Raw genomic sequence first — 1,153,433 nt, 5'->3', positions numbered from 1 at the left:
AGTGAAATAGTTCTACTTTGATTACCAGAATATTGTGCTTGATTGAATTGTTCAATGTGCGGCAGAATGTCGATACCTTTTAACCTTATGAAGAGCACAACAATTTTTAAATGCATTGAATTAGCCAAGGTGATCCATACACAATGGTAAATTCACTTTCTTAGTGGCATTATTTCATTCTTTAGGGGTTCAAAGTTTCAGATGAAAAAAAGTTTAAATGTCAAGAGTATCATGTGTAAAATGGATGGCTAGTTTATTTACAGGAAATACTCTAACCGATAAGCAGAGGCATATTTTATGAAAAGAAATCAATACACACACAGTAAATGAAGGACCTAAATGGAACGAGCAGTGTAGGAGGTAAAAGGCATTACGCTTGACGGATCCGCCACCCATCAAATGGGCGCCCCAGTGAGAAAGAAGATACCATCCAAAAAAGCCAAGGATTGGCCTAAATGCAAAGGCACCTGAGGGTGAGAAGGAATGGCCCTAACAGACCAAGGCTCCAGTGAGAATCATAAATGGATTACACCTGTAAAGATTTTACATTTATATGCCTTATTGTTGGTGTGGTTTCTCTGCATAATTACAGTGCTAACTCATGAGGACAAATTACTGCTCAACAAAACACAACCAAATAATCCTTGTTTAAAGCATTGTACCATTAAATGAAGACATTTCCTGGATGTGTGTGAGCAGGCAGGAATAAATGTACTTGGAAGCCATGTTAAGAAGTAGAAAGGAAATGGCAAGTAGAAGAGAAGTAATAATAACATCTTTTAAATACACAAACATAAATACTTAATGAGTGTATACATTTGACAGTGTCCATTGCCCTCAGTCTTTGTGGACAAAACAATCTGACATAAAACTGATCGCTGTTTCCGACCCTCATATGATTTGAGCTTCAATGTGGAGGACTTCATGTTTTGCGAATCCTCTTTGTGTAATTCCCTGACTTGATGCTATACCAAAAAAGGAGACTTTAGTGACATAGAATGTTAAGTTATGGCAGCCAGCATGGTGCCAGGTCAATGGAGGCACTTCCTTAGGTCCACTAGCAAATGACCACCTACCAGATTTAGAGATCCCCGCCTGCCTGATAGGGATCTCTGTGCCTTCAGTGCATCCACCAGTTCAGCAGATTCAATGAAGGTGCAGGTGAGTGCTCTGCGGGGTGTTTGTTGGTCCAAACTCTGCATTGATGTTTTATCATTCTTTTGAAACACACTCATAATATGAGAGGTTGTTTAAGAAAAAAACAAGGACCATGGCATACAGGGAATTTTCTCCCTATGTGTCAGTGCAGTGGCAGCCAGCACAGATCAGGGCTGGCGGGGTGGGAAGGCGGAAGTGGTGGGGAAAAGGAGGTAAATAAACAAGCATTGGCATAGCCAATAGGTCTCGCCTTTGGGACCTTATAAGTGTTTAGCCATGCAACAGTTGCATAACTAAATACTTATAAGGTCCCAAAAGCGACATTATTGGCTATGCAAAGCGGCCGTGCGGCCGCGAAAGGGAAAGTGATCCTGATTAAACATCAAAGCGAAAGTGAAAGTAATCGAGGTAAAGCGCGCCGCGCGCGCCCGCGCACATGCACTGTAGCGCTAGGCTGGCCTGGTAGCACTTTTTGGAGCCCTCTCAATAAGTCTCGCCAGACCAGCGCATGCGCTGGTCAGGCGAGACCTAAAAATGAAATTAAACTCACCTCCTGTCCCCGTCGCCGCTTCCTCCTTGTCGCGTCTCTCCACTCCTTCCTCCGGCCGGAACAAGAAGCAGCCAGGAAGCACCCAGGCTCCCCTGAGCCAATCACAACACTACAATGCAGCGTTGTGATTGGTCTGAGCACCGTGGTTTGGCATTCAGATGGGGACTACAGAATCCTCCTGAGGCGGAAGCCGGGAGAAGTTGATAGCGTTTTTAAAACTAATGACAAAATCTTGTGATATTGATTTTTAAATTACCTGTTCTTGGGCACATAGCACAGCTAGTCGAGCACCTTGCACAGCCAAACCATCGCTCTTGCGGTGTGAGGGTCTGTTGTGTATCTTTGCCGCCATTCCCCGACCCAGCTGACACGCCCACTCGCGCTGGCCACGCCCCCCCCCGCGCTGGGCTATTTAAACTTGCTCTGGCTTCGAGCGCGACTACTACAGAATCCTCCTGAGGCGGAAGCTGGGAGAAGTTGATAGCGTTTTTAAAACTAATGACAAAATCTTGTGATATTGATTTTTAAATTACCTGTTCTTGGGCACATAGCACAGCTAGTCGAGCACCTTGCACAGCCAAACCATCGCTCTTGCGGTGTGAGGGTCTGTTGTGTATCTTTGCCGCCATTCCCCGACCCAGCTGACACGCCCACTCGCGTTGGCCACACCCCCCCTCAACACCCTTCCACTTCCATAAAGGATGTGCATCTATCGGAAGCGCAGCGGACGAGCGCAGCGGACGCGACGATAGCGCGCCGAAGGCGCGCTTAAGGCAAGCTCCTCTGTGCTCGTCCGTGCCGAGTTCGGGCCAGGGGCCACCCCCCCTGGCTCCGCTGAACCATCCATCGCTCAAACTCCTACAGTACGGAAATACACTTCCGACCAGCTTCGAAATCTCAGGTCTTCGGCAACCTGGCCACATCTTACACCTTGTCTACAGTATAGAAATCCTATGATAGGTCCTCACAAGTGCCCAAATTGCACTATTTCTACCCCCCGAGCTAACCCCCCCATCGAAGTCTCAGCGGCACTTATTAAGGCACGTTCTGTGCCGAAACACAAAATGGAAATCGCAGATTTTATTGAGTCACACAACTTAGACCTCCTGTTCATCACCGAGACTTGGGGCGATGACTCTTCAGGCCCAGATTTCAGAACTGCCACCCCTGATAATTATTGTGTTTATAGATTAGATAGAATGAGAAAAAAGGGGGGAGGGCTAGCTGTTATATACCGGGATCATTTCAAAGCTAAATTTATTGATCTCAAACAAAATGACTGTGAGGCTGTGTTATTTTCCATCTGTCTCTCTGACAACCAATCATTTGTAGGCATTTTACTTTATCGCCCGCCGGGGGTCAGAGCCAATTTCCTCAACAATCTTAACAACCTAATCGAGGCCACAGCTGGAGCTCCTCACTTTACCATACTGGGAGATTTCAACTTCCATCTTGAGTCCTGCTCTGACCATGATACTTCGATGCTAATCAATGATCTAGCAGCAACCGACTTCCAGCAAATTGTCAACCAGGCTACCCATAAAGCTGGACATACCTTGGATGGTATATTCACCACCAACCCACTTATTAGGGCTGCAGACGTGATCCCCCTTATCTGGACAGACCATTCAGCAGTCTGCTTTTCCATCAAACTTAAATCCACTTCTCATTTGACCGGTTCACCTTCTCTCATTACCTTCAGAGACTGGAAAAATATCAACACATCTCACCTTACTTCCATGCTGAATGACAGCCTCAGCATTACTGAACAGGATCCACTTTTAGCCTCCACTAACTATCTAAACAGTTTAAACGCGGCATGCCAAGCGTTAGCACCAGTAAAAACCTCCCATCGTAGCAGACAGCTCCCATCAGCTCCTTGGTTCACAGAACCCCTTCGCCTTCACAGACAATATTGCAGAAATTTGGAAAGACTTTGGCGCCGTCACTATAATCTTACGGACAAAGTCCTTTATAAAAACGCCCTTCTCAAGTACAAGCATTCCATTGTCTCTGCAAAGAGCGACTACTATACTTCCCAAATCAATCAGGCAAAAAACTCTGCTAAACAACTGTTTCAGGTAGTCACTCAACTGTCTAATCCCCCCACTCCGCGCCCTGTTGTTTCTCAAACCCTCTGTAACTCTGTTGCAGAGTTTTTTGAAGACAAGGTTATTTCTATTTTTTCAGCATTTACCCACTCGGCTTCCAGTACTACCACGAATCAACGTCACCCTATTAATACTCCTATTTTTTCTAATTTTGAAGCAACGACTGAGGAACAAATTAGACGCCTAATCTTCAGCACAAAATCAGGTTCACCCCTAGACCCGTGCCCCCCGGCCACTCTTAATCTCATCCCAGATGCCATCTCCCCTGCACTGACCAACATCTGCAATGCCATGTTTAGCACGGGTACCTACCCCTCAGTATGGAAGGAGGCTATTATTAAGTCTCTACTAAAAAAAAACACGCTTGATCCCCTCCTCCCAGCCAGCTATCGGCCCATAGCATGTCTCCCTTTCCCTGCAAAGATATTTGAGAAAACCATGAACATTCAACTCTCTAAATTTATAGAAAACAACAACCTACTGGATGAAACCCAATTTGGGTTTAGACAGGGGCATGGAACCGAAACTGCCTTACTAAAAGCGGCAGACAAAATAAGGAGGACATTAGATAGGGGTGGAGCGGCAGTACTAATACTGCTGGATCTCTCCGCAGCCTTTGACACGGTCGATCATGTCACCTTGATCGACCGTGTCTCAGCTTTGGGTATTCACGATAAGGCTAGAGAGCTTCTTGCCTCCTTCTTAACTGACCGCCCACAGACAGTAAGAATGGGCCAATTTTCCTCCCTTACCTTTACCCTTCCTTGCGGAGTACCGCAGGGATCCTCGCTAAGTCCGACACTGTTTAACATTTATGTGGCGGACTTGGCGAGGGTGATAAAAACCTATGGCATTGCCCTTACGACCTATGCCGACGACACTCAACTGGTGTTATCTGTCCACAACGATGGGGCAGCAGTAGCTGCCAACTTTCAAGAAGGAATGCTGGCAATAAGTTCCTGGATGTCATCAAACTGTCTCAAACTTAACTCTGACAAAACAGAGGTGATGACATTCGGGAAACTGGAACCTAATTGGTCCCCTATATGGTGGCCAACGAAAATGGGAGCTCCACCAGTACCTGTCACCAAGGTCCGCAATCTTGGAGTCACGTTTGATAACAAAATGACCTTCCAGCATCATGTTAATTCTGTGGTCTCCACATCATTTTTCATCTTGAAAAGGATCAAAAAGCTACTACCCTACCTTCCCACCTCAGCTGGTAAAACCTTAATTAGCATGTTGGTCTTCTCAAAAACAGACTACTGCAATGCCCTGTTTTTGAACGCCCAGGAAAAAGTCCTCAACAGGCTGCAGTTAGTCCAGAACGCATCAGCCAGAATTTTACTGGGCATCCCTAAATTATCTTCAGTCTCTTATTACATTCAACAACTGCATTGGATCCCTGTTAAGAGCCGCACAAAGTTTAAGGCACTGTGCATCGCCTATAAATCTATTAATAACCTAGGCCCACAGTTCCTTAAAGACGCCCTTTGCCCACTTGATAACTCAAGAACGCTTCGTTCCTCCTCTGCCCATCTGCTCAAGGTTCCGCGAACCAGAAGAGCTAACTGGGGTGACAGATGTTTTACGATTTCCACTGCTAAACTCTGGAACACTCTCCCGCTCCACATCAAAATGGCTCCCACACTTCTTAGTTTTAGGAACAAATTAAAAACCTGGCTTTTCTCACGTTAATTCTCTGCCACAGCATTATTCTGTAGTGTGAGCGCCGAGACACCTCCGGGTATTTGCGCGCTATAAAAAACGCAAGAAACATAAACATAAACATAAACTGGGGACCTGGGGGCCTGGGCATGTTCTCCACCCAGGTTGTAATGCAGCTTGGATGGAGAACATGCTATGTGTGCATGAATGATTGGCCAGCCCGAGACGGCTGGCCAAACATTCATGAGCACATAAGGAGTGAAAACCACTCCTCCCCTCCCCTCCCCTGCTCTTTCAGCAGAGCAGCACCGCCCGCCTCGCAAAGCTGCCATGCCCGCAACAAGAAAAAATAAAATGATAATAACATTGAGTTATTATCATTTTATTTTTCCTTACACTGTACACTGCTGAAAAGTAGTAGGACAACGCTCCTCCGCCTTAGTGGAGGAGCCTCCACTGTGTCAGTGTTTGTTTTCCCTGTCTGGGAACACCATACCTCACGCTATAAGTGCATTTTGAGTTATAGCTCAGTTAATGAATGTGATAGAAACATCTGATTTGTTGTGGTGGTCTGTATTTTAACTGTATATAATTGAGGACTTCTCTGTTTGAAGTCAGGGTGGACTGATTTCCTTGTGCTTGGCTACCACTCCTAATGGCACTGAGATGTAAAAAAACAATGGGATGAAATGTAATGCAGAGTTTTCATCTGCAGTGGTTGAAAGTGCTGTGTCAAGCATTCCCAGCACCTTTAAAAGGTAATGACTGATCACTTTATGCAGGAACCTGGCTTCCGTTTACCGGTTAGAGTTATGACATATATGTCAATGCACCCTTTACAGCAGCTTGTTGTCCCTAATCTCTCCTTTGAGTAGTGAAGAGGGTAACAGGCCACCAGTAAAGACGGGATCCCTGTTGAAGTTTATAAATTACTTGCTAACCAACTGAATAAATTCTTAGTGAGATTATTCAACAGCATTATGAAGGGCGCGGTGATTCCAACCTCCTTCACTGAAGCAGTTATTGTTAGCTTCATTAGAAAGGGTCAATCGGAACAGGATGTAAATTTACATCATCCAATTAGCTTCTAAATCACGACTACAAATTATTTAGAAAGATTTTGGTAAATCGTTTAGCTTTATTCGCACCGACAATTTTCCATGGGGACCACAATGGCTTTATTTTGGACAGGCTGATGGCAGATAGCACACACTATTTAACACAGGCAATAGATTACTACTCTACTCAGAACATCGAAGCGGCAGTGACAATGCTGGACGCCGAGAAAGCATTTGACCGCGTCTGGTGGAATGTCCTGTTCAAAATTCTGGAAAGATTTGCTTTCCCAGCTGCATTTATTTCAGTTATGAAAAATCTATACGCAGGAGCAAAGGCTAGTATAATTATTAATGGTAAAACAGCAGGAAATATAATTAAAAGCTGCGCCCTTTCACCAATCCTTTTCGCACTGTTCATTGAACCACTTGCCTGTGCCATACTATATTATACAATATTAGGGCTCCTTTACTCGAGGTCTCGAAATTAAAGCTGTTTGCAGACGATATAGTGCTGTATTTAAAGGTCGACAAGGGTAATGTTTCGAATGCAATGGAAAAAATAGGAGAATTCTCTAAATTGGGAGGGTATAAGATAAACCATGCTAAATCTGAAGCTCTCCTTTTTAATTGCATGGTAGGTGTTTTACCTTTCACTATGCAATCACATTATTCTTTGGGTAAGCCTACAAGATATTTAGGGATTTATGTTACTGCCAATACAGGGGACTTGTTTGAGCTAAACTATACATCTACCCTAGACATGATCCGCAAGCTGTTGGGCAGATGGCAGAATGCTTCTATGACAATAATGGTACGAGTGGCTTTGGTTAAAATGAGTATTTTACCATTGTTATTTGTGTTTGCCAACATTCTGACCAAAGTCCCTCAGTCTTTTTTTAGGGCATCTGATATTTTATTTGGCAGGGCAAAAAACACAGATTAAAACTGGAGGCTGTTCAGATGGAATATGAGGTCGGAGGGCTGGCACTGTCTAATATAATGTGTTATTACCAGGCGGCATTTATGAATTGGTTAGTGCGGTCTACTTCCAAAGTTTCTAGTGAATCTAATTTTTATCTAAAACAAATGGTGAGATTATCAGAAATTGGTCTCCAATTTTCTACTAATGCCAAGACTTCTGAAAAAGTCAAGGTATAAGACACCACGTATCATTGCAGAGAGATTCAACAGGATATGGGAAAGCTGGGAAATACTGAGGCTTCATCCGCTGTTAACAGTAGCTGAGTGTAGGTTAACAGGATTTCAGCTATCCACTGGTACATGTAGTAAGTGGTGTAGCATGGGGTATAGGAGGATTCGAGATTTTTAATATAACAATGAGTTTATGAACTGGCAGGAGTTGTCTAATCTGAACCCTCGCTTTTTTTCAGTTTCCTTTTAATTAAAAGGTGTTGGGATGGTTCCACAGTAGAGGTGGTGGCCTCTATAGAATCCCTTAGTTCTGCCTATTTTTTGTCCAAAGTAGTGGGTATAGGAAATTGGTATAGATTGTTGCATTCTAAAGGCAAGGATACTATGGTATTAGAGATACTACAACGGATTGAGCCCTCCGCCGGGTGTAAAGTGGATATTGCACATTGGATGTTTTTTAATCGTATTAGCGTCAAGGTAGTGTGAGCCGCTAATTTAAGAAAAATTTAATTTTATAGCAAATGGCTTCTGTATCATGCTTCAGCTAAATTGCATACATTTTACCCCAGGGTTGAGCCAAAATGTTTTAGATGCAACAATGCAAATGGGGACTGGCTTCATATTATATTTACTTGCAGCTGTGTATGGGAATTTTGGCAAGATATCTTCTCAGAAATCAGTTCGAAATTTTGGGTAAATATCCGTCCAGATGCAAATGGAGCCCCGTTTGGGCTAGTAGTCCATGAAGAAGACTTATCTATTAGATAGCAATAGACACTTTTTATCTCCATGCTGGTGGCCAAATTACTAATCCTAGCCAAATGGAAATCTGATAAGGTCCCCTTCTTTTCCCAGTGGATGAATAAGATGCATCAAGTATACGCATACGAATTGCCACACGGAAAACGTACAGGTCCCAACAAAAAATAGTTAACATTTGGAAAAATTGGGAGGAGCCAATATGAATTTTGCATTGGGAAAAATTACATGGGGGCCGAGGGCAGAATGTGGGGGAAGGGGTAGATTTAAGGATTCTGGGAAGTTTTGTTTCGTATTGTAGATATATGCTATGTTTTGTTCATCTTTTAACTCTGTATGCCATTTCTGAATATTTATATATTTACTGGACCATGCTGCATAGATATAAATAAATAAAACAAAACAGGCCACCAGGAAAAACCTACAAAGTAAGGCAGCATTAAATGGCTAGGGCTCTCCTCTAGGCTTGTAGCGCATTATGTACCAGATGAGATATTCAGATGAACTCCCAAAAACTAAGGTGGTGGATGTAGTACTAAGAAATCTCTGCTTTCATTTTTGTTGATATGGCAACGTTATCTTTTGTTCAAAGATGCATTAGTCATCCGTGACCAATTGAGGAAGTCAAAGCAGCCAACTTCCAGCGATCTTTATCTAACTTCCTTAACAAGAGCATTACCCCCTAGTCTACTTTCCTTGCGACATTCCTAACATTTGAGGTGTGTCTTCACCTGGGAGACAAGTCTTTAACGTGCCCCTGTTTATAAACAGTTTTTTAAACCACGCCCTCCACTCAAAGATATAATTCACCTCGTGCATTCAATTCATTTTCCCTCTACAAACTACTACCTCCCAGTTCAGGTATTCTTTACTCACCTTGCACTCGGTCTCACTCCCTGATACTCTAAGCAATTACCTCTTGTCCCCTCTTCAAGACTGCTAGGCAGTATTTTAAAAAAATTCTACAAAAAGGACTGGGATTGGCTTAGATGCAAAGACACCAGATGATGAAATGGCCCCACAGACCAGCGACCTGATGAAAGTCATAAATGGCTTACACTTTTAAGGGGTTGAGATTTATATGGTAGATGTATGGCATAGTTTCTCTGCATAATCACTAAATAGGTAAACATTAAGTTACTCTATATATTTGCTTTTTATTTACTTCATATAGGACCATAATTCGCTGATAAGCATGTACATCTCCTACAAATGGGCCTGCTAATACGATACAAGTGCCAGGCACTTCCTTTTAAATCTGCACAATATCTATGATTGATACGGTTCTGTTTATTTCTCAATCAATCAATCAGGGGCTGATGAAGCGTGCTACTCACCCGTGAGGGTCTAAAGTCACTGGGAGGGGGGGGGCGCTCCGGTTCAGTCGAAGAGCCAGGTCTTGAGGTTCTTCCTTAAGGTGTGCAGGGTCTGGGAGCGTCTGATGTTAACTGGGAGCTCGTTCCAGGTTTTGGCTGCGAAGTAGAAGGCTCTTCCATCTGCTCTGTTTCTGCGGATGCCGGGGGTCTCTGCCAGGGCGAGGTCGGCAGAGCGGGGGTTCCTTTTGGGTACGTGGAAGGAGACTCTCTAGTTGAGGTATTTGGGTCCGATGTTTTAGAGGGATTTGTAGGCGTGGGTGAGGAGTTTGAAGGTTACTCTCCTCTCGACGGGGAGCCAGTGGAGGTCTTGTAGGTGTTTGGGTCATGTGTTCGTGCCGTGGGGTCCCGAGGACGAGTCTGGCCGTGGCGTTGTGGATGGTTTGGAGCTTGTGTAGAAGAGTTCTGTTGATTCCGGCGTAGAGCGCGTTGCCGTAGTCCAGTCTGCTGGTTATGAGTGCATGGGTGACGGTATTTCTGAATTCAGGGGTATCTATTTGAAGGTCTTTCGGAGGATGCGAAGGCAGTTGAAACTGGTGGAGGCGACGGAGTTGATCTGGCAGGTCATGGTAAGTGTAGAGTAAAGGATGATGCTGAGGTTCCGTGCGTGGTCTGTGGGGGTTGGTGGACTCCCAAGGGCAGAGGGCCACCAGGTGTTGTCCCAGGCGGAGTTGGAGGATCCTAGGATGAGGACCTCAGTCTTCTCCGAGTTGAGCTTCAGGCAGCTATCTTTCATCCAGACCGCGACATCCTTCATTCCTTCCTGGAAGCGGAGTCAGGGTCTTGGGGGTTCTTCGTGAGAGAGAGGATGAGCTGGTTGTCATCAGTGTAGGATACTATGCTGAGCCCATGCTGTCTGATGATGGCGGCCAGGGGGGCCATGTAGATGTAGAAGAGCGTGGGCTGAGCGATGATCCTTGCGGTACTCTGCAGTTGATCTCTATGGGTTTAGAGAGGAAAGGAGGGAGTCTGATCCTCTGGGTTCTGCCGGAGAGAAGGGATCGGATCCAGTTGAGGGCGGTTCCTCGTATCCCGCGTCGTGAAGTCTGGCTGCGAGCGTGCAATGTGAGATGGTGTTGAAGGCTGCAGAGAGGTCTAGTAGGATGAGGGCCGCAGTGTGTTCCTGGTTGAGTAGCATGCGGATGTCATCAGTGGCGGCGTGGAGGGCGGTCTCGGTGCTGTGGTTGCTGTGGAATCCTGAGTGGGAGGAGTCTAGGATGGAGTTCTCTTCGATAAAGGCAGTCAGCTGAGCATTTACGAGTCTCTCTGTGACTTTGACTGCGAAGGGGAGGAGATAGATGGGCCGGTAGTTTTTCAGGTCCGTCGGGTCAGCTGTGGGCTTCTTGAGGAGGGACTTGACTTCCGCCGGCTTTGAAGGAGGCGTTGATGGTCCGTCCTAGTTCAGGTGCGATGGCGGCGGTGGCCCTGTGGTAGATGTGTGGTGGGCTGAGGTCTGTGGGGGCTCCTGAGTGGCTGTTTTTCATGGTCGCAGTGATGTGTTCGACGGTGGCGGGATTCAAGGTAGTGACTATCAGCTTGTTGTCGGCAGTGGGGAGTGGGGTGGTGTCTGTCGTCTGTTTGCTGAAATTGTCGTAGAGGGCCTTGATTTCTCAGTAAAAAATAAATCTATACACACTCATTGATGATGATTCTTGACTTAAATATAGACTGTTTGGTGGCTATTCAAACTTCGGAAAATATTGGATTCATTTCATAAGAGGAAAAAATTTGAATTTGTATAGACTGAATGTATCAGAAAATCTGATGTGTGGGGTTAGATGAGAAGTAGATTGTCAGAGTACGAGAAGTCAAAGGAGGAAATGATTCTCCTAGTTCTGTAGCATTCAGGGAGATGAGACGTGATCTTATAACTGAGCCTTATACGGCACAAACAGGCAGGGGCAGGCAAGGAGTGAAAGGATCACCAAGATCAAAGAGAAATGAATGGAAAAAGGTGAAACTCAGAGCACGTAAGACCTAGTATTCTAGTATTTTTACGAATGCAAACAGCATAGGAAAACAAAATACTGATGTTGGAGTAAAGATAATGATGAGCATGGAGTATCAAAGTTTAAGAAAACATATTAAACTAATCATGCTATTAGAAAATAGAGAAAGACGAAAAGGCATATTATGAGTTAGGCAGGCATGCTACTTGTCCACTGGGTGGGGGCTCTTCTCTTCTAGCCCTGCAGTAGTCCACATACCTTATGATGAGCTCTCCACTGCTCTGAAGGGGCATATCCACTGATAGTGGTACCACTGACTTGTTGGGACTACATTTGGTAAAAATGATTTCTAGACAAGGCACCAATGCATTGCTACTCACTTGCCGGGCTTGTTCTGTTCTAATTCAGAAGCAAACTCAGTTTCACTGTGCCTGGGGGCCAGTAGTATATTTTCTTGGCCACATCAACTATGTCTTACAAAGCAGAACTGATGGGGAGAAATCTGTCAAACACAAAAAGTTATGGAAGGAATGCTCGTGATAGGTCTAACCACTGGCAATTGCTTTGATGGTATTCCAACCCATCTTTTTTTTGCCCACCATGCCACCTCAGTTTGGACCCACCCATATGCAAATCCGGCAGGAACAACTTGTGTCAGAACGCACACCGTAATGCGTCAATATCATTCTGCCTCTAGTGAATGGGCCACCGCCAAAACGTTTCTGACAGAGGAGCAACTTGGCACTCTACCTTTTGTAACCATGCAATCTTCCCACCTCTAAATGAGCTGGCTGCTTTGGATGAAGTAGTGCATCAAACAATATCCGCCAGTTGTTTCAATCAGCTATACCTTAATTGAGCTCATAAGTCTGTAATTCCCTTAAACAGAACCGAAGAAAAAGCCTACTAAGAAGATGTCAGAACTGGAAGTGGACTGTGAAATAAGTGTCAAATAATCTTGCTGGAATTACTTGTAGAACATAGATATAAATTGTAGAAGCTGTAGTCATGAGGAATACCATGTTTCAAAATCTCACCCAGGGATTTTTAAATAAGGGAGATTTGCCACATCGACCTAAAGAAACACAATGGAATTTCCAGTATATTCAGAAAAGAACACAAAATATTTTACAATAATTGAGAGAGGATGCAAATCACTAAATCAGTCAATGCTGTCAATGGAGTGTTATAATCTTATATTCTGAAATTTGGCATTGTGTGTGTGTGGTGTGTGTGTGTATGTGTATTTGTGTAACATATAATTGCATGCATTTAATTTTGGACTCATTTGATCATTTTCCTTCCTCCCCTTTCATGTGCCTCCTTTGCCTCTTTTAGTTATTTTCTATAGCAGAGAAAATATCAGACTATGAGGTTGTGGTAATAGAAACAGGGGCAATGAGAGGAAATAGCTAATGTGGAATGGGTCACATAGTTACTAGAGAATGTATCTTCAGACATATTCTGGTATTGATAGTAGTGTGATACATGGTGAGTGAGTGAGTGAGTGAGCAATAGGAATGTTTAATCATTTTAAATACGCTGAAGTAGGAGAATGACAAAATAAGATTAGATTACATGCATATTCCAAGGGAAATGTAGAACTGAAATTCAATCACTGCACGATCTTGAACCTCTGATGTGTGATGGTCATGGGTAATTCCTCGTTCTCCCCTTTGTGAGTCCACCTACCCCTCATGTAAGGTATCATAGGTAGTAAATAGTACTCAGGCTTAGGGGAAAAGGGTATTAGGAGAGAGAGGAGAGACACTCACCTGCAGACTGTATTGCACGCAGTACACGGCCTCGGATCCCAAGTATGAGGAGACCAAGACTCCATCTCCAGGTGAGATGACACATCAGTGAAGGGTTCACATCAAGAGAGAACAGATAACATGTATCCAAAGGATTTACATATGGACTTACTTGGTGTGAGCAAGAGATAAGCTGTAACTGGGGCATACGGGAGCCCAGCTCAGCGAGGAAAGATGGAACATCACTGTAGCTCCAGGAAGGAATACAACTGACCTGCAGTGGTAACAAGGCAGAAAGCAGGTAGATCACGAATCCGGAAGTCACAGGGGGACCAAGGGAAGAAAACAATAAAGGTGGGGGGGTGGTATAACTTGGTACGAACTATAGCGAGTATAGAGAGAGTCACAGCAACTGGTGTTGCCAGCCAACTTGCCCTTCTACATCTATGATCTTATAGACTTCATTTGTAGCTAACAACTTGTAAGTGTAACCAAGGGGAACCTGCCTACAGATGCTGGAGCTGCATGTGTGACTCCAGGAGCTGTAGTTCTGGTGGTGCAGTTTCAAATTCTCCATTGTCACATTTTTCATCTTCTCCGTGTACCCGTCTCCATGGTCTCTTATGCCCTGATCTATCCGGTGACAAAACAATGCATCCTTCCTCTCAAATGATCCTCCTCCCTCTGAGGTTTGACATTTACGAAGCCTCTGTTTCTATCATACATGTAAGTGAATAATCTAGATGACTTAAAAGAGTTTTTCGAGAAGGCACCTTTTAATTGCTGGAAGGTTATTTCTGGCTATACATCCCAACAGAAGGATGCCCCTTTCTCTGTCAGTCGATGAAATAGGCCGCACAATTTTAGAAAATTCTCGTACAAAATGTCTACAGAAATTTGAGAATCCCAAGAATCTCTGAATTTCTTTCATAGTTCAAGGGGAAGTTCAATCTTTGATGGCTTTCACTTTCTCTGGATCCATGTGTATGCCTTTATTAGAGATTTGAGAGCCCAAAAAGACTACTTCTGAGACTTCAAAATGGTATTTTTCTAATTTGGAGAAGAGGTAGTGATTTTGCAAACTTCTCAAGACTTGTTTACTGATGATGTTCTTCAAGGTTTTATGAAAAACACCAAAATGTCTTCAAGATAGATAAAAAGTATCCAAAGTTTCTGGTATATCTCTGAAAGTATCAATCAAGGGTGGAACGACATGACGCTCCTTTCACGGACGCACAGCTGAAATCCTTTAACAAAAGGTGACTTCACTTATCCATTTTTCTTTTATCTAATCTAAAAGTTTTTCTCCGTAATTACTTTTACGAATCTTCCCGACACATTTCCTTCGTTCGTATCTTCAATGTGTGCCCTCTCACTCTTCACATCTGAGAGAGGGCGGGGTATTGTATGTAAGAATCATGTTTATTTTCATCTACAAAAGAACGATTCAGCACAATAACATGAATTTATCAGAAAGAGTCATGTTGGGACGAGTAGTTTGACAGAAGTTGGAAGTTAGATGATTGGCGGAATAAGGGGGTGGAGAGAAGGCACACGCAGTTTGAAGAGTGAGAGGTCACACATTGTAGATAGGAAGGAAGACAATGTGGGGTGAAGATTCGTAAAAGTAAGTACGGAGAAAAACATTTGGATTGAGGGGCTACGTTGTAGTAGAGGGCGACAGGAATAATTGAGTGGTGATTTTTAGATGGATAAGTGTTCCGTGGCGGGGGGGGGAGAAGTCTGTTGAAACAGAGCTTCTGATGATTTGTGATTAGAGGGAAAACGTTAAATAGGGGCAAATGTAAACTAAGGCACTGTGAAGGAACCTGTATATTGATTTGAGGTTTTGAGTTTCATGATGTAACATTGTTTTTTTTAAATTTGCAGTGTATCCCTGATGAAGGGCGAAAAATGCCCGAAATGCATTGAGGATGTTTTAAATGTACCCTTCGTGTTGCAGGATGAAAGGCCTGTATTGGCAAACTGCAACATTCGAAATGTTGGTAATACATTTACTGTAGCACATGTGATTGTGAAAACGAACTTTAACTGTGCAAAGCAATGGATTAATTTGGCAATAAAAAGATAAAAGAAAAATGGATAAGTGAAGTCACCTTTTGTTAAAGGATTTCAGCTGTGCGTCCGTGAAAGGAGCGTCATGTCGCTCCACCCTTGATTGATACGTCATGCCAGTGGTTGAAGAGCAATAACCACTATCACTTGGGCTGCACGCAAAAGGACTGAATTAAAAAGTGACTCTACAAATCTGGATTAAATGGTGTGCATTTCGTCACTTGTGTTCGTAAATATCTCTGAAAGTGTTATTTTCAGAGTGCTGAAAGGCTGCTGGAGCATTACACAATGAATATGTCTGGTGTTGAAGGCCATCTGCAACTCGTCGTCCTTTCGCATCCGTATTAGATTATAACCCCCTATCGAACCTAGTTGGAAATAATCTTTGCTGATTTTATTTGGTCCAACGGTACAGAGTTTACTGGCAATGCATATCTATCCGTGTGATAGCATCTATGATCTATGCAAAGTTTAAACTCGCCTCCCAGTTTTGGTATGAAGAAAATTAAGATTTCTGCAGGAGAGGTGGAATGACACATAAAGCCCTTCCGTAGATCCTCTTTTAATTATTCAAGATGTACCATATCCTTTTTTACCATTAAGGGTACGGGTCTTCCATGTGGGGTCTTTACTTCCAGAAGCAAGTTGATTGGATGGTAATAGGGTGGATGAAGAGGCAGTTGATCTGCTGCTTTCTGGCTAAACATGTCTTGCAATTTGTTTTAAGCCTCCAACACAAGACTTCGGATCATAGGTGAGAGCGGACCAAGCCTCCACCTATAGAGAGAAAACACATCTGAGATGGGGTCATGCCAAGAGCAAACAGATAACATATACCTAGAGGATATACATATGGACTTACCCGGTGTGAGCAGGAGACAATCTGTAACACATCTCTGGGTGTGAAGGAGTCCCACTCGGGAACCGAACAAGAATGGAACGTCACTTCTGTATTGAGAATGAATGGGTCTGGTAGAGGGAACAGAACTGACATATGAACATTAAAAGGCAGGAAACAGCTAGGTCACAACTTAGGAAAAGACAAGGGAAATGAGGAAAGTTCATAGGGAGAAAATAATAAGGATAGGGAAACAGTATAGTCGGGTGAGTACTATAGCGATAGTCGAGAGAGTCACAGAAAACGATATTGCCACCAGCCAGCTTGCCCATGTACGTGTATAATCTTACATACTTTGTCTGCCACTAACAACTCAGAAGTGTGCCTGTGGACGACCTAGGAAGAGAAAGACAGAAAAACTGTCACAAGTAGGAACCTGCAACAATTAGATAAAGGGGCAGGGAGTGTCTGGTAGTGGATTAAAGAGCCATGAAGTGAATTTAAGACTACGAGCCTTGGCATTAGGTGAGCCAATGTTCAATTGCACCTGCCGCCGGCTTCTGATCTCAGGTTCGGGCACTGGCACTCTCTATTTCAAGTTCAATTAAAAATTGATTGTTGCCACCATTTTCTGAACGTCTCCTTATGGACAAATCACAAATCTATGTAAGTGGGTCTTTAGATCCTAACAGGTTTTGTACAATGATACTGGTAACATGTACCTTACTACATTTTGCCACATTCCCCACTAGTCATGGGGCAAACATGGGGCGGAGGTATGAATTTTATACTGCAGCAGATCTGTCCGTGAGGGTCTATGGAGGGCAAGATGTCCCAGTTATATGGGTGAGCGCAGTCGTGTAACATTGGCCCCCGCAGCTCCCATGGTGCAGGGGGGGAGTTTCCAAGCCCCAGGAGGCCCTCTCTGGCACAGTGCGCGGGCCTGAGAACGCCTGACTGGGTCCTGCGGGTCGGCTTCCATGTACTTTGCAGGGTGGGGGGCCCAACTTTTGTTACGCCACTGGGTGAGCGTACCAGACTGCCACAAAAATCTGTTGTATTTTAGCTAAAATCTGTCATTTGAAGCCCCTCCCCACGATAGGGCTGGTCGTGTTGCCTGGCTCCATTCCCTCTGTGATCCCAGGCTTGGGTGAGACTCTGCCCCTCCCTCAACCCCGCCCCTATATCAATATCAAATTCATCTTTCAACACTGCTTGGAGCAATAGTTTGAAGTAGCGTTTGTTAAACTCTCAAAATACATTTTGTCCTCCAAACTCAGTTTTTGTTCACGTCTCGTTTTGCAAAGTCGGCGCTCTTGTGTCTCGAGCACAGGGAGCCAAACTGCAATTATTGTGATTGCACAAAAGGCTTGGGAGCGAGCCTGCGAGCAGTGATTGACACGCCCTCCTTATAGACGCGGGAAATAAGCAAACAGATGCTCGCCCTCAGAGATGTGAGTAGCTGACAGCGCTGCAGCAGCTAGTGTACGCCATGATTGAGCTTTTTCTTTGGGGAGGGGGGGGGGGGGGGGGCAGAAAGATTGAGGTGGCGAGATTGTAGTCGGTAGTAAAACGTAGATTTCAAATTAGAATACATCCTATACTGCACAAGGAGAAAAATGTTTCTGCAATGCCCCGCATCTCCATTGCAAAGCTGTGCTCGCTGCAAGGTCGCGCGTTCTGGCGGATCCAGACTGTGAGTCACCGCCTCAGTTTGCCGCCTCTTGGCTTTTTTTAGTCCATCTTGAGTGGCAGCCAAGGTACCTGAGTGATATTGAAAATGCGGAGTGTTTCATCCGTCCCAGCACAGCCTCTTCACTTAAGATTGCTTTTAAGGGAACAGACACCATGGATAAAAGCAGATGTGATATCCAATAACACATGGGGCCATATTTCCAAATTCATTCATAAATCTGACCCCCGCAGTTGTAAACTTGCATGGGTTGAGATTGACACGTTTTGGGGATTCACACACGTTTCCCAGAGTATCCCTGGACACCAGAGACGGATGCAGGTTTACAGGAGTATTTCTGCAAAGGTATTGTGAATTCAGAACTACATCTATGTGGAAGAGACTCCACACGCATATTTGTACTATGTTATGTTTATAGCTTATTGGAATGTATACCTGCACAAGCAAACATGCCATATTTTCCCAGTGAAGGAACCCTTTTAGTTGCCCTGTCTTTAATTTTTGGTGTGCTCCATTCCTATCTACATCATGGACATGTTTGTGAATATACACAACTCTCAAATTTGTGGGTGTTTCCAGGGCATCCCCATCCAAGAAAGCCAAATCTCCACTCTTGGTAGGGGATTCACACAAGCGCAGAGTTTGGAAATGTTATACACAGACACATTGTTTTATGAGTGGAAATTAAACTTTTGGGAATTCCTTACACTCGTGAATTAAGAGCTTACATGCAGAAATGCTTTTCTGTATCGGGTTCATGGAATTGTAGAGTAGGGTGTTTTTCACTGTGGGGTTCCCAGTGACATCATTGACAAGAGTAATGCATAAGTTGTCTCTTATGTTACATTAAATCCTTGTTTGCTGCTGCTTATATACCTTTCTATAGGTCCCATAAGGAACACCGTTTTTTAAAGTAAATGTAAAATTGCATGGTATTGTAATTGCATTTATATAGCACTTACTACCCCTGATGAGGCGTCAAAAGACTTTTATGGCGAGTAGCACGCTACTCCAGAACGCAAAAAGGGTTAGCGGTGAAGTAGTATAATGAAATATGAAATTAATTTGAGCCGTGGACATGTTAGCCTGTTGTTTGGATTGTAAAAGGAATAGTGGTGGAATAGAAGAAGGAAGGGTCTAGAAATATATATCTATATTTTATTAGTATATAGCGGAAAGGGTGGTGTTGAGATGAGTAAAGAGGAGGTGGAGGGGGGAAAAATCAGAGGGAAGGGCTCAGAAAGGCTTGATTGGGAGATCTGAACAGTAAAAGAGGTATGAGATGATGCAAGGAGGGGTAGAAGAGAGGAGAGTCTAGAAAGGATTATTTTGGAGATCATAGTAGTGGTATGGGGTTTGGGATGAATGAGAGAGTTGAGGTAGAGGATATATTTAGAGTGGTATAGGGTTCGAACTAGAGTAGTGCATTGGAGAGAGTAGTGGAATGAGGTTTTAGTTGAGTCAGAGTGGAGGTACAGGAAGGTATATCATAATGTACATGGAAGGTATATGTGTATAAGGAAGATAATATATGTAGATTAAAGTTGCATTTAATAAAGTCAGACTTCCAAGTGTTGCTGTACTTTACAGTATTTTTTTGTAATTCAATAGTGAAGCAATTGAAGATAAATAGTTATAATAAAATGTTTACTTATTTATTCAATCACTTATACATGTAACTATAAGTAATATGTACTTTTGTTCAGCAGAACTAACGAATGTCTATATCTTTAAAAACTATAGAGCGCAGCGCACTATAGAGCGCAGGTTCCTTTGTTTAATATATTTTGTGATTTTATTCCTGATGAAGAGTGGTCCTGTTCCATGTATTGCTTTGTGGGTAATACAAAGCAGCTTGAATGTGGATCTTCTGGCTACCGGTAGCCAATGTAGGGCTCTCAAAGCAGGGGAGATGTAGGCTTGAGGTTTTATATGTCAGAGTAGTATGGCAGCCGAGTTCTGAATCTGTTGCACTCTTTTCATAGTTGTTAAAGGTGATCTGTGGTAGAGATTATTGAAGTAATCAAGTTTGGGCAGAATAAGAGAGATGATAGCTGGACCTTGTGTGGGAATCCCAGGTAGGGAAAGATGTGTTGCAGAGTTTTTAATAGTAGCAAACCTTGATCTTGCTAGTTTTTCCACTTGGGAATTCATTGATAGCTTGGAGTCCATGGTAATTCTGAGGTTTCTTACTTCCTTTGATACTTTAGGCGGTGTACCCAGATCATCAGGCCATGTGGTGAGTGGGTCATAATTTTTCCAATTACCACACATGAGTATTTCTGTTTTGGAAGCATTCGATTTGAGATGGCTCCATGTCATCCATCGATCCACGGCTCTGAGACAACTGAAAATTGTCGAGAGTCCAATGTCTTTGGGGCATTCCAGTTGAAGGAGTATTTGTGTGTCATCTGCATAGTTATAGCACGTGAGGTGAAATTGATTGCTCAGTGCCGGTAATGATTTCATATAGATGTTGAAAAGCATGGGTGAGATGAAAGAGCCTTAAGGAACCCCTGCTTTTGTGAAGTACGGTATGGATGACATTTGTTCTGCTGTGAGGGTAGGATGTGATCCAGTCGAGAGCAGACACCTCTATGCCAGCTTCGTAGAGTCTTTGTATCAGAGTGTAGTGGTCAACTGTGTCAAAGGCAGCTGAGAGGTCCAAGAGAAGTAGTGCAGAAACCCCGTTCCAGTCAAATGTTTCTTTGTTTATCAGACTAAGAGATGTAATTTTTGCCCTTTATTTAAGGTCGTATGTGGAAAAAAGTGTAATTCATTTATGACAGGCAGGTCCTTTTTGTGAAGATGTAATTTGACCTGTTGTGCTTTTTGTAAGCAGCACCTAGTTATAGGGTTTATCTTTAGGTGTATTATTGTATCACAGTAGTGAAAGTCCATTTAGGATTTCCTCTCCTATGACATCAGAGAAGTAGATAACTGGATTACGAAAAGATGATAGTAACTGTGTATGGGACACAAACACATTGTAAAGCAGATTACTTTCTAGGGCTTACTCACATCATCCTCCCATTACACAAAGTTCCTCTCTTCTGCACTTGCCAATCTATTCACTATTTGTATACATGCATTTATCGGACGCACAAGGTGTCGGAAGATCAAGAGCGCCTGAATTTTAGTGATCAGTTTCACTTTACAGATAAATGATAAAATAATTTGTCCATAAAGTGATCAGTTCCACTTTAGAGAAAAACTGGTTACACAGTTAGGAGAACATGGCACATTTATCTTATATAACCCCTCAATATTTTCCTATAAAATAAGGCAATAGGAATGGGGGACGCTGTTTCTTATATTTGCTTTGCAATTATGAGTGATATTTATACTGCAGGAGCAGGACAACATAAAAAGCCCATGAAAGGAACTACATTTCCCAGGGTTCTCCGCCTCACTGGAAACGTCATAGTACACAAACATAAGACATGTGTGCCACTTTCCAGTGAACTAAGCAGCACTTTAAAGGGTCATAAACTCGTCTCATTATTCATGTGTGCTCCATTTGCCCTCTACTCATGGATGCTCCTGGTTTCTCAAAATGAAAAAAAGGCTCAGTCATTACTAGAGGGTTGCACAAGACAGCACTCTAAAAGATCTCTACCAAAGACAGAAAGCCTCCTCTGCCTCAAGAATGCACGGTGAGAAAGCTCAGCCCTCGCAAGTAACCTGATTAATGGCTTTCGTCATCAGAGCTAAGTCTGCTACACTTAAAATTGACTCTTGAGGGTGGCCATTATATTGCATGTGTTATATTGCTTGACAGTAATATCATTTACACTGCATTGTCCTTCAAATACAACTGTAAAGTCAGTTTATAATTACTGTTACTAACCACACCTATATTTACCTCCCAAGAAAAGTTAGGTGGAGGTAAGAACAGAAAATATTTACTTAATCTACAATGTAGAAATAGGTCAATGAAGGGGATGCAACACTATTGCTTGACTATATTAACAACCTCATGAATATCCTAAATGCAGATTGAAAACCTATTCTTTGTCAAGACCAGAGGATTTAGGTTATGCAAAACTCCACTATTGACCTTGATGTCCTGGCAGGTTTGGCCCAACATACCATCTGCCTACTCAGGAATGCAAACTGTGCATTGTCATCTGAATGTCACCAACCCATTCTCCTCCATCTGGATCCTAGACTATGTAATTTCGCAATTTAATTTTGCGGGTCCATCAGCTGACGGTCTATTGTTTGGTGATTCCTTTGTAAAAGATGTAGCTCAGTTTTTTAACACTTTTACATCACTAGACAAAGTCCGATTCGGCACTAAAGAAGGTTTTCCGTCCTCACCTTTTCTCAATAGCTGGAAAATGCAGGGGCCTATTCAAAAGCCGCTTCACCTTTCAAATGCTTTTCTGGTCCAGCTGGAATGATAATCAAAGAGGATTCACCTTCTTCCTATCAAGAATAAGGGTTAAAAAGGCCATTTCTAGTTCAGTACTTTCCGCGGCTCATCCTCAAATTGTACCTTTTAGAGTGAGTTGAGCATCACCTCTGGAGAAAATGTCCCACAAGGAGGGCTTCACACCAAGAGAACACGTGGTTCTCTAATAGGGGTCAACCGGGACAATGCACAGTTTGCACTTCTGAGTAGGCAGATGGCATGTTGGACCCAACCTTCCAGGACATCAGGGCCGATAGTGTTGATTAGCATAATCTTTACCTCCCTGTCCTTAATAGAGTTGAAAATTCTTGTTTACTTATGCTATGAAACGTTCTATTCTTGCCTACCTCAAGAGAGTATGATATCAATCAATAAGTATTTGTATGAGTGCATTCATCACCCCAGAGGGTATCCGGGCGCTTCGTGGGGTAGGGTTTATTCGAACAGCCAGGTCTTGGTCATTCTATGCCTTAGTGATGAGGTGGGAGAAGGTGTGTCCACCGGTTCAGCTGCGACGGATGCATGGGACAGGGAAGAGGGCCAAGTAGGCCAAACCTAGGCATCTTGTGGGCTGATAGAAGGTCAGCAGTTGTTCATGTATTTTGGTCCCATGTTATGGAGGTCTTTGTAGGCGTGCGTGAGCAGTTTGAAGTGTCTTTTCTTCTTGATGGGGAGCCAGTGAAGGCTACGGAGGTGGGGCTGATGTGGGATCATCTGGGCATGTCCAGGATGACTCCTGCTGCTGCGTTCTGGAGGGTTTGGAGACGCTTGAGGAGGAGGGTGGTGGCTCCTGTGTAGAGGGTGTTTTCTTGTGAAGCATTCTAATGGCTTTGAAGCAGGTGGAGGCAACCAACTTGACCTGTTGTCTCATGGAGAGCTCACTGGCGAGGATGATACCGAGGTTGCGGACATGGGAGTTGGGGGGGGAGCTTGTCCAAGGGCAGGGGGCCACCAGGAGTTGTCCCATGGAGAGAACGGGGTCTTCCAAAGAGGAGAACTTTAACTTTGTTGGAGTTCAGTTTGAAGCAGTTGCCTCTAATCCAGTCAGCTACGTCAGTCATGGCGTTCTTGAAGTTCGCTCTGGTGGTGCCCACGTCTTTGGTGAGGGAGAGAATGAGCTGGGTGTTGTCTGAGTATGAGATGATGTTGAGGCCATGGCTGTGGGTTGCGAGCGATGGGTGCCAGCGGCTTCATATAGACATTGTACAGTGGAACGTCCAAATAAATACTGCACTGAACCTTGAGGTTTTCTCTGTTGGTCTGGAGGTTGTTTACAGGAGCAACTTCAGAACCATAGAAACACCTAAACACCTATTTCCTTGCAATTCAGGATTTCTCTAAATTAAGACAGTTTTGAATGGATACACAATATTGACTTTTGGGAAATGGTTGCTAACATCTAGATTCTATGGCAGGACCGGAGGCTTCAGATTAGGCTATATCTTTCCTCTATTTATTACAATACATTAGCTCCAGCAGCCTTTCTAAGAAACACAATCCACATGAAAAAACAACATTTCCCATGAACACGGGGAAAATAGAAATAAAGAAAGTCCAATGGAGATAGCCAATCCAGCACAAGGATCTGACATAACTTCCCCTGCGGACGCTCTGTCTCCCTCTTTCTTCGCTGCTCCAGCAGCATTGAGATGAGTGTCTTTCTCTTTCCTTCATGTTTGGCATTGTTTTACTGATATTTCATGTTATTATTGCTTACAGGCACAGGTTACTGTGGGGGATTGCCTCGTATTTGCATTGGTAGCGCTAACGCTGGTTTTTCCTTTTCAGATCGGCCGCGGGAGCGTAGTGCGCTCCTACGCGACCATTGCGTTCCTTTCAGGCTCTCTGCACGGTGCGGCCTCCTGCCGCTAGGGTACAGCGCGTCTGTTTATTCTGAGCGCACTGTTCGTGCGTCTACCTCCCGCAGCGGCGACTCGTCTGTTTCCGTTTGGTCAAAACTTTACGCGGTTCAGAAGGACTCACTGCGGCCACGGGGGAAGATCCCTGAGTAGCGTTTGGTCTTTACATGATTCAGAGAACCCCTGCATAGAGCCAGAACACCTGCGTTGCGGGTAAGATCAATATAGTATTAACGGGACCGGCCCAGGCAGGTGTCAGTCCCTCAGAATTGCGAGGGCGGTATATTTCTGGTCCCAGGCCTTTTCACTGGCTTTAAGAGTGCACATTTCGGTGTCATTTTTAAAGGGTAAATCCCTACCTTAATCCCCTTGTTAGTATCGGCCATTGAGTTGCCCAGTTGCCTAATGGAGTTTGAAGACTACTATGAGGAGGAGGTTATGTACTTACCAGTAGATGACCATTTTTGTAGAGTCATGGATTCCTTCATTCTTAAGGTGGTGTCCCAGGTGGTTGAGCCTTTGGAGAGGAAAATAGAAAAGTTACAGGCGCAATGCCTTTTACCCCTCGACCAGAGGGAAGATCTGTTGGGGCCCAAGACTCCCCTATCTCCCGGCCAACCATCCACTAGTGTAGCGGACCCAAAGCGCAAGCGTTCTGAGGACGCAGGAGTAGACACAGACGCTTTTGCGCGTCTTAAGAAGGCATTTATGGACACCAAGGCCTCCACCCCTCCCAGCAAGCCAGAGGAAGCCCTGGAGGGACCCTCTGGTGCTCCGGACGATGTGACTACTTTGGACCCAGATTAATCCCCCCAGGCCTCCGACGGAGATGGGGAGTCAGAGCGACCATGGTGCCCATCTAAACCTGCCCCATCAGCATCTCCGGATCCAAAAACAGACATGCTTAATCCGGATGACTTATTGCACCCGCGTTCATCGCAATGGACCCCTGCCCCCAAGGTGGCAGCCTACATGGCAGCCAGACTGCGTAAGCCCCTGGACCATGAAGTGAGGAGTTGCCTCCGAGCGGAGTGTCCACGGCCTACCCTAGAGGGTAAGGTCGCGGGGACCCCCCAAGGGGGCCCGAAGATGTCCACCTTTTTGGCAAAATTTGTGATCCCAAGAAGGGCATCGACCGCTCGCGGAGAGCATGTCAAGATAAACTCTTGGACACGGCTGGTCCCTTAGCAAAAATTCTGGATATGGCAGAGGATGCCAAGGCTTCAGGTACCCTGATTTCCCCAGATACCCTCTCCAGTTGGGCGCAGAGGGCGATCATCTTCTTGGGGAATGCCAATGTGGCGATCTCAACTGAACGGCGCAGGTCACTCCTTATAAAAATCGATCCTAAACATGGGGAGTTGGCCACCTCAGAAGCGTGTCCAGTTGCGGAGGGTAAACCATTCGGAGACCCCTTCGTAAAAGAGTTAGGTAAGTTCGTGAACACATTTAACTCTCTGGACAAGGCCCAAACGTCAATTAAGCGGATCTTCAACCACGTGTGTTTTTGGCGCAGCCGGTCGTGGCAGGGAGCGCTCGGCCGTCCGTCCTTATAACAGAGCCTCCTTCAAGCAGGGCGAGTCCCATAGAGGACAGTATCAGTTCCCAGAAAAATTCGGAAATTTCTATCTGACCAGGAACTTTCCCTGTCGCAGGGGAGACAGAGGACGTGGAGATGGTTCCCATAACAACCAACGAGGTAAGACTCCAGAGTTTGGGGGAGGTGAAGTTGGGAGGCAGACTACAGTGTTTTCTTCACAATTGGTCTTTGCTCACCTCTGACGCTTGGGTTTTGCAAACTGTCAGAGGGTTTCAAATAGAATATTCCAAAGTTCCAACCCAACCCTTTTGCCCCAGACCTCTCACGTTCACGCAGGAGAGCTTATCGACAGGGAGATTTCAGAGTTAGTACGCAAAGTGGCAGTTACACCCTCCACTCTTCACCCCCGGGGATTTCTCAGCAACATCTTCTTAGTGGAGAAACAGGACGGAGGCTACCGCCCGCAATAAATCTACGAGAGTTCATTGGGTGGCTAAGTTACCGACATTTCAAAATGGAGGGCATTCACCTCCTGTGGGATCTGTTGCAGGCTCGAGACTGGATGGTCCGTCTGGAGCTCAAGGATGCTTACCTTACGATCCCGGTTTTTCCTCCTCACAGCCGTTTTCTGCAATTTCAGTGGGGTTCTCAGATTTTCGAGTTTGCATCCCTTCCTTTCGGGCTGTCTTCCGCTCTGTGGTGTTTCACAAAGGTGATGAAACCTGTGGTGGAGCATCCCAGATCGGAGGGCGTCCGGCTGATAATTTATCCGGACGACATCCTCATTATGAGTCAATGTCCCCAACGTCTGATGGCTCAGCTGCAACATGCAGTGTCCCTCCTGGAGTCCCTGGGTTTTGTCATCAACGAGACTAAGTCGGACCTGAGCCCTTCTCAGAGGATGCAGTTTTTGGGCTTCATGATAGACTCGGTCGCGGCGACCTTGTCCCTGCCCTCTCGGAAGTTAGTCAAGATCAGGCACGAGCTGAAGCGCACATTGTCACGGCCCACGATTTCCCTACGCCACTTAGCCAGGGTGGTAGGCCTTCGATCGTCGTCGATTCAGGACATATTTCCGGGGCACCTGCATTACAGGGCCCTTCAGCATCTCAAGGCATATCATTTGCACAAAGGCCTCACCTACTCTCAGGTTGTACCCCTCACAGAGGAGGCAAAGACGGAACTGCAATGGTGGGTCGATTATATGGAGGCCTGGAACAGGCGAGCAATTTTTGGCGCACAACCAGATCTGGTGATAGAGTCGGACGCCAGTGGTTCCGGATGGGGTGCCCGTTGCGGAGAAGTATCTACCGGAGGCAGTCCCTTCACATCAATTGCCTGGAATTGATGGCGGGCTCGTTCGCGGTAAAGTGTTGGACAAAGGACAGGGTGCAAAGTTGTGTTATACTCAAAATGGACGATGTAGCAGCGGTGCGCTACATCAATCATCTCGGAGGGACACGGTCCAAAGCTTTGTCCAACCTGGCACGCGTTCTTTGGGAATATTGCCTATCCAACCATATATCCCTATCGGCAGAGCATCCAACCAAGTGGCAGATTGGTGCTCTCGCCACTGGAAGGACACCAGCTTGTGGCAACTACACCCCAGCGTGTTCAGGGAGATCCAGTCTCGATGGGGTCCCTTCTCGGTGGACCTTTTTGCCTCCCATCTGGACGCCCAGCTGAAACGGTACTACAGTTAGCACCCAGATCCGGGACATTGGCGGTGGATGCTTTCCTCCAGGATTGGAGCATGGAGCAGGGGTATGCGTTTCTCCCCTTCGCAATGATCATGAGGTTATCAACCCAGGGTAGGAGGCAACAGGCGGACCTAGTGGTGATCACTCCAGTATGGAGGTCGCAAGCCTGGTTTCTGGTTCTGATGGAACTTTCCTGGGATTTTCCCATCCCTTTACCCATCGGTCACGATCTCCTCAAGGATCCTCAGCGGAAACCCCATCATCTTCTGGTCACGAGCAGTCTGCGTTTGATGGCCTGGTGGGTTACAGGCAATGCTGAAAAGTCCCAGGCCTTTCGGAGGAGGCTGCCATTTTGCTCTCTAAGTCCTGGGCCGAGAGCACTAATAAGAGATACAGGTCCGCATGGTCAAGGTGGGGAAGTTGGTGTCTGTGACAGCAGGTGGATCCGATGGGGGCAGACATTTTCTACATCCTTAACTTCTTAGCCTCACTAGCAAAGGAGGGACTGGCCTATAGGTCAATCAACACCTTTCGTTTGGCGATTTCAGCGGGTCATGTGCCATTGGAGAATTGCCCGGTTGGCGAACATCCCTTAGTTTGAAAATTATTGAGAGGTATCCGGTTATCTGCTCCTCCGGGGCCTAGGTACTCAGTGTGAACAAAGTTCTAAACCTCTTTCGCTCCTGGCCATCTAACAAGTATTTGTCGCGTAAGCAGATGTCTGCTAAACTTGCAATGTTGCTGTGTTTGAATTCATGTCGCAGAGTGTCAGATGTGAGGGCCCTCGATCTTACGGACCGAGTTTTCACTCCAGCGGGAGTTACGTTTCATATTTCTAGATTAACTAAGTGTGACTCACTATCTGTGTCTTATCCTGCTTTCCCGGACATCCCAAAATTGTTTGTGGTTAGAGCACTAAAGGCCTATAGGTGGCAACAGTCGATATACGTCCACAGGGCGTGAAACAATTGTTTATTGCTCTTACTAAACCACACAAGCCAGTTTCATCCCCCACGAGTGCGAGATGGGTCCGCTGGGTGATGCAGGAAGCAGTTATAGATACTTCCCGCTTTAGGGCTCATTCAGTGAGGGGTGCAATGGCATCCAAAGCTTTTTCCTTGGTAGCGCGGCTAGAAGATATTTTGAATGCCGCAGACTAGTCTTCGGTTTCCACCTTCAAACGATTTTACTTTAGACCTGTGGTATCACTGGGATGTTTGGTGGTGTACAAGCTTTAAACTAGCCTAATCTGAAGCCTCCGGTCCTGCCATAGAATGCAAAATTTCCTAGCTAACGTGCAGGAAAGTTTCAATTCTATTAAGGACACGTAGGCGAGGATTAGCCCACCCGTTTTTCCTTCTGAACCCTCCCAGAACATCTGCGTACAAATGGTGAGTAACTGTTTCCGGTAATGTTTCGGGCAAAGTACTGTTGATCATGCCTTTGGTTTTGTGTTCTACTTATGTAATTTTGGACAGGATGGTGGCAAGGAGCCCTAGTCCCTTGAACTGACCTAGATTGTTTTTCTTATTTTAGGATCGGATACAGGCAAGCAAGAATAACCAAAGACTACTTTGATGGGGTCGCACGAAGAAAGAGGGAGACAGAGCGTCCACAGGGGAAGTTATGTCAGATCCTCGGGCTGGATTGGCTATTTCCATTGGACTTTCTTTATTTCTATTTTTCCCGTGTTCATGGGAAATGTTGGTTTTTCATGTGGATTGTGTTTCTTGGAAAGGCTGCTGGAGATAATGTATTGTAATAAATAGAAGAAAGATGTAGCCTAATCCTCGCCTCCGTGTCCTTAATAGAATTGAAACTTTCCTGCACGTTAGCTAGGAAATTTTGCATTAAATAGACCCCATAAACTCTCATAGTTATACTACAGGAAAACATCAATCTAGATGCTCCCCTAGGCCTGAGCTAAAGAGGTGCATGTACATGTTAGATGTCCATGTCTTTTGGTTTCTTGAAAACTCTACAATCCACATCAACAGACATTTTTCTTGACAGGATTATGAACAACAAATCATGCTACTTTGTCAAGGAGACTTTACCACTGACATGATGGGAGCACCACATGCACGTTTTGTGATCCATCACACTCTAATTCTGTGTAAAGATGCTAGTGTGAGCACTGTTGCACGGTTCCAAACAAACACAATGATGCTACTGCATGATGTAGTAGACACTATCTCCAATATAACACCTACATTATTGTCTAATGATGAATGTAATGATGTACTAATTGTGTCAAATAGTATGTGTGACTGTGTGGACTGTTTATAAACTAGGAAGGGCCTGCTTAACAACCTCTTCTTTATCTCATCATGATCTTTGTGGTTTAAAAACATTTTACCGACAGCGCGAGTGCAAATAGAGGTAGTCCCGGAAAGATGAGAATATGACACTTCTCCAGGGAGCATTGATCGCTTAGATGCAGATTATGTTGGAAGCCAAGAAGCACTTTCTGATATATAACATTACATCAGTCCTTAATCAGCTTAGGGAAATCTTCCATATTAGTCATAACTTTGCAAAACTCCCCTGATGTCCTCGCTGAAAGGTTTCAGTCCAGTCTTTAGGACAAAATGGAAGACATCAAGCAATTCATCAAGGATAGCCCAGGAACGAGCTGGAAGTAACGATTATGGAACAGATGAACATAAATCAGTCGTATTTAAACCAGTCAGAATCTGGTTAGTGTTTTGGCTGTTGGAGAATGGAGACTGCCCTTGATTTCCCTGTCTGGCTCTGGTATGTGAGGTCCTTTGATGTCTATGATCTTGCCACACATACAAATAAGGAACATAACCAGCCTGGGGGGCGCTAGAGGGCGCACAAGCAGAATGGCCGCACTGATGTGAGGCTCCTGCTGCCTGGAAGAATAATCCTTCATTTATCTTCCTAAATCCACCGATTCCCCGGCGAAAGCCGCGGCTGTCCGCTGTTGCTGCTGTGGAGGTTGCTTGGTGGAAGTTTGGAACCTGTGGGATAAGCGGTGTGGAAGTTATCGCTGTCTGAAGTTGGAGCGGGTGCAGGGCTGTGCAGCGGAGGAGCGCGGTACTGGGTGTGCAGTCCACGACAGCCCGGGGCGCACCACGAGGCTGGTAGGCCTGAACGACGGCCCGAGACCGAGTCGCCTGGTGGTTCGAGCTGCTGCTAGCGGCGGAGGATTAGGAGACAGCACGGGATCCCCCCGCCGCGCTGTTGTGACCGGATTGGCGGGAGGAGAAGACTCGAGCCTCTGGTGGCTTGCTGGCCGCGGCGGGGCTCACGAAGGCAGTTTTTTGGTGGTCGCGTTGCCCCCCCTCCCCCCCCTCCATGGTGGGGTCGAGATATGGTGCAAGGCTTCTGACGGCTGCAGACTCGGACAGATCTGCCGTGCGGCTCGATCGGCCTTGGAGGCACAAGCGATTGGCCTGCTGTGACGGCTAGCCGGGCGAGACGAGGACGGGACGCCACGGTACGCTACGAGGAGCTGAGGTGGGTCGGCACGCCGCCGCTCGTGAAGAGGTGAGGGAGCATACGAAGGTGACGCTGGGACGCATGCCATACTTGTGGGATGCCTGCGCCTTGCAACTTTAGGGAGCTGGTCCCACTGTGACGTGAGGCTATTTGGGTTGTGGGAGCCCCTGGAGACTGGACCGTTGCCCCCTCCGGGAACTACTGCACATTCATTGCCGGTCCTTCTGCCCATCGGATGGTGAGGCTTCCTGGCTGCTGAGGGGCCCACTTAACATGTGAGCGTCATTGGAGGGGCCCGCGGTGGTGGCAGTCTCCCCTCCCCCCATGCACTTTTTGACTGTGGACGCTGTGCGGGTGCTTTGCTCCGACTGGCATCCTTGACCCTGATTTGGACGGCACCGGTGGCTCGCCCCTCTGATCGCGGCCGTGGGCCCACGATATCGGCTCCTGATGGGTAAGCACGACAGCCGCCAGCCCAAGCTGTCGTTCGAGGTCCCTGCAGCGAAGAAAGATGCTCGTAATGCCCAGGATGCGGGACGATCTAGCGTCCCACCGGCCGATGGGGCAAGTGCTGACCCTCCGACAGCGGATTTGCGACAGCTGATGCAAGAAATGAGGCAGGGTTTTGCTACTGTCGTGGATAAGGTGGATCGATTGTCATCGAGAGTGGACGCATTTGCGCAGAAACTTGACTCACATGAGGAGCGTATCACTGAAGCAGAAAGGAGGATATCTGACCGCGAGGACTCCGCTGCATCCCAGGCTGCGCAGCTCACGAGAATGGATAATGTACTAAGGGTCATAGCTGCAAAGAACGAGGAGTTGGAAGCTCGTAGTCGCCGTAACAACATTCGTGTGGTTGGTGTGCCGGAGTCCACAAATACCGGACGCATGGAGGACTACGTGGAAAAGATACTCCTAGCCACTGTAGGAGGTGAGACGCTGTCGCGGCAGTTCATTGTTGAGAGGGCACATCGCTCCCTGGGACCGCGGCCTAAGCCTGGCGCCCCGCCTCGGCCCATAATTGCCCGACTATTGAATTACCGTGACCGGGATGCAGCTTTGCGGGTCGCACGCACGAACAAGACGCTTTCATGTGATGGGGTCAGCTTCACGGTATACCCGGACTTTACTCCTGTCGTGCAGGAGCAAAGGCGTAAATTTCTGGAGGTCAAAAGGAAGCTGCGAGCACAGCAAATTGATTATGCACTTTTATACCCGGCAAAATTGAGAGTCACGCACCAGGCTAAACAGCATTTCTTCACCAACCCGCAACAAGTGGACGATTTTTTGAGGACTCTTAAGAATGTGCGGAATGGGGAACCTGACCGGGATGCAGAGGACCATGTGGCTGACACCTAGTGGGTTAACCTGGCACTCGTTGTTCCTTGCCGTGCCGGCGGCTTGTGGCGGTGTTGGCGGCGCCGCGGCGCATCTGATGGAACAGTGGCACGAGCTAGTGCCTCTATACAAGGAACTGCTATGGCTGGATTTGGGATGGTGGCGGTAATGTATTCCAGGCACCTCTCCCCCCCCCCGTTTCTCTCCCCTGCTGTTGGGATGGGACGGGTTTTGGGGAGTGGCTACGGGTGCCCTCTTGCTGTACCTCATGGGGAGTACCCCGATGACTATATTGACTCTATTGCTCACGTTGAGCGGGTTGTGGGGAGTTTTGGGTGGGGGGTGGGGTTGGGATGCTGGCAAGTTGGGGACGCTTCAGTGGGTGGGGGGTGGGGGCGAGACTTTCCTGGGGTTTTATGCCCCTTGCGGGCGCCTGGGTCTCTCTGAGATAGCCTCATACTGCTTGGTGACCAGACAGTGGCATGTACCTGTGGTACGGATAGTGTCTGCTGGTGCAGCCTTGAGTTCTTCTAGGAGGGGTGTAGGTCACCATGAGATTTGGTTACTGGCAAGACCTGTATCATGTTGGGACATTGTCTTAGGACGGTTCTGCATCCCCCTTGGTACTATGCCTCATCTACGGGGGTTGTTCTCACGATCTGGTGGGTGGGGTGAGCTGCCAGTTGAGGGTTGTTCTGGGAAGGACTCGTGGGTTGGAGAATGGGGGGGGGTATAGTTTTGCAATGTTCTTGTTATGTTTAGCACCATGTATTTTACAGTCTTCTTGCACTGGGAGCGTACAGGTTTGAACACTGAGGTCATGCGAAGAGAGCTCTTCCTAGTACTTGAGATGCAGGCGCACGCCCACAGGCTACTGGGTGGCACCACCGGCAAGACCGTAGACTATGAAGCATACTGTCGCAGTGGGCGACAGGCAGGGCTGGGCTCTCGCATAAGCACGCATGCTAATGGCCTGCGGGGTGACATAATGGTGGAATGGGATTCCTTCTGATGCAAGCATGAGTAAAACGGACACTGACTTAAACGTATTAACTTGGAATGTGCGAGGTTTGGGGGACCCCAGAAAAAAGAGGCAGATATTATCCTATCTAGATCGACATAATGTCCACATAGCTTTCCTGCAAGAGACACATACGCGACCGCAAGCTAAGCACACCTTTGCTTGTCGCTGGGCGGCTTGCACTTTGTTTTCTTCCTACTCCTCCTACTCTAGGGGTACAGCAATACTGGTGAAAAGAGGGGTGCCCTGGATTATGGAGGGAACGTATAGCGATGATCATGGGAGACACTGCCTATTGTGGGGGAGACTGGGTGGGGTGGCGGTTGCCCTGATTTGCTGTTATGGTCCCAATGTAGATGATCCGCAGTACTTTGTGGACCTCAATGCGATCATTGTGGGCTTAGGCCCTAGGAGCCTTGTCTGGGGAGGGGACTGCAATATCACGCTTGATCCGCAAAAAGACAGATCGCATCCGGCCCCGCACCACTACACCAAAGCACGCACACTGTTTTCTGAAATACTAGCTGAGCATACACTGATAGACACGTGGAGACGCCTTCATCCTGATGCTCGAGAGGGCACACATTTCACGGCACAGGCCGGATCCTGGGCCCGACTGGACTATGTCTTCATCTCGCCCCCCTTCTACACAGCTCTGACTAACGCAGAGCATCTCCCTAGAACTTTGTCGGATCATTCGCCAGTCCGCGTCACACTGCGAGCGGCTGACCTGGGCCCCCCAATGACAGCTTGGCGTATGCAACCACGTATGCTGCTTGATGCGGTGTTTCAGGAAGAACTGCGGGAAGAATGTCTCGATTTTTTTAAACGTAATAAAGACTCGGTACAGGCAGTGGAAACCATATGGGATGCGTTTAAAGTGACCCTAAGGGGTATCTGCATCGCCAAAGGTTCTGGTGTACTAAAAAGCATACTATCACGCTTGAATGCGCTGGAAACGGAGCTTAAGACATTGGAAAGGTTGCTGGCTGACGTGCCTGATGACTCTACACTTGCGCTCCTACGTGAAAAACTGACAGACTACTCGAATGAGGCCACTAGGGAGCTGAAGTTTAGGGGTAAACATTGGGTTGCCAGACGTTATGGAGAGGGTGAACGGCCTGGGAAAGCTCTTGCGGCGACGATCCGATTGATGCGGCCTCCCACTACCGTTTTCAAAATTAGGGAAGCGGAGGGGAGAGTCTATAACGACACCAAAAATATCCTTAATGCGTTTGTGGAGCATTATCATCAGCTCTACAAGTCGACGCGTACGGGGGATCTGCAGATACAGGAGTACCTGGAGGATGTCTCCCTAGGGTGGCTTAGTGATGCCCAGAGGGAGTTCCTGAGCACCCCCTTTACATTGGATGAGGTGCGTGAGGCCATCATGCGCATGCGATCGGGCAAGGCGACTGGTCTAGACGGAATACCAATAGAGTTCTACAAGACTTACATAGAGTTTATGGCTCCCGTCTTGCGCGAGGTATACGAGGACGCACTGGAGACGGGCCACTTGCCCCCATCGATGCGCATGGCCCTCATTACGTCCTTACTTAAACCCGGGAAGCCCGCAAATGACTGTGACTCCTATAGACCCCTCTCATTGCTTAATTGTGATGTGAAAATACTGGCGAAATTAATCGCTACTCGTATCAATCTGCTCCTTCCTAACCTGGTTTTGCCTCAACAGGCAGGTTTCGTGCCCGGCAGGGCGACTTCCCATAACCTGCGCACCTTTTTCTCGATCCTTAACTCCGTACACGGGGACCTCCCCATGGCTGCTGTGTTTTTGGATGCCTCAAAGGCTTTTGACTCCCTGGAGTGGGATTATGTTTTTAACATACTGGAACGTATGGGGTTCCCACTCATATTCATCTCGTGGATAAGACTCTTGTATACGTCGCCCAAGGCCACGGTGTTGATCAATGGTACTCTTTCTGCGGCATTCCCCATCTCCAGGGGAACCCGTCAAGGTTGCCCCTTATCGCCCCTTCTATTCGCCATAGCTATGGAGCCGCTTGCAGCTAAACTTAGGCAACACCATAAAGACAAGGCATTAAGATGCTTTCAAAGACAGATCTTGATCTCTATGTACGCGGATGATATTACTCTGTATATACGAGACCCCAGCGCTAATCTCAATCCTATTCTGAGGGAGTTCATCCGATTTGGCAAGCTATCAGGGATTCTGATTAATTGGAACAAGTCGTGGATCTTCCCTCTTACTGCAGCTACTGAGCGTTTTGAGCTGGACTTCCCCCTCGCCTGGAGTGAGGGAGACTTTAAATACCTGGGTATTCACATTGAAAAGGGCAAAGATGAGTTAATGAGAGCCAACTATGGAACAACGATGACTCGTATCTCTGACTGCATTACTAGATGGATAACGCTCCCCCTCTCGATGGCGGGACGAGCGTCATTGATAAAAATGGTAATACTACCTCAGCTGCTTTATCTATTTTTAAATATAGCCTTTTATCCGGGCAGGTATTTTTTTCGGTGCCTTCGTACTGAGCTCCTGTGGTGATGTGTGCTTGGAATGCTACTCTGTCATGGAATCTCGTGCGACGCCGAGATTCCACGACAGGCAGTTATCTCTGGGCCCCTGTTAAGACGGACTTGTCTTGTCTCCTTTGGGTACAATAAATCCCACTTATTCACGAAAGGCCTGCCTCGACCCTTCTTCAATTTGGCGACGACCGGGATCGACACAGGAGCACACGGATCTTCCGAGGAGAAGAGCTCTTACATATCGAGGTAGACGACTGCAGAACCGTCGCTCGAACAGGGGCCGGAGAACAAGGTAATCGGAGTCGCTCCTCACACGACGAGGGCCAGAACAATATTTTTTTTTTTAAATATACGTCAAGGTGAAGCTTTACTTAGAAATACCATTAACCAGCGTTTCATTAACCAGCGTTTCAGAGCGCGAGTCGGAATCCTGCCATGCGCGTGCCTAAACAAACTCGTTTCCATGGCCACCACGCGCTGTGTGTGTGCGTACGAAGAGATTAGAAACGAGCGTTGCATCTAATCAAATAAGCTCGCACACTGAAAATAAGGATAAACACTCTTCAAAAGCTCACCTGAAAAACGAATGAAAAATAAACTCCGATACTGCAGAGACTTCCTCTTCCAAGACTACCGCACTGTATTGTGGGACCTTCAAGTCAGCAGAATAAAAATAGGACTACCGTCCAACTGCATGAAATAGAAAGAAGACTTCTCGAATGGAGACTCTAAGGTCTCCTACATTAAAAAAAAAGGGGGAAAATAAGATGAAAGCACATAATTAATATTGCAGCAATTTTAGTGGGAGTTTCACCAAATAGTTTGTTGTATTCCTTTCTCTACAACAGCGATTTGCACGCTCATTCAAGGAAATCTTCAGTGCAAGTTAAAAAAAAAATTTTTTATCTTCATTTGGCATTATGCAAAGTGTTCAAGCACCAGCACCATTCCTACAAGACCCGGGAGATCCACCCTTGGAATGGAATTTATGGCTCAGATCTTTTAAAGCATACCTAGGCGCCATCGATGCGCAAAAGTTCAGACCAGAAAGACGGAAAAACCTCATGTATTATCATCTAGGAGTGGAAGGCCAGAATGTATATGATCACCTCCCTGAACACGTCCCTAATGAAAATGAAGACTTAGATGAATTTGAGTCAGCGGTTGCTCAATTGGATAAATATTTTACAAAGACAAAAAACATGGTAGTACACAGGTACAAATTTTTTACTAGGACTCAGCAACCCAACGAAAGTATAGACACTTATGTCACTGCACTGAAAATGTTAGCTTCTAAGTGCGAATTTGATAATTTTACTGCAGAACTGATACGTGATCAGTTAGTAGCTAGATGCTACTCTAAGAATATACAACAAAGATTACTTGCTTGCAAAAATCCAACGTTGGACAAAGCTATAGACATAGCTAAAAGTATTGAAGGATCCACCATTGACGCCAAGATACTGGAGGAGTCTTTAGCCAAATCTTCCATCGCTGGTGCTGTCATCAACAAAACTAATCATACTACTAAGAACCCTTTAAGCAATTTCAAGCCTAGATCATTTAATAAGCAAAATATACCTGTTCAACAAATTCAGAAAATATTTTGTTATAGATGTGGGTCGCCTACTCATGTTTCTTCCTTTAGATTTTGTCCGGCATTAGGCCAACAATGCAAGAAATGTCGTAAAGTTGGTCACTTTCAAAATATGTGCAGAACAGGCAAACCTACTAATGTACGTTGTGTTTTAAATGATTTTGGCAACAATTTTGATGAAGAAAACCTAGAAAGTAACCAAGAATTACTCTTAGGTGTTAGATGTGTTAACTCAAATGATGAAAATTTAGTAGTTGATCCAAATCTTAATGTTTCTATTGAAGGTCATGCCATACAGCTGTTAGTTGACACAGGTGCACGTATAACCATTATCTCCAACGATATTTTTGTAAAATATTGGTTCAACAGAACCTTGCTTCCTCCAGATATCCTTACTGTAGCATTTGAAGGAAGCAAGGTAGACCTTATTGGATTTTTTTGGACTGACATTAAGATTGCAAATGATTCAATTCATAGTAAAGTATATGTTGCGAAGAAAGGGATAAATGTTTTGGGTTTAGTTCACCAAGCTGAATTTGGCATTACAATTAGACCAGGGTTAGAACAACCTATTTCCTTCGAAAAAAAGAGGCTAAGTTCAGTATGTGATCTTGACAACTTATGGGTAAAAAAATTTAGCAAAGTCTTTCAAGACAAGTTAGGCAAAATTTCAGATTTTACCTATTGCATTAAGGTTAAACAGGACGTTGTCCCCGTAAAGCATAAACTACGCAATATACCTTTCAGTGTAAGAAATGACCTTTCTACCATGCTTGATGATATGTGCTCACAAGGTATTATTGAGAAAACCGATGGAACATTGTGGTTATCTCCCATTGTTTTGGCGAAGAAAAAGAATGGGGAATTACGCATGTGTGTGGATATGAGGAGTGTGAATGAAGCTATTTGGGTAGATAATTACCCCCTTCCCAGAATTGAAGATTTAATAACTAAAATTGGTCATGCCAAGTGGTTTAGCAAATTAGACTTAAGAGCGGCTTACCACCAAGTTGAATTAGATAAAAATTCCCGCCATCTGACCGCATTTGTAACTCCTGATGGAGTCTTCCAATTCTGTCGCATGCCGTTTGGCATTGCTTCCGCAGCTGCAGTCTTCCAAAGACTCATGTCGGACATGTTCACAGGCAATGAACATGTTGCAATCTTTCAAGATGACATTTTGATTTTTGCTGTCAATGAGAAAGAACATGATTTATCTCTAAACAATGTTTTGGAGACTTTAGAGAAGAGAGGTGTCACATTACGAAAAGATAAGTGCGCCTTCAAAACAAAAGAAATTGAATACCTTGGACATGTGTTTTCGGAGCAAGGTATAAAACCTAAACCCAGTCTGGTAAGAAGCATCGTAGATGCACCCGCTCCTCAGAATAGAGAGCAGTTGCTGTCCTTTCTAGGCCTTTGCGAATTTTATGCAAAATTCATGCGAAATTTTGCTACAATCACTGAATGCTTTAAAGTTTTACTTAAAAAGGGAGAGAAGTTTGTATGGTCAGAATTGTGCCAACATACTTTCGAGAAAATTAAGACAGACATTACTTCGGCACCGGCACTTCAACCATTTGTAGAAGGCAGGAATACTTTTGTTACCGTGGATGCGTCAGAGTATGGTCTAGGGGCAGTCTTAACACAACTCAACGCTAATCATGAGACAACTGTTGGCTTTGCTTCCAGAACGTTACGTCCACCTGAACGTAAGTACTCTGTTATAGAGAAAGAACTCTTAGCATGTGTATGGAGTGTAGAGAAGTTTAGAGCATACTTGTGGGGAAGGCCTTTTACTTTACGGACTGATCATCGTCCCCTGGTAGATATATTATCAGGAAGGAAGTTAAAACACACCACTGCCCGCATAGCTAGACTTTCAACGAGGCTCTTAGAATTTTCATTTTCTGTAGAATATATTCCAGGCGGGAAAAATTCTAGAGCAGACTGTCTTTCTAGACTTCCAATCAAGGATTGTGATGAATTTGAATGGGAGTTGGAGATTGAAGAATGTTTTATCGCTTACATTGGCGATTCGAGCATTTGTAAAGATGAGCATGATTGGGTAAAAGAACTATACAATGATATCGTTTTAAAGGATGTTGTACAAATGGTCACTTCTGGTTGGCCAAAAGAAAAGAGTTTACCCGACAAACTGCAACCATTTCGGAAAGTCTCTGATGAACTATCCTTAGAATGTAACAAGTTAATGCGTGGTGATAAACTTGTTCCCCCAACTTGTTTCCATAGGCACATTATTGAACTTGCCCACTCGGGTCATTTGGGATCCACTTTCACAAAAAGAAGAGTAAGAGAAAATTTTTGGTGGCCCAGTATGGATCATGAGATAGATTTGTATGTGCGTGATTGTGCTAAGTGCAGAGTTAGTGATAAAGCTTTAAAAACTGAAGGGTCTGTTGAATTTCCAACCAATTGTCCTGAAAGAGTTTGGCAACGTATTGGGGTAGATTTTTTAGGACCCTACCATGCTTTACCTAACTACATGAGGTATTTTATTGTTTTAATTGACCATTTGTCTAGGTGGGTAGAAGTTAGAGGGGTAACAGAGCCTACTACAAGAAATGTCATCAATTTCTTCCAAGATGTATTTGCAAGAGAAGGAATTCCAGGTGAAATCTTAACTGATAATGGGGTTCAATTCGTTTCTATTGAAATGAAATCTTTTTTAGACAAATGTAATATTAAACATCTCAAAACACCTTTGTACAACCCACAAAGCAATGGTAAAGTAGAACGTTTTAATAGAATTTTAGTTGAATGTGTACAATCTACTGTAAAGTGTAACATGAACGTTGAGACTGCTTTGAAAGAGTTAATTTGGAGTTACAGAACGACACCTCACAGTGTCACGACTAAAACCCCCTTTGAACTTATGCGAGGAAGAAAAGCTGCAACTAATCTTTGCCCTTTTTGGATAACCTCGAGTACGAGGAAAAATTTAGACATCAATGATTCCTGGAGTACAGCAAAATACAATTCTGATATTTCAAGCGCAAAAAGGATTCATGACAACTCGAATTGCAGCAAACTGAAGTTAGGTGATTGGGTTCGAGTAAAGAACCCGTGTCTTGTTGCTAAAGGTTTCTCTAAATTCAAGTCACCATTGCAAATTTTAGATCTCAAGAAAAACGCAGCAAAACTTTCTGATGGAAATTGGTGGAACATCTCTCGTCTCGCTCTTGATCCCAATCTTGGTTTGACCCCCAAAGATCAGGATGTTGATCATTATCATCAAGCTACACAATCGGATAATGGTTCTGTGAGGAGAAGTGTTCGTCCTAAGTTCATCCCCAGCAAATACCAAGACTTCATTTGTGACTAGCGCTTTTATCCGCTAGAGGGGAGAAGAGTGTAGTATTGTTCTTCTGTTTTCTACAGTTTGTTATGACATACTTCATGGTATTACTTTTAGTGTATTTCATAGTTTGTTATGATATTCTTATGGTATCATTGTGGTATCATTTTTTAGGCTGATTCATTTATTTTGTGTTTCTTGTTTGGTTAGTCTTCAAGTTGCAAAAAGGGAGATGTGTGGTGATGTGTGCTTGGAATGCTACTCTTTCATGGAATCTCGTGCGACGCCGAGATTCCACGACAGGCAGTTATCTCTGGGCCCCTGTTAAGACGGACTTGTCTTGTCTCCTTTGGGTACAATAAATCCCACTTATTCACGAAAGGCCTGCCTCGACCCTTCTTCAGCTCCTCAGACTGGTTTGGGGAGGGAAGTCGCCTAGAATCAAGTGGGAGGTCCTTACTCGGCCCTATATTCAGGGTGGGTTTGGGATACCTGATTTTGAGCTCTATTTCCAAGCAGCGCAGGCCCACTACGCCTATTTCTGGATTCACCAGCCGAGATATATGCCCCAACTTGCTGCTGAGCATTGGCTTTCGCACCCGGTACCCATAGAGGGTGCACTGTATAGCCCGCTACGGGGGGAGGATGCGCTGGCTGAGACGGTGGCGAGTACTGTGATGGCCTGGAATAAAATCACTGCTAAACTAAAGGCCCCTATGTTATATGCACCGCTTCTGCCCCTTGTTTATCACCCTAGTTTGCCCCTGTTGCAGGAAGGAGGGTTCCGTAGGTGGTCTGGCTCTCTCAATGTTAGGACATGGGGAGACCTATACCATAATGGTACATTCCGCACGCTGGAGCATTTATGTGGTGACACCCAACCTTCTCCTCTAGAGGTTTTCTTATACATCAGACTTCGGCAAGGGATTAAGGCCTTGACGTCTGACTTCCCGAATGAGCCCCACGCTGTGGCTCCCCTACAGCGCATCCTTCTTGACGAGGCCCCCGCTAGGTTGGTCTCTAGGATCTATAACTCGGTACATACCCTGGTCATTGCCCCGCAGCTGGAGGTTCGGGAGAAGTGGGACCAGGAGTTGCAGGCTCCCTTAACAGACAAGCAATGGGAGTTCTGCCTGCAGCAGACAGATCGCATCTCTGCAAGCAGTCGCCTCAGAATAATTCATTATAAATATATCCACAGAGTGTACTACACCCCGGCTCGGCTTTATAGATATCGCCTTCGAGAAGATGACAGATGCGATATATGTCGCGCCCCTATGGCGGATTTTCTTCATTTGGCGTGGGAATGTCATGCAGTGAACCAATACTGGAGTGAGGTCTTTGAGGCCCTCTCCATAATGATTAATTCGGAGATTGTACCCTCGCCTGTTCTGGCGCTCCTGGGATGTGTAGAGCCGATACAAGCTGCGTACCGTAAATTCGTGGCGCTCGCCTTCCTACTTGCAAAGCGGAGAGTTGCATGTAGATGGGGCAGGGGAAGGGCCCCCAAGTTTAAGGAATGGCTGCAGGACCTCACTTACTGTCAGGAACAACTTGCCACATACTCTGAACTCCTACCACCTACATCGAGACCTGCTGATATATGGGCTCCGCTGCACTGTTACTTATTGAGGGCGGGAAGTGCTGATGTGACTGGGTCGCCTAACTAATTACCTGATGTACGGTTCATTGGTGCGGGACTCTGAGGGAGTGGGTACCCCCCCCCCCACCTCTCACGCACACTGAGACGCTCCGAATACTGCATGCCGTGGGACGGTACTGTGATTCTCCCTGCTATTACATGGGGTGGGAAGCTGTTGGAGGGTGGCGGGGAGGGGATGGCCTTGAGAATGTCGCGAGATGTCAGTGCGGAGATGCTTTAATTGATGGGGTCTGCATTATCGTTGCCTGCCTTTTATTATGTCCCAAGTACTCTGTATCGCTCTTGGTTGTGCACTGAACCCAATGTATACTATGTATGAGGTGCTGTATGTTCATGTGTTAAAAAAAAAAAAAAAATTGAAAATAAAGTTTAAAAAAAAAAAAAAAAAAAAGGAACATAACCAGCCTAGAGCATTGGTTTGCACCCACTTGATAAAACAACAGAAAGCATATCTACCTATGATTACAGCATGAGCCAGTGAAAAGGCTTCAAAACTGTAATTATATAGTTAATTCTTGGGTGTGGACCGACCTCAATTCATGTGTCTTTTCCTTAGATCTTTAGCTTACCTTCTACTGGTGATTTTAAAAATGGAAATAAATTAGAGCAAGGCAGGGTGAGAAAGTAAGGACACTGGTTTCTACTTTCTATGTCAGTGACGTGGAGAAATGAAAGAACAGAGCATGCCTGCATGTTTTGTGACTAGGGTTGCTCCAGGTGTGAGCATGTGTTCTCAGCAGAGGAGCCCTTATGTTCTACTTAAAAAAAAAAAAATAGCACGAACTTGACCCAAAGGTATCAGAGGCTTTACATGAGCACCAGTTGCGTTACAGACGGACACATCCATTTTGTTAGGCACGGGGAGATTCAGAGATTTGCACAGAATCACAGGATGTTGAGGGTCCCTGCCGAGACTCGAAAGTGGTTCCCCAGCTTCGAGGTCAACCGATCTAGCCATTTGGCCACATCCTCTCTGCTTAAACAACAGGGAAAGCAGCCTCTGGAGCAGCTGGTCACATCTGGCTGCCATTCCCACACCCCTCCTGGAATTTGCATGTTAATTCAGAACTTCACCTACCACCTCTTATTTCTGCACTTCTCTTTGGCTGGGTGTTATGATCTCACTTTTAATGGTGACAATGCTGAAAGGTCATACCTTTTATTACTTGAACAAATGAAGGTGCAGTGCGGCTACACCGGCCTGAAGGCCAGGGAAGGAAGACAGTATACCTCTGCAGTGCTCTCTCACTGGATTGGGCTGGAATTTTAGTGGTTACCATTAATGTTGCTAAACAGGGGAGGCGATGCTTTGCTCTTAACATGTTACAAGGTGAGAGCGGGGCTAGCTTTAAAACAAAAAATGTCAGGCAGTTGAGCAACACATTCCACACCACCTTCCAAATGATGCATACATTACAAAATACGTCATGGAATTACTAGCTGTATATTGATCTAAAGGTGCGGCGTGAGATTGCCATCACCCAGCCCAAAACAGCACTATTCCTATTATTAACCTATAAAGGATGAAAGGTATAGACACCCCTCCAAGGGTTCAGGTGAAACATTGATATCTGCATCCTGCAGTGACTCTCCAGAGCTATCTTACCAACAGCAGACCTACCACCTCACACAGCGTCACGGCGTGTCATGTGATTTTGGCTCACTTATGGTCTCCTGGGGAAGAGTTGCTATCACACAGTGTGAAGACAGTGAGCTGGAAACCCATACTGAGAGCGGGTTTCCATCTCATTCTGTTAAGGCTTTGGCAGCCCACACCCATCAGACATTTCACAACCTCCCCAGGACGCGAAGAGCCTTAGAAGTCTTTGTAATTCGTTTTTTTAGGAGGGGGTTGTCTCCTCAGAAAGTGCTAGGCTTTAAGCCCCGCCCCTTCTTCCTGGCCCCGTTTCCATTGTTGGCCTGTGGTAATTGGCGCAAAGCCTCTCTCCCCACACTAGACTCACCCTACCCCTTCAAGGTCCTGCCCCCTAAAAAAAGCTGTCTGCCTACACCCATGCACTTATCCAATCATGTACTCATGTATTCATTCACCCATGCACTCACACATCAATCCATGCATCCACTCACCCACTCATACATTCTTCTACCCATATACTCACACACTCCCGTTGTCTCGTCCTCACTTAAATCCACTCCTGCAAACACAAAACTGACCACTCACAAATTCAGCAATGAAGAAGCACTTATTAAATGTCTAGACCTACTGTTTTTGTCTGTGCTGCTTCTTCATTCCTGACTATCTCTGCCAGTCTAGCACTCTGAAGAGACTTCGCATGGCGTGAAGCTCTCCTCAAATCTAATAAAACATATCATTGCAAGCCCCGGGCAGTGCAGGGCTTCATTTATCATGCAGCATCTCGCAGTGCCAGGTGGAGGGGACAGAAAGAGCAGCAACGGGGAGGGAAATCACACCTGCTGTCTGCACTCCTCAAGAGAGTCTACACTGAGTACATACACCTGGACATTGTTTTCCTATTTCATTGACACGGGAAGCACGTCACTGATCATGGGATTTCAGCCATTAACGTATAGGCACTATTATTTCAGCCATTAAATAAGACTATTTAGCAAAAACTGAAAATAAATCATAGGGCCAGTAAAGAGGCCAGAGTCATTGTAAGTGGAAACAGGACCTTCAATGCCTCTGATGGCCTCTTGTCGACAGGAGTTAGTGAGAAGCGAACTTGGGCAAGATGTATTATCTAGTTTTGCAGTCGCAAACAGTATTTAGGTATAGTGGGCATCGATGTCCCAAATAGGGACTGTGCAATTGTGCGCACACTGGTTTGCGCACCTCCATTTGCAGAGGTGGAGCTGCATTTCTAGGATTTATATGTCTAATCATCACTTTGAGAGCATCCCCTCTGTGTTGCGATTGCAGTGCGAACATATCATGAATGGGTGCATACGCGCTGTCACAGCTGTGCGATTGGATTACCCCAGGACTGTGCAACCAGGCAAATGTCTGTATTATAGAAATACTGCAGAAATTGGGCATCAATGTGTATTACCTCCAGTGCATGGTTCTGGGCGAGGTAATGTTGGTCACTAGAACTTCTTATGGGACTTGCTGTGGGGAGTTAGTGCTAATGCGCACCAATTACAGACAATATGTGACTCTCAAGATTGAAACTTTCCTGAGGTCCCATTCTAATGTCAATGATCCATTTGGCAAAATACACTTGTAAATGTCCTATTCATCCCTGATTTTTGGCAAATACATTTTACCCTATGGAATATATAAAGCTACCTTCATTTGGAAAAACAAGGACCCAATGAGGGCATCTTCCTTTGGCCGCGATTAGCAATAAAAGCAAAACATCATTTTGCACCGGTGAGCCAGCGCAAAAATTGTAATAGCACTGATAATTTTGAGCAGACAGTTAAAAATTGTGATAGAATGTGCGCTGTTATGCCCTTTATATGTTGCACTCAGGGCCAGCCTCTGGCATGGGTGAGGTGGGCCCACGCCCAGGGTGCCAACCTTCATGGGGGCACAGAAGCAGCCTGCAGCAGTTTTCCTCCAACCTAGCTCTAAAGAAAAGTGTTGTGAACATTGTACCTAAGTCTGCTTTTCCTCCTTTTTCTTGTCCCCCTCACCTTTCTCCTAACCCTCCCATTTTCCCAACACGCTGACAATTAAAGATGACAAGTAGGAGGAGGCGCCAAATTGTGTTTCGCCCAGGATGCAAAGCCAGACTGTAAAGCCAAGATCTGGTTGTACTCAACCGGAATCCTACCCCGCTGAGAATGAAAATCTAAAGTAAGCCCTTCCTGTTAACTTTTTAACGCACTACTATCCATAGAACAGAAGCCATTAGCTTGCATTGTGAAACAAAGTTTTCAAATTGAAGGATCTGAGCCCTCCCAAATAAGTCCACGTAGAGTTACATTGTTTGTCACCAACATCCTTTATTCTTTTTCAAACAAAAGTATGCACTCTGCCTCGTCTGAGCAGCAAATATGCAACAGACTTCATCCTGGCCACAAATGATAACAAACACATGATTTTAACCAGTGGTTAATTTGTAAAAAAACACATAAGCGCCGGGGCTCTCGTCAGGAAGCAGCTTGCGCCAGTCCATTTCTACTGTTAACGCCGCCTAAAACAGAACCAACTACTAACCATGAAAGTGGGGAGAGGATGTGGCATAATGGCCAGAGCTGTTGACTTCGGTGCTGGGGCCTCAAGTCTCGGTGTTGGCTCATCATACTGTTATTCTGGGCAAACCACTTAATCTCATCGTAAATGAACGTGTCCGTAACTGGTGCTCATGAAAAACGCCGGTGTTCATGATTAGGTGCCGATGCTGAGTACCGGAAACCACAGGCTCAAATTAAGCACTGTTTTAAAATATAATCGCCAAGTCACAGGATCGGAGTGCTGTCACTCAGGTCGCTGAGATGCAAATCGCCACATGTGCACAAGCATTATAAGTGAGTTAACAGGAAAATAAAAGTGTGTTATGCTGTACTATACTGGCAACATCGCTCTAAGAATAGGAGGCCTTGATCAATTACGTTCTACAGCATAAAATTCGATTGCACCCAAAACGTATCAGAATTAAAGAAACAAATCGTGACACGTAAATATAAATTATTCCCCGTGATAAACTGTTTTATGTCAGGATCTCACCTAATTATGTAGTCTACTGAGAGGTATCCCCCAATCATAATCCAGTTCGAAAGACTTCAGTACCTCCCACATGATATGTAAATTATCAAGCCTACCAATTTAACAGATTGAGAGGTGACCAACAACAAGCAGCAGGTATTAACATCATCTGTTATCTCATTCTTTTGTCACACATCCTAGTAGGGAATGCTCCTGAGTGTCACGTCGCTTCTGACACTACAAAAATCATTACACAACCTAATGAGATAATACTCAAGAAACCAGCAATTAAAGTGATCAACAGCCTGTCTATATCCATGTACGTGCCACAGTGTGCACACCCTACTATATGTGTGTGTAACTGTAAAACAATACGTCCCAGGCGTGGTCACTATTAACTTTACAAGATACTCTACTTGCGCCAATGCAAGCATTACGTATATACAAAGTTTGCCATCACTCAGCCCTTCATTTATTCATGCATTTATTCTTAGGCCAAGCCCATTTTCTATAGCAATTAACTTTGTATACCCTTGTCTAACTTGTCTCCCCCTACCAAACCCTCGAGCCTCCATACACACACGCACATTTTTCAAACCCCTACAAAATTCTAAAGTATATTTTATTTCACCGCTGTGGCAGATTCAGGCAGGGATGGGAGACCGTGTGCAGCGCCCTGTTGCCCATCAAGGGCCCAATCCGTCCTTCTATAAAGCAGCAATATAAACACATGGATCCTCTGCCATTGTCCAAACAATAGAATCATTTTCAGAGTCAGATCAAACAGAATTACCTTGAAGGGGTGTCTTGCATAACAGTCCTATTGACTGAGCCATCTAAAAAGAGATGTGTCCATGGAATGAGGCCAAGCAGGCTGGGCGGCTTCCAGAACAGCAGCCAGTAGATTTGCAAAGCCACTTCCTCCTGCTTAAAAATAATTCCAGTCCAAATTCCCAGCATGTCAGAGTGACAGACACAACCGGTTCTACACCCTTTGGTACGGTCACATCGCAAGCATGAGATGGAATGCAATGTTCAAGGGCAGTTCCTGCTTTGTGGCGGGCACTAAAGCACACCTGGGGTGAAATCGGGGACTAAAGACGCTGAACTCAGAGCAGAGGAAGGAGTGCAACTATTGTTTACAGTATACAAGGGGCGGAACAAGGGACGTGGATTTAGGAGGCACTACACTCCAAGACCAAAACGAACTCCATTGACACAAAGCACCGATGGAGAACTGACCGGAGCGGGAGCTAAATGATTCAAATGGGTAGAAGGCTTTGGAGTACATGTACAAGGGGGCATATTTACAAGGGGAAATCACCAACCAGAACGTCACTTTTAGTGACGTTCTGGTGGCATCTGACAAGACAGTTTGAAGGAGAGAGTCCAAGGGAATACATTTAAAGACCGCTAAGGATTAGATCCCCAAATAACTATTAACAAACGTAGAAATCCTAGGGTCTGCACACATACCAGCAGTGCTAGTAACAAAAATTAAATACAACAAAGCAAAAGAAAACTACTTCCAAGTTGTGACCTAAACCAGTGGGGTAGTGGTCGACCTAATTGGTTAGAATTAATAATCAAGGTGTTACTAAGGGCAGATCCCTTTCAGGACGAAATCCCTCACTCACCTCAATCCCCTTCTCCTCATTTACAAGGCGGCTTTAGGAACTAGTTAACCTCGGTGACACTCAATAAGATCCATGCGTTGAGCACACTGCCTTGTCTCAGAAGCAGATATGGGATTCTATCACATGGTATGGGAACGCCCTACGATTAACAGATATGGGATTACATACTATCAACCTTTGAAGCAGAGAGAGCACAAAGAGAGAAAGGAACGAGAATCGGGACCACAACAGTAGAGGGGACACAGTCAGTACCAAGGCGAAAACCAACAAAATGGAAACAGTGGTACAGCTGTCAGCCCTGATACGAGGATCTGGGCCAGTTCTAGCCAAACATTCTTCCAGTTCAAGCCATTACATGGGCTCTTCCCCGGTGAAACCTTTGTAGGCATTATTATTATTATTATTATTATTATTAATCAATTCTTGATAAAGCGCATGGCTATCCTTGGGCATCCCAGCGCTGGTTACGGTCAGTCACATTTCCTATTTCCATTACTGCGTTTTTTGAAAGAGCCACGTCTTGAGTTGTTTCCTGAACGAGAGGTGATTGGTTGTTCATCTAAGCTGTAGGCATAACAGTCAATTTTTGACTGTTGACATTATCAGCCACAACAACAGACCCGCATACGTTTTATAGTTATACCTAAAACTATAAAGCATGAAAACATAGTAGTTAACAAGCAACAAAACCATGGGAATATTTCTTTTCTATACATTGTTAGAGATGGCATAGGCTTGCCTGGTTTTCCTCTGTCTTTTTGCCTCCGCCTCATGTATTTTTGCTGAGTGCTGGTGCTGGTTTCGTTTTTACAGGTCTAGATGCTTTGGGGACAGTGCCACTGCTGATCAGTGCCAAAGTGCTCCCTCTGTATATTGTGAATATGGATGGTGTTTCCATGATTGACTTGTTTGACTTACCTATAATTCCTTAGGACAGTCCACTGTGTGTGTCCAGGGCCTGTAAGTCAGATGCTGCTAGTGGGCCTGCAGCACTGATTGTGCCACCCACACAAGCAGCCTTTCCAAGGGGTCTCAGACCTGTCACTGCAGTGACTGCGCGCAGTCTCGGCTGCCAATTCGACCTGGCAACTTGCCAGGCCCTAACCTTCCCTTTTATAACATGTGAGTCACCCCTAAGGTAGGCCCACTGTACCCCTGTGGGCAGGGTGCAGTGTATGTGAAAGGTAGGACATGTACTGATGTGTGTGACATGTCCTGATAGTGAAATACAGTGTATTTCGTTTTTCACTTTTGGAAGGCTATCTGTTCCATGGGATAGAATGAGGAATAGTTTGTAACATCTTACAAGTAGAAATTCATGATAGAAAGATGGAGTTTAGTATGTCTGAACTCGGAATATGAAAATGCATCTTTTAGTAAAGATGATTTTTATCTTGTGTGTTTGAAAATACCACTTTTAGAAAGTGGGTATTTTCTTGCTTAGATATCATTGGTGCCTCTGCTGGTTTGTGCATTGACAGTCTGGTTTTGGAGTGACAGGGGCTGGGGATATGCAGCCTCTCAGACAGCCACTGAGGGTTGAGGTGTGTCCTGCCTTTCCTGAATGAGTAAGGGCTGTGCTGAATAGACCTGGGCTGAATTTATAGTAGTGGAAGGAGATTTCCCTGCACTTGAATAGGCTTGGTCTGCCTTGGAAAATGCTGTCTCCACCTCCTGCCAGGAAGCTGGGCCAGAAAAGATAGAACTGGTTTGGACAGAGCTAAGAGTCTCTCTGCCACAAGAGAACAAATGGAAATGTGGTATAATTACTGGGCCCTAGACCCCAGAAACTTTAGATTACTTCTGGACTCAAATGGAACCTCTGCCAAGGAAAATAGCTGGGAAAAATGAAGGAGAAGTACTGCTCCTTTGCTGTGTGTTGTGTGCAGTTGGCCTTCAGTGGCTGTTTCTGCCAAGGAGAGGACCATGACTTTGCTGTGTGCTATGTATCCTGCTTGAAGAAGATATCCAAGGGCATGGTGTAGAGCTTGCCTCCTGTTCTAAAGTCTCAGGGACACAAAGACTTCATTCCCTCTGTCCTCCTGCACCTGGACCTGCTGTTTCAGCTGCCACAGAGGGAAACAGCAACACCAACGCCAGCGAGCGATGCCGCGACCTGCAACAAAGCCATGGGCACCGCTCATGAAGTGCACGTCGCACTTCCCTGGCTTACACCGCAGCCCAACACTTTCCAACACAGCACCATACCAACTCTGATGCCGTCACCGAGGCCGCTGCCTGCACCGGAGCCTAGAGCACCGCTCGTGACACTCACGATGCACTGCCCCGACTCGCACCACAACCCCGACTTCACAGACGCTGGTGCTTCATCATCACGGAGCCAATACCTGATGAGGGTGGCCTCCCGAATTCATCTACCGCGCCTCATCATAAGGAACCGACGCCTCGACGTAACCGCGACGTCACCTTCCCGGCAACAGGAACGATGACTCACCTCCACTGCATCGCAGTAAGGAACCAACGCCTCACCTCCTCTGTGTTTGTAAGGAACCGACGCCGCCCTGTGCCAATAAAGCATCCCCATCGTTGTGCACCATTTTTGTTTTCATCATTTGCCAAGGTACTCTTCTTTGGGGTCTGTGTGACTCCGGGCCCAGCGCCGCGCACCGCGTTGTCAGTACCGTACTTTGGGATTTTCAGCTGTCCTGATGTCGTAATAGCCCCAGGTGGAGCTATTTGTTGATACAAGCTTTGTTTTTGTGAATAACCTATTTTTGGTGATATCTTGATATATGTATGGTGGGCTTTTGTCATTTCGGTCTTGATTTGTTGAGATAAAGATTTCCTATTTTTCAAAAATGGTGTGGTTTTTTCACTGTTTTACTGTAAGTGTGTACAAATGTTTTACACACTGCCAATGAGATAAGCCTGTCTGCTCGTGCCAAGCTACCAAGGGGGGGAGCAGGGGGTGCTAAGCGCATAACTACCTTACCCTGACTAGAAGGAAGGTTCCCTACTTGGACAAAGGTGCAAACCATTGCCAACCAGAGACCCCCATTTCTAACATACATTTATATTTATTTATTTCTATTCACGTGAGCTGCTTATATGTACTAAGCAGATACTATTCTCATGCTCAAATAAATAAAATGTGGAAAAAAATAAACTCTGTTCCGGAAATGTCTATATTACATGGAAGCCTGTTCTATATGTTTAAAAATCTGCAGCCATTTTTTTTTTATTAGAATCCCGTGTGACATCAATAGTCAACTGTAATAATAAAATGACTTAGCTACTCTACTGCAACAAGTCACTACAGTTGAGTTGTGACTTCACAATGTCTGCTGACAGAGCCAGCAGAAGCTCCAAAAAGCAGTTAGGGATCAGATTTACTAGCTGAATAATGTTGTGTTTATTTTCATTTTTCAAATTCAAAACAATCATTTTCACGTACAACAGCAGACACCAAAGATTTAAACTGTATGTTATTAGGGTGATAGTGTGACTATGTATTAAAAGGAATAAAGTATAATCTACTATACCATAAAAAGGGTTTACAAGTCACTCTGGTGTTCCGTGACCTTATTAAGGAAGTTACATTTCAGCCCTGCCTCGGTGGCTTGCAACATCCAATTACTCTAATCATCCCAACGCCAGTACTAAACCACAATCTACCCATTCCATACCTCCTCTTACCACACAAGAAATGACCCAAGCTAATAGCACTAATCTACTTAATGAATGGCTTCCCATGGATACTGCTTCTTTTCATAATAGCCTTAGAAGGATTAAGTCCGGTTCCCCGCAAGATCTTATCCCCACTACTGTACTCCAAAAACTAGACCCCCCCATACTTCTCCCCATCATGCAGCTTCTTAATATGTCACTCACGGAAGCTTGTGTTCCTGCAACGTGGAAGTACGCTATGGTCCTCCCTTTATTGAAAAAAGCTAACTGCGACCCTGAAATTCTCTCTAACTTCCGCCCAATCTCTCTCCTTCCCATTTTCTCCAAGATTTTGGAAAAACATGTTAGTTTTCAACTGACTCAGTTTGTGGAAACCGGTAACATCCTCCACTCCTCTCAATCTGGTTTTCGTGCTGGCTACTCAACTGAGTCGACCTTACTGGGTGTGACTGAAAATATCCGCCAACAAATTGACAAAGGAGAAACGGTAGCTCTTATCCTATTGGACTTAAGCGCAGCTTTTAATACCGTGTCTCATTCTTCTCTCCTAAAAATTCTTAACATTAAGGGCATCGGCAGCAAGGCCCTCCTGTGGCTGTCCAGCTTCTTATCAAATAGGACGTTTCAGGTCTTTTCCCCCACAGCTCTTTCCTTGACTCATGCATCCCCTTATGGAGTCCCTCAGGGCTCCATTCTCAGTCCTCTACTCTTTAATATATATATTAGTCCTTTGGCGAGTATAGCAGAACAAGCTGGTCTGACCATCTATTCCTACGCGGATGACACTCAACTTATTTTTTCACTCTCCCACAAAGAAACCTCCAACTCTCCCTCCTTGCAAACAGGATTATCTAAGATAGCCGACTGGATGCACAATAACAAACTCAAGTTAAATGGTGGCAAGACCGAACTCCTCATTTTTGGAAATAAAAAATCACTCTGGGGCCCCCAACATTGGCCCTCTGAGATGGGTGATACCCCCATCCCATCTCTTTCAGCACGGAACCTGGGCATCATTATCGATGACCAATTGACTGTTAAACAACAGGTGATCAGAGTAGCTTCTACCTGTTTTGCAATTCTGAAGTGGCTTCGAAAAATTCTCTGGATGCTTCCAGCGGCTTCCCAAAGAACTGTTGTACAGGCGCTGGTCATTTCCAGACTGGACTACGGAAACGTGCTCTATCTGGGTGCAAAATAAGAAGTGCTCCACAAACTTCAAGTAGTCCAGACTTCTGCGGCCAGGCTTCTCTGCCAACTCCCCAGAACCGCCCCGACCTCGGGTGCACTTCGTGAACTTCATTGGCTGAGAATTGAGAACCGCACCAAATTCAAAGCCCTATGCTACATGCATAGAATCAATACGGGCTCAGCTCCCAACTACCTTAGAACTTTGGTCCAACGCTATCAACCCTCATGATCACTCCGATCCTCCAATCAACAAAAATTCCAGGTGCCCAGAATCAAACGTGCCAAAATGGGGGGACGTTCTTTTGCCTTCCTGGCTCCTTCCCTCTGGAACTCTCTTCCTACTTACTTACGTCACGAAAAGGTGTTTATTAGATTTCGCAAGGAACTTAAAACATGGCTCTTTAACCAGTAATTCTTCTAGGTTGACTTCTTGATCCTGCCTCTGTCTTGCATTGTCATAGGTGCCGGGAAACCTCCGGGTAGCTGTGCGCCATATAAATTCAATAAATAAATAATAAAATAATAATAGTAGAGGCTCATCCCAGCTGTTGCAAGATGTTTAAAGATCATGAATTACATTGGGGAGCATACATTTTGAACTGTTACTCTCAATCATTAAGTAGCCAAGGTACTATATATTTTGTGAGTGTTGTTTATGTTGCAATTACTGTGCATGTCCAAAACGTTAAATGTGCTGTTATGTGTGGTTCTCATAGAAAGCCTCTATCGTATAATTTCTGAATGTCATAACTCACTGCTATGACATCACAACAGTTGATAACAAACCTGTTTATCAACTGTTGTGATGTCATAAAGGCCTTACAGGCAAGGCTGACAGGGCTCACTGAGAGCCTGTCAGAGCACCGTTGCTTGTGTACTTTGACTGAAAGCAGAAAGCACAGCTGCAGGAGGCGGAAGGAAGACACGGAATGGTGGGTTTTGGTTAAGGATAGTAAGTAAGATATTTATTTTTCACATTTGCGTCAGGGAGGGAAGGGCATGTTTTGTATAGCTCTCTCATTACCCTCAGCCCACGCAGTAGTGGAAGGCAAGGGCAGATGATTTTGGGGGCCATACATACCATAAAATTATAAATGGGTACAAAGTGAATTACGGGGATGTTTTTTACCTCTGGGTTCTGAGTGACACCATAAACTCCTCGAGCTTCACTCTCGTTGTCGATTTTTCGTCACCCAGAACCCCTTAGTGAAAAACATCCACATAATACACCGTAACCCATCTAGAATTCTATATATTAACTTTTGTGCAAATACAACTCTGCGTATAAACACAGGCATTAGTGACACACTTTTGGGTGCTGACTGTTTTTTTGCATGCTGACAATTTTATGAAACTCCGATTTGCATTTTAATATTGGCTGCCCAAAGAACAAACATGAATCATACTCTTGGATGTCATATTGGGGTCTACAGAGGTCTCAGCTGCACCCCTGGATTGCCCCTTGTAACATCTGGCACTGCATTGTGACCCCTGGCCTCAGAGGTGGTAAAATCAGTGTCAGGAACACAGGGCAGCTGGTCCTGATGGACATTGGCAGGGGCTCCTATCTTCTTGTTTTTCATCATTTCTCATTGCACTGATAGTGTAATAAAAACTGGCGTACAATTAGCTGGAAAATGACCGTCCTTGGCAGCAGGGGTAAGTAAAAAAAAATGCTTTTAATTGTATTTAGTGTGCATGCGAGAGTGTGTTTATGTGTGTGTGTGAGAGAGAGAGAGAGAGAGAGAGAGAGAGAGAGAGAGAGAGAATATAAGAGGAGTTTTCTCTTCATTATTTGATTCTTAATTAATTTGTATATTTATGTTTGATTCTACTTTATAACGCTGTGGTCATCACTTTCTGAGTGAGTGAGATCATCGCGCTCACTATGGACCAAATTGTCTCTTGGACCTGTATCCCAATGCTTGAAAGGCTTGTTGTTTTCTGATCACGAAAGCTGTTTGAGGGTTAATGCATTCTCTGCAGATTACTGCAGTGTAAAAATTCAAACCATTGTCGGGCTACTCAGTTGCTCATCTTTTTGAGTGAACACAATGTTTCAGTGAATTAACTTTAGCGTAACACACCAAATGTTAACTTGAAAAAACAAATAAAAAATGACAAGTTCAAAGTATCAAACAGACCCTATTAGTGATGGGTTCTGCAGTGGGTAAAAATTAATTCTAGATTGATGGCAGGCATTATGGAAAAGTTCAATTTTGGGAAAATACCAATCAAGGAATGGCCTGTCAGAGAACTATGTTACATGTTTGGGCAAGAATTTTTTTGTTTTCCTTCTTTCACTAGATAGTGTCTTTAAGAAAACCTCAATCAGAGATTGGCATGAGATGGCTCAGATCTGATGTAGACCAATAGTGTATAAAAGGAAAAGGATCTCAAAAGCCAAGAGGACCATTATGAAGTTTTGCTTCTCAGAGTTCCCCTTGAGGCCCAAAGAGGTATCCCCTCACCGCCATTGAATTTACTTGGTCAAATCAGAAGAGCCTTGGGGATTATCACAAGTGTTGTTCTTTACACCTTCCCTGGTAGATCCCCAGAGACACCGTCTCATCTCCATTGAGTCAACTCAGTTAAATTGGAAGAGCCAGGAGGATTATCCCCACATGAGGCTCCTCGCAGCTCCTGCAGTGATGCTCCAGTGGGGCCACCCCATGTCCAATGAGTTAACTCGGTAACCATGTACTCAAAAAGTCAAATAGCTACATTCAGTCCAACTTGGAAAAAACAAAAACCAGAATCATTGATTTTCCAGGACCTCCAGGCAGAAGTCACAATTGAAGAACTAAAAACTTGAAGGTGGTGATCATGTTAAGAGCATAACATGGCTGCCAAGTGGCCCCACCGCTTTTGTGACACTTCCATTCATTGCTGGCTTCCTAGAAAACATCACTTTCACCATGGCACTTTTAATATTTTGACTCCATTAGTAGGAGCCTACCAGCCACAGTATGCAAAATGTGATTGAGAAAAAAACACTACTGGCTAAGGCAGACATGGGCTGTTTTGCTTTCCTCTTTCCTGTTTTGCTTTCCTCTGTACATTTTTGGGTTCTCTCAGTTATGGTCCATTGTTTGATTGCTGACTGCAGATTACGAAATAACAAATTGTTCCCTCTGTTGAGATTTCTCATACTGATGAGTTGATGAAGGGAGATGCATTATGAGTTACTTTGGTTAATCTTTTTTTGTTAAGTTTCTATTAAATTGAGAAAATAATGTTCTTCGCCCAAATGGGTTGTGGTGTAAGTAGTTACACTCATGGGTATTTATAGGTCATGTAGAGTAAGTGTACTCTTTGATGTAGTCCTGGGTTCCAAAGTCTACAACATTTAACCCCTCGGGTGGCATATCTGGGTTTCCTCTTGATCTGAACAGTAAAGAAGTCATGTCTTGATCCAATTTTCAAACTCAAACACAAACTGAGCTGTACCTTGGCCATGCTCTGATGATTATTTATAATATGTACCAACTATGCACATTATTAGACCCCTCCAGAATAGCCTGGACACATGTAAGTGCATCTCACTCACTATGGGAGTCTATGAAGCAGAACCACTCAGTCATATTGGTCCTAAAGGTGCACTCACTCTCACAAAGTAATGAGCTTCCTCAGTAGATATTATTCTGTCTCACTAGTGTGGGCACACATAAACAACCCCTGTTGTTATCCTGAAAGAACGTGGCACCTGACCTGGGAGTACAGAGGCGTGGCCAAATCTGTGAGTTGGTATAATGGTCCATTGCTCCTAAACCTCTTCAGTTCCATGCCATGGGACTAGCGTACTCCAAGCTGAACGCTGAACCTCTGGTTGCGCTCAGCCCTATTCTGAGGATCTGAGTTCCTACCTAACCAATCTCAGCAGAGTGCTAACTCTAGTAGTCCTATTACACACTTACTGCCTACAACCGGTCAGGAGCCTCTGTTTCCTGAGCCTCGCATCTCATGAAACCAGGCTGAGAGCCAGGATAGCTGGAAGGACTCTGTCAGCCAATGGCTAGGCTCTCGCTTTGTGCAAACTATCCAGCACTTCAGAACTGGAGGGACCCAGCCACTCTGTACGACCAGCCCTTCCAGGATTGGGGTCTTCTTTTTAGCACCCCGTGGCATGACAGCAGGAGTAAACCCCGGCAGGGCTGATTATTCCCAGCTTACCTGGGAGCATCTCACTCTGTCAGAGAGACTGATTCATGTCGGCTACCTGGAACCTTCCGGCGCACTTAAGCACACTTAACGGCCACTCCCCAGCAAAGGCAAATCCAAACAGCTTGCTGCAAGCACATTCACTCCGGACTCGGACAAGGCATGTCAGGTTACCTCATACTTCCTTCCTCCTAAAGATTTTATTTATTGATTTATTTACTTATTTACACAGATTTATAGCACAGACCAGTCCTCAGGGGTGTCAGAGTGGTGTGCAAATGCGGGATATGTTTGTACATGGAAGAAGATACAATAATACAGAAAACTTCACTGAATAGTACAAATGGAGCTCAATGATCAGCAGACACCAGGGACCAAGAAAACATAACCAGCTGACACTCCGGTTGGAATTTAGCCAACAAAGAAATGTATCTAATTATGGTATTTCCTCATTCAGATGACTGATGAATCTAGTAATGCCTGACAAAGTGAAAGTCCTGTAGGGCATTATCATATCGAGAGTGTTTGCACTATTGTATTTACACCATAAAACGCTCTTCGTAGACAGGTGTGGATTTTATCCATAAATATGTAAATAAGTAGGATTTTCTCTCAAAGAGGTGTAAGGAGGTCCAGAGTTTCAGTAGGCCCCTGGGTTCACTAACAGTGGGTGCCCAGGGGCTTGCACAAAATCTACACTTGCTGCATGACTCTCATAAACCTGGAGGAAAACAGCCCTACAGTCACAGGGCCCACACTGGGTGGACAAACAGTAATTATCCCAGCGCATCAAGCCCCGAAGCTTCTTTGTTCCATTTTGTTTGCCTTACAGTCTTTCAATGAGGTTGGTTCCCATTGTTTCCCTGAGGGTCTTCGGGTAGGGAGTCCAAAAGACAGAGTGGCCAGGGGTGTTAGTTGCAGTATTCAAATGAAGAATGGGGCCGGAAACTGGCTGGGCCACTAACCAAAAGGCGAGACAGCTAGCTTTCTGATCCCAGAGAACTCTAGGTTTTGTGACATATGTATAAGCACAAGAGGGCAGAGACGTTTAAAGGCACGGCCAAAGTGGGATCTGGCCAAGGGCCCCTTTTAGCCCCCCCCGCTAGAGTCAGCTCTGTCCTGCAGAGAGTCTTGCCCTGATGACTTTCAATAATTCTCAAACAGATTGTTCTATATACTGTTTTCCTTTAATTTATTTTAAATGTGGGTGATGAGTCACAGCCTATTAATGACATTTCGCAGAAAAATGTTCTGTTTATGTTTCATGCAACATCCATAATAAGGTTATTTAAGATCAAAAAAGGATCTTACATATGAGAAATGGGAGGGTGTCACAGAGATTATTTGCAGTAATATTAGTGAGCAGCTGGTGCTGTGTTGCAATATTGAGAACACGCCACTGTCCCTGTATATTTGATGTAAACATAATTATGATTTGGACGAGTATGCCTGGGCACTGTTCAGGACTAGCCAAAGAGGGTCTGAAAGAGCTGAAACTGGATCATAAATTCAAAGCTGTTCCAAGCAAAGGCCCCCGAAATACGTTTGGCCCAGGGCTCCCAAAATCCTTAAGATGTCCCTGCAAGAGGGGTCCTTTGCTTAAAGTAGTTCAGGGACTTTCACAAACATTCAACAATGGCGATCTAGTGAACAGGAAGTCTGAGCCATAGTAGACTGAGAGAAATGCTTAAGCACGTCAGTCAATGTGGATGTACGCTACGGAAACTATTGCTAGAACTGAATACGCTTAAGACCAATCTGTGTCAAGACTCTGCATGAACACAATTACGAAATCTGGGTGGAAAGTGTTACTATGGCCTGAGTCCTAATTTAATCAGGACAACTTACTTTAGAACAGACTTCTACACAGTGCCTCTCTGCTACCCTCAATTCAACTGTGGGCCATCAGAGTGTTCTTACTGGTTCCTTCTCACTGGTATTTATTCAGACAATGGGGAAAAGATTTTGGGAGCTACCTACACTCTGGTCCTTGTGTGCTCTGGGTGCTTAGGCCTCTGAAGACATTTCAGGTACAGATTGTCAGAAGGTTGACCTGGCATGTGGTGATTGAGGAACAACACATGCTGTAGCCAAAGGCTTCTAGGATTCTGTGGGGTAATGTTCAACCAACGTGCTTCAAACGTCTGCTATTCTTTCAAAAGACAAAGCTTTATACTTAGTGAGATCCTTATCTCAAGCCTCGCAATACATTGGCAAAAGAGGACAATGGCTTTGTAGATGGTATTGGTGGCTTGGAGGTATGCCTCTCTATATTTGCATATTGTATTTTTACTGTATAAAGTGCTACAATTCTAGTTATAAAGATGGAGAAGCTTGAGGGTAGAGAAGGGTTCATAGTAGAGGTGGCAGACGAAAGTGGGAGTGCTCCTTGGAGGCCAGTTCTGCTCTTTGACAAGAACCGTGCACTGTAGTCTTGCAGTTCTCTAGATTGTAGCTGTTTCTAAAGGGCTATGTCAAGACACCTGGGAAGAGAGGCAAACTCTTTGGGGAATGTCACAGAGTGGGCACAATGTTTCCCTCTCAGATGCACACAATCCTATAGTTCTTTGACTCTAGCCATCCTTAATTGCCCTTTAACCCTACAATAGTTATTCACCACTACACCTATTTACCCTCTTCCCTTCTTCTTCATGTCCACTCCCTCGCTACAGACTCAGACCACTTTAGTCAGTGTCTTTCTCCTGCTTCCATGGTTTAATCCCAAGGCATTACTGGCTGGGTGAAGCAACATGCACAGGGTTTACTTCAGAACATTAATAAGGCCATTTAGCTCACAGGCCTTCTGTAGGCTGACTCCCCAAGCCACTTTCTCCTACCATCCCAGAGGTTCAGTAGACCCAGAGTCTCATCACTTTTTAAAAAAGAGCTACTATGTGTTGAAAATATGCATTATATGGAGACTCGCTGATTACTGAATATTGGAGACAAGAAACTCAAGCTATTCGGCTTTTTCTTATGATATCTTCGCAAAGACACTCAGTGTGCATGAAATTCCTAATCTTTTTGCCAGATTTCTGGACTATCAGAGTGCCCCGTGACAAATGGATGATTCAAGTAGGTAGCAGATGAGCACGGCATTGGAGTCTGTAGTTGGGGTGTCTTTTACCTGGGGCACAGCATCTAAATTCCAGGATGCCTACTGTCAGAAACTCTAATTAAACATATCCAGAATGCTAGAGTCCTCCGACCTCCATACCTTACTCCTTCACTCACTGTACCATGTGGACATGTGAGCATACATCTTTAATGCATCAAACGATGTCCATGTTGGTTCAAGAATACTATGTGATGCACCCATCTCTCATAGTTTAAAGGGAGCATCTAGAGGTGTCCTCCCATTTCATTGTAGTGCAATACAGGCGGAGTCTGAATCATTGTATCATCTGTGAGGCTGGAAGTGAGCTTCTAAAGTCAAGGACATCGTAAGTGGCATTGCAAAAGCAGTCATCTGTGTGCTGCCGACTTACATAAGTGGTGGTTCTTGGGAAACGCACTATTCATTAACTACTTAGAGTCCTGCGAGTGGGGGAGGAGTGACAGATTGCCTCCGCAAGCAGAAAATTGTGACACTTTGCCATGGTTGGGGGCAGGGGCTCAAAAGTGCCACGGTATTTAGGAATGCACAAATCCTTTTTACAGCATCCCAAGAACATGCAGTCCCATTGCCCATATAATCCAGAATAACCCTCCTTGAACCATATTATACATTGTGGCCCGGGGTCGCAAAAGGCGTGTGCACACGCGTTGGGCCCAATGGTACTACAGAAGAGGCAACAGACTCTTGTGCGTCCCCATCTGTAATACTGATTGCGCTGGCGCACATGTAGCACCAGTGCTGTGATGAGAGGGAGTTCCCTCATTTGCATGGGGGCAGGGCATTCTGCATCATACAGTGCACTTTCCCTGTTTGCTGATGTGGCACATACAGGAAAGGTGCACAGTATCTATAATACGGCCCCAGGGTGTAAAATGCCTCTCAGAGCAACAATGATTGCTCTTGGTTCCTTAACACTGATAAATAGCTTCTTCTGTTCATAAAGTCAAGGTCAGTTCACAGGAAAGACAAGAGCACCTGGCAGCCTAGAGCAACAAAATGCCCTTCCTAGAGACATAGGGCCATATGTACGTAGCCTAATACCGGTCGGTAACGGACGATTTTCGGTAATTATACCGTTACCGACCGGTATTTAGGCTTTTGATATGTAGGGGGCTCATTTCTGTATTCGGTAATTTACCGAATCGGTAATTTTACCGATTCGGTAAATACCGAATACAGAAATGAGATGTAGGGGGAGTGTGTGGTGGGTGTGGGGATTCGTTATTTACCACCAACTGAAAGTTGGTGGTAAATGACAAATGACTCAGTAAATGCATGTTTTGGCCCTTAGATGTGTGCAATGTGGCAGACACACATGCCCTCAGGGCATGTATGTGTGCCACATGTGCACACATGCAGAAATCAGGGGTGCAACAGGGTGTCAATGTGACACCCTGCCACCCTTGATTGAGCTCCCCCCATTACCGATTCGGTATTTACCGATTCGGTAATGGTAACTGGCTTCCCATTGATTCCTATGGGCCTCCTGGCCCATAGGAATCAATGAGATACAGGTTGCCATTACCGAATCGGTAAATACCGACTCTAAAATACCGACACTTACCGAATCGGTATTTTTTTACCTACATTACATTTACCGATTCATAAATACCGAATCGGTAAAATTCGGTATTTAAGAATCGGTAAATGTAATTTACCTACATAAGGCCCATAGTGCCTATTCCAGGGACAGTTGTTGCACCTCCTCAGTAGGCAGGAGAAGCAGGAGCTAAATAATGCCAGCGGCAACCACAACTGCACACTTGCCCTGCCTGAAACCACAAGCTACAAGGCAACAAAAAAGCTCAAGTGTGTGCCACAATCATCCTGAAAGTCACCTTTGTTAGGGCCAAACCTGGCACTCAGACTTTAATTGGGCCTGGTAAGAGGAGACGCTTTTAGAAATAGATACAGTGTCTTGCAGGTTTATGTTTCCAGAGGTGCATTAATCTTGCTGCAAGGCAGGCCCATTAGTGTCCCAGTTCTGTCCTATACATTGTTTCCACTGTGAGAAAATGTTAGATTCAGCGGTAACACTACTGCTGATGGATTACAGTGGCAATGTTTACAGTTCTACTACGATCCTACATCATCCTGTAGGAGGGCTGTTTATTTTGAGAAAACTTGTAGTTAATTGAAGTTACATTTTAGACAACACTGCCAAAAGAGTTGATATTTTTGCACCGGTAGGAGACATGCAGGTGAATTTCCATGTTTTTTATTTAAATGCCGAATGGCGCAATGTAAGGTAATGATATGCAAACTCTGCGTCCCTTCTACCTAGTGGCCTAATTAAACATGATGTCTTTTGCCAGCACCTGTTTGTGCAGGGATCGCTGTGATGTTTATCACTCCCGGTAATTGCTGGGTGCGAGAAAGGTCCCACCCTTTGTTAAGCCTCAGCAGGTCAAACCTGCAGGAACTTAAAGAAGGGAAAGCGCCTTGTAAATACTGCCACTTGCAGAGTTTGCTGTGCTAAACAACAAAATCTGCACGTTATGCCCCAATTTGCGGAAAAAATATATAATAGGTGATATTTAGAACACTAAATCCCAAATACATTGGTTTCAGGTTTTATCAGGTGCCATAATGTTTGCATTAAACATGGGGCCACTCATAGTGAGGACCAATGAGGAAGCATCAGGGTGTCATTAACTGCATAGACAGAATAAATAGTCAATAATACCCTAATCACTTACCAGTATACTTCATTAGACTGAGATCTGGGCCAGTATTACGAAAAGGGCTTACTGTCCCTTTTTGCACCACATTGCAGCCTTAAACAGGTGCATCGGGCACAAGCAGGGACATTTGACTCTATTACAAGTAATGCACTGCTCTCAGAGCAGCTGTGAACTTGTGCTGTGCCCAGGGCAGTGCATTGGTGCAAGGCGGGCTAGCTGTTTGAAGCAGCCAGTGTGCGTTTTCTGTGCAGACAGCACCCTGCCTGCACTTCAAACAAGGGGCAGGGATCCCCCTGCAGGCGGATGCAGTGAGTGAATGCAAGGGAGTCTCTGGGTGGTCCATGGGACTCCTTTGCTGCCCTAACGCAGTACGCAAACAATGTGCCACCTATTCGTGGCACACTCTCAGTGCACCTCTTAAGGGCCTGCTTGCCACTCCGTCCACGTCCGTAATAGGGCCCTGACACAGAGGAAAGTGATTCCCTCATTTGTGAGGGACCATGCCACTGTGCAAATGAGGGAATGCATTCTCAAGATAACACAGACGCTATATGTATGCCACCTCTATCAGTATCACAGAAGGAGCCACACAAGCTTCTGCGGCCCCATCTGTAATACCAAAGTGCCATATGGGCACACAAACTGGGCATACACACCTGTTGAGCCCCCGGGGCGCTGTATGAAATACAGCTCCTGCACTGCCTTATCACAGTTCACACTTCAGTGAGGGCTAATCTATAGTGTGAGACAGATAATAATGCATGAATAATGAATGCATTTTGAAGCTAGTTTTTGGCGAGAAATGATGCAGTATGAGCGCTTTTGGTTTGAGGGATGTATACGTATGTAGTACTTTTGACTGGATAGTCTTACTAAGGTGATATATTCTTACTTGCAGATTAAGTGATACTGCTCACGATATTGGTAAGAACGTGTGCCAGTTTGGGGTTTGCATGTAGTTTTTACTGATGTGTAGCCCTTTTTAATTAAAGACTTTTCACTTACAGATTTGATATTACCCAGCTGTATGGTGCAATTGGACTTTATTTTCCACCTAGAGGTATACACATGCTGTATTCCACTTATGTGGCATGTGGCACGATGCATGTATGTTTTGGCAATATAATAGTTGGTACATATGGCCAGCCATAGACACCGTAAGTTTGGGTTTATCATATATTTTCTATACATTTATTTGGTGTCATTTAGAGGTTCCCAAAGACGCATCATGGTGAGTGTATACAATTTTGATTAAACACTGGCATGATGAAGTTTTGGGGGCACTTTTTTCATCTTTGGAGTAAACGGTAGTGATGACATGGGGGTCACTGATGCTGGGCAAGCGATGCACATGATGCCCTTGGGCGTACTGCTTATTGTTACATATATATATATAACTATATATGTGTTTTATTAGGATGTTCAGGGGTGTGTTCCGTTTTTGGGCAATTCAATACTGTGTCCTGATGGTGGTCTCTGGGACCTGTTGGCCATAAGAGACCGAAATGTCGATGATCCTTCCTCTCTAGCACCATTTATAGTGATGTTATGCATACTAGACCTTTTGAAAATTGGAAACTGAAAGGAATAATTCCAACTGGACTCTATATCAGTGAAAATATCCAGTTAGGAAGATATATCGCTTCCTAATGGTCTTTTTGAAAACAAGTATATAAAGTGTATCAATTGATAATGTGGAGGGGTGACAATATTGTTATATTGATATGTCCTAAAGGTATGCTTTTCCTTGTACATTCTAAAAAGATTGTGTTGTAAATTAGTAAGATAGGAATATAAGAAAACTATAACAAATGTTCTTTCTAGTTCAGTACGCCTGAAGTTTTGAATTATTTTCATTGCTAGTATTGTTTGGTTGAATGCTGTAATTTGTACTTCTGATATTAATTAAAATGTTGGATATAGTGACCAACGAACTTATAAGCATTATTCAAGTAACTCCTCCAGGAATGTTGTTTTTATATGTATGACATTCATCAGAGGAGCACTTCTGCTGGGATTATCCTGGAACGTTGTGCACAGTGACAGAGATGCAGACCTGCTGACTCTAGCCTTCATCCTGCACAGGACAATAGCCTGGTCTACACCAAATCGGCTTCCTGATACATCATACACAGGTATGGGGGGTTGGGTTTTCCCAATGGATGTGACAGAGGATACTCCCATTATGCTCTTGCTAGAGTAGGTAGTATTAGATAGGAGTATAAGTACAATGCATAGCAATATTATAATGGTTGAACCGTTAATCTTTTTCACCATTGTTGTAATGCTGGTTACAACGCTTTGTTTCATCCTACTAATAATTGCAGGTCACACTTTTTATACCAGAATACTATTGTTCAATAAATGTTTAAAAAGCCAAGTTGTGTCTTCCTTGGGCCTACCTTGGGCATGCAAGTAACAACAAAAGTGTTGATCTGTTTTCCACGATTTCCTTGGGGAATTACAGTAGTCATGTTCGAGGTTGCAGATACCATCTGGTACCCTGATACGGTTAGGGGTTCAGATGGGGCACTGTGAGCTAACTATGAATTAGGCCATATTCTGATGATATGTGTGGACTCAGTCACCATATTCTGACATTTATGTTGTCCAGATACACAGTCCTGCTTAATTTGTAGGGACAGTATAACAAGGGTCACAGGTCCCTAGAAGAAAAGGACAGTGGTTAGAATAAGAAGGCAGATGTGTAAATGAGTCCCAAAGGGGTCTAAAAAAGCAGGAGCTTCTGCACACGTCAGAGGCCTCTGAGCTCATTAGATTCGCCATCGTTTAGAGGGCATTACTGGCTGCCTGCCTTAGAACAGACTAACCCTCATAGGCAAGGGAGAGAAACAAAGTGGTAATGGCGTAATGTACACTGACTGTCTCATTACCAGCACAATTGCTAGCCAATTATAAAAATAACTGGGTTATATATGTAACTTCATAGTTTAAGTTTAATAAAGCTGCAATAGCAAGTGTTTACGGATCCTGTCATGGGGTGACAGGCTGACTCAGCCGACCAATATTTAAATCCTGTGACCCTAGGGTTACAAACAGATCTTTTTTTATATGGCTTAGATGTTTGAGCCACATTAGTGGTGGTGAGAGTGCAAGGAAAGGTTATGAATAAAGATATAGACCAGTGATACTCAAAGTATGGCCAGGGGGCAGCTTGGGGCCCTACTGACCATCCATTCGGCCCCTTCTTGAACAGCAGCACTGGTCTACTGTTTACTTGACTCAGAAATAACATTCAGAAAGGAGGTACGGCATGCCCTACAGACAAATAACCCGTTGGGAGAAACGCTCCCAGAGGCATCGCCATTGGAAGATCGGCTCCTTGATGAATATATGCCCAAAAAGCAATATCACTGACATACTGTAAAATAGTTAATCATGCCCTAGATCCCCTCGCAGAACTTTGTAGAAAATGGGAAAATGATCTGACGGAATTAGAATTTTGAAGCTTACATCCTAACTCTAAACTACAATTCGTAAATTATGTGGAGTAGAAGATGTTTTCTTGTAATTGTGACTACTGTTAATTTGTTTCTTACTCAAAGAGTTACTTTTAAGTCACCTGCCTGTGGTAAGGAAATCGGCTGATTTCCCAATAGCCTGTCACGTCCTGCTCACTAATTGTTTATGTTCTAATTGTGTTTAATTAAATTCTTAAAAACGTCCATTTGGACATAAAAAGACCCAATCTTGATTATACTATTGTGGCTATTGATACTGATTCACCTTGCAAGGGACCGCTGTCTCTTAATAATCTGACGGAATTAGAGGCATTGGCTTCACCTAAGGAAGTCGCAATCTCGTGCAAACTAAAATTAGTGCAATTTAAAATTCTACACAGAATATATTTATCTGGATTGACATTGGTAGAGATGGGGTACGGGGTAGACACTCACTGTAGGAGACAATGCAGACAGGAAGGCACATTCCTACATATACTTTGGAAATGCACCCACATTAATAAGTATTGGGGAAACGTATTGCATTGTATGGAAGAAACCTTGGGACTAAGCTTGGCCCTCGAGGCCAAAAGATGTTTGTTGAATATTTGGGAGCCTTCAGACTTAAACAGCAATGAGAGAAAATGAGTAACTTTGGGACAGGTGGTTGCTAAACGAAATATAGCCAGACTTTCGGGGGCACAGGAGGTTCCAACTATAAGTGCATGGAAAAATTATATGGACTGGTGTATGTTCAGATAAAAAATGGTATTTATTTCTAGGGGATGCCCGAAAAAATGGATACAAATCTGGGAGAAATGGAACGTATACAGAGGTGATATTTGTACCCTGCTTCTTCTTCCCCCCTACCCTCCCTGGATGGACCAGACTAAATTGGAAACTGTAACTAATAACCCACTTACCATATATGTAACTAAAGTAACCATAAGCATAAATAATGTGAGCATAAATAACAATGTATTCCTGTAAATAATTTTGTCATGGGTAAAAATTGATACCTGTCATCAATTAAAAGAGTTATAAAGGAAAACATTCAGAAAGGAAGTAACTAAGGCATCCTACACCACTTAACTTTAGAAACACCTTCCTTTTTTAAAAGTCATCTTACAACAAACGTATAAAAATAACATGCAGAACCTTTTCAACTTAGTACTTCCGATGATAGTACTGCATTATTGGTTTTTTTTCTATGATAATTTCCAAACATTAATTTAGAAAAATCATGCATTCACTGGCCCTGACAACAATGCCAATAGTGAGCTAAGAGGCAACGTCATTTGTCATGTGCACCCGCTGGGTGGCCTGGGTCGCTATTATAAATGGACAACATCATAGTTTATAAAAATCAAACACAAGAGAAGGAAAAGGAGTTAAAGCGAAAAAAAAACACAAATGCATAGCATCACACAATTTGATCAAGTGGGGAAGCCGGGATTGTTCCCAGGTTTTCTGATTTTGCATTGTGCAATTCAACCACTACAAGTACATGCTTCGCATCCTCTACACTCACCATATAAACCCCATATCGCCCGTCCGCCACCCTGCTGGCATAACAGTGCGTCCCTTGGTCACACCCTAAACCATAATTTGTGGCCCCTCAGAAAATGTTTCTGAGTACCCATGATCTAGACAATGTTTGAATCCCACAATAAATATATTATGACAGTGGTTTCTGAACAAATACATTTCAATTCACCAGTGACTTCAGCTTGAATTTTATTATTTCAGAAGGTAAAAAATCTATAACTCATCTGATTACGGCTAGCTGGAGTCCTTTGTTTGGCAGATGATAGACATTAGGGCAGAGAAAATTATTCTAGATACCAGCTGGGGCAGAGCAGGTTACTATAAATTCTTGATGAAAATGGAAGGTATAACTGTGTATAATCTGCCTTATTTTCTGCGATACACTTCAAATATTTCAGTAACAGTAGCCCAATGGATTTCAGGACTTGAACAGTGTCCTTAAATATGAAACCAAAGTACGCAAAGTTTGGGCTGCCACATAAATCATATCAATAAAAGGTCTCTGTGTCAACCCATTTTTAGATGAAGAACGTTTCCAAGGTAAATGCATCAGTTTCTGTGACACTTTAACTGGCTGAACTATTGGTTTTCAGGCAAATACTCCAAGTACTGCATTAGTGAGATACCATTCACACTGAACCTAAAGCTACTTAATTGATTCGCGTTCCAGAATAAGGGGCTTAGTTACAGTTTGGAAGAGGGGTTCCTTCATCACAAACAAGGTGGAAATCCGTCCCTCCATACTGTAGATGTATTATAGCCCATGACACTAGTAATAAGGTGGGCAGGATACCCATCACATTTTGACAGAGTACCCATCTACAAAATTCTAACTAAGGCCCAAAGTGTTAATGAACAAGAATTGATAAGAAAAAAAGGAAGTGTAGACCTGAAAGAATAAATAAAAAGGAACTTCTTATATGTGTATTTTTTTCATTTGAGTTGTACAAATCAGTTTAGTCCAGTGAAGAGCATGGGCCCATTCACTGAAAGATAATGCTGAGGCACAGTCTTTACTAACTGACATGTCTTTGTTTGGATTAACCTTAATGAACACTGGTCCCACTCATCTGGCAGGACATACTTTGGACCTCATCTTTTCAAATAAACCTAACACCCTGCTATGTGCCTCTCCCACTCAGGTCAATTGGACAGATCACTTTATCCTGGAATTTTTTACCTTCCAGTCAGGTAAAATTCCCTCTCAGGCACAAGCCCTTCCTACCAGGCGTAGACCATGGCACAAGATTACTCCGGAAATATTTCAGGAGCATTTTGCCGGATTCCCCATTGGCTCTGGTGAGAATGTTGACAAGGCGTTGGACCACTATAATCGAGCGATACTTCAGGTGGTAAATAGGATTGCCCCTATGAAAACCTACAAACCTCGTTTAGCTCGTAAACAGGAGGTATGATTTACGGAGCACCTGAGATCTCTTAAACAGCAGGCGAGGAAATTAGAAAAGGTGTGGAGAGCGACCCACGATTGCATGGATAAGAATCATTTCTGGGTAGCTCTAACTAAATATCACAAAGAAATTCGTAATGCCCGGAAATCCCACATACATGCTCTTCTTTTAGCTGCAGGAAATACCCCCAGGATCTTATATCAAACCTTACAGTCATTTGTGAAACCAGCAGCTTGTGAAACTCTTGATCTAGCTTCACAACAACTTTGCAATGAAGTTGCTCAGTTTTTCACAAATAAAATAAATAAGATTCATGACGATATTGTAAAATCCAATTTACCCATCATTGGAGACAAACCACTATTTTTGGAAAAGGAAAAAGAGATAGGAATAACGCACTTACAATCCTTTTCCCCTATCTCCTTGATCGATACCGAATGTTATCTTGGTCAGATTAAAAGCGGAAGTCCCTCAGATATCATCCCAGCCAGAATTATCCCGATAGTAGGAAAAAGTCTGAGCCCACAGATTCAAAGTCTCATCAATCTTTCCCTGACTGAGGGGCAAGTCCCTGGAGAATGGAAAAAAGCGTTGGTAAGACCCATTCGAAAAAACTCTTCCATCCCCTGGACCGACTTATCCAATCTAAGGCCCATCTCGCTACTCCCTTTTTTAGGGAAGGTTATAGAGAAACATGTTAACAAGCAGGTTTCACAGTACATTGAACAGTTTGGTAAGCTGGATAGTTCCCAGTTTGGCTTCAGACCCAAACATAGTACTGAATCCGCTCTGCTATCTGTGACAGATGACCTTCACATGTATCAGGATCGAGGGTACTCGGCGATCTTGGTACTGTTGGATTTATCGGCGGCGTTCGATACGATATCTCATAAAATCTTAATCGAACGTCTGACCGCAATTGGGATTGAGAGCACAGCGTTAACCTGGCTAAAGAGTTTTCTGTCTGACCGTACCCAAACGGTTAGCATGGGCTCATTTCGGTCGACAGAAACTTATATATCCAAGGGGGTGCCACAGGGCTCTTGTCTAAGCCCTACTCTTTTCAACATCTATGTGGCACCCCTGGCCAGCATATTGAGAGACTTTGGGTTTGTCCCTGTCTCCTATGCTGATGACACGCAGCTCTTATTCCCTTTCAAACATCTTACCGACGAAGTGAGGGTGGCCTTCTCAGATGGCATGAAAGCTGTAGCGAATTGGATGAAGTCTAACTACCTCCAATGCAACGTGAACAAGACCGAAGTAATGCTCTTTGGAGAGGTTAGAAATCTGTGGACTCCAGAGTGGTGGCCATGTGAGCTTGGTCAAGTACCTGAACCTAAACTGGTCGTAAAAAACCTAGGGGTTCGTCTTGATCGGGAGCTCACCTTTAAACAACATGGCAACTGGGTGATCGGCCAATGTTTTCATGTTATTGGACTCCTATGCAAAGTGTTTCCACTATTACCTGATTCCATTAGAAAAACCTTGGTACAGGCACTAGTGTTGAGTCGCCTGGATTATTGCAATGGACTCCTGCTGTCAGCTAACCAGGAAGTCCTAGCAAAACTCCAGGTGATACAAAACACTGCGGCTAGACTTGTGCTGAATGCCCCCCCAAGAACACCTTCTAAACCACTCCTCGACAAATTACACTGGCTCCCAGTCCGTAAGAGGATTACTTTTAAGACATGCTGTCTTATTCATAGAACCATACATGGATCCGGACCCTCCCATTGGAAAGACAAATTTACCCCTTACAATCCCACTAGGCTTCTTAGGTCCAGTAGCCAACTTCGACTTAAAGTACCTACCATTAAGAGGAGCAAACAAGGTTGGAAAGCCTTGTCTGTGGTAGGCCCAACACTATGGAATAATCTCCCTCTTGAGCTCAGGCAATGCTCGGAACTCTTGGTTTTTAGGAAAAAACTCAAAACGTTTCTATCCTAGTAATTCATCAACCGTTTTCGCTTTATACGCTGTATTGTGCTGAGTTGTGCCTTTCGTCTCCTGTAGCTGCCAAATTTTCCTTCCCTCCTCCTCTTTTTCTGTGCGCAGAGATACTCTTGTTTAAAGAGTCGATTCTAGCGCGATATAAATCCATAAATAAAATAAATAAAAATAAATAAATAAATTAAATATTAAACCATACTTCTTGAAAGCTAAGGTTGAAGAATAAATTATACAAGCAATGAAAATGAACTCTGGGGTCTTTGATGGCCATTTTTAAAAATGATCCCACAAACAGGAGCCGCGCACGAAGAGTGCTTGTCAATCTTTCCATTGCCCATGGTTTCATGGGAGAACTAAGAGGAGGGGGAGACTGTTATGTGTTTGTTTAGGCCTTTTGCTTCTGCTGGTTGCTTTGTTGTTGGTTTTGTGTTTGGATTGGCTTGTTTTTGACCATGCTTCAGATTTGCTATTTTATGTTGAGAACCTAGGTACCTGAATTATTTCATAGCTACATGGTGGTCCACCCGTTGGCTATCATTTTAGATTAGTCTTTTATTTCTTAGACCCTTCTTCGAGCCCAGGTGATAAGTAGGCGCTGCTCTGGAATGTCCGACTGCATGCTAAGAAGCAGTGCATTGATGAAGATGGTCCAGTACATGTGTTCAGGATGTCCACTGTAGGGAGCCTAGTGGTGTATGATGCATGCAGAAACCCAGGGAAGGCCTTTGGTCCTTTGCACCGGGCAAACAAAGGAAATGTTTCTACGAGCAGAGTTACATCTCTGCGCTACCTCACTACAGGGCAGGGAAGTGGGGGGGGGCGGGGACGGGGACGAGGGTTAAATAAAAAATAAAATTCAACTTACCTCCTCACTGCGCCCTCCCTTGCTGTGTCCTCCTCACTGGCGTAGCTAGGGGGGGGCGGTGGGGGCGGTCCGCCCCAGGCGGCACTATTTTGGGGGCGGTGGACACATGTGCGGCGGCAGTTTCTGAGCAGCCAGTCCGTCACTGCATAATCTGCTCACAGCGATAGTATGCGTAAAAATCTATTTGTGCATCTCGACTCTAAAGAAGTGATCTTTAATTGTCAAACTCGAGCGTTCTGAACGCCCGAATTTGACAATTAAAGAGCACTTCTTTAGAGTCGAGATGCACAAATTGATTTTTACGCATACCTACGGGGAGGAGCTGCGTGTAACAACTTGGCCTTGGCGCCGGAAGGGGGGAGTGGGGACGTAAGGGCACGTCCTGCTGCCAGGGCGCAGAGAGTTACATTTTGTAGGGAAATTGGAGGTAGAGGCTGGCTGCAGGGCTCACTGGTTTGCGGGCTGCACCAGAATCATGGTGCTCGGCTGGCTGGCAACACTACTGATTGCACCGGCTGCCAGGTCGCCTGTTGCTGTGGGGCTAAATTATCTATGGCCGCCCCCTGCCAGCAAATAATTATTTCCGAGCCGGGCCGGTCGAAGGAGAGTGCTGGAGCCTGTGACGGGAGCCGGAGATACAGGCAGAGTGAGGCTGCTTCTCTTCGCAGCTGTCCAGCTCTCTGTTCGATGACAGAAAAAGGGCCCATTAGTCCTGCAGACTTGAGCCTTAAAAAAAACGGAGTAAAATCGAGACAACACCCTCAGAGAGAAGCAAAGAGCAGGACGAGCTGGGTGAGTCCGCCCCCTCCCCGTCCCACTCACAAAGCTACCGGCAGCAGGTGTGCTGACCTCATTATACCCCCTTTAGTTGGTAGATATGATTCCTTTTTATAATAAAAATGCATATTTGTTTAACAATAACCCCCTCCCATTGCAGGCTCAGGCCTCCTTCTGCATTTTCAATAACGTGTTACTGTGGAGCTTCTCCTATTAGGGGTCGGATTTAACAGTGTCTTGTGTCTTCCGCTATTAAAAAGGTCGTGCTGCTGTGGATGGGTGTTTTTGGAGGGGGCACACGTGGGCCTGCGAGTGTCACAATTTTATTACTTTATTTTTTGCAGAGTTTTATATAGCGCGAACTTGACCCGAATCCAATGAGGTATCAGAGCGCTTTACATAGCAACAGTTCCAGTTACGTTACATGAGGACATGGCTAATCAGTTGGTAGGGAATAAGAAGGATACGAGATCCAGTCGCCTTCCAATTAGTAGTTATATATCAAAAAAGAGTGGATCACTTGAACCTGTTGTCCAGGGTTTGGTGGTTATCCGGCCGTTCCTTAAAAAACCCTCATTCACGTTTTTAGGTGGATTGTCTGGCGGTATATCTTGGTTCTCCGCCTTGATAACGTGATTGCATCATCATCGGGTTTAGTGTTGTGCTACCTCCACCTGGAGGGAAACCACTGGATATTACAGTAGCGATCAGAGATCAAAAATGGACAAGGTGCTCATGTGTCGTGAAACAGTGGAAGTTAAAAAGGGATGTTTTCTCATGCTACCTGGACTTTAGTCTTTATTGTTGTCTGGTGCGTGGAAAAAGAATAAAAATAGGGGAGATTGTGCAGCACGGACAGTTAATGTGTCCGCTGTACAGTCAGTCCAATAGGTGGGTCGACATGTTTCAGCTCTTTACGTGCCCAGGAGGGTCAGGTGAGCTTTCATCAGGACCAGGGGGTGTTGTCTTAAAGAAGGATGTTGTCCACTTTAAGGGTGAGGAGTTCGGAATATTTTTCACTGATTTCCTAGTTAAAGGTTTAGTACCTTAAAAGCTCGGATTTCGGGCTTCTTAGGAAGAATGGCAGCGTAGTGAGGCGGGAGTTCCGCTCTGCACGACTTGTGCTGACGCTGTCTTCCTGCTTGCAAATCAGTGAAAAATATTCCGAACTCCTCACCCTTAAAGTGGACAACATCCTTCTTTAAGACAACACCCCCTGGTCCTGATGAAAGCTCACCTGACCCTCCTGGGCACGTAAAGAGCTGAAACATGTCGACCCACCTATTGGACTGACTGTACAGCGGACACATTAACTGTCCGTGCTGCACAATCTCCCCTATTTTTATTCTTTTTCCACGCACCAGACAACAATAAAGACTAAAGTCCAGGTAGCATGAGAAAACATCCCTTTTTAACTTCCACTGTTTCACGACACATGAGCACCTTGTCCATTTTTGATCTCTGATCGCTACTGTAATATCCAGTGGTTTCCCTCCAGGTGGAGGTAGCACAACACTAAACCCGATGATGATGCAATCACGTTATCAAGGCGGAGAACCAAGATATACCGCCAGACAATCCACCTAAAAACGTGAATGAGGGTTTTTTAAGGAACGGCCGGATAACCACCAAACCCTGGACAACAGGTTCAAGTGATCCACTCTTTTTTGATATATAGTTACATGAGGACACACATTCATTTTTTTTTTGTTGGGCACGGGGAGATTAAGTGATTTGCCCAGAATCACAGGATGTTCAGCGTCGTTACCGAGACTCGAACCCAGGTCGAGCGCCGTTAGGCCAACTCCTCTCCCCACTATCTGTCTAGGCCTGCAGAAACTGGATAATTAACACTAATTCACACTTCCCAGCGAGGAGAGATCACACTGCCAGTGATTCTCTGTCCATTTCGACCAGAGTCAGACTGGGACAGACATTAGGCACAGGCATCAAAGTAAAAGTGCTTCCAAATAGTGCCAGGTTTCACTCATATACGTCATACAAGTATTTTGCAAGGAATAGAAAACCTAATGAATTTAAACATTGCTATGTTTGTTTTAATAACAGGCAAATCAACAGTGAAAACCGGCACAGCAGACCACAAAACAGGCCACAAACAGACAAAAAAACCAGCGCACACACTGACCTGGCAGACCAGGCCTTCAGCACTGGCTAACTGCCCCGGTAGAACAGTCCGACCTTGGCTCGAAACACATCTTTCAATTCCTGCATGCTTCTGCAGCCAGTGACCCTCCTTCCCAGCCTGGCCAAAGAACACACAGCTCAAGCAAAATAAATGAGAAAGGCATTCTTTTACATTAATCTCATTAAATTTTCGATTGATTAATACAATCTCTAAATGTTGTCCTTTTGGCGCAGTGGTGGATAGTGACTTCTGTATTCTACTGCTCCAATGTCCCATCTGCGACTCCGACCACTAGAATATGCACATTGCAAGTCTGACGCAGGTAAAAATTGGAGCCTTGCAAGTTCTGAGAAAGAGGTGTGTGCATGGTTGAGAGGGGCAAGTGCCATGGCCATTTTTGCCTCTTTATTTGATTTTGCTCGCGAGAAAGTGTTACTCATAGTCGTTGAATGTCACTCATAATTACACTAAAATTAAAAAAATGCCACACATAAGCAATCTGAAATCTTGGCGGCTATGTGTCGGGGCAGAGGAGCAGCGCGTGCTGCAGGGGACCCCGTTCCCCAGACTGCACTGTCCTCTTCTGACAGACCGGGCCTCCTGAGCCCAAGGGGTCTCCAGCCTCTTGCCCCCTATCGCACCGCTTCGGGCACTCCCCTCAATGTGCCCCCGAATGCTGAGACCGTGGCCTGCCCTGCAGGAATCCGCACCATGCTGAAGCTGCCCTTCCAGGAGTCACTGAAGGGCTTGGACGCTGATTTAATTGGTGCACCCCTGGACATCGGCACCTCCAACCACCCGGGACCCAGGTATCAGCGAGCAAGGGTGCGGGGGGCTAGCTTCACTTAACACATGGGACATGTCTCAAGTATGAGATGTCATTTCACTTTATTGCACATCTAATTCTTCCACGCATGCAATTTGGCAAGCAGTGACTACGTCCCATGACAAATTCGAATTGGAAGCCAATACTTGAGGTAACATGCTAGTGAGAAACTTTATGGGTTTCCAATTCTGAAAGCAGAAAGACAGGCACCCAAAGGGATTTGTACAAAAGCGAATGAAGGGCATGACCCACCAGAGCGACATCAAAGGGCAATAAATGTGGACCTGGCTAGATGAATACTTTTGAGAATACGCCTGAGACTCCAATAAAGATTAAAGCATTTTAAAAATGAGCATTGGCAAAACCAATAGGTCCCGCCTATATGAGAGCTATTGGCTTTGGCAATGTGTTTTAGCCATGTTGTACACCAGTTTGGCTGCTGTTCAGCAAGGGGTGTAACACAGGCCCCTGCAGCCTCCACGGTGCGGGGGGCCCTCGTGCTCCAGGGGCCTCCTCCGCGGCCGTGGCACAGTCACCAACCACTTAGCACTCCACACATCTGAACCTTCTCGGATGCATTGCTGGGAGTTACGTAACTTATGTTACGCTCGCCATAGTTGCAAGCGCGGCTGCCTCATCATAAATTAATTGATGTGCGGCTTTCACCCTTAGTGTGGAGCATACTATGGTTGAGCTCAGCTGAATCGAAGTCTGGTGACGTTCTGACCCTGGCCCGTAATTGCCACTTCGCTCTCCCCGCTCTGGGCGCCCCTGGCGTACCTACGCTCCAGGAATCCCACCTCACATGTTCTCCCCAGGCTGGCCGGTCCCATTAGCATGTCATGACTGGCGCTGACCGCCAGCCCCTCACGCTCCCTCCGCTTAAAGCCTCGGTATTTGCAAACTTTGTAGCAGAAGGCGCGCAACCAGGAAGCAGCCCGCAGAAGGAATATCCCTCTTGGCGCTGCCGGAGCTGCTTTCATGGTCGGTCGTAAACTCAGAGAAAGGAGTTTGTGGAGCTCATGGGGTTGTGGCTCTCAACATCATGGGTAAGGACTGTCCATTGTCACTATTAATGGAAATATTGAACGATTATGCAGCGTATCACGCAAACCGTATCATGTTATTTCAGTATTAGGTGACATTGTTACCCATCACATCCACTTCGAAGGTTAAAGAGCCGAGTTGGTCCTGCCTGTTAAACATTACAACCCAGTGTTTGCTACAGGCGCACGCATAACCCACCAGGGCGCAGCTTCGGGTGGGGGGGTGTTACTCCCCAATAAATGTATTCTATATTAAATATTTGGGTACTGGTACTTTCAGTTGGGTATGGTGAGGTGTCTGTCGAATTTCACCTAGGATTTTTTACTATGGCACACAGACAAAAACATACACACACACTCTCTCTCTCCTCTCTGTTTTGAAGTTCTTGAAAATGTTTTTACTTTACAACATATTGTGCTTTGAGTATCCCTAACAATCTGCACTGCTCTCCTTTTCCACTGCCCCCAGGGGCGTAACAGGCCCCTGCAGCCCCCGCGCTCCAGGGGCCCACTTCACGGCTGCGGCGCAGCCAGCAACCACTTAGCACTCCACACATCCGAATCTTCTCGAATGCTGGGAGTTACATAACTTACATTATGCTCCCTGTAGTTGCAAGCGCGGCCGCCTCATCATAAATTAGGGTGGTGCATACTATGGTTGGGCTGGTCATTCTCATGTGCATGTCACTTTGCGCAATTTAGAGTGAGCGTGAGGTTAGGCGGCTGACAGGGACCGTGCGGCCCAGGACGGACAGGTGCGGCCTTAATTTAATTATTGCCAATGCTAACGTTCCCTGTCTTCTGCTGCCTGCTCGCAACTGCCACTGAAGCTGCAGGCCAGGCCTCAGGTGAATCAGTCTGTCGCCTACACATTCTCAAGTTTGAAAAGTTGATTGTCTCACACAGCATAATTTTTACCCTCCATGTCTTCAATGGAACCCATTTCCTCCACTGCCATCAGCATGGGCTGGGACACGGGACCGTCATAGCTCGACCATCCATGCAGTGTTTAACAGATGAATCTTTTCTGGAATCGATTATTACTGGCAGTTTCAAAAGTCAACCCTGGAGATTAATATTTTTATTTACAACATCCGACCTCATAACAAATCTCTACCTTATTATGAAGTTCGTACAGAAGCTAATGCTCCATCAATCGCTACACCGTCTTGAGGTCCCGTCCACCTCCCCTCCCTTAATTCCTGGATCCACCTCTAGGCATGGCACATACAGCACATGCACTGATGCACCTCTACCCAAAAGTGCAGTGGCATAGAGTAGAGTGGCGTAAAGTCAGGCCATCAGCGCAGTAGTTGTAGCTCGCAGCTGCAGCATGGTTGCACCAGTTGCCTCAAACCAGTCCTGCGGCCAGGCGGCCTGCCTCATAAATTAAATGATGCACTTCTGAGCCTCTCAGTAGTGAAGATGGGTTGGCCCTCTCTCTCCAGTTTACCAGCCCAGCATCATCGTCTTTGTTGTAGCACAATCTGATGACCAAGTTATAGATAGAGCTACACAACTATAGGGGGAGCAATTACATTTTATGGTACGTTATTTATGTTTATATAAAGCATTCTATGGAAAATATGGCCCACGGCCCAAATGCCATGTCTGTGCTTAGTTAGATGTAAGCAAAATGTTCTATTTAATGTGTTGTGTTGGAAGTTTGTGTGTGTTCCATGCTATTGAAAAGTGCTCTTCGGGGCCACATTGCAGCCAGCCGAATAGCATATCTGCGCTATGTGGGGTGTATGCAAGGTCTGGCCAGAGCGTTCTGTTCGATGCTTGCGTGTGCTTGCGTGTGTTTTAAACTACTTACAATGCTCTTGGGAGCTGTGTGCCATCCATCTATATGGTATTTCTGAGCTATGTGCTATATAAGCTCTACCCAGTGTGTGCTATTCCATGTCTGCATGTGATGTACATTATCGAAAAGTGTTGTTGGGTGCTACAGTGCACCATCAGCTGTACGCTATATCTGAGGTGCACAGTCAACATACCTTTGTGAACTGGTTACCAAGGCTAAGTTTTTTCCTGGTTCCAGTACCCCCTGGCTCCCCCACTCTGCTTATTCCTTGCATTTGAAATTTACATTTACTGCTGTAGTGTGAGAATGCATTTCATGAAAAGGAATATAGAGTAGGGTTGCCAAAAGAAAAATGCCAGCCATGTGTTTAAAGAGCCTGAAAAGACCTTGTCTTGGCACTAAATAGTGTTATAAATAAAAAAGTATGTATTCATTTGTAATGTGATTTTTCTGTCGTTGTTTCCTTTAATTATCAGTCATGGATCTCATCATTCATGCAGCCCTAGAACACAATTAAAGTGCATTCTATTTATATTTACTGCTCGAAGTATGCACTGATAAGTGCTGAAAATACGGTTTTAGGCGACTGCTTATTTTTGTCGGTGGAGCAAAGTGGTAGGTGGTGGGCTGGGCCACTGGGGGGCCCCCTCATTGTGCTTTGCAGGGGGGCCCCCTCAAGTTTCGTTACGCCACTGGCTGTAGTGCTATGAAGTGACACCACATACCATCATGACTATTAAAATTCAGTTGTGGAATGTCTTTTCCTATAGTAAAGTACAATGGGGCACGTGCATCAATGTAAGGAATTGCGATTCCTTAAAAGCTATTTTTAAGGAATCGCTTTTAAGGACTCGCAATTCCCTACGCATGTAGGAATCGCTAAATAAATTGCGATTACTACACATTCCCTATTAGCGAATCGCAAATTATGATTCGGTAATTGAGAATGTGTTCCCATTCATTCCTATGGGCCTAGAGTCCCATAGGAATGAATGGGAAACCACTTGCAATTTCCGATTACCAAAAATGTAATTGCAAATTGCGCATGCAATTTCAAGGGTGATAGGAGGTCAAAAGGCCACCCTGATTTATCCACAAAACTGGCAAAGCGCCACATGGCACTTAAAAAAATGCAATTTCTAGCATTTTTCTAAGGAATTGCAGATTACTACCAACTTGAAGTTAGTGGTTATTTGCGATTCCTTAATGCTAAGTCGCAATCTCAGATCACTTCTTGCATTGCATTTAAGGAATCGCAAATTGCGATACCCTAAATGCATTCGCAAAATAGGTAATCGCAAATATAGCAATTACCTATTTTGCGATTGGGTTTGGGCTTGATGCATCCCAAATGGCTAATTACCAGTCGCAAAGGGGCCGATTCTGCGAATCGGCCCCTTTTCTGACATTTTTCTATTCCAAAGTGCAGCGGGATGGAGAGAAATAGAAGGTTTTAAATATGAAAAATAAATACATAACTAAATAAAGCAAGACAGAGTGGTTGCAAAGTGGCCAGATTGATTTTATTCACATCCAAATACATCAGCCTCACTTTACAGAGTTTGCCAGTGAAGCGCTACTTTTGTTTTCTCGTCTTTCTTTGAACAGCATTGTTGTTCCCAGGTGGGAAAGTGTACCATTCCTGGAGGTACTGCAATACCTGGTTGATGGGTGGATTGGAAATAAAATGTGTACCATGGCTCTGTGTTTATGGATGTGGTCTTTGTAAACCATACTGCTTACGTTTTGTAAGGATATAAGCAATGGACATTGAAACGGTTACCTTCAGGGCCCCTAGTCATGTCCTTAACTTTTCAGGTAAAATCACTTGCTGATTTCTGAATAGTGAGTGAGAGATCGTTAAGGTAACCATGTTGTTTCTGCTTACATTTCACATGCCTTACTTAATCTTGCATTCCCTATGAGTGTTTGCTTTTACTTTTTCTTTTTAGGCAGCATATTACTCTTATCAAGTGCATAATTTGAATTGATCAACATCCAAGTGTTTATAGCGGGCACAATTTGGTTATAGCTGAAGGCAGTGCGAGTTTCTCTCAGTGGGCAAATATGGTGTTCAGTGGGGGAGAGGATGTGGCACTAGGGCCAGAGCTGTCGAATTTGGAACTGGGGTACTGGGTTCAGCCTTCATGACCAGTCCACCAGACCACTCTACTTAGGGAGCATATTCCCATGCTAGACATTAGAAGGCTCCACTAGACCTTAGAAGCCTTGATGTCTTAGCACAAGCAGGTGTACCCTAGTGGTGTCAATTGAGAATTAACCTTGAAGGCCTGTCCACCACAATCCATACTGAAGTTCATCACCAGTCTTGCGGGCAAGCCTACGAAGCAGCACACCCTAGAGCAACAGTGATCTAGTCACTGTGACTCTGTCACTGAGGTCGCATGAACCTTGAGCAGGTTAGGGCAGTGTGAACGGTGTGACCTCACTGGGAACCTATTTTGGGTGGGTGCGTAGTGTTTGCAAGTATATTATGGTTTAAAAAAAACTTGCTGCCTCCTTCCTGGCCTCCAGCAATTTTCAGAAACAATAAAAATGTCATGATAACTTCGGTGATTAATGTTCTTCCTAGAGAGAGATCCGAGTTTTTTCTAGTGGAAGGGTTGACTCCTGGAAAGGTAGCACAGAGGGTTAATGTGCCTGCTGCAAAGAACATGTACCATGCAGATCACAAAGTGCACTGCTTTAATGGGGGGACCATGATGAATAGTCATTTAATGTCAGCCGTAGATGATGGATCCCTGAACAGTGTCATGCATGTGCATGTTTGCATTGTGCTGAGGGGATTACCAGGTAATTGTTCACGCAGCTCTCTGATGGATGTCACATGCGGTTTTTCTGAGTCCCCAGATAGATCATGCAGTCTGTGTGTTCCTTTTTGTACTGCCAGTCACCGGTGTATTCAACTCTGTAGCCTTGGACCCTGTCATGTATTTATGTGCATGTAACTTGCATGATCGAGGTAACTATTAGCAGCGATACTACGTGTCTCTCGGTCAATCTTTCAAGTGCTTGCTCTCCTTTTTCCCCAAGAACCCCCCCCCCCCCAGGGGCGGCAATCTGAGGGATAGCCCCGGGCGCCACAAGCTCTAGCTACGCCTCTGGTCCTCCTCATCATGTCTCTCCTCTGGCCGGAACAAGGCACAGAAAACACCCAGGCTGAGACTCCCCTGAGCCAATCAGAACGCTGCATTGCAGAGTTGTGATTGGTCTGGGCGCCAAACCACGGCACCAAGACAGGGACAGGGAGTCTGGGCAGAACTAGCATTTGGCACTGTATTTTGGCATGAAATGCATCAGGAGCGAAGATTTATTTCGCACAAAAAACATCGCAAACAACAGCTGCACAGGTTCTTCCTCAGCATTCGCAAAAGATTTTCGCTGTTAATGGCACATAATTCAGCAAAGTGGAGAAATAGCCAATTTTGGGAATTTTGCTTAACAAGAGTGACGCAAAATTGCAGAAATGAAGCTAATTACGCAGGCATGACACACATTTCACTCTATTTTCGAAAAGACATATAACTGTGAAGAATGCATTGCTAAACCTTTAACACATTTCCTTACATTTTAGGGATTTTGTCAGCAGTTTCACCAAAGCCCCAAAAAAATTCAGCTACACAAAGCAACTAGGTAAAACTTCGAAAGACATGAAGAGGAAGCAAAACAACCGTCTTGTTTGATGCATGTTATTTGGGTTCGCATAGACTATGATAATTTGCATCATTTTTCATTCCAGATGCAATTCGACATGCATAAAATATACATTATCTAAATGCTGGAAAATAGAGCAGGGTGAGCTACCATGGCTAATGGGCAATTCTTATGCCGTCTTCGTGGCTCAACATACTGACATCATGTAAATACCATTTATTTGACTTATTAGCAATTTTCAAGTTCAATGTTATCCTATTCAGCGAATAACGCATTTTATATTACACAATGCAAACTCAAAAAGGGGTATTTTTTAAGTGATCTCCCTTCATAAACTATGTCCTGTGCCCAGTGAAGAGCCAACGCTGGGCTTACACCTGGAAAGCTTGTAGAAGCACTACTTCATATATAGTAAGTACAATAACAGTAAACACAACAATTACAGGAAATACCATTTGAAGAGCCTGTGTCCTGCTAAAATCCATGCAACACAGCTTGAGAGTTCAATATATATTTTTATAAACCAAATTGTATTGTTTTAGCAAACGCTGATCATTAAGGTATTGTACAATACAATACATTAAGGCAGTGGTTAATTTGTAAAAAAAAAGAAAAAGGTGCCAGGGCTCTCGTCAGGAGGCAGCTTGCCCCAGCCCATTTCTCCTATTAGTGCTGCCTAAAACAGACCCATAGTAGTGGGGAGAGGATGTGGCGCAATAGCCAGAGCTGCTGACTTCGGTCTCTGCGTCGGCTCAAAATCCTGTGATTTTGGGCAAAACACTTAATCTCCCTGTGCCTACCAAAAAATGAATGTGTCCTTTACTGGTGCTCATGAAAAGTGGTATTGATGATTATGTGCCGGTGCTGTGTACTGGAAACCCCTGGCTCAAATTAAGCACTGCATTTAGGTACACGGTGCAAGCACAGTAACAATATTGACCTGAGAAAGCGGAACTATTCGTCACATCATATTTACCTTCCATCAGATTATAATTGTCCCAGCATCTCTCCCAGATCAGGAGGTATTTCTGTGGCATTCTCTCGTCTTGTAGCAGGACTCTTCTTTTGTCGCACAAACAAGTCCATCTCTTTCTGCCATTCAGCAGTAGAGGAAGGGCTTGGATATTTCAATTGTCAGATGATGTCCCCTTTGTTAATCATTGCCCCAATACCAACCAGGACAAGTGCCGGACTGGCCGTAGCGGGCACCGGGCATTTCACTCGTGAGCTGCCAGTGTGGGGGCCGGTTTTGGGTCCCTGTGGCCGTTTTTGTTACCGAGGGTCAGCAATATCGGCCCCCTGTTACAAAATCGGGCAAAACTGGCCCTAGCAAACAGCTCGGCCGCACCCCCACCCCCACCAGGGGGAACGGCCGAGCAGTTTGCCAGGGTTCGGTTCCCAGTCCGGCCCTGACCAGGACACATTCTCCTCTACAACCGCCCCATATTTTCCAGTACACCTAGGAGGGTAATACAGGGAGAGATGTCCACAGGTCTTCCTATTATTCTAGAGAGAGTGGTAAGTATTTTGGACCAGTATTTTACCAAGGCAGCTACAAACCATATGGAAAAAATCATAATCTGCAGCATTACATGGAAGCAGGAGGAAAAGAGGGTCTTGGTAGCTCAGCATAACTTTCTGGGTGAGGTACCTTTATGAGGGGCAGACGCATGTGAATAACAAGCTTGCATGGAGACATTTGGGTGTCCCTCCAATCACTCTCGTCCATGGGGCCCACCTGGCTTTCCCATCATTCCTTAAGCACCTAAAACAGGTCAGAGGCATTTATAATTAAATAATTTTATATATGTGAGTTCAATATTTAAATGACAACCATCTGGGACTGTAAGCCATTGGTCTGCTAATTTAACAACATGCAACAAACAGTTGGGTGGATCATTTAATCATTTGCATATATAGGTAAACAGTTAAAGTTTGGTTCTAGTGCATGGAATGTAAATATCCAGCAAAATTCCTGGAATGCACCATAACTCAACCAGCCCGTTGCATTTTGCTCTTGGTAATCAGCTCTGTTTCCCAATTACCACACATCATGCACTAGACTAATGCATTTCAGTGAGGTGGCATACATCACCGCACTGAAATGCAAAGTCACTCATTTAAAAAAAAAAAAAAAAATAGCGCCTCCTCAGCTGTGAAGTGGGTGGGCTGCTATTTAATAATGTACGATACACGCTGCAGTGGCAACGCGTGGTGCACATTGTTCCTGGCAAGCTTTGGGGCTCTGGCGCAGCTGCTAGAGCTGCACAGCAGTGGTGGCTGGTGACATTTCAAAGTGGTGAGGCGTAAAAGTTGAGATTTATGTAGTGAGAAAACGAAATGAGCAATCCCAACTAACATAAGGAGGGTTCAGGGGTTTTCTCACGTTGGGGACATTTTACGTTGCATTTTAAATCAAATTTGAATGAAAAATGTCATGAAAAAGCTAGAAGGTTTATGAAGCAATATTTAAACACATGAAAAAAGATTACATAATGGGAATTATTGGGACACTATAAAAACCTCAGCCCGTTCCACATGCCTCATTAAAATTTAATTCACAGCCTCACAATTCAACATCTTTAATATTAATTATTTACAGGAAAATCAATGTTGAAACTTCCTAACACCTATAAAACTTTGGCAAAGCCACTAGTCCCGGTTGGATTTAAGTGTATGTTAGTTTCTGCGTTAAATTTCTGGATACAACAGAAAGCTCACACAGGGACCAAAACACATGTTGGGTGACAAACTATGGGAATCAGAGAAATGTAATTTATCTGTTTAAGCCATGCCCTTCATTACAGAGGCCATGCCCCTTTTAGAGATCTCCACTTCTTTCATCTTACTTAAAGTCCTGCTTCAACCCTATTTCATCCTCAGTCCTTCACTCCCTCTTCCAACCCTCTACAGTAGCTCGCCAGCTCAAACTTTGGGGGTCTATTAGGATGGAGGGTGGATATCCTCCGCTGGGCGGACCGTAGCAACCGCCGGACTGGCGGCGGACATCTGCCCACCATCAAAGCCCTGAACACCGCCGGTCCGATTAGCATTGCGGTCGTGACTGCAGCCGTGTGATTTTCCGCCCGCCACTTTTCCGCCGGTTGCAGTCCGCCCGCTTGCCTGGCGTGCAGAGCTGGACCGCTACAATTGTGGCGGATCAGGGCCAAGCACCACCGGCACGATTCTGATGCCGGCGGTAGCCAGCTTTCCGCGGCGGCGGAACCACCATGGAAAGGCATGTGGAGAATGTCTCCGGGGGTCCATTGCGGACCCCCAATGTGTTGGGGGGGTGTGTGGGTGCACTGGGGGGTAGCCATGGTACCCCCCTACATGTCCCTGTACCAGGTGGCAGGCACTGTGCAGTGCCTGCAACACATTGCAGGGACATGCAGGACATGCTTGTTTGGTCATCGCGGCGGTGCTGCTGGCAGAACCGCCCACCACAATGTTAACCGCTGCTGTCTGACTGCCGCAGACGGATTTACACTGCGAAGCATAATAATTGGACCGGCGGTTTTCCCGCGGTCCTGGCAGGCAGTGTTTGCCCGCTACCATGGCGGTCGGAGTGATTTTCCGACCACCATGCTTATAGACCCCTTTGTGTTGTGCTCCTCCTCTCTCCTGCGCTCTTGGACGCTTGTTCACAATGCTACATCTGCAACCACTTAAGACCTCCTCTCTCACCAAAAATACAACCGCCCAAATATCTGCTTGTTGCGTCTGAATATGAAAGTCTCATTACTCAGATCCTGTTCCTTTTCCAGTAATGCAAAGCTAGAGGAGAAACTGCCCCTGCTGGCCCTTCGACTCTGTCTAAGATCTCCATTTACGAGGCTTTATTCTATCAATGACTGGCACAGTCAAGCTGTGCACTGAGCACATCACGGTGTGTACTAAGCACTTTGGAAATTGCAACACATTGACAAGGAACTGACAGCCACAGGAATTCAATGGACCCAATAAAACTGCCCCCTCTGCACCCACCACCATCACTTTAAAAAGAAATAAAAACAGATCGATTGGACAGGTTAGGGGTTGAGCATACAGTATCTATCTTACTAATAAAAACACATGTGTCTGCGTACAGAACCACAACATGCACACAGAAATACAGGGACATACACAAGGGGTGCAGACTCACCAGCATACATACAGGTACCCACAGCCATTCAACATCGCATATACATAGGAACCAGGGCAAGCACATAGGTGTGTACATACAACCGCAAACATGCTTGAATGCATGCTTTCGGGTGTGCAAAGACAGGAACAGACACATGCACCCTCATGTACATAAAACACACACATACATACACCTTGACAAACACATGCACTCTCCGGACACACTATAACAGACTGCTCATGTTTCTAGACAAAACCGCAAAGGTGAGCTGCAGAATATTTAAAGCTAGGAATTAATAAGGAGAACTTTGGGACACTTGACACAGACTTCTTACACTCAATGAGCCCATCCTCAGCTTAGAGGCCTTGCTTGACCCCACTCTAAGTTATTAATCTAGGCCCACATGCATCAAAGCAAAAACCGGTCGCAAACGGGCAGATTCTCAGAATCTGCCCCTTTGCGACCGGTATTTTTGCATCTGGGATGCATCATTCCAAATGCAAAAATCGCAATTTAAGTAATCTCTAAATTGCGATTACTTAAATTGCGATTGCATTTAAGGAATCTCAAATTGAGATTCCTTAAATGCAATGCATTAAAGTAAAAATATTAGCGGTTTCGCTAATAGGGGGAGCAAATTACCATGAAGTTGAACTTCATGGTAATTTGCTAAAACTTTGAAAAATGCACTAAAGTGCATTTTTCAAAGTTCCATTTCACACACACACATGCCCTTGGGGCATGTGTGTGTGCAAGATGTACTCATATGCAGATTTCAGGGGTGCAACAGGGTGTCCTTTTGACACCCTGGCACCCTTGAAATTGCATGAGCAATTTGCGATTCTCTAATTGAGAATCGCAAATTGAGAAAGTCTTCCCATTCATTCCTATGGGCCTCTAGGCCCATAGGAATAAATGGGGAGGTATTCCTTAATTGCGACTCGCAATTTGCGAGTCGCAATTAAGGAATGTTTAGAAATCGCTATTTTGTAAGCGATTTCTACATGCATAGCCTTTTGCTATTTCTTATTAGCGAATCCTTATTTTTCGCTAATAAGGAATCGCAAATGGCATTGTTGATGCATGTGCCAGCTAGTCTCTGCAATTTAAGCCTTTTTTTACCATATCGATTGGTGACTGTATTCTGTATAATTTCTGAATCACAGTTTATTAATTGACATGCATCAGATCTGTGTATTGTTCACATGCTGAAAACAAGAGAATGGGTTCTGATAAATCTCTCTGCACCGGCCCAGTATTATCACCGTGAAAAACCACAGTAGGGGACATCACCGATCAAGAAGCTTTAAAAGCAAGACACTACATATTTTTCAACGTATTTATGTTTTTTATTATTTTGTGCCAACTACTTAAACGAGAGATGCTTTTTGGTGCTTGGAGCTTCTTAATAACGGTGAAATCATACATTAAAAAAATTAAGAATGTAACAAGTGATAAAGCAGAAATACCAGGTATACTGAGTAAAATCCTGAAACGCTTCAGGTTTTGGATAAATATACAAATGCACACGAAACCTGACGATCTCTACCATTCTCAAAATCGAATGTCCTTGTAACTTCAGCTCGTAAATCGCATTTGTTAAAAGATAAGAATTTTACGTATATTTTTCGGTACTTACCTGATTAAATGCCGCTGGTCTGGATGGATATCGATTGGCAAGAACTGGTGACGGTGTCTAAAGTGCAGCAGGCTTAGCTGTGAGAGTCCGAGTGTGTGGGCCTAAGATGTGATGAACTCTCTAATGTAGGCAGGGCAGGGCTCATGTTATTGCAGTTTAAAGGGAACATAGGTGCCATCCTGTATTCTTTTGGGCTTGTGTTGCGTCAAACAAGATGAGAGAGGTGTGTCCACAGAGAAAGGGCTCGGGCTCAGCTTCAGCTTCATAAGTAACGGTTACGGTTCCAAAAGTGAAAGCAGCACACGAGGAATGAAAAGAGAATCCAGCTGCACCCCTCCTACAGCCCGCCCCCACTCATGATGAGTTTAAATTGTTAACACCAATTACCTTGTTCTCGTTCTCTGCCTGCCCAGCCCCCTCCGAGGGCCATTGTGAAACCACCCGAAATCCAAACTTATTCAGGGCATTGAAAATCGGCACGCCCTCTGCCCTGATGTCACAGCTGTAGCTTGTGCCTGCAGGTCGAAGAATACCTCGCCCAGCAGGCACAAGCACAGCAGGAGCAGGACATCTGAAAAGTTCATCACAGCTGCCCATAAAATATAAGAAAGCAACAACTGCAAGTAGCAGTTTCTTTTCAGCTGCGTGGTGACGATTTTCTAAATTCTCTTTTTGCCTCTCCCCTCAGAGTGGTAGGGGCAGGGCGACGCCCATTTTACCCATTAACACCAGCCGCCCCTGCTGCACAGTGCTACAATGTAACATTTAAGACATGCGCGCGGCATTAGCGTTCGAAGTCAGTGCCTGCCCAATGGCTACCGAGACATTGTGTTGTTTGAGGCACATGACTTTAGCGGTAGCGGGCGGCAGTTCTAATGATAACGTTTTTATAGGCTGCACTAAGTGCTGCTGGGGCAATGGCAGCATAGCTTGCGCTAGCACTGCGTGGCAGGAATCCAGTGACTGACCCGCCCCAACCGGCAGCCCGTGTACCTGTTTGGCACACACTGTTGCTGCTGGCAATAGGGCAGAGTGCTTGCAAGCTGTACCCGGCCCCGGACCCGACCTCATCACCTGCACCTGAGACAGTGTGTGTGCTCAGTTCCCGACTGAGCCAGAACTATGCGGCGTGAGGAGTCGTTGCCACCCTCAAAAGAAGTAAGTGTGCCTGAGTCCGGTATAGAAGTGGCTAATGGCGCGAAGGCTAGGCTCCATCCAGTGGGGCATCTATAAGGTGATCTGCCCTCAGCAGCGTTACATCCACAGCTAAAGAACTGTCAGGTCTCTCCTCGAGGCTGCAGAGCAGTGAGTGCTATAGTAAGCCCCTGGCGGGTCTCTCCTCGAGGCTGCAGAGCAGTGACTGCTATAGTCAGCCCCTGGCAGGTCTCTCCTCGAGGCTGCAGAGCAATGAGTGCTATAGTAAGCCCCTGGTAGGTCCCTCCTCAAGGCTGCAGAGCAGTGAGTGCTATAGTAAGCCCCTGGCAGGTCTCTCCTCGAGGCTGCAGAGCAGTGAGGGCTATAGTAACCCCCTGGTAGGTCTCTCCTCGAGGCTGCAGAGCAGTGAGTGCTATAGTCAGCCCCTGGTAGGTCCCTCCTCGAGGTTGCAGAGCAGTGAGTGCTATAGTAAGCCCCTGGCAGGTCTCTCCTCGAGGCTGCAGAGCAGTGAGTGCTATAGTAAGCCCCTGGCAGGTCTCTCCTCGAGGCTGCAGAGCAGTGAGTGCTAAAGTAAGCCCCTGGCGGGTCACTCCTCCACGCTGCAGCGCAGTGAGTGCCATAGTAAGCCCCTGGCAGGTCTCTCCTCGAGGCTGCAGAGCAGTGAGTGCCATAGTAAACCCCTGGCAGGTCTCCCCTCGAGGCTGCAGAGCAGTGAGTGCTATAGTAAGCCCCTGGCAGGTCTCTCCTCGAGGCTGCAGAGCAGTGAGGGCTATAGTAAGCCCCTGGCGGGTCTCTCCTCGAGGCTGCAGAGCAGTGAGTGCCATAGTAAGCCCCTGGCGGGTCTCTCCTCGAGGCAGCAGAGCAGTGAGTGCTATAGTAAGCCCCTGGCGGGTCTCTCCTCGAGGCTGCAGAGCAGTGAATGCCATAGTAGGCCCCTGGTAGGTCTCTCCTCGAGGCTGCAGAGCAATGAATGCCATAGTAAGCCCCTGGTAGGTCTGTCTCTCCTCGAGGCTGCAGAGCAGTGAATGCCATAGTAGGCCCCTGGTAGGTCTCTCCTCGAGGCTGCAGAGCAGTGAATGCCATAGTAAGCCCCTGGTAGGTCTCTCCTCGAGGCTGCAGAGCAGTGAGTGCTATAGTAAGCCCCTGGAAGGTCTCTACCCGAGGCTGCAGAGCAGTGAGTGCCATAGTAAGCCCCTGGCGGGTCTGTCCTCGAGGCTGCAGAGCAGTGAATGCTATAGTAAGCCCCTGGCGGGTCTCTCCTCGAGGCTGCAGATCAGTGACTGCTATAGTCAGCCCCTGGCGGGTCTCTCCTCGAGGCTGCAGAGCAATGAGTGCTATAGTAAGCCCCTGGTAGGTCCCTCCTCGAGGCTGCAGAGCAGTGAGTGCTATAGTAAGCCCCTGGCAGGTCTCTCCTTGAGGCTGCAGAGCAGTGAGTGCTATAGTAAGCCCCTGGCGGGTCTCTCCTCGAGGCTGCAGAGCTGTGAGTGCTATAGTAAGCCCCTGGCAGGTTTCTCCTCGAGGGTGCAGAGCAGTGAGTGCTATAGTAACCCCCTGGTAGGTCTCTCCTCGAGGCTGCAGAGCAGTGAGTGCTATAGTCAGCCCCTGGCAGGTCTCTCCTCGAGGCTGCAGAGCAGTGAGTGCAATAGTAAGCCCCTGGCGGGTCTCTCCTCGAGGCTGCAGAGCAGTGAGTGCTATAGTCAGCCCCTGGCAGGTCTCTCCTCGAGGCTGCAGAGCAGTGAGTGCCATAGTAAGCCCCTGGCGGAGGTCTCTCCTCGAGGCTGCAGAGCAGTGAGTGCCATAGTAAGCCCCTGGCAGGTTTCTCCTCGAGGGTGCAGAGCAGTGAGTGCTATAGTAACCCCCTAGTAGGTCTCTCCTCGAGGCTGCAGAGCAGTGAGTGCTATAGTAAGCCCCTGGTGGGTCTCTCCTCGAGGCTGCAGAGCAGGGAGTGCTATAGTAACCCCCTAGTAGGTCTCTCCTCGAGGCTGCAGAGCAGTGAGTGCTATAGTAAGCCCCTGGTGGGTCTCTCCTCGAGGCTGCAGAGCAGTGAGTGCTATAGTAACCCCCTGGTAGGTCCCTCCTCGAGGCTGCAGAGCAGGGAGTGCTATAGTAACCCCCTAGTAGGTCTCTCCTCGAGGCTGCTGAGCAGTGAGTGCTATAGTAAGCCCCTGGCGGGTCTCTCCTCGAGGCTGCAGAGCAGTGAAGAGTGCTATAGTAACCCCCTGGTAGGTCCCTCCTCGAGGCTGCAGAGCAGTGAGTGCTATAGTCAGCCCCTGGTAGGTCTCTCCTCGAGGCTGCAGAGCAGTGAATGCCATAGTCAGCCCCTGGCAGGTCTCTCCTCGAGGCTGCAGAGCAGTGAAGAGTGCTATAGGAAGCCCCTGGCGGGTCTCTCCTCGAGGCTGCAGAGCAATGAGTGCTATAGTAAGCCCCTGGTAGGTCCCTCCTCGAGGCTGCAGAGCAGTGAGTGCTATAGTAAGCCCCTGGCAGGTCTCTCCTCGAGGCTGCAGAGCAGTGAGGGCTATAGTAACCCCCTGGTAGGTCTCTCCTCGAGGCTGCAGAGCAGTGAGTGCTATAGTCAGCCCCTGGTAGGTCCCTCCTCGAGGCTGCAGAGCAGTGAGTGCTATAGTAACCCCCTGGTAGGTCTCTCCTCGAGGCTGCAGAGCAGTGAGTGCTATAGTCAGCCCCTGGTAGGTCCCTCCTCGAGGCTGCAGAGCAGTGAGTGCTATAGTAAGCCCCTGGCGGGTCTCTCGTCGACGCTGCAGCGCAGTGAGTGCTATAGTAAGCCCCTGGCAGGTCTCTCCTCGAGGCTGCAGAGCAGTGAGGGCTAAAGTAACCCCCTGGTAGGTCTCTCCTCGAGGCTGCAGAGCAGTGAGTGCTATAGTCAGCCCCTGGTAGGTCTCTCCTCGATGCTGCAGAGCAGTGAGTACCATAGTAAGCCCCTGGCAGGTCTCTCCTCGAGGCTGCAGAGCAGTGAGTGCTATAGTCAGCCCCTGGCGGGTCTCTCGTCGACGCTGCAGCGCAGTGAGTGCTATAGTAAGCCCCTGGCGGGTCTCTCCTCGAGGCTGCAGAGCAGTGAGTGCCATAGTAAACCCCTGGCGGGCCTCTCCTCGAGGCTGCAGAGCAGTGAGTGCTATAGTAAGCCCCTGGCAGGTCTCTCCTCGAGGCTGCAGAGCAGTGAGGGCTATAGTAAGCCCCTGGCGGGTCTCTCCTCGAGGCTGCAGAGCAGTGAGGGCTATAGTAAGCCCCTGGCAGGTCTCTCCACGAGGCTGCAGAGCAGTGAGTGCCATAGTAAGCCCCTGGCAGGTCTCTCCTCGAGGCTGCAGAGCAGTGAGTGCTATAGTAAGCCCCTGGTGGGTCTCTCCTCGAGGCTGCAGAGCAGTGAGTGCTATAGTAAGCCCCTGGCGGGTCTCTCCTCGAGGCTGCAGAGCAGTGAAGAGTGCTATAGTAAGCACCTGGTAGGTCTCTCCTCGAGGCTGCAGAGCAGTGAATGCCATAGTAGGCCCCTGGTAGGTCTCTCCTCGAGGCTGCAGAGCAGTGAGTGCTATAGTAAGCCCCTGGAAGGTCTCTACCCGAGGCTGCAGGGCAGTGAGTGCCATAGTGTCTCTCCTCGAGGCTGCAGAACAGTGAATGCTATAGTAAGCCCCTGGCGGGTCTCTCCTCGAGGCTGCAGAGCAGTGAGGGCTATAGTAACCCCCTGGTAGGTCTCTCCTCGAGGCTGCAGAGCAATGAGTGCCATAGTAAGCCCCTGGCGGGTCTCTCCTCGAGGCTGCAGAGCGGTGAGTGCCATAGTAAGCCCCTGGCGGGTCTCTCCTCGAGGCTGCAGAGCAATGAGTGCTATAGTAAGCCCCTGGCAGGTCTCTCCTCGAGGCTGCAGAGCAGTGAGTGCTATAGTAAGCCCCTGGCGGGTCTCTCCTCGAGGCTGCAGATCAGTGACTGCTATAGTAAGCCCCTGTTAGGTCTCTCCTCGAGGCAGCAGAGCAGTGAAGAGTGCTATAGTAAGCCCCTGGCGGGTCACTCCTCCACGCTGCAGCGCAGTGAGTGCCATAGTAAGCCCCTGGCAGGTCTCTCCTCGAGGCTGCAGAGCAGTGAATGCTATAGTCAGCCCCTGGCAGGTCTCTCCTCGAGGCTGCAGAGCGGTGACTGCTATAGTCAGCCCCTGGCAGGTCTCTCCTCGAGGCTGCAGAGCGGTGAGTGCCATAGTAAGCCCCTGGCGGGTCTCTCCTCGAGGCTGCAGAGCAATGAGTGCTATAGTAAGCCCCTGGTGGGTCTCTCCTCGAGGCTGCAGAGCAGTGAGTGCCATAGTAAGCCCCTGGCGGAGGTCTCTCCTCGAGGCTGCAGAGCAGTGACTGCTATAGTCAGCCCCTGGCAGATCTCTCCTCGAGGCTGCAGAGCGGTGAGTGCCATAGTAAGCCCCTGGCGGGTCTCTCCTCGAGGCTGCAGAGCAATGAGTGCTATAGTAAGCCCCTGGTGGGTCTCTCCTCGAGGCTGCAGAGCAGTGAGTGCCATAGTAAGCCCCTGGCGGAGGTCTCTCCTCGAGGCTGCAGAGCAGTGAGTGACATAGTAAGCCCCTGGTGGGGCTCTCCTCGAGGCTGCAGAGCAGTGAGTGCTATGTAACCCCCTGGTAGGTCTCTCCTCGAGGCTGCAGAGCAGTGAATGCTATAAAAAACCCCTGGTAGATCTCTCCTCGAGGCTGCTGAGCAGTGAGTGCTATAGTAACCCCTGGTAGATCTCTCCTCGAGGCTGCTGAGCAGTGAGTGCTATAAAAAACCCCTGGTAGATCTCTCCTCGAGGCTGCTGAGCAGTGAGTGCTATAGTAACCCCTGGTAGGTCCCTCCTCGAGGCTGCAGAGCAGTGAATGCCATAGTAAGCCCCTGGCGGGTCTCTCCTCGAGGCTGCAGATCAGTGACTGCTATAGTAAGCCCCTGGTAGGTCTCTCCTCGAGGCTGCAGAGCAATGAGTGCTATGTAAGACCCTGGTAGGTCTCTCCTCGAGGCTGCAGAGCAGTGAGTGCTATAGTAAGCCCCTGGTAGGCCCCTGCTCAGGGATGAGCTCTGCTTGGAGTCTGCTGTCGTAGTCAACGCACTCCCTGGTCAAAGGTGCTCTGCAGAGGCTGAAACAAGCCATGGAATGATTTGCACACACTTCCAAGGAGACATTCCACTTTACATCCTGCTCAAAATGCAGGATTTTGTTAGGAGGGCAGCTTCTATATGAAAATGTTTACGCTGTAACTCGAGCCATACTTTGTACAAATCTCATTTTACACACAGTAACAAAAGCTCATGCTTGTAAGAAACGAGTAAAAAGGGGGAAAACATCCGCAAATAAAGAAATGTAAACTCATGCCTAGAAGCCCAATTCAAATACGATGACACAGATTTGTGATATCAGTAATAATATAATGTGTGTTTCCTACACTGCTCGAGGTCTCACCATCCTCGAGCTTTGCAGCACTATAAATAATAGCACGCCACCCCACACAATCAACCAGAGAAAAAAATGAAGAACCGAGACCTTATCCATGCATGGGGCCTGCAGATTTCACACCGATCACTGCAGCAGTGTCTTAAACCTACTAAACCATATAAGCCCAGTGCCAATTACATTTTGATGCCTCTTGCCCCAAGCACTGGAGGTACAGAATGCATCATATTTTTTGTAAAATTTCAATTGTTCTGAAAATCGCTTTTTTGACAAAATGATAGTTGCATGATGTACTACCGGAAAATTGTGGGGTGTTTTTTGTCCCTATTTTCCATGCCTCTGTGTGCCCCGGGGCACCCCCAAGACATCAGGCACCTTTCATAGTCCTTAGCCTTCGCTGTATAGTTTTTCCACAGTGCAGAAATCATAGTTTTCGAGATGACAAAAAAACATTTTGATCCCCTTCATCAGCCAATCACATTTCTCAGAAAGGTAAAAAGAGATTGACAGAAATCACGATTTTTGAAATTGTGCATTTTAACATCCAAATTGTATAGAAGTGTTAACAAAAACAAATTAAAAAATCAACTTACCTTTTGCTGCCAGCCGTCCGGCCGGCCGCCTCTCCCCTTCGGTCCCTTTAGCCACCTTCTCCTCTGCTTCTGTAGCAGAAGGAAGCAGGAACCACACAGGCTCCCACCTCTAAGCCAATCACAATGCTGCAATGCAGTGTTGTGATTGGTCTCAGCGCCGTGGATCGGCGCTCAGACGGGGACTGTGAGGCTTTGCATGTTCCTCATCGGGCTGTGTAAAGCAAGCCTGGTGGGGCACATGCAAAGTGCACAGGACTGTTTGGCCGGCCCAAGAGGGCCGGCCAAGCAGTCAGGCGCACTTGGAGTGGGCAAACCACTCTTCCCCTGTAACCCCAGCCCCGCCCTAACTCAGCCCTTGGTGAAAAAGAAAATTATAATAACCAGGTTATTATCCTTTTATTTTTCCGCTGCACTGCTCTTAAAGCAGTATGGCGACTCTCCGCCACCTTAGCGGAGGAGCCACCACTTAGGGGCCATTGATACTGAGATTTAACTGGTAGAGGCCAAGTTAGATGCCACCCTGTGACAGCCATCTACTCCTCCAGAAGAACAACCGGCCTCTGTTGCAGGTCACGGTATAAAACACAAGGTGCTACTACACAAAATAGGGCTCCTCTGAATTTGTTAGCAGTACCAGGTGAGGAAAACTATAAACACAAACAAATCTGCCAAATCCACATAATAACCTCAGAATGAATCTCAAAACTAAATAAAATAATATATTCTTGAGCCAAAAACATTCACAGTACACTCATTTATTCTGAACGTATTTTTGTTTCTTTGTATAACTCTCATTTTTTTGTATCTCATGCAGTAAAGATAAAGATAGTTAGTCATTTAGAAATTCAAATTGCATTCAAGTTTCTCAGAACATGATACAAAATATACAGGACAGAAGCAACATTTATCCATAGGCCACAAGACACTCCACTCATAATAAAATACTCAATTCACAGTCATTCTATAGCACTAAAACTTCAAACAATTGAAAGCAATGTGACTTGTGGAGCCAGGCCATACATACCTTAGATGCAGGAAGACGTTACTATAAATCTTTTTTCATGCACTGATATGACCTCGGTTTTCATAAGAAACAGTTCAAAATCGATTTTCCAAGTTATTTCTTAATAACAGTTCGATATTGTACTGTGTAGTTTACTTTTGATTTTCCAAGTTATTTCTTAATAACAGTTCGATATTGTACTGTGTAGTTTACTTTTGATTTTCCAAGTTATTTCTTAATAACAGTTCGATATTGTACTGTGTAGTTTACTGAACTGTTTCTTATGAAACTTGTTCCACTTTTCAGAAAGGGGAAGAGGAATCTCCCAGGCTGTTATCACCTGATCTCTCTGTTGGACAGTGCTGTCAAGGTCTTAGGCAGGGTCATAGTGCAAAGGCTCGAGACCTTCTCAGAGGAGAACAAGATTCTATCCGACGTTCAGTTTCAGTGGAACAATGCTTCAATTACATCTCATCATTGTAAAATATGTCAGGGCCAGGAGAGGGGCCGTTCATATGGCCTTTCTGGATCACTGCTATGCCTTTGACATGCTCCATTGCTCCAGATTGTGGGATGTTAGGGCGAGGTTGGGCATCGAAAGAGCTGTCAATTGCATTGCCAACATTTGTCTAGGATACACTTTGGTGTAAATTGCAAACTTTCACCTAAACTTAATTCTACTTTGTGGGTTTGCCAGGGTGGGCTCATGGCTCCAATTATATTTTTTATTTACATACATGGCTTAGCCATTTTTGGAGTACGGCAGAGAAATATATGTCTCAACTGGGCAATCGCTCAGTCCCAGTATACGTAGATGGCGCAGTTTTAATGTTGTTATGTTATGTTATAATTTGTAGCGTGCATAGCTACTCAAAAGAGTGTCCTGGCGCGAGCCAAAGAGAAACAAAGAAACAGATAGCAGAAGAAAGCCAGGACAAACTATTTAAACAGGAAAGTTTTGAGTTTTTTCCTAAACTGAGTAGGATTTTCAAGACTACGTAGATCCAGGGGAAAGGAATTCCAATATGTTGCGGCCAGATAGGCCAATGAGCTACCCCCCTTACGTTTCAGGTGAAATCTGGGGACAGTGGCCAGGAGCATATTCGAGGAACAAAGAAGCGTGCCCGGGGTGTAAAACTGAAAGCATTTCCTGGGATAGGCAGGGCCATACTCGTAAAGCGCAGCATGAGCAATGACCAAAGCGTTGAACATTATCCTAGCTTTAACTGGCAACCAGTGTAAATTACGCAGGTGTTACCTAACACTGGAGCGCTTAGGTAGGTCCAACAGCAGCCAAGCAGCAGCATTCTGGACAACGTGCAATTTGTCCAAAAGGTAGGAAGGGAGACCGACATACAACGCATTTGCATAATCAATGCGAGAGGTGACCAAAGCACGAATGACAGTTTCTTTAGCAGGAAGAGGCAGCAGCAAAAATCTACAGAGGAGTTTTAAAGTGCCGAAGCAAGTGCCAGTTAGTTTGCTGATCTGGTTACCAAAGCTAAGCTTTTCATCAAACCAGATACCAAGATTTTTTACAGGGTGGCCAGATGTAGAGGGACTAGGAGATTCATTGGGCCAAAAGTTATGCCAAAACAATGGGGGGAACTACCCAAAGAAAAGGATCTGTTTTGTCTGCTTACATTTTAACTGAGTCAACGAAAACCAGTTAAATACAGCAGACAGGCAAGCCTTGACATGCGAGGTGGCGGCCTCGTGCTTCTTCCAGGTAAACAAACGTTGAGTGTCGTCGGCGTAGGCAACCACTTTAGCACCCAGGTCCTCGGCCTGCTGAATAAGAGGGGTCATATAAAGATTGAATAACAAGGGACTCAATATAGACCCCTGAGGAACCCCTGTCAGCAGAGCTTGAGATGTTGACACAAAAGGGGGATCTAAACTTGTTGGGTTCTATCTTCCAAAAAGGATTTTAACCACTCCCAGGTGAAACCGATGATGCCCAACTTCTGCAGACGGGCAAGGAGAAGTGAATGGGGGACAGTATCAAAAGCGGCCGAGAGGTCCAGTAGGACCAAGCAGCCCTGCCCCCAGCATCCAAAGTCTCACGAATGGCCTCCGCTACTTCCACTAGGTCAGACTCAGTACTGTATGAGGCCCTAAACCCCGATTGGGCAGGATGGAGAAGGCCCTGCTGCTCAATGAAGGAGGTGAGCTGCTTGTTGACCATTTTCTCGCATATTTTGGCAATGGCCAGAAGCAGAGAGATGGGGCGATGGCTGGAAGGGAGATGGGGATCCAAAGTCGGCTTTTTAATAAGAGGGACAAGCAACGCCTGTTTTCAGTCGGTGGGAACGGAAGCAAGTGTATGCAAGGTATTAATCAGCTGATTCAGGAGTGGACTGATAACAGCATCTGCTTTAGCCATGAGTTTGGCAGGGCAAAGGTCATGAGGAGAGCCCGATTTAAGACAAGATAAAGCAGCCAGGGAGTCCAACTGAGATACAGGGTCGAATTAAGAAAGAGTAACATTGGCAGAGGGACCGAATAGGTGATCAGAGGACAAATGAGAGGGCTGGATATCAAGGTTATGAAAATGCAATTGCAACACCCTGACCTTGTTGGTAAAAAAATTGGAAAGTTCTTCACACCATGAGAGAGAAGGGACGTGGGCCAAATTCATTGCATTGGGGGACATAAAGCTTTTTACAATGTTAAACAGCTCTTTAGTGTTATTGCTCGAACAATAAATGATTTTAAAACGTTTCTAGACGACTTTGGCATGTTTTTGAACAATCTTGGGCTAAAGACCAATTTGACCAAATCCTTTATTATGACAGATGGGCCTAAAAATACGAAAACTATGAAATGTCATAGTATAGGGGTCAATGTGGCTAAAGTTCAAAACTTCACATATTTGGGTATCCCTTTCATGGAGCTTCGAATTAGAAATGTTCACTTCATTAAAGGGCTATTCAATTTCAAAGGTCAGTTGAGGCCACTTTTCACTTTGCTTCCAGACTAGGTTATAAACGAGTAAGAGAGATAGTGCAAATTTTCAGAAGCAAATGCGTTGCGATTGGGGCCTCCGGCTCTGGGGTCTTGGTGTATGCAAACACTGAATGGCTGCAGAGGGTGGAAAATAGCTTTCTATGAAGGCTGTCAGTCCCACAGTCTACTCCGACCTTTACATGTCACTCTGAGGTCGGCATTGGATGTGTGGATGGCTGCAACAAATTAAGCCCCTTGTTGCTATGGGTGAGGGTGTGGAGGAGCCCAGAAGCAGAATTTACAGGATTAATTGTTCTAGATTATTTGGCCCTGGATAATGTGTCTGCTATTCCATGGATAGCTTATATTAAACATTTACAACATTAGAGGTTCCTGAACTGTTTGCTAAGCTGGAGTGCACTCGTAGTAGCTCAAGTGATTTGGTCAAGAGCCTGTTTCTTAACTTTAATAATAAAATGTGTGTGGATGAGGCACAGAAATGTCAGACTAGAAGTCTTTGCTTGCAACTAAACCAGTCTTCTGCCCCGCCCTGTACTTGATTGTTATTATTAATATTCGGTACAGGTTCCTCCTCACCCGCTTTAGTTTAAACATCATTCATTTCCTACTGACATTCAAGTAACATGGATCCCGGTTTCCATCCCTTGCCAGGTGTCCCTGTGATAACATATCGGTGCAAAGTACCATTCATTTTGTGTTGTTTTGTTCCTTTTACCCTTCCCACCATCTCATTATTTTGAGAATTAAACATCAGACACTATAAGCAAGCCTTTGCCTATTTACAGCAGTTAGAGCGCCTTGTCACGCAATGCTCAGTTATATCAGATGCTTAATGAACACAAGAAAGAGAAATGGAGTATCTATTTTGAATTTCTCTTGATTTTGCAAGCAGAATTCTCTATTATTATTATTCAAAAATTAGATTGGTTCATATTTATTGTTTTTAACATGTGTATGAATTTTTAATTTTAATTAATCTTGCTTTTTTAAGTTTGCATTATTCATGAATTTGTATATATTGTCTTTTATGGCTAGTTTTAGCTGAATAAAGATGTTTAGACTGACATGCCAGACCTTAGTTGCATACGCTGAGCATGTGCAACATTTGGTGAGGATCTGCCCATGTGTGCTTCGTCAAAGGAGCCGTAGTTAATACCAAACTGACAATTCTCCCCAAACATTCCCCTAGCAGATCTGCGTGTAAATCAACATATCAGAAGTAAGTTAAACATGCCGAGTGTCTGCCAAATTTCATGCAGCTCTATGAAATGCACCGTAGTTATTCGCAAATCAGAAATCGTTTGATCTCCCCCTTTATCTTTGCCCCCTCAATGAATCCTGAAATGACTGCACCGTGGATATCTTGCTAACAGTCTGCAAACGTCCATGCAAAATCATTACAGAGCTTCAACGTTATCTGCAGATGTACACTCTTAGCTTCCCCTTTAACTGTGCCCCCCCCCCACAGATTTAAATGAAACTCAAAATATCAAGATAAACTATACATGCTGTTTTTCAATTGTTGTGCAGGTCTATAAAACGTTATAAGCGAATCAATTTCTTATGCTCCTATCCTTTACTTTTGCCCGATTTCCCTTTTATCCATACCTGAATTTCCTGTGCTTGGTTTAACTTTCCAACAGCCTATAATATTTCTTGTAGAGAAATTAAACAGCATCAAAGTTATTTGCAGATGAAAAAGATGTTGAACCCCACACCATCGCCTTTTTAGGTATCGCCTGACCCAGCGCATGCGCTGGTCTGGCGAGACTTATTGAGAGGGCTCCAAAAAGTGCTACCAGGCCAGCCTGGAGCTACAGTGCATGTGCGTGGGCGCGCGCGCCGCACTTTACCATGATTACTTTCACTTTAGCCCCACACGGCCGCTTTGATGTTTGATCTTGATCGCGATCACTTTTACTTTCGCGGACGCTTTGCATAGCCAATAGGTCTCGCTTTTGGGACCTTATAAGTATTTAGTTATGCAACTGTTGCATGGCTAAACACTTATAAGGTCCCAAAGGCGAGACCTATTGGCTATGCCAATGCTTGTTAACTTTGCCCTCCCATGGATCCCTATGAAACTTGCTACACCCAACCAAGACTAAACAATGGCAAATGCCTGCCACATTTCATGTGGATTCCTCAGAGTGCCACAACAATTAGCAAATCAATATTTTCCTTCACCAACCCGCTTAGAACTTTGCTCCCCAAAGGAGCAGTAGAAAGCTTTTTTTAAATACCAAAATTAACCTTAACATGCTTGTGCAAATTTGCCGGATGGCACTAAAGTTGTCTGCGAGCCAAAACCATCTCTTTAGCTGTCCATATAGCCCTATATTTTAATTCAGCAATGTCGACCTGTCCCCTTTTTCAAATAGTAATATCTCAAAACTACTAAATAGATTTTACCAAGCAAAGGCACACCTTTGTAAAGTGAATAAAGTTCGACTGGTATCATTCCACTCAGTTAAAAACTAAAAATCTCATTTTTAACACCCCTTTCAAAAATCCCAGAAGTCGTGAATGGCAGGAGAGGTTAGGATTGGTCGGGGAGAAGCCGGAGACTAAAGATTGTGCTGCCGTGCAGCAGTAGGAAGGGAACTGGGATTACTTGATAAAGGCGATTGTCAGTTTATAATTCAATTTGCCAATTTCGAAGGCATCTGAGTACACAGAGATGCACTTCTTTCTCTCACGGTCGTATTAGCACTGCTAATGAATGATCCTGTCCCTCTCATGGGCTATATGTTGGAAGTTGTGTTTTGTGGCACCAAATGTCAGCTGTAGAAAACACCTAAAGAGAAAGCTGAATAAAAACTGTGCAGAACAACACAAAATAATGTAATCCTGTTCTGTTTACTACTTTGAATTACCTATGACGCCCTGCTAAAAGAAAACAAGTCCTATTGATAAATGAGGTCGTTATCTCTCAGGTGCCTCCTCCAGTAGAAAAAGTGTTTCTGAAGCATACATCTAGAAAGCGTTTGAATTGCAAGTCCATAAACTGACTAACACCGTTGTGTGGGACGCGCGTTTATTCACATAGACTGTTGCACTTTGCTTTCCACGCCTTGACAGTGCTTGTCAGGTGGAAGCCTCTGCTGGCAGGAGCGCGAGGGGGTTGCGTCATCCCCCATTCATTCTGGCAGCGGTGTGTGTGAGAGACGCCGTGACGCAGCAGCAGCTAGAGGAGAGAGAGCGCGAGCGAAGGGAGCGTGAGCGCGAGAGGGGGGAGAAGGGAGCGTGTGCGAGAGAGAGAGAGAGAGAGAGAGGAAGGAGGTAACACGAGTATATGAGTGCCCATGTTCTGCCACCACGCCTGGAACCAGATAAAATAGAAACCTGACTGGCGTTACGTTCCCATTCCTCTTCAGAGGGAAAAAGGATGCCATGGCACTGAATGTGAGAGGGGCGGTGCCACCGCTGAGCGTCAGCGGCGCACCTGTTTAATTCAGTAGGATAAACTGAGTGATCTGTTAGGGGCTTCCAGCATCTGGCAACTCAAAATGACCACCCCACCACCTCCCCACCAACCTTGCAAAAATGTGTGAGTTGCTCCTAACGTTTTAGCCACCTGTGTCGCCATGCCACTGGAAGAATTAAGATCTACGTATCCTACCTCACTTGTGCTGCCACACAAAGTGTCAAATTTAGTGAGGGCCCCATAAAAAATTCGATTAACCGTAGTGTTCTATTGATAAACAGAAAGATTTGTGCTAGGCCGAGGAGCTTCACGGCCTATACTAGTGGCCTGCAGTTCTCTGAAATAGAAACTCTTTGGGGATCCGTCCCACATATTTGCCTGCCCCTAACTGATAGTCTTGTGTAGTATATATTTTTAGTAACATTTCATTTTTTTTGCTGCTATTTTAATAGGTACTGTCTCCCAATTTTTCATAAGGGTTCTAGAAAGACTCTAGACATTTTAAACCTTTTGTGATAGAGCCATGTTTTCCACTGGTGGAGACGATATCTTGCATGCAAAATCATAAAATAAAGAGATGAGATATGATGGCCATGTGTGGTGATCTGACTCAAATGTGCGATATACTTAAAAAAATCAAATCATAAAATCGTAAATTTGTGTATGTTATGAAAACTACGTCCCTTCACAAGAGCCTGTACATTGCCATGGACATTTCAAAGGAGAAATGTTCACTTTCTTCCTTAAGATTATCAACTGATTTTGGGCAGCCACACTGAACACCTGACAATAGTGCCTTTGTTGTTTTGAAAACCACTGATGCAATTCAGAACCCAGCTACTCCATATCTGTACATTTTCTAACATATGTCCTTCAAACAATAAAATACTTGTGTCCTCTAATACTGTTGTGAGATAACATATATTTTCAGTGGTTTTAGGTCCTTTGACTGTAATCCCAGCTTAAAAAACACATGAGTCTGACGAAATGTTTGAACCATTCTTGACAGTTTTGTAAAAAAATTTCACCAAGAACGGATTGTGCAAGGTTGACCAAACCAACCCTGTGAAAGCCTTTCTTGGCAAAACATTGTTTTCTTAAGTCAGTTTTCTTGGTCTCTTTTAAGGGGGGTTACCCTAATTAAACCTGTTCCTTTTTTCCCAAAAAACCCTATCCTTGCCCCTTGTGATACTCCCCACCTGCTTTATTCCTTTTTAACAAACGTAATTCTCCCTCTCACACGTTACCCCTTCTCCCACTCCCTCTTTACATTATTTTCTATACCCCTCACTGCCTTTTCTGCTTTGCTCCCTTTTACAAACCCCTTACCCGCTCCCACTTTACTCCCTTTTTTCAAACCCCTTAATCCCCTCCCACTTCACTCCTGTGTTTTTCTGCGACCTTTAGTCCCCTCCTACTTTACTCCCTTTTTCAAACCACATATTGCACCTCCAGCTTTACCCCATTTTTAGGTCTCGCCTGCCGAAAAGCAGCGCATGCGCTGCACTCGTCAGAGAGACCTTTCGGAATCGATTCTCCACCGTGGGCTCATACACACGCCTGCATGGACAAAGATGTCTGCTCTGGCCATCTGTCCATAGCAGACAGCATGCACGGGTCCGTGGGACAGTGGACAGTCCGCCGCCATCTTGTTCACGCAGGCTTCCTTCAACTCTGGCTCCGGCGTACTTTCACTTTAAACAGTGCATGCGTGCATGTGACGTACTCAGAGTTGAAGGAAGCCGGCGCGCAACAATTTTTTTTGTTTTGCTTTGTTGCGCTCACTTCCCCCCTCGCACGTTAATCACGCTGCCACGCTTACTCCCCCCTCCCCCACCCCTCTGTACTGCAGCAGGACGAGCGGCGCACAGTTAGCAGGCTTGTTATATGAACAATGGCATCAATTGCTTGGATACTTTTTCAGTGGATAGAAAATACATTTGGTAAACACCATTTTTAAAAGGTGTGGATCTGTTGCAGATGTGACCTAGGACCCCACGGTGGATGCACATCTGGAGTTCAGTGGCTATCTCATTCCATTTGACATGCGTTGTGTCAGTTTTGGATAGCCTCCGGTGAACTTGTTGAGGTTCTGCATCTGGCGCCGTAAATGTCTTGTGCGCATTGCATTCTTTAGCATTTCCACCTGGCATTTGCTTGTTTCATCACATGTTTCATAGTATTGTGTTGGTATCACCGACAGAGGGTTGCTCAATCTGGTTCGCATTGACGACCTCGTGATTTGGCTATTTAGCTCGTTGAGCGCTATGCTTGGTACATTTCAGGCATGGCCTACCCCCCACTATGGTCTTGCAGCTTTCCCCGTCGCAACTGCCCGAGTCCCTGCACCGTAGTCGGTTATGTTCGATCAGCCTCACTTTTGAACAATGCGGGGACTTGATGTTTCTTTCTTTTCTCATCGCTCATTTAGTAAATTGGTCACCTATCTATTGAACATCGATTTGTTTTGAGTGTTTGCACAGCAGTGTTCACATTTTCTGAACATGGCATGTCGACTTATGTTGTATTTGTTATAATATTGTGCATAACGTACTAACTCGACAGCTGGTAAATAATTCTCAACCACATGAACGTGTTTCTTGTTTTCCCTCATTGTATGTTGTCTCTGCTTGAACCTGTGATGTAACTTCTTATTATTATTAATGATTCTTTCATTTCAGTTACCCCTGATGAAGGGTGACTTAAACCCGAAATGAAGTGGATCATATTTTATAGCTATAAATATCTTCTTTTTTTGGGAAGGCTACTTTCGCGTTGTCTGCAAGTTCACATCTTTTGCAAACCATACGTCATTCCAACAAGCAACTCATTAAAACCCTTTTCCATAAAGTGGAATTACTGCATTGAGCGTTTTTTGACATTGTATGATTTAATCTTTTTTTTAATTTTAAAATGCTTTATTGAAGTTATACGGAGAAACAAATATAAAGCAAACACAATATTCAACAAGCATTAAAAATGCAATAGGTCTTGCCTTTCCTTAAGTTAAAGCCATTTGCTTTGCTATACAATACCATTAGCAAAGCAAATGGCTTTAACTTAATCAAAGGCGAGACCTATTGCATTTTCAATGCTTGTTACAAACTCCGACTCCCTCTCCCACTTTACTCCTTTTTAGAAACCCCTTACAACCCTCCAGCTTTACTCCCTTTTGACAAAAATCGTATTCTCCTTCTTTACCAGAGACCACAAATAGATTCTGGGAAATGCTGGCTCACCCTTGCCGTGCACAGACACCACCACAGAGTGTGGACAGGCTGTGGAGAAGGCAAGTACCCCATTACAATGCACAGAAATGACCCCAGCGCATGAACATCTAGTAGGTAATGCTCGTCCCTCTTTCCGGTGCACAGGCATAATTTCAGGGCACGAACAACCTGTGGGATAGGCTGACTCTCCTTTACAGTGCACGGATATCACTCCAGAACTTTGTTAAATTGTGGAATAGGCAGGTTTCACTATGGAGTGCACGGAGAACACCCCAAAAAGTTATGGCCAGGCTGTGAGGTAGGTAGACTCCCGTTTACAGTGCATGGACATCCCTGAACAAGCTTTGGGAAAAAGAGGTTTCACTTTACAGTGCACAGAATACTACTCTGCATTGTTCCAGAAAGAATGGACAACAAACTAGTAGTACCAAGTCAGGTGCCTCTCTCTCCCTAACTGTAGCTAGCACTTAGTTACTCTTTTGGGGTTTTAGCACTATGTAAATTGGAATCCAATTTAATGAACAGGCTGCGGGGAAGGCAAGCCTCTGATTAGACATCCAAACATCACTCCAGATCATAAACAAGCTGTGGGACAGGTAGGTCCCTCCTTCAAAGTGCACGGACATCAGTCCAGAACGTGAACAGGTTGTGGTGGGAAAGGAAGGTTCCTCTTCATAGTGCAAGGAAATCGTTCCAGCACGTGAACAGGCTGCAGGAAAGACAGTCAATTTTGATGCATTCTAATGCCCCTGTGCTGGAATTCCCTCTGGTGCTTTCTATCAGAAAGCACTCATCTTGTACTCTAAAATGTAAAGGGAGTAATGTGCAGGTCTGCCTCTCTCTGCATCCACCATTACCCCTATACAATAGGAATATGTAGGTCAGTAACGAAAAGGGGGTAAGAGGAATGGGACAAGAGAGAAAACATCAGGGGCAGCTCCTCCTCGAGAGCAGAGGAGCGTCACTCCGCCTGCTGCAAGTGCATCAGGCACGCACAAATAAGTAAAATGGCACGTCAATGGCATTTTACTTACAACCGCGAGTGCAAGTGCAGGGGGCGGGGCTGAATCTTGTGATTGCAGGATTACAGCTGCCCCTGCAGTGCGCATGTCGGGCTGGCCAACTGGTTTGCTATGGCCAGCCCAACATTCGCAGTGTTCAGCATGCCCCCAGCTTCAAAATGAGAGCTGGGTTAGATTGCTCCTACCAATCCTGGAACTGCTCTCATGCTGAGAGCAGCTCCAGGATTGGTTGTTGGTGTTCCCCTCAGCAGGAAGGAAATCCTTCCTTTTTCTGCTCAAGGACAACAGTATGGGGACAGAAGTGCCGCACTGGGGGAGCAGTAAATATGGTGGGTATGACGTCGTTGCGCCTCACCATTTAAAAGAAGTTGTAGCCGCCATTGGAAAACCGCCAGACTAGACATCAACCTGTGACTTGTCATTCTGCTGGGCAGTGACATCTGCAGATCAGGATGAATGTATAAAAGAAAAAGGGCATCTATCATTTTAAGCATGACATCTAACCTATTAGTTGTCAAGATATACCTTAAGACTCTCTCAGTGTAACCCACTCTCGATAATCTTATAGAGAAACTGATATTTCTGAAATTGAAGCGTAACAAGATTCAATACACTACACTGGTAAAATACCCTCCTGATCTATTGATAAGGTAACTACCTTCAGTTGTTAGAATGTGCACTCCCTGAAGGTGTTATACTTATTTTCTATTTAATTTGTTTATGCATCTTCAAGGTAATTAGCAATCATCAATATCCTGTGGATCCCAGCAACATATCTGTTCCAATTGAAAAACACATATTGTACCTTGAGCACAACCATGCATGTCATGAGTAAGCAAAGTTCTTTATGTGATAATTCTTCCTGTTCCATCATGTAGGAAACTGGGATTCTGTTGAAGAAAGCCCCACCCATTTCTGCCTGGTATTTGATGCAAGTTTAACTGACGGGCACTTGGTTCCTGCTAAAAAAAAAAAGACTACAGTGCCAGCGTTCATTCCCCAAAACATGACAACTGGTCATTTGATCCCCAAATGACCATACCTTTAACACCTCTGTATGTCCCTAGTAAGTGGTACCTCTGGTACCTAGGGCATAGGTACTAAAAACAGCCACGGCCCGTATAGGGGGTGTTACCGGGGCGGTGACGTGGGGCGGAGGAGGGGCAGGATGGGGGTTGCAAAATGCGGCATACGGCCGATTTCAGGTAAGTTACGAAAAAAAAAAAACGAATTTCGTTGCGTGTGCTGCATCGCATTTGGCCTCCAAAGAAAACTATAGGGTATCATCCGGCACCTATGAGACTGTAAAAACCAGACGAGGAACCTGTCCAAAACTTCATTGGAGGCAAATATAAGAGCTTCCATATAAATCAATAGATTTTTAAATATTGAACTATTGTCCTGAAAAACGTGACGATCCACCTTAGCACCGAAAGGCCGCGTCGACAGTTGTTCTTCATGTATTTATTGCACATATTGTTTACCTTTTATTTAAAAATATAATGAATAAATGATTTTAAATGTGTTTTTAACTTTGTCAATATCAATTGTATACAACATGATCTTTTGAATAAAATATTGATAATACATTCATTTGTATTCATACGTTTGATTAGAAATTGATTATTCTATGTATGATTTTATATATTTTTGTCTGTAAATTTAGCAACCTGGTAACATTTGTCTTATTATATCTCAGTGTATGGCCTTACTTTAACTAAGTTAACCATTCCAATTAGAGGATCGAATCCTCATGTTTTCAGAGTAGAAGGAGAAGGGAACTTTGTGTTTGTTTCAGTATCTATACCCATCCCTTTTCCAAGTACTAGGGTACCTCCCAAACCTTTTTGAGTTCGTATTGCAGATATCTAACACTCCTCTCTGATAAGCCTAAGGCTGCTTGACCACACTACCCTCTAGAAGAGCACCTTGGGATTGCCAGAGGAAGCCCCTGGCCACTTATAAGGGAATACCTGGACTCTTTGCACAGTATACATCTTTTGGTATACCATATAAAGAGACCGCTTCATAAACATCACAAGAAGGAAACCACTATTCATGTGAAACAATATCTCAAAGTCTGAGCCAAAAATGAAATGCTCATGGATGTCAATTGAGGGTCGCTAGGCAATCAGTTGCAAACCCTGACACTTTGTTTGGGACCCCTGGTCCCTGTTATAATACATGTGTGCAATTATATTGTCATACAAATTCAATTTGCATTTCCTCAAAGACTTTTAAATAAAATAAAAATCATCAGTGGCCCGGGTGCATGTTTTTGCCAATAGACTACAGATTGTCACCAGAGGTGCAATTCAGAGAAAACAAGCTAAAGTGCAGGGCGGGAGGTAGAGGAAAATAGAAAAGTGAAACTCAACTTTCCTGCCAAAATCAGTTTTATTTTTCACATGTAAATCCTCCCAAGTAAAGACGGCTTCTCTTCCTATATAGTGAGGGGGAGTGATACACCAGGCGACTCTGGAGCAATGATAGAGGCCCAGTCAAAGAGAGGCACGGTAAGGGCGAGAGGCGAAGAATTTTAATTCATAGGAGATCCGATGGAATGCTTGGAATAGAAAGTCATTGGTAATTTATTCAGTCACACAGGTACACAGGGTCAGCCTATAAAAGTAAAACCAATTACTTGGTAAGCAAACTCAGCGAGTTTGGAAGATGGATTCAGGGAGAGGAGACCATGGTAGGACATGTATTCGCCTAATTGTTGAAAAGTCATAGCTAAACAAAGCAGACTGTTCCATTTGGCGGGCAGATGAATGACAAAACCCCTCATGTACTATAGATATTCATTTAAGAGAAGATGGATTTGCTAATGTGGTTAAGCAGATGACTTAGACAAGGAGAGCTGAGTTCTAATCCTAGCTTACTTAGTTTTCCAAAGGGTGTCACCCTGGACAAGATGTGACATCTCCCTCTGCCTACGTTACCTAACCTGATGAAACTGAGAATGCACAGAATCTGTCTCACAGTGTCCGCCACTATACACAAATTGGACATTTAGATAGTGATTGCATGAATGCTTATCTTCTAGTACTTGCCCTATTTTATTTGGCCTGCATAGTGAATCAAAGCTTTAAACTATAGTCACCCAGTGTAGCTGTAGTATTTCTATTGTTATACTTTCTCCACATACAACAGCAAGGGAATTTGCTGTGCTACATCAGAAGGAGAGAGTGTAATTTCTACTAATAAGTGGTGAAGTTCTGCTCTCTCGTAGCACCGGTTTACTTTTATCTGCCTAGGACAAATGCAGTCACCTTTGCACGACAACACAAGGGTTTCTGTGTTGTGGTCAGAATAGTTTTTGCACACGAAGGTATGTTTTCCTAGGCAAAAACTTTTCTTAGTGGCCTGGTACTGTGTGCATGTGCGCTACAGCACACATGCAGAGACATAACACAGATAAATAAAGATATTTCTCCTTGCTACTCCAGCCTCTATTAGGCTCACCAGTTTGAGGCAAACCCATGTCTACTGACCTTAGTGAATAAGGATTTCAGTCAAAATACACAGACTCATGCATGGGAACGTCCATGCCCCACCCATGTAAGGCCACCTCTGATACAAGGTAACACAAGGTAGCACAATGCACTGTTTTGGATTACTTTTGGAATAAAATCCAACACAAAGCCACACAAATCATGATTTGTGTGGCTTAGTAAATCTTAACATGGATTTTGCATCAGGGCTGCACCAGAGAAGTGGTGCAACCCTGACACAAAATCTTTACAAATCTGGGCCCTAATCTTTAAATGCCCTGGGTGCTTTCTTTCAGCTCTCCAACCGACGCAGAGTCCATTCCTTATTTACCTGTATGCAGGTCTTGCTGGGCAGAAGTAAGTTTCTGTCTTCAATATAGTATTTGATCTCCAGTGTTTGTAAGTATACTTCGGTCTCTTTCTGTGTTTTCCTGTCACCTTCTACAGCACTTGGTTACTTTGACTCCTTCACTTGGTATTATGGCCGCATTCTTTCAGAGGCTATACCTGTGTGTGAGCTTGGACCCTGTGAGCAGGAATGTTTCAAAATTCATGTGCTTTCAACATTCCTGCATAGGCTTTTAGGTGCCTTCAAAGTGTAAGGAGATCCTCAAATATTGCTTGGTAGTTCTAACCAAAAGTGCCATTCAGAAGGCATGCTATTCTGCACAGTATACTGGGACAGAAAACATTTATAATATTTTATGGTTGTTAGAAAATGGTTTGTTTACTTTAACTTACTGCTTTTAAATCTAGCTTTGTGAGAGTGTTCTCTGACAGTCTCGTTGGGCCTGACACTGCGGCAGCACATGAAACCCCATGTGCCTCACATGTTTAATATGGCTTGCAATCTATACTTCTTTCAGTGCTTGTTCTCTACCTTCTAATTGCATTCTTTTTTTTTATACATGTTAGCTGGAAAGGTTAGGGAGTATGTCTACATATTTAACAATCAATCTTGAGAAGACACCCAGCTAAGCAAATGAAAGGCGGGCTGTGGAATAGCCAAGAAGTGAGAGTGAGAGGCTGAAAATGGAGGGTGAGAGGCTAGATGGCAGGGAGAAGTAAAGAGAGATATGTGACAGGTAAACAGGTAGAAAGGAAAAAAACAGCAACAATGTAGATTCAAAGGTGGAGGTTCGGAAACACTGGGGACTGGCCAAAGGGTAAGCAAGAGAGCAGTGTGGGTTAGATATGAGGAAAGAGAGTGGTAGAGAGGAAAGGAACACTAAAGTGGAGAAATTGTGGAGTTTGCAGAAGGTTGAAGGATAAAGTGGTGCAGAGGTGAGGATTGATGAAAGGTGAAATTACTGGAGGTGGGGAAGAGAGAGAGATGTGGACTGGGATAGATGTGTGCCAAGGAAAGCAATAGAGAGGGCAAGATAAAGGAATGATAGATGGAGAAAATGGGGAGTATTCAGTACATTGGGGAAGTGCAAGAGTCAACAAGGGATGAGTTCGAGAAACGGTACTAAATTAAATGGTAAGAGACGATGAAAGGATGAAGAGACACTCAGTGAAGGTTAGATGTGTGGCAAAGGGTACGAGGGGGAAGGTGAGGCTGAAAAAGTAAAGAAGAGGAAACAAGTTTGTAAATTTGAGCAACTTACAGAGGGAGAAAGTAGAGAAACGAAGTGATCGGTGATATAGGAGGTGAGAGGAAGCAATATTGAGGGTTAGGATGGTGGCTTAAAGGCTGCACAAAGGAGATAGTATAATACTGAGATGGGGGAATTATTTAAAGGTGGAGCAGGAGATAAAGGAAATGTTGAGATTCTGACAAGTGAGGAGAGACCAGTTGCCTGTGAAAGAATGAGAGAGGGTGTATTTTAAAAAAAATGTATTTATTTATTTAATGCATTTTTATAAAGCGCGGACTTTACCAGAAGGTGTCAGAGCGCTGTACAATAGAACCAGTTACGTTACATGAGAGAAATGTATGAGAGTAGAGTAAACATGGGTTAGTATAGCTAAGAATATACCACAGTGTAGAATGTGGGACAATGGAGAGCTAAATAAAAGGCAACAAAGGCAACAAAAGGGAAGAGAATGAAGAACTGAGGGGATTTATTTGATATTGGGTGATTTCAAATTGGCCTGCATATTTTCCATTATTGGGCACTATTTCAAAGTTTGTTAACTGATCACGCATCATAGAGTGGAGTAGTGTTGTAGAGTATCATAGAGTGGAGTAGAGTGTTGTATAGTGGAGAGGCATAGAATGGAGCAGAGGGTCATGGAGCAGAGTAATACATCCAGGATTTGCAAAGCACAGCAAATCACCCGTGAGGGTCTCAAGGCGCTAAATTGTAGGCCCAACTTTAATGGAGCAGAGTGTCATAGAGCGGAGTAGAGTGGACTACATTGAAGTGTCATAGAGTACAGTGGTGCACACTGGATTGGCATAGAGTGCATTGGTTTTGAGTAGAGCAGTGTAGAGTGCATTTGCATAGAGTGTGGTAACATAGCGTAGAGTGGTGTAGAGTGCAGTGGCATGGAGTGCAGTGGTGCAGAATGGATTAGAGTGGAGTGATGCAGAGTAGAGTGGCATAGAGTGTAGTGGCTTAGAGGGCAGTAGAGTGGCTTAGTTTTGAGTGGTGCAGAGTAGAGTGCAGTGGTATAGAGTTCAGTGCATAGAGAGCAGTGGCACAGAGTGCAGTGGTGCAGAGTAGCATGGCATTGAGTTCAGTGGCAGAGAGTGCAGCCATGCAGAGTAGAGTGCATCTCATAGGGTGCAGTGCTTTAAAGTGCAGTGGGATAGAGTGCATGGTCATATAGTACATTGGCTTAGCATGGTGCATCTCAAGATACTCTGTGATACTGCAACTGTATGCGGTAATATTTTCAATAGGATTTGAATAATGTGTTTGCTTATAAAAGACTTAATTTGTATCTGCTTGTGATATTTCAAAACATTTTTCGGATGTATCTAGCCAAAGGACAGATGCTTCACTACCAATGATTGCACCAGGCCAAATGTCGTATGATGTCCCTTCCTGTGATAAATTCAAAAAGCACAATTGATGGACAGAATACAGAACAATGTCATACATTCACCCCAGTACAGAGATCTGGGCCTAAATCCATCGTTGTTGTGCTCCCCATGCCATTCCAGTTTGAACCCAGCCATATGCCATTCAGTCTTGACCCTGCACCCAATGGGAACAGTCCAGCCCGAACGGCCAGGCCAGGTCCTCCCTGGACTGGAAACAAGCATCCTAGGACTGGTTTTGGGGTTTCACCCCTCATCAGCCAGGATAGCTTGACTCCAGTGTCATGGAGAGCACGGGACCCACGTCTGGGCATACCCATCCCACTCAGGGTGACAAATGCAAAAACAACAGTTGATGGATAGAATGCAGAACAATGTCATACATTCACCCCAGTACAGAGACCTGGGCCTAAATCCATCTTTTTTGGCTCCCCATGCCATTCCAGTTTGAACCCAGCCATATGCAAATCACTCTTGACCCTGCACCCAATGGGAACAGTCCAGCCCGAACTGCCAGGCCAAGTCCTCCCTGGACTGGAAACAAGCATCCTAGGACCGGTTTCGGGGTTTCACCCCTAATCAGCCAGGGTAGCTTGACTCCAGTGGCATAGAGTGCACAGGACCCACGTCTGGGCATACCCTTCCCACTCTTGTGATGTCATGGGATGGATCAACAGTCACATGATATCCCTTCCTTCGATGTCAGTAGTTCAAAGGTTTTGTTAAGTCACTTTCTGTGACATCATCTGGGAGTCAAATGGCATGTGATGTCACTTCGCTACCTCTGTCATTTCAGTGAATTGACTTCCATGGAAATGTTCGAAAAAAGTTCATAGGTGCTTTTCTCCCTGAATACTTCTCTAAAATACAAATTGTCCTCTAATAGTCGCTACTGGCAAATGTTCACCAACTGCAAGTATATAAATGCAATCTCAAGATCCTGGCTTTAGCACACTATAGAACGATTGACTAACAAGGACAAAGTGTAACACGTGGAAAGTTACACCCAATGATGCAAGATGGGAACCACCATCTCCAGGCAACATGATAGTTCAAAAGCTCCTGGGAACTGTGGTCTTGTCCGGCACTCTTGCGTAGTGTGTTCTCCTTTGGTGCAAAGTCTTTCGCCAGGCAATGCTGACACTTAACAGTCACTGCCAGGCTTTCTTGCCTCAAAATGATTGGGTTAGTGGGTCTGGCATATAACATCCCATGCCTGTAGACTTCTAACCAGGCTGTCGGTCATCCTGACATCTTATATTGGCCTCGCTGCAGCACCGACCCTGGCTAGAACATGCATGTGTATAGACTATGGAAGAGGTGGGGCTCCCCTCACCACTCCAGCATTGTTCACAGATAAATTATTACTCAATCAACAAAGCTTTATTTCGACACGTGATGTCATAAAAGCACAAAGCACATAAAAACAATTACAAATTCATTATTTTTAAAACATGTCGTAAAAAATCCAATTTGAAATATGCAATAAATATCTAAAAAATGTATTAAATTTCACAGCTTTGGGGATTAAAAACAGTATTATAAAAGATTTAATTAAAACTGCTAGATTTTTGCCTGATTAGCCATGCCCAACCTAGAAATTTGGCCACTCCACAAACTAGGGTGGTATTGGTGGTGGTTTTAAGGATTCGCATAGCGACAATGTGATCCCTTGTTCCTAAGAGTAAACAGGCGGGTCTAAGCCATTTCGTCCTAGGTAATAGATAGGCTGGGCATGCAAAGAAGAAATGGGAGACGCTTTCAGTGACACCAGGACAAAATGGACAGTCAGGGAGGGTCTTGTGGGGGGGTTTCCACTTACTAGTATGGTTGCGTAATGGGAGCGTCCCGAACCTAAACTGAATAAAAAGTGACCTGTCCCTGGGCTTAGTGATAAAGTCAAGGTATGGTTCTAAGAGGATAGTTGATTTGTGTTGATAAAAAGCCTCTGTCAGCCTTCCAATGTTGGGATCTCTTTGTTCCGAGGCATCCACCCAAGCCCAATAGGCTCGCTTAACTTCGGTCTTCGATAATGGTTCCCCCGCTGGCCAATCAGTTGTAAGGCCGGTTGCAATCAGGAGTTTTTTTGTGTTTGCGAGCCACTCAATTTTATGGGCACCTTGCAAGTTCATAACCTCCCTGAGCCCTTCAGCATAGTTAGAGAGCTCAGGGGTTCGCCACAACCGCGCCCAATATAACAGAGGGCGAAGGGTGGCTAGATCCCTAATTGAGCGCCTGCCAAAATCGCTAAAGAGTGGTTTAGTCGGGGTGCCCCTGGGGAGTGATACAAGTTCCCTAAAGAACTTGTTTTCGCTGGTCACCAGTGAGTCAACACAACTGTAGCCCCATAGTTCGGCTCCATAGAGTGCGCTACCCACAGCCTTTGCAGCATAGATGTTTAGTACTGGGGTAATAGGTTTAGAGGTGGAGGCCCGAAATTCCTTTCCCAAAGCACCAGTTACTCTTTTGAGATTAAGTGCCATTTTATCTATATGAGGCTGCCATCTGAGCCTGTCGGAGATTCTGATTCCCAGATAGTCAAACTCTCTGACACGCTCAAGTGGTTTCCCTTCTAGGGTCAGAATAGAACCAGAATATTTTGAGGGATTGAAATAGAGGAGTTTAGTCTTGGCGGTATTGATGACGAGGCCTCTTCGCTCACAGAACAGAGAGAAGCGCTGTAACAACTTCTGTAAACCCGACGGAGTTTTTGATATTAGCAAAGTGTCGTCTGCGAAAAGAAGTGCTGGAACTTTATCACCCGCCAGAGCGGGAACGTCCGCTTCGACTTCAAGCAGAAAAGAGACCACGCCATTCACGAATAGCGTAAAAAGTGTTGGCGCCATGACACACCCTTGTCGAACCCCTCTATTCACTGGAATGTTTTTTGTTTTCTGGCCCTGTGACCCCCATCTAATGCAGGCAAAGTTCTCTTCGTGCATTCGGATGAGGAGTTTCAGAATATAGGAAGGGATGCCCAACTCCTCCAAAATTGACCACAGACGGTCACGGGGGACCAGATCGAAGGCGGTTTTAAGGTCAATGAACGCAAGGTATAAAGCACCCTTGCCGATGGTAACCGTCTTCCAATAAAGAAGCATTAACCTAAATGCTTGGTCAATGGTGCTGGTGCATGCCCTAAAACCCGCCTGGAACTTGGTTAGAATCCCTTCCTCGTCCACCCAAGAATGTATCCTCTCCAGAAGTACCCTGCCGACCAACTTCTGACCTGAATCGATTAAGCTGATTGGGCGATAATTCGCCGGGTCTCCCCTTAAGCCCTTCTTAAAAATGGGGATTACTTCTGCACCCTTCCATGACTCCGGCACCGGGGATCCACTCAATAGGCTGTTGATATAAATAGTAAAAAACGCAGCCCAGCCTGTTGGATTTGCTTTGAAAAGGTCTCCCGGAATGCCGTCAGGACCTGGTGCCTTGGCAGATACAATCTTATCAATTGCAGTTTGAACCTCCTTCTCCTCAATACTTGGGAACAAGACATGGTCATGGAATTTTACTACAGACCCAGGGCTGGTGGGCTGGTCTACCACAACCTCAGGATCTGCATACAAGTTCTTGAAATGGTTGAACCATTCCCCATCCGTGATGTGGTTAGGGATTTGCACCTGGGCACAGCTGGATGATCTTCTCATGATGGACCAAAAAAGCTCGCCATTTTTTGCTTGGCTCGCTAATTTCAGTGAAACCCAGCGCTGTTCTTCCCAGACTTTTTTGGCAGATGCGAGGGCTTGCCTATAAAGCAACCTCGCTTGCCTACCCTCAGCAGGATTATTGGATTTGATTGCAGAAATTAGGCAATTTTTCTTAATTCTGCAGTCTTTATTGAACCAATCATTCTCTCTTTCAACTCTGAGGTTGGGTTTTTTCCTGCGGTCAATGAACAATGCCCCAATTGCATTCATAGAATCCACATAGACTTTAGTGTGGCTAGAATTGTCCTCAGATAATGAGGAAAGCCTGGTGGTGTAATCAGCAAGAATGTTCTCCAACGCAAAAAGTTTAGTATCGCTAAGGGCGATTTTAGACCATTTAAGGGATCTACCACAGTTAGAAGGCTCAAGCTTCTTGGTCAACAGCTGTATACCTGGTAGAGAGGAAGTAGCCTGTCTATGCCAGACTTCACGCATGGTGAGGGACAGGGGGTTATGGTCACTGGATGTTGATGGAATTACAACCATGTCAACGACAAATTTCCATCCCCTCCTGTCAATTAAGATGTAGTCTATTCTACTTTGACTGCCTACTCTGTTGAAAGTGTTAGCGCCCACTAGATCAGAAGGGGTGCGCCCATTGGCAGCTCTTAAACCGAATTCCAACGCTATGGCGTTCATTTGGATTACAGCAGGGGTCCATCTTTTAACGGGGTTCAAGGAGAGTGAAGGGATATTCCATCTAGTGTCCTCGTCATGTGCGCCCAATAAATCTTCTGCGGCAAGTGGTTCAAAAGAACAATTAAAATCACCGGCGACAAGAAGATAAGAATTCGAGGTGCATGCAGAGAGTATCTCTGAAAGAGCTGTAATGGTAAGCGACTTAGCACCCCCTTGAGTGCCACGGGAATAAACATTAAGAAGTTCCCAGGGTGGACTGTTCTGAGTATCTTTGATAGTAAGCCTCATTATATCAGGCGTGGAGCGACCGTCAATAGTGACCGTCAGGTTGAGATCCGCCTTGATCCAAACCATGAGGCCCCCAGAAGGGCGCCCACGGCCTGACGAGATGGCTGGTATAAAAAAGCAACAGAACCCCGATTTGTATATTGGATCAGCACTCCAGGTTTCCTGGAAGATACATATATCGTGTTCTTCTATGAATGCGTTCCAATCAGGGAGATCTAGCTTGTTGCGTAAACCAGCTATGTTCCAAGAGACAATCTTGAGAAGACTAGGTGTAAGTACCCCGGGAGTTGAAGCACTTGGAGGATAAATTTGAGGGGGGTCAGAACTAATGATGGACCTCGTCAGGCTCGTTGACATGATTGATAAATTCGACCCCAAATGTTCAGTCAATGAGGTGGGCTCTAGGGGACAACTTGCTGAGAAAAGCGAAGGAGAGGCTGGGGTAACTTTACTATCCTCCAGTCAATCGACAGCTTCAAGACTGCTGAAACGATTTACTGTAGGAATAAAGTCTAAGGGTGGCAGATGTATAGGCCGACTCCCCAGTGGAGGGCCTCTCCCTTTTCCATGTACAACTGTCCAAGGTTCTGTGAAATGACCAGGGGGATAAAAATAGGTTAAGGGGAGAGTTGAAATACATGAGCCTGTGGTGGTCGACCTCCAGTTGCAAATATACTCAACTGTTCTAGTGTCCTTGAAGTTAATTAGGATGCAATCCCCCTTTATGTTTTTAGCTAAGTGGCCTACCCATGGAACCCGTCGCACCATAAGAATTTTGGCGCTGATGTGCGGAGGTAATGGTCTATTTGTGTTGAGCCAATATACAACCCTATTCCTTAGGGTTGCTGGTGACTCAGGTACATTGCTCTCCAATTCGGGCACTCCTGCCAAGATTACAACATATGGAGCTGTTTCAGGAGGCAAGTTGGGAGTATTAGCCATGGTTATAGACTCTGGTGTTAAAGGCCTAGCAGCCTCTTTTAAATCTGTTTTGATGGACAAGATGGATTTCCTTGAGTTGCCTGCTCTAATGGAGATGTTTGGTGTAATTAAGGGTTGGCTTTCGGTTTGGGCTGGTGGTAAAGGTTTAGGGGCCAACGGGACTTTCTTAGCTCTAGGGTTGGCAGGTGGGTTAGGGGCCTCTGGCCTAAGAGTGGTGCTTGGTGCAATGGACAGACCCCCTAGAATGCATTCGATCCTGGCTAGATGTTCTTCGATTTTGAGTAATCTGTCCTGCACAGGACAAAGAGAGGACCTAATTAAATCCCGTATGTCATGCAAGCGCAGAGGGTCAGGGGTCCCTCCCTCAGCCGCTACGCTTTGCCCATCTCCCTCCACCTGGCTCATTATCCTTATTGATGTGAAAATAGGTTGGGGGACAGGGTCATCCAGTGGGGCCCCCTGTGAGGGTTGCTCGGTGATGTCAGGGGTTTTATTCATTTTTCCCATTTGATTTGGCACCTTATGTTTGCTTTTAGAATGTTTGCCCTTTCTGCCAGTATTGGGCGGGCGCCCTTGTTTTGTTTTGGGAATAGCCCCCAAGTTACGCTCCCGAAGCTGCCTGGTGCTACACTCCGGGGCTGTGCTAGGGGCAGACGGCAGTGGGCAAGGAGACAATAACAAAGAGTCGAGGACCAAAGACTGGTCCTCCACTAAAGTATCAGCAACCGTTCCGCTAGCTGGCAGGTCCTGGGCTGATGGATCTGTGTCAGATCTAGCTGAGCTTGTGGGAGATAAAGCTTGACGTGCTGGAGACCGAGCATTAACAAGGTATCCCAGGGAGGACCTTCTGGCGGCTGCCAGATCCTGGGAGACACGGCGCTCCAGAAGCATTATTTCTTGATCAATGACACAATTAACTTTAGTCACAAATTGGTCCATTGTCCCCGTGAAATGAGCGTTTGCCGCCCTGGCTTTGTTGTCCTTTGGTGGCATAATGGTGGCCAATAGAACAAACTGCAAGGAGGGGTGGTACAACAAGAGCAAAAGCAATAATTAATAGATGTTCAATTTCGCATAACACTGTTGAGCGCAATGCGCCTGTGGAGGAAAATGAGGCAACAGTACCTTAGATGAAGTGGAGTGCAGGAAACGTTGGAGGGGTTGCCCAGCCCAGACTGTTCCAGACAGTGACGGGCAAGGACGGGCCCGTCCTTGGCCCGGGCTTGGCCCGGGCGCTGCCCGCGCGCGTCCCGCGCTGCGAGGAGCCTGGGGGTTATTTAAACAGCCCGGGCGCTGCCTGATGACATCAGCGGCAGGCGCCCGGAGCTGAGGGTGCTGGGATTTGTGGTTTTACAGCCTCCCGTCGGCGTCCCAGTTCGAGTGAGGAATGGTCGTGTCACCCCTGGAGATGCCGTTCCCCTCACGGCGAGCCTTAGTCCAGAATCAGCAGTGGAGAATTCGAAAAGCGCGTCCCGCGCTGCGTGGAGCCTGGGGGTTATTTAAACAGCCCGGGCGCTGCCTGATGACATCAGCGGCAGGCGCCCGGAGCTGAGGGTGCTGGGATTTGTGGTTTTACAGCCTCCCGTCGGCGTCCCAGTTCGAGTGAGGAATGGTCGTGTCACCCCTGGAGATGCCGTTCCCCTCACGGCGAGCCTTAGTCCAGAATCAGCAGTGGAGAATTCGAAAAGCGCGTCCCCATAAATTATTTCAAATCAGGAACATTGTCTCTTAGGAAGGTGGATCTCTTTGGCCCCAGATTTAGGCTGCTACATCAATGACAAAAATGATAGGATACCCCATTACCACAAATTTTTGCTAATTAAGGTAAGTTTAGGTTGAACCCTTTATGCCGCAGTATTACTGTCCATCTTGGAAAATCGAATGGATTACCACCAGCAAAAGCCTGCCGCTAACTGTTGACAGGTCACAAGCAGGTACTTTTTCCTGACCATTAGATCATTGTAAATGTAGCACATCGAAAGAGTCCCTATAAAATGCTCTAAAATCCTCCTCAATGATGTTCGCGCTATTAACCAAAATAGAAATAGTTAAAATAATAACTATGACAGGTGGAAAAATATGTTGTAACATTAGAGCAATGACTTAATCAATCTAGGGGTAATACCAACAAGTAACATTATTACTACGTCTAGGTATTAGGAGTTAGAACTGAAACGTAATCGAGAGACTCCGTAATCTCTATTAGGGTTATTTATATAGTGCAGACCTGGCCAGAATGGCTACACCACGCTTTATATACAACTAGGTTATATGGGAAAGGCACAAGTGGTTGTAGAATGTGCCCAAGGACATTTACCCAAAGGTGCACATAGAAAATAGCTCCATATATTTTGAGATGGGTAATGGGGGAGCAGGGGCCAGTTAACTACGTGTTCTGCAGGGAAGGGGGGTTAGACCCAATTCAATTCAGTGCTTAATTTGTGCCAGTGGTCAACAGCAGCTCTTATTTTTTGTGACCAGGGCTTATATTTCATTAGATTTTTACCCAGAAGAAGACAAAGGCATGAAACGGGGAAAGCAGAAATGACAGAAATGTAGGAAGTGATTGAGCTAGAGAGGACTGTGGAGTGCAGAGGAAAGAGGCGATACAAAGATTGTTACTTCAGGGTCGGGAAAGGCCTCAGCAAAAAGTGGGGTTCGCATTCCCTGGACAGTGTACTCAAGGCTCGGTTAGCCCTTCCAGTACCATGAAGACATCCCTTTGGGAAACAGCGGTGCAGACTTTCTTCTCACACTCGCTTGCCCTGCCCTTGGTACTAGTGGGAGGGGTTTTAAAGTCCAAGTCAGCTTCCAACATTCCCGGCCAACTCGCCCGCGCTGGAGTGAGGGAATCCAGTCTCGGGAGTGGTGGTTGACAATCTTGTACGCGCTGCACAGAGATCACTTGGAAGGAGAGATCTGGTGAGATTGAGGAGGGAGCGCTTTTCGGATTGGTCTGTCCTCCAGAAGACGGGGTGCATTTGTAGGGGGTGTACAACCTCCGGGGTGCAGACCGTGCCTTTGTCGCGCTCAGGAGAACGGCGCGTGCATCTGTGGGAGCTGTGTCCACCGGGAGCAGCCCAGGCTGCCGTGGGGAGCTGTACACGCCGTGGAGAGGAGAGCGGAGCGTGACTCGTGGGAGCTGCACACGCCGGGAAGCAGAGGCTGCTGACAGTGGGAGGAGGCGGCCGGGGAAAGCCGTCCCTTCTCCGCGCACACCCCCGCCCATGCGAGCAGCCGGGGCTCTGGCCGGCGACCACACCGAGCCCTCTGCCCGCTCCCCTCGCACAGGCTCGGCGGTGGAGCGTCGGGCGGGCGGGATGACAAGGTCCCGGTGACGAGCAGCGCTGCGGGGGACAGCGGGTCGGAGCCCGCCGGCGGCCCTACTGACCACAGCCGGCGCGGAGGCAGCGGCACATCGAGGAAGGCAGCATGGAGGACGGATACTCGAGCTACAACAGCCTCTACGACACCACCTCCCTCCTCCAATTCTGCAACGGTAACCCGCCTGCCTGCTGCATGCGTTTCAATCTGTGCACCGTTTTTTCTGCCTAAAATAATGGTTGACATCTTCCTCCTCCGCCATGAGAAGGGAAGGTGGGAGGACCACTAGACCAGACCTTCCTTTATTTATTTATTTTTTTTTTTTAAATAAAAAAAACATGTAGTTTTATTTATTTTTTTCATAATCAATCTGAAAAATGAATCCTCTTTTTTTCTTTTTTGCATTATCGTGGATGCTTGCTATCATTTTAATATAAAATGGCCATCTTCCTGCTTCTGCAAAGTTGGTGGGGAGAGCTTCCATTTCCAAATATACTTCAGGTCTGTAGTGCCTTTTGTTGGCTAACTGCAGCCAGCCTGCAAAGATGCTACAATGCACAGGCTGCGAAAGTCCCACAGGCGACTTCTTCTGGTGGCATAAAGCGATTCTTCATGGTGGGCTGCGTTCACACAGAGTTTTCGGCTCTGGCTTAATCCCTTCCTCCCCCACTGAAGGGCCAGCTGCTAACAAGGGCGTGTTGGGGGAAACATCGGGGGTGTCCCGGCCAAGGGTCGGTGCCTGGGACCCGTGCCACCGAACACAGGCGAAAGTTCACGGGAGGGAGCGCCTGCCGAGCGAAGTCTCTGGGTAGGTCCAAGTGCGAGTTTGAGATGTCTGGGGCGCGGGACATTTTTGAGGGGTTCAAGTGTTGCACGTTAAATTCCGAGTTGGGGGGGGGGGGGGGGGGGTAGGGGTTGTTTGCAGGGAAGGACAGCTGGGGCCGGCATGCATGGGAACTCCCCCAGATTCGTAGCTGAGGTAATGAAGTGCAGTTATGCAGGAGTGGTGGAAAGCAGACACTGGCCTGTTCCACGTCTTGTGTGAAACCCCAAAACCCTGTCAATCAATTAGTTAAAGTTGTATTGAGTTTAAGTTCTTTACACAGTGTGACATCCTGATTTTATTTGGTGCACTGACTAGTAGTGTGCACCAAATAAAATCCGGATGGGCCGAGTTACTTTTCCTGACGAGCAGCCCCCTGGGGCACGAATGCTTTCTCTTCTCAGTTCAACCCACCTATATTTGGACTATTGCTTTCAGGCAGGTGCATCTTGAGAATGAAAAAGCAACATCGTATTATTGCGCACGTGCCTCTGCCTGTTTCAGTAAAATTCGAATTATTGCTAAAATTTTTATTGAGATTTGGTCATATGTCAATTTCCGGCAGAACTGCGTAGTCATTAACTTGTCGGGCACATTTGGCAGTAATTAAATGAATTAGTGACATTAAGCAGCAGCGTGAACTTGTAGAAACTGTGACTTCTTTCCAGACTCATGTCATGTTTTGCCTCTTTCAAGTGTGAGTCAAGTGGAGTGTGAGTAATTCCTCCAATCCTGTTCTTGCACTCCTGTATTTATATCATAAAACCGATATGTACCGTCATTAAAAGGTATATAAACCGGACGGCATGAACTTTTCAACCCTGAAATGGAGCCACTAGATGTCCCTGCCAACAGGGAGGGCACCAGCGGAGCAGTGGGTCGGGGGAGGGGGGGTGTCGGTGTCAGAAGTGTTGGCTTTAAGCATCGGTGTGTTGGCACCATCTTCTGAACATTTAAAGTTACAGGCACAGTGCAGCAAACTATAGTCTTGTGCTCTCGGTCACCGGCTGTTTTTGTTCCTTTGCTACATTCTTTGTCACTTTCATGAACTGTAATGCCTCAGCTGTGAGTTGTGCCCCTCCCCCTTTAGAAATGTTCTGCCCTGACGGGGGTCAAAGGGCTCTCCGGGTCTTTGTCTTGCTCGTCTGGGGTGAAATGTTGACCCGGGAGGAGTAAATGAAAGATGAGTAGTCGCTTGGCCGCGCGTGATTGCTGTTCTGGACTGTGTGATAACCTATTAGTTGATCAGGTCCAGCCCTCAATTTGAGCCGGTGGTTTCCGGTGCTCCGCACCGGCGCTTGTGACAGCCTGCCAAAAGGTAGCGCTGTCTAGCTAATTTAAAGATGACCACAACAACAGTTAATTATTAATGCTACATTCATTAAAATGACTATTACGTGTCGCCCACGCCATCCTTATCCTTTGGGGGCCTGAAATAGTCCGAATTGTCACACTTGTAGGAGTGTGATGGTTAGAAGTTGTGTTGTTACTGTTATTGGCTGCATGGCAGGGGCAATGAGTGGTGGTGGCTGCAGTGGCCTCCTGGCGAGAGTCCTGGCACTCAGGTTTTTTGCAAATTAAGCACTGGTCAGGTCTAGGATCTCACGAGTTGAATCCACAATGTGAACCTCCACACCTCCTTGCTTCTTGGCTCTGGGCATATACCAAGAGTCAGAGACCTATGTCCTGTGGTCCCCAAGGGTTGGGGTCATTGTTGGTTACACCCACTTCCTTCCCGCCTCACTCCACTCTCTAACGTGTAGCAGCTCACAGTGTCCTGGATCTTTGCATCACAGATGACGTTCCTGCAGAAACAATGACAAAAATACACGTGGGCTCGTTTCCACACCTGTGGGCTCGTTTCCACACCTGTGGGCTCGTTTCCACCCTGTTTCTTGGCAGTGGAAATGCAGCTTTTTTCCTGTAAGTATCTCCCACAGGACCACCCAGATGTAGGAGATGATGCTAACGCCGTCTAAAAATAGTTTGATGCTATGACTGCTAGTGAGTGTAATTGCAGCATCCTTTGATATTCAGGGCATTCAAAATGACGTCATGAGTGCCATTGCATGTCTCATTACAAGTCACGTTATCAGTGACATCATTGAGGCCACACGTCATTACTTGTTGCTCACCTGCTGGCTGATTTTAGAAAACAGTATTGTTTGTCTGGGCCTTATTCATAAAGCTATTTGCTCACCTAAGTGCAACTCATCCCAGAAATAGTACTATTTATGAAACCAACATCAAATTCAGAGAATCGGTAAATAAAAAATGGACTTACTGATGCTTAAATTCCATCAGTTTGGCAGGATTTCAAGTGTGAGTAAATCAGCTTATGGCAGTGGGCTTTAGAGTTTTCTGGGTGGGAGCACTTGCTAAATGGGGGTGTTCACAATGTTGTGCAGGTAGTTTCTACCTCTGTAAACAGTTAAACATTTACTCCTATAAAATTAAACCCATTTCCAGGATGGGAAAGAGGAGGAACCCCACAAAATTGGTGGAAGTGTATAGGAAGGGGTTTCACCACAGTGAAAAATATTTTCCAATTTCGAAAAAAAGTGCAAATGCAGTCATGTATTACATCTGTGCGTGAAGTACTATGAGCGTGCAACATTCCCAATGCAATAATGTTTTAACTTCTGAGCACTCCTGAAAATCTGTGATTAAATATTTTCAGGGCCACACCTGAGCATTTTGGAGAATTAAAAAAAAAAAGTGAACAAATATTGATACAAATATCGGAGTAACCTTTTCTAGCAAATTTTAGAGTCAAGTTGTAGCAGCTGATATTTTCTTTATGCACAGATGATATTACACTGCCTCTGTAGTTAAATCATTGTGTATGTTGCATAACACATTGATTTACACCATCAGTGGCCTCATGGAAGATGCAAATGAATACATGTTTTCAACATCTGTTCGCTGGAAGGGTAAATACAGATCTGTTTCTAAACCTTACACCTCAAGTCTGTAGGGGATTCAGTGTGGGACATGCTGAAGGCCAGTGCCCAGAGTCCTCTGGGTGGCATTGACACTGTTCGCAGGGAGTTGATGAAAACCACTTGTGGTGTGCATAGTTCACTATGCACAGCTGATGTCTATGGTCAGGAGGGTCTGTGGTATGGGGGAAGTGTCACGGATGTGGCCAAATACCCCAGCCAGTTCCTAGAGTCCACTGCCCTTCCTCACTCAGCAGTAACACCAGAGGGACTAGGAGCCTGACATGAATGTCCTGGTCTGTGACCAGAACCAGCTGAGCCTGACCCATCCTCTGTGGGGCAGGGGATGGACGCGGGTTATCACTGAAGGCGCAGCCTTGGACTCCGACAAGGCGCTGCCTTGTCCTATAGTCTTTGGAAAATAGGTTACAAGCAAGTTAAAAAAACATATTAAAGCACAATTACAAAACCCTTAAAATACAATGACAATGCTTGCATTTGTTCAGGGTAGTTAAGACTATCTACTAAGATCAGATATTAATCAATATAATGAAATATGAAAAGAAATCCTTCGAAAAACCTTATTTGAAGTGAATTTATGGTTTCGAGCCAAAACGTAAAAAAATGACATTTTCTACTTTTGGTGAGATCAGCAACAAAACTGCCCCTTCCCTCATTCGTTGTTCATTCTTTCACACATGTCTCCATAATATATCGCATCGGTGACCCTGCAAACCCTTGGTCTTTTCCGCATGTGTTTTTTGACCATGAAAACACCGTCTTAATACTACATATACCAATTACAAGCATGGGCCTGTGAATAAGTAGCCTTCTAAATATAAATAAATGTTACAGGAATATTTATTGGGTGCATGCATAACTGCAACAATCCTTATTATTGATGCACACAAAGATGACATAAATTACCATATCAATGACCTCACTGGTGACGTTACCTATCACAACATCTTTCACATAACTTAGGGCATCATGGAATCTGCAAAAACCTCATCTTATCACCCTCTCTTTAATGAAAGTGAAAGTATGCTTTATATACATTACAACAGGGACATCTAAGTTCCAAAACTACTGTTATGCTCAGTGAGGATATGTGAAACAAGCGAGTGGATCTGTAGCTGTCTTTATTTTCTATATGAACTGATGATGTCAGAAAATACATTGTAATGACCTCACTGTTGACACTGAATATCTTGTCACCTGTGCATCATAAATAAATCTACAAAGGCGTTCTCTTTTCCACAGCTATTTACTGATATTGAAAATACAGGCTTGGTTGTTCTACATTCTAACTTGTACTCTTTACAAGGATGTCTACTTGGCGAAATTCGTTCTCGGCCCTTACAACTACATTTTAAGTGTTGATGTCTCCAGTGATTTCAATTATTATGTAATATGTAACATTACCAGCGAAATCCTTGTTAAGTGGTCATCCGCGATGTCGCAAGCGATTGTGTGGACAATGCATTGGGATGAAGTTGCGGTTGTGTGGATCACCGTAATTGAAATAGATGTGTAATCATAATGCCCCTTCTCTGTATTCATTAATGTTCTCCGAGCATTCCAGGTCATGGGACGAGCACACGTCGAACAGCATGCATTATGTTCCCGATATGAGCTTGAGTGCCTAACGCGGAGCTCTATAAGTAACCTGTAGATCACAGGATTGACCAGAAGTCCAAACAGGCCGGCCCATTTTTTCCCATCCAAAATATATACAATGAGCACCATTGTGGTGGGTAAAGGTGACGCCTATTAATCTTCATACGGTAATTCAGTGTTTGGTTGTGGCTTTATAGAATACCATCATTATCATTACTGGATTTAATTGAGAGTATATATGGTGACTAGATTATGGTGGATCGTTCAAAAAACCAAGCCCATGTCTCAAAAAATAAAAGATGCACAGTAGACGTCTCCTGAAGGGCAGGTGAGGCGCACAACAAAGTGTTTATTTCACCCTTCCCCCCCCACAAACCAAGTTATTTGTGATTACGTTGCTGGAAGGTGGTTTAAGATGAAGAGGAATGCAACCTGTCCAATAAAAACATGATCTAATCATACTGCAGTGCAGGAACAATCACTGGGAAGAACAGCTAATTATTGCAAACATTTCCCAACAACCTCACAGGCCTGTGAGCTTTGAACCGCTGCAGATGTTATGCAATTATGAGCAGTTTGATGTTGTTTGCTGTGATGAGGAAGCTGGGCAGAGCAAGGTTTGTGTTTCTCTCTCTCCTGTGGTTGGTAGTCAGGTGGGAAGCCCGGGGAATTGCATTTCTACGGAGGCGGGGGGAGGGGTGAAAAGGTGTAATTACAGGAGACCGTCCCGCAGTATTCAGCCGTGGGTCTAGAATTTCTGTAAGACACAGAGACCTGCTCATGTATCGATTACAGGATGGATATGTGTTACCCAGATGAAGTTTAAGCCTTTATTGATGCCCTGACTTAAAATGGCTTGGAGCATTTACAGCGCTGTTTTCAAATGATGTATTATTTTCATAATTGTTTTATTTTGTAATTTGCTGTGGTCCAATGTCTTCTCTCAATTGTGTGGGAACACAGGAACAATATTTCAAGAGTAGTGAGGAGTGCCTGTGCAATCCTGTTGAGATGGAAAAGTCCCCTTCACGGTAACAGACATGTACCACTGCCCTGAGTGCCCAGCTGCATGGATGTCTAGATACCTGGTACTCATTTTTGGTAATGGGTGCACCAGGATCATGCATGTGTTGCTGTGACCCAGGCCTGTCTCATGGTAATGCAGTCTTGTTGGACTGGAAGGGGTGCACCAAGCACTACCCTAATAGTAGTAGCTACTTTATGTGTCAGGAGTTTAGTGACAAGAGCGTGGTGGTGGCAGCGTACCCATTTTGTGTTCAGTAAGAATCAGCGATATGAATAAGACATTTTTACCCGTGTTACTGGAGTGGTGCCTACCAGCCCATTCATGTCAAGTTCTGCTGTTGTGTATTTAACTCACCCTTAGCCTACATGGTGATAGTGTGTAGCACAAGGCAGCATGCAACACTTGTGTGTGAGTGCAGTGATGTATGTGTGCCTGTGCATAGTACATGACAGAGGTCTGTGGTTTCAACTTTGAAATAGCCCAGGGCCTGGAATGGCTAGTCTAGGTGAGGACTGCATCCCCCGACAGGCAGTGTGGGTTGCCGATGTTCCTGAGGGCGGGGGTGTGAACACACACTCTGGAGGAAGGGGAGCAGAACATCCTATGTGCACATGAAAGGTCTCTTTGATTCCTGGAAGAGTTACTGGTCATCTGGTTCTGAGCTTATTAAGTGAGATGGTGGTTCTGATAAAGTTGCCACTGTAGGACTATTGGATCATGATAGAGAGAAAGGTTTAGGCCTTTGAACCTCCGTTCAGTGGGGGTTGACAGCCTGGTGTGATTCTTGGTTGCTTTCTTGGGCTGTGCTGTGGTTATGTTGGAGCAGCTCCTGCTGTGGCAAACTGTCCCTTTGGCAGAGGAAAGGAGGTGCTCTTCAAAGAAGTTGACACTCGCATCAGGAATATCAAAAGGCCAAACGCTAAATCGTATCAGTGTCTGGATTTGGACTATAAAGTTGGGAACCTGAGTCCCTCAGGTTGTTCAACAGCACTGTTCAGTAGATGAGAAATCGCCAAGATTTCTAGCTGCTGGAACCAGGATTAGGGAAAAAAGTCTGCTAGTCTCCATGCTGGGTGAGGGGCATCTCCCAGGAAGTCAAGTCCATTTGCTCTTAGCCTGGTGCACCAGCCTTCTGCCTGCCTTCCAAGAATACCAGACCCTGTGAGGAGGAGGACGAGCATCTGAAGGGAGGAGGCCCAGCAGGGATCCTGTGAGTGGATCCTGGTTTTGGCTGCCTACCCATTATTGTAAAGATGGCGACCCTCTTGTACCAGGAGCGGGTGACCACAAAGGCAGTGCCGTTGCCCTGAATCGTCATACCCAGGCTGCTGTTAAGACATTTACAGATTGTCAAAGTAGCTGCGATGAGGACGTGAGGCACCGGCGTGAACCGTCTGATGACTGAAAACCTGCGGTGTCATTCGGGAAAGACCGCAAGAGTTGCACACCTGCAGAGTCGGGAGACTGGAGCCTGCAGAGATAAGTCCTAGTCCTCCCGTACTTGGTGGCTGCCTTCATTTCCAGTAACGCTGTTTGAGGCGGTCAAGCCTCTCAGGGACTCGGACAAACATAGCGCTCATCTCAGCTGAAGTTGATTCTTAAGACCAAACATAGACTTTTAGACTTTGTTGCATGGGGGCTAGCGTGGGCCACGTTTGAACATCTCCTCCATTATTAAAAGTCTCCTCTGTTATTGAATAGAGAATACCCAGCCCCACTCGAAGGGACTGAGGAACTCTGGGATTCTGCCCAGAACAATGCTAGCCTGAGTAACACCTAGACCTGTTTCAGCTGTGTCAACAGCCACTTGAGGAAATCGAGAAGGACCCTTCCCAGGCTCACCCATGGGGAGTGAAGGCATGCTGACTTGGTTCTTTTCGTTGCTTCTACTTCTCTGGTTTCCCACTGACAGTTGCTGTGAGATTTTAAATGGGCCTAGTTCGGGAAGACAGAAATTCCAATATTTCAGCATTGAGGATGCTTTTTCCTTGCACAGCAGTGGCAATTTCTAGCTTGTAGTATTCTTATGTCGGGAGTTTCAGGCAGGAAACCTTATTTTTACTCTGCCCTATGAGCAGTCCTTTGGTTGGCATGTAGGTAGGTGCCTGTGCCCTCAATGGAGTTAACAGTATTTTCGTCACCATTTATTCACTATTCTTACCAGAAGGGGGAGTTGGAGCAAAACACTGCTCTGTCATTTGTTGCATTCGGGGATCATTGCTTCACCTTGTGTTTCAAGTCATTAAGGTATCAATTCACTTTCAAGAACCCACACTGTCAGACCTGGTATCCCCGCTCTTTACTAAAGGATGCCCTCTAGCACACAGAGCCAAGGAATTGTAGCATTAAAAAGCCAGAAGATATCCAAGCATTTCTGAGTTCTGATATAGAACATGGTTAAAGTATTTGTGAAAGAGCAGGAGAGTAGGGAGTTTAAGTAGGAAAATACCTTGCATGGCTGGAATTGGAAACACAGAAATATGTGGGAATGGCGCCTAGAGAGGATTTTCAACGTGAAGACTGGAATGATGAATCTGGCGCTAGTGGTACTGGAAAGACGGCAACGGTCTTTGCAGCAGCAAAGAACCAGATGGCTCTATAGAAAAGAACTAAAGAGTTTCAATACAAATAAATGGTTCAAACTAAGTCTACATAGTAGGGAGCAGGAACTACCTTGCCAGAAAAGTCTTGACCTAAAGGAAGCAAATTGGACTGTGAAGGTTGGCTTATGTTGGTGGCACTCTTGAAATGGAATAAATATGTTTCTGTCTTAAACTGTGATTAATCAAAAAATCGAAGGAGGGAGTGAAGAGGAAAAAGGTAGAATCGTCCTCCTCTTGATACTGTTATCCAACATAGGGATTCTACCATGTATTATGTGAATATATATATATATGCACCCATGTGTGTGCTGCTATTTTTATTTTTATTTGAAGTGTTTAGTCATACGTGAAAAATGGTGCAAAAGGATCAGAGCTCCTGCTCTCAATTTGTGGGAAGGGCAATGTTTCAAAACATTGTAAAATAACCCTCACACACTGAAACCTGATTCAGTGTCATGCTTCATCATTGGGGTCTTCCCGCTCCTCGACGGGGCGTGCTACGACTTGCGTAGACGCAGGAGCACTTTATTCAGTGATTGGTGAGTATGTGTAGTGCGTGGGATCGTGAAAAGAAAATGTGAGATGGTTAAAAATTCTCTGGCTAGTGGAACGAAAATACTTTGTCTTCCCTGGCTGAGAATAGTAAAAGTGGGGAGGTGTAGATGGTGTACTATAATGAGTCACCTCCTACAAGGTCGACATGTTTCAGAAGCCATCCCCTTGGCTTTCTTCTCGGGACCAAAAAAACGATCCCTGTTACACCTCAATGGGTGATAGAATAAATGTACATATGCCTGATAGTCACAAACAATGTCCTTTGTTCCCTGTTATGGGAGTAGAAAAATATACCACTTGTATATCTTAAGAACTTTAAGAATTTAATCGTTATCGCTCCATGGCAGGTTCAGACAAGCCACGAGAAGGTACTTCCTTTAGTGATCATGCTCCTTCCAGGATTGTCTATTTGAGGGCGCCCTACACCGCTCATGTGAGCTCATGGAGCGACAACGATTTAATTCTAAAGTTCTTAAGATATACAAGTGGTATATTTTTCTACTCCCATAACAGGGAACAAAGGACATTTTTTGTGACTATCCGGCATATGTACATTTATTCTATCACCCATTGAGGTGTAACGGGGATCGTATTTTTGGTCCTGAGGAAGAAAGCCAAAGGGATGGCTTCTGAAACATGTCGACCTGGTAGGAGGTGACTCATTATAGTACACCATCTACACCTCCCCACTTTTACTATTCTCAGCCAGGGAAGACAAAGTATTTTCGTTCTACTAGCCAGAGAAATTTTAACCACCTCATATTTTCTTTTCACGATCCCACGCTCAACACATACTCACCAATCACTGAATAAAGTGCTCCTGCATCTACGGAAGTCATAGCACGGCCCATCCTGTAGAGGGGCGGGAAGACCCCAATGATGAAGCATGACACTGAATCGGGGGTATTTTACAATTTTTTTAAACATTGCCCTTCCCACAAATTGAGAGAAGGAGCTCTGATCCTTTTGCACCATTTTTCACGTATGAGTAAACACTTCAAATAAAAATAGCAGCACACACATGGGTGCCTATATATTCACATAATACATGGTAGAATCCCTATGTTGGTTAAACTATGATTAAACAGACTCCATCTTGGTTTAAACGGGAGCCTGAAGAGAGGCAGTGATTTCTGATCTCTTTCTGATATGCCTCCATCTTATCTACTGTCTAGGTGATGCTAACGGGTACCTATTCAGTGAGTAGATTCCTTAATATTCTCCAGTGAAAATGTGTTATTTTGCCCATTTTGAAGCCATACATTTTAAGGAGTTAATTTTCTTCTACACCATGTGGGTACTTATCCATAAAAAAGAGAATGGCAATATTTTACTATTGAGATCACAGTGCCAGCGAGTTTTTAGATAACTGGGGTGCAAATATCTCCATTTAGTTAGGAAGCTGTGAATCAGTGTGTATGAGACCCTACTGGCACTTTCCTGTCAGCTGTATTTTGGGCAGCAGTAAAAGAAAACTCAGTTGACCAGGTGAACAATTGACTTAATGTTCATGCATATGAACGCTAAAGCCTTGCGTGATTTCAAACCCTGTTCCAAAACAGGGGTATTCTAACTTTAGATCATTTATATCCAGGGAATGAGCTACAAGTGTGCCTCGTTGGGAGGATTGTTGTAGTTTTCTGCTGGTCGGTTCTGGTGTTGCATGCGTCTCCTACTCATTGGAGGGCCTGTTCTGGTGTGGCATGCTTCTCCTTCCTATTGGCTGGTCTGTTCTGGTGTTGCATGCTTCTCTTATCTATTGGCTGGTCTGTTCTAGTGTTGCATGCTTGTGCTACCTAGTTGGCTGGTCTGGTGTTGCATGCTTCTCTTACCTATTGGCTGATGTGTTCTGGTGTTGTATGCTTCTCTTACCTACTGGCTGGTCTGTTCTGGTGTTGCAGGTTTCTCCTATCTATTGGCTGGGCTGGTCTGGTCTGATATGCATGCTTCTCGTACCTACTGGCTGGTCTGTTCTGTTGTATGCTTCTCCTACCTATTGGCTGATCTGTTTTGGTATGCACACTTGTAGTACCTATTGGCAGGTCTGTTCTGGTGTTGCCTGCTTCTCCTGCGTATTGGCTGGTCTGTTCTGGTGTTGCATGCTTCTCTTACCTATTGGCTGGTCTGGTGTTGCATGGTTCTCCTACCTATTGGCTGGTCTGTTCTTGTGTTGCATGGTTCTCCTACCTTTTGGCTGGTCTGTTCTTGTGTTGCATGGTTCTCTTACATATTGGCTGGTCTGTTCTGGTGTTGTATGCTTCTTCTACCTGTTGGCTGGTCTGTTCTAGTGTTGCATGCTTGTCCTCCCTAGTTGGCTCGTCTGTTATGGTGTTGCATGGTTCTCTTACCTATTGGCTGGTTTGTTCTGGTGTTGCATGCTTCTTCTACCTGTTGGCTGGTCTATTCTGGTGTTGCATGCTTCTCTTACCTAGTGGCTGGTCTGTTCTGGTGTTGTATGCTTCTTATACCTATTGGCTGGTCTGTTCTAGTGTTGCATGCTTGTCCTACCTATTGGCTGGTCTGTTCTGGTGTTGCATGCTTCTCTTACCTATTGGCTGGTCTGTTCTAGTGTTGCATGCTTGTGCTACCTAGTTGGATGGTCCCGTCTGGTGTTGCATGGTTCTCTTACCTATTGGCTGATCTGGTCTGGTGTTGCATGGTTCTCTTACCTATTGGCTGGTCGGTTCTGGTGTTGCATGCTTCTCTTACCTATTGGCTGGTCTGTTCTAGTGTTGCAAGCTTGTTCTACCTAGTTGGCTGGTCTGGTCTGGTGTTGCATGCTTCTCTTACCTATTGGCTGGTCTGTTCTGGTGTTGCGTGCTTCTCTTACCTATTGGCTGGTCTGTTCTGGTGTTGCGTGCTTCTTCCACCTATTAGCTGATCTGTTCTGGTGTTGTATGCTTCTACCTATTGGCTGGTCTGTTCTAGTGTTGCAAGCTTGTGCTACCTAGTTGGCTGGTCCGGTCTGGTGTTGCATGGTTCTCTTACCTATTGACTAATCTGGTCTGGTGTTGCATGGTTCTCTTACCTATTGGCTGGTCGGTTCTGGTGTTGCATGCTTCCCCTACCTAGTGACTGGTCTGCTCTGGTGTTGCATGCTTCTCTTACCTATTGGCTGATCTGTTCTGGTGTTGTATGCTTCTCTTACCTATTGGCTGATCTGTTCTGGTGTTGCATGCTTCTTCTACCTGTTGGCTGGTCTATTCTGGTGTTGCATGCTTCTCTTACCTAGTGGCTGGTCTGTTCTGGTGTTGTATGCTTCTTATACCTATTGGCTGGTCTGTTCTAGTGTTGCATGCTTGTCCTACCTATTGGCTGGTCTGTTCTGGTGTTGCATGCTTCTCTTACCTATTGGCTGGTCTGTTCTAGTGTTGCATGCTTGTGCTACCTAGTTGGATGGTCCCGTCTGGTGTTGCATGGTTCTCTTACCTATTGGCTGATCTGGTCTGGTGTTGCATGGTTCTCTTACCTATTGGCTGGTCGGTTCTGGTGTTGCATGCTTCTCTTACCTATTGGCTGGTCTGTTCTAGTGTTGCAAGCTTGTTCTACCTAGTTGGCTGGTCTGGTCTGGTGTTGCATGCTTCTCTTACCTATTGGCTGGTCTGTTCTGGTGTTGCGTGCTTCTCTTACCTATTGGCTGGTCTGTTCTGGTGTTGCGTGCTTCTTCCACCTATTAGCTGATCTGTTCTGGTGTTGTATGCTTCTACCTATTGGCTGGTCTGTTCTAGTGTTGCAAGCTTGTGCTACCTAGTTGGCTGGTCCGGTCTGGTGTTGCATGGTTCTCTTACCTATTGACTAATCTGGTCTGGTGTTGCATGGTTCTCTTACCTATTGGCTGGTCGGTTCTGGTGTTGCATGCTTCCCCTACCTAGTGACTGGTCTGCTCTGGTGTTGCATGCTTCTCTTACCTATTGGCTGATCTGTTCTGGTGTTGTATGCTTCTCTTACCTATTGGCTGATCTGTTCTGGTGTTGCATGCTTCTCTTACCTATTGGCTGGTCTGTTCTAGTGTAGCAAGCTTGTGCTACCTAGTTGGCCGGTCTGGTGTTGCATGCTTCTCTTACCTATTGGCTGGTCTGTTCTGGTGTTGCGTGCTTCTTCTACCTATTGGCGGGTCTGCTCTGGTGTTGCATGCTTCTACCTATTGGCTGATCTGTTCTGGTGTTGTATGCTTCTACCTATTGGCTGGTCTGTTCTGGTGTTGCATGCTTCTCTTACCTTGGGCTTTCTGACCCGTTTAGTTGTCTCATGGATGAAGTATAGTCTTTTCGGAACACGCATCTATTTAATGTCTGCTTCTTTAGTCGGCAACCACTGACTCTGCATCTTTATTTTGCCACTTCATGTAGGAACTTTGAGTGTGGATCTTACTTAAGATCTCAGCTCCTAATGGAATTGCCCTTGCTGACCCTTCTTTTTTGCACTCCTTGCATAAAATCGACCTCTTTCAAAATCCTTAACTTTCTAAACTAGGCACCCAACACACAACCCGGATGTTGCTTGTGCTTCAGAAAACCTACATGCATAGATTTTCTTGACAGGGGATAGTAAGGATACTGAAATTATAAATATTTGTGCAGAACTGACCAAATCGGATATGCTTTAATGTTGTTTATCTAAACTATTGCGTGCATAGGTGTCACTGGGACAGTAAGGAACTAAATAGGAGATATGTACTGGACAGGAAGACATGGGTGGAGATAGTGGGAAAAGAAAATGCAAACATTAAAAACGAGATATAGACTAGATTTCTCGAAAGAGTACCTTGTGACCTACTGGTAGCTTTCCAGCTACCTGTGAGTAGGTCTCCTGTGTGCAGCACAGCCTACTAAATTAGAAACATTTTAGCTAAATTAGTATATGTTTACCAACATTTTAAATTGTGTATCAGATATGAAAATGTGTGTATTTTCAGAACCCAAAATTTCCAAAACGTATGTAAAGCTAATATTATTACCTTGGTATTGATACCTTGATGCAGGGGCATTGCAGCTGTGGCTGTGATGTATTACCCCTGTAGATGCATTCCAAATTCACAAAGCCTTTTTACATTACTGCTGGCAATGCTGAACTGAAGTGGTCATGGCTGGTAATCTTGCATAGGGTGGCCACTGATGCAATCTTGTCTGATGTGTTCAACACAAATAATTTAGTAGCTCGGCATGATTTTAATTGAACATAAGTAACTCGTATTAATAAAAAGGTTGGAGACCCCTGATGTAGATGCTCAGACAAGAAGACATGGTATGGACTCTGGGTTAGGGAAAAACCTGCATTGGGAGAGTGGCACTTTGTTACGGACTCTTGAAAGACCTTCATATATAGCCACTTGGCAGGAGGAGACCAAGGCAGAGGTGCTGTGCCAGGGAATCACGACCTTGGGACAAGGAATCAATGATACCCTCACTGGGATAGGGAGCCATTGACACATGCACTGGGATAGAGAGCCAATGACGTGCTTATTGGGATAGGGAGCCAATGACCCATGCACTGGAATAGGGAGCCAATGACATGCACTGGATTAGGGAGCCAAAGACACACACACTGGAACAGGGAACCAATGACACATGCATTGGGATAGGGATCCAATGACGTGCACTGGGATAGGGAGTCACTGATATGCTCACTGGGATAGGAAGTCACTGACACGCGCACTGGGACAGGAAGTCACTGACACGCGCACTGGGATAGGGAGCCACTGACACACGTACTGGGGTAGGGAGCCACTGACACATGCACTGGGATAGGGAGCCACTGACACACGCACTTGACACACGCACTGGGATAGGGAGCCACTGACACGTGCACTGGGATAGGGAGCCACTGACACGCGCATTGGGATAGGGAGCCACTGACTCGCGCACTGGGATAGGGAGCCACTGACTCGCGCACTGGGATAGGGAGCCACTGACGTGCACTGGGATAGGTAGCCACTGATACACATTGGGATAGGGAGGCACTCCCATGCAACCTGGGATAGGGAGCCAATGACACATGCATTGGGATAGGGAGCCAATGACACATGCATTGGGATAGGGAGCCAATGACACATGCACTAGAATGGGAGCCATTGACACATGCACTGGGATAGGGAGACAATGACACATGCTTTGGGATAGGGATAGGGAGCCAATGACACATGCACTAGGATAAGGAGGCGCGGACCCAATCCCTGGACAATGAGCCAGAACTATAGGCAGGAAGATAGACACTGGGACAAGGAGACACTGATATCTTAACAGGAAGACCTGACCATGCACACTGGGATGGGGCTAAGGACATGGAAACGGGGATGGGAAATCCTGAAATAAACAACGGAACATGGAGAGAGACATTGGGGCAGAGAAACATTAGCACTGGGACAGAAGGACACTGAAACATGCACTGACAAAGTGGATGTGACGGGGAGGCACTGAGGCAGACACTGTAGTGGGAGACTTAGATACTGTGCCAAAGGGAACACAGACATGGCTACTGGGTAATGGCCAGGGGTAGAATCACTGTGTCAGGGATGCCCTGACTCTGACACGAGGAAAAAGGTACGCACACTTGGATGATAGGACAGAAATCATGGACAGTGGGACCACCAGCCATTGACAAAGAGACTGAGACCCAAAGAACTGGATTTGGACAGTGAAACAGAGAGGCACAGATATTGTGACAGGGGCACAGACGCAGACAAGGGTGCATGCTAATGGGATTGACAGTCACGGACACGGGCATTAAGAAAAGTGATGCCTAGCCCTGGTTGGCCTAGTAGCGTATGAGCAACATTACACCGCCACCTAGCAGCCTGTGGTGTGGCCTTTATGTTTAAGTGAGTGCCAAGAAAGACCATCGGCAACCTGATGAGCTCTTCTCCTCAAACCCTACCATCGTTTACCTCCCTGAAGTGAGAGCATCCAGTGAAATGAACCGAGGCGTACCATCAACTTCAACTATGTCTCTTTTCAGTTTGTGGGCCCCACAGGTAATCAGTCGGGTAGAGGCAACTGTCTGTGGTCTGTCTGCTGACCATGCTAGAAGGGAGAGGAGGCTTTGCCCCTACTCCCCGGGGCTCTCCTTGGCGTTGTACTCCTTTATAGGGGGGCTTTAATTTAAATCTCTGAAAGGCCCTAATTCTGTCACTAGTCATTCTCTCTCTCTCGTTGCCACTATACTTGAGCCGAGCAGAGGACAATTGACCCCCCCCCAACCAACAGCAAACCAGAATGTCCTTCAGCCCAACGACCCAAAGACCCAAAGCACCACAAAGATCTTCTGGATCACTCACATTAGTTTACACTAACTCACACAGAGTTTAGAATCTAAATACCCGACAAATCTTTGCTTACAACACGGTCCTCGTGCCACAAAAACACCATACATTATCTAACCGTGGTTCCTCCGCCCGATTGCCGCTCCCTTCCCAGATCTGCACAACAGTGCGCCCAGATAGGGAATGCACTACAATGCCATAACAATGGTGGTTGCTACCACACAGATGCGAATAACATAACACTGTGGAGTACTATGCACAACCTGAAGGTAATGACTTAGAATCCACAGTGACACAGTCTTCTGGCTTTCTTTGTTCAAAACCCATCTTCTGTGAAATCCATGTCTTAGTGAGCACTATATTTAAAAAAAAAAAAAAAAAAAGTTATTGGAATTTCACTCATTCAGAGTTTTCTATGCACAACAATTTCAAAAATGAAAAGCATTGATGAGCTATAAATAGCGGTGGCATTTACTCTCTGATTACCAGATAAAAGGGTGACTGATTTTAGTATTTTCTTTTTCTATTTTAATTGCCAAATTCATCTGGATCAGCAGTGCAGCCCAGAGCCTCTCATGATGATACTGAACGTGGATGAGTGTGAATTGCAAACAGATGACTCTTTTAGCCAGATTATGGAAGTTACCAACAAATATTCCGCGTTCCTTTTATGTTTTTCTGAAGAGGTGACTGTGTGTGTGGCTTTGGGCACTGGCTGGTTGTCATGCACAGCTTTTGGGGCTCTGGTTATTTTTTAGGTATTACCAGATGACCGTGTAACAGCACTTGTGTATTGGCCAAATCTGTTTTTGCTTTCTCTAGGCACTAGTTTGAGTGCTTTCAACATACTAGTTCTGGTTTTTTATCCACGAAACAGACATCACAAAGGCAATAGCCCTGCAGGCTTTTCCATGAGGGATCAAGAGTCTGGCTTACCTTGACTTTGGTGCAGTCATTTGAGACTCCATGCACGTTTGCCTCTTATTGACTTTTATGATGCAGCCTCAAACACAATTGGTCACTTGTAAAAGCTACTCCATGGTGAACAAGACTGTAAATCATTGGCTTGCTTCGAATTTGCTACAAAAAATTAGAGTTAAAAAGCACTTTAAGGATTCCACGCCGAACTGTTGCACACTCGTCCATGCCCACTTTTGGTGGTGCGTCCATTGGGGGTACCAGGTTGTGTATCGCCGGTATATCTTAGTCTTTCTTCGTTTTGTTGTCTTGTTTAAGGTCCACACGGGATCTTACCTTTTAAAGACCCCGCTCCATAAGTTATGTTAAATCTTATATCTCCAAATCCTTCTGGACTCCTGTAACTTTATCCATCAAGAGCCCTAACTCTATATATGTGCTACTCTTTGGGGGAGGGGAGGAGGGCATTTTCCAGCGTAGAAAATATCCCCTCCCCCATTAGACCTAAAACATGCATGAGGTGATAGAAAACAGCTATTGTCCTGGCCTGATATTTGAGCCAGGTGCCCTGCTTTCAGGCGGTAATTGGAAGACCACCTGAAAGGATGGCTTGTTCGTGTTATGTGCGAGTTCGGAGGCCAGCCGGTGTGATGAGGCTCACGCGGTCACCCGGAAACCAGGTATGTTTGATGTACAGAGATAACGATCTGCCTTTTATATGAGGTTATGTTATAGTAAAATAATACGGGGAAAGAAGTGAAGGGGGCGTGAGCAGAAACACCTACTTACCTGGGTGTTATGGTAACTCATAAGGTTTCAGGATGAGCATTTGGAAAAACGTTAAAAAATGAAGTTCAGTGGAAAGGGATTCACTAATAAATGGACCAGGAATAGGTGTGTGTGGTAATGGCTCTATTAGGAAAGCTTTAGAATTTACCAGGAATAGAAGAAGGGGTAATGTTGGAAGCCTCGTGGTGGGTGGGTGTTGCTACAAATGTTAGAGATATCGAGAAACGGGACAGGCCTGGCATTTCTTTACTGCTGTAAGTTTCGATTTGACGTACGGTGCTTGCTCACTTGTTCTCCTAGCCACAAAGTATTCTCTTGCTCCGGGTTGCTTTTGTTTAAGGCTGCACTGTCTTCGGTCCGCTCGCATTCATTTACACGATGAAAACGGGACAATCCATGCATTTGTTTGGAGTGCAGTCCATAGTAACTGCAGGTATAGGTTGTCAGCTGCCTGCTGTTACTGAGACCAACGCAAGAGATAATGCAACTGGAGTCGTGGTTTTAAACCTTATTAACTGTGCAGCCAATCAGGTGCACCAGTTACTGGAAAGCATCAAGTTAGACTAGGTTTCATAACTAGCGTATTTGACTGATTTGTTGGTCAATGGTGCATTGGAATAATATGTGTCACATGAGCTAGCTAGCTTGCTTTGCCTCCTTCCTTCCTTCTTTCTCTTCCTTTTCCTTCTTATGTTCTTTCTTTCTTGTTTTCTCTTTCTTCGTTTCCTTTTCTTTACTTTTTCTTATTTGTCTTCTCCTTTTCTTTTCATTAATTCTTTTCTTCTCTTCCTTCCTTCGATTCCTCTCCTCCTTTTCTTCTTTCCTTTCTTCTTCATTTCGTGGCTTAATCCATCTATTTAGTTCTGATTCATGGCTTTGTATGCTAAATTAATACTAGTGTGCCAAATGGCTTTTATGAGGTAGCTCTGACTTTACAACTGAGAAGGAAATTAACCTAGGTAGTGCATGTCCCGCGTTCTTTCAAATAGCTTTGAAACTTTGTAGGCCATCCTCCCATTTACTGGCCCCGAGAACTTTTATTGTTGCACATTATTAAAACATGAAGTCACAACTAGAAAAAAATTGGCGTTGTTTGCAGACCCGGAAGTGGCTAATATTGAACGGATGAAACACTTAATGCAAACCGGGAACAATAAACAGTCTTTTTTTGCTTTCAGGCAGGCTTAATTATTTAAATGATAAAATACGCAGGGGGGGGGAATTAGTGCGGAAAGACAGAACAAATTGGTGAGATCTGTGCCGATTTAACGAGCACAATGTCTTGGCAAGTAGTACAATCCGTGTTTCATCACCAGTGCTTTATTCTTTCCAGTCAATCCCTCATTCTGTTCCTGCCTACGGATTGAAAACGGACATATAATAATATGCGTCTACCTGAGGCCCGATGCAGAAATGGCGCTGAAGTGGTGACAAAATGGCTGCTCAGTTGTTGGTATTCCTGATGAAAATGAACACGTTAATTGGACTATCTCTAGAGGGTTTGGGGGGGAAACCTGTGGGCACAATGTTTCTACGGTTGTTTACCCCAAGACTCTCTGACCACAGATCTGCCCAATACTTTGCTAGAGGTGTGTTGCAATACTGAAATATCTCTGGCTTTAGTGGTAGAGCTCCCAGAAATCACTCTAAATGTTTGTGGTGCTCAAGGGCGGAGAAGATGTCCTGTACCCCAATTACTGGAATTATCCACAACCCTCTCATTTCTGATGCAGTAATAGGAGATCTGAATGGACTCAATCTTTACTCAATGGGCCTTTTTGTGGGACTTGCAAATCCTGCAAAGGTTTTGACAAGAGTGTCCTTGCAGTCAGGCTTAGAGCCTGTAGACGGGTATCTCAACCATGGGGACTTCAAAAACTGAAAAAATGGGTGAGAAAGGCACTGCAGTTTTAAGAATTTTGAATGAGTCTTCCTCCTTTACGCTGTCATACGTGATTGGTCTATGAATGCTGTGGTTCAATATGAGTACATGCGAGTTTTCAATTTGGTTCTCAGCTAGTAGATTTGAATAACATGGTCTCGGTAGGAGCAATTATTTTTGCCACCTAACTAAAGTGACAATCTACCTCCATATCCCACTACCAAGAGGCAAACGTTTTTTGCTTTTGGGAACAAAAAAATGCTCCCTTCAGGTGGTGCCAATGCAACCACCTAGAATTGCTCTACTATAGGACTTCCCAATAAAATCCTACACTGTTGAAACTAACTACACTCATGGACAGAAAGACATATATAATCACATTATGAAATACAGGAAATTGAGAAGCCTATTTTGAACTTTGCTGGCAGCCTGCCGGGTCAGTTGATGCCCTGGCCTCTGCCCCAGCCGAGGACTGCTAAACATTTTTAGAGATGCCTGCATGCTTGGTAGGGATCTCCATGCTATTAATGGAATCACAGATGCATTGAAGTCAAGACCCAATGCTATGCATAAACCTTGGGGTTTTGGCCCTGCTCAGCAACACAAAAGGCCCTGATGTGCAAGGATTTTTCTCTCTCTACATCAGAGCCATTGTTGCTTTTCCTACAAGGTCCATCATGTGTTGCGTGGCAGGCTTCATCGCAGGAATCCGTTGATGGTCAGTCCACTTCAAGTAAGATGGGACTGCCATTACGGTGACCTGGCGACCTGTGGCAGATGGACTAACACATCAAGGGTTTCCACGTACAGGGTGTGCTGAGTCTCCATCTGCAGAAATACAGCAGTCCACCCCCACCCATGTCTAATTGGGCAGAGTAAATGCAAGGATGATGGACAGAGCATGTGACATTTCTTGGCAGAATAACTCCATAAGTATCATGTTGTTCATCTGTATACTTACCACTTCTTGCTCTGTTTTAGGTGGATTAAACATTTTGTAAAAAGAAAAATTTCCCCAGGGTTTTCCTCAGTTTGCCCATGTTTTTTTTTCTTGTGTTGCTAGCCACATCTAAAATATGGTGCAAATGTGGCATTATGAATTTCTCAACTTGCAATTCAAAATATTTTTTAACAGTTTTACTTCTGTACAGCTAGCTTCGATGGCTACTACTTTCAGTAACAAGGGCTAAAATTTAACATGTGGCAACTTTACTTTCTCTCTAGTGATCTTTATTAAGGTCCTCTTTATTCCAAATATGGTTATGGCATAGTCCCTTACAAGGACTACTAAACATCAAGTATTGTTCTGGAAACAAAATGGCGGGTAGGCCCCGTCTGTAACCTATGGCCACCCCTTTTAAAATAATTCTCCACACGTGGGATCACAAATTCCCTGATCCAATGACCTCCAGGCTGAATTTGAAGGGGTTCTCTCCTTCTGCCTAGACAAATAGAGGCAAGAGAGAGAAGATCGGTGAAATCAGAACTCCATCTTCTTTTCAATTATAGTACTTTAACCACAATTAGTTCCATCATAGACATTCTTTGCTCCTATAGATGCTAGATATATTTCTAGTGAGTTTAATAATAAGGGGACATTTTATTTGGCAAGGCCACTCAATCTCGATTACTTGTTTGTTATATTTTCGTTGCTTTTGTTCCTGTAAAGTCAACCCTCGATTTTCTGGGATGATAAAAGCACAAAAATAGGTGATTAATAAAGGAGATTCCCCTCAGCCTAAGAAAGAAGCCTATTTTTACTTGGATATCCAGTTATTCAAATCCTTCCAGGGGATTACAGCATGATATCAATGAATGGGAGACTAATTACTAGTTATTACTTTAGACTTGAGGAGGAAAGCTTCCCTCCACCCCATCCAACCATAGGCCTCTTTTCTCAGACTCTGGGCAGAAACCTTGGATCTTGTTGAACCAGGGCAGTTCTCTCATCCAGCGTCTTCATAAGAGACACTAGCCTAATGGAGTATGTTTTATTATCTTGCTTTCGAGGATGGGACAACCAATAGATTACATCTTGACACCCAGGTAAATTGGTACACAAAAAGGATGTGACTAAAGAGGAGGCACTGTAATTTCCATTGATGAATTTTATGTCCCAAATCCATTACGGGGATCTTGGGTTGGCTCTGGTATTCTGCAAGCGCCAAAAGAGGCAATATATTTCTTTTAAATGGGAAAGAAGTCTTTTGCAGCATTTTGTTGATTGAATCTAACCATTAGTGCCTACATTCTAACCCATAACTGCTTGTAATATCCAATAGTCATTTAGGAAACTGACCACAAGATAAAAGAAAGCAGGAAACTGAAGTTGTGCAAACCCGCCTCACCCGTGACAGACCCTGCAACTGGTCCTTGAGCTTCAGGATTCCTCCTCATGTTATGAAGAGCCTTGCAGGTTCGCAATTCTGAATTTGATGTTTATTGTTTAAACTGGATTCTACGCAGGAACCCCGTCTCGCTGATTGATCGCTGCTTCCAGTTGTAACCGCTTTGGCAGCTCAATCTGCTTCTCAATTTCTGTGTCCCATCCATGTAACTACTATGGGTCCATCAATTTAATAGAGGGACTTTGGAATTTTTGACAATGCGCATCCTTCTTTGTAGTCAAAACGTCTCAACAATCGCCCTGTGTAAGAGTGTAAACGTACCCTAAGCCATGCATGGTGTGGCAGACTTGTGATCTTCATAAATTGTTCGTGTTCCTCCTTGATATTAATCTCATCTGTAAAGTTTGGATCTTTTAAAAGTTTTAATTCAAAGGTCCAACTCTGTGGAGGGATGTATGCTCTTCATTGACTGAGATATTCTTGCATTATTTGAAATTTGCTGAAGGGAGATAATTGTAATTTACGTGTTGTGTTTGTTGAGACACTAGAAAGTTTTCTATAGGTGAGTAACTCTGATACTTTTTGGGCCACAAAGTGTAGACTCATGAAGTGCTAATCTGAACCGGTGCCAGTGATGGTGAGCAGCAGAAACAATACAGTCTAAAGCATGGACTTTCTTTACTGTAGCTAGCAGTGTTTTTTGCAGTAAAGTGTTGGTTGCACTTTGAGTCAGGGTGATGATGAGAGATAAATGGAATAATGTAAGTTGCAGCCTATTAGGGTATGATGGGCAGAGGCCAAACACTCCATATTGACACTGAAGAAAGCCATTAGCAACATGAATACCTGAACTCAGGCCACAAGATGTTCTAATGGCTCCCTTGCACTTCTGTCTCAGCCAGAGCCCCCCTTCAGCAAATGGTGTGCACATAAACATGCTTCTACAGATAACCGGTCCTGAGAGAGGAGCGATTCAGGCACAAGCCCCTCTAACCAAACCTCCACCTGCTGATTGGCAGAAGAGTGAGGGATGTTGGCGGAACAAGAATAAGGTATAACTGATGACCACTTCCACCAGTCCCTGCTGTTCTCTTAACCACTGAGAGTGGGGAATGCTGGTGGAGGCCCAGAGGGCTGTTGGGCCTCCTCCTGTAAGTTGAAACTTATGAGGCAAAATACCGTGTGCTTGCAGAACATTAACAAATAGTATTATATTTAATAGTGCAGTTTTCAGAAAATTAGGATTTGTGCTAACATTGTGTTGTAAAATGCACAGTTTAATCCTGTATAAGCCGTATATATTTTTTATATTTTTCTCAGTGGGAGAACCTGTCCAAGTCATTCTCAAAGAGGTAGGCCTTCTTGCTCAATCCAATTTGAGGGTGGTATTTACTTCCCCCTACCTTCAAGGTCCACCAGCAGCCACTGTAAAATTTACCCCAACTGTAGATTTAGATTATAACATTTTATAGGCCACTTAGGAGTTCCTGTCCAGATGGCAGGTGTCTTTATGAGGTCAAAGAAGCCCCAGGTGGCGGCCAATATCATTTAAAAAAAATGTAGTTGAGGTATACCTTTCAATGTAATAGGTGGGTCTTTCTGTGGCCCCCATTTTGCAATGGAGTGCACTAGTTGTCTAAGATAAAATATGTTTTTTGGTGGTACTTTCAGGTTGGACATTTTGTGACCGCAATACTGCAAGTCCCAAAATGGCAAGCACGGCAAGAACTATATCCGTATATAGGGCTAAAACCACGCTGTATTAACAATTTGAAGAATGTGTGCTGCCTGTTTTTGTCTTGTTTTGTAATGGGATTGGAGCAGGCAGTAGGTACAGGCCAACCATGGGCCTTAGAGGCAATTGCAGAATGTGTGGTCCCCGAAAACAATAGCTTGAGTATGGTCAGCACAGTGTGCAGTCTGCCAGACTGCCCGCAGTGTCTGTATGAGACGCAGAGAGCGAAGCAGCGGGTGGCTATGCCAATACAGCGTACAGCCCCTGTAGGAAGGCGCTGCCATTTGAAGAAGTAACAGGACTTCCGCCTGTGAGTGAGGTTGTGAAAAGGAGAGAAGTGCAGAAGGAACTTTGAGTGGGAATCCTTCTGACATCACTACTCACTTGTAATAAAGTAATACGAGTAGTGATATTTATTTTTATTACAGGCACCTTCGGATATCAGAATAGGCCTCTTTTAAAAAATGTGTGTGTATGTATGTGTGTCTGTATGTATATGGGTGTGTGTGTGTGTGTATGTGTGTGCGTATATGTATATGTGTATGTGTGTATATATATATATATATATATATATATATATATAGATATATATCTTTTTCCTTCTACTATTGTAAAATGATAACTAATGGTTCTGATTGGCAGATACTCGAGTATGGATTTCCCTTAAGAAGTGTTGATAGACGTGGCGCTTACAGAGCATAGTGGATATATTGGCTCTAATTTTTACCCTGAATTGTCAGCACAGCAGTTGTCTCGTGATTTCTGTGGAACGCACACGCTTACTTTCTCAGCAAGCATGGATTATAAAACAAGGCTGTCCCTTTGTGAATGCGTACAGCTTGGAAAAGCCTTGTACCGGTAATACCCAGAGGATATGTGAGGTAACTGTCTGACTGACGCCTGGGGATATTATTAATGCGATTTGTAAGTTTAGCAGTCGGTTTACTTCACAGGACGATTTAAATATTTTTGTTTTGACGCACACTTGCTACCTTGTACCTTTGTATTTATAGCTGTGTTTACTTTGTAATGGTGTGTGGAGAAAAAAACACATTCATCTGAAAAGATGACTTGTTTTCTTTTTTGTTGACAGCCATCACTGACTGATGCAAACTCCAGAACTCCTTCCCTTTCACTGCTGTTTAAAGCGACATTGTCCCTTAAGGCTATTACAGTCACAGTTTTAAGTCTTGGACGCCAGTTGGGTCCAGCGTGTAATAACCTAATGCATTCTGGGTGTTGTAGTCTTGCTTTGCTTCCATTGAACTAAATTGACTAAGAAACCTTAAATTAATGATTCCTTGACTAGTTTCTAGACGAGAAGTTAAATACTGGAGACCAGTTTCTAATAACCCAGAGTGATGTGGTAACCATATGGCTGATTAAACTGAAAGCTCAAGAGCCTTTCTCATCTCATAGAGGCCTCCTCACTTTAAAGACATGCTTCACTTTTTATTGCAAAACTGCGACTTGGATTTCAACCTTTTGCCAGAAATCCTTGACGTCTGTTTGCTTCTGTACTGAATACGTATTTTATGTGAATCTCCCATATTGCTGCATCACAACTCCCAAAACGAGAGATTCACTCACCCCCTCGTACTTAATTTAAAAGGTGATAAAATCTGCATATTTTCGTGGGAAAATGTCCAACTTTTATGTAGTGCCAGAACTAAAAGTCTTCTATTGAAGCAACATAAAGTACCATAGGTTTGAAACGATTAAAAAAAAATATATACCTCTCCTGCCTAGCCTTACCGGAAGTACACATGTTTTCTCAGACCATCCACCCTCTCTGTTGCCTAATACATCCTTAATGTTAATTTCTGAGGTTTTGGGAGACATTGTAGTTTTTAAAAAGAAAAATTAATTCATATGTATGTGGAGTAGATTTGTTTAGAGATGGAGGAAGCTATTTTCAGACGTCATGTTTAAAATCAATAGATTTGTGCTCTTATGAGTGGGATACCCTCAGAATGAGCTGCTCTTTGGACATTTCATTTTTCTATTCCCTTCTGCCTTTTCTTTTGTCAGTAGTTGCATATACCTGCATGTTAAATATAAGAAAATGATAATGATTGTAAATAATATATATGTACTCTTTACAAAATGTCTTCCGGTATACCTTGCAAATGACATCTGTGAGAAACTGGGTTATTGGTTGAAGGGGGTGAACACCCTTTTCAAGCAACTACCACAATCTCTGTCAAGGTTAACCACAAAAGTCACAAAATCGACCTGTGCTTAACCCTCTAGTAGCTTAGCAGAACAATAGTCATGCTTCACTTAGGAGAAATGTGCAAATAATTTATGTGGCACTCAAACAATAATAAAGTGAAAAAGCAACATAAGGAAGATCCCACACCAATTTAGAAAAATAAAGTAAAATGTAATAAATAAAATGAGACTAAAACTACAAAATTCCAACCAGTACAATCGGAGATATGGAATTTTAAATGTTTAAGTAAAAATAGTGGCAAGAAGCAGAAAGCACTAACAGTGGGTATTTGGTCCCGCTAGATCACGACAAAGTGACTCATTTAGGCTGACTGCAATGAAGTGTGTGCCAGATACAGGGACCAAGTTAGTTCCACTGAAAACAATAAGCTGCTCAAAGACAGAAAGGCAGAGCTCAAACCATCAGGATTTCACAGGAGCAGCCCAACAGATGCCAGTCAAGGGTCCAGGATCTGACGAATCAACCGTTGGAGATCAGGAACTCACTCCAACAGAGGCGATCAGGGCACAGGCAGGTCCAGGTGCAGTTGCGGCAGGTCAGCTGGGTAGTTGCTGGTAGGCCTGTGGAGCTTGTTGTTTCTCTGTAGCTCAGAACAGGTGGTCAGCCAACTGACCCTTGGAGTCACTCAGATTAGCCTGGGATGAAATGAAGGGAGCAGGTCCATTCTTCCTTTGCAAGCAGCAGGACAGTCCACTGAAGAACAGGGCAGTCCTTCTTCTGTAATGTCCACAGGCCCAGAAATGTACTGAAGGGTCCAATAGTTATATCTGGTGCTAGCCTTTGAAGTGGGATAGCCTTCTAGGTCTTTCTACCATCTGGTTCTTTCCCCCTTCCCCGGCTCCAAGGGGTCTGGGGCAACAAAAGCCTGTTGTCCAATTCCTTGTGAGTGTGCTGAGGCAGCTCAATTGAAATGTAAGTGGGGTGGAGAGCAGGTCCGTCCTGCTCATCCTGACCGATGACCTATCCTGCCAACACCTAGTCCCCCTTTGTCTCACTGTCTGGAAGGAATACACAAAGGTCAACTACACCCAGTCATGTGACCCAGGGCACAGGCTGCAGGCACCAACTGGTTAGGACCAAAAAAATGCCAACTTTCTAAAAGTGGCATTTTCTGAAGTGACTTAAAATCCGACTTCACTATTAAGGAGGATTTCCCACCTTAGACCTACTTCTTCATAAAAATATAGCCAGCAATGGGGTACCCGACCGGAATGTACTTTATACTATTTTTATGCCATGTCAGACCAACGGCGATAAACCCAGATAACAAATGTATGTATGTATAAAAACTTATAAAAAAGTAAATAAAATAAAAATAAAAAATTATCAGAGACCATACATTACACTTCTAACGGTTCCCAAATAAAGGTTTTCACTTATTAAATGTGATGAGGTAACCCAATGTTATCCTTTGGGAGAGGTAGGCCTTATTTATAGTAGTGAAAAAAGGAATGTAAGAGGTTTGCAGTAGCAGGACAAGTAAAACTTAAAAGTACCCGTCCAACTTTTTAAATGTACTGCACCTGCCCTAAGGGCTGTTTAGGGGCTATTTTAGGGGTGACTTAAATGTATTGAAAAGGAAGATTTAGTCTTGCGAAACAGGTTTTTTTGCTCAGGAAAATTTGTATTTTAAAACTTCCCTCAGGTAGCTATGGCAGGTCTGAGACATGTTTTGAAGGGCTTCTTAAGTGGGCGGCACAATGAGTGCTGCAGGCCCATCAGTAGCATTCAATTTACATGCCTGAGTACATGTAGTACTAATCTACTAGGGACTTGTCAGTAAATTAAATGTTCCATTTGGGTGTAAGACAATTGTACCATGTTTAGGTTAGTGAGCACAAGCACTTTAGCACTGGCTAGGAGTGGTAAAGTGGACAGAGTTCTAAGGCCAACAAAAACTAATTCCAGCAAAACAGGACGGGCGAAGGTAAAGAGGTTTGGAGAAAACCTCCATAAGGCTGTCGGTTCTAACAACAGTATTCAAATTTAAAGTAAATATCAACTTAAAACAGAACAATTATACTAGAATTTTAAAACTGTGAAAACTGAGCCATTCAAAATGCAATATTTTAGTAGTGCACTGCTGCCTGATTTACAATGCAGTGTAATAGTTTATGGCCTGCCACAAGTAAATAAGGGTACTGAGACATCGATTCAGGCTCTGTGGCTTGGAGAAGCACACCAACCATGCATTCCTTACTACATGGGATTACAGTTTATTTACTGGCGTCTAGATGCTTGGCGGTGGTGGCATCATATTGCTTTAACATCATTAGTGCATGATCAGTATTTATTTCCCACTTCTGCAAGGAAGTATCCTACAGGTCCTACTCTGTAAACTTCAGCTGAAGCACTATAACCGAGTCATTGAGCTGACGTCCTATGTGTGGTGTACAAGTGTTGAGAGTATAAGGTGATTGGTAACATGGAGCTCTATGGCACATGAGTGAATGGTGTGAGACAAGTGGGATCAATATTAGAAACACCCCAGACAAGGCATGGCACAAGCTGGAGATAGGGTCACAGCCTCAAAGAGTATTGATTGTATTCCTAAGGCTTTTGGGATGTGTTAGACATCAGGTGTGGGAGGATGGAGTCAGGGCTGCCTTTAGAAATCGACCAGTTGCTTGCCTGATTATTCCTTCCTGAGCACTCACATTATATGAAATGGAGGATGTGGAGAGGTAGAGACAGTGGTTTCCTTTGTAACACAGATCCATGTGTCGGGCCTGCCTTTTATCTCTCCCAGAGGTGCTACTCCGAAAGGAAATAGGCTTGCGGATGCAAGATCTTCAAGCCTGATTGTGCTTTTGGTTTGGGTACACCACTTGGAGACCACCCTCATCACACCCTGCTATGGAACCTTTATCTCAGAACAAAGATTGTGTCTGTTCTGGAGAGGAGAGACACCCGATCTAAGACCACTACCACAAACTGGTTGAAGAACATTGATAGTGTAATCATCAATCCCACTCTGAATATTGACTATAAGAAAGAGACTGAAACCTTCCAAAGGTGTTAGAAGTGATATTCTGCAGAGTATCTTGGAATTCTTTTGACCCCAAGCACCGTGCACAAGGATCCTGTCCCCACAAGAGAAGGTAAACTTAAAGTGATTTTGGACTAAGCTGACACAAGGGCCTAGAACAGAGACTGGGGCCTAAAGGGTAAATGCAGGAAGATCCAGTGCCTCTAGGAACTGGCCCACAGGTTAGAGGCACAGCATTTGCTTGTAGTTTCACTGCAGGCCAGCACCAGTGATTTGTGCCTTGCTTATTAAGTTTATGCCTTTTACTCGTAGAACATTGCACACCTTTTTATATCCTTTTTTGTGTAATATTGCATAGTGAATGATAAAGTACTTCTCCTTTTCATAAAGATAAGAACTGTAATGGACCAATGTATTTTGCTCTATTGGTTGATTCAGTTCCGACTCCGTTGCCTCCTCAGTACCTTCCTTAGAAGCGTTGGACCGCTTGCCTAGCCATCTTGAGAGTTAAGTGCTGATAGGGTGCCCTTTGTGCTCAGTTTTCAGTGTCCAAACAGATCTGGTTATGGGCCAGAAGTGGCAAAGAGCCCCGGCCATCTCTTGTGTGGCCAAGTAACCCTTGCTTGCCCAGGGATCTGAACCGTTTCTAACACTATAATGTAATGTTTAAGAAGGACTTGCACAACAGGCTCCCTAGTTGTATCTGCTACTTCTGTCTTTTTATTTGCACCCCACTGCAACCCATGGAGCTATTAAGATGAGGGTTTGTGCCCAGGCTGAAAGAGAGGACAGGACACCGAGTGTGAGTCTGCCCAGGCAGCCCTTAGGTAGCAGTTAGTTTCATTTTGCTAGAAAATGTAAGCTTAAAATAAATCCAGAATTATACCTATCTTCAGCATTCAATTTTACTCATTTAATGGTTTATGCACAGGCTCGGTGTGTGTTCCGTAGGGCTCCAGCTGCACCTCACTGTCGAGACCAATATTCCACAGCCAGATTGGGAATACTAGTGTGCCTGTTTGAGGGGACCTGGCCTGGCAGTTTGTGCTTAAACTGTTTCTTCTGGAGCAAAACTAAGGCTGATATGTATGGGGCTTGTTCCTGTTGGGGTGACATGGTGGGCAAAAAATAAAGGACTGGGCTGTGTGCAGGGCAGGACTGGCCGTAGCGGGCACCGGGCATTTCCCCGGTGGGCCGCCAGGGTGGGAGCCAGGTTTTGGGGCCCTGGGGGCCGTTTTTGTTACAGGGTCGTTTTTGCAGCATAGCTGCAATATCTGCCCCTGTAACAAAATTGGCCGAAACCGGCCCTGGCAAACGGCTCGGCCACAACCCCAACCCCCCGGGGCGGCCGAGCACTTTGCCAGGGTTGGTTTTGGTTCCCAGTCCGACCGTGGCTGTGTGTGCTCCAAGTAAATAGCTGCATAGATTAATTCAAGCAATCCACCCCTCACTTTTAGATTTCTTCAATGTGTGTAGGAGCCAATTGGGTCCTTACCTGCTGTGGCCTGCTAGCATGAGATTGCCATGCTCTCCTTCTCCCAGAAGTAGCAAGAAGGACTCTGATGGCAGTAATGGCATGTCTCTGAGACTGCAGTACCAGTGACGTAACATTAGCCCCCACTGTGCTGGGGTATCCCCAAGCTCCAGGAGGCCCCTACCAGCACTGTGAACTGAAAACGGGTCCCTGCCTGAGAGTTCCTGATTGGAGACGGAGTGTGGGGGCCCCCTCCATGTACTTTGCAGGTGGGCCCTGACAAGTTTTGTTACGACTCTGTGCAGTACCTGAGAGTTTGTGTTTCTCCAGTGTCTCTAAGCCCAGCACCATTGCCTCTGCAAAAGAGCAGGACGGCTGAAGCCTAGAACACACAAACTATGATGCTGCCCCACTGTGACAAAGTTGGCTGGCGCCTCGTAAGCTAGTGCAGAGAGGCACCACCATCTCTAGAGCTTTTAGATGGCTCTTACGTAGTGGTCACAGTGTAGGTTACTGCACCTAAGTTTGTTCTACAGGCTATGCAAGTGATAGTTCTTTACACCTGATGAATGTTCATCAATATGGATTCACCATCTGCTTGGGTCCATGCCAGTGGCGGCCACTAGCAGAGAAAAGTGGTGAGGCAGGGCGGGGGACAAATAAAAATAAAACGTACCTGCAGCCTGTCGCCCACTGTTGGCCGCTTTTCAGCTTCTTACAATGCCCACAGAGGCTCCCAGACTCCCGTGCACCAATCCAGACTCTGCTCTCATGCTAGTAGTACCCAGCTTGAGAGAAGCGCCGGGATTGGGCGCAGCAGACTGGTTTCACGCTCCAGCAGGGACTGGAAGCCTGTGCTTCTGAGCCCTGCTGATATCTTGAAGCAACAACCTAGAGATATCAATGTGCACATGTCTGTTTGGCCTGCCTAAGACAGCTGGCCAAACCAACATGCATACTTGCAGTGCCGTGTGCCCACCACTCCTCCTGCTGCTGTCCCTCAGAGGATGGTCCCACCCTCAAGACTCTGCTGCGGCTTCTGTGTAAGATAAAATGACAAAGCAATTTTATTAAATGCTTTATTATCATTTTACATGCGTCTGCGGGTTCCAGCAGTGGGGCAACGCTCCTTCACCATCATGGTGTAGCCGCCCCTGGTCCATGCATGATCTTTTGTCTGGAGTGCCATCATGTGCCATCTGTGTGAACCAGCCATGGAGCCTGCAATAGATTCTCTGGTACTGTGGCTGAGGTGCACTGAGGTATGCTGCTGTTTTTCCAAGTTTCAAGAAAGAAAAGTGCCCATTTAATTTGGATGATTCAAACAAAATTAATGAAATAGACAATGTGCAATGTTTTATTTGTTAGTGGCTCTGTGCCCTTTTAATGTTCATGTTCTGTGAAACACATTTAAATCGAACATGGTAATTCTCTGAATACTTCTGGCGGGTATCCACATTTTCATAGCAAATGCTCACCCATCTATGTGCACTGCTTTCTCTAGAGTTATCAGCAGATACTGCCTTGAGATTCATAGCAGCTGGCCTTCTTTAGAATAGGTTTACTCTGGAAAGGTTAGTCATTGAAGTACTTAACCTTCTGTAGCTATCATTGCTTAGGCTTCCTGAAGATTTTCAGCTTGTGAGATGGCATTAGTGATTCCTGGAAAGGGGGTGTGGTCTAGTTTAGCCGCTAATTTGCAGACTTCAAAATCAGCAGACCTGATTTTGAATCCAGCCTTTTCCTGTCAATCTTTCCAATGAAGGGGGTTGCATTATGAACAGTAGGTTACACTCCACGTGAGGCGGCATCTTCTCTGCTAAGGCGGAGGAGCATCACCCCACAAGAAAAATAAAATGATAATAACACCATGTTATTATTTTCTTTTTCAATACAGGCTCTGTTGTGTTTCTTTATTGTGTGGGCAGGGTGGGACGTGGCTGGTTTGCCCACAGGGTAGGGGGAGGAGTGGTGGGCACTTTCCAAGTGTGCATGGCGGTTTGGCCGGCCGTCTTGGGCCGGCCAAACAGAAATGCACATTTTGCATGTTCTCCACCCGGCTGTATTGCACATCCAGGTGTAGAACATGCACAGGCTCCCACTAACGGTCTTAGTGCCGAATCAGGCCGCTCAGACCAATCACGATGCTGATGACAGCAGCATCCTTTATTGGCTTTAGGGGGTCTTGGAGCCTGTGTGCTTCCTGCGTCAACCGAAAAGAGCAGAGGAGAGGCGGTGGCCAGCAGATAAATGACATTTTCTTTTTTTCTTTTTTATTTTTTAAACGTTCTCTGCCCCAGCACTACTGCCCCGTAGCAGCCACTACTGTGCATGTGAGGAGCAAACCGAAGCATATTCTCTATAACAACAATACAGTGGGCATTGGAGAACGCATTGTGGACAAGGGGCAGTTATGAACATAAAGACCACTCTTGGCATAGTACTTTGGTTGCTTACAGGTAATCTCCATTACTCCAAGTCTAGATCTTCCCCCAATACAGTCCTATATCCCTCCTGCTCCCTCCCTGGAATTGGGATTGATTATATTTAGTTTTTTCTGTTGATTGTCTTTGATTGCTTAGATACTTAACCGGATATGATGTAAAGCTTCCTCTCTTTTATAGCGATGTCTGGTAATCCACTGCCATATTGGGGGAAGTAATTTAAGTCCGCTAGGTAGAAGCTCTTCAGATTGGAGATATCGTCTCGTATTTGAGGCCTTTAGCTGGGAAGATGGACGAGGAGGCTCTGATGGCTGTTCCTGTGCATTGATGGTTGCGCACGGTTGTTGGAGGTTATTCATGGGCATTTAATGCGCCCTGGAATTATAGGCAGTGTCTTATCATTTGAGATTATGCCTGGACCCTTATGGTTGTACCTTGGCATTTGCAACACTAAATGGGTATATGACGGCTGTTTCTGGGTATATAAGCTTGTGACTCAGCATTGACGGTTTGCCGGGCTGTTAATGGTTGTCTCTGGGAAATGGTTGCACTAATAGTTGTATCGGGACACACAAGCCCATGTACAGCTGTTCTTTGGCATTTGGTGCTTCTGGGCATTTGATCTTGTACCTGGACATTTGAAACTGTCTGAAAATGTGATGCTGTGCCAAGGCATTTGAAGCAGTTCCTTTATATTTGAAACTGCGCATATGCTGGTTGTACCGATTTACGTGAGGTCTATGCCCCTGGTGTAGCATAGCATGGCTCCAGCCTTGGAAGCACCTTATTTAGATTTTGGTAGTTAAATATAATTGAACTTACATTAATAATCATTTTTATTGTTCAATTAATTTTTCACTCAAATGTTTTTAACTTACATTATTGTCATTTCCTCTGATGTCATTGGCATCAAAGGTCGTGTAACATCGCTTTTCATAATATCGGTGGCGAATGGCTCAGATCGGGGGTGAAGATTTATTTATTTTTTAAAATACACTTCCCTCTTCACGGCTGCATCTCTCCTCCCATTCTCTTCCCGACGAGTCCCGGAACGGAAACAGGAATCACACTGGCTCCCCTAAGCCAATCACATTGCTGCTGTCATGACAGCAGCGTTGTGATTCGTCTAAGCACCGTGGTTCGGCGCTCAGAAGGGAGCTATGAGCGTGTGCATGTTCTCCACCAGGCTATAATACAGCCTGGTGGAAAAAATGCAGAGTGAGCATGACTGTGTGGCGGGCCCAAGACTTCTGGCCAAACTGCCATGTGCACTTAGAAAGTGCCCCAACCACTCCTCCCCCTGCTCTGTGAGCAGCACCGCCCGCCAGCAAAACTGCCTCAGCAGGAAAAACATAAAATGATAACGTCATGTTATTATTATTTTATTTTTCCTTTTTAGCACACTAAAAAAAAGCAGAGGGGCGGCGCTCCTCCCCCCCTTAGTGGAGGAGCCCCCGCTGTTGGCTGTGTGAAAAAAGTCTTGTGGCATTACTTGTTATCATGGCAGTCAAAACGCACTTGATGTCCCCACCACTACCCCTAAGAAATTGGTGCCACTGCATCCATGACGTGTTTTTTGGCCTATGAGAGAACGAGTGAGAAAGAAAATAATCCACCCAGTTGAGTTTTTTTTTGTGGTTTTTTTCTTCAACAGAAGTGCCTTATTTTACTGATTTGGAAGTCCAACCCCTCTGTTCATCTAGTAAAACAAAGTGTGCCTTGTTACTCAAGACTGTTGAGCAGCCTTGTGCAAGAAGGAGCATTTTACAAAGCTTTAAATACAGCTCCAGAAGGTCCACGTGGCTGAAATGATCTAAACAGATTGGCATCCATGGAGGGTGAATTGTAAAAATGAAAGCCCGTTTAGTCTTTCAGAACACGTGGGAGGCATGCCTTCATGCTTAGTCAGTGATGCACTTTGTTAACATGGTGTTTTACCCGCAGAGCTCTCCCGAGCGACTTTGCTTCCCTAAAGTTGTCATATTTATCTGTTTCCATTGAAAATTATTGCAAAAGCATGAAAATGCTCCCAGATCTACGAGGATGTGATGATATACTGTTCTGACTCCAGGCAGCCCTCGAAAATTCTCTGGTTAAGAACTCTGTTCCCTAATTCATTCTTTGCTTTCACTTTTCTTTCCCTCTATTTAACTCTTTATGTTATGGTTCTAAGAAATACGTTTTTTTTTTATTTGATCCAGAGGTAAACCTGTACAACACGTTGTTATGTTGGCTTGTACTTGCTTAAGGCTGTCCCTGTTTTGAAGTCAAAGCCTGCCAGAGAGCTGTGCTGTCTGGCTGCAAAACACTTATTGAGAACATGTTGATAGCTGACCTGGCAAGCAACTCTGCCCATTGCTTTCCGTTGACTTTTTGTTTTGTTGCATTTATTTTCTTCCATTCCTTTCGATGGTTTTATTTCCCTTAGTCTTTGTCCCTCCTTTGGAGCATAGACTGTTTACCATCTCTCTGATTGCTCCTAAAACCACAGTAGAACCCTGTACGCTTTTTTATATCCTTTTTATGTAAAATTGCATAGTGAATAATAAAGTACTTCTTCTTTTCATAAAGATAAGAACTGGAGTAAACCGCCGCGGTTCCTGGAATGGACTGCCGTGGTTCCTTTTATCCTTCCACAAGAGTGTGCTTTTCAGGAACTGGTTTTCTCACTTTTCTAAAAGCACTCATGAACAAGGCTGCAGAGCCAATGTTTTCAGTCCTTTTCCAACAGTTGTTAAGTTTGGTTATGCGTACAGTGTCAATATAGTGGGGGCTTGCAGCATTTGCTGCACTCTGAAGACCCCACCACGCTTTTGTCCAAGGGATTGCTTGGGTCTATCAGGGGATGGAAATCTGGTTTGTGGAGAAAGTAACCAAAGTAGTGGGTCATTGTAAAAGATAATGGTCCTATTTTTCTACAAAAAATGTTTGCGTAAAATCCGGCCTTTCATTCCATCAGACCTTAGAAAAACGGTTGTAGTCTCTTTTATTCTCTCTCTCTCGAATTGACTATTGTAACGCACTTTATATAGGCGTTGACAAACGTCAACTGCTAAAACTGCAATTACTGCAAAATGTTGCAGCACAAATTTTACTCAATACTCCTAAATACCACCATATTTCTAGCAGCTTCAGGAAGCTCCACTGGCTTCCAGTCAGGCCGCGCATCGAGTTTAAGGTGCTATGCCTGGTACATAAAGCACTCTATGGTGGTGGGTCATTGGACCTACAAAAACTTTTTTCAGTGGTACACAGTCACCCCACCTCATTTGGGCATCTAAAGGTCCGAGGATCTCATGGAAAAAGCTATGTAGGAGACTAGATAATAGAGGACTGGCATTACCAGACATTTTTGTTTACGCTATGCTTTCCAATTCAAGAATGTGCATATGTTGGCTAACAAAGTAACCAATTCATCAATAGGCATGCTTTTTGAGGCCCTATTGACTGATGTATCAGACGGTCAAATCGGTTTTCTTTTCAAGTACGGAGACCCCCCATTTTTTTAAAAAGTGCGGCTTAAGATTTTAACCCCTTTGCCGCGGCACGAATTCCGCCGCGGCGCTGGGGGGGCTTGGGGGCACTGCGGCTCCGCCGTGCTCGTGACGGAACCACTCCATCATGAGTCACGGGCGAGCTGGGCTCATGACGGAGTGGTTCCATCACGACTCCGCCCACTGCGCTAATCGCCCGCACAGGCGGGGAATTGGCGCCGCGTGGGCGGAGCGGCCGCCAACGGCCGCAGCATGACGGAACCACTCCGTCATGAGCACACGGCGCCCGTGGCTCATGACGGAGTGGTTCCATCATGAGCACGGAACGGGTTAAAGGCTGCCCTAAAAACATGGATGTATGTCCGAAAACAATTGAGAATTCCTTATTTTTCAACCTGGGCACCAATCTGGGACTCTCCTGGGACACCTGGGTGTTTGAGGGATCAATTGAGTCAACCCCTGAAAAGATGCGATATATCTCGTTGGGCAGACCTCAAGGTTGGAAATAACTTGATGAGCTGGGATGCACTGAGGGACTGTACTAACGGCTTGCTGACCAGGTTTAAATATTGTCAACTTAGTGCCTGGTGGGCAAGGCCAGATTGGGCAGAGAGGGAAGATGACAGCTCTGATCAAGTAATGAGAATCGGACAGTGGCGTAAGGAAACTTCATTTTGGTATTGGGTTTTTGTGGAGGCAGACAGAAATATCAAAATGGAAGTTTATAAATTATGGGGCGAAGAGTTGGCCAATCAAGACCCGATACAAATTTGGGGCAATTCATAAGCTATACTGTGTAAAGTAGTAAAATCCGTACCACTAAAACGAAATCATCTGCTTAGTACTCATCGGGTATATTGGTCCCCTGAAAAACTATCGAAGGTTACTGGCAAAGTATATACATGTCCCAGATGTGCGCGGACGTAGGCAGACGACATACATGTACTTATATCATGTTAAAAAAGTGTTTCCTTTTGGAAAGCAATTAAGGCTTTCCTAGATGAAATCATCAGAATACAATTAAAAATAACAATTTCGTTTTAATTTTTTTTTAATCTAGTTTGGATCAAGAAACGCAAATTTCTGCTATAGAATCCAATTTTTTATTTTATGCGGTCCTGCTAGCAAGGCGGGAAATTTGTAAACTGTGGAAAGCTGGGAATTCTCCGACTTTTTCTGAATATTTGAGGAGTGTTGTTTATGTTAGTCAATCAGACATGGCGTGCGATCAAAAAAGTAAAGAGAGAGTGTGGGCTCCGTTGGTGAAGTGGAGAGAAAAAGAAATAGGAGTCCGATGATTATGCCATCTACTCTGTTGGCCAAATTATCTCCTCATCTTCCAGGGCTGGCATAGTGAGTTCGGAGATGGAATTGGAATCAGCAGTATACTTGTGGGTGATGGTGCAATGGTCTAGCTCTATGGTCTTCGGCCCGGTCCCCCCCTAAAGAAGACACAGACTGACGAGAGTATCAACCCATCAAGATACCCAGCAAAATGAGGACAAAACAAAAATAACAATCAATCCCCCCCGTCTGAATCTTAGATTGGCCAGTAAAGCATTGGTTCCGGTTCCTAAGATCAATAAGGCAAGATAGGGAGGTAGATACCTCGCCTATCGAGCTTTGAAGCTCTGAAATGAGCCACTGACCCATATTAGGCTTCAATCTACCAGACCCCTGTTTAGGAAAATGGTCAAAACTTGGTTATTCCCTGCTCGGGAATAATTAAGTACTTCCCGGTCTCTCTACTTGTTTCTTTGCAGACCCTAGCGCCAAGACGCCTTGGCATTCGTGCACTCTACAAGTTATTTACTTACTATACAGAGATGGAAGGATCTGCGTGTAGAGCGGTGTGTTCTGAGTTCTGTTCCGTGTCTGTGTCTTTGGTCAACTCAATTTTTTTTTATTTGTTATGCTGTGCATATAAATGAAAGTGGTCCCACATGCCTCGGTTGTTGTAGAATTCTCTCATTTCTTCACTCTGACATTTTTTGTTTTTCCTCTCAGAATATGCAAATACCTCTTGTAAAGTACCTTGTACTTTCCAGCCTTAATTACTGTAACTGTCTTCATGGGCCTAGCTGTTAATCTACTTTTCCATTTATATTCGTTCTTTTCATTGCTTTTTCATTTTTAATGCATGTGTGCCCCTCACTGGTAAGCTTTCTCTGTGAGAAGTCTAGTGCAGCCTTTTAGGGTGACGACCTGGCTCCAGGTTATTACAAACACGGTCTTCAGTCCTGAACTGATAACATATATATCATTGATTTCAGGTGTGTTAGTCTAATGAGTTCAAGGAAAGCAAAACAAGACTACAACACCTACAATGTAGTTGGCTGTCGCACAAGTCCAGAACTAGAAACCGTGCCCCTTAAGACTTGGAAGGAGGTGGGTACCCTACCGCCTTTCGATCTTCTGCTAGAAACTAAACACTTCTTGTTGGGTTTGACTTTGATATCATTTTTATCATGATTCCAGCATGAATGAAGGTGAATGATGTACATAAAGAGTCAAGGCATGTCATGGACTGTTGATTGTTTCCAAGGGAAACAATGAAGCACTGTTGCTTGGTGTTTATTTATTGTGCCTCTGCTCATTTGCTGTAGAGTTCATTAGCGCAGAGTGAGCTTTCATCTGTCGGAAGTGCTTGTCATTCTTCATGCACTGCTCCTTCTGCTGTCAGCTGAAGCATCACCACGATAAAATTATAACACCAGCTGCAGCATTACGGTACTAGTAAAACTGCAACATAAATACAATACTGTCACACTGCAATGCCTTCCCATCAGTGATACATCAGAGTTGAAGACCCTGCACTTCACTACAAGGTTCTTTCATTTCAAGCCCTACCATACCTCTTCTAAGTCTTCTAGCCCCATCAGTCAACCAGACACATTGGTTCAGTCTTCAAGGACTAACACGGCATTTCTTACAAAAAATGAAATGTCAGTTCCTTGCATGGAAACAAGGCCAGTACTCTTGAACTTATGTATCTTAAGGTGACTGAGGACTCCAGTAACTAGGTGGCACATCAACCAAACTAGGTGTCCACCCTGCAGCTCAGAGGTGGTTGGTCAGATTCCTAAGACAGGTTCTCATGGCCCAATATTCAGGTAGGACGCTAAAAGATGCTCTGACTCTCACCAGCATTGCTTTACTGTTAGTATCCAGGTGGTTTCTCAGAAGGTTCAGTAAGGACACCACTTGGGTCTACGTTTATGCATCCAACTGCCTGCCCAATTCCCTCAGGTTGTTGCCCACTTAGTTCACCTTGTAGGATGTCACCCAACTCTCAATGAAGGTCTGGAGCTTAAACACCAAACTCATGTGGACCTTCCTTTCCCACCGAAAAATGTCCCTTCACTCATCCACCTACAAATTTCTGGGGCCTCTAGCATCTGTCCAGCTATACCTAGAATTTAACAACAATGCACCCATTAGATTATACGCACAGCTATATCAATGCAACACTACAGTTACACTATTGCAACACTAATACAGCACAACAAAACTAAAATCACAATGCTACATTTAAAACACAACATTGTAAGCTCAAGAACTGCAACACTGTAACAACAACACATCAATACTGCAGCTGCAAAGGACACCTGCTACCAAACTTCAGCTACGACAGTACTGCTCGCAGCTCTAGAACAGTACAATTACAACATTACAACTACAGTGCTACAACTACAGCACTAAAACTACACTGTATTAAGCATCTGTTACAGAACTATGATAATACTACCTAGAAAAGTACAACTCCAACCAACAATCTGCAGCAACTACTTTACCACTTTTCATCTATTGTATTTAGCCACCACTCTTCGGCTACAACTGTGCTTTTCACACAACGAAGAACTCAGATGTTATTGTCATCCTAGCTGTAAATAACAGATGGAGTAGAATCTTGATGACGACCAACTGGAGGAGAGCGGAAATGGAGGTTCGGCACATTCAACCCCATATAGAAGAAAGTCGATAATGTGGAGAGGCAATGAGGACAGAACGATACACAATAGCAAAATCCAGATACATCAGAGATACGAAGACCAGGAACGCCTTGAGATGTTGAGTGTCTTGGACATCATTGGCCATGCCAAAGGCAGTTTCAGTGGAGTGATGCCCTACAATGACCAGTTCTGCAGAGGTGGAAACCAGATTGGAGGCTGATTAAGAAAAATTTGAAGCAAATTAGATGCTCAAATCTCTATGCAAAGAAAGAAGAGGGAACACATTGGTGCATACCAAGTGGACTCTCTGAGATCAAAAGTGGGGGTTTAAGGAAAGGGTATAATTGTGATTATCATTAAATAAAGTGATATAAGGAAACTGATGAATATGAGAAATGGAGTGTTGGAAGTGTAAGATGACAGAGCAATAACAGGACAAAGAAGTCTGCGCTAACAAGGAGTGTGGTTTTGGTAAAAGAGGAACGGAGATTATTGGATTCATTATGGAGATGTGAGATTTTTAGGTGTGAATGTCTAAATATATATACCAAATTTAGAAAACACATCACTAGTTGCTGTTTCACTTGACCCTTGAAAAATAGGCGTTCCTCTTACGCGATATAATGGTACTTCGAAAGAGGAAAGATGGGGATGTTGAGACCCTGATTCTAATAATTGAACTGCAGGTCATGAAGATCTCTACAGCAGGTTCTCAAAACGCAGAGCTACCTTGCTAAGTGATCGGACGAAAGCATAGAAGGTACGTATTGGCCACCTATATGTAAAGGTTCTATCACTAGAAATGTGAAGGCTAAATGCCACCAGAAAGAACACTAGGAATGGGTTATTAACCCCTTCCCCGCTCATGGCGGAACCACTCCGTCATGAGCCACGGTTGCGCTGTGCTCATGACGGAGTGGTTCCATCATGCTACGGCCGTTGGCGGCCGCTCCGCCCACGCGGCGCTAATTCCCCGCCTGTGCGGGCGATTAGCGCAGTGGGCGGAGACGTGACGGAACCACTCCGTCATGAGCACAGCTCAACCGTGGCTCGTGACGGAGTAGTTCCGTCACGAGCACAGCGCCACCGCGCTGCCCCCAAACCCCCCCCCCAGCGCCGCGGCGGAATTCCTGCCGCGGCGAAGGGGTTAAACAAAAAATCACACTGTTATTTTTTATATTTGCATGTATTTTTAAAAACTAGTAAAACCGAATACATTTGAATACTATTGGATGCTATAGTTTACAGCACTATATTCTAAGCTAGTGTTTGACATCCGTACTACAAGGGGTTGGCGTCATTACCTTGAATTATGGAGGGAAAAAACTCAGGAAGAGGTGTGGCGCCAGGGCGACTGACTCTGGAATCTGGGGATTACGGTTCGATCCCCGGCACCGGTGCAGATTAGCTCACCACCATGCGACTCTGGGCAATAGCTTGCTTAATCTTCGCGACAGCGCCTTGAGACCCGTACGGGTGATTGTTCGCGCTTTACAAATGTGTATATTATTATTGGTACGAAAGTATTGTGAAATATTAGCAGAGTGTGTGGCGTAACCGCCAGAGCTGCAGACTTTGGGGCGGAGGCTCCAGGTTCAAATCTCGGCGTCGGCTCAACTTCCTTTAATTCTGGGCAAATCACTTAATCCTAGGAACAGGCCTGGAGACTTCCCGCGAACCCGCTATTTAACGCCGAATTTTATTGTTATTAGGTTTGAAACTATTACCCTTTGTCTAACACATGCCAACTATTTAATGTAAATTGACCGGTGTGTGAAGAAGAGACCTTGATAGCGGGATCCCCTCTCTGGGTTGTTCACAGCCCTGCGCATGATCCTGTTGCTGTGACGCACGCCTAGTCCCTCCCAATGACTCCGCGGCGGGCCTTTTATTGGCACCTGCCTGCCGCTTCTTGCCACATAACCCCAGCTAGTAAAAGCGATGGCTCGGTTTATGCTCATTTACAGCTTGGCCTGCCACTGCTCGACCCGTCCCAATGGCGTCGCCTCCTGTCATTGAAACCGCATCATTTCCAAAGCACTCGTCTTAAGTTGTCCGCGGAAACAGATTTGAAAATGGGTACTTTTGAGACCGTTTTGGTTGAGGGAGGAAGTGTGGCCTTTAAATGTCAGGCCAGATGTCGGCGGCTCCTGTCCTGCGACGGGGGGTGGAGGCTGGAAGATCACAGGCGCTTGGACAATTACGCGCGCTTTTCAGAGGCCAGGACGGTTGTAAATCCTGCCGGAGCACCGTAGAGGCTCTGTAGGGTCAACTGCTGCAGTCATTCACTCTGTGAACTCTCTAACTCCGAACCTTTACTGGCGATATGCCCCCACTCTTCCCCCCCCCCCCCCCCCCCGCCCATCCCCCTCATGTTTGCAATCTTAAACCTACATCTGTCAACCGTTATCCCTTAAACGGTTATGTTGGAAATATTGCAGCCAGCGTGACTGTTCTGTCACGGCAAGTAGTGTGTGTGTGTGTGTGTGTGGGGGGGGGGGGGGGGGGGGTGAATAAAATTTACAAGGGGACTGACACTCTTTTATTATTATTTTAAGAGTCCTTTAACCCTGTGACCGCCTCTGTCCTTTCACGTTTATTTAACAGAACGAGGGGGTGAGATGGACAGAACTGATGTACACATGGTTGAAATTCGTTACACACATGCCTGCCCACTGAGTCAGCCGTAACTTCCGTCAGGGTGGGTCTACCTCTCACAAGTGACATAGATGTGGATTTATGTATGAAGCGGCACATATGATGCAGAAAGTCGTGTAAGCTTAAAATGCCGAAGAAAATGTTCCCAGAGAGGATTTCCAATTGCTTCATACTCACCAGAGCGGCAAAAGAAGCAATCGAATATGACATTTGTAAATGTACTTATTTTCTTTAAGAGGTTCTTATAGCGCTGCTGTACAAAGTAGTATTTGCGCACTTTGCATCGTTACAACAAAGTGCAGTCCTCTGAAAAAAAGCATTTGGTAATAACCGTCAGAAATAGGACTGAAGTGTGATCTGCATTTTTCAAATGATAATAGATATTTTTTTTTTATTTGGTAAATATAAGTAGAAATACATTGATGGAGCCAGCTTGTTTATATGTGGTACTTGGTACTAGTGGTCGGGAGCTGTCCAGCATGCATCCCGGTGGTGTTACTACAGGTGACCAGGGATTGGAACCATCTACCTTGAGTCCTTTGAGTGAATTTGCCTATGGATTAGGTGGAGAGGAGATTGTGTTCAGCAGTTTCCTGGTTTAGCTTTAGGAAATGATCTCACCACCGCTGTTGTAGTTTTTGACCCTTATTTCTAGCGCGGGGATGCCATGAAGCAATATTGTATGTGCATTGTGTGCATATTGGTGGGTTCTGATTCCTGTGTTTGCTACATGCGTGCTCTGCGGGGTTCTAGGTATATGTTCAAAGACGCTTGGAGGGACTGCACAAGTTACTCTCATCTGGTCCGTGGAATGGATGGCCGCTTTCACTATTTGTTACCAATGTGGCAGAAATGACGAGAACCAGTTTATGGAAATGACTGGAATTGGAAAGACAAATGTAAGACATATAGACCAGCAATTCGTTGTTTGCATTGTTTCACCTAAGTATCAGGCGGAGAGGTCACTTAATACACTGTTGGTTGAGCTTGGTTTGACAGTTGACAAAAAATGCAGCTTTCTTACCGATACCATCCTCCATTATAAGAAATATAAATGTCACTTATGCTGATCTTTGCTGAATAAGCAAATCATTGTAGGCCATGGCAAGACCCTTCAACTGAACAACAGAAATGCCTGCAAATGTTGCCTTTTCTGTTTACCCTAGACCAATTTTTTAAAACATCGTGGCTAAAATATAGAAGCTCATTTTCTCCGTAATAATTTTCTAGCATAGAATGGCAAGAAAGTGGCGAAGCATAACCATGAATCCGCTACGTACTGGCTCATTGATAGGCCATTACTTTTGATAGTCGAGCTCCCAATTGGTGTAGACGCATGCCTGTCAGTCTGATGGTTAGTCTAGGCAGACCTATTGTATAGGGGTGGGCGGTAAACTCCACTCCACCGGCAGAGTTCGTGGACTTTTGCCACTGCGCTCAGCTTTATTTATTTAAAAAGTTTTCTATAGCACTAACATGACCACCGAGGGTGTCAGAGCACTTTACAGTTTATACATCAAGAAGGAAAGAAGGATACAGGAGGTAAAAACAGAACAGCCAAACGAAAAACAAAGTTAACAGTCTTGTAGAGCTGGGCGCCCTAGGGAGCCTTGGAAGATAGGAATCGAAGGCAGAAGTTTCTTCATTCGTATCGTTTGCTTCCTTGGAAAGGCAGTGGAGGGATTCAGATTATGTAGCGAACAAGGCCATAGGCGTGTCATGGCACAGTACAGTACAACATTTGCAAACGGAAGAAGTGGAGGTCACAAAGGACCAACAGATCCACAAAACAGAGTTCACAGACTCAAACCAGCGAGGGTGTCCTCTAGCTCCTTGGAAGCTCCCTTTCTATGGCAAACATTTCTTCATCAGTAACAATTTGCCTTCCTTTTTGAAAAGGACAGTAGAGGGATTCAACCTGGCTTCAGGGGCCAAGGAGTGAGTGTGGAGTTTGGCAAAAACTCTGCAGCGCTGCGTGGTGGAGTTTCCCAGTGCTCATCCCTAGTTTGACTGGTGTGGCTAAGGATGCAGATCTTTCTATAATTACTGTACTTGCAATGCAATAGGTGCAATAAATTACTGGCTGCACAGGCGAGATACCACACTCCCCCAGACTACATTACGGCCCCTGCTGATTAAGTTCTAACAAATGAGGTGCGCAAGTTACGGGCACCGCGGTCAGCCCCAGTTCTTCAAAACTGATTCCCCTTCAGGGTGGGATATGATAAAACAGGGATACAAAACAGGTGCTGCCGCGAAATGAAATTGAAACGATACACGTACTGCACAAGATTCATAGATCCTCAGCACCGCCCTAGGGACATGATTCCACGAGTTGTTAAAAATAAGTTCTTTTTCCAGCTCAACATGCTTCCGGGCATAGAAGCGTAGATGGAAAATAGAAACCGGGCCAGAGCTCCGTGCATTATGTTTCATTAGGTGAAATTCTGAACTTGTACTCCTGAAAGAATCCCACAGTGGGGAGGATTTCCTCGTATGTAGTAATTATTTTAAGTGTAGTAAAGTCCTGCTGTCCAAATCACACGAGCCTTGGTGTGTACTACACTCCTCTCTACTTGGGACTACGGCTGGCATGAACCAACGGTCCCAAATCGGGGTACTAGTAAAAGAACTTGCAAGAAAAACTTGCATCACAAGCTTTTGTTAACGCTCAGCATGTATTAGCTTTTAACTATGGTGTACTAATAATGTATTGGCTTGCATGTGCCATTAGGGGTAGCAGGTGATACTGGCTGCAGGGCGCTCTGATGTTAGAGGTGCTCCCCCTTTTCATGGTGGATGGAGGCGGCTGCTGATGGGAAGTTTTGTTGCTGTCCGTGTTCTGTCAGAACTATCATCAGGAGGAGCCGGTGGGGGTGGTGTGGTGTGGGTGGGGGGACGATGCGGCCAGACCGAGGAAGCAGCAAAAGGAGCCGGTAGACCATTGCCTGTCCTTGATGCTACTCTCGCCCGGCCTCTCATTTGTGTACAGCATGCCAGGAGGCACCATATGAGGTCTGAAGAAGCGGAGGGCCCCGGCTACTGTTCAAGGTAGGTGTCGCTCTTTTTTGGGAGTTGAAGGGGGTCCCGTGGTATTTGGAAAGAGAGACGGCTCCAGACAAACTCCTCTGGAAACACTGAGCTAGCTTCCATACTAGTCTACTGAGGCTGCGTACGCATGTATGTATATTTAAATAATTACTTGGGGAGCCATGCACTAACCCGTTGTATACCTGAAGTACTGAATGCGCCCCTTATCTTTACCAGGTCGATCTAATGAGCACCATTTTGGTATATAAATAACACCTAAGCATCGACCTATCATTTTATGCTGAGCAGGAGAACGTAAAGTTGTTTTCTTGTGTAGTGTAGTTCCTATATCCCTGATCGGTTCTGCACATTGGAATAACATACACTATAGATTTGACATAGGACTAAGGTCAGTATGTCTCTATCGAGTATATTAAACTTAATTACTTGTGTATGACAGCTAACTCCGAGGTCACTAGAAACTTCTCAAATGAACAAGAAGGGATTGGTCTCTGACAACCACATAAAAATGACAACTTTTTTTCCCTTAGAGTCGGAACAATCTCAGAATCGTGGAAACAATAGATAACAGTTTCACTCAGTCAATCGTGCATGCTTCGTTTCTACAGAGTTGCATAGAAATAGAGAGACATGCGTTTCAATAAAAGGGTCTATTGAACAGTGTTATTTCTCATGCAAGAGATATGAACTGCTACATCCATAAGACAGACTGCGAAGTACAATACGTACAGAGTTAGCAGTAAGATAAAATAATACTGCAATTGCATGGTTTGTAGCTATGACATATATTAATTAAAATACATACATAAATAACACAAGCTAAAATGTGATACTCATCTGGTGCTTCTAAATGGTTCTACCCCAGTGTATCTAACCTAAGTGTAGTACGAGGTATGAAGTAGGTGCTGTGTTATAAAGTATAGCTAGCTGTATTTTAGTTTAGCCAAGAGTTGCCAAAAGTTTCTCTAGGTTCTAGCCTGCTCCATACCTTAGAATGAGAGAGGTTGGAATCTCTTTCCGGGACTCGATATCTAACACCCCGCAAAGGGAGTCAGAAATACTGGAGCTGGATTCTCTGCGAGGAGGATGACAGCGTCTGGTCAGTGCGTCAGGCGGGGACTTGACTTCCTTCCGAACTTGCGATGGCGAGCCGCGTCGTGCAAGTAGACAGCCGAACCGTGGTTTGCCATGGTAAGTGAAGGTATATTTATACCTTGAAGGTGTTTATTAATGCCAGTATTGACGTAAAAGTCGGGCAGAGGAACGTCATGAATGAACCCGTAAGGAATAGATGTTCATGCATAATAAATTAGTTCTTGGAGAAATCAATATCCAAACAAGGGAAATTCCTAAAGGCTTAAGAGTCTGGTTTTCCAAGAACTCGTTGTGACGTGGATGGACGGATGTAGGTGACCATGCCTGTATTTGGTTAGCATGGACTATGCCTAAATAAGGGCTGGATTTTCTATGCCTAAATAAGGGCAATATGAATTGTACCTATATAAGGGCATAAATCGTGAAACCTATATACGGAATCTAAATCGACACACAACACTTGTCTCCATTGATGTTTCTTGTATTTAAGAAGTGTAGCTGTCATTTCGAGCCAGTTAATCCCATTCATCCCCTTTTTCCCTACTTAAACGTTGCACTCGTGGAACTCCACTGAGTAAAGCAGAGTTTTTGGGTGCATTGCAACATTCCACATAGCAGAACTCGGTGAACTCCGCCCAGGCCTAATTTTGTACTGGCTGGCCCATGCTCTCTATCAAGCAGGGAAAATGCAGAAGAAAGCGAATGGAAGCCATCACGGCAGATCTTTCATGAGTGCTGATGCAAACAAGGACCCAGTGATCCTCCACTTTTAATTTCACATGGCGAGCATCTATAATGGGGTACCATGGAAAGAACTACTCTACTTCTACAACATATGTTTTGCAGCCTTTTCAGGTGCATGGCGATTTTTGGGTTCAGTAGTTTAGTACAGTTATGTTGAATAGGTAAGAGTGGCCTAGAACACCAGTTCATTTGTATGGAATAGGAACTCTGGTGTGAATTTTCATTTGCTTTGAAATTGGCCATGTTCACTGGCATATGTGACTGTTGGTTGCTTTTATTTCTAAGCCACAGTGGCGTAGAAAGGTCAGGTGGTACCCGTTGCGAAAAATTTCTTGTCACCCTCGGCTTAACGTACAAATGCCAACAAATAGCATGCATCATAACGTTTACGTTACTTACCAAACTCAATATCAAAGAGAAGAGGATGATACCAATGAACTAAAAAATGTAACAAAAATAAAGTCAACACGGCACTTATAAGCTTCAGTAATAATGCACAACTAACTCAACAGAATCACGTGGGGAGACTGACCGGCACGGCAGCGGATAGGATTGGTTGCGGGTTGAGTGATGATGAGTCCCCGGTTGCTTACGTCTCGCTTGAGTACACACTGCAGAGACAGACTTCGGCAGAAAGAAACACCCCCTCCCCTTCCTTATCCAAACGCTTTCCACTACACAGCGTTGAGATCAGCCGCATTTCTTTGCATTTGCTGACTGAACAAAAAAGTTTCAATATGTATTATGTTGACTTGTTGAGGTTAATTAATTGTCAGACGTAGTTATTAAACTCGTTTTAAATAATATCTTTTCAAAAAAGTGTTGTGAACCCCCCAATTTTTTTTTATTTTAAAACCACATTTTTGTTATTTTGTCACCCCCCTCAGTGATGACACCCAGGGCAGACCGCACCCACTGCACCCCCCTTCCTACGCCACTACTAAGCCATCTAATATAAATTTTCACTGGCAAAGTAAGACTGGTATACATATACTCTGATACAGTTTTTGTATTTTTACTTGCGCTGACATTCTAATGTAGTTATGCTGAGGTATAGTAATAATTAGGGACATAGTCGTTGTCATGTAATATTCATGTTCTGCTTGATCTAGGATTGATGTAAACTTTAGCACATTGTTTCTAAAAGCTGTAGTTTGTTAAACACTATTATAGTGGTAAGTATGATGACATCCTTTTACGGGTGGCCCAGTCGCCCGACTTGCTATGCGGATAGCTATTTCGGACAGTTTCTATATTGACTGTGTTAATTCTTATGAGTGTAGTTGTGACACAGTTTGTGATTTAGTATATGTTTTACGTTCCAAATGTACAACACTCAAGGGTAGCTGTTCCTAAATGGGATTCCGGCCAAATAGGCAACGGAAAAGCTAAAGATCGGGGAGAAAAAAAGGATTTTTTTTGTCTCCGGTTTGATCCCACTCACTGCACATATAATTTGAACCAAACTATATTTCCTCATTAGTGGAGAGCAGCAGTTTGGTTTCTGTTTTTGCTCTACCCGGTAGACCCAGGAATTAAAACTTTATTTTATTGGGCACTACCGTGGTATTTTTAACTCACTATCACGCTAGCTCCACACACCCAAACTCACCGCTACAGCGTATTTTAATAACAGATCTCCGCTAAAGAAGCCTCGCGCGAGGTCCATGAGGCATTGCAGCGCCAACCACATGAGGAGCAAAAACGCCCAATGATGAAGCATGACACCTTCATGGGAGTGTGAGGGCAACTTTTCCAAATAAGGAAATCCCCCTGACCTACACATCCATCCAGAGACAAAAAAATCATTTTTTTCTTCCCAATCTTTACCTTTTTTGCTGCCTATTCGACCAGAATCCTCTTCAGGAACAGCTATCCTTGAGTGTTGTACATATGTGTTATAGGGAGCATGGGTACTGGACCTCCTTTTTTTTATTTTTTTTATTTTTTCTCTTCCCGGCCCATACTTCTGTGGTTTGTGTTACATTCCAAATGTACACATAAACCGCTCTCACGTGCAGACGTGCCCTATCAGAGTCACTGCAAATGATATTCGATAAAGTAGTGACATAATGGGATTAAGTATTTTCCACCAAGGATTTACTAATTGTTTTAATCTCTACAAAATCTGGGGAGAAGATAATTTGCAGAGCCTTCTAGAAAATTGGTGCTGGGAAAACTAACTTTTAAAATTGTCCCTTTCCTGTTTTGTTTTTAAATATTGGTTTGAAACGCTCCAACAGTGCAGTATACTTTATTAAAATCAATTTTTGATAAAGTGTCCATAGAAAGTCTGACCTGCTCCACGAGCATTCCATCATAGGAATTTCTTGGCATGCTCACATTCCCACTCCATCAAATTATGAAAACATGTTGGCCTTTCTCATTAAATTCATTCGATGTTCTTGTTGTCATGCTGAGTTGTTGTAAAACAAAAGTATTTTTGTACGTATGCAAAGCTCGGCGGATATGTTGAGAAATTCTTTTAAAACAAATTGGAAAACAACTCCTGAAAAAAAGCATATCCTTCACTTGTGGTCGACCGATAGACTAAAATATCGCTTTCGTCAGATACTAAATGCAACATGGGCAGCATATCAAGGTTGTTACTTTTCTAAAGACCCGCTAAGATTATCTTCCGCTGAAGGCGGTGTTCAGAGTGCTGCGTCAACAGACTTTCTATTGATTCCCTTGCGTTAAGTCTGGCAAACCTTTAAAGATTTCTGAAGGCTGCAAAATGGCCAATGTAACTTGTACTTCCAATGTGCCAAGTAAAGGAAAAAAAACAAATTGGTTTATTATTTTTCTGATAGAGATCAACTGCTCTCCTCCGACTACTTTGAAACATTTGATGACTTGACTTAACTCTAGGTTTACATTTGACCTTTGTCCCTTTACCTAATGTTTTCAATTTGTAATGATCAATTTAATTTCTGGTGTATGTTTTTGGTCTGTGCTGGCTTTCTATTTTTGGCTGAAAAAACGGGCTGAGAGTTCCTGCTGGATTTGTAGCAGACTTACAGATGTGTTGACCGCGCGCCAGCAACCTACTTTCGCTTTTTTCTCCCAGCAGGCTGTATTCATCAACTTGACAATGTTGAAGTGCTGGAGTCTGTGATTCTTTTTTCATACTCTGTTTCCTCTAACCTGGTGCCTTCATTGTTCATTTGGATGGAAATCCCTGTAGAGCCTTGAACGCACCCGCCTCTTCTAATTGCAAAATGGATTGCATTCATATTTTCAACTTTGTACTATAGGTATTTTTTGTCATAAACCTGATTAATTGTAAGCTTATGGGGCTCATATTATTTCAAATGTACATTACACGGATTGATTCAATGGATTGCTGTTATTTTGACATGTTTTTCAATTAAAATCATCCCTTCAGGAGTGTCCAATCTAGCATGTTATGGATGTGAGAGTGCCAGATTTTTTTTTTTTTTTTTTTTAAATAAATTTTTGTCTTTGGAAAGAACGTTCCAGCTGGACAAGACATTGTGTAATGATCCTGTTAGGTCGTTGAGTTAATCAGATTTTATCAATTAATGTACTATTAATTGACAGTTTCTGATCAGTTGCGTTCATCACAACGCGATACATGTTACACAGCGCCTTTAGATCTTTGTCAAGAAATTTCACTTGAGAATTGAGGAACAAAGAGAAGCACTGGGCGTGCAAATTTTCACAGTAGAAATCAAGGTGCTTTGTCGTCTTCATATGGCAATGTAAATGTAAATCCGAATTTTACCGCATAAATCTTCGTTGTTGAAAGCTGAATGCTGGACATTCAAACCAGAAGCTATAGAGCCCTGGGATGAACTCCATAAAGATGATGGGCCTTCCCAGTACACCGGATCAGCCCGCAAGTGAAATCCCACAAATCCATTGTTGCTATTGAAGTTATTGGGCGCTGGAATAATGAAATGCTACCCGTGCCAAACCTAAAAACAAAGTCCATTCCAAGCTAAGAACCGTGGTACGTGGTCTTTATAAAAGAAAAAAATATGCTTACCAGTAATATATTAAAGGCAACCCCTGGCACATGTTTTGTGCTCATTCAAGCTCTGCACAGCGTGCTCATGGTTCAGGTGGAGACCATTTCTTGAAGGAATGCTAGTCAAGGAATAATGTTGAGGACAGGAGGAAAATGTGTGCTGTGTAGATGGCGTGTTATTTTCTAATAATAAGCAAAATTCAGTGGTTGATCTGTACTCACAAAACTATTACACTATCGAGGTGGCTTGGTGTTAATATTATGACACGGGCAACATGAGTTCATATGCAAAAGTAAAAAGACAACGTGTGATGAAACCTATTTGTTTTAATTCCTCTTATATGCAAGTGTGACAACAAAACTATATATGAAAAAAATAGATGTGCATCACCCATCAACAGTAAGGAACAGCTAGTCCACAACTTTACTTTCAAGATTGAGGGATTTACCATTAAATGGCTCCCAAATTGTTTGGTATCTTTTAAGGACATTAGGTCAGTAAATGTTGCTTTCCTCCTTCACCATATGATTATATCTGCAGTAGATAAAAAGTGAAGGGCCAGCCCAACCTGAACTTCATGGCCACACCCCCTCTGAATAGGAACACATGCAACCTCCTATGTTCTTGATCTTTTTGACCTTTGTGCTGCTTCGATGACATGTGGCTAGGTTTCGTAGTTCACAGTAAGGTATGGCACCCACGTATGACTAAGAAAATCAAAATGTGATGGGCGGCACCACTTGAATGACTCCAACCGCTTACTCTGGGCATATTCCATTCCGTTACATTTGTGCTCATTGTGCCACTGCAGACAGGGACAAACTGCAAATCAATCGTGCCCTTGCATATGAAGCCTTATTGCTTGTTGTCTGACATTGATCCAATGCACTCCTCACCAATAAGGCCCAACAAAATAAAAACATATTTAGGAAGGCTTGTGTTCAAGTTCACAGGTTACGTGGGCTTGCATTTTGGGGTAGACATCCCTGTTTTCAGTGGGGCCAGACTCGTTTCCATATATTTGGTCACTTTTTGCTGTGAGCACAAAAATGGAATGTGTTACAGGATCAATTCGATTTGATCAGAGGAAGTTGGAGTGGTGGGTGGCAGATTGAGCAAACTATACTAATGTCCTGCAAAGCAGACATCTGACCATCTTTTGAGATTGGAGACATAACTGGCAAAGGCTGTAGATGCCTCCCTTTGCTGCCAGAAACAAATATTCCTTGAGAGACAATATGGTGTTGAGATACGACCTATGCCAGGAAAGCAGCTTGCTAAAGGCAGTAGGTAGTCTGTATTTAGAAACCACCCATTGTTGATTTGATCACAATCGCACTTACATTAACCACCCATTGTTGATTTGATCACAATCGCACTTACATTAAAGGTCATTTAAAAAAAACATTCTTTTAAAAGTGTTACTTAATATCAGTTTCGTTTTTTTTTCTAAGCAGCTTAATGAACAGATTCTAGTGTTACTCAATTTAATAGTGCTCGATTTAACAACATTGGGATGCTTGAAGACTTATATGGCCTTGCCAATTTTGATGCAAAACGTTTTGGGCACGTTAAGTAGTCATTACTTAACGCTCCAGCTTTATTGTATAATCTAACGTGAATCTGGGTTTTCACAGTATGCATGAAGTAGCCCACCTGCAGGCTGTCCAGAATGTTTGTGAGGGGTGCATACAGGCATTGAAAAGCGTGGCAACAACACAGAGCCTTTTGAAACTCCAGTGGCGAGATTGGTGGATGTGACTATGGAGGAGTCATTTTTAGGTCTGGCTTAGCAGTGCAGCTGTCTGCAAGGATATATTGCTAACAATTTTTAGAATATGCCAAAAGTAGCCTTTCTATTTCAATGTGTGTAATTGGCTGTTTCATGTATTATTCTACCTCCTGTTGGGTGTTTACATTGCTTCTAAAATATATTCAGTCCTCACAGATTCAATTGTGTAGCTCATACATGCACCACCACCATGACTACTACTATCGCCAAATGTGGCCCCATTGCCACCATCACCAACTCTATTTCCACCACCACAGTATTTGTGCATGTCTGTATTTGCATACTTTTCAACTTGAAAGCCAGACTTAATGGCATGGAGACTTCTTGCTGTTTTGTGCAATCTGTATAACAGTTGCGTGTCAATTACACAAAATTCAAATTCGACGAAAAGGGGTTTGACAAACCCAATATGACTAACCTGTTACCTCTAATTTTTCAAAATATCACATATACCAGGTTGGTGATTTCACCCTGTTGAACAATTGAGACTTACTTAGAAAATCGTGATCTGAAATTTAGTTCCTTCCTGTATTTGCTTAAACTCGTTGGCATCTTTTTGAAATTTGTTTATGGCGGTTCCCTCTGAACTTCTCAATCAATCAAGCTCTCTTTATTTCGGTAAAAGAATCATAAAAGATACGGCCATTCAAGTCGTTTGGTACATTCTGGCTTAAAGTCGACATTCAAATACATATTAAAAGAAGATACAATTAGGAAATTGGCTGGAGTTGGCATGGTAGTGACAACATACGGAAAGGGTGTAGATTGGACAAATGTGACACAGTTCATGATTATGATGTCTCAAGCAGTTCGTAACAGAACGATTAAAACTCTTGTCTAAAATGCGAATGCATTCAAGTAATTTTGTGTGAGACAGTCCCCGAATTTACATTCCAAGCATGATGCAACAAAGTTCATAAAAACATATTAAAATCACCATCATTCATAATCAAACAGCGATGAGCAAATTAAAAGTGCATTGAATATTAGTACAAAAACAGCTATTTACAGTATAAAAAACTAGCAACATCTATGGCAATTAATCTTGTGTAAGCGGGTCGTCACATTTTTGGCTCTCGGGGACAGGCAAGGGGGTTAACAGCGCCCTCCTTCTAATCGCCCAAAAGTGGCCTAAGAATTTCGCAGTTGCGCAAGCGAATAAGGATCTAGCATCTGATTTCATTATGCGCAGGGCCACTTTGGAATTTCGAGTCCCAAGTTATCTGCACACTGGCGCTAGCCATTTGCTCCTGTGTTTTGCATACTTCTCATTTGTTTCTACCCTTTTCCTCAGTTTTGGCTCCATTCCCACTCACAGAGCAGTGTGGTGTTTTTTTCTCTTCTTTTTTTTCTTATTTTTCTGCATTTTGTTTGGCTGCAAGCAGGTCTGTAAAGTGCGAAAATGTAAACGTGATCGCTTCCCTACAGGCTAAGCACATGGTTCTAAAATTGCTTTCACTCAGTTTAAAAGTATATTCCATTGCATTTCATAAGAAAATGGAATATATGTGTATATATATATATATATATATATATATATATATATATATATTCATTTCACCAAGGTTGCCCATATGGAGTCACCACACACGAAGGGGTTACCGCTCAGGATGCCACAGGTAGCAAGGTGTCTGCATGCCCCCAGCCTTTTCAAGCAAGCCATACGCGTTTCGAGCAATGGAAATGCTCTTGTTCACTGGCATTCAAGACGAAAGAAGCAGGTGAATTTGGAACCATAATTTATTCAAATTTAAGTCCCGCCCATGTGGGCGTTGTTCAAACCGGCATTCTGGATATAGTAGTTCCGTGGTATGCCGGAAGACTTAGCAGTTCCTCAAAGCAAGTGCGCTGCTGCAATCATCCAAATTAAAATATAATCCCGATTGGGCGAAAGGTCTGTAATGGCAACGCTGACCACTTCCCAATATATGCCCGTGGCTCAGGCCCCCTCTGTTCCAACGAGTGTCCATGTTAGCGAACACTCAGGATCCGCTCGTAAAGCGGCGGGGCAACTCCGCGACCGGACTGGCCGCATTAAATTCATAGGCATATATTGGGAAGTGGTCAGCGTTGCCATTACAGAGCTTTCGCCCAATCGGGATTATATTTTAATTTGGATGATTGCAGCAGCGCACTTGCTTTGAGGAACTGCTAAGTCTTCTGGCATACCACGGAACTACTATATCCAGAATGCCGGTTTGAACAACGCCCACATGGGCGGGACTTAAATTTGAATAAATTATGGTTCCAAATTCACCTGCTTCTTTCGTCTTGAATGCCAGTGAACAAGAGCATTTCCATTGCTCGAAACGCGTATGGCTTGCTTGAAAAGGCTGGGGGCATGCAGACACCTTGCTACCTGTGGCATCCTGAGCGGTAACCCCTTCGTGTGTGGTGACTCCATATGGGCAACCTTGGTGATGAATTTAATGCGGCCAGTCCGGTCGCGGAGTTGCCCCGCCGCTTTACGAGCGGATCCTGAGTGTTCGCTAACATGGACACTCGTTGGAACAGAGGGGGCCTGAGGCACGGGCATATATTGGGAAGTGGTCAGCGTTGCCATTACAGACCTTTCGCCCAATCGGGATTATATTTTAATTTGGATGATTGCAGCAGCGCACTTGCTTTGAGGAACTGCTAAGTCTTCCGGCATACCACGGAACTACTATATCCAGAATGCCGGTTTGAACAACGCCCACATGGGCGGGACTTAAATTTGAATAAATTATGGTTCCAAATTCACCTGCTTCTTTCGTCTTGAATGCCAGTGAACAAGAGCATTTCCATTGCTCGAAACGCGTATGGCTTGCTTGAAAAGGCTGGGGGCATGCAGACACCTTGCTACCTGTGGCATCCTGAGCGGTAACCCCTTCGTGTGTGGTGACTCCATATGGGCAACCTTGGTGATGAATATGAATATATATATATATATATATATATATATATATTCTACTGGCGGTCGCCAGTAGATAGTTATAGTTAGGACCGTGTTTCCATAGGAAATCCGCAACATTCTATTTTGAATAACTTTGGCGCCGATTGACGAATCCTCGCGAAATTCTCAAAATTGGTGGGGCGCTCCGCTCCTTCCCTGAAAGTCTCGCGGGGATTCGTCAAGCGGGGGCTGAGAAAAAGGGGGGGGTCCCAAAACGCATTTTCCCCATGCATTTTTCCATAGGACATTTAGTCCGAGCTACAGCCCGAACTGCTGAACAGATTTACTTGAAATTTGGCAGAGAGGTAGCCCTCAGGTCAGGGATGTGCCTTTTGAAGGTCTCGTGTAAATCTGTTCAGTATTTCCTGAGAAAATAGCATTTAAATCAATATATATATCTATAGGCGCGCTCCGAGCGCGTACCGTAAGCTTACCATACGCGCACGCCGCCGTGCACGAGCGCGATTCTGATCGGTTGTTAGATCTTAGTAAACATTCGAATCGGTCGGAACCAGGAAGTGTCAGCCGCCATTTTGTCCCTCGCAGTCTGAGGGGTGAAAAACAAAGGTGGATAACGTGTAAAGGGGGCAGGCTGGACAGTTCCTGACTCCCTAGCCTTGGTCAGGGGGTCCCAGAAGGACCCCCAAGGGCAAAAATGTAATTTAAATTTTTTATGAAAAATCGCGTAGCGCACGCGCACGGTAGAAACGGAAAAATACCGCGAACTACGTAACGTGGGCGCACGGTGCGCGAAGCGCACCGTGCGCCCACAGCCCGCGCACGGTGCGCGAAGCGCACCGTGCGCGCACGGTGAAAAACCTTAAAAAAACTAAATAAATAAATACATAACTTAGCATTTAAAAAACCATAGGTTTCACACACGTTATAGTTAGGAATTAGCATTTAAAAAACCTTGCAAATTCACTTAAAAAACCATAGGTTTCACACATGTTATAGTTAGCTGGGCATTTCACTCGTGAAAAACCAATGAAATTCCCCCGTTATAGTTAGTGCAGGCAACTATAACTCACGCGACCGCAATCCTCTGCTGATGACGTCAGATATTACATCAATGATGACATGTGTCTTTCTGAAAAAAAAATATTTGTAATATATGTATAGCTAAAAATGAATGGAAGAAGACATGGGTAAATAAGTGTCTAAATACAGTGATGTAATATCTGACGTCATCAGCAGAGGATTGCGGTCGCGTGAGTTATAGTTGCCTGCACTAACTATAACGGGGGAATTTCATTGGTTTTTCACGAGTGAAATGCCCAGCTAACTATAACATGTGTGAAACCTATGGTTTTTTAAGTGAATATATATATATATATATATATATATATCGTATGTGAACAAGGCAGGTGCGCCGAAACGCGTCGGAGTGAAAGTTAAAATAAACCAGAAGCTGAATGGCAAAGCAACTCTTGTGTCTGTCTGATTTTGATGGTGAAGTCGGAAGTGGTTGGTATATATATATATATATATATATATATATATATGAGTTATCCATGTGGCTGGCACTCACGGGCCGATAGGATAAAGGCCCCTTGACAAGCTAGCAGTGATCAGCATAATCTCCCCCTCCTCCGTGCTGATCCGACGCGTTTTAGGAAGCAATCCCTTAATCGTCTATCCTATCTGCCGGTGAGTGCCAGCCACATGGGTAACTTTCTTTTTCGTAAATTGTGGTTCCACCCGGTCACAGCATGAATCTTTGAAGAACCGCTTCTGTTCCACTTGGCAGAATAGCAGTACGGATGGCCTGGAGGCTGCCTTGGGGGAACGGCTATCAGCGGTCTTCATCGGCTCCTTCCCCCCCCTCCTTTTTTAAGACCCATTCTTTGCGACGTTGCTGTGCGGCAGGCATCCCACTCGGCGCTCGGTTTCTTTTGAGATCCATGATTTTTCATATATATATAATAATGCCAAAGGCTTTTTAGGGAGAGGAAATGGATCTGATTTCGGTCTTCTGCAATGTAATCCCAAAGATCAAAGTATGCACCCCAAACAACCTTTAAAAATACTTTGCTCTCAACCTGAAACATCAGGTGATACACTCTAGCATGTATCACTACCAATGTGTTGATACTGAACATAGTGAATTTAACGCAGCTCCCTGTCTAACGCGTCACAGCCCAAAAATAGGACCTTGACTTTACTTTTAATAGGAGCATTTACTCTACCTTTCGTGATTAGCCCAGCTTTCTCGGCCAGCCCCTCTTTATAATTCTAAGCACACCATAGGCGCTGGAAGTAGGGATGCTGGGGGTGCTGCATCACCCCCAAAATACCCATGCTGGGGTTTAGTATGTGAATGAGCTGTAAAGCTGTTTTAATTTTGTTTTTATCCTTACATGTTTGTAGTGGTTCAAAGAGGGAGGTCAAATGTCAGGCTGTGTCTTTTGACAAGTTGCTGCTTTTCCTTTAAAATGGAGATTTATGCTTACATTTGTTTCTCTGATGGCAAAGTTAAAGCTTTTTTGTAAGGTGAACTACCTGAAAATCCTGCTGAGGTACTGAGAGTGAAAGGAAAGATCGCAGAATGTTAGTTTTTTTCCTGCACACATCATTTACATACCTGTAAATGAACTGTGCAAATATGTAACAACATGTCTGCAGTTAGAAAAACACAAATGTAATTCTGTAACTTTTGTAATTCTGTAGTGTGATGAAAGCAAAGATAGGATCAAAACAATCAAGAGATTTACCCAATTTTCACACATTTTTCTCTGTGCGCTGTAGTCAGTAAAACTGCATTTCCGTGCACATTTTGTGGCTATTTCAATGGAAAGTATGCCGTCTGTTCAGGAGATAGATTTGTGACCGTATGTTCCAAAAGGCACCACCGATGACATACACTGGCGTAACTAAAATTGGGGCCCACCTCGCTGCGGGGGCCTGTGTTACGCCCCTGATTACATACCACACCCTTACCAATCTCCTGCTCAATGGGCGTGGCTCATTTGCTATGCTTATTCTTTGTGTGACACTTTTATTTTTAATAATACTTACCACTTCAGCGAAGAAACATTGATGGCAGCGCCCCCACTCTGAAGATTCTTTCAGAACCACCGAAGCAAACGTATCCACCTTGAAAAAGACACATTGATATTTTTTATGTTGAAAACCGGTTCATCAGCTCAGAGTTGAACTGCTCTGAATGCAAAGCATTGGAAAATATTGTATGTCTACAATGACCGGCATTTAAGGAATGTGGAAAACAAATGTCCCATGCATCACTGAATTGGTAGCTGTATGGTTTTGCTCTTCTTTTAAGCATTCTTTATTGAGTGTTTACGTTTTATAGTTGCAAGAACAAAGGACATATCAACAGTAACCATGTCCCAGAGAGGGCAAGCGTATATGGCACAAGCAGATCTGTTAAATAATTAATATAATTTTATATCGCGATCAGCTACTCGGCAGAGTTCATCTGTTATGAAATAATATGTAAGACTATCTTAAAAAAAAAACTACCATTCAACTCCAGTACTCCCATCACGGCAGGGTTAATAATAATAATAATAATTCGTATTTGTAAACTGCAAACATATCACCCCGTAAGGATTTCAAGGCGCTGGGGTCAGTTGGCGAGATTAAGTGAGCTATTGCCCAGAGTCACATGATGCTGAGCTGGCGCCGGGGATCGAACGCGGCCCTCGCGCTCCAGAGTCCGCCGCTCTGGCCGCTGCTTCACCCCTCTATTTCCTGTAAGACAATCAAGTACGGATGGAGCCGAAGGAATCCTCCTCCTCGGCTGAGGTGGGTCGTCTGGAGCTCCTCCTAGACCTCGTGTCGTCTCCCATCTATTCTCATGCCTACACTGCTTCAGCTGCACCTCCTCTGCCACCACCAACTTAGAGATGGTGTTCATCCAATGCTCCATGCTGGGACTCGCCTGGTGACTGCCACGCAGCACTTAGCCAGCAGCAGCAGCAAATGTAAGAACTTAAACGCCATTTTCTGGCCTTTTTTCTAAAGGATGTCACCTAACAGGCAAACGATGGGCTCCGCAGGACAGGGAACTGGCACCACTGCTCTCACCATAGCCACCGCACTCACCCAAAATGCCTGCACAGACGGGCAGCTCCATGCCAAATAGAAAAAACAAGAAAAGACTGCAGGATACTGGCATTTGGGGCAGCTGGCTGGCCTATTCAAACCCATCTTATGCAAGAGCACAGGGGTTAGGTACATGTGGTGTAGGAATTAAAAGTGAGTGGGTTTGATTCTGGCAATACACGAACTGGAGTTCACCATTGCACACGTTCTCTCCCATTGTGTATCCTCGATATGCATCCCCAGATCACTATCCCAGGCTACGCGTGCAGGGAGGAGAGTGTGTTTGCTATCAGCTGTCATGGCTTTATAGAATAAAGAGACCAAGTGATATTCCCACCCCCCCCCCCCCACCCCCACCCCCCGTGCCAGCTCCTGCAAGCCTTGAAATGAATGCAACATGCTCAGGGCAGCAGGAAAGGCGGTCCATATTTCTAACTACAGCAGTGAGACTACCATGCTTTAGAAACTCCCCCGCTTCCAAGTTGAAACTACTGTGGGCATCTTTATATGATATAAATTCCTTGTTGGGGTAAAGTTCCCCCAGGTTTTCACAGCCACCCTCCCACCAGGCAGACACGTCGATGGAGTCCGCGAACACCCTAAAGGTTGACAAATCCCAGAAGGCAAAATCTATGGCACAAGGGGCCCCTTTTAAAACCACTTTCATGTGAGGGTCCCAGAATGAAGCAGTGTGTTTAATGAGATATGATATCCAGCCAACGTCCCTCCCCCCAGCCATCAGAATCTAAGGGGGGGTCAAGCCACTAGCCATGGCCAGCAAAAGCGTTTTCTCCCGGTTGCTACCCTCTGTGAGCCAATGTGCAGCATGTTGTATCTGGGAGGCCAGGTAATATTGTTCTAAATTTAGGACTACCAGTCCCTCCTCCTCTAGTGACCGAAATAGAAAGTCCCTCCCCACCCTGCAACCCCCCCCCGACCCAGAACAAGGAAGTAAGTAGGGAATGCAATTGCTTGAACTCTGAGGAAGGGTGTCGTATAAGTGTAGCATGGTGTTTTAGAGATGGCCACACGCCCCATGAGGGAGAGTCGGAGGGTATTCAAGAACTGAATTGAGGATCGGTGGCTTTCCGAGACCCTGCCAATATTATACTTTAGGCGTTTCTGCCTTGTGTGTGCCACCACCACACCACAGGTTGATAAAACCATCAGTATCCCATCAGAGGGGCAATTCAAGCAAAGTCTCCGGAGCTCAGGAGAGAAGCGCTTCTAAGAGAAACACCAAAGATTTCTTGTAGTTAATCCGAAGGCCAGAGAGCTCACCGATAGTATTCAGGTGCCCCAACATGAGTGGCAGGGAGCGTCTGGGTGCTGTGAGATAACAGAGGGCGTCATCAACATAGAGCGACACCACGTTGCACACCGTAATCTCCCAGTGTGCCATCTCCTGCCGAATCCAAATGCCCAGCGGCTCTAAAGCAATGGCAAAAAGGAGTGGCTATAGTGGGCAACCCTGACGCATTCCCCTGCCAACTATCACAGCATACTTTACCAACCTGCACCATAGCTGTGGGACTCCTGCAAAGGAGACTCACTTAAGCTCGAAATTGTGATCCAATCGCATCTAGAACCTGTTGGAGGTACTGCCAGTCTACCGTATTGAAGGCCATGGCAATCTCGCTGGAAACTATGACTAGTTCCCCCTCCCAACCATCCACTTCATTTAAGACATGAATTAACCTCTGAAGGCTCATAGAAGTGTTATGACCAGGGATGAACCCACATGATCCTCTTGTATTAATTGTGTAATCACTGGCCATAATCGAAGGAACAAAGCCTAATCGAGCACTTTCATGTTTGTTTTGATCATTGTGGGTGGTCTATAGGAGGACTGGTCTGAGCCATCTGAACCAGGATTCAGCATCAAAGTAATGCAACTCTACCTCATGGACTGCGGGAGTACACCAGCGTTATTGGCATTCAAAAGAACCTCCAATAGACGTTGAGTAAGCGAGGGGGAGAAAGCTTGATAAAACTCTGCAGGGTAGCCATCGCTGCCTGGCGCTTTCCCTGGGCAGTTGCCGAAGCACCGCCCGTATCTCTAATGTGAAATCTGCCTCGAAGTCTAGGACAGTGGCTTCCCCCAGCCGGAGGAGCGTTAAAGTGGTCAGAAATACAGATATGCGTTCTGGGTCAAGAGAGTGAGTGTTGCACTCAACGCGCTCCAATTTAAATTTGAAAACACCAACTATTCCACCTGCATGTATATTTTCCTGGGAGGTTTAAGATAAAGTATGAGGGAGAGTGGAGTTTCCTGATGTAGGATCTAAGGTAATAACCATCCAGAGCTGCCCCCCTCCCTTTGGAGAATTTGGCTGTAGGATTTTAAGGTGTATTTGTCCAATCTGTCTCTCACATCCGCCACCTACCCCTGGGCCACCCTAATATGTCATCCGGGGAAAGCTGTTGCAAATGAGCCAATTCCTCCTCTTTCTGAGTGAGTTCAGTCTGGCGAGTGTCTCTAACCCCACAGGAGAGACCCACACAGTTCCCCCGGATCACAACCTTCATTGCCTCCCATTCAGTAGACCCGTTGAGGACCAAGTCATAAATTCTGCCAGCACTTCTGCCAGTGTCTCCCTGCCCTCCACATCATGAAGAATCTTGGGAGGTAGGCTCCAGGTCGGGTGACCGTGACTTGCTCCCCCATCTGATTTTACAGAGGACCAGGGTGTGATCCAATAAGTATTGGGACAGATGGCCCACTGCAAGGACCTCCCTACCCCCCCCTCAACATTGCGGATTCTAAAATACGATCCAATCTACTGTATGTATTATATCTTGGTGAATAGCAAGTACATTCCTTTGAAGCGGGGTGGATATCTCTCCATATGTCACATAGCCCCATTGGGGGATGACCTCTTGTAGTGAGGAAGTGATCCTAGGCTTAGTGTTGCATGGGGGGGGGGAGTGTCCATCAACCCTTCCCATTCAAGATGCAGTTAGTCACCAGCCCAGAGAAAATGACAGTCAAGCGCTGGCGAAAGCACATCCTGCAGTTTCAGGAAAAAGTACCCATTATCAATTTTGGGACCATTGGTATTAACAACGGCTATGTATACCCCATCCAATCTGCCCTGTATCAGTAAGCAACGGCCCTCAACATCTGCCTCCATGTACGTAATGGCCAACTGAGCTCCTGGTGCTATCCAAATAAGGATACCAGTAGAAAATGTTGATTAGTTAGCATAGTAGATTCATCCCCTCCATTGTTTGGTCACATATAAGCCTCTACATCAGAGAGGTGTGTCTACAGGCGATATCAGCTGCATGTCTCTTAAAAAAGGAAAGATCCCTATAACATTTCTTGTAAGTGCTCAGGCCCCACACATTCCAGGAGATGAGCGTGCATGTTCCAGACCTGCCCATTATTGCGTATGGAGATTGAGGCCTCCCTCCCCGTGGTAAGATGGCAACAACCCATAGGTCAACATAAGAAAACTCATAAAATACACCTCCCATCTTGGACAACAATAACAGAACCACATTATCATCTGAGTCCAAAAGATTTGATGTGTTAGGACGTACACTGTTGCAACCAACCCACCCTCCCTGGACACTTATGAGTGTCAACTCCAGTTTCGAAAATCTCCCCACTGATGTAGGATGCACAAAGCTCTATGCATAGCATATTGGAAAAAAACATAAGCTCAGCACATTCACCCAGTTGCGCCACATGCCCCCTACAAGATGCCCAGCACCGTGGGAGTGAGCGGCTAAGCTGCAGTAGCTCATCATTCAGTAAAAGTAGTAATGATCATTACCTCACTATTAATCATGTTGCAACGGAAGGGGCAAACACTCCCGCTCATCTGGAACCCAAGCAGCAGTGGTAACTGATGACCAGCCCTCAATGTGTTCTCTGGCAGCTCTAAGCATCAAGTCTCTAGCCTTGTAATTCAGGATTTCGGCAGTGTGGGCCCGCAGCGCTACACCCGGCAGAGGTGCAGGGTGCCAGCGCCCTGTGCACCCTTTCAATTACAAAGAAGTTGGACAAATCTTTTCAGCACAGAGTGTGCCTCACCCAGTTTTCCAAGAACCTCTCCACGGGCTGGTCGTCTGCCTTTTCAGGAAAGCCCAGCAGGCGCACGTTATTCTGCTGTGATCGTCCCTCAGCGTCCTCCATTTGGTTTTTCAAGGTGTTGGAGACAATTGGCAGTTGGAAGGTCTGTTGTATAAGCTGACGCACCTCTGCTTGCAGTGATGTTGTATGGGTTTTCGCATTCTCCACTATATCGGTGCAGAGCAAGTTCACCTCAATGGAGACTCCTCTATTTGTCTCCCAAGTGCTGCTCTAGAGTCATGTGTCGCTTCCATAAGGGCCGCGTGGGAAGTATCCTCTTGTTGCTCCAGAGAACGCTCCAGGGTCAGCAAGTGCACCTGCTGAGGAAGTCTGATTAGGCTGATGTGGGGTAGTACTCTGCGTGATGGTATTACCCTGTTGGTGCCTCTGAGGTCTGTCTTTCCCCATGATGTGGCAGAGGAAGAGAAAGCTATACCAGGAAGCCCCCCAACATGGTCGATGGCAAATTACTGCCCAGGTAGGCCTCTAGCAGGAATGCACCGGAAAGTTGAAGCACCGGCTCTGGGCAGGCAGGGGTATGATGCAGGGTGATTGCGCCTAATGAGTCCACGTCGAGGCCAGCTGGTGCACTGGGACCAGTCGAGGGCTAAGGTGGGTGATATGACGGACACCATGGTGAACAGTAGAAGAAAAACTGGGGGAGACCCCAAGTGGTAGCAACAATCCAAGCGCCAGGCCCCAGCTGCAGCTCCAGGAAGATAACTGGCCCCTGTCACCATAGGGAAGAACCAAGTCTACAGAATAAGAGGGGGGCTAGTTCGATGCTCTGCAGCTTCCCCCACCCGGCAGATGCCGCTAGGTGTTTTTTGGCCCTCAAGGATCCACAGATAAGCAATCATCCAAGGCTCCTTCACATTCTGGGAAGAGCCAAGGCCGGGCCCAAGGCCTGAACGCCCCCAGGGTACACTCGCTGCTGTCACCATGAGGGAAGACCTACTGGGCGTGGGTGTTGGCCAATAGTTCCACTCCTCCAAAGAATGCCACCGCCTCAGTCTATGCAATCTGTCCCTGGAGATCCGACAAAAGTCTCACTGTCAAGAGAGGAGCAACATGGTGTCGATGGGGCCGACGCGCTAAGCCACAGCGGGCACCGATCTGCTCTCCCTAACACCGCCGCGGAGATCCACCAGCATGCCAAGGCAGGTCGGCAATCCGAGGACTAACCGCGTCCTCTGCTGCCCTCGCTGTAGTGTTCAGGCCTCTCCTGGGCCTCGCAGTGTCAGTGACCCCACAAGGCACCAGAAGGCCGAGCAGCAGGCTGCAAAAGGCCAGGAGCCACTCAGGTGGTCCTTAATACTGGCCCCCATCCTCCACTCCCTCCGGCCAACCCTGAATGAATGAATGAAAAGGAATTTTGCGCAAAACAGCTACTCCAGCTAGAGTGTCCTGGCGCTAAGACGGAAAAAACATGCTAGTGTGGACATAGTGGCAGGGTACAGAGCTGGGACTAATTCTTGAAAAGCCAGGTTTTTAGATGTTTTCTGAACGTTGCTAGGTCAGCTGAGGCTCTCAAAAAGGCAGGAAGGCTGTTCCATGTTTTTGCTCAGATACCCAAAGGATCTTCCCCCTTATGCATGCTAAGCGTATTTTAGGGGATGTGTGCAAGGTCAGTGGTAGAGGATCTCAAGGATCTCGTTGGAATATAACGAATAGCGTGCTTCTTTAGGTACTCAGCGCCAAGACCATGGAATGCTTTAGGAGCGCTCTAGCTCTAGAATCGCTCATGCCGCTGCGTTCTGCACCACTTGTAGACGCTGAGTGAGATAGTCCGGTAGGCCAAGGTAAAGACTATTGGTGTAGTCCAGTCTTGAAGTCACTAAAGCCTGGACCACCGTCTTCCTCGTGTCCAATGGCAACACAGGAAGACATTTTTTTAGCATGCGAAGTATGACAAAACAGGAGCCAATCAAAGTTTGGATCTGTGGGCCCATGGAAAGGGCGATGTCTATGGCAATGCCCATGTTTTTAACCCTTTGTTGGGCAAACTGGGGGGGAGCAGCCCCATTGGCCACTAGGTTCTCCAGTTACTCATTGTCGGTTGTCCAAACAAAACAAGCTCAGATTTGTCCGGATTACTTATTAACTGATTTATTTTTAGCCAGTTAAAAACCTTAGAGAGGCAGGATCTGATGCAATCTCCTACAAAATATGCACCTTTTTCACACGTGAAGATCAGTTGTATATCATCGGTGTAGGAGATGATATTAACTCCATCTTCCTCTACCAAGGGTGCTAAAGGTGAAAAATATATGTATATATATTGAAGAGGGTGGGGCTAAGAATGGACCCCTGCGGTATTCCCAAATTCGAATTTGGCATGGGAGATGAAAAAAGGGGGTGTCCAGATTTCCTGTGATCTATTTTTCAAAAAAGAAGTCAGCCAGGCCAGTCCAGACCCGCCCACTCCCAGGTTTCGCAACCTGGAGAGAAGTCTCTCATGCGGAACAGAATCAAAAGCCGCAGAGAGGTCGAGTAGCACAAGGGATGCCCTGCCACCCTGATCGAGTTTCTCCGTGATGTATTCAGTAACTTCCCCAGTTCCAGTCAGCCATGGGGAGGAGACCGTGCGGGTCAATGCAGCGCTCAAGAGAGGAGCTGCCGCTAGAAAGACCGTCCTGCCCTCTGCAAAGGCCAGCGCCCGAGCTCCAAGGCTCCCCGGGGGAAAATGTAACAACAGCCTCAACTCCGTCCTCCAGGAGCAGGGCCTGTGCTACCGGGAATACCAGCGACTGCCACAGGCGTCCTTTGACAGGCCACAGCAGAGCAGCGCACCGGAGTACCGCAAGGCCCCGAGCAGATCTGTCCGGCAGACCCACAGGCGCACCAGGTCCCCAGCATAGCAGGTGCTATCATTTAGAGGCGGAAACCCCTCCACGGCAATCCCAGCAGATGCGGGGGCAATGCTGCGACTGGATGCCACTGTCAGTGATTAGAGGCAGGATTAAGCAGCTGGGAAGACCGAGCTCCCATAGGACACGGCCCGTCAGCCATCTTTTTTGGCCATGATGGCTAGAGTTTTTGTTCTTAAATAGTACCTGTGGATTTATTTTGTTGTTTTCTTGAATCACACCAGTTATTTCTAAAAACAGCTACTTTAGATACATGCAGTAATAAACAAATTTCCCCATTAACTTGCATTTGACTGGTTTCAAGCGCGAGGAAGCTTAAAATTAAATGTTTGCTTAAAACAACAAGTTGCCCGCCCGCACGCGTTGTGCTGCCGAGAATCTGCTTGTGAATTGATTTCCTACTTGCCATCTCGACGCTTTACTTGCATTTCTAGTCACGTGACATTGTCATTGCCGCCTCGAACTTTGATCGCTGCTACACTAGGTTAAAATAGGACCAGAAATCGCTCAGCTGGCCAAACCTCTGATAATCACATTTCTAAATATAGGTTCTTGGAATATCTGCAATCATTAGTGATTGGTTGCTGGCTATGTGTTGTAGAAAATGCAGTGACTTTACACATATCGTGCTATGTAATTAAATTGCAAAAACGAGCTATTTGCAGCTGTTGACTACAACGTACATACAAAGACCGCGGCGATAAATCGAATGTTTAAGTTACAAATCCTAAAGTTTATCTTGCATTATGGAAACTTACCTCACTTTTTATTGGTGTTCACAATCGACGGAAATTGTAGGCAATTTAATAACATTAAGAACACATTTATGTCCCTATGCTCAAATGTATCACTCCTTGTAGGTTTGAATTACAGTGGGGTCAAATTATTCTAAGGAGATCGCCTAGTGCGGTCATATCAATTAATTATATGTCACACAAAAATGTTGCGGTTCCTGTGCAACATTTGTGGCGTGCACTAAAATTTCATTTGGGTTTTGTGGCTCTCAGATCTGGAAAGGTTTGGGAGAGATGTAGCTCCTTGAGGGCTGGTAGTGCCCCAAACTGCAGAGGCTGCTTTCTTCCACTGGGAACAAACTTGATGTTGACAATTAAAGGGACCCCTTACACAATGCTGTGCTTCTTGGGTTAGTTAAGTAAATGTGACATGTTTTGGAAGACCAGCATACCAGTCATTTAACTCATAAAAAATAATGGTAATCATAGGGGAAGTTATGGAGAGAAAGAGGCAAATGTACCCAGCATGTGCCCAGCTAGCTTTGACCTGTGGCCCCAAGCATGTGTAAACATCAGTAGATTCCTAATCTTAGGCCCATGTCTGAGCATGTGTGGTGGACAAACATGAGATTGAATATTCGAGGAGGGGTCAGTCTCGCTGATCTGGAGGGTCTCGGTGAATTATTGCCCAGTGGTTGTAGGATAATGCTGTTTACAGTTAAAAAGTTGTGTACGCCTTAGAGTACTATGGGTTTATTAAGTCTTATCTCTGATTTCTGCTGGATTTAGACTCCTATAACCAAGGTCTCATTCAGAAAATGGAAAGGCAAGGGACATGATTAGGACAGTTCTTCCTATAAGCGTTACGCTATACTGTGGCAAGGATTATGTGATGTCACAGCTGCCTGTGGGTGGAGTCAACTGGCTCCAGTGGTCTCGCGGAGGGGGGGTCACACCTTTGGAGACCCACGGTGTGTGTGGTAAATGTTGGCAGATGTAGTAAGGAGTGTGCTGCTTGGCTACACTACATGCTACTTGCTTGGGTGCCTCCTTCCCGTCTTTTCTGTCCATCTCAGTGTGCTGAAGGAAGTCCTCCTCTGCGAGTGCCGCATCTCGCTGCAGCATTGCTTCTGGGTGGCAGGATGGTGGTAGGGTCTCGCCCACAATGTCCTGATTTTCTCTTTATAAAAATGGTAGAAGGACTATTTATTTTCAGAAGACAGCAGACACCTTTGAAATGCAGCCCTTAAATCCAGATCCAGATTTTCATTTCCTCTCTAGCCCACTCCAAGATGGCAGTTCCCAAATTCTTCTGTGTTTTCCCAGTCTAGCTTGGAGGCATGTCGTGCAACTGTTTTCTACCTCCAGTTCCAGTGTTCCTCTATAAAAGGCTGATTTTCTCCTGTGAAGCTACATCACAATGCAGATGTAGTTTTTCGGCAGGTTCATGACCTCTTTAGCCATTGTCTTTATCACTAATATTTTCCCGTCCAGTATCGGCTCCTGCTCTCTGGTTCTTCTCAGCCCTGATACTTCAGTGCTGTTTGGTGCTGGTCCTCTGGAGTTATTTCCACCTGGATCCTGGTTCAGAAGATAAAGCCCTTACTAACTCTGGAGGTGTATTAAGCCTCTGGCTTTTGCCTCCAGAACTGTGACCCTTTAGGTAGATACCTGCTCTTAAAACGTGAAATAGTAGTGTGATAGCATAGTGGCTTCCTGGAGGCATTTTGTTTTTTTGAGTTTTATATAGCGCGATCTAGACCTTGAGACATTGGGTATCAGAGCGCTTTATATGAGCAGCAGTTTTGTTACATTCATTTTTGTTAGGCACGGGGAGATTAATGATTTACCCAGAATCACAGGATGTTGAGCGTCGTTGTTGAGACTCGAACCTGGTTCTCCCGCTTTGAGGTGGACCACTGTAGCCGCAAGGCTACATCCTCTCCCCAATTGCATCACCTCGGGCAAACAAAGAGCTGTACTGCGTCCAGCTTTGGACATTATGTGGACTACAACCGGCCTAGTCCTCCTGATTAATAGTTAAACAAAAAAAATGATTTCCAAAGCTGATTGACGCGTATGATAATTAAAAAATAAAGAGGTGTATGGTTCTTAAAATTATTTTGAACTGCAGTTAAGCTCCAGTGTTCCAAATGTCACGATTTATGAGCACCATTGAATGCTTTATTGTCAATGCAATGATAACCAGGTAAATGTCTTCTCTCAGCACGCCTCATAACATATGATTTCTGTACACCCGCGGGACAAATGACAATTGCCCAGTGGAATGAAGTTGGAGATGTTGACTGCCATGCACATAATCAGTGGTGATAAAGGGAATGCTTAAGCGACAAATCCTAATGTTTAAGTTGCTTTATGGAAATGTAGATCGCTTTTTACTGGTGTTCACAATTGGTGGAGATAACAGGCAATTTGATAATATCAAGTGGGAATTTGTGTAGGTATGCCGCAGTGTCTCAATCCATTGATTCTTAACACGGTTAGGTGGGTTAGTCTTCTCTCCAAGGATGTATATGCCAAGTAGTATTGCCATTTTTACATCAATATTTGGGCCTTACCTCATTATTCTACAGCCCTTACCAGTTTGCATGCACAACATGTGAGGTGTATTATATGTGGGCTTCTGAAAGTAGAGTGACCTTAGGTGATATGCAGTGGGTTCATGTCTCCACACCTAAAGTGGTGAAATAAGTTACCCTCCCCACTTTTCACCTCTGAATGATAGAACAGAAAGTAATATATGAACAACCCTTTATTCCTTAGAACCTGGGAACATGCATTTACTTGCATTAGCCCAGCCAATAGATCTTGCCTGTGAAATCTGTGGACTATGTCCATGCCTGTTTATTTTTACAGTACATAGTTGGCTGCCTTCCATCTTGAAGTAGTAAATTAAAAAGAACTAAGTCATAAGGTGTGCAGGCACAGCAGCCATCTTGGAATTATTATTTTTCTGTTTAAAGGCAAAAGATAGCTATTGTGTGCACACATATGTAGCAGCCATATTTGAATGGTTTTTCAATGCTTTTCGAAAAATAATTACAAGACGGCCATTGTGCGTGCACATTCAGAGCAGAGATCTTGTGATTTATTTTTTATTTACTCTTTTTTAATTTAGCCAGGATGATGGACATCCATTGTGGAACAATAAATTAAAAAATAACTAAATAAAGTATGAACAAATAGCTGCATAGAAGGTGGAAGTTTTCAGCCTAGAAGCAGAGGTCCGCTACCGGGCCCTCGCAGAAAAATAACAAAAGACAATAAAAAAGCAGGAAGTAGTTGGGGAGGGACATGGGAGATGTTGTCAGGGGGAAGAGATGGCAGGGAGACAGAAGTGACAGCATTGGGGGGCAAAATCATATGGCATTGTAGCAGAAAAATACTTAAAAACAAGAAAGCAATTACAACAAGCATTGGCATAGCCAATAGGTCTCGCCTTTGGGACCTTATAAGAGTTTAGCCATGCAACAGTTGCATAACTAAATATTTATAAGGTCCCAAAAGCAAGACCTATTGGCTATGCCAAGCGGCCGTGCGGCCGCGAAAGTGATCGCGATCAAACCTCAAAGCGAAAGTCAAAGTAATCGCGGTCAAGCGCGGCGCGCGCGCCCCGCGCACATGCTCTGTAGCTCTAGGCTGGCCTGGTATCACTTTTTGGAGCCCTCTCAATAAGTCTCGCCAGACCAGCACATGCGCTGTGTCAGGCGAGACCTGAAAAGCAAGGAGTGGGAGGCTAAGGGCGATAATGGTGCACGGAGAGCAGGAAAGCAGGAGGTCAAAAGAGAGTGGCCAGGAGCAATGTGTAGGTGCTGGCCCATTCCAAAAATAAAAGAAAGCAGGTATGGGGAAGTGAGCAAGAAAAGTGGGGCTTTCCCATTGAGTGCAGCAAGCAACGTAAAAAGTATTCCCCTCGTGTCAACTGTGGAAAATTACAAGTCAGCTGCTCAAAATGGTGGTAAAGAAGCTTTGCTCCAGGGGTGGGAAAAACATAGTAATAGAGTGGAAAGCCATGGAATAAGGAAACAAACTCTGATGTACAAGAAAGCCATCCAATCATGAAAAAGGGGTTAACCCACGCTGTGTACATTGTATTGTAGACAATTGTTTTTTACAGCAAACTAAGCTGTGTGTAGGTCAAGACGAACAAAGAGAACAGTAGTTACTACAGATTTATTTACTGATTAATTTGATTAGTAAGCAGATACCAGCACTAGCCCTTTGTTGCCTTCCTAGACTGCAAAGGGAAATATTTTATTCACTCTACTAATTAATGACATTAGCATAATATATTTAGAAGAAATCAAGGTCTTGAATGTGCCTTATAACATTAACTTATCTTCATTGAACAGCAAGAAATGTATGTGTTAAAAACAAAATCAAGGTGATTCAAACTAGGGCTGGGCGGTGAACTCCACTCCGTTCGCTGAGGTCTCGGCACTCCGCGGAGCATGTGAAATTCTTAAAAACTCAACTTTCCAAAGTATATCAGAGTTTTGGCAAGTGCGAGTGAGGAAAATCCCATGCTAGACCATCTCCCAGAGCGATTTCTCAACGCAGGCGGTCGCAGATGGTCACAACCTCTCGCGTTGAGAAACCATCCGTTCGCGTTGAGGAAGCTGCTGCTCAAGTAGAACATCTACTCGAGCGGCAGAAAGAAGCAGCGTTTTCTTGCGCTGCGCATGGTGCTGTTCGCACCGATTTTCCAGTGCTAAAAAAAATCCTCGTGAACGGAGCGAACGAACGCGCTCTGTCGAGGTTTCTTGGTCACTTCACAGAGTTCTGTGTAGCCGAACTCCACCCAGATCCAATTCAAACATGAACAAAGTGCAGTGCTCAAAGAGTGGCAAATGTGAGGGGGTAGTAAAAGAAATTATCAAATATGCTTTTTGTTTATTTATTCCACTTTTTGCACTCTAGTTTTCTTCTGGAATACCTTCTTATTCGCTTCTATGGGGCCACCTGTGTCCATTTTAATGGAACTCCTCGCAGAGGCGCAACTAGAGCCAAATTTCGGGGGGGGCTGAGCAAAAATTTCGGGGGGGGCTGAGCAAAAATTTCGGGGGGGGCTGAACTTTAAGCAATAGGCAGAGTGGAGCTGCAGGGGCTCTTAGAAGGACTGAAACAACAGCGAGGCCTCATTAACATGCAAATGGTCTTTTAAAGACCTGTGAAGTGCTCGGGTGCGGCTTCTTTTTTGTCCGGGAAGGTGTCTCATCCCGGGCTGCCACACACGACGGGGGGGGGCTGAAGCCCCGTGAGTCCAATGGGTGTTGCGCGCCTGAGTCTCCTCGTGACCGTTGACATGCTTTAACCCTGCACAGGTGCCTGAGCTCTGTTCCGCTTGGTATATGTTTTGTTTAGGGAGCCGAGACATTCACCATATCCTGCGCCCGTCACAAAATGTGGTAAGATCCTGTCTTCTTTTTATTCCTCTTTCCACCGCCTGGATTTGCAGCCTTTCATCTTGGACACCTATGTGTCAGCATCTGCCTCTCGTTTGACTCCAAGCACTGCACGTGTCAGCCTCGTTTAATGGCTTTGACTGTTTCTGCCCACGCGCAGCCTTTCAGTGACCCGTGCACGCACAGCCAGCTGGACATTAGCGCATGCGTCTCCCTGATCCAAATGAGCGCGAGACAGCCTTCTGCAGCCACAGTGTGAGAGGACGCAGGGCAGGGAGTTCAAAGAAGCCCTTTATAATATGTAATTGACAGCCCCATATACCAGCCAGCCTGCCTGATCTTTAGGTGCATGGGGATGACCTTCCAAATGCCTCGGACACTTAAAAAAAAAAAAAAAGTGGCCAATCCATTCATTGTATCCCACATTATGTTCCCAGAAATTAGCTAAAAGCCTCCGATTTACAAGTGGTTCTGAAGGCAACTGATGAAATAATACAGTGTATCAAGGTATGGCAGAGTACCGTCTGAGTATTGTTTCTCTGCATCAGGAAATCATTTACCTGCATGTAAGCAACTTGTGAGGCAATGCCCCTGGGCTACTTTTCAGGGCTGACTGGGCTGTGAATCATTAACTCCTGGAGGCTGCCCAAATCCCTTTAGCCTATTGGTTTTCCTTCATGCCAGCCCAGCCTTGTGTCTACCCAGTGGTGTAGGAAGTGTGCCATTGATTTTAGGCCAGGCAAGGAAAATAGGCCACCTGACTGCTAGGGGATGTAGTAATTTAAAGCAAAAGTCCGAGCTCAAACTTTTGGGCTCCGGTGCCACTGCACCTTCTGTGCCACTGATTGCTATGCCTCTGCCTGTAACTTCTTAATGCAGGCCTCAACGGCTCTACTGCCAAGGGAGGGTCACCCACAGCCCCTTGTGCCACTGTTGAGTGCAAACTACGATTTTGAACTTTATCTGGTTGCCTGCGAGTGGCTTAGCCAGACACTCCTGGCGCACAATTGAGTAACAATGGTGTGGCTGGCCTACTTTGGCGTGCGGCAGCAGGCTTCGGGGGATGCGCTTGGGGGGGAGAGAGGCTAAGAGACACTCAAGCTGAATATTCCTTGCAGTCAAAAATTAAATGCTGCATTTTGCCAAGCACCGTCCATATGTAAATCCTTCAAAAGCAGGATTCTCTCCATGTCGATATAGAATAAAAATAAATATTTTTAAAAAACTGTTCTGTTGCACGAGAAGATCATTATATGGTTGTATAATTGGTCATTCTGTGCCTGTATGGTTACATGCCAGCCGAAACAAGCTTTGATTGAGTGATATGGTTGAAGGTGAAATTAAAATGATCTTGTATTACCAGAAGAACGGGAGTCATTAGATGGGAACTCTGAAACCTTTTTTAAACATTTTTTTTTAGATGCAGCATTAGCCAAGACCTTTTGATTTTAATCAAATGATATGTATTACATACCCACTCTTATGGACTTTCAGGTATGTGTCTTCATTCGTTGCTCTTTTATTGTGGCATTCGCATTTTCCTTCCACCCACTGCAGCATCAGGCTGTGGGTCCGCCCACTTCTCCCATTGGCTAAGGTTAGTGTGAGTGACTGCATTCTTCCCTTTCACAAGAAGCACGTCTGCTTACTGTGTAGTTCCCTTCAGTGCCAGGGACTACTATGGCAAGGTGTGCTTTCAATAGATTCTGTGGTCCTACCATATTAGCCCAGCAAAAAAAACGTAACAAAACAAGGACTGACAAAGCCAAAAGGCTGGTGGGCAACGCTGGACCTATTATTGGCTTTACCAATGCATGTTTTAGAGGACAAGTGTGTTTGTCTGTTTCAAGGACGAAATGCCATCTTCTGCATACTGTGAGAAGGAAGACTTTGTGCTAATAAAAATTAAAGCTCTGGGGAGTTAGTAGGTCTGGTGAAAGGGAGAGAATAGACGCTATGTGTATGTAAAAACATCAAATTAGGCGGAAGTCGACTCCTGCATATCTATTCATTGAAAAACAGAATAATTAATCCTCTGTTTCCCGGTGACTGACACGGTGAATTTATGCACGTCTCCTAAAAACAACAGCACAGATTGTGACTTCTGTAATGTTGCTAGGATGGATTGATTGAATGATGCACGCCTTATATTTGGAATACGCGAGAAGACATTTTGCAGTAGAGTATTAAATGAGCAGGTTCGTTAATGATCCTTTGGAATAACAATCCCTTTCTTGCTTTGTTCACAGCGATTTACACACACCGAGTTTACGCTGGCTCGAAGTGTTCTGCCCAAGATGTGTAATGCGCATGCGCAGGACACTGAGAATGGCGCTTCTTTGTTGTACTGATGGCAGCTCGTCGTGGTTGAATTTTACAGATCTAGACACGACGATACAGTGTTTTTATTTCAACTATGTAAGCATGGAATTCGGGATTGAAGAGCACAATAACAGTGTGAGGTTTTGTGGCCTTGCATGTCGGTTAAGTTCAGACCCTCCATCCCAGGGCATCAACTGTTATGACGGCCTGTTTTAAACATTCCCATGCCTCAGATTCGTAAGCTTTTCACACCATTTTCATTGAAATTTTAAGCACGAAAGGGAGGATACTAATTACGTGGTTTAATGAGTTGTCTCTTAAATTCCATCTAATAAATTACTTTAGCTATACAGCAAGTTTGCTCAGTGAGTTAAGCGCTTGGGGCTGGCATCTTTGCATGACCTGCAGGTGTCAAGATCATTACTTTCCATGTACCATGTTTCAGTCATATTTACCTATTTGTCGGTCTATCCGCATTTGAGTTTGTGTCGCAGGCCTTCCCGCTTGCCAGTGCTGCTACAAGGTTTGTTGTTTTGGAGAAGTGGGGGATCCTATCAAATCCCTCCAGCTTTCAAGCGTTCCTGTGCCAACCATCTGGTGGCTGTTTTTCCACTTGTGGCTGTTAATTTAAGACCTTTTGGGAATTTTCCTTAAACACAACCGCCTGGATATTTTTAACAGGATTTTAAAATTGGCAATACATTATTTGTTGCAGAATGCATCTGAAGACCTAGATCATGCTTGTGCGTATGGTGGTTCTAGTGCTTATATGACCACACAGTGTGGCCAGGGCGACTGACTCCTGAATCTGGGGATCACGGTTAGATCCCCGGCGCCAGCGGCAGATTAGCCCAGCACCATGTGACTCTGGGCAATAGCTTGCTTAATCTTCCCGACGGCCCCCAGTGCCTAGAGACCCTTACGGGTGATTGTTTTCGCTTTACAAATGTGGATTATTATTATTATTATTATTATTATAGAATAGTTAATTTTGATGACTCGCATTGCATTGTGAAGCGTCGCATATGTATTATCTTAGAAATGACCTAACTTCCCCTGCATCTTTTCTAGATGATAGCGCTTCTGCCACCAGCGGCATGGAGGTTACCGACCGTATTGCGTCTTTGGAGCAGCGCGTCCAGATGCAAGAGGACGAGATCCAGCTGCTGAAGTCTGCCCTCGCGGATGTGGTTCGACGCCTGAATGTTTCGGAGGAACAGCATGCAGTACAGAACAGGAAGGGACCTACCAAAGGTAGGCTGAGTTAAAGAAGTGGAAACATCAGAGCTGAGATCTTCTAGGGTGATAGCATCAGTTGTTGTCCTCGTAACATCCTTAGGCTGGCTTTGTCCATGGTTATGGTGAATTGTGGTTGTTAGATACTGTGCAAACTATGTTCGGATGCAGGGAGTTTGGAAGGCCCCAGGAGATGATAGGAGGGAGCAGTATTAATCCCTGAAAGTTTCAAGAGTGGACAGTTGTAAGACATGGTATTTCCGCTCTTGTTCACGCTGGATGGGGGTGGTGAAATATTGGAAGGATGTTTCCTGGGCTCCAGCAGCGAGGACAATGTATGCTTTTAGAAGGTCACATGTGAGTGCATTTGTAGAGCCTGTCTGCATCTCTGCTGGGTATAATTGATCATTACAGAACATAATAGGTTAAACAATTGATTTTTTTCCAACCCCTATCATTTGTCTTCATCTAGCGGCCCAGACCGTGATTTCTATACCCCAGTCATAACGAAAGTGAACCCGTTCAAGTACGTAACGATTACATTTTCACGACAAGTCCTGAATAGACCATACAATTAATATCTGAAATCTAGAAAGGGGGCATTTCGAAGGTTGTCTGTATGAGACACTTTCAGTCTGATGGATGAAAAAAAGTGAGAACTAATGTCTTCGATAAAATAATGCATGTTCTTTACAATTGAGCTGTGATGCAAACACATTGCAGATTCACTAACAATCTTACCCTGTCCTATTATCAAAAGTCTGAATTGTCAGCAGTGAGCGACAAAGTCTAGGTTTGCCACACTCCCATACTAGAAGCGCAGGGACACTCCTGGAGTAGCTGTGTGCTACATCAAAACTTCACACTCACTCACTCATTCATTCATTCTTTCAAATGTATTTTCTAATTTGTTGGATGGAGGTGAACAGGGCAACTACACTTGCCATGGCTGAATGATTAGCAAAGAAGGGTGTCATGAGCACACTGGCTACATATTTGACAAATGTCACCTGAGATTTGGAAACCGATTCCAGCATATATTTGGAGTGTACCTGGTTGAGTGAATAATTATCTCTATTAGGACGAGTTTCAGCCAAGATTACAATCCGGCATAGCATTTAACTTTGAGAAATAAAAGACATCACCATTGACTCCCAACCTCTCACTGGACCCCCAAATAAAGGGTTTTGGGTACTTTCCATAGTCTGTTATGAGCTACTGCTTGGAGAGATGGATATCCAGTAAAATAAAAAATCTTGAAGTAAATTTGCAGTTGAAGTGGGACAGTTTGATGATGGTTCTTTCTCCAGAAAATGAAGTATTAAATGTTCGTCCTGTACTCATTCGGGGATGTTCAATATGAAGGAATAGTCCCTATCCATTGTTTAGCTATGGTGATCAAAACAAGGAATTATAGCATGTAATTTTATGTTACGATTCCTTGATAACATTTGGAGCACTGAATTGCAGGTTGCTTTCCCTTTCCTCATCCTGCCATTTCTAAATCCCCAACTGCAGATCAGGCTTTGAAATTGGGCAGTAGTGCATGCAAGACCTATACTATTAAAATAATCCATTTAAGATTGTGTTAAATCACATCTCGCCCTGAGACTATTTCACTGAGCCCAAAACTGTGCTGAGCTTCTCTTGTGGGTGGCTCTTTTACTCCTAGGCTTAAAAATGTCACAGCAGAGACTTGAATAGAGACGATGCTAACCACATCATAGGCCATTGTGCCCTCCTTGCCCATTCTGTGACCATGACTAAAGCAGGAAGTTGGATGGCCTTTGCAGCTTTAAGAGTTGCAAGAGATTGTGGCGCTACATGGCACTATCTTGAGTCAGATGTACAGAGCTCAATGCCACTCAGTCCTTCCTGCCTTGCACCATGGTCCAGCTGGTGTTGGCGAGTTGAACTCATATTATAAATGGAGTAAGCTAGCCCAAAATATTTACATTTAAGTGAAGCTTGGACCAAAGTTAAGCATGCTTGATACCAACAAGAGGCAGAAATGCTACCTTATCCAAATGCACTAAAACATTCAAATTTAATTTGGGGAATGTTGATTCAGTGGACCAAATCATCCATTACAGTTATCAATATTTGACCTCCGTGTCCAAGGTTTGTATCCCAGTAGGTCCATTCAGCCTTTCATCCTTCTGAAGTCCATTACATGAGTGCCAGTGAGATGTATAACAATCAATATCTATTACCTGTCAATAGCACCAAGACAGCCCTTGGAGTTGACATGTACTCTACAAATGCATGTTAGGTTACCTTGTTTGTTTGTTGTTACCAGACGTGTTTGCTTCTCTGGAGAACTACAGTGGAACACCCCTGATCTAAACACTATTTCATATGGCTGGGCTAATGTGTGTACATTAATGGAAAATTAAAACTGAGAAACCACATTGGAGGAAACCAAATCATGGAAAACCAGTTTTAAGGAAAGACAATTTTAAAGAAATGCAAAACAAAGTCGAAAATTAAAGGATCCAATTTAAAGGAAAGATAATTTTATGGAAAAATCCAAAATTAGATTAAATTTGGGTGGAGTTTAGGACTACTGTGGGATTTATGGATTCCGGGATGGGTTATGTTTAGGGTGATGAGGTGTATTTAGGGGTCAGGAATAATTGGAGTTCGGGCATAGAAAGGGGTTTTTAGTGTTCAGAGATGGGTGGAGTGTAGGGGTGGTGAGGGGTTTTAGGGTTCATGGATGAGTGGTGTTTATGTGTGTGATGTTTTATGTTTCAAGGATACTTGGAGTGTAAGGGTTTTAAGGGGTTTTAGCGCTCATGGATGGGTAGAGTTTAGAGCTGGTGAGGGTTTTTATGGTTCAATTATGGGTAGCAACTGGGATGATGAAGAGTTTTTAAAGGTCAAGATGTGGTGGCGTTTAGGGTGCGGAGGAGTTTAAAGGTTTCAGGGATGGGTGAAGTTTAGATGCAGAAAAGGGTTTTAGGGGTTCAGCGATAAGTAGTTTAGGGTAAAAATGAGTTTTTATAGGTCATGGATGGCTGGTGTTTAAGGGCGGTGAGGGAGTTCAGAGATGGGTGGAGTTTGGGTGTGCTGTTGTGTTTTAAGGGGTATGGGATGGGTGGGGTTTAGGCACATAAGTATTTTTATGGTTGAGAGATGGGTGGAGTTAGGGCTAGGGAGTGATTTTATGGGTCAGGGATGTGGATTTTTGGGTTTGAAAGTGCTTTTAGGCTTCAGGGATGAGTGTAGTTTTGATGTCATGAGGGGCTTTAGGGGGCAGTGATTGATGGTGTTTGGGAGTTTTGAAGGGTCAGCGATGGATGGTGTTTACGAGTGGTGATGGATCAGCAAATTGAAAAGCATCTGAAGTAGTTTGACAATGTGAAAAATATAAATATAAAATAATGTCCCCTGAAGTAATGCCATTAAATAAATATCGCAAAAAGTTCGAATGGTATCCGTTCCTAAAAGGGAAAGGAAGGAAGCGCTCAGCAGTCCAGATCGGTACTGAGAGTCAAGATAGGTGTCTCCATAGTAAGGTTTGTGTGTGCAGGGTGGGGGATTGGTACTCCTGTGTGTGTTGTTGTTGTGCCCTCACACACCCTTGCGGGTGCAAAGCATCATCATTGGGCACTGCTCCTCGTGGGGGTGGCCCTGCAGTCCCTCACGAGCCCTACTGTAGGGCACTCTGTTGGAGATCTTTTAGGAGTTGCAGCATTTGTGCATGTGGGTGTATGGGCCAAGTGAAGGTAGTGAGTGAGGATAAAATGACCCGTTGGTACCCTTGTACTTTTATTTGGGGGTCCTCTGGGTCAGGTTAAAAATAGGACGGGGATAGAAGCGCAGTTTATGCAAGAATGAGAGGGGAAAGGAATAGATGCTTTCCCGCTGCTCTCAACCCGTGTGTTGGTGTGAAATGAAGTGTTACAAGTGGGGAATGGTCGACCTGTTTCGCGCTGTCCGTAGGTCCCTAATGGATCCCTTAGCGCTTCAAGAGGACCTTGAGGTTATTAAAACACAACAGAAGGGGAAACCCGGTACCGGCGGTCCTGGTGGTCTTCTAGGTTTCCAGGACTCGTAAGAGGGGTGATAACTTCCCCTTCTCAACTGAAGGCTACTGCTTAAGCAGCACTACTCTGCGCTGGGGAGAGTGTGAAGTGACGGACACGAATAAGACGTGCCCGATAACAGTACCTGTAAACCTCACCCAACAAAAGGTCTAGTAGGAATATAGGGTACCTTTTTCCCTGATTCCCCTTCTGTTGTGTTTTATTAACCTCAAGGTCCTGATGAAGCACTAAGGGATCCATAAGGGACCCACAGACAGCGCGAAACATGTCGACCATACCCCACTTGTAACACTTCATTTCACACCAACACACGGGTTGAGAGCAGTGGGAAAGAATCTATTCCTTTCTCCTCTCATTCTTGCATAAACTGCGCTTCCATCCCATCCTATTTTAACCTGACCCAGAGGACACCCGAATAAACATACAAGGGTACCAACGGGTCATTTTATCCTCACTCACTAACTTCACTTGGCCCATACACCCACATGCACAAATGCGGCAACTCCTAAAAGATCTCCAACAGAGTGCCCTCCAGTAGGGCTCGTTAGGGACTGCAGCGCCACCCCCACGAGGAGCAGTGCCCAATGATGATGGTTTGCACCCGCAAGGGTTTGTGAGGGCACAACAACAACACGCACAGGAGTACCACTCCCCCACCCTGCACACTCAAACCTTACTATGGAGACACCTATCTCGACTCGCAGTACCGATCTGGACTGCTGAGCGCTTCCTTCCTTTCCCTTTTAGGAACTGATACCATTCGAACTGTTTGCGCATTGTCTTTAGGAGCATTGGTACAGGACCGATTTCCAATTAGCTCCTTGTCCCCAATCTTATTTTGTGGTTATAATTAAATGAATATCTCCAACAAAACTGTGTCTGAAAGTAAGACCTGTAACCATTGCATTAACACTTAAAAAAAAAAAAAAAAGCTTTCAAAAGCCAATTTCGACCAAAAAGACATTCTATAAATTGTTTTCTACGGAAAGGTAAATGCCATTCATTCTGAAAATTTCAATTAAACAGTTTAGATGAAATAGTTTCTCAGTAATGGTAGTCCATGAAATTGTTTTTCTATATAATCACATACAACCAGCTGGGCTGATGTGTGTTCAATTAATTAAGTTAAATAAATTTGTCCCGCAGTAAAAGTATGCAATGCTATCTCCACCAATAGAAGATTGGAGTCTATCTTTTATCTTTCAGCACCGGCACTAATATTGGTCCTAATGCACTACACCGTACTGATAACACAAACTAAAATTAACAAAAAAACCTTTAGCATTTACAAAACATGTTTTATTAAAATAAATTGATTACATTAAAAGTGATTCATCATTCATAGTAATTTAAAAACATTATCTTAAAAAAACTTTTACAATAACTACACCTATATTTCATAAATACAATGTATTCCAGATTCCCCATAGCATACAAGACCACAGTCACATTACAAAATTACACATAAAGAAAAAGGGGGAAAAGAGAAAAAGATTTTAGAAATGTTCAATTGAATAAGACATACATCCTCCAGTAGGCGGTTCAACCTGCGTCAAAGCAATGGTACTGCTGGAATAAATGCAATATGTGGCCTAAATTGAGTCTGAATCAGCGGATTACAACACTTTTTACTGAATTTAAGATTGAAATAAGAGATTGGTTGGTAATCTATGTGTAGGTAATTTGAATTCCATCCTAAGACTTTTTTTCACTGCCAGACCCAGGGTTTATGGAATTTTTTGCACATAGGCATGTGTCCGGTAAATGGTATTTTCTTAAATGCTGAATAGGGTGAACATGTATTTAATACTAAATTTTCAAGGGAAGATTAGAGTTATTACCTTTCACTGTACAAGCACGTTGTGTTTTGGAATAGTGCTGCACCATTTGTTTAGAAAGCACTTTTGTGATCATTTATTGAAAGTAATCAGATTTTGATGATACTTTTGTCCATAATTCAAGCTTCCAGCTGGGGTCTGATATCATTAGATTCTCCCCTTCAAGATCTTGGCTTTGGAAATGTATTTCTAGGCTTTGTCCTGTTACTTGTGCCAAATGGTAGAAGAGTAGTGCCCGTTGATTCGATTGAAGAATATGATAGCAGCGATAATCCTTTCCTGCAGCATGTCTATCATGGAGAGACTTATTAAATTACTGCAAAGAAAACTGTATGTGATGGTAACGGACTTTGGAAAACTGTATTGAATCCTTAATATCTGCATGAACTGGGGACATGTATAAACATCCCGAAATTGGCTCCTCGTTGCAAGCCTTAACGGTAAACTTTAGGACATGTCAACAGTGAGGGGGGGGGGGATGTTTATTAGTAGTACTTTTTCATTGTATTTGTCATCCTTACTGCTTTCTAGCACAATTTGTTACCCCTCCCTAGTACCCACTTGATGAATGAGATGGACGACTCACTAAATTGTTATAATGTACTTGTTCCTTCAATCACGGTCACTGCCGAAATATAATATTCATACAGATGATGTTATGTATTACCTTGCGGAGCAAATTTTATAGCTGTGTTTATTTATTTATATTTATTTATTCTGAAGTTTTATATAGCGCTGGCTAGACCCAAGGGTATCGGAGCGCTTTACAACAGTCAAACTGCAAATGATCACAAAATACAGTACTAGTATAGAACATGTACGGAGAGTTTCCGCAGGATTGTGTAGCCTAGGGGCATTGAAGACATTGGAAAGCCTTCGCCGAGTGTCATAGTCTTGGTCAGAGCTCCTCTTTCCGGGGGTTGAGTCCTCAGCATTTCTGCGGCTCCTGCCCCTTCGCTAAGGAACACATTTGTACCATGATGAATATTATGATAAAAACTAGTAAAGCATATTTTTTATAAATCCATGATATCTACTTGAGTGATAAGAAAGATGTGGACTGTAAAAGAAAAGCAAGGTGGGAAAATGTGAATGTTACTCTTAATTTTGGATTCTCTCCTTTTAACTGATTTACTGAACACTGCCTCTCTGTGGTGGGACTGCAAACTGCACCTTAAACTAAAAAAAATCCCAAAACACCATCCATGTTGCAAGGCACTTGAATATTTCTAGCAGGCAATCAGCACATCCACATGAAAACACTTAGCCCGATCTTCTCAAGTCTTGTTTGTCATCTAATGTTTCGTAGAATCAAGTTTCTGCTCTCTGGCACCAGTATTTTTTTCCACAAAATGTTTCCCAATTTTAGCCTCTCCAGATTTGAGCCCCTCCTGTTCCATGCAGTGAAATCAGCAGGAATCACATGTTTTCTTTAGTGTTCTAGCTAACTACTTTTGTCCTACTCACTATCTGTGGAAATCTGACTTCAAACTGTGCAGCTTCAGCGACAAATACTTTTCAACAAACCTACATAAAAGGCTCAAGCCAACATCCTGGTAAAGGGTCTTTTAAAGAGCTCTTTCTTGATGTACAAGGTATTCGGCTGATGCATGAACATCTAAAGTAGCCCACAGCCAGCGATCCTGAAACAGCTTAGGTCATGCAGGTGGCATTGGCAGTGAAAGAGGCACAGTGCACACTCCCTTCCTAGAATATCTACATGTTTAAATGGTATGATACCAGAATCTCTGGTTCTGAATATTATGCGACAAAAATATAGTAGCCAAAATATTGAGTACAAAAAAAACGTAAAGGTAGGATAATGTTTAGGTAAGTATGGGTTTATTTGACTTTTATCACATGTATGTACCTTGCCGACATATACACATCTTTAAGTTGTATAGATGTTGAATTAGGAGTAGTAAATCTATATTTACCTTTATATAATTTCACAACCTTTTTTTTGGAAGCTGACAATCTGTCTACGATATTTTTGTAGCACTATTTTTCCGAGTTCAGTTTTGCAGGAATGAGTTAAACTTTGGTTCTGGCGAAAGCAGCTTCTCACTTTGGTATCAGTTTGCCATACTGACGCTCCCTTTCCCTATTCAAGAGAAAGGCAGATTGTTTTTTTTATGCGTGACAACACTTGTCCCTTTTACCACCCCTAACTACTAAAATGCATTTATTTTATAAACTAACTAGCCTTTTCAGAATTGTAGAAGTCTGGGAGCAGTCTTAACGAATCATTCCTGGCTGTTAGCAGCCTTTATCAGCAGAAACAGACCAAGTACAAACGTTATGTGGGTTTTACCAACAATCCAGACAGAGTTTCACTTTAGATTTAAAAAAAAAAAAAAAAAAAAATTAAAAAATATAAATATAAGTCTTCAAAATCTTTCAATTCTAACTCGAAAACAATGATTCATGCTCTTACTCAATGGCTACAGAACTTCTACGCATGTGACATCGTTTCTTAGGTGTTTCATCCACTTAGCATCCCACTGACTGGTAAAAACTCACTTGTTACAGCCTCTTTTTCAAGGCCTTTCAGAACTTTTTGGTATAAAAGTATATCGGTTGCGGGCTAGCACAGCTCAAGGTGTGTTCCAGTGTTCTTTATGAAAACCAACCCAGGACAACCTTGTATCCCCACAGGGACGAGGGTGAATCAATATAATATAAAACCGTTGTCCCGTATGACTCATTCCAGGAATACCTATGGTCTTGGCTTCTACGTATTCTGTGGAATTGGTTGATGAATTTTCCTATGTTGATATAAAATCATGCAACATTAGTCAAGACTCAGCACGTCACTCCTTGGTAGAAATGATATTGTTCTTCATATAAGATATATACACACAAGGTGCAAACTCTTCAACCGAAAAATGCAGACGACCCAGTGCTGGTGTAGGTGACTATATACAAGTGATACAAAATATGCTGTACATATCGCTGGTAATCAACAGTTTGGAGCACAGTTCCTGTGGGAGGATTAGATTAATTCAGATATTCCCTCCATGTGATTCTGTAACGAGGAAATGAGGTGTCAACATTTTTGACCCAATCTCAATTGTAGGGTCTCATCTGGACCATGCCATCTGTCTAAAGCATCTAGGGCATTCGTAAGTCGGTGGGCCTTCCGCACATCTAGTTTGAGACTCTTCAATAACATAGTTGTCTCTTTCCCCTGAAATGAATAGCTGAGAATTAAGCAGCAGATTCCCTGTAATGTCTAAGTATTCTTAGACATGAGAATATTAAAGGTGCAGGATTATTAAACTAAGCCTTACTTTTTTTTCTCTATTATCTACTCAAATTGTGTTTTTTTGCAAGTTCACCCCAGGCCTGAAATATGCCTACAAATATCTAGCTGTTCTTCCAGAACCCCTTCTGTCCATCTTTGGAATGCAAACTTTTGACTGTGTATCTTTAAGTCAGTGATTGTTCTAGAGACCCCTCCCTGCTCCCTCTGTGCCATCCTTTGTTTCAGTGCATCCACTCTGTTGAAATGCCTACATTAATTGGTTTCCACGATCAAACTCTGCACACTGCTGACTGATCTCTGTTTGTTGTTGTTACTATCTTTCCCTCTCAACATCTGGACTAAGGTGCTAAGAAAGTTTGGATTCTCGATTCCCTTCTAGTAAGACTTTTACTTTTAACAGTCCTGTCTCTGGATTGTGTTCCATCGCATTTAACGCTTCTGATGTTATTCTCTTGTTCTTTTTTTGTTGACTGTATTTTCTATTGTAAGAAATGTAAGGTTCATCTCTTAATTAGTTAAGAGGGTTTAAGACCAGACTGCATCCATTCTTTTGAATTCATCCTGAGTTTGGTATCACCAACTCAAGAAGTCACAATTACCCTAGATCCAAACATCGCAAAAATGACCTTTTCAATACTCTGACTGAATCATCAATTTTTATGGACTCTGGCTGTAATTTATGGTTGCTTCTACCGTCTGCCTATATTCTCCTTAAAAAAGTATTGCATTAGAATATTCCTATAACGACTTCGGAAACTCCGCATTCTCCAATTGGTTTAAAGACTCTGTTTGTAGTGGTACCAGCTAAAAAGGGTGCAGCACTTAAAATGTTTCCATTAGAACAGCTGATTGTTCAGATAGCATGGTGGCATGTATTGCTTGTTTATATCTACGTAAATGTGTTTCCAGCTAGTTATGCAGTTCTGTGCTGCACTTTGAAAACTTGCACTTACAGCAGTTTCAACTTGTTCAGTCATCCTGTCGATTTCTTTCTTTTAGACATCTTGACAATTTCCACTTTTGTAACTAGCTTGTTTGTGATGTAATGCTATTTAGTATATATTTAAGATTGGTTGTGAATTTTTCAGATTTTTATTTTTGTTGCTTTAATCAATGAATCCATAGATCAGATGGAGTCTAAGCACTCAAATGCTGATAAATCTGGCAGTCCTGGTGCCACAGGTAAGCACCTGAAGCATCCAAGTGTGTAGTGGAATCTGATGTTGGCCGTTAACATCTACTGGCATCTAACAGAGTTTTGTATGTGCCTTAAATAACGTCACCTTACTAATTCCACACATCTTAGTTTCTACTACTGAGGAAAGAATTTAACATAAGTAAGAACTTTAAAGCATGATTAAGTGTATCCCGATATCATTTCCTTTCAGAACCTTACAGTATATGTGTCTATTCTCACATCATCAGCAGAGCTATGATTAGTTTTCCAATGAATAATTCTCTGTGCTATATTGGTTCCCTTTAACAAAGCATGCATGTAAATTGTTGTGAGAATGCTGTGACCTGCAGATGTAGGTGGAATTGCTTTGTAGGGTTACATGATGATTATTGTCCTTTGGACTAGTTTGTGGGATCAGGAGACCTACATTGTGTCACCCCTCTGCTTTGTTTCCATGTTACCCGTGAGAAGAAAATTTCAGGCGCTTGTGAAAGAAAACTGATTAATTTTCTTAAGAATGAAACAGCTAACATGCCCACAAGAGGGATAGATACAACCCAGGCTCTACAAAAATGAATGATGATTCTACCTCTAGCCATTGTTTGTTGCACTGAATAGTCCTCTGTCATACATTTAGCGGCTTAAACTTTTCAGGATAGTAAATGTAGTATGGAAATCTGTGCTATTTTTAGGTTTTAGTAAGTATTATTAGCATAGGGAAGGTAGCCAGTCCACTTTTGAAACAAGCTTTCTGCCCCATTTTTAAATAGAAATCTCGGGGAAAAATCCTCCTACCAAAGTCGAATACGAAAAATGCAGCATCCCTTTAACTGTTGTCCATCCATGTTCTTTCTTTAATATTCCAGAAATCCCCACCCCAGAAGTAACTGGAAAAATGCACTGGTGGTTAGGGAGCGAGAGAGGGGGTTGGGGGGACGGGGTGGAGGAATGTAGCAAGGGACCTGGGGCCAGATGTATAACCATTTGATTTTGCGCCTCGCAATTTGCGACAAAGTGCGACTCGCAAATTACGAGGCACAAAATCAAATGTACAACAGCGTGTTTAACACTGTTTGCGATTCCCAATGGGGTCGCAAATTGCGAGGCTCATTAATATTAATGAACCTTTTGCAATTTGTGAGCCCATTGGGAATGACAGGCCCTCCCAGGGATGGTGGCCTGCTGGGATCAGCAGACCACCATGTCCGGGACTGCTTTTAAATAAAGCATTTTTAAAAAAACTTTTTTAAATGCAGCCCATTTTCCTGAAAGGAAAACGGGATGCTTATAAAAAAAATTTACAAAAAGTTTTCGTTTCATGTTTTTTAAGGGCAGGCAGTGGTCCCTGGGACCACTGCTTGCCCTTAAAAAATAATTTTGCATACATTTGCAAAGGGCAAGGGGTCCCCTGGGGACCCCTTCCCATTTGCGAATGCATTACCACCTACTTGAAGTAGGTGGTAATTGTGAGTGTTTTGAGACCGCAATTGCGGTCGCAAAACATTAGTACATGGGTTTGAGACTCGCTATTTGGAAGGGATCGTCCCTTCCAAATAGCGAGTTTCTAAACGCTTTTTTGCGAGTCGCAATTCATTTGCGACTCACAAAATTGTGTTGGTATATGGCCATGACAATTTTAGCATGCGCAAATGGGTCGCTAACCCGTTTGCGCATACTAAAATTGTTCGCACATCTGGCCCCTGGTGGTCACAATATTATCTTGGGTACAACCACACTTGGTCCAGTAGCATCAACAATAATCTTAACTTAAACATCCAACATCTTGCTCAGTGGTCTCCCTTAGCACAGAAGAAACACCTAAAAACGACACAGAGCCAGTCACCAGTTGTCAAGAACTCCTTTTGTTCTAGCCTATCACGTAGGGCATTGAAGAAGGTTTCCACAACATCAGCATGAGAAAACATATATATTTTACCCTCCAAACCCCCCCTCCGTTTCACCGGGTGCCAGTACAGAGCCTCTCACTTCAAAACAAACAGGTCTTTCTTCAAATGCTGGAATTTTTGTTGTCTGATAGTGAATTGGCTGTGCTCTCTGAAAATCAAGAATCTATCATCCATCAACTGTGAGGTCCCCCTTCCGCTGGAAGGCACACGTAACAGCATTTCTCCCTAGGATTGTTCAGCTCTGCAATCACAGCATCTCACTTTTCACAATAACTGCTGACTATTTGTTGGTAGATGATATGTCCACTTCACAATTACTCCGATTTTGCCCCTTGTTGGAGAACATTTTTCCCAAACATCTCTGGGAGTTGTCCGTTGATCGCAGTACTCCCAGCAGATGATGTGTGCTTAGCACACTGATTCCTTTAAGTGTTCAACCTGGGTTTTAAAGCATATCATGGAGGTGATGGCACAGTGTTGGAGGCTTCCAGGTCAGAGATCTTTGCTGCACCTTAGCAGATGACGCACACTCAACTGAAGTGACTTTGTTATCTATGGAAGAGGAGGTGCACATGATACTGCCAATATACGTGCATCACTGTATGAGGGTCCTACCCGCATGCTCCTCGCACACTCACCTATGAATGCCACCACATCACTTGAATCATACATGCTTGGATTGAAGAATTGCTTTCCTCTCTCTTTTTTTCATCTTGGATGTCTTTACATAGCATTGTTGCATCCCAAACCATGCAGACTAGAGGCCCAGTTCCAGATCAAGTGAAGCCCTCTCCTGTTGCTCTCCAGTATCAGGTAGTCCTAGAGCGAGTCCTGTCTCCCAGTGCTATTAGTCCCGGCACTGGTTGGATCTTTCCGGCTGCCTCTGCACTATGCTCTGTGCCCCCAGTAACATTCAAGAGTTTGTAGTCCATGGTTTCGGACATTTAGGGGCCCATTCACAAAGAGCCTCCGCACTCGATGCGGAGGCTCTGCAGTCGAGGCAGGGCTGACCTGCCTCGTAGCAGAAGCTCAGCACTGCAGTTACTCAATGCAGAGGTTCCGCAGTGAGTGTAGGGCCCCCACCATGAGTGCGGGCCCTCCTGCTACAACTGTGGGGCCTCCGCCTTGAGTGCAGAGGCCCTTTGTGAATAGCCCCCTCAGTTTCCATTAAGGGGGACGTACCCATGCACCCGTGGCAGTGCGTGTCTAATCCACCAAGTCCTGGGCTTGCAACCTCAGCCACTGTTCCCATAGCTCCCTCCTCAGGGTTTCTCAGTGGCAGATGCCCTCTTTGTTCGCCAGTGAGGCAGGTGTTCTCTAGTCATTTTGATATACCTGCATTAGAAGTTTGAAGAATCTGTCTCCCCCCAACTGAAGTCCTGCTTTTTATTTTTTTCATTTTTAATGAGATATATGAGGTCTCTTAGGGGTAAGAAGTTGGTGGTGCACACTGACGTCCTGCTACCATGTTTGTCATCTGTCACTGGGACTTCATACTTCATGACTTGGCTTGGTAGAGTGATTCTCTTGAGGTCCTCTTGCCAATGTTGGTGGGATAGAGTATGTGGAATCTCCCACCTGCTCATAATTACATCAAGAAGTTCTTGTATCTGTAGACTGATGCCCATCCTGTAACCACATTCCTGTTCCAGGACTGCAAACTCTGGAACAGCAAGCACTGACAAAGGAAATAGGTACAGCTGTAATGTGCTAAGACATGCAAATACTGTTGGGCACAAAAACTGTTTATCAGATGAAAGCCAGTACCAAATAGGGTCATAAATTATTGCTTTCTATAAAGAATAAATATACACGATCAAATATTGAATGTGGCGAACTGTGATGATTTAATTTTATTTTTCCGATGTAAAATAGTCCCCCATCCACAGGTGGTGAGATACACTCCTCTGGGTGGAGACAAAGCCCATTCTATGTATGTTTTAAATAACTGGTAAGTAATAGCACAGCAGCACAGCAGCACAGCCGAACTAGGCCTCAAAAGCGCAATGAGCCTGTAGGCCTTAATAATAATTCTGCTTTCACAGTATATGAAAATATTCCGACTGATGTGTATTGGAAGATGAGGATAATTACTAAAATTAACATGTAGATCTAAGGACCACGTGATGTGTTTTTTTGTTTTTTTAACCCCTTGTGTGCTACAGACGGCCCCCGGCCATCCGACGTCACGGTGAGCGTATGCAGAGGACGGCCGGGGGCCGTCCGTACTCCGCCCACTCAATAAAACGCTCGCACAGTGTGAAAATGCTCACAGCGCGGAACGGGTTAAACCTTGCCTTTATTAGGTCGTAACATTTGTTTGGGCATGTCTTTGAGGACCAATGTCTTAATGATCTTTTCACTCCCTTCACGCACAGCTGTGCCCTAAACTTCATCGCGCAATAACCAATCCATGCAGTTAGTTAGCGTAAAAGGCCATTTATTAGGACAGGGTTGAACAACATGTAACACAACATCAATCAAATCCCCAAACAATCCCCAACGTCATGTCTCGCATCCTTCCATTCACTCCATTCACTCCCATACTCCAAATACTCACTCCCGCATCACCCAGCAACCTCCTCACTTATCCCATTCACTTCATCACTTCTCTTCCAACCTCCTCCATCATCTCCAGCCATCGCACTCCTGCATGACGCACCCCCACCTTGCACCTGTATCCCCCTCCCCGGAAGGGTGAGTATGCCCGTCATGGACTCCCTCCCCCTTCCCCCCAAAGTACCGCCACACACACACTTAACCCGTCCTAAACTGTCACGCTTTGTATCCTACACCCTTTCCTTCCACCTGCAACTGTAGGTTGGGCGGGTGGACAACGCAAAACTTCCTAACCCACCCTGGGGCACTGGGGACAGGAAGAGGAAGAACTTCCTCTCCTGCCCCCTTTATCACCTATCCTAGACCCCACCCCCCAAACTAACTCTAACAAACTGTCCTGCTCTCGCGCGAACTCCCCAGGGGAAGACTGGTCTGTCGACCTCACTTCCCCTGGGGGCCGCATCGCGCAATAACCACTCCACGCAGTTAGTTAGCGTAAAAGGCCATTTATTAGGACAGGGTTGAACAACCTATAACACAACATCAATCAAACCCCCCAACAATCCCCAACGTCATGTCTCTCATCCTTCCATTCACTCCCATACTCCAAATACTCACTCCCGCATCACCCAGCTACCTCCTCACTTATCCCATTCGCTTCATCACTTCTCTTCCAATCTCCTGCCATCGCACTCCTGCATGACGCACCCCCACCTTGCACCTGTATCCCCCTCCCCGGAAGGGTGAGTATGCCCGTCATGGACTCCTCCCCCCCCTCCTCCAAAGTACCACCAACCAGGGAACCCCCGGAGGGCAGTTACCTGCCCCACCCCAATCAAGTGCACCTTTCGTCCTCACACCCGCCGGCACCAAATGGACTAGTTCCACAATGCACTGATGACATCCCTCAACTCCATCATATAGTACGCATTGCCCATGTACGAAAGGTGCACCCCATCGTCCCTAAAGAGAAGGGGCTCCTCGAGCCGTAAACCTGTGTGAGCAATCAACTTGATCCCATTGTTTCCACAAAAAACTCGCATTGCCCTATTCAGTTTCCTCCGTGCTCTTTCGACTGCTGCGGGCTTCAATGCCCCCCGCCAGATCCGGCGCGGAACGAATTCAGTCCATACAATACAGGCACCAGCCAGATTGCGTTGCATAGCCTCCAAGTCCCTTTGCATCAGATGAAGGAGAGATACCCCGGATTGTTTCACCAAGTCATTTTCCCCCAAATTGATAACTAGCATGTCCGGGCAGCCCCTTTGAGACACCACCTTTGTCAGCCAGGGCAACAGTGCTCCCCATCGCATCCCACTCTTGCCCCACCAATGTACTTCATGGTGACTGCTCCGCAGGCCAAGGCTACGACCGTACACCTGCCTGTCCGCGTATTTGAATGCCCAATGCACAAAGGAATGTCCGACGATCCAGGTAACCGTCTTGGCTCCCGGACCCCCCCACGCAACCTACGAAGGAAAAAGAGATTAGTACAAGGCAACAGATCCCACCGCCCCAGTAGCCCTAGAGCGCACCCCAGCGCGCACGCCAGCCGTTAATTCCGCACATACCGCTCGCAACAACGAGACCTCCACCTTCCAATCCGCCTAATCTTCTCCCAAGACCACCCCAGCCGGGCTGCCGCCGTCGCCGCGCCAATACAAAACGAGTGTGTCCCATACAATGCAGGGTCCTTGCCTAGGCGCCTCAATGCCATCCGCAACACCGCCAGCAGCTAAAACGCTGTGACCCGCCTGGTAGAAGCATGACAAAAAATCTCACCCCCCAGCGTACCAGCCTGCTGGCCAAACGCACTCCACTCCCGCACCGGGCAAGCCCCTGCCCAACCAGTCTCACACAACCATACCCACTTGCCTCTCCCCACCTGATCCGTTTTAGAATGCCCCAACCAGATACCCAAACGTGCCCCATCCAGCCGCACTTCCTCGAAACGCCTGCCAGGCGCGCCCCTAGCCCCCAACAACTCAGACACCCGAAACGCCCCAAAAAATATCCAAATCATGCACAAACGAAACAACGCCAACTCGCCAGCATCATAACACTGCTGCAATTCCGCCAATATTTCAACCAACAGATCAGACGTGATCGCCTCCCGCAAGACACCTCCCCCCTCACCCTACCCCAGCCTTTTAGCATTCTGCTCAGCAATTCACTCTTCGCTGGGTCAAATCCCAAATACATCATGCCATAAAAATAAATCCCTGCTAACTTCCCTGCAATCGTAACCTGCGACAAACCACTGTCCATGCAGTCTAACACAAACTGTATCACTCCCTGCTCACAGCTGCCCCGGGACATACGCCAATTCACGCTCGTCCACCCCAAAAAGGGTCCAAATTCAGACCATGCCAAGCGATATGCGCGCCTTGTGGAGTCAGCTATAGATTTTTCCACCAGGTCCACTACTCTCACTCCCCCCAGGTCCAGATACCCTCCGGCACCTTGGTCTTGCAATCCTCTGCTCCCAGCGCCAGCCTCCTGAAGCGCTGCCACTGCGAACGTGACAATGCATCCGCAATGTCATTGCTGGCGCCCGGCACATGTTGCGTGTGAAACAGCACATTGAAGCGCAAACACAGCAGCATAAAACTTCGCAGCAAGCGCAGCACTCGCAGATCCCTCGCCTTTTGATTGTTTACCAAGTCCACCACCGTCCTGTTGTCCACATGGAACAATACCGATCTGTTCTGAAACTCCAGTCCCCACACCTGAAGCGCGACCAGCAAAGGAAAGCATTCCAAAAATGCGATGCTCCTGCCCTGCTTCAACCAATGCTCCGGCCACTGCTCCGCACACCACCTCCCGTCCCAGAAAACGCCGAACCCTTTTGCACCAGCAGCGTCTGAAAAAATCTGCACCTGCCACCCCATCTTGTCATCCACAAAATCCAAAGACACACCATTGAACTCGGTCAGGAAGCAATGCCAGATCCGCAAATCCGCCCGCACGCCCATGGATATCCTGACTCTGTGATGAGGGAGCACCGCCCCCGACATGGCCATGCCGAGACGTCTGCAAAAAGTCCTGCCAGCCCGCACCACTCGACACGCAAAGTTCAACAAACCCAAGAGCCGCTGTACCGACCTCAAATCAATCCTCTGTTCCCCCCCCACCACCTGCAGCAAAAATTCTTGCATCTCCCCCACCTTCTGCTGAGGCAACCGCGCCGACCATGCCACGGAGTCCAGCTCAATACCCAGGAATGTCAAACAAAAGCTAGGCCCAGCTGTCTTCTCCGGCGCCAAGGGAACCCCAAAATCATAGGCTAGTCGCTGAAACTGCCGTAGAGCCTCCCTACACTCCCCCGTCTGCCCTCGCCCCACAAACAAAAAATCATCAAAATAGTGGGACACCGACCGGTGCCCACTTCTGTCCGTGAAGGCCCACTGCATGAAGGAACTGAACATTTCAAACAGCGCACAAGACACAGCGCAGCCCATTGGCAAAACCTTATCCACAAAAATCGCCCCCCACCCGAACTGCATTCCCAACAACGCAAAATCCGCCGGATGAATAGGGAGGAGGCGAAACGCAGACTTGATATCACACTTTGCCAATTCCGCCCTCCGGCCACACGCCCTCACCAAACCGATCGCATCATTCACTGACGCGTACAACACCTTGGAATCCTCCACTGCAATGAAATTGTTCACCAATGCCCCCTCAGGCCAAGACAAGTGATGAATCAAACGAAACTCCCCTTGTTCCTTCTTGGGCACCACCCGCAGTGGAGAGATAATGCGCTCCGGCATCGGCCACGTGTCAAAGGGACCCGCAATTCTACCTTCCAGTACCTCCTTCCTCAACTTGGACTCCACCACCCCGGCAATTCTTTTGCGGACCGCAAGTTCTCCGCCCATCTCCGCTCCCTAGGACCCTGATAACCCACGTGAAAACCTTCTGAAAACCCCCTGTAAATCTTCAGGGTATCTAGAGAGCCATGGACCCATGGCCTCCACATCAACCGGCGTAGGAGCCCTTTGGCCCAGCCTGCCCCCTTCCTCTGGTAATCCGCCATTGTTCAGAGGGAGTGGCCAGCGTGATGCATTGTGTGACCGGGTGGCGTCCTCCGCCCTTAGAGCACTCGTGATGGCGGGTGCAGAAACCTTTATTAAAGTTCCAACATGCCCCTGTGTTGGCCCTCCCAAGCTTATTCGACTGCCCTGAGGACCCGGAGGGGTAGCCTGTCCTCCCGTGCCGACTGCACCACCCTGTTCCCCCGCCCCGAATTGGGCGGGACGCGGCTGAAAGGACCGATAAGCTACCGGAAGCCCACTGGCCGTGTGCGTAGACGCCGACGACTGCGTGGAGGACATCCACTGTACCCAGAGTTCTTGGTCCACCTCCCCCCACGGCTTATCGGGGTTAACACTGATTCTGGCCCTGAACTCCTGGTCGTAGCTGAGCCATGCAAACCCACCAAAGTGCATCTGCGCCTTGCGTATAATATCCATATACTTCAACAACGCGATGGCCCTATCTTGATGTTTCTCACAATATATGCTCGCATAGATCAAAAAAGCCGACGTCCAATTCTCCATGTTCACCGGCACCCGTGGCCGCCTCGTCAACTCCCATTCCTCCTCCTTCGAACCCTCCTTGGCCTGTATCTCCCTATGCAACAATTTGAACACATCCACATATTCGTGTTTCCAAATCCTAGCCCTTGTCTTCTCGGATAGATGCGACCCTAAGGGCATAGCCAATCCCATGTACGGCAACTTTTTCCGATGCTTCTCTCCCACCTCTTCCTTCCCCTCGGCTTGTCCGTCTGCACACCAGCCCCCACTAACTGTTTCCCCTCCCCTGTCAACTCTGCCCCTTTGACCGGTGCTCCCACCTCCCGCACAGATCCATCTCCAACACCCACCTACCTGTAGGCCTTCTTCCAGCCACTTCTGCCCCCATCATCCCACGCATCCCAACAAGAACTCTCACCTGCAAGCTTCACTGGCACCGCCCGTTCCCGTCCACTGCTCACTGGCGATTTCCTGCTCTCCGTCTGGGTCCCACTGCTGCTGGCCTGCGGCACCTGCAAAACACCAATCCGTCTTGTTGCCGCCCTCCCCTTCCCCCTGTGCACCTCACACACACTTCACCCTCCTCCAGTTCCTCGCTGTCAGAATCATAATCCAGTTCCTCCTCAAACTCATCCTCAAACTGCACCTTCCGCACCTCGCTCACCACTCTCTTCGCACCCTTCCCTTTCATACCAGGCACAAATTCACACACCGGCGCCGACGATGCCCGCTCCTGCGACGGAGGGCAGGCCACCGCAGACCCCCCTTGCTGCTTCGCCCCGGCGTTTGGAGGCCATTTTGCACCCCGCCGGCCCACCCTGGCCTCTACCAGCATCCATCACTGGCTTACACCCCCCCCGGACCGTCACAGCCCGACGGGGCCCAGCGCCACCAGGACTCTGAGACGTCAAGTCAGTCCCTACCTCATCCACCCAGACCCAATGGCCCTCTGTCACGTCCTTGCCCCGCCGCCAGCTCCGCTTGCCGTGCCGGGGGGCAAACCCCCTTTGGCGCAAACCCCTCCCCCGCCGCCTCCCTAGCTGCTCACATCTCCTGCCACCTGTGCTCCGTCTCCTCGATGACCCTGCGCTGCTCGCGAATGCGCTCCTCCAGCATCATCCCCTCCCACCTGTCCGCCCCACGGGTCCCTTCCTCCACTCTGGGATCCTGCCCTTCGCCCCTGGATGGTCCGGGGGCATCCCCACTGTGCCCCAGCGTTCCCCCCCCTGCGCCACTGCCGCCTTCAATGGTCCCTTACCCTTGGACCCCCGCCCCCCAACACCCCCTTTACCCCCTCTGGAGAGATCAATGGGCTGCTCCCCCAGGCCCCCACCCACAGAATCACTGCCTGCAAGGAGAACTCATCCCCAGCCTGGTCCTCGCTCACCCCCTCCCCCTCCCCCCCTTGGTCACTGTCCTCACTGGATGTGCCCTGGATCACCCCCTGCCCGAATGGAACCGAGCCCAACGCCTCCTGCTGCCCCTTTCTCCTGCCATCCCCCAGGCCTCCCGCACCGCCTCGCACACCAGCCAAACCCCGCCCCTGGCCCCACTGCGAGCGCTACCTCGTCTTGCTGCGTGCGCGCTGGGAGGCTCAGACGCCGTCTCCCACGCTTGTTGGCCTCCGCTTGTCGCCGGCCCCTCCCCCGCGCCATCATACCTGTCCTCGGCTGTGGTGGCTCATCCTGGCACGCCACCACCGCCGCCACCACACCCGCTGACGCCGATCTCGGCGTCCGGGTCATTCCGACCCACGCCTGTTCTAGGACGCCGGGCCGAAGGAGATCGAATCTCCCGGCCCGGCCGAGCACCTATAAAGCGGCGCGCACTGCCGCCTCATCAGGCTCCACCATGCCGCTGAGGTCCATATGCCGCGATCGCTACCTTCCAGTAATTGAAGGCGCTATATCACCGCCACGCCGGCTCCAGCTGACAGACTGGGCCGCGCTAGTCCCACACCAACTTCTTCACAACGCAAAACTTCCTAACCCACCCTGGGGTGCTGGGGACAGGAAGAGGAAGAACTTCCTCTCCTGCCCCCTTTATCACCTATCCTAGACCCCACCCCCCAAACTAACTCTACCCCCCTGTCCTGCTCTCGCGCGAACTCCGCAGGGAAAGACTGGTCTGTCGACCTCACTTCCCCTGGGGGCCGCACTGTAGACTTCATTTTCTTGGAAACAATTTTTCAAAGTCCACATTTTAATTGATGCATACATTACAGTATTAAAGTACATTAAAGTGAACTCTGTTTATGAAATGTGCCTTGTAAGAAAGAAGTCCAACCGTGCTCTTCGAAGCGTGCATCACTTTAGAGTCTGACTGATATATTTAGACAGTAAAGCATACACTGGCAGGGGTAAACATGAACTGTTCTCTATGGCTTCCCACAGGGAATGTTTTGCGATTTACCTTGTAACATTATACCAAACCGCCTTTCTCCGCATATTTTATTTGACCTCTTGCATCTTTCATTGTCTGTTTTGTCTTCGTTATTTATGCATTCTTTTATATTTTGTTGGTGCAGAATTTCAGTCCTGTTATTTCAAGTGTGCAAAGATTTGGGTTGGATGGCTGCCTACATCCACCCTGTTCCCATGGCATGTTGTTTTTGTAGATGAACACGAGGTATGGTTTCCCTTGGTTCCCGAGTTTGCCCTTCACAGTGAGAGACCATGCATAGCTCTGTTTTCAGAAAGCATATGCACCAGTGATGCAGTACCCGGGAGATCTTTTAATAGATTCAATTTCCCATCTCACAAGGTTAAAGATTGCAAAACTGAAAGTAATACTCCAGCGGTATGTGAGGATCTGCAGTTGTTTGCCATTTGCAGGGGCACATGGAATCATTTTCAAATGTGCATATCTAGATCAGTGTGCATGTTGTTTGCAGAGCAGAATGCACAGTATAAATATATCTGGCTAGTGATTAAGGCCCATTGACTTTCGTTCATTCACTGCTGGGTGTGCATCGTATGCCCAATTCTAACACCAGTGATCTTTATTAAACAATATGTCAGATGTATGAGCCCTTAGCAATTCCTTAGATAGCTGCTGACTAAATGATTCCTGGAACCATTGACCGCCACACTGCAAAAAAAAAAAAAGAAAGTTTAACGTATTGCCATGACTGCCGCAACAGCAAGTGGAATATGGTAACAACGTGTGCTACATATGATTACCTACTTGAACATGTTTCAGTTCCTTGCCTGTACCTTTTTGTTGACATTTGTTTCTACTGTGAGTTTGCTTGGAGAGCAGTGGTATTGTTCCCAGATGTGTTCTGTTTTTTTGTGATAAACTATACACCATCCTTGATGTGTTGGGCTACAATCAGATGGGATAGCCATGACACACAGAAAAAGGTAATCTACTCATTTTCTGTTTTTTGTACTATTGAAAAAATCCAGAAGAGGATTAAGAACCAGAAATGAGTAGCGGAGTGAGTATGGGCAGAAGGTTCATTCAGACTCATTTGCTGGTACACAGTTGACCTAAGCTTCAATGCACCAGGGCCTTTTTTTCAGTTGTGCAGAGATCACGCTCTAAGAAACAAGATATAACATTCTCTTCAATGGGTGCAGCAACTGAAAAGAACCTTTATTTGGAGCTGGTGCATGTGGATGCTTAGCAGTGCTGGAGGTATGAGTGTTGAAGGTCTGCAGGAAGCAGAGGAACGTTGTATTCTTAGCACGTGTTGACTGCAAATTTACCTGGCATCTAGTGTTGGGACCAGACTCTGCAATTAGTTTTTCTCAAGGAAGTCTTTTATGGTCGACGTAGTGCATCCTATCTACTCCTCCTGGATGTATTACGCAAGTTCAACGGCTCCTGTGTTTATTTTTTTCCAATATCTAGCTTGGACAACATCCAAGCAGCTACAGCAGCGACAGCGAAGACAGAGACACGGCTCCTGCGGCAGAGGGAACCATGTAGGACACACTCGGTTGCAGCCGACTTCGAATTTATTCATCCTCCACGCCCATCGAGAATGGTCGTCTCTGGGTAATGGAGGCTAAAAAGGACAGCTTATTTAGAAAGTGCCCTCGGTGTGGGGCTTAGTATGCCTACTCTGACACCCATGATGTCTGCAACCTGTTTCTGTCGCCGGAGCATAAGGAGCAAGACTGCGCCACTTGCAACTTGTTCAAAAACAAGAACACACTCAGAAGCATATGCAATCGGAGACTAGCTCACACCATGGAAATGGCAGTGGGGGTAGAGTTCTCTCAAGAAGAAGCCCATAGCAAGGTTGAATTGGATGTCAATATCACACCAGCTCGGGTATGTTATCGCCAGCCTGCACAGTGTCGCCTCCAATGAATCCAGTGGGGAAAAGAGTTGGATGTGCAGATTGAAGAAACTATGCACCAGACTCCAGTACCTGTGTTGGGACCCAGAACGAAGACGACTCCAAGGGCCTTGAGTTCAATTACCCCCCCCTACGCCTCCCCCCAGCGAGAAACATCTCACATAGCCCTCCCCCTCCACTTCACGGTGCGCCACAGCCCTCATGCTCTGGTTGGCATTGAGAGCACGACTCGCAGCCAAGACAGGACGAGAAGGTTCTCGATCCCAATTGGGTAAACAGTCTTACAGACCAGGAGGGAGCCAACACCAGGCCTACCTCGTTTCCAAAACAGCCATTGACATTGAGCCACGCATCGATGGCGACTAAACACCTGTACACGGCTTCGATGCCAGAGAAGCACTTGGATCTGAAAAAATACTCGGCGTTGAGCCATTCGGAATCCAAATAATCATTGGCTCAGATGAAACAAAAGGAACACGGTTACTCTTCGATGCCAAAGAAAACCCTGGCTCTAACCACGACAAAGACAAAAGTCCCTTTGTCTGCCACAACAGTGCCAGTGAAGCAGGCAACAGGTTCACAAACTCAATCCTTACAAGAAGGCAATGTTTTTGAATGCCTACACAAGTACATGCAGGAAAAGCACCATAAGCAATCATCCAAAAGAACGGTTCAACAATTAGATGTGCCACAGCAACTACCTAAGAGAGTGACTTCTGAACATAGGGCCACAGGCCTCATGCCTTTACATCAAACTCTATCCTCACCCACAAGATCACCCTCACCTGTCTCAGGAAGAGAAAAGACCCCAGCCCAGACCCATTACTATTATGTGGTCCTTCAGGACACCGACATAGAGCCGTCAATCCCATCAAAAACTTCACCACCTGATGACACCTCCTCATACCATAGTGTCATACAAAGGGCTGCGGAATACCATAAATTAGTAATGCAAACCGCCAAGGAGGAAACAGATTTCTTGGTTGAAACACTTTAAAAAACTGAACGTATGGTACAATATCTACCGGTGGTTGGTCCCATTTTAAATGTATCCAAGGACATGTTTAAACATCCTGTCAAATCAAGAGTGCTTACACCAAGGATAGAACGCAAGTATAAGCCTTTTCCAACAGGCCTCTTATACATCAGGGGACACAATACTGCAGACTCCCTACTTATCACTACAGTTCGTAAAAGAACTGCATCGCAAGGCACTGGAGAAGCTCCATCTCTTGACAAATAGTAAATGCATTTGACGCAGTGGGGAAATCGGGAAAAGGCATTACCAAGGTGGTTTTAAATTTAGAGGTAGAGGAATGCCAACATAGGGATCATATACCACCAAACAGTGACTCCACAACCATTCTCCTAATCACAGAAGGCTACAACACTTCCATCAGTTGTGTCCAGAAGTGACATCCGACCAATGGGTGTTAGACATCATCACTCAAGGATATTGTGTGGAGCTCAAACAACAACCTTCACATATCCCACCAATAAAAACACATCTTAAATCCACAGCACCTACACCTTCTGAAAGAAGAAGTAAAAGCATTATTATAAAAAGGGGCCATAGAACCTGTCCCATACAAACATCCAGGACAAGGAGTAAACTCCCTGATATCCAAAAAGGATGGCATGCCCTGTCCTATACTGGTCTTCGCCCACTCAATCAATACATCATATCCGAACACTCTCACAGCTCAGGGTGTGATACCACTACTAAAAGAAGGTGACTTCTTGGCTGCATTAGACCTGAAGGACGCCTCTTTCATATCCCAACCCTTCCAGCACAATGCAGATACCTCTGGTTTGTGGTAAGTGGACATCACTATCAGTTCAAGGTACTACCTTTTGGTGTAACAGCCCCACGCGTGTTCACTAAATGCTTAGCTGTAATATCTGCAAAAATAAGAAGGGAAAAATACTCGTTTTCCCTTATCTGGATGATTGGCTAATCAAGAGTTTCAGCAAACAAAAATGTCTCCAGGACACTCAAACAACTATCAACCTTTTACACAGATTGGGATTTATGATAAATGCCACCAAATCCCATCTACAACCGCTCCAAGTACAACCTTACCTTGGAGCCACACTCAATTCGATCAAAAGCTTACCCCAATCCACAGAGGGTTCTCAATATCCAGATCCAGCTAACTCTTTTTCAGCCACATCATCGCCTATCAGTCAAAATGGTGATGCACATTCTAGATATGATGTCGTCTTGCATTTTCTTCCTGAACTGCCAAGGGTCCAGTCCCAGCTGAACCGGCTGATTCCACTTCCAAGGCCCCTGTTGTTCTTTGTCTCCCTGCGAATTTCAGAATTCCAACCTCCTTGATCATTGGAAAGAACTTCCAGAGCTTTGGGTTCAAGAGATCTCTGGATCAAATCATCAGACCTTTCTCGGGCAGTCTGGGAAACAACAGTCTTCTCTTCACCAAAGTCCAGGAGTGCTCCTTCCTTTGAGGGGTGAACAGTCTCATTTAAAGCGTACCCAGCAGTAGTTAATATAAAACTCTGATCCTATCCTGGTTAAGTACCCATAAGTCTTCCTGCACTATGTAAAAAATTCCATTAAGCATTATTTCAAAGTAGTGATGGTAGTCCCGGGGTTGCTGGTTTTCTGAGGTCCATAAGCCTGCCGAAAGGGTTGTCCTGTCCACCCAGCAGCATCCTAATCTACTTCAGAGAACCCTTCCCTCAACCTCGTCCACCATCTGTTGACCACTCCTGGGGGCAGGAAGTCAGGGTGGCTGCATCAAAGGTTCTTTCCCACTAGACCAGGCTTGTCGAATCTGACAGCAGATGCCCTCTCCCCTCCTACCTAGTTTTCTTCCACCAGCATCCTTATCTTGAACGCAGAGCTATTCTTGTGGTGAGTGCTGTAGGATTCAGGAGAAGAACCGCTACAGCCACCCACGGAGAGACCAGGCTGCCTAAACTAGCCAGAAACCTCACATTTCCTAAAGCAGACATTATTAGCTTTTCTAGAACCTCCAGTTGAGACATTGGTAAGGAGGTGCTGTTTCACATGTCAAAATGGTTTTAGTCTGAAAAGCAGCTGTGCAGGGCTGTGTAGCCACTTGCGAGCCCTGCTGTGATGCTTTAAAACCCCACATTTTGACAATAATGTCACTGGTACAATTTACCTTAAATTCGAACAATCCAATTGTGGTTTGATGAATGCAGTTGCTGGCAGGTTAACAGTCTCTCACTGCTCAAAGTCAAAATAGACAATCAACTAGTTAGTAAAAAGAAAAGGAAAAAAATGGGCGATCACATGAAAAAGGTTAATTCCTACGAACAATAATTTTTGTTGCTAAACTATCCTTGCTACTGTTTGAATATTTACCTCTATTTGTTTTTTTATGGATAAAACGATGCAGACACCTGCGTTTTCACTGGATTATATCGCAGTCGGGTTTGGGAAGCTTGAAGGTGTGAGGAGTGTAAGTAAGACACTGTTAGGGGGCTGTAGGGAAGGGGGCGGGGATATGTTTTGACCAGATTAAGGACAAGAAGTTGATATGTGACTCGCGTGCCGGGGTCCACCGCTTTCTCGTGCAACTTGTGTGGTTGTCTCTGCAGCCAATGGCAATGTTCCACAGAGCTATAGTCCATTTGCCTCTCAGTGCTAGATCCTTGGAGTCACTTTGTTGTGTTTCCAAACGACCAGTCTTGTCTGGATGACTGTGACCTCACTAATGCAGAGTCAGGCGATCGAGGTGCCCATGTAGGCGAGAAGGGCTTTGTATCAAAGTTCAATGATCTGCCCCTCCACCTGAGAATGTTCTCCTTACTCAAAGCATAAATCCACTGAGAGTGGGTAAGATAAAGATGGAGTTGGTGCTGCGCCAACTTGATGCGATTCAGAACTCCTAAGTCCAGCTCAATGGATCTTGTTCACAGACTCAAATCACAATTTCAGTAACATTGCAATGACCGAGAAACATATTTTTGCCCCACAGAAGTGTGTTTGCAAACTAGAAGGGTTTAATAGCACATTAGTAAATTTACAAACTCCAACCAAATCAATGTGGCATAAATAAAAATCCACCCCGATACAGCATACATGAATATGATCCTAGTAATTACATTTAGTAAAGTCAAATATTACCTTAATAAAGGCAGCCTATGCAAAGTCAAAGCGGAGTCTAGTTTCCATAAAGGGCAGTCCGTAATGCTAATCTGAGATTGCCGGCAGGTCGGGGAATTCAGAAGCAGCCGGTGTCAGCCAATAGAGCTGTGAAAGAAGAACCAAATGAAGGTTCAGATCAAATTGAGAAGGAATGTTCTTGCTCTCAAACGTATCTCTATGAGCAGAAAAATATGGATCATTTGGTCTCAGTAGAAGGGAAAGGGCGTCCACCTGAGAAGGTGGGCATGGGAAAGTGATCTAACTGACAAGCTTCACACAGTGAAAACATAATATTTTACCCAAATGATACAATCTTCAGGATCCCACCAGGCAGGAACCAATCAGAAGATAATGTTCTCTCCTTACTCCGTATCGGCCTCCTTCTCACGCATAACACAGGGCAGCTTCCTTCCTACTGGCGAGCTTCGCAATATCTCATGAGGGAGTATTCACCTCCTCTCCTCCCAACCTGTAGGCATTGGGAATCATCGTCCAAATTAACTATCTGCTTATCCAAAGACCTTCAAAATGTAAGCTAACAAAGAATAATAATTCTAACTAGAGCATGATGCCTCTGGTGCCTGAAACAGGAAAGTGTTATGCACAACAAGCAGAAATACAAAATTTATTTGAAGATGGAGTGCGGCACATATTCCCACTCATATGAACTTTAAAAAACACATTCTAACTGCAGTAAAACAAGATCATTGAATTTTTTATTTTTTTTATTCATCATTGGGCGCCCTCCCCTCCCCCCCCCCCATGCCATTTCAGTTTGGACTAAGCCCTATGCAAATCCGTTTTGCCACTGCTCCAATGGGAGTAATCCAATCCGAACTTCCAGGTCCGAACTCAACATAACGCAAATTAGGACCGTGATAGTAGGTCTGACTTATTGTAAAAATCATATTTTTTATTTGTGTATTGATGTATTGGCATTTATATAACGCATAACTAGCTAGGAAGCAATGGAGTGCTGTACATTACATGGGGCCTGGGAGAAAATCTACAAGATCATGTACATCAAGTGGGAAATATACAGATGCTTATCACACCTCACATTTCATGCTTTTAGGCACAGAAAGAGTAAGTAATTTGCCCAGAATCACGCAATGTTGAGCAAAGCACTGAGGCCGTGATTTGGACATGAGTCCCAAGGTTCCAAATTTGGCAGCTCTAGCCACAAAGCTATACCCCTTCTCCTGTTATAGTCAATAGGGCTGTAGGGGAGGATTGTTATTACACTATATTAAAGCCTGTACAGAGCTATATTTTCATGGAATGTCAAAGTAGGCAAGTCTTTTGGTGTTGATTGCCCACTCTGACAAACCCTGGGAGTAGAAGATTTTGAGTCAGATAATCCCCGTTAGTCCCTCTTAAGAGGGTGTGTATTTTGTTATGTCAGTTGTAATTTTGTGTAGTTGTAATTTTATGTTTGTATACTTGATAGGTTCCTTGGGGGAAAGCTTATGCCCAATACAGTAGGCCTGAGTTGGTTATGTGGACATGCCAGTAATAACTGGTATTTACCTCCATTGGTTCTCTCAGAATGTCCAGTGCCTTAGGTCTATCCTGTTTATTATGAAAAGTTATGACAAAGGCAATTGGACATACTTATTCATTGTTAAAAGAATTTGTGGGGGAACCTAGGTCTTTAAGGGTGAATTGTTATTAGATTTTTAAAGGCTGTAGACCGGTAATTTGTTACCTGGAATTTCACTGATCACCTTGGCAGGCAAGTGCTTTGGAGCTGGCAGAATTCTTGTTAACCCCTCTTAGAAGGGGTTGTATTTTGTTTTGCCAGCTGAATTTTGTATATAGTTTTATTTTTACAACTTTGTGCATAGTGGTTGGCTTGTGGGAAAACGTACGCTAAATTCAGTGACAAGGCAATGATAAAGGCTGTAAGCCGAAGGGGGTTCACTGGGAAAAAGTTACGCTACTGTAAGCTCTATGGTTACCTTGTTGGAAAGGTTATGCTTAATATTGTAGGCTGGAGTTGTTAATGGTTACAAGCCAATTTTTATGAATATAGACCTGATTGGCTCAGTTGTAAAAGTTATGTCCGATGAAGTAGGTCAATCCGTTATGAAATGTTAGGACAAAAGCACTAACTTGACTTATTATGAAAATAATATGTTAAAGCCATTAGTGCTTAGGATGGATTGTTTTATAAATAATTGCATATTGTAGGAAATTGGGTTATTTGTTGTTCAGGATGTGAGCCCACCGCAAGTAATAGCTCCACAATTTCTCCTTACAATGGGGTGCTTAGTTCCTAGTAACTCTCGACTCTCATGGTAGCAAATCAGAGCAGTTCCAGGGCCCGCACAGGGGAGGTGGTGTGGGCTAGTAATCATCATTCGCTGGCATGCCATAAAAACCCTCAGTAAATAATTATCAAGTCAGTGCTTATACTTTTGAAAATGCAAAAGTACATTGATTACAGACACTACTAAATACTATGCATTAATTTACAAATATATACATAAGGCAGATAGAAATACCTTAGATCACATCATGAATTCACATTTGACCCCTAAAGGGTCATGACCCTTAAAATTACTGTACCCTCCCCCCCCCCCCACACCTATGCCAGACAACACATCACATTATGGGGGGGTATTACTTTAGATAAAACAGACCTGTTGGCTTTATCAAGCATTTACCATACTATGAGAGCAACAAACTGCATGTTAAAAACACAATCATTTTGTGCGTAAATATATGATCAACAATAACTATGGGTAAATGCAATTATTGATGTCAATTAAAGCATTCATAACCCTCCCCAATAATCACTGTCCGCATTATTATTCCAATAAAACATTTTAAAATGAACAGAACATGCGTTTGTGTGATTCTTATATACTTTCAGTCCATATAAAATGCAATCATTTAAACAGGCCCTAGCAGGCCCAACTTTCAGACCGCATAAAATACAGCCATAGATTCAGCCCCTAGGGGCTGCTGCACTCCATATATCTTCCTTAGACACTTTCAGGCCACGCCTAGCTGTAGAACAAAAGATCCAAGCTTGGGAGTGTTTCAATAAAATGTAAGAAAATCCTAGAGGGTCATGCACTTCTTGAACCCTGCAAATATAGGGTCCGTTTTACAAACATTACTTCTGGGGGGCTGCTGTAAATCCTACAGCCCCCACAGTACTTTTCAGATTTGTTGGTGATGCTCCTGCGCTCCTGGGGCCACCACATGGCAAGAAAATTATGAATATAAATCTGTTAAGCATGGAATTATGTGGCGCTCCAGCCAGGAGCGGTGAATATTATAGTAGCGTCTCTCCCGCTGTGCCGAGGAGAGCTGCACAGCTGTTCTTTTGGGTTTTGTTTGGAGGGAGGGGGGTTGGCTTTTAATCCCAGGTGTCTATGCCCACTGGACACCTGGCGTCTTCTAATGTGGGTGAAGCCCACTCCCAGCTGCCACAGCTGGCTCCCCATTCGGCAGCACTGGAACTGGCAGCTATGTTTTCCCTGCCCATTCCGTGCAGGTGAGGTGTTGCTTCCTGGTGTCCGCCTGCTCCCTCCAGACAAGGAGAGTGGTAGTGAGCCCAACATTTCTGGAGGGGGGCATAATGGTGCTCCCCTGATCTCCTTGGCTTTGTGGGTCGGGGATGGGGTCCCAGCACCCTTTACAGTGTATGTCACAGGGGAAGAGTTCACTGGGACATTAGAGAAACTGCGGAGTGGACCCCATACCTGCCCCATCCTTGGAAAAAAATAAAATATTAATCCATCTTGCACCAACCCGCAGACCCTAGCCCACCCGGGAGATCGTTTTAGAAAAACTGGCAGAGCGCCACACGCTTGGTTTCTCCAGGGAGTCAAAGGTACCAACCTTAAAAAGGTCACAACTCTGGTCCTGTTGGGTGGATTCCAATGATCCTGGGCTTGTTTTACTCCTGGTGGCAAGCTCTAGGCACCAGGAGCAGTTTGAGCAGGCCTCTGGCCTACAAAGCAGTGTACCTTGCAGGAAGCTCATTCCACTGGCTCTCTGCAACAGCTCTCCTCCTGATCTTTGTTCGTGGGTTCAGGAGTGCAGATCTTTCCCCCATCTGGTCCTCAGTGGGGTGTAAGGGGACCTTGGTGAGGCCCACTGGTCCCAGAGTCAGATAGGGGCAGAGTCCTTAGTCCTTTTTGGTATTATGGGGTTCTCCTTCCAGTTGTCCGTGGCTGACGCAATCCCAGGGTACAGCAGTAAAGAGCAAGTGTTTCTAAAGGGGGTGGAAGGTTTTAGAAGCCAGGCACCCCAGGCCAATTCTGGGGTGCTACATCTGCTCTCTACCCCTGTCCCATCCCTTCTGCACAGCATTTTGGGACAGTTCAAGGTGACGTAATCCAGGAGTCACTGGTGAGTCACATCTGCTCCTGGGGTCTCCGCTCTGCCCCTCACTGACATCACTGCCAAGACCTTTTCCACCAAGAGCTCATACAGGAGCCACCTCCTTTGTTGGCTCCAGTTGTCTGGGCTTCCTCCTTTGTTTAGTGGGCCTGGGCTGTCCCCAGTCATTGTGCAGTGATTTAGAAATTCCGATTTTTATCCCCACCCTTTCCTGCTTAGGAGCTGAGGCAAACACTGTTAATTACTCATTTTGTGTGGGGTGGCCTTTGTTCCTGCTGCTGGAGAGAAATGTAAATAACTTGGCCCAGCAGGGTGACAAAAGGCCTGGGCTCTGGTCTTGAGCTTAGGCAGAGACATATGACAATTCTGGATGACCCATAAACTGTTCAGATGCCTTTCTTAGAACTCATATTTGATTTTGGCGTGCATGGTCCACCCCATTTTGATAAGTCACTGGACCTTGTAGGCCAAAGGGAAGCGAAACTACTCTCTAAGGCAGTTTTCCCCGTTTGTGTATAGTGAAGTGTCACTGCAGACAAAACAGTAAACTCCACTGACTTACCCTATGAGTGTACACTTAACACTATGATGCCTATCCCAGGTCAATATCTAATCCTGCAGAGTTCCTTCTACTCCAGGCTACCTGTGCGCAGATACCAGGCTGCGGATTACAGTAGTCTCACACTCGCAGCTCCCACGTGTGCATTTGTGTGCACATGCGTTCAAGTGTAACCAGCCAAGTGCCCCTTACCCTTGCTGCGATGCAGTGGCCTTACCATAAAAGCCAGAGTCTGTTGCTTAACATGCGCATTCCATTTGCCATGTGATCACCATGGGGGAAACACAAGTAGTGAGACTCATCCACAGTAGAAAGTCCAAATCCAGGCAATCCAATAAGCAAAAAATCTGGGTGTACTTAATTGGTGGAACCCAATTGCAAAACATATCCATACACAGAGGGCCTCTAGAAAAGCCCTCTTCTGTTGTTAGGTCATTCTCTTTCTGGTTCCATCCATGAGAGGAAGCAGCATGGTTTAATGGGGATGTTTACTTGTACAACTGGCTTTATTTTCTTATGAGAGAAGGAATTTTGTCTGATCACATGCACCTCTGCCTGAAAACGAATGTGCTTCCATACTGCCACTGGTGGGCCACTCATTTAATTTTAGATTTCCTTTTCAAGTTACCCGTTAATTTATTTTCGTCTCCTTTTTAGGTTGAGGCTAGGCAGCGCTTGCGCTGTCTCTTCGAGACATTTTCTATGCACTTAAAGGGCTTACAGCCCGCCCGTTGCCTTTAAAAAGGCTTGCTTGCTAGTGGTTCATCTTTGTTCGTTTTCCCTCCTATTTTTTGTTTTGTTTCCTCCCGAGAAGCACCACCCAGTCCCTGGAAACTTTATACTTTGGTGCTTTTTTGTTTGTTGTTGTGCACTATTTTATTCTTTCTTTCCTGTTCGTGTTTGGGATAGCTTCCCTTTTGGTAGATTCCTCATTAGGAGGCCTCGTGTTTTCACTTGCTACAGCATTGTTGTAAACAGGGCTGTAAAGCAAGTTCTCATCTTGGCACATTTGCGAAGCATTCAAATACCGAGATCAAATGTCAGACACTGTTTTCCCAGTGTGCCTGTTCTGTGCCCCAACCCCCTCCCTCATCAAAGCTTGCCACCTCTGTTCATTGCTCACTGCAGCACTTCTGCTGAGAATGCTTGCCTTGACCACTCTGTCCCTGGTAAACTTGACTCTCCGGGGGAAGCTTTCCTGCCATGGACTATACTGATTCACAGAAGGTAAAACACCTGTCTCATGATTCTCCAGGTAATGCAAACCATTTGATCTTTGCGCCTGTGCTATGATTGGCATGATGCATCCCATATATCTATCCAGTCTACGAATCTCTCTAACCTTCTCCCCCCTGTGCATCTCCTCCTCTAAGCCCCTGTTCCCAAGGACCAGGAACTTGTCCCCACACCAGACTGGAAGCTAGGCTAGATAATATATCACTTACCCTTCAACAACTCAAGGTAGTTGTTCAAAGTCCTCTTCTCCTCCTATCAGAACTGTCCGGTATTGAGAAGTCTAGGGGGTCTTCGAAGGTTTTGCCACATAACTACACTCATCCCTCGAATTCCGGGACTAAGCTATCTGTATGTCCAATACCCGCTATGACCTCACCTCTAGGGGCTCCGACTCACCAAAGATTGAAAACATCACCCTTCCTTAATGACCCCTCTCGACCTTCCAGAGTTAGTCTCACTCCAAGACTCTGATATTAGAACCCTTCTTCGCTCCTTTGACCCATCATTTGCTGTGAACACAGATATGATGTGCCAAATTGAAACAATCCACTGTGACCCATCTAGAGAACCTACAGATAACGCTAGATCTTTAAATAAGAACAACCTCACCATAGTCCCCACCACTATTCTTTCCTCATATGATCCCAAACCACAGCTTAAATGCATGCTTCTAATCTGCAGATATGCAGTTCGACACGCTGCTGACATTTCTGCCCTCATCCTAGCACATGATCCAGACATTTTTGTACTGACAGAAACCTGGCTTAGCAAATCTTCTGCACCAAAAATCAACATTCTAATGCCCCTAACTATAACATAATCATGCTTGATAGACTGAGTGGGCTTAGGGGAGGAATAGCATATATTCATCGTACCAATCTATCAGTTAGACTACTACATACTGATTCCCTATCATCGTGCAAATATATGTGTTTTGAGGTCTCATCCAACAACAAACATGCTTGCAAATTCCACTTGTTCTATCACCCTCCAGAGACAATCCCCCTTCCATAGAACAGACCATGGAATTAATCTTGACGAATGTGGACGACCACAGCACCCAGATCTTACTGGTTGACTTTAACCTCTACTGGAATGACCAAAATGACTCGTCAGTCAAATGCCTCAAATCCTTCATATCTGACCTCAACCTCACCCAAATATGTGATAGCCCTACGCACATCAAGGGAGCTACCTTAGATCTGGTCATTAGCAAGAGAAGCTCAATTCAACTTAAATCTATTGCACCATGTGACTGGACGGACCATCATTGCATCACCTTACTCCTCTCAGAACCAGTGTGAACCATCAAATCACAAACGAAGAAACCAAGACACTGGCTAAAGAACATGAGAAACATTAACCTATATGACCTGTCCTACCACACAGACCGCATCCTGTCTCCTCCTCCGGCCATGTCTGATGTCGGTGCCCTCACAGACCACTACAATCACTCGATGTCCAATATACTACACTATACAGCGCCACAACTGAAAGAATACCTACCAAAATCTCCAAACCTTGGTATAACGGAAGCCTAAATACGGAGAGAAGAAACCTAAGACTAGCTGAACGGATCTGGAGATCCTTTCCCTCCGTGGACCATCTTACTCGGCTGAGAGTTTTGAGAAACTTGTATAACAAACGCATCAGATGCTCAAAAGCTAGCTATTTCGGGGAACAACTAGATCAAGCAAAACAACGGCCAAAGAAACAGTCTGAACCCATCAAGCTTCAATCTAACAACCAACCTATCCCCCCATCCTTAGAACCCTGTCACCGACCACACTGTGAAGAGTTTGCTTCCGAGACGAGAGCACCATTTGAAAAACTCTGGCTACACTGACACCTTCCGACCATTTTAGCGACCCCGTTGCACCGATCTTTTTCAAGGAGATAAGATCATTCATATTCCCTTTATGGACAAAGATAGTTAAAGCCTCACTGCTTCAAGGGATTGCCTAAGGTCAGAGCAGGTCACCCCCATCCTAAAAATACCAACTGCTGACCAGACTAACCGCCACAACTTTCGTTCAATCTCCACCATTTCTACGCTGGCAAAGCTCCTTGAAAAAATGCGTTCACACCCAACTATGTAGCCATATTGAATAATTCCAACTACTAGACAAATTCCAGTCCGGCTTCAGACAGGGGCATAGCATGGAATCCATTCTTACTCATATTGTAGATGATGTACTACGAATGCTGGACCAGAATGAGTCATGCCTTTTGATCCTCCTCGACCTCTCGTCCGCTTTTGATACAGTCAAACACAATACCCTCCTAGGTCTACTGGAGCACAGGAGCTATCAGGGACTGTGCTTAACTGGTTTTCCTCATTTCTACACAAAAGAAGCCAAAGGCTGAAAGTGAAACAGTCCTTGTCCAACCCCTCTCTGCTCACTCTGGGGGTTCGTCCGGGGTCCACTTTTTCTCTCACTCTTCAAATTTGTTCATGGAGCCTCTAACAGAAATCCTGAAGTTGTCCAACATCCATTATCACATGCATGCCGACAACACACAACTGTTCCTGAAAATCTCTTCCCCAGAGAACATCAGATATCTCAGTTCAGTACTTCAGGAAATGCAAAGTTGGCTGACATTCAATCATCTGAAATTGAATGCTCTCAAAACTGAATTCCTCGTCTTCGCCCCTGACAAACAGTCCCTAGTCATTGCGAAATGGGTGCAACAACTAACAGCCCTCAACTGTGCTTCAAACATCATTGATTCCACAGGCTCACTCGGAATAACACTGGACAACCCATCTGAACATGCAGAATCACATTAGTGTTCTTATCAAAGGAGCAAACATCCATCTGAGCATCTTAAGGAAAATAAAACCATTAATTCCCCACAATGACCTCAAGACTGCAGTGCAAGCATTAGGGATCTCTAAACTGGACTATGGCAGTGCAACCCTCGTGGACTGCTGAGATTGAAGATGGCTCCACTTAAGGCCTCTCTCAATGCCGCTGCACGGCTAATTACAGGCTCCAAATGCTATCATCATATCCCGCCTGAGTGAAAAGCTCCCTTATGAAGCAAGAATTCATCCAAAAATTGCTTGGATGACCCACAAAGCTCTACACTTCAATGCCCTGTTATACCTTGCACAAAATCATGAGCTCTCTGGAGGCTCCAATCCTCTAGGGGATCTAGCTCCTTACTACTTAAACCTCAGTAATTCCATAAAAAGAAGACTTGCAATTGAGCATTCTCAGGTATTGAACCCAGAATTAGGAACTCCTTAACTCCTGAAACAAGACTGAATAATTGCACAGCCTCCTTCAAAAGGAAAGTCAAACAGATTCTGATGAATAAATTTCTGGGATAGTGCCCTAGCCGACCTGATGTCTAGCTATCTCACTTGTGTCTCTAACAACTCTACTAGGATTGTTATTGTTGGTTTTTGCCAATGTACTCTTCGCTTGTGTTATGATCTTTTTGGCTTCCTTCCCAAGAAAGTCCAAGTATTTCTGCTGAAGAAACCCCAAGTTAGACCTTCAGTTTCACCCTCGGATTTGCTTTACTAATCTTGCCTTTATTGAAATGTTTGATTGTTTTAACTGATGTTGGCCTTTCCTGGGCTGTCCCTGTGCTAATGTCGTTATTTCTTGCACCATCATAACTACCCATCTGTAAAGCACTCTGATACCCCCTGTGGTTTTGTTCGTGCTATAGAAAACTCTTTAAATAAAAAAAATGATGTCAATAGAGGCACTCTGTGTAATAAGAGTGCCACCGATTGAGCATTTCCATCCAGCATTGTTGGCCGCAACTCATGCATCTCGCTTTTTATCTGCTGCATATTACACAACCAAACCAAAAAAAGTGTACGATACAGTAAATTGAATTAGCCATGGCTCCTCCAGCTTACTACGTGCAATGTGCGTGATGATGTCACTTGTGATATGTAGTCTCGGCGTTGCCGACACCACACAGGAAGAGGTTGTTTTGGATTGTCAAGCTGCTGCTTTCAAATACAACATGTCCTCCGCTCAATGATAATATTCGGAGGATGTGCTCACTTGGCAAAATATAACTTTCAGCGCTTGTGCAAAAAAGGAATGTTACAATTTATCAGGTTAACACCTTCCATTGAGTTATCTGCTTGAAAACAATCTAAATTTGTAATACCAAGAGCTTTCCAACTACATTGTTATTTTCAAACATGTCCTTTTACAACAACGCTCCTGATCTTTAACTTTTTGCCTTCACCTCTCTGTCAAGAATCCCATCTCGCTACCCCCCTTCCGAGCCAGGGTCTTGGAAAAAGCAATCAACTGCCAACTCACAGAGTACCTTGTACAGAACAACCTTCTCGACGCATCCCAATCAGGTTTCTGGGCCAACCACTGCACTCAGACTGCCCTGATCGTAGCTACGGATAACATCAGATGCCTCCCCGACCAGGGGGAAACTGCGGCCCTCATCCTCCTCGACCTCTCAGCAGCCATTTCCCATCACACCCTCATCACCAGACTCTGCCACCTAGGCATCTTGCAGCTTCTCCCTGGGCTCCGGCCTCAGCCACACCCTCTTCAACACATACATGACGCATCTTGCAGACATCGCCCGCACCCACGGACTTCACATCATCTCTTATGCTAACGACACACAGCTCATCCTCTCCCTTACAGATGCAACACCACCGGAGCAAACATCCATAACACCATGTCCATTGCCAACGGGATGAGGGTCAATTGCCTAAAGCTCAACTTGGATGAGGAGGACGTACTCCTCTTCAGAAACAACCCCTCCCCCAGAACGACTCCTGGTTGCCCACCGCTCTCGGCCCTGCACTCGCGCCCTCCAACCACACATGCAACCTTGGAATCATCCTGGATAGCCAACTAACCATGAAGAACCCAGTCAATGGTATCTCCTCCTGTTTCACCCGCTCCGCATGCTCCGCAAAATCTTCAGATGGATCCCCATCCTCACCTGGGAAACAGTGACCCAGATCCTCATCACCAGCTGCCTCGACTATGGCAGCACACTATACGCCGGTACAACCAAGCAACCACTTCCAGACAATCCAGAACACTGCAGCTAGACTCATCCTCAACCTCCCTAAAAGAACCAGCACCTCACCTCAGAACCCTTCACTGGCTCCCCGTACAGAAAAGCTGCCTCTTGAAGCTCCTCCCTCCCGCCTACACGGCCCTCCCCAACATTAGACCCACCTACATCAACCACCGCCTGAAGTTCCATCGTCCCACTGGAGAAGTTTTGCTCCTCCTCCCTCGCCCTGGCCCACACCCCCTGCATCTGCCAGAACCATTGCGAAGGACGTTCCTTCTTCTACATTGCCACCAAGTCCTGGAAGTTCCATCCACCTGCCCACTTGCCCTTTGCTTATGGAATTCAGAAAAAGGCTCAAGACATGGCTCTTCGATCAAGGACGGTAGGACCTAGTGCCTGGAGACCCCACAGGGTGAGAAACCATGCTTTACAAGAACTCTCTGAAAGATTGATTGATTGATTGTTTCAGAGCGTTGCATTTAACTATGATTTGGCCTCTATGGGTTGCCTCCTTATTATATATCATTTGGTGCCCTCTGTTATGGTAATTTCACAGTTTACTGTGCCTTTTGCACAGTCATTTACTTATAGTGAAAGTCTCAAACAAATGTAAATATTTGAAACCATCATTGATAAATTACGGCTTTAAATTTGTGAGTCCTCAGTAAATGTTTTAGAGGTTTAAAAGGGGTGGAAGCATTAGATGTGTATCGTAATGGCAAATTTCTATTAACGTTCTATTAACCTATCTAAATGTTATAAAAATGTTAGTGTTCGGTGGGCCCCATGCCCAGATAGTGGCCAAATATTTATACAAAGGCAGTGCTTGGAGGCACACACTGATGGGTCAGCATTGGAGTGCAAGTAATATTGTATTTGCATTTATACTGCACTTTTGTACCTCTTCTAAGCACTTAAGCGCTTTCAGAATCAACAAGTAAATAGTTACTCTGTCATGCATTATTTGAAGAATGTTGGGTGAGATGTGGCCACGTTTGGGAGTATGACTTTTGGATGACTTCGCTGTTAGGCTACTACAGGCATGTCGCATCGCTTTAATGCATGAGGTGAGGCTCAAAGGAGTGCGGTAGATGGGGTCGCTGCCTGTATAACCAGTCCTTTAATTATTTTCAAGTGAGGCTCATTGAATTTTTTTTTAGTTAACAACCAGATTTTTATTTTACTATTTTAATTCTTGGCGATTGCTTATTATCTATTTTTCCGTAAGTTGATCCAGAGCTTCCGATTCTGTGTAGCATCCTTGGGTGTTTAGTGTGACACACAAGACCACACAATTCCACATCATACAATTCACCGCCACACAATTCAACACCACCCAACATAATTACACTATACAAAATAGCGGTCAACGCAACATGATTTAACTTCACAGAATTACACTCTACTCAATACCAAATAAAAATACCCTTCGTAAAACCACTGTCACATAGCAACAATCCACATACGTACGCTCCATGCCACATAATTCCATACAGCATAATTTCGCTCAGTGCCACACAGTTCCATTCCACACCACATAAGTCAACTCAAAACAATTACAAAACACATCTTATACATCCAATCCACACCACAGAATTCCACAGCATACCACAAAATCCAACAGCACACCACATATTAAACTCCACTACATACCACTCCACAACACAAAATATCATTCCACATAATTACAGTCCATGACACAGTCCCGCTCACATAATTCCACTACACTCAATACCACATAATTACTATCCATTGTAATTCCACTGCACACCATGCCACATAATTCCACTCCACAAATCCACTCCACACCACACAATCCCACAACTAACCATACTAATCCAACCCACATAATTCCTCTCCACACCACATACATTCACTCGACTTGATAACACATGGGTAAAATACATTGTAATTTACAATGCCAATAGCTCTAACTTTCACAAATGAGAGACCTATTGGTTTGCCAATGCTTGTTTAGTGTTATTATTTCTTTAGCTCATATTGCAGCTCCACAGACAGAGCAACTGGGCTGGACCCCTTTCTTTAGGCTTTTGTCACCTGCAATGTGCCGCATCTAGTATGAGCACCGCTTCTAAACAGGGCTGCCATCTTAAAATGGTATCATCCATAGTGTACAAGTGTTTTATGATTCTAAGATGGTCAACATGTTGTTCTAAGCTTGGTGACTATGTTGCAACTTTGAAACAATGGCACACTGTATACAATATTATTGTAAGACAGCTACCCACTCGTATATATATATATATATGTTTTATTGCAAACATACTGTTTGAGCGATGGCATATTTTCTTATTCCTACCTTTACTCTTGTATATGCCTGTTGACCTTTATGTGTGTTTTATTATGGATGGGTAAGTAAGTGGGTGAATGCAAGAGTTAGTCAGTTCGGTTAATTACTGAATGCACGAGCGTCAGAGTGTATTTATAATGACGTGCTGATTGCCTAAACTCAGAACTGGGTGAGGAGGCTCTTCCGATTATAAGATGGATAAAATGTCATTGCTAATGCCTGTTTCACATGAGTCACTGCATCAGTTGGATTCTCTAGCATTTGTGGCATAAAAAACACAAAACCATTGAGCAGCCAAGTACTAATTAATATACATTTTCGAATAAGAAAGTTTTATAAAATAAAAATTAACAGGCTCATACTGGAGAAATTAGAAGATTCTTGTTTTTAAATTCACCAAACAGTGACAAAATTTGGAAAAAGAAATATTTTCTGCAACAGAATAATAACTTCTTTTGAACTAACTCCTTTTCTGAATTTACAATCTGACATTAAGTGAAAGGGCAGTCTGGAGCATTTAAAATGGATAGTCAGTTTGACAAGCGGCTTAAAATGATTGCCACTTCAGCGTATAGGTTTGTCCTTTTTTGGGTTTCGCCTACACAGTGTTTGCACCATGCTTGCAAAATCTCTTGTAACGACAAAAAAAAATCTTAAAAGGGCTTCGAGCCGACCCATTACTTACCATTGTTTGGATCCTACGTCACTCTTGTTTCCTTTCTTCATGTTGGTCAGCACCTCTTCCTGCTCGGCTTCATGTCTTTGTCCTTGCTGTGGAGCTTGGACCAAGTACTGCTTCCGGCGGCCAATGTCCTTCCACTGGCCGCGCTCTTGTAACATATTCTTTTTTTTACTTTCCAGTATCCGTATACTGTTTGTTGCATGCTTGTCCCTACCACCTCACTTCCGTCGCTGCATGCCCCTTCCCTGCATACCCCTTCCCCGTTCATTGCTAGCCTGTCCTTCCCAACACCTCACTCCTGTTATTGCATGCCTTTTCCCACCCCGTTGCTATTTGCCTCCCTCCTACCTACAGCATAGCTTGTTTTATATAGTGCGAAGTCGATTGAAAGGTCTTCGAGAGCTTTATATGACCGCCAGTTACATTTCACAAGAACAGATACATTTTTACAGGCACGGGGAGATTAAGTAATTTGACCGGAATTGCAGGATGTGGAGCCTGCGCCAAAACTCTAACCTGGTTCCCCTGCTCCAAAGTCGTCAGCTCTGGCCGTAACACCACAGTGTCTCCATGCTCAGGTCAGTGCTCCAGCTAGCTACTCTTTGACATGCTGGCATCTGCAATGGGCATTTGTTCAAGAATATAAACTGCATATTAAGTATAGGGAAAATTACATTTTTAACTTGTTTATACGTGCAAAGCCTAAAAAAATGTTAACGCGCTATGACGCCATCTGACCACGTCATATCTAGTTTTTTTTTTTTTTTACTTTAAGTTATGTAGCACAGCAGCTCACACCGCTGTTCTACATTTAAAAATCTTTGACAAAGCCAATAGGTCTTACAAAGGCGAAACCTTTTGGCTTTGCCAATGCTTGTCTTTGTTTATCACCCTCCTTCCTGCCTGGAAGGTGTGAGTAGGTCGGATAGATTGAAGCAACATCTTCCGTTCCGCAGATAGCCATGGAGGGGACAGATAGTGCCAATTGTTTCTGGACGAATGGGGTCAATCTCTGATAGTTTGAGCCGCTGGTTTTGGGCTACATAACATAACGTGTATTTATAAAGTGCACGTTCACCCGTAGGCCACTTGGTGCTGAATAATAGATATTTATTGTTACCCAGCTCAATGGTACTCATTATATCGACCTCAGAAGGATGAAAGGCTGAGTGAACCCGCTGGGATTCGAACCTGTGACTGATTTCGAACAGAGGCCTCTACAGTGGATGCATTAGTCCACTAAGCCACCAGCCCTGACTACAATTGATGGGTATTTTGATGGAGGCGACTCTGGAACAGCAGTGGTGCTACCATGAGGAGTACCAGATGTGCACTGATGTGATGGCCAAGGAAGTCGTTATTTTTTTCAGGGCACAGCGAGGGAGACAGGATAGAGCTGTGAGGAGGCCATTCGTTGTAAAGTAATGTATTTTGATGGGGAACTGTTGCATATGTCGTAATGGCATGTTTTGGGGCGTTTTAGCAGGTCCCTCGCGGATCCCAGTGCATTCCAGTGGCTGCCGTAGGCCTCCAGAGTGCTCCAGTGCTTTCATCAGGGACTCTAGACGAACTTCCATCCTTTCTTAGTGTATTTCAAGGGTTCTGGAGCTTGTTCTTCCCTGTGCTGTAAAGTATCCACAACGCAGCCTGACAGCGCGGTACAAACATTCTCAGTTTTCTTGAGTGACGTCAGGAGCAGGACTCAGTTCTGCACCGTCCTTCTGTGGGGAGTTGGAGCAGATCGTTAGTTTCGAGGCTGGAAAGGGCCACACATTTTTCCTCCTCCTTTTACCCCCCCCCCCCCCTTACCCTTGCAGTCTATAAATATTGGTTGAGAGCAAGCTTGCATTCATCAAGTGACTGCCAGTGTTTCAGAAAATGTGCTAGAGGTGGTTGCTGTGGCTGTCATCCCTGCGTTGTGGGTTTAGTCACTCATCCTGGTAGAATCACAGCCTTTCATCCATACATGCATCCAGCTGCTGTCAATATTCTTCCACCCCATAATCACTCAACCACCCCTTTGCTTATCTCCTCACGCGTTCGTAAACACATTTGGCAATTAATAAAGCGCTTTTAGACATTAAAAAAAATCCCAGACCTATTGGCTTTGTCTAGGACTTCTTTAACTTCCAATTGACCAAATAACCACCTTATTTGCTTAACTACTTGTTTACTTTAAAGGATGAAATCTCCTGCCATGAAATGTGTGCTAGAATGAATTTGAAGATGCATATATCTGTGTACTTGGGTAATGTTCTCCCGGTTCTACTGTTTTTCATAAGATCATTACATGAGGATGATCACTGTGTTTGATGAGATAAAGTATTGCTCATGTCAATTGCATTACCAGACTTAATCTGGTCAATATCTGCAAAACGTTTTTTAGAGCACAGAATAATGTGGTAAACTAATCATAACTTGAGTCTTGTATGTCACCAGCTCTTTGTTTCAACATGTCTTTTACCAAGTACATTGTAAAACGAGTTACTGTTTAAGATCCTGCATGCACACATGATTTATTATGTAGGCTTTACAGTGCTCCAAAATATTTATTTTTCACATAAGCCAACAAGAAATGGCTTTCGATCTCTTCGATCTTCTCTTTGGAGTTTGTTCTTAAAGCATTTGTCTTGCATATCTGAGCAGCAGGCCTATCAGTGAAGGGTTATGATTCATGATATGGAGCACCGGACTGCTTACTCATCCTCTGACGTTGCAGAGATCCTACAAGCTCAGGTGTTGGACAGCTGCCAGCCAACCCCCCTCCGTGTATGCGGACAGCGCCACCTAATGTCTCAAAGAGAGAACGTCTCAGTCAGCTTACCAAGAACTTTGCTTTGGGAAGAAACCCTTCTCTTTGGTTTCACATTTTACACAATCGGTCTCCTGTCAGCGACACGGTTACCTGGGTCTAAAAATCTTATAAATTGCCAAAGGTGACAACCCGGATGGTCCCTGTGGAACCCACATGGCTACTCCTGGGGATAAAAGGGGAACATGATAGACTCAAAGAAATCTGGCTTAAAATGGCAGCAGGGGTGGCAAAACAAAATACAGCAAGATCATGGTGGGGGGAGGGGCAGCGAATATACCGACAGTTGAAGACTGGGAGAGGGACCTTGACTGGTGCCAGAAGGCAGAGCAAGTGGTTTATGCAGCTAGAGGTAGCCCCAAGAAATGGGAAAGAGTTTGCCGGGATTGGAAAATCTACAGGGGTTGGAAAGCCGGAGACCAGAGCATGGGTAGCAGTATGATATATGGGGAAAACCAATATTGCAAAACACACAAGATGATGGACGGAATGTTGCACATTGGCAAAACATTCACCCCCAGTCACAGATCTGGGTTTAATCCATCGTTATTTTGCTCACCACACCACCCCAGTTCAGACATGGCCATATGCAAATCAGTCTTGACCCTGTGCCTCATGGGAACAGTCCAGCCCAACTGCCAAGCCATGTCTTCCTTGGACCGGAATCGAGCATCCTAGGACCGGTTTCGGGGTGTCACCCCTCTTCAGCCAGGATAGCTTGACTCCAGTGGCGTAGTGAGCACGGGACCCACGTCTGGGCATACCCTTCCCACATATTTGTCAAAACCAATATTGAACAACGTACCAGGAATGGACGGGCTGTAAAAGCGCCGAGCCTGTGAGTCCATATCCCGTGCCGGGAGGGAGGAGTGAGTGAGACCACACCACTTTTCCTGTGCAATAACCTCATTATGCGGTGTCAGTATGATTTGTGAAGCCGATTGCTTTGATAACCAATAAAAAGAATGTAAAAAATATATATAAATGTTATAGACACGGTCTATGACAGCAGTACTATCCCTCAGGTTATAGAAATCTCACAGGCATTTTACTGCAAAGCTGCCTTTCTGGTTAAAAAGACAGCACAGGCTCAGACCTCAGGTTACACAGACCTTTTAGTGCTCTTACAGGCTGTGGCATTGGACTGCAAAACCTCCCCTGTGGCTAAGAAGGGGTGACTTTTCGAACACCTTTCACTTATGTACGTTAATTGTGCTTTATCCGTAAGGAGCTTAAAGCATTTCAATCAGCAATGTTGTGCGCAGTGGCGGTGACTTTACTTGGGTGACCAGGGTGTGGCTATTTCATAGAAGGAGGAAGTAGCTCATTAGGACATGGTGCGTCAGAGGGTGAATTTGATTGGTGCAGACAAACAAGGCATTTATCCGATCACCGGCTGAGGGGATACAGAAGGTACAGGTCACGTCCTAGTGTTTACATATTTTGGGATGTTTTTTTCTAACTTGAGCTTTTTGTTTGTGGACGTGGTTTTGAACTCTTGGGCTGATTCTATGACATCATGAATAATGGGCAGAAGGCAGCTCCACTGAAGTTCGTTCAACAGGGAGAAGGTTTGGCAAGGTTGTGATTAGCGGGTCAGGTGTTTCAAGATGGCGTGTATCGGGTCAGGTGTTTCAAGATGGCGTGTATCTTGATATGGTGTTAGAGGTGTAACATGGGGCTGTTGCGACCTTGCTTCATTCTTTTCCCACAGCTTATGCCTATTTACTGCTGCCCAGGCGATGTGCTCTACAACCAGACACCTCCACTCACCCCTAACACACCGTTGTGCACACTCCGGCTGTTAAGTGTCTACTCACCGATCATAAGAGCCTAAAACTCGCTCCACCAGGTCAGGGTGCAACTCCGGACCCCCCTCCCATTAAAGGACGCATTAAACCAGGAACATGCTGGAGTATATCGAGCTACACGGCCATGGCAAGAACATCTCTACATTGGCTCCTGTTGTACAATAGGATCAGAGGCAAGCTAGACTTTGCGACTTATAGATGTATCATGATCTGTGTCCATCCTATCTACATTCTAAAGTAATACCATATGTCCTTACCAGTTCCTTACACAGTCCGGTCCTGTTCCTCCTCACAATCCAGACTTACATTTGAGGATGGAAGAGCCTTTTGCATGGCAGGTCCCATCCTTTGGAATACTGTCAGCTTTACGGCAGATCTTAAAACCTAGCTTTTCCAAACCCATCAGAACACCGGTGCCTAGAGCTGGTACTGAGGTGGAGTGCCACATATAAGAGTCCTTATTCATTCAATCGTTCATCTGCATCACCAGCCCTTAGATTAAACAGGTGACACTTTTAGGTATGTGCCAGTATTTGAACTCACCAGTATCCCATTGACTTGTGTCGCTGCCCCGTTCTGAGGGTCTAACCACTGACACTCTAATCCTTGTAGACCTTATTTTTTACTAATGTACAATGTTTTCTGTTGAAACGCTGCCGGTGCTGATGGAAACAAATATTCCGAGCCGACCTCATCCCATTTACATGCAGTGGTGTACATTTGCAATGCAAATTACTTTCAGAAACTGGAAGCCTGCTTAAAATAGCACCACCGCGTGTGGTGTGTTTGTTTATTTAGAATTGTTCAAGTTCACCGAGTCGCAGATAATGTTTTCTACCAAACCGGAAGTCTAGTTCATGCAAATATTTAGATAAACCTGTGTGATCCAAGAGTTTCACTCTGAGTATCCGAATGTGTGTTTGCAGTCTGTAAAAGCAATTGGACGGTGAAGGTAGGCCACTAAAGCAGCCACGTTACTTGGCAGGAGGGCAGTGAAGGTCAATAAAACGCATTTAGGTGTTCTCCTTAAAAATGTATTGACTTCATTTTTAGGGTTGGTCATTTCTTAAGGTGAAACGCGTTTACCAAGTACTTCTGTTGGAGAAAGGCAGCTAGTGTGGAATTAACCAAGCTAGTCATCTTCTCTAGAAGGCAGGTAGATCCCTCTTCAATTGCCAGTCTTACCCTGACCGCTTCATTGGCAGGAGGCATTTCTTATCACAGCCCAGGAAAATGCAAAGGATGGAGTCTACATATTCTATTGTGTTACCGGTCCAGTGCTGTGGCCACCAGCTCACTGACAAATAGACCTGGCTAGTCTCTTTCCTGCAGCTACCAAACACCGGTTGGATCTCTCATGCTGTTGTAGAAGTCCCTTCAGTGATTGACCTCCACTCCTGCCTACCTGAACTTGACTCAGAGTATCAGGGACTATCTTTTTTTGGGGGGGGGAGTTTTACCTCGCACAAGTTCGACCCCGAAGGTATCCGAGCGCTTTACATGAGTACCAGTTGCATTACAGACAAACAGATGAATGATCCACTAACGATGCCCCTACTACTTGGAGTTTAGTCCCATGTGTTAAGGTTTTTCTTGCTGTGATCAATGAGCATCTTCTTCCTTCTCACCTAACACGAGTCTCCACCTTACAAGCATTCTAAGAGGAATTGAAGCTACTTGAATTTGTTTTTTAATCTCCGTTTATTTAGAGGTCGCTAACTTTCTGGCTTGGCTTCAGATTTCTGCTCCTTTCCTCTTATGAGCTGTACTCTACTCTCACACTCCGCACAGGAGGGTCTACTGACATATGCACAATGGCTCGTGAATGATCTACAATTTTAGCTTCAGTCAGCCCCCATCCTAACAACTGCATTGTTGACTCTAGTAGTTAACAACCTGGACACACAGGAGTCACACTTGGAAACAATTGTGGTGGCTGCCACAAGGTACTTAAAATCTTCTCTATCCTTCTGATTTGCCTCTCAGTACATGCACACTTCATCACAGCATCCCTGTACACAGCACTTGGGACATCTTGAAGACCCACAAATCAAACACTTCTCATTCAGGCCTCCATTCAACAACACACTTTTCCACCCTGATTAAATGCCCTTTCTTGCAACCAACTGGACAAGACAAGGACCAGAGCGAAACCGCGTGAATGGTAGGTGTAGACCAAGCAAACTCTCATTAATAGTGGCATGTCGCTTGTCATAAAAACCTGCTGAGACTTCATGGGAGTTTACTTGTCCAATTTTAGCAACTTGAGGGCATTTCCAGGAGCGTTTTCCAAGATTGTCATTTGTGCAACAGGGCTCCAAAGAGGTTTCCTGTTCCACTCCTCAGTTCCCTATGCAGTGAGGCTGCTAAAATGTGCCATCTTAATATTAAAACAAAATTCATATTTGCTAAAAAAAAAAGCCATGTGTAGCCTAAATGGTTGGGTACCTTCCATTCTAGAATCACTGTGCTGCTGAGAAGTATCGGCACTATCCCAATACACTAATACCAGCCCTGCTGATAAATACTGGCACTGCATTGCTGGCTGCAGTTCTGCTGGGAAGTGCAGTGAACACTGCAGGTATTTCACCACAACCGATATGCCATATCAGCAGAACAAGGACCTGTGACCCGGAGTACATTGTTAACTACTTCGAGCACAGTCTCTGGGGCCACTTGCATGCAGAAGTTAATGTGTGGTCATGATCTTCGGTGCAGACTCTTATAAATTAATTGATTGATTTAATCATTTATAGAGCAGATGCTGACCAGCTAGTGGCACTGGAAAAAACAAACAAAGTCAAGCTCAGTTACCTGATCCCAATAGAACCTCAACATCCTAACAAAGTAAGGCAGAATTTAATGATTCATTTTTCTAGATCAATTCATTTGAGTCCTGTTTTAATCTCAGTGGCAACATATTCCAACACTTGGTTCATAAAACATCTGTAAGGGGGTTGAACACCCGGTTTCCTCAGTTTTCTCGGGACATGGAGAAGAAGGAGGCACTTGCAATGTAATGCTGAAAGTGGCTGGACAGCTCTGAGACTTACTTGCCTTTACATTTGTGAACGAGGAATGTTATTATAAAACCTATCTTCTCTTGAACAGCCAATCAGTGCAGGAGCCTGGAGAACCTTAACTCTAATTCATGCAGGTGCAGCACAGTTCAAGCAGGAAAGTTGTGCACCCCCTACAGTCTCTTCAGTGTATAGTAGAAGAGGAGAGACCGGGCTCTGACATTGAGGCGTGTCTGCTGCATGAGCTTCTGACTTCATCTTCCCTATATCCCATAGGAATCCCAGGCCCCTCTGAATAAACCTGGCCTGCTAGGCCAAAAGACTGGCCCTTGTATGGTTATAAATATGGTCCACAGAACAGTTAATGCCTCAAAAGAAGCTATACTGGCTTCCCATCCATAAGAGATGCCAGTTCAAGATGTTGACCAACAAATACAAAGCCCTGCACCACAAAGGACCAGCATACATCAACAAATGCATGACCTTCCACCAACCAACAAGGCACCTACAATCTGCGTTCCTCTTCCTCGCACACACACCCCGGATCTGCCAAGGCAACAGCAGAGGGCGCTCCTTCTTACACCTGGCAGCCAGAGCCTGTAACAACTTTCCTCTGCGCCTCAGGACCGCCTCATCACTCCGGCAATTCATGAAAGGACTCAAAATCTTGCTGTTTGAATGAATAGATCACCTCATAGCAGCCAGCAACTCCAGCACCTTGAAACCCTCACGGGTGATTTGCATGCTTTAGAAATCCTGATTGATTGATTGAATGCCCAGTAGGAATGTGGTAAGGCAGCTGATCACAGGATACTTTAGAATCATTACAGGAAAAAGAGGCATGCTCCATATAACAAGCATTGGCAAATCCAACAGGTCAGGTTTAATGTGCTAACTCACGCAGCGCAAGCATGTTAGAACAAGAATCACAGGAGTGAGTCAGCTGGAGCGGATATCGAGGGCTGTGGTTGTAAAGTAGTCCCTTGTGCAGTTGAAGGCCAGCACCCAAGTGGAGGCAGTAGACTACAAACAACGAGCGAATATCATTAGGTGAGAAATGACTAATCCACAGGGCTGAGCCAAGATGTTATTGACAAACTCTCAAGGGAAAGAGGGTAATTGAAGAAAGCCAGTGGCTGAATAGGGCAGACCCAAAGTTCACTCTAAGTACATTGTCAATTAATAGGGCAGTTTGGCAGCTGCACTGTGAAAGCCCAGACCTAAAAATTATACAGACCAAAGGAGCAAGTCAAAATTAGTTCTTTGATTCTGATCATAAAATTGCGTCCCTATAACACACCTGCTCATCCAACGTTCTTGTGGGACTCGCATTCCTATTGACCGGTCTGCTTTTACTCGGGTAACATAACGTTGGGCTGGTGGCATTACAACTGGGCTCACTGCTAATCTAAACCTCTGCAATTCAAAATGGAAATTTGGACAGGCCGTCGATGCACCGACTGGCTCCTGTCAGGGAAAACAGTGCGCCAGGTATCAAAGATTTTCAGTGGCAGCAACACGGGCCATACTGAGCAAAAGCTTTTTTTTGTTTTTTACACCCTGCTTCACATCCTTTAACTATTTTACCAATAGCCTTATGCTTTTAGAGATTATGATCTTGTGCACTAGATAGTTAAATAAGAGGTTTTTTTAGATAGTAGTGAATAGAGTCAACGTACATATACCAATAAAATGACCTAGCATAACATATTAACATTTTTCACTAAATAGTATTCATAACATTTTTTTTTTTAACTTAAGTTTAATCTATCAAGCATTACCCTTAAAGTGAGATCACATTTCTATGATTTTGCTTATGGGTTTGTCCTACTGTGATTTGCGCCCATGCATTGTATACCGCTCTTTGAATCCTATCCCATCAAGCCTATATATTTCCCCCTCAGGTTCTGCGCCTTGCATATATATTTTTAAGCTCTGGCCTTTACTATTTTCTTTGAAAAGGATTTGAGAAACTCCAGAGCACTCTTCGTTGTCCTAAACTGAACCTTGGTTAAAATGTGGTTTACCTGTTCTTTTCTCCTGTCAACATGATTTGCCAGACAACTAAAAAAATAAATGCACAAATATATTCCTCGAATCCCTGCACTGTAAGCTCTAAAGTTCGCAAAGCCTGAGAACATTCAGCGGATGAGGCCAATCAAAATAGACTCTCGCCTTGATTTCCAGGTAGCAGGTCGTTGACTTTGTGTCCAGACAGCTGGCCAGCCATCTCGTCACTCTGTTCCCTCTATCAGTTCTTAGCTATTGCGGTCCTGTCTGGGTGAGCTAGAGTTTCACAACTAAGGTAATTGAATATTCGGATTTTTCCCTGGAAGTGGTTAAAAAAAAATGTGGACTATCCGAAAATAATTGCAACGTTTTTCAGTTGCATTTGTATAGCGCATTCTGCTCCTAATGAGGCACCGGATTGCTTTCGCCTGACAGATAGACCAATACTCGCTTTTGCCCATAAATGCATGAAGTGTCAACCTTTTTTTAAGATTTCAGGTTTTTCCAAGGTGTTAATGGAATATCCACCAAAGGTCACTGGAGATAGTTTATTGTGTAACAGTACTGTACCATTTAAGCTCACCCTGCATCATAGTTTCTTTTGGAGCTATTTTGCAGGCGTAAGGTCTGGTAATAGGCTTCTGTGCAGGCGGGTCGGAAAATGGATGTCTATTGCAGTATGCTAGAAAGGATGAAAAGTGAGCATTTATATCTGTAAGTATTTATGATATATTCTTACTATGCATAAACTTGCACATACATGCCAAGAAGGAATGGTGCAAGGATTAGCCGAGCCATGGGAAATAATGAATCTGTTTATTGAGCACTTTCTCCAGCAAATTGGCCCAATTTTCAGTTGGAAGTGTAATATGGCACCTCTTGGTGCCCCCTGATTTTGGTGCCCTCAATGGGCCTTCTAGTGACTGTTGCCACAATGGGCCTCAAATCCGAAGCAGACAACATCAAACAAAGGAACATTCTACAATGCCTGTTGTTAGTGAATGCTAGTTTTGCATGACTGGGTGAAGAGAACTGTGTTTTCTCTCTTCATTGAATGGCTCCTTTAAAGCGTCTGACTTACTTGGCCTTGGAGACTTGTCACTCTGCTGTCATGTATGAGCGCCATGTCATGTATGGGTCCGTTTTTCAGTCCCCGCTGTGTATCCAACAACACATTTGTGGCATTTTTCATGACCAGTTTTGGCCTAAATGTTCCCCTTTGGCTAGAGTAGAACTGGTTGAAAGTATCGTACTTGACAGGGGACCACTTGTCTTTTTATGTAACAAGTTTTTACCATTGGTTGAATTGTCTGGTCCATGAACAGGTCATTGTTTCTGGATTGGCTCTAGCTGACCTGAGCAGGCATGTCTGAAGTTCCTGTGGCGGTGGGAGCTTCAGATTGAAACCGGGAGCTTCATTGGAGGAGAGCTTATTTCAAAGTTTAAAATGCTGTCTGTGGGAAAGAGAAAACCTTGCATATCATTTAGACCTGTTAGCTGCCTCGTCATTAATAAAGATGGCCGTTTAAAAAAAAAAATTCTATAAGTGTTGCAGCAGGCATGCCGAGCACACAAGCACGGGCTAATTTAATGTTTCATCCAATCTTTGAGCCTATTGGTGTGGCCTTCACCAGGACAAAGTCTGGGACAGCTAGCAGTTGGTTTACCACTGAGATAAGTAAGGAAGAAGTTTTAAAAAAATCTGAAGGTGAGGTACAAAATGTTCACCAAAAACCCAAAAAGATTTTGTGAGAGGACAGTACACATGTGCAACAACACATAAAATATTGGGAAAAGAATGTCTTTGCCTCTAGAGCTTTTTTTTACTTGGCATGCGGTGGGTGATATACGCCTAAAGGCCTTCATGATGATTAGAACTATCAACATATAAGAGGTATCTTTGCTCTAGCACAAATATTTCGGATATCATGAATTAGGATTGTTGTTCATATGTTATACTCACAGTAGTTGTGATCCACTTTTTGGAAATTCAACCTCTGAAATGAGTTTTTTTCAATTCCGTGAGAGTACAGTAAAACATTTGTCGAGCCAATCACTCAGTCAGACACCAGGGGCCATCTTACAGAAATTGCCCAGAGCTTCTGCTGCACGCTCTGTAATACTGATCATGCTGGCGCACATTTTGTTCCTGTGTGAGCTTGAGGGGGGGCTCCTTCATGTGCATGAGAGTGTGGCCCCATTCTTTGGGCGGGTTTCTTTGCCCCAACACCTGCTTATTATTACAGACACGGGTGCAGGTGCAAGTGGGATGTCAAGGGGCTCACGTATTGTGCACCACATAGAAAGTGACTTAGTCTGTGCGCTCTCTGAGGGTACTCCTTGAGAAAGACTAAAACGGGGGAGGGGGGGCGCTGGCACACCCAAGTTATTCTCACCTATTCCAGCACAGCCACAAACTGCATCTCCCTGCATTTTGATATGTATCTGCCACCTGGTCAAAGTGCTGCCGGTCCATCTGTTTCAAACTGTCTGTCTCTTTAAGTGCCGCATTCTTCCCATCGCTGTCACACATTAACACCTCCACTGGGGATAGCACATTTTGTATGTAATATGGTGCGCTGTCGCTATTTGCACTGGGCGGACCCAAGGGTGCATTCAGCAAAGACTGGAGCTGTGTGCCATTTTATGTAATATGGCCCCATGAGTCTAACTAAGAAATAAAGATGTTCCCAGTTAGTAAAATAAATGTGCTTTAGTAGTGGCAAGAGTATCGTTTGTGTTCAAGTTTTATACATTTCTGTAGGAGTTTTATTTGATTCAGTGGGAAATATGCATGGTAATGAACGGCGCCGACACCCAAGAAATGTATACTCTTCAGTTGCTATTTCTCGACACGGGGCTTGGTGGGCCTCGCAGTGGTGGAAACCAAGCTGGGGGGTTTTGGTTGGACTTCCCACTTCCTTGTTCAAGGACCCTACATCAATTCAAACACATTTAAGACACCCATGCCAAGAGAGCACCTCCCAGATGTAGTGTACTGTACAAATAACTTCTGGGTCAACAGTGCCTGTGATGGAATAAATAGTAGCAGATCTTGTTTCTCACCACCTGCAACATTGCGGGTTGGATGTGTTTGCTTCGCATTAGTGCAGTCCGCACCGTCCTTTGGATTTGTCAGTTTTTTTATCTCTTCTTTTCCGCTCATATTTCACATTCCTCACTGAAATTTTAGCCTACTCCATCCTCTCACTTGCTGTAGAACTTATAAAGATCTAGGAATTTCTGGGTTTTGCTGTTCAGTCTCAGATGCCCAGTAAAACTCATACCACTCTAGAAAGAGGGGTGTGCTGGTGGTCATAAACTTTAAAGTGTAGAAGTCCAAATGGCTTGTTTGCTCTCAGATCTTTTGCATGTAATGCCATTTCTTCCTCTGATAAGCCACCTATGTTAAATCAGAAGTGTTGTGCCCATTCCCTATTTCCCAAACTGGGTATAGGTATCAGTAAAGCAGCATTTGTGGTCCCAACAGGGTGCAGTGCTAGTTATGGCTGCATTTCGTTACCAGAGTAATGGAGGTATTTTTTTTTTGCTTGCTGTAAGGTCCATGGCACTTTTGCTACGTCACGGCTCCAATATTCAACTCTGTTTTGGTTTTCCAAAGGGGTGTTAGTCTCATTCAAGGGACAGGGCATTTATTTTAAATCCTCACCTCCTAGCAGTATGTTTGTCAATTTTCCCATGCCTCCACGGTGCATCTGGCCTCCCAATCTTTTTTTCTAGGAACAGCTGATGTTACCTGTGAACATTAAGGGTTTCAGAGAAGTTACTTCTAGAATATGAATGTATCTTGGTTGTGAGATATGTGTGGCTGTATGTAATTTAGTGCTGAGAATCTGAGTCAAGTGCTTATGTTCTTTCAAAAAGTCATAAGAAGGACTCCAGCTTGTATTTATGATTGTGTGTCTGCGAGGTGCCAGCTACATGGGGCCCTATTCACAATAATGTGTTTGTGATCCATTGTGACTGACTCATCACTTGCACTTGAATTTCCAGGAGTAAGTCACACTTCATGAAGGAAAGCTTTGTTATAAACTTTCTAATATACAAATATAATTTATCTGTAGAGAATCAGACTTACAGAAGGACATGTATGTCCAGCATACTTTGGCCAAAGAACATGAAATCACTGCTGACCTCTTGTTTAGCATTCTTTAGTTTATGGCGATTCTAGAACTTCTTTTGCAGCTGTAATCAACTTCTGGGCAGTTGTTTTAATTCAGGGGGTTCCATGCTATTAAGGCCTACATAGTCGTTTACTCAATGTGGTCCTTGAGATTGTAGATAAAGATCGCGTTGGTAGGATAATCACCTCCCTCCAGGTCATTACGGTCAATGTTTCCAGTTGTGGACTTTCTTGTGATAACCTAAACCAATCTGGGTGTTACTTTTATCATTTAATTGTTTCTTATTTGACCCGCGCTACGAAATAAATGAGCTCCAAGTGCCTACCTCTGTTGGAAAACTGCCTGACTTTTATCAGTACATTACAGATATATTGATCATAGGTAGAAGGTTAGGATCAAAAACATGTTTTAACTGCTCGTCTGAAGCTTAGCAGTGTGTATTTAGGTTTAATCTCTAGAATTGAATTTCATATCTGTGAATCTAGGGCGGCAAACCTGCGGTGCACCCTTCCAATGGATCTTTCTTCTTAGGGTTCTCAGAAGCATCCTGCTGCCTGAGCGCAGCAACAGTCTTCGCCAGTACCATGGCAATCTTTCCATGACTGAGGATTTTTCCCATTAATGAAACGCCAAATATGCTACTGTGAATGTGACACTCCTGGCTACAGGTAGCCAAGGAAGGGATCCGAGATCAGGCCTTATGCTATCAACCTTGCCCAGTCTTATCACTAGACTGGGTGCCATATCTTGAATTAATTATAATAATTTAATTTGTCTTTTTGGTAGATCTCACAGTAGCATAGTCCAATTTTGAGTTTATCAGTAATCTTACAATTGGTTTATAATGTTTAGTATCTAAATAGAGTAATATTTGTTTTAGTTGTTGCAGCCAAAATATGGCTCAGCGGATCACTGTTCTTTATGTGCCTCAAAATGTAAGCTTCCATCATTTGTTTAACCCAGATCTCTTGACTGGGGGTGAATGTAGGATTTATTCAGCATTCCGTCCATCATTTGTTTGCGTAGTTATTTTCACCCTATGTGGGATGCGTATTCCCAGAAGTGGGCCCCTTGCTCACTGTGCCACTGGATTCAAGCTAGCCAGGCTGATGAAGGGTAATACCCAGAAACTAGTCCCAGGATGCTTGTTTACAGTCCAAGGAGGACCTGGCTTGGCAGTTCGGTCTGGACTGTTCTCATGAGGCACAGGGTCAAGACTGATTTGCATATGGCTGGGTCTAAACTGGGGTGGCATGGTGAACAAAAGAACGATGGATTTAACCTAGATCTCTTGACTGTGTGTGAATGAACGATTTATTTAGCATTCCCTCCATCATTTGTTTGTGTAGCAATGTTCTCTAGTAGTGACACTTATTAGCTGAATACCACTGTGCTGTGTGGTCTGGGGACGTTATGTACCATTGATTGGGGATGCCCCAAGAGCTGCTTTTTGTGTGTTCTGGTTGTGAGAGTGCCTGCTTCACTTATTAGAGAGTCCCATATGAAACAGGGACTTAACTGCTAGCATTCTTTACTTTCCACTGAGGGTTTCTCATGAGTTGCACAGCATGGTCTTGGTCATAATTTTTGGGATTTGGTCAAGGTGTGTTTTACAGTAAGATTGATGCTCCTGGATCCTCTTTTGTCCAGTCTTGGTGTGTTCTCCTGCATGCCGACATATCAGCTTTCAAGATGTCTTTTTCTCCAGGGTAATTATTTGTTTGTTCCTGTTTACACACAGTCTATAGTACTAAGTTGTCTTTCTGCAGTTGAGTGCGAGATGTTCAAAAGGAATGTACCAAACGTCCACTATCAGAGTAGTTATGGGCATACGTGGAACAACTTTCATCAGTAGGTATTCTTTTTTAGGTCTTGCCTAGGCAGCGCTTGACTGTCAAATCGAAACATGCTGTATTCAGGATATGTGCATTAAGCTCCGCCCACTTTCCACCCTTCTTTTTAATTGGCTCCTGTCCCTGTCCTTTGTAAATGGTGGCTTTATATTGGTCAATAGACTTAGCAGTCCCTCCTTAGTACCGCCTTGTCTCTTCTTGTAACCTCCCATGACGACGCCCCTTGTAACAAGTGCTGTTACTCCCTAGGTCTTAATCACAGCCTCAAGGCACTATTTTCTTAAAAGGCTTCAGGCAGGACACACTTGGTCCTAAGCTAGGCTGGCAGTGGTTACTTTACTCACTAGCACATCTCACATATGATACTGCACCCTGTAACATGGCCAGGTAAAAACATTGGTATGTATAATGCCAATAACTCCAACTTTGCAGGGTGCAGTACTTAATGTGCCCAAAAGAGGGCCCATGGGACCTCTTTTGGCCACATATGGTACTGTACCCTGCAATATGGCTAGGTTAAAAAAAAGCATTTGCAATGCAATAGGTCTCGCATTTACTCGAGTTTGAGCTATTGGCAGTGTAAATGACAATGCCTTTTATTTATATTTTGGTTTTTAAAACATAAATAAAAGGCATTTACATTGCCAATAGCTTAAACTCGCGTAAATGTGAGACCTATTGCATTGCAAATGCTTGTTATCCAAGTGATGAGTTGTAGCAGTAGATCATTCACTAGGATGTAAGTCTGGAATGCTGTGTCCGTTCTCCTATGGTGCCCCTTTGTACTTCTACTATATGTGTCTCATGGCACAACTGGTGCCTGTAGTCATGTAACTTGTTGGTATTCTAGGCAATGTGGAATGCGTGGTGGTCTTACTTTCTCATAGTATCTAACACAAGTGCGTTTTACTCATCGTATATTATGTTCTTCAGTTGTGTACCATGCTTGATATGAACTGTGAAGCTAGCATATGACTTGTTGGCCATATGGCTATGTATCGTGTATGGCACAGGCATAGAAAGTGTGTGCCAGCGTGCCTAAAAGAGGATCAGTTATTGGTAAAAGTATTATGCTTTTCTTAAATCTAGAATATAGGTGATTTTTTTTTAATTGAGCTTTTATCATTTTAACATTTTTGAAGTTTCCGTTGCAAACCATAAAATGTTTTCTTTGATATTTCTAATTTGTCTAACTCGAGATGCATTTGTGTTTTGCAGCAAGACCTCTTGTCCAAACGCTTCCCTTAAGAACTACTATTAATAATGGGACCATTGTACCAAAGAAAACAAGTAGCTCCAGCCCATCACCCTCTGGGGCCAGGAAAGAAACAATTTCACCTGCAACAAAAAGGTATGAAGCAAAAGTGAAAGTTGAAAAGTGCTACAGTCGAAACAAAGAGACAGGTTTTTTTTTTTTACAAGTATGTTTTAAGCATATCCTCCTCCTTTGTGTGCTATTTTTTATAGTACCTATTGGGTTATTGTTTTGCTTAGAAAGATTAAAACAATGCAACCTAAACTTCTACATTGCAATAAATTAAAAGTTAACACGTAAAGTAGATGCAAAAAGGCATGTTAGAAATGTCTCCTGTCCTAATCCATCTAAGTTTCTTTACTTGCAGCAACGCTACTTGAAATGTGGCTTTCTTTTGGTCAACGTTTTGTGTCGTCGTTCTTATTTCTGCTCCATATTGCTAAATAAGGTTGGAAGTCAATACCTTGATGTAAACCTATTATGCCTTATAAAAACAGAATTCCAATGAATCTACAAAATGAGTAGGAAGCGCCTACTAGGAGAATAATGCTAGATACACCTTTTAATTTATGTTGCTATTTTGTGTTTGACTAGGAACAACATACAGAGCTTTGCATCTATATTAATGGGGGCTATCGTGCAATAAGGGTCCTATCCAGGTTTTGGAATTACCGTTACCACCGCCTCACTCATAATGTGACTAACTCCCATGGTCTCCGCACAGTGATTAAAGTGTGTTGTGAGTTTCAGAATAAGTGTTGCCTGGTAGAATTTGCAAAATTGAGCTGTGAGGCAGCCTGGCCCTGCTATTTTGTTTGTATGCAAGAATTTTATATTTAGCCTAACCTCTTCCTGTGTGATAGGATTTTCCAAGGACTCTATATGATGAACAGCAAACGTTTAGAAACGGATCTGGTCCAAGAAGGCTCTTATGTGCTCAGGAAAGGAGGGGATGCTTCTATAGAGCTTTTCATAGAAACGGGCAAATTAGTTTGCTTTACCTGCCTCATCTAAGACTTGTGCTGTTATCAGCAACATTCTCTATATTATACTCCTTCTCCAGTTTACCTCGTAATGTGTGCATTAAATGTGTCCCCGCTTTGCCCCCCCCCAGAACATAGGAGCGTTTCTTTGAATGCAATAGCAAGAGCTCTCCTTTGTTTGTGAAGTACATGCTTAGTTGGCGATAGCCATAGTGAAGACGCATGTGAAGCTTTGGTAGGGGTGATGAAGTCTTTCAATCTCTAGTTCCCGAATCTCATCCTCCAATTTCTGGACCTCTAATTTGCAGAGTCTAGCACGTTCAGCAGCTGTTGTGATAAAGTGGCCTCTAATAACTGTTTGAAAGCATCCCACACTCACGGAGGGAGACCTTGCCAGTCAACACCGAAGCATGCAGAAGTCTGTGCCACTGGCCGTTGTTCGGTAGGTGCGAGGTATCAGTGCAGCTGTGCTTGATCCCCTAGATTGTTAACATCCCTGCAATGTTTGACCTCTTGCACAGCTCTAGCTGAAGGGCTACCCCCATCGCCCTCCCCCGCAATCAGTCAGGCGGGTTGTCCCGACTCGACTCCGGTTGTAAGCTGTGACCCTGACCACAGGGGCGCGGGCACTACTAGGTATTCCAACTTCTGGAGGGATCTCGGCACCACACCCGCCAGGCATGAGGTCCCATGGAGGCCATCAAAAGGAAGTTCCAGTAAGATCGCAGCCTTCTGAAAATCAGTTAAATATGTTGCCAGTCACCTATTTCAAAGGATAAGCCAAACTGGTATGTTCATCAATAGCGAATACAGTCTTACCGAAGTTCCCTTGTGATCGGACGGCACTCAGCCAGTCCTTGAAGCGTAAATTCAGAGACATCTTGGTAAATTATACACAAGTGATCTTGGTAGGTGACTTCTCCCTTGTTCCTGGCATAACGGAAGACTTCTTCTCTCTCCATGAAATAATGTGATTTGACCTAAACATCTCTGGGCCACGGTTGCTGGGATTGCCTTCTGGGTTTCACACGGTGTACCCTATTCAGGTGGAAATCAGGGGATCGTCTCCAAGCAAGGAAGACAGCATACCAGTTACATAAGTTTCCAGGCGTGCGACCGGGACCACCTCACTAAGCCCTGTGAGCCATAGGTTCTCTCTTCTTGAGCGATTTTCGAGGTCTTCCATTTTATCAATCACTAGCAGGAGTTATTCCGCCAATATTTGGCATTTGACCATGGCATCAGTCTGGGCAGTTGACATGGCTTCCAGCCATCCCTCTGCATCAAGGATCTGTTATCCCACGGCAACTATATAGGTGCGGAGCTCTGTTAGTTTTGTGGTTATGTCTTTACGGAGTTCCATTAGGCATGTAGTAAGGTCCTGTTTCGTCTCATTTCTAAGCTTCGCTTTGAAGGCACGGACACTTCCATAAGATCTGATTTGGCGAGAACCATCTCTGTATCAATGTCCACAGATGCCCTTTCGAGGCTGTCAAAGTTGGCAAGAAGACCTCCTCTAGAGGACATTTTCTTCTTGGGGGGGTGGGGTGGGGCATGTGGGGTCCTCTAGCTTATTTGAGCCCAGTGTCCTCACAACAGCCGCAGGAGATCCCACAGCCCCCCAGTGGGAGCCCCCAGTCCCACCCAGACACTAGTGTCAGGTCAACAACAGCTGCCTCACTCCAGTAACATAGGGTAAAAATGACCTGTTCACTCCTATTGACCACTACACGGTATGCTGTCACCACTGCGCTCGTGCTGCTTAGTTCTTGGTGGAAGTGGCAGCCTTCCGCCACTATGAGGGCAATGCTTTGGGCACCCCTCCCAGTCCAATAAGACTGCAATGCTTGATTCAGGCCGATGTCATGGCACATACGCATGATCCGTGTTTGCCTATGACAACACAAATCAAAATTAGGGATCCAGATAACTATACAGTTGAGCACTCAAGGCAGAGGTACACAGATTTCCATGCAGAGGACTTTTCCATCCCAACAAAATGAATAATTATTTCAGATAAAGGCATCGCTTAAGTTTTAGATGGGGACTAACAAAATCTGATATTATGGGTATCTTGTGCAAATTAGTGAGTGGTATTAGAAAGAGAAGAATCAAATAACATTTAAACATGGGCTCTTTGTAAGGAATCATGAGGTTTCAGTGTTCAATTCGATTTCTCTTTTCCACAACTAGTACATATTCCTCATTTATAACTAAGACTGAAATCTCTCAATTATGTCCTTGTTAAAGAATTTTGTTTCTCTGGTGGATTTTGGATGTCCTTTCTTTGATGCTTCTTGATGAACCTTCATTAAAATCTTTGCTCACTGTACATTAATAGTTTGTGTAGTGCCTTCAAGCCATTATTCATAGTTTTCTCTCACTTCCAAATTGTCATTATCCCCAAAAACAAAAGTCTTGCTACCCACCCCCCACCCCAATATGGACATGAGCATGATACAAAGTGTAACTAAAAGGAAGTGGAATGACACTGCACTAATGTATAATGTTTTTATGAATGAGTCCAAAATGCTCCAGAGTCTACTAATTATGGGCCGAAATGCTCCACACAGCGGAAATGCCCGATAAACAGACATTTAAAATAGAAAAAGTTGTCTAAATATCTAATTCAGTTAAATTCTTTTGTTTTTAATCCATGTTTTACACTCTCTTTATCAATTTCAGATCTGTTTTACCCCGATACACCAACCCACAAGATCTTAGATACATTTCTACATTTCATTATAGCAGGAGGATGACTCCTCTGTGGACAAAATATTGGAAATCCTGCAGCAACAAACTACCTTTCTTAGTATAAATAACGTCAGTCTTCATACACTCATTGACACGTCCATTACCAGGCTATCTTTTACTTTTCAGTCATTGTTATCTATTAACTTATTAAATCTCTTTGTGAATATTTTACCACTCTTCCTGCTCCACTTCCCAACTGTACCTTCTAAAAGGGCAAAATTTCGTCATCTGGGAAGTCGTCCTCCATGGTACATTTATAAGGTATTTTACATGTTCAGTTTGTAGTGAGAAGAAAACATGCCAAATCTTCCTCTTCACTCGTATCTGCATCTGGGGTGATTTCTGATTCTATACTACGGTCCTGCCCCTTTATATCCTTGAATCCTCTATGGCATAATTCATAGTTTTTTGCAAATGTATAAAGTATGCTTTCAGAATAATCTACTCTGCCTCAAATGAACGCACCCTGTTTACTTAATTTCACTATTCTAATCTTTCTTGAAATCATCATTTAATCTTTGTCTTTCCGAATATGGTATAATGCATCCCAAAAATGCATTATGGACATGTCATATGCATCCCCCGTAGCGCATTATGTGGTATGTAGATTTAAACAGTACTCCATCATTAAAGACTGATGACCATGATTGATTTACTTTAAAAAGAATATTATTGACTTTAATTTAACACTACCAGCCAGTGTAGTGTGAGATCTAATTTGCAGTATTGGGGGTGTAAGAACAAGAAGTAAGAATGTAATTTTATTTAGCCACTAGAGGGAGTCAAATATATGAACTGAATAAACGTATTAAAACTAGGTATCCCATAAGTAACCAATTGAGATGCATTATAACATGGTTAGAAATCCAATGAAAATGACTATAGAAATAGAAAAAGGACTTATGATGAATGTGTTAAAGACCATGACAGGTAGAGACACATCGCTGTTAATGAGTTATACTTCCCAGTAAATAAAGACGGCAAACTGAGTGCTTTTGTCATCATCGTCATCATTCACAAACTTTATTTGGATAAACATTGTATCCATAAAAGTGCAACAAGGGTTAAAAATGACAAAAGTAACAATACATAATGGTAAGAATTACAGTTGTATAAACACAATATCATAAAATTTGATAGCAAGTTGAAACAAAAATCAACAATAATAGGTAAATCGTTAATATGTAAAACCAATCCATTCAAGATTAAGAACTGTCCGTGTATGATTAAAACTTCGTGATTATGCATTGTCTTACGTGCCCTAGTGGCAATTCTCAAAAATGTGCTTAAGCGGAAAACCAGCTCTTCATCAGCCAAGGCAAGCATACATGAGTAAGCAGAAACCAAAGTAATAGGCCTGCTCTTATTAAGAAATGGGAGGAGAAGCCACTTAATATATTTCATGTAGTATTTGAAAAAAAACAAGAAGTGTTGTATTGATTGGCGACTCACCCCGTCACATGGGCAGGGTAGTGAATCAAGTTTCTGGTGATAACCCAAAGGGAAACGCAATGCAAATTTAACTGTCCCAGCCCTCAGGCGGAATAAAAGGCTCAAAGCGTGCACTCTTCTTATTCACAATTTGTGTGCAATACATTTAGTTATGCATTTAGGCATGTCATTGAAAATATCAGATTATTTAGAACATTGCACTAATAAATGAACATTCACGCATCAAGTACTTTATTACAAAGGGCAAATTTGAGTTTATTACCACAGTATAGCAAACATGATATTAGAAAAACACAGATTACTGCCTCGCAGATTGCTTTTAGCAATTAATTTACACAGGGAAATAACTCTCCTAATGTATAGGATGCCTCTGTAATGTGATTCACCTTACTGCACAAATTTACCCTTCAATCCTGGTTTTGGCCACATACCTTTTGTTAAAACAAATACACATAATAAAATACTATAGCACATACCAAATATGCAGATGCGACATTTTTAGATTGTTATTGCTCATAAGTTAATTAGAAGCTTGTTAGTAAAAGTTAAATAAAGGTTTAACATTCTAATTGCAATCCTGGTCGCTGTTACCTGTACATTGCAGGAGTAGCTTCAAAATGTCTGAGCTTAATGACCGAGTATTGTTAATAAGCAGTCTGTTCAAGAAAGCGGAGCGTTGTAATTACACAATCAGGGCCCATGTTACCTATGCCTTGCTGTCAGTAGCTTCAACACATCTCTGATGTGTATAGTCAGAATGTGTGTTTTATGCATTCAAAACCTGTGTTACTGGAAGCCTTTTATTTATAATAAATAATTTAATTTCTCTTCTTTTACACTAGAGCAAATAGCATAGCCCAGTATTAAAGTATTGATTTCATGCTAACTAATGACACCAAAATGAATATGTAATTTTAAAATTGTGAAAGGACATTTGTGTAATATATTCATTTTCTGCCATCTCGGGGTTCCGGTGAATTTAATAAACACAAACCACTCTGCTTGATGGCTAATGATGTCACCAGAACCCCTAGATGGCAATGTAGGATCATATTACAGGGTTACCTATTATATGTGTTCTGTACAAATATTTTGTAATTATCACCAGAACCCCAAGGTGGCTATGCTGGTTGCTTTTTTTTTTACATTACATGATTATTTTGCTGCAGTTAGCATGAACAAGATGTTTTTATACAGGGAAATATTTGTTGAAAGCAGTTGATGAAATACTGCACTGTTTTTGGTTATTTGTAGAAGGAAGAAAAACATACTTTACTAAATAGGTAAGAATGTGGGGAATTACAAAATGTTTTGTTAAAAGCACATTCTGTCTTTAGAACAGATTTCTTAAACAGATGCTTGTAAGGTATAGCTGACAACTGGTCCTGAATGCAATTATAAAATGCAGGATTTGATTAGCGTCCATAAAGAGATGCTGATTGAACCAAGGGTACTGGTAAATGTTAGTAGTGTGAAGTTGCTGCCGGTACGGTAAGGTGCAACTAATAACTGGCCCTGATTGCAATTCGTGGTTTGGTTACCTTTTATGAAGAATATGGTGATTATAGTTATAAACAAATCTGTAAATGACAGATCAGAGAACCTAACCAAAGGGAAGGACTTCCGCTAAATGTGCGAAACAACGCCCCGAATCTAAGAAGAGAAAATTCTCTTCTTGAGTCCAATCACTCACCAAGGGTTGCACCTAGGTGACATGCTTCATTATTGGGGCCATCCCAGACAGCTACTGTCTGGGGCGTGCTGCAACTTGCGGAACTACGTAGGAGCACTTTTTGTGGAAAAAATGTGTAGTGCAGTGTATGGGGGAGTGGTGATGGTGATGCTAAAAATACCTAGCTAGTGAGCGATTAATTTATTCCTGCTCCTAGATGGTATGGATAAAAAGGGGTTAATAGTAGGGAGGAAGTGCAACTGTTAAGTGTATACTGTCCCTAGTATTTGGTCGACATGTTTCAAGGTTTTTCCCTAAACCTCTTCTTCAGGACCACATGGGGACCAGCTCCATGCATTCCACTCCGTGAAAAAAACAATCCTATACTAAAGAAATAATATAATAAAGAACAGATGCACACCTAATGTGTGAGCACCAAAATTAAATGGATACGGTTGAAATCAGACTCGTAGTATTTCTGTTTTGGCAACGCTGTGCCTCATGAACTGCCAGGGTGGAGGGGCTTGTAGTAACCATGGCTCCGCACTCCTCCATCAATGACACTTATTCGTACCCGGGCGGACCGCATATGCTGATTAAACAAAAGATCATGGTATAGCTCAGCAGAGTGGTATAAGGCTTTCATTGTTTAAAAAAACTGTCATGCACGTCAAACCAATACGCTGGTGGCAAGGAAATAAGACTAGGCGTCCCACTGGAAAAAATATTATTTCACAGGAATTAAGTAAAATATAGAAAGTATTTCATGGCTATGATTTAACGCATGGCCAGGGAAAGAATACCATTCAGTTTTCCCCGTGTTCTTTTCCCTCTTCTCCAAACATGGCCATCAGACATAAACGCAGTCTACAGTAGGATATAAAGAGGAAAACCATGGCGAGTCAGTGAAGAAGTCGCGGATTACTGTAGAACTAAAAACTGGTTGGGGCAGTGCAGACTGGATGGACTTTTCTGATGACTTAGATCTTGTAATACATGGGGGCTTGGGCATTCATGGGCTCAATAAGTTGGTTGCATAAAAAGCGCTCTGTTCCTCCAAAGCCATCATATTGTTGCTACAAATGGTGGGCCACAGGGATACACTGAACAAGCTCAACACCTGGTCAGCAACAGATAATGTATGTTTGCAGGGATTTACAGAATGCTCGACGATGAATGGTCTCTTGAAGCACATGAGGCTGCCTGCTCCAGAACCGCAGGCCTCCCAATCAGGCTTTATTAATGCAAGGAACCATTGACAAACGAAGGGAGCCAGAGAGAAGGGGGCCTGATGGAATGTGTAAATGAAATCTAGATAAGATACGTTTGTTACCCAGTGTAATAGGTGTCTAGTTCAACAGGATCATTATGCACTGTTGTCTCCCAATAGCCAGTGTTGAAATCTTTATGTTATACATAGAATGGTCTGTTGAACAGGCCATAAATTAGCATGGATAAGCTCAGTTTGTATTCCCGGCCCCCGCCCACATTGCTCAAGCCTTCTTCTTTTTCAAGAACAATGCTTTAGGCATTCTATGGCCTGGCTCCTCTGCACTGCAGTCATCTTCTGTTAAATCTGCATCCGCTCACTAACCATCTTGCTTTTCGGAAGGGTCCAAAACTCATAATTTTTGTGAAATCCCAATCTCTTCTCCTTTGATGTGCTTTCTTCTGTTTGTTTGGCTCCATAGTGCCCGGCACCTTAAACCAATTGTTGACAGTGCACTTTCTTTTTCATTTCATATCAATGAGCCCATGTGAAGTAAGCCCCTTCCCTGCATTTACGACTACGCATGAACGTGCATTATTATGAGCCGCTCTTCTGGCTGAAAGAACGTACTGCATCAGTTGTACTAATACTCCGTTGCAAGGAGTCAGTTGTAAGTTAAACAGCTGCCATGTTGCCTTGTCTCTTTGTTTCACCATAATACTGCATGCATCCTCCACACAGTGCTCTTTGTCTGTCTGTCTCTAAATGCACACCCCAGCATCCCCTTGGATAAGAATGTCTTTGAAGGCATGCTTACAATCTAGCATCTCTGGAAGCCACATTCTCAACTAAAATGGCCCTCTTAGATGCTTCAGTGTTCTCTATGGTCATAGATAAGAGCCATGTAGCATAAGACTTACAGTGACCACAACCTTCGAATACCTCTCTCCTACATGCCTAGCTCAGTGGGCGGTCTTGTCGCTCCATTTCCCAAGCAAAGTGACAGAGTAAGACAGCCAACATGCTGGATACGGTGAAAGAGTCTTTAGAAGTGACTGCAAATTTGGTCAAATGTATTTCTTTTGACTTTTACAAGTGGCCTTTTATATTGTCAGTATTACCCTAAAGGAAGGCAAGTGGAAGCTGTGATAAGGTAAGACATTATCCAGGCAAAATATGTTCACATATTTCTAGTTTGTAACTAGTACATGATGAAGCTGAATGGGATTTCTTTTTTATATTTCACATCTATTCTATTTGCACTTTATATCAATCACTCTTGTAGCATAACGGTGTACTGTGTCTACATTTGTCTATTCTTTTCTCTCTATAATCAACATTTCTGCTCTTCTTTCTGCTCTTCTCTTTTGTTCTTTATTTGTGGACGTAGCAAGTCTGAGAGCCTCCTCAGTGCATGCAAACTAAATAAGGCGAACCCCAGGTGAGGGCATATTAGATTTGTTTTCTGATGTAAATGCAATGTAGATGTAGTTTTAGATGTAGCTTTCTTCTTTGTTGACGTATAAATGAGCAAAACTTTAAAAGAAAGATGAGATTTTTTGCTGTACATTACAAAAGATTGTAAAACATAAATGTCTGCTTTCCATACTTTTTTTCAGTTCGAATTTTATAACATTTGTATTTGGTAATGTGACACCCACAAACATACAAAGGCTGGAGGTGGGTTTGCCAGAGTTTGCATCATTCAGAAATTGTAATTTTGTCAGTAAAATGCCTTTGTGTTTGGTACTTTCATGGTTTTTTATATGAATCGAGCAAGACATTTTGAAAAATTAGAGAATACGCCACAAAAAATGTAACGAAACAAGTTGTTTTGTTGTAAAACTATAAATGGAAACCTTTTGCTAATTCCTATGTTACATTTTGCAGCTTCAGCCCATGTTTTGTTGTATCCAGGTAAAATATGTATAACACTTTTTTCTACCCAGGTTCTACCTTCACAGCTAACTCGCACTATGTGAACAGCCAATCGTGAGCAGCAGAACTAGAGTTTATACCCAAAACTTTTATGACATGGCCTTGCATACACTAACATCACATTCCACTGTATTGAGTAAAACATGTATCTAGTTTGCTTAATATTGTACTTGTGCATTCAAGTGGCTGAAAGGGGACAAACCTCCAAAAAATAAATACAAATGACAATTTGAAGAGGATTGAAATGTTGTATTTTAGGTTATTAAAGTGATACAAATTACGTTGTACCTGTGGTAGTGAAGGTAGCACATAGGCACAATCTCTTGCACGCATGCTTAGCCAACAATATTAACAATGAAAAAATAAGAGGATGGACTTATTTCCTGAATGATCTCTCGCTGCAGATGTAGCGGGTGGAGGGAGGAGAGGAAGAGGTATTCTTCATTCAGTAACCGATAGGGTAAATCGTGTATGAAGATTATGTATGGATAAAAACAATACTATACTAATAAGCAACACCCCCATCTGCCAGACGCCCCGAAGGTGCAAGGAGGCTACACATTTTGCATTTGGCACCAGCCTCTCAGTGAAATCTGAACTTAGTAATGGCAACACTAATGAAAATACCTTTTGAACCTATGCATATAATAGATTTTAAATTCCATATTCTGTAAACAGCCTTTCTAATTGCTGTCGGATATGTAAGCAGAGTACATGAATTGGAAGCACTATTATTAGACAAAAATGTATGTGAGTTAAACAAATATAAGATGGTTATGACAAGGCATCCAAAGTTTCTTCCCAAAGTGCTGTCACACTTTCACAGAAACCAACCCATTCAACTTCCCACACACCTAAAACACAGCTAAAAGACCATTGGATGCCCTCTGTTAGAAGAGCAATGTTATATTTGGAAAACACCAAGGATATTCGAAAAACTAATCATTTCTTCTCTATGGGAACCACTGCCCTGGAGGTTGGTCCCTTCAATCTCTTTGCAGAGGTCCTCACTAGCGGGTGCATTTATAATGTTTTGGAATCTGTAAGCTGCACTCACTGGTGTCCCCTACTGGCCTACCCTTCTAAATTGAGTCCAGTGACCTGGGGCAAAGAGACTCACAACATAATTATTATTATTATGTAAATGTTTGCAAACCTCTGTTTTGATTTTAAAATGTTAATGTGAGCATGGGAGTTAGCAAAGGTGCCTTTTGTATGAAACATCGATTGCTAGGTGGATGAGGTCTGATGTCCACAGAGAAACGACGACAGCCTCTCTCCCACCTCTTCTCCTGGTCCATGCTCCTCACTCCTTGGGTATACTTTTTACGAAAGCATCAAGTGCAAGATGAATTGTACAGACAATAGAAATGGCTTACACACTGGCAAAAAACACTAATCAGCAAACCAAAAGCAAACGAAACAAGAAAGAAGGGAGAAATGTTTGCTTTTTTTTCTATCTTATGTCTTGTTAAGACACATGCTGGTGCCACATGGTCCTCAACACATATCTTCAAAAAACATTGTTGTATAGATATTGAGACCCAAAAAGAGGCAGTTTTAGGTCAGACAATATTGAAACATGTATTTCGTAAAACTCTTCCACCAAAAACACTTCCACAATACTCCCACAACATCTGTGCACAGCATGTGAATCTAAGATGATCGAAGTTACTATAGAAACCGTGATTTGGCAGCTAGAGATTCTTTTAGATTTGCATATGATCCTACCACCTCATTCTTGTCACAAAGTCTCTAAAATGTAAATCACATTTTGGAGCACTGTGAGTTTACTGTCGACATCATAGTGAGTGATAGGGCTCCGCCCTAGTTGATGCCCACAAAAAATATATATAATATTTAGGACCACTTCCAGACCCAACCACTAGATGGCGGAATAATGCACAGTATGTGAATATAGATGAGTCTCAAGCTACAAAACCATTGCTACAGGCAAGCACTGGTTTCTTTTTTCACCTTAATCACCTCCCCCCTCTCATAGAATTATCTAAAAATGTATCCCTGGAAAGACCTATTCAATGTTATACCCATTGTCCCAAAAGGAATAAGAATTAACTCCACATCCATCAGCAAACTTTTGCAAAGCCAACTACCAGGGTTATGTATTAATATCACCATCAATTCCATCTAATTCTTTTGGGAGGCAATTTTTCTAGATATAGAGCAGGCAATTGGGAAGAGAGTTCTGCTTGAGGCCGAGGCTGCTCTGTTTGGATTAGGTAGCGACAGAACTATGTTGCAAGGGCGAAAAAGTTTCTCTATTTATTTCTTGTACTGTAGCCCGCTCTTTGATTCTTCAGAATTGGAAATCTAGTGACGTTCCCTCTCATTTGAAGTGGTTTAATAAAGTGAAAAGGACACAAAATTTTGAAGAAGCTTATGCAAGAAGGGTGGGAGCCACTAAGAAATTTGAAAACAATTGGAAGTTTTTTAGTAATCTAGAAAAGCTAAAGGAGGGATATTAACACTTGATATTGATGTAGAAACTGTAGCAGTTATTGTGATAAAAAGCACTAGCACTTTATTTGCCATTGCACTTTAGAAGCTCTAGCACTTTCCATGCCGTTTCACTTTATTACATGTTTTGCACTTTGCACATTGCTAGTTTTGTTGTTGATGCTATTAGCTGCTACAGCCATATTCTTTCTTTAAATTTTGTCATGGTAAGAAGAAGCTATCGTTTTTTTTTTTTAATGGTTTCTATAACTATCTTTATGATAATATGTATTTTATGTACTTAATGCTCTGCTCAATAAAAAAAGTTTTTAAAAAATCCATCTAATTCACTACTCTGATCTCCAAGAATACTGCATGGTCTAGAACACTCCATCCAGTTTAGGAAATCGGTTGAAACTATGGGTCTGCTACATGAACATTATCAAGATCTAATCTTAATTATAAAGACTTGTCTTTCACCCACATCATCAACTTGCTCATTTGTTTGCTCTTCTAAAGAATCAATCATGAATAAAAAGTTCCATAGAGCATAACAAAATTCTTTGTTGGCTGCTTTTCAGGAAACTGGAAAAGATCGGGACGAAACAATAAACACGTCAATCCGTGTTAGCGTTAAAAATCCACACAGCCAGAAATACAAGGACACGTTAATCTGAAATGCTCACCCTCCGGAGTGGCGCACTGAGCAAAATGTTATGGACTGGAATGTAATCCTAGTGATTGGCAGAGACTGAGACGCTTGCAAGGATTTCACCCATCATCTTTTGGTTACTTTCATATATTCCCATATACATTTACAAAAATAAGCAACAGTGATTCATTATGGTCAGGCTTTGTTGCCTGTGCGTACATTTGCAGGGATAATAACAAAGCAATATCAAAGATTAGATTTCTGGTGTTCCCTACAAAGTAGAACGCTGAGTCTGTGGTGGAAAATTGGCCTACCAAGCTTTCTTTGAATCTGTGTAGCTGGGGATGAGCAGTCCACTCTCATATCAAAACCGGCGGTGTGAGTCGAGTTGCAATATAACCCAGTTATTATATTGAAAGAAACATGTGACTGTCCTACCAGGTTTCTTAATCGTAGTACCCTCGCAAACATGGTTGAACATGGAGTATATGCCCACACCAAAATGGTCAGCGCTTAAGACCCACTTCTCTGAAGCACCGACTCAGGGTCCAAGCAAGTCTGTCTTCATAGCCAATATTCGCCATAAAGCTAAAGTGTTGTGTCCTGCTTTTGGCACTTTGGAAGCAGTCCCTTCCAACCTGCTTCAGAGCATTTTATTTTAATTTTATTTTATTTACTGAAATTTATACAGCGCATGGCTACCCCAGCGACGGGGCGTCCCAGCGCTACCAAGTAAACATGATTAAAACAGACAGCGAAAACGCCACCAAAAAAATTATCCCGAAAAAGCCATGTCTTTATAGCTTTACGGAACTCCAGGTGATTTTGGAGTCCTTGAACTGCAGGGGGAAGAGCATTCCAAAGTTTAGCCTGCTCTGACTCTACGGACATGGGGAATGCAGACCAGTCTTAGACCCGATGACCGGAGAGGACGGTTCGGACTGTATGGAACTAACAAATTAGCTAGAACAGAGGGAGCTTGATGAGACAGAATTTTATGGGATCCAGTTCTGACATCCAACCAACTAGGACGAGGCAGAGTTTTCATCTGCAGAGGGGTTTCTGTAAAGAGACCCATTGCCTTTCCCTCAGAATTCACTACAGTGGTCCAGGCTTCATGGCCCTTGCTAAGTAGAACCTCCAGGTGCCTGAAACCTTGTGCCCTCCGCTTACGGCTTTGAGATTAAGGAAGCCGGAGAAGAGGGGGCAGTGAGGCTGTCCTTGTTGTTTCACTGTGGACATCAGACGTCCTCTAGCTAGGAATCAAGGTTTCACATGAAAAGATGCCCATGATCATCCAAGAGTAACTCTAACGGCAGGTGCATGGGTGCATTTGCGAGCTCCCATGCTCACGTGAATATTATTGCAAAACCAAAACTAATAATACATGTGTTCTGGGGCTCCTTTTTGACACAGGTCACTGAATTTAATTTCACGAGGTAGGCCAGTAGGCAACACCACTGAGTGCAGTTGTTAGGTCCCAATCACTATAAATGCACCTACCTGTGAGGACCCCTGTAAACGGATTGAAGGGAGGTACGCTAGCTACCCACCCAGAGAGTTATGCATTGGAAGACCGTCAGAGGGTTTGCAAATATTTCCGAGATCACAAATGGTGGCCTTGAGGAGCACGAAACAATGTGGTTTATTGTATCTCTTGGGATCAGAAGCCAGAAACATTTGCCCAAAAACATATAATGGTTTAGGGGATCCTCAGGACAATGGATAAATGGTGGGGATATAATTGCTGCGCAGATGATCATGGACATGTGTCCCAGCATTTATTTTAAATGAAATGTTACCCAATGTAGTCTAACTGCAAACACTGGTCTTAATGAGAAACAGTGCAGTGAATGTGGGTTTTGAATGAACCAAACTTAGAATTAACTCTACATATTTTCACATTTCTGTATTGGTTTTACAACATATAACAATAATATGGGCCTATCTGGGACTAGGGCACCGTGCTAGGAACATACACAGTGGAGTCACATTAGTTCATATGTCACGCATCTTCAGCCTGGTACTAAACAATATGGTTAGACTGCAGGCCAGCATTGTATAAACATAAGATACCATAGATGTAGTCGATGGTCCTATTGGGGGTGTCTGAAGCTTGTGGGACAGCCACTTAATAGCTGCTTGTGTACTGTTTCTACCTCGACTATTGTTGGGACGCTGTAGCATGTGGCTGGATACATGAAGGAAGCTGCTATGTGAGGAACTTTGCATGCATTGTGCATGGGACAACCATGCCCTAGATTGTGCATCTACAAATATTGTGAGTGTCTCTAGGTTGTCAGGGGCAGTGCAACTGACTTTAGTGTCCATAATGGGACACGGTCCACTTCTTACTGTCTCGTTGCCGGAGACCCTTAAGTGAGCAATAGTAGATTGGGAGGTGTTCAGGGGGACAGGTGGTCGCATGTCATCTTTTGCTTCCAGGTTCCTAATGTAGAGGTCCCAAGTCATTACCCCGGCTCTGGCTCCGTTACGTCTATGGGTCTCCGTAAGGACATCTGATTGAGCTTTTGCCCACTTTAACAAGATGTGGAGCCAACATTGCATGTCCGAGGCTACATATGATTTCCACGACAGTGCAGTCTGCCATTTGAACAGTATACATGCTAAATCAATGCATTTATGTAGGTATTTATCCTCCCTGGCCCAAGGCCTAATTAACTCTTTACTTAACATGAATACTTTATAATAAGCTTGTCCTTTTCTATGTTTCATTGCACTTTGCTTCACTGTAAAGACTCCATCCCCATAGTGATCTATCTGCAGCCAAATGTGCCGTACCTCTGCTAGGTTCACCAACACAAAGCTCATTGGAGCCAAATGGCACACCATGTTACCTTTGCAGCCAGTCTCGAGGTTTGTCCAGCCTGCAGCCCTTTGTATACTATTATATTTATGCATTTGGCTGCTGCTGGAAAAGTGAACCTAGAGCTCCCCTGACCACCATGTTCTAATGTCTCAAAGCCCAGGTGGGTTAAGAGTCATCCGTGACTAGGCAGCACTGGTAGTCTGGCTGAGGAAGGACAAGAAAGCACTGCTATTTGTAAACTCAAAATGTTTTTGACCATCAGCACAAACGTATACAACTGTTTTTCTTGCAGCAAAACTCTTCGACAAATAGCTAAGCAATTAATAGCCGCATGCAGCTGATATGAAATTTGAACGTTCCTAAGTAATCGTCTCAGACAGTCCTTATTTTTTTGTGCGCTTCTTGTTGCATTCTGGGAGAACATTTTACATAGGTTTCCAAAACCTCAGCATGGCTAGTGGCGGGGTCTGAAAAGACCGATTTGGTGATGGCATCGAATGTGACATGGGTCCCTTGGCATCTATGAAACTGCGAATCAGTTCTACTGAGCCATGGATCCGATGTAGAAAGAATCTCCAACGTTTTGAAAGGAATGTTTTTCCTTGCTAGAACCGTCAAGTGGCTTCATGTTGCTATGTCCTGAATTTCTGGCTCGCACGGTTTTTTGGGCTTTACTTGGCAAGATGAAAAGTGAAACTAAAGTTTCAAAATGCAGTATGCTCATAACAAGCCAGAGCTTACTCAGTCTTGCACAAGACGCACCCAATTTGGTTAAAATGAGCATTTGGAAATTTAGGGCAATCTGGACCAAAACTCCACGTTGTATCTATGCTATAATTAACTAGATTCTAGTACTGTGATAATAACTATGGGCAGTTGGTTTTAAGCTTTTATTTACATTGTCACCTGGCTTTTGCAAGGTAAAAGGAAATAAAATACTACATCTAAAATGTCAGTGAATATCTTTACATAGAAAGTGAAGAATCGGATGGGGGACTGGTGCTAGGAGTCGAGAAACCTGCAGGAATTAAACCAACAAAATAAGGACGGGTTAAAGGGAAAAACTAAGAGATAAAAACAATTATCTACCTGTGAGTTGGGTACCAATAAACATCTGTCATTTCAGCGTCAAGGTACCCTTCAGGGTGAACAAATACTTTACAAGTACATGCTACCTTGTGTTACAAAAAAAAATAAAAAATACTTATTCTCTACACACTGGGTGGCCTGGCATAAGCATGCCCCTAATAGCCGCCCAAACTACTGCAATGTAGGCTTAATCTGCTAGTCCATGGCCAGTGAAGGGTCCTCCCACAGAGACGATTAAGAGTCGACAATTGAGTCGTTTCCCATGCGGGTAGGCGAGTGTAGTGTAGTGTAGTACAGTTGTCATTTGTGCTGCAGTGGAACCTCTGTCAGATAAGGCTGGGTATTTCTAGATGCTGTAGGTTTCTACGCAAGTTCTTCTTTGGCTCGGCTGGCCTGTTTTTGAATGCTAATGGTGCTGAAAGGGTTTCAGATCTCTTGCTCTTCTTTCCTAATTGCCCTTCCCATTGAGAGGAGGCCACCTTAAAGTTTGATGGTGGCAGACACTGACTATCGAATCCTGTCCTGTCTTTCTTTCCTTCTTTGCTTCTTTCTTTCTTTGCTTCTTTCTTTCTTTGCTTTTAGGTGCATTCGTTTCCTAAACGTAATTGCCATTGCTTTCAAGATATAGGCATACTGGTTGAACAGCAGAAAGAATGACATATATGGCTTTTCCATTTCACCTTCAAAATTTCAGAATCCTTCGCAGATACTTTGCTTTTAATGCCCCCATTTCCTACAGGATATCAACATGTGTAGCATGATTTCAAATTGTTTTCTCTGCACAGGCGACTGTTCGATGTGTTCTTATTCCTTCTTGCTTTCTACTCTTTTTTTTAGCTAGCACGTTAAGTCTCGCTTTCGAACTGCATCTTCTTTCTTCTTTATAGTGGTCATAAAGCTTATCATTTTGGAAGCATCTTCCGAAGCTTCGAACCTTGGTCGATGTTTTGTAATATCTTTCTCTTTCTCTTTCTCTCCATGCTTCTAATATGGTCATATGCTAGGTCTGCTTGCAGGCAGCCGCATTCAAAAGTATACGTTTTGTGATCCATGTTAAAAGTTCCTGAAATGTTAAATGTATAAGTCTGCATTCAAAATCATGTTCTATCAAAATGCTTCTCTGGTACAATCGGGGGCAGTCTTCCCTTCAACGTGGTTCAATTTCGCTGCAGGATACATATATTTATCCTTCTCGACAAAGCCTGCTATTCCTTGATAGATGTGCAATGGGAACATTCAATCTTTATTTAGCATTAGAAACAACTAATACTTCCTTTTTTTCCTCCACAAAGCACTGTCAAAAGAACCAGCTCTACAGAGCTTGTATCTGCAGGTGGCCGAAGAGAGAGCTTTGGAGACGGCAAAAGCAGTCGCAATCGAACCGGATCCACAAGCAGTTCCTCGAGTAGCAAAAAGAATAGCGAAAGGTATGAAAAACAAAACCGGTCTGTGTAATGAAATTCATGCCTGTAGAACTCTTACTCCCTCATTACGCATTGCCTGTTAGTGGTCCAGTAATTCTGACCACTTGAGATAGCCGAACTGGCCCAAATGGCATTTCCAAGGGTCGGAAGAACTGGCAAATAGTAAATTGAGCCATGAGGGTCAATTGAGGAATGGAGAACTGGAATTGCCAAGGCTCCTCAGAGATTACGGGCAGCTCATAATGAGGGCTTAAAGGCTGATTTTTCATAATTGTACATTTAATGTGTTTTTGTGAACATTATTGGTAGGAAAATAAAAACATTTATATATATATAATTAATTTCAAATGTAAATATCACATCAAAAGAAGAAAAAAAAGAGAGAAAAGAAAAGAAATAAAACAAATTGAAGTAGGAGAACACTTTTAAGAGTGCACGTGAAGCCAACAAAGTCCCAAAATAACATAAAGGAAGAATTTTAAAAATATAAAAACTTTTGGGAAACATCCTTCAAAATAAAAGCTGCAGTGTTTTGCTTTTTAAGATCATGTCAGTGACATTTTACTCGGGGTCTAGAAAGATGTCCCTGAAATTCGGCATGCAAGTTTTTAACATTCTTTTGGTATGGCGAGTAATGCCTTCTCCATTCTGTTGTGTTCCCAATTTACTTTTTCCCACTTAATATTTGACTTGGAAGTCAACAGTGTATTATTAGGGTACTCAGAAATATTCTTCCACCCCAGTCTTCTCTCTCTGTATCTTTCAGACTTTTACTAACTTATACCTTGATTTTTCCAACCGTTTCCCTGATTTCCAAAATCCAGTTCCTCTTGTGCTTTAATTTCTACTTCTGTTCCTGTTGGTATATTCAGATGACTTCTCCTGCCCCAGTCTTCTCTCTTTGTATCTGTCAGATTATTTTAATAACCTATACCTTGATTTTCCAACCATTGCCCTGATTTCCTAAATCCTTTTCCTGCTGTTCTTTAATTTCTTATCCTATTCCTATGTTCGTATATTAATATTAATCCTCCCATCCCAGTCTTCTCTCTCTGTATCTGTCAGATTATTTTACTACTTCTCCTCAATGAAAGTCATCAAGAGCTACCAATATTATTAGTGTTGTAATAGTGACCACATCAGACAAGATTACATCAACGGCCACCATATGCAAGATTACTACCAGTGATCACTTCAGAGCATCAGCCATGGTTATAAGCAGTAATCTAAAAATGTCTGTCAATATGGAATGCCTCTACATGGGTAGAATATGACAGCCATAACTGCAACACCCTTGGCACCACGGTATTACCATTTGTACATAGTCTCTCAAATGCCACATGATTTTTCACTCAAATATCAACTTAAAATATATTTTAGAAAGTCAGCAATTTTTCTCCAAATGTCAGCTGAGGAGTTGTGAAAATACTCACATTTTCTAATCGAATGAGCACTTTGCTATTTTGGTATGCTTGTGTTAATTCAACCAAGCAAATGCTTATAATACAGTAGGCTGGGCTGCACACAGGAGAGACACCGACGGATAGCTGGAGAGCTACCAGAAGCTCATGGGCTTCTCTGGGAGAAGCTTGTTCTAGGTGGAGTATGTCAGTAGAGTAATGAGAATGTGCCACCTTTGCAGCATATGTTGCAAGATTAAGGAAGGGACAATTTCTCCAATTTGGGAATTGGACGAGCACAAGAAAGCACGGCAATTGCATGCATCCATATACAATAATGGGCTTGATTCACAAAATCGTTTGTAAGAGTTAAGTTCCACTTATGCATGCTTCTGGATTAAATTGCGAGTACAAATTATTCTTGTATTTCTTAAAATGTGAACATGCCCTTGTACATGGATTTGCATATGTGTATATACAAGCAAATGTGGTGGTATTTCACTCAGTAGGCCCTCTCCCAGAATGAGTGACCGGGCCGGACTGGGAACAGAAACCAGCCCTGGCAAACTGCTCGGCCGGCCCCTCTGGTAGGGGAGAAGGGGTGCAGCCCAGCTGTCTGCTAGGGCCGGTTTCGGCCGATTATGTTACCAGGGCCGATATTGCCTGCCCCCGGTAACAAAAACGGCCCTCCAGGGGCCTAAACGGCCCCAGCCTGGCGGCCCAATGGGGATACACCCGGTGCCCACGATGGCCAGTCCTGCCCTGAGGAGTGAGTAGGCCTTCCATGGTGCGGATACTATGAAAAGTTTGTGAATACCCAGACAGACATCCATGAGTTGGCTCATTTAAAAAAAACATTCCTATGATCCATTCAAACATTCAAAACAGTCAGAGGTGTATCTATATCAAGTGAAAGAGTAAATCTCTTTCATGGTAGGAATGGGAACGGCAGGCCGCCAAAATTAGAGGGGGAGAGGTGAAGCGATACTGCCAAATATTTCTTTTTGGGAGAAATAAAATTAAAAAAGAGCAATTCTGGTGAAGGCATCTTTACAATCACAGTTTTATAGTGTGTAAAATTCAGCAGCGGTGCATCCATGAGAGCGTAGAAGCGTCGCCCTCCACTGGAGAGCAGGAAACATGAAAAATAAAATGGTAAAAAAAACACCTTTATTACCATTTTATTTTTCGTACTGGCAGCAGACAAGTCGATGGGGGGGAGGGGGCGGGGCAGCAGTAGAGAGGAATTCTGTGCACTTAGTTTAAAGTGTGCATGTCACTTTTGTCAGCCGCCTTGCTACGGCCTGCCTGACGTACACTTTAAAACTCCACCCCAACTGTCACAGACAGTTGGTTTAGAGCAAGCACAGAACCCCAGTGCTTTAAGGAGTGTTGCACCAGCGCGCTCCAGCCAATCCTGGTGCTTCTCTCATGCTGCTAAGAGAAGCATTCGGATTGGTAGAAGGGAGTAGCTTGCTTGAGCTCTGGGATCCTGTGCTGCCATAATGAAGAGGAGCACCCAGCATGAGGCAACAGGTAAGTAAATCTTTTTTATATATAAAGTTGCTTTAATTCGCTGACCGGCACTGTGAGAAATTCGCAGTGCCTTCAGTCTCAACTCCAGAGCTCTCAATCGTGGCCCGTTATAAACACAGTTTAAAATGGACGATGACTTAGAGCTTTGGCCCTAAGGGCACTGCTGGTTTTTATTAGTGCCTGTCAGTGTGCCTGTCGCCCCACCTGTGTTAATTACAGCTGGCCGCGTCTGGTACAATTACGCAATTACAGATGGTGAGCTCATTTTATATGCCCTCGAAAAGGAATGTACAATTCTGCAATCCTGACTCGTATCCTTGGGCTCTCGTGTGTTCAGATCTCCATTGTCCCACAGCTAGACTTGTGCTAAATTAGTACCTCTGCATATATACAATTCGTAAAAAAAATAGTTACGGTAAAGTTAAGGTTACAAATTAAATTAAAATAAACACTGGAATTCGCAAGTTTTGGTTTACTCAACATTCCATAACTGGCACAGCAGTCCTAAAAACCATAACTCACACATCAAATGCAGTATTCATTACCTTCTTTTTGATGTGACAGCTGCACTTATAAACGTTGTAAATAATGTTGATTACATTACATATTATATTACCATTAACACTATGAAAGAGATGACAATAAATGCAGTATTATTTAGTGGCCTAAGTGTGTTAATTCAGTTGTGCTTTCAGGTGCTGATAATTAAGAATTGCATTGTATGCCTCTTTCTGATTTTGCTTGTCTTACAAATGATGTGGTGCACAAGACAACTTTCAACACTTCTCGGTAATATATCTTTAGTTTATGTCCTGCATTGTGCCTTATACTGCAGGATCAGGATTCAGTCATTGAGGGTTTGTTGCATACATTAGAACAGCTTACTGCATAGTTATTGGGGTCAATGGAAAAATCTATGACTGGGTTGCTATGAACTTCATCCCTGTGGAAATGTATGTACTCAAATATGTAACCGAATGATGGCTTGTAATTACAAGTAATGTATGATGTATATTGAAAACAATAAAAAATAAAACATTTAAAATAATAATCAACTAAGCTTTTTCTCCTGCCACAGCCAATAACTACAACATTGTATAACTGATAGATGGTATTACTGGTAACAATAGGCATGATTGGCATCTCATTTAAAAAACCAAGCAGGGCGTAGAGGTATTTAACTTTTTCAGGTCTCACCTAAAGACAGCTTTTAGTTGCGTGTTGTACAAGACCATTGTGACAATGCCAAAGTATACAGGGGCTGTGGGTCAGCCTATTTCCTTGCTTTTTATTTGATGGCTATGCATGCTTTTCTTGTGTTTGCCCCTGCTCTAGAGCATAACATATTTACTATCCTTTTGATTGAATGGCTTGTATCCTTCCACTACTTACATCAGAGGAAATACTTTTTCCTTTTTCGTTGAGCCCTCCATGAGTGCATATTTTTTATTTCTCTTTCCCTCCTGTGCATCGCTACTCGGATACCTGCCCCCAATTTCTATGTGCTGCTCACATCCCCACCCACTTGTTCGGTGCTTTCCTTACCACTTCTGGCATTTAAAATTGTATCCCCCCCCCCAAAAAAAACTCTGTACGTGTGCTCCCCACTGTGTGCCAATTTGTTTTCACTCTATTTTTATTTTTGGGAGGGCTCCGCAGCTGAAATTTGCTACCTAATCTATAATTTCTCTTTAATGTGCTTTAATACATTTGTTTATTTTAACACTGCAAGAGTGGCATCCATTATCTTTGAATGGTAAGTTAAAAATAAAATAAATGGCTGCTGTGCTATCACACATAAGTGTGCATATATGGCGATGCATGCTCTTATATACATCATCACGCTGTACCACCTTTTTTTGTTGCTTTTGGCAATGCTATTGTTGGTACGGAAAGGTCTTCTGCATGGTAATACAGGTGTACCCCTGCCCTGTTTGCCCCACTGTAGTTATAAGGATTCCTAATGCTGCTTTTTTGTCATAGGCAAACTCTGATCATAAATGTGTGCCATGACCTAGTCCTGCCTCACGGATTGCGATCTTGTTGGATCAGTAGGGGCGTCCAAAGCCCTGCCTTCATAGTGGTGGAAGTCTACCGCCTTCACCAGAAGTTAAGCAGCACAAGTGTGGTGGTGTCAGCATACTGTGTCAGTGATCAGTAGTAGAGAACAGGACCGGTTTACTCTGCGTCACTGAAGTGAGGCCCCAGGCTCATTCTCCTTTTTAAACGTTCCACTGCTGTGTGCTTAACTCACCCTTGCCTACATTAGGTAGATGTGAAAGGACGTGGGTGATGGAAATGTGCTGAGTGCATGAGTGCTGGTAAGGAGTACACTACACAAGGGGTGAAGTGTGGTACAGTGCACACATGTAAATGTGTGTATGCTGGCAGTGTGTGCTTTCAAAATAACACACTCTGGTACAATACAGAAAGGCTGCAGTACTGAACAGTGCGCACAGACTAAAGGCATTTGCTGCATGTAGCTTTGCTTGTGGTGGCATAATACAGGAGAATAACAGTGCTGCGTAGTAAGTGTGCTGCGGATGTACACTAAGTGCAAGTGTACCTGCACTGGTACTTTACATGAAGGACGTTGGGTTCCATTTTAGGAAGCCCAGGCCTGCCTGGTGGAAAACATGAGGAGTAGAGAAATGGCCCCGACCCCCACCCCCCAGGCAGATTTGTGCATTGCTGCATTCCTGTGAGCTGGGAGGGACATGTGCTGGAGGATGGGAGAGGCAGGCTCTCTGTGCATTTCAAATGGCTCTTTTATTCAATGCTAGATCACAAGGAAGGGACCTGGACACATCTCGAGGAACAGAGGGATGAGGCTAATAAGGGAATAATAAAGAGTAGGGCTATGAGCCCAGGATTAAACTTTTGATGCTCATCTCACTGTGGCTGACATCCAGGTGGGAAATCCTGTTGTGGGTTAATCAGCTTCGGAGTCCTGTCTGCTGTGACAGACCTCGTTCAGGAGAAAGAAGAAAGGGGGAAGATATCCATTTCAAAGAAGCAGCAGAAACTCAACATAAAAATTTTAAAGACTCCGACACTAAATGACATTTTCTGTCTGGAAAAGGACTGTAAGGAGTGGAGTTTGAGACCCCAAACTTTATCATCTGCCAAGCAGCCAGGCTGCTGTAGGAGTTTGGGAAGTTCTGCAAGACTTCTGCTTGTGACCAGGACTGAGAGCCCAGGCCTGCTAGTCTTCCTGTTTGGTAAGTGGGCATCACCCAGGGAAACCAAGATCACCTTCCCTGGAGACTAAAGCATCAGGGCCTGCCTGCTTGCCAAGACCAGTGTGCCCTGTAAGGAAGAGGAGAGCGTTGGAAGGAGCAAGGTCCCCCTTAGCGAGGGATCTGCTCTTGAACCTGTGCTGGATTGATTTGGTGCCCCCCCAACCCCCTGCCCCTGACAGGAGCAGGCCACTGTGGACTAAACCGAAGAGCGAGGGTTGTGTGGAGGGCGCCAGGCTTGCACGACCTCATGGTGTGTGGCCCCGTGTGCCTGAGATGGGGCCACTGTGAACATCAATGCCCGGTCAGCGCGACCGGACTTTTGAGTGCCATGATGGTGACCTCGCATGCCACGAGGGGCTGCCAGAGATATTGAGGCCAATGGTTCAAGCTGTCGCCAGGGACTGAGAAACTGCTGCTGTGACCAAGGTGGATCCGTCCCGCAAACCGCGAACTACACAGAAGGAAGCCCGAGGATCAAAGACCATCGCAGTAGCCTCATCGTAGCAAGGAGATAAACCTTCCACACCTGCCCCCGCTAAGGACAGTGTGACATACCGTATGATCACGAGAATGGGAACAACCCCGACCGCTACAACCAGCTGGTAACAGCGTTCGGAGGAGAGAGCAAACACTTGCTGGGGGCTGACACTTGTGACCATGCGCAGCCCGACTTTGCCAATCCGGAGCAGGACTGTGCTTCACTGCTTGGGGGTTCCATAACGCTGGAGCAGGTAAGTCATGAACAGGGTCTTTGGGGTACATACTGTGATCAGTACTGTGACCTCATGGACTCTTATGACTGAACTTCCGAAAGGAGTCCGAGGGGAGATCTCTTCAGTACTGCCAAATAGTTTACATTCCCTGGATGTGGCCAGCAGTAAAAGGGGAATAATATCCAACCTGTTGCACTAAAGTTCATGGCACAGGGAGTGGCCTGACAACTACTAGAACCCCGACCTCAAGGGGGATTGTGTTATTGCTTTTGAATGTCGTTTATCTTTGCTTTTGTAGAATTAGAATTAAAATACTTCTTTGGTATAAAAAAGAAGTATTTAACTGGTATTGATTTATTGCTTGCATGTTGAGTTATGAGTCGTGTTCTCTAATCTGTATCTGCCCTTTCCCCACAAGATCCCCCCCCCCCCCCCCCCCCCCAGGAGACTTGAGTGCTCGTCTGACGCTACCTAACAGAGTCCGGTGCAGAAAGGGTGCTTGGCCCAGTTGAACATGATCCATAGTAGGTCAGGCCCCAGGACATCGGAAGTAAGAGGCCTCTGCTACCACGGGTGGGCCCAGTAACTCCTGCTTGCCCCGTGGCCCACCGTAAGGGGTTCTGACAGCTATTCTGGATTAGCAAGCCAGATATTTTTTCATTTCTGATTAAGTAAAATAGCATTGGTAAAATGCACTGGCAAAGTGAAAAGGACAGGCAATACCATTAAAGGAGAGCCACAGTGGCTCTGCCCGTGTGTGTCTACATTCAAGCCAAAGTAACGCCTGTAAACTCAAGATGTTCCAGTACAGTTTTAAACAAGCATTGGCAAAGCCAATAGGTCTTGCCTATGCAGGAGCTACTAGCTTTGCCAATGTATTTTAGCCATGTTTTACAGCAGTCTGGCTGTGCGGCACGGCTAAAAGTAAAGTTAGAAAAATAAGAGCTATGATGTGGCTAGTGCTGTGGTGGGAGGGGATGAAGCAACATGAAGCAGGAAGTTGGGAGGGGAAGAAGCAATACTGACAAGCGTGGAGGTGGGATGGGAAGAAGCTACAGGGATAAGAAACAAATAAAGAAAATAGTACCTGATTCCCAGTTCAAGCAGTGGATGGACAGCGGAAGTAAGTAAAGTAAGTAGAACTTTTATTAAGTGCGCAATTACCATGGTATCTTAGCGCTTTAAGTGGGGCATGACACTAACTAAGCTAAAGCAATCAGTAGTTGGTCTATGCTCCTCACAAAACCAATGGAAGTGAAGCCGGCATACACTTGCCAATTAGAAGGCAGCAAAGAAGCGTGACAATGAAGCTAACTAATGGTAAGCAATTGGCAGGCTCCATACATCTTATAGTGAAGAATACCCCTGGCAACAACAGCACATTCACTGCCTGCAAGCGAGACCAATAAACTTGGTGGTTACAATAGAGTCCTCATCATCCTTTTTAGGTATATGAGAATTCAACTGCTTCAATATAGTTAATATATCAAATAGTGAATACATGCCTGCGTTTTTGTCTGGTCGGTCATACTAAGCTAACACAACATAAATTACACACAAGGCATAAGACCTTGTCACGCATTAAAGCACACATGAGAATGAATTAATGTGATAAATAAATGCAATAGGTTCTTACACTTACACTATGAAGGTGTTTTCTCCAATGCTTAAGCTGTAAAAGAATAAGTGCTGGACCTAAAATGTTGTTCAGAAGTCTGCGGACAAAGCTAACTAAGGTTGGGGTGGTGAATACCAGGTTTGCATAATCGTGATTCCACCTCTTGCCTCTTAAATTCACCACCAGACGCTCCTTGCCTATTCATCTCACTCTTGCGGGCTCTTTTTCATCCCTTCTTTCTCCCCGTGTTTTTCATCTTTTTTAATCCTTTTGTGTTTTTCTCTCTTGCTCCGGATCAATGTTTGTTGAGGAAAAATAAGTGCTGGTGGGCCCCACCTGCTGCCACTGGCACAAATTAAGCACTGATTTTCCCTAGATAAATGTGTTGCTTTCTTCAGATGCCATTTCCATTTAATAAGGGCATTGAACAATCATCACATTTGCACAGTCTCAAAGCACCTTTGGTCTGCCTAAGGAATTATGTTTGAGTTAAATCAGAAATGGTGCATGAGCACCAAGTAAAACTAATCTGCAACTTATGGGTAACCATTTCGATTTTAGCTCCAACAGATGGGTCGATTTGTTTAGATACACAGGACATTCCTGTAGTGACCAATGTTTGAGCACCAACGGATGTATATTTGAACAGTTTCACAGGGTGATTGAAGTAGGGTGAATAATTGACACTGGATTCCCGACAGCAGAGTTCACTACGTTTAGCACGGAAGAAATGTAAAGAAGTTTATTCTGACACAACTGGAAATTTAGTTCATCATCAGTGGAACAGCAACAGGTAGCATTGCATCAACGCTTCTCTGCATTCTATCCAGTACGTATTCCCACAGAAACCTTATAACACACACACACCTCCAGCCCACACCCCACCAAATCTTTTTTCTTCCCCTATTAGATAACCTCGGCATATATCTACACCGTGGTTTTATTCAAGCAGATGTGTGGGGTGCTCTGGTGTGTTGTGCGCTGATGGTACAAAAACAGGAACTCAATTCTTCACTCATCTGCCAGGTCAAAGCAAGTCTGAAGCCTCTCTGAGCCTTGGGATCTCGCATGACACATTGCCATATTTTTGCAAATCGATACTAAAGGGGATGATGGACAGAGCGCTTGAGCAAATCAAAAACTCACCCCCAGTCAACTTATCTGGGTTTAATCCATCATCATTCTTTAGCTCACTCCACCACCCCAGTTCAGACATGGCCATATGCAAATCAGCCTGACCCTGTGCCTCATGGGAACAGTCCAGCCCGAACTGCCAAGCACTGTCTTCCCTGGACCGGAAACAAGCATCCTGGGACCGGTTTTGGGTTCATAACCCTCATCAGCCAGGCTATCTTGAATCCAGTGACAAAGTGAGCAAGGGACCCACGTCTGGGCATACCCTGCCAACTTAGGGCGAGTAAAGCGATACCAAAGGGGATGATGGAGGGAGTGCTTGAGCAAATCAAACACTCATCCCCAGTCAACTGATCTGTGTTTAATCCGTCATCATTCTTTAGCTCACTCCACCACCCCACTTCAGACATGGCCATATGCAAATCGGTCTGACCCTGTGCCTCATGGGAACAGTCCAGCCCGAACTGCCAAGCCATGTCTTCCCTGGACCGGAAACAAGCATCCTGGGACCGGTTTCGGGTTCATAACCCTCATTAGCCAGGCTATCTTGAATCCAGTAGCAAAGTGAGCAAGGGACCCACGTCTGGGTGAATGTTTGATTTGCTCAAGCGCTCCGTCCATCATCCCCTTTGGTATTGCTTTGTTCGCCCTAAGTTGGCAGGGTATGCCCAGAGGTGGGTCCCTTGCTCACTTTGCCACTGGATTCAAGATAGCCTGGCAGATGAGGGTTATAAACCCAAAACCGGTCCCAGGATGCTTGTTTCCTGTCCAGGAAAGACATGGCTTGGCAGTTCGGGCTGGACTGTTCTCATGAGGCACAGGGTAAGACTGACTTGCATATGGCCATGTCTGAACTGGGGTGGTGGAGTGAGCTAAAGAATGATGATGGATTAAACCCAGATCATTTGACTGGGGGTGAGTGTTTGATTTGTTCAAGCGCTCCGTCCATCATCCCCTTTGGTAACATATTTTTGCAAATGGCGCACAGATTTGCAAGAACGTTTAGTTTTAGCAGGTCAGGGTGGATGTTAACCACATTTCTACATTTGGCCAGGTCAAGTTAGTTGCTGGCCAATCCCCAGCAGGTTGGCTAAGTTTGTATTTATCTGTAAATACAACCATTGTTCAAAAACGCTTTCCCAACTCGAACTTGACACACCTTGAAACAGGTCAGAATCCCACGCAGACTTCCAGGCTTTAATGGACATTGCTAAGTGGGAGCACATCATGCCACTGTTATTAAAAAGGACTTGGTCCCAACGGCAGTCTTCGCTACATTAAAATTTGAATTCTGACCCATAAGTCCCTGGCCAAGTAAGTGAAGATTTTTAACTCATCGTGACCATGTGGATAGACACTTTGCTATTCTGATCTGTACCATCTGCACCTTCTTCAGGTCTCATTTCTAACCAGTGTCAAGTGCAGGATACGATTTCCCTTTAACATGTATATATTAGGAGTGCGCCAAGCCGCAATGCTTTTTTTTCTTGTGCGCCTTAGCTATTTCTCACAAAAACTTCAAAAACTGTTGCAGTGTTGCACAGGAGTTGGAGTTTAGAATGCTAGTGTATAAGCTAAACAAGGTATGCACTTGCGTACAAAATGCTATCCACTTAGTGGTGTGACTCAGTTTCACAGTACTCACAAGAGAAAGCTAACCATGGCACACGCTCACATTAGTGACACTCATGTGAGAAAGCACTTAATGAGAGAAAGCTACACAAGTGAGTAGATGTCGTGAAAGCTGCAAACTCTGCAGCCTAAGGGTTGACCAATAATCAAGAAAATTGTGAGAATAACTCACACATGATAAAAACTTCGAACACCCCTGCCCTGTAAGCAGGGCTGGCTTTAGGGCAGTGCGACTGGTGCGGTTGCACTGGGCGCTGACCTGTGGAGGGGGGCATTGACCTCAAGGAGGGGGGCGATTTGTTTAGCAATAACATGATTGGAGAGATGAGGGGCACTTTCAACCAGTGGTGGTGAGAGAATTTGAGGAGGCGTTCATGGGATTATGCTAAATTATGGGGTGCCAAAAATGATTTTCGCACCGGGCGCCACCAGTCCTAAAGCCAGCCCTGCCTGTAAGAGTAAGTCTGTAAAACTCACTACCTGGCAGACCTTGATGTGATCAGCAAAAAGAGCTTTAAGAAGTGCTCCCAAAAGAGTGGCTTTTGTTCCGCCCAATTGTTAATCACCCAGAGTAAAGGATTTCGTTGGGCAGAAATTGTGTGCTGCCACCGAAAAGGGATTGTATTCTGATTGACTCCCCTCGCCTTTGAGGGCTACAGTGTCAACCCTAAGGGCACAGTGGCTGGTATGAGCAAGCCCTTCCTCGGGATCTGTAAGGGGACGATGGAATGATGCGATTTCATTCGTGGCCAAAGGGTGACTATTAGTTCACTACTGAAACTGAAGGTCCATGCATCAGACCAAAGTCCGTTCCTGATATTTTTACAGATGACGTTTGGCTATAATTTCAGTACTTCCGGGTCACGTGACAGCAGTATGCTTGTAACAGCCCCGCAGTGCGTGGACTACATGAAGTTCATTGTGAGAGGCGTACCTACAAGAGGAAGAGGTATGACTTTACGAGTGCGTGCTGAGAACTGTGCTGGCGTGAGCGCAGTTAGAGCTGTGCTTTTGTGGGTGCAGCAAAGGGGTGTTTATGTAAGAGCTTTGTGCCTTTGTAAGCGTACACTGAGCAGTGTGTGTGTACTGGATCATCCACTACTCTGCTGTTCCTGTGTTAGTGCAAGGAAAGAGGTGTGTTTGTGTGCTGTGTGTGAGGTGCAGCAGGAGGGCTGTCTGCATAAGTGTAGGGTGAGAATTGTGCCTGTGTGAGTGAGCACTGCGTTTTGGGTGCTGGATGTGTGTGAATGTGGGGTGAGAGGACTGCCTGTGTGAGTGCAGGCTGAGAGGGTTTGCTCGTGTGAGTGCAAAGTGAGCCATGTGAGTGCCAGTGTCCGAGATGTGCTTATGTGAGTAAAGCGGGAGAATGATACCTATGTTGGCCCAGAATGAGTGGTTCGCCAGTGGATAAATGCACAGCAAGGGAGCATTCCTCTGCCTAGTTGGACCCATTTGTTATGCTTTACATTCTGAAGCCAAACATTTCCGGTCCTGGTACTAACAGCCTGTCGTTGCTTCCCCTCTCCTATAGAGGCAGGCAAGCTGAGGGCTTCATGTACACCACAGCATACTCCAGTAATAGCACATCCAAGGGCCAGACCTAGCAGCCCCTCCCAGGCACTGTACATCCCCTGTACCATACCCTCATCACTGTCCTCTTGGTGGGCGACTAGCATTGAGCTTAAAATGGCAGCTTTTTTAGGTCCTTCTGGTACCACCGCTGCTATTCAATGGGTTCATCAGGCTTGTAATGGGTTGGGGCCCTAGGCCCCCATACATGGACAAATGACCACATGTACTATTGCCAAGGGCATGTGCGCCCGGCCCTTTTTATTGACAGGGTCACATGTCTTGTGATACCTGTGATGGATGGGTGTGGCTAGTAAAAGCACACAACTAGAAAGACTAGAACAGTGACAAGCCGGTCACTACATCCCTCCGAAACCTTATTAAAAATGGAACAACAAGTCCAACCTGTGGGAGAGAACAAAACAATAACTGAAAACTTCAGAGTCTATTAGGCAGCTTTCCAGACAGGATGAGTGTACAATTGCAGCTGGGATCACCAGTTCCAATTGGCACAGGCCAGCGGTGCACTGTGAATCCTGTCCTACCTGGACTCAATGCGTGGAAGTCTATATAAAATGTTTATATACACTGTACCACATGCACCGTCACAGCCACTGTGCATGTGGAGCGATAGTGAAGTCGGTGAATGCTACATTTTCAAAAGACGTCCTGGCTCCATGAAAATCAAGCCTCCAAAGACAGACGACATTCTGGTCATTGTTGAAGAGTCTTCCTCAGATTCACAGTGCTGCAGCTTCATGATGGTGGAGTAAACTCCGACATTCTTCTCTCACCAGGATTCCCCTCTCACTGGAGTCCCCTGAGGTCCTCTTTACCAGGCATCCACGGGTCTGTGTTGGCTACGCTGTCGCTCCGACGCCATACTATAGGCTCATGGAGGACTCACTACGAGTCCCATCTTCAAGTCATTTGCTCTGCCTAGAGGGTAGCTGTTTCCAGATCGGGTTACTTAGACCATCCAGACTCTGGTGCACTGGCATTGACCGGATAGTCTTTGGGGTAACCATACTCTGACAAGAGATCTTCGTGCTTCCTGGTATCTGCGGGGGAGCTGCTGCAGACGCATCTCTCGTATCAGGATTCATCTCTCACCAATACTCCCTGAGGCCCTTGCCCCCGGATCACCATGGTCTGTGTGGATTGGTCAGATCCTCTTCGAGACCACACAACGGAAGTCACTCAGGACATCTGAGCAGAACCACAATCCAGTCTTGCATGCCACACCAAAGGTGGATGGTACAAATGGTCCAGCTTGCTCTCTTCCACAGGCTTCAAGTTTACTTGGTGCAACTGAAGAATTCTAGACAGCCAGCCTCTCATGGTGCCACAGATGCCTCACTGATCACTGGGTGCTACATGATTGTGGTGCTCCACTTTAGATGTCCACAGCTCCTTTGATGTTCTTAGGGATTCACATTATTGCAATGACACTCGGTCATACTCTCTTCTATGTGGTCTGCCAGATGTCTATTTCACAATATCCTCTTCTCCTTCATATTCCTTGTGCTCTAGTGCAGTGGCCTCTTGCCACACTTTTCTTCTATCTTCCTTTCTTCTCCACTGTCTCTGATTTAAACTTGCGGCCTCATGCCACTTCTGCACTCCCTCTTCTTCCTCTTCATAATGCGGTCTGATCCCATCTCTCTTTTGACCAGGCCTCTCCATTTGATATGCACTTCCCACGGGTCTCCCTGGCAATGTCCTACCCCTAGGACTGAGCCTTCTCCACGTCCACTGACTAGACCTCTCGTCGTGTCCTTCCTCTTTTCACGACTTCTCACAGGTCTTCTTCCTCGACTTCTCACAAGTCATCTTCTTCGACCTTTCACAGGTCTCTTCGGCCTCTCGCAGGCCTCCTCTTCTGCCTCCACTCAGGCAGACTGCACAGAGTCTGTCATACCCTGTAATGCCATGGGCCCTCTAACTTGCAGGGCTCTTACTCTAGGGCTCCAGCCTTTGCAGTCAGCATCTCTGGTGCGATCTTCAGCGCACTTCTGTCCTTGTGCCCTCTGTCCTTCACTTGAGGGTGCAGCTGGTACCTTTCACATCCTGTTCCATGTCTTGCGGTGACGTCCTTTCGCCACCAGGGCGCACATTTGTCTGTCCTTCAGAGACTTGCAGCCTAGGGCTTAGCTGTTTAGGTGTTCTTGCTACCAGTGGACTCTTGGCAGCTTTCCTGGGCTGGCAGCCTTGAACTTCATAGTATTCTCTATCTTGAGATGCTCAGTCACTCACCACTACAGAGATCTGGCTTCTGGGTGCAGCCACCATTCTCTTGGCAGTTTTCCTTCTCTTGGCTCTTTTGAGTGTCTCCCTCTCCTGAGGAACACAGTATGTCCCAATTTACTCTCTGCACAAGGCAGTTCATGGCCACAGCACCCCCTGTTCGTGCTGCCATCTATTTCCCTTGATGCTGCCACTGCTATATCTAGAGTACAAACCGCCTTCTCCTCTCTGTGGAAGCTAGATTTCAGTATAGGCTGTCCATGATGGCTGCAGTAATAACCCATGGCCATTAGGTGTCACCGCAGTCTATGTCCATAGGCCCTATCTGCTTTTACCCTGGAGCTTATCTATAGCACTCAATCGCTGAGAGGGGACTTAGTCCTCAAGACTAACATCACACGGTGACTGGGTCCCTGTAGGGCTGCCACTTCACCCCATTCAGGTGCACTGTTCAGTATTTGTGTAGTTCTCCCTGTCACCGGTCATTTGATTAGTACTGTCAGCACTGGGCACTCTCACTGTGCTGCTTCGGGCAGGCAGTCCTTCATTCACTCGCGAGCAGCAAGGCTGTGCTTCTTTGCGGCCCCCTGCCGCAGACAGGCGCAACACACCCAGTCGGGCATGGCCTCGCCGAATCCCGACCAGGCATAAGGATACCTCTTGCCGGCCCCAGCACCTCCTACACCACGTGAGGCAGATACACTGCTCTCTTCACCTGCGTCCACAACGCAACCAGCCACTCTCCCTGGCAGTTGTCCCTCCTGGCACCGCCACCTTTAACCCCAGCACAGTGCAGTTATTTCCTTTGGGCGGTGACATCGGGCGTCACCACCTCAAAGGTCACGGCACAGGCTCGGACAACAGACCCTCACCGGCCACCGAGGATGCATCACTTGGAGGTAAGCAGGGAAGCGGATGATCTCAAGTCTGTGCCCTCTCTTCTCTTCATGCGGGATCCTGCATTCTCTTCCGTGCTGCAAGGGGTGGCACAGACTTTGGTCGTGGGCCGATCTACTCACCGCATGCAGGGCACCCACCTGTGGTGCAATAATCAACTTAACTTTTTTCTTGTTCTGCGGCAGCTTCTCTCATGCTGGGGGTGCTGCAGCCTCCACAGGTGCAGCTGGGGACGGTGCCCGGAACAGCTATCACTGGCTTCTCCCCCAGGGGGATGGGCTCGGTTACGACACGCCGTGGGGGATCTCCCACTTTCGGGACTCGGCATATGCAATCCGTTCCTCTGCTTGCTTTGCTCACAGCCTCATGCTGCCATCTCTGGGTGATCACTTCACAGGCAGTGACTGAACAGGCACTTCTGATGCGGGGTGGGCTCCCGCTCAGCTCCATTTCCAGGGTTTGTGTGCTGTACCTGGCACTCGTAAACACCCAGCTGACTGCCTTCATAGAGGATAACTCCATCCTGGACGCCTCCCAATATGGATTCCGCAGCAACCACAGCACCGAGACCACCCGCCTTGCCGCCACTGACATCCGCATGCTACTCGACCAGGGACACACTGCAGCCCTTATCCTTCTAGACCACTCTGTAGCCTTCGACACCATTTCACATCACACTCTCGCAGCCAGACTGCACGATGCGGGAATACAAGGAGCGGCCTTCGACTGGATCCAATCTTTCCTCTCTGGCAGAACCCAGAGGACCCGACTCCCTCCCTTCCTCTCCAAACCCACGGAAATCAACTGCGGAGTACCGCAGGGATCATCACTCAGCCCCACACTCTTCAACATCTACTTGGCCCCCTCACTGCCATCGTCCGATAGCATGGGTTCCGCATCATATCCTACGCAGACGACACCCAGCTCATCCTCTCGCTCACAAAGAATCCCGAAGACACCAGACTCGGTTTCCAGGAAGGTATGAAGAATGTGGCAGCCTGGATGAAGGACAGCTGCCTGAAGCTAAACTCAGAAGACCGAGGTCCTCATCCTCGTTCCCTGCACCTTTGCCTGGGACAACATCTGGTGGCCCTCCGCCCTCGGGAGCCCACCCACCCCTACAGACCACGCTCGGAACCTCGGCATCATTCTTGACTCCTCCCTCTCCATGAACCGCCGGATCAACGCCGTCACCTCCACTAGTTTCAACTGCCTTAGCATCCTCCGTAAGACGTTTAAGTGGATCCCCCCGACCGCAGAAGGGCTGTCACCCACGCACTCATTACCAGCAGACTGGACTACGGCAATGCCCTCTATGCCGGAATCAACAAAACTCTTCTGCACAGACTCCAGACCATTCAGAACAGCGCAGCCAGACTCGTCCTCGGGACTCCATGCCATGAGCTCATGACCCAACACCTACGAGGCCTCCACTAGCTCCCCGTCGAGAAGAGGGTCTCCTTCAAACTCCTCACCCACGCCTACAAATCCCTCCACAACATCAGACCCAAATACCTCAATGAGAGAGTATCCTTCCACGTACCCAAGAGGAACCTCCACTCTGCTGACCTCGCCCTGGCAGTGATCCCCCGCATCCACAGAAATGGCGCGAGAGAGCTTTCTCCTATATCGCACCACCCAAAACTTGGAATGAGCTCCCTGTGAACATCAGACGATCCCCTGACCCAGCACACGTACAGCAAGGACCTCAAGACCTGGCTCTTCGACTGATCTGGAGCCGCCCCCCCTCCCCTTAGCGCCTTGAGACCCTCATGGGTGAGTAGCACGCTATACAAACTCCTGATTGATTGATTGATTGGCACTCCACCCTTTGTTTCGCGGGAGCACAACAGCTCCGCAAAACTCCTTTGTCCCGCGGGCTCACAACATACACTACGGGTAACCAGGCGCTGCCTACAACTGCTGGCAGGGGATGCCCTCAACACGCGCTACGCTCTCCGCCATAACCACCATCAAGGTGGCTGCATACGCGGGTCCACCCGCTCGTCGCCAATGTAATGGGTTGAGGCCCTAGGCCCCCATACATGGATAATGACCACAGGGACACAGTGGCTTACATCGTAGAACTAGCCAAGGGCACATGCGCCCGCCCCCATTTATTGGCAGGGTCGCATGTCTTGTGACACCTGTGATGTATGGGTATGGGGTAATAGTATAAGCTAGCCCTAGGGGAGTAGCTGGTATAAGCACACAACTAGAAAGACTAGAACAGTGACCGGTCAGACACTGCAAGGCCCACAGTGAGTGGATTGTATCAGATCCATTGTGAGAGTTGTGACTCTGTGAGTGCAGGGTGAGTAAGCAATGTGTTTGTGCCGAATGCAGGCTTTGTATATGAGATATATGCCTGTGTGAGTGCAGGGTGAGAGGAGTGTCTGTGAGTGCTGGGTGAGAGGAGTGTCTGTGAGTCCTGGGTGAGGGCTCTGAGTGCGAGATGAGAGATGTGCCAGTTTGAGTGCGAGGTGAGGCGTGTACCTGTGTGAATACAAGGTGAGTAGTGAGCCATATCATGCATGCATAGCACAGGCACTTTCCTCTGCCCGGCCCGATCTGTCTGTTATGCTGTCTGGGATACCACCAATTCTGTTCCGTCCTGGAGCCGTCAGCCGACCCCCGACCCCCTTTAGGCAGGCTGCTTGTGGGCTTCAGTGTGTGCTTGTATGAGTGCTGGGTGAGCAGAGTGCCTGAATGAATGCAGGGTGAGCCGTGTGCCTGTGCAAGTCTAGGGTTTGCTTGTATGAGTGCTGGGTGAGCAGAGTGCTTGAATGAATGCAGGGTGAGCCGTGAGCCTGTGCAAGTCTAGGGTTTACCTGTGTGAGTGTCGGGTGAGGATTGTTTTTTTTTGTGCTGGATTGAGCAGCGTTGCTAGGATTGCTGAGAGAGAGGTGTGTCTCTGTAAGTGTAGTGTGCGCATTGCACCTGTGTTATTGAATGCGTGGAGATTGTGCCTCGATGAGTGCCGAGTGAGCATTTTGTCTAATGTAAGGCTGCCCGGGGTGGGGGTTGCGCAGCGGCCCGCCCCCTTGAGGGCGGCCGCCTTAGTGCCACAGGAAGGCACAGGGGTGGGAGGTCGTGTCCCTGGGCTTGACCTAGGGAGACCCCAGTCAGGTAGCTGCTTCCGGCGGGGAGGAGCCAAGGGGGGGGGTACATATTCGGTCCCCGCCCCCTCCTCGCCCTCTTGTCCGCTCGCTTGCCTTGCCGGTCGCAGCTCCATCGTCGCGCGCCTCGGAGCCTCATGTTGCGGTGAGTTCACCTGCCCCCTCTCCTCGCTCCGGCCTTGTCCCTGAGCTTTTCCAGGCGACGGGGCCCTGTGGTCGGAATACCACGGGCGTGGGGGGGTGCGGGCGCCGAGCCAGGCCCAAGTCGCCGGCCTGGGAGGTTGCGCGTGCGGCGGGGGCGCGCGTGTGTGGCTCATCGGTCGGGCATCGCAGGCCATCAGAGTCACTGGGGCCTTAGGGCTCCTGATTTGTGCAGGTAGATCTCGGGAGAGAGACTTCTCAATGATTTAAATGGGCATTTCTTGGGTAAATGTTCACTTTGCAAGTCACGGGTTCGAGTCCTGCAAGTGCAGCCACCCATGATTGGTAATGGAAGTTAGCGTAATTGACTTGTCGAAGAGAGGATGTGGTCCGCCGGCCACGCTGCCGACTTTGGCGCTGGAGAGAGTTCGACCCTCGAGGTCGCGTGCACGTTCGGTGTCCCTGGTGTGAGGGGGCCCAGTAGGCAGGACGGGAGGCTTCGATCTGGGGAATCCAGGTCTGGGCCTCAGCGTAGGCATTATAGGGAGAGGCGGTGTGGCCTCAGGCACGTGCACGCTATCGCTGGCAAATCTCTTACTTTCCCCGCGCCTGTATGTGTATGTAAATGCGGTGCCATGTAAAGCACTCCTTTACCGTCGGGTCGAGTTCGCGCTATATATATATGCAACACCATAGCAGAGTATCAGCCATGGGAATTGAAAAGCATATGCCTGAATGTGCAATGTAAATACGGTGTCATGTATAGCCCTCCAATACCATCGGGTCGAGTACGCGCTATATATATATATATATATATATGCAACAACAAAGGCAGAGTACCTGCCATGGGGAGTGTAATCATTATGCCTGAATGTGTAAGGTAAATACGGTGCAATGCAAAGCGCTCCATACCTTTGGGTCGAGCGCGCTATATATATTGCAGGGTGCCGATAGTACAGTGGTTAGACCGGCGGCTTTGGAGGCGGCACTGAGGTGGTCACGTCTCGCCATTTTGGTTGGAGAAGCGCAATGTGTATATAAATATACTTATATTTTGCTCGCCTCGTTGAACCTCCGGTGATGCTGGGCATCCACAAGCCTCCCGTGCCCAACAACTCATTAGGTGCGTCCCCTTGTAACGGAACTGGGCTATGTATAGCGCTCTGATACCTAGTTGGATTGGGGCAAGCTAGCGCGATATTATAGTATGGTCCGGTAGATCGCGGATCGACTAGGCGAGAGGAGTTGGCTAATGGATAGGGCGCTAGTGAGAGGACGTGGCTCAACAGTCTGAGCTGCAGACTGCGGAGCTGAGCAACCGTGTTCGAGACTCGGCAGTGGGTACAACCCTCCTTGAAATGTTTCGAGTGCAGACCTGGGGACCTGGGTTCGAGCTTGGTTTGTCGCTGATCTTCCTGTGATTCGGGGCAAATCACAATCTCCCCGTGACCAACATATAAATGTGCGTCCCCTTGTAACGTAACTGGGGCTATGTAGGCGCTCTGTTATCTTATCTTATCTGCTATCCTTCATGCTTTCTAAGTAGAATAATGATTCATTGTGTCAGTGTCCGGAGTGCCGGACGCGGTTGCGGGTGAGGGAAGGTGCACAGCTGGTGCGTGTGGCGGTTCTGCCAGGCGGGGCTCCTTTACTCGGACGCCTAGCAGGTCTTGGCCTCGCGTTGATTTGGACATCTCAGGTCCGGTGGTGCCTCTCGCTGCAAGGAGGGGCGAGTGCCTGGGCCTCGGTGTCGCGCATCCTGCGGTGTTTCTAGGCTATTCATGTGACCCCTCAGAGTCCTGCAGATTGTGGTGCGGGGCGCAGGCAACGGGCCTCATCCATCCAGGCATGGCGCAGCGGACAATGGGGACAGCGTTTTGCGTTGAGAGGCCTGCGCGTCCTATGGTGGACGATGTCGCGGCTCTCTCGCGGCCCCCCCCCTACACTGTTGCAGGGTAACGGGACTCAGCAGGGGCAGCGGGCCAGGCGGGTCGCGAGAGTGTGGTTAGGTGTTGGCAGAGCGGACCGCCCGAGCTCGCTTGCGCCTGGCTTGTCCTTGATTGCTGACCTCTGGCTGCTGCTGTAGCAGGTTTCTATGCCAGGTGACTGCCGGTTCGGACCCCGGCCGTGGTAGGAGGGGGGTTTAGGTGCACATTCATGCCGACTTTCAGATTCGGGTTCGGCCATGTGTGGGCTTTGGAAGTGTGCTTCTGCGGGATCGGTCTGTTGATATGCAAGTGCACGCTTCTTACATCCCAGAAGCACAGAGCGCGATGGCAGGTAGAGAGAGGGTGATGCATGTGTGGTGCACTGGCCTGGCAGGCTGCTGGCAGTGCATAAACCCCCCCCCCCTCTTTATATAATATTTTCTCAATTTTGATTCAGATAAGTGGAACTTTCGATGGTTCGGATCAGACAGTCGCTAGCCATTCAAGATAATAAGTAAGAGCGGGGTGGGCGCTGCAGTAGGAACACCTGAAGGTGTGGGGTTCCGGTCATGTGGTGGTAAGACTGGAGCAACGCCCTGCGGCTCGGTATATCTCGCAAATGTCCTTAAGTTGTTGAAGAGAATAGTTCTTCAATTTTGATGCGGCGCTCGGCGGTGGTAAGTCCGGTAGAGCCATTGTTGTTTATTTAAATGGCGTGTCGAACTCAAGCTTGCGGAGTCGTCCTCCCTCACCATGATCGTCCTTCAGCACAAAAAAAAAAAAAAAAAAAAAAAAAAAAAAAAACACTTTCTGTCTCATCCTGTGGGTCGAGCATAGGACTTGTGCCATAGGTTATGTAGGCCACTGGGAGGTAGCGCTGCTCTGTTTGACTGTGATTATAACTGCAGGTTGTGGAGCCCTGGGAACATTATTTATGAATGGCCTTCGAGTGCTCCTCTGTTTTTACTAATAGTAAGTGTTGGTGGTTAACCTCCATTTCCAGTCTGTTGCAGTTTTTGGAAGTTGGGAATTTATGTGCACGTTAAGGACTGTCCTGTCAGGCACCGGTCTCTACATCGCCTAATCGCTACATGCTTTCTCCCCCTTTACTCATTATGCTCACGGAAAAGTGTCTCTCATATCGTTGTGTGCTCTGTCACATTAGGGCTCTCAGCTAGATGTGTCGACCGTAGCTCGCATTTGGGTGCGCATTGGGGCAATGCGGTGATGAAGTGCAGTTTGGTAGTCAGTTGTATGGGGAGGTAACTTCAAGGTGACTGATTAGGTTTTCACAGCCTCATCATTCCAGAACCATCACATGTACAACGGAGCGACAGTTGTTGCTGAGGCACTTATCTCCCAATAATTTTTGGCTGTAGGGTAGTGTCCTTTGGTAGTACGTAGCTTGAGGCAGTGACAGAGGCCGCATTTTGCCACACATAGGCATTATGTTGTTAAGTGTAGGATGTTAAGGTGAAAGCCTAACAGGTTAAGATGATTTGGAATTATATCGTCATTGGCATTGAAAGTGAGGATTCGGCGGTGCGGGGTTAAGATGATTTGGAATTATATCGACATTGGCATTGAAAGTGAGGATTCGGCGGTGTGGGCGGTTTGCCTATATCGGGAAAAAAAAAAAAAAAAAAAAAAAAGAGCTGGGGGGGGGGCCTTCATTCTGAGGAGGTCGCTGTATATCTTGTGCATTTCCTCCATCCTCGCCGTTTATTAAGGGCTCCCCCAGGTGTTGTGTGAATTGGCTGTTTACTGGTGTGGGGGGACAGCCCAGCTTTCGTATTCGCAGGCTGACATGAGGTAGAATAGCTCTCGGTTGGCCTGCAATTGAGCTATGATGGGGAATTATTTCACTATATGCAATTAAAAGCACCGATCAGCCAATAGATGGGCTTGGTTTAGGTAGTGCTCCTCGCGTAGCAAATATAGAGATTCGAGGATATGTGCTCAGTATGTCATGTAATTGGAGCTCAAGTTTAACATTTCAACACCTTTGCGCTCACATACACAGACATTTGTATAATCAAAATGTATTGCTCAATGTGCATTAGAGTAACGCTATGAATGGTGACCATGCAGGCTTTCAAGGAGCGGGACACCTAGTAAATGTGCGGTGTGCCCGGCCTGCATGCCATAGTTATTGCCTAACGCTGCAATATTCTCGGCGGGCCGGTGCCCGGCCCCGCGCAGGCCTGGGAGGCAGAGTGATTTGAGGAAACAATTGCTGCCGAGGTTCTTTGCTGTATGTGTGGGAACGAGTGTCCGCCTCTAACTGCAAGGGAAAATGCCCTGGGTCTCACACAGAATTGGCTTTCATTCGGTTTAAGGAGATGAGTATTGATAATGCGTAGGGATTGTTGGCACAATTCTGAGCTTTAAGATGTGCTGCGATACTGGCACAATTGAGAGATGGAGTTTGTGTCTCTTGTGAGGAAAATTTTCCAGTTACAGTTGCAGCTTCATTAAAGGTGTGATTAAAATGGTATCTAAAAGGAATGTCGGCCATGCGGCTGATCACATACCACAGTCAGTCTGCCCTTTCAAACAGCGAACTTTTCGCACCAAGGGCCCTCCTGCTTCTGGTGCCTTGCGGCAGGGGTGCGATCCTCTAGGGGTTTTGTTTCTCAAACTGATGCAAGTGCTGAGAATTTTTCGCCGTCGTCTTGTTTGGATTACGCTCGCGATAAAGTGTCACTCATAGGTGCATTCTCACGAATTACACTGACTTAGGGAACGGTCACACATAGCAGTCTAAACTTTGGCTGCTTTGTTCAATGTGTTTTTGAACCCAGATCATCTGTGTAGGTTTGGCTGATGCGGCTGTTGCATAGCACCCAATCTTTGCCCACTGGTCATACAGCAGTATAATTGTTCTATCTGCAGCAGTCTGTGGGGAATGTCTGAGAAGTTTTGCAAAAATGGTGAGGGGGGTCAGGTTCGGGAACTGGTCCCCGGGACATGGTTTGGGCCATTAATCACGTTGATGGTTTCTTATTTACGGGCACATTACAGCCTTGGGTACAGTAGCCACACGTACCTCTGCTTTACTGCTATATTTAATAACGCACAGACGGTAGGTGCATTATGTGGTGGGCAGTTGATAGGCGGGATGCATTAGTGTTAGAGCAAATGTTTGGTCTCACGTCCCCTTCCCTTCCACAGAGGTCCCAATTCTGTCTTAATGCCTTGCTCCAAGCTGAGTTCACTAATTTCAGAATTCATCAGGTCAGACTTCCACAGTTGACAAAGAGTAACTGAGCAGAACCTCAACCACTCTGCGCTGCAGGTCACGGTTCGTTGCTGAAGATAGATGATAGCTCTAGCTCACTGAAGGTACCACATATTGGTCCAGTGGCTACCGGGCTGACCACTGCCCATGATGTTTGTATTAATTGGGGGGTGGCTGAAGACCTCGAATAGTCGCACTTACACACAGGTACTTGGCAGCGTTGGCACTGGGAATAGGTGAAGGAAGCTGGAGTGGTTCTTGACGGGTGCCCTGGCCTGACAGTTAATTTTAAATTATGCACTGCCTAAAGTAAGTGTGGTGTGATACAGTGGAATTTATTTCCGTTGTCGTGTGCTGCACTGTTTGACCAATATTAGGCCATAGATGAGCATGTCCATTGAACAACAGTCCCACAGTGTCGAGGTCAGCACAGGATACGTCACGTGTTTGAGCAGCCACGACATGAGCCATGCTTCGCAGACGCCTCACACAAGCACACAATTTGATTATTTCATTATAGGACCACTCAATGCAAATACAGTTAGGGGCACAGTCTGAGGGAGAGTTCTTTCCCATGATGGGGTTGACTTCTGGAGCCAGCGAGACAATTTGAACTATACCGGCAGTCAGCATCACAGGTCCCGCCGCCCTAACATGTTTCAGTAATGCGCATGGGTAGGTTGGACATGCGCCGTATCATTGACGGATTTCGCTCCCACTGTAGTGTCATTTATAGTCTTGGAATGTCACCCACAGGGGCGCGGTCATTATGGAAAAGTCATACATAGCAATATGAAACCTTGGCAGCTAGGGATGTAGGCGGCGGGCCCTCGTTTGGCCACTAAGTGTGCAAAGACTTACTTACGATGGTGCAAGGGGCCCTCAGCAGTAGAGTTAGTTGAGTGTCATCACACCCCGATATAACGTCAGTGATAAAACGCAGGTTGTGGCCACACACGACCAGGCACTCTAGGGCAGCTGGGGCGGGAGTGTGCCAGTGCCAGGAGGGTGCGGGTTGCCTGGTTAGGGCGGCTGGTTTGGAGGGAACACTAATACAGAGCACATTTTGCATTCATAGAAGGCTGAATTGATACGTTTATGGCATGGTGCCAGTTGCTTTAGTTATGCGCATGTTTCTGGGCCGCGTCAGGAACATTCAGAATGCAATGCTGGTGGTTAGCCTGTTTCATGCTGTTCAGAAGTGTTTTAGCCCAGGCTTGGCCAAACATGGGTCATAGGCCGGTGGTCTGCGCTGGGGGGCATGTTAACAATCAGGTGAAGCGCAAGAACGGGGGCATATGGTCCATATGATCAAGGGAAACCCCGGGGTAACACTATGATAGCCACTATTTAGCAGGAGACTAATTGGCTTTCCCGGTATCCAAAATAGAGAAGAAGTTTACACGTTGGTTCTCCGCTGTGGGCACCCTGTCCTGTCTCTCCCTGGTATACTAGCAGAATTTTGGGAGGGCAAGGGTTTACAGTTGGTGGTGACTGATGGAATATGATGGGCGTACGCCAGCTGAGTGGAAGAGGAAGTAAGGGCGCCTGCAACGCTTACCTCCTCCCGCATTGGCACGGCCAGGCAGGAGTGTCTTGTCAAAGGGATTGTTCTTTAGCCAGGCAAAGGCAACTTTGGACCATCGCCTATTCAAGGTTTAAGGTCATTTCAGTCAATTCCACGGGGGATTTTAGAATGGTTGGGGGAACCTGTCCTGATGGTACATGCTGGCCGTCGGCCCGGTTGGGCGGAGACTTGTTTTGGCTGGACCTGGGAGAAGTCCTAGTTAGGCATGGATCTTTTCCTACTGGCCCTAGGGGAAGCGTTGGCTGCAGCGGGTTGTAGGGAAATAGGTCTACCTTGGTGGGGGGCCATGGTAGTGACGGTGGCCACTCCCAAGGCTGTGGAGGAGTTACAGGGCGATCCAGGGTCTGCACATACCAAGGGGTATAGCATGCAGCAGCACCGTGTGGTGCTAAGCCAGGATACCCAGGGATCTTTTAGCGTGTCCACTGGAAGACCTACGGCGCCCCGCTAACCGACAGGCGGTTGTGGGTCTGAGCAACCGGGGGCTGCCATGTATGCTCCGCCCACCCATCACGGGGGGGCGTGGTGAAGCATGTGGACTGGAGGTCCACGGATGGGAGGGGGGGGACCCTCCCAACATTTGGTGGTCACCAATTGGCGTTGCCATGGTGACTCTAGGCTTATCAGACGGGCAGGCGGCATGGGGCTGGCCTGCCCTGGGATCGCCCGTAAGATAACCCACCGTGTTTGCATATTTATTATGCTAATAAACCTGCAGCAATATTTCTCCACTTACATTCAGTGTCATGTGTTTTATTATGATTATGTACTGATGTGTGTTATGATAACGGTTGCCGATATTGGCACTATGTAAGGCTGCCCGGGGTGGGGGTTGCGCAGCGGCCCGCCCCCTTGAGGGCGGCCGCCTTAGTGCCACAGGAAGGCACAGGGGTGGGAGGTCGTGTCCCTGGGCTTGACCTAGGGAGACCCCAGTCAGGTAGCTGCTTCCGGCGGGGAGGAGCCAAGGGGGGGGGTACATATTCGGTCCCCGCCCCCTCCTCGCCCTCTTGTCCGCTCGCTTGCCTTGCCCGCCCATCCGCTTACCCGGCATCAGGAGGGACAAGAAGGGGGGGGAAGGTTTTTCTAACAACTTTCACTTTTGTGTTGCAGGAGGAGTTACAGGGCGATCCAGGGTCTGCACATACCAAGGGGTATAGCATGCAGCAGCACCGTGTGGTGCTAAGCCAGGATACCCAGGGATCTTTTAGCGTGTCCACTGGAAGACCTACGGCGCCCCGCTAACCGACAGGCGGTTGTGGGTCTGAGCAACCGGGGGCTGCCATGTATGCTCCGCCCACCCATCACGGGGGGGCGTGGTGAAGCATGTGGACTGGAGGTCCACGGATGGGAGGGGGGGGACCCTCCCAACATTTGGTGGTCACCAATTGGCGTTGCCATGGTGACTCTAGGCTTATCAGACGGGCAGGCGGCATGGGGCTGGCCTGCCCTGGGATCGCCCGTAAGATAACCCACCGTGTTTGCATATTTATTATGCTAATAAACCTGCAGCAATATTTCTCCACTTACATTCAGTGTCATGTGTTTTATTATGATTATGTACTGATGTGTGTTATGATAACGGTTGCCGATATTGGCACTAATGCATTGGTGAACATTTTGCCTGTATTACTGCAGGGGGTGCCATAGCACCTGGTTGAGTGGAAGGGCAGAGATGTGCCCATGATATTGCAGGGTGAGGGGTATGCCTATCTGCGTGCAGGGCTGGAGGTGTGACTGTGAGTGCAGGGTGAGTGAGGCGTGCGTGGTTGAGTGCAAGCTGAATGTCAAAGTTGGTGCTTTGCTGGCTGCGAGTTTGCAGTGATCGGGGTGCTTGCTTGTGAATGTTTGCTGTACTAGTCAGTGTTGGGTAATCGGGGGAAAACAAGCCATATTTAAATGATTTAAAACCCATGCAAACTTGAATGCTCAGAGGACTGCCATAAAAACACGAATCGGATGTTATTACTCCGCCTCTTTTCAGCTCAACAGAAAGCGAAGAAAGGGAGGCTTCAAATCCAGCCGTAGCAACAGCCGAACTCTCTAAAAACGAAACTATCCCACGAGAGGGCGTGTTTAGTAAAAACGTCACGGAGGCTGTTCCGGAAAATTTAAGCAGCCGCACCCAGACTAGTGGAAGTGTTTCCGTCTTTCTAATCAACTCTCCGGAGCCCGCCATTCCGTTTCTAGCTGTACTCTCGCCAGAGAGGTGAGCGCGTTTAACTTTTGTAACCTTTCCAGAGAGGCGAGCGCGTTTAAACCCCCCTGTTTGCGTCTTTTCCTTTGCACTTTTTCAGTCTATTGAACTTTAAAGAAAGTATTTATCTGGAACATTTCAACTAGAAGTTTAACATTTCTAGAAAGGTGTTAACGGGCGATTTATGTTTTGCTTGGAGTTAGATGCTAAAGAAATGTTCAAAGGCAAGAGCTGCACAGGTCTTTCTTTTCGGGTTACGAACTATTCACTTCAAAAGAAATCGCCCTCGAGAGGCGTTCCTTCCACTAGCGGGATTCTGTTATGGGATGTTGTTGAAAGTTTACTGTTACAATTCCTGCATTATTCAGGGTAATTCAGACCCAAGCGAATGTTATGGCGTACTTGCCAACATTTGGAAGTAGGGAAGGGGAGTTGTTTAGAAAATATTTCGGGGGGGGGGGGGGTTAATTTTCTGCATGGACTTGCCTTGAAATAGGTTAAATATCAGGCGGGAGAAAGCCATTTTCGGCTTTAAATTCGGTGGTCTCTCGTCTGAATCGGTTGTGTGGGGTGTGTGTGTGCGATAGGTTTTAAGGAGGGGTGGGCATTGGTTCGAAAATGCACAGTAAACCATTACCATACTTATTTCTTTTTTAGAGAACTTGAGCGATGTCACATACTCAGAAAAGCCGCAGGTGAGCTAACGAGATATGACGCACCCGTTTCAAGTCTAATGGTTTTATCTTTTATGTATTATGCAGGGTGTTTCTACAAGTGCAGGGCGAGGGGCTTCTGTGTTCGTTCAGGCTGAGTGATGGGTGCGCCTGCAGGGTGATGGCTGAGCCTTGCCTGCAGGTCGAGGGATGGGTGTGCCTGTGTGGTTGCAGAGCGGACGATTGTGTCTCTTGGAGTTCGGGTGTGGATTTGTCTGTGTGAGTTCAGGGTGCGGGTGTGTACCGTTATAAACGAAGGGCGAGGTGATGTTTCCGTGAGCGTCGGGTGATCAGCTTGCCTGTAGGAAGACGAGGTACACCTATGTGCGTGAAGGTGGGGAAGTATGTGCCTGCGCAAATGAAGCGGTGGAGACGACTTTATGTGGGCCGGGTCCCGCCGGTGCTGAGCACCCCCAGTTTTAAAAAGCAGGTGTGGAGTCGGAACCCTATCGGGCTCTCCATTTTTGCCCTCCCCACCGGTTGAAAAAAAAAATCGTACCTCTGCAGTAGCGCCACCCTTCACTGCCTTTGGGGTGACTGCGATGAGCCTCGTTAAAGTTCTTTCACAGTCTTATCATTTTAGAACTGAAGGATTGTCATATTATATTCAAGGAAGTCCTAGTTATTGCTTATGCAACTAACAACCATTGACCACGCCAATCATGTTGGCTTGCTGTATGTGTGATGTTGTTGTATTATGTATCTGGATGCAATGACAGAAGCGGCACACTATGCTAAACCCAGATTTTTTTGCTTACTTGTTTTAAGCCACGCCGTTAATTACATTGGCCATGCCCCTTTGAGAGTCTACCCCCCCCCCCCCCTCGTTTTTTCATTACACTTAACGCCCTGGGTGGAGATGTGCAGAGTTCGGGGTGTGCGAGTTCAGGGGAGAGCATTGTGCTTCTGCGCGCAGGGTGAGAGGGGTGTGTGGTTACAGGGTGAGTGGGGTGGGGTGCATGTAAGATTTTCGGTTGAGGTTTGTGTGAGTAGGCCGGGTGAGTGGCATGCATGTGTGCGCTCATTGGGAGGGGCGTGCCTGGATGCATGTAGTTTGAGCAGGGTTCTAAGACAGCGGTCCGTGCAGGTAAGAGCGGGGGGGGGGGGGGGTTGGGGGATTTCAGCTCACCAGGTACAATTAATTATTTAATTTTTCCTTGTGGTCCTCTGTCGAATCCCCCACCGCGCTTACTTGTATGGGCAGCTCCTGTTGAATGGTATTCTTGTTTAAGTGTACACAGAGCCAAGTGCTTGTGAGTATACAGTGAGTGGTGTGCTTGTGCTTGTTATTGTAGAGTGCGTGGCGTATTTGTAAGTGAGCGATGTGGCTTTGTGTACTTGAGTGAGTATACAGGGAAGTGGGTACTTGCATAAGTGCAAGATGAGGTCTTTTGTGTTTCCTGTACGAGTTACAGGGATGTTCTTGTATGTATGACTGCACGGTGGGAGGTGCGTCTGTGCCAATGTACCTGTATGCATGCAGCGTGCGGGGTGTCGCTCCGAGTGCAGAGATTTCTGTGCCAGTGCGGGGTGAGTGGTGTTATACAGGAGAAGGGGTGGGCCTGTGTGGATGCAGGAGAAGGCGGTGGGCCTGTGTGTTTGTAGGAGGACGGGTGGGCCTGTCTCTGAGTGCAGATGCAGGGGGTTGCATGTGTAAGTGCTGATAGAGGATGTGTGCCACAGGACAGGTGTTTGTGAAAGGCAGGGGAGGAGAAGTGGTTTCCCTGTATGTATGCAAGGTATGAGCAGTGGGTTGTGTGAGTTCAGAGTGATGAGTGGGACTTTGATAGTGCAGCCCATTAAGGTCATACTCACTTGTACTGACAATGCTTGTTTCTCAACTTCCTGACATTTCGACGCACTGTGAACACTTGACTTTTTGTGGTCCAGCCCACATAGTTTAACTTGTTTGGTTGCAAAAGGCCTTCTGTGTGCCTACAACCTGTCCATTGGTTGGGTTTGTCACTCTCATTTACTTGCTTCCTATTCGATGACTTTTGTTGTCTCGAATTGTACTCGGTGAGAGTGCGTGTGTTTATCAGCTCTTTTCTTCTGTCCCTAGTGTGATTCCCACTAAATTTCCCCCATGCTCAATGTTTCTCATGTGCTTCTCTCCCCAACCCTTACTCGCACTCTGCATGGTAATAGCTCTGGTGTTGCTGTCACTGTCATGTGCTTCTCGAGTACTTCTCCACTTGCTCTCTATGTTCTTCGCTAATGTGCATGCTGTATTTCTCGCTCCATGCCTGTTTCTCTCCCTTTCCGTGTACTGTCTCCTTTGTCAGCTTCATTTCCCCTCCTTGCTCCTGCTTCCCTCCTTTTTTAATTTGTGCTTTTGTACAAAAAATAGCTGCCATCTTGGATTGGTATTTAACACAAAAAAAATGCAAATGGCGCCAGTCATTTTTCTGCCACGTGCATGTACCAGTGGAATGTTGTGACCACCAGTAGTGGTCGCGCCATTTTGCTTTTTTTTTTTTTTTTTTTTTTTTTTTTAATATGAATGTATCTATTTTTGATGCTGGTGCACGACATCTGGGACAAATCAATTAGGTCACAAAGAGGAGGCCTATTCGCTTTGCCAGTGCCTGCTTCTTATTGTTCAGATGTGTTGCATCTGTGGTTTCCTTCGGAGAGCTCTGGGAAAGGTGAATTGCTCAGTGGAATCAATCCTGGAAGAGGATATATTTTTTGGAGAGAGACAGATCTTTGGAGAGACTAGTAGGTTGTGGGTAAGAAATTTGAGTGTCCTGGGGAGGATAGAGATGGCACAAAATGTGAAGTAATGTTAAACTGGCTATCATGGTTCATAACGTTATCTACCGCTATTTCATAAACAACAACGTATACAACAGTTCAGCATCGCCTATAAATGATCCGGAACCTGATCTTGGCTTCACAAGTCACAATTTCCTGCTGAAGTGTGGTATATTACATAAGCTAGGCGGTGTTGCAGTCCGGAGTATCTTTCAGTGTAGTGGGGGCTGGCTCCTCAGGGTGTCGGTGTTCAACCGATGACATACGTAGATCTGTGAGACGGCCGGTCTAAATGGCATTTGAGGGGCTTGCAGCCAAATTTGCAGGGGGCACCATTTTTTATTTCCTCACGCCATCCCAGCTGCATTGAGGTCTCTAGACCTATTGGTTTTATCCACCGCAGTGTACACGAGGAGTACAAGATCGACATTACCATCTGCTAGTCGAGGGTCTCTCACCACTTAATTCTTAGAGGACCGGTCCACTATAAATGGTGGTTCACTGCCAAGCATGAGACTGTATAGTGTGCTTACTGATGGGTGAAAGAGGAGACTCCTTGAGCTGACAAATCGGGCTCAACTCCAGAGGAATGGTATAAGGCAAGAGTGATGTAAACTCTCTTAAGTAGGTGACAGAGCTGATTGGAACTGGATGGAAGGTCAACAGGGGTGTGGAATTACTATAGCCCGAATCCCAGGACACATTGTTTGGGGTCAAGGACACGTTTCAATGTTCATTTAGACGGACCATAATTCATCTGATGAATCGCATCGAACTCAAACTAAACTGTTATTAAAATATTAATATTCTATAATCCAAATTCCCAAAGCCCATGGAGAGTTAGAACTCTATCCAGAATATATGTCCTGCCTACGGTTCACATTCATAATTAATCAGGAAATTTCCCCCACACCCAAATACATCAGAGAATATATAATGCATTAACACAATACTGCAAGTATAAAATCCAATTTCACAATGTTAGTATATATACCAGTGTGCATTAAACCATGTTTTTCTAACCCAAAGTGTATGGTAATGCGGTAAGAGAAGCCGTATCTGTGAAAAAAATAATACAAATAGTCTTATTGCTCCCTTATTAATTTAGTCCTATGGAGAATTCACTGATCCTTTCTATTTATTTGGAACGTCATTGATTGTTATTGTATATATGGTTATCTTGGTAAAGTGATTAACTGTGAAAGAGTGATCATAATGGAGACACGAGTCCTGCATGCGGCATGTAAACACCAGTCACTCAAATGCTTCAGGCATCTTTCAGAAGGTGCATAATTTGGAGAGTTCTATTCCTCCGGATGAAATGTTGGCAGTCGGATGGTATTGCCGGATTAGGCCCTAATGTTTACTAGTCCGATGTCTGGTTAGTAAGCAGCATTATCCCAGAGGCCAGCAGACTATTACAAGCTCGGTCCCTATTGTAATGATGAGCCAATGCTCTGGTCAGGTGTTCCGATGGAACAAACACACCAAAACATCTAAAATCAGTTCTTGCAGTAACCAAAGCCCCTTCTAAAGTCTTTTTAGAAAGTCTGTGTTGGGTTTATTTCACTAGTTGAATGCATGGACCGGTATCGGTAGTGTGGTCATGGATCACTCGATGCCGCACCCACAGCTCTTCACATTGAGCAAGCAACCTTTTCCCACAGACATTGAAACAAAGGAAGAGGAGTTGGTATTCACATAAACAAGTCTCACAACTACCCCTGCACCAACCTCCATGGCGTCCATATCCTTCCAATACAATTACACTGAAATATCCCATTCACAGACAATATTCTGACCTAATACTGCCTTCTGGGTGCTATTGGACTTTTTTTCAAAGATTTCAAAACTAACCTCCTCGTCATTTTTGGAGACTGACTAACCTCCCCAATCATTTTTAGTACTCTCTTCTTCCACCTCCTACTGATCAAGCAGTGCTCAACACATGCACTATACCCTCTCGCAACATTGGCAAACTGCTAGACCTCCTGTCCATGACCATGCAGTCATACAACGATCAGTGAGTATTCCACGTGCCCTCCCTCCTCAATATTGCCCCCTGTCCCAAATGAAACATTCTCTTGGCTTCTCTCCAGGATTCTTAGACCATATCCTCAAGGCCTCCACACTTTTATAACACACTATATCTTTTTATAATTTATCAAGGTATGTAAGACACTTTGGTACTCAAAATCCTATACATACTTTTTTCCAAGTATATCACGCCCACAGCCTTGCATCGTGCTTCACATACACTACTTGAAAACTGATACCTTCTTAAAAACATGATGGAAAAAACAAATCTGCTACAAATCAACAAAAGTACAAACACCTAAAAGACTTTCAACAGACCTCAGCAATGCAAAACATAATCCCCTGACTCCAACCAAACCTACAACGACTGGGATGACTAATAACCACCTTATTCTCTCTGCCATGCAAAGCTCCTAATATATCCTTCCTCTGCAAAACAGATTTCTCAACCTAATTCTTGTTTATTAGAAAAACTAGCAGATAAATGCTTGCCAAGCTCTCACTGCTCCATTTCCACCCCTACCCCATTACATCATCATAATGCCAAGCTCACATAGCCGTACTCTCTTAATATACTACATCACCCATGGGCTTATCCCAATACTCAAATCTGCAAATGTTCATGTTCCCCATTTGATCCTTTTAGACCTCAAACCTTCTACTCTGCTTCACCTTTCTCCTCCGAGACTCGCTTCTGTCTGCCCCTAACCATAATTCAAACCTGCTAAGGTTTTACCACTATTAAAGAAACCCATTGCTCACCATACTTCCTCATATAACTAGCCGTCCACTGCCTCCTATTCCATTCTTCTCTAAAATATGGACCATCTAGAGTTAAACCACCTTAAGCACTTCCTGGTCTTCAACCACTTCCTGAAACCACTTAACTCTACAGAAACAGCCGTCACATATATTGCTAATTGTATCTCCTCTGCTCATCCCAACCATCCTTCATATATCCTCCTACTAAACGATCTTGCCCCGGCCTTTGGCACTGTGACCCTTCTTGTTTACTTTACTCTCTAAAGAACCCTGTCATCATAGGCTCTGTCTTTAAATGGTTCTCCTCCCTGTCTCAACAGGACTTTCTGTTGCTTGCCAACCTCCTATGTCTCTTACCAGTGGATGCGTTTCAAGTTACTCTCTTTGAGCCCCTCCTTGTTTCTATTCATATTCCTATGGGAATTCGATTTTTCTCCATTGGTTCGTCCTAACATCCATATGCCCATGTCTTCTCATTTCCAATGATCTCACCCCGCCTCCATTCACGTGTATCTGACTGTCTCCCTGCACGTGTCGCTGTTCGGGCTTCTGCTTGGCCATATTGACCTCACTTAGACGGGTCCTATACTTTCCTTCCTCACCCATTTTTACTTTTACTCCCAGCCGAGTCTTTAAACCCCTGATGCACTAGCTTTCACCATACTGCCTACCGGGTGCTATTGGACCTTTTTCAAAGACCTCAAAACTAACCTCGTCATTTTTGGAGACTAACCTGAACCTCCATAACCCTCTTCAGTACTCATTTCTTCCACCTCCTACTGATCATGCGGTGCTCAACACATGCACTACACCTTCTCGTAACCATGGCAACCCGCTAGACCTCCTGTCGCTGACCATGCAATCATAGAACTATCGATGAGGATTCCATTTGCCCTCCCTCTCAATATTGCCCCCTGTCCCAAAGGAAACATTCTCCCGACTTCCCTCCAGGATCCTTAGACCATATCCACAATGCCTTTACACTTCTATAACTCACTACATCTTTTTAACAGTTTATCAAGGTATGAAAAACACTTTGGTACTCAGCATCCTCTACGTACGTTCTTCGTGCGTATATCAAGCCCACAGCCTTGTATCGTGCTTCACATACGCTTCTTAAACTCTGATGCACACTCTCCTAAGCGTGTGATTGGAAAAACAAATATACTTCAAATCAAAAGGAGTACAAACAAGCACTGAAAAGACTTTCAACAGCCTTAAGCAATGCAAAAACAGGCTACTTGCAAAACATAACCACCTGACTCCTAACCCACAACGACTGAGAAGACTAATAAACACCTTATTCTCTGTGCCATGCAAGACTCGTATGTCCTCCCTGTCCAAAGCAGATTTCTCAACCTACTTCTCTGATATAACTACTATCTGATAAAAGCTTGCTAAGCTCTTACTGCTCCACTTCCACCCCCCACCCCCTTGACACACCCGGACTCGCTTAATTGTACTACATCACCCACCTGGCTTATCCCCATACTCAAATCTTTCATGTTCCCCATCTGATCTTTTTAGCCCACAAACCACCTACTTTGCTTCACCTCTCTCTTCAGAGTCCCATCCCCGTCTACCCCTTAACCTTCGAACTTCAAACCTGCATAGGTTTTATAACTACTAAAGAGGCCCACAGTGCACTATACTTACCCATATAACTAGCTGTCTGTCTCCTATTCCATTCTTCTCTAAAAATATTGGAATATCTTTGGATAAACCACCTTAAACTATTCCTGGTGCCAACCACTTCCAAAACCCCCTTCAATCTGGCTTCTGAGTGCTTCGCTCAACAGAAATAGCCTTCATGTGTATTGCTAATTTGATCTCCTCTGCTCACCGCAACAATCTTTCATATATCCAAACACTAAAGGTTCTTGCCCCGGCCTTTGGCACTGTGAGCCTTCTAGCTTACATTACTCTCTAAAGAACCCAGTCATCATAGGCTGTGTCTTTAAATGGTTCTCCTCCCTGTCTCAACAGGACTTTCTGTTGCTTGGCAACCTCCTGTGACTCTCACCAGTTGGTGTGCTCCAAGTATCTGTCTTGGAGCCCCTACTTTCCTTCCTCGTCCACATTTATTTATATTCCCAGCTCAATCTTTACCCCCATGAGTCCCTAGCTTTCACCAACTTCACAAGGGACCCTGGTCACTTCTTCAGTCCTGATAGAATGCATGAAATCTATATTCACCACTCTCGTCGCCACATCAAAATGTAAGATCGGTTCCATTTGCTTAAACTCGTAGCCAAGGTGTGATAATCGCTAGTGCTCAGCAAAGTGGACTACGGTGAAAGTCTGCCAGTGGGCCCTCCACACAGTACGCCTCCCCCCCTCGCTCCCGAAGACAGTCTTAACCTTCGCCACCAGTCTCTTATCACCTGCCCAACACAGCTTGGCATTATGTTATCACCCACCAACAGGCTGGCTGGTTCTCTGCCGAGAACATAGCTACTTTCAACAGTGGCGGCCGGTATGTTTTGGAGGGAGTGGGGCGGATGAGATGCGCACACACACACCACACTCGCATCTATGCCTGCGCACACAGAAACACATCCATTCACAACACTGTTTAACAAACATTCATTCATACATGCACGCACCAAACATTAATTTAAGGGGGGAAAAAACTCTTGCCTACAGCCAGCTCTGCCTTGGAGGATCCAGGACTTAAGGTCAGCCAGTGAGGGAAGGCAGCAGGCACGTCATCGGAGTGGGATGCGGTCAGTGAGACTGCTGACCCCTCCCCACTCTGTGGTGAAGTGTCATTGACATTCAACCCTGGGCGTTTCAGGGCTTAAAACTGAAGCGCCCAGGTGCGAGGCTATCTGGGATGCTACTCCTCGTCACTGAGGGGAGGGCCTAGGGGACTTTTGCTGAGCAGAGGTCGTCACGCCCACAGGAGCTGTGCCTTTCTCAGCCCACCAAAGTTAAGCTCGGGCAGCCAGGAGCCGGCGCATTTAGCGCATATCTGGCTCCTGGCTGCCTGACCTGAAATGAACAGTGTCTCAGGCTGACCTTTGTTTAGCCTGACAGACAGTGAGGGGCAAAAGGCGGAGGGGCGTGGCCCCTCAGCCCCAATGGACTGGCCGCGTCAAACTCCTAGCACCCATCTTCAGAGCTACTTAGGGATATCCCTAAAAACTGATAGCATCACCTGCTACTCCCCACCCATGATCCGCTAATCTGCACCCCCTAATGGCAGCCAGGCTGCCTTGCGTCCCCTTTAAATTCATCGCCTTTTCACCCCTAGGATCCCTCCCATGGAACTATCCGGCCTTGTCTCATGGCCCAGCCTTCCACTTCGAGAACTGAAAACCAGCCCAGTGTATCACCGCTTGCTACTTGAAGGCAACAAATAAGAAACCTTGCTCCGCAATAGCCAAACAGTGTAATATTGTTACTTGGTAAATAAGCCCCCTATGGTAAACATATTTTTATGTTGCAGTCTTTAGTTTGTACTGATGATGTAGTGCTCAATCTTTGTTTTTTGTTCTCTTTTTTTTCTCTCCATTTCTGAACCAAGATTGTTAACCTGGTGTATATATAAATCCTCAATCCTTTTTGTCCTTTAACAACCTTAGCGGCGCCATTCTGCGAATGGAGGCTTCTGTTATGAGTTCAAGGGCAACCTGCAGTGGAAATCTTCACCCCTGCAGTCAGGATACAGGTGGCCAAGATGGGTTCTGCTGCCGGGTGGCAGTCCACAAACCAGAAATAAACCAGTGGGCTAAGCGCCGGCTGCCATTCTTCTTGTGCTCTTGAATCCAACAACTATAACCTCCGCTCTGTTAAAAAATTAATGTTGGGCGCTTCCCGCTTATCGACTTATCAGGTTTTCAACTGATAGTGAAGACCACACCTCGACTGTGCTGTAAACCTGAGCAGGAAGAAGCCTTCCAGTGACATAATGATTAGGTCTGGCTAGAGGACACTGCTGTCAGCTCATCTATTGTTTTCAATTCCATAAAATATGCATGGAGTGGGCTCACCATATGCTGTTGTCTGTTCGGTGTATTCAGCCTCCTATGGAGAGCCTGCATTTCAGCGTCCGGGAATTTTCCACATCTCAAAAGTACATCAAATCATGACATTAAAGCCTTTGTCTCGCAGATGTATTTTATACAGAAATCATTTTTTCCCACAGTAGCAGGCATTTGAAAACATTTCAGTAATAACTAAAAACGCAAGCCAGAGTTATTGGCTTTGAACAGTGTTTGTTTGCATTGGATGGGACAGTGGAGAAAAGCCAGTTATGAAAATGAGTTCATTTGGAACCGGGCATCATAGTAAAGCTGTTGTGAACTCAAGAGGTGTTATATTTGTGTCATTCGTGCTTTGATACTGAGGACCCTGGAACGTTTTTGCATCTGCCTTTTAAAGAATGTTCATTATCGTTGTTTTTTGCTGTAGAAGCTGTATTTGGTAAAATCTTACTAAACAATATTTTTTTTCAGCAAACCCAAGGAACCCATGTTTAGCGCAGGTAAGACCTTTTTAATATTTGCCCATCTCCTTTTTTTAATTTCATACAGCATACGTGTTCTGTTTTTACTACTGTAAATGCAGTGTTTTCTTTTTTTAAATCTTTTTTTTATTTACATGTAGATTAGCAGGGGTGTATCTTTCTTGCTCGTGGTGGCATATGTGCCCCTTCTTGAATCTTGCTCTATCTAGTGTTAAACTCTTATGATATGCAAGTGCCATGACGCTTGCAATAAGACACCACATAATGACTTATTTCAGAAGTGTTAACCATTTAAATAAAGCATGCCACAAAATAAGTAAATTCTAATGAGCTCACTGTTTTAGATTAGTCGTATGAAGCGCTGACTTGACGCTACCAGAGTCCCATGTTGTTCCCATACACCATGCTGGTATGAGGTGAAGATGCATGTGCAAAGGTTGACAATTTAATTTGATAGCTAAGGGGCACATTCCAGGTTCATAATTTGTATTGTTACTACACACAATATACACCATAAATTAGGGTTCACTCAAGCAGATCCCACCGATCAGCTTTGCCGTAGCGGGGTCTGGGCCCTGCCTACGTCAGCTGTAGCTAGGTTTGTGGCTCGTTGTGCCCGTGATGCCTATTAGCCTGCCCGTTAGCCTGTAGCCCCTAAAATGACCGTTGTTGCCGGTTTAACCTGTAGTCTATTTCTGCCTTAGTTACATTTTTGCCTAGTGTAACCTCTTGCCAAGTTTTACCTTTAACCTTTAAGTTTTTTCTTCTGCCTTTCATTTTGAAGTTCCTGGTTCGTCCATTGTGCCGTTCATGAGCCGTTCTCTTCTTCCTCCTCATTTCAACCTCCCACTTCCCCGCCCCCTACTTCTTCTTTTTTAGTTTTTTTTTAGTTTTTTTTTTTTTTTAATAAAAAAAAAAAATTACCGAATTTTATATAGCGTGAACTTGACCCGGTATCGGAGCGCTTTACATAGCACCAGTTGCGTTACACGAGGACACATTCATTTTTGTTAGGCACGGAGAGTTTATGTGATTTGCCCAGAAACACAGGATGTTCAGCGTCATTGCCTAGACTTGAACCCAGTTCCCCAGGTTCAAGGTTGACCGTCCTAGCGGTTAGGCCAACTCCTCTCCCCTACTTAATGGAGGCCACAGTTCGGCAGCGCCACCTCCATGCCAAAGGCTAGCCAGTCTGCACCCAGACCCCACCAGGAACCCTGACCATTTGCCCACCCACAGATACTCTGCTGCAGAACTCCGAGCTTTGAACCCCGGACACTGCAACAGCTGCTGCCTCACATCTATTTGCTCAGTGGCAGTACCGTTCACCTGCCACTGCTGTCTCTTCACCTGTAGCTTGGGACCTCCTGCCCCACAGAAACCCACGCCGACCGCGATCGCCCCGGAAGCACTCTCATGCTCCTGCTCAATACCCGATCTCTTTGCAAACACACCACCAAAGTCTGGCCCTCGCCCCCGAAGTTATCTTAATCATAGACCTGACTAAACTCCTCCACCGCCCCAACATCGCAACGGCTACAAGATGAGAGAAAGGGAACGCCCCAGCAAACATGGAGGAGGCATCGCAATCATCCACAAAAACAATCCGCTGCACCACCAGCGGAGAATCCTCCACACAGATCATGGAACAGCTCAATTTCCAACTCCACACCGATAGAAACCAGCATTTAGAATGCAACGGTCTCGGCATTGTTAAAGTTAGAGCTATTGGCATTGCTCATGACATTATTTTTGTTTTTAAAACATTTAAAGAAACGGCATTGTTATTTACAATGTCAATCGCTTAATCACTCTCAAATGCGAGACCTATTGCATTTGCACCCACACACAGAGCCACACACACAAATAGAGCCACCCACACACACAACCTCCTGGGAGCATGCCCACTACAGCGCTATGATCATCCACCTTGTCTACAGTGAGATTTTGTGACACACAAGTGTCAAAGTGAGTTTCTGCAATCCCTTATAAGACTGTGTGGGTGATGTCCCTCTTACAATTCATGTTTCAACCTATAAAATGAAAAAAGATAGGCGCAGAGTTCTGAATGCTCGCCTTTAACATAGATTCCCTGTAAGCTATGCAGGTGCAGTTTACCAATATGCTCATCTATATTGAAGATTTTAAAAAAAATAGTTGGAGGTTACAGCCCCATAAACTTGCTAAAAAGAGTTAAATACCACCAATCCCCTGCACATTCGCATTAGACCAAGCCAACGCCCTGTAAAAACCAATGCCAAAGGTGAGCTTTGATGTGTGCACTTTGTCAGTGTCTGCAAGGCAAGCTGTATTGGAGTATGGACTTGAAGCTCCGCCCACTCCCCACCCATATTTTTAATTGGCTTGTCTCATGGTCCTCTGTAAATGCTGCCTTCTGATTAGTCAACAGGCGGCTTCTGATTTGTTAACAGGCTTGTTAGTACCTCCTTAGTACCGGATTCCTTTCATTTGTAACCTTCTGTTGTTACACGGTATGTCTTACTTAGTCTGTAAGCACTATTTTCTTTAATGAGTTTCTTCTACTGCAGGTACGACATGCTTTCCTGCAACAGACGGCGTGCCATGCGTGCTTTCACTCTCCAAGCAGCCCGGGACAATGGCAGACGCTTTATAAAAAAAAAAAAATCTTGCATTTACAAGAGTTTGAGCTATTGGCATTGTAAATGACCACACCTTTTATTTAGGTGTTAATTATCAAAAACGATAAATAAAAGGCATTGCCATTTACAATGACAATAGCTTAAACTCTCGAACATGCGAGACCTATTGCATTGAAATGCGTGTTCTATAAGGCAGCTTTCACCTTCCCCCAAGTCAATCAAGATATTGCATTCAGTAAATAGATTTGGCGGCGTGTCTCTATAGCACTCTATCTACACATATTTAAGGAACAAAGGTATTGACAGTGCGATGTAGGCTCTCACCCAAGCACGCCTTTGTAACTGTAATGAAAAATGCTCTACAAACCATCAGCAATAACAAGCCTATAATAAAGGACTGTCCGCGCTGCACATACACGCTTCCAATGCCATATAACGAGGTACAAAACAATACTCCGCCGTGTGATAAAATACAATAGGTCTCGCCACTGGCATCTCTGTGTGCACAATAAATAACAAAAGTTAGAGAAAAGACAGTCGCCCGCATTCTGATGCTTTACAAGCGTTTGGGCTCTATTTCAACTTTCCAACACTGCGTATATAATTTTGTGCGACCCAATAATGGATTTTGTATACCACATGCTTCCAGAATACCAAGAGTATGTGTGGTTGCTCGTGCGCTGCTGTGTCTGTGCACCATGTGATTTTCTATGTCTAGGCTCTTTCTCCCCAGGCCACTTAATGGAGTGCGTGATTTTGCATAAAGCACTCCTACCGCGTCTTGCTAACTAACACTGGGCGGCAGTGAACAAAAGATCAAACTCTTTGGCGGAGCCAACAATATTTTAAGCTTACCCCAACTTCAGTCTGTGTGCGTTTCGTTACCATACGAAAGATAACGGCCAGCACTCCCCGCTCGTGTCAAAACAAACCGGAGAGCAGTTTGTACAGAGGCGTCTAGCGGAACCGCTAAACAAGTGGCGTAACCAATTACAGTTTGGGCACCATATGTTTCGTTGAGAGTGCAAACACCAATTCTATAGAGCTAACCAGGGGGTGAAAAATAGGCTGTTAATTCCAAACTGTCTTCGCGTTTCTTTCTTTCTCGATCTGCTTGCCTCTCTCCCAATCTGCTTCCCCCAAGTTTCCATAACTCGCCACTTACACCCCTGTCGTTTGCCTGCCCTGCCCCATCATGCCTCTTCTGCACACCCCCTGCCATTTTCTGTCTACCATGACTGTTGAATGCTCAATGTCTACAAACCTCCCCGAAGGCTGGCCTACTTTTCTCCCCATTTTACTTCTTTACCTGCCTTTTTGGAAGCCACTCGCGCGCCACCACAACCAGATATAAAGCTCGTGGCCACCCACGCTTTTCTCTGCCTGCCTTCCATCCCTGCAACCTCCAGCCGCCCACCTGAATCTACCTCCCCGCCCACCCTTTCAAAACATGGGCAAATGTAACTCCGTACCGTGGCCTTTATTAACGGTAGATAGAGATGAAGGCTTCAATATATGCATGAAAATCAGTTTTCTCGTCCTGAGAAAAGTTGGAAATCCCACAGTGAATTTATGGTTAATGTCCCTGCGCAGTTTGCGTTAAGTTGTAACCTTTGCATGAGTACCGAAGAAAAAAGCGTAAGTGGGGAAGGACCCCCTCATTGGAGGACTTCCAACCCAAACGGATAACAATGGTATGGCTTGAGTGGTTTTCCTTGCCTCGAGGGCTGCAAACATCGAGGGAGTAAAATCTAAAACGCAGTGCATGGGAAAGGCTGAAGGCCTGGGAGTCGTGGAAATGCACTATACACATCTCAAGCTCACTAGTCAAGAAAACATCCATGGTGCACTTAAGGATCCAGGCTCGGGGTGCACACGCTATACTGAGCGAACGACTATACTTCCCCGTGGATAGTAACAATTCACCTGTAAACAAAGGCGGTAACACGCATCGCAAGGCCGGCGGCAGTATGTGCTATCTGCCTCGCTTGCTCCCGCTTTCGAGCCTGTATACTTGGCCTGTACGCCTCCACTGCGTGCACCTGCGCATACTTACCCCGAGGTGACCCAAGCAGAGCGCGGTCCTTGGTGGGCTGGTCCGCTGATCTCTGGGCCCCCGCTCCAGCGGGGTGAGAGGGAAGGGGTCTGGCTCCAGGTGTGCTCGCCCACCACTGCCCTCAAATGCATTTATGTGACCACTCTGGGCCGACACTGGGCCCCTCCCCCTGAGCGGGTCCCGTGGAGAGGCAGCCTAGAGGCGAAGGACGATACACTGCCTCCTACGTGGTGCACATTGAATAAAAGGCCTATCTACATACTCCGTAGTTACAGCGTTTTCATTACGTACGCAGAAAGTGCACACTTATTCAAACACGGCTCACCCGCTGCACATTTGTTCTACGTGTGTATTTAGTCACGGCTGGCATGAAGAGCAGGGGCGAGTGTAGGCGGAGGGGGCATCACATGTTGCAGACAGTTGTTTTAACAGGGGGCAGGCAGCCTGGAACCCCGCCGCCTTTCTCCGAGGCGAAGCAGAAATGCCTCGGAGAAAGGCAGCAGCGGTTTCAGATTCGGGGGCGTGTTTTTCTTTTTCTCTCCTCTTGCCATTTGGCTGAAGGAGATAATCAAAAAAGTAGCAAAAAACACGCCCCCGAATCCGAAAAGGACGGGGCCTGTTCGGAGAGACAAACCTCTTCTCCAATGGCTGGCCAGCATTCAAGAGGCCAGCCAATGGAGAAGAGGGGCGGGTTCAAGCCCCTCTTCTCCAAAACATTAAATCTCCGGACTTCCGGTTCTGCCTTCGGCAGACCGGATGGTCCCTCGACCTAAAAATGATCATCAGAAACACCCTCGCCTACAGATCGCCAGGACCACGCTTTTGCTAGGCTATCATAGACTTAATCGCCCCACTAGCCATCCAGTCCAAGCACATCTTCCTCTGAGACCTCCACTTCCACCTGGAAGACGACACAAACCATGCCAACCTCCTGAAACAAATGGAGAACATTGGCTCACCCAGTTGGTCACAGACCCCACACACCGAGCAGGACTCACACTGGACCTAATTTTCACTGCCAGTGAAAGAATCGTACACCCATGTCACAGAACTCACCTGGACCGACCACTCCATCAGCTTCACCATCGCAGGATCACAATCCACCGCCACCAGCTCCCTCAACGCCCCTTCCGCAGCTGTAACAAAGTGACACAGACCTGATGGATGCCCTCCACAGCACCCAGCCCGACCCTGACACCGACCTGCAACAAGCAGTCCAGAACTTCACCACCTGGTTCACCAACGCCGCTGACAGTCACCCCATCAAACACGCCACGAACCGTAGATCCACCGAACAAGCCTGCTGGTACACACCACAACTCATGGCTATGAAACGTGGCTGCAAACCACTGAAGAGAAGATGGTGCACCAGCAAAGGCACCACAGACCGATCCACCTTCAAGTAAACCCCCAACAAATAAAACAAACTAATGTGAAAAAAGAATCCCTAGCAAACCGCATTGAAGCAAGCACCAACCACACCTAGGAACTTTTTAGCATCGTCCGAGTTCTCTTGCCCCACAGCCACCGAGAACACAATTCCTCCCTCAAAGGAACTCTGCGGCGCTACAGCTGACTATTTTCACAACAAGATATTTACAACAACTTAGGACCCCAACCCACTAACCTCCACGTCCTCCTTGCTTCAACGGAAGCCTCCCCTGATCAGCCACAGCACGGATAACCACAGTCATCATGAACTCCATCCATCCTGGAGCACCAAATAATCCCTGCCCTCACCTCCTCTTCAATCTCGGAGGCAAGGATATCAGCCGCCAACTCTCCACCATCCTCAACTCATCCATTACCACAGCCACCTTTCCCAATGCTTGGAAACATGCAAAAGTCAAACCTCTCCTCAAGAAACCCTCCACCTACCCCAGCGAACTCCAGAATTACTGCCCCATTTCACTGCTCCCTTTACCTCCCTAAGTCCTTGAATACCAACAGCTCACCGAACACCTGGAGAGAGACGACCTGCTCAACACCTCCCAATCTAGTTTCTGTGCCAGCCACTGCACCAAGACTGCTCTGATCGCTGCCACTGATGACATCCTCGACAGGAGATTTGGAGGCCCTAATCCTCCTCGATTTCTCAGCAGCGTTCAACACCATATCCGACCACACACTTATCAAGAGACAGCACCACATCAGAATCCATAGAGATTACTCAGCTGGGTCGCATAGTTCCTCATGGGATGAACGCAAAGAATCCGCCTCCCTCACTTCGCCTCAGAACCCAAGAGCACCATCTGCGGCATTCCCTCAGCCCCACCCTCTTCAAAACCTACATGACAGCTTTCGCTGACATTGTCAGACCCACCCACCTCCATCGTATCCAGCGTCACCCAGCTCATCCTCTCGCTCTCAGACGACCTCACCACCACGAAGACCAACTTCTCCAATTGCATTAAGAACATCACCGACTTGATGAAGACCAACTATCTGAAGCTCAACACTGACTAGACCGAAGTGCTGATCTTTGACAACAACACTTCTTCTTGGAATGACACCTGGTGACCTGCCAAATTCACACCCACTGTCGCACCTACAGACCACGCCCGCAAACTCCTCATCATCCTAGACCGCTTGTTCACCAAGAAGTGACCGTTCAACCAAGTCTCCTCCACCTACTTCGACACACTCCACATGCTCTGAAGATTCTTCAGATGGTTCCCCATCGGCATGAGAGAAAGTCACTCAAGCCCTAGTAACCAGCCAGCTGAACTACGGCAACGCACTGTATGCAGGAACCACCACCAATCACATAAAGAGACTACAGACGATACAGAACTTAGCTGCCAAACTCATCCTCAACTTGCACATCCAAACCCACATCGCCCTGCACCTTATGGACTTCCACTGACTACCCATCCAGAAAAGATGGCAATTCAAGATGATGACAGACGCCAACAAAGCCTTCCATGACCTAGGACCAGCATACATCAACCACCGCCTGAACTTCTACCAACCATTCAAAGACCTACATTCCGACGCCCTTGCACAGACACCATGCATTTGCTGAAGCCGCAGCGTAGGTCGTTACTTCTACCATGCTGCTAAATCCTGGAACTCCCTACCCCTCCACCTCCGGACATCAAGCTCAGTTTGCGGATTTCAGAAAGGGACTCAAGACCTGGCTGTTGCACTGAGCCCACAATGTAGCACCTGGATACCATCACGGGTGGCTAGTAGCGCTATACAAATATTGATTGTAGCCTCTATAATGAGCAGGAGGCAACCGGTGATATGTTTTGCTGCTTTGCAATTCTTTACCACACGTCTACTATTGCTATGACAACCTAGTGGTGCTCTAACTCCCAAATTTATACCTGGAAAGTGTGTAAGTCTAATGATGACCTCTTGTCTAACCCTGGCCACTGGTCCTTATTTGGAAACCTAATGATATAGTGCTCCTACCTAGAACATATCAAGGGGAGCTCATCGATTGAAAGGGACAGTGGATCAAAATAAACTACATCTCAAAATGGTCTTTCTTTCTCTTTTAGCATGCACCAACTTGTGACTACATCAGGCGCCTCGTGTAGTCACATGATGGTGCATGTTGAAAGAGAGGGACCATATTGTTGTATGGTGCACTTACCTCTCCCTGTGCTTAACAATCCCCAGTGAAGTCAGTAGCTCAGACAGTAAAGTACTTGCTGCTGCAAACTAAGCACAACCAGCAAGTCCGAGGTCTGTGTCGTGGGACTTTTCAGCCATCTGAATTAGGTAGATCGAATATTCTGGAGCTGGCAGGTTAGTTAACATCATGTGTACAGAAACTGCAACATAAGCAAATCAGTACTCTCTTATAATACAAATTACTTATTTATGTAAAGTTCTGTATCGAGTTTGCACAGCATGAAATAACATGTTATATAGTAACGTGTGAAATTGAGAAGTAATTGAAAAATATATAAAATTGCATACAACTAGTTTTGTGGAATCTCTAGAAGACTGGTTTAAGGAGAATGTCTCCCACAAGTCATTTTCTGATTGAACCCTGTATCCTTTAAAACAGTTTCTGCCGGAACCAGTCCCCTGGAGAATTGTGTAACTTTTGCATGCAATGAAATTAACATTTTGTGAATTTTGCACGCAATGAAAAATGTGAACACTACCAGTAGTTACCTAAATTGGGGACAATAGCTTAATAGAGCCGTTCATGAAATTCGATGTTATCCTCATTGCTCATATGTATATCTGTATGGTTTGGAATTGCTAAAGCGCAGACCTTGCTGGCTAGCAAAGTAGTGCTTTGAAGTGGGAAACCACCAGTGGGGATACCTGGGGATAGGGTTGTAGGTCAGAGGGAGAAGATGGAGCTAGTGGAAGCGGGGAGAGAAATCCACCATCAGCCTATCTTAGTTTCTTGAAGAGTTGAGTTTTTAGGTTTTTTCAGAAGCTTAAGACAGTTGTTGCTGTTTTGATACGTAGGCTGAGAAGGTGTTTACTCATTCCGGATGTGTTTATTCATTCCGGCAGTGTCTAATTTGTAATCTGATGTCGGAGCTCCTGGTCTTGAGTTGACTTCCAGATATTGTTAGTTTGTTTAGAAGGTAAACAGGGGTTGTAGTGTAGAGGGCCTTGCATGGGATGCAGTTGTTCCGTGCTTGCAGGGGGGGCTCAATTGAGATCCTTCAACAAAGGGCGATGTTGTCCGATTACTTCAGCTCATTGCTATATTGTTTCTGAGATTTCAGTCCTAAATTAGTGAGTTTGATATTCTCTGAAGATTATTTTCTGAAACGATTCCCCTGTCATACAGAAGTAATTTGACTTTCTTAAAACCTTAGAGGATCTAGAAGACATTAACATTTAATCAGTACCAGCATAGATGATTTCCCCAGTAGCCTTGGTATGGATTAAAACAATACTTCAATATTTAGATGCTTAAAAGAATACTTGATGATTTATACACTTTTTTTCTTTGTTACTCTCTTGGGGCAAATCCTGTTTTTGGAGTAAACTAGATACTCCCATTTAACCTCCTATGCCTTTTTTAAAAAAATTGATCAGTACAGGAATTCCAATTGCAACAGTGCCATATTTGTGATTCAAGACAAATACCAATTTTAAATTGCGATATGGTTGTTTTGTATTTCCAGAGACTTTCAATGTGATTACCTTTTTCAGAAGATATTTGACTTTCTGAAAAGTAGCCCTAATTGCCAAGTTTCCTTATGAATATCCTTGAACCTCCTGAAGTGTCAATTAGATTGGACCCACTTTAGTGACGCAAAAGTGGAAGTCTATTCAAGATGGTATGCAAGGAAAAGGAGGAATAACTGATAGCGGTTCACCTTCTCCAACATATGTTGTCAGTTATGACCATTCTGCTTGTTAGAAATGCACCTTGTATCTAGCTGTAGCTATATATATGTGTATACATGCACTAGCAGAAAATCTGTACTGGCACGCATGAAAATGGCACAAATACAATGCCTTAACCTTACTAACTTACAAGTTATCCATCCTCAAACAAGACTCAGCAAATTGATGTACATCCAGACAAATATGGCCTTTCTTTGCAAATACTTTCAGTATTTCAAATTGGGATTGCCGTACCGATCATGTACAGGATCATCCACGGGCACACACGCAAATGCACATCAATTGTTGGGACCCCATATTTCCTTGCCGCTGTCGCTCATTGTCTAACAATGGGCCAATGATACCGTAGTCGCTCTCCAAGCTCCATTCTTATGGCGGTCTTATGGCTTTTTTTCTTAGCAGCACCCGAGTGGGGGACACCGAGCAGCATTGTCATGGTGCCGCCCTAGCCTTCTGCTTAGGATTCTTGGCAGCTAGCCCACAACATGCAGGTTTGTAACACACATTAGCCTACCTAGAGCAGTTGGCAGCCAAGGACAAGCAAGATACCATCAAGGCTACACCTTGCCCTCTCCATTTATAGACCTTCACCTGTTGATCGAGTCGTTCCGTTCGACAGAGCATGTTTGATGGAGCCTTTCAAAGCATCGGAGTGAGCATTAGCAATAGTCTTGACAACACACTTGTGCACACACCAATAACCCTAGGTGCACGCATCAGTATAGGGCCTGGCGTTGACTTCCCTCAAGGGTTATTTTACTATTCTAACTTCAAGATCACTTCTTTCACCACGAACACTGTTAAATTAGAGCAAAGTTCATGTTCCTGCACTTTGAGTTTGTATCCATTACATCGAATAGTTGCATATTGCGGTTTGTGGAAGATCCTTATTGGCTCTGCACCTGATCTCTGCATTGGACTTTCTTTTGGCATTCAGAAAAAGGAAAATCGGATCACCTTTAGAAAAATGCAAAAAAACATGTTGCCTAATAAGATTTCTTTTAATTAGGTTTGCTTATATGCCTTGTGCAGCCCTATTAGCGAGTTTCCTCTTTCCCATCTCTCACAGGCTCACTTCAAAACTGTGTGAATGGCTTCTTCGGTATCAAATGATGGTAGATGGCAAAATGGTGCTTACCTACTTTTTCTTATCCACTGGAGATTAAGCTATTCATCTTGAATCTCCTTCCCAACCAACCTGTTCTCCCATCCCCATTTGTTCTCAACCTTAAAATTTACTATGAAAGCGAAAGGAGTCTTATCACTTACCCTTCAAAATCTGTCCCTGTGTTTCCCCCTATAGATTTCAAGCAGAAGGTCTCAAGCGTATACAATCATCTACTATCTCCCTCGACTGCTGATAAACCATCCGCACAATCTTGCGTTTTAATTCTTTTTCTCAACTTGACCATCTATTCAAAATGGCTCAAAAACAAGCCTGCCTTTTACTCTCCAATCCCCTCATCTTTACCGTCCCCATGGTTGAGATTTCTTGTACAGATCGAGTCATGAAGACTTCATAGACTTAGAGAACTTTTTTAAACTACTTGAATTGTCTAGTAGCATCTTACATTCACTTTTAGTGCATGATAGGACCATCTGTGGACATCCACTCTGAACACCCTATGTATAATTTGATATAACCTTTGTAAAATGGTAAGAAGGCTCAGTGATCCAAGTGCTTGCTGCTGGCAAAATAATTCCATTCTACTGAGGTAAGTAAATTGAGTTCCATTTAATTGGGTAATTCTCATCCTTTTATTTAGAGAGCTTATTGACCGCAACACTGGTATAAAGCATTTATCATTTTAAAAAAATAAGTGTTTGTAGAAAGCCATTTTTTTGATGCCCATCATTAAGTGAATACTACATTGGGTACATTGAGGGAATCCAATTATGAGGATGCATACTTTTGATTATATGGGATTTGTAAAGTATGAAAATGTTTAAATGTATTGTTTCTAGTAAATATATAAATAGGCACCACAAGTAATTTAGAGCTTTTTTTTCTGAAGTGCATGATAGAATCAACATTCTTTGCAATTTTAGTTGTTAATGCAGTTAAAATTAATTAAACCAACATTACTGGTCAATGAACTGCAATTCCGGGTTTTGATGAATATCCATTTCAATTTTCAAAGTTTAACATGTTAATCTTTTTTTTTTTTAATCTTTTTTTTTTTTTGCTTCATTAATTGAGATTCATTGCATTTGTAATGCTCAAGATATAAAAACAATGTTTAGGATACGTTTTTGCAATGCAAGAGTACATTACTTATGTTTTGTTTTCTTGGGTAACTGTGTTTTGAGTACTGAAAATTGGAGAAAATCTAAATGTGTTAATATGCCTGATGTATTTACTATGCACGTTATAGGCCATTATGTTGGTTGAGTTATTCCTGCAATAAGTAGCAATGTTTCCAATAGAGTAGATATTAGATGAAGGTGACAATATTCACACACCCATCTTTATCTAGCACTTCTGTCTCTGTCTCTAATCAAAAGGAAAGCGCCGTGTGACACACTGCAAAGGTAGGATTTCTTTCTGAAACCTTGTTGTTGTCTGAGCAGAATCTGTTGCCAAGGTGACACCTATCCCTTTCACAGTCACTTTACTCATTTTCTGTAATATGTCAGAGGGCACTTTTGGTTATTCTTTACAGAACATTTAGCCTGAATGGTACTTTGTCTTCAATTTTACTTTAATTAAACAATCATTAAAATCATGGAGGAAGACCTAATTTACTGATAAGAATTTTACACACTCAATGTCACAAATTGTCCACAGACCTCTTCGCATTGCATGCAGTAACCGAGGCTAAGACCGTGAATGTGGTTTAAGTATGCAATTTTGGTTAATGCATTTTAGGAAAATAAAGTTTACTGAGCTACTTAAACCCGCTGTAATATTTGCAGGAGTCTTACTCTAAAGCTAGAAGTGGGTGGCAGACTGCTGTAGCTTTGGTCTCTTTGATGCCTATTCTCACATCCTCTCGTACACGTTGTCTTTGTTTTGTTCTTGCGTCTTTTGATCTTTCCATACCATCCTCCCTCTTCTCTTGTTACTCTTCTTTCTCTCCTCTCCACACGTGCTCCTCTCTCCACCTTTCTCTTTCTGATCCTGTCATTTTTTTGCCTTTCTTTCAATTTTTCTTTCTCTCTTGCTCTGTTTGTTGTTCATAACCTCTGTTATTGCTGTCATTTTCCTGGATGATCTTGAATATTTGTCTAAATCTATGACCTCTAAATCTGTGCCAGTATTGTGGCCTTCTAGACGTCTGTGTGGTTTAGGCTTCAATATTTACCTTTAACAGAATGTCCAGCTTCTTCACTTTTACTAGTTCAGATCCCAAATAGCTTGTGTGATTCATACATGAGGATAAAATGAAGCCAACCGAACATACAGACTCCAACCTTGAAATCTATATGGCTTATATTAAACCTCACCTTTTTTACTAAAAGGCATGCATTATGTGGAACAACCTGGCTCCAATTCTGACAAAGGTCCAGTACACTTTTACCAGGTACCTTCATCGGCAGTACAGAAAAACCCTCGACACACCACTGTAAATTCTTTGGCCATCGTTTGGTGTGCAGTTTTCTCCAAGATACAGATTAGTAGAAGATTGCATATTAAGACTGATCGCACAGAAGGTTTAGAGGTCTTGTATATCATATAGTGTACAGCTCTTGGCACAAGTGGGATTTTCTCCACCGAAAGAATGAGATGGAGTAGCAGGGTGAATATACAATTTGAAACTAATAGTGATTATGAAATAGAAAAACAATTTTAAAAAGCATGACCACAGCTGATTGACCAACTTATAACAGGTTATCTGGTGCATACATCCATAACTGTCAGTAACTGAAATGAATGAGTTTGGAAAGGTCCCCTCATCCACACATGAATCACAATAAACAATAGTTTGTTGTGGATATTTGGTTGAGAGCGAATTTGGGTAAAGTTACTCATGCGATTGATATGACTTGAGACCTCACAGGGCAAAAAGCAGATCCTTAAACGTCAGGAATGAAGTAAGCTGCAGCAATGTCAACAAATTCCTGTTGTACCTTAAGATGCTGGGATCCAGCTGACCCTGGGTGCCTGCTCTGTGGGATAGAACAGTAGACCATTAAACAGAATATGTAAAATATGAAAGACATTGCTAATTTTCTTATTTGGGATTTATTGGATATCCTTGTAGACTCTCCTTACGGTACACTACATCCTAATGCATTAGCCATCAACCGCTCCGCTTCCTCTCCCATTTCTTGTTGGCTTCAAGCTTGCCTTTGACCATGTACCACGCTCCACTGCTTTTTGGCTAAGTTTGCACATTTATCATGTATTATTTCTCCTTTTCACTGTATGCGTTTATGACCTAGAATAAATTGGTTACTTTGAGTGCCTGCTGTGTATGATCAGCAGAGTGTTTATCGTCCTCAAATGGTATCCACTATTTTTTTTGCTGTACTTATTAGATAATCCCAGAACCCACCAGCTTGGAAGACATTTCCTAGTCCAATTAAACTCTGTTCCTTTGTCATTGCTGGGTGGCCCTTTTTGTACATTTCAAGAACCAAATCATGTGGGCAGTAATGGGTTCTACAACTACTCGGCTATTAAGTTTTTAGTAATGTTTTCATCACGTTTTCTGATTTTCTTTTTCTCTGGAGTTATAAGAATGTAAGAAGGGCTCTCCAGCCACCAATTTTTGTTTTGGTCTTGGTTGAGTACCCATTGGGCTTGCTTAGGCCATACAGTGATGCTGTGGTCGATATTCTATGGGCTGTGATTGGTTGCTATTGATATTCCAGTGTGCAGACACCCAGAATGCTAAAGGTGCTGCTGATAAGTGACAATGTCAGCTAAGGGAACATTGATTCAGCATGCTGGAAAGCTGGATATACATTTTCCCTTGTAGTCTTCCTAGAGATGGTCATGGTCTAGTCAGTCGGGAGAGCCCGCTATGGGAGACCATGAAACGCAAAGTGCAAGAGCCACCGTTTTAGAAAAGGTTTCCGTAAGTCTTACTTGCCAGCTTTTCTACAGATAGATCTGCCCTTCAAAGCGTGTGAAATTCAAAACATGTAAGCACAATGTGGTCCAGAAAAATCATGACAAACGTCCATTTAAATTTCAAAACCATTGTTTTGTATTCGCTCTAATCTCCTAGTGCAGGTAGCAATTTCTAAAGGAACTCAAGACTATTACGTGGTCTAGTGGTTTCGGCTGTGATTCCCGTATTTGCAGAAATACAGTGCAGTAACACCAAATATGGAAATACGGATACCGCTGTGTACTACTTCCTCTGTGTTAAAGTTCTGCATATTATGCTACTTTCTGATCTTCAATTTGTAGACCTGACCTGGGTTCAGGCACGTATTTGCTCCTGAGTCTGGCTCACCCACGAGATAGTAGTAGCAGCCTTAGTTAGTAACTGTTAATCAAGAGACCAGACCTCCAACCACTTTCCACTTAAGCGAAATATATGATCCTAGAGAATTCAGTTTATTTCCTTTCCCGGCTACCACCTCCTCCACCAAAATTCAACATGCCTAAAATTTCTATCTGAAGAACTATACCACATATTCATTCCTTTTATCATAGGGTAGTATTCTGCTTGTATGACGACTTGAAGTGGGCTAGCAAATGCTCCTCTCTCCTCGTTACGTAAATGAACGTTTTGGCCGATATAGATCTTGGAGGTTTTTATTGTGCTTCTTTTACAATTAAAACGATTTGAAAATATTAGGATGCACCTTGGCACAGAAGATTTGGCAGGAGAACTGCTCGGAGAGCTACATGGCAACGTGTTGATGTTGTGATTGAACTGATGGTTTTGTGCAGTACAGTTGAAGTGACACTTTGCTAATACCCTATACTAACGCTTGCTCTGCAAACCTAATTCTACTGCCTGCCAAGATGCATTACATTTTCCTTTCTACAATGTATTGTTAAAGCGTGCATTTTTTCATGCTTCCTGTACTCCTGTGTAAAATGGTTGTTGGTGCATAGTATAGCTCTCGTAGATGCTTCTTGCTTGAGCAATTTTCCTGTAAATCTAAGCTTTCTAAACTAATAGAGTAAAATGGAGCTCTCTTTTCTAAGGATTTTCGCCATTTGTTAAATTGTGGAGGAAATATTTAAATAATATACTACATGGGGATTAATGTGCATAGGTAGACTTAACTATATGATTCTGACCAGGAACTGTGATTTATAACACTAGTTTGTAACTCTTGGCTAATTTTTCTCTCGGACACTATCTTTTCCAACATGATTTAAGTTGCCTTTCTGTGTGAAGTTAGTTGACTTTCCTTTGCTTCTGTTCCAAATTTGTATATGTTTATAGTAATCTGATCTACATAATAATTCCTTAATCTGCACATTTTTCCCTTTCGTTGTCTAGATCTCTTGAGCATCCACTTGAACATTTATAGCTAAAATCCAGGATCATTTCACTGTTGATCTTACCTTCACAGTTAATCAATATCTGTACCATCCAAATAAATGCTTCCTTCAGCTCATCTATTGAGATCTCTGGAAATTCCATTTTGAAAAGTGATCTAAATTTCTGTGAGGATGCGTGGCTTTTTAGGGCCAAAATTGTAAAAAAAAATAATTATAAAAAACTGACCGGTCCCTTTATCTGAAACTGACCAATGTCTATTTACAACCAATCTTTGGTCACCAGTTGAATATGTTAATTTAGCGTTTGTTTGAATATTCAAACAGAAATGTTTGAATCCATAAACCTAATGAATGTCTCTTCTTACATCTAAGACATGTTCATAAAGATACTGTCCTATGAGATCCAAAGACTTTTGTTTCTTTGTTGCATGTCAATAATTATTTTAAAATTCTTTTGCCCCTTCCATTTCCTCTTCCCTCGAATGTTTATTGTAGTAAGTGTGCAGTTATTACTGACACCAGCATTGATGAATATACTGGAAAGCAAGAACGAAATCCTTGATTTTATGGTGGATCCGCTGGACCGAACAAGTGTGGAACTCGGACACACACCATCAGATGTTCACAAAATATTTGCTTTGTCATTACCCAGTAGAAGTAATTCGAGTCAGTCCTTCCTACCACTTCCTCACTCGCCCAGCTATAAAACTACCCTAAAGTCACCAAGTCATTACTTTCAGATCTGTTATTAGAGTTCTTTGGGCCTAGTTTCTTTGCCAGTAGGTGTGACTTATGTTTGAGCTTCAAGGAGTAGGTGTTGCCTACTGATTAAAAACAAATCTTTGTGAATCATGCTCTTAAAACGTTTATGAATTTCTCATACGTTTCTTAAACATTGAATTTGACCCTATTGCATCTCCACTGTTTACGCTCCTGTGCTACTGTGATTTCCTTCTCTTTTACTTTTCTGCACCAGTTGTTCTGCATGTACATGTTTTTCTTTTGCATGTTGCCACGCATGATTCTTGCAAATGTTTATTTACTGTCGATCAATTTTCTGTTTAGTCCTGGGTATGACGCAAAGTGTGCAGTACTTAGTGAGACTGATTTGTAAAAATAAATATCTAAACAACGAATAATGTCTATATGCTAAATATTTGTGATTATAAATCTAAACTAATCAATAAAGTACATTTAAATTGCATTCTTGTGCTTGATTGTAATCATTTCTTCTTAGAGGTAGTTCATTGGGTGTGAGTGTTTGCCTACTGTGTTGAATGGTTTCAGTGAGGTCCTTTACACAAGTAGTTTAGATATTGTAAGGATCAGTGGCTTACAAAGCACAGAAGATTGGGTATGTACATAAATGTTGCCCCTGTTATGAGTAGGTACACGTCATCAGCTATCTGTATTACTCATATACCTGTTTGCAGACCAAATATACATTTTAGCCAGCACTGACAACAAATTAACAGGTTTTTTTAGATTGAGAGTGGAGCTGATATTTTGCACTAACATATCTTGTGTTTTTTGTAGAGGAAGGCTATGTGAAAATGTATCTGCGTGGCCGTCCTGTTACCATGTACATGCCCAAAGATGAAATCGAAACTTACAGTTTGGAAGCTAAAGCAGAGCTACCCACCAAGAAACTTAAACTGGAATGGGTGTATCCTTTTGCGTATGAAGTGTGTAGCATTGAAGTGATCCAAGTGCGGCAGACTGGCTTTATTGAAGAGCTCTATCATTACATCTGTGTGAAATGGAATAGGGCACTGAACTCCAATCCAGCAGGGCACCCGATACCAAGCTATCCCCCAACATTCAACACAAGTGCTTGGCAGAAAAAAACCCAGCATGCAGGAAAAAAATTGAACAAGTTAGCTAGAAAAAACAGCCAACACTGCACAGATGTATCATAAAGTCATTGGCGGCTCCTCCATGAGGGCAGAGGAGCGTCGCCCCACTGCTTTCTCGCAGTGCAAGAAGCAGAAACATAAAATGGTGTATTAAATACCATTTTATGTTTCTGCTTCTCACACTGCAAGAAAGCAGAAGGGTATTCCTGGTTGGGGTGAGCGTGTCTGCTGGAGGCCAGGGGAGGAGTGGCTTGCCTTCTGAGTGCGCTGACAGTTTGGTCAGCCCCAGGGCCGACCAAACCAGTCATACGCACTCTGCATTTTCTCTATGCAGGCTGCCTTCCGCCTACATAGAGAAAATGGCCTCCCCATAGATGCCAGTGGGGTCTGCGTCACAGCCAATCACAACACTGCCATTGCAGCGTTGTGATTGGCTTAGGGAAGGGAGGCTGCCTGTGGCTGCTTCCTGTTCAGACAGACGATGAGGGCGGGCCAGCAAGTTAACTTGGGTTTTATTTAATTTTTAAATCGCCCCCCCCCACCTGCGAGTCATACCGACCGCATAAAGTTGTGCATCAACCTGATCATTAAGTCTCTAACCTCCATGAAACATTGCGCTCAAAACCTATGTTAACAGCCTACATTCATCAATTATAGGTCAGATACACATGTAGTAGGGAACATGCTAGTTAGTACTCCTTGCACACTCCTACCACAGACCAGACCAGGCTGGGATGGATATGTGACTACCGCTGCTAACTATAGTTAAACAACTTTGGTAACAACTTACCATGCAATAGACAAGCCAAGTAACCCAAAAGTAACCTGATTTTAAGCAAGCTCTTGAGTGAGGATGAGTTCTACAGCGAGGAGTTTGGTTCGTCCTCTGCCATAACTGAAGGCGCACAGTGATTGTACCAAGGCCTCCCGGCCCTATGAAAACAGGATCCCAAGGGATAGGTTGGTCTGCCCACTGTGCCTCATACCTGTGCACATTAGGGTAGCTTGTTTTTCCCCTCTTCCACTGGGTGGAACCATCTCATTCGACATGCACAAAAACCTACAACGCTTTGGGAATTTCGTCCACCCCGATTTGTTGAAACAGTTCGTGAATGCCAAACTGATTGGATAAACTGCAGGCGCTTTGAGTTTTTCATCAAATGATCAAGCCTGCACCAGACCTGATGCACGGTCATTCGCTTTGCATTCTGTTGAGGACCCGATGGCAGGGGGCAGCATGGAAATCGGATATGGGTTTCAATAGTTTCATTTATGGTTGAAGTTTTTCCACAACCCTTCCTACCCCCGGAGCCGTGGTTCCTCGTGTGTCTTTAGGTTGATTGGCAGTGTTGCACCCACTCCTTAAAACCACAACAGCCGTATTATCAAGTGGCAAAAATAGATGGCGCACACCGCATGGAAAAAGCAGGGCTAGTTACTCTAAATATAGTTTTCCGCATAATTGGTGTTCGCCATTAATGCAGAATCCACCACAGGTTTAGGCACAACAGTTCTTTTGCTCTTTAGCAGACAATGCCAAAATGAGAAGAAGCGATACCAGAAGGTAGAATTCTGGTTCAGGTCTTGGAAGGTATTTTTTTTGTAATTGCACAGTGGTTCTGACGCTCCTGAATTGCACCCAAGTCAATTTAGTGGATCCCTTCATGTGTAAAGAGAAATAAAATTTTGGATTGTAGTTACCATAAACCTGTGCATCTCGTTGACGTGTTTTTAGCTGGGCATCACTATTTTAGAAGCCATTTGATAAATGTTAATCCAGTCCCTCAGCAGTCAATCCTCTTAGTCTGAACACTACTAAAACTGGGATGCTGGTACTTGGTGGCCTTGAAACACTTGAGACACCGAATTACTTCCACCCCGGACAGTCCACGTGGTAGTTCATATTAATCACAAGTTAGTGCTGGCGGGCTAGATCAACATAGCGGCTAGCTTTACGTAGACTCTAACCAACTGTGACGTGGCAGGAAAGTGAGCGGTTGAGGCAGAACCTTCAGGGTGGTAACCATCCTCTGGAGCCTTCTTCAGTAAACCTATGGGAACATGAGGATCTTTTCTCATTTGTAACTATTTCTTCGTTTTTAGTAGTAAATGGACTCTGGCATTTTCAGTACTGTGGCCAGGTGAGCATGCTATATAATGCCTATATATATATATATATATATATATGAACAACATGCATTGAGAGAAATTCAGAGCATTTAATGCAAATATGCAGCCTAAAGGAATGTCTATTGGAGTATCGTTCACACTGGATGTATTCGGAGTCTTTACCATGTTACTTCGCTATCCTTACATTAACAATACATTTGGCATATTTTATGCTGAATGTGATCAGGAAATTCCATTTGATATGCATTGTATCTGGACACTACAGTATAGCTAGTAGCCGATCTTCTCCCGTTATATAGCTCGCTATAACATTTAAGTAGCGTACATCAACTCTGGTGTACCTTTTTAAATTCTTGTCATTTATTTGAAAGCAATTGGTGAATTGGGTTACCGGTTATAGAGCACATCCGGAGCATTGCTACAATAAATTGCTGAAGGTAGATGAAGTGGTACATCAAACCCAGGATTAGATTTGTAAATCCTCCTCCCGACAGTGATTGGTGGTAGCGCAGAAGCCAGACGGATACAAAGCTCAAGGTAAAGGACATCCGTATAATGCATTTCAGCCTCTTACCTGCTCAAGCGGCCCTATTACAAGCAGGCAATTGGCACTAAGGGAATGGCCATAAAATAAGATACAATGTATGACCATACAAAATGAAGAAGGATCACATGCGGCGATATTTGATCTGTTTATACCTACCAGGGCTATAAAAGAGGTGCAGCTTAAATCCAGCTAAATTGTGGCTAAATAAAGATTGAGTCTCCAAAGCCCTAGGTTATTGAGGTATAGTGTTGGCCTTAATGGCGGTGCTGTTAGCCTATGGCTACAATTTACTGGTGTCCAGTCCTACTTTCACTGTTTGCCTTTTCCTAAAGTGTAAATCATTCTGGAGCTAAAGACAGATCTGGAGAAGTGGATGCTAGCCTTTAGTAACGCATCTTTCTTATGGCTGATTGTTGGAGTCTGATTTTGAGATTGTTGCTTTTTGAGCTCAAGGTTAAAGAGCAAGACTTTGTGGTGCAGAAGACTTGCGCTGATTAAAATGGTGAGTTTTGGTTTTGCCAGGTGTTCTTGGAGGCTTTTTTTATTCCACGCAAGCTATTTTGTAGAAGAACTAATTGAGCTTCAATGGAGATCCCGTGTCAGGATATTAAGAATGGCGTTATGTTACTCTCTCCTATGCCTAATGTTGTGTTGCATTACTTTTTATGACACAAGCCATCGGTTTGGGGGTCCAGGAAATATAAAGTTACAATATTTTAAATGTAGAGGGAATGGATTTAGTAAAACTGCTAATAGAACATCCTGTTGGATTTATTTTTAATTCTCTTTCACAGAATCCACCGCTGGAACTGTGGAAATGATTGATAATAAAAATGTTTTCAGGGCCAGCAATAGTCCGGTGGCACGCCTCAAACTTAACTAGTCTTAACTAGTCTTTGGCTGCCATCACCCACAAGGTTAGAAAGACCAGTCTTCTGACATCTGTAGGCTCCTCTCCATCCACTCCCTTGGTTGATGTTGAACATATGTTGGAGGATAGACCTTAAGTGTCCTGTCTTTTAAAATGCAATTTATGTTTTTACTGCACCCCATTGAGGTTGGTAAGGGGGAAAAAGGCATGACTTTGCTTATGTAGTGCATTAGCATAGTCTTAAAGATAACCACTTGACATTTGTGGCTGCGGTCTGATGAGACTACGGTCAGTCATGCACAGTACATGGTTTGCCAAGCTTGACTTGGTGACTGGTTTGCCCCTTAGTCTTCACCACAGTCGTAGCTATCGTTAAAGCAGCATGTGCAATGGCACCAAAGCCCTTGGTAGGAGTGGCCCTTTAAACCCCCCACTATGGATGTCTAGCACTTCTTTACAGGAAATATTCAGTTTCCTTTAAAAGTCCCGATGATGGGTTGAAAGGGTTAATTTATGGCAGTTTTAATGGTTGTGTATTTGTATGCCGTTCCATTAGTTTAGGTGTATTTTATTGAGACTTCGAGATGCTGATTCCTTACCTTAGAATTATCCCCAGGCATCAGACTGGATCCAGAAATGTTTTTGTGAGCAGGACCCCAGCTCGCTGGTAGGTGGTGTCATTTGGCTCTGAGTGGTGTAGTTTGCGTCGTCCGCTCCAAGTGATGTTCGCAGTGCCAATATAGCGGCCACCAAGGCATGCTGACGTCAGTTTTTTTCTTTCTGCACCAGCCAGCGCAGATCCAGGAAGAGCTTCCCCTTAGTCATTTTTTGACTTTTTTTCCCTCCATGTTTTGTCGCAGACTTTTTGAGGTTTACTTCCTGGTGTTGTAAATAAGTCAAATAGGAAGACTGGCTTCAAGCCCTATGGCCCCCATCACCAACAGAAGTCACTGACGGATGACCTCTTTTATGCCACTGGTGCCTAGAGTGGGACTCCACCCGAAGGCCTGCCCTACTGCCGCACCATGAACCCGAAGGCCTTGAGGGAACGAGCCCTCAAGCTTATGACTGCTCAACATGCAACGCCACGGCGATTGCAGTCCCAGTCAAGTGGTGCAGAGGGCAGCTGACCTTAGCTTGCCCTCAGTGGCAGTCGAGACTAATCTTGAGGGAAGGTCTTCAGCCGGGAGTATACCCCTCAGAAATGCTTCTCACTTTCAATTAGTCTCTTCGGGAAGTCCTGCTTGGGACTTGGTCCAAGTCCTGCCCAATAGCTCCTGTGAACAGGATGATTGCCTGCCACCCCACTCAAGGGGACCCAAACTTCCTCACCCAGCACCCCACTCTGGAGAGCTTGGTGGTCCAGGCCTCCACGTCCCGCGTAAATCCTAGCGCATTCCCAACCACCACACTGGATTGGGAATCCAAGAGGCTGGCTAAATTGGGCAAGAAGATATTTTCTTCTGCCAGCCTGGCATTGTGGTCTCTGAACACTGCTACTCCTGCGCTGTGTGGGATACGGTTGCGCAGGTGCTGTCAACAGTCCTAGAGGAAGCCGGGGCCATGCTCTTCCAGGCTGTTGGCGAGGGGAGGGATGCAACAAAGTTCACCATTTGCTATATACTAGACACCATCGACTCGAACTAGACAGAGCGGTTTTGAGGACAGTGGCCTTGCGACGCCACGCCTGGCTGAGGACTACTGACTTTTTTTGGAATGTCCAGGCATCACTCTTGCACATGCCCTTTGATGGCATCCGTCTCTGCGAAGACCAGGCGGATTTGGCGCTGGAGCACTTTTGGGACAGTGGGGCAACGGCCAGGTTCTAGGGACTTTCTATGGCCCTTTATCACCCCCAGTTTGCTCTAGGCTCCTTTCATGGTCACGGAAGAAGCGCCCAGCCAGCAATATGAACAAGCTTTCCAGCATGCTTGGCCATGGATGAGGTTCCTATCGGCCCCATGAATTGGGTGTCCAGCGGTCAGCTAAGTCCACATAACCCCGGCAGCCACAGCCTCCAAACCCTCCTAGTCTGCCTGTTCACCATCATGGGCACCCAGTGGGCTGCAGCATTCACCATCACCTGCCCCACTTGGCAGTCCATTACATTGGACAAGTGGGTTTTGCAGATTGTACGAAGGGGTTAATTTTTCCCTTTCAAAACAACTCCTTCCATGTCACCTACTTCTTACAACAGTCTGTCGGGGGACCACCTATTTCTTCTCTGCAAGGAAATGATTGCTCTTTGGCCAAAGAAGGTATGGAGAGTGTGCAGATGCCAGAAGTAGGTCGTGGTTGCTATTCCTGCTACTTTCTGGTGCCCCTGACGGATGGAGGCCTTTGTCCTATCCTCGATCTACGTTCTCTCAATTTATTTCTCAAGTAAGAGAAATTCAAGATGCTCACTCTTGCGCAGGTCTGGTCTGCCCTGGATTCAGGAGACTGGATGGTTGCGCTGGAGACACTTCCACATTCCTGTCGTACCTGCCCACAGGTGTCACCTGTGTGTCATGGTGGACTATGAGCACTTTCAGCTCACTGTCCTCTGTTTTGGCCCCACCAGCACCCCTTGGGTGTTCACCAAGTTGATGGCTGTGGTTGCAGCTCATCTGCAGAGATAAGAGGTGCCAGTTTTCCCCCTTATCTTGACTTCTGGCTGTTGAAGGCATTCTTGTCCCACGCTGTTGTCTCCAACCTCCAGACTATGGAGGACCACCTGCAGTCTCTGGGGTTCACTATCAACGTGCCGAAGGCACACCTGACTCCCTCTCAGATGCTCCTTTTCATCGGAGCTGTTCTGGACAAGGTGCCGTTTCGGGTCTATTTTACCGGAAGGCAAGTCCAGGATATTCAGGCTATGATGCAGATGTTTGTCTCTATCCTAGATTTCAGTGAGACTGACTCAATTCTAAGGTAAGAAATCTGCAACCAGAGGAATCGATCACATGAACAAGTTACTTGCCTTCAGTTACACTTATCTGTTAGGGACTCGCTCTAGCTGCAGATTCCTTACCGACCCACCTGTTCTCCCCGCTCTGCAAGCGGATTTCTAGGGACAGGGCTTTCCCCTTTCAGGGCCCAAGTTTTCCACACCAGTGGTCAGTGTACTTCATGAGACCGTGCTCCAGCGGGGAAAGTCGCGAAAAGTAACTGACATCAGAGCACCTGGGTGGCACCGATGCCTATAGAGGCACCACAAATTTCACTTTTGGCGTGGACAACATCAGTGATGCCGTGCGGAGCTGAACGACGCCACAACAATATGTTGAGAGACTGGTCACAAAAGAAATTCTATTTGTTGTGAATCTTGGAGGAAATCCAAAATGGCCATTTCCAAATTATACTTGTGTATTGCTTTTTTATATTTTTATTGAATACATGTCCACAACACTTCCATACAATTCTGGTTGATTTTCCTGAAGCTAGCGAATTGTCTAATCAACACTCTTGGCTTCAGTTTGTATTTTCTTTCTGTGGGACAAACCTAGTCCAATACTCCACAGTCTAAATCCATTGTAGATCATGTACATCTGTTGCGCTTGGTTTTTCACAAGGATTTCCATTGTTCTTAGTGACTTCCTCGGAAATCTGAAGCCTCTGGTTTGGCATGGTTTGCTGCATGAAGCATATGTCTTAACTAAGTGAATGATTGAATGGATAAACACGTTCTTGATGTGTAGCTGAAGTAAATGGTAAATGAAGGTAGGTAGAATACACAGTGCAGGTTTGTTAAAACTATTGATCAAGCTGCATCTTCCTCTCTTATGGACCACTGTGATGTAAGGATTTACACTGAATATACATTTAACTTCTATGGACCAGACTTCTATCATCCTTCTGATTCCCTCAACCACCATTCCTTTCCCTTTCAACCTTAACCCTTGAAAGGCCATTATCAGTTTGTCTGATTGCATGACTCATCAGAGTGCCACCTTGGAAGATGGCATCTTCCGCCAGCTGGCTGACGTCCATACCTTTAAAGATGGATTGACTGGTCCAGTTTCCCCTGGTTTCTATAACTCCCTTTTAAAGACATGCCTGTCTCAGGCTACTGGTAGGATGCTCTAGTCTGTTTTCTTGTTGTTCTTCCTTCGTCTTAACCAGACCAACCGTTCCCAAAACGTTAATGCCCTGAGTATCATATGGTTCGGTGTGCATCTAAATGATTGTTATTCAGTCTTTACCTTGTGTGGCAGCTATGGGTACCGAGGCCGGGACTGCCGCAGTAATCTTTACCTTCTTCCAACCGGTGAAACTGTGTACTTTATTGCATCAGTGGTGGTGCTTTACAATGTCGAAGAGCAACTACAAAGACATTACACTGGTCACAATGATGACGTCAAGTGGTAAGTCGCAAACAATTTACACGGTTTCAGTTCTTTGGTATTTTTAAATTGTGTCCATGTGTGTGTATATGTATATGTGTGTGTGTGTATATATATATATGTGTATATATATATATATATATTTATAAGATATAGGTGTGCACTGCCAAAACCACAGAAATTGGTCAGTTATTGTTAGCTATACTGTCCGTAACTCTTGCCCACAGCACATCTCATGTCCTTACACATCACAACTGACCTTTGATATGGCATCATTGGCTTTACTATACGATACACAACAAAGTCCACAAAACCTACAAGATTTTTAGTTTTCCTGTTCTGGTACCCCTCCACAAGATACTCAGAGCCAGGCAATTCTCAATTTGACTATTTATACCACCCTGACTTTTTCCAGGGCACATGCTCTTTTCCCCAAGACACGTACAGTAATGGCCTCCACAAGAAATCTGGTCAGTTACTAACTGGCAATTGGTTCACCAGGATTCGAAAACTACATATGTGAATTAAGGGGCAATTAACTCTTGAAACGCTACTTCACCTTTTGTGATAGAAATATATTTTTTTTAAACTACTGAATGCACTTGAACCAAACTACGAAAAGTTGTTAGTCTGAATAAAGTTCTGATTTTCTGCCAATTTTGGTATACTTCTAGCCAACAGTTTTGCTCTGCGGAACAGAGGACATTACATTTAAGTTTGATTTGGATACACCACCTTTTCGACAGCCTGAACTTTCCCACCCATGGTTGGAACTGCACAAACCTTGACTTGCCACAACGTACTCAGTCACTTACTGCAATAGTTTTCCAAAGTTTGATTCGCAAAGTGATTAGCTTAAAAAAAAGAGAATTCCAATTGAAAGTGATTCTTAAACCCTAATTGCGCTGTATACACACACTGCGATAGATGGCGACTATATTGTTATGGTTAGGATACACAACATTGAATTGCTGGTTTTTGTTTTGCTAATACCTTGCATACAATTAAAATGCTGCATGGACAGCACGCACAATGAAACACATTTTAACACTCATTCCCTTTTCAGATGTGTTTCATCCTGTGTGCGATGATAAACTGTGCATGTTCAAGCGTGTAGGAGGCAGAGCCCGATTCGCCGTACGCTTAATTCGTTTGTCAGTCATTACGGTGTTCATTGTGAAGAAAGTGTTACAGCAGAGCTGTGGTTACTTCCGGGTGCAGTGCTGTTACTTCCGGGTGCAGTGCTGTTGTTTCCATACACGTTTGTTTTGCACAGGCAAAATGAGAGTAGCTCAGACAGCACAGTGAAAAACTGAGGTAAAGTCTGATCTAGAACATTGTGGGGGTGGGAAGCAAAATATGCAAATCACTTTCAGGAAATTAAACAGTAAATTCTGAAACCAAGGATTATGATCCCTTTAGACTAGAGCCCTTTTCTGGAATACAAAACATGAACCGAACTACATAATTGACGAGCAGTGAGGTGACGTCTCCCAGAATTTGATCCCGTTTCAAGAGGTTGAGCCAAAACCTGAAGACACGTGATAGACTAAAACCCTAATGTGCTTCTTTTAGAAAGTATTCTGTATGTGTTTCAGGGTAATTTTCGCACTCTTTTAGGCTAAATTTGCTTTTGTGTGAAATTGGGACTGTAGTCAATTTTCAGTTATGAAAACATGAGCCTATGTTTTGTGTATAAAAAAATAATAATTTGAAATGCACGTTTTTCCATATCATTTTCTTGGATCCTTTTTCATTTCCACTCCTACTGGCATGTTTAATATCCGCATTTTTTAAGTCCATTTTTTTGATAGCACAAAAATGGCTGGTTAACTGCCTAAGCGGGTGATATCAAATTTTCCTGATTTACATCCTTCCTTGCCTCTTGGACTTACGATGTCGAATTGGGCAGATTCCGCTTTTATACCACTCACTAGCATCACTTGAGGAGTTTCTTCAGGAACTGTCCTCTCACTCGCCGTTTCTCCATGGTATCCCCTCCCGATCTGGTACTTTTGATTCTCATAATGTTTGTATCTACATGAATGTGGATGACAACTGGATTCATCTCTAACTGGAATACAGACCCACATCGCAAGTAGCCTATTGTTTAATGCAGGTTCATTTCTGGATAAAAAATATAACCTCTTGCGCAATAGCCCAAAGCAAGAATTTGCAAAGCCTATAGGTCTCGCCTTTGGGACCTCTAGTGATGCGCTCGCCTACAAAAGTATGTGGGCACTTTTTTTCCTTTACTAATCCAAGATGTATCGGCAAATAAAAAAACAGCTGGTGGGGGGGAATCAACATAGAAGGAAATAACCTGTATGGCGGGTAAAGCAATGCAGGGCGCGAGAGGAAAGCACATGAGTTAAAACATGGTGGGGGGAGCAGAGAGAGAATTACATCGCAACAACCTCTACACAGGCCTCCTTAAGATTTTCATGTTCAAACTACAGTGAGTGCAAACTATAATGTGCATATCATGCTGAACCTAAACTCCACTTGATTCCTGTCCAAAAGATATCACAGTAGGAAACATTCTGCTTAGTTCAGGAAACTCTCTATGGCCTGCATCTTCACATCTCGGTGACCTTCATCCAGAATAGAGAAGGCAACCACAAATCTGCTATCTGTACAAACTCAAAAGGCTCCGTGGAAGAACCTTGCATTTGCAAAGCTGGCTTCTTATCAACCTCTTACCTCTCTCCTTAGGAATCAAAGACAAACTGGTCAAATTCAGCAAAGTTATGGATTTTCACCTGTCTGCTCTGCCTGTTGACTGACTGACTGGAGCCTAAACCTCAAGCCGTCTCCATTGTTTCCTGTTCGTTGACACGTCACTGCCTTTAATTGGTCAAAGACCCAAGACGGTTGTTACTTCGGGGCCTATTTAAAGCCCTTTACATCTACCTGACAGATGCAAAATGTCATCGCCTGCTTTGGATTCAACGTTTATGGCTGGTTAATGCCTTTGACCCTTGGACTACGTTTGTCGATTACCTCCAAACAGAACGTTTTTATTTGCTCACATGGGTTGTATCTTAATAACCCTCTCATGATCGCACTCAGAGGCAGCATCCATGCGGTATACATTTATTACAAAAGCCATAACTACAATATTTGATGAGAAGCAACCTATCCAGCTTTCCTTTGTGACTGGTCGATGCTGCAGCTACTCACGGTCATCATGACATATTCTTGGCATAAGGCACATGCATGCAGATCTGTTACTTAAAATGAGTTTCTGGAGTACCATATCAATTAATTTACTCTAAGATTTCTTTTACAATTACCTAAAATGACTTAAACCTTTCCGTGCACTCTGAGCATCTTTACACCGATACTCCATTTATGCACATGGATCCTTAAAGACACTGGCGTTTCGAGATTGACACTTGTGGGCCTGTGACTTCCGGGCTTAAGCCCAACTTCTCTATTTCCTGACACATGAGTATGTATTAGGTTAGCACTTTTTAAAATATCTACTTTCACAATTTTTTGTTGTCTTTATTTTCTGTTTCCTCATAGAAGACACTGTGTCTGGCACTGTTGAGAAAAGGTTTCCGTTGCTTGTGAGATTATAGCACTCTTATGTATTTAGGGTTTTTGTAACTTTTATCATTTCTTCATCACCTCTGAGCAATTTCAGGTGGAAAAGACTTATCCACAATTCAATTGGGTGTAGCCTGAGCTGGTGAGTGAATTTCGAAGAGTGAAGTGAGGATGAAAAGCAGTTATGCCCTTGGGTTTGGGGCCCATTTTATCAGGTCCGTTTAAGTCTTCCAGATCCCGCGAGGTCCTTGTATATATGGTGGTTGTGACCCCAAAGTCATAGTTGAAGGTATTTGGGGTGCGGTGGAGGCCGTCATCTGTAACTTTGGTGCTGACCCAAAGGATCCAGATGCGCCTGGAGGCCATTCCCCGTCTGTAGGAAATCTTCAGGTATTAAATTTGAGGGGATATAATTTCAAAGAAGAGGTTCTTATACAGGCTGTGATCGGGCCTAAAATAATATGTTCCGCGATGGGTGGCCAGTAATCCTACAGGCAAATGGAGAGCTGGCATGTCTGCTCGCAACAGTTTTTGGAACAAAGTTTAATTAACTTGTGCTTTCCTTTAAATATTTAAAGTAATGAACCGGTCAAATCAATACTAGTTTCTACTTTCTGGACCTCGGTTTGGATCAAAGTAATGCTGTCTTTTTAAAGTTAGTTTTTTTGAAGTGTTTTGACTCCTACTGAGTGGAATTTTGATAGTGCTTGCATTTGCTTTTCTTGACGCTTTTTTCCCTTCGGTCGGATATTTGGAAAAGGCGCCACTGTTACTAAATACGCTTTACTTTAACTTCCAGTACATGAAAAAGGTACAGATAGTGCTGTCAGAGTTCTAACTATAGATGAAGCTGCATAGAAGAGAACTTTTAAAAAAACATCCTGCTGGTTGAGATCTGTTTGTCAAGGGTGACCAGGCTCAAATGCAGCTCATACAAGCGCATGGAGTCATCCTAGCATAGCACATTTTGAACAAGGACCAGGACATTATTTTGTCAAACGTGTTGGAAATATGTAGTTTGCTGGTCTCTCATAAAATGCCCAATTTATAGTTATACCGCAAACAAATTAAGGACGGAATGCTGACAATGCAAACATTCTCCCCCAGTCAAAAGATCTGGGTTAAATCCATCGTTCTTTTGCCCACTACGCCACCCCAGTTTGGACCCAGCCATATGCAAATCTGTCTTGACCCTGTGACACATGGGAACAGTCCAGACCGAACTGCCAGGCCAGCTCCTCCCTGGACCGGAAACAAGCATCCTGGGACCGGTTGTGGTACGGGTATGCCCAGACGTGGGTCCCGTGCTCTCCATGCCACTGGAATCAAGCTATCCTGGCTGAAGAGGGGTGAAACCCTGAAACCAGTCCTAGGATGCTTGTTTCCAGTCCAGGGAGGATCTGGCTTGGCAGTTTGGGCTGGACTGTTCCCATGAGGCACAGGGTCAAGACTGATTTGCATATGGCTGGGTTCGAACTGGAATGGCATGGTGAACAAAATGGATTTAGGCCCAGATCTCTGTACTGGGGTGAATGTATGACATTGTTCTATATTCTGTCCATCAACTGTTGTTTTTGCAATTTTAAGTTATGGCAGAAGTTTGAGGAAACTAAAGAACTGCTCGGAGCTTACATCGTCGGGCACTGAGCTTGTGGCCTCCTGTTCAGTCTGACAATAGCACACATTTGCAAATCCTATTTCTTTCTCTGGGGCGAGGTTTGGGGAGTATGAAGCACTCTTTAACCTGGGGTACCAGAAGTAGAAGATGCTGGCCTTGAATAATGGTTTGGGATGCAAGCGGTGAAAGGTTTGTGAAAAGTGCTGGGTCTGCACATAGGGACAGTCACCTTTGATCAATAGCGTGGGCTTTCTAAGCTCTTATATTTTTCCATCACCCCAGCATTTGTTTTCAAATTATTTTTCAAATGTTTAACCAGTTGCATGGAACGGTGCGAAATTGGTAAGTAAAAGGATGAAATGTCTAACTGTAAAGCCAAAACAATATCTGCAGTTTAACACCCAGCATGCCCTGGATGCCAACAGGTTAATTGTGCTGTGTATTTGACCAGGTTTGGTTCCTTGGCGATATCAAGAAGTCATTTGCATAAACCGACACTTGTTTGCACTGTTCACTCACAGGCGTCTTCCTCTTTTGCATCCTAGCCATCTAGAGTGTAAACCGCACCCAGTGCTTTTTGTAGCAGTAAAAGGACTATCTGATGCACTTTTTAGATCATTTAAATAATTTACATACAAACAAATAATGTTTATAGATTGGCGGGTGATATCGAACCTGTGTCTTACTGATAAGGGTGGAGTTGGATCATGTGAAATGATGCCCTGCCACTGCACCATAATCTAATTTCCGCTTGGATTTGTTTTGCATCCATACAATGACTCACAAATGTGTTTTTTTTCCAGCCTCGCTGTCCATCCTGATAGGATCACCATAGCAACAGGCCAGGTTGCAGGTACATCTAAGGATGGGAAGGTGAGTGATCCTCTAAAGACTACCAAACACAGTCGCCAGATTCTTAGAATGTCAGGAATTGTATCCCAACTTTCCTGTAGGTGGTTGGCAAAAGTTCCTTTTTCAGCCAGACCTATTTAAATGCCTTTATTTTCGTGCCACTGATTCTTTGAACATGTAAAAATGGGTTCATGGCATGTAGCCAATATGCTTATACTATAGCCCCTCTCATTACTGAAGCAGTTGAAAGGGGAATAATTGCAACATTTGTTACAAAAGCAGATAGATGCTGCTTGCTTTTGTGATTATACTCATGGTGAGCCAGGCGAGCAGCCACCACTAGGTGGCGCCATGTGCGACATCTGCCTCCAAATGTTTTCCTGGACATTGAGCCCTGTTCACAAAGGTGAATTTGTTTGTAAGCGTTGGTTTATAACCAGTCATAACGATTGTATGCCTTCCATGGATCCTGGCAGATGTAAATGTATTCACTAGTGTGGGTTTGTCTTAATAGGTGTGGAGAAATCTACTGTAGTAAATCCCATACAACTTGGAGTGTGTGCGTTCCAAGTTGTGGTTTGGCTTGGAAGCTGCTGACTGCCACAAACGTGTGTTTTTTGGGCTTTCCCATAGTCCTCTCCAACCTTTTTAGGTTGATCCTGGGCAGCACATGCGCTGCTCAGTGAGGCATGCTGTATTTAGGTTTGGATTTGAAGCTCCACCCATTTTCCTCGCATCTTTTCAATTGGCTCCTGTTACTGTTGTTTCTAAATGGTTGTTTGATTCATCAATAGGCTTGTTAGTCCCTCCTTAGTACCGCCTGGTCTGCATTTGTAACCTCCCATAAGGACTGGACTTTTTACTTTTGCTACATGGTCTGTTTTATATACATTCTGTGAGCACTATTTTCTTTAATGATTTTCCCCATTGCAGGTACGAAGTGCTTTCCTGCAAGGGTGCCCGCTTTGCCTCTGGGTGCCACACTACGGTTTAAGCATGACGCCCACTTTTACTTATTTATTGGGCTAACTTCACAAATGAGGGTTTTAAAAAATATATATATATTTAAACGCCCTATGCCTTGCATTCACTTTAATGGCCGCCGCACACCTTTCTTTAGACGAGCCGCATCTAAACAAAGGAGTGTGAGTGCCATTAAAGTGAAAGCGCAGCATGGGGCACTTGTACAAAAAAAATATTAATTGCATTTGTGAGTTTAAGAAATTGGCATTGTAAATGACCATGTCTTTTATTTATCGGTTTTAAAAACATATAAATAAAAGGCATTGTTATTTACAATGCAAATAGCTCAAACACTCGTAAATGCGAGACCTTTTGCATTGCAAATGCTTGTTCCATCCTGGAAATGGTCTGGTAGGAAATGGAAAAAGGAAGGGATTAGAGTATCTGGGGCGTAGAAGGCGGCGCTCTCCAAGGGGAAAAATATTGTCCCTGCTGAAGAAAAAGTTTGGTATTTGCGCAGAAGACTCCCTCCCCCTATGTGCAGTTCACCGCTATAGAGACCTCCCCAAAAAGGGGAATGGAAGCATGGGGAAAAGTCACATAACATTCCTAAAGGTATGCTTGGGAAACTGCATAGCTCAGCTTTAAAGGTGTGCCTCTAGAATTGTTTGAGTTCCCAAAAAGTAAAAATACATTAAGATGGAGGTGCAAATCTCTGTCCATACTTTTAAATGTTTGTTTGGGGAATAGGGCCCATAGTTTCCATGTTGGACGAGGGGCTTGTGCTGCCACAGCACCAGAGAAGGTGCGCCACATTTAGTTTGTGACCCAGACTCTCAAAAACATCTGACCGGCTTGCACACTTTGGTGCATAAAACGTGTCGCCTGCAGGCAAAAGTGATGGATTCTCATCCATAGATTTGGAATCTTTGGGCACATTTCAAGATGGCGAAGATGCTGGAGCTCCCTTTTGGGAGGACCCTAATTTGAAAATGTAACATCCCCATGGAGCCTGTCCACCACCCTTTCAGGCACCTGTGGAACTGCCAACACTCAGTTGAGCTGCGCAGAGTCAGCTGACTGGCTCTGATGCTGTTTAACTGTGTAGTCTGGAGTAGCGGAGGTGTCCCACTTCTGCTAAAGCCACCACGTGTCCAGAATTGTTTCTCGCCTGGACTCTGGCGCTGCTGATCCCCTTGCAGCTGACGGCTGGTTCCCTCCCAAGTTGATGGTGGAAGCATCTGCAACGGGTCTGCGCCACTCTCCCACCACTGACCTGTGTTCGAGCCTGGAGGCTGGCCACCGCAATTGGTTTGTGGCCTGCCGCACCGCAGCAGATTGATTGCAGGTGTGAGAGCTCCTAGGATCCAGGCAGACAACAGCAGTCCCTTGAAAGGAAATCTGGCGGCGGGCAGACGAAGAATCAAGCCTTCAGTATGGACCTAGAGGACACACCAGGGACTCCAAGACTACTTTCCCTGGCCAAGGGGGCCTGGTGGCCTGCCTCCTCAAGGGTAGTCCTAACAAGGAGCCACCTACATCCTAGTGTGAGATGCCAGAGTAAGCGCGGTACAAAGCCAGCGATAAGCTAATCTTTGAAACCGCGCCTGTGTGCTGCTACCATCTATACAAGTAATTTGTTTTGTGAGGCCTCTTTTAAACTAATGTTGCTGTAAAAAAAATGTATACAATGAACCCTATGAAACCGTTCTTTTGTTAACTTCTTGTAAACTCTTCTTGGCAATTCCTTTGTAAGTCACTCGGATACAGGCTATTTATATAAATCCATGCTTGGAAAAGGAATTTACTACTGTAGAAAATCCACCAGCACGAGTTTACACAGTTCTAATAATAGCATTAGGGATGAGAACATGGGGGTTCCCAATAAAGGATTTGGGCTGGCCATTTTGAATGCAGTAAAGTCTCACAATACAGTTGTTTCACAAATGTTTTTTCCACATCCAATTTGCATTCTTCGCTGTAGGGCTAAAATGCTGGAGAAAGTGTGTAGTTTAAGGAGGTATATAGAGGAAGTGATGTTTCCACATGGAAACATTTTTTTCACCGTGTGGAATTAAAGACTAAAAAGTTACAAGTGTGAATCCATAGTTCCACTACACTTAATCCTAGACTCTGCATTACCTGCAGGAGAAATCTCAGTGCACCAAGCAAATGGTTGTAACTCTGTGCCATGTGAACTCCCCAAGAATGCACAGGGTTATGCTAGTTAAACCCAGAAACATTCACACATACATTTCCACATTAGGCCCATTGTCGCTAAACTGCATGACAAAACCAAACCATGGTTTTGTGTCTGGATGAGATACTGACATGTTGAATCGTTCCACAGCCCTGCACACCTTTGCTAACAATATCCGTGTCAAGGAAATCTTCAGAAAATGCATGAGATGTTAATAATCTGGAATCGCAAAACCAAAGAAATTAATTAAGCACAACAAATGTTCGAAGTTTTACTAAGCGGGGAGGACTTTACTAAATATACTTAAATTGTAAGTTCAGCTGGATCAGGTGTTCTAGCAAAATGAACTGGATTAAATAAGAGATAGACGTGTCTAAAAGTAAAGCACCAGTGAACAGCCTATTCATCTAAAATGTCCACTAGGGGGAGCAGTGCATTGAGAGTGACTGGAGGGAAAGCAGTCAGTCCAAAGGATGCTTGCAGGCCAGAAATGCTGGGCCAATAAGATCCGTTCATGTGATTCACGCTGCTCCTGCAGTGGGGATGTTGTACATTGGTTTTCGCTTCTTTTGGTAGTTAAGGGAGAGGTCCTCAGTGTTCCACCCTCTTGGCAAATTGCTTGGAGCACACGAGAGCTGCATAGGTTACCTGCGATCTCACTTCATCTGTGTTCAATGCATTTTAAGTATAAGGGAACACATCTCTTTGAATTGCCGGCTCCTTACATCAAGCATTTTTCCTGAACAGCAGGGCTCAAGTGATGGGGCTGAACACTCTACAATTCTTCTTTCAGCATGCAGGAGGATTTTTACAAGAAATGTCGTAAGTGCAGTGGACCAATGGAGGCTTAATAAAACAAAATAAGCTATAACTCCAAAATATTTTGTTGCAAATTCCCCCCCCCCCCCCCCACACAAACACACTTACATGCACTCTATAGTGATGCACTTCCACAAAAATTCTGCCAGAGCGCTTTGTGCGTTAAAATCCAAAATGGCGCAGCAGAGCTTTCAAGTAACATTGACGTTACTTTTTATGTGGGAAACACTAGTTTGCTACAAACGATCCTGATAGCCTCACAGGACTGAGCCCCACGTTGATCATTACTGCGCTGCGTTTAGTCACCTTATGAGCTGATTCAATACTGAGTAGCGTTCTTTTCTGCAAAAACGGACATTATAGGACACACTGCCCCCTTGTGGAATTTCGTGATAGTGAGTGCATATCGGTGTAGTTAATACATTAGCACAGTAGTTCTTAACCTTTTGACTTCTGTGGACGCCAAATCATCATTGAAATCCGCGACCGCCAATGAGTCATTACTGGATGACCCGGCCTAAGCATTTTCTACGATTTGGACCACAAAAATAGATTAAAAATACAAAAACAAACATTCATCACATAAATAGGGAGAGGAGTTGGCCTAACGGCTAGGGCGGTCGACCTCGAACCTGGGGAACTGGGTTCGAGTCTCGCCAATGACTCCTGAACATCCTGAACATCCTGTGATTCTGGGCAATTCACTTAATCTCACCGTGCCTAACAAAAATGAATGTGTGTTCTCATGTAACGTAACTGGTGCTATGTAAAGCCTCTGATACCCTATTCGGGTCAAGTTCGCGCTATATAAAACTGTTTAAAAAAAAAAAAACAAATACACAAATGATGAAATATTCACAAACATAAACAAGCATTGGCATAGCCATCTGTTTCCAAAGCGCGGGCGCGATAATTGCAAACAGATGGTGCCGCTGCTCTCTCCCACAAGGTGTATGCCGTACATGCACGAGCGCTCATTGGAAACAGTGCAGTACATGCGCGAGTTTTCCAAAAAGTGCAGACCGATTCCAAGAGGTCACTCCTAAGCAGCGCTTGCACGCTGATTAGGCAAAACCTAAAAATGCAACTTGCAATTTCAATGGGAAGGTTGGCGCTTTTCTAAATTCTAATGGCCACTCACCTATATTGTATCTTGTTTGATGCACTTACAACCCCCCCACAAATCAATATGAGGATAACTTCATTTTTAACCTCCAATTTCAAATTCCTTCATCTGTGTTTGAGTAAATAGTTTTTTATTGGTTTTGCATATATTAGCAAAGAATGCAAAAGCATATAACAAAATAAGTAAAGCAGAATCACACTTGGTTTTGACGTCCTGAATAAAGAGCATAAGCAGTTACAAACCCTGGAGCCCAAAATATTCCCACCAAGGACCCCATTTCTTATGATGTACACCGGTTCCTCCGTTTTGGAATACCAGTCCATCGCCAGCTGCCAAGCCAGCATGTCTAGGAAGGTATTAGAGTTCCAGTTATGGACATTGTCTCTTTTTCCAAGTAGGGAACCCAACCCCACTAGATATCTTTCGGAGCTCTCCACAACCTCACTACCATCAAATAAGTAGAGTAAAGATCATTTATCTGGATCATACAAAGGCAGGATGAAATCACCAGCTCCCATGGAGCCATGAGCGCCTCACTTCACTTCCCCTCCCCCAGAGCACTAGCCCAAGCCTCCCATTTAGCACAGAGAGCACTTAGCAAATCCGGTGCATTATCTGCCGGGGAACGTTCTATCTGGGAGACCCCTTTTGCCACAGCGGAGCCATAAGGATTTTGCCTTCCCTAGGACTAAACTCTGGTACCTCCACCAGAAATGATTCATGAGCTGACCAAGCATGTCAGAGCTGTAAAAAGCTAAAGAATTGTGATTAGTGCAATTGAAAATCCGCTCACAAGTCCGAAAAGGACTGCATGTGAGAGCCCTGCCACCGATTTCCCCCAGGGTTTCGCTATAGATTAGATCCCATCTTCCGAACCCCTCCAGGCCAGCTACTTGACAGAGCAAAGTACCCTTCCAAAGGGGCTTCGGGAGTGTAGCTTGCCCATCCAGCCAGTCTTCTACATGGCTGCGTGCCAGATTGTAAACATCACCTATGTCAAGTCTTGTAGGGAGCGGAGGATCCACGACCCAAACATGTGGCCCATCACCACCTCCCATGGTAGAAGGGATGTTTTGCCCTCGTAAAGCCAGGTTGTCAAGTCCCATGAACAACCAGTCATTCAGTACCTTCCGTTGTGCAGCCCAGTAGTACAGAAGGTCAGTCGCTGTTAGAAATTGAATTTCTGGTTGGCTGAGGTATGCAACCAAGCAGGCAGAACCCACCACTCTATTTCGGGTAAGTCAGATACGCCACAAAGATAACCTGCGCTCACGCTCTGGTAGCTTGGCACAGAGCAGGCAGGCTTCTCAACAAAAGCAATCTTGAAAAGTATTCGTGCAGCATACACAGTAACTCAATGAAAACATAACAAAAAGACTCCAAACAGGGTTAGATAAATAAGGCATATTTATGGGAATAAAATCAGACCAAAACAACAAAAATCCAATCAGTAGATAATGAGATCAATTTTAAATGTATACTTGCAAAAACAGTGCTTGAATTGACTGTGCGCCTTTAGAGCCTTTACAGCAATTCTTCTGGGCAAGAATGGTATAATAGCCATATTAGTATCACGACTCGGTGTGTCATTACATGGTCTTGAGGGGACGGGAATGCGATTGTGTAATTCCCTCCCTCAGCTGCCCACGATGTTGCGTGGTCGGCGGTAAAAACAGTACGGCCCCTGTTTTCCACAACACTGCTGTGGTGATGCAAGAAGCTGCCATTTGGCAAGTTGTGCTACGACCCTGCTTGCATACATAGGCAAGGCACACAGTCATCCAGCACGCCCGGTTTCAGAGGAATGGCGGCATGAGCACGTCTTCGGTCGTCAGGACAAAAGGGGCTGTGTACCAAGTGGTATGTCCACCGGGGTGCTCCAATGCCAGAGGCAAGACAGGTGCACATATGCCAGTTTGTGAGCACAGCAGTGCTTGCCCTCATGTCATGGGAAGCGTTGATCGTTTTGACGATTGTGCAGACAGCAGCGCTGTTCCTTGGGTGCTCTTGATGAGGGGAGTGCAGATCATTGAAGCGATTGTGCAGAAAGCTCTGCTGCTCGGGGTTCTAGACGAGGGAAGCGCTGATGCTTTAACCACTTGGCCATCAGAGTGCAGCTGCAGGACTCACAAATGACTGAGTCCCACGGCAGCTGCACAGGGAGAAAATCATTTATGTCCTTGAGATTTCCTACAGAATAGGGGCAAGCCCTTGGAGTCACTCTGAGGCTTAGTCCTTGGTCGTCTAGCAGGGCAGAGGGCAGCTGGGCATCTCAACAAAAGTAGGGAAGCAGTTCCTTAAAACAGTCTGGCCCAGCAGAGTGGCAATTCTTCAGCATAGCAGCCTTTACTTCAGCAGAGTTCTTTTGAGGTCCCGTAATGTACCAATTTGGTAGGGCCCGAGCCCTTGTACTTATGCTCAAAAGTGCCTTTGATGTAGGGGGTGACTTCAAAGGAACACTCTGAAGAGCACAAGGATCCCTTTCAGCCCAGCCCTAGCTCCAGGCTACCAATACGGGGTAAATCAGCCCTTTGTATGAGAGCAGTAAACAGCCTATCCAGATGTAAGTGTGAGCCACCTCTCCCTGTCTCAGCCCAGGAAGACTATCGGTGTGCAGATGAATGCAGATGTATCCCCAGTCTCACTTAGCCCTTCTTGTCTTGTGGCTGTCTAGAGAGCATGCACAAAGTGTAGCTGTCACCCATCCCAGATCTGTATCGAAGGCAGGCTGCAGGCACACAGAGCAAAGTTAGAGCAGAGAAATGTCCACTTTCTAAAAGTGGTATTACTAAAATAGTAATGTGAAATCCAACTTTATCACTAAAGAGGATTTATCATTACCATTCCAAAGATATTAAACATGAAGTAGCTACCCTTTTCCGATCAGGAATTATATCTTAAAAGGCATTTTAAGGAATCTCCAATGCTAGCCTATTGAAGGAGTAGGCCTCACAGCAGTGAAAAACGAATTTAGCTGTTGATCACTACCAGGACATGGAAAACTTAAAGTAAATGTCATGCCATTTAGTTACACAGCACCTTGCCCTTAGGGGCTGCCTTAGGGATCACTTATGTGTAATAAAAGAGGTGTTTTAAGGCTTGGCAAGTGGTTTTAAATGCCAAGTCTAAGGGACAGTTAACTGTGCACACAGGCCATGCAATGGCAGGCCTGAGACGTTTGAAAGGCTACTTGTGTGGGTGGCACAACTTGTGCTGCAGGCCCACTACTATCATTTGGAGTACAGGCCCTGGGTACATGGGGTACCACTTTACAAGGGACTTACAGGTTAACTAAATATGCCAGTCGGGTATACACAAATGTCCACCTGTTTAGGGGAGAAGCACATACTCTTTAGCACTGGTTAGCAGTGGTAAATTGCTCCGAGTCCTAAGGCCAACAAAAAGATACAGCTCTATAGGGGGATATTTGTGTGCCCACAGAAGGGGCCCCACCATGGCTTCGACCCAAAATTCGGAATGGCATGGGGCAAGTTCTGCAGAAAGTACAGGAAGCAAGGCAGTAACATCATTTCAATTAAGGCAATCCTGCCCATAAGGGAATAGAGGACCACGCTCCATATCACCACGCAGATGCATCCCCAAGGTCTGCAAACTCGGTAACAAGAGTAGATCCAGGAGAGGGAAAATGTAGATGCCCAAGTATAGGAAGCTTGGCCGCCTAAGCGGGATGGAGGTCTGCCAGCCATAATCTTATAGAGGGCATGTTAGCGGGAAAAGTAAGGGCATAGAATGGTTAACCCTAAGGCCAGAGGCTCGACCATAAAGCATGAGCCTATGGAGTATTCTGGAGCCCATAGTGTCAGGGTCATTCATAAAGAGCAGAACATCGTCCGCATAAAGTGCAATATGATCCTCCTTGATTCCCTGCTTCGATTGGAGCTGTGCGTCACAGCAGAACCAGGCCACCAGGGGTTCCATTGCTATTGCAAAAAAGGGGGGGACGGGGGACAACCTTGGCTAGTCTCCCTTTGAATTGGAAATACCCTGGAGCGGGAGCCGTTCACGCAAATTTGCACAGTGGGCCCGGCATATGAGGTCAGGACGTAGAAAAATAAAATGGGGTCCACTTAGGACCCCAAAGGCGGCTTCATTAAGGTCCAATGGGAAGCCGCAGTTGATTATCACTTCATTATAAATGGCGTGAGGGCCGTGCAGTATTACATATAATATTCTACCGGGAAGCCATCCTGCCCCAGGGATTTGCCCTAGTTCACAGCCGACCAATTCCTTCACATTTACAGAACATCTTAAAATTTTCATTTTTACATTTTACTTCTTTATATGCTTTATTAATCTGTTAAATTTATTTAATTTTATAAGCAGTTGCAGACCCCCAGGGGTCCCTGGACCACAGGTTAAGACCCGTTAGCAGATTTGTAACTTTATTTTTAGATTTGTTTGGAGAGATGAGGTAATAAAAAAGACAAGGAGGCCTTGCTTAATATGAAAAGGTTTTCACAGGGTTGGTGTGAGGAGGTCTGGTTAAAGTCAAATGGCAAATTGTTCCAGATACAGGGACAAAGCTCTCTAAAATATCTACCCCATGCTTGCGTTCGACATGTAGAGAGGTCTGAAGAAGAGACGTGTTCCATTCATTTCCTAATATTACATATCTCGGCAATGTAGGCATCTAAGAAAGCAAAACGCAAGAGGGGAGTTTAGAAAGGAGAGTGTTAGGGGCAATGCATGCTGAGAAACTGTTTTGAAGCAATTTTGTTTACCTGCTTCTTCAACATGAGAATCCTTTAATATGCATGACTTCAGATGTCTCCTAATGCGATTAGAAGCCAGCGATGGCTCGGCCAGTCGGTCTGACTGCTGCATAGTGCAGGATTGCAGATGGACACTGCTTACAGGCACACAAACAGGACCCCTTTTAGACCAACAGTACAACAACAAACATACAACATCAATCCTCACTGGCAGAGCCGGCTCTAGGGTGGTGCGACTGGTGCCACCGCACCGGCTGCAGACTTCGTGTGGGGGGCGCCTGTTTGCTACTTTACATTGTTTTTAAAGCACACGCGGCCACGTTTTTGGCCTCCAGCAATTTTCATCCGATAAAAAAAATGGCAAGTTAACTCCGGTGATTAATGGTCTTCCCGGAGAGAGACCGTAGTTATGTCTAGTGGAAGTTTTGACTGCTGGAAGTTTTGATTCCTCATAAGGTAGTGCAGAGGGTTAATATGCCTGCTGCAGAGAATGTGTACCATGCAAATCACAAAGTGAATATACATAAAGAGGCCAGTGGGTTACTGCTTTAGTCAGATACTTCCTTTTGTTACTTGCAGTTTACAAGTTAAACACCTGATGTAAAACAGTGAGCTACTAACTGTCATAAAAGAACTGAAATGCAGACTTCAAGCACAGATTAAAGCGTATTGATTTTTTTCCCCAGACTTTCATTATCCTAATGTTTCACAAAGGGTTCATTTGGGTGGAAATAATATCTGATTATTAAAGAGAACCCCCAACCATGGTATTGCGTTTCAAATTCTGAGTTTGTGCTTCTCCAGACCAAGCCCCCCTAAACTATACTCCCTACCAGTATGGATGACATTTAAATCCTACCCCTTGTAGTCCTCCATCTTATGTAACGTTTCCTATACATTGATTTACACATATGATTGATTGTCTCTCTAATGTGTGTGCAATGTAAAGTGCTCTGACACCCTTCACTTTTATGAGTGACACTATAAAACGAATTAAATGCATCTGAGAGAGAGTGGTTATGGAGACAGTTAAAGGGTGGTAGTGCGGGAATCCATTGGGGAGGGGCTCCAAAAATCATTGTCGCACAGGGCGCCAACAGTGCTAAAGCCGGCCCTGCTCACTGGCCAATAACCATACATAATCCGGTTCAGTATTGTGCTTTGGAGGCCCAGATTTATGTGCATCAAATCCGCTAAAATAGTCGCAGTGGGACCAGTAGGCAGTGCAACTCGGAGCCCTGGGAATATGTGATTTATGGGAGCACTTGGTGTTTTTTATTGGGAGCCACTGGGTGCTGCGCATGATGTGAACACTCTGTTGTGCTTCAGGGGCCCAGACGTTTGTGCAGCTTGGGGGCACACGGTGCCCTACAGTAGTAGATAAACAAATTTGTCCCTCGTAATATGGAACTTGAGTCCTCTTGTGTGGGTTTTTTTGATTCGTTTTTGGTCGGCAGCATTTTGCATAGTAGAATTTATTAGCCAATTCTTATAATGGTAAAAAAAGTCTCATAGCGCAAAGCATTACATGGCATAGGCCCTTGGACATATGGTAATGTGGATGGAGTTAAAAAAAAAAAGATACATTTCCTTTTAATTATGACAATGTTTTGTTTCTGTTGCAAAGTGCTCTCTTTTTTTGTGTGTTGTGCTTTCTAAACTTTATAAGTCGACCTTAAGTAACAGCTTCACGTATTCAAATGTGCTTTACTCCTCTCGTACTTTCCCATAGCCTGCAGTCACATTGCACCTCTAGCTTAAAGGGTCCCATGCGATAAATCTTTGTAATGGGAAGAGCAATAGAGCAGAAACGGCTTAGTTTGTACCGGGCAGTGCGCCGCCTGGTTTAGATAATGCATAAATAGACTGCATTTGCTTCTAAGAGAACAACAATAAAATCAGCAGGAGCCTTACCATGCAAAGTGCTCTGGGGCACAACTGACGCGTGCGCCTGATTTTTGGAGCCTCCGTGCACTTTAATGTTACAGGGCCTTAAACACTAGTATAGCTCCTTTAATGTGGATCACGCTGGTGCTAAATGTGCACTGCAAAACCAAAGGGGATGATGGACGGAGTGTTGAACAGTGCAAGCACTCACCCCCAGTCAACTGATCTGGGTTTAATCCATGATGATTCTTTAGCTCACTCCGCCACCCCAGTTCAGACATGGCCATATGCAGATCAGTCTGACCCGGTGCCTCACGGGAACAGTCCAGCCCGAACTTCCAAGCCATGTCTTCCCTGGACCGGAAAAAAGCATCCTGGGACCGGTTTCGGGTTCATAACCCTCATCAGCCAGGCTATCTTGAATCCAGTGGCAAAGTGAGCAAGGGACCCACGTCTGGGCATACCCTGCCAACTTAGAGCGAACAAAGCAAAACCAAAGGGGATGATGGACGTAGTGCTGAACATTGCAAGCACTCACCCCCAGGCAACTGATCTGGGTTTAATCCATGATGATTCTTTAGCTCACTCCGCCACCCCAGTTCAGACATGGCCATATGCAGATCAGTCTGACCCGGTGCCTCACGGGAACAGTCCAGCCCGAACTTCCAAGCCATGTCTTCCCTGGACCGGAAAAAAGCATCCTGGGACCGGTTTCGGGTTCATAACCCTCATCAGCCAGGCTATCTTGAATCCAGTGGCAAAGTGAGCAAGGGACCCACGTCTGGGCATACCCTGCCAACTTAGAGCGAACAAAGCAAAACCAAAGGGGATGATGGACGTAGTGCTGAACATTGCAAGCACTCACCCCCAGGCAACTGATCTGGGTTTAATCCATTATCATTCTTTATCTCACTCTGCCACCCTAGTTCAGACATGGCCATATGCAAAACAGTCCAGCCCGAACAGCACTGGCATGATCCCAAGAGTGTGTCCTCATTTGCGTGGCATGGGAATTCCACACCCTCTGAGACTTTCAGAACATGCACTGACTGCCCCACATGGGCCTGGAACACATTTAGTGCACCCTCAGTGGTCCCCCCCCCCCCCCCCCCCTGGGAGTGACCCCTCAGACACCCCCCTACAGGTGGATTAAGTCACTCACTGAACCTACCTGCAGGGGGGTCTCAGCCCCCCTTTGAGTCTCCGGCCAGAATGCTACCTACAGTGTAAGGCGCACTGGTGTCCTTAAACTCCGGGATGCCCTAAACCAATGTCCTCCTGAACGTATTGGGGTGTGATTGCGCAGTCACTATGAACAGTGCATTCACTGTGATAGTATGAACTGTCCAAGTCTCTGCCCAGCACACACGGGTAAGGATGTGCTACAGGTAAGACCGGGACAGTGAGCCCTAGCTGTAATGTGGCCTTGGATGTTAGATTGTCATAGGAAAAGAGAATGACGCATGCATGTGTATCTGGTTCAACCAATCCGACACCCGGAAATTCACATTGCACATTCTGGTCTCTTATTCCTGTTATAAATCCCAAAAGATTTAGAGTATGAATGCCATGGGTGGCTGAAAGCACTCAAATAGAACGCCAAACTCCTTTAGTAATTCTGTTCTCTCTATTATGTGTATTCTCTTGAGTGTGCTGAAAGTCACTTTATGGATTATGCTCTCAGAACAAATTATCAGTTGTATGCATTAAGGCGCTTGTTTTTCCCCAATTTGTGCCAAAATAGCTCTAGCAGGTACTTTCATTTTGTCAAAGTCGACGTTCTTACCGATGTAACTTTGATTTTGTGTCAATTTTTTTTTTCCAGCAATTGCAACCACATGTTCGAATTTGGGATTCAGTTACATTGAATACATCGCACATCATTGGAATGGGGTTCTTTGACCGTGCGGTCACATGCATTGCATTCTCCAAATCTGTAAGTGAATAAATTCATGTTTTGATTCATTTGTATTGCTTGGTCATAACATTTCATGTTTTGAGGTGGCATTGCAGAATTTAATCACTGGTGCCTTGAGCTATAATCTGATATTGTGACTATGAAGATTACTTTATGAATGGGGTTTATATTCATTTTTAGCAACATAGTATTTCTAATATAAGCGCGTTGCTATGTATTTAGTTGCTGCTCTACACCGGGATATGGTTTTCTTGTTTGTGGTGAGTTAATGTATTATAGGAGACCGCGCGGTTTCCTTAATGAATTTCAAAACAAAATACACCCGGAGACAAAAATCGAAATTCCATAATGCAGGCTCCACCATCATTAATCACCGTCCAGCTGTTCGTTTTTGCTGCAGCTTGTTACTAGAGCTAGTCATCTCGTGACCTTTGACAGGTGTCCTTTTTGCAGGCAATGTGCTGCTTGATGGAAAAATATAATCCTAAACGCAAAGCTGTCTTACATTTTTCTGTCTGATCTGACATGATCATCTATACCCAGTCTCTAGATCTGTTTCCCATCACTCCTGCTGGAAAGCAGTAAAATGCCTTTCGTGTCCATCCTACAGAGAATATTAAATTCACTGCAACACATTCAGTCTTGTAAATCTTTTCATTGTTTCATTCTCTCTCTCCGAACTTAGTAAAGTTGTGTTGAGGTGTAGCCAGGCGTGTTTTATACAATAACTTGTGAGTGATACACAGTGCCTTAAAACTATTCCTCCGACCCTTGAGCGGACAGTGCCTCTGGAACAACACTGAGATGTGTTGTCTTCACCCAGCACTGCAAAGGGGGCAGTATCTAGAGGGGAGGTTAAGGAAATGCATGTTGAGCCATTGGTGAAGTTGGTGCAATAGCTGGTTGCATTTTTGTTCGATTCGCGATGAACGTGGTAGGACTTCGCAATACTCTCAGTCTGATGATGGAAAGCTGATCTTTGCCAAGTGATACTCCCTGGCTTCTGAAACAAAAAATGGTGGACCATACAGTGTTTTGACATTAAGCACCAATTAATAGAAAAGCTCCTGTTATCGCTCCTAAACACTGAAACAAACTAACCAGTATAACTCGAAATCCCAATATTTCTATTTTGGTTTCTTCGCTCTTTTTCACTTTGGCACAGACACGAGTGGGAACCCAGAGTACCCTAAACAATTTACAGGACAGCTGTGAGCTTCCAGCAGCCTTGTTGGAATCCCCCCTACAATGATGGCATGCATAGTAAGCATGTGTGGAGCTAACCTGGCATAAGGCACTCATAGTGGGACGGATCACTGTGCACTGTATATTTTCATGTGTTTGTATGAATGCAGTTGTATTTGTGTAGCATACACCTGGCTGAGGAGCCACAGAATGCTGGACAGTGGGCAAGAGAACAGGGGACGATACAAGATCATAGACTGGTAACAAGGAGGCTCCTATCCTGAAGGGCGGAAGTGCTCTGGGCCGTTGACCCAACAGAGATCTGGTGTCCTGGCAGGACTTAGTTCAGGTTCTTTTGAGACTGGTTTATGGCCTAACTGATCTCCATGTCTTTACTGTGGGGAAGATGTAGGACTAGTTGTCAGCACAAACCATGATGCCAAGGGTATCCGACTTGGGCCTGTATATTGAAAATGGCCAACTATGAGCAGGTTTTGCCAGTGGTGGAAGAAGAAGCAAAGGGACGGGGTGCAAGGCTGCAGCATTCCCAAATGGGATCTGGATCTTCGGGTTAGGAGCCAACTGACAGTGACGCCTCTAAAAGCAAAATAGCTAAAGATGTGTGTTCGAGGCATATGAGCTGCAGATTGTACACTTAGCATAGGTCGCCATCTGGTGTTGGGCCCGGATGTTTGCAGTTTGTTTTTCTTCTTGGACCGTCTTTGGAAGTCACGAGTTTGGTGACTCCTCCTTCGGTCCGTACTGCGCATGGGCTTCGGCTCCATCCTCAGATTGTTTTTTTCCGCCATCGGGCTCGGATGTGATACTTCGTACTCCGGCTTCGAACTTCTACGGTTCCAGCCTCGACGGAAAATCCTCGATTCTTCGAGTTCCTCATCATCTTCATCTCTCGAAGCGGCACTTTTTCCATCCCGTACATCGACACCGGCCTTCGGGCCCTCCGCGACTCCGGTCCCGGCCGATGGAAAGGACTCCGTTTAAAAAGTGCCCAAAATGTGGGTCTAAATTTCCCCACACCGACCTCCATCAGGTGTGTAACCTTTGCCTCTCTCCGGAACACGAGGCTCGAGACTGCCCCGCCTGCAAGTCTTTTCGATCGAAGAAAACGATCCGAGATCGAAGGGCTCGACGCACCATGGCGCACTCATCCTCGACAGCTCCACCGGACATCTTCGGAGACGACGCCGAAGCTTCGGAGCAGACACACACCGAACTGGGAGAAGACATCGTCAGCGCTTCCGAGGCCGACGACTCCGACCTGGAGGACGTAACACCAGGACAGCGGGCCGTGAGTACAATGCCCCCTCCCAGCCCCGCACCGAAAACCAAAGAGACTCCGGTTACTCCCTCGCCTGCCGGCCTGGGCAAAACCAAAACCAAAGCCTCGATCACCCCACCTTCGGGCCCGGTGTCGAAGCACTCAGTCTCACGGCAGCTCGGGATCGAGCCAGCCGACGCCCGGTGCCGATAAACACCACTCGGCACCGAAGCCTGCAAAATCCAGCTCGACTCCGAAACCACCGGTGCCGAAGCCTGGACACTCGGCGCCGACCAAACACAAACAGAAATCGGTCGGCACCGACGCTCCGGCGCCGAAACAGCATTCGACGCCGAAACACACGGAGACCTCCAAAAAGCAGGGCGTACACAGAACATCGAAACCTCCGGTTCCGAAATCGCCGGTGCCGACAGACGACTCGGCGCCATTGGCTCTGTTTACACCAGACCCTTTACAAAAGACTTTGTCCAGAGATCCAAAGACTGGCCTTTTGACTGTGATTACTAAGAAGCGTCGCCTTGAGGCTCCGGCTCCTCCTCCTCCACCCAAAAAGAGGGACTCAGCTACTTCTCCCCTTAGAGTACCCTCCCCACTGCCACCCCCCCTCCCACCACCACCCCCTCCACCTTTACCTCACTACGATCCGGCCCCATCCCCAGACCCGGATGACGGGGACCCGGACAATGACCCAGGGGACGCCCCAATGGATCCCACTCCACCAGGGACCCCAGATCCATGGGAGGATTATAATAACCCTGATGTACCCAATGTACCTCAAGACGACCTATACCCATCAAGGCCGTCTCCTCCAGAGGACTCTTTAGGGTTTCACCATTTAGTGCAGAGAGCAGCACACTACCATGGGGTGGACATGCACACGGAACCAGTGGAAGAAGACTTCCTACTGGATACATTTGATTTACAAGATCGTTCCACTGCTATTTTACCCATGCTTAAGGGTGTCACCAAGCACGCTACAGAGGTATTCAAAGACCCTGTCAGAGCCAGAGTACTAAACCCTAGAATAGAGAAGAAGTACAAGGCGGCACCCACAGACCCTGCATACATCAAGGGCCCTGCTCCTCTAGATTCCCTAGTTGTCTCCACAGCTAGAAAGCGGGCTAACTCCCAATCCTCAGGAGATGCCCCACCACCAGACAAGGAATCTAAACTTCTGGACGCGTCTGGTAAACGCACCGCCTACCAGGCTGCAAACATGTGGCGCATTGCAAATACACAAGCACTGCTTGCGCGATATGATAGAGCACACTATGATGAATTAGAGGCTCTTATGCAGCACCTTCCAGAGAAATACAAACGCCAAGCTCATGACCTGATACAGGAGGGCAAACTAATCACAAACACCTCCATTAAGTGTGCCCTCGATGCAGCAGACACTGCTTCTAGAGCCATAAACACCAGTGTCCTGCTTCGCCGCCATGCCTGGCTCAGGATATCAGGGTTCAAGCCTGAGGTCCAGACATCAATACTTAATCACACCTTTGACCAGCAAACACTCTTTGGCCCAAAGGTAGACGAAGCGCTCGAAAAAATGGAGAAAGATACAGACACAGCGAAGTCTATGGGAGCGCTCCAGACCCAAGCCTCTAAGCGTTCCTTTCGACGCTCGTCCTTTCGTGGCACAGGTAGAGGCTCCTCCACCGATAATGCCTCTACCTCCTACAAATCCCCTCCTCAAAATACCTTTTCAAAGGGCAACCAAAGAGGTGGTTACAGAGGCAACAACAATAAGGGCAGGGGGAAAACCAACAATACCCGTTCTGCCACCCCACCCGCACAATGACTCCCCTTCGCTCCCCCCAGACCATTCCACTCCGGTCGGGGGCAGACTACAAGATTTTATCCACGTATGGGAGTCCATAACATCGGACAAATGGGTGACCCAAATCATTCGGTCAGGGTACTGCCTCGAGCTAACATCTACCCCACCCAATATCCCACCAAGGCACCGTCCAATGTCCCAAGAGCATTCCACACTGCTCAAACAAGAGGTACTCTCGCTCCTCCAGAAACACGCCATAGAGCAGGTACCCGACAATCAACGAAATCTAGGGGTCTACTCCCTATATTTCTTAATCCCAAAGAAAGACGAGACCCTCAGACCCATTCTGGATCTCCGGCCTCTAAATGCCTACATACATTCAGACCACTTTCACATGGTCACCTTACAACAAGTCCTCCCACTCCTCTGCCAGGGAGACTTTCTCACAACACTGGATCTGAAAGACGCGTACTTTCACATTCCAATACACCCCTCTCACAGAAAATACCTCAGGTTCGTGGTGGACGGGCAACATTACCAATTCAAGGTTCTCCCCTTCGGGGTCACCACTGCACCACGGGTGTTTACCAAATGCCTAGCAGTAGTAGCAGCACACCTCAGACGTCAACATGTTCACGTCTTCCCTTACTTAGACGACTGGCTCATAAAAGCCGCGTCCTACCACCAATGCGTGCAACATACAAACAGCACCATCCAACTGCTTCATCAGCTAGGCTTCACGGTGAACTACCAAAAGTCCCACCTCATACCATCTCACACAAAGCAATATCTCGGGGCCACCATAGACACCTCAAAAGGTATTGCCTATCCAAACTCAGCCAGAATCACAAGCATTCTAGCCTTACGCAAAATATTCCTTCCTCAACACTCTCTACCAGCAAGAGTGTTTATGAAGCTCATAGGGATGATGGCGTCTTGCATCTTCATAGTGCCCCATGCAAGACTCCACATGCGTCCACTTCAGGAGTGCCTAGCACAACAGTGGAACCAGGCCCAGGGTCAGCTGACGGATCTGGTGTTGGTGGACGGCCGCACACATCACTCTCTGCAGTGGTGGAACACCACAAACCTTTCCAAGGGACGGCCGTTCCTGGACCCGGTTCCCCAAGTGACTCTAACAGCGGACGCATCGCTCTCCGGCTGGGGAGCGCACCTCTTACACCTCACAATGCAAGGTCTATGGACGCCACAGCAAAAAACGCTCCACATCAACCATCTGGAGCTTTTGGCGATCTTTCTAGCCCTAAAATCTTTCCAAAAGCAGATTTCAGGCAAAGCAGTCCTCATTCGCACAGACAACATGACTGCGATGTATTATATACAGAAACAGGGGGGGACACACTCTCCCCAGCTCTCCCGCTTAGCCCAGAGCATATGGAGATGGGCAATTCCCCAAAACATTTTTCTCCTGGCACAACATGTTCCAGGCGTACAAAACACCATAGCAGATCTGCTCAGCAGACAGACTCAACAACTACACGAATGGGAACTGCATCCACAAGTTCTTCACCCATTCTTCCGACAGTGGGGGCATCCTCAAATAGACCTCTTCGCCACCCACGAAAACAAAAAATGCCCAAGCTTCGCCGCCAGATACCCACACCCATTGTCCAAGGGCAATGCGATATGGATGAACTGGTCAGGCAGATTTGCATACGCCTTTCCACCTCTCCCACTAATTCCATTAGTGGTCAGGAAACTACAACAGCACTCCCTCACACTCATTCTGGTAGCTCCGACGTGGGCCAGACAGCCGTGGTACACCACGCTACTACAACTATCAGTGGTACCACATCAAAAACTGCACCTTTCCCCATGCCTCCTAACCCAGAACCATGGAGAAATCAGGCACCCGGACCCAGCTCAGCTCAACCTGGCGATCTGGCTCCTGAAATCTTAGAATTCGGGTACCTTAACCTTCCCCCTGATTGCATGAACATCATCATGGAAGCCAGACGTCCTACCACTAGAGCATGCTATGCCGCAAAGTGGAAAAGATTTGTAATGTACTGCCGTAACAATACAATCAACCCTCTAGATGCATCCATACAACACATCATATGCTATCTGCTCCATCTTCACAGGTGTAACCTGGCGTATTCATCCATACGCCTACACCTAGCAGCGATCGCTGCCTATCTACAAAACAGACAGCATTTGTCACTCTTCAGAGTGCCCGCTATTAAAGCCTTCATGGAAGGCCTCAAACGAGTAATTCCTCCCAGGGCACCACCCTCCCCTGTATGGAATCTAAATTTGGTCCTTACACGACTAATGGGTCCGCCCTTCGAACCAATGCACAAATGTGAGCTACAATTTCTCACCTGGAAAACAGCTTTCCTTGTAGCTATCACTTCCCTTAGAAGGGTTGGTGAAATACAAGCGTTCACCATACAGGAACCTTACATACAAATGCATCACAGCAAGGTCATACTTCGAACTAATCCGAAGTTCCTGCCCAAAGTCATTACCCCCTTCCACCTCAATCAATCAGTGGAATTACCTGTCTTCTTTTCGCAACCCCAATCTGTTGCGGAAAGGGCCTTACACACACTAGATGTGAAAAGAGCGTTGCTATATTACATACAAAGAACGCAACCCTTCAGGAAGACCAAACAGTTGTTCGTTTCCTTTTCTCCACCACATAAAGGCAACCCCATCTCAAAATCAGGGATAGCTAGGTGGATTGTAAAATGCATACAAATTTGCTATCAGAAGGCAAAGAGAACATTATCTGTTCCCCCTAAAGCCCACTCTACAAGAAAGTTAGGGGCTTCTATGGCTTTTCTAGGGAATATACCCTTAGATGACATATGCAAGGCAGCCACATGGTCTACACCGCACACATTCACAAAACACTACTGTGTAGATGTGCATTCCCAGCAGCAAGCTAGGGTGGGCCAGGCTGTACTAAAAACACTCTTTCAAACAGCTGCAACGGATACCGGTGGTCGCCGCTAAGGTTGGGTACTGCTATATAATCTATGCTAAGTGTACAATCTGCAGCTCATATGCCTCGAACGGAATATGCTACTTACCAGTATGCATCTGTTCTTGGCATGTAGAGCTGCAGAGTTGTACACGCCCACCCGCCTCCCCGGCTACCTGTATCCGTTCCAGTCCATCTTATTTAGATACAACACACATGGGTTTCTCACTGTTATTACTACGCTCCATCATTTCCCTGTTGGCGAAAAACAATCTGAGGATGGAGCCGAAGCCCATGCGCAGTACGGACCGAAGGAGGAGTCACCAAACTCGTGACTTCCAAAGACGGTCCAAGAAGAAAAACAAACTGCAAACATCCGGGCCCAACACCAGATGGCGACCTATGCTAAGTGTACAACTCTGCAGCTCTACATGCCAAGAACAGATGCATACTGGTAAGTAGCATATTCCTTACAGAATCGGGACAGCCAGATCTGTTCGACAGGACCAGACCCCACATCGGGGTTGTGAAGACGCAAACACTTTCAGGTCCCTCAGTTGGGTTCTTCTCAACTGGGAGAAGTGCATCTCCCTTCTTTGTCTCCTGTTTTTCCTTTTTTTTTTAAAGTCAGGACTCAGGTGTCCGATTGGTTGAGACTGGTTAAGGTCCCTCTGTGAGCTTACCTTGGGTAGAGCCAAAGGGAGGAGCTCCATTGTTGGTGAGTAAAGTAACATGGGCAGAAGGTCTGGCATGGTTTTCATTCTAGCAGAGAAACCATACAAATAGATAAGATGGCAAGCTACCCTGCCCAACAGGTAAGACTTCTTTCAGAGAGCGAGTCCACAGCATAGTGAACCATGATCTATGGGAGCCTGCAGAAGAACCACTATCTTGTAGAGCACTCGGTTATTAAAAAAAAAAAAAAAAAACAGTGATCACACACACTCAGGTTTCACACTTCACCCACCGGTCCCACATGCCAGGATCTTCAAGGGATACCAGTTATGGGGAACTGGACACCTTTTGCAAAGTCTGTGGGCAGTAACCAACACCGCCGATCAGCACATCATTTGGGATGAGAGAGCATTGGCTACCGTCACTCAGGTTGGGGTTTCTCCTTTAGTGAACCTTGTCAGCTGAGCAAAGCCAAGAAAAAAAAAATAAAGGAAGGCCAGAAATAATGGTGAGCTTAAAAATCTTGAGATCTTGTGTCTATCATTTGCATAATGAGTCTGTATTTTTTTTTCATTTATGGATTTCTGACCTCATGGGGGTGTGACTTTTTAAAGAGACTTTAGCTACATATGTTGTGTTGAAATGGCTGTGCTTGTTCTCCTGGTGCAGTCCCCGCTACTATGGAACCCACCTGTTCGGCTGTTAACGCATCATTCTTGAAATAACAGTGCTAACATATTAATAGTTGGGCAGTGTTAAGGCAACAGAAAAATATGCAGGCCAGCCTGCTTCCTAAATCCCACTCATCCATAAAATTGTAGAGCACAATATTTATACCGTGCACCGAAGAAAAATGCAGTGATGCCTAACTGCCTTACTCGAGCGATGTCCTATAGGGATAAATATATATTAGTTCTTAATTTGGATTCAAGAAGAAATTCAACCGATGGTGGTTATGAAATTCATATACTACGGATATGGGCCAAAAAGTTAACTTCTCCAATCAGATTTTAGTGTGGGTATAAGCGAGTTATGGAACATGAATTGGTACTGCAAAGTGATGTGCGATTTTGCCTCCAAGCCATTCTAAGAGGATCGCGTGGCTGCAAGGTGCTTTCTCAGAAAAGAAACGACATCGATCTGCAGTAAACATGTGAGTGTGAATTGGCACATTTAAGGTATTGGATTCAGATCACATGCCAATAGCATGCCAGTTCATCTTTTAATAAATCTATCTTGGTCCTCTGTATTTTGAAACCAGCCTGAAAAAAAGTGTAGGGATTCAACGTTCAATCCTGCTGTGCTCACAGAATCCCATCCGGCACGTGGAAGCAGTTCCTTTTCAGTTTTTGCCCTGAAGATCCTCGTTTCAAGAGCTGGGGCAGCCAATTAACAGACCTGGTCCTCGAGGCAGTGTAGACCAGTCACACTGAGAACCTGCCTGCGGGGCGCCTGAAGCTGAATAGGTTAAAGAGGTCTGCGAGTCATTTCATATGCTACTGGGGAGAATTTGTAGAAGGTCTTAATGAGTTGTGGGGAGCTTCTTCCAATATAGACTAATCCTGAACTGGATTCATTCTGGAAGTCTCCAGGAAAAAAAAACACGTCTAAGATGTTCGATGGAACATGTACCGCCTTTGTTGGACAAAAGCTTTGTAAGGAGCAGTTTCCAAAGACACAGCTTTGTAGGATCATCTGTCTGGCCAAGACGTGTCCTCATCTTGTAGCTATATTGCCTCATCCCACTTTTCTTTTGCAACATTTATTCACCAAGGTGTTTCACTAAGCAAGTTTGGCCAGTCAATTTATCTGAGAAATTACTTGCTGATCAGGCAACTTACCAGAGGGGAGAGGCAAGACTCCCTGATTGGAGCATTTGCCTCTGCGGATGGAGTCTTCTCATTGGACAGTGTGAGCACGCAGATGTAAATCACCTAGACAGTAGCCTCTCTTCGTACCCCCCCCCCCCCCCCCCAATAAGTTGAAAGTGCCTTTACCAGCAGCATTTCATTCTGTACTTGAGCCTGTCAGAAGGCATGGCACACTTCTGTCAGTACAGTCTGCTCTAAGTGTATTGCTTTCCTACAAACTGAAGCACATTATTCTGAACAGATTGCAGAGTGCCTGAATCCTATCTGAGATTAGAAAAGACATCGTAAAAAAAGCATAAACATTTGCATCACCAGATGGATTCTATGCGTAATCGCTGTAAATGATGTTTTTGGCACACTGTTCAGGGGTACTTTATTTAATAACCTGTGCTAGTTGGAACACCAAGTGATACCTGTTAAAACTACAACTCCAGGACATGCACGCGCGCAAACTCGATCACTTTCACTCTTAGTGGTATTTTAAAACCACTCGGCATTAAGGTAGAATGCACGAAGAAGTCCTTTAACTTTGCCACGAGTATATGATGCCATGTTTTTTTATGATACACCTGCATCTTCATTGTCTCTTTGTATTATTTGCAAAGCTCCCGCTGTAAAGGAGTCCTGTAGGCATATCCAGAATCTTGTTATCGGCTATACCACCCAGGCTGCCTCTGCCCTCCACTGAAGGACTCTGTCGAGACCTGTGCTTCGAACTTGTGAAACTGCCAATATAAAATGCCGAGACTCCCTTAAGCTTAAAGGGCCAGGCACGCCTTGGGCTGCCCTTTATCTTCTCATGATGATGCTGTTCGTGGCTGTCAGCCATTGTAAGGGCAGTGGGTGCGGTTGTCCATCATAATGGTCGAGGGTGACTCTTTCATGGCCCAGTCCTCTGGGTACAAAACCTGAAGCAGAGTCGCTAGGAACTGGGACTTTGAGCTGTCTCCTGTGGTTTGCAATGCATATACTGTAGGTGCTGAACTACCTTTGACCCTGCTATAGGAGTGTAAATACATGACCAACTCCGAGAAGCAGCATTGCTCCGGATGTAATTTGTTAATCTGTGTTCAGTTCACAAATGATTTCCTTTTTATCAGCATATTTTTTTTAAACAATTTTTTTTTGCGACAATTGCAGCACTACATGTATGAATTCTTATGGCATGCATTTCAGTGTATCAGTTACATCACTGAATGGCGGCTTGCGCTATGAAGAAACCACACTTATCTATTGTACCATTCTTGAACCAATGAACTGTGAAAGGACTGTACTGAATATTGAGCCTGGCCCCATGCAGCATCAGTTACAGGCGGACATTTTGATCAGCATATTAGACATGATTTTGGAAAACTCCAGTAGAGTCTCGTAGATGAAATTAAATATTACTCAGCTCCAACTAGCGATAAAGTTTCCGATAGGTAATTTCATGTCTAAGGACTGCCCAGGCACAGCTTCAAGGAATGCATTTTTTTTTATTGTTCACAATGTCTTATTTTACGCATGTCCTCTTCAGTCATGTCATGCTCTCTTCTAGAATGGAGGCGGTAACCTTTGTGCAGTGGATGATTCCAATGATCACGTGCTCTCCGTCTGGGACTGGCAGAAGGAGGAAAAGCTAGCCGACGTGAAGGTATCAAAGTCAGAAAATGTGTGATTGTTTTATTCTAATTTAAGAAACCTATTGCTTGTCTGCCCATCAAACTCGTACAGTGATAGGACTGTGGAAGGGCCATCTGGCTGCGCATCGCTGTTCATGTGTGATGGAACTGTGTTGGACACCATAATTGGATTGTGGTTTTTATAAAGGAAAAAAAACAGCTGGGTAAAAAAATGATTGCAACAAATTTGTAGCTGAAATTCAAGCTCGAGGTGAGTAGGTGATGTGAAGAATGGTGAACATCGCACCCCTGAGAGAGCATGTTTTCTTCACTGGTGACGTCAGGGTCACATACCTTTTCAAGAAGGGGCACAAGATTGTATCTTGTACCAAGAGTTCCTGTACGCACATCGTCTAACATTGACAGGGTAACACTATGATGAAATACCCCTCCAAAGTTTGCAGCTTTTTCACGGAATATAGGTTGTTGGAGACAAGATATTCGTTAACCTTCTATGCAGTCTTATTGTATGCTTTTCGTTGATTAAATTATAAAAAAAATTGAAATAAAAAATAGACCTATTGGGAATGTGCATCATTCAGAATAAACTAGTTTTAATTATTTGTGTAGCCCACAATGGACACACCTAAACTGATTAAAACTGGAATGTGCTCAATCTGCTGCCAGAGACACAAATGTATATGCATGTTCACAAGATCTCCCTCCAAATGTGCACTTGAGCCTAATAAGGCCTTACGCTATCCCCTGTCATGTGCATTGCTTTCCCACTCATATGTTACTATTACTTATGCAAACTGTATAGTAAGTAAATGAAGGCCCAAACACTCTTTTGTCACCTCTTACTATTTACATGTACTACTTTATATGAGTTGGTTTTAACCATAATTTACCCAAAAATAGGTACGTTTGTAACCCCCGTTTGATTGCTGTAGATCGACTTGGATAAACTGTAAGGTCATCCTCAAATGAGCAAATTGGACGTCGTTACTTGATTTATTTTTAATCTATGTAGAGTTCATTAATTCTATAAATTATCAAAATAAGTTAAAAAGTGGAAAACTCTACAGAGCATGTAATGCATATAAAATATCTGAAAAAGCACTAAATCCTGCCTGGCGTTCACCTGAGGAATTTTTCCCATCACACTAAGCTTATAATTGAGAAGTTACCATCTGTGGACTCTCCCTCCTCATTCAGCACTTCATTCAGAAAAATGGGGATTTTCAGTTACTGTAAATCTGTCTCCAAGTATTCTTTAGAAAGTCTATTTTCATAGTTTATCGTCTAAGGCTTTGTATGCGGTGGGCTGGAATATGAAGATAGAGGTGACGGGGGTCTGATGTGTTGGCTTTTGAATCCTAAACTCTCCTACAAAGTCAGTTCTAATCATTCTATGTTTTTTTCCTTCTCTTTTTTTAGTGTTCAAACGAGGCAGTGTTTAGTGCAGATTTTCACCCAACAGACACCAATATAATTGTTACCTGTGGAAAATCGCATCTCCACTTCTGGACGTTAGATGGGAATTCGCTTGTGAAAAAACAAGGAATATTTGAGGTGAAAATCTTTGCGTTAGTCACAATTCTGTATTATGTAAAACAACGAGAGGCTGTTGAGACTGAAGTGGCAATACAGTGATCTAAAGCAGTTGCAATTTCTAGTAAGTATGGCTGTGTCTTTTTTAAAGCTTCTTTTTGCCAGCAGAAGCCAGTTTGATAAATTGCACACATTCAATTAAGGTGTCCCTGAAGGCGGGGAGGGCTTTTAAGGAGAAGACATAGATACTGACACAATAAGGGTGGGGTGGCTCTCGGAAAACCAAGTTTCTTAAACGGCACACCTGATTCAGATTTATATTTGGCTTTTACTTCCCAAATGTATTCCCAGTTTTACATTTCCTTCTAGCAGTCATTTATCATACCTTACATTTATACACAGATCACTAGAACGACCTCTGCAGTGATCTGCTATCCCTTTGTTTATTAAAGTATGCAGTGCTTTATATAAAGAACTAACCTAACTGGAGAGTAACCATACTGAGCAACAGGCACGAGACCTGGGATATGACTACAGGTAATGTACAAGAGAGGTAGCCTATCCCTCAGAAGATGGGTACTCGCCAGCATCTTCCCAGGGGCCAAAATGTATGGAGTGTGGTTTGACGGAGCCGCATTGATGCTGTCGGAGTGGGGGCAGAGAAGTAGCATAAGGAGGGTGTAGGGGCAGCGAAGCATGTACAAGGTGTGGACTGAGTGTCATGCAGTTATTTTGAGTCTCACTCCATACTGCACTCTGAATTTGGTCCTGGTCTCTAGAAGAGACATGGATTTAACAATACTGTGTTACGCTGTATCAGCGTTTCTTATCCCTCTACCGCTCCCTGGGGTAAGCCTGCTCTGCTGGTTATCACTCCCTTTGGTGAGTCAAGTATATAAAGAAAGTACTAGCGGCCGGCCCAGGAGGTCGTAGGCCCGTGCTTGTACCCTTTTTCTCTGCACAATAAAAATTAAAAAAAAAAAAAAGTATATAAAGAAAGTAGCTTGATTATTGAATTGGAATGAAATAAAATCTTAGGCCTCAAAATGTCGTTATACCTGGATTCTATTAAGTGTACACATTCGGTGTGCTTAGAAAGAGGCCCAGTTAATGGAATTGGTGGTCTAGAAATCCTTGACAAAGGCCACCAACAAGGTGTACAATTCAGTAAGGTGGACAGGCACAAAGTCCCAACCTCCATAGCTAGACATGGTACTGTGGAAAAGATGTAGCCATGGCACTAGAAGGCTGGACGTTTAATCTTGGTTTTCTACTTTGCCAAAATGTGCTGCTTGTGAACTCTAAAGTCTTGGAAGATTCCACAAAACGGTGGCATTTCTTTTGTGAGTAATCCAAGAGTCTCATTATCAGACACACTCCCACCCCAGTTTTTGTGTAATGAGCAAGAGTGAAATCCTGGAACCAGAAGCCATGACTTTTATTAATCTCAGTCTGTCCTTGTGACAAAGCATTTGCCCTTGCACAGTCATTTGTTTGAGCATATTTCCTAGATGGCAAGAACTTAAGGTAAACTAAACACTGGTAGTAAATATGTGAAAAGAAAACAGGACTCCAACCCAACAATCATTTGATTTTTACCCATTGAGAGTGGAGACCCAGTCTCATAGGTCTCTCAGTAAAATGTGGTATGAGAGTGTTATGGACCTTGAAACAGGGAGCCCAGCACTGTGGTGTTGGTTCTCCGGCCTCACTAAATTCTTTGATGGCCAAATCATGTCCTTCCCATGTCTTTGTCCCCTAAATGCAATTAAGTGATGGAGATGGAGGACCACTGAAGGCCATGCCAAATGCGTGGCTCAGCTCTAGCTTATCTTGGATCGTCACGCCAACAATGCAAATAAAAGACTGACATGTCCACCGCTCAAATTAATTTAATACTTCCCTAGACTAATTCACCAATAATTCTTTTTTGGCTCTGAAGTAGTGTGCTACTCACCGATAAGCACTTCAGCATCTCATCAGGGGTAGCAAGCACTATAAAAAATGCAAACCTTTCCCTCTACTATCCCTCCACTATCCTTCTCAATACAAATAACACACTAATATATGCACCACTCAAATTAATTTCATATTTCACTATGCTAATTCGCCACTAATCATTTTGGGTTCCGGATTGCGTGCTACTTGCCTTAAAAAGCGCTTCGATGACTCGTCCGGGGTAGTAAGTGCTATATAAATGCAATTACAAGACAAACAGGCCAAGCCTTCACGTGGCGGCTCTCTACCACCCGCACTCTAACATCATGTGCCGAGAATTATATAGATCATGCATTCAGTTTTGATGTAAAACAGGAGAGAGGAAGATATACCCATCTAGTGGCTGAATTGAATAATATGAAACCAGAAAAAAATCTGTTCTAAATCCTGGCTTCCACTTGACCAAAAGGCAATTGCTTTACTTGGTTTGTTTTTCTTCATTGTCACATTTGAGGGCACATTGAAGTACATGAGTTAAGAATGTGTACTGTGCAAAACCCTCTAGTGTTTGATTTAAGTAGACACTAATGCCAGTCCATATATATCAGCAACCTAAGCCTCTTGGCTCAGGAATGGCATTGTCGTAATGCCAGGGCGGTACACCTTTGGGGGGAGGGGGCGAAAAGCATGAATGTATCTAAATTCATGTTTGAAATAAGTCACTTTTAACTTATGCCTCTCTAAGCAGTAATATTGTCTGATATTCTAAGGTGAAGCACTTCTGCATGTTGAAGAAAGACACTTTCAAATTTTTTTTTTTAAGAGTATAATTTTTTTAACATGTTTGTTGCACAATGCCTTTAAACACGAAGTAGTTCCTAAGGATTAGTGGTGCTACTTTTATTTTACTTTAAGTAATCTGTAAATAAATGCTTGCCCATTTGTTTAACATTTTACTGAATATTCGTGCTCAGTCAAGCAAACCGCAGCACAATGCTGTTGTTCACCAGGTAAAGGTCGGGAGGGCTGCTAACTTACCTACTACTCCCTTGCTGTATAATGAGTATCCCTCCATTACAAGAAGTAGTAGTATTCTAGGTCCTAGGCAATTTCATTTTGTATCTGGGAGAAAACAGGTTGTAAGTTGAGAATGGTTTCTTCAAAAACATAAGCAGTGCTGGGTTTTCTCCAGCATTGTTCTGACCTACAAAAATTGAGGCTTTGAAGTCTTCCACTTTACAGTTGTCTTGACGTGACAGTGCCACCCTTTCATTTAAAATTGCCATCGAGAGCCGGCCTAGAAAGAAGCCTCCCTCACAATTGTCCAACATGAGTTGTAAACCTAGAGTTCTCTATGCTCCGTCCTTCAATACGACTCGTTCATCAGCAGCATCTACTCTTCATTAGAATCTCCCTTCACTAATATTTTTCCCTATCCATCTGAAAGAAAATAACCTTAAACACCAGTTGATTAATGAAAAATGACTGCCCAGTAAAATTGAGTGGTTTGAATCCAAAAAGTATTGAGCGAATTTGTATTTGCCCCAAGATAAAATGTTTGCATTCTTTCAAAATGGTGTTCACAAGACTGGTGGCATGCTGAGACAATTGAATGGGCACCCAATAAAGAGAAATCCTTGTTAATTAATAAAAGCCATTCATGGCGTCTTCACGCTAATACAATAATACCTGGGATAAGGGAAAATTGACATTAATTTTAATTGTTGCCAACAAGTCTACAAAGTTTTTTCCTCCCTGTTTTTTAAATAAGGTTATCCCCATGGAGGACACCTTACTCCTATGGCAATTCTCTCCACTGAGGTACCCCTTTCTCTCCTTGGTAGTCAGGCATAAATGTTTGATTTACATTTTTTAAGGAAGGGTACAATTCTTGAACCTGTTTTTGTGATGTTTCGGACCAATTGATTCAAGTAACGAACACATTTCAACTTTTATTCCAAGAGTTGAGATTTTCTTTATTCAGATTATGAAAAATACTTGTTATGCTTCTCCAGAATTTTAAAATGTTTTTCATACTTCATATACTTCACTACATTCACGACATCAATTCCCAGTGCGTTTTGTACACAGGATTGCTGCTCTTTAGGGGAATAAAATTTGATTGTGAGGAAACAATCAGTTGCAAACTTTAATGGAACAGAACAACCAGGCTGTCCATAACAATATTAGTTTCTGTCCACAATACATTAGCAGCATGGGTCAAACATGCTTTATAATTCTCTAATTAACCTGATGAACCATATTATTTCACATCACAATGGTTACATATATATCATGATGCCTGACTGTTTTTGTATTTGAAACCCATCAGTCCTTTCTAATTTGTGATCTTGGTACTTGTCCACCTTTTGAAAAACACATTTCACTCTCTCGCATATGCCACATCATATATATCTGCAAGATAAAATTCCTGGTTGTGGGTTAGATTGTTAGAAAAAGTGACCACCCTTTTTTGTCAAATCCACAATTGTCTATGAAATCAAATCTCAAATAGCCAAGTGGAGCTGTATAAACATGACCTCCACTTAAATATGTCCTAATTGTTGGTGCCATATGCCACTCTCAGTTTGCATTTGTAACTCCTCGTACATGCAGGAGTGATAAAAGCTGCCTGGTACCCTAAATTCAGTATGGCATCCTTCTTTGAACATAGTTTTCAAAGACTTTGTTAGGGTGGATTGTAGCCAGTTCCGCCTTTGACTTTCACAGCACAAACCAGCTCTCAAGTGCACCACCACAATTGCAAACCCTAGTGTAACTAAGGCAGTTCTTTTGAGGAAGAGCCAGAGGAAGTGTTTCCACCCAGTGAGTGCAAGACCTTTAAACAAGTGACTTGACAAAAAATGTGCCCCAACACCATTAGAAGGCTCAGTCCAAGGATTCCTTCAGGAATGGAGGGCATTTACCTCAGAGAAATGGGCATTAACCATAATAAACAATCTATATTAAATAGAGCTAATTCTAAGGCCTCCAAACATAAGGCCAAAGACGAGAACTTGCAGCAAGGAAGAACAGCTACACTTAAAACAAGAAGTCCAGGACCTCCGAAAGAAGCAGACAGTGGATAGGGTTCCAAGGGAAAAAATACATCTTTGTTTCCTTTGTGGCAGCAAGCAAAGGATCTCCTGTAACCAAATGAACTGTCTCAAGCTGGATAGTACAAACTATCCAGTTATGTTTCAGGACATCGGAGGTATTATTAGGAGATAAACTGAGAGTGCACTCAACGATGAAGAAAGGATCAACACTAGCGTTCATTGCCAATGTTTCACTAATTAAACACGCGCTGGATGGCCACATGGTCTCACAAGCACACATTCGCTAAACACTACTGTGGGGATATTCATGCTAGCAATGAAGCACAGGTAGGACAACAAGTACTTAAACACCTAATCGTCAATACACATGCATTTCAACAGAACCTCCTAAAGGAGGCGGAACACCTCCACAGAATCTGTGCATAGCATGTAAACCAAGAAAAGGTTCACACTCACTGGAAATAAAATGGTTACTATCTGTCCAAGAGTTTAGCAGGCTCAAGAATTTTTTTAGGTTTACGTGAGACCCAACCACCTCACCAAGAAAGTAGGTAATTTCGAGCTGGAATACAGGAGTAGAGACTGATCAGAGGGAAGCCCAAAAGCACTCTGGAGTCACCAAAAGAAAAAAAGAATCTGAAGATGGCACCCACACACGGGATTAAAGATCGTACGTCATGGGATGATGGACAAAACGCCAAATAAATGGTTGTCAACTATGATGTTGAGACTCGCACAAACAAGTATATATTTTTGGGCCCAGTCCCTACATGGTGGAGTGTGAATCCTGACGACAATTCAAGCTGAAAAACTACTCTTGCCAGCAAGTGACCATTTAATTTCTTAGTAGGAGATCAAAAATAATAATGTGGTTATGGAGATCCTGGTTGTTTGGTTTCATTAAGGAGTTTGCATCCAATTGTTTCCTTACAGTCAACATTTGTTCGCTGAAGAAGCTCAATCGTATACGCAAAATGCATTGGGGAAATGATTACTTGAAATGCGTTGTGGAAATTATTTGAATGAAGCGAAGTATGTGAATTATGAATAATCTTTTTGGAGTAGGGTAGCAAGTATTTTTTGCAGCGTGAATCTTTCTGGATTCACTATGCTGTGCATTATTCCGCGATCTTGTGGTTGGGTCCGGATTCGTAGTCTTTTCTTTGTTTTTTTTTTTTTTTTTTCTGTAGCCCAGGTGGGCGTCGACGTCCACCATTTGGTGCACCTCCCGTGACGTCGTCGTGCTTCCTGCGGAAGTCCCACCTTTGGGGCGCCATCTTCAGATTCTTTTTTCCGCCGTTGGGTCTGGATCGTCATCGGGAAGCTCCAGAAGTTCACTCGGAGGAAGAAGGAAGAAAAGCGAGTTTCATCGATAGAATCAAGAGAAGACATCAGGAAAGAACAGATTTCGACAGGAACGCGAAGAAAGAAGACCAGCGAGCCTTTTTCTTCGACAACCTTGGAGAATGCACGCTCAGAGACCCTGAGCGAAATGGACAAGACGCCATTCAAGTTCTGCCCAAACTGCCACCACAAGTTCGCGCAGAAAGACCTGCATCCGGTCTGCAACCTCTGCCTACCGGTGGATCATCAGAGTATCGACTGCAACGCCTGCTCAGTCTTCGCGCCGAAGACACTCAGGGTGAGAGAGAGGCAGAGGAGAGCCAACGCCAACATGGAGGGCCAAGGAAAACCCCCGACACTCTACGCGCTGGGCCTCGACACGGACGACGAGGACAACGTCGCCGAGGCAGCCGAAAACTTCACGGTCGTAGAGACCGACAAGAAGAAAGAAGACGAGGTAAGAGAATCGTCGAGCGCAAATCAAAAAACACCTCAAACACGAGGGTGACTCGAGAAAAACTGAGTCAAGGTCCACGAAGGGAGCCCCGGCGCCGAAAACTTCGACGTCCAAAGGGGGAACTTCGGACAAAAGGCCCAGCGGATCCTTACAAAAGGACTCCCTGGCGCAGAAAGACGCCGAAAGGCAAGGGTCGTCGAAATCATCCCATGAAACGGGCCGATCGACGCAGAAAGAACGTTCGACGTCGACGCAAGTTTCATCGAAAAGGCCCGCGGTCGACGCCGAAAGCATCTCCGAAATGGAGAAAAAGAAGAGGCGGCTCGAGGCCGAAATGGAGAACATCCTTCAAAGGAAGAAGGAGTTCGACGCCAGGATGAAGGAATTCAAGATTCCAACGGTTTCATCGGCGGACGTCGTCGAAGTCGAGGAGGAGTTCGACGCCGAAGGGCTGACAAGGGACCTCGAAGAGGAAGAGGAGCCCTATTATGAGGAAGAAGCCGAGGAAGAAGACCAACAATCGTTCTTCGATTCGGCGACATCTACCGGCAACGACGTCGAATGGCAAGATCTCGACACCGAAAACCCGGAGGAGGCCGTGGACACGTACCCCTCGAGGCCTTCGCCACCAGACGACATCGGGGTGTACAATATGGTGGTGAAGAGCGCAGCAATGGCCTTCGGCGTCAAGCTCGACGAGGAGAGGCCGAAAGCAGATTTTCTCGTCGAAACACTGCTCCCCATCCAGACTAGGAGCCAGTTCCTCCCCATGCTACAAAGCGTGATGAACCAGGGGAGAGAAGCCTTCAAGGAGCCTGCCACCTGTCGGTCGATCACGCCCAGGACAGAGAAAAAGTATAAACACTCCTCCCTGGACCCACCTTACATCAAGGGGAGCGTCACCGCAGACTCCATCATTGCCTCCACGGCCAGGAGAAGGGCCAACGTGCCAGCAACCTCGGGCCCACCTCCAGATAAAGAGAGCAGGAGAATCGACCTCACAGGCAGAAAGGTCGAGAGGAACGCCGCAATGCACTGGCGCATGGCGAATTCAAATGCACTCCTAAATAGACACCAGTACCAACACTGGGATGAAATGGGGGAGCTAGTAAAGCACCTCCCCGAAGAATACCGCCAGAGAGCCTCTCACCTGGTAGATGAAGGCAAGAACATCGCCAACTCCTGTATAAAGACGGCGTTGGATGGGGCAGAGACTTCAGCAAGACTCATGGCCATAGGGGTCACAGAAAGGAGGCATGCATGGCTAAGAATCTCGGGATTCAAACCGGAAGTGCAGAACAACATCCTGGGCACTCCCTTCAACGGAGAGACACTGTTCGGAGCAACGGTGGACGAGAAGCTCACCCAGCTCAAGAAGGAGAACGAGACAGCGAGGTCCATGGGGGCCCTGCAGCTGAGGGGAATGAGACGAGGAAATCCCTCGAGGAGACCCTACGGTAGGGGTGGAAGCCAACAGGGGACGTCGCACCAGGCGTTCCAACAAGGTCAGCAGGGCGAAGGTCACGGACAAAGTCAGCAGAAGCAAAGCTGGCAATATCAACCTCGGGGCCAGTCCTTTCGAGGGAGAGGGAACGGACGTGGCCAAAGGAGGAGAGGGGGCGATCAGCCCTCCTCGAAGTGACTCAGCACGCAAGAAGACGCCCACCCTCGTCAGGCCCCCAAGGGTGAGGCGCAAAAAGGTGTCATCGGGGGGAAGAGAAGATCCAAGAGCCTACGAGCATACGTCACCGGTAGGCGGAAGGCTGAGGTTCTACCTTCAGGAGTGGCGGCGCATAACCACAGACAAGTGGATACGGAACATCGTGCAGCACGGATACTGCGTAGAGTTGGAGAAAAGACCTCCAAACAGAAAGCCGAAGGGAAGACAGAGATCGGCCCAAGAACTGGCAATACTCAGAGAAGAAACACGGAAACTCCTGCAAAAGGGAGCCATAGAGACAGTGCCGTTCAGGGAACGCAACAAAGGGGTCTACTCAAACTACTTCGTGGTTCCGAAGGTAGACGGAGACCTCAGACCCATACTGGACCTCCGGTACCTAAACAAGTTCGTCAAGACACAAAGGTTCAAAATGACTTCACTGCAGGAGGTACTGCCACAGATAAGAGAAGGGGACTTCATGGTCACCGTGGACCTCAAGGATGCCTACCTTCACATCCCAATAAACAGAAGGCACAAGGGCCTCCTAAGATTCAACATCGAACAGGAACACTACCAGTTCACAACCCTGGCCTTCGGATTAAAATCAGCGCCAAGGGTCTTTACAAAATGCCTGTCGGCGGTAGCGGCACACCTACGAAAGCAGGGCATACACGTATACCCCTACTTGGACGACTGGCTGGTCAAGGCAAACTCACACGAGAAGTGCGAGAGGCACGCAAAACGCGTAACGGACACCCTCACAAATCTGGGATTTTCCATCCACTGGGGAAAATCATCGCTGGAACCGGAGCAGGTAAAGATTTTCCTGGGGGCACAGATCAACTCCCTCAAGAGTACAGTAGTGCCCAGCGACAGGAGGACAGATGCCCTACTGAAGGAGACGCAGCTCTACCAGAAGGGGCGAGCTCTGACAGTGAGGGCGGTGAGCAAGATGATGGGGATGATGGCGTCCTGTATCCAGCTGGTGCCGAATGTACGCCTGCACATGAGACCATTCCAGGAATGGCTGCAACAGCAATGGTCACAAGCAAACGGAAGTTGGGAGGATCTAGTGGTTGTTACGCACGCAGTGCAGGAGGAGATAACTTGGTGGAACAGAGACAACATAACAACAGGGAGAAGCCTGACACCACCAAGCCCAACAGTGACCATTACCACGGACGCATCGCAGATGGGATGGGGAGCGCACATGGACAACCTCAGAGTGAGGGGTCTATGGGCTCCGGCAGACGCGGTCCGCCACATCAACTACCTCGAGTTGAAAACAATACTGCTAGCCCTGAAGGCATTCCAGAGACACCTGTGCGGGCAGAGGGTGTTGGTGCAGACAGACAACACCACGGCGATGTTCTACATCAACAAACAAGGGGGGACACAGTCGTTTCCCCTCTCATCCCTAGCTCAGGAGATTTGGAGATGGGCCATACCTCTCAGGATAGATCTACTGGCAATTCACCTACCGGGGAAGGACAATGTGGAGGCAGACTGGCTAAGCAGGCAGACCTCAGCATCGCACGAGTGGGAGCTCAATGGCCAGGAAGCGGAGAAACTCTTCCGGAGATGGGGGACTCCCACAATAGACCTTTTTGCAACACGCCACAATGCAAAATGCCAAAGCTTCGCGTCCAGGCAACCAGATCAGCAATCCAAGGGAAATGCCCTATGGATAAGCTGGTCGAGGACATTTGCCTACGCCTTTCCACCGATACCCCTGTTGCACAGAGTGCTCGACAAGTGCAGAACCAGCAACATGACTCTGATCCTGGTGGCCCCACAGTGGGCGAGGCAGACATGGTTCTCACAGATTCAAGAAATGGCGCAAGGCAATCCGTACAGGTTCGAGCGAAGAAAAGACCTGCTCTCAATGCAAAACGGGGAGGTCCTGCACCCAGAGCCAGAGACCCTCAACCTAGCAGCATGGCTCCTGAAGACCTAGAGTTCGCACACCTAAGGTTACCTCAGAGCACTATGCGAGTGCTACGGGAGGCAAGGAAACCTACTACAAGAAAGTGCTACAGCGCAAAGTGGAAGAGATTCACGGTGTGGTGCAGGAAGAAGGGCCTGCACAACAGAATGACAAGAGACTCAACGGTGCTGAGGTACCTCACACACCTTCTAAAGAGTAACCTCTGCTCGAGCTCCCTAAGGGTGCACCTAGCAGCGATCGTTGCCTACACCAGAGGTGAGAAGGGTGGAAGTTTCTTCAGCTCGCAGGTGGTGAAGAGATTCATGGAGGGAGCCAAAAGAAGGGCACCCCCGAAAAGGTTGCCGCCGCCGGCATGGAATTTAAACGTGGTTCTGACGGAGCTCATGAAGGCGCCGTTTGAACCCATTCACAAGGCCAATCTACAAATGTTGACGATGAAGACTGCCTTTCTAGTGGCCATAACCTCACTACGCAGAGTGAGCGAGCTTCAAGCACTAACGCTACAGGAGCCCTACATTCAAATTCACAAGGACAGGGTAGTCCTGAGGACGGACCCACACTTCATGCCCAAGGTAGTGTCGGCGTTTCACATGAATCAGAGTATACAGATACCGAGTTTCTTCCAAAACCCGACTACAAATGCAGAAAAGGCCCTGCACACCCTCGATGCCAGAAGAGCGGTGATGCACTACATTGAAAGAACCAAAGAACTCAGGAAGTCGAAGCAGCTGTTTGTGTCCTTTGCTACTAGCTTCATGGGTAGACCAGTGACCAAGGGCACCATCGCTAGATGGATTGCCCTCACTATCCAATTCTGTCACAAACAGGCGGGACAGGAGCTAACGGAGGGGCCACAAGCTCACTCCACAAGGAAGAAGGGGGCCACAGTTGCCTTCCTGGCAAACACGCCCATCCAAGACATTTGTCTCGCAGCAACTTGGGCATCTGTGCACACGTTCACAAAGCACTACTGCGTGGACATTCAAATGAATAAGGAAGCACAGGTCGGACAGAAGGTGCTACAACACATTTTCAACGACCAGCGATCATCTTCCACCCAGCCACCACAAAAATAGGAAAACCGCTACAAAATCTATGCACAGCATAGTGAATCCAGAAAGATTCACGCTGCAAAACGAAAAGTTTCTTACCTGTCGGTGTAGTTTTGCAGCTTGAAGATCTTTCTGGATTCACTAGCGAACCCACCCACCTCCGCCAGGAAGATGAGGCTGGAGGAAGAGGGGGTGAAATGGATAGGATCAAAAAAGGTGGATACGTACAGAAATATGGACAAAAGGATTAATCAATCGCCTAGGGTTAAAAAAAAAAAAAAAAAAAAGAACCCGAAGATGGCGCCCCAAAGGTGGGACTTCCGCAGGAAGCACGACGACGTCACGGGAGGTGCACCAAATGGTGGACGTCGACGCCCACCTGGGCTACAGAAAAAAAAAAAAAAAAAACAAAGAAAAGACTACGAATCCGGACCCAACCACAAGATCGCGGAATAATGCACAGCATAGTGAATCCAGAAAGATCTTCAAGCTGCAAAACTACACCGACAGGTAAGAAACTTTTCGTTTTCTGACGAGCGAAGGAAATGAATAAGCATGGCAGAAAAGTTTGAATGTTTTGTAAATCAATGACGATTGACTCATTTGGTCCCAAACATAACAAGATGTTGAAAAAGAGAGGCTGGACTGCGAGGCAGTGCCAGTATACCAATGGTGAAGGTTACCATAGGAGTTTGCACCCATGTTGTGTGAAAAGGAGCAAAACGTATTGATATGACTGTCTTTAGCGTTTTTCAAATGAGTAGTGCTACCAGACACCACATTTTTGTCTCAATGGAGGACGCCTTGCCACTCATGTCTAAACCTAGGATTCGCATTTGCCCATTGATCACGTATCAGACTGCAGTCTCAAAGCTTTCGCAAATACCTTTATCCCCAATGTATTTAACATCATGAATGCTTCACTAAAATTGGTTTTGATGCAATCCTATTTGCTCGATAATTGAACCTTTTGAATAATGCAAATCCTTGTTGGATCCTCGTCTTCAGTCCAGTACAAACACACCACAACCACTCAGACCATTAAACCGATTGAACTGTGAATATTCACATGTCAATCTATCAGACGAGTTTGAGGTACAGAATTGTTTCAAGCTAAGGTAAAAGACCTGGCAAACGTCCTGGATGCAAGTGGTTTAAATCATTAGAAATTCTGTTAAATTTATTAGCAGTTATAATGACCATATCATCTTGATAGCCAGACTAGTTCACGATTTTGGTATAAGGGGTGTTCTTTCATGTCAGTTGCTTCTTTCTTCTCTCTGCAGTTTCAACAGGTGACATAACTTCTGTTCACCATTTAGCAAGGTACTATTTGGAGTCACTAAGGTTCTGCAATAGAACTGTTAGAACCAAATGTTTGTGTAACCATTAGCAAACGCTAATACACACATTAAACCAGTGTCATAGTTTAAGATGACAAATCTGATAGACTTCTATCAATAGATTCCCTACCTTTGAATTTCCCCAGACGTCAGATTGGATCCAGAAGATTGTTTGTGAGCAGCGCCCTGCATGCTGGTCGGTGACGCCAATCAGCTCTGCATGGCCTTGTCCATGCTGGAAGTGATATCTGTTGCACCTCTGTAGCTGCCACTAGGTGCTCTGACACCCGTTCGCCTCTTTAAGCGCCAGCCACCGGTGATCCAGAAAAGAGCTACCTACCTCTGTCATTGTTTGACAGAATTTGGTTCTATTTGTCGACTGTTTTTGAGGTATTACCTCTTGGTGTGTCTGGTTGTCATCTCATAAAACAGATTTTAGGCTTGCAGTACCTGTCACTTTCTGGTGATGGATCCACACTTCATCTGCCTGTGGTGCCTGGAGCGCGACCACAACACCAAGTCATGCCTCGATTGCTGGGCAATGGCCTCGAAGGCTTAGAAGGTGCAGCCCCAGAAACTGCTAGTGGCCCGGCACGTGACTGCAGAAATCACAGTTCCAGTCGAGGGGAAGGTCCCAGGATCATTCACGGAGTCCAAAGTCTTCTTCGTCCCATTCAAAGTCCTGGGGACGCTCCAGTAGGAGGCGCAAAAAGAGCAAGAAGTTGCAGTGCTCTTCGACTTCTCCTCGTCCATTGGCCGACATGACGAGGGAGCATTGACCCTCGAGGCATGGTTCTACAGAGCCGGTGCCTTGGCTGTCTCCGCAACTCCCTGACTTTCCAGGAGCCGGTGCAACCCCGCCAACTCAGTTTTATGAGGCCATGCATCTCATTTTTGGGTGGCCCGATACACATGCCTTCAGGGCCCAAGGGGTAAGAGGGGACCTAATCTGGTTCTACACTGGCAGCTCTGGCGGGCGCCCAGGGATCCATTCCTGGATCTGTACCGACGCTTGTTGTACAGTCTTGACCTTCCCCGATGTCCGTCCCGATGCCGGTGCCACCATCCCCATAGTGATCTGCGACAGAGCTGGATGGGCATCACCCAAAGCCGACTCAGACACCTGCAGGACCTTTTGATTCCTAAATTAGTCTAACCCCTTTTTACCTATGAGCTAGGACTCGGGAAGGAATGGGAGGTGTTGCTGTTCCCTGAAGAATACCAGCCATACATATAAGACCCTAAAATTGAGTCTCTGAGGAACTGGGTGAAGCTTGTGGACTGGATACTTCTCCTTATACTGGTATGCTTTCTCTGCCCTACCTTGTCAATGGAGAGAGCCTCATATGCAATGGTGGTGCGATGGGCGGCTAAGGTCCTTAACCTTCAGTTGCACTCTGTGGAAGTCAAGATCAACCTCTTCACAGAGGTGCTGCAACCAGGAGTCTCCTTATCGGAACCCCTAATCATGTTAAATAATGCCCACACTGGTGTCCTGTTGTGGACCTGGTCCAAACCCAACAAAGGGGCTCCTGTGAATAGGGCTGTCGCTCGCCACCATTGCGCCTTGCCAGTGGACCCAAAGAGCTTGGTGGTCCAAACCTTGCCTGCCTTGGCGCATTGCCTTCCACTCCCCAGACAGGGAATCCAAAAGGCTGGACTCTTTGAGGAAGAAAATGTTCTCTTCTGCCAGCCCAGCATTGTGGTCTGTTAACGCCTGTCCCGGAGGAAGCCTGGGCTCTATGCTCTCAGGCTGATGCTGATGTGAGAGATGCGGCAAAGTTCACAATTAGTTGTGGATTGGACATAACCGACTCACTGGGCATAGCGGTTTCGTCGATGGTGGCCCTGAGGCTGGTTGAGGATGACTGGCTTTTTGGAAGATGTCCAAACCTCCCTTATGGATATGCCCTTCGATTGCACCAGTCTCTTCGGAGACAAGGCAGACTGCACTGGAGAACTTTAAAGACTCGCAAGTCCTTGGGGCTCTCTGATGCCCCACGTCACCCCCAATCTGCCTTTAGCGGCTGTGGAAGGGGCTTCCAACCACTCCTATACCCTGCCAGCCACCGAGTCATGCATGCACCCCAGCCTCTGCGTGGACGAGGCACGGTACCCACAGACCTCTTGGGGCAGGTAGGCAGCAGTCTGGTCCAACCACCTCCCCCCAAAGCCCCAGCAGCTGCAGCCTCCAAGCCTTCCTAATCTGCCCATTTAGCGCCATGAGCATCCAGTTACTGGCAGGATACACCATTACCTGCCCCACTGGCAGTACATAACATACAGGTGGGTCTTTCAGATTGTCTGAAGGTGCTACTCTTCCCCCCCCCCCCTCCCACTCCCCTTTGAGACTACCAGACCCATGCCACCATTTCATGGCTGACTGACAGGATCATTTGTCTTTGCTCTGCGAGGAAGTCATGGCTCTCTTGGCCAAGGGAGCCATTGAGAGGGTTCCAGGGCAGAAATAGGCTGTTGCTATTCCTGCTACTTTCTGGTTCCCAAAAGGACAAGGGCCTTCATCCTATCCTAGACCTGAGAGCCTTCAACTTCTTCCTCAAGAAGGAGAAAATCAGGGTGCTCGTGCTAGCTCAGGTATTGACTGCCCTGGACCCCGGAAACTGAATGGAAACTTTAGACTTGAACGACGCCTATTTTCATATTCCTGTCCTGGCTGCCCACTGGCTAGGTCTGTGGTTTTCAATGGGATACGAGCAGTTTCAGTTTACTGTGCTCCACTTTGGCCTTACCAGTGGCCCTCGGGTGTTCACCTGGGTGATGGCGGTGGTTGCAGCTCCTCAGCAGATATCAGGGATGCCAGTCTTCCCCTATCTCGACAAGAGTCTTGAAGGCAGGCTCATCCCAGGCCGTCGTCTCCCACCTCCAGACTGCAGCAAACCTTCTGCAATCGCTTAAGCTCACTATCAATGAGTCAAAGTCGCACCTGACTCCCTATCAAACGCCCCCTTTCATCAAAGCTGTTCTGAACACAGTGCAGTCTCCTTTTCCTGCCAAGCGGCGAGTCCAGGATATTCAAGCTACGATACTGATGAATCGGCCTCTATCCTGGGTTTCGTTGAGCCTGACTCGGAGGCTGCTGGACCTCATGGCAGATTAGTGACACATGCCAGATGACGTATGCGGGCCTGCAGTGATACCTGAAGTTCCATACAAACCCAAAGAAATTCAGCAGTTACCTGTGCGAACTATAACTTATGCCGCCACAATGCAGTACTTATGACCGCACATATATCACTCATGACATGGTCATTGACCTCACTCATGACATCTTAAATGACTACGTTCTACACAGCTGGATTCCTGGGAGCTGGCCGGATGCCCCGCCCCCTTTCTCTACCACTCTGCAAATGCCATTACTACTTTCAAAAACCTAGAAATTCACTGGAAAAAAAACAAAGGCTACAAGGACGTTATAGTTAAGAAATGGTATTTAAAAAAACAAAAAAATACACTGAAAATACCAAAGGTTACAGGGGCGTAATAGTTGGGCACAGGTCTCACTCGTACAAAACCAGCGAAATTCAGCAATTCTAGTTAGCTGAGCGAAGTATAACTCCCGGCACTGCAATGCAGTATTTATTCCATCACTCATGATGTGGTCAGTGACATCACTCATGACATCAATGATAACATCTGAAATGACATCCACAAAATAACTAACGCACTTGCATTCCAATGAACCTTTCATACAACCATTCACAGACCCATACCAGTACTTCCACATCCACTCACAGATTCATAGTTCTACATACACACATCCACTCACTCACCCATACAGCCGCTCAGTCAGTCATTCATGGAGCTACTCTCGCACCTACTCACTCACCCATACAGTCAATCACACAGCTACTTACCCATACAGTCACACCCACCCACTTACTCGTACAGATGCTAACACGTACTCCCTCACCAAAACAGTCACTGACACAAGCACACACTCGCCAGTACAGTCACTCTCACATACAGTCACTCATATACCCCATCACTCACCTATACTGCCTTCCACATACCCAGTTACTCACCCTAATACCCCTGACATCTACTCAATCACCCACACAGTCATACACACACTCTAATCCATACAGCCACTGACTCGCCCACTCACTCATACATGCACACACACACACACACACACACACACACACACACACACACACACACACACACACACACATATAGAGGTACTCAGACAATCACCCATACAGCCACGTACCCACTCACACCAGTACGGTCACTTAGACACCAACTGACAGACATACTTTCACACAACCAGTCATGCACCCACTGAATCATCCATACAGCCACTCATACACCCACTGATTCACCAATGCACCTTGGTATATATATTTTAACACCCATAACCGTTTTAAAAACACTCGTCCCTGGATGATGTCATTTGAGATGTCACTGATCTTATCATGAGTGATGTAATATGTGAGGTCATAAGCAGGGCATTGCTGGGGCGTTAGCGCAGCGAACTATATGTATATATGTATGTGTAAATGCATGTATGTATAAATGTATGTATATATTGTATGTATATATGCATTTATGTACATACATATGCATGTATGCATGCACGTGTATGCATGCACGTACGTATACATGTACATGCATGCGTGTATGTATATGTGCATGTATATATGTCTGTGTGTGTGTGTGTGTATATATATGTGTGTATATGTTTCCTGAGAGACCCAAATGTTGAAGTGGTCTGGTTAGGTGACAATGTGCATGTCAATGTAAAGTTTTTAGCTCAAACTACTGAAATGCAATGTATCTTAAGTATTTATAACTTGTGCCCTCAAGGTAAATATAATTCATGCCCGCACATTAACCTTCCCAAGGCACTGCTCCAATACAATCTAAAGCCTCTACATATTTGGGATAGAATAGACATGTAGTTCAGCTAAAATAGCAACTTTTATTTCGAAACCACAACTTAGTTCAGGCTTCTGTAAACTTTGAACTAAATGCAGTGGATTTAAAGTTAACAATATAACAGAAAATTCAACTCATGCTCTCAATAAATCTGCTGTTATCTTTGCAAGAATTGGATTAGAAGAAAGTAATAGGCTCATTTTCTTTCCAGGTTGCTTTGTTTGTATAATAAGTGATCTCACAAAATTTTAAAGCTTCCTATGTTCATATCCAATGTTTTCAGAAACAAGAAAAACCTAAGTTTGTGCTGTGTGTGACATTTTCGGAAAATGGTGACACCATTACCGGAGACTCGAATGGAAACATCTTGGTTTGGGGAAAAGGTAATGTAAAACATGATCTCATTACCTCCTTTTTTTTCTCTGAGGAACCATCGTACAGTTATTTAGTAGCACGGCTGGATTTTGAGATTGTTTTTGTGGTATAGAATTAGGCAGTTCTTGTTGATCATATGCAAAAAACCTGATAATGTTTGGTGATACTGGGAACATTCAATTGGCACTCAGTTGAAATAGTCTGTATAGCATGCACATGTGTCTTGAAGTTTACACTCAGATTCCTGCCACTTACACTATTGCAGAGTTGTCTGTTGTAAGTCGTCCTTTGCAAATTCGATTGTGACCCTTGAAAAAGGGTGATTTTTAGCTTACTGTTTGTTCTGGACTTGAATTTGATTTCGGATTTGAACTTCATAGTTTAACCTCTTGTAAACCTCCTTTTGTTACAGCCATCTATATAAATATCCTATGTAGGACGGGCTACAAAGTGTTGCCATACCTACTAGGACACAGTTTTAGTAGACCCATTCTGAAAAAAAGAAATGGCCTTTTATCAGGGTTGTGCTTAGTCCTCCTCCAATCAGCCCCTACAATATAACCATTCAAATGGCCTATTTGAAAGTCTTCTCTTCTCCGGGTGCCCTTTGCCTACACCTTATTCAGACCTGAATGTCTAGCACCTACCTGAACCTAGAATCTACCACAAACAGAATTCATGCTATTCTCCAACCACAAGCAATAACTAGAAGCTTAGTAGTTGCATTTGTTCTCGGAGAGCCCCTTTGATAAAAATGCCTCAACATATTGTCCCCTATGTCTAAAGTTATACTGGACACTACTTTGCCATTTTGCCTTTTCTTGAAGCTCCACACCTTTCAGAGCCTCCCGCTGCTGACCGACAAACCAGACAGCGACCTTTCCATATTTCAAGTTGTGGTCCCTGAGACACACAAGTGCTACTTACACAATCACCCTGATTCTGCCCGCAATCTTCTAATACCTCATGGATCACACTAGTTTGCTTACCTCCCTCCCCATGGACGAAACTATGATCCATCTGAAGCCCAAACCCACAATCTCGAACAACATCATGACCCATATAACCCCAGCACCTCTACTTAGTCAGTTCTCCATCTCCTTAATGCAAGCTTAACTACATGTCTGACTCGCACCCCCTTCACTAGTGATCTCCAGACAGCTGTTCCCCAGTACTTCTGTCCTGAATGTCTCCTCTCCTCCTGGCCTCTTGACTCCAACCTCGACTACTTGTCCCCACACTACACATGCATCCAGACTAGACAAAATTACTCTGGACTTAAAAACACTTAAGGCAGAATTAATAAAGCTACTAAATATCATCTCAGATCTGGTGAATGATTGGTTGTCATACAGGTTCCCTGGTAAGATCAGACACAACCACACACAATCTACTGCCTACCACACAATGGTGCTGTCACCTCCCACATCTGCTGAGATCTCATCCATCTGTGTCCCCCTATCTGAGGTGGAGAACCATACCCTACCGTAATGCCTCCACTAGACCCATTAGACTGAAAGATACAGTTCCTTACTAGGACATCCACTCTCCTCTTCTTATATGTCACACACTACTCCAGCCCAGACAATCTTGCCCAGATCCATACAATTCCTACAAATCCACATCAAGAAGCCAGGCTCAACTACAATGCTATAAATCCGTCCAACATTAAGCGCGTTCCCATCACACAGACTACCTTTTCTGACAACAATCTACACCTGAGATGCATGCTTCTCAACTGCAGATTGGCTGTGAAAATGCAGCAGAGATTGCTGACCTTCTCCTTAAATAGAAAACCAATACTTAGATATAAGTAACAGACCCTTGTGCAAACTGCATGTTATTTACCATCCACCTGGTGACAACCCCTCTTTTATCGAACAAATTATGGAAATCATCTCATCCAACTTGAGACAACATTGTTCCCAGGTCTTCCTTGGAGACTTAAACGGCCACTGGAATGACATAAATGACCCCATAGTTTCAAGCCTCAAGTTCTTCCTAGTACACCTCAAACTAAACCAAATCTGTGGTAGTCCAACCCACATCTTGGGTGCAACCTTGAAATTAATCCTTGCTAAGGCCAATTCTAACCTACTTGAATTGATCATCCCTTGTGGCTGGACTGACAACCACTGTATCACTTTCCACATTTCAAAATCTCAGATTACAAAATTGACTCAACAAAAGAAACCCAGACACTGGAAAAGGAACTTACCTGAATGAAATGTTATCCCTCTGCAATAATACCTTGCATCCTCCTCCAGTTGACATGTCTGATGTCCATGATCTCACAGCCTATTACAGCAATTCCATGTTAAAAATTCTTGATGTGATTGCTCCACAACTAAAAAGAATTTCCACCAAAGACTCCAAACCATGGTTAACTGATGGACTAAATGATAATAGATGCAATTTTAGATTAGCTGAATGCTCGTGGAGATTCTCACCGTCCCTCAAACACCTTAAACACCTGAGATTGTTGAGGCGCATCTACCACAAACGCATCATAAGAGAGAGAGCACATTTCTTTAGAAAGCAATTAGATGGAGCCAAAAATCGCCCAAAAAAACTTTTGAGTTAGATAAACTACAATCCAATAGTCAGCCCAACCTTCCCACAACAGGATCTAGTTTGCTAGTTTTCTGCCAAACTGTGAAGAAGCTTCCTTTTTCCTTGAAAATACTACAAAGATTGAAAGGAATTTGCCATCAACAATTGGCCTCTTTCCATCATTCAGTAGATTAGTCCCCTCCCTGACCATTGAGACCCGCCATCCCTCTGGACCCCTCTCCAAAACTAACGCTTCTTGGAATGAATTCAAAACTCTTGATGTCTCCATCCTCAATATTTTCCAGCACTAAACACTTCAATGACCCTCTACCTGAAATTTTTTTCAATGAGATGAAGAAATATCTACTTATACCTTGGACCAAGATAGTAAATGCCAAACTACTTAAAGGCATGATCCCAGATTGTCTTTGATTGGGGCAGGTAACTCCTATTTTGAAGAAACCAGTGACGGACCACGGAGACCTAAAAACGTACGCCCAATCACCAAAATTCAGACTCTAGCAAAGCTCCTTGAGAAATGTATTTATGTCCAACTTTGTAACCACATAGATCAATTCCAATATGGCTCCCATCAGGGTCACATTACTGAAAAGGCCCTTATACACATGGTGGTTGATGTGTTAAAAATGCTGTATCAAAATGAATCTTGCCTTCTAATCCTTCTCAACCTCTCATCAGCTTTTGATACTATTAAACATAACAGCCTCCTAGACCTTTTAGCATGCAGGATAGGTCTATCTGGGTCTGTCTTAAACTGGTTTGCATCATTTCTTCGCAATAGAATGCAAAGAATCAAGGTCAATCGATCAATCCCTTTCCAATGCCACACCGGTCACATTAGAGGTACCACAGGGTCCACGCTCTCACACTCTCTCTTCAGCCTGTTCATGAAACCTTTAACTGAGATTTTAAGATCAGCTAGCATCCACTGTCACATGTAACAAAAGTCAAAACTGGGCTCAACAACATGAACCTGAATGGATTTGAGCTCTAGTGTTCACCCAGTACTAAGTCACACTAATTCACCTAGACACCGATTTCGCCCTCAAGAAACCACTCTCTAACAAAACCAAGACCGCCTGGACCAGATCATTTCTCTTAAGGATGTGAAGCCATTCTTTCGAGTAATCTTGAATCTAGATGGTGGCATTGCCCTATTCCACGGCCTACCAGATATCACCTACTCACACCCCCAACCTTAAGGACTGCTGCACACCTCATTTCGGGACTGAAAGAAATATAAACACCCACTATGATGGAGTACCAGTGGCTCCCATTGCTGGCCCACACCAGCTTCAAAACCAGCTGCTTCATATATAAAGGCATTATGGCCAACCCCCTGTCCACTTGGCTGAAAGCTCACCATCTCCAGTGATTAACAGGATACCATCAGACTGGATAAGAAGTGCCTTCTCTATCTGTGCACATAGCCATGAACAATATCCCTATATCGATCAGGACTGCTACTTTCTTGCTCCAGTTTATGAAAGAGCAGAAGACCCATCCCTTTAAGCACCACTGTATCGTGATCCAGTACGTATACCCCTCCTATCACACATTGACTGCATGATTGCCTTTCACTGATATTTGGGCTCTGCTGCCATTCAGCTAGCTTCACACTATATAAATCGTACATCCATATATACATGCATGCGTTCAATGGCATAGATCTAGTTCAAGCAGTCAGTTTAGCATAGAAGGCCTTTGTTGTTTTTCCCAAACTCAATGTGCACTATGCATAATTGAAGGTGGTTTGTCATGGTAACTCTTAGATTTTCTACATTGAGTATTGGCAATGAGTGGGCAGGGCTCCCAAGTCTCCTCCTCCACCCACATTGGTGGAGTTGGACAGCTGTCTCTTAGGGGGGAGATAATATTTTAAAGAGTTGACATCATACTGGAAGCAACAATCGTAAAAAGACCTAGCCTCATTAAAAACAGAATATTCGCCTCAGCATCACTTCAGTACTCGTATCTTGCCTCATTTTCCACTGCATGCTCTCATTTGCCCATCACCCTGTTTTATCCCTATTTGGTCGTGAATATCCATTGTACCCATTGCCTGCCACGTGTCCCTGCTGCTTACCCATCTCCCTGCTGTCACCCTTTCTATTGACACCTATGTGTGGTGCCACTGCACCCTTAGCCAGTCTAGATTATTTTATGCATCTGAAAGAAACACGTTAGTTAGATTCCTCACCTTAGAATATCCCCAGGCGTCCGACTGGATGATCCGGAAGATTTTTCGTCAGCAATACCCCTTGCGCGTCGTCTGCGGCTCCGCGTCCGTCGTCGGCGTCGTGCGCCGGAATGACGTCGTCGGAGTACTTAGACGCCGCCCTCGCGCTTCTTTTTTCCGCGCCAGTAAGCGCAGATCCGGGAGAGCTACCCCTTTAGTCACTTTTTGACTAACTTTTTCGATCCTTTTTGATCTTGTCTCGACTCCGGTGCCGGTAGGATGCCTGGTTTTAAAGCCTGTGCTGACTGTAGCCGCTTGATGTCGGTTACGGACCATCACCGCCGGTGCCTTTACTGCTTGGGCCTCGACCACGACGCGGCGTCGTGTTCGGACTGCAAGGCCCTGACCTCGAAGGCTAGACTGGAGCGGTCCCGTAAGCTTCTCGAGATTCACCACTCGGCTCCGCGCCCCTCTCGATCCCGGTCCAGGAGGAGGTCCAAGGATCGGTCGCGGAGCCACAGCCGACTTCTTCACCGGTCGTCGGGATCCAAGTCTTCGGGTAAGTAGAAGCACTCCAAGAAGCGACACCGCGGACTCCCCTCGCTGGTTGCGCGACTCGGCCGAGGGTCAGGGTGGTTCCACCCCCGCGGCTCCGGCGGAGCCGCAGGCGCCGCGCACGTCCCCCTACCCACCGGACCCTGGGACGGACGCGACGCCGGTGGAAGTCAGTGCCTTCCTCTCGGCCATGAGGAACCTGGCTCCGCCGTCGACGCCCGCTGGCGCGTCTTCGGGCCCCGCGGACCCGACTGGGCAACCTTGCCTGCCGGCGGCTCCGGCGCCGTCGACGGCTCCGGCCTCGACGCCGCAAGCGCTCGAGGGACCCGTCCCCGCCGACGCCGGTCGACCTCGTCACGCCGCCTCCGGCGTCGACACCGGTACCACCTCCGACGCCGACTCCGCTCGGCGTCGAGCCCCAGTTCAGCCCCACTCCGGGCCCGGCGCCGATACGGCGTCGATGGACACCGCGTTCGGCGCCGCTGGAGACACATTTTGTCTATCGCCCGGCTCCAATCCTTCCTCCTGCATACCAGGAATCGGATGACTGGGGCGAATGGGAGGGATCCGAGGATCCTATGGCCGCTCAGGCTCAACTGTCACAGGACTGGGCAGATGAACTGGGGGAGGCCAGTGGTCTGGATAACTCTCCGGACACTGGATTCATCTCTCCTTCGACTGTGGCTTCGGAGGAGGGTGCTGCTTTCTCTGTGGTGCTGCGCAAGGCAGCCGCAGCCCTTGGGCTCGAGCTACCTGCCGTGGCTGTGAGGACTAACGTCCTCACTGAGGTGCTTCAGTCTGCAGCAAGCTCCACTGAGCCTCTGCTGCCATTCAATGAGGCCCTCACTGACGTTCTGCAGGGCAGTCCAAGACCTCCACAGTTCCTCCTGTGGACAGGAACGTCGCCAGGCGCCACCGCCCTGCTCCGGGCGACCCCAGTTTTCTGTCCCAACACCCTACCCCCGAGAGCCTGGTTATCCAGGCCTCTACCTCCCAATCCTCCTTCCCGACCGCTCCGCCGGACCGGGATTCCAAGAGGCTGGAACAGTTCGGCAAAAAGCTGTTCTCCTCCCTTAGTTTGGGTCTGCGGTCTTTGAACACCGCCTGCCTCTTGGACCGTTATTCCCACTCTCTGTGGGATACGGTGGAGGACGTGCTGCCCCTGTGTCCGGAGGAGGTCCGGACACGACTTACCCAGGCTCTGGCCGATGGGAGGGATGCAGCGCGACATGCTATCCGATGTGGTCTTGACACTACGGACTCGCTGGGTAGGGCGATTTCTACCTCAGTGGCGCTTAGACGTCACGCCTGGCTGCGGTCCACGTCCTTTTCGGGCGATGTCCAGAGCACCCTCATGGATATGCCCTTTGATGGCACTCGCCTTTTCGGCGAGAAAGCGGACAGTGCGCTGAATCGCTTTAAGGACTCCTGGGCTACGGCCAAGTCCTTGGGCCTCTCGGCCCCGCGGTCGCAAACTTCCGCTTTTCGCCCCTTTCGTGGCCAAGGAAGGGGTGCCTCCTCACGTACGCCTAGCCACCAGCCGCAGAACCAACCTGGTCGCGGACGTGGTTTCCGCCGAGGCGGTTCTGGAGGACAACGAGGTCAGCCCACATCCACCCCGGCAGCATCCGCCTCAAAGCCTTCCTAGTCCGAGCTTTCAGGCCCATTCCACGCCAGTGGGCGGCAGAGTTCGCCATCACCTGCTCCACTGGCGGTCCATCACATCGGACAGGTGGGTGCTGCAAATCGTCCGAAGGGGCTACTCCCTCCCCTTCGAGACGACGACTCCAGCCATTCCACCACAGCACCACCGTATCTCGGGGGATCATTTGAATCTTCTCCACGAGGAAGTTTCGGCCCTCTTGGCCAAGGGGGCTGTCGAGCGCGTTCCGAGCCCAGCAGTAGGTCGTGGTTGTTATTCCCACTACTTTCTGGTTCCCAAGAAGGGCAAAGGAGGCCTACGCCCTATCTTAGACCTCCGGAACGTCAATGCCTTCCTCCAGAAGGAGAGGTTCAAGATGTTAACTTTGGCTCAGGTTCTAGCTGCCCTAGACCCCGGAGACTGGATGGTAGCGTTGGACTTGCAGGACGCATATTTCCACATCCCCGTCCTGCCGGCCCACCGGCGTTACCTGCGGTTCACGGTGGGCCAAGAGCACTTTCAGTTCACCGTGCTCCCCTTCGGCCTCACCAGTGCCCCTCGGGTGTTCACAAAAGTGATGGCGGTGGTCGCAGCTCATCTGCGCAGATCAGGGGTTCCAGTCTTCCCCTATCTCGACGACTGGTTGTTGAAGGCGGGCTCGCCCCAGGCAGTCGTCTCCCACCTCCAGACTACGGCGGATCTCCTGCATTTGCTGGGATTTTCCATCAACGTGCCGAAGTCACACCGGAGTCCCTCTCAGAAGCTCCTCTTCATCGGAGCGGTTCTCGATTCGGCGCAGTTCCGGGTCTATCCGCCGGAACAGCGGGCCCGGGATATTCAGGCCCTGATTCCCATCTTTCGGCCTCTATCCTGGGTTTCGGTCAGGCTAGTGTTGCGGCTTCTGGGGCTGATGGCCTCCTGCATCCTACTAGTGCATCACGCCAGGCGGCGCATGCGGGCTCTGCAGTGGGACCTGAAGTTTCAGTGGGCCCACCATCACGGCAACCTGTCCGACCATGTCTTGATCTCGGAGGGCACTGCACAGCAGTTGCAGTGGTGGCTCACGCACCGCGATTGGGTCAAGGGCAAGAGCCTCTCCCTTCCCCAACCGGAGCATGTCGTAGTGACGGATGCGTCCCTCCTGGGATGGGGTGGCCACATGGGAGAGGCGGAGATCAGAGGCCTCTGGTCTCCGGCGGAGTCTCGTCTCCACATCAACCTGTTGGAGTTGAGAGCGATCTGACTTGCACTGAAAGCCTTCCTTCCCTCTGTCAGGGGAAGTGTCGTGCAGGTGTTCACGGACAACACCACCGCCATGTGGTATTGCAACAAACAGGGCGGGGTGGGGTCGTGGACCCTTTGTCAGGAGGCTCTGCGCCTCTGGACGTGGCTGGAACACCAGGGCGTCACCCTAGTGGTTCAACATCTGGCGGGCTCTCTGAACACCAGAGCAGACTAACTCAGCTGCCGGTGCATGATGGATCACGAATGGCGTCTGAACTCCAAAGTGGCGCAAGGTCTCTTTCAGCAGTGGGCAGAGCCTTGGTTAGATCTATTCGCCACCGAAGAGAACGCGCAATGTCAACAGTTCTGCGCGTTGGAATTTCCAAGGCGGCACTCGCTCGGCGACGCTTTTCGTCACAAGTGGAGTTGCGGTCTGTTGTACGCCTCTCCGCCTATACCACTTCTGCCCAGAGTGCTGAAGAAGATCAGGCGCGACCGGGCCCAAGTCATCTTGGTGGCTCCGGATTGGGCAGGAAGGTACTGGTATCCCGAGCTACTCAGTATGTTGACCGATCCTCCGATGCGTCTGCCCCTTCGGGAGGATCTTCTGTCGCAGCAGCAGGGGACGGTCCTACACCCGAACCTGTCCAGCCTCCACCTCCATGCGTGGAGATTGAGCGGCGGCAGTTGATGCCATTTGACTTGCCTCCTGAAGTCTGTGATATCATTCTGGCAGCCAGGCGTCCCTCCACAAAGACGGTATACGCCTGCCGGTGGAACAGATTTGTGGCATGGTGCACAGCAAAGGCTGTGGATCCCCTTTCCGCCCCTCTTTCTGAGGTTCTACTGTTTCTTCTTTCTTTGGCCCGGCAGGGCTCTGCCCTGGGCACCCTGAAAGGTTATCTTGCTGCCATCTCTGCCTTCTTGCGGCTTCCTGATCAACCTTCTCTTTTCAAGTCCCCTGTAGTTACACGCTTTCTAAAGGGCATTACTCACACGTTCCCTCCTGTCCCTTTTGTAATGCCTCAGTGGGACTTGAATCTTGTTCTCACATTTCTAATGTGCGCTCCCTTTGAGCCTCTTCATAATTGTCCTCTTCGTCTGCTGACGCTTAAGACTGCTTTTCTGGTAGCCATCACCTCGGCTAGACGGGTGAGTAAGCTCCAGGCTTTATCTTCAAAGCCTCCTTTTCTCTCTGTTCATCCGGACAAGGTTGTCCTTCGGCCTCGTCCCTCCTTTCTTCCGAAAGTGGTGACTCCATTTCATCTTGGGCAGTCTGTCACCTTGCCCACCTTCTTTCCGCATCCTTCCAAAGAGGAAGAGAGGCTCCACCGTCTGGACCCAAAACGTGCGCTCTCCTTTTATCTGGACCGCACAAAGCAGTTCTGGGTGGACGACCAACCTTTCGTTGGATACGTGGGTGCTAAGAAGGGGAAAGCTTTGCACAAACGGACCATCTCTCGGTGGGTCGTTTTGTGCATCAAAATTTGTTACTCCTTGGCAAAAAAGGACCCTCCTGTTGAGCTGCGCGCCCATTCTACTCGGGCCACGGCGGCTACCACTGCTTTGGGACGGGGTGTCCCTTTGCAGGACATCTGTCAGGCGGCAACGTGGGCTTCGCTACACACGTTTGCCAGGCATTATTGCCTTGACAGCCAAGTCCGGAGGGATGGCTTCTTTGGCCGTTCTGTCCTCCAGGACTTTCTGGTGTGATCTTGGTTCGCAGACCCACCACCGGGGATGGTATTGCTTGGGTATCTATTCTAAGGTGAGGAATCTAACGTGTTTCTTTCAGATGAACAAGTTACTTACCTTCGGTAACGATGTATCTGTAAGAAACATTAGTTAGTTAGATTCCTCACCGACCCACCCATCCTCCCCGTTCTGCGAACTGACATCTAGGGTTAAGGTTATCCTTTTCAGGCCCCTAGATTTTATTTTTGGCACCAGTGTCGGTCTTTGCATGGCTCTGCGTTCCTGGCGCGGAAAGCTATGTACAAGAACTGACGTCAGCGCGCGAGGGCGGCGTCCAAGTACTCCGACGTCATCCCGGCGCACGACGCCGACGACTGACGCGGAGCCGCAGACGACGCCTAGCGACGCGCAAGGGGTATTGCTGACGAAAAATCTTCCGGATCATCCAGTCTGACGCCTGGGGATATTCTAAGGTGAGGAATCTAACTAACTAATGTTTCTTACAGATACATAGTTACCGAAGGTAAGTAACTTGTTCTTTACTCGACTTGAGCTATGATCCAAGAACAGGGCACGAGGTGTGGAACTTCAGACATTGGTGGCCACAGATGTGAAACATTGGAGCTCTTTGTGCAGAGGCAACAGACAGCAGTATGTGCCATTCGAAAAATGATGGTCCATGTGGGAACTGGATACAGAAAGGGTGAAGTGTGCGCTTTTTCTGTATCTGTTTTCTTGATGGGTGTTGTGTGAGAGAAGATCTATCTGTATGGGTACATGTGGAGAGTGCCAGAGCACTCTGGGTATTCATGCCTACATGATGGTGATGCTTAATGTGAATTCATTATCTAGCGTATGATGGCAAACTAAGGTAATACAAATGTCTGTCACTTGAATGCATTCCTGGGCACATGATGGTGATCCGAGGCATATGAATGCAGTCACTGGCATATGATGCTGTTGCAATGAATGTTCCATGTGGTGGTGTTCAGTGGGTTGATGGTGACAGGGCACACAATTATTTTCAAGCTGCTTAATGCTGTCGCTTACATATGGTATTACCTGGCTTGTGAATGCACCAAGTGACATGTTGCATTATTCGTTGGCACATCTTGGTAGTTGCTGGTAAACTACAGTGAACTCTGGCACGTGACTTGATGAGGATCCCTGCCACATGGTGCAGATGTTTGGCATAGGATGGTGATCCTTGACAAGTGATGGTCATCCCAGTCATATGATGGTGGTCCTTGGATTAGGAGTATGATTCATGTCACATGGTGTTGATCAGGAAAGTAGAGACAGAGTATGCGAAATGAGATGCAGGGTAAGGAGGGAAAAATACTATGATGAATAAATGTACATTGAGAGAAATTCCAGAAATGGCGTTGGTAAAAAAAAGTGGATAAAAAGCAGCAGTGGCAAAGGAAACCAAGGAAGGCTGCTAGGGTGGGTAGAGGATGATTTTGAGATTCTTTCGTAAGGTTAAAAGATAATGTGCATCTCATAAACTCAGATTATTCCAGTTTGACAACCGTGCGTGGAAAGGCTTTGTCTCTAGCGGTCGCCTTTTATGTTCTTGGAACGGTAATGAAGAAGGCATGTTGGGCATGGGATAAGTAGAGCTACTGGTAAGGAACAGAGAAATACAAAACATTTAGTAAAGGGAGGGGAAAGTGTTAAAAAGGAGAGAAGAAGTAGAGACCATGATGAAAAGATGGACATGATGAGATGGAAGGGAGATCTTGAGAGCTCTGATGTATAGACAGGCAGAGTGGAAAGAAGTGAGAAGGAAAGCTTGTGATAAGTGTGTTTATGTCAAGGTGTTCAGCAAAGGGCAGAGTAAAATGATAAAAAGCGCGCATTAAATGGACCTATTTTGTAATATAGTTACCAGGCATTTGTATAGAGCGGCTCACCATGCATAGCCACCTGAGGACAGTGAGAATGGATATAGGCATCATTGTCCTTGTTCTTTGCTGGCACTGTTCCTGCTTTAATGAGACCCTTTCATAATATGCCATTTTATTGCACATGATTTTGCTTCGTAGATTGTGTACGCCACCTCCAACCCTCAAAGGGTTTGAGTGCATGAATTTCCGCCATGGTTGTAAGTGCTGGCAGGTGTCATGCGCTACATTTATGTACTAGAACGGCAGGACTGGCTTCCATGAGAAACCTGAACTGCATGCTGTATCTTTTAATGTGTGTTCTTTGTGCCCTGCTAGGTACAAATAGGATCCGCCATGCCATCCAAGGAGCCCATGAAGGTGGCATATTTGCCCTGTGCATGCTGCGAGATGGCACACTCGTATCGGGTGGAGGCAAAGACCGGAAGCTGATCTCCTGGAATGGCAATTATCAGCAACTGCTTAAAACTGAGGTGAGGGCATTACTTTGTGATCTGCTGCTCCTCAAATGATGGATAAGCTCTTATTATCTCTGACCCGTGAGGAAAAAACATACCAAAACAACACCGAAGTCCGTTAAGTGCCTCGTGACTTCAGTCTGCATGTCTCCCGACTGCATAGCATGCATTAAAACCTACAATGTAATCCATTTTAATGCATTCTGGTTACATAGATCCATCCCTTCTTGCTTTTCTTTATCAGTGCTAATTTCATCTCTTTTTTTACTCGCTCTTCCTTTCTATCTCTCTAATTTTCAGATGACGTTAGCAAATGACAAATTATACCAGTGTTGGCAACGTGAATACTTGTTTATAATTAATACACATTTTTTTGACACACGAAGTGCCTGGATATAGATATAGATGTAGTTAAAAATGTTTGACTTTAAGAGTGGTTATCTTACTTGGTAACAGATTTTGTCGTGTCAGTCAGTTATTTTTAATCCCTCGTTTTTCAGCAGGATAATTTATTGTTTACTTTGTATCTTGTGGGAAGTATTTGTTTATTTTAAAACTATTTTGGAAATTAAGTTTATTTTTATGCTATTTGGTCAGTGCTGGATGAGATGGCTTTCATGTTTTTTTGCACTAGTGTTTACCTGGTGAATGATTTCTTTAAGTTTTATTTGCTGAATATTTTGTTTCCAGATTATACTGTTCAGGTGCCTTCTCATGAGCACAAGTCTAATCTATATCCCCTACCTTCGTTGGTTAGTGACATAAATTCATCTGTTTTAAGAAAACAAACCCATAGCTGGTTAATTCAAGGGAGTCTTTGATGCATATTGATTGGATTTGAGTGATTGTCCTGAAACCTAAGATATCACAGAACGCTTGTTGACAGTAAACGAAACAAGAAGATGCCATGGGTTTCCAATGGGGTATAGAATGACCAAAACGTCACGTGACCAGTTGACCATATAGGCATGGGAAGACCTGAATCACAGGTTACTGAATTGGAGCCTAGTACTGGGATTGGGCTGTTGGTTGAAGGGCATCCTAATCCCAGTACCTAGCCCTCCACTTGCTACCCAAACTATGCAGAACTTTAGAGCTCTTTACTGCATGTTTGCACTTTGCACCAGTACTTCTCCATCCTGGCTCCAGTTGGACTTACCCAGGAGACGATGAATGTCTCGATGGAAGCAGAGTCTACAATAGTGCAATTTAATGCTGGAAGCATATCAGGAAGCCTTACACCGCACACTCTGCTGCATTAACATGAGTTTATTCCCCCAGTCTCTTCCGCAGTTTGGAGTATCTCTTAAACTAATGGCCATAAGTGGGCCTTTCACTACATAATTTGCAATATATTCTTGTTGCAACTACATTTTTAATATGTTCCCCGTTTTCACATTTGTTATACTTGCTATACCATGCATTTCAATGTTCTCTGCCGTGTAACTCGTATCATAAACTTTACTGTTGGCCAAATTGTTTATATCAATACCTTACAATATGTCGACTTACCCCTCGTGGAGATCTCGAACTGCCAACGCAATGTACCTAGTGAGGGCGAAATAGAAGAGGCCGGGCATGAAGAATCCAGCTTGCTTTCTGCAGAGGCAGCACCTGAGCATTATTCCTACTCTATTGCTTTAGACTGACTCATTTCCTGTTCCGAAGCCAAGGTATGTTAAGGGGTAGAAGCTGCAGAAGTTGTCTGATAAGCATGAGGCTAGTGGCACAGCAGAGACGAGGGCTGCCCCCTAAGCATCAATGTTAATGTGTCCAAGCCTAAGGAGAAAAGCGGTTAGATTTGTAAACCTATTCTCAGAATGACTTGTATCCAACCCAAGAGTAAGCATTGCAAAGGCCACACTTGGCGCTTCGGACAATAGGCAGCATTCTAGTTTGGAATGACAGATGAAGTTAGCCCTTACTCATTTTGTCTGGTATGTTTGAGTTATGGTGCAGAAGGCCTCCAGGTAAATTACTTCTTACAGATTCACATTGAATACTGAGGGTGGATCCAAATAAGGGATTTTGTACTATGGTAATTTTCTGTAATAGCTCTAACCTCACAAAAAAAGGACGGACTATCAGGCTTGGTGTATAGATCTTGTAAATTCTGTTTTTTTAAAGTCTGGTTTGCCTTTTTTATGCAGGTAGTTGGATCCTTTCCCTTTTAAGCATTGTTCATACAATTTTGAATTTGCTCTTTTTCCCTACCGACAGTGTGTGGTGAGATTTTTGTGTAGATCTTGGGTGCCTGGTCCTGAAGCAGAGAAACCTTTTGTTTTTCTTGGATAGGCCATTGTATGTCATTACTAAAGCCGCGACACAATTAAGCCAGATATGTACTTTGCCTGAACCAGTTGGAGCAGTTTACAAAGCAGCAGTGCCCCAGGGTCTAGTTTTGGTGTTATATCTTAATTTTAAAGGTGAGGCTTGGAACATACAGAATCCCATGGAAAAAGGTTGAGCATAGCCTTGCATAATCTAGGGACGTTTCATAGATGACTAGTTAAACATCAGAGAACAAGAACAATGCTAGCAGCTGTTATTTCCCTAAAGGGGTGCACAGTTTTTGTTTAGCTTGAATGCTTTAAAAATATATATATATATACAGTGATTGAAGAACAAGGGCTGTGATTGGACACTTGAGTACCAATAGGAACACCACGAGCAGTATGTAAAGTCCCTGCACATTGCAACTAATTTTTAAAACACAATGCTGGCAATGAAGAAGGCATTCGCCGAAACGCGTCTGCCAGGTGTTTTAAGCTTGAATCTCTGTTTGGTGGCAATTAAACCTACCTGATACGTCCAAAAGCATGTGTCGGACCCGTTTTTTGGCAAAGAGGCGGGTGTGGTGGTGCGCATATATATATATATATATATATATATATATATATATATATATATTTTAACTTCCCATTTTTTTTTTTACCAATACAATATTTAACTTTGTATGTATAAACAATAACTTTGGTTCACAGAAATGTCTGTTCTAAAATTATATATAAGCAGAATTCTTATCTACCTTTTTGTCAAACACTATACAAATGATGTAGACTGAACTCTTTGAATTGCTTACAGATTCCTGAGCAGTTTGGTCCAATCAGAACAGTAACAGAAGGAAAAGGAGAAGTTGTACTGATTGGAACAACAAGAAATTTTGTACTTCAGGGGACGCTGTCTGGGGACTTTTACCCAATTACTCAAGTAGGTTGACTCGTGTGTCTTTAAACCTTTATTTTTGTATATCTTTAATGTTTTTGTAAATCTATGCCATATTTTTTCTTTGAAGCATGGCTTACTGATAAAGCATGGAATTTTAAACCTATTCCTGATTAGAATCCGATCATAAAACTGACGAAATAAAACATACTAACCTGCTAAGAAAATATTGATCACCCTTGTATCTCTCCCAACAAGATCGGTCAGTCATATTGAAGTATAAAATCATGTGACCAGTTCCAGAATATATACACCTAGCAGTTAGTGGCAATGCATTCTTACATGTATTGTGGATTAGACGGGTACATACCTCCATGTCTAAGTTTATTTGGACATGAAGAAAATCTTGCGCTGCATGAAGGTACAGAAGGTGTCCTTCCTTCACTGAATGTCAGAGTGCAGTGTATAGATAGGGTAGATGAAACCGATAGTGGGTTGTACCTTTCTAAATGTATCCGCTATTTCAATACACAGTGCACGTTAGTGGGTATCCTCATTCAGTATATATTTAACAATAAAACTACATGAAATATAGAACTGTAGTTCAATTTTAATGCTAATCCATTATCTGGCCTTTATACAAAACACGTTTCACACTACTGGTGCTTCTTCAAGACCATCTTCAAGAATATCGTATTGTCCATAGTGTTTGCTCCCAATTCATTTGCTTTAGTGGTAATGTTTTTAGTAATTTATAATAAAACAGGGCACTTAGGCACACTTTTCGTACTTACACTGCCTCCTCAATGAGGAAAGTCTCTAGAATTATTTTGGCCTGTTTGCTTAATGCAATCAAAATATGTATGTAAGCATTCCACTCGAAAAACATCTGATTCCAGATGTTGTTGTCACATGGAGTAAAGAATTGTCATTTTTATGTAATGTGCTTCTTTTCTTGTTTTTTTTTGTTTGGCAAATTTGCAGGGCCATACCGATGAACTGTGGGGACTGGCCATTCACCAATCTAAGCCTCAGTTCTTGACATGTGGACACGATAAGCATATTTCTCTCTGGGATGCCACCATTCATCGCCCTGTCTGGACAAAAACTATTGAGGTAAGTTACTGAATCAGGATTTCTAATTTACTCTCAAAATTATAACCATCTCGATTTTCCTTACATGTGCAGATCAAGGAATTTTTCGTTAATCGTTTTCATGTTTTGGGATGTCGAACAAACGCCCGATGAGGTTGATATGTGAGCACTGCAGAAATTAGATTTCTGTAACCTGCTTATTGAAATGCTTCATATATGTTACTTCAGGTAATAAAATATAGTTTATGGTGACAATGTTTTTGTTGTCTATGCATTAATTTTAGTATTCTATGTAGGGATTGTCCTAGCATATTATCGGTCTCTAAGTTAAAACGCAGTCCCTTTCAGTTGAAGTCTGTGTGCAAAGGCACATCAGCTTCATCGAGTATTTTTGATGTATGAGCTTTTTTCAAAGTGTTTCAAGTTGTGGCTTGCCTTCGAAGTTCTTAACACCCACAAACCTTTTCTGCATGGAGAAGAAATATTTAAAATAATTGTGCTATTGCATAATCATACTGGCCTTTCAGCAGGCATAATTGAACACCATTAAGCCAACAGACATGACCATCGTGAGGCGTAACGAGAAACTTTCCTGAAGTATTCCTAGAAAGCTGTGACTGGCGCTGCTTTCTGGCAAAATCTGGAATAGTTTGGTGAATTACAGGAAGATGTACATTTGTACCCATGCATTGTTGTAGAGCTGCAAGTTAAACTTTACTACCTTTAGTGATTTGGACCAATGTGTTGTACAACATGCTGCCAGCACACAGTCCATGTTTGAGTTACTACATATCCGCTTCCCACAGACTATCTGAACGGAGGCTTCCATAGTGACATCACAAGTCCGTGGATTTTCATTAGTACTTGCCAAATGTTGGCATTTGTATTTTTTAATTTTTAACTTTAGTGAGATGGAGAGTACTACAGTCTAATGAAAAAATAACTGAAGAAGGTTGGTAGAAGGAAGAACAGCAGCAGCTGTTCTTCTGTCCTTTTAGAATTATTTTTTGTTGCATATTTGGGCCCTGGCTTCCCCACTACTTAAAATATAAACTTTCATTAACTGAACTCCGAAAAGTCTATTCACAAGAAATAACTTTTACCAGGATAAAATGACTGCAATAGAAATCTATAAAGCCAACATTTAGATATCTTCCACATTAAAATGGTTGAAATACTAATAACTCCAAAGTATCAAGTTGAACCAAGGACTTGTGTGACATCAATCGACTGATGTTGCTGAATGTCTTTGTAGCTTAATTTAGCCTTGCAGCTTTGTAGGGCACAGTACAGTTATCAGAATGTTGTCTTTGATCCATCTCACTCAGTATAAATATAATTCAGTAGTAAGTCTTGCTAGTACTCTAATCGCCTGCCATGGGAACCTTCTACTCATTAAGATTGGTTACTTGGGTCTAATGGTTATTTAAAATAAAAGATCATTCAATTCATGTTTAATAGTGTTTTAATTGATATTATGTTCTGGTACTCTTTCCTTGTCAGTCAGCAAAAAACAATCCATACCGCTGGGACTCCATGTCAATATCTCTCCAGAGATTAACCTTGAATTTAATAAAGTGCATGGTATTGTCCTTGTACCTGATATATGGGTCATGTAGCTAATGAGAAATTTATTAGACGGTCATGTCTGTGTGCGATAATTTTTATTTATTGAGCTCACTCTTAGAAAAATGGTTTCATTAAGTAAACTGCTGCCACCAACTTGTGGTGTTTGTCTAACGTGATGCACTATTAAGGCATGTTAACTCATTCTGGTCTGCTTGAGCCATAAGCAATGCACATCTGAATGAAATTTCTGAATTATAATCCTATCCACAATCTCAAATCTGGTAACATACAGAATACCTAATGTATGCAAAAGTTTTTTCAGTAAGTCTAACCCCCTTCTATGCATCTGACTCCTGGGCCACAAGGGTGTAGTAGGCTGGTGCCTACATGAAGGTAGGTAGTCATGGCAAGGAGTGCTGGGTTAATTGTGGGACGTAGGGGAATGTGCAGGATACATACAGTTTGAATCCAGTCTTTCAAGGTCACTGTTTCTCTGTCACATGCAACTTGTTTGTGGCCAGTCTGTTCCGTTTCGAATGGCGCTGCATTTCAAGGTTGTCATACTTGTATGAATAATTCTGCTTCAAAGGTTTTCTGCAGTTGAGATAATCAGGCCTAACCCTGTGATGTCAAGAGATTATCCCATTGTTTTGGCACCTGCACTCCTAGGGACCTTCCTCCAGGTTTTGTTATTTTAATATTTGCTCGCAGATGATCAGCATGTTGAGAAATTGCAAGTTTCTAATTGGTTCCTAGTACGGGGGGGGGAATACTCCAGTACAGTGGCACTAAGTAACAGAATTTTTAATGCATGATACGAGAGATTTAGGCTTTTATGCTGAATTTCACATGCTCTTGGAACGGAATTGGTTTATTCATGTTCTTTCAGATGAAAGGCTAATATTTATGCTTCATTTTTTGTTATATTTGTAACTTGGATAGTTTGTTTGGAGGCTTGTGTAATATACATACTAGTAGGTTCACAGCACCTTAAAATGAATCTGGTCCGTACAGCCCCGTGGCACATTTGAGGTTGTGTTGAGATCCTACAAAACATGAAGATTTGAAGTTTTGTTCCAAAATACCACGCATAGACTAACTGCAACCTGCATTTGGTTGTGGGCTTATCAAAGGCCCATTTAAATGGAATGAAGGAGCGGTTTCCTTCTCTGCCCAATGCCAGGATATTTGTTTTGTTGGAGTTGAGGCAGAGGATGTACTCTCCCTTTAAATGATAGCCGATCCAGGCATTTTGTGGTGTACATTTGATCTCCTAAACCATTTTCCACTCTTTAATGTGTCTGACATTTTAGAAGTAAAAGGTAAAATTGCTGTTGGTGATGCGCAGTTGTTAACTGGACTTGCAGAAACGTGTATGCGAAAAATAGCAAGGTTTTTTTATTTGGGGAGTGGAGCCTGTGGCACATCTCATGGCTCCATTGACTTTGAGGATTTGATTGAACGGACCTGGATGTAGTTCCCATGCCCTTTATTTTTTTATAGGATTTACAAAGTTTGAACTATCCTGTAAATAGTATCGTTTGTGCTTTCGATTTAAATGTAATGACCGAGCAAGATCTCATTGAAACAGTTGTATCAAGATGCACAGTAAAAAAAAAAAATGTTTTAAAGTAACAAAGGATGTATATCGGCCAACTGTGCATTCCATTGCTGCATAATGAAAAGATATGTATTTTTACACTGGGATCTTGAGACAAGGCAACTCTTCACCATATACTGCAGCTACTGTGCCGCCGCCCCAGTGTTTAATGTTTAGCTCACTTTGTATTGATGTGGAATCAGTTTATCCAGGAAAAATAATCCATAAACCATATGGCTTAAGATTTGGCAAGTTTTTTTCCGTGATGTCATACGTGTAAAATTAGGTTACTCTGTCAGACTGGGTATTTATCAGACTCTAATTTAGGGACTGGTCACATTTCTCAAATCTTTCAGCTAGATGTGCTCTAGAGTAAACTTCCCAAAATAGCAAACCTATAAAAATAGTGATGAACCGTGTAGACAAACCTACCTTTAATTGTGTGTGAGATTATAATTCATTGGTTTGAAAAACTGCTTTACTTTTAGTGTTCAAATGTATCAAAATGTTCAGATTATTCTCTGATTATACTTCATGGGAGACAGTTACATTTGTAAAATGGATTCTTTCGGAAATGCCAGTTTGCTGGATTGCATACATCTCTTGTATTATTCCTGCTGTTGTCATTGATTTATAATTGAAAGTATACATTTTACTTGGATTAATTGTAGGATCCAGCTCAGTCTGCAGGCTTCCATCCTTCAGGGACTGTGGTCGCAATTGGGACTCTCACCGGCAGGTAAATGCCCTTGTGATAACTTATGTTGCTTATCGATTGGAATGCTGTACTGCTCTTCTGGTTTGTGCATTTGAATGTTCTCAGTTTCTTCATAGAACAAAATGTTGAACATTCAGAAGGTGGCCTGGTACTAGTTCAGAAAATCAGATGAAATAATATCGGTTTTTGCTGATAGGAGTGTGTGCTTGTATCAATACCCCGAACTATATTACATTTAGGTTTTATTTCCATTTGGTTTTGCAAATGCGTAAGTGTTAGTATGCATTCCGGTTATCATATTAGATAGGCATAGAGGTAAGATAGTGTATGTTGGTAAGCCCGTGACAAACTACAGTGCTGCTGGATGCCATTATGTGGCCCGAGAATGGTGCAAGGATTTTCTCCGCTTCGGGCAAAATAGAACTTTGCCTAGTGTGGTGCACTACATGAACCGAAAAAGGGGCTATGTTGGCCATTTTTGTTGTAATTCAAAGCCCCCTTGCCTAATTTAGACAGTGGTTCGGACCTGCTCTCAGAGTGATACAGGAGGGGAGTAGGCAGGATTTGGTTATAACAAAAAATGACTTGCACGTCTATACCAGCATATGGCCCTTATTGAGTGATACAGGAGGGGAGTAGGCAGCAGCATCAGGCAAAAAAGAGAAAACTTCTATTAAAGGATGCTGTAGTCCAAACATACCTCATTGTAATTCCCTTCACTTTTTTGCTGTGGGTATAACAAATAAAGACTTACACGTCTGTTCAGCATATGGCCCTTATTAATACAAGGGCACCACATTGCCTGTTGTTCATAGTAGATCTTATTTGAGCTGATGTACTATTCAGCTTATCCTCCTAGGTACATTTTATATCCACACAAGACCTTTAATGCAGTATATTGCCTATTTTACCACGGCTGTTGTGTGTATTTTATTTTTGTTTAATACACCAAACCCAGAAATTGGCCAGTAAATGGTTTGAGGGACTGCACTGAAGAATCAATATAAAATTTGGTTACGATACGTAAACAGTAGCATGTGTTGTCCTGTTTGCTGACTTTCCACTAGGGCTACCATTATTGCATTTCGTTCCTCCTGTATTACCTCCCATCCCATTCTGGTGATGGGGAATGACTGTACCAGCAGGATTTGTGTACTCTGGCTACTCCACATTGTTAGCTGTGCAAACGCCACTGTCCGCTGAATGGGACTCCTGGTAGTTTAGAATTGCACAATGTGAAGCTTTGATCTCCCATAATGAGCATTCAACTCTAATCAAATAGCTTGCCACACTGCCATATGGAAGAAGAGGAAAAACAATGAGTTGGGTCTAACATTCAAATAAAATAGATACACACAGAGTTCAGAATGTTATGTTAGAGAAAAAAGTTTGAAATATAAGCAGGGAGTCTGATAAAGTTTAAAAATGTTAAACAAGTTTAAATGGGGTTAGTGTTAACAAAAAGGCTGTGGTTGGCTTTTAGGGTAGTGATAATTGTAAACTGAAAGTTAGGATAAGAATAGAGTTGGGGGTAAGGGCTATGGTTAGTATAGGAGAAAGGGTGTGTAGTATGGTAAGGATTAGGGATAAGGGCTATGGTTCGGATGAGCGAAGGTTGTGTATTACGGTAAGGAAAGTAAGGGCTATGGTTCGGATTAGAGAAAGGGTGTATTACATTAAGGGTGTAGAATTATATTTATGGATAGTGTTAGAATGAAGATGGAGTGGATTAGGATTAGACATACTGATGGGTTAGTCCACGGATTAGTACTAGCGTTTACTGGGATTATTACTGATACTGGGTGGATTTAGGGAGTGGTAAAAATAAAATGTATTAGGGAAATTTAAAATATCTCAGCCTTTTGGCTTTCATCCTAATTGACATTTATGTAGACAGTACTTTTTTTCAACCTTAAAGGTATTTAGAACCTTTGGCTTTTCTCATTTTACATTTTTTAACTTTTAGCGGAGATTCAAAAACCATTTCATATGTAATTGAAAAATGTGAATGTAAAGCAAAGTGGAAGAAATACACATTAAATATGGAACCATACAAAACCTCTCCAAAGACATTCATGACAATTAGGTTACCAATTGTTTGTTTGATGATTGTATGAAGATGGAAGCATGCTTCCCTCACCCAATCCAGAACTCTGTACCAGACAACTAGCTGATAAAAATGTATTGGGGTGAATATTTAGATGACCACCATAGATGAGCCTGTTACAGTGGGCCTCCACTCATCCAGAAAATAAACCTTGAAACCCAGGGTTATTACAAACCGTGCCCTCTATATGTATTCTTATTCTTTATTGTGAGTTAGGAAATTTGTTGTAACCTTTAGTACCAAGTTTTGTGAGGTTCTGTATGCAGTTTCCAACGTACATAAGGATTATGTTGCACAGCTTCATAATCTGATCAAGATATTTGCTTCGTGGGAGTCTCATCCTTCTTTGATAATGCCAACCAACAAAGTCAAGCATTTGAACTGGTTTGTGATTTGGACTTTTAGGGGAGTACATTTGTAAGTGAATCAGTTATTTATTGGTGTTAAAGATCTGCTTTTTTAATCTAGGTGTTTAAACGCTGCGAATCTTCCTAGTGCTCGCAAGTGAAGTGACAATAGTGTTGATGTGCACTTTTTTAACTTCTCAGTTTTTATCTAGTGTTAAGTTTAATTGCATTATTTTAAAACAAAGGTGCCGGAAAGGTGCTCAGGATAAAACTCAAAATTTTCATTGAATCCATCAGAAAAGCAAGAGGACATTTTTAGCAGTTATAAGAAGTGCTTGTTAAAAAGTTTTGATTGTACACTGCAATCCACAGGATCTGCTTTCATCTGTTATGTGCAACTATTAATCAAGTTTTAGTCAAGAACATGTTTGTTACCTGAGACACAATTAAGAGCAGAGGTGGTATTGTAGCAAGGCAGTAGTATCAACCATGACCCCATTACCAAGTATTGGGATGCAACAAAATGTTCCTTTGACCAAGGCAGGAACATTTCTTCCTTCAGTGTAGTGGTTCCTAACTTGTGTCCTGGGGGACCCAAAGGGTCCACAGAGCCCAATTAGAAAATTAGGGAAGCAATTAACAGATTAATAAAGTGTATATAAATAAACAAGCAAAATGTAAGATTGAATATCTTAAAACGTTCTGTAAATGTGAAAGAATTTGAAATTGAGAGACTAAAGATTGGTATTGTCAGGTTGATTCATCAGAGAATTCAAATGCATCAAACAGTATCCCGTATGGATGATGGGTGGCCTTAATTGAATTGTGAAAAGCTCTAAACCTTCACAGTAAATTATGCTTTTGCCTATTTGTTATTGAATTAAATCTAATATTTCCTCATTTGATTGTTTTGGCGTTCCAATCATCGAAATTGCTTAGACCGGGGTCCCCAGCTCCCAATAATGACCCATTGGGGTCCCAAATTCCAGTAATGATTAAATGGGGGTCAAAAGGTTAAGAACCACTGCTCCAGCTTTTCTATAGTGACAGCCTTGCTGCTTGAAAGAGATGGCTACCATTTCATGCGTTCAGCCTCTCCTGCTGGTGAGTGTAAAGAGCACTGGGGAGAGGATATGGTCGAACGGTTAGGGCGGTCGACCTCCAAGTTGGGGACCCGGTTTCTAATCTGGGCAACGACGCTCAACCTCCTGTGATTCTGGGCAATTCACTTAATCTCCCCATGCCTAACAAAAATGAATGTGTCCTTATGTAGCGCAAGTGGTGCTCATGTAAAGTGCTCTGATACCTTAAGTTTGCGCTATATAAAACTCAGGGGAAAAACACTGTGAAATGAAAAGGTGAAAGTAACAAAGTGTTCTTACTTGTCAAATCCAACGTGACAAATTCATTTATTCTTAGTCGGGATCTCCGTTTGCTTATCTATGTTTATTTGCCAAGTTTGAAGAGCTAAGTCCCTTTTGTTCTTTGTTAATTATCAGCCACAACCTGGATACACAATATAATAAAGCCATTTTATTTATTTATTTGTTCAGCTCAACTATCCCCACCGGTGACAGAACTGTCAGTGTGGCCATGACAATCCAGTTTTTGGGTGTGCCATGCCTTATTACTTATGTCTTTTTAAAATTTCAATTATATTGTCAAGCTTTTGTTGCTCCCGAAGTCCATTTAAAAATTGATGCAGCCTGAGCACAACAGAAATAGATCCTTAATGCACAGTTTTATAATTTATGCAGATCATTTAAAAATGTTTGCAATATGTCAGGATGTGCAGGCAACAATAGGAGATTGCTCTGGGAACGCAGTGTCCTATAATGGATCCACCAACCCATTATAAACTATTTACTTTCAGAAGTCTTTGTGCATTGATGAACCTTGAAGAACACACTGATCTTGCAAATGTTTCAGAGCAGTGTCTGTTGTGAACGCAAAGCCATCTAGTATTTGAGAAAAAAGAATGCAGGATCGTATAAAGGAGCATCTTAACGTCATTATGCCATGTCAGGATAGTCCTGTTTATGAACCGGTCTGGTGTTCATAGGTCAACAGAAGTCTATGCTAGACCTTCCTCCTGGTGAAGGCTTGGGCTCCACAATGGACGGGCATCATGAGCCATGGAGAGGAGAAAGGAACAGAAATAGCAACTCCAAAGAAGTTTGTGAAGGTATCCCCACCCTTGGTTTGGGTGCATGAAGCAAGAAGGCCTCCATAATATCCAGTGGTTGCTCTTTCTTAGTCACTAGTTGGCCTATCTCATTCGCTGCTAAAACTTTCAAGATTATGTAAAACGGGGCTGATATGGGGTATTGGGATTGATCGGGTTCATCAACTGAAGTGAGATCGTGCACTTCAATGGACTGAATTTCTTCTTTTTCTTTTTTTTTTTTATGCAGACTGAATTTGGCCAGATTGACAAAGAATATTTTCACAAACCTGCCATGCTTTACAGGTTGCACTGGGGTAGTGTTCTGGACTGGACCAGACCTTGATTGAGTCTCCGGTTCTGATGGAACTAGCCACAGTAGCCCTTTCTACAATGTAAAATACTATCCCCTTCCACCTGCTTAAATACATTGAGACTTGGAGACATGTGTTTAATGATCAGGCTGCAATTATGGATGCGGATTGCATTTAGGAACCCTTCCCATGCCAGTGAGGTAGTCATCTAAACTAACTTCAGATTTGTCCGGTTTAAGATTTTTGCACAGAGGCCCAAATTCAGTAAATGCCATTAAATGCTGGTAAGTGTGGTCACTTTTCTTACCTATAAGAAGGTGGGTACTGCTATCCAAGTATTTAGCAATTGTTTCTTGAAAGTTAAACTCGGGCCTGCGGTTTAAGGTCCTGGCAGACTCCTACATGCCTTGAAATATTTCTGTGGATTATCATGCGTGAACTGAAGGAAGGTGACTACACTGCTTACATAAACCATAGAATTCCATTCATGTTACAGACAAGGGTCTATTAGACGTAAGGTCACAGCAAACTCCAACACATCTTGAAACCATTCTGTTATGATAGAATGGCATGCCATATTTGTGAAGCATGAGTTGATGACTAGCTCTCTGGTTCACCTTAGTATAAAACTGAAGCGCATCAGTCAAACGTTTGTTCATGTCTGTGTTTGCATGCTTTAGCACATTAAAGCCGGACCTCTTGACTTTACCAATGCTGGTGCATAAATACAACTCTGTAATTCTGGCTTAAAGTTCTAAAGTGCCCCAGAACCCTCTAGTGCTTCCAAGCATAGGCTAGCGAGTGTGACGAGGAATGCTGCAACAGAAATGTGACTGCATTCGGTTTAGCAGTCATATGCTGCTCCAGGACTGTGAGGTGCCAAGGCACTTTACGTGTAACTAGGTTTCACTTTACATTAAAACTTAGTAGAAAAACGTTAGAACCAGTGAAAAGAACTAGGTGGGAGATTGATGGGGTGTTCTAGTCAAACAACAGTGGTAAGACTATTTTAGAAATCATAAAAAAAATAGAAGGCATTAGTTCAGGAAATAGAAGAAACAATTACTACAATATTCATATAATTGAGGTTATATCTCTATGGTTTAACTGTTCAGCCAATAAGTATTTTAGAATTGAAAGGACAATGAAAAAGTGGAAGAAAAAGACAGTTATTCTGTGGGCAACCCTTGTATGCACACAAACCTCGCCCCCTGGGCAAGAACATACCTAAATTAAAATGGAAGTCGATATTGAAGAAGTGGCTAGGATTTGGTACTCTTCTAGATGTAAAGCTGTACATATTCAAGTACTAACCAATATGAAACAGTAAGTTAACTGGAAGTAGATAAAAGATTTTAATTCTGATTGCTACCGTTAAATTGTACAACTATTAATATTATGGAAAAGCAACTAGGGTGAAATGGCTTGTATGTTCTGGCATTAAAGTTGTGAACTGAAAGAAAAGGGGAAGTTATGACAATACAGTATTGTTTTTTTTATACATAAACACAACAAACTTGATATAAAGGGATCATAGTGACTGTAGTCTTGAAGCAGAGTCACACCAATCAGTGAGGCACCACAGCAGGTATATACATAAAATCCAAGAATCTGCAGGGAACCTTACTTGGTCCTTACTTGACCCATCATATACCCAGTTCCTGTTAGACCTATTCTGGCCTACCCAAACCTCATCACCAAATATCAGTTAAGAGAATTGCAATTAGGTATCATTTCAGTGGGGCCCAGATTCTCAAATTTTAGATTTCTCTGCTAATCCATTCTTGAGCATTGTCCCTTTGTGTCTACATCAGGGCCAAGACATGTATGATTCATTTGTATTTGGGCATGTCCATATCTCCCTTCATTCCCAACAGTGCCCCTGGCTGCTAATGTAGCCTCGGCATCTAAAATCATAATCCATTAATGTATACTCCTAAGAATGGCCGGAACACACTACAGTCCCATTTAGCGTTGTAAAAAGTGCCAACATCGGTGGTGCAACACGTACAAGCCGGGGTACCCATCAGCCCAGTAAGGTGTAGTTTGTCTGTAGTGGTACACTCTGGTGCCAATTTTCAGTCAGGTTGATGCTGGTGGGATAATTACTGCTCATCCATTAAATACCAACACCAGGGGTTGAGGTATTTAACAAGTGTGGTAAACCCCTCCATATCACATTTAAGGCTCATCAAATTCCCAATCTCTCAGTATTTAACTTGTATTTTTCCCAGGTAAATATTAAGATGTTTGACCTGCTGAAATGTACCTGCAGAAAATGGCAGGGGATTTGTCAATGGCACAAAATAGCTTTTCTAATGTGTGGTAATGCATATTATCATGGAGGATGAAGATGAATTTCAGACTTGTGCAAAGTGTGCATGTTCTTCAATGCCACAAGCCATTACAAGACATTCAGAATATTTATAAGGGACACACCATGTGAACATGGGTCTCATGATGCGGATCTTACATAGTTATCTCAAAACAGGTATGCTTTTAGGTCCTTTTGTGTTAATTTGGGCAAGTTCCTAGGAGCATTTGCCTAGATGTTAGTATACGTTATCATTCATCAGCCAAGTTTTAAATCTTGTCCTTTCCTTCATTGATAGACAATGCAATGCCTTCCTAACCGGTGTGATGTTGTCCTGCCTACCCAACCCAGTGATGAGTTGGATAGCAGCATTCTGCACTCGAATAAGTTGAAAAGCTAGGTGCCCTGAATTAAGGCAGTTACAGAATTTGAGCCTTGAATGAGTTGCTGACTTCAACACCAGGATCTTATGGGATGACAAGAGCAGAAGTAAAAAAGGGTGCAAGCTTAGTGAGTGGTAGCAGCTGTCAGTGGCTGATCCCACTTGGGAGCCTAATGGACGTCTTTGCTTCAGATATTACACCTAAAGTGCTTGAAGGTTCTTTCTTGAAAGTGCAGTGCCGCACTACATTACTAGATGTTCCTCTTGAGTCTGGTGCAAACCCTTTATTTTTTTATTACAAAGGTGCAGTACTGCAAGCCATTACTAGATGTTTCACTTACGTAGGCCTACAAGTCTTTGCTGTTCCATGGCAGTTCCTTAGGCCTGATGTTTCGTAGGCACCCAAGTGAAAGCAAACACCACTGCCCCATTATTCTCAAGAGAGCTGTGAATTATGAAGAGAACAGCACCCTTGAGCAGCTGTTTTTGTTGAAAATGGAACGGTTTAGGGTACAAAACCAAGCTGTAGATCGCATACTGTTCCCCCAGTGCCAAGTCACTTGGATCTAGCCTGGGAATAAAACTTCACCATCAATGATCACATTGGCACGACAATGATTGTGGATCTCCTCTCTCCTCACAGAAAGTGACTTAAAACTGCTGTTCAAGCCCTTGTGCTATTGTATCTGGATGGTGGAAACATCTTCTATATGGCCTTCTGGTTTGCACACTGCCCCTTCCCTCCTCCAACATCCTTGAGGGCATCTTACATGCTGCAGTACATCTCGTACATGGCCTGAGGAAATATGACCACATCGCACCTCATCTTGATGACGCTACACTGGCTCCAATTTCGAGCTAGCACCATCTACACAACAAGCTTCATCATTTATAAGGCTATCAAGATCTGTACCACTGCCTAGCTGGATGTTAACTACACCATCTCCGATGGCTTTCAATACACTCGCAGTCAAGACACCATCATACTGATAAAGAAGTGTAAAAGGAAAGAGAAAAAACAGGATCTGGACCCACCAACCCTGCTTCAGTAAGCTGGAAACGCACCTCTTAAAAGAACGCTACATTACAATGCAAAAACAGTACACTTATGCTCCTAGAACCCAGCTACCTCTTAAAGCATTTAGTTACTGTATCTTTGATTTTAATCCTCTGCAGCGCTCTACTGACACTACTTTTCTCCTATGTTCACATAATACAAATACCACATACATGCATGTATTACTGGTCTGTCTTCGTGTTCCATATAAGTCTATCTGAAATTGTATGCTCGCTTACTGAAATGGACAAGCTGTCTCCACTGTTCATTGTTAGTTATATAGCAGCTGCTAATGCCCTAGACAATCTTAATATTTTCTGTTTATGTACCCTCCATTGCATTTCATGTATTCATTTGAGTGCACATTTCTCATTTGTAAAAGCATGCTGTATTTAGTATTGTTTGCAAATGTATAATTTGTAACATTTGCTTGATAGCGCATTAATTATTCACACGAGTTATAATGTTCGGTAGAATTAAGTTAGGATGCAACAAGATGAATGTGTTAATTCTTTCTCCTTAATACAGAACAAATGTGTGTTCTGCTAATGTATGCAGGTGAGAGACCGCCTTAGAAATTCACAAAGGCCATTTTTGCGCTAACGCAGCTTAGGTAAAGGCAGGAATCGACGGTTTGGAGAACAGAAACTGGTTCCATCTTTCCATGGAAAGAAATTATGAAATGCGGTTAGCTTTTTAATTTTTTAGTACTTTGTTCATTAATCACTTTAATTGCCACTATTTTGTTTATCTTCATAGTTACCACTATGCACAGTTTGCACTAAAGTAGTATGTTAATTAATGAAGTCACTAGCCCACTAGAAATAAATAATACTGCAAGTCTCATAGGCCTGGTTGTTGCCCAAAACACACCATCCTTGGGTAATGCATAGGGGAGTTATGGTTTACAGTCTAACGGCTTTACTTTCTCAAGTTGGTAAGTTGGCATTGAGTCTACACGTTTTCCCTAAAATGTGATATTAGGCCTTATTTTATATGAAAAGTACAAAAAACGTATTGCCTTAGTCAGGTGCTGTCAAGATCAGTCAAGCTGTCTGTATACATCAGTGTTCGAGTCCTCTTCCCAAATCTGGAACAAAGCACAATTCATCTGTTTGCAGGAAACTTTGGGGACTGGTGTCATCTGGCTTGGATCACTTGCATGCATTTACTATACCTGGACTCGTAGATTTGATAGAAAAATTGTCAAAGAAATTTGTCAAGATATTAAAAAGGAGTGGACCTCTGGATCCACTTCCAAAGGCATGGAAAGAAAGGAACTGATGTCGGTGCACATGGATTGCGCCTATATGTGGCTCTGTTCATCACTTTGAGTGGAACTAAGACAGTGCAGAGCTGCACAACACCCTCTACTGGCTTGCAGGAGCATTGCTTTTTTAGTTTCCAGATGCAGTTTAGGGTCTGAGATACTCACAGAGGTATTAAAGGTATCTGATTCTTTAGTATCCACCAGAAAGAGCCTTACCAAAGGTAGGTAACTTGTTCTTCTATGTCTGTCAGACATCGATCCAGAAGATTTCTATTTCCTAGTTTGCTGTCTGTTCATAAATCCATCTGTTGTAAATGGTAAAAGATTATTTTGGGGTGGGGAAAGGGGCGAGAGCCTTGAGGCTCCATCACTACTTATTTTAACTAAAAGGAGCCTATCCCCACCCAAAAGATTGTTGAGATGCAATTGTCTATACTTTCACATTATGATCTGTTTTTTTCACATCTTGCAGGTGGTTTGTTTTGGACACAGAGACAAAAGATTTGGTGACAGTACACACAGACGGAAATGAACAGCTCTCTGTGATGCGGTATTCTCCAGGTTTGTGCTTGACATTTTATTTAACCATAGAGGGAGCAAGAGTTTTTAAAAGAAATATATCTCAGTTCTTCAGTAATACCAGACTTAAAATACTTTATTGCTATTTCACCTAACTATACATTCAATATTACTCGGAGTTTGGAGAACTAAAACTGTTAAACAGTAATACCTAATGTGGACTAAAGAAATGAACTTGCTAGTAATCCAGTCACTAATTTATCATAAAATAATCCGATAGACTTCTAGCTGCAGATTACTTACCTTAGAATTATTCCTAGCCAGACATCAGACTGAATCAGAAAAATAAAATGTTCGTGAGCAAGTCTGGTAGGTGGCGTCGTTTGGCTCTGCTTGGCGTCGTCCGCTCTGGAATAGACCTGGTCAGTGCCTATACAAGCATTGCCCCAGGGCGTTGACGTCTGTTTCTTTTCAGCACAGATCCCCCTAATAATGTTTTTGCTGTATTTTTTCAGCTTTGTGTCAAAGTTTTGAGACTTGTCTCCTGGTCTGGGAGAGATGTCAACGAAGAAGGCTTGATTCAAGCCCAGCGGTGCCTGTCACCAGCAAATGTTGATGACTGACCCACACCTTGTCTGTTTCTGGCGTCTTGAGCGTGATCAAGACCTGTGCAAATTGCTGTGCCATGCACCCCAAAGCCTTGAGGTAGTGATCCCTTCAGCTCCTTGCTGCGTGAAGTGCTGTGACAGTCTCAATCCCACTCGATCGGAAAGTCCCAGGATTGCTTGCGGGGCCATTGATCTTCATCAAAGTCATCCCACTCCAGTAAATCCCACAAGAAGAGCAAGAAGTCTAAGAGGACTTTGACTTCGCCCTGTCATTCTTGGTCATCTGACGAGGGAGCATTGTTACTCAAGGACTGGCTCCGTGGTGGAGCCTGGGCCGTCTCCACACCTCCTGAGTTTCCGGGACCCAGAGCGAACCTCACCCGCCCTCCGCTCCCACCCAACTCTGAGTATATTAGAAGGCCTTGCACCTCATATTTGTCCAGCCAATCCATGTTGGTGCGCCTTTGGGCCACTCTGGTTCATGAGGGCCCCCTACTAGTTTCCCGCTCAATGGTCCACCCTCGGCACCAGTTGGGCCCCCTGGATCCACTGATGGATCCGGACTTGTGCCAGTCAAACCATGTCTTGACCTTCCCCTGCACTGGTCCCACTGTTGGCCCTCCCAGCGCCGCTTGCACCATTCTTATTCTAGACTCCGACATGGAGCCGGAGGGGCGTTGCTCGATGCTGACTGGAGCCACTCACTTCAGGCCAGAGACTGAGCCCTACTCCTATAGGCTAGGACTTGGGGAGGGGCCATTGGATCCTGAAGAATACCAGCCCTTGGGGGCCCCAATATGGACTGGTGTGAGGAATTGGTGGATGCCAGTGTACTGTACACCTCTCCATATACTGACTGGGCGTCTCTTCTTACTTTGGCTGTGGAGGAAGGTGGCTCATTTTCTATGGTGGTGAGGAGGGCTGACTAGGTCCTGAAACTTACGCAGCCCTACATGCAATATCTTGACGGAAGTTGTTTTCAACCAGGAGTCGCCCCTTCAGACCTGCTTTCCCATTTAATGAAGCCCAGACATATTGCTCTGAGACTGGTCCAATCCCTTCACAGGGGCATCTGTGAACAGAACAATTGCCCATTGCCCTACCCCAGGGGACCCCTCTTTCAAAACCTCACCCCGGAGATCTACTGAAGTAAATCCTGGTGCATTCCCTACGACCCCACTGGCTAGGGAATCCATAAGGCTAGACACCATGGACAAGAAAATGTTTTCTTCTGTCAGTCTGGGATTGTGGTCTGTGAACACAGCATGCCTTTTAGGCCGTTACTCCCATTCCCTTTGGGATTTGTTTGTGCAGGTACTGCCCATTGTCCCGTAGGTGGTCCAGGCCATACTCTCCCAAGCTATGGCTGATGAGGGAGGCATAGCCGAGTTCACAATTTGATGTGGGCTGGACACAACAGACTGGCTAGGCAGAGTGTTTTTCATTGGTGGCTTTACAGCGCCATGCCTGGCTGAGGACAACTGGTTTTTTAGGGGATGTTCGAGCTTTGCTTATGGACATGCACTTTGATGGCTCAAGGCGGACTCAGCACTGGAGTACTTCAAGGAAAGTAGAGCTACGGCCAGGTCCTTGGGCCTTTACATGGCCCCCATCAACCCCACTCCAGCTTTTCTCCTTTTGTGGCCACGGAAGGGGTTTCCAGCACTGTCCTTACCTGCCCTGCCACAGCGGCACACAAGCATCACAGTCCCTGCGTGGCCAACAGGGCGGCACCCAGACACTGTGGGTCAGGCAACCAGAGGTCAGGCCAGTCTACCACTTTCCTGGCAGCTGGAGCCTCCAAGCCTCTTTGGTTTGCCCTTTCGATCATAATGGGCAAAACATTGGAGACAGAATACGCCATCAACTGTACCACAGGAGGTCAGTAGCATCAGACCACTGGGTTCTCCAGATTGTCTGAAAGGGCCACCCCTCCACTCATGTCACCCATTTGCGACAGGCTGACAGAGGTTCTCCTTGCCCAGCCAGGAAGTGGTGGCTCTCATGGCCAAGAGAGCCATAGCGATGGTGATTGCATCAGAAGTAGGTTGCAGTTTTGTGTGTTACTGGTGCTTAAGAAGAACGAAGGCATTTGTCATATTAGATACCTGTGCCCTCTCACTTTCTTCCTGAAAAAGGAGAAATGCAAGATGCTCAGGCTCTCAAGTCCTATCTGCCTTGGACCTGGGGGACTAAATGGTAGCATTGGTCTTGCAGAACGCATACTTCCACATCCCCATCCTGCCTGCAAACAGATGTTTCCTGCGGTTCACGAGAGGTCATGAACACTTTCGTTCAGCATGCTCCCCATTGTCCTTACCAGCGCCCCTCAGGTGGTCATCAAGGTGATGGTGATGGTTGCAGCTCATCTGCAGAGATCAAGGGGGCCAATCTTCCCCTTGCTCAACAGCTGGCTGTTTGAGACAGGCTTGTCCCATGTAATTGTATCCCACCTCCAGACTATGGCGGACATCAGTCACTGGCTGTGCTTCGCTATCAACGTGCCAAAGTTTCACCTGACTCCTTCTCAGACGCTCCTTTTAATCAGAGCTGGTCTGAGCATGGTGCTGTTTCATGCTTTTCTTCCCGAACTGCGTGTCCAGGATATTCAGTCTGATTCTGATGTTTCCGCCTCCAGCCTGGGTTTTCGGCGAGACTGAGGTTGCTGGGCCTCATGGCCTCCTGCATCCTGATAGTGACACATGGCAACTGGCATATGCATATGACCTTAAGTTCCAGTGGGTGCAGCACAAGAATCTCTCGGATATGGTCCAGATCTTGAAGGGAACGGCAAAAGATATGAAGTGGTGGTTAACGAACCGCAGTTGTCAGCAACAGACCCCTCTCTCTTCCCTAATCAGATCTGACAGTAGTGACAGATGTGTCACTCCTGGTATAGGGCGGCCATCTTGGAGAGGTGGAGATCAGAGGCCTCTGGTCTCCAGCAGAATCCGGACTCCACATCAACCTATTGGAGATCCCAGTCATCTGGCTGGCACGGAGTGCCTTTCAACCCTCCAAAAGAAGGCTCATGCAGGTGTTCACTGACAGCACCACCGCCATATGGTACTGCAACTAACAGGGCGGGTGGGTTGGGAACCCTTTGTCAAGAGGCCCCGTGACTCTGGACATGGCTGAAATGTCCGGGCATATCCCTGGTGGTGCAACACCTGGCCGGCTCTCTGAACACCATGGTGGACCAACTCTGCTGAAGATGCCTAGAAGATGACGAATAGCGCCTTAATCCAGAGGTGGTGCGAGGTTTCTTTGAACAGGTTTCCAAGGCAGCTGTTGCTCAGATATGCTTTTCATCACAAGTGGAGCTCATACCACCCTTTCCCAGAGTTCTCAAGAAGATCAGGAACAACCAGGCCTAAGTCCTTCTTGAAGCTCTGGACTTGACTTTGGGAGTTTGGTATCCCAAGCCGTTGAGCAGGGCTATCGGTACTCTGAGGCTGCCCCTTCAAGGGGATCTTTTGTTGCAGCAGCAGGAAAGAGGTTCTGCAGCCACACCTGTCAGCGCAGTGCCTTCAGGTGTGGAGATTGAGCGGCAACATTTGATAGCTTGCAAGCTTCCGCCCAAAGTCTGTAATGTCCCTTTGGCAGCCAAGCATCCTTCCTCCATGACAGTATACGCTTGCTGTTGGGGCAAGTTTGTGGCATGGGGTGCAGAAAGACAGGTTGGTTACACTTCTGCCCCCCCTTCTCAGGTCCTTCTGTTTATTCTTTCTCTTGCATAGCAGGACTCTGCTTTTGGCTCCTTTCTGCCATTTCTGCAACTGCCAGATCACCCATCCCTGTTCAATTCTACTATTGTGAACAGGTTTTTGAAAGGTCTTCAACACATTCCAGCCTTCATGCTTCATCATGCCACAGTGCACTTAAATTTAGTACTCCCCTTTCTGATGTGTGCTCCTTTCGAGCCTCTGCACAACAGTCCTGTCAGGCTTGTTACAATCAAGAATGCCTTGATCGTGACCATAACAGAGGGTCAGTGAGCTCCAGGTTTTGTCATCTAAGCTTCTGTACCTCAACATCTTCCCGGCTAAGCTGGTCCTTCACACTAGATCTTCCCTCCTACCGAAGGTGGTCACTCCTTTTAATGTAGGCCAATTCATCACCCTGCCTACCTTTTTTTGCTGTGCCGCAGTGTTCTACAGAAAAAAGCAACATATTGGTCTAAGGAGAGCATTGTTGTTCTACCTTGACCGCACAAGAGTTCTGGGTGGATGACCAACTCTTCTTCGTGGGGTATGTTGGAACCAAGAAAGGGAAGGCTGTGCAGAATGGATTGTGCTCTGAACTAAAATCTGCTATGCATTTTCCAAGAAGCAACCCCCAGAGGATTAGTGTGCTCATTCGCAAAGGCTGTGACCACTGTGTTGGCATGCGGAGTCCCAGTCCTGGACATCTGCCAGGCAGCAATGTGGGCCTCTCTGCACACCCAATGTAAGCACTACTGCCTGGAAAGTCAGGTCTGTTGGGACCAGCTTTTGCCGGTTCGGTCCTGCAGGACTTTTTGGTGTAAAATGGTCACAGACCCACCTCCGGTATCTATCGAATGAACAAATTACTTACTTTTGGTAATGCCTTATCTGGTAAAGATTCTGTTTGAGGCATGTGGGCTGCTGAATTCATATCTGTGCATAGATCGCCGCCTAGTGTTGGGTCCGGATGTTTGCACGTTGTTGTCCTGGAAGAGTCTTCGAAGTATCCCGAGATAGGTGACTCCTCCCCTGGACCACAGTGCGCATGGGCATCCTCTCCATCTTTAGATTGTTTTTTTCCGCCATTGGGTTCGGATGTGCTTATCTTAGCTCAAGTTAGGAAAATTTAGTTTAAGGCCAAAAGGCCTTTAGTTTTCGTCGGTAATGTTCCCGCTCGGTATCGACTGCTTTCTTGCTTAGTTTAGAAACTTCTTCCAGTTTTTCGGATCCGTTTAATCCGAACATCGACCTTACATCGACGATGGAATCGAGGACCCCATTCAAACGGTGTCCTGTATGCCACGCCAAATACCCACACATCGACGTCCACCCGGTATGCAACAAATGTCTCTCGCCGGATCACGACGAATCGAAATGTATGGCCTGTGCCCGATTCCGATCCAAGAAGACTCTCCGGAATCGACGGGTAGCAAGATTAGAAGCGCAGCAATCGGCACCGGCCCCGGCCAACATCTTCAGCACCGAGGACGAAGATGTTGAAAGCGTGGAAGAAGTAAACTCCAGCCCCGCTTCCGAACACGATTCCCGATCGGAAGACGCCGATGAAGCGCTTTTTCACAGGGAAGAAGCCGTCGATGAGGTAGGAGACTACGATGAGGCCTTTGGGGCCGAAGAAGATGGCTCTGGTGAAGAGCCAGGCCTACCCGTCCAAACGGAGGCTATCAAAGTGCGTCATTCTCCGGTCAAGGGATCGCCTCCGGGCCTTACCCGGGATCAATCCCAAAGTTCTTCGGCCCCACCTTCAGGCCCGGCCTCGAACATCCAGCACGAGCCATTATTACCGAAAAAGACTGGTTTCCCTTCAATGAAACCGAAACCAATCGTCGCACCAGTTCCACCGAAACCGAAAGTGAAACTGGCAGTGGTCGGCTCGAAGCCCTCGAAGACCTCCACTCCTTCGACGCCAGCACAGACCATCGGCTCCGAACGCACTAAGAGGGATTTCGGCGCCGAACTCGCTGCAGCAGATATCGGTACCGACCCGAAAAGGAAGGCCATCGGTCCCATAAAAGCGCCTCGGCCCCTGGCACCGAAGCAGTCGGCCCGACCACCAAAGTCAAAATGGCCGCTCCATCTGAGTCCACTTCGAAGGCAGCGACACGCGTCAAGTCATCGGCTCCGACGACCGCTAATACCTCTCCTCGGATCGATGACCCTGTGGCTCCGAAGCAGTCGACGCCTACCTCTACGGATCCACTCTGCACCAAAGAACCTTCGGCCTTCTCGGTGCGGCAAGTCGCGGCGTCATTGCAACGCATCAGGGAACGGGCAGCCCTCCGGTCCACGTCGGGCCCCGACCCGAACAAGGCTCCAAAGGCACCCTCGGCACCAACCAACATCACTTTTGGTTTGCCGCCATCCACGGCGCCGAAGATGTTCGAGATCCGAACACGTGTCCGCCAGACAAGGTCCCCATCTACTGGACACTCTCCTACTGAGCCTTCACAGTCACAATTCATCGACGCCGACACTGGCAGACTCCTGCTCCGAAAACGGAAGGTCACGCCAGAGCAGGCCTTGGACTCCTACAGAATCCCTCTGAAGCAGAAACTGCCAGCAGAGTCGGAACCGGTTCTATACGAACGCTTGCACACGTCCTATCCGGATCCCCAGTCCTTTTCTCTTACGCCCTCCGACATGGACGCAATGGAGGATTACATAGGTGATGATACCACCTACCCTAGGGATATCGATCCTGAAGAGCAGCAGGACCCAGATCAAGTTTGGGATGACCCTGCAGACCAGGGTGCCGCGACAGATACCCAGGACACGCAGCTTTACGGCGCAAAAACATCTCCCACAGAGGACACTGCTGCCTTCAATGCCCTCATAGAACGTGCTGCAGCCAATCATGGAGTACAACTCCACTCTGACACAGTTGAGGAAGACTTCTTGGTGGACACTTTCGCCTCCTCGGAGAGAACTGTCAAAACTTTGCCCATGTTGAAAGGTGTTCTCAAGCCTGCAAAGGACATTTTCAAGGAAACAACCAGGGCACGGGTGCTAAACCCCAGGATTGAAAAAAAAATACAAACCTGCGCCCGGGGACCCTATGTACATTAGAGGTCAGTTACCTCTGGACTCCATGGTGGTTGCTAACGCTCGCAAACGAGCCCACTCGCAAACAGGTGATGCTCCTCCCCCAGACAAGGAGTCCAAAGTGCTGGAGACCTCAGGCAAGAGAATTGCAGGTCAAGCAGCAAACATCTGGCGCATTGCCAATACACAGGCCCTCCTGGCTCGCTATGATCGTTCACACTACGACACGCTAGAGTCACTACTCCAGCATCTGCCAGACGAATACAAAGAGGCAGCGGAGCTCCTCATCAGAGGGACAACTTCTTACCAACGCATCCATTAAGTGCGCACTAGATGCTGCCGACACAGCTGCAAGGGCGATAAACACCAGCGTCATGTTACGGTGACACGCTTGGTTAAGAATCTCCGGATTCAAACCAGAGATTCAAAACAACATCCTAAATCAGCCAGTCAACCCCGACTACTTATTCGGCCCAGAAGTTGACACCACCTTAGAAAAAATAAAGGACACTGACACTGCGAAGTCAATGGGGGCTCTGCAAACGCAGACATTTCGTAGTGGCTCCTTTCGTCGCCCCGGGAATAGGGGAGCAGCTAGAGGACAGGGGTCACAGCAGCAATACACTAAAGGGGGCACACCGAGTACCTACGATAAAACCAACAGAGGTGGATATCGTGGCTCCAGCACCAAGGGCAGAGGACGCGGTTACGGCAACACCAGGTCCTCACCCAAGAACAAACAGTGACGCCCTCTCCCTTCCCCCCGACCACATAACACCTGTCGGGGGGAGACTCCAGCGGTTCCTGTCCACGTGGAAAGCCATCACCACGGACAGGTGGGTCAGGGATATTATCCAGCACGGTTACTGTCTCGAATTAACCTCCACTCCACCCACAATACCGCCAAAGCACCGTCCTATGTCCGCAGAGCACTTAGCATTATTGCAGCAGGAAGTGCTAAGTATGCTGCAAAAAGGTGCAATAGAGGTCGTGCCCGTCAACCAGCAGGGGACAGGGGTGTACTCTCTGTACTTCCTAATCCCAAAAAAGGACGGGTCGCTCAGACCTATACTAGACCTGAGACCCCTCAACCACTACATTCTGTCAGAGCATTTTCATATGCTCACCCTACAGCAGGTTCTCCCGCTGCTCAGCCAGGGAGACTTCCTAGCCACACTAGACCTCAAAGATGCGTACTTCCACATACCCATACACCCGTCACACAGGAAATATCTCAGGTTCACTATTCAGGGACAGCACTATCAATTCAAAGTCCTCCCCTTCGGCGTGACAACAGCACCCAGGGTTTTTACCAAGTGCCTAGCTACAGTGGCTGCACATCTACGGCGACGACACATTCACGTCTACCCTTACCTGGACGACTGGCTTGTTCAGGCAAAGTCAGCCCAGCAATGTGCCAGCCACATGTCCCTCGCCATTCACCTTCTTCACAGTCTGGGATTCTCACTAAATTACCCAAAATCACATCTACAACCCGCACACGTACAACAGTACCTGGGCGCGACCATAGACACTCTGGCAGCCACAGCTCAGCCAAATTTAGTGAGGATCAACAGCATGCAACTGCTGATCTCAAAGTTCAAACCTCAACACTCCCTTCCTGCGCGAGTGTTCATGCAGTTGATAGGCATGATGGCCTCCTGCATTTTCATAGTCCTGCACGCGAGACTACATATGCGCCCGCTTCAGGAGTGCTTAGCACGTCAATGGAATCAGGCTCACGGGCAATTAAAAGACCTAGTGTTGGTGAGCGGTCGGGCATACAACTCTCTGCATTGGTGGAATCCACAAAACCTTTGCAAGGGCCGACCATTCCAAGAGCCTATTCCACAAATAATACTGACAGCGGACGCCTCTCTCCAGGGATGGGGAGCTCATGTACTCAGTTACACAGTGCAGGGACTATGGACAACACAACAAAAGAAGATGCACATCAACGTTCTGGAACTGATGGCAATCTTCCTCGCCATGAAGGCATTCAAAGTACACTTGTGCAAAAAGTCCTGTTGATCCGGACGGACAACATGACTGCCATGTACTACATACAAAAGCAGGGAGGAACACACACTCCACAGTTGTCTCACCTGGCTCAGAGCATGTGGAAGTGGGCCATTCAGAGGAACATATTCCTCATGGCGGAACACCTCCCCGGCAAGGACAACCAGATGACGGATCTGCTCAGCAGACACAGCCACCAGATGCACGAGTGGGAGCTACACCCATCAGTACTCCAACCGTACTTCCAGCAGTGGGGTCATCCATAGATAGACCTATTCGCCACAAACGAAAACGTAAAATGCCAAAGCTTTGCCGCCAGGTTCCCACATCCACAATCGCAGGGCAATGCGATATGGATGAACTGGTCCGGCAGATTTGCGTACGCTTTTCCCCCAGCGCCATTAATACCGCTGGTGGCACGCAAACTGCGACAGCACTCACTGACACTCATCCTAGTTGCTCCAACGTGGGCGCGCCAGCCATGGTACACCACCTTTCTGGAACTTTCCGTGGTGCCGCATCAAAGGCTGCGGATAAAACCTGCACTCTTAACGCAGAGCCATGGCGAAATTCAGCACCCAGATCCGCAACAGCTGAACCTGGCAATCTGGCTCCTGAAGTCTTAGAGTTTGGCTACCTAAACCTGCCACCTGACTGTATGGAGATCATCAAGGAGGCCAGGAGACCCACTACCAGAGCTTGCTATGCAGCTAAATGGAAGAGGTTTGTCATTTACTGCACCCACAATGACATTAACCCGCTAGACGCATCCATTCAAAACATAATCTGTTACCTCTTACACCTATACCGATGCAATCTGGCATACACCTCAATACGTATCCATTTGACCGCAATAGCAGCCTATCTCCAGAACAGGCAGCACCTCTCTTTATTCAGAGTGCCTGCCATCAAAGCTTTCTTGGAGGGACTTAAACGAGTAATTCCCCCAAGACACCCACCAGCACCGGTGTGGAACCTCAACTTGGTCCTCACCAGACTGATGGGTCCACCCTTCGAACCTCTCCACTCATGTGAGATTCAATTCCTCACCTGGAAAGTAGCTTTCCTAGTAGCAATCACTTCCTTAAGAAGAGTTAGTGAACTCCAGGCACTAACCATTCAAGAGCCATTCATACAGGTTCACGCAAACAGGGTCGTACTACGTACCAACCCCAAATTCATGCCTAAAGTAATATCACAGTTCCACATGAATCAAACTATTGAACTGCCTGTTTTCTTTCAGAATCCACAAAATGTCGCTGAGAGAATGCTCCATACACTAGATGTAAAAAGGGCCCTCATGTACTATATAGACAGAACTAAAGACTTTAGGAAGACAAAACAACTTTTCGTTGCCTTTTCTCCACAACACAAGGGCAACGCCATTTCCAAAGCAGGTATAGCCAGATGGATCGTTAAATGTATTCAAATTTGCTATCAAAAGGCTAAAAGCACATTAACGATTCCCCCACGAGCCCACTCAACACGTAAGTTAGGGGCGTCCATGGCTTTCCTGGGAAACATTCCTTTACAGGAAATATGTAGAGCAGCCACATGGTCCACTATTCATACATTTACCAAACACTACTGTGTAGATGTACACTCAAAACAGCAGGCAGCTGTAGGACAGGCTGTTCTCAAAACTCTTTTTCAGACTGCTGCAGCTGGCACTGGTAGCCGCCGCTAATAGGAGGTACTGCTATGTATTCTATGCACAGATATGAATTCAGCAGCCCACATGCCTCGAACTGAATATGCTACTTACCAGTATGCATCTGTTTTTGGCATGTAGGGCTGCTGACATTCATATCGCCCACCCTCCTCCCCGGCGCCTGTAGCAGCTGCAGCTCTCAGAATTACTGTATAGCATGGTCATCACTTTCTGTATCTACTCCATCACTGCCACAATGGCGAAAAACAATCTAACGATGGAGAGGATGCCCATGCGCACTGTGGTCCAGGGGAGGAGTCACCTATCTCGGGATACTTCGAAGACTCTTCCAGGACAACAACGTGCAAACATCCGGACCCAACACTAGGCGGCGATCTATGCACAGATATGAATGTCAGCAGCCCTACATGCCAAGAACAGATGCATACTGGTAAGTAGCATATTCAATTTAGCTGCAGATTCCTTACAAACCCACCCATCCTCCATGGTCTGTGACTGGATTTCTAGGGACTGGGCTTTCCTCCTTTCAGGGCCCTAGTTTTACACACCAGTGGTCAGTGTTCTTCGTAGCTTTGCGCTCCTGGTGTGGAAAGTCATGAAAAGAAACTGACATCCACACGATGGAGTGGCACTAATTGGGCACCGCGCACGTCAATTCTGGTGCGGATGGTAGCACCACATGGAGCCACCTACCTGCGCACAGGGGTACTGCTCACGAAAAACCTTTGGATCCAGTCTGAAGTCTGGAAATAATTCTTGGGTAAGTGTTCTGCGGCTAGCTAGTCTGTACCAGGTAAGGTGTTACCCAAGGTAACTTGTTCATTTATATAAATTAATCTAGTAGCACACACATTTTACTTTTCTTTCGTCAAGCATAGGATGTAAACATTAAGCAGTCGATAAGTCCAACAGGACATAACAAGGTAAAGTGTAGTTCCCACTAATCCGTAGGACCTTGCGTTTGTGGACAACAAACTTTGGGTGAGGTGCCTAGACTGATTCCAAGCACATGCGGATCAGGAAAAACGCTATTCCTCATGGTGCAAGAGCCATTGGTTCCGGTGGATCGGCCTATTTCCCTATGGCAGCGTTTTCTAAACTGTGGGTCACAAGCGGATGTTTGGTAGTTCAACAAAGTCCAAGCAATATATAGAGACACCTCTAAATTCTGTATTAATGTTGTCACATTTGCTGCACTTCGAAGATAGAGGTCAAATGTCAAGCCATGTATTCTGACAAATCGCTGGTTATTTTTTAACACAGGGATTGGTGTTTAAAAACTCCTCTCACTTTACAGTCAGAAAAAGAAATATAAAGTGAATCATGTAACAACCTTGCTGCAGTACAGGGAGTGTGGAAAAAAGGGGTGTAGGTTGTTGTAACACACAACAGAATGTAAATGAACTGTGCACATTAATTAAGCAGTTAGGAAATCAACCGTTTTACTTGTATGTAAATTTTACATGTATTTTATGTATAATTTAAGTAAATTCTACATGTAATTGTGATGTGTGTGATGTAAAAAAAGATTTTTTTTATGATCAAAGCAAACCAAGACATTTGTTGATGCACAATTAATGAATATTCACTGAAACTTGATTGCCAGCCATTTCTGTGCTATATAGTTTCCTCATTGAAACTGTGTCTGTGCAAATTTAGTGGTAATTGCAATGGAAAATTTGCTTTCTGTAAATGACAGTACGCTACCACACAATGCTTTAGTTACATTAAATAAATTAACCCCTTTCATGTCTGTGGTGGGAGAGTGCAAAATGTGACTGGCAGTTCAACCCACCAATGGAAGAAGTGGGCTAACCCAGAGCTTTTCTATGTATGTATATATTTGTGCATTTTTAGGTCGACCCTGGGCAGCGCCAGCGCTGCTCTGCGAGGCATGATGTATTCCGGTATGGACTTGGAACTCCTCATCTTTTCAATTGGCTCCTGTTAGTGTTGTTTCTAAATGGTTGCTTTTGATTTATGAATAGGCTTAGTAGGTTTTCCTTAGTACTGCTTTGCCTGCATTTGTAACCTCCCATAAGGACTGGACATTTTATTTCAGTTGTTAGTCTGTTTTATCTACAGTCTGTGAGCACTATTTCATTTGATGAGTTCGAGGCATGTGGGCTGCTGAATTCATATCTGTGCATAGATCGCCGCCTAGTGTTGGGTCCGGATGTTTGCACGTTGTTGTCCTGGAAGAGTCTTCGAAGTATCCTTGGATAGGTGACTCCTCCCCTGGACTACAGTGCGCATGGGCATCCTCTCCATCCTCAGATTGTTTTTTTCCGCCATTGGGTTCGGATGTGCTATCTTAGCTCAAGTTAGGAAAATATTTGGTCGAGGCCAAAAGGCCTTTAGTTCGCGTCGGTACTGTTTATCGATCGGGTTTCGATAGAATTTTGTTAGTTTACTAACTTTCAGCACCGACTTCTTTCGCATTTACCAGTCCATCGACTACTTCGACGATGGAATCCAGGACGCCATTCAAAAGGTGTCCGGTATGCAATGCGAAGTACCCACACATCGACGTCCATCCGGTGTGCAACAAATGTCTTTCGCCGGACCACGACGAATCGACATGCATGGCCTGTGCCCGGTTCCGTTCCAAGAAGACTCTAAGGAACCGAAGAGCGGCGAGACTCGAGGCGCGGCACGCGGCACCGGCCCCAACAGACATCTTCGACGAAGCCGACGTCGAAGAATTAGAAGTCATACCCTCCAGTCCCGTTTCCGAACACGACCCCGGATCGGACGAGGGCGACGAGTCACTCTTCCACAGAGGTGAAGACGACACCGAGGTAGGAGACGACGAGGAGGCCTTAGGGGCCGAAGAGAGTAGCTCCAATGATGAACAAGGCCTACCTGTTCAAACCGAAGAAACACCAGCGCCACAGCCTTTGGCTCCGGTCGAGGGATCGCCTTCGGGCCTTACCCGAGACCCATCCCGTAGTTCTTCGGCCCCGCCCTCGGGCCCGGCCTCGGACGTTCAGCGGCAGCCATTGCTGCATAGGCCAGCTGGTTTCCCTACCACAAAACCGAAACCGAAAGCTGCTCCGGTTCATCCGAAACTGAAAGTGGCGCTGGTCGGATCGAGGCCTTCCACGCCTTCGACGCCAGCGCAACGCGTCGGCACCGACCGCACCAAGAGGGACTTCGGTGCCGAACTGGAGTCGGGTGACATCGGAGTCGACAAACGGAAAAAGGCCATCGGCACCGAGAAACCTACTCGGCTACCGACGCCAACGACACCGAGGGCACTACCGCCTGCTTCGCCTCGCGTCGCTCCCTCGACGACGCCGAAGCCTCACGTATCGAGGACGTCGACGGTGATCTCCACACCTCGACTCGAGGACCCGCCGGCACCGAAAAAATCCACGCCCGGCTCTACGAACCTGCCCGGTGCCAAAGCCTCAAAGACGCCCCAAGTGCGGCCTGCTGCGACGCAAAGCAACAAAACCACGGCGGCCCTCAAAGACCCGTCGGGTTCCGGCCCGATCGGAGCTCCAGCAACCTCTACGGGGCCAGCCAACATTACCTTCGGCTTGCCTCCGTCAACAATCCCGAAGATGTTCCAACTCAGGACACGGGTTACCCAGACTCCGGTTCCACCGGACGAGACGTCTCCGTCACGTGTCATCGACGCCGGCACTGGCAGGATGATTCTCCACGACCGAAGAATAACTTCGGAACCGCCATTGGACCCTTTCAGGATCCCACTAAAAAGGAAGCTGCCTGTGGAATCAGAACCTCTCCTTTACGAACCGTTCCATTCCTCCTACCAGGATCCACACCGGTTCTCCCCCACACGCTCCGACACGGATGCATTGGAGGACTACATGGATGACCAAGCACCCTACCATGTAGACACAGACCCTGATGACCAGCAGGACCCTGATCAAACTTGGGGCGACCCTGCAGACCCCAGTGCACCTCTCGATACACAGGACCCACAACTCTATGGGGCAAAAACATCTCCCACGGAGGATACTGCGGCGTTCAACGCTCTTATTGAACGTGCTGCAAATAACCATGGGGTACAGCTTCACTCAGATACCATCGAGGATGACTTTCTAATGGACACTTTTGCATCCTCAGAAAGACATGTAAAAACTCTGCCAATGCTGAAGGGGGTCCTCAAACCAGCTAAGGACATTTTCAAGGAACCCACCAGGGCACGAGTGATAAACCCCAGGATTGATAAAAAATACAGATCAGCACCTGGGGATCCTACTTACATCAAAGGACAGTTACCACTCGACTCCATCGTCGTAGCAAATGCTCGCAAGAGGGCACACTCGCAAACGACAGGTGACACTCCTCCCCCGGACAAAGAGTCCAAGGTGCTAGAGACCTCCGGCAAGCGAGTTGCCGCCCAGGCTGCCAACATATGGCGCATAGCCAACACTCAAGCGCTCCTCGCTCGCTACGATAGAGCGCACTATGACACATTGGAGCAACTACTCCAACATCTCCCTGACCAGTTCAAAGAAGGTGCAGAAATTCTTATCAGAGAGGGACAGCTACTCACAAATGCTTCCATCAAATGTGCCCTAGATGCTGCAGACACGGCTGCCAGGGCCATAAACACAAGCGTCATGCTGCGACGACATGCCTGGCTACGAATCTCAGGATTCAAGCCTGAGGTACAAAACAACATACTGAACCAGCCCGTCAACCCCGACTATTTATTCGGCCCAGAGGTTGACACCACCCTCAAAGATAAAAAAGGACACGGACACTGCAAAGTCCATGGGCGCCCTCCAAACTCAGTCCTTTCGGAGCGGCTCCTTTCGTCGCCCCGGAAACAAGGGGGCAGGTAGAGGACAGGGGTCACAACAAACGTATAACAAAGGCAATACACAGACCACCTACGATAAAAACACCCGAGGTGGATATCGTGGCTCCAGTACAAAGGGCAGAGGACGTGGCTACGGCAACACCCGGTCCTCCCCCAAGAACAAGCAGTGACGCCCTCTCCCTTCCTCCCGACCACATAACACCTGTCGGGGGAAGACTACAAAGGTTCCTGTCCACGTGGAACTCCATCACCACGGACAGGTGGGTCAAAGATATTGTAAAATACGGTTACTGTCTGGAGTTAACCTCCACTCCACCCACAATACCACCAAGAAACCGTCCTATGTCCTCAGAGCACTTAACGCTCTTACAGCAAGAGGTGCAAAGTATGCTTCTAAAAGGCGCTATAGAGGTCGTACCCATCCACGAGCAGGGTACGGGGGTTTACTCCCTCTACTTTTTAATTCCAAAGAAGGACGGGTCGCTCAGGCCTATATTAGACCTGAGACCCCTGAACCAGTACATTCTTTCAGAGCACTTTCACATGCTCACCCTACAGCAAGTCCTTCCGCTTCTCAAGCAGGGAGACTTCCTAGCCTCACTGGACCTCAAGGATGCGTACTTTCACATACCCATCCACCCCTCACACAAAAAATACCTCAGGTTCACTGTTCAGGGGCAGCACTATCAGTTCAAAGTCCTTCCCTTCGGCGTGACAACAGCGCCCAGGGTTTTCACGAAGTGCCTAGCTACTGTGGCAGCACATTTACGGAGGCAGCATATACACGTCTACCCCTACCTAGACGACTGGCTCGTTCAAGCGAAGTCAGCCCAGCAATGTGCAAGCCACATGTCCCGCACCATTCACCTTCTTCACAGTCTGGGATTCTCACTAAATTACCCAAAGTCCCATCTCCAGCCCGCACACGTACAACAGTACCTAGGTGCGACTATAGACACTCTGGCGGCCACAGCTCAGCCAAATTTAGTGAGGATCAACAGCATACAACTGCTGATCTCCAAGTTCAAACCCAATCACTCGCTTCCAGCGCGAGTGTTTATGCAGTTGATAGGCATGATGGCCTCCTGCATCTTCATAGTCCCGCACGCGAGGTTACATATGCGCCCACTTCAGGAGTGCCTAGCACGTCAGTGGAATCAGGCTCAAGGACAGTTGAAAGACCTAGTGTTGGTGAGCGGTCGGGCATACAACTCTCTGCATTGGTGGAATCCACAAAACCTTTGCAAGGGCCGACCGTTCCAAGAGCCTGTTCCACAAATAGTACTGACAGCGGACGCGTCTCTCCAGGGATGGGGAGCTCATGTACTCCACTACACAGTGCAGGGACTATGGACGACACAACAGAAGAAGATGCACATCAACCTTCTGGAACTGATGGCAATCTTCCTGGCCATGAAGGCATTCAAAGTACATCTGTGCAACAAAGTCGTATTGATCCGGACGGACAACATGACTGCCATGTACTACATACAGAAGCAGGGAGGAACACACTCTCCACAGTTGTCTCATCTGGCTCAGAGCATGTGGAAGTGGGCCATTCAAAGGAACATATTCCTCATGGCGGAACACCTCCCTGGCAAGGACAACCAGATGGCGGATCTGCTCAGCAGACACAGCCACCAGATGCACGAGTGGGAGCTACACCCATCAGTACTCCAACCGTACTTCCAGCAGTGGGGTCATCCAGAGATAGACCTATTCGCGACAAGCGAAAACGCAAAATGCCAAAGCTTCGCCGCCAGATTCCCACATCCGCAGTCGCAGGGCAATGCGATATGGATGAACTGGTCCGGCAGATTTGCGTACGCTTTTCCCCCAGCGCCGTTGATACCGCTGGTGGCTCGCAAACTACGACAACACTCCCTGACACTCGTCCTAGTTGCTCCCACGTGGGCACGCCAGCCGTGGTACACCACCTTCCTCGAACTTTCCGTGGTGCCGCATCAAAGGCTGCGGATCAAACCCGCGCATTTGACGCAGAACCATGGAGAGGTTCAGCACCCAGATCCGCAACAGCTGAACCTGGCGATCTGGCTCCTGAAGTCCTAGAGTTTGGCTATCTCAACCTGCCACCTGACTGTATGGACATCATCAAGGAGGCCAGGAGACCCACTACCAGGGCTTGCTATGCGGCCAAATCGAAAAGGTTCGTCATTTATTGCGGTAATAATGACATCAACCCGCTGGACGCATCCATCCACAACATCATCTGTTACCTCTTACACCTATACCGATGCAATCTGGCGTACACCTCTATACGTGTCCATTTGACCGCAATATCAGCCTATCTGCAAACCCGGCAGCACCTCTCTCTATTCAGAGTGCCTGCCATCAAAGCATTCTTGGAAGGGCTCAAACGAGTCATTCCACCTAGTCACCCACCGGCTCCAATGTGGAACCTCAACTTGGTCCTCACACGCCTGATGGGTCCACCCTTTGAACCTCTACACTCATGCGAGATTCAATTCCTTACCTGGAAAGTGGCCTTCCTAGTAGCGATCACTTCCCTAAGAAGAGTTAGTGAACTCCAGGCACTAACCGTTCAAGAGCCATTTATTCAGGTTCACGCCAACAGGGTCGTACTACGTACCAACCCCAAATTCATGCCCAAGGTAATATCGCAGTTCCACATGAATCATACTATTGAACTGCCCGTTTTCTTCCAAAACCCACAAACTGTTGCAGAAAGGGCACTACATACACTAGATGTACGGAGGGCCCTCATGTACTACATCGACAGGACTAAACCATTCAGGAAGACAAAACAACTGTTCGTTGCCTTTGCCCCACACCACAAAGGTAACGCCATCTCCAAAGCAGGGATAGCCAGATGGATAGTTAAGTGTATTCAAATCTGTTATCAAAAGGCAAAACGCACATTAACTATTCCACCACGAGCCCACTCAACACGTAAGTTGGGGGCTTCCATGGCCTTCCTAGGAAATATTCCCCTGCATGATATATGCAGAGCAGCCACATGGTCCACTACACACACATTTACAAAACACTATTGTGTAGATGTGCAGGCAGCTGTAGGACAGGCTGTTCTCAAGACACTTTTTCAGACCGCTGCAGCTGGCACGGGTAGCCGCCGCTAATAGAGGGCACTGCTATGTATTCTATGCACAGATATGAATTCAGCAGCCCACATGCCTCGAACTGAATATGCTACTTACCAGTATGCATCTGTTCTTGGCATGTAGGGCTGCTGACATTCATATCGCCCTCCCTCCTCCCCGGCGCCTGTCGCAGCTGCAGCTCTCAGAATTACTGCAAGCATGGTCATCACTTTCTGTATCTACTCCATCACTGCCACAATGGCGAAAAACAATCTGAGGATGGAGAGGATGCCCATGCGCACTGTAGTCCAGGGGAGGAGTCACCTATCCAAGGATACTTCGAAGACTCTTTCAGGACAACAACGTGCAAACATCCGGACCCAACACTAGGCGGCGATCTATGCACAGATATGAATGTCAGCAGCCCTACATGCCAAGAACAGATGCATACTGGTAAGTAGCATATTCATTTTCCCCTATTGCAGGCACAAAGTGCTTTCCTGCAAGGGTGCCTCCTTTGCCTCTGGGCGCCACGCTTCGGTTTCAGCACAGCACTCGCTTTTGCATTACCAATAGGGCCAACTTGACAAATGATTTTTTTTTTTTAAGCACCCCATACCAAGCTTTCACTTTAATGGCTGGCGCACACCTTTCTTTATACGATCCACGTCTAAAGAGGGACGTGGCCGTCATTAAAGTGAAAGCGCAGGAAATAGATATTTGCTTTTGTTGCATCTAATATCCAACACATGAATGCCACTGAATGTGTGGAAAAGTGGAGCGGTCTGTTTGTGTTTAAGAGTGACCATATCAGCTTCATTCTCTGAGCGTCCAACATGACTCTCATATGAGATTAGCGATCCACAAGCACCCTACGTCCATGACGACACAATTAGGGACTTTAGGCAGACTTAAAATTTACATTTTTCAGCACATTGTATTATGCACTAACTTTTTACCATGCACAGACTTTTTAGGGTCAGACTCTAGAGAAATGGTGCATCTTTACACACGACAATAAGCATTCTATTTCCATATAAATAGGAAAACTGAAATGAAGGTGTAATTAGTAACTGGTCACCTTAAAGCAGCAACTTGTGAGGCTGTCTCTGGAACTGTTGTGGATAGTAAACCAGTTAAGTGCATAACAATTTTAATAACTTTTTTTATATAGAACCAGACCGTGCAATGTCACTGGGTATCCAAGTTATTTAATTTAAAACACAAAATTAAACCCTGTATTTAAACCATAAAAATTATTCTCTAGAATGACTGTACCGGAGAGGTCTTGGCTTCTATTGTGTATTTTCACGTAGCTGTCTTTCAAAATAAAGATGTTGAATCTTTACTTCTAAACGTAATATATCATGAATAATTAATAGTTGTGACCGTCTCATAAGTCTATTTTGTACATTAACAATTGTTTTCGCTTTTCTCAATAGATGGGAATTACTTGGCCATTGGTTCCCATGACAACTACATCTACATTTATGGGGTCAGTGAAAATGGAAGAAAATACAGTAGAATTGGAAAATGCTCGGTAAGTTGATTTATACAGATCAGGTGGTTAATAGCCATCCATAGTGCTACAGAAAAATCCATATTAAACTGTGCTTCTCTCTAGGGCCACTCCAGCTTCATCACTCACCTAGACTGGTCTGTTAATTCCCAATACCTGATGTCTAATTCAGGAGATTATGAAATCCTATACTGTAAGTACATTTGTTTTTGTGCCCTTTCTTTTGTTCTAGAGGTCTTACAAAGCTGATTAGCAAAGTAACACTCAACTTTGATAGTTCCAGATATTCAGAGCTTTGGGCTTTTGTATCTTTGGTATACGCAGTGTGCCAGTTATTTAATTGCAATATATTGTATTTTATTGTTTAACATATATTCATATGTTTAAAACGTTGATTCCTTGGTAATCTACTACTGATGAAATCCAGTTTGCTCTGTATTGTTTTTCTAGTTCCATCCATCTGATCCGATGAGCAAATCCTTCTCTAAATTTCGGTCACTTGAATGGATTCTCTGATCCGCTCCTAAAAATAGAATCCAATTTAACGAATAGTCTCCCATCCTATTGATGCCATGCGCTGCCAGATAGAAACTAAAATAGTGTGATCATTATGAATTCTGCACAGCGCTATGCTGCTTTTCGGCTAGGTTTGCTCTAGACAAATCCCAGACACGTACAAACAGCCAGCAGCGGTTTGAAATCTTATTGCATAAAACCTGCCTTGTGGCACCTCAAAATAAGCCCTGTATGAAATGGTGATCTTGTATTATTTTTATTATTCATGAGGATGAGAGAAGCATTATTGCTGGTGTTTGCATCCTTTCATTGAGATCCTCAAAGCATTATCAAGGTTGCACTTAAACAAGTTGCAGCATTATTCGCTAGTAGGCTTTTATTTAGCTACAAGCCGCCTATGCCTTCCACAGCTGGGACTATCAAACATTGAAACTAAAAACTGAAACCACTTCCCAGTAGCATTTCACCTTCACTCTTTTTGAGCAGCACTCCATGTTTACCTAAACCTATGTTTACCCACAGTCAATACTTAATGCAAGACTAGGCAGCAACAGTAAGTGACAACCAAGAGATGGCTTTTATTTACTGGGAAAAGGCCTGAGACTGCATTTGTTTCCAGAGCTTGGGCGAGTGCATTAGTTGGTAAGATTTTATTTCGCCTGGAGAGGTGAAAATCTTTGCACCCATACCTTAGTTAATCCAAAGGATACTTTTTTGCAGCTTTTTCAACTAAGCATGCTTGTTTTTAGTGCCTTAGCTGACAGTGGGCCACTCTGTGACCACTCATTTGGGGTTTTTAAGGACTATCGTTAATCATTTTGCCCTGCGCCGTTCCATTAGGAGTTCACAGCAGTGGGAGCTCATGGATTGACTGCAGTAGAGCTGATGACTCAAACTAAAGCTTTCAGAACTATGCAGATTGTACACAGTACAATCTGCATAGTTGTATTAGCTTCATTGAGTCCTATTCCTGGGAGTCTGCAAATAAAAAATAAAATAAAAAAGGAAATGTCTTGCGCTCTAAATAACTTGCGGACTATGACCGGACTATGACCGTGTACTAAAACAAAATCTCAACATCGCTACACAAATTTCTCTTCTGCTTTTGTTTTTAAAATTGTATATTTTCAGGAATCCCACAGGGCTACATTTAGGTTTCCAACTGTCCCAAAAAACTAGGATTCATTTTTGCCCTGTTCCGAAAACCCGTTATTTTATTGCAATAAGGATTTGAAAAAGTTGGACATGGTTGATTTTTCACAAATGATTGTCTGCAATGTGAAAGGGTTACATTACAATTTGTGTTTGTTCTTGTACTCTGTATCAAAGCACACCTTAGTAGATCGCAATTTGCATAGTGACGCTGCCTTCTCTTTTTAACATCACTGATTTTGAAAACCTGCTGCACTACTAAACACGGATGGAGCTTTGTTTACGCCTGCCTAGTCTTGTGTAATTTCCAGCATTTAGTGTTGCGATTGTTGCTGGAAATGCCCAAGATTATGCTGCGTCATATAATTGATGATAAAAATGCTGACAGGAGCACGGGAACACAATCGAAGTAAACGTGAATGACTGTTTCTTGTATTGTGCGCAAATATCTGCCTTTTTTTATGTGAAATGCGTTTGGCGGCCAAGACGTTGGCTCAAACCGATGGGCAAATTCGCCCAGGGGTAATTAATATCTTTTGAGGAAACTAGAATATTATATGGTGTGGTTGTGCAACCTCAGTGTAATGACACAAACCCTTATCGGGTCCAGTCAGGTTAGTTTGATCGATGCTTTTCACTACATATAATAAATCTTTGTATTCGAATGCAATAGCCGATTTTGGATCGGCCACAAAAAGCAAGTGGAAAACAGCTATATGACATTCTTTTGGGTGCCAGTTCTGAAAAGAAGCCAATCACAGGAACCATTTGGGTCCAGGGGTAGAGTTATCTGTTGGTTTAAGCAATCTCCACTCCAGTTTTGAATCCTGTGGCTGAACCGTCGTTGAAGTCAATAAAGTAGCCCCGATACAGGATGCTGACAGTGCTTTTTATGTACTTTTTGTATGAATTGCAATGATTTTAATTAATTGTGCAAATAAATATATCTTAACGATCTAACGACAATGCTCAAGAATGCCATTGGCAGGGGTCTCCTTGGGCTTTGGGGTGGGGGGAGAGAAGGGGCAGGGCATTTAGGCCTCAGGGGTCGAGCTCCTTTGGAGTCCAAGTGAAGTCCAGCACAAGGTCGGTTGCCACTGGTCTCCTGTGCAGCAGAACCTGCGGTTTCCTCTAGTTTGTGATTGCTTCCTTGCTGGGTGACAGAATGGCACTCTGACTCTCCTGGGTCCAGCAGACTGAGGCAATTTTGGAGGGCTGGGACTCAGTCTCTCATGGTTGCACTGCGGTGGTCCAGCTTCTTGACTCTTTGTTCACACTTGTGCAGGCTTTTCAGCTTTTATGGCCCCATGGCTGCAACCGAGAGTCACTCAACTGAGTCTTGGAGTACCCTTCTCTGTCTGGCACTCATTGGCAAGCAGGGCACCATAGGCACAGTCCTCTTTGCTGGGCCAAGGTGTAGTCGTCCTCCGATCCTCTCTACAATACAGATGTGATCTGAGGTCTGAGTGCCAGGGGTTCCACTTTTATGCCCACTTCGAGCCTAGGGGGAGGAGTCAATTGATGAGCCAATTGGCTACCAGGTCTCCTCCAGCCTGATGATGACTTTCTGTAAAGTTTGGCATCTAGCTAGCCAAGAATGCACTATTCTGCCTAACCCCAACATGGTATTGCCCTTCTGTGTGTGGCGCGCCATAGCCCAGAGATTTGGCTACCTGTAGAGATGTGCACTCTTCCTAAAAAGAACAGTTTGACGACAGCTTTTCCTTCTCTGCCTGCGATGCCAGCCTGTCTGCTAAAACAAAATAGCGGCCTGCTCAAAGTGTGACTCCCATTTGCCCCTTTGATGCTCGTATTTTGGGCTCACAGCCACTCTGTCCAGCCTAAAAGGAGGAGGTCATACCTCTTCCCTCATCAGGTCCTTTGTCCCTCCTACTGAGTCACTCACCTCTCCCCAGGAGGGGACAGCAGGTTCTCGTAGACTGCAGCTGTGTGTTACAGAAAACTGCTACTCGAAACCTCTGGCCAACAAAATTGCAACTTTCTTAAGTTTCCATTTGTAAAATAGTTGCATTAAATTCTATGTAAGCAACATGTCTGGTTTAATGCAACAATTTGGTAGACCCCTGGAGGTACTTCATTCATTGGTTCGATTTGGAAGTTAGCACTGCTGAGTTGTCATTGGGTAACTCCCTATTCGCCATTGGGGCTACTAGCCTTGCTACAGTAAAAACGCCAGTGTGGAGTTTTCACTGTCCGGACATAGAAAGTTAATAAACACATGCCTTTCTTTTTAATATGATGCACCCTGCCTTAAGGGCTCAATAGACCTGCCTCAGGGGTCACCTATAAATTTTAAAAAGGAAGGTTTGGGCTTGGACATTGGTTTAAATGGCAAAGTTGAGTTGTAGTTAATCACTGCTCTTCAGTGTCAGACTGGGAGTCATACTTTGCTTTTTATCACACTCATGGTGGCACAATATTTGCTGCAGCCCTCAAGGGACACCTAATCTAGAGGCCCGGAATAACGCTGGCCCCATATACTAGGGACTTATTAGGATCTTGACTTATGCCAATTGGACATCATTTTTTAAGGATCAGAGCACAGACACGGAGGCCTGATTGGTAAATCTATGTGCACTTTCAGAGTCGAAAAACCAGCCGCATCAGTTGACAACATTTAGGGTAAGCATGCAAAAAGAGGCATTTTCTTAATCATTACGTAAGATGCACTTTTTATGTCAGGTAATTAATTTCTGTTCGAGAGCTCCAGTGCTTTCTTTTCTTTTCCAGAACTATCATTTTTTTCTGGCAGGTTTTGTTTATGCAGATATGGCTTAAGCTTCAGTCTCCATGTCTTCACCCCTAGTATTAAAACCAAACCAAAAAACTAATTTACTTTCTCTGCCCTTTCTGAGTCAGTTGTTGCTGCTTGCCTTCTTTGTTTAGAAACACAATATCCTTCAATTCTCTTTCCATTTATGTATTTGTAAAATGTTTTAGCTTCTTTTCACACTGTTCACTTTCCAAAACGGGGAACGACAAACTGTGGGGAAAAGTACATACCAACAATAGGACATACTTTACAAATTATTGTATGCTTTTAATAATCTTATATTAAAAACATAGATATGGACTTTGAGGCATTTCGGGGTGTCAGCTTTCACAATGAAATGTATGATTCTTCCAGATGGTAAATGTAAGAGACTGCTGACAATCCATGTTTAAACTTGTGCATTCAAAACCTGACTCCCACTGTACAATTTGGCCAGAAATGCCATTCTTGGATACTAAATATTTTTATGGATAAGCTCTTAAAATAAACTAAATTAGATGTTTTCACATTTAGTCTTGTACGAGATTTGATTGATAGATGCTTAGTCATCTTTGAAAACGTAAAATTTAAATGTAAGCTTCCACCAGTTGGAGAAAGAATAATATAAATTGTTTAAAACAATTGTTTTAGCAACTCTCAATAAGATAGCTAAAACCATTCCAAATCTACTATTGGCTTTAGACTTTCAGCATCCCCGATACATACAAATGTTCAGGGATTAATTATATCCTATAAACTGGATGGACCAAAGATTTGAATATTGATCTAAATAAAGATGACCGAGATTTGATTCATTCACAAGAATCCAGCTGATAAGTATCTTAACTTTATACAACGGATACTTTCTGTAAATATTGGTCTCTAGCTAAAATGTTTGGCCTGTCTTAGAAGGGGACAGCTGTTTTTGTTGTTTATTTTTGTCATGTGGTCTTCCCAGAAAATGTAAACTAATATGAAAAGATGTGTAGGGACAAATGTCTCTTGCGTTTTGTACAGTTGTGTTCACCTGCTTGAGTGTACCTGCTATCGTTTTTTGTATTTGGCCCTGGTGTCACACTAAGCTAACGTATGTGGAAGCCTAGGCCTGTTCCTTGATGTGAGAATGGCCTTAGACCTGTCCCGTGCTCTGGAGGGGCGCACTTAACATGCTCTCATTGACAGGCGATGCACTACTCTCCCAATTGTTGGTATAGTAAATAGGACAATACAGTGGTGGCATCCTAACACGTTTCTTAAATCCAGTGGTGAGACCAGGCCTCTTCATCTGTGTGACTACAATGGAAGCCTGCTGGCCCCCTCATGTAAAATTCTGCTACTGTGCACTTAGCCAAATCCTAACACTAACACCCAAATGCCTGTTTGTGTATGTGGCCTTTGTGGTACATGCATGGTATGTGAGACTGGGCCAGAGTAATGGAGGCATTTGGGATCCATTTTGGATACCCCTGGCCAGGCCTTTTGCACGCAGTAGAGGTGATGTTTTCTCAGATATTTCAAGTGTATTTGCTGACATTCCTAAAGCTGGAGTGTGGAGACCTAGACCTTGAACTGAAGGTGGAGGAGAAGTGGCTTCTCTGGAAATCCAAATCCGCATTTTTGCTTAGCAAGTAGCTGCTGATTAGTCTTCCTGAACTGCCTTTTAGTTTTAGTGGATGGTAGGGACGAAGAAGGGGACTGTTGTGTAAGAAGGGGACCTCTTTGGTGAGGCCTAACCTTTTCTTTCCCGAATTACATTTTCAGTGGCTGATGTCAGCCAGGTGCAGAAAGCTTACATCTTTGTTCCTGTGTTGTGGGTGCTCCAGGCTGGAGACAACCTGCTGTGAGAAGCATCACTTTACTCAAAGGCTGTGTCTGGAGAACAGCCTGGAAAGGACACTTGGAACAAGAACCACATCCAAAACCAGTTCTCAAAGTGCAGTCTGTGGATACAAATGTCATGTCTGCTTTTGTTTCAAAGGGGGGCCCCACTACCCACTTGTTGTTCCAGTTCCCAATCCTCCATAGGCAAGTAAGGCAGTGCACAGCTGGGAAGCCAGCAGTCGGGCACTCACCAGGTCTAGTTACACATCAGTCCTCTTATTACTGAGCTGTGCACTCCCTTCCTTGCCTATGGAGGATTGGGAACTGGAACAACAAGTGAGGAGGCATCACCCAAGTCTGGTCGCTTGCTGGTATAGCTGTATACCTGTCCTTGTGCACCTAGGAGGCAGCCTGCCTTTCTACAGAGGGACAAAGCCTGCCTACACTGCACAACGAGTGGCTGTCAGGTGCAGCAGGTCCTGGTGTGTGTTCCGGAAGAGGATGACTATGGGAAACTATCTGTATAACCAGGTGCCTGTGGGCCTACAGTCTCGGGGAGTTTTTAGGTCGAGCCTGCTCTGCGAGGCATGCTGTATTTAGTCTGTGAATGGCCACACCCACCGCCTTTCATAGGTTCCTTCCTGTGCCTTTCGAGCAGTCTTTCTTTGGTATGGTGCATTGATACCATTTGTCCCTCCTCTTGGTGAGTTTGCTACGCCCGTGGAGGCTGTCCCTGTTACATGGGTCATTTAGCTTCAGAGCATTTCGGTTAGTGCGGACACTGTTTTTAACTTAAAATTTTGGCTGGAACACTAGCCCTTTTGTTTGAAGTCATTGCGTGGTTCCCACTTGCAACACTGTTTTTGTGTGCCTTAAAGTGCTGCTGGTCTCTCTCATCCCAAATGTTAGCTCTGTGTGGGATGGGTGCGGTTTTATACTTTCCCTGTAACCTTAATTGGACACATTAATTTAAAGTGGGTGCAGTCATGTCGCTGGCTACGTGCGTGCGCGATTGATCATGACAAGCTTAATGAGCTGTCAGCATGCACCACGAATGTGCAGCGAACAACAAAAGAAACCAAGGTATCTTTATACATATTAAAGGGCATTTGCATTCCAAATTTTGGCTACTAATAAACAGTCTAATAGTCTATTATTGGGGAAAATGATGACTAGCAGAACACTGCTGTGATACGACCTGAAGGACCAAAACTATGTTGGTTGCCTGTACAATACCCCAGCAGGCAAAGGGCCCGACACTTAACGTTGTGATGTTACGATTACAATATGGAGGATACCGTTCTATTCCAGTGTATTTGGGTAGAAAATACAATTGTGAACACTAGCACACCCTTCTAGATTTCTGGAGGGAAGAGATAAAGAATTTTCTTGTGGCTAATTTTAAGACCGGGTGGGCAAGATTGCAGTGGTCGCATTAAGAGACCACCTTGCAGCTGTAAACTACTTAGGCTAGGCATTGTTCCAAACACTCATTTGCAATGCAGTAGGTCTCATGATTGCGAGATTTTGAGCTATTGGCAATGTAAATGACAATGCCTTTTATCTGTATTAAAAAAACCTACAAGAATAAAAGGCTTTGTCATCTACAATACCAATAGGTCAAAGTTTCTAAAAAGCGAGACCTATTGTATTGCAAATGTTTGTTTTGGTGGGAATTATTGCAGCTTATCCTAAGATTGCTGAAGTTCAGTCAGGGTTGTAATTGGAGTCCAAATCAGCCCATTTGTGGAAATATTGTCCAGAAGAGGATATGCCTGTATGTGGATTTGTTGTCCAGAGGAAGTATGGCCTGGGAGTGTTTTCAGCATCGGAAGGAGAAAAGCCAGTGTCTCGCCACACTTTAGGAACGATCTCAACTGTTACATGGCCACACCGCAGGAAAGTGATCTACCTGTATGTGGCAGCACTGATCCCAGAGAACATGCCCACACTGGGCCTATCTGTTTCCTGCTGAGATCAAGCCTTCACAGGGGATCGCTGACTCTGCCATATTAACCATCAGCGTAGATATGTAAAAGATTGACAGCTGAAGACACGTCTGCAATTAAACCCTAGATGCAGCTGCTGATGAGCACGTCTCTTCCCAGAAGCAGGTAACAGTGTACTAAGCCAGACGGCTGCCCAAAAAGACTGTTCCACTGCAGGTACTAAGAACTGAGCAACTGAACTGTATGGACATTTTAACTACTGAATGTTAAGAGGCTGACCACAAATACCTCAAGGGTGAAGATGTGTACCTAATCTGTAATACTGCTATTGCTCTAATCCCAAAGGGGAACCACCTAGATCAGTGGTTCTTAACCCGTGGTCAGGGGTCTGCATAGCCTACTGTGGGGTCTAAGACTGCTTAGAAAATCAAATACTATTAACAGATTAATAAAGAGTATATAAATAAAGGAAAATGTATAAGTTTAATTTAATTGTTTTGTAAAGGTGAAGGAATTGGAAATTGAAGGCTATCAATTAAGTTAGTATCCTCAGATTGCTTTGTGGGAACAGTGCAAGTGCATCAAACAATATAGTATGGGCAAGGAGTGACCTCATTATTTTAGAAAAGCTCCAACCTTCCTATTAAAATGTTGTTTATTAAAGAATATATTTCATCATTTGTGTATTTGTTTGATAAATGTATTTCTATATTTTGAGTATTTCTTTTTGTGCTTCAAATTATCCATAATGCTTTGCCGGGGTTCCCGGCTTGCAGTGATAACTCATTGGAGGTCCCCAGATTTGAATAATGATTCAGTGAAGGTCCACATGTTCCAGTATTTGACGTGTGGGTTCACAGATGTCAAAAGCTTAGGAACCACTGGCTTAGACCACAGTGTGTTAACTGGGTAGAGGCAGTAGATAGAGGCGCAGCCTTGCCCAACAGCATCCAGGACACTAAATGTTGCTATGTCAATGTGTGTTGTATTCTGGTGTGCATTAAAGTACTTTTCTTCCTAGGAAGATATGCTCCAGGTTGTGCATTTAGTTATTGCCCTGCTTTGTGACTGGTTATTCCTTGGCTCAAGCAGCTCACACTGCCTCCCTGAGAAGCCTGTAATTTCTTCCCATCTCTCCACTGAGTCCTGTGCTGAAGGTGTTTTCCTTGTCCCAGTTTGCAGAGTTATAGAGAACGGACTCTGGTACACCAGATGCAAACAACCTCAACCCCAGAGATGTAGGCCCAGTAGCCACTGCTAGCCCCTTGGGCCTGAACAGGGTCAAAGAAGATGCCTTTGTAAAAGTTAACTAAAGGCTGCCCTACTAGTGTAACCACAAACTTTGTTGTCCTCGTAATTTCCTGGATGTACCTATACTTTATTAATATCTAAAACAAGCTCTTCCGGTGACAAAGTGCCATATACTCTCAGGGCAGGTAAGTTTAAAAATCAGCCAGGCGTTTATACATATAGATCTATATACTAAAAAGTAATTGTATGCATAGCATTATATTAATCGGCCTTTGCTGACATTCTTATTTCTAAATCTCATGGTAGGCATTTCTTCACTCTTCTATCATTGAGATGTCTTGATTGTCGTCTTCTCCTATTGTTTGTGTCTTAGAAACCTTGTTGTAGGTATGCTTCTGAAGAGTTGACTCCTATCTTGTGAATATCAGTAGTTACTTTTCATACGAGTACATTGGGAGTCATTAAATTGTGGTAGGTACGTCTGGAGTATGCCTTTACATTGGGTGTCTTCAAATCATGAATGTCTTTATTTCACGTCCTTTATGGAAGGTTTAATTATTATATATATATATATATATATATATATATATATATATATATATATATATATATATATATATATATATATATATATATATATATATATATATATATATATAATATATATATAGGTCCTAGAGCAGCAATAAAGATTTCTGCACAACGCTGTGGTCCGTGCCCGTTCTTTTTTCCAAAGGAGAGGAATTTGCATTACGGAGCGAAATGTATAGTATTTTCAAAATGTATAAACATAAATATATGTTTGTGGCATGTGTAGCTGTAGATGCACATGCTGTGCATACTCCTGCCAACTAGCATTGGGCTTGGCCATGTTCAACTTTCTTTTGTTCAAAGAAGTCTTTTTGAGTCACAAGTGGTGACTCCACCAATTGTAGGCAATGCACATAGGCATTGACTCCCTAGTCGGAGTGTTTTTCTCCGCTGTCTGGTTCAGACGTTTTTATGGAAGCTCTGGTTCGATGCCTCCTGGTGTTCTCGCCGGGCCTCCGGCACCGTCCCTTGTCAGTCCAAACAATCCCACTATTCATCAGTGTTACATCAACGCCGATCCTATGTGTTCACTGAATTCTGAGCAGCTGAGCTTTGCCCTTTCGACTCATCATCTTGGAAGGTTGAGAATAGCCACTTAATGGAAAGCACTACGTTTTAGTTCTGCCCCTCTTGCCATGCCAAATATCCCAGAACAGGCCTGCATGAAATTTGTAACCTGTGGCTCTTCCCGGATCACCAAGAGGAATCTTGTATGGCGTTTCTTGCATTTCATAATCAGAAGACCCTTTGGAACTGTAGGGCACGTCGCATTGTCTTGACTTCAATGGCACAGCGCCGATGAGGACACTCTGGACATCTTTGGCAAAGGTGAGGCGGAAGCCTTGTAGCAGCTGAGCATGTCTGGCACCAAAATCGAAGAGGCGTTCTCGTCAGAGGTGGCCACGTCAAAGTCCAACTTCGAAGCTATAGGACCCACACCATACAAACGCCCTATGCTGAGAATTTCAGTGAGTACCACTACAATCAGTCCTTCTGAGGCAACCGCACCAAGCTCTCGTGCTTCTTTAGATGGATTTGGCCCACTCATGCCTCATGGACTTGGTCGGCACCGAACTGCCGGACCAGACTCCTTTGCAACCCTCAGTGCTGAAGTCCTCGAAGCTTCACCTCTGTCTGCTGCCGCTTCAGCGCTGGATCCGAAGACGCCCATTCGGCCACTTTCAGAGTTGAAAGGTTTGGAGCCGAAACCCATCTCCGTCATTCTGGATGCCGACCCTGTCCAGCTTCATCCAGGTCATCTTCGGCGAAATTTGACCAGCCCATCCTGCAGAGACTGCAGGAATATTTAGACCCCAGCCAGCAGAGTATCCACTTTCAGCCGAGCTCAGGCAGGCTCTTGCCTGAGCATGCTCCACCATCCAAAGATCCCCATAAGAGGTGACTAACTTTCCAGGAGGCTCTCAACCCTCTAACGGAGCAGACTCCCAAAAGCCTCAGTGCCACAACAGAGTTACCTCTCCATTGCTGCCTTGACCTTCCAGGCCAGCTCCTCCTATTCCTACCTCCCCTTGCTGCATGAGGACTGTTGCCTTCATTCATCACAGGGATCTCTGTATTCAGGAGATTGGGGCAGTCCAGGGTCCCCATATGGCCTACAGGCTCCTGACCCTTGGGATGATCAGGCCAATCCCCAGCAAACACCGACCCAGATGTATACCCAGCCAAACCCTCTTCCCTTGATACATCCACCTACCATGAGGTTCTTCACAGGGTGACTGAGAAAAATGACATGGTTCGCCCCCACTTTTTGTCTGGTTTTGATGTGGTTTCAATTGTAGTGCACAGGGTACATGCCAACCAGGTCCCTTGTGCCTCTTCCCTAAAACCTATTCCCAATTGCCCTCCTGTAAGCCCCTAGCCGGTAGTGCTCTGGATACCTTGGGCTCCCCTCACTAGGACCATGCCACTGCTCTTGCAGCTTGCATGCCCTTGTGAGGTGAAAAAAACGACCAAGTTGACATGGTACCGCGCCTGGGTGCCATGCCAGCCAGCACTGCCTGTAGGTATAGGGACGCCACCCCTCTAGCAGGCCTTACAGCCTTAAGACACAGTGCACCATCCCAGAGCTGAGGCCATATCTGCATGAGTAGATATTTCCCTACAGTACTTAAGTCCAGCATGATGGCTTCACTGAAACCAGAAGTGTTTGATACCAAACAGCTCCTTGTAATAAATCCATGTACATAGGGGGCACCTCCGAGGTGCTCCCTGAAAACCTACTAACCTTGGTGTGGGCACTGACTGGCTTTAGGCAGCCTGCCACACACAGGCCTGTTTTTAGACTCTTGGGTGGAGTGCCTCTGCTCTCTGGGACCAGAAACCATGCACATCCTGGGCAGGAGTCGCACCTCCTACCCCAGGATAGGCCAGTGCTCGAAGTGGAAACTTCAAAGGCCTGCCGCCTTTGTAATGCGACCCCCAGCATCTACTGCTAGCAGCAGATGGCAGCCCCTGGTTTACAACCCCACTTTGAGTGGGAAAACCTATAAGAAAAGGAGGTATTCCCACCTCTGCCAACTCCACCCCTAATGTGGGGGAAGCAAGGCGAAGCACATCTTTCAGTCCCTGCCATCTTGAAGATGGAGATACCCCTCCAGTCAGGGCTAGGTTTATGCCCCCTCCCACAGGAGGGTGGCATAATTGAGGGTATAGTCCCCCCAGATCAGCTGCCCATAGAGCATACCTGCTGCTCCCCTTAAACACCCCTACATTTGTATTTAGGTGGCTCCCCCCAGACCTGGAAACTAGATCTGTGACTACCTAAGAAGAAAGACCTCCCTGCAGAGAAGCCTGAAGATGATGCCTGCTTTGGCCTCAGTCCTACCAGCCTGTCTCCAGCTACGAAGAACCTGTGACCAAATGGCAACCTATCTTGCCGCCAGCAACCTCTGAAATCCGTTAGAGGACTGCTGCCTTAAAAAAAGACTCCAATCTCCTGTGGACAGCGAACCTGCCCAGAAGAAATCTATTCCAAGGGCTCCGGATCCGGCTGGAACCATGACTCCTGTCCACTCTGCACTTCAGAGTGCTCCTTTGAAGTCACCCCATACAGCAAAGCATTTTAGAGTAGAAGTACTGGGGCCTTGACCCCTTTCAGTTCAGACTGTTTTAGGACCTTTAACCAGACACTGCCGGCTCCACGTCTGCACATTGCCAGAAGGGCTGCTGAGCTGCCATGAAGATCTGCCACTCTAACTGCTTTGCTGCCTGTTGCTTGTTGAACTGCACTTTGCTACCTGCATTGTTATGCTGAGCTAAAGCGTTCTCCAAGGGCTTGCTGGCTTGCCATCGGTTCTTGAAGTCTCAGGCCATCAAAGGCTATGCTTCAAAAAGATCAAGCGCTTTGCTCTAGAAGGGTCCAATGCTTGCTTTTGACCTGCAACTGCTTACTATGAAGAACAGCTCTGCGCGCTGTCTGAAATCGCCGCCTTTGTGTTGCTGATGCCACAGAGCCGAGTGAAGCCCTTGTAGCGCAGCCCCAATATTGCCTGGTAACTGGAGTCTCTACCATGACTCTTCAGCACAGACCGCCACGTCACCAGAGGTCGTGCTGATATCAGTGTGTCTGTCAGCCCAACGAGTCTGCTTTGACCTATTCTGTGCGGAAAGGTACTGTGCCTGTGGTTTGGACCCACAAGGTCCTCTGTGGTTAACCTGCGTTCCCATGGGTGCTAAAACGGTTTTCATACACCCATCCAGAGTAACCCATAGCCCCCTTTCCGCCTGTCTTAACCAGACACTGTACAAATGCGTACTTGTTGGTCACCCTCCAGGATCTGTGTCTGGCACCCCGGTCTAGTGAGACCCCGATGAGCGTGCTAAATCAGAGTGCTCTTCACGGCACTCACAACTATGAACATTGCAGAAAATAATCTGAGAAGCGAAGATGCTTTGTAACACTTGTTTTTCCTGAATATTCGATAACGCTCATAACTTAAAAGTATGCATTGAATTTATATGGTTCTTGTCTTGTTTTGGTTCTAACATATTAGGCTGTTTTTATATGCCTGTGTGGAGTCTTTTTTTGGTGTATTCATTGTGTGTGTGTGTGGTGCACAAATACTTTACTCCTTGCCTCTTTTGATAAGCCTCCCTGCTCTGTGCCAAGCTGCCAGAGGGCGAGCACAGGTTATCTCAGTTGTGTATCTAGCTTACCCTGACTAGAGTGGTGGGTTCTGCCTTGCCAGGGTGTATACCTTAGCCAACCAGAAACCCCATTTATAACACCAAATACCAACATCTGGTGTGCTCTGGATGCCAAAAAACTGCTGCTCGCAGCATTAATTCTAGTCTCCTTCTCAGTCACCATTCATGGCAGGGTCTCAATTTTAACCGGAGGTAAAACAACCCCTTAATCTGCCCTTCGATGGTAAGCATGTTTTCGGCCCTCAAATCGACGAGATGCTTGAAAAGATCAAGAACCCTGATACAGCTAAAGCCATGGGTGTACTTCATCCTCCCACTGCTTCTTTGAGTGCCCACCTTACTGTGGTGTGGCCAAAACAGTTGCCCAAAGACTTCCACCACATACACCAGACAACAGCAGCATACCCGTTCATGGGGTTACTACAGAGGTGTATAGAAGGGAGGACAAAGGCAAGTGTAGAGTTAAAGGGACCCCCCCCCCCCTCCACCTCCCAACCATCTTACACCTGTTGGGGGCAAGTTGCAAACGGGGTTTCTGCTTCACTGGGATACAATTAACTCCAACCGCTGGTTTCTAGACATCATATGGGGAGAGGTACTGTTCAGAACTCGCCGAAACCCTCCACACACTCACGTCCATGGAACACAAGCACCTGCTCCAAGAAGAGATGCATATGCTACTTACCAAAGGGGCCATAGAGCCGGCGCCACCACCACATCGCGACAGATGTATACTCTGTGTACTTTATCATTCCTAAGAAAGATGGCTCCCTCAGGCATATATACTGTATGTCCGGTTCCTCAAATATGTCCTGTCGGAGCATTTCCCCATGGACAAATTTCAGTAACCCCCCCCCCCCCCAACCTCACCCCCCTTCAACTTGGACACCTACTTCCATTTTCCTATCCACCCCGTCCATCGGAATCCTGCAGTTGGTGGAGAGTGCACAACATTATCAGTATAAGATGCAGCCTTTCGAGGTCGCAACGGCCCCCAGATTCTTCAAGTGTCTAGGTGTGGTAGTTGCTCACCTCAGGTGGGGAGGCATCTACTTGTTCTTGTACCTCAACGACTGGCTAAGAGCGCCATTCAGCAGCAGTGTCTGGCACACATGCAAATCACCACAGACCTGCTTCACAAGCTAGGCTTCATGCTAAATGTAGCCACATCTCTCCTTCAGTCCCTCCAAGTACAACCCTTCCTCTGGGCTACCATAGAGTATAGTCCGGCCTGGCCGGGGCCAATGCTTTCCAAAAACTGCTACCACATTTTCAGCCAGATGGTCGGGTAATAGCAAAGTAATGCCTTTGTTAGGCATGATGGTGTCTTGCATTGCAATAGTTCCTCATGCAAGGTTACACATGCGTCTCTTACGGCAGTGCCTAGCAGCACAGTGGTCTCAGGCGAAGGGTCTGTGGGAGGATCTAGAGTTGATTTGGGGCTGTACACATCACACACTTCAGCTGTGGAATGCCAACAACCTGTTGCAGGGACAGCCCTTTCTAGATCTGGTTCTGCAGGAGCCCATCAACACGGACGCCTCATTCTCTGGACGGGGAACTTATCTGCAAGATTAGACAATCCAGGGCTTGTGGGCACCCGAGCCCCAGGACCTCCACATCAGTCCTCTAGAACTGCTGGCTTTTCAGTTTGCTCTTCGAGCATTTCTTCCACTCATTCACAGCAAGGTCGTTTTAGTTCGCACAGACAACACCCAGGTCATGTTTTACCTACAGAAGCAAGGGAGCACGCACTTGCCCCAGCTGTATGCCGTAGCCCAGAGCGCCTGAAGGTGGGCGATGCATCACAAGGTGCAGTTGGTCATACAGTACATTCCGGGTCTGTACAATAACTTAGCCGACCTACTTGGCAGGAAGCATCAGCAAGTCCAACAGTGGGAACGCCTATATTTGTTAGTTCGGGAACCCCTTTGTATTTACACGAGTGAGAACTCCACCACCAGGCCCTATTCATATACTTCTGTGGGTGGGTGGGGGGGGGGGGGGTCCTCACATAGACCTGTCCGCCACTGATGAAAACACACAATGCCCAGACTTCGCCACCAGGTTACCACACCCTGGTCCATGGACAATGCTCCATGGATGAACTGGTCAGGAGTATTTACATATGCATTTCTGCTCCTACCATTCGTAGTTCGTAACCTGAGGCAGACATCCCTTACCCTCATTCTAGTAGCCCCAACTGGGCGCACCAGACTTGGTACTCCACTCTGCAGGAACTCTATCTAGTTCCTCACAAGACGCTTCTCAGCGGGCCGGACCTTCTCACACAAAACCACAGAACTCTCCGGCACCCCAGTCCTCAGCAGCTTAGTCTTGGGATTTGGCTTCTGATGTCATAGCTTGGTTGTCTCAAACTATCGGAGGAATGTACGTCCATTCTCCGCGAACCAAGCCGGCCTACCACCAGTGCCTGCAGTGCGGCCAAATGGAAGCGTTTAGTTCACTATTGCCTTCCAAAACCTATCCATCCTCTCACTCAGTACAAGACCTTGTCTCTTACCTTTTTCATCTTCAACAGTCAGGCCTTACTACTCCTTCATGCGGTTACATTTGGCTGCTGTTGCTGCTTACCTACAGAATAGGCAGCTTACTTTGCTCTTTAGAGTACCAGTCATTAAGGCCTTCATGGAAGGGCTTAAATGGTTATCCCGCCATTAATGCCCCCTGACATGGTGTGGAATCTCAACATCATCCTAACTACACACATGGTCCTGAATTTTAAGCCCCTTTACTCTTGTCCCCTTAAGTCCTTTCCATGGAAGGTGGCCTTCCTTGTAGCTATTACTTCCCTTAGGTGAGTTAGTGCGGTACAAGCTCTCGCCTTAGAGGGGCTTTTCTTCCAGGTTCATCCAGATACGGTGGTCCCCCGAACCAACCCCAAGATTCTCCCCGAGGTGGTTTCCAGTTTTCATCTCAATCATACGATTAGATGTGGAAAGAAAACTGGCAACTCAGTCTGTAGCGGTATTGCGCCTTCCATTCATACCCCAGATGTAAAAAATGTATTAAAGTATTATGTGGATAGAATTAAACCCTTTCATAAGCGGCAACTACTCTCCGTGTTCTACTCCAAGCAACAAAAGGAGAATTCCATTTCTAAACTAGGGATTGTTTTTTGGCTTGTCAAGTGTATTCAGACTTGTTATGCTAAAGCTTAAAGATCCCTCCCAAACTCCATTCCACTTAATAGAAAGGTGCTGCTAAGGCTTTCTTGGGAATATACCACTAGCTGACATCTGTGAAGCAGCTACTTGAGCCACACCTCACACGTTTACTAAATTTTACGGTGTGGATGTCCCAGCTAGACAACATGCTAGAGTTGGCCAGGCTGTTTTACGCGCACTGTTTGAATCTTCTGCAACATCCTCTGGCTAAGCCACTTCTTCTGGGAAGGGCTGCTTTACAGTCCATGTACAACATGTACATCGACAGGTACACAGGGCACAAACAGAAAATGTTACCCAGTAACATCGGTTTGTGACATGTAGTTCACTGCAGACACTCTTACCTTACTCAATTCTTTACTTTGCATGGTCATCTTTTCTGCATCTTTATCTCCATGTACATCTTCACCCAGCAAGGAAAAGCAATCTGACTATGAAGCTGATGCCCATGCGCTTTGCCCACAATGGGTGGAGTCACCACATCTCGTGACAAGTTGCATACAACCAAGCCCAACAGTAGATTGCCGGAGTACGCGCAGTATGTGAATCTACCGCACTACATGTTCCAAACAGATGCTTACAAGGTAAATAACATTTTCCATCTGTTTGAAGGGTAATTTTAAGTTTAAATTTTGTTTGAAATAGAAATTAGTGTACTAAATGTACATTAGAATTATCATATTAATCAAAATATGAATAATTACGATTAGATTACCAATTAAAATTTTAAAACCCAATAAAACAAGCATATTAATTATAATAGTAACAAATAGCAAGCTTATAATTTTATAACTAAACCTGTCAATACCTCTGAACCCTAAAAATTCAATTCACCTAAAATAATTTCATTACCCTAAACTTTTAACCATATACTAAAACTTCCCAAATCCTCCACAACTCCCCTTATCTGTAGTCCAGATAATTCCCCTGAGCCCTAAAATCCCAGTTCGAGGCATATGAGCTGCAGATTGTACACTTTTGCATAGATCGCCATCTGGGTTTGAGCCCGGATGTTTGCAGTTTGTTTTTGTTCTTGGACAGTCTTTGGAAGTCACAAGTTCGGTGACTCCTCCTTCGGTCCGTACTGCGCATGGGCTTCGGCTCCATCCTTTGATTGTTTTTTTCCGCCATCGGGCTCGGATGTGATACTTCGTGCTCCGGCTTCGAACTTTTCCGGTTCCAGCCTCGACGGAAAATCCTCGTTCATCGAGATTCTTCATCTTCTTCATCTCTCGTAGAGGCACTTTCTCGATTCCACACATCCGCACCGGCCTTCGGGCCCTCCTCGACTCCGGTCCCGGCCGATGGAAAGGACTCCGTTCAAAAAGTGCCCAAAATGTGGGTCTAAATTTCCCCACACCGACCTCCATCAGGTGTGTAACCTTTGCCTCTCTCCAGAACACGAGGCCAGAGACTGCCCCGCCTGCAAGTCTTTTCGATCAAAAAAGACCATCCTGGATCGAAGAGCTCGACGCACCATGGCGCACTCATCGACTTCGGCTCCACCGGACATCTTCGGAGACGACACCGGAGCTTCGGGGCAACAACACACCGAGCAGGAGGAAGACATAGTCAGCGCTTCCGAGGCCGACGACTCCGACCTGGAGGACATCACACCGGCGCAGAGGGTCGTGAGTACTCTACCCCCTCCCACCCCCGCGCCCATATCGAAAGAGACTCAGGTTACACCTTCGCCTCCGGGCCTAGGGAAAACCAAACATGCAGCTTCTATCACCCCACCTTCGGGCCCGGTGTCGAAGCATCACAAGTCTCACGGCAGCTCGGGCTCGAGCCAGCCTACTCCTGGTGCCGATAAACACCGTTCGGCACCGAGAAAAGTGACACCCAGCTCGACTCCGAAGCCACCGGTGCCGAAGCCTGGACTCTCGGTGCCGACGAAACACAAGCATAAATCCCTCGGCACCGACGCTCCCGCGTCGAAGCCTACCTCGACGCCGAAAAAACCAGAGGTTCCAAAAAAGCATGGCGCAGAGAAACCACCCAAGTCCTCGGCTCCCAAAACATCGGCGCCAGCGGACGATTCGGCGCCAACGGAACTATTTACACCTGATCCTTCTCAAAAAACCTTATCAAAGGATCCTAAGACTGGGTTATTGATTTTGTCTATCAAGAAAAGACGTCTTGACACACCAGCTCCTCTTCCACCGCCGAAACGGATGGACTCTGCCACATCTCCTCTCAGAGTGCCCTTCCCACCACCTCCTACACCTCCTCCACTTCCTCCACCTCTTCCACCTCCTCTCCCTCCCAGGTCTCCGCCACCCTTGCCTCATCACTCCCCAACCCCCTCCCCAGAACCGGATTACGGGGATCCAGATTATGATCCAGCGGACGCCCCAATGGACCCCACACCCCCAGGGACCCCAGACCCATGGGAGGATTACCAAAACCCTGACATACCAGATGTACCTCAAGATGACCTCTACCCATCCAGGCCATCTCCCCCGGAGGACTCACTAGGGTTTCACCACTTAGTGCAGCGAGCAGCACACTATCATGGGGTGGAACTACATAGCGAACCAGTGGAAGAAGACTTCTTACTGGATACATTTGATATTCAGGATAAATCCACAGCCATCTTGCCCATGCTTAAGGGTGTTACCAAACATGCTGCAGAGGTGTTCAAAGACCCTGTCAGGGCCAGGGTCTTAAACCCCAGGATAGAAAAAAAGTACAAAGCAGCCCCCATAGATTCCCTGGTTGTGTCCACAGCTAGAAAGCGGTCCAACTCCCAGTCCTCAGGTGAGGCTCCATCGCCAGATAAGGAATCAAAACTCTTAGATGCGTCTGGTAAACGCACTGCCTCGCAAGCCGCAAACATCTGGCGCATTGCGAATACACAAGCGCTACTTGCGCGTTATGACAGAGCACACTACGATGAGCTTGAGGCTCTTATGCAACACCTCCCGGAGAAACGCAATCGTAAAGCTCATGACCTAATACAAGAGGGAAAGCTCATTACTAACACCTCCATTAAATGTGCCCTCGATGCAGCGGACACTGCTTCTAGAGCTATAAATACTAGTGTCCTGCTTCGCCGTCATGCCTGGCTCAGGATCTCAGGGTTTAAGCCAGAAGTCCAGGCATCCATACTAAATCACTCCTTTGACCAACAACACCTATTTGGGCCAAAGGTGGACGAAGCATTAGAAAAAATGAAAAAGGACAGTCTATGGGGCATTACAATCCCAAACCCCTAGACGCTCCTTTCGACGTTCGTCCTTTCGTAGCACAGGCAGAGGTTACTCCACCGATAGTGCCTCTACCTCCTACAAGTCCCCTCAAAATACCTTCTCAAAGGGCTATCAAAGGGCTACCAAAGAGGTGGATACAGGGGCAACAACAATAAGGGCAGGGGCAAAACCAACACCACCCGTTCTGCCACACCGCCCACACAATGACTTCCCCTCGTTCCCCCCAGACCATCCCACTCCGGTCGGGGGCAGACTACAAAACTTTATCCACGCATGGGAGTCCATAACATCGGACAAATGGGTGACCCAAATTATTCGATCAGGGTACTGTCTCGAGCTAACATCTACGCCACCCAATATCCCACCACGGCACCGTCCAATGTCACAGGAACATTCCACACTGCTCAAACAGGAGGTGATCTCCCTCCTCCAAAAACACGCTATAGAGCAAGTCCCCGTCAATCAGCAAAATTTAGGGGTCTACTCTCTGTATTTTCTAATACCGAAAAAAGACGGGACCCTGGGGCCCATTCTGGACCTCCGGCCTCTAAATGCATACATACATTCAGACCATTTCCACATGGTCACCCTACAACAAGTCCTCCCACTCCTCTGTCAGGGAGATTTTCTCACTACCTTGGATCTGAAAGACGCATACTTTCATATTCCAATACACCCTTCTCACAGGAAGTACCTCAGGTTTGTGGTGGACGGTCGGCATTACCAATTCACAGTTCTCCCCTTCGGGGTCACCACTGCACCACGGGTGTTTACCAAATGCCTAGCAGTTGTAGCAGCACACCTCAGACGTCAACATATTCACGTCTTCCCTTACTTAGACGACTGGCTGATAAAAGCCGCGTCCTACCACCAATGTGTGCAACATACCAACAGCACCATTCAACTGCTCCACCAGCTAGGCTTCACGGTGAACTACCAAAAGTCCCACCTCCTACCATCTCACACAAAGCAATATCTCGGGCCACTATATACACCTCCAAAGGTATTGCCTATCCAAACTCAGCCAGAATCGCAAGCATACAAGCCTTGCGCCAAACGTTCCTTCCTCAACACTCTTCCAGCATGAGTGTTTATGAAGCTCATAGGGATGATGGCATCTTGCATTTTCATAGTTCCCCATGCAAGACTCCACATGCGTCCACTCCAAGAGTGCCTAGCACGACAGTGGAACCAGGCCCAGGGACAGCTGACGGATCTGGTGTTGGTGTACGGCCGCACCCATCACTCTCTGCAGTGGTGGAACACCACAAACCTTTCCAAAGGGCGGCCATTCCTGGACCCGGTTCCTCAGGTGATTCTAACAGCGGACGCATCGCTCTCCGGCTGGGGAGCGCACCTCCTACACCTCACAATGCAAGGTCTATGGACGCCACAGCAAAAATCGCTCCACATCAACCATCTGGAGCTATTGGCGATCTTTCTAGCCCTAAAATCCTTTCAGAAACAGATTTCAGCCAAAGCAGTCCTCATTCGCACAGACAATATGACTGCAATGTATTCTATTCAAAAACAGGGGGGGGACACTCCCCAGCTCTCCCGCTTAGCACAGAGCATATGGAGATGGGCAATTCCACAAAACATCTTTCTCCTGGCACAGCACGTCCCAGGCATACAAAACACCATGGCAGATCTGCTCAGCAGACAAACGCAACAAATACACGAATGGGAACTGCATCCACAAGTTCTTCGCCCATTCTTCCGCAAGTGGGGGCATCCTCAGATAGACCTCTTCGCCACCCACGAAAACAAAAAATGCCCAAGCTTCGCCGCCAGATACCCACACCCATTGTCCAAAGGCAATGCGATATGGATGAACTGGTCAGGCAAATTGGCATACGCCTTTCCACCTCTCCCACTAATTCCATTAGTGGTCAGGAAACTACAACAGCATTCCCTCACACTCATTCTGGTAGCCCCAACATGGGCCAGGCAGCCATGGTACACCACACTATTACAGCTATCAGTGGTACCACATCAAAAACTGCACCTGTCCCCATGCCTCCTAACTCAGAACCATGGAGAAATCAGACACCCGGACCCAGCTCAGCTCAACCTTGCGATCTGGCTCCTGAAATCTTAGAATTTGGGTACCTTAACCTTCCCCCTGACTGCATGAATATTATCAAGGAAGCCAGACGTCCTACCACTCGAGCATGCTATGCCGCAAAGTGGAAGAGATTTGTTGTTTACTGCCGTAACAATAAAATCAACCCCTTAGATGCATCCATACAACACATTATATGCTATCTACTCCATCTTCAAAGGTGTAACCTGGCATATTCTTCCATACGCCTACACCTAGCAGCGATTGCGGCTTACCTGCAAAACAGACCGCATTTATCACTGTTCAGAGTGCCCGCTATTAAAGCCTTTATGGAAGGCTTTAAACGCATAATTCCACCCAGGGCACCACCTTCTCCTGTATGGAATCTAAATGTAGTTCTTACAAGGCTAATGGGTCCGCCCTTCGAACCACTGCATAAATGTGAGCTACAGTTCCTCACCTGGAAAACTGCCTTTCTCATAGCTATCACTTCCCTTAGAAGGGTTAGTGAAATACAAGCGTTCACTATACAGGAACCCTTCTTACAAATACATCACAGCAAAGTGATACTTCGTACGAATCCAAAATTTCTGCCCAAGGTCATTTCCCCCTTCCATCTCAATCAATCGGTGGAATTACCTGTTTTTTTCTCGCAACCTCGATCTGTTGCGGAAAGGGCTCTACATACACTTGATGTTAAGAGGGCTTTACTGTACTACATACAAAGAACGCAACCTTTCAGGAACACTAAACAATTGTTTGTCTCCTTCTCGCCACCGCATAAAGGCAACCCCATCTCTAAATCAGGGATAGCTAGGTGGATTGTAAAGTGCATACAAATTTGTTATCACAAGGCAAAAAGAACATTATCTGTTCCACCTAAAGCCCACTCTACAAGAAAGTTAGGGGCTTCTATGGCTTTTCTAGGGAACATACCCTTAGATGACATCTGCAAAGCAGCCACTTGGTCAACACCGCACACCTTCACAAAACATTACTGTGTAGACGTGCACTCCAAGCAACAAGCTAGTGTGGGCCAGGCTGTACTAAAGACACTATTTCAAACCGCTGGAACGGATACCGGTGGTCGCCGCTAGGGCTGGGTACTGCTATATAATCTATGCAAAAGTGTACAATCTGCAGCTCATATGCCTCGAACGGAATATGCTACTTACCAGTATGCATCTGTTCTTGGCATGTAGAGCTGCAGAGTTGTACACGCCCACCCGCCTCCCCGGCTACCTGTATCCGTTCCAGTCAATCTTATTTAGATACAACACACATGGGTTTCTCACTGTTATCACTACGCTCCATCATTTCCCTGCTGGCAAAAAACAATCTGAGGATGGAGCCGAAGCCCATGCGCAGTACGGACCGAAGGAGGAGTCCCCGAACTCTTGACTTCCAAAGACTGTCCAAGAACAAAAACAAACTGCAAACATCCGGGCCCAACACCAGATGGCGATCTATGCAAAAGTGTACAACTCTGCAGCTCTACATGCCAAGAACAGATGCATACTGGTAAGTAGCATATTCCTTACCTCCCATAACTCAGTCCATCCCTGAAACCTAAAAATTGTTATCCTATTAAAAATGGTTTCTGATCCCAGAACTTTAAAACCATTACCCTATAAACAAAAAATATATCTGTAAACATTGTATTAACTACAAAATACCTTAACACTAAAACCTAAACACAGCCCTGAACCCTAAAACGTTATCCCAAAACTCAACCCTTACAAAATCCCATTAACCGTTTAAAATAAAATAAAAAATCACAAACTTAAAAGCATATAGTAGAACGTTCCCCAAAACCATAAAATGTGCCATTAATCCTAAAACCATGCCCGTTCCTGGAGCATAATAAACCCATTACCCCAAAAAACTACCAGTGCCTCAACTGTATATGTAATCATTGTGTGTGTATTTTTTTAATTATATATTCAGTGCATTTAAACATGTAAGTAACTTACCTGTGAAGTAAAATACTCTGAAGTAAGGCAGTGAAACCTACCTGCGATGGGATAAATCTTGATGTAAGTCCTGTGATGTAATGCTGTCCTGAAGCATGGCCTGTGAAGTAATGGTAGCATACTAATCCTAGTTATTGAGTTTTCTTAGTACTAAACCTTCCAACTTAAGTGTATGAGGAAACTATGATAATTTTGCTTTACATTAACAAGCATTGCTCTCCATATGAGATTTGAATACAAAGCATCAAAAAAGCAAGACCTATTTGTTTCTTTGTGTAAAAATATTTGACCATACTGATCAAAATTACACATTACCTGAAGTACAGGTATGCAGATTATTCTTTTAACCAGTACATTAGTAAGAAATCAATCAAAATTAAATCTTGATAATTCGTTGTCCGTTTTGTTTTCAACCTCTAGAACTTGTTTTTCTAATAAGGTTAGTTTGAATGTTTCGGCTGACCTGTTTTTTTCTTCCTTAATAAAATAGATGTTTTGTAAAGCTTTTATCATGTCATATGTACAATGTCCTTGTCTTTTAAGACTATTCTAATTCATTACATGGTTCATATTTCTTTTTTTTACCAAATGCCTTGCTTATGAACAGTAGTTGATCTCCAGCTTTCATGATGGTAGTTTAAATTGGGCCATAGTCTTTGTCAGCTTGTATCTCTCAATCTTTAAATGTTTCTTCTCCCTCAAACTAGATGCACTCTCTATGGCAACATAAAGAATTTACAAATTTTAGACTGTACACATAATCTGTGTGTACTTCCAAATATCTCTATTTCAAAACTAAAGTTTAAAAAGTGTCCTATTCTTGGTCTTTTCATTTATGTGATCCCCGATTTGTCATCTCAAATTTGATTGCATGTCCCCCCTCAAAAGAAGACAGATGTAGCACTTAAAAATGTTAACTTATCCTCATTTTAGGTCTAGGATGCAAGTAGTAGGTTTTGGGATGGCTAAGACAAAACTGAACAAGCATTTGCAATGCAATAGGTCTTGCTTTACAAAAAGTTAATGCTATTGGCATTGCTAATAATAATTCAAAGCCAATAGTGAAATAATGCAGTAATGAGAGACCTAGTGCATTGCAAATGTTTTAGTATAACTAATGCTTCTGAATTGTTATACATTTCTTAAACCACACGCATTAATAATAGTACCTAAAGTTGTTCAGTTTTTATGGACTAGATTTGTGATTATTTTTGGTAAGAACATTCTAAAATGTTTGTAAAAGTAACAAAGGATGGTATAGAGGGGGACAGGCTGTTGAATTTCTAGGAAGAAGCAAGGCAGAGCAAAGCCAGGGGTCTGGCTTTCTTTGCAGATTTATATAGCAAAAACTCAACCCGAAGGTACTGGAGCACTTTACACGAGCACCAGTTACGTTACACAAGGACAGTCATTTGTTTGGTAGGCATGGGGAGATTAAGTGACTTGCCCAGAATCACAGGATGCTGAGCCGACACGGAGTCTCGAACCTGATTCCCTACCTCTAAAGTCGGCAGCTCTGGTTGTAGGGCAAAGTGCGAGCCGAGTCATGAAACATTCGGCATATAAATGATGCATCACACATCTTGTGAAAACACGATAAGGCGCCGTCCTCTGCATAGTGCTTTTGCCCTTTAAAGGTGCAGTATGGAGGGTAAAGCACGCTTGTTGAATGCGGTACTCGCGTGTAATGCCTACATCTTCAAACCAATAGAAATTCTAATCTAGTGCCCATATTTCTAGAATTGCAGAGGCAAATAGAAAACGAAATACCTTTTTACAAAGATCTGTTAAGTTAATTAAAATTAATTTACATTTAAAATATAAAAAAGATACACTATGAACGATATTTTTAAAACAATCAACAATTCTTGTATATCCATTTGCAGTATAACAAAACTAACAATACATGCAGATACAGCGTACGAAGCGTCATTCACCACGCTCCTTCAGTCATACACAACAGGTTAATGTTTCAGAATGTGCATAAAAATTACATTGCACAGAATAAATCGGGAAGGTGCACACAGGAAAGAAACGGTGACTTTGACGTTAAATATTTTCATGCTGTGAATAAACTGGGATATTTTTGGGCGTGATTTTGTGTCTGGTAGGACTTTCATTGTCTCTGTAGGTAGACATGAGGAGGAAAGGCTTCAGACACATTCATTCCTTTTTTCATTCAAAAATATGCTGCGGTCTTCAACCCTGTACTGCGGGCTGCCCGAAAATCAATGGAAACATGTTGCGATTTAGTTTCCCGCATGCATAAGGTGCCTCAACTCCCAAGAGACTCTGTTAGTAAAGAGGAACTATGTAAGGCAGGGCTTTAAGTGGTATGAAAAAACTGGGGGCCTCTCAAAGGGTCTTGACCCGGCCCACCTAAAGCCCTGATGTAAGGAGAACATTGTTTATATCGCATACTTTCGTTATATATTCAGACTGAAGATGTCACTGGCCGCCACAGGGAGGCACCTTTGGTTCATTAGGTAAGCACCAGACATTGCCCGGCCTTAGTTGTTTATCCGGAATACTCACTGATAACCCCGGCTGTGTGTGCATAGGCAAAGCATAGCTGGCAGGGTGTTAGAAAAAAGAACCTTGGCAAAGCCAAAAGTGCTAAAACATTAACATAAAGCACGGTGTCCTTGTAGTGAGCGCCGCTCTGATCTTTGAAGTTGAAAAAAAAAAGCATTTGCAATGCAATAGGTCTCACATTTGCAAGGGTTTCAGCTATGGGCATTGTAAATGACAATGCCTTTTATTTTATGTGTTGGTTTTTAAAACCGATAAATTAAAGGCATAGTCATTTACAATGCCAATAACTTAAACTCTCTCAAATGCGAGACTTATTGCATTGCAAATGCTTGTTTTCTGATGCAGTAACCCAGAGACAGCCATCCTTCCTCTAGGCTCAGGGAATGGTCTTTCCTGTTATTGAATCCAATTCAGTGGGTAGCCTTAAAAAGAAAGTAAACAGTAATATGGTTTTCAGGTTTGAGAGAGAAGCGAAAGGAATGAGAGTGAAGTCGAATGAAGAAAGGCAGGAAAGGAAGGGAAGGAGGGAGGAAGGTAGTCACTCAGACTGGTGAGAAATACATAAATGGGTGAAAGCCCGTCCGAGAGCTGGTGTGAGCGTCACAGGCTGATAACCACGGGAAATAAATACATCCCCTCCGATTGGGCAGACCTCTGACTTACTGGAGATAAGACCCTATAAATCAATGCTGGAGAGGGGCAGTGTGGGTCATGTGTGTGCTGGAGCCGTGCCCGGAAAGGAGGCGCTGGGTGGGCTGGTGCATGAGCCGCAGCTGTGCCTGGGAGGTACGGGGAGGGCAGGAGCCATGCCTGCGCAGGGAGTGCAGCACCTGGGGTGGGCAGGGAGTGTGCGGCGCCGAGAAGGGCTGGAAGGCAGCACTGATGTCAGGGACTGTGCCGGGCACAGCCACCTGTGGGAGGAGGGAGCAGGCACCGCGCACAGCACAGGTGCAGAGAGGGCAGGTGCCGCGCACAGCTGCTTCGGAAGCCTAACCGCAACCCCCCCAAACTCACATAAAGCTGATGGCAAGAAATGTGTTTGGGTGTTGGCTTTAGGCGACTTAGCCACCACTCCTTGCTTTGCTCCGTAACTTTTAAAAACACTTTTCGTACTTGGATCTTTTTGCTCTGCTGATTTCACCTGTGGTTTGAGGGCAGACCCTGCCAGGTGATTTACACACGAGAGACATTAGCTGGCGAACGATTCTGCTGCCAAAATCACACGATGCTCCTTGGAGGCAGACTGCTACAACAACGCGCATAGCACTTTCTTCTCAGTCTGTCCCACATTCACCCCCACAATTACATCTTCGTATGTAATGTATGGTGTGCACCTTTTATCTCATGTATATGGGATTTTTGGAGCGTGTCAACTCACGGTTCCGACGCCTCAAACACGAGAAGAAAGGCGGTGGAAAGAAAGTAGCCTGTGGTATTGTAAAGTCTGTAGGCGCAGCCTCGTCGGAAGTCCTACCGTGTCAACAGTAGCATCCATGGCCCAAACTGTATTGTCTTGCACCTTTACGACATTAAAAAAAACTTTACGAACAAAAAAAGTGGCAAGGAAGAGACTTAGCGAACCTGTGCAGTAGTGGAAAAAGGTCCCAGACACTGCTGAGGGCTGTGAATCTCAGGGCCATGAGCTTAAACCACTACGATTCAGGAGCAATGCAATGGCAATTCATCTAGTTCACCCATAATAACAATCCCATGAGTGGATCGCGCGCCACAGCGAGACATGTGGTTTCAATTATCGCCCCCGTGTCTGGGCACGATAATTGAAACCGCATGGCGGCGGTGCGCGTAACAGACATCAATAGGCCATGGGCAGAGCAATGCGCCCGCCTTTGGCCAATTGTGTGCTGTCTTTGATAAAAGGACGCACGCAAAGACCAATAGCGTGGCCCAAAAGGAAAAGCACTCGCACGAGCGTGTGAGATTCCTAGGTCTGTTTTCAAACTCCCTACATGAGGTCTCTCGCTGCACAGTCTGCGCACTGCAACGCTAGGTGCGAGACCTAAAAATGGCATTTTCCTCTGGTATGAATTCATGCTTCAAATGTCTTCAATATCTTTTCGTTTTCTTTTGGTTACTGGTGAATTATTGGTTAAGAAATGTGTGGGCATATCTTCATTCAGTCGAAAGTTTGGATCAAATTTTAAAGAATGTATTTATTTTTATATAGGCAGTCAGTAATTACAAACATTGTACTAGAAACACATTTAAACATTCCAGCCATCATCTCCTATAAGACCTAAAAAACAGCAATATTTCCTCCCTTTGTGTACAGAACATCACAGTGGGAAAAAGCAGCTGTTCATTCACAAGTGGTTGTTCCAAGTGCTGATTTTTGAGTATTCTGTACTTCTATTGGGCGTTTTGTTTACAAAATGTTGGGCAGAATTTGTTAATTGTATACTGCCGGGAAGCTGCTTCACAGGAGCTACTGAAATGTCTGAGGGCAAATGTTTGGAGTCAGGCAAGGAAAGCAAACTTAACCGTTTTAAGCTTAACCGTTTTTGTTGCTAAATTGTCATTTTCTGTTTTAGGGGTCCCTGCTTCCTGTAAACAAGTAGTCAGTGTTGAAACTACTAGAGATATAGAATGGGTCACCTACACATGTACATTAGGATTCCATGTTTTTGGTAAGATTCCACCTGTTTGAAAGTGTTGATGCATATAATATGTTTGAAATAGTTGTTATGAAAAATGTGGATGTCTCCAACGGCTGCAATTACCCAAAACGCTTACATGGCCATTTACATTTTGGGAACGATAGGAGTCTTATGTCATTTCGTTCCACCTCACTTTTTCAATAAAAACAGGTTTAATTTTAACACTGGTACTGCAAAATGTATCCTAACTCGTATTGCATAAAATGCGACAGACATTTATGTTAAATATGCAGATTTTGAGATTTTCAAAATCTGCACAAAAATTTGTTTAGTTAATGTTCAAATTTTTTCCTTTTATGCAATTTAGGTTCATGAAAATTTGTAACATTTTCAGATCCGATTCAGTAAATCTGACAAGAACTTGCCTTTTTCCAGACTGATAAAATAATAGTTCTAACATTTTAAATGTGCTTTGTGATTACCTATGAATTACTGACTGATTTTGATCCTGCTTTGCTGAATTTAGATCAGTGGACACTTCTCTTTCAAAGATTGGACAAATTATTGTGTATAATCCACAATAATCTATGCCCACTCCTGCTATTTGATGCTTCACATATTTGTAAAATATGTTTACCTTGTAGCTGGAGTTCAGTAATTTGCATAGATTTTCACATGTTTTTTTACTCTGGACCAAAGTGTTAACACCGCTTTTCCCTAGTACTACTGCTTTAGCATACCTAGCAAAACATACATTAGCATACTTCTAAATCAAAGCTGTAGATGTTGCTAAAGGCGAAACGGTGCAGTAATATTTTACCTGTTGAACTCCAGATTTGGTCTTGAGTGATTATCAGCGTTAAGGATCAACAAGTTAGAACTACTTATGCAAGGACAATGTCAGTCTAAGAAATGGGATAAGGTTAGGTTGCGGTGCGCGCTGCGGATAGGTCTGCTGGGTGTTTGGCGGGCTTGGGGCTTTTGAAAGTAAAGACTGGGAAAGACGGGGAAATCTTTTACACCTTGGGGTTTGTAACTGACTCACTGCTTGAAATAACGTACTTGATAAATTGCACATTTGTTCTGGGCTTGGGGAACTGAAAGATTGGGAATCTCGTTTTTAAATTTGAGCTCTGTTAAAACGCTGCTTTTAATTGTATTATTGCTTACTTGCACATTTACTGCGTTTCCGTTCCATCACGGCTGTAGTGCTGCTTGTATGGAGAAACGCTGCAGGCCACACCCCCCACACACTAATTCCACCCCCACTTCGGCTGGCTGTCGGGCTGGTGGTGGGAGACGGAAAGCACTTAAACAAGATGCTCCCCCGTGCGCACAGCGGACGCGCGCCAAAGGTAAGCCCGTCTGCGCCCGTCCGCAGCCGACCGAGGCCAGTGGCCAGACCCCCTGCCAGTTCTGACCCCAGAGTTCAATATAATTCCCAACAGTTATATGCGCTCTGCCCGTTGATGGGTGTAGATTGTAGGCATAGTATTAAGGTGGGAAATAATAGCGTGGCATGTAGTCACTGCTCTTTTTCTGTCAGCAATCAGCTGAAGCCCAGGGACTCAGGCCAGGTATTGAGCCTCTCGCTGATTAATTGTAGATCATTGAGGAAGCACAGAGTAGATATCCACGACCACCAGTTTGATGGTTAGGTGGACGTGCTTTTCCTCACAAATGTTGCTAAACGAGGACTCTGCTCTGGAAATTCTTAAAGCCCTCCCCAACGGCTATGGTATTACTAGGGTGGATAGACCCACCGGGAGGGGGGGGGATTGCAATAATTCATAAACTCCATACAGTGCACCCTTGAGCCTATGGATATCTTGGACAGTGAAGCTGGTTTCTTCTCCATTATGGCACCTAATAATTGTATCATAAAGGGGCTCTTGGTTTATAGACCCCCAGGACCATCCACACGGTTCGCCCCTAACTTGATAGTGTCTTATCCAACCAGCACTTAGGTATGAGAAATGACTGCTACTAGGGGATATGAATCTCCACTTGTATGATGCTTCGAATATGGGGGCTAAAGAGATCTGCCAAGAACTGGCACTATTACAGATATTATTAAAATCGGAGCTCCCCACTCATCAGTTGGGTCATCTATTGGACCCCATTTTTGCGAATTGGGGGGCACCTGAAATGGAGCCACCGCAGCTGGTCTTATGGTCAGACCATTTCCTGAGTCCTTTCAAAATTAGGATGCCTGTAATAAAGGTACAGGAAAAGGTGGAAAGTAAAGAGAAACGTAGGAGGTGGGCGGGCTTCTCTTCAGAAAATTTCAACATGGCCCATATACAGGGTTGGCCTCCGGGCGGTTTGGATATTGAGTCTGCCTGTGATGCCTTAGATAGACGCATCACGGAGGCTCTCGACAATAATGCACCCTGGTCCACCAAAGTATCAGGGAGACAAAAAAATCTGCCCCCTGGTTTGCGGTGGGACTTAGAATGACTAAGGCAGCTTGTAAGCGCCTCGAAAGACTGTGTTCTCGGTTATCGGTAGGAGTGAATATAAAGCCAGTCTTAAGGAATATCATGCCCTGATTAGAAAGATGCAAGCTTCATTTTATAGGGGGAGGATAGAGACGGCGGAGAACTCGGTCAAGGAGTTGTTTAATGTCTTTAAAGAGATATCCGCCTTGTCTACTATTGCTGTACCTATGATAGGCTCAGTGGAGTCCTGCAATCGAGTGGCAGACTTCTTTTCAGAGAAGGTAGAAAAGATTTACTCCACCTTCCCGGTTTCGGCTCGGGATGGGCGCGTGGATGCTGTTGTATCCACTAACATATTGGGGACAGAATGCCTTGATACTTTCACTGTCCCATCCCATTTCACCTTGAATAAGGTAGCCGCCAACATTAAGTCTGGCTCTCCCAGAGACCCTGCATCGCCCAAGAAGCTGAGAGGGAGTTTTGAGACTCTTGAGACCTCTTTTAGAGCTCTCCTTTACCTCTGGCATCGTCCCAAAAACATGGAAGGAGGCTGTTCTCCCTTTAAAGAAGAAACCCAATGTTAACATGGATCATTTGGACAATATCCACCCTATCTCGCTACTACCCTACTTCGCGAAAATCACTGAGAAGGTAGCCGATATCCAATTGACTGCTCACATTAGTAAGCATAGTCTTCTCCACCCGACCCAATCAGGCTTTCAAGTATCGTATTCGACTGAATCAGCCCTGCTTTTGTCTACTGAGACCATACGGAAATTTGTGGATGAGGGACAAACGGTGGCTTTAATTCTTTTAGACTTGAGTGCCGCATTCGACACTGGCCCATCACACGTTGCTACAGTGTCCCAGAAAGTGAGGGGTGGTTGGTAAAGCCTGGGAATGGATGTAATCTTTTCTGCAAGACCGCAGCTTCCAGATAGCACAGGGACCCCACAGATCATACCAAGTTGAAACAGGGGGTCCCACCGGGATCTACCCTCAGTCCGACCCTATTCAATCTGTCACATCGGCGGCAGAGATTATGGAAAAATTTGGGGTCAAGGTCGTGTCTTACGCTGACGACACGCAACTGGTTGTGTCTCTTACTCAATCAGATGAGATGGCAGCCAGTAATCTTACAACATGTCTGCAGGAGCTGGCGTCCTGGATGGCTAGTAACTGCCTCAAATTGAATGGAAACAAAACGGAGGTGTTGGTCTTAGGCAAGGCACCATCAGTGTGGACGTCGGTATGGTGGCCACAGACACTGGCCCCACACCTAGCGAACAGGTTAGGAATTTAGTGGTGTGGCTTGATAATAATCTCTCGTTTGAACACCATACAAGACTGGTGGCAGGCACCTGCTTTGGAGTCCTGCGGGGACTCAGGAAGACGCTGGACCTGCTACCTACCACAGACAGGAAAACCATGGTCCATGCCTTAATGACATCAAGGCTGGACTTTGGAAATGTCCTCTATTTGGGAGCTAATACTAAGCGCATTCAGAGGCTACAACGCATCCAGAATGCGGCAGCTCGCCTGGTTTTGATGCTGCCCAAGAGAGCCCCTTCCAACAGGGCTTTGGCTACCTTGCACTGGCTTCCGATTAGGAGCGAATTCTGTTCAAAGCGCTCTGTGAGCCATCGGATTTTACAGGGGAAGGGGCCCACCTACCTCTATAACCTCCTATGCCCCTACCCGTCAATTAAGGTCTAGCGGGAAGGGGCAGGTCATCATAGCTACCATCAGGAGAGCAAGGATGGGTGGGCGCTCCTTTCGCTTTGTGGCAGCACAACAATGGAACAAACTCCCGTGGGGGCTCAGGACGGAGGTCTCGGAGATGACCTTCCGTAAGGAGCTGAAAACCTATCTTTTCCCCTCTGAATAGAGCAGCAGGGAGCTCACACGAGTAGGGATTGTATTTCGATGGGGGTGTCATGGGCCTGTTCCGCAGCGCTGGGACACACTAGCCTAGTGTAACCATTTGCTTTATAAATGTGCTTATTATTATTCTTAAGGGAATACAATTAGTTATTTGCTTTGTTTCATGTTTTCCCATGTACATTACAATTATACAAATATTAATGGTTCAGCTTTTCTTCCCAGATAAAAAAAGTTAATGACTTGTGTATTGCTTGTTCAGTTAGACATTGTGCAAGGTACTATGTAAGAGTTTAAATATCAATGCGAACACTGCAAGTCATTCCAATGGACATGTTAAACCAGTCCTTAACTTTGTAATTATTCCATATTGCAGGTGTGTGGCCTGAAGGATCGGATGGAACAGACATCAATGCAATCTGTAGATCATCTGAGAAAAACATTCTTGCAACTGGAGATGATTTTGGCAAAGTTCATCTCTTCTCATACCCATGCTCACAGTTTAGAGTAAGTTTTTTTTTTTTTTTTTTTTTTTCCTTTTCTTTTTTTTTTCTTCCATCACTGTATTTGTATAGTATATTAATGAATGGGGTCGAGCTTAAGATTTGCACACCTCCATAGGGGGTGTTGGATGCTTATTATTTTTGTAAAGTAGAGTGCAAACTAAATCATAATGACAAAAACAAATGGACACACTTTAGTACACCTGTTTTATATACACTAAGCATTTCATTTCACTGAACTGATGCAGTAGCATAAAAATTATATTATGCAATGCAGCATCTCTTGTCATAAGAGTGCCTTTTAATACACACTTTTTATGTCAAGGACTACCGGTCTGCCGAAGGCAGAACCGGAAGTCGGAAGATGTAATGTTTCCTAGAGTGGCTATTTAGCCCGCCTCTCTTTTTGCTTCTCCTCCATTGGCTGGCTTCCTAAACGGAGGCCAGCCATTGGAGGAGAGAGCCGTCCCTCCAAATAGGCTCCGTCTTTTTCAGATTCGGGGCATGTTCCTTGCTGTTCTTTCCACTTTTTAGCCACGCCCTTTTAGAACAGCAGGAACACGCCCCCGAATCCGAAAAAGTTTGGAAGCTCCCATCCGCCATTTTCTATCTATCCTCTGGCTGTGAGGATCTTCTTGCTGTTGCTCTCGCGCGCTGCCTGCCTGCATCGTCCTCGCTGCCCTGCACACCGGGTTTTCACGCTGTGCTTGTTTTTCCTCCGTTGTGCGTTTTCCCTATTGTGCGAGCCATCCGATAGAACCTAACGGCTCGAATTACGAACTTCGTAAGGATCACGCACTTTGCTTGTGACAGAGGAATGAAGCCATTGTCTTGGATACGCTCCGAGGTTTTTGTGAACCTTCTGTAACTGATGTTATCAGCAGGGCCCTAGGACGAGTTTCGAAGCTTCCATCCACCATATGTTCAATATGCACGCGCCACTTTTCACGGTGTTGCCCACCCCACCACCACCGCCCCTCGCTCCTTGTTTGATTTGTTTGATAAGCCAGGCATGTTCCAGCAACCGGGATTCCAATGAACCGGTGCTTGTCAATCAGCCAAGACACCGTTCGAGAGTTGCCTGAAGCTCCTACCCTACGTTTCCAGTCAGTATTTCCTAGCGGGAGAGATGCCGGAAATGATCCCGCTCTCCCAACTCCAGCCTCAGCCATCGATGGAGCCCTGAGCCCAGCTGCATCGAAGGTGGCTTGCGCCTTCCAGAAAAGCCTCTGCAACTGCTTGCCACCCACCTGTATCTGCTTTCGGATGAAACAGGAAGTGTTACAACAGCGGGGCAGGAGGGGTGGCTTTCTCGCCAGCTTCGCGTTCGAACACCGAGACTGTTGTGGTCCAGAACGCGCTTCGGATTCAAACTATTGTAACCTTTCATTCACACGGAGTGCTGCGGTGCGAGCGGAGACAACATTGGCCAGTTACACTTACTTGCAGGGCATTTCACAGCTCGCACGCACGGAGTGCTGCGATGCGAGCTACAGCCGCATTTATGTTCTTTATTTTTGCACAACATTGTAACCGCATGATGTGTGAGGTAATAGTCTAGCATCTAGCCCTGTTCTCCTAGCGTTAGCACACAGAAAGCTGTGCTGCTACACACATACGGTCTTCAAGAAGGCATACCCAGCTCTTTGTAGGAGGAAAATGAGGACGCTGGAACACAGTGTACCAGATGAGTCGCTGGCTGCCTTTGAAATGTCGCCTGCCAGCTTCCTGTTTGCCCCCCTGGGGAAGAGAGAAGTCGCCGTGCCCCCGGGGAGCCCTGGCTAATTGAGATAAAGTGTGCCGGGGCCCCGCGGCGGCGCCTAATAGCCCCAGAGGTGTGCCAGCGCGGAGAGCAGCCGGGTGGCTGTGCCGCGCCGCTCCCCTGCAGTCACCCCCAGAGCCCCGGGGACCGGACATGCCCGAAAACCTTCTTTCTCCTTCGTTTGCCTAGCTGACGTCTGTGAACCATGCTTCCCAGAATCGGCTGCCCCAGGAAGCGCATCCCGTGTGCGCTCCCTCCCAGCTGTGCAGAGGGATTTTCTCACGCCTCCCACCCCCGGGGGCGGTTGTTGGGTGTACATCGTGTTCGTTTTGGTTTAGAATAAACGCTCTCCAGGATGCTTTCCCAGCGGTTTGTCGGTGGCACGGGGCCGGGAGCTATTGTTACTCGAGCTCTAAAAATAGCCCTTGAGTTTATTATTGTCTACCAGTCTCTCTACCTCACTTCTCCACTCTATCTCACTACCTCACTATCTCACAACTTCTCTCTCTCAAAACATCACAACCTCACTCTCTAGCTCACAACTTCACTCTCTCTCACTCACTACCTCAATCACTCTCTATCTCACTACCTCACTCTTTCTATCTAACTAACTCACTTTCACTCTCTCTTTCACTACCTCTCTCTCTATCACTACATCACAACATCACTCTATGCTTATATATCACTACCTCACAATATCCCACTACCTCACTCTTTCACTACCTCACTCTCTCTATCTCACTACCTCACTCTCTATCTACCTCACTCTCTATCTACCTCACTCTCTATCTCACTCTCTATTTCAATACCTCAGTCTCTATCTCACTACCTCACTCTCTCTCTGCTAATGCAATAGGTATCACATATGCAAAAAAAAAGCTAATGCCAATAGAAATGACAACGCCATTTATTTAGGGATACAATAATGATTACAAAAAATGAGCAATTCCAATAGCTCTACCTATAATATTGCCGAGACCATTGCATTGTAAATGCTTGTTTTTTTAAATGCGTTTAGAAAATTCTATAATTTTACTTGGAGAATCACTGTTTGTCATGTCACAATTTATCAATTTCATTACTCTCTACTTCATATTTTAAATGTTTTCAGTCCTTCACATCATGGACTACCTGTCTTGTACTTTCCAACCTATAAAGACATAGCTGTACATGATGTTTGCCCAACCCAGATATCTGGCAGTCAAGTGTAAACATTTGAGGTTTTATGCTATAAATATTCCAATACATTTCACAAAGCAATGTAAACTAACTTTAGAAGACTCTGGTCCTATTCTGAGCTCCTGTGAATCACTTCACTCCTCAAACTCCATACTTTACGATTTGTAAGTGAGGGCATCTGTATCCCTCAATATTTAACGTTCATTATACCTTCTCACTTGAAAACACCCAAGATGGGTTGGAACCATTCTTAGACTGTCATTGTGCCTCATTAGCCTTCTAAACAAACTATTTACCCATGTAAAAAGGTGTCCAATCGTTCATAATGAGGTCAGTATCCAGCGCCAGGATACCCTCACGGGTGACAAGCAGCGCTCTACAAATCCACCTTCCAGCAGAAAAATCTTATGACGTTAGCGTTCCTGTTTGTTTGTTTTACCTAGATTTGCTTTACACACTCACACACGATATGTGAGTATAAGGCAACAATTGATCTAACAAAATAATGCATAGGAAAAAAGTCAATTCTGCAGTAACACACTTGAAGTACCCTGTAAATTCCCCACTGTCAAAGACTAGCTCAAGAGAGATAGTGCATGGTGAATCTGAGGACAGTACGACACACTTATGGTAGTGTAATAATCTGACTATACAGCTACAGTTGTATGATAGCATAGTTTTTAATATTGTTTTACAATCTCATATACAAACAATTGTATTTAAAGTATAAGTGGTAAATGTCCGAAGCAGATGTTACATAGAATACAATTCAATACTTTCTGCTAGAAATGCATTAGTAGAACAAGATGGCAGGGCAAACCAGGACATGTTAATGTTCACAAAGTTCTAATGCTCATGAAGCACTACTGTACATAAAGTTCTAATGTTCACAAAGGTCAGAGCACAAAAGCGCTGGAAAAGACCAAGCTGGTTGGTGAACTAGCAAACTAACCAGGTGCTGTATCACAGTAAAAGGAGGCTCCATATGACCCAAAATAATAGCTGTATTGTAGGAAGGAGTGTGCCCTCGGGGCAAAGTAATCACTGGTTCGAGGCATGTGTGCTGTAGATTCACATGCTTTGCATACTCCTGCCATCTAGTATTGGGTACGGATGTCTGCAAGTAGTTTTTCTTCGAAGAAGTCTTTCCAGTCATGAGTTAGGTGACTCCTCCTTTTGGTGATCGTGTGCATGGGCATCAACTCCATTGTTAGATTGTTTTTTCCGCCATCGGGTTTGGTTGCGTACTGCTGCGCTCTGGTTTGAAAACCGTTCTCCGGGTTCCCCTCGATGCACAATCCACTCTGCACTCAACGGTATTGTTTCTGTATGCGTTTCCCTGTTCTCCACAAATCAAATCGCTCCACAAACTCCATTTTTGATCGAAAACCTCATGGGTGGCCATTGGGCCTAGCCTCGCCGGTCCAGCCTTTTGCCGATAGAATGAACTTCATTCCAGTTCTGTCCTCTGTGCCACGCCAGACATCTGCGCACTGACCTACATCAAGTTTGTAACTTGTGCCTCTCTCCGGGACACAAGGAAGACTGCGGCGCTTGTAGGTCGTTTCGATCCAAGAAGATTCTACGCTATCGTCAGACTCAACGATGAGAGATGCAGCGTCAAAGCATCCAACATACTCCGAATATCTTCGGGGAAGAATCTGACCAAATGGAGATCAAAGCGACAGCCACAGAAGAAGAGGCCCTCTCTGTTCCATAGTCCGATTCTGAGGTTGGTCTGCATTACGAAGGGTGCTGTGAGTACCGAAGACCCCTTGTCCCCTAAATTTTCTTCCAAAACTTATAAGGCTACGGCACCACCCCTGCCTTCTGGCAAAGATCAGCACCAAGACAATGTTTCCGACGCCCTGCCTCGGCACCAAAACAAATAGTCAAGCCTTCCGGCTCGGGACTGAGCTTCGAAACACAAACATGCTTCGGAGCTGAAACCCTCCGCTCCGAAACACACACGCTTCGGAGCCGAAACAGCCTCTACCAAACAAGTCTATTTCACAGCCGAAATCTAAGGACAGTGTTCCCGAACCGCCAGAACCAATTTTAGACGTCTTTGGGACCAAATTGGATCCCAAACAGAAAAAACGTTATATTAATCCTGATATTGGACATATTTCACTAAGTTTCACACATAGAGAAACTCCCCTTCATGATCGAGATGAAGGGTTGGACAGACAAGCCCCATAGGCTGCCATTATATGTCTGCAAATGGATACCGTGCCTTTAAGGATCCTGCCAGAGACCCTAGGTATCCCATGATGCACAGCCAAAGGCCAGTTACTTTCAGTTCTTTTTTCCGGCTCCTGCTAGCAGGACCCTGGAGCATTAGCTCTTCATTTTTTGAGCTTTTTATTCACTTTTAGTGATTTTTTCTGGATTTTTGCAGTTTCACTCGACGTCTTTGGCCTTTCTCTACATTCTGCTGGGGTTTTTTGGCAGAATTTCTGCAGTTTTCTTGTCTCTATACTATCTCTATCTGACAAGTTCTTTGACTGCAGTTGAAATAAAGGCTGAAGCTCACAGAGTTTGTATTCGGTTTGCCTGTGTCTTATGTCTTTGACACCTGTCTTCTCTGTAAAATCTTTTCCAGGCACCCTGCGGACAGGGAGAAGATTCGGCTCCCAGGGTTGGAGCAGGGATGATTGAAGGCATCTTCTTCAGCCTCTGGGTAAGGAGAGGGTACCTCCTTTACCAAGTCCCATGCTGTGTCCTCTGGGGTTCCCCCCAGTAGGAACGTGACTGAAAAACGACGCGGTTCCGGTCAGCGTCGAGGACGGTGACGTCGAGCAGGTATGACGCTGATATGCTCTCCGTCGACCCAGGACTCCGGTCGACACGACGTCAAAAGCCGACGTCAAGGAGTAGACCTGGAGGACCTCGACGTCGTGGGGGTGCTAGACATCGTGGGGGTGCTAGACGTCATGGGGGTGCTAGAAGTAGTGGGTGTATCAAAGGTCCCGTTCTGGGCCTTGCTCCATAGTGAGCCTATCCTCATCGGCGGGGACTTCGTGTTCCTGGCAACGTCGACTCTCGACGCCGAGCGGTGGATCGACGTCGAGTAACACTTCTGATGGGGAGTCTGGGGCGTGTCGGTCACATGGGCTCCGCTGTCTTCCATACGGTCCCGTTCTCACTGTTATGGAAGGTCTCGGTTCAGGCATGCCAGGGATGCATCTTCACGAGTACGGGGAGGTGCTCTCCTACTCTTACAAATTTCCCCCTTAGCGGGTTGTTCACTGGTTGGCGGTACTTAACTTTCGTCCACTGTCACCTGCCTGGAGGTTCTGGCTTCGGAGCTCCCTGTACAGTCAACATCAGTGATGTTTCAGACTCTACAGATGAAACATACAAAAACAAAAAACTAGAGCATGAAACATTTTTTCGTCCACTGCTTCCGTTGGTGCTGGGGTTGGAGGAACCGGCGGTAGTACTGTTTATTTTTTTTCCGGAGTCGGACCCTTCCTTCCTCCGGTTGGACCCTACTCCTGACTTTGTCGCAGTGGTGGCGGCATGCAAACAGCATGCTGTGGCCTGCTCTTGCTGGGGCTTTGTTATAGATCTGTGTGTGAGTTCCTTCACCAATTTGTGGATCTCCTGCCCAGAGACGGGAGACAAGCCTTACAGGAGATAGTCTATAGGGCCTGATGGTTTCAGATCTAATCATCGGCGCTGCAGCAGATATTTCGCTCCGGGCGACCCCCGGGTATTGCCATGGTTTTGTTCTACGGCGACATACTTGTATTCGTCTGACATCTCCGTGCGGCACAGCAGTGTGTTTCTAATCTCCCGTTCTCTGGCGCAACTCTTTGGCTCCCATGCGGCTAGCGAGGTGGCCCGCATGAAGGCAGAAGCGGAGGCTTTGAATGCTGTAGGTTTGGGGACGCATGGAGAACGGCTTAAGGCCTTCCGCCCTTTCCAGTGGCATTACTCCTCCCAGAATTTTTCTGCGGTCACGGGCCACCATTGAATAATTCAGGCAAGTGGGTGCTGAATATTGTGCGCAGTGGATACGTCACTTTACCAGCCCTCCTCCATCAATCCCTCCAACTCAATCGCGCTACATGCGCGAGTTGTAGAAGGAGGCCAACACCCTCTTCCAGTAAAGGAAGATAGAATCTGTTCCTCTGGGATGGAAAGGAATGGGATGGTACTCACTGTTCCTTCTAGTGTGCAAGAGAGACATGACCGAGTTTGGACCCGTGTTCGACTTGTGACAAGCCGACACGTGGGTTCAAAGAGTAAAAATTCCGATGGTTGTCCCTGCATTAGATTTCCCCTCGACTTCATCAGGAAGGCTGACTATACGCATTAGATCTGCAAGACGCAGATTCTCACGTACCCATGGCGGCGAAAATATCGCAAGTTCCTGCTTTTCACCGTGGGCAACAACCATTATTACTTCGTGCCTCCTTTTGGCCTGAAGTCAACACCTCGGAATGTTCCAAATGCAAGGACGTCGTGGCTGTGCATCTGAGAGGGAACAGTGTCTTTGTCTATCAGTATCTGGACGACTGGTTGATCAAGGCAGCTACTTTCAGGTAGCGCGCCTGCATTTCAATCTGACTTCAAATCTCTTACTTCGTTTAGGTCTCGGCATCAACCTCACGAGGTCTGTCTCAGCTACTGTACCCGGTCTACAGCACCTCGGAGCCACTATCGACGCACGCACAACAAATGTGTCCCCTTCGGAGGAGAGACTCTCTTCGATCCTTCGGAAGGCTCAAGCTCTCATAATCATGCCCTCCCCAGCGGTGGGGCCGGTCTCGTCTCTCCTGGGCTTTATAGCACTGTCTTCCCCTCTCCAATGCACGCCTCTATATAAGACACCTGCAGGGATGTCTGAGGCTCAGTGGACCAGACACTGGGGGTTCGGGAAGACTGGCTTTAGCGGTCACGAAAACCTCTACAGTTCATCCGCTGGTGGTGTTCTCCACGAAATCATTTCTGGGGGATTCCCTTCCGCAAAGAGCTGCTCATGCAACCCTTAGTGCTGGTTGCTTCTCTACATGGCTGGGGTGCGCATTTGGACCGTCTTCGGATACAGGGAACATGGTCCTCAAATGAGACCAGGTTCCACATCGTCTTCATGGAGCTTCGAGCAGTCCGGATGGCGCGAACGCCGTCCAGCTGTCGTCACCCTGCTTCTTGCTTGTCCAGATGGTCAATACGACGACACTGTTCTACCCCAACAAGCTGGGGGGGATCCAGTTCTCGAGTGTTGTTTCGGGCATCCCAGACAATCTGGCTTTGGCTGTTAGCCATGAGCCTGACCAGGATGGCTATTCTCCTTCCCTGTGTTCACAATGCTCAGGCAGGTGCTCTCAACACTCATTCACGTAAACCACACACGGGTCTTGCACGTCGAAATGGTGCAGGACATATTCGAAGGATGGGATACTACGGGAGTCGTTCGGTTCTCTGCCACAGGAAACCGCAGATGCCGTGACTTCGCCTTCAGGTTCTGCCACCCAGGGACTCTGGGGTAGGCTCTATAGTTCGATTGGTCAAGCGGATTTTCTCTACGCTTGTCCGCCAATTTTCCTGATTCAGACGGTCCCTTAGATGGTCCCCGTGGCTTCGGAGTGGCCCCGTCGGTGGTGGTTCACAGACCCACTTCACCGGTCTCTTCTGCCATTTTCTCCATCTTTGGTGCAGCGGGATCTTCTGAAGTAGTTTGGCGGACAGAGGGTGCCCTCCGGCCTCTTGTCGTTGCATTTAGCAGCAGGGCTTCTGAGCTCGTACATTGCGAACATTTGACTCTGTCACGCCTGTATGGAGATTTTATTTTTAAAAAAAAGATGAAGGTCAAGCTTCCATCTACACGCATGTCCAATGCGCATAAGAGACGAGATTTTACATCTGGTGTGTTTTTAAGGACGTGGATCCTGCCTCCTGTAAGGAAGATGTCCTCCTTCCTTACTTACTGCTCTTGGCTTGATCTGGTTTTCATTGTCATTCCATAGTAGTTCATCTGGCAGTTTTTGACTGCTTATAGGAAATGTCCTTCACAAAATTTTGTTTGAAAATACCAGTCATCGGAGATTTTCTTGAAGGATTGACGGAAGTGTTTCCTCCCATTCGGCGCCCTTCGCCTTCCTTGGAATTGCATGTAGTCCTGTCACAACTGATGAAGGGACCCTTTGAACCCTTCCGTAGGGTTTTTTCTTCAGCATCTTTCCTGGACGACGGCTTTCATTGCGGCCGTAACTTCTGCCCGCAGGGTCGGCGTGCTTCAGGCTTATGTTGTACAGAACCTTATACGGTTTTCATTCCTCTAGGGTAGTTAAAAGGACTCAATCCTAAAAAGTTGTCAGTTTTATGTAACAAGTACTGTTACACTGCCTGCAATTTTTTTTGTCAGAATCCCTCTTCTCCTGCTGAGAACTTGCTTCCCTGAAGTTAGGAGGGTCTTGTAATTCTATTTTTGGAGAAGAATTACGATATCCGTAGTTCAGAACAGCTATCTGTAATCTATGGCTCTGTCTGAACTGGTGTAGCTACCTCCGAACTATCTGTTTCTGGGTTGCTTGTTTTCCTGTATTCAGCTGTTATCAGAAAGCTGACAAGCCTTTGCTTAGTGAGCCTAGTGCTCATTTTTCCTGAAGTAAAGCAGCTGCTGCGGCTTTACTTCGTAGCGTACCTATTTTGGAATGCTGTAAGGCTGCCAATTGGAAGTCAGTCCATACCTTTGCTAAACACTAGTGCCTGGACTCTGATGCCAGGGCAGATGCTCAGGTTGGGCAGGCTTCTCTGCGGATTCTATTTGCACCTTAGTGGGTGTATTTGTTTCTTCCACCGCTGGGGTTGTTTTTTGGGATGGGCTTGCCATTCTATTCACATGATTATGACTATACACAGAGATCCCCTACTACAAAAGGAGTAACAGTTCTGTAGTAGGGGTATCTCTGTGATAGTCATAAGCAACCCGCCCGCCCCCCCGGTGGATGAAACCGTGATATCCTCATGCGCCAGTCCTTTCTTTATACGCCTTCAAAAAGAACTGAAAGTAACTGGCCTTTGGCTGTGCATCATGGGATACCGAGGGTCTCTGGAAGGATCCTTAAAGGCACTGTATCCATTTGCAGACATATAATGGCAGCCTATGGGGCTTGTCTGTCCAACCCTTCATCTCGATCATGAAAAAGGGATTTTTGTGAAGGGGAGTTTCTCTATGTGTGAAACTTACTGAAATAGTTGAATTTGACTGTTACCTGGCTATCCTTTTCAATTCAGGATGAATTAATGGCCAGAGTAGCCTGGTGTTTTCAGGCTGCATTATCGTCTTTTATTATCTCACGTGTCTATGCAGGACTGCAGTAGAAGACACCTTAAGAGACTATACATCTATTGAAGTGCTCCGGGGTCCACGTACACGGGAGGAAGTATTCTATTCACATGATTATGTCTATCACAGAGATACCCCTACTACAGAACTGGAGTTACAGGTAAGAAACTACTCCATACATCACCTGGCAGAACAACTCCTGGGAGTGAAAAATCAAATTGCCGACATCCTCAGCAGAAGGAGACCGCAAATACGTGGGTGGAAACTTCCTCCCCAAGTTTTCCTTCCATACTTTCAACAATGGGGATACCCACAAATAGATCGGTTTGCCACAGTAGACAATGCCCAAACTTCGCTTCCAGGTTCCCATACCCTCTCTCGAAAGGCAATGCCCTATGGATGAGTTGGTCAGGGATATTTGCCTACGCTTTTCTGCCAATCCCACTCCTTCCTTTGCTGGTTCGGAAACTCGGGCAAACCTCACTCACACTGATTTAGATGGCTCCAACATGGGCCCGTCAACCGTGGTACACCACACTGTTAGAGCTCTCAGTAGTTCCACATCAAAAGCTACTTCTCACCTCCAGTCTCCTCACACAGAACCATGGAGAAATCAAGCATTCAAATCCCATAGAGCTTAACTTAGTGATTTGGCTCCTGAAGTCATAGTTTGGATATTTAGATTGATCACTAGACTGTATGAATATTCGGAGTGAAGCAAGAAATCTGTGACCAGAGCTTGCTATGCAGTAAATTGGAAACTATTTGTTTACTGCAATATCAACAAAGTTTTACCTCCCTAGATGCTTCTATTCAGATCATTGTCTGTTACCTTTTACACTTACAGCAATGTGGTCCAGCGTACACATCTATTAGATTGCACCTTGAAGCAGTAGCTGTGTATTTGCAAAACAGACAGTTGTCTTTGTTTGTTCGAAGTTCCTGTCATCAAAGAATTTATGGAGTGCTTAAGAAGAGTACCAGTGTGGAATCTTAACGTTGTACTCACAAGATGTATTGGGTCCACCCTTTGAACCGCTACACAAGTGTCCTTTACAGTTTCTCTCTTGGAAGGTTGCGTTCATGATTGCAATCACTTCATTAAGGAGAGCTGGTGAGCTACAGGCATTAACTTTGGAAGAACCCTTCTTCTCGCTCCACAAAGATAGGGTAGTTCTTCGCACCAATCCCAGATTCCTTCCCAATGTGTTTTCTGCTTTCCATATTAATCTATCAGTTGAGTTACCGGTGTTCTTTCTTCAACCTGATTCAGTAGCAGAATGAGCTCTTCATACACTTGATATCAAAAGAGCTTTTTTGTATTATATCAAAAGAACAAAAGATTTTCGTAAAGCAAATGTTTTTCATTTACAGCACCTCACAAAGGTGTAATCCTATTTCTAAATCTGGCATTTCAAGATGGATTATTGAGTGCATTCAAATTTGCTACACGCAAGCTGCAAGAACTTTATACCCCCTAAAGTGCATTCCACTCGCAAAATAGGGGCATCTATGGCCTTTTTAGGTAACAATCCTATAGGAGCCATCTGTAAGGCAGCAACATGGTCTACACCACACACATTTACCAAACATTATTGTGTGGATGTACTAGCGCGCCAAACCAGTGTACGACAGGCAGTGCTAAAAACATTTATCCAGACAACTGCAACATCTACCTGTTAGCCACCGCTTTGGGAGAATACTGATATATATAGTCTGTACAAAGGATGTGTATCTATAGCACACATGTCTCTAACAGATTATTTACCTATCCAGTAAGCATCTGTTCTTGGCATGTAGAGATGTAGATTCACATGCGCCCACCCACCTCCCCAGGCACCTGTAGTTGTTGCAGTTCTCTTTACTACATTCTCACCCTCTTGCGGGAAGCAAATCCAACAATGGAGTTGATTCCCATGCGCGCTATCACTGAAAGGAGGAGTCACCTTACCTCGTGACTGGAAAGACTGCTTCAAAGAAAAACAACTTGCAAACATCCGGACCCAACACTAGATGGCAGGAGTATGCAAAGCATGTGAATCTACAGCTCTCCATGCCAAGAACAGATGCTTACTGGGTAAGTAACATAATCCTTTCACATACTCTTTGACAGCACACACCATCATTAGTCAGGGGCTCAAGGGACTTAAGTAGAAGTTGATGAATATCTATAGTAGTCAGGCTCGTTATTTGGGCAATTTGAATCTGGTCAAACGTGAAAGGTAGAACAAGTTTCAATGCACTCGGTAGGTGTCTTTTTGAGCTGGCTGCCACCTTCCAAACAGACAGGCAAAATATTCAGGCTTCGTTTTCTCTTTCAGAAAGCAGCAGCAGAACTGTGGGCAAGCCCACACAATCTCTCCTCTGGAAAGTGATAGTGCCCTGCTTTGTGGCCAGCCAGAATCCACACTGGCATCCTATATGCCACTACAAATCTCATCCAGGACCGGAAGAAATATGATCATCCCCCCCCCGATAGAACCCAATTAGCTCCCCTTGCCAGCCCACACCATCTTCAAAACCAGTTTTATAATTTACAGAGCAATTACGACCAGCAACCCTGCTTATGTTGCAGATTAGCTCACCATGCATGATGATTCTGGGCGCACCCACAGCCAGGATAACACCATCAGATTTCAGACTAAGATGTGTAAAAAAGAAAAACAAGACAACAGGCCTTTTCCTTCGATGCACCCAGCATCTGAAACCACATCCACACAGCCATAACACTGCCCCAGTGCTGTTCCAGTTTTTGAAAAAGTTGAAGATGCACCTGTTTTAAGAGCACTGAATCGCAATGCATTAACATTCTACAAGCCAGGTGCCTCTCCAAAGACCCATTCAATGTATGCTCATTTTTGACACTGTACTGCAGTCTGCTTACTTTTGACTAAGTTTACAATGTAGAAGTACCACATACATAAATTCATATTTTAATCTGCTTAAGAAAAAAATAAACAAAGTGGCCCCTGTCTGCCCCGAAGCCTCTACATTTAATTTAGATGGATAGACCAATAGGCAACTCATGGTGCAAACAAGCACCCAAAAAACAGGAATACGCTGCTGCAGCCATGGCTTTTATTGCCTTTTGAAAGTTTTCTACTCCTTAAGGTAACAGGGCGCAGAGATGAATTTCAGGCGTCACGTCTTGCGGCTCACCAATAGAGTGACCTTGGGGAATACCAATTTGCCTTTTCAAAGGCCACTCGGGGATCCAGGACTTGCAGATTTTTTCAAAAAAGAAAAACGCAGGGCTTTGAGGAACAAATAACATTTTATGTGTCACAGCTACTCATTGTTTGTGTCTGGAATTTACATCCTTACTGTTGGTGTAGATGCAGCGTAGTTATGGGTCGTTTCACCTGCAGAGTTAAAAATGGGCATATACAGTTGCGGAGACAGAAAAAAATTTTGGCCTAAAGAATAATTTTGAGATTTGTGTGTGTATTGAGTGGTTGGGGACTGTAGAGGGAGGAATTGTGCAGTGCCAAAGGCACTGGTACAGTGCAATATCCCCATTAACACTGAGTGTATGTGGCACATATGAACTGCAGAATATAGAACATATGAAAGCTGGAGTGTGAATTTAACTATATTGCAAAGAGTTCTCTTCTGGGAGGAAATGTATGTGAAATTCATACTTTGATTCATAAAAGAATGGTCTATGTACATTTTAAAGTATTGGGATCTATCTGATAGCTCCAGAAATGTCAATTGTTTACAGGTAAAAATTATGGTACATGTAAGAAGTACTAAAAGTACTCGGAGGTAGTTTGATTACCTCTTTACCTGTTACATCCATAATTACGACATCCTAGTTATGGGACATTGTATTTGAAGTATCCCTACTCTTCTCTGAATTAAACTATATAGTACTAATTACCCTTCTCTAACAGGACTTGTGCACTTTTTCTTTATGGTGCAAAATATATTTTATTGCTGATGGTTCTATTTTAGAATGTAAAGTAGACTCTTAACATTTAAATTGCACAAACATTAATGTATTTTCACCCAATAATGTGTTTATTTTAATAGGCTCCAAGTCACGTGTACGGGGGACACAGCAGTCATGTGACTAATGTTGATTATCTATATGAAGACACCCATCTCATCTCCACAGGAGGAAAAGACATGAGTATAATGCAGTGGCGAGTACTTTAAGGAAATCATCATGAATACCCCATGAATGAACATAATTGCATATATGAACATTATATGGTAAATGAAGTATATACTGTCTCAACATTGACATAGGCACTTCAGTGTTGTATTACAAAGTCATTATAAACCTCAGGAACATAAACCGTTCACTGATTGTTAGCAAATTCCTAACTTCAAGAGAAACCTGTATCTATATATACGTATGTTATTTACAAAACTGTATAATACAATGCTGTAAGCATTGAGTCTTTAAAGTTTACAGTATAACAATGTCAGCAAAGCTAAATGGGTGTTATACCATAGTCACAGGAGTGCTTAAAATATGTTTAAATGGTCACAATAATGCCTTCTAAAATATTGTATATATTGTAATATTGCTGCATATAACTGTTACAGCCAGGCATATCAATCAAAAGACTATCCAGAGCACCTTTTGAAAGATGGTGTACAATCCAAATATACAAAGCTTATTGGTCTGTATTTTAAAATATATATATATATATATAGACTTGTAAATGTTCTTTGTTAAAAATTATTGTATGACTTATAGATTGTAATTAGGCTGTACATATTGCAGTTTTGTTAATAAGAAATAGTACCAAGCGTTGGTTGTGGTGGATTTGGTTTTGTTTTGTTGTGTTGGGTTTAATAGCATTTTAAATGCTTGTGTTTCTCCACCTCTATGTTTCTATCTCACTCTTTATCCTCCTCCCATCGTATCTTTCTCTGCCCCCTATGTTTCTATCTCTCTACAATTGTTATACTGTTTTCTTTCCATTGTGTGAATAATGTGGATACTATAGATTTATGTGCTTAGTCTCTAATCAAGATGTACTATTCTTTAACTGAGCATGCAGCTGTATGTAATTCTTCCGTCCCAAGGTGTGTATGGATTTGCATTACATATAAAAGATAGGCATTAAAAATTCAGTGCCTTTGTGTTATCTACCATTGTGTTTTTTCTGCTACGTTCACCATATCCAAGAAAAACGTTTTACAGTGGCCACAATCCTGTAGAGTGAAACTGTGTTAATCACCACTTATGATAAGTTCAAAGTTTATATCCCTGTAACTTGTGCATGAACGAATGTATATACAGAAAAATGCAATGATATTCTGCAGTGATACAACAGTGAAGGCGAAGTGAATGTCTTGTGTATTTTTGATTGTGACAGATTAAAATGTACTGTTTACATTGAGGAATGTATTTGCATATTTGAAGGCTGCAGTCCTAAACGGGCTCAATTTATCAATAGTAATTTAAAATATTTGGATTACCAAAAACAATACAAGTGTAAGGTTATCAACTCTAAAGCACTGGTTGTTTTGAGTAGTTTACTTGAAGTTCATGTTTTTTTTTTTTGTTTGTTTTTTTACTAACAATCAATCCTGCTATGTAGAAAGTGCAGGACACTAATAAACCTACTTTAAAAGTTTGTGATTGCATTATTTTTTGGATTGTTTAATTTTATATTTTGCTAATTGACATGAACTGATACATGCAGAAGCTAATTACATGTATAAATCCAATTAAAATGTTGAAACCTTGATTCCTTTTTAGCGGGCTAGAGCTCAAGGTGTATTAGCATTCCTCTCAACTTGTAAATAACCTAAGAACTAGGTAAAGAAACCCTCTTTAAAGAAGTAGATGCGAACATTGAATTAAAATAGGGGCTATGGTTTATGAAACCGAAAGTGTTATATTTTTTATTGAAACTGAGAGCAGCAATATAACTACTTGAGGGTGTCCCTGTGTGTGATTTTGTTTTTGTTGCTGTATACTCTTCCACAATCCCTGTATTCTAATCCTTTTCCAGAGTGGGTGGACCCATATCCACTGGGCCCACCCTCTCTTGGAAATCGGTATACATGAAAAAAATGCATGTGCATCTTTTTCTTGTTCGCAGTTAAATGTGTACTTGTTCAGTCTAACACACGTGCAGGACTACAATGACACTTTGAAGTCCTCAATTATCCCTTGCATGCTTGGCCGGCCCTCCAGAAGGTCTGTTTCAGTGGCCTAGGTGAGCAACTGGGCACAGGAAGAAGCGGTGTGGAGGCTGTTGCAGTCTGTGAATTTGGCACGCCTCAGTCGTTTAAGTCCACAGCGATGGCACAGGTGCAGAGCTGGCCACAGCAGTCTTATTGTATGCGGTGATGTCTCCTAGTCTGGGCTCGGCCGGAGTGAAATTGAAATTATTCCAGTGGAATTTCACGTTACATGTGTGAAATTCCCGAAATTATGCCTAATTAGGCTCCATTTGCTGCAAAAATATACTGTAAACGCTTCATTCGGGGTAAACCTTTACCATGTGTATATAAAAAAACTGAACACAAGTTTTTGTTGTTCCTTGTGATTTTATTTAAGTAGGCTCTCATTTCAAAAACCTAAATCACACTAAAGTATAGCACGAAATGTTAGATTTCCATTTTGTGTTATTTCGTGCAATTGTGCTTAATTACTTAAAAACAAATTACTTGAATTTTCACACCTGTAATCTGGACCGGTGACCACCTTATCCCAATCAGGCCAATGGTGGTCACTTGACTTATTATTATTAGGAGTTTTATATCGCGCACGGTTACCCTTGGGCATCCCAGCGCTTGCATTGGGAACCCGTCCTGGTTTTTCCCTGTGAGATAATCCATACTGGGCATCCCCAAGGTGAAAGCCAGGCATCCCGCCGCGGGGGGGCCGTTGTGGAGATTAAGCAAGCTAGTTGCCCAGAGCTGCCTAGTGTGAACTCATGCTTAGAGTAGGCACCGAAGCGAGAATTATCAAGTCCGTGGACAATTGGGCTCCAGACCCTGCCGCGTCGGGAATTGAACCCTGGTCCCGGGTCTGACCTCTGCTTCAGGGTATGCCTGCTCTAACCAGTGAGCTACACTTCTCCACCTTGTGGTTCTGTTTTTATCAGAGGTAGGACGGGCCTGCGAGGGCCGACAATGACATAGTAATTGCGGTCCCATACTAGCTGCAATGATAATGGTAGTTACAACTCCCATTTTTACTTAACTGGGCCTCTGATGGACACAGCAGTTGGGGTTCCCGTCGGGAACTAGCTGAAAGGTCAGGGGGGTCTATTTGGCACATGGCTCCTCCCTAGCTCGTTCTTGTGCAGTCTGCTCTATGGATGCCTCCGAGGACATACTGAGGCTCTGTCTTCCTGGACTGAATATTCTCTTATAGGGCCAGACGGACTCCTTCCCACTCTCAGCAGGCAGGCTTTTAGGTGTTTCAGGGCACATCCACAGCTCCTCAAGCTGAAAGTGTGGACTTCAGGTCATGTCCCTTCACCTCTGGAGAGTGTCTGGTATGTAAGCATCAACCCTGGTTGTTCAGCTGTCCTTAAAGCACTGTGTGGATCACTCCCTTACCTAATCTTAAAGGTCTTGGAACAAGACCAAAGTGAGTGGTTTGGGTCCAACTTTTTTACACAAATTATAGACTGGCTATCTCAAACTATAGGCCTGTTTGGGGTGGCTTATATTTGAAGTGTTCTCCTCAGACTGCTGTTCAGGCATGGCCTTGGTGTGCATGATGCTTCTCACAGCAGGTAGCTCTGGGCCTGTCTCAATCTGGAGCACACACAACAGAAGCGCACATAGGAATGAGGTTTCTGTACCTGGCTGTCATCAGCCCAACTGAAAGCGTATCTGGGAACAGACAAACTGGTACGCCTCACCTAACAACTTCCACGCCTCTCACAGGAGACTGCAGTCCTACTGCTCACCCGTACCATCCACCAAATTGAACTGATTAGGAAAACATGCAAGGCCAAACGTTCCTAAATCCCACACCATGGCAAAGCATATTTTCTCAGTTCACCCAGTTCGGCCCTCTAGAGTGTGTGTGTGTGTGTGAGAAATGCCACCAGATGCTCTCTAGCCTTCTCTTCAGGTTGATCCAGCACTGCTCCGCCTGAATCTGAGATGTTAGTCTGTACAATGTACAGCCAAGGGCTGATTGTTGTCGGGAGGCTTCAGTGCAGCGCCGGGCATAGTGCTTTCTTCACTTTTCTGACTTTCCGCAAGTCAGATCACATTTTAGGACTGTTTCTTGGCAACAAGAAGTTTGTACATTTCTTATTTTTGATTTCATATAGATGCTAGGGTTGGTCTTTGTGATGGAGTGGGCACCCAGAGAATAAAATAGTTCTTGGAAGCAGTTTCACTTTTTTTGTCAATGCATCAGGGTTCCGTAGTTCATAATACATTTAATGTAATCCATAAGGGGAACAAGTGTTTTCTGAGACAAGTTGAGTCAATCAGTGTTTTTGTCCCCTTTTGATATTGGTTTTAGCGACACTGGAATGACCTTGTAATATAACTTTTCCGTAACTGATTCTCAGGATCCTTAAATTTTATGTTCGAGGCATATGAGCTGTAGATTATACACTGTGCATAGATCGCCATCTGGTGTTGGGCCCGGATGTTTGCAGTTTGTTTTTCCTCTTGGAAAGTCTTTGGAAGTCACGAGGTCGGTGACTCCTCCTCTGGTTCGTATTGCGCATGGGCTTCGGCTCCATCCTCAGATTGGTTTTTTTCCGCCATCGGGCTCTGATGTAATACTTCGCGTTCCGGTTTCCGAACTTTTCCAGTTCAGCGATCGACGCAAAAATACTCGCTCATCGAGATCCTTCAGACAATAAATCCTCTTAATCACCTTCTCTTCAGCACTTCTTCGATTCCGGTCGTCGACGGCGGCCTTCGGGCCTATTCCGGCTCCGGTCTCGGCTGATGGAAAGAACTCCCATCAAGAAGTGCCCTCGATGTGGGTCCAAGTTTCCCCACACCGATCTTCATGAGGTGTGGAACTCCCTTCAAGAAGTGCCCTCGATGTGGGTCCAAGTTTCCCCACACCGATCTTCATGAGGTGTGCAACCTCTGCCTCTCCCCTGAACACGAGGCACGAGACTGTCCCGCCTGCAAGTCTTTTCGATCTAAAAAGACTATTCGAGATCGACGGGCTAGACGCAACATGGCGCACTCCTCGACCTCCGCTCCAGTCGACATCTTCGGGGACGACGTCAGCTCCGGGACAGCAGAACATCGAAGAAGAGGAGGATGACTACCTCGTCGGTGCTTCCGAGGCCGACGACTCGGATGTGGAGGACATCACCCCGGTGCAGAGTGTCGTGAGTACAATACCCCCTCCCACACCCACGCCGATACCCAAAAAGGCTTCGGTCACACCTTCGCCTTCGGGCCTAGGCAAGACCAAGGATACTGCTTCTCACACCCCACCTTCGGGCCCGGTAAAGAAGCCTATTAAGCCTTCCGGCAGCTCGGGCTCGAGCCAGCCTACCAGCGGTACCAAAAAACACCCTTCGGCACCGAAGAAACCATCGGCCTCCACACCGAATCCAGCACCAAAGCCTTCGGTGTCGAAACCTACCCTTCCGGTGCCGACCAAACATCACAAGGCCCTCGGCACGACACTCCCGTGCCGACCGAACAACCAGTGTCGCAAGAACTTTTCACACCGGATCCTCTACAAAAGACACTTATCAAGGATCCAAAAACTGGACATTTGACACTATCTTCAAAAAAGAGACACTTGGACTAACCAGCTCCACCTCCACCGAGGAAGGACACTGCTACCTCCCCTTTCAGAGTGCCTTCCCCACCTCCTCCACCCTCCCCACCTCCACCCCTGCTTCATCGTTCTCCAACCTTGTCTCCAGTCCCAGACGATCTAGGAGACCCTTATTATGATCCAGCAGATGTGCCACAAGACCCCACCCCTACTGGATCTCCAGACCCATGGGACGACTATAACAATCCGGACATCCCGGATGTCCCACAGGATGACCTTTACCCATCTAGGCCATCCCCACCTGAAGATTCGTTAGGTTTTCACCACCTACTACAAAGGGCGGAACATTACCACGGGTGGAGTTACATACTGACCCAGTGGAGGAAGATTTTTCTCCTTGACACCTTCGATAATGCACATAGGTCTACTGCCATTCTACCTATGTTAAAGGGAGTAATCAAACACGCACCGGAGGTTTTTAAAGACCCAGTCAGGGCCAGGGTCCTAAACCCCGTATAGAGAAATACAAAGCCGCCCCCACAGACCCTTCATACATTAAAGGCCCTGCACCATTGGATTCTCTAGTGGAATCTACAGCTAGGAAGCGATCAAATTCTCAGGCGTCAGGTGAAGCACCACCTCCTGACAAAGAGTCCAAGCTACTAGACGCATCAGGGAAGCGCACTGCGTCACAAGCCGCCAATATATGGCGTATCGCCAACACGCAAGCGCCATTGGCCAGATACGACAGAGCGCATTATGTTAGAGACCATCATGCACCATCTCCCTGAAAAATACAGGAATAGGGCTAATGAAATGATCCAAGAGGGAAAAACAATAACCAATACCTCTATACGCTGTGCCCTAGATGCAGCAGATACAGCCTCCAGGGCTATAAACACCAGTGTCGTCCTCAGTCTCCATGCCTGGCTCAGAGTTTCAATGTCAATGTCAGATTTTTGTATAGCGCACAGTTCACCAAAGCTCTCATGGCGCTAGCAACCAAGACAAAGAAACCGGGAATGACAGTGTTCATGCAACATTTATTGGGAAAAAAGCCAAGTTTTCAGCTTTCTACGGAAAAGAAAATGATCATGTATAGAGAGCAGATCCAAAGGAAGTTTGTTCCAAAGCAAAGGGGCTAGGTATGAAAAGGAACGACCACCATTGCGGACTGTCCGGATACGAGGTTGAACAAGGAGAGGTTTGGAGCTGGACCGCAGGGGGCGTCCAGGAACATACCATTGGAGTTTTTTTGCCAGGTAAAGAGGACCAGTGCCATGCATTATCTTATGCGTGAGACTTAAAAGTTTGAAACGCCCTCTTTGGCGGATCGAAAGCCAGTGCAAAGTTTTTAAGGTAGGAGCAGAGGGGGTGCGGGAAGGAAGATTCAGAACAAGTATTGCGGCCGTGTTCTGAAGGATTTGAAGTTTGGAAATTAAATCCTGGTTGAGAGCGGTGAAAAGAGCATTGCCATAGTCCAAGCAGCTAACTATAAGACCCTGGACCAAGGGTTTTCTTGCTTCAATAGGTAGCCATTTAAAGATCTTGCGTAACATACGCATTATCCCAAAACATATCCCAAGCACTTGATTTATATGGGTCTTCAAGGATAAAGAATTGTCAATCACAATGCCTAAGTTACGGACTGCGGACTTGGGGGAGGGACAAGTGCCCAATTCTGATGGCCACCAAGCGCTGGTCCAGAGCTGTTCGGCTTTCCCAAATAAAATAACTTCAGTCTTCCCGCCGTTCAGTTGGAGCTTATTTAGACTCATCCATTCATTTACACGAATCAAGCAGCTCTTAAAGCGGGTCTGGACATCAGACTGGTCGGGGTCACAGGTCACTAGCAGCTGGGTATCATCGGCATAGGAAAGTGTGTCAAAACCATATGACCTGATGATATCAGCTAAAGGTGTTAAATATACATTAAACAGCATGGGGCTGAGAATAGAGCCCTGCGGGACCCCCACTGTTGCAGGATATGAACAGGAAACTATCCCATCCACGGAGACCGCAGTGAATCGGTCTGTCAGATAGCTGTCGAACCAGTCAAGGGCCCTCCCTCTGACACCAATCTCCCACAGACGATGTTTAAGAATACTATGGGAGATGGTGTTGAATGCTGCAGATAAATCCAAGAGGACCAGGATAGCAGATTCTCGACGGTCCAAGGCCAGTCTGATGTTATCCACTACTTCAATAACGGCGGTCTCCGTGCTATGGGCCGCACGAAAGCCGGATTGGGAGGGATCAAGGAGCTTATGAGTTTCAAGATAATCCGTGAGACGTTTGTTAACTAAAAACTCCAATACCTTCCCAAAAAAGGGAAGTAAAGAAATTGGACGATAGTTTGCGGGTACACTAGGGTCGGCAAGGGGCTTTTTGAGGATAGGCTTACCCTGTGCTGATTTCCACCTATGCGGAAATGTAGCTTGGTTCAGTGACAGATTGAAAACAGTAGTTAAGATATCCACAAATAAGGGTAAAATTTTAGCACAGGAACGGGGGGGGGGAAGGGATCGGCTGGGGAGCCGGATTTAATCCGTCCTAAGCAATCACTGACTTCAGTTTTTGTTATGGGATCGAACTCAGTTAATAAGGGGACTTTGTTTAATTCTAGCGGAGGACTGGATTCACTCAAGTTAGTATTGTAACAGCCAAAATCTTCTGCCTGAGGGGGGAATGAGGCATAAATGGTTTTAATTTTATTGTCAAAGAATAAAGCAATAGAGTCAACCCATTCTTGGGTGGGCGTAAAAGAAAGTTGCTCGACCTGGGGAGCAGTAAATTCCTTCAATATTTTATATAGCTCTTTACTCGAATGAGCTGCATTGTTAATACGCTGGGTGAGAAACTTTTTTTGCTGATTTAATATTGTTCATATATATCGAATGGAGGATTGTATATTTCCTACGGTGTTTGTCGGTTTTAGATTTTCTCCATTGACGTTCAGCGGCGCGACATTGTTGCTTATCCGCTTTTAATGCATCAGTAAACCATGGTGAGGCTTTGCTTTTTTCTAGGACGCTTGAGAGAGGAAGAACTTTATCAAGGGTTGTCAAAATGGAGGTTTCTAGATTACTGACAACGGAGTCGACTGCGTCGACTTTCTCACCCTGTAGTAGAGGCCCAAAATGCGATAGGAAGGTGTCCGTAGAAAGTTTGCGCCATGGTCGTATCCACGTGCGATTTTTTTTTTTTTTTTTTTTTTTTTTTTTTTTTTTTTTTTTTTTTTTTTTTTCTGTTGTTACAATGCATAGTTATGGGCATACTAAATTTGAGAATGGAATGATCAGTCCATAATACCGGGCATGGAGATTTAATAATTAGTTTGGAAGAATTAGTAAATATCAAATCTAAGGTGTGGCCCGCAGAGTGGGTTGGTCCGGTCACCCTCTGTGTCAATCCTAATGTAAGCATTGCCTCAATAAGGTGGGCTGAGTCAGGGTCCTGTGCCACTTCCGCATGGTAGTTAAAATCGCCTAGAAGGATGAAATTATCAGCTGCTAGCACATGGGGTACAATAAATTCAAGCAGCTGATTTACAAAATGCATTTTGGAGCCCGGGGGTCTATATATCAATGCCCCATTCCAGGATTCTGCACCAGGGGTATCTACTGTGAAAATCAAAATCTCTAATTGAATAGAGAGTGATTCTAGTACTCGGATTGCAGCGGGGGCCACCGTTGCTACTGCAATACCACCGCCTCTTCCTGATTCTCTGTCAAGTCGAGTCAGATGATATTGTGACGGAAACGCGGTGGCTATGCTTGCTGTAGAGAAACCATGGAGCCAAGTCTCAGTAATGAAACAAATCCCAGGTTTCTCGTCATTTAAAAGACTCCAGAGCTCGATCGCATGTTTGGGAATAGACCTAGCATTTAGGTATAGGGCCGACAGCGAATTCGAGACAATTTTAGTGGCATTCGCACGAGGGATATCATGGGCTTGAGAGCAGATGTTAGTCTTTTCTTTACTATTGGTTACGACAGGAGGTTTCTCATGAGCCACAGAAAGGGGTTGATGTGCTCTAGGTGTAGAAAACCTTAAAGGGTTTAGCAAATGAAGCTCCTGACATGAATAGCGCAACATATTGACAGACTAGAACTTACAGCTTTGTGCAGAGGTGCTGGGTATCTGGCGAATGGCGACGATCAGGCGCAGACGGGCTTGCCTTTGGCGCGCCGCCGGCGCGCTGCTGCGTGCGTCCGCACCCTGACCCGCGTTAAAAAGGCAGAGTGGGCGGGGCGTGTGGTAACTAGAGTGCTAACCAGAGGCACTGAGCTAGAAGGAACTTGGGATCGCCCGTCGCCACAGAGCGTCCCGGAAATAGCCTCCCGTCCCTCCGCATCAACCGGCACAAGCCGTGGCGGAACGGGGACCGGCTAATTAAACCAAGCGGAAGAGTACAAAAGTGCAAAACAGAGCAAGCATCAAATAAAATATATTAAACAGTACAACACAATTATCAGTACAGAATGTTTAAAAATGAGATCACAGCAAGCGCTGCGAGGTCTCTAAAATCAGATTCACAGACAGTGCAGATTGACAATTTAAAAATAGCGGAGAATATTGTTGAGCAAAGACGAACAGTCACAGACCTGAGAACAGTGTCTTGTGGCTGCCTTTCAGGTTTTAAACGTGAGGTACAAGCCTCTATATTAAACCACCCATTCGACCAAGATCATCTATTTGGCCCAAAAGTTGATGAAGCCCTCCAAGATGAAAAAAGATACTGACACGGCAAAATCCATGGGAGCCCTACAGTCACACACTCCTAGGCGCTCTTTTCGCCTCTCTTCCTTTCGGGGCACGGGTAGAGGCTACTCCTCGGATAGTGCATCCACGTCCTACAAATCCCCTCAGTCTACCTTCACAAAGGGTTATCAAAGAGGCGGATACAGAGGCAATAATAATAAAGGCAGAGGCAAGACAAATACCGCCCGCTCTGCCACACCGCCTGCCCAATGACTTTCCCCCGCTCCCTCCAGACCATTCCACTCCGGTCGGGGGCAGAATACAACATTTCCTTCACGTCTGGGAGACAATCACCTCAGACAGATGGGTGACCCAAATTATTCATTCAGGGTATTGCCTAGAATTAACATCTACCCCCCCAAACATTCCACCCAGGCAACGCCCAATGTCTCAAGAACATGCCACGTTGCTAAAACAGGAGGTAATCTCCCTCCTGCAAAAACAAGCCATAGAGCAGGTCCCCATCAATCAACAAAATGTAGGGGTCTACTCCCTGTACTTTCTGATTCCAAAGAGACGAGACTCTACGACCTATCCTAGATCTCAGACCTCTAAATACTTGCATACATTCAGGCCAATTTCACATGGTAACCCTTCAACAGGTTCTTCCACTCCTCTCCCAGAACGACTTTCTCACCACTCTGGACTTGAAAGACGCATACTTTCACATCCCAATACACCAGGAAGTACCTCCGATTTGTAGTGGACGGGCAACACTACCAGTTCAAGGTGCTCCCGTTCGGGGTAACAACAGCACCAAGGGTATTCACCAAGTGCCTAGCAGTAGTGGCGGCACACCTCAGAAGACAGCACATTCACGTCTTCCCGTATTTGGACGACTGGTTAATAAAAGCCACGTCCTACGAACAATGTGTGCAACACACCGCCGCTACAATCCAACTACTTCACCAGCTAGGTTTCATGGTGAACCACCAAAAGTCCCACCTGGTACCATCATACATAAAACAATACCTCGGTGCCACCATAGACACCTCAAAAGCCATAGCCTATCCCAATCCTGCCAGGATTGCAAATATACAGGCTCTGCGTCAAAAATTAATATCTCAACACTCTCTCCAGCAAGGGTGTTTATGTAACTGATAGGTATGATGGCCTCTTGCATTTTCATAGTGCCCCATGCAAGACTCCAGATGCATCCACTCCAAGCGTGTTTAGCGCGCCAGTGGAACCAGTCCCAGGGGCAACTGACAGATCTGGTGTTGGTGGACGGTCGGACCCATCGCTCTCCGCAGTGGTGGAACACCACAACCCTTTCCAAAGGTCGACCGTTCCTGGACCCGGTTCCACAAATAATCCTAACAGACGCATCGCTCTCCGGCTGGGGAGCTCATCTGTTACATCTCACAGTACAGGGCACATGGACGCCGCAACAGAAGTTACTCCACATCAACCATTTGGAGTTACTGGCAATCTTCCTAGCCCTAAAATCCGTCCAGACGCAGATTTCAGGCAAGGCAGTCCTTATTCGCACAGACAACATGACTGCCATGTACTACATTCAAAAACAGGGGGGCACACACTCTCCACAGCTCTCTCAATTAGCACAGAGCATATGGAGATGGGCAATTCCACAGAAAATCTTTCTCCTGGCCCAACACGTCCCAGGAGTCCAAAACACCGTGGCAGATCTGCTCAGCAGGCAAACGCAACAGATTCACGAATGGGAACTTCACCCACAGGTTCTTCACCCGTTCTTTCAGAAGTGGGGGCATCCACAGATAGACCTATTCGCCACCCATGAAAACAAAAAATGCCCAAGCTTCGCCGCCAGATATCCACACCCATTGTCCAAAGGCAATGCGATATGGATGAACTGGTCAAACAAATTTGCATACGCTTTTCCACCTCTCCCACTAATTCCATTAGTGGTGCGAAAGCTACAACAGCATTCCCTAACACTGATCCTAGTAGTTCCAACGTGGGCCAGACAACCGTGGTACACCACGCTGCTGGAACTCTCTGTAGTACCACACCAAAAGCTGCACCTCTCACCATGCTTCCTAACCCAGAACCATGGAGAGATCAGGCACTCGGACCCAGCTCAGCTCAACCTTGCGATCTGGCTCCTGAGGTCCTAGAATTCGGATACCTTAACCTTCCCCCTGATTGCATGAACATTATCAGGGAAGCTAGACGCCCTACTACTAGGGCATGCTATGCTGCAAAATGGAAACTATTTGTTGTTTACTGCCACAACAACCCAATCAACCCTCTAAATGTGTCCATACAGCATATCATCTGTTACTTGCTCCATTTACAAAGCTGTAACCTGGCATATACATCCATTCGGTTACACCTCGCAGCAATTGCTGCTTACTTACAAAACAGGCAGCACCTCTCACTCTTCAGGGTGCCTGCCATCAAGGCCTTTATGGAAGGTCTCAAAAGAGTAATTCCACCCAGGGTACCACCCTCACCTGTCTGGAACTTGAATATAGTTCTCACAAGGCTAATGGGACCCCCTTTCGAACCATTACATAAATATGAGCTGCAATTTCTCACATGGAAAACAGCATTTCTAGTGGCCATCACTTCCCTTGGAAGGGTTAGGGAAATACAAGCACTCACTATACAGGAACCTTTTCTCCAAATGCATCAGAACAAGGTTGTACTCCGCACCAACCCAAAATTTCTACCCAAAGTCATTTCTCCCTTCCATCTAAACCAGTCGGTAGAATTACCAGTCTTTTTCTCACAACCTCAAACAGTTGCGGTAAGGGCTTTACACACACTGGATGTTAAAAGGGCCTTACTTTACTACATCCAAAGAACACAACCTTTCAGAAAAACCAAACAGCTATTTGTCTCTTTTTCTCCACCACATAAAGGCAACCCTATTTCCAAATTGGGGATAGCTAGGTGGATTGTAAAATGCATACAGATTTGCTACCACAAAGCAAAACGAACGCTATCTGTTCCCCCTAAAGCCCACTCTACAAGGAAGATAGGGGCTTCTATGGCTTTTCTAGGAAACATACCACTAGATGACATCTGCAAAGCAGCGACATGGTCAACACAGCACACTTTCACAAAACATTACTGTGTAGATGTGCAAACCAAGCAACAAGCTAGTGTGGGCCAGGCTGTACTGAAAACACTGTTCCAAACAACTGCAACGGATGCCGGTGGACGCCGCTAGGGTTGGGTACTGCTATATAGTCTATGCACAGTGTATAATCTGCAGCTCGTATGCCTCCAACGGAATATGCTACTTACCAGTATGCATCTGTTCTTGGCATGTAGCGCTGCAGATCTATACACGCCCACCCGCCTCCCCGGCTACCTCTATCCGTTCCAGTCTATCTTACTTAGATACAACACACATGGGTTTCTTTACTGTTATCACTACGCTCCAGCTTTCCCTGTTGGCGAAAAACAATCTGAGGATGGAGCCGAAGCCCATGCGCAATACGAACCAGAGGAGGAGTCCCCGACCTCGTGACTTCCAAAGACTTTCCAAGAGGAAAAACAAACTGCAAACATCCGGGCCCAACACCAGATGGCGATCTATGCACAGTGTATAGATCTGCAGCTCTACATGCCAAGAACAGATGCATACTGGTAAGTAGCATATTCCTTTAGTAATGTTTCTTCTGCAATCGCATCCAAGTTTCCTGAGGAGTTTTCATGGCTGTGTGTAATTCATTGTATGCCGTTCTCAAGAACAGTTCTCAAACTGAGGTAAAACTGTGGAACTGTTACTGCTGGGCTGGTGATTAATTGCTTGGTTGAGATCTAAAACAAGCTAGCCTACGGCCATAGCAACCTGAAAGCACCTGATCTCAGAAGTTTTATGCAGTGCACAGCAGTGGATCGGTATTATGGAGCAGATAGTAGAATGTTAAAGTAACGTGGGTTCATTTGAAGGAGAGGAAATTATAAGGGATTGAAGAGATGAGAGCGGGAAGGAAGGTGTAGTCTGAAGTATTGAGTTTGGAGGAAGGAAAGGAATGTCAATGTAATGAACATGTATTGTCTTAGGCATTACAGAATTTGGAGGAGGGAGGTTGTAAGAAACTAGGTTACTGGTTGAGGGGGGTAAAACCCTACTCGAGCAGCAACCACAATCCTAGTCCGGGTGAAGTCCCAAGCAGACTCAACATTAACCTGTACTCAACTCTCTGGGCCTGCAAATGAAAGGCTGCTGGTGGGCCCAGCAGCGCGGACATCAGTAGCCATTTAAACATATCTTAAGCCTGCCATTGCAGCCTGTGTTCAGTTTTAAACTTGCATTTCGACCTGGCAAAAAAAAAAAAACTTTTGCAAGGCCTAAACCTTCCTGTTTTTTTAACAACCAATTTTATTGGTATTTTTACTGGTACATTCTGTCCCTGAGGCCCAATAACATGTGCATTACAACAGCATAGCTGGTACAAGAGAAGAAATTGAACCGTAACAACTTACTTTGGCACAGGTAATACACCCCACTCCAGCCCATGTAAAGCCAATCAAATGTCCAGTGGAATCATAACAGTTGACCTTGGAAGACACAAAACCCACATGCATGAGTATTCTCTACTATGGAGGATCCCGGGGGAGGGATCTGGGGCAGATCAATACCTCTGTATATGGCCCAACACGACCAAATCTTGTGATGCTTCTGTGGGCAACTATGCACCTTGTACACTACCACTTCCATCCCCATGCATCTATCCATGGCGTGTTTCCAACCCCCACAGATGGTGGCAGAGTCCCCTTCCAATGTTGTGCAATGTCTTGCTTAGCTAGCGTCACTCTGAGAAAAAGGTGTTGCTTATATTGGTTGCCACCGATTTCCTCTGTGCGATTAAACAAAAATAGTTAGGGTCTAGTGCTAGTTGCCAATATAAGACTTGGTCTAGGAAGGATGCCACCCCTCGCCGGAAGGGCAGAAGTGCCCTGCAGCTCCACACCGTGTGCAGGAAAGTTGCCTTTTCGTCCCCACAACGGAGACAGTTGGGGGATGGGATCACGCCCATTCGCCACAGCCGGGACCTAGTGTAGTACACCCTGTGTAGATACTTAAATTGAGTCAGGTGACAGCAGGTTCCAATAGCAGCTCCACGAGGGCTTGCCAGAGCTTCGGTCCAATTGTCTGCAGTGAGTCCTGGCACATTTCCCTCCCAGGTCGCCCACAATGCATCTAAAGTGATGTGGTTATGAGTAACTAGCATTTGGTAAACCTGTTGAATCTTGTGTAAGCCTAGGTTTCTCATCAGTAAACGTCCCTCCAGTCGTTGGAATTCTGGCAGGTCTGTCAGGTAACGTATATACGGCATTACCAGAGTGGAGTTGTCTGTGTCAGTCGCCCTCACCAGCCCATCCTTCTAACTGAATCCCACCATAGTTGTATGACCACATTACACACTGGTGGTCCAGATTTGACCGGGAGTATAGGAGGTCGAGCAAGGTTTGAGGGTGCATTGCTAGCCTTTCGGCCGTGAAAGCCGGATCGGTCTTCGCACAATACCACCACTTGTTAATATTGAGAAGGTGAGTGGCTGTGTAGTAGGAAGAAATGTCTGCCGTGGCGATCCTTCCGCAATAAGTAGATTGTGTGCATGCACAAAGAGCCACCCGAACAGTGCCTCCTCCCCCACAGGAACTGATTCAGGAGTGTTAATTTGCCGGAACCATGAAGGGGGGGAATGTCATATGGGAAGTTTTGAAAACGTTCTAGTATTCGCGGGAGGGAGACCATCTTAAAGATGGCTGATCGCCCATATAAGGATGAAGGAAGAGGTGACCATGCTTTAATCTCCTCCCTAAGTTGTGGCATGATAGGTACAAAATGATGCGACCATGAGACTGTCGAGCACAGGGAAATAAATACCCGTAGGTAACAAAACCCCTCTGTAGCGTGTGTGATTTGCAACCACCATATGCCCCTCCCCTGAGCACCACAGACCGGAAATAGCATGGACTTCGCTGAATTAGTATTAAGCCCAGTGGTTTCTCTTAATACTGGCAGGATTTGCAGGATACGTGGGCCAGAAAACCAGGGTTCTGTGAAAAAACAGGACGTTGTCCGTGTACAATGCAATTCTAATTGATGTTTCTGCAGACCAGTCGTATCCCGCACCAGGGGGATCTCTCCTTACCCATGTCGCCAGGGGCTCTGCTAATGCAAAAAGTAAGGGGTAAAATGGACTCCCCTGCCTCGTGCCCCAGTGGATGGGGGATCGTTCCGATTGCGTCCCCGACACCCACACTGAGGCCAAAAGACCCGTGTATAGCAGGTGGACATACGAAAAGAAACGTGGGCCAAAGGTGAGTGTTTGCAAGAGGGAAAAAAAAAAGCTCCCAGCTAAAGGAGTCAAAGGCCTTATCAATGTCATCAAGTAGGAGGGCCACAGGGTGGCCAAGATCTGGGGCTTTAGCAATGGTGTTATGCACCCGGCTGATGTTGTTGTGTGGATCTATGCGGCATGAAGCCCGCTTGGTCTGGGTGGACAAGATCATGGATGTACGTGCGTACACGGTCTGCCAGTACCTTAACCAAGAGTTTAGGTTCAAAGTTTAAGAGAGAAATAGGGCAATATGAGGAAGGCTCCTCCAGCAGACGACCTGGCTTGTGGAACACCACTACTTCTGCGTGTCACCAATCTGGGGGAAGAATGCGCTGCTCAAGGGCTTCATGGAGTGCTGCAAAGAGATGTGGGCCCAGAAGGGAGATATGAGATTGTAGAAATTCTCTCCGGGACCCATTGGGGCCCAGAGCTTTGTCCGGCGGTAGGCTCAACAGTGCTTGGTTAAGTTCTTCGACTGTAATTGGTTTAGCCAATTGTTTTCGAACGTGGTTTGGTAACGATTTCGGGGTTATATCACTGAGGAATTCCTCGATTTGTTATTGAGTAATGTCCTGCTTCATGTATAGTGTGGAGTAATAAGATGCGAACAATTGAGCAACTGCGGGAGGTGCGGTACACACAGTTCCCTCTGAATTATGTAGTGCCAGTCCTGGGGTGGGCGACAACGTCACCGGACACTGCAGCATTTTACTGGATTTGTCCACCCGCTGATATATTCTGGAGTTGGCTGGCTGCCGGATGTGCTGAGCTTAGTTTGTAAGCAGTTGCTGGATCTACGGTTATGCAATGAGGGGATCGCTAGTGGCATTGGGTCGGGTGCTGTCTTTGACTTCGGTCTCTAGTGCGCTTTGGCATGTCTCAAGCTCCACCACCTGTGCCTGATGGCGACGCTTCTCGGCGTGGTGACTGATATCCACTCCATGTATTGTAGGCTCAAGTGCCTCCCAAAGTACTGAACACGAGGGGGCAGTGTCTAAGTTGGAGTCTTAAGTAGTCTACAATGGTTTGCCTAACGATGGCATGATAAGCAGGGTCATTCAAGTGCCACGGCGACATACGCCATCGGAAAGGGGATGAGCATGGCCCCATATGTAGTCTCAGTATTACCGAGGAGTGATCTGAGAGCACCCTAGGAAGGATGGAAACTCCGGTAACTCTGTGCATGTATTCCCTTGGATGGAAGAAATAGTAAATTCCAGAGAGGGAGCTATGTACCACTGAGAGGTATGTGAAGCCAGACTCCCCTGGGTGATAGGTGTGCCATGCATCAGACCACCCCAAGGTGGAGACTAGACCATGTAGTCTAGTTTCCCCTGCATTCTGCCTCTGGACCATCACCCACCAGCAGTTGGAAGGAGCCATGGTATTGTTACAGTCCCCACCTATCACTGTTAGATTGTCCGGGAGCTTCCCCCAGAGGTGTATAATTTTGTCTCCCAGAGTTTGCCCCAACGGAGGTGGAGCATAAAGACTGCCAAGTGTAAGGGATTCCCTCTGGATTGTGCCTGTGATGGAGGTGTACCTCCCACCCAGTTCAGACCAGGTTCTGGATACGCTGTACGGGACCCTGCGGTGCACTAGGATTGCTGTACCTCGCGACCCTCGGACAAACCCCAAAAGAAAAACCTGGGTGAACCCCTATAGGGCCAGGCAGTGTCTTGGTTCCCAGCATTTGGGTTTCTTGCATGAGATGGCCGCTTCTAACCTTTTAGCTTGTTTCAGAACTGCTCTCCGCTTGGTAGCCATCAATTCCTCTAAAGGGATGCCATACGTGAAGGGTGTGTGTAAGGTGTAATCATGCCTGTGCTACAGCAGAAATAAACATTTAAAAACTAAAAACAACTCTCCCTCCCCTCCTTCCACCTCAATAACTCAAACCACACTAAATATCTGTCGCGGTCGGGGTGAACCCCAGGCCACAACGGAGGGACTTCGCCAATGGTTCCCCAACAACCCAATCCTATCACCCATAATGTTTCGGGTTGTGTTGGTAGCGCTTTCATGCGTCTGCTGGGCTATGTAATGTTCCATGGATGGGCCCATCGATCTAAGTCTATGTGAGGGCTGTCCGTGGGTGCACCTCTGGATTCCTCTGGGATATGTGATATTCTGGAGTCGTCACCCTGCCACTGAGAACGCCAACTGGATCTTGACCTGTGCTGTCGTTTAGAGGTAGATTTTTTGGCCCGATTCCTTCTAGTGCCCTGAGAGGAGTCAGATTCTAATGGAGGGGGCTGTATGGGGCAGAAAACGTATAGTCTCGTCAGCCCATGTAAAGATAGCCTGTGGGGTGTTGAAGAATATAGATTTGTTCTTGTAGATGACCCGCATCCGAGAAGCATGTATCTGAAAGAGACAAGTTAGTGATAGATTCCTTACCTTAGAATATCCCCAGGCGTCAGACTGGATCCGGAAAGTTTCGCTTAACAGTACCCCTGTGCGTCGGGTGGCGTTGTGCGGCTCCGCGTCAGTCACTGGCGTCGCAAGCACTGAGAGGACGCCACGGAGAGTACTTAGGCGCCACCCATGCACGCTGATGTCAGTTCTTTCTTTTTCCGCGCCAGCAAGAGCAGATCTGGATTGATCACGTACCTTAGTCACTTTTTGACTACTATTTTGAGACTTTTTGTCTCCTCTTTTCTCCTGGTGCATGTAGGGATGCCCAGCTTTAAGTCCTGTGGGGCCTGTCGCCGGAATATGTCGGTGGCGGACCCCCATGATGTTTGCCTCTACTGCCTGGAGAGACTGCTCACGACTCCCGGGACTGCCGGGATTGTCGAGCCATGGCCCCCAAGGCCGTGCGGGAGCAGCGTAGGAAATTGCTGGAGGTCATGCCACCGCTCCGGGTTCAGGGGCCGTTCCCGGGACCGCTCGCAGGACCGGAGCCATCGCTCCTCAGCAAGAGGGGGACGTGGGCTTTGCCCCGGCGGCTCCCCTGGAGCCTGGGAGTCCAGCACCCTACCTGCCATACCCGGGTCCATCGGCGACTCCCGAACAGGTGCAAGAATTCCTTGCTACCATGGACCGCCTTTTTAGGCCTCAGGCTCCCACCGGCGCGCCTCCCGTGTCCAGATCCTGTTAGCCCGGCAGCTCTGCCACCGGTGCCAGCCCCGGTGCCCCAGGATCCTGCGCCAGTGGCTCCGGCACCACGAGGTGTGGCGTTGCCGGCTCCGGCCCCGGTGTCGCCCTCTGTGCCACACAGGGTGCCGTTTATTCCTCCCTTGCCCTGGTTCCAGGACCATTTTGTTCCAGCATGGGATCCGAATTGGGAGACTGCGCCGGTCCGACCCCCGGCCGGCGCCATTCTCGGCACCGTTCGTCCCGTTTCTGGCTCCGGCTTTGCCGCCGCGTCCAGCTCCCTATATGCCGGAGGCAGACTAAGACTGGGAAGGGTCCGAGGACCCTCTTGCCCGGCAATGTGACTCCGAGCAGGATTGGGTGGACGACTTTGAGGAGGCAGGCGACCTCGATGTCTCCTCTGACCCGGGGTTCGCCTCCCCCCTGCCTACGATGGAGGAAGGTGCCTCCTACACGATGGTCCTCCGTCGGGTGGCTGAGGCACTCAATCTTGACCTCCCCACAGTGGCCCTCAAGACCAACCTCCTCACCGAGGGGCTCCAGACAGCGTCTACTTCGTCGGAGCCGTTGCTTCCCTTCAATGACGCCCTTACCGACGTCCTCTTGGGCACTTGGTCGAGGCCGGCCACGGGGGCCCCGGTGGATAAAAACTTCGTCAGGCGCCACCGACCGGCGCCCGGTGACCCTGCCTTTTTGACTACTCACCCTACGCCGGAGAGCCAGGTTATTCAGGCCTCGACGTCAGAGTGCTTTTCATACGGCCCGCCGGATAAGGACTCTAAGCGGCTGGACCAGTTTGGGAAGCGGTTGTTCTCTTCAGCCAGCTTAGGGCTGCGGTTGGTGAACTCTGCCTGCTTGTTGGGCTGCTACTCCCACGCGGTGTGGGATGCCGTTGCTCAGGTGTTGCCTCAGTGCCCTGAGGAGGTGCAGGCTGTCCTTTCTCAGGCAATTGCTGAGGGTAAGGATGTGGCTAAGTTCGCCATTCGGTGTGGGTTGGACACCGCCGACTTATTGGGCAGGGCAATTTCTACAACTGTGGCGTTGCGACGTCACGCCTGGTTGCGTTCGACTGGGTTCTCAACCGATGTCCAAAGCTCGCTCATGGACATGCCCTTTGATGGCACCCGCATGTTTGGTGACAAGGCTGACAGTGCCCTGGAGCGCTTTAAGGATTCGCGGGCTACGGCCAAGTCCTTGGGCCTTTCTACTAAGAGTTCGGCCTCTCTTGGTTTTCGTTCCTTTCGTGGCCAAGGTAGAGGCAGTCTGGCGCGTCCATCCCCTAAGCCTGTGCAGAACCAGCCCCAGCGCGGCCGGGGTCGCGGTTTCCGCAGGGGCGGGTCGGGGAACCCACGTGCGGGTCCGTCCACCTCCACCCCCGCTGCTTCCTCCTCCAAACCTTCCTAATCTGAGATTCAGGGAGCACACCATGCCGGTGGGTGGCAGGATTCGTCACCACCTCCCCCATTAGCGCAAGATTACATCAGACAAATGGGTGCTGCAGATAATCTGCCAGGGTTACTCCCTTCCCTTTCAGTCCTCCCCTCCTGCCATGCCACCTCTGTGCCACCGCATGTTGGGGGATCACTTGGCTCTTCTCCGACAGGAAGTCACGGCTCTCTTGGCCAAGGGGGCCATCGAGTGCGTTCCTGGACCGGAGGTAGGGAGTGGTTGTTATTCCCACTACTTTCTGGTCCCCAAGAAGGACAAAGGGGGGTCTATGTCCTATCTTGGACCTCCGGGACGTCAATCTCCGGAAGGAGAAGTTCAAGATGCTGACTCTGGCTCAGGTCTTAGCTGCCCTCGACCGTGGAGACTGGATAGTAGCGTTGGACTTGCAGGACGCATATGTTTGAGGCATATGAGCTGCAGATTACACACTTTTGCATAGATCGCCATCTGGTGTTGGGCCCGGATGTTTGCAGTTTGTTTTTCCTCTTGGAAAGTCTTTGGAAGTCACGAGGTCGGTGACTCCTCACTTGGTTCGTATTGCGCATGGGCTTCGGCTCCATCCTCAGATTTTTTTTCCCGCCATCGGGCTCGGATGTAATACTTCGCGCTCTGGCTCCGAACATTCCAGTTCGACGATCAAAGCGAAATCCTCACTCTCCGCGGTATTGTTTAGATACTATCTCCTCAATCACCTTCTTCTTCGACGCACTTCGATTCCAGTCATCGACGGCGGTCTTCGGGCCTCTCCAGGCTCCGGTCCCGGCTGATGGAAAGGACTCCATTCAAGAAGTGCCCTCGATGTGGGTCCAAATTCGCCCACACCGATCTTCATGGGGTGTGCAACCTCTGCCTCTCCCCGGAACACGAGGCTCGAGACTGTCCCGCCTGCAAGTCTTTTAGATCTAAAAAGACTATTCGAGATCAAAGGGCCAGAAGAAAAATGGCGCACTCTCCAACCTCCGTTCCAGTCGACATCTTCGGGGACGACGTTGAAGCTCCGGGACACCAGCACACCGAAGAGGACCTAGTCAGTGCTTCTGAAGCAGACGACTCGGATGTGGAGGACATCACCCCGGCGCAGAGGGTCGTGAGTAAAATACCCCCTCCCACACCCGCGCCGACACCCAAAAAGGCTTTGGTCACGCCTTCGCCTTCGGGCCTAGGCAAGACCAAAGACACTGCTTCGAACACCCCACCTTCGGGCCCGGTGACGAAGCCAAGTAAGCCTTCCGGCGGCTCGGGCTCGAGCCAGCTTGCCAGCGGTGCCGAAAAACACCCTTCGGCACCGAAGAAAAGATCGGCCTCTACCTCGACACCGAGCTCCACACCAAAGCCCTCTGTGTCGAAACCCAGCCTCTCGGTGCCGACCAAACATCATAAGGCCCCCGGCACCGACACTCCCGCACCGAGGCCTGTATCGGCAGCGAACAAAAAATCGGAGGTTCCCAAAAAGCACGGCACAGACAAGCCTAAGATGCCGCCGGCCCCGAAAACGTCGGCACCGACCGAACAACCTGTGTCCCAAGAACTTTTTACACTGGATCCTTTACAAAAGACACTTACCAAGGATCCAGAAACTGGACATTTGGCACGGTCTTCTAAAAAGACATTTGGACAGACCAGCTCCACCTCCAAAGAGGAAGGACTGTGCTACCTTCCCTTTCAGTGTGTCTTCCCCGCCTCCTCCACCTCCTCCACCCTCTCCACCTTCGCCCCCTCCACCTTCTCCACCCCTGCCTCATCGCTCTCCGACCCAGTCTCCAGACCATGATGATCACGGGGACTTATACTATGACCCAGCAGATGTGCCACAAGACCCCACCCCTACAGGATCCCCAGACCCCTGGGATGATTATAATAATCCAGATGTCCCACAAGATGACCTATATCCATCCAGGCCATCACCACCAGAAGACTCACTAGGTTTTCACCACCTACTTCAGAGGGCGGCACACTATCATGGGGTAGAACTACACACGGACCCAGTAGAGGAGGATTTCCTCCTAGACACCTTTGATACAACACATAGGTCTACTGCTATACTACCTATGCTCAAAGGAGTATTAAAACATGCGCCAGAGGTCTTTAAAGACCCGGTCAGGGCTAGGGTCCTAAACCCACGTATAGAAAAAAAGTATAAGGCTGCCCCTACAGATCCTGCCTACATCAAAGGGCCCGCGCCACTGGATTCCCTGGTGGTATCCACCGCAAGAAAAAGGTCAAATTCCCAGGCGTCAGGCGAAGCACCACCACCTGACAAGGAATCAAAGCTCCTGGACGCATCAGGAAAACGCACTGCGTCACAGGCAGCTAACATATGGTGTATCGCCAACACTCAAGCGCTATTGGCCAGATACGACAGGGTGCATTATGATGAGCTAGAAACCATCATGCACCATCTCCCAGAAAAATATAAAAATAGGGTCAATGAACTAATCCAAAAGGGTAAAACCATAACCAATACTTCTATACGCTGTGCCTTAGACGCAGCTTCCAGGGCCATTAACACCAGTGTCCTACTCCGTAGACACGCTTGGCTGAGAGTGTCCGGCTTTAAACCCGAGGTACAAGCCTCTATATTAAACCACCCGTTCGATCAGGAACATTTATTCGGGCCAAAGATAGATGAGGCCCTCGAGGATGAAAAAAGATACTGATACGGCGAAATCTATGGGAGCCCTACAGTCGCACCCTCCTAGACGCTCCTTTCGCCGCTCTTCCTTTCGTGGCACGGGCAGAGGCTACTCCTCAGATACCGCGTCCACGTCCTACCAATCCCCTCCTCAGTCCACCTTCACAAAAGGTTATCAAAGAGGCTGATATAGAGGAAATAACAAAGGCAGAGGCAAAACAAATACTGCCCGCTCTGCCACACCGCCTACCCAATGACTTTCCCCTGCTCCCCCCAGACCATCCCACACCGGTTGGGGGCAGACTACAAAATTTCCTTCACGTCTGGGAGTCCATCACATCAGACAAGTGGGTGATCCAAATTATTCGTTCAGGGTACTGCCTAGAACTCACATCTACCCCCCCCCCCCAACATTCCACCCAGGCAACGCCCAATGTCACAAGAACATTCCACGTTACTAAAACAGGAGGTAATCTCCCTGCTACAAAAACACGCAATAGAACGGTAAACGGCGTTTACTTCGCATGCGTTACTTCGCATGCCATTACAACGCGGACGTTAGTACGCACGCGTTGTTACTTAGCAAACCTTTACTACGCAAGTCGGAACAGCGACTTGCGTTAGGGGGGAGAAGGTGTTGGATTTAAAATCCAACACCTTCCCTAGTGTCCGCATAGACTGGAGTTGGAATAATAAATTATACTATTCCAACATCCAGCACCCCCTACTGCAATTCGTTGTTCCAAATTGCGTGGTAAAGGTATGCGAACGAACAGCGCGGTCGTACTAACGACCGCGTAGTAATGGCACGCGAACTAAACGCATGCTAAGTAACATCATATATTCAATAGAACAGGTCCCCCACGATCAGAAAAATGTAGGGGTCTACTCCCTATATTTTCTAATACCAAAAAGAGACGAGACTCTACGACCTATCTTAGATCTCCGGCCTCTAAACACATACATACATTCGGACCATTTTCACATGGTAACACTTCAGCAGGTACTTCCGCTCCTCTCCCAGAGCGACTTTCCCACCACACTGGACTTGAAAGACGCGTACTTTCACATTTCAGTACACCATGCCCACAGAAAGTACCTCCGATTCGTAGTGGACGGGCAACACTACCAGTTCAAGGTGCTCCCATTCGGGGTCACAACAGCACCACGGGTATTTACCAAGTGCCTAGCGGTAGTGGCGGCACACCTCAGAAGACAGCACATTCACGTCTTCCCGGATCTGGACGACTGGCTGATAAAAGCCGCGTCCTACAACCAATGTGTACACCACACCGCTACTACAATCCAACTACTTCACCAACTAGGCTTCACGGTGAACCACCAAAAGTCCCAACTAACGCCATCCCACATAAAGCAATACCTCGGTGCCACCATAGACACCTCAAAAGCCATTGCCTACCCCAATCCGACAAGGATCGCAAGCATTCAGGCTTTGCGTCAAAAATTCATACTTCAACACTCCCTCCCAGCAAGAGTGTTTATGTAACTGATAGGGATGATGCCTCTTGCATTTTTATAGTGCCTCATGCAAGACTCCAGATGCGTCCACTCCAAGAGCGCTTAGCGCGCCAATGGAACCTGGCCCAGGGGCAACTGACAGATCTGGTGTTGGTAGACGGTCGAACCCATCGCTCTCTGCAGTGGTGGAACACCACAAATCTATCCAGAGGTCGACCGTTCCTGGACCCGGTTCCACAAATAATCCTGACAACAGACGCATCGCTCTCCGGCTGGGGAGCTCATCTACTACACCTCACAGTGCAGGGCACATGGACGCCGCAACAAAAGTTACTCCACATCAATCATCTGGAGTTACTGGCAATCTTTCTAACCCTAAAATCCCTTCACACACAGGTTTTAGGCAAGGCAGTCCTTAGCCGCACGGACAACATGACCGCCATGTACTACATCCAAAAACAAGGCGGCACACACTCTCCACAGCTCTCTCCACTAGCACAGAGCATATGGAGATGGGCAATTCCACACAAAATCTTTCTCCTAGCCCAACATGTCCCAGGAGTATAGAACACTATGGCAGATCTGCTCAGCAGACAGACGCAGCAGATCCACGAGTGGGAACGTCACCCGCAAGTTCTTCACCCGTTCTTTCAAATGTGGGGGCATCCACAGATAGACCTATTCGCCACCCACGAAAACAAAAAATGCCCAAGCCTCGCTGCCAGATACCCACACCCATTGTCCAAAGGCAATGCGATATGGATGAACTGGTCAGGCAAATTTGCATACGCCTTTCCACCTCTCCCAATAATTCCATTAGTGGTACGAAAGCTACAACAGCACTCCCTCACACTCATTCTAGTAGCTCCAACATGGGCCAGACAACCGTGGTACACCACGCTGCTGGAACTCTCGGTAGTGCCACACCAAAAGTTACACCTCTCACCATGCCTCCTAACCCAGAATCATGGAGAGATCAGACACCCGGACCCAGCTCAACTCAACCTTGCGATCTGGCTCCTGAAATCATAGAATTCGGATACCTTAACCTTCCCCCCCGACTGTATGAATGTTATCAGAGAAGCTAGACGTCCTACCACTAGAGCCTGCTATGCTGCCAAGTGAAAAAGATTTGTTGTTTACTGCCATGACAACACAATCAACCCTCTAGACGCATCCATACAGCACATCATATGCTACTTACTACATCTACAAAAATGTAACCTAGCATATACATCTATTCGGCTACACCTCGCAGCAATTGCTGCTTACTTACAAAACAGACAGCACCTATCACTTTTCAGAGTGCCTGCCATTAAAGCCTTTATGGAAGGCCTAAAACGCATTATTCCCCCCAGAGTGCCACCCTCACCTGTGTGGATCTTAAATATAGTGCTCACAAGGCCAATGGGACCGTCTTTTGAACCCTTGCATAAATGCGAACTGCAATTCCTCACATGGAAAATAGCTTTCCTTGTAGCCATCACCTCCCTTAGAAGGGTCAGTGAAATACAAGCACTAACTATACAAGAACCTTTTCTCCAAATGCCCCCGAACAAGGTTGTTCTCCGTACCAACCCAAAATTCCTACCCAAAGTCATCTCACCCTTTCCTCTAAACCAATCGGTAGAATTACCCTTTTTTTTCTCGCAACCTCAAACTGTTGCAGAAAGGGCTCTACACACACTGGATTTTAAAAGGGCCTTACTTTACTACATCCAGAGAACCCAAACTTTCAGAAAGACAAAGCAACTGTTTGTCTCTTTCTCTCCACCTCATAAAGGCAACCCCATCTCTAAATCAGGGATAGCTAGGTGGATTGTAAAATGCATACAGATTTGCTACCATAAAGCAAAACGCACGCTATCTGTTCCCCCTAAAGCCCACTCTACAAGAAAGATAGGGGCTTCTATGGCTTTTCTAGGGAACATCCCATTAGATGATCTCTGCAAGGCAGCTACATGGTCAACACCGCACACTTTCACTAAACATTACTGTGTAGATGTGCAAACCAAGCAACAAGCTAGTGTGGGCCAGGCTGTACTGAAAACACTATTTCAAACCACTGCAACAGATACCGGTGGTCGCCGCTAAGGTTGGGAACTGCTATATAGTCTATGCAAAAGTGTGTAATCTGCAGCTCATATACCTCGAACGGAATATGCTACTTACCAGTATGCATCTGTTCTTGGCATGTAGAGCTGCAGATCTACACACGCCCACCCGGCTACCTGTATCTGTTCCAGTATATCTTATTTAGATACAACACACATGGGTTTCTTCACTGTTATTACTACGTTCCATCTTTCCCTGTTGGCGAAAAACAATCTGAGGATGGAGCCGAAGCCCATGCGCAATACGAACCAAGGGAGGAGTCACCGACCTCGTGACTTCCAAAGACTTTCCAAGAGGAAAAACAAACTGCAAACATCCGGTCCCAACACCAGATGGCGATCTATGCAAAAGTGTGTAGATCTGCAGCTCTACATGCCAAGAACAGATGCATACTGGTAAGTAGCATATTCCTTTCACATTCCTGTCCTGCCGGCCCACCAGCGTTACCTGCGGTTCACAGTAGGCCAGGAGCATTTTCAGTTTGCCGTGCTCCCCTTCAGCCTTACCAGCGCCCCTCGGGTATTCACGAAAGTGATGGCGGTGGTTGCAGCTTATCTGCGCAGGTCGGGGGTGTCAGTCTTCCCCCTACCTTGACGACTGGTTGTTGAAGGCGGGCTCGCCCCAGGCAGTCGTAGCCCACCTTCAGACTACAGCCGACCTCCTGCATTTGCTGGGGTTCTCAATCAACGTGCCAAAGTCGCACCGGAGTCCCTCCCAGAAGCTCCCCTTCATCTGAGCGGTTCTGGATTCGACGCTGTTTCGGGTTTATCCTCCCGAGCAGCCAGTCCAGGATATTCAGGCTATGATTCCGACATTTCAGCCTCTGTCCCGGGTTTCAGTCCGGGTGACCCTCCGGCTCTTGGGCCTGATGGCCTCCTGTATCCTGCTAGTGCACCATGCCAGATGGCATATGCGGGCTCTCCAGTGGGACCTGAAGTTCCAGTGGGTGCAGCATCGGGGCAACCTGTCCGATCATGTCCAGATCTCGGAGGGCACTGCACGACACTTGCAGTGGTGGCTCACGAATCGCGATTGGGTCAATGGCAGATCCCTCTCCGTTCCCCATCCAGAGGTCTCTGTTCTCCGGCAGAGTCCCGTCTCCATATCAACCTCTTGGGGCTTCGGGCGATCCGACTTGCACTGAAGGCATTCCTTCCCTCTGTCCGGGGAAGTGTGGTGCACGTGTTCACGGACAACACTGCCGCCATGTGGTATTGCAACAAACAGGGCGGGGTGGGGTCCAGGACCCTATGTCAGGAGGCTCTGCGCCTCTGGACATGGCATGGCTGGAACATCAAGGCATCACCTTGATGGTTCAACACCTGGCAGGTTCTCTGAACACCAGGGCGGACGAACTCGGCCGCCAGTGCTTGATGGATCATGAATGGCATCTGAACTCGGACGTGGTGCAAGGTCGCTTTCAGCAGTGGGGAGAGCCTTGGTTAGATCTATTCGCCACCGAAGAGAATGCGCAATGTCATCAGTTCTGCGCGTTGGAATTTCCAAGGCGGCCCTCGGCGACGCTTTTCGTCGCAAGTGGAGTTGCGGTCTGTTGTAAGTCTTTCCGCCTGTACCACTTCTGCCCGGAGTGCTGAAGATCGGGCGCGACCGGGACTAAGTCATCCTTGTGGCTCCAGATTGGGCACGAAGATACTGGTATCCCGAGCTACTCAGCATGGCAATCGATCCCCTGATACCTCTTCGGGAGGATCTTCTGTCACAGCAGCAAGGGACGGTCCTCCACCCGAACCTGTCCAGCCTCCACCTCCATGCATGGAGATTGAGCGGCGACAGTTGACAGCTTTCGATCTTCCTCCCGAAGTCTGTGATGTCATCTTGGCAGCCAGGCGTCCCTCCACTAAAACGGTATACGCCTGTCGGTGGAACAAATTTGTGGCATGGTGCACAGCGAAGGCTGTGGATCCCCTTTCTGCCCCTCTTTCGGAAGTTCTTCTGTTCCTGCTTTCCTTGGCCCAGCAGGGCTCTGCTCTGGGCACTATCAAAGGTTATCTTTCTGCCATCTCCGCCTCTCTTCGGCTTCCTGAACAGCCTTCTCTTTTTAAGTCTCCGGTTGTTAACCATTTCTTGAAAGGCATTACACACATGTTCCCTCCAGTTCCGTTCGTAATGCCCCAGTGGGACTTGAACCTTGTGTTGACTTACTTGATGTGCGCCCCCTTTGAGCCACTTCACAACTGTCCTTTGCGTCTTCTCACCTTAAAGACTGCTTTCCTGGTTGCTATCACCTCTGCCAGGAGAGTGAGTGAGCTCCAGGCCCTTTCTTCCAAACCTCCTTTCCTTTCTGTTCATTCGGACAAGGTGGTTTTAAGGTCCGGTTCTTCTTTCTTGCCGAAGGTTGTTACGCCCTTCCACATTGGGCAGACCATCACTTTACCCACCTTCTTTCCGCCTCCACATCCTTCAAAAGAGGAGGAGAGGCTCCACTGTCTGGACCCGAAACGTGCGCTCTCGTTCTATCTGAAGCGCACACTGCGCTCCGGGTGGATGACCAACTTTGTTGGCTACATGGGCGCAAAAAAGGTTGGACCATGCATAAGCGGACCATCTCTCGTTCTGTGCATCAAGGCCTGTTACTCATTGGCTAAGAAGGAGCCTCCTATGGGGTTGCGTGCCCATTCCACCAGGGCAACGGCAGCCACTACTGCCTTAGGAGGCGGCGTTCCCTTGCAGTGAATTTGTCAGGCAGCTATGTGGGCCTCGTTGCACATGTTTACCAAGCACTACTGCCTTGACAGTCAAGTCCGCAGGGACGGCTTCTTTGGCCGTTCCGTGCTCCGTGACTTTCTGGTGTAATCTTGTACGCAGACCGACCACCAGGGTTGGTATTGCTGGGGTATCTATTCTAAGATAAGGAATCTATCACTAACGTGTCTTTCAGATGCACAAGTTACTACTTGTGTAACTATATATCTGTAAGAGACATTAGTTAGTGATAGATTCCTTACCGCCCCACCCATCCTCCCCGTTCTGTGAACTGGTTACTAGGGTTAAGGTCATCCCTCTTTGGGCCCTAGTTTTCTGCACCAATGGTCAGTATCTTGCATGGCTCTGCGTTCCTGGTGCGGAAAGTCGTGTACAGAACTGATGTCAGCGTGCATGGGTGGCGCCTAAGTACTCTCCGTGGCGTCATCTTGGTGCTTATGACGCCAGTGACGGACGCGGAGCCGCACGACGCCACCTACTGACGCGCATGGTTACTGCTAAGCGAAACTTTCCGGATCCTGTCTGACGCCTGGGGATATTCTAAGGTAAGGAATCTATCACTAACTAATGTCTCTTACAGATATATCGTTACACAAGTAGTAACTTGTGCTGTTGCGGGACAAGCCTTGTGTAGTTGTGGAAGATCGTGATATTATGTGAGTCATGTATCAATTTCTCTCTGTGGCTTCTAGCAAATTGGAGGATAGCATCCTGATCCATGTAGTTCAACAGTTTAGCTATGATAGGGCAGGGTAGCTCCCCGGGAGGGGGCTTCTTCAGAAGGGTTCTGTGGGCTCGTTCTACCACAAAACAAGGAGACAGGGATTTCGCTGGCAAGAGAGACTCCATCCACCCTGTCGGGAAGCTTTCTGCTGAGTTGCCTTTGCATCCTTCCAGAAAGCCAATAAAACATAGGTTGTTTTGCCATGCTCTGCATCTTCCACCTGTACGACGAGCTCCTGAGTCACAACTGTGAGCTTGTTGACCTTTTGCTGCAGAGTTGCCACCGTATCTTCCGCCGATGTCACTCTGGTCTCCACCTTCGTAATACAGTCTACTGGCTTCTTGAGGTCGCGATGGAGGAAGGAGACCTCTGCGCCGAACGCACTAATCTTGGCATCCAACATGTCGTGGGACCGCGTAATGCGGTGAGCAAGGTGGCATTGTCCGGGGCGGGTCCCTCCATCAGAGCTGGTTGCCCCGGCTAGGGCAGTAGCATATTGATCTAGGGTGCTTTCTTTTGAGGCCAGGCCCGAGGTCTTGTCCTTCGTAATGTTGCTGAGAGGCGGGAGGTAGCTTCACTGTCTCACCACCTGCTCCCCAATGGTCCTTTAAAGGGGAGATGGGGGGCCGTGGGGAGGGCGGGTTATTTGCTGCATCACCCCTTCCTGCAGGTTGGGCCTAACGGACACGGTCCACCCCAGGCCGTAAGCCGCACCAGGCCTAGCCCAGCCGCTTCCACAGCCCGAGGGCAAACGGCAAGACAGCCCTTCTAAGTGGTTCTTACCCGCCTGACCTCCAGCCCGCGGTACTCTCCCCTCTTAGTCCGCGGCCGTATCCCCACAGCAACCGCACTGGCTATGCAGGTAGGTAACAGGCTCAGTGCCCTGCATAGGCCCCCCAGCCCCCAGACAGTGGAGCAAAAAAGGAGGGTGCACTCCGGCATCTCCGGCCCAGATAGAGTCCTCATTGGGGAGTCGGCTTCTCTGGACTTTATACGGGCTGGGTGAGCCAGGTTTCCCTGGCCCATGGTACATCACTGCTCCCTGTGCCTTATTGTACCATTCTGTAACCCCTGGGGCCCTCGTTCTCCCCGGATGTGATGTGTGATCGTATAAAGCGCACACGCCCTACGAGGCCTGAGGCTACGACACTTCGTTAAGTCTCAGACTCGGCTGGGTGCGGTGAAGCGAGGAAAGGAGGCGGCGTCAAGTGCCCCCAGCCCCAGGAGGGGTGCAGGGCCTCTCGCTGCGGGACCCACTTGGTCTTGGCTTAGTCTGCAGGACCCGGTGACGTGGGAACAAGTCTAAGTCTGGAGTGTGCATGGCCGACTTCCTGCCTAGCGCACTCCTCGGGAGAAGTCTATCATCCCGCACAGCAGGTCTACCTTGCCGGTTCCGGGCACATCATAGCATCAACGCCGGGCTTCAGGTATCACACGACGGTCCCACGAAGCATCTGTTCTGCCCTGCGACGTGAGTCTAGGCAGCGCACCAGGGCCTACTGCTGGCGCCATCGGGATGCTCATCGCGACTGGCCGACCGCTCCGACCCCACAGCTGCGGGTGAGGTAAACTGGGGGGGCCCCTCATAATCACGCGGCTCAAATCCAGGGTCCAGATGGGCCTAAGTCTGCTTCTGTGTAACCCCCGGGAGCCCGCCGAACAATCCGGAAGACACCAGTGCCGCCCAAGGGATAATTGTGCAGGATGCATTCGGATTATTCGCTCGGCAGAGCGGAGCTGTTTCAGTTGGCGTCCGCCATGATAGCTTACCAAGCCATGCCTTCCAAAACCTTCCTTTTTAATGCATATGTCATCCCTAGGGTAGGCCGTATATAGCTCATAGAGCAGGGTGTAGTGCATTTAAAAAGTTGGCCATGTACTTTTAAGTTTTACATGTCCTGGTAGTGGAAAACTCTTAAATTAATTTTTCACTACTGCAAAGCCTATCTCTTCCGTAGGACATCATTAGGATACCTCATTTCATTTAATGAGATTTAATAAGTGATAACATTTTTTATTGTAAGTAGAAATGTCGAGTTGGGTCTCCAAAATATATAATTTAAAACCCTCTTTAATGGTAAAGTCGGATTGTAAGTCACAATTCTGAAAATGCCACCTTTGTAAAACTATTCGATGGATAAGGGGTAGGCCCTAACACAGCTAGAATGGGCCAATAAATGCTAAACTCACAAAAACATCCAGCTGGCTTTTTAGTAGGCTGCCACTAATTTCAGCAGACTAAGACCAAACTATCTGATAAGATGGTCAACATCATTTAATGATTCATCTTTGTTCATTATTTTTCATAATTTCATCTGAATTTAAACAAGACAGAAAAACGAAACACTTCACAATTAACATGACATTAACATGAATTACAAATAAGAATCAATTTGCAAACAATTATGCTGATATTCCAGTCATTAGCAGCAAAAACATAACATTGCGAAAGGTAATCCGTGCCAACAACATTCAAAATAGCACATGCAGATTACAGACCAAAGATGAATAAACTTTACAAACAACAAAGGGGGTGCATTTTTAGTACATTTTCTTTGTTATAAATTTTAAACTAGACTTGACCTCTTATGGTACTTTATGCCAACACGTTTCGAATCCCGCTTTATTGCACAGGATTCTCTTCAGGGCTAGGACTGCAAATTAAATAGACCGAAAGAATGCATATTGCAATTAGAAAATATGTAGCCCTCCCTATTCACCTCCATAAAAACTTCACTGAAAGAACAGTGAAAATGTACCTGTTAGAAACGGGGTAGCGTGGTGCAGAGCGGGTGAGCCAAACTCCGGAGGAAATGTGTAAAGCATCCACGCAGCACACACAGGTGACACACGAGGCACACTACAAAAAGACCACACCAGTTTAGGTGAAAAAAACAGTGTGTATTATAAAATGAACAGATCAGCAGGGAACCACAGGTGCATATAAACTGTGCCCGCCGGCACCAGGTAACCATTTACATGAGACTATTTACACGACTGGGCCGCTGCCAGAACCATCACAAGTCCAAGAATAAATGGAAGGTCATAAGCATTAATAAATGTAATCAGTCCGTACCCCCTGGTAGAATAATGAACTTAGCCGTGTTTCACGATGGCATGCACCTAGAGCATGTACCACCCTAGCACTAGGCACAAACATGGGCATTAGGCATGAACGGAAAACACCTTTGCATAAATGAGGAGCAGGGAGCACATTATGCATAACCATAGGCAGAAAACATATGAGCATGGAAACATAGGGGATACTCTCATCAGGTGTAGACCATCTTAGGTGGGGCATAAGCCACTTCAGCTCAGGTACAACACTGTATACGGGACACCAGCAATGCACGCACTAGGGGATAAAAACATTCAGCATCCACCTTAGGCATCCAGACGCATTCAGCATCCGTTACATGGAACATCAATCACAATTCCCCCATTAGGCCGGAATCCTGAGCAACCCCACATTAGCATGACCACGTGAACATCCCATTAGGTATAAAAGCATTAGGGGAAAAACCTTATCATGAACCACAGGCCCATTATGCAGACGAACATTTGTATAAGTCACATTGGCCTTAATCAGAACAGGCATAAGCAACACTGGCAGTGGCCACAGCCACATAGGCAGGAGTCACCTTATAACTGTCCCCAACGTTGTGGAAGTGTAAAAATGAGGCTCACAAGCTACTGGCTGGGTACGAGTCCCTCTCCGGGACTCAACAACAGTGTTGCCCCCTCGGTGCAGCTGCCCGCGCTCTCGCGATGCAACTGTGATGAGCAAAAGGACACTGGCACCACGGGACGTAGGTGCGGGCCCCCACTCCGGGGCTGCGACAGTCAACACTGCCCCCAACCGAACACTGGCATGTTGGAGCCCCTCTTCTGGGACTCTAAAAACAAAAGTGCCCCTTTGTTGCAGCCGCCCGCTTCCACGGTGCAGCTGTGAGGGCAAGGGCTGGTGCAGGCACTCGCTCGGCTTAGGGGGCCTCAGGTACCGACATCGTACCTCGAGCGGCCCCCGCCGGTCTCAACATGCAGCCCCACTCACCAGCAGCCCGGGGCTTCTTCTAGTCTTCTCTGGAGGGCTCCGGCGGATTCTCCTCATGTGCAGGGCTCTCCTCCGCTCACAGGGAGCCCTGCTGACGACAGCTCCTCCTTCGGCTTCACCCGGGCCCCCTTCTGGGACACGGGACGTCTTCTCCTTGGTTGGCTTTCTGGTTCCAGCCCCGCCCCCGATGATGTTCTCCTATCGTCACCGGGGAGGCCGGTCAGGACTCCCAGCGGCTCCCGGCCGCGGCGGTGATTTTACTCGATTCGAAGTGCGGGGTGGGCTCCCGTCTTCAGTACAAATACACCTGCTCTTCCGGGCAGCTCACATGCAGGGTAGGCTGCCGTGATGAGGGTGCACAGCACGGGGTGGGCACCCGCTAAATTCTGCGAAGTGCGGGGTAGGCACCCTGTTGGTCAAAATAATGCCGATGCGGCGATTTTGTACTTGGGCCGCGGCGGTGATTACTTCTCTTGGCGGCAATATGCGGGGTGGGCTCCCGCTCAATTTAAAGCATAAGGCAGGGTAGCCACCCGCTAAAGGCGGCATTCACGCGGGGTGGGCATCCGCTTTTCGGCGTACAGGCTGGGTAGGCTCCCGCGGTGTTTTCAAACCGCCCGACCCCTGGGCACAGCACCTCCCTTCCGCCTCAGCGCTTCTTCAAGCACAGTGCTTATCACTTAGGTTATCCACAGGTTCTGGGCACACAGCAGCATGCTGACACGGTGCTGGAAACCTCTGGCAGGGTCTTAGGCTTCCCAGCGCGACATGGGAATAGCGCTTGACATGAGCGCAGTTTCAGGGTACAGTCAATCCAGCGCAGCGCCCACCAAATATAGCGCTCACCTTGCGCAGGGCATGCGGTCAGGGTCCCACGAGGCGCTAGGGTGCAGGCAGGGAGCGCAGGCCAGTCCAGTGTAGCGCTCTTCTTCCTCAGGCGCTAGTCAGCAGAGCAGCAGGCACTCGGGAGTTGGTCTCCCTGGTTCCCCTCACACTGGGCAAGGTCAGATAGGCAGGCAGGATTACTCTGCTATCTTGGGGACAGCAGAGCCTCAGCTCAGTCAGCCACAGTAGTGTAGTCTCCTCCTAGCTCCACCCGCCTATACTCTGGCAGAGGTTCTCCTGGTCCAGTGGTGCCCTAGCTATGGCTCTCCATGGCCCTGTTGACAGCAGAGGGGTGCAGATAAGCTCAGGGCCCAGCACACAGGCCCATGTGTCGGTATCCCCTGGCAGCAGGTCCCCTCTCTCTCAGGTCCATACTCTGACTGAGCACATGGCAGCCCAGCTCCGCTTTTTATACGCCCCTCACCCCACCTACCAGACAGTGCCAGAAGCTTCTAGAAGTATCTGGGGAAACTGGTTGTAACTGGCAGAGGGGGAGGAGTCCGGCACCCTGGGTGCCAGGCTTTCCTCCAAAAGCTGGGGATGCTGGTAAATAACAAATAGACTGGTAACCCAGCTCAGTCAGGCGGCACAACCACACAGCCATGGCATCCATTTTAAAAGTAGCATGTTTAAATAGGGAAACTGAGTCAGCGTACACCATTGCACAGCAGTCAACATTTGCATTTAACATGCATTCACATAACATGTGGTTTCCCATAAAAAGCGAAAATTAATGAAACACACAATGTTGGCTAGCTATTCGGTGATTTTGAAACCAATTGAGGGCCACCACAAGTGTGGCAATTGTGTCTCATGCAAAACCACGAGTGAGGGCTCTACATTTGAATATAACACCATTAAATTGACTCATACCTCTTTCTCAAATTGTAAATGTCATTTATGGAATTATTTGTCCCTGTGGGAAACGGTATACTGGCAAAATGAGCCAAGAGGTCCGACTTCAAATAGTTCAACATCATTCCAGAATTCGCATGAAAGTGCCCAACGCACATCTGGTTGGGCACTTTGTACAAGCCAATCACAGCGAAAAAGACATTAAATGGACAGTCGTGGTGGTCGTAAAACAGCCCCAACGAGACGGTGATATCGAAAATGCATTACTTCAAAAAGAAGCCAATCTTATTCTGAAGTTCATCAGCACAGTTACATGCTTTAATGAAATGTCCGAGATCACGAGAGTTTAGTTTATGAAAAGTTGTTGAACACTCGCAAACTTATAGTCTCTCCCCCTGTGTTCAGAACCTATGCTTCGCATCCCAAGGTTCAATTTGATTACTTTTATTTAGCGCCTTTGGAAACAAGTATGACTTATTGAAGGGGCTACAATCCCCAGCATCCATTGTTTCACCTTCATAAGGAATAGGTCCAAGGAACAGGAAGTCCGTTCCAAACGCTACTTGGAAAGTCAGTGTTGAAGATGCTGTGCTGCCAATGGATGAAAGAGAAATAGAGGCCTAGCTGCGGGGCTCGATCCCAAAACGAGTGAGTGAATCAAAAGAACTTTGCTGCATTTGACCTCCAGTGCATTTAGATGCCAGGCCTTTACAATAAACAGTGTGTCACTTTGATGTATAGCAGGGCTGTTTCTAGGTGTTTTGCTGCCCTAGGCGAGAATTGAAAAGTGCCGCCCTCTCCCTTTTACTACCATCACTCTCTCCCTCTGTCATCCAGGTTGAAGAATTAATGCATTAGATATTCCCAAACTCATGTTTTTGGCGCCCTCCCCCTTTTGCCGCCCTGGGCAGCCGCCTAGTCTTGCCTAATGGTAGAAACGGCCATGATTTATAGATAACTCTTGCAGAAGCGAACACCGCGTTCTAAATTGAAGAAGGAATGACCCAGGATTCAACATAAACATTGGACATCAAGTACGTGTGATACAAAACTTCATAAATTCTGTGCACGTGTAAAACTTTACCAGTTGCTAAATATCCGAACTGCCATTTCTTCCTCAGAAATGAAGTTTTAAAGAAACAATAAAGAGAGCTCTCCTCAAAAGTAAGTTGAACCGACTCGAGTTAAAATTATCTATCTCACCGAATAGCTAGCTAACATTAATTGAGTGTTTCATTAATTCTTGTAGGGAAACACACTCATAATTTGCTGCATAATAGGTGAAATCCAGTAATCTGGTACATTTTCACTGTTATTTCAGTAATGATTTTATGGAGGAGAATAGGGAGGGCTACATATTTTCTAATTGCAATATGCATTCTTTCGGTCTATTTAATTTGCAGAAATCCAGTCCTAGCCCTGAAGAGCATCCTGTGTAATAAAGCGGGATTCGGAACGCGTTGGCATAAAGTACCATAAGGGGTAAAGTCTAGTTTAAAATTTATAACAACAAAGAAAATAATGTACTAAAAATGCACACCCTTTGTTGTTTGTAAAGTTTATTCCTCTTTGGGCTGTAATCCGCATGTGCTATTTTGAATGTTGTTGGCACGGATTACCTTTTGCAATGTTATCTGTTTGCTGCTAATGACTGGAATATCAGCATAATTGTTTGCAAATTGATTATTTGTAATTCATGTTAATGTCATGTAAATTGTGAAGTCTTTCGTTTTTCTGTCTTGTTTAAATTCAGATGAAATTATGAAAAATAATGAACAAAGAGGAATCATTAAATGATGTTCACCATTTTATCAGATAGTTTGGTCTTAGACTGCTGAAATGAGTGGCAGCCTACTAAAAAGCCAGCTGGATGTTTTTGTGTGTTTAACTTTTAGAAAACTGGAATTTTCTGGTAAATATTTGGTGTCTGTAGTCTACTCCCTGGGTTACACGACTAGGTGTAGTTAGCAGTTGGCCCTTGTGTATTCCTCCCAGACAATTACACAAAGGGGGGACTAGATGTTGGTAAAATGGGCCATCTCTGGCAGGATGGTGGGGGCGGAGCAGTCACCTACCAGACTTGCACTTCAGAGGGGTTTCCTCCGCACACTCACAAAGGATTTCACACTAGTCTGTTATGGGCCAGAGCAGGGAGGAAGGAAATACCAGACACATCTGTTGGGGGGGACTCCGAAAGCTTCTCCCACTTCAAAAACTAGCACCATGTATACATATTGGACCATCAGACCCCACTCTTCAGTACACTCCTGGACCTGTGTGTTCTAAACCAGTATGCCTGGCTGCCCTGCTGCTTGAGGCCTGCCGTGCTTGCTGAGAAGGAAGACTTTCCCAGGCTAAGGGACTCCCATGGTCAACTGGCTGATGTCCTGTTCTGAGCTACAGCGGTGTAACAAGCACCACAGGCCTTCTTGCAACTGCCCAGCTTGGCTTCTGCAATGGACCAGCAACAGGACCTACCTGAGCCCTTCTGGAGTGAGTTCCTGATCCCCAGGTCTTGGGCCTTTGACTGGTATCAGTTGAGCTTTGCCTGACGTTTAAAGCACTTCGTGACCACAAATGGACCAGTTTGCTCCAAGATATTGCAATTGTCGATGCAAAGCTCTGGTGAACTGTTGCTACCGCCAGCGATAATAGGCAGCGAAAGATCTGCACTTTGCGCTACTGCAGTGAATGGCAACGCAAACCTCAAGCAACGACCGTCCACAACACCCAACAGGATAATCATGCTATAGCGATGATCACCGTGCCACCCAGCCTGCGCTTCGTGGTACAGTGATGACCATAAGCAATGCTTTCCCTGCTAATTGTGGCATCCTGTATTCGGCCCCCACTCCATTGTGGTTGGTCTGAACTTGACTTTCCCCTGGTCTCACACGCCAGATGCCTGCGAGTTCCCATTTGTGCTTTTTGATGCTGTATACATCTCAAATCTTTAAAATAACATCTCTGGTTCTGCTGATTAGATTTTTGTCGTTTTGGTGTCCATTTATAAAATATTCTCTTTATCTCAATTGGTGTGGAATTTTTCTTGCGTTGTGTTTTCACTTTATTGCTGTTTAAAGTGCTGCATAAATTCTTTACACATTGCCTCTAAGTTAAGACTGACTGTATTTGTGCCAAGCTTACAGACGGTTAAGCATAGGTTAATTTAGTCAAGTTTGTAATTCATTCAGGTTACAATGGAAAATAAAAAATGAACTAGAAAAAGTTTTCACTTTCCATATTCAGTCTCATTCACAATTTAAGTAAAACCATTTGTGCCCCTGTGCATTCCTGTATTTGGGATACATTGTTAGCTTGGAGTCCCCCAGCGTAATGCGTACTTATCTCCGAAGGTATAGAAAGGGGTTGTCCTCTGGTTTTAATGGTGCTGTAAACATTTCCTAAAGATTCTCCCCATCACCCCACCCACTGAGGTACTAATGTGTCTTTCTTTATACATCAACTACCCTCGTCTACGTAGAACTATATCTGGATGACTTAAAAAGAACCCTGACTCAAATTTACTTTTTTATTATTTTTTTTTCTTTGTGCCTTAAAACTTGGCATTATTAACCTAATGTTTATTGACCTTTTCATGTTCTCATTTTGGGCTTTTGACTGGTGTTTTAAGATTTGTTACATTGGAACTCTCTTGATTTGACGTCTGTGTCCTTGACAACAATCTTAAGATGTGAAAATACTTAACTCAGGCTTTTGTTGAGCTGGAGTGCCTGAATCAAATTTCTATTCCTGCTTTCTGCGATTATACAGCCTGGTACTATTGGTCCACTGAGATACTGCATACATTTGACACACTAAGAAAGAGACATAAGAACCGGGTACAAGTCCATTAATCACATATATTGTACGAATTCCTGCATTTGGGGTGGGGTGGGGTGGGGAGGGCTGGGTATGAACCACCCAAGAGGTCCTATATATACACTATTTTCAGGCGGTACCATCAGGCATGCAGTAACCCTGCCGCATAATGTCCTGGTCCCTGCATACCAGTACGATGTTCCACTACCCTAGAATATACCTAGAAAGTTACGAGAAATTCAACTTGACACAGTTTAATTATTTGCACCAGACCTACATATCCCCAGGGAGAGTTGTGAAAAAAATATTGCAGAGGTTATGGTCAAAAGGTTGGAAGCCGCCCCTATGCTGTGTTCGTTGAGACAGATGTCTAAATTTTAAAATCATACTTGTAGATATCTGGGTTTAGCATCTCTAAAAACCACACCACACCCTTACTAGTCACAAAGAATTTAACAAAAGCATATATCAAATGTATATATGTCCTGACAAAATGTATTGAAGTTATTTAGTCTACAGGCAAGTATATCTTATTCAGATCATGTATAGGTTTTCAAGGACCATCCACAAATCACAGCCATTGAAAAAACTCATTTATTCATGTACGATAAATTCCCAGCAGTTATTTAAGCCAACACGTGTTTCGTCTGTACACATCAGTATTCAGACATTTTCAAGGCAGAATGGATGAAACGTAAGCCTGGGTTCCACGACGCAACGGGTCCTCCTTGTTAGTAGTGTCCAAGTATACACTGGTAGTATAATTCCTTGAATAGCTGGCAAGTCCACCCAGTATATCCGTAATGTAGTCCTAATAGTGCTGTTAATTGTTGTAGCTGATGCACCAAAACTCAGGAGCCCCTAACTTTGGCCAGTGGTGCCCCACGTAATGTTGTGAACAACGTCCCTCTGGCAGTAGACCAAAATAAACCACTATTGCCGGTCTGAGCCAAACTCTGATAAGTCGGTCCCCTCTCAAGCCTGAGTGATTGAAAGACACACCGATCCGTGTGCTTCTTGTACCACACAGAAGATGTGGGTTTACCACTGATACTAGCAAAAATAAACCTAACCATGAACTGGAAACCAAATAAAGCTGCATGGCTGTGTGATGTCTCGTATTGGGTAATGGTAGAGGTTGCTGCTGTGGAAACACAGCAAAGGCAACTGTATAACACATAGTCAATGGGAGACTGACATTAAAGTAATAACAGCTATATCAGATGAACTTTCGCCATGATATATGATGAATGCTGATTAACTATTTCAGCAAAGTTACAGATCAGATTGCATTGCATGAGGAAGCCACTGCAAAAAACGTCGATTTGATTAGACATGTGCGGAAAGACATCTAGACTCTGTTGTAGAGTAGAAAATCTTCTAGGAGGAAGGCTTTGATAGGTGGGCTCATATCTGCATCAACAATAGTGGATGATACACTGTCCGGTATGGAGTAGGGGTAACGATGCAGGTTATAGTTTTGGTTTATTTTTCTTTATCACCACAGCAAACTTGTAAGCTCTATGGTTGACAATGTCTGACCGATGTAACTCAAAAGGGCACTAATGTTGGATAAAACACTTTATGTAACAAACCATTAAAGAACATTAAAAAAAAAAATTAGTCTTTTCATTTAACTTGTGATGTTTTCTCTACTTGCACTTAGTTTGCACAAGATCTCGTTGGACTCTTCTTCGTCCATACTCCCTGGATTTAGTAATTTCTTTTGTTTACCTGCAAGGTCTGCAGGTAAGTTTATCAAGAGCTCCACTCATGGGTGATGATCTGCTGGTTTGGCCCAACAGAAACCTCATCTGTCTCTTGCCACAACAACCTTTTGTAGTAAATCCACATTTGTGTAACTATGGGGGTTTCTATTATTGTGTCTTTTCCCTTTGTGTTCCATTACGTTCAACTATGGCCTCAGATCTCCTCTTTGCACTCTTGTACATCTTTTCCTACAGATGACACTTCTCCTTATAGGCCTTCAGCCTTCTTTTACCGATCATTTGCTCCAGCGGAAAGTCAGGAGAGTAAGTTAAGAGGTAACGTACATAAAGCAATTCACAGAAAGGCCCACATTTCGATGGAAATTAAAGCCTACTAACTAATGGTCATGTTTATAAAAGCTGTAAGAGCTACTTATAGTCTGCATGGAAACAAGCGTGGGACGGGTTAGCTTGGCATAGGAAGGCAAACAAAGAGGACAAGCATTGGCATAGCCAATAGGTCTCGCTTTTGGGACCTTCTAAGTATTTAGTTATGCAGCACAATATCCTTGGTGCAACCACATCAACTGTTGCCCGGCTAAACACTTATAAGGTCCCAAAGGCGAGACCTATTGGCTATGCCAATGCTTGGTGTGGTTGTGTGTATGGTTGTGGTTGTGGTTGTACGTGTGTGGTTGTGTGTGGTTGTGGTTGTGGTTGTGGTTGTGGTTGTGTGTGTGTGTGTGTGGTTGTGTGTGTGACAGTAATACTAAAAGCATCTTAAAATAAAGGAACACAAACATTGAGTTCGTGGAAAGAGAAAGCACGTTGTAAGTCAAACGGGCGCAGCAAAGCATTAACACAACAACAAAACAAACAAGATCACTTAGCGAAGACTGAGTGCTGATAATGGATATACATAGCCCATCATCTTAAGAGTTCGATTGCAGCCAATGTGCACTCAAACCTGCCCCCTCTTTGTGAGTTGCACCCCATATTTCATGAGTTGTAACTGCTGCACCCACCATAGCGCTTTGAGATCTAAAGCGCTACATAGGTCCAATCGATTAACCAGTCGCCAACATGCTGTGCTTTTAAAGAGAATGTGTCAAAAGTTTCCAGCTTCCTCATCATGTCAGCGCCAACGAAAGGACTCCCTGAATGGTGCAACGGACATGAAGCAGCCGCTGCGATCAGAAATAAACACTGTGAACGTTGTCCAGTTTCACAGTAACATTTCCTTAATGTTCTTTAAGTCACAAAACAGTAATAATAAAAGCATCTCAAAATAAAGGAACACAAACATCGAGTTTGTGGAAAGAGAAAGCACATTGTAAGTCAAATGGGCGCAGCAAAGCATTAACACAACATGTTCTTTGATGTTCTGTGAACGACAACATCAAAGGGGCGCCGCGAAAGTGATCGTGAGTGAAAGTGATCACGGGCGCTTAATGAGCATGATGAGGTTTGCCAGCTTCGTCTCCTAAGCGCGCGCCCGCGCACATGCACTGTAGCTCTAGGCTGGCCGTGGTAGCATTTTTTGAGCCCTCACAAAAAGTCTCGCCAGACCAGCGCATGGTCAGGCGAGACCTAAACAGCACAATTGCAGAAGTCTGCACCTGGATCTAAGCACCAGTGAGAGATAGGTAAATGTAAATGCAAATGTATGTGTCTTGTAAAGCGCACTGCTGCCCTGAGGCGTCGTGGCGCTGTAGACCGCTGGGGAACCCGTCCTGGCTATCCCTATGAGATGGTCCCTCCTGGGTATCTCCAAGGTGAAACCAGGCATCCCCGGCGAATGTGGGGGGCCGTTGTGGAGATGAAGCAAGCTAATGCCCAGAGTTGCCGAGTGTGATCCATGGTTAGAGTAGGCACCGAGGCGAGAATTATCGAGTCCGCTGGCCCTGGTCCATGACCCTGCCGCGTCAGGAATTGAACCCTGGTCCCGGGCCGTCCTCTGCTTCCGGGTCTGCTGCCTCTAACCAGTGAGCCACACCACTCCACAGGTGTGGGTTATAAAGACAAAAATCTGCCGTCTGGCCATGAACATGGGTTTAGCTTGGTCAGTAAGTCGGGGGTTGGGCTTCTGATTTTCCAACAATCACACTGGCATATTCATGAGAAGCAGCTCTTAAAAGGGGAGGGGGGGCTTAAGGGCCAGTGGAAAGGGAAAGGAGTGCGGATTGTGAAGGGGTACTTAAAACAGTATTTTGTGAAGTAACCATGTTTTAAGACCTTCAAAACAGAATTGAGTGTGTTTGTGTTTTTGTTTGAGTGAGCATTTAAAGATTTTAGGTCAAATCCGACAAACTCCCTACCACACCCAACAGAACGCTCCTGTACACAGCTATTTTTCTTTTTTATTATACATGTATTGGGGGGAGGGGAGTAAGACCCCAAACACCCCTTGAAGCTACGCCCCTGGCCATGAGCCATACATGCCACCAATCAATCAAACATTTGTAAAGCGCACTACTCACCCGTGAGGGTCTCAAGGCGATGGGGGGGGGGGGGGGGGGGGGGTTCTGCACCTTCTCGAACACCCAGGTCTTGAGAAGTCTCCTGAAGGTCAGCAGGTCCTGGGTCTGCTGCAGGTGGATGGGGTGGGTGTTTCATGTCTAAGTGGCGAGGTGGGAGAATGATCTGCCGCCGGCGGACATTCTGCGGATGCGTGGAATGAGGGCAGCGGAGCGAAGCTGGCGGTTCGGGGTGTAGAAGGTGAGTCTTTCGTTGAGGTATGCTGGTCCGGTGTTGTGGAGTGCCTTGTGAACGTGGGTGAGGAGCTTGAAGGTGATCCTCTTGTTGACTGGGAGCCAGTGCAGGTCTCTCAGGTGGGCTGTGATCTGGCTGTGGCATGGGATGTCGAGGATGAGGCGTGCAGAGGCGTTCTGCATGCGTTGTAGTAATTTCTGGAGTTTGGCCGTGGTTCCCGCGTAGAGGGTGTTGCTTTAGTCCAGTCTGCTGCTCACGAGGGCCTGGTTGACCGTCCCTCTGGTTCCCGTGGGGATCCATCTGTAGATCTTGGGGAGCATGTGGAGGGTGTTGAAGCAGGAGGAGGAGACGGCGTTGACTTGCTGGGTCATTGATAGTGATGATGCCGCAACATGTGTGCATGTCTATAGTCTGCGTCCATAACCCCGTTCAACTGGATTCACTGCGACTGGGGGAGGTGCCCATGCAGTGTGCTAGTTAAGTCTGTAGCAAGAAACTGGAAGCTTGGTGGGTGGTGCTAGTGAGATGGGAAGCTCAGACACCAGACCTACTTAGGTTACACTAGTGTGGTGTTAATGTGTTGACAGCAGAATTCTTTCTGTTTCCGCTATAGTCAGGCACTCTAATTTCAATAATGTACCCGCATACAAATCTTAGAAGCTCTTTCTTTTCATGTGTAACACAAATTCAAATGTCTTCTTTAAGTGAGAGTTTATAGATAATGAGGGGCACATAATACACTGGTATTAGCACCGTGAACTGGATCCTAAACCAGCGGTTCTTAACTTTTTGACTTCCATGGACCCCCCAGTGAATCACTACTGGAAGCTGGAGTGCCTAAGCAATTTTTATTATTTTTAACCCCAAACAACTGCAAGAGCACATTAAAAAAACGGATATCCAAATTATAGAAATTATTTAATTTACAAATCAAAAAAATGTTAATTTGAAATTTAATGTGGAAATTGGAGCTTTTCAAAATCTAGTTTTAATTCTAAAATACGAAGCGATATGCTAGACTCTAGCATATCACTTTGTCTGTTTTGCTCCTATGGCATGCTCTTTTATTCAGCACATACCATTGCTGCTTTAATTGAGGCCATCTGTACTTCATTCCAGATTTCCTGTAATTGTGCTGTTCCCACACATGAAGGTAATGATGCCAACCTAATTTTTAGCTTCCAATTTCTTCACATAACAGAATGTTTTGAAACTTTTTTTTTATATATATATATATATATATATATATATATATGTGTGTATGTATATATAATTAATCAGCTAATATTTTTAATAACAAGCAAGGCCCTCTAAATAGATGTGGACCCCAGGGGTCCCGGGACCAAAGATTAGGAACCACTGTTCTAAACTTTAAAGGTCATCATTTCTGTCCTGTGACAACAGGGTTTCATGTGCACTGAGTGAATCTTCTCTAACATTTTTTGCAAAGTTTGAGTGTGTGGTGCATCTTAAGGGGTTAGTGTGACATAGGAGATACCAGAGAAAGGGATCTCCGCTGTAATGAGGCTGCTTGAAAGGGATATTTTTCCATTAGTTGACTAGGATAAGATCCTTGACAGCTGCGATATATAAAGATTAGTTGAATCATCCATGGGCAGCCACCCAGAATCCGACTGGGTTTCTCTGACCTTTGTTTCAGCAAGGCATCCGTTTAATAAAAATAGCTCAGAATAGCAGCACTAAACTACAGTGAATCCTTGGAACCATGACATCATTTGTGTGTCTACATGGGCGCAATGTTTTCTTCTCGAAACTCATTTAACCCCTTGTGTGCCCCGCCCTGTGCCGGGCGTTGAATTAGCGGGCGGGGTTCATGACGAGATAGTCTCGTCATGGGCACAGCGCAACCGCGGCTCATGACGAGACTATCTCGTCATGGGCACTCAAGGGGTTAATCCCTTTTATAAAAGCACCTTGAGTTTTTGTAATTAAATCATTTCAAATATGTCCTGTGACGCAAAGCTGAGCCAGTGGTGTCTGTACCCAAAACACACCTTTCAGAGGGTAAGCCAAGTAAAATCTGGTATTTTACTGAAATTCCACCTAAGAATATCATGTTATATTTCACTTATCCCTTCGTTATAACGAATTTAATTTTGCAATAGGATTTCACACAAAGCAAGGGCATGTTATTTTAGTACAGCGTGCCTTGTAGGGAATCTCAGGGTATCTGAACGGTGCCAAACTCGTGAAATCCCCTTTGCATAGAATGTGATGAATTTGCTGTCCATAAAGCAAAGTGATTGTTGGTGCTACGCGCTTGCGTCAACTTTTTGCGCAAGTAGTTTTGCCCGCAAATAGGTAACTAGTGCTTCTATCAGCTCCATGGACATGACTGTATATATGTGCAGTAAATCTGGACATTGGTTTATTTATGTCAATAGTTTACATTAGCATCAAACAACGAGCGAGAGAGAGGGATTTTTTGTATATAAGGAGCACTCTTGGTCCCCCAGAGGAAATAGTCAAAACAACAAAAGTGTGCCTTCTTAAGAGAAGAGCGAGCAAAAAGAATCAAATTTGATTCTTTAGAAAGCCCTCACTCACCAACCTAGTTGGTGACATGCTTCATCATCGGGCCCCTCCAGGAAGGTCGAGTACCTCCCCGGTGTGCTTCGACGCCAGAATTACTGTGGAGCTGGTTCGTTGTTGTGTGTTTTTCTAAGTGCTAGTGAAGGTGAAGTGAAATTAAAGGTATCTGGATTGTGTCCAAAAATAATTTTATTTGTTGGCCAACCAGGCACGGTTAAAAAATGGAATGAGCGATTTTGATGCTGGATAGATGTCTCCGCTCTGTCTCACTGTGGGTGATCTATTTCTCACTGTGGGTGGTCAACATGTTTCTGCCTGTATGTTGTGACTAGCTAGGCATTCTTCAGGACCAGTGCATAGACCCCGGCGGTGTGAGCACACTAAGGCTCACCCTGACCTGGGGGTCATGAATGTGAAAAAAACAGGAAAAAAGATTTAAAACCTTCTGTTCCTGAGGGAACCTGATCCTTGTAGGAACCCTGCAGTTATATGTAGAGTGTTCATTAATCACTCCATGGGTCTTGGGAGGGGGGTGGTGGCTAGTAGGCACACCGCCAGCAAAGCCAGGCACCCGCTTGGTACCTGTACACTACCCCATCGGGGGGTCCGGTTACAGAGGTAGTGTACAGGTACCGAGCGGGTGCCTGACCTCGCCACCGTCCCCCGCATCCGAAGAGCGACCACCGGTGGCAGATCGCTCTCCCACCTCGCCGCCAAGACCTGGAACACCCTCCCCATCATCCATGACAGACCCAGGACCTATTAACCTTCAGGAGGCTACTCAAGACTTGGCTATTCGAGCAGTAGCAGCACCCCTCCCCCCCCCCAGCGCCTTGAGACCCCCACGGGTGAGCAGTGCACTTTACACATTTCTTGATTGATTGATGCAGTCAATCCACCAATGCTCGGGACTGTACGCCAGCTTGGTTTCTGTTTGTAAAGAGACTCAACTCTTACCGTTCATATAAAAAAAAATATTTTTCTAGACTGCTTATATATTATCTATGTAGCAGGTGAAAATAATTTTTCGTTATACTGATGATCCAGTTCAGTGGTTCTTAACCTTTTGCCTTCTGTGTACCCCCCACTTATTCATTATTGGAATCCGGAGACCCCACTGAATCGCGTTTGGATTCCGGCACTCCCACTGAGACGTCACTTGAATCTGAGGACCTCAGTCTAACCAATTTTAATGATCTGAACTGCAAAACAATACACAATTCCGGAAACGAACATTCATCAAGCAAATACACAAATGATGAAATATTATATTTAAATCACACACAAAAAAATTGTTATGGGAAGGTTGGAGCATCTCTAATTTCATTTGAGGGCAGCCGTTGTCCACACTATATTCTGTCTGGTTCACATGTCCATCAACCACAAATCAATATGAGGATACCAACTTCATTTTTAGACTCAAATTTCTTCACAGTTACAAAACATTTTTAAAATTTACATTTTTCTTGTTAATTTATAAGCACATTAATTTATTAATATTATTTCATTTTCTTAGAAGTTATGAACCCCACACCCGAGGGGTCCCCGAAGTGGATGTCAAATATGTTTTTTTGTTCCTTGGTGTTATTTGAGCTTAAATCTCATTTGACTCCATTATTTAATTAGATATACACTCTCAAAATCACTCCAGTTTTTCACTAATGTATCTCCAATCGTCATTGCATTTCGAGACTCTGCATTGATTTTAGTTCTTGCTTTTTGTTGAAAGACCTACTGTGCACAATACCAGTAAAGTGTTCTTTGGGTTAACCCCTTGTTTATCATTGTTTGGCTTTCTTCGATCTAATTTGCATGACTCTTATTCAATGTCTTTCCGTCCTCTTGTGTTTAGGAGGGGGGTGGGCGCACATTGCCTCACACTCCAGCACTCAGTGTGCCCCGATGCATCATAATAAATGCAGTGCATGATAACACTTTCTTTGTTGTCAGGCTTTAGTTTTTCATCCTTGTTGGTGCAGCCAGTGCTGTGTATCTCTAGACATGTGATTCAGGATAATTGTCCTTCTTCAGTAGAGAGCTACACCTATTGGGGGAGGTGCTGGAGATGCTGCCCAAAGTTGTCTCAGGTCTCAGTACTACTTGCTGGGTGTGGGTGCATCAACCAGAGCTCGTCAGTTCGTTGGCTCTAGGAAGCCTTTTCAAATAGGAAGGAGGGTGGGCGCACACTGCCTCCCACTCCGGCACTCAGTTTGCCACGATGCATCATAATAAATGCAGTGCATGATAACACTTTATTCGGTGTCAGGCTTTAGTTTTTCACCCTTGTTGGTGCAGCCAGTGCTGTGTATCTCTAGACACGTGTTTCAGGATAATTGTCCTTCAGTAGAGAGCAACACTTTTCGGGGGGTGCTGGAGATGCTGCCCAAAGTCTTCTCAGGTCTCAGTACCACTCGCTGGGTGCAGGTGCATCAACCAGAGCTCGTCCGCTCAAGGAAGCCTTTTCAAATAGGAGGGGGGTGGGCGCACACTGCCTCACACTCCAACGCTCAGTTTGCCCCGATGCATCATAATAAATGCAGTGCATGAAAACACTTCTTCGTGTCAGGCTTTAGTTTTTCACCCTTGTTGGTGCAGCCAGTGCTGTGTATCTCTAGACACGTGTTTCAGGATAATTGTTCTTCGGTAGAGAGCAACACTTTTTGGGGAGTGCTGGAGATGCTGCCCAAAGTCTTCTCAGGTCTCAATATCACTCGCTGGCCATGGGTGCATCAACCAGAGATCGTCAGCTCGTTCGCTCAAGGGAGCCTTTTCAAATAGGAGGGGGTTGGCGCACACTGCCTCACACTGCAGCACTCAGTTTGCCCAGATGCATCATAATAAATGCAGAGCATGATAACACTTTCTGACGAGCTCTGGTTGATGAACCTGCGCCCAGCGAGTGGTACTGCGACCTGAACCAAAAAAAAACTGTTTGTTATAATAGGTGGGCCGAAAAGCACTAAATCTAAATGTTTTTCTATAGGGAGGGTCCCCAATTTGAAAGGTACCCGTTTTTAATTATCTTGGGATTTTGTTAGAGGCAAATGGTACTGTTAGACCTGTCAGCCCTAGGGTGGTCTTACCCCGTTTTTTTGCCCTTGTCGTCTCATTTTTGCCACCATCTTTTTGATGGCCCTAGGTCTCTGGGAGCCTTACCACTGCTAAACAGTGCTGAGGTGCAGGTGCTCTCTCCTAACAACATGGCTACCCCAGGCCCCTGCTACTACGGAGTGGCCATTGCATACACTCACTAGTGGTTAGGAGCAGGCTGGGACATCTTGATACTGTATCTTTACCTTCCCGCCTTTTTGTCCCATAGACAGATATGTGGAAGCTCCTGGAACCTTCCAGCCCTGGGAGGGATTATGCTTTGCCGCCCTAACAGGAGGGTCACCTGACCTAGGGGTATAAGAGGAAAGGAGGGAAACTGAACTAGTCAGTTGAGGCACCACTGGACCTGGGGGAACCTCTGCCAGAGCGTAGGCGGTTGGGCCTAGGGGAGAAACCTACACTACTGGGACTGACTGAGTCTAGGCCCTGCTGTACCCAAGTTAGATGAGGGACTCTGCCTGCTGATCTTGCCCAGTAAGGGGGAGCCCAGGGGACCAACTCCAGTGTGCTGCAGGGAACCGTCCTGCCCCTCTATGCCTGCCAACTCAACCCCTACTCTCCCCCCAAGAACCTGCAACTGAGACCAGCCATCTACTCCCCCCAAGATAAGCGCTGTGCCATCCAGGCGCTGTAAGGACGAAGGGGATTGCCTGCTGTGGACGCTGCTGGTCAGGAACTGCCGGTAAAGTGCTGTGCCCACCTAGCGCTAAACTGCCAGAACTGCGTCCCCCTAGCGCTATTTGATTGCAACTGCTGTGCCCCTGCATGTTTAGACTCCCAAGCGCTGTGTAACCTCTTAGCGCTATGTCATCATAATACCCCCGAATTGCTGCTGTGCCCTTTGCATGTGGAGACCTTCCAGCGCTGTGGACGCTGAGCGCTGCAAGCCCCGTTCACCCCCACCGCCGCCCAGGTACATACGATCTAGCGCTGTGCTAGTGAAAGCGCTAACTGCCCAGGTTACCGCCGCGGGCCCCTGCTCCGCTGAAGGAGAAGCGCTGCGTCTGCCATCACGCCGCAGCCCGGTACCTGCATATTGGCGCTGTGCTCTGGGAGCGCTCACCTGACGAGGATCACCGCTGCGGCCCGGGCGCTGTGGAAGCCGAGGCGCCGCCTGCGCCGTTAACGTGGGTGCCGTGGTTGGGCGCTACCGGCGAGTGCGCCGTGGGGCCGAGATTCACCGCCGCGGCCCTGGCGCTTACTGACCCCAGCGCTGCATCGCCCGAGAACCGCCGCTGCGGCCCCCGAAGCCTGGGAGGGCCGCCGTGGCAGCGAGGAAGGCCGCGCTAGGCCCTGTGCGTGACGTCAGCTGTACCAGGTGGCAGGTGCGGCCCCATTGCTTCTGGTGGCTGCGCCCTCTGGGAGCCGCCATCCTATTGGCTCCCGCTGCTCGGCCCCCAAAACGCTGCAACCTCATTGGCTCCCGGGCCGAGGGGAATCACGGAAGGCCCGGAGCCCCCTGTACCCACCGACGCGGGGGCCCCAAGGAGAGCGTGGGCCACCGTTCAACCTCCGCGGGCCAGGAAAGCAGCGTAGGCCTACTGAGGCCGAAGGCACTAAGGTAACCCCCTGGGGGAGGGCCGAGACCGACGCGACCGGCGGGGCTGCCGAGGAGTCTCTCCGAGTCAGTGTGGCAGCCCCGTGATCGCCCCTCCCCTCAGGGAACTGCAACCGGGCCCTGAAGGCCCCATTTGAGCCTACCAGTGAAACTATTGGGGCCGGATAGGGCAGGAGACTGTCCTGTTCACCAAAATGCATTACTTATTGCCAGGAGATTGTTGGTACTATGCCCTTAAATGAATTTATGCCTGTTTTGTGTCGCAGTGAATTCCAAGTTGCCCTGAGAATTTCTGCTCTATTTACCTGGAGGAATTAATTGTTATCTCGAGATTCGCTGACCTTTTGACTTGAATTAACTGACTGTTGCCCTGAAATTTACTGCTTGATTGACTGGAACGAATTGGTTGTTGCCCTGCGATTATCTGTTTTAGCTACTCAAATGAATTGACTGCTGTCTTGAAATTATCTGCATTATTGCTGAAATGAATTAATTGCCATGACTTTCATTAGATAAAGGATCTGGTTTTATCAATCAACCTGGTGTGGTGTCCTTCATTGTGTGCGCGTTGTTGAATCCATGTGAGTGAGTGCTGCACAACCGCTTTACACATTGCCTTTGGGTGCCTTCCTACCTCGCGCCAAGCTACCACGTCGGTATTGGTGACCCCGGTTCTAACAGGTACATATGATAGATTAATTTCAGAGAGTGCAAAAAATGGGGGCGACATGTGACTCAATCTTTAGATTTGCTAAAAGAATGGACCACAAGCTCATTAAGGACATGACCCAACTCTATAAAACCAAATGTCTATCAGGGGGTGCATATGGAGCTTGAGTTTGGGGCCATGTTGCTCCTGGAAAGCTACAGGTAGCAGAAAATAGTTTTTTTATGTAGGCTCTTAGCTATCGTAAACTCGACTTCAAGTCTTATTTCCCATTTAGAACTGAGAATGGACTTTGTGAAGGACCAAACTAAAATTGCTCTGCTATTATTGTGGTTAAAGCTATGGCATGATCCTAGGGTAGAATTTTCCAGGCAGGTGTTAATTGACTGTCTTAGTCTCAATAATACGTTTGTCATCCCATGGCTAACTTATGTCAAAGACACCTTTTATAACTTGGGACTTAGTCATCTATTTGATACACTGGAAAGCATTACTCCTAAGTCTAAATAAATAGTTAAATGGAGTTTTGAATCACATAGAGAGGACACGAGACAAGGAAGAACACTTGACATGAGTTCAGTTACTAGGTACTTGGAAGTTGTTACAAGTATAGGTTTGGAACCTTACTTATCTTGGATTGTTAGCCCAGATTCTACCTGACTAGGTTTAGACTCAATACGATTCATTTTCTAGTAGCTTTTCCTTTATTTGGCACGTGGATCTGATTCTCTTCCAGATTGCCCTTGTGATGGTACATCTGCCCAATCGACTGTACACTTTTTATTCTTCTGTATCCTTTATAATACTTTTAGAAGGCACTTCCAATGACCTATATTAATGCACAAGCACTACTTACAAAGTGGGATTAGTACATTTACAATGTCTGTCTTCATTTGAAAATTGCACTGCTGTTTTCAGCTATATTGTTGCTGCTATGAAGATAAGGAAAAAATAAGCTTTTGGGCGTTTTTGAAGGTAGTACAGTGATGATAATTGTCTTAACAGGGTGTAGTCTGTATTTGTATTTTAACTGTTTTTAACCCTGTACTTTTATGGCTTTTTCGAATCGGCCGAATACAGATTAATATGACTATAACTATCGAACAGAGTTCAGAGTGGTTCGGGGCATCTGGAGCTGCACACTGAATAAATCTGTGGCATGCATCTAGGCCTTCAAACGGGTGCACAGATGTCAGATGAGTCGGATTTAGTTTTTTTTAAAAAGACTATTGTATGACAAATTTCGATAAAGAAATGTTTTAACTCAGGATGACTTTGTTAGCTGTCCAGGTTTTGCTTCCACTGATGTACCAGCAGGAGGCAGCCATTACGAATGAGAAATACCTCTCTATATCAGTAAAACGTATCATGTTGCATTTATTTCTTGCAAAAAATGTGTTTTAAAAGAAACTACTGAACCCCCATCTTTTTAAACATGCATTTGCAATGCAATAGGTCTCGCATTTGCGAGAGTTTAAGCTTTTGGCATTGTACATGATAATGCTCTTTATTTATCTGTTTTTATAATTACCACATAAATAAAAGGCATTGCCATATACAATGCCAATAGCTCAAACTCTTGTACATGCAAAACCTATTTCACTTTAAAGAAGCGGCCGCCATTGTCGCGGGCTGCTTGGAAAGTGAAAGCGCGCATGATGCGCTGAATATTGCAGGAAAGCATGTCTTGCCTGCAGTAGGAGACACACATTAAAGAAAATAGTGCTTACAGACTAAAAAGACATACCGTGTAATAACAGAAGTAAAAGGGCCAGTCCTCATGGGAGATTACAAATGAAGACAAGGCAATACTAAAGAGGGACAAACAACCCTATTAACGAATCAAAAGCCAGCATTTACAAAGGACAATGACACAAGCAAATTAAAGCTATGGGTGGATAGTGGGCGGAGCTTCAAGTCCATACTCGAATACAGCATGCCTCGCAGAGCAGCGCATCCGCTGCCCAGGCTCGACCTAAACATGGCAGGAGAACCATCCAGGGGTGTGGGGGGAAGGGGGTCAGGTATCAAGGAAGTCACCCTCTGGTAGTGTTTGGCTCTTTCTACATTCTCTTTTTCAATACACCACCACAATTGTTAAAAAAAAAACTATTACTTTACTGAAATGGAGTCACTGACCAGCACCCCCACAATGAAAATAATTTTAGCATCACAGCCACCAGCAGTCTTTTCTCTCTCTCTCTGGAACCTCCTCTTGTTCCTTTCTTTCCAGGCTTCCTCTCTCAGCACTTACCAAGTCTAAAAGGAACACTGACTCTTATGCACTTTTTGGATTCAGTTCAGTACGCTTGGCCCCTCCTCTCCAGACTACCCGCCATTTCGGTCCCAGCCCTACTGAACTCGTGCATGCTGGAGGTGAGTGCAGGGAGGAATGATGGGCACTGGATGTCCTCAGATGTCACTGACGGGAACACAGAGAGACTGCAGCGCCCTTTCCCTCTTAGTAATAATGCAGATAGAAGGCAGTATGTTGAGCCTGCTCATATTTGATGTGCCTTTAAATGATTCATGTATATTTTTCAAATATATCCGCTTGTCATTTATAAATACAGACATTCAATTGTTATAGATGAAATAATGTATTAGTTGGCAAAATTGCGCAGTTACGAAATGGGTGTACGATTCTCGTCCAACTGGGGTTTATCATACAACCAATAAAGTATTACTTCAGTCACTGATTGTTATTCCCCAAACATAACGTGTTTCATAATTTTCGTTTTTTTCCCCTTCTTTACGGGAGAGATGTCCTCTTCCTCATTGGACCTTTATTTACATGTAGTATGAAATGGCAGACACGCTTACATTTCTAGAGTGCTTTTTTGTATTTGCCCAATTATTTGTAAATTATGAGAGAGCCATTTTCATAATTTTGCTAAGACTACAGCTGGGTTCCTATTGAGGCCAATTGGGCTCAAATCTGAGCACCGAGCACCCCTTCTAAGTTAGTACTGCACCTTCAGAATAACCGGGCAAGGTGTTCCAGCTCTTACTCAGTGCAGTGACGTGAGCTAGAAACTCTGAACTCAGCAGAGGTAATAACATTCAATAGTGCTATTAGGCCAATTAGTGTTTTTACTTTAAAGGGTAAAGCACTTTATTCTACACGCAGCTAAATTATACACATTATTATATAAATGCACATGGAGAAAATAAGTAATGTAAACCAGGCTTTTCACAATAAATAGTTCTCTACCTATTGGCTTTGACAAAAGGATTTATAATAAGTAGACCCCTGCTGGTGGATTTAACACTGTCTTTCCATAATAACCAATCTTTACCTACAGACTTTGATGGGGGCTTTTCACAACAACTAACCTTTGCCCACAGGCTGTGTCAGTGGTCTTGACACCCCTTCCAGTTCAATCCTGGATGGACTCAACCAGCATCCTCCACTTCCTACCATCATCAACAATGCCAAATCCCTAGGGGTCATCCTTGACAAAAGACTAATTCTACAATGACAATTCGCCACCATGGGGAGAAATGCGCCCTTCAATTGCGTCTGTTCTTCGGAATGTGTTGCTTTATTCCAGAATAAGATCTCAAAACTCTAGTACAATCACTTTTGCTGTCTAGAATCAACTACTTAATTTCTCTCCTACCTGCTCTTTCCAAAAATGTATCTTGCACCACTAAAAGCTAGTCTACGTGCAGCGGCACATTTTGTCTCTGAGACCTAAAGCAATGACGATATCTCACTGGCGCTGTTAATGCTTTGTTGGCGTCCCATTGAAGCCAGATATATCTTGGTTCACTCACAATGCCGTTCACACCACCACTCCACAATGCCCGGTCCGCCAAGCTAAAGAAACGTGGTGGGCATGGACTATCATAGAATACGGCAGCACCTCTTCGAAAAACCCTGACTTTCCAAAAAGAACGATTTATGGTCCAATCCTGTCCAGGGATTGTTTCTAGAGTCGAGTATGGAACTCTCTCCCTCCAATCTTAGGCACCCCTACCGCACTGACAATCTACAAATATGAACTGAAAGTTTGTAAAACATTTTAGTTAACTTCTCTACTCCCTATCTGCCCCTTGCAGACTTAATATTGCACCGAGCCTTGCCTTAGGACTTACCCCTCTTTGACGATATTGCATGATAATCTATATAGCCTCCTACCTGTTTACATTGTTACTCAAACTTTATGTCCTGTGTAATTCACAACTCCTAAGCAATGTTGTTTTTGTATTGTAAGACGCTCTGAGACATTTGGGTAATGCCTGTGTCATAATGAACTGCAGTGGTGTCACATAAGCCCCTGCGGTGCGGGGGTCCCCTCCGGCACTGTGTACAGGTGGCAGGTCCCTGGCCTGAAAGCTCCTGACTGGGTTGGTGGGGCCACCTCCATCAGTAGCCAGTCGAGCAACAATCTGCCAGGGTTGCTGTTCCCAGTCCGGCCCTGCCCGCCATCTGCTTTGCGGGGGGGGGGGGGTCTTCAAGTTTCGTTTCGTCACAGTGAAACTGCATTATTAAATATATTTTCATAGAGCGTCTCACAAGGTATATATGGGGAATGTGCTGATGGAAGGGGCAGCTGATCCACCATAAAACTCCTCCCCTTGAAGGCTATAACCTTTCTACAGTAATTAAACTGAAACTGTTGGAGTCAACCAACCTAACGAATATCTCTGCAGAACCTCTGCGGTCCCAAAAGCATGAAATGTGATTGCGTTCACAGAAGAAATGATTGCGGAAGGAGCAGGTGGTCACAGTTACATGGAGACCGTCTTCTGGTTCATGCTGGGGGAAACAGATCTCATGCACACCACCGTCTTGCCTGTCTGACCCGGCCTCGCGCTGCTCTCTTGCTTCTTTTAGGCCTGCCGAACTTAGGGAAACCACACCAAATTGATGGGGAGTCCATCCTGCAACGCAATGACGGTCCAAGTGGGGGCCTACAGAGATGAGTAGGATTCTTCAGTGGTGGGATTAAAGATGGATTTGGTGCCCATGTCGCGTTCGGTGGTGAAAGGGGAACCAAACATTAACAAGCATAAGCATAGCCAATAGGTCTTGCCTTTGGGACCTTGTAAGTGTTTAGCCAGAGTTATTGGTTTTACCCATACGTTGAAGCTATGTGGGGGTCTTACTTCAAGGGACTTTTAGTGCATAGGAGAGAGAGGAGTCAAGGAGGGGCAATAACATTTGTAGATCAATGAGTTGTATAAGATAAACAGGATACTTGTTTTCCTCACACAAAGACACACAATCAACAGGTGCAACACAGAAAATCTCAGAGCTAACATTTCACACTCACAATTACAGCACTGAAAGTCACAGCACAAACTTCCTTTGAGTATAACAAACAGGCACAGCACAGACACCTTCAAGGCAAACTTTGTGTGCGCACACACACACACTCTCTCCCCCCTCCCCCATCTTAATTTGAGCCAGGGGTTGCAGGTGGGGCCCACCAGCACTCATTTTTGGGGACTGGTACTTATTTTTCCTCAACAGAGAGAGAAAACACAAACTGGAAAAGAAGGAGGAAGAAAAAGGTGGAAAAGCAGTGCCTTGCGGTGGATTAAAGAGGCATGAGATGGACACAAGACTATACAGCCTTGGTATGTGCACGCCAACCTTTGATAGCGCTAGCAGCATCCTGCAAAGCAAAACTTGTGGGTCCTGACACTTATTGGTTTACAAATTAAGCACTGCACACTCAAAATGCGCTGTACAGGTTGTTCTCACTAACTGACTACAGATAAAGCGCAAGCAGCAGGAGTGAAAACTTCACATACAACAATGGCTTAACAATGGTGTCATAAAGCTGAATGCAAGCGTGGACCCACCCCCCCGTTCCTATGCTGAGAAGTAAAAGACATCTATAATTTGGGTGCATGGAGGCCCTTACAAATGCAAAAACAAAAGTTGGTGGACAGAATGTAGAACAATGTCATACATTACCCCAGTACAGAGAGCTGGACCTAAATCCATTGTGTTTTTTTACTCACCATGCCATTCCAGTTTGAACCCAGCCATATGCCAATTAGTCTTGACCCTGTGCCTCATGGGAACAGTCCAGCCCGAACTGCCAAGCCAGGTCCTCCCTGGACTGGAAACAAGCATCCTAGGACCGGTTTCAGGGTTTCACCCCTCTTCAGCCAGGATAGCTTGATTCCAGTGGCATGGAGAGCACGGGGCCCAAGTCTGGGCTTACCCTTCCCACTCGGGGTGACAAATGAAATGTCATACATTCACCCCGTCCATCATCCCCTTTGGTTTTGCTTTGCTCGCCCTAAATTGGAAACAGGGTATGCCCAGACGTGGGTCCCGTGCTCTCCAGCTTCTGGTGGGTTTTTGCATTTGCCTCATGCCTAAGTCTACTCACTCTCGCTTTGCGTTTTTCCGTTTATAAAGCTTTGTACACAATATATATATAGATGTATATATGTAGGTACAAACACTGGCATAACAACGCTCCATCATTATAACTGAAGTAAAGTACCAATATGTCAAAATGAATATTTACAAACATAGTGGCAATCCAATAAAATCTAAATTCAAAAGCAAAGACTGAATCAAGTACTGCAGATATCAAATGAGAAATAAAACATTTATAAGAGGATTTTATGTGTGTGCAGGGAGTAGGAAACAAAAGGCGTATAAAGGGAAAGAAGATTAAAATGATGATAGAAGAATGGAGCAGTAGAGGAAAAAACAAAAGTGAAAATATATCAATAAAGTGTAATGCAACTAGCATTCATAGGTGCTAATGTAATCTTCATAATCACAAAAATCACATTTAAAATAAGCAAAAATATAAACAGCAATTTATAATCATCACCATATAAAGAGAAATCTATATATTGAGATGGCAACAAATCTGGGAGGCGTGTAACCTTAATGCATAGTAGCAAGACTAAATGTACTTTGGTGTTTGACAAATAAATGCGAATGAACCTCCTATCTCTGCTCTTCTTTGAGATATCTCTGTTGGAAGAGATGGAGCAATGTCCAGTCTATGATTGTAAACAAATGCTGTTCCAACAACTCTTAAAGGAAATTTTCTTTAAAACTTTCTAATTTAAAGTAATTTGTTAAAAGCTATTGACATTAACAAATTCTTCAAAAGACCTCTGCTTGGCAGGTTCATACCAAGTTTCCCGGAAAAATACTACGTAATAAGAAAAGTATTTTAATTTTCATAATGTAGAAAAAGAACCCCCTCACTTGAGACCAGAACTGCCTAAGTTACATTCATATAACAAATGCAAGATATCAGCAGTAGGATGTCCTCCCCTCTCATATAACAAATACATTACTTTACACTCACCCTTGCACCCTCTACTTGTGATATTTTGGTGTGACTCTGCGGTCTATTATTTTCTCAACCTCAACTTCTCCTGGTGTACTCACTCATGTGCTGGAGTCACAAAGGTGCGTGATGCTCCCTCGGACCTAAAACGACAGGCCCACCCATAATTTCCTCTTATTACACCTCTTTCTCAAGAGACAGCCAGACTGATCACTGCAAGACAGTAAATATTGATCTATACGACATAGGTAGACTGATTTCAGCACGGCACGTTGCTCTCTAAGCTCAGCTCTGTACATGGTTCCTCAGAGCCGAGCCCGCCTGTGGCCCCTTCCGTCTATTGCGCCTTGACCATGGGCCAAGATCAGTCCATGGCATAACAGGCTCTCTTAGATCCAACTATTGTTCCCCATCTCCCCCTGTATCCCTCGCACACCAACTCTGGTACAAGCATTGAAGGTTCCCCACACCCGTCAGTGCAGGACTTATAAGGTCAGTTGCTATCTGATGGAATTTCTGCCCCAGGAGAGTGAATAAGCAGTGAGTAGTGTTGACTCCACTGTATCAGAATGACTTTTTGGAGGAGGAAGAGTGATGACGATGTATTGGCTCGATTTCCTGTTAAGACCCTTCAGTGCATGAAATTGAGGGCCGGACTGGGAACCAAAACTGGCCCTGGCAAAGAGCTCGGCCGGCCCCTCTTTGTTACAGGGGCCGATTTTGCAGCTATTCTGCAAAAACGGCCCTGTAACAGAAATGGCCCCCAGGGCCCCAAAATTGGCGGCCCCTGCCTGCGGCCCACCGTGGGAATGCCCAGTGCCCGCTACGGCCAGTCCGGATGGATATCCCAACCTCCAACCTTGCTGACTGCGATAGAACACTGCTGGGGTAAAAGTGTGATTGGTTAGAGTTGAAGCCCTGCTAGATTGGGAGAAAAAGAAGAAAATACAGGTTTTTTTTGTTTTGAGATTAGGTATTGTTGACAGCCTCTGGACATTTAGTAAAGACAGTATTGAAGAACAGCAAGAATCATTGTAATAATTAGGGGTGGGCGGAATTTGCGAAATTAACTTTCGCAAATTATCGCGAAAATGTTTAAAATTATCGCAAACAAGCGGAAATATCGCGAAGATGCGGAAGTTTTTTTCCGGCATGTTCGCGAGAATTTCTGCATGGTTGCGGGTCGCCAACTTACCCATGTGGTTGCTTGCGGGCGCGGCCATCTTGTTTTGAGTTGTCTCGCGGTGCATGATCGCGAGAAGAAAGACGTGATCGCGCGACGCATGACGTCACTGCGGGCGCGAACTGTCGCGAGACAGCGCAAATGGCTAAAAACAATGCAACATCTCATGGAGAACGCGACCGGATCAAGAAAACTTGTCGGCGAACGCAGGGATTCAGGTAAGGCGATCGCGCGCGAGAATGTATTATTTTACAGCGTGAGCAAGAAACAAATTATCGCCAAGCTGCGGAAACCGGAATTTTTGACATTTTCGTGCTCTCCGCGGAACGTGAAAATGTCAAATTATCGCAATTTCCGCGAACGGAACAAAATTTTCGTCCAGGCCTAGTAATAATGGCGAGTGAGTCACCGAGTCAATATATTTTCATACAAGTGTTGAGTTGTACGTTTTATCAAACAGCAGCGTTTGACTTCGAAACTGATTGTATTCGGTGCTTTAAATGGAAATATAGAAGTGCAGGTGTTCACTATTTACAGTACCTGTTTGCTGCTGAGAAGTGCAGGTACTCTCGCATTAAGTGTATTGCAGTAATGCTGAGAAGTGCCGGTACTCTCCCTATCAAATGAAAGAAGGGCAAGTACTCAGTACCGGTTAGTACCTGCCCATTTAAAGCACTGTTTATTTGATAAAATTATTATGATTTACTTAACACTACTTATGATTCTGGTACGCGTTCAAGCATGATTTATGCTATGTACTGAAAAATTAGTCCCAGCACGCAGTGAAAAAGAATATCTCGTGTAAATATTCCCACTCTCGATTTCCTGGCGATGAGGATGCCAGTGCTAACATCGGTGGCGGTGACAGACATTCTCTTGAACCGCATTAATAGACGATACAATAATATTTTAAGGGCGCACGTGATGAATATGTGGGAACCATATGCGAGAGGGCGTGAAAGCAGCGCGGAGTTTGCACGGATTGTCCCGCGAAGGTACAGCTGTGACGCGTGACATTTGTGCCTACAGGAGCAGTGAAGCCGCCTCAGTGAAAGCTGCCATCAGACTGGGAGGGCAGGGGGCCGGGAGGAGGCGGAGCCGCCGCCAGCGGAAGTGACTCTGCTGTCAGCAGTGGGCAGCAGAGCGCCGCTCTCCCAGCCCGCTTTGTGCGCGCGTGTATGTGTGTGCGTGTGTTGGGTCTGACTGGAGAGCCGCACACCCCCTGCACCTCCGCCGGAGGATCAAAAAAAAAAAAACATGGCAGCGGCGGCGGCAGCCACTCGGATACAGCTGCCAGCCGGGAGCAAGCACTGCCTCAGCGGCTGAACCGTGATACCAACATGAGCTGCGAGGGACCCCGACATGAGAGCAGGAGCTTTGCACGAGTGAGGGGAAGCCGGGGAGACAGCAGCGAGCGGGTCCTGTCTACCACAGCCTCTGTCCAGCGGATGCCCCAGCAGCAGTGCCTCCCGCAGCAGCTTTGATTTCTGCACACAGCAGAGCCCTGCGGTCACCTGGCAACCTTTACTGGGTCTGCTGCCCCTTCAGAGGAGATACCCACTGCCCGAGGAGGAAGGATATACCCCCCTCTCTCCGGTAAAGATGAGGTGAGTGCCCGTGAGCAGCTGGCAGCCCGTGCATGGGCAGGGAAGCCTGGCCCTGTCATGTGCAGAGCATCCCAACTGGTCAGAACGAGGGAGATCTGTCACTGCTGACCAAAGGGGGGTGCAGTGGGGGCCTCGATGGTGCGGCATGTGCATTGTGCAAAGTCGTGACTTGTGGAATGGTGTAGTGTACCAGCCCCACAAACGTGTTTATTGTCGTGACTCGATGTATTCCATACACTGGGTTGATGAGAAGAACAGATGTGATGAGGTAGAATCAGAATGGAATGGCCCCCTCTGGGATCTGTGCCTTCGCAGGTGTTGCAACTCACTAGGTACCCGGAAATATATTGTGTAAAGCAGCCTGGTTCTCCGTTGCTGCCCCGCATGGTTACCCAACTCTTCACAACGCTCCCGGCATCAATCTAACGCCGTCGTTGCCAGTCTGAAATAATAAAAAAAGAAAACAAGCGGCCTCATGTCTTTCAAAACAAAGAGCACTGTTCTTCGTGCTGAACGCCCGTTTCTGTGACAGCTTTGTGCAATGTGTGGGTTGTTTGCTGTTCCTTCTACCGGTGTTATCTTTGCATTATGCAGACGATTAATTTAGGCAGGTGATTTCAGACAGATTTCCTGGCAAGCCCCGCTGGAGGCGCAGAAACACTAACCTGCCTGGCACAACTGCTGGGTGTGCTTGGTTCGCCCGCTTGGCATTTCAGCGCCGGGGCTGCTGCGTCTTCCTGACATCTCACCAGACACAGAATTGCCCGGCATGTGAGCGAAGGCAATTTTGAGCGCTGACGGCAGGCAGGTTATTTATTATTCTAGCATCATCGCTGCGACGCCAAAGCGTGGCTCATCACATTTATTGCCCAGCGCGAGCGCGTAGCCATATTTAGCTGCCTGGGATCTTGAATCAGCGCCCCTTCCTTCTGTTTTCACAAGGACCTCCATGTTCAACGCTTGCAGCATTGCAGACACGGTGACAGGGGCTTGCTTGCGTTGATTTACGTTTTTCCGGTAGCATGCACCTTTATTATTTTGTTTTGAGGAGGGGGCGGTCCGCTGTAGCCGCTGAAGGCAAAGAAGGTGGGGGCAGTGTGCTGCAGTCCGCCAGGAGACGGTGCTGACGTATTCTGCAACGTTCAAATGTCAGAGCGAGTCCCCATGATGGGTTATGCCAAGCAGCAGCGAGAATGGCACGTTTTGTGAGGTAATGCAGCTACTGTACTTGATGCTGGTCTGTGGTTCCGCTTCAGAGGCAGCAGGCTGGGTCCCACTGCACACTGCTGGGGTTTAAAGCATCGCAGTGGCGCCCATGCACCTTGGGGATTGTCTGGTGTTATGTCTCAAAAAGAAGAAAAGTCCGAATGAGGCTACAGATTTGTTCCTTCAAGTTCAACTGAATTTTATGAGCCTTGAAGCATGTCGCGCGCCTTGGGTTCTCAAAAACCATATTCTTATAGCTGTTCTCTGGTATTGGGTAAAATAAAAATACAATACTATATTACAACCTAAGGCCACAACCCGATTGCTCATGCAATTCATGTGACATCAGTCCTCGGGGAATATGGATCATTTTGTAACTTACAGTGATTTGAAATGCCCTCTGTGCGGTATGCAGCAGTAGTAAATGTATTGTATGATTAATTAAAACCTTAACAATATAGAACATTTTGAAAGAGAATTAAAAAGTAGTTAGTTCATTGTAGTGCCTTATGACATACAGGAGTAAAAAGTAGGACAAGTGATTTAAAATCAATTATAGTTGTCTTGATGACAGTGTGGTTGTTTGAAGTCAACTACAAAATCCAGTGCGACTGGATTCAAGCTAGCCTGGCTGAAGAAGGGTGACATACCCTGAAACCGGTCCCAGGATGCTTGTTTCCGGTCCAGGGAGGGCCTGGCCTGGCAGTTCAGTCTGGACTGTTCCAATGGGGCACAGGGTCAAGACTGATTTGCATATGGCTGGGTCCAAACTGGGGTGGTGTAGTGGGCAAAAGAACGATGAATTTAACCCAGATCTTTTGACTGGGGGAGAATGTTTGCATTGTCAGCATTCCGTCCATCATTTGTTTGCTGTAAAAATGTTCGCCCTTAGTGGGATGGGTATGCCCAGACGTGGGTCCCTTGCTCGCTGTGCCACTGGATTCAAGCTAGCCTGGCTGAAGAAGGGTGACATACCCTGAAACCGGTCCCAAGTTGCTTGTTTCCAGTCCAGGGAGGGCCTGGCGTGGCCTGGCAGTTCAGTTCAGTCTGGACTGTTCCCATGGGGCACAGGGTCAAGACTGATTTGCATATGGCCGGGTCCAAACTGGGGTGGCGTAGTGGGCAAAAGAAGGATGGATTTAACCCAGATCTTTTGACTGGGGGAGACTGTTTGCATTGTCAGCATTCCGTCCATCATTTGTTTGCTGTCAATTACAAATTAGCCAAAGTGCACAGTGCATTGGAATAGATAGATCTTTGTGGGCCATGTAACCTTCACAAGCATATGGTATCAGAGAATAAAATACATATTTTAAAATCAGCAGTCATTACATAAAAGATTATGTTATTATTTAAAATCTGTTGCAAATAAGCCAGGGTGCATTATGTTAATCGGCACTCATTGCTGCACTTGATGTGGTTTTTTTTTTTTGGGGGGTTTTTTTCAAGCAAGTCCTGAGTATTTGCCAGTGCTTGCCAGTTCCGAAGGGACCACGGTAGATCAAATCCAGGTCATAGTATCGCTGCAAGTCCTTAAGCCATGGGTTCAAAAGAGTGGCTTTAGTAGTGTCTGCCTAAAATGAAGTAGTGACTGGCAGCAGCAGAGTAGGTGCGGGAAAGTTTCAAGTTTCAAGTTTATAGCCACACAGCCTGCACTTCGCAATACTGGAGATGAATGACCAGTTTGGGTTGAAGTCTTTGATTTGTAGTGTCATCATCCTCGCAGCCACGATTTGAGTGACGCAGGCTTTCTCAAGAGAATAACTAAGATATGGCTCTGGCTTTAGGCAGACTCGGTATTCATTGCCGTACTAGGTTACCAGGGCTTGTGAGAGTGGGATGGTCTTGATATTTTCCACATCAGCAAATTTTGAGGGGAATCTTGTCTGTTTCGTCAGTATGCTTTTCACTGCTATATGCAAAAGCGATGGAGAATTTAGTGCGCTTAAGTCTATTTGAAGGGCGTCTGCTGATGCCATTAGATATGTGCTCCAAGGACTGTTTTTTGTTTTGAATATATTTTGAAGGACAAACTTCAACGTACCGAGCATGGCCGTAATGCGCCTGTGGTAATATTTTAGGATAGAGCCCATGTTGGTCCATTTTAGGACATCCAGGCCAAATTCTAATCTCACCAGCAATCCCCTGGTATAGTACGGCAGCCTAAACACTTTTTTATAGGCTTTTAGATATGATATTAACGTATTTTTTAAAGTAGTCCCAGGAAAGCCTCACTGCAATAAGTGATGGCAGATGGTAATGTGGCTCTAAGCACTTTTCGGATTGGAGCTCAAGTAGGGCTTTCAAGGGAGGCGTTCACACGGCAAAGTCTCGTGATAATTAGTGCGGGCTTGTCTTTAAGGTGCCACAGATGTGTTTTGGCTCCACCGTTTACCGAAAGCCAAGTACCCAGGTAGTTATACGATTTTGCTCTTGTTATTTTTAAGGGACCAGTGACGATTTATTTGCTTGCGCATCCTTCCAATTTATATCACCTTTGTTTTTTGAAGTATTTACTATCATCTTGTTTGTCTTGTTATATGTATGAAGAGCGTTAAGGGGGTCTCTGGATCCTCATTTTTGAATTATCAAGGCAAACTATTTCATCCGCATACTGTAATATTGTAATCTTGGTTGTTCCTATTTTTGGGGAAATTAGATTGGCGTGGTTTATTGACATAGACATATCTGCCGTGTACAAGTTAAAGCGCATTGGGGCTAGCACACATCCTTGTTTTAGACCTTGATTGGTATTTATCTTTTTTGTTAGAGCAGTGTCCGAGAGCTTGACCCCCGCCCACGTTGATGAATAGAGTGTAGTAATAGCATTAAGCAGGTCCCTTGGAATGCCTCAAACCTGGAATTTGCTCCATATGATGCCCTGTCCACCAGGTCAAATGAAGACGAATAGTCAACAAAACATATATAGAGAGCTTGTGATTTCTGGGTGTGCAGCCCTATATAAGATAAGTGATTAGTTAATTGCTTGAACAAATGCAAATCTAATTGTGATAATATCCTTAGGCTGGGGTGAGGCCGCAATACTTTGATATATTACTATATAATATTTGCTTATTGCGGTCCAGTTGTGACACCAGTACTTGCCTACGATGAGAAGTTGCTGTTGCTGCTCTTCTCCAATATGGTTTTGCAATTGAGCTCAGACGTCACAATGTAAGTCCACAAATTGTTGATAACACTTCCTTGAGCTCAAGAAAAAGAGAAGTGTCTCTTCGGATTTACCAGAGATTTTCTCCCTGTAACATCAATACGAAATGATTCTTCTTCATAAGTGGAAATATGGATGCGTGCCCGGGCAGCCGATGCACAGACCCTTCACTCTTCCCACATAGAAACCATGACGCACCAAGCCATGGACCAACTTTTGCAAAGCCAAAACATTCACTTAAAAACCATCTCATCCAAATAAAATTCCTTGCTTTGCAAACCACTGTGACTACAAATGAAATACATCACTCTAGAGTGCACCTTATCAACCACCACTCTTCAATTGTTCACCATTTTTAGAGCTTCCTGACGTTTTAAACACAACCTCAACCTGTTGTCCATTGACCATTGGACTCATTCTTCCTGAAGGTTTGTTCATGCCTATTAAACAGCGTATAGAGTTTAAATCTCTAACACTTGTGCATAAGGCAATTTACGGAGGTGCCACGGACGATCTTCAGAAACTTTTTGCACCGTATATTCCCTTACGTACTCTCAGATCGGCCACTCAAGGTCTTGTCAATGTGCCAAAGATAAGACGAGAAAGCTGGGGTGGCCGAGCAATCACACTCCGCGCAGCTAAACTCTGGAACAAGCTGCCTCAAGCTATGAGGTTTCAATCCAACCTGCAGCTTTTCAGAAAGAGCCTAAAAACCAAGCTTTTTGCAGCTACATAGGCCATACTATTTCGGCCTCTTTTTTGTCACCACACTCACAGCGCCAAGACGCCTCGGCATTCGAGCGCTATACAAACATATAAACATGAACTTCTGAGAGAGAGGCTCAGAAAGAGAGGATGGAATGGAGCACTATGTATGTACCAACTCCTGCAAGTCCTCATTCAGGCGTACCTTTTTTCTGGTGCCTGACTGCAGACCTCCACACATATTCCCTCTGTCTCCAAGAGACTCAATTTGATATTTAATCCCTCTAATAGAAGCTCGATTTTCATTGAACAGTGTCTCAATCTCATCTCGGTGCTGCTCATCATCCAGTTTAAACATTTTCCTGGGCAAATTTAATATCCACTAAGAATCCAAATGACCCATCAATTTCTACAAAGAACGCATTCCTGAGACAAACAATCTCTCACTAGTCTAATAACATTTCTATATCTAAAAGGGTGCACCACTGACATAATAGCAAATAAGAAGTTCGTCTGAGTCCAAAAGCCCCTACATTTTAGATGGTCAGATCACAAGTTGATTCCCTTCATAATCCGCATTGAAAGCATAAAAATCCCAAATCCTGTGGTCTATTTAAGAAAGAAGTTATTTAGAAATGAAACATCAATATCGCTGATCAAGAAAAACTTAACACACTAAATACTCATAACATAAGTCTTGGGAAATCAACAACACAGTGTCTGACTTAGTTTCACATCACAATGTGATGGTGGCTGGGGCACTTGACTCTATAGACCCACTCAAAAAGAAAAAAAAGCAAGTGAAATGCTTCACCCCATTTTACTAAAAAAACTAACCAACGAAAAGGAGAAGAATAGGAGATTAGAAGGAATTAGCCAGAAAAATGCTTATTCATGCAATCTATGCACACTTAGACATGGTAGGGGTCCTTATAAAACATGCACAAGAAATACACATCATCTTCAGAAGCAGCCAGGCCCAAAAATATGCTTGAAATGATAAAAATGAAACGTCCTAGCAGTTTGTGAAACTCTCTTCTTCAGTAGAAGGCTGTAAAAAGTGTGCATAATCCTTCACAGAAAACATCCCTAAAATAAAATAAGAAGTGACATTGTTTCTCCATAATCAGAAAATCCAAGCAGACATATGACATTTAAAAAATGCAAAGGTGAATGGTGTCACTCTGCAAAGCAGTTGCAAGCATAAAACCTTCATTTCAGATAGACGACCCCATACTGCCTTTTTATCCAAAGTACACTTTAACTGGAAGAACCCATTAAGCCTTTACTCAAGAAATCCTAACAAATGTAGAACCATAGCAGACAAGTCTGTTTTGTCTAATCCTCTGCAGAACGACATACTGACTCAATTACAAATTTATATCTTAGACAGTAACGTTGAGGAGACCGTCCGTCTGGTCTAAGGTCAGAACATAGCTTAAAATCTGCTCCTTTAGTTGTTGGCGATGCCCGTAACATCTAAGCTAAAGGTACGTATTGTTCTCTGGTATGTTTGACCTCTCTGTAACACCCAGCACTATACACCATAACCTACTCCAGAACACACTTCCGCCAAATCTTGGTGTTGAACACTTGGTGCTAAAATGGTTGTCTCTTCCATCTCTGCAACAAAAAGATGGAAATCCACCACAGGAACCTCTGCCCCAATAATGGACGTCTTTATATAAACTATGCCTAAGTCCTTCTAAAACAGAATCCTTACTAATTTTTCCCGCACATGATGATACCACAATTCAAAAATGGTTTGCCTCTCTTTTTCTGTTTGTTAACAAGGTGAATGCTCTCCGATTCATCCTTAAAGAGACTTCACTTGGATGAACCTTTTAAACATTTGATCAAAGGTGCACAATTCTAGGTGAGGATTTTAGGAAAAATAAACCCTTACATTCCCTGTCAAGATTTTTGATATGGTCTACAAGCTCACATTCTTCACAGAATGGAACACAGCAATGCCCTCCTGATAGTTCTTCCAAAAGCCAGACTTGTCCTCCTTGAAAAGTTCATGTGGCCGCATGTCTTGAGGAAGGCATTTGCTGCAAAGACACACATACATCAGCCTAGTGCTAAGTACATCCAGTAGCTAACTCACGAAAGTAAATGCTCTTACAAACTTACTTGCATTCCCTATAAGTCAGCGTATTTACGTGCTCTAAAACATGTATCTGGGGGAGCACGCTCTGCTAGAAAATACAAGCTTTATACTTGAAAGTCTCTACAATTCTCAAACAGAAAACATTGATTGAGGCCTTCACTGGTGCATCACCAAACTATAGAACTCTTCCTACCTCAGGAAAATCCTCACTTTAAACACATTCAAACAAGAATTCATAAAGTTCTTGACTAATTGTTACTATAAGTTAATTAAGCTCATTATGGTGCCATGAAGCTGTTATTGGCTTTGTATTTTTTATTTGGTGCTTGTTCCCAATATCAATGTATATTCAGATATTGTTTCATTTTGGCTGATGCTGACTGAATTATTTTATTTAATGTGTGCATAACTGTTGAGTAGAAATTCTGCAGTGATTTCTTGGCATCCTTTTTACGTGCAAGGACCTGCCTCCTGTGTGGAAATTTCGAGTGATCCTGACTCATTTTAATAGCGCTGTTGCTCATACATTGTTGTTTATATCTCTTACGTTTATACCTGGTGACTCTGCTCATGCAAGGACCTGTCTTCATAATTTTACAACGTCAGGGAACATTTATTTGTCTGAACAAGTTTCCTTCTATTGCTTGTAACATCACATGTTGCCCACCTCTCTGTAAAGGTCTTTTTTTTTTTTGCACTGCACCTAAATTCTATGTACTACAACTTTGTTTTCTATACAGCGCACGGATGCGTAGCCTGTACTATAACAACAGATAAATAAATAAAAATAAAATACATTTTCGTTCATATCAATCTATCATTGCGCATTTAGTGGCAGATTTACAAGCCCCTTGCGCCACTTTTGCACCGTTGTTGCGTGACTTAAGTTGCGGCCCATTTACAACGTGCCGCATCTAGGGAGATGCGTCACGTTGTGAAGCCCTGCGCCACATTAAACCTGCGTCAGGTTTAATGTATGCAGGGTGGGCATTCCGTCGCAGGAAGCCCCGTAAAAATGACGCAGTGAAATCTACAAGATTTCACTGAGTCACTTTTACGTCCATGCTGCGTCAAAACCCTGCGCCTGCTTGAAGCAGGCATAAGAATTGACGCAGCATATTAGGCATAGGGCGACCCTGAGCATTGCTGGAGTTGCGTCGTGCTTGTGACACGACTCCAGCATTGACTTTTCCGTCAACAGATGCGTCAGAATTTCTGACGCATCTGTCAATCCTTGCGCCATGGTGCGCCGTATTGTAAATACGGCGCATCCATGGTGACGCAAGGATTTGGCATGTTGGCGCAGGGAAAGTGACGCATCTCTACAGATGCGTCACTTTCTTGTAAATCTGCCCCTTACAATTTACAGTGTGAGGCGCAATACATCCCTGCGCAAATCCAAGTTTTGTACTTTCAAAACCAAAAAGTCTTAACCTGTCTGAAGAAAAGTCCAACGTGATGCCTGAATCTGCAAAGTTATTTTTGAATAGAAAATCACATGCTGATTCTTCTATGCTACAGATGTGCAAAAGCTTCTCTGTAGTTATGTTTTTTTTCTTTCGAAACACATTTTTATTAAGTCAGCAGATAAAATAGCCACATTTTTGACAGGAGGAGTACAATAAAAACTGATAGGTATGATGGCATTCAGGCTGGTGACTTATATGTGACATTTACAATACAGAAACATAAACATTTCGGGCTTGTGAACATCAGCCCATAACTTTACAACCAAGTGTGTCATGTACTGTGCAATAGTCGATGTACTCTGTAGCTATGTTCGAAATGAAGAATCAATAGAAAATTATATTTCATTTTGTATTAATAACTTTTTTGAGTTGTTAGCAGAATCTATAAAAAATTAGATAGAGATCTGCTTCTGTTGCATATGGTTGATCGTTCTGAGATTGGTAACGATTGATCAATGTGTTATTAAATAGTCACTTTTCAGGGTGGACATGGGCAATCCACACATTCATTTTTGCTCTCTTTTATAACATAAACTACATAACTGTTTATAACAATTTTCCTAGGAAGACAGAACTTGGCCAAAGTTAATCTATTTTTGGGGTTAAGTAAATCCCTTTAGGACCTTATTTTAATTTTTTTATTAGATATTTATGATTAAAAAATCAAAGATAAAGGCTTGAAAGAGTAAATCTTGTATTTCTGTCTGATTAAGTTAGAGGACTGATTCATCAGCTTTGGTTTGAAGAAAAAATGTAAACTGACTTTAGAAAACCTCTGGTTTGTGCACTGACATTGGCAGTGCTTAAATAAATCAATCTGACTGGACGAGAGGAAATGAGATTTTTCTCTTTCTCTAAGGTGAACCAAACATACATATCGTGACCCACACTCCACAACTTTTTGATGTCGGCAAACGCTGATCGTAAACTGACCTCAAGAGGAATGTAGGCAAATAAAGAGGCGTGAAATATTCTTTGTTCCCCAAGAAAATACAATGTATAAATCTAGCCTTCTCATGTTTTCAAGAGTCAGAAGCATTTTACAATCAATGGTCTGAGCTAAATAAAGTTGACACACTGGAAGATAGCAGTTCCTGAATCAGATACTGAACACAGTCCCTCAAAGTTCACTGAACAGCTGGAACCGGGTCACAAACATCTGCCCTCTTTTTAGTGATTATGATTAAGAGCGTGTTCGGAACCAGAAAAAAAGTGTTCATGTACCAGAAGCCCAGTTCTCAAGCTAAAAGTCTCATTAAACTAATTATGATCAGTTGAATGTTGAAAAATGCGAGATCAGATTATAAAAAATAACAACAAATATGTTTTAAAAAACAGAATTACCACTTGAAAAGCATACATTAAGGCTTTACGCAATGTTATAGTTGAAATATAACAAACCAACACAGAATGGTTATCAGCCGCTCCATAAATGTACACATGCCGAACTATAACAGAAAGACGCACATAACTATGAAGCATTAGGGTAGAGGTAGTCCAGGTAACCAAACCATAATATCCCTTGCCATACGTTTCTTCAGTGAATATTAATATCGTGTTCAAAACTAATCCAATAACTCATTCTTTAAAGATTTGCTTGAAGTGAACGCCTTGTAGTTTCACAGGAAAAGTCCATGGCTAGTTTTGGACACTTCAGGCATGCCCACTTGTCTTTCTTTTCTATCTAAATTGTGCTATTCCAACAACCATGTGGATCTACAACTCGTATAGACTTCTAATGACAACCTTACTTCTCTTTTCCAGCCACTATTAAGGTCTAGTTTTCTTCTTTTTTTTTTTTCCCCCCCCCGAAAGGCCATTTGTGATTTAGTAGTGTTACTAGTCAAGTAGTTATTCTCATAATGGGTCACAAGGGCATTACATTCTGTGTAGCCCAGTTACCGTGTTATCAAATTCAAACATGTTATCCGCATACCTCAAACAATTTTTTATTGTATCCCCCATACACACATTAGGGCACATGACCCCTTGACAGAATCAAACATGCATGTATGTTGGCTAGCAATAAACTAAAGAGCAGGCATTCTAGAAGGGAACAATGCCCACGCCATTCTTATAATGAATTTTCAATATATACTCAACATCCAGTAGCATGATACATTTCTAAAGATTTGCGGGGATATCAAAAGATAACCTGTTCCAATTAAGTAGGCACCTTCAACCCAGTCAATGTGGGCCATGAAGTTGACGTAAAGTTGACAAATGATACTCGTAGGGTCCCCACCCATATGACTGAAAGCGAGACCCTGGTGCACTACACTAAGACTGGGACAAACACCCACTTTTCCCTTTGTGATTTGTCATTTCTATATGCCAGGCTTTCTAATCTAAGGACGGCAGACTTTGAGAAAATGTAATAGAAACATCTAACATCAGCTTATTTCTGTAACTCTTTACAAAAGGCATTCATTTGAACTCTACTCCCAGTTTCCAGCATTTGCCTATTCTTTAGAATTCTGCAAAAAAACAGAGAGATGTTCAGCCCGCTATTGGAAATTTTTAATCTCAGTGGTGGCTGGGATCCCACCTCGACCAGCTTTCCACATGGGTCTCAAGGAATCTTGAATAATACTTAAATGTATCATGCCTAAAAAGGCTTGTCAGCTCTCTTCTGTGAAAGTGAAATCAGATAATCTTTTCCTGGACCTCACTATGCAGTTCATTCATTGACACAGCCTTCCTGAATTATCCTTATCTATCATTTGATATAGGGCTTTCCAGCACATGCAATCATTATCAGGCTTTTAAATTAGTTGGAATGTAATACCAGATTTTACATTTGTTATAATCAGCTAAGCAAGCTTTTTGTTTATTCTTTGGGAGTTATCTCAGTTTCATTCTAAGCTGGGTCTGTTCCATTTTCTATTTGAACTCTCTTGCTGGGCCACCCTCTAAATTGTTATATTATTATTATTATTAAGCAGCAGTTGCAAGCTTTTAACTACTTTGCCCATTTGTTAAAAAAAAAAAAACTTGCCATAATATATTTCCCAATACATTATTAAATATTGGAAAACTCAGATTAATCCCCATTGTTGAAGGTTTTTGGTGTGGATGCATTGTAACAAACTCTTCTTTCCCTTCAGGGCACACACATTGCTAATTTTATTTTATTCTAAAGAACACCTGCCCAAGGCGAAACATTGTCCTTGATGGGTGATTGTTGCTTCCAATTTGAACTTCTACTCAAAATTTGAGGTGAAATCCGCTATCTACTTAAAATATATATCTAATTGGCAATTTACTGAATTTTTAATAAATGTCCCTCTCATATGCTCCATAAATAATCTAATGTGATGGATTGATCTCAGTTGCCTAAACACTTTGAATGAGTTTCAAAATTCAAAGGTCTGACAATGTGCTTCTGGAATTTTGATTATGGATTCTATTTCTTGCTTCTTTGGGTCAATGTATTATTAAGATTACTTTCTACCCAGTAATGTAGGATAACCCAGGCGAGAGTGCAAAGTCTCCACCAAAGATTTCTTCCATACCTCAATTTGTTGCAGTGGGAAAAGATATGGAGCACGCGATAGATAGAGGTGACTGAGACAGAAAGTAAACAGAAACCTAGACCCACAGCCGTTCCAGCAATATCACGGAGTACTGCTGACCGTCAGAACACACACGTGGACTTGAAATGCATGCATTCACCATCACTTCTTGGTGGAATGGGAATCTCAAGAACTCAGATACCTAATAGTGAAAGAGATATGGACATACTGTGATCATAACGTTTCCCACGTGAGCTAATGTAATGAGACTTGTGACGATTATGTGCTTTTATTGTTGAACTTAATAAAAAGATTAATAAAAAAAGTACTCTGATACCTCACACCCTTAATAGTCCGTAGGATGATATTCCACTTCCCTGGTGGTGCACTCATTGCTTATGAATGTGAAGCTTACACCAGCAGTGAATGAAAAACTGTAAGCATCAAAACATCAGATCGCTATTTTGGCCACATTGTTTTCATTTCCATGCAATACTTTTAATAAAAAGTAGCTCTGCTTTGGTGAATAAACCAAAATATCATAGAGGGCACACTAACGTGTGTTGTTCTTTATGTAAAAGATTTTCTTTGCAAAGTATGGACAACGTTTCTTCTATTTGAAGTAAATATGTTTTGTCACGGTTAGTGGCCAGGCACTTACTTGACTTGTTTTTGCTTTGTATATATTTACCCAACAAATCTCTTTTGGAACTTCATGGGTATTACACAATTCATGCAGCCATAAACTGTAATAACTTGAGGGCTTTAGTAAAACCACTCGCATATATCTCAAACCTGCCATACCACTTTGTGTGAACAAGACCCAATGAGAGTCATCCATCTTGGAAAAGCTACCCAGCAAGGGTGAGTTGCTGTATAGACTGGGACTTTTTTTACAACTCGCACTCAGGTAAAACCATTTCAGTATGCTGGCAAATGTTTTAGTATTTTTTATATTTTCTTTTGATGGTGGAATCATTATGGATAATAGCACACGCACAATTCCAACTTCAGCTATTGCACATATACAGTTCAGCTGGGTCAATACCCAAGATATAAGTATGTTATTTAATTGTATACCGCGCACAAATATTCCGATGTGTGTCCTGGCGCGAGCCCAAAGAGAGAAAGAATAAATACAGGGGAGTGGGGGTGAGTTAGTCAAAAAGGTGGGTCTTCAGTTTTTCTTGAATAGGCAGAAATCCTGAATACTGCGGAGAGCCAGAAGAAGTGAGTTCCAGGCCATAGCCGCTCTGACGGCAAGTGAGCTGCCCACACTCTTGAAAGCCGGAAGCGAGGGATATGGGCCAAGAACTGAGAAGAAGATTGAAGGTTTCTGGCAGGGGTGTAAAACAAAAACCTCTTCCGGAGGTAGGAAGGGCCAAGGGCATGCAGAGCGCGATGGACCAGAGTCAATGCTTTAAACTTAAATCGATTGGCCACCGGCAGCCAGTGGACAAGACGCAAATGCTGCCGAACACTACAATACACCCAAACAAAAGGACAGGCATTAGGCACACATTTACTAGCATGTATATCTGTCGAGTAGTTCACTATTCACTATTTTTATTCTAAACCTCACCAGGATCATGATAAGGTATGAATTGTTAATTTGAACCTCTGCTAAGCCGGATGGTTGGACTTCTTAAGAAGTCGCACAACCTGCTTCTGTCTCTTTAGGGATCTATAGATTTAGTTAAAATAAATATTATACAGGATTTCTTGTTTCTCTACATAGCAATTCCATGCTACATATCGTCCATTGTTTTCATAAAAGCTATTGTACGATAACAGACATATCTTGAATGCTAACAGAGATAGAGAAGCTTATAGATGGTCCAGGTATTTTCCTAATCATGGGGGATTGTTACTTCACAGTTCTCAGTGATATTCTGGCTATTTGTTTGGAATCATTTGGCTTCAATTATTAAATTTAAATTCTATAATCACATTCCATCCTTCATCTTTATCCTGTTTCAAGAACCCCCTTAACCAGGATATTTCCTTTTCAATATTTAACCGCCCATGATTCTGCAAGATAATTAAGCTCGAACTCAGACAATCATATTTGTACATGTAGGCAGATATCTAGCGTGAATTTTAGAATCCTGTGCAGTACTTTTCGCTCTAAGTGGTGTGGGTATGCCCAGACGTGGGTCCCTTGCTCACTGGGCCACTTGATTCAAGCTAGCCTGGCTGATGAGGGGTCTTACCTTGAAACCGGTTCCAGGATGCTTGTTTCCGGTCCAGGGAGGACCCGGATTGGCAGTTCAAGCTGGACTGTTCCCACGAGGAGCAGGATCAAGACTGTTTTGCATATGGCTGGGTCCAAACTGGGGTGGCTTAGTGAGCAAAAGAACAATGGATTTAACCCAGATCTCTTTACTGTGGGTGAATGCTTTATTCATTCAGCATTCCATCCATCATTTGTTGCTGCAGCACTTTTCGCCTTGAGTGGGATGGTATGCACAGACATGGGTCCCTTGTTCACTGTACCACTGAATTCAAGCTAGCCTGGCTGATGAGGAGTGTTACCCCGAAACCGGTCCCAGGATTCTGGTTTCTGATCCAAGAGGGACCTAGCTTGGCAGTTTGGGATGAACTGTTCCCATAATGAGCAGAGACAAGACTGATTTGTATATGGCTGGGTCCATATTGGAGTGGTGAGCAAAAGAACAATGGATTTAACCCAAATCTCTTGGCTGGGGGTTAATGCTTGATTCATTCATCAATCTGTCCATCATTTTTTGCCGTGACCCTAAGTATTTGGCACATTACATTATGGAGTGTTATTTGAATGGACTTTTTTTACCTTCTCCGTCTATATCGTTCTACCAACGCCTTAATAAAGTCATATTGACGAAACGTGTCGGCTGTTACTCTTTTCATCATGAATACTTTGTGACAAGTCAAGAAATCTTCATATGCAAGAATCCTAGTATAAATTATTTGTCTGCTCTACATAAACAGAAGCTTGCACTTTTATTTATGAAGATTGTTCTCACTACTTTCTTCACACAATAATTTCGTTGAAATGCATTTTGTAACCTACCTTGACTGCCCATCAATAATTTTAGCAAAAATATTACCTTTTAAGTTGTGTAAATAAAATCGGGTCTATGGGTCCAACTGCTTACTTTCATTAGTTCATATTTGTGTTACTTTTCGTTCGGTGTGCTCCAGTCTAAATAAATAAATAAATATATATATATATATAGATAGATATATAGATATTTCATCCTAATGATAGGAAGGTGCTTGTCTGATGGAGCACAGATGGTTAAATCTCATCTGTTTCCAACCAAAACAATTTTTGTTTGTTTCTACTACAGCCCTTGTGACTGGGATGTGCGGCTAACTATATCCAATTATAGTCAATGCTTTCATTGTACAGTTAGTGCTTATTTTAGTGAAATCGATCAAAATAAAAAAAAGTTCAAATCTTTGGTGGTTAAACATCCTAGTTTGTCTTCTATATCTGTGTTATTTGCACCAGTTAAGTCTAAATATTTCTGAGTCAAATACCCCAGAAACGCTTCAGATGACTGTGAATGAGTCATACATTGTTTAAGTTTCAAGCACGCTACAGCTTCCTGGAGTATGCCTTGGCGACCATTATAGTATCAAGCGTACAAAGCAAGGAACCTGGTTATCCAAGATGTATGAAAAAGTACCAGAGAAACTCAGCGGTAAACAATAGTATCTAGTGCAGATCATGACCAGTGAACACCACCGGACCCAATGAAAAGGCATCATAGTCTGGCTAATGGCTCTAGTTACAAAAACAATTAGTGGACTTTTAATCACTACTTTGTATTGAATGAGCCTCAACAGTCTAAACACATCTCCTGTATTTTCCCATGCCTGTGTCTGCTGCTTAATTTTTGTGAGGAAAAAAATAAGTGTCAGGGCTCAATATATAGCTTAGAAGGCAACTTCTACTTGGACCACCCACTATCCCTGGCCAACACGGGCAAGTGCTAGTAACAACACTGACTGCTACCCATCACACTCGGCAAATTTAACAATTTGCACTATTCTAGATAGCCTGGGGTGCTGGTATTATTAATTTATATATTATATTATTAAGCACGCTGCTAATGTCTGTTCAAAAATAGATGGACAGCACCACAATGTGGCTGAATATCATTAAAGTGTGCCAGTGAGAAAAACCAATTGCCAGTACCGAGCCCTGGAAAACACCGGCACAAATTAAGCACTGTGCTGTGTCATATGCTTTTACAATAGTTCTCACATGCTGATTTATTTACCTCATATTCTCACAACAGAGGAACTGATGTTACATTGTTTTACGCAAGATTTTCTCTCTCATCTTCACCATATCTACATGTTCCTAACAGTCTAGTCATTAACACATGCTTACTATCTTACAGCACAGTCTTTACGTTTCGCTTCCTTCACCAATTTGGAAAAGATTAATCGAACCCTGAACTGTAATTGTCTTTTATATGAATGGATAGTATTAGAACTTGGTTCGTGTTTGTGTACCGCTATGTTGAGAAAATGAACTTGTGATAAGCTATGGTAAACTGCATTCTTTTCATATGCTTAGGTGAAACCTCTATAACAAATCTAGAGGTTAAAAAATTAGTGCCTCTTAGCATTCAAGCTGCTGCATTCTAAAACATGTCCCTTTAATTGTGAAAATGGTTAAAGTCGAGGAGGATCAATTTTGAAAACATTTTTCTGAAATGCGTATAATTTTCAATCTCCTGTTTTTAAGGGTCAATAAAAGATTCCGAGCCCCGTGTGCTGCTGGTGGTAAAATGGATGTACACGTAATGTGCATCAGTTTTAGCACTAGCGCCTTGTAGGAGATGAGCACAAATAGCGCTGTGCTTATGTGGAACCTACCGCCAAGTGCTACCCCTGTGTTTTTGCTCACAGTTTTACTCATGGGGTCGTAATGACTCCATAAGACTTCCAAAATTGAGATATGTTGACTTCACTGTTGTGTTTAAATCCAAGCTTGCTCAAACAACAATGACATCACAAAAGAAGGGAAATGTTGGGGGAGGGGGGACATACCACTACCATCAAGCATTTCATGAAACGCATTGATTCTGTACATTATCTAACGTAGCTAGATCAACCTATCTTTTGATAATTAATGATAGTTTTGTTGCAGAATGTGTATTAAAAGTATTCCCTAATTTTAAAGCTAACAAAATGTTTTATAAGAGAGACATTGTCTAAGATCACCCCGCGCTCCCACAAATGCTTAATGTATGTGGGCAACAAAATGAGTTTATCATGAAACTGGTGGACAAGGGGGGATTCATGATAGAAACCAAAAACTGGCAATAAATCCCTGTAAGTCTGTCATGAAAAAAATCACAAGTCAAGTGGAAGGAGCAAAGGGTGTTAATTTGATTTCAAAAGACAGCAGTGAATTTCTGGTCACAGAGAATCCAATTATCCCATACCTATAGTGCCCATCTGAAGTATATAAAAACCGATCTTCCCCACTAGGGAGACCAATTGTATTGGGTGTAGGGTCCATGTTAGAAGTATTCACGCAATTTGGTCCAGGAAATGACATTTGTTCTAAAAGACACAAAGGAAAAATTCATTCCTTCATTATGAGTTGACCTGACTTTGCAGTGGAGATACCGGAGGACCGGAATTAATTTACTGGACAGTATTTCTGCTTCAAAGTTTAACTATTGTGGGGTTTTTCCCAAAATAGGAAATGACTGCTCTCTTCAAGATTAACAAAGTGTTTTACAGTGCAGTCTTTCACTATTTCAACAAGGGTGCATCCTTTTTCCTCCTGCTCAATGCACGAGTCTTAGGTACGAGTGCTGCGCTGTGTGTTATAACCAAATAGCGCTTGCTGTGCTTTAGTGCTGCTAACCTTATAAAGAGGCATCCTTTTAACTTGCGCTACTATTTGTTTTAATTTCTGTCGTGCTCTAATTGCTGCGAACTTTAAAAAAGAGAAATTCATTTTAAACTCACGATGCTACATGTTTTAAAACTTTCGCTGCTAAAACCTTTTACTGCATTGATTGTCTCGAATTTGAAACGGTCTAGTTGTACCTTGTTCCGCTCTTTGCGCTCTCCCGTCTCTTTGCATTCAGATCTTCCGGTCTATTCATTGAATCTATTAGGTTGGGCGGGGGAGGAGACTCTCTCCACAACTCGCCTCAAATGTCGGCCGCAGCGCGGGAGCGCAGCGGGCGCGCTGTCAGTGCGCCCAAGGCAAGCCAGCCTGCGACCGTCCGCGGCCGATCGGGGCTAAGGGCTATACACCATGCCCGTTTCTTCTGTTACTCTGCATTGGAATTGAAATTACTGCAAGGTAATTTGTTAATTGATACTGATACCCGGCTAAACTGTATAAAGCGGGGATTCTCACACCTAGAGACACTTACCCTGAAATCTACCATAAACCTCCCCACCTGGAGGGTAATTTCAAAGAAATGAGCTTGCACAACTCCGCCACCCCTGAGCAACAAGAGCTTAAGTGACTTACAATTAGCTGTTTGAACACTCGCTCGATGGTGAAACACCAGCTCGAAATATTTCAGCTTTTAGATTCTGATAAACCGGATATCCTCATCCTCACTGAAACATGGCTTACTGAAGAGTCTTCCCCTGATATTCTAGCAGCTGTACCTGACAACTATTATATCCTTCAGGCAAACAGGACCTCCGGTAAAGCCGGGGGAGGGGTTGCAGCTATTATCCATCAGAAACTTCAGTTCACCTCACTAGGGATCACAGGTCTACCCTCAGTTGACAGCCTAGTTTTGAAATTTGAATCTCCTCAGTCCTCTTTTATTTGTGCCTTATTTCATAGACCCTCTTATCACATGCCTACATTCCCCCAGTTACTAGACGAAATGATCTCCCATCTAGTTATCAATCATGCTACAATTCTTATAATCGGAGATTTTAATTACTGGCCCAACGATGTACGGGAGAGTGCCAGCTCTATTGAACTGGCAGGCCTCCTCTGTGGAATGAATTGTACCCAGCATGTGTATGCAGCTACTCATATAAAAGGGCACATTTTAGACCAAGTCTGGACATCTAATCTGAAAATCTCTAAATTATTCATTTCTCTGTGTACTTGGTCGTACCATCATTTTATTACATTTACTATCTCCAGTGTTCTCTTAACCAAATCCCCACAAATAGAAAATCATATGGCTAGAAACTGGAGTCGCGCAAATATTGGGGATTTTTGCTCATTATTAACTGCTACGGCCCGACAGCACAGGAGCCACTTCATAAGCCGGCAGACAGCATTAAGACATGGCTTGAATCTACTAGTGATAGTATTGCTCCTCTCAAGAAAACCAAGATCAAGAGACCCCATGATACCCAACGTTGGTTCTCCAACGACTTGAAATCAAAGAAACTTGCTTTAAGGCAAGCAGAACGTAGTTGGAGACGCCACTATTCCTCAGATAAAAAGGTGATATTCTTAACCCAGTTCAAAGAATATAAAAACGCTATTCTTCAAACTAAGGCGGATTACTTCTTCATGAAAATCCTAACTTCGGCAAACAAGTCCAAGGATATTTTCTCTATAGTTGACGTGCTTGCCAAACCAGATAGTCATGTCGAAACCTGTCCCTTCGCAATCCTCATGTGACTCTCTCAACACCTATTTTATTGAGAAAATTGCCACTATTAAGGCTAGCATTCCCACCCATACCTCATCTACGTTTTCTCCGCTCACACGCAAATACCCACTTCTACTTGATCAAATTCCTCTGATCTCAAGGGAGGTATTCTTTGATCTGCTCAAAAAGGTTGGTTCCGGTTCCCCTACTGATAGCTGTCCCCCTCACATTCTCCGGGAAGCTTTTTTTTCCTTGCCCGGACACCCCTCTTTCACTTCTGAACAAATCTCTCAAGCTGGGTACAGTCCCTAATACATTCAAAAGTGCGGAAATTGTTCTGATTTTAAAGAAACCTAGCTCGGACCCTCTGGTCCTTAGCAACTATCGTCCCATCTCCTTGCTGCTCTACTTAGGCAAAATCCCAGAGGGTCATGTAGCAAACTGCCTCAGCTCCTTCATTAAACACTCTCACCTTCTTGACTCTCATCCGGCAGGTTTTAGACCAGCACACGTAACGGAGTCCGTTATTCTCACAGTCATGGACGAGCTTAGAAGGGGGGCTGACAAGGGTATTACCCAGGTCTTGGTTCTCCTTGATTTGTCAGCAGCGTTTGACACGGTTGACCATGATCTCCTGATTGACCGTGTCAGCAATGCTGGGATCCAGGGTATGGCGCTGAAGTGGCTCTCGTCTTTTCTCAGCAATCGATTTCAATCGGCTCGCCTTGCCAACTTCTCCTCCAATAAAATGAAATCCTTCCTTTCACCCCTTCTTTTCAATTTGTACTTATTACCCTTAATTTTCTCTCTGAGAGAAAGAAAGGTTGGAACCTTTAACTATGCTGACGACCTTCAGTTGGTTTTTGACATCAATTCATCTGCAGTTTCTGTATCCTAACTTTCAATCCACTATGAATTTTATCAGCGATTGAATGATTAGCAATCAACTAAAACTGAATCCTGACAAAACCGAGCTGATCCTTACAGGCGGGCCAGCTTTTGGCCTCCATTGCTGGGAAATCCCACACTCCCAGCAGGCTCTACCAAGAGTCTGGGTATTGTGATCAGTAACGATTTGTCTATGAAAGCCCAGATTGGCTCAGTGGTCTCTGCTTGTTTCTTTCAATTGAGAAGAATCCAGAAGATCAGTAGATTCCTGACCACTGAAGCCCTGAACTTGGTCATCCTAGCTCTGGTAATCTCCCGTGTTGATTACGCCAATTCACTGTATGTCGGTATCCCAGCATATCAATTACATCGCTTGCAACTGGTGCAGAACCAAGTGGCCAGGTTGATTTTTCGCCAGCCCAAATGGCACAACGTCAGACTGCTGATGAAGCGTCTACATTGGCTTCCTGTGGATAAACGCTGCGCCTTCAAGCTGGGGTGTACCAGAGCCCTCTCGGGTAGCAGCCCAGCATTTATCTCTTCTAGGATTCAGCGCTATATCCCTTCTCGGGAACTGTGTTGTTCCCATTTGAATTTGCTGGCTACTCCATCATTCAAACGCAAGAAGCACGGGGGACTAAGATTCACATTCTTGCCCCCTCAATTTTGGAACTCACTTCCTGTGGAGCTGAGGTCTGTGACTTCTTATGCCCAGTTCAGGAAACAGCTTAAGACCTGGCTGTTCTCCCAGGTATACGACTAAGTTAATTCTCTCGTTGTTGCAGCCTCCTCTATGACTCCAGCGCCATGAAACCGCCTGGTGTACGCACGCTTAACAAGTGCATTTAACATAACATAACTGCTGCTTGCAGTTTATGTGAGTGGCGGGGTGTCCCCGGACCCATAATTGTTGTGTCCGAAGTTTTCAGATGCTATAATTCTGGAGTTTGACCCATGTAGAAGTTCAACTTACGCTATTTCATCTGGAGTTACGACTCGGAGTGAAATAACACAGCTTGTAATGTTAAAATATCTACGTTTTAGTTCCCTGATGTTTCTGGGCATTGAGGCCCTCCATGCTAGTGTACCTCAAGTTTCCAGTGTAAGAACCCGTAATTAACTTCTACGAAACTCTGAACGGCCATATGTTACTCACATTGAGTTTGTCATGGATTTGTGCAAGATTGGTCCCAACAGTTTTTTTTTTTTTCAATTTGAGTACAATTTTGTCTCCAAAAACGCAGCAATAGTATACGAGCTGTGCCTTTTAGTCCAAGTTTGGTCAATCTTTACTTCCATGATTCTGGAAGTATTACAGTTTATCAAACCTCCTGCCCCTTTAACAGCATCAAATGTTGGCCGGCAACATTCATGTCATTTATTTCTGAAGGATATGCATTGAGTGCATACATGTTCTGACCTAGCTCAACTCTATGAATGCACACCTGAAATTAATAATAAGCATCCATAGACATGAACTGACTTCCTAAGAGCTAAAAATCAAACTGATAGAGGACAAGTACATACTACTTGCTTCAACAAGCCAACTGACCGAAATTCTGTACTGCGGTTTGACGTTTTTCACCTACAAGCATTGCAAGAAAAAAGGCCACTTTTTCAAGTTGAGAAGGAACTGTTACTGACATTACTTTCTTTAGCAGTCACATAAACATCCTGAAAAACAAACGGAGGGAGCATAGATATTCAAAAAGAGTAGTAAAGAAATGAACAAGAAACAACAATAGGAAAATGCCTACTAGAGACACAAAATAAAATGACATGTGGTTTGTTCTTTTTACTCTTTTTTAAATTCTTTATTTATGCTTTCAAAGAACATGTATAATAGATAACAAAGACTGTGACCATCACGGCGCAGTGTAATGCCTGCTCAACTCGCCTGTTGTTGCCCTCTCTTACTTTGGCGTATCATCCTTGCCTCCTCCTCAACATGAACATCTTTCATACTCCACTGTTTCCTTAGCCTGTGGATGCACCTGAGATTCACCCTGCATGTCCTAGCTGTTCGAGATTTACTCATCCATGAGAGTCTCATGTGGAGGGCAGTGCTTCCCCAGCAGCCTCAGACCCTAATCCACCCTCCGTCCCGTGTCACTGCCTTCTCAAAGATATCCAGCAATTGTCCACAGGTGTCTAGATCTTCGTGGATCTTATCATCCTTATGAGAAAGGTTAGGGTGCATTTTCTCTGCCAAAGCCCATTCGACCATGTCATGTACGCAGCTCATCACTGTAGGGCTTGGTGTTGGCCTGCCACACCATAGCCACCTGCATTTCAGGAGCGGGCCGTGCAGGTAGGAGCGGTGGGGTGGGGTGCGGAGTGAGTCGACAGATGACGAGGGCAAAAAAAAAAAGAAACCCACTTCCCTTGTGCTCGCAGCATCACTGAGTCGGCCATGCGGCGAGTGCAAGGTAAGTGGCTTTCTTTTTTTATTTTCCCTCGCCGTCATCTGTTGACTCCCCCTCTCCACCCCGCCTCACCGCTCTTACCTGCACGGGCTGCTCTTGCTGCCTTTTAGCCAGTGCCTACTGCAGGAATATTTAGTGCATTTGACCCCTTTTGGGATGTCGCAAGACGTCCAGTAGGCACTCTTTGGGATTGGGGTCCAATGTCAACCTTGTCATCTGTTGTAGCCAGTCCACCACCTCCAGTCAGTAGGCATGCACTTCTCTATATTACCATGCCATACGTAAAAATGTAGCGCCTCCCCCCCCCCCCCCCCTCCAAAATAGGGGCTTGTAGTTGAATGTCCCAATTATATTTTATTGAGATTAAGGGGTGTAAGATATGTGTGGTGCAAATAGTTAAAATGTAGTTGTTTAAACCTGGCTTTCACGGAGACTGCCTCAATTAATGCACAGGTCTGTTTCCATTCCCTGTCCGTGAGTTGTCCTCCACCCCCATGCCTCTCTAGCTGCTAACTGTTGATTGGGCTTGTACGACCTAAGAGTTCTGTACATCCAGGAGACTGTGTGTTTCCCCCCACCACCACCACCACCCTACCCATATGTGGTAACATCTCCAAGCCTGATGGCACGTCCGAAAACTCCCTCCCGATCTCTCCTGCCGTTTGCACAATTTTAGCATATTATAATTATTGCCCGCAGCTTAAGGAGAAGACTTCCTGGGCCTCCTGATACGTGAGGAATCGCTCCCCTGGATACAATTCTCCCAGACATCTATAGCCTTCTCATGACATCGAGTGATAGACATGACAGTTCCTATATCATTGAAGGGTTCAACACCCAGATGTCTAGATCCCTAGAAAAGGAAGGTCGTCTCAGTATTCTGGTTATAATCCACTCCCAGACCCTAGCTGTGTACCACAGAAGGTAATGGAACTCGTCCCCCAGTCCAGCCTCCGCATCAACAGCTCCATTAGGGATACAGCCCATGTGTCCCTTTCAGTAATCTCTTTTCACTGTTATCGGGGTCTGGGCAGCCATTTTGCTGCATGTTGGATATAGGCAGTGTAATAATACTACTCCGTAGGTGATAATCCGGGCCCTCTCTCTGCCGGGTCTAGTTAGCCGCTATTAGTGTTTTATGCCTTTAGGCACTATATTACAGTTCTTTAAAAATGCATAGCTCTGGTTCTACTGAATGGATGTTTGTCGTTTTGGTCTTGTTTCTTTATTAAATTAGCCTCTATTTTTCTAACCTATTGTGGGGTCTTTTTGTTGGGTGTTTTTACTGTTTTACCATTTGAAGTGTTGCTCAAATGCTTTAAACATGCCTCTAACTTAACCCTGACTGGTCTGTGCCAAGCTACCAGGGGGTTGAGCACAGATTAATTTGGGGCTTGCGTGTGCCTTAACTTGACCACAATTGTGGTTGCTGTTTGACCTGGTCTTTCACCCCAGGCAACCAATAACCCAATTTCTAACAAGACCCCTGTATAGCAGCCATCAGTTCCACCCTTGTGGGCTCCTCTGAAGGCCCTCCAAGGCCTCAGGCACTGTATTACTCTTGTGGCATGATACCAACTGGGTGTACTGTGTAATCGTGTTTCCCTGGGTCGCCTTGGAGTTCCTGTCCTTCCCCATGTCTGGTATGGGGCACAGGATTATGCTGCTCACAAGTTGGGTCAATTATCCCAGATTTGGGAGGCCCTCTTGCAAAACTACCACCATCACCACCAAGCAGGTCAGATCCTCGTCTTCAGCAGGTCTTCCCCAGTGCCCCCTAGTTCTCCTCATTTTCCAGTTCACCAATGGGCCGTGGTGGCAAGCCTCACTCCAGGCATATACCTCTGCAATATATCCTGCCTTGGTGTCCTCCGTCTCCCTGGGCCGCTCCTCCAAACTGTACTTTTGACCCAGGGCTGACGTACACCACGCTCTTCTGCAAGTCTTGAAGACAGCAATGCCTACTGCCCCAACTTCCCCTGTCGGACGGAATCCTGCACAATGCCATCAGGGGGGGCCACCAAGTCCACTCTGAACTGTGTGAGACAATTTGCAGAAAGAGACTATCTCACTGCCTCGAATGAGTAAGAGGTCCAGTAGCCCCTATGCAGCAGGGCCCCACCGCCGCTTCAGACTAAGGCATGCAGCAGGGATGGGCCCGCTCAGTTCTTCGCCACGGCACGGAGCCCAATCCAAGATAGACATTTCCACTAATTGGGCTCCGAGGAAGGCATATTGCACTACTGCACTGCCGGCGCCTCTCGTGCATGCTGTTCCCAAGTAGCAGAGTAGAAAACATTGGGGCCACAGAAACCCTGCCAGTCACCTACTGCTGCAGCAGCACTCTGCAGCCGTCGACCAGTTCACGCAGTGCAGCGGAGGCCAGGAAGCCGGGACCACTGCTGCACCTCCTGCTGCTCAGGGCGCTCTCTCCATCTCTTCTGCAGCACTGAGCATGCAGGCAGCACGGCATGAAGCGAGTGGAGTGCTGATGGATCTATTTGTGGGCAAGATGATGAAGGATTAGCTTACGGAACATCACAGCTTCTTAGGGTTGCATTAGAGCAGCCATCTTGCAAGGCCACATCCTTTTATTTTTTACTTTTAATAACAAAATATATCTAATCTATAAAAAAGCATTAAAAGATATTAACATCTGTTTACAATACCAAACCACTCTTAGTAATTGAGAGAGTGTCCTCGAACAAATGTTCCTAGGAAAAAAAAATATAGGACCAAACACATTATTTCTGAAGGCCACAGGACACTATCCAGGTGTAATCTGTAGCGTTTTGATGCATCACTTCACCTTGGAAACAATTTGATGTAGATCAAGGAACAATGCGGTAACAGAATTCTTTCTCTAACTGTAACAACTATTGCATAGCGTATATGATAACTTGTCCCTGCTCACTGAGCTTTGTAGGCATTACTACATGTGAAGTCTGGACCAGAATTCTTGAACATGATTGAAGTGTGCTAATGCAAATTCAATCCCAAATTGGTCACACATTTTAACACTATGGGGGCAATCACGATGTCGCGCCAGACACCTTCTCGCAAACTGGACCGACCGACCTCTGGTCGGTCGTCCCGCCCACTTCATTAGGATGTGACCAAACCCTGTTCGGTCGCATTCCTACATTTCCCTATGGGAGCATGCATTACAGCCGTAATATATGCTCCCATAGGGAAATAAGAGGTGTTGTTCATCCCTGCACCCCGTGGCAGGCACCTCAAGGTGCCTGCCATGGGGTGCAGGGATCGACAGGGGGGCACCAAAGGTGCCCTCTCAGCCCTCAACTGGAGGCCGCACACAGTAGGGAGCCCTGCTGGGGGCCCCCAAACACACTTTCTGACATGGTTTCCATGTCGGACAGGCGAGCATGGAAACCATGCCAGAAATCATGCATTGTAATCCCAAGGGCGGAAAGACCCGCCCTTTGGGATTACGAGCCAGTTCCGACTGGCAGTTGGGCTCCTTGAGTCCATCGGAAGCCAGCCGGAACGACCGGCCGGTTTAAATTCCTGTGATATATAATCAGCCGGTTGGAATTGAAACCAGTGGTGGGGGTCGGAAAGCCTCCGACCTTTGATTGGAGGCCTTCCGATCTCCATCGTAATAGGCGCCTATATTGTGAAAGATCTCGAGTGGACAACAATTGAAAAAGTCGAGAAGAGGAACCACACTAATTTAAAACAAACTACTAGGTAAAGAGCAAAATTGTATTTTAAACTGTCCATAAATGAGGTTGGACTAAATCAAGAGGTGGAGTGGTCTCCATTGACACAATAATACACCAGTATTCTTAAAGTCAAGACCACAAAGAACTTTCACATTTCACAATACCGAAAACCTGCATCTAGGACTAGCTACTAGGCTGTGTTTGCAAACTGCTTCGAGAAAGATTGGTCCTTATTGTTGCACATAATTCTTTATGTAGTAAAAAAAAGACCTGTACTTGGGGACATTGGATAATGTTAGTACATAAATCAATCCCCAACCTCTAATTTATGGGGTACACCAACAACTTGGATTAGGGGTAGTGTAGTACCAATTTGGTGCTCCCTAACTGAAGCCATCTCTTGATATGTTTAGATAAAGTTCACATGAATATGCAGAAACCTTCTCATGAGAATGACGGACAAGAATTGGCGTTCAAGGGCTTTATGTCAAGAATTACAAAGATCATGCCATCAGTAAAGTTAGCAGCAAAGCAGATAATCACAGGTACAAAGAGTTCAGTACAGTTCTAAGTGAAATCCGACATAGATTTGCCTTTAAAAGATCAGGGAAAAGGGGCTCTCTTGTTACAGAATTCCACGTCCTTTTATAGGACTTAAGACAAAGACTTGCATACATTCGGTGGAAATACATTGTTCTCAGGATTCTTGTACCAATAAGGAACAGAATAGAAGAAGCAATTTACTGCAAAATACATTGAGAATTTTCTCATGCTAGTAGTTCATTGAGATTCAGACGTTCTCACAGCTTGTTGTTGAACAAGTGAACAGATACATTGTTTGAACAAGAGCCAGAGCGGATACATCCTGATACAGTAGGGTGAAAAATCTCTCAAGAAACACTCGCTGCTTCGTCATGCACACATTAGTAATACTTTATTTAGAGTAGAAATCAGTAGTAGTCATCATATGGTATAGTGTGATGTTGAGGCACGATGGAGAACAGTGTAAAAACAACCTAATTTTAGCTTAGCTAATTTGTGGTGTTTTTTACTTGCGGAAAATCAACTCTCACAAGAACTTTCACAGTATTCCTATAATTGATCTTCCCTTCGCCATGGAGGAATGAAAACACGCACCTCACCCTCATCCACACACACACACCACACCCAACACCCTTTTTCTCCCAGGATTGCTCACTTTCTGCCCATGACAGGGAGGCCTGTGCTTTTGCTTCCAACTCCACTAGCCTTAGTAAATATCAGTTTAGCAAAGCAAATGTGTTGGTGGTGTCATAAGTATTAGGGAAGATTAACTGGGGTATTTGCTCCTTTATTTGATTTGACAATGAGAAGCCAAACATGAGTTTATGTAGTGGGTTAATATTGTTTGTTTATTAGTTTTGTTCGGATTCAATCTTAAACTATAGTTTTCTGAGCAACTGGAGTACCAAAATAAACAGGATACATTCTTGTACTTCTACCCACCTCGCCCAACGAATGATTAAGAAAAGGTGGGAATAGATAGGCAGAAGGATCCTATATTTTACTTTTTAGGTCCTGATGAAAGCCCTGTGATTCCTGACATAAGGGCAAAACATGTTGACCATAGGCAATATGCCTAAGGTGCTGTAATTCCACTAATGCAGTTTCTTCAGTGATGTAACCTTGTATACATAGGGAGGAAGCACCTAATAATATGTTGCCAATCCATCACTTAAAACAATCTCAAATAACCCTTCTCACATACAAATTAAATTCACCTATACATCACAGGACCTCTGGGTTAGTCCGCCTAGTAACACCCGTCACCTGGCTAGAGGGAGTGGCAGGGTTTGCTCAGATGCTCGGGTAAGGTTGCTGGATTCCAAGAAGGAAACTGTAGAGATAATGTATACGTTTTCTGGAATACTACAAAGCATCCTCATTCACCTGTAAATCCTACTTAGCAGTTGAGACTGGGAGATTCAAGGACAGCATCATGGGTCGGCCCATGACTATTTATTATTGGCTCTATTTGATCTTCCGGGCAGGTATTTCTCTGTGGAAGCATCTTGCTAGTGGACGGGCATCAGGCAATTTTAGTTTAGTCTCTGAGCATAGATTCGCTATCTTGTTCTCAGGGGTACCACGGTTCCTCTCCATCTTTCCCGCTGACTTTGGGTGATTATGCACACTAAAATGGCTGGTGTATTCGTAAAGTCTTGCGAGCTGTCTGTACTACTGCTGACACAAATTGTGTTGCATGTTCAGTTTCGATCTGGTGTGATACTACGAACAGAGAAGTTGAATATCTTAGCTACTTTGATGGTATCTGCACAGACACAGGGTCACCTTCACTATTCCTGAAAACATACATACAATAGCCAAGAAATGTGAGTAGAGCACATGTTTGCATCTGGATAAAGTCCATCTAAAGGTGCACTAAGCGGCCACAAGGAGGAAGGTGATCAGCAGGGGTGGTCTTAATACAGTTTCTGTCATTGTGTAACATGCAAACGACACAGGACTGGCAAGTGTGGGGTATGTAAAGGGTTGTTGTGGCACATTTCATTCCATCTCTACTGGCTGCCCCATGATACAGCCTGCAGAGGTTGTCGTGTTGTAATTTTTGTGCGACCTCACACACATCCAATGTTGGCTTTTCCACACACCCTGATGGTCTTGTTACATTTCTACTAGATCCAGGACTGTTTTTCACTTTTGGGGGCTTGCTCCTGGAAGTGAGATCAGTCTTTTAGCGCTGGTGTAGGAAAGTCAGTTCTCATAACATGCATAGCAGCATCAGCAGTTTTAGTCAAAGCTGCATTTTTAGCAGCTGAATCAGCTAGGGTGTTACCCCTGAAGACATCATCATGGGCATGCTGGTGCGCAGCACTCTTTGCCACTGCCACCTTCTTGGGCAACTGCACAGCATTCAAAAGATTTTGAACATACAGTCCATTTGTAATAGGGGTTCTGGGTGATGTAAAAAAAACAAAAAAACCTTTGCATCCATAGGAGCTCATAGTTGTGTTTTTTTAATCCAAACGCACACTTTAACTCTATTTATGTGGTCACAAACATTCCCTTGGCTAAAATGCATGCTCTAGAGAGAGCTGTAATCTCTGCAACTTGAGCACATCTCACATTTTGCAAATGACAAATTTCCATCATCTTATACACGATCTATACAGCTTAACCAGCAACCAGGACAGTAATTGTCTCTGAGACATGATCATCAACTTAGTATGTTAAATCAGGGTCAAGTATAGGCACATCGGTTAAGTCCACAATGTGTTTGCTTACATGGGCAGTGATAAGGATACAATCACTGTGCCCCCCCCCCCCTCCTCATTGATGGGAATTAAAGAGGGAGGGTTAAGGGCTGTAACTGGGTCAAGGTAATCTGGGAAGCGGACAAAAGTAAAATTTCATACCGGGACAGTCCGGATGTAGAGAGGTGGTGAGTTTTTGTAGGGAGGAAGAACACCACAACGGCATGAGGTACAGCAACGGTTAAGGAGAATTCAGGACATGTTTCAGATGCTTCAGCAAGATTTGCATCCCCAGAGCGTGAACCTGGTGGGATCCCAGCAACAACGGGGTCCATAATGAAGAAAACCAGATATTGCCTGCTCTGTACTAAGACTCCAAGTGAAATTACATTACCTTCATGACAATACAAAGTAAAAGGATTCACATAATCAGGTAATCCTAAAGAAGATGCAGTAGACAATCCTTTCTTAATTATTACAAATCCATTTTCAACTTCACTAGATCACAAGTGTTCTGGGTGTCGTGACATAATCTTGCTAAAGCTTTGCTATTCTGGCACGGCCAAGGATCCACTGTCTGCCTTACCCAACTTTGTCAGAAAGATACGTACCCAGGAGAAGTTTATAGGGTGAGGTACCTTACGAATGGCTTCAACTCATTCAGAGGACAAGTAGTGTTTGCCAGCAGAGATTTCATGACCAAAGTATCAGACTCACGGAAACGCAAAAGTCTAATTTCTCCTTTGAAGCCTTATGCCCTTATCAGCCTGATGGGTGAATCGGAAGATTGAGTTCTCCTTGCAATGTTCTAGAGTGACAGATACCAAATGCAGAGCATCCAGATACTGGACTAAAGTCAACCCCAGGGTAAAATATATGTCTAGGTCCTTCTTCTGGTCCTTCGAGAAGAATACATCTTTTAAAAAGTCAGGCCAATGCAAGTTGAGACCTACTGAAAGTGAGCTAGAGAGATCCTGACTTTCCTCATGTATGAGAATGGTGAAGAAAGTAGAGCAAAACTCAACCACAGTAAACCATTGCACTTTTGCTAGGATGTGAGAAAGAATGGTAGAGGGTTTCGGGACCACAGGAAAGCTTGGGAAAACCACAATCTTTACAGTCCACATGTCCTGTACAAAGCTATACATATTGCCTTTCACTATTTTGCAAATCTAAGAATAGGAAGTAAAACCCCTTGCCTAATCAAATCTGCCATTATATATCAGATCCCTTCCTCTGCCTCGAGTTTTAATGAGTACTGGGGTATTCTGGTTAGCTTCTTCTTAGGGTCAAAGTTCACCTTCACTGTTTCCATCGATGATATGACGCACACATCTTGGCCCTAGTGGGCTACAGTATGAATGGTACCTGTGGACTTAATTCCCTTAAGTCAGGAGATGTGGCAGTTTTATTCACATGACTTGGGTGATTAATGCTTGTACACAGTGGTGCAAGCACTTTGTGTTTTTTGTTCACATGGTATTTTTAAGAACACCCCTTTCAGAGCGCCATAACATGTACAGTCTAATTTAGCTTGCAAACAATGTTTCTGCCTAACTGATTAGTTGAAAACTTTGGGCTGGGCAAAAAGTAATATTTATGGGAAATTCAGAGGTTTTCAGAGCTGAGCAACTAGCACCCATATCATGAGACAAGTGATATGCTTACCATTAATTACGCAATCTACATGTGGTCCTTTTGATCTAAATGAATTAAGGTATTCATGGCACATTCTCTAACCTCTCAGACTGTCCTAGAGTTCAGGATAAATGTTTTGAGGAATCTGATGAAACTTAAATGGATGGGCACGTGCTGGGGATTTAGGCATGCTGAGACACTTCATTCTTTCAATGCCTCTGCTGTGTGAAGGCAAAACATGACCCTTGTGCCCCTTACATTGCTTCTTTCAGCTCTCTCTCCCCTTTAATCTCCCATGTACCGGGCACCTGTGGACAAGCCCTTTGTTCAGGGTCACCTCAGATTTTCGTCTTCCTTTCAAAACCCTCCAAAATTTACTCCTGCTAATCAGTGGTAAGGTAATTGTGCTCCCCACTGACAATATGGTAAAATTGGTATACACCTGATTGACACTTTTAATTAACGTATATCTCCTTAGTATATGGCACTACATGTTCCCAGGGTCTGTAAATGGAATGTTATTAGTGGGCTCAGGGCTCACACAAATTTCCCACCACTCAGCGTTCCCCTAGGTCTCCCGATAAAAATGGTGCCTCACTTGTGTGGGAGGCCCAAGTACCCGCAATAGGCAAGGGCCCAAAACATTTTTTGATAGGCAATGTTGTTCTCGCCTCACTACGTTTTGGGCCCTTGCCTGTCGCGGGTACTTGGGCCTCCCACAGAAGTGAGGCACTATTTTTACCGGGAGACCCGGTGGAATGCTGGGTGGTGGGAAATTTGAGTGAGCCCGGTGATCCCACAACTTTCCCACACAAAAATGTGTGAAAAAAGTGATATTTGCAGCTAAAATTGAGGTTTGCAGGGTATTCTGGGTAAGGAAACTTTGGGGGATCCACGCAAGCCATACCTCCCTGGAAGCCCCTGGGTGTTTCATTTTCAGAAATGTGTGGGTTTGGTAGGTTTTCCTAGATGGCCGCCGAGCACGCGTCCAAAAACCCAGGTGACCCCCTTGCAAAACCAGGTGGTTTTGAGATAGGCAATTTTGATGTCGCCTCACTATGTTTTGGGCCCTTGCCTGTCGCGGATACTTGGGCCTCCCACACAAGTGAGGCACCATTTTTATCGGAAGGCTTTGGGGAATGTGGGGTGGGTGGAATTTTGTGGATACACGCAGATTCCAGAACTTGTGAGGAAAATGTTTTTTTTTTTTTTTACAAATATTTAGGTTTGCAAGGGATTCTGGCTAACAGAACCTGGTGAGAGCCAGTCAAGTCACCCCATCCAGAATTCCCCTGGGTGTCTAGTTTTTAAAATTGTACAGATTTGCTAGGTTTCCCAATGTGCCGGCTGCGCTAGGGCCCAAAATCGACAAGTAGGCATATTGCTAAAAACAAATCTGTGCTTAGTCTGCTTTCTGCCGCCCTGGGGGGAATATCGGGGGGTGGGGTTGCCCTGATATGCCCCCAAGGGGGGCAGAAACACTGTGGCTATTTGTTTAGGGGGTGGGGGCATGGGCATGCACGTGTTGGGCAGCCACACTCTAATTCAAATTTGCCCCAAAAAAACCCTAGCGTCTAGTGGGCTTTTTGCCCCCCCAGGCGGGGCACATTGGGGGCTAATGCCCCCAGCTGCCCCCCAGGGGGGGCTGAAAGTCCAATAGACACCAGGGAGTTTTTTGGGCAAATCTTAATTAGGGTGGGGGCTTCCCAAAACAGGCATGCCAATGCCCCGACTGTAATTAAAATTTGCCCAAAAAATCCCTGGCGTCTACTGGGCTTTTTGCCCCCCGGGTGGCAGATTGGTGGCTACTGCCCCACCTGCCCCCCGGCAGGAAGGCTGTATTTTTGCGGGGGCGGGCGTGCGGGCATGCCCATTTTGGGCTGCCCCAGTCTAATTCAAATTTGCCGCAAAAAAAACCCTGGCACTAGAGGGCTTTATGCCCCCCACCGGCGGGGCAGATTGGGGGCTAATGCCCCCATCAGCCCCCCAGGGGGGGCTAAAAGTCCACTAGACGCCAGTTTTTTGGGCAAATTTTAATTAGGGTGGGGGTTGCCAAAAACGGGCATGCCAATGCCCCCACCCTAATAAAAATTTGCCCCAAAAAAACTCCCTGGTGTCTAGTGGGGCAGATTGGGGGCTACTGCCCCCTCTGACCCCCGGAGGGGCAGAAAGACTAATTTTGTGACCGGGGGTGGGGGCATCGGCATGCCCGATTTTGGCAGCCCCCACCCCTAACTAATACCCCATAAGAAAATCCCTGGTGTACTGTGGGATTTCGACCCCCCCCCCCGGGGGGGCAGAAAGGCTGTAATGGTGGTGGGGGTGGGGGCATTGGTGTGCCAGTTTCGGGCAGCCCCCATCCCCCCCTAAAAATGGGGCAAAAATTGGGTGGGGTGGGTGGTTGGGGTTGGGGTCCAGTTTAGAACTTCCTGGTTTAAGCCTGGAGTGCAGTCATCGGAGGCCACTTTTAAGCCTCATATACATAACCGTAGTCGGAGCCAGAGACTGGGGACTGGTGCAACCATTATTGATGCTCTGTGCATGATTGTGTTTTTGAATATGCTGTATTATTGAAACGCCGCCGGTCCTCTGGGATGTCGGCTAAATGGCTGTGTATGCGTCAACCTGACTGCCCAACTGTCAGGCAGTGCCCTCTCACGGCTAGGTTGATTGTAGATGATTGGTCCTGTGCTATTTTTACAAGTCAATAAAGGTTTTTGAAAATTTTAAAAAAAATGGGGCAAAAACAAAATCCCTGGCGTTTAGTGGGCTTTCTGCCCCCCTCCCGGGGGGGGGAGACTGATTGTGTGCCTGAGGGGGAAGGGGGCATTGGCATGTCCGTTTTGGGCAGCCCCCATCACTAATGAATAAATTTATCATAAAATCCCTGGTGTCTAGTGGGCTTTCTACCCGCCCCGGGGGGGGCAGATTGGGGGATACTGCCCCCATCTACCCCCCAGGGGGGGGCATGAAGACTGATTGTGCCCAAAATAATTATGGGGGGAGCAAAAGCCCTTGCCCAAGGGGCCGCTCCCCCCTCCCTGGGGCCTAGTGGGTGGATCCCTGCTTGGGGATCGCCCTCCTGTGGGAGATTCTCCCCTTTCCAACGATACCTCTCCCATCTTTCTACGTGCTCAGGGGGCTGTGATACCCCCCTGAGCACGTAGAAAGTGAAACTGAAATGAACCTAAAGGTTCATTTTAGTTTCGGTTTCTGTGAATTGACAACAGCGCGAGGTGCGCGCTGATCGTCTTTTCACAGAAACCAGGGAGGTAAAATAGCTTCAGAACCTCATCAGTATACTTGTGGACCTGTGAAAGATTCAGATGAAAGACTGCCCTGCTGTCTGAAGAAGGGAGACTGGACCTGCTTGCTTGAACCCTGGATATGCAGAAGTGATTTCTAGGGTCATTTGGCTGACCTCCTGTCCCCATTCAAGGATCTCTGGCTGCGGACTGATAAAAGATTCCAGGTCTTGGCTGTATTCTGGAAGCTCAAAGGGTAAGGAATGAACTGGAATTCTCCCTTTTATAAGCCCATGAACAAGACATACACAGGACCCAAGGATTCTTATAAATTGTCAGCCATTTTGGATTGGGTTTAAATGTAATCCCATAGTTCCTCACAAGGGAACTCCGGGAAACAGAATGCTTGGGAAAATGGAGATGCCAATTGCATCCTTCATGAGCAGCGCCCCACCAACCACCAACAAAGTTGTCTTCCTTAAGGCAAGAGTAGGCATGCTGCTTGGCAACACGCCTGCGCATCCCCCTTACCTCCCGTCAGCACCTGGCAATGCGTCCCGCCCGCCCGACAGGACTTGGGACATTAGGATCGTCCGTGGCGGTCCTACTTTCCCAGCAGCTGCCCATCTGACAAGTACCAAGACCTGCCTGAGCCCTGCTGCTGGCCTCTGCTGGAGTGAATCCTGATCCCCTAGAGGTACCCCCCTCCCCAGATCCTGGACTATTAGCTGGCATCAGAGCGTACATATCCTGCTTCAAAACTAAGCTACAGGTGACAATCCAGAAGGTGCGTCTTTGGCAATGTGAAGTTTTGATGGTGACCTGCTCTTTGCCCCAAACAGTGACTGCCCGCCTCTCCTGCCAATGCTAAGCTTAAGCAACTACCTGCTGCTTGCGCCGACATTGATCTCCTTGCAGCCCCGCCCACCTCATGCTCCCGCTGAGGCTTCTCGCTTAGACGTGGAATGAGAGCAGGTAAACTCTTAACCAAAGTGAACCTGGTCCTTGTATCTGCCCTGCGCCTCTTCGCAGTCGGCCTGAACATGTGACTTTAATCCGGTCCAGCGTGACCAGATAACCATGAGTGGCTGTTTGTGTTTTTTAGTGAAATTTTCACCTGAAACTTTAAACATTCATAACTCTGGTTCTACGTATTGGATTTTTGTCATTTTAATAAGTAAAATAGGATTGAGGCTGCCAACCAAGAAGCATTGCCTCAAATCTGAAGGAGATGTATACCACTGAAGATCTAGCAGAAGACTAGAAATCAATGCACCAGATTGACTACAAGCATCAATTGTCACCCCACTGGTAGGGCAGGCAAGTGTTGTAATACCACTTTACCTAGTGTGTAAAAACTGTACCACCTGGTATGTATACCACCATCAAGAGAGGTGGGGGTAATACAAATACTCAAATCAGTAAAGAGGATGTTTTACCTTTTGTAAAGCATGAGGTTGATCAAACTCACAATGATGTCAGAAAGGATGTAAAGGTACTTTTTTTTGCCCATGTGGAGTGTTGAGTGGGGCCATGACCCACAAGAGGTAAAATCTTGAGTGGGTCACGATTCCCCTCCCCCAGAATGGTAATAGCATATTATACTCTGCACCTCTACATATATGGTTTATGTCAGTGTGTTATTTCGTGTGTATTATTTAAAAAAAAGGTATTTAACCAAAACCTGGATGCAAGAGGTTATATTTGGGCAGCAAGGTAAAATCCCTTTGGAGAGGCATCCTGACTATTTGAAGAGTTGTTTCCCTCTGTTAATTGCTTTACGCAGTCCAGTGAGGCAGCAATCTGTGTTTTTCTAACATCCGCTTTGCTGTCCTGTGGTAATAACCTCAAATGTGACATTGCTCTGTAGCACTAAATGTGTGAATGTGTATTGTTTGTACAGTTGCTCTATAAGACGTTTGCTTTTGCACCACATTTATTTTCTATACCTTTGCATCCATATTTAAATTCATATCACAGTGGCAGGCATCAGATATTCCAACTACTGTTCAGTTCTGGAGTCGCATGTAATGAATAGCAGCGTTTAAAGAGCCATCTATCTCCATAGTTCTTGTAAATGTTAAGAGCATAGTTCACTAATGTATGTGTAGGCCATTAACACGTATACCTCTTGTGTTTTATGCATTGCTTAATTAGTTAAAAATAATATGAAAATAAATAAGTGGGTCAGGCCATGGCAGCCCGCAGAATGCCGGGGTTGCGGAATAAAAAGTCGGCCAAATATTGATTAGACCCCATGCATCTTTCTTCCACGAATCTACTCTCCCCATCTCTTAATCCGACTCTTGTTGGTTCCTTTTCATATCCTCTGTCTCGCTTTCATGCTAGTTGGCTATCTTTCTTTTCTTTCTTTCTCTGTCTTCTGCCATTCTCTCCCTCTCACCGAAATTCTGGCAGTTCAGATAATCCGTGCAATGGAGTTCAATTAGCTGGGATGTGACATTCCTTTGCAGCTAAAGTAAGTAAAAAAATATGCTTTAAGTATATTTTGGGTGCGTGCTTGTGGGTGAGAGTGTGTTTGAGAGATTTTTTTAAGTGTGAACGTGTGTATATGTGTAAGTGCGTGAAAGTCAAAGGGCATGGGATGTCACTTCCACTGCCCCTGCCATTTGGTGAATTGACGTCAAAGCTATAATCATTCACAAACAGAATAAATTAAGCACTGGCTGCTTATTAGTTGAGACAAACTTGTACACATACAAGAAGAACTGCTCACAGCAGTGTAACATACATAACAAGCATTGGCATAGCCAATAGGTCTCGCTTTTGGGACCTTATAAGTGCAACAGTTGCATAACTAAATACTTATAAGGTCCCAAAAGCGAGACCTATTGGCTATGCCAATGCTTGTTTCTGTTAATTACTGCTCTGTAGTAATGGCGGCGGGTGCCACCATTACTACATAGAAGTAATATATAGGAACAAAAAAAACTGGCTCATGGAGAACATCAAAGCGGCCGTGCGGCCGCGAAAGTGAGGCGCGCGTGCCCGCGCACGTTCACTGTAGCTCTAGGCTACAGTGGTAGCACTTTTTTGAGCCCTCACAAAAAGTCTCGCCAGACCAGCGCATGCGCTGGGTCAGGCGAGACCTAAAAATGAGGCTATTTTGATGTGACATTTAGCTTGACAGTAAAAAGTGCTGCCTTCAGGAACGCCTTATTCCTGTGTACTGCCTTTCATCTATTTCTGTCATTCTTTCGAGCAGAATTCCAGCGCACGACTGCTACACACCCAACCCAGGCCTGCACAGGAAAGGCTGGAAATAAACACGACGTACAGCTCTTTCTATAAATGGTTATTTTTAGCCCTTGTGCTGGACTCCCAAAGCACACGTTTTTAACGGAGAATTATAAGCTTAGTGATACATTTATTTGACTGGAAAATATCTTATGGTTGCTAAACGCCAAAGAGAAATTGTCGGAAAACATGACCTCAAAGGACTAAAACGCCACTGCAGCTCGCGCTGCACGTACTTCTTTCGCTAGCTGGAAATGTCACAGTCTGTGACTCACAGACAGCTCCGTCCTGATCCGCTGTTAAGAAGTGGAATGGGGAGCGAAAACCACATACCAGGAAATAGGCTGCATCGAAGAGATGTATTCCCTTTTTAGGTCACACATGTGCTCCCATTTTTCTGTGAACGTTTGATTCACCAAACGCCGGTAGTGGAGCCAGTGACATCAGGCACCCTTTGGCCCCCTAATGATGTCACCAGACCAAGCCCTGGTCCCATCCTGGACCGCCTCTATATAGCATATACACGGACTTCCTTTCGGAGGGTTTAGTGGGATGGGGCCTGTGGCACCTTGGTGAACTCCACTAATCCACACACGTTGACACAGCGAAATGTATGATACAGACCTATGTGAAGATTGTAAGTACGCGTATTTGTGACTGCATCAGTTTTCACACTCTGTGCGGCACCTTAGGCTTATGCGCAGCGATATTCGCAGCACCATGGTGGGAGCGCGTCTCCAAACCACATGCATTTCACCAAACATCTCACATTACCCAGATAGGCCATACTACAAGCAGCCATATTCATGCTTTCTGAAAATGTGCCCAGCAATTCGGAGTACTTCACACCCTGTAAAAATATTCTACAATACAACTCAATGCAGTAGGGCCTGGGTACAATTTGTGGACTTTGGCTGCAACCTACACCCTACCACTGAAACCCCAATGCCCACTCGCTGTTCATGGATGTAGGGCATGCACATTGGGCTTTGCAGCTAGCCCACATGTCCCCCAGAGCCCCTTGCACACAGCCTTCAGCTGTGCGCAGCCATGCCCTGTGCCCTCGTATCCCAAGGCTCATGGCCTTCAGCCAGTTGTACGTGGCTTTGGTTCAGAGTAGAGCTTCTGGCCATGCCCTGCTCCTTGCCACCATGTGCACAGAACACACTTCTGATTTTTGTTTTTTTTGTTTTGTGTATTCCACTTATTTTGGGGCATGGAAGTTCTCAAAATGCATTTGAGAACTGGTCTTGGCTCTTTGAGTTAGTGTTCTGATTTAAACCTTTCTGTTTTTAAATAAATGGCATTTTCCACATTTTGCCCCTTGAGATTGAGGTGTCCTCCCCTTGCCCCCCACTTGGTTCACGTGCACCGTTCTGCACCTCAATTATGCATAAAATAATCATGTTTAAGTTCACCAACACATTTTTTTGTACTACAAATATATCACAAAATGTGCCAGCTCCGAGTAGCGTTCCACCTTAATGCCACATTTGGTATTATTCTTTTTTGTAGTTTTTACTGTACCAGAGAGCAAAAATTCCTATGGAACGTAAAGGGTATATGTTACTTTTAGCTTATAGCTTTGTCACTCCCTGACCAATCTGTTTGAGGTGACTGATGATACCTGCTGAACTCCAGATTGATCAAATGGTGCAACCTTTATCACAAACCAAACAAGCATGGGCAATGTCAATAGGTCTAGCTTATAAATGAAAATCATCTTCAGTCATCAATGGGTTGAAACACTCACTAAGTTATCATATGTGCACTCATGCATCTGTCAATCATACTTGCACTCGTGAATCCATTCAACCACCCGCTGACTCATTCTTGCATCTACACACTCAAACAACCACAATAAAGCAAACACCCAAACCCAACAACGTATGCAGGGCAGGCATATGCTTGCAATAGTAAATAAAATTAAACCTAACAGTTTATTTATTTATTTGACAAGTTTTATATAGCGCTGGCTAGACCCGGAGGTATCAGAGCACTTTACATGATAATCGTTGAGTTACAAGTTACAAATTACATCCGTTACAAGAGCATAGTAAAACACAGGAAAAAGAACAATGTTACAGTAGTTCGTCAAAGAGAGGGGGCGGAAGGAGAAATAAGCGGGGAGACGAGGAGAACTGTGCCTAATGTCCAGCTGGGTAGGTGACGGCCAAGGGGGAGAACCAGGGGCGATCTCCTCTATAGCTGTCTAGCAGCTCCACCGGGCATCAGCCATGTTGCTCAGGTTTCCACGGTCAGGAATAACAAGAATACCAGTTTTGCATAGCTACGTTAGTTACAGTTGCATAATCAAACATAGGAGAACAAGTTCCCAGTAGAGGATGGAGGGAATATAGGAGGGGCGTAGAGACAGGGGGCTGGGAAGCAGATCAGTTCTGGTATACCGGCAGTGGAAACAAAAGTACTTCATGGGGGCCCAAAAAGTTAGAGTAAGCGGGACCAAAACCAAGGTGGGGCCACATAGTCACTCAGTCCATTGCCAATTTCAAACATCATGCTGGGTCATCTCGGCATCTAATTTGAAATTGTTTGTAATGGGTCCCAGGGGGGAAATCCTAAAGATGTGGAGGCCAGGCGACATACTTTAGGGAGATTGGGGGTAGAGTACGGCCACTTATGAGTCTTGCAGCAGCTCCAGTGCTGATCACGGATGATCACATCACTCATCTAATACTCCAAGTTGCAAAACACAGGCGGCATCCCAAGGTTGGGCTCAGCACTCAGGAGAAAAGCAGTGTCAGGTGAAAACAGCTCAGCAATAACAGTTGGTGTCTGTCTGGCAGTGGTGTTTTGTGCACATTGTATTATTGTATTAACGTTACATCATAGCTGCTGTGCTTAAAACCAATATGTTGGCCTCTTGAAATGGTAAAATAATTTACCATTCCTTATGGTTAACCGATGTGGCGCGCCGCAAATGAAATGAGTATCGAGCAAGTCGCCTTTAAGCACTATCGGGAGCTGTAATGTGCTCGAAAAAGGAAGTAACAAAAGGGGACTTATAAAAAAGGAAAATGGAAAACTAGTAGTTTGTCTCACCAGTCCAGGCACTGAAGTTTACTCATTTTCAGGCAGATGTGCATGACTTTAAACAAATTAATGCTGTTACTCACCGTACAAGAGAGCTAATAGCTGAAGTGGGCTACCCCTTTGCCCATTGCTGTCATGGATGGGAGAGGGTATAAATGACACTCTCAGAGAACAGAACAGGGTTGAGACAAAGTCCCTCTTTTTATATGTATATATATTCATTGAAAAAATAAAGTTTAAAGTGACGTTATAGTTAGGTACGGTACTAAGGGCCATATGTAGAAAGCAAAATTGCGATCGCAAACGCCGAAATGCGCCGAATTTCGGCGTTTGCGATCGCAATTTTGCTAAGTGGTATGTAGGAAGGCAAATCTGCGTGCAAAATAAGGAATCGCTAAATTTGCGATTCCTTATTTTGCAATTGCATTTAAGGAATTGCAAATTTTGCGATTCCTTAAATGCAATGTAAGAAGCACCAAAAAAGTGCAATTTGGCCTTAAGGAATCGCAAATTACCACCAACTACAGGTTGGTGGTAATTTGCGATTTCTTTCAAAAATGCATATTTTTGCATTTTTCCAAGTTGCATGTGGTGCACACACATGTCCTTAGGGCATGTATGTGTGCCACATGGGCACCCATGCTCATTTCAGGGGTGCAACAGGGTGTCCTTTTGACACCCTGGCACACTTGAAATTGCATTCTCAATTTGCGATTCTCTAATTGAGAATCGCAAATTGAGAATGTCTTCCCATTCATTCCTATGGGCCTCTAGGCCCATAGGAATGAATGGGGAGGTATTCCTTAATTGTGAATTGCAATTTGCAAATCGCAATTAAGGAATATGTAGGATTCGCAAAATTATTTGCTAATCCTACCTACATTCCGTTTTGCAATTCTCTAATTGCGATTCCCTAAAAATTGCAATTAGAGAATCGCAAAACACGTTCTACCTACATATGGCCCTAAGATTTTAGATTACACTAAACAAAAAACCCTAGAAATTCACTGAAAAACAAAGGCTAAAGTGATATTTTAGTTAGGTCTTGTAGTAATATAAAACTATAGTTTTAAAACAAACAAACCACTGAAATTCACCAGTTGTAGTTTACGGAGCTAACTATAACTTGCGCCCCTGCTGTGCACTGCTTTTTTTTTGTGTCCTCATTCTTCCAACTCTCATGTTGGTGTCGCTCTTATCCCTCAGATGCCAGGCAGGGAAAAAAAGAGCACCTCCACACAAGAATAATGCTGTTTCCACTTCCATCTCTTTTGCGAGGGCACCAGGGCACAGGAAAACCAGGATCGACAGCATGTTTGGCTAAATCATTGGACCTGCTGGATCTCGCTCTCCAATCCACCAACAGTGTCCAAACTTTATCCAGAATTCCAGGGTCACAGACCATGTCTGACTGACTTGTACAGATAATACTTTTAAGGCACCCAGCAAAAGATGGGGGACTTTCAGATTTCCAAAGTCTACATATCTCCCGCCTCGCTAACAAGGTCACATAAAAGATACATTTAGTAGTGACTGTATTTATTTGCGCATCCCCTTGATAAAGCCCAAACAAAACAAGTCAAGGGCTTACCTTGATCCATTCACCAGTTACTTCCCCAAGGAAGTTGCACACCGAAGTCCAGTAGGGAATAATCTTCGGACACTGCATAAACAGTTGCAGGTGGTCTGCTCAAGTAAGCATACACCTTGGACAAACATATATGTTCCCTGTGACCCTTGATAGCTTAGCTGGAGACCAATATACTCTATGGGTAGTAAACAGATGGTTACGCTTAAGCGACGCAGGTTTCACCACTGCCCGTAGAATGGAAAAGGAATCGTACCAATCTTGCTTCAGATCTCCTTCCCCCAGCTCTTCTACCCATAGATTCGAGATTTCAGAGTCGATCTTATCACCCACTTCCACAAAGGCCCAATACCAATATGAAACTTCCGTTTGCCATCTGTCCGTTCTCATCACCTGATCAAGCCTCCGGTCATCTTCCTCCCCTGCCCACTCTTATATGGCCCACCATCAACGTAACTGGTAGTATTTGAACCTTGTCAATTGCCCCTTAGTACAGTTGCTTAACACTTCCCAACTCACTAAGCTTGATCCTGTTTTGAGATCTGCCCAATAACATAGCCCCCCCAGATTTTAAGGGCTGACTGAGTTGGTCCATCAGGCAATCAGGTGTACCCGGGGATTCCCAAATTGGGGCCCATGATGAATAGTATGGGACTCCCCACCTTTTCTGCAGATACATCCAGGTTCTTAGGGCAGACTTCAGAATCTTCAGTCTCACCTTTAAAAAATAATTCGGGTCTCCATACGTAGGAAGTGACACTGGCCTTGACCAACATCAGGTAACAATGCCCCAAAAAGAAAACTCATATAGGTGACCTATCTGTCTTATTAGCAAGCATACGAAAGTTCTTAAAGTGAAAGGCGTAACAGTATGCAAGCAGGTCCGATACAGCCAAACCCCCTGCCTCCAATCTCCTCCTCAACTTTTTCCACGCTATCCTTGGTCCCTTTGAGGCCCAAATGAAGCTACCTATTTTCCCTGGAGCTTGGCTATATCTTCTTTCTGGAAAGTTAGAGGAATAGAATTGAAAAGAAAAGTGATTTTTGGGAGGACAATCATTTTAATGAGATTCACACCCACATAGATGTTTAAAGGTAGGTTAGCCCATCTTGTCACTAGACTTCCAATCTCCTCGCTAACTATTTTCTAGTTTATTTTGGGAACATCTTCAAGTTTCTGTGTAATTAATACACCCAGGTAACACATTTGAGTTTTGACCCCCCAACAACTCTTATCCTGGTTCTATTCCATCAGTACTCCCCTTATACCCTGAAATCGAACCAAAGCTCTCCGCCTTTGCCATCAGATTAGGAATAGCAGCCTGAGGGTTAGTCGTATAGAGAATCAGATCATCCGCATATAGAGCCAGTTTTGCCACTAACTGAAAAGATTTAAAGGGGGAGATGGTAGGGTTAGCTCTGATCACATCCGCAAAAGGCTCTATATAGAGATTAAAGAGGAGTGGCGACAGGGGGCAACCCTGTCTCGCCCCCCTGGTGATGTCAAACCAGTCTGACAATTCTCCATTAACCAGCACCCTAGCCCTGGGGAGATGGTATAGATTTTGCACAGCCCTCACGATGTTCTGGGGAAATCCAAAGTTTCTTAAGACCTCCCAAAGATATAACCAATGCACTTGGTCGAAGGCCTTAGCTGCATCCACAGCCACAGGCAGATTCTGGGTCTCCGCCATGTCTATAGCCCCCAACATCAAGAACTTGAGCTCATTAAGCTGCCTCCCCAGTATGAAACCTTTTTGATCAGAATGTATAACTCCCTTAATAACCTGTGCTACTCTTGACGCTGCTATCCCCAAACAGATCTTATAATCTGTGTTCAAGAGCGTTGTGGGTCTATACGAGTCAACTCTCAACGGATCTTTTATTAGGTTTCAGTATTAAAGTTACTGTGGCCTCTGACCAAGAACTGGGAGCAGTTTCCCCATCTATAAATACTCCATTAAATATATCTTTCAAGACTGGAGCCACTTTCTCTATGATTTGAGTATAAATCTCAACTGGGAGGCAATAAGGCCCAGCTGCCTTATCACCTACCATTTTCCTGCACTGTGTCCTGATCTCCTCCTCCGTTATCTCACCCTCCAAAATCGTCTTCTGCTCATTAGTCAATTGCGCAAGCTCCATTTTCTTTAGCCATGCCTCTATACATTCCTTCCTAGGTTGTATACCCTCCCTATAAAGGCTACTCGTGTATCTCCGGGCTTCCCCGCTTATGTCTGCATTGGTGTATAACATCTCCCCAGACTCTGTAATCATTAGATTCCATATTGAGTTTCTGGCCCTATCCGTTTTCACCTTCCAAGCCAACAATGAGCTGCACCTTTCCCTGTACGAAAAATGCTGAAGCTTACTCACTTTCTACTTATCCTGTATCTTTATGTCTATCTGTGCTTGAAATTCTGCCTGCAACCCCTCCAATTCTCTACTGAGCACAGAGAGACTACCTGATCCCTCCATCGAAGCCTTCTGGAGATCACATTCTTTGGCCTTGATCTCTTCAATTTGCATCTCATCTTCTTGATTCACCTCACTCCTCTTGCCGACCATTATAGAACTTAATATTGCCCTTAAATATGCTTTAAAAGCATCCCAAACTATTTGCCTTTTTGCAGAACCCCTATTAGACAGAAAAAAAGTCGCACTGCTGTGCACTGCTTATGACCTCACATATAATATCACTCAGTTCATGTTAAATGATATCATTGATGACCTCATTGATGACATCTCAAAGGACATCTCTGTTGACTTCATAATCATTGTTGCAGCGTCTTAAATATTTTGTGGCCTTTAAGTAATTAAGCACACGACAACTTGGGACAATATTCTTTTCACCTCTAAGGGATTACCCAATTGAATAATTCTCATGACACGCAATATTAAGTCAAGAGGTTCACAGGCATACATTTGCCACTGTGTAGAAACTTTCTTCCAATCCCTATGAACGACACTATGTAGTTTAGTAAGATACTCTACACATGTTACTGAGATGGGCACAGTGGCGTAAAACCTTAGATCAGAGGTCTTCAAACTGGGGGGCGGGCCCCCCTAGGGTGGCCTCAAGTGATCCCGGGGGGGGGGGGGGTTTATGCCAAAAATTAGCTGCAGTAAGCTCGTCTGTAATGGGCCATCATTAACATCCTTTGTCATTCAAATCCTGGCTGGGAGAAGGCGTCCAGAGGAAAGGGACTCCAAATTTTCTCCGAAACCCCCACTACCATTTTGAATAATCACACTGTGGATACTATTACACATTAGTAAGGCCTGCCACACCAGAATAGTATGTTTGGAAATCCTGTATTTGTTTGCATTTATAAAACAATGACAGAACATAGCTGCAATGTTTAAATAAGTCTAGAAATATTTAAACATTGCCAGTTAAATAGAATAATTGTGAAAAATGTTGAAGGGGGGCCTGGTGATTTTTTTTTTCTACACTGGGGGGCGCGGAATAAAACAGTTTGAAGACCACTGCCTTAGAGCTATGTTTACAAAACCAGTGAAAACTTACCAACCTCTAATTGGGACACCCCCTATATTCTACACTAGTCATCAATCTTCTAAGCTTCAAAATTTTTAGCAACATTTGTGAAAAGAACATACACACCTTATAAACATTGTCGCTAAAAAGAATTAATCTATAGCATAATTCAACTAATTAATATAGACACATGCCCATTTATCTACTGGTGGATAATCTGTTGTCCACAGGTTTGGCCTTTCTCACATATTTTATGGAATAGCCTTTGGATTTAAGCCTCAACCTACTTTCAAACATACTTCTGCAACCCACCTTAGGTGTGATCACCCTTTATCTTGTTTAACAGTGAGTAATACATGTACAGCAAACTTTAGTGCAAACTTTCAACGTGCACAATCGTTGCTTGTCTCCAGGTCTTAAGCTATTTCCATGGTATGGACCCACACATGTACACTCAGTAACTGTATGCTGTATACAACTATGGTGTTATTAGTGATTTTATCAGTGATGTCATTTGAGACATCCGTGATGTCATCAATGATGTCATTTAACATGTCATGAGTGATATATGTGAGGTCATAAGCAGTCATGGAGGAGGCACAAGTTATAGTTCGTTCAGTAAAATTATAACTAGTGACTTTCAGTGTTTTTTTATTTTTGGGTGCTTTACTGAAGGGGCTGACCAGAAAGGGGACAACAAATTTGCGGTATCACTGGAGCCCCCTGGTACTCCTGCAGAACTAACCATCCAGTTAGTACTATATTAGAAACTTAATTTTCCAAAAATGGCTGAACAAGTTTACATCAAATCACCAAAAAACGTTTCCTTCATAAAGGTTTATCTTTCTGCCAGATTTGATGTAATTCTGTTCAGGCTTTTTTTCTGCATAACTTCCTAAAATTCCTGTGGGAAATTGCATGGCAAAAACGCATTTTAGGAACTGCCCCCTTTTTTGTCAGCCCCTATTTGATGGACCACCCTGAAACTTTCCAGGAAGAAGATGAGGTGGCTGACCCTTTTTTGGAAAGTATCATGAAGATTTGACAAACGGCACCTAAGTTATTGGCAAAAGCAAAAAATACTCCTCCTATGGAAAGTCTGACCGAACCGCCACTGTGAATTAATCTATATGTATATATATTTTACCCAAATTATCCAGTGGCAGTCAACGCTAGGCAGTCATAGTTAAGTCAGCGTTTCCATAAGAAATGCCTATTTTGATTTACTGATAACTTTGGTGCAGTTTGACAAATCTTCAAACAAAACGTTCCAAAAGAGTTTTCTTTTTTTGTCTAGTTTGCGCATGGAAGGTTTTGGGGTGATCGAAAAGCGGAGGGTGAGAAAAAAGTAGGGGGCCCAAAACACGAAATCTCCATTCATTTTCTATAGACTTTTTAAAGAAGCACTACCACAAAAACTGCAGTACTGAAGTAGAGCAAATTTGGCAGGAAGCTAGATCTTGGTCCAGAAAGTGTGCTTTTTGTGATTTGGTGTAATTCTGTTCAATCATTTTTGAGAAATTAAGGTGGAATATTTGTATATCTGGACAGTTGGGTTCGAGAGACTCTCATGGCAGATCCTCAAACCCAATTTTAAATAATAGGGCCTTATAATTGACCCAGGGAGCTTTTATTCTCCTTGGCCCATTTCGCTTCTGCGGGAGCGATCGCTGTGATTGGCTACCAGCAACATGAGAAAAATGTTGCTGCCAGCCGTTACAAGACTCTGGGAATTAGTCCCCTCTCCTACAATTATTTTTTATTTTTTTTAAATATTATTAGGGGCAGGGTAGGGAACCCTGCCCACCTAGGCCCTGTGGGGGTTACCCGGGCGATACCCATCTAAAAAAAAAACTCATCAGTCATTTTTGCTGGTCTCATAATTTAAAAAAATATATATATTTGGGGAAGGAGGCATGAGCAGGGGCCACCTTCCGAGTCCATTTCAAGCCCTGGGGACCCTATTCCCAGGGAGCTGAGTATCTTAATTAAGGGGAGTGGGGCACACGGCCCCTCCCCAAGCCAAGGGCTGTCCAAGGACCCCATCCCCTGGGCCCAATATAGTAATTAAGGGGCATGTGACCCGCTCCCTCCCGAGCCTAGTTAGGGCCCAGAAACCCATCCACTGGGGCCAAAATCATAAAAATAGATGGGCCCCCTCCCTGAGCCTTAAAATGCCCTGGGAACCCCATCCCCTGGGACTGTCTCAATTACTCTGTCCCAGGAAGCCCACGTCAGGACAGAGTAATACGTCTGGAGCAAACATGCCTTTTCTGCCTGCAGACGCGCAGGCAGGGAAGGCATATCTGCTCCCAGCTGCCGAGAGATTTAAACATTCTCCTCCCCTTTTTTTAAATTTCATTTTGCCTTGGGGAATTGGATTCTTGGGGCCTAATAAGGCTTGGCGAGGGGGCCGCATGGTCCCACTCCCAATCTTTATTGAATTTGACCCTGGGAGATGGGGGTCCCCCGATCTAATAAGGTTTGGGGAGGTGGCAGAACACCCCTCCCTTTATTAACACAATTTGGCCCTAAGGGGTGGGTTCCCCACGTGCCCCCCCTCTTATTTATATAATATGGACTCACTGGATGGGGTCCCGGAAGTCTAATAAGGCTCGGGAGGAGGGCCACGTGTCCCCCTTCCCTATTATTAGTGATTGGCCTGGGAGATGGGGTAGCTGTTGTCTCTTAAGGCTTGGAGACGGCAGGCACGTGCCCCCTCTCCTCTATTATGATTGTATGGCCACGGGAAATTGGGTCCCTGGGGCCCAGTTGGGCTCAAGTAGGGGAGCCATATGTCCCCTCTCCTAAAATAATTGTTTACGGCCCTGGGGTCCACTGCGCCTCTTTAGGCTCAGGGAAGGGGCCACCAACTCCTTCCCCTATAGTTTATTTGTGGCCCCCGGGGACTGGCCAGAAGGCCTCTTAAGGCTTGGGGAGGGGGGCCATGCCATCTCAACTATTAACAACCTTTGGCCTCAGAGATGGGGATTCCAAGGTCCATTTAGGTTCAAAAGGGGGGCTGTGTGCCCCCCTCCCCTAAAATAATTGTTTTTGGCCCCAGGTGATGGGGTCAACGGGGTGTGTTAAGGCTTGGGGAGTGGGCCACGTAGGTTGGGGTTGGCTTTACATATGGTGAAAAATATTGCTTTATGATTAAAAAAAAAAAAAGAAATTCACTGAAAAAAACAATAGTTAAAGTGAGGGTATAGTTAGGAATCGTAATTATATCTTAATTTACATGAAAAGAAAACCTTAAAATTCACTGAAAATATAAAAGGTTAAAGTGACGTTATAGGTAGGTGAAAATTTCAGTGCCATGTTTGAACAAAAAAAACAGAAATTGACCAGTTATAGTTAGCAGAGCTAGCTATAACTTGCGCCCCCACCATGCACTACTTATGACATCCCATATTACATCACTCATGACATGTTCTAGGACATCAATTATGACATCACTGATGGCATCTCAAATGACATTATTGATTACATCTTAAAATGAGTGTATTCGTTTTTTATACTTTACATAATGGCAGGTAAGTATCATCCTAGTTCTCTACCTAATTTTGTACAACCTCTTTGTTGCTAATGGGTGTAAGTGTTTACAAAATGTTATGCTCCTAATGGGTCTTGGGTGCATAGAGGTATTCAGCCCGTATGAATGAGTGTACAGGACTAACACTGTGTGCAGGTGACAGTTGATGACTTGCATACAAGTTTTTTGGTTTTTACAGTGTAATGATTGTGTGTAGAAAATACAAAGTATTGTACCCACCCTTCAGTAGTTTTAGGGAATTGACTCGGCATGATAATTTCTACATAGAACAGATGACTGTGTGCACCAGGTACTTACCCATGTACATGGGCTGAATGGCCATCAAAGGTGCATAATGTTTTCAGCAGATTATAAAGGGTGAGGGTAGTATGACCTTTACCGTCTTCAGGCTTTGGGTATTTACACAGAGTAGTCTCTCTTTGCAGAGGTCTTGCATAGAGTGAACACTGTTCCTAGTAGATACTGTTTACTAATCTGTGGTATATTCCTCTTGTGAGTTTGGCTATCTGCAAACAGTGTGGTACAGGGTAAACTCAGTATAGATTACATGCTGTCTCTAGTACCCTCTTTTCTACTCATGTCAACTTAATTTGTCATATGAGAGGTTCTCTAACTGTGAAGGATTTGATACAGGCTAAATGCTGTCCATAATAGGGCATTGCTTATGTAACAAGGTTTCAGTATCTAGAGGAAGCTGTTTTACTCTGAACAGTTGTATGCGGATTGCACACCGTGTGCAGCAGGGGTTACCCATCTATGCGTGGTCAATTGTCAACGTGAGCTCAGTTACCCATGAAATGTATGGTATAGGCTCAATGTTGCTCACAACAGAAGCTTGCTTCACATAAGGGGGTTGTATGTGTGATGGCATTAATGATGCTTTACATTATTATGAACTATTTGGTACTTTCAAACCTCTAATGCCATACTCATTTCTAATAGTAATGTGTACAAAAGTAGCTTGGATGATGCCATCAGTGATAACATCAATTATGTCATTTGAGATGTCATCAGTGATGTCAAAAATTGTGTCTTAGAACATGTCATGAGTGATGTAACGTGAGGTCATAATCATTGCATGCCGGGGGTGCAAGTAAAATGAGAAAAAAATGTGTAGACAGCCATTACAGCACAGTTGTCCTGAGAGTATTAAAGGAAAAAATATATAATGGGACAGGATAGGGATACCCTGCCCCCCGCCTTTGTGGGGGGAGGAGGGAACTTTATCTTTAATGCTTAAATCCCACAGGGCTTCCATGGGATCGTGGCATATAAAAATGTTGTTTTTTTAAAAATGGTGACTGAGGGCTACCGTGTATAATAATGGGGAAGAGAGCAAGCTGCCCTCCTCCCCAACCCTCATCGAGGCCCATGGGATGCCATCCCCCGGGCTGTAATGTAATAGAGAGGAGGGTGCCTTTCCTATGTTTAATATTACATTACCGCACTGGGCCGCTCGCAGCCCTGGGGACCTCATCCTGTGGGGCTCTGTGCAATATGAAAGGGGAGGGCTACAGACGGACCCTTCCTCAAGCCTCACTGAGGCCCCAGGGACCTTAACCCCAGGGCAGACATACATATTTATAGTTTAGAGGGCACCTGGTCCCCATCCTCGAGCCGCTAATAGGCCCCGGGAATCTCCGGTCCTGGGGCTGATTTGTACATAAGAAGGCAGGGGGAGCACGGCCCTGCTCTTTAACTTGTAAAGGCCCTTGGCCAGCTCATTCACTATGTCCCACGGACAAACAGCTTCACCAGCCAAACCTGAGCAATGCCGGGATCGGTTTGTGCGGGGAACTGGCAGGGATGCAGGTGCACTGGGGCTTTCCCCACAACCTCCAGCATAGTATGCTGTTGGTGCCCCCGGTGGGTACCGGGGCACCCAGATAAGGCCTTTTTGGATGGGTTCCCTGAAGACACTATGGGGGTGCATGAACCCTCCCCTTACAGGCCCCGGGGATGGGGTCCCCGGGGCCACTGTTGATCAGGGAGAAGGGCCTTGCGTGGCCCTCCCCTTAAAAAATGCAGTAACTCGGTAAATAGGGTAGTTGGGCCACAAATATTCGGAGAGGGAGACCACATGCCCCCACCCCTTAATAAAAAAGAAAGGCCTCCAGGAATGGGTTCACCGGGCATTAAAGGCTTCAGGAGGGGACTGCGCACCCGCCTCCCCAATAAATATACATAAAGGATATCTCAGGTGGGCAACGGGATACCAAAAGTAATAATAAATTAGCTACATTAGCCTCTCATTTATTATACAGTGCCCCTGTGAACGAGGGCCCCATAATGCCCTACAGGGGCTTTCTTGTTACATATGTTTGAGCTTGGAGGTGCTCCTAGAATAACCTTTTTTCTAATGGTGTTGGGGACTGCAGGGAGTCCATCTGCCCCCCAGTAACATTAAAAAAAAACACAGTAAGTATCCTGTACCCCAGGAGAACTTTCCAAATGTTTTTTAAAGCCCTCCTAGATGGAGCTATATGCTCTTCAGCGTGAGTGCAAGGTCCTCTTGTGGTTGTTTTTATGATTGCAATTGTTGTGCTGAAAGCTAAAGTCTCAAACATGTTGGTTTTATTTATTTTTTAAATATGTCTCAGACTAACAGTTTTCATTCACAAATTGTAATATTAAAAAATACTTAAAAGAATGGATTTACATATGGTAACAAAATATTACATTACATTACATTAAAAAAACAACCTAGACATACGTTGAAATAAAAGTAGTTAGGTGGATATTTCAGCTATAACATAAAGTTTTAAACTAAAAAAAAACCACTGAAATTCACTAGTTATAGTTATCTCGAGTAACTTTAGCTCTTGCACCAAGGTAACTATAACTCGCACCCTCACCATGCACAGTTAATTATCCCACATATTACATCCCTGGTGAAATGTTCTATACCGTCATTGATAACATCACTGCAGCATTTGAAATTATGTAATTGATGACAAAACTGTGCATGGCGGGACTTGGATTATAGTTGCATTAGATAAGTGTAACTGATGAATTTCAGTGTTTATTTTCGCTTTAAACATTACGTTGTCACTGAAATATTCACCTAACTATAATGTTACTTTAACCTTTTTTTCACTAAATATATATATATACATATATATATATATATATATATATACATATATACAATTGACTTTTCACCATAACCAACTTAGGGCTACAGCGCTGAGCTTAAGCATTCCCACATTTCAACCATCAAGCAAACAGTCATAAGATTACAAAAGTACACAAAATTACAGATGGAGGAGCAAACTGCTAGCTCTCCTAAGAGGGTTTAACAATGATCATCACAGTACAAATCCTCTATCCCGATGGTTTATCAGAGGGTGTAACCAACGCCTAAAATCATTGTCTACTATGGTAATGTGTGAATTTTCATGTGACACTGTCTGCTTGCAGGCTTTAATATAGCCTTATAGCCTGCCGTAGCGGGCTATACCGGCTATTAAAGGCCCGCTGCAGCGTTAAAGGCCTGAGCGGAAGGCTAGGGACTTTAACAAGGCAGCAGTACTTTAATAGCCGGTATAGCTCTGCTACGAAGGGCTATAGGGCTATTAGAATATTCTGCCACTAGAGGGCAGAATGTTCTAACAAATTCAACAAAGGCATCAGGGAGCGCAAGGGGATTGAAACCCCTCAGGCTCCCTGAAGCCTTTGTTCACAGCCACAAAGAAGCATTGGAATGTTGGAGCTCCGGGCTTATACCAGCCTTTATAAGCCCGGAGCTAGTCCATTTTTTTCAATGGAGCTTCCAACGTTCCAATGTTCCAATGTAGAGTAATAACAAATCACTCTTAAATGCCAATTGACATTAACATGCTTTTCATAATAAATAGGTAAGACTTACTGCCCTTGTTATTTTCCATAATAAACAGATTAGACCTGTTGCCTCGATTATTGGCTTGCCACCATAGCCAACTCAGTCTTGCTGTGATGAGCATCAATGCAATACCAGCACTATATATCAATGGAAGCACACAACTTCGACCAAATTGAATGCTGTTCTCATTTATTTTATTTATTTTCCATTTCTTGTATAGTGCATGACTAACCAAACACAGGCTTCTCAGCACTTGAAGAGATATCGTGAGCAGTGCAATGATGCATTAACATTAAATAAACATGAAGGTTTTTAATTGCTTTCTAAAGCTAAGGTGGTGGTCATTGGCCCTAAGATGGATGGGGAGGGAGTTCCAAAGCTTGGAGACCCGATAAGCAAAAGATCGCCCTTCGCTTCTGGCCCCCTTAATTCTGGGAGCGGACAGAAGAAACTGATTGATTGTTTGATCTCAAATCACTGGCAACGCTGTATTGGACAATGAGATGGCTCAAGATATGTGAACGCTGAGCTTACATTACCTTGTGTGCAGTGCAAAGAATTTAAAATCAATTCCTTGCTTGATTGGCAGCCAATGAAGGCTATCCAAGGCTGGACGTGTGGACTGACATTTAGGGAGGCTCAACAAAACACGAACTGCAACATTTTGAATAGTCTGCAGTCTCCTTAAGACATAGGCAGGGCTGCCTAGTTAGAGTGAGTTACCGTAATCCAGGCGTGAAAGAATAAGCCCTTGCACAACTGTTTTGAAAGGCTGCCACGGAGAGCCATTTAAGCGTCTCTCTCAAGGCTCTTAACAGGCCGAAGCAGGTCCCTGCAACTTTTGTGGCCTGCCAGGCTATTGTGTAATCCTGATCTAGAAGAACTCCCAGGCTCTTGGCTTCCAGTCTCGGAGATGGGCGGTCTCCCGTATCCGGCGATACGTTGTTCATGCTGGTAGGAGCTGAAAATAAAGTATCTTTACCTTCATCATGATTTCAATAGGTACCAGGTCAAGGGGAGAGCCAGACTCAAGGTAACCAACATGTGAGCGAAGCCAAAGCCCCTCTTTATTTAGTATTTCTCAAAGCTCTTTTCCTGTTGATCACATAAGGTCCGATGACAGCTGTGCTCTCCAGCCTGAGCTAAAAAAAAAAGACATTTCCTATGTGAAAGGCAATTTAACCAGTCATTTTTGTATATTTAGGGTATCGTTGTCAGTAAATGTACTGATCAGCAGCAAAAGTGAAGTCACAGGGGCAGCTCATAGTTCCATTCCTGGCACATTAGTGACCTTGGAATAACATGCTTTACTGAGCAGTTTTGCTGCAAGATTTACTGAAAGAGTCCTACATAACTCTGCTTTATTCGGCATGAGTCACAGCCATAAAAGAAACCACATTAAAAAGAATAAAAACATCGACAAAAGGATCAATTGTTAGCAGCATAATGCCAATGTGCAATAATCACAAATTAACAATGTAAACATAACTCTGTTTAACAAATGGTGTAGTGTTTGAAACTGAAATTGGGTCTGTATCACAGAAATATCAAAGAGGTTTGTTGGCAATGCGCTCAAAAATTGATTGATACTTCACCAATAATAATATACGTATGAGCTACATTTTAATAACATTCCATACAGGCTATTATGCTTTAGATAACATTGGCATCCCTTTGCAACTTGAATCGCCCTAACCCTCACTAGTTATTTTTTATATTATATCCTTATTTATATTCCTGTATCAACATGACATTTCTACCAAAATAGCGATTTAAGTTCCTTAGATTGTCCTGAATTGTCCATTGGAAGTAATTACAGATCTTCATAGCCTTTGCAATGATATTGCATCACTTATAGTCGTCCTCACTCTTACTGTGTTTAGTTGTGCTGGAAAAGATTTTCAATGCTTCAGGCTACATAAAATGTAACATAAAAAGCTGGATCACTTTCCCAAACCCTGATTAAAAGGACCTCTTTGACCTTTTTCGGTGTTTTGGAAACACCAATAGGCGACACCTCCTTGTCCAATCTTGAATTAAGCTGTTTTTTGTGTATCTTTTTAATACTATTAATAGTACTCATCCATAAAATAATTTCTGACATTGTTTTGGAAGAAGATGTGGTCAAGTAACTCCCAAATTTCCCCTGTTCACCTCATGCGTTGCTAGTAGGTCATGGAGCGTTCTCGAACTGGGATCAGCTTGGATTCCCTTTAATTCTGATCTTGGGGAATCTTCACTGTGAAAAAGCCTTTGCTTTTTTCCTAACTCTGAGTATGCATCTTGATTCCATCACTGACTGGATGACCTCAAGAAATTCTAAGGCTCCTAAACATTTTAGACTTGAATAAATGAAAGCAGTGAAAGTGAAAAATATAGGGGTTTCAATTTGAAAGGTGTTTGGGCGGAAGTGACGAACTATTTCTTTCAGCTAGTAAAGTTAAGATCTATTTTGCCTCTTCTTTGTATTGTCCGCGGGGCTTTTGTTGTCCTTGTTAATATAAAATCAATGTCTTTTTGGGAGAGTCTTTAAAAAGTGACATCCTAATACTGCAGAGGGTTCAGAATGTGGTGGTTAGTCAATTACTGGGCTGAGAAGACCAGATTGAGTCTCAGCCGCAAGAAGACCCTTCCTTCGGCTTCTGAACATATTACATTTAAAATGGCTTGCCTTAAGTATAAATGTTCACACCATTTGGCTTCGGAAAATATTAATTCTCATATTAAAACATACTCCTGCAAAGAGGCTATGACGTGAGAGCCAGTCCCTCCTGAAAATCCCAATTACTCTCTCACCACCAGCAGTGGCCAGTGTTTCAATTCAGGCTCTCGGTATTGACCGCTCCCCTCTGCGGGATATTAGGATCTTCATCTCTCTGTTGGAATTAAGGAAAAAGCTTAAGACTGTCTGTTTTGCTTAATTTTGTTGTTAATTTTGCACCAATGGGCTCTTTGGGAAAGTGGGTATACAAGTGCAGTGCATCAAGTCATTGAAGCCCAACACAAAGAGTGACGGGAATTGTTATATGGAGGTGTTCTGCCATTTGTTTTAGCGTGTTCATATAGGACTATTAATGTGCACAGCACTCTAAACAAGCCCTATTTCCTCTCACTCCTCCCCTCACCAGTGATATGTTGTGGCCCTCTTGAGGGAAGATGGGGTGCATTGCCTCAGCCAATTATTATTCATAGGTCACGCCTGCGGGCACCCAGCCTTCGGACCTATCGTATTTGCCGTATCCTGCTAAATATTCAGGGTATCTAGTAATGTTATAATCATTCAGGGAGACATTATTGAACCCTTGTTTTGCCCTTTGCCCCACAACAGATTCCTGGGAATAAAATTCAGAGAATAGAAAAACATCAAAGAATGAAAACTACAAATAAACAGGGCTCTGTAGCCTTCTTTACTGTAAATTCATGCCTTCCGAGAGGCAAGCTAGAGTAAGATGTGCTACGCTTGACAAATCCGAACTGACGTCCCTGCAGGTATATGTGGAGATCTAACACATTTGTTTTTGCCAGGCCGATCAAGGCTGTTAAGGTCTGGATATAGACAGTTTTAGATTTCAGCTGTCTGCTGGAGCTCATATGATCAAGAAAACAACACATGCAGAGTGGAGAGTTGGGCGAGCCTCCTTTATCTGGTATACCTCTGATTGTTCAGTAGTTCTGTAGCCTTTTGCCAACCTTAGATTTGCGAGATGTGGCATGAGCTCCCTTCAGCCCTTGCTGTGGTGGAGTGTCACTCACCATTTGGACCAGTCCAACGGGCAGTATACATAGAGTGGGGCAGGACCCGCCCCCTTCAGCCATTGGTTTATTTTCAGTGCTCATTTACATTTCGAATCAGTTCTCAGGACAGCCATAAGGCAGCTAGAGGGTTAGTCAACATGGGTGGCCTAGTTTTGTCTCTTTGTGTTTGAGTCTGCATGTGGAAGGTGTGAGCAGTGACAAATAGAAAAAGAATTCATCCACAGCCACGTGCCCCTGCAGACCGCCCTCGAAGGCGCTCTGAGGCTGCGTCATGCGTGCACTAAAGTTAATGTTGGCATGGACCTGATGCAAAGTGTGCAGGAGTGCTCAGCATCTCATTGTGCACTCCCGGTGCCTCTAGGACTTCTAAGAGAGGCATGCATAAGTGGTTTTTTGAAGTTCAAGACCGAGTGCTGCTGTGCCAAGTACCAGTGAGGGCAGATCCAGAGCCTGGTTAGGACCCTCTTCCTTAAGTGTCTGGAAAGTGCAGGCAATTAGTGGGCGTAGAAAGTACCAAGATGAGAGCCTTGCCGTCCCTTCTGGGCCTTGAGTCTTTAACACTCAAGGGTCAATGTCTTGTCTCCATTTCTCACTCTGCTACGGCGAAACGGGTTACAGTGTGAGCAGGAGTTAGTCCCTGCTCTAAAGACCTTTTTTCTTTTTGAGAAGCAACACCACCCCGCAACCCCCAACACATAAATTACACTATCAGGCCGACCTCTTCCTATCCAGCCCCAAACACCGTGGAATGGGATCATAGTTAAAAGGTATTGCACACAGGGCCTCATATTGGGACTTTCAGGATCACCAATATCCACACATCAAGCTTGCACAGTGTGACCTCTCCTGCACAATGCCATACTGACCCTAAATACTCACACACAGACCATCTGGCCCAGAGATGAAGGGACAACTGCAGCAAAACCTGAGCGGCACAGGGGTCTCTGTGCGCTCCCTTGCCCTGCTTTCTCCTATGAGGCTGAGATCTCCACCCACTGCGCCATAACCACCGCAAGCCACTGGTAAGTGCCTTCCTGCCCCTCCCGGCTTTCAAGATGCCAAGTGCTGCCTGACAGACCTAGTTCAGTTAGGGGAGTGCATGACGTTGATCGTTTGAGAATGTGTGAAAATGTACATGTTCAAGATTACTGAGTGTTGGTGCAAATATCAACATGTATTTATCACTGAGAGATGGTTCAAATGTTGTTACATACTTGTAATGAGTGAGTGCAAATTTGAAAATGAAAGCTTACTGAATGGTGGTGCACATCTGAACATGCACCAAGGTTTAACATGTGATTATGTAAATGTGGCAATGCAGCCAAGACTTCTAAGTGATGACGCCCACTTGTGTAGGCACTCAATATTTCTGAGTGTAAATCTGAACATGCATTCATGATTAATGAGTAACAGTGCAAGTCTGTACATGTACTAAAGATTACAAAGTGATGTTGCAAATTTAAACGTACCAAGGAGCTAAAGATTACTGAGAATATATTCATTGTGTTGAGATTAATGAGTGATGGAGTAAATTTGAACACGTACTAAAGATTATAGAGTGATTGTGCAAATCCGAAGATGTGTAATGGTGGTGATTCATGACTTATTATGGGCATTCCTGGCATAGTTGCCAACTCTTTTGTAATCATTGCACAAGCATAGTAGTGGCAATGCTTGACCTATTGTATGCACTCTCGCAAAAGGGTGTATACCCCTGCATGCTCTAGGATAATGGTGATAATTCATGATATATTCTGGGCATCCTTGGTAAGACGGTACCCAGCCCTGGTGTAATGCTTACACTTGCCTAATTTTGGTAATCTTTGACATTATGACAGTATCAGTACTGATGTCTGAGACCACCCATGCACTCACCATTTGCTTATTGAAGCTCTCAGACAAATATCCATTCATGGAGTCACTTATTCTAATGTTCATCCATCCATGTATTGATTCACCCACTCTTTGACCATACACGTAGTCACTCGTGTATCCATCCATTCATGCACTCACTCATTGTTACCATCCAGCTATTAACACATTTAGACATGCCCCTACTCACATGAGCAAATACGCTTGACCATCAATGGCATGCATTGGCATAGCCCTTAGGTTTGACACTCACATTTAAGAACTGACAAAAGCATTATAATCAACTGCTCTACTGCAAAACTATTTAAAAAAGAATTGTTGTGTGTGAGCAGTCCATGGATGAGATAGAGTTTTAGGTGTCTGACAACACAGTGTCCCTTTCAGACGTAAATAAATAAATCCCAGATGCCTTCTAGTAAATGCAGAAGTGCACACCCAAGTAGCCAATAGAAAGAAGTGAGGCTAGAATACTCCAGTAGGTTGACGCAAGATGTGATTGATATTTGTTCAAGCCAATACCTAAAGGTTTTAAGGTTTTTTTAGCCTGATCGGCTAGTAGCTGAAAGTGGCCGAACACACGCTCCTAGAATACGTGTGCAAATTGACAGTATCTTAGCCATGAATGACACAAGCACCATTACCCTACTAAACTAAACACCTTCCCTTGTAAAAACATCAGTCAAACTTTTCCAATGAGTAGATGTGCACATTTTAAAAGATTTCCTCCATTAATAGTATAAAAGTGACTGCAATGTCCCTGCAGGAGCTCATCTCTGCCTGGTATCAACCCCCTTTTAAGGTCTTGCTTCACAGTGTCGCCAGACAATTATGTGGGCATCACTTGGGAGGGGGTGTGTCGTAACGGCCAGATCTGACAACTTTGGAACTGGGCAACCAGGTTTGAGTCTTTACGTCTGCTCAACATCCTGGCAAATCACGTAATATCCCTGTGCCCAACAACAAACATTATTGTGTCCTTCTGTAATGTAACTGGTGCTTATGTAAAGGGCTGCAATATCTTTGGGTTGAGTGCGCGCTATATAAAATTGGTAGAAAAAAATCACTAGTGAGGAGGTTTGGCTCTGCCCATATGTTGTGAGCCAGGAGTACATGTTTTGATTGGGCAGAAGTTGAAAAAAAGTGCTTGCCCTCCACACACCTGTGATCATTTTGTTTATTTATCCATCTGCCTGAGGATGAAGTTTCACTTGCACACACATGACCCTGTAATGCTATTAAAGTGTCTTAGATAGCTAGCTAATGTATGGTGTTTTTTTGTCTGGCAGCAGTACATATGGAAGGAGGGCAGTCATTAACCTACATGGATTTTGAGGTCTGATTTGACGGTGCATTCATAAGCCATACCTGTTGACATTGCCAATATTTGTTTATGTCCAGAAGGTATTGGTGGTTGTATGCAGGGAGGCCCACCTGGAAGATCATAGAGATTAGCTGTGTTATACAGCATTTAAAATGTTGTGTGTACTTCATATAGTACAACATAGAAGCTTTTTTAAAATAAGAAAATGATTCAATACTCGCCCTTCCTCTCCTTAAATATTCCTGAATGAAAGTAATTAAGCAAATAAAGAACTGTTATTAAATTTTTTAACAGAAAAAATAACTCTGGTCCTTTTCAATGTTCTTTGCTCCATTCACGTTCCTGGTGTCGGGCTGTGCGCTAGGTTTCATGTATATATTTGCAAAAATTACTTTCAGGCTGATTAAGTTATCTGACGCCGCCGTCATGATTTATCACGCTTTCTCGTATTCCCCGCCGTGCTTATGGACAAGATCCCTTTGACAGTTTGCCAATTTGTTTCAAGAAGACTTGGGTGGTACTGGAGGGGAGAGTACTATCTGACACATCTTACAGAGAGCCTGTTTGAAAATACATCAAAAATGCATGAAGCAGGCAGGCTTTGGAAATTAACACAAAGGGGGATGCTGAAGATGCTACTGCCTCCATCCTTTCTTCCTTTTGTTGCTCTCTGGTACTCATGCTTTCAACCCTAGGAAAGAAGTTTGTACCTCCTCTTCAGGGACATTTTAAGGATTTCGGGGGCCCTGGGCCAAACAAATTCTGGGGCCCCCTTAGGAATAGCTTTGAATTTATGATCCAGGTGCATAGGGAAACTCGTCCAGATTCTAAATATGTTTACATCTAATATTCATGGCTACTGTGTGTTTTCAATATTGTAACACAGCAGCAGCTCACTAATATTACTGCAAATAATCTCTGTGACACCTTCCTATTTCGCATATGTGAAGTGGTGTTTGATCTAAAAAAAACTTTTTAATGGCTGTTGCATAAAACATAAACACAACATTTTGCTGCAACATTTCTGTAATAGACTCTCACCCATCACCCACATTCTGTTTAAGAATTATTCAAGGTCATCAGGGCAGGACTCTCTGCAGAACAGAGATGGCTCTATCAGAGGCCCCCTGAAAGGCTGGGGCCCTGGGCCAGAGCCCCCTTTGCCCATGCCTTAAAACGTCTCTGCTCCTCTTCTATTTTTGTGAACTGGTTCATCATCGGCTATTTATGCACATTACAACCTCTCACCACTCAATGGGACACGCCCACCTTTCCAAATGAGAACAGTGGATAAGCAGCATGTCTGCACTGGAAGCAAGGTGGAGAAGACTTCCATGGAATGTGGAAGCACTGACGTATCCGGTGGGACATTCCAGGTGAGCCAAAGAGGTTGTTTTCTACCCTGGACCTGACAAGAAAATCTTCTTGTCCCTGACTCTAATGTTGGGGAGAGCGTCATTGGGTAAAAGAACCGCCCAGGCAGGTGCTGTATTCCTGCAGTGTGTTGAAGGAAATCAGTTGTCCCTTTACTGGACCCGTTACCCCATCACTAAATTTTAAAGTATTTTTCTTTTATTTCGCACAAAAAAAAATAATTGTGTGTGCTAAAGACTTTCGGTAAATTCTTACAACCGAAAGCAACAGTGCTTACAAAAAGACCATTCCTCAATAAAGTGGCCAGTTGAACTAACTAAGTACAACATGGATCTTTGGGGTCCCTTGATAGCGAACATGTTTAATAACTCTTTAAGCAGTAAGATCCCTACCTCCTGGTCCCTCTCCACAATAGTTCCCATTTTTAAAAAGGGGGATCATATGTCACCGAGATGCTAGCGCCCTCTTTCCCTTATTGATAGTATGGCTAAAGTCATTGGGCGGATGAGTTTCAATCGCTTGTAGTATGGTTAAGGCCATTGGGCGGGTGATATTCAATCACTTGAAGCTGCGGGATAACTCTGACATCTTGGGTCCCTTTCAGTTTGGTTTCCGACAGGGTCTGGGTACCGTGGAACAGTGCTTGTTCTTAAACTTGATCATCGGTAGATACACGAATGCTAAGTGCTGTCCGCTGTACCCGGCCTTTATGTTGTGTCAATAGACCCACACTTTGGCTGTTGTTGCTGGACTTGGGTGTGGCGATGTAATTGGTTAACTTCCTGCATACATTATATGAGTACCTAGAAGCGAAGGTTCGGTATGGCCTGCTGGGAGAACTGTCAGATACTTTTACCTTCGCATGCGAGGTGCGCCAAGGATGTATTCAGGCCCCCTTGCTTTTTATTAATTATAATAACAACTTGTGTCCTGACTTGGGTAAAACCACTAGTGAGATTCCAAAGATTTCCCAAGTTACACGGATGGCATGGTAATTAAGGCCCTAACACCAGGGTCTCTGTCTGTTGGTGGAATCTTTTATATCTTTTATGAGTGACTTAGACCTGGCCGCAAACTCAGGGAAATCCCACATAATGAAAAGCACTAAACCTACAGGATATTTTTTTATGTATCCCTCACTTGGAAAAAAAAGTGATGCAGTGATGGTAAAGCACCCCTTTTAGAGTTCTGTCACTCCCAGAGGTACAGATTGAGTCAAGCAAAAGTACTGTCAGGGAGTCAGTGGCGTAACAAAAGTTGAAGGGGCCCCCCTGCAAGGTACACAGAGGGGCCCCCGCTCCGGATTTAATCCGGAGCTCTCCGGCGTGAGTACAGTGCTGCACTGCAGCTCAGGGCCCCCCCGCACTGCGGGGGATGCGGGGGCCTGTGTTACGCACCTGCAGGGAGTAGCTCTCCTTTTTTGCACCTGAGGAGGCAGTACATTACTTTGTAATCCAGCTCTCTCTCGGGAAGAGATCCTTAATGTTTCACCTTAGGGCCAGTTCACTGGAGCGGCTTTTGAACTTTCCAGGCACTCGTGGCTCCATGAGGTCACCGGTACTGGTTTGTTCCCTGTGATGGATTATCTGAGCAGACCTTAGTGCACTTTGTTTTTTTTTGCTTATTTAAATTTTTGTATTTTATCTTATTTTATTAAGCTAATTTTAAAATCCTTTAGGTTATGTAAGTGAAGGGTTGCTCTTTTTTTTCTCCAACTTTTAAATGGTTATGATGTCTGTTACAGTGTTTGCGCTTTTCTTCAAGCAGCGGTGAGTTGCTGAAAATCAATGGATGGCTAGGTGCAACAAGAATCTTTCCTCTTTTAATGACACTGAATGTAGGAGGTGCTTTTGAGATGGATATGTTTTACTCTGAGGGGACTGTGGTTGGAGATGTAACCCGTATAGTGCATTTGATGGATTTTCATTGCTGTTTTTTTAATGCTGATTTGTTATTATGAATTATTTTATGTAAGTGGCGACTCCTTCGCTAAGGTGGAGGAGCATCACCCTACTGTCAGGAGCAGCAAAGAAAGGAAAAAATTAAATGATAACGGAATGTTATCATTTTATTTTTTGCTCCTGCTGCGGCAGTGCGTGAGGGGTTGGAGCAGAGCTGCAGGGGAGGAGTGGTAGAACACTCCTATGCACAATGACTGTTTGGACGGCCCTCTTGGGCCACCCAAAACAGTCATGCGCACTTCCCTGTTCTCCATGCAGGCTGCATTACAGCCTGCATAGAGAACATGCCAACTCCTACAGCCCCTTGCTGAGTGCTGTTTCACAGCGCTCAGACCAATAACAACGCTGAATTGCAGCGTTGTGATTGGCTTAAGGGTGGGAGGCTGGCTGTCTGCTTCCTGTTCCGACCTGGAGTCGGACACAGGCGAGCAGGAGAGAAGACGCGGGACCCAGCGGCGGCAAGGTAAGGGTTTTTTTGGTTTTTTTTTATCGCAGCCTGCGACACGGACAGCTTTAAAAATATATATATATATATATTGCATTTTCAGTAACTTTTGATCTGTTCGAACTAGAAACAATTTGTGTGCTAAAACCTGCAAGCTATGCAGCAGATTGTGGATTATGTAGAAAATTTGAAAAATCTGGAACAATGCAAAAAATACCACAGCTGCAGAATCATATAATTCCAGTGGCCCTGGTCGAGGACTGCCTGAGTACTCTTTTTCTTCCTAAGTGAAGAGTCCTTGTCACTTCAAATGATGTTTTGTTTGTAAACAAACACACAAACCCAGATAATTGGACTATAGAGGGGAACTGAGGGCCCTTGCCAAGGACTAAATCCAATCTCATAATGGCCCTAAATTGAGACAACCAACAGAACACCAGGACAGAGTGGCGGATTAACCTTCTGCTCTCTCATAGAGCAATGTACACTTACCAGTGCATGTGAGGTCCGTGTTACAATGCACAAGCAATTGTGCTGTTCTTTTATGTTGTGGCAGATGTTGTGCACACCACTACCATTTGCACACGTTTGTACTCCAATACCTACAGTACTGCGCCCTTTGAATCTGAAGATGATACACATTTATTATGTTTATCTGTGTCATTACATAAGGAACACGCGTTGACAAAATAAACCAGTCTGGCCCTGTGTTCATAGTGCAAATTGTGTTGTGTGCACCAGTTTGTTCTGAGTGTACTGTTTTGTTTCTTTAGGACTGTGCTCAGGTTCGTGATTTGCCAAGAACAGTAATGCTAACGCAGAAGGAACAGGAGCATGTGCCCACTGCAGCAGCTGTCTACATTCTCTTCACTCCTTTTGTTCATTGCTTTTGAAAAACATTCATGTAAACACAATCCTTCTTTTCTGGTGGAGGAAACCACATACTAAGGAATGACAACCAATGGACAGAAAAATGCAGTTGGAATTCTGCTAGCAGTAAATCTTAGTAATATTAAGAAGTGCCAAACCTTATGGGCATTAAACTTATAGAGCTTGATTGTCCAAAGGGGTGCAAATTTACTACTTCTGGGAATTCACAAATATTCCTATACTGCATCTGTAAAGTTGTTCCATGTACAGGTTTCCATGCAAATTACTGGGATAATTAGGTGACATGTTCCTAGGGCTTGTACTGCACCAATGAGAAATTGTACATTTTGTACAACTTTGCCCTAAGGAAATGTTTCAACATCTGCCATAGATGGAGTTGAGATTAACTTAAAAAAGCAGGGTTGCATACTTGTGGCAGTTGCCTATTTAACTCTGAGATCAGAGGCCCTATTCACAAATGGGATTTTCCATGGAGAGGTCTTGCCACACAGAAATTTCCACCAATGTCCAGGCAAAGATATTCACCCAATTCTGTGTGGAGATCGCCTAAATCAGAGTTGTCAGTCTCTACCACGCTTAAATGAGTGGGTGGAGCCTCCTACAATTGAATTTACAACTGTAAAGTTACTACAAACAACTTTACCCCTGTTTGGGGATTTCATTGCTCCTGAGGTGGAGATCTCCATCCAAGGGCGGGGAACTCTAATTGGAAGAGAATACGGAAATACTACACACGTGACCCAAACTTGCACTCGCACACATTAACCATAAATAAAAAATAGAAAAATTAAAGTTAACAACCTTATGTGATCGTCTTCCCTTGAACTACTTTACCACCGGGGCACAGCACCCCAACTCTAAAATCTATCCTACCCCACTTAAAAGAAACCAAATTCAAATGGAGACAGACATTGTTATTACCTTTTAGTTTTGACCTGTGCAAGACACTACATAGTCTGCCTCCATGCAACCTTAATAGTATTGTAGTAGACGCTGGTGTAACGTTTGTGAATTGCACGGTTTTTAATATTTTGTGGCAATTTTGTTGTATTTGCATGTCCCTCCCTAAACCCCTCCTTACGTTTGTCTAATCCCCTGCCACCTCCCCATTTTATTAGCAATTATTCCAAAATTTTCCACCAACTTTGTCTTGTCTCTCTCACATTTACTATTAAAACTGAGACCTCCATGTGGAAAGGTCTCCACACTTGTGGTGGAGCTCACCGCATAGAAGCAATTAGGGAGAGGTGGAGGCAGAGACCTTCGACCGGAGGTTTGTGAACAGCTTTTACAACAAAGCAAATAGTACTTCTGGCGTATTCTACTTTATGTACTCATAAATGGGACTAGGCCCCCAAGTTTTCAATTTGAAGTTGGTTGTTGAGTGCAGTAGTTTTCTCAAGATTTCTCCGGTTTCCCGACCTCCAGTATTGTTCCCTCTGTGGTTGTTAAATGCTCAGTCATCCTGTTAGTGTTTTTGTTAAACAAAGCGTTTAACTATTTCATCTTCTTTTAGTTGAATTGATGATGTCTATAAATGGCTGAATAAAATATTCAGCATTAGCAAAACTAGTCATTAAGCCAGAAGTTACTGGTTGAAACCAGGGTCGGGTTAAACAATGGCATGCATTTGTCTTTTGCACCACACCAGTATGAACTGATGTGTGGTTGTAAATATGTTCACAGAGGACAGTTTTTGGCAGCCGTATTGGTGTTTATTGCACAATTTTGGGGCCTCTAAGCAAAATATATTGCGAATCCCCCTGAGATTTCCAGCTTCATGTTAAAACTCATCGAGTATGAATGCCAACCCCGTCCCCCAAAAATCAGTTTGTTTTAATGATTAACGAATCCTGGCTTGCTACCAGTGCCTGGAGTCCTCACTTTTCTGTGCTTGGGTCTTGTGATACTGCTGCCCCTCCCTTAATGTTTGCTTATTTGCCCGCATGGGGTACATTCCCCATATATTGAGCCGCCATTTTCTTGGTTGAGCTACTCTGTGTTGTTTCGTCAGAGACCCTCTACCTCGCAATAAACATACTGGGAGTAATACGCAGCCTTACTGCACAGTGTTGTTCAGGAGTAACACCTTAAACAGTAATAGTGCCCTTGTGCGTGGTGGTGCTTGGCAGGCTGTGGAGCAGGCATAATGCCACATTTGACTGCAAACACACTAACATGTAATTACGAAAATCTTTGTAACGGGATACGCTGGGACATTTCCATTGTGGCAGCAGTCTGCTAGACTGTGGAGAGGGCAAGCCGCAAAGAGGACACTTTATTTTCGGTGATCGCGTCTCCAGTGCCAGTAATAGCTCCAGTGGGGAGGCCTCCGCGTTGGCATTCCCAGTCAGGAGAGGCTGCGAGTGAGTAAACGAGTACTACTAAGATCACCCACTCAAAACCCGGAGCAGACCCTGAAATCCTGTCATTTCTGAGAAGTCCTAAAGGAATCACTGATCCGTAGGCTGGCTCACTTGCTGAGTGGGCTTTGGGTGCTTATCGCTGTTCAGTTGAGAATAGCTGTCTGGACTGGAGGTCACCTTCTTTTAAAGGACGCACCTCAAAATCCAACTAGACTCCTTAAAACACTTGGACATAGCACAGTCCTCATCGCTGGTGATTGTTAGAGATCTTTGTTTTTAATGCAGAGTTGCACGAATTTAAATGGAATTCTTATTTTCATCTGATCTCCTTTTTATAGGTTGTTAGAAAATCCAGATAACTTGTTGCCAATGTGAATTCGACTTCTGGAATATTGATGGCTCCTCTGAAGCGATGCATTTGTACCCTCCTCAACAATCCAATACCTTCGTAGAGCGCCTCTCTTTCCTTATCAGGGGTGGGAGAGAGACAGGGGCTATGAATTATGGGAAGGAAAAGGTTTTCCTTCCCTCTCCTGTCTCCTACTGCTATGGAGTAGTATAGGGGGTTACTTAAGGAGAGCGATGCAAGCCTCCCCAGCACATGCATCTTCATCTGTCCAGTTAACGTGCAGGAACAAACCAGACACAGGCAATAGCAGGGGCTGCAAAGGAATTCCCCTACATCTTCCATTGGCTCCTGCTTTTGCCCGCAGCTCCTCATATAATTCGGGTTCAGGGCCTTTAACAACGAGTATAGCACTCTGCAACCAAAAAGACCAAAAAGGATGTGTTGCCGCCGAAGAGAAGGACCTCGGTTTTGTTGGAGTTAAGTTTTAAACAGTTTGCGGCCATCCATTGTCCAACATGAAGAAGACAGTCGTGAAACTGTGAAGCTGTATCAGAGGGGTGACAAACTGTTTATAACTTAACTCCAATAAAACCGAGGTCCTTCTATTCTGCGGCAACACGTCCTTTTGGTCTTCCTCTTTCTGGCCTCAGCAACTAGGCTCTCTTCCAGTCCCAACAAACTTGGGAGTCACTTTCAACTCCAAGCTTACGTTGGAAGGGCATGTGAATAACGTTACCTCTGCATCCTCCTACACACTAAAGCTTCTCAGAAAAGTCTTTCTGTTTATTTTCCATAATCTGCGCAAACTTGTAATTTCAGCTCTGATTTTGTCCAGAGCTGATTACTGTAATGGTCTTTTTGTCAATCTGAGGAAAAAATGGCTCACAAAAATTCAGATCATGCAAAATGTCGTGGCTCGCATACTACTGGATATTCCCAAACATAAATCCACTGCCGCTGCACTCAGACAACTACACTGGCTTCCAGTAAAGAGACCCTTTGAGTTTAAGGCTCTTTGCATCACTTTCAAGGCCGTGCATGGTGCAGGACCAAAATCTCCAATGGTACGTTCCTCCTCGGTCGCTTCGATTTTCTCTTGCCCATACTCTGGTGATTCCTAGATTTAGAAAAACAGCCTGTGGCGGCAGAAGCTTTCTGGTCGGTATCACCAAACTGTGGAATTCTCTTCCCCTAGATTTAAAAAGGGAAACTAAACTGTTGGCCTTCAGGAAAGGTCTAAAAACCTGGCTTTTTAATCTCTGATCCCGAAGGTCAGGTTTCAGTGTTTAGATGTTCTGCGAGTAAGTGCCTAGACACCCTTGGGTATTTGTTCGTACTGTATAAATCTACTTTTCATTTCAATTAATTGCAACTAGGCTATAATTCTATATTAGTATGTCAATCAATCAATTAAAACTTTATTCGGATACAAAATTTGTAACCATAAAAGTATACAAGAATTAAAAACAAAATTTTGAGATTAAAAATATTCAAGTAAATCATGAAAAAGTTAATATGCATTGATTGTAAATACAACAGGTATATAACACATAATTACTTTTAATTCATTACAATCTGGCGAATTAAGAAAGGTCATAGTTTTCACGATATTTAACGCAAGCTTTTAGAAAACTGGATATTAAAAAGATGCTATGCTCAGTGTCCAAACGTTGTAATGCAAGAAGGGCCGGACGACACTGGCGTAAGCCTATGACTTTTAGTAAAGGTAAAATCCACTTATGACGTGGAAAATCATAATAACTACAAAATAGGACTACATGCAATAATGATTGTTCAGAATGGCCATCACAGGGACACGGAATTAATTTTCTGGACCAATCTTTTGTCTTCGGGAAGGTAATCAACCGATAGAAAGTGTTAAACCGGAATCGTGTTAAAAGATATTTTTCATAATGGGTGGCACTGGTTAGTAAATATGGCTGAATTCCTAATGAGACTTGTACAGCGGCAAGATGGAGATTTGTGGGCTTTGAGATCTCTGATGTTAGGCGCAGCTCACGTAGATGAGATAAGCATGCGGTTTTCAAATTTTTGCGTGAAATGTCCGCTGAAGACTCAGGAAGTATGAAAAGAGATTCCAGGTTTACATCTTTCAGAAATGTATAAACATACAGCAGCCACGAGATATTTTTCCAACCTTCTAAGGTGAGACAGTCAGAGATGAGCTGCCGAGTCAGTTTGCATTCTGGAGTAACCCAAAGACGATGCCATAAAAGAATTGGTTGGATTGCAATAAGATCCGAAATGTAATCTTCCCCCAACTCCATGTGGCAACCGTAAATTGGTGAACTTTTGGGGGCGGCCAAAAGGTACCGCAAGAAAGCATTTTCTATTTTTTGGATAGGTTCCGTGTCGATGTAACCCCAGACCCCTGCCCCATACATTGCCACTGGACGGCACTTGGCCCCATAAATCTGAATCAACTCCCGGGAAGGGCGCTGGCCTAGTTTTTGTGCGAATGTGACCAAAGCTGTTGTAGTCCTGAGGAGCCCCAACTTTCTGGCCTGGAGGGTGGGACCCCAACTAGAGGTATTGTCTATCAGAATACCTAAGTAGGGGTATGCAGTAACAGTCTCCAGGGTGGTATTGTTTATCTGGATACAGCCGGAATGTCTAAGGCGTTTCCCCATGTGCATGGCAAACGTTTTCTTTATGTTTACTTTTAAGTCGAGGGCTGCCATGAAGTCACAATATCTATCGAGGAGAAGTTGGAGTTGGCGTGGGGTCCTGGCCATGATCACCGCGTCATCCGCGTAAAGCAACGCGGGTATCGAACGGTGACCAATCGCTGGTAGGTCCTGGCTTCCTGCCAACATCGCAGCTTCTAAACCGTTTGTATATAGATTAAAAAGAAAGGGGGCCAAAACGCATCCCTGTCTGACACCCTTAAGTACTGGAAATGATGCTGTGACTTCCCCCCCCAGACCGTACCGTACTTTAGCTGAGGCCCCTGAATAGAGATTCCGAATAAAATTCACCAGAAGAGGATCTATCCCCATAGCCAAAAGGAGTTTCCATAACTTACTATGGGAAACGCAATCGAATGCCGCCGATAAGTCGACGTATGCAAAATGCAACCTCCCCTTTTTAGCCCCAACGTATTTACCTATCAGTAGGGAAAGGTTTAGTGCCTGCTCCACTGTCCCAAGTCCCTCTCGAAAGCCGTACTGTAGGTCGGAAACCACTTGATTGCTTTCAGCCCAATCCTGGAGTCTTTTAAGAAGCAGCCGACCCATCACCTTGCCGGTAGAATCCAAGAGGGAAATGGGTCGGTAACAGGCAGGACTATTACGGTCGCCCTTCTTAAAGATAGGAAGAAGAATAGAAGTTGTCCAGGACTCTGGTGGGCCGATTTTAGTGGCTGCTTCGAAGACCCTAGTGAGAATTGGGGACCATAGTTCTAAGTTGTTTTTGAATAGGTCCACAGGGACCCCATCAGGACCTGGGGCTTTGCCACATTTAGAGGCCTGCAACGCCATAAGTACCTCATCGTGGCCAAAATGAAGGTTAGAATTAGGGGTGGGAGGAGACCTACTGTAGTTTTGGGTAAGCCGTATCCCTGCACTATCTGGGGGGGGGCTCTGGCATAGAATCATCCGAGAGACCAAAGATCCTTGAGAAATGGTCAACCCATGCTGCCTCACCCACTGCTACCTCGATCCTTGGGGTCTCTTGTTGATCAGTCAAAAAGGGAGTTCTAACTATTTTCCAGAAAGTGGCCGAGTCCTTAAGAGAGCTACTCTGATGCAGCTTGGCCCATAATTCCTTCTTGATATCAACCTTGCAGGATTTTAATGCTTGCTTATAACATTTTCTCAATCTTCTCACTTCCTCGCTATCCCTGACAGTTTTAGTAAGAGCTTTCTTCAATAGTTGATGTGAGCGCCTTGTTGCAGAATTAAACCAACCCTTTTTTGTTTGATTTGTGCCCGTCGTTTTACGGAACAGCTCTCTCTTAATTTCTGATGTAATGAGAGAGAAACTTTCCAGTACCTGACCGGGAAGCGACTGTAAATTTAAGCACGTTTCTATGTGCGGGAGTATGCGGCTCAAGACTGCTGAAGTAGTCTTTTCGGCATCAACTTTACACCATTTGATCGCATACCCGTTCAGCTTATTTACCCTTAAAGTGTCTTGTATTAAGAGAGTTTGCTTACTGGGTGGTACTAACATTTCCGGGATAGCGATGGCGAGAATATTAGGGAAGTGGTCGCTGCTGGGGTCGATCCCAGTTCGAACGCTATGTAGCTGATCTTTGGAAGCTTGAGAAACCAGAACAAAGTCAATCAGACTAGTTAGTCCCCTGCCATTGAAGGTAGGAGTAAAAGGGACTGGGGGGGAAACAAGATCGTTAGTAAATCCGAGATCTAAATTGAATATTATCTCGGTCAGATAATTCCCTAGTTTAGTATGGGGGAAATGCGTTACATTGTTACCTAGGTCATCCTCAATACCACAGATGTTGGAATCACCTCCCTTACAGAGGTTAAGATTAAAGTCTCCACCCCAGACTATGGAAATACTGCAATTAGAATGATTGAGACGCTCTTCAAATAAGAGTCGATAGATGTTTTCCAGGACTGGAAGTATATCCTTGGGGGTCAAATTATTATAAAAATTAACTATATAAAACACCTGTGTTTTGTCAAGTGTTATCAAAATAATCTGGGAATAGGGATTGGTATTAATAACTTTGATGTCTGTGGTTAAAAGTTCATTCGAGAGATAAATTACCAGCCCACCTTTCGCTCGCCCACATGTAGATGGTTCAGCAAATGAGTTAAAGGTTTTGTAACCTTGCAGGTGAATAGGTGCTGTCAGCCAGGTTTCCTGCAGGCAAACGATGTTATGCTCCCTGATGACGGAGAGCCAGGATGGATTGTCTGCCTTAGTGCGTAGTCCTGCAATGTTCCAGAAAATAAATTTGAGAGCGAGCTTGGTGTTAACTGGACCCCCCCCAGAAGGAAGATCATCGACTGGAAATTTGGTTTTGGGGGAGAGGGCGGAGTTAACCGAACCCACCACAGTTAAAGTAACTCCACCAGGGTGTTTTGTCAAGACCTTTGAGGAATCTAGGTCTAATTGGAAATCCAGTGTACTCTGGGATGTGGAGTGATGGACCTCCATAGGCCTACAAGCAGAGTGGAGCTGAGGTACTTCGTTTTCATTTTCAGGAAGTGAACGGGACGGACAGACTGGGGACTGCGTGAATTGAACCAGTCAGTCATTTATGTCAAGTCCTGATGGATAATCAAACCTATAGGGAGCTAAAAAAGGTTTATGACCGTAAAATGGGTTGAGACCAATAAAGGAATTCATGTTAAACAAACCATTATTACGGCTATACCTAAAACGCTCATTAGGGTAGCTAGTTAAAAGTCCCAGATTAGGTATGGAATCTACAACCGATCTTGGATAGAAAAATAGCAGATCGCGTGTCATGATGCCCCCTGACCCAATTTCCTGAAATTCATCTAAAATATATCTTACAGTTCCTCGATCTGAAAAATTAACAATAATAATGTCACCGAATAGGTTTTTCGTTCTACAGCCCAGCCAGGGCAAACGCCTGACGTGAATGATTGCGCCGTTCAGGTACGGGGGAAGCGGTCGATTTTGGCTAAGCCAGAAGAGGACTTTATTTTTTAGTTGGTAAAAATCTTCCGTCTTGCCTTCCTCTAAGGGCGGGACACCTGTCAAAATGACTACATATGGAGCCACTTCCGGGGGGAGGTCAACTAACCTAGTGCTATGCTCTCGCCTTGCCTCTGGTTTTAGATGGTACTTTCAATGCACTGGCATTCTTTACTTACCTCTGGTCACAGTTGATTTTTTTTGGCTACCAGGCACCTCAGTTCGTCATTTTTTAATTTACGAAAGCATCTTAACGTGTAGCATTAGAAAACATAAATATCTCCTCCTAAGACAGTCAAGCAGCAACACTCAGTGCTGGAACTGAAAATAGTTTCCTTTGGGAACCCATAATTGGGAGTCAAGGTGTGGAAAATGGGTGGTGTCACAAGGGTCGGAGTTTGAAAAGCAGAGTCTGACAGTCAACATATACATTCATTTAAAAAACTTCTGCAAAGAAATTGCCAACAAGGATAAATGTGACAATAAATGTGTTTTACCTTTTTTAACTAGTCACAGAGGCTGCATTTAAAAATAACTTACAGAGTTAAAACACCCGCTGCAGCAATCTCTGTGTACCCAGCAATCTTGAGGGGATTATAATAGAGTAAGATAACTCTGGTGGTTAATGCACTCACAGTATTGACACATAAAGTAATCTCCTACGCTAATGACACCCAGCTCATCCTCTCGCTGTCAGAAGATCCCTCCCCTACCACAAGCATCTTCCACAAACGCATAATGAAAATCGCCGACTGGAAGACGGACAACTGTCTCAAACTCAACATGAACAACATGGAGGTACTTATCTGTGGGAACAACACCTCGCCATGGAATGACGCATGGTGGCCTGCTGAACTCAGTCCTAGGATGCTTGTTTCCGCTCCAAGGAGGACATGGCTTGGCAGTTCGGGCTGGACTGTTCCCATGAGGCACAGGGTCAAGACTGATTTGCATATAGCCAGGTCTAAACTGGGGTGGCATGGTGAGCAAAAGAATGATGGATTTAACCCAGATCTCTTGACTGGGGGTGAATGTTTTGATTTGTTCTGCATTCCGTCCATCAATTGTGTGTCTTTTGCTTTCTCGCCCTAAGTGCGCCAGGTATGCTCAGACGTGGGTCTTGGGCTCACTGTGCCACTGGAATCAAGCTATCTTGGCTGAATAGGGAATAGAAGGTCCTATGATGCTTGTTTCCAGTCCAGGGAGGACCTGGCTTGGCAGTTCGGGTAGGACTGTTCCCATGAGGCACAGGGTCAAGACTGATTTGCATATAACCAGGTATAAACTGGGGTGGCATGGTGAGCAACAGAATGATGGATTTGACCCAGATCTCTTGACTGGGGGTGAATGTTTTGCTTTGCCCTGCATTCCGTCCATCAATTGTGTGTCTTTTGCTGAACTTGGTCCATCCCCCATGCCCCGACAGACCACGCCTCATCATCTTGAACAGCAAGCTATCCATGGGGGAAAAAGGTAAACGCAGTCTCCTCCACCTGCTTCCACACCCTGCACACGCTCTGCAAGATCTTCAGGTGGCTCCAAGTCAACGCAAAAACCAAAGGAAATGATGGACGGAGTGTTGAACATTGCAAGCACTCACCCCCAGTCAACTGATCTGGGTTTAATCCATCACCGTTCTTTAGCCCACTCTGCCACCCCAGTTCAGACATGGCCATATGCAAATCAGCCTGACCCTGTGCCTCATGGCAACAGTCCAGCCCGAACTGCCAAGCCATGTCTTCCCTGGACCGGAAACAAGCTTCCTAGGACCGGTTTCTGGCATTTCAGCCGTCTTCAGCCAGGCTTGCTTGAATCCAGTGGCAACACCTGAAGGACCATCATGCAGGCCCTCATTAGAACCAGCAGGCTGGACTATGGAAACATTTTCTACATAGAAATTACCGCCCTCCTCCTTAAGAGACTACAGACTATACAAAACTCCGCAGCCAGACTCCTCATCGACATCCCAAGATGAACCAACATCACCCTTCACCTCTAGAAGCTACACTCGCTCCCGATTCAGAAGAGATGCCAGTTCATGTTCTTGACCCATGCATACAAAGCCCTGTACAACAAGGGACCTTTATAAATCAATAAACGCATGACCTTTCAACAAGGCCAGAAACCTACGATTTGCCACCCTCTTCCTTGCAGACACTGCCCTAATCCACTGAGGCAACAGCAGAGGGCGGTCCTTCTCACACCTGGCGGGTAAAGCTGCGAACAACCTTTCCCTGTACCTCAGGATCGCTCCAGCAATTCAGGAAAGGACTCAATACCTGGCTGTTCGAATGAACAGGTCTCCACGAAGTAGCTTGCAACCCCGGGACCTTGAGACCCTCACGGTTGATTTGCCACGCTTTCTAACAACCTTAATTGATTGATAATGTAGGAGAGATGGTTAGCGTGCCTGAGGCAAAGCACATTGTTTGAGATGCAGATCACAGATTTTTATTTATTTATAAAGAAAGATAAGTGGGCTAATGTTATGACTCTGAGATCATTGTGTTAGTTCCAGTTCAGAAGTTGCAGTCGTTCTGATATAGCACAGTGGTCTATGCCTGCATCAAGGAGCTGCCTGCAAACTGTAAACCATCAGTTTAGATCCTTATTGTTGTTATTCTAAGATTGCAAAGAAGGGTTACTTAGGGAATTTATAAAGCCTTCTTAGTACAGACAACTCCAATCACTGTGTTAGATTTTATCAGGCACATACATCAAAGGAAAAACCGGTCGCAAACGGGCAGATTCTCAGAATCTGCCCCTTTGCGACTGATATTTTTGCATTTGGGATGCATCATCCCAAATGCGAAAATCGCAATTTAAGGAATCTCTAAATTGCGATTGCTTAAATTGTGATTGCATTTAAGGAATCCCAAATTGAGATTCCTTAAATGCAATGCATTAAAGTAAAAAATTAGCGATTTCGCTAATAGGGGGAGCAAATTACCATGAAGTTGAACTTCATGGTAATTTGCAAAAACTTTCAAAAATGCACTTTTGTGCATTTTTCAAAGTTTCATGTTGCGCACACACATGCCCTGAAGGCATGTGTGTGTGCAACATATGTGCACAGATCAATTTCAGGGGTGCAATAGGGTGTCATTTTGACACCCTTGCACCCTTGAAATTGCATGAGCAATTTGCGAGTACCTACTGGTACTCGCAAATTGCTCATGCAAACTCCAATTCATTCCTATGGGCCTGGAGGCCCATAGGAATGAATGGGACGGCATTCCTTAATTGCGACTTGCAATTTACGAGTCGCAATTAAGGAATGTGTAGGAATCACTATTTTTGTTAGCGATTCCTACATGCATAGGCTTTTGCAATTCCTTAATTGCGATTCCTTAATAATCGCAATTAAGGAATCGCAAAAGCCTACGTTGATGCATGTGCCAGTATGTCCTTACCTTGTGTTTCTTCTGACCATGCAATCTTAACATATAATGTCTACAAGTATGGACAATATGTGATTCCTACACCTTATAACCCTCATTAACATGACATTTCCTGTATATTGATTTACACACTTGCATGATTTATTGTGTCTGTGTGTATGATGTAAAGTGCTCTGACACCCTGCTACTCTGGGATGAGTAGCACTTTATAAGAATTAAATTAAAAAAAGGATAAATTAGTAGGTGCCTTATAAATCATTATTTGTTTACTTACTTATACTCACAGATATATTTTGCATTCTGAAAGTGCATGTACAGCTCTTACCTGGGGTGCAGGAGTTGGGCTTTAGTGGAGGGGGAAGGGGGTGGCGATGGCGGGGGTTGAACAAAGTAATAACACTGCCTCCAAGTAAAGCACTTGTGGAGTGATGAGCTGTGTGCCTTTGTTTACTTCCATTGCATTGGCATCTAGGTGTTGAACTCGAGATAGCTGCCAGCCATGGTGATACTTGAACAAAAGAAGGGCTGATGGCCCATTAAATCAGACTTTTGTGCCCGGATGGAAGTGAAAATTAGAAAGCCCCCAGGTTGCTGCACTGAATGGAATGTAGACAACATGCAGGTGCAGCTGATTTGTGTGCTGGTGTCGGAAATTAACACCAGAACAAGTTCAGTATATTTTACTAGGTCAGCCAGATCCCAGTTCCACACCAGAAATAACTGCAGAAACTGGGATCCGGCACTAGCTATCCCCTTACTGTCTAGCACTGGCAGCACTGTAAACATGTCTAAAGTCATGGGCTAAGAATACGTACTTGGTACTCCGGATAGATAAGACTTTCCAGCAACTGCCCATGGAAGAACTGTAAATCAATTTTGCAGGCAGGAGCCTGAGTTTTAAAAAGTAGTTCGCAGACACTGATCAGAGATTTTGCATGTGTCTGCTTTTTCAAAACAAGTGTTTTTTGACTGAGTCTCTGAAGTTCTGGTTTTTCCGGTTTGGACAGTATTGCATCATACAGCCACACTGGTGCTTCGAAGTGACGGGTATATCAACTTTCAAACGAATTGGCAACACAGCAGTTGTTCCATCTTTGTAACATGCTCTTCAAACCAAATGAAAAGAGTCTATTGTTGTGACTGATGCACACTCATGATTACTTTTATCCACCCACAAACAGGGACATGTCATGACAGTCTTTCCTCTGTCGCAATATTTCATTGACTTTACAACCTGGATTAGAGAAATTACTGATGAACTAAAGGAGACGCCAGTCATCAGTTTGGAATAGTCACAGGAAATATGGAGGGATGTGATTCAATGCTCAGAGGTCTATAGCAAAGTGGTTATAAATGTGGGGGCTGAACTTGGGACTTGATAGTTACAAATGTTTTCATGGATGTACAGTTGGTAGTCACAGTGTGAAGGAGCTTCTGCACTTTTTCTATATTTATGGTGATCCAAAAGTCACAAACCCCCACCACCAAGTAATACTTGAGTCAGCTTTTCTTGGTTATGAATTGTCAAGTCTTTACCTCGTATGTCTTTCTACGGTCACCTAGCACTCACAACTTTGAGCCGTAATGAAACCGAGTCAGTGGAGATGGAAGGCTTTACTTTCTGAGCCAAGACCCCTCTATAGGGGAGGAATTTTGCTACATAGAACCAAGTTTCATAACCCCCACGGTTTCATACTGTTCGCTGTCATCTACATCCTCTGTATGAAGACACTCACAAATAACTGTATAAAGATTTATCAATATTCCAATGATACACAACTCTACTCCACTGCTTCCGACATCCAATGACTCAATCAGTGTGTGCACAACATCCAAACTTGGCTATCCGGAACCAGTTCAACCAAGACAGAATTGCTGTTATTTACGAAGAACGACAAAGAAGAAACTGTGCAAACCAGGCTCAATTACATAACCTCGATGGGTACGAACCTGACCTTTCACTGAAGCCAAGTCACCTGTATTCACCCTGGATACCAACCTCACCCTCAAGGAATACTTTCACCCAAAAAACAAAGATTACTTGGTACCAGCTCTCTCTTCTAAAGAAAGTGAAAACATTTCTTCCAGACAGTGACTTTAGAACTGCTGTTCAAGCTCTTGTGATCTTGCATCTGGATGGTGGTAACACCCTGTTATCTGGCCTCCCCGACCCCACATTGGCACCCCTTAAGGGGATCCTAAATGCCATAGCACGTCTCATCCAGAGCCTGAAGAAATTAGATCACCCCCATTGTGATGGAACCCCATTAGCTCCCTTTGCCAGCCCACACCATCTTCAGAACCATCCGCATCATTTACAAAGCCATCACCCCCATGTATCTAGTAGACAAGCTCAATGTCTCTGGTCCACTCACTGCTGGGATTCATCAGACTTCAGACTAAGAAGTGTATAAAAATACAATAAAAAGCACCAGCCCCTTCCATCTGTGCACCAAGGATGTGGAACAACACCTCATATCCATCAGGATCCCACCTCCCCCAATACTGCTCCCACTTAGAAAAAAGTTGAATATATACCTTTTTAATGAAAATTACATCAAAATGCAATAACAGAGCACAAACCAGTCCCCTATCCAATGGCTCGTTGCTCTGATGCTTATCTTTGACCACTTGCAGCACTCGGCTTACTTTTAGCTAGGTTGACAACATTAAAATACCACATACATACACTGTTTTATATATATATTTTATATGTGCAATTATGTAGATTACATATAGTGTGAGAGCTCGAGATTATGTGGCACTTTGTACATCAAGCATAGAGAATCACCCTTGTACCATAAACAATTAGAACGTTAAGCACTGTTTTGCAACTTAAAGAACACCCTCCCTAACTCTCCTTATCCCACCCCTCAGCCAGCAGCCAATAATACCCAATCAATGTCACAAGAGTCCGACACAGGGTATTGTATAGAAAAAGAAAGGAAAGGTAGCACAATAAACTTGTATTGTCAAATTATTATCAAACAATACTTGTACCTATAGTTGGAATATTACAAAGTACCTTCAAGACAAGGGATAAACTCAATTGAGTAGAGTCCAGGAAAGAATTAATGGAAGGCTATCGCCAACAATTTGTAGTCATATTGGCTCTCCGCTCCCACTTAATTCCATCCATTCAATCATGCATTCCCCCACCTTAATTGAGCTCTCCCTTATACCGACCAATCATTCCAAGTTGGACATGTGTGCTTCCACAGACATGCACACGCACAAGTGAGCATGTTGCACAGTGGCGGCTGCTCAGAATCGGAACCCGAAGCGTTAGGGCAGGGTGACAAAAATAAGCACAGAACAAAAACATAAATAAAAATATAAAACTTTACTTATCTGGTGCTGTGTCCGTTCCGTCTTGCTCCTCTACAGATCCTCGAGTGGCGCACATTGCGCAGGCTCCCAGATGCCATCACTAGCATTGCCCCCATACTGGGAATGCTATTCCCAGCATGAGAGCAGTACTGGGATTGGTCTGAGAGGCATGGTTTGCTGCTCAGGCAGTGCCTGGGACTTTTCTTCACCTGGCTGTACAACACAGCCAGGTGGAGAAAAGCTAAGTGCGCACCGTCATGTGTACTTAGTGCCCATCATCCCTCCTACCAACTGTTGTCATGCATTGCATGACCCCTCCCCGCCCTATGACGCTGCTCGCTGGCAGCCTACAAGAGGTAAGAAGAAAAATAAAATGATAAAATTGGTTTATTATAATTTTATTTTTCATATATTTGCATGTTACATTTTATTATTAATCTACCCTGGGTGGTGGGCATTTCTACACAGTAAAATAATATTTGGAGCAGGATGATGTGCACATCACTGGAAGTAACCCTGCAGAGGCCATGTGCTACCAACCCATTGCAAAAAGTGTCACATAGGAGAGAGCGTAGACAGATCAAGGGAGGGGCAAACGTGGGGAAACTGGAAACGGAGAGGAGAGAACAGGAAAGGGGGGAGTCCCAGGGCGAGCAAGGAGAGCTATCAGGAAGCAAACACTGGCTCGAAACTCTCCATCTAGCATTGGGGATTATGTCTTTTGTGTACTGCCCAGAACGTTAACGCGGGTTGTACTTGTCTGTAATTGTGTAAAAGTGTCTTGTGAAGTGATTGATGTCTATTTTATGCAGCATTGGTTTGTGGTGTTGTGGGTCACTGAGGCCATTGAAGTGGCGACCCTTTGCCAGCCATGGCTATGATGCTTTACTGTGAATTTAAAGGAGATCTGGTTGATATGTTCTGTTTTTTTGTGGTAGATTCAGTGCTTAATTTGAGCTGGAGCTTTCCGGTGCTGAGCACCGGCACTTAATTGGTTTCCGGTGCTCGGAACCTAATTGTCAACACCACACTTAGGGCAGTCTGCCACAAGGTGGCGCTGCTCATGTAATTTCGAGAGGAGCAGTAGAACAGCTGTTTAGAGAAACAATATACATTAACAAATGACTAATACCTGCCTCCCCCAGCCATCCCTTTGCCTTTGGGGACCTGGAATAATCTTTACTGTCGCATATACATGCTAGAGAGAGGGTTAGTAGTCGTTTTGGCAGTGATGACAAGGGCGATGGTTGGTGCAAGCTGCATTGGCCTCCTGGTCCGAGCCTGGCACTTAATATTTTACAAATTAAGCACTGGGTAGGTTGGAGTTTTAATATATTTAGATGGGGTTGCATAAGATGCTTTGTTAGGCAGAAGGTGCTGTTGGTATTTGGTGATAACCAACAGCATGGTATGTCTGTGCTGTGCTTATGATGGTAGCATTGTTGAATAGTAGATGCTGTTGGGGTTCAGCACATCGGGGAGCCTTGGACGCATGTGTATGGTCTGCCTAATATTTTTTAGGTCTCGGCTAGCGAAGGCTGCGCTTGCGCAGTCTCGCTCGCGAGATTTTATGACTTGGAGAAGAGGGGCTTGAACCCGCCCCTCTTCTCCCCTCTTCTCCATTGGCTGGCCTCTTGAATGCTGGCCAGCCATTGGAGAAGAGGCTTGTCTCTCCGAACAGGCCCCGTCCTTTTCGGATTCTGGGGCGTGTTTTTTGCTACTTTTCTCATTTTCTCCTCCAGCCAATGGCAAGAGGATAGAAAAGAAAAACACGCCCCCGAATCCGAAACCGCCGCTGCCTTTCTCCGAGGCATTTCTGCTTCGCCTCGGAGAAAGGCAGTGGTGTGTTTGTTTACTGTATTGTAGCGCGAGAGTCTATAAATCCCCCACTAGCCAAAATTACAGCTCAGAGCTCAATGGGGGCCTGTTGGCTCTGCTGCCGCTGCCGCTCCCACACAGGCCTGTGATTTGCGGCCAGGCATGTCAGGCTGCATTGTTCCGGGCGCCTTTGGTTCGGGCAGGCGGACAATCCCGGACTCTACCGTCAATGGCCGGCTCTTCGCCGCCTGCTGTTCCCATCCCTGCGGTGAGTCATTCACTCCGAGGCTCCCCTTTATTCCTTTATCCTCGGTCACACACACAAAAATACCTCTGCGAAGCGCTACTGCGGGGTCACAGCGCCTCGCTTCAAGTCCAAAAGCCTTAAATCTGGTGCCAGCTGCTGTCTGAGGGTGAGGCTGGCGGGTGCTGCCACACGTGCCCAAGAGCTGTGTCCGTCTGTCGCGAGGTGACCCCGCCACTGGACGACTCTTGAGAAGTAGAGTTGACGTTCCCAAAATGACTTTTTGTTACCCTCCTCACCCTGTTAACCCTTAAGACCGCATTACCACATGGCTGCACGTTACCAAGGGGCAATACTCAGTCTCGTACTGTCCTTTTACAGACTGTTGGTTTTTGGTGTATTAGTCCAAATGGTGCCACTTTAGTGAAGCAAGACTACAACCCCCAGAATGCATTCTGCTGTTAAACATCTGTACCTCGGGAAGCTGCCTAAAAGCCCTTGAACACAATAGCGTAAACAGAGCTCATTGATTGGCGCAGACGCATAAGGGATCCGGATGCTGGCTGCATGCGCAGGCGGCCTCTGCTCGGTGGAATCACCTCAGTGCGCAGGGGCGGCGGGTCCCGGATTGTAGCCGCAGACGCGCAGTGCCCCGGATGGTGGTCGGCTCATGCAGCCCCCTAAGGCAGACACCGAGGGAGACCGAGGTGGAGCGACGGGCCCGCAAACAGGTGAGCCCCGGGGGATTGAACATGGCACTGCAAGGGAAGCGGGGAAGTCGAGTAGGAGTTGTCAAAGCGCTGCCAGGTAAAAGTCAGTGGGAATGACTAGGGCGACCCGAGAGGGAGCACAATATGAACTGATTTGGGGGCTGATGGAGGTTGGAGCTGCGGGTACAGGGCAAGAGAGACAGGGGTGTAGCTGCATGCAGATGGAACTAGGGAATGGTGACGAGAATAACAAATCTTGGGGGCCAGGATTGCATGCGGGAGTCAGTGGATTCATTTAACTGAGTGAATGAAGGGAATCGAAAAGATCGAAGGCGGGCTGTCACGGTACAGGCAGGCGACAGATGTGGAGTGGCCGTGTCACTCGAGAGGGAACGCAGGCATTAGGTGGGGTGTGCCCGACTAACCGGAAATTAGTTGAACCCAGCGGACCAAACCGGACCGTGGGAAAAGAGATTTTAAAATCCTGAAGAACTGCATATGATGATAGATGCAACCACGAAGAGGTGCGATTTTATCTGTGCAGTATTCATTTGTCATGGTTAAGGAGAGGGAGGGGCCATGCTTTCACAGGGGCTTTGGAAAGGGGTGACCTGTGAGGATCTGGCATCTAGGTGGGGAAGCCGAGTAGATATGTTAAGACCCGGCAGTGCTAGAGTGCGGCCAGGCTGGAGAGACACGAGTCTCTGCCCTTCCTGTCTAAGCTTCCGCTACCTCCCGCGTTACTGCAGAGGTCTGAGCTCGACCAGAGCGTAAAGGGAGGAAGGAGCATGGTTATACATCGTAACCTCCGTGGGTGGCGGCATAACTGCACATGGAACCACGTTAAGGGTGGCGATGGGTTGCAGCATACCAGCCGGATTCGTGGGAGGTGGTGTCCAGTACATTTGGATGGGTTTTACGGTTACCATTTATTGCTGCAAGCACCAAGTAAATGGCCTTTGCCGCACTCCAGCAGCATTATTGGGATTACGTGCCACAGGCGTTTGTCTTGTGGAAAACGATGCTGGGTAACCGGCGCAGCAGCCTCCCTAATGGAGGCAGTCACGAGCAGACGATGTTAATAGCTGGTACTTTGTGTGAAGTGACTGTTTCCTTGTACGTCAGCCAGCCAAACTAGACTTACATACAGCAGACTTGGATAGAGATCCGGTGTATAGCCGTAGAAGCAGCTAAGGAGAGGGCTTTTACCACTCGCAGTAGGGTACCAGACTCAACAGGTGCTTAGGGTGTGTGATTCATTGTGCGTCCCTTCGAATCTGCTGGGATTTATTTGAACGTTTATTAAAAAGCTTGTTGGTGGTGGCAATTAAGGGATAGCAGTGATTGGCTGATTTGTTCTAGCCTATTTTGGGGAGTCCCGGCGTTTTATTTTTACAGTGGCGTTTTGCTGCAGAGTCGAATGTGTATACACAGCTTCCTATCCTTCTAAAACAGTATAGTGAGCCTGCTGCGTTGTTCCCTGTGTATTCTACAGGGTACAGAATCAAATCCTGGATAGTCGGCTCAGTGGGTTAATGTGTTTGCTGCAGAGGTGTGTGTGTGTAGCTTTTTTTGTAGGTGGCTCTGTGTGGGTGGCTCTATTTGTGTGTGAGTTGCTCTATGTGAATAGCTCTTTGTAGGTGGCTCTGTGTGTGGGTGGCTTTGTGTGGGTGGCTCTGTGTGGGTACAAATGCAATAGGTCTCGCATTTGAGAGAGATTAAGCAATTGACATTGTAAATAACCATGCCGTTTCTTTAAATGTTTTAAAAACAAAAACATAAACAAAAATGTCATGAGCAATGCCAATAGCTCTAACTTTAACAATGCCGAGACCATTGCATTGTAAATGCTTGTTGCTGAGAGATTTGGTGGTATTTCTGGGTGTTGATGTCGCTGCGAGCTCTACGGTGTGGCTTCCTGCATGAAAGGAAAGAACTGCACACCTGCTTATGAAGTAGGGCCATCAGCACATTGAACACGGTTACTTCTGTCTGCCCTTGTTTGCAATATCCTTCACAAAGCAAATTAAGATCTATAATGTTTTGACTAAACCAGTGCTTCTCGCTTCCATGTGGTGTGTTGTAAATGCATAGCAAGGTTCACAGCTATTCCGCAGTTGCGGCGAGGCTCATCATTTCTGCTTTATTGGAGTCATTCCAGATTCACTAGATTTTAAACTGAGAATTTAAATTAACAAAATAAACAGGTACATTTAGGGAGCCCTGGGCAGTGTATCACTTTTTGGCTAGCTGTCTGGAATACTGCTTCCTTGTTGTGAACTTTCTTCACCTGTAGAGATTTAAATTTAGTTCGCATGCTGTTGTTTAGATCTTTTTTCAAGGCCAAAGCAAAACTGTGTGCGCCATAGGTGGAGACCTTTTCCAGCCTCTAGCCCAGAAGGTGTAGCTAGTCTGTCCTGCTGTTTACAAATCGATTGAGGTATCATGTAACCCTTGGGCATTAACCGATATAACTACAGGTCTTCAACAAGCATTGGCATAGCCAATAGGTCTCGCCTTTGGGACCTTATAAGTGTTTAGACAGAGATGTTGACTTTGCCTATGTCTTTAAGCTGTGCTGTACAGAAGTCTGCATCAAGCTGAAAAGTTATCATAAAGAAGTGTCAGAAGCGTTTTTGTTACCTTCTATATGACCAAGAAAGCATTATGTTTTCAACAGATATGTGGTATGGATCATAGGTGTTTAGGCGCCTCAGAGAAAATACACATTCATTCTTTCACCTTCACTTCTATGACGGTGCTGCAAGGTGTAGAGAAACCACACACTCTACAAGGGTAAGCAAAAGCTTGACATAATCTTCTTCTTGTCTTCTTTATTTTAAGAAGCTTTAGAGCAGAACATCATAGTCACAGCCAACACGTGTTTCGTCGTATCGGGAATGTAGTCCCACGACTTCCTCAAGGCTAATTTTCTTTTTTCGGAAAAAAATTTAGAATGTGGTTATAATGCCGGACCACATGGGGGTCTAACTTCCGGACGAGGAAAGCGGAGTATCAAACTCTGGCGCGTATGTGGCAATGGTCTAAAACATCAGTCAGTGTCCCGTGCCCTCGTCCTCATGTGCAGAAAGGCGGGTTCGCCGAGTACAGCAGCCCGTAGCTCGAGTGTTCAGAAAGCTTCTTAAAATAAAGAAGACAAGAAGAAGATTTCGCACATGACTCATTGTTTTGTTCTCATATTGTATTTTGTTTCTCTCAGACCATAAACGTCAGAATTTAGAATAATTACGTGTGCTGAGGATTTAGAAATCAAGAAAGCATTATGTACAACTGAACGACCATGCAGTGGTTCGGTTTAAAGAGAGATTATGTGTTACAAACTGGGAATGGCTTACACTTACAGTTCGAGCTTGTAAACTACTTAGTTTGGCACTCTGTGAATGACTGAATCAAATTCAAATTAGTATTCTGAATATTTAAACTCCAACACCGAGTAAAACCCGACTGTCTAAACCAGAGGGTATCGACTTGCACACCTGGTCATGCCTTAGCAGTTTATGTTCACACCTAGGTTTGAAAGCGAGGCTGGATTTGATTTGGGGGAATCCGGGCCTAGGAATTCGAGCCGACCGGATTATTTTTAAAGTATTGATGTGTCAGGGAACAGGCAAATGGGAAGTACCTAGGCTGATCAATTAGGGAGGGGCACGAGACTGAGCAGAGTGGTACATGAGAAGGTAGTGTGTTAGAGCAAATCCAAAAGTGTGTTGAAAGAGACATAAATGAGACACGCATAGGGCTGTGAAGTGGCTTAGTATAGAAATGTGAAATTACTGGGGATATGTGGCTGTTCTGAGATCAGCAGAAGGGATGAGGTGATAGCTTGAAAGAATAAAAATCTTATCTATCACAAATGATGGGCAACTCCCTGCTTGGTGTGTACACCAGTGATGTGCACATGAAATGTACACTTTCCTGTGCTGTGCAAGCTTTGGGCTTTGAACAATAACTGAAAAACGGGACTCGGGCATCCTGTGCTAAGAAGCTAAGGATGTGAAATCACCAATGCTGTGAACTAACCAATAATGCACATACGGTTCTATTATATACCCTTACTATGAGCTGCGCACTGACCAATAAAATGTAATAATTAATTGGGAGCACTTTCATCACTCGTGTACATATGATAATTACGAAAAGCACTCGGCAATTATGCAGTCCACAATGGCCAATTATTGGCTCTCGAAGAAGGTGGCAAAATATGCACTAAATGATGCACACACACATTTATTGTATTCACGCAACTGAACTATAGACACACCCAGAATTGGTGTACATGCCCCATAACAGTGTACATTCACCATTAATTTGCCCAAACATTCATGCACTGGCTCATAATGAATGTGCATTCTCGTGCATTTAGTGCAAATTCAGCAAGGATGTGCTCACTTACGCATGCAGTGCACTTCTCAAAGTACCCTCTCCCCAGTGGTGTGCACAATCCCCATGACATACACTAAACACAGAGCACAACAAACGAGGGAGTGCATGTCTGTGTGTTCTATGCAAACCTGTCATTTATCTACTATATATTGATAACACTCCTTCCCCTTGAACTGCCTGCTCTTCAATGGGGAGCATGTTTCAAGCAGTTCACATGCGCGTGCCGTGTAAACTCCTGCATGCTGTGCCATGTATGTATCCACCTGCCAACTACGTGCACTTATCCGTGCACTGTACGCACCGACAAAGGGCATATTCAAGTATTGTTTACATGTGCCGACTGTGTGGAAATGAGTGCATGTTGTGCACTTACCAATGAAGTGAACAATGGTACATGTGGAGTCATTAACACTGTGGCTTCAAAGTGTACCCTCATGCACACTATTACTATACCCAGTGTACAAGACAACTGGTGATCCTGGTGAAATACCTATTTAGCAGTGATTGTGCAAACAGCACATGCTGTTAACATGTGCCCACGTTGAGAACACAATTGCTTGCTACATGGCTCCTGTATTCTGCTCACACACGCCAATGTGTGTATTGGTCAATGCAGGGCACACGCACTAATAATGTGCAAGCTAACAAACGTGCACACTACCACATTATGTGTACATTCGTGAAACCAGCTAGGACACATCATTTAGATGGACACAGCCAGTGCTCTTTCATCAACAGTGTACACACTTCGGAATGATGTACAGGTGCTAATGATGCACTCACCAGTCATGAGCAGTCGTGCACGTAGTGCACATACAATGTGTTCGGTCTCCAAAAACGACCATACACATCTGGCATATGTAAGAAACGAGAGCTATCTATCACACACAAATGCTACACGCACTCTGGTAACACTTATGATTCTGTGTACACTCACCAATCATGGCCGCATGCCAGGCTAGAGGAACAGGCTCCTGCGTGGATTGCACACAGCCGAGATCTCAACACCCCAACATGCACTTAACGCTTTTCTGTGTTGTACAAGGGCTTTCATGCTATGCACCCATGCAAGAGAGCTACATCAATTTATACTGTGTACACTCATTACTAACATGTGCATTTTCAATGTACTGTCCAAACCTGTTAATGATATAGCTGATCATTGAAGCCTCCAACCTTGCCAATAATGAACACACTTATGTGCACAATCGATGATGGACTCAACCCAGCCTCACGAATGATTGGGCACGCGCCTGAAAACTCACCAAGAGCGTGAATGCTTCTGCACGTGAACAAGTGATGCTGAAACTCCTACATGCACTGCATACATTAAAGTGCTGTTCAGACTTAAACATGCTGTTCACTGCGCTAACAGTTTGCACTCAGACACTCGATGCACACTCGCCAATGATGCCAATCGTGCCACGAACACCCAGTGATGTACAAGGTCGTGAAGCTACTCACTGTCGACAACCTGGTGCACATTCCTTCCGATTGTGAACCGACCAATAACGTGCACCCTCGCCAATAACGTGTGCAGTGCTGCGTGAGGCTGATACTTAGCAGAGACGTGCACACACAAATTAGGTGCACTATACAACACCCACAGAGCAGTGCACCCTCCTCCGTGCTGTCAACACGTCAGTGATGCGCACGTGCATAACACTGGATAGTGCTTTGCATTCAGCAGCAAGGTAGTGCCAATCAATCAAGCTGTTCACATTATCCTCGCAGTGCACACGCATGTGCATACATACTGCAGCTCCTACTAAACGCAGACATTACACGTGTGTGTTCTGGGAAGTGAAGCTTGCGGATGCACGCAGAGAAATTGGTTATGCCTCCGCGGTTTGCTCACCTTCAATGCCTTCTGAGAGCAAGCGTGGAGGAATAAGCTGTCGCCATTTGAAAGCGCGCATCGCCATTCGCGCGCTGTAAATAAAACAAGCTAAAAGCACACCCTCCAGGCGCGGCCTGCGCAGATGAAATCGGTTATGCTTCCGAGGTTTGCTCACCTTCAATGCTATCTGAGAGCAGGCGTATTTTTTTTCACGTTTCTATTTTTAGGTCTCGGCGGGGCTTGCAGAGTGCCCAACAGAGTTTGTTGAGCGGCGCCTTTACATCGCGCTTTCTCCCCAAAAAAAGTGCATAGAGTGTCACACCGCCAGTGAAGCCTCCAGTCTATGCGTGCACATCTTCTGTCCGTCCGCGTTCACATCAGAATCCGTATTGATTCCAGAAGCCCTCGCATGGCGAGATCAACGCATGCACGCTGCTAACGCCAGGCGAGACCTAAAAAGTAAGCACCCTCTTAGTTTCTGATAGATTCAGTAGCTTGGTGTTTGTGCCTGTAGAGGTGTGTAACCTCTGATTCCGCATACGTAAATCTGTCGTACACTCCATCGGGGGATGCAACCACTTGGGAGCCTTTGCCATTGAATATTCTTTGGGTAACAATCCCTTAACAGAAATGGCAGCTACCACCCAATAAATGGTTGAGGCCTATTGGCCCAGGTAAAAATAAATAAATAAGCCCCTATCACACTAATACCAAAAATGGGCTCTTGTGCCAATGTTACTAGGGCGGAAGTCGACGTACCAAGAGGTGATAATCTTCCAACATGTCACTCTAAATTGGGCCACAGGTCTTCAGAGTTTAGTGATGTAAGACAGAGGTAAGTAAATTCATCTGGATCACTGACAAAATATCGAGAAGGAGAATATCGAACTACCAAAATGTAGAAGGAAAAATATCGAATGCCAAAATATCGAATGCCTATATCCAAACAGGTAAGTACAAAAATATCGAATCCAAAATATCGTTGTAAATAATATAGTTAGTCAAAATATCGATTTTTTTTTTTTTTGATTTTTTTTTTAAATGTCTTAAAAGTAATGTAAAGTTAATGAAATAATACATATAATTAACTGAAACATACTTAAAAATACTTAAATAACTTTAACATTAATAAATAATTATTGTAAGTTAAAAAAAAATTAATACATATATTAACATAATATTAATTACAAATATTCAATATTTTTTGCGTAGGATAGCGGGCGGGTAAAATTTACTATTACCACTCCAGTAACTGCAATAGTAGGGAAAGCGTTGGATAGCGGGAGTGTAAAAATTACTATTCCCACTCCAGAGAGTGCAACAGTAGGGAAAGCATTGGATAACGGGAGGGTAAAATTTACTATTCCCACTCCATTGAGTGAAACAGTAGGGAAAGCGTTGGATAGCGTAGGGGTGAAAATTACTATTCCCACTCCAAAGAGTGCAACAGTAGGGAACGCGTTGGATAGCGTAGGGGTAAAAATTACTATTCCCACACCAGAGAGTGCAACAGTAGGGAAAGCATTGGATAGTGGGAGGGTAAAATGTACTATTCCCACTCCAGTGAGTGCAAATGTAGGGAAAGCGTTGGATAGCATAGGGGTAAAAATTACTATTCCCACCCCAAAGAGTGCAACAGTAGGGAAAACGTTGGATAGTGTAGGGGTAAACATTATTATTCCCACTTCAGTGAGTGCAATAGTAGGGAAAGCATTGGATAGCATAGGGGTAAAAATTACTATTCCCACTCCAGTGAGTGCAATAGTAGGGAAAGTGTTGGATAGCGTAGGGGTAAAAATTACTATTCCCACCCCAAAGAGTGCAACAGTAGGGAAAGCGTTGGATAGCGTAGGAGTAAAAATTATTATTCCCACTCCAGTGAGTGCAACAGTAGGGAAAGCGTTGGATAGCGTAGGGGTAAAAATTACTATTCCCACTCCAGTGAGTGCAATAGTAGGGGAAATAATAATTTAATATTTTATTAAAAATAAATCAATTATTAATACCAAAAAAAAGTATTACAATGAATTACCAATTACACAATATTTAATAATTAATTATAAATACATTTTTTTAAATTACCTATTAATAATTAATTAACAACCAATTAATTTTCAATACCAAAAATTAATAAATACAATTAATACCAATTAATAAAGATATTACTTACTTCGATATTATTTAAATCGATATTTCTTACCTGATTTCCGATATTTTTCACCACTATATTTTGGCAATTCGATATTCTGTCCATTCTATATTAAAAACTCGATATTCTGTCCTGTCGATATTTTTAATTCGATATTATGTCTGTTTACCATTCAGCTACTTAGTTGGCAATCGTTGTCCAAAATCTTAATTCTTTTAATGGAGTGGATATTACTTTGATTGCTTTCGATGGTGCACATTATTTCCTGTTGTGCACATATCCTAGAGACTCTCTTGGTAGTATCGTAGCTATTTGTCCCACTAGACATCTTCTCACATTGGAGTCGGGATTGGTCGGGTCACTGATCCATAGCAAAATCTTGAAACCATGTTCAGTGGAGTCACTCTGTATAGATGCAGAAATGGCTTCTGAGATTTCTTGACATGTTGACTGAAGAAGAATGTGGCCAAACGGCTAGGGCGGTCGACCTCTGAGCTAGGGAACCGGGTTCGAGTCTCGGCAGGAACACTCAACATTCTGTGAGTCTGGGCAAATCACTTTATCTCCCCATGCCTAACTAAAACGAATGTGTCTGTCTGTAACGTAACTGGTGCTTGTGTAAAGCGCTCTGATACCTTCGGGTCTAGTTCGCGCTATATAAAACACTGTAAAAAAATTTTTTTAAAAGAACCTGCATATATGACCATTCCTCGTGACCCCCCCCCCCCCCCCCGCCCCCCCACCCTCTTTAGCCCATTTCCGGTTCTTCGCTGAGCTATCAGTTTTCAGACAGCAAACTGGCGCCGTTCCCTCCCAGGACTCACGGTGGGTGTCCTTCCTGTGTGCTTCATCCACACATTCATGCGAGGTGGAGGCAGGCGAATGGCTGGAAAATCAACCTTTTATTTGAAGTTATGTGCATTTTCTGCCTTTAGAGGGCATTCTGAAAACCACTGCCTTTGACTTCAAAAGTGGCCACCACCCGTCGCACTCGCATTAGCCCAGCTTACTTTTGGTGTAGTCGTCCACATTTTCCGTGGAGTGTTGCCATCTCGCTGAAAGTGCATACTTGTAAAAACAACACACACTAACGCTGAGTGTGAGCTTGAGAAAGACATGCAGAGTGAGGGACGGTGACTATTTACTTGATAAACAACACATAAATCCGCACAAACACATGAATTAAAACTGTATCTTGTTAGTTTAAGGACTCAAGTACTTTTCAGCTTTTTTTTTTTTTAAACATGGATCTCTTCTAAATTAGGAAATCCCCAAAAGAATTTTCGGCTTTGTAACTTTTCTGCTGCATCTTGATGCCTTTTACTGCATACTTTCCTCCTCCTTAAAGTATTTTTAGAACGCTGCCCAGGGAGCCTCGGATGTTGTTCTGTCCCTTGTTTTTTTTCTTCTGAGTAACTGAGATAGAACGTGACCCCTATAAATAAGGAATGCTGGGTTATTTCTGTATCCAGAACTTATATGGGATAATTTTTGCAATATTCAAATTGCTACACCGTGCTGTGGAATTAACTCCTATGATTAACATTTATGCATTCTCAAGGATTCACAGACTCTAAATGAGTGCGCCTCAGAAATCTATGCAAGGTATAGATTTTCAAAGTATTGATGTGCCACAATCTGTACTGTATTGGACTGTCCACGGTGGACGATCCACTGAAGCATGCATTGAAAAATGTGAAAGCACATTTTTCTAACTTCTTTTCTCAAGGAGTGTAAGAAAACAGGCTTTTGCAGTTTCCCCCAATTGTTGCCCCCCAGTTGGACTTCTAGCTGCTGGTTTTCAACTCTGAAAGGGCACTGGGGCCTGCTGACCATGCCCCTGTGCCAGTGCTCTCTTCCTAAATATGAAGTATGTGAATTGGCAATGCCATTTCGCAAAGACTTTAACTCCCGCATAAGTCCATGTAAAGTGGTACCAGTGGTACCCAGGGCATGGAAGTTAAAGACCACCACGGTTTGCAGCACTAATTGTGCCACCCTGGGTGACCCAGATAACCAGATGACAGCAGGCCTGCCATTTTAGACTGCAGGAACAGTGCTAACTGCCCGAAAACACAACTTTGCTCTTACCATGGGTGGCAAGGTAACAGCACTATTTTTAATATATGTCAGTCACCCCTAAGGTAAGCCTCGTGAGCCCAGGAAGCAGGGTGCATTATACTAAGGGTATGGACATCTAAGTGCAAGCGTATATGTGCCTATAGTAGCGTCCTTCCATTAGGGGCCACTATATGTGTTCAGGAGGCCATGGCATAAAATGGGTTAGCACCCTGGCACCCTTCGGTTGCCAGCTCCATTATGGTTCTATTGAAAAGTGTCATGTTTGGTATCAAACAACTTGTCTCATCAAACCCAACCTTTTAGTTTAAAGTCAGATTTAATGTGACACCCAGGTGACTACCTTAGAGATTGCCGACGGGTTGCCCCAGCCTGTCCTGTGCCCTGACTGACAGCCTGTAGCTGATGCCGCCAAGACAGGAATCTGACCCCTGTAAGGAGGTGTGAACACTTCCAAGAATAACAATAGCATGCCCAGGAAGGAGGTGTCACCTTCCTTCCTAACTGGATGGCTAGTTAAGTGGCACATCAAGGTGGTGAGCTTCAAACTACAGCCACCTCTGATATGCAACAAAGCTGCCTCCCAAAAGAGGAAACAGCAAGCCCCCTGCCCCAGAGACATTTGCACCGGGCAGGCGGGCAAATTAGGTAGTCAGGATGTGTACACCCTAGAAGACTAGCCACTTCCCTAAGATGGGCTACATGGTCTGTACAGCCAAAGAAGGGTTCTGCCATTTATAAAAGTGACAGAATAGAGGCTTCTGGGTAGAAAAGATGCCACCATCCACAGGAAGTGGTCACCTCAGGGGCGGATTAGCCCTTGAGGCTAGTAGCCCATTCGGTACAAACTCCCACACCTCTAAATGCCCCTAAATCTAGGATGTAAGGGGCTCCCCTCAAACCAGAACCTCTGATCTGATTCGACTTGCAACCAAGGACAAAGAAGAGACCCGAGTCTGCAACTTCAGGACCTGTACAAGGCAAAGGCGCAATGCCTGCACTTGTGGCAACCACCCAGCAACTGCACGACTGCAACTAGTCCTGAACCAGAGACCAGTTCTTCCGGCAAGAGGAACTTCTCTGAGAGTCAAAGGCAACTCCAGAACATCCTTGGACTAGAGGTACTAGTCCCCTGCAGTCCGCAGACGCCGCATGCTCGTAGAACCATAGAATCGCTGGCCATCGTGCCCACTGAGTGATCGCCCTAAAGTAGATGGTCTAGCCCATTGTAGGAAAGGCATCCCTGACCTCCAGCTAGTTTCAGGCGGCTACCATTTTCCCCCGGACACCAGGACGCTGAAGTAACTTCAAGCTGAGCTTGCCGCTGCCACAGCTTGTTGGTGGCGAGTCCGGCTACCACTACCTTGTTTGACGCTGTGCCTTGAGTGAAATCCACAGCATCTTCCACCTGCTGCCTCAGTGGCCCAGTTGTTGAGCTTTTGCATCAGGTTTCTCACCAGTACTGTTTAAGCGGTAAAACCAGCTCCCCTGCGGCTCCTGCTTCAACACTAGGGACAGCCTGCACCCGGGCCCTACGAGCCCGGTACAATTCAACTGACTGTCATGGCCTGGTCCTGGGAGCTGCATCAGCTTACCCCTCAGTGGATTCCACTGGACTTGACCTGCAAGTGAAGATTGTCACTAGTGCTTTTCTCCATTGGCCGCAATTTAAAAGTTTTTTTGTAGTGAATTGCAATAATTGATTTTTTTCCTTCTAAAATCCATAACTCTGGTTATATTCATCCGATTGTGTTCATTTTGGTGTCTAAATTTATATAACATCTGCTTTATTTTTATAAATTGATGTTGGATTTATTTTGAGTGGTGTCAATTGCTTATCGTCCATGCTGGTTCTCTGAAATGTTTAACATATGTTCCTCTAGTAAAGCCTGACTGCTCTCTGCCACTCTACCAGGACTGAGTAGGGATTTATTAGTGTGAATCCAGAGGAACTACTTTGGGGTATTGTGAGAGTATTACGTAGTGAAGCCTAACCACTCTCACTGGATAATCCTCCATTTTCCTATAGCGAGGAGAGCATGTTTATCATTGAGAAACTCCTCCTGGTGGAGGAGATAGGTGCAGATGAGAGTGGCGGCTTATCCTTCACTCTCCCAGAGAGTGTGAGGCTGCTAGCCTGACATACACCACAAGCCAACCCTGCAACAAGCCTAAATAGAAAGACTCTTACTCCGGACCCCCAGGAGATCGCTGGCGTGACCCGAGCCAGAGTTTCCCGGCTGTGAGAGTGGTCTCAACCTCCTCCTTCCAGCGGGGAAGCAGGGCCACGCCCATCGCGCTGTGATGCTGTAGCTTTGCTGCAAACACTGCACGGCATAGAGAAGAGAGTGCCTTTTTGGGGCCCCTCTGAAGGCCTGAAGAACTGTCATATTGTTGCCTTCAGGCTGACCCACTCCTGGTGTGGGGCTTACGCCTGGCACCGGAGAGCGGTCTACCCCACCCCTGAGAAGCCATTTTGAGGAGTCTCCTTCCTTCGAGGCCTCGGGCCCGAGACTGCAACCTCTGTAAACAGAGGGACGGAAGCCGCAACTACTGGACCGCCCCACCGGTCAGGTCAGAGACACAGGGATTGATGGGCTGGGCCTATGCCTCTATCACAGGCTTCCATCCCTGTCTCCAGTGTGGCCTATGACCTATCTGAGCAGAGATTCCCCTTGCCCTCAAAAACAGGTGAGTGTTTCCAGTGTGGCCTGGTCTCACCTAAACAGGGCGAGCTAAATATTTTTCTTGACAAACTGATGGGAACTGCACCAGTTATAAGAGAAGACACCATCAGTCAGACTGCCCTGCACTCATTTGTCCTCTGGCGCCCTGACCCCCTGTCCTCAGTTGCTCTGCAACACCTGGCCTACAACTTTACTCTCTGGTATTGACCTGCCCTCTGTGCTTCCCTGAACACCCTACACAGGGATTGGCCATAGCGGAGACATTTTCCAAACAAGTCAGGCTTCCTGGTGGGGCTGAAGCCTTGTGCCACCAATATCTCCTTACGATTGTGGGCCGTGGATTGCCCTGGTCGCTCCTTCCTTACAACATACTACAAATCCTGTAGCCTTAATTCTCACTGATTTTCCGAACCATTTTCCACCAACTTCCAAACTATCTACGCCATTATATGCCAATATCCAAGAGTGTTCCCAAACTCTCATTGTTGGAAGCTGTGATGAACAATAATCTGTCAAAGGCGGCAACCGCTGAAGTGCCTCCAGCCCCGGTGATACCAGAGATGGCACTCATGAAAAAACTGGCTGACATTAAGGGATCTATTGCCCAGACGTCTTCAGCAGTTACCGTGACCAATCTGGCAGATGGGTCTCAAATAAATTGGTATATAGCTTGGAGCACATGAGTCACCAAAAGTAGGAACGAGTCATCTGGTAAGATACATATAGTACTGTGTGCATAAGAACAATAAGTTTAAAAATAAGAACATTTGTGATGACCTATCTAAAGCTCCCTGTAAACATAGGAAGCATGTCACAAGAGGAACACCGTTTTTAAAATGACAAAGTCTTGGGTTATCTTGAAGAATTTGGGTAGAAGTTTTGTGCCCTGCGCAGCGAAGGCCTGGAATGGCCTTCCGCCACATCTTAGATCCACAACAAACGTATTCTCTTTTAGGAAGGCCTTAAAAACGTGGCTTTCCTCTTCGTAATCTCGTGAATGGTCTCTCTCCCGTGGGCCTCTGTAGGACTTCACACAGCGCCAGGACACTCTTGGGTAACAGTTGCGCTCTATAAATTACAATTAAAATTAAAAAAATATATATATAAAAAAGAAAATCTAAATTTGTGGCCATAGTGGTGCAAGAATGTGTGACAATTATTAACACTACTAAGACCATTGGGCTAGCCCTTTCTGCCCAGCCCAGCTGCAAGATTAAAATGGTTTCGGCCAATGATTGCCCCATTAACCTGCAATATCATCAATGCCTCTTTCAGGGAAGGCTCGGTTCCCTCCTCCCTGAAAAAAAGTGATAACAAAACCAATCCTAAAGAAGCAGAGTTTGAAGCATTGGATCCTGCAACTACAGGCCGATTTATCTGTTGCCTTATATCTCTTAACTTATGAAAATAAATGGTCACTAAACCACTTCAAAGGTATATAGAGAATTATGAACTATTTGAACATAGTGAAGCTGGCTTTTAGACCAGGTTTCTGTAAAGAGTTTGTAGGTACATCAGCTATGGATGATCTGAGGTGGTTGGTGGACAGTGGAGATTCAGGAGTGGTTATTCTCCTGGACCGATCCACGGCTTTGGACACCACTGACCATCTGAGGCTTCTAAATCATATTGGAAAATCTGAAGATTATGAATACAGCCTGGGCGTGGTTTAACACCTTCTCTGCAGAAAGAGTCCAAAATACGCATGGCTCAGTATAATTCATCCACTACTCAACTTTGAAGGGGAGTCCCGCAAGGGTCTGCGCTTTAGATTATGGTCTTTAACATTTATATCAACGGCTGACAAGACTTTTACAAAAGTTTATTTCTTACCTTTACGCAGATGACACACAAATAGTCATCAATCTAAAAGAGAACCCCCACAATCCATTCTCTAGGTTCAAGTCATGCTAGCAGCAGAGGCCTAATAGATGAAACAACATTTCCACAAATGTGATTCACCAAAATCTGAAATCCTACCAATTTTAATAGAATCAGTGGAAATCTTCCCTGTGGCCCTCAAATCTGGGAGATTGTTCACAAGAGTCCTGACTGTTCACAACTTAGCTGTCATTATTTACTCAAAGCTAAAATTCCTCTGAAGATCATGGTGGCTAAAGAATGATTGGGTGATGGCAATACTGTCTATCAATACTCGCTAAACAGACTCCAAAGATCCAGATTTCATTGATTATAGTTATTTTCAGTCTCAAAAAATGTATTCCATCTCTGACCAGTTAAAACGTCTTCACTGGCTCCCAATGCAAAACTGATTAAATTCAAAGCTACATTCATCATGTTTCAAAGTTTTCACGGCACTGCCCTCCCATTTTAATCAGTTAATTCAGAAATATACTCCACGAGTATCTTACTCTCCTCTTCCATACACATCTTTGAAAGAACCCATTTTTAATATCTGAAATTGGGACATAGGCGCTTTAGACGAATATGTGATGTTACACCGCAAGCAAATACCACGCGGTAGGTAACAACGCGGACGTTACATCGTCCGCGTTGTTACCACGCATGGCATTACATCGCAAGTAGTTTCAACGACTTGCGCTAGATGGCGCGCTGGATTTAGGAATAGTATAAATTACTATTCCTACTCCAGTTAGCGCAACAGCAGGTAAGGTGTTGGATTTAAAATCCAACACATTCCCTGGTGTTGTGCGCCATCTAGTGCAAGTCGTTCAAACGACTTGCGATGTAATGCCATGCGTGATAACAACACGGACGATGTCACGTCCACGTTGTTATCTACCCGCGTGGTATTACCAGCGTTGTAAACGCTGTCTCCCCTTTAGACACTAGGGAGGCAAACTCTGGAACTAAATATCACCTAAAATCAGAGCTCACACTACTCTCTTGTCTTGTAATAAAGCGTAACAACATGGCTTTTCATCTAATCAGCCCAAGTATAACAACATTTTGGGCTACAAATGGCCAGCGACAAGAGCCTTATTAGAGTGTATGTGCACTTTATAAAATTTAATTTTAAAAAATTGATTAATCATGGTCTTCTTTGCATGCCCGGCAGGCAGTTCTCTGGATGTTTTTATTAGGTGAACAGCTTTGCAGTGGTGAGGTTGGTAGCTCGACTGCTGCACAATCGTGTCACCTCATGGCACATTTCCCAGTCCCTCCTTTGGCTCGCCATCAGAGACTGTAATATCTATAACGGACTCTTTTTGAGCCTTTAGCATGTCTTGTTATTAGGATGAAGGTCCCTACATCACGTAGTCGGCTGTACTATCCTACCCTTCTTCGATTTATGAATGCATGAGACCACTGTTAACCAGATCTTTTTCTGCCCCCATCCGCCCCCTCACACCCAGCAGATTTCTAAACCTTGCTTGATTTGGGTGGTGCTAGGATCCAACTCAAAGTACGGTAGGAGCATAAACCACTTTGTTTAATCTGAATTTTGGGAGTGGGTGGCATGTATGTGTGCCACTTGAAAGTCATGGGTGTGACGTTTTGGTGGTGGAAGCTGGCAACAAGCGGTAGTTTGTTTGTCTGCTGGTGCACCATAAGAGCAACTCAATTCCTGGAGACGAAAAGGTGGTTTTCAATTGAGTTTTGTTTGTATTTTTTTTTTATTTTTTATTTCCGGGTAGAAGAGGTTGATGCTACTTAATGTCATGACATTTATTTTATCTTGAGCAATTATAGGTTTTTCTGTGCATTATTGTAAGACACATTTCCTCAGGGCTGTGACATCCTAGGTATTTTTTCAAAAGTTTTTCAACTGAGACAATTTACAGCCTGGGTTGTATGTCTCTATATGGTGATCTAACTATTGACCTATAAAGATATTGCATCCATGACATCGCCTACCAGACAACTGCTAGGGTGAATATATATTCACGATTCATAACTCCACATCCAGTAACCATGCAAGGTCATTACAAATGCATATCTTCCTTATGCTCCTAATATGAACGCTGATAGTGCCCTCTATTAAAGGCCCCAACAACCAAAGGACTGTTGGAATCCTGGGACTGGGCAGAATCCTATAGGGTCGCTCAGGCAAAGCCAGCACTTGCATTCCTGGGGCGTAAGGTAAAAGAGAGTCAGGACAGTTTGTCCTTTAGCTGAGTTACTGTTATGTTTCTATTATCCACTTAAGCCTATTGTGTATTTTGACTGTAAATATTACCATCCTGGCACACTGGAACTGAGCAAGTGGCAAAGGTTTGTCGAATAAACTTGACAACACCGGTTGACAATAGTTTTCCCCTTTAAGTGCCTCCCCACCTCCGAGAAAATGCCTAACTGAAGTCAGGTGCGAAGCCTCCGTTGGTGCAGCAGGTGCAGTGGCACCGGGGCACGGTGATCTAAGGGTCCCACTTATCATCGTTGTATTTCACTGCTCAAGCAGCAGCCAGGGGGCCCATTTCCTTCCTCGCACTAGGGCCAGTGAGACACTGGCATCCTGGCTCTCTGTGCCTTCCACACTCAGCTTGACTAATATAGACACCAGGCTGCCGTCCCCGGGTGCAGGAGCGGTTTACTGCATCTTGCTGGAGAGATCACATGTTCCCCCCGCTAGTGGCTGCTTCCAGCAGCTGGCGGAGCTCAGCCTCTGCAGACCCCCTCTCGTCTGGATCCTACGAGCGAGCCGCATCTCCACCATGCCTTTCTCCGCCGATTGATGGAATGCTTTGCCCATCTCCCCTTCAAGCATTTTCTTTTTTGCTCCATTTCACCGAATTGCCTTACCCCTAGCCATGTATGCATTTGAGGATTTCAGGTAGGACTGTATGTACGCGGTGTACGTTTGGTTTTTGTTGTTGTATTTTTTTCCGGGGTTAATCTTTTCTTTATATGTTTCATAAAGCAAACTAATCCGTCTTTAGTGTATGATTGTTTCTGGGTACAAATCTGGCAGGGAGAGACTGATAAAATAGCATATACATCCAATCTCACTGATTTATGTTTTTTAATTTGCAAGCTGGGTCGTTGTTTCTGTGCTACCTACATGCTAAAGACGCCTGGCACACGTCAAGCTGGAAAATAACTCGTTATTCCTGCTGAATGTTCATTACTGTTCCGTTTTGGAAATAAAGGGGCGGCGAAGGAACGGGCAGCCTGCTAAAAACAAACAAAACGCTGCATTAAAATGTTTAGAACAAAGACTGCTTCTCAAGCAGACGAGATGCATCCGTATGAAATATCCAGTATAGAGCGTTTCTTCCGTGTTTCTGTGTGTTTTTTAATGTCATTTGGAACATTGGTGGGTTTCTCTTGGGCAGCTTTTGTTTATAAATGTCTTTCACATAATTCAAGGTGTTTCTGCCTCTGGGTTGTGACGTGTATATATGTGTCTTCCTCGGTTAATTCTTACAAATGTATTCTGTGCACAGCGATCTTTCTCTCCTTGCGGTGCTGATAAAAAGTGGCATTTTGACGGTGTCGACCTTCAGCCCTAACCTGTCTTCCACTTTGTTGGGTAGATTTGTTTTGGTACTTTCATGCCGTACTGGACAGATTCATCACATTTCGAAGACCCAAGGCGATGACGCTGTCATGACAACGTCAGTGATAACTTGATATTTTGTCTATTCTGCTATCAGTCGCTGGAGGAAAACTGTGGCGCGTGCAGTGCTGGGAGGATAAAGGGCTCAGTGTGCAGTGGGGTGCACATAGCCGGGTGAAATCAGCGCATCTGCTCGGTTTGGAGCACGTTGATTGTGCTCCAATTTTGATATGCTGCCACCTTTTCCATTGAGAAGTATACAAATATTATTTTCTGAACACAATACCCCCGTATTAACACAGCAGAATACTATCAAATAAGCTGTATTTTGATCAGACACACGCAATTATATCATATATGTTACGTAATTATCAAGCAAGCAAGTATGGTTCTACTAAATATACTTTTTAATGACCGAAAAAGTAGAATTCTATAAATATGCTCTGTATTGATCAAACTGGTGGAATTGTGTTAAATGTGCTTTTTCTTGACCAGTAAGGTAGAATTCTGTCAAATGTGCTCAACACTAACCAAGCAGACATAACTGCATTAGATATGCTCTTTAGTCTCTCAACTCCTATATTTCTATGGAATAAGCTCTGTATTGACCAAGCAGTTAGAATGCTGAGCAGTAAGTATTTACAACAGTGACATCTGACATTTAGCCCTAAAAGATGCCCATAGCCTAACTACAGACTGAAAAGCATTCTCTCTCCTGGGGGTGTTCAAATATAGGTTAAATGCAGATTTTGCTAGCGCGTGAGGCGGGAAGCTCCTTCTGGAAGAGTCAGTGGCGGCATGGTGGGCGACCACATCCCGCATACGCGAGGGAATCTCAAGGGGACAAGAGCTGGTGGCCAGATACTTCCAGATTCAAGGGAATCCATTCAGTGTCGAAGAAGAGGATCCAGTCGCCCAGCTCCTCGTGCGCATGTCTGGACTGCTTCACAGCTGGCTGCTGATGTGCAGTTGAGTGGTCTAAGGCGGATATATGCATCTGGCCTTGTAATATTGTGCTTGCGAATGCATTAGCTGCCGGAGTTTGAAATCCTCAGTAAAGCTCTCCGGAGAAGCGCTCTTCTCCCAACTATTCTAAAATACGAAGCTATATTTAACTCGCGACCTCACTCTGTGCCGAGATGGCAGCTCATGTTTTGCATATCTCTGCGGGGGCGGTACGAGAAATTGTTCTCAAGTGATAACGCGCTGGATTTTTCCTCTGGGCTCTATCAATGCACCATTATCAGTTTCCGCTGGCTTGATGCAGCCAGACTTACTGGGCCAGCTTTTGTTTTTAGCAACTGGGCATCAAGGAGACTATTTCTTCTCCTAACCTATCATTTGGAAGCGGTTATCATTCGAGACTGTGCTGACTGTTTGGCTAGGCTGGAGGCATCCGTGTTGGCAAACTGAATATGTCTGCGCTAGCCAAAAACATATTCTAATTCCGGAAGTAGGCCATTGAGATCAGTATCCTTTACTTTTTGAGGAATGTGGAGGCAGTGTCCAATTTGGCTCTACTATGTATGTTTGAAAAAACAGAAGTATCGAAAAAAATCCACCCCAGGCTAAAACTCCAAAGTCTTGACTTTCTTTAATGAACCTGTAACCGTGGACACTGCGACTACTATGCTTGGCCACTGTAAAAGTGTCACATTAAGCATGCCCAAAAACACTTGAACAGCTGTGTGTGTTTCTCAGAAGGCCTCCAAAACTTGGCTACAAATTATCTATCTACGTATATTTCGTCCAATTTTGCCACCTGCTACTCAACCTATATGTTACCCTACTGTTGCCACAGCACTTGATTTTTTTTATTTGTACTTTATAAAGTACTCCGAGGCATCCTGCAGCTGTAAATATGACCCACCACTGTAAGTGCTCACTGCTGACATCTGGTGTGACCTGCAAGTCACAATTTCAAAATCTACATGGTCAACTTCAAGTTCAAATGTATTGACAGATCGAACATCATAATTAATTGTCACGAAATTAATCAGAACGTGCACAAATAAATAAAGCAAAAATCAGTACAAAATATATTGAAACGAGTTAAAAAACATAAAATAAATACAAAACAGTAAAACATCAGTTAAAATCATTAAGCTAGCAGAATGCTGCTCAAGCTCATGGAAGTGTAATTAGAAAAAAACATTTCATAGTACTAAAACATGTGCATAGAAAAGCCCTTCGATAGAAATGGTTGCTGTGATTCGAGTGGCCACTTGAAGTCAAACAGACCATGCAGAAAAATAGAATTTAGATACTGTAGTCACTACCACACTGATAGGATCACACCTGCAAATTCTAAAAGCATTAGTGCGGTGCGACATCCCCAGTAGATGACACCGAGGGACAATCCACCTGCCCCTTGGTCTAGAAGAAATTGGGCAAAAAAAGAGCAAATGTTCCTCAGTCTCATCAGATACCATGCATGATGGGCACAAAGTGGACTTTACCTGTACAGGGGCCCATTTTGCTACAAACACAACTGTCTGCAAGGTACCATACTTAAACTATAGGTAAAGCGAGCACGCATGCGATGGATGAATAAAGTGAAAAAATTCCTCCGCCTTGGGCACACTCTTGTGTAATTCAAAAAACCTTGTGCACTGCCTGTAGAACTAGACAATTCATTCTGGGCAATAGCTCTCCCCCAGTATTTAGCCTTAACAACAGTAGCTGCGGTAGGCGTGATAGAAAAAGGCTCTTCCAAAAAATTGCATAGACCTAGGTCGTAAAGTGATTTCTTAGCCCAGGCTAGACACTTCATCTTATATGAGATGCATAAGTTAAGAATATCAAAAAGGCCCTCTCTGTAGGACTGTAATTACTCAACGATCCATACATGGACCCAACAAAGTAACTGCTTCAGTGAAGCCAACGCAGGGACAGGTTGATTATCAAGGTCCAATCTAAGCGGAACTAGAGGGTACCTCTTCCCATGCCTGTAAGTGCTCTTATGAAATTGTTCTCACTGGTCTCCACGGAGCCCGTGAAACAACGGCTCCATAACTCTGCGCCAAACAGTGCTGCCCCCTTGACTGGGCTTTATGCGTTTCCATAGCTGGAAGAACTCGATACCAAGGTGCCGTTTTAGCAAAAATAACAATGGCCGCAGCTCTATGAGTTAGCAGGAATGAGGTTTTTAGAATCTGTGGGGCCCATGATTTGAGTTAGCCAGATGGGTCCCCAGGTAATCAAATTCCTTAACTCTTTCTAGCACTTCCTGTCCCAGGCCAATGGTCATCAGTTTTTGGTTGATAAATTGAGTAATAAAAATTTGGGCATTAATAACACCTGCTATTTACAATAATTACATAATGTTAAACAATACCTTCAAAGTCTATATAAAAACCGATTTATTATTGATCATGCCCATTTATGTCAATTGTAACCTAGTTTGCGAGAGGCATATGACACAATATCTACACATGTTTTCTGTTCCTAACCACAAATGAGTTCCAAAAGTATGAAAACGTGAAATACAGTGAATCTGTTTCTCAAAGTCTGAGCCCTGCAAACTGTGTTCTACCTTTGCGAGGCTTCAACTTAGGCCGTTCACTGGAGATCTTCCTTCCACTCGTTTTGTGATTCTGCTCTGGCTACAAGGAATCACTTGGGATCCTTCAGTGGCTCTTCAGCATGCCTCGCATTATCAACAGAGGTCTCCAGGTGTCTGTTCGTTTCAGTGGCTCTTCAGTATGCCTCGCATTATTAACAGAGGTCTCCAGGTGTCTGTTTGTTTCAGTGGCTCTTCAGCATGCCTCGCATTATCCACAGAGGTCTCCAGGTGTCTGTTCGTTTCAGTGGCTCTTCAGCATGCCTCGCATTATCAACAGAGGTCTCCAGATGTCTGTTCGTTTCAGTGGCTCTTCAGCATGCCTCGCATTATCCACAGAGGTCTCCAGGTGTCTGTTCGTTTCAGTGGCTCTTCGGCATGCCTCGCATTATCAACAGAGGTATCCAGATGTCTGTTCGTTTCAGTGGCTCTTCAGTATGCCTCGCATTATCAACAGAGGTCTCCAGGTGTCTGTTTGTTTCAGTGGCTCTTCGGTATGCCTCGCATTATCCACAGAGGTCTCTAGGTGTCTGTTCGTTTCAGTGGCTCTTCAGCATGCCTCGCATTATTAACAGAGGTCTCCAGGTGTCTGTTCGTTTCAGTGGCTCTTCAGTATGCCTCGCATTATCCACAGAGGTCTCCAGGTGTCTGTTCGTTTCAGTGGCTCTTCAGCATGCCTCGCATTATCAACAGAGGTCTCCAGGTGTCTGTTCGTTTCAGTGGCTCTTCGGTATGCCTCGCATTATCCACAGAGGTCTCTAGGTGTCTGTTCGTTTCAGTGGCTCTTCAGTATGCATCGCATTATTAACAGAGGTCTCCAGGTGTCTGTTCGTTTCAGTGGCTCTTCAGCATGCCTCGCATTATCCACAGAGGTCTCCAGGTGTCTGTTCGTTTCAGTGGCTCTTCAGCATGCCTCGCATTATTAACAGAGGTCTCCAGGTGTCTGTTCGTTTCAGTGGCTCTTCAGTATGCCTCGCATTATCCACAGAGGTCTCCAGGTGTCTGTTCGTTTCAGTGGCTCTTCAGCATGCCTCGCATTATCAACAGAGGTCTCCAGGTGTCTGTTCGTTTCAGTGGCTCTTCGGTATGCCTCGCATTATCCACAGAGGTCTCTAGGTGTCTGTTCGTTTCAGTGGCTCTTCAGTATGCCTCGCATTATTAACAGAGGTCTCCAGGTGTCTGTTCGTTTCAGTGGCTCTTCAGCATGCCTCGCATTATCCACAGAGGTCTCCAGGTGTCTGTTCGTTTCAGTGGCTCTTCAGCATGCCTCGCATTATCCACAGAGGTCTCCAGGTGTCTGTTCGTTTCAGTGGCTCTTCGGTATGCCTCGCATTATCCACAGAGGTCTCTAGGTGTCTGTTCGTTTCAGTGGCTCTTCAGTATGCCTCGCATTATTAACAGAGGTCTCCAGGTGTCTGTTTGTTTCAGTGGCTCTTCAGCATGCCTCGCATTATCCACAGAGGTCTCCAGGTGTCTGTTCGTTTCAGTGGCTCTTCAGCATGCCTCGCATTATCAACAGAGGTCTCCAGATGTCTGTTCGTTTCAGTGGCTCTTCAGCATGCCTCGCATTATCCACAGAGGTCTCCAGGTGTCTGTTCGTTTCAGTAGCTCTTCGGCATGCCTCGCATTATCAACAGAGGTCTCCAGATGTCTGTTCGTTTCAGTGGCTCTTCAGTATGCCTCGCATTATCAACAGAGGTCTCCAGGTGTCTGTTCGTTTCAGTGGCTCTTCGGTATGCCTCGCATTATCCACAGAGGTCTCTAGGTGTCTGTTCGTTTCAGTGGCTCTTCAGCATGCCTCGCATTATTAACAGAGGTCTCCAGGTGTCTGTTCGTTTCAGTGGCTCTTCGGTATGCCTCGCATTATCCACAGAGGTCTCTAGGTGTCTGTTCGTTTCAGTGGCTCTTCAGCATGCCTCGCATTATTAACAGAGGTCTCCAGGTGTCTGTTCGTTTTAGTGGCTCTTCAGCATGCCTCGCATTATCCACAGAGGTCTCCAGGTGTCTGTTCGTTTCAGTGGCTCTTCAGCATGCCTCGCATTATCAACAGAGGTCTCCAGGTGTCTGTTCGTTTCAGTGGCTCTTCGGTATGCCTCGCATTATCCACAGAGGTCTCTAGGTGTCTGTTCGTTTCAGTGGCTCTTCAGTATGCCTCGCATTATTAACAGAGGTCTCCAGATGTCTGTTCGTTTCAGTGGCTCTTCAGTATGCCTCGCATTATCAACAGAGGTCTCCAGGTGTCTGTTCGTTTCAGTGGCTCTTCGGCATGCCTCGCATTATCAACAGAGGTCTCCAGGTGTCTGTCCGTTTCAGTGGCTCTTCAGCATGCCTCGCATTATCCACAGAGGTCTCCAGGTGTCTGTTCGTTTCAGTGGCTCTTCGGTATGCCTCGCATTATCCACAGAGGTCTCCAGGTGTCTGTTTGTTTCAGTGGCTCTTCAGTATGCCTCGCATTATCAACAGAGGTCTCCAGGTGTCTGTTCGTTTCAGTGGCTCTTCAGCATGCCTCGCATTATCCACAGAGGTCTCCAGGTGTCTGTTCGTTTCAGTGGCTCTTCAGCATGCCTCGCATTATCCACAGAGGTCTCCAGGTGTCTGTTCGTTTCAGTGGCTCTTCGGCATGCCTCGCATTATCCACAGAGGTCTCCAGGTGTCTGTTCGTTTCAGTGGCTCTTCAGCATGCCTCGCATTATCCACAGAGGTCTCCAGGTGTCTGTTCGTTTCAGTGGCTCTTAAGCATGCCTCGCATTATCCACAGAGGTCTCCAGGTGTCTGTTCGTTTCAGTGGCTCTTCGGCATGCCTCGCATTATCCACAGAGGTCTCCAGGTGTCTGGTCGTTTCGCTCTCCCTTGAGGTGTGCTGCCTTCCAATGAAAGAAACCGGCTTCTAGATCTGCCTGAAGTGCCCAGAGCCAGCTATTGGGATTCCATAGTAGGGGTGTTCATCCTTCTCCAGTGTCCAGCACAAACTGACCTCTGTAAATCCAGATAAATGCTACTGAAGGTAGAGGCGCATGCCACTCTTGAGATGTGCTCCTAACAGCAGCGTCGCAAATGTGAGAGGGCTCAAGTGCGAGTAAGGAAGATGGGACCCTATTCTTTGGTTCTTCAGTAAAAAAATATCAGTATCTGGGGTACAGTGGACTCCTCCCACTCCTGGACCTGGTGCTACTGCACCTGTTGCTCTGTTGATAGCTAGGCCCCAGACTTCTAATTGATCTCCGAGTCCTTAAACTGAAAGATGAATGGTCCCGTCTTTGAGGGAAGTGCTCCACCGGGTCGTAATAAGGGTGGTTTTCATTCAGTGAAGGAAATGTATGTGCTGTCCTAGCTAAGGGAAAGAAGCAGGCCGGAACATAGAGAATTATTGATGGGTTATTATGACTAAAAGGATTGTTTTTCAGTTTGGGGTTCTGAGTGACATCATAGACCATGCTAGTTTCGGTTTCATTGTCTGTGATGTTACTCAGACCCCCTAAGGTGAAATTTCCATCCTCTCTTTGTTGTCATTCGAAACCCATCGGAGAAAAACAAAGATTTATATATGGGTGACAGTGAATTACGGTGATGTTTTTCACCGGAGGGTTTTGCGTGGCATCAAACTGACAACAAGAACGAAGGTGAAAACTATCCCAGTAATTCACCTTTTACCCATCTGTAATGCTGTGCTATTTGTGGGGCCCATAATCATCTTTCTCTGTTTTCAACTGATATACAGGAGCAGAGAAGAAATGGCAGAGCCATATAAATCATGGCCTCTCCTCCCTGCCGCACATGTGAAAAAAAATACCAGGCCTCTGCCATCTGCATTTACACCACCCTCTCTTTAATACTCCCCCACCAACCAAAATATAAAAAAATCTTTCCCGAACTACTTCCACCTACCCCCACCACCCTCTGTCCCTTCCACCCTCGTCCCAGAAAACTCGTGCCCTCTGTTCCCCATCGAGCAGAGAGCAACACAGGTGCTGTGCTGAGAGCCATGCCAGCACAGCATCACAGTTCCTTCATCAGCAAGGGTCTGCAGAGACGCACATTTATAGGGAAATGTGGCAGCTAGGCAGGGGAAAGAAGCACTTTCTCTTATGACATCACAGTACTGCACAGCAACTTTTAGTTTTTTTTCTTTTTCGGAGTTTTATATAGCGCAAACTTGACCCGAAGGTATCAGAGCGCTTAAGGACACATTCATTTTTGTTAGGCACGGGGCGATCACATGATTTACCCAGAATTACAGGATGTTGAGCGCCGTTGAGAGACTCGAACCCGGTTCCCCAGATTTGAAGTTGACTGCCCTAGCCGTTGGGTCACAACCTCTCCCGAACCTATTGCTATGTTACAGCAGTGATTAACTAGATATCTATCCGGTTAGTCACGCCAATGGCTTCCAATGGAAGCGATACATAACAAATCCCTTCTTGTGCCATGATGAGGGTCTGTATTGTTGCATTCTCCACCTCGGTTTTAGATTTAAGGGGATCAATTGGCTGTCTCCAACACTGCCAAAATGCTCTAATAGTGTATGTGGAAGCACAACAGTTTAGCACAGACCCCACACAGACATATATCACATCTGCAGCGGGTGTCGTCTCGGTACACGACATGAGTAGTTTCTCTTCCCAGTTTCCCTATAATAAGATGATCTACTTGTACATTATCATGCATAATATTCTGTAGTCTTGGCATAGTTATTGGCCGTTTGTGGCAGGTACGCATTACTGATTGTGACGAGTGGCATACATTTTGAAATTTTTGTCGCAGTCCATGCTGAACAGAATTCATAAGAATACTAATGTCTTTGGCCTCAGGGGGAACGAAGGTGAATGCTAGGCCAAGACCAAAACTGCTACTTATCGTCTTCTTAAAAACTGTTGACTCCTGAGTGCCAAGCAAGAATGTGGGTGCAAAATGGGTACCACAGTGTCCCATCTATACTTTAATGCCAGGTGTAAGACTTCATGGATTTATCCAAGCCATACTAATTGGTTGAATCAAACCGGTCTGCAGGATCTAAAGTGTGTTGTGCATTGGGAGATATAGGTACAGTGTGTCCATCAGTTCACCGAGATTAGATAAGAGATTAACTGGATGGTAGGGGTTTTATACTTTCTCTTAAGAATAGCTCCATGCATGAAACTCTACTCGTGACCTTTGTGTTTCTAGCATTGGATCTCCAGGTATGTAGATCCCTACTGAGAATTGGGAAGCTAACACTTGTCAGTCCCATTTCCAGTGTGGTGACAGATGAAGTAGTACAAAAAGAAGCATATTTTTATTTCTGCTTACTATTCCCTCTGAGTTTTATGTAGCGCAAACTTGACCCAAAGGTATTGGGTATCAGAGCGCCAGTTGCTTACACAAGGACACATTCATTTTTTTTTTGTTAGGCATGGGGAGATTAAGTGATCTGCCCGGAATCATAGGATGTTGAGTGTCTTTGCCGAGACTCGAACCCTGTTCACTTGATTTGAGATCGACCACCTTAGCCGTTAGGCTACATCCTCTCATGGAGTGTGGTGCAGGATCTTTGTATGTCCAAACAATGTATAGCTTATAATTAAGTATCAAAGTTCTATTCTGTTCTATTCTGCAGTTTTTGTATAGAGCGTGGCTACCACGAGGCCACCCGGTACTGCAACAGATACTGTAGAACATCAGGGACTGAGAAAGTTATTCCCTGAACAGCCAGGTCTTCAAAGCTTTGCAAAAGCGAGTTCTTGCTCCAGAAGGTATAGTTGAGTGGCAAGAAATTCCAGAGTTTAGTCGCCAAAAAAGATGTGAGTGAGCGTCCACCCCAGTGCAATCTGCGAATCCTGGGTACCTTCAGTAAATGAGCAGAGGTTGATCTAAGAGGTCTCCCAGGCAAATAAAGGGAGACTAATGATCGTTGCAAGGAGGGGCCCCTATTGTTGATCGGCCTATGCATTTATTTTTATTTTTATTTATTTATAAAGTTTTATATAGCGCGAACAAGATCCCAAAGGATATCAGAGTGCTTTACAATCGAACTAGAAGGACCATAATGTAAACAACAACAAGTTAAAAACACAAATGATCATAAGGTACATGAAAATTCCAAATGGAAGTTATGTTAAACAATTGAACAGGGTAACGGAAGAGGGACACAGTATGTCAAAAAAAGTGTAGTAGTAAATGTTGGAACAATGGAAGTAGGAACAATGTCAACTGAAGGAGTTTATTCATCAGGAATCTTTTGACTTCCAATTTGAACACCGTTGTTCTGGAGATTCTGCGTATTTCTGGTGGGAGAGAGTTCCATATCTTTGGAGACGCGCCAGAGAAGGCTCTGTGACAAGTTCTCTTTTTGTTAAGGATAAGTGGTTTCAAGAGTAAGGTAGTGGTGCTTATAGAGGCTCTTACACCGCAGGATAGTTCAAGTTTTTGTGCAAGGTACCTGGGCGTATTGAAGTGGATGGCTTTGTGCGTCATAGTGGCAATTTTTAGCTGGATTCGTGCTTCATAGGGGAGCCAATTTAGAGTTTTTAGGACTGGCGATATGCGCTCATTGCGTTTGGTGCCTGTAACCAGTCTAGCAGCAGCATTCAGTGAAGCCCTTAGCGGAGCCAGGGTGTATTTGGGCAGGCCACAGAGGGTAGCACTACCATAATCTAGCCTCGGTAGGAGACGTGCTTGAACCACCTGCTTGAAATCCTTAAGTGTGAGGAAAGGTTTGATATTTCTGAGTGTCCTCATCAAGTGGTTTGCTCCTTTACATGTATTGCTGATATGATTTTTCATATTCAGGTTCTTGTCCATGGTGACTCCTAGAGATTTGGCTGAGTCTACGATGAACGGAGTGCAGTTGAAAGCAGTGAGGTGGCTCAGTCGGAGGTCAAGATTGCATGATGCAGAGAGATATGAAGTGGACCCGGCATTCCACCAGGAGCCATGTGACGGTCTCTGAGATCTGTAGTGACTGACTGATGTTTGGGTGTGTGTGTAAGAAGTCGAGCGGCCGCATTCTACACCGTTTACAACCTTTTGGCCACATAACAGGGTGAGCCAAGGTATATGGCGCTTCTATAATCCAGGCATGCCAACACCAAAGACTGTCTAATCACTCTTCTGGCTGTAAGAGGAAGGCGCTTAAGAGCCTTCCTCAGTAGTCTCAGAATTACCATAGAAACTAGCAGATATTTTTGTTGGCTTGTTGGCCGATTGTGAGATTAGGCTCTAGCTACATCCCCAAGCTCTTTATCGAGCCTTTGGAGGTCGGCAGCTTGCTCAAACATTCTGGTAAGGGGCTCGGGGCATTACTATGGAAGTTTTTGCCCAGCAACATAACTTCCATATTGTCCTCATTAAGTTTTAGTTTACAACCAGCCATCCAGCTGGCTACTTCCTGAAGGCAAGGAGTGATTGGAGCTATGGTTAGAGAAGATTGACATAACCAACTGGGAGTCATCGGTGTAGGACACCAATATCAACCCAAACGATTGCATGATATCGGCAAAGGGGAGCATGTACAAATTAAAAAGGATGGGGCTCAAGGAGGAGCCCTGAGGCACCCCACAACTCAGGGGAGACTGGTTGAATAATAGACCTGATCCAGAACCTGAAAGGTTCGATTATCAAAAAAAGAGGAGATCTATTCTAGTGCTCTGCCCCCGACTCAGGCCTTAGAAATTCTCTGAATGAGAGTTGGATGGTCCACAATGTCAAAGGCAGCACTCAAATCAAGAAGGATAATGTCTGCAGATCCTCCCTGGTCCAGTAGTCTCCTTAGTTCCTCGATCACCGCTTACAGTACTGATTCAGTGCTGTGTTTTGGTCAGAAACCCATTTGAGTAGGATGAAGCACTGCCTTAGATTCCAAGAAGGCAGAAAGATTCTTATTAACGTGTTTTTCTAGAATTTTTGCAACTCCAGATAACAAAAAGAAAGGCCTATAACTGTTTAAGCAAAGAGGGTCAAGATTAGGGTTTTTTAAAAGTGGCCTAACCATTGCATGCTTCCATTGGTGCCGAACCTGCCTGCTAGAGAGGGAGATGTTTAATAACTCTGTCAGCACCAGAGCAATATAATAAGACCCTTGGCGAAGAACATGGAGTGAGGCGGTGAGCCAGATTTTACCACATTTAAGAGATCTAAAACAAGACTCTCAGTAAGATTAGGAAAGGATGAGAGATAGCATTCTTTTAGGTCAGACAAGGATTGACTATGAGGGGGGCCAACCAAGTTAGTCCTATTAGGGAAGGAGGAATAAACATCTAAAGTTTTCTTCTGGAAGAAATGTGCCAAATCATTGCTGTGCTCCACAGAGGTATCCACAGTGGGGCTAACTGTTGACAGCACTGTGACAACTTTAAGAATCTTAAAAATCTCTTTAAGGGAGTTAGAGGCATTGGTAATTTTAATAGCGAAAAAAGTGGCTTGAACCAATTTGATTTCTGCGTAGTACAGCCTAACCGATGTACTATAATCAGATTTGCTAGAGTTTACACTCTTTATTCAGGGACAGTAAGTAGGCATTAAACCAGGGAGATGTTTGGGCCTGATGGCCATCTTTCTTCCACCTGACTGGAACAGCTCTATCGAGTGATTGAGTAATCCACTCACTAAACTGGTGGGCTGCTGATGCAGCACAACCTGTGAGAACAGGTGTTAGGGTTCCCATGGCCTTTTGCCAGTCATCCACATTAAGTTTGGGCCAGGCGCAATCTAATCCCTGGGGAAGGGATATGGGCGAGGAAAATGTCGTAAAAGTAAAAAATCATAAAATGATCTGACTGAATTTAAGGGGAAGGGGTCTGGACCTGGAGAGTGCCAATGTTACTAAAAAAGAAGGTCAATAGCAATAGTATGGCCCTTGTCATGAGTAGGACCATACACCAGCTGTGTTAACTGTAACTTCTCCAAAGAGCTGCCAGTTGGCCAGAAGTATATTGAATTTTACCTAGTGAAAGAGGGGCAACATCCCTGGCACCAGAAGGGTGCAGACGGGCTTGCCTTAGGTGTGCTCACTGCGCGCCCGCACCGTCCTTCATTCTTCGGTGTGCCGGACGTAGCAACTAGAGCACGGCCCTAAGAGCAAAGCTCAAAAAGCCTCGCTTCTCTCAATGCCTCACAAACATGGTAAAATCAGGAACGTTCCCGCATAGTTTTTAAAAGGTGTAATAAGATTTTACAGGAATGCTAGGCCAAAAGATAAACTCAACCTAAAAAATGGATCACTAGATCCAGAACCTTAACAGCATTTATCCTAGAGGTGACTAGTTGATCGCTTAGGTCTGTCTTGTTTCACTTACATGAAATGAGCAAAAAGGCTTGCACACTTCACTGTGGACTTTCACTAAATTTTACTCGCTATTGCAGCCAACACCTTTCTATTAGAAAATTGTGATAAACGTGCCACTGTGTCTAGTCCCACGAACTGTGCATTTATTGACTAATATTTTTACTAGTCGCGGAGTAGAGGGTGCTACTTTTTTACACAATTCCTCAATACCTCACAAGTCCTTAGCGACTAATCATTGTGGTCTGAAACCCGTACTTTGGTCATCTTTTTTTGAGAACGTCATTAACAATGACTATATTTCATAGTTTCATTATCAAGGAATCTACAAGGCTGTTTTACTTCTAGATGTTCTTACTACTTACTTAAACCCTAAAAGCTCAGTTGTAAGGTCTTCAGGAGCCAGCTGTCCGTGGTTGACCGTCAGCAGCATGGGCCTTCTGGTCAGCGGCCACCCTGCGTCCTCTTGCCACAGGAATTAATGTTCACTTTCGACCTTCTGCTTTCCTTGAGAATCATGGTTATTGCTGCTATCTGAGAGGGAAAACAGATTGTTTGAGGTGAATATAAGAAAAATGTGTACAATAATTGTCAATTCGACAAATCTGACTCATATCCTAAAAGTCTCTTGCAGTCAAAATGCATCTGCCTCAGATCTCTTGAGTTGATTAAGCACAGCACTCTTATTTAGTTGTTTAAACCCATTTACTTCAATGTTTTACGTATCCAAATTCTTAATGAGGTTTAAATTCACTTTCTTAAGAAATTACTTTCATGTGTATTAAATGTCAATCCTTTTCTCCTTTTGGCATTTGTGAATTTATATGGCTTCTTCAAGAGGAAATTTAAGGAAAACGTTTTGAAAGACAAAAAGCGTATCAAAACATTCAATATTTAGCTGATCCCCCCCAGATTTTCCATGTCAATTACAACATCAAATTGTGACATTTTTGAAAAATAAATTCCTACTGATACCAGCAGTCCATCAGTGAACGTTCATCACATGATTGCCATTCTTTTAGTTAGTGTTCTATCACACATACTGTTGCTATTCTGAAAATGCACATGTTTCTTGCTAATGTTTCTTTTGCCATAAACCAGTGGAGGGATTTCAAAGCCATAGTGATGTGGCAATGTCATTTCAAGCCACACAGCAGATGGGCAGCATAGTTCTTTCTGTGCTCTTGGGTTTTGAGAGAGATTTACTTGAAGGCCACTCAAACCACTATAGCGATAATCCAGGTGGGCCATGACCACTGTTAGGATTCGTGTACTTTTCTTAGAGTGGCACAACCCCTTAAGCAGGCATAAGTGTGGAACGCTAATAATGACTAGAGACAGCATTTATTTGTAGAATGAAAGACCGCTCACTATCAAACAGCACTTTCTGGTTACAAACTTTATCCACAGGGTAAGGGGCCCGGTGACCAGAGCCAAGCCAGAGAGAGGGGTGGATTTTCAGTGGACAAGAACAGGAGCTCTTGTACTGCCATTGTTGATGAGTCAGTGTTTTTAATCGAGTTGCTTGGAGGCCAAAGTATGGCATTTTCTTTGTCATTAATAATGTCATTTTTTTGTACAGCACTTCATACCACACATCTGTTTTTAAGCTGTGTAAATAACATATGTTACTATTATCCAATTTCATTGGGTTCTACTTTATCGATTCAGAAGCAAGACGTGCTGAGTTTGCATGTGGGCTCAAACTCCATGTCTGTGAATGTACTTCAGTACCTGATTGGTCAGCACCTCTTTCTCCCCCAGCTGTCAGGTACACTCTTACCTTGAGATGGATTCAGGGAAGGAGGGGGTTGTGTTGTGTCTTGGAGCCCATTACCCACGCACCTTTCTCCAGCCTTCCAGCCTGTGTGAGTGTTGCTGGGAGCAGGTCCCTCAGCCCCCTGCTGTCAGCAGCGTGAGCCCTTCACTGTTGCAATCCTGGCGCTCCCATCCCGGGGGTCTGCAGGTGGTCTGCGCGCCATGGCCCCTCTGGCAAAATATTTCGGAACTGAAATAGATTGCCTCGCTTTAGGTCAAAAGCTGAGCACCAAGAGGCGTTTGCTGCTGAGTTGAGTAAGATGTCACCCTAATATGCTGATGACAAGTACAAGTATGTGCCCGTGTAGTGATACTGGTACATGTAGAGGGCAAACCTAGCCAGGAAGCAATGGCGTGTTGAAAAAGTTTAGATTTTTTGTTGTGGCATTTAAGGGCACGAGACAGAAAGGGCACTACTGATGGAAGGTAAGTGTATCCATCCTTTAGGAATTCGTTTGCATATTTTCGTCGCAGCTTTCGGCAGCTCGAAGGGTTATTAAGTTTAGTATTTGTTTAACCTCTCAGTTGTCATATACATGTTACTTCGTTCAACACCCACTATAGATCACGTGATATAAAAATATAAAAACAATCTGGAATACGTCATCCCCAACAACATTTCGAGAATGTTGTAGGTGAAATAAGATGAAAAATGTACCGATTCCTTTGACATACGTTCCCTCCAAAGTTCGTGGGGAAAAAATGTACTCCATGATGGTGCGATTTTGAAGGGAATGGAAAAAATATAAAAAAGCCCCTGTAATATTTTTGGCATGATTATGTGGTGCTTTCCATCAAAAGCGCAGCATTAAATAACATATAATATGCTTCCTTGAATAACAGGAAGTCTTTGAAGCTTTTAAAAAAGTATGTTGTTAAAAGAAGTGATATCAGTATGGAAATGTTTTACAGCTGGACGGACACCAAATTAAAACAACACACCACATAAATTAACAGCATTTGCTTGAAAGTATAAATATTATTTGTAAAACACATTATTTACTACATTACATCATTATTAGTTGACAGATATGCATTCTTGGCAAGCAGTATTGCTAAGTGTTAAACATGCTAAGTGTTAGACAGATTGAGGCAAAGACCTACCACAGGCCTAATCAGTTGTAATTATTTTTTATATGAATTTCTTTGCCACCTAGCATTGTATGAAAGTACAGAATAGTATGCTTTTTGTGTTTCAAAGGGCACACTTGCAGCCAAGACACCATCCGACTGGAGACTAAGAAGAGAGAGGGGAAAAAAAGACAGCAGGCCTTTTCCATCTATCCCACATGATCTGGGACAACATGGGCTCTTTGAATTTGAGTGCCTCCGACTTTGTCTAACGACTTAGAATTCAGTTTGGAGCCTTGTGTACATAAAGTACAATTTGAAGAAGGTAGTGGAACAAAAAACAGTCCTTGTGTGGCATAATCATCTGGAAATTGTTGATATAGGCAGAACTGTGCACCCCCCTTGCTTCAACGCTGTTAATTCCATTACAAGTAAACTATTACGTTACTGCAACCTTTTTTGATTACTACACCTACTATTACAAAAGTAATTTCTTCACCCATTCCAACTGGGGTTTGATTTTAATGTTGAGTAAAAAATGATTATTTAAAAGTAATATTTTTTTTTAAAAGTGTTAAGTAAGTTAAAACGTTAACTGAATATTTAGGAAAGACCAACACTAAAGAATGTTTAACTATTTAAACAGCATTTTATATTCTAATCTGTTTTCAAAAGTGGATGTATGTGTTCTTCCTTGTTTGTTTTTTCCATGTAATTAATGGCTAATAATATATTTTCATTAATTTTAAAAGTAACTTAAGCTACCAATACGAATTTATGACGAGCCAAGTTTCCCATGGGAATAAAATTAATTAAAATAAAATGCATTATATTAATTAAAGTATATAAAATAAGATACTTAATTTTTAAATGAATTTAAGGTTACAGCTGAAGTGTCCATATTTTTTTTAATTCTAATTTAATTTAGCCTACGTTACAGTATTGAAAGATATTCCACCAGAGTTTAATTTAAAATAATGACATTTTTTGTAACTTAATGTAATACAATTGATTAATTGGCATTTGTAGAGGTTAGTGCCCAGGCTCGGATGAAGGTGGCGGTAATGTATCCTAATATTAAAATATAAATACACCCTTTTCATGTAGGGAGTGATGTACAGGACATTTTAACTAGCAGTGGCGGCTCCTCGAGGGAGTGCTGCGGGGCGGTGTGGCGGGGAGGGGGAGGGGCAGGGTGAGGGGTAGTAAACTCCGGAATACGGCTGAACGGAGTTGAGTAAATAAATAAAATGAATTACATTGCGCGCGCAGCAACGGCGATTTGGCGTTGCAGCGCGCGCAATGTAATTCGTTTTATTTATTTACTCAACTCTGTTCGGCCCGTATTGCGCAGTTTACTACCCCCCACCCTGCCCCTCCCTCGCACCGCAGCATCCCCTCGAGGAGCCGCCACTGTTAATTAGTGGGAGTGGATTTGGCGTTGCAGCGCACGCAATGTAATTAGTTTTATTTATTTACTCAACTCCGTTCGGCCCGTATTCCGGAGTTTACTACCCCCCACCCTGCCCCTCCCTCGCACCGCAGCACTCCATCGAGGAGCCGCCACTGTTAATTAGTGGGAGTGGAAGTGGGCTAGAACAAGTTATAGGGTCTAAGTAATGGTTGTTTTATTGAACAGTACATGTAGGCGAATTACCGGTAGGTTAAGTAAGGTGGCGGGTAGATTAGAGTAATAGAGGTCTTTTTAATGACAAACATCTAGCCGGAACTGTTATTTTGCTTGATAGATGCATTGGATTGCTCATGGTAGACCATCCCACCTTGCTGCAATGGTTAGGGGTCAAGGAATAGTGTGAAGTCATTTTACTTTTTTGAACGACTGTCATATGATGAAACAATAATCCCCATCAGTCTGACAATACTTTGCTGACACTGGTGTGCGTCAGAGTGGTCATCTCTGTCCCGTTTTTTTCAATTATTACGTGGTCCATCTGTTTTTCCTCATTTAGGAATTTGACCTGTTAGCTTGTCATTGGCACATAAATAGCGTAATTAATATTTATCTGATTGGAGCTTGAAACTTTGATGGAAAGCATTTGACTCCAGTTCAATGCTGCCTAGCGTAGGGCTTATTTACACCTATATGTGGCATCAGCATGGAGCAGAATCTGTTCTTATCTTAGCCCCTGAACGTTATTCTTTTATTCTATGGAAAGTGGTAAAGGTTTTTTACTTCTTACTGACAAAAAGAAAGGTCAAGAATATGGACATATTTGTAGACCGTGACATGTCCCTGCACCCCTAGTCCCCAAATGTTATCATGGTTTGCCTTTTTAAGGTATTCTAGAATCTCTCCTGCTGTTAAATGAGAGAACTTAGTTGAAGTGTATTTCTGACACTTTTGACATTTTCCAAAGCATTGTCCCTTTTCTCCAAAAAAGCTTGCTCAAGGGTGGAGGGATTAACAGTGAAATCCTGCTTTTGACTAGTCCAGCTCATTTTAGGCTGAACCCTCTCAGTATCAACTGGTTCATGTACAACTGGCCTAGAATGCTGCTATTTGTCTGAAAACACCACTTAAGATGCAGCTTCAAGCATTCAAAGCTTGATAAAGGCTTCGTTAATTAATTCCAAAGGAGCAAGTCCATTTTAAGGGGATATGTCTGACAAATGAAAAGCTGTCATGCCTCTCTCTGCCTCTGCATATCGTATGTGCAAAAGAACCTTCATATACTTTACTCACATTTACCTTATCTCACAAATCAAACGTTCTTGACAGCGAAAGCTTGATTGAACTCTAGAGGCGTAAGACAAGTTGCGGCACCAGGCACTCCGATAGAGGAACATAGCTCTTGTCTATCCTCTTTCAGATAGCGCATGAAGGATGTGATCGTCTAAACTAGACTAAATATTGCCTTCTGGAGCTGATGGCCAGCACATAAAGGCAATTGAGTCCATTGAATGTTCTTTATACGTCTACATTAATTTAATGTATTCATTCATTGTGGCGCCGCGGCCAGGGCGACTGACTCCGGAATCTGGGAATCACGGTTCGATCACCGGCGGCAGATTAGCCCAGCACCATGTGACTCTGGGCAATAGCTTGCTTAATCTTCCCGAAGGCCCCCAGCGCCTAGAGACCCTTACGGGTGATTGTTCGTGCTTTACAAATGTGGATTATTATTATTCATTCTCCTCATTGCCTTCTCACTAAACTCCACATGAAAACCACAAGTCAATTACGAAAACCATCTAATTTAGAGCACTATTACTTTTAAACTGTCTGGTTGAAAATGCAATATGATTAGCCAGGTGATTGAGTATTATTGAGGTCTCCCTAGGTCTTTAAGGATTCAGTAGTTAGATACTTGGAATTTTCTATTTTGACGTACATGTTTCATCAGTAATCTGAGATGTAAGTAATTCTTCTCAAAGTCCTTATAGGAGCTGGGTTTTAACACAGCTGTGAATTCTTGCCCTGCCAACTCTCAGTAGGAAAAATGTATATCTGCCCCTTTTAGCATCCTTGTGCTGCCTGTACATTTACTCCAGATGCAGCTAACATGCCAGCTAGCAGCAGTGGCGGCTGGTGACATTTGAAAGTGGTGAGACGTAAATGTTGGGGGATGAGTGTTACATTGTGAGGGAGCCAGACTGACATAAGGTGGGTTTGGGGGTCTTACTCGAGAGAAACTTGAAAAAAAGGAGTGGCAAATGGAGTATTATAAAGCAAATTTGAGAAAGCAAGAAAAGCAATTGTGGACATGTACTCTTGAAATACTTAAACACAATAAAAACTGCCCCATAAGGTCTGGCAGGCCAGGTTTTTACATTTGATTTCCCAGATATTAAGAGAAACATTGCCTACAGCAAGCATAAATGCATGTGTTCTCCCCTACTTTGTTAAAAAAAAAAAACTGCCTCGACTTGAAAACCTAGCCACCCTTCCCCCCAACCCCTTTTTCTTAAGCTATTAATTCAGCAATGAGGCGACTGTCATTCTAATACCTGCCCCACAGCTTATTTTCTGTCCAGGTCCAACCGTGCCTGCTGCAATTATCTTTGAGGAGTTAGGAAGTGAGATGCAGGAATTACTAGCGGTCTTCCAATGTCTAAATTCTGTGACTGTTCAGGGGCATTACTTTCTTGAGGTTACCATCAGGCACAATAGGATTTGATGCAAAGAGAAGGAGGCTCCTTTTGTGCCCACAGCACTTCTGTAAGCAGACATGTTACATCCGCAACACGTGTGGTAAGTGTTGGAGGCCAGTGGGCCCAAAGGGCAGAGGCTTTCTCTGGTTATAAAGCCAGAGGAAATCAATTTGCCCTGGCGGCTTCCTATCTGTTCCATATGTATTTTATATTTGCACCAGGCAGCTTGAACCATCCTTTATTTACTAAGGCAACACTTGTTTACCCAAATAAATCATGATGGTTTCTAATTGTGGGCAATGAAACACCGGTTTCTAAAATACTGCCATTACTGGCGTTTCATTGCCCACGACGAGCAGCAGACAGGATTCATTTGGGGAAATAAGTGTGCGCATGGTAGATTAACACCCAAGGCTGAAATGCCAATATAAAGTACTGGGGAAATGGTAGCTGGAAACCAACAATGGAAGCATTCCCTAGTAAAGTGGCACGCCAGGGTGTTTTGTCCAGTTTTGTTTCTTAAGCATGAGAAATGCAAAGTCGACTTTACTAAAGAATGCATTGCTTGCTTACAATGTTGGGTTATAGCTTCCACTTTCCCCTGTACTTTTATATTTGTGTCAGGCAGCAAATCACACACACACTTATTTCCTGAAATAATCATGATAGCGCCTTGATGTGGGCAATGAAACGCCGATAAGTAGATAGTGCCAGCTTTATCTGTATTTCATTGCCCACGAAGAGGAACCATCATGTTTTATTTTGGGAAATAAGTGTGCGCCCAGTAGATGAATGTCTAAGGCTGTGTGATAAAGTATTCGGGGTGGGGGTGAGGGAGGGAGGGAGTGGAAGCTGGAAGCGTAGACAGTGAGCAACGATGGTGTTCCCGCTCCAGTCCTACCGAGATCCTCGAGAGAAACAAAACTGACTCCATCCGAAGAGAAAACAAAATTCAACTGCCACGTCTTCCCGGTATTCTGAACATGCAGGCTGGATTTATTTTTTATCTATGTATGAGTGACAAATCAATTGCTGGAACTTTGGAAACGTGCTTATGGCCAGCGGGCCTGGATTCAGAGCGGACTTCTTGAAAAGGTAGGCGGCCTCCGTTCCAAGTATAGACACCCCTGCGTACAACACACCTGTGTGTCTCTCTCTTCCACTCTGGCGCTTTGCAGCAAGGGAAGAGAGGCGGGACAGAAGGAAAATGGTTAGTCACTGCATGATTTCAAAATTATGCCTACAGTGATTGGTCATACTTTCTCAACCTCTCAGCGCACACTGCTTCCCATGTGCGGAGACTAAATGCCTACCCATGTCTCCTTCTGCTCATTAGCCAATCTAGACGCTCGCTGCTCCTTTGCTAGTTGTGCTAGTAAACAGCATGAGAGGACCATCTGGATTGGCAGGGGCAGGCGAGCCATACGCTCCTTAGGAGACAGGGGGCTGCGGTTGTTTTTCCCTGGCTCTTTAACATGTGGAGGTAGGAAGAAGCCTCAAGTGAACATGCCAGGATAGGCACAGAAAGGTACCTGTCCAACCTGACATGCGCACTTCAAATTCAAGACGTGTCTGCTTCTCTGCTCAACCTGCAGTCCTAAAGTCCCGCCCATACCCTTGCAGAGTGGCTGAAAACGAACACAGCAGCAGCGGTTCAGACAAATTGGAAACCGTTCATTTTATACTTAATGCCGGTACTAGACACTGGGGGGCACCGCTCCCACGCCCCAATAAAGGGGACACCCCTGAAGATTGACTGCTGCAGCTTATGCCTCAGGCCTTACAGTGTTCTAGCTATCCCAAGTGTGACACAACAGCTGCTACTTACAGTCATGCCACTTTTAAGATCCTACACTTTAATGATACTACTTTTTCCACCTCCCCTTCAGCTTATGCCATCGGGATGGCGCACTGAGTTAACACACCTTCTTGGCATCTGCAACAATCAGAAGTAACAAGGGATTGAGTAGTATGACCGGCGCCCCCCCGCGCCTAGAGGCGGGGCGCCCTTAGTAGCGCCACAGGACTGGACCTTCCCCCAGGGCAGAAAAGGGGGGTGAACGAAGTGACGTCATCAGGGCGCGCTGAAAGGCTATTTTAATCTGCACCCCGCCATCTTCAGCCTCTTTGTCCCTTTGAACCTCCGGCAAGCTGCAGGGGCACATCGTCGGCGTGGAGGGAGTTTGAGTCGGCGGAGTGTTGCGTGTGGCACAGGAGGTTTGAGGGGGCCTAGGCGTAGCTCGCCCACATGGGGTCTGTCGCGATAGTGTATTTAATTAATTATTTCATTTTGGAGCACGATGCGTCCCGCTGCCATATGCGGGGGACGCGCCGTTGTTTTGCGTGTATTTCCGTGGAGCATACCACCCTGAATGCGCCCGATCTCGCCCGATCTCGGAAGCTAAGCAGGGTCGGGCTTGGTTAGTACTTGGATGGGAGACCGCCTGTGAACACCAGGTGCTGTAGGCATTTAAAACAAAGATGAAACCAGCGGTGGGTGCACGCGCGCTGGTGGTGTAAAATTAGCATAACATTTTTGATAAAGGCCGCGTGGCGATATGAACCATACTGTTTGATTTCCGTGGAGCATACCACCCTGAATGCGCCCGATCTCGGAAGCTAAGCAGGGTCGGGCTTGGTTAGTACTTGGATGGGAGACCGCCTGTGAACACCAGGTGCTGTAGGCATTTAAAACAAAGATGAAACCAGCGGTGGGTGCACGCGCGCTGGTGGTGTAAAATTAGCATAACATTTTTGATAAAGGCCGCGTGGCGATATGAACCATACTGTTTGATTTCCGTGGAGCATACCACCCTGAATGCGCCCGATCTCGAAAGCTAAGCAGGGTCGGGCTTGGTTAGTACTTGGATGGGAGACCGCCTGTGAACACCAGGTGCTGTAGGCATTTAAAACAAAGATGAAACCAGCGGTGGGTGCACGCGCGCTGGTGGTGTAAAATTAGCATAACATTTTTGATAAAGGCCGCGTGGCGATATGAACCATACGGTTTGTACTGCGAGGCGTCTAGCTGCGATATGCGAGGAGACGCCCCCCCCTCCCTTTTGTTGTCGAGGGTATTCGCGCTAAAGTTTTTCGAATAATAATGCGTTTTTCACATACTGGAGTGTCAGATGCGGGGGACGCGCCGATGTTTCGCGCGTATTTCCTATAAAAGGCAGCGTTTTGATAGGAACCTTACTGTTATTAGTGCGAGGCGTCTCGCTGCGATAGGCGAGGGGACGCCCCCTTCCTTGTTGTCGAGTGTATTCGTGCTAAAAGTTTGGGAACAATATTGCGTTGCACATAATGGAGTGTCCGGTCGGTTGCCGTGATGCGGCCCGTGGTGAGAGGCAGTGGGTTCGAACAATTTGGCCGTTCGCACCCCTAGTTATTGGTGAAATTGTTTGATGAAGCAGCGGCTATACCGCGCTACATCTAGGCATTCGGTGCTTGCCATATTATTTCACCAATTGATCACTCCCCCGCTGACCCACGCAGGCAGCGGGAGCGGCTCGCGGTTGGAATTTTCCTTAGAGCCTGATGAGGCGAGGTAAAGACACCCTTGAGATAAGTTCATGGTCCTCCAACTTCTACACAAGGGGGTCGAGCCCTGTATGGCAGCGGTGGAGCGATACTATCCACGCAGCTCAGAAGGCGCGGTTCGCCTAAAACAGCCAGAAGTTAGCTCACAGGTACAGAGGGGGGCCGCCCCGTAGCGGGTAAGATGCGGCTAAGATGTGGCTTGCGGTGAGAGGCGGCCCTCGGCTTTCGCATCGCTTGCGCTTCTTGTCAAAGTCATTAGCCCGGATCTGGGTATATATTCTACTTACGATTGGGAATGTTGCCTTCTTAATGCGCTGCATGCCAAAGAACTTTTTCAGGGCACCATTAGATCTGCCAGTGCGCGTCATGCAAAGAACTTTTCAAGGCATCATAGTGCGGTGACTTGTTCTTCTGTATCCTTGCTGTGAACGCGTATGTATAACAACATATATAGCGGAGGTAGTTGTATTACATAATATTAGAAGTCTTGCGCATCATGCCGCTGGCTTCCGGTATTTGCTGTTATTTATTGTCCTGGAACTGTAAGTTGTGTACCGGTGTGTGATTTACAGTGACTTACTTATATCATACTTACTTATATCATAATAATTAGCATAAGATGTAAAACAATATGTCTAATCATGATAGTCGTTTCTCAGGGTATCAGAAGTCGTTGCTGGGCATCATGCCGTCGGCTCCCTGGACTTGCTGTACATCCATGCGTCATGCTTGGGTGGAACGGGAGAGTCGGACGAGGCAGAGGTATTAAACATATGCAGTCAGGTTAGGGGGTGGATTGGTAGAAGTGCCTAATGTGCCATCATTTTGCGCAGTCCAAGTTCATGAATTAACTGTTTCGCCTGTAAGTAGGCCCGCTAAACCAGTCTTAGATGATTGGGTATTCTAAGGGGCCATTCGTAATAACACTGGTCATTCATTCGCTTTTAGTGGGCATGCGCTGCGCATGGAAGTTCGTCCCATTCCTGCAACTGGGGGTTTCAGCATACTTGTACACCGTCGGGAATTAACGACTCCATCGATCTTTAGGAAAGCACATTAATTGTGCGGTGCGGTTATTATTGGCCAGCAAAACCCGTCGGGGCTGACTGGGTAGTCCATAGGGGTCACTCAGGCACACCCAGTTGACATGCACTGCAGGTTGAAGTACATCTCATTGCTGCAAAGTGTGTTTAAACACACTGGGTCTGTGTCTCCAGTCAGTTCCCACGGTTAAGGAGTCATGCTGTTCTTATGTACATTTCAAATTGAGACAGGGAGTTACTTTTTCATTTTATCTACACCTGAATTATTGGCCTGCCATGGAAGCTGTACACTTGCATTGTTTAAGGTCCCGGGTGCCATTCCCGGCGGGCACACCAATGCATACAAAGGCCGCATGCTAATAGCGGGTATTCTTACTAGTGGGTGTACAATTTAGGCCAATTGGCGCGGTAGCACACCGCTGCGCACAGCAAGTGCACGCTAGTAGAGGGCATTGCTTCCGGGTGGGCGTACGCTTATTACCACTCTCGGTACATTGCAAGGAGTCAGTGGGATAGGGGCTGCACGTGGAAATACTGAGAGCTGACCCAGCCCAGTTTCAATAGGCGCCGGAGGGTACCTGAATCCACACGCTATAGGTCACCTGGTACAATGCATATACAAGTTCTCTAAACAGCAGGATTTGCGGACTGGCTTTCCTTCATTGATAAGGTACACGTTAGAATAGGCTTTTGCAGGCACAGCTGAACAGAACTTTGCGTACTCGGGTAGCTCCCATTACACCAACTCCAGTAAGGTTATGTAGTCCAGTTGGAACTCTGTAGATCTAAAACCGGACAATGCTGTTATTTTAAAGGCAGCACATACTCATTTCCGTTTTATGTTACCAACAATAAGGAAATCAGCCATTGGTCTCAGTCAATTTTAGTACGTTAGGTCCCAATACTCCCGTCAGGGGCAATAACCAAGTTCCCTGGGGGTAACACGGTACGGTTAAAATTGCCAGTCATAATGGTCCTGGTGGCTAAGTCTCTGAGGAATGTATAGCAGCTTGTTTACCTTATAATCTCTTGATTTACCAAAATGAAAAGACACTACACAGGTATTTATGTCAAATATATAGGTATTTATTGCTAAATATACTCTACGAATCACTTGATGAGATTAGAGCCAGGTAAACATTTAAAGATCAACCATTCTCAATAAATGAAGGACAAAAATGGCTGTAGCCCTAGGGGCTTGCTCATGGTGCTGCTAAGAAGTCAGGAAACAGATGACATTTTTTCTGCTTAAAATTACCCTTGAGCCGCTAGTGCGGGGGAACCAATTCTGTCATGGATGTAGTTTCTTGTTATGTTTTCACGGTGATGCCAATAAGTGTTAGGAGACAGTGGAAAAACATTCTCGAGGCCTGGTTGCAGGAGGACACTTATGAAACCCAAATTTACAATCACCAGTTTGTGCCGATATGGAACAGATAATTTATTCCTTTCACGTTGGTGTCTTCTGCGAGGGACATAATAACTGTTAGGGTAGTAGTCAGTTTGGGGCGGAACGGTGAGTATTGTGGCGTGGGCTGCCGGGTCTGATTAGTTACCAGGCAATAAATGAAATCATCCAGCCGCTGCTTCCCTCGACCAAGGGCAACGCCATCTTCACATAGTGTAGGCCATGCGGGGGTGGTAGGAATTATTATAAAGAAGCACATAGCAGAGGATACGGTAACCGGAGGCTCCCTGGTAAAGATGGTTATGGGGTACAAGGTACAAACTTCACCTCGGGCACAGGGTAATTACCCGGCAGGTGCTACATTATCATGGTAACTCAGCCATTTATACCCCTGTGGCAGCCTGCAACCACAGGTCGTAACAGTAAGGGGCGAAGCAAAAGCAGCCTTTTTATACCCCCGTGGCGGCCTATAACCACAGGTCCTAACCAGTAAGGGGCAAAGCAACACCTCTCACAAAGGGAGCAGCCTTGGCAGTGGGTGGAGCAATAGCTCAGAGGGTGGCAGTGCAGGAGTCCAGCCCAGCGCAAGTCCGGCTCAAGAAGGTCTGTTGATGGACACAAAATGGGTAGCATAGCTGAGTGGTTTTAGGCTCAAGGAGATGCCTGGTTGGTAAGTAACTATGAATGATGTCAACAGGTAACGGTATGGGGCAGTAGTTCTTCTTTGTCTGGCTGGCGACAAACGGGACTGACCTGCTGGTAGTCCCGGACGTCACCTGACTGGTGACAGAGTTCGGACCCCTGGGGTCCTGGTCTTCATAGGCATATCGAAGAGGCATACCGGAGAGGCTCGGGAGAGTACACTTAGGGTTGCACTAAGGCTGCAGGCATCCCGGTGGGCAGATTTGCTATTGTAGGCCCTAAGGGACTAGTTTCCTTGGGGAGGGAGGTGGATATCATAAAGTAAAAACAGGAAATAGTGTTGGGCCTTCCCAACTAGGTGGGCATTAAGAGAGGCTTCTGGACAATATGCCTGCTACTGAGGTTAGTTGCCAAGATATTTATCTAACGCATTCTTGGGCCTGGTAAATTATCACTTGACTGTAAGAGGGAGCGCTATTACGCCACCGCTCAATGAGCATTGGTCCGAAGGGAAGTTTCTATATGTGGTCGGTAGGATAACGCAGGCAGTATAAGTTAAAGGGGTTCTGGTTAAGGCCAAGGACAAGCTAGGGAAGAAAGTGATACGGGCGACCAGTAAAAGGAAGGCAGCGGGTCCAACACTTCCTCCGCTGTCCCGGGAGTCCAAGGGAGTCTAATTGGGTGGCGCTAGCATCTAGGCACCTGTACGGACGGAAATTTTATGGAGGGCCTGGGATAGTAGTTCCCTTTAGGATAACGGTGTAGGAAATACAGCTGGTGACAGGTTCCGGGCAGGGGGTCATCGATTAATTCAGGGCAAACAGGAGATAGTGTAAACTAGTCTCTTCACAATTCGATAGTCACTGAAAGGGGGCAGGTAATGCATCACAGGACGGCCCAGATAACAAAAGAGACAGGTGGAATCAGGATGGAGGTCATAATTTTGGTAGACGGGCAGTGGCTCATATAAACAATGCTAGGGTCCATTTGGGAGCACAGTTAGCGCGGGGGAGGGCGAGCGTGCCAGGGAGCTTCTCGCCCTGTGGCGGTTAAACAACTGGAAGGCCCCCAGAAAGGGGTAGGAGCCACATGTGCAGAGGGTAGGCGGAAGGGGGGATTGGCCTGCTGGTGGTCCCTGACTCTTCTGCCCTAACCCACAACCTATGGACTGAGGTGAACCCTGGGGAGGCTGCCTGAGTGCAGGTACCCCGGTGGGCATGCCAGTGTGCCATGAGGGGCCCTGGTTTACAAGTAGTGCAACTGTTCGCTGTAGCGTGTTGGGGCCTCCTGGCACAATGTGCACAGCAGAGTGGGGGCTTGGTGGGCCGAGATGGCCAAGTTCAAGTGTATGGCCAAGTTCAAGAGTTCAAATGTAATCTGGTGCATATCTTCTTTACTGCCTTTGACAGGCCAAGGCCACTAAAGTGTACGGCCAAGCTCAAGTTCAAGTGTAATGTTGTGCCTAATTGCCCGGCAGCCTTCGTCAAGTTAATACCACTAAAGAGTGATGCTTTGATAATTGTATATCCAAAAGGGATACTGTTACTCTCGTGTTGGTCACTGGTGAATTACCTGTTTCGTAAATAAAAAGGCTACGCCATGAACAACACGCTCTGTTTCTGAGAGTCCTTGGGCAAATGGGAAGAGTGAATGTCACGATGTGCGCCTACTATGACCGGCGCCCCCCGCGCCTAGAGGCGGGGCGCCCTTAGTAGCGCCACGGGACTGGACCTTCCCCCAGGGCAGAAAAGGGGGGTGAACGAAGTGACGTCATCAGGGCGCGCTGAAAGGCTATTTTAATCCGCACCCCGCCATCTTCAGCCTCTTTGTCCCTTTGAACCTCCGGCAAGCTGCAGGGGCACATCGTCAACCACCCACCCACCCAGCAAGAGAGCGAGGGCAGAACTGTGACAGTTAACAACAAGCAAGCACAACAATGGCGGTTAAACAACTGGATGGCCCCCAGAAAGGGGTAGGAGCCACATGTGCAGAGGGTAGGCGGAAGGGGGGATTGGCCTGCTGGTGGTCCCTGACTCTTCTGCCCTAACCCACAACCTATGGACTGAGGTGAACCCTGGGGAGGCTGCCTGAGTGCAGGTACCCCGGTGGGCATGCCAGTGTGCCATGAGGGGCCCTGGTTTACAAGTAGTGCAACTGTTCGCTGTAGCGCGTTGGGGCCTCCTGGCACAATGTGCACAGCAGAGTGGGGGCTTGGTGGGCCGAGATGGCCAAGTTCAAGTGTATGGCCAAGTTCAAGAGTTCAAATGTAATCTGGTGCATATCTTCTTTACTGCCTTTGACAGGCCAAGGCCACTAAAGTGTACGGCCAAGCTCAAGCTCAAGTGTAATGTTGTGCCTAATTGCTCGGCAGCCTTCGTCAAGTTAATACCACTAAAGAGTGATGCTTTGATAATTGTATATCCAAAAGGGATACTGTTACTCTCGTGTTGGTCACTGGTGAATTACCTGTTTTGTGAATAAAAAGGCTACGCCATGAACAACACGCTCTGTTTCTGAGAGTCCTTGGGCAAATGGGAAGAGTGAATGTCACGATGTGCGCCTACTATACATTTTAATTCGGAAGTCTGTTATTTGCAATGCTTAGAGGCGGCCAAAGTGTGGCACAAACTGGTGTATTAAAAAATTCATTATTAGTAAAACCAGCAGGAAGCAATTTGAGAGTGTTTAAATATTTTCGAAACTAGGAGTCGGAGGGCTCTAATCCATCCAAACGCCTCTATAGATATCTTATTCTATGGATATGACTACGAGAGACATTTTCAATCGTACTATGCTTGATCAAATGGGATATAACCTTATTGATACAGTTATATAGATGATTTTAGAAAATGGGGCATTGATGAAGATTTTTTTGTCTGAAAACGGCTTAAAAGCCAAGTCAAATTTTTGGCCTGTATTAACGAATGAGAATAATCAGAGTTAATTTTTTTCTGGCCAGAATAATAGGGTATGGTTCTCGCACTCATGTGGAAAGTGGATATGGCAAAACCTACCCACTCTGAATCACACGGAGCAGAATTCCACGTGGTAATGTTGCTCTGTCTGACTCCGAACTGGGGCCTATGTCTGTTATGGAATGAAATGTAGGTATCTCTTGCTCCGAGAATTTTGCTTTGAGATATGATATATATTCAATATTAGTCATACTAGGTTGATATAGCATTATGCTTTGTTTTCCAATATTATTTGTCCTCATTAATGTATTGGACTGTATGAAAGTGATGGATGATTGACGTTATGTCCGTGACTTTATATATTTATCTATATTGGCCTGTTATGCAGTTCAGATTATGTTTTACCACGGTACAACTCAGGTGGATAGGATAATTGATTTCAAAGAGGTTTTAAATTGCAGGAACTTAAATGTTCGATCATTCTTGAGAAACGTCAGGGAGACCCTCAAAACGCATTAGGATTTTATGCATATTTGGGCTCGTACTTCAATTTACATTTCTTGCAGATTGACTCAATAAAGAATGAGTAAAAACCGATATATTTTCACACCAGTGGATCCCGTGTGGCCACTGAACTCTGTGGAATTAGACACAATTGCAGCTTGTCATGTACTGTTGGAAGAAAACCTAGATGACGGTATTATCTCCAGTGGAATGTGGTAAGCAACTTGTTGTAACTGTGTTACTCCTGCTTGATGTGTGAGAAACAGTCATAAAATAGGTGACCATGTTTTGTTACCATGCAGTTATTACAAGAAGCTCACTTTATTTCACAAGAACTTTATTATTTTTGTGGAGTGCTATCTTTCATATCGGTTTCTCTTCTGCCGGGGTGATGTTTTGCCTCAAAGTAGGAAATGTTTATAGACCTGATGGTGTGTGTTTAGCTCCTGCAACAAGCAATTCCCAGAATTGCTTGCCTCATCCATACTTCTTTCTAGCTGTATTATACAGCATTTGCACCCCACAGAGGTATAATGTTCTATATGTCAATGTCAATGTCAGATATTCTTGTAGAGCGCACTTATCACCGGAAGGTCTCAAGGCGCTTGCAACGAAAACCAGCAAAAACATACAGCGACCTAAAACTGATGCAAAGTTTACTGAGGAAAAAGCCAAGCTTTCAGCTTTTTACGAAAGCATTTGTGGTCCACTATGGACAAGAGGTGTGATGGTAGTTAATTCCATAGCATGGGGGCCAGGTAAGAAAAGGAGCGGCCACCATTACGGGACATACGAATGCGAGGCTGAACAAGGTATGCTTTAGTACCGGACCTTAACAATCTTCCTGGTATGTACCATTTTACCCAAACAATCATTTACAAGGTCACTGCTCCCAGTACTAGGCTGTACCACTCTTCTAGTTTTGCCTTACTTTCAACAACAAACTGTAAGCATGGAGGCAGAAGGTCGGACCTCAACTTCTAGTGCTCCAATGGTGTCCACTCTCTACCACTAGCACCTTGCTGGTATGGCCCATTTGCACAGGGCATGCCACATTTCTCACACCGACAGTCACATCCACGTACACACCCATCACCACTCATTCAGCCCAATACAATGCCAGAGAAGGTGGTAGATCACTACCAAAATTAAGACCACTCCTATAAGACAGTTAAATACCAACATGGGCCCTTTTAACACTGCCTTCACAGGGCAGTGTTACTTTATGACTATATGAACAAAAATTCAAATGAAGATTCGTGCCGATGAACCTAAATCAACATGAATAATTTAGGAAGAAATTCCATAATTTTCAGTGAACTGCTTTCCCTTGCATGCCTACGTCTAAAAACACTGATCAGAATCCCAAAATATTACAAAAATGTCTAATTGTGTCGTTCCCGACAAATCATGCATCTGGGCCATGGAAGACCAATGACTTTTATGCATTAATGTAATCAAAAAGGGACCGAATTATACATATAAAGATACTTTGTTTCCAAATGATTGCAGTTTAACTAAGGTGCAGTGCGCATGGTTATGGCAGACTTCGAATGAGAGACGGTGTGTAATAATGCAGTGTAATGACTGTGAAAAAAACTGGGTAGTTCTGTCAGTTGGAAGGCGCCTTTAAAGACTGCTAATTCTAGATTCCACCTCCTGTAATTAACCACAATCCTTTGAGGGGATGGAAATGGAAACCGTGAAATTCAAGAGTTGGTAATTTTGCATATCTCAAGGCAACTTAGATGAAGCATTTTCACCGACTATGATATTAGCAGTGACACTCCAAATTTCCTTTTGAAAACTTACAAAAGTGCTCCGCTACAGTAGGATGGAGATGAATACTTGTTCTTTTTAGGAGAAAAAAAAACATCAAGCAAGTGGAAACCAGCAAAGCGTCCACCAAGGAAACCGGATGTGCTGTGGTACAATAAAGGGAACAATGCGTCACCCCGCGTGCGGTGCGTACGTAAGGAGTATGAAAAAGCTATCCACTGTGCAGTGTTGTGTAAGAATTGCACATTTTTATGATCCTTCATGTACATCATGCAAACCTTGCAAAATTTTTGCAGAGATTCATTCCCCGCAATACGATCACCACTGGACACTGCCATCATATCTATATTTGAGAAATGCTCACTTCAAGTGGTCCTTTTTCAGGGAGGAATGTCTGTTTGACACTGCGGAGTGGATTGATGTCACACACTCTGTTTTCACACCTCTTGTAAGTTCGCTATCACACTTTTGTGCCTTACAAGGACAAAACACTGCACATGTTTCACTTGCTGTGCCTGCCAGAGAATTCACAGAAGTTGGCACGTGGGTGAAGGAAAACACGATAACAGATTCACAAAACCATTCGCAGATGCACATTTCCCAAAGTTCAACCACAAATGTGCAAATACTGATAATAGTGAGTTTTCACAAATGAGGTGCCTCAAACCCAGTACATTCCTTATTCACATAGCCATGCACGGTCTATGTACCCCCACAGGCCAAAGTTAGTCTTGCACCAAGTCTTGCTTCTGCACATGGCTTGTACAGCAGTACTAATGCACATTGTGCACTTTTCTTCTTGTTCGTCTCTTTCTCGGTGTGCAGTTACAAAGAACACCAAACATTTTAAAGTGGAAATGTTAATTTTCCCAGCTAACCAGGGCACCCATGCATGGACTCCAGTAGAAAACTGGCCTCTTCAAACCTCCATAACATGGACACGTCGTCTGACCTACATTAATAAAGGCTGTGTCGGGTGAGAATGGTACAGTGTAATGCAGTTATCACACTTGCATAAAGATGTGAATATTAAGCCAGATTTGAGAAAACAATACTCTAATAATAACTATTAATCAATAAATAGATCTACAAAGAAATAGAAATTCAAATGGTAGAAAGTACACAAAACACAGCAAAAGTGCAATAGTAAAAGGCATGGACTGGTCAATGCTCACACTGTATGCAGTTCGCAGTTAGTAAATGACGGTGAATAACAAAAAAAAACATCAAAGCAACCAAATTGATAACATTTAAAAGATTTTTTTTGTAACTGAACTTAATGCTGCTTCATTCATCCTCCTCAGGAGTAGTAAGCGCTATATAGATGCAATTTACGTAGGCTGAATGACTGGGTTTCCCAGTGGAGATGAACGGTTGTGCACAGATGTGCATTGACCCACAAGTGTCCATTGATACTCACTTTAATGTATCCATACTCCTTTTATATAGCATTATAGGCCGCCGTAGCGGGCTATACCGGCTATTAAAGGCTCGCTGCAGCGTTAAAGGCCCGAGCCTAAGGCAAGGGACTTTAACAAAGCAGCGGGGCTTTAATAGCCAGTATAGCCCTGCTACAAAGGGCTATAAGGCTAATAGAACATTCTGCCACTAGAGGGCAGAATGTTATAACAAATTCAACAAAGGCTTCAGGGAGCGGAGGGGATTCAAATCCCCTCGGGCTCCCTAAAGCCTTTGTTCACAGCCAGAGCTGTGAACAAAGACACATTGGAATGTTGGAGCTCCGGGCTTATACCAGCCATTATAAGCCCGGAGCGCTCCATTGTTTTCAATGGAGCTTCCAACGTTCCAAAGTTCTAATAACCCTTAACCGTTTGATCAACTCTCTCCAGTCTCTGCCCCCTTCTCATTTCTCCCCATGCGTCTGCCCGCCCCACCTTCCTTTTTCGACTGCTAAATATCTGAGCGTTTTTAAATATTTGTCAACCACGGCACCCGAAGTTCCTCATGAAAGTTAGATGCTTATGCATTATTTTCTACCTTACCTGACTCTCGTAGGGAAGTCGAGGTGTCTGCCTGCTGAGTTACTTGTTATTTGCTGCACTGACGTTTGCCGCAGCCTCGTACACGTCCGGTTGGGGTTTTGGATGGACACTTCGAGATCTTTGTTACACATTTGAAATTGCTATTGCTGCTCTATTTATTTCAATTTTGTTTCGACAAATGTGTTATGCCAGTTTTTGTTTCCCTGGCCGTTTACTTATATTGGCAGTTCTCGCGCCACAAGCTTGATGACCAGGCAGGGCCCCAGTAGGGAACCCGCATCTTCCGGTTGGCGCTGCAGGTGCATGCACGTGACTCGCACACTCACATCCCATGACCTGCTCCTGGAAAAGGGGCACGGAGGCACATTGTGCCGGCCGGCCTGCCTCCTGTTCTGGCAGTCCTAGGCCAGGCTGCTGAGTTGCGCTTTTCATTCACATTGGGACTTTGGGAACCTCCTAAGAGGCGCGGTCGGGTGGGGAGCCAAAAACAGCCCCGGGAAAAATGCTCAAACCAGCCCCACTCCCTTCCTCTCCTACACAATCTCTCTCGTTCCATCCATCCATTCACTCTTCTCTTTGTCGCCTTCCTCTCTGATACTTTCTCTCTACCCCCCCCCCCCTCTCTCTCTCTTTCTCCTGCTGCCGTCCTCCTGCCTGTTGCAGTCAGTCTGGGGGAGCTGAGGAAGGAGACAGAGGCACCATGAGCCGCCCTGGACTTTCCTAACCAGCCTCGAGAGGCTGCAGCCCACCAGGTGGAATTAAAGGCCTGTCCAGGCCTGAAAAGAAGTACTTTTTTAGGGTTTGTGCTGTAATGTACACTTGATGGAGGATGGTCTTACCACAACGCTTGCTCATGGGCCCATGGTACAGGCTGAGATCTGTTCTGATGATGAGGGTTGCCCTGACTACCGGTCATGTCTTGCTTACGACATCCTTGATGTTATAGATGCTTTCAATGACTGAACATCCCTCATTAGATTAAGGCATATGTTATGCTAATGATCTTAAATTATTGTGACCCTCCTGTTAAAATGGTCTGTGTTAGATACCCCATTTTATCAAACGATACGCCTACTTATTAATCAAACGATACGCCTACTTATTAATTAAACGTCAGGATTCGTGTCTTAGATAACTTTTCGAAGAAACCTGAAAAATTGCTCCGTAGTCCTCTCTATGGGATTATTACATACTCTATCGGTATCCATGTGTATTCAATCCGTAAAATTTATTGGGACCACCAGGATTTGAGTCCTGGATAACCTCCTGAAATAACTGATAAAGGACCCCTGTATTTTGGCCTACTGTCAGCATTTCATACGGACAGAAATGTTGATCCGCGCCATTACCCAAGGGAGTAGGCCTCCGAGTGACATTCTGAGTAACCAGATTGAAGCTTAAGTTGTCTGTAATCTCACTACGACCCACAAGGTGAAAAATACCCTGCTTGTCGATTGTTTTCTGTCTACAAGCAAAACTAGCTACTTTGCCCCATAACTCAATGTGTCTGGAGAATGTGATTATGAAGAGCCCCTTCATGGCCTGAATGGAAATCCCGAAGACTCCAAAGAGTCTAGATGACCCTCCGCTGTACTTCAAACTGGCTTCTTCAGCTGTGCAGTTGAGGAGATGTCTCAAAGCCCACATCCTCACAAACTTCACACCACTCTAGATGATTTCCTTTCCCTCTGCATCCTCATCCCACTGCGTAGCTGTATTTCTACTCTATTTGAATTAATTGCTTGGAATTCTCAAATAAAACATACCCACGCCTCGTTATCCTCGAATGCTGGCACGGTATCTTGTTATTGTATATTGTGCTCCACTGCCCTCTGGGCTTGTCTTGTTCTGTATGAATTCCCATAACATAATTACACATAATTACAATTTTGTGTTAGGTGCGCTCCACCCCTGTATGAGCCTTTGTCTGAAGATTTTTACCTGGACATTTAAAAAAAAAAAAACTCCTCGGCTGCTCTGAGTCTTAAACTAAATATACAAAGCAAATACCTTGCTCCCTTCCACCCCACACGTCCACTTCCCTTCAACATCACATATATGTTCAGCTTTCATTTTGCTGCCCTACTCTGTGCTTAATTTGTAAAATAATAAGTGCCAGGGCCCTGACCAGGATGCCACTGCAGCTTGCACCACCCATTGCCCCGTCATCACTGCCAATGACGGTACCAAAACAACTTCTAACCATCTCTCTCGTCTGCAAGTGTGACAGTTCAGATTATTACAGGTCCCCAAACCTAAACGAATGGCTTGGGAGGTAGGTATTAGTATTTTGTTATGTATATTGTATTCATAAACAAGCGTTGTTCTGCTCATCTCTAAATTAGATGAGCAGCGCCACCATGTGGCTAAGTGTCATAAGTGTGCTAATGACAATTAAGTGCTGGAACCCAGCACTGGAAACCAATTAAGTGCTGGTGCAGAGCACCGGAAACCACCGGCTCAAATTAGGCACTGGCCCTACTCCTACTCCACCAGCAGCCCCTCCATTCCATGAAGAGTAACATGGTTTACCTAGTGTCCCTACTGTACCAGACTGTGGGAGACAGGCATAACACTCCATTCCACTGCTTTTCCAATGTCTATGGAAACCAGTCAGGCAGAGTTATTCAATATATGGTTTTCACAATCCACCATTCCACTTACCTTCTTAAGGTTTCTGGGGAGCTGACAGATTTAGAGTAAGTATCTACCATTCCATTCCTTACACCAAAGTCTGTAGACCAAGGAGCGATAGGGTAACATCATATAGGGGTCACCAAGTGTCACAGTTGCAACTCCTGGCACAGGCTTGTAACCCATGGCCTCAGAGGCGGCAAAATCAGTCCTAAGAGCAGAAGCTAAACAGTCTCCTGATGAACACTGTTTACTTCCTGTTGCTCCGACTGGGATCAAGTTCTATGATATGAATTCAGCAGAGCAGCGCACACTCTTCGGAATAAAAAAAAATGAAATAAAAACACACATGATGCAACTCATCATTTTTCATTATTTTTAATATAAAATGTAAGAATAAGGAATACTGTAAACCAGGAACATAGTTCATATTCAATATATGGTCCACATAAGATGAATATAACAATAACCTTTTTTTTTGCGTTTTCCAGTGATGTATCAATACATTTTCCCATTTTGGCATACATTAGGGGAACTTTTACATCAGTAGCGTTTGTGGTAGAAATAACCAGGGTTCGTAATGTTGTTCAATGTTTCATGACACTATATTCTCCACTTTAAATGAAAGGAAGTCATGTTTTGTCTACATATCATTTCAGCATCCTTATTAAAATACAGATGGTATCAAAAATAGACATTTGTGTTGGTAACTGCTGTGTTACTATATTAACTGTGCACCTATTACAATTTGAAAGGTCATCTGACTTAATTTCCTATGATGTGATAGAGGTTAAACTATGTGTGATGTCACTTCCACTACCCCAGGCATTTTGGTGAATTGACAGCCACAGATCAAGAACAGAGGGCCCAGTTGCTTCTGTGACATCACAGCATTGAGACACCGGTTTGCTTGTTACAACTGTGAATTAGTAAGATTTGATTTTAGTATTGTCGCTAATTGCTTCAGATAAAATCCACGCACAGCATAAGAATGTGTATTCATATAGGAAGCCCATCAGAGTTATGTAGTCCGGTTCTGAAGTGGTTAATATTGCTTTTGCCTGCACATAGTAGGTGTTCAATTTGCTCCAATGGTTGTAGGTGGTGGAACCGGGCACTCATTTTTTGGGGATTGGGGCTTTTACATCATCAGACTCTGACATAGAACCAGATAGAGAACGTCAGAAAAGGGGAGAAGAAAAAGGAAGAAACATATAGGATATATAACAAAGTGAGAAAGCAGGGATGATAAAGACCCTAGAAGAGAGGATAAAGAGACAAGAAGTGTAGAGTAGTGGGAGAAAGGCATGAGGTGAAAACAACCCAAGGCATTCTTGGCATTTGGCAGCCGGGCACTGAAGCTCCAACGATGCACTCTTGAGAGAAACCTTGGGCCCACCACTTATTTACAAACTAATCAATCACTTAAGTCATAGATGTCGTGCACAGAGAAATTGGACAGGCCAGACTTAATGCCGAATGGAAAAGAATCACTTATGTTAATTCTGGGAAACAAAGAGAAAAAAGGCTTATTTTTAAACCACTAAGTTATTGCTCTCTTCGAATGCAATGCTCTACGGAGATCTGCTCTTCTCATTTCTTCTCCACTTTGTTTGGAAGCCAAATGTATGGTTTTGTTTTGTAGTTAATCATACTATTTCCTGCATCATTGCTCAATTTGTTAATTTTGATTTGAAATAAAGGGCGAGCGGTTTCCATGTATGTTTGTTCAGCTTACTTTAAAAAAGAACTGCAAAATCTAACTTTTTTTGTGGCTCAGAAAACCCGATCAAGATGCATTATTAGACAGCACTGATTGTTCTATGATAAGGAGGAGGCTTCTGCAGTATTAGTTCCAGCCCAGCACAGTTTTCCAGGAGTAGGTAAGCAATGCACCGCAAAGGTTGTGTCCCTTACTATGGTCGGATTCAGACAGAAAATAGTCCCAGGCTTCCATTTAGAAGTCCGTCCCATTACTGAATCTGCTAAAAAAAAAAAAGTGGCCCACATTTGCAAATCGTGTCAGTTTTGAATTTGTAAAGACATGATGTATAGGTGTTTATCAAAGTATGGCAGGCTGCATCCATTCGTGCTAAGTCCTTAGCCGGGAAGGGCCCTCCTATCAATCGCTCTATTGTCCGGCCCTACCGTGTGAACAGACGCCTCCGCTTAGACGATCTACATCTTGCTGTAGTTCCTAGGACTCGGAAAGCTAGAAGCGGGGGATATCTGTTCTCGTACAATGCCGCCAAATTCTGGAATACCCTCCCTCTCACTTGCGCAAGGAATCCAATCACCTTGCCTTTTGTAAGTCATTAAAAACCTGGCTCTTCCCTTAGTTTGGATGGTTTTCTACTGCTTGCCGCTATCAGCGCTGGGATGCCCTTGGGTAGACATGCGCTCAATAAATGTATTTCAATTTCTGTGAGCAATGTTTGTGTTAATATCAGGGACATCAATGACCCACCAGACCATAAAAAATGCCCACAAAAAGGGGAGCTCCGAGTACCTTAACAGACTAAACCTCCCAAAGATATCACCAGAAGAAGCTCACACCCTAGGAAAGGAGATAAGCTCAGCTGAGATTGAGATGGTAGTAAAGTCCCTTAAAGTTAACAAGGCACCCGGGCCAGATGGATACACAGCCACCTTCTATAAGACGTTCTTAACTCACTTACAACCTACTTTGAAAAAAGTTTTTAACCACTGCGAGGGAGCGGGGATGGTCTCACATACCATGTCCGATGCTAATATTATAGTTATCCCCAAGGAAGGTAAAAACACCCAGTTGCCCCAAAATTACAGGCCTATCTCGCTGATTAATGTTGATTGCAAGATATACACAAGAATTCTGGCAGCAAGGCTTAATAAGGTACTACCACGACTTATAAGTAACACACAAGTTGGCTTCCTCAAGACACGCATGTCACATGATAACACCAGACTCCTATGCCATATTCTGGATAGAGCTGCCAAGTCCGACAAACCAGCGGTGACCGTCACACTAGACGCGGAAAAGGCTTTTGATAGAGTATCGTGGCATTTCCTAGAACAGTGCATGCGAACCTTCAACCTGGGAAAACTCTTTCACGCGTAAAGTAATGTCACTATACGATAAGCCCATGGACCGTATCGTAGTCAATGGGGCGGTCTCAGAACCCTTCACCCTGCAGCGAGGGACAAGGCAGGGTTGCCCCCTGTCTCCCTTGCTGTTCCTATTAGCTCTAGAACCTCTGATTAAGGACATCGAGGCAAATGAAGAGATGAAAGGGGTCACCATCAATGAGGTCACAATCAAACTAGCCGCATACGCGGATGACATTCTCGCTGTCACAGAAAGCCCTAAATCCTCTATCACGGCCCTCATGGAATCCATAGATAAGTATTTGGCCCTTTCCGGCTATAAACTCAACAAAGACAAGTCAGAATGCAAACCACTCAACATACACACCACAAAAGACATACTGGGGGAGTCGGGCCTTGCCTGGCAAACTAGTTTCGTAAAATACCTGGATATATATTTTGGGAATGACCTTAAAAACACACTGGAACACAATGAAAAGCTAATGCTGGACAAGATAAAGACGCTGTTGGAGGGCTGGTCACCTAAATTCATTACTTGGTGGGGAAGGATTGAGACAGTAAAAATGATGGTCACCTCAATGGTCAACTACCTGGCAAATATGCTCCCTCTAATACTCACTGACCACATCCATCGCAAATTAGATAAGATGCTGAATAACTTCATCTGAAGAGACAAGAAAGCATGGATTAGTCTTAAAAAATTAAGATTGGGGAAAAAACTGGGGGGTTTAAACCTGGTGGATTTTAAAACCTTCCAAACGGCCTTCTTGGCAAAACAGGGGAGCTATTGGATCCTGCCCGACCAGGAGTACACACCTGTTTGACTGGAACTTGAGAGAGCCATACTTAACAACCTTGAACCCTTAGCCCTACTAACAGCCAATAAGCACATGCTAGCAGCAAACCCAATACTCAAAAATACCAGAAACGCGCTACTGAAGGTAGACCAGAAGATGGAACATAGCATAAAAAACTCGAGATGGGAATCTCTGTGGGCAAACAATAAGATAAAGTACAGGGGAAAACCGCTCTCTATGGACTCGCGGGGAAGAACAGGGATTTCACATCCTGTACAACTCGTAGAGGGTGGGAATCCAACCACTTTCAGTATGCTAAAAATCAAACATGAATTACCAGACATAGAATTATATAATTTCCTAAAAATCAAAACGACACTGACCAAAGCGAGACTTTCCGATACCAAGCCGTCAATCATCCAATATATGACCAACCTCAATAAATTAGGCCACCAAGTATCACACCTCTATTGACTCCTACGGCCCAGCTCAACCAAACTTAATGAAAAGACACGCAAATACTGGGAAGCCCAACTTGGAGACTCACTTAGCGAAAACGAGACCCAGATACTATGGTCCTCCCCCACGCAAAGTAAGATATCCCCAGTACTAGCTCAGACAAAGTTCTGGACACTACACAAATTATACTGGACACCAGCGCGCCTGGTGACCCTGGGACTGAACACCAATGACCAGTGCTGGAATTGTAATAAGGGAAGGGGGGGATCTGGCCCATCTCATATATTACTGTCCCAAAGTCAAATCATACTGGGAGAAGATCTTCGCCTTTCTAAACAACATGTTAGGTTGTTCTCTTAAAACAGAGTTTGCCACCCTGGTAACTGCCTTTGTTAGGACAGATATAGACTCCCAACAGGTCAGAGACCTACTTGATCTCCTATTAACAGCAGGTGTAAAATTGGTACTCAATAAATGGAAAGACACCTCCAAGGAAACGTTCAAGGGATGGCTCAATTGGGTGACGCACCTCAGAGGAGCGGATACAGTGGCCCTACGAGACTCACCATGGAGACAGTCCAGCAGAAAAATGTGGGCATCCCTGGACAAATACCTAGACCCCTATGACACGCCCTGAAAAGGCCATGTATAACGACCCGGATAGCAACCCTCTTTGGACAGAATTAGCAGCCTAACTCTCCCTACATGAGATATCTCCTCTCTCTCTCTCTCTCTCTCTCTCTCTGCTCTGGCTCCTTTTTCCTTGTCCCTCTCTGTGTTTTCTGTGACCCATACGAGGACAGTGGGTGGGGGGAAGCCAAAATAGGCAAACTGTACCATAACTAACACAGCCAGCGTAGGCTTCTCTGTAACAACAAGCGATGCGAGTGCACGTTTTTATGTTATATGTAGGTGCTATGTTTTATGTTAAATGTCCTTTGTATGTGACAAAATATTAATAAAAATTGAAATTTAAAAAAAAAGGCTTATTTTTAAACCACTAAGTTATTGCTCTCTTCGAATGCAATGCTCTACGGAGATCTGCTCTTCTCATTTCTTCTCCACTTTGTTTGGAAGCCAATTGTATGGTTTTATTTTGTAGTTAATCATACTATTTCCTGCATCATTGCTCAATTTGTTAATTTTGATTTGAAATAAAGGGCGAGCGGTTCCATTTATGTTTGTTCACTTTACTTTTTTTTTAAACTGCAAAACCTAGCTTTTGTTGTAGCTCAGAAAACCCGATCAAGATGCATTATTAGACAGCACTGATTGTTCTATGATAAGGAGGAGGCTTCTGCAGTATTAGTTCCAGCCCCGCACAGTTTTCCAGGAGTAGGTAAGCAATGCACCGCAAAGGCTGTGTCCCTTACTATGGTCGGATTCAGACAGAAAATAGTCCCAGGCTTCCATTTAGAAGTCCGTCCCATCACTGAATCTGCTAAAAAAAAAAAGTGGCCCACATTTGCAAATCGTGTCAGTTTTGAATTTGTAAAGACATGATGTCTAGGTGTTTATCAAAGTACGGCAGGCTGCATCCATTCCTGCGAAGTCCTTAGCCGGAAAGGCCCCTCCTATTAATCGCTCTATTGTCCGGCCCTACCGTGCGAACAGACTCCTCCGCTCAGACGATCTACATCTTGCTCTAGTTCCTAGGACTCGGAAAGCTAGAAGCAGGGGATATCTGTTCTCGTACAATGCTGCCAAATTCTGGAACACCCTCCCTCTTCACTTGCGCAAGGAATCCAATCACCTTGCCTTTCGTAAGTCATTAAAAACCTGGCTCTTCCCTTAGTTTGGATGGTTTTCTACCGCTTGCCGCTATCAGCGCTGGGATGCCCTTGGGTAGACATGCGCTCAATAAATGTATTTCAATTTCTGTGAGCAATGTTTGTGTTAATATCAGGGACATCAACGACCCACCAGACCATAAAAAATGCCCACAAAAGGGGAGAAAAAAACCCACTCTGACCTGTCAAACCAGTCCTCCTGTCACTGCCAGCTTGCCTGGAAGGCCGGTACCACCCTGTTCTTTACAGAGGGTGGACGGTCCTTGGATTCTCAATAGAGGCTGCACAGTGGGAGCACACATCTCTTCTTTCATGTATGGCCTCCTCCTGCAGCGCTATACACACTACCTGTGTGTGGTTTTTAGCTTTGTTTCCTAAATCAGGTCAACCTTGCTCGGTGTCTATTTTTTTGGGGTGTGAAACAGAAGTTAAAGACTCTATTTCTGCAATCTCCGATTTATTTGAAATACGTGTTCACTTCCCCACAAACAGATTATTTTATGAAAACAAAACCGAGCTTTTTACTTCACGGTCCACTCTTGTGTATTTTTTAAGCCCAATGTAAAATGGTATTAATTTATTTTACCACCTCCCTTAACCCTACAGCATCCGGGCCATTTTGAGGCATTTTGCATAAAAATTGCAGTCTGGCGCTCCCTAGTGGTGGCTCCACGCGACAACCGCCTACAGTCGTCGCCCCAGCCCTGCTCATCGTACCCATCTAGGCGCGGCATTGTTGGCACACTATAATTTGTGGCGTGTACACAGGTGCTTCTTGCATTGGTAATCACGTGCCTGTTTCATCAGTTCTAAGAAATGACTTAGAAACGTGCACACCCTGCTGTAAGCCTGGCTCCGAAACGCACAGGAGCGCCCTCTTACAACATCTGCCTCGTGGTACGTGCGACAAACAGATGCTACACGTTTTTAATGAGAACGCCACCACCAGCTGTTTAGTGTTTCAAAATCTCACCCAATTTTGTTTTCTCGTTTGTGTGAGCAGCTAGGCCATTGTCGCAGCAAGCGCGGCGCGTGCCGGAGTTTGCCACTTCAACACCCTGCATTTACATACGAACAGAGACGTGTCACTGAATGCGCGCAAATTTTTGAGATTAGCGAATGCATTTCCATTTCAGGTTTTATTTCCAGAATTCAAGGATCAAGAGACCATACCCTGCCTGCTGAAAATCCCACATTTGACGTGGATTCATTAATCCCGTGCCCGTCGTTTGAACACTGGCGCCGACGCGTGAATCAAGACAGTTGACGCACTGAATCTGGTGAGGAGAAACAGGGTAATCTCCGCGGTTTATATAAAGCGACTCCCTCCATGTCAGATGCACCCACTCAAATTCAGCCGGATCTCTCGACAGCTATGTGTCCCTTTGCGGGTCCTGCCTAAATCCGAGAGCAGAGGATAAACGCAGCTTTTATTTCATTACACGCAAGGTGTGAATGATTCCGTTTATTCCCTCAAACGATGCTGTCTCTGCTCAAATAGTCCCAGGCCGCATGGGTGACGAGAGAGCGAGATCAGGGAAAGGGCTCTTTCTCTGCTGCACGCGCAGCTGCGCCAGCTGTGAGGATGTGAATAAAAGCCGAAGCAGAAACTGGGCTCAGAACTGTGAACTATACTATGATGCACGCCCCGCCTTCCTTATAGAGGGATAGAAAGAAAAGGGCGCAAGAATGGCGTTTTAGATATACTGATGAAGTCGTGCAAGGGATGTGCACTTTTTATTGTACGGTGGGATTGATAATATTTGCTAATTCTCTGTGAATTATATGTAATTATTCCAACCTCATTTCTAGATATGTCTTTGGAGATTGGGGATTTTCTTTGTTATAGAAAAATAATCCAGGGCATTACTAAAAAAAAAAAAATAATGGGCACAATGAAAGTTGTAATAATCTTGACACCAATTCCAAATTCGCGGTCCTCCATATAATCACTATTTTTAGGTTTAGTTTCTTTATATTCCCCATACCATAATGTAAACTGAGTTCAGAATTTGCAGGAATCAAACACGCGTGAAATGTTTCCATGAAACAGCAGAATTTGATCTCGGAGCCAAGCGGGAGAATTACTGAGTTACTTGTATTCAGCCTGCATTCTGTCTTCTAAATGGTCTTTAAAAGCCCTGGCACTAGACAGAAATTAGAAATAATCAGATCTGCATCCTTCAGCTAGACACAGTGCAAAAGTGTTGGATATCATCTCTAATAGTGCTATACATTTGTGCAAAATGTCATAAAGAAAAAGCTCAAACTTTTTTGGTCTAGCTATGCAGCCACAAACAATTTAATGTTTAGATTTATTTCAGGATTTAGAGTTTCAACCTATTTAGAGATAACTGTGCAAGAGTTGTGTGGCATTAGACCAAGGTCATCAACATCTACCTACAATACTACTGCATTCACTGCATCAACATAGCACTACATTGTAAGGAAAATATGTAGTTACTAATAACTCAACCCAACGCAGTAAGGCTCCATATGCCTCCTTGGTTGAGCAAGTAGGGGTCCCACAAGGGCTTAATTGACAGACATCCCAGCTCATGTCAACCATAGGTAGACTCAACTGGAGGACTACAAAAACAAGGATTGGCAATGCAATTGGGTCTCACCGTAAGAGATCTCTTGGCTTGTCAATGGTTTTGTAACCGCATAGCACAGCAGCTGAGCCTTTGGCTGAAAGTAAAACCATGAAAGCGGTATGATGCAGTCAACACAACACGTCATAGCGCTTTTATTTTTTTTTACTTTCAGCAAATTTGCGATCGAGGCTCTAGTATACATTAATAGAGCGAGGAATTAAGCACTGATGTTGAATAGCATCGGGTTATCTAACTTTGAAACACCGGAAAATTTGACAGAAACGTGAAATAGAGTGGAAAAAGAGACAGACCGTTTGAGAAAGGAGATCAGTGAGAGAGGGGAAACATGTATTATAAGGAGATCAGTGAGAAAGACACAGTTAAGATAGACAGGAGGGTTGGACAAGAGTAAACAACAGGTGAGAACGAAGTGACAGATAATAAAAAAGTTAGACAGATCACACCCTGAGGGGAGGGTGATAGCATGTCAAGTCATATGACATCACTTCCTGTGATGTCATTGGTGGGTGAAAACATGTGATATTACTTCCACTACCTCTGGCATTTAGCTTAAATTACTTCTATGGCCAGAGGCATAACATTGCTCAAAAGCTTGTGCTCAGACAATTGCACATAATGAACATGGCACGTGGAAATATGAATACATAGGTGTATCATTAGTGACCAGAATCCCAAGAGCTGTTTGTAGAATAAGTTGGTCGAAGTGCTATACAGCTAGTTATTAACAACTATACGCATGCTCTGCCCGGGAAATTAAAAGGATTCCCTGTCAGAGTCCACCCACACACATGCAAACAATTCCACTTACAGAAGAGGAGGGCTAGGGAGAGATAGACTAGTAACCAGCACAACACGGGGGTCGCTCAGGGGGCAGGCCCTAAAATAATGGCATTTCTGACAGTTTTTCAAGAGCGTAGAGTAGAAATTGTATTGAATTGGTGCAATCACATTTGTAGATAGTGTTTCGTTCATGTATCGGGGGATACTGTGTGCATAATGTGCGTGGGTTCATTTGAACATTCACCTTGGTTGTGTATCTGTGCGCCAGCGCTGCAGCGGGAGTATATTTTCTGTGTTTGCCGAAAAGAAAATGTTTATGCACAATAACAATATGGGTGGAGCACGCAGGCAGGGGGAGGGAAGGGGGGGAAGAAATAGTCCCTCATTCACGCCGGGAGCAGTGGACGGGACAGATTAATTCAGAATCAATGTGCTCCACAGAAATGAAGTTTCATCTGGACTGGCCAATTAAGGAGGCTGATAAAGAAGAGTGAAGTGAAGACAGCAAATGGTAAGCAGTGGGTGGGCTCCGAGCCCTTTTAGTATTCAAATAGTGTCTTGCAAGCAAGACGCATGTGCCAGTGCTTGCTCTCACAGGCTCGACCCTAAAAAGTACATATGTGTTCTCTTAATAAAACAAGCATTTGCAATGCTATAGGTCTCGTATTTGCGAAATTTTAAGCTATTGGCATTGTAAATGACAATCCCTTTTATTAATCTGTTTTTAAAATCAACACATAGATAAAAGCTTTGTCATTTAGAATGCCAGTAGCTGAAAGTTTCGCAAAGGCGAAACCTATTGCATTGCAAATGCTCGCGAAGCCCCTGGTGTGATGTATGAAAAGCCCGAGTCGAGGTGGGAATGGTGATGAAAAGAATGGGCACGTGCGCCGAGAATGCTGTAATGCCTCATGAAAAGCCCGAGTCGGGGTGGACAGTTTGCCTTTGAAGAATTTAAACACGGAAACGTGTACTGTTCTGTATGTTCTCTGCAGCAGCTCGCGAAGCTCCTGGTGTGATGTATGAAAAGCCCGAGTCGGGGTGGGAATGCTGATGAAAAGAACGGGCGCGTGCACCGAGAATACTGTAAGGCCTCATTAAAAGCCCGAGTCGGGGTGGGAATGCTGATGAAAAGAATGGGCGCGTGTGCCGAGAATGATGTAATGCCTCATGAAAAGCCCGAGTTGGGGTGGGAATGCTGATGAAAAGAATGGGTGCGTGCGCCGAGAATGCTGTAATGCCTCATGAAAAGCCCGAGTCGGGGTGGGAATGCTGATGAAAAGAACGGGTGCGTGCGCCGAGAATGCTGTAATGCCTCATGAAAAGGAAACGCGTACTGTTCTGTATGTTCTCTGCGGCAGCTACCGAAGCCCCTGGTGTGATGTATGAAAAGCCCGAGTCGGGTGGGAATACTGATGAAAAGAACGGGCGCATGCTCCGAGAATGCTGTAATGCCTCATGAAAAGCCAACAATTCAGTGCCAGAGGTGGCAGTAACAGTCCACAACCTCCCCCTTTATGACCAAAACACCATCCTACTGCATGTCATCAGAACACACGTTGTACAACCTGGGGTAATTGACAGGCAGTGGAGCAAGCGCCTTTCACAGACTGCACGGCTCTGTTCTGTTGCTCTCTAAGCACTCACTCTTCAGTCTGTTCAGTCACTAAAAATATGTTTTGGCATTCTTCCCCCTGCGGAAGGCGCATCTGGGTTACAAAGGATTTAGTGACGCGTTCAGGAGAAGTGTATATAAATTGCAGCCGGCGTCAGAGCTGCCATTTTGTTTGAAGAAGGCTGCTCGTTCTGTTATTGCTTGCAAAAACACTGGTCCAGCATTGCATTACATCACCAGAGGGGCGGCCAGGGGTGTCCTGTTGCCAGGATGACTAAGCCCCCCAGGAATGTATTATCACAGAGCACTGCGAACGAGCCAGTGCATTTTTTGCTGGGAGGGATCCTGGAGAGTGGGGGTAATAGTCAGGAGACCGATAATTCTGCGTGAACCATGTAAGAAATATTTATAGGAAAATGGTTCCAGGTCAGAATCCTGCTGTCTTCCAGAACCGTGTGTCTGCCGCTTGTTTTATATATGCATCGCTCTTTCACCTTAAGTGAAAGCGCGATGCATATATAAACACGCGTGTCGGGAAGAGACGCCGTGCACGAGCGTACGCCGTGCACGAGCGTGCGCAAGTGAAATCTCCAGTCCAGGTGAGCGGGGCCTAATGCCGACAGGGCGGACACCAACCCTGCTTCCAGAGAAGCCGGACATGAAAGCGACGACAATACATCTTGCCAAGGCGAATCAGCGCTTGCGCGCTGCAACGCAGGCGAGACCTACAAAGGGATTTACTTGAGCTGATCACACTGAGCCAGGTTCCAATTTGTTATACTGTTTTTGTGGTGTTGAAGTTTGTAAAAAGGGAAAAAGAGAATTTTCGCTTTCTTCTATATGGAGGAAAGTTTCTCTGGTTTCAGGTTCAATAAAAGAACAATATTTTCAAATGTGCTTTCTTGTTAACTGTGATCACTTTACCCCAAAGAATACATTTCCCAATAACACTTATACAGTAGACACCAGTTCTAGGCACTAGGTAATAGGCTAAGACAAACTGTAAGGAATTTGACCTGTTTTAGAGTAAGTTCCCTAATACTTAGCTTGCTTTAGACCTCAGTTCTGGATCTGGGTCTGAACTGAGACTTCTATATTTGCCTTCAGTTGGTGCCCTGAATAGGAACACACAGATTAACGCAAGTAATTTGTGCTTTGAAGCATCATTCCTCGAAAGGTAGAGGTAAATTAACATTACCCATAGAGACACTGGACCGGACTGCAGCTGGTTCCGTTGTCACAAACACCTTACCACTGAGTATGGTCTGTAACTTAGTTTTTGTCCTACAAGCAGAGTGATAATATTGAGAGGTCCTGATGAATGCCACGAACAAGTAGTCATCTGGCAGAAACATGTCGACCACCAATAACTAGGATATTATTTCAATCCTAGATCACCTCATTTTAACTCTAGCAGAAGGGAACTATTATTAAATTAAATTTTGTTACCCTATAGCTAGTTTTATCTACCCACATTTTGTTTGATTTACACTCTGCCCCTTACTTCACCTGCCTAAGTTGGTATCCTCATTAAAACACCTCACGCTCCTCTCTTATTTTTTTCTCTGAGAGTTGTAGCCCACACTGTATACCTTGCGGTTGCAGTGTGCAAGAGGGGACCCAATGATGAAGCATGTCACCCTCGGGTGAGTGAGGGTTCTCGTCTTTAAAAAAAAATATTTCTTTTTCCTGCTTTGTTTACACACACTGACTCTGTCTTTCAGTACAGTAGCATTACATCACTTTTAGTGAGATAAATTCATTTGGAGTTAGTGATGCATGGTGCTTTGTTTTACTCCACCGTTAGAACCCTCTAGTGTGATATATACTTCTATATTTGCCGCAGGTCCCATGTGCTTCTTTAAATGAACCCACCTCTCCCTCAGGTACAGATGCCACTGTTAAAAGGAGTGAGGCCTAACACATGCCAGGCTTGCTGTCCTGTACACGAGTAATCTATTTTTATGAAGAGCTTTAGTGGACACATTTCTCTGGTGCTTCTGTGCTCTGGCCCTCCCACTGTGATACTTTTAGACTGTATAAGGGAGAAATCTTCATTTCTCATCAAGAGCCCTGTTTCTGATATTGTGCTGGATCATTTAAACACGTGGACAAACATAGGTCAACAAACCTCGTGTCTGTAAGCTCTAATCTCTGAACAGTCTTTGTCTGGTCGTAGTGCCTACATACATTTCTTTTAAAAAGGTCTTTGTATTTTATTTGACACTAATTTGTAAACTAGTCAGTGAAATGTTGCTATCAAGTTATATTTTGTAAGAGGTCATGCAATATTTATTCAATCAAGTGAATCCCCACCAGTATTCACAAGGATTCATAGTCCAGCCTTGGATAGGTGATACATGCTGGAGAGCTTACCTGTGAAGCTTGTGAATGAAGCTCACATCTTGACAAATGCTCAAATGTGGAACCAACTAGTTAGACCCATTTTCCTGCAAATTAGTGCAAGTGCTGAGGCAGTTGGTGCAAATTAGTGCAAGTGCTAAGTCAGTTGGATCTATGTGCAGAGCATACAACTCACTTTAAGCACAGCCTGTAGGACCCTCCTCTTACTGTTGCTCAATGATGACCTTCCTTTGTAAGTGCATGAAGAGGGGGCGCACAGAGGAGGGAGATCTTCCAGATACCCACAGGCGTCTGCCACCTTTTAATACAGAGTAAGTAGCAAGTAATATAATTAGTGTTTGAAATCAGCCATCTGGGAGTTTAAGTGAATTTTTTTGTTAGAGTATAGATTTGTGAAGGAAAAGACTGTTTGTCAAACGTTAGAATTTAATATGGCACCAAATGGAACAGCGTTATTTGCCTTCATTACGAGTGGCCTGTTAATTCAGATAAAAATAGTAACATTTGTAAGGTATGCTGGAACATGGCCTCTTTCACCCAGAAATTCCCCTGTTGCAAGTAGGCAATGTTTCAGGTTGAAATGTCCAGGAAATACTTTCAGGAATTGGCACTTGTGGTTTATGATGTTACCAGAAGCTCTTGATGACAATATTGGACCATATTGCACGGTTACAATTTATCTATCCCCGCTCTCAAGATCTATTACCCCGTGGCAGTCACCCCTGTGTACTTATAATTCAGGACAACTTTCTAGTAACAAGCATTTACAATGCAATGGTCTCGGCAATATTATAGGTAGAGCTATTGGTATTGCTCATTATTTTTTTTATCATTTTTGTATCCCTAAATAAATGGCATTGTCATTTCTATTGGCATTAGCTTTTTTTTTGCATATGTGATACCTATTGCATTAGCAGAGAGAGAGTGAGGTAGTGAGATAGAGAGAGAGAGTGAGGTAGTGAGATAGAGAGAGAGAGTGAGGTATTGAAATAGAGAGTGAGGTAGTGAGATAGAGAGAGTGAGGTATTGAAATAGAGAGTGAGGTAGTGAGAGAGAGTGAGGTACATAGAGAGTGAGGTAGGCCTGGGCGAAGCACTACGCTACGCTCGCGTAGTTTGCGAAGTTCGCGCTACTTCGCACTACGCGAACTGCACGTAGCACAGTGCGAACACGCGTAGCGTAGTGTTGCGTAGTGCTGCGGTCATTTTTTGCTTGCTCGCGGTCCTCAACGTCAAGTTGGTGACCGCGAGCAAGCAAAATGACATCCCGGCGAGACTTTTTCCTTGTTCGCGATCAGCAACTGCAAGTTGGCGATCGCGAGCATGGAAAATAAACCTCCCGGCGAGATTCCCAACGCGAGGAGGTCAGGTTTCTCATTGCGAGTGGTCGCGTATGCTCGCGACCGCTCGCGATGAGAAACTACCAGTTCGCGTTGAGAAAGCTGAAGCTCGAGTAAAAATCTACTCGAGCAGCAGAAAACTACAGTTTGCACTGTGCAAGATGCCATTTTCAATGATTGCACAGTGCCGGTTGCTTGTCCGCACTGTGCAATCATTGAAAACAACATCTTGCACAGTGCGAACATGTTACTACGCAGTTCGCGAAGTGCTACGCGTAGCTCGCGTAGTGCGAACTTCACTTTGCGTAGCTTCGCGAAGTGCTACTTCGCGAACTACGCCCACCCTTAGAGTGAGGTAGTGAGATAGAGAGAGTGAGGTAGTGAAAGAGTGAGGTAGTGAGGGAGAGGGATGTTGTGAGGTAGTGATATATAAGCATAGAGTGATGTTGTGATGTAGTGAGATAGAGAGAGAGGTAGTGAAAGATAGAGTGAAAGTGAGTTAGTGAGATAGAAAGAGTGAGGTAGTGAGATAGAGAGTGATTGAGGTAGTGAGTGAGAGAGAGTGAAGTTGTGAGGTTGTGAGCTAGAGAGTGAGGCAAGCCATTGAAAAAAGAGCAAGCAAATGAGTGACAAAGCTAACCAATGGGTGGGGTTTAAGTCCATTGTCAATTTGTGGTTAGCTTACAACTGGTCATTTGCAATGAGACAGCTTGTGCCGTCTTTCCTTGGCCTGAAAATAATAGTGATTATTATTTCTCTACACAAGGAGGACAGTAAAAGCAATATAAATGCAAACCCAAACAGTCAGTTAACAAATTAAATAAGACGCCAATTCAAATTCAAGGAACCTAACAAACGTCATAAGCAGCATATGCCCTTCCGACACTAGGTCGGCTACGCAAAACTAAACCATCAATGAAGCCATGGTTCGGTGCAGCAGTTATATGGACATTATTTTGTTCCATCTGAATGGACTTCTGAGCCCGACAGGCTGGGCAGTGCCACCTGGCCTGATCTTTCTTCGTGTCATAATTCGGCAAAGTACATAGAGGTGCAGACACCAGTGCAATGAAATCAGTGGATTAGGGTAGTCGGCAAAGGGTGTATTGAGGGGAGCATATTCATGTTAGGTGCGCGGACCAGACAGCGAGATTAGTTGAGAGGAGATTGCTACTACTTGCTAAATCAAGAAAAAAAGAGAGGACCACCTTGTTACGACTCTATACACGTCAGTTTTCTTAATATCCACATTGCACAATTAAGTTATATTTCATCGTATGGCCATGCTTATAACCCGAAAACGTATCACGGAGTCGGCCGCAGAGACCTCCAAGCCCATTCAGATCTGTCATACATGGAACTGCACACGCTCTGCGGGTTTGCCGCCCGGCATTTTTTGCGCCATTTCTCATCAGCTTCCCACACTCAAAACAGAACTCTGCTCTTCAGAAGCACTCCATGGGTTCTACAGTGAGCATGCATTCGGAGCAGTATAAACATGCTGAAGTGCAACAACGTCATAAAGGGTAAGAAGTGCTCCAGACACGGTGTGCTATGACGTCACAGTGCAGGCCGCTGTGTTCTTCCCCACCCCGAGGTTGCGTGGCGCTTACTTTCTTTACTCGCCATCTTCTCGGGGTCCTCTTCTTCGCCCGCGTACCCTGGGCACCGAGAGCGTTCACTGGTTTTCCGCCCCTGGTTCTAGGAGACAGCCACCACCACAAATCTGTCAGGCGGGGCTGGCGTTCCCACTAATTCTAGGGGTGGGGGCGAACTGAGCGACGCGGTCAGCGGCAGCGCTGCTCTCTGACGGGTTTCAGAAGTGTCTTGCGCTAAGCCACCTCTGCTCGCGCCCAGGCCGCGCAAAAGTTAGATTCTCACTTTCAACCCGCGCCGCCGATCATTACACAGCTATCAGCGCGCAGGCGTGACCTCCAGTGAGAAGGCGCGTGACAGCTGCTGTCCATCCCTTCTTTCGAGTGTTGGCCAATCACAGAAGAGGAGGCAGTGAGTTAAACACTAGAGCGAGTTTTCCTTAAAGCAATGGCACAGGTGTGGCCTTCGGAGGCTGCCGCCATAATTGGGATTTGTTTTCACGCTCCTTCTTAAAAGATTGAGCAGAACTTGGCCGAGAGATTTTCTTTCGTCCCGTGATACTGGGATGAAAGTTTGGCTTCACCACTTTTCAAGAAGGATGTAATGTTTGCCTATGTATAATGGCTGGTCGCGTTTTCTATAACAAATCGTCAGCTAAAAAAGTAGGGCTATGATGACAGCACAGAAAGGGGATTCCACGAATGGGGCGAGGATTTAACAATCCTCCACCTTTCATTCACAGTAACCAATTCAGTTTACAGCAAAACAATAATGAAAACAAGCAGTAGACATCGCAGCATCAATTTCACAGCACGCTAATAAACTAGGTGTGGGTGCAAGAGCCGTAGATAGGAAGTTGGAAAGAAAACACACACCGCCGCCTTTCTCCGAGGCGAAGCAGAAATGCCTCGGAGAAACGCAGCGGCGGTTTCAGATTCGGGGGCGTGTTTCTTTTTCTCTCCTCTTGCCATTGACAGGAGGAGAGAAAAACACGCCTAAAAAAGGGCGTTGCTAAAAAGTGGAAAGAACAGCAAAAAACACGCCCCCGAATCTGAAAAAGACGGAGTCTATTTGGAGAGACGGCTCTCTCCTCCAATGGCTGGCCTCCGTTTAGGAAGCCAGCCAATGGAGGAGAGGCAAAAAGAGAGGGGGGCTAAGGAGCCACTCTCAGAAACATTAAATCTCCGACTTCCGGTTCTGCCTTCGGCAGACCGGACAGTCCTCAACCTAAAAAGGCCTTTTTGATTGCCTATAACTAAGGTTCCGGTCTGACAAATATAGGCACCTGCTTATCGTATGCAGCCATGATCCAGCAAGCTACATTTTGTGCAGTTTCGTGCATGGGAAAAAGTTAAGGTGGAGGTCAAAAAGAGATTTTCATTTTAGATCCAATAAGAAACTTTGCTTAATGCGTCTGCAAAAAATGCAGAACAGATTTACCCAAAATTAGTCATAAAAGTAGAACTTTCTTTACTCAGAAACCACAATAGCTTTGAATTGCTACAATTCAAATTCGTTGCTTTTGAGACATTTAAGTAAAAAAAAAAAGTTGCCAGGTGGGCTTGAAAGGGTTTAATATATTTGAATGCACTTTCAGTCAGTTTCACATGTCAATCACATAAAACATTTTCAGGAAATGTGATTGACGGGTAAAGGGGTCATATTTTTTCTGCATCTTGAAAACCACAGTTTTTGTAAAAAAGGCAATTTCAGCCTCATAGAATAAAATCCACAGCAATTTGGAGGCACCCCTGGAACACAGCAGTTTCCCTTCCCGCGCCAGCATGGGCCGGGAATCTTGTGTTTGCTCTCGCCAGAGCATTTTCAAAACTCCCGCCAAACGGGTGCAAACACAGTCTGCTCATAACGAGAAAAATCTTTTGAAAATGCTCCAGCCCATTGGGAGCAGACTTGTGATCTGTTTCCTTGCCTGGACTGATGTGGGCAAGGAAACAGATCAAGATATTGCTCCCATATGGAGGGAGCTGCATGAATAACTGCTTCCTGCGAGCGGGAGCAGTGACGGCTTTTGCAGCATGCAGGGAGCCAGCTTAAGCATGGGGGCCCTGAGGCTTCCCCCAACAGCCCCCAATATAGTGTATGGTGAGCGCCCCGGGTGGCCGTTGGGGAACCCACTTATATTAAATGCATGCCCCAGGGGATGGGTTCCCTGGGCCAGAATAGGCTCAGGGAGGGGGGTCGTGCGGCCCCCTCCCCTTAATAAAAAAAATATGGCTCTGGCAGATGGAGTCCCCTGGAGGAGGGGGCCACTTAGCCCACTTCCCTTTAATAACAAGACGCATTGGAGATTGGGGACCCCAAGGCTTAATGAGGCTCGGGATGGGGGACTACCCTACGCAGCCATGTACTACTTGGCTTTCTCTGAACAGTTGTATAATTATTCAACACCGTGTGTAATTATTGTTTCCCATATATCTGTGGATGATTGTTAAGTGAACTAGGCTACCCGTGAAGTGTATGGTATAGGGTCATTATTGCACATAACACATGCTTGCCACACCTAAGAAAGTTGTATCTGTGATGGTATTTGCTGGACCTGGCCCTTTTTGCAGGGTTATTCCCAAACTGTTTGCCTTCCTCCTGTATTTTGTTGGCTTTAGGACTCTGGGCACTTTCCCAATGCTTTTCAATGCTACAGTACATGTGCTCTCTCCTTTAAACATGGGATGATTTGTCTACACTTGTTTGGCATATTCAATTTACCTGTAAGTCCATTGTACAGTAGTATCTCATATACCCAGGACCTGTATGTTAAATGCTACTAGTGGGCTTACAGCGCTGCTTGCACCACCCACAGAAGTAGTTTTTCCTGGTAGTGACAAACAGCCTATTTGGTTTCTCACTGCTGTGAGGCCTACTTCTCTCATAGGCTAGTATTGGGAATTCCCTTAAAAGTCTTTAAGTGGAAATTTCTGATTTGATAGGAGTAGCTCTTTATTCACTGCGATCCCAGCTGCATCTCCTTTCCCCCTCTGCACTGGGACTTCCTTCTCAGTAGCTACTCTTACTATTCACCGCAACTTCTCAGGCATCTCTTGATCGTTTAGTCCTGATGATGATCCCATAACTCCTGTTGGGGATCGAAATGTCGTCGACACCCACATCTTGACTCCTATCTGTATTATTAATTTCTGCGGAGCCTAAGATGTCTTTGTTATTGTGACTAATTGACTGTTTATTCTTACCACTAAGTCACTTCTTAGGTCTCGCGCCTAGCGTTGCAGTGCGTAGCACTGCTCGCGCAGCGCGAGACTTCTTGTAGGGGCTTCAGAAAGCTGCCCACACGCCTGTGCGTGTGGTTTTGTTATCTTTGCAGGCTATTGGGCGGTGCGTGCGTCTTTCTAACAAAGACAGCACACAATTGGGCAAATGCGGGCTCATTTCCCACATTTGCCCCGCTCATGGCCTATTGGTGTCTGTTACCCGCACGGCCGATATCTGTTTTGCATTATCATGCCCGATAATGCAAAACAGATGTCTCGATGTAGCGCGCGCACCACTCATTTTTATTTTCCAATTCCGAAGTCGGTCCTGCGGGTAATCAGAAAGCAGATGCTGCGCTTGTTGAATAGTTATTGTTGTCGTGGTCAATTCTAGTGCTTCAACCCGCCACTTGCCTCCTTCTTCAGGGTGTCACGGGATCTCAGCAAGTCCCCGAGGAGGGGATATTTCCTGAGGAACAATGATTCTATCCTGCTTGGAACTACGGGGACGCTGTTTTACTAACACTGTCCTTTCAAAGTCCGAGGGTAAATACATGTGCCACATACAGTGTTGCGCTCAGTATTGAGCAAAGCTAGTTGCGCACACTTAATGTAATAAAATGAGTACCTCTCTGAGAGCGCAGTTAGGTTTTGAAACTGGTCGTCAGTTTGGGTTTAGATGTCTTGTCGTTGAACCTCTGGAAACCGCTCTTTCCATTACCAAATAGCTCTGTAAAGCAGTATTGTTAATTACATGTTTTGGATGCAGGGGTCGAATTAGGAGGCACTGTAAGGTTAAAGGCACCCGATCTCGGAAATGCAAACATTCGGGGCTGTGTGCCTGCTTGAAATAGCTGCTGCTTTGGGGCAGTACTTGTTGAGTAACCGTGGTATCCATGAATAATAAAGGACAACATTTTGACCACGGTGTTTGAATGACATTTTTCAGAGTTAGTTTGATGCTGCACACAGGAACCCTTCTGCGGTTCATTGGTATTCTTACCTCATAAGTACCAGTTTAATGCCTGAATGCAGAACTAGTTAACATCGGCAATGGGTCTGCCACGGCTTTGCGCCACATGTGGCTTGTTTATTTGACTAACTTTGAATCGGTGTGAGCGGGGAACTTTTTGTTGTTGTTAGAACCGGCAAATGACGCAGTAGATGATGGGATGTGAGGCAAGTGTAGTAGCGCTGAACATGAGGAAGGGAGTGCGTTGGCATTCAGCGCACGGTAGCTATGATGCAGCAGTGTTTCATGAGAGTGAGGAAAAGGTGATTTGTGTATCAGCGCTGCACATTGGTTGGATGAATTGTTGATAAAAGAGGTGTTGTATAAACAAGCATTTGCAATGCAATAGGTCTCGCATTTACGCTAGTTTAAGCTATTGGCATTGGAAATGACAATGCCTTTTATTTACGTTTTAAAAACCAAAACATAAAATAAAAGGCATTGTCATTTACAATGCCAATAGATCAAACTTGTGTAAATGCGAGACCTATTGCATTGCAAATGCTTGTTATTTCATGCATGAGGTAAGGAAATCTGCTGATTTCCAGTTACCCCAACACGTTCAGCTCACTTCATGTTTTCTGTATCAATTGGGTTTTTATCCTTCTTAATAAATTTGTAATATTTTTGCATAGAACACATCTAGACCCAATCCTGATTCCAGCATTGTGGCTACACATTCATATTCATTTCTGAAAGAGACTACTGTCTCTGATAACTCGCTACTACCCTTGGTCCCTTTCGACTATAAGGGTTCCCTTGTTTGTTGTTGTTAGACTATAGCGTGGTGGGGACATTGCCGGTGTAATGTGTATATGGTGATGTCGAGGTGATTCCTATTTGTTCCACAGTTAACTGCTGCATTTGTTTCCTTATGCCCTAATGCTATCACATATGTTGTGTTTTGCCTTGCATTGTCAGGATCACGGATACCAGTACAGGGTTTACGTAATATGCACAGTGGTTGTGACTCTGATTCCATTGTCTGTTGCATTACTAGTCCTGAGATATTGATGTATGTCGTTTTGCTTGGCTCTGTTTAGGATAACGAATACTGAGTAATAGGCCTATATAATATGCACAGTAATGGTGTTTTTGTGACAGGTGCAACATAGAAACCTTTCATTGCACACATTGTGATGTCTTGACAATTGCATAGTTGGAAAAATAATCACTTTTTTCTGATGTTTTAGTCTATGACTTATGCAAAATATATTTTATGTTTTTATATAATATGTGAAGTCTCTTTTGTGGTGTATTTATTGTGTCACTGGTGTGTGTGTTGCACAAACGCTTTACACATTGCCTCTGAGATAAGCATGACTGCTCTGGCCAAACTACCAAGGGGTTGAGCAGGGGTTATCTTGGGTGTGTATCTCCCTTACCCTGACTAGAATGTTGAGTTCTGCCTCGCTTAGGAGCAAGCCTTAGCCAACCAGAAGCACCATTTCTAACAGTATTAGTGATGCTTTTTATTATTTTGAACTATTTTGTACTTCCGTCCAGGCCTCTAATGCCATACTAGTTTACAGAGCAATGTGTGCAAAAGAAGCTTGGATGATGTCGTCGCTGATACCATAAATGATGTCATAGAACATGTCATGAGTGCTGTACTATGTGAGGTGATAAGCAGTGCATGGCGGGAGCACAAGTTATGGTTACCTCTGCTAAGTATAACTGGTGAACTTCAGTTTTTTTTTTTTACTTCAGAACTTTAATGTTGCCACTAACATATCCACCTAACTATAATGTTACTGTAAGCTTTGTTTTTTTCTGTGAAATTTATATGTGTGTGTGTGTATATATATATAAGTCAACCGGCGCCAAAGTTATTCAAAATAGAATTTTCAGATTTCCTATGGGAACTCGGTCCTAACTAGAACTATCTACTGGTGACTGCCAGTAGATAAGATATATATATATATATATATATATATATAAAAAACCATAGGTTTCACACATGTTATAGTTAGCTGTACATTTCACTCGTAAAAAACCAATGAAATTCCACGTTATAGTTAGATCAGGTAACTATAACTTGCGCGCCCACAATAAACTGCTGATGACGTCACATATTACATCACTCATGACATGGTCAGTGACATCACTCATGACATCAATGATGACATCTGAAATTACACATTGTGGATTGCGGTCACGCAAGTTATAGTTACCTGATCTAACTATAACGTGGAATTTCATTGGTTTTTTACGAGTGAAATGTACAGCTAACTATAACATGTGTGAAACCTATGGTTTTTTAAGTGAATTTGCAAGGTTTTATAAATGATAATTCCTAACTATAACGTGTGTGAAACCTATGGTTTTTTCAGTGAATTTGTACGGTTTTTTAAATGCTAAGTTATGTATTTATTTTTTATTTTTTTTTCTGGTTTTTCACTGTGCGCACACCCTGCGCAGTCCATGCCGTGCGCACCTCGCCTTTTTTTACACAGTAACATTTGTTTTTTTTTCTCCCTTGTGGGTCCTTTAATTTATTTAAGAAATGTGATTACTTCTTTATTTTTTTTTTTTATTTTTTTTTCCCGTGCGCGTACGGTAAGCTTACCGTACGCGCACGGCGCGATTTTTTTTAAAAATTATTAAATGTATTTTTCGTACTTTTGGGTCCGTCTTGGACCCCCTGACAAACACTAGGGGGTCTGCAACTCTCTTCGTTGCCCCCTTTTCACGTTCCCCACCTTTGTTTCTCAGTGCGAGAGACAGAAAATGGCGGCCGACACTTCCTGATTTCGACCGATTCGAATGTTTATAGTCATGTAACCACCAATCAGAATTGAGCTCGCGCACGGCACCCTACGCGTACGGTAAGCTTACCGTAAGCGCACGGAGCGCGCTTACAGATATATATATATTGATTTAAATGCTATTTTCTCAGGAACTACTGAACAGATTTACACCAGACCTACAAAAGGCACATCCTTGACCTGCGGACTACCTCTCTGCCAAATTACAAGTAATTGTGTTCAGCCGTTCGGGCTGTAGCTGTGTCTAAAGGTCCTATGGAAAAATGCATGGGGAAAACGCGTTTTGGGACCCCCCTTTTTTCTCAGCCCCCGCTTGACGAATCACCCCGAGACTTTCAGGGTAGGAGCGGAGCGTAGCGCCCCATTAGTTTTGAAAATTTCGCGAGGATTGGTCAACCGGTGCCAAAGTTATTCAAAATAGAATTTTGAGATTTGCTATGGAAACACGGTCCTAACTATAACTATCTACTGGCGACCGCCAGTAGATAATATATATATGTATCATTCACCAATTAAAGTTAACTGAATTAACTATAACTCACGCCCTCGCCATGCACAGTGTTGTGAACAGTGATGTCATTTCAGTTGTCAGTGATGTTATCAATGATGTCCGAGAACGTCATGAGTGTTGTAATATGTGAAGTCATAAGCAGTGCATGATGAGGGTGCAAGTTATAGATACTTCAACGAATTTCAAGGGTTTTTTAGTTTAAAACTTTACATTTTAACTGACATTTTCACCTAACTATATTGTTACTGTAACCTTTGTTTTTTCAGTGAGTGTCTGAGAATGTTATAACATAAAGGCTGTCATTATAGGTAAGGCAGACCTACTAGCATTGACAAAGGATCAAAAGTCCAAAATATAAAAGACAGACCTATTGGCTTTATCAGGGAGCCAGCAAGTCAACATATAACAAACCACACGTATTACCTTCGTCATTAGAACACCACAATAATGCAGCACCATTTGTAATCCAATGTATTCCCATGTGCATACACGGCAATGATCAATGATAATTATTCTTACAAAAAATAATTTAAATAGAACATTATTGCTCAAAACAGCCATAAGCATGTCTTTGAGTCTGCTGCACTACCTGTGGCCTGCACAGCACTTTGAAACTTTTTTGGTGCTGTCCCTGACACTTCTAGGGGCACAGGAGGATAAAATGATTAAAATCTGCAGCTCTTGCAGGGCATTATAGGCTGCTCCCTCTCAGGTTTCTTCTCTTTTTAATAAATTCTTTTTTAATCTTCTTCAACATGTTGGGGGCCGCAGGAGGAGACCCATTGCCTCCATAGCTCCTCCAGCTCCCCTTCGAGCTCCCATCCTGGGTGCAAGTCGGAGCCGGCAATTCTCTTTTCTTTTTTTGGGTGCCTCGGTCGCACTTTGGGCTCCCTCAAAATTACCAGGCTGGAGGGAGCTCCATAGTCCCATTACCCCCACAATCCTGGAGGCTGTCCCTCCACCGCCCCTCCTGGGTGCTCGTGGGAGCTGGCATCACTTGTTTGCTCCTGCCTGTTTGGGAGCAGCTTTTCTTTCTGTTCTGGCAGTGCGGGGCAATCTACAGTGTCCCATGGGATGGGGACCCTGGAGCACTCTCCTACATCGGGCCCAGATGAATGGAGTCCCCAGGGCCGTTCAATAGCTCGGGATGGGGCTCAAACCCACCTCCCCAAATAAGCCATTGGACCCTGGGAATAGGATCCCTAGGGCCATTCTATGTCTCAATGTGGTAGCCTCACGGCTCCTATGTAAAAAAAAAAAATCGCCCCTGGGCATAGGGTCCATGGGGTCTTTAAAAGGCTCCGGAACGGAGGCTGCATGTCCCTCCCCAAAAAAACAATTGCACTGGTCACGGGGGGTGAGTTCCCCATGACCTTTAAATGGCTGAGGTTAGGGGGCCACATGCAAAGTTTCATGAAGATTCATCAAACAGTGCCTACGTTATTAGCACACCCCCCAAAAAAAATGTATCTGTGTATATATTATATTTGCAGAGTGGAACATGCTGTTCATTACCATTTTTGACTGTGGAGAGGGGCCATAGCAAACGAGGAGAATACTCTCTTCCTTCAGCCATGAGTTTATTCGTGTAAACTTGTTTTAGCAAAATGTGTTTAAAGAAAACTAGGATGCAAAGGGTAGAACTTCTGCAGCAAGGTGACTCACAATGAAGAGGCCTCAAGACCATTAGGAGAGTAGTTTCCTTCTGTAAAATAATAGTTGCATGAAATTTGGAAGGCAGTAAAAAGTTTCTTTTTGTTTTTTTCATGTTGGTTTTGGGGGAGGGTGTGTGTTTGTTGTGTATTAGGTGTGTTTTCAAAGATCGTATTGCATAGAAAATTGGTCTAATTGGAAATTATTTCCCGTAATTCAAAGTGCTTAATTTTTTCAAGATATTTAGCTTCCCATAAGAAATAAATTTAAAAATAATTAAACAGCATTTTGTCTTTCTTTCAGTGCAGGTTAAAAAAAAATCTTTCACAATGACAATGCTGCTTGTAGACCAGTAATCAACAAACCTGACAAGATCGCCCTTGCAGGCCCATCCTTGATGCAAGCATCTACTAAGGAACTCCTCCCCAGTATGTGAAAATGAACATTATAAATGCAGAACCCTGTCAGCAAAAAGGACCACTGTCACATATTGCATTCATTTTAATACTTTGTATTTGTCTTATTAAATCTGATCTATAGTGTCAATGCAGTACAAAAAAAGCTAATTTTTGAATGTATGTCTTTAATTTCTTTACAACCTGCTTTGAATTTAAAATTAGATTTATAGTATACATTGTTGCAACACATTTTAATTATCAGCACATTACCCTGAAACAAAATACACGTCTCTCAAAACAATGACAGACATAGCTGCATTCTGAATTCTAAACAGATAACGGTCAACTGCTCTACTCTAAAATCAGTTAATAAATATTAAAAACACATGGTGAGTAACGTGTAATATGGTCCTAATATACACTGCTCATGACGTCAAACATTCTGTCACAGATGAACATCCCATATTACAACTTGTATTAAACCAAGTGTGATGATCCATTAAAACCACAATTTACATAATTGAGGACATCGCTTAAGCCACAAATGTTTGATCTGTTGTAGCGCAAATAGAGCCCTGTTAAAATGTATCCATTTCAAATACATCTAGATTGCAAAAGGCCAGTGGCTTCACCCAGTGTGTTATCAGTTTAGTGTGTGACCAAAAGGACCTGCGCCTAAGCACCAAAAATTAGGGACTCTAGTTTTTGGTGATAATCATAGGTATGTGCAGTAGTCAGTGCTTAATCTGTGGGACAGTTCAGATTATTCTAGGTCCCCAAAGCTAAAGGAATGGCTGGGGAGGTAGGTGGTAGCAATTTTTTAATGTATATTGTATTCCTAAACAACCGTTGTTTTGCTCATCTTTAAATTAGATGAGCAGCGCCATCATGTGGTAGACTGTTCTAAGCACCGGAAACCAATTAAGTGCCGGTGTTGAGCACCGGAAAGCACCATCTTAAATTAAGCACTGGTAGTAGTGCTCCTGCGGTTTGTATTCATAAATGCAATTCACAGATGTACACCTGTGTCATTCTGTCTCTCATGTGTGGAATTCTGAGCCGACAGTGCGTAGAATTACGCTCATGTATTTCTACATTTTCTGTGTTAATGCGGGAGTGACAAGGGGGAAGTGGCTAAAAATAGGGAACACCTACTACACAATGAGAGTAATAATGGGAAAATTAAGCGGGGCATAGGAGGGGCACACATATACAAAACAGACTTAAAAAAAAGTTTAAGTTGCAGTCCTCAAAAGGTAATATCAACATGTACTCCAGTAGTACTGCAATACAGAAAGGAAAAAGGCTCAAATCTACACCAGCCAAACCTTAGAGTAAGTTGCACACCACTGATCGCCACTTACAGGTATTGCAAAAGAACCACATTAGAACCAAGGTAGGTGGAGAAGAATACTATCAACACAGAAAACAACACCTAAACAGTTAAATAGAAATAATGGAAAAATGACTTATTTAAATTTAGACAGAGGGTGGGTTTGGCAGGCCCATCACGAGGCAAAGGCAAATGGGGCTTTTTTACCGAAGGTCCACACTCACTGGGGGTTTGCATGTTTGTTATAGCAAATATTGACATAATTAAACGCAGCCCTGACCTATTCCTTCTCAATACTGCTAATGCAATAACATCTTTAGATGGTGACAAATACTGGGGTTAACTTTCCCAAGCATACTTGTTTCCTAATATTAAGTGCTACAAGTCGGATGGAAAACTAATAAGAACCCTTCAAAATATTTTGCCATCAGATCCTCCACAGATTCGAAGATGTCTGTGAATTGGATTTCTAGACATTTTAGTTTATCATCAAGCTTTTTCCGACAGCAAGTGTTATAGGGTTCACTAGAACGTTTGTGCCAAAGTTGCTCCACCTCAGTAGTCGACAGGGACACAGTAGCAATTACTTAAATAGAATATGCTTTCAAGTTTTAATAAGTGGTAGCCCGCAACCTCTAACGATAAAATGTAGGTAGGTTGGTAACTGATAAGCAAAGCCTGTCATTCTGGATTGACATTTTGAATCATCATTATAGAATACCAGTAGTTTAAAGATGCAAAGTGAAATAAGAGTGAAGCAGGGGTTGTAAGAATAGGTCAAGATAACAACAAGAGACCTTTCAAAGAAATAAGACGACCTTTATGATATCGAGGAATCTGAAGATTGAAAATGTGCCCAATTAAGAGATTGGCCCTGGAAAGCATTTAATACATTAGAGACAGCAAATGAGGCTGATCTGTTACTATCTTCAATACAGTCTACATCAGAAACAGATGTTAAACCATTTTCAGCATCACGTATAACTTAAAAATCAACATAAATCCCACTAGGGAACTCCTATTTGGGGGTAAATGGATTCCATGGCCTAGTTACAGTACTGCTCAGGTGTTCACAACAGCAAACAAAAGACTACATTCTTAATGGGATTACACTGTGGCATGTAATTTCAAAGGACTAAAGAAAGAGATTATACCTAAATCCATAATGTTCACCTGATACCATGCAAGCACAAATAAATATGTTGCACCCAACTTTACTTAGAGTCTATGATGCAGAGCATCCCGTGACATAAGAAGCCACTGACAATGAAGGCAAAAGCATCTTATGTCCATTCATCCTCAGAGATTACAAGGAGTATGCATTTGATGGTAGCCCAGTGAGTTCAAACTCACCACAACCAAAAACATTAATCTGAATGCCACAGTTCAAAACCCAGCATGGCAGACCTAGGGCCTTATTTAGAGTTGGGTGGAAGCATGACATCTGCCAACAGTGCGTGCTCCTCCATAATGGCGGAGGAGCGTCGCCCCACTGCCTGACAGAGGTAGCAAACGAAAAATAAAACGAAGGTCTAGCATAATTGTATTTTTCGTTTTACAGCTTGTGCATGGAGGGGCGGGCTATGGAAGTGTGGAGGAGGAGTGCTTGTGCACTCCCTAAGTGCCCATGTGTATTTGACTGGCCGTCTCAGGCCGACCAAAACACACATGCACACTTAGACCAATCCACTGCTCTACTGCACAGGGATTGGCTGGGAGTCCGTCCCGGGGGCTGTTGAGACCCAGGAAGAGGCCAGCAGGAGCACCACAGGAGGCGGCCGGCGGCATCAGGTAAGCTTTAAAAATGTATTATTTACCCTCCTCCACCCATGCTCACCCATCCGCCTCACCACCCTTTGATAGCGGCGGCCGCCACAGTCTGCCAGTGAGTGGTGGATGCCTCATCAGAAGTAATAATAGTACATTGATATCAGTGGCATTTTAAGCACTGCAAACGAGACATCTCTCACTTCTTGATTGATGTCCTGATCTGCCAAATAAGGCGTTTTGTCTTCCATCTTTCTGAAGTTGGTAAAGTTAACACATCAGAGTGGGTAATAGTAATGTTTTATTTACGGTGCTTGGAGACAGAAGATGTGTGGTCTGATGGCATATATAAAACAAGTTATTATTATTATTGATCTCTGAACTAATTTCACAAAAACCCCAGAGATTCACGTCCATTTGGTGGTTATTTCACACTTTGTCCTTGCTGTGGGCAGGTTCGGGCGTGCTGTAAAGCTGTGTCGACAGAAAAGGAAGTAAGCCATTTCATGAGCAGAAATAGGCTTCCATCTTGTTGAGACCACAGCCACGTGCCATGTATATGATTCATGTAGTTTCAGTGCGAGCCTCTTCCCTTTGTGATCAGGGCTTGCAAATGCCTCCAGTTCAATTGGTTATTACATACTGTATGTATGCACATTGTTACAGATGATGTTGCAAGGCGAGAACGAAGGCTGAAGAAATGTGATATTGCAAATGATTTGGTAGCCTTCCTTGTAGTCAAGAGAAAGCTTTGGTTGACCTACTGCTCTAATTAGGCTAGTAGTGATTGTGACATTTCTGCTGCATAAGGCAGACTTGGTAATAGCCAGCGGGTGAGCTGTCAGACCATTTAAAGATCACAGAATGCGTTCGACTGCACACAGCAGCACCTACATGTTAAAATGCCAGCTACCCACAATGCAGTGTGCCTTACTGAAAATACAAAAAATACAGACATATTGTTCAGCTGTAAAACATAAAATAACTGTTACCTATGTGACATTTTCTTCATATATAAATAGACGTGTGTTTACATTGCCAACATAGAATTAAAGGGCATTTGCTACTCATGCATGTGATATTTATTATTACGAAGCCTTTAGGTTAAATTCTGAGTTTCCCGATTAAGGCAGGGACGTGGATCCACACACGGGTCGTGGCCAAGGCCCTGAAGAACATGCATAGAAGCCAAAATGGGCTAGTTACACTCACACACTCTGTTCTATTGTGTCATCTTACCTACCCCTATTTTTGTCTATATAGGATGAAACATACCCCCTCCCCGAGCTATTTTCACTGCCGAAAGAAAATAGCCCCCTTCGGCCACATGGTATTTCCTTGCAAGACACTTAAATAACTCTGGTCTGTGATGTTTTTTGAAACTGTGGAATGAGTGAAATTGTTTACTCAATTTTTGCCCGCACTATGTCACGTGCTTTCAAGACCACATTCCTAAACACATGGGCAGGATAAATATTTTACTTATGCCTGTCTGTGGCTTTAAAAACTAGCTTCCAATTTCAGTGCACTGGTCTGGTTCCAAGTATCTATTTAAATGCATGAAAACATTTTTCCTTCTAGGGATGATGTAATAGAACCGTGTATTACTGTCTAGCAACCGATAGCGAGCTTTTCTGGACAGTGTGTTGGCAGCACTGGGTGAATTCAGAGTGGAGGTCTTTTATTTGCAACACCCACAAAATAGCCAAATACGTCACACCTCCCCCACTTTTTTTCCAGTATGACACTCTTTATGTATCCATGCTAATAAAACCTGAATCTTTCCCCATTAGCGTGCTGGTTTTAAAGATGGCCTAAATGGACATTGTTTGGGCTGACAATTTGCATTTGCAATTTTTGCTTTTTTATTTCCATTTATTTTTTGTATATTTGGAGTATTAAATCAATATATTTAAATACAAAGCATTAGCACAGCCATTAGGTCTTGCCCATGGGAGAGACATTGGTAAATTAGTTTCACACTATTGGGCAAGTCCTGGGTAACAGTATATCTACAGAGTGCGCATCCTTACGAAGGTCCTCCCTCGGCAAGATAAAAATAAAGAGAGTACATAACAATACAACAATAACTAACAAATATGCAAACAAATGATTGCAGCTCCATAGTGATGTCATCGATGACGTCAATACTGTGGTGCGAAGTGATTTCACCAGTTGTCATTAGTGATGTCATTTGTGACTTGTGAAGTCATGAGCAGTGCATTAGGAAAACGTGTGGGTGAACATTTGATCATAAGCAGGGCCACTAGAATTATGTGAATTTTGCTCCTGCAGCGTTATTTGCATAGTTATGGATTTGCTGACTTTGACACGTAATACATACTCTGCTGCATAACCTGAGATTTTGGCTCAAAAAGTGTTTTTAGCTCAAACAGATCAAAGGTTACTAAAACATGACGACTTGTGTTGCAGCACAGTGAAAGACCCTTGGCAAAGGTTGACTGGTCCCCTTTCTGTGGCTTGTTGCTGTATTTGGGTGGTTAGCTAGTATTATTACGGTGAAACCGTTGCACAGACTATGTAAATGATAAAATACGGAAGTAATACTATAATAAAATGTGTGGCATTATGCTACATAATTTGTCTTTTTTGCCTCATAATTTAGTCAACCCTTCCAAATAATGTGGGTCTCCCCTGCTCCATACTTCCAGTGGCCGTGACCATAACTTATTTTTAACAGAGTTTTTTGTACTGAATTTGTGCATTTAGTAAATAGCAGAACTCTGTCTCAGAACGACATCCATTTCATCTATTGTCTCATCATCGAGATGTAGGCTCCTGTATTTTACAACCATGGACCTGGTTTAGAGTTTGGATGACTGGTTAGTCCATCAAAACTGTGACGGATATCCTATCCACCTTCATACGAGTGCCATAGGATATAATGCACTAATAAGGCAGACAGGATATCCAGCACATTTGTGACAGAGTAATTTGTTTACCAAACTCGAAATCAGGCTTTTTTACTTTAAATAATGCTAATCATCTTAGTCTGCTGATTTTATAATAACATCTGTTCTCTGTTGAAGGTAGTGGTGAGCTATTCTTTCTTGTTTAGTAATGTTATCTTAAATCCTTTTTAGTGTGGTTTCTTGGACAAGTTTGTTTATGGAGAGAATTTGTTGTTATTTATTTTATTTAACAATTTACAAGATGTTCCTGGACCTAGTGGTGGCAGGGCATTTTGCATTGAAACATTCTTAAGTGGAACAAGAGTTGTCCCGAGATGGGGCGGGCATTTGAAAATTTGGATTAAGACATTTCAGTAACAATTATGAATTTGCTCTGGAGCCAAAGATTGTTTGCACATTTAGGGCTAGTCATAAAGTTACAATGCACAAGGCCTCCTTCAGAATCACACATAGGAGGGGCGTGAAAACGACATCCTCATTGATTTGCAATTGAGAGAGATATGTATCAATGGTTTGGGACCTCAAATGCGGCACTGATCACCTACAGTGATCCCCCAGTATTGGGGTGACACTGATTCTCAAAGGGGAAGATGTACCCAAGGGACAGGTTCCCCTTTGGGAATTGAATAGGTAATCTTCGAAGTGGCAGCAGCTGTTAAGAGGACTACTGCATTCTCTCCTTAATGTGCTCCCAATGGGAAATATTCTGTTTAAAAGCAGCATTGGTCCATAAAATGAACACTGGCTCCATGTAGGCCTACAGTCATGTCTCTGTAGCAATCGCAGGTAGTGACAAATTGTGACCTGCCTAATTAATATCCATTAGGCAGGTGATATTGCTATCCCCTGCAAATGGACAAGTTATGATTCAACCTTTTAGAACATTTGCTGCATTCCATATTGTATTCTCATTCACAAACATGTCAGTGTGCAAATTGCACATCCCTGATTTGCAAATAGGAATAGGATATTCGACCCAAAGTTTATTAATTGTCTCGAGCTGGGTCATCAGCTGCTTCCGGAAGGTTCTGAGCTCGAGGGCTAAGAGGTCTAAATTACAGCAGCTTCATCAGAGAGTGAATGTTTTCGTGCTGTAGAAGTTCAAAATCTGCTGTATTTCAAGAAGTGTTTTATGTCTTCTCAGATCCATTGAACTACCAAAGATGGTAGGTAGGTCCGCCATGTGGAGCAGGGGCGTTTTTGCTAGAGGGGTATTGTCATGAATGGCCTTATGGACAAGGCAGCAGATCTGGAATTGAATATTTGATGGACCATTCTAGTATGACGTTTTTAAAGTCTAACTCACGAGTGCTGCATCTAGGGAGATGAAGTGGCAGGTTTTCTGCATGGTGTAGAGATGAATGTTACCTGCCTTTTCCACCTTGTTGGTTTGAGGGATAGCTGTGAGCACCTAGTATAGAGTGAATCTTGAAAATTTAGCAGAGAGGTTGGTGTGGGTGAAAATTCATGCAGTCAACAAGAGTGGGTTCTAATTTACTCCTGAGGGAGCTTGACAGGAAAAGGAATTTAGTTTTCAGGGGGTTATAAGAACAACATTTTCTTGCATCTATGCTTGTAGTTTCGGTAGATAGTTTCTTAGAATGGTGATCTCATAAATCATAGAGGTTGTCCGTATATTGGTGCAGGGTGATTTACAATCACACTTAGTGGCTCTGTGTAAAGATTCAACAATGGGGGTGTTAGGATGGAAACTGAGGGGAACACTGGATAACATTTCAGCAGTAATAGAAATATGATCTCAAATCTTCACTGTTTCAGATCTGTTGGTAAGTAGGGATTTGAACAGCTCAGAACCTTTCCTCTGAAGTCTATGCAATGTTAATTGTCTGTAGTAGTCTTTCATGGTATATTGTATGATGGCTGCCAATAGGTCTAGCAGCACAGTTCAGAATCAATCACCTTTGTCATGTGTTTGATGCACACCATCAATTTTGCCATGTCAATGTTGAAACTGTCTCCAAATCTTGAGTGATAGTTGACCAGAAGGCATTCTTTAGAAATTCTATTGTTGTTTGACAACTGTTATTTTCTATTGCCTTGCCTAGCCTTGGTGGTTTGGACCAAGAGTGTATTTTTTGATTATAGGGATAATCTGGGTGATCTTGAATCAAGTCAGAAATATACCTTTATCTGGGAAGGTATTGATCAAAGTGCGCCATGTGTTTTAGAGGTTCTGAAAATTGGCTGTGATTATTTTGATAAGTACGGGTTGCTTCAATATAGAAAGTCCAAATTGAGGAAGAAGTGAGTTGTGAAATTAATTTTGAGTGTAGAATGGCAGAATGGCAGATTAAGATTAGAACTGGTGTGACTGTAGTCTGCAAGTCTGCATCTTCTGTTAGTTATTTTTCTCTTACCATATTTACACAAATGTGTCCTTCAGTTGCAGGGCAAAATTTGAGACCCTGCTTAAGAGGTTTTTATGAGTTGGTGATATATGTCTTCTCTTAAATCCAAAATTATGTCTTATGTTTGGCAGGGCTGTGCTCTGCATCGAGTTGTGACCTTTAAATCTTCTTTTTTCACATGCTATTTATCACATAGAAAACAATAAAACAAGTTAAAAGAAATGCACTTTACAGCAAGAAGTCTTTCTGAAAGGATATTAAGGGTTAAGGAAAGAAAGAAAATATGTGACTAAGCAAAGCCTTGATGTGTCGTGTTATTTGGAGAAGGAATTGGATAAGATGGTCATGTGGTGTGCTATTAAAATATTTATCAATATATCTAATTTGTAAATGTTTTTGAGTACATCAGTAAGCAAATATTCAGCTCACAAACATGATGCCGCCCAATACCTGATTTACACTCTGTACACTGGGGATGCCGGCACTGTCAACTATGGTGGTCTTTTGATGTTCAGTAAAGTTTTGGTGCCACATAGTGTACTGAAGTGTCATCGAAGCGGTAGGTAGTTCTTTATATAATACTTGAGGCAAATAAACCTAAACCTGCTTCTGTTTAAACCCAAAGCTGAAGTGTTTAATGCCCAACCTTGGCAGTGAGCCTATATTTGATGTTTTTATGTGTGGAATAACATCCTCTCAGGGGTGGACTTACCATTAACCTGGGACGGGCAACACGTGTTCAGTCAGCTGCATTAAAGGCTTTTGAGTAGGTACTTTAAAGACAATTTCTGATCCTATATTTGCTTGAAAACCTTAACGTATTGCGAACAAATGTATCTTTTTTCTTGGGGACTGTCATTTGCCTGTGTCAGGGTGTGTATGGATGCACGTGAGATGTAGTGACCTAATTGAGGGATGATGTGGTGGTATATTATTTAGAGGATTCCTAGAGCATGGGAACCCAAGCAACCCCAACCAAGCGCAATGTCTCAGAGCACCAAACTCATTGGAGTTAAATGTGAATTTACAAAGTAAACAGTCTTAGCTACCCAGGGCCTGTTGATTTTGTGAAGTATAAGAACAAGTGGAGGTTGCCCTTTGCATCTGTACAATTGCCTTGTCTGGCATTTCCATCTTTATACTTACATTGTTATCTATATCAACAACACCATTGTTAACACTGTCCTATTTATTTTACTTTAACATTTGAAAATTGTATTTTATAAAACAAAAACAAACTGTGGCAATGAATGATGAAGGTCCTTTGCAGTCTTCTGGTGGTAGTCTCTTTTCTTTTCTTTTAGATTTAGGGCCATGAGTTGAGGTAAGATTGGTGAACCCCAGCTGCTAATTCCCTTTGTCCTGCCCGAATCCGTCCATAATAATCCTTGTTTGCACACCTCCCCACTACCCCACTTTTGTACAATGCTGTGTTGCTTTGTAGTAAGGGTTTCACGATACAACTGCACATACAGACATCCATACATAAGCCTTGGGGTTGGGGTAGGAGTAGGCTGGGGTTACAATTAGGGTTTGGGTCAGGGCTTAATTTATGGTTAGAGGTAAGATTAGGGTTAGGTTTAGGAATAGGACTAGGGTTCAGGTCAATGTTTGGTTTAGAGATTGGGTTGGTGTTTGGTATCGTGTCAGGGTCAAGATTAGAGTTCACAGTTTAGAGGTCAAAACTGGCCTACTCTATTTTTATGTAACTCTTGACCATCAAAGGTTTTATTTCTGTAAAGCAAAATTATTGTGATTATGTTAAGGTACTGGCAAAATGTTAGTACAGATGTGGTTGCAAAATAAATGGTGATATGGTGACATGTAGGTGACAGTGTGAATGAATGACAATATGGTTGTTGAAGAAGCAGGAACATATAATTCCATAGTTCCCAATTATGACAGCTCTGCAGATATGCTAATTCTTTGACCTCATAACTTCAGTGATTTTCTAATCCTAAACGTCTAATAAGTGCATCTCTGTAATAGGGGTGGGGAAAAGCAAAATACTTCTCTGTGTTTGTCACTCTTTGAGCAGAGGGGCATATGGGAACTTTAAGATCTTGGTTTTCTTCTAAGGGCAGTATTTATTGCCACTGGCTACTTGACATCTTATGAGAGATCAGTGGAAATGTATATATTGGAGGTGGACAGACTAGGCAACTCGAGATGTGCCAATCAGAACATGTTATTAGCTCCAAGGTGAAGGAGATCCCTTCGCTATGTGCTGATCTTCAGATGTCATCCCTATTTATTCATCAAACTGTGAACTATAAGTACAAAGGAGGAAAATCCATGCTTCTAGGACTAGGTTGCCATTTTCCAGGTGATTTGATTCTTTCCATCACCACCTGTACCTGAAGACACCCTGCAGCTGCTTCAAACTGCAGGTCATTGAGCAAGCCATTGAAATATATTGTCTGCAGCAGGTTGACTTTCTTCACATTAACAGGTTTCTCTAGATGCTAATGTACCCCATTGTGGTGATAACATTAATGTGCAGTATTACTCCTTGTGGTAGGGTTATGTGTGAATAGATGGGGTATAAATTGTGCTAATAAGTTTGTCTGCATTTATTCGAACTTGAATTGCACCAAACATTTGCTGGAAAAAGTTCACCTATGGGATTTCTGTGTTGCAAAGATATAGTCCTCGTTTCTGTGATCTGTAGAAAGGGAACAGAGTCCATATTGTTCCTATTTGTGGTGGATCGTAAAGAAGTCTGGTGATCTCCTTGGTTAGGAACTAGCGTGTAGCCTTTGTTTGGGTGTTATTGTTTTAGTGGGAAGGAGAGCAAGAAAGATACAGTCTTAAAAAATGAATCTGGTGGAATGAAATATAATAATATAAATGAAATCATGAAAAAATACCATTGACATCCAAAAGAAAAATAAATCCATAGACATGCCATGCAACACCTAATGTCTTTTATAATAAAATGTGGTGGTGTTTTTTTTGTTTGTTCAGTGGACAGTCATTCGCTTTATGGTGTCTATGAAATAAGCTCAGAAAAGAAGTGTTAAACCTGCCATTCATGGCATGGCTTTTCCCTACCTTTTTGTCTTCAGACCTCCTGTTTTTGCTGGGCATAGGAGTCTGAACAGTTTGCCACTGCTAACCAGTGCGAAACTACTTGTGCTCTCTCCTTGAAACATGTTAGAATGGCTTATACCCAATTGGCATATTTAGTTTACTTGTAAGACTTAGTAAACTGGCATTACCTGTGACAAAGGCCTGATAATTAAATGCTACTAGTGGGCCTGCAGCACTGATTGAACCACACAAGTAGCATTTTAAACATGTCCCAGGACTGCCATTGCAGTCTGTGTGTGTGTGCAGTTTTAAATAGTCTTTTCGACCTGGCAAAGTAAACCTTTTAAATTCATCAAAGGTGGTAGAATGCACACCGTATTTCCCAAGCATTTTAAACAAGCTCAAGGCTTTTGATTGTTGCGGCGTGCTAACCAGAAGTTGTTCCGTATGCACAAAGTCTGTTGGAGTATTAGTGGAGCCTGATTAGGTCCCAACATGTTGGGACCTGACGAGACTCCACTATTACTCCAAAGTAAACATTTTGCCAGGAGCAAACCTTCCTTTTTAATACATATGTCACCCCAGGGATAAGCTTTGAACAGCCCAGGGGGCAGGGTGCAATGTATTTAAAAAGTAGGACATGTACGTTTAAGTTTTACATGTCCTGGTAGTGAACAACTCTTGCATTCGGTTTTCACCACTACAAGGCCTACCTCTCCCGTAGGATAACATTGGAGTTACCTTATTTCATTTTATACGTTTAATTCCAAAATGGAAACAGGAAATCAGTTCATGTTTAGTGTCTCTGGAATTGTAATGAATAATCCTAACTTAGGGTGAAGTCAGATTTTAAATTACAATTTTGAAAATGCTACTTTAAGACACTTGGCATTTTCTTGCCTTGGCCATTTGTTGCCTGACGCTGGGTCACATGACTGGGTGTAGTTGACAGTTGGACTTTGTGTATTCCTCCTAGACAGCCAAACACAATGGGGAGCTTAGGTGTGACTGGATGGGCCATCACTGGCAAGATGGGAGGGAGGAGCTGGGCCCAGCCACACCTACACTTGAATAGGCTGTGTCCTGCCTCCACACAAAGGGCTGCATACCCCCTGTAGTTAGTCTGGAGCCAGGGCCAAGAATCCAGGGCACCTGTGTACTTTTAAGGCAGACCTCTAGAAATGTCTCCCCACTTCAAAAGCACAACTGGGTATAAATACTGGACCTCAGACATCAACTCTTCAGTACACTTCTAGACCTGTGGATACTCTGCCAGAAAGAAGGACTGCTGTGCTGCTGAAAGGACTGCAAGTCTGCTGGACTGCTGCTCTATATTACTGTTGTCTTGCTGTGCTGATTTAATGCCTGCTCCTGTCTTGCCTGGGTGAGAAGGACTGGACTTGCATCTCTTGAACCCAGAACTCTGAGTGACTCCAAGGTCTACCTGACTGGCCTCCTGATCTGAAACCTCAGGGACACAACATGCTTCCAACAACCTTGCATCTGTACCTGGACTCTGCCATCTGTGAGTCTACCCTAAAAGTGGTGCCATCCCAGTCCTGGACCCTTAGAAATGAGCTTAAGGTGCTCTGCCAGCCTCTGTGTATCCAGCAGACCGTATGCATCTCCTCTGCTGCGCAGCACAAACCCAAACAGAATTGATGCATCAGCCATGCTGCGTGGATTAGACCTGTCGCAAACCGACCCATCGCCTCAACTGAGTGCCACATCCTCAACACTGGACTTCGCATCGCAAGTCCTGTTGATGGTATACTTGATGACCAAGTGGGCCTTCACATTGCAACCTTGTCGCATCTCGGAACCGACGCATCGCTTCGGATCCGCGATGCATCTTCGACGCGGATTTAAGGTACTCTGTTCAGTAGGCATAACTGGGCTGCCTGCGCTCCATCGCGGTCAACCTGAACTTGTGGCGTTGTCCTGACACAACACAACCATATACCCACAATTGCCGCTTTGTGCTTTTTGACGCTATTTTCACTGAAATCATTAAAATTGCATATCTCTGGTTCTACTATTTGGATTATTATCATTTTTGTATTGTGTTATTCATTAAAGAAAGTTCCTTTTTTTAACTGGTTATGGGATACATTTTTGTGTGGTGTTTTCACTTTAATACTGTTTGAAGTGTTGCACAAATACTTTATACATTGGCTCCAAGTTAAGCCTGACTGCTCTGTGCCAAGCTACCAGATGGTTGAGCACAGGTTAATTTATGGTTGGCTTGTTGTTCACTCTGACAAGGATTGTGGTTGCTGCTTGACCATGGCTCACACCCCAGTCAATCAACAACCCAACTTGTTACCAGAAGCTCTAGACCTAACATGCCATTCCTAAAACTATCGAGGCACCAGTTGAAACTTCATAAAGGTCTGTGCAAAACGTAGCAACTTTTCATAGGTTACAAAGTTTTTCACTTTGTTGCCTCCACTTAAAAAGTGTGACTCTGCAAAAAGAAAATTTACCGGGTTTGATTAAAGTGAAAATGATTTCACCATTCATTGCAAAAGATCTTGCAATGTGGAAAAACGTTTGCTTTGGGGGAAGGTACTCTGAAAAACATAATAAATGTCACAAAGGGTGAAAATAGGAATTCAGAAAAACTTTGCAGAGGAAAAAAACTTTACATTTCCATAATTGCAACAACCCTTCTTCTTACAATTGGATACCTAATACAACGGAGGGTTTAGGCGTGCAGCAAACATTCTTGCCATTTTCTTAGACTAATCCCATGTTACTTGTTTACCGTAGATACCATGCAGAACGTCTGCTTTGTGTGCACTTCCATCAACTTGTTTCAGGTGCCTGTGGTAAAAGAAAACTTCTTCTTTGTGTTCCCACACAGTCAAAAGATATCTCCGCAACTCATATTAGCAAAATGTTCTTGTTCCTGACCAAAGTTCCATTTCCTTCCACAACAGTTTCATGGCATGCAACCCTTCCCTAATTTTGCAGAATCTGAATGTTGCCGGTCACTTCTCAGCTACATTTCTGTAACACATATAGCCATTTTGGATCACCAGTCATAAATGCAGTTGAACAGTATAGCATACAAGATATTCACGAAAAGACAAATGTGTGAGAACCAAACCAGGTACCTGGAAGTTAAAACCTTAATATTTTTTTCACAGGGAAGTATATAATGTAAAGCGGAATTGAAAATAATTTTTTATAAGTCAAAATAATGTCTGTGACTCAAACATAGTATGAAAGAATATCAGAAATTCAGGTGTGCAGTTAAAGTTATCTTAAAATAATAACTGAAATAATAAAGCATCAGACAAAAAGGAAGAGTAGATGGTCAACATCTACCCATAAATCCTTACCTTTCAATATCTTACACATTTTTCCCTCATTGAGTGATTTGTCAAGAAGTTTGTCTCTTGATGTGTTGCTTTACGTACAATCATAGGTCGCCCAAGCAGACATTCTGAAATGATGTTCGAACGGTTTTGATTCAAACGATTTTGCTGGCCTTTATTATTCCTTCACCTGTAGTATATTTTGAGTTTTGAACACATCAATGTGATCTTTTTCTAATTATGCTTAAAAATACAAAGATATTAGAACTTCATAGATTTGTGATATTGGAGGTAGTATCTATGGTGGCATTTAACTTTCTACACTTAAATCTTCCAAAAAAAGACAATGTCTTCTCATTTAAAGTCTGCTCCAATGACGACAGGCATAATTATATATTCCCATGAGCTTATAGTTTTCGAGGAATTCTGCACTTTTAAAAGTATGAGTGTAAGCGAAGGAAACCATGGTGAGCCACATTAGAATGTGCTTGTTTCAATGTCAAGCAATTCTTAGTGATATTTTCAAAAAGGATGAATCTTGTTGGGAGCAATCTAGAAGGAAAAGGTCACCCGCAAATCTTAGGGCTGTTCCCTTGAATCCTATCTTAGTGTATAAAGATGTCCTTCATTCTGTTCAGTTCCCTCCCCAAAGATCACAAGCATTACGGTAGACTCCTGGAAGAGGTGGAAAGGAAATTATGTGACAAATCTGCAGAGACTCGCAAGATACAAGGTAGTGCGGTGTGGCCAACAGGAAACTATTCTCCATCTTGCTGGGAACATAATTGGATTGATTATGGGAACAAAGTTGTTTCTCTTGTCGATCAGTGAGGGAAGGAAAATTCTTAGACTCGCCAATGAAGAAACTGACACATGGCGCTAGTTGATAAACTGAAAGGTATTTTGAATTTGAATGAAAGAAATCACAGTTCATGAAAATAATTATTTTGTAATGGGGGAATGCAGTCGTTTAATGTAGAGAAAATAATGGAATTCTGAGGGAGACAATTGGAAAAAAAGATTGAGGCAACTATGAGACACAAGAAATCACTAGCACATGAAAAAAGTCCCATTAAATTGATTGTTAAACTGAAGCCCATCAAGACAACCATGCACACTGTGACAGTAGCAGTCCATGGCACCCAAGGAAAGGAAGACACTGTATACAAAGAGACACTCAAGTCAAGACAGGTGCCCTTCTTTGCTACTAACAAATAAAAGGGTGCTCAAAGCAAACCATCCCATGAGAATTAGGGCCTCTTTTTCTTAGGTTTGGAATTTTCTTGGTAAATGAGCACAAACCTTTGTTGTATCCCCGCTGAACAAAATTATTAGTTTCAACATTTTTTACTTTTTTAAAAGATTTTTTACCTCTTTACTAAGCTAATTTTGATAAAAAGGGAAGTTTATGGTTTTCTATGGCTCCTCTCTCCCCCTTCATGTGTTACGTTTTTAATTTTTATTGTCTTTGTATTTCAAATATGTCCTTATACTTTTTTTTAATTCTGAACCTATTCCATTGATATATATTCATGGTCAGAGTGGGTTGCATATCGGGATGCACATTTGTATGAAACACTTTCAGTTTCTTAGATGATGATATGCAGCTGTTATGTATATACTATGCATGCTGTTGGATTTCATAAATAACAATGGTTGGTGAATATTTTATGAGGAATCATCTCTGCTTTCTGAGGCGGTTAACTTCTGATTGTAAGCAGGCCAAAAAATAATTTAATTTACTAGTATACACCAGCAGTGTCTGCTTTTTATTAATTTACGTTAATCTCGCAAATTTATTTTGCTTTCCACATGCATGAACACATGCCCTTGCTTTGTAGTAGGCACAAAAACAGAAGGCTGTTACTTCATCTCTGTCGAATAGTGCCACATAAGTGATGCAATCACTAAAGTTGTGATGGAAATGTTAAAGGATGACAAACGCTAATTATTCTCAGAGATACCAAACTATGAGTTTAGACAGTCCTTTTTCCTGCTTTTTTAAAAATTATTTTTATTGATGACAAAAGAAAACAGTTGTATATCTCTGCATCATATTAAAGCATATAAACCAGTGAGAAAATTAGGAGGACGTCTCAATTTTTGCCTGTTACACAACACGTACATGTATAACTATTCCATTGCATTGACTAATTGTTCCCCGTTTGGATGGCGTGTATCAATTAGCGGTGGCGTGCATATGTGCCCTCTATACAAATTCCACCCACCCAACACCTGCTCCCACTTCCTAGGGCAGCCCCGGCTTTCGTATACTGTTTTTTCAGCCAACATACACTAATCCATATCATTTTGCCAAGCCTGCATCAGAAGCGCCTCGGGGATCCCCCACGCCCGGGCTATATTACGCTTGACTATTGACATTCCTAGTGTTACCCATATCTTTTCTTTACTTTTTTCAATCTATATCCCCCAAAGTCTTTTTCCTGCTTTTTAAAATGTGTTCTCCACTACCAGAAGACACTCTATATGGATCTGCTCCCTTTCACTGACCGCCCTTCACTGACAGGTTCTTGTAACCATTTTAATAAGCTAATAAAATACAAAGTGGTACCGCAGATGGCTTGCGATTTGTGGCAACCTCCCACATCATGCTGAATGTTTCAGATTCAAATTCTGAACTGGTTTGAAAGTAGTTGGAACCTTGTCAACTTTGTGGTATGGTGATCTTCCCTGATAACTTTGTGATTATTGGACAAATCTGGATTTCCTTCTTGGTTCCCTTTTGTCCGTGGATTTGCTGCCATCATTGATGTTGGGTTTAGGATGCAGATGATGGAGCTGAACCAATAGGATCATTCGCTGTCCTCCTTCTGCCGTGACAATAATACCGATGTGGACAGGATTGTGGAACAGTACATGTATCATGCTACAAGAGGATATATTGAGACAGTCTAATTAGTTACTTGTGGGTCATGTGGAGTGTCAACGGACCTGCCTATTCTTTGTCACTGGGAGTGTCAACGGACCTGCCTATTCTTTGTCACTGGCATGACGGCACAAATTTGTCACAATTAGCAAGTGGCCATCTGTAGTATTACATGAGAATGTGAAGGGCATAAGGCCTCCATGGCGCTCTGAAGCAGAGAGACGTGACACACAGCAAACATACTGCACCCCAAGTCGACATCTGGTGACATCAAATGGGAGGCTTGTGGGTCATGTTATGGGTCAAATGACTGAAGTTTTTTTTATCACTGAGATGGAGGCTCAACTGAACTACAGCACATCAATGGACTGACTTTAATAGGAAGACACAAAAGTACACCAACTAGCTGAGCCTGTCCGTGCATGGTTGAGCCCGGCCTGTCCCTCTGTTCTCCAGTGACCTCTTCTTGGACTTTGACATCTCTTCTATTAGCTAATATTGTGACTTTCTCCATTCACTCCAGCATGTGGCCAACACCATTGTTTCCCTGCTCAGAAATATATTGCAATCATATCATATGAAATGTTTACAATTAGTTTTTACAAATAATTATTTAAAACAAAAATAAATAAATATATTTATTCAGGGAGACAGAGAATAATTTTGAATGACCGAAAGCTGACACACAGATTTCTCTATACATACAACAGTTTAATACATCTGACCTGTTCACAAAGGGACAAACCCTGAGATGACAAAATACAAGTCCATTATGGACTTCAAAGCCATCCAGATAGAGTTAGATACAAAACACTTTCAATTTATTATACATGTAGGTCACCAAATACATGATTTTATTGACAGATCATATATTTGGAAATTTAAAGTTTAAAGAAAAGAAATAGGTGAGGTATTGTACAGTGAAAGGGACCAAAAAGGATATCAATAGGTACCATTCTGCTTTTTTCATATATGGGTGTCAACAATTTTGAACTCTGTAAACTGAAAGAGCGTGCAAGTCTAATATAATCTATTTCACAAACGGTTTGTTAAAAAGTGAGAGGCAGTTTCATCGACTAATGAGTGATCATACACAACACCCTGAAAAGGAAATGTTAGGAAATTAGAAGCTTGAGGAGCGAATCCCAAAGGATAAAAAATGGCTGAACTTACAGGATTTTTGATTGTCTTCTTGTTGTGTTCACAGACTGTTACAGCTGCTGCAAATGGAATTTTGGCAAGTCCAAATGCAGACTATTGCTAAATTCAAACTACGATTCAACCATTGTGGTTAGAAAGAGAATGATTCTTCCGGAAATAAATTCAAGTAGTAGAACAGAATAACCAAGAAGGTCCAGAGAGAGACCCGGAATAAATTTGAAGCTCAGATTATTTACAATGGTAGCCGGGGCTGGGCAAGAATCAATTTCCATAGTCCAGAAGGAAGCACCCTTGAAATCGCTTGTGCTATCTATGGCTTTACAGTGCAAATGCTACAAGACTGAGGAGGTCGATCTGAGTGTTATTAATATGGTTGTTAGAAAGGAGATAAGGGAACTGGGTTACCTGTACCAAAGGCTTGGTATAAACAGAATAGGTAGGGGACAGCAGAATTACTCTGGTTTCCCACAAGAAAAAAAAGCATATATTTGACGTAAACTGAGATGGTGACAAATGTGCGTATCTGTCTGTCATTACCATACCAGATATCAAAGGACATAGAGGAAGAAGTTATCCTTATTGTAATGCTATAGGTACTTGTACAGTGTTTTCAGCCATTAAGGTATTGGTATAGTGCTGTCAGCCATTATGGACTCATGTCTTTTTTTCTGGGGCATCCTTCCATATGAAAGTAGAAAAGCCTTCATTAAGTGAAACAGGGCTGTTCTGATGGCAGGCTGGATGACACTGGGAGTAGCCAGAGAAATACAATTGGATAGGCGAGGACCTGCGGCAGGTGATTGGATGGGGAAGTGGTTGGTGAATTAGAATTTGGGCGGTCAGTGTAGGTGGTTGAGCGAGGAGCTAAACATGAAAGAGGAATGGACAATGGAGTTGGGGCTATAAGGAGACTGGAAGAGGGAGTGGGTGCGGCAGGTAATTAGGCAGAGACCAAATGTCAATAGCATAAGTGACAGCGGAGGGGACGGTGAGGGGAAATGAGCAGTTGAGTTAGTATGTGTGGAGTAGAGATGAAGGGACTTTAGTGATGACACTGTGCAGACACATGAATCAAATGTGCTGAAAGCTTGAATAAAATGCAGAAGCAGATTTAACGCTCACTTTAAGACTTTTGGCAACTGAATCATACTGGTTAGAGATTAACAAAACAGGACAATTATAGATGCAACATTCAAAGCAGACAAATGCTAAGAGTAGAAGAAACCATTCCTTGATGACCAAAGCAAAATTACTTCCCCACAAAATTGTTATATATTCAGCCTTGATAGAGGAGATAGGACTCTATGAACACTGATTCACTTATGGCGGGCCCGTAAATAACGTCTCATATTCCGTCAGGATAGCCATATTCCAGGCAGAAAATGTTCCTGAATGCTAAACGAATGAAGAGATAGTGAGTACTCTGCAAACAGTATCAGTGTAACAGTCGCACTCCTTTAGTGTCAACCTGTGGGATCGGGCTACCAGGGAATAGAAAGGATTAGGAAATCAAAGAAATAGGCCTCTCAGCTGATAGCCTTTCCAGTCCTGTTTAGCAGAAGCAAAAGTACCAAAGGGTTACAGCAAGAAAGACACACTGCCAGCCATAACAAATCTTGGGTGGTGTCAAATTATGCATAAAAAGGGCATCATTTTGTGCCCTCTACTACGAAAAGGAACGTCCGAATCCCTGGCACAATATCAGACATGCTTGATGCTTCCCTCTGTAATCACATCACCCCCACCCTGACGGAAATCCATTGGCTCCCTTTGCTGGCCACTACCATCTTCAAAAACCAGCTGCATTATTACAAAGTCATCACGACCAGCACCCCCGCTTATCTTGCAAACAACCTCATTGCCTATGCTGGTTCACAACACACCCACAACCAAGACACCATCAGACTGCAGAGTAAGACGTATAAAAAACAGGAAAATCAAGACAATAAGCCTTTTCCATCTATGCACCCAGAACGTGGAAGAACATCCTGGTATCTATTAGGACCGCCCCAACACTGCTCCAATTTAGGAAAGAGTTTAAGACTAAACTCTTTAAAGAACACTACATCTCAATATAATACCAGTCAAGAAACCAGCTACCTTGCCTATCGCTCACTGATTTTATGCCTCAGCTCTATTTTGACTAGGTTTGCACTATAGAAATACCATATACACAATACATAGATTCTTGTGCAGATAAAATCATATTTAACCCTATGAATTATGACGGCATGGCATGATGCTCTATGCAAATTTACCCTTCGTAATTATATTGAAGGGATTTTACTAAGCATAGCTCAGTAAGGTGTTTTTTAGGACTGGCTGCATGCTGAAACACATTAACTCTTATTGTGACTATGGTGTTGCACAGTCATCGGGTTCTCTGCATTGTGGTCATTAAAAGGTGATATACAGTTGGTCTGTAAGGGAGCCGTTTTTCATAGAACACATTGCCCTGTTATTCCCTAGAGCAAACAATGTTATGATATATGGTTTCTAAACATTCTCTATTAAGTACAACGAAAGAGTCCATCAGTTGAAGTGATGTCACATCAGTGCAAACCCACACTGATCAATCGTCCCTATCCTCGGACTTCACAGACCGAGTGAACTCTTAAGAGGAAAGTCCTACTACTATAGCTCCCATCACAATTCATTGCTTGTATTATGTCTTTGAAAACCCAAAACAGGTTGGAATAATATGGCTGCACCTTGCAGCAGATCTCACAAAACTGATGCCAAGAGCGGGAACTGACTGCTCCATCTTAGAGATGCGAGAATCCTGAGATTTAGTAATGTTGGGGGAGTGGAAGGAGACAAGGTATATTTGTTTAATAATATTTGATCACACTGTGGGGAGTAAACATTGGGTGAATGAGCAGGAGACTTTGAGCATTTTGTGCTATGAGTACGGACTCCTTTCCTTGCCAGGGCCGCCCAGAGTTTGAGAGCGGCATACTATGAGCGATGTAGATAGCACAACCTCCCTTGTCCACGCAGAGGCCATAGTTTTAGAACACACTTGCTGTTAATACCTGTTGTTGTACAATTTACTATGTTGATATGTCACAAATATCAACCAGTTCACATGAAGCACCCCCTACCACTCATCTACAGGCAACATGTAAATAAACAATATACTTTAGCATCCTTCTCATCCTATCATTCTTTCAACTATCTTCTCCTGATTAAAACCTATCATCAGGTTTATCTGCCTTTTTCAGAAGTAGCAGCTGTTGTAGTGTTACCAGTTTAGCAAACTGCATCCAAGAAACAAGTGCCTTGTCATCCAATGGCCAGCAAAATAGTCACATTCATTTGTGGGTTCTATGTGAAGCATACGTGCTGGAAGTAGGGATACGGGGGCATGGACGTCATTTAGGGGCTACCAGGGTACTCCGCTGGCACTGCCTTTGTGACCCCTGGATTCAGAGGTGGCAAAATTAATACCAGGGGACACAGGAGCAGCTTATCCTTTTGAGTGACAGTTGGGGCTCAAGTTTCTTTGTTTTCTGTCAAAGATGTATTACACTAATACTAGCATATTATTCACTATCAATGTATTAAAGAATGGAGTACAATTAGCTGAAATATGACCCTCACTGGCAGCTGAGATAAGTAAAAAATGTGCGTGTATGTGTAAGCATGTGTATGTGAGTGAAAGTAAAGGTCATGAGCGGGGGGGGGGTTAGTGCAGAAGGTGTACAAGCAAAAAAGATAGTTTTACATTTTGTTTTTATCTTGACACAATTGTGATTTGCCCCAAGACAGAGGGCCAATGCAAGCTATGTCATCTGACAAATTGCAGTGTTTTTAACATGGTAATTGGTGTTTACTTTTCTTTAACTACAAACTTAGAGCATTTTGTAAAGTTAACTATCTGACAGTTTTGCTGGGGTACATGAAGTGAGAAAGTTAAAGCTCTGGATGTTGGATTTTTTCTAACATGCAACACTGTTATAAAGCACAAATGAAGCATATATGTTTTGAAATTCTGAAAAGTGATGGATACAAAGATTTTCTTAGAATCAAAACAAATCAAGACATTATACTTAGTGATGTGCAAGTGGTAAAAATTTGCTGAAACCTGGTTTTAAAACATTATCGTTGTGAGCAATGGTTTTAACAATAAAACTGCATGTTAGTGCACATTTTTTGCCAATGTGCTGTCTGTAAATGGCAGTGCCTTACCACCCCATGCTTTAGTAATACTGTGTGCTCCTAATTGTACCACTAGCTACATAACACGCCTTAACCACTCTCCTGCTGAATGGTCATGGCTTGTTTGCTGTACTTATTCTACATGCGATCCATGTTTTTTTTCATAATTTATACGACTTCAGTGATGTAACATTGATGGCAGCACCCCTGCTTAGAATATTGTTTCAGCAACACTGATCTGAAGAGGTCTGTGCGACCTGTCACTGCCAATAAGAGTTCGCTCTTCACTTAGTGAATTCCACAAGAAGCTGAAGGCCTGGGTTTTCGAGTAGTCCCACTAGGCCCTAGGGTTTGCGAGGCTCACACACACACCTGCTCAGCGCCGGGATACACTCCCAGGTGATAGAAGGTACTCTACAAATCTGTATAATATAACACATTGAAAACTGATGTATTGTACAACCTCGGTCTCTTATTTTCACCAATATATCTTAAAAGAAGGGTTTGTGTTTTTTAATCAACACTACTATTACCTCGGTGTTTCCTTAAAGTCTTCTTTACCTGAAATATTTATCTTGAATTTACTCCTCCGGGCTAAAAACAAGTGCACACAGTCCTGCTATTAATCATGTTATGCTCAGAATTACGCCATCAAGAACTCTTAAGTTTCAGTTCCCCTGCTTTCTACCATTGGTTTTGGGCCTTTACGTTGATTTCCTGTTTAACGCTTTCTCAGGCCTTACATCCTTTTCCTGTTTAGTTTCCGAAGTGTGCATAGGACTTAAAGGAAGACAACAGCTTCGAAGACCTTAGGGTTGGTTTGAGAGCGCGTTGCTACGTGATTATTGCATGAACGTGAACAGGCTTGAGGCGTTCTGCTGATAGGAGTGCGCTCTACGTCATCGTCCATGGCTACGGGGTAAGTGACGCAGCGTCAGTCTCGCGCCAAGGGTAGAAGGGCAGGTGTGGGTGCTGGCTGTCTAGACTGGCCTAGTCTGTTCTCGTTGAGCGCTATTGTCAGGTCGTTATCATTTGGGCGCCGAAGCACGTCTGTTTGGAGAGAGGGCTTTCGTTTCAGTCATTGTGCGGCATTAATGATTTATCAATTGTTTCCCCTGGCGACAGGTGGAGAGTTCTCGACAGTCATGCGAGAAAGTGTAAAACAGCACGTAGCGTTTTCAAATGTTTTCATGGAGCCCTGTTCCACTCCGCTAATTTGTTATTCCAACTACTGGCACCGTGCTCGCGGACAGGAAGTCCCACCCTGCCTCTGCTGTGTTCTTCGGCGCTCTCCGTTTGCAAGGTTGTCGTCGCTATAAAATACTGCAGCTGGTGCAGTGACACCGGCCTATTAGTTGCCCACTTCACCACAAATGTAACCGCGTTTCCTGAAAAAAACAAAGGTTAGGGACCCGTTTAATTTGCCTGTGTTGGGGGGGCACCGCTTCTTTGCTGCTACGCCACTGGTTATTAGTCTATGCTGTCTAAGTTTTCTGCCTATGCATATTAATGTGCTCTTTTAAACGGGAGCCAATCGGATGCGTAGGGCTCAGTGAGAGTTACTTGTGGCCGATTGTCAAAATGTGTTTCACTTCATTGATCTTTTCAGTAGCTGTAAAACTCGGGCACGGCAGAGATTTGTAGCTTTGGTGAATGGCCGTTTACAGGTTAAGCTAAGGTTGTTGGGGCATATTTACAAGGGCTTTATCTCTGCTTTTTTGGCTTAAAAAGCCAAAAAAGCGGAGATAAAACTATCGCCCTATTTACAAGAGGCTGCTAACATGCATAATCGCATGTTAGCACCCTTTTTCCCAACGCCTCCCTTTGCATCTCTAATGAGCATACCCCGTATGGACTACCTTGCAAATATCGCTAATGTTCACATCGCAATATTTACAAGGCTGCCTCAGCATTTTAGCACACGTTAGTTTCTCCAAAAACTAACGTCTGCTAAAATGCAGACTTACCTATCCCTAACATTGGGGTGGATTATGCTGATACGACCCTTCATATCAGCAAGGTTATCGCAGTTTTGCAGGGAACATTGCTGGAAAACCAGCGATGTTCCCTGCAAACCAGCGATGTTCCCTGCAAAACGGCGATAACCTCGCTATCGCTGGAATTTTTATCGCCCCGGAGAAATGCGTTGTTAATAATGCGCTACCAGGGCGATAAATTCCAGAGATAGTCTGCGATACCAAAATTATCGCTAAGCACGGCCAGCGATAATGATCGCTGGCCGTTGATGATATGCCCCTTGGTTGGTTTTGCTTCTAATCTTGAGAGGGACAAATTGTTGTCGCGTTAGAATGAGCACATTGCAACAGGTATGGAAGAAGAATGTGCAGCACCACCAACTTCTACAGAAAATGCTAACCAGGTAAACAAGCATTTGCAATGCAATAGGTCTTGCATTGGTGAAAGTTTGAGCTATTGGTGTCGCAATATTATTTTGCAGCGCTAGTAGCTCAAACTTTTTTTTCGATATTGTATGCTTTTAGTAACCAGTGCAGCATAGGCGGCGTGCTGCGCTGCTTATGAAAAACTTACAATATTAAAAAAATAGAGTTTGGCGAGTGGTGCAGAAAAAAGGAAAGGCAAGGCTCACCATTGTAAAAGATGATGGTGTGCCTCACTACGTGTGCCGGGTGAATTGAGAGAGCTTGTTGTGCCTGCAGCAGCAGCTAGGAGAAAGTTATTAGTAAGTAGCCCTCACAGACTGCAAATAAAACATATAGAGTAATAACACACATTAGAGGGCCAGTCCTCATGGGATGTTACAAAAGGAGAAAAGGCGGTACTAAGGGGGGACAACTAAGCCTATTCACGAATCAAAAGCGACCATTTAGAAACCACAGTAACAGGAGCCAATTGAAAAGCTGGGCGGAGGTTCAAGTTCATACCTGAATACAGCATGTCTCGAAGAGACTCACAAGCGCTGCGTAGGCAAGACCTAAAAAATGAGTGATATAAGTAGGGAGATGTTACGCATGTACTAAGTTGGGGGCTATGAAAGGTGAAACGAGGGAGAGGAATACAGAAGTGTAAAGGTGGAGGATGACATTTGTGATTGATGGGGAGAATGAGAAAGAAAAATGGTCACATAGGAGGGTCATGAGCAAATAGTAAGTGTTGGGGGAGGGGCCAGAGAAGGATGGTGAAGAGACTGGAGGATAGCAGTAGAACAAGAAGGGAGAGAGATTGGTGGACTGTGAGGGTGATGGGTAGAAAGGTGTGATGGGAATGGGAGAGACTGGTGGTAGACAAGAGAATGGTAAAGAAGACGAAGCATTAGAGTCACTGTTTAGGAGAGAAAGTTCAATTTTTAGGGACTTGCATGAGCTGTAGTTTTCCTGTTTGTTACTCTTAAGATAGATATGGCTCTTCACCTCTAGGAATTAGGGTCTCTGTGCTTGGTATGCATTTATTAGCGCTGGGACACTGTGTAGTAGCCGTGTGCTCTACAAATCCCCCCTCATTAATTCATTTTGCTCAAACGATTAACAAAATAGTAATTGAGAAACTAGCTAATAAATTGCAAAGCCAGTCAGGTTGCCACCTTTGATTGCTCCTCTAATTGTTACTATGCGTGTTTAGGTAAAAAATGCATTACCCCAGGTCGGTGCTGATGCCATGTGTGCTCATATGTATGTGCTATATAATTCAGGCCTTAGTGCTGCCACTGTTTAGAATGTGAAGAGCTACCAGGGGAGAAAAGAGCCAGAGGCCCGATTACACACACCCATTCACCAACACAAGCTCATGCACCCACAGACACAGAGAGAGAGAGACGGGGACGAGTCGGAGAGCCCCGGGGGAGGGGAGAGGTGGAATAATGCAAAGCGCAAGGAGGTACCGGAAGGTAGTATGTGTGAGCAGGTATTATAGAGCGGAGCTAGGGAGGGATGAGAGGGGATAGGGGATTACAAGATGAAATGGGGTGGTGGGAGTGTGAGGTAAAGATGAGAGGGGCAGTAGGCATGTTATGAAGAGGTGACAGAATTGGTGGAAGTGTGAGGGAGAGATGGGCTGTATTGGAATTGTTTGTTGTGGAATTGTGTGGCGTGGAGTTGTATAGTGGAAATATGTGGCATGGTGTACTGTAGAATTATGTGGATGGTAATTAAATGATATTAAGTGTAATGGAATTTTGTGGTGCGGAGGTGGTGGTGCACTGGTGCAGAGTGTTACTAAGGTGGTAGTGCGCTTGTGTGGATGGGGTGCTGAGTTATACTGAGGTGGTGCTGAGTGATGCTTTGATAGTGCTCATGTGGAGCTGTGCTCAGGTGGTGCTGAGGTGGTTCTGCACTGGTGCTGAGGTGATGCTTCACTGGCGCTGAGGTGGTGCTGCACTAATGCTTAAGTGCTACGTTCATGCTGTACTGGTGCTGATGTGGGGCTGTGCTAATGCTATGTTGGGGCTGCGTTGTGGTGCGCTGGTAGTGCACTAATGTGGAGGTTGTGCTCTGAGACGGTGCTGCGCTGATATGGAGCTGTGGTGGTGGTGAGTGATGCTGAGGAGATGCTGCTCTGTTGCTGAGGTGATGCTGAGGTGGCACTGAGTGATGCTTTGGTAGCGCTAGAAAAGGGTAAAGGCTTTAATTTCATGGTTGTCATCTGGACTGGGGCTGTTACCCAAACTTTCACTGCCTCTTGAGCTAAAGTCCCTGAAAAATGTCTTATAGTTTTTTGGTTTTAAGTCCTTGGGCCAACAGTAAGAATCATCAAAACCACTGTTTCCTGGTATATAGGACCAGATTTACTTTGGTAACTTGACCTGCACAAGAAAAAGTGATAATGTATATAGTTCCGTTGATTTATGTGCGTTTTTGTCGAATGGCTAATTTGCTACAGCCAGAAAAGGCAAATCAAATGTGGTTAGATAATGACTAGTTAGGTGTAAATCAATAAATAACCACTCTTAGTGAAATGTGATGTTTTGTCCAGCTTTGAGCCATAGTGGAGGGAGGGTGCAGTCCCTTTTTAAATAGTACTTTAAAATCATTCAACAACCTAAGTTAGAAACCATGCACTGTGTTGTTATTCAACTAGAAATCATGATCAGTATACGTGCAATCCAGCCGAAAACGGATGCCTGTATCATTCGGAAAAGGAAAAAATGCTAGTTACCTTATAAGAATTGTAATCTAGTGGCAGTGAACTGAAAGCTACCTAAATTGGAGTCAATGGAACATCAGGCACCTAAAGGCAGCTAACTTTATATTACCTATGTTTTAGAGGTATCCATCACTAATAAAGGTGTAGTACTCTGATGCAGTCACTTGGACTGCACAAAGAACCAAGATAAATGTAATGTATTATTCAGAAATATGAGAAAAGAAAGGCCATGCATGTCACAGGGAGTGCCAAATAACCCTTCATTAAGAGCACTAAGGCGAACAGGAGATGAAGTACTAGAAACACATGCAAAGCTGAAAGTTAAAAAAGTTATTATTCTCAAAAGAAATTCTGAAAGTGAATAAAAACAGAAACTCCTGATTTGTTTAGTCATTTTATAAAGTGTGAGATAGAAAAGGGTGGGACTAGTTGTGAAAGTGGGATGCACTTGAGAACCCATTCCGGGAGGTGAGAGAGTGAAGATGGGGTAAGAATGTTGATAGTGAGCTTGGCAGAGGGGACATCTGAAAAGATGGGTATTCGAATTGACAGATGTGAAAAATGGCTTTGTCAAGGAGTTATTTCTCAAAAATCAACTAAGTCTAATACAAATGAATGGAACAAAATGTAGTACGTTTTTTTTCCTGTTTTGTTATATAAAATAATTATGCCTTTATTACCGTATGTTAATTGCCACTTATCGGAAATTGATCTTGGATGAAAATCTGGGATACAATCGTGGTGTGTATGTGAAGTATGAGATCTTCACAGCCCTGTTGTAACTTATCCAGATGCTTCTGACGAACTAAATAAAAACAAAGAACAGTGGTGACCATTTTGGAATGGGACTACATTACGGCAATAAAGTACCCACTGTGAAATACACATGTGCACATATAAATATTGTGATGCTGTCCGGGTCTTTCTGCCTCAATATCCTGGATTTTAACTGTAACACAAAAGAATGGGGGGATTTTAAGTTATTAATGAGACGGGTAATGCGGTCATGTACCCGACTGAGACCAGTTAATTTAACCTTTGTTGCCTGTTGGCCCAAGCATTTTTTGTTTATTAATACTCTAGAATGGTTGACATCAAGTGATTGCTGACAACTGCTGTGACAGTAAGCTTGATGGGTTGCTTGCCACAGCCAATGCTCTAGAAAAACTGCTAATGCGAGAACACTATGGCCAACAATCTTTGCCAATTTTTTTTTCAAAAGCTTGGATAGTTGCGGCCACCATTTACAGTACTAACAGTGTTGGGGAGGCCACGTCCTTGAGATTGGAGGCGCGACATTTGAATAGTGTCCTGCTATCGAACAGGATAAGTTAGCTGGATTTTACTTATTAACAAGCAAAACCCATAGTTTCATCGAAAGCTGCCTGGTGACAAATATGAAAGGCCCATCGAAAAGGGGCAGTGCCATATCAGAGGCTGGCTTTGTAAGAAGATAAGTATAATGGACAACCCAATATACCCTTGAGGGCTCGGGCAAATATAAATGAATGGGTAAGAAGGTGCCTTATTCAATGATTACAACAAATTCTTGGACATTAATCAAAGGTAGGTTAATTGTATACCTACAATCTTAATCACTATTATTTTTTGTGACTTACAATCAACTTAATTTCTCAGATTGTTCATCAAATAAATGAGAGCATATCACATCAAATTAATCTTGACTGGCGTATGGAGGAAAGAGAAAGCAAGAACAAAAAAATCAAAAAATCAGGTGTGTATATAAAAATTCAATTTTATAATCATAATTCAAAAGGGTACTTTACACAGCAGCAATTATTTATAAAGTGAAAGGAGATAGTTGAATAATTCAAGCCTTCACTTGGTAGTTGATCAAACACTTTTTCACAAAAAATAGACAATCAGTTCATTGGAAAACAGTGTGAGAGTCACTTTGTAAGAAAGCTCATACATGGACGGCAAGCACATCGGGGCTTGGCGCTCTGCAGCGAAGGCCAAGTCGCTCGCTTGTAGATTGCTTTATAATTTAATTTGTTTTATACCCAAGAGTTTTCATAAATAGATTATTAAACATATTGTCATTTACTGTTCTTGGAGTACTTTCTACTAGTTTCCCCATCAAAAAATCGCAGAACCCACCAAAACCCTTAGGGCTGGGACTTCTGGGTGTACTGTGCCTCAGGAAGGGTGCTGTATAGAAAAGATTAAAAGAACCTCTTTAAGCAGACTGAGCTGGAAGCGGCTGCCACGAGACGCCGCTGTCAGCTTCTGTCTTTGGTGTTTAACGCCGGCTGATACCAACGTCTGACATAACTGCGCCTAGAAGTGCGTGGGATGCGGAAGCCAGCAGTTGAGCGTAAATATACCTAGATTGGATTCCAGGACTCTTCCCCCCTCATTCCAGAAAAGCCACCCCTCAAAGTCGAAACGATATTGCAATCAACATGTGACCGACCAAATCACCCTCTCACATTTAAACTATCTTACAATGCAACATTATGTTGTATTCCTCACCAGCCGCATGCCACATCCTGCTCATAGTGCCACTACCAGCCACAGGGCATTGTCTACAGTGGGGCATTGGGGAGAAGCACAGTGCCCCAAGCACAGATACAGGAACAAGAAGCTACCCCGCCAACTCTCCCCAGACATGTTCACACGGGAGTGCAGTTTAGAATCATAATGTCCAATCCTTACTCCAGAACTGACTATAAGGAAGGAAACTGGGGAACAATCGCTCTATTCATACCGCCACGTGTCCCCAAACTCAGCTCCGTAGTCCAGCCACCTACCACAAGCACCTGCTGCTCGCCTCTCATATGTTTTTGCATAGCTCGGTACAAAAAATAATGGAGGGTTTCTAATGGGTGATTTTGGCAACTGTTGCCTTGCAAGCGGCCTCAATGTCTTCATGTCCCCAGAACAGCACCATGAACACAGCCGCCGAGAAAACATGACAAGCCCTCTGCTGAAATGGAAGACAAGGTTGCTTTTGAACCAGCCTTGTAGTAAGTTAAAGAGAGCGGTGCTTGTAAAACAAGCGCCGCAAGAGCATTGAACTGCTTGGCTTCACATAAAAAAAGAAAAGTGGAGCCTAGAAAGAAAGGCTCGGCGGCATATCTAAAAACATAATGAAAAATGGACCCTCGAAAGCGTGGTGTGCCACACTGTAAGTCCTCAGCGGCGCAAGTAAACAAAAAATTAATGAAAAAAGGAGGGCAGGGGGAATGGGAGGGGGGTACAGGAAATAGCACCTGATAAAAGCAAACAGCCACTAATGAACAGAAATCAATCTGTAGTTGAGCGGTGCTTCCGAGCAACTAAACTGAAGTTTTGTATTGGGTTGGGAACCAATTAGAAGGCTGCAAAGAAGAGCAGCACTGGAATCATCCTATGGTAAGCAGCAGGGAGAATTACAGTCAGTATAGTGATTACAACATGTCTTGCAGACAGTGCATGTGCACTGACACTCGACCTAAAAATCATACTAACTTTGGAACATTGTACAATGTGATAGATTTTCCACCGGTTTACCTTAAATATCGCAACTGAGTGATCGCAGTTATACCAGTTCAGGGTCTCAGGATGAGTGGCTGCATGAACAGAGAGGGGCAAGCCAACAAATTATCAGGAAGAGCCAAGCCAGAGATAAGCCAAGTTTGTCTTGGCTCGAAGAACTTGTGCACAAGCCGAATGTTTGTCATGTAAATCGTACACCAAATATCACATAAAGTATGAGAACGTCTAAATTCAAAAAAGTATTTCTCTCCCATGTTAAAGCATTTCACCTTAGTGTATCAAATTATATTACTGCATTGAGAGGTATTTATTTAAAGTAAAGTTTTAAAACATTAACTTAAACATTCCAGGCTCCTCCTGGCCCTGAAGACAATGCCATTAGTGAATTGAGTGGCAACTCAGTTATCATGTGCTTCCAATATGTGGCCTTGATTCTTATTTTACATTGAGCAATATTATTGTGAATTAAATTAAACACATGGTTTTTTAGCATGGCACATGCCAAACGCACATATTGCCTAAGAGTACACAATGTGCACAAACGAGGAAGCCAGGATTGATTTCAGGTAATCTGGTTTCACATGCAATTCGGTCACAAAATGGGTATCTATATCACTCTCTTTCTCTCGCTTGCTCTGTCTCCCACATTAATACTTGGTGAATGAGGTGACAGAGTGGGTGGTAGGGAGGAGCCACATGAAGGCTTGGCTGATTTTGGGCTCAAGGGTCAATGACGACCACGACCTGAGGCAGAGCCAAGCATCTGCTGAAAGCCTGGCTCCAGCTTTCAGTAGCTAATTCTTCGCAGTGCATGAATCAGGATGAATTGAACGGATGGTTGAATCTGAGTGGATCAGATGGAGATGGATTAAAGAATTGATGAATCGATAAAGAAGGATCATTGATGGGTAGAAGGGTATTTGATAGGATGGATGGGTTAATAGATGGGTCAGTGAATCTGGGTGAGTTGAATGGAGGGGTGTGTCTTTATAGATTGGATGAATGGATAAACTGATGGATCAGATTGGATAGTTGATGGATGCAGGTGGGTTGTTGATAGGATGGACAGATGGATGGGTGGATACATGGGCGGAATGATGGGTTTTGGGTGAATAACTGAGGTATATAGCTAGATGGGGAGAGAAACATTGAACAACTGACACCAGGACAGACACATAAATGCCATGCAGCAAGGAGTTTGTAGTAGCTTGTGATGTGAGAAGTTGAGAAGCTTTTTCTTCAACCTTTTGTGAGGGTCTATGGAAATATCACCAACTTGATGTAGTTTGCAAAGATTCTTGCATTTGGGTAGCTTATGAAAATGTGGTTTTAGCCTGACAATATATGCTGCAGAGTTCCTTATTTAATGGTCCAAAATAGTTCTGCTTAAGATATACTTTGTAGAAATATTCCACAAGCACCATCAGAGCATACATATAGTGGTAAGTGCTTGGAAACAAATTTGATCAAAAGCAAAAAGCGAGAAACAGCTATAATCTGAAAAGTCACAAAGCTTTTCATGTGTAACAAAATTGGGAAACTGAGTTAAAATGTGGAAATTCACAATGCTTCACAGATGTAAAAAAAACCTAGGAAACTGGGCCAAAAGGTGGGAATTTGCCTATCTTCACAGGGATAAGCAAATTATGAACAACCGTCGTAGTAAGTGTTCATGTATTTTTTCTTTAAAAAAATGCAAGTATAATTTTTGTTTAGATAAGCTGCCATAACACAGTATGTTCTTTGCAACGTTGTCCATTAAACGCCTTCTACCACTTCTTGGAAACTCCCTATAACTTTGCCACAGCAACTGCACTGCCATCTGAGATGCACAGTGATTTAATTGAATCCATCTTCATACCAGAAGTGAGAATAGAGGGTGTTTTGTAAGGTCTACCCCGAAGCGACTGCATTTCGAAGTCTCTCGCACGCACGCATGTGACAACCACCAGGTTTATAAATAGGAACTGCGAAGTTGAGTGTGAATTCACTGAAGCCCTGCTCATGCTCTGCATTTCTAGCACAGAATGAGCAGCTCACTTTTAATAAACACGTAATAAGGACTATTACAAGGAAGCTGAACTAATACAATCTACGGAGTCAATAATGCTGCCTGTAGTTTGGCCATTATGGCTCCTCTAGTGCTGGACGTCTCTCCTTCGTTGCCAGTTACAACCACTAATGTGCATCATTAGTCCTTTTCCATTTAACACTGTTCATTGATCCTTCACGGTGCTCAAGTGATTCATCAGCATCTGGTCTATGAGTCACTTGGGCCTTTTTAGGTCTAGCCTTGAAGACTGCTTTAGCTGTTTTGCCAGACTATTATTTTCGAACAAGAATCATACAGGATATACGTCACAGAGGGGCTTTTGGTCATCAATGCTTCATCCATTATTAGTCTGTCGGATTGCCAATCACGTTTTAATTCTTCAAACCACACTGTACAGCATGAGGCAATGGGTCAGCCCACTTTACCCATTGGCGTCTTTCACTCTGAGTGCCTGCACTAAGTCTCTGCACATTATTCGCATGTGCTTAAAAATAGTTCCATTATCTGTCGTCACAAAGCTCTTTCAATGTGTGGTTTTGAATTTTCTTTATTTCTTTAAAAAAAGGCTATTAATTTTGCTTGCACTTCAGAAGCCCAGTTCGATGGTGATTTATTTTCTGTGTCCTTTTTAAGATCGGGCTTGACACCGTAGCTGTTGCCCGACAACTATATGAGAACCACCATGAGAGGGGGCTTTGGCTACAGAAGCATGTTGGGAGCCAGTAGTACATGTTTTGATTGGGCAGACATTGTGTGCTTTTGCTAAAAAAAGAGCTTGAACTCCACACAGCTGTGATCAGTTTGTTTATTTATCCAGCTGCCCAAGCTTGAACTTTCAGGTGCACCCAAATGACATTAATAGCATTACAAAGTGTCTTAGATAACTAGATAATTTATAATGTTTTTCTCTGGCAGCAGCACAAATGGGAGGAAGCACTCATTAACATACATTGATTTTTTTGGTGTGGCTCGGCAGTGCATTCATAAAATTGATTTTTTTGGCATTGACAATGCTTATTAAAGTTGCTGTTTAGATAGAGTTTATATGACACTTTTTACATTGCAGCTGACTGCAACTTGAGTATTTCATTGGGTGATGATTCCTTCTTGTCAACCTCATAAAAAGTAATGCTAAACTGCAGGGCCCCACTCAAAGGTTTGTTTTTTCATAAAAAATATATCAATAGGGAAAGACTAAATGAGGGATTTTTTATTTAACATTTTTGTTGCAGGCTTATGGTGGCCACATTTATCTGGAGCTCTGTTTTTCTTTTCTTTTTCTTTTTAATTTTGTGGCATGCACTTGGAATAAAAACAAAATATTTAAAAAAGTAACCATTGCACCAGCATGCTACAGCCCGACCGATTGGCATAGTCAGTGCTTGTTGTTTAACTGGTTGAGCCATTCAATGTTTCTTCTTCGTCATGTCATACTTTTGCTATAGTCTTAGAGCCTGCCGTAGTGGGCTCTACCGGCCTTTAAAGGCCCGCTCCAACGTTAAAGACCCGAGCCGAAGACAAAGGCCCTTAACAAGGGACCGGGCCTTTAATGGCCTGTAGAGCGTTGGCCCTAAGGCTATTAGACCATTCCACCCCTAGTGGGCAGAATGTTCTAATTTGTAAAACAAAGGCCTCATGGCGCCCGAGGGAAGCTCCGTGAGGCCTTTTGTTCACAGCAGCAGCTGTGAACAAACATTTGAGTGTAGGAGCTCCGGGCTTCAACCAGCCATTAGAAACCTGGAGCACTCCATTATTTGCAATAGAGCTCCCGTCATTCCAATGTTCTAATAAGCCTCGGCAGCCATGGCGTCGCAGGAGGAAACTCTTTAACAAATAATGTACTTCTTGGGTCACGTGACCTTTTTAAATTATGTAAATAAGTACATAATTAAAATTGTGGCACACAATTCTATCCTTGGTTTTCCCTGTGGGCTTTGTGGCATGAACTGTACAGATGCTACAATTTCGCGTTCACATTCAGCCCGATACAAGGAACATGATTAATTTACAACTGCCATGCAAACCATAACCTTTGACTGGAATGGGACATTTGTATTTTTTCCCCCTGTCCATTCTGTACACTACGACTGGTTGCAGGGAAACCAACGTGATGGGGCAACTAGATGAACAGTTGAGTCCCAATTCATTCACCAATTTTAAAAAGTCAGCGATCTATTCATCATAGGCTGTCTGTTATGATTTGGGTAGATCTGTCTTTTTGGCAATTCACAAAAAAAAACTCAGAGTACTGAAGGAAACGTTTGCAATTCATGCGATTCCAAGACTGCATCTCCCCCCTCAGATCGTACTCATGCAGATTTTCCACTGGGCAGACATACACATAAACTCCAAGGTGAAAATGTGCATTACTACAAATCAGAGAGAACATTTCCTCCCTTGATCCCCCATGAAATATAGTGTTCTTTGGGTGTTTTTCTCACACTTGTGCCACCTTTTTTGGAATCAAGTGTAGATGCCCAAGTGGGTGCTTTTAATGGTTCTGTCTACCCCCAGAAGTGTGTGGGTATTCACGGCCTTCTCAATGGCCACTCTCTCATACCCTACTAGAACCAATGTTGCTGCCGCCAATTAGTAGTATATTAACATATTCTTGCTCTATGAATCAAGATATACCATTTGTGACTGCAGATAGAGATTTTTGAACTCTTAAGCTAGGCGTAGGTGCACAAAAGGAGTTGTAAGATGGCATTTTAATGAATACACAGTGGAGAGGTATATATGCATAATGGCTGTGTGCAGCAGGCAGAGAGACATGTGAACCATGGTTGTAGGTTGTCAAGTTAGGTGACAACATCCAGTCCCTAAATGTACTGGAAACAAGTTAGGTGGCTTTTTTTTTATCACTCTGTATTAATGTCTGGTAATGCGAAAGGCAATCCCTCTCAACACAATTGAATGCTAAATAAGGCAGATACAGTTGTTTTATCCCATAACCAGTTTGATTGCTGCCTGGTCTGCCAAGTGATAATATCTACGTTTTAGAGAGAGGGTGCAGTATAGTAAATGCATCCTCTGGGGTTGGAAGCTTCTGTTGCTCCCTCCTTTAATTTGATTTTTGCCGCCAGCCATGGAAGGATGTAGATGACAGTTAAATGGAGGCCATCTTTTTAAATGTGTTTTTTTTTACCCCAGCAGGCCCATCCTCCATTGGTGTTAAATGGTCTATCACTCTGGTGGAAAATCACCAACAATGAGTACTCAGGCAACAAATGCAGTTGACTGACTAACAACATATGAACTGGACTGTGAGATTGCTGTCTCGTTGTTCTCTTCCTGAACATTTAGGGTTCGAGAGGAGTGGTAACCATTACCACAAAGCCTCTAGACTTTGTTATGTTATGGTATGTGTATTTGTAAAGTGCACTATCACCACGAGGGTATCCTAATGCTGAACAGGTGTGTGTCTAGCTCTGCCTATAGTTGGTTGGTTACTTGGAAAGCCAGTTCTTCACCTTCTTGCGGAATTTAAGTAGAGTGGAGGAGGCTCTGATGTAGAATGGAAGGTCGTTCCACACTTTTGGAGTGATGTAGGAGAACACCCATCCTCCTGATCTGGTTCCGTTCATACGTGGGATATGTCTGAGTAGGAGTCCTATGGAACGGAGGTGTCTGGGTGGTTGGTGTAAGGAGATGCTCTGTTCAGGTAGGTGGGGCCTGAGTTGTGTAGTGCCTTGAATGTGAGTGTGAGCAGTTTCAATTGAGCGCACTTATGTATTAGGAGTCAGTCGAGGTGTGATGTGAGGTCTGTGTGGGAAGTTGATGATGACTCTGGCTGCCAAGATCTGGATGGTTTGTAGTCTTCTAGTGAGTTGCTTAGACATCCCGTTGTAGAATGTGTTCCCATAGTCCAACTTGCTGATAACTAGAATGTGTGTGACAGTTTTTCTTGTGTTGCTTTGGAGCCATTATAAGACCATCCTTGGAATTTTCTGGGTGTGGAAGTACGATGCAGTGACGGCGTTGACTTGTGCAGTCATTTCCAGTTTGCTGTTGATTATTCCCTGGTTCCTGGCATGTGTTCTGGGTGTGGGTAGGGGTTCAGGCAGCCGCTAGTTGGAGTCCCGTGGTGAGGTGTTCTTGCCGAAGGTCAGAAACTTCTGTCTTTATGATGTTCACCTCGAGACAGGTGTCTTTCCTCCCATTAGCGACTTTGGTCATGCAGGCGGTGAACTTCTTTCTTGTGTTGGGGGTCTTGTCTGAGAGGGAGAGTATGAGTTGCATCCTTGGCGTAGGAGAGGAAGTTGATGTGTGCACGGTGACATTGGCCAGATGGATCATGTATGTGTTGAAGAGGATGAGACTGAATGATGAACCTTGAGGCAATACACAGATGGGTTTTGGGCTTCAGAGGAGTAAGGTGCCAGGCTGACAGTTTTTATTGTAAATGTTAAGAAGGAGCAGATTCAGTAGAGAGCAGGTCCTTGGATGCCAATCTTCTGGAGATGCCTGATGAAGATGGGGTGAGGGACCGTGTGAAATGCTGCAGAGGGGTCCAGGAGAATGAGGGCTGCTGTGTCTCCTCTGTCAATGGTCATATAGATGTCATCTGTGGTGCAGATGAGTGCTGTTTCTGTACTGTGGTTATGCCTGAATCTGGACTGCGTGGCGTTAAAGAGATGGTGGTCACTGGGATGGTCACATAGGCATAGGTTGATTAGTTTCTCTAAAACCTTTGTGGGGTATGGTAGGAGGGAAATGTGTCTGTAGTTTAAAAGTGTGGCTGGGTCAGCGATGCTTTCTTAAGTAGGGGCATGACAGTTGCATGTTTCCGTGTGCCCGGGAATGTGGCAGAGCCAAAAGGGTGCTGTAGAGTTCGAGTGCTATAGGGCAGCAAAGTGTGCTGTACAGTTAGAGTGCTGGAAGGCAGATTAGTAGTAATTAAACTTTGCTATATGGATAGAGGTAGTGATCATAAGTGTGTACTGCCTAGCAGTGACAACCTAGATTCTTTTTGAAGATGTTAAGTGTGCCATAGCTCAATGAATTTTATATGGGAAATCAATGGAGATTGTAATACTATATTCTATTTAGAGCGGCCCACAGCCTCTATTATGGAAAGAGGCTTATTAAGTCAGCAACTGTAAAAGCTGGAGCTTTAATGTTTTATTTCTGCATAGATACTTAAAACCATCAGAGAAAGACACTAAACATATAATGTAGATTAAAGTATGGTCTGTTTTTTTTACCGGGACAAGCTAGACATTTAGTAGATTGAAAGATACCCCATGGACAAATTCAGACCAAGGATTTTTTTGCAGTAGAGTTTTCTGAGAACAAAGACTACACATGTCAAACTGGAGATTTAAATGAGACCCTGATTAATAAATTATTTTTGTCATCCCTGTCAGATGAAAATTTGATATTCTTCTGGGAAGCAATTAAGGTATTTATGACAGGAATCTGCATGGTGCTACAGGGTTCGAAAAATCATAAAAATGTTACTAGACCTGCAGATATTTTGTCTTACGGAGCCACCTTTTTCTTTATTATCACATAAGAGAGCACCTTTAAATATGCCAGTTGACTATTTCTGGTGTGCAAAAAAACTCTTTTTATTTACTAGACTTGGGGGCCGATTCCGATCCTGGAAAAATATTCCCCGTACGAATCGTATCTGGATTTTTTTCCGATTGAATCGTACAAGTTCCATACAAACTGGCAAGTACGATTCGGATGGGAAAAAGTCCATACGAATCGCATTGGGAAAATTCCCCCACACGTCCTCGGGTCGGGAAAAGTCTCCGACACGTCCCCGGACATTTTTACGTACAAATCGGAAAACTGAAGTCCGAATGCGCAAGTACGATCCGTCCCATCCGTCCGATTGTACAACTGTATGGAAAAAAGACCGTCCGGAGCGAACTCCCATAGCAACCATGGAGATGTCCAAACAGGTGCCCGGTACGCGCCGAACACCCCCCCCAGCCCCCCCGTGTGTATGCGCCGTACCCCCAGCCCCCCGTATGTATGGAGCGTACCCCCACCCCCGTATGTACGGAGTGTACCCCCAGCCCCCCGTATGTACGGGGCGTACCCCCACCCCCGTATGTACGGAGCGTACCCCCCAGTCCCCGTATGTACGGAGCGTACCCCCCAGCCCCCCGTATGTACGGAGCGTACCCCCCAGCCCCCCGTATGTACGGAGCGTATCCCCCAGCCCCCCGTATGTACGGAGCGTACGCGCTGGGGGTCCGCACCGTACATACGGGGACTGGGGCATACCCCCACCCCCGTATGTACGGAGCGTACCCCCCAGTCCCCGTATGTACGGAGCGTACCCCCCAGCCCCCCGTATGTACGGAGCGTACCCCCCAGCCCCCCGTATGTACGGAGCGTACGCGCTGGGGGTCCGCACCGTACATACGGGGGTGGGGGTACGCTCTATACATACGGGGGCTGGTGGGTCCGCACCGTACATAAGGGATGGGGGTACGCTCCATACATACGGAGGGCTGAGGGGTACGCTCCATACATACGGGGTGCTGGGGGGTACGCTCCGTACATACGGGGGGCTGGGGGGTACGGTGCGTCCATACGCGGGGGCTGGGGGGTACGGCACGTCCATCTGCGGGGGGGGCTGGGGGTACGGCGCCAACATACGGGGGCAGGCGGGGGTACGGCGCATAACGGGCCCCCTAATCAGCTTGCATCGCCGCGTACTTAGCTTTTCCGGCACTTTTTGGGTGCCGTAAAAATATTCCCATCCGGACTGCAGTCGGTACGAATCGTACTTGCTGGTATGTAAAAACATGCCTAACTCCGTCCGGACGTCACGTCCGCGGTGTCCCGGATCACATTTGTATGTATTTTTCTGTCAGTCGGTCTTTTTTCCGATTCGTACGGAAATGGTGTTTCCGTACGAATCGTACTTGCAAGTTTGTAGGGTTTTTTTCCCGGGTACGTGTCGGACGGACAAAACGCTCCGACCGACGGTTTGTACCCGGTTTTTCCAGGATCGGAATCGGCCCCTTAACCTTTGCTCCATGTATAATAAGAATCCAGCCTACATATAGGGTACGCATGATCCCTGGTTTGCCTCTTAGTTCACTAACAGCATTGTCATCTGGGCATGAGCAGTAATAATTCCCAGTTCATGTTTAAAAACTCACTTTTCATAAGTATATTTCTAAAGCATGATGTGGTAGTGTACAGTAATCTACTAGCATATTTTCCGTTGAAATGGGCACCAAACTTTCCCAATAACATGTAGTTTTACTGATATTAGTGCATAAACAATGTTTTGGAAATTGGGTTTCAATAAAAAAATTTAAAATTTGCACATCGCCAAGTAAAGTGTTCTAATTTGTTTTGAACCTATAAAAATATTTTTTGCACCACAGAATTACAAGCATGGGTCTTCATAACTAATGAAATATATTTGAAATGTTTGAACAGTTCATTTAGATATTTCAGTATTGTTAGAAAAATCCTGACATCTTACAGCCTTTGCACAGTTCAATTGGCAAACAGTTCACTTTACAAAATCTTTTAACTTCAGTCACAGAAAGAAAAATAAATGAAGGAAGACAAACTTGACTTTTGACCTCTATTTCTGAAAGCCAGAAAATGTGACAAGATCGAGGAAGAGGTGTGGCGCAACGGCCAGGGTGCCTGACTCTGTACCACGGGGTTCACGGTTTGATCCCCGGCGCTGGCGGCATGTCAGCCCAGCACCATGTGACTCTGGGCAATAGCTCACTTAATCTTCCCGAGGGCCCCCAGCGCCCGGAAACCACTTCGGAGGTAGCTGTGCGCTTTACAAATTCAAAGTTATTATTATTATTATTATAACAAGATTTAAAGACATTTGTATTGCTCTTTCACTTTGTGAGCAATAAGGATGCCTTTACATCTTTTTATCTTGTCACATTTGCTCCGCTTTCAAAGACAGAGGTCAAAAGTCAGTTTGTCTTCCTACATTTACTTTTTGTTCTGTGACTGAAGTTACAGGATTAAGAAATAGCTTGTCCTGAATAAATCTTGCTCAACAATGGGAATGATCTTGGTCGACAAATGCGAGTGGATTGCTGGAAAGGGATACACAGAACCATTTGATGGTCTGCATCATGAGTCCTGTGGTAATTGAAGTACGGTAATTTGGCACCCAAAATTACAGATCGCACGGGTCTAAGGAATTAAGACATCCAGGATTCTATTGGGATTACGAGTAATTTCAAAGAGATAACCTATGGAATTGGGAAAACATCCAAAATGTACACAAGTCATTCCGGGCCTCATTGCCATGGCAAATTATTTCAGATTTTACTTGGAGAGTTTGCCCCTGGTATGACCTGGATCGCATCCTTCCTCACCAGAAGAACATAGAAGATCCACCTTCCATCGTTCACCTCTGAACCCAAGGACATCATTGGATGTTACTCAAGGCTCCTCCCTTAGCCCCACCCTTTTCAACACCTACATGTCCCCCTTGGCCAACATAGTCGGATCCCACAGTCTAAACATCATATCATACGTAGAAAACTCCCAGGTCATTTTCTCATCAGAAACCTTGCAAATACGAGCAAAAACGTCCACAGGTGCATGATGAGCATCACCGACTGGATGAAGGACAACTGCTTGAAGCTGAATATAAACAAAACAAAAGCGCGGATCTTCTGCAACAAAACCACCCCTTGGAATGACCCCTGGTGGCCTTTGGAGCTAGGATTGTCACCCAAACAGACCGACCATGCCAGAAACCTCGCCATAATCCTGGACTGCAAACTGACCATGAAGTCCCAAATCAACGCAGTCTCCTCTGCTTGCTTTCTCTCATTTCGCCCATTACAAAAAGTCTTCAAATGGCTCCTCCTGAAACACCAGACACATAGTCACTTATTCCCTAATCATCAGTTGACTAGGCTGTGGTAACACACTCTACGCTGGTATCACTACTCATTTTCTACAGAGACTACAGACCATAAAGAACTCCACTGACAAGACTCATCCTCGAACTCCCCATACAGACCCACATCACCTCAGAAATCTCCTCTGTTTCCCTATACAGAAGAGATGTCAATTCAAGATGATGATCCATGCCACAAAGCACTGCACAACCAAGGACCAGCCTACATCAACCACTGCGTGAACTTCCACCAACCTACCTGACAACTACGCTCCGCCTCCATCTTACTCACCCACACTCCTCGCAACCACAGAAGCAACAGAGGAGGATGCTCCTTCTCCTACTTCTCATTGAAAACCTGCAACAACCTCTCTGCAGCTTCAGAGCTCCACCCCTCTGAAGGAATTCCAGAGAGCAGCCACCTGAACCCTCATGACCCTCAAACGCCTGGATACCCTCCCAGGTGATTAGTCACTGACTGATTGATTGACCTGTTTGAATATTACATAAGGTAATACTTCATGTCAGAATAATACAAGCCTCATATTGCTAATTTGGGTGGACACTATTCCTGCTCAAACTGGTTATTACACGCATCTTGGAATGAGGGGGAACGTTTTTCCAGTGACAGTATTTTTTATTAAATGTAAAATATAAGAAGACCCATAAGTAAACATTTCACACAAAGAAATGCATCACTGGGCTTTTGTATTTATTGAACAAATGGCATGATACTTAGATTTTTAACAAGCCCACACCTCTGCATTCAATGACCCACTTGGAATCTTACCTGTCAATCAATGTGTGCATTTGTACCATAGACAAAACCAGGGTGCCACGTAGCAATAAAAACCTCAAAGTTACCTTTTGTGACTTGGCCAGGCCCCCATTAATTGGTCTGATGGTTCCACAATACAGGACCCATACAGGCCTCTTGTTGGGCATCGACTCATAGGGCCTTTGATTACCAGTGGGCTGCCTTTTCATAGTTTGAAGAGCAGGGGGTTCAGCCCTGGGATTGTGCCCCCCTGCTTTGAACTATTGTTTCTCTCGAACGATTTTGTTTGGGGACCAGTAGTCTCAACCTCCAGAATTTGAGTGGTAGGCAGAGCTTTCCCGGAGTCCTGAGGATCTGAATAGTATGGAGGAGTATCCCGATGAAGCAGATACTTGAGGTGGCAGCTCCAATAGTAAAGTCCCCACCCCTTCCCAGGGACCAGTTCCTAGCTTTGTCTGCACTTCAGGGGGCTCATTTTAAGCAACACAAAAAGGTGTCAGTCCAGCATCTAACTTTCAAGATCTTTTTCTTGATCATCATCACGAGGGTGCGATTTCCATATATTTGACGGCATATGTCTAAAACATGGGCTTGAAATCCAGACTGTTGCATCATAGGAAGAGGCATGATTGAATGCTGTTTTGAATGCCATGAGAACCATCATCAGATAGCTTGAGCTAGCATCAAGGTTTTGTAAATGCAGTAGCATTTTGATGATTTTCCCTGGGCCTGGCTTGGTCTGTAGCATTCCATGGTCACTGTGGGCAGGATGTTATGATCTACCAACCAGTTGGATTAATATTTTATTCAGATGTTGCCTTCTGGTGGCATGCATGGCCTATTAACATGAGGGGTGATTTAAAGTAATGGATTAAAATTCATGAGGGGTGTGTGAGGGGCGGGCTCGCCGGAAGAGATCTCAATGGGATCTCGCTGGCATTCTTCTTTCCCCTTTGCTCCTCTCTCCCTGCTGGCAATGGAAAATCTGAATACTCTTTCATTTGGGTGCACCTTTTTTTTTTACTCTGGAGAAGATTAGGATGAGGATCAAAGTTTAAGAAATAATGATTCTGTTGATAACTCATAATCTCATTTCTTCAATCTCCCTTTCCTTATCCACCAGAAGGAGCTACGGCATCCTGCCCCTTCTGTTCATCCTATGGATGAGGAATCATTCGAACCGTCTGCATGTGGGAGAAATTTGGATCCATTAGTGGGTTATATATGCTGGAGGCCCCTTTACCTCAGTTTGCTAGGAAAGGACACTCATTCTGAGTAATGAGATTACAAGTAGGTAATCATGATGTCACCCCTACTCCCCATGCTCTTTATGTGTGATTCTGGCAGTGACAGCAGGCATTTGTGCTGTGGATGCTCAATGGCTGATCTACAACATTCTTGGAGAATGTTCCATTGTTGTAAAAACTTTGCACCCTAGGGTGATCCTGTGCCAAAGCAACAGTGAGAGTTTTAGGTTGAGCCTGAATGATCATGCGCTAGAGCATGTGCTCTCGCTTGCAATACTTTTGTTTTAAATAATGGGCTTGGAGTCCACCCATTGCTTGCCATTTGTTGACTTCAGTGTAACTCTTCTCGGTTGCCTCTTAATTGGCCAGCGCAGGCAAAGCGTCACTTCCATTCTCCCCAAGCCCCCCCCCCCCTCCCTCATCTGGTGCTCTCTTCCTTCTCTGCCTTCTCGCTTTTAGAAAAAAAACATTTTGTCAGGCACCACGGGCTGTGCACATGGCTAAAAACAAAGCGTTATGTTGCGGTCAACGCTTGCTGCGTCATAGTGCTTTTTTTTTGCCTTTAAGACACGTTGCACAGCAGCTTGTGATGCTTTGCAAGAATTCTTAAAAACATAAAAAGCCAATTGATCTTTCATAGGCAAGGCTTAGTATTTCTTTGACATGCTTCAGGACAAGAACCCCATTTCAAAGGACATCGTCGATGCAGGATCCTGCTCATTACAATTATGTAGATGAGTGTTACAAAGTATGGCTTCATCCTCTGCAATGTCCAAAACACACGTGGGTGTAGTTTAGGAAACAGCTGGTACCTCATGAGTCAGATAAAGAGTGCACCACGAAGGGATAACTAGAGGGAGCGTTACTATCTTAATTATGCACACTCTGCTGTACTGGTTATCAATCTGTACTTGGAACCCATGGTTTTAATATGACAATATCTCAGAGAGAAAAATAGTGTACAGTAAATGTTCGATTTTTTGGTGTTTCAGAATTGTATTATGCTAATCATGTCATGATTCATGGCTTTTGATATTAACAAATCTTTGTTTAAGATTTTTTTTTTTTTTACATGTTAGTATCTAGAAATTACTATTTACATAAGTTGAGGGAAGATGGGTGGTAACCCATCTATCGTGGCCCTGCCAAATCCCATTTGAATTAATGCCTTAAAGCATGGCATCCTCCAGGGTTGAGTATGTTATACTTCTAAGGGAAGATTGAACCATATCCAAGCTTGAAAAACCCATAAAGTGCCCTTTTAAGATATTGCTTTAAATCTGAAATGAACGATCAAATCTGCCCATGTGCAATTCCTGCCACGCCCTTGCCATTCCCAAAAAGGCGATATTGGAGTGGCAGGACCATGGTGGGAGATTGGTGTTGTGGTGGGACCATGGTGGGAGATTGGTGTTGTGGTAGGACCATGGTGGGAGATTGGTGTTGTGGTAGGACCATGGTGGGAGATTGGTGTTGTGGTAGGACCATGGTGGGAGATTGGTGTTGTGGTGGTGGATACGTTCCTGGTGGTGCAAGCACCACTATGCTGGTGTCAATGCTTTGTCTAATCACCATGCAATGCAGAGAGTCTCCCATGGATCCTGCCTGGCTTGGGGGACCCACAGCAAAATCTTAAACCCTCAAATTACCTTCCCTGTTGTGCAAAAACACCCCTCACAAAAGGGAGATCATGGGGATTCCCTCGCCAGTATGTGCTGTGCCTTGAGGTGCCAGTGTAACTGGAGTGAGCCCCACCGAGAACTAAGCGAACCCCAGGGTTTGCCCCGTTAGCCTTAACCACTGGGAAGATGAGATGGGGGTCCACACAAGCTCTGAGATGGTGAGTCCCATCGACAACCTCCCACTCTCCCAGGCCACACAAAAATCAGGCACCATATAGTGCACACAATTCTAACAAAGCAGATCAGCGGGCTGGTGGCAGTGCCAGCAATACTGCTTCAAGATTTGGACTTTCCACCACTCTGCTACCTCATTGTAATTGACAACGAGGAGGCTTAAAACACCCTACTGCAAAGGCTAAAATCGAGGCCTGAATGTCTCCAATGCAGATATTATTATAAAATCATTGCATTTTAAATGCAAGTAAGGTCGAAAGTGCTAACTGTCCAAACTGTTCCAATATTTGAGTACTACATCTAGTGGAGTTTGCTAACAAACACGTTATTATTGAATTCATGAAGGATAAACATGCTGCGTGCCAAAAGACCAATTATTGAAACTAGGTTACATGCAACAATTCCTTCAATAACTATTCTTGCCTAGCAAGTTTAACCACATTTATTTCCCTTGTGTCATAATTCCGAGCAATAAGAAGCTGACCAGCAGTGTTAGATTGCACACACACAGGCAGTTTGTCTTGTCTACTATGTAGCAGATTGAGCCTTGTTTTTGAATTTAACAACTGTTTCTAAAACCTTAGGTGATAATGTGTGCTTTCGGTTTTGTTTTGTCTCTGACATTTTTGTTTCCTCTGGTCGGATGCTAGCAGAGTAGGAGAAACTGTGTTTCCTCAGATCAGGGTAAAAGTAAGATTTTACATATAATAATATAAGTGCTTCTTAAAGTAATACAACTAATTCGATTGTATTAGAAAGCTGAGGACAAAGCTTCTCTCGGAATCCTTGTCCAGTAAAAAAAATCAAATACATTTTGTGAAAAATGTTTCCTGGCATGCATGCATTTACAGATGCAATCTCTGTGTTAGTAGAAGTGTTTGTTAATTAATGGAGAGTTTGTGGACGTGAAGGTTGAGTGACTGAGTAAATAGGCGTGATTGGATGAATTTGAGGAGGGAATTAATTTGAGATATAAAGTGAATGAAAGGTGGAAGTTTTTCTGCAGGTCTTTGTACAATTTCGAATTTTTCAGTTTTGTTTATTCTCCTTTGTTAAACGAATACCAGATCTAGCATTTGGCGTATTTTTATAGTCTGGCTTGATAGCGCAGCTGTTGCCAGACAATTATATTAGAATCACCAGTAGAGGGGCTTGGCCTCCGCCCACTTGTTGGAAGCCAGGAGTACCTGTTTTGACTGGGCTGATGTTGTGTGCTTCCACAAAAAAAGTGCTTACCCTCCACACAGATGTGATCATTTTGTTTATTTATCCAGCTTCCTTAGCGTGAACCTTCAGGGGCACACACACATGCCATTGTATTGATAGTAAAGTATCTTATATAAGATATGGCGCTTTTCTCTGGCAGCAGCACAGATGGGAGCAGGGTTGTCATTAAGAAAACGTGGATTTTTAAGTCTGGCTTGACAGTGCATTCTCTCGCCTGACCTATTGGCATTTCAAATTCATGTTTTTAATTATTATTTTCAAAGCTCGTACCAGAAAGTTGCTTTCATGTACACTGATTTCCTCATTCTTCTTAAACTGTATGCTTATTGCTCATATGGCTGTCCGGAATGTAAAGCTATTGTGGGGTGGGAACCTGGGGATGAACGCTGAAGGAAGAGATTAACTTCACAGCATATTTTTCCAGACCAGTCACAGCTTGTACCCTGTGTAGCATTTGGCAAGAACCGTTGTATCACATGATCAAAGACACCAGGCTAGTCTGCCAACTTATCCAGAATACTGCTTGTCCCTTCATATTCAGGTTGACGGAAGTAAAAACCCTGTTGCCTCTAAGTTTCATCTGTTGGCAACTGGTTAAAGCAAGGATTTTGTTCAATGGGTTAAACTAAAAATAAACTAAGAACTTTCATAAGAGAGCTTTTCTTTTACGTTCCTTGTTGATTCCCTAACCATTTTTGTGAGAAATAAAATTATCATGTATACTGTTTGCAAAGACATATATTTGGATGATTGCCGGCTCGTGCTGCTAACAGTCACACATGTAGGTGGAAGGGTAACGGGCAACTACGCTTCTGTATTTGGAAATGTTGAACATTCTTCCATATCTCTCTCCTATCTGATTTCCATTGATTGTCCTCGCAGTCAATGAGAGGACCTCACAAACCCAACTGCTGGTTTACAGGGTCATTGTCCCTCCTTTGGTCAAGTGTCTCTGTTGGCTGAAAGGTTTTTCGAAGACCGTAGTTCCTAGAGGTATTCAAATGTGCAAACTGAGCTCTGTAAACTGTACAACCTGAAACCGACATCAGTCAGCGTGTGTTTACAATGATCTCCTAGGACTTTGCGTCTCAACAATTAGCCAGTTGCACACGATGCCCTTGAGTTTAAGGTGTGTGTTAAAGATGTTTAGTTCCTGCTGGATTTAATACACATTCTGTTGGGAAATCTGCATCTTGCATTACTCTGTTAATGAATGGAAGCATCTGTGTTGATAAATCCTCTTCAGTAATTTGAAACACTGTAGAAAACACTGAGAATTTTGACAGGTTTCTCATGAACTGGAGTTCTTTTAAGTGCTCTGTCTACTTAGAATGCGGTTTTATTCCATGGATCGATTACCAGTTAATTACACCAACTCAAATGATCTTGTTGAATTTAGAACTGTCACAAATCATGATTCCATTTCTAAGCAAAGATTTACCAGGCTGTACTATAAGAAAGTAATAGTTTGACTCAGTTTCACCTCTCTGGCTGTGGTATACTTCGAAAACTTTCTGAAAGCAGAAATGTGTAGTACGTGCAAGGCTGACTTCTCCATTGTATGTATTTACAAGGGAATCTTGGCTCTCATAACTCCTAAAATTAGAAAAACATAAGGAAGGTGTGCATGCGAATCTGGGTACAGTGCAACACAGTTATCATAACCACATTAAAGATGCACCCAAACAGGTTTGTGTGTTCACAACACTTTTAATGGTATCTTAATCCGATGTTACAGAATAAGCCGCAGTCACATCACTGGAAGGTACAGAACACAAAACATAGTACACCTGTGTAAAACAATGACACACCAGTAATCTCACAGTAAGATTGATAATCTCATGTACTTCTGGCAAGCAAGTCTAGCAATTGTTATGCACTATACATGGACCATGGCTAAACACACTATTAAATGTGTGTTATTGGTTTAATATTCATGAAGCTCGAAAATGTATGTTGAACAAAAAGCCGGTAATCAACTCGGTGCATTTAAGGACTTGTAGTCTAATGACATAATGTTTGCAATCGGCTAAAGTTTGCAACCACAGCTAGATGCATGGAGGTGTCCATGTGTCATGTAAGTAGGTTGTGATGTATACGTGTGTTGTTGTACTGTTCAGTAGTTTTGTCGTTCTGTATTTGTTTTGTTGCATTTCTTTGCAGTATATGAATTTGTTTGTGGTATTTTATATAAAGCAAACCTAGCCGAAGGCTGCAGAGCACTGACAGGTGCATTGGATGGATATTCTGTGCTGTGTAAATATAGTACATTAATGTTGGAATGTTGTTTTGTTGTGTTTGTATAAGTGGCTTTGTTACTGTAATGTGATGTTCTGTTGCTGAGCCTCAACTGTAGCCTGATTTCTTGAAGGCACATAAATATTTCACACATTCCCACTACTACAATTCTACTGTCCTAATATGAAGTCCGAGAACTGACGTAATTACTACCAAGGACAAATAATCGCCACAGCTAAAATTGTTTGCGATCGGCCCAGGGTCTCCATTTCAAATTGATTCATAAACCCTGGCAAAAGCGTAAACTTTTAATATGGCTGAAACTGGAAGCGAGTGTATATAAGCCAAATGAGGGGATGCATGAGCCCTAAGTTTAGCTTGCAGAGGACATGGGCCCCTCAGTTTTGCACCCTTTGTACATAGTCTACGGCACACACCTGACAGTCAATTTAGAACAGTTTAGGATTATTGCTGTATTGAAGAGAGACCAGCATAGGGCACCAGAGAATGGAAACATTTTCCTAGCTATGTGCGGGTAAACATTATAGGTTTTACCAACTTCTTGAACTTGTAAATAAATAAAAAAATTCTTGCCTAGCCATTCACCAATATTTTCAGTTGGAGAACCACAAGTGACTCTGGCTAGTGATGAATGAGAAAAACCAGGACGATGGTGTCTACCAGCAAGAATGTAATCTTCCATTGGTTAAAGGCCAGCATACTGTGGTGCATTCTTCTTTAGATGACCACTCCCCGTCGAAATCCAGCGGAGCAAGACCTTCATACATCATAAAGTCCAACTCCGTGTTTTCCAATCTATGGGTCACAGCCGTGAAAATTCAAGCAATATGTACAGGGGCTGCTCCTCCGCTGTGGCGGAGGAGCGCCATCCCCTGTGCCAGCACCCTCAAAATTGTGAAAAATAAAATGGGTTTAAAACCAGTTTTATTATCGTTTTATTTTTCTTGTGCCGAGCCTTGGGGGCAGGGCCAGTGTGATGACAGGCACTGAGGGGGAGTGGTACGTGTACTGCCTTCACTGTGCATGTGGGTTTGGCCAGCCATCTCAGCTCAGGCCGCCAAACCTACATGTGCATTGAAGCTCTCTCCAATCCCTGCAGCATTGCTGGGTTGGAGAGAGCATGTGGAAAGAGACAATGGTTCTTAGTGGCCTAAAAAGGTCCAGTTTTAGAAAAACCTTGGAAAGGGTAGGGGTTTTAATAAAGGTTTTTCAAACCATGATTTTGAGTAAAGAGAGCGATAGTTAATATAGAGCAGGGACAAGAAGGTCAAGATATGACAGATATTTATTATACACAGAAGTAAATTTCAGGTGCTCACATATTCAGTGACAAAAAGCGTGACGTGAAAGGTGAAGGTGAACTTTAAAAACCATCGCATTGACAACAATTTGCAATTGACTGCACCCGGCTGGTTTTGGATCAGTTACAAAATCCTCGCTCCATTTTCAGACCCTTCATTGGTTATCTACATAGACAATTCTAGATGCTCACAATTGTCCTGAAGATGAACTCAAATAACTGAGTTCGAAACGTCGTCGACCGCTTACAACATGAACCCTTCATATTAAGTCAAAGTAGAAAGTGGTTCATACGTCTGTTGTCAATGCGATATTAAAACCCCTACCCTTTCCAAGGTTTTTCTAAAACTGGACCTTTTTAGGCCACTAAGAACCATTGTCTCTTTCCACATGTACCACCCCTGGTTCGCATTTCGGGGTACCCTTGTTCATATAAAACAAAAGGGTTGGAGAGAGCAGGCACAGACTCCGTCTGATTGGGAGCGAACTCATCGGCGCTCAGGCCAATCCTGAAGTTGCTCTCATTCATAAGAACAGCTGCAGGATTGGCCGCAGCGCCATCTGGAGTGGAGAGGAGAGGAGAGGAGAGGAGAGGAGCAGAAAGCGTGACTCGATGCTGAAGGGCGGCAGCTTCAGGTAAGTTTGTTTTTATTTTTAAATTTCTCTCCCTCATCCACACCCCCACCGCCTCACCCTGCCTCCTTTCCCTGACACAAGCCCCCCCTGAATAGGTAAAGATGCCTTTAAATTCTGTATTTATCCTGTCCCATTTACTGCTCTTCAAAGACAGAATTGATGCTTATTTTTTTAACATGGGATTGGTGTTTACAAACTCCCCTTACTTTGCAGTTAGATAAAGAAAATTCAAATGAATTGTCTCAGTTGAGTACAGGGAGTTGAAAGGAAAGGCTGTAGGATGTCATTTTTGTGTAACATACAGTTTAATGTAGATGCCTGTAAACCAACTGTATACATTCAGCATTAAGGAAAGCAAAATCTAAGCATTTTTTTGTTGTAATGTGCTGGAAACAAAGTTTGAATAGACACATCATTGTTTGCAATGTAGTTTTCTAAGGAAAACTGTATGTTTGTGCCATTTCAATGGATAACGTGTGTAATGTAAAAGGATTTGTAGGCCGCAGACTAATCACCCGTGAAGGTTTCTAGGCGCTGAGTTGGTGCAGAAGGTCCAGAGCATCAGTTTAAGATCCAGGTCTTCAGTTTCCTGCGGAATGTTGTGAGCGTGGTGGCTGGTCTAGGATGGGATGTCTGTAATTGACAATATGCTACGACATGATGCATTAGTTTTCTTAAAGAATCGCCCACCTCATGTACATTTAACCTAGGTAGGTTGCAAAAAGGTTTGTTGTTCTCAAAATGGTCTTGTGGTTCTAAAAAGTTTGGGAAGCACTGGTCTAACTGATGTTTTCTTAATAACTCAGCCAATGATGACATGTTTTAAACAAGCATTTGCAATGCAATAGGTCTCGGATTTACGCGAGTTTGAGCTATTGGCATTGTAAATGACAATGTCTTTTATTTATGATTTGGTTTTGAAAGCATAAACAAAAGGCATTGTCATTTACAATGCCAAGAGCTTAAACTTGCGTAAATGCGAGACCTATTGCATTGCAAATGATTTTCTCATTATACTTTTGGGATGGTTGAGGGACCTAACACTCCTGTCTAGGGTCAGTGTACATGGCAGAGAAAGACATTATTGGAATGTTTCAGAAATGTCTCTAGAAATATAGCTTTTAGCCAATTTATATGAAAACAGTGCTGAACATGTATTATATTATGGCCCTATTTTTTGTAAATGTTACGAACCAGCTCAGAGGATGTCAGGTTGGCTCGCTTCACTCACGTGTGCAAGACTTTTCTCACTTGTGCAAGTTTTCACTCACTTGTGCAAGTCTTCACTCAGTTGTGCAACTTGTGGTGGGCACTTAAGGGAATTGTTAGGTTCTGGGTATTCTTTTCAAAACTCAGTGTGCCCCCACACCCCGCCAGAAGGTAAGCAAAGCACTTCTTATTATCAAGAATGCCCAGTGCGGAGTACACTTTCGATTTAATAATTTCACTTCTATATTCCAGTAAAAGAATGACCAAACACTGTGTAACTTCCCGAATTCTGTTTAAAAACTGGAAATATATTTATCCACATCCTGATCGTACACTTCCACAAATGGTTTGCTGCAACTAATTGATTCCGCAATGGAGCACTTTCCTGGAAAACAGAAAATGAATTTGCTGGGCACTTCAACACCAGCACTTTAGGAAAAGCAAATATTACAGCATCGTTTACGTTGAAATCTTGAGTCTGTGTAAAGCCTTAGTGCTGCATTTAAAAGTTGGTATTAGTACAAAAATTGGTAAAAGTTTTTTTGTGATTGTTCATGCTGCTGTGCTGATAAAGAGTTAATTTTAAAAAGATGTCTTTATTGACATTTCAATTTTTTTAGAAATAAACAATCAGAAACAACTAATCAAGGCACCTTGAAAGTGGGTGCTATTGCTAATAAAGGCTTTTACGCTAATTGTTCTTGCTCTGATTTAGCACTTGTTTTTTTACACCATCTATAAGGTAGAGTTAAAAGTAAGCGCAAAACGAACAAGGAGCATGCATACTAGCCGGGGAGAACCGAACACTGAGGCTGGAGCACAGAGGCTCAGGTATACAGGCATCGGCCACTCGGGTGCACAGGCAGAAGAGCTAGTAGCGAGGCTGGGGCACACAGAGCGTGTGGTATCATGAGTACACGCTCACGGCACGCTTGGGAGGCATGAGGCTAAGGTACAATTGATTTACTTATTTATGTATGCGTTTTCAGAGAACATGTTTTACCTAAAAGATACGGCATGCAGCAGGGGTAGAAAGGCTGCAGCAGTGGTAAACAGCAGAGCAACCGTTTAGGGTCCCTTCGCCAGCTTAAAGGACTCTGGCACTAACTGGCTTTGTTGCGTTTGGGCTGCAAGTCCCTCCAGGACAACTGCTGGATCCCCGGGACCAAGGTGACTTCATAGCACCGGTTCTTTCTGAGCAGCGTGGAGCTGAGTGGCTGCAGATCGGAGTTCATGGTGCTGCTGTCCCCGGGCCTAAATGTGTGGAAGACTGGCGGCCTGGTCTCCGGGGTCTCCGCTGCGCCAGGACTCTAGTGTTGCCCTCCACAGGCTCTAGAGATGGATCACTGTGTGGATTGAGCCTGCCCCCCGGGAGGTGGGAGGAGCGGGGGAAATGTGCTACACAGAAGCACAGTCAGAGGCAGACTCTGTGTGCAGGATCCCCTCCCCCCCAGAACGTGAGTTGTGGTAAAACCGGCTGCTATGTAATGGTGTCTGCGACTGCTATGGCTCACGAGCTGAAATACACTGTGTGAGAAAGTGCCATCTTTCTTGCATGGTATGCCCCCACTTTTTGCTAAATTGCTGAATGTACTTCGATTGAGTGTACCCTGGGTTCCTGCCAATCAGGTACCCAGGGCCTATGTTCCTTCCTTAAACCACACAAACTCCAAATTGGCAAACCCTAGCCACATGTCAGCCCCTAGTAAATGGTACCCTAGGTACCCAGGGCCTTGTGACCAGGGAAGGCCTCTAAGGGCTGCAGCACTCATTGTGCCACCCTCAGAGGCCCTGTACCCTTACACACACACACTGCCCTTGCAGGCTGAGTGTCTGGGTGCAGGACAAAACAAAGAGTCGACATGGCACACATCACTGTGTACCATGCCCATCACCTACACTGCCAAGGCATATGTCAGCCACCCCTCTAGCTGGGTGCATTACGCCTATGGTGTGGGCACAGGAGCAGGAGCCCTGTGCCCCTACAGTACCCGGGTCCATTCCTGGGCACTGTAAGTGCAGTGCTGTCATTTAAGAATACATGGTGCTGAGAGCTTGTCAAACACGAGCTCCACAGCACCATATTGGCAACACTGAATCCTGGGAAGTTTGGTATCAAACTTCTCAGCACATTGAACCCACACTGATGCCAGTGTGGGATTTAATGTACTAAGCACCCCAGAGGGCATCTTAGAAGATGCCCCCTTACAGCTAACTTGCAATCCACGTCTGCTCTGAGGCTGCCCAGGCTGCCACACAGCAGACACGTTGCTGGACCCCTGGGTGGGAGAGCCCCTGCTCTCCCGGGCCTGCAACAATGCACATCCTGGGTGAGGTGAGAAATCTCCTCCCCCAGGATGAGCAAAGGGAAGCTTCAAAGGCATGCCGCCAGTTGGAGTTTCCCCAGGCCACTGCAACCCCCCACTCTGGCGGGAAGCTTGGCCGGAAACCCCATACAAGGACAGGGGATGTGCCAGCCTGCCCACCCCACCCCTCAGGTGGGGGAGGCGAGGTGAAGCACATCTCCGGGCTCTCGCCATCTTGAAGATGGGAGGCCCTACCCTATCAGGATTAGGCTACTGCCCCCCTCCCACAGGAGAGAGGCAGGATAGGGGGTGTACCCACCCCAGGACAAGGACCCATTGGTCCCTGGCCTTCACCTACCTGTAACGCCCCTAAATCTAGTATTTAGGGGCCCCCTGAACCTTCCTTCCCCAGATTCCAGATAGAAAAACGACAAGAAGAGTAAGAAGAACAAAGACCTGCCCTGCAGCTGCTAAAAAGAGAAGAAGACACCAACTGCTTTGGCCCCAGCCCTACCGGCCTGTCGACTCTCGAACCTGCACCAGCGCGGCATCCCACGTGGCCAGCAACCTCACCAACCCCGGAGGACCTGGCTACCCTTTAGCTCTAAGCCCCTGGGACTCCCACGAGTAGAGGCTCTACTCAAGAAACCTACTTGCTATCCCTGGCACCAGCCCGGGACCGCGGACCCAACACACTCTGCACCAGCCAAGCCTGGCCAGTGCCGGAGTGGACAAAGACCCAGAGGACGACCCCACGGCGACTGTGACCCAGAGTCCGGCACCCAAGGACCCCCCTCGACATCCCGGAAGAAGCCTGCAGCCTCAGAACCAAGTGCCACCCCAGCCGCGATCAACCAGAGGGTAAGATTCCCGACGTCAAAAGGCACCCCTGCACCCGGCGCCCTGCGACCCCCTGTGCCCAATCCCGGGGTACCCACCTAACCTACAACTACCCAACTTACCTCTCGAAGTGGTGGTGGCACCTGAAACATCCTCGTCCCCGAGCCTGCAGCCTCTTTCCAAACCGGAATATTCCCATTGATTTCCATTGAGCGCCCTAAGGCTCAAAAGCACCCTGCACCCAGCCGCCCGAGTGGCCCTGGCAGTGCCCTCTCTACTCTAACCTACTTCCCCACTTGCCCTGAGTAAGTGACCAGGAGCCCAGCTCCCACAGCCGCGTGGCTTGCCAGACAGCAGCCACCAACCAAGGCCCCCCTATCCCTCATAGGATAACATTGGGCCCAACTCTCTCTGCACCCGGCCGTCCTGAAACCGCTGAGGGTGAATCAACTGTACTTACCTGACACTGGGGGACCCCTGAGTCCATGCCCGGAATTTCAACACTACCAGTCGAGTACTTACCCTTAAACCGCTAACTTCATTTTCCTCATAGGGTAACATTGACTGGCTTTTTCTTCAAAAATCTTCTAAGTGTGAACTTTTCAAAACTGCAAAAATTCACCAAAAATCAGCCAAGTGACAAAAACGAATTTACTCACCTGCTCCTAGGTGAGCTCCCAGTGCTGGATCTTGGTGCCCAGCCCTGACTCTGAAAAGTGTTCACAACTATACTTACTTCTAACTCATTTTTCTCCCATAGGAAACCATTGTCTGCTTTTCTGTGAAATTTCTTCTAAGTGTCTACTTTTGCAAATTTGAAATATTCTTTTAAAATCGTACCAATTCTGCAAACGAAATTACTTACCTGCTTTTGATAAGGACCCCAGTCCTGGGTCTAGGCACCCAGTCCTGGATTACTAAAGTAACGATTAAGTACTCTACCTGCAATTTGAATTTCTTGCCATAGAGATCCATTGAATGTTTTCTGTGAAATATTTTCTAAGTGCTAACTTTTGAAATAGCTAAATATTATTTAAAAATCATTACAGTTATTAAGTCGACTTTCATCACTTGATTCTGAATACTGACCCCAGGCTGGTTCTAGGATCCAGACCTGGAATTCCAAAAGTAATCTGAAAAGTAATTTATTACAAATAACCTAAATTTACCATTGAGCTCAATGCATTGTTATGTTTAGGAAATAGGATTGTTTATTGCAACCAACTGTGACTGTTTACACAAATTTATTGCTTGAAACAAAAGTATTTATATTCAACCTCTCATTCTGAGAAAGTATATTTTTACGCCCTTTGTGGTTCTAAAAATAAAACAAGCATATATTTTATATATACAAATCATTGGCCTAGAGTTCAGTTATTGAGTGTGTGAAACCATTTGCTGACTGAGTGTGTACAATAAATGCTTTACACTGTCCTCTGGTACTGCCTTACTGCTCGACCAAGCTACCACTTTTGAGAGTAAGGTCATACCTAACTTTGACCTCTATCAGCCTCTGGGGGACTGTGGACTCTGTACACCCTGTACCTATTAGGGAACAGTATATACAGAGCCACTTTCTCACATTGGTGGATCAGCGGTGGGATACAAACTTGCATTTGTTGGACTACTTGGTTACCATCTGATCACACGACAGAACTCTTAAAAATTGCCTTTAGAATTCTGATTGGTTTTTCCAAAATTACTAAAAGTCTTGCTAGGGCCTTGCTTAAGTCCCATTAGAATTTTAGAAAAATAAAAGTCACTATAGTCAGGGTAGAGGGTTAGAACTGTCAGGTTAGAATGTCTCAAACAAACCCAGCTATTAGTGATAATAATAACATGGACCTGGTGGAGGAGCTCGACCTCACACCTTACTTACACTTGTCTTTCAAGGAATTGAGGTCCTTATGTAAACTCAAAAATTTACAAATGGGTCAGCATCCAACCAAACAAGGGCTCCAGGAGCTCCTGGCTGAGTATGCTAAAGACCACCCATCTGAACATGGTGATGGCCAGTCAGATGGGGAAAGGGAATCAGGGGAGGAGGACAGCAACCTCCCCATACTATTCCCTAGGGAGGAGATGGCACCCATACCCTCCAACTCAAGACATAGCATCTGGGCACCTAGAGACCACACAGGTGGCTCTGGTCCCAGAGACAACACTGGGGGACCCCCCAGTGAAGAGGACAGCCTTGTGAGGCTGGCCAAAAGAATAGATCTAGAGTCCAGGCTCCTGGCTCTAGAAAAGGAAAGGAGAGAGATGGGTTTAGCACCCATCAATGGTGGCAGCAATAATAAAAACAAGGATAGGGAGGAAACTTCTGACCTTAAAATCCCCAAAGGGATTGTCCCTAAATTTGAGGAAGGTGATGATATCACCAAATGGTTCACAGCCTTTGAGAGGGCTTGTGATATCAGGAAAGTAAAGAAACCTCTCTGGGGGGCACTCCTGTGGGAACTGTTCTCTGGTAACTGCAGGGACAGGCTTCTGACTCTCTCTGGGCCAGAAGCAGGATCCTATGACCTCATGAAGAAAGCTCTGATTGAGGGATTTGGATTCACCACTGAGGAGTATAGAATTAGATTCAGGGGGGCTCACAAAACCCAGACCCAGTCCTGGATTGATTTTGTAGATTTCTCAGTGAAGACACTGGATGGTTGGTTAGCTGGACATGGTGTGCAGGATTTTACTGGATTGTACAATTTATTCATGAAGGAACATATTTTGAGTAACTGCACAAATGAAAAGTTGCATCAGCATTTGGTAGACCTAGGTCTAATTTCTCCCCAAGAATTGGGAAAGAAGGCAGACCACTGGGTCAAGACTAGGGTGACCAAGACAACCACTGGGGGTGACCAAAAGAAGGTGGTCACAAAACCTCCCCAGGGGAAAGGTGGTGAGAATCCCCAAGATAAAAAGTCTGAGTCTTCCAAAGGGCCCCAAAAACCTGTTCAGGTGGGTGGGACCCAAACTACTCCCTATGTGCCCCAACCATATAGGGGGAAGAACTTTGATCCCTTAAAGGCCTGGTGTAATACCTGTAAGAAGCAGGGACACCTAACTGTATCTTGCCCCCAAAACAAAGCCCCTAAGGCACCCAGTACAGCCACTCCTGGGGCAGCAAGTATACAAATGGGATCAGAGGTGTACCCTGAGCAAATCTGGGAACACACTGAAGCAAGTTTAGTCTCCTTGGGAGAAGTGGAGTTTGCCACTGTGGCTGTGTGGCCCCCCAACTTAAAGAAATACTTACAGTACCCCTGGGTAAATGGAACTAGGGTAGAAGCTCTGAGGGATACAGGTGCCAGTGTCACTATGGTGAAAGACACACTGGTTTCCCCTGAGCAATACTTGATTGGGAAGTCTTACCCAGTCACCAACGCTGACAGTGTCACCACTAGTCATCCCATGGCCATGGTAACATTAGGCTGGGGGGGGGTTACTGGCCTGAAACAGGTAGTGGTCTCTCCAAAGTTGCCAGCTGCATGCCTGCTTGGAAATGATCTGGAAACCTCAGCCTGGGCTGAAGTTGAGTTAAAGGCCCATGCAGCCATGCTGGGCATCCCTGAATTGGTGTGTGTGCAAACCAGAGCACAGAGCAAGAGGAAGGGTGAAAAAGTAGGTTTGGAGCCTGGAATAATGGCCCAACCAACCAAGAGGAAGGGCAAGGAGACTGGGGGACCAGCTTCTGTACAGCCAAACACTCAGAACCCCTCTCCCCCTGGAGAGGATGTAGATACCCCTGAGGGAACTGAGTCCATGGAGCTTGACCCTTACCAGGTTGAACTCTTGGGCCCAGGGGGACCCTCTAGGGAAGAGCTGTGCCAGGGCCAGCGAGACTGTCCCACTCTTGAAAGCCTGAGACAACAAGCTGCTTCAGAAGCCAGGGGAGATGTCAGTGGTACCCACAGAGCTTATTGGGAAGAGGGATTACTGTATGCTGAGGCAAGAGACCCCACTCCTGGAGCCACCAGGAGGGTGGTAGTGCCACAGAAGTACAGGGAGTTCCTCCTAACTTTGGCTCATGACATCCCCCTAGCTGGACATCTGGGGCAATCCAAAACTTGGGAAAGGTTAGTGAGTCACTTTTACTGGCCCCAGATGCACCAAAAGGTGAAGGAGTTTGTCAGCTCCTGTGTTACCTGTCAGGCCAGTGGCAAGACAGGTGGCCACCCAAAGGCCCCCCTCATTCCACTACCAGTGGTGGGGGTCCCCTTTGAAAGGGTAGGTGTGGACATTGTGGGTCCACTTGAACCTCCCACAGCCTCAGGGAACAAATTCATTCTAGTAGTAGTGGATCATGCTACTAGGTACCCTGAAGCAATTCCACTTAGGACTACTACAGCTCCTGCAGTAGCCAAGGCCCTCCTGGGTGTCTTCACCAGGGTGGGTTTTCCTAAGGAGGTGGTTTCAGACAGAGGTTCCAACTTCATGTCTGCTTACCTAACACACATGTGGAAAGAGTGTGGAGTGCAGTACAAGTTTACTACACCCTACCACCCACAAACCAATGGCCTTGTTGAGAGGTTCAACAAGACATTGAAAGGTATGATCATGGGACTCCCTGAGAAACTCAAAAGGAGGTGGGATGTCCTGTTACCATGCTTGCTTTTCGCTTACAGGGAAGTGCCACAGAAGGGAGTAGGTTTCTCACCCTTTGAACTTCTGTTTGGTCATCCTGTAAGGGGACCACTATGTCTTGTAAAAGAGGGCTGGGAGAGGCCTCTTCAGGAACCCAAACAAGACATAGTGGACTATGTGCTTGGCCTAAGGTCCAGAATGGCTGAGTATATGGAAAAGGCATCCAAGAACCTTGAGGCCAGCCAGGAGCTCCAGAAGCACTGGTATGACCAAAAAGCTGCACTGGTTGAATTTCAACCAGGGCAACAGGTGTGGGTTTTGGAGCCAGTGGCACCAAGGGCTCTCCAAGACAAATGGAGTGGCCCTTACCCTATCCTAGAGAGAAAGAGTGAGGTCACCTATCTAGTTGACCTGGGCACTAGCAGGACACCCAAAAGGGTCATCCATGTGAACCGCCTTAAACTCTACAATGATAGGGCTGACATCACCATGCTGATGGTGACTGATGGAGAACAGGAAGCAGAGAGTGAGCCACTCCCTGACCTCCTATCCTACAGCCCAAAAGATGGGTCAGTAGATGGTGTGATTTTCTCAGACACCCTCTCTGCCCAACAGCAGACTGACTGCAAGCAAGTCTTGCAACAATATGCTAGCCTCTTTTCCCTGACCCCTGGTCTGACAAGCTGGTGTACCCATGATGTGGACACTGGTGACAGTGCACCTGTCAAGAACAAAATCTATCGACAGTCAGATCAAGTCAAGGAAAGCATCAAAGCTGAGGTCAGCAAGATGCTGGAGTTAGGGGTCATTGAGCCTTCAGAGAGCCCCTGGGCTAGCCCAGTGGTTCTGGTCCCCAAACCTCATCAACAGGGTGAAAAGAGAGAGATGAGGTTCTGTGTGGACTATAGAGGGCTCAACTCTGTCACCAAGACAGATGCTCACCCTATCCCAAGAGCAGATGAACTGATAGACAAATTGGGGGCTGCCAAATTTCTCAGTACCTTTGACTTAACTGCAGGGTACTGGCAGATTGGCATGGCCCCAGGAGCAAAAGAAAAGACAGCATTCTCCACCCCTGATGGGCATTATCAGTTTACTGTGATGCCCTTTGGGTTAAAGAATGCCCCTGCCACCTTCCAGAGGTTGGTGAACCATGTCCTGGCTGGGTTGGAGTCCTTTAGTGCAGCTTATCTTGATGATATTGCTGTCTTTAGCTCCACCTGGCAGGATCACCTGATCCACCTTGGGAAGGTTTTAGAGGCTCTGCAGAGTGCAGGTCTCACTATCAAGGCATCCAAATGCCAGATAGGGCAGGGCACTGTGGTGTACTTGGGCCACCTTGTAGGTGGAGGCCAGGTACAGCCCTTACAACCCAAAATCCAGGCCATCATGGACTGGATAGCTCCAACAACCCAGACCCAAGTCAGGGCATTCCTTGGCTTGACTGGGTACTACAGGAGGTTTGTGAAGGGGTATGGGTCCATTGTGACCCCCCTCACAGAACTCACCTCCAAGAAAATGCCCAAGAAAGTTAACTGGACAGTTAGTTGTCAAAAGGCTTTTGACACCCTAAAAGAAGCAATGTGCTCAGCACCAATTCTAAAAGCTCCAGATTATGCCAAGCAGTTCATAGTGCAGACTGATGCCTCTGAGCTAGGGATAGGAGCGGTCCTATCCCAGACCAATGATGAAGGCCAAGACCAACCTGTTGCTTTTATAAGCAGAAGACTACTCCCTAGAGAGCAGCGTTGGAGTGCCATTGAGAGGGAGGCCTTTGCTGTGGTTTGGTCCCTGAAGAAGCTGAGGCCATACTTGTTTGGCACTCACTTCCTAGTTCAAACTGACCACAGACCTCTCAGATGGCTAATGCAGATGAAAGGGGAAAATCCAAAACTACTGAGGTGGTCCATCTCCCTACAGGGAATGGACTTTGAAGTGGAACACAGACCAGGGACTGCCCATGCCAATGCAGATGGACTTTCCAGGTTCTTCCACTTAGACAATGAAGACTCCATAGGACAAGGTTAGTCTCATCACCTTTCGTTTGGGGGGGGGTTGTGTGAGAAAGTGCCATCTTTCTTGCATGGTATGCCCCCACTTTTTGCTAAATTGCTGAATGTACTTCGATTGAGTGTACCCTGGGTTCCTGCCAATCAGGTACCCAGGGCCTATGTTCCTTCCTTAAACCACACAAACTCCAAATTGGCAAACCCTAGCCACATGTCAGCCCCTAGTAAATGGTACCCTAGGTACCCAGGGCCTTGTGACCAGGGAAGGCCTCTAAGGGCTGCAGCACTCATTGTGCCACCCTCAGAGGCCCTGTACCCTTACACACACACACTGCCCTTGCAGGCTGAGTGTCTGGGTGCAGGACAAAACAAAGAGTCGACATGGCACACATCACTGTGTACCATGCCCATCACCTACACTGCCAAGGCATATGTCAGCCACCCCTCTAGCTGGGTGCATTACGCCTATGGTGTGGGCACAGGAGCAGGAGCCCTGTGCCCCTACAGTACCCGGGTCCATTCCTGGGCACTGTAAGTGCAGTGCTGTCATTTAAGAATACATGGTGCTGAGAGCTTGTCAAACACGAGCTCCACAGCACCATATTGGCAACACTGAAGCCTGGGAAGTTTGGTATCAAACTTCTCAGCACATTGAACCCACACTGATGCCAGTGTGGGATTTAATGTACTAAGCACCCCAGAGGGCATCTTAGAAGATGCCCCCTTACAGCTAACTTGCAATCCACGTCTGCTCTGAGGCTGCCCAGGCTGCCACACAGCAGACACGTTGCTGGACCCCTGGGTGGGAGAGCCCCTGCTCTCCCGGGCCTGCAACAATGCACATCCTGGGTGAGGTGAGAAATCTCCTCCCCCAGGATGAGCAAAGGGAAGCTTCAAAGGCATGCCGCCAGTTGGAGTTTCCCCAGGCCACTGCAACCCCCCACTCTGGCGGGAAGCTTGGCCGGAAACCCCATACAAGGACAGGGGATGTGCCAGCCTGCCCACCCCACCCCTCAGGTGGGGGAGGCGAGGTGAAGCACATCTCCGGGCTCTCGCCATCTTGAAGATGGGAGGCCCTACCCTATCAGGATTAGGCTACTGCCCCCCTCCCACAGGAGAGAGGCAGGATAGGGGGTGTACCCACCCCAGGACAAGGACCCATTGGTCCCTGGCCTTCACCTACCTGTAACGCCCCTAAATCTAGTATTTAGGGGCCCCCTGAACCTTCCTTCCCCAGATTCCAGATAGAAAAACGACAAGAAGAGTAAGAAGAACAAAGACCTGCCCTGCAGCTGCTAAAAAGAGAAGAAGACACCAACTGCTTTGGCCCCAGCCCTACCGGCCTGTCGACTCTCGAACCTGCACCAGCGCGGCATCCCACGTGGCCAGCAACCTCACCAACCCCGGAGGACCTGGCTACCCTTTAGCTCTAAGCCCCTGGGACTCCCACGAGTAGAGGCTCTACTCAAGAAACCTACTTGCTATCCCTGGCACCAGCCCGGGACCGCGGACCCAACACACTCTGCACCAGCCAAGCCTGGCCAGTGCCGGAGTGGACAAAGACCCAGAGGACGACCCCACGGCGACTGTGACCCAGAGTCCGGCACCCAAGGACCCCCCTCGACATCCCGGAAGAAGCCTGCAGCCTCAGAACCAAGTGCCACCCCAGCCGCGATCAACCAGAGGGTAAGATTCCCGACGTCAAAAGGCACCCCTGCACCCGGCGCCCTGCGACCCCCTGTGCCCAATCCCGGGGTACCCACCTAACCTACAACTACCCAACTTACCTCTCGAAGTGGTGGTGGCACCTGAAACATCCTCGTCCCCGAGCCTGCAGCCTCTTTCCAAACCGGAATATTCCCATTGATTTCCATTGAGCGCCCTAAGGCTCAAAAGCACCCTGCACCCAGCCGCCCGAGTGGCCCTGGCAGTGCCCTCTCTACTCTAACCTACTTCCCCACTTGCCCTGAGTAAGTGACCAGGAGCCCAGCTCCCACAGCCGCGTGGCTTGCCAGACAGCAGCCACCAACCAAGGCCCCCCTATCCCTCATAGGATAACATTGGGCCCAACTCTCTCTGCACCCGGCCGTCCTGAAACCGCTGAGGGTGAATCAACTGTACTTACCTGACACTGGGGGACCCCTGAGTCCATGCCCGGAATTTCAACACTACCAGTCGAGTACTTACCCTTAAACCGCTAACTTCATTTTCCTCATAGGGTAACATTGACTGGCTTTTTCTTCAAAAATCTTCTAAGTGTGAACTTTTCAAAACTGCAAAAATTCACCAAAAATCAGCCAAGTGACAAAAACGAATTTACTCACCTGCTCCTAGGTGAGCTCCCAGTGCTGGATCTTGGTGCCCAGCCCTGACTCTGAAAAGTGTTCACAACTATACTTACTTCTAACTCATTTTTCTCCCATAGGAAACCATTGTCTGCTTTTCTGTGAAATTTCTTCTAAGTGTCTACTTTTGCAAATTTGAAATATTCTTTTAAAATCGTACCAATTCTGCAAACGAAATTACTTACCTGCTTTTGATAAGGACCCCAGTCCTGGGTCTAGGCACCCAGTCCTGGATTACTAAAGTAACGATTAAGTACTCTACCTGCAATTTGAATTTCTTGCCATAGAGATCCATTGAATGTTTTCTGTGAAATATTTTCTAAGTGCTAACTTTTGAAATAGCTAAATATTATTTAAAAATCATTACAGTTATTAAGTCGACTTTCATCACTTGATTCTGAATACTGACCCCAGGCTGGTTCTAGGATCCAGACCTGGAATTCCAAAAGTAATCTGAAAAGTAATTTATTACAAATAACCTAAATTTACCATTGAGCTCAATGCATTGTTATGTTTAGGAAATAGGATTGTTTATTGCAACCAACTGTGACTGTTTACACAAATTTATTGCTTGAAACAAAAGTATTTATATTCAACCTCTCATTCTGAGAAAGTATATTTTTACGCCCTTTGTGGTTCTAAAAATAAAACAAGCATATATTTTATATATACAAATCATTGGCCTAGAGTTCAGTTATTGAGTGTGTGAAACCATTTGCTGACTGAGTGTGTACAATAAATGCTTTACACTGTCCTCTGGTACTGCCTTACTGCTCGACCAAGCTACCACTTTTGAGAGTAAGGTCATACCTAACTTTGACCTCTATCAGCCTCTGGGGGACTGTGGACTCTGTACACCCTGTACCTATTAAGGAACAGTATATACAGAGCCACTTTCTCACACACATTCATTAAAAACAAGCATCGGCATACAAATAGAAGTGTCCACTTCAAGCAGAGAACTGGCGAACTTGCTGAGCTAGTTGTACTTCATGTGTGCTCGAGATGAGGCCGCTAGTGTTGTAACTCAGGCGAGCTATTATTAAGAGTACATTCAACGTGTAGAAAGCAAATAGTGAGCTTTAATGCGCGGCGCGCACGCTGTAAGGAATGCAGCTCCCACGTCACGGGAACAAAGATGGCGTCGCCCTGTCCACATGGGCCGTCCTAAAAGTGGATAAGGACGTAACCAAGAAGCCAGATTTGCAATCATGCACCATCTGTTACCATAAACGATGACGCGAGGCAATGGAAAACAGGTGCGGGGCTTCAAGTCCCTTCTAAATGCGTATTGATTGCAAAAAGCGCTGGCATGGCGAGGGCAGCGCATGCGCGCTGCTAACGCCAGGCGAGACCTAAACACTGGAGGGAGAGGGATGACCTTTATGGAATTCCACAATTAAAAGCTCTTGGGAAGCAAAATGGCCACCATGTAGATAATTTAGCAGTTCATGACAGAAAGAATCTAAATGAATGCCTTTGGTTTTCCAACAATTGCACATACCTCTTCAGCCTCTTCTTTAAGTGGGATTGATACACGGTGTCAAAGGCAGGTAAGGGTAAGAGAATGAGAGCTGCAGTACGTTACCATTATAGACATCATAATTTGTCACACAGTACCCAGAAAGTTGTGTGTAGGTGGAGGAAAGTGTTCTCTATGTGAATGTTAAAATAGAATTTACAGACACAGAAGGGTCAACAGACTGTGGGTCATCCTAATAAAGAACATTGGACCGCATATAAAATCAACCCACGTACTTAAAAAAGCTGAGCCTGTAATTCATGTACTAGAACACCCTTTTTGATCACTCTGATATGCCTAGGCCACAAGGTCAATGCTTTGTGCTCCACAGAACTAACCAACACATAATGTTGTACGAGCATTACTGTGCACCCCTCCTTTCCACTATGCGAGCACACATCTCCGGTTTATTTAAAAAAAAATGAGTCTATCAATGTAATGAGTTGAGCTGATGGCAGAGTGGTAGGTTGGAGGGTGTTGTGAGCGGAAAAACACCTGGGGGTAGGTGTCATGGGGTAACTATAAATCTAATTTTATCCTGCCCCTAACATCGTGGCCCTCTCTTATTTTCAACCTGTGGGTAGATTATACAGTAAGAGACATAAAAGGAGAAGATGCAGCATTTGACAGAAAAAAGGAAGTTCCTCCGGATATCTAAATCAAACAGGGTATGACACTTAGGTGAAGGCTCAAGTAAGTGTTAGGTGCCACCATAGCGCCCTTCAAATCTCGTCAATAGGAACATGCGCTGACCATGCTGCAGATGGCATCTTGGCTTCTGTGGATTCTACCTGGACATTTGACCAAAGCGATGAGAGATGAAGGGGTGTTCTTTCTGCCTTTTGGGATCTTGACTGAGTTTGTAGATGTATCAGAGTCTCCATAGGAGTCAAAAACGTCACGACTGGAATCCTGCTAATTTGTTCTGTACCTATATAATCTGAGGCTGTGTCTGGTGTTAAGATTGTGCAATCCACATTTGCATAAGTGGGCATGAATAAAGACTGGGAGAAAAATTACCTTATCTGTGCACCACTGGAATAAGGGACGGTGTAGTCTGGGGAAAAAGCTTTCTCTCATTGGGGAAAATGTGAATAATTCAGATGTGCCTGTATCTAAGAACTTGTTAGTACGTCATGCAGAAGTAACAGAATTTAGTAAAGCTGCTTAATTTTGGTTACCTATATCAAATCAAACCTATATTATACAGGATGTAAAGCTTTCAGTACTGTGTTTTCTGGTATAAATCATCGTTTTCAGGTGCATAAGCTAAAATGTTTCAGTGGAAGTAAACCAAGATGACAACTTCCACAAAGTATGAGAACTTTAGCATTTCTGAACGTAAAAGCGGAACAGTTTTATTCAGAATTGGTTCTTCCTTTTTTGCTAGCCTCACACAGCTACGTTTGTTAAACTCAAACATACATATGTATGTTATCTCTGAGAAAGTTACCTCAGAAAAGTAAATGTTTTGTGTTGAGTGGTTAGTAGGAAAGGTTGGTGTGTAGGTGAATGTAAGTGGCTACTCTTAGTGAGAATACTACTGTAATGCAGATTAGGGTTTTAGAAATCTGTTGATATTTTTGTTTTACTAGTCTCATTGTAGAAGTTAAGTATAGACTTTTGCACCAGGATTTTGAATCGTGATCGTTAAATCGTGTTCCTACAGGTAAAATTAAAGTGCACGGCGACAGTTTTCTTTAGGAAAGCGAATGCCAGGGCTGCTGAACCCCAAGGCTGGGTAGTATTAATTCCACATCATGCTTCCTCATAATTGCACCCTTCACTTCCTGACTCTTTTTCTCTCTTACTCTTTCATCCCTCCTTTCTGCCTTTGTCGTTGTTTTCTTATCTTTGTCACCGTTCTTTTTTTCACTGATAATGGACAACACGCCAATGTCCCTAAAAAGGAGTACTGGAGCCACCACACACCACTAGAAATGAAGCTCTGTGTGAGTAGGGGAATATTCATTTCTGTACCAAAGTGGTCACGTTGAGAATTAGCTTTCATAATAGAGGATACATTGGAGTATGTATGATAGTGAGGGGAATGGATCTGGAATGAATGAGTTGTTAGCAAGGGATAAACAAATGTTGCCGTGCATGGATGCTTGTTTCCGGTTCAGGGAAGACCTGGCTTGGCAGTGCGGTCTGGACTGTTCCCATGAGGCACAGGGTCAAGACTGATTTGCATATAGCTGGGTCTGAACTGGGGTGACAAAGTGAGCTAAAGAACAATGATGGATTCAACCCAGATCTGTGACTGGGGGTGAGTGTCTGAAAAGTTTCAGCGCTCCGTCCATCATCTGCTTGTGTTTGCTTTGGATTGAGAAGTATGCCTTTGGTGCATGATGTTCTTCTGTCTCAATGGCCATGGCGAGTCAAACACTGGTGTAATTGTGTCCTTACAAGACACACCAGTGCCTGGCTGCGAAAGTGCACAGAATGTTTTTCTTTTCCAGAACGTGTCTCATTGAAAATGGGCAAAAAACTCTTGCTAGAAAGTAAACTGCATGCCTGATCTCACAAGGAAGGTGGAGCTTTACATCTGATTGAGAAAGCACAGAAACGAAAGCAAACTACAGTGTTTTTTGGGGTTAATTTAATATATGTAGCTCTGCTTTTTGTTCTGCTTTTTGTATCGGGTTTTTGTGCATCACGGAAAAGCCAAGGCTATGTGCTGATTCATTTATTTGCAAATTGAGTTCTGAGATTTATGAAATTTCACATTGGTAAGATACACTTACAATTGCAGATAATTCATTAGAATGATGGAGTTGCTGCTGTCACAAGTTTACATTAAGAAGCAAGATTGTGGGGAGGGGGGTTCTAATTGCAGCACGCTGCAGTAATAGTTTAATACCAACACAAGTTTATAAATATTTTCATAAATCATGCAGGTAGTTTACCATCTTGGAAATGCGCAAAAACAATTCTCATGCCATATGTAGCTATTCCTTCTGCTTTCCATTATGAGAGAGGAGAGGAGATGGAACACCCCATACTTAATGGGGATGGTGAGGCAAGGTTTATCCACATGAAAAAAATATTTTACTTGTGGAGAAAAAAAAAAGGAAAATGTTCAACCACGGAATCACTTTTGGAATTCACATGCATAAATTGTGTGTTCTGTAGTACTCGCACTTAAAAACATAATTCTAATTAGAGCTGCTCACGCTCACCCTCATTTGATAGGTTAGACCTACCAATATGCCTTCACACACCTATCTTCATAAAAATCCTCACTTGATGCAAACATTCCATATCTACAAACACCTACTCCCACACGCTCAGTCACTGGACCTTACCTAAAACTGCCAACTTTGACCCCATACATAGCTATGTTGATGGAGAGGAGGGGTATTTTCTGTGCAGTCTTATCGGCACTGAGCAGGAAGCACAATGTCTAAGATGCGTTTGGAAGGCAAGCAACTGTATCCAGCTCCAACTCCTTCTTCCTTCCAAATTTTTTCCATCTGAAGCCGCAGGGCCTCAGGACGGTAATCATTTACTGCTAGTTTGGTGGACAGCAGAATGGAGGGTTCCTTCCTCTCTGGTGCATTTCTGGTATTTTTGTTAGCACAGCGAATGCCAACCCAGTGTTAAAATAATACGATGATCTTGCTCTCTAGATATTACTACTATTCAGAATACCTTCAACAGTTACAGCGTCTCATGATTGTCATACAATTAGGCCTGAATTCTATATAACATGCATGCATTTGCAACCTCACGTCGCCTACTCGTTTAAGACCACAACCCCACACACTTAAAACTTGCTAAGTTGTTCACACATCCATGGCAAATATTATCATTACACAAAAATATGTAAAACCCTAAAATAGTGTGAACTTTATCTAAAATATTAATGTGATGTTACCTATACATTTGTGATTACAAGAAATAACCTTAATACAATAGATATAAGTGGATTCCCAAGTTCGTGTCAAATATTCTAGTCCCACTTACAAACCAGGGATGAGCACTTTGCTAATATGTGCTAATAGGTTGCATCGTGAATTGTCAATTCAAAGGGAGTCGAACATATCACCCTTAATGAATATTAATTTTGTAGATTGCTTTTTGTCACCTGCTGTAATTGTCTGTGAATGGATAGAAGGCCTGTAAAGGACAGCAGACCTTTGTCTCTGCATTTTTAAAAAAAATCAAACCGTTAACATTTTAATAAAGTAGTCTGTGCCATTAAAGGGGCAGGAGCTGCTTTAAAAATTGTTTGCTGTTTGGGAACACATCAGCGGGAGGAGGTAAGCCATCTCGTGGTGAACGCTTTTTTTTGACAAGCAAATTTTATTGATTTTACAACACAGAAAACAATTCAGCCAATACACGGAAATCACGAAGTTAAGTCCATTCACAAAAGCGACATAGCCCCCAATCACAAACCCCCATAAAATGGTGAAAGCTTTTTATTTACAAATCAGTGACCAGGCCAGCAATGCTTTGCCCTAACCACTGAGACACCACTTTTCAAATCACAATTAGGAGTTTGTTAACCCCTTTCATGGCCTCTCTTATTTGCAATTCAGAAAGGGTTGCCGAAGCTCTCTTATGGGTTGGAAGCACTTCTCTGACTTGTAAAATGCATTGTACATTTTGTATTTTGAGCATTGCATTGTTTGAGACTATGTAAATTAAGACTGTACAGGTGTAGATTTTTCAAAAGAGTTATGTGGATAGTATCTTAAATCATAAACTTCTGACTTCTATGATTTACTAGGCTAACACTTGGCTCTCTCCCAGGGCTCCAGGTTGCCAGCCGTTGTTTGGTTAGCCCATACTTCTTTAAAAAAAAAAATTACAAAAATCTGCCTCCTGATTTGTTTCGTCCGAGAGCTAGTAGTGCTGTCCCTCTAAACCCCTTGCTCCTTTTCTAGCATAGATATGTATGTTTTTGCTTGTTCGAGCTAGTGAAGAACACATGCAAGTCAACAAAATCTTCCCGTAGCATTTTCTATAAACTGTGTATTGTGGCTACCAGATAAATCAAAAATAATGCATGATTAGATAATGGCTGTGTTAGAACTGGCGGTCTCTAGTTGGCAGAGGTATACACTTCTGACAAATAGGGACCAACCAACTCTAGTCAGGGAAAGGGGATTACACACTCAGATAACCCCTGCTACCCCCTTGGTAGCTTGGCAGAGCAGACAGGCTTATCTCAGAGGCAGTGTGTTAAGCATTTATGACCACATACAGTAATAAAGTGAATACACTACAGATGGACACGACACAGAAGTTATTATAAAAATAGTATTTTTATATATGGCTTAGCACAAGACCAAATAACAACAAAAATATACCACAGTCTTAATAAATACTCTTTGGAAGGAAGAATAATAGTTCAAGTAAGGTTTCTTCTTGGCAAATAGTTCTTTAGCAAAGTATTCTTCTGAGCACAGTTCTTTGGCAACAATGTAACCCCCACAGGAGTCACACGACGTCGAGTCTACAAGATTCCCAAGGTTCGGCGTCGACCGCGAGGAGCGCTACGTCGAGCCTGGAGTTGCAACAGACCCCACAAGTACAGTACCTTGAGAAACGAAGAAAACGATGATCCACGGCGTCGAGATGTCGGCGTCGAGGTCGGCGTCGATCGTGCCTCGGAGTCGGGTCAATCCGCAGCGGCGTCGAGGGATGTCGGGCCGGAGCAGCGCTCACGGCGTCGAGAAGGGCGTCGAGTCGATGCGATCAGCAGCGGCGTCGGGACGGGGTCGCTTGGAGGTGGAGCCGATACTCACTCCTCACTGGCGTTGATACCGGCGTCGAGACGGGGTCACTTGGAGCCGGGGCCGATACCCACTGCTCACTGGCGTTGCTGCTGGCGTCGTTCGGGCCCGGCGGCCGGCGTCGAAGGCTCGGGACACTGGAGCCGTTACTCACGGTGTCGAGCTGGATTCGGCGGCGTCGGCGGCGTCGAGACTGCAGATTTTCCCTTGTGTACTGGAAACAACACTTCCCAGCAATTTCAGCAAATGGTGAAGTCCTTTGGCCCTGTGACTTCAGCAGGAGACTGGCACTCTTCCAGCCCTTGGAGATTTCCTAGCAAGTGTTCAGAGAGTACACACCAAGTTCCTCTCTCCTTGTTCCTTGGCAAAAATAAAGAAGCAGCTTTCAGGTTCCTCCACAGCAAAACAGCGCTCTGGCAGAAAGGGGAGGCAAGTCCTTAGATCAGCAGGCTTCTTGTCCTTGGTACAGGGTTCCTTGTCAGAAGTGATCTGAGTTCTTGGTTCAGGGGTCCTTCTCTTATACCCCTTTTTCCCTTTGTTCCCTTTGTCCAAGCAGGGCGATTCCCACCATCTCAGGTTTGTTGTGGGTGTTGCCAGGCAGAGGCACCTGGCCTATTCACTGAGCAGGGCAGAGTCCTCAGCCGCCCAGCAGGAGGCGGAGCCAGTATTGTCACTGGCAGGAGCAGGGCTATCAGTCGCCCAGCAGGAGGCGGAGCCAGTATTGTGTCAGGCAGGGCAGGCTACTCTTCCCTCACTCTATGTGTAAACGCCCCATTCACCCCACACTGACTCACTCAGACCTCTGGAGCCACCCAGCCCCTGACACACACACCAAACCAGCAGAGACCGGTAGATAGTTGGACAAGAAAATAGCCACTTTCTAAAAGTGCTATTTTCAAACATAGAATTTAAAAACCATCCATCCTAAAGGGTGTGTTATTAAATTCTGAGTTCAGGGATACTAAACTCGACTTGCTACCATGCTCCCTGAGTCAGATAGATTATAATGGAGTTAATAATCAGTCTGCCCAGTCTGGCCTATTGGAGGCAGGTAGCCCTTCAATAGTGAAAAACGAAAATGGCTGTAATTCACTATTAGGTCATGCCACACACATCAGGGCATGACCTACCTTTTACCAACAATGCACCCTGCCCTAGGGCCTACCATAGAGGTGTCTGAAATGTGGCAAAGTGAAGGTTTAGAGACTGGTAAGTAGGTTTCCTTACCAAGTCGACATGGCAGTCAGGGACTGCACGCAGGCGCTGCGGTGGCAGGCCTGAGACACATTTTACACGCTGCTTCTGTGGGTGGCACAACCAGTGCTGCAAGCCCACCAGCAGCAGTTAACTTACACGCCCTTGGCACACGCAGTGCACTAGACTAGGGTCTGAACAGTAAGTCAACCAAGCCAATCATGGTAACACCAATCAATGTAACAATTTAACATAGGGAGCACTTGCACTGTGGCACTGATCAGCAGTGGCACAGTGCCCAAAGCAATAAACCAGCAAAAACATCGTAAACAGAGGAGGCAAACAGAAAAAAATGGAGGCGAGACTCATGCCAATGATGCCAGGTCTAACAGGCTGTATCTATTGAACTAGCCTCTACAGTGTGAGCTGTCTCTGATAGTGACTTCAGTTTAGGATAAGAGGGTGTAGGAGGACATAATGACGTTGCCAGCTGAAGTAATATTTTAAAGGTTTTAAATACCAAACTATTCAACTAGCGAATAATAGCAACTAGCAAATTACTTAAATCATTGCAGTTTTCTCAGTGAATTAGGTATTGCATGAATAGCAAAAGGAGATGGTGTTTCCTTCTGAAAAGTAGCAGTGTATTCAGTCCATAAATAGCAATTTTGCAGTAGCAGACAGGGAGGGCGGAAAGGCTGGGGCACAGTGAATCTCTGGCATGGAAGCCGGCACCAGATATGTGACTGAATCCCACCAGCCCCACTTGCCCTCAGAGGCACCAGCCTGATTTAAAAATGTCATATAAGCCGCTATAGGTCTGTGTCATTTTTTATTTATTGCAGAATTATTTGGACCAAGGTCGGACTGGCTAGCCGGGCAAGCGGGCAATACCACGGGAGGCTGGAGCCCCAGGAGGCCGGTTTTGCCACATGGAGGCCGGTTTCGCCACATTGAGGCCGGTTTCGCCCTCCGGGAGTGGTGGTGTACATTATGGGATTCCAGCAGCAACTTTAAAAAGTTGCTTTGGTTCTAGCACACATTAGCACGTCTGCACACAGGGGCTGAAGTTAGCATTTTTGCCAGGGCTGTTTTCAATTCCCAGTCCGGCCCTGATTTGGACGCAAAAGTGCCTTATGCACAGCTTTTATTGTGCTGTGAGAGGGTCAAATGGAAAAGGCAAAGCTCTGTATAAAGGGTATAAGGCTAAACATACTTAAAGTACAAAATGAGTAAGTGTCATACTGTTAGACGGAAGAACAGGCTACCATTGAGTTATTAAAGACATTCATTCTAAAATCTTCTTATTACTCTTTCATTTCATATTTATAAACAATGAGAGGGATGTAGTGGTGGGACATTCATTGAATTAAGATATGTGGTTATTTAAGGGACATGCATTGATCAGCATCACTGTTACTTTGTTATATGACATTACATCCAGGTTGTGGTGGAATAATAGAGCAAAAGATTAAAATCCCAGAGCATGGGCAAGATACCGGAGGCCCATATTTAGTCTTTGATGGAGGAAGACAGTAGGCTCCTTCCACCAAGGTGTACCCCACCCCCTAGCTGCCAATTAACATACAGAAGCAGAGGAAGTATCCCCGCCTTAACACCTTTGGCTATGTACCAAACGCCTGCCATGTAAGAATTGGATTGCAGAACTTGGAGGGTGATTTCTACGTTGGCCGGGGGATTGGGGGAGGGAGTAGGATGGTGCACTATCTCGGTGCTTGTGGTAGCACCCTTATCACTCTTCATGGTGATTAGGAAATCCTCAACAATTGACTATGCCTTCGAAGGGGGCAACAGCTCTATTCACCTCCACGTGCCACGGCAACATGATAATCCCTAGGGTCCCGTTCCCCAAGTATAAAAGAGGAATCCCTGTGTATTCCTTGCATGCCCCCTACACTCCGAACACCGGTGCCTCGGTTACACTCTTTCCTCGAAGCTGCAAGAACGCTGTGCTCCAAAAGCATCCTCGTGAACGTCCTAAGCGACCCTGTGAAATACTGTCATGTATTTCTTTCAGCTCATACATTGCCATTTTGACTTAGTGCAACTCAATAAACAAAAATATGCATGTAGAACACGGAGAACTACGATATAGCAATGAATAAATCTATTTCAACCCACTAATCAAAGTAAAAAAGGACATCAAAAAACGGTCCATGCTACCACGATCGTCTATAATGTCTATTGTTTTGTTTACATGACCTCACAGTCTCTCAAAATATTGCCAAAATATCCCAAACCACAGGTCAAACTAGAGAGGCAAGTTTTCAGTCTCTATTAAGCGAAAGGAGGGATGAGCAAAGAAATGTGTGAAAAGTGCAGAAATGGGCATCTACTGCTGAAAAAGCCTGAAGTGTAGAAAAGGGTTCCATGGAGAAGTACAATTAGATAAAACTGGTGTTGGGATCACGTCAAAAAACATGTTTGAAAAAATCTCTCTTTTCCAATAAACTTTGTCCTGCCAATCTAGGCTTAGTTGCACCGCCGTCCGTGTTGTGCTCAGCATTGCCAACCAGAAATGTGTGTCATGTTGGGCTGGGATTTGTTTGGATCAATGCCTTAAAGTTGACTTCTGATTCCCTTCTCAAAGTGATGAGGTTACAGCAGGCTCCTCCAGGCTCACTTGGCACTCTGTCGTCATCCATTGCCAATGCAACTGAAACAGTGTGAGGTCCCTGTGAACGCACACAAGGGCAGCAGTAATGAGCTGTCCTGTGGTGAAGGCTGCGGCGGAGCATTAAATAGCCCACAGGAAACTTTTAAATAGTACCAGCTGTGCCACTGGACTCCACAGCAGCAGAGGCCATTTACCATGAGGGTCTTTCTGGACATGCTGCAAAAAATACCCATGAACGATAACTAGTAAGACCATATAAGATAATAAGGGAATCTTTCAGTTGAGCTTGATTTGATGCAGAGGTTGTGTTGTTTTACTCTTGTGCCACACAGCAATGAAGTCAAATCTTGTCACGTTTCCATGTTGTCATTTAAAATGTGTGTGTTGTCATTGAAAATGATGCCTCCAATGCTATCCGAGAGGTAATTAGAAGTATGTTTAAGGTGGGGATTAAGGGTGTCTTGAGTCTTACGTGCCACATTTCCTGACTTTGGTCAGGTTTCTGTTTTTAGCCACATTAACTTCAATGGCAGCTGTTTTCTATGAACACTAGAATCCTCATTTTAAGATTGATTTTCTTGTTTTCCTTTTAATGCTACAATATGGCATATATGCCCCACTTTCAGTCCTCTAGTTGCATTAGTGAAAGCTGTTTTGTCACTGGTGTATTACCACCGAAACACATTAATGTAAACGAAAGCAGATGGGATGGGAGGCCACAGAGTAGCCTCTGCTTTCAGCAGTGCATAAGCAGCTTAGCAAGTGATGTGTGGTGTGACATGGACAACACATTCTTTAACCCTCTCACACATTATCAAGTCAAAGAGCAAATGGGAAGGTTCTGTCTGCCTCTTCCTTCTGTGGCAAATAAACTAAATAAAGACAGAAGAGGTCGTATCCTTTCATCTCTCCATTGTACCTTGGTAAGTAAATAATGTCCATTGAATAGCCTCTCCTATAAACACTGCCAAATATAATGCTAAAGGAAGAATTTACTGTGTGACCCCTCTCACAACAGCTGGTATGTCAAGCATCAAATAACCAATTGGAGGAGTCAAACCAGTGCCATTTTCAAAGCCATAATACTTGGCCCAATATGGCCAAGAACACATGGCTTGCAATGTTTGCAGTGTTTTCAATATTGCAAAAAATAATTCCAAGATGACCACCGATGCACGTGCATGCATAGAAAACATTGCATGCATCTGTGTGGTAATACACTATTTCCATTTTTATTTAATGTTCTAACATGGTGGACTGTCATCTTTGAATGTTAAATTTAAAGTAAAGAAGGCAAAGTGTACAAACCAGCACAAAAAAAGGGAGTTAGCCCCCAGCAGTACTTTGCAGCCACTAGGCCCATGTAGAAAAAAGAAAAAAAAATGACGGAGAGGAGAAGAGGGAGCAGGGTGGGAAGCACTGGGGGCCAGGGGAGGAGGGAATGCAAGGACCGTGCAGAGGGAGAGGGGAGAAAAAGCCGAGGGAGAAAGCAAAGAACCATGGAGAGCCAAACTGAAAATAAAAAATAAATTCTCCTCGAGCGTGCAGTGGAGGGCTAAAACTCCTTGAAATGAGCTGAGACTTTAATTCTCCTGGACGGAACAAATGTATGAACAGGGAGGAAAGCGATCGGGTCAAGAGCAGACAACTGAGATAGACAACAAGGCCATCCAGTCATGATCTATAGGGTTTGATGCAAAGCCCAATGTAAGTGTATATTATGTAGTGGAAACAATATGATTGCCTACAGACAGCCAGAGCTGCCTGTAGATCTAAAAAGAAATAAATGGTGATGCAACTCCCAACTACTATGTTAGTATTTTCCTTAAGGTGCACTTTGATGTACTGGCAGGCTTCTCACTGTAGTGTTGGCTCCCTGCTGTACTGTTTAAGTGGCAGCACCCTAGGAATGAGTGTGCAATGTCCATATGTACACTGGGCCAGTTTATTGTTTTTTATTGTGTTGCATAATATATATAGTTCTTCATACCCCCGATGAAGCTGCATAGCATTCTGATTATCATCCGCTTCCTAGGAGGCTTTTTGTTGTTGTGCGTGTGTGAATGATGTTAGGATTGCAGTGTGGCCTTATTGGGAAGAGTTGGATGCAGTACCTGAGGATCGGAAATGTGCACCTATCATGTTGTGGTGAGCCTTTAGCTGGGCTCGTGCATGAGGTGGTGTAGCAAGGTATTGTTTTAGACATGGCTACGCATTCAAGCACACACCACCTTCTTTAACTGTAGTCTGCCTAAAAAATTAAAGTTATTGGAAATATTCAAGTCTTTAAGGTTCTCCAGATATAAAGGTAGTTTTCGGTTATGCTCATTCTTGTAGGAATCATGTTCTAGGGCTTGGCTGCCTTGACTGAGAAAGATGCAAGATTTTTGAAGGCAGGGATTGTCTAGATAGGGCCCATTCTAGAATGTAGAGACCTGATTTTTCAGTATACGTTGCCTTTATGTTGAAGCAAGAGACATCCAGTGCTGTGACTGGCTTAAAGTACAGTGCAAAAACCTAAGGAAATGATGGACGGAGTGTTGAACATTGCAAGCACTCACCCCCAGTTAACTGATCTGGGTTTAATCCATCACAGTTCTTTAGCCCACTCTGCCACCCCAGTTCAGACATGGCCATGTGCAAATCAGTTACGGGACGGGGCATGCTACGACCTACGACTACGCGGGAGCACTGATTACAATACTATGTGTGATATAGGAGTGTGAGTGGAAGGGTCAGAAGTGAGTGAAAGTGAGAAATAATTTAAAAAATACCTGGCTCAGCGGAGAAATAAACTTTAATGTTCCTGTAAGCTAGTATTATTAAAAGTGGGGAAAGAGCCGGAGGTACTATGCTTTAATGGGCCTGTTATATCCTGCTTATGCTGATGCAATGCCAATCTACCACCAGTGGAATGTTCATGTGATGATGCTGTCAGAATGTTGGGATTCTGCAGTGAGTTTTGACAGTTGACTGGGCTGAGCTGCCTCCTGGCTGCTCCTGGTGGGGTCTCCATCTACAGTATTTTGGCGACGAATTGAACTGAATGAACCTACTTCTGTCACCTCAAGCAACTTCAACGTCAAGCAATTTGTAAAATTCAATTCCTCCTGCAAGTCATATCAAGTTCTCAACTGGCATCTTGACCCCACCAGTGACCACCCATCGGTCGCCCACTAGCAGTCTGCCAGTTGTTCCTGTGAGGAAAAGCGTCTGGGGAGTTCTACTTCTGCAGCTGTCCATTCAGTCTTGGGCTTCTACTCTCCAAAGTTATTGCTACACGTCTTTTGCTGTGCCTTCATGTGAGGGTAAGCCTATTTCAAGCTTTTCTACGTCTGGAGAACTGCTGTGCCTTTAACAAGGGTAAGCCTCCTTCAAGCTTTTCTACGTCTGGAGTACTGTTGTGTCTTCAACAAGGGTAAGCCTGCGTTATTGACTTTAGCTGCCACACATCCCCGTCTGACTTGATAAGACATGTGTCTCTTTCATGGGTGCTCCTATCAAGGTACTGCATACTGTTGCTACAGCGTTTTGAGGACTCAGTGCCTGTCTCGGCTGCTTATTGAGAGCTTACTCATGTAGTGCCTGAGTATTTGTCATGAGTGATTGCCATCAACGTTGCTTACTAAGGAGACTACTCGCTCCCTTCGTGTGTGCCTCGAGTTAAAATGGGCTTAATATGAAAGTTAATTGATCTGTCCTTTAGGTTAAAAGGTAAATCAGTCTACTGGGAAATGTATTTTGACTTGTTTGTTCTTGGGCCCGTGGATTTGTTTTGCCGCGTTGGATACAGCCTGTTTTAGTCGCACACGGATCGATTGAGGAATTGCATCATTATCAACATTGTACATTTTCCTGAGTTTGTCATTTTCCTTGCGTTAAGGCCGGCAGGTACAACTGTCAGTTAAAGATTCAAATTACCGATTTAGCTCGCGCATCTTACCAAGCTCGTGGAGTGGCACGAAGCAGCTATAGATCGCCATGACGTCTTCGTTCTGACAAAGTCTTGGCGCTGCCGGTGGACACTCTGCAACAAGAGCGTGCCGTGAGCCACTCGGCCAGCGTCTCCTGTACGTGACGACATCTTGGGTTTGGAGCATTCAACCATTCAACTTGTTTGATACAGAACGTGAAATGTCCTTCTTCCTCCTTTTTGCCAACCACGTTTGTCGTCAGTTGAGTTGATTTAATAAAGTTAATTGAAGATTTACTCTGTCAGTGGAGCCGTCGTGGGAGCAATAATTACACGCTCTGGTCTTTTGCTCGTGGATTTTCGAAAACTGCAACATGAAGGTATTTTTCTTACGGACAGGATTGCTCTGCTGTGGTTGGAGGTTGCTTTACAAGCCCACGAGTTGCAAGTCGTTCTTTTGCATATCTGTGCTTCTTTTCACTCCGGTGACAGGCACACCATGTTTTAAGACTGCCTGTCTGTTTTCTTGTGCACAGCATTAAGTTTCTGTATGCCTTTATGGTCATGTCGTTTACTCCACTTTTAACCATCTGTACTTATGCTGTTAGCGCGTTCGAGTCTGAAGGTTTGTTCTAAAGGCATTGTGCTCGGGTGAGAGATCGCTCACCGGCGTGTGTCACACCTCTATGGTTTTACGTTTTGTTTCAAATGCTATTGTTTCGCATGATTGCTTATGTCTCAAAATTGTTCATGGACTTTAGGTATTCGTCCCGTAGGTACATACCGTCAGGGTACAAGTCATATTTAGTCCATTGTTCACTGTGTGCATGCCATTCGTCTCTCAACTTTGGGATCGCAATGGGTTTTAGTCCCATTTGCCAGCAATGGGTTTAAGTCCCATCTCCTCACTACGCATAATTCTCGTGTGTAGTTCACTTGTTTTTTACACTGTCAATTCTCATGCAAAGGTTTCAGTCCTATTGCATAAGTGTGGGTTCCTACCTATACACTGTCAATTCTGATGCAAAGGTTTCAGTCCTATTGCATAAGTGTGGGTTCCTACCTATACACTGTCAATTCTCATGCAAAGGTTTCAGTCCTACTGCATAAGTGTGGGTTCCGACCCAAACACTGTCAATTCTACCTTTTTACAGGGATTTCATGCAAAGGTTACAGTCCTTTTGCATTACCAGGGGTTCTTACCCAAATATTCCTTTCATTGGTTGGAATATGTTATGGGTACCTACTCATATGTGCTACATTACTTCAGTGCACGGTGTGGCTTTTCCACACAAAGTTTGTTCTTACACTTATATGTGTATGGGGAACATTCCCAGTTTGGTGCACAAGTCATCTCTTTCTCAAGAGATCAGTCGTGGGTTCTCACCCATGCAGTTTTGTTCACATATTTAGCTTAGGTTTATACCTTATTTGAATGCTTTTCATATTTTCATTGCTAAGTATGTTCTGTTGATATTATATTTTATTGCTATTTTTGCACTGTTATCTTTGCATTACAATTTTGTCATTGCTTTAAGATAGTGGTGTTTAGATGGGGAATTACCTTTATATTTTTTCCTCATTTTTCTTGTTTCTTTCTTCTTTTCTGTTTCCTTCTGAGGTCTTCTTCTCGTGTCTCTTGTGGATTCTGGACTTTCTTTTGTTTTTCTGTCGTGTTATCTTCCTCTGTGTTTGTCGCTATCTGTTGGCCTGTGTTCTTTTCATTTTCCATTTTCAGCCTCCATTTCATTCCTGTTCTGGCCAGTGGGTATGTTTTGGGGCAGTCTTTTGCGTTTTCTTTTATCCTTTTCTCTTACGTGGTTGTTTTTTTTCTTCTTCGCTGTTGTGCAAGAAGGGAGGATGGTTTCTATGTTTGATTCTTCTCTGTTTCTTAATTTCTCTCTGGTTGCTTTTCTCTATGGTTGTTCTCACACGGCTTTTCTTATGATCGTTGTTCTCCTTGTTTTTGTATAATCACTTTGCTTTCACTTTCTCAGGTTTTTCGCTTATGTTTCTAGCTTTATGTTTTCCCGTATAAGAAAGGGGGATATGTTGTATCCTGCTTATGCTGATGCAATGCCAATCTACCACCAGTGGAATGTTCTTGTGATGATGCTGTCAGAATGTTGGGATTCTGCAGTGAGTTATGACAGTTGACTTGGCTGAGCTGCCTCCTGGCTGCTCCTGGTGGGGTCTCCCTCTGGACCTGAACAGATCCTCATCTGGTCCTCTTTTTATCTACCTGTGATCTTGTACCATCTTCTAATAAACCTACATAAATCATCACAACTGAGTGGACTTGATTACTACAGGGCCGTACTTCCTTTGCCAACATGTTTCGAAGCCCTCCCCTGGCTTCTCATCAGGACCTAGTGAGATCCCTTCTACACTCTAAATACTAAAGATAAAGAGTGAATTCTTTATAAGGTAATCACTATGTGGTGCATATTACAATCTACATGCACTGTATAATGTACCCCAATAGTTATTTTGTTGCTATGGGTTTTTGGTCAGCCCATCTAGTGCCCCCTGAGCCTGTAGAACGGGAGGGAAGGAGCACCTGTAGTCAGTCATCAAGGTTGCTACCTCGCCTGGATACAACCTCACCTCCGTGGAACCTAATTCTCTAATTGTGTCAGTTGTTTTTATGTCGATCCATGTGACAATTGAGGCAGTTTCTGTGCCACAACCATGACAGAAACTAGCTTGTTTATCCAAGATTATTTTGTCTTCTTTAGTTAATGCTGATATTTAGTTGAAGGTGGAGTTTACGATAAGTGTCCCTAGGATTGGGAATTGGGATATGGATTATGAGAGTCTGCTGTGTTGCTGCCTTGTTTTTTTGATCAGTTACATATATGGGTTCTTGAGGTAATTCAGGAATATTTCGTATTGCCAAAAAGAGCTGGATTATAGTTCTGGCTGGGGTGACTGCCAGGCTTTAAGGGGGATGCACTTGAATATTCAGACTGGGCAAGAGCCTGCTGTTGAACCTGCTGTGCACAAACGCTGAGGGGATTGTTGAAATTGTTAGAACAACGTGGATTTAAGGCAAGCAATCTTGCTTGTTGGCTAGGATGAAAAGCCATTCGATTATTTGTGTCCTTTATTACTTTGGTCTTGCTATTGTGTTTTTGATTTTTGTGTGACTGCCATCAATTGTTTTATTTTACTTTTTTTTATCTTCCTCGTTTTTATTTGTAACTTGTAAGTATGCACGTTTTCTCATGTAACGGTCTTGGTTCTATTGCGAAGCGCTCTGACAACTTTGGGGAAAGTCCGCGCTATATAAAATGGCATTAAATAAATAAAATAAGTGAACACAAAAGGGACCCCCTGCTACCTCATTAAATTCACTACCATCAGCAAGGGTGCCAAATTTCTTTCCGCCCACGCCCAGAGCGCTATCTTAGCAAAGGCCGGCCCTGCTTGCATTGCATTTTGCTTTCCACTACAGTCTGTCGTATGCGGTGTTTTGTTGACAGTCTCCTTGTGAGACCTAGAAGAAATGATGATTTCTTCTGCACTTTTGAAATGTTTCCCGTAAATCGGGGGAACTCAGTGTGGAGCATGGGATATTACGGCCAGAGATGCCGACTTTGAAAACTGGAGAGCCTGTTTTGAGTCCCGGCGTTGGCTCCGCATCCTGTGATTCTGGGCAAATCACTCAATCTCCCAGTAACAAAAACATAATAATGAATCTGACCGTGTGTAATGTAAATGGTGCTCATGTAAAGCACGTCATTGCCCTTTTGCCTCTCTTTTTCGTGCTGTATAAAACTGCAAGAAAGGAAAAACATCAGTTCACTTCAGATTCATATGCTTACAGTATGACTTAATACGGAAATATGATGGTGGAATTTCTAGGTAGTACCCTGCAAGGTTTGCAGGGGGAGTGGTAATTCAGCTAGTATACCATCAGGTAACAGTGGACATGATTGTATAAGGAATGCTGTGCATTAGGCTGTTTTACGTAAGTGAAGGCTCCTTATTGTATTACTATTGAGCGATATATAATGTTAATCAATAAACATATTTTACAAAAAAAAATCAGTTCACTTCAGTATAAAGTATGTGGATGTTCTGGCCCAAGTCTGTTACCCGACGTCCAGAATTAAAGCTGCTGTTCGTAGAGCCGGATATGACATCCTGACACAGTCCCTAATAGTAATATTTGGCTCCTCTTTTTCTACACTACAGAATCGCTATTTTGTTGCAAGTAAAAGTAAGTGTCGCTTTATTTACACTGGATGTTATTCTTTTGCAACACTGTTCTAAATTTAGAATGAAACAACTTGCCGGATGACTGTGTTTATTTTTTGTAATCATCCAACACTGCCCCCGTGTGGCCGTCACATGGAGTTGTTAATCTGAAATGGGTGTTTTTCAAAGTTTTGCTACACTTGGCGGGGAGGGGGGAGCAGAAATACTTGTGGCAAAAGGTTACTATTATATAGTGTTTATTGCAGCAGTTTTGCGTTTCTATGAGCTGTAAATACCAGATGTTACTGTTATTTAAACAGTCTGATGATGTTTTGGATCACGATGGGCAGGGTCTCTTAGATACTGGATGCCTCTGATAGAGGCGCAACTAGAGCCAAATTTCGGGGGGGGGGGGCTTAATCTTTTAAGCCATAGGCAGAGTGGAGCTGCAGGGGCTCTTAGAAGGGGCGAAACAACAGCGAGGCCTCATTAACATACAAATGGTCTTTTAAAGACCTGTGAAGTGCTCGGGAGCCGCTGTGTGTGCGCCGGGAAGCTGTCTCATCCCGGGCTGCCACACACAAGGGGGGGGGGGGGGGGGGCTGAAGCATTGTGAGTCCAATGGGTGTTGCGCGCCTGGCCTCTGAGGTCTCTGCCACGCTTCCTCAGCAAAAATTACCGAAACGAAACCACTTAGAGCTACTGCCGAGATCATTCCGTGGTGCATGTTTTACAGCGCAAATCTAGCTGCAGGAATAGAGATGTGGGATACAAAGTGTGTATGTACTGTTGGATTTCCTGATTTATCCTGAGACTAGAGGCCACGTCTGTGAGAAACCATGCTTTAAGTAACATTTAACATAACACTGGAAGGGTGGCAGGATTTAGCTATCTTCAGGGTTGGACTGGCCTTTCGTGCGGTGTGGCACTGCCCGATGACTAGATTGAAAGGGTCAGTGGGCGGCTGAGGGGACCAAAAAACAGCCCTCACACCGGCCCCTTCAAGCTGGCCCATCTGGCAGTGCTGGATTGCCTGAAGGGCCTGTCCAACACTAGTCACCTTGTACACGCGCAGGGCTTTAAGTGGGCTGGGTTCTGCCGGTGATGAGACGGGTCCCTATCGGGCTCTCGATTTTTTTGCCCTTACCCTCAGGGTGAAAAAAAAATCTTATCTCTGCAGCAGTACCACCCTTCGCTGAGCTGTAACTTCAAAGAGACTCGTTGTAACTCTTCCAAAGTCTCATAATCACAGCACTAAAGTATATTCAATAATATATACAACGAACCCATAGATGTTATTTATTTTATGTTTCTAACATTCATTGACAACACCAAAAGTCCTGGCATGTTGTACGTGTAATGTTACTTGTTGTATAATATATCTGAATGCAATGACGCAAGCAGCAGAATACCAGTCGAGCAGCACACCATGCTAAGCACAGATATTTAGCTTGTGTTTTTAATTCACGCCCCTTTCAGAGCCCCGCCCCCCACTTTTTTTCATCTCACTTAAAGCTCTGTACAAGCCGATGCTGGTGACAGGATATGTATGCAATGCAGGGTCGGAATGGAGAAGAAAAGAGGCCCAGGCACCAAAATAAACTTTGCTGACTTTTATTAACTGAGCGGTTAGAAAAGTGTCCCACATTTGTAAATAGAGAAACTACACTTTTAAAAACATTCTGTCTCTGAGGACCAGAGAACTGCAGAAATTTGTGCTTGCTGTGGGCAGCGTGAGAAATAAAAAATAAAGAAAAGTAGCAGTGAAATTCACGATGATCCTTCCCTATCACATTGATAAAAAGATTGGCACATCTCTGCCCGTCTATTCGCAAAGTGTGATCGAACCGTCTATGCTGCATGCGGTGAGATAACAGCATCCTCAGCCTGTGCAGTGCTACTTGCTTCGGTCGCCTAGACTTTATTTGAAGATGTTTACAACACCAGCCCACATACAGCCACAAAACTGGCCCACCACTCCACAGAATGAGCCCACACACAGACACAAAACATGCCCACACCACTGACCTAGTTATATGATTGAAAGAACACCATTTTGCTCCATTTGTTACAATTTATTCAGGGTATATTTTATTCTTGCATGCAGACTGAGTCCGTGCCCTGCCCTCATGGCAAACCTGTGTAGATCCGATAAATTTGGAGTGCTGTTGAGCCCCATCCCATTCGCACTGTGTAACTCCAAAAATATTCACCGAAACACGATTTTCAATAAGTAATGGAAATGGAATATGGAATAAATTGGAATAAAAATGGAATAAAATTGCAGGCAGTTGTTTACTTATTGAAAATTGTGTTTCAGTGAATATTTTTGGAATTCCGCAGTGCGATTAGAATAGGGTGCAACAGCGCGTGCCATGTGGGCAGGGCACAAACTCAGTCTGCACGCAAGAATAAAACATTCCTTGAATAAATTGGAACAAATTGAGCAAAATGGTGTGCATTCAATCAATCATATAACCTGGATATCGAACTTAAACTGCCCCGACGATCATTTTGCACCCAACAGAATCAAATAATTTTCTGCAATTTTATTCCATTTTGTCCACTATTATGCCGGGTGACACCATTGACACCGATTGGAGTTTAGGCACATTGAACCTAATGAAAATGTAAAGTATTTCACATATTTTTTTGGGTGAAAATCAATTAATGATGGTGCTTTAATATTGTACTTACCCCTGAAGAAGGGCTATTGAGCCCGGAATGCATTGGGTTTATGCAAGCAAGTTTACCTAGGAGGAACAATGCATTCCTGCATGTTTTGGAAAAAGGCCTGGACAGGTATATCGTTGAGCATTAGAAGAAATGAGAGAGTACACACACCACTGGCCTGCCAGAATGGCCCACCTGGCATTGTCAGATTGCCCTGCAGTCCAGCCTGACCCTCATGCAATGGTGAGGTGCAGGGGCCCCCTGTTTAGTTTTGCCAGTAGACATGGGTGCTGCAGGGAAGTTGTTGACAGTAAGGTTAGAGGCTCACATTCTCAAGCTGGAATTTTGACTCTTCTGAATTTAATGAATTATGACATCCGTCTGTGTTGGCTTATCCAATAACCTTGGAGTGTAGGTAGACTAAAACGACTAGCTGCAAGAGTTTTTCTGTGTTGCATTTTTGTAGTTTAAGTCTGGGGAAATTTCCATGTTTGCTTTTCCATTGGTTAGCAGAGATGTCCTGCTTACCGGCTGAGTATAATGGAGACTTTGCAGCTCATTTAGAGGTTAAGCGTGAAGGGTCATCTGCCAAAAATAGACAGATGTTCAGTCCTCCATCCTCTCCATTCTCCTGCCTCAATTAGCGGTGGAAGAACCACTTAGTTTCTGGTGGTGTAGCAGCAGTTTTATAACCACGATAGTGATGCAAGGCATGGTGGTAACAAACCGGTAAAAACAAGTGTCATCCATGAGCTGTGGGAATTTTTTTTTTTGCGGGTTTTCAGAAAAAAACTCGTACTACAAAACAAACCCAACAGTGCAGATATGATTGCATTTTCATTGGATATGCCCACACTGTATTTTTATCAAATGTGCTATAGCCCATTCAATGGAAATTCCTCACGGTTATGTCAAAGAAAATCTTATTTACTGAGATCTAAATCACCTCCTTGTGTTAATGAGTTTGTAGGACATGCAGCAGGGCTTACAGATGATAACATTGCACCTGTATACGATATGAGTGAATTCCCATTGTCCCTCAATAATGCGAGTGGCTGCTTGTGGCAGCATTGTTACTGCTTCCAGCCTTTTCTGTAATAAGAGCTACTTTTATTTAATGAAAATCATGCCAAGAACTAATATTATTAGTGTTGTATAGTGACCACATCATACCTCCATGCATCGGATGGGGTTACCACTAGTAATGCAAAGAAGTTTTTATCAATTTGGAATGCCTCTACATGGGTATTACATAACATCCCTAACTGCAACGCCAATGTCTCTAAGATTATAATTAGAGTAATAAGCCACTCCAGTGCCATAGGATTTATTACTCAAATTTCAGCTTTAAATAGATTTGGTAAATTCAGCCATTTTTCTCACACCATCTGCTGGAGAGTTCTGACAATACCCACATTTTCATCTTGAGTACAGGTTTTACTACCTTGGTGATCAAAAGCCTCTAATTCTGTAGGCTGGGCTGCACATAGGAGAGCTACTTTTTAGCTTAATAGCTCCCAGTAGCTCACAAGCTACTTGTTAGAGAAGCCTGGGGTACAGGGTCTGGAATTCAAACAAGGGCGTTCCTTTTTGTTGGGATGAAGTTAAGGTATGCACTGGATCGCCATCACTGTATAACTGAGAGGCAGAATTTGGAACAATAGATGCCATTAATGTTAAGATCTTCAAATACATCCACATTCCATGCAGAAGTTGATTCTGTCACTGAAGCCAAAGGGCATTGATGTGGATGATGACTATCACAATGGAGAGAATGGCTTGCTGCTGCAGCATATCCATAACCAGTATTTTTAGGCACAAATAGGGGCCTGTTGCTCCTATTGCGTGTGAATCAGAGTAGGACGTTATCTTCAGTCCCCAATCAGGAGAAGTGTGTGGTGAAGAGAGAACCTTGTTGGTGATGATGTGTCAGTCAATTAAGTCATAGTACCAGCAGGGACCAATCCCTATTACCCATAATATAAAGAGTATACTTAAATAATGACTGCTATGTAAGAGATTATTGCTATTCAAAGGGGACTATAATGGCATGGCTGGACTGGGAACCCAAAGCAGCTCTGACAAGTCTAACCAGTCCCCCGCGACGGTGGAGGTGATGCAAGTGTGAAGCACTGCTGTGTGTTACTGGGGACCTATATTGCAGGCTCCCTGTAACAAAACTGACCCCCGCCACAGCAAAACCGGCCCCCACCCTTCCAGACTCCAAGGGAAGCCCCCATGCCCGCTACGGCCAGTCTGGCCCTGTGTAATGGTATGGCATGTGTGTTTTTATAGCTCGCTAATCACCCGTGAGTGTATCCGGTGCTCTTTAGCAAGTGTGTGAGGCCAGCCCTGAGGGCTTACTCGAAAAGCCAGGTCTTTAGCTTCTTGCAAAAGTCAAGAAGAGAGGAGGAGCCTCTGATTTGTTGTGGGAGGATGTTTCTATCAGGTCTACTTTTATGACCACGATTGGCCGAATAAAGTTTTGTGGCTGACTGACTTGTGGAGGTCATTCCAGCCTTTAAGGGCTAGTTACGAGAACGTGCTGCCACCTGCTCTGCGTTTGTAATGGAATGGAGACCATGGTATTTGCTTAAGGTGCAGTGGGTCATTAGCTGAACTTTGAATGGTTTATTAGATAGTTGTAGGATCTGGCATGGTCAGAGGGCTAAAGGGTAGCTTCTCTGTGAGAGGGAGGTGCTGACTATGTTTATCATGTGGGTGGAGGAGTCGTCTTAGAAATACTTTGTGCTCATCTCTGGGGTGGATTTCAAGGCTACTCAGAATGCGGATGTTGCCAGTTAGCTGTGTTCCCAGAAGGCTGTGCACATTTCCCCTGTGCCCGACCTTCTCTGGAAGCACGCATGCTGCAACCTAGAGACTTCACCAGCACCACTTTGATTGTTGTGAAAAGACAAGCGGCCTTCCTGCACACTGCCTTATTTTCTTATTCACCTGGCCTCAGAATTAAAGTTTGAAGTAAATCTTCCAGTTCTTCGCAGTATGATTAATTTGCTCATGTGTGCTGTAGCCAATAAGCTCCACTTGGAGAATAGTTTTAAAACAGGGACTTTGACCTTTCTCTAAAGTCCCTGATAACACACCAGATGCACTTGGGATGTAGTTTTAGAGTGTCAAGATTGCCACCCCAAATGCAGCACATCTTACCCAATTCACAGGCATGGGATACTGAGGTCAGCGTTTATTAAGCGCAGCATAGAATGGCAAAGATGATAATGAGAACAATTATTTCAAGGGTCGGTAGCCAGGAGTAGCAGCTGCTACCCTTAGAGAGTGTTTTCTAACTCCATCAAGTAGCTTGCACTGCCAAACAGTCATATTCTAGGGGGATATAGCTAGGCAGTGGTGAAATTTAAATTATGCCACCGGATTGTGCGTAATTTTGGGAATTTGGCGTTACGCCAACTCCTGAAATTACGCCACCATGCCACATTGCATAATTATGCAGTGTTTGCAGCAAAATTTACGAATAGTGCACTGGAAAAAAATGCAAATGGCTAGAACACGAGCGGCTATTGCTCGCACCACTTGTGGTTTTTATTTTGCTACTGTCTTTAAACCTCCAAATGTGTCCTTACAACAAAAATTGAGGCAAGGACACATTTTATCCTAAAACATAGTGTACCAACAAAGTCGCATTACATGTAATTTCTTTTGCGAAAGCGAATTGTGAATTTGGCGCACGCCTTGACATACCTTTAACAGTACAGAACAAGAAATGGTCCCAAAGGGCAATTCAACAATCTCAAAAAATAAAGTGATATAGAAAACAATAAAGAGAACATAAGGTGCTTCGAACACAGTGTTATTTAATCACACTGAGCATACATCAATTCATAGCATCATTGAGCAAATATCAAAACAGTGCAGTGCCCCAGGTGAGGAAAGAGAATAAAGGTGTGTATCGTGATTGGAGTGACGATAGAGGGAGGATGAGTGGAGAAAATGCAGGTATTGAAAGTCGTCGACGTTTCGACCCCTGAGATCTTCCTCAGGACAGGAAAGAGGGAGGGGGCACCTGGGAATATAACATAAAAATATATAAACACCTCAGACCTAGAAAGGTAGTAATGATTTCAAATCTAAACATAAAGGGGGCAAATCCCCAGAGTATTACCAATAAAGCCTCCGCTGAGGGATAGTTCGTGGATGTGGGCGCACAGGCTCCGAAAACACACGAGAGCGAGAAGTAGTCACCTGTAGAAATAAGGTGCGAACCATTAGGGATCGTCCCATGAGGGTAATTGCTGGGAGTGTCAAAAATGACAGGTCGTGTTACACTTACTAAGTCTGGTAAATATATCTGCCACGGGGATGAGATTCGGTATCTTCAGTCCCGCCGTGGAGTATAAATCTGAAAAATAATCAGTGGGAACTTTAAGTGAAAGCGTGACACCACCACAGTGTCTAAATGAAACATGTAAAATGTAGCGTGCTATTCTAATCAAGTGAAGAGTACCTGATAATTCAATGGTTTAGGCTCTCCAAATTCTGAAAATAAAGATAAAGAAAGATCCAGTTGACGAACCGTTCTTTCAGCTCTGATGGGAGAGGTACAGCTACATAAAAGCGCATTTAAAAGCTTACCGCTCGCTGTCACCTAACGTTCTGGAAAAATTACCGTTCGCTGGATGCGAACCGAAACAATGACAAGCCTGCCTCTTAAATAGTAATTAACCTGCGTGGAAGCATGCGCATGACGTATGGGCACAGACGCTAAATACTAGTCAAACATGACAGGTATTCTAATGAAATGGAAAAAAACTAACAGCCGGAATCAATCCTTGTCAGTAAATCTAATTAGCCCCATATGCAGGATCACAACAACATGTGTAAAATCATTGGAACGGATATCAAATTAAAAGTAAAAAGTGAAAAATGATCCAGAATAGCACAAAGAATTCACTTAGTATGGGTACACACAGAAAATGTCCAAACGAACAAGGTCAAAGTCTAAAACCAGGTCAGTAAAGGTTTTGACAATTGGCATTGTATACGCGTGCATGCAATTACTGTTAAAAATAAAAAAGGCAGTAGGTCCTATTTCAAAGTAGGAAAGGCTATGCACAGATTAAAAGCACCGAAATACATGATTGAAGGTACAGAAGCAGTCATTACGAAAGGCAATCGTACTTGTTATATAAGAGGAAAAACATTTTTGTGATTAGACTATTTGTATCATAGTTGCATAGTAAATGTACGATTCTATTGTACACGTCCAGGATATAATGGCATAGTACATTATTAAATTTGAAATGCCATTGAACATTATAGAGTTTAAAACAAAGAAGAACATTGTACATAACGTAACACAACAGTATAAGGCCCTATAGCTATGACTGATAACAGAACCAATTCGACACTTTGGACCTGGCCCATGCGCAGAATTATTCAGTCTATTCCAAAGATATAGGCCATATGTGGGCTAATGGGAAAGGGGCACATAATAGAGGCAAATCATACATACTGACAGCATGTACAGGTGGAGACTAGCACAAGAGTTAAAAATTAGAGCTTATGGTGCAAGAGATGACTTGACAGATGGTCACTCTGAAGTCAGGCAGGACATTTGTGCATGACTGATCTCGGCCCTTATTTAAACCGTTCCGTATGGAGTCGAGGAGAGACATCCATTTGCACACTTATGTTAAGTATCATCCCGATGTTCCCACCCTTGGGGCCAAGGGAGGCCTTCTCGAGTACTATTCATTGAACGTCATCTGGGCTGTGGTCTGTGGTTCTGAAATGTTCAACCAAAGGAGCTCCTTGAAAAGTGATTTCATGACAGAATCTGATGATCTGAGCAAGCGACTGCTAGAGAGAGGCTACCCTAAGAGGCTGATCAAGAGAGCTCAGAAAAGGGCTTGGTATATCCCAAAGGAGACCCTACTGACACCCAAAGAGAAGAGAGCCAAATCTGTCCAAAAGATGATATGTGTCACGACATTCTCAACACAAAGCAATGCAATCAAAAAGGTGATCAATAGACACTGGGCACTGATATCTGATGACATAGACCAAGTCAACCCACCCATGCACTCCTACAAGAAAGCAAAGTGTGTCAAGGACCACATAGTTCGATCCTTTCTAGACCCACCGGAGGCACCATCAATCCAGTCCATGTGGAACTTACCTCCTACACTAGGCCACTTCAAATGTGGCCAGTGCAAGGCTTGCCAAACTACCGTTCAAACGAAACAGTTCACTTATAAACACCATACAATCAGCTTGAAATCTTTCACGACCTGCAATACCAACAACTACGGAATTGTGTGTCTATGTGACCTGATTTACATAGGCCAAACACAGCAGAAAATAAAAGCCCACATATTACAGCACTCAAGCGGAATCAGATGTGGAGTACAGGGAGCTCCTTTGGTTGAACATTTCAGAACCACAGACCACAGCCCAGATGACCTTCAATGAATAGTACTCGAGAAGGCCTCCCTTGGCCCCAGGGGCGGGAACATCGGTATGATACTTAACATAAGAGAATGCAAATGGATGTCTCTCCTAGACTCCATACGGAACGGTTTAAATGAGGCAGAGATCAGTCATGCACAAATGTCCTGCCTGACTTCAGAGTGACCATCTGTCAAGTCATCTCTTGCACCATAAGCTCTAATTTTTAACTCTTGTTCTAGTCTCCACCTGTACATGCTGCCAGTATGTTTGATTTGCCTCTATTATTTGCCCCTTTCCCATTAGCCCACATATGTCCTATATCTTTGGAATAGACTAGATAATTCTGTGCTAGGGGCCAAGTCCAAAGTGTCGAATTGGTTCTGTTATCAGTCATAGCTATAGGGCCTTATACTGTTGTGTTATGTTATGTACAATGTTCTTTTTTGTTTTAAACTCTATAATGTTCAATGGCATTTCAAATTTAATAATGTACTATGCCATTATATCCTGGACTTTGTACAATAGAATCGCAACATTTACTATGCAACTATGATACAAATAGTCTAATCACAAAAATGTTTTTCCTCTTGCATAACAAGTACGATTGCCTTTCGTAATGACTGCTTCTGTACCTTCAATCATGTATTTCGGTGCTTTCAATCTGTGCATAGCCTTTCCTACTTTGAAATAGGACCTACTGCCCTTTTTCTTTTTCAACAGTAATTGCATGCGCGCGTATACAATGCCAATTGTCAGAACCTTTACTGACCTGGTTTTAGACGTTGACCTTGTTTGTTTGGACATTTTCCGTGTGTACCCATACTAAGTGAATTCTATGTGCTATTCTGGATCATTGTTCACTTTTTACTTTTAATATGATCTCCGTTCCAATGATTTTACACATGTTGTGCTCCTGCATATGGGGCTAATTAGATTTACTGACAAGGATGGATTCCACCGGTTAGTCTTCACCAGAATACCTGTCATGTTTGACTAGTATTTAGCGTCTGTGCCCATACGTCATGCATATGCTTTCACTCAGGTTAATTACTATTTAAGAGGCAGGCTTGTCATTGTTACGGTTCGCATCCAGTGGACGGTGATTTTTCCTGAACGTTACAAGACAGCGAGCGGTAAGCTTTTAAACACGCTTTAGTGCTTATGTAGCTGTACCTCTCCCATCGGAGCTGAAAGAACGGTTCACCAACCGGATCATTCTTTATCTTTATTTTCAGAATTTGGAGAATCTAAGCCATTGAATTATCAGGTACTCTTCACTTGATTAGAATCGTGCGCTATGTTTTACGTGTTTCATTTAGACACTATGGTGGTGTCACGCTTTCACTTAAGGTTCCCACTGATTATTTTTCAGTTTTATACTCCACGGCGGGACTGAAGATACCGACTCTCATCCCCCTGGCAGATATATTTACCAGACTTAGTAAGTGTAACAAGACCTGTCATTTTTGACACTCTGCGCAATTAGCCTCATGGGACGATCCCTAATGGTTCGCACCTTATTTCTACAGGTGACTACTTCTCACTCTCGTGCGTTTCGGAGCCTGTGTGCCCACATCCACGAACTAGCCCCCAGCGGCAGCTTTATTGGTAATACTCTGGGGATTTGCCCCCTTTATGTTTAGATTTTAAATCATTACTAACTTTCTAGTTCTGAGGTGTTTATATATTTGTATGTTATATTCCCAGGTGCCCCCTCTCTCTTTCCTGTCCTGAGGAAGACCCCCACGTAAGTGATAAATAGCCTACATGATCTTAGGGGTCGAAACGTCGACAACTTTCAATACCTGCCAGTTTGTTCAACAGCGATTATTCACTGTGACACAGCATTCAAACATGGCTACCCATTTAATTGACAATGTTTCTAACCTTGTGGCTTGAATTAGGAGCCTTGTTCTTTATGTATTTATTATATGATTGACACTGCATTTTCTTCACTCAGCCTCCCTCTATCATCACTCCAATCACAATACACACCTTTATTCTCCTTCCCCACCTGGGGCACTGCACTGTTTTGATATTTGGTCAATGATGCTATGAATTGATGTATGCTCAGTGTGATTAAATAACACTGTGTTTGAAGCACCTTATGTTCTCTTTATTGTTTTCTATATCTGTTTATTTTTTTAGATTGTTGAATTGCCCTTTGGGACATTTTTTTGTTCTGTACCACTTTATACCCAGGTCCCAGGGACTTACATTGGGTTTACCCGTCTTTTGTAACTTGACATACCTTTAAGGCACTAAAAGAGAAGTGGTTTTGCTGCATATTTCATTTCTGTCGGAGAAGTACACTAGAATTTCTGTTTTTTACTCTAGTATTTTATCTGTTCATACTGTTTTCTTCCTGTCTCTCCATCTTCAGGGCACAGGCGGACGATAAAAGCCCTCCAATCTTACCATTTGAGTTTTGCCATAAAGGTCACGATGATCCCCCAACGGTATAGAGGCAACATGATAGCATAGCCTGAGTCAGGCTCAGAAGTTCTGTATTTAGTCACATCAGCACCAGACTTGCTATGGCACACTGTTGTTCATTCCATGCTGTCTGATAATAAGTTTCAGGTCTTGGCAGTCACCGGAACATGGTTTAAGGACCACTTTGGGGATGGTGTTTGACTTTATTGTCAAATAACCACTCAATTTTTGTGAAGCTGGTAGGATTTTGGGGGGCAAAGAGATCCTCGTCCCCTGGTCCTGCCACTGGTGCAATCGTCTCTACAACTGTAAGCGTTTATATAAATGTTATTGTTTTTATTAGTTGCTGATTTGTTCCATGCTGGTAAGTAGATGGTGCACATATGTAATCAAAGACCTCTGCCCACGCCCTGCAGACAGTACAATGCTGTGCATGGTCCACAAAAGCTTAATTTCACAAAGGGTAATTGTGCTCCTCTGGGACCCAGATTAAGGTTCAGAAGTAATCAGCACGAAGCTGGGTATGGGCACCTGATATAACAGTATAGTGTGCAGCAGAAATGGGGAGATCTATAAATACAATAGTGGATAAAGTGGCAGGAAATGTTTGGTAGTCGATTAAAGAGGCACAAGGTGAATTTAAGACTACACATAGTTGGTATTCGGGACACCGGCGTTTAATTGCACCGGACGCAGGCTTCTGAACAGAGCTTTGGGCACCTGTACCCATCCTTTTACAGATTACACACTGGGGAGTGACGATTAGTTGCTCAGAAGGTACAGAGGAGGAGGACAACAGGAGATAAGGAATGGAAAGTCCGCGAAAGCAGCCAAACTAGGAACAGAGTGCAGCTCTAGATGTGAGGTGGAAGAAAGTGTACGGTGAAAGCAGTAAAATGAGGAAGTGCCGAAAGAGAAAAAGTAGAGAGTTGGAAATGCTAGAAGCACTGTATTCATACGTCACTCCGAAGTGTTGTCCGCTTTGAACTTTTTCCAGGGCTACATGGTTTCAGCTCATTTCTAAAGTTGCTTTCTTTGTGTCCCAGACAATCAAGGAATTTATTAAACAAAGCGGGCAACACTAGTTATTACTCTTTAATTTCCTTGATATGTACCCACACCTTTCAAAACTATTAAGACTTGCTTTGTATACTAAGATTAAGTTCAATAAGTTTTTTGCTCTCGTCATTGTGTTGCATGTATGTCCGCCCTCCTGTTTTACATGTGAGACTCAATTTTTAGCCAAATAAACAGCTTTATTTAGCTTTCATGTGCCCAGACAATCCTACACTTCATACAAGTAAATAGAGAAATTAATTTCCTCCATTTTTGTTCTAAATCTTTCTCTCCTTTATTTCTAAATGTTTCCGTGGATGATGTTCTTAAGTGGAATAGAACGTTTAGTTGTATATATTGCACAGATATATGAAACATATAACACATATGTTAAATGTAAGTGTCTAAAGACCTTTTTTCAAAAATAAAGTCATATTTGTTACTCACAAAATGTGAATATGCACTTTCTACTGTATGCAAAAATATGTTACTTTACATGCTGCCTCTTTCAGGAGGTCACTATCGACATCCTCTTCAGAAGAGCTAATTCCATCTGGTCTAATAATTGGTGGCCCAGCAGGATTGGCCGTGTCCCTTGTTCGTAGAAAGCAACTAAAATATTTTTCAACATTAATGATAACTCTCTCTCTATGAAAGATCAAATTAGAGTTGTATGTGGGACATCTTATGGAATTCTGTGTGTAACGAAGAATCTTTTACTTTTGTCGGAAGATCATCATTCAGGATCTAATTACAAGCATGCTTGATTATGGTAATACCCTCTATGTGCCCATGGCTCATTTATTTGTCTTCAGACCATTCAGAATACAACCACCCGTATGATCTGCGACCTTCCCCCGAGAACTCCATCACATCCCACTCGGAGGATGCTCCACTTGTTGCTGTTCCATAAATGCGCCACCTTCAAGCTCCTGTGTCTTGTGCCCTGGGCTCTTGACTCCTTAGGTCCTTTTTATCTTATCTCTTTTTATTAACCTGCTGGGCCCAACGATCTGCAAATCAAACTCTAGTGCATACTAGGTGTATTGGCCTTGCTAGAACGGGAAGCAGTTTGTGTTTTTGAGTGAGTTTTGCTCATTATAAATCCATGTAACAAAACATCCTTCATCATGAAGAGGCACACTCATCAACACTGGGAAACTAGGACTATATTTTTAAGATTTATTACATTGAAATCCTATCCTGGTGCACACAGTATGAATAATAACTATTATGAAGAAAAAAATATATAGTGGCAATGATACTTGTCTAGAGGTAGAACAATAGAGAATATTGTAGCATTATGACGATATTAGAAAGCTTTTTTTTCATAAGTATCCCCTTCTGCTCCCACCCCCGTCTAACTAAGCTAAATTTAGCTCCAAAAGAGGCATACTCAAGTCTCATAGATGATTCACACACACATTTTTTCTTAAACAATGTAAATAATCTTCAGTAAATAAACAGTAGCTGCTGCTCTTGTCTCTGCATCAAAGCAGCTATGTCCTTGAATTTGGGAGATAAGCTGTGCGGAGGACTGAATGCGCATCCGTGCTGCCTTCATCTGGGAAAGGTGTTTGTGGCTACTTCATTTTGAAACATGCACTGCGGGCCTGATTCAAAAAGAGCCCCCGCAGTCGTGGGGGAGGCTTAGCAGTTGTGTTGGAGTATCCACACTTGTGGCAAAATCTCCACAATGAGAAACTACAGTGCAGAGATTCCGCCACTAGCGGCAAGATGGCTGAGCCTCACCCATGACAGCGGAGCCTGACCCAAGAGGCTCTTTGTGGATCGGACCTTACACTGATAAATTCAGCTGACAAAATGCACACATTGCCACCATGTGGTGAAATTCCATAAATACGTGCTGATGTTTAGAAATAAGTGCCGGTGCCGAGCACAGCAAAACACCTGCAAAAATTAACCACTGTTTATGTTACTTCCATTGTTCTGAAGGCAAAGGATCTTCTATAATGATGTGTGCATCATAGAGTGATGTGCAATAAAAGTGCTGAAGTATAATATTGTACCATATTTAATTATGCACTAAGGGCTCTCTGGGTAGAAATGTAAGCCCTGTGCTTTGTAGGTCTGGCTTTTAATTGTGTATTTTCATAAGCTCTTATTTTCTTCTTTATCCTTCAGTGAACAAAGTATTTGCCAAGCCCGGGCCTCAGTGATGGTCTATGACGATACGAGTAAGAAATGGGTGCCAATAAAACCTGGACAGCAAGGGTTCAGCAGGATCAACATTTACCACAACACCACCAATAACACCTTCAGAGTAGTAGGGGTCAAACTGCAAGACCAGCAGGTGAGAACTCAAACCCAACATTTTTTTTATATACCATATCTACTTTGAGAGCTAATGATGTTCATATAGTTTACTGTATACTGATAAACGTGTTTTCCTATAACTTCGCAGTTTGCAATATAAGTGAAGCTTTCATTTCTTGATAACATGTTTCCAGCTGACATTAACGGAGAAGAAGAGGGGCTGAGGTTATGTAGGTGCAGCAGATCTAGTTCAGGTCAATCTGATAATACTGAGTTGCCATACAGAAAATCCGACTCATAGACAATGTGTGGGAAAAGAGGTATCTGGGGGTTCCAGTGCCCTATATCCATCATCTCATTCGCATTTCTCACAATGCCTTTTTTCATGCCACTACTTGTGGCTGCTGCACCCTCCAGTGTGCCTGTTGCTGGCCCATGTCTTCATCCCCTCATCCCAGCCCCTCGCCATCAGTGTCCCACCGAGACCGAGCAGGCCTATAGGCAGGGTACATGTCCTAAAGATTAGTCGGGGGACTAATTAACACAATCACTTTGCAATTATGTCACATGCCTTCATAGGAAGTGATGTCACTGTAAGAGATGTCATTGCTCTATCAAATCCTTGTGCTTTAAGGGAACTGCCTATTTCATTTCTCGCCACGTCCAAGCCTTTGACAGTTGCTCAAGCTTCATCAAGACAAAGCCTGCAAAGTCAGTTGTGACTCAACAACAATTTGAAAAGGCGCATCACGAAGGTCGGGATTGTGCGGTTGCATGTGCATTCAAAACCTTTTCATAGTGGTAGGTATGTCCTTGACTTGAGGATTATTACTTAGCAGGTCAAGAGGTGGCTCCAAACTAACCAACCCACATGGTTCCAGCTGTATAAGCAAAACTCTTTAATACCTGAAAAATTAAAGAATCCACATAGGTACAACAGTTTCAAAATATCTCCAAACCTTTTCTTTTTTTTTTTTGGAACAATTAAATAGTCAAGTTTCATGTTGAGGGTCCTCCAGCGGGTGATGGGGAGGTTGTATTACCTATGCAAGTAGCAAGTGTGGTACCATTACTAGAGTGGGTGGTACAGACAAATGTACCTTCACTAAGGGTTAGACAAATCCTAGTATTTACCCTAAGAGGCCAAGCGGAAGATAGATGTAAGAGATAGGAGCACATAATAGAGGAGGTATTTGAAAAATAGAAGAGGGTGAGAAAGGAAGAGAAAAATGAGGGAAGAGTGTGATAGAAGGGTAATTGAGAGTTGCAAGAAAGTAGTCTGTGAAGAAAGCAGTAAACACAATGTGAAAAGACATGAATAGAATGAATGTGTGAGTGAAACAGAGAGGAAGGGAGCCAGACAGGAAGTGAGAAAAAGAGTGGGAGGGAAATAGATATGTTGTCCTGAAAAAGTCCTGCTGGGCGCTGTTCTAGCCCCCATCTGTAACCCTTTTCACACAGTGAATAGGGAATGTCTCTGTAAAGGTATTTCAACGGCTCCATCCGGTTCAATCTATGCTCCATTGAAAGATGCACATTAGTGTTGTCTCAGAGAAATAGCTGGGGCTGGTACATGTCAATTTTATTTACCTTTATTAAGCAGATCTTTATATGTTCCCAGTTCTGTTAACTGATTGTGTCATCGTAGGTCAGAATTGAAGTACCTTGGCAAAAATTGTCCTGAAAATTTGGTACTGGCGCACCAGACCAGGACTGTAGGTTAATCAATATAACTCTATTCTGACCTGCATCACAAACTGCTACCCCAGTAAGGAGATATTCTTCACCTACAGTCCAGTGGTGTGGTTACACCCACCCTTTAGTAGCTAACGTGGAAAATGCCACTGGGTCTAAGGGGCTGCTAAGCCTGGTTACACTAAAATACTAGCTAGCTCTTTATAGGTCTCTTCCACCTGCAGATCTGGAGACAAAATGCCCTAAATAACACTAGAAAGGAGGAGGTCGAGGACTGCCAAGCTGCCACTGCAGCAGATGACAATGGAGAAAAAAGTCAGAGAGAGAGAAAAGCAAATAGAGAGCGCAGGTGGGATAGGCAAAGGTAAGAAAGAAAAGAAAAAGGAAGGAGAGGTAAAAAATAAAGATGGCGAGAAAGGGGCAAAAAGGAAGGAATGAAGTGTGGAATGGTGAAAGGAAAGAAGGAAGAATGAAAGGAAGGGAGAAATTGTGGAAGGAAGAAGGTATGGCAAAAATAAGGAAATGCAAAAGACATCAAAGGGTGGTGTATAGATGGAAGCCTGTAGCGTGGATGGAAGGGAGAAAGCATGGATGAAAGGGTGAAAGAAACACTTGAACCTGGGTCTCCACTCTGCCAACCTGGCCCTGGCCACTATTCCACAAACCCGCAAGACCTTGACTGGAGGAAGATCCTTCTCCTACCTCGCTGCAAAGACCTGAAACACCCTACCTCTGCATCTTAGGCAATCACCGTCACTGCCTCAATTCAGGAAGGACCTCAAGACCAGGCTCTTCGAGTGAACTGCAGAACCTCCCCGCCCCCGTGCCTTGAGACCCTTATGGGTGATTAGCTATCCTCTACAAGAATCCTGATTCACTGATTGATTGCTTGTACGATATCCTTAAAATTATTGGTCAAATAGGGGTATTTGTCATATCTGGCTACTCCCTTGCTGTACCCTGAACTGATATCCTAGTGTACACATGTACAGGGCTAGAAAGCAAAAGACACACAATTGATGGACGGAATGCAGAACAAATCAAAACATTCACCCCCGTCAAGAGATCTGGGTTAAATCCATCATTCTTTTGCTCACCATGCCACCCCAGTTTAGACCTGGCCATATGCAAATCAGTCTTGACCCTGTGTCTCATGGGAACAGACCAGCCCGAACTGCCAAGCCAGGTCCTCCCTGGACCGGAAACCAGCATCCTAGGACCGGTTTCGGGGTTTCACCCCTCTTCAGCCAGGATAGCTGGATTCCATTGGCACAGTGAGCCCAGGACCCATGTTTGGGCATACCTGGCGCACTTAGGGCAAGAAAGCAAAAGACACACAATTGATGGACGGAATGCAGAACAAATCAAAACATTCACCCCCAGTCAAGAGATCTGGGTTAAATCCATCATTCTTTTGCTCACAATGCCACCCCAGTTTAGACCTGGCCATATGCAAATCAGTCTTGACCCTGTGTCTCATGGGAACAGTCCAGCTCGTACTGCCAAGCCAGGTCCTCCCTGGACCGGAAACAAGCATCCTAGGACCTTCCTCTCACACTCTCCCACTTGCCTTTTGCTCCTCCTCTGCCCTCTAGTTCGGGCCTCTCTTACTCTCTTCTCCTCTTTTTCACCCCTTGGCCTGCCCTTGTTAGGTTTCCCCCTTGTGCGGGTTTTCCGCTTTTCACACTTTTCAGCCTCTTTCATTCCTTCTGCTTTTCACACTTTTAAGTCTCTTTTTCAGCCCCTTACTGTTTACTCAGCCTCTGTTAGCCCTTTCTTGTGCTCTCTATGTGCCACGCTCTAATTTTCACCCTTTCCCAGCCTTCGTTCACTCTTTACTTTTGTCCAGGTGTTAACTTTTCTCTTTCCACCTATTTTGTTCTCTTTTTGCTGCATTTCAGACTCCCTCTCCCCCCTGACACCCCAACTGTGCTCTCCCACCTCCCTTTGCTCCTTATCTGCTTCCCTTATCTTATTCGGGCATCTTCTCTCTCCCTCTGGCATCTTCTTCCAGCCCTCAGTAGAGTTGCAGTCTACCTGTGCCCCAGATTGCAGTGAAGCAGCAGTGTCTAGGAAGTGGTAGGGAGGCAGACTAGTGCTGTCTCTTTCCTAACAATTTAAAAAACTATTTTTCCTACCTGTGAGTGCATCATATTTTTTCTGTCTTTGCCTGTGGTTGTTACAGTTTAAAACTGTAGTTTTAACCTCCCGCTCCCCCTCCCCCCCCCCCCCCCCCCCGCAACAGGGATATTTCTACATCCGAGAGAGAACAGAGGGTGCTCTGAGACAGCAGTAATCTGCTGTTTAAGCTGTGTTCAATAGGGACTGTACACTTCGTTTTTTGGCCAGGAGAGGGAGTAAAGTTTTTATACAAACAGTATTGTTAGAGGACAAGTTTTTTAGGCCCTTATCTGCAGAAGTCCAAAGTGTGGATTGAGCCTGTTTGTCGCCTAGGAGATTCTGAATAGAGTAGCAGCTCCTCAGCCCCTCCCCAGGCCAGCAAACCTAGGCCTGCTGATTGGCTCTTCAGCTCCCAGACAACCCTAGGCCCCCTCTCACACCTGCCCAGGCCCCTTAAGGCCTTGCTCGGTGCACCCCAAAACATTCCCCGGCTTTTTGGTGAGTTGCAGTCTACCTGTGCACAGATTGCAGTGAAGCAGCAGAGTCCAGGAAGTGGTAGGGAGGCAGGCGAGTGCTGTCTCTTTCCTAACAATTTATAAAACAATTTTACCTACCAGTGATTGAATCATTTTTTTTTCTTTAACTGTCTTTGCCTGTGGTTGTTACAGTTTAAAATTGTAGTTTTAACCTGCTCGTGATTGCATACTTTATCACCTGTTTTGTGTTTAAACTTGTGGTTCTTCCTTGCCTGTGACTGTCTCCATTTAACCTGTTGAATTGTGGGATTTACAGTCCTAACTCTGTAGTTTGTTCCCTCTCATTACCCGTGACTATCAGTTTTTCACTCCGTTTTCTCCCTTGCTCTGTGCTAAGACCTGTATGTTAAGCAGTCCACCCCCAGCTCCCATTTTGTGTTAGCAAGGGAGTGAAACCAGCCCCCCATTTCACCCCCTACCAACAGGGATATTTCTACATCAGAGAGAGAACAGAGAGTGCTCTGAGACAGCAGTAATCTGTTGTTTAAGCTGTGCTTAATAGGGACTGAGCACTTCGTTTTTTGACCAGGAGAGGGAGTAAAGTTTTATATAAACAGTATTGTTAGAGGAGCCCGTCTCTTTTGTTTTTTCCTGCCTGCCTAGTTGCTATCAACAGGAATCCATCCCCCAACATGCCCTGTGGCCGACGCCAGACCCGTTTTCACGCCATTAGGTGCTTAAAAACCACCACAGGGCTCCCGCGGCGCGAGAGCCCGTCTCCATAGTTTTTTCCTGCCTGCCTGCTATCAATGGGAATCCATCCCCCAACGTGCCCTGCGGCCCCGCGGCCTACGCCAGACCCGTTTTCACGCCAGGAGGCGCTTAAAAACCACCACAGGGCTCCCGCGGGACGGCAATAGGCGTACCCGGTCAAAGCCCAGAAGAGGCCGTTATGGGCCAGGTCTCTTGCCTCATTTTCTCTGGATTGCTGTGGTCAGGCCTGGGCTTGCCTGGGACACAGTTAAAAAATAACGGTGTTTGTTCGACTTTTTGATTGTGTTCCCCTTAGTATTATTCTTCGCTCTGTAATCCTTAGAAGTGCTTCCTGTTCTCCATTCATTGAAGCTGAAGTGTCCTGTCTGTGGCAGACCAAGGCAGGGTAGGGCCCCCCCCCCCCCCCTGGTTTTGGACTTTGGTTTGGTTTGAGGATTTGGACTTCGCTAAAGGAGGCTGCGGAAGATCTTGAGCTTGAAAAGGGCATGAACATCAAACAACAACCATAATGACCATAACAGAGCAGACGGTGAGACCTTAAATCTACCAATCCTCCCCTGTGACTGTCCACCCAAGGATTGGTGAGCTCTCTCTGTTGCTTATTTTGCCCTGGCCTACTGCCTTGACTGTAAGGAATTTCTGCAATCAATAGCTGCGAGCTGTAAGCCACCAGAACTGGTCTCCCCTCACTTATTACCTCCAAACTTTTCCTGTTGTTCCCTGAAGTGTAGCTAATTTATGTTGAATTTGCCTTGAATGCTGCTATTGAGATCACGGTGATTAGTGGGTGGAATCAGTGATAATTAGTCTTTTTAACCTGTTCCTAATATTTTTCTATGATGTGATTGTATTTTAGCTATTTGAACTTTGTATAATTTTATCCTGCACTAGGCACCTGGACCTTACTCCCAAGCAGTGGTTTGATGTCAATTTGAATTCGCCAGGGAGTTGATCAAGTATCCTGTAACGGTACGATCAGGATGGGAGAATAATTTATTTGCATGGTGATAATGGAAATCATAGCTTACCTTTATCTCCTTTACCTTGTCTTACCTCATGCTCCAACATTGACCATTGCTCTGGTTCCTCATTCCATTTATTGATCTTCAGGCTATCGCAAATGGTCCATGAGCAGCTCCCTGACAAAAGCTAGCACCAAGACTGAGGCACTGTATGAGAAAAATGAACCACTAAGTGGAACGAGTTTCATAGACCACCCCTTAACAAAAGCCAAAATGAGGCCTGCTTGAAAAACCTGAGTTATGGTGGAGAACTCTACCTTGTCTCACTCACCCTTACCAACTGGAGTCTTCTAATTTTCTGTCCTTTCAGTGCAGGGGAAGGTATGAAAACAAGGCAGCCCTTCATCCTATCCTCTCTCGGTAAGTAGAGTACTTAAGGCATCAGCATTTATTGGTCTGCTAGGCTGCATAGGCAGAGGGATTTCAGCAATGTCTTCACATCCTTTCCACATCCTTTCCTACACAGCCAAAGCTCTGTTCTATGATCTCCTTGCCTAGGAGGATCCCGGGAACCATTCTTTCAGCGAATCGACTTGTCCCATGCCCATAACGGCCCACAGGAGATACAACAGGGAGGGACACTAGAATCAAAAGGGTAGAAACATAGGACTAACCAGAAAAAATACATGTTACCTTCTCACTCCATATCTGGATCATCCCAGCACTGCACTCCTAAACCTGTGCTTGGGACTAGCAAACGTCCACACCTTGTCCCAGAGACTCATCCTAAACTGAAGGATAAGATGGTGCTTGTTTGCCTCACTAGAAAAAATCCCTCGTGCTTCGGAAAAGTAGCTCAACCAGAAATGAACCTAGGATGTCCTTCAGAGAAGAAGTGACCCCTGAACTTTTACAAATGTTTCAACTCCAATCACCAGAAAGCTAGGATGGGTGTCTCGTTCCATGCACCATTGACTTCTCAGAAGCCAATAACATGAGATATCTTTATATATAATACCGTCGTATCTAAGAAAATAAAAGCGGATTAAGCACAAACCTCTGGTCTCCGAATTCCTGTGGAGCGCACAGAGTGCGGGGAACGGTGTATGTATATATATATGTCCATTCAAAGAGGTGCCTGTGAAGGAAGGAACCCACAGAACAGGTAAGTATCGGCCAAATTCTTTATTCGAAGCAACAGCGGTGAAGATGCATGGCGGCAACCAGTTCATCTTGCCTGACGCGTTTCGTGCATGGCGCACTTCCTCAAAGGCAACCGGACTTGAGAGGCAGCAGCATGTCAATTTCAAACACCAACGTTAAATATTGAAAGATCCCGCCCCAGTGGGCGTGGCCACCCTATGGCCTCATGGAACTTGTGGTGCTCGTATTCTTTCAGTGAGCTGACATGCCGATTACTTCACTTGCGTCCAAAATTAAAACCACAGTGGGTTTGCTCAGCCAGGCACTCTTTACTCGTTGTTGACAATAACCTTTGAACAAACAGCACTGTTCTCCACAATGAAGACGTTGTTGGGCGTCTCCAGTGGTGGGCTGCTCAACAGCCCCGGGGCTCCCTTCCGCGGCTCAGGCAGGCCGCATTACATCCATTCAAAGAGGTGCCTGTGGTGCTCGTATTCTTTCAGTGAGCTATAATACGAGCACCACAAGTTCCATGAGGCCATAGGGTGGCCACGCCCACTGGGGCGAGATCTTTCAATATTTAACGTTGGTGTTTGAAATTGACATGCTGCTGCCCACCACTGGAGACGCCCAACAACGTCTTCATTGTGGAGAACAGTGCTGTTTGTTCAAAGGTTATTGTCAACAACGAGTAAAGAGTGCCTGGCTGAGCAAACCCACTGTGGTTTTAATTTTGGACGCAAGTGAAGTAATCGGCATGTCAGCTCACTGAAAGAATACGAGCACCACAAGTTCCATGAGGCCATAGGGTGGCCACGCCCACTGGGGCGGGATCTTTCAATATTTAACGTTGGTGTTTGAAATTGACATGCTGCTGCCTCTCAAGTCCGGTTGCCTTTGAGGAAGTGCGCCATGCACGAAACGCGTCAGGCAAGATGAACTGGTTGCCGCCATGCATCTTCACCGCTGTTGCTTCGAATAAAGAATTTGGCCGATACTTACCTGTTCTGTGGGTTCCTTCCTTCACAGGCACCTCTTTGAATGTATATATATATATATATGTATGTGTGTGTGTGTGTGTGTGTGTGTGTGTGTGTGTGTGTGTGTGTGTGTGTGTGTGTGTGTGTGTATATATATATATATATATATATATGTGTGTGTGTATATACGTGTGTGTGTATATACATATATATACGTGTGTGTATATACGTGTGTGTGTGTATATATATATATATGTGTGTGTGTGTGTGTGTGTGTGTATATACATATATATATATATATATATATACACGTGTGTGTGTGTGTGTATATATATATTGTATTGTATTGTATAGTCATTTGTATAGCGCAGACTGTCACCCTACGGGTATCCTGCCGCTCTGACAAAACAATCAATTGCTTAAGCTACAAGAGGTGAGACGACATCGACGGCAATCAGGCTTCTGGAAAAAGCCAGGTTTTAAGACTCTTTCTAAATTCCAATAAGGAGTCTAGCTGTCTGATGTTCCAGGGGAGCTCATTCCACAGTCGGGAACCTACCACACGGAATGCCCTCCCGCCCATCCTGGCACATTTGAATCTGGGTTGTGACAATAGATTAGCGTTGGAGGAGCGCAGATGTCTTGGAGGGGAGTAACGTGAGAATCTTTCCTGCAAAGGGATCGGGCCCTCCCCATGCATTGCTTTGTGGACCAGCCAGAGGGACTTTAAATGAATCCTTTCTCTGACCGGTAGCCATTGAAGCTATCGCAGCGCCTGTGTGGAGGAGGAATCGCGCCTGCGATTGAGCGCCAGCTTTGCTGCGGCTGATTGGACTCTCTCTAGTCCCTGCAGGATATATTGGGGAGCTCCTAAATACAGGGAGTTACAGTAGTCCAATCTACTGAGTACTGTACTCCTTACAATCAGGGCACGCGAGTTGCCTGGCAAAAACGGGAGGATCCGGCGGAGTACTCGTAGTAGCCCGAAACACACGCTGGCTGTCTTGTTTGCTTGTGAATCTAGTTGAAGATTGCTATCAAACAAGACGCCGAGGTTCCGGATAGTATTTGCTGGTATCAATGGAGCCTCATCCGGGGTCAGCCTGAACTCCATCGACAGATGATGACTTTGCCTCAGTGGCGAGTAAAACAGCACCTCAGTTTTGTCTCCATTAAACTGCAGGGAGTTACTCCGCAGCCAGTCTGTGGTCAAGCGCATGCAGTTTTGAAACTGTTCTTGGGGCATCGCCTGTTTTCCTTCCAGCGAGAACACCAGTTGTGTGTCATCTGCATAGTTTACCAGTTCAACCCCAAACGCCTTAATAACCGCAAATAGTGGTTGCAGGTATATGTTAAAAAGAATGGGGCTGATACTGGAGCCCTGTGGAACCCCGCAGGCTACGGGAGATTTTCCTGAAGAGAATGGTCCCAGCGTTACCATATGTTGTCTCTCCGCAAGATAGGAGCGGAGCCACTGTAATGCTCGACCCTTTACCCCTATCTCCTCCAGTCGCTCCAGTAGGATAGGGTGACTTACTGTGTCGAATGCGGCTGACATATCCAGGAGCACCAAGACAGCGGTGCTCCCGGTGTCAGCCCGCATTCGCAAGTTATCCAGCACGGTGACCAGAGCCGACTCCGTCCCATGCCCAGGGCGGAAACTGAACTGGTTCGTGTCTAGCAGATGATGCTCTTCCAGGAATTCCGAGAGAGATCTGCTCACAACCTTTTCCAGGATCTTAATAGGGAAAGGGAGCAAGGAAATAGGTCGAAAATTGGCCGGATTGGTAGGGTCCAGGGAGGGCTTTTTGATAAGAGGGGAAACCATAGCCTGCTTCCATCTTTCCGGGACCAGTCCTGCTTCCAGTGATTGGTTGCAGATCTGGCGCAGCCGGGGGAAGGTTAAGTGGCCATATGATTTCCACACCTTCTGGGGCAGGGGGTCAAGGGGTGAGCCGGAGGAGATACTCCTGACCAAAGAGTCGAAGGTAAAGACCGACATGGTGGGGAAGGCGATCATCAAGTTTTGCTGGTCCAGAGTCCCATTAGTTGCTGTTTTTTTACCGGGATTCTGGGCAGTCGCTTCGTTATCCTTGAAAAGGTCGACAATTTTAGCCACTTTATCTTGAAAATGAGTGGCGATCTCATCACATAGCTTTTGAGAGGGTTCTACTTAATTCTCCAAGCAGGTTGGAGCTGAGATGGTTTTTCTTTCTATTCTAAAAAGCTCCGTAATCCCATTTGGAGCTTGCAGGATAGATTGAGCATAAAAGTGAGCCTTACTTTCCAGAATAAGTAGTTTGTATCTGCTTAATGCTGACTTCAAAGTAGCCTTATCCCTATCCGAGTACCCCTTCCTCCATGCCCTTTCCGCCTTCTTGCATTGTGATCTTAGTTGTCTCAGATCATCGGTGTACCTGGGTGCTGAAATTTTCTTTCTGATTTTCACTTTTTTCATCGGAATCAAATTATCCAATGCAGTCGTGATATACTCATGGTATATGTTGTAGTTATCCTCCAAAGTATTAGAGCTCTGGAAGGGGCTCACCGTGGGCGGTGTAAGGAGGGCGCCTGTCCTTGCTAATTTAGCCCAATTTCTCCCTACCCGATACAGCCCGGCCGTATTAACTTGGGCAGGAGAATCAGCTAGCCGTATTGTGAAGTGTACCAGAAAATGATCCGTCCAAATTTGAGGAGAGATGTTTAAGAGTTCCACCTCCGACTCATTTGCAAATAAGAGATCAAGTATATGTCCTCCCTGATGAGTCGGGGAGTTGACTAGTTGTTGAAGGCCAAGATTATGACATGTATACTTCAGATCCCTCAGTTGGTTTCTCAGGCTAGCGTTCTCCCACCAGTTAAAATCTCCCAGGATGATCATGTCGGAGTGTGATAGGGATAGGTTGACAATGGTGTCAAGAATGGGTTGCTGTGAAGTTTTACTCCCCGGAGGGCGGTAGCATAGCAGTCCTGATAAGGGATTGCCTCTGGCTTCCTGTAGCGAGAAGCCCATCAGTTCAAATCCCTCTAGCCTATCCACTTGTAATAGAGTGAAATTAAGTTCCTCCCTAAAGATCAGCCCTACCCCTCCTCCCATGCCCTCGTCCCTGGATTTATATATAATTTTAAATCCATCCGGGCAGGCAAGTCCAATCTCCACAGCAGAATCCACTCTAAGCCAGGTTTCTGTGAGAAACAAGGCATCTAGTTTCAGATCTTCAATTAGAAACGCTATTTCAGAGTAGTGCTTTACCAATGACCTGCTGTTGATCAGCCCACAGTTGAGGTGACCAGGCGTATTGGCACGCCCAATTCTTATGCTTGCCCCTGTGTCAATGGCGCTGCCATCGAGGTCATTGGCAGCAACAATTCCACTGTTTTCCCTCATGCCAATCGCAATCAGCTGATTTTTGGAATAAACATGGCGTACCTTGTTGGAGTCATGCTCGTCGGTCGGCGTCCGGCTCTCGTCCGGGGCGCGGACTGGCGCAGACGGGCTAGCCTCTGGCACGCCTCCGGCGTGCCTATGGCGCGCCTGCTGCGCGCGCGCACTGCGCACTTGCATTGCTCTGCTTTTATGGTCCCCCCGTCTAAGAGCGCTAATGCGCGTTTCAAAATGGCGCACAGCTTTTGGATCCAAACCGATCCAAGATGGCGCTCGCGGCTTCAGCAATGAGAAGATAGGCCCCGCTCTAAGCAGCAGGTGAGTAAGAGTTTTGTTTTAGGTGAAGGTATGCGAAGTAAGAACACAGTACAAACACAGTAAAAGACCGAGGATCCGGTCAGTAAAAATTAGCAGCAAGAAGAATTGGCAGCAGCAAGTTACCGTCCCTAAAGCCAGTGATGGCCCCCGTGGCAGTCCACTCTTAATGCTAGCGCGTAGTGTCAGAAATCAGCTGCACGCTTGCATTGCTCTGCTTTTATGGTCCCCCCGTCTAAGAACGCTAACGCGCGTTTCAAAATGGCACACAGCTTTTGGATCCAGACCGATCCAAGATGGCGCTCGTGGCTTCAGCAATGAGAAGATAGGCCCCGCTCTAAGCAGCAGGTGAGTAAGAGTTTTGTTTTAGGTGGGGGTATGCGAAGTAAGAACACAGTACAAACACAGTAAAAGACGGAGGATCCGGTCAGTAAAAATTAGCAGCAAGAAGAATTAGCAGCAGCAAGTTACCGGCCCTAAAGCCAGTGATGGCCCCCGTGGCAGTCCACTCTTAATGCTAGCACGTAGTGTCAGAAATCATAGATATACACTGTGTATATAGATAGATATACATGTGTGTGTGTGTGTGTGTGTGTGTGTGTGTGTATATATATATATACATACACACGTGTGTGTATATATGTATGTGTGTGTATATATATATATATATATATATGTGTGTGTGTATATATATATATATATACACGTGTGCATATATGTACGTGTGTGTATATATATATATATATATATATATTTTCTCACAATGTGGTTTTAGCCAGATCGCTAGCCGTGAGCAAGGCCGGTTCGGCCGAAACGCGTTGGTGTGACAGACTGGGCTCTGTTAATAAAACTTGAAACAACTTATAAAGTTCCAGAGTACGGGTGTCCTTTGCATCGGAAAAAAAAAAAAAATATATATATATATATATATATATTCAATTCAATTCAAGTAGCTTTATTTCGATAAACAAAGTATCATAAAAGCAGAATTATCATAAAACGTTAAAGGTCGAACATTTATATACAATGGATCCAAAGAGGGTTTGGAAAGACATCATTGTTTTGTTAATAAAATAACAATTACATACCCAAAAAAATACCATTTATATACATAATGAGTTTTTGGCAGACTATTATAAATAAGTTTGGATAAAAAAGACATACTTCAAGTACGACTATCTAATATCAATTAAGAGAATAGATATGTGGGAAAAGCCAACATAAGGAACACAATCACATTTCCAATTTCATTTTACACCTCCCTGCGTAAAAATTTAGATCTGATGAGCCAAATGCAACCAAGGTACTTCGCCACACCACATACAAAAAGATCTCTAGAATCTGATTTCAAGATCCGCAGGGCAGAGGTGGGAGCCGTGGTGCCCAATTGTCTACAAATTGGTTTAAGCCACTTTGATCTGGCTCTTGAGTATACTGGGCAGACAAACATGAGATGGGCCACACTCTCTTTTGGTGCCTCGCAGCAAGGACAGTTCGCGATTGTCTGGCGCGGGGGGCTCCATTTTGCGGTAGACTCACGTACCATTAAGGAGCCCACTCTAAACTGTATGTAGAGTGCCCTATCTCTTGGGATTTTGATGAAATCAAGATACGGCTCTAGGAAAATATGCTGTTTAAACTGGTAAAAATCATCGGCCATCCTCCCCAGTTTAGGATTGCTAAATTCCTGCATGTCAACCCAAAACCAATAAGCCTTTTTTAGCTCATCCCTACTTGGCGGATTCTGGCTTTCCCAACAACTTCGGAGACCCAAAGTAAACACAAGTTTCTTAACGTTATTGAGCCAGCTGACCCTATGGTTAGAATCCAGAACAATTACCTACTTAAGTGCGGCGGTGTAGCAAGCAAGTTCAGGGGTTTGTAACAAACGGGCCCAAAAAATCAATGGCCTTAATCTAGCAATGTCTTTAAAAGAGCGTCTTCCCATATCGCTCATCAAAGGCTTAAGCGGAACATTGCAGGGAAGGGACACAAGCTCTCTCAAGAACTTGTGTTCCGAACTACTGATCTCTTGCATATTGTCGAACCCCCAAAGTTCCGCACCATACAGGGCGGAACTTACTGCCCTTGCTGCATAGATCGTGAGCGCTGGGGCAACGGGTCTGCTACATGAGCGACGATGTTCCCTATCTATTGCCCCAGTCACACGTCTGTGGTTCAGGAGCATCTTATTAATGTGGGGTCTCCATTGCATTGTGTCGGAAAGACGAATACCCAAATAATCAAAGGTGCTAACTCTGTCACGTCCCGGCGTAGGTAGTGGGGGGAGGAAACACGTTAGAGACGAGTGTTTGTGTGTCTGTACGAGTTTCTCCCTAGCTAAACTACAGGTCCCAGAAAGCTGAGAGTCACATCCCTTGTCTCCAATCCGGAAGCATTTATAAGCACCGCCCCTCTGTGGCCCGGTGCTGGTCAATCGAGCTCTGAACGCGTCTACTCTGAGTCCGTTCCTGGTTCTTCCGTACAAACTCTTTTTGCTTCCCTCGTCTCCGCGCAATACTCTGCCAGGAGTGCGCTGCTCGCGGCGGGCGCCACAGAACACTCATGTACTAGCCGACAACGAACACGCTGAGGCGAGCATCCAATCCGGTAACTGCTCTGACCTCCGTAGTGGGAATTCAGGGTGCTCGCAGAGAACTGATAGCGACAAACCTAGCTGTACGAGCAACCGCTCTTCGGTGAGCCGATTGAAAGGCTCGGATTACGCCGTTAGTTGATTTATAGTTATCGTGTTCAGCGGGGGTGGAACCTGCCTGCTCCACACTGCTACTGAATCCCAGACGACGCCACGTCTCCAGACTGGTCCCAGTAAAGTAACTAGGACCTCTCCCCTTGGGGCCCCGTGCAGGAGCACTTTCGACAGCCTTTCTGCAGCTAAGTACATTTTCCTTCTTTCTTTTGCATGGGAAGACTGTCGTGCTGAAGAAAGCCCGAACAGGACTGTTTCCACCACAACATCATGCAGCCTCCTTATCTTTAACTTGAAGTATTGGCTGTAAGGTATCAAGGGTGGTTACCTGGGAGTGCTTGCAGCGAGTCCATTACGGAACACGGGGTTAGATAGCTGGATCCCGACGTGCTCCGAGGTTCCCGCCAGCTTTCATTTTCCCAGCGCGTGGTTTCGCCGCTGCACCTTTTTCTTCTTTCGTTTGTTCCTTTTTTCCCTTTCCCCTGTCGGGGAGTCGTCCCTTGGGAGGCGTTCATACCTCAAGGGGCTGCTCCGTGGTGGGGACCGGGAGAACTGACATCATTCATCGTTCCCGCTGCATCTGACTTGACAGGTTAGTGGGTAACCTGTCTACAGCCTGACACTCTTTCTAAAGGTGTTCCGCCCAAAGAAAAGATGTGCCTAAAGGGCTTATAGGGATTGAATGTCATTAGTTTGGTCTTTGTGGTGTTGATGGTCAACCTTCTTAATGAACAAAAAAGATGATACCTATCTAGGAGCTTCTGCAGCCCGACCGGGGTCTTAGAAATCAGCAAAGTATCGTCAGCGAAGAGAGTGTAGGTATCCTATCTCCAGCCAGGGCTGGGGCATCAGATGGAATTTCCTGTAGAAAACTAACCACCCCGTTCACATATAAAGAGAACAGGGTGGGGGCCATAACACAGCCCTGGTGGACTCCTCTATTCACTGAGATTCTTTCGGTTTTCTGTTCTTGTGACCCCCATCTCACTTGAGCGTAATTATCCTCGTGCAGTTGGACAAGCAGACTCAAGCTGAACAGAGGCATACCCATTTCGGCCAAGACTTCCCATAGTTGGTCCCGCGGGACCAGGTCAAAAGCTGTTTTTAGATCGATGAAGGCAAGATAGAGACTGCCTCCACCTATCACGACTACCTTCCAATAAATAAGAAGGAGCCTGAACACCTGGTCCATTGTTCCGGTCTTTGGCCTGAAACCCGCCTGAAATTGGGAAAGAATGATCTCACCGTCGACCCAAGAATGAATCCTCTGCAATAAGACCCTCCCAACTACTTTTTGAATAGCATCTATGAGGCTGATTGGACGATAGTTGGCAGGGTCCTCCCTAGTCCCCTTCTTAAAAATAGGCACCACCTCAGCTCCCTTCCATGACTCTGGTATGGGACAACCATTAGCAATAGAGTTAATTAAGAGCATAATGTACTTCGACCAGTTACTAGGACTTGCACGAAATAGATAACCTGGGAGACCATCCGGTCCTGGGGCTTTTAAAGGTGTTATTTTATTAATTGCTGCTATCACTTCATTTAAATTAAAGTAATCTGTGATTCTAGGAGTTGGGCAAGTGATTGGCTTTTGCACATGCTCCGCCCTCATATGTTGTGACTGACCCAGTGTATAGACTTCTAAAGTGGTCGAACCAGGCTTGGCTAGATATATGATTAGGAATTACATCCGGGTCATTCCTATTAGCACCCTTAACAAGATTCCAGAAAGAGTAGGCATTGCTTTCCAGGCTCGCGTCTTTAAAGTTCTGCCAATACAATTCGTCCCAATCTGATTTAGCACGTCGCAGCGTCACCTTATACTCCTTCCTAGCACGTTGGACGCTGGAGATGTTTTTACTTTTAATAGCTAGAGCTAAGGCCTTCCTTTTATATCTGCAAGTTTTTGAAAACCAGGCATGACTGCTTTTTGGGCAAGGTTTTGCAGATCTATGGCTAGCAGTAGTCATGAACAGAGATCCCAGCTGTTCTACCGTTCTTGTGTAGACATCTGCCACTTTCTGTAGGGCGTTGGGGTTGATGGATGCTTCTTGTAGATCTATTAAATTTTTGGCCAATAGACTATTAATTTCCGCCATTTTGGCTTCGTTAACAACTACTTTAGACCACTTAAGGTGTCTCCTACAATTTGAAGGAACTAATTCCTTGGTCGTTAGATTATTAGTTGCCTCAGAAGCTGAACCAGGGGCAGGCCAAAGGAGTTTAGTAGTAAAACAGAGAGGATTGTGGTCACTATCAATAGATGGAATAACTTCCATGTCAATTATATTTCTCCACAATCGAATATCTATTAAAGTACAATCGATGCGGGATGGACAACTAATTCTATTGTACGTACAAGCCCCGCCAAGATCTGATGATGTTCTGCCATTTGCAGCCCTTAGCCCATATTCCAAAACAAGTGCATTCAACTGAATTGCAACCCGTGGCCATTTTTTGATGGGGGGAATGCTTGGGGGGGGGGATACCCCACCTGCTGTCATCCTCCTCCAACCCCAACATGTCTCCTGAGCTAAGGGGTTCGAACGTGCAGTTAAGGTCTTCCGCTATCATAAGGAGCGAGTCAGGATGGCATTTAGACATTTCTTGCTCCAAGAGAGATACAGTAGGTGAAGAGATACCCCCCTTAGTCCCTCTCACATACACATTAAACAGTTCAAGCGGTGTATCTCCTTCCTTCCCACTTATACTAAGTCTCATTATGTCTGGACTAGCACAGTTATGATTGATGATTCTGTAACCCAAAGCGATATTGACCCAGGCCATCAGGCCTCCTGAAGGGCGGCCTTTCCCTAAGGAGACAGCTGGCAAAAAGAAGCAAGTATACCCAGATTTATAAAGGGGAACTAGGCTCCAAGTTTCCTGGAAGAGGCAGATGTCATAATCTTCGATTAGCCTGTTCCAGTCAAGTAAAAGCAGCTTACTACCAAGACTAGCTATATTCCAAGAGATAAGCTTGAGCTGTCGGTGTGGAGTTGCGAAAGCTTCCTCACGTGAGGGTATCACTTGGGGTTGCAATAATAGATCAGGCCTAGCGGCAACAGAGGTTGCCCTGTTTGGGACTGTATGTTGGTTCTTTGGATTAACAATATTACGATCAATGTCAATGTTGTTAGAAAAATTTGTCAACAGATAGTCGGAAGTACTTGGGCTACAAGCTTTTGGGTTACTAATATAGCAAGTCTCTATGAGCTCAAAAAGGGAGACCGGAACTGTTCTCAGTCAATCATTGATATCCAGTGTGGACCCTCCCTCAGCGCTCTTCTGTACTACTTTGCCCTCTGCCCCTAAATCAGTAGGCAATGGAGAATTTCTAAATTGAATGGCCGAGGGCCCTGGAGGACATGTCCGAAATTCTAATGCCAACAAATTGCAGCCAGGTCAGGTTTTGCCAGGATAAGTTCGACACAATCAAGGGAGCGGTCATAGGTTGTACATCGCCGAACCCTGACTATGTCTTCCCGTATCAGTGAACGACAGCCCCTGACATGGCGGATCCAATGAATTATCTTGTTTTTTAAGGAGTCCTCATTTTCGCGAACATTGCGTGAAGTGAGCTTCGGAACATTGACCATGTAAACTATACGGGTCTGTTCAGAAGGGTCGTTCAAGACATTTTCTGAATGCAGATAGTTATTAGGGCGCTGACGGGGATCTGATGGCATATAAAAAGATCTAGCATTAGTCGTAATAGGTTGAAGGGGCGGATGTGCTGCCTGGTCAGTGAGCAAGCGAATTTGGGAAGGAGGTGTCTGCTGGTAATAGGGAGGTTTGATGGCAGGTGGTTTAAGGGAGCAACCAGAGAGATGATGTACAGGGGGTCGTTCGATTTGTACATTTGTGTGTGCCCTATGGGGGTATGGGATGGATGTTTTATTTCCAACCAACGTACGAGAGATGTCGCTTGGGGCTATTAGTTTAACTACTGCCACTAGCTCCTCGATCAACACCCTCATTGCACCAATTTCTGACCTGAGCTCATTGACAATCTGCAATGGGTCTTCAAGTGCCGAGGCACTAGACCCCCTGGCAGGGGCGGTGGGTGAAATTTGACAGTGGTGGGGCGCAAACGAATTAGCATACAGCACCGTAGCGAGCGAGCGTAGCGAGCGAGCATGAACCCCAAAAGGGGGGTTTGGGGGGGTTACCCCCCCATGAAAATTTTGAAAAAAAAGAAGAAAAATCGTGCATTTCCAAGCAAATTTGAGAAAGCAGGAAAGTTAATAAAGCAATTGTGAAAGTGCAGTTATTACATTAATAGATGGCATAACATAGGTAGCTGCTTATTCAGTATTACCACAGAGCTTCATACATTCTGTCCTATTATGCTCAGGTGCTGAATTCCCTTTCCCTCCCTTTCCCTCGCTCGCTCCTCTTTTCGGTCTCCTTCAGTTCCCTTTCATCTCGCTGGGCCCCTGTAGGTCACTCTCAGTTCCTCTCGCTCACTCTTTTATCCTTCCCATCACTCAGATCTTGGCATTCTTATTTTTGTTTGCCTTCCCCGTAGGTGTTACCCGTCATTTCCAGTTCTTGTCTTTTACATGCAGCTCGCAACCTTTCCTTAATTAATGTTTTCCACTTAACCCTGGCTGTATCATATTTGCCACATAATACATCATCTGCTGTATAATCTAACGATTTCCCCCAAAACAATTTTGTAGCTCAAACGGATCAAACGGATCACAAATTACTAAAAGAAATATGACTTATGTTGCTGTGAAGTGTAGGGCCCTTCGCAAAGGTTAGTAAAGAAAACAATTGGTCCCAGACACTCCTAATTACACTCAAATTAATACCTGTAGGAGAGTGTAGTATGCAATCAATTCATTCAACCGAAAATATATCATGTAAAGGCACATTCAACAGGGAAAATCTCATAGATAAGAGGCCAACCAAAGTCAAGATTGTACCTTCAGAGGCACCGACGGATGTGGTACGTCTCCTACTTGTTCTGAATTAAGAATTGAACGTCTCACCGGGACCAATGGCAGCATGTGATTAGAAGGTCTCACGCCGCTCCATTTCAGTGGTAACGCATGGTGATTTCTCCCCCACCCTGAAGTCATTTCAGGATATTTTGACAGAGTACAGTCTGGAATTTAATTTCATCACACCACGATCGTGTTCGGGTTCCCTTTCCTTTGTCCTGAGGAAGACCCGCAGCAGAGGAGACTACTTACCCTTTTGCGTCAGGGTTGAAACGTCGACATTTCCCCAGTGAGCCTACACCCAAAAGCTACTCCCCTCCTACTCCAACCACAGATGAAATACCAATGAGGTATCAATGGGTGAGGTGGACTGGCCTCAAGGGTCTTGTGACCTCACTGACAGATTCACAGTTGATATAGGGTGTGGTTCTTTGTATGAAGTGAACTACAGTATGGATTGTGGTGGACAGGCCTTCAAGGTTAAGTCAGACTTGCCACTGTTAGGGTCCACCTGCGGGTGCTAAGACACTGGGCTTCTAAGGTCTATTGGGCCTTCTAAGGTGTAGCTGTCAGGAGGGTGGACTGGTCATGAAGGCTGAACATGGTTCTCCAGTTCCACATTCAGCAGCTCCAGCCAGAGTGCCACATCCTCTCCCACACTGAACACCATACTGCCCCACTGAGAGAAACTCGCACTGCCTTCAGCTACAACTCAATTGTGCTGTGACTAAATTCAAATTATGCACTAGACAACAGTAAAATGCTGCCTGAAAAAAAATGAACACCACCCTGGAAAAAGCAGACACGCCTAGGGAATGCAAGAATAAGCAAAGCATGTGAACTGTAATCAGTAACAACATGGTTACCTTAACGTTTTTAAACTCATTATTCAGAAATCAGTAAGTGATTTTTCCTGAAAAGTTCAGGACATGACGACAGACCTAGGAAGGGACCCGTTTCAATGTCCATTGCTTATATCCTTTCAAAATGTAAGCAGTTTGGTTTAAAAAAAGACCACATGCCCGAACACAGAGCCGCATTTTATAAGCTAAAATAATTAAAACAGTTGAAAACGATCATATTAAACGTTTCTACTCTACCCATCAACCAGGTATTGCAGTGCCTTTAGAAATGGTGACCTTCCCCACCCTGGGAAAACAATGTTGTTCAAAGAAAGAAGATAAAAAGAAAGTAGCGCTTTCACTGGCAAACTCTGTAAAGTGGCGCTAATGTGTGTGGATGTAAATAACAATCAGGCCTGTCTGCTGACCACTCTGTATTGCTTTATTTAGGTATTTAATTATTTTTCCTCTCCGTCCCGAGGTTTTCGGTCAGAAAATGAGGATATTTCCAGCCAAAGAGTTACAGCTTTTTTGGATCCATTTCACAGGGAAACAAATAAAGAAAAGGAGAGGCAAGAGAGAGTAGGTAAGAGCTGTCTTTTGAAATCAGCATGTAAGCAGGAGCGAGACAGAGACAGTAAGAGATGGAGGAATAAAGAGAGGAGGGCAGCTGCCAGAGGCAGGTCAGGAGTAGTGGACACCGTCCTTGCCATGAAGGAAAAGACACAGCGTTTTTTTTCCCTTCTCAGCCCTTCCCAGAACGGCTGAGCCTTACTGCAGCATACAAAAGGCAGAGTGCGGGTGGCCTCTTTGACTCCAGGCAGGTCAAGTGCAGGGCCATTAAGTAGCGCTTTCGCGCGCTAATGGCCCTGCGAATAACAGAAGGAAGAGGGGAAATTCTTTTGTCCTCTCGTCCCCCCCACCCTTGTCCCCCGTGTCCCCCCACTCCAAAATCTGGGGGGGATATATCCCCCGCGTCCCCCACACTTCCTACGCCCATGTTCATCACACGTTTAATCAGGTTATCACCGACACTAGAGAAGCTGACATTTGTTGTAAGACTGACTACTAATTCAATTAATAGAATAACTTACCAGGCGCATCTCCTGACCTCCGGTCCCGCGTCGCCTCACGTCCGCTCTGCAACGTGGTGGTGGAGGTAACTTCTCCCCGCTCTTCTTGTTTGCCAATTAGGAGACTGGGGGGCCGGGCAGCTCAACTCGGTCCTGACATTTGATAGGGCATGGGGCGACTTTGCGCAAAACGCATCACCGCCCGAGCAGGACCCTATCTTTAAACTCCTACACTACACAGGGCATGCGCAGCAAACCTAATGGTTTGTGAATGTGAGTGAGGGGCGAAGCTCCTCACTCGCATGCGCAGACCATCTTCGGAACTCCTGCTGTCTCTGCCTGCGTGCGCTGGCTGTGCGTGACATGCGCACTATCACCAATGAAGCGCACAGGCAGGCCCGGAAATGGGAAATGTAAACAAAACATTTATTTTAATTACGGCAGCCGCGGGTCCAGGGCTGGTGGGGCTACGCCCCTACGCCCCAATGGACGCACCGCGGCTGCCCCCTGGCTTGGGCAAATCTACAAGAACATTGGGGCCTGAGATTTGGGGTTGGTGGACCGGATCCTCCCGTAGATCAGGGACCTCGGCCAACACCGCAAACCGATTGGAGCAGGAGATGGCAAGAGCCTCTGAGTTGGGAATGAGATTTCTGGGCGAATGGCTAATCTCGCACTGTATAGAGGCGACCCCCCCCCCCCCCCCCCCCCCTGTGCTGGCGCAGTATGATCGTACTCACCACTGGGTACAGTAGAGCTTTGAGAAGGTTTCAAAAACATAGACGGGGTTATAGTACGGCAGGATTGCTCCCAAGAACTCCCTGGAAGGGTTTTCTCCACACCAGTGGCCACAGGCAATTCAGTTTCGAGAATCCCTTCACATTCTGTGATTAGGGTCTCGATTCTATCAATCACACAGTTATTAACACCGCGTTTGACAGTTTTCCTAGCCTTTTTGACCTTGCCCACCCCGCAAATTGCTCCATGTGCCCCCCCCAAACATTCCATTGCTTTCCTTTTACCCATATTTACTTTTTCAAATACTGGTTAAATGCCAGAGTAAGGAATAAGATAAGAGCCTATGAGAGAATACTTAACAGAGGGACAATGTCACTGCTAAAAGCTGACCCAGTTGTCAATTCAAAATATCTTAAGACAATAATGTCATTGAGTGGTCCAGATCAGCATAGTACCTTAGTGAAGATCACAGAGCTCCAACTGATGACGCGTTAGGAGTATTGGGGAGGTAGCCCTGCCCTGCCCTCTCCTGGCATTGACGGGCGCAGGATGGGTCCGCCCTTGGCCTGCGCGCGTCCCGCGCCGCGGTTGTCGGTGGCGTGTTTTTGAGCGCGGAGGTGTCAGTGGCTCCTCCCCCCTGGGAGTGAAGGAGTCTGGGACTTGGAGACCCGGCAACAGTTCGAGCAGGCAAAGGCGCGTCCCGCGCCGCGGTTGTCCGTGGCGCGTTTTTGAGCGTGCTTTTGAGCGCGGAGGTGTCAGTGGCTCCTCCCCCTGGGAGTAAAGGAGTCTGGGACTTGGAGTCCCGACAGCAGTTCGAGCAGGCAAAGGCGCGTCCCCTAACAAGAAAAGCTTTGCTCCTGTTTTTCCTCAAAAGCAATAATATATGCGGTAAAAGACCAGAGCAAACTGACATTATACCACATGCTAAATGACAGCTAAAAACAGAAAGGGAATGCCAAATATACGTTCTATTCGACCATGGTAACCTTGAAGCTGCCACCATCCCAGCACATGATTTTAATCTATGAAGTGGGATATTTCATGGCGCTGCTTACACAGTGCAGGTGGCTAAACTGTCAGAACAGTGCTACTCTTGGCGTGGAGCTCCTTGGCAGCTGCGCGTACATAACTCAGTCTAATTCAGTCTAATATATATACATATTCCCAAACACCTTCCATGTAGAATCCGCCGCCTCCTAATCGAGAGCTGCTTCGTTGCCAGGGGACCCCACGAAGGCAGGTCCTATTACTTTTTACGCCAACTCCTCCACGTGTCATGAAGTAAAATGAAGCCTTGTGCGGTTTTGAAATCATTTATTCTTTTTCAGCCACTTGTCATACGAGTTTCGAGTGCATTGCAGCCTTGTTCACCGACAATGTGATCTGAATTTCACTGCCATTTTACAGTGTATCACACGTGATCATCTTAATCTACAATTTCAGTACATGTGAAGAGAGACTTGTAGTTTTTTCACAAATTTCATTTTCCGGACACGCTTTTACCAATACAATCGAAGCGCCCTTGACAATCAAATAATATTTGTCTTTTCATTTTATACATATCAATGTAAAATATATACAATTGAAATTGAGATGTCGATAATTATGTTAATAAAATTATAATTCACTTCTTTTATGCAAAATTATGCCCAAGTGGGCCATTTTATCATGGCGTTTTTTCATGGTGTATATTTATTCCATCAATCAAGCCCTAGTGGGCATGTGCTGTCCCAATACACAACCTGATATTAACTTCCAAGTCTCAAAATACCATATGTTTAAAAACTCTTACTGTTTTGCTTTACTTCTAAAACCAAATCAGTTACTGGCTGCTTTGAATTCAATTCTACTATATATCGTGACAACAATCTCCTCAGTTTTTTTCCCTGTTGCCTCCCCTTGGTTTTTTATCTATCACATAGTATGTTAGTCCCCCACGTCTTTGTTATGAAACCTCTCAAAGTGTCTGGCAACAGGATATGATCTGTCACCATTTTTTATGGCTCTCAGATGTTGGAGGCTTTGTTTGTGTACTTCTAAGATCGTACTGCCTACGTACCTCAGGCCTCAAGGGCACTGGAGCACGTAGACAGCAAAATCTGTTTTGCATGAGAATTTTCCTATTATTTTTCTCATATTCTTGCTTACGCCTGGTTTGTATTTCTCTGTTTTTACACCGTGTGAAAATGCTTTGCACTTGGTGCATTTCACGAAGCCCTGCCGTTTTGTTAGCCAAGTTGTTTTTGGCTGTGGCTTTTTTAGAGTATTTTTAACCAGTGTTTGCTTGAGGGACCTTGCTCTATGAAATGTGATTTGCGATCTGCGGGGGAACAGATTTGCCTAAGATTAGGTCATTTTTAATTAGATGCCAGTGTTTGTTTCAAATACCTCGTAATTTATCATGCTGAAATGCTCAGCATGATAAATTACGAGGTATTTTAAACAAACAAACAAAAGTTGTTATGAATCTACATTGATTATGTGAATCAATTTTTTTCTTATCTATGTTCACCTCTTTTTTCTCAAACAGAATTTCTTCCCTTTTTCTTTCATTGACTCTGTAGATTGCACTCTCCACCCATTCATCTGGGTATCCTCTTGCTTTAAACCTTTGTTTTAACACTCTCATTTCCTTCTTTATCACATTTTCTTTGCTGCAATTGCGCTTAGTGTGCAAACAATTACCGTAGGGAATACTTCTCTTGATATTTACAGGATGAAAGCTCTTTGCATGCAGAAGAGTGTTACTGGAGGTGGGTTTTCTATTTAGCTTTGTTTCGACTTTACCATCCTCTATATACACTTTTAAGTCAAAAAAATTAACATTTGTTCGACTTATTTCACTAGTGAAACTTAAATTGAGGTTGTTATGCTGTAAATCTTCTATGAACAATTTAGCCTCCTTTTCAGTGCCCTGCCACACTAAAAACAAATCATCAATGTAACATCTCCAGTGCATAATGTGTTCTTCCCACTGTTTCTGATATTGCGACCGGACCACCTGCTCCTCCTACCAGCCCATATGCAAATTAGCATAGCTGGGGGCGAAGCAGGTGCCCATCGCTGTACCACAGGTCTGATGGAAAAGTTCTCCATTGAACAAAAAATAATTACTTGTCAAACACTTTTCAATCATACTTAGTAAAATTTGTGTATGAGACCGCAGTGTAATTGGCCGCATCCCCAAAAAGTACCTAATTGCTCTCAGACCATCTTTGTGGCATATGCTTGTGTAAAGTGTTGACACGTCAATGGTTATTAATAAGTAGTCCCCTTCCCAGGGGAGATCATAAATACCCTTTAAGAAATCTCCTGTGTCTTGAATGTGAGAAGGCAAAGTTTGAACAAGCGGATTTATAAAGGAGTCAACATATTTCGATGTGTTTTCCAGGGCACTTCCCATTGCTGAAGTAATCGAGCGCCCTGGTGGGTCTAAAATATCTTTATGGACATTCAGGATTAGATAAAATACTGGTGTCACTGGTTGGTCAATTTTAAGAAACTTATATTCATCATGATTCAGCACCCCTTGCTGATACCAACATTTCAACTCTGTATTATAGTTGTTATTGCTAGAAACCATGAGTTTTTCTTCCACCCTTACATAGCATTTTTTATTGTTTAGTTGTTTTATATATTTTTTTCTAAAACCCTTTACCTGTTAGGACAAGCAGCAGGCCTACTTCTGGTTAGTGGTGCTGTAGCGTTTCTTGCCTATTTGAAGTTGCAGTGAGAACAACTTGTATAAATAGTTAATCCATGGTATGTCATATATAATGGCACAACTTTATGTATGCTGTAATTAGTCACAGCCTGTGCCATGTCACTAGTGATGTCAGTTGTTGTGTCATGTAGGTGCATGAGCTGTTTATTTTGGGATTGGGGTACCAAATCTCACCATAACCTATGGGTGCATTTGTATTTTTAGGTTTAGGATCATAACAGCGTTTTAAAAATATAATGTTTGCTGATCAGTTGCAGAAATAATGGAAGGTTGCTCCACATGGCAGGAGCCAACCCCTAAAAGGCATAGCCACCCTTCCTTTGCAAATGCACCTCTGGACAAGACGGTGGCAAAATGATCAATATCGCTAAAAAGAATTGTGACAGCAGTTGCCTGATGTTACTGAAATGGGCGTCATTTGCACTAAATACCCAATTCTCAAAGGCTGTCAAATTCTAAAAATGGTTGCATCGAATAAACGTTAGCTCACATGGCTTCCTCGGTGCAGCAAACTTTGTTGTATTGTTGTGTAAATAAATGTTGTCTAAAATCTGGTACTTTCTATGGGCAAAGCTATCACACAGAACAACCCAGTGTTGCATGTGAAAGAGTGAAGAGTTAAGCTGGTTGTACACATGAGGCTGTCTTGATGGATTCCTTCAACCCAATAGTTCTTTTTCGCGTCGGGCGCTAAAAACGCTTTGGAAAGAACAACGCAATCAATATGAATGAGCCTGAGCCTCTTAAAACAATGTTTATTGGGTTATTTAGAAAGTCAGTAAATCATGCATTCACATTTTACGGTTTGCTTTTCTATACAAAAAGTCATCATAAAATGCAAATGTTTTATCACCTATTCCTCTGGCTGTCGTGTAATCAGGATGTAAGCAGGAGGTACGTTTTATTTGGTTAATTAGAAAAAACTTATATTGTCTGTCTGGTTTTTTTCTTCGTGCAATTTTTTATACCTGGTGGTGGATTGTTTTCGCTACATGTCATTTTGATTGGATTTCTCCAACTTATTTTATATATTTTATTTTACTTTTTCTGTTTCATGCATATAATCCAAGGAGGATTTTAGGGTTCTTCACTCAATGGAGTATATGAACATGATATAATCAGCGTGCATTATATACATATATTAGAAAAATAGGGACACAATTTGCAGGTCTAATACATAATGGCAGTCTCTAGGTAGCGGCTAATATATATATATATATATATATATATATATATATATATATATATATATATATATATATATAATAGTTGTAAGTATAACATTTCTTTGTTACATATGAGCAGAACATGATTGAACAGACAGTATCAGAAAAAGGAACACACTCCTCAGCCAAAGGGGTGCCACCAACATCAGATGTATGGTCTCCTTCTGAAGGGTAGTTAGATGCCCATCTATCAAAAGAAATGAGGAATATACTTGAAGGTGGAGAGGAAGTCATGGTCATGTTAACACATCCACTTCCTACATGATAGCTGTAGGAAAGTGCCACTTTATGAATGGTTACACCTTAACTTTTTGCCAGATACCTGATGCCAACTAGACTGAGTGTGTGCTGGGACACTGCTATCCAGGCCCCAGCAAAAGTGTTCTTTCCCAAAACTGTACCTTTGTTTCCACAATTGGCACACCTCTGGGCCACCTGCATGTCCCTTGTAAAAGGTACCCCAGGTCCAAGGGCCTTGTGACCACCAGAGAGGGCCTCTGAGGACTGCAGCATGTATTATGCCACCTTCAGAGACCCCCTCACCTTAAAACCCACACACTGCCAGTGCAGGCTGCATGGTTTAGTGCAGACCAAACTGAAGGGTCAACACGTCACACATCCCAGTGTGCCATACACCAACACTGCCTGTTGCATGGGTAAGTCACCCGTCTAGCAGGCCTTTCAGCCCTAAGGCAGGATGCACCATGCCACAGGTAAGGGCATAGCTGCATGAGCAATATGCCCCTACAGATTCTGTGCCATTCACAGGTATTGCAAGTGCAATGGAAATTTGGAGTAGCTGGGCTGGGAGTTTACCCTTAGGAATTCAACAGCTCCATGATGGCTATACTGAAAACTGGGAAGTTTGGTACCAACTTCTCAGAATAATAAACCCACACTAATGCCAGTGTTAGATTTATTATAAAATGTGCTCAGGGAGCATCTTGGAGACGCCCCAGAAAAACAAGTAACTTCTAGTGTATTGACTGACTGGTCCCCGCCCGCCAGAAACCACCAGAAAGGTTTTTGACCTCATGTGGTTAGGAACAAAGCCTGCTCTGGGTGGAGGTGCTTCACACAGTCCCCCCTGTCAGGAACAGAAACACTTGGTGGTGAGCCTCAAAGGCTCTCACCTTGTGATGTGCTGATTTGGGCAGCTCCAACTAGTGAAGATGCCCACCCTCTTGTCCAGGCCCCACTTTTGGCAGCAGAACAGGTGGGAAAATTAGTAAACAGATTAGGAGTGGCCACCTCAGCCTGGCACAATCCTAGGGTCACCAGGAGCTGAGGTGAACCCCTCTCTTAGCAATTCTCCATCTTGAATTCGAGAAATAGGCCAAATAAGGACTGAGATGTGGCCCTCTCCCCAAATGGAGGAGGCACCCAAAGGTTGTAGTCACCCTAGGGGATAATAGCCAATGGCTACTACCCCTGACCTCAGTAACACCCTTAAATCTATTATTTAAGGGCTCCCCTGAACCTTGTTCCTTAAATTAAGATGACCTACGAAGAAGGACTGAAGAGCCGTGCAGCAATGGAGAAGAAGATGACAACTGACTTGGCCCCAGCCCTACCGGCCTGTCTCCTCCTCCAGCGACCCTGCTCGAAGAAACTGGAATCTCCTGCAGCCAGCACCTCTCCAGGGGCCTGAGCTGACTCCAATAAAAACTCTTTTCTCCTGAGGACACGGATTTCCAACGAAGAAACCCTAACTCCATCGGATCGATGCGGATCTGCAACCTTTGCACCCGATGCCCAAGGCCAGAGTATGAGTCGCTCACCTATCCTGTGAAGTCTCCCCCGAGATCCTGACCTCATCTGCATTGATGACTGACCTCTCCAGGATCTCCCCTCGACCCCTGAAATCTCTGTTCGGAGGGTCCCCTGACTGCGACTGGAACCAGCTGAGAAAACCCGACACCAAAAGGCACCCTTGCATCCTCCACCCTGACCTTAGGGTGCCCAGCTGATGGTGCCCTGGTGTCCCCCAGCTATTCAACATACCTGCTCAGCCGTTGGTCACCTTCGCCTAGCCTCCTGGTCCAAGCCAGAAGCCTCTTTCCGAAACAGACGACCTCCATTGGAAAGCATTGTGTGACCAACGTCGATTTGCAACCCCCACCGCCCACCCCTGTGCTGCTTGTGGTGTAGCTTTGATGCTGCTTTGTGGCCCTCTCTGTGCTCACCTCAACCCCTGGGACACTTGCCCTAAGACCGCGGGTGCCTACCTGCAAACCGTATATCTTCGAGGTACCCCCCCCCCCCGGCTCCATTGGACAATATTGGGCTCATTGATCTCTGCACCCGGCCGCCCCAGTGCCGTTGGTGGTGCAGTACCTACCTGGACTTGCCCTGTGTTGTCCTGAACCCCCGGAGCCTGGGTAAGTAGGTCGAGTATTACCTGTAAACTGTTTAACATTTTTTTTTTCTCCATGGATTGCATTGTAAGTCTATCTGCTGCATTGAACTGTCCAGCTTTATCACTGCAAACGTATACCACTGTACTTGATTGACATTTACAGAAATCATTCTTAAAACTGTAAAGTATATAATTGCATTTACAAAACATTACTGCATTCTTGAAAAGTATTGCTCCTTTACAACTCTGTTAAACATTTTCCTGCACTAGGTGATTCTTGCTTCTAGAATAAATTAGCACACCAACAACTTTTTATACAAACCAATTGGTCTGGTCTCAGTCTTTGCGTGTGTGCTATCCTTTCTTGCCTGAGTGTGTACAATAAATGCTCAACACTACCCTCTGATAAGCCTAACTCCTCAGCTCAGCTACCACTAAATTGAGAGTAAGGTATTTTCTACTTTATCCTCTAGTATACCTTTGGGGACTCACTGAACTCTGTGCACACTATACCTCTGTTTGGCATTGTATACACAGAGTCAGCAACCTACAATAGCACAACAACCTTCCTGCAGAAACCTGGGTAGAAAGTTTGGCAGCAAAATTTTCTTGGAACTTGCAAAAAGATCTGTTGAAGGAGTTCCAAATCTTTGACATATTTCCTTGAGCAGATTGCTGAAAGAAAGAATATATGATTCTCTGTCCAACCACGTATTTGGTAAGTTAGCACCATTAGAGAACAGAAACCTGTCCTTGATTGTTTGTTGGGTACAGAATACTTTATCATATTGTCTGTTGAAACACTGAGGAAGAAGAGCACAATAAACTGCCCTCATCTTCTTTCAGTTGAGAGAAACTAATTTCTCTTCTGGTAGCCATTTCACTTGAACTGAATGGTCCCATAAGTGTGGTCCCCCAACCAATCTTGCTTACATCCGTAATCAGGATTGCTTGAGGTGTACATATAACAAAATCTCCCTGCTAATGTTGGAAGGAATTACCCACAATTGTAACCCTCCCTCCCCAACATTGTTCCTCACAGGTATCCGGTTTTCCTGTGTCTGCTCTGCTGAATCCCACTAACTAAGAAGGTTACCACAAAGAGACACAGTGACTACAAGGAAATGCAAAGAGATCCAAAGAAATTTTGTGGACCCGACATTTAATATTGAATGATTAAAAACCCTTCAGACAGTGCTTACCATGTGTATTTGAAGTCAAAGCCATTCCCATGCTGAAACAGTTCTCTGCTTCCCCAAATTGAAGACAAGTTTGACAGCTCTCAATTGTGGGATACATGCATATCCCAGATGAAGCCCGATACTTGCTCCAATAAATTTCAGATCCTGATCTGGAACTAGATGGGACTTTTGTGACTGATCAACAATCTATGGCATTTCAAGTTTTGGCATACTACATCTGTTTGTTGCAGAACACTGGTTCTTGATGACGAATGTATCATCCAATCATCCTAGTAAGGATGCTCTAGGATAGCTTTTGTTGTGGAGAATGGCTACTAGTGGTGCTAGCACCTTCGTGAAACCTTTTGTGAGGACATCAAACCAAAGGGGAGCACTTGAAACGGCCAATGTTGACATTCCACACAAAATATCACACATTTTCTGATGATTTGGAAATATTGAGATTTGGACAAAGACATCTTGCAGATCTAATGATAATTCCTTTTATATCTCTGGCGGAACAAATAACATTATCTTATGCAATATATACACTTTGAAGTGAGGGTTTTTTAAGAACTGATTCGGTCTCTTTAGGTTTATTATCATTTATTGTCATCTTGATTGAGAAGTCTCCTGATGAGTTCTCAACCAAGATGACACTGAAAAAGAAACGATTTCCCTCCTGTCAGTTTGGAATGGGTCAGATTCCGTTTTATGTTAACAGTTCCATAATTTCTTTTGTCAGTGCTCGGAAGTTTATTGGATCTTGAGCATAACTTAGCTGTACTGAACTTAAATCAGAAGGGATCTCCTCAAATTCCAGAGAGTAAACTTGACCTATTATTCCCAGCACCCAAGCATCTGACACTTTCTCTTGGCATGAAAGTATGAAAATCGACCCCACCCCATCAGCATACGTGCATAGTTAGGATCACCTCTTGGGTTTAGGAGAAAGAGGGTGTGGTAACACATTCTCATTTAATAACTGCACATTTTCCATTGAAATGACCTTTAACTTTGCGCAGACATTTAGTTTTACTGATAAAGCTATAGGGAGCACAAAAGATTATGTGTGGAAAATGGGTGTCAGCAAATATTTGGCATTTGTATATCACCAAGTAAAGTATCTTGATTTGTTATGGTCCTACTAAAATCTTTGTTTACATTACACTTAAGAATGAGTAAAAAGGTTAGCATATCATTTATGTGTTTCTGTTTATTTACTTAGAAATATTTGTACAGTTCATTATTGGGTATTTAAATTGTGCTGTTTCTTAGAAGAAAGCATCATCCTACAGCCTTTCCTTTCACACCAGCAAGATTGTCACATAATTCACATTACAAAAACCTCACTATTTGCAGTTGGAGAAAAAAAGTAAACACCAATCTCCGTGTTAAAGAAATAAGCAGTAATATGCCAGAAGACTAAACTAGGATTTGACCTCCGTCTTTAAATGCTCAGCAAATGTGCCAAGATAAAAAAAAAAACATTTTTAATATTCATCCACCTTTGGAACTCCAGCATGGGTATTTTGAGGGTGCTGCAACACCCCAGAACCTCTACTATCAGGGCCTGTGCCCTGCCTTCACCATTCCTACTCAAATACTCGAGGATACTAAAAAATTTAATTCATTGCATACAGTACAGTGAAGGAAAAGGCATAGGTGCTTAAAGTAAGGGTTCGGGGGGTGCTTCAGCATCCCCAAGATAACCGTGCTGGAGTTCGAAAGGTGATTGAGCAATAAAGATGTCTTTACATTTTGTTTTTATCTTGTCATAATTGCTGTGCGTTCAAAGGCCGTGGTCAAATGTCAGGCTATGTCTTCTGACAAATTGCTGCTTACTTATTGAACATGGAGACTGATGATTATTTTTCTTTCTCTGACTGCAAAGTTAGAAGATTTTGTAAAGTGAACTATCTAACAATCTTTCTAGAGTACAGGAAGTGTGAAAGGAAAAACTGTAGTATGTCAATGTTTTTTTCTAATACACAACATTATTTAAATACCTGTAAAATAACTGTACGGATATTTCAAAATATATCAGCAGTTGGGAAAGCCCAAATGAAACACAGATTTTGTAATTCTGAAGTATGCTAGAAAGAAAGATTTTAATAGGACCAAAACAAATCAAGACACTGTTCCTGCTGATGTTCAAATGGAAAATATTTGCTGAAAATCTAAATAAAATAATTGTTTGCCCACTACATAGTTTTATCAGTAAAACTGCATGGCAGCGTGAATATTGGGACCATTTCAATGGGAGATGTACTGTCAATAAGTGACGGTGCGCTACCACACTATACTTTAGAAATATATTTGCAACTGTGTTCTCCAAAATGCACTACCTGCTACATAACACACCTTTTCCACTCCTGCTGAATGGGTCTGACTCACTTGCTATACTTATTTTGTGTGTGGTGTTTGGATTTCTCACAATCCATATGATTTCAGTGATGTAACATTGATAGCAACAGCCCCACTCTCAAAATTGCTCCAGCACCACTGGGAAAAGGCCCCACTTTTCCCAAACCCATGTTGGCAAAAATGATTTTTCAGTCCAACCTCAAGCTGACACCCAGGAATATGCAACTCATACCAGCCTACTTACCATGGGGTAAAAAATGAAGGCTTGGAACCCTACTCAGGGCGCCTAGCAACCCGAGACATTATCTGGAAGTGTTCTTCAGACGTCAAAGCGCTAGATCTCCAAACCTGAGACTGTTAGGTTAATGTGATGTCTGTCTGCAGGAAGCAGACAAAAGAAACTAATTATGGTGGAGCTTCTATGCATTTATTGCTCTGGAAAGGGCATAACCGGGAGAAGGTGTAGGGTAGAAACCAGAAGCTTGATTTAAGGTAGAAGCTGGGTCACATGGTGCCTAGATGGCAGTTCGGGCTGGAATGTTCCCATGAGGGACAGGGTCAAGACTGATTTGTATAGGGCCAGGTCTAAACTGGGGTGGCATGGTGAGCAAAAGAATGATTGATTTAACCCAGATCTCTTGACTGGGGGTGAATCTTAGGATTTGTTCTGCATTCCGTCCATCAATTGTGTGTCTTTTGCTTTCTTGCCCTAAGTGCGCCAGGTATGCCCAAACATGGGTCCTGGGCTCACTGTGCCAGTGGACTCAAGATATCCTGGCTGATGAGGGGTGAAACCCCGAAACTGGTCCTAAGGTGCTTGTTTCCGGTCCAGGGAGGACCTAGCTTGGCAGTTAGGGCTGGACTGTTGTCATGAGGAACAGGGTCAAGACTGATTTACACATGACTAAACTGGGGTGGCATGGTGAGCAAAATAATGATGGATTTAACCCAGATCTCTTGACTGGGGGTGAATGTTTTGATCTGTTCTGCATTCCGTCCATCAGTCGTGTGTCTTTAGATGGGAGTAGGGGCACCACATTTAGTAAGTAATTGTATGAGGACGGGGTTGAGGGGGTAAGCAATGTTATACATGGCACTCGTAAAGTAAAGCAGCAATTCCTTTTAATAAAGAGTGTAAAAGTCTGTTGGGACATGGCTTGTAATTTCAACCCTTTGTGTTTTTTCAGTTGGTTTTTAAAAGTTGGCTGATACTTAACAAGAAGTAATTCCTCACCTTTGGAGCAAACCCCGATAAGATCCGGATAGAGTGACAAGCTCTTTTTGCAGCAATTTCTTTCAAAATACAGTTTGTTAGTGCTGTTGGTGATGTCTTGGTCTCTCTGAGAGAATTGTTTTTTTAGATAACGGGGTTATCAGTTTCACAGCTTTGACTGTAATGGAGGCAGAGCTAAATGTGCAACCAGTTGCCAACACGCAAGTCTGTTGTCAGTTCAACATGACAACAAGTACAATATCAAATGAGGGATGTGCATATGTGCAAACACAACCAATTCAGGAGGGAGACGGATTTTGAATCAAAAAATGACTTTATTCTTGCTGTCTCCAAACTAAAATTGCCCTCTTCAGTTTAATTCAGTGGGGAAAATAAATTCCTCTGACTTTAAAAAAAAATCTTTTTAATCTTCTTCATTCCTGTTTCAAAATGTGGCATCGAGGAGTATGTTCTGCAATGAAACTAAAATCTATAATTTGGAATTACAGGTAGTGATTAACTATTCGATTGTAAAAGGACTGAAGTACAATCAAGCCACACCCACCTTTCATCAATGGCGGGACGCGCGCCAGGTATATGGCTTGAACTTTGCAAGCAAGGAAGAAGCCACCACATTCTCCAATGCAATGTTATTCGCTCTGAATATCATGAATTCACAAGATGGAGGTAAACACCGAATTTACTCTATTGTGTACTTCCGCGATTGATAATACTTCTTCTTCATTGGAGTAATGGCATAATGTGAGTTCACTACTAAATTAGATTGCTATTTGATTTTTCATAAACTATTTATTGCTAGACTGTGAGATGCAACATTTTGGTATGATTGTTATACTGCTAAAGTGTTTCTAAAGTGCGTAAACTTCAGTTTTTATATTTTTGGTGTCTTGCTCTTAGTAACAGGAGATAATACTAGTATTAATTTGTTTACTTCAGTCTTAGATTTCTCTTGTTGTGCCCTCATATATTGATTTCATGGTAACTGGAATGAGATGTTTAAATTAAGTCATCGGACTGGGTGAGGTATACATATTTTCAGTAAGTCGCATCACAGTAAAAGCTGGCATAGCATTTTCACATTATTTATGTTTGACTTCCTTGTCCCTTGTTTTATTTGTGCATAAATATCAATGATGAATGCACTGAAACGTGCTATCTATCCTAATCATTAAAAAATAGCTCACAATACCTACAGCGTAAACTGCAAATAATTATAACAGTCCAGATTTGATAACCCTTTGCATGTAAGGAAAATAATTCAGTGAGTGGAGAATGTAAGTCCTAAAAAGATGAAGAAAAATGAAGTGTAGGAAATTAACAATTATATCTCGAAATAGTAGCTATAAAAACAATTATTATAGTGGGTCCCCTGTATTAATGTTGCCATAATATTGAAAGTATACATCATGGGCCATCTTGCATTTATATTTAGATGTCTCGTTGGGGTTCCTACTCCATCCCTCTTAGCCCATGCATATCCATGATTATGGGGTTGCTGCAATCCCTTCTTCAATCTAACCGATTCAATCTTTAAAGAGTATGAGGATTGTGGAATTAGCTTTTTGTATTTTCCTGTTGATATCTGATACTAGAATCACCTGTGATTTCCCCTGGGTTAGCTTTTTCCTTTCAATGTGACATTGTGAGATTCAGGCTGTGGTCAATATTCCTGTCAGCGGCCTCTGAGCTGCTCCACCCAGAGAAAGCGACCACAAAATGAGTGAGGAGTGCATCTTTTGGTGTCTGCCCTGCAGCTACTGCTTCCATTTCAAGACTGTCAACTGCAGTCCGAAGCCTGCTCTATTTGCAGAGCTATATCTTGCTTCAGGAGATAAGGTGCATTGCACAGTCTACCCTGTGGGCAGGGACAGAGAAGCTACATTTGCTATCAATGTGAAAGTAAATTGAAGTAGTGCACAATACAAAGAAAATTTGTATTCCTGCCCTTTGGTGCCTTCAACACTTCTTGAAGGAAACCTGTACTTTGTCTGCTTTATCTGTAGCAGCCACACTTGTGATACACTGCTTTATTACTCATGTTTATTTTTTTAATTTTATTTGTCCTATTGTATCCTCTTCACTAGCTTAAAGAGAAGACCTCATAAAAGCAATAATAAAAAGCCATATGGCATCTGGTTTTTGTACACCCTACCCAGATAGTTTTACAGCTTAGCAAACTAACTGCTCGTCTGTTCACTACGTGCAAGGTTGTCCACCTATGACGGCAGACAAAGTAAAATAAGTCTCTTGAAATTGCCAATAAATGGCATCAGGAAGATTTTTACCCATTACGGACCACAACCAAATCAAAGCCTGAATTGTTGGCAACTCTGCATATGATATACTATTGGGCAAAAGTAGTGCAAATGAGGCTCATCAAAGACTATCGGGACCAAATACATTCTGAAATGTCTTCCTTCCACTGACAAATGGCTCACCTTAAAAAGAAGGTTTTGGATCTAGAGATTAAATGCAACAATATTAATTCAGCTGTTGCTGACTTCAATGCTGCTGTTCACTTTGTTCCAGGGCTTAAGAAGTTGCTAATTAAAAATTGAAACGGAGAGTGTAATTTTCATATACTTGTTGTCCAGCACTGAGTGGAAGTGGGTAACAGTTGTTCATTTGTGAAAATCTTTTTCTGGATCTCCTCAACTGCACTTCAAGAAGCCTTTTAAAAAAGACAAAGAAAATGATGCACCCTTCAAAATAATACCCTGGTAGAACACACCACACCAAATGGGCTTCAAAGTCTTAACCATATGACCATCTGATTGCAATAAAGAAAGCTGGCTAGACCTCTCTGTCATTGCATGCATTTGGGTACAAATTTTCATTAGCACTTTGCCAAGGATACAATCCGCTCTAGGAAAGATTTTCATTCTTGAAAAACATATCTCAGAAATTTGGGTTATCACTATAGGTTGTATAACGTTGTCTAATTACTCATCGTTCTAAATGTTAGCCATTACCAATCCTGCTAACCGTGAGTCTTATCTGCACTGAAATCATCGATTGTAATGATATGGTGGCCATGGACTTGCCAGGGTAACCTTTGTAAAGACCCCAGCTCTATTTTTATATAAGGTTGTCTTAGTGGGTTGAGTGAGGTTTGGTTCTCATCATAAATATGTATGGGTACGCCAAATGTATGCTTTCTCAAGACTGGAATCTGATAACAATATTTTTTGATTTTGTGGTTGTTTAAGATGCCTTTGTTACAGGACAGAGACAGAGTGCAATTAGATACGTTTGTCCTGCTTGAGGAAGTTTTTAAAGTAAAGCCCTCCAACCTCCTGAATGCATTGCTATGGAATGCTATAAAGAATGTGCTTGGCATGCTTTCTCCACAGTTGCTACAGGTAATTGAAAAAGGGGGTGGTTGTGTGGTCTTTTAGAGGTGCAAGAATTGTAATCCTGAGGGAAGAGAAGTACTATACCAATGTAACTACCTTCAGATGCATCTCCTTCCTTAACTAGGACAGCAAGGTGCTTTCTGAGATTCTTTAAGTGAGATTAGAGGCCGTTATTAAATCAGTCCTTCATACGGATCAGTCAGTGTTTTCAAAGGGGAAGTACCTGATCAACAATACCAGTCCACTCTGTTTTGTTTTTAAGCCTCTCCAAAATGACTCCACTAATGCTGGTCTTTTGTCCTTGAATGGTTAAAGGCCTTTTTCAGGGTACCCTGGGTCATCTTCTTTCAGAACATGCAGCACATAAAGTTGGCTTTATCTATTGCATAGAGACCTTTTATAAAGCACTATAGGTCAACATATTCATAAATGGGTAATGGACCTATGTCATTAGAGTTCCAGCTCCACTGTGGAACCCAAGTGGTATTCTTTATTATCTCTCCTTTTCCTATTGCCCTTGAACACCTACTTATAATACTTGGAGGAGATGGGATATGTATGGAGTTGTCAGGTCTCAAGTGGGGAAACTCATAACATAGACGGATGATATGCTTTTCGTCTGCAGTACTATGCCCTGATTATCAACCACCCTAAATATAAATGACGATTGTTCAGTTCCTTCTAGCTACATGTAGAATGAAGGCAATGCTGATTTTTACTAGGGGTGGGCGGAATTTGCGGAATTAACCTTCGCAAATTATCGCGAGAATGTTTAAAATTATCGCAAACAAGCAGAAATATCGCGAAGATGCGGAAGTTTTTTTCCGGCATGTTCGCGCGATTTTCTGCATGGTTGCGGGTCGCCAACTTACCCATGTGGCTGCTTGCGGGCGCGGCCATCTTGTTTTGAGTTGTTCTCGCGGTGCATGATCGCGAGAAGAAAGACGTGATCGCGCGACGCATGACGTCACTGCGGGCGCGAACTGTCGCGAGACAGCGCAAATGGCTAAAAACAATACAACATCTCATGGAGAACGCGACCGGATCAAGAAAACTTGTCGGCGAACGCAGGGATTCAGGTAAGGCGATCGCGCGCGCGCGAGAATGTATCATTTTACAGCGCGAGCAAGAAACAAATTATCGCCAAGCTGCGGAAACCGGAATTTTTGACATTTTCGCGCTCTCCGCGGAACGCAAAAATGTCAAATTATCGCAATTTCCGCGAACGGAACGAAATTTTTGCCCAGGCCTAATTTTTACCCCTTTAAATAAAAGGTGCTACTCATTGTGGTCAGAAAAAAGGGAATAAAATGTCTCACTTTCATAACATATCTCAGGATTGACTTTGTTAAATTCACTTTCATAACATATCTTAGGATTGACTTTGTTAAAGTAATTGAAAAACTATTATTATAACCGATCACAAAGAGGATGCTGAAGACGATTAGAATATTCCTTCAGTAAACCCTTGCACTTCTGCCTATCCACATTCTTACATATTTTTAAAGATTTGGTTGGCTGCCAATGAAGGTATTTATTTGGAAAGGTGAGTGACTGTGTACTGATTTAGTTTAACTAAAAGCTGCTATAGACCGTAAACTTTACTAAATTTCTGATTTTGCCAGAACATACACTTGAAGAGTTTTCTTCTGCATCTCCTTGGCTCAAAGTGGTGTAGGGCTAAGTGGCTCTCTCATCCCACTCCAAAATCTATTAATGATTGCCCCCATCCAGCTCTGGTAAACTCCTCTTGATATTTTGCCGCAATGACAGCTCTGGTCTTGTTAGAGTCCCCTCTGTCGACTAATTTTAAAGACTAAATTAACTCCTCACTTTCGGTTGATTCTCAATTTTTCCTCCGAAAAGTGTTGTTCACTAAATGACATGGTATACTGCATATTACCACCGTTGTATATATCCTGTGTATTGCTTCTGTGATGTTCAGAAAAAGCAATCAATTTAAATGTGTATATAAGTGTATACTTTGGAAAGTTAGCAAGATGTCATTCTCTGAATATGTAAACAGACTCACAGAATGGTTTCTGAGTTTTACCATGTGAAGTAGAAAAATTAATGGTGAAATATGGAAAAGGAATTCTTATACTTGGAATTTTTTTTAAAATATCTTTATTCAATTTATCAAATATTGTAAAAGTAAAATTCTTAAAATAAAAAATAATGGTATAGTCCTACTCTTCATCAAGGGGTCACACTTCTTTTTTGATCAGCACAACAGCTATAGGATAATACGTTCTCCTTGAGTGGTATTGTTTTCACAAAGGCAGTTAACTCATTATACATTATTATACATAATTTATACTGTTAGTCCTGTTTTAGCTCGATGAGTTACAGTTTCCTCTCTGATGCTACTATATTCCACACTGAAAGTCCAGTTTGCCTAGTTGCAATACCGTTCTGACATTTTGTATTGTTCTACTCTCTGCGGTTACCCGGTTATAGTGGTTTTTCAAGGTCAAAGATGAAGTCACTAACTGCTCTACTTGTAAGAAGGGAATTCATAGCATGAGGCAACGTCACAGTCATTAGCAGTGGGTGATGCAATGGAGACTGCGGGTATGGAAAGTAGAGCAGTCAAATAATACTTCACCATGGCCTTTTAGCTTATAAAATAAATTCAGTCTATAGCCATTTAAATATATTTAATAGACTGTGATACTGATCGTCCAAATGTACTTTATATATATTGCAAATCACAAACTGCTCCCTGACTGTGTTGAGGGACAACTCCCCGGCTAAGTCATTTCATAAGATCGCCAACCTCGGAAGTGGCTTTCACTATCCTGTTTATGAATGGTTCAAAGTATTCAAATTCTTTAAATTATACATGGGTGTTTTCGGCTGGCAAGGGGTTTTGTGTCATATTTAGCACTTTCAGCACTGGCTTTTCCATCAATAACAATTTGTATGCGGAGAAATTCGCATTGATAAAATGTAAAGTGCAATTCCCAAAATTTACCATGAAGAATAAAAGCTTGAAATTTCTTTCATGTCATACACAATATTTTCCGCTTGGGAGTTGTGGGCTGCAGAACACAAGCAAATCTGAATTGTCGAAAGCATACAGTCGGTTCAAACCTGAAAAGGGAATTAAATGCTTTTAAAACAACATTTCCATGCAACCCTCTACCTTGCAAAAATGTCAACTACTTTTTCGAAAGTCTTTGCACCTGCTATCTTGCTAGTTTTATTCTTAAAAGCAGAGTGAGATATGACTAGTCTAGCCTAAAACTAGCCATAGCTCCTTCAGGTCTGGCTCCTATCTACATGCAGGTGCTTAAGTCTGCTCATGTTGGTGCGGAGCTGGGACTCTGGACTACTTGTGTGAGAGTTGATAAAGGGCACACACCGAGAAGGGGAGAGGAGTGCATGACCCTGTAAAAAAAAAAAAGAGAGAGAGTGTAAGAAAGTAGAGGAGTGGAGGAGTGTGGCTCAATGGTTAGAGCGGCAGACCCTGATGCAGAGTTCTGGCCAGGGACCAGGGTTCGATTCCCGCCTCGGCAGGGCTCGGGCTCAATTTCCTCGGACCTGTCTATTCTCGCCTCGTGCCTATTCTAATCACAGGCCCCACGCTGCAACTCTGGGCAATAGCTTACTTAGCCTCCACACCGGCCCCAACAGCGCTAAGGATGCCTGGCTTCACCCTGGGGGTGCCCAGGAGTGGACACTTCACAGGGAAAGCCAGGAGGGGTTCCACAGCGGTATGAATATCAGCGCCAGGAAACCGTTAAGGCGACACCGCAAGGTGGCCGTCTGGTGACAGTGCGCTCTATAAGTATCTTGACATTTACATTTACATTCAGTAGGATCTGCTTCTTATGGTTACCCCCACTTTTTGCTTGATGTTACTCTGTTTTTGACCAGTCTGACTGGGATCCTGCTGATCAGAACCCCAGTCTATCTGCTTTCTCCCTAAAATGTTGTCATGTACTTGGGTACACTCCAGATTGGATACTGGGGTACCATTGGCACTCTCTAGTATATGGTACCCGGGTACCCAGGGTATAGGTACCCCAGAGGCCTCCCATGGGCGGAAGCATGTATTATGCCACCCATGAGAGGCCATGCAAAATGGAACTACTGGCCTGCCAATGCAGGCTGTGTAAGATGGTGCATGCACCACTTACTTTAGATATAGGTTTATTATATCTATAGGTCACTACACTTATAACCTTGACAATCCTGAAGGCAGGGTGCTGCGTTTTACGTGAGAGGATACCCCTGCATGAGCAGAGCACCCCTGCAGCCTTCGGAGAGCATTCTCCCGGGTTGTCGGTGACGCAGCCAGACATATAGGTAGAGGTGCATTATATGCTCGCGTAAAATGCGATCTCAAACGACTGCAACAAACCATGTCGTGTTTTGGTATCAAACATCTTGGAATCAAACTTCCACACTGGTAACCAGTGTGGGAGGTATTATTCCACTCTTCAGAAGCTAGCTTCGTGGGGTCTCTGGTCTTCCCAGTACCAGCCTTCTCGACGCGGACAGCACAAAATGGTTGCTACCAACCAAAAGCACATTTCTACCCTCCTGCTGCTGAGCCAAGCTCAAGCAGGGAAAGGCAGCACAAAAGGCATCCTGTCACAGGAAGGTGTGACCACCTCCCAGACCGTATTTAGTGTATTGGAGCTGGGTGGGTGCACTTCCAAAGTGCCTGAAAGTCTGTACGAGGGGCACATTTGCACAGTCCAGTTCAAATCAGTCCTGGGAGCTGTTGACTCCTGCTATGGCGTCAACAGCAACACAGGAGGTGGGTTCCTATGTTCCTTGAGGTCGAGCTGCCCTCTCTCCACGTTTGAGGCCAGTATCCCTCGTGGGGACCGTATAACCCGAACCCCTGTGCACTGCGTACATTTGCAAGTGCATATGCTTGTTGGCATTCCCCAACCAAGTGCATTGGGCTATCAATAGCCCCACCCTCTGCGCACATTTGTTAAAAAGGACTTCGGCCTCCTCGCACTCTGTGCCCTGCAAACTGTTGTTTTGTGAAACTGCTAGAGGTCCCCTCGCGACTCCTTTGCCTTCAGCCTTTGGGTCCATTTGAGGGACAGCACTGATTTTCTTGGGCTCCTCTGGTTGCTCCAGGCCTGCACTTACTCCCCTTGCTGTGGTGACTCCCCTGGTCCATGCTGGGCCAGACCGTGACCTTCCTCGACGTTCTTAGTAGGTTGCCGCTGCCAAGGTTTGTTGGTGGTCCCGCCAGACACCGACCCCTCAGCACTCGACATCCTTCATGAGACAGCTCATATCCGGCTCCTGGTTGTCTTCGACGTCTCCTGGTCCCAAGAGCTGTAGAGTCGAGGTCTCCATCTTCACACGTGAAGCACCGGACATCGGTGGGCATTCATCTACCGAGGCCTTGGCCACTCCCGAGTGACTCCATCTCTGTCCCCTCTGCTTTCAGGTTCCTTCCTTCAAGAATCCATCTGTGGGTTCTGCCGGACACTTTTCTTCTTTCCAGCAGGGGCATTTCTTTGAAGACTCCCATTGAGAAAGACGGCGGTTTCCAACGCCACTTGAGCCCTATGCACTCGTCTTCCCTGGGATAGGTAACTCTGCTACTTTGGTATCCACGGGTGGGGTGGCTCTTCAACTTTCTATGTTCCAAAGGGTTTCCTCATAATCCACTGGGAAGGGTCCATAAACTTTAAAACTGCAACTGTGACTCTCCCATTGAATTGTACGTAGCACACGGTCGTGTTCTCACACTGCACCCGTCCTCCGTGGGGTCCCTACTTACTCACCTTGGGTGGTTCCTTGGGGTCCCACCGATTCTACATCCTCTAGACACTGTCTTGACTCGAGTCATGGTTCTTATTCCACTATTTTAGTGTATGGTTCGGTCTCCCCTGGAGCCCACTGTTCTATTTACGTTTGTTTCTGTGCTACAGGTTTGTGTGCTTTGTGTTTATCTGTGTGTAGCAGATACTGTGATGTATTTACGGTGTGTTATAACAATAAATACATATTTTTATAACTACTGAGTGGTTCTCCAATACAATCAATGAATCAATTTAACTTTATTCGATTCATAGAAAGAATCATAAAAGTTTGCAGTTCAATACAAATTTAAAAAGAGAAAGTTATTCAAATCATTAAAAATCGATTCATTTAAATACATTTACAAATTTAAGATGCATCAGTTAAAAACTTCCTTCTGGTAATCACGGACCTCAAAAACCTTGCCACTACCACACAAGTAAACAAATCCGGAAGCAGTTGTAAAAATATATAGGCCGGTCTACATTGTCTGAAGTTTAAGGATTTCAATAAAGGCTTGATAAAAATAGTCCTTAAATCAGAATAAAATTTACAAAAAAACCATACATGAATGGTTGATTGTCTGGAGATCTGGTCACAAGGACAACATATTAATCGACGAGACCAATTGTTTCTATTAGGGAAACTTGTCAAGCGATGAAAAATATCCAGTCTGAAGCGTGTCAAAACAAATCTGTTTGGCATTTAAAACACAGATTAAATACGGTTGTGTTGTATAACAGGTCAATATCATTTGATTTTGTAGTACGGTGGGCTTCACAAGTTCCAATGTTAATCTTTTTTCCTTCTGGTTGTTCAGACATACTCTTTTTAATAATTCTCTGGAAATATGCAGTAAAGATTCAGGCTTTCCATAGTATTCAGGGTGACAAATATCTGGCATGAAATTTTTTACGTATTTCAACCATGTTATTTTCGTTGCATGATCAGCGCCACAGCAATCCTGTAAAATGGCTCTATTAAAACTTGTGTTGATCCGATGTCCATAACTTGTGCCATAGGAGGACTGGCTGCACCCTAATCAGGTCCTCCAGGTAGGTTAAACCCAATTCTGCATGACAGACAAAGTTAGAACAGCTTTTAGGCAGCCCTAACAGATTTTTAAGGAACCCATTTTCTACCAGCTGTAGAGACTCAACATCTACATGTCCCCACAATTCAGAACCGTACATAGCTATTGACCGGCATTTTGCGTTATAAATACTCAACATATCCCTGGGGAGTTTACAACCCAGTTCCCTGAAAGAGTTACTCAGACCTGCAATTGATCTGAGGAACTGCATTCTTCTTAATTTTACTGCACTTTTCCAGTTACCATTACTATCGAACATTATTCCTAGATACGAAAAAGTTAGTGTTTGAGGTAAGGTCTCGTTTCCTATTAAAATGTTGCGTCCCTTAGCTGACTTACGGCCAGCTTTCATTACAAACGTTTTACCTATGTTAATTAAAAGACCCAGATTCTCCATAAAATTAACAAATTTATCTAAAAGATATTGAAGTGCATTAGGTGTACGGGCCATAAGCACTGCATCATCAGCATACAGTAATACTGGTACTGGTCTGTTGCCAATTTGAGGCAGGTCCATCCATGAGTCCACAAGGGTAGCACCCGAGCCATTGATATATAAATTAAATAAGAAAGCGCGAGCACCCACCCCTTTTTGATGTCTACTGGGCTTGTACATTCACCGTTCATACCATATCTGATCTTGGCAGAACTCATTGAATATAAATATTTAAGAAAGTTAATGATGGCACAGTCAACGCCCATGGAGGTCATAATAGACCAAAGTTTATCATGGACCACACAATCGAATGCGGAGGATAAGTCCACAAACGCCAAGAACAAATTACCCCCTTTTATTTGTGTGTATTTGCTCACTAACCAGTTCAGGTTAATGACCTGCTCTATGGTCCCAACACCCTGGCGGAAACCATATTGGAAGTCAGTCAAGATATTATTACAGTCTGCCCACTCCTGTAGTCTGTCTAACACAATACGGCCCACCACCTTAACCAAAGAATCATCTTGTATGACATCGCAGGTTTTTTGGTCATCTATCTGCTTGGGAGGAGCGGAGCTCGAAGTTGGAGTTGGCTCATGTGGGTGGCTTACAATGGGCTTACACTGCACTACATGTCTAGGTGTCTGATTGAGTCAATCTATCTCCTCCAGGGAAGAGAATATGTCAAATCTATTGTGTAGTGGGATATTAGATTGAAGATGAATATTTGGGGGTGTAGGTCTCTGCTGTAATACTTGATGCTGGACATGAACTGTTGGAGGGTAGAAAAACCCTAGAGGAACTACATTTATGCTTCTAGTTGTCACATGAACACTACCAAGTCTTCGCAAGATCTCCCGTATTAAACTGGGCGATCTAAGTGTGAGAACTATACAATCGCCAGGTTGTGTTTTCTCCCTTGTCCTTACCCAGCCCACCCTTCTTACCATTTTGAACTCGGCAAACAGAGCTTCTGTTAGCCCAGTCTTAGTTCCAAGCCAACAGAGCGCCATGTTCCTTAGTGCCTCCCAGGTTTCATTGGCTAGGGGAGTAAGAGAAGGTACATTTGCCAGTACTATTATGTATGGTGTGGCTTCTGGCGGCAACTGCAATCTCGCCCCTTCTTTATTCTCCCAATTCGTGTGGGCTTCATGAGGCCTAGGCAGTGGTTGGGAGCGGCTAGAGTTACTGTTTATTGAGGTTTCGTTGTATTTCATATTTATGATATTCTAATGCCCTTCAGGTACCCTTGTTAAGGCATGAGAAATATCTTCACGAGGGGCAATTGTCATATTGTTATCCGATATAGGAGTAGGTATTACAATGGTGTTTGAATTATTCGCAGAACGTGCCCCTTGGTCTCTTCTCAATACATCCTCAATAGCAGAAACCCTATCCAGTATTTTCTCGATGGGAACTTTAACTAATGAAAATAAATTATCAACACCCAAACTCTCCCCTTTAGCATTAGCATCAGCAATATAAGAAAACACACTCTGAAGCACTTTTTGATCGTTCAACTTCAAGTTATTCAAAACCATGTCTATATGTTCTAGGCGTTTGTTCATTTTGGCAAGATTAATGTCAATCTGATCTGTAAACTGGTTTAGAGCATTATCCAGAGCAGACTTGCCAGCCTCGATAGTCGCATTTAGAGAGATACCGGATATTAAGGGCGAGAGATCATCGGTCTGTGTGCTTATAGAGTTTGTTTGGATCAATGCAGGGTAAATATGCCGCGGATCCTTTTGTACTTTAGTCTTATGTATTGCCTTGCCTTTGCCCCGTTTACCCTTCGCTGTAAGGTCTTTTTTCGTCTGATCACTGAAATTTGGAGGTTCGAGTCCTTAAGGCTATGCTTGGCTCGTTGGAAATGTCCGTAGTGGGGGTCTGCGGTACGTAAATATATGTAGCCTGGGATGTCCCCTGCGGAGTAGCTGTCAAACAGGCTAGAGGGGTAGTTGAAGCAGCAATACCTAAAGAGGAGCGCCTCTGCAGGGAAGAGGGATCTAAAGATAGCCTCCTCTCCGTAAGTTCAATTTCATGATTGAGCAATGATTTGCCCCTTATAATAAATGCATCCAGTTTCCCTTTGACCCCCACAGACCCCTTACTTTTGCTCATTGTATGAGGAAATAGGAGGATCAATAGGACGATCAATACCACCTCATCACAGATGGAAACAACATCCAGCTATGACAAAGGATATATTAGCACTGTGGTACCAGGCAAGAAAGGTCCTCGCTCCTTGGTCCTGTCCACGCTGTCAGTTGTATGAGAGGGGGCCCTGCCCTGCCCTGCCTCCTCCTGCCGCTGACAGGCACCTCCGGGCGCAGGATGGTGACGTTGCGGCGTGCACCGCTTGTGCTGGAAGCGATAATCCCTCAACAACTCCAGTGACTCCAGTGGCTCACTCCACGGGACAATCCCGTCTCCCTGGTGGCGGGGGCAGCGCTACGGGTGAACAACAGCCAGACAAGGCCGGGTACATCGGGCGGGAGGCACACAAAGGTGCACAAAGTCCCGTCCTCCAACCGCTTGGAATTGGCGCTCTCACTAGTCCGGTTTAGGGGCGCCTTCTACCACAGGACGATGAATGTCGCAGATATCAACCGTCCACCATCAATAGAAAATGTGACAAGTTGTTTTGTTCCAGGGACGTGTAGGCGATATAGAACTTTTTAACCGTTGCACTCTGGACCTTGTAGTCCTGCGTTTTCAATAAAAACTATATCGGAATACAAAGAAATTAGGAGTGGCTGAGGTACACACGCCCGCCAACTGGACACGTGAAATGAAGTCAGGTCAGAAAAGAGTTCAATTTTGGGTGCTGTAATACCAGGTATATTACTTGTGCCTTCCTATGCAGACTTCGGGTAGGCCTTGCAAAACAGACCAGTGGCCTCCTCTGACACCCTGAGGCTCTGGCTGCTTCTCAGCGGTTCTCTGCTTGAGTTAATTAATGCCAAGCGTTAAGTGTTACTGTGGTATATAAGCGCTGTGAGGATCAGGAGGTGCACAGCATGCTGCACGTGCAGGGCGCGGACGGGACGGAGAGGCGGCCTTGGTCCGCAGTGAATGTCGGCTTGATAACGGCTAGATGCACATTGCAGCAGGGAGGCCGTACTCACAGTTCTGAGGCTGCGGAGTCACCGCATGTAGAGGGCAGGCTAGTTCGGTATTGGCACAATCAGACCACATGTCATGATCGGGCCAGAAGCAGGCATACGATCACTTCTCACGGCCCGTTGTCCAAAGCAGAAGACGCCCGTGAGTCGCTGCGAGTTTGCCTCCGCCTCCGGCGGCAAAATCAGACTGCGCACCGCAAGTACCTTGAGGGGTTCGGCGGTAGCAGCAGAGTAAAGGCACTGGGGAACAGCGCGGCGTTCTCCACCTCCTCGTGCTCGTCGCTTGCATTCTCACATGCAGCGTCTAGCATCTATAATGCATCAATAATTAGGCATCTGTAGATCCTCAGGCCCCTGGCCCCAGTGCCACTGCACCTGCTGCACCAGCGGGAGGCACGCCCCCGAGCGAGTGAAAGGTGCACCGAGAAGCATGAGAGGGAGCTAATTGACAACACAGCAACGAGGCAGTGGAGGAAGCGTGGAGCGAGGCGGAGAAAGGAAGAGAAATGCCTCTTCTCCAATACCAGAAGATTGCATTCTGGTAAAACAAGCTGCTTAACATTCCTTTTTTTTTTTTTAACTTTGTTTATTGAAGTTTTATGGTTCACTTTCACATACATACATAACGAAAAAGAAAACAAATGCAGGTTCAAATGGCAATGAGGGTTAAACAGTACATGTGCATCATATATACCTCTTCCCTTGGAGGCGATCGAGTCTCGTCACATAGCAATGCATAGGGCCAGTGGCCTACCCAAATACAGGGGACATCAGGTAGGGAAATAATGTATATCGTAGTTGTCCATAATCAGCTTGGGAGCCTTCAAATCAATCGTAGCAGTCTTTTCGATCCCCTCTGACGCCTGGCCCCCTCCCCGCAGCTGGGCCTCCCCAGCACAGAAACAAGCGACAAGCCATATGTAGCAGAAGATCATTATCTCATCATTCCCAAGGTTCCTCTTCAGGGAAGCAAAAGTAACAGAGCGGGCGCACCTATAGTGCTCCAGCAATATACCCCCCTCACTATGCAGGATTTCAACCTTGGGTATTGGGAGTAGGATCGTCAGGGGCCATAAGGGGGGCGCTTTCCGCCAGAACCTCAGGATGTTGCAACAAATAATTCTGCAACGGCCCCCAGATGTCGGCAGGGCGGGACCGGGCGGGAAGTAGCTCGGAGTAGATCAGTACTTGCTCTTGACAATATATAAGGTCTTTGAGCCACTCCTTGAATTTCGGGGCCCGGCCCCGTCCCCAGCGGCAAGCAATACGCCGTTTCGCTAATAAAAGCGCTATCATGACAAATCGACGACAGGAGCGCGGAATCTGTTTGGTATATCCTAGCAATGCCTGTACCGGCTCAGGCGCAAGAGGAAGCTCTGTCATGTGCGCAAGAGCAGAGTACACCTGTCCCCAGTAAGTTTGAATAGCAGGGCATATCCAGGAGAGGTGGAGGAAGTCCGCCCGAGGGGCGCGACATCTCTCGCAATTATCAGAATCTTGCAGTCGAAACTTGTGTTTGGTTACAGGAGTGCAGTAGAGACGGTTCAAAAATTTAAAATGGATGATCCGATGCCTACTACTCGCTGGGATCTGCTCTGTCTGCAAGCAGCAGTAGGTCCACCTGTCATCACCGAGCTCCAGCCCCAACTCACGCTCCCACTCCCCACGAGCCCTCGAGGCAGAAACAGGCGCATCCGAGCGAACCGCATGATATAATATCGAGACCAGATGGGAGGGTGAGGCTGCCTGTAGGAGCCTATGTAGGGGAGCAAGGGTCTCGGGCTCATCCGGGAACGTCTGCAGTAGGGCCCTCATACCTTGTCTCAGTCGAAAGTAAGTAAAAAGCTCCAGAGGGGTGGGCACATGGCCTGCAAAGAAGTGATCCCTGTCACGAAACTGCCCACTCGTAAACAGATCACCCCAAGTCAGAATCCCCAGTTTGCGACTCAAGTTTTGAAACAGCTTCTCCTGCAAAAGGGGGAGCTGAGGGTGGTAAACAATGGGGAGGAGAGGCGAGTACAGAAACGGGCTCCCCACTCGTTTTGATATTTCCAACCACGCATCCACCGTACCCTGGAGGGCGTTATAGTTAGCGGTGGTATGTGGGAGCACGCTATGCAACAGGCCAGGCAGGGGCAAAGGCGCCGCAAGCCAGTCCTCAGCAGCGAGTTGGGGCATGAAGGCAATGGGACGGAACCAGTAGTACGCGTAATGCGCCTGGGCACAGTAATAGTATAGCTCCAGATCCGGAATATCGAAGCCTCCCATGAAGTAAGGAGAGGTCATCACAGCCCATTTCAATCTAGGTCTCCTCCCTCCCCACACCAGCCGTATCAGTTCCGAACGCAACCGGGAGAAGAAGTGTCTCCCCGGAGGAAAAGGAATATTCAGGAACAAGTATAAGAGCTTAGGAAGCACCACCATCTTGATCAGAGCGGCTCGTCCGGCCATCGATAATGGGAGCGCAAGCCAGCGGTCAACGCAAGAGGCGATATGCAGCAGCGTCGTACCATAGTTTAATCGCATCAACTCCTCCCTATCTCGAGAGACCTTAATGCCAAGATATTTGACCTCGGAGTCGCTCCACTCGATGGGGTAGTCAAGCGAGAATTTCCGGGAGCCGTCTGTCAAATGGAAAATCTGAGACTTAGACCAGTTAATCTGTATTCCCGACACCTCCCCGAAGACTACAAATTCCCGAAGCAGAGGGTTCAGATTATTTTGAGGGTCCCGAACATATAGAGTAATGTCATCTGCATACAGCGACAGCAAAATCTGTCGCTGCTCACAGAACAGCGCCCTGTTCTGATGGTGCTGCCGCAGCCTCGAGGCAAGTGGCTCAATCGCCAGTGCGAATAAAAGTGGGGAGAGAGGGCACCCCTGTCTGGTCCCTCTGGCGACCCGGAAAGGTTCCGACACTCTGCCATTAACCAAGACTCTAGCGCACGGGCTACCATAGAGGATAGCTATCCATCCCAGGAACACCAGAGGAAAGCCCATGTGGGACAGCGCGGCCACCAGGTAGTCCCATTCCAGGGAGTCAAATGCTTTTGTGGCGTCCAAAAAGACCGCCACCATCTGCAAATCGGGATCCACGTTCTGCAAAGTAGCGAATAGTGTACGCAAGTTGTGCGACGTCGCCCTGCCAGGTATAAATCCCGATTGGTCCGGGAGAACCAGTCCATCCATGAGGAGTGTCACACGATTGGCCAAAGTCTTAGCAAGAATCTTCGCATAGCTATTAAGGAGGGACAGTGGGCGATAAGAGTCCGGGGAGGTTGCCGGCTTACCCGGTTTTAAGAGGGAGGTGATTAGTGCCTCTCTCATGGAAGGCGGAAGCACTCCCAGCGTATGGGCCTCATCAAACACCACCTTCAAAATCGGCGCAAGAATATCAATATAAGTTTTATAGAATTCTATCGGGAAGCCATCAAGGCCGGGGGCCTTCCCTGAGGCCATTTGCATTATAGCCTCCCGGATTTCATCTAGGCCTAGCGGAGCCATAAGGAACTTTCTCTGCGTATCAGAGAGCCATCCCAGTGTGATCTCTCCCAAGTAGCGGTCCAGCTCCGGTGGGTGTGCGTGAGCGGAGGAATATAAGTCAGTGTAATGAGTAACAAACTCCTGCATTATAGCCCGGGTATCTCTGTGGAGGTCTCCCGAGTGTCCCCGTAATTCGAGGACGTGATTCGTAAATCGAGGTGGTCGCGTCGCCCAAGCCAAGAACTTGCCCGGCCGTTCACCCTCTCCGTACCGACGGGCCTGAAAGTACTTCCCCCTGAATCGAACCTCTCTGTCCGCAGTTGCCGTATAGTCAGACAGCAGGTCTCGGAATTTGGTTTGCGCTTCAGCATCACTGGTGAATGTAGGGCGAGACTCCAGATCTCGAAGGTCGGATTCCAATTTACGGAGAGTGTTACGCAGATCTTTGAGAATGCCCCCCCCCTTGGAAATGCACATCCCCCGAATGGTGACCTTGAAGGCCTCCCAAACCACCGCCACACTATCCACCGTCCCACCATTACGTTGGAAGAAACTCTCAATTTCCTGTGCTAGTTCAGACCGGAAGACGTCGTCTAATAGGATAGTAGGCTGCAATCTCCACGCCATCGGAGATCCAACCAAGTCCACTAAATCCACACCCATCGAGACAGGGGCATGATCGGAGTAAGTGCGGGCCAAGTGTTTCACCCAACAGAGCCTGGGAGCCAGCCCAGGGGAAATCAGGATATAATCCAATCGTGCCCAAGTGGAGTGTGCAGCTGACCAGTGTGTGCCCTCAAGGGTCGTAGGGTGTCCATGGCGCCACGCATCAACCAGATGGCGATCAGTAAGGAGGCTATGGACATAAGCCTGGGAGCGGGAGTAGTGCTGAGGGCCAGGGTTCGCTCTGTCCCGTGCAGGGTCTGCAACTAGGTTGAAATCTCCCCCCCACACTAGATACGTGGAGCCAATGCGCAAAATCTCAGTCCAAAGCGCCTGGAGGCTATGCGGATCATCCGAGTTGGGGCCATAATAACAAGCTAAAGTAAGCGTATCCATACCCAGACGTCCCCAAATAACACAGTATCTGCCCTCTCTGTCGGTGCGCTCTCCTATGTACGCAAAGGGGGTATGCTTCCGAATAAGGATTGCAACGCCTCGAGAATATGTGGAGTAGGAGGAAAAAGCGCGATGATCGGCCCATCGTGACGCAAACAGCGAGGGCCTGGAGGGGTCGAGGTGTGTCTCCTGAAGGAACGCTACCCCAATGTGATGTCTATCTAGGTATGCCAGAATTTGCCTACGCTTTCTAGGGTTTCCCAAGCCCCTCACATTCCACGTGAGGAAGGTGAGCTGATTAGTACGGTCCCCACCCGTTAGCGGATCACTCATAATAAATCACCAAATTCATATAGCACAACACAATGCACCCGTCGCCCCCCCCACATGATGCAAAGAGAACAATGCAAATGTCGCTTCCTGCCAATCGAACCATCAAATACCTTAAATCCCCAACCCCCCCCTCCTCCCTCCACCCACAGCAGCATCCCAATCATGCCATCTGGATCAACCCCCTGCCCCCCTCCCCCCCCCAAAACTCCCCCACAGCAAGTACCGTAAGGGTTCAACATATAACAATGAACGGTCAATGAGGTGATACCCTTGAGGGCGCAATCTAGGTGGAAACACTATGCCCCCTGAGCCATTAGAGCATACCCAGTTGGAGACCGAGCTCTCACCATGGACAGAGGGTGCTCAGCAAAGCATAACGTCCTGAAAGTCTGACGCGCCGGGGAGTAGGAGCGAGACGCCGATAGCTGCCCCCCAATACAGTTCAGGTAGGCTCGCAGGCCATCATATCCAGTGTCGTATCAGCTTTCACTCGCATTAACCTACCAGTCACTGAGCCTCCGGTCACGGCGTTGCACAACATTGGCCTGGTTCCATCAGTCCGAGGTCGGCGTGGAGGGGCGTTCAAGGTCGCGCTTCTTGACACGCTTCAGGAATTCCTCTGCTTGTTGAGGACTCGTGCAGAAGGTCTGTTTCCCCTGATGCGTGATGCGCAAGCGGGCTGGGTATAATAGCGCATAGTCAATTTGTGCCGCCCTCAGTTTTTGCTTGACTACAATGAACTTCTTTCGTTCTTCCTGAACCACGGGAGTGAAGTCCGGGAATATAGTGAAGGAGTTGCCATCATAGGATAGGGTCTTCTGTTCCCTCGCCGTCCGAAGGGCCGCGTCGCGGTCCCGAAAGTTCAGCAGGCGAGCAATGATGGGGCGAGGAGGAGCCCCCGGCGGTGGCCTCGAAGCTAGCGATCTATGCGCCCTTTCGACAATAAAATGAGTAGAGAGGGAATCCGTGCCCACCACTGCTCGCAGCAAGCCCTCCACATAGTCCTCCATCTTACCCGTGTGGGTGGACTCCGGTACGCCAATGATGCGTATGTTATTTCTGCGACTACGCGCCTCCAACTCCTCGTTCTTGGCTGCTATCACTCGGAGGACTTTATCCATACGTGTCACCGTAGCCGATAATTGTGTGGTCCGGTCTTCTGGATCCGAAATACGTCGCTCCGTCTCTGTGAGGCGTTCACCATGGCTATCCACCTTGTGGACTATGGAGTCCATGCGCGATTGCATAGAGTCCATCTTGTCGACGATAGTCGCCAGACTCTGCCTCATGTCCAGCAGGATGGACTTGACATCGTCCACCGGCGGAGCGGCCGACTGGGCCGACCCTCCCGCGTCTTCTCCGGGCTGGGATTTAGTGGTTTTTTTCGCCTCGAAGGTGAGACGAGGCTGACGGCTGTCCGGCTTCCCCATGCCAGTCTCGATAGCCAGACCACTGCAGGCGCAAAGTCAGAAACACGCGACCCAATGCGTCCGGGGCGCAGCAATACAAGGCAGTCCGCCCGCTCCTCAATGAGCAACACCACAGGGCAACCGGGTCCTCCTCGCGGTATCGCTAGGGCGACCTTCGTCTCCGGCTCCGCGCCCGGATTCAGCCCCAAATGTGCGGGCAGACCGCGCACTCCCTCAGCAGGCCATCCGCCGTCAGGATTTTGGGAGCGATAGTGACCTCCGCACCCACAGCCGCCGGCAGTCAACAAGGGGGGGGCAGGGTCGGGGCGACAGAAGTCGGGGCACCCCAGAGCTCACGGCAGGCCTCCTACCTCCGCCGCGACGCCGTCCAGGCCCTGCAGGGGAGGAGCGCGACACTCCGATCAGCGCCCCCAGGCAAACAGCAAGCACCGCAGTCCAGGCAGGGCGCTCTCGCGGGCGCCAACACGGACCCCTCGGTCACAACACTCACGTCCTCTAGACCGGGGGCAGCGATGCTTCAGCCTCCTCCCCTAAGCACCAGCACCTGCCCTCCGGCTGGACAGGCAGGCCGCGAGAGCAATCAGGAGGCAGCAGGGCACAGCAGGATGGATCGTGGAGGGCCGCTTCACACCGGGCAGAAAGCACACGTCCTCCCCGCCCAATGTCCCAACGCCAGTGGGTTCTTCAGGTATGGGCGTTAGGAAGGGCTCCGCAGCCTCCCCGCACCTCCAATGTAGGTCCGATTGTCCGGGACCCAGAGGACGCAGCCGGACCTCTCCGCCCACGTGTGCAGCACCGGCCTCTCATAACAGTCACCTCCCGGCTCCGGCACCAGCAGGGATTGCACGCCAGTCGGCGGCCGCGGCAGCGACCGTATATCCAGCAGACGCCTGGCCTCCCAGCTCCACGAGGGTCGCAATCGGTGGCAGAGGTAGCAAGGCGCTTACCGAGACCCCTTCCGACAGGATTTGCGACGTTCAGGAAGGATTATAGCAGGATTACAGTGCTGAGCAGCGGGAGCTTCACCCAGAGGCAGCCATTCCGCCGTGCGCCACCTAGCGCCCTCTGCTTAACATTCCTTCAAGACTAAGCCTGAAGGCTGCTCTCCACAGCTACCACTTGGATAGCGTTCTAAGGTTATCTTTGACCTCTTAAATCACCATAAGGGTTGTTTGGACTAGTGCAAGGTGCTCACTTTAACTAGTGTACATCATATACTAGTCTGACTTCTCACACACAGAGAGAGAGAGGTGTGTGATGTGTGTGTGTGTTTTGCATGTAAATTTATTTTTTCTACACCTCCTTCCAAAGCACTGTACAGGGTGAAACCTGTGCTTCTTTCATTTTTCCAAGGAGTGGCAGCTGAAGCAGAAAGCACTGTGATATCACTGCTCGCTTGCAGTAAATTATTACAAGTAAAAATCGATTTTAATTTCTAATTGCCTGAGCGTTCTGAAACTCAAATGCACCTGTAATAAGACAAATATTATAGTTTATAAAGTACTCCTAATCATACGTAGTCCATAATGGCTTGAAAGATTTGCAAATAAAGTGGAAATGTTATCTATTTTATCATATACACGCCCCTATTAATGTATGAGGCAAAACATTCTACTTATCTGTGTGCTTGCAGTTTTATCTTTTAGAAGAGGTTTACAGTTGATTTACAAGTCTTTATAGTGCCATATTCAGCTTATCACAAAGATAATCCTCTGTAATGCAAAGAAAAGATTAATAAAAAGTGATAAAAGCAAAGCAATGGCTTTGCATTTCTCCATGTTTGTACAATGGCCTCTCCCTGATAATGGTCACTATATCAGTGTGGCGGCCAGAAGTAGCTATAGTGGTAGTATTCCCAATGCAATAACTGGATTGAACTGGGAAGGTTTGGACAGTGCCGGCGGTAGGCATTCTCATTTCACAGGAAATACATCTATTTTCTTAATGTCAGTGATATATGATGTACAGAAATTGTGTGGGTGTCCAAACAAATTGCTACATGACCCTTAAAAGTCTTCTTCTGACCTAGTTACTAAAATATGTGGTATTTTGCTAGGCAATGGAGATAACCTCTTCGGAAATTATAAGGATTATCATGAATATTGTAAGGGGATTAATAAATACTTTAGTGTACATAGATTACAATCCCATGTGTTATGAGGAAGTATACACACTTAAGAATATCTTTGTTCCTTAAGAAGAAAGCTATGTTCACTCTGCTTCATTTAGGATGATCTTGCTGTCTTTAGTTTCTCTTTTTATTTTATTTATTTTTATTTTGAAGGTTTTATATAGCGCTGGCTAGACCCAGAGTTATCAGAGCGCTTTACAAGATAAGGATAGTATAAGGCACATAGGGTATAAAAGCATATGAAAGGTATGTTCTTAAGTTGAGATTTAGGGGAGTTGGTTACTGGGGATGTGAAAGGTGAGAGGCCTGTGGAGTGGTGGGGAGGAATGGGTAGGTGAGGAGGCTCGCTGGGGAGCGGTAGGATAGAGGGCAGAGGAGAGAGAGTGTCGTCTGGAAGGGGGGATGTGGAGTAGGCGTTAGAGGTGAGGACAAGATTGGATTGGAAGTTGGAGGATAGTTGTGTGGGAAGGAAGGATTGGTCAATTTTGGCATTTTTTCTGAGAAGAAGTGGGCAATTTCTTCACATCTGTCTGATGAGGCTGTCATATTAGGAGGTGCGGGGGAAGTTTGGTTTCGGATGATTTTGAAGAGTTTCCTGGGTCTGTTTTTGGCACGGTCAAGTTGAGTGCGGAAGAAGGATGCCTTTTCTTTGAGGATGTGTTTTTTGTAAGCGGATCTAGCATGTCTGAGAAGTGCAAGAAGGGAGGGTGAGGGATGGTGTCTCTAGGTTCTTTCCGACAGTCTGAGTGCCCGTCTCTCACTATTTATCTCTGTATTAAACCAAGAGTTTGAGGGGGTGTTTCTTTGGTTTTTGAGTTTAGGCGGGGCTAGTTGGTCAAGAATATCTGTAACAGTATTGTTAAATAGTTCAGTGAGCTCATTCACATTTTGGGAGGAGGGAATGAGAAGAAGTTGAGCTTGGAGTTTCGATTGTAGAACACCTGGGGGGATGCCTTTCAGGTTTCTGGTCAATTTCTTAGGTCTGGTAGTTTTAGGGGCGGGGAGGTTTGCTGAGGTAGCAATGGTGAACAGTATATGGTGATGGTCGGACCAGTCAGTGGGGATGATATTGGTAACGGAGGTCAGATCATCGTTGGACAGAATGACGTCAAGTATGGATCCTTTAGTGTGAGTTGGAGATTGGCAGAGTTGTTTGAGTTTGTTGATTTCAAGAAGTGTAGTGAGGAAGGAGATGGTGGGGTCATTGGTATCATTCCAATGGAGGTTGAGATCCCCAGGAAAGATTTTTTGAGTTGGATGATGCTGATTGCGCCAGTTGATCAGATAAGTCCTCAATGAAGGGCTGTGGTGGTCCAGGGGGGCGATAGATGTTGTGTAGACGAATTGGGAGGGAGTTTTGAGTTAACAGTTCTGCTTCCAGGTATTCGCATGAGGAGTAGCCTGGGTTAGTGATAAGGGAAATCTGAAGTTCCTTTTTGAAGATAATGGCTAGCCCTCCCCCAACTCTGTTAGGTCTGTCTTTTCTAAGAATAGAGTATCCCGGGGGGAGAGAAGGTCAAGTATGCTCGTTGAGTGGTCATTTAGCCATGTTTCAGTGAGGAATGCAATATCAATGAATTCATTTAGGATGGTTTGCGAGATTTCTGTGGCGTGTAGGACCGCGGAGCGACAGTTAACTAGCATGCATTTCAGTGGTGTGGGGTTGGGTATGAAGGGTGGGCAAGAGTGGATCAGCGAAAGTTGGGGTGGTGGTCTGGGGAAGCAGGGGAGGAGGGGGTTCTATTTGTCCCTATGATAACAGGGATGGGGACATATGGGAGTGGAGGGTTGGTGGTTGGCAGATTAGGAAGGTAGGAGTTACAAAGGTCGGCGAGGTCGGACGGGGAGAGATGGTTCGAGGTGCGGAGAGGTCTATGCTTACGGCATCGGAGAGGGAGTGATCTCCAAAGGTTGTGTTTGTTATTGGGGATGTTTGAGGGAAGGAGGATGGTGGTTTTATGGTGAGGGAGGGATCTGGTGCTGTGTACGAAGAAGTCTTTTCTGAGTCGGGCAAATTCAGTAGTTAAATTAGATAGGTCACATTCAATGTTGTGTAGGATCTGGGCAATTGAGGAGAGGGGAGGTATCAGGAGTTCTCTGTAGATGACCATGACAATGACTGAAAGCAATATGTCTTTAAAGGCCATACTGAATTCAATTGGGCCAAATATGGCATGACTTGAGATTTATTATGAGCCTCAGATACCAATTCAAATGTTATTTTAGGAGTGGTACTAATATGGAAGCATAACAAAATCCTAAAATATTAACTGGCACATGCATCAAGCTAGGATTTTGCGAGTCCTTATTAAGGATTCGCAATTAAGGACTCGCAAAATACTATGCATGTAGGAATCGCTATATTAATAGCGATTCCGACAAATTCCTTATTTGGGACTCGCAAATTGCGAGTCACAAATAAGGAATAGCTTCCCACAGTTTACAGGCCCATAGGAATGATTGGGAAATTGCAAGCACAATTTGCGAGTACCAATAGATGCATGCAATTACAGGGTGCAAGGGTGCCAAAAGGACACCCTGTTGCACCCCTGGAATTGACCTGTGCACATATGTTGCGCACATGCATGCCCTAAGGGTATGTGTGTGCGCAACAAGAACCTTTGAGAAATGCACAAAAGTGCATTTTCCAAAGGTTTTGCAAATTACCATGAAGTTCAACTTCATGGTAATTTGTGCCCCCTATTAGCGAAAAAGCTAATTTTATTACTTTAATGCATTGCATTTAAGGAATCTCAATTTGTGATCCCTTAAATGCAATTGCAATTTAGGTAATCGCAATTTAGAGATTACTTAAATTCTGATTATTTTTTTCTTCTTTCATTTGGGATGATGCATCCCAAATGCAAATATACCGGTCGCAAAGGGGCAGTTTCTGACCGTTTTTTCTTTTGATGCATGTGCCTGTAAATTATTTTAATAACCAGCTCTTTAATTGGCACCATTGTTCACTCTTTTGTATATGTTTCTTGTGCTTGGCAAGGGTTCTGAGAATTGGTCTGACATGCTGGTTAGCCTCTTTTTTTCCTCTGTTCAGAAGATGCAACAATAGTTCCACCTCCTCAAGTAGAATATCAAGGAGTAACTGTATTTATGATGTCCTTCAGTGTATTTAAAATAACGTCTGCTTGGGTGATCATGTCCAGTTGGAGAGTAATTATCTTATTCCTCCATACGCAGTCACTTGGGCTAAGGTGTTGAGAGAGTGCATTTCTGGCTGATTAAGGCTGTGGCGGCGTATCATTTCCCCAACTAGCAGAGGCCACTGTGGGAACCTCACAAAGGATCGGTGAGGTGCTACAGGACACCCCTATATGCCAGTAGGTCTCCAGGAGAAAGAAATGTGCTCCTCACATATTACACCCATTGCTTGAGCTGCAAAAGTCCTGATCTAAGTTTATTTAAAACATTTTTATTTAGCCACAAGGTACAAAAATATAAATCGTCACAATTACATTATTTACATCACTAAATTCATTGTAAGCAGGCTGCAACGTAACCTAAAACATTCCAATAGTACTATCCAATTTCATGTGGGATATAATATTGCACAGAGAAGGTAAGAAAGAAAAAGAGAGCAAAAAACAATTAAACTCCTTCCTTCATAAGATGTATCAATCGTCTATAGAAAGCCAGTATTCCTCTCATTGTATTATAACAACTTATAGCTGAGTCGATCAGACCTCGTGTCTTTTATTGAGCCATTTGATCATGGGTGCCCAGATCTTACATCCTTTCTCCCAAGCTCACCACCCCATATTCTGCTACAAAACCATTTCCCGAGTATGTATATTTAGCAGACAATGGAGCCATGCTGTGTACCTAGGAGGTTTGAAGTCCTTTCATGCCGTGGCTATCAATAACCTAGCTACTGCTATTGTAATGAATACAAAATCTCTTTGTGATGATGGTAGCCCAGCTCGGTTATCATACCCAAGTAGCATTAGCGATGGGCTCAGAGTAATCATCCTGTTGGTTGTTTGTTGCAAAAAAATTTCAATACCAGATTTTAGAGGCCTTGGACAATTATCACTTTCCCGTTTCCCACATTCAAAACGTTTTGCCGGAGTAGAATACAAATTAAACAGGGTCTTATAATGTTGAGACTTAAAATTTGCCAAAAGATAAATCTTTTTGCCCATTTCCAATGACATATCTAGGTCAATCTCCTCATCTCTCAGTTTTTCCACCCATTTCATCTCTGTTTTTTCCAGGTAATCGGGACGGTTTCCATCAGTATATTATAATAATCCCCAATCCTCGCGTCCCCCCGGTATACCATATCCAATACCGGTATTGCCCCAAGATTAAGAGATCCTTTAGCCAGATTTTTCAAGCAGCCCCTAATTTGAATATATTTAAATTGGGACCTAACATCTATCCCCAATTTCTGGACTAATTCCGGGAAAGGTATGATCTCTAGATTGTTATTATATAACCTAGCAATCGTTTCTATGCCAGCTCGTTCCCACCCTCTAGCCATGCCATTGTATATCTCTGCTGGAAGGGCTGAAGAGCCCCATAGAGGAGTATATCCATTATATTTTGGGATTTTGAATATTCTGCTAATTTTAGTCCAAACCTTCCAGGCTGCTTTTAGGCATTTGAATCTGTTTTTTTTTTTTTAAATAATAACTGGGCTCTAATTGTCTGAGGACCAAATAGTAGATAGAAGGAAAATCATCCTCTCTCCTAGACCTATCTGTTGTCAGCAAGTTGCCCATCTGCTGTAGGATCGCTGCCCAGTAATAAATAGCAAATTAACAGCAGCCCAGCCTCCCCGATCCTGCAAGAGTGTTAGCAATCTCAGGGCGCGCATAGTTTTTTGGTGATGCCATAAAAAATTCGAGAACATTGAGTTCATTTTCTGAATTGCCGCAGCAGTCAATTCCAAGGGGGATAGAGCAAAATAAATATAATACTCTAGGAAAGACTTTCATTTTCAGTACGTTGACCCTATCGACTATTGTTAAGTGCAATTTGTCCAGCCGGTTTAGCTCTATGCCTATATCATCCAGCATTGGGTCAAGGTTGTTTGACCATAGCACATCCAAATCGGATTCTATCCTGACCACCAGGTATACTGCCGAATCAGTCTGACGCTGGTCTTGCATGGTACATTGACTTGTACAGATTATCTGTGTCTTACCCTTGTTCAGTAGGTATCCTGACCTGCTCCCAAATTCCTCCGCCATGCACTCCATTTCTTTGATTGCCGTCTGTGGCTCAGTCAGACGTAGTGATAGCAATGTTGTCCACATAGGCTAGTACCTTGGTCTCATAACCATTAACTATTATTGGTTGAATCCCAGGGTTCAAAATCAACTGGTTAATAAAAGGATCCAAGTATATGGCGAAAAGAATTGGGGAGCACGGACATCCCTGCCTCGTTCCTCTAGCTACCTCAATTGCCCCATAAGTGTTCCCCATCACCTGCAACCTTGCATAGGGTCTATAATAGATTGCCCGAATAGCTGTAATTAATCGTGGGCCAAACACCCTCTCTGATGAAGAATCCCAAAGGTATTGCCAAGCCACAGGATCGAAAGCTTTCTCGGCATCTAAGAGGATCACACCCATTCCGTTTCCAGTTGCCTCCGCTATATCCAATAGCGAGTTCACCCATCTTACGTGGTCTGTAGTTCCCCTACCTGGTACAAAGCCATGTTGCCATGGCGAGACTAGTTTGCCTGTGACCCTCTGCATCCGGTTAGCTAGAGCTTTTGAGTAAATTTTGGCATCGGAGTTTCTCAGAGAGATGGGGCGATATGAACCGGGCAGCTCAGGTGGATTCCCCTTCTTGGGGAAGATTATTATAGCAGTTTCCTGCCAAGACGTAGGTGTGATTCCTCGGTATTGCACATCTAAAAAAAGATCATGCACTGGTGGGGCTAGATAATGCTGAAGTATCTTGTACAGCTCAGTTGGGATTTTATCCGGCCCAGAAGCCTTCCCAGAAGATAAGGAATTTAAAGCGGTCACTATTTCTTCAAGCATAAATTCCACTTCCATTTCTAAATAAATATCATCAGCGATTTTACTCAACATTGGATACCCAATCCCAATGGGCAGTTGAGCAAAGTCAATAGAATCTGCCTGATACAGTTTTTGATAAAACTATTCGAAAACCCCAATGATCTTTGTGGAGTTGGTTTTATACAGGCCATCACTATTCTCAATTTTAGTTATACTATTTCTAGCTATCCTCTGTCTAGTCCGGAGGGCCAGTAATCTGCCAGCTGCATCCCCATGTTCATACATCTCTTTGATGTATCTGGTAGGACTGAGCCACTTGAAGCTAAAAATAGCTATTTATTTCTGATAAGTGATGGCTATTTTGACCTTTCACCTCACTTGATGTCACCAGTCCCCCCTGACAGATTAGTTTGGTGTGTTCTACCTCCAATTGAGCCAGCGTGCCACTAGGGAATTAACCTAATTTCTACGCACCTTACGCTGATGGCCTACATAGCTTATCAATTCCCCCCCTCTATCCAGCTTTAAAGTCATCCCAAACTATAATATGTGGGGCACTATAGCGCTTCATATAAAAAAATTCTCTTACCCATCTTTTAATATGGCACCTAAATCCCTCATCTACTAAAAGCTTTCTATCAAAAGACCAGCAGCATTTTTTCCCCTCTATTTCCTGCCGTGTTATTTCCAGTAAAAGCAGGTTGTGGTCTGAGAAAATTTGGGGCAATTTTGTTATATCCACCTCATCAAGTATCCTAGTATGGATCATAAAATAATCTAAGCCACATATTTCTGATGAGGATGTGAAAAGTAGGTATATCCAGGGTCTATAGTGTTTTTATATGCCCAAACATCCGACAGCCCATGGCTGTCCTTAAGAATATTTAATGCCCGATAAACCTGTGGTTTCCTACCATTATAGTGTAGCCCAAAATCTAAAAAAATCCCAAGGTGGATGTTAAAATCCTCACATCATAATAATGGAGTCAGCAAGGAGGCAAGCTCAACCTCGAGATCCTCCCAGATTTTAGAATCGTCTTGGTTCGAGCCATAAATAGTCGCATTCGTAAGCCCCGTACTTAATGTAACCATCGCCCATCTTCCCCATTTATCTGTCATTGTAGGTTTCACAGTGCCAACATGATATCTAATAAATATAGCAACTCCCCTTATCATTGTCGTTTGTGAAGAGCAGACTATCACCTCAAAACCTCTTATCTGAAGATCAGCTTTGTTACTCCATGGGATATGGGTCTCCTGCAAACAAATAATCTCTGGATTCCAGAACCGTAAAATCTCATATACCTTGGCCCATTTCGTTTTATCGTTCAGCCCTCCCACATTTACTGAGCATATCTGCATTTTATCCATGGCAAACTATTAAAAACAGCCATCTATATTGAATACTTCTCCAATTTCCATCCATTCGCTCACTTTCAAAGGTGCCTCCCCTAGCCTTCTCTAGAGCCGTATCCTACCTGCCCCAACCCTTCCCAACCCTCCCCTCCCTCCCCCTGCCCTCATCCTTGCCCTAGAAGCTTCCAGACCTGTGGTCTGGTATGAGATGAGGCAGCGCTATGCCATGATCCGTGAGCCCCCACCTTTAAGTCAATTCTATCTCTAAACAAAATACACCCCACCTAATGCCTAAAGAAAGGAGAGAATGCAATCCCACTAACCTTCCATATTTACATTTTGCACGAAGGCTACCATGAAAAAAACAACAGAAGAAAGCCGAAACGTGCGAGAACGGAAATATGAAGAAAAATAGAAAGAAAACCATATACACCATTATTGGCCATTCTTCCACTGCTTTCCCCTTCTTCCTCTAAGCTATTCCCGGACCATCCATCCCACTCCCAAAGCTACCGACATGTCTTACATCTTACATTCCTTAGATCTTCCTATATAATTCACCTAGGAATTCATTTTTTTTCTTTTTTATTATTGAGAAATAGGCATATAAACAATCAAAGCACAGCATTGCTCAGATGATCCGTAAAACACATTTTGGTAAAACATTAAAAGCTCATTGCACAGTACAATATATATGTCAGCGGGAGTCACATACTATCCAACTTCAGCAGCGTCATCATCCTTGCTCCCTGGTGGTTCACATATATCCCCCTGAAATGTGTTCCAAGGCTCCCATATGTGTGACCTTTTCTTCGGACACCCCCTGGAGACATAAATATGGACCTCCGTCACCATACACCAATCCATGTCCCTGGCCCAGTCTACAATGCTAGGGGGGTTGGGGGCCCTCCACAGTCGTGCGATATTCCGCTTGGCCACCATGAAGCCCAAAGTAACCCAAATTCTTTCTTTAGCGCTGAGCTCCGTGGGATCCCATATATTCAATAAAATCAATTTGATGTTGCATTGTATCTGCTGCCCAATACCTCCTCCATCATAAGCGCCACCCCCTCCCAATATTTTTGTATTGCAGCACATCATCTAGGAATTATTTGGCTCTAATGTCAGATGTAAAATAGCAGGATCTATCGCCTACAACAACTTTTAGTTTGGTAGGGTTCATAAGGTAAGCCTGTGCAGCCTTTGCCAGGAACGGGTTAATCATCTGTTGTAACCTCTAGCGTCATTTAACGGTTTCATGACAAAGGTCTGGTCAAGTAAAAAACTCTATGCCGTCAAGTTGGCGTTTACTGTCTGGTCTGGCTTTCTCAAATATGATCTGCCGGAGAATATAGTTCCCAAAATAGACTAACACGGCTCTAGGCTTAGCATCTGCTCCATTAGGGTGCTTTAATACCATAGGGACTCGGTGAGCCCGTTGAATTTCCTGACCCCAGTTCCATCCTTTATCCTCAGGAAAAGGCTTTGCTAGGAAATCCGCCATATAGAGGCGGATGTCCGCGCCTCCTTTGTCCTCTGGAATACCCAGGAATCTCAGATTGTTCCTACGCTGGCGAATTTCATGGTCTTCTCGCTTCCATTGCATATCAGTTGGTCTAGCCTTGTTCGATTCGGTCTGGAGCTGGGTTGCCACAATATCAGTCTCGAGATTCCTAGTTCTTATCTCCAGCTCTGTTAGTCAGTCCGAGATCTCACTGCATACTTTAGCAACTTTCCGAACTGACCCCTGCACCTTACGTATAGCTGCCTGGTAACGTCTATTATCTTGTTTAGTCTGTTCCCGATGAGCCATAACTGATTGCAGGATAGCATGCAGGGTTGTAGTGGGTGTATTTTCGGAGTCTGGTACTTTGTCCCCTAAATCACCAATAAGCTGATCAGATGGTGTGTAATCCAAATTTAGATCTTGCTTTTTTTTCCCCTAGCTTGGCCAAGGAGACCTGCTGCGCTGCTAGCTTTTCGCATGGTTGAGGCAGAATACCGTCCGCTAGTGTCCGGTAGGCTTTCACTCAAGCTCGTCAAGGATAGGGAATCCACTATTGACCCGTATCATCCGATAATTAATAGAAATAGTCTGTTACCTCTACATCAGTATCTCTCATACGCTGACTATTTTGTTTGTTGGAGTTAGACCCCTGCCGACTTGGACCCCCTTTCTTAGCCATAATAGCAAGTGCTTTTTTTTAAAATTTGTTTTCTGGAGTTTCTTCAAAAGGATTCCTTATGTCTGGTGATTGAGTTGGTTGTGCCTCCCCTCCCCGGTTTCATTAGATACAGAGTCCACAGAGTCTACATTATCAGTAAGTAGGGCATTCACACCCTCAGCTTGGTCCCTTCTGATCTCTGCCCCCACCCCGACAGCAGCTAGCAGCAAGTCTCTTGTCCTGCTTGTTTCGCTTCCCCCGCCTGATCGCCCCTTACCGAAGGAGGGCTGACCTCAAGCACTGCGAGTTCAGCTTGTCCCAACAGTGTATCTCCTCCCAGCTTTCGCGTTTACCTGAGGGGTCGATGGCGTTGCAGAGTTCCTCCTTTCCACATCCAGCATATCATCTTGCTCTGGCGTCTCAGCCCCTATGCGTCCTTCAAGCTTCTTGGAACCGCCAAGCAGTTCCACAATTGTAGGGCCAGGCAAGCGTTGCAGGGGTGCAGTCTCTCCTTTCCCTTTCCTGTCCGGGGCCTCCTTCCGGGTCGTGGTCTGCCCTCAGCCTCCGGGCTGTCGAGGCGTTCCTGATGCTCCTGATGCTGCAATGCACATCTCCGATGCGGGACGAGCAGCCAACGATGCAGCCCCCAGTATCAGGCTTCCACTGGTTGAACTCGGTGCCGTTTTCCCCCAGTCGTGTGTGGTCCCTTCGGCTTCATCCTATCCAGGCGATCCCAGTGCTGCAATCCAGACTGACAGCAACCGGAGCTCAGTGTCCCGTAGATCCGTTGGCAGGTCAGTGCTAGTTCCTGCTATTTAGCCGCTGTCACACATGGAGGGATACACTTGCAAATCGTCTCCTGTAGTAACTCCAAGAGGATTTCCAGAATCGGCACAAGCATCCTAGTTATAATGCCGAGGGGGCATTCTCCGGTGGGATCTCGCTAGATCAGGGCGATTAGTGCTGCAAGCGGTGACCTAGCCACCCACCATCTGGTCCTGATATAAGTTTAAGTGGTATATGCCCTGTCAATGATGGAAATATAATGCAAATTTTAGCATTTGTTGACCCGTGTAATGACTTGGGGCTTTGTTTGCATGGAGATGCTCCCATGAAAATGAGATTCTGCATGCCAACCACCTACGATGGACAAAGGCTGGTGCCTGGTGTTGATAGACCACTGGGCTCCCCTCCAATGTACATGTAATATGGTGATATCTCCCAGTCAGACAGAGTCCAGCCTATCACCTTGTGTGAACCACACCGACTTTGCATCAGACATATGTATGGGCGTCCTATCTTTCTTTTAGAATTGCATCCAGCTGTTCCTTCTTTTAAATTTTTAGTGTAGCAATTTTTTTCGAATCCCAGGCAATCGAGATTGTACTCACTGGTAGTATGACAAGTGACTAGGCAACTCATTACTGCATTCAGAGAATCGCTGGTTGTGGAAAAGAGAGCATTTTACAAAATGATTTATAACAATGTTTCAGAATTCTGTTTCATATTGAAATAATGGCAAATCTATGAGAAGAGAGATGTCAAAGTTTCACCACATGACACTTTATTCAACATATAGACTGCAAACCTTAACCTAAACAAGCACAAGATTGACATAATTTCTGTGTGATACTAGAGTTTACCCCCTTTTAATAAAGTATTGTTAACAGAAACTTGTTGATGCAAATTAGTAAAGTTATACCAAGCCACCGATGTTAATAACTTCAAATTTCCTTAACTAATTGCTCAATCGAGCGCTATGTTCATCCAGCCCACCATATAGATTCCATCCAAAATTTTCACATCCGGGGTACTATTTACAACTGATTGTTGGGGCTGTAAGCTAGAAGAAGATGATCTGTTTATATACTTATTAAATCACCCCTTGTGGCAATATGTACAAACTGAACTGGAAAGTATTTATAAATGCCTATCTCCATGAAGCTAGCCCACACTTGTCTTGGGGTCCTGTAAGCAAGACCCTAATTTGAGTAAAGAGAATTTGCTCCAGCTCTATCTTCCTTTAATTATCACCTCTATAACATTCTGATTACACACGAAAAACTAAAACATGTGTATCATTTCTGGTGGATCAGGGTTTACTAAGTGCAAACCTTTGACATATACTACTACAACTCTATGCAGTTGTTCTTTAGTGGAAGGATGTTTTTTGGGGAGGACTATGTGGACACCTTTTTTTAAAGTAAAGAGATCCTACAACTTTTCTCAAGTGAACTGCATTCAGTGGAACCAGTCCAGTAGAAACTTAAAATGAAAACAATTACCATTTTGAAGACTTGAGACATTCTCTGTTTTGCCTAATGCTAAAGGTAAAGTTTACTTGAAAATAATCCAAAACAACTCTCAAAATTCTGCAACTGCTAAATAAGATACCTCCAAATTGGAAACATTGGTTCTTTGTTCCAGATCATTCTCTCAGATTCCAGGGCTCTCATTCTTCATTTCAGAACTAGGGGGCACAGCAGTCCACACCAGTCAGCAGGTAATTATTTACTGGTCAACCAGTTACTTATGGATACAAGAACTTCCCTGCTTATGAGCACATGTGTTTCCGGGAGGCGAGATTATTGGCAAGGTAAAGCAGAGTGTACAGAGCAGGCCTAGGCTCAATAAAACAATCATTGGCATAGCCAGCAAGCTTCACCTTTGGGACCCTAAAAGTGTTGAGCCCTACATCAAATTATCATGGATGCTGTGCCACCAGTGTTTGAAAAGCTATAAAATTACTACACACTCAGTCATGCAGTGTGATTCATGAATACATGCTTGCCTCAGGAAACATTTATGGACACATTCCAAGGCTTTTTAACATACAAACAAGACAAGTGCCTCTGTGCAAGTCAACAGCACTATAACATTCTGTGTGTGACTGTATCACTACTAGAGTATTGAACAGCCTATGAAAAAAGGAGTGAAGTACTTTCCGACGGCAGAGACATCCCATCCTCCTCCCCCAGGCCTCTATTCACCAGGCACCCTTCTCCAGAGTTCTCCATTCAAAACATTTCTCACACCATCCCTTTACCAGCAAGCCCTCCGGCCTGCCCTCTGTCCCAGCACCTGGGTATAGGAGCACTGGACATAGCAACAACAACAAAATACTTCAATTTGTCAGGTAGAGGGGAAATAATGAATAAACGGGGACAACATCAGAATTACTTAATCTCCGAGTACCCAAAAAAAAATTAACCCGACCTTATGTAATGTAACTGATGCTTTTGTAAAGCGCTTCAATACCTTTGAGTCAGTCGAGTTTGTGCTTTATAAAAATACCCCCAAAAATGACTCCGACATTGTGTAATGTAACTAGCGCTCATGTAAAGCACTCCAATACCTTTGGGTCGCTCGCGTTCACATTATATAATTGAAAATGCCTCACAGTCCCTGCGGAGCTGTTGAGAATATGGTTTGAAATTATAGCTCTGAGAGGAGGAGGAAGACAGGAAGAGGCAGCGGGGTGGGCATGCAGCAACATGGGAGGGACAAATGCTGCTCCCATTTGTCAGGTAGAGGGGAAATTATGAATCAACAGGAGCGGCGTCAGCATCACTTATTCTCTGCCCACCTAAAAATTAAAAAAAAGAACCTGACCTTGTGTAATGTAACTGGGGCTTTTCTAAAGCACTTCAATACCTTTGGGTCAGTCAAATTCACGATATATAAAAAGGCCCCTACAAATTAAACTGACATTGTGTCATGTAACTAGCACTCATGTAAAGTGCTCAAACACATTCAGGTTGAGTGCATTCACATTATATAAACAAGCGTCAGAAACTTAGGATCGCTAAAGCAACAAGCAGCAAAGCGGGATGGGTTTTGGGGAAAACCTTGCACTTTGAAGTCTGAGAAAATAAAGAGGCTATTTTGTAAACCGAGTTTGAAATTTCATCTTGGTATCTGAACGGGACAGGAAGATTGTGACAGGCGCCAAAGTTGAACCACAGAAGATGAACAAACAGTGACACGAGCAGGAATCAAAGAAATAAATTGAACACATAAACACTGACGCATAAAGTTAACAGTAATTGGGTGGTACTTGGTGGGAGGGAACCAAACACTAAAAGGAGGGACAAAGAAGAAGGATTAACCACTAGCCAGCAAGTATTTTTTAACAACAATCGAAGGGACGAATAAAAAGGCAATGAGCTGGCTGTAAGCTCACACAGTGAATACAGCATGCCTCGATGAGACAGCTCATGCGCTACCTAGGCTCCACCTAAAAACGTTTTTTTGTAATTCTTAGATAAATCCCTTGGATCAGAGACTCCGGCTAGATGTACAAGCAACTCTCCAGGTTTTTTCCATCAGTCAAAGTAGGATTTCTTCTTAATTGAAAAGGCACCAGAATGGAATTTTTTGTTTCCTCATCCATTCCAGACGTTCACTTAGATATTGTGTTGTAAATTGATACTTGAAGGTATAGGTCACTTTGTCATTGTTGGATATCCAAAGCCAATCCTAGCCAGGCCTGAAGAATCCTTGGTCTTACTTTACAAAACGTTTGATACATACCCTGCTCGTTTGTGGTAAATGTGCCTTATGATGGAGGAAGTATTTTAGTGTCTGTTACAAGTAAAATGGAGAATGGTGTAGGGCTCTCCTGGCATGGAACAGGTCTCCCAAAGCATAGCCCAGCACTTGGTTACCAGCCTCTCCACAAATAGGGATTCTAGCACCTTTCAGTAACACCACCATCAAGGCATCCCACAGAGAGGGGAACCAGTGAGTGAGGAATAGAATAGAGAGAGATATGTGTTACCAGGTGGCTTCCATCTAGCAGAGTCAGGCAAACCCAAGCCATCCAGCTCCCTAATTTCTTCTCTTTATTTAAGAAACCATTACCTTGTTTGGAAGCAGACTGTGTCAGGAATCTAGCAATTCAAGGACAATCTGTCAGGGACTGATTTCAGGACAAAGAAAGGCTTGCTTGGTCTATGCGGGGACAAAGGATTTCTAGAGAATTGGTGAAATCTAAACAAGAGAGTACCTGATGGCTTAGAGGGAAGCAGTACCGAAGCCGGTTGAAACAGGCAGTGAGTAGGGAACTGGAAGTCTGCACGGTAATCTTTAAAGATAGCACAAGTACAAACAGCAGGAAGGTAAAAGTAGGGAACCGATAGACAAACTAAAATGATAGTTTGTCTGCTTCGCTGAAAATGATGCAAGGAGCTAATTAATCTCACAGAGTTCAGGGAGACACTCAGCAGCTCCTATGCAGAAGGAGTGCTGGGTGGTTCTCTGTGGCATTTACCTTGGAGTCTAACTGTCCCTCTTGAATACAATGAAAATCAGGATGATAATATAAACACACAATACAAAGCAGAAAAGTTTAAGGGAGGTCCACAGAAACAGGAACTGTGCTGAGGGACAATCTAGACTGCAATAAGGGTCAGGAGTAGGGTGGGAATACACAAAACCAAATATACAGGAAACCTGCACACTAACTGGGACAGGACATGAATATGCAGTCAGAACAGGAAGACGGAAATACAAGACAAGGAATCTGCATATACAAGACAGTTCTGGTTGTGTGCAGTCATAACTAGGGTCAAGGCAAACACAGGAACAAAGAGGCAGAATAAACAAGAGACAGGCAACAGAGGCAAATAACTAATCAGAACAGGAACATAGAATTGAACAATAATGAAAACTGAAATCCAAGGCAAGCCTGGAATATAGCTGCAGGATCAAACCGGGATCAAGGAGTCACAACAGCAAGGTCAGTTGTGAGCAGTTGCACTCTGGACTCGCCATGTGGAAAGAGCAGGAGGCACAGGTGCAGGGAGAGAGCCAGGTCCAAGGAATCAACCAGGTGCAAGGAATGAGGGACCCACCAATGAAGGGAAGGGCAATATGGAGAAGACCAGGGAAACCAGCACAAAGACAGGACATTAGAAATCTAGAAACAGAGTACGGGTCAAAGCCAAGACAGTGAAAAGTCCAGAAGGCAGGTATAAAAAGGCTGTGTCGTCCAGGATAGAGAGAGAGAGAATAGAGTACCACCACTAGGATGTGATTGGGGCGTGGTTTGAAGGCAGAAAGAACTACAGGGATCATGAAGCATCAAGAAGCCTGGACTGGAATATGAAATGTAGATTGGAATGTAAGTTGTAGAAGTGTACACAATCCTATTCAGGATTAAAGGCAACACCCCAGAGGGCATTAATGAGCGCCACCTAGTGTCCAGATGGTAAAATCCTAACAGTCACTCCAGGGCAATTGGCATAAGGTCATTTGGACCCTCAGCCAAAAGTGTAGCTGTCTCAGTGCTTTATTCCTGTTTGACAAAAGAAAAAGTATTTATTCTCTCTAATCTCTTAAGCCACCTCAGATAATGTATTCCAATTCAGAAACAGAACTTCAGGCAAAAGTATGCTCCAAAAACACATTTTCAGCCGCCACCAGAGCAAAGTTGTTAATTTAACATAAAGTTACATAGTTCTTTACAAGAGATGGAACTGCAGCACATCTATCAGTCTTCTGCATCTTTTTGGCTGTTGGGAGAAATTATCCTATTTTAAAAATAGAGCAGAAAATATATTTGCATCTGACATTTAACTTTGCTATTACAGTTAACTTACAGCGTGCTAGTTATTTTTAGGTCGAAGCCTATCAGACAGCGCAACTGTCTGGCTACAGAGACATATCGGAATCTTTCTGAAAGCTTCCCTAGGAATGCATTCTGCCCATTGCTTACCACTGGCTTTGAGTTTTGTAGCGCACATTTGCTTCCTTTCTATTTACTGGCTTCATTTGTTTTAGGCTGTCCAGCATATCTTTGTTCCTCCCGCGGAGCATAGCCAATATACTACCTCTCTGTCTTGCTCTTTGTATTCTTGTATGAGTACTCTCTTTCTGGAAACTCATTTATTTTCTTTTTCACTAGGCACTCCAGGAGAGCACACGTGTTTTAGTTGTCTCCCTTGTATGCTAGTTCAGGAAGCAGTAAACGTGCTGTATTTCTTTAAAAAGGTTTCCTGCCTCCCATCTTTCTACTTGACTGATTCTACTTATCTCGGCCACTACCAGTTAATCAATCTTGTATGACTGTGAGAAGCAACGTTCTGCCTATAAGCTTGTTTATTCTAGTCAGTGCTCTTTACTAATAATATAACTTCAATAATCCGCTTCCTTATTTTCACACCCGTGCCATAGGTGCTGGAAGCAGCTGAGAACCCCAAAATAACTATGCTAGAGATCAGAACTGACTGAGCAATAAACAGGCCTTTAAATGTTGTTTTTTCTTGTCACATTCGCTGTGCATTCCAAGACAGAGTTCAAATGTTAGACTATGTCTTCCGAGGGAGATTGGGGTTTACATTTTTTTTTGCTGCAAAATGAGAGGATTTATGTGACCATCTTGCTGGGTACTGTGGGTGTGAAAGGAAAGGCTGTAGGATCCTATTTGTTTTCTAGCACACAACAAAATGTAAATGCCAGTAAATTAACTGCAAAAATATTTCAGAATATTTCAGAATTTGGAAAGCACAAATGAAACCTATTTTTATGCAGTTCTGAAGTACAATCCCAATACACTAGGTGATGCTGAGTTCCACACATTATCATTTGTGCAATGTACAGTTGTATCAGTAAACTGTATGTCTGTGCAAATGTAATGGTAATTTCGATTGAAATGTGATGTTTGTAATGGCAGTGCGTTAGCACACCATACATACTCCACTCAACTCAATGCCACTTCACTCTACGCCACTCAACGTCATCCTGCTCCACTCTATGCCACTCTACATCACTGACTCCATGACACTACTACATGACACACTGCACCCCTTCACTCTACGACACCCTTCACCACTTCACTCTGCACCATTCCGTGCCACTCCACACCACTCTATGCCACTTTACTCCACTCTGTGCCTCTCCAAGCCATTCTGCTCCACTCCGCTTTTCCACTCTACCCTACTCTACTCTATCCCACTCCGCTCCACATTATGACACTATACTCCACGACACTAAACTCTGCACCACTCCACTGTACGACACAACACATTACACTACTCTACTCTTCGCTACTCTCCACCACTTTCTTCTGACACTTCACTCTACTTTACTCCATGACACTAAACTCTATAATACTCTACTCCACTTCTTCAACACACTGCTCCAATCTATTCCACTCCCCACTACACCAATACATTCTAAGCCACTCCACTCTGACACTCAACTATACCACACGCCATTCTACACAACTCGATTCGATGCCACTCCAAACTACACCACTCCACGCCACTTTACTCCACTCTATGCCTCTCCATTCTGTGCCATCTACTCCACAACACCAATTCATTCTCCACCACTCCCCCATACCACTCCACTCAATGACTCTCTGCTCCACTGTACACCACTCTGCACCCCTCCACTCTGTCACACCACTCTACACCACTTCACACTATGCCACTCAACTTTACACCACAGCCTACTACTCCACTCTAACACTCCACTTTGACACTCCATGACACTATATGAAACTCTGCTCAACTCTATGACACTCTATGCCACTCCAGTTCGACGGGGAGAGCATCCGTGGTTGCCTTGGGGCTGTCTTCAACTGGTTTCAGCGGAGCAGCCTCAAGTGCAACCCTGATAAATCCGAGGTGCTCTTCTTCGGCTGTCAGGCAGAACCGCCCTGGCAGGAATGGTGGCCGGTTTGCATGTCCCCCCCCTTCCTCTTCCTCTTTGGTCGCTAAAAACCTTGGGGTCAAAATCGATAACACCCTGGCTTTGAAAACACAGATCACAGGTCTCACGGGTACCTGTTTTGGTCTGCTAAAAATGATGCGTAAATTCCTTCCTTTGCTCCCTTTAGCCCACAGGAAGCTGACAGTACAAGCTCTGATTTGTTCCAGGCTTGATTATTCAAATGTCCTCTACCTGGGTTTGCCGGATTATCTCTTGCACAAACTCCAGGTTGTACATAATTCTGCGGCAAGAGCCATCTTCGGCCTACCCCGGCAAGCCAGATCATCTGAGTTGCTTTCCTCCCTTCACTGGCTTCCGATCAAGAAGCGAATCACATTCAAAGCTCTTACACTGGCCCATAAGGCACTCCATTTGGTGGGGGCCTCCTACATTCAGAAACGGCTTTCTTTCTACAAACCCACCAGATCGCTCCGGTCGGAAAGTCTTGGCCTGGCAATGGTGCCTCCCATTAGGAAAGTCAGAATAGGTGGACGTTCCTTTAAATATCTCGCCCCCAAACTATGGAACTCCCTTCCTGTTGATCTCCGCCGCATTCCCAACCTGTTTGCCTTTAGAAAGGCCTTGAAAACCTGGCTTTTTAATCAGTAATTCTGTTATGTTTCTGTTGTCTTTTCTCCTTTTCTCAGTAATGGGTCAGAAAGCGCCGGGACACTCCTTGGAGTAGCCGTGCGCTATATAAGTCACCCACCCATTAACCCATTAACATTCTACACCACTCAACTTTACAACACTCCACTCCAAGCTCTGACACCCTTCTCCTCTCAACTCCATGTCATTCCACTCTGCGCCACTTTTCTCCAATCAGTGCCACTCTACTCTATGACAGTCCACTCTACAACACAACACTCTGACACTCTACTCCACTTCAATCAATGGTACTTCACTCGGCAACACTCCACTCCTCTCTAAGACACTAAATGCTGACATTTAACTCTACAACCAACACAGTACTCTACTCCATGCCACTCTACTCTACAACACTCTACTTCTTGTGACTCTAGGTCACTCTATGCCACTCCACTCTGCCGCTTCACTCTGTGACACTCAACTTCATTGTACGCCACTCCACTCTGACACTCTGTGCTACTTTACTCCACTCTATGGCACTCCACTCTACAGCACTCCACCCTATGATACTCTACGACACTGCTTCACTCGATGCCACTCCACTTGATGCCACTCCACGACACTCTACGCCACTCTACACCCCTCCACTCGGACACTCTACACCCCTCCACTCTGACACTCTACTACAGCCCACTGCAATGTATAACACTTCACGCCCCTCCACTCTATACCACTCTACTCCATGACACTTTGCTCCACTCTACTTCGCATCACTTTTCTCCACTCAACTTCGCGTCACTTAACTCTGAGATTCCACTCTACTCTACTCCACAACACTTTACGACACTCCACTCTATGACACTCCAGAACCCTCTACTCCACTCCACTTTACTCCTCTGTATGCTATCTACTCTGACAGTCTGTGACACTCTACACCACTCCCCTCTACGCTACTCGACTATATGTCGCTCTAGTCCACGTTATGGAATACTATGACACTCCACTCTGCGACATTCCACTCCATGTTACGACCTTCTACTCAACTCTTCTCTGACCCATCATTCTACGCCACATCACTCTGTGACACTGTATGCCACTCCTCCATTCTACTCCACTCTATGCTATACCCCTCTGGAACACTCTACAACGCTCTATGCCCCTCCTCTCCATGCCACTTCACTTCACTCCATCACACTACTCCACTATATTCCACTCAGCATCACTCCATGACACTCTACACCACTCCACTTTACAACACTGGGAGAAAATGGGGTTCTGTTGCAGTAACTCCCCACCCACACACTTTTTGCCTGTATCTGGTGCATCCTCGACTGAAAGTGTGCTGGGTCCTTGCTAATCAAGTCCCTAACACCATTGTCCCTTCCCACAAACTGTTCTACAATTGGCCCTTTAGGTCCCCTATAAGTCCCTAGTAAATGGTACCTGGGTACCTAGGGCATTGGGACTGAAGAGGTTCCCCTAAGGACCCCACACCTAGGCCATGCAGACTGCCACTGCAGCATGCATGCCCTTGTGCAGACAAAACGACAAAGTCGACATGGCACACTGCCTTTGTGCCATGCCAACTAGCACTGCCTAGAGTATAGGCAAGTCACCCTTCTAGCAGGCCTTATAGCCTCAAGGCAGGGTGCAATATACCACAAGTGTGGGCACATCTGCATGAGCAGATATGCCCCTAAAATATTTAAGTCCATTCTTAGTGCCCGGGCAGCCGTAGAAAGTACATGGGCTGAAAACTCGACAACTCGAATTCCTCATCACCATGGTGGCTTCTCTGAAACTAGGAGTGTTTGGTACCAAACTACTCCTCTCAATAAACCCACGCTGATGCCTGTGTGGGATTTATTGAAACATGTACTCAGAGGACACCTCAGAGGTGCCCCCTGAAACCCTTCCAACCCTGGTGTAGTCACAGACTGTCTGTAGGCAGCCTGCCACCACAATATAGGTTTCTGGACCGCTGGGTCGAGGGCCTCTGCCCTCTGGGACCAGATACAGTGCTTATCCTTGGCAGAAGTGTCACACCTCCTCCCCAGGATAGACACAGTGCTCCAGAGGTAAGCTTCAAAGGCCTGCCACCTTTTTAACGCGCCCCCCAGTCTCTGCTGCTAGCAGCAGATGGCAGCCCCCGGTTTACATCCCCACTTTGGGTGTAAAAACCTAGGCAGAATAGCAACTCCACCCTTAAGATGGGGGAGGCGAGGTGCAGCAAATCTTTCACATAGCTGCCAAGGTTTGAGATTGCTATGTATGACATTTTCATAATTTCAGTGAAATTATGAGTAACATTTCAACCTACTAGTGACACTTTCTTGCTTGCAAAATTAAGCAATGAAATCAAGCAATTAAGACGAAGGAAACCTATAAATTCCATAAATTACACCCATTTGAGCAACAAGAAACTCCAAGAAGATCTTTCAACTTCTGAAAGCACCATAAATGGAAGAGCACTAATCACTCTGTCCATGCCACCCACCCGTGATAGCATTATTGCAGGTGTATCCATGCCACCCTTTTGCACCCCCTTCTTCCCAGGCTGCATGATTGGCAGGTGCACTGCAGTAAGCCCCGAGGGCCACTTTCTGCATTCCAATACAAGGATGTTTAGTTACTGTGCGGCCTGCTTGCCACCGGCTGAATCACTGGTCAATTAAGAGAACACAGTAAACCTGCACAGCCGAAGATTTGCCTAATGCACAAAAGATGAAAACCTGTACTAATCGGCCTTCCACCTGCCCGTGCCGAGGAGGCCTGGGACGCAGCCTCCGGCCGAGGAGGCTTGCAGGCGCACCCCCAAAAAAGCCCGGACTACGATGCATTCCTAGAAACTTGCCTGGAATCAAAGCTCCTTTTAACAGTTTTATTTCTACTCCCGCGTATCGATGTTTCAGCATGTTTAAAACTCGTTTGCAGTGAAAGACTGGGGCTGGCCTCCAGACGTCATTATCTGCAAATGAGGCCAGGTAGCAAAAAAAACACAATCACAAAACCTAAAGTGAAGCCTCAGGAAATGAGAACTTCACTGCAGATAAACTCACCTGAAAACTCGACATGCACTGCGGCCGTCAATGAGGGTGGAACGCCAGGGCCGGTGCGAGCAGTAGGCAGCGCTGTGAGCAGTAGGCAGCGCTGCGAGCAGAGGCCATGTTTGCAGCCGGAAACCAGTAGCCAGCTGCTCACAAACCCTTAATCAATCAGGGGAATTGTAAGCGCGCTACTCACCTGTGAGGGTCTCAAGGCGCTAAGGGGGGAGGGTCTGCAGGTCTGCTCAGCTGAAAAGCTAGGTCTTGAGAGTCTTCCTGAAGATGTGCAGGGAAGGGGCGTGTCTGATGTCTGCCGGTAGCTCGTTCCAGGTCTTGGCTGCAATGTGAGAGAAGGATCTTCCTCCTGCTCTGGCTCTGTGGATGCGTGGGGTTTCAGCCAGTGCGAGGTTGGAAGATCGGAGGTTTCTTTTGGGTATGTGGAAGTTGATTCTGTCGTTGAGGTATTTGGGTCCGTTGTTGTGTATGCATTTGTAGGCGTTGGTGACTCTTTTCTCCACGGGGAGCCAGTGGAGTCTTCGTAGGTGTTGGCTGATGTGTTCGTGCCGGGGAATGCTGAGGATGAGTCTGGCGGCGGTGTTCTGTATCGTCTGGAGTTTGCGGAGTCGGGACTTGTTGATGCCGGCATAGAGTGCATTTCCATAGTCCAGTCTGCTGGTGATGAGTGTGTGGGTGACTGTCTTCCTTGACTCAGGGGGGATCCATTTGAAGGTCTTGCACAGTATGAGGAGGGTGTTAAAGCAGCTGGATGTGACGGCGTTGACCTGTCGGTTCATGGTGAGTAATGAGTCGAGTATGATGCCCAGGTTCTTGGTGTGGTCTGAGGGGGTAGGTGGGCTTCTCAGGGCAGTCGGCCACCAGGTGTCCCATGCTGAAGAGGTGGTCCCAAGGACAAGGACTTCTGTCTTCTTGGTGTTGAGTTTCAGGCAGCTGTTGGTCATCCAGACTGCGACGTCCTGCATTCCTTTCTGGAAGTTGAGTTTGGTGGTGGTGGGGACTTTGGTGAGGGAGAGGATGAACTGGGTGTCGTCTGCATAGGATACGATGTTGAGGCCGTGTTGTCATATGATGGCTGCGAGGGGGGGCCATGTAGATAGTCTGACTCAGTGATGACCCCTGTGGGATTTAGCAGGTGGTTTTCGTGGGATCGGAGAGGAAGGGTGGTAGTCTGATTTGCTGGCTTCTTCAGGTGAGGAAGGGTCGGATCTAGTCCAGGGCTGTTGTATGCAAGGTGTCGTGCAGTCTGGCAACTAGTGTGCGGTGAGAGACGGTGTCGAAGGCAGCTGACAGGTCGAGTAGGATGAGGGTTGTGGAGTGGCCTTGGTCCAGGAGGGTGCGGATGTCATCTGTAGCGGCGAGTAGGGCGTGCTCGGTGCTGTGGCTGCTTCGGAATCCGGATTGGAACATGTCGAGGATGGCGTTCTCTTCGATGAATCGTGTCAGTTCCCTGTTGACCTGGCTCATAGGGCACTACCTCGTGAGGCGGCAGGCTGTCTGACTCAGAGCAACGCAGCGCCACGGGAATCTCATGAGACCGATACATTGTAGCAGGCATGAAACTACCAGTCGCCCATAGCTCAGTGGCAAGCCTACCAAGCCAGCAAGAGCAGGTGCACAGGCCATGGTGGCAACATAATGCCACTGCCACACATGCCAGTTAGGCAGCGCTTCAGCTGAGACACTATAGAGAATGCATCATATGCGTGACAATGCATTTCAGTGCGGAGATGCGGAACACCACACTGAAATGCGTTAGTCTAACGCCTGATGTGTGGTACTTGGCAGGACTGCTTTCAGTCCATGCCATCTTGAAGATGGAGAGACTCCTCCATTCAGGGCTAGGACTATTCCCCCTCCCCCGACAGGGTGGCATAATTGAGGGTGTAATCACCCCAGGTAAGGTGCCAATTGGCCTTACCTGCAACTCCCCTAAAATAACGCAAACTTAAGTATTTAGGTGGCGCCCCCAGACCTGGAAAACTAGTTACCTGCGACCCAAGAATAAGGACGAAGAAGACGCCATGCAGTGAAGCCTGACAACGACTACTGACTGCGCCCAGCCCTACCGGCATGTCTCCAGCTTCAAAGACCCTGCGAGAAGACAATGCCTGTCCTACAGCCAGTGACTTCCCAAAACCCTAGGAAGCCTGCCTGAACTTTGACAAAGATCAGAACTCCCGAGGACAGCAGTTCTGTCCTCAAGAAACCAACACAAAGGACTCCGGTGCCCTCCAGAACTGCGAGTCCTGCCCCCTCAGCACCCAACGCCTCCTGCCCTCGTCCAGGTGGATCAATGACCCAAACCAGGATTCCCAGCGATCCTGACCTCCCGTCCAGCATTGGCTGAACCCTCCTGGACCCCACAACGATGCCTGCAGCCTGAATCCCGAGGCTCCTCCTGACCACGACCGGCTCCTGTAAGAAGAATCCGATGTCTAAAGGCACCCTTGCACCCGAAGGCCCTGGGTTTGGTGAGATTAATTGATGGGCCCCTGCGACCCCTTACATCTCTACTTACCCCTGCTGTCACTTGTCTTCCTCCGGCAATCTCCAGTACGACGCCTGCAGCCTGTTTATTGAAATCAAAGTCTTCATTGAAAAGCATTGAGTGCCAGATGCTGAAATTGGACACTGCACCCAGCTGCCCCTGTGCCGCTGGTGGTGTATGTTTGGTGCTGTTTTGTGGCTCCTCCTGTGCTTGATCTAACCCCCAAAGCTTAGCCCCTGCAACCGATTTACCTACCTGCAAGCAGTGTGGCTTTGAGCACCGCCAGTTCTCTGTTGAAACGCATTGGGTCGAACTCGGATTTTGACCTCTGCACCCAGCCGCCCCTGTGCTGCTGGTTGTACAGTTTTGGTACTCACCTGACCCTTGCTGACCTTTTGTCCTAAAGGCTGGAACTGTAAGTTGTGTCCTTACCTGTGTAACCACGTTATTGTTTCACTCAGTAGGATAACATTGAACTCTTTGAAAATTGAAGTGTGGACTTTTCAAAGTCTTAAATATTTTTCTTGTAAAACGTACTTACCTTATTGCGAAGATCTTGCTCTTAAAATGAAACTCGAACAAAGCTTACTTTTTATTAAATTGGCGTGGATCGCCTTTTAGAGTGGTGTGTCAATTATTGGTCAAGTGTTCAATAAATTTCTTACACTCTGTGCTAGGCTTAAGGCTGCTCGCCCACACTACCACTAATAGAGCAACTTGAGTTTGCATCAAACTCTGTAGACTTCTGGGGGAATCTCTGGACTCTGTGCAAAGTATAACCTCCTAGTGGTATACCATATACAGAGCCAGCTTCCTACTGACACTCCACTCCAAGCTATTACACCCTACTCCTCTACTCTGTACTCCAGTCTACTCCATGCCACTCCACGCCACTTCACTCCACTCTGCATAGCTCCACTTTATGCCACTCCACTCTACTTCACAACACTATACTTCACTACACTCTACTCTATCCCACTCCTCTCTGACATTATACTCCACACTATGCCACTCCAATCTGACACTCAACTCTAAGACACTAAACTCTGACACTCAACATTACAACACAGTACTCCACTCTACTCTACAACACTCGACTCCTCGCCACTCTAGGATACTCTACGCCACTCTCTTCTATGACCATCCACTCTACAACACTCAACTCCATTGTACACCACTCCACTCTCACACTCCATGCTACTTTACTCTACTCTATGCCCCTGCACTCTAAAGCACTTTACCCTATGACACTCTGCTTCACAACATTACTCCATTCTATGGCACTCCACTCTATGCCTCTCTACTCTTCTCCAATTTACGCCACTCTATGCCCCTCCACTCTGACACTCTACGCTAACCACTGGACTCTGCCACTTAACTCTACACCCCACCACTCTATGCCACTGTACACAATGACACTGTGCTCCACTCTACTTCATGTCACTCCACTCTTCAATACTCCACTCTACTCAGCGACACCCCACACAACAACCCTCTACTCCACTATTTTTCTATTTTGTACACCACTCCACTCTGACAATCTACACCACTCCCCTCCATGCTGCTCCCCTCTGACATTCTAGTTAATGCTATGCCACTCCACTCTATGCTGCTGCACTCTGCCTAACTCTGACACTCCATGTTACGATATTCTACTCAACTCCACTCTGACACTGCACTCTACGACACTCTATGCCAATCCAGTCTGACATTCTACTCCACTCTACACCACTCCACGACACTCTACACCACTCCACAACACTGTACGCCACTCCACTCTATGCCACCCCACTCTACACCACTCCACGCCACTCTATGCCACTCCACACCACTCTACTCCACACCACTCCATTCTATATCACTCCACGCCACTCTACTCTGACAATCCACTTTGCGCCACTCCACTCTGACACTGTACACCACTCAACTCCATGCCACTCCACTCTACACCGCTCCACAGTTCTGCACTCTACAGCACTATATGCCACTCCACAACACTCCATACTCCATTCCAGTCTATAACACTCAACTCCACTCCACTTTATTCTTTGACACTTTACACCACCCCACTCTTACACTTGACTCCACGCCTCTCCACTCTGCAACACTCTACGCCACTCCACGACACTCCACAATACTCTTTTCTGCTCTACGTTACTCCACTTTATACCACTCTGCTCCATTCCAGTCATGACACACACCTCCACTCAGTCAATACAAAGGTTATTGTATAGATTACTTAAAACCATGACAATAGAAAACATTTAAAAGGAAGAAACATACTATACAAGGCAAAAGAGAATAATGGTTCCTTATAAGACCCTATAGTGTGGCTGACATGTTATGCCCGAAAGAAGAAAACTCTCAGTGTACAGCCTTTCTCTCTACCTTCTTCCCTTTCCCTTATCTTTTATGGAAATAATGAATAAAAATGAGTTAAAAATCCACCATAAAATGGATTAAGTGTTTCAACTAAGAAAAAACTTAATTACAACATGGTCAAGCTCTGCAATGCTTAATGTCTGTGATCCAGAATCTAAGAGTTAACGGTTCATGATCTTCGTAGTGCTTTGTAGTGAGTTTTTACGAAAGTCCTGCACTGCTTTGCAGAATTTGCCTATTCTTGCCAATTCAAGGGGGACCATGGTGCTAAAAATCCAGTTCATTGCATGATTGCATGTTCTTATACCATGAATTAAGAAAAGTGGCCATAATAAGCATCGGCGGGAGTCGAGCAACATCAGACAGCTGCACAGTAGATGTAAAAGAGTTTCCGATTTGTAGCCGCAGAGTCTACACTTAACTACTTTAGAAAGCAGCGGCCAGTTAGTGTTAAAGTCTTTGATATGTAATGCCAGCATCCTTACTGCCAAGATTTGGGTCAGGCAAACTTTCCCTATTGTGCAATTAAGATAAGGTTGTGCCCGAAGTCAAACTTGGGTGTCATTGTTGTATGATGCTGCCAGGGCCCTTAGTGGCGGTGTAGAATTAATTTGTTTGAAGTCCTTGGTCTTAGAAAGTAGTTTAGTCTGTTTTTTCATTATGCTTTTTATTGCAGTAGACGTAAGTGAAGAAGTGTTTAGAGTGATCAGGTCGATTTGTAGAGTTACTGCTGCCGTCCTTAAGTAAGTGGACCACGGGTTGATTTTATGTTTGAAAATGTCTTGCAAAATAAATTTCAGGGTACCCGGCATTGCCGTAATGCATCTATGGTAGTACATACTAGACCATGAAATGCCCTCTAGGCCGAATTCAAGTCTCACCAAGGGTCCCCTGGTGTAATAGGGCAATTTAAACACTCTTTTATATATTTTTAGGTGTCGTTTTTCGATGGATTTGGTGAGTTGTCCTGGAAAGGCCTCGTTGCCGTAGGTAATTGCGAATGGTAATACTGCCCTGAGCACCTTTCCGATTGGCGCGGAGGAGGGGCTTTCAAGGGCTGTATATAATTGGCAGAGTCTAGTAGTTATTAATGCTGCCTTGTCCTTTAGATGGCGCTTGTGTGTTGTTGATGCACCATTTGCAGAAAACCATGTGCCCAGATAGTTATAAGATTTGGCTCCAGAGATTTTTAAGGGACCCAGGGACCAGTTATTACTTATTTTTTGTACCGTCCTTCCAAAGGATAGTACCTTTGTTTTGGCGTCATTTACTTTCATCTTGTTTACACTATTGTATAAGTGAAGAGAATGTAATGCTCTCTGGAGTCCTATTTTTGAGTTGTCAAGGAGGACGATGTCATCCGCGTATTGCAATATTGTGATCTTAGTGTTGCCTATTTTTGGAGGGATTAACCCCTTTGCCGCGGGGGTAATTCCCCCACAGCGCGTGTGGGGGCAGCACGCGGCGCTGCGGTGCTCGTGCCGAGCCCAGCTCGTCATGAGGCACAGTGGAGCTGTCCTCATGACGAGCTGGGCTCGGCACGACTCCGCCCACTGATTGATTCTCCCGCAAAGGCGGGGAATCATTCGCGCATGGGCAGAGCACGGCCGTTATGACGAGCCCAGCTCATCATGAGCACAGCTCCACTGTGCCTCATGACGAGCTGGGCTCGTCATAAGCATGCAAGGGGTTAAGTTAGCATTGATAAGTGCCCGGGACATATCCGTTGTATATAAATTAAACAACATTGGAGCAAGGACGCACCCTTGCTTTAGCCCTTGATTGGTGTTAATCTTCTTCGTTAACGCAGTGTCTGACAACTTGACCCTCACCCAGGTAGATGTGTATAACGATATGATGGCGTTGAGGAGGCCGCTGGGAATACCCCACATGTGGAGTTTTCTCCATAAGATGCCTCTGTCCACCAGATCAAAAGCAGATGAATAGTCTACCAAGCATGAGTAGCAAGCTGTTGTCTTCTGGTTTTTTGCCTGTCGGACAAGATAGGATAAGGTGCTTATGTTATCCATTGTGGAGGAATTGGGACTAAAGCCAGTTTGGCAAAAAAGAATTATTGCGTTTGTTGTTGCCCAAGCCTCTAGATCTTTTAAGAGTGCGGCTGCGTAGGTCTTGGCCTCGATATTCAATAAGGCTATCAGCCAATAGTTGCAGGGATTCTGTCTGTCGCCCTTTTTAAAAATTGGGTGCAATATTGAACCTCTCCAGTTGTCGGGCACTTGATGGAGTTTAGTGCAGATTGTAAACAGTGAGGAAAGTATAAGGTGGACCATAATGTCAAGTCTTCTTTGAACAGTTGGGCCGGGAGGCCATTTGGACTAGGTGCGCCTGAAGATCTTGTTCTGCTTAGTACTGAATACTGTTCGTCGTAAATGTGGAGACACAATCGTCTGAGACATCAGAAAGATCTGAGTGTTCAAGCCGAAAGACTCCTGGTTGATCGACTTCATAGAGGTTATTTACATACAAAGACCACATGGCTTCGGTGATGGAGTTGCTCCTTATGACTTCTTGGCTTGTTTTGTTTTTGATGTATCTCCATAGGTCTGCCTGATTATGTTTGTTCATGATCGAGTGGACGTATTGCCAATACTTTCCCTCTGCTGATTTTTTTCCTGCCATATCAGTTGCCTATGCTGATATCTTTCACCCTGGAGTTCCAATAACAGGTCGGCTTTGACTTGTTCGTTCCGAGTTTTCTTGCGTGCCGTCGTCAGCTTGCGAATGTGCTCCTCCACTCTATTCCACTCCACTCTTTGCCACTCTATGCCACTCCACGCCACTCCATTCTATGACACTCTAATCCACTCTACACCAACCCACTCTGACACTTTACTCCACAGCACTCTATGCCATTACGTTCTATGGCATTCTACGACACTCTACTCCACTCCAGGGAACCAAAACCGGCCCTGGCAAAGTGCTCGGCCAGCCCCCCGGGGTTTGGGGTGCCGCTGAGCTCTTTGCCAGGGCCGGTTTTTGGCCGAATGTGTTACAGGGCCGATTTTGCAGCTATGCTGCAAAAACGGCCCTGTAACAAAAACAGCCCCCAGGGGCCCAAAACCGGCCCCCACCCGTGCGGCGCACCGGGGGATTGCCCGGTGTCCGCTACGGCCAGTCCGGCCCTGCTCCACTCCATGACATTCCTCTCTACAACAGTCCTCGCCATGACACTCCATGCCACCCCACTCCATGCCACTCTCTTTTACGCCACTAACTTTCAACCATGCTGAACGGAATCTGCACTGATGTACAATATGACTAAAACACATTTGCAAAGCCAATAGCTCTTGGATAGGCTAGACCTATTTGCTTTGCCAATGCTTATTTCATTATCCTCCGAGTTAATGTGTTCACCTGATAGAAGATAAGGCTTCACCCCTTTAATAGAGACTGAACTGAAAGTGGAAGACAAAACATCATATACCAAGGATATATATGTAACTGGCCTGCAGGCCACAGACCATGGCTTAGAAATTATTTTACCCAGACCCATTTTAATTTAGCCTGAATCATACAGCTGTGTCTTTAGGTGTGTTTGTGCATAGATTGTTCTATATGAAGCTATGCTGCACCTTTATGTTTTTTAGAAAGAAAGCAGAGGGTCAGTGAAGCACACTCCAAAGGGCCAGTACTGCCAGGGCTCAGAGCGGATCATGGCAGAATCTTAAAGGCCAGGTTTTATGGGTATACCTGCACAGTCACCAGCTCTGCTTCAGCACAGGGCTGCAAGATATCTGCCTATCTCAAGTCAATGACAGGGGAAGCACTTATTATGTCTATGACACCCATCTTCTTTTTGCCGTATTCACCTGCTTTCGTGATGTGATAGATATTTTTTAGTTCAAAGAATGTTATTAAGTTTTTCAACCAGAGTTGTACAGTGGTAAGAAGAAATAGGTGTACAGTAAGAAAGGAGGGTTACATTGATGGGGCGAGGAAAAGGCTGTGCACAAGATGAGACATAATTCGGTTATGCAATTGAGTTCTTTGCCCCTGTTCAATGTACAGAATAATTATGCATGAATATCATATTGGACACATAGAAGTGATTGATATTTATTTTGTTAAAAATATCTATGTATTTTAATTTGAGTTAGTGAAATGTGTCTAAGCCTGATCTGCGCCTTCGGGGCACGCACAGTTATTATAACACACTTACTTATTATAACACTGATTTTATAACTGTTACAATAACACTGTTGTTTACAGTGACACCCAAAAGCAACAAGGGGGAAAGAATTGGTGAATATTGTGTTATACAAAACAAACGCCCAAGACCGTGTTTTTAATTTTTCCCTGGCAGATAGACCCAATGGTAAATTTGGGGCTGCAGTGTTGTTTCTTTTTCACAACAAATGTTAAATAGTGTGACTTCTCGTTTAGAGTCAAAGGGAAAGCGCCTGAAATACCCGCTGCTTGGAGTATAGTGTGTCCTGTTATGACTTCAGGGGAGCTTGAAACTCCTTCGCCGCACACGTGTTCCTTCACACAGTAGCCTGCCTCTCCAGCCGCACCTCTGCACCCTACTGTATTTCACACTGACAAGTGACATGTGACGCTGGTCATGGTAGACCAGGTCTGACGCCGAAGCCCCTTCTCCCGTTTCAGCCTCCTCGGGGGTCTGCCCGATCTAATACATATATGGTCTAGCAGGGCTTGTGTTAGCTTTTCCTGTCACCACGTCTCTGATTGGAGGGCTTTCGGTCCAAAATATCCCCTGGCGTCGCGCAGCGCCTTGGCGGCGTTTCAAGTGACGTCCATTTTTTTTTTTTTTTTAATTCCTACGGAGTTTCCCTACACATGGGTTACCCCGGACCAGTCCAAATGTTGATTCAGTGCCGCCCTGACTGGAAGCTGTTATTACCTGATGTGTGGCCTCGACGCGCGCTCCTTTCTGTCAGATGCAGAAGTGGCGGGGCGGGGGTGCCTCCTGAGGGGTAGCTGCGTTCACGTAACATGCCAGTCCGGAGGGTTCGACACGGGCACCTCAAGGGGGTCACCTGGGCGACGATCGACGTGACCTGTAAGTAACAGCACGAAAGGCCGCTAAAGTCAACTCAGTATTACATCAAATATTAATTTATGTTGTATTATGCATATAGAGGGTCCAATATTGGTTACTAGCATATTTGATTTATTGTCGCGAAGTTTTTACTCGGTTCTAAAAGTACAAAAAGTACTTGTGCTATCACGCGCAAATCTGTATACAAATTAACCTCAAAATACAAATATTGAATTAATTAATGTATTAACAAATTGGCTCGCCCAAAAATGGACGGTCATTGGCGCACAGGGCCACTTTCTTCCTTCCAAAAAGATTTAGAAAGTGGAATATCGCTCAAAAAAAGCAGCAGAGAAATGCAATGCTTTGTTTTTAAAGGGACACTTATAATTGTAAATACTTCATGAGCATGCTGCCAGAGACAGGAAATGTTCAGTTTATTTTGGGCTTTAAGCATACTCCCTGATGTGATTGTTTTTGTCATTTGTTTTGAACAGGAATACGCAAACTCTGCTTTGAATGGGGCTCTGTTTGCATTTTAATCGCATATGCACGCATACGGTCCAAATCGGGCTTCTGTGTTGGGTACTGTAATAGGGGTTCTCCTTATAGAGTGGGTTCTGATGCACTCTCCTGTCTTCTTAGCGCTGTAAATCAACGGTGCTCTTTTTGCACAAGGCACAAATTTTAAGATTGTATTTCTATATGCACCTGTGTTTTTGTTGTGCTTTCCTGTGTGCACATTGCATCATTCCTAACTTTAGGGTATAACATAACATAAGTATTTGTAAAGCGTACGTTCACCCCAGCAACGGGGCATCTTGGCGCTGAAATAACAGATGTATATTGTTACCCAACTCAATGGCACTCCTTTTATCGATCACAAATGGATGAAAGGCTGAGTGGACCTGTCGGGATTTGAACCTGTGACCATGAGGTCGAACACAGGCCCCTGCAGTGGATGCATTAGTCCACTGAGCCACCAGATCTCTCTTTACTCATCCTCAATATTATGAGTCGACGATGGTGTCATTGGGATGTTAGTGAGGGTACATCCCACTCCAGGAGTGGGAGTGCGTTTTCCAGGACAGAGATGTTTGAGAACACCCACAATAAGAATCCACAAATTTGGTTTCAATAATTTACCAACCTGGAAGCGGTTGGAGATGTACTCTTGTCAAAGGCGAGAGTACTTTCTTTTCTAAGGTGAAATAGGGTGGGATTACCACAAAGTTGGTTGGGGCCGGTCTTAGACAGCCGGCCAAACCGTCATGCGCACTTACAATGTGCGCTACTCCCCCCCCCCTGATCTCATCATGGCCCTGCCCCGCCCAGACTTGGCTGCATTTAGCAGAAAGAAAAATAAAATGGTTTTATCATCATTTAATTTCTCCAGTTTCCCTCAGCTGCCTGGCTCTCAGTTGGGGGGGGGGGAGGGGGGGGGGTGTAACGCTCCTCCATCATAGCAGAGTAGCCGCAGCAGGCAGGTTTTAGTATGGAGAGCAGGAAACCGGTCAGATCTAGGTTTCCAGTGGATACCTGCAATAGTGCTCCGAAGCTGTGCTGAATTTGAGTCGGTGGTTACCGGTGGGCACACCGGGACTCATTTTTATGGGCCGGCACTTATTTTTCCTCATCAGATAATTTCCTAGAGCAATTGGGGAAAACGCTCAAAGGGGAAAGAAGGAAGTAGAGAGAGAAGAGAAAAACACCTCGAAAGGAAACTGCAGGATCCTGCACAAGTGAGATAAATGGGCAGAGTAGATTAAGGCGGCTTGAGTGGATTGAACACCACGCAGCATTGGTGTTGGACACGCCGACATTTAATAGCTCCAGTCGTGGGCTTCTGAGCAGAGCTTTTGCCACCGGCACTTATTCCTTTACAAATTAATCACTGCTCAAAAGTCAGTTCCTTATCCTACCATATGTGAAATGAATGACGTAATCTCGTCCGAATGAGTTCCTCTTTAATGCATAACTCTGGAAATGATATACTCTCCCGCCACCAGTATAAGGTTAATGAAGGAGACAAACTAACCAGCCTGCCTGTTGAGATAGGACTTGAAGTATTGTAACTTAGTCTGGTGAAGTAACTGCAGAGGGGCTCAGTGAAGTACAAAACAAGGCAACAAATATATACCATACTATGCACTCTTTCTATCCGTCCATTCACCTATCCATCCTTTTTTCCTGTTTGTTCTATATTTTCGTTTGTTCGCATGGAATGATCCAGCTGTTTTTACATGCATGAAGGTGGTAGGATAATTAAAATATCATTGGCCACGGCTAAGGGTAGACACCGTGATTAACACTCACCGAAGAGGGTGATGAGTAATGCTAATTACCCACCCTGCAACTATATGCCCCGGGGTGAAGAAGAGGGCTAGTAATGAGCTGAATGGCAATTAAAACCTTTTGACACCTTTTGACACCCAACTGCTTGTAGGCACTCAAATTATTAGCACCCGCCTCCCTTCTGTCACTCGACACAACCAGAAAAACATACCAACTGTTTCTCTCCTTCTGCGTCTTGTCCATGCTTCGTGCTCTCACTAAACACATCAGTAGTTAGTGCAAGGGTTCTGGGATTCTGATTGGTGTAGCCAATGTTAGCATTTCATTCCGGGTGCTAATTGTGACTAAATGAATGGAGACGCATGATAGATGGACAAGGATTGCACGCATTTGAGGATGACTGGGCTGTTTGTTGTACTACTCAGCTTTCTGTAAAGGCCCACATATTTGACCTGCAGTTAATTCCAACCAGTTTGACACAAGCACATGCATGGTATGCAGTGCTGGATGAGAAGTTGTAACACGACCATGAAGTCACTGGATCACAAGTCAGGCCGCATCTAGGAGTGGTAATAGTGCCTGCAGACCTTAAAAGAGGCTTGCTACTTGTTACAGGGTAACTGCACTCTGTGCCTCATTCTTCATCACTTATGTTTGAAATGTAATTACAAAAAAATGCATGCACTGGTATCTGGCTGGTGGTGGTAAAAGTCCACAATATGCCAAGAAGCACAGGCCAATGTCAAGTCAAAGTACACATTGAAGTATCACACAAGTATGGAAGAATGACCATAGGATATCCACATGAGCACAACAAGTACCTAAGGAATTGTGTGGTTTTTTTTTAATTCAAGAATTGAATTAAACATTACATCATTATTAAAATGTGCTAACAAATGCTAGCAAGATCTTTAGGTGAACAAAAACAGATGCATAACAAATAAATGCATAATAAAAAAGTATATAAATAAAAATTACAAGCAATTGAAAAAAGCAACAAATAATGATGTTTGGGTTGTGTTACATGAATTAGATACAATTAAGAAAATGAACACATCTGTAATAAAGTAAATACACAAAATATTATATGTAAAGCATTAGGCATATGTAAAACTGTGCCTTTTTTTAGAGAAGACAGTAACATGCAGATTAAGATGTCTGTTTCACTTGTTTTGTACCATATGAATTGGTGTGAAAGCAAGTGACCTAGTTAATTCTTCTTTTTAGTACACAAAACGGATGAGCACACAGCACTTGTGTTTTGAATACTGATGAAGGGCATAGTTGATAATGTCAACCAAATACAATTATTTGCTTAGGGCAGGTTAATATATAATTTAACATTTATATGCAAATTGATCTATGCCCAGCCATGCACGTTATTGACCAGGTTTTAGTTGCATTGACCTCCTGTACAGGGAAGGGGGAAGGATGGCATATATTCATGCCTTTGCATGGCAGAGGTTTTATTCAGCAAGAACAACAAATGTAGTCATTAGCAGGAAAGATCACTGCTCCTTACCCAGCGTAATATGAGACACGTGTCTAGAGATACACAGCACTGGCTTCACCTACAATGATGAAGACTTTCAACTGAAGTGAGTGTTATCATGCACTGCATTTACCACAATGCACATTGGCTAATTGTGTGTGGAAGGCCAGGCAGTGTGCTCCCTTCTTTTTTTAAATGTGTTCAGTGGCAACATTTAGAAAACCATGACTTCTCCCTCATTTGGAACAGTAATATTCCAATTTCTCTTGGTAATATTTGGCCTTTCGCGGTAGGGCCATGCCCAAATCCAGTCTCCAACCTTTTGAAACCTGGGAGTTCTCATGACAGTGCCTTTACTGGACAGGCATTTCTAATGGAAGCATACAAGCACTCTCCCATTAAAGATGTCTGTTCATTTAAAGTACTACTCATGGGGCATCACTGTGTCGGATCAGTACAAATGAAAGAATCCTCATAGGTGTTAAGATGCCCTCATACCAATTCCATGTCATGTTCGCACATATATATAAGCAGCATTTCCTCAGTTCTTTTCGTTCTCGAAAATGTATAACCACCATGGAAGCGCGCTCTTTGATGCTTAATTTACAGAGCCTTCAGTCTCCCATCACCTTCGAAAGCAGCACCAAGGTAAGGTGCACTTTTAATGTAGTGCAGAACTGCATCTTGTGCAAGCTTCCATTGATTGTCCTTAATGGGTGGAAATGCAACAGTGCGTGCATTCTTCCCACTTATTTCAGCTGTTCCTTTACCAATTACTACAACTTCCTCATCCACAGGATGCATCTGCCTCATCGATAAACTGCAGTCATTACAACACATTTCATACACTCTACTCTGTGATGGTCACAGAGCAGTTCCTGAGTCAAATGAGAGTAATTAAAGTCATAACTCATGAGAAACTTATCATGATCATTAATGATGTTGGCAGGAAGGGAACTCCGTCGCAGCAGCAACAGAGTTCCCTTCCAGTCAGCATAGTGGTCCCCCGCTTCATTTAATTTCGGGCGGATCGTAAGCTTGGCCACAGTGGCCTTGGGGAGTAAGGGCCGTCGGAGTAATGACTACATGTCCTCCTACACAAAGTAGATGGGCAGACATGTAGTGGCCATTTTTTACTGTTCCTTACCGCCAGACACAACCTGGCACAGTAAGGGACAATAAAATTGTAATAATGCTGTTGTTAAAAAAATAAAAAAATAAATACTCTGTGCTACAAGGCTGCGTCCTACTAATACAGAAGACTGTAGCACAGAGTACAAGGGAATGACAGAAACCATCTTAACGGCAGTTCCTGGCAATGCTTTTATAAATGACCACCTGCTTGGCTGTCATACATGAGGTGGGCGTCCTCTCCGCCATGTGGACAGAGTAATTCACTCAGTCCCCATGGCGGGATGGCGGGCCCCCCGACCGTCCACCGTGATTTAAATCCGGCCCTAACTTACCTATGAAGGACCAAATAACATTTAAAATGACTGTTATTAAACACTATGCTCACTAAATTCAACCCCTGCCCGAGCACTTCAAGGCCATGATCACTGTAAAATTGTCAGTCTTTGTCGTAGTATTGGTTGTGAGCTATTTTGCTCAATAGGATTTGTAGTGGTCTGTGATAGCCGAAGTGTCAGTTTTTTAAGGTATGTTGCAGGCCAAGGTTGGAACTTCATTTGTAATTTTGGGATCACACACTCCCAGTGAAGAGGGAGCTGTGATGTAGAGTGGATCGCTTGCTGTGTTTTTTTGACGATGAGTTTTAAGGTCATTTTATAGGAATGCTTCCAGCGTGGTTACAGCTAAGTGTGATCTTTTATTCCAGGGGATATTGGAATATCCTGGTATTAGGAGGTAAATGGAGGATAACTTCAGGTTGGTAGCAATGTTATTGAACTAGAAGAGGTGCCATTGCCTTAGGGATAATAAATTAAATATATGGTAAGATTATTTGCCCCATTGACTTGGAAGCAACCAAAGACACATTTTTAATGGATTCCACTTTGCTGCAACACTTAGATTCTATGTAAATGAATTCAACCTCTACCCATTCTTGTGATCCTCAATGAAAAAAAACAATTTGCGGCTGACCAAGGTTCTGCACATCAGCTTCTAAGGTAAGTAATTAAATAAGTTGTCTGTGCAGTCTCATCCAGAGCATGCCGCAATTACACTCCACTGGAAACCCAGATAAGAAGATTCAGGAATTGATGGACGGTGCACCAGAATGAAGTCAAAGTAGGTCCGAGTATATTCCAAAATATATATTCGTTTAGTTAAGACACTTAAAATTAGGATTTGAACGTCAGCCAACGCGTTTCGTTCCAAAGGGAACTTCGTCAGGGCAAAAGTCATATGGTAATTTCAATGTCCCACTGAAAAATATATAAAAAATATCGTCAAGGGTAGTATCCTAACAGCCATCCTAAAGGAGCAAACCAGCATATAACTAGAACCATATCTACGACAGTATTTCATAATACAAATACCATTGTATTTGTATTAAGAAATACTGTCGTAGATATGGTTCTAGTTTTGGTGATAACCCCTTATGATACTTAGGGAAATATATGCTGGTTTGCTCCTTTCGGATGATTGTTAGGATACTACCCTGGACGATATTTTTGATATATATTTTTTGTTGTGTAAAGTGGTTCTATATATTGGGAAACTTTGGCCTTGTAGGGCGCCTGTAAGTACGAATACTTACCTATTAATAACGCGTTTCAATTGGTTTCTAAATATAAAGGTAAAATTATGGTGTGGGTAGTTCTAATTTGGAAGAACCCGAAGGAGCACTCTTATAAAATTGACGAATGAACATATAGTAATACAAAAAATTCTTAATATTTATGATTGTTATTGCTGAATACTATGGGTTTCTCTCTTCTCCTATTGCGTCGTTTATAATGATTTGGTGGTAGGCTTTTAGCAAGAACTAGCAACTTGATATGGCTCCTGTGTGTGCCAGTAAAACTAACACGACAAGAATATTTTTTCAAACAATAAACTAAGCGCGGATGTTTTTAATTTGGAACAACTTGATTGCGCGTGATTATAGAAACACAGAGTTGACAAATTAGTATATATTATTATTTCTCGGTTAGGTACTATGGGTTTCTTTTTCCTTCTAATGTGTCTTAATACTTGGATTTTCCTAGATTCAGATGAGATTTTGATTGTGGAACACGAAGGACCTGGTTTTTACTTTATTACCAGAAGTGACAAAATTGGAATTCAGTGGGATGTTGAAATTACCATATGACTTTTGCCCTGACGAAGTTCCCTTTGGAACAAAAGCGCGGTCTGGCTGATGTTCAAATCCTAATTTTAAGAGTCCTAAATAAACGAATATATATTTTGGAATATACCCGGACCTACTTTGACTTCATTCTGGTGCACCGTCCATCAATTTCTGAATCATTCTTGTGATCCTTTACTTGTATTAATATCTCGTAGCCTACAGACTGTGATAGCAAATGATAAATGAGAGAACCATATCTCCACCAGGAGCAGGAAATCAGAGCTTTGAATTCGAAGGGCTGCTGCTATGTTGGCAAAAATGGAAATGCAGAACAACAGTTGTGTAGCACGTAGTGAATTCTTGGTTTTGGATTTTGTTGAATGATAATACAATTGATTTTGTTCTGGATAAGGTTGCTAGGACAGGCAGAGAGTAATTTGTTGATGATGGGTGTCTGTATCTTTGATGGGCTGTAGTGTTTGTATTATCATGTTATTACATGTGGTTTTCTTTAGTTTATTTTATTTTAGAGATAGCCATTCTGTTCAGTACTGTGATCGTCTGCCCATTAGTTGGGTTCTTTCTGTGGTGCGGAGGTTAAGACATAGAGTGAGTCTTTTGATATATATTGTGTTCCATAACTTTAATGTTGGTCTGTTTAAGGTGTTAGGTGAAAAGGGCTGCTATGGGCTAAGGGTGTGTGATGGTGATTTTAAAGAGATTAGTGGCAAATTATTAAAGTGGTAATTCATTTGAAGTGTTAATTGCGGGGGAGTCCAGTTCAGTGTTGGCAGGGAGTGTTTAGGGGAAGTTAGTGTCTGGATTGAGAGATAGTTTCCCTGCAAACTGGTTGTTGTGAACCAAATATAACCGAGCAGTTTTATGTTGAATAGTGAGTAGTTCAGAAGAAAGCAGATTTCCCGAACATACTTATATCCGCAGATCCCGTGAATGCGTGGAATTTCTTGGATCTCCGTGAATTCAACTCATCTGATGACAGGATGGTGCTATTGCCACAAGACAGCAGTGCAACAGATACAGATGAACGTTACCTCCCCATCAGTGCTTAATTTGTAAAATATTAAGTGCCAGGGCTCTGACCAGGAGGCCACCGCAGCTTGCACCACCCATCGCCCTTGTCATCGCTGCCAAAACAACTACTAACCATCTCACCCGAATGTAAATGCGACAGTTCAGATTATTCCAGGTCCCCAAAGCTAAAGGAATGGCTGGGGAGACAAATATTAGCAATTTTAATGTATATTGTATTCCTAAACAATAGTTGTTCTGCTCGTCTCTAAATTAGATGAGCAGCGCCACCATGTGGTGGACTGTTCTAAGAATTATGTTGACAATTAGGTGCCGGTGCCGAGCACCGGACACCAATTAGTTGCCGGTGCTTAGCACCGGAAAGCCCCGGCTCAAATTAAGCACCATTGTCTGCTACTGTCGAATATATCAAAGATAGTATGGCATAAAAATGCATGTTAAATGAGATGTCATAAAAGTCTCCTGGTTAATTAAAGGTCTTGATATATGTACCATGTAGAATGTTTAGTAAAACTGAGTTTCCAAAGCTAACAGTGCAATTACTAAAATCGGCACCAAACAGCTGGCAGATAAAATTAAATGATGAATATGGTGTAAGTCGCAGCCACATCAAGGGAAAATATAAAAATACTATTCACTGCACTTGCTACTCTCATGCTTAAAATGTGTTTTTCTAAATCCGCACACATTTGCTCAACACAAAGTAACAACACAAAGCTCGCACCAACCTATGTAGAGTCCTCTCACTACACTCTATGGCAATCTAATCGACTCCTCTGCACTGTATGCCACTATACTCTACAAAACCATGTTGCTCTGTCACTGCACTCTATGCCAGTCTGATCTCCTCTGTACTCTACGCCATTGCTTTTTATGCCAGTCTACTGTGCACCACTCTATGCACTCCACGCTAATGCTCTACTCTGCAGCACTGCACTCTCTGCCACTGAAGTCTAGGCCACTGAATGTTACACCACTGCACACTACGTATTGCACACTATGCCACTGCATGCTAAGTCACTATATTCTGCTTTGCACCACTGTACTCTGCTCAACTATACTCTGCTCCATTGTACTCTGCACCACTGTACGCCACTGCCCTCTATGCCACTATACTCTAAACAACTGCAGTCTAAGCCAATGCACTGAACAGCCCTTTAGTAAAAACCAATGCACTCTACGCCACTGCACTCTATGCCGTCTATTCTGCACCACTACACTCTGCTCTGCAGCACTCTATGCCACTGCACTCTATGCCACTGCACGCTACGTGACTGCACACTAAGCCACTGTACGCTAAGCCACTCTGTTCTACTTTGCTCCACTCTGCGTCACTCTACTCTGCGTCACTCTACTCTGCGTCACTCTACTCTGCGTCACTCTACTCTGTGCCACTGCACTCTGCGCCACTGCACTGTACAACACTGCATTCTACGATACTCTACTCTGCAGGATTGCACTCTCCGCCACTGAACTCAATGTCACTCTACCCTGCTGCCACTCTACTCTGCTCCACTGCACTTTAAGCGCTGTATGTCATGGCACTCTACACCACTCTATTCTACTCTGCCCCACGCTACTCTATGACTCTGCACTCTATGCCTCTGCACTCTACACCACTGCAATCAACTCAGCACCACCCAACTCCATGCCACTCTACTGCATTCTATACCATTACACTGTACACCACTACACTCTGCATCACTCCACCCCACTTTAATCTGCGCCATTGCACTCTACACCACTCTGCTCTACGCAACTGTACTTTACACCACTCTACGACTGAAACACTCCACTCTGCTCTGAAACAGTCTACTCTAGGCCACTGCACTCTACTCTACGTCACTGCACTCTGTGCTAATGCACTCTACACCAATCTACTCTGCACCACTGTACTTTATACCGTTCACTCTAGGCCAATCTACTCCACTCTACAATACTACACTCTATGATAGTCCACTCTATGACGCTCTCCTCCATTAAACTCTACTACAATCTATGACACTTTACTCCACTCTATGCCACTCCACAACACTGTACTACTCCATTCTATGCCACTCTACAACACTACTCCACCGTACCACGTTCTATGTAACTCCCTGTATGCCACTCCATGCCTTTTTTTACTCCAGTCTACTCTACTACACACTACTCCACTCCACTCTGACCCTCTATCCCACTCCACTCCACAACACAGTACTCCACTCTATGCAATTCCACTCTCCTACACTACTCTACTCTATGCCACTCCACTCTGACAATCTACTCCCCTGTACGCCACTATACTCTGCAACACTCTACTCCACACCCTCTACACCACTCCACTCTGCTCTGCACCACTCCACAACACTCTATGCCACTCCACTCTATTCCACTCAGCTCCACGCCCTTCCACTCTGGGCCACTCTACTCCCTCCACGACACGCCATGCTACTTCATGACATTACACTTCACGCCACGCAGCTCTACTGTACACCACTCAATGCCACTCTATGCCACTTCTTAGCTCTCCACTCATCTCCACTTTGACACTCAATGCCACTTCCCTTTATGCCCCTAACCTTTAGCCATGCTGTTGTTCAACATGGCTCAAACATATTGGCAAAGTCAATAGCTCTTGCATAGGTGAGCTATATTGGCTTTGCAGAGGCTTGTTTCACTATGGTTGTCTACTTTTTCTTATGGAAATTGCATAGGGAAAAAAGTATTTAGGCACCCTCTTTTTCTTACCCTGCCCCACTCCCCGACAGATCACCCGGAGCTTTAGAGAGAGGATTTATTTTTGTTTTGAAAGTCAGGATGATTCATCAAATAGCACCAACGTTATTAGCATAACAAAAAACACTTCCTATGGAAATGCTGACTCAGTTATAAGCATACAGTGGTGGTAGCCACTGTGTAATTCGAATTTAAAATATATTGTATTGACCTAAAAAACAAAAAACACAGGTTATGTGTTGAAATGGTTTACAAACTAAACTTTATGAAACCAATAACAACTGAAATTAGCCAATTATAGTTCAATGAATTAACTGTAACTTGCACCCCTGTCATGCACTGCTATGACATCATATATTCTCTCTCCCATGACATGTTAAATTACATAATTGAGGACGTCACTGATAACACCATAGTCAGATACAGTAGAGTGTTACTGGGTGTAAACGTGTAGTCCATCACATGGAAATAGTGTCATTCTTGGAGGCAAGTGTGATTGTGCATTTTAAAAGTTATATGGTGTACTGTTTACAAATCACTAAAGATTGGGTTGCAGGTATTTCTCCATGTTAAAAAAAATAAAGGCTGAGTTCACCTAATGTGGGTTGCATAGATATGTTTGTCCTAAGGCAAAAGCCTGTTCCCAAAAATCTGTGAAAGAGGCCAAAGCTTTGGTTGACAATACAATATCTCCCAGTGGATGTCAGGGCATGTGCCTATGATAAATAGTTGTAAAACAGTGCTACAGACCGATTCTATGGAGTGGACATGTTTATAAGGTGTGAACGTTTATTTTCAGCACTTCACTAAAGATTTTGAGGCAGTGCAGATTGTTGAATAAGTGAGCTTAATAAAACATTCACAACAGATGTAGCATGTTAAATTACTTCAAATACACAAATCCTATAGGATAGTAACACAATGATTGTTTGATGTCATCAATGACATTAATGATGTAATAAGTGCATGCCAGGGGCACAAGTTATAGTTTGCTCAGTAAACTATAACTGGTGAATTTCAGTGTTTTATTTTGTTTTTTAAACGTTAGTTTTTATCTCAGTTTCACAATTAATTATAACTTAACTTTGGTACAATGCACAATAGGTAGGGAAACGCCACGGAGATATGGGACACAATCTCATCCCTCAGCCCAGATATCATCTTCCTCACAAAGACCTGGCTGAACCCCACCTCCGTACCGGACATTGACATCGCCACTCCTGGAGGCTTCAATATAACACACCATGACCAAACCAACACAGAGGTGGAATTGCCATCATCTACTAGGACACTATCCACTACGCAACCTCCTCAGACGACTCAACCCAGATAATGGAGCATCACAACTTCCAACTTCACACAGATGGAAAAAGCACCATCAGAGGCACCCTCAACTACAGACCACCAGGACCACGCCCCAGCTTCTGCAACCCCTTCACTGATTTCATTGGCCCGATCGCCATCGACTCGGAGCACTAAATCTTCCTAGGGGATCTCAACTTCCACCTCAACAACCCCAGCGACACCAACACAACCGACCTCCTGGAAAGCATGAGCAACGTCGGCCTCAAGCAACTTGTCACCATTTCAGCCCATATTGCAGGACACACGCTCGACCCCATCTTCACATCCTGCGACAGATTCAAGTACAACCACATCTCAAAGCTCACCTGGACCGACCTCTACAGAATCCACTTCACCATTTCACAACCTATCAAGACTGGCACTCCCCCCTCCACCCCCCCCGTTCCACATGCAGAAAGTGGAAAAAGATATCAGAATACCAATAGAACAATGCTTTCAACTTCCACATCTCAGGCACAACATCCAACCCTGAACAGGCTGCTAAGAACTTCTCCCAGTGGATCACAGGATGCGCTGACACAATCGCACCCACCAAGCCATCCTAATCCAAAGGACTTTCCAGAAGAGCCCTCTGGTTCACTGCAGAGCTGAAATCCACCAAATACAACTGCTAGTAACTATAAAGTAAATGGTGCACCAGCAAAGACACAGGAGACCATACCACCTTCGAGACAGCACTCAACCAGTACCACCACCTCTTGAAAGAAACAAAAAGGAATGCTGTACCAGAATGCATAGAAGCCAGCACAACCTTCAGCAAAGAGTTATTCCCCATTTACAAGGAGGTCTCCCACCGAAGCCGCCAAGAACAACATCACACCATCCCAAGAACTGTGTGACACCCTCGAGTACTTATTCCATGACTAGATCTTAGTCATCTCTGAAAACTTCAAACCCCATCCCCTGCCGCTCTCAGTATCAGCCTGCTCACACCCACGAACACATACTCCCCCGCATCTGCTCACTCAGTGGGCCCCTCTCCCAACTCAAACCACAATCTCCATCATTAACTTTGTGCACTCAGAGCACCCACTGACCCCTATTTCCACAGCATCTCCATCCTATGGAGAATAACGATTGGTGTCAAGCTCAAGAAAGTCCTGAACACCTCCATCACCTCGACCTCATTCCCTGAGGACTGGAAACCCACTTAAGTGGGGCACCTTCTGAAGAAACCATCCGCCGATCCAGCAGAACCAAACTACTACCGGCCCATCTCCCTGCTCCCCTTTCCAGCAAAGGTTCTCGAGAAGGCTATTAACCAGCAACTTGCCTAATACCTGGAACACAATAACTTCCTGGACTTCCTCTCAATCCAGAATCCAAGCCACCAACCGCACTGAGACAGCCTTGATTGCAGCCATCAACGACATCAGAGCCCTCCTGGACTGTGACGAAACAGCAGCCCTCATCCTAATAGACCTGTCATCTGCTTTCAACACTGTCTCCCATCACGTCTTGATCAATAGACTCCACCACATCGGAATCCAGGGAGACATCCTCAAATGGATTGCCTCACACCTCACCAGAAGAACCAAGATAATCCGTCTCCCACCATTGTCTTCTGAACCCAAGAAGATCATCCTCAGCGTCCCCAAAGGATCGTCCCACAGCTACTCCCTCTTCAACACGTATATGACCCCCCTGGCCAACACTTAAACAGATGTATGATAAACATCACCGACTGGATGAAGGGCAACTGTCTCAAGCTTAACATGTTCAAGACAGAAGTCCTCATCTTTGGAAACAGCACCTCGCCATGGAACAATGCATAGTTGCCTGCTGAACTCAGCCCATCCCTCGTCCAACAGACCGCACCTACAACCTCTTCATCTTCTTGGACAACAATCTATCTATGAAGAAACATATAAACTCAGTCTCATCCACGTGCTTCCACACCGTGCGCATGCTCCACAAGAGCTTCCAGTCAACACCAGAAACGCCGGCTGCAGGCCCTCGTCATCAGCAGGCTGGACTACGGGAACACACTCTGTCAGAATCACTGCACACCTCCTGAAGAGACTACAGACAATCCAAAACTCAGCAGCAAGACTCATCCTCAACCTCCCCAGACAGACCCCCATCACACCACACCTCAAGAAGCTGCACTAGATGCCAGTTCAAGATGTTGACCCATGCATACATAGGCCCTTCACAACAAAGGACCAGCATAAATCAACAAACGGATGACCTTCCACCAACAAACCAGACACCTCCCTCTTCCTTGCAGACACTCCCCCGGATCAGCTGAAGCAACAGTGGAGGACGCTCCTTCTCACACCTGGTGGCCAAAGCTTGGAACGACCTTCCCCTGCACCTCAGGAGCGCCCTATCGCGCCGGGAATTCAGGAAAGGACCCTGAAGCAGTTAGCGACTCCAGCACTTGAGACCCTCATGGGTGATTTGCCGCACTCTATAAATCCCTGATTGATTGTTTTTTCCAGTGAATATCTATTTTTGTTTTAACCTAAGCTGAGATCTTCTTACCATACCTATCTATAACGTCACTTTAATCTTTGGGTTTTTTCAAGTGAATTTCCGGAATTTTTTATTTTTTTTTAGATCTTTGACTGTGCGCAATTGAGGTTTGGAGACCTTTGGCTGCTGGCCTGGCCTCATGTCTGCATTCAACAGTGCTGCGTGCGGCCAACCCCCTACTGCACATAGCTGAAGGTAGTGGGTGGCCCAGTCGCAGGTGGCCCACTACCTGCGGCACACAGCTGAAGCAGTGGGGTCTGTCATGGGGCCAGGCCCAGCATGCATCTCCGCATGGACGCCCATAACAACGCAGACCCCAAACCCACATTAGTTAAAAAAAAATAATAATAATAATTCAGGTACCACAGTACTCCCATGGTACCCAGCATTCAAGCTTCATTCCCTTGGTACCAGGTTACCCTGCAAGCTTCCTTAAGGAAGCTTGCTGGGTACTGCGGCACTATTGGGGTAAAGCTTGAGCAGCGGATACCACAGCACCTCGTGGGAGGGCAATTCTGGGTCCTACAGAAGTTCTGTGGTACCCACAGCACAATTTATTTATTTAATTTTAGCCCCTGGTGGGCCCTTTGGGTCTCCACACTACGGCCATGGGGCTGAGCGATCCCTATCCTGCACCCTTATACTGTAGATTTTTAAACATTTGCTGGACTCAGGGCCTGAGTCCCCGATTCCTGTCGCTGCCACCAGCCAATCAGATCGCTAGTAAATGTGGGACTGCTCCCGGGTTAACTAAATGGCTGATCGGAGAAAAAGCTTCCTCGTGTATGAGAGGTCTATTTATTTTTTGTATGTTCAGTAAAGGGCCATTCCCATGGGACCAACTGCCCAGATATACTTTACTCTTTAACCCCGTCAGGCCAAACTGAACTCTTCTTTAAATGTGAATTTCTCAAAAATGGATAAATTATTATGCACCAAATCACAAAAAGCATGCCTTCTGAGTAGTTTGAACATTTTGACAACTTTGGTGTAATTCCGGTCAGCCATTTTTTCTGTATCATAGAACGAAGTTTCCTATGGTAATTACCATAGGAGATCAATATTTCGCCTCCCTCCTTTTTCGTGGGCCTCGCTTGACAGAACGGTGTGAAGCTTACCAGGTTTAATAACTTAGCAGACAATAGGGTTTTCAGTCAGGTAAACCCTTTCTGATTACTTGCAACTTGCCAGTCAGGAGCTCTACTCCCACGGGTACCATCAGCCTTTTAATCTTCTTACGTTGATAAGATAAGTGCCATTACTTTGGGCACTAGTACCACCATGGTTGCTAACTGGCTGGTTCAATACCTGCATGGCTGTTATTTGAATTCCTGGAAAGTACAGAAATTTAAAAAAAATACCGAACCTTTGTATTTTTTTCTCCTTATCAGAACATATTTTAAACTATAAATGTGAGAAAAAGACACTTTAAACTGCCCTAAGGACCCCTGACTGATAATAAAGTAAACAAAGGCAGCAAGACTGTGTCAAAAATGAATTGCAGACGATTTCTTATAAAGTTCCACTTAAGAATCATGTCTGGGCATTTGCAGATTGTTAAAACTTGAACAGATGGCCTGTATTTTTCTCTGGGAAATGTGTCAACCGGTGGCGACTCCTCCACTAAGTCTTTGTAGGGCGGGACTGCTCTCAGACCAGGGGGGGGAGTGGCTTGCACTCCCTATGTGAGCATGAGTGCTTGGCCGGCCCTCTCGGGCTGCCCAAAACAGTCATGCACACATACTGTGTTCTCCATGCAGGTTGCATTACTGCCTGTGTGGTGAACATGCACACCTCCTCCAGGCCAAGGCTGAGTGCCGTGTTACAGCTCTTAGACCAATCACAACACTGCATTGCAGCGTTGTGAGTGGCTGCAGGGAGCCTGGGAGCCCTAGTGCTTCCTGCTTCCTTTCTGTTTCCCCCAAGAAGCCAGGCAGAGGATGTAGGAGAGACGGCAGCCAGCCGGCCAGCCGGGTGGTAAGTCATTTTTTGTTTTAACCAATCCTCTCCCCACTCCTTCCCCCCCCCCCCCCCCACCATGCCCCACTGCTGCTTCCAGGTAGCAGCCACCACTGGTGTCAACCCTAGTAACACTGGTCTTTTACGGCACTTAAATACAGCAAGAACTGACATTTAAAACCCTGATTTAAAACCAGTTATTGCAAACCAGTAGGGCAGAACCAACGTATATTTTGCCATTTTAATCTCCAGGATGCAGTAGCGTTCAAACATGGCGGCACATATTTCAAACTCCTATTTCCCCTAATTTATTTTTAATACATTTCTGTAAAATGCCTGCCAAAGATCAAGTGGAACCTCACATAATGGCTTCAATTTGGCAGTTGAGATTCAGTACACACACTTCCCCTTTCAAAAATGTATTCTATTTTAAGCATTCAAACTTAGAAAACGGAAATGTTAATTATAAAGCAGTATCTTGCAGCTTACTTATAAGTCTTATTTGTTATTTCTGTTGAGTGAGTTGGATTTGTCAGCAAATAGTTCCTTGACATTTGGAAGGCTCAAGCATGTGAAGATATGAAGTTACTGTTCCCACTTGAGTCTCCCTCCCCCCCCCCTCTGCTCGCTATCATGTGCTGTCACTGTTTAGTTTGCTGGTCTAGTGGATGTAGTGGATGGCTGAAAGATTGCAGATCAGAAAGGATATATGGTAAAAACCCCAGGCCCTCATGCTGTGTGGGTCGTTCAAGCAGATTTGAAACATGAAAATGATATTAGCATCCAAGTGATGTGTAGCTAGAACGAGCAAGTGACCATGTATATATATTTTAAGTGACATTGAAAAAAGTATTGGGTAAAAAAGGACATATCTTGCCAAATGCATTAGGAACTTACCCACTAAGTTAGTCAAAAATGTACGCAGTCAGTGACTTGTTTAAATAAACTAGAAATAGATTGAATGACATGGGAAAGATTGGTCATTTTAAAGTATGCAAAATACAAATGGAAATGTTTTTTTTAAAATGACAAGAAGAAAAAACAAGTAAGAAAAAAAAGTTAGGGTTGAAGAGAGTGGGTTGGCAGCAATAGGATAGGGTATAAAGGGCAGAAAGTTCCAGAAGATAGGTGTTATAAGGGTTGAGAAGTGTGAGGTTAAGGATCATGGAAGAAGGGAGGCTTAACAGTGGGTGCCCCTTTTTTTAGAAAACAAATGTTAGTTCATAAATATTATTAAAACTAATTTGAATTCTAGTGTACATGGGAATTTTTGAACGCTTCCTGCATGTTTAAAAAACGTGTTTTATCAGCTAAATATTTAAATTATTTAATTCCTGTGTACATATATTCATATACTTTACTAGAGAAGCAAAATGTGGTTATTAGCATACAAAAGGGCCTGATTTAGAATTGGGTGATAGCTGAAAATCCTCCAATTTCTGGAGGAAGTGCTGAATGTGAAGTGGAATTGCAAGAAATATTTATTTCTCCTTACTATCTTCATGGAGGAGGATATTGAGCCAGTGAATTCTCCTGCAGATTTAGCATTTTCTCCCAAAAATCAGAGGATTTTCTGTAACAACCATCTCTATATTCGACCCCATGACACACCTAGGAGTTTCTTAGGTATTTAGCACCTTGATCAGTTATGCGCTGGGTGCTTGACAAGCCATCAGCTGCATGGAGCAGAGGTATAATATGTGCCTGTCCTCAACAACATAGATTCGCGTGGCTCAAGTGCTAATCTGGGCTCAATGCATAGTTAGAGTAGCAATTGTAAATGCTCCACTGTTAGTTGATGAAGGGATTCCACGTGGTAATTGCTGTGGAAAGTACCAAGGGCAATGGCAGAGGAGAGCCGCTTCACTGGCTCAGAGCCAGCAGCTAAAAAATAAAACGATATTTCATTATAGTTTTGTTTTTAAGCCGCTGGCTCGGCCAGCTTGTGCAGGGAGATCCGGGGAGAGGGCATGGGAAAAGTGACATGTGCACTCTCTAAGTGAGCATGTGCGTTTAGCCGGCTGTGTCAGGCTGGCCAAACATACATGCTCACTTAGGTTTTCTAACCCGGTTGTATTGAACAGCCGGGCTGGAGAAACCCCACAGACTCCCTGACCTGAGAGGAGCGTCTTTTCAGCCCGTTCAGGCCAATCCCAGCACTGCTCATCCAGCAGGAGAGCAGCACAGGGATTGGACAGGGAGTCCGTGACGCGGTCCCAGTGTCTGCTGGGACAAGGAAGAACCAACAGCGAGGCAGGAGGCGGTTGCTTCTCTCCCACAACGCAGAAAGAGCAGTAGTTCAGGGTTCCGTCTCATTTGTACATTATGGGAAGTAACAGTACAGTCACTGACACACTGAAGATGAGCAGCGCAAGCAAATCCGTGCACACTTCCCTTAACAGATAAAATAAGTACCACATATAAGCAGCAGTTAGAAGTTCCCTTTTCAAGTGACCAGGGACTGCAAGGCAAACAGGAGGGCCATCTTATCGCAGAAGCACAGACCAAGGTTAGCACAGAAGAGTGCTTAATTTGAGCTGGTTGTTTCCGGTGCTCAGTACTGCCACTTAATCATCAACATAGGTGCTTTTCATGAGCACTGGTTAAGGACACATTTATTTATGCTGGGCACAGAGAGATTAAGTGATTTGCTAAGAATCACAGGATGTTGAGCCGACACAGACTCGAACCTGGTTCCCCTGCTCCGAAGTCGGCAGCACTGGCCATTATGCCACATCCTCTCCCCACTTTCATGATTAGTAGTTGGTTCTGATTTAGGCGGCGCTAATAGGAGAAATGGGCTGGTGAAAGCTGTCTCCTGGCGATAGCCCAGGCACTCATTTTTTTTTTTACAAATGAACCACTGGCACAGAACAATATCTATTGTGCCCAAATTAAAGCAGACGTTCGCAAAACCAATAGGTCTGGCTTTAATGTGCTAATGCATCCAAACACAGACAGCATAGACATACACAGACTTTTTGTGCAATGTCGCTGTGCGACTGGCCTCTTTCTGTAGCTTTTATGTTTGTGCTACATTGTTTGTTCCCCATGCTTGTGTCCCTGCACCGCACCAGCACCCAAGGATGGGAAAAACACAGCTACACTGTTAGCTTGCTAAATTTAAAAAAATAGTAACAGAGGTTCAAAAACACTGTTAGGTTACAAAACACCCTTTGTGCAACATCATCAGGCGTGTGGAAGCAACTTTAGGAACACAAATCTCATTCACAAGCAGAAAGACGTTTAGATGCAAAATCACCCTTCGTGCACCGTAAACCGGAGTATAAAAACAATTAAAGCAAATATCACATGTTGGTGCAAAATTATATTTACATGGAAAATCACTCTTGGAAAAATATCAGCAGTACAGTAGAAATACTTTCGGGTAATATCTCTACACTCCTGTTGATGTTGCTCAAATGGTGATACTTTTAGGTGCAAAGACACTTCCAACAGCATGAATCACAATAACTTTACTGTATGGTGCCAGCACAGGGACCTCTCTAAGGAAGTTCAGCAGTCTACTTTTTAATATTTCTTCCATCGATTATTTCGGTTAATACAAACCACATACGCAGTAATCACTTAAAAAATGAATGATCTGCAAGGATAATTTGCCATTAAAATTCTCTCAGATTATTCAAACGAATAAAATGGTACACCTGTTATCAAAATTCATTAGATTATTATATTGGGTGATTTTATCAGACTACTGCTTTAGGCAGTAGTATGTTTGTGAAGTGGCAACTCCTTTCAAATCATCCCTTAAACATGATCCATATTACAGCTCCTTGCATTCATTTGCATTCAAAGAATCACTGTGGATCGCCTTAAACATGGGCCACTGAGCACTGTATACAACACAGGAAGTGACCTTAGGGCCCTGTTACAAGTTCAGTGGTCCAAGGGACCGCCGAAGCCGTGGTGACTGTCCACCCACCATATTACAAGAATGGCGGTTGAACCGTCACTGGACCGCTGCTACTGCCAAGATCCTTCCAAGCATATTACGAGTTGCCTCACTGCGACCCTTTCCATAACAGTGAGCCCCGTTATGCAAAGAATGGTGGTGAGGCAAATTGGGCGGGCCCATACAGGACTCCCTGATGCCTCTGTGCAAAAATACAGGGGGGCACAACATGTGCCCCCCTGCATGCACCCCCCGTTCCTGCACGGAAATAAATGCACACCATTGTGCATTTTTGTCTGTGCATGAACGGGCTGCGGTGCTTCTATTGCAGTGCCTTTCTAAGGCTCTCCTATGAGCCTTATAAAGACACCGCCGTCAGGCGGCCACTACAGAACCACATGCCAGGATTATACTCATAATCTGGCGGGCGGTTAGACTACTGGTTTGGCGGTCTCAAAGCGGGGCGCTGGCATGGCAGCCCGCTGCGAGACCGCAAAACTCATAATCAGGCCCTTCATCGTTTGCAGTAAGGAATGAAAAAGTGAATGCAATACTTCTGTTAGTCACACTTGGATAGTCCCTTCAGATGTTTTTAAATGCCACTGCCTACCATTGCACAAGTAATGCTGTTGCACCACTATGTAATAATGTAAAGAGGCTGAACATTGCAGTCTGTCCATCAGAATGAACCACGATTGATGCTTGTTGAGTAACCGACTACAAAAACCCAGTCATTGATAAATTTGGAGGTGTAAATATGTTTAAGGAACTTCTCTACCCTGCATGTGATAATGCAGCCTTTAATTAAGAGGGTTTGATTATATAATCGTAGATTTTTATGGTTCTAGTTGCTCCATAAGTTTGATTTGTCACATCTGAGAACCCAGGAAATGTTTCAAGTGCCGGAGAATTCCATTGAACCCCACCCCCCCCATCAATGTGGCGGCAGGTCCAACATTCTCAGTTGGCCTTCAAGTTCGAAAAAGAAGAAAAAATAACGATTTTTCTCAAATTAAAAAAGAGGTTTCTGAAATTGTTTAGCCATGCCTTAAGGCGTGCAATTAGAGTTTCACCCCGTCCTTCGCATACTTTCAAAGCACTGCCAAGTGCGAGAAAAATAATGAAATGTCAACAAATCAAGTTTAGGGCTCAAAGCAAAAATCAAACAACACTATATTTTTCGTATGTTCTTGCAGTTTGTAATGTTCCTTCTGGTTGCTGGTATGTCTTTTATGGGACTCCTACCAATAAGCAGTCTCTCGTTGATTCTCTAAAAGTTGAAATAGCTGGGTTATTAATAGCAGAATAATCTTTTTAAGGAGACACCCCTTGAAATGATGGCATCCTCTTCACCAAACAATTTTATTTAGTAGACATTTAATTTTAACGTGAACTAAAATAAGCCCATCCTTGCATTTGCCATTGATTTTTAACCTTGTAAATATTCCTAATTTATTCAATTGATAGATATAAAAGAAAGGTGTTTTGTTCTTTATTTTTTCCTTTAAGTTATGTTTTTAGGTGTTGCCTACACACCAATTTAGGTGTCTGCAGAGCTCCCAAGTTCATGTGTAAGTAACTCATCCAGTCCAGGTTTTTGAGTTGTATGCTGGGACTTGTAGTTCTTATTTTATAATGCAGCGAACAGGACTACAAGTCTCAAAATGCAAAGCAAGAGACCTGCACTGGATGAGTTACTCTTGCATGAAACTTCAGAGCTCTGTGTTTACTGGCAAGTAGACCTATTGTATCTAATGTAGACTGTGGGCCTTGTGCATACTTCTTGGACTTGATTCAGTGGTTTCTTATCTATCTCACTTCCCTGCTCCCAATTGAGAGGTTTTCCTTCCTATTGTGTTTGTCTCACCCAAGGATCATTTTTGCCTCCCAGTGTTTTGATTGAAGAATTTATATTCCTCGACTGGACATGTTAGAACTGTGCATGGTGGTGGTTGCAGCACTATTTTCCCTCCCACTGTGTCTCTCCCTGCTGCTCTCCCTTATTTCAAACATTAGTCTCTTTATAAATTGTTAACTCCCCAAACATTGCTCTCTTTATAAAGTATTAGCTCCTCAGCACGGGTCCCAAGTGCGTTCACCGCCACCTTCTGTTGTATTGGTGGATGGCCATCCTTAATGGTTTTCTGCCTATTCCAAGTTGACACCTGAAAATGTCCATGCACACACACAGAGGATCCATTTGGGTTGGTTTCTCTTATGATTTAAGAAAAATCATTAAACATTTGCCAAGGAATGATTTTCTCAAAACAAAAAAAAAAGGCAGTCCAAGATAGCCGATGCCCAATAGATATCACAGGTCTATTGACTTTACCAATGCTCATTAAGATTTTAATTATCACACTGCTTTTCATAGCTGTAAAAACACATGGAGCTTGTGGGACTTATTTTTTCAAATGTTTGCGTCACACAACCGATTTCCCTTTGTGCTTGGTTGGTGCTATATATTTTTGTAAGCAGTGTGCCATTATAATATGAACAGTTTAATTCTTTACATTCTATGATTAATGCAAAATGAGTAATCAAAATACATTCAAACATGTACTAGGTATCTGGAAAGGTAATGATCGTAAGGTCTCAGTCCCCAGAGATCACGCTCGTAGCCTATGAGAAGGTCACACAATACAGCGCCTGTTTTTGACATGGGGCTGTAGGCTGTCACTAGCGGTGGGCGGAATTTGCGTAATCGCATTACGCAAATCTCCGCGAAACGGTAAAAATCTCCGCGAACACGCGGAATTGCTTGTTCGCGGTACTTTTTTCCTGTTCGCGATCGCTGTTTGCGTGCTCGGGGTGAAATATCACGCGAACACGCATATTGAGAACGCGAACAAGCAAAAAATTTCGCGAAGTCGCGGAACGCAGATTTTTGGGCAATTTCGCGTTCTCCGCGGAACGCAAAATTACCCAAATTCCGCAAATTCTGCGAACGGAACGGAATTTACCGCCCAGGCCTAGCTGTCACCCAGAATTCCTTTCTCAAAAACGTTTCTTAATGAAAGATATTTGTCAAATGATTTTAATTTTATGAGCAGTGAGATTATGCAATCAATGGTGTATCATGAATGCACATTGCACCCTTGCAGAGCTGTTGAATTAAAAACCTACTCGAAGCAAACGCTGTAATAGTACTTCTGGTACATAGACAATTTAAAGAGATGCACAGGTAAAATTGCAATGTGGTGTTTTGTCATTGATGAACTGCATTGTTCTTTGGTCTGGTTATTGCCTTGCCGACGTTTGCACGTGGATCGCCATTATTAGCCATGTGCTTTGCTGTTAATTACAGTGTAGATTCACTTCATGAATGACTTCTTTAACTTTGAATTTAAAATCCTATTTTTAATGACAGCTCTCCGCCTTCCGTTGTCTGGGCGCTGCTAGGCAGTTGTATCTGACGCTGCAACAAATGTAACTGCCATTTTCCCAAGGCGATATTGGAATCACTCTTAAAGTATAAAACAATTCCATGTGAGAGTGCAGTTATATAATATAAAATATGGGCACCAGCACTTGTAGAAGTCCTCCCTTCAGATACCTTTTTCTAACTTTTATTTAGATATTTTTAAAACAGATCATAACCGTGAAGTCCTATTATAACTGTCATTTACTCATCCGGACCTACATGGTTGCATTTGATATATATATATCTCCTTCACAACATACAGCTCCATATGGTAGTAACATCATTCCTCGAGTTACAGCATCCAGTCTCCCCTCGGATACATTAATCCCACTGGGAGACTTCCACCAGAGCTTTTGCATGCCCCTTAAATTGTATCTCCTTCAAGAGCTCTTTAAAGTAAATGGTCGGGAAGAGTAAACATTATGCATGCCATATCGTCCTTGCATTTTTTGTGGGGGGAAACTTAGTCGTGTATCTAGTTGCTTACCTTCTACCCCTAAAGGCTAACTCCAGCTTCATTACTTAACCAAAAATTGTGTGAGCAGACTACTTTACCTCCTTAAGCCTCATATTGCAAAGATGGCGGGTAAGGTAAACGTGTGATGTAAAAATGTCTGCTGTTTAGTGCTATCCCAGGTATGCTTGTATGACAGAATATCGAAATTTGAGATTTCGTGCTACCGAGTATCGAAGCAGTAATATTTAAGACCAAACTACTGAGAATGTGAGTATCTTTATGCAAGTGTAGATTTGCTACTCTTAACTCCGCATCTACATACTTTGAAGAGCTATAGATCGTCAAGTTATGTATATGGGGATTTACTAGTAGAAAACCTTCACTTGCCTGTATATGCATACCTTGTTAATATTTTGGTCATGAACATTTTTACTATCATATTATGCTAGCACGATCTTAAAGATTTGACTTTCTGGTACTGAACCCTAAGTTAAATGTTCCACCCATGGCCCTTACCTTCACTAACTGATTTCACCAATAACCAACAGAAACATATTTCAGAGCGATGTGCACTGCCCCCATCACACTGTGCATGTGTTTCCATGTATGGCATCCATCTTGTAATGAAAAAAAAAAAGAAACTCCATTACAAAATGGCCACTGTGCATATGCATGCATGTATAGTAGCCATCTAATTATGGAGTTTCTTGTGTTTTTTAAACTCATTTTCAAGAGGGCTGCCTTGCATCTGCGAAGATGTATATGGTGGCCATCTTAGAATGCTTTGGCTTTGGCAATGCTTGGGAAGATAGTCAATAGCAGTTGGGGGAGGTACTGCAAGGGGCATATCCTGCACTAATGATTAGAAGAGGGGTTGGGAGTAGGGCACAGAGACAGCATAACTGAGGAGAGGTTACCACAGGGGATTCCTTTTACTTAAAGACCCATGTAACCTTCTAAGAAATGTCATAGCTTTAACCCCTTGTGTGCTCATGACGGAACCACGCCGTCATGAGCCACGGGCGGCGTGTGCTCATGACGGCGTGGTTCCGTCATGCTGCGGCCGCTCCTCCCACGCGGCACTAATTCCCCGCCTGTGCGGGCGAAATAGAGAGTGGGCGGAGTCGTGACGGGACCACGCCGTCATGAGCACAGCTCGCCCGTGACTCATGACGGCGTGGTTCCGTCATGAGCATGGCGGCGCCGTGCTCACCCCTCACCCCCCCAGCGCTGCGGCGGAATTCGCGCCGCAGCGAAGGGGTTAAGGACAGCACATTTAGTCAAAAGCAGTCTCTAAAAAATGCCAATAGCCATTGGCTGAAAGTAGGCCTACAAACATGCATATATGTATGTGTATGTGTTTTGGTATCATGAGATCTCCAACAAATAGTTAAAGCTGTCTCTACGCGCTGGTGTACTAACTATGATGAAACATTTGCACCTCTGTTTTTGGTGAAGTCTGGATGAAATAGGCCTATTGATAAAAAACCAAAAACTAGCCGCAACGCCTATCGTTTATTACTATATTTTGCCGGTGTTTACCTACTGCTTTTGTCAAAGTATATTTTTAAAAGAAGGCATTGTACTACATATTCTTTCCCTTACACCATCCTCACTATATTGGGCGGGCCATCAGAGATCCGAACCAGAAGCAGTGGACTATTGCTCAACTGAGGAATCTGTGAGCATTGGTAGAGATTTTAACATGTAGATTTAATTACTAAGGCCCTTAGTTGAGCATTGGTTTGAAAAAGTGCTCAAATCAGAAGACTCAACTACTTTGAGAATTTCTATGGTGTTTACGATGTTCATTTTGCTGTGAATAAATGGGTTGTGAGGTCTCATGTACATTTTCGTAGGACTTGTCTGAAACAGAAATATTACATCCAAAGTATGAGTACACTTGAGTGCTCATCGTGATGTATCATACATTTCTGACTCGCTCCTGGTGAATTCATTTTTTTGTGACATTTTATGATTTTACAGTATATCTATTATGAATCTTCTAGCCAGTTCTATGTAAACCCTTAATCATACTATTGCTCATAAAGCTGCAGTAGATTTTTGTGTCATTAGCGCACACGCTGAATTTAACTTTGAACAATGAAGGTTTCCTATGGCATATATTTGTTTATTTCAAAATGTATATGGGAGGCAAATAACTATTGAGGGACTTCAGGGATACGTGTGGACACGGAGAGCTCATTCAGACTTGTTACAGACTGATTAGGGAGGTGTGGTTCCAGTTATTTTAGAGATAGGAAGGTTATGGGTGATTGTAATAAGTGATGATTAAAGACCAGGACTTGGGGCCTCATTCCCACTACTGAGCAGTTTGTGCAGGCCTTAGCTGATAATGCGCCAGGCTGATTCAGTGTCATGACCTTGAGCACATAGGCGGTCAGTAGAGTCAAGATGCAGCTAATCTGGATGGGTAGCACCTTTATAGGGACGCTGTATACAATGTGGGATTCTGGACAGCGGGCCCATTCTGGAGGTACAAGAGTCCGCTCTTTTAGTAATGGTACGACATGTGCATCTAGGGTTGTTCCTAGCGGGGGGCGTTTGTTTGTCAAGGGGAAGCCATTTCAGGTCCTTACATCCCTATGCAAATCAGAGAGGATGAAGGGGCTGTCTGACATTTTCACATTTGATGGCTGTCAGGAAGCGCCATTTCAAGTCACGCTTTCACTGGGCAGGCTCTAGAAACATGCTGCCCTCTTCCATTTGCAGGCTTGGAGTAGGGGCTTTCTTCCTCAGTTGTGACACTGGCCACCCTTGACTGCGTCTGCATTGTTCAAAGAACAACTGTCTATATGCACAGCAACAGAAATGTTTAATCTCTCCATAACCATGTTTTTAATGTGTTTAATCCTAGCTTGGGTGAGTGATAATGAAAATCTTTAATCGTGTATCATATACTCTCATTCAGGGGAAAGCTGTGGCCCAGACAATGCAACAATAGGCGAGACAATGTAACCTAAAGCAAAACGATGATAAATCTGAATAATAATGAATTTGGTGTCGTTTTCATCTGTTGACACCAGGGATATCATCTGTATATTATACTTTTCAGTAGCTACAAGAATCAAAATGGGAGAAAGTCTGACTTTGAAATGACAGATCAGACACGATAGCATGCATGCTGGTCAGCAGGAAAATGTGCAAACACTGTAGCTTTGGGTTAAATGCATCTCCAGCACAAGCTCTAGGAAATTAATGTTTTTCATTTTCCGGGGTCGATAGTATATGAAATTAGATTCCAGTGCACAGTGACATTTACTGTAGTAAAGTAGCTTCCAACAGTTAGTGGTATTCGATCCTTCGCAATACATCTTACTCACAGGAACAGAGGAGAAAATGTATAAGGGATGTACATGCTAAATATACCTAGAGTCACTGTACTCAGAAAGTTGCACCGTTAAAAGAATTGAAAAGAGGGGGGATGGGCATTTTACACTTTTCTTTTCAATGTTATACCCTCAAACAGCTTAATTGGTATTATTAAAAAAAACACAACTTTTGTTCTGTCACCACTTTTGGCTATCAATTTTAAGAATAATGATCTCAATAGGGTAAAAGTCGAGCATCGTATCCACTAATGTTTAAAAGGTGGGGCTTTTTGACAAAGCACCTAATTTGGAAACACAAGGTCAAACCATCATCGTAGTGATAACTAAAAAATTCAATAAATATCACTTTACTTATTAGCAGACTTTAGTGTAATAGTTTTTTGCAGATCCCATTTTCCTTAAAGTAAAACTGGCTGCATTAAAAAAAAAATCTGTTTCATTTCTTAAGAGTAGCTAGTGGTCAGTGGGCCAATGCCTGCTCTTAAATATATAGTTTTCATTCTCAAGCAGGAAGGGGTCCCAAATGGCTTTTTAAAAGTTGGTGGTAAAATGCAAATGTTTTGCAGCGCATTTAAGTCATAAAACATTTGTACATACCAATGCGAATCAGTATCCGGAAGGGACGCCCTAGCACACTACTTCCAAATACGGATTCATAAACCCAAATTGTAATTCAGTAACAGGTTACCGAATCGCAATTTGGCCTTTGTATAGTGGAAAATTGCTTTTTGCGTTTCGCAATGGCCTGATTCTGTGAATCGGGCTGTTTGCAAATGCAAAAAAGCTTCGTACATCTTGCCCTCTAGCACGGCCGGACTGACAATGAAGACCACCCCTGGCAATTAATTTGGCCCAGTCCCCAGGGGAGCACTGCAGCAAAACCGGCCCCCAGTAACAAAAACTGCCTCCACTGGTCCAAAACCAGCCCCCCCCACCCTTCCGGCAATGCGGGCAAAATGTCCTGTGCCTGCTCCAGCCATTCCAGCCCTGCCCCCTAATCATTTAGCTATACAGTGGACGTCCTTAATCGTTCCACGGGCTGCACCTTAAATTGAGCAGGTGTGAGACGTGCAGTTTGAAAAAAACTAGACCTGAACGTCTCTGAAGATTGAAATTAGGTTATATTTGCTGGTGATTGTTTGTGTACCTCTAATCCTGTCTGTGATTAGTTCCATCTCAAGGATATTTTAACAAATGGAACCAGTGAATCTTAGAAGGGAAACGTTTAACCCCTTCCTCCAGTGCACGTGTTTCCCAGTAATACAGGGTCTTGTCACAATGTATTTTTCTAATATGTCGCGCAATTCACTAAGCAGTTTTGCACCAACCTAAACTTGGGTGTGAAAATGACCAATCCTGATTCACAGAAGTAGAACTGATGAAATCCTTTCAAATCTGTAGATATTCCAGTTTGCATATGTAGAGTTATGGGTGGTTTTGTTCTATTTCAGGGAGGGCCCACAGGCAATGGTTGGTGAACACTGAGAAGCTTATACATTGTTCACTTACATCTTGCAGGCTGTTTTTTTTTTTTTTTTTTTTTACCCCTGAAGCTAATGCAGATTTTCTACAATCAAAGATTGAAGTTAGGGCACTTCAAGTATGCAAATGAGGGGTGGGGGGGGCAACACTTTCATATTTGAGAAGTTATTACTACGAATGTTTCTCCTACCGGGAAAAGTAGTTTCCATGTTGAGGAATATAAAAACATAATTGTAGACATTAACTTTGCCTTACATGTAAGCATTTAGAATTTTCTACCTGCCGGAAATTATACATAAGCATATTTTGAAGTACATAAGAACATCTACACCTGTCACAAGTGGTCTTGAGAACTTCTGTCAAATGGGTGTGTCAGAAAATGTGTCAAAAAATAGGAAATTTCATGTAGGAGTTCATTTCTGACTTTCAAAGTCAGGACTGGTGAATTAGGCTCATCACATTTAAACACAAAAATAATTACCCTAAACACATACCTGGTTAGAATAAGAAATCCTGGATTTAAATCGTGAAACAAGTGTTTATTTTAAATGTTGTATTTGTATCTCATCTGAATTTACCTTATGTCTTCTTGTTGAATTGAACCCTGAATTACATTGTAGATGTAGGAATGTTCTATTTTTTATTTTTGTTTATCCTGAATTCAGATGTACCACACACAAACCGGTTTCCATTTTTTCTTGTTTACTAATGAGACAGAAGAGAAAGGGGGGATAACGTGATTGACAAGCGTACAGAAAGGGAAAAGAAAGTTTAAAAAAGAAACACAATACAAGGTGATTGTGGAAAAAGAAGGTTCAGAACAGGAAGCATTTATTTCCAATTTTGTGCTCTCCAACTCGCCACGAGGCGGCTTTAAAGTGACATGACAGTCATTCTGTTGATTCAATAAATATATAAAATCTTGTGAGACATCTGTGCAGTAAATGGACTGAGCAAAGGGGAATACAAGTAACAACCAGGGAAAACGAAAAGATCTTGCTTGTGAATGAATAAAGAAAACAAATTGTATGGGGACAGGTGGTAAATTTAACCAATAAATAATTTAATTCTCTGTGAATGCAATGCACAGCCATAGTTTCAGCATAATGAATCAGCAGGAATAGTTTTACTAAGGCTTGGCAGCTCTATTTACCACAGAGAATTAAGGTGTAAATAGAAATTCTGAAAAAACAAACAAGACAGTAAGTAGAAGTACTCCCTGCGGTTTCTTCAGTGCACACAAATATAGTTGATTGGTTCAGAAACAAATGCCGCACAAACACACCGATGGTTTTGGAAATGTTAGTAAGTAGCGCTGATGAAATATTTACAGTCACAGGCACACTTCCCTGCTGTAGTGGAGTATTGGTTACTCTTGGTGTAACTTGGCCTGCTGCAGGAGGGCGGGCAGGTGCGGATCATGAAAAGCCGGCGCGGGGGCTTGTTCTGAGGCGGCCCTGTCATACTATGGTTAGCAGGGAGTGGATCTGCCATTGCTTCTGTTTTTGCCACTTTGACTGCGTCATCCTTTGCAGAATGTCTTGTAAGTGAAGGTTTTTTTCAGTTGCTATTCTATATGTTGTTTTTTTTTTACTATTTCTGATCTCTAAAAATGTTAAGCTCTGTTAAATGCATGGAGAGGTTAGAGTGGATCATGTGATGCCCCTTTGAGGGTTCATATTTTATTTTCTTTTATTAGGTTGATGCTCAGAAAGGCAATGCTGAGTGCACAAATATTTTGTTATTTGAAGGCTTGGGGAATTGTGTTTCATGTTGAGTAGTTTTTAAATGGTTTGATGGTTGTTTTATGTAGATGCTTCTGTTTGATGCTTTTAACTATATTTAATGTAATTGTATTTTTTTTGTATATGTAAATGATCATTTATATATTGGCATAGTTGAACATCTGAGCAATAGAAACGTTAAGACTAACTTCAATGCTGTAACATTCCAGCTGACTACACAAGTGAGCTAAAAAAACTCAGTTAATACCAGTTGTATCTTTGCACTGGTTACTGGTGTCTAATGGTGTCTGCTGCTTTTAACTGATATTTTAATGTTACTGGTAGAATTGTCCTTATTTGCCTATATACAGTCCAATGTTAAAAAAAAAGTGCCCTAAGTGGATGCATTGGAAGCCACTTGTACCTGGCCAACAGGAGTTTTCACAAGGGTTGAGCAAATATTAACATATTAAAAACTGGTTTTATGGCTGAAAAAATACATCACAGACAGTGTTGTGGGCCTACTGGCGAAACTTCTATATGTGTGTGTCAGAATGGCATCCTTTGTTTAATTGGTTTTACTAAATAAGTGTGCTCTGATTAAGAGTGATATACAATAATTGATAATTTTGCATGAAACAAACCCATAAATTGTACCAACCCTGCCACCCGTATACTTTTGAGACGTAACTACAGCTGTATTCTGGATTGCGAACCAACCCTCCTGTTGATTCCAATTGATTGCCTAGTCTGAAGGTGTGTTGTGCTTTTTTTTCAATGTTACATTTCTTGACTCCAGATGCATTTTGGATTTTGTGGATGTTTAAAGAACAAAGCTATAACTGAGTAGACATTTGGTTTTCAGTCCTTTCAGAGCTGCTATTTTGCAAACTCACCCCTGCAGACATATTGAATGTATTATGCAAATTGTTCTTTCAGTGCCAGACACCTTTAAATGCATGTCCGATGTTTACAATATTCTTGCATTGAATTGTTTATGTCCATAGAAAAGTGCCCCAACTTTGTTATCATTTAAGCTATTGGAAAGACATTATTATGAATTTCAGAATGCGGCTCTGGGTTTCGTCATTAAGTTGCATTTTATAATAAAGAGAATGATTTCGAGTAGATAATGATAATTGTTGATCAATGACAACTGTTAATGGAAAATGTTTTTTTTTTCTGATAGATTAAAAAAGGTAGCCCAGATTTTTTAGAAGAGTATCCTGGATGGTGTTGCATTGTGTTTCATGAACAGGTGGCAAGCAAGTGGTTCTGCATTACATTAAAATATAATTTAAGCGTTCACTTGTGCTACCTACCAGGTTAAAGGCCTTGAATAACTTTTAGAAGCAGTCATATGGTGCATCACTTCCTAATCTACATTACCAATTGTGCGCATTTCCTGTCCATCCTTCTTAGATATATTGTGTTTCACGGTGCTTTTGAAAAGACAGGTTTGTATCTGTCAAGAGTGAGCATTAGTGTGAGCATGAGGCTACTTTTGTGAATGCAGTTTGGAGCAGTGCACCGGGCCATTCCCTATATTTTCAAAAGTTCATACGCTTCTAATTAAACCAAAACCCAAAGGTGAACTCAAAACTACTTGTGGAATATGAGTCTTTGCTGGTGTTTGCCTGTTCTGATCATGGATAGCAAAGCACATGTAATCCAGTAGCTTACAACACAGTGAAGTTAGTGTTTACTCACTTTTCATTAGTATTCACTTTCTCTTTTTTAGTACGCACTGGGCTTTGATTACTTGTATGCATTTTCTTCGATCAGATTAATAAAATCGGCAGGATTCCCTAACAGCCACATGAGTTTTGTGCCATTACAGTTAAAAAGGCCCCAAAAGTGTTATTACTGTCCTTACAAATTTACAATTTTGACCCGAGTGGCCAGAGATTTCATAAGTAAGTGGTATGTATAACATATATTTGATGTGTCAATTAGTAAGATAGCTACTGTTGGAAATGTTCCCTTTCTGCAGCGTCACCCCAATTTTTTTGCCTTTTTTCTGAACCCTATTTTTCTGGCTATAGAACTCTGTGCAATTTACCCCTGCTATATTCTCCTGATTGGCATATTCAACTTACCTCCAAGACCCTAGTTTATGGTGCCCAAAGTGTAGCCAAGGACTGTAAGTCATATGTCATAAATGGCTGCTGCACTTATTTTGCCACCCACTGCAGTGACAAAGTATTTCATAGAAGTCGTGTTCTTCGACTATCATTTTAATGTCATTTGGCCCATTTGTCGCCCTGGTGTGTACAGCGACTCTTCTGGGAGGAGTGACACTATAGGAAAATGCAAAATAAATTAATTGATGGTGCTGTGAAGTTTGTGGAGTTCAAACGTTGGTGGGTTTTATGTCAACCTACTAAATATTCTTTAAATGTTATTGATGTGCTGTTATGGGCTTTTTTGGTGTTTAACGCAAGTATGGATTGTGCATTGGAGGTAACTAAGCAAAGTAGAGCATTTCAGATCATACTTTAAGAAATTATGATACTTCTTCGGTCAATGGCAGCCATTAGCTTTCTGTGAAAGTGTATATGTATGTCTTAAAGTGGAAGACATCAGTCATGTAGAGCATGCAACATATATTATCTGCTTACATTCCACACAAAAATACCCATTTCAAGGTTTTATCCAAACATTCATTTTGTTTTTGTGAACTCGGGGAGCCCTGTTGAGGTTAACAGATTCAAGACTTTTAGGAGACTATGATTACAATGGTCTTGCTTCGATAACTAGGTTATCACTGATGACTACCAACAAATGTTTATGGTTATGTTGATTTCTTGTACAATGATTCATTTTCTTCTAAGGCTGCTTTAGAACCTTAGGAAAGGACAAGCTTTATGAATGAACATCTATTTTTTCACAATGTTTATATCTCTCCAGGTGGGGTAATGCTAGTGTTAGTTACTGGGATTAGTCTGGGGCCCCTGGATCACGGGAGACAACTCCCTCCCAAGTGTTGACATTCAGATCTACCATGCTGCTTTTCCTTAATCTCTGATTTTACCAGCAGGCTTAAAGGTGAAGTGCTACAAGCCTGTGCATGGCAGAGAACTGCTATGAGTAGTTCCACTAGTCACTACCTTCCACTCTTTTTCTCTTAGTGCTGATTGGTGTGGGGGATGTGTGGGTGAGGAGTTGTCGTCTACTGTTGGATACTTAGACTATAGTAATGTGCTGCAGTGCCTGATCATGAATTGAAACTAAAAGGTGTGAGATAGTATTAGATGGTAGTGTATTTATGAATTGTAGATGCAGTTTGGCATATGAGCACAGAGGCTCACGTATTAATATCACAAATCATCTGCTTGAGATCACCCCACCCACCCACACACTGAAGATCACAACTAACTCTTACTCATTTAATCCATCATAGAGAAACTGGCGTAAATGCATGGAATGGTTATTTTAAACACTCAAACCTAAGCTCAATAACCAACACTAATACTGGACTAACCACTAACCTTCGGTTCCGGAACAGAGTGCTGCCTGGCATTAAGCGCTTCAACGCCTCATCAGGGGTAGTGAGTGCTATATAAATGCAATTACAAAATGACAGCAGGTCTACTATCAGTGCAGTAAACTGCAAATTTGATCTGACAAAATTACCCCTTTTGACAGACCTAAATCCTCCTTTTAAATTTAATATGTCACCCCGAAATAGGTCTTACTGCCCATTAAGACAGGGTGCATGGTTTTAAGACTAAGACATGTAAAAGTTTAATGATAAACATGTCCTTACAGTGACTCGCTCCTCAAAACTATAATACCTGTAAAAGATTTGGCTTTCCTTAGGAAAGCCTTGGAGTGCAATATTAAGTTTGATACATGTTATTTCCACCTAGAAACAGCTACAAATTACATTTTTGGACTTTTTAAATTACTTTTTCCAAGCCCAATTTACTCATGAAGTTGCATTTGTAATACATATTGGAATCTAAGCTAAATCTTCATATTGCTTGCTCTCTTCTGCCAGCCAGTTATTTGCATTTCAGTGGGCGTGAATGAGGTGTGAACTTGCTCCCAGGACAGGGACGAAAGTTCCTGAGTGTGGGAAGGTGTTGTTGTGCCCTTGACAGGAAGGCGTTTGGGCTGGACCCAAGGACTTGATTACCTTCAAAGAGGCCTATCCTGCCTAAAGCAGATGTAGTTAACATCCAGGACTGCATCCTTCTATTGGCAGACTAGCCAGATTGGCCTCTATCACAGTGGGCCTCTTGTTAACATCACAGTTTCTGATCCTGCTGGAATGTCAAGACCTGACTGATGGGCCTGCTGGAGTTTTTCATATGACATTTGGGGCGCACTTCAAAGGAGGGAAGCAGAACGTGAAAACAATTTGTGTGTAGACCCTGTCAGGTTGCTACAATCTCAGCTTTGGCTGTGATCTTGTTAGGGGTATAGAGGATGCCTAAAACTGGATTTTAGTGTTAGATGTGGGGGGACACTAGAAATACCATTTTACACTTCCCACACACACCCCCAGGTCTCAAATACCAAGTTTCGTTTGGCCGACGTCAATGGCCACTTTGAATTTGCCCACAGTGGGTAGGGTTAGTCTTGGAAACCTTTACCCCATTGGTTAGGACACCCCCAGGGGTCATTCCCACCTACTAGCTTACGCCAGGCATAAAGGTGGCATCTCCAAGCACTTTCTTTAGAACACTCCTGGACCTGAGGAAGATCCTGCAAACTTCCATTAAAAAAGTTAATTGCAAATATTTTTTAAACCAAATTGTGTTTCTAAGCCTCTACCAGTAACGGAGGAGGGGGAGGGAAAGGGGTAAAATAGTGCAAAAGGTGTTTTGGCACAATGACTGGTAAAAAAATGATGAGGTAAATGCTTGAATTAATATCATTCATTGTTAATGTTATTCTGTCAGCATTCAGTTATTTTTTTGCTTACTTCTCCATTACAGACAAAGAACCAATCATGTGCCTATCAGCTTGGTCCTTGTCCGGTTCCGCAAATGTAGATAGGTTACCCTTAGAGGAGGTGTCTCACAAGACTGTAAGGGACCACTGCTCACCAATATAAGTCTATGCCCTTGGTAATTCCCCCCGGCACACTGCCATATTTCCCAAGCAAACTAACTGACCCAGAATGCACTGCAGATGATGCCGGCAGCTACTTTAGAGAAATAGTGATACCTCTCTTGAGAATGATAGGAAGCGAACAGGAGTACGTGTGAGGGGAGTCAGTCAGAGAGGTCCCCCAAGGATAACTTCACAGGATCAGGAGCAGAATCAATCAAAATAGGGTCAAACTAGTGGGAGTCTGGAGGGATACAAAGAAGTGAGAAACAAGAATTCTAATGGAGGAAAGAGACTAAAACAAGAAATGGAATAGGTTAGTGCAAAGTCTAAATACCTTAGCAGTTAAGGCAGGAAAGCGCCTCTGGCCAGGAGAAGCAGTCTTGTGTAGTATCTTGTACTTTGGGAGATGCTGAGACACACCCCTTGTTTGGTTGTTCTGTTGAATAGGCCATTCCTTGATTGCTCATTGGTATCAGGTGTGCTTGCTGGGTAGCCGATCTAGAGGATGGGACCCTGCCAGATTGATTTGAACTATAAAGGCAAAGTTTACTTTCCAGCAGCTTCCATCCCCATACATAAAGCGCCTTGCTGTGTGAACTCGCATCACCCACAATAGCGCAGCTCTTTTATTGTTTTATTTAAAAAACTTAGGAGTGGGTATAGTGAATCTGAACCTCAAAATTTCAATACTTTCAGTAGTAATGCTCACATTGGGGTGGGAATAGTAATTTGGCCCCTCCAAAGTCCAACACCTTTCCTGTTGTTGCTCAGATTGAAGTGTGAATAGTTAGTCTGACCCCATCAAAGTCCAACACTTTCCCTTCTGTTGCTTGAGTAGGAGTAGTGAATTTGACCACTTCAAAGACCAACATTTTCCTACTTCTGCTAAGGTTGGAGTGGGAGTAGTAAATCTTACCCATCCAAAGTCTAACATTTCCCCTACTGCTGCTCAGATTGGAGTGAGAATAGTAAATTTGACCATTCTAAGTTCGAACATTTACCCTACTTTTGCGTATGTGGGCATTTGAATAGTTCACCCCTCCAAAGTCCAATACTTTCATTAGTAATGCTTAGATTGGAGTCGGAATGGTAAATTTGACCCCACAAAGTCCAACCCTTTCCCTACTTTTGCTTACATTGGAAAAGGAATCGAAAATATAATTCTTCCATTGTCTAACACTTCCCCTACTTTGGCTTATGCTGGCTGGAGTCGTAATAGTAAATTTTACCCCTCCAAAATTCAACATTTTCCCTACTATTGCTCGGATTGAAGCAGGACTAGTAAATCAGTCACTCCAGTATCAAGGATCTGTTCTAAAATCAACAATCCTGTTAAGAATATCTGCTGAAAAAACACATAACTAAATATAGTAGCTGCACCTCTAACATTATAGGTGCGTAACATCTTATTTTCCTTCAAAAATAGGAGTTGATGTCAACCAGATTGTGTTGCCATAATATCTAATAATGTTAAATATTGAACTTCAGGAAGGCTATTGAATTGGTCACTATAATGCACACACCGGTGCTTTCTTAGATAAACTTCTTCACCCTTGCCCACCTCCGCATTAAAATCTAGAGTCAGAAAAATCCTCAGCAGATGTGTAGCATACACTCCACTGTCCACAATATAACGATTATTCAGCTTCTGCAAATGAAGCTAGATGTATTACTAAAATGGATATTACAGATATTTGCTACTATAATTTTGTTATAATGATTAAAATCAAGTTCCACAGCTAAAATATTTGGTCAAAAGGTATCCATTATCACAATGGTGCAAGCTGAATTTACCTCCTGGGGGTGAGGAAATACCTAAGGCATGCAATGATTGAAACCCATCTAGATCATACGTGGCCCAAATCTCTTGGAGTCGGTTAATAAGAAATACTAACTAGCATCTTCCAATTCCATACGTTGCCTTGCCACATTCTTGGATATAATCTGGATTAAATGCCCCTAAGAACACTGGGATACTTGCTGCATCCCCAAGAGACTGAAACGCGGATGTTTCAGGGGATGCAACTGGTCTTGTCCCAGTTTCGGCAGAAGGTTCAATTAAGAGAAACTAGTTGAAGTAAAAGTATGAGACTCGCGATTAGCGGATGTTTCCGAGTGAGTCTAACAGTTCCAGATGTAGAGAAACAGTTGACTGAAATTGAGCATTTATCAAAATCATCATCATCATCAAATTGAGCATTAATCATCATCTGCTAAGGAGAGATAAGTGAAGTGATTATTGATCAAAATTGGTCTAACACTGTCTTTAGGATTACTTGGTGCTTAAAAGTGGCCTCTGTATTAGGTTGTAGCTTAAAGAAAGACATGATACTAACTCCCTAACCAGGGGTGGTTTATGGAAAAAAAAATAGGGAACTGGGATAATATTTGTGAGGATTCACAGGAAAAAGATAACAAGCCTAAACACATTCTTAACAATTATAGGGCTTATTAATTTTATTATAACAGCTGGGACCTTGTATTAGCACCATCAACACCTGTATTACACTTCAACTCTAATTTCCTTATTACAGGCGATTTGTGACACATCTAGACACTTGTAATAAAAACATAGCTGCATTACTATGATAAGTTATTGCAGTTGAATTGTGACGTCATAATGCATGCTGCCAGGCACAGCGGCCAAGTTTGAAAAGCAGGCCACAGAGCATAATTACAGCAGCAGTTTAAACAACAAAAATGTGAACTGGCTTTTTCTTCTTCTATGTTTTTAATATAAATGAACTGTGGTCAGCAAAAAGAAGGTGCTTGTGGCAATATGTTTATTTTATGCAAGCCGTAGGTTATTACATACATAGAATTGCTCTGCTGCTCCTAATATTTTTTTGCAATGAAATGCTGAATACTTTTTGGTGTGTTTAAGTTTCCACTACAGATCCTGCTTTTATTTGACAGGTCTGCAACTATACTCTCTCTTTCACACAAAAGAGCAAGGCACCAAGAACTTAATCAGTTTGTGAGAAAGGTGATAGTGTGACCATGGATAACACATTAATATCATGTCATCTTTGAGTTCTGTGACCTTATAAATGTACCCAAACTTTGGCCTCCTTCCTCTACATGGTCACGGAACTCCTCAGTGATTTGCAACATTCTTTTATGTCAGAGAGTACTTTATCCCATATATAATGCATTCTCCTGGGCCAGGATTAATTGAATCTCCAGTCCTGTTACAGTGTATGGCTATCAAAATGTTAGAAGAAGAAGCCTTACTGTCAACCACAATACGATGTATCTAGTGAAAAGTTTTGTTTTATAAGACTCTAAAGCCTTCTCTCAGCTCCACTATCAGGAGGTGTCATTGGTCAGAAGCCAAAGTGTGTAGGGTGGCCTGAAGAAGTAGCCATAAAAAAGGTGTACAGGTAACTTCACAATCGGCCCATTACCAGAAAAAATGCATGCTGATATATTAAAGGAAGGTAAGTTGATGTGAGCAGTTGAGATGCTACATAAACCACTCGGCTCCTGTTGCGAATTGGCATAGGTTTGAATTTCAGCATTAACTTTTACTGAAGGGTTTTCCAGTTTCAATATGTTGACGTCTAGAACAGAAAGTCTGCCATAAATAGCCAAGGGGGTATACTGCCTTCTAGCTGATCACAGAAAGGTTGGCATAAAACCTCCAGCTGTAATAATAAACATCTCCTAAATTGATTCATTTGACTGTGGTAGCTTTACCAGAAAAGGAAGCATTAAAAGGGCAGAAGCCAACATCAGGCAGACTAGTTTCTGATGGAGCATGACTCAACGCATGCACCACAGGTTTCTGGGAATTCTGAACACTCATTCGGTTGAAAACTAAAGACCTGTCTGTTCCAGGTGCACCTCGTCAATCATTAATAAGAACCCTGCATGTCCTCGGGCCTTAAGACCAGCTGTAATGAAATCCCTTTACCATGTAGATGATCTACCACAGAGTGCGAACGGTGCCTCTACAATGCTCATTTTCTACGAAGCTAGATGTCAACTTATCAATCAGTGACCCATCCATATTTGTGGTGGTGGTATGAAAACAAAATAAAAAGCAACTGTTTTATTCGTTGAGTAAGAACTTGGATTACTAGTTGTGAAGGATGTGTGTCCTTCACAAGTAATAAGTCCGCCAATTGTCTTTTTACTGTGAACCGAGTGCCCCATTGTAGTACTTGACCCCCTCAGTGTAGCAAAGCAGGGGAGGTGGTGTGGACTAGTAACCCCAGCTCGATGATACTCTGCAACAAAACTCAATAAAAGATGGCCCTGTCGATGCTTTTTTCTTCTGGAAAGGAAAAGTACTTTTATTACACTCACTACTAAATATTACATATCCAATTACAAATATATACATTCAGCTAGATGGAAATAACTTTGGTGACACCCTCGTATCATGTTACACCCCTAGTGAGTCTTGAACCATTTAACTACAATATCCCCACCTATACCTCATGCTACATCACAATATAAGGAGGTGTTATTCACACTAAGGCAGGCCTACTGGCTTTGTCAGATTGCCACCACATCAGTAAAAGGAGCCATGTTACAATTCACCAGAGCAACACCATTGAAGTCAAGGAGGATAGTACCGTTATGTAATACATTATTACCCATCATTGAATTCAAAGGGGGTAGCACACGCAGTCAATAGATTTCATTATTTTGAAAAAGTTTGCCTTGTGTACCATCCACATCAATAATAAAGCATTGAATTCCATAACGGATGTCTCAGACACTTTCCTTTCCTTGTATTAGTTTGCTACTGGAGTTGTTAAATCGATCAACAGATGTTCCTGCACTATGGAGCCTCTGTACAAGAAGTGCTTTAAAATGCAGCAAAACCTCTCCTGGGGGCATAAATACATCCCCATTGGAGACTTAGGGGTAATGTCTGGACCACTTCTGGGTGACTGCTGCATTCAATGCCTCCCCCAAACATTCTTTAGGACTATGGTAGTGGTACCCTTGCTCTCCTGAGGCATCACACAGGAGAAGGATATATGCAGATAAGGCCCCCTCTGGGGCTCATGGGGTGCCTCTATCACCTAGTGCATGACTTTTTAATGAGTGGCCTCACGACATATTCTTTTTCTTTGCAAACCTTTTTTCTTTTAATCTGCAGCCATGCGCCGCTCTGATTGTATACAAGTGCTGTGCTTACTCATTGACTTGGTGTGACAATGCATTAGGGGTCATTGGAGATGTGTGAGGGGAGGGCCCCTGTAATCCTTGCCAGCTCCCCACACAGTGCCCAATAGCTTATTACAGTGTGAGACTGGCACATATTCTTGGGCTCCTGCCGAGGCAGGAGCCACAAACCTTACTGTGCTCAATTTGCTCCTGGTGCCTAGCTATCAAAGTATTTCTTTCAAGCACCATGGCCTCTTAAGGGCACTTTTATAGGTAATTGGGTTTTTCTGGCTCCTTGTGCCAAACTAGTCCTCTGCCTGCACTCTTTAGGCTGTGTTCTACATGGGTTGCATCTTCCACAGACACTCCACAGCCGGCAAGCAGGAGACCATCTTTGCCACACTCCCAAGACCCCAGGGCCATCTTTCAGGGCACCAGTGTGTCTGCAGTGGAGTCAAGCGCCAGTGCACAGAAGGTTCAGGAGAATCATCCAGTGGATCCCAGAAGGTCCATTCCCCAACTATTTCTCATGAGGCATAAAAGGGCCAGTGGCACCAGCCCTGGAGACACCGGTCTGAGTCCTGAGGAACATCTGGAGTAAATGTCCCAAAATCCACCCGCAGTGCATCAAGTGGCTTCTCCTTCCAGCTGGCCATTGTTTTGTCATTGGCACAGTATCTTCTCATCTGTCTCTCCCTTGTGCAGGGGTTTTTAGGTGAGGGTGGAAAGTTCTAGAATTCAGGCACCCCAGGCCAATCCTGGGGTGAAACATCATCACTCCACCTGTGTGCCAACCATCCTGCTCAGCATTCTGGGCTAATCCATAATGGTGACTTCAAGTTTTCCATGGAAATAGCTCCCCTGAGGGCCTCGGCTCCACGCCCCTAGCTGACACAGCTGCCTTATCTCTTGCCACCAAAACTTCAAAGACTAATACCTTCTGTGCTGGTTCAAGAGGTCTGGCACTCCTCCTTGTTTTTTGTGGGCGTGGGCTGTCCAGGTGCTGTTTGACAGGCTAATTAACAGATGCAAATTTCCTCCCCTTCCATTCCAAGGATCTCAGTCAAGCACTGTTAATGGCACTATTGTGTAGGAAACTTTTATCCTCCTGCTGGAAGAAGAGTAATTAACTTGCCCCAATTTGGGGAACAAAGGCCTGAAATCTGATTATGAGTTGAGTCAGCTATATATGTAACTGTACACTCGAAGTGCATGTTTACCCACAGATTGATTACTCACTGGACCCTGTAGGCCTAAGTGGTGGAAAACTGCATTTTAGTCCAGATTTCACTTATTAAAGTGTAGATCGGTATAAGCCCCACAGACTTTCAGTAAACATTGCAGACCTACACTAGGACTGTCCACTCGCATTAAAAGGCCTACCCCCTGTCAGTTCCAACCCTTGAAGAGTCTATTCTGTGGCATGGTACCTTTGAACACATACTGGGGAATAGTTAGTCTCACACACACAGCTTACACACATGTGTGATCATGTGTTCACATGTTACCAGCACTAAGCCTCTTACCCTAGCTGTACAGAAGCGGCTTTATCTTAAGGCAGACGCTGGCAGTTAGTAGCCTGAGTCTATTTACCATGAAGTTATTATGTGTGAGACTTCATTCCTGAGACTCGCTCACAGTAAAAGTCCAACACTCAGGTAGTCAAATGTGAAAAGTCCAGGCAGACTATAGGAGCGGAACCTGTTTGATACACATAGCAAAACAGCTTATACATAATTACAGGTTTAGCAGTTTGTTCTTGGATACAATTAACAATTTGAAATTTCTGAGCAGATTTATGCATTCATTTGTTTAATGTATTTTTAACTGAAAGTTATTTCATTTTGATCAGTAATTCTGCACAAAAGAGTGATATTGGTACACCATAGAGGAAGCAGGTATGGTGGGTAACTGAAAGTGAGCACTTGTGATGAGGGCAAAAGTGCAGTTGTAGAAGTGTTGACAGTGTTGACATCTGTCAGACATGCCTAACTCTAGAATAACACACATAGACAGCAAAATTATCATTCACTTTACACTTTTGTTTCGGGTGGCAAAAGATGCCTCTTTTTCTTTTTAAAGATCTGGAGAGAGGCGCATACTCGTATGGCTGAGAGTGCATTCTAGTGGAGGGATCCCAGAAAGCAGTATAATTGAAGTCTAGCTGCTGTGCTCCATGGTTTGGGGAGACTAGGCTTTGATTGACATTTTTAATTGTAGTCAGGGGTGTAATAGGGTAGGTAGAGAGGTAATCTAAAAATGCCTGATGGACTGCTTTGAAAGCCAGAGTCTGGAGCCTGTTTACAGAAGCTAGCCAGCATACCAGGAATAAATAGACTGAGGTAGGGGTGTGCTTTGATGGTTGTAAAATGCCCTAAAGTCAATTTCTAAGACATTGACAAATGGGAAGAAGAGTATAAAGTAACTACCAATTAGCTGATCAGTGCTTCGTCTGAGTGGAATGGATTGAATGGGAGCACAAGTAGCCTAACATCCATAGCTGCATTCCTTGAAGCTAGGAAACCAGGTTAGAGTCGTGGCATCTGCTCAACATGCTGTGATTCTGGGCGAATATTCCAGTGCCTAACAAAAAAATGTAATCTGACCTTATGTAAAATAATCTGCTGCTTATGTGCTCTATTGACCAAGATCGCACTATTTAAAATAATGATAGATAATGAATCTATAGATTTTTAATATCTTTAGAACTAGATACTGTGCTTCGGTGGCACTGGTGGCGATGAATCCTTCCAGATACATAGCAGGTTTGAACAGGGAGGTGGTATTTCTTGCAGAGTAAGCAAAGGTTGGAGAGCTTGCAGGGTTAAGGTGCTGAAGACAAGAGGAATTACAGGATGAATTTAACATAAGGAACTGTAGAGCCACCCAAAGTTTAATAGCATAAACTGAATGCTGAACTGGAAGAGGGAGATAGAGAGCTGGAAATGAGAAAAAGATTTGTGTGTGTCCTGCATGCTTGCATGTAGATAGAAAGTGAAACTAAACAAGGGAATTATATCAGAGTGGGGTGGTGTAGAGCTAGAAACAGAGAGGACTTAAAACTGAGCCTTGAAGCACTCCATCAGGTAGAGAAGGGCATATGGACTGTATAAAGTTGCAGAGAAATGAAAGAACAGTCAGAGTGTAGGAATAAAACGAATTGAGGACTGAGCGAGATGTGCTCAGGGTAGTTGAAAGGAAGGTAAGGTATGATGGTCAATGGTAGTGGACACTGCAGATAGAAGAAATCAGAGAAGAATAGATGAGGTCATTGTGGGGAGCAGAAGTGATACAATTTGAAACGTGTGAGGGTAATTGTATTTGAGTGGAGAGGAGAGAAATATGATCAGAGGATTGTTGAAGGAAAGGTACTCAAAGAACCATCCCAGTGTTTTGGAGAATAAAGGTTTGTGGGTTACAGAGATAGGTTGAGGACCAGCTAGGGGTCAGCTGTTGGTTTCTTTAGTAAAGGCAGGACCACAGCAGAACTGAGAAATGATGGGTAGGTACTGGATATGAGTGAGACATTGAACAGAGCAGTATCTTGGAGGGGTGAGGGCACTGACAGCATAAGATGCCCACCATGAAGTGGCTTGCAGATTTGATATTTGGGATTAGCTCTGCAAGAAATGTGGTGTTGAATTGTGAGTGGCTTCACCCCCACCTTTTGACAGACATGAAGAATGTCTGTCAGGGTGAGCAAAGGTCAGCCTGACAGACATTCTTTATGTTCAGGTCAGGCAGCCAGGCACTGTACAAGTGCTAAATGTGCAGATGCTTGGCTGTCTGTGCTGACCTTTGCTAGGCTGAAGATGTCACAGCCCTATGAGTGTGACCTCCTCAGCCCGACAAAGCGCTTGGAGGATCTCCCCCCCCATCCTGATGAGGGGGAACATCACTGATCTCCTCGGAACTGAGAAATTACATTTTCGGCCCTGTAGTGCCCAGGGCCAAATGTCCCCCCAGTGATGACTTGTCACAGAGTGGGGTGGGGGTCAGCAGTCCCACTGACCCCTTCCCAGTCTGTGACGAGCAAGTGCCTGCCGCCACCACCTCTCATTGGCTGATACAAGGTCGGCCAGTGAGAGGAGACAGCAGTCCTAATCCTCCAGGAACCTTGGATGTCGAGATCACTGCTGCAGCCGGTAAGTTGTTTTTCCTTTTTGTTTGATGTTTGGGATGTGTATGTGTATGTGTGAGTGAATGCTGTGAATGTGTGTGTATGTGCTTGTGAATGGTGGGTGTATGTGTGCACGCTTTTGAATGCATGGGTTTGTGAGTGAGTCTGCATGAGGATGGGTGAGTGTATGTGTGTGCATGTGTGGGCCGCCTGCCCCGTCCTGCTCGAATTACCAGCTACCATTGCTTGTTTGTATGTGTGGAGATTGTCTGTTCTTTTATTCTTGCACCATTTACAAAGGAGTGTTAGCAATTTGGTTCTGATAGCTCACTCCATTCAAAGTTACAAAGACCAGCACGACCAGCAGCTTGACCTAGGATGTTAGTTGTTGCTATCCAAAAGGATTGCAATCTAAGGTACACCTGTGTCATCTTTTTAAAGTCCGCATCAGGGGCATGCTGTAGCCATTCTGTGGTAAGTTTCATTAAGTCTTATGTCTGGTAAGCCCTGTGTAGCATGTAAATTGATATGTTTAAGATGGGCATTGCAGGAAACCTTGTGTGGGTACCATAACATTTCCCTCCACTTCATGACATGAAACTCCCTGCCTAATTCTATTTCCCATTTATCTTTTAATGACTGTAGAAAAACTACTTCATACTCTTCCAAAGCTATGTAAAACCAGCTAATTAATCTATATCCCTTGTCCATGATGTGAAGGGCTTGTAGCACTGCTTGCATTGCTGGTTCTTTTGCGTGACATTGCAGTGCTTCGTAAAAGCCTTTACTATTCTGGTGTGTAGTAAAAAATTACCTCTTTGTAGACTGTCATCTCGTAACTTCTGAAAGCTTGTTAGGTTACCATCTTGAAATAACTTGCCTACAACTGTGATGCCGAACTCTCCCAAAGTATTGGTTGACATGCCATGGATAGGCCTGCTTGAGGTGTTATTGTTTGTTGATTAAATAGTGATCTGGGGAGATCTTTGCAAGCAATGTGATCTGTTCTTAATTACTGAAATGGGGGCTCTGTGTTCAGCTGTTGGGGGCATTAGCTGGCAATCTGTATTTTACTCCCGTGTCCCGCTGGTGATTTCGTTGGTCCTCCTGCCGCTGCAGCACCTTCCATCAGTGCAGCGCGGCCGAAGGGGGGACTGCAGCTACCAGGAGCCTTTGCAGGGAAAGTTGCCACCGCCCACACCGCGCCCGGAGGCGCTTAAGTTTGGAGAGAGCCCCGGTGGAGCGGGGCTCTGTGTTCAGCTGTTGGGGTCATTGGCTGGCAATCTGCATTTTACTCCCGTGTCCCGCTGGTGATTTTGTTGGTCCTCCTGCCGCTGCAGCACCTTCCATCAGTGCAGCGCGGCCGAAGGGGGGACTGCAGCTACCAGGACCCTTTGCAGGGAAAGCTGCCACCGCCCACACCGCGCCCGGAGGCGCTTAAGTTTGGAGAGAGCCCCCGCGTCGCGGGACCGCGCGCGGGCTAAGCCCGGGCAAAGGGCGGGCCCTCTGTGGCCATCAGTGGCCAGAGGAGGCTGGGCTGGACCACCCCCCTTGGATTTTCAATCAGGTACTTTTGTATAACTTTGTTCCTATCACTAAGCCACAGCTCTTCAGCCTAGGACTTTGGACATTGCACAATATCTGTGTACAGTGGACTACGGACTCCTCTTGTAAGGGGCTTAAAACAAATTAAACTGTCAATAAAAGTAGGGTTGTCCAGCATCACCTAATCACCCCGCTGTGAGCTTATTGGGAGGCAGGGAATAGCGTAGATTATTGTACTATGGCTACCAAACCCAAAACGCGCTCTACCAAGGGGAAACCACGCACACCACTCATTCCTACAAAAATGGAGCTTGACCCCAACACTCCAGTAGGACACACAGCGCCACCAACTGCAATAGATTTAATGCTAAGGAAGGTCATTGGGGTTAACGGGGAGATTGAGCGCACACAGAGGCGCTTATCGATGACCCCTACAAATATTCCCCTCACACCTATACAAACCACACCTATACAAACCACAGATTTAAACTCTTGTGAAACCTCACATAATGGCAGTCTGGACGTCTCACCTGAAGCTGTCCCCTGTGGCCAACTGGTAACAGACGCTGGGCCATTCCCCGATAGGGTTGAAAATAGAACATTTAGAACTAGAAATAGAAGTAAAAAACGGGGCACCAAGAAAATACATATCAGAAAACTGAAACAACCAGTGGGGGCGGTAAGGCACATACAACAGATGATGAGGTCGTGGAAATAGAAGCTCCAGGTCCCTTAATTCCTCCGGGGTGGCTGAACCCTGTAATTGCTGACCTCCAAAAACATCTTGAGGCTTTCATTGTTAGCCAAATAAAACCACTAGTTAGTAAGTTAGACAAAATTGCCAATGAACTGCAAAAACAGGGCAAGACGAAGGAGACCACAAATTCCAATCTCATTGGAAATGCCACACCAGCAGTGACCACCTTAACACGGCAAATTCCAGCTAACAATAACTGTGTAAGTAATGAGCAATGCACTATTGTACAAGTCCATGCATTGCCCAAAGCCTCAGCTCACCCTGAGGAAAGAAGTATTCAAAAAGGTGGGAATTATGACACCCATAAACCCCAGATGCAGCCCAATCCAACTCAGACACAGACAGGGAACCTCGCAACTCATAGCCTGAAAGATAATTACCAGGCAGGACGGGAGCGAATGGATAGAATCCACTCCCCCCTTCCAAGGGTAAATTTACCTCCTGAAGCAAGTCCCTATGTTGTTGTGTTTGCCGGGGTACCTGAACTAAGGATGGGTCAGAAAGAGTCATACATGGAACTTAAAAACAAGATTATTAACTGGTTGAACATACATAGGCCATTACAAGGGGAGGAACCTGGAGAAATCCTACATGTTAGGAGAGCAATTTGGATTGGCAGCAGAAGGAAAGATATTGAAGGGAACTGCATTATTGCAAACTTTAGGAACGCGAACCTAGTGGAGTACATACTGGGCAATCATAATAGGAATGCGACCAGCACTATACGATCCATGCCACTAGGGTACTTCTATCCCAGAAATTGTGTCACTTACCCCTTAATTCATACACAGGGAAGAAGAGGCAGAGGAGCAGATGGGTACCGGGTAAGGAAATATGAACACAGTGGCCTGCCAATATTAAATCAGGGTGGCCCACAGTGGACAAATAGATTCAGCCCCCTACAGTCCCTGGACGAGAATGATTGACTACCCCAACTAGAGATGCATCAGGAGGGGATGGAAAGAAGGATGTCCACCGATATCAGTGAACTAGTATCCCGGGGAAGTCACCAGCCGAAGGGGCTGGCAGTAACCCCTTTAAAGCAGGTACGGGGAGAAACAGGAGCTCACACCAGCAAGGAGGGATGTAGTCAGACCAAACGCCCAGGGTTCAAATGTTGTGAGGGTGTTAGGGGGAAGGGTGAACATAATGTCCTGGAATATAGCAGGCCTAGCCGGAAAATTTGAAAATGTAGATTGGAGAAACCATCTACGTGGTTTTCATATATTAGCTCTACAGGAGACCTGGGCGGTTAAGTTCGATCTCTATCACTTAGAGGGCTATAAGTGTTTCTTTGTCCCAGCCCAGGATAGTAGAGCAGGAAGGGCGAGGGGAGGACTAGCATTGTATGTGGATATTAATCTTAAGGGAAGATGGACATTACCATCTTGGACATCACACACCCTTCAAGCAGCAACATTCCAAGGGCAAGGGTTGAGGGTACAGCTATTCAATATCTACAATTCAGTTCCTATAAATGGTAGGAACGCTGTCCTGCAGGAACTAGATGCTAGACTCACCCAAGAAGCTGATCAAAGGAAGGGGGGGGGGGAGAACCAATTGTGTTACTGATGGGAGAGTTAAATTGCCACCTCTGCCCAAACCTGCTACCGGTAACTGTAGACTGGGCTGTTTGCCCGGTCACGAAGGGGCCACACTTTGAGCATAGCACTGAGGGAACAACACTAACTAAATTAATTGGCACCCACACGCTAGCACACACTATTGATTTGATAGTCCCGGGTCCAGAGGGCACCCTTGTGCCAACTTTTAAAGGCAGAGGATGCTCCTCCATTATAGATTTCATGTTGATATCCCCCTTTGCAAAACATTGGATTATAGAGGCCAGTACTAAATGGAGTACCTTTAGTGACCATAATCCCTTAGTTTTAGAATTACTTTACAATGGCCACTTGGAAATGAATAAACAAGTGGATATCAGTCTAAGGCCAACAGACCAGGGGAGGCGTTTAAGGTGGGCGAAAATTAATGCCCAGGAATTTTACACAACACTACTTGTAAAAGGCAAAAAGTATGTCGAAGACTGCCTAGACCCTAAGATAGGGGGAGTTGATCTAGTCGCGTCCTTCGGGGAACTGATAACACTGGCCGATAAATTATTGGAAGTAAAAGGTCCTAGAAAGATAGGCACACAGCCAAGATGGTTCGAACTAATTGCTCTCGAGCATTAAGAAATCTAAAATCAAGCCTCAAAGCTAACCCTAGGGACAAGGTTGAAGTGGCCAAGTGTAGACAACTTTATAAAATTAAGATAAAAGAAAGAAAGGCTACCCTACAAGCAGAAGTCTGGGCTGATTTAAGAGAGGCAGGAGAAAACAGGGACTTCACAGAATTCTGGAGGATCATTAACAGGCCCTGTTTCCAGGATAGTAGTGCCCCGGTCATTAGCACAAATATCCTCCCTCAACAATGGGTGACTCATTTTGAGGGTCTCTACAACCACTCTAAAGACACAAAACAAGAAGGATGCTGGGAATGCACACGGAGTCTGGAAATAGATCTCGCACTAACAGAGATCATTAAGGCAATTCAAGGGTTGACACCGAACAAAGCTCCAGGGCCCGATGGTACACCCCCAGATCTATACCGAAGTAACATCGACCTGTGGGCGCCAATTTTGACGAGGGTGTTAAACGCGGCCATTAAATCAGGACTCTCGCAATCTTGGTCTACTGCACTAATCGTCCCTATCTTCAAGAAAGGGAATAGGGACAATCCCCAATGCTATAGACCGATATCGCTAATTGACGTCTCAGCCAAAATACTTGGGCGGGTGGTTTGAACCGTCTTATGACCTGGACAGAAGAACACCACACAATAGCTGACACACAGTATGGGTTCAGAACGGGAAAATCAACTAGTGATCAGTGTTTAAATCTATACTTACTAGTTGCTAAGTACACCAAAGCAAGCAATGGCACCATTTACATGGGATTTATGGATCTGGCTGCGGCCTTTGATAATGTGAATAGGAACAAATTGTGGGCAATGATGAATAATTTGGGAATAGACCCGGGTCTTATAAATATTCTGAGAGAGTTGCATTGGAACACCACTGCTAGGGTCCGCTTTAGTGCGGAGGGGGGGCGAACTGACCCATTTCCATGCACAAGCGGAGTAAGGCAAGGGTGTATTCTCGCTCCCTTTTTGTTCTCACTGTATATCAATGATTTAGAGACAAGCCTTATCGCCCAGACTGTAGACTGTCCCAAAGTAGGGAAGCGTCAAATTCCGGTACTCCTGTACGCAGATGACGCGGTCCTGCTTGCACGAACACCACGGAGTCTACAATCGCTCATCCATGGATTTCTAAAGTTCATGGACAATTTAGATCTGTCAGTGAATCTGAGCAAATCATTTGTGATGGTTGCAGGCAAAAGGCCCATTAAGAAATGTGTGTTTAAAATAGGGACCCACATAATGGACACTGTAAGTACTTTTCCCTATTTAGGCCTTTTATTTGATGGCGAGATCCAGTTTAATTCGCTGATTGAGGAACGCTGTACAAAACTGGTCTCCTCAAATGGTGCAACATTAAATTTTGCTCGCAGGTTGGGACGCTGGTCCCCAGAACAAGTAATGAGCCTATATAGCTCAATAAGTACTGCAAAGGCACTGTATGGAGCCGAGGTGTGGGGCTTTAGGGATGCTAAACACTTACAGCAAGAGGAAGATAAATTTCTCCGTAGAATCCTAAAGATCCCACAGTCTACCCCAGCGGAAATTGCACACTCGGAACTTGGGATTCCGTACATCACAGACCAGGTGAAGATCAGGCCGGTTATGGCATGGCTCAGAATTTGGGCCAATCCTGAGGCGGAACTGAGTAAGGAAATTGTTACAGACTGTTTGCAAAGGGATAAGGGGTTGCAAATCCCCTGGCTGGAATATGTTAAAACAACACTAGAGACCATAGACCAGCATACCCTCTTTAGCAATCCGTGTACAATTTCTACGACCCGGAAACCACAAATTAAAAAACTGCTGTTGGAAAAATTGGAAACTGTCACAGCAGCTCCCGCATTATCTAAGCGCTCAGTAGCGGCTTATTGCCTGGTCAAGAATGGGGAGGGCATGGAACCCTATTTATTTCTGACGTATAATCAGCAGGACAGGTTTTTAATGTGCCGTTTTAGGCTCAATTTGTTACCTAATATTTTATCTTATCCATCTGGTTTTACTGTAACTATTGAGCAGAAGGGTGCCTGTGGCTGCGACAATAGGTCTCCGCAGGACACCCTTCATTTTGTATTATTGTGTCCATTTTATCGTACCCCTCGGCGCACGTTCTTGGTTGATATTTTAAGAGAGGGAAAATTCCGTCATGCTAAATCCCCATTACTGTTTCTTCACAGAGCAAATGACACGCGCACTTTATGCTCTGTAATAAGCTTTTTAAAAGTAGCAGTAAGGTTAAGGAACACAAGAGATTAAGCAATGATGTACATAATATTCTACCTCTTTTGCATGAATTGTATCAGCTTTGTTTGGTGTTTGCTTTTTATCCTAATGAAGTTCAGAAATGTAAATTACATGATTTTATAAAATGTATTTTTATGATGATGTTTAACCATCGAAATAAAGATTCACTGACTGACATACTGAAATGTAACTTAAAGTGGTCAGGTATGATTATAGGAGTTGTTGACTGGAAATGTTTGAATAAAGAGTCAAGTTCTTCCAAGAATGTTCCTGTTACACATAGAAAACGATAAGAGTCACAATATTGGCCTTTAATATGGCATTGACTGCCCATCAGAAGGCAAAGAGTGTCACCAATGCCAAAGACAGACACCATTAAGTCCCATGAATAAGAGCGGGGTGGCCTCCTCCAATTCCAATCCGTGGAAAATGACAGGAGAAGGTTACAACATTTCTTTACCACCTCGATTTCTAGGCCTTCAAGTAGGAACTTTTTGGTTTTGCTTATTTTGGATTTCTCATACTTGAAATGATTTTCGTTGCCACAGGCTTCAGACTTGTTCATAAGAAAGTGTAGCTAATTTGTCAAGGACTGAGTAATTCACTTACAGTATCACTGATTTTCTTTTTGTCTGTTGCTGGAACATTTTAGAAAGTAGACACTTTGGGAAGTGATTTATGTTGTTGAACTGAGGTTCTAGCAGTTGTTTTGGCATGGACTTGTTTTTTACTGTCAATTACCAACCTGGCTAATTTCTTTGATAATAAAATAAAGAAAATCCTTTCCTCCCTACCTACCACCAATCCCCCCGGATCAGCCAAGGATTGTATCCTCACATCAAGAAATCCCACGGACTCTTCCGAACTCCCTCGTTTAGCCTCACTCGGACCATTTACGGAAGAAGAAGTGGCAACCACCCTAGCAGCCACGAAAAGTGGCGCTCCCAGCGACTCAGTGCCCGTACGGTTCATAAAAAACATCGCTCGGACTATTGTAGCTAGACTCACGGCCCTCATTAACACCTCGTTTACCCAAGGAGAAGTCCCTCAAAGCTGGAAGGAGGCCGTGGTCAAAGGCTTATTGAAGAAGCCATCACTAGACCCCACGGACTTGTCCAACTATCGACCCATCTCGCTCCTCCCCTGGATAGGGAAGGTTGCAGAGAAGCTTGCAAATGAACAGCTGTCCCACTTCTTGGAGGCTAACCTTCTCTTAAAAAACTCCCAAACCGGCTTCAGACCAGGTCAGGGGACAGACACCGCCCTCCTGGCGGCCGTAGAAAAAGCGAGGGAAATCATTGACACGGGAGGATCAGTGGCAGTGGTCCTCCTGGACCTCAGCGCGGCTTTCGACACTGTCAACCATCAGGTCCTAGCCCAGCGCCTAGACAACACAGGCATACAAGACAGTGCGCTGAGATGGCTCACATCTTTCCTCTCCCAACGCTCCTTCCAAGTCTGGGAAGGAGAAAGCCGCTCCCCCCCAATTCCCCTCCGGTGTGGAGTGCCTCAGGGCTCCTCACTGAGCCCCACGCTTTTCAACGTGTATATGGCCCCACTGGAGGAGTTGGTCGCCCCATTCGGAGTCACGATCGTCAGCTACGCTGACGACACCCAGCTAGTGGTGACTCTCTCACACCCCAAGCTAAAACCCTCCAACCTGCGTGACTGTCTCTCCACCGTCCACCAATGGATGAGCGACTCTGACCTAAAGCTCAACGGGTCAAAAACAGAGATCCTGCTCCTCGGCCACAAATCCTCGAGTCTTCCACCTGACATCTGGCCCGCCCGTATGGGTGACCCCCCCTCCCCCAAAACAGAGGTCAAGAGTCTAGGAGTGTGGCTTGAGACAGATCTCACCTTTAGGACTCAGGCTAGGAAAACTGCCGGCATCTGCTATGGGCTTCTGAGATCATGCAGAAAGGTACTTCCCCTACTACCATTCCAGTCTCGCCTCCTGCTAATTCAAGGTCTAGTGCTAGCAAGGCTAGACTACAGCAACGCCATTTACCTCGGTGCACCGGAAGCCACCTACCAGATCTTACAAAAAACCCAAAATGCCGCAGCCCGCCTGCTCACAAACACCCCATCAAGAACATCGGCCAAACCAGCGTTGAGAAAACTCCATTGGCTCCCCGTGAGGGAAAGAGTCGCATTCAAGGCCCTCTGCCTGGCCCACAAGACCCTGCACAACGCTGGCCCCCCCATTCTGAGCACATGGATCACCCCATACAGACCACCGAGAGCGCTCCGGTCTGAACAGGGAAACCTTATCGTGGTCCCTAGGGTGAAGAAAACCCGCTTTGGCGGCCGCAGATTCTCGGTAAACACGGCCAGAAAATGGAACGCACTTCCCCCGAACCTTAGAGCGGAACCAAACCTTCTAAGATTTAGGAAATCCCTCAAAACTCTCCTCTTTCCCTGATTTATCTGAGATCTCCCTTGCCCCCCCCCCCCCTTTAGGAGTTCGAGGTTTCAGCGCTGGGATACTCGAGGGTGACTACGCGCTCTATAAAAACCTAAATAAATAAATAAATAAATTGATCTTCCAGGACATATGTTACTTGGACCCTAGAATTTGAATATAGGTCGTCAGAAGCTTGCTAAATGTAGCTTGATCTTGATTTGTTTTATATCTCCTCACGGTTGAGAGTCGGTCCAGTAGATGGAACTTCGATAAAAAATTATAAAGGTGAAGGACCATTAATTAATTCTATGATGTAAAACAAATACTTGGTCTTTGAATGAGGTAAATACCTTAAAATGAAAGTACATACACCCTTGAAATGAATTTCCATTTGTTGTTAGCCTTGGCTTTGACTGTTGGTCAACAGTTCAAACTGAGAAGTACTGCTGTATCATGCAGGTCAGGGTTGTTAACTTGTGAAGTAAGGGGTAGAAGTGTTGTAGAAATGAGACTGATCGAATGAGCACACATAACTTGTAAATATGTATCAAATATAACAACTTTGAAAACGATCATGAGACTGAAAATGTTACAAAACATTACCGTTCACTGGAGTGATATTAGCTTTATTCAGTCCTGCCAAGTATCACTCTTCAGGCGTTAGACTAATGCTTTTCAGTGTGGTGCTCCGCATCACCGCACTGAAATACATTGTCACCCATATGATGCATTCCACATTATGTATCTCTGCCGAAGTGCTGGCTAAAACTGTGGAGTGTGTGGCAGCTGGCCTGCGTGCGCTGCCCCTGCAGGCTTGGGGATCTAGCAGCTAAGCTATGGGCTGCTGGCAGGCTCACTGCTCTGCTAAAATGTATCTCGATTTCCACTGTGCCACGCGGCTCTGAGTCAGACAGCATGCTTGCTGCTTGACCTCACAAGGTAGTGCCTAATGAGACAGCCGGGCCAGACAGACAGGTCGTAATAAGTCTGGCCGCCCAGGGGCGCTGCACGCGGGACGTCACGTTCTGCTGCCAGAGGCCCGGGGAATTTGTGAGCGGCTGGCTACTGTCTGCCGGCAGCGTCAGCGCAGTTCATGGCGTTCAGCTCACAGCGCTGCTGCTGCTCGCACACGCCCTACCTCCAGTATTATGACCACCACATGTGGCAAATTCAATTATTTTGCCGAGCCTGGGGTCTGTGTAGTCACGAAGTCAATGACTGACTGTCACCCGGTTGTGCAGCCGCCCTGGGGCGCTTGTACAGACTCTGTCACACTGGACGGGCCTACTCGCTCTGCCCAGTTGGCCAGCCTTGACTAAGGAGGCACGTGTCGGCAAACTGAAATGATTGCCGCCCGCTGGTAACAGGTAATTGAAATCATTAATTTATGATATTTAGGCAGCTAGCATCATAGAGAGCTGACGTTTCTGCTCAGACTTTTTCAAATTTCGAAATGTCATGGAATGTGCCATATAATTTGCTTTGTCGCATAATATAATCAACATGCTTTTATAACGTGTCCCTCAACTGCTGCATAATTCCAGTGGCTATGGGGGTAACTTATCCTTCGTTATATCAGCGAACAGCTGTCTATCTAATTGACTATAGGCCACATTCTTTGAGTTGAAGGGGACGTTTACCCATAGGGTTGGGATACTTAACCCCACTTTGCTTCACTCCAGCTCTGCCTTGCCCCTCGCCCAGCATATATCCATATACACCTGTCACAGCTAGCTGCAATCACTTTATAAACAGCCGCCTGTAGGGCCACACACTATCCCCTGTCCAGCCATGCGAAACACAAAAGGGGGGGGGGGGGAACGGAGTGACTGCCCCAGTGTAGACTTGTGATTACGTCCTTTCGAGGAATGACCACTGTACTGGCGTTGGTCACCTCCCAGCCACTTGGCGTTTTTTACTGCCATGGCATGTATTTTTAAGTGTAGACCGGTAAGCAAGTAGTGCGTCTACTCACTATGGTACAAGCTGCAAAGAAGTCTGCCATCTTCAAGTCAGACTGGCAACCTCACCGATTCACTTATCATAGCGTTTACATATGCTGTTGCAACAATGTGATGTAGACCTGCTGCCTTTTTACCGACCAGCTTAATGATCAGTTAAGTCAGCTGCGAAGACCCGTGGTGAGAGGCCTCAGTAGCGCTAGCGCGCGGTGACAACACTGGTACCGCTTCTCTATTCATATATGCCAATTAAATAGTTTCTTTTACCATTCTGGTAACTTTCCTGACAAACCGGGCCCCCAGGAATTGCTGCTGCCCCCGGGGGCTGGCTGAGTTAAATTACAGCTTGTCTTCGACCTCCTGACCTCGACACACAAGTGCATGTTAGTGGCATTCCATTACTGGTGCTTTGCGGCAGTTTTAAAATATTCTTTGGGTTTATTGTTATGTTATGTTATTGAAGCTTGTAGCGCGCACAGATACTCCGAGGAGTGTCCCGGCTCGGACCTTAAGGAGTGAGGGAAACAGATTAAATGAAAAGGAAGGTTTTCAGATTGTTTTTTTAACAGAGTGGGGTCCTGGATGCTACGGAGAGCAAAAGGAAGCGAATTCCAAGCCAGAGCAGCCCTAAAAGCAAGGGAACTGCCGCCCATCCTTTGCAGGCAAAAGCGAGGTACATGGGCTAGGAGTTGAGAGGCAGAGCGCAGTTGTCTAGCTGGAGTGTAGAACATAAAGCCTTTCCGCAAATAGATTAGTCCGGAAGCATGCAAGGCACGATGTGCCATGACCAGGGCTTTAAACTTAACTCGTTCGGCTATGGGCAACCGGTGGAGTATACGCAGATGCTGTCTTACACTGCTTCTGATTGGGATGTTAAAAAGAAGCCTGGCCACCGCATTCTGGACTACCTGTAGTTTGTTAAGCAAGTAGCCCGGTAGGCCAACGTACAAGGCGTTGGAATAATCGATACGCAAAAGAATCAGGGCTCGGTTAACCATTTCTTTTGCTGCCCTAGGGAGGAGTGGTAGAAATTTCCTGAGGGATTTGAGTATCCCGAAACGGTTCCCGGTGAGCCTCTTGATCTGGGTGGAGAAAAAGAGATTCTCTTCAAACCAGATCCCCAGATTCCTGAGGGGTTGCCCCGTTGAGGCCGGCGAAGGATAATAAGCCGGCCAAAGTGCTTCCCTAAACTGAGGGGGGGAAACTTCCATAAAGGAGGATTTCTGATTTGTCCTCATTGCATTTTAGTTGAGCAGAGGACAGCCAATGAAAATCTGTCAGACCATTTTTTTGCAGAGGAGATGGAACACTCCGATTTTCCTCAAGTACACAAAAGCTGAGTATCATCGGCGTATGCAATAATTTTGGCCCCCAGATCCTCCGCCAATTGAACCAAGGGAATAACATAGATGTTAAAAAGAAGGGGGCTCAGAGAGGAGCCCTGCGGAACCCCGTAGTCACCCTCTGCAGTGAGGAAGCAAATGGGGGGTGCCATACCTGTTGTGTCCGACCCTCCAAAAAAGATTTCAGCCAGCTCCAGGCAATGCCTGAGATACCTATGTCAGCAAGTCGGGCAAGCAGCATAAAGTGGGGAACGGTATCAATGCTGCCGAAAGGTCCAGCAAAATCAGAGCTGCCCTTCCGCCAGAATCCAAGCATTCCTGAATGACATTGGAAACTTCCACTAGAGCTGACTCTGTACTGTAAGTGGCTCTGAACCCAGATTGGGCCGGATGTAGTAGGCCCGAACTTTCAATGAAGTCAGTAAGCTGTTTATTAACAACTTTTTCACAGACTTTCGCCACACTAGGTAAAAGGGAAACATTTTTTTTAACAGTGGCAAAATCTTGGCCTGTTTCCACGCAGCCGGAACAAGAGCCTCCTGGAGGGACATATTGATGAGTCTGTTAACTTCCAAATTGACTGTCTCCGCTACCGAAGCCAGAAGTCTACCTGCGCAGGGGTCAGACGAAGAGCATGATTTCAAAGCCTTAAGGACCCTAAGTGAGTCCGGCAAATCGATGGGTGTAAAGGCCACCAATGAAGGAGAACATCCGAAGCAGGCAGAACCTCCGAAGGCAAGGTCATGGCTGTGGCCTTGTTGCAAGTACTGAACAACGCCTGTATAGCACGGATTTTATCAATAAAGAAACACAAGTTTCTTGCACCAGGCGTTTGAGGAAGGCAGCGTACTCAATTCAACTTTTGGGGTCAGAAAACTCTGAACAATGGAAAAAATGTCCTTGGAGTTATTTCTGGCTAGATCAATGCGAGCCGTATAGTAAAGACTTTTAGCATGGGCTATAGCGGTGTAATAGATTTTTTGGGTTTTCCTAAGCGTCAGCTTCGCCAAAGGACAGAATTCCTTACGCCAACCACGCTCCAATTTCTTACATTGCTGCTTTAGTTCTTTGAGTTCAGGCGTGAACCAGGGTTTCAAAAGAGAATCCCTGGACCGCTTGTGGAGGGGGGTAGGAGATTATTGTTGCTCCAATGCGTGTAATGTTGGATATTTATACGTTTCTCTCATCTGAATTGCTTGATTTTGCTTGTGTCACTCATAGTTGTTGAAATGTCACTCATAATTAGACTGAAATTATGAAAATGTCACACATGGCAATCTGAAATCTTGGCAGCTATGTATATCCTTTGAGTCATAGGAAAGTATGATCAGCTGTGTAAAGGGAAAGTTACGGGGCTGGATGTGCAATTTGCACACTGACTATTGTTGGAAAGGGTTTGAAAGTTACTTTGTGACTTTTGTACCAATAGGCAGCGGCGGCCGCTCCATTAGAGTGGAGGAGCACTGCCCCCCACCCTCCGCCACCATCAAATAAAATGGGTCTTGTGGGCGGGTTTCCAGTGGATGACACTGCTGGTGGGGCAGTGGCATGCACTCCCTTCACTGCACATGAGGATTTGGCCAGCTGTCTCAGGCTGGCCAAACCCTCATGCGCAGTGAAGCTCTCTCCAACCCCAGCTGCGATGCTGGAGCTGAAGAGAGCAGGCACAGGCTCCCAGTCTGCTTGGGAGGGCAAGTTGCCGGTGCTCAGGCCAATCCTGACTCTGCTTTCATGCAGCATTTGGATCAGTCGCAGTGTAGTCTGGGAGCCTGTGCGCAGATGCAGGAAGAGCGCAATGAGGCGGGAGACAGCAGCAGCGTTAAGGTAAGGTTTTTTTAGGTCTCGCCTACTCAGCGCGCAAGCGTTGCTGTGGAGTGACCTCTTGAAATCGCTCTGGGCTTTTGTGGAAACTCGTGCATGTTCTGCACTGTGTCCAGTGGGCCCTCGTGCATGTGTGGCGTTTGCCTTGCGGGAGCGAGCAGCGGCGCCATCTGTTTGCAATTATCGGGCCCGCCGCTGCTCGCTCGCGTAAGGTTAACGCTGCGCGCCGCTTAAATATTCGCGCCCGCGGGGCCGCGCTTGTCTTCTCTTTCATCTTCATCCCTGCTGTTTATTTCACTTAGTTCCACTCATATCTTAGGCCGCTCAGTCCTGCATGTTCCATTCTTTCTTCATTTTCCATTTTGTTGCAGCTGTTTCTCTCACCCCTCTACCAACCTCCCCTTTTTATCCATAAAACGCAGCATTTGTTAGTTCTTAATAATTTACGAGCCTCTCGTGCGGGCAATAGCTTCCAAACAGCAGACATTAGGAACTGAAACCATTCTGCGCATCAGAGACCTGAGAGAATTGATGGGTGCGTGCGTAAGGCTGCTGCCATTTTTAGCGTAACCAATGAGAGGCAGCAGGTTGTCAACCAATCCACACTTGTGCTGCCCACAAGGCTCAATGTGAAGCAAAAAATAATAGACCCAGGCCAGCATGAGAAGCTAGGGATTGCGCTAGAAATCGGAAGCCAGTGAGGGGAGGTGAAAATATGGAAGCGCATGGAACATGGCATTGACTGAAACGTGAGCTAGTGTTAAGGAGATTTGGGAGCAGCGAAGCGACCACACAATAGATTTTTAAGGAATGGCAGTACGTTGAAGTTATTATGCAAGTGCCAGGGGGCTGATGGTTGGCTGGAAGGGATCTAGAGCGGAATTTTCATGTCACTTAATTCCAGGCGTGCATAGATTGTTTTACTTTTCCACACTGCATTTACAATATTATAATTACAAGAAATCAAGTTAAATTAAATGTAAAAGAGTGACCTTTACGTGCATAAGAGTTGTTGTTGGATTACATAGGACTGTGAGGTGAAGAATCGGCGCATTCAGGGGCAGAGTGGTATAGGGCAACTCTAGATTACGTTTTAGTGCCTTGTTTACTCAAGCAATAATTTAGATCTCGACACTCCATTCATTACCTTCAGAGTTTCAGAATAAATCTGCCATCCTGTATGCTGTCGTGAAGGTTACTTGTAGCCAGTCTGTTTTTCACCTACCAATGATAAGCACACCAGAAACTGTAGTTACAATTTCCTTACTGTTACTGTGTTGTCCTTGTCCCAGCATGATGCTTTTAAAACTGTTTTATTAATCTTCAGTATATTGAATGCATAAGTGCAAGATTACATTCATGGAGAAATAAAAGAGATGCACTCTGTCTTCCCCGTTGATGGCTTGATAAGTGAATGACTATGCATATCCAAAACTTCAACATATTAGCAACATCTCTGATAAAAACAAAAATGTGGGTCCGTGTAGGTATCATTATGCAAACAAATTTCGAACAACGCCGTTACCCTCTGTCTCAGTCTTGTTTGAGATGGCCCCACCTTCAGGACCAGCTCTTCCCCACAAGCATGCCTCGCCAATACGATTTACGGTAGTCTTTCTTCTATTACCATTCATTACACTCATAAATTCCTTCTCTCCTCCACGTGAAATACTGGAGTTGATGTTCCTGTATGAAGCTTCCGACAACTATGTAAAACGTGATCATATGTATGGTTTTACAGTTTGTGTTTTCGGCCGCTGAGCCAAGGCAGTCATTTAAGTGACGCGGAAGGTGAAACGCTCATGGATTATATGCTGAATTGGAGCAGGGAGCGTATATGCTTAACGTATGCGCCAGTGCTTTAGATGGAAAAAATTAAGTGCAGGTACTTAATAAATTGAGTTAGGGGCGTGGCTAGCTGGCGGGGTTAGAGGCTGGGTGAGACATGATGATAGAAAACACTTCTATTGAGTATTCATTTTGCCCTTGCATTGCCGTTGACCGTTGTCTGAAACTTTCCATATGTGCAGATCAACAGGTACATATGCTAAGGGTGGTGTGAAATACTTCTGGGATCAATGCAAGAAGCTTCTAAACTCTGAATGCAGCCAAGCTATCAACAGTACTAATAGCCCTTCCAGGCTAATAATCAATGTGCACCAGGACGAGAGACTGGCATAGCATCATTAAAAACAAGCATTAGACGCATTTCTTTTCAAATACCTCCTGGGTGTCCTGATTCTCTTCCTCTCTGATTTAGTTTCTCTCTCACACGCAAAGATACACACAACCAGGCAAACGCACACAAACAAGCAGGCAAATACTCTGTAAATCTTCACATCTCTAATCTCTCGATCCCTCCCCCACTCACTTCTCTCCCATTTGTATCCATTTCTCTCACTGCCCCACTCTGTTTACCCCAAAGGTATGCTATAATCCTCTACTATCACTCTTTCTATTTCTAATCTGCCATCTCTGTGCCTCTCTTACTCTTTCCATAGCTGTCTCAATGTCCTCCCCATCTCTCTCTGTGCTTACCCCTTCTGTCTCTATTTTCCCCCGTTAAACTCTCCTCTGGTGATTCTATCTCTGACCCCCTCAGTCTTCACCTTCTTTCACCCCGTTATTAATCCCAGTACCAAGCATTGGCATAGCCAATAGGTCTCGCCTTTCGGACCTTATAAGTGTTTAGCCATGCAACAGTTGATGTTGTTGCACCAAGGATATTGTGGTGGATAACTAAACTTTTATAAGGTCCCAAAGGCGAGACCTATTGGCTATGCCAATGCTTGTCTTTTTTTTTGTCCCCCATTCGCTGACCCCCTCCTCCCACCCACCTTCCTCTGGCCCGCCCCGCCCCTCCACTTTGGCAGGAGGAGGGCTGCTACTGCTAATAGGCCCTATCGCAATTTGTCCCATCACAGAGGGTGGCGAAATGACCTGCCCAATGAGTGAACGTGAAGTAGGCAGGTCACAATTTGTTGTTCTCTGAGATTGGCTGCGAATAAAAGGACGGCAGGTTGCAACTGACAGCAGAGTTCTTTCCCTGTATTTGCATTTTTAAATAGAAAACAATTTTATTTAAACAAGCCTGTGTTAATTAAAGGGAAAAAAATCAATAATGTTTATTGGGGGACAATACAAGGGGGAGACCAAGCAAAATTTCTGAGAACCACTGCATTCTCCCCTCTCCCGACATAGTTCCCAAAAGTGAAGCTCTCTCATAGGATCCTTTCCCCCTGTATGAATCACCCCAACTCAGGAGTCGGTAGCTTTTTGGTGGTTTGCGACCCCTTTTGTGGTTACAAATCATTGATTCATTTCATTGTGAAACCTGAAGTGGAGGACTGCCTTTTTTGCCCAGAATCACAAGATGTTTAAGCCTCCCGCTAGACTTAACCTGGTTCCCCACCTTCAAAGTCGGTCGCCGTAGCTGTTAAGCCACACCCTCTCCCTCATTCTTTCTGAAAATGATAGTTTGGGCAACAATATAATACAGGTATGCCAAGTCATGACGAACTTTTTCAAGGAAATGAGTACAACAAACTCTGTTGTCTCCTCTCTGAGACATGTTGATTGTGATCCAGCGATGGTGTTACGTTACTATTTGCAGATGTACTCTCCATTTTTCACAAGTGTTTTTGGGCAGTAAGTGGATGTCCTATTCCATATCAAAGTGTTTGCAGGTGACCTCTTTGTGACATATCAGGCGAACATGCAAAATTATAGAATATTGCGAGGGAATTTTTTTTATCTCGATTTAATTTCCTGCATTGTTTTAACGATTCTTTGCTCCAGTCCAGAGCTTAATTTGGTTCCAGGTGGTGAGCACAGGCATACCGTTTGATTCAAAATGTTTATTTTGTTTCAACATCAATTGACTATAAAACGTACAGGCTTAAAGTTATTTTAAAATCAACTCATAACAAGGAAACGTTAAATGGCACTTCATCAACAATTATCAAAAGTGTAGTACATTCCTCGGCCTCCTGCATTTCTAAATATATTTCAGGAAGAGGGAAACAACCACACCTGAGAAAATATTTAACAGAATAATAAAATTCATAAAATGCGAATAGGCCCCATAATGACGAAGAAGATTAGACTTTCCTAATACAGATTGCCCGCTATAAATAAGACAGTATTAAAACAAAGTAACCGGTCCTGTGATAGGTTGGAATCCTCCATAATCTCCATTATTCAGTTTCCAATACCACAAACCCAATTAAAAAAAGCATACATTTCTATCATCAGATCCTTCCAATATACAATACAATGCAATAATACATAAAATACATTTGACCTTATAAAGCTTACAGAACAATACTTTCCCTAATACGATCTGCGCCCCATATAAATGAGGCAATACTGAAACTTAACAGCGGATCGGTCAAGGTACATACAAATTTTAGGGCAGCCTTATGAGCCCTAATATTAATTGCAACAAAAAAGGCTTTAAATAATATCCGTGCAGTCCGTCATAAAACCTGCAAAAAAGGATAAACTGCTTAGTGATTTGATTTGAGGTGCCGTCATGTGGACATGGGATTCTGTCAATGGGTCACTGTTTCATAACTGGAAAAGCGACTAAAAAGTGCAATATACCTAGCCACAGCCTTGTTAAAACAAATCAATGCTGGGACCGTGAGTCTATGGACAAGTATGGCTGAAATCCTTCCTCAGAGGGTCTGACATATCCATAGGTTTCCTACCTTCGCTAAGCATCCTATATTCTGCCCTTGTGCCTAAGAGTAAAGTTTTCATTTCATTCTTTTGTAAAGCCAGCACAGTGTATGGTGATGTAATTACAGACGGGAAATATAGCCGCTTAAATATTTCATGAATGTGGGCATGCAGGGGTAGATTATAAGCACGATCACGTGCTAAGCAGTCCCTGATAGTAGATCTCGTAAAGGACGTTTCCAGATATTTGCCAAGATTGACCGCCAGAACAAAATTGGCTTAAATGGAAATAAATCTTCCACATAGGTTGACCCGACCTCTTTGTGGGTGATATATGTTGAGGTAGAGGTGGGAATACTTCGCAACTGTTTGATGAAGATGTTGTCATCGGTCTGCAAAGGTCTGGATGATGCATGGCCCCAAATTTCTCCTCCATACATGGCAACTGATGATGCTTTGGATTTTTTATATATCAATAATTTCTCTTAAAGGCCGACTGCCCAGCTTACTAGAGAATCTAAATATATCCTTGCAAATCTTACTCATTTTTGATATTGTGTTTTGTACATGATTTAACCAGGAACCACTGCTAGCAAATAACATACCCAGATAGTTAAAAGTATCAATCCTCACAATCGGGGGGCTTTAATGAAATGAGTTCTATATTTCTGGGGGGTTTCCCGACAAAACATTGTGAAAGTCTTAGTGCTGTTAATTGAGTGCCCTCAGTCGAGTAACCTGGACTCAGCTGGCTCTTTTAATATAGTCAAACCCCCCCAACCCCCTTTTATATATGTACCTGCCCATCTCTGAACTTTCTTAGTGCATTAAGGGTGCTTAAGAGCCAAATCTTACCCTGCTGTCGTAAAATTCTGTGTATCCCGCAACCCGCAAACTACAAAGCTGTTTAGGTAAAAAAAAATAGACTGCTTTCAGCTCTGCATTTATCGAGGCTAGGACACACTTTGTAGCTTGATTTAATGTTTTTAATCTTGGTGATAGCAGTGCCACTGGGTGAGAAGGTGGCTGCTATTGACTTGGATCTATGAAGGTTTTTTAGGGAAGGCATGCTACTGCCCATATTACACTTTGTAGGCCATACTTTTTTGGTTCATGACTATGTCCTGTTGTAAGAGTTGCCTCATGTTTGCAGTGCTCGCCTACAGTTTTTGGAGAATAAATATTATCTCATGTCGGACTTTCTGCTGGTGTTAAAGCTGAATTTGATTTTCTGCTTTTCTTTGTGAAAGCAACATCAAGTTGTAGAATTTAACGTTCCAGCCGGCTAGCCTTCCCTAGCAGCTTTCCTAATGAAAAAAAAATGGAAAGGCTTCTTTTGGAGTTAAGTAGCCCTATGTGCTTTATTTATGTGCCTTGTTCCCTGTTGTGTCGTATTTGAACAGCCAGGTATGGGGGGCGCTCTTTTTCTTTTTTGGCCCCCCAACATTGCAATCAGTTGCTGCTACATCTGCGCCCATGGCCTGACCTAGCTTCATTTTAAAAAATCCTTAAAAACATGGCTTTTTAATCTCTAAATTCAGTCAATTTTATCCTCTGACCTGTGCGGGTGCTCCAGCGCAGAAAGAACCCCTCTGGAGTGATTCATGCACTTAATAAATTAATTAAAATTAAATTAATCTTTAGCATCCTCTCCTCCATATAGTCAGCAAATGCGTCCATTAGCCTCTGCAGACCGAGGGGAGTTCTTGACATCAATACCGCGTCGCCAGAATAGAGTAACAACCGGCAATTATAGGCGCATCTGTCTGCAGAGCTCGGAGGGCATCCTCAACCCCATTAATATAGAGTGAAAATAAAAACGAGGCTAAGACACAGCCTTGCCTAATTCCTTTCTTGACTCTAAAGTGTTGCGTACACGTCACGTTTGGACCAGAGCGTACCCTTGTAGTCAAATTCTCGTATAGTTTGGCTAGAAAGCTAACCAGATTTCCCAGTGCCCCCAGTGAGAGTAATGGATGCCATAAGGTCTTATGATCCACCAAATCAAAGGCCCTACTAAGGTCAGCAAAACATAAATACAGTGAGCCAAGCTTAGTCTTAGTGTATTTCCCAACAATGCTGTCTAGGTTAACACACTGTTCTACAATTCCCAAACCTTTTATAAAACCATATTGGACCTCTGAGAGAATGCAGTTATCAATAGCCCGCTGCTCCAATCTTTGTAATAGGACCCTGCCCATCAATTTAGCTGAGGAGTCCAAGAGAGAAATTGGGCGATAACATTTAGGTTCTGACCCATCACCTTTCTTAAACATGGGCAGTATAATAGAATCTGCCCAATTCGTAGGGATCTTGTACTCAGCGGCTGCATTGAGCACGCAAGTCTGAATTAGGCCCCAGAGTTCCCCCATGGCCTTAAAGGCATCTACCAGGACACCATATGGTCCAGGCGCTTTGCCCCCTGCACTATGATCTAGGGCAGGAAGTACCTCCTCCAAGGACACTTCCAATGGGCTACCATAAGTTGGGATGCCAATTATTCATGTATCACCCTCTTGTGTGCAAAAAGCATCCAAATAAAGCTCAACCCAGGCATTAGAGGGCACATGCGAAGTAAGTTCAGGAAATGAATCATCTCTTAGAAAAGGAGCACTGACTGTTTTCCAAAACAAAGTGGCATCATTGGTCTCGGCTGCCTGTACCAAATTGGCCCATGCCTCTTCCCTTAGAACCCCTTTCACGTTTGCTGATGTTAGTAACGTTCTAAATTGCTTGATGGTAGAAAAATCCCTAGGAGAGCTATGTAATGCGATCCGCAGAAATTTGGCAGCCCGAAAACATGAGTGATCAAGCCAACCTTGCTTCAGTGAGCTCAGGGTTCTAGATCTGCATGTCAGGAGAACATTAATTGACCCAGCAATAGCCTCAAATGCCTCTAATAGCCACTTATTGTCCACCTTGTCACTCAGACAGTATCTAAACTCTGCAGCTTTAATATGCAACAGCCTTTGCAGTGCCACTGAGGGATGTCCACTTAATCTGTACCCCATTGGGCCTAATGGTGTTTATACTGGTAACTATTTTGCTTACTTCCAACCTCTCGACCTGTATTAACAGCGCGATATGGTCTGGGGGGTTATGATCACTTACAGCTGTTGCTATTCTTCTATAATCAGTGACAAGGGCCCTAGCTGAATAGGAAACTAATGTAAGGTCAATAATCGTATTAGCACCTCTACCAATAAATGAGGGGATCTCACTATTGTCCACTTCATTATTTTTCTCTAATAATAATAGTTCATACTTGGAAGTGAAAGAGTTGAGGGCATGTCTATAGACATTGTGAATGAAATGTAAGGCCCCCTCACCCGCTGAATCAGTAATGCTACACACAGCTTTTGCTGGAAGGGCATATTTCTGGGTGTTAAAATCCCCAACCCATAAAATTAAACCGTTTTGGGAACCGGCTTGCAAAATGTATCTAGGTCAGCCTCTAATTTGGTGACAACCAAACTATGGGTGGAGTCAAAGCTATTACCATAATTCTGGATGGTCTAGAGTCTGCGAAGGAGTTTCTTGTTGATTCCAGTTTAGAAAGTGTTGCCGTAGTCCAGTCTGCTACTGATGAAGTTGTGCATGACGGTTTTTCTGGATTCGGATGGCATCCATCTGAATGTATTTCGAAGCATGCGGAGGGTGTTGAAGCAGGTGGATGATACAACGTTGATCTGGTGGTTCATTGTGAGCGATGAGTCTAGTATGATTCTGAGGTTTCATGCGTGGTCCCTCGGGATGGGGGGATTTCTGAGGGCTGGGCCACCAGGAGTCGTCCCATGTGGAAGGGTGGAGCCAATGATGAGGACTTCTGTTGTATCTGAGTTGAGTTTCAGGCAGCTGCTCTTCATCCAGGTGGCGCCAGCTTTCATCCCTTCTTGAAAGTTATGTATGGTGATGTTGGGTCAATTTGTGAGGGAAAGGATAAGCCTGGTGACGCCAACGTATGAGACGATGTTGAGCCTGTGGTCCCTGAGGATGGTTCAGAGGGGGGCCATGTAGATGTTGAAGAGAGCGGGACGGACGGAGGGAGTTGCCCGAAGGCACTTCACTGTTGGTCTCAGTCTGTTACGAAATAACCACAGGTAACGTGTTAGAGATAAAACTTTGGAGTCCTCCCTTTGAGGGCCTGATAATGAAGGTATAGCAGGGGTAAATATGCTATAGAACCCTTCCACATGGCAGGGGTTTACACTCCATTTTTCCTGAAGACAAATCACAGGGCTCATCACAATAAGATGTATCCAATCTGGGGAGAGATATTTATTTTTAAAACTGGCTATATTCTATGAACTGAATAGACATTTTACTTTGTAGCCTTCTGAAAGTTACAAAGCAGATGTGGTGATTCGACTAGAGTCACAGCTAAGGGCCTCTTGAACAGATAACCCAGTTAGCAGAGAATGACAATGAGGGAAAGGAGTATTAGGTCCTGCAGTGTGACCATAACTAGGGCTTGTAAAGTTGGTTTGATTTCCTACTTCCTCATAATGGAGTGTGTCTCCTGAGAAGTTATGTCAGGACTGAAACCTGTTAGTTGTGGGAATGGGGAATTGGTGAGCAATCATAGGCGGCTTAACAAGAGGGGGTGCAACTAACACCCTACGAGAGGGGTGCAGATGACAGTAAAAATACCCCAAGGGACGTAGGATGATGTAACCAGAATTTATACTTGGCATTGGAGCCCTTGATAGAATCTGTCCTGCAACTCTAGGGTGTCTAACATTTATAATGATACGGTTCCCCTATATCGTCTTCCTGGTAGGTCCAATCCACGCAACCCTTCTTGTCATGATTATTTGATCAGTTCACGTAATTGGAAAAAACATATTAGTCTGTAACCAATGTAGGACCTTATTCCTTGGGTTCAAAGCGGGAACATTCATCATAATTGCCACATAAGGGCTGCAAGCAGGTGGTAGACTGATGTTGAAATTGTCAAGTTGTTCCTCATTCCTCCCTTCACTTATATTGTCTTCTGGTTGCTGACCGGTATCTCTCAATAATGGGCCAGGTGGACATAGGTTATTAGGAAAATTGGCCAAATCATTTGTTCTGCACTCAACTGACTATGAGGTGAATCCCTTACTATTCCTGGAACCAAATTCTGGGGGGAGTCCTTTGCTTGTTTAGTGGGCACCTCCACATTACCAATCCCATCTGTAGGGTGTAACTGATCTTTTGTAGTGTACAATTACCCCCATACAGGGTCGTGTGTAAATGCATTACAGTTAGTTATAGGTTCATCCTGACCACACAGCAGGGACCTTTGTATTGGTTGAATTGAATGAGGATGTGACTGATTAGCCGTACTGTACTTTGATTTAATATAGTCCAAATGTCCTTCAATCACTCCCAGACGATCAGGAATAGGCGCCAACAGAGGTTCCATCATCTCTTTCAATCTGGACAACAGGTTCTCCTAAAACATCCTCACCTCAGCTTGCAAAGATACAGTAAAAGTCTCTTTATTAAGAGCAGCTACACTAGGCTGAGCGGAAGGGTGGGTCTTTTTTGTCACTTATCGCCTTTTACGTTTCGCTGGGAGCACTATTACTTGGAGAGGGTGTAGGGCTACTGAAGGTACATCCTCCCTCTCAGACAGGCGTGTCTCTTACTGGTGTTACCTCCGGGACTTCCACTTGGTCATTTAGCATTCCTGAAGCTACCTCAATAGCAGGTTGTACTGGAGCCTCTGGTTTCTGTAGAGCTTCTGTGGCTGCAGCTATAGTGGCCGATAAATGATGCTCCAACTGTTCAATCTCTTTATTTAAACCCCCACTGCTTGTTTAATATACCCATCCAATGATGCAGTGTTTTGGCCGGATGCAGTGTTCTGGCCAGATTTGCCAGAGGTGTGGGCTTTGCGTTTAGTCATTGTGCACCCACAACCAAAGTGTAAAATCACTCCGTAGATGTAAATACTCAAGCAAATGGTTAGACAAAAGTGCTACAACCCCCTATGCATAAGGAGAAACTTTTGCCAGTAACTAAAATGAAGGTATTATCACCAAGCTTATTCAGATGAGGAATAGTACAAAGTTATTGGAACGGTGGTCCCAGCGGGTTGCATGCCACACTTATATTGGTACTTGCTGGTGTTATAAAATTGGCGCCTTCATGTGCAAATTCTCCTGTGGCCCCGAGATCCAGTATATAAAAAGTGTCCTCCTCTTTTGGAAACATGGACGCCAATCTTTATCATGGATGATTTAATTGTAGAACCACATAATTGTCCCAGGACCTCTAACCAAGAGGGGGAGCACGGCCTGGTCTCGCCCTGGCCGAAGACGGGCCGGCTCTTGGCCCGGGCGTATCCCGCACAGAGAGACTGGTAAACGCTCTATGTAGCGCTATGCTGGACAGGTGAGGGTAATCACAGGGACCAACTCCTGGGGCCCTGTGAATACTGGGATATGTAGTTTGTTCCCCTCACGTGGCCTCCAACACACATACTCATTTGTAGGTTCTGCACTTATTTTCCAAAAGAATACCACCAGCAGCAGGCTCCAAAGAAAAACTTTGGGCCCCTGCACTTATTTCTACATCTTGCATTAACCAAGACCTTTTGATCTTTAATACAATGATATGTATAATATATTTACCTATTACGGATTTCTGCCACCCCTCTTCATCTATTGGTCTGTTATAGTGTCGTTCACATTTGTCTTCTGCTCATAGCAGTATGCAGCAGGTGGCGGTGGGTTGGCCCACTTCAGCCACTGGCTAACTTGTCTGTGAAAGGCCGCCTTCTGTCTTCTCACAAGGAGTCTGTGTGCTTTTTGAGACCCCAAAAATATGTTTGCTTTTAGCCAGTTTTTTTTCTTCAGCTTCCCCAACAAGGTTTTGTGTAAAATAGCAAGACAAATCAAGCACGCTGTCAAAGACAAAAGGCTGTCACCCAACACAGTTCGTTTTTTTGTTACAGGTTAAGCATTGCTCCTTGAGCCTGTCACCGCAGAGTGGAGGCTTCCCTCTGGGCATGTCTGATTATTTGTGTGGTTGCGCCAGTTGTATCTTCCAGAAGCTCCGAGCATCTAGGCGCGTAAACGTGTTGCTCCTGCGTGTCAGAAGAATAGCGCCAGCCCCTGATTTGTGTGCGCTGCATAGGCGCTGACTTGCACAACTGTGTGTGTGAGTTTACAGAAGTGATTGACGATGCATGCGAGGAAAAACAGCTGTCTGTGTATGTTCGGGTATGTGTCAGTGAAAAGCAACCTGCCACCGAGCAGCTCACGGCCTCACGCAGCGAGTTACAGTCTTTTATTTTTAATCATCGCGGTTTAAAGATAACGCGCTGCTTACACCAGCACGAGGCATTGCATAAAAAAGGCTGGAGTGCATAAAGCGCTGCAAATTATTAGTGTTACAAGTATTGACGCCTTCGTTTTGTTGTTTAATGTCGTGTCAATGTACAGTGGCTTGGCTACTGCGGGGCGCCATAAAAAAAACGGTCGCTGGGGTGTCTTGTTTTATTTTAAGGTTATACCCAGTAATGTCATGATTTTAATCCCCCCCCCCCCCCCTGACCAGCATCTGCAATTGATTCTGCACTGCTATTCCTTGTACAGGGTGAACGGTCTCTAATGAGGTCATGGTGGTCTGAACGCGCTATAGGCAAGGCTGGGCAACATTGTGTTTTTCGCCAGCAGAGTTTTGCAAAATGTATGGGTTTCACCTTTGATGACGGCTAAAAAGCCTCTCCGTTTGCAATCCACCGATCAAAGATTTTTTTACATGATTATGAGTTAATTTTCACTGCGTGTCAGGGCAATGTTGACTCCAAGCGCAATGAACCAAACTGGAAAATATATTTTTATCTTTTGCGAATGCAGAATAACTGGCTCATACTTCTTATACAGAGCAATTTTCTCGTGCTAAATAATGATATGTACAAAATATATGGTTTCAAGTTTTGTGATTTTTACACATCGAAGTAACAAAAAGAAAACTTTGCAGACGTTTCTATAGAAATAAATCTTCCCGTGTAAAAACTCTTCCTAGCTTCATTCTGCTAGTGACGCAGTGTCGCACATTTAAATATTTGCACCCTCTTGGTAAGTTTGTCTTCTTTTAGTACTCAGGACGCCCTCAAAGATGAGAAAACACGAATATAAAAAATAAATGTAACATTTGTATATATCAGCAAACCTTGTAGTATCTGTGTCATAAAAGTGCCAGCGCATCAAATTGTTTTTGTCATGGTAAAGTTGCTGTGTTTAATTGCACCGTCTCTCTCCTCCGCAGGTCCAGCAACCCAGCGCCAGGTTCAGAATATTCAGAATGGGCCGTCTCCAGACGAAATGGAAATACAGAGAAGGTGAGAAGTAAAACTCTTCTGAGGTCAGACCAGATCAGGTGCTTTCATCGTGGGAAGGCCGTAGGCCGAAGTCAAACTCTTAAGGGCATGAATGTGGGCCACGTTCCTCGGACTGCTCTGAAGAAAATCCTGCAGATGTTGGAAAATTTCCATTTTGCCCTGGATACTATTTGACAGTCTTTGACTTTCTACTGTTTCATATGTTCTCAAACGTGATGCCATCTTGTGTTTATAACAGGTTATTTAGTAATTAATTGGTTTTTCGGTTTTTTTTTGTAAGCAGTTTACCTCCTAGAGACTAGCACCTAGACACCCTAGGGTATGAAGTGCGCTGTATAAATTTTATTTTGATTTCATAACCAAAAACAATAGCCCTGTGGGACTCCATTCACACATCTATATCTGCTTTGGAGGTTTGTAAATCAATGTTCTCATTTATATCTTACTCCATATTTTCAAGGACAGGGTACAGGACATTGTATTTAGTGTGTAAAAAAATAATCTTACATTTGTATTGCATGAACAATAAAAGACAATAATAAACAATATCTTGTTCCAAACTTAGTGCAGACGATGCAGTGCTCAGAGAACATATATATATATATATTATCTACTGGCGGTTGCCAGTAGATAGTTATAGTTAGGACCGTGTTTCCATAGGAAATCTGAAAATTCTATTTTGAATAACTTTGGCGCCGGTTGACGAATCCTCGCGAAATTTTCAAAACTAATGGGGCGCTCCGCTCAGCTCCTACCCTGAAAGTCTCTGGGTGATACGTCAAGGGGGGTCCGAGAAAAAAGGGGGGTCCCAAAACACGTTTTCCCCATGCATTTTCCCATTGGACCTTTAGTCGAAGGTACAGCCCGAACGGCTGAACAGAATTACTTGAAATTTGGCAAAGAGGTAGTCCTCAGGTCAGGGAAGTGCCTTTTGCATATCTGGAGTCAATCTGTTCAGTATTTCCTGAGAAAATTGCATTTAAAAGCACATACATATCTATATGCGCCCACAGTGCGCGCACGGTGCGTGCACGGTGCGCGCACCCTAACGTGCGCGAGCGTAATTCTGATTGGTTGTTAGATGTCAGTCAACATTCGAATCGGTCGAAATCAGGAAGTGTCGGCCGCCATTTTGTCTGTCGCACTGATAAGGAAAGGTGGAAAAAAGGTGGAAAACGTGAAAAGGGGGCAGGGAAGAGAGTTTCTGACCCCTAGCCTTAGTCAGGGGGTCACAGAAGGACCCCCAAGGGTGAAAAGGTGCGCGTACGGTGCGCGCACGGTGAAAAAAAAATATATATATATATTAATAAATACATAACTTAGCATTTAAAAAACTATACAAATTCACTTAAAAAACCATAGGTTTCACACACGTTATAGTTAGGAATTAGCATTTAAAAAACCTTGCAAATTCACTTAAAAAACCATAGGTTTCACACAGGTTATAGTTAGGGGGACATTTCACTCGTAAAAAACCAATGAAATTCCCCCGTTATAGTTAGTTCAGATAACTATAACTCGCGCGACCGCCACCCTATCACAAGGATGATGTCATCAGTGATGTCATGAGTGATGCCACTGACCATGTCATGAGTGATGTAATATGTGACGTCATGAGCAGTGGATTGCGGGCGTGCGAGTTATAGTTATCTGAACTAACTATAACGGGGGAATTTCATTGGTTTTTTACGAGTGAAATGTCCACCTAACGATAACCTGTGTGAAACCTATGGTTTTTTAAGTGAATATATATATATATATATATATATATATATATATATACATACACAATAGCATCAACCAATGCACTGAATAAAATCACAGAGTTGCCTATAACTTCAAGTGGAGATCCTATTAATATGTATAACATATCTCCTAGTGAACCACAGACTTTTCGCTAGCAACTTTTGAAAGGGGGTGTCTACATTTCGACTCATGTTTATTTTTCGGGTCTCATCAGGACAAACTTATTCCACCATGCCGCCGCCATGATTTTGGAGGGCTTCAGCCGTCATCAGTCATGGCGACGGCATGACAGAATGAATTTGATACTTCTACCTTGAAATGAACCTGGACGGGACTATTAATGGAGAATATCGGCTCGAGTTAACTTTGTTAACTGAACAAATCCCACAAATCGCTTCAATCCTGCAAGCTGCGAGTAAGACTGATTTCAGGCCAATCGTCCCTGGGGGTATTTGCTGCTAATTAGCGCTGTGTTGCTAGCACACTGTTTCCATTAAAAAAGAGTCATAGTGGACTCTTGTGACTCGGACTACTATTGAGGCTTGCTCTGGATGTTGCCTATAGTGAATGGGGAACACCCAAAACCATTAGAAGTGAGGAGGGAGTGGGACCGCCTAAGGAAACACTAGAGTCCTAACCTCAGGGGGACTGTGTAGTTTGTGAATGTCTTATTTTTCTTTTGTGTGGGAAGCTGTAGAAATAAAATATGTATCTTTTTCACAAAAGTGAGTATTTTGACTACATAATGAGTTATTGTTCGGTCCCCTATAACCACACCTCCCCCCTGAGGGAGCCTTGGACTGCTCAGACCATGCTAACCCTGAGAACCAAGTGCAGAAGGGGTACTCTGTCCAGTTGCTTGGAATCCATAGTAGGTTAGGCCCAGGGCATCAGGAGTTAAATGCTTCAACCCCCACGGTTGGGCCCACTAACACCTGCTTGCCTCGTGCCCCTCTGAAAAGGGTTCTGCCATTACATCAGCTGTCTTTCAACAAGTATACTTTAGCATCGCAGCAATTCTAACCTGCAGTTCATGGAATTCTCTCTCCTCAAATCCTATAACTATATATAATTTTGACAGTGCACTAATTGTCTTAGAAACTTTTTATTGCCTACTCTGTGCAACATGCAAGAACTGTGCTCTTCCCAAAAAAAAGCAATTGGGAAACCAACATTGGGAACCTATTGTACTTTACTCTTGGTAAAAGTCGGAATGTTGGAGGCTACATTGCAGGAGATAGCAAGGACCAATTGGTCACCAATTGCACCATATTTAAAGTTTTATCACATACTTGATTATTATAGTAAACACAACCGGTTTCAACATAGAAGTGCATTTCCACTTAAAAAACAAGCTATCTTTGCTACGCGAGGACCACTCCGAGGACATTAAGGGCCTAGTCACAAAATCTATTTTGGAGTACATAAAGTAGAGTTGCTTTACATACTCCAAAATGCAGTTCAAAAACCTGCTGCTGGAAAGTTCTCACTCCGCCTCTCTTACATTTTCTGTATGGAGATCTCTGTCCTGGTGGCAGAGATCTCCGCACACATAAGTACAATATTTCATAGTAAATGTGGGAGGAACAAGGGTGAGTGGTGGGAAAATGGGGAATAATTATAAAAAAAATGGGTGAGGATGAGAGAATTTGAAGTAGAGGTTTGGCGGGAAATGCTAATACGAAACACACAATAATTAGGCACTCTACTACAGTACAGTACCATAGTCTACTACAGTAGCACTTCTGATCAAGCAGGCTAAGATGTGCTCCAGCTCAATCTTAGAGTAAGTCAAGTACCACACATGGCTAACCACTAGTACTGCAGCATTCTCCCATAGAAGGAGGCAGGAAATAACACTGATGCGTAGGGAAACATGTAGACTAAATGGAATAACATTTTAAACAAAGCTTTTTTTAATGTAATTTCGTTTGTATAATTAAATGTTTTTTATTAAACATTTCTAAATGCAAATTTTTAATTTATATGAAAACATTTAAAACAATACTGTAAAAATATTTTTTAAATTAAATCACAAATAAGATAATACATAACTTGCCCCCAAGATTGTGACATATTCAAAACACATTATATTGTAACACGGGGAATCACAAATTAACATATAAATTCATTTTATTTAAAAAATGACTAAACTAAAAAGAAAATATTAAAATTATTTAAAATGTATTTTCTTTAAAAGAAATGAGTGTATTTGTGTTGTGCCTTGTTACTGTGGTAGTCCTAGGTAAATTGTAGTTAGGCAAATGTGTTTCATTTATTTTTTTCATTTTAAAAAGCAATAGTTATTTTTCATTAATTTACAAATATTTTTCTTAAAATTCCCTATCACATTCTTTAGGGTGATGTCCACTCAGATGACAGAAATTTCAACAAGCAGGCAGAAAGTAATTGTACTTGTAAGTTCACATCCAGGCATACATCTACATATGTTAATGGTGACTAGCACCAAAATGGTGAGTTACACCTAGGAGTAGGAGTAGATATACACCTTTGTGGGCATAGCCTTAAATATTTACAGTTCAAGTATTAGAATGATGTGGCTGCTTCTGGTAGTGCATTGGTTGAATTTTATGTTGCAAAGAATGCACACTTAACATTTGATTTCAGAAGTTGCTCATTGTGAGAAGATGTAAAATTGCCTTGCCTTTTCAAATTAATCTAATAATGATGACTAATTCTCTATGGACTCACAAGTCCATACTTCACATGGATGTCATCATTCCAAGTGTCAAAGGAAAATGAAAACTCCTCTATCAATTTTTCAACTTATTCAAGGAATTTGTATCCATAACAGTTTTTTTTACCAAGCACTCTTGTTTCTGTGGCAAACACCATAGACCTATGATTCAACATTATGTATTTTGCTATTTCCCATTAGCTATAAATCTGCAGATCTCTCTTGGCAAGGTCGTTAAAGCTTTCACTAGGATCATGTTTAGGCTGGTGCAAGGTCTGTTACTAAATGTTTTGTCGCTCAGGAAAATTACCTGAGTTCCATTTTAAATACTGGTTTTGAAGGAACCTAATGCAATTACTAATTTCAAAATTGTTTAAGAAGTTGACCAGAACCTTGCAAGTTGAATGGTGGATTGTGCATGTAGCAGACGGTTAGCATAACTGTATCAGCAACGTTTTTGACCAGAGAAAAGGTCAGAGCTTTATTATGGGATCTTAGGTCTTGAAGTTATGCTGCCTAGGACTAGGTCTCTGTGAACTTTACATGCCAGTGGCGAAATTGTGTGAAATTCACAACTCAAAAGTGCAGAGCCTATGCAAAGCTTCATCAGAAAGCAAAATTATCTGCATGAACATTTCACACAGGGCAATTCTCTAGCAAACATACATGTGGCTGGATTATTCCTATTTGAAAAGTAAGGTGTTTTTTCACACACTATTTAAAAAACGTTGGTAACTACTATGCCCAAAGTCGGTAAGTTCTTCAAAGAAGTTCCTGAAGTGGGCGCTGGTGATGTTTGCCAACTTTGCTCATTCCCCCTTATAAGTAATGAAGGATTCTGATGCCAATACTTTCAGGCCAGAACACACACTTCAAGCTGATAAAAATGTTCTCAAGAAGGTGATACTTCACATTTATACCCACAAAGTTAAGCAGAATGCCACAAACCTCACCTGGAACTAAATTCAAAATTAACTCCTTTGACTTTTAAATGCCTATTGCTTTCATATGAGTTGTCTACATTCATAGTGGCATAAAGCTGGGATGTTTTTCAATAGCAACAGTAATTGGCTTGAAGTACAGGGTGAATACTGGAAAGGATTCAGCTGTTGTTACTTTGATATTTGCTCTGAACAAAATGCTATTGTAATAGTTTTAGTTTGTTCTGTTGGCTATTCATCGCTTATATTGTTTTAATGTTGGGAATGGATTTTAATTCCACTGTTACTTTGTCTAGACAATATTATATTACACACAATTACGCTTTTATTCCAAAGCAATCACAAAAGTCCTCAGTGGACAGGTCCAAATGATTTTTATTGTAATGTACGGTGGATTTGTGGAGGGCTGCTTGTCATCCATGAGGGTATCCAGGCATTGGATATTACGGGTCAACGAGGTAGGGATGTCTCTCTCCACCCAAAATTAAGTGATGATGCGTTAGTATCTGAAATAGCAAAGACACAGCACAGTTGTGACTAAAAATAGAGTACTACTCTGAACCAGTGTGCGTCGACACACTTTCACTAGTGTATATTTTATACTTCCAGAAATAGATATGACGTCATACCATGGGAGAGATAAAATGTCAATGGGAGGCTTCTCGAGCTGTTTCATGAGCAGTGACCCAATATGTTATTTTTGTATTGTTCAACTTGCTATGATTCAATGTTGAATCCCTTGCCAGCAATGAATGATCAAATTGCAGAGAATTCATCTTCACAACGTCACAGTGTTCTATCATTATCATGCCCTGACTTGGCACGGAGTGCTTCAAGTCTTGTGGCTCCTCTGATGGTATTTTGTTCGCCATTAGAGAAATCCATGGAATGGCTGTTGGACGAAGTCCAGTAATGACACCGGACACAATAATTGAAATGAAGAACTGTTCTGTCAGTGCGTCGGTTAGATTTCCCCATTTGACAGTAGACGTTTGACTATTGTAATTTTCTGATTGATTTAGTTATATACTTTCTGATTATTAGATTGCTTTTAAAAAAAGGATGCACTAGTTTGTTTATATTTGTTTTAATGCACGTCTGTGGGGTAATTATAAGGCAGATACACACAAACGCAGCATAAAGCAAGTGTATACCCTGTGGGTGCAGCTTTGTTGAATACAATGTAGAAGAAACCTCTTAAAAATATATTAAGACAGGCCTGGTGTGAACTATGGAAAGATTCTACTGTTCTGACTCTGAAAAATGTATCTTAACAAAGTTGAAGACTCTGTTTCAAGGTACAAGAGAAAATCCTCCCCAATGTCTACTGCTGGTACTAACATCACAAAGGTGGGTTCTCTGCATCAGCTGCTCCTGAAACTCCATATTAGTTAAAAAAAAAAAGTGCTGTATCTGATTCACAAGTAACTTTATCTAAAATAGACTACTAAGAAGTAAGAAGTCTATAGGAATGAGCGTGGCAAGAGGCAACCACGCGTAAACATATTTCATTATAACTAAGGTACAAATATTGATGTTTTTACTGATTTTAACACATAAATACAAATGGAAAACAATATGTTTCACTGTGTGTTTTTATTTTTTTTAAACTGAGTGATCTGTAGTAAATATACTGCCTAATTCTGAGTTTTAAAGTTGGTGAACCTGGCATACCTCTTGAGGTACAACAAGTTCTGTTGTGTTGTGTGAAATGCAAGCCTTATTCCTAATTTAGCTGCACAGGACTGAAGAATAAAGAGTGACTGGGGAAGGCCATACTCTCTGGTGTGTGTTTAGTGGATGTGTAGCATGGGTGTAGTAGTAAGCCTCTGTGTGTGGGAAAGGGTCTGAATATTAGGATCACAGGGGTCTATTTTGTTTGGCCCCTAGTTTAGCATTGCACAAGATGAATGGTGGGTACAGCTTACTCAGACCATGAAAGTGTTTTGTTTGCATTCCATTGACTCAAAGGTGGAAATCCAGACACTGAAGTGAGAGAAGAGAGAGACCGGGCTACCCTTAAAAATTCAATGTGGTCCTTTCTAGCAGAGGGCTGCTGATTAGGTCTTCCTGACCAGTTATTTGGTAGATAGGAAGGGGTGAGGTGTGACTCAGCAGTGTCTATTGTTCAAGGTGAGGACATTCTGTTATTTGGTAGATAGGAAGGGGTGAGGTGTGACTCAGCAGTGTCTATTGTTCAAGGTGAGGACATTCTGTTATTTGGTAGATAGGAAGGGGTGAGGTGTGACTCAGCAGTGTATATTGTTCAAGGTGAGGACATTCTGTTATTTGGTAGCTAGAAAGAGGTGAGGTGTGGGTCAGCAGTATATATTGTCCAAGGCGAGGACATTTCTAATCAGTTGTGTCTGTCCCTGATTACTGCTTCAGGAAGGCTGATGGCATCCAGGGACAGACATCTCACATTTCATTGTGTGTGTTTTTTGGATACTCATGCTTGGAGTCAGTAGCATTGCTATCTTCTGTGAGAGCCATCACCTTGCACAGGCTGTGTCTGAGAAACAACCAGAAAATAGCATTTGCGAGATAACTAATGGAAACTCCATACAGAACCATATCCTCTGTCGGAAATGAGTTTAAAGTGAGTCCCAAACCACCCCACTTTGTTACTGTTCGAAGTTCTTCATGACCAAGCAAAGTACTGCTCTGCAGAGCACCCGAAGTCTGCACTTCTTGCTGGAGTAGTGGAGGATCTGACTAGTACCTAGACACCTGCCTACTTGCTTAGAAATGAAAGGAGACTACCTGGTCCTGCAGGAGGAAAGTCTGTCCAGGAGGAGAAGCCCTGTGTGTTCTTAGTGTGAATATATGAAAGTATGAAATATTTATTTATCCAGCAAATAATACAATAAATCTATTATCATTCTATGCATTCCATGTTACTAAGATTGAATGACAATATGAATTCTATAGTACAATAAAAACATAATTCACCAATACAATCATACCCTCAGACAAGCAGTTATACAAACAATAATTATCATACCACGAAATGAGTTAACATAAAATACTGTTCAGGGTGTCAGCAGTAACAAAACTGAACACGTCTTCCTACCAAATTATTTCACAGGATTATTTCTGAACAATTCATCAATTAAGACAATTCATTAATTTAGAACAGAAGAGCTGTGATTCTTTAATCCAGAAATAAGATCTGCACGCGTTTCGGTGGACAACACACCTTCAGCAGGAAAGCAACAACATATTGTTGTAAGTAACTCTGTAGTGTGGGATATTGAAAGGAATACGGCCCAGACAAATTGTATCAGCAACTGCACTGGCCTCACGAGCTTGGTGATAACGGTAGAAGGGTCAAATGGAAATGGTATTCCTTTCAGTTATTGCTGACACTCTGAACAGCATTTTATGTTAACTCATTTGGTGGTTTGATAAATGCTGTTTGTATGACTGCTTGTCTGAAGGTATGATTGTATTGGTGTATGGTGTTTTAATTGGATTATATCCCAAATGAGAGACTGATCGTGCAGAAAACTCTGACTCATGAATTTAGGACTTGTGTTCCAGTGAAATCTGGTCAGTGAAAGCCATTAAACTGATTTACAAATCTAGTCAGTGTGTTAATGAAGAGTGAACTACCCATGTGCCTGTTTTCTGCATATACTATGCTATCTAAAGGGGACTGTAGACACAAATAAACTCTTTTGGTGGAAAGAGGGAACCGTATTTAGTCTCACTGACTATTGTAGATGAGATTGCAACCCTGCAACTGTGAAATCTCTATTGAACTGTGTAGTGTTTTGCTTTGCTGTGAGCTTAAAGTACTTTTCTTTTTAACTGAAAGATAAGCACTGGGATGGAAAAGTATGTTACTGTGTCTGTTGTTTGACTGTTGAGTTCTGTGTTCTTGCCCACTTTACTACCTCCCTTAGAAACCTTTGACTGCTTGCCCTCGCTAATCTGAGAGTGACGTGTGGAAAGGGTGTACTTGGCCTAGATGGCAGAACCATAGTAGGAAGGACCCAAGAACACAAGAGGCAAATGACCTCACCTACAACAGTAGGGCCCAGTAGCCCCAGTCTGCCTTGCGGCCCCTTGAACGGGGTCTAACACCATAACAAATACAGAAGAAAGGATTTGTATAATACGAACCCTTGGGCAAATACAGTAGGAGGGGTTTTACACTGTCAACTTTGAGAAATGCAAAAGGAAGGGGTTTTATATCATAAACTCTGACAAGTACAATAAGAATGCAAAGGAAGAGGTTTACATTGTTTAACACCGACAGCCCTTCTTAAATCGATCTCTAGGAGAGGGTATAGTGGTCTAGTTTTGCATTGTGTAAAGTTGTAATGTTATGCCAGCTATGAAGCAGTTAATTTCTCATAACTGTGTGTCAGATGCAGTAGGAGTGGACTTTACATGGGGTAACCCCATGACAAATCCAGCAGGAAGAGGATATACATTGTGAACTCTGACAAATATAATAGCAAGAGGGTTATATTGTGAACACTGACAAACGCAATGTGGAGGGGTCTGACACTGTTCACTCAATAACTAATGCCAGGGGAAGGGGCTTCACATTGTTTAATAGTGAAAGACCATCTAGTACATATCTCAAGGTCAAGAGTGGCCAGAGAGGTCTGGCATTCATTGTGTATATTTGTATTTCTATGTTTAGCATTTAGTTGTTTGTCAATTGAAGTACTTTTGTATTTGTATATGATTGCTAAATCACTATATAGAAGTTTAATTAAGGTTCTTTGCAGAGACAATGTGGCACTGTACAGCTGGTGGCATTCTTTGCTGTCAGGTGACATTTCTTTGTCCCTAGAAAGATCACCATTGTGCTAAGATCACCATCATGCAAAGGCATGTCATCATCATGCCAGACTTGGTCACCAGACAGAAATGACCTGTTTGCCAGGTTGCTTCAGACGGAGCAGGTTGCTAACCAGGACAAATGTTGTCCCCATAATAAGGCCCACCTGCACAATCAGTCATCACTCACACATGTGCACATGCATATGTACATACACATAATTCACACATACATGTGCACACATACACATTTAAACCACATCCAATTATGGCCCTTCAAGTTTCCAATTCTGTTCTCGTCCCTGTTCCCCATGGTTCTTGGGCTACTTTCACAACCGCCTTGTAAACCAGCACCAATTCAGGTGGTCATAGATTTAAACTGGTTTATTGACTGATAGCATTCTTCTTTCCTAGACGCTTGCTAACCCACACATTGTGACTGATAGCATGTGGGCCTGTAACATGACCGATCACCACGCTGATTTATCGATGGTGACTGATAATGTCACAGACCCCATAATGTTAATCACAACTCTGTGTGAGAGCGCTGGACTTTACCATTTCTTTGTCTTGCTGCCACTGCGAGGACGAAGAGCTCAGCAGCACCACTGTATGGTATGTGTGGAGTTGACTGCTGCTATGCTTCAGACCCTATAAATGACATACTATGCTGAGCTTCATGTCCGTGTGCTACATACTGGAACCTGACAAGCTACTGGTAGCTCCCAACACAAGCTATTAGTTGGAGACCCCCTGCTCTACTTTAGAGACAGCAAATTAATTACAAGGTATACTGAAAACCAGTATCTTGTAACTGATTCCTGTATGCTGACCGTGTTTATCCAAGAAGGCTAATCTCATCCGACTCATGCAGCGTGTTAATGGGAATCAATAGAAACAGTGTAGAACCCCCTGAGTCATACAATAGAGTAACAATCATTTATATTTTGAAGTGAAACAATTTCCCCAGATAACATTGACTTATACAAAACAATGAGTAGATGCAGAAACAGTAGGTTTATTCTTTTTAATGGAACAACTTAAGAGAAAAAAATATACGTTTAGGTTTCTGATACAAATATTGCACAATCTGACAAAGTTTGTAAAATGATGCTGAAATACCAGCTCATGTTAAAGTCATCTCCCGATTGCCATGCTAACGGTTGGTCCTCAGTCAGTCTCTGCTCCCCTTGAGGCATACGTCAACTGACGATATCTGCCAGAGATTGCGCAGAAGCCTGTACCCTCTGCATGGGCCCGAAGACAGGCTCTACTACCCTGCCAAGCAGTATTGGCCTCCTCTTGATGGCTAAGCAAGCGGCCGTTTCTCTCCAGTCTCTTGTCACCACAAAGTATATGCTGTCTGAAGACGTACCAGTGATTGTAGAAGCCTGTACCTTATGCAGTGGAAAGGATATAGCAGCTACCACACTGACAAGCAGGATCACCTGCTCTTGATAGCCAGACAAGCAACTGTTGTTCCTCTGTCAGTCTACTCTTTTTGAGGCAAATGCCACCTGAAGATATCTCGCAGTGATTGTAGAAGCCAGTACCCTCTGCAGAGGCACAGAGGCAGCCTCTATCATGCTGCCAAGCAGTATTATACTCCACTTGAAGGTCAGACAAGGAACAGTTGCTGTCCAATCAGTTTCTTTTCACCTTTAGCATATGCAGCCTGCAGATATCTGCCATTGATTGCAGAAGCCAGTACCCTATGCTGGGGCAAGAAGAGAGCAGCTACCATGCTGCTAAGTACTATCGATAAAGCACCAACTTGCTATCCTTTTAGTTTCTTTATGTCACAGTGGATATGCAGCCTCATTACATCCGTTTGTCATGCATAAAGATATGAAAACAGAAAAGCAATGTCAGAATCCTCGATTTCCTGCAGGCGAGCACTTTCTATCAATCTATTTGTTCTCTCATCAAGACTACCAATCATCAGTACAGCAACTATACTTTGTACCAGCCAGTATCCTATTCAGATATCTGCATACCGTATTAGTGGAACTGTCATCCAATTCTTGATTTCATATTTGCTGATCATCAACTTACCCTTAAGTCAGTCTCTTCCTAGGAGGATGCCCCAATCATCACCAGAACCAGCTGTTACTCATAGCAGCAGATAGATTTCTAGATGGGGACATGTGAACTATTGGCCTCTTTCTGTCTTACCAGTTAGGCAGCAGTTTACTGCCCAGTCAGTTCCTTCTTCTTTGCAAGGAAGCTGAGCAGCAGGATCATAACATAGATGTTGGTCAGACTCTTGATTGTCAGCCATCAAAGTACTACTTGATACCCACTAGTCTCTTCTTATCAGTAATGAGTATCTGCATAGCATCCGGTATCTTCGTCCATGTGAGTAACATCTGCAAATGTTTTTCAACACTCTCTAAACGGGCTAATGTAGAACAATCATATTAGTGATCAACACAAGTACTGTACCAGTAATGTGCACTTTTTCAGTAGAAGAAATTAATAATAGTAAACCTGGAAAAGTTCACTGGCTTCACAGCTGGGGAAGTATGCGTACCATGTCACGGAAAGGAAGTTTGTTAGGAGAACTTGAGCTGCATTAAATAGCACTGTTCTCTACATTACAAGTCTGAGATTTAATTACATGGTACACTTAGTTTCTAAAACAAACAACAACATGAACTTGTTTTGTACATTATAGGCCCGTCAACCTTCCTATTTTATACGCTATTTAATATTGATTGTGGCTGATTTCCACTAAACCTACGCAGGGCGCATGGAGTGTTGGGCAGAGCAGCTTCTATTCTGGAGCCAGCAATCATGGTCTCCCTAGATGCCGCCATGGCATTTGACACCATCGGATGGCAATATTTGTGGGCGGTGTTGGAGAAAATGGGATTTGGCCCGAATTACATACAATGGGTGCAACTATTATACTCCAGGTCTTTGGCCCAAGTTGTAGTCAATAATAAAAAATCAGCCACCTTTGAGTTGGGTAGGGGTACCAGGCAGGGATGCCCCCTATCCCCTCTTTTATTTGCCTTGGCGTTGGAACCGTTAGCAGCGTGGGTACGCAGAGACCTGATGATTCGGGGCATGCGCTGGTCTGCGGATTGGGAGGACCGTTTCTCCCTTTACGCTGACGATATGCTACTTTACCTAACCTATGTGAGGCGATCCTTTATCGTAGTCCTTGACATCCTCACCATTTTTGGCAGATATTCCGGATACTCCATAAGCTGGAGTAAATCCCTGTTGTTTGTGGTGGCGGGTGAGCCCTCCGATCCCCCCGCGGGGATGTCCAATACAGATACGTTCTGATGGCTTTAAATATCTGGGAATATTTCTTTCCCTGGACCCCTCCCTTCGTTACGCCCATAATCTGCGCCCCCCTTTGCTCAGGCTTCGTAAAGGTATTGACAGATGGATATCGCTCCCCCTTTCCCTGCTGGGAAAGGCGGCCCTTTTCAAAATGATGTCTCTCCCAAGGTTTCTGTATGTCCTCCAGAACTCTCTAGACCCGATACCTGCATCCTATTTCAGAGAAGTGGAAGGCCTCCAGCGGGATCTACTATGGAACGGCAAACCGCGCATCGCCCTTAGTAAACTTTCCCTGAACTGGTATGATGGCGGCATCAGCCTTCCCAATATCAAACTGTACTACTGGGCGGCCCACTTGTCTTCTATCAATCACTGCACCTACACTCAACCTGGGGAACCGGGTTTTAGAATGGATAAATGGCTCCTTTCTTGAGGAAATTTTAATAGAGCCCTCTACTCTAGGCCCCGGCGATAAACACTAACAGGCCCCACCAAACATGCTGTTCACGTCTGGCACACTGCCACTGAATGCCTCGGTTGGGGGCGCAGGCTCACACTTGCCTGGGATATTTGTGGAGGAGTAAGGGATTCGACAAGTGGGATCTCATAGGCATTTCCCGCATAGGAGTTCTGAGGGACAAATCAGACATTAAGTAATTTTCCATCGTACAACAACAGTTCAAATTGGCTGACTCGGAACTCTTCCGCTACACACAGGTTAGACATGCACTACGCACTCATCTGAAGCCTGGAACCACGCCACCTGACTCCTCCCCGCTAGAGGATAGAGTACTCGATGGCCATAATACGACCGGCACTATCTCATTGATATACAAAAAGCTGGTAAACAACATGCCAGACCTTCTCCGGGCCCTTCGAGAGAAGTGGTCCAGAGACGTCATAGAAATGGACGATGAGGGGTGGCAAGAAGCAGTCTCCTCACCCAGGGTAGTGGCAATACCAGCCCGTCTCCGACTTGTTCAACTAAAACTCTTACACAGAGTATATGTAACGGGACCACAACTGTTGCGGATGGGGAGGGCTGATGGTGGGGACTGTAAACGAGGCTGTGGCCAATTGGGTACCTTTATGCATATTGTCTGGCAGTGTATGCAGATCCAATCCTATTGGTGTAACATTCACGATATTATTAACTCTGTCTTATCCGTGCGCCTCCGCATGGAAGCCCATAGGTGCTTACTAAATGTCTGGGAGCCAACAGATTTGAATGTTTGCCTAACACAGTGGGTCACTTTGGGGCTCATGCTCGCCAAGAGAAACATTGCCTAGCGATGGGGAACACCGCTCCCGCCTACGGTGGAGGATTAGGAAAAAGACTTGGACTGGGCAATGTTTCGGGAAAAATCGGTATATGTTGCCCGTGGATGTCCCAAGAAATGGACCCGTGTTTGGGGATTGTGGAACTCCTACCGGGAAGACAAATGTCAGCCTTGTCCTCAGAAATGAAGATCCCCCTTCCCCCTAGACCCTCCCAAAGTATAATTTGTATGCTGTATTTTGTCTGCTGTTCCCACGATGCCTGATGTACTACTTCTTCTGCAATGTGTATTGAAACGCTGATGTTTGTTTCTCAATTAAAAAAAAAAAACAATTGCATGTATCACCATTTTCAGTAGGATGTGAATAAAATATGTTTGTTTATATAGTACTACTTTCGTTTATGTAGAGATTTGCCAACCTCTCAGTATGATGTAAATAACCAAAAGTCAGATGCATCACTTCCTGTGGTAGCACCAAGCCAAAGGTCATGCAATGTCGCTTCCTTTGATTTCATGAGTTCCAAGGTCATGTGATATCACTTCCTGAGATATCAGGTCAAATGCCTTGCGATGTCCCTTTCTGTGACATCAACTGCTGCGGGTCAAAGGGCAGGTAAAGTCACTTCCTATGATGTCACCACGTCAAAGATCTTGTGATGTCGCTTCCAGTGACATCATAAGTGGGGGGAGGGTTCAAAGGGTATGTGACATCACTTCTGCTACCCCAGACATTTTGATGAATCTGCATCCATGTGAGCACACTTACCACATAATCCACCATCTAATGATTGCATATTTTTTATTAAAAATGTTTTTCTAGCACAAATGGATCGAAAATTATTAAAGAAAAATGACACACATGGTGCTATGCAGTGATAGACCAATTGTAAAAGTTAACTGGGCACTTTTTAGTTGCTGACTGATGTTTTTAGGTGTAACTCTTTTACTATGAGGGTTTGCCCAGACATTAACAGTGTGGATTGAAAGGAGTGATAAGCGTATGCTGCATTACACTGCGTACTGTACCTTTTTGTGTGCAAAATACAGTCATCCTTGCCTTATGATTTGGTCCTTCGATGCTGCATGATTCCAGTTGTCCTGAACATAGATTGATATTTTGGATGTAAATTTCAGTAAGGACCTGAGGGATGGGGGGTGGCCAGTGACTCATACAATGAGTCACACGTCTCTTTTCTTCCATCCAGCAGATTCTCACCCATCTAGTAACTTGGAGGGCAATACCCTCCCTCTGGACAACTGTCCGAACTATTGGGATCAATTTATTGGAGCTAGTGGCATCTCTGAAGCCTGAAGGTGACCGGGATCTGGATACAAGTTAGAACCCTATGGTGCACCTTACTGAACAAGATGGCAGCCACAATTAACCAGTAAGGCTCTGAGCCCTGCAGAAAGGCTGTGGCCATGCATAAACCCTGGTTGCTGCCCGGTTGGACCTTGGAGTGCAGGAATCCAGCTCAGGTGTTTAGCCTGGTTGGGAGCCCCGGGAATGGAGTTCTCTGAGGCCTGGTAGTGCATCAGTTACATAGGGTGGGATGAGACCTGACATTCAGCTGGGATGGCACCTTGCGGCCTGGACTCGGGCTGTGCTGGCTCTTGAGCAGTTGTGATGCCTGCAAGTGAAGAGCAGGCCTATGAGGATGTCTTGACCCTGGTGATCTGCCCAATTTGTGAGTTGGTGATGGCCACACGACAGAAAGAAGAATCCTCCTCTGTCTGAGACTTTATTACCCAGGGGACTTGCTGAAGATTTGCACCTGTAATACCCTGCTCAGGTGGAAAATTAGAGAACAACGAAGGAGGCTCAGTGGCATGAACGAGTGGTGTAGGGGCACCGGCGCACTCACTGCTGCTAACTGGGGTCACAGATATGGGCATTTTCCTGACCCATGACTGCTGAAAGCGGGGCAGGATTTCAAAGGCACTTCTAATTTCTTGCCATTGTGCTGACGAACCCATTCTCAACAGGGGCACAGCTGCTTATAGCTGTGAGCCATGGTGAAACTGGGAACATCACCAAATTTGATTGGGTCAGAAGGAACTACTGTTCCTTTTGGTGGCCGGTTGGGAACCCAGCGAATACACTCACCCAGGGAGCCGTAACGGTGCAGCCAGACAACCCCAACAAAATATTATCAGCCATTGATCAACCATGAGACATGGGAGGCCAAAATTGTTGGGGTCGCTGTTGAAATTGGCATTCTGCTGAAGGGCCAACACAGGCTCATGGAGAGGGTGAAGAACACGGAAGATTCTATCTGAAAATTGTGCCATGTTTCAGATGCGCTGCAGACTCAAATTGAAGTGAGAGAGTAAGATTTACGGAATTCAGATTGGAGGACTTGGAGGGCCACAATCGCAGGAATAACATTAGAGTGGTGGGTATGCCAGAGGGAGATGAAGGTGGTGACATGTTGGCATTCTTGGAGACATAGATAAAAGAGATGATGGCCCCCTTTGGGCTTTACTAGTTTTGTTCACTAGGCCGAGCTCAAAGGGTTCTGGCCAGAGACCGATGCCAGGTGCTCTCCCACTGATCAATTGAGACTAGACTCTTGTTTTATACGGACATAGATTGATTCTCCAGTCGGCCAGGCAATCAGGTCTCTTCAAAATTGAGACTCAATCTGTCTTGATTTTCCCAGACTATACAACTGCAGTGCAATATACACTTGTGTTCTCTTTTGAAGTCAATAAATTCTTCCAGTGAGAGAAAATTCAGTATATGCTATTGTTTCCTACCAATCTGAAGATCTTATTTTTTTTTAAACCTTTATTTATACAGTTTCAAGTTATCAGCCACAACCAACAGTGCAGCTCATGTAACAATAGTCTCAGTACATAGTGAGCAGCCATCTCCATAGAAGAACAATTAAATGCATAGGAGTCATACAACCAGCGACATAACAGTGGAACATCCACGGCACTCCGACATATTCCGCCTAACATACTGGGTGCAAAGGATCTCGAAGCGTTTATGTCTGTACTCTCCTCATTTGATGACGTGTCTTCAGGGGTGGCAAATCTTTCCCCTAGGGCCCCCAAGCAAACCAGGTTGTCCCCCAGCTTGTTGTCCTTCCTGCTATGATTCATATATATATCCTCCACCAAAGTCCATCCTACCACATCCCTATCCCAGTGCTCCTTTGACGGAGCGCATTACCCCATCCATGTGATAGCTACTTTCCTGCGGGCAAGCACCAGTGCCAGCTGTAAGAATGTATGTCTTCCTATGTCCCTTAAGACTGCTAACGTCCCGCATAAACAGAACTGAGGGACAAGGGTACCCTGCCACCCAGGCCCACAAGTCCTCTACCTATGGGAAACCCAAAGCCATGTGCAAGAAATCAGTCCCCAAAAACCCTCAATATGGCCATGCATCCAACGCGTCCATGACACCCGGTGTAAAGCTAGGGGCGCCACTCTGGTACGATGAAGGAAGTTAAAGTGGACCAGTTTGAAGCGGGAATTGCTAGATAAAGTCCCCGTCAGGGCGCGAACTCGGGCCCAATCGGGGATCCGTCAGGGGAGCACCCAAATCATTCTCCCAATGCAGCTGGGGCTGTAAAGGTTACTCAGCAACATCCATCATCCTAGCTTTATACAGCTGAGATACCAAATGTCATCCCTACCCAAGTCAACAAGGTCCCTAATGTACCAGACTCCACATGCGCTGTGGGGAATGTCGCCCAGGCCTGTCTGGCAAGGCCAGCCAGGCCACTGTAGTGTAAAAAGTGGCCAGGTCCCACTGCAAACTCCGCCTGGGCATCCTCGAAGGAGATAAAATGCTCTTTGGGATGCAGTTACACCAACAACAACTTATAGCTCCCATCCCGCCGCACCTGGAAGAACATGCTGGCCACCATGCGATGGGCCTGGGTGAGAATCCTCACTGACAACTCAAAATTGAAGGGTGCCTTCTGGAGTACCACCATCACCAGCCACTGCCATACCCTAGTGGTCTGTTTGACATAATGTACCAGACTCCACATGCGCTGTGGGGAATGTCGCCCAGGCCTGTCTGGCAAGGCCAGCCAGGCCACGTAGTGTAAAAAGTGGCCAGGTCCCACTGCAATCTCCGCCTGGGCATCCTCGAAGGAGATAAAATGCTCTTTGGGATGCAGTTACACCAACAACAACTTATAGCTCCCATCCCGCCGCACCTGGAAGAACATGCTGGCCACCATGCGATGGGCCTGGGTGAGAATCCTCACTGACAACTCAAAATTGAAGGGTGCCTTCTGGAGTACCACCGTCACCAGCCACAGCCATACCCTAGTGGTCTGTTTGGCACATATGGTAAGGTGTTCGATATGTCTACCCCCTCTACCAACAACACCGGCAGTTCAGCACCAGCAGAGGGAAAAGTAAAGTTTTCTTACGATTAACCTGCAAACAGAACATGGCCCCAAACTCATCCAGCAGTTGCAACAGAATCCCGAGAGAATCTCTGGTGGCTCTAAGATAAAATAAGGCATTATGTGCGTATTGCAATAAAATGTGCTAGGTCACTCCCCGCTCTAAGACCCATCCGTGCAATTCCCAACAGCCCATACTGCAAAGGGCTGTAATGCCAAGGCAAATAAAAGAGGAGACCGTGGGCAGCCCTGCCGGATCCGCCTACCCAATCTCCACTTGTCAGACCGAGACCGTCCCACCCGAACCCTGGATCTGGGGCCAGTGGAGAGTAGCTGGATCAATGCCTGTAACTGAGGTCTGAACCCCATGACCCACAGGTCATCAAGCAGGTACCCCAATCCACAGTCTCAAATCCTTCTCTAGGTCTACAGATACCAGCGCCATTTCCTTGCACTGGTTTAAACCTTGTGAAACATGTGTCCGGGGCTCTAGATACATCCCCTGTACTGAGACCCTTGATAAACCTGCACTGGTCCGCATGCACCAGTCCACTTATCACCGGGTTCAGCCGGTTGGCCAACAGTTTACATAAGTCTTTTGTCATCTGAATTTTTCATAGTAAGCGGCATAAATGCTTCTGGGTCTGCCCTATTCCCACCAGGTTTGAGCAATATACAAATAACTCCCTCACTCATAGGGGTGGCAGCACCCCTTTCTCCCTGGCTTCAAGGAAGACTTTTAGTAGGCCCTGTGCGAGGGCAGCCGAGAACTCCTGATAGAACTCCACTGGGAACCCGTCATCCCCAGGAGCCTTAGACCCAGGGAGCATCTGCAGTGCTACACACAGCTCTTCTAATGTGAGGTCCAAGTCATAAGCCATCACCACCCCTACCCTCTAACCGAGCCAGGAATGTCCGTGTCCGGTCTGTCGTGATCCTCGGATCCCCACTATACACCCCTCCAAGTGTTGCTGAAATGTAGCGACAATATCAGCCTTTGGCACCGTTGCGCCCTCAGTCATGATCAAATGGGATATCGGGGAAACAGCTTCTTCCTTATGCAGAATCCAGGTCAACAACCTGCCCAAATTGTCACCCTCCTGATGCAACCCCTGACGTTCGGACACAAATTTGTGTGAGACAGTCACCTGCCCAGGCATAGGGACCCCCCACCAAAACCCTGTCCAGTCTGCTGAATATGTTGTGAGTCAGGGCGTCCAGCAGGTGCCTTACTCTCGCCCTATTTGGACAACAGTCAATAAGCAGGCAGTTGTGATCCCCAATCAGCTTCCCCAATCTCTAGGCATGGTGGCCAGACCCACGGGCCTCTTGCAAGTATCTGTACCCCCCCCCCCCAATGGCTGGTCCACTAGTAACAAGCTGTCCAGGGCCGGCCCCACCTGGGTCCTAATCTGCTACAGGAGCTCGGTCCCACACTGCTCACTGCTCCCTCTCACTCCACCAACAAGTGGCCCCTTCTGCTCCAGTGTGACTTGGCACACTTTACCGATGCATGCGACTCCTTCCAAAATAGGTCTTCCACCCAGCCCAAGCAGCCACTGGGCCCCAACAAGACTTGAGTTGGTATGGGTCCAATCGACCCCCAGGGGTGCTGCTTCAGCCCAGAACCCTGTAGCACATCCCCTGCCTTCAGCGGCACCGGGCGACAGCAAGGCATGATCGTGAGCGCAGCTCTCAAAGGGTACATCCCTGCGCCTGACCTCCATCTCCTCGAGGCCTGCTGCAACAAGTCCCTCATGGCCCGGGCCCCGCCCCCTCCTTCACCAGGCCATGAGCTGTCAAACTGCCCTGTAGGCAGGCAGCGCCCCACACCAGACCAGCCATCGAGCACCAGGGATATTTTCTTGGTAAGCTGCTGCTCCCTTCGATCACTGCGGGTAGGCCCTGTACAGTCCTCGGGGCCCCACCACTCCGGCAGCACTCCTTACAGTGGCAACACAGAATCCCCCTCCAGTTCAGCAGGAATAGGCATGCGGGGGCTCACACACAAGTCGGGAAGAATCAGAGTGAGCATATAGCGGATATGTAGTAGGATGATTTTATGTGGTTGGGATGTGAGCCTGAAAAGCTAAGTCCTTTCGGCCATCTTGCTAGGCCACGTCCCCTTGAAGATCATGAAGATGACACTTCACTATTCTTTACTGACCCAGCTGAAGTTTGGGACTCCCTGGAGAAGTTTCAAGATGGGAAAGATGAAGGGGAATGTGAATGACGGAAACTTTAGTGTAGGAAAAGGTGCAAAGCTCAACTGGACAAAACTGCTAAGCAGAAGCTTAAAAAATGGCAGCTGACCAAGTCTTCAGGTTTCTATCCATCTACTGGAAGACAGTAGTCCTCCAACAGTCACACTTGTATTTAGTCTTTGTAGACTTAAAGCCTGCATTTGACTTAGTTCTTGGTGTAAAGGCCTGGGAGGTGTTGGAGGAAACCTGACCTCGTCAGAGCCGGTCGGTCCACCCGCCGCGTGGCTCCTCCTGAGTGCACCCGGTCTCCCTGCTACCACCGCCCGCTCACCGCCGCCCCTGAGGCTGTGACTCCTGTGCCTCCGTTTTTCGTACTTTCTCTGTGCCAGCAGTTGTTGTTTTCTCCCCGTGTGGTGCCCCTGACTGAGTAATTTTTGTCGTTTTCCGCTTTTCCTGCCGTTGCACCCCGCTCCCCGCCACTGCTCCCCTGCGACCCCGCCCCCTTTTCTCTTTTGTACCCTCTCCCCTTCCCATTCGCCACCCCGCTCCCGCCTCCCAGCTGCTCCTCCCTCCCTCCTCCCTCCCACTCCACTTATGGCAGAATCCGCGCATACGCGCAGCGTTCACGCGCAGCGGGCGCGCTGATGGCGCGCAAAAGGCAAGCTCATCTGCGCCCGTCCGCGCCTGGACCGCGCCCAGCGCCAGGAACCCTGGACCTCGACGATACCAACGCACCCGACGAATCTACGACGCCGCCACCCTCCGCGCACTCAACACCAACCGGAACCCCGCCTGCCACCTGGCCACCCTGAAACACACCCACAGACCCTTCACCTGCCAAGAGTGCAAATTCACCTGCAGCCATCCCAGGCCGGCACCCGCCAAGCCTACCACCAGCAAGAATCACCTCAAGTGCATCCTGCTCAACACCCGCTCTGTCCACCGACACGCAGTCGAACTCTGGAACCTCCTAGACACTACAGCACCCGACGTCGCCTTCCTCACAGAGACCTGGATGAACGCCTCCTCAGCCCCCGACATCGCCATAGCCATCCCGGATGGCTACAAGATAACCCGGAGGAACCGCACCAACCAAACCGGAGGAGGCATCGCCATCGTCCACAGAAACACAATCCGCATCACGACCAATTCGGAAGACACCCTCACAGCCGCCGAACACCTGCACTTCCAGATACACACCGACCCCAGAACACCCTCAGAGGCACCCTTATCTACAGACCCCCGGGACCACGCACTCAATTCAGCGAAGCCATCGCAGACTTCATTAGCCCGCACGCCCTCACCTCCCCAGACTACATCCTCCTAGGAGACCTCAACTTCCACCTGGAGAACAACAATGACAGCAACACCACCACCCTGCTGGACAACCTCGCCAACCTCGGACTCCAGCAACTGGTGAACACCCCCACCCACTACGCCGGCCACACGCTTGACCCCGTCTTCTCCTCCATCAAGTACATCTCCTTCAGCCACTCCACCGGACTCCACTGGACAGACCACAGCTGCGTCCACTTCTCCTTCAGGAAAACCACGACCCACCACCACCCGCAACAGGCCCCCCGCAGAAACTGGAGCAAGATCACCGCCGACCAGCTCACCACCTTCCTCAGCCTGAACCCTCCCACCATCACGACGGACCCCAACGAAGCAGCCCGCAACCTCGCACAATGGCTCGCCAACTGTGCCGACGAACTCGCACCACTGAAGAAACCACCCAGCAGACCCTACAGCAAGAAAGCCCCGTGGTTCACCGACGACCTCATAAACTCGAAGAAAACCTGCCGCTCCCTGGAGAAAACCTGGCGCCAGGATCAGACAACAGAGAACATGACAGCCCTCAAGAACACCACCCGCAAGCACCACCAAGAGAAATACATACAAACAACATCTGGACAACAACACCCACAACAGCAAGGAACTCTTCAGCATCGTCAAAGAGCTCTACAACCCCAGCGCCTGCAACAACGACATTACACCCTCGCAAGACCTCTGCGACTCACTCGCCTCGTTCTTTCACCGCAAGATCGCCGACATACACGACAGCTTCGGCACTCAGACCACGCACACAACCACCGAACCCGCGCACCCAACCGCCACGCTCTGCGCCTAGACCCCGGTCAGCACCGAAGATGCCGCCCGCACAATGAGCACCATTCACTCCGGCTCCCCTACAGACCCATGCACACACCACATCTTCAACAAAGCGGACTCCATCGTCGCACCCCAACTCCGGGACGTCATCAACAGCTTCTTCACATCCGCCACCTTCCCGGAGAGCTGGAAACACGCAGAGATCAGCGCCCTCCTGAAAAAACCCACCGCGGACCCCACGGACCTCAAGAACTTCCGACCCATCTCGCTCCTCCCTTTTCCTGCCAAAGTCATCGAGAAGACGGTCAACAAACAACTCTCCGCCTTCCTCGAGACAAACGGATCCCTCGACCCGTCACAGTCCTGTTTCCGAGCAAACCACAGCACCGAGACCGCCCTCATTGCAGCTACCGACGACATCCGGTCCATGCTCGACAACGGGGAAACCACCGCCCTCATCCTCCTGGATCTCTCAGCAGCCTTCGACGCGGTATGCCACCACACCCTGATACAACGCCTCAGCGTCACCGGAATCCAAGGCGCGGCCCTGGAGTGGATCATCTCGTTCCTCACCGGAAGAACCCAGAGAGTCCGCCTCTCCCCGTTCCTGTCCGCGGCTACCGAAGTCATCTGCAGCGTCCCACAAGGATCCTCGCTCAGCCCCACCCTCTTCAATGTCTACATGAGCCCCCTCGCAACCATTGCACGCAAACACAACCTCAACATCATCTCCTACGCCGACGACACACAGCTGATCCTCTCCCTCACCAACAACCCGGACACCGCCAGAGCCAGCCTCCAGGAAGGGATGAGAGACGTCGCGGAATGGATGAAGCTCAGCCGTCTGAAACTGAACTCAGACAAAACGGAAGTCCTCATCCTGGGACCATCCCCCTCTGTCTGGGACGACTCCTGGTGGCCACCCGCCCTGGGCACTGCCCCCAAACCCACAGACCATGCACGCAACCTGGGCTTCATCCTGGACTCCTCCCTCACGATGACCAAGCAAGTCAACGCCGTCTCAGCATCCTGCTTCAACACCCTGCGCATGCTCCGAGAAATCTTCCGATGGATCCCCACCGCAACCAGGAAGACGGTCACCCAGGCCCTTGTCACCAGCCGCCTGGACTAAGGAAACACCCTCTATGCCGGAACCACAGCCAAGCTCCAGAAAAGACTACAGCGCATACAGAACGCCTCGGTAAGACTCATCCTGGACATCCCCCGCCACAGCCACATCTATGCCCATCTGAAAGATCTGCACTGGCTCCCCGTCAGCAAAAGAATCACATTCCGACTCCTCACCCACGCACACAAGGCTCTCCACAACGCGGGCCCCAGGTACCTCAACAACCAGCTCGCATTCTACACACCAACCCGCCAGCTCCGCTCCGCCAGCCTCGCCCTCGACACCATCCCACGGATTCGCAAAGCCACCGCCGGAGGAAGATCCTTCTCCTATCTGGCAGCCAAGACATGGAACTCCCTCCCCACCCACCTCCGGCTGACCCAGGACCATTTCGCCTTCAGGAAACAACTCAAGACCTGGCTGTTCGAGCAGTAGCGACCCCCCCCCCCCCCCCCTCCCCAGCGCCTTGAGACCCTTACGGGTGAGTAGCTCGCTCTACAAATTCCTTGATGGATTGATAGTCACATGAGAGTGACAACATAGAGAAAATAATGAACATAAAAGTGACAAACTCGGGAGTTACAATATCATTCCAATAATCACAATAGATGGCAACACACCATGCTTAACAATAATATAAATAAACATTCTGATCAAAGCCATGCACTGTTAAAATCACAGTACTCACAGCTAAGGAAGATCTTGGCTATGGTAAAAGACCCAAAATCTAGTAACAACATAAACAGGGCCGGACTGGGAACCAAAACCGGCCCTGGCAAAGTGCCCTGCCGCCCAACCCCGCGGGGGGTTGGGGGTGCTGCCGAGCTCTCTGCCAGGGCCGGTTTTCGGTCGATTTTGTTACAGGGCCGATTTTGCAGCTATTGCCCGGTTCCTGTTACGGCAAGTCCGGCCCTGAACATAAATACATCGCTGCCAGCAATCACACCAAAGTGGGCTGGGAAACAAACATTGCCTTTTCAAATGTTCGCTGTGAAAATAAAATATAACAGTTGAGGAGTTTAAGGAAGAAGGAAGAAAAGGAGAAGGTTGAAAGCGTCAGAGGGAAAATATTGCATCCTGTACCATAAGGTGATGGCCACAGAGGCCGGGCGGGGCTGACAGAGGGAGCACAATTTGTTTTGTGCGACACAGGACTGAAACTGTCTCACTGTGCCAGGTCACCATTGCAATGAGCCTTCCAGGCCCGTCAGAAGGCTAAATTGCTTCGCAGGCAGAGTGGCAACGCAGAGATTACGCACAAGGCTACTTTTTGAAGTACCTCATGAACCCCAGAGCGTGTCGGGGAGCTCTACAAGCATGAACAATTCATTCTAGTGCAGTGATGAGGACACCAGCACTAGAATGCGTTAGTCTAACCCCTGATGAGTGGTACCTGGCAGGACTGCTTATTACAAGGGATATCAATCTACTAGGGAGTTATAATTAAATTAAATATACCAATTGGGGATGAACCCATATTGCCATGTTTAGGGGAGAGAGGACAAGAACTTTAGGACTGGTCAGCAGTGGTAAAGTGCACAGAGTCCTATTACCAGCAAAAACAAGGTCAAAAATGGAAGGATGCATGCAAAAAGTTGGGGGAAAGGCCACCCTAAGGCTATCAGGTCTAACAACATATCTTCCCGTCTAATGGCACTGCTTGTTCTATATTAATTTGCTTTAATTTTCTAAATAGAATTATTGTGTGCTTTTGGAGAATTATTGTGTGCCTTTGGAGTTAATCCGTAAAATGGAGTTTTATTTGCATATAGGTGTTTAGTGCAATAGAACCTGTACATTCAGAAATGATTGCTTTTCAGAACACATTGCTGTCATGGACTGAATTTTTAGGTCATTGATAATTTCTGCAAATTGACAGGCTGCTGTAGGTCATTCATGGAATTCTGAGGTTCGTGTAATAGATATTGCCATTGCTTATTATCAAAAGAGCGAGAGTGTTAGTGTGGCAGATTCTGGAATAGTCATTGAAAGGAGGTTGCAGACGTGACTGATGTATCAAAGTGTGCAAATACTTCAGTAGTTTGACAACTGTGTCATGGAAGACTAATGTTTCATAAAATATATTATTAATTATGTTATTCACGAGAATTCACTGCTTCACTGCATATTATACATTTGTCCCTCAGAAGTCAGCTCTGCCACCCTGTATTGTTTTTATCAAATGTTTTGGGCACTTGGCTTGCCTTATCTGCTCTTGTGCTGTGAATTTCTACATGCATACTGCAAACGGCCAGCTGCTTATTAAATTGGGAGGTGAATTGTCATCACAATTTGAACCCCGGATCCCATCCAGGAGTCGATGGGCAGTCTTTGTCTGAAATTTAACTTTGGCCAACCAAGATCGTGGTCATTTGTGACAGTAACAACCTAAGGGGAAGAGGTCTACTGGCCTCTGGAGATGGTTACTTTCCCTTCTCCTGCTAAAATTACTCGAAATCCAAGAATAAAACTAAATGCACATTTTTTGGCTGTTACATCTACTTATTCCTTTCACATGAGGAAACTTTGGAAAATCCTTCCATTCCTAGGTGGATATGGCAAATGTCTAACCATGGCCAATGTAATTTTGCCTTGCGTAGACTAAACTAACTTCATCTAAATTTTGTATGCCTAATTGATTGGCAGCGTTCCCAGGATGCCGATTAGATCTTGTTGGATTGTGTCTTGGTGCCTTGCCTGAGGCAGAGGTTCTTTAGATTTGGTTGAAAAATTGGTTTTCTCTTTCTCTGGTCCTTGGTGGATGTCATCCCTCAGTTTGGTTCCATGCTTTCATGGTGTCAATTAGAGTTATTGAGAGAGCTTCATGATTGTCTGGCCAAACAGATCCTTTGGTGTGACATTTTTCAAGTATCACCTACAGTATAGTTCTGATGGAACTTGATCCTTGGTGACTTAGGCTGTTTTTCATGTTTCACAGCTTGATTGAGTACCCTTGAAAGGTCGATGTACTGTCCATATCTAACTGGATCAACTTTAAGTGCCAGCCTGAATATCTGTAAGATATGGACACTTGCTCTTTTGAGTGGATATGCACAAATATCTGTTATTAGGGCTTACATATAACAATTCGGGTTTGTACAAGACATATTTATGAGTGCATTGAAAAAAAATCAAATTTTAAGAAACAAGACACCAACATTTGATTCATAAGTTGTTTGTTTTTTTGAGGTATAGTCACCTATCAGTTGAGTCAGTCAGTATCTTTTAGTGTAATTTGTCCAGGAGCAGTTGTTTGTTTTGCTTTGTCTTACCCAGTATCCTGTGCGATTATTGGAGTGCCTAGTGTTGTTGACTAATTAGCTAATGCACATGCTTCAGAATTAGATGCTTCAATTGTATAATGATCCCTATAGGTTCTAGCAAGTAGTGGTTGGTTACCAAAAAAGAGCGAATTGGTTTTATATATCATGCTCTCTTGGTCACTCCCCTTCATTTATTTGTCAAGGTTTACCCATTCTTTCTCTAAACTACTTCTGAGATGCTCTTATGTGTTGCGATTATCTGTTCCCAGGTATAGAAAATCGCACTTGGGATATCGGACCTTTTCAGACCAGACTCCAATTCTTTGGAAGCATCTCCTGTTTAACTCTTTATCTCTTTAACCGTCGCACCTTGAAACCAAGTTGGTGATTAGCGCATTAGAAGTAGCTAATTGCATAACACAGCATAACATACAATACTGCGTAACATATGTTTGATGTTTTCATGATATATTTTTGCCACTTCACTTATGCGTTATAATGTTTACCATATTAAGGCCAAAATTACTATGGTTCAGTGTATGATGGGAACAGTAACTGGCCAGTTCCTAGTACCAAGGTTTTCGTAGCCCCCACACATTTTGGCTTTATCGACGTGTGCCAAGGCACACTCAGAATATTGCTCTCTGGGGGTCGGCAGTGGCCTGTGAATTTCAGTTTTAAGAGGGACTTTGGCGGTCCATGGGGAGGTCCATGGAGCCTCCTAATACCATTTCCCTCCAAAGGCGAGCAAAAAGAAACTTCTCAACTCCGGAAGACCCTCTGCCCCTCAGTCAAACCTAACCCTTTGTGGCGGACTGGCTGTTCTGGCACCCTGGCATTTCTCTGGGAGGCTGTAAACCAGGGGATTGCATTCAGATGTTGCTGGTCTGCAACAGCCCAACCCTGCCCCATAGGCCCATTCTAGTCACAGACTCGTTTAAAATAGGGCTGGGTTATTTGACCTTTTTTTCAGGACTCATTGGCTTTCAAGTCCGTCACTGCTATCCCAGTGTGCTTTGCCACACATGTAGAGCAGCACCTGGGGGCAATGGTATATGGGGCAGCTGAGGGCAATTGGTTTTAAGTGCAATGTTGTATATGTGTGTGCCTCCTTTTCAGTGCAGCTAGGTTACCTTATCCGTGTCCCAATTGACCTTTTCTTTGATGACATGGTTTTCATCAGTAGTTTCAGACAAGATGTTTTAAGATGTGATATCCCATCAACTAAGAACTAACTTTTTATATCTGACACCTCGTTTTCTAAAATTGAACAGCGCATGTTTATTTGTTTAGTTCACACTGCAAAACGTAATTGCATCTAGTTTCGTAAGTAGGTGTACATAGTTATGTGCAACAGTGAAATACCTGGTAACAGAGCGAAAGAGAGTGAGTGTAAACAATATATAGAATTATAGATGGATAGCCTTGAATTGTGGGGATGTTTTTCTAGCCTTGGGTTTCTGAGTGGCATCAAATAGACGAGCATGAAGCTCAAGTTGTCTGTGATGTCACTCAGAACCTGAGATGACAAGCTCCCCGTAATTCACTTTGTACCCATCTATAATTTTACATTATGTGTGACCTCACAATCATCTGCCCCTGCTTGGCTTGGACTTTTAGCCTTCCCTACACTTGCATTTATTTGTAATATAAACATTGAGCCAGTGGAGGTGTTTTAGTTAGGAGTTCTACTGCTATGGCTGACATTGTTATAGTCCAAATGAGGAAGTCAACAATAGTTTGATATTTTTGTTGTCTTTTAATGCGTAATGCTGGGAGACCGGTATATAGGGCATTGCCGCAGTTAACTAATGTATTTCCTGCTATCTGGTGGTTTTCTGGTGTTATGTATGTAAGTGTATTTGAGGAGCGTTTCATTTGGAAAATCTTGCTGCAACTAGATGACTCCCAGTTTTCTTACTTTTGATTTGGTGGCAAGAATTATGCCAAATAATGTGAAACCACAATGAGGATTTTGGTGTGTGAGCCATTTGGTTTGAGGCTGTAGTTGCCCTACCGGGTTTTAAATGGTCCGAAGACTACTGAATATGGTCGCAAATTGGTCAGCCTCTTCTGACACCCGGAGATAGATTTTTTTGCATTGTCAGCATAGGAGTGGAAATAGGTAGGGGCAATGTTTATGGACGCAGATTATGAGAGGTTACGTGAATATATAGACAAGTAAGTGCAACAGTGGATATCTCTGTGGAGCTCTGCAGTTGTAGTGACTGGTTGGGCAGGAGTGCTTTTCCTTCTTTTTGGCTGGGGTTCTTTGGATCTGTTTTGAACCATTTGAGATGTTCCTCTGGTATAGGGGCCTCTGTTTGTTGTTGGTGTAGAAGGATTGTGTGGTCTGCTCGGTCAAATCTGGCCAAAAGGTCAAAGAGGAAGAGCATGTTGAGTGCAGTCTGGTCAGCTTTTTTAGGACTTCATCACAAACTATCAGTCATGCAGACCTTTTTTCCTTTTTAGTTTGAGCCTAAGCAGCACATGCACTGCTCTGCGAGACATGCTGTCTCTACATTGTGGGGTGTAAGTTCGCCCATTGCTTCTGATTGGCTGCTTCGATCGTCCTTCTAAAATGCCTGCTTACTAGTGGCTAAATCTTCCCTCATTATCCTGCCGTTCTGCCTCTTGTTTATTCCCACGGACCGGCCCTATTACATGTGGCCTTACACTTAGCTGCTCATCAGGTCATTTATCAGCACTATTTTCATAGTTTCCTGCTTGGGAACCTTGTTTTGCTTTGCCATACACCCGTTGCCACAACCCCCTCCCATAACACAGCTTACCCGCCCCCCATTACCCCTCTCAGGTGCGCGACTTGCCCGACCTGCACCTTTTGATTTATAAAATGTTTTTGTTTGGCAGAGCAGCACGCTTTAAACAGTAGCAGCTGTGCACATTTATTTTCCAAATGCGCGCCCTTGATTCATTTGGCCTTCTCGCTTACAGGCAGGCAAGTCTCCACACAACTCCCCCTCCCTTTTACTGAAAAACATGTTGCTTCACTTTTGCATGCACGTCGCCAGCTTTCATATTTGCAACACGGGTGCCGCGCTTTGATTGTGCACAGCGTCTTCTTGTACTATTTAAAAAAACAATGATTTTTAAGTTATTTCCCTTTGTGTTGCTCCTGTTGCTTACCCTGGGCAGGATGTTTACCCTCCTCACCGATGCCCCTACCATATCGGTGCCCCCCGAGCTCCTCCCTCCCCTGATTTGCATAATGATTTCAGAGGGCTCGCAATCCATGTCGGCAGGAGTAGTCAGTTGGAGAAAGGCATTTAGTGAAGGAGAGATTCGCGTTGCATCTTTTTCTTTATCTGAACTTTCTCTGGCAGCAAAGTTTCAAAATAAGAGTGTGAGTGAGGGCTGCGAATGCTTTGTGTATTTGTAAATAAATCAAACGCAAAGAAACACTGCATTTGTATTTCTTGCAGTTTGGAGTCTCAGCATTCTAAAGTTAGCAGCTTGACATTCAGTTTGCCTTCAATGTAGTGAGGAATGAAACAAACGCTACTTTACATTTCTTTTAATTATTATTAGGTTTGTGTGGCACTTACTTCGTTTTCTTATTCCTGATATTTTCACATATGAAGTCAGGAATTCTGTGGTATAAGTTTAGTGTAGAAGTTCCAGACCTGCATGCCCCGGCAATTTAAGAAAAAACATTAAATAACGTTAGTATGTATAACTTTTATTAAACTTGCTCGATGATTAATGGGTAAATAACTGGTTATCCTGAGAGGAATCTCTGCTCCTGTATGGCTCTTTTGCCTGACTCTCTTATGGCACTTTTTAAAAACTAAACTGCAGTTTTTTTCTTTAACACTCTCCTGTTCTTTTTATTTTTGCTTTAATCCTTTTTTTTTTTTTTTAGTCTACCTTTGCCATGGGTCTCCCCTCACTCTTTTTTAGACTAAGACCTGTGGTACCCATTATGTGGACCACGTGCCACGTGTGACCCAATAGATGATTTTCTGTATTCTTAGTGCAAAGGGATCTCGTGTTGAGAAGAAACAACATAATTATTAAAACAGCAGTTCAGCTGTCCCGTAAGCCTCGCATTGTAACATTGATGTTTTCATGTGAACTGCTGATGCAGCCAGTCCACCTAAGCGTTTGTTGTCTCCAAGGCGTGCTAAGCATTTGACGGGACATAAGCATCAGAACTGAATAATAACACATCTAGTGTCAACCCAAGAAATCATTTCCACTTAAAATACCAACAAACAAGTAGATGGTCTCTGCAGACTCCCACCAACCTACTAACTCTGTCATCTAGTTATACATATTTGCCAGAACTTATTTGTCAGCTGTCAGGCTACCAAACATTGTTTTGTGTGATGAGAATTCTGGGAGCTTGTGTAGCAGATTCATTCAGAGATTCGGCCTTTTTTAGGTCTCGCCTAGCATTGCAGCGTGCATGTGCTGCTCGCTCTGCAAGACATATTGTGGTAGAGGAGATTTCATAAGGAGACTTTAAGCCCCGTCCATTATTTTAATTGGCTGGCGTCATCGTTTATGCTAAACGGTGGCCTCCGATTTGAAAATGAGGCTTCTTTGTTACCGCCCTGTCTCCTTTTTGGGCGGCCCATCCAGACTGGATCGTTTGCTTGAAGGCTGTGGTGAGGGTATTTCTTATCTAACGGAGGATGTAATGACGGATCATGTTTCCAAAGTCTTGTTTTTTTTTTCTAAATGTACCTGCCTGAAGAAATTGGATGGCTCACTTTTCAAATGGAGCATACGCCACGTTGCATCAAGCATACCCAGCGATTAGCGGCAAGAAGGGAGGGAGCACAGTAAGGAAAGGCAGTATTTAATTGCAGTGAAACCCAGAGCACCAAAGGTACATTGTTACTGTTGTTGTTTTACTTACAATTTATAAATTAAAATGCTTTTATCAGAATTAACAGCGCCATACGTTCTTTAACTGTGGTTGCCACTCACTTACAAGATGCCGCCATTCCCGGCGTCCCGCAATATGTTAGCAGCGCTTTCACTGTGGCTATCCCTCCCCTCACTCCCGCAGTCGCGGGACGTCGGCTGCTTCTAATTTGCTAGGAGCGCGCCAAGCTCACTGTCTGTCTCGGAATCCGTAACGCTAACAATGAAACCCAGGGCTCCAAAAGTACTGTTGTTGTTTTTACTTGCCACTTATATATAGCACACCATCTGCATTACAATGGCACTGGTGTGTTTTTGTTTCAGGATGAATTAATAAATTACAATTCTTTCATCACAGAAATGACAATTGCTGCGAGGCGAAGTTAATTTGGTCGCATCATCTCTAAAATCGCTTAACGCAAGTGTTATGTACATTGCTCTATCACGATGAAGTCATTCAAAGTGAAAACTTGCAGTCAGTAAAAACGAGGAACATGCTAATCAACCCCTTCGCCTTCAGCGTGAGAGTGTAACCTGTCTATCCATGAGTCACACACTAGAGGTGAATTATTGTGACGTTGTTCCCCTCCCTTCTAAGACTCCCTCAAAAAGGAAACTATTGGCATGCAGCCATTAAAAACACCCATCTTTAAAGTAAAATAATTGCGGAGTAAACTATAATGTTTTTCCCATTCCCGAAGTGCTGCAATTAAAGAGGTATAAATCTTATACACGTCCCCAGCACTCAGGTTTCAAGCGCTTCACCCAGTTCGAGGCGCTGTACCCTGGCAGTGAGAATACGCATGCAAAAGATGAGGGACGGTGAGTCTGACGTGCAGAATGAAGTGATTAATCTGTCACAAATACATCGCTAATGTAATGGTGGCTATTAGGGTCTGCACGGGGGTCTAGGGAGGTAGCCTGACGACACAGGGCTCACTAGGAGGGCTAGGGCCTGTTTTACAGGATATTATTAAAAAAAATGCAGGCCCTTAGAAGCATAGATTTTTCTATTGCAATGTAACACTGATGTAATCCTCGGGTTTATTATTTTGTTCTTTCTGCTAAAATGTTCAACTGCATCAAGGATTAAAAAAAAAAGCTCTTCTAATACGTGTCTTTCTTTCTATGTGGCTTTTTAATACGCTAAACGTGTGTGTAGGCCCCCCTTATTCTCAAGGTGTATTATTATTTCCCTTAACATGTAACAATGTACATATGTACACACTGCACCACGTTTTCTGTTCGAGACAATGCTAAAATCCAAAACAAAACGTTTTGATCACAGTTTACGTATTAATGTTGTTTTTTTCTAACGTATTCACATTTAATTTCTTCTGAATTTTACAATGCAATTGGTCTCGCATTTGCAACAGTTTATCCTATTGGTATTGTAAATGACAATGCCTTTTATTTTTTAAAAACCAACACGTAAATAAAAGGCATTGCCATTTACAATACCAATAGCTCAAAATCGTGTGAATGCGAGACCTATTGCATTGCAAATGCTTATCTTTGGTCTGCAGGTTGCTCACAAAACCTATAAAGCGATGCTGTCCTCCAACCATTTAAATGTTTGCACTGTAGAAGTTCCGTGTAGTATTGACATTGGGCCTTCCTCTTAACATGGTTGGAGCACGCCCTCTAGCAACAAAATGGTGTACTACACCACGTGTTCTTTAACTGGACTGGACAATACAACTTTTCACTGCAGAACGTACATAATAAATATGTGGATAGCTATAAAGGCAAACTAAAAGCTTGCACATATGTCCCACGCTTTGCAGAGCTGCAGTTGTAGAAAGCGCTTGTGTTAAAATAAATTCTACACATGAAAGCTTTCTGTAAGCCTGCCTTTAGAACAACACAACAATGTATTTAAACTTTTCCTCTATCCTTTAACCAATATGTTGCCATAGACGGATGGAATGGCTGAATACAAATGTTTCAATGTTATCCTTAACACATTGTATCTACTGACAAGATAGCCCATCGAGTTAAATAGACCCGCGTCACATCTGGTGGGATTCACATGCCACACGTCTAACTTCTGGTAGTCTCAAATGTGTTTTTCATACGTACGAGTTTGATAATGAGTACCAGTAAATTGAGCATTGCTTATTAATTTTAGTACTTACAAAGACCAAAATTGCAGTATGAAAAGCTATAGATTATTCTAAAGCTGCTTACTGTGCTTCAGCTGAGTAATAACATTGGAAGGCTTTCTGGGCAAAATATTGCATGTTTGTAAAGATGCACACACTATGTCCAGCCACAGTTATGAGAGCATTGTGTAGTGCAATATTTCTTCATTTCTGGGAGAAATGGTAATAAGTATGCCTAGGTAGCTCCAATACATACATTAAAACAAGTAAATCATTTTCATCAACAGGTCTGACACTTAAATAAGGCGCCTAAAGACAGCAAACGGCCTGAAAAGTGACATTGTTTTTATGTGTGGGCATGGCTCCATAGGCAAAATAATATTTTTCCTGGACCACTGAACACATTTTGCAGCATTTTTGCTTACCACAGACTGGCATTGTAAGCCATCCCAAACATAGCCACAGCCGCCATGGTCAGATTGGTAACGCTGGCACTCGGGAAATGCCAGAGGGGCCGGTGTCCAGTTCCCTCTGTGGGCTGCTTTTTTGGGTAGCCTGGGGGGGCCGATTTGGGTGGTTACTGCGTTGTTCGGATAACGGCAGCAGGCCAGTGGGTGCCTGAGTGACCTTTCTGGAGGCCGATGGGCGTCCATTACCTCCCTTTTATCAACGGGCAGAGGTGTCACTCCCTTTCTCTCGCTGGCCTGGCCCATTAATGTATGCATTGCATATTGGGTGGGGGCAGGGGGCCTGAGCAGAAGTGGCCTCACTTGTTTTCAAGTGTGTTTTACCAACTAATCTGTGCATTTTTTTTGCCCCCCCCCCCCCCCCACCCCGTTTAAAAAAAATAAAAAATAACATTTAGCCAAAGCAGTGTTTTGTGTAAAGGCAATATTCAACTGTGGGCCACTTTTTATTTTAGCGTGCCCGGACCAATTTTTAATTCCAACCCTGCACCTGATAGCCGCCCTACATTGTCCCGAGAGAGCTTGTATAGTAAGCAGGCTTGACCTCACCACGGGACGAGAGAAAGTTCTTCTCCTAAGAATTTGTTATTTAAAATAAAAATAAGTAAACAGTGCATTTAGAACACCATTATAAATATTTAACCTAACATCATTAGAGTTAGAAGACTGTTTTAACCCCTTCGCCGCGGCACGAATTTTGCCGCGGCGCTGGGGGGGTTTGGGGTGTTTGCGGCGCCGCCATGCTCGTGACGGAACCACTCCGTCATGAGCCACGGGCGTGCTGTGCTCATAACGGAGTGGTTCCGTCACGACTCCGCCCACTTGCATTGATCGCCCGCACAGGCGGGGAATCAGTGCCACGTGGGAGGAGCGGCCGCCAATGGCCTCAGCATGACGGAACCACTCCGTCATGAGCACACGGCGCCCGTGGCTCATGACGGAGTGGTTCCGTCATGAGCAGGGAAGGGGTTAAGGAGAACTAATGACATATTCCAACTAGCAGGTATTTTATTTCTATGGGGGTAAATCGTATATGCCTTAAAATAAATTATATTCCCAGTTATAAAATCTTAGTGCACATCTGTCTGCATCGCAGAAAGGGCAGGGTGGGCAGCCCCCGACACCGTCCATGCCAAGGGTCCCAATGCCCCAGTGGTAAACAGGACAGCACTGCGGAGGTAGCGCAAGGCACTCACCCCAGCAGACTCCAGAAGTGCTGCAGCGGCAGCGCAGACACCACCTCCTTCCTCCAGAGTAGGCAGCAGCAGGCATGCACTGTAGAGTCCGCTGGGTTGGGGTACTGCTTTCTCCACAAATAGCAAAGGAATTGTGAAAATAGAGTTGATGCTTAAAGAGCGAGTGTATCAAAGGGCCAAACATTTAGCAGCTAAGAGGCGCTAGTTTAATGTGGCATTTTTAACAGCATTTTCACAAATTAATAGGCCAACTTGATGGAATAGTGTAATACCGATAGAGAGCATATTCTCCAATAAAATGGTCTCTTTGTCCAGCTAAACCCATTCAGATTTGACTGAAGCAGAGCTTTCACAGCTTATTATGGTGGTTTGCTTCAAAGACAAACCTAGGGAACCATATTGTATGAACGTGAATGGACACTGTGCCATGAGCCTTCACACGAAAAAGTGAGTGAGGAAAGTATTTAATGTTGTTTGATGACCTCTTCTGGCTAATGTTAATGACCTTATGTACACATTTTAACTTTTAACAGCATGAGGTCCGTGTGGCTTCTTTTACTCCCACCTCCCTGTCCGTTTTCCTTCTTCCCTTCCCATCTCCCATCTATTTAGCTTCAAGCAAATACCAAAACGAAACACATGGAAAAAACACATTGTCATTTACAACGCCAAAAGCTCTAACTCTCGCAAATGCGAGACCAATTGCATTGCAAATGCTTGTTTCAGATTGGAAGCCAGATTGGTGCGGTCCAAGAAGCAGATGTTTTGCATAAGGGCCTTCAGTTGAGCTGTGACTGTCCTTTCTACTACTTTGGAGCCCATGGGGTCAATGTGACAGTAGTGGTTGGGGTCAGCTGAGCCAAGGGCTGGACTTCTTGAGTCGGGAGGTGACCAGTGAGTATTTCAGGGGGTTTGGCACTTTTCTGTTTTTTTAAGGAGCTGGTTAAATATGGAGCCACAGGTGGAGCAAGCATTTCTGCTTGGATGGAAATGATTATAGATGGTGTTGGCTCACTTTAGTCCTTGCTGGGTCAAAGGGATTGCATTAAAGATAGGATTTCATGGAGGTCTGAGGGAGTGGATTTGAATCACTTGTTGTGCTGTTGAGGTGGAGGTAATGAGGAGTGTGAGGGTGATACCGACTCTGATTTTTTGCACTTTCTGTATGAAACAATGCCATAGTGTGTTGCACAGGTCTTGGATTAGTGGTATGGCACCCATGGTTTATTGGGGAGACAAAGTTTTGTAGAACTTTTCATAGCTTTCGTACAGTACATAACACCCTGATACAGCTTGTCTTGAGGAAACTGATCCTTCAATTTGCATTATAAAAATATACTATTTTACCTTTCAATTATTTTCTAAATTTGTGAAAAAGAAACACATTTGTGCTGGATATGTTAATTAATGCCTTCCAAGTTATCTTTCTGGAACAAATTTGTAAGAAATGGGGTTATTTGTTGAGGGCAGTGAAACCCTACTCGAGCAGCAACCCCAGTCCTTGTCAGAGTAAGCAACCCCAAAATTAACCTGCGCTCAATCCCCTGGTAGCTTGGCACAGAGCAGTCAGGCTTAACTTAGAGAAAATGTAGAAATTACTAGGGACTTGCAAGTAAATTAAATGTGCCAATTGGGTACAAGTTAATTCCGCTATGTTTAGGGGTGAGAGCACAAGCACTTTAGCACCCATTAGCAATGGTAAACGTGCACTGAGTCCTAAGGCCAACAAAAACTAATACAGCAAAAACAGGAGGGTTGAAGGCAAAACGTTTGGGGGTAACCCTGCAGAGAGGGCCAGGTCCAATAAGATCCACAAATCATTCCACCTCCCAACCAAGACCCACATTTGGCAATATATACTTTTCCACCACAAGTTTGGATGTTATAATGCATTGTGTATATATTGTGCTGTAGCTGACATCTAATAAAGGCCTATTTATCAGAGGTAAAGAGATCTCTTCTGCTGGTTCACCAGGATAACTTATGTATGTATTTGAAATAATCAATTCTGATGCACAAAAAGTTCCAACTTCAAAGTGGAAGATATCAGGATGTATTTGCTAAAATACAATTTTTTTTTAATCATTTCAGGCAAATCTTAGAGCAACAGCATCAACAGCATCAGCGTCAGGAGTCGTTGGAAAGGAGGGCATCTACTGCAGGCAAGGATTTCTGTTTCGAATATTGATTTGTGTTTCGATGTGCATTCATAGGTCACTCTACATACACTGATTCTAATGGGCTTGAAAAGAGAGCGCCACAACATTATTAGTATGCTCCTCATTTAAAAAATAACACTAAAATGTAGTATCAGTATGAATCTCCAAAAAGGCGGAAATGCAACTTGGTTTGCTCTCACAAATAATTTCATTTGCCTGTTATTAAATTTATACAGCTTAATGTTCAAGATAACCATTATGCCATCTATTAAAGTGAACTAGCTTCTAATGCAAACATTTTCTTTCTGCATAACTTAAATATTTATAAGCAATCAAAATGATAAACCAAATTAGTGAAGTATGCTTTTAGACAAGGTTTTTGAGACTATTATAAACAGCTCTTAATGTTTGCTGCTCTGCATTCCAAGGCTTTTTTCAAATGATGTTCTTTCCTTCAGTGGAACATTCAACTCCTCTTCTTTAAAGGGGATGCTAACGTTATGCAATTGAAATGTAAACATTACAGATTACTGTTAAATTTCAAAAACAGATTAGCATAGTTTGAGTCACTTCCATTAATTCCCTTTTCAACTTTAGTTTTTTTAGACTCATCATACCTGATAGGTAACACACATCCTTTAAATTGGCTTCCACATATACTTCCTAGGGCTCAAGAAGGGAGTTTTGTAAGTTAACAGCATTATATTACAGAGTGATGTTTTTACTAGGCCGTCGCGTAATTTCATGCAGTAATGACGAACATTTTTCCAACACCTTCTATTCCACATGACTGAGAAATATTTAATGTCACATACACCCAGATCCTTCAACATTTATTTAATTTCTTCAGTTACTTAGAAAACCACTTCTAAGGTGATTGAAGTGACTTTCATTGGTGGTAACAGTTACTTTTTAGATTGAACTGTAGGATGATTGTACATTTTGATCTTTCATGACAGTGAATTCCAACTACACCTCATTCCTCACTATTTTATTGCAAGTGGCCTGCAAAATCGCTACACATGCGTTATGAGTCTGAATATGAAAGACAAAACAAGAAATCACCTAACTAGTTGTTTTTACTTTTACATTCTTGTATATGTCATTTTCTGGAACTTGCAAGGCTATGGGGTACATTCATTTTTAATTTTTTTTGTTTGATCTGTTTATTAGAGATTTGTGGTAATGAACATATACAGAAGAAAGTACAACATCGTATAAAGCACCATACAAAGCTAGTAGAGAAAAAAATCAAGCCTGAATCACAAAGGAGCTGTACACTAACATCAGTACATTTGTCAATCATACATGATTGAAATCGGCATTTAGCAATTCCCATTAGTCAAATAACCTCGATCCACCAATCAGAAAATGGCATCGTCAACTTATTGTACAATAAAGAAAATGGTGTTCGAGCAGGTCTTGTCAGTCACAAGTATATAACCCTTATGGCTTCACTCTGCCACATCACATTAATCTGTGCAGATAGCCAAACAATTTTTTGAAAATAACATAACACAAACCCCTGGAATGGGAAATAAACTGCCAGAAAGGGGGCGGGAAAGGAAATAGGGGCAGCAAAGAGGCGTGGGAAAAGACACAGACCCCCGTGAATCCAAAGGGGAGAGCCCATCAGTTAACTCATAGATGCACATCTAAATCGTTAGGAGAGAGGACCATCCAGTGCAGAGCGGGAGTGGCCAAGGTCGTGCAGCAAGTCAAGGCACAAGCTGTGGGGTACATTCATGATAGGAAGATGGATATATTTAAACAATATATGATTATTTACAAGCAGAGGGTTTTTCTATTATATATCCATATGGATATTTCTGAAATGTTATAATCAATTATGCAAATTTAGTACATAAATGCAGTTTTTGATTTTTAAATACATTCGAGGAATGCATTGAAGAAAACTTCAGAAAACCTATGCAAGAACCCTTTTGTTAATACCTTTTCATGAACAAGCTTCAATAAGTTACAAAATAATTACATGAAGTGCATGTGCTGTTAACACGTCAGGGTGGAACTCTGCATTAAATACAGTAACAGAGAATGAAGTGGGCATGCAGATAGATGCATATGTGCTGAACTGGTTGTGCTGTCGAAGCTTGTGCATTGCATCGTCTTTTAAATGTATTGATTGTCATGCCATAATGAAGTGCATTACTGGTTGTTTTGTGGTTCACAGGTTGTTTTTGACATGGCTCCCATTAACTCCTGTGTTGGCTCTTTTCATCGTGCAAATTCGAAGGCCATAGAGTGTTATTTGTCGAATCAGAATCCACAACTGAGGCTTGTCATCAAATTAATACATTTAAACAACATGAAGCGCAAGGAAGACCGAGTGGTCAATGTTTCAAACCTTGAAGGTTTATTAAAGGTTAAAAGGTTTTCAAGTTCAAATCACCTAATTAGTTGTTAACCAATACATTTACTGATTATGAAGTTCAAATCAATCAAAATCATATAAGCAAGAAGGCAAAATAATAAATCGTCTCAAAGAAAAAGATTAAGTAAATCAGTTCTCCCATAAAGAGAGCACCATGCTTTGCTTAGTCAAGGGAAAAGTTCTGAAATGTTTTGAGCTCTCGCCTAAAAAGCACTAGCTTAAATGAAACAGTTCTAATATTTGCCACACCTACATATGGTTCCCATAAAATGGTCCAATCAGGTTAGAGCATATTAATAAAGTCTAAGGCTCATACATTTTCAGGCTCCTACACAATGACGTTTCTCTAAGTGACCTTCAAACCTACAGTTATCTGCATCGAACGAGATACATTGGACCAGCCTATCCTCTGCAGGTCCACTGTAACAACTCATTGGAACATTCTGCAGTAATCGCGTAAAGGAAAAACTTTACATGAGAAAGAAAACAAGGACACATCACATTTGTTAATGGCGAATTCAGTGTCTCCAAGAACAGAGAAATTCACGTGTGATATGTAATCAGATAGCAACCAGATGTGACCCAATTTAAACACTGGAATATATTAACTATGCTCAATTTAAAAGTGTATAAAACACAGTCTCCACATTTGCTTGTGCACATGTTAATTTGATATAATGCAAAACATTTAATTTGAAAAATAACCCTATCACCAGTTTAATAGCAAACCTATATAGTCTATAGAGTACAGCTTGCACAGCCATCATTAATCTCAATAGATGAGTGAATGCTCAGAGTCTTGTAACGCTTAGGGAAGTAGTGAACGTAGTCTATTTTTTGTGAGAAAGTGAGGTCGATAAAGGTGAGCATGAAACAGTAGATGCAAGTTGAGACACTGCATTAGTCGGTTTCCAGAAAATAACCCTCCAGTGTGAAATTACCAGTTTATCTAAAATTATACAGGTGTTTAGCCTGTAGTAGCCTTCGACACTGCAGCATTTGAAAAGATGTTAGTGGCATAAATACTGTGCAGCACTTTTAATGTGATGCACGGCTTGTATCACCTGTCAGGCACTACATGTGTAAGCTAGGAAAGAGTCATGGGACCACGAGTCACTCATGGTCACTTTTAAACATTGTTTTTAAATTGTGGGCACTACATTGATAATTGGTGACACAATCATTGGACTAAAGATGGTAGCTCACTTCAGTGTACTTTCAACGTTCTTGGAGTTTGTCTTTACTAAGTTTCTAACATTATTAATATTCAGCTTTTTATTTGAGAATGTACTTTTTCTAACCCGTTAATGTTCTCAACAAAATAATATATCATAAAAAATCCACCTTGGAATGATCTCAAATGTCTCTTGATTCTGGTATGAGCATTTAACAGCATCATTAAAATCAGTGACTGCATCCTTCTTTTTGTTTCCATTTCCATCTAACCTTCAACGACTGTTTCCCATGCCATGCTTATTTGCATGCCTTGATATTTTCCCACTGTGTTCCTTTCATTTTCTCTTCTGTTCTTTTAGTTTCTACCCTTCAGATAAAAGTGTCTTCCTCCCCTTCCCACTGCCAGTCTCCTCCTCCTGACTACAGTGACTACAGCGCTTCTACTTCTGCTGGGGCTGCTCCGCCGCCTTCTTATGCAAAAGCTATCGCAGCAGCATCTACTGCCCCACAGGTTCATAGTAAAGCTCCTTTCAAGTCTGGTAGCAGAAGCAGTGCACCCCTAGACTGTCTTCATAGACATTCTGCGTCACCGCCGTCAACATCTGAGGCTTCTGCCTACTCTCCGGCACAGCCAAGTCATGGGATCGTATCCCGGAGCATCAAGCAAATCTCCTTGTCCCCACCACCTCCTTCCCGTTCTCCGACATCCCCTCATCAGACTATCAGGCATTCTTCTGTTTTATACCCTTCTCAGTCTACCTCTCCATCATCAGGGCAGAAAGGGGGGTTGCTGCCGCCGCTTGTTCCAGTGATTCTTCCAGTGATTCCTGTGCACAATGGCAGGATGAGAGGATCTACAGGTCCAGTGGTCCAAGACTCCTCACAAAATGTGCCTGGGACTGCCCTGCATGACCAAGTGGATGAACATTTAACAACACAAATTCCCAAACACTCCTTGAGGTCCCCAGGTCAAAGTGTTGACCGCTCTTTCCTATCCTACATAGAAACTGTGCCCATCTCTCAGTTACCAGTCATTGCCAGCCCAAATGTTGCTCTTATGCAGCCTTCTGCGCATCACTCACAGCTTCCTTCACACCCCCTGCAGACAGTGTACCAGTCTATGCCCCACTTTGTTTCATATCCTCCTCCTTATGCCGCTGTCTCTGAGTTGAATTTGTCCAAGAGGACCCCACCTTACATGACATCATCAGCCATTTCCCAATTAAGTAAGTATGTGTTTAAATGTGTGTTCCACCTGGAAGAATTTTAGGTTTTAACTTATTAAATAAACATGTATTAAATGACCTACAGGTACTATGTTTAACTAAACTTAGCCATATATCATTCCGTTAGGCAGTGACACTACAAGTCCTGTAATATCCTATAAGTACAAACATTTTAAAATGAAATTTAGAGATCACAAAAGTCTAAAATTGCAAGTTTGAAAAAAAAACAAAGTTTGAAAATAAATACAGAGATTCTGATACAAGTTGAAAAGAGGAAATATAGTGAGATTCAGGGCAAAGATCAAAAAAAGGTACAACAAAGGTACAAAAAGGTAGGCGTCTGTTATAGGGCTATTTTTAGGGAGGGGGATAGAGTTTTGGTTAGGCACAGAGTAAGGTATGGCTTTTGGGTGAGATTAGCATTAGAGTTAAGATTACATTTGCAGTAAGTGCTAAAAATAGATTTGGGGATAGTGTGATTGTAAAGGTGAGGGTGTGGGTTGGGTATAGTGTGAAAGCTACTGTTAGTAGAATGTATTAAATGGGAGTAAGTAAAGGAAATCATGTTAGTATTAGGGGTTGCACCTAATGTTAGTATATTTCACAACATGAGTAGCGCAACAAGGTTACAGTTGGGGTATGGTTAAGGGTACAGTTGTTTGTCTGATTTAGGTTGTGGAAGGTGGGGTTAGGGTTAAAGTTTGGTGAGGGTTTGGGTGTTACTGATGTTAACTGAATAGGAAACTGTTTTAAAGTAAACAAAAATGAATGTAACATTTGGATTTCAAAGGTAATGCAAATATAAAATGTAAAAATTTTTTGCGATCCAACATTTGACTTTGCACACTGTAAATATGAATTTTAAACTTTAGTAAAATAGATTGTGGGCCTTATTCACTGTCACTCATTTCCTTATAGAAGAAGTAAAACGCAAAAGAAAGAGGTTAAAAAAAAAAGCAGATTCAGCTGCCACACAAAACAAACAAAAAACAAGACACTTGCAGATGACTGATTACAGCATGGTTCACAGCAAAAGAATATGATGATATTTTTCATAGATCCGTGCAATAGATATTTATGTTACAAATATATGTGTAAGCTTCTTGTCCAGCACAGGACCATCTCTTAGATGAAAAGTAACTGAATGATCAAGAGCATGCAGGTAATCTCGCCTAGAAGAGAAGAGGTGACATTGGATGATTTGGAAGAGACCGTGTGGGTGATCATTTTTAAAGTTAATAGGACAGTTCAAAATGCAAAATAGTTTGGGACGTTAAGGGGATGAGGCTATGCTTATCCATAAATTAGGCAAATAGCTCTATAAAAAGTGCTAGTTTAAAGGTGTTTTATGGCTGGGTTGCAGCTACATTTTGGATTGGAAAAGTTATGTATGTGAAAAAAAATTAATAGAAGAATTCAGAATTAATATAGATCTAGATCTGTTAAATCAATGGCATATTCAACTGTTAACAGACGATACATTTTATGATCATCACAGTTCTTCTGAGATGGTTAAAGACAGCAGGCTGTAATAAGTAGATCCTTTTGTCTGATAAATGCAGTCATCCTTCTCCACTTTGAAGGTGTCGCTTCTGATATGCTTTACGTGCCTTTGAAATTGCCACTAAGGATCAAGACTTAAGCATTAAACTGTATCATCAGTTGGATACTCCGATTCCAACTGGGGGTGTATTATTGAAGTCCTAAACATGAAACATTGACTGCTCACCTTTGTTTGTAAAGATTCTCTGCATGTGAGAGACCTTCTAACCTATTGTGTTTAGTTGGTAGGTGCTTTAAAGGGTGTCTAGCTACAAACACCCGTGTACATTCTGCACACAGGATGATTAGTTCAGTTATTTGTAGTGGAGGTATTGGTAATGTATCATTAGCAAGCTCCTAAACAAGAAAGTCTAGGAACTTGTCCATACACTAACATAGGTTGTGGTGGAAATATGTCTCTCAGGGACACACAAAAAGTGGTGTTCGCTACTATTGTGGGCATTGGAAGGAGAGGGTGTGAAAAGTCATCAACTCTGATTTAACAAATTGTGACATGATTGTGGTGTTATACCTCCTCCTATTAAACTTCATCATACACCTTCAATCAACGCTAGAAACTCTCTTGTTTAACCCCTGAGCTGTTTACTGCATGATTTTACTTGAGCAGTTAGATTAAGGTGCTCTTCAGTACAGATGTGCTTGATTTATATAGCTGTCTGCAGATACTCAGAAGGTAGGATTTACAAAGCAGAATGGTAGAAGTACACAGCATTCAACACCATCAGAGTACCTGCCAATACTCCATATGCTTGATACAGTACTAGTGGAATCAAAACCCATATAATCTTTATTTTTTCATTTTTTTTAACAACAGTTTTTATTATGTCAATTGTCAAATACAATGCAGAGCTCTGTAACCCAGAGACAGACTGCCACATAATAAACAAGAAGTATTGTGTTGACTTTTAGCATATACAATAATGCAACAACTGAAATAATAAAGAAACAACCCCCCCACACTCTCTTTGCACCACACAATTAATAACACATATTCGCCCGCATATAAAGAAAAGTATTCGCAGGACCCTATAGGTCCAGAACCACAACTCCTGCCCAATTTCACCCTCAACTGCAACATCCCCACGGCAGGGGGCTCTAGGTCCAAGCCCCTATATGTCCCCCACCTCTTCCAGATCTTAAAATGCTTAAAAGGGCACCCTTGAGCTTTGAAAATAGGAACCTCCAAACCCATATTAAAATCCAAACCATTTTTCCATGCCGAGAGCAATGGTGGAACCTCAGCCTTCCACTTACGAGCAATGTCCCGTTTAGCCAGCGTAAAGCCCAATAGCATCAGCTGTCGCTTATAAATATTTCCCCCCATATAATCTGTTTTAATGCAAAACAAACTCCTTATTTTGTCAAATCAGTTGGCCGCTAGACAAAAACATGCATAGTAGTAAAATTGTTTGTTAAAATGCACTCCAACATTCCTTTTTGTTTGGAAACATGGCATGTTAACGCTTCAATAACAAATTAATTTAATGTTTTAACCCTTCAGTTTGGCGGATCTCCAGATGTCTCTAATAAATGCAATTCAATAGTGACATTATTATACCATCATGACTGTGTTGCAGATACTATCGTCACTAATGACTACAGCATAAAAAAAAATGTAATGGTGCATTTTTAAACAAAGTGAAGGAACAAAAATCAGAACGCAACGCATACAAAAAATTGCCCCTCATTCCCTATATTTCTGCTGATGAATATAAACCTATTGATCTAACAACAAGAATTCCTGTTCAAAGACAACAATGCATTTGCACCAGATATTTTCAAACATTATGTTACATTGTAACAAGCTATAAACTTCATCCCTCGAGTTCTCAATCTTAGATTTTCACAAATATTTCCTGTTTCACATCACAAGAATTTTTGCTAAACTACCCATATTTTTCATTCATACCATGGTGAAAATTGCAATCATTCTGCCCACTTTACTCTAATATCACAGTTTAGATTTTCAGGTCTGGTTCAGCAACAACGTTTATATGAATAATTTCATAATCCATTGCAAGACCTTTCCACAGAAAATGAACACTTGAATGTGCCCAACTGGTGATTAAGGCTCCAATAGTTTTCAAATTCAGAACCTGGGAATATGTACATGGTTTCTGGATTCCAATATTATCAATATTAGCTTTCCTGTAGTGTACGTCTGTCACTTTTGTTGACATACATCTGTGGTATGTTATTTCTTAAGTTTAGGAAACTGCTGCTCTGCTGTGAAGGAGAAGGTGATATGAGGTTTTTGACACCCTATGTTAGGATCAATAATGATACCTACTATAACCATGTAGATATATAGCAGGCTCAAATAGTAGAAATTCACAAAACAATAGCTGGTATAATTTTCATGGGACACAGTAATGAATTTTTTTTTAACTGAGATTATTCCCATTTTATGTCCATAAGTATAAGTGGAATATAATTCTATTAGAAGAGGACCTCACAGCTAACAAATCAAATTGGAGACTAGGGTCCTCATTTCACAGAATGCACTTTTCTTATACTTTGTGTTTTACTTGGACAGATTTCTTTTAGTATTGTGAGCTTGGGAGGGTTTCCTTTGTTTCCCTTTGACATTAGCCTGTATACCTTAATTGTATTTGTTTTCCTTTATGTACCAAAGGAGTCTGCTTGTTTATCACAGAATTATTTGTGTAATTTGGTTGATGTCTATTTTGTGTAGACGTTTCTTAAGGTATATTGGTTAAACATGTAAGGATGTTTCTCTTCCTACAGTTATTCTGATGATTATGGAGAAACCCAGAACGTTTATGTAGCTGCACTGTGTGTGGAGAATTTAGTGTAGGAATGGAATCCAGATTTAAATTATTTGAGTGGCTGTGTTTTTTTTGTCCCCCAATCAAAATGTTATAATCTGTAAAACACACACAGGTGAGTTGGAGTTCTTGGTTGACAAACTCTTTTTTCATGTGGGACCTTAAAAAGAGTGGCACATTGGAGTAACATTTACTTGCCCATTATAGTTCCCTCTAGCAGCCTTTTGAGAAATGTTTTTCCTTGTCATCATGTGATTGAGGTCAGTAACATCATTTTCTTAGCTATCAATCTTCTTTTTATTTTCTAAATACCATTATTTTCTGCATGACATATCAAAGGCTCTAATGACATTTTTCTTCTAGGCAAGGAGAGTTATTACATAGAAATAACTTGACTCTGCTGCAATTTGAAATCATTTGCATCTCAATGTTATGGCCAAGGGTTAGAGACATATTTATTTCTGGTTTAGACATTCAAGCACATTTGTAGTGTGTAAAAATGATTTCCATATGTAAAAATATTATCAACATAATTAGGAAACCTTCAGCATAGCAACCACTAGCTATCAATTATACGTGTAGATCTCCTAAAACATTAAGGATTTAATAAGTATCCAGACAGATTTACTATCTCATCCCAAAAGCAGAGTGCCTCAAGTCATAGTAGCTGGTAGTAGATGAGTAGATTGGTGGCATATAAACGTTTTAGGATATATGTGGTTTGAAAGGAATTACTGTTCTGTGATGCTGAATTTTTAAAGAGAGCTTAGCTCCAATTGAATAATAATTGTTAGTTTTAAAGAGTTTTCCAGCGACAAAGCCCAATGCTCCCCTGACATAAACCTAGCTCCACTTGATATTTGTCTCCATAAAGCCTGGTAGAATATGATTTTTATGGAATGGCTTCATGGTTGTACTCTGTAGCAGGATTAATATGGTCAGTGTAAAATCAAAACATAACTTGTACTATTACCTCAGTGAATGAGATCCAAAAATTAATTACCATGCTCTTGGCCTGTCTCTTCTCCCTAGATATGCATTGTGTGTTAGCTAAACTTCTTTCAAAAGATGATAGGGAATATGTATTGTCACTTTCAGGTCACCTTCTCCAGATTGACACGTGTCCAAGAATTCTCATAGGGATTTTTGTCTCCTTAATATTAAGAAGCCAGAGAGCAAAGAGTAGATTGTATGTATGCAATCACAGAACCAGCCAATTTGCACAATAATTTGCAATCACAAAAATCCTATGTACTTCTTTCCTTGGATGTTCGTATATCTGTATCTAATAACAAATAGTATTGTGAACACTCAACTTCTATAACTGCCTGGGTGCCAAGTCACCAAACATGTTCTGTCTTCAGCTCATTGTCTAGTGTCACCTTCAATCCATGCACAACCTCCTTCAATATTAGGTTGTGGCAACCCCTCATCTACATGAATATCGTGGTTGTTTTTGCGCATCCACTAGGAAAAGGCAAGTCTCTATCCCTAAGGTCCCCTATAGCCTACCAAACTATGGCATAGATTTACTAACAATTTGTGCTGGATTCGCGTTACTTTTCTAACACAAATCCAACTCAAAGCTTTATAGTGGTATTTAATGGTATTCTGATTTGCATTAGGAAGTTGGCCAAAATATCAAAAAATTGCGATTTGCTCTTTGTGTCAAGGGGATATTTCATGGGTTGTTATGGGCATTCCTATCCAGCCATCCTTGGGTTTTAAAGGCAAATTTCTATCTACTAACAGTTGTGGACAGGGATTTGTGCCATTACCTTACACCTTCTCATGATAGGCATAACGGAGGGAAATTTTGAGGTCACCATACTTTTCATATGTGTATATTGCACTGTAGCTCAAGGGTGTGTGTGTTGGTTCATGGCAGCCTGAAGTGCGTCAGCTCAAGGAGAAAGGAAAACGGCGCCATATCTTAGTAGATGTGGTGCTGTCTGGTCTCTTCCTTTAATACAATGCAGCGCAGAAACTTTGGTTGCTGTGCAGCGTTGGGTGAGAAATGACTAAATCTGCCTCTAAGTGTTGGAAGGTTACACCACCCACGGACAACAACTCTAGCACATCTCATGTGTTGATGACAACCCTCCCTATCAACAGAGCAAACAATCATACAGGCCTCATGTTGGTAGTTATACTTCCCCATTGTGTAGTGAATATGACCCCATTATGCCATAGTTAAAAATACTTGTATATGTTTTCCTTCACAAAACACCTACAACTATATAGTCTGTAGGTACGAAATCACACCCATCTAGAGCTTGGCTGTGTATGGTTTTACTGAGAACCCAAGCAATTATGTAGGGTAGGTAAATATTTAGTAAAATATATAGAAACACGTACACACTGCCATCTCAAAATGTTTCTTGCAGATACCGAAATGTATTATTCTGTAGCAATGGAGTGCAATATGGCTCTTATTTGTTGTTTTTAGATGTAAAGAGAATGCATGATGCCCTATACTGTGAGTCCAAGGAATACATGTGACCAATGTTCCATGTATTTGAAAATCTTGGGATGTATACATCGTGCTGCTAAACTACTCCTCCCAATGCCACATAATAGTTTAAACGTAATGGACAATGTTGTAGTTCTAAAGAAAAATATGAAAAGAAAAGTAAGGTATAGCATTAGCTAATTTGGAATACATATTCCTTTAATATGTTAATTTTCACTTTTTGCCTTGTGTGTGTTCTTGTCACTGGAAGCTCACTCACATACATATGGCGGCTTTTATGCCAGTAGTTGAAGCCAAAATGTATGAGCCTGTGGCTTTGGGGGTAGAAAGGAATGCCAGCAGAAAATGACCTCAGAACATAGTTTATGAAGATGCATTTAAATGATAGGGCAGTCGAAATCGAGGCATGCTGAATAATTAAGTGATGTATTGATGGCAAATATATATAGCAAAATACACCCCCTGGCTCATTACACTGATGAAAGCTTGGGAGCTTTCACAAAAGCTTGAGAATGGGTACTCCTGCCATAGAAGTCAGATAACATGATGCTAACTTTCACTTCATATCTATTAAAACTGTGTTTTTGCTGTTCATTGCAGCCCCTGCTGTTCCACCCGGGCATCCTTCTGCTGCTGCTCTCGTTCCTGTTGCTGTTTCTTCTGCAGCAGCGCCTGTTCCATCAGGGGGACCATCGCCACCACCCATGGGACTGCCTCCGCCAGTTGTAGCCACCCCTCCACCCCCTCCCCCGCTGCCAGTAGCTGCAGTGCCAGCGTCTTGCTATGATGATAATTCCGCATCAGGACTGGCTGCAGCCCTGGCCGGTGCCAAACTGAGAAAAGTACCGAGGGTAAGAATCACCATTTTAAATGACCACTAAGTTTAACCTTAAAAACATTGCAGGACAATTTTTTGACAACCAGAAATGTATGTACATTATGTAAACTGTGAAGGGTTAGAACCATCATTTTGTCTTTGAGGTTTCTCCTTTCATTTGTCTCGACATGTTTTTATCTCTCAAAAGTAGATATTTGTGCCACTCAATGGTTCCTTTATTTAAAATATCTATCATTTAGAATTGTATGTACCCATCTGTCTGCTAGGTCTGTAAATATTGAATGAGCACTTGTTCCTTTAACTTTCTTCTTTCATATGTATTTCTCTGTCTTTTTTCATATATCTTTTTTCATATATCTTTGCCATGGATTTTACCTGACAATCTTTCTCATTTTCTTCCAACATTATTTCTCTATTTTTCTTTTTTGTACTATGTCTTTATTACAATATAGACAGTAATGGCACAGAGTTATATACCATAAACCAAAAGATGAATATAAAATGTCTTTACCAAACCCATGCAACATGTAATACAATAATTTAGTAAGTTTTGGTTTTCGATATTAAGACTGCTCGGATGGTTCACCCAAATAGATGATCATTGTGAGGAGATTTGTATCTCGTTACCCCCATCTCTACCTCAGAGAGGAGGTATGAAATCACTCTGTCTAGTATACTAGTGAGGATTCCAGAATTCTGATAGGAGAGTAAAAATAAAAATGCATATCAGAGGATGATAGGGACGGCACTAAGGGACCAATAAACTAAAAAAAAAAGGCTACCTTTGGAAGATCAAAAAGGCTGGGGAGTGCCCATGACTTATACTGTTGGTGGAACCACTACAATCGTGGGACTTGGATGGGGGTTAGGGAGTAACTGCTTCTCTATTTTAATAGGTTCTATACCCTTTTATGTGGATTTAGATTGACTAGACAGTGTGGGGAATGGGGCCAAAAAAGTGACACTCAATGTGTTATGAAGGCTAATATGAATTAGGAGTCACTCCACATCAAGGCGATCCATAATTATAATCATCAAACAACACCTCCTTTTGGCCAACTTTGCCTTCCATGAATTCCTTTGTACCCACAAGCTGAATAAACATTCTAGCACGGTCTCCAACAATCACTTTTGAGCAAGTCAGAAACTGGATCAATGTTAAAAAAACCTATACTTTGTTCTGAAGTACTTTCAAGATAGGAAGTAAGATTTAGTTGTATTGGTGAAAGAGGTGTTTCTTCACCAACACTGATGGTAGGAACCCTCTACGTATCCTCTCTTTCATGATTGACTAGAACTGTCTCATTGGAATAACCTCTTCTCTTTGAACCCTTGGTTGGGTTTCTGGCCACTTTCAGCACTGTGAAGCAACAGGGGTATACCCAATTAACCCTTTATAAACTTGGGTAAAGGACGTAGTTTTATACAATACAAACTGGTATAAAGGAATAAATAAACAAATATTTTTTGAGTAGAGCACGTTTAATTACTCCCTCTCTACTAATTACTCTAGAAGATTATATCAAAACATTTTACACTGTACATCAATGATGGCATCTAATCATGAAGAACACAATAATACATGTATACACCAAACAATGTACATACACAATGACATGACATAAATCACAACATTAAAAAAAAAACATCAGTATAGAATACACTAACCCCAAAACAATAATTTTTACTAGTGTCCTCCTTACAACTCTGGACGGAACACTAAGAGGTAGTCCAGGTGGTACACAAAAAGTCTTTTAATTAATATAAACCATCACAGTGTACCATCATGCAATGTCAAAGCATTACAATATTTCAACGACGACTCCTTTTGTAGTGTCTACGCGACCACGTTTCGGCCTTACTCCTTCTTCGGCCTCCTCAGGACAGGGTTAACACATTACTGTACACACGATTTTAACTATAAGACCTGCTGCCACAATTTCGCTAAAAACGGCAAATTCTAATTACCAAGGTGCTGAAGAAGATAATGCACCTCCCTTGCTCGTGGCACTGGCTGCTCCCAGTCAAACAGAACACGCCAATATCGTCATTCCAAGCTCTTTCTTCCGCTTGGTCTTTATACCAATTTCACTAAATTAATCTCGGGTCCGAGTACTTCTCCGGTCCACCGTGATCCGACGACGTGGTTCATAGAGACGAGTGAACCACCACCGACTTTCCTGTCATAGTCTGGGAGATTTCCCAGCGATCATCATTTTACCTATCCTTGTTAACAAATATTTTGAGCCTCTGCCTTACCTCTTTTGGCTCCATGACTTCCCCTTACCCTCCTGGAGAGGTGTTAAAATTCAGATTCTTCGAAGAAGCAGGGGACTTCACAGCCTACAAGTTCCTGAAATGTATGGTGACAGTTTGTGGAATGGAGGAGCAAACACTGGCACACACAAAATCAGATTGACATCTATTCTAGAGCTGGGGGTACAGGTGACCTCTAAGGTCTGTTTCATCATCAGATGCTTCAATCTAGTCAATTTAGTTAACCTGAGGTTTACTATCAATCACTATCTTTGCCTAAGCTGTTTCATCAAATCCACAGCTTTAGCTAGTTTGTTAGCACATGACCCCTCCTCTCACACTTCAGAAGGATGGAAGACTACTATTAGGATGATCACTACTTATATGATAAAGTTTTTACATTTCTTTTCATTCTCACCAAGAAAGCTGGTCGGCCTAGCACTTATAACCTTGAGTCTGGACTACGAAAATGCCCTATATTTAGGACTTCCCAACTACCTGATCAAGAGACAACAGCTTATCCAGAATACAGCAGTCTGAATACTTCTTGGACTTCTTCTTAAAACGCACATGTCCCCACAGGTGCAAGCTACCTCAGAACAAGAATTCGCTTCTACCTCCCCCTCCCAACCCCCAAGAAACTTGCGATCAGCCACCAGACTTCTGGCCAGGATCTCTAAGATTCACCGTACCCAGAGCCGGGGGACAAGCCTTCTCCTTTCTAGGGCTTTCTCCATTGAAAAAGCCCCCCCCCCTTTGAAATACGGTTGATCAATGCGATCTCACTATTTAAAAAAAATGTTTAAACCTGGCTCTGAGGCAGGAATAGATGGCTTAACCGCACTGTGTTATTGTGGCCTGTGAGCTGAATGCCAGGACACTCCTTGGAGTAATTGTGTGTTATACAAGTTACCTCTTTCATTCAGTCAATTATTAATTCATTCATTCATCACTGATTTCTGCCCTGATTGTTTGAACTTTCTTTTATTGAACCTGTCTGCATTCTCCCACAGCTGCAAAATTCAGTAGCTCTCCCCCCTGTGGAGATCGTACATTTGACTTGGTTTCATCTTTGCTTGATACTGATACTTGTATTCAAATGACTATAAAGGGTTTTCAGCAATCTCTGATACATCACTCCATATATGGAACCAGTTCCTTAGGAAGAAGCTTATTCCATGCTTACCACCATGCTATTTGCACTCGACCTGTCAAAGCAAATTCTCTTTGCCCTCTATTCACTCAGGACATTGGTGGCCAAGCAACATTGTCATGCGGTGCACTTGCTGTGGGCCAGTCTGCCAACTTCCCTTGGGCTGATGTCCGCTCTTTGCAGGTGCTTGAAGACCTGCCTGTTTGCTAGACAGCCATAAACTAGCCTGATTTTCAGGAGGTTTTTACCGTTTCCAGGAAATCACATGCTCAATGTATGCTTTAGAAATTTCCAGAAACATATATGCACATTATGCGTACTAAATACCCATTTGCATTTCTTTCACTCTCTTCCAATGACTTTCTACATTTGCAGATAATTTGAGATCTACTATTCACTTTTCACCTCTACCAGTTTATCTGTATACTATTTTCATCTACTTGTATCTATCTTCTCTTTTCACTAGGTACCTCTGCATTTTGAATTGGTTGTAGGCCTCTTGTTATCCTTTCCTATAACATTGTAGCTATAAACTCTTTTAATGTCTATCTCTGGCCATGTTTTTCTGCTGTCTGTCGATTTCCATCTCTACTCTTTTCATCTCGATCCATACCCTTCTCAAGTATTAATGTACACTTCCCTTTCTTTAGATATCCTTCTTCCTAATGTAAATCTATTTCACGACATCTCTTTGCATTATGTGACCATTCCTCTCTGCACTTTTAATATCATTTTATAATTGTAGTCTTTATTCCCCCCTTTTCCAATATATCTCAGTCGGTATGTATTCTTTATCCTCTCTCATTTGCTATTTTTATTTCTGCCCTTTCCATAGAGCAAAGGCAGAAGTAAACCGTTTCATTTTCTCAAGAGAATGAGTCACTGGTTTTCTACAGTACTAAATCTCAGCCAGTGGTGGCAGGTGCCTCCCCCGGCACTCCTATCCGGGAACTGCACTTATTTTCCCTCAAAAAAACCTTTGATGCAGTGAAAAAAGAGGGAAAACCACAACACGGAAAAAGGAGTACGAGAGAGACGGCAAGAGAACGACAAAGGAAAAAAGCTGGAATAAAAAAAAAACCTGCAAGAGTGAGACTAATAATCAGGGAGTGTTGTGGATGGATTAGGGAGACATGGAGTGGAATCAAGACTTGGCAGCCTAAGTGTTCGCCGTTCCTGCCTTTGATAGTGCCATCCTTAGTCTTCTGTACACAACTTTGGGCCCTATATATTTCTGTCATATATAGCACTGAACGACCACGAGACAATGTGAGAGATAATGAGGGGTAACTCTAGACATTAGCGAGCGAGTGGGGTGATGTTATGATAAGGCAAAAAGGACGTGTACAGGCGGCACAAAGGGTGTGTATAGTTTGAAAAGGTCTACAGGAAGCACTAAGGGTGTGTATAGTTTGAAAAGGCAGAGAGGTGGAGAATCAATCACATTGAAGCTGGGGATGTTCCAAAGAGGCACAATGGAAAGGATCATGAAGGACAAGTAGGATACAGATTCTCCGAAGAATCAGGGAGTCTTTGACATGATAGGAGATAGTCTGAGGCCCAAATTCTGGGGCCATATCATGAAAAGTTGCACTGGGTGAACACAGAGCCGAGTGGCTGTATTTTGCCTTTAAGGTGTCCAGAGTTTATAAGATAACTCAGAGTTTCTCTAAATTAATGGAAGAATTTCACACTGCAAAAGTCCTAAAAAGAGGAAGGCAATTCCCTTCTCACTGTTTCCAACTTGTGCTGTTTGCATTTCATGTATTAATAAATTCAGAGTTATATGTATCGGCTTTAGCCAGCCCAAACGCAAAAAAACAGGGGCTCGGCTCAGGACTGAGCCAACATAGCTCTGCATGATATGGCCATTGTCAGCCACTCCTTATGCACTTAAGCAAGAAAGAAACAGCAGTGGTGCTGTAACTACATTGCATGGGTTTCAAATTGCATAATTTGATCATTTCTGCCCTATGGTGTAGCGCAGGCTTGTTCAGGAAGTGGGGGTTGTATGGCGGTGGGCCACTTTTTAGGTCTCTGGGACAAGTTGTTCGCCCGCTACCACTCTTCCCTAACAGTGCAGACAGAAGCAGCTTGGTTATTCTCGGGGGAGGTGGGGGGGCTGCTTTTATCCACTATTAGATATCTTAATGTTGCTTTGTAGCAATTATGGTCACATGGGCAATGAAGGATTTTCCATATGAGCCTGCAACATTTCACAACCATGGATCAACGTAATGATGTAGGCCTGCAATTTGCAATATTTTGAAGAATCAGGGATTGGACTTTGGTTTTAAGAACGATGAGAGACTTGTTCTCAAGAGTAGGCATAGAAGGTGCAGATGATGTAGATGTTCCAAATGGGAATTGGTGGACATTTGGTGTAAAAATGGTAAGGTGGTTTGAAGAGTAAAAAGGAGGAGTAGAAAGTTGTTGTCAGGCTATCCTGAAGGGACAGTAAGGGGTATAAGAGAAAAGGAGTGTTGTAATGTTCCAAAAGGCAGAGGGGTACATGAATAAAGGGCAAGTGGGGATATCCTGAAAAGGAAAACAGTCGGAATTGGAAGTTAATGTTTCCAAAGGGATAAAGATGGTATTGACATATAAAGGGTAGTTTAAAGAGTCAGGGAAAGGGCATTGAAGGATTTGGCGAGTCCCTGAATATATAGGAATAAGGTATGTTTAATAGGGTTGGTAGAGATCTAAAGAGAATGTAAGTGGGCATGGTATACTAGGAGGGTAGGGATGTTCTGAGTAAGTGAGGATAGGCATGTGCTTACAGAGCATGTGGTTGGAGGTTTGCTTTAGAGGCGTGCACAAAGTGTTAAATGAAAGATTTTATTTTCGGTTTTGGGAGGTTCTTTCTCGGGTACAATTCCTTATTTGCAAAATGTCATTCTGCCTTCTCTTGTAGCACCATGCCAGATGATAGGGGCGTTGTATCTGCTTCACATTTCCTTAGTTATATACTATCATGTTTTTTGTTTAGCACTTTCATTATATACACTCGTATTCTCTTGAGTAGCGACATGTCCATTCTCTAAATAATTTTTGGGGGGCGGTTTGAAGTTTAGGTGCTCCTGCACGAGGGCTACTTTAGGAAGTATGTAAATGTAAAATGACCTTCCTCAAGAAAAATGTTCAACATTTTCTTTGGTACTAACAGACGAGTGAATCTAGTATTTGGGTAAACGGCAGAAGCAAAGATGGTTCACAGTAACATCATATCGCAGGAATCACAAATATATTGCAGCATGGTATGTGGACTCTTATTACAATACCCTCAATTAAAAAAAGAAATCTGTCTTTTTTTTTAAGCCGGAAGATGGTTCAGGAAGCTCCAGTCCCAGTGGGGCCAATAAGAATGATGCCAACAGAACAAGCAGTGGTGGAGGAGGGAGCGGCCTAATGGAAGAAATGAATAAGCTACTGGCAAGGAGGTTTGTTTCCTTTCATAAAACCAAGCGCGTAGATGCAATTAATCCACATTCTAACATTGTGGGTTGCAGCTAAATCCATCTGCATTTGCACCTTGGAAATACCAGTGTCTGCCTGTGTTTCGCTGACATCTCATTACATCATTGCTGACCACTTCATGGTAGCCACCAGTCACAAGTGGGAAACTGAGGTCCATTCTTGGGTCATTTGTCATTTTGTATCTCATTTTCAAATTTACACCCATTTTATCATTCACTCTCCATGTTTTTGCGCACAAGAGTAGAATTTTTGAAATTGGCATTCCTTGAATTGGTAGTTAGAAAAGACAGTAAGTGTGGATTTAGTAGTCCTGCTAGGGAAAAAAATCTTATTTCATTATGTCACCTCAAAATGGCTTACTAGTTTAAATATAGCAACTAGGTCAAATATTTCCATACCACCCTAAAAGATGGCCGACTTGTTTTGTAGTAGCATTCTGAAATAGGATTGGCTCTATTGCTTAAAAATCTACCACTGATTGAAAAGCCAGATATTAAGACATAATATTTGAAGTAACTGATATAGTATTCTATAATATTTGTACAAAAGACAACATATTTCCTACGGTTCACAATCTTTATTTATTTACTTCAAAGCGTATAGGTAGAGTTAAAAGAAAAACTGATACTAAAGATTGTGAATAAAATAATGCATGACGGTTCTGAGTTAAACCCCTGCTGTTTTGAGTTAAAGTGATTAGGAAAAGACTCAACCTGTTGTGCTAGTGCCGGGAAACACCAAGTGGGTAGCTGTGCGCTTAATAAAACTGCCTAATAACAATGATAATAAAATGACAATTCATTTGTTTACATCCAGCCTTGCAGAGAACCCTCCTTCACACCTTTATCTTATTCATGGTATACAAAATAGAAATATTAGAATGACGATCATACATTTATATTAGGTTTCCTGAATTTAGACGTCTTGCACCTTTTCCAAGCCAGAAAGTGGATGCTTGTTTCGGCTGCAGATATCTGCATGCATTCAGCCCAATATATGGTCAGAATCAAGAGGGATATCTGACCCCGTTTCATCTTTCCAAAGTCATTAAAACAAAAGTCTGCTTTCTAATGTAACAATATTTAATATTATTTGCTGTGCTTCGATATTGCAGGTGTGTGGGAGGATCACTACATATAATTTAATATTGTAACTTCCAAGGATTAAAAAATTCAACTGTATAATAAATTTCTCAATTTTCTTTCAATGTCTGCTTACTCACATTCAACAGTTTAACATTCTATCCCCCATGGAATAGCAAGAAGGATAGTCAAAGTTTGTTCTGTCACAATACATTGTGGGGATTCATCACAATAAGAATCCTTATTGCTGGGACATCACTTGTCTTGCTGTCTCGTCCTTTTCTCACCTAAAGTCCGAACAGAAGACAATTCCTCCCAATAAAAGCAGACAAGCGTTTTAGATGGTAATAGGGTGGGTTTTCCATCTGGCTGCATGAATTTAAAATCAGTCGTGGATATTACTGTTGCAGGTAGTAACTGAGAATTAAGACCACAAATGGGATCCAAGGGAGAGTGACATCAAACATATCCCTCCCCGTCTACTCTTGAAAATCACTAAAGATATCTTCTACCCATCTATATGAGACCATATTATAGTGTGCAACAAAGAACTAGTAACAAAGGGGAAGAAATGTCCTATTCGGACAAGAACCCTCACTCACCCAAGGGTGACATGCTTCATCATTGGGCTCCCTCTGCACATTGGGGCCAGGCGGTCTCCAATCTGGGCTACAACTCCCCACTTAGTATCAGGGTGTGGGGAGGAGCTGAGGTGTTTTTTTTAAAGTAAAGGGATGCCGAGAAATGAAGATGGTGAGTGAGGGACAGAGTGCTGTGAAAAAGTGTAGGGAATGTAAAACTTCCTCTAAGTCTCAAATAACTTTATTCGGTAGAGTCCTCAGAAAGAGTTAAAAAGCAGAGGAACAGGGTTTTTTAAATTAAAAATATACCCCTTCTAAGGGCAACATGTTCCTGACTTTCTCATAGCTCTTCATAGAGTCCTTAGGCATTCATCAGGACCAATTCATTTAAGTCACTCTGTTCGTTTATCCATGTGTTAGATCCTGATCTGTTATTTTTCAGTAGGCTTGGGTTAAGGTTATATTTCATTGGTATTTGATCAAATAAGGAATGTTCAAAAAGATGTAAGTGAGACTTGATGATTAGTTTCCCGACAATGACTTGCCAATTGACAAACCATTGGCTCAACCAATTTAAGTAAAGTTTTGATTCTCAGAGAAGTAATAAGGGCTCAGCTAAGTACTCCGGAAACAGCCACCTGGGACCAATTCATTTTCCAAATTAAGATGATAAAGTGGGTGTTATTTACTAGAGGTTGGGAGCACTCTGAGCAGAAAAGGTTTCTGGTATTAGTCTTTTCAAGTGACACCTGATGCTATTATTTCCAGATGATCAAAAGATCGTTCTGAAATCTATATGATTGACTTACGTCAAACACCAGGGGCTTTAACTCGCATATTGCAAAGGGACACTATATGGATGTCACATCATTTAAAACGTTGACGAATACCAGGTAACGTGTTTTATTTTCCAAATGCTAAATATTGATTCAGAAGAAGTTAATTGAGATTAACATTTGTACAATAATCACCTAAATTTCAACCACTTAACAGCATCAGAATTTATCACTGATAATCATATAAAAAGGAGACCTTTTCCTTACAACCAAGTCATAAAGTCACATTGTTTCTACATACTGTAAGAAAGTTGCTGGAATGAGCTGACCGTTGAGCAGTCAGTCATGTTGGTATATATCAAGAGGATAATATGGATAGGTGTGTTTAAGTTATACTTTCTAGGCATTTTGTGCGCATCTGCACAGTTGATTTGTTGCACTGGGTCATACCACATATTGTGTTCCATCCTTACGTCTGACCTGGCAGTAGAAAGGGCAGTGTAAAACAGGGGAGGCTCTGATGTGCATCACCGAAAGCACTTCGTATTAGATTTTTTTTAGTACCCTTAGCAACACAGTGAGGGGTTAATCCTTACCGTAGTTTATGCAAAACATTATATATGAAACTCAGTTTAGTAGCTCTTTCTACGCGTGGGTGTTCATCTTGTTTGTCTGCATTTCTTTCTTCATTTACATCCTTTACCATCGTGGTGGCCATGCGATCTCTGGAAGTTAAGAATAAAAAAAAAAATCTGCTTACTGGAGATCTGTCCTTGCTCCATCCTTTCTTCATGTAATAGTTGACTCTGTTTTCTCTCTAAACACGGAGCAGGCGGAGCAGGGGAAACTCCGCCAAAGCTGCACAGACTCGGGAGGAAGAAAATCTTGCTCACAGGGGGGAGGAGTCCCTCCCTGATTTCAAAGACATCTTGTAAGTAGTTGAAAAATAGTTTTTTTGCAGGTATGTTGACTCTTTTCGGTGGCTTAGAAAGTAAATCAATCATGAGTTCAGACACTGTTTTTTTGTTTTGTACAGAGTCCAGTAGCCTGTGGTAGTCTGTATTGTCTTCTAAAGTCCTTGAATTGACAAGTTCTGTAGTGACAAGACAGCTGCAGGGCAATCTGTATTTTGGTTATTTTCTACTGCACTGTTCCTGCAGCAGATGCATAAATAGAGTTTACTGATAAACACGTCTTGCTGTCGTAACCCAAAGTTACCTCTAAATAAAAAAAAAACTAAATGGGTCTTGTAGACAGTCTTGCTCGCAGAAGGGAGGAGAGCATACCTGATTTCAAAGACATCTTGTAAGTAGTGGAAACATGTTTTTTGAAGGTGTATTCACCTCTTTCACTGGCTTAGAAGTGAATCTAGCATGAGTTCAGACACTGTGTTTTTTTGTTTTGTACAGAGTCCAGTGTCCTGTTGTGATCTATATTGTCTTTTGAAGTCCTTGAATTGACAAGTTTAGTATTGATAAGAAAGCTGCAGGGCATTCTATTTTTGGGTTATTTTCTATGGTACCTTTCCTACAGCGGATACATAAATGGAGTTTAACTACGAACATGTCTGTATACTATTTAATTTAATTTCAACTCAACTCCATGGTGTTTTAAAAGAAACCAAACTTGCCTTCAAATCAGAAAATAATTAAATGCGTCTTGTAGGAGTTTACACTGCAAGGTTGGGCTCCTATGACTTTTGAGCACCGTTAATGTATTACTTTGGCTGGGCAACTTATGTGTATTGATTTGACTGGGTAACTTACTGTTTGTGAATTGGCTTCAGCTGTTTGCATTGGCTCCTGTGCTTCAAACTTATACCTTTTGTTGTACTAAAATGACTAAACCTGTCTGATGTATTTCTTAGTCTGCAGAATGTATGTCTTGACTAATTTCTTTCACTCCATGCTAGCATTGACAGGAACCACACAATAATACTCTTTTATTGTTTCAAATTCTCAGATGGTCGTTAGTTCAGTATTAATCTACTTACCAAGCCTTATTGCCTCTGTCTGTCTTGTGAGCACAACCTCTGTGCCTAATAGGAAACCCCAACTGAGTCTTGAAGCGCGGGTTTTTTCTATTCTCAGTCTATATTGGCATCTAATGCCTTTGCATCTCGATATATTCCATTTGCTGGTTTTGTTTAGGTTTTCAACAGATCCTATGATACTTCTTTTACAAAGTAGATAACATGGCTTTCATTCGTGAATCATTTATGCAGAAAATTATACCGACTAGTAATATGTTTTACAATTTTCTGAAGGACAGTTTTTTGGTGCATTTGTTCTGATGTACAGGGCATTTAGATCGTTTGTGTTGGTGCACATAGATCTCTGAGTAGATTTACGGTGGGCTAAATATCATCTATCTACTTTGCCCAAATTACAACATTCTTCTCGTCCTTAAATAAAACTAAAGTATCAAAGAGAAATGAAGGAAAAATAAAGCTGAGGATTTATGGTCGGTTCATACTGTCAAGCTGTGTGTGCTTCCTAGAAGATTTATGAAAAAGGCATGTAAAGACCTTAAGTGGAACCGTCCACAAATGGGTTAATGTCACTGTGAAGGAACATACATGTAAACGCTAGGTAAGGCGAACATCTTTCCGTTTTTTAAAAGGTAATTGAACCACATCAGGTATCTGTTTATAGGGACTTGGAAACGTCACCCACAGTTATGCCATGCTTCATCATCTGGTTACTTTCTCACTAGGGTCAGATATGCCATCTGTCAGTGTTACAGTTGGGAGGATGTTTGCTGAACTCTCAATCTTTCCCATTTTGGTTGTTTGTGGAAATAAGAACATCAACCAAACTCTATTCAGGACTGTGTTGCAAAAAGGTACTACCTTCTCGCAAAATATCCAGCACTGCCACCCAAATGAACTGTGTGCACAGTCGATTTCCTGTAGCCCACCATGTCAATTTTCCACTTCATAGAAGTGAGAATATCCTAAACTCACATCCTCCATTTGAACATTTGTCTTGGATTATATGTACGAGTCCATACATGGCTCTCTGTATGCTAGAAATACTTCTGAACTTTGCCATGAGGATTACAGATATAAATGTGCTCCTGTTTGTACGCTAATAGTGCAACTATTTACGGTTTTGCAAAATCAGCACTGTTTTGTTCCATTTGCAGTTTTGTTAATGTCTTCATCAAATGCCTGGGAAGATGACATTATGTATTTGCTGGCCTTGCTCGTAGTTCTCGGTCTTAGAAATTGAAGTAATGCATTCAACAGATGTGGCATCCTTATTGACCAAACCAGGAAAACTAAATGGACACTTGTCACCTGGCTTGTGCACTTTTCGTGCTGTCTGAAAATGTTGAGTAGGGAGCACATGCTGTGATTCTTGTGGTGCCGCCATTTAGTACAAGCTTCAAACTACTTCTGCCTTTCTTGCAAGATGGATCATGAGTTTTTCAGTGTTTTACATTCTCAACCTTTACTGAGAGAAACTATTTTGATTTCATAATTTGTTTGTAGTCTTTTGCTCGCCACCAACTGGTATTCTGTGTTTCTCAACCTGTTTCAGTCTACTATGAGCTCTTTCTCTACTTTCCAGTTGGAAGTATTGAATAGCCAAAGAAATACAAATGTGACCTCAGAATATCTCAATTTAATGCTGTGATGTTGGGCTGAAAACATGATGCAGAGTTGCTACATACATTATTGCCTTTGAACAAACGGTGCCAAATACACTCTTTCTAGGTCCCCTGTTGGTATGTAGTCATCCAATACGTCATGTTGCTGCTTGCCCCACCTGAAATGTCTGTCAATTGTATAAAGGGTATGCATAGGGTTCACCAGGAATCAAGCAATGATATTTGTAAATCATATATTAATAATGCTGCAGGAACAATATGGATGTGTATATTCCTTTTCTATCTCTGAAGACTACAACATATTAATTTACTATAGCTCAGGGTCTTTCAGCTTCGTGGCTTCTGTTTTGAAGCACCCTATTATTTTCGTATGTGTTCTTATAGTAGGAGTTTCACACTATCCAGCCCACTGTTTCACCTTTGTTCTGCAAAGGCACTATCACGTGTGCCCAACTGAAATATGTTCTGTAATCCACCAGTGATCAGTGATTTTATAAACTGGTTTTTTTTATTAAAAAAAAGTTTGACAAGAAACAATTCTTTTAGGGATGGACGAGCAAGGTTAGAAGGTACCTTAACCCATTAATCTGTTCTAATATTCAAATGTTTACGTTTAACATTGCTTTCTCCTCTGTTGTGTATGTGCATTGATTGTTACTGATATCCTGATATATTTTTGAACAGTGCTTAATTTGAAGAATTAAAAAAAAAAGACGATGCCCATAGCTCCATAAGAAGCTGACAGGCGGTGCCACTAAATGTTGACATGTCAAATACCAAGGCTGCTAGGCTTGACTCTGCCACGTGCCTCTTTAATCCACTACCAGACACTCCCTACCAATTTGTGTTGCTCCTGCAGGAACCTGCTTTTTCCCTTTGGTGACAGTTTTTCAGGCTTTCTCTTCTTTCCCCCTTGTTTGTTTTGCTCTCTCTAGCTCTCGATCAATGTCTGGTGAGAAAAAATGATTGCCAGTAGCCCCACCGGGAATTCTGGCTGAAATTAGGCACTGTTTCTGGAGTCCAGAGGGGAATGTACACATTTGCAAAGCAAATTATTATTTTTTGTTAACTTTCCAAATGATGTTATCACTCATTTATGAGATTATATTTAGGTGGACTACCCTAAAGCAGTTTTCATTAAATTGTTTTGGATTTCCTTCCCATTTCTAAGGATGCTCTGTATTAAATAAAAGGGTAGCAGCCACCCTCATACATGTATAAAGTGTATCCTGATTGACAAAGATTTTCTCTGCAGCTAAGGCAAAGGACGAGCAGCTCAGTTTCACTCTTGCCATTGTATACTTTTTTCAAAGATATTTGCACTAAATAAAATCTGATGATGAGGAAAGATATGAGGGCTTGATTACCAGTTCGGCCCATGGTGGTGGTCCCACCACTGCCGCATTGCCCGACCACTCGTTGTGTTATGATTGCGGCAGTTGGACCGCCACTGGACTGCTACGACTGCCAGGGATCCAGAATCCTGTGGCGTTCGCACAGTGATCAGTGGCAGAAATATGCTGGTGGTGCTGCAGCGTTATCACCGAGCATATTACGAGTTGCCTCACCACCATCCTTCTCATAGCGGTGAGCCCACCATGAAAAGGGTGGTGGTGAGCTAACTAGGGGGGCCCTAATAAGGCCCCCTGCCGCCTGAGAGCCAAGGGGGTGCATGCAGGGGACACATGTACTACCCCCCTGTATTTGCACCCCCGCTTCCTGAACTGTGTGGCATGTATGCCACACCATGCAGGAAGGTGCAGTCAGCATTCTGACTGCAGCAGTCTGCATTATAGGATCTTCTATAAGCCTTGCAGACCGCAGCAACACCGCCCTCCAGACCAGGGTTTAACGCCTGATCTGGTGGGCGGTCGCACCACAGGTTTGGTGGTCCTACAGCGGACGGTGGAGGACCACTGCTGCTGTAGGACCGCCAAACTCATAATCAGGCTCTAAGTTCGGATGTGCAAATAGAATTCACAAAATGTTGCTTTGTTCACAACTGCCATTGACGTTCTCCTGGCATATCCAGATTTCCCTTGTGAGAATTTTTGTGAATAAGATGGCTGATGGAAATCACAAACATCTGATTTGCACCAGAGGAAATCTTAGTGAATTGGGTTCCAAGCGTTGTGTTCCATTACAAGCGCAAATAGTAGCCAATGTTTTGTGTGCCTTATGAAAGTCATGTGATGTGGAGTCGTGGCTTTTACCAAAAGATGTGGTGTTGTGATAACATAAGGAATGAAAATATATTACAATAAATAGCAATGATTTGGTTTGACATGCATATTGAACTTCTTTATTTCTTATACACGTAGAAGGAAAGCAGCATCACAAACGGATAAGCCAGGTGACAAAAAGGAGGAGGAAAGCCAAATTGTAAGTAATCGAAATAGTGCTTGAAGTGCAAATACAATTAAAAGTAGATTGATTGGTAATACAGGTGTGTCATCCAAAGTTTGTTTCATTGAGCTTTGCTCAAGCAAAACGTCAATATTCCCCCTTCCAACCTGCATGTCGTTTTACCACAAAACATTTCCTTTTTTTGATCCTCCAGTCTTAGATTTTTGGAGCTCATTGACCTTTTCCTGTTAGAATTATTTTCAGCAATGGTTCAAATCCAGACAAGATCTAAATAGGTTAGATATGGAGACTCCAAATATACTGCAGTGCTAATATATAACCAGTGGTCTGTGAGGGGGTTTGTATAGTGGACCTGTGAAACAATTGATAATCGTATGAATACAGTGTATAAAATTTAAAGATTTAGGTCACATTTTCACATCCTGATCTTATCTCCGGATTGTAGAGCTCTACTGCTCTGTCTTTTCCTGAAACATTTGGTCACACAGAAAGAACTCAGAGGTGGCAATCAAAAACAGGACCAAATACAAGGACATCCATGTATATTTGTAGAGTTAAGGGCCTCAGGACATAGCTTCCTTGGGGTATTCACATGATGGAGAGACATGGTTTCCTTTTGACCAGTTTGTCACTACCTCATAGGTGACTGGGGCTCTTATATTCACATACATTGTAAACAATTTGCAATATATATTCGATGAAATGTTCATCCCAAATTTAGTGATGTTAGTTTTCTGAGTTCTCTTCTATTCACCAGCAATTGAGTATATTCAAACTCGTATTTGCTATTGGCACTGGGAGGGGGGGAGGGGGGTGCAGCTCAAGTTCAGTCAAAGAGCCAGGTCTTCAGGTCTTGAGGTTCTTCCTGAAGGTGTGCAGATTGGGGGAGCGTCTGATGTTGACTGGGAGCTCGTTCCAGGCTTTGGCTGCGACATAGGAGAAGGCTCTACCGCCTGCTCTGGTTCTGTGAATGTGTGGGGTCTCTGCCATGGCGAAGTCGGCGGAGCGGAAGTTCCTTTTGGGTACGTGGAAGGAGAATCTCTCGTTGAGGTATTTGGGTCTGATGTTGTGGAGGGATTTGTTGGCGTGGGTGAGTAGCTTGAAGGTTCCACTCTTCTCGACGGGGAGCCAATGGAGGTCTCGTAGGTGTTGGGTCGTGTGTTTGTGTAGTGGGGTTCCGAGGACGAGTCTGGCTGTGGTGTTCTGGATGGTTTGGAGCTTGTGTAGGAGAGTTCTGTTGATTCCGGCGTGAAAGCCCGGGGCCTGCCACCTGTCTGGGACACTGGTTTTGATGAATGTGGGAGTGCCCGTGAGGCACCCCCAGCATCCTGGGGACCGCCACCTCCCAAGGGCAAATATTAAATAAATGCGGTGTGATCAAATCTGCCCCCTCCCCTCTTTTAAATTAATTATTTCAATGGCTGAGCCGTGGGGCCGAAATTGGGCCAGGGAGGAGTGGCACATGCCCCCTCTCCCCCATTCTGTTGTGGCTGGAGCTCAGGGTATGGGGATCCGAGGCAGAAATTAGCCCAGGGAGGGGACCATGTGGCCCCCTCATTTAATTATGGCTGGGTCCCAAGGGATGGGGTCCCCGGAGCTGAAATCAGCCCTGGGGCTCCCCTCCCCATTCAACTGTGGCCTGACCACCCACACACCCGCTCACAGACCCACTTACTCACCCATAGACCCACTGAGACACTCATGCACCCACTCACAGACCCACTCAGAGACTCACACACATCCAGTGAGACACCTTTGCATCCACTCACACTCCCACTAAACACTCACGCCCCCTGACAGGCCCATTGAGACACTCACTCACACACCCACTGAGACACTCATGCATTCACTCACACACTCACTCTCAAAAGTTATAAGTTACACTTAGGAAGTAAAATTAAAAAACCTTAGAAATTCACTTAAAAAACAAAGGTTACAAGGACGTTATAGTTAGAAAATAGAATTTTTTAAAAAGTAGAATGAAAAACAAAGGTTGAAGATATATATTCACTGAAAAAAAACAAAGGTTACAGAGACATTCTAGTTAGGTTCACATTTCACTCGTACAAAACCAGAGAAATTCAGCAGTTATAGTTACCTGAGCTAACTATAACTTACGCCCCAGCAATGCACGGCTCATGATGTCACATATTAATTCACTCATGGCATGGTCAGTGACATCACTGTTGATATCATCCACAGAACCACTCAGATGCCAACTCACACCCCTAAAGAACCTTTCATACACCCACACAACCCCACACATACCCCTTCACAGACCCATACCAGTAGTCACACAACCAATCCCTCATTCATAGAGCCACTCACACATCCGCTCACTCCTACAGCCACTCAGACACCTACTAACTCACCCATACAGCCACTCATGCACACACTCACTTACCACTACAGCTACTCATGCAACCAGTCATGTAAACATACAGACACTTATACACCCACTCATACACCCTTACAGCCTCTCTCACACCCACACAATCACCCATACAGAAACGTACACAGCCACTCACTCACCCATCCATACAGCCACTCACTCATACATACAATCACTCACACATCCACAGAACCACTTACATACCCATTCACACATCCACACAAACACATGCACTCACTCACCCTTACAGCTGCTCACACACATTCATTCTCCAATGCAGCCACTCACACCCACTCACTTACCTATACACAGACTCAAACAGCTACTCAGTCACCCATACAGCCACTCACACCCATATGCAGCCACCCAGACAGCCACTACCTCACCCATACAGCCACTAACACACCCACTCACTATCCAATATAGCCACTCACTCACCCATACAGCTACTCACATAACCCCACATACATACAGCCACTCAGATATCCACTCACACACTGATACAGTCACACAGCCACTCAGATGAGATATGTTAGAAATAGTATGGCTAATTACTAGTACAGAAAGAATAGTAATTCAACTTATGCTGTAGCTTAGTATATATCTTTTAGTCTCAAATATGGTTACGAAAAGTTTACACTCATGGGATGATGTCATCAGTGATGTCACTCACCATGTCATGAGTATTGTAATATGTGAGGCCATAAGCAGTGCATTGCGGGGGGCTTAAGTTATAGTTAGCTCAGGTAACTATAACTGATGAATTTCACTGGTTTTGTACGAGTTAAATTAGAACCTAACTAGGACATCTCTGTAACCTTTGTTTTTTTCAGTGAATATACAAAAAAGAAGCAGAGAACTCTGGGTAGTGCCCATGTTTAGGTGGAGAGCAGCTCCTTTATAGAGCACCTTACAACACCAGTGACACTGAATCTGCTCCCCTAAAATGTCTGTTTTTCTAGCAAAGCTGAGCTAGAAAGGGACAAAGTCTTTTGCCATTTCTACAGCAAAGCCTTTAAGCTTAGGATTAGCACAGTGCCATCCCTGCTGAGCTGTAAAATGACAAAAGCCTTTTACCACTCCAGGCAAAGTATTACAGCTTTGTATTGATAAAATATCATCCAAGCCATCCTGGAAAGAATAAAAGCAACCCCTGACAGGTGTTTCGCGGTTATTATAGTTCTTTAGAGAGGTTTATCTTTGTCCAGACACAAGGGAGCACCCAGTATAAGGCAAAACAATTCTCTTTCAGATTTAGAGTGCTGCATTAATTATGAAAAAAAGAAGCAGCGAACTCAAGGTAGTTACCAAGTTTAGGAAGAGACCAGCTCCTGTATAGAGCACCCTAAAACACCAGAGCCACTAAGCGACACTCTGAATCTGCTCGCTTCAAATATCTGTTTTTCTAGCAAAGTTTTTAAGCATAGGATTAGCACAGTGCCATCCATGCCGAGCTAGAAAAGGACAAAGTCTTTTGCCATTTCTAAGGCAAAGACTTTGAGCATAGAATTTGCACAGTGACATCCACGCCGAGCTGTGTGTGTGTGTGTGTGTGTGTAAATACACCATATATATATATATATACTAATAGCCTTTTTCCAGTGGTAGATTTTGATTTGCCTGTAACCTTTTACCTCGTACACCAATTTACACCAAATTTGGCAATTGAATTGTGTAGTCAGCTATTGAGTTGACATGTTAATTATTGTGTGGTTCTGCAAAAAGATTTAGGGGTTGAAAATGTCTATTTCCCATTTTACAACTCATAGGAAATTTTGCTTACACCTACAGCAAAAAACACTAAACGAATTACACCTAACTTGGTGTGAAAATACAACTTTACAAAGAAAACATGCTTTTGTTAGTTTACCTTAAATCCCTTCTATAGTTTTTGAGATATAAGCATTTAGAAAAGGTGTCCGGTGAGCTTTACACACACTTTTGTACGTGTCTGCCATTTAAAATTGCCATTTTAAAATGCACGAATTCTGTTAGTCACATTGGAATATCTTACATGCGATTTACTGATGAAGGGGGATTTATTTTTTCTTTGTCACTTTAGAAATTTCATGATAAACTTTCTCTAGAAAATTGTGTTTATGTGGCTGCCATTGAGTAAATAGCAAATAAAGGTACCAATTTGTAGAAAGTCACCATTTACTTTAAAATCACAGTTTTTACAGTCAAAAAATGGAAAACAATATTTGCTAAAATATGATAAGACCTCCAGCTGCACACCGCCACAGATGTTTGGACGAGGGCCTGGTTATATGCCAGGTCCTGCTACACAATGCCAAGGGCATGCACACCAGGCGTATGCTACCTAAGGACAGGTTGGACAGAGGGCCTAGCCATAGACTGGGATTTGTAACCAGCTCGCAGTGAGCACAGCCTGCAGGCAGGTTGGGTGTAGGGCATGGTCTTTGCACACTGTGCAGTGGCTATCCTGAATTTTCTGAGCATTTTCTATTTCTGATAAAAGAGTATATGTAGGGGTTCTATTTATTTTAGGGGTCTATCTAACACATCATCTTGTTCAGGGTAAACCACCTCTTATGTTCTATCTTCTTCAGAAGTCCCTCTTAGGGATTTTCGATTGTTTCCAATAAGTAGTGTGGTTCACGGTAAGGTTGAACACGTTGGTAATGCAGCTGTCATCTTAATTTGACTCGTGTTTGCCAATTCCACCTTAGACATGGGCCTAGATTTGCTAAGGGCTGCACGGTGTTCATAAGACACTACACCGTTTTGCACTGTGCCAATAGCGTTTTTAAAGTAAATCTATCCAACTGGAGGAGCACACACAAGCAACATTAGTAAATAACTCCCAAAGTTTTGAATGGCTCTGGGGAATGCCCTCTCTTGTGAAAAAAGTGCTTAGTATTATTCCTAGATTATCAAACTTGTTTCTCAGTATGTTCCTGAGTCATCCCATGTGCATCATAGTCCGTCAGTTTCCCGGTCTGCTTGTATTTGATTGTAGATATTTAGATATGTCACCCCTAGCACATAGGTGTATTGGTGCCCTATACATAGTAACAGGAATGGAAAACAACCTTTACAACGTAGTCATTACATCGCACTGCCTTTACATAGCAGTCATTACATCGCAACATCCTTTACATCGCATGTCATTACAACGCAGCCATTACATCGCATGTCACTACAACTCATGTCATTACAATGCATGTCACTACAACGCAGGCATTACACCGCAAGTCATTACAATGCATACCATTACAACGCATAGTACCCTTACACTATTCAACACTTACCCTACTGTTGCACTCACTGGAGTTAGAATAGTAATGTTCACCCCTAGACTATCCAACACTTACCCTACTTGTGCACTCACTGGAGTTAGAATAGTAATTATTACCCATGTACTATCCAACACTTACCTTAAATGCGATATAATGGTATGCATTGTAATGGTATGCGTTGTAAAGGTATAATGTGATGTAGTAATGGAATGCGTTGTAAAGGTAGTTTCTGAAAATGCGATGTAATGGCATGCGGTGTAAAAGAATGCATTGTAAAGGATGTTGCGATGTAAAAACTGCGGTGTAAAGGCATGCATTGTAAATGTATGCGTTGTAACGTCATACATTCAACAGGAATACATGCTTCACACAGAAATTCATACGCATTTGGGGATGTGAACTAAATCTCGATTTGGTGCCTGCATTTCCCCAACAACGCCAGCATTACTACCATACACTGGCTTAAGTATACCACTCTATTAAACAAATTGCAGCTGTGGTCGTAGGAGCTGCCTCCTCTCAAACTGTGAAGCAATCTGAGAAACTCCAGGCACAATAGGCTAAAGCATTTCACAATTTACAAAATGGCCCCTTCTAGGCTGATACTTACTGGCTCAGGCCACCTTTTCCTTCTGCAATGTAGAGAATTCAAACACGTCGATGGGGCAATGGGCACTCCCTTACACTTTCAGAAATCAGAAACAGTGGGCCCTAAACAAACCCTGAAAGCAGGCCTTCTAGACCACCCGTCGGAAACCAGGAACAACCAATAAAGGGAGAAATCTGCCTTTTAATCCTACTTTACATTATTATGGTGCCGACGGAGCATCACACCAGTATTGGACAAGTGCACTGACACCAAGTTATGGAGCCTGCTCAGCCATGCTTCAAGGTTTTGTCACTGTTCAGAGACAGAGTAAATAACAGGAGTTGGGTTTCAGGAGAAAATGTTTTATTTTGTGTTTTATGAAGGGGGGAGGTTAGGTTGTGTTAAGGGAAGGTAGAGATGTGTTTTTATAGATTTGTTATTTAATTTTGGACATAGCTTCTTTACATCGGGCATTGATGTCTCCCATCATAAGGACAACATCAACGATCAAACTGTTTTACACCGTGTTGGGTAGGAATATTGCTGGTGCCCATGGTGACGCATCTGCATAATGGAGCATAGTCCTCTGTCAACAGAGATAATACCTTCTTCAAGGGATAATGAGTTGTTACCCTTCACTACCGGCCCTTCCAGGCGTGGCTTTCAAAAAATACGACTAAATGATCCACTGAACTGGGTGCCTGCACTCCCCTGGATGGCTTTAGAAAACAGGGTTTTTAGGTCCAATCCTCCAAAATTTGAGTGATAAGTATGATAATTGGCCACTACACATCCTTTCATTCTGGGCCCTATTCTGATCTTTGTCAAGACATATTTCAGAAATTCCCAACTCACTCTGTCGAACGCATTTGCAGTGTCAAGTAGCACTAGAAGAGTTAAAATACCCTTCAATTTAACCCTTTCAATCGAGAGTCCCACTCTGTGTATTCTGTCATGGCCCTAACAGCCCTCTATGAAGCCCACCTGGTCTGCTCTGACCATCTGAGGGAATCACCTTATCTAATCTATTAGTGAGCATTTTGGTAAAGATTCTAACATCAGAATTTAAGACTGCAATCTGGTAGTAGGATGTGCACTCCTCTGGGGTTTTCCCTTCCTTTGGTATGAGGGCAATTTCTGCACAGCTCATTATTAGGGTGACACCCACATGTTCCGTAAAGTTGTTAAATAATTGTTCCAGAGAATGCAGTGGTTGGTATGTATTGTCCCTGAGGGATGCCATCTCGACCAGGGGTCTTATGAGGTTTAGAGATTTTACGGCCTGCAACATCTCTTCATTTTCTAAAGGCTTATCCAACTACTGCACCCATGGTTGCTCTATTGTACCATCACACTTCCAAATTTGTAAATGTCCCCCATTTCCGCCATGGTCTCCCCCATAAAGGTTTTGGTAGAATTGGTCAAACACTAGCCTGTTGTCTGCTTCGTCTGTGGTGAGTTTCCCTTTTGCGGTTATGACTCTTGCTATGTTGTCTTAGGTTTGCTGAGCCAGCAGTCTCAATGGAATGAGTTTATCTGCTTTATTTCCTTTCTGACAGAAATATTGCTTTAGGTGAAGTAGGGACATGTAGATGGGCTCGGAGGCAATTCAGATATTGCGCACCTTCATAAACTGATTTTGATTGTGTTTCTGCTCTTGGTCAACATGTTGCCCTTGCAGTTTGTGCTCTGTCAGCCTGCCAACCCTGGGCATTTTGTGTTGATTCGCTATTGCTACCCCTCCCACTGTTACATTAAAGGTGTCCCAGTGGTTATGTAGTGTGTATTAGTGGAGACATTCCCCACTAGGTAGTTAGAAATGGTATCCCTAATTTCTTCCCGATTTATCAGTTTTTTTAATAAGGCCTATGTGTATCTTCCATGTGGGTGAGATTTTTGACAGCTTCCTACCTTTCCGATCCAGATCAATGGAGGAATGATCTGGTGTGGTGCACCCCACCATTCTAACGTCCTCCAGTTCATCTAGGACACTGTGTAATAAAATAGGCTAATTTACTAAGGACTGCTGAGAAGAATGAATAATCTTTGACTCCCTAAATGGCTATTTTCCAGGCACTGCACAACCACCCTGTCTTTAAGTCTCTTTGAGAATGCTTCGGTATACCTATTGGCCTACTCAGATCTGTCCAGTGTTGGGTCACCAAGCTAAATTTAGGTCTCAGCCCATGATCAAATTTTCACTCTACCATCCCATGTAATTCTGAACGAAGTTCAGCAAAAATCCTCTTGCAATGAATTTGGGTGGTATATATTGATAAATGTATATCAATTAGCTTTGTGCCCCTGAGATCTATTTTACAATCAGCAAGATTACAATTGGTCTCTGTTACCTACCTACCCAATGAAATAAACAGAACTATAAACCTGTTTAACCCAGTACTCAAAACTGGGGTAAGACTATTTATAGATGGTGTATGTACCATAACAGTATATACATGTATTGTCAAGGTACATTGATGTGGAGTTAGGAATAATAAATCTAACCTTACAAGTCTATACTTATCTGCACAATATTGTGGTAGTTGTAATTTAGGTCACAATATGTTTGCACATCCGGGTTTTTATTGTTTGCTAATACTAACTAAAATGTTGTAACGCAATCCTTACTACTAATATAATCAAATTCAGTGTCAGAAGCAATTACTTTTGGCGCAGTCTATGGGTGACCCCGGAAGTGGCAGTTTATAGAGCGGAATTAAAACAGATATTGAGTTTTCCAGGAGCCGCAAAAATCCCTTGGTTCATTCATATATAAAAACAATGTAGTAGGCTGGGGAAAACCAAGCCTGTGGGGTAATCCAGAGGAAGCGTGTTTTGCAATCTCACGTTCAGAAGTGGTAAAAGCCTTCCTAATGAGTAAGCTAGCAGAGGTGCAAGGCAGTCCGTCCACAGGATACTTGATGGTTACATTTTTATCCCTGAAAGACGAGTATTTATTTAAACCTTTTTTAGATAACATTTATCCATTCCTGGCAAGAAAATTATATGTCCAGTTCAGAATGAGCACCTTGCCGCTCCGTGTTTTTTCCTGCAAATGGTCAAACACGTTCCTGCGAGAGTGTCCAGCCTGTAATTGGGAGGAAGAGTCGGAGCTTCATGTCATCCTTTTTTGCCCTGCCTACAAACTAGCAATGAAGCACTAGCTTGTCCCACTGGGTAGGAATTTAGGGTTTGTAGAGAGGCATTTCGAGTTTTAAAGTATGACACCTGCAAGCCCATTGTTTTTGCTGTATCTCGATTCTTGACCTCAATGTGGCGTAGGCGCTGGACCTTTGTACATATGCCAGCACAATAACAATCAGAACATTGTCCCTGATTTTTTAGGGTTTCTTAATTCATTTTTAAATTGTTATTATTGCTTTTAACCTTAAAATCAATCAAGTTTTATTGTTTTAACTGTGTAAATTACTTGTTCCTATTTTGGCTACAACACAACTATAATGAACCACCACTATATGACTATCCTATGAATTTTTAATGTTGCCTAAAATAACTGTATCCTTATTTCCTCTATTGAAGGGTCTTACCTGGTGCTTACTTTTTTAAGTTATTGCCTCTTGTTTTGTACTCACCTTGCACATGTATTTTAACGAGCTTAATGGACTTAGTTATGTGTCAGTGTTGATCTCTCTCTTCCATGTGAAATACCAAGGTGATGTAACTGCATTTTTGCAGAAAGGACAGGCTATTTTTTTTAACTATTTCAAACTGTAATGTAGTGTCTATTGTTAGTATACTTTTTATGGTCGCACAGACCGAAATAATGTTTTTCTGAACTTAACTGAATTACTTTTCAGAACCAGTAGAATAGATTTTGACTTTTGATAATGAATGTTTCCTCAAGTGCACTAATCACTCTGTGTTCTCCATTCCTGTCAAATGTATACAATCCTACACTATTTATTACATATAGAATAAACAAGTGGAAAATACCATGTAAATAAGTTAAAGTTTTCCTATTCCATAAAAAGTACATTCGAGTTGAATCGCTCATTCAAAGACAACAAAATGTTAGCCACAATCCTCAACACAATGAGTATTCTCAGAATTAATACAAACTACAGAACTCCAGGTACTGACTTTTTAGGTAGAGTCTGTGTCAGCATGTGGTCTCGCTTGCGAAACTTTCTTTTTTTGTAAAATGAGCTTGCAAACCACCCATTGCTTACCATTTGTATGCATGGTTGTCGCTCTAATTTGCTGCATTCTAATTGGACAGCGCTTGCCATGTGTCACTTCCTTTGTTTCGGTGGTGCATGGACCAAGCACAGATTAAGTTTAATTAGTGCCCATCTACTGCTTGCTTTGTGGTTCAGGTAATATTTATTTAAATAAAAAAAATTACAAAGCATTGACGTGATCATCTCTGCCCGCGTCAAAACACTTTTTAAAAAAACTTTCTCCCCACCTACCCACATCCTGTTTCTTCTCCCACCTACACTCATATCCCTTTATTCTCCTTCTCCCAACTGAAACGTTGGCTGTTTCATAGCGGTTCGGTATTTTTTTTTTTTTTCCGATAATGGGATGAGCGGAGGGGTGCTGGAAGAAATGAGTGATTTTCAGATAGTAGTTGTTCATATTTATTTCTGCCCCTGGGAATGCAGGCTTTGCTATATAGCTGTAAGGAGGGTATCAGTCCGGCAAAGCAAAAACATTCCTGCGATCCCTCCCACTTAAATAGGCTATCACCTTCAATGCTTTTAACAAACCTGGAAACAAGAGCTGCTGTACAGCTGAATATAGTCACCCCTGTTGATGTTGAGGCCTGCAAAAGGCAGTATGGAAACAGTTCAACACTTCAAAGTGTGACAGCAGCAGCAGCCTCTGCAGAGCCGCACAGGAGAAAGCTCTGCACACACTGGTGAGTACATGATGGGTTTCCATAGCTTTGTAAAGAAAGATGACCAATATGCTTCAATCCAGTTGCAGGCAGTGCCACTCCTTGTATAACAATGCAGGCATTGAGCTGTAGAGGTGGGCGAGCCTATCAATTTGCAGGGATGGCCGAGTCATAGCTGTGCCAATGGTCTGGTTCGGAATTTAGAGTCGGTGCACGAGTTGAGCCCTGAAAACGTTTGCTATGTAAATCCCTGTTTTTGACCCAGATTATAATAGTGCAACATTATAGTCTATTAAATCAAGCACAAAAGGTTTTGGTACAACTGGTATTCTGAAATCACATATTTGAAAGTGGTTTCATACATGACAATGGAGGGGAAAAAAGAGTTTTGGTTAACTAAAATATTGGCCTAGATCACACAAATTAAGAAGTGAAGCTGTGGTTTATCCATGTTTTCTGGTTTCACTTTTTACAAATCAGCCAGGAAATGGCTACCTATCCTTATGTTTTTTTTACCTCTTTGTGCCTTTTTTTTGTTTTTATATAGTGTGAACTCGACCCAGATTCAAAATTACTGAGCTTTTTATGCGCACTAGTTACATTATAGAAGGCCACATTCATGGCTTACAGGCATGGACATATGAAGTGATTTGCCCGGAATCATAGGATGCTGTGTCAACGCCAAGACTCAAACCAGATTACCCAGTTTCATAGGCGGCAGCACTGCCATAACGCGCCACATGGGCTGAGGGAGGGAGGTAGGGCCCCAGCCTGGGTAGAGGGAGAAGCCAAAAGAAAGCTTGGCTTGTATGGGCTTGAGGTTCCAACAGAACCTAAAGCAGAGCCAGGCTTCAGGCTCGAGCTGGGGATCCGCATGGTTTGTTGCTGTGAATGAGTCTCCACCAGTTCGCCCCCTTGTTTAGTTAGCCATGCACCTAACAGTCTTGTGGGTAGAGCCAGAGCTGCCAACTTTGGAACTGGGGAATCAGGCTTCAGTCTCCGAGTCGGCTGAACATGTTGTGATTCTGGGCAAATCACTTAATCTCCCCGTGCCTCCCAAAAAAATGAATGCGTCCTTGTGTAATGTAACTAGTGCACATGTAAGCGCTCCAGTACCTTAGGGTCGAGTTTTTCGGTATATAAAACTGAAGTTTGTGTTATGACGGGTGTTTGTCCATTCGCTGTATGGATCATGACACTATGAATCTTCAGATACTGTTGATAAACTGGATAGCGTAGCCAGGTGACGCTGCCGCCCCAGAAACCTCAGCGCGCCAGGAGGCCGCTACAAAGCACAGCCCGGGGCCGAGTCCTGGTGGGTCACTATCCTTTGGGGCACCTACCTGCCAGCAGACGTGGCGTCGGAGTGCATCATTTCCAGGGTCCAGCGCCGGCCGGGCTAGGCTCCGCCCCCGACCGAAGCTCCGCCCCCTGACCGGACTACAACGCCCAGCAGCCCCGCAGCTCCCAGCCAGGTGACGCTGCCGCCCCAGAAACCTCAGCGCGCCAGGAGGCCGCTACAAAGCACAGCCCAGGGCCGAGTCCTGGTGGGTCACTATCCTTTGGGGCACCTACCTGCCAGCAGACGTGGCGTCGGAGTGCATCATTTCCAGGGTCCAGCGCCGGCCAGGCTAGGCTCCGCCCCCCGACCGAAGCTCCGCCCCCCGACCGGACTACAACGCCCAGCAGCCCCGCAGCTCCCAGCCAGGTGACGCTGCCGCCCCAGAAACCTCAGCGCGCCAGGAGGCCGCTACAAAGCACAGCCCGGGGCCCAGTCCTGGTGGGTCACTATCCTTTGGGGCACCTACCTGCCAGCAGACGTGGCGTCGGAGTGCATCATTTCCAGGGTCCAGCGCCGGCCGGGCTAGGCTCCGCTCCCCCGACCGAAGCTCCGCCCCCTGACCGGACTACAACGCCCAGCAGCCCCGCAGCTCCCAGCCAGGTGACGCTGCCGCCCCAGAAACCTCAGCGCGCCAGGAGGCCGCTACAAAGCACAGCCCGGGGCCGAGTCCTGGTGGGTCACTATCCTTTGGGGCACCTACCTGCCAGCAGACGTGGCGTCGGAGTGCATCATTTCCAGGGTCCAGCGCCGGCCGGGCTAGGCTCCGCCCCCCGACCGAAGCTCTGCCCCCTGACCGGACTACAACGCCCAGCAGCCCCGCAGCTCCCAGCCAGGTGACGCTGCCGCCCCAGAAACCTCAGCGCGCCAGGAGGCCGCTACAAAGCACAGCCCGGTCCCTCGTCCCGCGAGGACGCGCGCGGGACACGCCGGGAGAAGCCCGGGACAAGGGCTGGACCGTCTGAGGCCGTCTGGGGCCAGAGGAGGCCGGGACGGGCCACCCCCTTTGCTTTTCTTCACTAGTATTTGTTTGCGGATGAAGCCGACCGTGACTTGTGGGGTGCAGGTAGCATATTGTCTTGGTATTTAAGTTGTTAGGCTTATGATAGGTACAAGTGGAAGCAGGGTTGGTGGGGGGCAAACGGCTACCATACAACGCGGGACGGGGTGCAGGAGTGGACTGAAGGAGGGTGCTTTCCTCTCCCCATTACATCTCGAAGGGTAGGACAAATAGGCGCTCGACATATGGCAGGTAAAACTGGGACACGCTCGAAAAGGGCAAAGTTGTCATCGCCATCTGCACCTCAGGCGCATAATTCACTCATCCGCTCACCATGTCCTGTTATTATGCAGCCTACAGCAATTGATCTCATGCTTAAAAGAGCATTAGGGGTGGTATCGAGTGAAATCGAGCGCACAGAAAGGCGCCTCTCCACACACGTAGCTCCTGATTCTGCTAGAGTCTCCTTTGATGATGACCAGGAGGTCATGCTAATTGCACCGCCTACACCACCAGAGACAAGCGAGCAGGATATCCCTTGTGCCCAACCGCCTATTTGCATGACCAGGGAGACCAGAGGCACAATTAAAAGCGCCACCACATTAAAGAAAAAGAAAGGCTGCCTCAGGAAGCAGAAGCCCAAAAAAATGATAGATAGCCCCTCTCACCCTTTGACTCACCCTTCGATTAGTATGAATGCTGGGGTAGAGCGAGCAGTACAGACATACTCCCCCTCAGAGCCTCCAACATGGCTGTCGCAAATTACATCGGATTTACAGGCCCAATTAGAAATCTTTATTGTAAACCAGTTAAAACCATTGATAAGCCGGTTGGATAGGATTATGAATGAATTAAAAAATAGAGAGAAAAAATCTGGTATTGGAGGGGATTTCAGGAGCCCGCCCACTACCCCAGCCATCAATGTATCCCCACATAGGGAGACGAACAACAGTACTAAAGGGGTCGTTCACACAACAACTGCGCAGATTCACAAAGCCCCGGTCTCGTACCCGCAAGGGCAGCAGGTCACAGATTTTAGTGATAGAGGTATAGACACTACTACTAAATTAGGTGCACATCAACAGGAAAGGCTACCCCAACCGTCCGCGGTTCCCATAACGCGATCAGCACATCACATAGAGAGGGTAGCAGCACCTAACCCCAATGTTGTACTGCCCACAATAAATTTGCCACCGGAGTCATGTCCCCTTGTAGTGGTGTTCGCTGGGACCCCGGAATTAAAGCCCGGTCAGAGCGAAACACACCAGGAGTTAAAAAATAAACTTACCCACTGGTTGACTCTAAACAGACCATTACCACCCAATCTGGATGGGGAAATTTTACTGGTCAGGAGAGTGAACTGGATAGGACACACAAATAAAAATATGGAAGGCAATTGTATTATTGCCAATTTTAGGGACAGAGGGGTGGTTAAACACATTATCAGATATGGACCTTCTGATCGACCGAGTGATATAAAGCCGCTGCCTCTTAGTTACTTTTATCCAAGACACCAGGAAACTTTCGAAGGGCAGTGTGTAACATGGAGAAGAGGGGAGGGTTCACACTCCCTCCAAAATAGGGCCCCATATGATACCCGAAGACTGGTAGGAATCAGAGAAGAGGCATACCCAGGTTGGGCTAATAGATTTAACCCATTAAGATCCCTAGATGAAAATGACTGACTAATGCCCCTGTACACCTCGCCAAAACAGGATGCCACTAACATAGATATTGCTCGGGAGACCCTGGTAGGGGGAGGTTTAGATAATAGAGGGAGGATATTGGCTACTCCTCTTCCAGCTAAGGAGGTTAGGCAGGCACACCTAGAGGTGTGTAGGCGTAGGAGTTTATTACGTACCCAGGAAGCCCCTAATCACTCGCCGAGGGGATGCCCACACACACCCTCAGGATTAGGAGTTTTAGTCCCACATTCAACACAACAGGGCAATAATTCTCAGAAGTTATGTCATAACGCTAAAATTGGGTTACTTAATAACTCTCAAGGGATGTCTGGGACAGGGCCAGTTAATAGAGTGGAAGAGGGACTGAGAATAATCTCATGGAACATAGCTGGCCTGGCAGGTAAATTTGAGAATGTGGACTGGCAACAATATATGGCCCACTTCCACATAATTTGCCTGCAAGAAACCTGGGTCACAGAAAATTCCCAATTCCACATTGCAGGATACAAATGTTTTTCTATACCAGCACAAAAAACCTCCTCAGGTCGTGCCAAAGGAGGCCTGTCAATATATGTTGACTTAAAAATAGAAGGCACCTGGTCCAGTGTGGATTGGTTCGCTTGGAATATCCAAGCCTTAAGGCTTAGGAACAAAGGGTCAAGGCTAGTGTTGTTCAATGTGTACAACACTGGCCCCTCAGGAAATAACAGCCCCATTTTGGGTGAACTAGATTGTAGATTGAGCCCAGAGCTGGCACTCGCTAATGGCGCTGCGACCCCACTGACAATAGTAGTGGGTGATCTGAATTGTCATTTATGCCCCCTATTGTTCCCTATTAACGCTAATTGGTCAAATTGCCCAGTGGAAAAAGGCCCTCACTTTAGCCACTCACTGAATGGTGCAGAATTAGGAAAGCTCCTCTCTTCTCACGACTTGGAGCATACGATTGACTTAATTCCACTGGGGCAAGATGGCACTCTCCCACCCACCTTTAAAGGCAGAGGGTGCTCTTCCTATATTGATTACATTTTTGTCCCCAGATGCTTAAAGCATCGTATTATCACAGCGGGAATCGAGTGGAGTCCCTTTAGCGACCATAACCCCCTGGTTATGGAGTTTTTCTACCTGTCTAAACGGAAGTTGACCCCACCTGAGGATATTGCCGAGAGAGTAACGGACCAAGGCAGAAGACTCAGGTGGGCGAAATTAGATGGTGAAAGATTTTACCGGTCCTTAATGGATAAAGGTAAACCATGTATTGATAAATGTTTAGACCTTTCAGTAGAGGGGGCCAACTTAACTCAAGCTTTTGGCCAATTCACCAAACTGGTGGATGGATTGTTGCGGACCAAGGCTCCAGTAAAGACCAACTCAAATCGCCCGAAATGGTTTGATGGGGACTGTACACGAGCCCTGAGGGATTTAAAAAAAGCCCTCAGTAGTAAACCTAGGGACCTACTAAAAGTCCACATGTGCAGTCTAAATTATAAGAAGGAACTCAAAAGAAGGAAAGCTGCGCTGCAGGGGGAACAGTGGGCGGCCTTGAGGGAGGCTTCTGAAAAAAGGGATATAACGGAATTCTGGAAAATAATAAATACCCCTTGTTTTCAAGATAAAAATTCACCCTCGGCTGCCACAAACATGCTACCGGAACAGTGGAAAGTGCACTTTGAAGGCCTGTATAACCATGGGGAGGTGGTTAGTACAGAGGAGAGGAGGGTGGCCATGCAGGGACAGTCCCTAGAGTTCACTCTGGAAGAAATAGTTCTGGGCATAGAGGGATTAACTAAAAATAAAGCCCCGGGACCTGACGGAACCCCCCGGACCTGTTTTTGAGTAAGGTGGATTTATGGGCCCCCATTTTAACCAGAGTAATAAATGCTGCTATTGTGGTGGGCTTGCCTAGGTCTTGGTCATCGGCTATTATTGTACCGATTTTTAAAAAGGGTAACAGAGATAACCCCCAATGTTATCGCCCAATTTCCTTGATAGATGTGCCTGCTAAAATCTTAGGAAGAGTCATTCTGAACCGACTGATTGACTGGGCCGAGGATAATAATATTATCTCGGATGTACAGTATGGCTTTCGGTCGGGTAGGTCCACTAGTGACCAATGCCTGAACCTGTATTTGCTGGTCGCCAAATATACAAAATCCAGTAAAGAAACCATTTACTTGGGATTCATGGATTTGGCTGCGGCATTTGACCATGTAAACAGGAACAAGCTATGGGCAATGTTGAGCCATCTAGGGGTCGACCCAGGTATAATAAGCACTCTGAGGGAATTGCACAGAGAGACTTCTGCCAAAGTGCGTTATAACATGGATGGGGGGTTAACTGATTCCTTTAAATGCACTAGTGGTGTTAGGCAGGGTTGCATACTGGCCCCTTTTTTATTTTCCATATATATAAATGGTTTAGAAAAGTTTTTAATTAATCTAAAAACAGATTGCCCAAGGGTAGGAACACGCAACATCCCGGTTCTGCTGTATGCAGATGACGCGGTTCTTTTAGCGCGCACCCCCAAAAGCCTGCAGATTTTAATTGACGGGTTTGTTGAATTCATGGGTGCGCTAGACCTGTCTGTCAATTTAAAAAAATCTTATGTGATGACAGCAGGCCACAAACCACGGTCCAGCTTTACTTACAAAATCGGGAATCACACGCTAGACAGGGTGCAATCCTTTTCATACCTAGGCGTGCTGTTTGATGAGTCCCTGAAATTTGCCCCACTGGTACAGGAAAGGTGCGGCAAATTGGCGGCATCAATTGGGGCAATAGCAGGTTACGGGAGGAGAGTCAGGCGTTGGTCCCCGGAACAATCAATGAACCTGTATGGCTCTATGTGCTGCCCCAAAGTCATGTATGGCTCGGAAGTATGGGGTTTTATAAATCTTGACCCATTGCAAAGGGAAGAAAATAAAATTCTCCGCTCAATTTTAAAAGTCCCCAACTGCACACCTGCTTTCATTGCACAAAGAGAACTAGGACGACCCTATCTAGAGGACCTGATTAAGTTTAGACCAATCCTGGCGTGGCTAAAAATTTGGTGTAACCCGGATGCTGCTCTAAGCAGACAGATTCTAACAGATTGCCTAGGGAGGGATAAAAGTCTAAATATCCCATGGTTGAACTATGTGAAATCCAGCCTGGATAGTATGGGTCGTAATGATTTATATTTAAACCCGTTAAGGATCACCCCACAGGACAAGCAGACCCTTAAGAGAAACTTTTGGGACCAAAGATCTCTTGTCAGATCTACAGTGGAAGGGGTTAAACCCTCAGTGATCACTTACAGCAGACTTGAAACCAATGATGGGATCGAACCTTACCTCTGTGTTGTGTATAATGCCCAAGAAAGGTTTTTATTGTCACGTTTTAGGCTCAATTTTTTACCATTCTTATTAGCTGAACCAGCTGGTTTTAGTTACTCAATTGAGCAGAAGGGTGCCTGCGGCTGCGACAATAAGTCTCCGCAGGACACCCTTCATTTTGTACTTCTATGTCCTTGGTATGCAATCCCAAGACGTAGATTTTTAAAGGAAATTTTAAAAAAGTCTAAGTTTACTCGTGCTAAAGATGCACTGATTTTTTTACAGAGGGCCAGTGATCCATTAACTCTATGCTCTGTTATTAGCTTTCTGAAATTTGCACTAAGACTTAAGGTAACCAGAGGATAGCTCTACTAAAGAATTTTATAGGATTCCCCACTTGTCACTCAGATTATGTTTTTGTGATGCCTGTATAGTGAAAAATGAATTACTCTATGTTTACAGTATCAGTCATTGTTCTTGTATAATGATTTAATATTTTCTTAAACTGTATATAAATGTACTCTTTTATGATGGTTTTTAACCACCGAATAAAGAACTATTCATTGGATAGCGTAATTAGTTTGAGTTATTACCAACTGTGAGGTAATACAGGGGCTACATTTATATTCAGTCTGCAAACTCCGCACATTTACCTCAAATCACAGCAGCTACACTCCACAAACCAGCTACCATTCCGATCATAGGTTGTACTAGCTCTGCCTTAACAGTATACAGAGCTCTGCTGCCTTTGTTAGATTTACGCCTTATATATACTAGGCCTGTGCGGAAGTGACGAAAAAAAATCCGCGGAGTTCCACAAGCGGGGAACTACTATTCGCGCTGATTTTCCTGCCGCTAGGGTGGAAATTCTACCTGAGCGGCATCTCGCTCTCACCAACTTACTGTTGGCGAGTGAGGAAAAAAACTCTGCTCCATAGCGCGTAGTGCAGAACACTCCGCGAATGGAGAGGAGTTCACCACCTAGGCCTAATACATACCACGTAAATACAACTTCTTTACTTAACGAAGGCTAACATAAGATCCCCCCACTGAAAGCAAGACTTTGTGCTGTGCCAATATGGCTTAACAAAAGTGTTGCCCTTGCCAAAGGGAGCTGTCCATAATCTGCAGTAATGCATTTCAATGTCATTGAGGTAGCGTAGGGTGTTAATGCTTCCCCTGACTAGCATCACAACCATTCAACCATACAAACATTTGCAAAGCCAGTAGGTCTACAAGTGGCAGCCAAAGTGCGAGACCTATTAACTTTGCCAATGATTGTTTAATACATGCAATAAAGACGAAAAGTGGTGTATGTCCAGCTACAGGCTAATAGAATTGTCAAGAAAATGCAGAAATTACGTCATTTCAGTTTTTCATATTTAATTCAGAAGTTAATGGTTTCCTCTGGGGTTGACTCAAGTAACCAAAATATTTCTGAAAATCTAGGCAAACTGGAAACAAGTACTTTGCATCAATCTTCTGTAAGACTTACTACTGACCGTGTTGAGGTTCACTTTTCACTTCTTACAGGTTAATTTTCAACATAAGACACTTTATACACTTAACATGAGCTCCACTTGGTGGTCATTTTGTACTTGATTTATCATACTGATACATCCCAGTCCTGTTGCAAAAGAAAGTTCTTGCCAATAAATTAAGTCAACTTTTTACATTTTTCACTGATCGTATTATACGATCTCACAGATCCTCAGAGAAACACAAGTAGCTCAGAATCTATATTCCTCCCACCTGGAGACCACTCTTTGCTTCAAGTTGTCAGACCTTTTCTCGTACTCTCCTTCTCGAATGTATAGAGCTAACATTTTGCCAAACATCCAAAAGTTTTCACATTGCCTTGATTAAAGTGATATTCTGTGTGATAGGTAACTGTTCAATTCATCTCACGAGTTGCATTATTTGTACCTTTAGTGCTCTCTTTGTGTTCCCAGCATACAATTTGCCACATTCACAAGTTATTTCCTGTGCTGTAAATGTAGTGCTACAGTTAGAAAACAAAAAAGATTCTACTTTTCATTCTGATTTAGTTATTAAAATAATGTATTCGATCAAATGCAAAATGACATGCTTTACAATGTCTGCATCTAAAAAAAAAAAAAAACTGCAGGTAACGAGAAAAGCCACAAGTTCTGCTTATTTTTGATTTGTTCAAAATGACTGAGTAACAATATTGTGATGTGGACACTTTGCTGTAATTTGTGTGGCTTATTGAGCTTTTTATCAGTACTTATAAGGTGTTTGTATTTCACAATTATTCTGATTTATCTATGGTGATCTTTGTTTTTTATGGTCTGTGTGCATGTATTCGTAGAGAGGTTCCCAATTGCTGTTTATTTCCATTGTTGAGGGAGGGGAAGAGCAGCATTAAGCTCGCCCCTTACTCAACACTGGTAATAAACGTATATTACAGCTAGCGCATCTTCATATATACCACACATCACACCCACAGAACTGAGCTTTTCTTTGTTTTACTTTCACCTCTTCAGCGCCTAGACACCATAGGGTAAAAAGCGCTTTATATATTTAATTTTCATTTCATTTACTAATGGTATATGGCTCTCACGCTATTTTTAGTTTTTGATGTAAGATATTAGGCTGACAGTTCCTTTACAGCATATGTATTTCTGAGCCCCAATAACAACATGAAAGGACAAAGATATTAATTATGTGCAGCTGTTCTTCCTTTCAAACACCTTGGAAATCCCGCACACTGAACTCAAATGCTATTATTTATTTTAGGAGGATGTCATCCCCTCTCCTTCACCCATTACCCGAGGTCCAACTCCGCAGAATTCGACAGGTATTATGACCGATTACTATGACGTAATTTTGTGTTCCTTCGTTTACATATAATAAACGTTCCTCTCTGTATGTTAAAAAATTCCAAATGCTGCCAAAAAGTTAGAAATGCATTTCTTAATTATGGCATATTAATGGCTATTTTTGAGTTTCATAACCATGTTGTTTGTCACCCTTTTCAATTTTCCTACTTGTATTAGGATAAGACCATATCCTGTATGACAGGCCACTCCACTTGATTTTCATATTTACAAGTTTTAGCTCCCCTCTAAGACATAAGTCAGCTTACCGGCATTTTGGAAAGTTAATTATCTTGCTGTTGCTGCATGTAGGGACCTAACTCTCTGTCTGGCTATGGAACTTTTGTTTTTGATTTTTTACTGGGATGGATTGCTGCAGGCTATTTCAGTGTTCTTTTGGAGTTTACTAAATGCTGGTAAGAGGCCTTCTGTTTCTGTTTGTAGGTTTCTGATAGTGTCACACACTGTGTTTATTTACTTTAACTTCAAACCTTTTCAAGTTTTGATGAGCTTGAATGTTGCCTGTCCTTTTGAAAGTGTATGAACATAACAAAAGGGGGTTTGCCTATCTCACTCCTTGTCACTTGGGCAGAAAACTATTCAAAACCAACAAAACAAATCATTCAAATAAATTCATGAAGTAGAATGCATGTTGGACCGAATATGGACCCATGTTGTGCGTAACAATGTCAAGGAAGCAAGGAAATAAATACTTCTGATAATTAACTTTCCTGTATCTTTGGGATATTTGTACTAATGGGAAAAGTGATGATGATGTTTTTATATGTAGTAATTTGTGTTGTTGCCCTATTACTTTTTGTCCAGAGACCTATAAAGATAAAGGAATATTACCAGATATGCAGACAGGCTTATGTAACAAACTGATAAAGTGATTGTTGCTACATTGAGTCTGTATCCAAGTGGAAATTAAAAATGTCATTGTAGTATGAACGTTGTATGAATTTATCCCTACGATACACCATCCTTTTCTTGGTTTTGAATGTGCTTTTGAAAATGTCAATAGAATGCGCTCCGGTCCTTTAAGGCTTTCAAGGGTATTGCCCAACCACTCTATTGGAAGTCAATGTTAGAGACCTTTCTAGGCTGGTAGCTAAAATACAAAATATTTGCTCTTGCAGTATTTTTTAAATGGCAACTATCTTTTGATTTGGGGAATGAGACTGTTACACCTTCCTGATTTAGTTTAACATAAAAACACTTGCTTTTAAGGTTGTGTTATATGCATCTCCCCATAACTCTTAATTGTGGGTTGCTAGAGTTGAATCAACTCCCAAGTTGGCTTCTTGATATACCAGCGTCTTAGCTCATAAATTATTTGTTTACTCTCCCCAAATGTAATTGTTGGATAAGAGCTGAAGTTCAAACTCTTTCCAAGAGTTCTTTGTTTGGGTTACTTTATGATGTATTTTTGGATGTTTTTTGCCCCCTCCCATCTCAGCATTGAAGTGCTGGCTTTTGACATCGCTTTATGATTTCTTCCCTCTCGTTCCCTGAGGTTGGGGAGCCATAGCAATATGGTTTAATTATCTAGAAAATCAAAAGTCCTAGCCTAGCAGGCCTCATGTCTATCGTCCCCAATTCATCTTGCGGTTTAATTCGTTTCTGGGTATAACCCAAATTTGTGGTTGGTTTTACCTTGAGGTAGGGAAGGTCTGGAATTCTGACGTTTCTCACAGTTTGATACTTTAAACTCCCACCCATGTCTATTGGAGGGCTTATGGTTTGTAATCTTTCCTAGGCATTGTGTGGAATTTATTTGCTATGATAGTGAATGATAAGTTGCACTTTCCTTTTTTTGGCAACTTTTGTTTCAAGAGTTGAGACCTTGCTATCTATGTATGCACCTTCTTATATTAAATAAAAACTTTGACAAGGAAGAGAAAGACTAGGGGCCATATGTAGGTGGCATACAATTTACCGATTCTTAAATACCGAATTTTACCGATTCGGTATTTAAGAATCGGTAAATTGTATGTAGGTATCATAGGAATCAATGGGAAGGTATGCCTCATTACCGAATCGGTAAATACCAATTCGGTAATGGGGGGAGCACATTCAAGGGTGGCAGGGTGTCACATTGACACCCTGTTGCACCCCTGATTCCTGCATGTGTGCACATGTGGCGGACATACATGCCCTAAGGGCATGTATGTCTGCCACATGGCACTCTTATTTCAGCAAAATATTGCTTTTTGCAATGTATTCGGTATTTATCACCAACCTATATTTGGTGGTAAATACCGAATTCTCATTCCTACACAACACTCATTAGAGTGTTTCCTACATCTTATTTCAGGATTCAGTATTTACCGAATCGGTAATTTTACCGATTCAGTAAATTACCGAATCCTGAAATATGCCCCCTACATAGCAAATGCCTAAATACCGGTCGGTAACGGGATATTTACCGAAAATCGGACGTTACCGACCGGTATTTGGCTTCCTACATATGGCCCTAGGTGTAATAAATATTCCTGTTAAGTAATTGACGCAGTACAACAAAGTTGAAAAGAAATCTAAGCCATGGCATGTAATTCTCTTGCCTCATGTTTGCATTTCTGTTCTTGAGTTCTATACTCCTGGATTTGGTACTAGAAAAGCAAACAGTTTGCAACAATAAATACAAAATGAAGTGGCCATTGCATATTATATTAAAATTACTTATTCGCACTTGTTTGGAAAAGCATTCAAAGTTTTATTTCAACCATTTCATATGAGGTAAATCTGAATTTAGGTTTTGGTGTTCTAACGATTTGATTTTTCTGTAGGATGGCTGTAAGTATTACCTTTGTTGCTGCTGGAGAAGCATAAACATTAGAAGGGAGGTTGAAAAGGACCAGTTGATACCCAAGTATTTCTTTTCTATTTTTTTTCTACCCACAGCACTTCAAAGTGAAGTCAGAATCATAATCTCAAACTCGTAAAAATGTTGGGTTGTCAAAAATATCAGCTTGGCACAACTCATTAACATTGCCTTGCCTAGAAGCATTTTCTGCTATTATTTGTTGTCGCTTTCACAGGTCACAACATATTACAAGTAATTTTTAATATTTCTTTTATTACTTTGAATATACCTATAAACCTTCATAATTTCATTTGTATAACCTAAAAACAAATATTTTTTAAGAGTGAAACAAAAGAAAAAATAAAGAGAAAAAAAGAGCAAGACAATATTAAATTAATTAGTAACTGTCGAAATGTATTGCCTTCTATGACATGGTATTAAAGTTTAGATTACATTTCACATTATCTCAGTTGGTGTAGCATTCATTTTATAACCAATTGGTAGATTCACTGTGGTTATGTAATCAAACTATTCACTATTTGATTACATAACCACGGTCAATGAATAACTCCCCACAAGGACACGCTCTACATAGTAACCATTGTAACTACTATTTTCCTAGGTCTTCGCCTCCACTGTGTATGTTGTTTAGTTCTTTAAGCAAAGAAACCTGTAACCACTTGTTACGTGTTATTCAGGGAATTAAGGCGGAACATTTAAAATCGATACTATCTAGTAACAATTTTGACATGTTTAATATTTAAAATAATACCTGTATTGTAATTGATGAAGAGTGCCACGTGGCTTGAAATCATGTATTGGAAGGTTTGAGTATCTGCAAAGGAAAATAAGGAGTTCTTATAGCATTTCAATCCAGCATGCGTCTATAAAGTCTAATTACCAAGCCAGAGTAATGAAGATGACCAAGTATGTGGTCAGTCCCAACCATGTGGCACATGTAGAACACATTTTTACGGTCGCAAACATCGATTCAAACTGTTGCAACCGTAACAACTTTTTATATAGATACAAACTCTATTTTAGGAGTTTGGGAAATTATTATTGACTCCCAAAACAGATTCGCAACTCCAAAAGGAATTGCTATTTGGAAATGGCGTACTGTAGGCATCCCTTCCAAATAGCAATACTTTAGATTTATTGCTGATTTGCAACTCAAATCTGGTTGCTAAACATTGAAAATTTACCAACTCAAGTTTGGGTTGGTAAAGCATTTGTAAAGGCAAAGGGGTGACCTGGGGACACCATCCCCATTCTCAATTTTAAAAAGTTTGTTATGAAATGGTTGAGGGGGATACTACCAACTTTCTTTTACACCGGTTTCCTTTAGGGATAACCGGCTGCATTTAAAAAAAAATACTTAAATTAAATCGAATTACAGACATCGTAGCCGGCTGACCCCAGCATGCCACCATCCCTGCGATGGCATCTCAGTAGAGTAGGTAGCAATTTGTGACCTGCCGCATTAATATTTATGAGGTAGGTCCGATTGGAATCCACCTGAATGGGAATTATGCAAACTGACCTGTTAGTACACGTGTCAGTTTGGAGAATCCCATACTGGTCAATAAATACTGATCACAACTTGCAATTCATATTTTTTCACCAGTGTTTTGTGTATCAGGCCCCAAGAATCTGTGAAGTCCTTAATTGTTTCAAACATGTGCCTTAGCTTGCAAGATTTAGTAGATGCTGCTAGAACTCTGTCACTAAAAAAGGGAAATGTAATAGGCTGTTGACCATTTCAGATTAATCTAATAGAAATTAATTTTTTGGACTATTCTGTCTCTTATGCCTCAAATTCGGGTATGGTAGCCCAAACACCATTAGCTCTAATTGAACGGGTATCTCTTAAGATGACCCATTTTTATGAATTTTAGAACTTTATTCTGATTTCGCTTTGAAGTGCTGAGGGTAGAAATAAATTATGCGAAGTTAGGGTTGGGGCCTTGCACTTTAGAGACATTCTATCTTCTGGTCAAAATTTCACATTTTCCTACTTTATTTTATTATTTAGAAGGTAGGTCTTCATCACATTCGGTTCATACTGTGTATCTGACACAATAAGTTCCCCTATTCTTTGACATTAGGACCCAGCAGTTTTATATTACTAAAACTAGCAAAGCAAATTTACTACAAAATCTGATCGATGTATTGCAGACGCTGGGAAGAAGCCATGGGAAAGAAGCAATTCTGTTGAAAAACCTGCACCATCGTTGCTATCTAGGTGAGCTGAATAATTTCTGTGTCTTTTTGACATGCAAACAAATGATATAACCTCTGAGTGATGAATTCATTTGCTATCTCATTCCATTGCCATAGAACTCCACCAGTGGTGAAGAGTCCAGAAGCTAAGAGTCCCATACAATCTCAACCACCTTTTAGGTACCGAAGCGTGCTCCAGCATTATGACTGTCTCACCTTGTTTACTTGAAACGTGCCATTCACTGTCCAGTGCTTTCAACCGTTATGTTTTGTCCGTGTAGCTCATGCCTTTTTTTGGATTTGTTATTCTCCATTTCCTCGCAGCACCCATGAACCTATGTAGTCTATATTTATCCAGCATAGTCACCATCAAACTGTTACCAAATTAGGCTGGAGGCATTGACATATTTTGGGCATTGAAATAATTTGGAAACATTTTCCAGAAAAAGTTAATTTACATTTTTTTCTTGAATTTCTTTTTAGAACTGCTTATTTGAACTATTTGTTACAGATGTTAGCTTTTAGACCAGTGCCACATTTCAACCCATTGTCATGCTACTCTCTTATACTGCCTGTGTTATTCTATCTTCACCCCCAGTTGCTTGTTGTTTTGATTATTAGAACATATGGAGTAATATTTGTAATATGCTTATTGTTGCAGAGGAATCATTTGATGTGACCGAATATTGTCTAGTTAAAAAGGGCTGCCGCTTATAAATAACACATCTATACATTTCTCTACTGTACTATTGTATTTAAATGAAAGAACACCATTTTTACTAGTAAGCGCATAAATATTGTCCTATTGACCTCCTCACAGCTAGCTGTGATTTCTTGGTGTGCAACCCCTTACATTTTAACCGCACAACCTAAGGTTTTGTGAACACAGTATTTTTCTTCTTCGCACAAGATACATCAATAGAAATGGCTAACGCATCAGACTGGTGTTCCTGTTATAAAGTACAATACAGAAACACTATAGGCAACAACACTGGCTTCATTTAGAGGCGGAATTAGCACCATTTCCCCAACTGGTCTGTCATGCATTTTTTAATGGATGTGGGGGTCTATGGGCCAGATGTATCAAAGGGTTTTACCCATTCTGTGCCTATGGAAAAATGTGTTTGTACATATGACTTTATATCTCATGTCAATGGTATCACTTCAACTACGTCAACCTACCACTATGTTGCAAGGTTAGTATATAAATATTATTAATTAAAAAAAAAAACTTATCTACCCATGTAAGTATAAGGTGGAGTTAAAAGTCATATGTATATATACAATTAGTTCTCTTACAATGTAGTGGTAAGTCGATATAGTGGATGTCATATTATTTTATGTTGCTATTAACAAGCTCCATTATGTGTCAGACAGCCCTTTTAGGACTACCAGGTCTCTCTTCTGCAATTAGACTCGTGTTCTCAAGATATAACATGAACTGTCTGTAATAAATATAGTTCCAGAAAACATTCACATTTTAAATTCCAAATGGAAAGAAGGCATTGTACAAACAGTACATATTCACAATGGGAGCAATAGGGGGAACAAGGAGTCAGACCGCCCCCCACTCAATCAATTATAAACAATACTAGGTCTGAGCCCGAAGAGCAAGAAATCACACTTTTTCAAGACTCCTGGGGATTATTACTTTTCAAAAGAAACTTCCCAGTACAGTTCCGGTTAACAATCCATAAACTGATCAGTCATTAGTGCTCAGATTTTAATTTTTTTTGTCAATAACCACAACAAATACACATCCCACCGTGGTTGAAATCAATGTGTATACCTAACTCAGAATATAAGAGAAATTAGAAAAAATGAATGAAAAGGCTAGAAAGCACCTCACGTGCGCAAACCCACAGGGCTGCTGGATGGTACTCGCCAGTATGCCCACGTTATCATCAGCGGTCACTTTCCTAGCCACAACAGAGAATAAATGAAAAAAGGAAGGTGTGTGTGAGAATTCCTTAGAGGTGGAAGGTCAAGTAACATAGACAAATGTGTGACAGACAACACTGAGATTCTGTAGCTCACTCAGTGTTTTCTCAACAAGAAAATGAAGTTCTCAAGTTAAAAATGAGGTATCACTCACATACAGCACATCCTTTATTAATTGTTGTGAGCGTCCTTAGTTTAAAAAGCAGGCATGTAACTGGTCACTTTTAATTGCAAAAGGCCAACATGTTTCATTGCCTTACACTCTTGGCAACTTAGTCAGGACTGTTGGGGAGTCAATCTTCACCTCAATCCATTTTCCACACCCAATCTTTGGTTATTGACAAAGATAAAAAAGAAAGGAATGTGCCAATCATGAACCAACTCTATAAACAATGGGAATGAAACACCCCTTTCTTCCAGCCTTATATTTACCTGGTAGCTGCTTATGTCCAGCGTACCAGCAACCACCTTCATTAAAAGAACATGCACCAAATGGTCGCGTTCCACCTTACAGACCGCAAATGTCAGTCCCTGTCTGAAATTCACATACAACGTAGCTTATTCATAGAGGGTCATATATCATCACATAGTCACATTGCATATGCCCTCTGCTTCTCCTACTACGCGGTGCCCATTAGTGCTCACAAGTCCCTAAACAGTCTCCAGCTTAAAACTCCCCGCTTGCTCTAATGTCAATTTCAGAGACCGACTTCGCAGTTGCTGCATTCGCTGGGTGGCTCCTAACAATTAACACACTCCAGTACATGACTGACAAGGCAGAGCCCCTGAGACTGCCACCCTCATAAGGCATTATCAACTAGCGCCTATTCCTCATGCGCCCTCCTCACTGAACTCTTTTACCATGCTACGGAGTTTTCTTTACATTCTCTCGTCCAGCACGATCACCCGGCATTGGCGCTGCTGTAATTTTGAAGGCGCCTGGGGTCACATGCTGCAGAATCACGACCAGCAACCCCCTGTAAATACGACGGCCATCTTAGAGCGGAGCGCTATTGCACCTCTAGTGCTCCTGGCCCTATGGCATCCAGCTCAAGACCCTTTCTCGCAAGTCTTGCTGCTGTTAATGAAAATCAAGAGGTCACATACAATATACAGAAACCCACTCAGTTATAAAGGCTTCCTGAAAAACCTTTAAAAAAAAAAAACTTGCAGAAAAAAGGGGATTTTTGCAAATATGCAGCATCTCAATATGAATAGAATGCCTGATTTGACTGAATATAAATCATAGGATAATGACTGCCTTGAAGGTGCCACACAGGGTCAGATCATTAACCTATTTAATTCTTATCGATGGAATCGTTTAAACCATGGCGGTCCACTTTCTCGGTAAAAATCCATTTCGCCTCTTTCCTAGCCAGGATATCATCTATATTATATTTTTCTCCCACTACCCGCTCCAACACTGTCCATCTCAGATCCTTGAGATCATGTGTAAATTCACAGAAGTGTTGGACCAGGCGTGTGGTTAACTTTCCTGACTTCAAGGTGCTCAGATGCTCTTGCATGCGCACCTTAACTTTCCGAGTTGTAAGGCCTATGTAATGCAACCCTCAAACACACGTAATGCTATAGATAACATGTGTGGTGTTGCAATTACTAAACTTGTTGAGGTACTCTGTTTTCCCACTAACAAGTTTGACTCTCTTTGTCACTTCAGTGAGTCCACATACCAAACATCCCCCACACCGGTAAGGACTTGTGGTTAAGTTTTATTCTTTCTTTTTTTGTCTTGGACATGTATGGACTAATTTATCCTTCAGATTCGGAGCCCTTCTGAAGGTAAATCTGGGGGGTGGCATTTACTTCCCCCCAGTATCCAACAATGACCAATGCTTCTGTATTACCTGTCTAATATGTGTAGGCAGTGGATCAAAAGTTGTTACTACTGGTATACACTGGTCTATTTGTTTGTCCACTTTTTCTAGTAACGCTACACGAGGTGTATTAAGGGCACGCTTACGGGCCCTTTTGATCACATTGTTAGGGTACGCTCTGTTTTTCAGTTTCACGACTAGGTCATCAGATTGCTCCATAAATGATCCAGTCAAGGAGCAGTTCCTCCGATATCTAAAAATTGCCCCACTGGCAAATTATCACAGAGGGCTCAGGGATGAAAAGGCCGGAAGTGTAACAGAGAATTCCAGTCAGTGGGTTTCTGAAGCACCAGTCCATTATTTTCAGCTGCGATGTCAACATCCAAATATACAGCAGTGTCTTTGCTCACACTCCAGGTGAACCGCAGGCATTCATCTTGTGCATTAAGCCAGTAAAAAATTTCCAAGAGCCTGTCCTCTGATCCAGTCCATATACAGAGGACATAGTCTATTACCTCTTCCATAGAGAAATATTCTCCTGGAAGGGGTTCGAGATGTGGTGTACCACGTTCTTCTCGAACTGGCCCACATAGATGCAGGCCAAACTCGGCTCGAACGTGGCACCCATTGAAGTTCCTGACACTTGGAGATATATCTGATCCTTGTATGCAGAGAAATTTCTAGTTAGAGGGAGCTCTATACATTGTAATATGAATGTTTGAGGTACATCATAGAACCATTCCAGTGCGCCAAGAGCACGCGCTGCTGCCACCAGCGTGGCATCCTGGGGTATACTGGTCTATAAAGACTGACTATTGTTACCAGCAATGGTGTAGATGGATTATATTCTACATCCTTCAGGATATCCAATACATCGGTGGTATCCTGCACGAATGATGGTTGGGTGATCACAGATTCCCTAAGGAAGAAGTCCGCAAACTGGGACAAGGGCTCCAATACTGATTGAATCCCCAAGACGATCGGGCGACCCGGTGGAGGACGCTGGGCTTTATGAATCTTCGGCAGAATGTAAAACGCCGGCATTCTAGGTCTCACATTCACAAGAAAGTCCTTGCAGGCCTTACATTTCCCACATGGGAAAAACCCATTTAATGATCCAAAAGCTGATCTAGGGGTTTCTGTAATAAGATGGCTATGGACAAGGTAATTCTTCAATGCAGGAAATGTAAGGCCTGCAAGGGAAGTAAAAGAGTCCTGTCATATGATATTCCAGCTATAGGAACCCGGAGAAGCATTAGAAAATTCCTGACCTGTACTACCCCATACACTGTATATTGTCTGACCTGCCAGTGCGGCCTACGATATATAGGCAGCACGATTCATCCCAACAAAGTCAGGATTTTAGAACACATGAGGGCAATCGCTAATGGGGATGAAACCTACCCAGTAGCACGTCATTTTGATTTAAAAAAAAAAACATCAGCCCAACAGGGATCTGTTAAGCTACTTCTGTCTTGATCATGTGCCAATCAACCCACGGGGTGGGGATAGAATCATGAGGTTACGGCGGCTGGAATCCCACTTCCTAATTGATCTCCAGACGGAATCACCCTAGGGTATCAATAGCAGTGAGGAACTGACTGTACATTTGGGAGAGTGATGGTTTTGTTTTGTCTCTGAACCATGAATGTAGTGAATGTAGTTAATATGCAGCTTGGTGAACTTCTTAGTAGGATGTTTTGTTGATCTAAGAAGGATTAACGTTTTATATAAAAAATAATGCTCAAATATTCAATGTAACATGATGTATGAATTGCGAACATTGTTGTCCCTGTTTATTACCCATAGTCATGCATTATGAATTTCCGTGATTGTCAACTTTACAAATGAAATAAGCGGGAGTGTCCCGAAGATATGGGCCCATTCAGGGCGGGATTGAGGTTTGGGAGGCAAGCAATAATTATGCCCATTCAGGGCGTTATTGATGTTTTAATTGGGAAACGGCCACTACATCACGGCCGTTTCCACGCATAACCAAAACCACGCATGCATTACAATGCATGCGTGGTTACCACGAATTGCCTTTACCACGCATACCTTTACTACGAAAAAAAAAAGCGTGGGTTTAAAAAAGGGGGCTCCCCCCCCCCCAAAAAAAAACTCACCTGTTTCCATCGTTTTCAGTTAAAGAAGAAAAAAGATGTGGAGGCAATCGGCATCGTTAGAGGAAACGGAAAGACACTTCCGCTTCCTCTTAACGATGTAAAACGCAAATCGGAAGTGCTTGGAGTGGAAAGGTAAGGTGGAATAAGGGGGTGGTGTCACGCAGGGGTAAATTTTAAGGGTACATTATTAGGGTTAATTTGTAGGGATCGGAGATATCCTTTAACATGAAAATGCCATTAACATACATAGTTTATCAACGAAAATCGTTGTAAAAGTATGCGTGTTAAAGGCATTTTCGTGGTAAAGGATATGCGTGGTAATTGCATTCGCGTTGTAACGCATGCGTGGTAAAAGCATGAGTTGCAACAGTATGCGCTGTAACGTCATACAACCGTTTTAATTTTGCTGCCACTCTCAATGTATGGCCATGCTTTATATTTTCATGAGGCCACTGCGTGCTGGCATATGAAGTATTTGCTTCAGTTCTGGATCAGTTATATAGATGTATCTGGATGTTTAATTGCCACTGCGATGCACGCAGGTATAAATCGGAATACTCCAAGATGGCGCTCCGGTTTGTTACTTATGTGATTGCAAATTATTGTCTGATGTTTATGTTGCTAATGGAAATGCGCACGTAATGACATTTATAAACAGGGTGATCCGGCGCTTTCGGTAAACATCGAAAAAGGCCGTTGCCGAAACGCGTCTATTTTGAGTGCCTGTCGTCCGTGGTAATAAAATAACGGAACCTGCCCCCGAGAGTGCTGTCTTCCTTTGGAATTCTCCTTGATTTGGGGGAAAGTTGGAGCGTTTATTGACAAGCGGATGCACCTCCGCATTTTGCAAGCACCCGTCCGGGAGTGTACCGAGTTGGCGTACCTGGAGCGATAAAATATATATATATATATATTCACTTAAAAAACCATAGGTTTCACACATGTTATAGTTAGGTGGACATTTCACTCGTAAAAAACCAATGAAATTCCACCGTTATAGTTAGTTCAGATAACTATAACTCACGCGCCCGCAATCCAGTGCTCATGACGTCACATATTTCATCACTCATGACATCACTGATGACATCATCCTTGTGATAGAGTGGCGGTCGCGCGAGTTATAGTTATGGTTTCTTAAGTGAATTTGCAAGGTTTTTTAAATGCTAATTCCTAACTATAACGTGTGTGAAACCTATGGTTTTTTAAGTGAATTTGTATGGTTTTTTAAATGCAATTTTTTTATTTTTTTTTTATGGTTTTTCACCGTGCGCACACCCTGCGATTTTTTTCCCCCAAAAAAATAAAATGTTTTTTCACCCTTCGGGGACAAAGGCTAGGGGGTCAGGAACTCTCTACCCTGCCCCCTTTTCACGTTCGCCACCTCTCTTTTTCACTCTCGCACCCACAACAAACAAAATGGCGGCCGACACTTCCTGATTTTGACCGATTCGAACGTTGACTGACATGTAACCACCAATCAGAATTACGCTCGCGCACACAAGGGTGCGCGCACGTTGCACGCACGGTGCGCGGCTATAGATATTTATGTGCTTTAACTGCAATTTTCTCAGGAACTACTGAACAGATTGACTCCATATATGCAAAAAGCACTTCCTTGACCTGAGGACTACCTCTCTGCCAAATTTCAAGTAATTCTGTTCAGCCGTTCGGGCTGTACCTTCGGCTAAAGGTCCTATGGGAAAATGCATGGGGAAAACGCGTTTTGGGACCCCCCTTTTTTCTCGGCCCCCGCTTGATGAATCACCCCAAGACTTTCAGGGTAGGAGCTGAACGGAGCGCCCCATTATTTTTGAAAATTTCGCGAGGGTTCGTCAACCGGCGCCAAAGTTATTCAAAATAGAATTTTCAGATTTCCTATGGAAACACGGTCCTAACTATAACTATCTACTGGCGACCGCCAGTAGATAATATATATATATATATACACATATATATACAGAATTTATGGTGATTTTATAGTTGGGTATAAAATAAGATCTCAGCTTACATTAAAAAAAACAGAAATTCTCTGATAAAGCAAAGGTTAAAGTGAAATTATAGTTAGGTGTTGAAATTAGATAATTGCATTTAAAAACCGAAAAGCCACTGAAGTGCACCCGTTATAGTTCATTGAAATAACTATAGTTTGCGCCTCAGTATTTTACTGCTTATGACCTTATGTATTTGATCACTTATGGCATGTTAAATGACATCATTGATGATATCTCAAATATCTCCCAAAACAAAAATATATATATATATATTAATTCCCAGGGAAATGAGCTTGTTGTGATCATACATTTAAGATGTTCACCAGGAATGCTGTTTTTAAAGTTTATTTGCCAGCACGATAAAAAACACTGGAAAAAAAATATATATATATTGCGAAAGCCACTTTATAGTTAGAACAGAGTTCACAAAGGAAATTGATTTTTTGGTTTGGTAATAGCTTTGGTCCATAATTTCCTTCACGAAAATTGAACAGTGCTACAGCAAAAACAGCTGAGCGAAATGACACAAAATTTGTCAGACAGCTGGATCTTTACCCAGAAAGCGTGTTGTTTGTAATTTGGTGAAAATCTGTTCAGCCAGTTGAGAGAAATTAAGCTTCAAAATTTAGAGATGTCTAGCAATGCAGTACCACCAACAGGAAAAAACAATGAATGAAGTACTCTGATCCGCTTGTCCCACAGGAGTGGCACCAGTTCTGTGAGACCAAGCACTGTGATTGGCTGGCCGCAACATGAAGAGAAATGTTGCATCCGCCATTTTAGGACTCAGGGTCTGATAATTAAAATAATGTGACATATAAGGCAGAAAGTTAAGGGTACCCTTACACCTTGGCCCTTGTTGGGGTGGTGGGGGTATATGTGCAAAAACAAATTGTCTTTATATTGCTGCGGAATTGCTGTACTAAACGTGAACCTCTCCCCATGAAATTTTGCGAGATTACAGTGGAGCAACAGAAGTTGGGTTGGTTTCCAAGGGGTGTTGCACGACTGTGGAAACAGTTGGGCAGCAATGGGGTGGGGTACTGTTGGTTGGCAGGCTGTCAGGGTTGGGAGCCAGGCCATGCCCCCCAACCCTATGCTGTATATGTGAAAACAGTGGTTCCAGTGGATAACAGGAAAATGATTTACGCAATGAATATGCACAATCGCAATAAGTATGTAAAGGACCTGGTAATGTCAGAGGGCAAAATGAAATTTCTACACAGTTTGCCCAATATAGTATTTTATAAAAAAACACAGCGAATAGTATATACACTTCTTTAAGTCAAAAGCACAAAACTTTGTGCATAGTGTCCCCAAGTGAAAATTGGAACCAAAAAGTGACTGTACAAGGTGATTCAGTTTGTAAAGGGTTTCCATAAGTTGTAAGAAACGACCATTCAAATACACTTTTTCAACAGCCTAGGTATACAGTTATACAAGCTGGGTAATGGTCCATTCTATGTGTTTGTTGACGGCGTTTCGACCCTTCTGTGAATGTTGGGTCTCTTCAGGACTAATGATGTAGGGACATCTAAAATAAATTAGGGTTCGCATAAGGCCCATGTACTGGCACAGATGCGTGAAACTATGGCGAAGGACTGAAATTGAAGGTGGTTACCTGGATTGTGAAAAAGGGCGCAGCCTTTGAGAACGTGAAGTGCCTTAGTGAAAAGGGAAAAAAAGAAAGCACTCACGTGAGGACCCAGCCGGGTTCTTCAGTGATGGATTCAAAAAAAGAAGAAAAGCAATGGTCACTGTTTGTGCTGCGTAGATGTGTGATGGCGATACACTAACTTATTAGATACAGTCATAGTGGTGATGGATGATTAAACTTGAAGGTTACCTCGCGGTGAGGAAGGCCGGCTCTTAAGGGTGTGGATATGCCGGTGGGCTCTTCAAATGCTTTGCTACAGCCGTTGCGAAGTACTTCCCACTATGGAGCTTTGTATGAAATTGTAGTTTTCTCCGGGGTACTCTGTGAGGTAACAGAGCGAGTGGATTGCTGCAAAAATGAAGGAGTTTCTGTCCGGTATTGTGGGTGGAGAGGAGGGGTGGTGGAGTGTAGGGGAGAGGGAATGGCACTGACGAGCAGTGCACACAGGTACTTACTTGGGAAGGGACGAGCGGACGAATCTCCGTGTGTAGCGCTGCTGCTGCCTAGATCTGCTGCAGTCTAGCCGTGCGGGTGGGCTCCTGGTGCGATGACACAGAGCACTGGCTGGGCACTGAGTTATAAACAATGATTCCCGCCTTCCCTGCCTGCCAAGCGGCAGGAAGTGGTGTAGAGCACCGTTTCACCGTGCGATCCTGTGATCGGTATGCTGATGTTATGGATACTGAAAACAGACCTGCCTCTGTGGTGGCGGAGGTCTGTTTTGGGAACGATTGGTATGCCTCCGATGGAGGTTCAGTGTATGCATTACGTAATTAGTGTGCACATAGTATAACGGGAGTGAACGCGAAAAATCGCTGGCAAGGTGATGCCGATCTTGATTATGTAATGTGCCGCCTGTCCATTGTTTGAGGCACACAACCTTATATATCACTACGGCAGAGCGTTGTGTGATTGGGTAATACATGAATCTCAGGGCTACAACCTGAAGGGTGTGTGGTAAATGTATATTCGGTGCCTGCCTACACCCTGTTTTGCCCGGACATTAGGTGCAGATCATTGTATCTGTGACAGAACGTCATGTGGCAGGATAGTAGTTACATCTTGTGATATTGACATGTTCCACATTATACATAATATACAAATCAATTATAAACTTTGCATCTGTCACAAACCACCGTCTGGATGATTCATGCTCACATTCTATGTATTGACATTTCTACGTAGGGCAAGCATATACATTAATATGGGAGTGATTTTATGCATAGCGTGGTAAGTGGGGCACGCGCCTATGTATATAATGTATGGAAGGTGTCACAGTGACTGATATGAGTGTTGGCCGGCCATTTGGCGAATTCTATGTAGGCACATTAATTGCCTCGGATGGTCAGCATGTGAGTGGAGTGTGAGCTGTTGCGTAGGTAGTGTGCACAGCGTTATGGTGTATGGCTGCTGAGGGGGTCCTAGGTTACAGAATCATTCATGGGTTTGACAACAGACAGGGGGTGCACAGATGGTGCGTATGTCTCAATGCAGTGTCGTTACATAGCCTCTCCATTCTTCAGCGGAATTGAGGCCCTCTTCAATCGAATTGACCCTGTCTATCCATCTGCATTTAGTGCGCTGCAGTATGTTTGTTATGTCACCTCCTCTCTCTGGTAGGAAGGCAAAGTCAATCACTTGCCATTTCAGTTCGTCAGCAGTGTGGTTTTTCTCATTATAGTGAGATACCAGGGGGGCATTGGGAACAGATCTGCGAATGCGACTTCGATGCTGGCTGATCCTGGTCTTGACGAGTCTGGCTTATAGACGGAAGGTTACACGTGCACCAAATGCAATACACGGCATTCCGTGTGTTGCAATTAGAAAAGCTTTCTAGGGTGTGTTTGAGGTTGCCATGTTCAAAGGTGGAGGTGTTAAATGTGAATTCGCAGGACACGCAATTGCCCCACTTGTGGTGTCCTTTTATCCTGGGTAGGCCCCATGCGCTGGTAAGAGTATTGGGTAAGTTCACTTTTTTGTCAGTAGCGGATCTTACGAGATGGTCTTTTATGTTTTTCCCTCTCTTATAGGCAAAAAGCGGTGTTTCAAAAGTCGGGTCTATACTCCTGATAATGCTCCAGTTTTTTGTTATGAGGTTGCGTACTTGGTTTGTGCGAGTTCCGAAAGTGGTGACGCATACTATTTTCTCCATGCCTGGTTTCTCTTTGGTTTTCAGTAGTTCTTCCCTTGGACAATGCCAGACCCGTTTGAGTGATCTTTTTACTAGTCTGTTAGGGTAACCTCTGGTAACTAGTTTGACTCTATGTATCTCTGCTTCTCTCCTGTAGTCCGCTTTATGAGTACAGTTGCGGCAGATTCTGAGAAACTGCCCAAATGGCAGGCCGTCTCTAAGAGCCCGTGGGTGGTGGCTACTGTATGATAGCAATGTGTTCCTTTCCGTGATCTTTCTGTGAAGGGAAGTGATTGTTAAGATCTAGAAACGCTATGGTAGACTCATGCGTGGTGGATGTGAATGTGAGATGCGTTTGGACAGTGTTCAAATGAGTGACAAACTTATTGAAATCTGTGTCAGTGTCTGTCCGAGTAACGTAGATGTCGTCGATGTACCGTTTCCAACATTTGATGTTGGAGCGGTACACATTGTTGTCATTGTGGGCGAACTTATGCTCAACGTAGTCCATGTAGATGTTCACGAGATTAGGAGCAAAAATTGCTTCTATGCTTATACCAGAGCACTGTTGGTAGAAGTGACCTGAAATGAAATAATTGTTCTGTAGGGCGATGCGTAGTAAACGGATGATGAAACTGGTTGGTACCTGTATTGGCCTGGGTCTTTTCTCTAGGAGACTCTCTATGACCTCTATGCTCTCTACCTGAGGTATGGTAGTGTAGAGTGAGCTTATGTCCAGTGTGGCTAATAGGTCACTGCCTAGGTTAAAAGGCATGTCGTCCACTAGATTTATCATGTACATTGTGTCTTTCATGTATGTGTCTTGTAGAGGGACAAAGTCTCTAATGAAATGATCTATATATGAGCCTATATGTTCCAACACGGAACCACAACCTGACAGTATAGGACAGCCAGGCGGATTGGTAATACTCTTATGTATTTTTGGTATGGTGTAAAGAACCAGGGTCCTGGGGTTATCAGCATTCAGAAATTCAAATTCCTTCTTGGTAATGTAGCCCTTTTCTCTTGCTTCGGTAGTGACCAACAGGATATCTTTGCGGATTTGGGGAACCCTATGCTGCACATGGCCAAAGGACCATGGGGTTGTGTTAGTTAAGTACGGGAATGAAATCTTACTTCATGTTAAAAAAGAAAACCCTAGAAATTCACTGAAAAATCCAAACTTTAAAGTGACGTTATAGCTGCCTTCACCAGTTATAGTTAACTGAAGTAGTTATAGCTTAGACCCTTGCCATGCACTACTTATTACTTCACATATTGCATCACTCGTGACATGTTCTACGCACAGGTTTTAGGTGCTTCATTTAACTATAACTTTTGTTATTTTGTTTAAAATTATATTTTTTAACTAAACTTTTCACCTAATTATAACCCCAATTTTACGTATGGCATTTACACTTTAAAAAATAAATAAATAACAAGAAAACACAATTAAGTTGGGATTTACATTAAAATCAAAATAATAGGAAAACTAAATAATACTTTTTTATTGACTTCAAATTTAGAACATAAAGTAACTGAATATATGTTAATTAAAACAGTGGCATAAACCTTATGAGATCCCAATTAGGGAAGAACGGTCTAAAAATACCAAAACATACCACATTTTACAACAATTATTAAGAACGTATGGTTTCTCAGTAATGATTTTCTAATGAAGTAATTGTCTATGAAAACACACAAAATATTTTCCATAAAAAGGAGTTTTACAAATACCATTCACTTTAAGATTTGCCACTAAACAGTTTAGGTGGAGTAGTTTGTAGGGAAATGCTGTAAAAAACGAAAAATGTGTCCTGCATCCCTACTTCTCTTCTTACCTGCCTTGACAGTTTTATGTATGACCAGCCAACACTATTTCATGGAAGTGAAGCATTGAGGTGTTGGACTGACTGTCCTTTCTTTCAGTGTTTCTAAGGAGGATTCCCTTCACTTAATAGAGATTGTAGACTAGAAGAAATGGTTTTTATTGTGCCATTAAAGCCCATTTCTTATGATAGCTTGGACTTGAGATTCTCTCAGCAGCACAATCTAGAGTTCAACTAGAAAGTAGGCCAATTTGCTCAAATTAACTACAAGATAACACTTTCTTACTCACCAGGTGTAGATGTGCCCTTGCATTGTGCAGGATTTTCATAAGATTGGTCTGTATGATCAGTCCAACTGTTCTGCATGGCATTGGCTTTTATCCCCATTTCTAAAATGTAGCTGATCCATGCTGAACACTTTACTTGTTCCACACCAATTGTGATCACCCTCCATAGCCTACGTTTCTCTTCAGTCAGCTGAAGCATTACATGCAGCTGATTGTTTAAGGTTGGAATTCAACGTGAGGTTTCATTCCATAAGTAGAGAAAATGTGTCCTGCTTTGCTAAGAAACAAACCTTAGTCAGGGGTCCCTTTCTAGGGACTAGAGTCCCTGATTTCCATAATGATACATTGATCAGACTGTGGTTGTTTTCCTAGTGGCCTGTAGACTCATTTTCCTTGTTAGTGGTTGAGAAAAAAAACATATTAACAGCCTTACACTGAACAGCATCATGGCTATGGTTTAGTCCTTTCCTCAGGTATACAAATGACATCCCTTCCTTACTCTTCCTGACAAGCAAGGGTCATACAAATGTACCCATTATTCAGGTTAGCTCTAGGGGTGTGGAATGGCATCTGAACCACAACATGTATTGTGAGTTTCCTTCTTACTAGATGATACTCTAAATCCTCTTAATTGCCAACTTCACCCTGTTGTGTCACTTACATTTCACCTGGCTTATATTGGTAGTAAGGTGTACTTCTGGTCAATGCTCTTAGGCAACAGAAAACCTCCTGTTGACTCTGCTTTTTCCAGAAAACTCTACTTTTAATACCACTCAAATTGACATTAACTCACCTTTTTTATTATATATAACTGATCTTAAATAAATGATGCAAGTCCCACGCTGCTAGTCGATGTTGCTATTGCCTCATTCAACAGTACTCATTTAATGGTCATCTGACCACCGTCGTAGAGCCTGTGAACCGTGAAGTACTATGTCCTGGGTGCATGCAGAGCACCATACATATACAATGACATACCTGAATAAATAATAGATTAGGCGGGAATAATATTTCTGATTTATTATGCACCATTAAGTGCGTTGGTTACTGTCTTAAGTGTTCAGTATCTGGTACTATGAATGAGTGGTTTTGCTTGTTAACACTACAATAGCATTGTTGCACAGGGCAAAATGAAATACAAAATGGGATCTGTTGGAATGTCTGACCTTCATTTAATGTACTCACTCATTTCATGTTTCATAGGTTTAGATTCAACCATGTACAATTCTGTTTTGGTTTTTGACCTTCTGTGTCTCCTCCTATTTTTCCCCATACCCTATAGGATGAAGCCAGTTAACAGCAGCAATGATGTATCTACGGACGCCTTAGATTTTGATCGAATGAAACAGGTGAGTTGTCTTTTCTATCAAAACTCTTTACTTTACTACTAAGTCATAGCTTGGTGAAATGTCTTTTCTATTCAAACTGGTTATTTTTCCTCACTATATTATTGCTTGATGAAGGTAACTTTAGTTTTGCAAAGTAAGATCATCTGTGGAGGTTGCAATACAAGGGCTGTTGAGTTTATTTTCAAACATCCTTTGTGCCTAAGACCATTACAGAACTATCACCTCATATCTGTTGAGTGATAACACGGATCACCAGTTGTTCATGGTTGGCCGTTCAGTTAAGAATGTTAATGTTAACTGGTCTCCCCATTCCTTAGTATTTTCAATTTTTCCAGAAATGTATCCAATGCTAGAGCTATATTCCATGGTAACACGAAGCCTACAACTAATCAAGGTGGGAGGGTGAGGACAGACCGGTTCTAATTGACTTTTGGGGGAAAGGGTGATTAGTGGTGGCCTACGCCTGCATTACAGTTTGAATTTATGAAAATTTGTTCCACCATTTGTTGACAAATTTGGCTTGCCATGCCAATTAGCATGGGGTAGTGAGTTTGGCGAATGGGATACTCCATAAAACACATGGCTTGCATTCAGTTGCAGAGACTTCCACACTCTATCAGTGTCAGGGTAAAGGGTCAGGGTAAACACCATGGTTAAACCAGTGGATGCTATGCTGGCTCTACCAGTGGACTGAAGTATATTGAGCCATTAGTCAAAAGTACTTGAGACCATCCACCCCCATTTTAGGCAGATGTTCTGGCATACATTTTTACTGGGCTGGGCTGCCACGGAAAACGTGGTGGTCCAGAACAGGAAAGTAAATAAATGACCCCCACACACGGTGAGAAAACTCTCAACGAGTCAGAACAAAAAACATTGCTGTAGTGGCCAGATTAAACATGGGGGCCGCTCAGCAAACGTTCAGTGCCTTTAACAGAGACCCTGCATCGGGCCCTCTACTCAAGGTTTGAGATCGCCACCTGCCTGGCACAGATCTCTAAATATGGTATAATGTACTCTACCAATGCAGTTGTATACATCCCTCTGCTGACTTTGTGGAATGGAGGACAGTCCACCAGAGCCCAAATAAGCTCCCTAATTTGTTCATTAATAATGCTTATGACAACTTTCCACTGGGCCAAAGTGGTCTAAAGCATTGATCTGAGTTAAGACTAATATGTTGCAAAGAGTTACATCTGTGTTTATCCAGAAGTTTTTTTGTTACTATTGAAAGATTTTGTGCCATTTTCTCAGTAATTACATATTCAATTTTTATGCATTTCCAAATGCAACTTTCTGAGCCTCTTGCAGCTTTAATTTATCTACCTTCTAACAACTTTGACTGTGCGTAGGCAATGACGTGTACACAAAACATCAATCTAGTTCAGACCATTATGCTTATGACAGTTTTAGGTTTGGTAATAGTCAAAGCCCCTTTGAATTATTATTATTATTTTTTTTCAAACCATATTTTATTTGCATTTGTACGCACATTTGACCCGTAGGGCCGGTCATACATGGATAAAAAGTTAGAACATACAAATATGGCGCAATTTTCTTTTAAATGTGTAACTTTAATAAAACAGTCTAAAAAATTAGTACTAAAGCATGCATTATTTTTTTTTAAATATAAAGTACATATAGCGGGCTTTGAATTAGTCTTCTTCTGCCAGTGGTTCTTTGGCTGAGAACCATTCAGTCATCAGCTTAAGACATTGTCAATCAAATCTTGGATCAGCCGACGAGTATTTTAGTCTTAGTCTTCCCATTGACTGCTTCTATCTTTCCGCCTCCATTGGAATACCTATTTTAGATCTGAAAAGTAGGGTTAATCATCATACATTTTGTCAGATTGTGTTACTTTTGTCACAAATGCATTTTAGTCATACAGAAATCTTTTTTATGTTCTTTTCACAGTAGCATTTATTTTTTAGATGTTTTTACAGCTCTCAAGTGTGCAACTCCCTAGTCTGCCTTAAGACTGAAGACTATAAACGTGGTTCTCATGTTGGAATTTTATTGTGCATAATTGCATAATGTATCATTGTTTTGCTATTCCAAAATGACCACCATGTTTTGAATCAATGTTACAGTCATCTTGGAAAGGTAAAACAATAATGCTCTATACACAATATCATTCTAAGATGATCACCATATTTTACTGTTAACATGGCAGCCCTCTTATAACCGTATTTTACATACTATGTTATTGTTTTACTGTTCAAAGATGGCTTCCTTGTATAGAATCAACAGGGTGATCATATTTTCTTCACTAGGCTTGATCCTCCCACACTAATGCCATAATCTTGTGTTAGTAGTGTAAAGGTAGGCCTTCGAGCCCTAACAGGCCATACTCATCTTTCTTAGATCAGTGGCTTGGCTATCAATATATTGGGCAGCATTGCCATCACTTGTTTAGAGCACATGGAGACAGCAAAAGTGCAGGCCGAACTGCTGTAGAAAACGAGCACAAAATCAATAGGTCTTGCTTTAACATGCTGACACATATGAACAAAGGCATGCACAAAAGCACACTGGTGCATGCCTGTGTCTACATGCGTTAGTGCATACAAGCCAGATGTGTATTCAGCTAACATGCTCATGGTTGTCCGCTTCCTTTGTTTTGCCAGCTAATCTGCAACAGAAGCGTCTATACATACTTTTTCCTATCTATGGGTTAGAAGTCAGTTTTTGTGGTAAAAGACAGTTATTTACTGACTAGGTAAGACGACATCTATTATCAGATAGAAATAACTAACCATATTGAGAGGTGACTTGCATTAGGGTTTCTTCACACCTGCATATAACTATATATAAGCCTGCATTCTCCCTGACCAGATCATTGGGTTAAGTCTTGATAAGGAACAGGGTGTCTGAACTGATATGTGCAGCGCACAGCTTAAAGTGAACACTCTCCCTCTTTGCTAAGGCAGTAGTGCATCCTAACATAAACCTGTATCCCCTGTTACTGGTATCCCCTGTTGCTCTGTCCAAAAAAAACAGAGCGCTTTGGACCTAAACCCAGATGGAGTGGATTTTTGCCAAGAGCCATCTCAAACCACCATACCTCCTAAATTAGAAAATCTCAGAGAAAATATATTTTTAATTTCAACTGTACAGTTAGGGACTAACTGCTAGCCTGCTGGCCGCTATCCTATTCTTGATCCCAGCAAGGTGTCCTGCTCGGCAATGCTTTGCCAGTCTGCAAATCTACTAATCTTTCCCACGCTCCCTCATATTCATGAAAGAGACCCAGCACACTTGTGGTTCACAATGGAGATCCACATATTCTCTGTGTCAAACCTGTGGGTGGTCCTTTGCTAGTGTAGGGGATTAAGGGCCAGACGTACAAAGTGGTTGTAAAGCTCCAATTCAGAGTATGCAACTGCAAGAAAAACCATTTTTGCAATGTCCTAAACCCATTTTAGGAGACAATAACTTTTTTCTGACTCCTAAAATGGGTTTAGAAATGCATAAGCAAGTGCTATTTTGAATGGGTGTGTAGTTGGCGTCCTTTCCAAATAGATATTCCAATCAATGCTTTTAGATCGAAATAGCAGTCCTAAATCATTGAAAAGTTTCTTATCCCAATATTACTGTGGTTACCCATTCACAAAATGGAAGATGGTCCCCTTGAGGCCGCTTCCCCTTTGTGAAAGATGAAAAAAAAAATACTGGGGGTAGGCAGTGGTATAATTGTTTACTGCCTACTCTCAACAAACGTTTTGTAAAAAGTTAACTTTTCTTTTTAAACATAACCCTGTTTCCTTCAAGGAAAATGAGCTGCATTTTAATGAAAGGCAATCACACTGGCATGGTGGTCTCCTGACCTCAGCAAGCCGCCATTCATATGATTGCCTCCAATCGAAATGAGTTGCAATTAAGGAATTCTGTCATAAATATTAATGACTTAAGTTGAATTGTGACCAACTCCGAATTTGCATTTTTCAAACCGACCTGTTTGTAGATAGGTTGGTTCTAAAAATTGTTTACTGATCTCAGATTGCAACCAGAATTTTGTAGCAGTGAATAGTACATTTGGCCCATTTTCTCTGGGTTGGGAAACATAGTTTTTAAAAGCAACATCTATTCCTTTAAAGAATACAGGCTGCTTTAAAAAATAAAGAAAAAAGCTTCCCGTTTGGAAATGCCAACACAAGGATGGTGGTCTGTTGTCCCTTGCAGGCCAACATCTGTGTTGGTAGTCAAAAGCATGGCTCACATATAACAGATTGCCTTATTAATAAGGCATTTCATTGTTCCACCCCCCGAGACTAATCATTTTGCAACTCAACACAATATTATATACAAGTAACCTCACAAAGCGATAAGTCACAGGTCACCAAAGGTTGATGTCCAGTTTGCACCCACTTTTCATGTCCTGCCGGATTGTACACCAGGCCCAGTGATTGTACATCAGGCCCAGATTTCTTCAACGCATGTTTAAACTAATTTGAGGCCTACTTTTTGCACTTATTTATGTGTTCAAATATTACATACAAAACAAATCTAGTTTACTGGGGAGTGGGGTGAAATTATAGGAATTTTCCAACAAATTTCAAAAAAATGTGAGGAAAATTTGTGGTTATTCCCTTTAAACAGCAACAAGAGAAAAAAAATCAGCAAAACATTTTTGTGGAATTTTTTTCATAAAATGTTGACATTCTTTCATTTACTTTGCTGAAAAAGTAAACATACAAATTGCTTCCTGGATTTAAAAAAATAAATTTATATTTTCTTGAAAAAGATTTCTTTCAAGTCGCAAGGGTGACATGATCTCCTGGCAAGCAACGAACATTAATATTAAGATTCTCTCTACCTTTGCCACTTCCACTGGAAGTAATTTAGAATAAATCAACAATATGTTATTTTTTTCAATATGGTAATTTTATGTAAAGCGCTAATAATTATAATTCCTTTTTGACTTCTCAGGAGATCCTGGAGGAAGTTGTAAGAGAACTGCACAAAGTGAAAGAAGAAATCATTGATGGTAAGTGAGTGAATGGAGCAGATTCTCTGTGTTTTGCTCTCCAATGATATTGTCATGTCATGTAAGTCTGTAAATGTATTTGCAGCCTTAACACTTTACAATATAGCTTTAATAAAAAGCTACTGAAACAGCAATTTGAATCCACTTAGACCCTCATCAGGAACAGCTCATTAGTTAAGACTAGGCAGGTAACCAGGCCCATAGGAATTAACATTTTTACAGGAACACCTCTACTCTGTGGTTTCATTAAGATATATCACCAGCTGTTAGCAAGTGAAGTTTCTGGGTAGAATAGGGGGACAAAACATCTAGAAATTGGTATGGTAAGTCTGATTTCCTTATGTTATTCCCCTATAATCCATAATTCTTGTTATTTCCATGCCTCTGTAATTACAAGGACCCCCGGTAAACGTAATTCTAAGGAAGGGAAATAACAGGGATTATTTGGGGCCACTCATAATGAGGCCCATAGATCTTTCACCCTCCTTTCCTATGCTGCCTTGTCTGCTAAAGATTTCCAGCTTCTATATAATCCGCAAAGATAGATGTTCATTGTTAAATATGGTAGCAACAAATTAGAATTAGTGTAGGTCCTAAATATCAAGTTGGGTTTAGAGTATATTGTAGTCAAAATATCGAAGACAAAAAAATATTGTCAGGTCAATATGTATAGATTTTCTATACCTAACACTGTCTCTCTCTCTCTCTATACTATATATATATATATAAATTCAAGGTACGTAGATGTGGTATTAAGAATAGTAAATTCACACTGCCCTGTTATGCACATACCTTAAGATATTTTGGTCCTCAATATTTTTGCTACGATAAAGTATCACAATTTTCCATACTCGATAACCCAGACTAAAACACTTGAATTCTATGAATAGTACCATCACCGATCATCCCACTTTTAAGACACTTCTTAAACCTTGCTTGTTCAAATAAATAATTGCTCTAATGGGATGCTCCTTCTTCTCCTCTAGTACCAGGACACCATTACTCTTCAAACCAAGAAGCAATACAAGAGGCAAAGAAATGTTCTTTCAGGTTTATTTTCCCAGTATTAATAGGCTAACGTGTTTCAAGATAAAAATCACTTCATCGGGGCCTATTTCAAAAAGCCAAACGTTTTTCTGTAAAATCAAAATGTATGAACATCAAATAAATGCAGAGAATAACAAGTGCATACAAAAGTTACTCAGACAATATAAGAAGCGGGTTAACAACGCTTACTTCTATACTGTATCTTGAATACCCTCTATCACTGACAGAGAATGGTCTTAAAAGAATTCTAAATACAACCCCAGGATAAGAGATCAAGGTACACGAGAACACAAAAAACACCAAGGCACAAGAGAACACCATTGAAATACATTTTGTAAACCAATATTGAAAAATTCATCAGATCAAATAGGTACATATTTAATAAGTCAAATTCACATCAGTATACATTTCATAGGTGGATATTATCTCTACATTACCAAATTCCAAAGTAACAGATTCACAAATCTATACTACATTCAAAATTAACATTAAAGAATATACTACTTTAAATAGAGTGTTATAGTGTAGCGAAACAAAAATATTAAATGATCTCACTATGTTGTACTAACACACAAAATCAAAGTTACAAACTCTTCATAATGGTTACCTCAGTTCAAAATGTTATGAGGCTTCCCAGACGTCAGTGATAAACTTTGTTTCCAAATGACGACTTGTTCTGGCAAGACAAACTAGTCACCTAAAGAAAACAAGGAAAACCTAATTGAACTTAATTTGAATAAAGACATTTTAAATTTGGAAAAAGAAAGAAACTTAAGAAAAATGTTAAGCACCCTTTACCCAGGAGAACACTCCTCATCTTACTTAACACGAGAGAGTAACCAGCATAGTGCCATATCACAATCAGTATATCTTCAAACAAATGGTCCTTACAATGACTGCTTCATATAAGCTGACAAAACAAAATGGAGGCAACCATGTGTATATCAGCACTGTAATTCTATGATCAAAAGGAGTATCTTTGATCCTGTTTCTCATCAATACGTATGGCAGATCGAAATGGAGGCAACCCATATAATCTGCTTTAATTATTGTACTTGCCTAAACACTTAAAAATTTTGTTTTATTTTATAAAGTATTTAAATCTTATGGTTGTACAGTGGTTTGACTAAAACGTAACTGGTTCTCTGACTGACTCTGCTGAGCAGCAGATTTTTAAAAACATTTCCACTGTTTTTCCTAATTTGCACAAACGCTTTATGTTGCTGAATTGTACTGAGATTTTAAAAAAGGATGGCATTTTAAAATTGTTCTCTTTGTTCCAGTTCCTTTAGTTTTGGCTTTCTAGGTCCCTCTAATAGCCTATTTATAATATGTATTGCATCCCCATCTGGTAGGAAACATAGGTGAAGCCAGTTGGTCCGAGATTTACAAAGGTTTTGCATCGGGTTTGTGTTTTTAATGCAGACCCATTGCAAAATCTTTTTGGGGATTTACCAAACAACACAAATTGGTATTTGTGTTGGTTTCTAACAAAAAGTATTGCAAACCAGTACTCTGCATAGAGGGGGATGTTCCATGGGTGGTACATGGGCATTCCTGTTCATCCACCCACGATTTTAGACACAAAACCCTATCTACTAATGATAACCACTTGATAGTAGTAGTTAAAAAGTAGAAATGGTTTAATTCTGCCTAACCTTTCCCCACTTTACATGTGAGCTGCACTGTACAGCACACACCCAAACTGTGCACTATGGTGCAAAGATCTGTGTGTGGCGCTCGGCAGCCTAAGTGTGCGCCAATGCTAGGAAGAAAGCAGGATAGGGCCATATCTCTGAAGATATGGCACTTTCCTGCTTTCTCCCAGTCACACCACTCAGCAACTTTGGGTTCTGAGCTGTGTTGCATGACAGGTTTGTAAATCTGAGCCTTCTTTGACCAGTCCACCTGGATAAATGCAAGACAGCTACATGGATACACCAAAAGGCATAGTAGAGGCAAGTCCGCCCGTGCCCAAATACAGCCCACAGCTCGTCATGCTGCTCAATTTTCAAATCAAACATTCACCTGCAGTCAAGAGAGCTTGGCTAAGTCCATCATTCTTTTGTTCACCATGCCACCTCTGTTTAGACCCAGCCATATGCAAATCAGTCAGGACCCTGTTCCTGATGTGAACAGTCCAGCCTGAACTGCCAAGCCGGTTTCCTCGCTGGATCAGAAACAAGCATCATGGGGGCCTGTTTCGAAGTATCACACCGCAACAGCCACGTTAGTTTGAATCCAGTGGCACAGTGAGCCCGGGACCCACGTCTGGGCATACCTGGTGCACTTAGGGCGAGAAAGCAAAAGAGACAAATGATGGATGGAATGTGGAACAAATCAAAGATTTACCCTCAGTCAAGAGATCTGGGTTAAATCCATCATTTTTGCTCACCATGCCATCACAGTTTGGATTGACATGAAAAACCAATATCCCATCATTTGTTTTTGTGGAACACTGTTCCCTATGAAGTTTAACAAAAATACTTTGTTTGTGGTCTGTCTTACAGAAACAATTGTCAACAGCCACAGGCATAATGTCAAAGTTGTTGATCAGGCCTTGTACTTCAAAAGTAATGTTTGCTTTTTGGACGATCTGAAGCTCTTTATTGCCGAGATGATTTTGAATTGAAGACATATGATTGTTCTATTCTTTGGAAATAGAAAAAAAGTCTAACATAAGGGAACATATGATTTTTGGAAAAATGACATTTTTTATTGTTGGATATTTTCCTCACTCAGCTTAGACATGTCACTTTAGAGAAAACTAGCGGACTTCTTGACCTGAAAACAAAATTCTGACATTTTGGCTAGGCACCCTTGCTTCCAATAGATGCAATGTTTACTGCAGCCATACTTATTTTCTGCAAGGCAAAATTGTTGAAGTTTCATTACAGGATCTCCTCATGGCAATGTGAGATAACTACAGAGTTTTCAAGACTCTGGACCTGCAGATGTCTCTACTGCGTCGCTCTGAAGTTTGAATATTTGCTTGGGTGGGCCAAAAGATTTGACGGAGGTCAAATATTCATGTTTCCTCCTTTGAGACAGGATATGTTCTTGCCATCCTGATCTTGCCAAAACAAAAAGGCCCCATATGGCAGGGCGTGAAATACACCTTCCATAAAACCAATGTAAATACATTACCCAAAAAACATTAGTACTTGGGAGAAAATACATGTCAGAGTTCCTTATTTTATCCATTACGAGAGACTAACTCCAACCAGTGGTATTTCATTAGGGGGATTAATTCACATGGTGAGGTCGCATTGTTCTTTTTGCTGGCTGTGAATGAGGTAAATGAAAAGAAGCTGTCACTCACCAGACCTGTTGGTGGTGGCTGACCAGGCAAGTTAGTGGTGACCAGAACTAGGGAATGGAAATAACAGGTGTGACAATAGGTGCATTAAGTGCGGGTGGGAGGTTTGTAGAGAGCTCTACAGCATCAATAAATCAGGGATTTGTGAAGTGCACTACTCACCCGTGAGGGTCTCAAGGCGATGCATCGTGTTGGTTGTATAAGACATGTGTCCTTCTCCTTAGAGCTCAGTATCTAGGTGGGGCAATGAGAAGGCTATGGACCAGGAATGGTACCTGCAAGAGAAAACTAGAAACAATACTGGCAACACACTATACCATAAAGAATACATAACACAATACACTTTGTACCATAGAAACACCATAAATAAATGAATCGAAAACACAAATGTACTCTGCACACTCTCATTGTGGATCCCACTGAGCTCAGCCATACACTTAATTGCACTCCTTTCCGAATGTATTAACCCAATAGTGTGGACTTGGTTCACAAGGTACAGTTAATTTTGTCATACAAGGCTGAACATAATACAAATTGTTGGCTTTCATGTCTTTCTGTGGTAGAGACACATGAAGGGAAGAGCAATTCAGCAGTTCCTAGTGACAGTGAAGCAGTGCGGGCCTAATCCCAGTGAAAGGCCTTGGGTAGTACTCAAAGGTTATTGATGAATAGCACAACAGCCCTCCTTGGTCTGCTTCCTTGTTGCACTTGAACAGATAGAAAGAGAAAACCCCTGCCTGGAGACCTCTACATACCTTCCCTTCTCACTGGATGAGTGCAAGCAGAGACATAGCTAACGCAACAAGATGATGGATGGGGTGCTGAAAGTTTTCAACTACTCACCCCCAGTCAACAGATTTTATCCATCTTTCTTTTGCTCACTATGCCACATGAGTTTGGACCCAGCCATATGCAAATCAGTCTTGAGCATGCTTCTCATGGGAACAGTCCAGCCCGAACTGCTAGGCCAGGTCCTCTCTGGTCCGAAAAAAAGCGTCCTCGGACCGGTTTTGGGGTAAGCAGAGACAACCAATGTCCAGGAAAGGTGGGCTTCCTTCTTTAATGATGTCTGTGTTCTCCTCATGGAGCTCTCTTTGCTCTGGACGGAGTGTTATGGATGCTTTGGGGACATCTGACATCAGGAGCCTTTCCTTGGTGAGGACTTCCATGGGTCTGGGCTTCTCCCAGACCGAGGCATCAGTAGATTGCCTTCTTAACCGGAGGTCTTACAGTTGGGTTGACTGGGTCTCATTCTATGTTAATGAAATCCAGAGCCACGTCAGAGCAAGAGATATCCATCTCCAATGCGTTGGCTATCCTTCAGGCACCCCCTGACCCAGCCTGCATGAGAAAGAAACATAGACCTAGTGGTGGCATCGCCCATGTCATCCTAACTTTCTCAAATGGCATAGGTCAGGTTCCCTTACTGCATATGAGAACCGTGAGCGGTATTGGACAGTTGCAGATGGGTGGAGCTGGCACAAAGGGTGGGGTATTCCTCTTGGAAAGTAAATGCACTTCCGTGGGTTCCACAGGGCCAGTTTTAATTGTGGAGAATTCATTTACAGAATTACATTAAGGCAGTACTGTCCTTAATGGATAGGTAAGGTAAGAGTTTTTATACGTATGTGGTTACGTGCAAATTTACTGAATCCCATGCAATTTATCAATCCAAGTACTGTATTTTTTTAAAGTATGTGGACATTTAAATGATTAAGAGAAGGGCAGTCCAAGTTTCTGTGAAGCCCCTTCTTGTGCTGTCATCAGTAGGACAAAGAATGTATGATGTCACTAATGCGACTCATGATTTTTGCCAAATTACACCACTACAAAGGGGGTCAAAATATACAGCATTGTGACAGCGAAGGTTGAAACTCAACACTTAATCCCTCCCTACGAGTGGTCTCTAAATTGAGACTTGGTTGGAAACCGGATGAGTGAAATATGGTCCTGGAAAAGGGTCAGAAACTAAGGAATTTAAATTGAAATGCCTTTAAAAGACCAGATAATAACGCTTGGTATCAGTATTAACTGTACAATTTTACGGGGTCACTCATGATGAGCGCCTGACTGATATTAAGGTCTGTTATCTCCCTGCTGTGCTATCATTTCATAAATCAGTTAGTTGCTTAGTCACTTCTAGGTAAGTCAAACTTGGACACTCTTTTCACAGATGCATATAAAATGGCAAATTTGCAAATGACCTGAGTTGCTTAACACAATACCGCCATGCCAATGCAAGATAATTTACTTTGCCTATCATACCCTACTAGGGGCTTTACTTTGCTCTATTGTACTACGCATTTTAATATCACAAAAAAAGGACATATTTCCATTTAAGATCTTTGCCAGGGCAAAATGAATTAAAATGTTGACATTTAGGTATATCAAGCACAGTTTGTAGAATTATATAACTAGCAGAGTAAACTCCTATGCCCTCCCCTTCTAGGCCATACATACCCAAAACAAAAAAATGAAACATGGCGTGCTTCTCTGTACCACCCTTTGATGGATGCTCAGCTTCTTCTCCTTCCAGTGGCTTTTAAGCACAATCAGACTTGGCAAGATGTAGCATGGGAACATGAGTGTGCTTCTGAGAGTAGTAGAAACTGAAAAGTAACCAAGACAGAAAGTCCCGTCAGGGTGATCTTAGCTGTCACCTGGCCCGATGTCATGAGGGTGACCTTCAGCTAGTTCGCTTTTTGGGTGATATAAGGCCAGTTGATAGTTACGGGTAATACACTGTTGAGGAGATAGATGAGGAACACTCTGTCAGGTACCCTAGGTTTGCACCCCTTAATAAGCTGCAGTGCAACCCCTCTGCTCCCACCAGAGGCCAAGCAAGCTCAAAGAAATGATTTGGTGACAGTGTAAATACTCTTCCTGGGCTCGGGATGACTCACAGTGAGGGATTAAAAAGTACAAGCTGCCGAAACATGTTAATGGTATGTAGCAAAGGTAGAAAAGTTAGGCGAGACTCGTGTTAGCGTTCTTTATATTGTACACCCATTGCAGCATGGACCCTACTGTTTCAAATAATGGCTGACTGGTGAAGTTGTATGATGGAGCAGTGGGCATGTTGTAAAGCTGGTGATGGCATCTAGGAAAGACCAAACACAGGATGACAAAACCGAGATGTTCACCCTACATCATGTCTCAAAAAAGAAGTTGCCTGGTCAACTTCAGGGAGGTGAGAATGCTCATTTCTTTCAAATATAATTTCCTTTCTTTTCAATCCAAGAAGCATAACCTCTATTTAGATAACATAGGCCAACAGATGCACAATAAACTGTGTTGTGGAGGCAACAGGGAGTACTTGCTGGACAGGCGGTGTCGTGCAAAGCTGCAAACAAGTACAGACGGGCAGAAAGCACGTTAGGGAACAACAGTTGAGACTCTACTGGCATGCTGCTTAACTCTTCTATCCAGACACAGCCCACCAGTTTCACTGTACGCATGCCGAAGACAGTCAGGTGAGGCAGTGGCTGAATACTTCTTGAATTGTTAGAAGTATCTGGGTAACGCTTATCAAAGACACAGAGCTAGGATGGTGGTCACTGCAGATAGTGGAGAATAGGAGCAATCAGCCAACACCTAGCATTCTGTTTGAGACTTTGAAAGCTACTTCAGTTTTGCAATCAGTGAAGGAAATTTGTCATTAACGTAGTCCACCAGTTGCCCACACCCAAGTTGTAATCTGTATCCAAGTTGCAGTGGTCGCATCCAGTTGATTCAACATTACATCCCCTCTGCCCACATAGTATATAGCCTTGGCTAGATGGTATGGAGCAGATGTCTTGAAACAGTGAAAGTAGCTTTTCTACCCATGCACTCTGCTACATTAATTCTGATCGTCATGAACCCAAGCCCAAAAAACATATTACCCTGCTTACTTTATTATGGAACAAATGGCGGTTCATGTGGTGACCGTATGGATTTATGTTGAGCATTCTCCAAATAGTTTTCTGGTGAAGGTCGATAGAGAGTGTGTGTTCATAAATTGCATCACTATGGATTCTGAAACATTTAATTTTAGAACAGTTTTCATGAATATTGGTAGAGCGTAACCCATACACTGCATAACAAGCTTGCGGTTGACTGAAGTCTTTGATTTGTAGCAACGTAGACCTGTACATACATACTTCTGTAAGGCTGTTTCTAATGGTGTCCTTTGTTGTGTTACAGCTATACGGCAAGAGTTGAGTAGAATCAGTACAACATAGTGCCCACACCTCATCCGCCCTTCTGGAATGTGCAGCAGGTTGTAGAAGACTCAGTGCGTTCCAAGTATTCCAAGGACTCGCAAAAGGAAGGAGGATGACATCTGCACTGTCTATGTTCTTACCCTTTTTATTAGCAGACTCTGCACACTTTGAAGCTTGCTGCCTTGGATTTGCTTCATTTCAAAGTCTTAATCAAAAGAGAGTATACAAATCAACAAATTTCCAGATTTTTTTAGATTTCATCTGACATTGCACATCCAACTCGTCAGCCTTTTTGTATTTTATATTTGCTTATTTAAATGTATTACTTTTCTTTTAGTAGTAGGTAAGGAAATATGTGAGCCATTTGCTTTTAATAGATGACTTCAGAGTAATTTTACTGGTAGTCTGCAATGTTAAAGACCCTTTGCCAACGGAAATGTATTGTGGCATCACCAGAAAAAAACAGACTTGGTAAAAGACAAGTCAAAGGACAAATGTGTGTCTCCAAGTTATCACAATATTAAAATGGTACGTCAGTGCACCACAGTATCTGTGTTCATATTGGTAATAAACTGTTTATTGTCCACACATTTGTGTTTTGTGTCCTCTAACTTTCTTGGAAATTGTCTTCCTTTACTGTTAATCACTATATGCACAAAGGTGCAAAACCTCACTGTTTACTATGAAGAGCATTTGTGTTCTATCTAACGAATTGCGTGGAGAAAGAAGGAAATGGGCATGTCACTTTCTCACTTACCTGTGGCTGAAGTGACTAAATCTCTTTGAACCTATAATATCGAAAAGCCATGAACACATAAGCCCTGGGAACATCTTTCATGTAAAATAGTACCCTCACACCGCCTTTACCTAAAATCCCATGGGTAAGATTTACTAAGATTTTGTTTCTGGGTTTTGGTACTTTTAGAAATGTACTAAGCCACGCGAAGCTGCCTTGCATGGTTTAGTAAATACAAAGTAACTAAGGCACAGTCTTATGTTACTTTGCCTCAGGGAGGCGTTTTATGGGTGGAACATGGGAATTCCCATGCATCCCTCGATGGATTTTGGTGCATTCCCAGATTTACAAAGGTGAGTAAATCGGGGAATACATCAATATCCTACTCCTCCTTGACCTACGTATAACAATATTAATTCCTCTTTTTATACGTACTGCATTCTTCAACACACATCAAGAACATGCCTTTAAGGATTGTTTTTGTGCAAGAAGAGGGTTTTCCCTTCCTGCACAAATCCAGTCCTTCCTGTAACCCAGGGGGTGTGCTGTTTCACCGTTTATGGTTTCAGGATCATGGGACCTCTCTAAGCAAAAGTAGAAGAGAGCACAGGTGGCATTCTAAGCTATGAGTTACCTAGGGGTATACCCAAGCAAATGCATTATCAAGGTAATTTATAAAAAGGCTGCAACTCTTGGCTTCCTCCCTGTTTCACTTCAACTTCTAACTCCCATCTGCCACTGACTCCAACACACTAGCATGCGCTTTCTCTTCAGCACCCTCTCCACATTTCTAGTCTGATGTTGCAGGAGGCTTCAGGTTCCTTCAAACAGAACACGTGTACAGATAAAGAATTTAAACCTCAATAAAACATATTCCCAATCCATAAACAAGATAAATGTCGCGGTGAATACTGTTTAGGCAAAATGACATCAGAAACATTATGCAGTGTACCAATGTCTGCTCTAAGCAGTAACTCCTTTGTAAGTGTTTGAATAATTGGATTTATAGGTGCTGCATTGTCGCAAGCAGAGCCAGTGGGTGTGTGCTGAATGCTAATGTGTTTTTGTTCTTCCTGTGGTCAGCTTGTACTGCCATACACAGACTTCCAGTACACATATAGACGTTAGCCGCACAAATATTTATGAGTCCACTGTGTATTTGTGGCTTTTGTCAGTGTGATAACCACTCAACCAAATAATGTCTATTCAATAGTATTTATATTCTTTGTGATGGATGAACTATGTGGCGATATTGTGGCCACCGTGAAAGGTGTGCTTGTGCTGTGACCCTATCTATGTTTTACCACTATCAGTATTTGGGAACTGAAAATAACTGTTTGTCCAAATACATTTTTCCCATTTGATGTTGTTTCACACAGTGGATGCCTACTTATACCCTCATTGTTGCATTTAGTGTAGTTTGGACCACAATTGAGAGCAATTAACTAAAAAAAAAAGCAGCTTAAAAGTCAACAAAATACAGACCTTTGAGCTGCAACAAACCACTGATCTCCATCATAAAAGTACAAAACATTGGTCCGTTGTGCATTGTCCATTTTGAAATCCTGCTTCTTCCAACCTGAAGAAATATTTTTCAGAAGACAAATCATTTAACCACCCTAAAACAAAAGTTTAACACATTTTGTGAGCCATATCTGTTAGTGAGATGAATCAATAGCATGCAGGATTGTCTCTAGTACGCCCTTTTATGGCTTCTTCCTCGAATGTGGGATTATTCTTATCAAGACAATCCATCCACAAAATTACTACAGGTGTTGTGTCCACCAATTGGGATTTTTCAAGTATAACAGGGCGGAATGCAGTCAGGGCTGGCTGCTCTAGAGAGATTCATTGACTTAACTGTGTGGCCTATCACCTACACAGCTATTTACTTCAGTAGTTCATCATCAACATATACGTGCCTTCTGCCCAGTGATATTCAAAGCCCCGCAGATTGAAGATTTTCAAACCATAAAGATTCAGGGATGTTGCATGTCATAGACCAATATAGTGTTTGTGTAACGCTATTTATCTTGCATCAAAACAAGTGAAGTAGCTTAAGTTAAAGCCAGTGGCCTTATTAAACCACATTGCACTTAGTGATGTTGTTTTATCAAAGAGACTTCCTACTATTAGAAGTTTTTTTTTTTTTTTTTTTTTAAAGGCTTTTATTTGATGAATGAAAAATAAGTATAACATAAGACAAGTAATACAAGAGTAATATCATAAAATAGAAAAAGATAATAATACATCATATTAGAAAGAAGAAATGGAGAAGGAAAGAAAAGGGGAGGAAAGACAGTGAAAGAAGGAAAGGGGAATAGATAATTATTTAAGCAAAACAGTGTTGCAATAAAATGTTTCTAATGCATTATACTAGCATATAACAATAAAATAGAAAGAATTAAATAACAATGGCTATAAAAGTCAAGGTGGTTTGAGTACTTCTTCAATGGACGGTTCATGTAAAGACATCCTTTTAGCAGATACATTTAAAAAGTCTGTGGCAGGCCCAAAGTAAATCTCTTTTAATTGCAAGTGAGATGGGATATACATAAGCTCTATCTAACCTATGATTGTAGCAGACTCTGTATCACCATGTCTGAAAAGAGACCGCAGAGGTATCTTTCCATGATTTTGTAATTTGCTGAAAGGCAACAGCAAGGAGTAAATCGATAATACGCACCTCAACGGTTTGTGACGACCAAACTTCAGAAATGCTCCCCAGAAAAATATGGTAGAAAGAAAAAAGAATGTGTGTATGAAAAATAGTGTTAATGTGTTGCCAGACTCTAGTCCAAAAAGCATGAATAAGTGGACAATCAAATAACATATGTTTAAAGTCTGCGGATGAATTAGTACAAGACCAACAAGTAGAAGGAATGTTGGGGTCAATCTTGTGGAGTTTAGATGGGGTGACAAGAAGTCTATTATAAACAATAAATAGAGTTTGTGTTTTGTTGGCTGCTCTAGAAGACTTCATTATTTTAGCCCAGATTTTATTCCAGTGTGAAATGGAGAAAGATTCACCTAGATCAGATTCCCAACTATGTTCTACGTCTAATTTATCTCGTACAAGGGGGTTGTTAGTTAAAAGTTTATAGATTTGAGAAGCAAAGGAAGTATTGCATAAAATTGATTTTATGTTAGGAGGTGAAGGATCAAGTGGAAGGTTAGAGGATAAATCATTTTAAGAAGATGGAGCTTTTTGGAGTCAAAGATATGTATCTGAATTGATATGAGGAGGGAAGGGAAAAACGAGATTGTATTATTGTAAATGGATACAGACGCCATCTTGAAAAAGCTGATGAGTCCATTTAAGGCCATGAGCAAACCAATCTTTCTAAAAGATAAATGTATTATTAAATTTGATATGTTTATTATACCAAAGTGATGCATTTAGAAACTGTGTACAGTCATAGTGCGAAGAGTGGTTGGAAACCTTTTCGAGCATTTTTAAGAATGGGAAAAGATAAAGATAGAGTGTGGGAAAAGGAGATAAATTCTTCAAAGGAAAACGGATGGAAGAGAGACTTTTCAACTTCCACCCATAAGAGGTAAAGTATAATATCAGATTGATTGTCAGATAGTGGAAAAGCAGATTGTTTAAGAAAGAATGCAGAATGATAGCAGTGAAAATCTGGGAAATTAACTCCGCCCATATATTTAGATTTTTTAAGCTTACAAAGAGACATTCTTGCGGTTTTGTTATGCAATAAAAATTGATAGGATAGTATATATCTTTTTATAATAAGATTTAGGAATATTGATTGGAATATTGGATAAATAAAATATGATAGGGACTAACATCATTTTTATGGTGTCCGGTCGACCCCACCATGATAAATATAGGGGGTGCCATCGCCAAGTGGACACAGATACTACAGATAGTAACTCCTTCAGATTTAGAGCAATAGTATCATTAATAGTGGCAGTGAACCATAAACCAAGATATTTAATCTTATTTGAATTCCAATGAAAAGTTGAAGAAGAAAAATTAGCATGAAATCATAAATTATTTAGAGGAAGGATTTCACATTTATCAGCATTTAATTTATAACCGGAGAGAAGGGCAAAATCGTCTACCTTTGACAGAAAAGCTGGTAAGGTAATTTGTGTATTTGAAATAAATATTAAAATGTCATCTGCATACACAGAGTTTTAAATGTTTGTCACCATATGGGAACCCTGTAATAACTTCATTTAATCTAATTTTGATTAAGAAAGGTTCTAGGGCGAGAATAAATAATAATGGAGATACTATTAGAAGTTTTGATTGATTTTCTTTTTCAATATGATGTTACAGGTTCACCTCAGTGTGTCTTTTATATGTTCATCCTTCCAAATTAAGAGTCAGTATTTCTTCAAAATATTCCAGATTTGTGTTGCTTATTTGTGTATATTAGTATCATTACAGCCTTGTTTCCTGTATCTTTTGCTCTTTTCTCCATGTTCTAACACCAATTGTTCTTCTAGTCTCTTTACATGTGCTCTTTTTTTGGCCTTTATTGTGTTTTAGGTATATTTTTTGTTTCGCAATTTAAAAAAAAAATCTAAGCTCTTTCATTTTCTAAGGCCTCAACTAATGAGCAGTTTTTCCATATTGGAGGAACACTTCCTACAGGATGCCTTGTATCAGTCGCCCTGGATGAAAACTTGGGGCATGTAGCATGTTTTTGAAGCTGTTAGCCTCCAAAGAAGAGTGCTTTAATTTTTATGCTCATGCATAAAAATGTTGGTATCTAGGAAATGGACTATCTCTGCACCGATTTCATAAGTACATTTGAGCCCTTGCCAATTATTACTTTGTCTCTCAAGATAATTATGAAACTTTTTTTAGTGTCATCTCACACAATGAATAAAATCATTGCTATAGTGTAGTCACATTACTTCTTTCGCTACATTGTTTTAATTTTAATTTATATATACTTCCTAAGCTCTAAACTTGCTTGTTCACACTGAGCTCCATTTACTGCAAGTTAAAGCAACCCCCCCCAATCCATAAACATGAACCGGCACAGCTGGAAGATTAGGTGGCACTCTGTGGTATCTCATAGCAATGTAATGTGAGGTAATTTAGAATGTAGAGTTCCTGTGATCGTTGAAATGTTTATTTCGGAGTCAGGACGTTGAGAGCAGAGGCGAGTGGTGGCTGAAGTGAGTGCCCACTACTTGAATAAACTGCGCTTATTTAATTACGCTGGAGTATGTAACTTCATTTCAAAAGCCAATTCCAGGCTGGTCGGAGGAGAAGCTGCTATTCATCGCATGGTAAAATCTAACACAGTGGGGATCAGAGTTTACTGGGTGAGATGAATAGCAACTATTCAGAGTTTTTGTACAATAACATGCAGATGTTGGTGCTTAACACATTAAGCACGAAAATCCGTATGTTATGTTAAATACTGTAATGATTACCCCTATTACCACAGGAATGACATACTGAAAGTTAAAGAAGGGCGAGGTATTTAAACCACTCCGTAATTACCAGGTGCAGTAAATACTACCTAACTCAAAATTCCAACTTCTGTGCAAGCATGGGTTTGTGTGGTGGTTAGAAAACAAAGACCAACTTGGAATCGGGGCACCAATGTTTTTTGGTATCTTGTACTACACAGTCGCTTAGCCACCACGATTATCAACCCGACGTGGGTCTTTCTCAGAGCAAAAAGAATTTCAGTTCACACTTACCCTTACAATAACAATTAATATTCTTTCTTTCCCTTGCATACATGGTGATTTTTTGTTAATGATTGTGACGATTTAAAGACAGCTTCAACATTGTGTCTAGAAAAACCAACAAGCGTTTATGAGCCTGGAAACACTACATTAAAAACACTGCATGTGTGGCTCATTGTATTTGATCAATTTCACCATCAAACATGCTGCTTCCAAATCGCACTATTTCTCTGTTTTATTTCAAATATCAATTGGGGTCATTGAGGCACACAAAGTTAAAGTTTACCCATAAACAAACTACAACTTAACCAAACGCCTAATTAACAAACACCTAGAGTTGTTTCATAAGTCAATCAACAATTTTGCTGTGCAAATACCATGTACTTCAATTCAAGATGAATGATATATTTGTGTTTGTTTATTTCAGTCTGATTGTCATGAGCCATACAATGCAAGCAATGACAAATACAGTATATTCCCTAACAACAAAAAACATACTGCTGAGAAATTGCAAGCTATGTGATCAACTTCTTTGTCATGGCCATCAAGGTACATATTGCTAGAACCTCTACTATGAATTCTCACCACAAGAAGTACTGCAAGGGTAACTAAAGCAAAATGACCATAGACTGCATGTGAGGCATTTATTGCTTTCATTACAATTCACAAATCTGTAGTGGGGAACAAAGTTGGGCCACTGTGCCTCAGTTTAATGGACACTTGCGTTGAAAAATGGCACTCAACCTTTTGTGCTGTATGAGAAGCAGCATGGTATTTTAGTATTTTTATTTAAAACTGAAGTAGCCGTTTACTACTGAATTTGGTTACCAAATCAAAAAGTGTCCAACTAACGAACAAAACAAATATATATATATACACACACACACACACGTATATATATTGTTAATAACAGAGCTTTACTTCTTTCTTATTTGCTCAATTTATATAAATATAGGGACTTATTTAAAAGCCTCTTGTTCCACTTTTGCGTCATTTTTAACATGGGAAAAGTGACATACGGGTGGCGCAGGGGGCTTGTAAATAAGCCCCATAGTATTTATTGTCAAAGAACTTATTCATTTTTAAAATTGGACTTTTATTTAAGCCAGTGTGCAAGAGATGTTGGATCGGGGATATCTGCTTTACATCACTGCCAAACAAGCAAAGGCCCATCAGAGGCTGTTCAGTAGTTCGGCATGAGACCAGGCCCTCCGGCCAATCCCTACTATGTATATCTGAAGGCCATGCATAACAAGTGGGTGACCAATTAGTGTGTGGAGCGCAGAGCCCGGCTGAAGGCCAGCCCTCTAACCCAACTGGAATTCTTGCAAACAGTACATAGTAGTGTCATTGAGATATAATCAGTGATGTCTTGTGTGAACTCATGAGCAGTGTAGGGAGGGTAATGAGACATGGTTTAAGAAGCTAACCATAACTGATTAATGTCAGTTTTTAGTTTTTTTTTAATCTTAACCATATTATCATTGTAACAGGTTTTGTTCTGGGAATGTGAGGGTTTTCTTTACATAGATTAATATCTAATGAGTGGAGGAAACCACATCTTACCCATAAAGTGTATTCATTTAACATTATTACAGGGGATCTAGCAATCTGTAGTTATGATTGGAACCATTATTCCAAAGGAAGTTCTTTTATGGCAACAAAAAAAAAAAAAACAAAGGCAACGTTTGACATATCTACATAAGGGCAGGATTAATGCTGGGAGGGAAGTTTTTGCTAATACGTCACCAGAGGTAAAAAGTGTAGAGGTAGCTCAAAACTTGTGTTTTCAATTAAAAAACAGCTAGCAGAATTTATACCAGCTTGCTCCGAAAGGTATAACTAAGTCCAACGTAAGACCCCCTTCTGGTTTGGTGGAAATCCATCAACCAGTTGATGAAAAAACACAAGTAAAAGGAAACTATATATATATATATATAGATATATATTATACCTATTGGCGGTCGCCAGTAGGTAGTTATAGTTAGGACCTAGTTTCCATAGGAAAAGCGTTTTTGTATATATACCCACATTACAACACCAATCCTCTTAATACAGAGAAATGTCTGCACTCAGTCATGGAGTTGCTAAGTTATCTTTATTTACAAATGTTGGGAAACCACGCACACCAAATGTTGACTGATTTTTCAAAAGTTCAGGCGTGCTGAAGGGGAGAACGTCCCCTAAACCAGGGCGTATGAAATGATGAGTGATGCACTATTCAAAGATGAGTAGTGTCCCCCTTATAGCACAGCCAAAAAGGGCAAACAAGGTTGCCAAAATTTAAACACTAAAATTGCCAGAAAGATTCCAACACAAGTATTTATTGTGGATAATTCTTCTATCTTCGTTAAGTTCACGAGATTGAAATTGATTAGAAAAGTAAAGATTCATTGAAGCCAAGGACATATGGATTAATCCTCAATGCATTTCGGGTAAGAAATACCCTTCTTCAGGAGGAGTCCTATGAATGAAAAAAGGAGAGATATGTCGAACCGTATTACAGGTGTAACGTAAAGCACAATGAAAGTGAATATGAGCGAAAAGCTCTGTGAAGTCTCGAGCGTAAGATAGAAACAGAACCGTTGTGATTCAAATAACGGTGGAGAGATGAATGGTTACAACCACCTGTGAAAAGAAATCCCATGCATGTATGCCAATTGTTAAAAGATTAAAGCCGAAATGACAAAAAGTGATGATCTAGTTAAAAGTAAACCAAAGTGTAACAAAACGGATAAAGGAAAAGTGTTTGAAAGTGTCCAGAAAAACACGAAGTGCAAATAAATCGTGAAATAATAAAACGTGCCCCAAAATAAACTCCGTTAGTCAATGTCGCGTCGTAAAGCTTACCTCAATGGTAACAAGAATAAACAAAGATTCTTCCGCATGCGAGAATAGTTAGCGTGTGTTCGACCAAACGAACCTCACGAAGTAACGCGATTAGTGGAAACTAAAGAAGTGACTGAAACCGGAAATGGCGGCCATGTTAGACTGTGTGTGGTTGAATGGGAAATAATAAAGACCGAACTTGGCGGCCATGTTGAAATAATAATGGACTTCAGTTAGAATAGCTCGAGTACATACAATTGAGATGAGTTAATGAACAGAATTGAATTGAAAAAAGGAAAAAAGCCAAATAAAATATAGGTGAAATGTAGAAGTAAGGCGGTTAATAAGTGCAAAGTGAAGAAAATGATGAGAAATGTAACCAATGAGAGAAAATCATACAAGTAAAGTAAAGAATGTAGTGAGAAAAAATCGTACAATAACGATGTTAGTGAGAATAAAACAATTGATAAAACAATGAGAATGCTGAAGTAAGCGAAGGTACAAGGGGACAGAGCACAAAGAACAATAATTACAAAAAGCAACTAAATTCAACGCGGTCATTGAGTCCGTGTGGTACCAAGGTGTTCATTTTGTAAATCCAAGCAGTTTCTCTCTGGAGTAGAAATTTACGATTGTCTCTGCCATCCTTGATGGGTACCAATTCACATATGAGAAATCTCAATTGGATGATGTTGTGATTAACAGCGAGAAAGTGTGTGGCTATGGTCGATTTCAAATACTTATTCCGGATGTTACTCTTGTGTTCGGTCAAACGGACCTTGATTTTCCTCTCAGTTTTGCCAATGTAGGCGAGGCCACACGGGCATTTAAGCATGTAAATCAAATTCTTAGAGTCACAAGTGGCCGTGACATGTAACTTGACTTTGAAACCTTGTGTGGGATGTTGAGTGAAATTGCCCTTAATTATGTTATTGCAATGGCCGCAGTTATGGCAAGGTATTGTTCCTTTATGGGGTAAGGTAGAATCCAATGATGGGTGAGAATTCAAAATTTCCATTAGGTTCTTGCTCCTTTCATATGCGAAAAGTGGTTTATCAACAAAAATATCTTTGAAATCAGGTTCGATTTGTAACATAGACCAATGTTTCAAGATTGTTTTCTTAATGCTGAAGCTTTCAGTGGAGAACTTCGTAACCATGACTGTTCTGGGTGTTGTTTTCTTGCTGTCAGAGGTTTTTAACAATTGTGATCTAGATTTGGATTTCACACGTTCAATGGAGGTTGTTACTGTCTCCATGGGATATCCTCGGTCAATGAAGTGCTTTTCCATAATTGAGAAGTGTTGTTCCAATTGAGAAGGCTCGGAAATGATTCTTTTCACTCTTAAAAATTGTGAATATGGTAAGTGTTGTTTCAAAGAAGGTGGTGGAAACTAGAAAAGTGTAGCAAGTTGTTCCTGTCTGTTTCCTTTCTGTATAACGTTGTTCCAATGCGATGATTCTTAATGTATAACAGTACATCCAAGTAATTGATGACTTCTTTGTGAATGTTGAAAGTGAACTTAAGTCGATCGTCAATGTCATTGAGAAGTTGAATGGCTTCAACTAGAGGTTGTTCAGGGCCCTTCCAAATCAAAAAAATATCATCAATGTAGCGTAAAAATAACAAAATGTTTGTTTTCCAATGGTCGTTGTTGAGAATATGATCCCGCTCGAATTTGTGCATGAACAATTGTGCGTAGCTAGGAGCTGCACAAATGCCCATGGATGTACCGTTCAATTGTAAATAAAATCTGTTGTTGTGAAGAAAATAACTGTGATATAGTGTAAAATGAAGTAATTCAAGTAAAAAAACTTTATGAACTTCAGGAGTAGGTGACTGTAACAGAAAAAATTCAATAGCTTCCATCCCCAGATCATGAGGAATGGAGGTGTACAATGATGTTACTTCAATAGTACGAAAAAGAGTGTCTATATCCCATGTGATGTCGCTTTCATGAATGATGTTTAAAAAGTGGGTTGTGTCCCTTACATAGGTAGACATATTCTGGACCAGAGGTTGAAGGTGTCTGTCAAGATATTTTCCAACTGGTTCGTGAAGGGAACCTCGTGTGGAAACGATCGGTCTCATTGGTGGATCGGTGAGACTTTTGTGAATCTTTGGTAACATTCTCAAAGTGGGACGTGCTGGAAAATCCTGAATGAAAAATGTCTTTTCTTTTTCTCCAATGGTACCCAAACGGACTGCTTTGTCCACGATGTCATGAAGAGTTGATTGTATTTGAGTAGTGGGGTCAGAGTCAAGCTCGGAATATGTCGTTAGATCTTGCACATGTTCGTCCAATTTGCATCTGTACTCAGAGGAATTCATAATGACTAGTGCACCCCCTTTGTCAGCATTCAAAAATGTAAGGTCAGGATTGTTGCCTAAATTCTGGAGAATTGCTTTGTCTTTGGTTGTCAAATTTGGATGAGATGTTTTGTGGGTTTTATAGATCCTCTGTAAATCACGTTTAACCAAAGTTTCAAAAGTATCTAAGACCTTGTGGCTAACAGGTGCCATATAGGAACTTTTGGCTTTCAACCCGGCAAGGGTGTTTTCAGGTTGTGGCTCAGAAACAGGTAAGATGTTATCAAAAAAGTGTCTGAGTCTTAATGAACGCATGAAGCGGTGGAAGCTGACTTCAGCCTCCAAATGATTGGAATAGGTGGGAACAAAGGAAGAACCCTTTTGAAGAAGTTTAATCTGTAGTTTATCCAAAGGAACAGAAGAGATGTTAATGACCAAATTGTCAGAGTCAGTTAACGTTGACTTCTCGTGACCCTCTTGTCCAAAGGCGTTGATGTCGGTCTTCCGTTTTTTGCCCCTCCTGGGTCTGCGCTGTCTTGATGACCCGTCCCTAAAAAAGGAACCGCAGTTGAAGAAGTTGATGGAGTTTCAGAAGTTGATGGAGTTCCTGCAGTGGTCTTCACCATTTGGGTGGTGGGTTTTGATCTAGTTTTGATGTTATCTGAATCACTGGAAGCTGGTGAAGTATCAGTGTCAGAGGGTTTTCCAAAAGGTCTACTTTGGCGTCTACGGGCATAGACTTCAGCCCAGTTATAGACCTCACCCAGTTTGTAGTCTATGGTGTCCCTGCGAAATCTGCGTAATTTCCTTTCATTGACTTCTTGTGTGTGCCTTTTAAGTTGTTCATTTATGTCAGAGAGTGTTTGTGTTAATTCTTCAGACGACATTTTTGTAGATAGTTCTTGTTTGAGTTGGCCAATTTTTTTGTTTAGATCTTCCAGGATGTTAGAAAGTTCCTCAATGATTAAGAGGATAAGGTCTAATGAGCATTTATTCAAAATGCCATACCATCTCTCAATGAATTTCGGATCATTTTTACATAATGATGGTTTCAAGGAAATCCTTAAACCCCTGGGGATGCGTTGTGCTCGGTGATATTGTATGAGGGTACTGGTGTGAAGTCTTTGATTGATTTCGCGTCTGGTTAAATAGAGAAGTTGTCTGATGTTGCTCTGTGCTGTGCCAGTCCCGGAAGTGGTCGATTCTGTCTCTCCGATAAGTGAATAGATCCTTTGCACTTCATCCTCGCCAAAGGCGAATGTGTCGGCGCGTTTGTCAGTTAAATTCGTGATGTCTTGATAAGCCATGGTGGAGCGGGTGCTGTGGTAGTGGTTTAGCGAAAAGCAATGCAAATGTTGGGAAACCACGCACACCAAATGTTGACTGATTTTTCAAAAGTTCAGGCGTGCTGAAGGGGAGAACGTCCCCTAAACCAGGGCGTATGAAATGATGAGTGATGCACTATTCAAAGATGAGTAGTGTCCCCCTTATAGCACAGCCAAAAAGGGCAAACAAGGTTGCCAAAATTTAAACACTAAAATTGCCAGAAAGATTCCAACACAAGTATTTATTGTGGATAATTCTTCTATCTTCGTTAAGTTCACGAGATTGAAATTGATTAGAAAAGTAAAGATTCATTGAAGCCAAGGACATATGGATTAATCCTCAATGCATTTCGGGTAAGAAATACCCTTCTTCAGGAGGAGTCCTATGAATGAAAAAAGGAGAGATGTGTCGAACCGTATTACAGGTGTAACGTAAAGCACAATGAAAGTGAATATGACCGAAAAGCTCTGTGAAGTCTCGAGCGCAAGATAGAAAAAGAACCGTTGTGATTCAAATAACGGTGGAGAGATGAATGGTTACAACCACCTGTGAAAAGAAATCCCATGCGTGTATGCCAATTGTTAAAAGATTAAAGCCGAAATGACAAAAAGTGATGATCTAGTTAAGTGTAACAAAACGGATAAAGGAAAAGTGTTTGAAAGTGTCCAGAAAAACACGAAGTGCAAATAAATTGTGAAATAATAAAACGTGCCCCAAAATAAACTCCGTTAGTCAATGTCGCGTCGTAAAGCTTACCTCAATTATTTACAAGCCAGAATTTCAGGACGGGTTTTGGCTTTCCCATTAGCCTTTTTCAACTGAAAGGATGTGCAGTAATTTATACTCTCTGCACGTGTTTTCAATCTATATCCACTGAGTCCTCAACAAAGCAAGATCCTTCATGGCACTGGTGCGCGTCAAGGGTTGAGGAGACCTCTGTATTACTTTCCACATTCGAAACACTCACAAGTGCCCGGGACGCACATTCGCCTTAAGAGTTCAACGATTTCAAATTGCTCAACGCAAGGGTCCCATGATCAAGGCGTGTTTACGCCGAAACACTTTGGGCTTAAAGGTGCAATAAACTTTGACTTGAACAATTAGGAATTATTGATCTTTTAAGGCGAGTGCGTATCCTGTGCGCTTGTGAGTGTTTCGGATGTAGAAAGGAATATGTGTGTGTGTATATAATATACACACACACACACACACACACACACACACACACACACACACACCACACACACAAACACACACATATATATATATATATATATGTAATTCACTGGAAAAAAACACAGTTTCAGGAACGTTCTAGTTAGGCTGACATTTCACGTGTACAAAACCAGAGAAATTCAGCCTTTATAGTTAGCTGAGCTTACTATAACTCGCGTCCCCGCAATGCACTGCTTACGATGTCACAGATTACATCACACATGACATGGTCAGTGACATCACAGATGACATCTCAAATAACATCACTGATGACATCATCCAGTGACTGAGTGTTTCTAAAAATGTTAAGAATTTTATATATACTCCAAGGTGTATTTAAGAATGAGTGAGTGTTTAAACATTTAATCTGTGTAAATGTCTGTATCAGTTGATGTGTAAGTGGCTGCATGGGTTGTTGAGTAGCTACACGAGTGTCTACATGGGTTAATGATATGTTGTCTGAGTACCTTTATGGGTGCCTAAGTGTTTGTGTGGGTGGGTGGCGCTGTGTGTGACTCCCTGCGTGGATGTGTGAGTGGGTGAATCACTGGGTATAAGGGTTCATGAGTGCATCTGTGTGAGTGAGCATGCATATGGCTGTGTTGGTGAGTGAATGGATGTCTCAGTGGTATGTGTGTGAATAACTACACATGTGAAAGGCAGTATATGTGAGTGTTGGAGTATATAAGTGACTATATGTGAGAGTGAGTGGTTGTGAGAGTGGCTGTATGGAGGAGTGTGTACTTGTGTCAGTGATTGTAGAGGAGAGTAAGTATGATTTAGTATCTGTATGAATAAGTGAGGCGGTGTGTGTATAACTGTATAGGTAAGTAAATGGCAGTGTGATTGATTCTTTTTTCTTTAAATTGTTTTAATGTGGCTGTATTGATGAGTGACTGCGGGTATGAGTGACTGTATGGGTGAGTGAATGGATGTGTGTAGACCAATGAATCAGTGAGTGGGTATGTACTAACTGGTATTGGTGTCTCTATGGCAGAAAGAGGCAAGATGGGTGCATAAACACTCAAGAGGGGTGCAGAAAGAGGCAAGAGAAGTACAGAATAAGCAACAAATGTGTAGAAACAGGCAAGAGAACTGCAGAAAGAGGAAAGAAAGTTGCAGAAAACGGCAAACGAGGTGCAGAAAGAGGCAAGGGGGCAGAAAGAAGCAACGGGGGCAGAAAGAAGCAACGGGTACAGAAAGAGGCAAGAGGGGTGCAGAATGAGGCAATAGAATTGCCGAAAGAAGCAACAGAGGTGCAGAAGGAGGCAACAGAACTGCAGAAAGGCAAAGTTGTCAGAAACAGGCAAACGAGGTGTAGAAAGATAGAATAGGGGTGCAGACAGAGGCATGAGGTGCGAGGAGAGGGGTGCAGAAAGAGGCAAGAGGGGTGCAGAAAGAACCAAGAGGTATGCAGAAAGAGGCAAGAGGGGTGCAGAAAGAGGCAACAGAGGTAAAGAAGGAGGCAAGAGAACTGCAGAAAGAAGCAAGAGGTGCAGAAAAAAGCAAGAGAAGTGCAGAAAGAGGCAAGAGGGGTACAGAAAGAAGCAAGAGAAGTGATGAAAGACACGAGAGTTGTAGAAACAGGCAAGAGAATTGCAAAAAGGGGCAAGAAAAGTGCTGAAAGAAGCAACAGAGGTGCATAAAGAGGCAACAGAAATGCAGAAAGAGGCAACAGAGTTGCAGAAAGAGGCAAGAGAGGTGCAGAAGGAGGCAAGAGCGGTGCAGAAAGAGGCAAGAGGGGTGCAGAAAGAGGCAAAAGGGGAGCAGAAAGAAACAAGAGGGGTGCAGGAAGAAGCAAGCTAGGTGCAGAAAGAGGCAAGAGAAGTGCAGAAAGAGGCAAGAGAGGTGCAGAAAGAGGCAAGAGGGGTGCAGAAAGAGGCAAGAGGGTTCAGAAAGAAACAAGAGGGGTGCAGGAAGAAGCAAGCTATGTGCAGAAAGAGGCAAGAGAAGTGCAGAAAGAGGCAAGAGAGGTGCAGAAAAAGGCAAGAGAGGTGCAGAAAAAGGCAAGAGAGGTGCAGAAAGAGGCAAGAGAGGTACAGAAAGAAGGTGGGTGCAGAAAGCGGAAGATGTGCAGAAAGAGGCAAGAAGTACAGAAAAAGGAAGAAAGGTGCAGAAAGAAGTAAGAGAAATGCAGAAAGAGGCAAGAGAGGCACAGAAAGAAGCAAGAGTGGTTTGTGCACCATTCGTAACAATTTAACACCCACATTTAGCAATAAGTAGCAGGTGACCATTCCAGCTCTGCAAAGGGCCTTCCACCACGCTCTAACACTTGTTGCTGCATTTTGGTGACATTTGAACCGTTTAAGCTAGAAACAAGGATTTTTTTGTTCAAATCTGCAGATTATGCAGCAGATGATGGATATTGTGGCAAATGCGGAATATGTATAATTATACGAAAAATCGGTGCAGCCGAACAGTTGCATAATTCCAGTGGCCCTGCTCACACCTCTGACTAGGTCCAGAAGTGCTCCTCAGTGGTTCCCTCTTTTTTTTATCCCATTGTGTTTATAGTTTAGCTTCTATGGAAATGAGGAAGACTAAACCTGAGGTTATCACTCCACAACACAGACGACCATACCACATAATCCCACTCTACCTAATTCCTATACAATAAATACTACATACTTTCTATCCACATAATTTCACTACACAACTTATCACATAATTCCACTACACACAACATACATCCACTACACTCCCAAAAACATTAGTAAAAACAGTTTACATTTACAACGCCAATAGCTCTAACTCTCACAAATGCGAGACCTATTACATTGCAAATGCTTCTTTAACTAGTAGTCGCTCTGCAGAGTGGTGGAGAAAGGGGGCTGGGCCTCTGACCGGCACTTAGGAATTCCCCTGCGTAGGACTTACAGGAGGTACCAGGAGGGTCTCTTGGCCCCCAAATACCCGAGGAGTAAATTGGACTTCATCCCCTAAACAGTAGTGTGCCAGGAGGCGCGTTTGCAGAGCGGTGGAGAAAGGCGGACGTGGCCCCCGAAGACCTCTTACCAATCCCACTGTGTGGGACTTACTGGAGGTAACAGGAGGGGTAGTTAGTCCCCAAGGAAATCCTTGGGGGTCAACTACCCCTCCTATTGCCTCCAGTAAGTCCCACACAGCAGGATTGCTAAGTTTTCATAGCAGGCCATACTCCCTTTGCCCACTCCTCTGCAAACGCGCTCCCTGGCGTGCTCTTGGATAGGGATTGAAGTTCCCTTCACTTCAGGGGGTGTTTAGGGGCTAACAAGCCTACTTGTTATCTCCAGTAAACCCCACACAGTGGGATTGCTGGGAGGTGGACACAGGCCATGCCCCCTTTCTCCACCACTCTGCAAACGCACCTCCTGGCACACTCTTGGTTGGGGGATGAAGTCCCCTTGCCTCCTGAGGGACCCTGGGGGCCAACTAGCCCTCCTGTTACCTCTAGTAAGCCCCACACAGCTGGATTTATGGGAGTGGTCAGAGGCCACACACCCTTTTCACACCACTCTGCAAACACGCTTCCTGGCGCACTGCTGCTTGGGGGATGAAATCCAATTCAGTCCTCCGGTCCTCAGGACCAAAGGGGACCTCATCTCCCCACCACCAGTGCGCCAAGAGGCATGTTTGCAGAGTGTTTAAAAAAGGGGCATGGCCTCAGACCACCTCTTAGCAATCCCACTGTGTAGGGCTTACTGGCGGAACCTGGTGGGCTAGTTAGCACCTAAGGACCCTCACCAGTGAAGGGGACTTCATCACCCAACCCACAGCAAACCAGGAGGCGGGTTTGCAGAGTGGTGCAGGGAGGGGGCGGGGTCTTTGGCGAGTTGAGGGTTTCTTTTTTTATTTTAGGAAGGGAGCTGTGTGGCCTCCTTCCCTTGAGCCTTTTAGGCCTTGGGGACCCCATCCCCCCAAGCCTAGGCCGTTTTTTTTTTTTAAGGGAGGGGGGTCGATTTCAACCCCAGGGACCCCATCTCTGGGGCTTGGCCGTTTTTTAATTCATTTTTTTTTCTAAAGGAAGGGGCTCCCCTCCCCAGGCCGATTTCGGCCCCGGGGACCCCATCCCCCAGGGTCTGGCCATTCCATTTTCTTACAATAAAGGGAGGGTGGCCGAGTGGCCCCCCCTCCCAGGCCATTTTTGGCCCTGGAGACCCCATCCCCTTGGGCATGGCCATGTGATTGGGAACTGCGGATGGAGCCCAAGGCCCCTGCGGTCCCTGCCAGCTCCCCACCTCCTGAGGGAGCTGGCATTGCTTTCAGGCAAAGGGAGCTGCTGGCATGCAGCTCCCTTTGCCCAAAAGCAATTCTGCTTCACTTCATGGAAGCGAGAGCAGTTTTCCTGCTCTCGCTTCCGTGAAGCGAAGCAGAAGTTTGCTATGTGATGGCTGGAGCAGTGCTCTGCCATGCATAGCAAACTGCAATGTCCCGGGGTGGGCAACCCAGGACATTGCTGGAGCCGGCCCTGGGGGTGGCGGTCCCCAGGGTCATGGAGGGCTCATGGAGGGGGGCCACGCGGCCCCTCTTCCATCAGATTTAAAGCCTCAGGCAGGTGGTGGTCCCCGGGGGTCCGCAATGGACCCCTGCATTTTTATTAATGTATGCCCTGGGAAGGTGGTGGTCTCCGGGGCCATGTGGGGAGGCTCAAGGCCCCCACACTAATTAATTTTGTATTGTCCCAGAAGGTGGCAGTCCCTGGGACAGCGTGGGGGTGGGCAGGAGCCCCCCACGCGTTTTAGTCAAAAAAAGAAAAGACCCAGGTAGGTAGTGATCTCCAGGGCTGCAGGAGGACCGCATGCCCCTGCATTTATTGAATATTCCCCGGGGAGGTGGCGGGCCCTGCTTCATAGTAAAACATTGCCCCGGGACCTGGGCCACCCAGTTGCTTAAAGAGAATGAAGTGCGGGTTCGCTATGCAAATCCCGTCAAGAAAAAAAAAGAAAAATGCTTTTTTGGGCCTTGAGGTCCCTGCGGGACCCCCGGACCATGCCTATGGGGTCAGGGTGTTTCTACCCTGCCCTCTTTTCTTATTTTGTAATTTTGTTTAACCTTTTTTCTTGTGACTCAGTTCAACCGAGTCACAAGATGGCTGCCAACACGTCCTGGTTGGAACTGTTGATTGCCAATCAGAGTCAAGCTTAAGATCTGGAGGGTTTGTGGATCCACTGCGGTCACCAGCTAGTAAAATTTCTAAAATATATGAATTTCTCAGGAACTAATGAATGGATTTAAACCAAATTAACAAAAAAAGAGTGCTTTCTCGACCAGGAGCTATCTTTCTGACAAATTTGGTGTAATTCCGTGCAGCAGTTCAGGCTGTAGCCTTGGCTAAAGTTTCCAATTAAATTAACATGGAGAAAAGGCGTTTTGGGACCCCCCTTTTTTCTCGCCCACGCTTGACGTTTAAGACAGGAGCTGACCTGAGCACCCCATTAGTTTCTGAACATTTTGCGACGATTCGTCAAACAGCGCCAAAGATATTGGCAAAAGAAAATGAATGGAAAAAAGGTGCTAACTATAACTAGGTTATATATATAAATACACACATATACATATACACATACAAACCTGCCCAAAGTTTTTCTCCATCTATCAGTTTCACCTCTGAAAGGACCTCATTACTACCCTGTTTTTCATCACCCAGTTGGTTCGGTTCCTGTGTTCACGTAGGACTCTAAGGTAGCAGAAGGAAATACAGAGCTTATCTTTCCCAAAAGAAGAGCTACATTTCTTCTCCTATTCTAATCACCAGTGTGAGACCGGCCTCACGGCGTAGGCCCTCCCGATCATCCAGCCAACCTGCAACCACCCCCAAGACACGGCATTTCCGACTCCGGCCGCCCCAGCCACACAGACCCGAGGGCCGGCCAGAGCCCCCGCCAGACTCGACACCCTACCACGCATGTCCGACCAAGGGAGCGGGAACCCCCCGAGCCAGACCGAGAGGCGCCAGCCCAGTCACACCTCGGATCGCCTTCCCCCGGGAGGTCTCGATCGGCCACCAGGCCCCTGTGGCGCAGGCGCCTCGCCTGCAGAGCGTCTGGGGTCCCTCCCAGACCCACCTGAAAAGACCAAAGGAGCGAGCGGCAGGAAATCCCGCCGAACCCCCTCAGTCACCAAGACCCCTCTCTGCGAGGACTCCGGACTTCAAAGGGCATGGGGAGTATAATAAGGGGTGCCGGAGGGACGAATGGGGAGAAGACCTGGAACCATCGGAGCCCCGCTGACGCTGTCGCGGCTCCCGAACACTGAACCACCGGTGCCTGCTGAGTGACTCGCGGCCCCCGACCATTGCACCACCTGAGCCTGCTGACGAGGTCGCGGCACCCGAAATCTGATCTACCTGTGCCTGCTGAGTGACTCGCGGCTCTCCCCTCAAGGAAGATTGGCAAGAGGTCGCCAAGAGAACCACCACCCTCCAGCTCGAGGATTGTGAGCTGTCCGCAGGGTACTTTGCAGAGACACTATATTCAAAGACTGTCCCGCTACCCCCATTCCCCTACCACCGATTTGTAGTCTCTTGTGGCACTGATGTACTACTCGCAACTTGGATCATAAAGATCCCCTGAACCCTTCGAGAAAAGAACCTATCGTCTTACGAAGAAACACGTGTGGTGTCCCTCTGTTCGTAGTGTAAGCTCAGGGTGTGCGCGCCTGGTTCGGCCTACTTGGGAGAGGTGGGTCAAAGGGGTGGGCAAGACGTGTATCGAGCCCCTCTCCGGCGAACGCCTTTCCAACATTTGGTGGCAGACGACGGGATCCGAGCAGACACCGAAAGAGAGCGTGCAGTGAACGACTGACGCACTACCAAACAGAGATGGAAAGAGAAACCTGCTTGGGTGCCGCAGGTACCGAAATGAGCTCGACGTTCCGAGAGGATCAATTGGACTATTATACGCATAGAGAATTAAAACAATTTTGCAAAGACCTTGGAATCGCTACCACCGGATTAAGCACAAAGGAAGACTTCCAGAAAGTATTGAAGACCTGGGTCGAGACAGGGGCGTCCCCGACCCAAACAGAAGGAGAGTCCGCCCATGAACCACGAAGCATCCCGGTGAGAAACAGCGGGCCAGAGGGGAACCTGTCCCCCGAGGAACTAGCAGACCGAGAGAGAGGCCGCAACCACGAACTTGAACTGGCCAAGCTGAAAATCGAGGGAGAAATAAAACTGGCCGAGAAAAAGTTAGCCGTCGAGCAGTTACGGCTACAAGGGGAACTCGAGGAAAAGAGACGCCAAAGAGAGCACGAAGAGAAGAAACTCCAGCTGGAACATGAACGCAGCCTAAAAGAGATCGAGTTAAGGGCTAAAAGTGAAGAGTCACGACCCTCCGGGAATCTACCATCCGCTCCCACCGGGGAAGCCAAAGTCCACATCCCCAAGGATGTGGTAAAGGAGTATTACAAAAACGACGATATCCAGCAGTGGTTTAATGCCTACGAAGTCGCCATGACCTCTCACCGAGTCCCGCAGAAGGATTGGGGGGCTGGGCTATGGGGCCGGTTCTTAAGCGAAGGAAGAGATACCCTGCTGGATCTGCCCTCCACGGTCATGAACTCCTACAGCCACATGAAGGAAGCCCTCGTGGGCCGATATGGACTCACCCCCGAAATGTACCGGCAACGGTTCCGAGATTGCAAAAAGATACCGGGCACCACATGGGTAGAATACGTGAACTTTTACAGCCGGGCCTTGGACGGTTGGGTCAAGGGCAGCAAGGTCTCCACCTTCGAAGAGCTGTTTGATCTGATAGCTTGGGAACATTTAGCGGCCAATTGCTTTGTAGAACTGCGCCAACATCTCCTGGACAGTAAACTCACCGACCCTCGAAAGCTGGCCGCCGAGGCTGACCGTTGGGTGAACACCCGGGCCACCCGAGGCCCCGTGGGAGACTACGGTCGCCACAGTCAAGGACCCCCCCGCCAGAGGGGGGGAGGAAACCAAGGCCGACCGAGAAACTTCCAAGGGGGGCCCCCGCACAGCCTTCCCAACAGCCCACCGGCGGCAGGTCCAGCCCCGTCCCCAGCCAGCACCGGAGCCCCGGGGCGGCTGGGGCCCCGAACCAGGACCACCTGCTTCTGCTGCCAACAGCCCGGACACTACGCCAATGACCCCCAGTGTCCCCTGTATCAACGACCCGCAACGACCAACCCTCCGGCCCGGCAGATGGCCTCCGTGGCCCTGGGGGAAGAGATAGAGGACTCCGAAGAGTGGGAACAAGCTGCCATGGCCCTGGTCTCCCTTGGGGATCGAGAAATGGTCCCCGGAACACCCTTGCCCGCCAACACGAAGAAGTACCGACAGCAGGTGACCAGCAACGGCCACCGAGTCGAGGGCCTCCGCGATACCGGGGCGAGTGTCACCGTGGTCCACCGCAACCTAATCTCTGAAGACCAGATCCTACCCGATGCCCTCTGTCCGGTCATATCCTCCGACAATTCCGAGAGCCTCTGCCAGATGGCTCTGGTGTCTTTTGAGTGGGGAGGAGTCTCCGGAGAATTGAAGGTAGCCGTCCGAACATCCCAGCCCGTAGACTGCCTCCTGGGCAACGACCTTGAGAGTTCCCCGTGGGGGCAAGTAGAATGAAGAGCCCATCTCGAGATGATGGGCCTACCCGAATGGGTCTGCGCCACCACGCGCTCCATGACCGCGCGATTGCCTCTCTCCGAGGGCATCGAGGCTCTCCCACTGAACACTTTCCCCGAGAAACGGGACACCCTACCAGAGACGGACAGCCCTCCTCCGGAAGGAGAAGAAGACACTAACCCGGGCGAGGGGTCGGAACCTTCCTCCCCTGAGGCACTGACTGAGCTCGGAGAACTCCCCGAGATGGCCCAGTGGCGCTGTGAGGGAGGTCCCTCCCGTGAAGAGTTCTGCCAAGAACAGGCCACCTGCCCTTCCCTCGTGGGACTCCGACAGCAAGCCGAAGCCCAGACCGCCGGTGACCGGTCCGGAACCCACTGGGTATATTGGGACAATGGCCTCCTATACAGCGAACAAAAGTCAGCCGAGCTAGGCACAGCCCGAGTACTGGTAGTACCCCTGTGCTTCCGAAGCCTCCTCCTGGGCCTTGCCCACGATGTACCCTTGGCAGGACACTTAGGCCAAGACAAAACATATCAGCGATTAGTTACCCACTTCTATTGGCCCAAGATGCGAGCAAATGTAGAGGTCCACTGTAAATCCTGCCTCACGTGCCAGGGCAGTGGGAAAAGTGGCGGAAAGCGCAAGGCTCCATTACAACCCTTTCCCGTTGTGAGTACCCCGTTTGAGCGGGTCGGCATCGACATCGTGGGACCCCTGGATCCGAAGACCGCCCAGGGCCACAGATTTATCCTCGTCCTGGTGGACCATGCCACCCGCTACCCCGAGGCCATTCCCCTCCGCACCGTGACGGCTCCAGTGGTGGGCCTGGCTCTCATGGGGATCTTCTCCCGTGTAGGATTCCCCCGCGAGGTTGTGAGTGATCGCGGAACTAACTTCATATCCCGCTACATGAAGTCCCTGTGGCAGCAGTGCGGAGTAACATATAAGTTCACGACCCCCTACCACCCCCAGGGCAACGGCCTGGTGGAGCGCTTTAACAGAACCCTGAAGGGGATGATCCTGGGCCTCGAGGAGCCCCTGCGCCGAAGATGGGACGTCCTCCTCCCTTGCCTCCTGTTCGCATACCGGGAAGTTCCCCAAAAGTCCCTGGGGTTCAGCCCATTCGAACTACTATACGGACACCCCGTCCGGGGGCCCCTGAGCCTGGTCAAAGAGGGCTGGGAGACAAGCCCCCGGGGGACCCCCCCTGATGTGTTCCGCTACATCCTGGCGCTCCGCAACCAGACCCGGAAGTTCAGAGAACTCGCAGAAGCTAAGCTCGAGGCCAGGCAAGAAGAAATGAAGCGCTGGTATGACCAGAACGCAACTCTGGTCGAGTTCCAGCCGGGCCAGCAGGTTTGGGTCATGGCCCCGGTGAAACCCTGCGCCCTACAAGACAAATGGACTGGCCCCTTCAAGGTGATCGAGCGGAAGAGTCAGGTCACGTACCTGATCGATGTGCAGTCCCCGCAGAACCCCCTCCGGGTTCTCCACGTGAACCGTCTCAAGCCCCACTTTGTGAGAACGGAGTTGAGTTTGCTCCTGGCCACCGACGATGGAGCGGAAGAAGACACTGAACCCCTGCCCGACCCCCTGTGCGCTAAAGAAATAGATGGCTCCGTGGAGTGAGTGAAACTGTCGACCACCCTCACCCCCCAACAGTCCGACGACTGTCGCCAGTTGCTCAGACAATTCGCAGACCTCTTCTCCCTAATCCCAAGGGTCACCAACTGGTGTGTCCACGACGTGGACACCGGCGACAGCCCACCTGTGAGACACCGAGCCTACCGGGTGCCTGACCGGGTCCGCACCTGCATCAAGACCGAAGTACAGAAGATGTTGACCCTGGGAGTGATCGAACCCTCCGATAGCCCCTGGGCCAGCCCGGTAGTCCTGGTCCCGAAAGCGGCCGCCCCTGGGGTCGCCCCCGAACTAAGATTCTGTGTGGACTACCGGGGGCTCAATGCGGTCACCCGAGCGGACGCCCATCCTATCCCCCGCGCCGACGAGCTCATCGACCGCCTTGGGGCCGCTCGTTTCCTCAGCACCTTCGACCTGACCTGCGGGTACTGGCAGATTGCGCTCACGGAGGGAGCAAAGGAACGCTCCGCCTTCTCCACACCCGATGGACACTACCGATTCAGGGTCATGCCGTTCGGAATGAAAAACGCCCCGGCCACCTTCCAGCGGTTGGTAAACAAGGTCTTGGCCGGACTCGAGGAGTTCAGCGCAGCGTACCTTGACGACATAGCAGTATTCAGCTCTCAATGGCACGAGCATCTCCAGCACCTCCGGCAAGTACTGCTGGCCCTGCGCCAAGCCGGCCTAACCGTGAAGTCCGGGCCTTCCTGGGCCTCACAGGATACTACCGGAGGTTCATTAAAAACTGTGGTAGCCTCGCAGGGCCCCTCACAGAGTTGACCTCCAAAAAGCTTCCGAAGAAGGTGCAGTGGACCCCCCCGTGCCAGCAAGCGTTGACGCCTTGAAAACCGCCATGTGCACCGCCCCAGTACTCAAGGCCCCCGACTACTCCCAAGAGTTTGTGGTCCAGACCGACGCATCCGAACACGGCATCGGGGCCGTCCTCTCGCAGTTCAACGACAAGGGCATAGATCAGCCTATAGCCTTCATCAGCCGAAGGCTACTGCCTCGAGAACAGCGTTGGAGTACCATAGAACGAGAGACCTTCGCCGTAGTCTGGGCCCTCAAGAAACTACGGCCCTACTTGTTCGGAACCCACTTCCGAGTGCAGACGGACCACGGGCCCTTGCGGTGGCTGATGCAGATGAGAGGAGAGAACCCCAAGCTATTACGATGGTCAATCTCCCTCCAAGGGATGGACTTCACTGTCAAGCATCTCTCTGGGACGGATCATGCCAACGCCGACGGCCTGTCCCGATTCTTCCGCTTCAGCGAGGAGAACCCCCCCAGTGGATGGGTAGTTCTCCAGACCTTTCAGCTGGGGGGGGACGCGTGTGAGACCGGCCTCACGGCGTAGGCCCTCCCGATCATCCAGCCAACCTGCAACCACCCCCAAGACACGGCATTTCCGACTCCGGCCGCCCCAGCCACACAGACCCGAGGGCCGGCCAGAGCCCCCGACAGACTCGACACCCTACCACGCATGTCCGACCAAGGGAGCGGGAACCCCCCGAGCCAGACCGAGAGGCACCAGCCCAGTCACACCTCGGATCGCCTTCCCCCGGGAGGTCTCGATCGGCCACCAGGCCCCTGTGGCGCAGGCGCCTCGCCGAGCGTCTGGGGTCCCTCCCAGACCCACCTGAAAAGACCAAAGGAGCGAGCGGCAGGAAATCCCGCCGAACCCCCTCAGTCACCAAGACCCCTCTCTGCGAGGACTCCGGACTTCAAAGGGCATGGGGAGTATAATAAGGGGTGCCGGAGGGACGAATGGGGAGAAGACCTGGAACCATCGGAGCCCCGCTGACGCTGTCGCGGCTCCCGAACACTGAACCACCTAGGCCTGCTGAGTGACTCGCGGCCTCCAACCGTTGAACCATCTGAGCCCTGCTGACGCGGTCGCGGCTCCCGAACTCCGAACCACCGGTGCCTGCTGATTGACTCGCGGCCCCCGACCATTGCACCACCTGAGCCTGCTGACGAGGTCGCGGCTCCCGAAATCTGAACTACCTGTGCCTGCTGAGTGACTCGCGGCTCTCCCCTCAAGGAAGATTGGCAAGAGGTCGCCAAGAGAACCACCACCCTCCAGCTCGAGGATTGTGAGCTGTCCGCAGGGTACTTTGCAGAGACACTATATTCAAAGACTGTCCCGCTACCCCCATTCCCCTACCACCGATTTGTAGTCTCTTGTGGCACTGATGTACTACTCGCAACTTGGATCATAAAGATCCCCTGAACCCTTCGATAAAAGAACCTATCGTCTTACGAAGAAACACGTGTGGTGTCCCTCTGTTCGTAGTGTAAGCTCAGGGTGTGCGCGCCTGGTTCGGCCTACTTGGGAGAGGTGGGTCAAAGGGGTGGGCAAGACGTGTATCGAGCCCCTCTCCGGCGAACGCCTTTCCAACAACCAGTTTTATAAAGCACATGGTCATCCGAAAATGTGGCTTCCCAGCACTCTTGAAGAGGCTAGAGTGAGAGCTTAAGGATTTAAAAGATTAAGAAAAAAGATATGTGTTTTTCCTGAAAATCATCAAATTGTCCTCCATTCTGAGGCTAGTAGGCAGAGCATTCCAGCGCTTGGGTGCAAGGTAAGTTAAACACCGACCTCCATCCCTGACTCTTGGAACATGGAACAGCTCAAGGTTGTTTGCCATTAGGTCCCTATTGGCCTCATAGGCAATGGACAAATGCTGAAGAACAAAGGCCAGTGTTGTGCTTTGCCCCGTGAATAATGCATAATGCCTTGAATTGTACCCTGCAGCTTATAGGCAGCCAGTGAAGAGTTTTGAGCGCAGCAGCTACTACAAGTATTTTCGGAATACCGAACAGTATCCTTGCAGCAGTGTTCTGGATAATCATTCATTTTTTAGTCACTGATTTTGGACTACCTAAATAAACCAAAATTGCCATAATGCAGGCGAGACAGGACCAGAAATGGTATCCATGTCTGGTGCCAGTGTGACAATCCGCTGTGTGTCGTCTGCCTAGAACACCATCTTCAGGCCAAAGGAACAAATGTCTGACAATGGGCGGACATAAATGTTAAAAAGCGTAGGGCTCAAGGACAAGCCCTGCGGAACTCCACAGAACAGCCGGTGACTGAGCAATATAAATGACCCCTCGCTAACCTTAAAACTGCGTTTGTCCAAAAATGAGGCATGCCACGTGAGGGCCTTTCCTGTGATACCAACTTCTTCCAATTGATGAAGAGGGATGGGGTAGGAAAACATATCAAAGGCAGCACTCGGGTCCAAGAGGATCCGTGTCGCTGATCCACCAGGGTCCACTATCATTTTAAGATCCTCCGTAGCCTTCAAGAGAGCTATATCTGTCCTGCACCCAGCATGAAAACCTGTAGGGTGAAGAATATTATTAGTTTCCAAATAATCTCTGATACATCTATTGATCATTTCCCCCAGAATTGTGCTAACACCAGGCAGTAGAGAAATGGTTGTATGACATTATCACCCGTGGTTTTACCACGCAAGTCTTTACATCAGCTTTTTAAGCATGCATACCATTACCACGCTTGTACATCCGTTAACATTACAAGTACACGTACCACGCAAACAACTAGCACACACACTTTCACCACACATACTATTTCTCTTTCTTTGCTGTCAATGTACAGAATATGTTATAGAATGTAAATTAAACGTACCTGTATGCAGCACTCCGTTCCGATCGTCCATCCTGCTCCAAAGTGCTCTATGTTTTATAAAGAGAGGCGTTCAACCGCGTACAGTCTATAGTATTCACTGAAAACAAAAAAGGACTATTCTTTTGCAGTTCTCTATGTCTCCCAGAGTAAGTGAACTCACACTTAAATATGCATGTAAAATCTAGACGGTAAATTGTTAATTTGGCTCTATGATATTCAAACCGGTGTCAGAAGGACATACACAGATCTCAGCAACAACCGTTTCAGCTGCTGAGCTATCTTGTAGGCTTTGTTTCTGCCACAACTTGTGGGCTTGCAGCACTAAGAATAAAGGCGTTCCAATCACCGAACATAGAGGAACTCTTTAATGATGTCAGAAGGATATTTGGCTGATTTAGATTGGTACTATGGAGACTTAACAGGTTCCTCGTAGATCTCTGCACTAGGTGCTTTAGTCTTATAGTCACTCTTACTTCCAAGACCTCTCCAATAATAAGATCTGTTCATACAATGGAAGAGATAACTGTAGAAAGTGTTTTCATTATCAGGGAATTATGGTATGTGATACAAGAATGTATGAATGTAAAGTTTTGAGTCTTCAACGGTTACCCTGAAGAGGTAATCCTGGCTCTAAGAAAAGTGGTACGAGTACAGAAAATTAAACTATGAACATGCAGATTACAATTGTGTGAACGTAAGAAACATGGAAATAAACCATTTTCATGGTCGAGACATTCTACCGAAAGGGGCGCGAAGAACTAAGGGGCATATCATCAAGAGGGGGCGATATGTATCGCTAAGCGCACTTAGCGCTAGGATAATTATCGCCTGCTATCGCTGTATTTTATTGCACTATCAGCGACGCTTATCTCAAAAGCGATAAAAATACCAGCGATAGCTACAAAATGTGCGATCATCGCTGGAAAACCAGCGATAATCGCACAAAAAACAGGCGATACCTTTCTGATAGGGCAGGGTGGACTTAGCTATTATATCGACCTTCCATTGGATATAATGGCTAAGTCAACCTGAAAGCAGGCGTAAGGAAAGTAGCGATAACCAAGGTTATGCTACTTTTCTTATCGCTATGCTCTTTAGCGTGCAGCTTGTAAATAGGAGAAATGTCGGTTAGCGACATTTCTCCCGATATTTTGGGGAGGAATGCCCACTTTGCATCTCATTAGAGATGCAAAGCTGGGCGTTAAGGGAAAGGGCACCGAGGCAAGGATTAACGCGATAGCGTAACCATGCGAATAGTGCGATACAATTATTGCCGCTTTCCGGACGAAAACGGCTGATAAAGCGGCAATACATGTTTTGATAATATGCCCCTAACACTCTACATATTAAATTGTACAATTATACATTATAAGAAAAAGGTGCAACACTGCCACCTACTGCTAAGATGCGTGGTAAAGACTTGCGTGCCAGCAGTCTTTACGATGTAAAAAAATGCATGGAAAATGGTTTACAAAGAATAAATAGTAAAGGCGATTTGCCCTGAGAAATAGGTCTGTAATTGCTTATTTCAGGATCTAAATCAGGTTTCTTTAGTAGTGGGTGGATGATGGCATGTTTCCATTCCTCCGTAGCACTACAGTTCTTCAGGGAAAGATTATAAAGATCAGTCAGGGCGGTAAGCATCACATTGCCCCCTCTCACCAGAATGTCAATGGGAGCTGGATCGAGCAGTGAGCCCGATTTAATGGAGGTTGCCATAGAATCCTCTGTGGTCAGCTGTGGGAAAGCAGAGAGTACTGACTTCTTGCTGTTGGCTCTAAATCTGTTGTCTGTACTATCCATATAGTTTGGCGAGCCTGTTAAAGTGTCAGATATGTAGAAAGTGGTGGGCACGAGATTCACAGCATTCTGCTGATGCAGTAGGCCATGTTTCTGGTATATCATAGTTTAGAAGGGCATTCACTATTTTGTAAATTTTTCTTGAGGAGTAGTCCGATTGCTGGATCTTTTCTGTGCGACTATTCACACGGGCTCTCTGGATAGCATGATGATATTTATTTAAAAGACACTTTATTGGTCTGTTCACTTATATCATCATATTTGACTCTCCATTTCCTTTCAGATTTTTTGAATTCTTTTTTTAGTTGCCTTAACTCTTGCGAAAACCAAGGGCCTTTTTTTGAGGTGCTGTTTCTTTTACTCATTTGTAATGGAATTAGGTCATCCAGGTTCTTTGTGATTACATTTTTTAGTCCTGTGTATGATGTCAATACCTCAGTATGTGCAGTTAAACTGGGTGCCGATTTGCTTAAGGCTTGCTTTCATCTGTCCGTATTCAATTTGGACCATTGCCGGAAGGTTTTAAGGTATGTGGCTCTAGGTACTGCTTCCAAACTTTTGGTATCAAAAATGGAATGCTATGATGATCTGTCCTTACTGTTGGCAGAGGTAAATGTACTATAATATTGGATAGATTAGCAAAGATTGTTGTATGTCGGAGAGTTAACCATCTGGGATAAGTGGGGGTGGAGCTTGCCGGGCCTAAAGAGGGCCGCGATATGAAATTGCTCCTGCTGACATCGCCACAATCCTGTCAATATTTGCGTAATCCATGGCTGTGGAAGTAAACAGTTAAGTGGATCAGACTAAGCCAAGCACCGGCAGCCTACCCGTATCATTGACTCCTGTATTGGTGTTCCCACAGTGCCGAAGGCAGTCTTGGTCTGTCAGCGGAGGTGGGGCCTGCCTGATTCCTACTGAGGCCCGTGCTGCTTGTGAAGAACTTCCCTGCAGCCGATGCGGAGGGCGTTGGCTGAGGATCGTTGCGCGCCCCACTCCAAATTCCTGACCTCTGTGAGGCGGCCTCGCTGCCGGGCGCGTGTGGAGGTGACAGGGGCCCGGGACTACTGGGTCCCGCTTTGGGCCAGACGTTCTCATAGCGGTGAGTGGAGGGGGGTGTCGTGTCCTCGTTGAGACCAATAACGACAGACACTGTGGGTTCATTCAAGTGCTCTTTATTGGCAACCGGTCACTATCTCGTCCCTGCTCTCACTGCCGTTCCCCTGTCTCGCCACGCCTCTTCCTGCCGGCCGGCCCTCTCGATGCTCCACCCTCCAACCACTAGACCACCTCACAACTCTACATCTCCCCCTTTGTTAGCAACCAACTGAGTCACTGAAAGTTTATCTCTCTTCAATTAGCCGCTTAGGCTGGCGGATTGTCTGTCGGGGCCTGAGTGACCGACCTTCGGGCACCACGGTGGCGTTGTCTCCAGGTTCCTGGTCCGAGCGGGTGCCATTCTCACCTTGCATTTCAGTCCGTTGAACTCTTGGTGGCGTCGTCCGCGAATCGAGCGCCTCCTGCAGGGCTGGACTACACTTTTGAAAGTGAGACACGTTTCGGGTGACGCGCCTGTTGTCCGACTCCGCTGTCAGCATGGTGCCTTTCTGTCGAGTGACTGTCAGAGGTTCCGCTCTGAACTTGCTATCCGTTTTCTTGCATTGCTCCTGCTTGACTACCACGCAGTCTCCTTCGTGGAACGAGAGAGAGCGGGCTCGTCTTCTGCCATCCGCATATGTCTTCATGCTTTCTTTGCGAGCTTTGTCGGTAACTTCCACTTCCTGATGGACGCGGCTGGGGGATATCGGTCGTAGAGCTCCCTCCCAGGTGGGGATCCGCGTCCTAACCGGTCGCCCCAGCATGAGCGTTGCTGGACATTTGCCTGTGGTGGCGTGCGGCGTCGTCCGGTACGCTCGGAGCACATCGTTGAGTGCCGCCTGTGGGTCTCTTTTGTCAAGAGCGGCCTGCTGGAATGTTTTCTTGAGGGTGGCCATGAACCTCTCAGCTGTGCCGTTGGCCTGTGGCCATAGTGGTGTTATCCGTCGGTGTCGAACATTCATTAGTTTCATGAAGTCACTGAACTCCCGGCCATTGAAAGGAGGACCATTGTCTGTTTTCACCTCTTTGGGTATTCCCCAGGCTGCAAAGACTTCATCCAAGATAGTAAGTGTGGCAGCTGCGTTAGTGGATGTCACAAACCGGGCAATAGGGAATCTCGAGTATTCATCTATTATTACTAACACATATTTGCCTGACTGCATGGGGCCATAGAAGTCCATCGCCAGTTCTTGCCACACTCCTGGCGGTAGGGGCGTCATCTGGAGTGGGGCTGGCGGATCTCCTTGCCTTACCACTTGGCACTGCAGACAGTCCTTCAGGGTGTGTTCTACCATTTTGTCCAGGAAGGGGAACCAGACGCGCTCACGAAGGGCCCTTTTTGTTGCGACCACTCCTCGATGGCTTTCGTGCGCCAGGTTGACGACTCCTTGCCGCAATTGCTGGGGGATGACGATTCGGTGATCCCTTAGCAGCAGGCCGTCTGTTGTGACGGATAGTTCCTCGCACACGTTCCGGAACGCTTGCCACTCCTGATGCATTGTTGGGTCGCCGCTTTCATCCTCCGTGTCTTCATGCCGCCATCGGTTTGTTTGAACTCTGCGAATCACCCTTTGCAGCATTGCATCCTGCGAGGTGGCGTCTTGGATGACTTCTAGGGGGACAGCTGGTGGCCGCGCCTGATCCACTACAAAGTGGATGTATTCGTCAGCAACGGATGGTGTGGGGCGCTGGGAAGCTTCGGGGTGTCGCGACATATAATCAGCTGGGTTGGCTGCCTTCCCCGGTTTGTGCACAATGGTGAAAGTGTATTCCTGCAAACGGAGTCCCCAGCGTTCGATGCGGGGAGGCATTTTGGACCGCGGGTTTCCGTAGATGGTGATGAGTGCTTGGTGGTCCGTCACCATTGTGAAGTGTTTACCATAGATAAACACGTGGAAGTGTTCGCACGCCCACACCACCGCAAGGCTTTCCTTTTCGGGTTGAGAGTAAGCCTTCTCTGTGTCGGAGAGGCTTCGGCTGGCGTGGGCCACTATGTGGCGTTGGTCCATGTCTTTATCGTATTGGGCCAGGATGGCACCTAGCCCGACGGGGCTCGCGTCCACGGTGATTTCAGTCTTGCGGTCTGGGCTGAAATATGCCAGGCTCTCCACCGTGCCCACAGCCTGTTTGATTTCTTGAAACGTTCGCTCGCACTCCGACGTCCACTCAAATACTTGTCCCTGTTTGGTCAGCATTCGAAGGGGGTGGCTGAGTGTGGCGTAGTCCTTAATGTACCTTGAGCAGTAGCTCGCCATGCCCAGGAAAGACCGTACATCGCTGACGTCTTGTGGACTCCTGGTGTTGTTCAGAGTGCTCACTTTGTCAGGGTCTGGCTTCATCCCGGCTCCAGAGAAGATGTGGCCAAAGAATTTTAGCTTCGACTGGTGGAACTCACACTTCTCTCTGTTGAGCGTGAGGTTGGCTTCTAGGAGGGCATGGCAGACTCTGTCCAAGGCTGTGTCGTGGTCCTGGATGTTCGCCCCGTAGACTAAGATGTCATCACTGTAATTCAGCGTGTTAGGGATGTGATGGATTGTTTGTCTGATAGCTTCTTGAAATATCTCTGCGGCTGATGAGATGCCAAAATTCAGTCTCTTATATCTGAACAGCCCCAGGTGTGTTGCAAATGTCGTAATATATCGGGAGCTTTCGTGGAGTTCCAACTGGTGGTAACCTTTGTTAAGGTCTAATTTGGAAAATACCCGTGCCCCGTTTAGTGCGGCTATCATGTCACTTAAGTGGGGCCCTGGATGGCGCTCCCTCTCGATGGCGGTGTTGGGCACCCGCATGTCCACACATAGTCGGACCTTCCCTGGTGTTCCTTTCTTTGGTACGACCACTACTGGAGATACCCACGGTGTGGCGCCTTCTGTCCGCTCGATGATGTCAGCCTTTAGCAGATCTTGCAGCTCGTCTTCCACAGCTTGCTGGAGGTGGAAGGGTACCTTCCGTGGATGCTGGGCAACTGGGCGGATTTGTTCATTTATGTGGAGGCGAATTTGGCCTCTGTTCATTTTGCCGAGCCCGGAGAATAACTTTGGGAATTTGTGAATGGTATCGTTGTCACTGCTGACACGGTAAAGTATTTCTACCAGTCTTAGCCGTTCAGCCGTCGGCAGGCTGAGGAGACAGTCTGCTTCTGGCCCCTCAATGACGTGTACCACAGCTGGGACAGATGTTGTTTGGTGCCTCAGCGTCGTCGAAAACTTCCCAAGACATGGGAGCGGTTTCCTGGACATCCAGGTGTAGACGCGGACATGTGCAGGGCTTAGTCGGGGCCGAGGGTTCATTTTCTTATACTCTGTCACCGGGATATAATTGAGTGATGCCCCACTGTCCATTACAAACTTTGTGTGATGTGTGCCCACACTGATGTCCAGTCGAGGGTATTTCTTCAGCTGGTCTGGATCAGCAATCATGTTCGCATATTCCACGGAATACTCTCGTTCGCTTGACGGTGAACCAGAGTCTCTAGACGGTGACCTTCTCGACCACCTTGAGGATCGTGACTCCCTGCTGGACTGGGAGGATTTGGACGACGACTTCCGACGGTCATGTACTGCTCGCGCATGGTGTCGGCGCGTTTCGCCTCTTGGCATCCTGGTTGCATTTTTGTCTTTCTCACGGCGGTACTCCCCGCACATGGTCTCAAAATGATTACTCCGGTCACACTTGTGGCACTGCTGCCCTATGGCGGGGCATGCTCCGCTGTGTGGGAAGTCATACCCACATCTATAGCACCTTCGCGCTGGCGCCTTCTTCCCGTGATCCTGGCGTCTGCTCCTCCTTCCCGAGTCTGGCCGCCGATGTCCAGGGCGGCGGTGTCTCGACGGCGGTCGGGCGTGCCGCTCTCGTTCTCTCGATCCCCGGCGGGAGCGTTCGGTGTGTACTTGACAAACTAGCTCCTTGCGCTCCGTACGCCCTGCCTCCATGGTCTTGGCCTGTTCCTCTGTTTGGTCGTGTAGTCTCGTGAGTTCCTCAATTTCATCTAGGGTGTGGCTTTTCTTCAGTAGTTTCCTGCGAAGAGACTCTGACTGACAGCCGTCAATCACGCGCAGCCGTATTGCATCATCTGTCGAGAATGCTTCAAAGTTGCAGTGGTGCGCCAATCGCCGTAGTCGCGTTATGTACGAGCCCATTACCTCATCTTTCTCTTGGCGTGCTCGCTGAAACACATACCGTTCGTAGTCCACATTCTTCTTGTGCAAGAACTTCTTATCCAGGGCCTCTCGCACCTTGGCATACGTCCCTGCATCTGCGGCAGGGATCTCTTGTATCATCTTGCTAATGTCCTTCCCCACGAGATTTCGAAGTGCGATCAGTTGGTCCTCATCCCCCAGTACCTTGGAACCTTTGATGTAGTCCTCGAAATCTTCGATCCATTCTTCCCAGCGAGGGCCCATGCTACTTCCGAACACGAGCGCTAGGGGTTCTGGAGGTCGCAGGTGCGATAGCCCCATGACAATTGGCTTCACTTCTTGGCGGACTGGGGATCCCTGTGTCGACATCGTGTTTTACGTGACGCTATGTCTAATCTGTCCACTTGCCTTTGCCTTGGTTTGTTTATTTGTTGCTTGTCTTGTTGTTATATCCAGCCTTCCCGCTTTTTTTTTTAATTTATCTGTCCTTTTTCCACTCGTGTGGGGCTTTGCTTTGCTCGTGCTTGTTTATTCTTCACGGCGCCTGACTTTAAAATGGCCGCCGGGTACACTTGAATGGGACGTCTTGCACTTTGCCTGACCTCAAGATGGCCGCCGGGCTGGTAGCATGCACAGGGCTTCACACGTGCTGCTGTCGCTGCGAGGCTTCACTCACCCCCGGTCTGCGCACCGCTCGTTCAGTCTCCTCACACTGCTGGGCTCTCTTCACGCTCGGGGCGCGCTCTGCATGCGGTGGTCTTCCCGCCGTCTTCTCTCGCGTCTTGCCACTCCGGCGATCTCTGTTGCACTTCAGTGTTTGGGAGTGTTTGGGAGAGCATTCAGCTCCATCCCACCCTCGTCGCCAGCTGTCGTGTCCTCGTTGAGACCAATAACGACAGACACTGTGGGTTCATTCAAGTGCTCTTTATTGGCAACCGGTCACTATCTCGTCCCGGCTCTCACTGCCGTTCCCCTGTCTCGCCACGCCTCTTCCTGCCGGCCGGCCTCCTCCTCCGGCCCTCTCGATGCTCCACCCTCCAACCACTAGACCACCTCACAACTCTACAGGGGGCCCAAGTCCTAGGTGCCACCCCCGGCTGGAATAAATTTGAGAACTGGGCCTACCCGATCGTGGCAGTTCTCAACGGGCCTGTATGGTCATGAGACGCCTGTCTGGGACGCAATACCGCAGCTGCTGAAGACATTGGCTTGATTGGGCTCAATATAGATGATCTGGGGCAAGGCTGCTGCCTGGCCAGGATGGTGTGAACTCTGATTAGATGCGCTATTGGTTACGAGCCATCACCACTTGGGGTCTAATATTGCAAGCACTTAACCACATTGTGCCTGGGGGTGGCTTCCCCCCTGCTGGACGCCTTGGATAGAGGACCACTGCCGGGGCTCTGCGTGCCGAAGTTTTCCTATACCTGGGGGCTGCGCAATACCAAGTGGAAATGGGGAAGCCTGATAAAACCCCAATCAAAGTTGCAATTTGATCAGCGGAAATCAACCAGGCTGAGAAAGGAAGGCGCTGAAACAGATCTAGGTGAGCAGGGCGCCACAGGAAATGAGCCCAGCGGAGACTTGCGCCATATACTAGAGGCCATGCAACAGAGCTTTTCAATGATAGACAGTAATATAGACTCTCTATCCTACCGTATGGATCGCATGTCCGAAAGGCTGGACAAGCCCGCCAAGGGATAAGGTGGAGAGGAGAGTCTCAGAAATTAAGAGGACCAGAATGTCGAGGCCTCTGGGTCGCAAAAGCAGCAGGAAAAACTTGTGGAGGTACTGCAGGCTAAAGCTAAGGACATGGAGGTGCGATCACGGCGCAATCATCTTCGAATTGTTGGTTTGCCAGAGTCCACCTCAACGGACAATATGGAAGTTTATGTGGAGCAGCTGCTGATCACAGTCCTTGGTCGCGATACCTTCTCCTCAATGTTCGTAGTTGAACGGGCGCACCGCTCACTGGCTCCTAGACCCCCCCCTGAGGACCCACCCTGCCCAATTATAGCATGCATCCTCAACTACCATGACAGAGATGCTGAGTTGCGAGGGCATGCAAGCTGGGGACACTGAATCATGAGGGGTCTGTGCTGTCTTTGTACCCTGATTTCACCCCACCGGTGCAGGACACAGGAGGTTCGCCCCTATCAAACGGAAGCTCAGAGAGCTTTACATTGAATATGCTAAACTTTACCCAGTACGCTTGAAGGTCACATTGAATGGCAAGGTACAGGGGTCCAAAGATCGTAGCTCCGCTCAACAAGCGCTTAAGGGTATAACAAAGGGCGTGGCCGAGCAGCAAGATGGCTGCTTGGTGAAGTGGCTCTACCGGCCGAGTAAATTATCCGGCAATTATCTGACTAAATACTACCAATCAACCCCCCTAACTGGAGGGAATGGATAGCTGAGGCTATGCGGCACAGAGCGATATATTCAGGCCTGTGGAGGACAGCCGCTTACGGTGAGTGGCGGACCTCATGCACTCGGACACTGTGCTGGGAAGCGGCTGCCTGGTAAGCCGGTGAGAGAGGGCGGACTCATCATGCTGCTGAACCGAGAGCCGCCGACGCTGGGGCCGGCTGCCGGAGCTGCTGTGAAGCGGTGAGAGGGCTCCGGACGCCAGAGGGAATGACGAGAGCTGCCCCTAGGTCGGAACAGAAGGTGGGTGCCGCCGGGTAGTTTGCTGTGCTGCCGGGGGAGATGGCGGGTGGACACAACTGTTGGCGGCCCCAATCACATTGGCTGAGAGACGCTGGGCCGACCACGTGGAGACGAACAGAGCGGGGAGTTGCCTGATGGATCCGGGAGCGCCCCCCCCCCATGGAGTACAGGTCAGCATTGATTTGCGAGGCCCAGGGCACGATACGCTACGGGTCTGAGAAATCCGGAAGGCAGGTTGCTGCGGCGTGTAAACTGGGGTGTGGCCAGGGGTGTCTGCGGGGCTGTTAGAAATGGGATTTCTGGTTGGCTAGGGCTTGCGCCAAAGCCAGGCAGAAACCACCACTCTTGCCAGGGCTGGGGAGTTACACGCCAAAGATAACCCCTGCTCACCCCCTTGGTAGCTTGGCACGAGCAGTCAGGCTTATCTCTGAGGCAATGTGTAAAGCGTTTGCGCGCGCACCCAGCAACAACACCCAAGGCCCACCACAAAAGAAACTCCACACAAGGTATTATATAAAAATAACCTTTGTATTATACCAAACACATTAGATAATAAATACACACTTTACAATGTGCCACTGGCACGGGTAGAATTTACAGGGGATTATATGTACAGGGGACAGGGCCACATGGACCACTGTCAGGAATTAGCACTTTTAGGACTGAGCACTTAGAACATAAGATACAAATCACCAATAGTAAATGCAGAACGTATACCTATGGAGACACAAAGTAAGTGTAGAACACAACCAGTAACTACTGGTAACAGGTAAGTACCACCTACGCAATCCTAACCACCCTAGGAAAACATCACGCAGGGAAACATGAACACACTAGCATAACTACTACTAGTAAAACAATATCCAATGCATAAACACAGTTTAGGAAGAAAAATATCATGAAGACATTGCGCAGGCGCAAAAGTACATATATGAAAATAACCAGGTACCCTAGGGGAGGGCACAACACAGCAGAACTGTCCCCAGGCCAACTGGCCTCTCAGGGGTGCAGAAATGACCAATATCCAAGAATGTCAGGGCGCGACTGTGCAGGCTGCGCAAGCCAGGCGCACAATGTACAACCTAAACGTTGCAGCTGCCCACTAAGTGGTGGGCAGCTGGAGAAAAATGAGCGTGGGCACTGCTGTGCCTGTGGAGCCCCTCTGGACCACAACAATAGGGGCGCCTCGTGGGCTCAATCAAACAAATGCGCCGTCGTTGGAGTCCCTCTCGGGGGACTCGAGATTGCCAAATAATTGCCCCCGTAACGTTGGAGCCTTCTCGGGGCTCTAGAACAAATATGGCCCCGTCGGTCGGAGTCCCTCTGGACTCGTGAACACTGTGCCTAGTGGGAGCCTTTGGGGCTCTAAAACTAATATGCCCCCAGAAGCGTGGGAGTCCCGCTCGGGGGACTCAGCAACATAAAATGCCCCGGGAAGAACTTGCCCCCTCGGTGCAGCAGCCCACAACTGCGGCGCTGCCGTGAAGAAGGGAGAGGGCAGAACGGGCAAAATCCTCAACCGCGTGGAGCCCCACTCACCTGGGACTCCCGCGTCGTCTCCTGCTCTCCCGGGCTGTTCTCAGTGGACCTCAGAGCCTCCGGGGTGACGGGCGGTGCGGGGGAGTCTCTGTGGCTTCAACCAGCCACGCGTCTTCGGGGGGAGGCGGGGTAGGCTCCCGCCCTCCTGCTTCCGGTTCCTGTTGTCCCGGAGGCCCGCCCCCGGCCGGCCTGACTTCCTGGGCTTCCCCGGCCGCTGCGGTGATTCTCCGGCCGTCAGAGGGGTAGGCTCCCTCGTAAGCAAAACAAATAAGCGGGGTGGGCACCCGCCAACGAAATAAACAAATAAGCGGGGTGGGCACCCGCCAACGAAATAAACAAATAAGCGGGGTGGGCACCCGCCAACGACGATGGCAATGCGCGGTGGGCACCCGCTTCAAATCTCGGCCCCGAGAGGGGGAATCCCTTCGCTGGGGATTCCCTCGTTGAGGAGAGCCGTTCGGTGCCGCGGAGGCGACACAGGGCACCGTCACCAGCCCTCGTTGCAGCAGCGCTCCCAGGGGTAATAGCCAAAACTCCAGGCAAGGTCCAGGAAAAAGTCTAAAAAGCAGGGGGGCAAAACTGGGCCCAGGGGCCAGCTCACAGGGCCCTCCAGCAGGGAGGCAGTCCCCAGTGGCGGTCTCTCCTGGCGCCCAGCAGCAGCAGGCCCCCCTCAAAGTAGGATCAGCAAAGGACAAATTGTAAGGGGACACAGCCCCTTTTTATACAGTGAACCCCTTTGTCTTCAAGGTGCAGGGAAGGGGCGAACCAGTTACAACTGGTTCCTGAGCACTTTGTTTTGCTCAGCCCCTCTCCCTATTCAAGGAACAGGCCAGGGTCATCAGTCGCACCACAGGGGGCGGAGCCAGCATTGTGTGGGGAAAACCCAGCCCTATTCAGGACCCAGGTGTACTCCTCCCACCCATCTAGCTGCTGATCTCCCCATTCACCACTGGGTGACTCATCCTGACTCTGGGGGTTCCCTAGCCCGTCACCTGACCTCAACCAGCCAATCGCCAGACAAGGTACACATTTCATACTGCACACAGAAGTGCCCACTTCTAGAAGTGGCACTTCCCCACTAGGTACATGCACGCCGCACACATCGCGCAGCATTCAATCACACGAGTCCGCACATACCAAACTCGGGCCTGCACACCCCGCGCATCAGGAACTACCAGGACACATACATTCCCCCATGCATTCCTATGGGAGGGCAGGCCAACCTCACTACACGCACGCACTTTACCCTGGGACACAGTGGTAAAGTGCGCCAAAGTCAGAAATCACTACACCAAGTCGCCAATAAAAAGCAAAAAGTTTCGGGGTGAACCTGCCAGAAGGGCCGAGTCAAACAGGGGCCATCAGCAGAAGGGCATAGCGCCCTCCCTCCATCAAGGTACTGTGTGATTTTCTGTAGGGGGCCTGCGCGGAGGGAGCCGGGGTCCCCGCTACTGTTGAGTGTGCAAGCTTGGCGGCGCCGAAGGGCCCTGGGTCTATCCTTGTAAACAGCGAGGGGATTTGCCAACCCCGATTTGGAGTGAGATATCGTCGCTGTGGGTGGAAGGTGCGGGGGGCCCACGAGGTGCACCATCGTACTGCTGGCCAGTCGTAACTACACACGAGGGTGAACCAACTCCAGTTTGGTAACTTTTTTCAAACAAGAGAAGGGAAAAACACGCCATAGGGGTGCCGACTAAGGGAAACATGAGAGGCTGCTGATTACAGCTGCACCATCAGTCTTTTCTGTCAAATGAAGTGAGACCCCGGAAAACGACACCTAGACACATGGAAGTTGGGAATTAACTTGCAGCCAAGCAAGAGGGGTACCAACCGTAGCTAGAATACCTGCGCTTGTTAGTGGATGGGGTGAAGTCCCACTTCAGCACACATAGATATTGCTGGCGGGACAGTGGAAGTGCACGGCGGTGAGCAAAAAAAAGATATCGGAGGCCTCAGGCAATCTGGCAGAGGCGGTAGATACCACTGAGTGTTGTACGAGGCCGTGGCCACATTTGAAGTGAACAATCTCTGCTTCTTTGGTTCTGACTAGCATGGTGGGTGAAGTGCGTACTTCGTCAGGAGTGACGCGAAGACTGGTGCTTGCCCATCGGCCAGGATCTTCTGTCCCTGTCCAAGGAGAGACTGGGCTGCTCACGGAGGCTCTCACCAGAGAATTCACTGCTTAAGGTGTATGCCACGACTGGGGTGCCGTTATGGGTAAACGGGACAAACAGGCTAAGATCACCTTTGAAAAACTCACCACAAGACTACAGGATATGGGGTCGACGCCGGTCACCCTGGTGCCCGACATACAGCTAGAGCCCGAACAGGAGGAGGACATCAAAACTATGCTGCGAGAGGTGAAGGTCAGCTTGCGGGATATAGATTCAAAACTCGACTCCCTAGTGCTGCGCATGGACAATGTCTCACAAAGAGTAGATAAGCACGAATCCCGTATTGATAGATTGGAAACCAGGGTCTCTGATTCAGACGACCGCCAAGTTGAAATGCACAAGCGTCTATTCCGCATGGAAAAGGTGCTTGACGTAATTAAAGCGTGAAACAAAGACCTTGAAGCGAGGTCACGAAGAAACAACGTCCATATCACGGGTATTCCAGAGTCCACGAACATAGCAAATATGGAGCACTACATTGAAGGGTTACTACGAGAACTGTTTGGGTCTGGCCTATCGGAGATGTTCCTGGTGAAAAGAGCACATCGCACCCTGGGACCCAGGCCACCCTGGCGCCCAGCCATGGCAGATACTGGCTCGGCTTTTGAACTACAAAGATAGGGACACTATTCTGAGGCTGGCCCGGGAGAAGGGGGACATACAACACCAGGGAAATCACATTGCTTTTTACCCGGACTTTACGCAGGCGGACCAGGCTGCGCTGCGAGAATTCGTCCCTGCCAAGAAACTCTTCCAAAAGTCTGGTACAAAATATGCTATGTTGTACCCTGTGAAGCTCAGAGTCCAGACTGGGGACAAACCTATGATCTTCATGGAGGCCAGTGCTGCTTTGAAGTTTGCAAAACAGACAGCGAGAAAGCAGCAAATGAGAGATTCGCCAGCTGCGGTCTCTCTGAACAGCCAGCTAGGTGACAATGACTGATGTATTTTGTATGATGGCTAATACTCCTGAAGTGCGGTACACAGCTCGCAGCCACACTTCCCTCTAGCTATACTAATTGTGTACAGTTCGAATGTCCTGGTAGCAAGTAATTCTACTCTGCAGTTTGCCGGCAAATCTTCACCCCCTTGGGATGATTCCCTTTAGCTCTGGGTTCTCAGGGCTTCTGTTTGTAATGAGATTTTCAGGGTATACACAACCTGATTGGGGGGTTGGTGTAGGAGGTGGGTGGGTGGGGGTTGTTGTGTTGTTTGATGCAGTACACATCAAGTTTCATATTGCATCTGCCCTGGATGGTCAGCATTCCACATGCACGTTATATATGCACCACGCCCTCTGTAGGATTACTAAACAGCTGGGGTTCCGCTCAGGGTCGCTATGGGGTGGGGATGGGTGGTGGATGGGATGGACAGGGTATTGTTAGTTCTTGTTTATTGCAGTGCATAACCTATTCTTTACTGGATATTTTGTATATATTGAATACTTGTCATTATCTGGAGTTCGCCCCCATACAGCGGGAGGGATACTTTAGGGAGCCACGGAAAGTACACCCCATGGGGCATAAACACAGGTCCCCACGGAGACATATCTTCCCATAGACCTCAATGTCCAAATTGACTTGCATCACGTGGAATGTGCGTAGCCTAAATGACCACAGAAAGTCACGGCTGGTGCAGTCAGATCTAGTGAGGCATGCTGCGGATGTATGCCTCCTACAGGAGACCCATTTGAGAAGTACTGCTTGTGACAGATTTAAATCCACCAGATGGCGCATGATACATACATCTTGCTACTCTAACTATTCCAGAGGAGTGGCCACATTAATTAGACAGGGCATCCCCTGGCAGACGGCCAATGTAGTCAGTGACCATGAAGGGAGATATCTATTGTTACTGGGGATACTCTTTCACCAAAAGGTTCTCATTGCAAATATTTACGGACCCAATGTAGATGATCCCAATTTCTTCCAGCAGATATGGCACCACATGGGGTGGCGATTTCAACACTGTACTGTCGCTTGAGGAGGACAGAGTTGGCACCTCATGAATACATCACCCACAGGCTGCCGCGGTTTTGAGGGGACTGATTGCCGACTACAGTTTAGTCGATACATGACGGGTGTTTCATCCTAGCTCCCGGGAGGGCACATGCATTACACAGCAACATCACTCTTGGTCACGGTTGGATTTCTGGCTCACATCTCAAGACCTCCACTCCTGGGTGACGGAGGTGACCCATCATGCTCGCACCCTGTCAGACCACTCACCGGTCACTAACTTTGCAGGTACCCAAACCCTACATACAGCCATTCATGAGGTGCCTGCCGCCTAACGCTCTACTAGACGCAGCCTTCCGGGAAGAGATTCACACGCAGATTACAGACTACTTTGAACACAACATAGGCTCAGTGGAGACCGCTGGCGCACTTTGAGAGGCATTTAAGGTGGTCATCCGGGGGCCCTGCATAGCGGGGCAGACCAGGGTACTCCATGACATTCGAGGTTGTCTGAGCAGGCTTGACTCTGAGTTGCATGCGATGGAGGCACAGTATTACACCACACACTCAGCCACAACAATGGGGCAGATCCGTAGTAAACTCACAGAATATCAAGAAGAGGCTAATAGGGAGGTAAAATTCCTACACAAACGCACAACTGCGCATAGAAAGGAGAGGGAGACAGGCCGGGCAAGACACTTGCAAATCTTCTGTGCCCCCCCCAGAGGCTCCACCTTCATCATGTCGCTTAACACCCCTGCAGACGGAGTGGTTCACTCTCCACCGGCTATTCTTGCCACTATGCGGGATTTCTATGCACAATTATATACATCCCAGGTAACCCCACCAGATTCGGTCCTTGAGGCATACTTCGATTCCATAGAGTTGCTATGGTTTAGTAGAGTGCATTGTGAGTACCTCGACATCCCATTCACTGTGGAGAATGTGCGTCAGGTCATTGGCAGCCTGCGGGCGGATAAGGCACCGGGTGCGGATGGCCTGACCTAAAAATTCTACAAAGAATACTTGCCCCATACCTCCTGGCGGTATACCAAGAGGCACTGCAGGAGGGAGTCCTTCCTGGTTCGATGCGCGAAGCTATTATAATCACTCTTTTAAAAACGGATAAGGACCCCCAGCAATGTGACTCTTATCGTCCACTCTCACTAATAAATCTAGACGCCAAGATCTTCGCCAAACTTTTGGCCACTAGACTGCAACCCTTGTTACCATTGATCGTAAGGTGGGACCAATCTGGCTTTGTGCCAGGCAGATCGACCTCTCACAATTTAAATGCTATTTGGGCTACTGCACTACCTCGCCCCCCATGTATCCGCGATTGCGGCTCTCTTAGACGCCCCTAAGGCGTTCGATTCTTTGGAATGGGGGTTCCTGTTCCCGCTTCTTAGAAGATTAGGCCTGAGCCCTCTTTTTATCCAGCAAATTCAACTTCTTTACACGCAACCCACTGCGCGATTACAGATAAATGGATTGATCTCAAAACCAAGCCATTACACAGGGCTGCCCCTGTCTCCGTTATTATTCGCGATTGCGACAGTACCACTGGCAGCTCGACTGCGGCAGCACCACACAAACAGGGGGAATTGGATTCACAACAAGGGCACTCACCGTGTCGATGTACGTGGACATCACTTTATATATGGTAAACCCAAAAGACAATTTATCGCCCATGACACGTGAGGTTGTACGATATAGTGGACACACCGGAGTAAACAAATTGGAGCAAGTCCGTAATTCTTCCGCTTACACCTGGAACCCAGGCCTTTGCGACTGACTGTCTGCTTGTTTGGGCATCCGGCCCAATTCGCTACCTGGGCATATGGTTCAGCAGCAATTTGCAGGAACTGTGGTCAGCCAATTACGGCAGGGTGGTGGCCTGGATCGAAGAGAGGGTAAAAAGATGGAAGACCATTCCCCTTTCACTTGCCAGCCGCATAGCGGTGGCCAAGATTATTATACTGCTGAAACTCTTATACCTCTTTGTGAATATTCCTTTGCCACTCAAGGTACATTTTTTTACTCGCCTCAGGTCACTTATGATCGAACTGGTGTTGGCCGGTGGACAGCCTAGGATATCCTGGGAGGCATTGACTCTTACACAAGCGCAGGGTGGAATGGCAGCCCCGGACTTTGTCCTCTATGCTTATAGTGCACAGGCACAATTCTTACACTTCTGGGTGCACCCCGCACCTTTCCAGCCCCACGTTGTAATTGAAATAGATATGGCAGCACCTCTCCCATTGTCCACAGCACTATTCCACTCATATAAGCACCCCCGCGACGAAATGGATACGGTGCAAGTTATGAGGTGGGCATGGGAGGGTCTTCGTAAACTGGCACATTTAGACATACTGTACGTCTATACCACTCCCGAACAATCCGCTGATCCCTCCGCTCCTGGAATTCAGATCACATAACTGCTTGGTCATGCATAACATAAGGAAAGGCTGTAATCTCTACCCCAAAGATACTTTTCTCACCCAACAGCAACTATGCGACCCCACACCACACTCAGCGCTAGATTATGTTAACATATGATCAAGTCCGTGCATCCTGCAAGAGTAACTTCCCCACATTTCCAGAGACGCCGCCGACGTTGCCGGCACTGGAAAACCTATTAACGGTGGAATTGTGGCGGAAAAACATATCTCGCATTTATAACATTACCCAGAAATAAATTCTGATCATTAGCCCTACCTCTCGTAAGGCCTGGGAGGAGGATCTGGGGGAAAACCTTACAGATAAGCAGTGGGATCTCAGTTGCAGACAGATAGAGAGATTGTGACCCAATTACCGCCTCATCCACTTTAAGTATCTCCACCGCCTCTATCGCACACCCATACAATTACGCAGGATGGGAGGATGACGGATGTAGGAGGTTCGGTACCCACCGGGTGACCTTTTTACATTTAGCATGGCAGTGTAGACCAATAGCAAGCTTCTGGATAAACATACTGCGCCATGTCAAAGCCATCACTGGGCTGGACTTACCCTGTACGCCACTGGTATCCTTATTGGGAATTATGGAGACAGTTCCACCTAAATTATGTAAATTACCTGAAATGCTACTTTTAATGGCCAAATGACAGGAGGCTATACACTGGGGGGCGACCCTGCCTCCCACAACGGAGTGGGTTGCAAGTGTGACATACTGCAGGGCACAGCTGACAACTTATTGGGAACTTTTGCCAACAAGATCTCGCCCTCTAGATATATCAGAACCCTTTGTGAATCGGTTAAAGTCTGCGGCTGCAGAGGTCCTGTGACATAACAAAAGTGCGATGTATTCCATGTGCTGTTGATCTCAAGATTGTGATGCGCAGTGATGCTCTGTAATGTACGTTATGTATAACCCTCCCTGATGTAGTTGATGACAAGTATTTTCTTTTGCTCTTGTTGGTGTCATGGTGGGCTTCCATTGTTGGAAATGTGATGGGGTTTCGAACTGACTTGTAGACTTGATGATAGGTATTGCACTGCACTTTGTTAATGTTGTACACTTAACGAGAAATGCCAATAAAAAGAATTAAAAACATTAAAGTTATAACAAAGCGCAGGTCCACAGCCAGTCACAGGCCGGCAAACCAGAGAACACTAACCCTACGAACATGCTTGAACAAAATGACTGACATTTGCTGGGTAAGGCGCTCAGCAACAAGGTCAACGCCACCGCTGATGGGGCACATGATTGTTTCCGATGACAACAGCCATATATTGTACGGAATGCATGCTGGGCAGCTGTGGCACCTCAGGGGGTAGAATGTTTTTACCATAGCTAGTCGAACATTGCTTAGAAGTCAAGTAAGGGGGTAAGAGAGCAGTGAACAACATTCATACACAATTTGTTGGTTCTGCTGCCCAATGATTTGATGACTTTGCTGGGCTTTACGCCCCTTAGTTGTAGGCATGGATGGATAAGATATCCTATAGGAACGTGGTGGCGATGTACGAGTTTATCACAGTTTGTTGGGCTCCCACCGCCCTCAAGTGTATTACACATTGTTTTTTTTGTTGGGGGGTACTAGGGATTCAGGGAAAGGGGGGGGGAAACATGTCGCCATGTCAAATGTTGGGGGACTTGACATGGAAGGGGAGTCAAGAGAACATTCATTGAATTGTAGTAGTGGCCCGGATGACTCTAAATGTTTTAGTCTAGATAGACACATGATGCTTGCAAAAGATAATTGGAAAGTGCAAAATGAGTGGGGGGGTATGATCAAGCAGCCACGCAGGGGGACTGTACTATAAGCTTTGTAACCTGGAACATAAAAGGGCTCAATGATCAGCGAAAAATCTTAAAGGAGGTTTTATATCTGCTCAGGCATCATATAGACGTGGCAGTACTGCAGGAAACTCATTTGGCGCCTAACACAGGGCTGTTAACACAGAGGAAAATGAAGGGTGTCTGCGTTGCTGCCGACTTTACCTCGCACGCCAGTGGGGTCCTTATATGGGCTCGAAAGGGGGCCAACATCAGAATGCAAGCAGTTGAAAACGACCCGGATGGGAGGTTTGTTATAGTGCAATATCAAAGGAAACCTGGATGTGTGCACAGAGGGTGTGTATGGTCCGAATTATGATAATACCCAATTCTATCGATCTCTCCATAGCAAGCTTGCTGCATACTCAAGAATGCCCACTTTTTTGGGGGTGGCAATTTCAATTGTGTGCAATCCCTGGTGCTTGACCCCTCTAAAGGCCCTTTGCGTGCCCCCTCATTGGCTGCAAAGGCTAATGCAGCAATAGCAGAGGACGAGGACATGGTTGACATATGGCATCACCGTGCCACAACGGGAAGGGATTAGGGAATACCCACATTATTCGTCGGTATACCATACGCACACGTGAATATATTGGCTGGCGTCCGTGGTTTAATGCTGTTCATAAATTGCGAACACCTGCCCCGCACATAGATCACTCCCCAGTCAAACTACAGCTACAAATAGATGATCTACAGGCGAGGGTCCGTATGTGGTGCTTTCCGCAGTACTCCCTCCTTGATGAGGTGTTTCGGGTGGAAGTCTAGAAGGAGAATGACCGGTTTTTCTCCACTAACCTTGGCAGTGTCCCAAAGATGGCCACTATATGGGAAACTTTTAGGGGAGATGTCATATCAAAGCACATAGGAGTACTTTGTTCCATTAGAGGTAAATTACAGAAGCTGGAGGCCGACTTATTGGTCCTGGAGCAGCGGGCTCTTGCAGACTCTTCCCCGCACCCCCACCCCCCGAAGTGATGGCACAGATTAGGTCCAGGATAAACAAATATAATGATGAAGGGCAAGCAGAAGTGGTACATTTGGGAAAATACGCCACCGCAAAACTATATGGTGAGAGAGTCTGAGCGCCACGCTGACTGCTCCGACCCATCCATCCAGAGGTTCTGGTGCTGTGTTGGAGCTATGCAACAACAACGGTGTGATACTAAGTGGAGCGGCACAGACAGATTCCGCTCCTATTACACGGAGCTTTACACTTCTTACCCATCTGAGTCTGAAGAATCGATGAGGAATATCTACCAGATATAGCCATGAAGTGGCTGTCAAACCGCCACAGATGGCGTCTTTGCGCCCCACCGAGATTGCAGCAGCCCAATGATAAGGCCCCTGGATCTGATGGGTTAACAGTGGCATTTTACAAAGGCTATCAGGATCAACTACTCCCCCATTTGGTAAACTTACTTGAGGAAATGGCGACGGATAGCATAATGCCACCTAGTTTGAAAGAAGTTACCTTTATCACCCTATTAAAACAAGCATTGGCATAGCCAATAGGTCTTGCTTTTGGGACCTTATAAGTCAATGGTTTCACTCAAATGTAAGGTACAAGCCTAACTTACATCAGGGTTAACCTCTCTACCGTTCAAGCCAATCAAGAGTCTGTGACCTATTTAGTTGCAGTTACCTGGTTACATTTCAATAAACAACAGAATGTGTTATACTCAAGAAGATGTTGTGGACAATGGTTTATTTGTAGCACGGTGCGCCTTGTGTTTCAGCCATGATGTCTGTGCGTTAGGCTAGGAGCAAACATCACATTTGAGACCTGTATCAGATGTCAGGTTAGGCAAAGCAGAGGAACTATGTCTCGAGAGATTTATAGAACACAATTGATCGCGGTGGTAGCAGCTCACACAGTTCATGTTCACATAGATTCCAAAACATTGAGGTTGACTGAGCTTTAGCCAAGTTGCTGTTCATGAGGCCAGACCACCATATTCTGTTGCCCATCACAGAGTCAATATGTAAATAAAAGTGAAATTTCCCAACTCACTAGCATTATTCCTAGAACTTTATTATAGCACATAGACTATGAGCACACAGCAGCAGGAGGAAGCCCAAAGCATATACACAAACAAGACTGCTGCGTATGGGCCAAGAATGGGGAGTATGTCAGAGTGTTTCTTTACTTTTGCTATAATCGTGGCACCCGCGATTTACTTTTAACATTAAAAGTGAAGCGCGTGTGCCGCGATTATAGCAAAAGTAAAGAAATAGATGTTTTTTTCTATTTCTTTACTTTTGCTATAATCGCAGCACCGGCTGTTTACTTTTAACGGGTGCCGCGATTATAGCAAAAGTAAAGAAATAGAAAAAAACATCTATTTCTTTACTTTGGCTATAATTGCGGCACCCGCGCTTCGTGTGAAAGTGAAAGAAAACAAGGGCGTGCGCAGCAGTTATGGAGAGGTGGAGCGTGGCGCGCGTGCTTGTGTGCGTGACCGCAAGCTGGTGGCCGCTTTGGTAGCACTGAGAAAAGCCGCATACTAAATGTCTCGCCACAGCAGCGCATGCGCTGGCTCAGGTGAGACCTAAAAAGAGGAGGGAAATGCCAATCATTTGCTCACATAAGATTATGCCTTCATTTGGAGCAAAGTTATGTAAGAATACCAGGGGTGATTGAGGAAAACGACAACTGTTTTAGTTTTCTTGGGGGTACTTGGCTG

The 1,153,433-nt window shown here is 44.7% G+C and overlaps 2 protein-coding genes and 1 pseudogene across 36 annotated transcripts in view; all 3 read left to right on the top strand.

Annotated features, from left to right (window-relative positions):
- EML1 (EMAP like 1) overlaps window positions 1–496,141 on the top strand; it is an 889,011-nt gene extending 392,870 nt beyond the window's left edge. The window contains exons 1-25 of one of the 12 annotated variants that reach the window (XM_085626394.1): window positions 122,679–123,322; window positions 201,080–201,262; window positions 211,528–211,584; window positions 260,084–260,216; window positions 269,582–269,632; window positions 278,450–278,584; window positions 317,510–317,538; window positions 330,040–330,066; window positions 335,486–335,615; window positions 343,550–343,699; window positions 349,655–349,724; window positions 363,257–363,367; window positions 374,651–374,746; window positions 376,155–376,289; window positions 394,255–394,354; window positions 406,441–406,595; window positions 409,665–409,790; window positions 410,730–410,861; window positions 414,681–414,748; window positions 425,155–425,243; window positions 445,591–445,688; window positions 445,773–445,860; window positions 475,413–475,508; window positions 480,177–480,307; window positions 494,580–496,141. In XM_085626394.1, coding sequence (XP_085482520.1) covers window positions 123,256–123,322; window positions 201,080–201,262; window positions 211,528–211,584; window positions 260,084–260,216; window positions 269,582–269,632; window positions 278,450–278,584; window positions 317,510–317,538; window positions 330,040–330,066; window positions 335,486–335,615; window positions 343,550–343,699; window positions 349,655–349,724; window positions 363,257–363,367; window positions 374,651–374,746; window positions 376,155–376,289; window positions 394,255–394,354; window positions 406,441–406,595; window positions 409,665–409,790; window positions 410,730–410,861; window positions 414,681–414,748; window positions 425,155–425,243; window positions 445,591–445,688; window positions 445,773–445,860; window positions 475,413–475,508; window positions 480,177–480,307; window positions 494,580–494,705 — 2,583 coding nt within the window. In that variant the 5' untranslated portion in view covers window positions 122,679–123,255 and the 3' untranslated portion in view covers window positions 494,706–496,141. Of the gene's footprint in view, window positions 1–122,639; window positions 123,323–201,079; window positions 201,263–211,527; window positions 211,585–260,083; window positions 260,217–269,581; window positions 269,633–278,449; window positions 278,585–306,657; window positions 306,793–307,437; window positions 307,476–317,509; window positions 317,539–330,039; window positions 330,067–335,485; window positions 335,616–343,549; window positions 343,700–349,654; window positions 349,725–363,256; window positions 363,368–374,650; window positions 374,747–376,154; window positions 376,290–394,254; window positions 394,355–406,440; window positions 406,596–409,664; window positions 409,791–410,729; window positions 410,862–414,680; window positions 414,749–425,154; window positions 425,244–445,590; window positions 445,689–445,772; window positions 445,861–475,412; window positions 475,509–480,176; window positions 480,308–494,579 lie in introns of those variants that run through there. The other 11 variants (XM_085626396.1, XM_085626401.1, XM_085626395.1 and 8 more) reach the window with 11 other exon arrangements.
- A 60,886-nt stretch (window positions 496,142–557,027) lies between these two features.
- On the top strand, window positions 557,028–1,103,714 carry EVL (Enah/Vasp-like). Of its 24 annotated transcripts, none has more exons than XM_085626371.1 (16): window positions 557,028–557,519; window positions 820,714–820,882; window positions 855,591–855,768; window positions 981,605–981,677; window positions 1,020,273–1,020,343; window positions 1,024,268–1,025,134; window positions 1,032,560–1,032,810; window positions 1,039,525–1,039,646; window positions 1,042,955–1,043,053; window positions 1,048,059–1,048,119; window positions 1,069,311–1,069,371; window positions 1,074,375–1,074,441; window positions 1,074,537–1,074,599; window positions 1,089,499–1,089,565; window positions 1,094,498–1,094,555; window positions 1,103,107–1,103,714. In XM_085626371.1, exons 1-16 carry the CDS (start codon window positions 557,515–557,517, stop codon window positions 1,103,142–1,103,144), a joined length of 2,250 nt encoding a protein of 749 aa, XP_085482497.1. In that variant the 5' UTR covers window positions 557,028–557,514; the 3' UTR covers window positions 1,103,145–1,103,714. The 24 variants fall into 24 exon arrangements, with proteins under 24 accessions (XP_085482497.1, XP_085482510.1, XP_085482501.1 ...); XM_085626369.1 differs by lacking the exon at window positions 557,028–557,519 and adding an exon at window positions 558,492–558,729; XM_085626368.1 differs by lacking the exon at window positions 557,028–557,519 and adding an exon at window positions 658,469–658,635.
- On the top strand, window positions 681,531–681,650 carry LOC146799008 (5S ribosomal RNA; annotated as a pseudogene).
- Window positions 1,103,715–1,153,433: the final 49,719 nt, after the last annotated feature.

Source organism: Triturus cristatus, chromosome 9 (assembly GCF_964204655.1).
Source record: "Triturus cristatus chromosome 9, aTriCri1.1, whole genome shotgun sequence".
Classification (NCBI taxonomy): Eukaryota; Metazoa; Chordata; class Amphibia; order Caudata; family Salamandridae; genus Triturus; species Triturus cristatus.
Note: the sequence above shows the minus strand (reverse complement) of the source record. Positions and strands in the feature narration are given on the sequence as shown.

Coding starts and splice junctions, on each gene's coding strand:
- EVL (XM_085626368.1), top strand. CDS start 658,613: ATGTATGCATTTGAGGATTTCAG. Junction 1,043,054..1,048,058: donor CCTGATTTCAAAGACATCTT/GTAAGTAGTTGA, acceptor TTATACACGTAG/AAGGAAAGCAGCATCACAAA. Junction 1,094,556..1,103,106: donor GAAAGAAGAAATCATTGATG/GTAAGTGAGTGA, acceptor GTTGTGTTACAG/CTATACGGCAAGAGTTGAGT.